The 1,153,433-nt window shown below is 36.3% G+C and overlaps 3 protein-coding genes, 3 long non-coding RNA genes, 1 other non-coding gene and 4 pseudogenes across 47 annotated transcripts, besides 32 other annotated features; 3 read left to right on the forward strand and 8 right to left on the reverse strand.

The window, feature by feature from the left end:
• Positions 33,740-34,288: an enhancer, noted in NCBI's record as "H3K4me1 hESC enhancer chr7:18126389-18126937 (GRCh37/hg19 assembly coordinates)". NCBI's record gives its function as "activates a minimal SCP1, AML or CMV promoter by ChIP-STARR-seq in naive H9 embryonic stem cells {active_cell/tissue: H9 hESC(naive)}" and the evidence as "EXISTENCE:reporter gene assay evidence [ECO:0000049][PMID:30033119]".
• HDAC9 (histone deacetylase 9) lies at positions 33,799-949,390 on the forward strand. Of its 40 annotated transcripts, none has more exons than NM_001321868.2 (26): positions 33,799-34,187; positions 109,203-109,323; positions 443,236-443,298; positions 532,255-532,496; positions 537,319-537,460; positions 538,490-538,616; positions 540,882-541,003; positions 581,601-581,716; positions 591,645-591,767; positions 594,759-594,972; positions 595,440-595,657; positions 613,187-613,450; positions 674,554-674,731; positions 695,979-696,112; positions 709,131-709,251; positions 714,080-714,129; positions 740,319-740,426; positions 776,135-776,190; positions 776,435-776,522; positions 782,441-782,560; positions 782,874-782,971; positions 821,452-821,570; positions 882,783-882,916; positions 901,120-901,204; positions 922,780-922,927; positions 942,997-949,390. In NM_001321868.2, the coding sequence occupies exons 2-26, from the start codon at positions 109,299-109,301 to the stop codon at positions 943,034-943,036; spliced, it is 3,135 nt and encodes a 1,044-aa protein (NP_001308797.1). In that variant the 5' UTR covers positions 33,799-34,187; positions 109,203-109,298; the 3' UTR covers positions 943,037-949,390. The 40 variants fall into 40 exon arrangements, 39 of the variants coding, with proteins under 39 accessions (NP_001308797.1, NP_001191073.1, NP_001308798.1 ...); NM_178425.4 differs by lacking the exons at positions 33,799-34,187; positions 109,203-109,323 and adding exons at positions 442,723-442,997; positions 576,324-576,455 and having other exon boundaries at positions 537,310-537,460; NM_001321897.2 differs by lacking the exons at positions 33,799-34,187; positions 109,203-109,323 and adding exons at positions 442,723-442,828; positions 442,932-442,997 and having other exon boundaries at positions 537,310-537,460.
• Positions 34,289-34,836: an enhancer, noted in NCBI's record as "H3K4me1 hESC enhancer chr7:18126938-18127485 (GRCh37/hg19 assembly coordinates)". NCBI's record gives its function as "activates a minimal SCP1, AML or CMV promoter by ChIP-STARR-seq in naive H9 embryonic stem cells {active_cell/tissue: H9 hESC(naive)}" and the evidence as "EXISTENCE:reporter gene assay evidence [ECO:0000049][PMID:30033119]".
• Positions 74,194-74,283, reverse strand: MIR1302-6 (microRNA 1302-6). Its single transcript, NR_031635.1, has one exon. It is a non-coding gene; the product is annotated as a microRNA 1302-6 (primary transcript).
• Positions 80,587-80,787: a silencer, noted in NCBI's record as "peak6414 fragment used in MPRA reporter construct". NCBI's record gives its function as "represses an SCP1 promoter by STARR-seq MPRAs in K562 erythroleukemia cells {active_cell/tissue: K562}" and the evidence as "EXISTENCE:reporter gene assay evidence [ECO:0000049][PMID:32103011]".
• Positions 91,247-91,447: a silencer, noted in NCBI's record as "peak6415 fragment used in MPRA reporter construct". NCBI's record gives its function as "represses an SCP1 promoter by STARR-seq MPRAs in K562 erythroleukemia cells {active_cell/tissue: K562}" and the evidence as "EXISTENCE:reporter gene assay evidence [ECO:0000049][PMID:32103011]".
• Positions 121,916-122,065: an enhancer, noted in NCBI's record as "active region_25677". NCBI's record gives its function as "activates an Ori minimal core promoter by ATAC-STARR-seq in GM12878 lymphoblastoid cells {active_cell/tissue: GM12878}" and the evidence as "EXISTENCE:reporter gene assay evidence [ECO:0000049][PMID:35858748]".
• Positions 122,086-122,175: an enhancer, noted in NCBI's record as "active region_25678". NCBI's record gives its function as "activates an Ori minimal core promoter by ATAC-STARR-seq in GM12878 lymphoblastoid cells {active_cell/tissue: GM12878}" and the evidence as "EXISTENCE:reporter gene assay evidence [ECO:0000049][PMID:35858748]".
• Positions 124,486-124,630: an enhancer, noted in NCBI's record as "145 bp enhancer 275 fragment used in the MPRA reporter construct; PK_construct_4683". NCBI's record gives its function as "activates an SV40 promoter by MPRA in K562 cells {active_cell/tissue: K562}" and the evidence as "EXISTENCE:reporter gene assay evidence [ECO:0000049][PMID:23512712]".
• Positions 124,549-124,566: a transcriptional cis regulatory region, noted in NCBI's record as "GATA motif; enhancer activity is reduced when this motif is scrambled". NCBI's record gives its function as "necessary for full MPRA enhancer 275 activity {active_cell/tissue: K562}" and the evidence as "EXISTENCE:site-directed mutagenesis evidence [ECO:0005528][PMID:23512712]".
• Positions 125,295-125,404: an enhancer, noted in NCBI's record as "active region_25679". NCBI's record gives its function as "activates an Ori minimal core promoter by ATAC-STARR-seq in GM12878 lymphoblastoid cells {active_cell/tissue: GM12878}" and the evidence as "EXISTENCE:reporter gene assay evidence [ECO:0000049][PMID:35858748]".
• Positions 141,488-141,577, reverse strand: LOC124900248 (uncharacterized; annotated as a pseudogene).
• Positions 304,680-304,974: a silencer, noted in NCBI's record as "tiled region #1729; HepG2 Repressive non-DNase unmatched - State 13:Ctcf, and K562 Repressive non-DNase unmatched - State 13:Ctcf". NCBI's record gives its function as "represses a minimal TATA promoter and a strong SV40 promoter by Sharpr-MPRA in HepG2 and K562 cells {active_cell/tissue: HepG2 | K562}" and the evidence as "EXISTENCE:reporter gene assay evidence [ECO:0000049][PMID:27701403]".
• Positions 343,733-344,448: an enhancer, noted in NCBI's record as "OCT4-NANOG hESC enhancer chr7:18436382-18437097 (GRCh37/hg19 assembly coordinates)". NCBI's record gives its function as "activates a minimal SCP1, AML or CMV promoter by ChIP-STARR-seq in primed H9 embryonic stem cells {active_cell/tissue: H9 hESC(primed)}" and the evidence as "EXISTENCE:reporter gene assay evidence [ECO:0000049][PMID:30033119]".
• Positions 354,418-354,919: an enhancer, noted in NCBI's record as "NANOG hESC enhancer chr7:18447067-18447568 (GRCh37/hg19 assembly coordinates)". NCBI's record gives its function as "activates a minimal SCP1, AML or CMV promoter by ChIP-STARR-seq in naive H9 embryonic stem cells {active_cell/tissue: H9 hESC(naive)}" and the evidence as "EXISTENCE:reporter gene assay evidence [ECO:0000049][PMID:30033119]".
• Positions 367,260-368,459: an enhancer, noted in NCBI's record as "MED14-independent group 3 enhancer chr7:18459909-18461108 (GRCh37/hg19 assembly coordinates)". NCBI's record gives its function as "activates an origin of replication core promoter dependent on BRD2, BRD4, P300/CBP and CDK7 cofactors, and independent of MED14, by STARR-seq in HCT116 cells {active_cell/tissue: HCT116}" and the evidence as "EXISTENCE:reporter gene assay evidence [ECO:0000049][PMID:35650434]".
• Positions 442,452-442,501: an enhancer, noted in NCBI's record as "active region_25680". NCBI's record gives its function as "activates an Ori minimal core promoter by ATAC-STARR-seq in GM12878 lymphoblastoid cells {active_cell/tissue: GM12878}" and the evidence as "EXISTENCE:reporter gene assay evidence [ECO:0000049][PMID:35858748]".
• Positions 455,610-456,809: an enhancer, noted in NCBI's record as "P300/CBP strongly-dependent group 1 enhancer chr7:18548259-18549458 (GRCh37/hg19 assembly coordinates)". NCBI's record gives its function as "activates an origin of replication core promoter dependent on BRD2, BRD4, P300/CBP, MED14 and CDK7 cofactors, with strong dependence on P300/CBP, by STARR-seq in HCT116 cells {active_cell/tissue: HCT116}" and the evidence as "EXISTENCE:reporter gene assay evidence [ECO:0000049][PMID:35650434]".
• Positions 455,617-455,746: an enhancer, noted in NCBI's record as "active region_25681". NCBI's record gives its function as "activates an Ori minimal core promoter by ATAC-STARR-seq in GM12878 lymphoblastoid cells {active_cell/tissue: GM12878}" and the evidence as "EXISTENCE:reporter gene assay evidence [ECO:0000049][PMID:35858748]".
• Positions 469,141-469,220: a silencer, noted in NCBI's record as "silent region_17987". NCBI's record gives its function as "represses an Ori minimal core promoter by ATAC-STARR-seq in GM12878 lymphoblastoid cells {active_cell/tissue: GM12878}" and the evidence as "EXISTENCE:reporter gene assay evidence [ECO:0000049][PMID:35858748]".
• Positions 497,499-498,000: an enhancer, noted in NCBI's record as "NANOG hESC enhancer chr7:18590148-18590649 (GRCh37/hg19 assembly coordinates)". NCBI's record gives its function as "activates a minimal SCP1, AML or CMV promoter by ChIP-STARR-seq in primed H9 embryonic stem cells {active_cell/tissue: H9 hESC(primed)}" and the evidence as "EXISTENCE:reporter gene assay evidence [ECO:0000049][PMID:30033119]".
• Positions 520,667-521,205: an enhancer, noted in NCBI's record as "H3K27ac-H3K4me1 hESC enhancer chr7:18613316-18613854 (GRCh37/hg19 assembly coordinates)". NCBI's record gives its function as "activates a minimal SCP1, AML or CMV promoter by ChIP-STARR-seq in primed H9 embryonic stem cells {active_cell/tissue: H9 hESC(primed)}" and the evidence as "EXISTENCE:reporter gene assay evidence [ECO:0000049][PMID:30033119]".
• Positions 521,206-521,744: an enhancer, noted in NCBI's record as "H3K27ac-H3K4me1 hESC enhancer chr7:18613855-18614393 (GRCh37/hg19 assembly coordinates)". NCBI's record gives its function as "activates a minimal SCP1, AML or CMV promoter by ChIP-STARR-seq in primed H9 embryonic stem cells {active_cell/tissue: H9 hESC(primed)}" and the evidence as "EXISTENCE:reporter gene assay evidence [ECO:0000049][PMID:30033119]".
• On the forward strand, positions 525,635-526,290 carry LOC100419901 (casein kinase 1 alpha 1 pseudogene; annotated as a pseudogene).
• LOC124901598 (uncharacterized) lies at positions 600,104-606,794 on the reverse strand. Its single transcript, XR_007060242.1, has 3 exons — positions 606,711-606,794; positions 601,816-602,048; positions 600,104-600,210 (listed from the first exon to the last, which is right to left on the reverse strand). It is a non-coding gene; the product is annotated as an uncharacterized LOC124901598 (long non-coding RNA).
• RN7SKP266 (RN7SK pseudogene 266) lies at positions 754,967-755,253 on the reverse strand (annotated as a pseudogene).
• Positions 776,067-777,756: an enhancer, noted in NCBI's record as "VISTA enhancer hs2306 and eExon 18 fragment used in the reporter transgenes". NCBI's record gives its function as "enhancer in: limb[4/4]; activates a Hsp68 promoter in the anterior limb bud of transgenic mice {active_cell/tissue: limb}" and the evidence as "EXISTENCE:transgenic organism evidence [ECO:0001131][PMID:17130149, PMID:22442009]".
• Positions 781,623-782,720: an enhancer, noted in NCBI's record as "VISTA enhancer hs2307 and eExon 19 fragment used in the reporter transgenes". NCBI's record gives its function as "enhancer in: limb[2/2] | branchial arch[2/2]; activates a Hsp68 promoter in the posterior limb bud of transgenic mice, and also activates a minimal E1b promoter in pectoral fin and branchial arch of transgenic zebrafish {active_cell/tissue: branchial arch | fin | limb}" and the evidence as "EXISTENCE:transgenic organism evidence [ECO:0001131][PMID:17130149, PMID:22442009]".
• Positions 781,900-782,392: an enhancer, noted in NCBI's record as "eExon 19 proximal 5' intron subfragment used in the reporter transgene". NCBI's record gives its function as "moderately activates a minimal E1b promoter in branchial arch of transgenic zebrafish, with weaker activation in pectoral fin; shows higher activity in combination with the exon and distal 5' intron subfragments {active_cell/tissue: branchial arch | fin}" and the evidence as "EXISTENCE:transgenic organism evidence [ECO:0001131][PMID:22442009]".
• Positions 782,370-782,720: an enhancer, noted in NCBI's record as "eExon 19 exon subfragment used in the reporter transgene". NCBI's record gives its function as "moderately activates a minimal E1b promoter in branchial arch of transgenic zebrafish, with weaker activation in pectoral fin; shows higher activity in combination with the proximal 5' and distal 5' intron subfragments {active_cell/tissue: branchial arch | fin}" and the evidence as "EXISTENCE:transgenic organism evidence [ECO:0001131][PMID:22442009]".
• Positions 793,322-794,581: an enhancer, noted in NCBI's record as "VISTA enhancer hs644". NCBI's record gives its function as "enhancer in: hindbrain (rhombencephalon)[4/9] | forebrain[6/9] | limb[6/9]" and the evidence as "EXISTENCE:transgenic organism evidence [ECO:0001131][PMID:17130149]".
• On the reverse strand, positions 832,853-848,966 carry HDAC9-AS1 (HDAC9 antisense RNA 1). Its single transcript, XR_927081.3, has 3 exons — positions 848,913-848,966; positions 839,534-839,614; positions 832,853-832,925 (listed from the first exon to the last, which is right to left on the reverse strand). It is a non-coding gene; the product is annotated as an HDAC9 antisense RNA 1 (long non-coding RNA).
• Positions 895,565-896,750, reverse strand: NPM1P13 (nucleophosmin 1 pseudogene 13; annotated as a pseudogene).
• Positions 936,956-937,457: an enhancer, noted in NCBI's record as "H3K4me1 hESC enhancer chr7:19029605-19030106 (GRCh37/hg19 assembly coordinates)". NCBI's record gives its function as "activates a minimal SCP1, AML or CMV promoter by ChIP-STARR-seq in primed H9 embryonic stem cells {active_cell/tissue: H9 hESC(primed)}" and the evidence as "EXISTENCE:reporter gene assay evidence [ECO:0000049][PMID:30033119]".
• Positions 1,053,902-1,060,219, forward strand: LOC124901597 (uncharacterized). Its single transcript, XR_007060241.1, has 3 exons — positions 1,053,902-1,053,974; positions 1,058,526-1,059,641; positions 1,059,729-1,060,219. It is a non-coding gene; the product is annotated as an uncharacterized LOC124901597 (long non-coding RNA).
• TWIST1 (twist family bHLH transcription factor 1) lies at positions 1,060,021-1,064,610 on the reverse strand. Of its 2 annotated transcripts, NR_149001.2 has the most exons (3): positions 1,063,645-1,064,610; positions 1,060,851-1,060,897; positions 1,060,021-1,060,114 (listed from the first exon to the last, which is right to left on the reverse strand). NR_149001.2 is itself a non-coding variant. In NM_000474.4 (2 exons), exon 1 carries the CDS (start codon positions 1,064,293-1,064,295, stop codon positions 1,063,687-1,063,689), a length of 609 nt encoding a protein of 202 aa, NP_000465.1. In that variant the 5' UTR covers positions 1,064,296-1,064,610; the 3' UTR covers positions 1,062,442-1,063,105; positions 1,063,645-1,063,686. The 2 variants fall into 2 exon arrangements, 1 of the variants encoding a protein (NP_000465.1); NM_000474.4 differs by lacking the exons at positions 1,060,021-1,060,114; positions 1,060,851-1,060,897 and adding an exon at positions 1,062,442-1,063,105.
• Positions 1,063,617-1,063,876: an enhancer, noted in NCBI's record as "active region_25682". NCBI's record gives its function as "activates an Ori minimal core promoter by ATAC-STARR-seq in GM12878 lymphoblastoid cells {active_cell/tissue: GM12878}" and the evidence as "EXISTENCE:reporter gene assay evidence [ECO:0000049][PMID:35858748]".
• Positions 1,063,900-1,064,683: an enhancer, noted in NCBI's record as "H3K27ac-H3K4me1 hESC enhancer chr7:19156549-19157332 (GRCh37/hg19 assembly coordinates)". NCBI's record gives its function as "activates a minimal SCP1, AML or CMV promoter by ChIP-STARR-seq in primed H9 embryonic stem cells {active_cell/tissue: H9 hESC(primed)}" and the evidence as "EXISTENCE:reporter gene assay evidence [ECO:0000049][PMID:30033119]".
• Positions 1,065,757-1,066,620: an enhancer, noted in NCBI's record as "H3K4me1 hESC enhancer chr7:19158406-19159269 (GRCh37/hg19 assembly coordinates)". NCBI's record gives its function as "activates a minimal SCP1, AML or CMV promoter by ChIP-STARR-seq in primed H9 embryonic stem cells {active_cell/tissue: H9 hESC(primed)}" and the evidence as "EXISTENCE:reporter gene assay evidence [ECO:0000049][PMID:30033119]".
• Positions 1,091,128-1,092,327: an enhancer, noted in NCBI's record as "BRD4-independent group 4 enhancer chr7:19183777-19184976 (GRCh37/hg19 assembly coordinates)". NCBI's record gives its function as "activates an origin of replication core promoter dependent on BRD2, P300/CBP, MED14 and CDK7 cofactors, and independent of BRD4, by STARR-seq in HCT116 cells {active_cell/tissue: HCT116}" and the evidence as "EXISTENCE:reporter gene assay evidence [ECO:0000049][PMID:35650434]".
• Positions 1,091,756-1,092,395, reverse strand: FERD3L (Fer3 like bHLH transcription factor). Its single transcript, NM_152898.2, has one exon. The coding sequence runs from the start codon at positions 1,092,334-1,092,336 to the stop codon at positions 1,091,836-1,091,838; it is 501 nt and encodes a 166-aa protein (NP_690862.1). The 5' UTR covers positions 1,092,337-1,092,395; the 3' UTR covers positions 1,091,756-1,091,835.
• Positions 1,092,793-1,093,441: an enhancer, noted in NCBI's record as "OCT4-NANOG hESC enhancer chr7:19185442-19186090 (GRCh37/hg19 assembly coordinates)". NCBI's record gives its function as "activates a minimal SCP1, AML or CMV promoter by ChIP-STARR-seq in naive H9 embryonic stem cells {active_cell/tissue: H9 hESC(naive)}" and the evidence as "EXISTENCE:reporter gene assay evidence [ECO:0000049][PMID:30033119]".
• Positions 1,141,173-1,141,710: an enhancer, noted in NCBI's record as "NANOG-H3K27ac-H3K4me1 hESC enhancer chr7:19233822-19234359 (GRCh37/hg19 assembly coordinates)". NCBI's record gives its function as "activates a minimal SCP1, AML or CMV promoter by ChIP-STARR-seq in primed H9 embryonic stem cells {active_cell/tissue: H9 hESC(primed)}" and the evidence as "EXISTENCE:reporter gene assay evidence [ECO:0000049][PMID:30033119]".

The raw sequence follows: 1,153,433 nt of genomic DNA on the forward strand, positions 1-1,153,433 counted from the left end.
TGCCCAATGTAAGTCCTACACGTTTACCTTCCCTAAACTCTCATAGCCCCACTTTACTAAACTTTTTAAGTCATAGCAGCAACCCCTTTTTTAACCTCTGAATTTAAAGCATTGTTATTATATTTTATACCTATCATTTGACAATGGCTCAAGGATACATTATGCAACTGGTTAGATTTTCATCAGAGGCTTAGTCACCTTAGCCTCTGATTAGTTTGTATTTGATAGGGTCAACCATGCAGCAGCCCAGAACATAGAAATTTGGAAGCTCTAGTCTATGGTAAAGTTTTCAAGATCATTTCAAAAACGAATAAATGAACACTTGGCAGAAAGTGCCTGTCATAAACAACATATGACACACTGAATCACACGGTTGTGTAATATACATACCTGAGCATGTTCTAGTGGCATTTTTCTACAATGAACATTAGTTCCTAGTACTTTTATTTGAGACTTCACACTTCCTGTGAAGTATTATGTTTGTCTATTTCTTATTTTTAAATTAATAAGCATTCATTGTTAAAATTTTAAAAAGTATAAAAAAGTATAAATAAATAGGAAAAGTCATTGAAAATCCCACCACTCATTTTGGCATATTTCCTCAATTTTTAAAACACATTTGAAACTTTACTATACATGGATTCTCAGTTCTAGCTCTTGCATTTAATATTATAGCATAAGGATTTTTTTCTAGCCATTTAAAATGCCTAGCAAGCATAATTTTTAAACAACAATGAATATTTCTTTGTTTCCTAGTCTCATGATATAAATAATTCATGCTAGTTATAGAAATTCCAAATAATACATAAGTGCATATAGCAACAGTAATCTGCCACACAGAAATAACTGCAGTTAAATTTAGTGTATATCCTTCCAAATTTTTGCCCATGCTTTTGAACACAAACTTCTATGTGTATATACAGATAAATATATGTGTAAACATGCAACATTGGGATCATACTTTGTATAGAGTTTGGCAACCTACATTTTATACTTAATACATTTTGGATGTGTTACTATCTATCATCTTCATGTTTATGTATTATTTACCCCTTTTAACAGCTGCATAGTGCAATATCTTAAAAAAAGAATCTTAATAATTACATAAAATTGTATTACAATCTTGTTCAACTTGGCCCAGGATGGCTTTGAATGCGGTCCAACACAAATTCGTAAACTTTCTTAAAACATTATGAGATGTTTTTTGCAATTTTTTTTAAGCTCTTCAGCTATCATTAGTGTTAGTGTATTTTATGTGTGGCTCAAGACAATTCCTCTTCTTCCACTGTGGCCCAGGGAAGACAAAAGATGGGACACCCCTGTTGTATTGAATGGATGTGCGACAGTGTCCTTAACTTTTCCCCACTGTCCACTCCCACTCCCCATTAATGGAGATGGAGGCTTAGTTTGTTTCTTAACTTTAAAAACTAAAAGTGATGCTAAACTGAAAACAATGTTGCAGTGGACATCTTTACCCATAAATAACTGTCCACATATAAAATTATTTCCTTAAGATAGAGTCCCACTGTTAGAATTATTAATTCAAGACATGAAAAAGCTTAAGACTCTTGATCAATCTTATAAATTTTTTTTAAATAGGGTATCAGGATCTAAATTGTTTTACTGGCCAATGAAACAAGAATTTCTGCCCAGAGGGTTAAATATTTTGAATAATATTCAAAAATTTTGTGAAAAAGAATTTTAAGATTTTCTTCGTTTGCCTTCTGTAAGGAAGCCTTTTTATTCTTTTTTCTTTTTTTTCTTTTTCTTTTTTTTTTTTTTTTTTGAGACAGAGTCTTGCTCTGTCACCCATGCTCGAGTGCAGTGGTACGATCTCAGCTCACTGCAACCTCCACCTCTCGGGTTCAAGTGATTCTCCTGCCTCAGCCTCCTAAGTAGCTGGGACTATAGGCACGTGCCACCACGCCTGGCTAATTTTTTGTATTTTTAGTAGAGATGGGGTTTTACCAAGTTAGCCAGGATGGTCTTGATCTCCTGACCTCTTGATCAGCCATCCTCAGCCTCCCAAAGTGCTGGGATTACAGGCGTGAGCCACTACGCCCGGCTGGAAGCTTTTAATGTGGTAATCTTTAATTCTTTAATATTTTAGATGGTTCTGTGTACCAATTAAAGAATATACCACATTGTAAAAAATACGGTTTTAATTTTAAAATTTCTTTGCTATTTATTTTATGTAAAATGCTTATATCTACCTCCCTGTTGCTTTTTAATAACTGTATCCTAAGTCTTTTAAAATTCAAATTTGCATTTCTGTCATCTTCATTGAATACATTAGATGTGATTTTATATCATTTAATATAAATTTAAGAAAGACTGGTGAAGATGGCTGGTACATGTGTGAAATTTGCTTGTGGATAGAGTTGAGGGTGGTTTCTAGCCCTATCTTTTGTCCTTTATCAGGCTTTTTGGGAAAGTTTACGGCACTAAACGTATGGGTAGTATACCCAGAAGTATGAAATTAGTCTTCAGGAGCTGCATTACCTGCTTTCATTCTGTAATAATTCCTAATGTTAGATGAAGTTTTACTTAGGAATATTCTCAACTCTGAAGTCTCTCACAAACTTCTATGAAATGCATGTGTTCAGAGTTAAATTTTCACAAGAACTTTGCTCAAGAAATTACTTTTCACCTCAGTTCAATGTGAATTTTCTCTCCTTGTAAGCAAACAGAATGTAGCAGTACTATTTCTATCCTAAGAACATATGCACGTTGTTCCATTAGTAGTAATATTTTCATCAGAACATTGTTTAACAGTAGCAAGTGATAACATTTGTAGGCAGTAATCAGAGACTTGACAGCTTTCCTCACCACTAACATTCTTCCATCTAGGAGACAAGAGATGTAAATGAAATAGAATACTTCAGAAAATGATTATTAGCCGATGCTAACTCAAGTGCCAAGTCGAAGTTGAGTTACGTGTTTAAAAAAAGAAAAAGTGATCTTCTGACATTGCTGTTTCCCAGCGGCTTCATTTTATAGGTGATAGTCATAACAGAGTAGGGAATGAAGTAGGATTATGCAAATTTTCTCATCTCGCACAGAGAAAATAAGAGTTATCATGTGTGAATTTCTTCAATTTCGTGATATGCACCTAAAATTTACCAGCATCCATTCCATCTTCTTTTTTTCATCTGTGAGAAGAAAAAAGTGTCTCTTCTTCTATCCAAAGCTAAACCCTCCCTTCTCCTCTGGCAGTCAGTGCATTAGTCAGATCTCCTTTGTCTTCTGCTCTTGACAGCCCAACTACTAAAAACCTTTGAAAGATGCAGCTTCTGTTCCTTCTCCTTTTCTTTTTTTAATTTAAATAGAATTGAGACAGGGTTTTACTGTGTTGCCCAGGCTGGTCTTGAACTCCTGGCCTCAGTTGATCCTCCTGCCTCAGCCTCTCAAAGTTTTGGGATTATAAATATAAGCCACCACACCTGGCCTATTTTTTTTAAAGCTAATTTTTACTTTTCTGTCCAACTATACATGCCTTTCTCAACAGAGCTGCAAGAGAGAACTAAGCCCTATAGAAAGTGATTTGAGAGACAATTTTTTTTTCAAATCTCTCATGGATGGTACCCTTCATCATGCACGGGAAAAAGGTTGATTCATAACATGCAATGTGTGCTCTAAGGCATTAAGGGAAAATAGAAAAGTCAAGGTATAAATTTCCTACCTCCTATCTTCACTGCTTTATTAAAGGTGCAGTTATCTTCTGTTGGCTTCTCCAGACTCACATTCCACCTTCCTCCATCCACTTCTGTGCCTTGCAAGGATGTGCTGTACAGACTGCATCTGTGGGTTTCCTTCATCTATTGCTTTCAGTAGGGTTCAGCTCATAGGCATCTCATCAGGAGTTAGAGGAGAGCAAGTTTGGCATATTTATTAATATTTCTCTGGATCCCTCCTTGGAACATCACCTTGGGTTGCATATGTCCCTCAATTAAAAGATACAACTTCTCTCAAGGTGGCCCTTTCCTCTACAGGACCCTCTTGCTGGATTCCAGTGACTGCATCCTTACCTTGAGGTTATTTAGGCCTCAATGTAATAACAGCTCCATTACTACTAATCTGGGGGAACTGCACTATTCTACTTTTTAAGTCATGTAAAATTCACGCTTTGTAGTATGAAGTTCTATTGGATTTGACAAATCCATAAAGTCATGTATCCATCACCACAATTATGACACAAAACTGTTCTATCATACCCCCAAATTCCCTAATGCTGTCTCTTTGTAGTCAAGCCTTCACCTTCCTCCAGCATCTGACAATCACTGATAGGTTTTCTGATCCTAGAGTTTTACATTTCAAATCATAACAAATGGAAGCATACACTGTGTAGACTTTGGGGTCTGGCTTTGTTTACTTAGCAAAGGTACTTCAGATTCATTTGTGTTGTTATGTGAATCAGCAGTTCTTTCTTCTTTATTGCTGAGTAACATTCCATTATATAGAGATGTCAGAGTATGTTTATTAATTCATTGGTTTAAGGACATTTGGGTTGTATCCAATTTGGGGTGATTATAAGCTGCCAAAAACAGTTAAGAGCTGCTATAAACACTTGTGTACAAGTTTTTGTGTGAGTAAAAGTATTCATTTCTCTTGAATAAATACCTAGGATTTTTAAAAATTAATTTTTAACTCAAGATGGATTAAAGATTTAAATATAAAACACAAAACTATGAAAACCCTAGAAGAAAATCTAGGCAATACCATTCAGGACATAGGGATGGGCAAATATTTCATGACAAAAAGGTCAAAAGCAATTGCAATAAAAACAAAAATTGACAAATGGTGTCTAATTAAACTAAAGAGCTTCTGCACAGCAAAAGAAACTGTCATCAGAGTGAACAGACAACCTACAGAATAAGAGAAAATTTTTGCAATCTATCCATCTCACAAAGGTCTAATGGATAGAATCTACAAGGAACTTAAACACGTTTATGAGAAAAAAACCAAACAACTCCATTAAAAAGTGGGCAAAGGACATGAACAGATACTTCTCAAAAGAAGACATACATGTAGCCAACAATCATATGAAAAAAAGCTCAACATCAGTGATCATTAGAGAAATGCAAATCAAGACAATAATGAAATATATCACACCAGTCAGAATGGCCATTATTAAAAAGGCAAGAAACAACAGATACTATCAAGCTGTAGAGAAATAGGAACACTTTTACACTGTTGGTGGCAATGTAAATTAGTTCAACCATTGTGGAAGATAGTGTGGAGATTCCTCAAAGACCTAGAACCAGAAATACCATTTGATCCAGCAATCCCATTACTGCATATATACCCAAAAGAATATAAATCATTCTGTTATAAAGATACATGCATGTGTATGTTCATTGCAGCACTATTCACAATAGCAAAGACATGGAATCCACCCAAATGCCCATCAATGATAGACCGGATAAAGAAAATGTGGTACATATACATAATGGAATACTATGAAGCCATAAAAAGGAATGGGATCATGTCCTTTGCAGGGACATGGATGGAGCTGGAAGCTGTTACTCTCAGCAAACTAATACAGGAACAGAAAACCAAACACTGCACGTTGTCATTTATTAGTGGGAGCTGAACAATGAGAACACATGGACACAGGGAGGGGAAAAAACACACACTGGGGCCTGTCAGGGATGGGGCCAGGGGGAGGGAGTGCATCAGGAAAAATAACTAATGCATGCAGGGCTTAATGACTAGGTGATGGGTTGATAGGTGCAGCAAACCACCATGGCACAAGTTTACCTATGTAACAAACCTGCACATCCTGCACATGTATCCAGAATGTAAAATAAAATGCTTTTAAAAATTAATTTTATAATGTTCATTGATTTTATACAATTTTCTGGGTCCTGTGTAGAAGACGGTTGCAGCCTGGACAAGTGTGTTCCTGATCGTTGTCAATGAATTAGCCAAGATGAGGAGGAGATTAGCATAACTGGGAGATTAGCATAGCTAAAGAATTGAAGGCTAAGGCAAACTGGTTCATGCACCAAGAATGAAGGAGGCAGAACAAAATAAGCAGTCAGCAGCTAAGAAGCAGCAAGGGAATGCAGGAAAGGTTGGATAGTGAGGTGTAGAGCAGGCAAAATTGGAGATTCAGGCATCCTACTTGCTGTCTCCTTCTACCTTCAGCTTTAAAAACAGGTCCCAAACCCACACAGCCCCAGAGTGAACACTCAATAACCTGAGGATTAGCTCCTTTCTCAGCCTTGAACTAATTACCCATAACTCACCACACTTTGACTGGGTCATTTTATACTCTCCTTGTATCAGCTGCTATTTTGCTCTGCTCTTCTAGCATGGGTCTATCTCCATGTTCGGTTTCCGGGGCAACAACTGACTGTTCCCTTCTTTGTGTTACCACTTGACTGAGTGTGCAGACACTTCTTCCAGCTCAGATTGGGCCCAGCCTGCTTCCATGAGCCTTGGTGACATTACTGGCTTGAATGGAGGGCAGATGTGTACCTTCACAAAGTACACGAAGAAACTAAACACTGAGACGTTGAGTGAGTTACATATACACATCACATTCATAACAACAATGGCAGTAAAAGTTGGCACTAACATTTATAGAGCATTTACTTTGTACCAGGCATAGTACCAAGAGCTTTCCAGGCCAGCAATCATGTAATCTTTGCAAAAACCTATAAAGTATTTACAACTCTTATGCCCCCATTTTACAGATGAAAAAATTAAGGCAGGGAGATCATGACATGCTTATTGAGCTAGTAAGAGAAGGAAGCAGAATATGAACCCAAGGATGGAGATCTAGAGCTCTTAAACACCTATACTATGCTGTTGACCAAAAATTTTAAGTAGAAGATTTAGGAGTAAAACTTCTGACTCCTAGTCTATTGCTTTTCTTGGATGATAAGTCCTAAGTATGTGCCATGTCCAGATCAATATACTCACTGGGGATACAAAATATGCAAATTGCATGGTCTTCATCTTGGGAAAATTTATAATACTACCAAATAAGTACACAAAATATTTTTATTTGGAGAATGAATTAAATAAGACAGGACCAGTTCACAGGTGGCTTTGATTGTACAGCTGTGTAGTCTATAGTTATAACATAGTTGGTTTCAGTTACCTCACATATAATGATAAAGCATATGGTCATTAACTCTAAATTTATGATTTTTTTTTCTCTTCTTCCTTCTCTCCCTCTTTCCTTTTTCCTTCCTTCCTTCCTTCCCTCTTTCCTCCTTTCTTTCTTTCTTTCTCTTTCCTTCTTTCTTCTTTCTTTCTTTCATTTTGCCATTCTCCCACTGCCTACAGAGCACTTGTATGTATTTCTATATAAGTTAGTTACAAGAATGTTTTAAAATTTGTTACAAGTATTTTAAAAAGCATTCAATTTATATTTAGCATTAAAAACCCCAACTAAATTTTTGATGTCTTGATATGATATTTGAAAATAATTACAATTTTTCCTCTTTTAAAGAAGACACCATAACTGGGTCTGAAGGAAAAGTTGACTTAGATGTATTTTACTGACTTGCTTTTAGTAAATAGATAAAAATTATTTCTAAATAGCATAACAGTGAGCCATGTTTAAGTGAGTGTTCTTAAATGCTTAAAGGTACTTGAAAGTAGTGGCCTAAAATAGTTGAAAGAGTTTTCATAAAATTTTGTGAAAGTGTTCATCTACTTAACAAAGACTTTCTTGGCTGGGTGCAGTGGCTCACACCTGTAATCCTAGCACTTTGGGAGGCCAAGGCTGGTGGATCATCTGAGGTCAGGAGTTCAAGACCAGCCTAGCCAACATGGCGAAACCCCTTCTCTACTAAAAAAAAAAAAAAAAAAAAAAAAAATCAGCCGGGTGTGGTGGTGGGCACCTATAATCCCAGCTACTCAGGAGGCTGAGGCAGGAGAATAGCTTGGAGGGCGGAGGTTGCAGTGAGCTGAGATTACGCCACTTCACTCCAGCCTGGGTGAAAGAGCAAAACTCTGTCTAAAAAGGAAAAAACAAAACAAAACAACCCAACAATAACAAAAAGCAAAAACAAAGACTTTCTTTAGAGATAGCATAAACATTAGTCTGGCCTTCTTTATCACAAATTCAGCTTTAGTGGAGTGTGAATTCACGAGATATTGTTGTCTTTCCAATGTTCCCCATTCCAACTGGAAAAACTAAAAAGATTAAGGAAGGCATTGTCTAGTTCAGGGGAGGGATAGCATTAGGAGAAATACCTAATGTAGATGACGGGTTGATGGGTGCAGCAAATGACCATGGCACGAGTATACCTATGTAACAAACCTGCACGTTCTGCACATGTACCCCAGAACTTAAAGTATACTAAAAAAATTTTTAAAAAATGCATCACAGTATCTTGTATGAGCAGTGGACAGTCACTAAGTGTTCCCAATTGATGGGGATGGAAGGATAGATGGGTCCCAGGAGTGTATTTACCAATGCAGACAGTCCCTTCTGGGGGATGAAATCACAGAAAATGGAAGCCACTTGCACAAAAGAAGAGATAGAAAAACAAAGATTTGGTTTGTAACATCATATATTTTTTCTAGTTGTTTTAGAATTTCCATTTTCAGGTGAATTTCTTACTGTGTGAATTTATGAAAGGCAAATTGCAACTTCCAGTGTTTTTCTTTCAAGCCATCCACTTATTTTTCCACTCTACCTTCCCCAGATGATTGCATTTTGTTAGAAACGTTATATGCAACTTTGTGTTTTCCACAAGGAATGAACTGAAAGAGAGGGGTTGGGATTTGGGGTTTTGTATCATAAGCATCTCTTGTATTGCCTCCTGCATATACTCACAGTAAAATTATGCTCAGCAGGTAATCTGCCTCATAACAGCAAACCTGAGCAGACTGGATTTAAAAAAATACTAGAAAGTGAAATCGCCAAATGAAACTCTCCTATTTGTAAAGCATCAATGAAAAGATACGTAGATTGAAACATGATAAAATTCTCAAAAGAAAAATCAAGATGAAGGCATTAACATTCTCAAACATTCCTAGTGTAAAATTAATTTGTTAAATTCATTATTAAGTTAATTTTATTGCATGCCTACTATGTGCCAAGCATGATTCTAGGCACTTAGGGATACAATACTGAACAGGATAAAAATCTCTGTCTTTGTTGAGTTTGCCTCTAGTGGGAATGGAGTGAAGACATATAGTATTCCAATAAATAAGTAAAAAATGCAGTACATCGGTGGAGATTGGTACCATAGAAATAAGCAGGGAAGGGAATAAGGAGTGACAGAATGGGGGGTGCTGGTTTGTAAATTTAAATATGTGACTTGTGAGTAAATACTAATGTTTTAAAAGGGATGTGTTTGCATATATTTGGGAGAAGGGCATTCCTGCAAAAGAAGCAGCAGGCGCAAATGGTCTGGGAAGCAGTGTGTCTGGCATGTTCAAGGGACAGTCAGACCCGTGGAAAATGAAAGACAGCTATAAGACATGAGCGCAGAGAAGTCAGTGGGGCAATTGATCATCTAGGGATTTTGTAGGCCATTGCTAAGTCTGTGGCTTTTATTTGTGTTGGCTTCTGTGTTGAGAATAAGCTGTGGAGTAAGCTTGGAAGCAGAGAGACCAGTTAAGAGGATGTTGCAACGATCCAGGTAATGATGGTTAGAGAGTGAATGGTGGAGGTGGAGAGATGTGGTCAGATTCTGGATATTTCGTGAAGGTAAAGCTAATAAGATTTGCTAATGGATTGGATATCACTTGTGAGAGAAAGAGAGCAGTCAAACATGAATCCAAATTATTGGCATGAGTAGATGGAAGCTTAGAGTTAATTATTAACTGAGGGAAATAATTGTTAAGTGGAACTTTATTGCAGATGGAAAATTAGATGCCAGGTTTGGGCATCTCAGCAGACTTGTCTGGTAGCAGACACAGAACGTGGAATGAAGGGAGAGATCTAGGCTAGGATATACATTTGGAAGTCATCCACGTATATATGGTATTTAAAGTGATAAGATTGGTGTACTCACCAGATCAAATTCTCAGTTCTAATACAGTTGTATTTTCTCATGGTGATGGTGCAAATAGATTGATTTTTAGGTGTTTTGACATACTTGAAGTTGGTCTAATGATAATGTAAAACACAGGCATTTTCTCTATTTTCAGCTTCCAGTTTTACCATCACCTTGGCTATAAATACATTTGTTGCCAAGTGCAGCTGGTTACCAGTGAGCAGTCTAAGCCCTCTAACCTTAAGGCCACTAGAAGACAGTACTCACACTTGTTGCAGCTCAAAATAAAACAAAATGAAGCAGAACAGAAAATATTCAACTCCATAATGTATTGGTGAATAATGAAGAATGCATTGCAGATTTTGTGGTTTGAGAGATGAGAAAGTTGACATTGCATACTACACAGATAAAATGTAATAAAAATTTCCTTCTTTGTTCTTCCCCCACCAAAGTTCCTCTTGGGCCACCAGCAGTCACCTCCATTCTCTTCCCCGGATCCCCTACTATCTCAAAGAAACTTCCTTACCACCCAAACGATTCATTTCTAGTTTCAGGTTTGCTTACCCTCCACCTTTCCCTGTATTTAACCGAATCTACTTTTCTCACAAAGCAGTTTAGCAACTTCTACTCTAATTCATTTGTCTTTTAAGCAGCCAATCATCCATGTCAACACACTTCTCATCCAAGTGTCTGCCAAACAAAGCAGGTCTCTTTAAAAGAGTATATGTGCATATGTGTGTTTAAGAGACGGAAAAAGAGAAACAGAAAGAGGGAGAGAGACAGAGACTGGGTATTGGAGAGGGGACTTTCCAAATCAATACACATTTTTTCTCACGTCTGGATAAAGACTACAACATTGGATAAAAAGGTATTATTTTTATTTGGTCATAATTTCCATACAGAGGAATATAAAATGCCAAGAAAAGTTTGATATCTTCACAATCTTTATACTCATTTTTACCATTCAATTTCTTATTCATGTTAATATAATTATTTTCAAACTCTCTTCCCCTGCCATATAAATCTGTATCACTGGATAACTGAATATAATCTGTATTTTTTAAATTTTAACACTTTTCCATATACCAGTATTCTCCACTTTCGTGGATGCTGTACTCTGCTGTCCAAATCTTCCATTCAGAACTGAGGGTCTTCTTCTCTCAGCTGATGGGATGAAATGTCATCTGTGGAAGGGAGTCTTTTTGTCCAAATTCATGCCCCCTTCTATGGCCAGCCTGCATCTAATTGGTTGAACTAAGGATAAAAGTGGCTCAGCTCCCTCACTCCAACTCAGGACATCTGGAAGGACTGTCCCAGCTTCAGAGCTCCCCATGGGGTCAGCTGAGGCCTTGTTGTGACTTCACCAAAAGCTCATCTTCTCTCTCTGCCTCAATCCCTCTCTTTGTGGCTGGTCATTTCTGGGAACTCTGCAATACTGCCTTTTCCCAGCAGGAGGCTCTGTACAGCTCTCTATGATAGGTAGGCATCATTCCCTTTCTGTCCTAAGCCTTTATTCTCCTACAATATCACCCACACCAAGCTACAAGGATATATCAGACTTACTGAAGCATTGCAGGCAACAGAAGTTATTACAACCAAATGTGATTGAACACATAGTGTAAAGGGCAGAAGCACAAAATGGTAAACCTCTCATTGGGGGACCCTCATGAACACATCCTGGGTCTTTATTATTACGTCATTTGTTTGTGTGTATGTTTTGTTTTGTTTGAGACAGAGTCTCTCGTCACCTAGGCCGGAGAGCAGGGGCGTGATCTTGGCTCACTGCAGTCTCGACCTCCCCTGGCTCAAGCTATCCTCCCACCTCAGACTCCCGAGTAGCTGGGACTATAGGCACATACCACCACACCTGGCTAATTTTTGTTTTTTGTATTTTGTTTTTTTTATTTTTATTTTTTTGTAAAGATGGGTTTCACCATGTTGTCCAGGCTGGTCTCAAACTCCCGGGCAATCAGCCCATCTTAGTCTCCCAAAGTGCTGAGATTACAGGTGTAAGCCACCATGCCCAGCCTTTATTATGTTCTTTATGTTCAAATTCTGCCCTCTTAAGCATCTCATTTTTCAAATATCCAGAATGAACCTTTTTCTTCTCTTTTAAGAGAATGCTATCCTCAAACTACAAGATTTCTAGGATCATACTCATTCCATGCCAGGGCATATTAATCAAATTCCTAAAGTCTGGGCATCAACTGGACAGTGCCAAGTGGGGTCTGACACTTCAAGTCAGCTCACCATGTGGTCTTGTTACCAATGTAATGGGCATATATGTCTCATCACTTTCCCTAGCCATTCAGCGATCCACTATTATGTCATCTCCTAAAGGCGAATGAAAATTCCCAGAGCCAGTATATATAACTCAGCACTGTCTGATACCATAGCTACTAGCTGCATGTGGCTACTGAGAACTTGAAATGTGAAACATTGTCCAGGGTTTCCTTCCATTATTTCAACTCTTGCCCCTTTGCGATTCCACTTTTACAGGTACCCGTTACTTCTGACTCATGAGTTGTGGGTTGACTAACTTCTGATTTTAGCTTTCTCTTGGCTTCTAAGTCAGTTACGTTCATCCGTTTTGTTTTCCAGCCTCTAAAATTGTGCTGTTCTCATCTTCTTTCTCACTCTTTATATTTTCATGGATTTATGCTTTTAAAAATCTTCACTGTCATTTTAATGGGGTTTTAGGGGAAGCTAAGATAAGTACATGTTCAATCCACTACATTTAACTCAAAGTTTTAAATAGAGTACCCTCAAACAGTTAAACTTTTCCATTATAGACACTAAGTTTATAATAAAATTGAAGAAAAGTCATAATGATGAAATATAGGAATTAGTCTTCAAAAGTATTCTGTTTTAGCTTAATATTTTGGCTACTATTGAGGTTAAATCAATTTGAAATAGGAGAAAAGAGGATTTGCTATAATTCCATATGAAATATATTAAAATAGCATTTCAATATAAGGATTTGTGAAGATAGCCTATCAGTTGTCCTATAATTCTCTACTCCTTTCTGAGGAAATAGCTGCTTCATCCCTTTAAAACTTCTAAGTGAGAAAAACAAGCAGAAAAGAATATTTTCCCCAGTAAGCTTTTCTCAGAAAACATAATTTATGTCTCCTGTGCCCTATATTTTTTACTTCAGTCTTTGTGAGGCTATAAAGTAACATATTTTTAAAATTATGGATGCATTTCATATTTAAAGATGACAAAATATGCCTTTCTTACCAGTCAGCCAAAGAGTTAGGGAAAGTAGCACTTCATTTTTGAGTATTAAACGGAAAGGTCTGAACAAACCCCGGGGCAGTGGAGAGAAGAGGATACATATTTAAGAAATATATTACCAATCTAAAATGATTTTTAAAGCACTAAAGTATGCAACTGTTATGAAGTAAGTAAAACCCTGTAAAATATAGCTGCTGAAATATGTTTTTCAAGGGTTTTCAACTGACACTAGAACATTCTCGCTCAAGAACAAAAGATCAAAATCTCTTTAAAAAGAGTAGGAAGATGCTATTGATGGTACTGGGGATTTACAATATTCTGGATTCAACTAGAGAAAGTCATTTTCTTTAAAGCATAAAAATAAATGCATCCATAAGAGGTAAAATACAGACATTACCTTAAAAATACAAATAAATACCAAGGTTGGAGGTATAATATGGAAATACAGTCCCAAACTGAGAGAATTAATTTAAACTTTTCCTTACTGAGTTAGGAGATTAGTCCTCATTCATTGAATCATCTGAATTTTGCCGATTACTTTTGAACTCATTAAAGATCACTTTTGTTTATGATTTTGATCTATTTTTTCCGAACAAGCTCATTTTTTTTTGTTGTTTAGTAGATTTGATAAGAACCACCATGCTAATAAAATAACCTTATGGGCACATTTTTTTCCTCTTTATATGTAGTGGATATCCTCAAATCTGAAATTTTCTGTTTTTCCAATTCTTCTAATGCCTAATTATGGTCTCAGATCATCTATTCTAAAATTGCCTGATTGGGAGTATTGACACTCTCTTTTGAAGACTGATAGAATTATTGATTCTTCAACCATGGCCCCTAATAACACACTATAATGGAAAGAATGCTTTTCTGTGACAAGTACTTCAAAAACAAATTCCTTTTTGGTCCACAATTTACCTATTTTAAGTGAAGGATCCATCTCCTTGCAATGCTCTACCTGTCATATTGATACTACTATTATTGTATTAGATATATGCATTGAAGATACACATGTTCATAATTAAGTTGAAACAGACACACACACACACACACACACACACACACACACACACAAAGTGATTCTTCCCTGGCCAGTGAGACTAAAGCTTGGATAAATACAAGCATGTCCTAGATACCTTTAATGCAGTTAGGTGGGAAAATCCAGCATTCTCGGGAAACCTTGGAATTTTAAGCTTTAGTGAGCTGCCTGGTGTGCCTTAAAACAGGTATCCAATCTCATTCTAGTGATGATGATAGAGCAACATGGTAGCCCCAGTCAGAATATTTTGCGGTTGACTGACTTAAAGACTTATTCTTATTACAGGTGGTTTTAGCCTATATAATAGTCCAGGCAGAAAAACAGATAGCACAATCAAAGGTGTAATCAAAGGTGTAAAAAGGGCTTCAGTGACAACGTATAGAGGTGTAGGCAAGGTTTAAAATAGTCAACAAGTAATAAAGTACCTAGGAACTGGGTACTTCTGGTATTCTTGCAGCAATAGCAGCAAGTCCTTAGTATCCCTAGGTCTGAAGAGTTGAGAAGTGAGGGCAATTTAACAAACCCTGTAAGAGCCATAGCTCTGGAAACTTCAAGCTGAAGAGGCATGCAGTCACTACCAAGCTGTGGCCCAGCAGACAAAGCTGGGAGTGGTGGTACTAAATAATATGTGACCTCTCTTTCTGAGCCTCACATTGGCCAAACCCAACCAGGTGCCCAAAGGCAAGGAAGCCAGGTGATGCAGTCTGCAGAGGTCAGCCATCTGGGCTGACTGAGAAGAGAATGAATGAAATAATTCTCTTTAAACTGCAAAATGTGACCCAATTACCATGAAACTGAAACTACATTGAAATTAAACTGAAAATGTGACCCGTTTACTGATTACTGATTACACAAAGCTACAAATGATGAAGAGCTGAGCATAAATGAACAGTTAAGATTGGAATCTAAAATGAATTGACACATTTAATAATGTGCTCAGTCAATATTGTGTTCATTTCTTTATCCATTCAGACATCTACTTGTCTTTTCAAGGTAAGTGGTTTACTGTAGAATGTGATTTATATTCAAAGTCTAACTTAATTTTTAATTTTTAAAAACTTTCTCCTTTGTTAGTATATCAGAGGGCCAGGATTAGAACCAAGGAATAATAGGACTGAAAGAAATATGCAGCATTTTATTTAATAAGTTTATGGATAACTGAGTTCCACTTGCATACCTGAACAATTTTATGTTGAATAGCTTGAGAAAGAAGCAGCAGCAGCAACTGGGCCTGTTAGGACAAATGAGAAAGAGGACTGGGTTGATTTGGGTGAGCAGGAAAAGAGTAGACTCGAGCAGCTGGAAATGCTGGTAGCAGCTCACATATTAGTGTGTCCACACTTGTCCCTAGCAACGATTCTATAGCTACAGCAGTAAGCTTATCCTGCTTAAGGTGACAAAATTAACGGCAATGTATTTGCACTAGAATATAATCAATATCATATTGTTTCTATTTTGATGGATGTGAGTGAAAATGGGGGAAAAGTAAAGTTTTGGGTTTGGAAAATAAACTGATTGATTAATCCCATGTACCTTTCATGTAATTGTATCAGTTTGGGCTTGATTCTACATCCTCCTGCCTACTTCTCTTAACTCATTCGGGAGTGAACAAAGGAAGGAATTGCCTAAGCACCAGTGTGAAAGCCAAAGCATAGAGTCCGACACACCTGGAGTCTAATCTTGGTTCACGTCTTACCAGTTCTGTGAACTTAGGCAAGTTACTTAATCCCTCTAAGCCTCAGTTACCTCATGTTGATTATTGTACATTTCTCACAGGGTTATTATTTGGGTTGATTGAGATAATGCAAATAGAGAGAAACATATGATACTTATGAACTCTCATTAAATGTTAGCTGTGGTGATGATGATGATCACAACACCAATGACCATGTTTAGGATGGTTCTGATTGTTATTTTCGCTGGGAGCAATATCCACTAAATTTTAGATTTGATAAAATGGCATTATTTGAGAATGTCACAAGTATGTATTATAAATAAAACTATTACTAAATTAAGATTTAAGATAACATTTTAATATAGACACCTGTAAGTAAAGAAACATTCAGTATGAGTTTAGTTTTGACCACAAATTCTTCCTAACCAGGGATCCCTGAAAGGCCGGGGATCCACATCTTGGTTAATTTTTTCAGTCCTCTTGGGTCTTAGTCTTTGGTCTTTTTCAATAAATATCTGTTTGACAGTATCCTTATTGGCCTTCTTGGCCTCATTTCCCTGGAATGCCTCTTTCTGTGCTATTATGGATGTTGCAAGGTAGGTCTGGATTGCTTTTGCAAATAATCAAGTTTACTGAATATTTGTATTACCAAGATTTGCTGACTTAGTGCTCAAGTCTTATGAGCTTCCTTTGTTTTGCTCATATTTCTGAATATTGCATCTTTTGCCTTCTGCATTCAATAAACTGTGCAGTAGACCCTTGTGTTGCTACTTCGGTATAATTTGTTAGGAGCTGGGCCCCAAAGTCAGACTGTCTGTGTCTGAATTAGGCTTCATTATTCATTCATTAGCTGTGAGATTTAACTAGTCAACTTTATTCTGTCTTAATTTCCTCTTCTTTAACAGTGACAATTATCAGTACCCAAATCGTAGGGTTGTAAAAATTAAATGAGATCATCTATGTGCTAGCACCTAGTCTAGTGCCTTGTATATAGGAAATCCTTAATAAATATTACAATACGTTCAATACTACTTGAACTTCCTCCCCATGAGACGATTATACTTCTTTCCACTGAAGTTAGGCATGGCCAAATGATTTGCTTTTGCTAATGAAATATGAGCAGAGCAGATGTATGTAATTCTCATTTGGAAGCTTTTAGAGCCAGTGCACCCATCCACCATAGCTTTGTTTCCTCGATTATGAGAATGCACTTTCAGGATAGCTATGTTCTATGTGCCTAGGCCTTGGAATAGAGACATTGTAGAAGAGACTGATAGCGGACCTGCCAAGGACCAATTTCATGAACATAAAATAAACCTTTAAAGTGTGTGTGGGGGGGTGTTCGTAATTTTGCATAACTTTTAAAAAGCAAATACATTCCTCATGCCATCAGAATTCATTGTCAGACTATTACTTGTTCACTGTCTATCTGCAGGTCTTTGCTTATGTTTACTTTTTAATGACAGAAATATCTGTAAAGACATGTTTTTACTTTCATAGCAAATTTGCCCACTTGGCCAGTAAAAGACTTCTGAGCAAGATTGCAGTGAGCCGAGATGTGCCACTGCACTCCAGCCTGGTGACAGAGTGAGACTCCATCTCAAAAAAAAACCTCTGAGCAATGCTACCCTTAAGTCAAGTCCATGGTATCCTCTGCTCTGTTCCACCATTGTCTTATTTCTTGATACTCTGTTCAGAGTAACATGGTAATTGTGTGAATGTAGCTGTACAATCTTAGTATTTTATCTTTTAAAAATTACCTGCTGACCGAGACCATTTAAAAGCTGTTTATTGGAGTTCTTTAGCGTAGAATAAATAAAGCTTACATATTTTACACAAATCCACATTACAATGAATTATTTTTTTTAAAAGACAATGACATGATGAGAATTTACTTAACGCTTTCTTTTTTTTTTGAGATGGAGTTTCGCTCTTGTCGCCGAGGCTGGAGTGCAATGGTGCGATCTCGGCTCATTGCAACCTCTGCCTCCCAGGTTCAAGCAATTATCCTGCCTCAGCTACCCAAGTAGCTGGGATTACAGGCATGCGCCACCATGCCCAGCTAATTTTTTTGTATTTTCAGTACAGACGAGGTTTCACCATGTTGGCCAGGCTGGTTCAAACTCCCAACCTCGGGTGATCCGCCCACCTTGGCCTCCCAAAGTTCTGGGATTATAGGCGTGAGCCACCATGCCCGGCCTACTTAATGCCTTCTAAATGTTCCTGAATTACATGAAAATAAAAATTCGGAATTTATAAATAACTAGTAGAGCTTGTTACATAATAAAGTCTAGAGATTAAAATTTAAAAAATAAACTCTAAGAAAAATTTCTGTTTTCCAATTATATTTAACAGAACATGACTGAAGATTTTAATGATCAAAACTATTGTAAAACAAATATTTTTTAACTGCTCTCAAAATTAATCTTTTTTTCTAAGCTTGAATTTTCTTAAGACTATTTTGTGGATGTATCCTGTCTTCTCAGACAGCTCCAAGGAGTTACAGATGAGACTGTACTCCTGAATAGGCAGTTACAATTATCCTTAGTAAAGGAAGGTTCATTCCAGTATTCTTAATGTTCAGAAATAATACTCCAAAGTTAACAGCAGAAGGTTTAGAATGGGGGCAGCAGCAAAAGAGGGTTATAATGTAAAACTGTCTTTTCATATTAATCAAAACCATACCAATATATTGAGACATCTTTGCTATGTATTTGGAATTTTGGCTCAGAAGATGGAAATAAGTTAGAGTATGGGGCGCGCGCTTTTCTTTCCTTCTCTCTTTTTAAAACTGTTTTTTAAAAGTACTTACACAGAAAAGGCATAATGGACAGGGGTTACACTGGGAGGAGGATGCTAACACAGAAGCTGTGTGATAAATCAGAGTGGGCTCTTGGTTCCGGAATAACTAATTCTGGACTGGGCAAGTCAGCTAGAATTTGTGGATCTCAGCTTCCTCATTTGTAAAACCTAGATGGGTTAGATATGGTCACTGAAATCATGTAAATGAACGTCTGAAACTCTATGAAATTCTGTAACAAAGCACATTCTTCAAAAATCGTTGGATAACAAAATTTTCCTATTACAGTCAATACAACATTTTTTAGGAAACTTAACTTTAAGGACTATGGAAGATATTATAAGTTGATTCACTCATCCATTCTAACCCTCTTTCCCTTATCTTTCTCTAGTATGGGGGCTGGGAAAATACATAATAAATAAATAATTAAGAAACAATTCTCTTTTCCAGTCTTCCTTGCAGACAGCATTGATGATGTGTCATAGTTGTGGCCAGTGAGAACTAGGCAGAAGTATGTTGAACTTCTGGGAAAGCCCTTGTTTTCCTGATGCGTGTACTATCCCTTTTATATTTTCCTCTTGTCTTTTCTTACTGTCTAGGAATTAGTTTGATGGCTGAACCTGTAATCGCCATTTAATTAAGAAAAGGCCACAAAACCATCAGAGAAATGCAAATCAAAACCACAATGAGATACCATCTCACACCAGTTAGAATGGCAATCATTAAAAAGTCAGGAAACAACAGGTGCTGGAGAGGATGTGGAGAAATAGGAACACTTTTACACTGTTGGTGGGACTGTAAACTAGTTCAACCATTGTCGAAGTCAGTGTGGCGATTCCTCAGGGATCTAGAACTGGAAATACCATTTGACCCAGCCATCCCATTACTGGGTATATACCCAAAGGACTATAAGTCATGCTGCTATAAAGACACATGCACACGTATGTTTATTGCGGCATTATTCACAATAGCAAAGACTTGGAACCAACCCAAATGTCCAACAATGATAGACCGGATTAAGAAAATGTGGCACATATACACCATGGAATACTATGCAGCCATAAAAAATGATGAGTTCATGTCCTTTGTAGGGACATGGATGAAATTGGAAATCATCATTCTCAGTAAACTATCACAAGAACAAAAAACCATACACCGCATATTCTCACTCATAGGTGGAATTGAACAATGAGATCACACGGACACAGGAAGGGGAATATCACACTCTGGGGACTGTTGTGGGGTGGGGGGAGGGGGGAGGGATAGCATTGGGAGATACACCTAATGCTAGATGACGAGTTAGTGGGTGCAGCGCACCAGCATGGCACATGTATACATATGTAACTAACCTGCACAATGTGCACATGTACCCTAAAACTTAAAGTATAATAAAAATAAATAAATAAATAAATAAATAAAATAAAAAAAAAGAAAAGGCCACAAAAATTATCAACCTTGGCCTTCTATCCTTGAACCACAAATCAATATCAACAGCTTCCTGTCTTTAGACTTCTTACGTTAAAATTAAATAAATAAAACTTAATTTGATTGAGCCACCATTTCGATATTTCATAGCTTAGCAAACCCTAACTCTTAAAAGGACTAAAAATGGATCCCTTCAAAAAGGCATCCTAAATTTAGTATGTTATTTTTTTCATATGGGATATAAAATTTTCCAGCTGGTTGAACATTCCAACTTCACAAGGCAACATGAACTTATATTTTATGTCATAAGGTAATATTATATTAGAGCTGAAATATAACCTAATGATTAGTTCAAATCCACTGAAAACAGCCCATAAATAGTACTTATTTGCTCACATTATTCCTCTAACTTAATTGGTATAAAACTTATTTATGTTATTTTCTGATACGGGCTTTATTTAGTTCACCTACTAATATTACATGTATAAATGTAGGCATATACATATAAATATATATCTAGATTTTAAAATCTTTTCTTGCAATGTAAGCTGATTATAGATTTGGGGTACACGGATCAGCTTAACATAAAGTATTTATAATAATAGATATGAAAAGGAATATTTTAAGTTCACCCTGAAAGCATACATGTATATGCAAAGGCTCTTGTTTGTTTCATAATTCAAAAACTTTGTTGAGGACCTGCTAACAATGCACATGATAATGGTGCTTCATATTTGTACATGACTAATTGCAGTTCAGGGTATTTCATAAATGACCATTGGGTTGTGATTAAACTTCACCATGACCCACATGTTTTTGCATAAGAAAGGAATTATCGAAAATAGAGGCAGCGTATTCATTCAGTTCCCATTCAAAATTTAGCAGGAGAAAGAAATCCTTAATGGGTCACATTACAACTTCTATTACTGCACAGATCTGTCCTTTCAATGGGGAATTCCTGAACAGATGATGAGCAGTACAATATCCATTGTTGCAGACCTAGAAGTTGACAAAATTAATTGAGAAAAATTGTTACTTAAACCTCAAGAAAAAGTATTATCAGCAACCATAAGAAAGCTTATTTTCAAGATGAAATGACTTCTAGAAAAAAATCTCGGTAAAAACTGGAACTTTTATGAAGAAGACTAATAACTTGCTCAAATATTTTTTGGATGATAAGATGAAAGCCACATGATGGGAAAATGCTATGATGGGTACGCTGACACTGGCCTTGCATGTTGGGTGGTGATAGGTTTGGCTGTGTCCCCACCCAAATCTCACCTGGAATTGTAATAATCTCCACATGTCAAGGGTGGGGCCAGGTGGTGATAATTAAATCATGGAGGCAGTTTCCCCCACACTGTTTTCATGGTAGTAAATAAGTCTCATGAGATCTGATGGTTTTATAAGGGTTTCTCCTTTCGCTTGGCTCTCATTCTCTCTTGCCTGCTGTTATGTAAGATGTCCCTTGCTCTTCAGCCATGATTTTGAGGCCTCCCAAGCCATGTGGAACCATGGGTCAATTAAACTTCTTTCTTTTATAAATTATCCAGTCTTGGGTATGTCTTTATTGGCAGTGTGAGACAGACTAATACAGGTAGCTTCTAGATTAAGGGGACTCTGCCCAAGGCTGAATGTATCCTCCTGCCTTACAGTTATAGATGCACATGCTGACTCAGTTTTAAATCTCACTACAGAACTCAAGCTTCAGGTTCACCTTTCCAAAAACCCTATTTCTGGGAGGTGAGATGTACAGATTCTGTGTACTTGCTCCAGTGTGGGAGTGCTGCCATTTATTCTTAGGACTCTTATAGCTCTTTGTTTTCATGCTTTCATATTTGGTAGTATTGAGGGAAAGAGCCAGGTTTGGTGGGGTCTGAAGCTTATACACATCTGGGACCCTTTTAAGTAAAATAATTCTAAATTACGAATACAGTCCTAGAAGGTACCTGTGCAAATGAGGCTTCCTGAAGCCTAAGCTTCATTAGCGTCATGGTAAAATCCACCTCTGATAGTATATTATTCTAATTAAATTTCTTTGTTTATTACTTCTAAATATTACATCTTTACTTTTTCAAGTCAATGAAAAGTAAATGATGTCATCCTAAAATTAATATTCAGAAAAATGATTACAGTTTCTGCCGTAGTGTTCTGCACACAGTGGGGGTTCAATTAATTTTATTGATAGTGTTGCAACAAAACATGAGGCTTGTTCCTTTATAAAGAACAATGTTTATTTTTAAATATAATGGGAAAACATTTTAAAACATACTTGTATCATAACCAAACACAAATAGTCCTAAAAGGCTGCACCCCAAAGGTGATCACTGATAAGAACTGAATCAAGCACAGCATTTGGTGGTCTCATTTTAGTAACTTAGGATTTTGCAATCAGACTAGATAGGCTAACTAGTGTTGTAATAGCAACAAACCCCCAAATCTCAGTGGTTTACTTCTGGGTCACATTTACATCCTCAGTGATTTGGAAAAGGTTCTGCTCATGTGGCCTTCATTCTTGGAAAAGGGAGCAATTTCCTTTATATGCAAAACTGCTGATTTAATGTCTGAGGACAAAAAGATAAATGGAAAAACCAAGGGAAGGCTGTATGGGAAGTATGACCCCTTAGGGAGTGCCACAAATATTTCAAATAATAGTAAAATGTACACAGTACTTCTCCCTCTAAAGAAAACTAGAAAACATCTACCATCACCATCACCACAAATACCTCATTTATCTTCCCCTCCATGCCTAACTTTTTTTTTAAATGGAAATTTAGCATGAGGCTTTTTTCCTGCTTAAATGCAGAGAATAGCATCACCTTTCTTTTTAAATTATTCCATTTTAATTGACAAATACATATTGTGTATACTTATTGTGTATAAAATGAGGTTTTGAAATATGGATACATTCTGGAATAGCTAGATTGAGCTCATTAACATATGCATTACCTTACATACTTTTTTTTTAGGTGAGAGCATTTAAAATCTACTCTCATTAAGTTTCAAGAATATAATACATTGTTATTAACTACAGTTACTATGTTGTACAATAGATGTCTTGAATTTATTCCTCCTGTCTAATAGAAATTTTATATCCTATGAGCAACCTCTCCTTAACATCTACACCAGCCTTGTTCCTGGTAACCACCATTCTACTCTTTGCTATGAGTTCAACTTTTTTCGATTCCACATATAAATGAGATTGTGCTGTATTTGTGTTTCTGTGCCTGGCTTATTTCACTTAACATAATGTCCTTCAGTTTCATCCACATTGTTGAAAATGACAGGATTTCCTTTTAATTAAAGCTGAAGAGTATCCCATTGGGTATATATACCACATTTTCTTTATCCATTCATCTGTTGATGGTCACCTAGCTTGATCCCATATCTTGGCTACTGTGAATAATGCTGCAGTAAACAGGGGATCACAGATATCTCTTCAACATATGGATTTCATTTCCTTTGGATATGTGCTCTGTAGTGGGATTACTGGATGACATGATAATTCTATTTTTAGTTTTTTGAGAAATTTCCATACTATTTTCCAAAACAGCTGTACTAATTTCTATCCCACTAATAGTGTACCAAGGTTCCCTTCACATCCTAACACTTCTCATATTTCATCTTTTTGACAATAGCCATTCCGAGAGGTATGCAGTGATATCTCATTGTGGATTTAATTTGTATTTCCCTAAAGATTAGAGATGTTGAGCATTTTTTCATATACCTGTTGGTCATTTGTATGTTTTTCTTTGAGAAATGTCTGTTTTTCTTTGAGAAATGTCTGTTCAGATCCATTGTCTATTTTAAAAATTGTGTTGTTTTCTTGCTATTAAACTGTTTGAGTTTCTTATATACGTTGGATATTACTCCCTTATCAGATGTATGGTTTGCAATATTCTCTCCTAATCTTTGCATTGTCTTTTCACTCTGTCGATTGTCTTCTTGATTGTGCAGAAGGTTTTTAGTTTGATTTAATCCTATTTTGTTTACTTTTGCTTTAGCTGCCTGTGATTTTGAGGTCCTAGGCAATAAATCATTACCCAGACCAATGTCATGGAGATTTTCCTCTATTTTTTTCCTAGTAGTTTTGCAGGTTAAAGTTGTATGTTTAAGTCTTTAATCCATTATGAGTTGATTTTTGTATCTGGTTTAAGATAAGGGTCCAGTTTTGTTCTTTTGCATGTGGACATCCAGCTTTCCCAACGCCACTGACTGAAGAGACTATCTTTTCTTTATTGTATGTTCTTGGCAGCTTTGATGAAATCCAATTGACTGTAAATACTTGGGTTTATTTCTAGGCTTTCTATCCTATTACACTGATTGATATGTCTGTTTTTGTGTAGGTACTATGCTGTTTTGATTACAATAGCTTAATAATAGATTTTGAAATCAGACAGTGTGATGCCTTCAACATTGTTCTTTCTGTTCAAGATTGCTTTGGCTATTTGGGAGTTTTTGTGGTTCCATATGAATTTTAGTTTTTTTTTCTATTTTTATGAAAAATAACATTAGAATTTTGACAGAGATTGCATTGACTCTGTAGATTGCATTGAGTAGTGTGGACACTTTAACAATATTAATTCTTCAAATCCATGAACATACAGTGTCTTTCCATTTATCTGTATCTTCTTCAGTTTCTGTCATCAATGTTTTATAGCTTTCAGTATACATGTCTTCCATTTCCTTGGTTAAATTTATTCCTATGTATTTTGTTTTTTGTAGCCATTGTAAATGATATTGTTTGATTTTTTTCTCTTAGATAGTTCATTGTTAGTGCACAGAAATGCTAGTGACTTTCGTATGTTGATTCTGTATCCAACAATTTAACTGAATTCATTTATTAGTTCAAAGAATTTTTTAGTGGAGATTTTAGGGTTTTCAATATATATGATCATGTCATCTGAAAACAGAGAAAATTTAACTCCCTTCTTTCCAATTTAGACACTTTCTATTTCTTTCTCTTCCTTAATTGCTCTTCTAGTACTATGTTGACTAGAAGTGGCAAGAGTGGGCATCCTCCTCTTGTTTCTGATCTTAGGAAAAATGCTTTGAATACTTTTCACCATTGAGTATGATGTTAGTTGTGGATTTTTCATGTATGGCCTTTATTGTGTTGAGGTATATTCCTTCTATGCCTAATTTGGTGAGTTTTTTTTAATCATGAAGAGATGTTGAATATTGTAAAATGTTTTTTCTCATTCATTGAGATGATTATATGGTTTTTGTCCTTCATTCTGTTAATGTGGTGCATCATATTTATAGATTCGCATATGTTGAACTATCACTGCATTCCAGGGATAAATCTCACTTGATCGTGATGAACAATGCTTTTAACTTGCTATTGAATTTGGTTTGCTAGTATTTTGTTCAGGACTTTTGAATTTATGCTCATTATGGATATGGCCTATAGTTTTTTTTATTGTAGTGTTCTTTTCTGGCTTTGGTAACAGAGTAATGCTGGCTTCAAATTTGGAAGTATTCCCTTTTCTTCAATTTTTTGGAAGCATTTGTATTAGTTCTTATTTAAATGTTTGGTAGAATTCAGCAGTGAAAACCTCAAGTCCTGGGCTTTTCTTTAATGGGAGACTTTTTATTATTAATTAAGTCTTCTTACTTGTTACTCACCTATTCAAACTTTCTGTTTCTTCATGATTCAGTCTTGGTAGGTTGTATGTGTCTCGAAATTTATTAATTTCTTCTAGGTAATCCAATTTGTTGGTGTATAATTACTCACAGTGGTCTCTTATGATCCTTTGTATCTCTATAGTATCAGTTGTAATGTCTTCATTTCTGATTTTATTTATTTGAGTCTTCTGTCTTTTTTCTTAGTCTGTCAGTTATGATTATCTTTTCAAAAAAATCCATTCTTTTGTTCATTGATCTTCCTTGTTTTTCTAATCTCTATTTCATTTATTTATGCTCTTATCTTTATTATTTCTTTCATTTTACTAACTCTGGGCTTAGTTTGTTCTTTTTCCCCCTATCTCCTTGATTTGTTGTTTGAGATCTTTCTTATTTTTTGATGTAGGCATTTATTGCTATAAAATTCCCTTTTAGAAATGCTTTTGCTACATCCCATAAGTTTGGGCATGTTGTGTATCTATTTTTGTTTGTCTCAAGATATTTTTTAACTTCTCTTTAAATTTTTTATTTGACCCATTGGTTGTCAAGGAGCATGTTGTTTAATTTTCATGTATTTATGAATTTTCTAAAATTCTTCCTGTTATTGATTTCTGGTTTAATTCCATTGTGGTCAGAAAAGATACTTGATATGATTTCAATTTTAAATTTGTTAAGACTTGTTTAGTGGTCTATACTATATGATCTATTATTGTCTAGGCCACTAAACAAGTTTCATGTGCACTTAAGAAGAATATGCATTCTCCTGGTGTTATATGGAATGTTCTGTAATGTCTATTAGGCCCATTTGATCTAAAGTGTAGTTGGAATCCAAGATTTTCTTATTGCTTTTCTGTCTGAATAATCTGTTCACTGCTGAAAGTGGGGTACTGAAGTCCTCTGCTATTTTTATATTACAGCCTATCTCTTCCTTCAAAACTATTAAAATTTGCTTTATATATCTAGATGCTTTGATGTTGTGTGCATATATATTTATGATTGTTATATCCTGTTGATGAATTAACCCCTTTATCATTATATAATGACCTTCTTTATTTTATTTGATATAAGCATAGCTACCTCTGATATTGTATTAATAAAGACATCCTGAGGCTGGGTAATTTAAAAAGGAAAGAGGTTTAATTGATTCACACTTCAGCAGGACTGGGAAGCCCTCAGGAAACTTACAATCATGGCAGAAGGGGAAGCAAACATGACCTTCTTCACATGGTGGCAGCAAGAAGTGCCAAGCAAAAGGAGAAAAAGCCCCTTATAAAACCATCAGAACTCCTGAGAACTCACCCACTATCATGAAAACAACAGCATGGGAGTAACCACCCCCATGATTCAATTACTTCCCAGCGGGCCCCTCCCAGGACATGTGGGGCTTATGGTAACTACATTGGGTGGGGATACAGCCAAACCATATCAGCTATCTTTTGGTTTCAAGTTGCATGGAATTTGTTTTTTTTTTTCATCCTTTCATTTCGATCTGTGTGTATCCTTAAAGGTGAAAGGGGTCTCTTCTAGCAAACGTGTAGTTGGGCCTATTATTTGTTAATATACTTTCTATCTTTTGATTGGATAATTAATCCATTTACATTCAAGGTAATTATTGATAGGTATGGACTCATTATTGTCATTTTGTTATTTTTTTCTTTGGTTGTTTTGTAGATCCTTTGTTCCTTTATTCCTCTCTTACTGTCTTCCTTTGTGATTAGGTGATTTTGTTTAGTGGTATGCTTTGTTCTTTACTTTTTATCTTTTATGTATCTACTGTAGGTTTTCGCTTTGTGGTTACCATGAGGCTTACATAAAATATCTCATAACAGGCTGCTTTAAGATGATAATTATTTAATTTTTATTGCATAGAAAAACTCAGTATTTTTATTTTACCCATTTTATGTTAAAAAACTTTTCACTCTGAGTCAATAATGTTGATATTTTATGTTTTGATGTTTGAATCTACATCTTTTTATATTGTGTATATCTTAGCAAATTATTGTAGCTATTATTTTTAATAGTGTTGTATTTTAACCTTTACACTAAATATAAACGATCTGCACACCACTATTACAGGATTAGAATATTCTGAATTTGACTTTGTGCTTACTTTTACTAGTGAATTTTATACTTTCATATATATTTTTGTTACTAATTAGAGTCCTTTCCTTCAGCTTGAAGAAATCTCTTTAGCATTTCTTCTAAGGCAGTTCTGGTGGTATAAACTGTCTCAGCTTTTGTTTGCCTGGGAAGCCTTTATTTCTCCTTCATTTCTAAAGAACAACTTTGCTGAATATCAGTAGTCTTAACTGGCACGATTTCTTTTTTTTTCTTCAGCACTGTGAATATATAATCCCATTTTCTCCTGGCTTGTAAGGTTTCCACTGAGAAATAAACTGCTAGCCTTATTAGAACTCCCCTTTGTGTGATATGCTTATTTTCTCTTGCTGCTTTCAGGATCCTCCCTTTCTCTTTAATTTTTGACAGTTTGATTTTAATGTGTCTTGGTGTAGTCTCATTTGGATTGAATCTGATTGGGGACTTTTGACCTTCCCGTACAATGATATTTATATCTTTCACCAGATTATATTACATTTTTCACCAAAACCCTGTCTTTACTAGAAATACAAAAATTAGCTGGGTGTGGTGGCAGGTAACTGTAATCTCAGCTACTTGGGAGGCTGAGGCAGGAGAATTGCTTGAACCCAGGAGGCAGAGGTTGCAGTGAGCTGAGATTGCACCACCACACTCCAGCCTGGATGACAGAGTGAGATTTCCTCTCAAAAACAAAAAATATTTTTTCTGGCCCTTTATCTTTTTTCTCTCCTTCTTGAAATGGTATAATTCAAATATTTTCTCTTTTGATGCTTTCCCATAAATTCTGTAAGCTTTCTTCATTCCTTCAATTTTTTTTCTGTTTTCTCCTCTTATTTACATATTCTCCTCTTATATATTTGCAAATAACCTGTCTTCCAGTTCACAGATTCTTTTTCTTCATCAATTTTACTATTGATGCTCTCTATTGTATTTTTTATTTCATTCACTATGTTTTTCAGCTCTAGGATTTGATTTTTAAAGATAATTTTAATCTCTATTAAATTTCTCATTTCATCATTTATTGTTTTCTTGATTTCATTGAATTATTTCTCTGTATTTCCTTCAAGTTTGCCAAGTTTCCTTAGAAGAATTATTTTGAATTCTTTGTAAATCATTTCATAGATCTCAATTTCTTTAGGATTAGTTAGTGCTTTATTTCCGTTGTTTGGTGGTGTCGTTTCCCTGATTTTTCTTGAACCTTATCGGTATGTATTGGTGTCTGTTAATTTGAATAAATAGGGACTTATTAAAATCTTTGCAGACACACTTTATCTGGAAAAACTTTTACCAGTCAGTCTGTCTAGAGATTCTGGCATGCTTTCTGGTGTGGTTCACAGGTAGAGTTACTGCTGGATTTCCCAGGGAGGCTGCCCCAGTGCCCAGGTCTATGGGGTTGTACCTGCGGTCTGCATCCACTGGGGTGGACATGTTGATTGAGTCCACGGGGGTGGCCCTGGAGCCTGTGTTCATGAGGGTGTTCCTACAGCCTGTGTCCATGGGATCCTGCCCCAATCCTGGGTCTATAGGGACTGACCTGTTACTGCTGTGTGCTTTGAGCTTCAATCTGCAGGGGATGGGCAGGCACTAAGATGGGGCTGGAAACTGGTCTGGCACTGGGGTGGCCCTGTGGCTGAGTCTGCAGGAGCAGGCCTAGGTCCTGGGTCCACTATGGCCAGTCTGTAGCCTGGGTCGGCAGGTTTGGTTCTGGAGTCTCAGTCCATGAGGTCTGGCCTAACATTGGGGTCTACTGGATTCTGAGTCTCTGGGTTATATCCTGGAGCCAAGGATCATGGGTGTTGGCTTGGTACTTGAAGCCATGAAAGCTAGCCTGGAGCTTGGGGTCTACCAGGATAGGCCTAGACCCAAGGTCTGCTGAAGCAGGCCCGAACTGTGGGTTCACTGGTGTATAGGACCACAGCAGATGGCCTGGGGGTGTATTTTTGTGCATGTATAGTTGTTCAGATTGATGTTTCTGCAGGAGTACAAGCACTGGAAAGTCTTATTCACCATTTTGCTGACATCCAGATCCTATAAACTTTCTTGAGGGGAAAAATTCCGTTTAATCCTATTCTTGCACGTCACATGTAGTAAGAACCTACTATGTTGAGGGCTCTGTGCTGATCTTTGGAAATAAAAAGTGAATGACTAACACTTCCAAATAAATTATGTAGATACTCTGCCCTAAAAGAAGAGGTCATATCTTTGCTCCGTAAGTGTGGGCTGCGCATAATGACTTCCTCTCAGAGAATACAGTATGTAAAGGGGAGGAAAAAGAGTAAATTTACAGTGGAGAAACCTGACAAACATTACCTCAGCCAGGCGATTAAGATCGTCATCAACAGGGACAAACCATGTTGCCTAGTATATACCCTTGATATAATGTAATGAAAATAGAACTTTATAATCTTCTTTTCCAAAATCCATCACTTTATTTTTACCATGAGAAAAATATCAGACAAATTACTACAGAGGGGCATCCTACAAAATATCTGACTGGGATTCCTCAAAACTGTCATGGTCATAAAAAACAAAGAAAGTCTGAGGAAGTGCCACAGCCAGAAGCCTAAAAAGACATGATCACTAAATATATTGTGGTCTCCTAGATGGGATCCTTAAACAGAAAGAGCACATTAGTAAAAGCTAACAAAAAGAAATCTGATAAACTACGGACCTCAGTTAATAATGTACCAATACCAGTTCACTAATTGTAGAAAATGTATCATACTAAAGAAAGATGAGAATAGCAGGAGAAATTGTGTGTGTGTGTGTGTGTGTGTATGTGTGTATGTGTGTATGCATGTATATTGTTCTCTATACAGTTGGCCATTGAATAACACAGGATTGAACTACATGGATACACTTACATGCACATTTTCTTTCACCTCAACCACCCTTGAGACACAAGACAAACGTTTCCTCTTCCTCTTCAGCTTATTCAGCGTGAAGATGAAGAGGATGAAGACATTTATGATGATTTACTTCTACTTAATGAATAATAAATATATTTTCCTTATGATTTTCATAATAAAATTTTCTTTTCTCTAGACTATTGTTTGAACACAGTATATAATACATATAGCATACAAAATGTGTGTTAATTGTTGATGTTTTGGGAAGGCTTCTGGTCAGCAGTAGGCTATTAGTAGTTTTTAAAGAGTCAAAAGTTATATGTGGATTTTCAACTTTGCAGGGGGTCTGCTCTCCTAACCCCTGTGTTGTTCAAGGCTCACTGTACTATCTTCTGAATTTCTCTGTAAATCTAAAACTGTTTTGAAAAATAGTCTATTAAAAAACTACAAAAAATGTGAATGAGTTATCTTTGTCCTCTTAGAGCTCAGTTGACAAGAGACTAAAACCAGGAAAAAATTATAATATAGTGTCATATATGCAATAATATAGGTTTGAACAGAGAACATGCCAACCCAACCAAAACTTTTAAGATAAATTATCTTTTCAACTAAATCGTAATTTAAAAATTTGAGTCTCTAGTAGCACGCAGCATGTATCTTACTCAAAGTCAGCATTCAAATGTCTAGCAGAATGATGAGGAAGACTGCTCCCATTTGTGAAATGACCTGGACATGGGATACTTAAATAATTAGACTTAAGTGAAGGTTAACTATGCCTGGTATCACCACCCTAAAAGGTGAAAATAAGTTTCAATTCAAATTTTGCCATATACATCTTTATTACACAAAATCTGTTTTAGATACCCAGTGAAATCCCAGGGGCATTTCCTTTTATGTGCTTCAGCCATACTTTACATGAAAGGTTTCTTGAGAGACAATAGAGGGAGAATTTTCCCCTTAAAGTCAATGGTAGGCAAACAGAATCATTAAAAAAAAAAAAAAAAAAAAATCAGCCTAGACACTAAAGTAAGGCCTCGTCTCTAAAAAAGTTAGTCCCAGATACTACTTGGGAGGCTAGAGGATCACTTGTGCCCCGGTCAAGGCTAGAGTGAGCCCTGATGGTACAGCTGCACTCCAGCCTGGGTGACAGAACAAGACCCTGTCTCAAAATACAAAACAAAACAAAACAAAACAAAAAACCCCCACAAAAACCAAAACCAAAACAAACAAACAAAAAAAACCCTCCAAAAACTTAAAGGCTGGACACTTGACCATTTCTTAACTCCATTTTGAAAGGTAAAGGGTGAAAGGTCACTAGATAGTTATATCTGGCATATATACAAATCAGAAATATCTCTACTTGAGTCAATATCATCAATTTCATCCATGAAATGAGAACCCATTACTACGATTCGTCATGCTAACGAACAGAATCCTCAGTGTGGATAGAAAGTTAAGCAGAAGCTCTAGCACCAACAGCCTTTGGAGTATCTTTATTATTTTTTATTTTTAAATTTTTATTTAAAGCTAGCTGACCACTCCTGCAGCGTGAATTCCTGATTAGAGCAAAGTGAGGGATAAATCTAGCCATCATACACTTTTATCCTCCTAAGAATGCTGAACTATTTTAAAAGTACAGCTACCATACCACTCCTTTTCTCGAGTTATCTTGCTGTTATGAAATTGGTAGTCTGGCTTTATTCCTGAGGTTTTTGTTTGTTTGTTTGAAATGGGGGTTTCACTTTGTTGCCCAGCGTGGTCTCGAATTCCTGGGCTCAAGCAATCCTCCAGCCTCGGCTTCCCAAAGTACTGGGGTTATAGGCTTGAGCTACCGGGCCTAGGCCCTAATCCTAAATTTTAATCTTAACTCTGCCACTGTGAGACCTTGGGCAAATCACACTACTCCCATGGATCCGAGTTCTCTCCTCTAAAAATGAGGGTACTGGGTTAGGTCTTTCTTGATCTTTCCATCCATATAATTAATCTATAAGCTTAGCTGTGTTTTAGCTGACGTAGAGGAAAACCATAAATATGAAAGCAGAGACACCAGCTTTAATTCGTTTGATGGTCAAATTACATACACCATAAATATTAGCCTCTTTGAGTGATCAACTGTTAGCTTTAGCCAAGTATGTTTAGGATTACACTTAAAAAAATATTTTATTGTTGTACACTTCATAAAGGAATCTACAGCTACTAGTGATGCTAGTATAGACTTCATTTATAGCAGAAAAAAAATCCCCAAGGTAAGAATACTAACCACTGAAGGAGATCACCTCGTTAATTCTCGGCCCTTCTAACTCTGCTTGCCTTCTTTCAGGGTTGGTTTCAGAGCGAATGGTCCTCTCTGTTCAGCCTTAAAACGCGGCATACCTAAGTCATGTTTCCAACAGCAGTCACCATATTCCCTCACGTTTCCCATTTGACAAACCCCAAATGTAGCATTTTTTTCTCTTAAAATTCCCTTGAATGATTCTTCAAGCTCCACGCATCTGTGGGGACGTTCCAGGTACCGCCCCACAATGCTACCTCCTCTTTAAAAGAAGTCGTTCAGCTGGGGCGGGCTGGCGCTGCGTGGCGCGCACCTGAGCGGCCGGGGCTCCCCGAGCCACGGGGGGCGCGAGAGGGCGAGGCAGCGGCCTGGCTTCTCCCCAGCACCGTTCTCTGTCACGGCCGCCGCCTGACCATCACCCCGCGCCTCGCGTGGGCATGTCTCGCTTCAGAAATCCCAAGTCGTCTTAGGTTCCCTGGTCCTTCCCCTGGGGGGGAAAAAAAACGCTGGTGCAGCCCAGAGCCCTTTTCCGCTCCACCCCGGGATGTCCTCGCTGCCCTCCCGCCTCCCGCGCGTCCTTCCCAGCGCGTCGGCCGCGCGCCCAGGTGTTCCCGCGTCCGTAATCCCCTCCGGCCCGCGCCTCCCGGCCCGCCCTGCGGGTCTCCAGCGCCTGGGCCCGCGCTCTCGCCGCGGGTCCTTCCTCCTATCCCCACCCAGCCCCGCCCAGCCTCCGCGGCGCTGGGGCTCCCGGCCGAGCCTCTCCTCCCACCTCCGTCCCCTACTTCCCTCCCCAAGAAGTGCTATTTTTAGCAAATTCTCCGCGCGCCGCCGCCCGCTCAGCTCGCAGCTCGCAGCCGCCCGCTGCCGCCCTCCCGAGCCCCCCCCGCGCGGCGGCGGCGGCGGCGGCGGCGGCGGCGCGTCCCGCACATCGCGCAGCGCGCACCGAGCCGGCCGCGCCGCGCCCGCCGCTCTCGCCGCTTTCGCCGCGGTCTCCTCCTCTAGCGCCCGCCGCGGCCGGTAAATCTCGGCTGGAGGAGCAGCGGCGGCCCCCGAGTCAACTTTCATTCCCTTTTTGCTTCTGCCTCACCATTCTCTTCTCCTCCTCGAAAGATGGCTGTTTGGAGAAGGGGGAGAAGTTAAGAGGTCGCCAGCGCGGAGCGAAGGAGGGCGCGATAGCCTCAGCAGGAGCGGGCGGAGGTGAGTGGCACCACGGCAGAGTCCCCGGCTGGTGCTTGAGGAAAGCCCTGGGAATTGGGGGCCACCGGTCCTCAGGATGCGCCGCGGTATTCCCTTCTCGGGTTCCGCAGGTTAACAGCATCTCAGTCCGGACTCTGATGCCACTTGCCTTGCATCTCGCAGCCCGGAGACCGGTGGGTTTAAGGGAACCTTCGTCAGAAGTTGGGTGCTAGGTCATCTTTGTGGCATGCAGACCCTGACATTTGGCTAGGCAAACTGAGGCGAGCGGTCGGTGGCGTGATTCTCTCCCGCCCCCAAACACACCCAGTTTATGTTGGAGCCGAGCTATGAATGAAAAGTTTGTACTGGCAACGTGTTGCTTGAGGGGAGCAACGCTTATTGGGGGGTACCTTTGATGTTTCGTGGAGGACTTCAGTTTTAAGTCAATACATCAGAATCCTGGGTTTTAAGAAAAGTTCAGGAGGCTGGGGGATGGGATGGGAGATAAAGCAGTTCCTTGACTAGTGGAAGGAGAGTGATGAATCGTAAGCTTATTAAGGTAAACTGGTTAATTAGATGCCATACGAGGGTGTCACAGTGGGGACTAGAGGGAACGGAGGACGGGGGCGTTCCCTGAGCGCCTAGCAGGCTGCGTTTGTTTGGCTTTGAAGCCGTTATCCCCTTGTCCGCAATGAGAGGTGCTGGTGTCAGGCCTGTGTGTCTGTGATGTGACAGAGCGGGACTGAGCTCTCTCCAGATCCGAGGCGCGGTTGTCAGGAGAGGTGGCCTGCAACGGAGAGCTGAGGATGCAGTTCCTGTGATGTGGACTTGGAGAATTCTCTAGTGAGTCTCCTGTGCTCCAATTTCAGGAAGATCTGTCAATTGTTTTTTCTTCCAGGGAGGTGTGTGTAATCTCCTAAAAGGAACTTTCAGCTTTAAGTAACTGTAGCATTTTGAAATCCTATAAGAAATGAGATATCTACATATATTCATTATTTCATGTATGTGGGGTGTGTATGTGTGTGTGTAAAATATGGGAAAGGGGTAAGAAAGGCTTAAAAAGTTTAACTTCTACCAGAAAAGAAAGCGAAGAGTTAATTTTTTTCTCCCCAAATGGTATAACAATGCATATACAACTAAATACTCTTGCTGTGCTGAGATTTCTCATAAGGAGTAAGATTTAGGAATTACAAGTATTCAGAGCACTGTCATGTTTTCAAATCTTGCAGGCACTGTCGAAATCTGGAAAAAGGGAGTACGTACATAGAAAACCCATATTAAAGGAAAAAAACATTGAAAATCTCCCAAAAGAAAACCTTATGACATTTGAAAAGGCCTGGATGTTTTCTGATGCCCCAGAAATCTTTCTAATCCTGTAATTAAAAACAGCACAGAATAAGTTGCATTTAAGAAATCAGCAATCATGTTTAAAAGATATCTTTTGACCTTCTTTTTCGTACTTTTGATTTTTATTATGGAAATTATTGTGACTGAAAATTTGTTGTTTAATATATTTGCCTTTTACCACAGATAATTAGTCTTCCTTATCCTTTTAAACCACTGTTCCAGTTTGGACCAATTTAATTCCCCAAACATCAAATTACTGATGTTCCTTCTGGAAACCATTTATGTTTAAAATGGCTAATAAGAATATTATATTTCCAAAACAACATAATTTAGTCAGTTGTAAAACTTGCTTGTAATTTATTCTCATCCATTTTGTTTGAATGGGGCACATTTGAAGAAGAGCAGCATTTTCTTAGAATATGCCATTTTCTGTGTGGGAAAAAGCTAGTGTTTTCATATATGTTTTAGCTATTAAACAGATGCATGTAAGGTGGCAATCCTGTCTGACCTTTGATAAACTGCCAGCCAGAGGGAGAGAGATGCTTTCTTAGCTGTGCTAGTGAATTGATAATCTTTACTACAAAATGGACACGGTTAGATGCACATAAGGTTGTGCAGAAGGAAGTTAAGGAGTTTTAAATTAAATACCAGTTTATGGGTAGGAGACAGATTTTTTTTTTTAACCTTGATCTTCCTGTTTCTTTCTTTCTGCAGTTCAGCCTGTTGGGCTGGCCTTTATTGGAGAGTCAGACCAGCACTCTGACTAGAGAGTGTTTAGCACATTAAAGTGCTGTCTTTTGTAGAAATAATGATGGCTCTTTTGCAATTAAAAGGTAATTTTATACATGCTTATAGATTTTTGTGATTGTTTGGTGACCAAATTAAGCATAACCGTTATTATGGTAGAAAGAGTTGTTTTATGAAGTTATTGCCACTATATATAAATAATTATATATTTAAGATATAGATGAATTCTATTTGAGGTTTAGGAGTTTTGAATCTTAAGGCCAGCTGACCAGATATAAACCTATTTAATTAACTAATTTGAATGACACCAGAATTCAGATTTTTATTAATATCTACATCTAGGTTTATGTAGCTTTCCTTTCTTTTTATTAGAATTACTTCTTTTTTGAATTTGTTTAAATATTACAACATATTACATTATAATTTGTACACACTCAGTGGGGAAGGTGCAGGTTATTCTTAAATAGAGATGTGGAGAAATAGCTAACAAGGAGAGTCATTTGAGAAACATATGGACATCATAAAATCCTTCTGTATGTAGCATCTGTACCTTCTCATTAGTGAAATATTGTAGTTATGGACATTTTTTGTTATTACATCCAAATGTGGCTTTTTATTTTTGCTTCATTGGTTTTTTTTTGTTTGTTTTAAAATACAATTTGTATTACTGTTTAAGTTGGTGGGGGCTCTTACTGCTTGAAGCCTTTTGCTTTCAATAGACATCATACTTAATTTTTATTGCATGCATCTGCAGATATATACAATTGTTTCCCAGTTTGTTATTATAATTCTTACACTTTTTGGTGATTCCTCAAAACATTTGAGAGATAAGTAGGGTGACATATTGTTCTCATTTTAGGAAGGAGGCGGCAGGTACACTGATATACCCAACGTTACACCATAGTGAATCAGTGTGAAGCTGAGCTTAACATCTATATTTCCTGTATTTTAATTATGAGAGCAAGCTGCTCCTGTGTCTTATGATAACTTCATAAATTTATGTATTTCTAGATTTTTAAAGTGGTCATCTTTATACATGTGCAGATCAGATTTTAAATCAGTCAATATAGTCATAAGGGGATGGATCATACTGTTGGCCTGTTGATGGGAGAGAACCATGACTCTAATAGCTACTGCTGAAATAAACAAAGAAGCACACACACCTCTGCAGAATATTTGTTCTTGCAATCAATCCATAGTCCACATATTTCTCTGCCCTGCTGGCCTCACCCTATCAACTACCTACTGCCCTTTTACTGATCAAAGCAGTTCTTAAAGTTTATCAGCACAGTTGTCAAGCTTGAGGATCATCAGCCTCACTGGCAAGAAAAGTCAGAACCTGATTTTTGGGAAGAGAGAGTATTGACGGGGGACAGTAATGGAGTGTTCACTCCAGAGGCAGCCAGTAGTGGTCAGAGATCATATTCTGGGTGTCGGGATGTCTATTTCTCTCATCAGCTCTGCTTCTTTGGCCGAACTTACAGGTATCAAAGTGAACAGAAGGTTTATGGAATTATCTAGTCATTTCTTTCCATGTAGATCTCATATCTGAATAAATCAGACTTTTTTTAAAAAAAAGAAAAGGACAGAAACTTGTTCTTTTTCTTCATCTCACCAAATCTCCTCTCCTTCAAATCCCACTAGAATTTTTTTAGGATAATTGCCCACATGATTTGTAACACTAAAGTGATAGACTTCTGATATTGCATTATTACACTTAACAGTGGAATATATTATCCAGCTTGCAGAAGGAAGCATTGTAATTCTGTAGATAATGGTAATATGTAATCTTATGCAAGTATTTTTGAATAAGCAGACAGTACCAAGAGCTCTCCATTAAGCTAATATGTATATTCTTACTCTTCCATTCCCTAAATTACAAATGGTTTATAGGAGCTCATCCAAATCATTAAGTATCAAGTACTGAAAAAAAGTTCAGATGTGGTTTCCTGTTTACTATGGTGAATTTTGTTTAGAGCTTCAAAGAGAGGAAAACTACTATCTATTGTTTGCTGCACCAGAGAGAGTATAACGTGTTTCTGGTGAGCTTGAGGAGCATTGAGGTTGCTGGAAATGGTACTTTCTTCACATCTCTACAGAAGCTGTGATAAGAAGGAGATGGGTGTGGACTGGTTTAGTTCTAGTACAGTAGTGATGACTGGAATTTGAAGTGACCACTGAAAGGGTAAGATTTGGATAGTCTGTGTGTCACTCAAGGTATTCAGTAGCAAGTCATGGAAACTAACTTAGTTAATATAAGCATCAAATAAATTTATTAGAGGATATTGACTTTGTTTTCTCTTGCTGTGTAACACATTTCCACAAATTTAGCAGCTTAACACAACACCCCTTTATCATATCAGTTTCATTGCTCAGAAGTCCACACATAGCTCAACTAGGTCCTCTGGCCAGAGATCTTCTCCCATGTTGGCTAGGGCTGCAATCCCAACAGAAGATCAATAGGAAAAGATCCACTTTCAAGCTCTTTTCTATTATTGGCAGAATTTATCTCATAGTGGCTGTAGGACTGAGGCCTCCATTTTCTTGCTGGCTGTCATTCAGAGGCTGCCCTTAACTCTTAGAGGCTGCTGTTATTCTTTGCCATGTGGCCCTCTCATAGGTACTGTTACAACATGGCATCTTACTTTTTTAAAGCTAGCAAGGAAGTCTCTCTTGCTCCAGTCTGATAAGAAAGAGTCTTATATACTATAATATAATAGTGAGAGAGTGACATCAGGCTATACAAGGGCATGACTCCTTGGAGGTCAGCTTAGGGTATGTCCACCACATTGACTAGCTCATAGAATCTCTGGTGTAGGGTGGGCACAGTGGCTTATGCCGGTAATCCCAGCACTTTGGCAGGCCAAGGCAGATGAACTGCTTGAGTCCAGGAGTTCAAGATCAGCCTGGGCAACATGGCGCGACCCTGTTGCTACAAAAAAATGCAGAAAAAATTACCTGAACGTGATGGTGTGTGCCTGAAGTCCCAGCTAGTTGGCAGGCTGAGGTGGGAGGATCACCTGAGTCTGGGAATTTGAGGCTACAGTAAGCCATGATCGTGCCACCATGCTCCAGCCTGGGCAACACAGTAAGACCCTATTTTTCTTTCTTTCTTTTTTTTTTTTTAAAAAAAAGAACCTCTGGTAAAGTCAGCAGACCTGACTTTGAAGCCACTCAAGTAGAAACAAGGCTCCAAATCCCTCTGCAGAATTTGTCCTGTGAGGTACTGCTGCTGTCGCTGCTGGCATATAGCTTCTACAGTTGAATGTGGGCTCTATATCATAAAAGAGAGGATTCTCCACATATAATAATGGGGTCCCATTGTCCATTGCCAAAAAGAATGACAGGTGTCCACTGCTGAGGGAAAGAAGAAAAAATGATTGCTTAATGAAATGTTTGAGTTTTTGGCCAGGATAGGCATGATAGCCTTCTAGGGATGGGATTGAATTGGAAAGTGACTGAAGTCATGATGACTTCTTGGAAGAGAAAACTCTTCCAGGATTTAGGAGAATAATGGTAATGAGGGTCCATTTATGAGTGGTAGTGATAAGAAAGGAGTAGAAAACCTTTGAAAGATGAATCACTACACATACATTAGTCTGGGTATTGACTTAATTAGTCCCTAAATATATTCCACGCATGAAAGACTTTTAAGGGACTGATTCCACTAATCCTTGCAGGGAACCAGCGCTGTGACTTGGAGGCCTGCAGTGTGGTCTACCCTCATTTTATAGAAAGGAGTAGAGCTAAGGACCATTGTACTATATTTGTGGCCCAGTGACTATAGGGTGCTATGTAGTGGGTTGGGGACTATTGAACACACCCTGTGCTCTAAGCACTTTGCCAGACACATTTTATCTATTTTGTATCTCAAACTCTGGCAGTTTAGTTTATATTTCCCTAGTTCTGCCTCCCTTCTCCCCTGGCAGGTGTGTGGAGACTTTGAAAGGCTAAATACTTTGCCAAGGGTCGTTCAGCTAGGGGTGGCATTAGGATTTGAATCCAGGTCTGATTCCAGAGCCTGAAGTCTTGTAGTACACATCCCATACTCACAAGCAGTAAGTGAAGTTTCCAGGGGGAAAGCCTGTTACTCACATTGAAGTGGATGTCAGTGCTACAATTGCTGTTGGGTTCCATCATTCAGCTTGAGAGAACTGGATACTGCAAGATGAGGGTTAAAGAGAGGAGTGAGAGAGTGTGCTGTATCATGCCTTCTTTTATTTTCTCAGCAGGAAGTACATATTATAGGTCTCTCTTAGATCTAAAAGTAAGAATGGGGAGTAGAGGCTGTGCATTTTTATTTCTACTTATCATTTTGGTTAAAATCAAAAGCACTGTGTCTCCTTTCTTTCCTATATGTAGATTTCTACTATTAAATTAAATCAGGTAACATTATGAATTCTCATTGCCTCTTTGGCCATAGGGTTCTTTCTATAGCTTTTTCAGTAGATGCCACTGTTTTGATCTTGAAAAGTCTATTGAGACATTCTTCCTTTGTTCTTCTATTACTCAGTCCCTCTTTCTACTCTGTGGTGCCTCTGAAATCTATTCATAGATATTCTACTTTTTTCTTCTGTTTTATGTACTTAAATATCTTCTTTAAATGGATCTAGTTCCATTGATCAGAATCATTGGCCCAGATCCCCTTGCTGCTCCACTGTACCCAGGAAGTCTTATCTATTTTCTGTTAATTTTACTGAGTTTTACTCTACATCCCAGCACAGTATGAGGAAGCCTTTAAGATTTCCCTGGGTATCTGAGCCTAAATGTAAACATTTAAAACTGAATACCTCAAGGAAGAGTATGATTGGATTGTGTTAGATCAGGTGCACACCTATGGACTACTCCACTGTGGCCAGGCAAAGGGAGTTTTATTATTGCTCCATCTGGGTTCAGGTGTCCACCCTTCTAGAATACTACTGTTCTCAAAGAAGGAAATTGTGAGCCAGCCCCAGCTTGACTGGGGTCAACAGTACTAATCTATTCTAGAGCACACTGTAGCTCAGGAAGTCTCTAAATAAACTTAATTTCTTCATATAGGTTTTAGATTTCCTAAACTAGATTAGGCCAGATTTGACTTTAAAAGCCCAAACTTCTTAGCATGACACAAGTTCTTTCACAGCCTGGACCCAGCCTATCTTTGTTACCTTTACTTTTTTTTTTTTTTTTTTAGGTGCAGGGTCTTGCTCTACTCCCAAGGCTGGTGTGATCACAGCTCAGTATAACCTTGAGCTCCTAGGCTCAAGTGATCCTTCTGTGTCAGCCTCCCAAGTAGCTAGGACTCACAGGCTCATGCCAGCGTACCTGGCTAATTAAAAAAAATTATTTATTGTTTATTTTTAAACATTTTTTGTGGAAGGGGTCTTGCTGTATTGCCCAGAGTGGTCTTGTACTCCTGGCCTCAAGCTATCCTCCTGCTTAGGCCTCCCAAAGCACTAGGATTACAAATGTGAGCCACCGTGCCAGGCCCTTACATTTTTAACTGTTGCAACTCCCTGCCTTTCATCCAGTAAATCATTAAGGATTTCAATCCTAAACTTGGAGCTAGCAAGTGGCTTCGATTTTAGATAAACAGGAATAGCCAGCCTGAGAGAATACATCGACGTGTAAAGAAAAGTCAAGATGAGAGAGAGAGAAATAAGTACATTTCAGTTTTTCACTTCCTGCATCCAGTCATTCTTAAGTCTCGTTCTATAGCTGATTTTTTCCACGGATATGTTATGTGAGCAATGAATTATCCATAAATTGAGTTTCTGCCTCTTGCAATGGAAAGAGAACCGTGTAGCATAGGTTTCTATAAGTGATCATCTCGTAGCGAAAATCAGACTTTCATTCTGCTGGGGTTCTGTTGGGGGATTAGGAAGCTGTGCTTCTCTGCCCTACTTTTTCACTGGGCCCAGTGTATGTCCCACCTCTTCTGTGATGCTTCCCCTGATTACTACAACACACTGAGATCTCATTCCTCTCTGAATTCCTACTGTAGTTTAGGGTTATGGCTATGTTTTCGCAGGCTTACAAATGGAATTCTAGTATTAATTGAGAAAATCCATAATAAAAAGGCTACTGTATTAGGAAAGTCTTTAAAAGGAATTTGCATTTTTATTACCCCAAACAGCATCCTTATATTTTTGAAATATAGTAGTATATTTAATATACAGGAGGATTTACATGTGTATTTATGGTCTTCTTGCAATTACCCTGTGGCTCGCTAGAGATTCATAGTCTCCCACCACTTAGATGGAAAAGAGGGCAGAGAAGGTTTGGCTTCCTAATGGGTACCTTCTCCAAATAAAACACCACAGGAAGAATGGGCCGGTTTTGACTAAGACTACAGGTCTGTACAGTATGAGTGTGTTTATTTTTTATTAAACATTCTACTTAGGTATATAGGAACATAAATATGAATGCTTTTGCTTATAGATTTCATAAATTATAAAACCAAACCCAACAAACAAATGTTGAATATAAACAACAGAATTGATGAAATTAAAAGAAACAACATTGAACTCTGTGACAAATGATGCTGTATTGTTGAAATTACATTGCCAGTATCCAGTTTAAAAGTATAAAGATGCAGTCTCAGATTCTGTTTTTCTTTAATCTATTTCTATGTTTTATATCAATATAGATACAAAAATTGTCCTTTTACAACCAAACAAACAATGTTAACTTTGAGGCTTTGTGTATGGCTCAGGATAATCAGGCTTTACACATGATCAAAATTCCTCAAATAATCCCTCAAATGTCAGGTTTAATGAGGTATCACCTGAGATCTCTATAACATCTTTTCGTTCCCTTGAAAATGTGATTAGTATTGTGGAGTCATCGAATTCTAAATCAAATCTGTAAGCTGTATTCCAAGATTTCTGGAATGGAGAACAGATTATGTAGAAGCTACACAGAGATAGGATGCATGCATTATCTTCACACTCATGATGATTATAACCTCTATAGTACAGGTACTTTTGCCTGCCTGTGCTACCCAGTGTTCTGTAATGACTCACTTCATCCTCACCTTTTCTCTAAACAGACTTTATTTGTTTAGCAACCTTTCTATTCTTTGGTCTCCACTTAGTTTATGCATGATTCAAAACACCAAGTGCAAACAACATGATGAAAATTTGGTGGCAGTATTTAGTTTTTAAACGTTTATTCAGAAACTGATTAGCATACAACATGTATATTTAGATGATCATCCCAATGAAATCCCAAAATGGAAAAAAAAATATTTCACATCAAGCTCATGGACCTCAGTTTGAAATACACAGTTGCAAATGTTAATTGGCCACTTAAAACATTTTACATCTTGCCTTATGTTGTGTGTCATTAATGAAATTGTAAGCTCCTTGAGGTGAGACTATATGCTTACTGTTTTGTTTTCTTCCATAGCACTGTGTGCATTTGTTATAGTTGGTGACCAAAAAGTGTTTGCTGATTGACCGATTATTAATATATTGTTATTTCCTATTGCTCTGTGACTCAAAGGCAGGGACTATTTTGTTTTAATCTGTGGTCTCTGAATGCGTAGCACAGCAACTCTCACATGAGAAGTGCCTAATAAATGTTCTGAATGAAAGAATGGATGACTTGTTGGCTTTGTGTGTGTGTGTGTGTGTGTGTGTGTGTGTGTGTGTGTATTCGTACTCTTTTAGATCTAATCTCTTATGTACAGGGCACTTCTAACAGTTGTATAGATTAGTGCTGTCCAGTAAGATTTTCTGTGATGATGGAAATATTCTATGTCTATGCTCTGCAACATCATAGCCACTAGGCACATGTGGTCTTTGAAATTTAGCAAATGTGGCCAATGGCCTGAATTGAGTTTTATTTAGTTTTAATGAGTGCATAGTCACACATGGCTAGTGGGCAGCACAGACCCAAATGATAAAATGTACTTTCTCAAACTTATTTGCTCTCATATCTAACATTATTATATTTTTTGGTTATAATTGGATGTTGTTATTTGATTTTGTTGTATTGGATGGATGAAGTGAGTTTATCACTTTAAAAATAGGGCAATATAGTCCACCAAGTTGACTTCATTCTTTCCTAAATGACCAGCAACATTGGATGTCATCTGTTCACTTGCCCCACCATCTATTTTGGTATTTCATCATTTCCTTATTAGGCTAGAGGCCTGACACCGCTTTACCAAATAAGTTTTATGTACACTTTTACCTTTTTTTTTTTTTTTAATGACCCAGGTTATCTTGCGTTTGCTTGTCTTTCTGTTTTAGTCCTTTTTTCCCCTAATAAACCATTTAAACTTGGATTATCTATATCATTATTATCATTTTTAGAGACAAGGTCTTGCTCTGTCACACAGGCTATAATGCAGCAGTGTGATCATAGCTCACTGCAGCCTTGAACTCCTGGGCTCAGCTGATCCTCCTGCCTCAGCTTCCCAAGGAGCTGGGACTACAGGCATATACCACCACACCTGGCTAATTTTTTATTAGATTTTTTCTTTTTTAGAGATGGAATCTTGCTTTGTTGACCAGGCTGGTCTTGAACTTCTGGCCTCAAGTGATCCTCTGGAGTAACTGAGATTATAGGAGTGGACCACTGCACCCAGCCTATATTATCATTGTTAATACCACCATCATCATTTTCATTTCTGGTGTTTATGCTTTGCCAGCCCATATTTGATGTTGTGTACTAACGTCTACTGATAGTCTAAACACATTTCAAATTTATTATAATCTGAAAAATGTCTGAATATTCTTTTTCTCCAATTGTTTTCTTTGCTTATCTTGCCCTTTTACCCTTTCTGGTCCAGAAGAATGAACTAGCACCATATGCATTTAAACATTACAACTCAGTCCTTACATAAGATGTAATCCCATCATGACAAGTTTCACTGCTGTTGCCAAATCCGTGAAATCGATACTACAGGACTGTCATTTAGAAAGACAGGAATTGCTTCCTGCAAATGGCTGAGATCTTTATGCAATTTGTAGTTCTGCTGGAGCAAGACTTCTAAGTTATTGTACATATATTGAACCTCAGTATTGGGTATATTCAATTCTCCTTTAATTCTTATAACAGTATTGAATCTAGTAGTATGTAATGGTTATAGAGGCTATCTATGCAAATAAGTTGAAATCAGCTCTGCTGACTAGCAGAAATACTTTAGAATTTTCCACTCATTTTCTGTTTACTGCTAGAGATTTAATTGTTGTCTTATGTGGCAGAATTTGAATGCACAGACTTCAGCATGGAAGCTTGCCTTTTGTTCATTTTTTTAGTCTAGCTTAGTAGTTCCCAAACTTGAGTGTGCATCAGCATTTCTGTTCAGGGCGATACACACAAAAGATTGTTAACTATACTTTATGGATGAGTTAACCTCTTTTCAAGGCAGTTTTGTCTATACTAGATTTTCATCTTGGAACCTACCTTTCCCTCATTACCCCAAAGATGCATCTCCTCTTTATTCCTTCTATTTCTACTTTCAGTCCAGCACACAGCTGCTCATTGAGTGGACTTGTAGATGTGCTCTTGAATAGATTTCACACAATGGGAGACAAATTCAGTAGCAATATATAGAATTTTGAACTTGTGAATCCCCGGTTGAGCTTTTATCTTCTTATTGCTTTCATATGCCTCTCTATGGTGAGAAGCTAGTACTGCTTTGTTATCTTCTTTCCCAATTTTTCCCCATAAACATTCTCCTAAAAAGCCCTAATGATGTAAATGATACATTATGTTCATTCTTGACAGGTTGGGGAAATGAGGAAGGGAACTTTCCTTTGTGACTTGTGCTGTAGATATATTTTAAAATCTCCTATTTATCTATTTGACCCAATTTTTAAAAGTTACCTACATTAAAATAAATATTAAATAAATTTAGTATTATAATGAAACAGTAGTTTGCTTTTATTTATAAAGTTCATCTGGGTGTGTTGGCTCACGCCTGTAATCCCAGCACTTTGGGAGGCCGAGGCAGGTGTGTCACCTGAGGTTGAGAGTTCGACACCAACCTGGCCAACATGGTGAAATCCTGTTTCTACTAAAAATACAAAAAAGAAAAAATTAGCTGGGTGCGGTGGTGGGCACCTGTAATCCCAGCTACTTGGGAGGCTGAGGCAGGAGAATCGTTTGGACCCTGGAGGTGGAGGTTGCAGTGAACTGAGATTGCATCACTGCACTCCAGCCTGGGCGACAGAGTGAGACTCTGTCTCAAAAAAATAAAGAAAAAAAAAATAAAGTTCATCAAAGGCCTTTGCTTAAACTTATGAGATAACTTGTTTACTAACCAGAACACCCTTTTGGAGTTACTTACTGCTTTTCTCTGTGAGAACAAACATCATATATTCACCTTAACTTATATTTTCAAAAGTATAATGCTAAGACTACTCAAGCCAAGTGGGAAAGTGTAGGCCAAATGGAATAGTATTTCAGAATAACGGCTACAGTTTTAATTTCTCTAGAATAGCAGATCTGAAATATTGTTGTGTGTTCTAATTTTCAGGTAACTACTGGAAACTCATTAAAATATATTTTATACCCTATTCTATTTTTCTTACATATGTTATAAAGCCCTTACTACATTCGTATTTTATTAAAACAGTAATTATTTAAAGATATTTATGTAAAACAGAAATCTTTTGTATTTACTCGAGTAGTTACCATTTCAGTGCTCTTTATTCCTTTGTCTATATCCAGATTTTCCTCTGATATCCTCTTCCTTCTGCCTGACTTCCTTTAAACATTCCTTGTGGCACAGATCTGCTGGTGATGAATCCTATCAGCTTGCTTTTGTATTTCTGAAAATGTCTTATTTCACCTTATTTTTGTTGGATATAGAATTCTAGGTCAGTTTTTTTCTTTTAATAGTTTAAAGATGTTACTTCACTGTTTTATCATTTGCATTTTTTTTTACAAGAAACCTGCTGTCATTCTTACTTTTGTTCTCCTTTATAGATATCAAGTCCTATAACGTATTCTGTTTATTCCTGGTTTTGAACAATTTGATTTTAATGTATCTTGGTATAGCTTTCTTCATGTTTCTTGTGCTTTGGGTTCATTGAGCTTCTTGGGCCTGAGGGTTAATAGTTTCCATCAAATTTGAAAAAAAAGTTAGTCATTATTTCTTCAGAATTTTTTTAGGAGTCCCTCCTCTTTTTTCTCTTATTCAGGAACTCCAGTTGCATGTATATTAGGATCACTGATGCTCTGTTTGTTTATTTTTATTTTTTCTTCTCCATATGTTACATTTTGAGTAGTTTCTATTGCTGTGTCTTCAAGTTCATTACCAAGTAGTCATATTTAGTGTGTTCTCCATCTCACACATTGTAGTTTTCATCTCTTGAAGTTCAATGGGGTGTTTCACAATTTTCCATGTCCCTATTTAACTTTCTGGACATATGGAATAGATTCATAATAACTGTTTTAATGACCTTGTTTGCAAATTCTAATGTCTTTTTTAGTTCTTGGTCAATTTTGTTTGATAGACTTTTTATCCTTGCTATTGGTTATATTTTCCTATATCTTTGCATGCCTAGTAATTTTTGATGGATGCCAGACATCGTGAATTGTAGGGTGCTGGATATTTTTATATTCCTATAAATCTTCTTGAGTATTTTTTTTCTGGGATGCAATTAGTTACTGGGAAACAGCTTGATCCTTTCAGGTCTTGTTTTTAAGATTAGTTTCTGAGTACTCTACCCAACACCCCATGAATTATGAAGTTTTCCAGTCTGGCTGGTAGGAATAGGCACAATTCCCAGACTTGTGTGAGTGCTGGGTACTGTTCCCATTAACACTTTCAGGTGGTTCTTTTCCTAACTTTGGGTTGTTTTCTCACATCTGTGTCCTGATCATTACACTGCTGAATATTCAAGGGGGGAGCTCATTTGTAGACCTCTGAATATCTCTTCATATTTAGCTTTCCCCCCTCCAGTACTCTGGCCTGTGACATCCAGCTGCTCTGATCTCCTTAGTTCCTCCAATTCATCTCCTCAATTCAGGGATTATTCTAGGCTCTGCCTGGGTTTTCCTTTCCTGGGCCACAATCTGGAAGCTGGACTAGTCATAGAGCCCAGGTCATCAGTTTCCCATTTCTTAGGGTTCACCTCGTGTGTTTTCTGTTTGTCAAGGATTATTGCATTGTGTCCAGTGTCTTGAAAACTATTGCTTCATATTTTGTACAGAACTTTTATTTTCTTAGGCAGGGGGATAATTCCAATCCCTCTTACTCAGTCTTCTTTGGAAGTGGTTCCCCCATTCCTTTTCTCTTCCATGTAAAACCTTGTTGGTCAATATCATTTTGGCGACTACTTAAGTATTTAATGCTCAATTTAATGTAGTTTATTTTGATATTCTACATCTTTCTTTTCAGCAGTTTCCAAATTTTCTTTAATTAACATTTTATATTACAAGCATATTTTAAAAAATCCATTTTGCACAGTTATATTCTATATCATGCTTGATGCTTTTATCACTGTCCTAGCCATTCAAAACCATTCTTAAGGCAAGCTGGTCATAAAATAAGGAGTTAAATTTGTTGAGCATAATAATTTACATGCTTTTAAGTGGATAAAAGATGCCACTATGGGAAAGTACCATGTTTTTTAAGGATAGAAGCCAAGTGGCTTTGAAATAATGTACTCTTGAATCTAGTAAATGTGAATGATCATAAAACAGCTCATAAATTACTATATTTTAAATTGGATCACTTATGGATTGCTCCTCTTTTATATTTATTCAGGAGGTTCTGTAGTTCATGGATAGGCCTTGAGATTGTTCATATGTCAAGCAATAGTGAACTATGTGCTGGTGAATTATTTTATTTTTAATCCTCTCTCATATTTGAATGATAAAATATACTACTGTGAACTAATATGAGAATAAAGTGTCAAAATTCAGGAGCACATCTTGCTATAGTGAATACATCTTGTTACTTCAAGAGTTTTCTGGCAGTAAGGGCACAATTGACTGTGATAATTTAAAAGAATCCTTGAGGTGGTATAGTTCCATATGTCGTAGGAATATGTCAATGATTTTTTAATTTTGCAATTTGAGTTTTTAATGTAGTCTTTTGAAAGCTAGTTGTTAAGCATGGCAAGAAGACTAGAGTTACTTTAGAATTCTTAGGAAAATAATTTTGTAAGAACAAATTAAAATTAACTTTTTCTTCAGCACTGTCATAAATATCAGCACCATGAAGCCAAAATTGTGGCAGTGTTACATGGCTATGTTTCCAATATTTAAGAATAAAGGTTAGGCCAGATTTATATTCTCTTGCAAAATTGAACCAAAATATAAATAATTTATAGAATTTTAAGAATAGAATCTTGAAAAAGCGAATACTACTCTGTGAGGGAGACTGTTAGTTGTCTCCTAGTCTCTCTTTTCCCCACTGTCCTCAGACATAAAGCACCTAAGTTTTAGCTGGGGACAAATCCCTACAGGATAGAGATGACATTTCTTAGCCTTCCTTGCAGCTAAGAATTTTAAACCATGTGACAAAGTTCTGACCACAGGATATAAACAGAATGGTTATGTGCAACTTCCAAGTAGGCCATTAAAGGACGGGGTGTGCTGTCTCCTTTCCCTTCTCATTTGCTGGAATGTGGGAATAATGGTTGCCTATCTTAGACTTTGCTAAGGATGCCAGCACTTTAAGAATGGCAGAGCAACAAGATTTTTAAAGAAGGCCTAGGACAGTGTATTAATCTGTTCTCACACTGCTAATAAAGACATACCCGAGACTGGGTAATTTATAAAGGAATGAGGTTTAAGGGACTCACAGTTCCACATTGCGGGGGAGGCCTCACAATCATGGTGGAAGGCAAAGGAGCAAAGGCACATCTTACATAGTGGCAGGCAAGAGAGCTTGTGCAGGGGAACTCCTATTTATAAAACCATCAGATCTCATGAGACTTGTTCACTACCATGGGAACAGTATGGGGGAAACCAACCACATGATTCAATTATCTCCACCTGGCTCCATCCTTAACACATGGGGATTATTACAATTCAGGGTGAGATTTGGTTGGGGACACAGCCAAACCATATCAGACTGTGATAGTGACATTTTTACTTTATTATTTTATTTTATTTTATATTCGGGGGATACATATGCAAGTTTGTTACAAGGGTATATTGTGTGATGCTGAGGTTTGGGCATCTGTCGATCCCATCACTCAAATAGTGAACATAGTACCCAATAGGAGGTTTTTCAGCCCTTTGCGCCATCTCTCTGGCTCCTCCCTTTTGGAGTCCCCGGTGCCTATTGTTCATAGATGATGACTTCTTGAAGCAGAGTTGCCATAACAGCTTGGAGTCTTGTCTAACTAAGCCACTGTTATTTTCAGTCTCTGTCACGTACAGCCAAAGCTATATGCAGTAAGTCCTCACTTATCGTTATGGATAGGTTCTTGGAATCTGCGACCTTAAGTGAAATGACGTACAAGGAAACCACTGTTACCACAGGCTAATTGATATAAACAAGAGTTAAGCTCCTATGGCATATTTCTGGTCACAAAAATATCACCAAACTTCTACATAAAGATCGAAATATTTCTAATATAAAACATCGGAATAAATGTGAGCTATACATACATAAGAAAGATTCCTAAAAACAAGTCTGAAAATTGTTTACCCACTTACACCAATTCATGGTCTTGGGTGGCCAGAGCCGATCCCAGCAGTTCAGGGCACCAGTTGGGAACCAGCCCCGGACAGGATGCCATCCCATCTCAGGGAACACTCATACCCACCCACATTCAGACCGAGACTGTGTAGACACGCTGATTCACCTAACATGCACAGCTTTGGGATGTGGGAGGAAACCGGAGTACCCAGAGAAAACCCGTGCAGACAAGGGGAGCATGTGCAAACTCTATGCACACAGTGGCCCGGGCTAGGAAGTCATTTTTTCTTTTATCAACTTTATAATGAAACAAATGAAATGACATTATTTGAGAACCTGCTGTACATTGTTCCCATAATTGTATTTTTTTTTTTGTTTATAAGACACATTAAGGGTTTCTTTTTGTAACCATAAGCTTGAAAGGACCAAGTGATCATACATCATAGAGATCTAAACTTTTTCAAAGGCCTTCATTTTTTTAAAACCAGACTATTTCAATATCTATCAGCTGAGGTGAGGAACACAATATAATTAAACTTACCTGGCTCTTGTCTGAGAAATTTAAAAAAAGATTTGAGGCACTTAAATCCTTATGCTGACTTTTGAAAAAAACAAGGGTTGGGAAAAGAGAGAATGCTAAGTTGTTCAGCTTTCTACTTTGCCCGCAGACACCAAATATTTTTTCAATTTTCAGTTCCCAGTGTGAAAAGACTCCCTATACCATTTCACACTGTTTACTACTCCCCCTTTTGGAAATGATCATCCCAGAGCTTCTGGGATATCATACTCTCCAGTTTCCTCCTCTGCCTCTGCTCTCTCCTTGTCTCCTTTTTGGGACCCTATTTAATTCACTCCCTCAGTGTGGGCATATTCTGATTCTTGGCTCACTTTTCCCTTTACTCTGTAAGGGAGATCACAAATTGGCAGCTTATAGACATGTTTTGTTGATGCCACACAGAATTCAAAGTAATTTAAATTTTGAATTAATCTTTTCTAAAGGCTATTTCCTTTTCCTCCCCCTTTGTTTTCAATTCCATTTCCTCCTTCAGATCATTTCTACTATTATCTTAATCAGACAATCATGTTGTCTTACCTGGCTTCCTTGCAATAGAATTCTAACCAATATTACTTTTGGAATAGCCTTTCTAAAATGAAATTTTAATATTTTTCTATCTAGCCTCAAAACTTTGATCAGCTCATCTGCTTTCTAGATGAGATTTCATCTACATCTAGATGCTTTCTAGATGGGGATTTCATCTACATCTAGGATGCTTTCTAGATGTGGATTTCATCTACATCTAGGATGCTTTCTAGATGTGGATTTCATCTACATCTAGGATGCTTTCTAGATGTGGATTTCATCTACATCTAGGATGCTTTCTAGATGTGGATTTCATCTACATCTAGGATGCTTTCTAGATGTGGATTTCATCTACATCTAGGATGCTTTCTAGATGTGGATTTCATCTACATCTAGGATGCTTTCTAGATGTGGATTTCATCTACATCTAGGATGCTTTCTAGATGTGGATTTCATCTACATCTAGGATGCTTTCTAGATGTGGATTTCATCTACATCTAGGATGCTTTCTAGATGTGGATTTCATCTACATCTAGGATGCTTTCTAGATGTGGATTTCATCTACATCTAGGATGCTTTCTAGATGTGGATTTCATCTACATCTAGGATGCTTTCTAGATGTGGATTTCATCTACATCTAGATGCTTTCTAGATGTAGATTTCAAACTCTGGTGTTGGTATGAATGCAAAATGGGCACAGCCACTTCAGAAAACAATTTTGGTAGTTCCTCAAAAAGCTAACCAGAGAGTTACTATATTAGCTAGGTATACACCCAAAAGAATTGAAAACATATTTCCAGACAAAAATGTATATATGATTATTCATGTCCATTTATAATAGCCAGAAAGTGGAAACAACCCAAATGTTTACCACCTGGTGAATAGATAAACAAAATGTGGTGTAGTTGCACAATGGCATATTACTAGGTAATCAAAAAGGAATGAAGCAGTGATTTATGCTACACCTGGGTGAACCTTGAAAACATTATGCTAAGTGAAAGAAGCCAGACTTACAAGGCCACATGCTATTTTATTCAATTTATAGGAAATAGCCAAAGACTAAAGGTAGAATAGTGGTTGCCTGAGGCAAAGGGAAGGGGGAATGAGATGTGACTGCTAAAGGATATAGGGTTTCTTTCTGTGGCAATGAAAATTTTCTGGAATTAGATGGGGCTGATGGCTGTATACCTCTGTGAATATAATAAAAATCACTGAATTATATAGATTAAAAGGGTAAATTTTTAGGTATGTGAATGATACCTCAGAAAAAGTCAGGGAACGCAGTGAAAAACAAAACAAAAACCGAAAGCTCCTTAGAACTCAAGATCCTTCATGATCTGACCTTTGCTGGTTTTCCCAGTCTCATTTCTGGGTACTTTGTCTTTCCATATCCATTGCCTGTCTGTTCCTCTCTCCCTTGCACTAGTCTGCTAATCTACAAACTCTTCCAAGAGTTCCATGCTGTCTATGAGTCTTATTATCCATGCACACATTTCTTTTTTTTTTTGAGATGGAGTCCCACTCTGTCTCCCAGGCTGGAGTGCAGTGGTGCGATCTTAGCTCACTGCAACCTCCGCCTCCCAGGTTCAAGTGATTCTCCTGCCTCAGCCTCCTGAGTAGCTGAGATTACAGGCACACTCTACGACACCTGGCTAATTTTTTATATTTTTGGTAAAGATGGGGTTTCACCATGTTAGCCAGGCTGGTCTTGAACTCCTAACCTCAAATGATCTGCCTGCTGCAGCCTCCCAGTGTGCTGGGATTACAGGCGTGAGCCACCGTGGCTGGCCCTGTGTACACATTTCTACCAGAAAAGTCCTTCCCACTCTCTTCTCCTCACATTCATCTCTTAAATTCCTGATTTTCTTTTGAGTTCATATTTCACCTCTCCTGGAATCCCTTTTTATACACCAGTGCTGGAATACTTAATAGGGGGATTATGTAGACTCTTCAGGGCAGGCAGGAGTACCCTACAAATGAAAATAAATTAACTTTGATGAGCTTATACCACCTTTGCAATCAGAAAATCTTGAAAGAAGCTTTTTTGAGTGTGCATGTAAGTGTTATGTTTCATAGTTTTTAAACTTTAAATAAAATGTAGTGGACTGGGTATGCAACTATGATATTTTAGAACAAGCATCATGTCACAATATTAATCTGGCTTTGCTGCCCCCTCTCCCCTGCCCTGTGTAGATTAGGAGCAAACCTAGGGTGTTTGCGCTTCCCAAATACTCTGGGCATCCCTTGCTACCCTAAATGGTAAATATCCGTTTCTTTTTCTGTCTCTCCATCTAGACTGGGAGCTGCTTAGTGATAACTGCTTTGTCTTTCATTAAAAAAATCTTTACAACTAAATTCCAGTAATTCTCCATAGAAAGTGTTTGGTAAGTTTTGAACAAATGATTAGACATCCTTTGTGGTCAAATGTAGGCATGTGAGAGAGACTACTAGCATTTGCCCTACTGAAGATCAGAGATCTGAGGACATTTTAAGAAATGCCTAATTAGATGGCTTCATTGAAATACAACTTGATCTCTTTCTTGCTCTCTCTCTCTCTCTCTCACACGCACACACACACACAGACAGACACCTCCTTTAAAAAGCTAATTCAAAAAGAGTAGAAGCAAAAAAGTGAGATTTAAAACTTTTTCTCAACCTATACACCTGAGGAAGGTGTTAGATTTAAGGCCTAAAGTGGATTTTAAACTGACACCTCCCCTAACATATTTTTAAAGTGTTTTCTGTACTTTTTAAAACAGCTTTTCTTTTTCATGTCAGCAAATTCATGAGTTAACATTCATGTACTAACATTAACTCCCATTTTGGACTTGCTCATTATGCAGTGGTAGATAGTGGCTGGTTAATGTTTTCTCTTTCAAAAATGTGATTATACTTAGTTATTTATAAGTAATTCCCCCTTTTTTACCTTTCATTTTTAAAACTAGAAATTCTTGTTTCGACCCTATATGTCTTATTTGGGTTCTCTGAATCAGATTCTTAGACAAAGATTTGAGTGCAGGTAGTTTACTAAGGAGGCATTCAGTAAACTGTTTGTATTAAGCAAGTTACTGACTTGAGCAACTGAAATTTTAATTCTTTCGGGGGACCTGTGAAAAATATGCCTACAATTAGCTACATGAGAAGCAAGGGAGTTGGGATATGATATCCTAGAACCTGTTAGTCCTTAGTTGAGGGCTCTTCTAGGGGGTGTTAATACCCAGAGTTTCCAACTGCAGTGCAGGTCCAGAGAAAACCCTCAGGTAAAGAAATAAAAGGGTTGACGGTTGGAAGTCTGTGGGCACAGATTCAAGTAGCAATGACCAGGGAGTGTGGGGCAGTACCAACAGCGTTCACTGTATATGGAGATGGGCGCCATCATGGGAGGAGTGCTCAAGTGTGAAAAAGCCCAGAATTTAAGTTAGTTTTTCTCAAGCATTTACTCAGTCCTCAGGTAAGTACCTACTGTGTGTAAAGGCTGTACTAGGTAATGGGATGTATGAATTCGCTTGTAGAGGCAATTAGCTGTTTAAAGCTCAGTTTCTTTATTTCAAATGAGAACTTATTTTCTTTCTTTCAAAATGGAGAATCAAATGAGATCGTATTCCTGAACATACTTTAAAATGTTGAGAGCATTTTACACTCATCTCCTTTTTTTTTTTTTTTTTTTTTGGATATGGAGTCTCACTCTTGCCCAGGCTGGAGTGGCAGTGTTGTGATTTTGGCACACTGTAACCTCTGCCTCCTGCCTCCCAGATTCAAGCGATTCTCCTGCCTCAGCTTCCTGAGTAGCTAGGATTACAGGCGCGTGCCACCACACCCAGCTAATTTTTGTATTTTTAGTAGAGACAGAGTTTCACCATGTTGGTCAGGTTGGTCTCGAACTCCTGACCTCATGATCCTCCCTCCTCGGCCTCCCAAAGTGTTGGATTACAGGTGTGAGCCACTGCGCCTGGCCACACTCGTCTCTTATCAGGAATATGTTAGCCAGTCAAAAGCTTGTTTTCTTCTTAGGCCATGTGAATTTGGCCTCTCTGCGAAACATGTATAAGACAGTAAATTTAAAAGTTTCATGAAAGGAATAAGGTACCATGGGGATGGTTATTTTTAGCCAGTTGGCAGTGAAGACTTCCTGGGGAAAGTGGATAAAATGGACCTTAAAGTAATGGATAGGAATTATCCATGTGGAAACAGGGAATTTCTGAAGGAACAGTGAATTCCAGGAGAGCTTGAGCAAAGCCCTAGAGGCAGTGCAACTGAGAACCACTCAGTACCCAGGTTAAGCATTTTTTCCCCCTTAACTACAAATTGAGGATATTAGTACTACCTACACTATAAGATTGTTGTAAGGATATCTTGTAAGGATAAATGAGCTATGTCATGTAAGGTAGGTAGGTTAGGGTAAATTCTAACTTCATCTGTAGCTTTTGGTGTCAGTGTAGTTTCTGATGATAAGTTATCCAGTCCCAAAGAAAGCAGTGTTTCCTAAAGTAGATGGGATGTAAACCCCACAACATCTGCAAGAAAAAAGGATTATGACATTAAAAGAATTTGAGAAATCCTGTGTACCATACATAGATGGATTTCATAGAGAGGCACATTAAGATATTAACAGTGCTGAGAAGTGCAGCAATAAATAAACCTTTTTTTTTTTACTTTGTTTAATGCTGTGTATTAAATTTCTTTAATTGCTGGTTTCTTTTCTCCCCTTAATGTAATACTTATTCATGTTGGACATTCTTTGTAAAATGTGAATTTGAAGAGCTTCATGTGGTGCGCCAACCAAGTTACCAGTACTTACATATCCACTTTAATGTTGTTAATCTATCTTAAGGAGTTGTAAATGGCTTGAAATAATAAGAAACTTTGCTTAAAATACTTTTTGTGATTCTCCCTCTAGGCATGCTTCTGAGCAGTTTCTTAGTCATTGCCCCCACATCAATCATTGTATGGTGCTTTACATATTTCATTCCTCATTTTCTGCACAGAATTGTATTGCTCACCCCATGATTTCTCCCAGGCCTCAGATCTGCTCAGAATGATGTTTTTTTGGCCTCACTTGAGATAATTTAAAGAACATTCCCCAGACAATTCTGAAAGTTGACTTCCAAAAATACTTGGAGTAATGCCATCATCATTAAACTAAGTGGATGACTTTCAAGGTGAGTGGTTTTAAAAGGGACAGCAGCTTCTTGGACGTGCACTTTCTCTGCAGAACAAATGGTTTGTCTTTTTATAGTCATAGAAGGAGCTCTGAATTCCTACTATGTGTTTGTCCTTTTGGTAGATATAGTCTATTTTGGGCAGAAGTTCATAGTCTACTGGGGTAAAAAATAAATGTTCAAAAGTAACCACTGTAGAAGAGGATAGATATAGTCATAAAAGCTACAGAGTGTTATCAAAGTACAGAGGAGGGGTCTTCCATAGGGGTCAAGAAAAGTGGCAAGGATACTTACGATGAACCTTGAATACCACATGAACAATAGAGATATTCCAGGCAGAGAGAAGTAATGTGCAGAGGCCCAGAGATGTGACAAAGGACAAGGAACTCCATGTAAGTGCAAATGGAGTGTAGACTCCACATGGGAATATGGATGGTGAGTGAGGCTGGGAAGCCAGATGGAGTCCTGACTATAAAGGGCTGTGTAAGTGCTGGGGTAAAGAGTTTGGAGTTTAGCCTCTAGATGGTAGAGCACACCTGATAGATTATTAGACAGAGATGGCCATAGTCACAATTTTAAGCAATTTGGTAAGTGGCAACTATGCAGTTGAGTTGGAGTGAGGAAAGACGGGGGCCAGGAGCTTGGGAGGCTATTACAGCGGTCCAGCCAACGGGGAGTCTAAACTGAGGTAGTAATTGTGATGATGGGGAAGACAAAATGGATATGATAGATATTTAAAAGATGAGGAACGGAGATGATAAGGGGAGTCTGGGATTCTTTCACATGGGGAAGAGTTTGGATGTTGGTATAGGTCAGTGTAATTAGAATTCAGGAGAGAAACACATTTTAAGGGACATTTGCTGAGTTGTATTCTGTATTTGTTGTGTTTGAAGTGCTTATGGGTTATTCATTTGTATTTTCATCAGTTCCTAGAGTAAGTACTCTGTGCCAAACAATGTGTTTGACTCTGAGGATGTGGCAAGAAAAGAGTCAGAATGTTCCATGTGCCTGTGAAGCTTACAGCTTAGTGGGAGAGACAGACGTAAATAATTACCCAACTAATTACTTCATTAGTAAGTATAGAAGAAGGGGACCTAACTCATAAGGAAGTCTTCTGTCCATTCTGGAACTTAGCAAAATAGTTTGGTCTGCAAAGTGACAGAGATTTGAGGATGATTGGTGAGTAGTTGCTAACTGAAGTCATTAGTGAGATTGCCCAGACTAGGTTTGCAAAACAGGCAGAAAAGGAGGCCTAGGTTAGAATGTGAATATTTAAGGAGAAAGTTAGATAAAGTCCTAAAATGAAGCTGGAAAAGAGTGGCAGAGTATCACTGCCCCTCGGTATCTGTGGTGGATTGGTTCCAGCGACTCCCTTGGATACCAATATCAGTGGATGCCCAAGTCTCTTGGGTAAAAGGGTATAGTGTTTGCATATAATCCATACTGTATACTTTAAATCGTCTCTATATTACTAATAATACCTAATTCAGTATAAATGCTATGTAAGTAGTTGGTATACTGTATTGTTTTTCAACTTGTATTTTTATATTGTTATTGCTTATTTATTTATTTTTAAAAAATATTTTGCATTTGCAATTGAATTTGGGGATGTGGAATCCATAGATACGGAGGGCCAATTGTAATTTAAAGGTGTATGGAAAGGGTTGGGAATGTTGCCAAGAGGTCACATAAAGTAAATGTAAGAGGTGCCATGGGCTTTGAAACTGCAGTTCCATGCTGGCTCTAGCAAGAGCAGGTGCAGTAGAGTGGTGTATGTACAAGCTGTATTTCCTGCCAGTGGTGTGCTAGATCTAGCTTATGCTGCCTTGAGAGAGCTGGATTGTTAAATTTTCAGGAATTATGCAAGCTGGTTGTTAAAATAGCCATTAGTAAAAATTAAAGTATGTACACTTACAATTAAATTGTATTAGAATAGATGTAGTAAAAATATTAAAGCTCATCCTCCCTAATTATTTTACAACATTTTTCTATTATCTATGCTCTTAAGGTTATTTATGTCTATTATTTTCCTGAATGGGTGGATGTACTATACAATGGTGTACTACCGCACATTTCTTTTCAAGTCTATGTTTATTGACTCTTGTTGGCATATTGAAATTAGCCAAAGTGAGAGTATTTACACCGTGGAAATTGGCAAATAAATGCCACAAATCGGAGATTTTGTTTTGTTGATTTTCTAGACCTGAGAAAGTGATAGAGAAATTGTTAAGAATGCGGACTACAGTTAAACTTGTGTTGGTATACAACAATTACATTGTGAATGGCACAAAAAAATCGAGGAAATGGTCTTTCGGTACTTGTGAACTGTCATCCAATTCAATAAAGAAGTTGCTCTCAATATTGATGAGTAAGAGAAGTTCCGATATACACAGTCATTGTTTCACTTTCTTCTTACTTATTAATGCAAAAGAAAATATTATTAGTGTCAGAACCTACCAGGTTTGGTAAGTATTAATGAAAGCATTTTGTAAGAAACAGTTGGCTATATGGAATTTTCAGTAAAGGATATTATATGTTTTATTATTATTTGTCAATTGTGTGCTGTATCTCCTTTATTTTAGTACAATTTATAATGAACATATATATGTGTGTATATACACTTTTATTTTGATGAGAGCCAGTTGTTAACATTTATCAGCACACAGTGGCTATATATATGGGATGTGAAGAAGCAGGTCACACGTACTTTTTTGAAAAGTATGGCAGAGAAGGGATGTTGCATAGGTACTAGGTTGGTAGGTAGTCAGAAGATGTTTACAGGTTTGGGAGAGCGTTTGTTTGTTTGTGTTTTTCCTTGAGTGGAAAGTGAGCAGCCAGTAGAGAGGGAGAGATTGATGGTACAGGCGAAGGTGGAAGTAAATGTTAGAAGAAGGCGATAAAGAAATAGGAAGAAATAAGATATAGACTATTGTGGGAAAATTAACCTTGAACACAGGAAGGACCCCTATTCCTGTAAGGATGAGGAAATGATAAACATAAGATGTGATAAATTAAGTACACGTACATTAAAATCACGTACATCAGTGAATTGTAATTTAAGAAATAAGAAGGATGAGGTCAGGAAAAGAAGCTCAGAAAGATATCAGTTAATTTATGAATAAAGTATAGATTAAGAGGTGAATACTATGATTGACCATGGCAAGATTTCATGCTGATTTAATCTCTGAACTATTATGCTGTATTTTTAGTCTGTTTTTCTAGGCTGAAATATTTAAATAAAAAATGAGAGACAATTTGAAGGCGCCTCATTGCATTTAAATGCCAACTATTATTTCTTTTACTTAGCTTTGCAATGTAATGCTACATTTCCATGGACACGGATTAAGTTTCTACGAGATGATCAGAAATGGGATATAATTTGAGGTTGACTAAACTACATTCATTGCATGCATGGATAGTTTGAACACAAGGTAAAATGTTATCCAGACTGCTGAAGAAAACAAGTCTTATTTTGGAACATGACTTTCTTCAGCATTATAATTTATGACTTTTTCACTTGGATTCTTGCTTTTAACACACTCTTATTTGTATATGTATGCTTCAATTAAAGAAATGCATAACATTTTGCTTACACTGTCTTAGTTCTATTAGTTTTCCTGTATTAAAATTTGCAGTCCTTATATTTCTCTCAGTTGAAACATAGTAAGATACAGAGCTTTTTTTTATATTTGCATGGTAGTTTGACATTTCAAATCTTTTCAGATCTATTTTCTGAAATATTAATTATCCTAAATATTCATAGAGATTGGTATTGATGATGCTAAATATGGCTGTTGATATTGAATATACATATGTAATCTGCCCTTAGTGTGCCATTGTAGCTATCACTTTGAGCCTAACACTGTAGTTACATTCCCCCTCACCTTGCAGTCTAACAGCACCTCAGACATCTGGCTGAGGACCTCAAGACTTTGGAAAAATAACTCTGCATGTATGTTTTCAGAGTTATAACACTGTTGTAGCCCACTCAGACAGCTGGTCCTTGTGTTTGTTGATTAATTTATGGTTGCAAGATGATACTGTGGTCTAAATATCATGTTCAAGGTAGAAAAAGAGGGAAGAATCAGCACAGCACTAGCCATGTGTGTGTCTGGTTTAATCAAGGAAGCAAACGCATTAGAGAGACATCCTTAGCGGAATTCTTCTTAGACCTCATTGGCCACCCTTGGCTACAATAGAGTTTGGGAATGTGAATATTTAGCTTTCCCACATCTATATTGGGAGACAGCAAAGGAGAAATTGGTAGAGAATGACTGTTGTTAGCCAATTAGTAGTGTTTGCCAAAGGGGATGATCTCAAGTCCTGTCTAGCTCCAACCTTTGCATTTTTACTATCAGTTGAATGCTATTTCACCTGGAAGGCTACCTTTTTAGTCCTTACCTGCAGGCCTGGGACAAACTTTGTTGACCTCCATCTAGACTATTTTTAATTAATAAGTGAAGACCTGACACAATTCCTTCTGGCGGAGAGGATCCATTCTTCAATGTCAATCTAGATGGAGCAGTCCAGGAAGTAACCCCAGACTTGAAAGGGAACCAATATTAATGACATCTCATTCTCAAGCATGGCTGCTGGGAAGGCTTCTGTAAAAAAGATAAGCAAAGAGGAAAGTGATCTGAGAATCTGCCTGATAATACTTTTTATATCTGAACGATTTAAACAAATATAGCTGCATACATTGCTGGGTGGTTTTCCGTTTTGTGTGGGACTATATATTCAGACTTCTTGTTTGAAATATGTTAGCCTCTTCGCAGCTAAAAAATATTAGAAACGAGTGAAATTTAAGGCAACCATTTGTTCATACACTCCCAGGGAGCATAGAGTATAGATTAGAAGTGTATAAGTATATTTCTAAAAAATTCATATGTCCGGGCACAGTGGCTCATGCCTGTAATCCCAGCACTTTGAGAGGCCAACGTGGGAGGATCACAAGGTCAGGAGATCGAGACCATCGTGGCTAACACGGTGAAACCCCATCTCTACTAAAAATGCAAAAAAAATTAGCTGGGCTTGGTGGCGGGCGCCTGTAGTCCCAGCTACTTGGGAGGCTGAGGCAGGAGAATGGCATGAACCCGGGAGGCAGAGCTTGCAGTGAGCAGAGATTGTGCCACTGCACTCCAGCCTAGGTGACAGAGCGAGACTCTGTCTCAAAAAAAAAAAAAAAATCCATATATGGATCAATCTTGCAGTATTCACATTTGCAAAAATATAATACTTCTGATCTTCTAGGCAAGTGATAATTCTTTTAGATTTGTGAGAATATTTTTAGATGACAAAAAAATTGGTTGCACAAGTGCATGAAAAGCCAATGATTATGTTATTTGCAAAATTACATTCCACCATGAAAATACAATGAGATATAAGTTTTTCTGAAAATGTAGTAGATTCCAGTATTGGGTTAAGTCATTTACATTTTATATTATTTTATATCCTTGAGGGAGTTACTATTATTTTCTCCTTTTGAGGAATTTGATGTTCAAATCGGTTATTTGACCAGTGTTTCAGTGCCAGTAACTCATAGCAGCTATACTGTGAAACCAGGCAGTTTGCCATACCTGCCAGCTGTGGACCTGTGCTCCTAGTAATAATAACAATTAGGCATTATGCCAAAGATTTTATAGTCACTTAATCTATTATTCATTAAAATCCTAGAAGCTGATACTACTATCATCATCCCTGTTTTAAAGCTGAGAATAAATAGTATTAGAGAGATTCAGTAGCTGTCTCAATTTTTTGCAGCTTCCAGGGCTAACCTGTGGCTTCAAACTCAGGTATCTGACACCATGTGGACCCTAACCACTTCACTACATTGATACTTAGTTACACGTTGAATTGTATCTCTATAGTTTTCTATAAAATGTAGTGTTTATTTCTATAGAGAAAAATTCATCCACGTTTTGAAATTCAAGAAAAGCCTTCTCATGTTTCTCAATGGTTTCATGCTGAGATAATTTTCCTGTGTTAGATCAAATTTGCTAGCAATTTTCGTGGTGTATGTTAATGAAAATTTGATATGCATTGCTTTGTTTCTTGCATATATAACCATAATTTAGATTAGTTCATTTTTTAGGTAATTGAATTTTTGAGAATAAGAAATAAATTTATATTAGAAAAATTCCAGAATGAGAAATTGGACACAAATTCTAGCAATTGTGAAAATTATGCCTGCTTGGAAAAGTTACATTTTATGTTACTTGCTAAAATTTTTTGAAAAGGATAAAGTGATCAATTTATCTGTCAACTATCACTTTGATTAAATGATATTAATCAAAAGTACTGTGTATTCCCTTATACTGTGAATTATGATTGGGAAAAATGTGATTGATATTCAGTGTTTAAAAATAACCTACCTCTTTATAGAAACAGCTATATGAAATTATAGTTCATTCTAGATCAATAGTGCTTTGGTTTTGGTTAACATATGTATCACATAAAATATATATGTTTTGGTTAACATACGTATCAAATAACATATGTATCAAATAAAATAATAAAAATTTATTTTTTTATTAACAAATAATAGAGTTGATTTAATAAATCAACTCTATTATTCTAGGCAGATTTCATAGCCTAACTCCCCTTCACCAAATTCAGTGCTGTATTTCATAGTGATTGACTCAGAGGAGAAAGATCTGTGACTTCTATCTTGCTGCATGACCTTGGGGAAAATTGGCTTAAATGTATGAAAGGATATTTCAGGCATTGACTCAGACTAAATAAATGTGCTAAATTTGATACAGTGAGTGGGAAATTTTTCTCACCACATGGAACCACTAATGAGCTTGGGAAGTAAACATAGTTAAGTAGGCATAGTTGCCTTTTTGTTACAATCATTCTGAATTGGTCCATTAGCCTGAATAACATTTCAATGAACTTCACATTTGTAGCTTTAGGATTGACCAAACCAAACCGCAACATTATAAACTATTTCCAGGTGAGAGGGTTGTAGTGGGTTGAATTGTTTTTCCCCAAGAGGTCTGTTTAAATCTGAACCCCTGGTACCAGTGAATGCGACCTTATTTGGAAAAAAGGTCTTTGCCGATGTAATGAAGTTAAGATGAGATCATACTGGAGTAGGGTGGCCTATCAATCCAATATGACTGGTATCCTTATAAAAAAGAAGAGAAGGTCAGGAGATCGAGACCTTCCTGGCTAACACGGTGAAACCCCATCTCTACAAAAAATACAAAAAATTAGCCAGGCGTGGTGGTGGGCGCCTGTAGTCCCAGCTACTCGGGAGGCTGAGGCAGGAGAATCGCGTGAACCTGGGAGGCGGAGCTTGCAGTGAGCCGAGATCGCGCCACTGCACTCCAGCCTGGGCAACAGAGCGAGACTCTGTCTCAAAAAATAAAATAAAAAATTAAAAAAAAAAAAAAGAGAAGAGATAGAGAGACTGAGATCCCCGCAGGGAAAACACCATGTGACATCAGAGGTGGAGACTGGGATGATGCAGCATTGAATTGATGCATTGGGATGATGCACCCACTGAAGAATGCTAAGGATTGCCTGCCACCAGCAGAAGCTAGGAAGAGGCAAGGAAGGACTCCATCCAGAGTCTGAGAGGGAGCGTGGACCTGCTGACACCTTGATTTCAGACTTCTGGCCTTGAGAACTGTGAGAAAATAAACATCTGTGGTTTTAAGCTGCCCAGTCTGTGGTACTTTGTTACGGCAGCCCTAGGAAAGGAATTCAGAAGTTGAGAATGGAGAGACAATGGAGAGAATGAAGAGTCAGCAGCAGTGGTAGTGCTCCCTGGATTGACTCTTTCTCCTGTAGTTCCACATCTTTCCTCCTCTCTTATGTTATTATCATACACATTAGACAACTGGGCTCTGTTTCCTCCCCCTTCATCACTTACAGATCTCTCTGAGTCTCATTTGCCTTGTCAGTGTGATGAGGATCTTAAACTCCTCTGAGTAATAATAACAACCAACATTTATGGGAGTTTAACCCCATAGTAAAGCCAGGGCTCAGGGTTAACATGCATTCTTTCATTTACTCCTCACCAGAATCCATGAGGATTATATTGTTATTATCCCTACTTCACAAATGAGCCAAGTAATCACATTTCTCTATGACATCTTGCTTTCTCTTGCCTTGTTCCTTCAGAGACTTGAACATGAGAGTCAGAACTGGAATATTGTCAGTCCTTATGGTTCCTTGATGGGAAATATAGCAGATCCCTAACTTTACTTAATCTGGGTAGAATGGGGGTGAAGGCCATTGGAAAGGAATGTTACATCAACATGTTGTGTTTGTCTTGGCCATGTCACAGTTTCTTCATGTATAGAACATAGAAATTTTTTATAAAAATTCTTTCTTCATTATATTTCCCCTATTTTATTGGGGAAAATAATTTTAATATAACTCCCTTATTTTCTAGCTTGCTTGACAATTTCACTGTCTGAGCTACTTAGGATATAACAGAGGAATTTAATGATATAGTTGCTATTATTGACATTCACCATGTGCTAGGAACAGCATTATGTACAGCAGACTATCAGATGGGTGATATTATTACTCCACACCCTACAGTCCAGGGCTTAAGAAAGTAACATGGTCCAAATTACTAGCCTTCAAATCCTTGTCTATTTTGTATCCAGAGCCTATTTTTGTATATTCTTTTTAGGGAAAGCCATTACTACAGTGACATGGATTAATTTATCAGATTAATGCTGAACTTGGAAGCTGGACATCTGGGCTTTAAGAGAATATTGGCCAAGAAAGGGTAGTATGGGAAATCGGAAAACACCTGAAAAGTGGCATGCTGAATGCAGGTAGCTTAGATTTAAGACGGCATGAGTACCCCATTTTTGTCAGCATGGGGATATCAGAGTTGAACCTGGCTTCTTTCAGAATATTTTATCTGAAGCTCTTCTAGAGTTAGACTAATTTCCTTAATTACCATAATTAGGGCCAAGCAAAAATTGGATGTTTCCTGTTTCACTTTTTGGTTGCTTATTTTCTCTGAGTCAAGAACATGATAACAAACTTTACACTCTATTTCTAACATGGACCTTTTAGTAAATGGTAGGTTACTATAACAGAAAAGATGCTATATCTGAAATCAAAGTGCACCAGTCCATTGCATGCTCCATGCTATTTCCTTGCAAGTCTAGATACTGTCACATGCCTGTAATACTAAATAGTCTTAGAAAATACAGCAAGCAGCAGTGTTGGAATAGGTCTTAGAGGCAAAACTGATCTGACCAAGCAATGTATGTTGGTTAAGTGAAATATGAAAGGCAGTCTGTTCTATCTCAGCTGAGGACATTTGCCATAGAAAATGTTTGTTATGGCACAGTAGAGAGACCGAAGCTACCAGTTTCTTACCACCAAACTTGTCTTGGTTGAATTTGTCTCCTGTCTTCTAAACTCTAGAGAACTGTCGGTCTTCTGAAGAACTGTTCAGCGTAGTGAAGGAAACAGGAAGAGAGATTGAGGAGCTTAGCCAGTTGATCAGAGGGATTTAATGGGAAAACACACTTGGATAGTGAATAGACACTGGAAAATCTGACTGTCTAATTTGGATTTTCCCAATATACCTGTCATGGTAAAGTGAAATATCTGTTGGACTGAAAGTAAGTGTGTCAGTTATTTTGGTCACAGCTCTGCTACAAATTGACATTATGACTGGGAAGTGGTGGTTTGTGCCCATAACTTTCTCCGTGAGTCAAAGCTGTGGGATTTTACATCCTTTCAACTTCTCTCAAAATTCTTTTCTACTTAAAAGACCATAGGTGTCATATTGAGAATTCATTTCATCAAGTATTGATCAATCCTTGGGGTGTTTGCCATGATCTTGTCATGCTTTCCATCTTTGCCACCAAAGAATGTTTTTGGGGGTAATGTATGGGAAGTTTGAAATGTGAATTATATCACAGTTTGTATCTGGAAATCAGTGTCTAATAGATAATGATGATAGTGACTACTGTCTAGTAAACATTTACTACTGGGTAGAAAAGTCACCAGATTCTCCACAGGAGAAGATTTTGCTCCCTTGGGACATTTGGCAATGTCTGGAGACATCACAACAGAAGGGAGGAGTGCTACTGGCATCTAGTGGGCAGAGGCCAGGGGTGCTGCTCAATATCTTACATTGCACAGGACAGCCCCCCACAACAAAGAATTATGTGGTCCACAAGGCCAGTAGTAGTAAGGTTGAGAAATCCTGCTTTACAGCTTGTTTAATAAATATGCATGCTGATCATAGAGGATGTTATGCTCATCTTGTAGCTGAGGTTCAAAAGGGTTAAGTAAATTCTTCAATGTCAAGCCATTCATTAGAGACGGAGCCAGCATTCCATTCCAGTCTGTAAAGCCAATTGAGGGATGGTCCCCAAACACAAACCTTTTCTATTTTGCTGCTTTGGGAAGTTTTCTTCATCCTCGTTTCTTCATTTTTAAGATAAGAAGATCTGTCCTTTACCAGAAGTTTGTAGTAGTATATTTGGGTGGGGGTAGGCAGCGGGGAGAAAAGACAGGGGGTTTGGAGATTTTCAAAAAGTTGAGGTATTATGCTTAAATGTAATATTTTTGGCAAAAATCTGTAGTCATAAGCAGTGTGGGTGAAATACAAAGTGTATATTTAGACTTTAGTGTTGCTCATACATATGCATTGTTTTTAGATTAAGAATGAGAGCTTTTAGTTTTTGCTTCTCTTTGTATCTTTCAAAAGCAATTTGATTTGCTCTTCTCTTGGGCATGATGGTGATTTGTAGAGCTTGCTGGTTGTTGAGAAATCGAAGACTCTTTGTGGGTTCTTAAGGATGAGAGTTTACTTCCACACTGGCAGTAAGGTAGATGTTGGGTTTTGGACTTAGAGCATAACAGAAGACATAGAGATGAGAGAATGGCCAAATTGCATTTTAGAGAAAGAAGTGCGGAGAACCCCATGAGAAAACTGTGTTTTACTTACATCTCTGGTCACTGATAAATCTCAATTTTGGGACAAATCCTGACAGATAAGGAAGGTTATTGGAATGTAAGAGGTAAGAAAAAGTTAATTTAAATTATTTTATTTGAAAACTTACATTTTATGAGTGGGAAGTGTGGTTTAAGGTAATTGGCAAGACTCCCTCCTCTAGAATATTAAATTTTTGTCAAAACTGCCTTTTGAATAGAGTATTTTGGGACTTGCACATTGAAAAATATAGGCAGTTGCCTTGTGTAGGGCTATACTTGCCCGTAGAGTTTTACACTTCCACAGGGTGTCGGGTTTTGTTCTGGAGACTTGTGGCAGCAGCTTTAGCTGCTTTGTGTGATAATCAGCACACAGAGCAAAGGCACCTCAGTAATTTACTGGGTGTTCATTCTGTCAATTGGTAGGTTTAATAAAGAGAGAAAGGACAGGACATGTAGCTAATACAGCCAAGGTAAGGTGAGCACCATAAGAATATGCAAAAAAAAAAAAAAACCATTGAAATTATCTATAAAGGAGTTGAAAAAACAGCTTTTAATCAACATTCAATAATTGAACCTTTTAAGGGAGCAGTACACAGAGATGTGCTCAGTGTGGCAGTCAAGTTAACCGAAAGAATGAATTCCAGCTTTTCAACGTGAATTTCAAAGCATCAGGAACACTGAGGCCTAAACCTTACTGTCTTATACTAACAAGAGTCTTACTGTTTTATAATAACTACATTCTTTTTACAGGCATTACTAATGATTGCAATTTATTTTTAGATAAAAAAGGTTATTATTGAGAGTAGGATTAGACACTCTGAAACTCTTAACAGTTTACAAAGAAGAGATGAAGAGATCTTGAGGAAAAGATGAACTTTTCTATGTCATATCCAACCTTGATTTGAATCGGAATTATTATTTTGTGTTTCTTTTTCAACCTTTTATGAAATGAAGGCATTCTTGTATTTCTTCAACATGCCAGTTCCCCAGAAACCAACTTCAAGATCCATGGTATCAGCAGAATTTAAGTACAAGTAACAGTAATTATAGTATTGAAAAGCCCCCATAGCATTCAATCATAATATTTTATTTAAGGTTGGGAGAGCTTAAGTTAATTCATTTTCACAAGCAGTTGAAAGATTGTGGTGGAATTGACTTTCTTTAGAGACCATATGCATATTTACCAGTTGAATAAACTCTGGTTGTCAGTTATGTGTGTAGGTTGGTGAGAATATGGATATGTTATATGAGGGCAGTATTCTTGTAGCGGGAGAAGAAGATGTAAAGTAATGGAACTGACAGTGAGTGCCTACTGGGTTTCAGACACAGCGCTGGGAAATGCTTTGGTATGTAGTTGTCACAATGTCTCTGGGACCTAGATGATATTATTTTCATTTTATAGCTGAAGAAAAAAGCCAAAATAACTAGGAAGTATTTTTCCTACTATATCCTTATCTGAGTCAAGAAATGGATATTTTTTTTGATGTATATGTTTAGTGGGGGCAACTTTTAGTTGTTGGTTGACTCGAACACAGAATTCTAAGGATTTGGGTCTATCATTATTTTTAATTTTTGTGGTGTTGTTTTTGAGACAGAGTCTTGCTGTGTCCCCCAGGCTGGAATGCAACAGCATGATCTCAGCTCACTGCAACCTCCACCTCCCAAGTTCAAGCGATTCTCCTGCCTCAGCCTCCTGAGTAGCTGGGATTACAGGTGTGTGCCACCATACCGAGCTAATTTTTATATCTTTAGTTGAGATGGGGTTTCACCATGTTGGCCAGTCTGGCCTTGAACTCCTGGCCTCAAGTGATCTTCCTGCCTCAGCCTCCCAAAGTGCTCAGGCATGAGCCACAGTGCCCAGCCTGGATCTATCATTACATACAAAGATTTCTGCTAGGGTTTTTTTCTTTATTTGAGGGCAAATAATTCATATACTTATTCAAATTACTGCTTTAAATATTTCCCAATGGCCCTAAAGAGACATTGGTTGCAGTGACAGGTTTTGGCACAATGGGTGGTTATTTCCTAATAAATAGCCCAATACCTATTTAATTTGTAAAGTAATTCCTTCCTCCAACAGAAAATTACTTTAAAATGGAAGCTGGTAGGCTATCTTAGTTCTAATTTTGCATTGCAAGTTGGTACTGCAAGAGGTCACAACCCCCTTTTATTCAGAGCTATTTTATCTAAAATGGTAAAGGAACATTTATCAGTTTAAAAGCCAGAACTCCAAATGTGATTTTTGCAGCTGATAACTCAGTTTCATGCCTAAGTATTTTAATTATAAACAAATATGTAACCCCCCGATTTAAAACAGGTGGCATTCAAAAGTTCATTTGGAACAGAGTCGTATGAAATTTGAAACATTTTTCCATAGAAACAATGTTAGGTTTCCAGGCCAACCCACAAAAGCCTATTTAAACCATATCGTACAATTTCTGCTCTAAAATCATCACGGGGCCCACACAACATATATAATAATATTTCTATTGGGAAAATGCATTTGGAGTTTAGCTTGGAATAGACTAGAATTTCACTGGAGTAGAACTGGGCATTTTAAAGTCCTCCTGCCATTTTGGCAATGAGGATCAGCATTTTTTCCCTAAGATGTATCTTTGGTTCCCATGACCTGGGGTGAAGCAGTATGAAGGCTAGGGCAGGCAACAGGGTGTCTTCCAAGGGTGAATTCATGATTCAACATGCTTTTGGCTACAAGCAAGAGACTATTGAACTTGAATACTAGAGTTAATTCTCTCACATAATAAGTCTAAAACAGGCAGTTTAAGCAGTGGTTAATTTAACATCTCATTTAAGTCAGGGTTCTATAAACCTTTATAACCTTATAGTTGGAAGATGTCCACCAAATATGTAAGAATCTTGTCTGTACATAACAACCTCCTAAAGGAGAAAGAATGAGGGGTGCTATCTTAATCTTACTAAATAGGAAACTATTTCCCAGAAGCCCCACCTCCAGCAGGTTTCCCTTTGCATACCATTGGCCAGAACCCTGACTCACAGCCTGCCCCAAACTAAACACTGGCCACCAAGAATCAGATTGTTAGAAGTGGCTTAGAGTCTAAGTTCTAGTTGAAGTATAGTTCACCTTCGGGGGATAAGCAGGTGGCCACCTTCTGTCATCACTTTGCCGAGCTCATTTGGAGATCTGTAGACAAATAAGAAGGTGGAATATCTGTTGGGTGAATGTTATCTATGTCTTTTACGGTCTGCTTCCATACAGCAATAGCCTAGGGCAAGGGCAAGGTCAGAAAAATTTTAGCTTTCCAAGTGGCTGTGTGATCTTGAAAAAGTCATGTGCTTTTCTTCTGCAGACTCCAGTTTCTATAAAACAAGGAGGTGGGATAGATTTGTTTATTCCTCAGTTTATTCATTCAACAAATGTTAATGAAGCACTTACTTTATTACAAGCAGTATTTTATGCATGGAGGTTACAATAGTGAACCTTCCAAAGTTCTTCCCAGATATCTTATGTTTTTACATGATTCCATGTGAGAAGCTGTGGTCCTGGTAAAGCTATGGGCGTTGGTGTAGGGATGGTGTGCACCCGTGAGGCCTTCTAATACCGTCAACTCTAGGGGGAGTTTTTGGACGTCATGGGTTCATTTCACTTTATTTATTTATGTATTTGTTTATTTATTTAAGAATCCAAGAGATTGATCTGGTTCCTTCCATTTGCCTTGCCCCCAGCTGCTGTTACTGACAGGGTTTCTGCTTTCCATATTGCCCATTCTAGAGCAACACACAACCTCACTGCATTTTTCTTACACTTCTGCCTCTGATCCCAAAAGGAACAGATGACTGATATTTTCTCAGTTTTTCTTTCTTTCTTTTTCTTTTTTTTTTTTTAACATTGTTAGCAACAGAGGAAATAGATGACAGTGGTTGTTGGGGGAAGCTTCTCTGCCCTTCACACTTTTTCATCCTAGCACTGTAGAGAAAGATAAAAGAACATTAAAGCAGAAAGAGTGTGTTCTTGAGTCTGTAATACTGAGGTATTATCTTCTTATATTTTTGATAAATAGCCAGATTTGATGATGAGGAGGGAGAAAGGTGTGTTGGAGGAAGTTGACTCGTGGCTGAGAACAGCTGCAGCAGTCCTGGGGAATGAGGGTACCCCCCCATCTTTTACCCTTTGTCTCAGCCATATCAATTCCTGCCACCCGGGACACTGCCTAGGACAGGCTGCAGTGCAAGTGAAGATCAAGGACTGGAGAGGGGAAGGGGCTGTGAAGGCAACATCAAAGGTTTTGGGGCTGTGAGGGGAGATGGCACAGAGATCCTCTGTTGAGACGCTGAGTTTCTAGGACTTTCCTGAATCTCTTTTTTCCAAGGGAATGTATATATACACTAACACATATATATATGCGTGTGTGTGTGTGTGTGTGTGTGTTAAATGGAGCAACAAGATGAGGACTGGCTCATGATATATATGATTTGTTTCTTAAGTGATGATAAAATAAATTCTGAAGTACTGTGGTGATTTTAATGACAACACTTTGGAAACCTTTTGGGACATGTAGACAGGGATTACAGTCTGTGTTATCTACTTATCTATCTCAGGGGTCGGCATACCATTCATATTTACTATCAGCAAGATAGTAAATATTTTAGGCTTTGTGGGCCATATGGTCTGTGTTACAACTACTCTGCCCTTGTAGCAGAAAAGCAGCCATGCACAATAGCTAAGCAAGTTGGCCGTGTTCCATTAACACTTTAGCTATGGACAACTTCCTTGTGTTTCCTTCAGTTTCATATAATTTTCATGTGTCATAAAATATTTTTCTGTTGAGTTTTTAAAAAACTATTTAAAAATGTGAAAACACTCTTACTTTGTAAGTGGTGCCGAAACAGGCCTACAGGCTGTAGTTTGTCAACCCTGAGTCTATCTGGCTATCATTTGTTTATTTGTTGGTCTATCTACCTGTATGTTTTCCTTCTTCCTTCTTTCATCTAGGAGAAGAAATCTGGTTCCATTAAATTTTGTATGAGAAATTCTTTCCTATTTATATAGTCAACTACTCTAAACACTTACAAAGGGGATAGAGAATAACTGATTTATTGGATTTCTGGTATTGATTCGCTTGTGTCCTGTGGTTGAACTTGTACAAGCTTTATGTATTATTATTATTTTAAAATACTACATTTAGCATTCTTATAGCCAATTTAGAATAATTACTTTGTAAAAGATCCTTGAGGAAGTACATTACATCTAATAAAAAATTATCTTGGATCTTGTTAAGACTTGAAAACCCCAGGTGAATGATAGCGTTGGGTCAGTTTTTACATTCTGAATAGAGCACGTGTTTTTTCTGAGTCAGACAGGCAAGACTTGGATAGCTGTATATTACTGTTTATGAGCCTTATCCTTTCCTGCAAATCAAGTGTTTATTCCACTCCTGAACTTAATTAGCAGCTAAGAGCTTTGTGCTTTGTATTTTAAGGAAGCATGTGATTTGTTCATTAGTTCAAAAGCAGATTAATTATTATATCTTTAGTCACCATCTGTAAACACATCTATATTGGTGAGCTCTCTCCTGCTGAGTTACCTTGAAATGCCCTGTGGTGTTTTATTAGCTTCAATTCTGTGTTTATTACAGTTGGCTGGAGATTTTTCAATTTAGTTTATTGGCCACAGAAAGTCCAATCATTCTGTGGAAACTACCAATTTCTGAGAGTGAGGGGTTTACTAGTGCTGGCTGTCAATTTGCTCTAAACATTTTCCCCAAATCAAACTGTATTTCTGTTTGGATTAAAGATAGTAGTAGTTTGATTATAAGCTAAGATTTTAAGCACCCTATATATTGTCCGCATTCAAGGAAGAGCAATTGGGATTAAAATTAGTAATCTGCATGAAAAAGTATCTTTCTAATCCAAGTTAGCTCCAGACAAAACTGTGAAGTACGTGAACGAAAGAGGATAAATGAATAGTTATTGATGCCTGGGCATTTTAATATTATCTAATTTTGGTTTTGCAGCAATGCTGTTAGGTTCCAAGTGATTCTCAGAGAATTTAAAGAACTTGCATAAGATCATTGATAGAGCTGGGATATGAATCAATATTAGTGTGACTTGTGAGTTTGTGCTTCTCTTCACCAGTGTCTAGATTGTCAGAAAAAAATATAGGACACCTAGTAATATTTGAATTTTATATTATCAACAAATACTTTTTTAGCATAAGTATGTCCCAAATATTGTTGTCCTAAATATTGTGTGGGCCATACATATATTACCAAATTATTTGTTGCTTATCTGAAATTTATATTTAAGTGGGTGTCATGTTTTATTATTACTTGTGAAATTTGGAAACCTTAGTAGTGTCCCTTCCTTCTCTCTCCTTCTCTAGGCATTAAGTCTGTCCAGGAACCCCTTTATCTGCTTCCCTGCTCCCTCTGTACTTCTGGCTTTGGCTTATTAACCCCATTCTTTGCTTCTTTAGTTTGCAGTTTACCTGCTCAGGTAAACTTAAACATTAACTGGGGACCTTATTCTCTCTGGTTTTCAAAGTGTCTAGTGACTATTTTAAAAAAGGAATAGGATTAGCCTGTTTGTCAGAGCTAATGTCTTCAGTGATTATATTTTTCAAGTTATGTATTTACTTAACACAGCCATGCTTTAATGCAGGGTAACTCTAGAGGCCAAAATTTTTAGACCCTGTGCAAAGAAAAAGAAGAGCTTAAGACCATTCTTTTAGTTATTCTGATAGGGTATTTTTCCCACAGAACCTGTTGGTGACTTTATGTTTTTAATTTTATCTAAAATTTGATTATTATTATTATTCAGATTTCTTTTGCTTTTGATTCTTGTATACTAAACAAATTTTGAAGACAATTTTCGTGCATTTAAAAAAAACTTTATAAAATACTTTTCAAAGAATTAGTAGATGATTGAGGTCTCTAACAATTCTTAAACTATATTTTCACTTAGTAAAAGGTAACACTTTTACAATACAATTTTTATTTCTTGAGTAACAAGAATACAGAGGGAAAAGTTACGGTTCTCAGTATCCAACCATTTAGCTATATACCAACATAGTAGCAGACCAGACGCTTCTCAGTGAAGCTAATCCAAGCCAGCACCTTATGTTCTCTGCCCAAACTCTAGGAAACTTGTACCTTTACCAAAAAATCTCAGAGACTGGCTTGGAAACCACTGGGTAAATCAGTAGGATTGTTTTATTATCTAGTTACCTTAAGGACTTTAACTGGGGCCTCAAAGTCTTTTCAGACCACTAAGCAGGAAGCGTGTGCTGTTAGCCATAATGTGGCTGCAATAAGAATGATAGTTTTGGGTCAGCTAACAGTATGTTATGGATGAATGTGGCTCCTTTCATCTCTCTGAATCTTGGCTTTGTTGTCTGTAAAATCAAGCAGGGGTGGGATTGAATGATAGCCGAGGTCTTTATTAGTTTGTTACTGGCTTCAACAGAGTTGGGAAGCCTCAAGCCACATGAACCTTTCTCAGAACTGCTTCTCAGGACACCTTAGGGTAGCTGAGTGATTACAAAAAGCATCTGAACTATGTGCAGATGCCTTGGAATAGAAGCAGGGGATCTGGAAAGGCTGTTCCCCAAGGTCTCTGCAGTCAGCCATGCACTTAGATTTGACTACAGACAAAACAGATGTATTCAAAAAATTGAATGGCATGTTTTACCTAAATGGTAGGGGTTAGGGAAGATAGCTTCTTAATGGGTCTTTGTGCCATGTCTCTTTATTCCTTATGATTAGTACAGCTGAATCCTGATTCTCTTTCCTTTTCCTTGTCTTCCTTCCCTCTCTTCCTGTCTCTCTTTTTTTCTCCCTCCCTCTCTCATTGCTCATTTTTTTCCTTTTCTTCCTTTCTTGCCACTCTAACAGGCTGAGAACAGGACTTTTAGGAGCTAGCTTTCCAGAAGTGATATAGTTACATTGCCTTATCTGGATTTCCAGAGCGCATTTCTCCTCATGTGCTTTTTCGCAAGAGAGAGAACATAACATAAGCCCCTAATCCTTTCAAATATGTTAAAGAGAACAATGCTGTGATTGAAGCAAGGAGACTGGGATTTGACTCTCGTGTCTTCCTCTTACCTACTATTTGTATGGCTATTGAAGAAGTCACTGAATAGATTTCATTATATCTAAAATGTGAGTATAATCCTCATTGAACTCTTAGGATTTCATTAACACTGAAATTCTATTGAAAAACAGTTTTTAAACTGATATACCATGGAAATTATTTTTTCATGTGCCTAGGTAGGTTTGTTTTCTTTCTTCTCTCTGTAATTCCAGAGTTGTTATAATGTGTCTTTCTCTCATGCTAGACTCTAAATTCATTGAGAGAGGACCTTGTTTTATTCACCTTTTAAGTTTTAATTAATAAGCCTATAGAACCTATAAAATGAGTCAGCATTTAGTAGGGTCTTATGTGTACTAATGTGTCTGAAGGCATGTACACATAAATTTAACTAATTTTTATTTTACTTATGATTCTGTCCAGTTTTTAATACAATATTAAAACCTGAGGAAAGCAGAATATTTAACTTTGTTATTATAGTTGATTAAATACTTTACTGTCTTTTTGCATATTCAATTATCTGTAGCTTGTGCAGTCTTGTAAGACACTGGTTGTGGTACTCACTCATTCATTCTTAATCCATTCATCTATCCAACCAATAGTTATTTTCCCCATTAACTGTCCTCTGAATTGTGCTAGGCACAAAACAGATGTAAACTCTGACATCATGAAGCTTATAGTCAATGGAGGAGAAGGCAATAAAATAAGTAAACACAAATGAATATGTAATGGCAAAGTGATATAAGTGTTAGGGAGAGCATCCGGTTTCAAGTGAATGAGAATAACAGTGTCACCCACTCTAGAATGGATATATTTAAATTCTTTGAGGAAGTGGCACTGAAGCTAAGAGAGATCTACTCTTGACGATGATTAGTTCTTGGCTAGACAAAACCAAACCAAACCAAAACAACACAACGGATGAAGAGTGGATCAGACATGTTACATGGTACATACAGATGGAGTATCCCTTATCCAAAATTCTTGGAACCAAAATCCTTTGAATATTTTCAGAATATATACCAGTTGAGCAGCCCTAATTTGAAATCCAGAATCCACAACCCAGAATGCTCCAACGAGCATCTCCTTTGAGCATCATGTCGGTGCTCAAAACGTTTCAGATTTTGGAGCATTTTGGATTTCAGATTTTCAGATCAATGCTCAACCTATATAATGCTCAACCTGTATAAAGGCCCTGAGGTAGGAAAGAGCCATGAGGACTCAAAGAATTGAAAGGTAAGCATGAGGAATAGTGGCATGAGGGACGGTGATGCTGTTCATAGTGCCCAATTCCCCAAATGTTTTATTCCCTTACTAAATTACTCCGTTGTAGTTGCTTTTTTTGGTGTTTCATTTTTCAACATCCTCATATGCCTCCTTTCTTGGTAACAGCTTTATTGAGATATAATTTACATATCATACAGTTCAACCATTTAAAGCATACAATTTAGTGGTCGTTAGTATATTCACAGAGTTGTGCACCCATCACTACAATCAATTTTAGAACAACTTCATCGCTATTCTCTTTAGCTGTCACCCCTAAATCCCTCCATTCCCGATGCCCTAGGAAACCACTAATGTACTTTTTCCCCATTTATCTATTTTGGATATTTCATATACATGGAATTATATAATTTGTGATCTTTTGTGTCATGCCTCTTTTAACAATTTTCTATTGCATGTTCATCTGCTTTTCATCTTTGCTCCCAAGTTACCGCAGTTATGGACTTTTTTTTGCCTTCAGTGTGCTACCTTGTTCCAGTGAAGTTATTTCTCTTTTTGTTTCCCTACACCATTAGCAATGTCCAAACTTCGAAGAGTTTCCATATTGCTAAATGAAGTCATAAAATTTATATTAATGAAAAGTTGTCTTTCTAGTTTCTTATAATCGAGTGTTTAGAAATCTTTACAAATCACCAGTTGGTTATTTTTCTGTTGCTCAAATTTGTGCTCTTTCACCTAAAAGAATTAGGAATCCAAATGAGATTTTGTACTATAATAGACAAATTGCACAAAGCTTCCATCCACCTCTAAATAAAAGGAGAACTTCGTCAGCATACATTTTGACATTTTAGATGGTATGTGTAAAGAACACATACGTACCCAAATCTCTTCCAGTGATTTCTCAAAAGGTGAGCTCTCTGCTTTAAAAATAGAACATTGATGATTCAGTGCCCAATATTTGTTAGTATGAACTTAAAAAATATTGATTGATTGATAACTAATAGCAAAATTTGGTTGTTGGGTAGATATCTGCAGTCTGCTGAAAATCAAAATGTTATGGTTAAAGAACGAGTTTAGTAGCACTAATCAGAATTCCTTGGTTTCTTGGGAAATTAGGGGGTTGCTGCTTTACTACCAAAGAAAAGGAATTAAGAAGTATTAATAATCTTCATTTGTTTTTGGCTAGACAACTTGTGGGATGCAGTAGGGGGTAGAGTGTATACATACTATTAAACTATCTTCTGAAATAAATTGTAGAGGGCATTTTTTGAAGGCAGAAAAGGAAGAGTCAGTGTGTTTCCTAAGCCAAAGCTTTGGTCATTGTCACTACTCCCTTTCTGTTAAGCAAAGGACAGAAACTCTGATGTTACGAACAAGAGAGGAGGGTGAAGGTGAGGCGGTGAGAGCCTCAGTGCTAGCAAAGGGTTTTAGACGCACACTCCCTCATGGAGAGCAGATCTAGTCAGGCAGTCATGTTCACACATCTTTGGTCTTTGCACTCTGAGCAATACAAAATTTAAGAATTATGGTTGGAATTATAGATAATTGGGAGTCAAAATTTAAGACACCTTCTTCCCCAATATGTTTTAGGCAAAGAAGAGGCTGGCGTCAAGTATTTAAGAGCTATTTTAGCTAATGGCAACAGATAGATTATGGAGAATCACTGCTTGTTCTGTGGGCCAGGTGGTAATTACAGACTTAGAGATATAAGAGTTGAATGTGTTCCATTCTCTAACACCTTCACACGCCTCTTTTTGAAATTCTCTATTGCGTGTTCATTTACTTCCCTCCCTTTGCTCCCAAGTCACAGCAATTAAGGGCTTTTTCTTCCCTTCATTGTGCCAGTGTGTCCCAGTGATGTTATTTCTCTTTTCTTCAGACAATGAGTAGCTTCCAAAATCCATGATGATCTCCAAATTACTAACTACAGAAGTCAAATGGAACTACATTCAAGGTGTTTAGAAACTCTCATAAGATTGTAATAATATGAAGAATAATAGGTAAAATATTTTGTCATATCTGAATATATTCAAAAGTTGTGATTGAAGTCTTTTTTTCTTTTTGTTTTTGTTTGTTTGTTTTTAAGAGACAGGGCCTTTGTCTCACTCTGGTGCCCAGGTTAAAGTGCAGCGGGTGATCACAGCTTATTGCAGCCTCCAACTTCTGGGCTCAAATGATCTTCCTGCCTCAGCCTCCTGAGTAGCTGAAACCGCAGGCACATACTACCACACCTGGCTTTGATTGAAGTTTTTAGCCTCCTTTTTGTGGGATCCAAAAACATTCCTTTCTGCATTATGTGGAAGAAATTAATAATTTTCAAAAAAGACAGCATGTTCCTTCAACTAAGTTTATTCAGAAAATGGCCTGTATTCATTAAAAGACCTTGGCTGAGTTCTTTGGACCTGTGAGGCCTTAGTTTTATTGTCAGTAAAATAAAGAGTTGGGCCTAGATTGGTTTTTAGTAAGGTGATTGGTGCAAGACCTTTTCAAATGATATTGTTTCTTTATATCAGAATCCCAATGTGCCCTGCTCCCCCTTCCCTAAATAAAGTGACTTATTTTTTATTTGATTTTACTTTTGTATAGCACCCTAAGGTTAACAGTCTTTCAAAATAACTCTCAGAATTAAATCAACTGGCTGTGAACTTTGGGCCCTGTCCTAACTGAGTCCTCTGGTCTTTAATGTAGCTGAAACTGCTCACCATGGAAACAGCTGATAGCAGTGGTCTGTTTGTCAAGGAAAGCAAATCTTGATTCAGACTTCTTCCCACCCTCAGCTCACCATCCTTAGCTTCTGTCACAAATTGCATTGGAAAATACATTGGAAAAACACAAAAACACAGAAATATGAACTCTGGCTCAAAATAGAACAAATTCCACAAAAATTGCCCATGGCATATCAGTAAAATACAGGATTAATCACAAAAAATAATTATAGTCTTTGGACATATCAGAATCTCATAATATATTTAGAACTGTTCATTCCTCTTATCACCCTCTTAAGAAAAAAAAATCCACTGAGCATTTAGTTAAGCAGTGGTGATATTCTAGATGACATGTGAGAAGACTTGTCAAATATCCATGACTTGAAACTAAAAACAGCATGACTTCTTGTCATTTTAGGGAGACTTAGGAGCTAAGTCTGGTAGCTTTGGCATCAGCTTATTTTTAGCAGTGTGTGATGTCTGTTTTTCCTGGTTATTATCCCTGGGCTCAATTTTGCAATTATAGGATGCACATGTTATTCAGCAGATATGAACGTTTTCACTTAGCAAACTGTGTACGTGAACACCTTTTTAAATGACTTAATGGGCTCGAGTTTTGTTGGTTGTTTTGCATTTAAAATGGCACTTGAGACAGATAACCAAAAGCATAAAATGGAAAAAGTGATTATTGTAGAAAAATGGGAAAGCAACATGTTTCTGTAAATGCTTTCGTGTCGCTTACTCAGAGAAACACCATTTGACTATTGGAAGTTGCTATGGGAAGCATGCAACATTTCCATGGCGTTACATTTTACTTTCTTATTTGCTTGCTTGCAGTTATTCTTTAAAAATATCTATATCTATATATCTGTGTGTGAATATACACGCGTGCACACACACACACACACACACACACATCTCTAGCCTTTCATCCATCTATTTTTTTTTTTTTTAATGTGTCTGAGCACCACTTCTTAGGCAAGGTCAACACAGTAAAACTCAGCTTTGATTATAATGTTCACCCTCCTGGAATTGGTCCATTACAACCATTGTGTGAATAACCTTGTAGAAGTTTCCTGTAAATGTGTTGGCTCCTTGGCACCATAGTGTTCTCAGCGTTCATACTGTGGGACTGCTTTAAAGTTCAACTCCCCTTAGCAAGAGCCTTGGTATTTCAGAGACTAAATTATCTTGTGGCTGAGTAATGCCAAGTATATACCTGCTTTATTCCTAATTCTGCTGGATAGCATATTATTTTTTATTAATGTCATGGCATATATTAGTTATTATTCAAGGACTGCTAGGGAAAGAAATGAGCCATTGGATGACCATATAAATTCCTCTATAACTCTGATAGATCAAGACCAATGGAGCTAGTGCTTAATTTCCACCATTAACTGTACTGTCATTATCAAAATTCATGGATTGAATATACATAGTTTAGAAATTCTCACGCATGACTCTGTTTGAAGCAGTAGTAACTTCATATGAATTTTTAAAGGCAGAAATTAGTTACAAGGACTGCATAAAAGGAAAAAAGCAGATCAGTTGTAAGTTATCAACATAGTGAACAACATTATTACTCATTCTTAAGCACTAGGTGTGATTCTAAATCAGCTTTCTGTTTCTAGTTCTCACCCTCATCTCCATGCCCGTTCTTACCCTCACCCAAATAATATTTGACTGATACCAGAAATATTCTTCTCTCTTTATTTGCTACATTAGGGATTTCAGAGGGAATTCTTTTCATCCAGGAAAAAGAAAATCAGGCCAGTTTTGAGGAACTAAAAATAAAGCTATGCAAAATTGTTTTCAAAGTGGAATTCATTGCCATTTGTTTTTATGCATGACAATCCTTTAGAATATAGCATTGAATCAAACTATGATTCTGACTTCAATGATTTTTATAGTCAGTTTACGAATATTCACTATAGATTTTCTTATATATGGTTTGTATCTAAACAGATCTAATTTAAATCCTGGAAGCATGATAGTAATAGTAGTAATGGTAGTGATATAATGAGTTCATCATATGTGACAGACTGTGATAAATTATTTTACATCTATTTTCTCCTTAAGTTCTCACTACCTTTTTCAAGTGGATACTGTTCACCCCATTTAAAATGTAATGAAGTAGGAAATGTCTTACTATTTTGACAAAAATACAAAATCCTCTTAGGAAGATAATTGTGTTTGTTTGCAAAAATTTCTTTCTTTTTTTTTTTTTTTTAAAAAGGTAGTATTTACCATATTCTTTTTTTTTTCTTTTTTTTATTATACTTTAAGTTTTAGGATACATGTGCACATTGTGCAGGTTAGTTACATATGTATACATGTGCCATGCTGGTGCGCTGCACCCACTAACTCGTCATCTAGCATTAGGTATATCTCCCAATGCTATCCCTCCCCCCTCCCCCCACCCCACAACTGTCCCCAGAGTGTGATATTCCCCTTCCTGTGTCCATGTGATCTCATTGTTCAATTCCCACCTATGAGTGAGAATATGCGGTGTTTGGTTTTTTGTTCTTGCGATAGTTTACTGAGAATGATGATTTCCAATTTCATCCATGTCCCTACAAAGGACATGAACTCATCATTTTTTATGGCTGCATAGTATTCCATGGTGTATATGTGCCACAGTTTCTTAATCCAGTCTATCATTGTTGGACATTTGGGTTGGTTCCAAGTCTTTGCTATTGTGAATAATGCCACAATAAACATACGTGTGCATGTGTCTTTATAGCAGCATGACTTATAGTCCTTTGGGTATATACCCAGTAATGGGATGGCTGGGTCAAATGGTATTTCCAGTTCTAGATCCCTGAGGAATCACCACACTGACTTCGACAATGGTTGAACTAGTTTACAGTCCCACCAACAGTGTAAAAGTGTTCCTATTTCTCCACATCCTCTCCAGCACCTGTTGTTTCCTGACTTTTTAATGATTGCCATTCTAACTGGTGTGAGATGGTATCTCATTGTGGTTTTGATTTGCATTTCTCTGATGGCCAGTGATGATGAGCATTTTTTCATGTGTTTTTTGGCTGTATAAATGTCTTCTTTTGAGAAGTGTCTGTTCATGTCCTTCACCCACTTTTTGATGGGGTTGTTTGTTTTTTTCTTGTAAATTTGTTTGAGTTCATTGTAGATTCTGGATATTAGCCCTTTGTCAGATGAGTAGGTTGCGAAAATTTTCTCCCATTTTGTAGGTTGCCTGTTCACTCTGATGGTAGTTTCTTCTGCTGTGCAGAAGCTCTTGAGTTTAATTAGATCCCATTTGTCAATTTTGTCCTTTGTTGCCATTGCTTTTGGTGTTTTAGACATGAAGTCCTTGCCCATGCCTGTGTCCTGAATGGTAATGCCTAGGTTTTCTTCTAGGGTTTTTATGGTTTTAGGTCTAACGTTTAAGTCTTTAATCCATCTTGAATTGATTTTTGTATAAGGTGGAAGGAAGGGATCCAGTTTCAGCTTTCTACATATGGCTAGCCAATTTTCCCAACACCATTTATTAAATAGGGAATCCTTTCCCCATTGCTTGTTTTTCTCAGGTTTGTCAAAGATCAGATAGCTGTAGATATGCGGTGTTATTTCTGAGGGCTCTGTTGTGTTCCATTGATCTATATCTCTGTTTTGGTACCAGTACCATGCTGTTTTGGTTACTGTAGCCTTGTAGTATAGTTTGAAGTCAGGTAGCGTGATGCCTCCAGCTTTGTTCTTTTGGCTTAGGATTGACTTGGCGATGCGGGCTCTTTTTTGGTTCCATATGAACTTTAAAGTAGTTTTTTCCAATTCTGTGAAGAAAGGCATTGGTAGCTGGATGGGGATGGCATTGAATCTGTAAATTACCTTGGGCAGTATGGCCATTTTCACGATATTGATTCTTCCTATCCATGAGCATGGAATGTTCTTCCATTTGTTTGTATCCTCTTTTATTTCCTTGAGCAGTGGTTTGTAGTTCTCCTTGAAGAGGTCCTTCACATCCCTTGTAAGTTGGATTCCTAGGTATTTTATTCTCTTTGAAGCAATTGTGAATGGGAGTTCACTCATGATTTGGCTCTCTGTTTGTCTGTTATTGGTGTATAGGAATGCTTGTGATTTTTGTACATTGATTTTGTATCCTGAGACTTTGCTGAAGTTGCTTATCAGCTTAAGGAGATTTTGGGCTGAGACAATGGGGTTTTCTAGATATACAATCATGTCATCTGCAAACAGGGACAATTTGACTTCCTCTTTTCCTAATTGAATACCCTTTATTTCCTTCTCCTGCCTAATTGCCCTGGCCAGAACTTCCAACAGTATGTTGAATAGGAGTGGTGAGAGAGGGCATCCCTGTCTTATGCCAGTTTTCAAAGGGAATGCTTCCAGTTTTTGCCCATTCAGTATGTTATTGGCTGTGGGTTTGTCATAGATAGCTCTTATTATTTTGAAATACATCCCATCATTACCTAATTTATTGAGAGATTTTAGCATGAAGGGTTGTTGAATTTTGTCAAAGGCCTTTTCTGCATCTATTGAGATAATCATGTGGTTTTTGTCTTTGGCTCTGTTTATATGCTGGATTACATTTATTGATTTGCGTATATTGAACCAGCCTTGCATCCCAGGGATGAAGCCCACTTGATCATGGTGGATAAGCTTTTTGATGTGCTGCTGGATTCGTTTTGCCAGTATTTTATTGAGAATTTTTGCATCAATGTTCATCAAGGATATTGGTCTAAAATTCTCTTTTTTGGTTGTGTCTCTGCCCGGCTTTGGAATCAGAATGATGCTGGCCTCATAAAATGAGTTAGGAAGGATTCCCTCTTTTTCTATTGATCGGAATAGTTTCAGAAGGAATGGTACCAGTTCCTCCTTGTACCTCTGGTAGAATTTGGCTGTGAATCCATCTGGTCCTGGACTCTTTTTGGTTGGTAAGCTATTGATTATTGCCACAATTTCAGATCCTGTTATTGGTCTATTCAGAGATTCAACTTCTTCCTGGTTTAGTCTTGGGAGAGTGTATGTGTTGAGGAAGTTATGCATTAGTACTAGATTTTCTAGTTTATTTGCATAGAGGTGTTTGTAGTATTCTGTGATGGTAGTTTGTATTTCTGTGGGATCGGTGATGATATCCCCTTTATCATTTTTTATTGCATCTATTTGATTCTTCTCTCTTTTTTTCTTTATTAGTCTTGCTAGTGGTCTATCAATTTTGTTGATCCTTTCAAAAAACCAGCTCCTGGATTCATTCTTTGTAAGGGTTCTAAGGAGACCATGAGCCCTGATCTATTAATACCTGTGTGCCTCCCTCTCCCTCTCTCCTTGCAAGGACATCTTCTGCTGGTGCCAAGACATCAGAATGAGATCTAGATTGCAAATGGTGTAAGAAGGGTTTAGAACTCCTGGTTTTAGGAGATGGAGGGAGTGTGGAATAGAGATGAGAGGGAGAGAAAGAAATGGAGCCAAATAGCAAGATGGTGGGAAGCTGTAGTGAGAGAGAGAGAGAGGTGTGTGTGTGTGTGTGTGTGTGTGTGTGTGTGTGTGCACATGCTCATTTAGTTATTTGGGTTTTGGCTCAAGTGGATACAGTGCTGGAGAGAGCCCAAGAAGCAGAGTGGGGCAGGCTGCAACCTTTCTAGGAACTCCTTTGGACATGCACCAGCCAAAAAATTAGGGGCTCAAGTCTATTTCATTAAGAATCTAGGTTGGCAGGGAAATGCCCAGGGACATCGCTCACATCACAGTGTAAGAAATTGAGAAAAAATGCTCTCCTGAAGTCATTCAATTAATCAGGGGCAAGGATGGAATGCAAAGCCAAGTCTCTCAATTCAGAGTACTGGATTCTCTTTATTATACCTTCCTGGCACTCTAGAATAATGATTCTAGCATGAGACATGGTAATCTCAACAAATAAATGCTATGATTATGTTTATGCTTACTAGCAGTTCTAGTAATCTTCCATTTCTAAACTTGGTAGTCAGGTAATCAGATGTGTTAAAATTTTCTTTTAAATGATTCATTCTAGACAGTGGAAAGTATGCTTAAGAATATTAAATATTTAATTTTATTGGGTATCACCATCATATAATTATAATCTGGACTTTTTTTTTTTTTTTTTTTTTTGAGACAGGCTCTTGCTCTGTTGCCCAGGCTGCAGTGCAGTGGCACAATCTTGGCTCACTGCAGCCTTGACCTCCTGGGCTCAAGCTATCCTCCTGCCTCAGCCTTTCAAGTAGCTGGTACTGCAGGCATGTGTCACCACGACTGGCTAATTTTTGTTATTTTTTGTAGAGATGGGGTTTTGTCATGTTGCCCAGGCTGGTCTGGAACTCCTGAGCTCAAGCAGTCCTCCTGTCTTGGCCTCCCAAAGTGTTGGGACTACAGGTGTGAGCCACTGTGCCTGGCCCTGGACTTCTTATGACACTTTATTTTATCCTGTGGCACCAAGTAATTATGATGCTTTACTTATAATCTATACACACTACGTTTGCTATTCCTTTTTTCCGTGTCAGGGAAAAGTAAAGTGGCAAGTTTTACAAACTGTTTTGTAATATGTTGGACTGTATGAGACACCTCTAGTAGGCTGAATAATGGCACCCCATAAAATATCCACCTTCTAATCCTTGGCATCTGTGAATGTTACCTCATATGGCCAAAAAGGATTTTGCAAATATGGTTAAGGCAGGGAGATTACTCTGATTATTCTGTATTGTCCAGGTGGGCCCTAAATGCAGTCACATGTATCTTATAAAGAGGGAGACAGAGGGGTATTTAATACGTACAGAAGGGAAGAAGGCAATGCGATCATGAAAGCAAAGACTGGGCAGCCTCCGGAAGTTAGAGTCTTCAAGGAATGAATTATCTCCTAGAGCCTCTGGGGGAGAACAGCCCCGCCAACACCTTGATTTTGGCCCAGGAAAACTGATGTGGGACTTCTGTCCTCCAGAACTGTGAGAGCATACATTCTGTTGTTCTGTGGCACAACGGTTGTGGTCATTTGTTATGGCAGCCACAAGAAATGAATACAACACTGTGGAGAAGTGTAAGCCCATAAGCAACCTCAGTCCATGATGAAAGCCATGGCTAGATGTAGGTGTTTTCCCCCAAAGCCAGGGTACTCATTACTCAAATAAAATTCATATCTTCCCAAAATGAAATCTGCAAACATCCCGGGACCCTTCTACCTGGGAAAGGACCTTCTGATAGGAAAACAGTGACAGCATATTAATCTACTGCTTGGGGAATTCTTGGCAACAGGGATATGGCCTCCATCCCATGGGAGACAGAACTGGCAAAAGAAGAAATTGTGGATATTGTTGTATTTTTTAAAGATGGAAACATCTGCATAAAAGTTATTGTACAGGGTTTTCTCTTTGAGCCCACAAAAACAAGAAAAAAAATACTGTCTTCCACCGAACTTTAAAAAAGTCACTCTTAGACTAGATCCAGATTTTATCCCATCTCTTATTATTTTACTTCAAATAAGCAAAATTAGGAAACTGTCAATACTTTGTATTATGTAGGAAAAATTGTTATACATTATGCTTAGGCTATTGATTAGTGAATATTTTCTTTTTAGCTGTGCAGTTACTATATCCATCTAATTATGATAACAGATTTTTAAAATAAGTTATTGGTTGGTATGCAGTATTTGAAAGAATGAAATTAACCTTTTCCTTTCATTATCAAGGATTTTAACTTACATGCCTATGTCACTGAACATACACATATATAGAATACATATATACACTGAATATATATATATATTCTGTTTTTTATTTGAAGTTCTTTAGTAATAAAATATCACCTTAAAAACAAAGCAATTTCTTTGACACAGCATTTAATTTGGAGGTCACTCATATTTTAAATGGGGAGCCAAACTTTAAAGTTTTTTTTTTTTTTTTAAAGAGAGTGTCTACAATAGAATTTGACTTCCCATGCCTTCATAAAGCTAAAATTCTCAATGAGCAGCATTTTTATTTAGGATAAACTGGCCTCTATGAAAACAAGCATCTTCAGCTTTTGAGAAGTTGTGTGCCCTGATTAGCAAGCAAGCCACACTAGACTTTAAAATTGAACTGAGGGCCCTGCTGAAGCACAGCTTCTATTGTTCTGTAATGAGTGTTTTGCAGAGTCCTTTCAAAAGTAAACTGTATTGTTCCCTTGCTAGTTTCAGTACATCTGAATGAGGTGATTATGTTCCTTAAAAAGCACTTTCAGGACTGCAGAAAAATTATCTACTTTAAAAAACATTTTTTCCCTTTATCTGGTGATAAATTTTAAAACCTTGAACATTTCATGAGCATCCTGGCAAGAGGTTTAAAATTATCTGGAAATCCTGCCTTTGATCCAAGGTGCAGAGAGTCTAAAAACCCATCAGAGCCTATAGGCAGGTCTCTGCTGCCTGAGCTGCTGCTTGAGCAGGAAATTTTGCATAGTAAATACTTTAAAACTTTGGTATTCAGAGAGCAATATTAAATCTAGGTGAGGACTAACATCTCTGAATAGAGCAAAATTTCATGATGCCAGGGTACTTGTATAGCTATTGACAGCCTAGTTTTTCAAATAAAATTTTAAACTGCTGGGGCACTTGGAGTCCATTTGTATTTTTCTGATGCAATGTCCGTGGGGCTTTCAGAATAGCGGGGACACGGGTGGGATTGGAGCTCTTTTTTTTAACCTCTTTTCATTTCCACATGTCTGTTATTCTTAGTGACTTGTATCATTTCCGTATTACCAAGTTGAAACAGCCACAATCTTGGCCCTGCTGTCAATAAATTTGTTGAATTATTTATTCATTTCATTTATTTATTTATTTCAATAAATAATGTCTTAGAGCAGGACCAAGACTGTGGCTTTATAGATTTGAAATATTTTAGGGAAAGCAGAGTTTACAATAAAGGAGGCAAATATTGGATTGGATCTAGAATACCCTATCAGTTCATTGAATCATAATTTCCCCACATAAAACCTTGGGTTCTTAATTTATCGAATTGACCCTAGTCCTTTATTGTGTCAGGACTTTTTTCCTAAATCCTAATTGAGTGACAAGTTCTATTTGAAGAATTCCAGCACTTCACCACTCTGTGTGTAGATGAGTTATTTTTCTGTCTCCTAGAGAGTATAGAGCAAGGCTACAAAGAGCCTGTACCCCAAGGGTCTCCTGCATTTTCCGATGCCCCTAAGCATATTTTAGGTGATATAGAAAGGATTAGACATGTCTTAATTTGGCCCAAATAAGTAACTTAATTTGGCCCAATGAAACAACCCTTGAAATACGTTGTGTTTCCAAAACAATCAGTAAGAGGAGAGTGATCCCCCAGGGAGCCCCTCACTTCTCCTGCTCATCCTTCTGTCCCCCCAGTGGCAATTTTCATTCTTATCCCTGAGGTTCTTCTCCCTATTAAAAAAATACACGTTTGAAGATGAAATATACTGGATTCTTGTGCAGTGCCATGACGTCTTATGGAGACATCTGTTCTGTTGTTACTGGGATGAAGTGAACGTCACCACATGGAACTTTGTTGTGCCTCCCTCACCATGCAAGGGAATTAGAGTTTTGTTAATTCCCTAGTTGTTTCTCTGCTTTAATCAGAGGGACAACTGGTCAGAGAGTTTTGTCCTTCCTGGGACCAGCTCATTTTAGGCCATTCTAATGACTTTGCAGCTTGCCCTTGGGCCCAGGCCTTTGATTTCAGGTGGCCCATAGGGCTGCAGACTTTTACTTCCCTTGAAATGAACAGCTCCATCATCCATCCTCCTAGAGGACGTGGCGGGTCAAGACTATTCAGCTTCACGTTCACAACTTCTGCCTCCTCCTCTCCCTGCTCCCAAGTGTGTGGCGTAAACCGATAGCAGCCACCATTATATGATGCTGAGGGAGCCTCCTTCCTTATAACCTTCCGTTGTAACAGCTGCATCCACAGAAACCCTGGACTTAGTTGTGAGATATATTCAGTCCCTCCAGGGCAGGGGATGTCCTTCAGTTCCATCCTTGGATCCCTAGTTTTGAATCACTTTTGATTTATAGTAACCTGGGTGAGATGCTTCCAAAACTCCATCCCCTGCTGCTTCATCACCTAAATGTGACACTAGGGCAAAGATCTCCCCCTGCTTTTGTAAACTGGTCTATCCTGTGCACCTACGCCTATTGTCAAATTAATAAATCTCTATAATGGCATATTTGTATTTTGTAGGAATTGCTGATAGTAATTCTTTTCAGAACCTGGAAGAACATTCTTCAAAGAAATCAGGAAATTAAGTTATATTACTTGTTAATTCTTACCACACAACTGACTACATTAAGACATTTTTAAAAAAGCTCTATGCGTATGATGCTTTTGGTCAGTCTGATTATGAAAATGGTATGTTTTAGAAGAAGTTCTATTTATTGACAGGGTGGAGGCAGAAGCTGTTTTTATATTACCATGTCATGTTTTTAAGTATGTAAATAAGATGAATTGCTGCTATGATCAAGTAAAAATTAAAAGCAATGTAATAAATTCATAGAGAGTGAGTGTTTCTTGGGAGGCCGAGGCAGGCAGATCACAAGGTCAGAAGTTTGAGAACAGCCTGACTAACATGGTGAAACCTCGTATCTACTAAAAATACAAAAATTAGCTAGGCGTGGTGGCGGGCACCTGTAATCCCAGCTACTCAGGAGGTTGAGGCAGGAGAATTGCTTGAACTCAGGAGGCAGGAGGCGGAGGTTGCAGTGAGCCACGATCGCACCATTACACTCTAGCCTGGGTGACAGAGCGAGACTCCATCTCAAAAAAAAAAAAAAGAGTGTCTCTTTTTATTTTACCTATTAATTTGGTGCACAGTATGGCTGTGCATGATGTATTCTTAGTGTAGGCATTATACAAAAATCCTGTGCCATGTGGCAGATAATCTCATTAGAAGAAGAAAAAAAGCCTAAATCGACATGGATCACCTGGTAGTGTCACAGTCTTCTCTATTGCTGGATCTATTTATGCAAAAAACATAAAATCTTCATACCCTCACGTCTATCTACATGTCACACCTGGTTTTGATTTTAATGACTTTCAGACTCTTCAGTGGGAAGGAAATAAATAATAAAAGCAGTGTTATTGAAAAATTCTGGAAATAAAAACATTTTCTGATTATGAATAATACATGTTTATTTTAGAAAATTTGGAAATAAAAAAAAGGATAAACAAGATAAAGTCACCTTAAATACCAGCTCTAAGAGGGATCCATTAACACTTTGAGGTATTTTCTTCCCACAGTTCATGGAAAGTGAAGGCTTCTGAACTGCTTGTTGTTCCTCATTCTTTGTTCCTGATTACTGTAACTGGAACCTTCTTCTGGTCCACCAAATCAGAAACCTTCGGGGTTATCTTGGACTTCCCCTTTCACTCACCCTGTCATCTTTTGGCCCTGTGGGTCCTACCTCTGTGGATTTCCCTGCCCATTCCCTCTGGTTCAACCCCACTCCTATTATTCTAATTCAGTCTCCCTTTCTCTCTTATTTGGAATTCTGCTGCAGCTTTCTGCCCAGTCTTCCTGTACCTAGTCATACCCTCCTCTGCTATATGCACCATTCTGAGACCACCATATTTTTTTTTCCCTAAAAGTTAACCCTATGATGTTGTACTCTTGTTTAAGCCTCTGAAAGCCTCTCTGCTCTCCTTTTCGTGATCTGCCCTGATAAGTTTCTTCTTTCCATCTCTTCCTTAGCCTCACTCTCTGCCTTTTCTCTTTCCATCTCCTCTCCAGCCATCATCTCAGTCACTGTGCTAGCAGTTTCTGGATCATCCTCTTTTTTTGCTTGCACAGTCACACATTCTGTTCCCTGTACCTTTTCTTCTAACCACCTTGAAGTTTCAAACTCCCTGAGGTCTGAGGAATGAAGTAGAAAGACCTTGTGATACTGTATGTTTATTGTAAAAATGTATTTTGAATGACATCTTTCTGTTCCTCCTGTAGAAGTCAGCTTGTCATCACCGACTCTGGGAACACTCCCTAGCCACAAAGACTTAAGTTTCACTTGCTTTGTGTTTCCACAATTTATGGACAACACTTAGACTTTAGGTCAGTAAGTGATCCTGAAGATTTATTCAGGTGACATCCCTGAGAAGCAATATTTTAGGCTGATTTTATTTGGACAGTCAACAATTGATATGGACTATATGTCATATGTCAAGCACTGATCTCTGATTCCTGTGAATTAGACAGACATAATCTTTGCTTTCATGGAGCTTGTAGTCTGGTATAGTCTGATGTAGGCAAGCACTCAATAAGAAGCAATGAATAAGCAAGATAATCTCATGGAGATAATTTGAAGTGATAAATACAGGGTGATGTAATGGCATTGGGTGCAGTTATATGGTTTCAAGTTGACTGAGCTGGTAAGGGCTGTGCTGTAGTACCTACCAGTATATTATCCAGACATATGTCAATCATATTACTAAGTTAACAGCATTTGGTAGTGGAAGCTGTGCATATTTGTTGGGCTAATGGTTTTAGGGTTAAAACCTTATTTGAATGAATAGAGGATATTTAAGATTGGAAAGAAACATGATAGCATTCAAATAATTGAATGACTATATATTAGTACTATAACAAAGAGATTCTGGAACACTCCAGAAGACTGACTGGAGCAAACCAAAAAATAGAAGTTACAGAGGGGTATATTTTAACTTAATATAAGGAACATCTTTTAAATGTTTATGATTTTCTCATCAATAGAATGGATGTGCTGAATCTTTGATAGGGGTTGTATTCAGATACCGGTGATCTGTCAGAGGTGAGTGAGGAAGTTCCTCTAAAGGAGAGCAAAGTAGCCTAGATAGTTTCAGAGATCTCTATTGTGTTACTTTGAGGAAGCTCAACCTAGGAGAAATAGAGGTATCCCGAGAGGAGCAAATTTAGGGCAGAACAGAAAGACCCCACAAAAGAGGTCAATGGAACAAGAGATGATATTTCTCTGGAAAAAGGGCACATAGCAAATATATAAGACTGTTGATTCACCAGCAAAAGAGTCTTCATGCTGATTGGTTGGGAAAAAAAGGAAACAGAAGAAAAAGAGATCAAGAAAAGGAAATGTCTTATTGAAGAAGAGGGACCCTATCAAGTAATTCCAGAATGCTGAATGCTGTCATGCTCTGAATAAATACGGCATCAATTAAAGGGATAAGAGCTTTGATTATAACTTAATGTCTGGCTGAGCTATTTCTTACATCACTGTTTCTTAGGTAATAGTTTTTAGTCTATTATCTAATAGTCCATTAGTACGTTGAATAGTATTCTATAAATGAATCTAGAATAATATGTTTACCTTCCATTTTAGGTATGATATGGCAACTCTTCATTTTCAATACTCACAGTGGTTGATTGAGACATAAATTTATTTGGGCTCAGGCTTGGCTTGGTCAGGAAAACAACAAAGGAAAAAGTTTTTCTTCAGAGCTGCTATGTTTATGCTTTTATGTTGTGGTTGGCATTTTGGCAGCATAGGTATTAAGTTATGTACCACCCAAAACTACTTAAAATTAGTTTTCTCAGGCTTAAAAGAAAGAGACCTTGGTTTTTTAAGACATTGAATAAGCTTTAGTTCAGCAACAACGGGCTGCAGAAACAATGCTTTTAACTTTTATTTGTGTCATATATTTAAGTTACACATTATTTTCGATTCTTCTTGTATTTATTTTTTCCTTCTAGCGAAAACAATTTGGTTCCAGTATTTTAAGTTATTAATGCTTCCTAGAGAACAAGTTTAAGTTTTCCAGTTTAGGAGGAAAAGCATTCAAATCAGAAAACCCCCTCATTTTTAACATTTTTCCCAAGAAGCAGAACAGTCATTTTTTAATCCTCTCATAATGCCCTGGGGGCGTTAGACAGACATTGTCCCTTAAAAAAGAGAAAAATAGGAATTGCATCATGTTTGATAGAAGTATAAGTAACAAGGGAAAAATATGAAACCACAAAAAGTGGATTTATTTTTTTCCTCAATATTTGCATATTTTAGCAAATAGGTTTATTGAGCCTCATTGGTGGAGGGTTGACAAGGATATGTAATGTTATTTTGTCTATTTAACAACTTACAGCTTATTTAAACTCTTTTTCCTAAATGAATCATCTCCCTTTTTTTTTGTCTGAAAGGTGACAGTATATTTATTATGGTCCATTTTGTAAATACCCGCTTGCAAATAGACCTCTTCATACCTGGGTGTGCCTCTTTGGAGACATGCAGAAGAAACCCTCCCAATGTGAATTACTTCTTGACTTTGCAGACTTAAGATGAAATTGCTTAAAATAAAAGGAAAAATAAAAATACACTGCTTGTTTTAGTGTACATTTGGAAGGTTACAAAAATTGGATTAAATATTGATGTTTGCTTTTAGGTATTTTTGTCTTTTAATTGGCAAGTTAATAGGGATACTTTCTTGGGTGAGATCATTTTCTGTGAACTTGGGAAGAATCAGTTTGCTTGTTCGCTGGTGGACACATGGAAAATACATCATTGGAGCATATGTTGTTTATTTTTTTATTATGAAATATTTTAGCAATTCAGAAAAATATGAATAATAAATTTAATAAATACTCATCTACTCATTATATGTTTATGTTTTGTCTTACCTCAGGACTCATTTTTTTTTTAAGCAATAAGGCATTTAAAATATAGTTGAAGTGCTCTTTGTAAAATTTCACTCACTGTCCAGAGTTAGCCATTATCCTGAGTTGAATGTGGTGTTTACCATTCCCATTTATCTATTCTTTTAAATATAAAATATTTATTCATAAATATTACGATATTATTTCATATGTTCTTGAACTTTATATATGTGGTATATTATATAAATCATTTTTGATTTTATTATGTCATTAATTTACTGTAAGTATTGAGGTGTATCCATTTTGACATATATAGCTCTAGGTCCGTTGTATTAATTGCTGTGTATTATTCTAATATATAAACTGCTACAGTTTTCACATATTCATTCTCCTGTTGATGGACATCTAGACTGTTTCCAGAATTTCTGTTCTACATTGTCTTGCTGTTAATATTTTTGTGATTTTTCTCAAGAAGATGTTGGGGAATTTCTCTAGGAGTGGAATTGTTGGGTCACTTACTAGTTTCCTATTGCTACTGAAACAAATTATCCTAAGTGTGCTGGCTTGAAACAACAGAAATGTATTATCTTCGAGTTCTATAGATGAGAAATCTGACATGGTTCACACTGGGCTACACTCACGGTATCCGCAGGGCTGTGTTTCTTCTGGAACCTGTAGGGAAGAATCCATTTGCTTTCCTTTTTTGGCTTCTAGAGAGTGCTCACATTCCTTGGATCATGGTCTCTCTCCTGCATCTTCAGCAGGACTGAAGAACCAGCACTGCTGCATCGACTATTATTCCATAGGCACATCTCCACTTCTGCCTGACTGTATTCTGCCTCTCCCTTCTACTTTATTTATTTATTTATTTTTGAGATGGAGTCTTGCTTTTGTCACTCAGGCTGGAGTGCAATGGTGTGATCTTGGCTAACTGCAACCTCCGCCTCCCGGGCTCATGCGATTCCCCCACCTCAGCCTCCTGAGTAGCTGGGATTACAGGCGCTCGCCACCACGCCCAGCTAATTTTTTTTGTATTTTTAGTAGAGATGGGATTTCACCATGTTGGCCAGGCTGGTCTCGAACTCCTGACCTCAGGTGATCCTCCCTCATTGGCCTCCCAAAGTGCTGGGATTACAGGTGTGAGCCACCACATCTGGCCTCTCCCTTCCACTTTTTAGAATCCTTGTGAATGCGTTGGGCCATTCTGAATAATCCAGGATAATCTTATGATTTTAGGTCATTTTATTAGCAACCTAAATTCTACCTGCAACCTTAATTCCCCTTGGCATATGAGGTAATATAATCAAAGGTTCTGGGGATATGGTCATGAATATCTTTGCAGGGGGAGGGTATTGTACCTACACAGATCATAGGGTGTCATACATTGTCCACTTGACAGGATAGTTTTAAATTGCTATTTTAAATGGTGTGTGCATTTATACTGTCTCTGAAAGTGTATGAAAATTTTAACTGTTCCATATCCTTGCCAACGTGAGGATTATAAGACTTTAAGATGTTACCCAATTGGATGGATGTGTTTTGGTATCTCATTGAGCATCTTTCCATATAATTATTAGCTGCTGAAATTGTCTTTTTTATTTATTGCCTGCTTCTGTCCTTTTCTTATTTCTAAATTGTTCTTTGTTTTGTTTTCTTACTCGTTTATACATAAGAAAAAAGAAAAGAAAAAATAATTAGTAGTTAATTATAATATTTAACAACATATTAATTCTTATAATAATTAATAATTTTTTCTTTTTTTTTTTTTGTTTAGAGTCAGGGTCTCACCGTGTCACTCAGGTTGGAGTGCAGTGGTGTGATCATAACTCACTGTAGCCTTGGCCTCCTGGGCTTAAATGTTCCTCCCACCTCTGCCTCCTGAGTAACTGGGACTACAGGCACGTACCACCATGCATGGCTAAGGTTTTTTATTTATTTATTATTTATTATTTATTATTATTTTTTTTTGAGACAGAGTCTCAGTCTGTCGCCCAGGCTGGAGTGCAGTGGCTTGATCTCGGCTCACTGCAGGCTTCGCCTCCCGGGTTCACGCCATTCTCCCGCCTCAGCCTCCCAAGTAGCTGGGACTATAGGTGCCCACCACCACGCCCAACTAATTTAGTTTTTGTATTTTTAGTAGAGACAGGGTTTCACTGTGTTAGCCAGGATGGTCTCGATCTCCTGACCTTGTGATCTGCCCGCCTTGGCCTCCCAAAGTGCTGGGATTACAGGCATAAGCCACTGCGCCCAGCCCAGTTTTTCATTTTTTTAAATTTGTGGAAATGGCGTCTTGCTATTTTTGCCCAGGCTGATCTTGAACTCCTGGTCTCAAGTGATACTCCCGCCTCAGCCTCCCCAAATTCTGGGATTACAGGTGTAATCTAAAGTGCTCAGCCATAATCCCATTACTAATTCTTGTTGGTTATTTGCATTCCCATATTTTTCCTAGTGTGATTTGTCTTTGCACTTTATTAGGGTTTTTTTTTTTTTTTAAGTGCACAAATATTTTAATTCAAAGTCGGCACGTTCTGCCATTTCCTACTTGAAGTAAGATATCCCTCTTCATTTTTAAATAAAGAGCACCATTATACATTGAAATAATTTTATTTGTATCTAGATATATATGTTTCTATTTTTTTTTTGAGATGTAGCAACAAAACAGTCTGATTTATTAGGTTGGTCCAGTTTTATATAGGCCGCAATTGAGAACTGTGTAATTTAAAGAGTGATGGGTTTATAAAATGTTATTGCTAGCAAAAACTTTAGAGATGATCTGGTCTGAAACTGATGTCCAGAGAGACAGGGAATGGCGATTCTAGAAGCGCTTGTATTGACAAAGTGAATTGCATACACACTGCAATATTATCTTCGTTGGCTAAGGGACTCTGCCTTACCTTGAAAAGCATGATTATAAAAATAATAACTGGACATCAATTTTGCTGAGAATCTTCTCTTATCTCTGGAGTGCATATTTTCTATTGTAAGGCTTTTGTCACAAACATACCTCTACTGTGAGCCAGGTCCCAAAAGGGACCCTTACTTTAGCAAAGTCCCACAACTTTTCTGTCTGGGTATTCATCCACATCACTCTCTGTTCCAACACTGCTACTCCTCCAACTCACTAAACAGGTTTTATTTTCCCAATATCACTCGATTCTCAGACTCTTGAAGATCAGAGATAAAATTAAGTGCATCTTTTATGCCCAAAATAAGTGTGTCAAGATTTTTTCACTATTTTTTTCTTAAGGAAGTATTGCAGAGGAACTTAAGAGTGAGTGACAGTTGACAAAAAGAAATGGTTGCCTGGAAACTGGCAATTTAAATAACTAGGAGCTGATATGATTTACCAGCCTGATAAACAGCTAGGACTTTAATACAATCTAAAGGGCTGCTACAGATGTTGGATTGAGCTATTTATATGTGTTAATCTGTCTCAGTCTATTTTAATACATGCATATATATATGCATTTTTTTTTTGCAGAACTGGAATATAAAAGCAAAGGCTGTATCTCTTCCCCTATATGACATTAATAGAAATAATAGAAATTGCCTTCAATTAAATGAATTGTTTTGGTCCCCTTGTTTTTATATAGATTTTCAGTTTCAAAGGTGGCTTTCTCACTCAGGGGGAATAGATGTCTTGTGGATTGAGTGCGGAGTTTGTTTTGAGTTCTGACACTGTAATTATATACTTAGTAATTGTTACCTTGTTTTTTCAGGTTTTATCATTTGAAACTTTACTCCATTTGTTGAGATGGAGTTGCAGATACTTTTGATTCTTCACAGGAATAATGAGGTTTAATAGGATTGGTTCTGAGTGAGTTAGCTTAATCAAGTAGCCTGTTTTACTGATGGGATCATTAAGAGGCTTTATCCTCTCATGGGCCAGTTAGTTTCCTGGAGCAGGTGAATGTCTTTGCAGCCTCCTTGATCCTCACTAGACATCTTTCACATGGTTCTTCGAAGAGATGATAGAAAAGCTGCAGCCTATATTGTACTGTAATCATAGTATAGTAACCCAGAGTTCCCTCTTCTGGCAGGAGGTCAGTACTATCATTTTGTGTATAAATAACTGATGGCATATTTGTGAAGCTGTCTGTATAAAATTCCACTATCTCCTTGGGAATGGAATGTGCTACATACAACAAACTATCATCATGTTACTAGCATAAAACTTGAGATAATTTTGAGGATAATTTTGACAGTGGAAATGTTTTATGATATGAGGAATATAAAAATAGATCATTTAATTCACAGAATAGTTGAAGGACACAGCAAGGTAATTTTTAAATTGTTTCTTGCAATTGTTTACAATTCACTGAGCGTAGTAGCTATGACTTGGAGAACTTCTGGGAAAGGAGGACATTTTTACCACCCATGCATGTTTGAATAAATTTCAGTCTCCTAAAGCTGTGCACCAGCTCTTTCATGTATCTTCCCTTCTACCTCTAATCACAGTGAGAACTCCCTACTCCTAATTCCTGTAGCACTTGTGCTGTCCCATTTTTTTTTTTTTAAAGAAAATAGCTATCAGGGCTGCAGTGTTTCACAATTTGAGGGGCAGTTTGTAACACAGAGGCCCTGAATGTCATAATGTCTCACATATATTGAGCAGTATGCTAAGTATTTTAAATATATTATCACTCATCCCTAGTGACCCTGCAAGTAACTATTAGAGCCAGCAACTTACCAGTGAGGAAACTGAAGGTCAGAATGGTAAATAATTTGCCTGTGAAAATACGGCAATTGGAATTTGCATTAAGGTCAGCCAGACTCCAAAGTCAGGGTTCTTTTCCTTGTTCTGCTCTCTATATATGTTTGTTATTTTGTTTCTTAATTGTTCATATGCATATGTTGTTTCTCTTGTGCTTCTCATACTTTAGCTTAGTTAAGAATCACCATGGAAACTTGTTTAAAATGCTGTTTCTGGGCCCTTGTCCTAAAGATTCTGATTCAGAAGGTCTCAGATAAGTCCTGAGTGTCTGCATCTGCATTTTCTGAGGGGTTCTTGGACTGTACTCTGAGAAATCACTGGTATGAAATCTGGGAGACAGGAGCTATCTGAACAACTCCCCCAGCTCTGAACATTCATAGCAAGCACTCAATAAGTACATGTTACATTCAAGCAGAGCTAACTTGCTCCTGTGCAAAATATAGCCCACAAGGTTCCATAGCATGAACTTGGATTGTTCTTAACTTGAATATAAAGTTTGTGTAAGTTAGAAAAGTCAATACTAATTATAGGGTGAAGTTCAAAGAACAATATCTGATATGATTCATTTTTTACAAATTGGTGTATTCTGGAAATTTAGGTGTATCCTAAATTAGGTGTATTGGTGTGTTTTCACAAGGAAGTTTCTGTAGACAAAGGAACAGCATTGGCTAGAAAAGAACCAGAGAGGGACGGAATTGAAGTTAGTTGTAGGTATAAAGTAGGGTTCTTTGGAAGGGGAGGAGGAGATGGAGATAAAGATGGGAGATGAGGTTGGTTCAACTCATTAGTGAAGGTAAGTTCTTTGGAAAGGGGCCAAATAACCAGTGGCCTAATCAATTGCAAGGGATTCTGGAGAAACCTAGTAGAAAAGAGGGTCACAGATGTGTTAGCGGTGAAAAGAATTGGACCAAACGCACAGACAAAGCAAGGAAAGAATAAAGTGACAACAGCAGAGATTTGCTGAAAATGAAAGTACACTCCACGGGGTGGGAGTGGCCTGAGCATAGGGGCTCAAGAGCCCTGTTATGGAATTTTCTGGGGTCAAATACCCTCTAGAGGTTTCCCATTGGTTACTTGATATACACCCTATGTAAATGAAGTAGCAGCCCACGACCAGTCTGATTGGTTGCAGAAAGTGACCAATCAGAGGCTGAAGTGAAGTTATAAAGTTCTGTACAAATGAAGACTTGGCCCTCTACCAGCCTGATTGGTTGTGGGAGGGGTCCAATTAGAGGTACTTTCAATTCCTCATCTGCCCTGCAGAAAAAGGTGGGGAGGGTTGCAAAGGGAGTAGCCTTTGGTCCTTTCGTTACTTGAGCATGGAAACTTGGGGTTTTCCTTTTGATTTAGTTCTAGGAAGTCAGTGCAAATCGGCTTTAGGGTCCCTGCCTCTAGAACCTATTCTCCTGCCTCAGATGGAGGGATAAGGAGTAAACAGAATCAGTGCCAATGTGGGTCTTGGCTGGGGAGGGTGCCATGTACCTCACATCTTTGGGCAATGGCCCTGGTGACTTAAGACTCATACTGGTTTCCTTCTACATTGTGTGGGTATTTTCTGTTATCACTTCTTCACCTGAGGGGCACATCTGCTTGTGCCTAGAGATGTGTCTTGGCTGGCTTAAAATTGTATGGACTGCTAGCAACAGGTAGAACAGTGAGTAAAACGATCAGTGATATCCTTCCCAAAATAGAGGGACCTTAAGGTCTATTGAAATTCCCAAGCCAATCTGTTAAAACATATTCAAGTTCTGTATAGAAAGATCTATACAATATCCGGGGAATAGACTTCATGCTTCCCTTCACATTTCTATAAAATGATACTTGTTTCTAACTTACAGTTTTTTTTTCTATTCGAATGTTTTTCTTTCTATTAACATCCAAGTGATTTTTTTATATAGCTAACACGAGTGAAAGATTAAAGTAAACATGGTATATTCACAAGCAAAGGATAGCACAGTATATTTCCTTAGAGTACACATTTGCCTTCTAAAAGAAAGAAAAAGAATGAAAAAAAGCTTTAGTAATTAGATACCTGCTGTAACCCTAGTGGAGTGAGAAAGATGAATAGTTGTGCTGCAGGACTCTGTGCCACAGTGAGAGGCACTATGTGTCACTGTTTTCTCTTGGGATGAAATTTGGCCTGAAGTAAAATAAAATTTCTGTAATGATAATAACAGCCAATGTTTTTGAGCACCTTCACCTTACCAATGATTACTTTACATTTATTTCCTTCAAGCCTCACAATGACCTCATAAGTTAAATAATTCATGTTTAAGCAACTGAGGCTCAGAGAGGTTAATTGACTTCCAGACCGCCTAGCTAGTGAAACATTTTACAAGAGCACTTTGCTCAACGTGGGGATTATCAGATCTTCAAGAGTTGAGTTGCAGCATTAAAGAAATGTGATTAAAGAAATCACAGAATTTTAAAAAATGTACACAATATTGAAGCTTGAAAAAGAGAATCATATCACTCTTAATTACAATGATGGCTAAAGGTCTTTTGTGTTTGGCTAGCTGATCATAACCCATGCCTCCACGCAGGTGAGGTAGTAGACCAGGGGAGACGGGTTCTTTTCAACATGCTTGGTCGGCAGTTTTCTGCAGGGAAGGTTATAGCGTGTGAGTTACAAAGCCCTCCTGCTGCACAGGTATCAGAGGTTGTCTGTTACAAGTTCCTTCACTTCGACTATTACTTCCTTTTCACAATTCTATTTTGGACTTCTGTCCAGTGTGTATTTACAGGTAGACAAAGCTTTTTTTCTTTCTTTCTTTCTTTCTTTTTTTTTTTTTAACAACCTCTTTGCCATGACTGAAAAGAAGCCTGTATATCCTGCAGTTTCTGGGCATTGTGAGTCTCCTTTTAAACTCAAATTGGTGATAATGGTGACTGTGACTCCCTATTGTCCAAGGAGGGGAGTTGCAGATAGGGCCTTCAAAGATGATCCAATAAAAATCAGTGCAGTAAGACTTTTTGATAAAATGATCTTTATGATGTAGAGGCATTTGGAATATGGGTTGGGTACTGGATACCCTGGGGCTAAGCCCAGTGTTTAAAAATCAAGGCTTACTACGAAAAGGTCTGTTTTTATTAGTGCAGGTACTGTAGTTGGCAAGATTTCTTCTTATGAAATGCAATATCCAGCAGACCATTCCTGATTATGTTATGTATTTTTAGATGTTACCATTGAGTTATATTTATAGTATAGACTACTGAATCTTATCTTAAATATGCAAAATATATGCATAACTAACCTCCCAAGCTGCGTTCCCTGCTCTATATTACACCCAACAATGTAGCCTGTTCTTAAATGGTTCTCCTAAAAGTCTTAGAATGGAGCTTATTATTTGCTTTTAAAATGTAAGCACAGAGACTGTGTGTTAGATGTGTGGCCTTCTGGGTGACATGTTCTGCTCCTAGATACTCTAAGGGTGAAGTCAGCAAACCTTTGGCAGTGCAGGTGGGGAGTGAAACCAATAGTCTTGCATAGATAACTCCCCAGAGTCCAGAATGAGCCAAAAGTAATTGATATGCCAGTCTTTGCCAGCATGTTTGGTGAATCAGAGCAGCAGGTGTCTGTTACGGTATTGGGGAAGGTTAAATCACCGACTGCATTGCTGATGTGGCTCTTGCTTGTGCCCATCAGCTTCCCAGTCCCCAGAACCCCCAGAGTCCTAGACTCTCATCATTCTATTCCTCAGGACAACATAAATATTATCAGGAGCACTGTGAGCACAGTCCTGCTTCTGCTACTTAAAGTTGAAGGGAAACGAGTATCCTTACATCTCTGTATCCCATGTTCCCCTGTCTTCATGAATAAGTGGTTTGATTGTTTTGAGGCCAACTTGAGTTTATAGAGCTTGTCTAATAAAAAGATGGATGTCCTTGGGGAAAAAAAGCTGAGGCTAATAAGGTGAGAGAGAAACGGAATCCTTTCAATGAGCTAAGAAATTACTTCAATTGAAAAGCCTGGGAAGTGACCCTATCTTGGTCAACATATTTCATGGGCAAGGTCTGGGGATGTCTGGTGTCTTCCCAACCCATGAAGGCACCCATCCCACCTGGGTTTGCCCTTTCTAGATGGTGGCCCATCTCAAGGATATTTTTCTTTCTTTCTCTGATCCAAATCCAAGGACTATGTTCTAGTCCTTCAGAAATCTATACTAACAAACTGGATAAGTGATTCTGCCTCAAAGTTGCATAACTACAGAATCATTGGTCAAGTTCTTACTGCCTGCTCACTTATTCATCAGGAACTTATTGTGTACCTGCCATGTATCAGGTACTCTACTAGGTGTGGGGGTTACAAAGATGAATGTAGTGCAGTCCCTGAACTGAAGAACATAGTCTCATCATGGATGAAAGTACTCCACTAACATAAGATACATTATTATTGTCTAACATATGTGATGTTATTATGGGTATGGTACAAGATACAGTGGAAACAGAGATGAGAAAGCTGATCTTTTACTTGGAGTGGTTGGCTAAGAATTCTCATTTCAGTATGGCTTTAAAGAATTCAAGATACGGCTGGGTGTGGTGGCTCACACCTGTAATCCCAGCACTTTGTGAGGCTGAGGCAGGACGATAGGGATAAATTGTTTCTATAAAAAAAGTAAAAATGTTAGGTGGGCGTGGTGGCACACGCCTGTAGTCCCAGCTACTCAGGAGGCTAAGGTGGGAGGATCACTTGAGCCTCGGAGGTTGAAGCTGCAGTGAGCTGTGATCACGTGAGACAAACTGATACCCTATCTCAAAAACCAACCAACCAGAAAAACCCCAAGAATTCAAGGTGGGAGATGCAGAAAAGGTAATAGTATCCTTTGCAGACAGAGACACAAAAGCATGGACACGCGAATGATACTGTGCAGGAATAGTCAGGACTCATAGTCAGCTGATATGTTTTAGTAAGGCTCCACCAGTGCTTATACAGGTGTTCATTCTGAGTAGCCTGTGCCTCGGTAGTAGCTAATAATGTTGAACATCACTCTAGGAGTAATCACAGATTGCCTGAAACCATAGGGGTTATACATGAGGGAAAGAAGGAAGAAGAAAAAGTGGGATGAAAGGAGACCAGTTATGAAGGCACTTGAATACCAACTAAGGAGCTGTGTGTCACCAAATTGTAGTTACTGACTCATTCATTTATTTATACATTCCCTGGAGGCAGGGATACCAGATAGAAGACTAGATTAAGAATCCAATCAAGAACAAACAATTAATTGAGCTAAGGCAGTATTAATTGAAATGGAAAGGAGGATTCAGATAAGAAAGATATTTTTAAGAGGTCAGTGTTCTGACTCTGGTGACTGTCTATGGTAAAAGCAAGAAACAGAGAAATGAAATAGAATCTAAGGTTTCCATATTGGGTAACAGTGTGTCTTGTATGTGCTCAGTAAGGGTTGTTGAATTGAACACAATGTTAAGAGCGGTTTTCTAATGCTTTTCTCCAAAGTTGAAATTACAGCAGAATTTCAGGTTCTAAGGCATGAGAGAGAGAGAGAGAGAGAGAGAGAGAGAGAGAGAGAGAGAGAGAGACTGAGGATCTGATGAATCTCTTGGTGTTCAACGTGTTGGCACAGTAAGCATTTCCCACCAATAAATGATCTGTATAGTGATTGTGATAAACTGAGTTTTTGAAGGATACTCTATGGAGGAACCATGGTTAATGTCTCAATTTGAGAAGAGAAGGACCTGCAGATAAGTGTGAATGGCTGTGTAGACTGAACTGTACATTTTGGCTTGCCCTAGCCATGAGAAAGATATATCAGATTTAAATAGACAAGGTTTTTGTTACCTACATAGACTATAAAAGCGTTCTGCTTTTTTAGTAGCACACTATCCAAAATAATACTAATTACCCAAAAGTGGGGAAAAAAGACAACTGTAATAAGCTCAGAGTATAGTTAAAAACCAAAATGATTATTGTGATGTTCAAGGAACATGAAGTCTAAGTCAAATTTGAAAGCTTCTGTTGTGAGTTGATTTGTAGACTTTTATGGCAAATTTTGGATTCATTGTATCATGTTTTGTGACTGAGTTTGATCTATTCAATGGCTTGACAGGTCCTTTAGTAAAGAAGACCTGTATCTCAATGAGCCATTACTGAAGTTGTAATGAGTAGATAGGCAATGTCTTGATGTTCATACAGCTCTGCTCAAGTGGTCTGTAATTCCTTGCAATGCCGCGAAGAAAGCACTGGGCTAAGAGTTACAGGATCAGCCCTCCATTTGCCAGCCACATATCTGTAAACAAATCCCTGAACCTCTTTACACCTCAGATGCCTTGTTTGTAAAATGGGAATAATAACAGCTGATTCGGTATAACCCAAAGGGCTGTTGTGAAGATCAGAAGAGATACTCCATGTGCAATTTCTTTGTGACATATAAAGCTCTGCTGACTTGTGATGCTATTACTATTGAGAAGGCCACATAGGTGGAATGGTTAAAGGACCTATGGAAGACCACTACGTATGATGTTAAGGACAGTAATAGGCTGGGACAGTGAAATGTGGTAGTGCCCTCTCTTTTTTCTGGCTGCATGGGTAAGCTGAGACTGCAGGATGTCACTGTCTTGAGTTGTTGCTCCGTGCTACATCTGAATATATTACAGTAGTAACGTACTTTCAGAGAGCTGACAAAATTGTAGTCAGAGATGATCTTTTTGAAGCAAAGGACTCTTAGTCTTTTATTGTGGATTTATGTAGCTCAAGGGATATAGTTAAGAACCAAAATAACCATTCCTGGATCTTAAGAGACAAAGGATTCATAGCAGCAGTTGTTTTTGCTGCACTTGTGTTTATCTCCTTAAATGTGCACGAATATGTATATGTTTTTTACAGCATGGGGAAACTCATGTTAAAATTCATTGAAACCATTAATTGGAAGCAGATATACTTCTATTACATGTTTTGATAATCTGTATTTACAAACAATTTGTATTATTTTTCTATTCTTTTTTGTTATCTACCTACCTGAAGGCGAGTTTCCTATTATTTCTAGTTCAGGCTTATAAGAATGACTAATATATGAGGGGAACTTCTAAACAGTCTATTACTCTGCAGCCCATTTGGATAAAGAAGTGTGGGAAGATTTGAGAATAAGTTCCCTATTGTCATCAACACATGTTGACCACTGACCCTTCTTTCTTTTCCAGGCAACTTAAAGTGGTCTTAATTTGTATAAAATTATATATCAATTTTGTCCCTAAAAGGTGTGGATCAGGCTGCTAATCTGATTTTGTGGGTGTGAGGAGAGGGAAGCATATATAGCCTATGATGTATGAATACATGTGATGTGCACATATGTACAGCAGATCCATATCCCTGAAACATTTTAGGAGAACTCCTTAAATGACCATATTCTACTTGTGCAGCTGTGGCAGTAATGATAACTTTGGTTTAATATGGATTATTGGAAATGGAAATGCAATAAATGGAAACTAGTGTATATCAATATAGAAATGCCTATTCATTTTCATTAAAAGAGTATTCAGATAACATTTTCATAAATGTTAGACCAATGTGTCATGTGGAGGCAGTTATTAAAAAGACTGAAGGCAAGGGGAGTTGTTTAACTTTAAAAAAGACTTGATATTTGTAAGTCAAATTTATATTTCCATCCCAGATTTACTCTGCAACTCAGGTTTGGAGCTGTGAAGTCAAAACCCAACTATTACATGCCCAGCCACAAATCAGCATGTCATGGAGAGTTGTTGTGTGTGTTTTTGTGGAAATAAGTGGGAGAAGTTAACTGCTGTTGAATTGTTGGAAATTATTGGTTAAATTTGAGTTATATTTGCAAATACACAAGTATCAATTGTGCAAAGTGACGTTAAAGATGAAAAAGATTTTTTAAAAATCACACTAACTATGCCCTTGATGGAAGTTACCTTTCAGAGCTGCTTCACTTACATTCTCTAAAGGTTTCCTGTTGCTTTCTATTCGTTATTCTTAATTTAAAATCAAATTGTGCCATTGAGAATCAAGAATGTATCAAGAGCATTTACAAAATGTTTCAGACTACAATGTAAAAAAGTAAGAATGACTAAATCTTGAAGCTCACACTTGTCAATTTAGGATAGTCTATAAATTCAAATTCAAGTAAATTTAACTTTTATTTTATTTACTTTTAATTATGAAGCAGATAGCATCTCAGTTTTCTCACCTATTAGGTCCAGGGTGAGAGGAGAGAGTTACAAGTTATCTATTAGCATGGTTCTTATGAAAGTAATATCAGATATGGTGGCATGTCTAAAAGCACTTTGTAACTATAAAGAACAGTGTGAGCAATGTTTGTATTTATTATTATTATTATTTTTGACACAGAGATTTGCTTTTGTTGCCCAGGCTGGAGTGGAGTGGCACTATCTTGGCCCACTGCAACCTCTGCCTCCCGGGTTCAAGTGATTCTCCTGCTTCAGCCTCCTGAATAGCTGGGATTACAGGCGCCCACCACCATGCCTGGCTAATTTTTTGTATTTTTAGTAGAGATGGGGTTTCACAATCTTGGCCAGGCTGGTCTCAAACTCCTGACCTCAAGTGATGCACCCACCTTGGTCTCCCAAAGGGTGATATTATTATTATAGTAAATATCACATTGAACAATTTTTATCTAAAACTAATGTCAGAATGTCCATTTCTTGATATAAAAATAAAAAAGTTTGCTTTTCATTTTTATCTTTCTGTAGAGATGTTGCTTTCTCATTGACACAGAAATCAAGACTGTTCAGATGATGTTAATAAAACAGCACATCAATATAATTTTTGAAGGAGATTTATAAAAATGTACATTTTAATTGTCATTAAATCTTAATACTTATTGAGCACCAAGGATGTGATGAGAAGTAGCCTGCTAGGTCTAATGACACTACTTAGCTGTTTGAATAACTAAATAGCACATTTCTATTTAGAGACCATATAAGTATTATAGGTATTCTTGGTGATGTTATAAAGTTCTTCAAAGAAAATATGTATTTATATCTGGCTTTATATATTGGGGCAAAAATAGCAATAACACTTTCAAAATAGTGACGGAAAAACGAGTCACAATAAATACGTTGGATTCTGAAGATAAAGGAGTATATAATTCTCAGAGTTACAACATCTGTCTATAAAAATAGTGCAATTGGGATATACTATTTTAGTAAGAAACTCATTAAGTGTAATTTTAAAAGCTGCTGCTTTTTTCTTAAGTTTGACATTCCAGTAAACTCTTAGGAAAATGTCCTTCCAGTTGCTTTTCCTCTAAGTGTCTAGAAGTGGAAGTACATTAAAATTAAAAGCAGAAAGTCCCTTAAATTCCTTTTAAGAAGTCCATCCTGTTAGTCTGACTCCTAGAAAGGCTATGGTTGCTATTACTTTGGGCTGGAACAAGATTACAAAAGACCTCAAGAAGAAGTGGAAATTATCATGGGAGTTTTCTGTCACTCTTATAGTTTATGGCCTTTTTGTTCTTTTTTTAGTCCATTAAACATTTCTTTTTGCCAAGAGGTCCTATCTGTAAAAGGAAGTCTTTGATAATGATAGTTTAAAATGCTATGTAATGAGATACTTATATGCAAAAATCCAAAAAAGCTTTTTTATTTCTATAATAATGATAATAGCAAACAAATTATAGTGAACAGTAAACAATAAGCTAATTATAATTATGTGAATTGCTTTCTCCCTCACTGATTCCTTCTATACCTATTATTTTATTTCTCTGTTCACAATATTCCTGTGCTATAAGGGAGACTGCTAAATTTGCTCTTTTTTAGATGAAGACTTAGAGACCTGTAAGGTTGATATGACTGCCTCAAAGACACATGGTCGCGCTGTGGCTGAGTCGACACTCAAGGCCAGTTCTCTGTGTTTCTTTTTCAGTGTGACTTGATATAGCTTGTATCTTAAACACTGCATTTTTCTTATGTTCTAGGTTTCTCCTCTGCCAACCCCTCCTGGACCATTGTCAGCAGTTGAACGACAAAGGCTGTGAATCTGCATCCTAGTCTTAGCAGTCCCTCTGATTCTCATGATGAGCTCACCTGCACAGCCTGGTCAGTCTGGTTGCTTCTTAAACTGTTAATAGACTTCATGTGAAAGATGTTGCTTTGTGTTGTTTCAAACCAAGTAATTTAATTTATGAAGGAACTTTTTTTTTTTTGGACAAAGATTGCTTAATGTAACAAATTTTGAATTTTGCATTCGATAGCTAATTCTCTATTGCTTAACCCAGTTTGCTTCCTGGACAACTGATTTGATTTGCATTGTAGTCTGAGCATGGGACTTTAATTCTTCTGCTTCCAAGGTAACATTCAGATTGAACTTTATGAAGTTATGAATATGAACTATTATATAGGAATCCATTTTTCACCTGTAATCTTTCTGTCCTAACATGTGTCTGTATGCTTTTAAATTATACTGTGGGGCTTTGGAAGTCAGTTTGTGGATTGACTCCACCTCCATCTCTTTGACACACAGGAAGGATATTTTTCCTCCCCACCCTTCTTTGCTGCCATTCCTGTTTCCTATATACATATTTAATTATAATCTCAGCACCTGCTTCCTCCTATTCCAGTGATGTGTGCTGCTCATGTAGTGCTGTGATCAGCACAGCCAACACCCGTTCCTCCAGGAACAGGCTGTCATTTTTGGAGCAAACACAATCCAAGTTTTGGGAATGATGAAGTAGGGTCAGATACCACATACTAGTAACAGACAAGTTTTACAAGAATTTTCTGCTTGGATACTTACAGAAGCATTTATTTCTTTATAGATTCCTTAGCATATTGATATCCTTGGTTTATTGAACTAAGTTGAAGCTTATGTACTATCATACTCAGGGCTTATAAGGGAGACAACTTGCCAAGATTTTCATTCCCTGGATTGCCACACCCAAGTTAGCTGTTTGGGAATTCCGCTGTTTCATCAACCTTTCCCCACATCCCCAACAGGCCTCCAACTTGTATGCTGAATTTGGAACTTGATTCTAAATGGTGCAGTCCAGAAATCCCTGAGTCTTTAGTCACAACCATGTTTGATAATTGGCATGTCACTAGGTTAGGCAGATGGCAGTTACTTACTTATGCCTGTTAGCTCTGAGTCTTTATTGCCTAGTGGTTCTCAAACTTTAGCATGCATTGACATCACTCGGAGAGTTTGTTAAAACAAGCCCTATTCTCATAGTTTTTGATTTCGTAAGTCTAGAGTGGGGCACAGGAATTGTGATTTTTACAAGTTCCCTTGACAATGCTGTTGCTGCTTGGGGACCACACTTTGGGAATCACTGGTTTAGCTTCTTCTGCCCATTTCTCACCCCATCCCCTACCAGCCTCTACAGACAACCTTGTTTAAGTGTGTTCTGTGAGCGGCATTGCTTATTACAATTATAGTCTAGTACTATTATTCTTTCTGTTGGGATGAACTTAAATTAACATTTACCTTATATAGGTGTATATTGCATTTTAAATATTATGTATATTTATTTGTATATAAATTCAGTGTTTCAAAATTGGATTGTTTAAAAGAGGCATTAATTTAGAACCACTGTGGTCAAGTATTTTTTTCTTGTGATAATATTTGGCAGTGGATGTTGGTCTACCCTGCTCCCCAAGAATGTTGATTTTATAAAATGAAAATCTCACTTGAAGCTGCTATTTTGATGAGGAAATTCTTGCGAGTTGTGATAATTGTTCAGTTATGAGGAGAGAAAAGGTGATGGATAAATAAGACAACCATTGAATGAAGCTCACTTGACTTTAGGGTCACCAAAATTTCCTCGTGTACTTTTTTCTTATAAATCATTCTGCTGTGTTGACAATAACATTATGCAGAAGTCTCAATCAACTCCATTTGGGAAGTTTTTATGAATGAAATCTGAAGTTGAGGAAAGTGATAGTAAATGTGCCAGGTGGGTAGGAGTTTCTTCTATTTATTGCAAGTAAAAAACCATGATCAGAGACCTGAAATTCACTTTGCATGGATAAAGGAAAATGTTCCTGCCACAAACATAAAAAAAAATTTTCTCCTGTTATTAGCCTGCATCTTAGGGTGCCGTATATATTCTGAGAAATAACCTGATTGTTTGATTTAGAAAAAAATATGTTTTTCTTACATCTTTTTTCCCCACTATCTAAAAAGAGAATTAAATTGGTCTTATGCAATCATCATCCATTTATTTTGCTTTTGTTCCACAAATGGCTCTAAGGAGTTATTGTGCACCAGAAAGAAAAATAGACTCACTTCAGTAGTTCCAGAAATTCTTTAATAGTCCATGTTTCAGACTGAGTATGTTTGTCTTCAAAATTGGTTCTGGTATAGTGTGAATTCTTATTTTTCCCATACATTAACATCATTCTTAGAAACGTTCTCCATCCATATTCAAATATGGTTGATATGAAATACAAAATGCCGCCGTCTTAATCATGCATTCAGTCAAACAATAAGTGCTGATTTTTGTATATAAAATTTACTAGTTTTTATTTTAATTTTGCTGCCCAGTTCTGTTCAAAGTTAGAGCCTTGGGTATTGCTTTTGGGCACTGAGGATCCTGAATGGAGGAAAGACTATCTGGATAAGATTGGCAGCTAGCTGCTGCAGTTGAGCTCTTCATTCAAAACTTATTAAGCATCTAACTTGTGCCAGCCAGTGTGTTACCCAATAGGGACACAACAAGCACTAAAACATAGTTTCTATCCTTAGGGACAGCACCCTTTCATGGGAGAGACAAATAGTAATAGCTTTAGTCCATTTAGTGTCTTAAGTATTTTAATAAATTTAGGACCAGAAATTTATTTCCTCTGTACAGCAGTATGGATACTATTTCTAGTAATGTAATTTTTATCAGAATTGCCAAATCTCAGAAGGAAGGATTTTAGGACTTATCTAGCATTTTCAAAACATGTCAGATAGTAAAAATCTCCTGAGACTTGTTAAAAATACAGATTTCCAGACTCCTCCCTGAAAGAGTATCGTGTGGTAGCCTGGGGGAAGGATACTGGATTGTAGAATGTATATTGCTCTTTGCTATGACTTGGCAAAGTGTAGAAATGCTCTTAGTCCATTCAACAGCACTAGTGTTTCATATTTGGAGACTATAAACACAAAAACACATCATAAAGTCTTATCTCAAGTAAATGTTTCTCTTGTGAGCAAAACTATGCTAATTCAGTTATTTTGTTCTCTGATGATAGATAAATAAAAAGCTAACACTGGCTAGGTGCAGTGGCTCATGCCTGTAATCCCAGCAGTTTGAGAGGCCTAGGTGGGAAGATTGCTTGAGCCCCGGGGTTCGAGACTAGCCTGGGCAATATGGTGAGATCCTATCTCTACAAAAAATTTTTTAAAAAATTGCTTGGCATGGTGGTGCATGCCTGTAGTCCCTGCTACTTAGGAAGCTGAGGTGGGAGGATTGCTCGAGCCCAGGAGGTCAAGGCTGCAGTGAGTGAGCCATGATGAAGCCACTGCACTGCATTCTAGCCTGGGCCACAGAGCAAGACCCTGTCTCAAAAAAAAAAAAAAAGAAAGAAAGAAAGCTAACACAGTGGAAACCTAGAGAAGGCAATAATTTGAGGGGAACATTCTAGTGGCTTTGCGTCTATCTAGGCCATCTCATTTTTATGGGGAGGTGGATGGACCAAAGAGATTTTTATGGAGTGCCTTTATTTTCCTCAAAAGAAGTTTAAGCATATTTTAACCCAGGGCAGCTTTTTAGTCCGATCTCAAGATTATAGAAAACCTAATTTCAGCCTGAACGTTTTTAAATAAATTGGGCTACATCAACCCTAACATGATTTTTAAATTTGATGAATCTATTTTTTGTAATTAATTTTGATGAAAACGCATCCAAAGGAATTTTCCAAGCATAGAACACAATGTGCCTGTTGCCCTTAGAATTGTGCAATGCTCTGGCCTTGTGGGCTTCTAGGTAAAGTGGCCAAAGCTGTGTTGCAAAGTCCTGTAACATTAGTTTTCAAAGCCCCTTGTATAAAGCTAGCTCATCTCTCTTTTCACCATTGTGGGAAGTACTCTACTCATATGAAGTGAGAGGACCAAGCTATTTATAGAAGTGAAAGGTTTATAGCAAGATCTTATATTCTGTTCATTTTCTCGTATTCTATTCATTTTCTTATTGGCAAGTCTTGGGCAAAAATTAATTAAGAGATTTATCTTCATGCCTCTGTTTTGCTAAACAGCTGAATTCCCCCATAGAAATGTAGAGTACATGTAACTAATGATCAAAAAGTTCTTTGAAATATAAATTGTTATGGAAATGCTAAGTAGTATAAACAATTTGGGGGCAAGCATTAATAAAAGCTTCTCTGCAAGCATTTTTAAAGAGGACTAATAAAAGCTTCATGGTTCAATTAATACAGCACAACATCAGGTTTTTTAGAAGCATATGGGACCCAGAAGGCCTGCCCCTGTTTTTAAAATTTACGAACTCTTTAATGATTCACCATTTTTACTCCAGTGCATTACCCACAGTGGTGCCATTTAGCCATTAAGTAGGAAACTAAAACCAGGACAAAGCTACAAACAAATATCATAATGTCCAAGTGGGTATTTTTTCTTCAGTTTGTTCATAGTGTGTTACCAAAAAAATGAATGTTAAATGAAACAGAGTCTTAGGGCAAATCAAATAGGTTATGGCTTCCCTAGATGAGTATGATCAGTTAGCTTTTTAATGAAATACAGGTCAAATCCCATGACAAGTAGCTCTACATAACTAAAATATTTTCAGGCCACTGGCCAATTATCTATTTCAAGTAATATTCAAGAAAATTATTCCAGGATAATAAAACAAATTAGTTTTTTGATGTTTGTTGTAGCAGAAGTTGATCACAGGGTATGGTATTAATGGGAAACACTGTATGTTAAAGTTATTAACTATTGTTTTGGATTTTTTTTTTTTTTTACTACTTTAACTTCACAGTTAAGTGATTCATTCTTTTGCCATTTGTAAGTCAAAACTTCTCAATCTGATATTCAAGTTTGAAACATAAACCAAATGAAGCATTTTATTCATTCTCTAGTTTTTGAAGGACAGTGCTTTAATAAGTGAGGCATAAACCTTTTCTGAAAATGTTCAGTATAAATTTGTTTTGAACATTTATTTGTTTTTATATTTGCTTTTCACAATTAATTTTGGTGGGTAATTCAACTTATATAATTTTCATTATTGTAACACTACAAACAAACTCCATAATGCAGGCCAAACAGAAAAGGTTATTTCTCGTTCATATAAAGACTGAGTAGAGAGCTGCTGTTTTTCTAATGGCTACCCTTTGCCCCGGACAGCTTCTAACTGGTTTGTGCTTCTTCAGTTCATGTATTCTAAGGTCATTGTGCATCTCCGCATCAAGCTGGTGGGAGGGAAATTGAAGAGGTGCATTGAGTGTGAGAGGTTTCCAAAGGTACATCACTTTTGTTCACATTTCGTTGAGTGGAATTTAGCCACGTGGCCATACCTAACTACAAAGGAGGCTGGGAAAAGTAGTCTAGCAGTACTCCAGGAAGAGGAGGAGACAGGTTTGGTGAACAGCTGGCCTCTCTCTACCACATTTGTCTTAAAATTTTATACCTAGGACTGCAGATACGGTATTGCTTACCAAGAGGTGCAGTATTTTATAATGCACTCTTGATTTAACCAGTCATTAAAAAGTTAAGTAATTTTCCTTTGAAGAGATTGAAACACATTAAAATCAGGGCAGATCAGCTCACCAACATTTCTAAGAGTTGCCTAAGCCTTTGTTTATGAATCATGCAGAATAGATAATGCCCAGTGTAGCTATTAGAAAATTCAAGTTCCTGTTAGTGGGAACTCTGCAGAAAATGGGAGTAAAATGTATGCTGAATATTATATGTCCTTAATTAGTGTTTAAAAATAATGTCAATTTATCTGAAATTATAATTGCACATATGCTGAGGAAAAAGTACTTTAAACTTTATAATCACAATTCTTATGTTTGTTCTTTATTGCATTTTGGGGTCACGTTTTTCAACACCTCTGTAGTTTTAAGTATTATGATGAAAATCTAGGCCAAATATACAGTGGTTGATAAATACTTGTTTTACACTGATCTTTTCATGAACACTACTATAAAACAATGCTAGACTATATATTTTCTTAAGCCCTGTAAGCAAAATCTTGCTACCTCTGCAAATACACATGTACAGCCCTTTGTTTATAACATTATGTGGAACCTTTATGGAGGATTTTTTTGTCTGTATAGATTGGAGTTTACTCTTCAGAGTACAAAAACTCTGTGTGTGTGTCTGTGTGTGTGTGTGTACGTGTGTGGTGCATGTGTGCTTGTGTTGCAGTACTATAATAACTCTAGGGAAACACAAAGGTATGTGGAACCATGTAACCTGTACTTTTACACTAAATATCCCCCAAGGCTTTACTTTCTGTGGTTTTCTGCATATTTCTTAATTTTTGTCATATTTTGAGAATGTCAACGTATAGCAGTTTTCTCCATTTATAATTCACTGCCTCTAACTTGTTGTAGGGTTAGAAAGCTAAGAATTGTGTTAAATAAAATTGTTAAAAGATCACAAGTTCTGAGGAGGTGCAAATGTCTTGTTTTTTTTTTTTTTTTTTTGTGTGTGTGTGTGTGTGTGTGTGTGTGTGCGCGCATGTGTCTCTGTGTGTGTGTTTTAAATAGAGTTTTGTTCTTGTTGCCCAGGCTGGAGTGCAATGGCATGATCTTGGCTCACTGCAACCTCCGCCTCTTGGGTTCAAGCAATTCTTCTGCCTCAGTCTCCCAAGTAACTGGGATTACAGGCATGTGGCACCATGCCTGGCAAATTTTTTGTATTTAGTAGAGATGGGGTTTCACCATGTTGCTCAGGCTGGTTTTGAACTCCTGACCTCAGGTGATCCACCCACCTCGGCCTCCCAAAGTGCTGGGATTACAGGTATGTGCCACTGCACCCAGCCTGCAAAAGTATTTTTTATGAACAAAATAGAAGTACTTGTTTTTCTTACATACTGTAATTGCATTTTAATTGTCTCCTTATCCACTGCACCCCTCTTATTTTCTCGGTTCTTCTGTCTTTAGTCTATAGATTTACAGAATTTTGAGTTTCCAGCGGGTGAGGCATCGTTATGGTTTTAATTTTGCCATACTTTTCCTTGCAGTTATGATACATCAGTTTTTTTTTCTTTTTTTTTAAATTATACTTTAAGTTGTAGGGTACATGTGCACAACGTACATGTTTGTTAACATAGGTATACATGTGCCACGTTGGTTTGCTGCACCCATTAACTCATCATTTACATTAGATATTTCTCCTAATGCTATCCCTCCCCCTGTCCCCCACCGCACGACAGGCCCCGGTGTGTGATGTTCCCCGCCCTATGTCCAAGTGTTCTTATTGTTCAGTTCCCACCTATGAGTGAGAACATGTGGTGTTTGGTTTTCTGTCCTTGTGATAGTTTGCTGAGAATGATGGTTTCCAGCTGTATCCATATCCATGCAAAGGACATGAACTCATCCTTTTTATGGCTGCATAGTATTCCATGGTGTATATTTGCCACATTTTCTTAATCCAGTCTATCATTGATGGACATTTAGATTGGTTCCAAGTCTTTGCTATTGCGAATAGTGCCGCAATAAACATACATGTGCATGTGTCTTTATAGCAGCATGATTTATAATCCTTTGGGTATATACTCAGTAATGGGATTGCTGGGTCAAATGGTACTTCTAGTTCTAGATCCTTGAGGAATTGCCACACTGTCTTCCACAATGGTTGAACTAGTTTGCACTCCCACCAACAGTGTAAAAGTGTTCCTATTTCTCCACATCCTCTCCAGCATTTGTTGTTTCCTGACTCTTTAATGATTGCCATTCTAACTGGTGTGAGATGGTATCTCATTGTGGTTTTGATTTGCATTTCTCTGATGACCAGTGATGATGAGCATTTTTTCGTGTGTCTATTGGCTTCATAAAAGTCTTCTTTTGAGAAGTGTCTGTTCATATCCTTTGCACACTTTTTGATGGGCTGGGTTGTTTTTTTTCTTGTAAATGTGTTTAAATTCTTTGTAGATTTGTCAGACGGATAGATTGCAAATTTTCTCCCATTCTGTAGGTTGCCTGTTCACTCTGATAATAGTTTCTTTTGCTGTGCAGAAGCTCTTCAGTTTAATGAGATCCCATTTGTCTATTTTGGCTTTTGTTGTTGTTGCTTTCGGTGTTTTAGTCATGAAGTCCTTGCCCATGCCTATGTCCTGAATGGTATTGCCTAGGTTTTCTTCTAGGGTTTTTTTTATGGTTTTAGGTCTAACATTTAAGTCTTTAATCCATCTTGAATTAATTTTTATATAAGGTGTAAGGAAGGGATCCAGTTTCAGCTTTCTACATATGGCTAGCCAGTTTTCCCAGCACCATTTATTAAACAGGGTATCCTTTCCCATTTCTTGTTTTTGTCAGATTTGTCAAAGATCAGATGGTTGTAGATGTGTGGTGTTATTTCTGAAGCATCTGTTCTGTTCCATTGTTCTATATCTCTGTTTTGGTACCAGAACCATGCTGTTTTGGTTACTGTTGGCTTGTAGTATAGTTTGAAGTCAGGTAGCGTGATGCCTCCAGCTTTGTTCTTTTGGCTTAGGATTGTCTTGGCAATGCGGGCTCTTTTTTGGTTCCATACGAACTTTAAAGTAGTTTCTTCCAATTCTGTGAAGAAAGTCATTGGTAGCTTGATGGGGATGGCATTGAGTGTATAAATTACCTTGGGCAGTATAGCTATTTCCAAGATATTGATTCTTCCTATCCATGAGCATGGAATATTCTTCCATTTGTTTGTATCCTCTTTTATTTCATTGAGCAGTGGTTTGTAGTTCTCCTTGAAGAGGTCCTCACATCCCTTGTAAGTTGCATTCCTAGGTATTTTATTCTCTTTGAAGCAATTGTGAATGGGAGTTCACTCATGACTTGACTCTCTGTTTGTCTGTTATTGGTGTATAGGAATGCTGGTGATTTTTGCCCATTGATTTTGTATCCTGAGACTTTGCTGAAGTTGCTTATCAGCTTAAGGAGATTTTGGGCTGAGATGATGGGGTTTTCTAAATATACAATCATGTCATCTGCAAACAGGGACAATTTGACTTCCTCTTTTCCTAATTGAATACCCTTTATTTCTTTCTCTTGCCTGATTGCGCTGGCCAGAACTTCCAACAGTATGTTGAATAGGAGTGGTGAGAGAGGGCATCCCTGTCTTGTGCCAGTTTTCAAAGGGAATGCTTCCAGTTTTTGCCCATTCAGTATGATATTGGCTGTGGGTTTGTCATAAATAGGCCTTATTATTTTGAGATATGTTCCATCGATACCTAGTTTATTGAGAATTTTTAGCATGAAGGGCTGTTGAATTTTGTCTAAGGCCTTTTCTGCATCTATTGAGATAATCATTTAATTTTTGTCATTGGTTCTGTTTATGTGATGGATTATGTTTATTGATTTCCGTATGTTGAACCAGCCTTGCATCCCAGGGATGAAGCCAACTTGTTCGTGGTGGATAAGCATTTTGATGTGCTGCTGGATTTGGTTTGCCAGTATTTTGTTGAGGACTTTTGCATCGATGTTCATCAGGGATATTGGTCTAAAATTCTCTTTTTGTTGCGTCTCTGACAGGCTTTGGTATCAGGATGATGCTGGCCTTATAAAATGAGTTAGGGAGGATTCCTTGTTTTTCTATTGATGGGAATAGTTTCAGAAGGAATGGTACCAGTTCCTCTTTGTACTTCTGGTAGAATTCGGCTGTGAATTCGTCTGGTTCTGGACTTTTTTTGGTTGGTAGGCTGTTAATTATTGCTTCAATTTCAGAGCCTGTTATTGGTCTATTCAGAGGTTCAACTTCTTCCTTGTTTAGTCTTGGGAGGGTGTATGTGTCTAGGAATTTATCCATTTCTTTTAGATTTTCTAGTTTATTTGCATAGCGGTTTTTATAGTATTCTATTCTCTGATGGTAGTTTGTATTTCCGTGGGATCGGTGGTGATATCCCCTTAATCATTTTTGATTGCGTCTATTTGATTCTTCTCTCTTTCCTTCTTTATTAGTCTTGCTAGCAGTCTACCAATTTTGTTGATCTTTTCAAAAAACCAGCTCCTGGATTCATTGATTTTTTTGAAGGGTTTTTTATGTCTCTATCTCCTTCAGTTCTGCTCTGATCTTAGTTATTTCTTGCCTTCTGCTACCTTTTCAATTTGTTTGCTCTTGCTTCTCTAGTTCGTTTAACTGTGATGTTACGGTGTTGATTTTAGATCTTTCTTGCTTTCTTTTGTGGGCATTTAGTGTTATAAATTTCCCTCTACACACTGCTTTAAATGTGTCCCAGAGATTCTGGTACATTGTGTCTTTGTTCTCACTGGTTTCAAAGAACATCTTTATTTCTGCCTTCATTTTGTTATTTACCCAGTAGTCATTCAGGAGCAGGTTGTTCAGTTTCCCTGTAGTTGTGCAGTTTTGAGTGAGTTTCTTAATCCTGAGTTCTAATTTGATTGCACTGTGGTCTGAGAGACAGTTTGTTATAATTTCTCTTCTTTTACATTTGCTGAGGAGTGCTTTACTTCCAACTGTGTGGTCAGTTTTGGAGTAAGTGCGATGTGGTGTTGAGAAGAATGTATATTCTGTTGATTTGGGGTGGAGAGTTCTCTAGCTGTCTATTAGGTCTGCTTGGTGCAGAGCTGAGTTCAAGTCCTGGATATCCTTGTTAACTTTCTGTCTCGTTGATCTGTCTAATATTAACAGTGGGGTGTTAAAGTCTCCCATTATTATTGTGAGGGAGTCCAAGTCTCTTTGTAGGTCTCTAAGGACTTGCTTTATGAATCTGGGTGCTCCTCTATTGGGTGCATTTATATTTAGTATGGTTAGCTCTTCTTGTTGAATTGATCCCTTTACCATTATGTAATGGCCTGCTTTGTCTCTTTTGATCTTTGTTGGTTTAAAGTCTGTTTTATCAGAGACTAGGATTGCAACCCCTGTTTTCTTTTTGCTTTCCATTTGCTTGGTAGATCTTCCTCCATCCCTTTATTTTGAGCCTATGTGTGTCTCTGCACGTCAGATGGGTCTCCTGAATACATCACACTGATGGGTCTTGACTCTTTATCCAATTTGCCAGTGTGTGTCTTTTAATTGGGGCATTTAGCCCATTTACATTTAAGGTTAATATTGTTATGTGTGTATTTGATCCTGTCATTATGATGTTAGCTGGTTATTTTGCCAGTTAGTTGATGCAGTTTCTTCCTAGCATTGACGGTCTTTACAATTTGGCATGTTTTTGCAGTGGCTGGTACCGGTTTTTCCTTTCCGTGTTTAGTGCTTCCTTCAGGAGCTCTTGTAAGGTAGGCCAGGTGGTGACAGAATCTCTCAGCATTTGCTTGTCTGTAAAGGATTTTATTTCTCCTTCACTTAGTTTGGCTGGATATGAAATTCTGGGTTGAAAATTCTTTTCTTTAAGAATGTTGAATTTTGGCCCCCACTCTCTTCTGGCTTGTAGGGTTTCTGTAGAGAGATCAGCTGTTAGTCTGATGGGCTTCCCTTCGTGAGTGATCTGACCTTTCTTTCTGGCTGCCCTTAACAGTTTTTCCTTCGTTTCAACCTTGGTGAATCTGACAATTATGTGTCTTGGGTTTGCTCTTCTCGAGGAGGAGTATCTTTGTGATGTTCTCCGTATTTCCTGAATTTGAATGTTGGCCTGTCTTGTTAGTTTGGGGAAGTTCTCCTCGATAATATCCTGAAGAGTGTTTTCCAACTCATTTCCATTCTCCCCATCACTTTCAGGTACACCAATCAGATGTAGATTTGGTCTTTTCGCATAGTCCCATATTTCTTGGAGGCTTTGTTTGTTTCTTTTTACTCTTTTTTTCTGTAAATTTGTCTTGTTGCTTTATTTCATTAATTTGATCTTCAATCACTGATACCTTTTCTTCCACTTGATCGAATCGGCTATTGAAGCTTGTGCATGCGTCATGTAGTTCTCATTCCATGGTTTTCAGCTCCATCAGGTCATTTAAGGTCTTCTCTACACTGTTTATTCTAGTGAGCCATTTGTCTAATCTTTTTTCATGGTTTTTAGCTTCCTTGCGATGGGTTCGAACATCCTCCTTTAGCTTGGAGAAGTTTGTTATTACTGACCTTCTGAAGCCTGCTTCTGTCAGCTCATCAAAGTCATTCTCCGTCCAGCTTTGTTCCATTGCTGGCGAGGAGCTGCGATCCTTTGGAGGAGAAGAGGTGCTCTGGATTTTAGAATTTTCAACTTTTCTGCTCTGGTTTCTCCCTATCTTTGTGGTTTTATCTACCTTTGGTCTTTGATGTTGGTGACCTACAGATGGGATTTTGGTGTAGATGTCCTTTCTGTTGATGTTGATGCTATTCCTTTCTGTTTGTTAGTTTTCCTTCTAACAATCAGGACCCTCAGCTGCAGGTCTGTTGGAGGTTGCTGGAGGTCCTCTCCAGACGCCGTTTGCCTGGGTATCACCAGTGGAGGCTGCAGAACAGCAAATATTGCTGCCTGATCCTTCCTCTGGAAACTTCATCCCAGATGGGCACCTGCCTGTATGAGGTGTCATTCTGCCCCTGCTGGGAGATGTCTCCCAGTTAGGCTACATGGCGGCCAGGGACCCACTTGAGGAGGCAGTCTGTCCGTTCTCCAATCTCAAACACCATGCTGGGAGAACTACTGCTCTCTTCAGGCCTGTCAGAAGGGGACGTTTAAGTCTGCAGAAGTTTCTATTGCTTTTTGTTCAGCTATACCCTGCCCCTAGAGGTGGAGTCTACAGAGGCAGCGGGCCTTGCTGAGCTGTGGTGGGCTCCACCTAATTCTAGCTTCCTGAGCACTTTGTTTATCTACTCAAGCGTCAGCAGTGGCGGACACCCCTCCCCCCTGCCAGGCTGCTGCCTTGCAGGTCCATCTCAGATTGCCACGCTAGCAGTGAGCAAGGTTCTGTGGGTGTGGGACCTGCCAAGCCAGGAGTGGGATATAATCTTTTGGTGTGCCATTTGCTAAGACTATTGGAAAAACGCAGTATTTGGTTGGGTGGTGTCCCGTTTTTCCAGGTACCATCTGTCATGGCTTCCCTTGGCTAGGAAAGGGAATTCCCCAACTCCTTGCACTTCCCAGGTGAGGTGATGCCCTGCCCTGCTTCAGCTCACCCTCCATGGGCTGTACCCTCTGTCCAACCAGTCCCAGTGAGGTGAACCAGGCATCTCAGTTGGAAATGCAGAAATCTCCTGTCTTCTGTGTTGATCACGATGGGAGCTGCAGACTGGAGCTGTTCCTATTTGGCCATCTTGGAACGGACCAGTCCATAGTTTTATAATGCATGCCTATGTGTTGATTTGTGTTGCTTTGGAGTTGCTTTAATATCCAAATGAAAGACTCATGACCATATTATTGGTGAACTTTTAAAAAATATTGTATTGATTTATAGGAAATTGATAAGCTTTGAGGTAATCTGTAAAATTATTTTTAACCCCCCCCCCCCTTTTTTTAGAATAACTTCCTGGCACTTGATTATATAAGGCTCTTGCTGCTTATGATAGATGGTTGCTCCTCACATATCATTGCATAATTAACCTTTTCTCCCAGGCTCTTAATGTCCAAGAAAATGTTCTCTTCATACCAGTAATGTAGTTCCACTGGAAAGTGTTCTGGGTGAGCTGGGGATTTTTCCTTTGGAGCTGGAATTTGCCCTAGTAATTCTGCCTTCTTTGGAATTCTGTGAGTTCTGTGAGAGGGCAGATAATCATAGTGGTGTATGACCAAGCACTCACCTTTTATCTTTAACTCTCAGAAGAAATTGTTTTTCAGAAAGAAATGTCAAAATGACATTATTCATGAGAAAAACTAGTCATGAGTTTTGGACTCTCTAGGAATGTAAACATGTTTAATAAAAGCTGGTGACAGTTTTTCGGTCTGCTGTTACTGGAAAGCCTGCTTGATTTCCTTCCCTGTGTTTTTCTGGTCTTGAGATCTCCAGTGCTTTCTGAAGATCCAGGAATGCCGTACAAATGGGAAAAGCCAGACTGTTATCTTGAACCTCTGTTTTTGAAATCTCTGTCTGATAAGGAAAAAAATATTGCAAGTCATTGTAGTTACTTGTTTGGTTTGTCACTGGAATTCCAAATATTTGCTTGGTGGTTCATGGACATGTAAATTTTGGGATATGTTACTATTGTTTAGGGTATACTGTCTGTAAAATAAGTTATTAACCCAGTGACTGTTAACTAGATCTTCCAAAAGCCCTGTCTCCTATCATTTTATGTGTATTGAAAAATTATTATAATTAGAGATTTTTTTAAACTCTTAGAAAATGAAAGTATACAGCTATGAAAATTCTGTTTGGGTAATTTTTTAAAAAATTTATTTTCAGTTCAGAGGTACATGTGCAGATTTGTTATACAGGTAAACTGTGTGTCACAGGGCTTTGGTGTACAGATTATTTCATCATGTTTGGATAATTTTTATGTTATTTTTTAATGCATTTTTATCCTTTTGTCTGTATTATTGTGCTTCCTTTTTTATTAAAGAAGAGTTGGATGTATCTTACTTTGGCTTTATGTTTAAAGTGAAACAGTAAATTGAAAGATTTTAACAGGTCGTGGTATGTCAATGAAAGAACCTAGAAATTAGCAGAAAAATGCAGGAAGCCAACTATAGATATTGGAAAAATAATACATACCATAACTTGAGTTAGGTAATGTACACTATCGAGTCTTTGAATTTCAATAAAGTATGTCAAAGTAGACATTGTATGTCATTTTCCCTTCTGTTGGGAGAACTGATAATCCGCCTACCCATCTGCCTTCCTACCTTTCTTAGTTTTCTTTCTTTTTCTTTTATTCTGCCTAAGTCCAGAAAAGATTTGGGGTCTATATAAGTAAGTTATGGAAAATAAAATACGTGAGGAGGAAGGGAAATGAAGGGAAATTGGGTACACCCTGTTAGTACCTGCATTTAAATTCTGTGAAGTTGCTTGAAGACGGATGGATCTGTGTCTGAGCTTCCTGATTAGCAAGTCTGTTGTCTATGGTGCGATTAATCTCTTCTCAGCCTAACTCTGATATAGTCACTGCCCTGTATAAGAAATGTCAGTGGCTCTCTATCACATCTATTTAAGGTATATAAGAACCCGTACCCTTTTCAGGCTTATCTTATTTTTCTCCTCAATGAACCCCACTCTGTTCAACATGTAGAGCTGCTTACCTTCCCCAGGTCCAGTTTTCTTGCTTGGAGGCCTTTGAATGACCCTTCCTCACCACTGGGAGTGTCCTGTTTACTTATCTTCAACACCCAGCTCCTACTCCATTCTTCTGTGAGGCCTTCCTGGGTGACGCTGACATTTGTTACCTCTCTCAGTTCTGGAACTTACCTTAGTACTGGGGTTGTCTTCTCTAATAGGCTTAGCTTTTTGAGGGCAAGGGACATCTAAGTACATTTTGTGGGGTGTATATAGAGTGAAGCAGTTGGCAGCTGTATTTATGGTTGCTCTCTTAGTTAAGTAATATACTGCCCAGCACACAAAAGGAGCCAAATAAGTGAAGAATAAAGGGCACTTTGTGAGGAGGCTGATTATAGTGGTGCTAGGGGCATGGAATTGGGGAGGAGGGAAGCAGTTGAATATACCTGAGCAAAACCAAACTGTTTCATATGTGTCATGAATCATATCCCTTTTCTTTTTGCTTATTCATTTGTTGACTTTCGGTTCTTTTCACCTCTAGTGCTATCCACTGAACTTCCTCCATCCCCCTACCTCCCCTTCCCTCCCGTTCCCTCCTCCACCTCCCCTCCCCTCCCCTCTCCTCTTTGACAGAGTCTTGCTCTGTCACCCAGGCTGGAGTGCAGTGGCACAATCTTGGCTTACTGGAACCTCCACCTCCCTAGTTCAAGCAATTCCCTTGCCTCAGCATCCCGAGTAGCTGGGATTACAGGCACATGCCACCATGCTGGCTAATTGTTTTGTATTTTTAGTAGAGACAGGGTTTCACTATGTTGGCCAGACTTGTCTCGAACTTCTGACCTCAGGCAATCTGCATGCCTTGGGCTCCCAAAGTGCTGGGATGACAGGCGTGAGCCACTGCACCCGGCCCCCCTCTTTCTAAGGTGGCTTATCTATTCATTGAACAACAAACATTGCAATAGGGTAGTCATTGTTTGCAAGACTTGTGGTTTCATACTGAGTTCTCTAAATGTGGGGAAGTTGCTAAGTTTGGCTCTTCTTCAGCTAGCACAGCGGTAGAAGCAGACCTACCACCCTCTTTCCTTTTAGTAACTTGAACTTCTCCCTGTTTCAATGCTTATAAACCACCTCTCTCCCAAAACAAATATGTATTGTGGTTAAGAATAGTGGAAAGAGTGACATGATTTTTAATTGTGGTTGAGCAGGAAATTGTTTTAAGTTAGTTTAGAATTCATTGATCCAACATTCTTTATACTTTTAAAAAGTAATACAGTTTTGCATACTGTATAATTAGCAGTAACTTTTAAATATACTACGTTTCTGAGGACCTTCAGTAAAATACATAGAAAGGAAAACATCCGGCTTAAAATTTGTGACTTTTCAATCTGTATACATTTTCAGTTCCTCTTATTTAAAGTGATAGACTAATAAATATTTTAATATAATGGTTGAAGTCTTTATTAAGATTAAATTAGGATCTTAAACTTTCTGTGTGTCTCCATTAAAGATGTGTTTTTGGCTTCATTATTTGACAGTGTTGTGGTATGGCATTTAATGGAGAACAAGATCTCTTACTTTGGAATGTATCTGGTCAAATGGAGTTCCTTTCATATTTGCCCAGGAAGCTTATTTTTCTAAAGATTATGGAAATAACAGATGTGGAACAAGCAAGCACTGCATGTCTTTCATTCAGAGTTCTCTGAGGAACCACCTTGGGTAGGCTTTTGTTTGTCACACACATAGCAAGTATGTCTTTACCCTGACTGATGCAATAGTCCAGCCTCCTGTGGGGTATCATCCACTAACAATAATGCCATAACCCATTAGTTGATTGCAAACTCTCTGAATCCATAGGGACTTGCCCCAGTCCAAATGAGTGACTAATTCTTAAACTACAAGGTAAAGCTGAGGTCCTAAGGGAGGAGGGACATGTTAAGGTTTGACTGTTTATTTTGCTTGTTATTACTGCAGGATCATTAAAGAAATGTTTATATCCTGTTGGGGTTCTATGTTCTTAACCACTATATAAGGATGAATAAGCTTTGTTTTTTTTGCTTCTACCTCTCTTATATTTCTTTCCATTCTCTACCCTCCCTCTCCTAAGGAAAAATGGTGTTCACACTCATTGGGTCTAAATAAACCCAAACGTCTTTTCTTTGAATATTTTATTACCTTATCTGTTTATCTATTAATGAGAAATTATACAAATGCATATTTGAAGTTCTTAGTAAAAGCCCAAGGACTTAAACGCAGCTCTGGAAACACCTGTCATCTATCTTTTATTTAGTAAATCTCCCTTTGTCCCAGATTCCTCATTTGGAAAATATGTCATGAATTTGTTATGTTGGTATCATAAAAGATGTAATTGTACAAGAGATAGTAAAGTATCACATGTTCATTTAGAATGATCACACATAAATATGTGCTTTTTTCTCTCAACCGTGACCTGTAACTATCCTTTTTTGAATGTCACAAAAATCTCATGTCTATAAGCCTCTCCACACTGATGAGATTGAGGCCTAAAACCATCATCTCCCAGCTCTGTCACAATTTCCAGATTTGTCTCTGTCTTTAGGTTTGCTCACTTTTGAGCACATAGAATTATGCCATCCTTTTCAAATTACATGTCAGCTCCTTACTTTATCCTACCCCCAGTAGTGAGCGCCTTAGTTGCCTTGCTTCATCTTTTGATGTGTTTTTACACTGTTTGTCATGCCAGCATTTCTTGTGAGCACCCTCCCCAAGACACATACACACACACACACACACACACACACACACACACACACACACACACACCACATTCTTAACCTATGGACATTTGCTGCTGTAAATTCATTATATATGGTGCATTGAAAATGTTTGCTCTGTGTTTCTTTCTGGACCTTGTGCTAGCAACTTTGTTTTGTCATTTTTGTCAAGTGATTTTCTTTTTTCTTTTTTTTTTCCAAATCAGCTAAGTCACTGATAAGATTGATGAGTATGAGAGATTGATCATTTTACAATTTCCATCCTGCGGCCATATGAGAGGTTGTATTTGGTACCTAGATTAGATCAAAGAGTGTCAGAACTCAATGGGCTGTATAACATGTGGCAGGTAGCAGAGTAAATTGGAAAGAATAAGAATACCAGAAGGAGCCAAGAAATACCTGTTGGAAACCCCAATCTGCCCTAACTAACTTTGGGCCTTTGAGAACAAGTTACTTTATCTCTCTGGATATCAGTTTTCTATCTTGTATTAGTTTCCTGTGGCTGCTGTAACAAATTACCACAAACTTGGTGGCCTAAAACAAAGGAAATGTATTTTCTCACAGTTCCAGAAGCCAGAAGTCCAAAATCAGTTTCACTGGGCTGAAATGAAGGTGTCAGTAGGACCTTGCTCCCCACAAAGACTCCAGGGGACAATCTGTTTCTTATCTCTTCTAGCATCTGGTGGCTGCTGGCATTCTTTGGTTTGTGACTGTATCACTCCAGTCTTTGCCTTTGGGGTCACATTGCCTTCTTTTGCGTGTGTGTCAAATCTCCTCCTCCTTCACTCTTATATGCATATGTGTGATTGTATTTTGGGACCACCTGGATAATCTGAGATAATCTCCCCATCTCAGAACCTTTAAGCATGTCTGGGAAGTCCTTTTTTTTCCCTAAGAGGTAACATTCACAAGTTCTAGGGATAAGGATGTGGGTATCTTTTGGGAGGTTGTTATTCAGCTACTAAACGCCTGAAATAATATCTGAAGTCATGCTGGCTTGGCTTGTAATTGCTATTCATTTCATTCATTTGTTCATTCACCAAACTTTTATTTCATGCCTAATATGTGCCAGACACTGTTCTAGGCAATAGGAATAACCCACTGATCATGCCTTTAGTAAATTCATTATATTGTTGGTGAGATTACCATACAGAATAAATGCTAAAATAAAGGTAAAAGAGACAATTTAGACTATTGGATTAATTCTTTGTATGTCTCCTTTTGCACAGTTCTGGAGCACAAGCCACCAGCATGCCTCAGTACTTGTAAATCATTTCAGTAACTACAAGGATTATGTGTAGTGTAGCCTGTGGACCAGAAAGTATTTTACAGAGGTCAAAGCACGCATCAGCTTAAATTCAATTCAGGTGTATATATTGAGTACAAAAATAAAGTTTAGACCTCCACCACAATTATACAATTTTTGTCAACCCTGGCTGCACATCAGCATCAATAGCAGGCCTTTACAAACTACTCATACCTGTCCCCCTACCCCACCTTGTGCTTGGTTCTAGGTGGAGCCCAGGGGTCCTTTAAAAAAATCTTATTAGCAGATTCTTACATGCTGAGGGCATTGAACAGAGAGAACCTGTGGTCTGAAGAATAGGAAAACCAAATACAAGGGTACTGATACAAATGCAAGTCAAAATACTGTAAGTTTTCTCAGGATATATAGAAACAAAATAGTTTGGATACTCAGAGGAAAATGAGATCACATCTGGCTCAAGGGAAATTTGAAGACGGAAGTGTTTGAAATATCCTTGATGGATGTGTAAAATTTCAACAGGCATTGATTAGGGGAGGGTGGAGGAAAGGGAATCCACAGAGGTCTGGAGTAGGGGAAAAGGTGTGTGTCATGGCTGGCAGCAGGGCCCAGGAGCCAAGATCTAGGCACCAATTCTCTCTCCTTTTGCTGAGACTTTCTGGCCTGGAAACTTGAAGAGCTTGAGAATTCTAAATTTAAATCTGGTCCTCTAGGTCATTGTGAAGGTATATTTTTTCAAGGCAGGAGGGTAAAATGTATTTTATTTGACAGGTAATAGGTTGATATATACTTTTTAAAAATTTAGAAACATGATTTCTGGGCTTCCATTTGTACTCTTGCTCTATGTCGTACAAGTATTAGGAGCAGGCTTCTGTGGGGGAAATAAAAATGGAGAGGAATGTTTTAAAGTGTTTCAAAAGAAGAATAGCCAATATGTGATGACTGACGGGAAAACAGACAAACATAGTGGGAGGTAACAAAGGTAATTTAAAAGTTCAAGAATGACAGTAGAATTAGTGGGAGTGAGACATATTGATGGAAAAGATAGCTAGCATTTGTTGAGTTTTTCTCACAAGCCAGGGGCTTTCACTGCATTTTCTTTATGTCAATGAATTATTTTCATAAGCCTTGAGGTAGGTACTATTCTTATCCCATTTTACAGACGGGAAATTGAGACTTTGAGGGGTTAGTTATCTTGCTCTATCAAGGTCTTACAGTAAATCTAGCTCTTGGATCCAGGTACCTTAATTCCAGAGTTTGTATTGTTAACCACAGTTCTGCTAGTTGTCAGGAGATTGGCTTGAGAATAAGGCTGATGAAGAGTAGTTGAATTCAAAGACAGGAATTTAAGAATCATCAGAAGAGAGGTCACAGTCAAAAACTTGGGTAGTCAGCAAGCATCACCTTATCAATTAAAAAACGGAAGAAAGAGAGAAGAGTAGAGGGACAAGACTAAATGTCACTGAAGCTTTCAGGGCAGTATCTTATACCTGTTTATGGCTGCCAGTCACTTAACATATGATTTTTTTTTTTTTTTTGAGACGGAGTCTCACTCTGTTGCCCGTGCTGGAGTGCAGTGGCGCAATCTCGGCTCACTGCAAGCTCCGCCTCCTGGGTTCACGCCATTCTCCTGCCTCAGCTTCCCGAGTAGCTGGGACTACAGGTGCCTGCCACCACACCCGGCTAATTTTTTGTATTTTTAGTAGAGACGGGGTTTCACCGTGTTAGCCAGGATGGTCTTGATCTTCTGACCTCGTGATCCGCCCGCCTCGGCCTCCCAAAGTGCTGGGATTACAGGCGTGAGCCACGGCGCCCAGCCATGGTTTGTTTTTTTAAAAAAAGCCCTTGAATATTTAAGTAAGCAAATGAACCAATCCCTCAATCGTGAATTTTTCTACCTGTGCTTCAGATTCTACATACATAATAATTACGATGGCTAGAAGGAGACAAATCTAAAGAATTTCCTCAACTTTTGCTGCCTGTTTTTGTGACCCTGATTCAGTTTCAAATCCTTGGGGATCTTCCTTGGATTCCATTTTTTCACCTTACTCCATCTTTTCCCCCACAGAAGATAGCTGCTTTTGGAAGGTTATCCTAGCATAAGAAGATTGGCAGAACACTTCACTACTTTTGTCATTTTAAACAGTTTCTTTAATTTAAATTTTTCATTTTTCTGTAGAGATGGGGGTCTCGCTATGTTGCCTAGGCTGATCTCAAAATCTTGGCCTCAAGAGATCCTCCTGCTTTGGCCTCCCAAAGTGTTGTGATTACAGACATGGGCCATCACACCTGGCCATTTTAAACAGTTTGTAAACTAAGGTATTAAAGTAACAATACATAAATGGTAAAGTATCCTGGGCTGTTGAGTGTCTTTCTCCTCCCCTCCTCTTCGAGTGCCCTGAAACTTTTTTCATTCTACCATTCTCACAATGAGTATGCATAAAAAGTCACTATTAAATAATCCAGGAAAATAAAACTATTGCCTTTAAAATATATAAATTATACATTTTTTTGTTACCTGTTATTGCATGTTGAGTATTCCTCATCTGACATGCTTGGGACCAGAAGTTTTTAGATTTTGTATTTGTTTGGATTTTGGAATATTTGCATATAAATAATGAGCTATTGGCCGGGCGCGGCAGCTCATGCCTGTAATCCTAGCACTTTGGGAGGCTGAGGCAGGCAGATCACCTGAGGTTGGGTGTTCGAGACCCGCCTGACCAACATGGAGAAACCCCGTCTCTACTAAAAATACGAAGTTAGCTGAGCGTTGCGGCACATGCCTGTAATTCCAGCTCTACTTGGGAGGCTGAGGCAGGAGAATTGCTTGAACCCAGGAGGGTGAGGTTGCGGTGAGCCAAGATCTCTCCATAGCACTCCAGCATGGGCAACAAGAGTGAAACTCCATCTCAAATAAATAAAAAAATAAATAATGAGCTATCTTGGGGATGAGACCCAAGTCTAAACATGAAATTAATTTATGTTTCATACATACCATATGCAAATAGCCTGAAGGTAATTTTATTCAATATTTTAAATAATTTTGTGCACGAAACAAAATTTGTATACCTGAGGTAAGGTGAGGAATTTCCACGTGTGGCATCATGTTGGTGTTCAAAAAGTTTCAGATTTTGGAATATTTTGGATTTCAGATTTTCAAAATAGGTATATTCAACTTATATTAACCAGATCAAATGTTCTATGCTTGTCTTGTTCTCTTGACCCTCGGATTATTTCACAATCAGAATCCAGCATATTCATTTGAAAGGTGTAGGGTATTGAATAAAAAGGATTTCAGAACAGCTATATAGTTGTGTCAGATATTTTAATATTATAGTACTGTATTTTTGTGCTATTGTATCAGAGTCACATTTTTATTAAAATTTATGATTTACACCTAATCTCTTAAAAAATACTGCAGAGCTTGCCTTAGTCTGTATCCTGCATGTCCTATTTCTTTTTCTAGTACTGTAATTGAGTTGCTATGTAAAATGTGGTCTGCCTATGTAATTCTTCCCACCTAACTTTATTAGGAAAATTAATAGAATAGCAATATCACAAAAGTGTTTGATTAGAATCATGGGAAATGAAACTAATTTGCAATAAAGCCCAAGACTGGCTTTCAAAGCAAGTGATTTTTATGGTTAGAAGTCAAACAACTTTACTTACAGACAGTGATCGAGGCAAAAAAAGTCCATTTGTTATTTGAAAGACATCAGGAAAGCCACTGATTCTCAGTTTGGACTATACATTAAAATAACCTGGAGAACTAAAAATGAAAACCAAAAGTCTGAACCAGGACCACCACCTCAATGATACTGACTTAATTTGACTTTTATGAGGCTTAGGCGTGAGTATTCGTTAAACCTCCAAGGTAATTATAATGTGCAACTAATGTTGAGGACTGCTATTAAAGCAAGCATCAGGAAAGCACAAAGAACAGGATAAAGTAAATAAATATAAAATCCTTACCATTTAGGAGATGACATGTCCTTTCTAAAAGAGGAAATATTGTCTATTAAGTTATGAAAACTAAACTTTTAGTTCTATTTTGAAAAGAGACAAATTAATCTCATTTAAATATTGTTACAAGCATAGATAAGAGTACATATCTATACTTTTTAAAAAGCCCCTTTTTTTTCTCTTTGTATTTAAACTCACTTATCTTCTTATATTCAAGATTATTAAATCTCAGCTATGGGCCTCGTTTTCCCCTACCTTCATATTGTTCCAACTTATGAATTGAAACTGTACATTAATTTCCAAATGAATAATTTAAAATCAATGGAGTAAATGGGACACTTGCAGTCAATGAAAAAATCCAGCGATTATCTCGGGCATTTTTTTTCTCCATAAAGAAAGCATGATTACTCTTACAAAATGGTATTTTGTCACTTCGTGCAAAGTATCTTGATCATTCTGGGCCTATGTTGCTTTTTCTGTAAAACTGGGATATCACATATTGCTGAATTGCAGTGACCATTTATTGAGTGTTCATTGTATTTCAGGTTCTAAGTGTATTAAGTACTTTATATGTGATATCTCATTTTATCAGATTGAAAACACTATGGAGTAAGGACTATTTTCTAAAATCCTATTTTGAAGATGGAAAACCAAGCCTTAGAGACTTGCCTAGCTAGGTTAACATGTCTAAAGTTATATTTCTTGTTATCGACTGGGCCAGGATCTGAATTTAGGCAGTCCAACACGGTAGCCACTGGTAACAAGGTAGCGCTAACCCTCTGTGAAGACAAATTTTTCTGTTTAGCTGACTGGTTAAGACTAAAATTAAAGCTTGTACCTTCTTTACAGGGACGTTTTCCAAAAAGACAGTCTTGATATTTCCCAACTGAGCAACAGGTTTTTCTGTTGAAGCTAACAAGGAACAGGTGCACTGCTGGTGTTGGCATGTGCCGCTGGCACCGGACTTGTGGTAGGATGGTGCTTTCTGGTGCTGGTTGGGTTTTAAGGAAGGAGCATGACACTCAAAAATTCCCAAAGCCCATAAGACTCTGCCCCACTCTTCACTACCAAATCTTAGGGAAAACTTCGGGTAGGGAGAAAATAGAAGAGAGCTCTTCTGGATTAACATGAAGTGGCTTGAGGAATGTCAGGAGTGGGAAGCCAGGAAAATTTGTGGTCAGAAGACCTTAATTAAATTCCTGGCTCTGCTCTTCATGCCCTGAAAGTCACTCAACTTTTCTGAATCTCAGTTTTCTCAACTTTAAAATAGAAATGATGATGTGGTAATTGAATTCCATACTTCAAAGGACAGATGATCAAATAAGATAATGTACTGTAAAAACTCTAAATAAAGCATAAGGTGGTTTTGAAAACTGTTAATGTTAATAAAAGCAGATTTTTATTTTCTAATTGGAAGTCTTTATCTCTTTAACATGCAGAATAAAAGTAAAACAATATTTACTCTACAGAACTACTTAAATTAGAATGCCTGTGTGGTATACTTGGACTGACTTTTACTTCCCCAAAGTGTTCAAAACCCCTAGGCATTTAAGCAACTTTCAGTGTATTAGTTACTGCCTAATGGGCAAACCCTATGATCTTTTCTCAGTCTTCATAGAATTATAGCAGTAATAATTTATTATTCAATAAGTGTACATTGAGTACCTACTATGTCCCTGGAATGGGTTTAAGTCATTGGAAATAACAGTCAGTGAAAATAAAGGCGGGCAAAAATGAAATTGTCTATTAAGCACCTAATGTGGACAAAGTGTTACATATAATCTCATTGAATCTTCACAGCAATCCTGTGACATAGGTTTTACTGGCATTACTTATAAATGAGGATACTGAGGGTCAGAGAGTTTAAGAGGCATGTCTGGCACATCCTAGCAAGGAGAAAAGTAGAACTGGGATTAAAACCCTATTCTATCTTCTTTTCTAGCAAGTGGCTTTTCTTGTGACCATTTATTTGTTAATTCATTTATTCATACTTCACTCAGTAGTCGTTTGACTTTCTTCTTTCTATGAACATCACAGATATTTTCTTAGCCACCTGTGGTTAAAACCATGGCACCATCTTTAAAACTCTTAACTCTATTCCCCTCCACATCAAATCTGTTCCAATCTTGACAAACCTTGTCTTCCATTTTTGTTGCCAACCTTTTGCACTTATTACTCCTTGCTGCTACTATTCTACTAGACTTAGAACTAGTCTACTTTCCCTCTCCCCTCCATTCAGCCTAATCCATACAGTGTTGCCTAGTGAATCTTACTAAAGCACAAATCTAATTATGTAATTTCTCGAAAATCTTCCATGGCTTGCCATGGCCTACAGAAATTGTCAGTAATCACAAGGCATTCCTACTGTCAAGGGTATAGGGCAAACCATATTTTCAGCCTTCTTCAGTGTGCTTCTTCCTGTGCACAAAATTCATGTTTCCCAGGCTTGTCTGATAAGAATCACCTGGGGCTAAAATAATTCATAGATTCAGTGGTATTCCCATCAAAATACCATTGACATTCTTCACAGAATTAGAAAAAACTATTTTAAATTTCATATGGAATCAAAGAAGACCCTGTGCAGCCAAGACAATCTTAAGCAAAAAGAACAAAGCTGGAGGCATCATGCTACCTGATTTCAAACTATACTACAAGTCTACAGTAACCAAAACAGCATGGTACTGGTACCAAGACAGACATATAGACCAATGGAGCAGAACAGAGGCCTCAGAAATAGCACCACACATCTACAACCATCTGATCTTTGACAAAACTGACAAAAACAAGCAATGAGGAAAGGATTTCCTGTTAAATAAATGGCGTTGGGAAAACTGGCTAGCTATATGCAGAAAATTGAAACTGGACCCCTTCCTTACACCTTATACAAAAATTAATTCAAGATGGATTAAAGACTTAAATGTAAAACCTCACACCATAAAAACCCTAGAAGAAAACCTAGGCAGTTTCATTCAGGACGTAGGCATGAGCAAAGACTTCATGACAAAAACGCCAAAAGCAATTGCAACAAAAGCCAAAATTGACAAATGGGATCTAATTAAACTAAAGAGCTTCTGCACAGCAAAAGAAACTATCAGAGTGAACAGGCAACTTACAGAATGGGAGAAAATTTTTGCAATCTACCCATCTGACAAAGGTCTAATATCCAGAATTTACAGGGAACTTAAACATATTTACAAGAAAAAGACAACCCTATCAAAAAGTGGGCAAAGGATATGAACAGACGCTTCTCAAAAGAAGACGTTTACATAGCCAGCGAACATGTGAAAAAATCTCAACATCACTGATCATCAGAGAAATGCAAATCAAAACCACAATGAGATACTATCTCATGCCAGTTAGAATGGCGATTATTAAAAAGTCAGGAAACAATAAGATGCTGGCGAGGCTTTGGAGAAATAGGAATGCTTTTACACTGTTGGTGGGGATGAAAATTAGTTCAACCATTGTGGAAGACAGTATGGCAATTCCTCAAGGATCTAGAATCAGAAATACCATTTGACCCAGCAATCCCATTACTGGGTATATGCCCAAAGGAATATAAATCATTCTGCTATAAAGACAAATGTACATGTATGTTTATTGCAGCACTATTTACAATAGCAAAGACATGGAACCAACCCAAATGCCCATCAATGATAGACTGGCTAAAGAAAATGTGGTACATATACACCATGGAATACTGTGCATCCATAAAAAGGAATGAGATCATGTCCTTTGCAGGGACACGGATGAAGCTGGAAGCCATCATCCTCAGCAAACTAACACAGGAACAGAAAACCAAACACCGCATGTTCTCACTCGTAAGCAGGAGTTGAACATTGAGAACACATCACACAGAGAGGGGAACAACACACTCCAGGGCCTGTTGAGGGGTGGGGGGTGAGGGGAGGGAATTTAGAGGACAGGTCAATAGGTGCAGCAAACCACCATGGCACATATATACCTATGTGACAAACCTGCACATTCTGTACATGTATCCTGTTTTTGTTTGTTTGTTTGTTTGTTTTAGAAGAAATAAAGAAAAAAAAGAATCACGTGGGGCTTATTAGTATGTGAGTTCCCAGACCCCACTTGACCATACTGAGCCAGAATCTGCAAGGATTTACAGAGCCTTGTGGGGCATGGTAAGACTGGTGTTCCTCCCAAAGACCCAGAACACAGGTGCATGCCTGTGATTATCCTAGGTCTCTTGCTAGCACTGTGTGTTGAGGTAGTCAGCCAGTGTCATCTGATGTGATGACACTTTGTCATATCTGAGACCTCCCAGTCACCCTTTCTCACGCATTACTGAGGTGCAAACCAAGTGTCAAAAAACCCAAAGACACATTAATTAAATTGAATCCTCCAAAGAAGTGTTTTTCTCACATTTTTAAGAGCATGAGATATTTTTATGTGAGCACAATGTGAAACACATAAAAAGATTTAACTTGTAAATAACTTGTGTGTGGTGTGTGTGTGTGTGTGTGTGTGTGTGTGTACGTTTGAGACAGAGTTTTGCTCTTGTTGCCCAGGCTGGAGTACAGTGGCACGATCTCAGCTCACTGCAACCTCTGCCTCCCGGGTTCAAGCAATTCTTCTGCCTCAACCTCCCAACTAGCTGGGATTACAGGTGCCTGCCACCATGCCTGGCAAATTATTTTTTGTATTTTTAGTAGAGATGGGGTTTCACCATGTTGGCCAGGCTGGTCTCAAAACTCCTGACCTCAGTTGTCCCACCAATCTTACCCTCGCAAAGTGCTGGGATTACAGGCGTGAGCCACCACGCCCGGCCATAAATAACTTGTTTAGCTCATATGTGATTGTCCAATTTTGGGCATGTATACATAGATACATATACATATATAAATGTATATAAATAAATATGTGTATATGTGTACATAAATGATTATGGGCATATGTATTTGTGTGTTTGAATATATGTGCTTAGGGATAGGGACACACATGTACATGCATAGATGACTTGCCTTCGCCAAAATTTATACAGATGTTTCTCAACTTACAATGGGGCTATATCCTGATAAACCCATTATAAGTCAAAAAATTGTAATTATAAACTGGCTTATAAAAAGACCACCCAATATTGCAAGATAAAAGGCATTAACTGTAAGATTATGATGCAAGAGGAAAATAATGACCAGAAAATAAGTTGGAGTGGAAAACGTTTCTCTAAAACTTTCTACGCTATCATTGAAATAGCTATTAAATAATATATTGAAATAAAGATTGTTGCTTTTCTCTTTTTATTTTCCCAATTTTCACTCTTATTAAGTAAAATTACTCAGCTTTTAAAATCACTTGTATCATCTCACTGTGTATTTACAGATTTTTTGCTTCTCAGAAATTTCTGTATGTCCCAAATTCCTTTTAAATATTTAAATATTATGCATGTTTTACCTTTGTAAACTCCTACCTTTGTAAAACATGCGGAATATTATTTATCTCATGGATTTCACCCACTGTCAAAAGTCTACTTCCCTATCACCAATAAATACTTGAATACTATTAAGTGATAATTTTTTAGAATCACAGGGATCAAACTATAGTTGACTTTTGAACAACACAGGGATTAAGGGTGCTATCACCACCCCCAGTGGAAAATTCATGTGTAACTTTTTGACTCCCTGAGAACTTAACCATTAATACCCTACTGTTGACTGGAAGCCTTACTGATAACATAAACCATTGATTAACACATTATTTTATGTTGTATGTATTATATACTGTATTCTTACAATAAAGTAAGCTATACAAAAAAATTAAGAAAATCATAAGGAAGGAAAGATATATTGCCATTTATTAGCTGTGTGGGTGAAGAAAAGTTACTTAACTTGACTACGCTCAGTTTATTCATTAAATAATCTTTGCAGACCTGGTAAGCACTGGATGAAATAATGTAATAAGACAAAAATGTGAAGATTTTCTCCATAGTCTTATCACTCTGTATCATAATTTAATCATGTTTCTTTACACGGTTTCTCAATTCCTGAGAGAATGATTTTAGACAAACCCAGAGAACTCTCTTTGAATATCATTCTTTGTTTCAAATGTATTTCCTTGTGGCAGGAAACGATAAACACACATGGCACAGACAGCTAGTGACTGAAGGGGAAGTTAATGGTGTTTGTTTTTCCTCCAGAATTAGTAGTTCAGAAATTAAAAATAAAAATGTGGCTTGCCAAGTTTGTAAACTACACAGAATTCTTTGATTACAAGATGACAATGAATTTAATTTTTTTGACATTTGTATTTCTTTGATACTTATGAATTGAAATGTTTTGAAAACTTATGAATTTGCAGCTTTACATTTTATAAACTATAATGATTAAAATATCCAAATCCATTAATTTCTTCCTTGCCCTGTAAACTTGAAAACTGAGAAAAGATTTAGAGTAAAGCATTTTGAAATCATTGACAAGCACAAATACTGTTAGATTCTATGTCAAGATTGTATTGCTGCCCTTGAGGAGACATTATACGTGCTTTCTAAGCTATGACGAGAAGACATAAACAAGGTCTTTCCCCAGCTATGTGCTAGAAAAAAACCCTTAATTGTGATTGTACAGTATTGCTTGATGCAAAAGTCAACTCATTTTTCACCAGGGATTCCTGTCCATTCCTGGAAATGAGGTAGGATGAACCCGGCCGGGGGGCGGGGGGGTGTCACAGTAGAAGGTGGTGGTTTAGGAAAATCTACAAGTGACGGTAAATACTATTCTAGAAAGTTAATTTTTTTTTATTTCAGGGAGCAAATCCTTTATATTTGGCAGGTAGAATGCAACTTCTTGGTAGTGTCTTTCATTTAATTAAAATTAAGATTGATGTGGCTTGCTGCTGCTGCGTAATATCATTCTGACTTTTGCATAGCTATTGCATTTGTAAATATTCAAATGCACTTTGTTATGGATAAAAGGGAGTTCCTTGGGTAGATGTTTAACTTTTATTGCAAAACCTCTTGTGCTCACTTACGTTGCCAGATTTGGTAGTAGTCATGCACCCTGGGAAAATCACTGGCAAAGCAGTGGAGTGGAAAGGAATCATGGGTATTTACTGTGAGGAGAAGGGAAGGTAAAGGTGTTGTAGGGGTTATATCATTTCACTCAGGAATTTGCTTTTGGAAATGTCATTAAGGATATAGTATTTGGGGATGGTAGGTATTTTTAGAATGTTTCTAAGTAAAATCACGATTTTTCTTTTAATGCACTGTGAAGAAATCATCTAGTCCAGTGCTCATGAAATCAATTTAGTAGGTTGCAATTCAACAATGGAATAGAATAGGCTAAAATACAACATGCCAGAATGCACACACGTTGTAACATTTAGTGTTAATTTATGAGACTGCATGAGTTTTATATAGATAAGCATGTTTCTATATATATGTGCATTGTATTTAATATGTATTTCTCAGTATGAGTAGCTGTTGAAAAAGCTTAAAAGCCACTGATTGACTTTTTCTCCCATTTTACAGATGAGGAAACTGAAAGAGGCTGATTCTCATTTTATTTGAGTGGGTCTCCTTGAGGCAGCTTATCTGTCATCAGGGGTCTCTTGTTATAATCTGTTTAATTACCTATGCATCTTTTACAATTTTTCACCCTTGCTCAAAAATTGCTATATTTTTGTGACCAGAAATTGGATCAAAGATGCTGATTCTGGGGAGATAATCTTTGCTGAGTCTCTGAGCACCATGTTGGATGGGTAGTTGGTGCTTGTAATACCAAGGGGAAAAGAACAGAATATTTATAGCTCTCTGTAGAGGTAAGATCTTAGGTAAAGTCAGATGAAAAGGTGGAACAATAATCTAATACATTTCATCAATAGATACAACAAATCACCATTAGCTTCTACCATTTGTTTCAGTTCAGTTCAACAAATATTTATTGAGCTCCTACTTAGTATCAGGTATTTTAAAAGCTAGCCACTTACTTCCTTCTTTATGATAAATTAATTAGTCAAACAATTAAATTATTCTCTCCCTTTGCTTGTGGTGTACAGGGAGATTTACTGAAGTAAAAGGGGGTTTCGTTTGTCAAAGATGAAAGAGATGTAGCGCCATGCTATATAACACAATATGCTACTTGGAAATCTGTTATGCCTTATCTAGAAATGTTCCTAATATCTTGAACTCCACCTTTCACTCATTAGGAAGTCCTGCAATATAAAGCTCACCTATAATATTTTCTCTATATTTGCTCTCATAACACATTGATTTATATTGAACTTTCTCCTTGTTGCTATTTATACAGTGTCAGTTCTGCTCTATGAGCTGATTTTTTTTTTCTCTGACTACCTGAGAATTGAGGCAGCAGGGCCAAGGGGGCCGACTTGCCACGTGAGGTTTTGTCTTTCCCACCTTGTTAGGCTGCTTCTTTGCCTTTCTGCCTGGCAATTCCTGAAGGTGGTGTTCTGTTTTATCTCTTTTTTGTTTTTAAAGTGTTTGTGCAAAGCATATTATTCTGTTTTTACTTTGCTTCTTAATTGAGTATCGGCCATGTAACTTATTGTTTGAAGCAGTTACAGCATCAGGGAATAGTCCCAAATGGCACGATGAGCCTGATTTTTCCTGATGGCTGTCACTGTGGAAAGGGACACCCATGAGGTCGGTCCAAGCCAAAGAAAGGAGATGTATAAGTACAGCCTAATCTTATTAGTGGGTCTAGAAAAACTGCTTCTTTATTAACTGTCAGTCTTTTAAATCTTTGCTAATTATAACGATTAAACATGATATTTTGTAGTCATTTCTACTTGCATTCTTGATTATTAGTAGTTTTGAGCTTTTTTACATATCTCTGTAGGATTTTCTTCCCATGTTTGGAATTTCTGTTTGTGTCCTTTGGTTATTTTTCTTTTAGACTATTCTGTTTTGTTATTGATTTATAAGACCTTTTTTCTATCCTATTGAAATTAATCATTTTCATTGTGGTTAAATTTTATCATTTTAACATATTTTGAGTGTGCACTTTAGTGGCATTAAGTACATTCACACCATTTGCCACCCTCACCGTTGTCCCATCTCCAGAAATTTCCCGTTATCCCAAACTGAAAAAAACCATGGTAGGTGCTATGAAAATAGGCCCAAGGGCCTCTTCGATTCTTAACAAGAGAGATGCTAACCCCTTTTTTCCCACAACACTAGTAACACTTCTTGAATCATCTAATCCCCTAATTATTTCTCTGGATCCAGTGCTGCCATGATGATTGCAACTTCATTTTAAAGATGTATTCATACATTAAATAAACAGGCAAACAGCTGTTCTCATATGACCATCTTATTGAGCAAATTCTGTTTTGTTTAGTCTTTATAGTTCTTCCACTTGTTATTTAATCTACTGGTGTTTGATGTTTTCCTTGCTTGCCAATGTGGTATTTCCAGCTGTGCATGGAAATTAATTTTCTATTTGAATAGACAATTCCAGGAAATTATCTATTAAGGTTATAGGAGGCAAAGAGAATGTTGCTTTATAGTTTTGTGTGTGTGTGTGTGTGTGTGTGGTGTTCTTGGCATTATAAGGAGGAAAGGTTGGTTTAAGAGTTCATGATTGCCAGTTTTTGTTTTTAACTAATATTACTTAAATAAAACAAACTCTGCCACTGGTCACAAACGCTGTCAATAATAGGAAGTATGGGGAACTGAAAACTTATTCTCTATCTGAAACAACAATTCTAAATGGATTGCTCATGGACTCTGAAACCTTTTTTGGACAATAGACCTCTTTGTGTATCTGACAGATTCTGTGGAACCTCAAAACCTAAGGTTCCCATATTTTTATCTAAAACCCTAGTTGAGATGCATTTTGGAGTCAAGAATTTATCAGATTTTAAAAAGGTAGTATGATTTAAAAAATGTATTGGGTTTTCAAAAGTACCATATACCCCCATATTACCTATCACCTTTAATGGGGTCTGGGATGGTTCCCTATAATCAAAAAATAGTATTTCTGCAGTTAAATTCATAGATCTTAATCTTAAATGAGATAAATAAAAACATGAAATAGCCTCACATCTGTGTAGGTCAGTTTATGCTGCCAGATAAGTTGAGGTTTGTTGCCAAACAATTTCTGAAAAATCTTTTGTTCTTTAGGATCAGTGATAAGGGACAAACACAATTTCACCTATACTCTAGGGGGTTCCACTGTTCTTGGTCAGGAGTGTTTTGGCTCCATGCTTCAGCCGGGCCTGCTTCTCCTCAGCCCTACTCAAGTCATGGACTTAGCATTTTCACTGTTACAGACATTTTTGCTTCTGGAGTTCTGCACCTGTCACTTTTTTGATGAATTTAATCCTCTTTTTTGCAGCCATATCGTATATGGGCTCTCATTCTTTATACTCAATATGTTTGCCGTTATGTATAAATGTTTCATCATAACGTGAACACATATATTATGTTCATCATCATCCCTATTCCTTTGTATTGGTTAAAAAATTGGTTATTCTCAATACTTGAAATGCCTTTTTTCTGTCTTCCTCCTGTTAATTTATCCTCTACCCCATCATTGTACCAGGATAACCGATTTTCTCCTTCTTTTATATTCTCTATATTCTTTTAAAGCTTTGTGTCTACCACTGTTTTAGCATGCATTACATTCCTCCATAATTATTTGAATATTTATCCATCTCTTATATAAGACTGCACATTTCTTGAGAGTAATACCTCTTTATATATCCATTGCCTTGCACAGTGCCTGGCACATACAGATTCAAAGCTTTTCAGCCCAAGATAAATAGAAGGTGTACATTTGGAGCCAGTGGGGTAAGATTGGAGACATGAGAAAGAGGGATGTACAATCTTAATAAATTAGAGTTCAAGACAGAATAGTGTAGAGGAACAGTGATTTTGTTTAGTTTATGTGCACATGAGGATTAGGAAATTAAATGATATATATGGTTTGGAGAATGGAGAAATTTCAAAAAGGAGGTAAAGCTTCAGACAAACCTGGGCAAATGGATGAGATTGGGATGGAATAGGCAAAGAAGAATGTACAGTGCTTTCAGAGAAGGGAGTATGTTGAGGAGCGAATTGGCATTGGTGGCTGAACAAGATATTTAAGCTATTGCCAAACTATAATGGAAGTTCTGAATTATGAGATGATGGAAGAAAAAGGTCAGTAGGCCAAATGGTGCTGGATTATGTAAAGCAATATATAATAAGAAAAAGAATTCGATCTATTCAGAGTAAGGTGTCATTATAAGTTAAGGAGTAGAACAGGGATGGTAAGATAAAAAACATTTCTGAAAATAAATGTGTCCACAGCGTACGCAGTGATGCCTGAACTAAAAAGGGTGTAGGGGTGTGGGGCTGAGTTGTTTTACATCATAAGGACCTGAACCGAGAAGACAGTAATGAGACTGGAGAAAAGGGTGTGAAACTTTTGAAAAGTAAAACCATAGTGTGATAGTTAATTTCTTGTGTCAACTGGAGTGGGCTACAGGTTGCCCAGATACTTGGTCAAACACTACTTAGGGTGATACTGTGAGGGTGATTTTAGATGAGGCTGACATTTAAATCAGTAGACTGAGTAGAGCAGATTGCCCCCTTTAATGGGGATGGGCCTCATGCAATTGGTTGAAGGCCTGAGTAGAGCAAAAGGCTGACCCCCCTTATGTAAGAGAGAATTCTCTTGCCTGACAGTCTTTAAACTGGGACATTGACCATTACTGGTTCTGCAGTAGCCTTCTGGCTTCTGACTCAAAACTGGGAAATCAGCTCTGCAGCTTTTGGACTTGCCAGACCCCTTAATCATGTGAGCCAATTCCTTATAATCAGTCTCCCTTTCTTTCTCTCTTTCTCTGGAGAACCCTGACTAATACGCGTAGTATATGGAGACTGACTAGATATGGGAGCCACAGGAGTTGAGAAAGGAATTAACAATTACTTAGGAATGGGAATGGAGAAATTGAAAAGGGCAGTCAATTTTGATGGAAAATATATTTGGTTTTGATTTTGTTGACTCTGAAGTGATATTGGAGATTCAAGTTAAATTACTGTAAGCAGCTGTAGTGAGGTAGGTAGCTTGTGTGGGTGAGGCTGGATGTTGCATCTTTGAATCATCTACAAGTAGGGCAAAAGAAGTTACGTGACAGAACAGAGTTCACAGGTGAATGAGAGAGACAAGCATAGGCAAGGATTTGACTGAGGTTCTTCAGGTGGGAATTATGGGGCTAGAGGAGAAAGATGAGCCAGTGTATAAAAATATTGGTGGCAGAGCTCTCTTGACATTGGTTTGTCAGCCTCTTGCACCAGAATGTAAGCTCCATGAGGCCAACAATTTACTCAGTCCTTTTTCCCTAGCTTTAAGTGTTGTACTTCAGATATTTGAGATTTGTAGACATTGTTTTTTCTTCATTTTCCACTTGAGACAAAGCCTTTTAAGGAAAACTGAACCAGGAATTAGGATTTATTTGCTGTAATCTTGACTTTGCACTTAGATATAGAGACTGAGGTTTGACTTTTTAATTCCTAGGATTTTGACTCCTTTTTCAAAAAATGAGGAGATTGGATTAAGAATTTGTAGGATTCCTTACAACTCAAAAGTTATGGAGAAAAATATCTATAGGCTGAAAATTGTTCTAAGCTGCAAAAATGGCCTTGAGTAACTTCAGAAAATAAACATTAAAGCAAATCATCTTTTATATCCCTTTTTTGAATGTTTTATTTATTTAATATCAATCAAAATACTGTAATAGATTAAATAAATCAAAACACATATAATCTTGTCTAGAAGCAGCTTTGGACTAAAAATTTTCTTCGCAAAATATTAAAGGTGTGACTTTTAAAGAAAATCTCTTAATACAGGACCTAACCCCATTTTATATAGCATTAAGTTAATATAACTGTAAAAAAGAAAAAAATATAAGCAGCATTTTTCTTTTAATATCAACACCATAGAGAAATTTTGGTTCTTATGGAAATTTTATTCTATTACAAATCTTCCAACTGTAAAATCTTCTCTTAGAGTTGATTATGTAATTGAAAACAAAGGGAAGAATCAGTGGCTCAAATGGTCCTGTGTTTACCATACTTCATTCAAAATTCTCTTGCATCTCCTCATATGTTTCTAGATATGTTAACATCATACAATCTCACAATATCCATTTTTAATTTATGCAAGAATACTTTCTGTTTTGAATAGCACATTATTCTAGGTTATATCCAATGTCAGTTTTGGGTATTTGATCAATATGTGATGGTTAAATTATAGATGGCTAACTTTTTTTCCTAATTGTACAATTTGAAATATGGTGAATTTCCAAAAAATAGTTTGGAGAAAATATGAACTCTATTTTAAAAATGTGCATGTATGTTGATATCATGTATTTGACATAGAAACTGTCAAACAGAAATAGATGTCATAAACTTTAATTCAAAGGCATTAGACTACTAGCACTAACAACCAACATTTTTTTTTTATCAAATAGAACTTATTTTGCCCCCAGGATCATGCGTTGTTTTAGATATTAATTAACATTATAATTGTCTTCTCACTTTCTGGTATGCAGGGGTACTCTCCATGACCAATCTTTGTCATTTATCACCTATAGTGTAAAATTTCCATCAGGAAACAATCTTCTGCCTTGAACTACCAAAGTGCTGATTTTGCTTTTTGTCATTAAGTTTTTTGTTTGTTTGTTTGTTTGTTTTAATTTGCTTTAGAGCTTCTTTATTGAGGACAACTAACAGTTAAGAGTTTTCTTGGGGAATAGTGTCACAGCAAGAATCACACATAGACTTTTCAGATACAATTCTTCTATCTCCAAAGTAATGCTAGAAATATTGTTGATTTACAATAGATATAATTTAAAATTATTTATTTTTATTTTCCACAGATCCCAATTTCTGGATTTCTTGTGAAGTTTAATAATTTATCCTTGGATTCATTTTATTTTTGTTTATATTTATATAGAAGGCATTTAGCCATTCATGTTGATCAGCTGACCTCTTAGTTCCATTTGTATAATGTAATATCTGGTTATATAAACCCAAGGATCTGCTGTTATTGTTTGCTCTGCAATCTGATAGATAAGAGATTAAAATAGGGTGGGTGTAGTGGCTCATGCCTGTAATCCTAATGCTTTGGTAGGCCAAGGCAGAAGGATTGTTTGAGGCCAGGAGTTTGCGACCAGCCTGGGCAACATAGTGCGACCTGTCTTTACAAGACATAAAAAAATTAGTTGGGCGTGGTGGCATGCTGAAGTCCCAACACTCTGGGAGGCTGAGGCAGGAGGGCTGCTTGAGGTCATGGTTTCAAGACCAGCCTGGACAACATAGTGAAGTCATGTGTCTACCAAAAAAAAAAAAAAAAAAAAAAAAAGGCTGTGCTTAGTGTTGCACATCTGTAGTCCTACCACGCAGGAGGCTGAGATGGGAGCGAGGATTGCTGGAGCCCAGGAATTTGAGGCTGCAGTGAGCTATGATCACACCACTGCCCTCCAGCTTGGGGGACAGAGTAAGACCTTGTCTCTGAAACAAAAAACAGAGAGAGAAAAAAAATAATAAGATGTATGTATTCAGAAACATAAAAAAGCAAGAGTAAAACTTTTGTGACAACTTTGTTCCATTTATAAGTCACACTAATGACTGATTTGCTTCTTAGTAATTTTCCATTTGTAACATTTTGTACCTGGATACACAAATGTAATGCAATTGAACAAGAAAACAATTATCTGTCTGCTGGAAATAATGTACTTATCTCATTGAAACAATTGACTTGTTTAAAAATACACAGGTCTGTTCAGACTGCAGTTACCTGTAATTTGTAATGAATTTCCAGGAAGAATTAAAATCCTCTGATGTAATTGAATCAGTAGTTGAAAACACTGATTGTGAATGATAAATTTCCATGCATAATTCCCCTCTTATATAAACCTCCATTTGGAGCCATTTTAGATTTGAGAGGTTTTTTCAATATTCTATGAGTTTTGGCTGGATCCCTGGAAAACTTCACTCAAAGGCTGTATCTTCCAGTGAAAGCTTCATGTTGACTTGTGGGTTCTGTGTCAGTGGAACGTTTCAGTACTTTTTGGCCTGGCTCAAATGTTTCTTGGCATTTTCTGTGGAGTTTGGCCCAACCAATCTATAGTATCACATTGGACTCCAGATAAACCCTAAAAGCCGTAATTCATCCGCAAGCTAATATGGGACTTTATTGGGGTTTGGTAGTAGACTAACACCATCGAGCAATTGGGAGTTCAACATTATGAATGATATTTCTAAGGACATATCTATCTGAAAAATCATACAAAGAGAAGCTACTTTTCCTTTAGCCCAGCACTTATTTTTCTCAGAGGTCTCTTTCACAGAGGTCAATGTCCTATTTTAATTCGTTATTATAATTTTTTCCCTCCTCAGCAGTTTCTAAACCTATTGCAGATCAACAGCTTTTTCTTCTTTCTTAAAGTGAGATGGCTCTGGCTCTTGGCTGACTTCAGTCTTGTGATGTGGGACTGATGTGCGTTTTCATTTTTCACTTTGAAGGTGCTGCCAAAGCTAGTTAATTTTAGTTATACCATCATAGAATGCTGGAGCCTGTAGGTGCCCTAGAAATGGTTTGGTACAGCCTCCTCGTTTTACACATAAGGGGAGCCAGGCCCAGTTCCTTAGTTCTCACAGGAAGCTACGGCACTGTTAGGATGGAACTCGTGTCCGCCTCGCAACAGAACGGGTCTCTGCAAGTCTATCCGGCTGCTGAAAGATCCACTCCCCATTCCCAGTCTCAGATTTTGTACCTCTGGGTAGTTTTCCTCTTTTCCTTAAAGCTTTTTAAATGTAGCTCCCCATATGTTATATTAATTTGGGAAACCAGCCAACAAATTAGTTTTACATTTGTTAGGATTCTAGGGTGTTATTTATGATACCATTCTCTTTGTGTTCTGAGTCACTAAGAAATAAATATAGGAACAAGACAGAGATCAAAATAATAGCTTCATTATAAACAGTGTTAAATTTTAGAACACATAGTGGACCCAAGGTGGAAGCCAGCTTCTTATGCCTTTAACAGTCCCCTACTGAGCTTAGCCACTCAGTCATAGAGAAGTGTGCAACTGCAGGTTCCTGGTCCAGCCCTCATCTGCAGGGCCCACCCTCAGGGAGGACTAGCTGAGCAGCACCTCTGAGAGACTCCAGGAACCAAGGGCCTCCTGCCAAGGGAAGGGCCTCTTTCTCAAGTCTGGCCAAGTAGAGCAGTCCATACCCACTCATGGAAAGCAGTGTCCTTCAATGGCTCACCTTCTGGTGAGTGTTTCTCTTTCCTTCTTTTCTCTTGCTTTAGCATTCCTGTTTCACACTGGTATTCTGAAACCAATATTAGTATATTTCTTTTCCTTGTAAGATGAGTTATTTTCCCATTATTCTCCTGAATAGAGTTGAAAAAGCAAAGGTAGCAAAATCAGCCTAGGCAACTGATTATTTACAATAGAGAAAAATAAATGAAGAATTAAGTAGCCGGTAATGAGAGATGGCACCATGGGAACGTGCTCAGAATACTTCCCAGTAATGGAAGATGAATAATTTTTCCTGTTCTCTCCTGACCAGGCCATTGTTCTCACATTTTTAAGAAGAGAAAGTTGGGAAAGACTTTTACCTCTCTGTTTACATCTTTGTTTAAGCTCTAGACCTCTGCCAGCACCCACCATTGTATTTTGATAAATATATTCTCAGCCATCTATAGGTGGATTCACATGATCTTGTTTTGCTTTCATTTTCCTGTGATTTTGAATTAAGTAAAATTTCAGATCACAGAACTCTCTTGGAAATTTTAGTTGATTCATGTAGGTAGGTTTCTATAGGTTTCACTATTTCATTTTGTTCCAGATATTTTTCCAATGTTTATCTCTTTTTTTAAATCTTCTACATTAGCTTTCAAGATACTTACTTATGAGAGCCCAGATAATATTTAAGTTTTCTTCATATTAAGGGATTTTTTTTTCCTTCAGATTTCTTGCCTTGTGGTGCATGTTGCACAGACACTTGTACTTAATTCAGAGGTAAATGAAAAGTAATTTACAATTCTAATACTCTTGATACTCATACTTTCTCCTTTACTGTTTTTATGCTTGCAGGTTTCACTTCCTTTTAGTAGGTTGAGGGCCATTTAGATAAAAAAGATACAGAATTGCAGACTAGTAGATTTAAGAGTTTATGTATTATGATTTAAGTTGTTAAGATTTAAGGTGTTCCAGTAGCATACTTGGAGTTGAAATCATGATTATTAAGATGAATTCTTTTTGCGTGAGCAGCTTAACAGACTTCTCTTGAATCACCATAATGTTTTTGCTTCATGGGCATGTCAAGTATCTGTTATAGTGGAACCTGAGAGAGGTCATACAGGAAATAGCATAGAAGTTGTCACAGTACACCTGGAATGATGCTCAAGTGGTTGCCATGGGCTCAGGAGCCATTTGCCTGGGTTGAAACTCAGCTCTTCATTCCTTTGTTTCAGTTTGCTCATCTGCACAATGGGCATACTAATTAAGATATCTACCTCGAAAGTTCTTGTGAGGATTAAATGGATGAATATATGTAAAGCAGTTTAAACGAGTGTCTGAACATTATATATGCTTTATAAATGTGAGCTGTTAAAACAGTCCCCACGTGCCTAATTGGGTGAATAGATCAGGGTTCCTCTGTGTTTTCAAGTGTTTCTCTCAGTACACTATTATTTAGGAAAAATAGACTAAAAAGATATTGTCTGAGGTGTTACTGGCTGATATTTTAAAAGGTGAACCATGCATTAAAAGATTGTGAGTCTAAATTTTGTGTAATTTAATATTAATAAATAACCTGACTTCTTTGATGGTCTACGTGAAATATGAGGATTTCAGGCACTTTGTTTCCACAGCCAAACCGTGTATGTTGTCTTCATTACTGGCACCGATTTTGGCATTTTGATTTTTAAATTATTTTGTGCAGTTTTCACAGTTGCTCCCATTAGAGGGGAAGTATTGAGGAAGTAGTCTTCCAGTTATTGACAGATCTTAAGAAGCATAAAATGGTTTGGTATTTTGGAGAAATGTAGGATAATATAAGACCCAGAGGCATACTATTCCAAGTAGAAAATTTCATCATATAATGCATTTATATGTATGTGGTATATGTGGGTAGGCAAATTCCATCATGAAAGGAATAATGAAGGAACAGTTTTGGGGCAACCTAAAGTTTTACTTTAGTTTGTATAATAATTAACTCAGCTGCATAAATGCCAGGAAAATAATTAGAACAACAGATTATGTTGAATGCCTAAAAAAATGTGTTTAACAACTTTTAATTTTCTTTCCTCCCACACACCACTTCCTAGTTTGTTTCTGGCACACCAGTTGTGTCTCAACACAGCGGCTGATCTGGTAGAGTTGTGTGAACACCTGTGATTGTGGCAGAACAAATTTTCTCCTTCTGGTTACATTTATCGAAAGTAAAAGTAGAAGGAGCACTGTATTTTGGAGGTAATGTAGAGATATAGGGGATAGCCTACCTTTTCTCCAAAGCTATGTATGAGCTTTCAATGTTTTGAAAGCTCATGCATACTGAAGCGTGTGTCCACATGGTGAATGTAAACAAACAAAAGCTGATTGTAACCATCTTGCTTTTCCTAGTTAGATATCAATGGGCTACTATTGGTCAGAGAAACAAAGAGGGACCTCCATTAGTGGGGAAAGGTAAAAAAAATTTAGTGACAGTGAAAGTTTTAAAAATAATATATATTTTTTCTGTTTAAGATATTCCATTATATTTATGACGTTATGAGATTCCTTCAGGAGTGGTTGTTTGATAATCTGTAGTTTACTTAATCATTCCTATGGTGTTACAGACAGATTTATAAAGTTTTGCTATTACAAATTATGGCACCACAAATACCTATTTGAATCTGCCTTTTTTTTTTTTTTTTTTGGAATTATTTACTCAGTTTAAAATTTCTGGCCTGATGTTATTAGGTTAAAGGCTTTGCATATCTTTGTAAGTCAAAGGATGTAGATTTTAACAAATGGCTTTTCAAGTGCTTTGCCAAATTGCTTTCTAATATAAATATATAAATTGTTAACAATAATGTATGGGTTTTTCAGTTTCACTTTTTGAGACCCTGAACAGTGATCGTTGTTGCTTTTTTAAAATAATTTTTTGTATTTATTCAATAAATATAAAGTGGAACTTCAGTGTTGTTTCAGTTTGCATTGCTTTGGTAAATAAAATGCGTGTGTGTTCTTTTTTTCTTCATGTGTCTTTAATAATTTAATTTCCTGTTGTGCATGTTCATGTTTTTGAGGTATTTTTCTTCTTGATTTTCTGTTTTTCTGTCAGATTGTTTATCCCCTGTATGTAACATACAAATCAACATTTTATCTTATGTTTGATAAACATATTTCTGCAATATGTTGTTTTTTTATTTTACCATGACTATTACTTTTCTTAGTGTTAAAGCTCAAACTGTTGTAAAAGTTATATTATTTTGTTTCTTTTATTGACTCTAGGTTTAAAAAGTTGTCATCTTTCAAAAAAATATTCAATTCTATTTTATGCTAATGTTTAGTGAACTAATTTATATGTGTGTGTGTGTGTTTATAAACCCACGGATACATATATGCACAAATACACATAGGGAGTTAGAGACATTAGTATTATAATGATAGTATATGGCATACATTTTGATCCATTTTTTTCCTCAAATTACTAGCCAGTTATGTCAGCCTCATTGATTACATAGCTTTCTGTCTTCTCCTCCCCAGTTGTTTTAAATTTCCCCTTTATCATATTATTACATTCTAACATATAATTAGATATTTTACTGGGCTTTATTTTTTTATTCACTGATCTATTTCAAATTAGATATAAAAATATTTTTAAAATTTAATTCTTCAAATTATTAATGCTTGATAATATGCTTTAAATGTAGTAGGTTCAGGTCTTCTTTTCCAAAAACATTGAGCTTCTCCTGTGTTACAAACTGTGAATATGGAAATTAAAATTATACGGTTTCCCCACTCATAGTAATCAAAGTCTTGCTGGAAAAACAGACATGTAAAAATGTAATTATACTATAATGCTACAAATCCAGAATGGAGAGATGAACAAAGCACTGATAGCACCGAGGTGACAGTATATTTTTACCTTTTTCCCCTATATTTTCTAGTTCTAATGAAAGTTTGATTATGATCTAAATTGCTAATTTATTATATCTACAAAATAACTTAGAAAAATTTGATTTTTTAAAATCCTATAATCTTCTCCCTCAGGGTTATTGTCTGTTTCATCTTTTTAATTTTCTAATTAAATTCTGTAGTTTTCCTTAATGTTAAATACTGGTTAGAAACATTTCATGTTAAACATACGCATCTTATGGATATTATTTGTGACAGTCTACAGGTAATTCAGTGTTTGATTTATTTCTTTAAAGAAGCCTATATTTTGGGTTTACCATTCACAGGGAAAATCGGAGCCCATACTTTTTTATCTTTCTTTATTGAGTGTGGGGTCTCAAACATTCATTGGTAATACCTTTGGGATTTGGTAAGAAATACTGCACACAGATACAATGTAGAAATTTCATTGAGATTTTTTTAATAGTAACTTTTAATAGTTAAAATTTTGAATAGTTGCTTTTGAAATGAATGATAGGCCAATGAAAAATTTGTGTGCCATGAAAGCTATATTTTTATGAAAACCTGATTGGAATTATGGAAAACAATCTGTGTTTTATAGTCATGGAAACCTGTGACTGATGATCATTTTTGGAATGTTAATTGTAATTTCTATCATTGCAGCTGTTAATTGGTAACAAGGAGGGGATTAAAGGCATTAAGGAGTTTTGGAAAATAAAACTTAAACACACATCAAATAGCAATCATTTCTGGAATTCTGCTCATATTAGTTGTATAAACCTGACTATTAAAATATAGAATAAAGTTTATTTCATTATTCCAGTTTCTAAACTGTATATTATTTAAAAATATGTTTGTATTTACAAATTAGGTCAGGAGTAAGCAGGGCCTCAGTGACGTAAATAAATCCCAATGGAGGCTTGTCTTTGGACTTTCTCTTTTGTGTAATTCTTTGTATATACAAGATCCTTGGCCAAGATCCCATTATACAAAAGAAAAGGTGGGGATGTGGGGGAGGGTGAATATTCCCAGAGAAATTCAGCCTTTCAATTACTTGATTATTCTTGTGGTTGCAGGAAATTAAAGAATAATAAGTTTGTTTCCTATGTGAATCATAAAAAAATAATAAGGGTACACACAGGGCCATTGACTTAAATAAATGGATGGACCTTAAAAAATTCACTTTTTGGAGGGGTGCATCATGCTTTTTGAGGACACACTGAAATTTTGTTGGTAATCCCAGTTCCAAGCCTTTCAAGTTAGTTTAAGTGTAGGAAGAGGAGTGGCAGCAACTGGATAATAAATTTAGTACAAATGTTTATTTTATTTCATTTATGTATTGCCTCATTCAAAAAATGATTCGAGATATCTTTTCTTTTTTTTTTTTTTTTGTCTTTTGAGGCAGGTTCTCACTTGGTTGCCCAGGCTGGAGTGCAATGGTGCCATATTGGCTCACAGCAACCCCTGCCTCCTAGGTTCAAGTGATTCTCCAGCCCCAGCCTCCCAAGTAGCTTGGGAATTGTTTTTGTTTGTTTGTTTGGTTTGTTTTTGTTTTTGTTTTTGTTTGAGATGAGTTTTTGCCATGTTGCCCAGGGTGGTCTCGAACTCCTGAACTCAAAGCAATCTGCCTGCCTTGGCCTCCCAGTGTGCTGGGATTACAGGCATGAGCCACTGCAACTGGCCCTGATTTGAAATATCTTATAAGAACATGTTCAACTTAATAATAATAAAATGTGTATAGAAGAAAAGGTGCATTATCTGGAAAAGTATAAATAAGAAGAAAGTCCTAACTGGAAACAAGAAAATAAATATTTTAGGATCCATGCAATTTTGTTTTGATTCATTATTTTTATTTATTTATTTTTAATAAAGATAGGTTCTCACTCTATCATCCAGGATGGAGTGTAGTGGTGCAATCGTAGCTCACAGCAGCCTTGAACTCCTGGGCTCAAGCTGTCCTCTCACCTCATCTGCCCAAGGAGTCTTTTTTTTTTTTTTTTTTGATTTGAGCTTTCTAGCAGCCAAAACAAAAAGAGTGCTGTGGCATAAAAGGATAGATATAGATGCCATGTCTTTTGCCACACACGTGTGCATGCATACACACACACACACTTACATACTGTCTCTCATAATTATTTATTTATTATTAGATTTATTTATTTATTCATTTATTTTTGAGAAGGAGTTTTGCTCTTGTTGCCCAGGCTGGAGTGCAATGGCGCGATCTCGGCTCACCACAACCTCCGCCTCCCGGGTTCAAGCAATTCTCCTGTCTCAGCCTTCTGAGTAGCTGGGGTTACAGGCATGAGCCACCACGCCCGGCTAATTTTGTATTTTTGGTAGAGATGGGGTTTCTCCATGTTGGTCAGGCTGGTCTTGAACTCCCGATCTCAGGTGATCTGCCTGCCTCGGCCTCCGAAAGTGCTGGGATTACAGGTGTGAGCCACTGTGCTCGGCCTATTTATGTTATTTTTAAAAAGCAAATTGCTTTCATGTTCCTTAGGAGTGGCACAGCTATGTGGATCTCTAATTTCTAAAATAAATTTCTCATACGTATGCTTAGTAGTACTTTCGTTTCAAAGAACTAGCTTACCTGTGGGTGATTTCAGACCAACCTGTTCAGTTCTTCTGTTTGAGAGACAAATTCAAATGCTTATAGTTACCCAGATGACCACCTTTCACATTTTCTATCTCATCCTAGCTACCACTTCTCCCTTAACATCACCTGCAACAAACAAAATGACTCCCCTAATCTGAAGCCAATTTTAATTTATGGGATGGACCTAGTCATTTGTATCCAAAATGTCTGAGAGTATCTTTTTTTTTTTTTTTTTTGAGACAGGGTCTCTCTTTGTCATCCAGGCTGGAGTACAGTGGCATGAACAAGGCTCAGGCAGCCTCCAACTAACTCCTGGGCTCAAGTGATTCTACTACCTCAGGCTCCTTAGTAGCTAGGACTACAGGTTCGCACCACCACACCTGACTAATTTTTATATTTTTTGTAGAGACTGGCTTTCGCCATGTTGGCCAGGCTGGTCTCCAACTCTTGGACTCAAGCAATCCACCTGCCTCTGCCTCCAAAAGTGTTGTGATTACAGGCCTGAGCCACTGCACCCGGCCTGTAATATATTTTAAATTGTAAACAAAGTTATCATTGATAAGATATAGAAAAAAATTTAAAAAAAAATTTTATCTAGCTGTCAATGAGAAGGAAAGCAAGCTAAATAATGAAAATTAAATTAGCATGAGGAAAATGAAAAATAAAGAGAGACTGGAAGATACCACATAATTATGTGGCTCATAAGTCTAAGAGTTTTGAAATAATAATTGAGTCAGGAAAAGACTTCTGCCTTACTCATATGTGCATTTTTTGCATTTAATATTTTATTATATACAACTTAATTGTCCCTTAGTTAAGTCCTAATCCACTGAATAAACAAAAGTAATTAGTCAACATACCTTGCTTAGCAGCTTTACCTTTTTCAAATTTTATTTTGTTTATTTATTATGTCATTTCCAAATTCCTGTGGGCCTTTTGGTCTGTAATCTCCATAAACCACTGTAGGCATAGACATTTTAATGGAAAGGGCTAGTGACTTTTCTGGTTTTGTGACCTTTTACATTCTGATTCAACAAAACTTTATTGGTCACCCGCTTATATAACAGTCACTATGCCAAGAGATTTTTCATACCTTATCACATATTACTTTCCATAATAAACCCATGAGGTAAATACTTTATGGTCCCCATTTAATATAGGACACTGCTAATAAGCCTCAGGGAGAAATGAGCCCAGATCACATTGCTAGTAAGTGCTAAATTTTGGCTCAAACCCATCTTGACGCTTGAAGCCAGTGTTCTTTCTATAGCCATATCTCTTGCTAAGTACTTCTGACTTTTACTTAAGATATAGTCTTCTCTTTGATTATTAATTACTCTGGTGTGAACTGTGATCTTTTATGAAATCTAAGACTGCTACTATTATCCGGGCAAAATTGTGGAATTGAATCATTGAGATGCTGATTGAATTGTTGTTGATGGTTCAACAATTTTGAGATGAGACAGATCAAATTTTCCTTTATTGAAATCAGAGTGGTTGGAGCTTAATAAAAAAGCAGAACATCTTAAGGTAAAAGAGCAGGTACTTTTTTCTTTTTTTTTTTGAGACAGAGTCTCACTCTGTTGCCCAGGCTGGAGTGCAGTGGTGTGATCTTGGCTCACTGTAAGCTCCGCCTCCCAGTTTCACGCCATTCTCCTCCCTCAGCCTTCAGAGTAGCTGGGACTACGGGCGCCCGCCACCACGCCTGGCTAATTTTTTGTATTTTTAGTAGAGATGGGGTTTCACCATGTTAGCCAGGATGGTCTCGATCTCCTGACCTCGTGATCCGCCCTCCTTGGCTTCCCAAAGTGTTGGGATTACAGGCGTGAGCCACCGCGCCCGGCCAAGAGAAGGTACTTTTTTTTTTTTTTAACACTGACATTAGTTCTCTTTTTGACTGCTAAGGATAACTACAAATGATACATTCTGTAAACCTTTTGTCTGAAATAATAAAGAAAGTGAAGCACAGTAGGAATTCTTTAAAATGTTGTCTTGTTCATTGGGCATTTATTGGGTACCTAGTATAATCCAGATATTCTGTGGTGTTCTGTGATACAACCTTAAATAAGACAAGACATAGATCTGGCTCTCAAAATATTTATAGTCTAAGGGGGAAACTTTGAATTTATAATTAGATTGTTAATTTTCAAAAATTAAAATTCAATAAGTTGCTTATTAGCGTCATCGGCTTTGGAAATTTAACACTTTTCTAATGAAGAACATAAGTTCCAGTTAAGAGGGTTTCCTATTTCAGACAATGTAGAATAAATCAGCTTGTTCCATAACTTTTAATATTTTTCAAATATAACTCGCATTTTACCTTTAGAACTAAAGATATGTCGAGAAGAGTTCATTATAATGTAATTGAGTCACTTACCAAGCCTATTTTAAAACCAGTTACTTCCTTTTCTTACTTTGCACTCTGTGACACATAGACTTCCAGAATCAGAGAAGTATTGTTTTTGTTTTTAGGCACTTGCTATATTATGTGGAACCAAAGCCAAGTTAATATGGCTAAGTAATTTTCAGTTCAAGGTAGGATATTAGATAGAAATTCTCTTTTCTACTTCTAGATTTGGACATGAAGTAGCTTTTCATGTTATAAAATGACAAATTTTATTTATTTGTAATGAAATAATCCCTTTTATTTATAGCCAAGTTCATCATTTTAACACTTAATCTTCCATGACAGTCCGGAGGAGAAGAAACTTGGCAACCATTCATTATTATCTGTTTTTATCATCAGAAGGTATTTATTTGTAGGGGGAGTGTAGAAATGATGTCAAGGGTAGGACATTTTTGTACAGGACGGCCTTTCCTTTGGAGTCATGATGGTAAATATGACCACAGTTACTTAAAATGCATGCAAATAGTTACCAGTCAAGATGTATAAAGTTCCCTGGAAACTCAGAAGCATGTGATTATAGCTGTGGAATGAGAATGCCTAATAATAAAAGGAGAAAATGTCAGTTTTGGATTAGTGATTTAGGAATCCCATCAGTGACTATCTAATCAGCAGCATTTCACCCGTTGTTTTACAAAGCTCTTATTGAGCTGTGCTTCCATACCTTTGGGCTTGTATGAAGATCTGCTCATCATAGAAGCCCACTTACCTATAGTTTCAACATGACAAATCTGAGCTTAAACACAAATTAGAATATTTAGGCCCTGAGGCTATTTCTTGGATTTAAATATAGCACATAGTAGGTGAACTTTGAGCTTGATAATGCTGTGGTACAGTGAGAGAAGGCCAGTGTCAAGGATATCTGAATTGATTTGACCTTTTGTCCTTGCATGTGAAAATGACGTGCTTCTGTAGAAGTCTATATACTCATGACTTCCTTCTAAAATGATTATTGTACAGTATTCTATGGACATTTGATTTGATTCTTCTCACAAAATTATCGAGACATCCACTAGTGTCTACTTAATTGATGGCAAACAAGAAGAAAACTGTAATCTGGAGATAACTAGGTAAACCACATATTCTACATCTGTGCCTGGATAGAATGACTTTTGTGGTTATGTATGCAGCAAACACTTTTGAGTGCTGGTCATTTCCCTAAGCTCTGAGAATGCAAAAGTGTGCCGTGTCCATTGTGATTATTGTGGTGAATACAGAGTGTTGTGAGAGTAAATAATGTGGAGGGAGTGAGAAAAGCCTCCTGTGAGGACATTTAGCTGAGAAGGAAGGGTAAGGAGGAGACTTAAGAGGGCGTCAGAAGTTCTGGAGGGAAGGGGAGAGTGGGAGTTTGAGGGACAAATGGCCGTCATGGTGGAGTGAACGAAGGGGAAAGTCACCTGGGATTAAGGATAAAGAGAATTCTTGAGTAACTAAAAAATTGATTTGTTCACGTTGCTCAGTGATTCTCTGACTGTGTTTCTTTGGGGAGAGGCTTATAAAAATTAGAATGTCCAAGTCTTCATAGCTATCTAAATGTTTTCTGCATGTTTCTGTCCAGCACCTATGTCTGACTTCATCCCAATTTGATGATTAGGATGATGATAAACAGGATGATGAATAATACAACTATGGAGATTTAAATTAGAAGAAAAAATCTTCTTTATCTTTTTTTATTGTAAGATTTATTAATACAAATCTGTATTGTTATTCAGTTCTAGAATGTTCTAATATGCTTCTTCCATCCAAAGTTATGATTACTTCTTTACCTCATATAATATTATTACATTTTCTTACAATAAAATACATTTTTAAAATTCACTATTAACCCTGTCTGTGATGAGACAGCATAATCTTGTGGTTAATATTAGCTCAGGCTCTGTAGCCAGAAAATACGGGTGTGAATTCTTGTTGCGTCATCAAAGATACAGATGTGAGTCCTGGCTGTATCATTCACTGACTGTTTACATTTAATATGTTATTTAGCCTTCAAAACCTTTGTTTACTCATCTGTAAAATGGGATAATAATTGTACCAGCCTCCTAGGATAGGTAAGATGTTGCAGTGAAGTTTCTTGTTACGATGTATTTCCTTGATTATTTCATAAGACAGAGGAGGCATCTTTTCTGTGTTCCTCCCTTGAGATACTAAAATGGCCAGGGAGCAGGTAAGTTCCAAAGATTAGGTTTCAGACTGTCATATACAACTTGTAGTCCATCTGTGCAGCTGGAGACTAAACCAAAGTGTCACATAAACCTTTTCCTAATCAAAGTGGTTGTTCATTTATTAATGTAAATGCCCTGTGCCTTGGATGTGTGAGTCCTAAAAATACACTTCCAGGGATAAAAATAGATTTCTGGGAGTTCTGAGATGCTGCTTAATCAGAACCAGCTGCAAGCTGTCTAGAAAACGCAAGTTATATGAGCCAGATGGCTTTTGCCCTTTTTGCTTTAGACAGCATGTAATTTGGATAACTACAGCTACAGTAATACATTTTGCCAGTCACAGTGTTTGATAAACATGTTTGTTGAGAACAGCCACTTCCAATTAGAGACCCAGTAAAATGTTAATTTATTTTAATAAATTTTCCCTCTAGGGCAAGACAAAGAATACTTTTGACAGGTTACAGAAATATCTGTTCATGGAACAGAGTACTGTTCAAAAGTTATTGTATGCCAGTGATTAATTTTTCAATTTGGCATTTAGAGAATGATGAGCAGTATTCATGACCTCCCCCTCCATTTTTCTCCTTACAACCTCATGTATATATAAGAGACCAGGATTTTTCATATTTGAAATTATGTTGCTTTACGTGTAGAAAGATGGTTTAGCTAATTTTTAACTTTCTTCTACCCATGTCTAATTACTATAAACTCTGATAATAGTTACTGAATTATTGCTTGCTTACAGATGCTTATTAATGTGGTAGTTCTTGGGATTTTTCTTTTATGATCGTATTCTTTGAGAAGAAATTTTCTCTGTTAGTCTTATGTAGCCATGACTGATTTTCATCAGCTGAGGACTGCAAACGTAGTCACTGATATTGGCTGAATTCTAATTTTATTCAGCTCCTATTCAGACAAAATAGTAAAGCTAAATGTGTAAGCTATTCACACTGTAAGACCTAAACTCAGATACAGCCTACTTTTAGGAGATGTGAAACTATCAATTCTTCCATTTTCACTGGTGGCACCACTTCTTGGAAAAGCGTATTTAAGCCCTGGTTTCCCATTACAGGAATTGAAATATTCTGTGCTTTATTTCTTGAGACATGTCTACCAGGCATCATGTAACAGACTGTGAAGTACCTTTGAAGGATCTCTTGAGTCATAATTTTTCCATAATTCCAGTCCTTCCAGCTTTGTAAGTTTAGTAATCACCCAGCAGTTGTTTTTTTCCTTCCCCAGTTTAAGAGGAGAGGGTATTTCATTTCCAGGATAAGTGATATTAGAACATAAACATCATTATAATAGTAGCTACAGGTTTATTTACTCTTACCAGGAACTATGCTAATCACTTTATACATTATTGCATTTAAGCCTCACTACAACATAGTATTATAAGGTATATATTTTTATTCTGTTTTGCAGATAAGGATGTCACTATTAATATAACATTTTTATATTAATAGAGTATAATTGTTCTAGAATTATCACTAGAATGATGATTATTCAACATCATACAGAAAGTATTACAGCCAGAATTTGAAGCTACTCTTGTATTAATGGTGTGTCTGGCTCAGGATCTTTAATTCCACCCATTAAGCTATGAAAATTGGCATTTGACCTAACTAGGGCTGCTTTTTCAGAGGTAAATGCATGCCTCTGGCCATCTTCATATACTTCAAGGAATTTACAGTATTGCTTCTTAGCATTTATTTTAAGCTCAGATTGTATGTGAAAGAGTCTGATCTCTCTCATCCCACCTTGTTAGATGAATTATAACTGATGTGCTTTAAAAATAATTCATACTGCTGGGGAAAAAATCTCACTTTGATGCTTTTCCAGTATATAGTTAAGAATTACACTGATGGGTAGTAATTGAAGAAATTGGTAAGCACTTGTGTGATATGAAACAGCATAGGAAACTTATATATAATATATGATAGCCATTATATATAAGCTTATATATAATGTGTATAACATTTACAAAAGCAAAATAATACCTTTATGTTTTTATTTAACAAAGTGAGATAAATTCATTAGTGAATGCAGCAGGGCATACCTGCAAATTCTGTCATAGGTAGCAGGAAATAAAGCAAAGCATTGTTTATAAAAAGACCTCTTTGTTATGGTTCTGTCCACTCAAAGCAAACTGATGGGGGCATGGAAAAGATCTTATTACTTTTGACTATTTTGGAAGAGCATACTGTTGGTATTATTTTCATTTGCAGCTATAAAATGGTACTTCTTGAAAGATACCATAAAATAATAGAACAGTTTATACTTAAGTACTATGGTATGATAATGGGCTTATGCTGTTTGTTAGCAAAGAGTTGGTGTTATTTGTTGTTTCTTGGAAATGAAAGGGAGAAACAGATAATATTCCTTTCTAATAAATGGATTATTCTATTCTACCCTATTCTATTAGACAATTTTATATCCAAACAATTACTGAACTCTATTTTTCATATTTCACAGAGTTGTACGCAAGATCTAGATTTGAATATGAAATCTGATACCTCCGTGGGCCAGTCGAAAAAAGCATTTTGATATCATTAGATGAGAGACATTATAGACATATTAGTTCTAGAGAAAGTCCCGGTCCTTTCTTTATGTCAAGAGATTTGTGTTAGAAAGAGCCAACAAGGCCTATGCACTCAATTAATATACATCAGTTTTCTGTTAGCATGTAAGGTCCTATAGTTGGTGTTCAAGAAAAGAACATGATACATGAAAAGTGATCTTTGCCAAATGTATCCATGTTTATGCTAATGTGGGTAAATTGTTCCTCTTTTACCATGTGAAGGATTGGTAGCTTAATAGTTTGCTTTGCTTAAATGATTTTATGTGGCAGTGTTGAGGATCTGCAGAAGTGACTGTGTCCTTGCCCTCAAAGAACTTTTGGCATTTGGCACCAAAAGGGGGCACTGCTCTCTTGTGACATAAAATGTAGTCCCCGAATAGTGGGGCTTTTGAAGGTTAGTGACTCCAAAGGAAATAGTAGATGAAAGGAAAACGTATTTACTTCATCTCATGGGGGTCTTTCTTGCCTTGGTCTTCCTGAAGAAAAGATAAGCATTGGGCTGAAAATGTTTGTTATATACCCTTGGGCACCATTGGCATATTCCAAGCTGTTTTTGTCAATCATATAAATACATATTTAGACAATTTCTGAAACATTTCTCATAAAGAAAGAAGTCATTCATCTGGTATATCATATTCATATGCATGATGGCTTTCTAGAGTTGTGTCATTTCTTCACTATGGCTTCTCTCGTCTCGCACCTCTTCAGAAGGCACCCTTCCTTTCTTTTTTCAGTAAATACCACAATTTTATTTTTAGGTGTATGCAGCATGAAATGTATGTGTGTATGTGTGTGCCTGCGTGTCTGTGTGTGTGTGTGTGTGTGTGTGAGAGAGAGAGAGAGAGAGACAGAGAGAGTTTGAGAGATAGAACAGAGAGATTGATTAATTGGTTGATTGATTAGTTGGTTAGTTGGAGCTTTTCCCAGAAAGTTTTCCAACTGTTCTTATTGGCATATTTGAAAGTTTAACAAAATCTCATTAAAGTTCATGGATTTCACTGAAATCTCTTATTTTTATTAGATAATCAGTAATATTATAAGTATACATAATCTGCCATCCCAATATTTTCAAATTTTAGTTCTTTTTCTATCGTATTGGTAAGAATGTTACAGTTTCTTCCTAATGTTGGTGATAGGCATCTGTACATCTGGTTTTGTTGGAAACAACTCTGCTAAATGTTTAATAAGGTGCTCATTGTAAGTTAAAGATAGGGAATCTTTATTATATTATAGAACTACCCTGGCCTATGCACATGTATTGAGATGACTGCATGTTATTTAGCATGCAGGGATAGGTTCTGTTTTAACATATTTTGACCTATTGATGTCGTAACTTCATTAGTAGATTACCTAGTATTAAACCATTCTGGGATTTCTGATGTAAACACAATTGGACATGTTTTATTATTATTTAATATGCTGTTGGGTTTGGAATGTATTTCATCTAGCATTTTTGCCTCTATATTTGTGATACTGAATGATAGTTTTCTGTTTTGTCAGCTGGTTTTCAGGTTTTAGTGTCAGGGTTACTAGGCCCATCACTTATGATTATACAAGTTGTACACTGCCACCTATAATATTGTCATTTGCATAGTTATTATGACAGTTTTACAAAGGAGGACAGTAAAGTATCTTGAGGAAGGGACTTTTTTTTAAAACCGTATTGACTTACCATATCAACTAGCAGAATGTAACATTCTAAAACAGATTTTTAAAAAATTCCATATTTTTCCATTCCTTCAATGTTTAAAAGAATCCACGCAAAAAATCAGTCAGGTTTATTTGACAATAGTTGTTTACTTAAATTTCTTCTAGAACTGTTCATCTCTTTAGGGTTTATATATTCTACTCAGCTGGGATGATCTTTTAATTTTATTGAACTATTAAAATTCATTCTTTAACAACCAACTATACATAATATTCTTTATAATTCTTTTATTCTTTTCTGTGTTTTTCATCCCCCTTTTGTTACTTTACTATTTTATCTTTTTCTTGAATATTAAGATTTGCCTTTTGTTTTCCTCTTTTTTCCTTCTCCAAATACTTTTGGCTTTATTTACTGGAATGTAATATTTTAGTATTTGAAATTAACAACTGTTTTTATCTTTATTATTTTTTCCTCTTGCTTTCCTTAGATATAGTTTGTTCACTTTTTTAAAAGGTATTTGCATTGAATATTTAGCTTTCTTATTTTCTCTTATTTTTTATTTTCAAAGGACCTTTTTGGGTACTTTTAAAGTTTGCTAATTTACTGTAACTGGAACATTTAATATGGAGTTGAACCAACTAACATAGGTGTGCTATCCATGTGAGAATCCTTCGGAAACATTTAGCTTGACAAATTGAAACACTGGAATTAATCTTAAAAATCTGTATTAGGATTGCATTGACAATGTCTAGTGTTTTAAAATGGCAGTTTATTCTCTGATTTTAAAAGCAGTACAAGTTATCCGTGGATATTTGGAAAATATAGAGAAACATGCTTAGCTATGTAACAATTACCCTAAAATTTAACAACTTAAAATGACAAACATTAATTTTCTCACACAGTTTCTGAGGGTCAGAAATCTGGGAGAGGTTTAACTGGGCCATTTTTGCTGTGTCTCTCCTAAAGTAGTAGTCAGGCTGTGGGCTGGAGCTGCTGTTATCTGAAGGCTTGAATGGGGCTGGAGGACCCATTTCAAAAATGATTCACTCACATGGCTATTGACTGGAGGCCTTAGTTCCTCACTGGCTATTGGCAAAAGATGTTGGTTTTTTTGCCATGTGGGCCACTTCTTGCTGCAGAGTGAGTGATCCAAGACAGAGTAAAGTGGAAGCTACAATGTCTTTTATGAACTACTTTCAGAAGTTACATACTGGCTGGGTGCAGTGACTTGTGCCTATAATTCTAGCAGTTTGGGAGGCTGAGGTGGGCGGATCACTTGAGGCCAGGAGTTTGAGGCCAGCCTGGCCAACTTGGTAAAACTCCGTCTCTACTAAAAATACAAAAATTAGCCAGGCATGGTGGTACACGCCTGTAATCCCAGTTACTCAGAAGGCTGAGGCATAAGAACCACTTGAACCTGGGAGATGGAGATTGTAGTGAGCTGAGATCACATCACTGCACTCCAGCCTGGGAGACAGGGAGAGACTCTGTCTCAAAATAAATAAATAAATAAATAAATTTAAAAAGAAGTGACATACTGTTCCTTCTACTGTATTCCATTGACCCTACTAACCAACCGTTATACAGTGTGGGGGATAATGACACAAGGGAGTAAATGCCAGAAGGTGCGGATCATTGGGCCATCTTGAAAGCTATCCACCACACACAGAAGGACATAGAAGTTACGCTTAGGTCCACCATTCAGTCCCTGTGGATCTTCCAGGTTTTTGTTTTCCCTTCCATTGCAGCAGACCATAAACATTTCTTATATTATGAAATAGTGTTCTAAAATGAGATTTTTATATGTTTGCTTAGTATCCATTTTTAGGGCATGCCAATTTATTTTACCAGTTTCTTAACATTATTTTATAATTGGGTTGTTTTGAGCATTTGACTATTATAAATTATAATATTTCTTGTCTACAAATCCTTGAGCACATCTCCTGCCATTTACCTAAAATAGATTCCTAGAAATGTTACTCCTGGGTCAAGGCATGTAAACATTTTAAGGCTTTTTACACATAATGTCAAAATATTCTGCAGAAATTTGTACCCAAATTTATACTAGTATTGCCATAACAAAATGATGCCTAACTTCTTATGTGCTTTTCAATACTAGGTACAATATTTTAAAAATATAAAGAGCCTGATAAGGAATATAGTATCTCATGGCAGTTTGAATTTTTTATTACTAATAAGGTAGGGGAATTATTTTAAGAGTCTTATTCTTGAATCTATGTAGTATTTTTCTTCTTGATTTTTAAAGGTATCTTTATCATAATTACTTTTAAAGTTGTAATTAGTTCTCTTTAAAAAAATTATAGTTTGCTTTCTTTCAAAATTTATTTCACTGGATGTTTTCATTAAGGCTATACAATGGGAGTGGTTCTGTAATGAACCTGGAAGTGTTGAAAAATAATTGAATAACTTAAGCACTTTCAAAATACCAATTAGTTTGTTGGTGACTAAACTAAGTTTCTCTAACTTACATTTTATTGATTGAACATTTGCTAGAATAATGAGTTAAAAAGTGAGAAGATGCTTTTTTTTTTACTTTTGTTGTAAGCCATCTGCCAAAATTTGGTGAGTGCTGAGGAACATTTGTCAAGGAATAAAATCATAATTGAGAGTTGTCTAGTCTGAAAAAATAATAAAAACACTCTCAGTGTTTCCATGTGATAGAATGAGAATGACTGTTATTACTTCGAAAGTTTCCTGCCCAGGACTTTCATATAACTGATGTTCTCTGTGTTGTACAAAAAAGAAAATAAATAATAGCTTGCTGAACAGTTTTCTGGATTTCCAAAAAACTTTATTTTGGTTTTTGATATTTTCATAATAATTGGTTTTAAATTTGAAAGTTGTTAAGTAAGTTTAACAGTGAGAGTGGATAGAATATGTTGTCTGGCAAGGCAGGAGCAGAGTGTAGCAGGGAGACCTTGGAATAAGGCGCTTATTTTATAGTCAACTCTGTTTCCTGCCTTGTGGCTTTGGTCCTTTCAGCCTGTTTTCTCACCTATACAAAAGGAATACATTTTGCCAGATTTGCCAGATTATTTTCAAAACTAAGTTATATAATGTACACATAGTGCCTGGCACACACAAGTGCATGATACATGTATAAAGCAACAGGAATAACTATGGAAATGTGTACTATTCTTAACATAAGTAGTTGGAAGGGGAGATCTTCACAAGACCATAACAAAATGAAAAATTCAGTGATTTGTAGGTGAACATTAAATTTATGCTATAATTCTGACCAAGAGTGTATGTGATGGGAGGGAGGGGAACAAATATTTATTTTTTGCACCAGTGAAGAGTTTTGCAATTATCGCATTGCTATAAAAGTTTGCTGAAAGATTAAAAATAGAATAATATTAGCCATGACTATTCAGAACTGAAGACCGTGCCAAACAAAGCAAGCAATAGACTAGCAGTATGAACTTTGAAACCCATAGATGTGATGAATTCTGTGGAACCAGCTCTTAAGTGTATAGATACATAGATGTTCATGATTTCACTGGGGGAGGCTGATGATCATAGGTCTTGAACTGGAATTGAAGAATGGGTTGGTTTGTACAAGAGTAAGAGAGAAGGAGTGTCATAAGCCCAGGAATAGTATGGACACCTACACAGAGACAGATAACCATGTAGTGTTTTGCTGTGAATAAATTGACCTAACCTAGAGAATCTGTGTTTGGGATGCAGTATGGATAGGAATGGTCTGATCAGAATACTGAGAACCTTAATTGTCAGGCAAAAGAGATGAAGCAAACTGTAGACCATCAGTTGAAAGGTTTTAGAGACTTTAATGTAGCAGTGATGCAGGGTCTCTGTCGTAGCTCAGATGTGGGATGCACTCTTAAAGTGAGCTCAGTAAGTCAGGAAGAAAGCAATCAGATTCCAAACACTGGAACCATAATTTCTCACTTATTTCCTACTCAAGAAGCTTTTAGTAATGTTATCTTGTTCTCTTATGAATATGTTGTTTTAAAAAGAAGAAATTAAAATGTGACATAGCTGTTGCTTTCCTTTGGTTGACCTCACTTTTACTTTTTATTTTAACACTTTATTTTTCAAGAAAACACATACTTTGAAAAATCGTATAATTATAATTCCACAGTGACAATTTCTATAATATTTTGCATTTCTATTCCTTTTTTTTTTTTTGTGACGGAGTTTCACTCTTTTTGCCCAGGCTGGAGTACAGTGGTGCAATCTGGGCTTACTGCAACCTCCTCCGCCTCCCAGGTTCAAGCGATTCTCCTGCCTCAACCTCCAGAGTAGCCGAGATTACAGGGGCCCGCCGCCATGCCTGGCTAATTGTGTATTTTTAGTAGAGATGGGGTTTTACCATGTTGTCCAGGCTGGTCTCGAACTCCTGACCTCAGGTGATCCGCCCACCTCAGCCTCGCAAAGTGCTGGGATTACAGGCACGAGCCCAATTGTATTCCTTTCTTGGAGGTGTTTCCTATGACTTATCCTGGCTACAGACCTGCTGGAAAGGGAGTAGCATTTATGAAACTCCTACATTGTATTATGCATGTTAGTCTCAGCATCCCATTTAGTCTTTACAGTATCCTTATAAAGCAGATGATGTTATTCCTATTTTACAGATGTGTACACTGAGCTTCCAGAAAATTAGATGACTGGTAAGTGTTAGTTCAGAATGCTCTGCTTTGTAACATGATGCTTCCTGAGAGAATCTGGGGAATGCACAACTTTTGGCAGGAGAAATAAGGACTAAACTAAGAACAGCAATGTTAATTTTTTTTTTATGCCTTAGAGATAGGGAAGTTAGTCTCCCTCAGAGGAATCCAACTTGATTTTTTCTGAGGGATATAATATCTAGTCACAGGGCTGTTCCTTTGCTTCCTGAGGAAGTGAAATTCACTAAATTGGGTAGTGACCTTCCATATTTAAAGATACAGTTACAGCTTGCTTTAGTAAAAATGTTAACAACCTTGGAAAATGCAAAATATCTGATCTCAAGAAGATTCTGATACCCTTCATTAATGAAAAAAGAATGTCTTGTTTCCTTTCTACTATAATGATCATGAATTTTCCATGTCACTCTAGTTCCTGAAAGAAGTGAATTAGTTTGCTAGTAGTGGGTCAAAGGTAACTTTCTCCTTTTAAAAACTATGATGAAAGGTGCGAGGTTTAGATAGTATGGGGAACTTCTGAGTTTCTAAATTATAAAACACATTTTGAAATTTGAATTATGTGCTGCTTAATCTGGTTCATAATTCTTGGTTTCAAATACTAATGGAAATGTTACTTGCAAGTTAAACCCTGAACTGAGAAACATGCTTTTCTTTATTCTTTTATAAGTGGCTCTTTTAATTGTAGTTCTTTTAAAAAGGAAGTTAACACTTAAGTATCTATTAATTCTTGACAAGGACCTTATTAAACCTAAGCAACGTGTTTTCAAAAGGGCAGGTAGCTGTTAGCTTTATGTGAGAAACTAAAACTAGGAAAGTAATTATTATGAGCTTCTTAATCTTTTATTTTTTCCAAAATAGAAATGTCCCTATTTTTTCTTATTATAAAAGGAATTGTTAAATGTTTAAAAGTATTGAAACAGTACTGGACAGTATACATTAAAAAGTGAATGTTTCCCATAATCTTACCCCCTACAGATGACCACTGATTACAGTTTAACACATGTTTTTCCAGAACTTGTTATTTGCAAATGTAAACCTCTATTGCTGTCTACATATTTAAAACATTTTAAATGGGATTGATTGTACTACATGTACTATTCTTTATTTTGCTTTTTCTTATTGAAAATTGTTGTTGATCTATTTCCCCTTCAGTAATGACAGTTCTGTTTCTTAGATTGTTGGTTTGTTTTGCTATTTTAATAACAGTATGAAGAAATACCTCTTTTGTATGTTTTTGCACACTTCTCTATTTCCCTAGGCTAAGTTCTTACAAATAGAACTGTTAAGGGAAAGGTAATGCATATTTTAAACTTCAATATATGTTCATAAACTGCTCTCTAAAAGGTTTTGCCAATTTACTCTCTTGTCAGTATTGCAGGAGAAAGTCCTTTTTGACTAACTCTTTTACAATAATATGAATAACAGTTTTTGCCAGTCAGGTGAGAAAAAAGAAATGTATTTCTTTGATTATTAGTGTAGTTGAGAAGAATGTCATATGTTTGTGGGCCTTTATGTTTCTCTCGGGAACAGATTGTTCATGACATGTACCTTGTTTTTCTTAAGGGTGTTTGTTTTTTCTAGTAATTTAAAGAGCTTTTAATATAGCCTTTGATACGTATGTTGTAAATATTTACATACGTCTTTTTCTTTTACCTCTTATGATGATATTTGTTGCACAAAATACCTAAAAGTTGACATATTTACACACATCCCATTCTTTTTTGCTTATGGTTTCTGGCTTTTGTTTGCATGCTAAGAGTAAAAACCCCGGTCAATTTTTTTTTTTTTTTTGGATGCCAAGGCACTTTATGTGCATGTTCTTATTGAAACCTCCCAGCAACCCAATGAACAGAATACTTTAGCTTCCCTTTTATAGATGGTGGGTAATCACTTATCCAAGGCTACACCGTTTTAAATGATAGTGCCATAACACAAATACAGGCAGTCAGATATCTCCCTAGGCCCAAGATTATTAATACAAACAAACAAGAAAATCTCCTGTATTGTAGCCACTGTGTTTTCTTTTTTTAATTGTTAAATATTTAATTCCTGTGGGGTTCACCTGTTTAATTTCATTTTCATTTTATACTGTTTATTTATATATGCACATGTGTCTACATGTTTCCTATATACTCTTATTATAATAATCATCATTTCTTTGTCAGTAAAACATTCTTTATTCTGATTTTAGAGTAATTTTTATATCTAAGGGAAAGTCTCCCTCTTTATTTTGTCTTTAAAACTTCTCTCGACTATTCACACATATCTTTTCTTCCAGAATCAACATGTAAAATTTAATGTACAAATTCTCCTTTTAAAATAGTCTGTAATTGCACTAATTGTAATTGCACAATTATCGTCATTACAATATTTATCTTTCTATTCAGGAAAATAGTATGTCTTTTAATTAACTTTTTTAGTAAAGCTGAATAGTTAACTTCATTTAGATTTGGGGCATGCTATTGTAGGTATATTCCTGGGTTAAATTTTGATTGTGCTCATTATTGTTCACATGTACGTATGACTGCATACCATTTTGACAGTGGGTACATGTTAAATCATTACTGTTTATGAAGTCAGTGTCCATTTTTATGAATATTATGCTAGTTCATGTCCTCTTTTTAGACATTCAGTGTTAGAGAGTGAGGAATAATTTTAATGTCTTGATGGCCAAGACTCTACTTAACCAGCTGTTGGTGACTGAAAGTCCAGTTTCCTTTAGATATGACTCATAGTTCTTGGTTGGTTCAAATTCTGGATATCAATTTAAAATTGTATTTAAAACCATAGTGGTCCTTAGGGGCCCAGAATTCTTCAAAATTGAACTGAAAGTCACATAGCAACATGGAAATAGGCAGGAAGTCACATTTAAATTCTTAGCACAAATTAACCTCCGCAAACAGGTTTGTTCCCTGCCCTGCCACCCAGCGTGGGTGCTTGTGTCACAGTAGGTTCTGGGAAGGGTTCAGTATTCTCTTGAGATTGGGAGGCACAGAAACATCACACACATTCACATGGAGGCTCTTTCCTAATCCCTCCATTACTGCTCCCTGTCTCCCATAACCAAGAGAAAGGAGGCCTTTCTTTACAAAGCGTGACCAAAGATTGTAGAATTCGAAGTTGAATGGAGAGTGTATAAGAAATTGAATTCCTAAAAGAAATATGAGGATGTAAAGTAATTACAATAATCAAAGAAGGTCAGAGGGAGGAGAAAGGATAATAAAGAGGAGGTAAATAAGAACATGAAGAACATTGAACCTTCCCTTTGTCCCCCCAAAAAAAGCTGCAGAGGAAGTTGGAGGATATAGAGGATGGATGAAAGGGGCAAGACAGTAGAAAAATGCAGCAAAGTAAAGATGATGGAAGTTTAGTAAAATGGACTGATACTTACAGGCATAGTTGGCTTAAAAAAAAACCCTCACTGATCCTTTCCTTTAAACTGCTCAGTAGCTAAATAAAGAACTTGTTGATTTCTCTCTCTTTAGCAGGCTCTTTCAGTAGTACATTTTGAAGATTTCTTCATAGAACATTAGGATATTTTACTACCTGACTGAAAGTGGATAAACAGAACTGGAAGATTTCTGCTTTGCACATTTCTGAAGCTTTATTTTATCCTTATATAGGTAAAGAGAGAAGTTATACACTGAGTATGCCAAAATGACCACATGCTTCACACTTGCACTACCTCTTTTTATGAATCTAAATTTGGAGTTTTCAAAACCTCCTGTTTAAAAATACATCCCAAAAGACTTCTGCTTATTGCACATTTTGTTCCTGTCCTGTACAACTGAGATTTTCATTTATAATTCTTTTTGGAATGTTTTTCTTTTTGTCATAAATACAAAAGGAAGCTATTGACATATAATCCTTCATTATGTTTTATGCAGTAGCATCATAATTCTCAAATTTTGAGAATATATATTTTTTCTTTCAAGTCTAGAGACAAATCTTACAAGAAAGTTTAATTATGTGTTCATGCATATACATGGAATCTTAAATATAATTGAATGAATAAAAATTAAGTTGCCACAAATTAGTTTATGCAGGCATCTTTCACTTAAAAGATAGTTTGGAGGAGAAAAAATTCACTGACAGGTTTTTCTATTATATGATTTATATTTTCCTGTTGGATTTCATGATAAAGTTACAGTTTCATTTTATCAAAGGGAAAACTTGTTCCTTGATTTTTAAATAGGAAGTCATATTCAGAGATACATTAGTCCTTTTAAAATAACATATTTAAACATAAAATAGTAATCTTATAAAATTTATTAAGTCATACTTAGAGTATTAACTGTTTTCTGTTATGCTCAATAAAAATTATAAATTAAAAATGAGGGTACCAGAAACTCTTAAAATATAATAATCTATCTCTCCTAATTTTACTCATAATATAATTCATTAACCCATTATTCCATCTTCCAAAATGCTAACTTGCCTCTTTCCAGCTATCTTGAAATGTACTTAACTGTAACATATCTATACTTTAATGTATGTCACTGAATAAGATAAATTTAGAGTATGTGAAGTTTAAGGCTGAATGTTTTGTGGAATTGTTCTTTAAACTAACCCAAAATACCACCTTTAGACTGCTATAGCTGATACTGGAGCATGTTTCTTGTCTCAAGGAGCAAATAATCTTTCTAATATTAAACCCCAGAATCAGAGAGATGTACCCATCCAGTTTTGGGAGTGGTGGACAACTGCAGGCTCCCCTGCAGGGAAAAGACTTGGCCCCTGTGAGACATACAGCACCTGGAGGTTGAGCACATGCTCCCTGTAGGTGAGCTAACTCCCAGGAAAAAAAAAAGGGATAGAAGAGGCAGACTATACATTGCCCTTTTTAAATCTACCAGGTCAGTCACTCCTCCTGGAAGAATAAGTGTCACGCTAGTAGTGCTCCTTCCATAAAAAAAACTAAAGGAGTGGGGAAGAATCATTCCCTCCCATAGCAATAATGATGTGTGTAAGACAGAGTTGATGAAAAAGGAAGTATGGAATATGGTGGGAACATAGCCTAGCCTAGGGGTTCATTGGAAGTGATATTTCAGCTGAAGGAATAGGGAGTAGGATTGAGGAAGGTGGGTTTGGGCAAGAAGAAAGATGTCTTAACACATCTGTGGAATTTACAGCAATTCAGCATGGCCGGTTACAGCCTAGGCTAAGAGACAGAATCTGGAGTGATATAGCAGGATATGTAGGCAGTGACCAGATCTCAGAGTGAGTTGTGAGTCAAATTCAGATGAATAAAGGGCAACAGAAACATTTGAAGGGTTTCAAATAGAGCGATGACAGAATCAGATTTATGTTTTGAGGGGACAATCATTCTAACTGTAATTTGGAGGGAAGCAAAGCTAGAGAGAGGAAGATCTATTAGTGGTATGCAAGGAAAGGAGGTTTGTGGGAGGGGACGTGTAGATTAGTATAGTTTTATAAATTTTGCCCTTGAAGAGCAAGACATTCAAATAAAGTTGTTAAGAAAGTTAGATGGGTGCATACACATAAGTCTTTCTGTGAATGCCTTTTATTTGAAATACTGATCAATGGGTTTATGTTAAAGCTAGGGTAGCCATAAATTTAATTAGCCTTCTCCCATTTTGATAGAGACTTTGTAATCCTTCTGAGTATTTTCTTTAGTTTTCTGATGAATCCACTTATTTAAATAAAATTATTCAGTTAAAAATTTTTTTGAAAGAATATAAAAATTCGCTGTTTCCTGCCACTGTTTACTACAAGATACTGTTGATATGTGGTAAGTGTTCTGGTTTATGGGAGGAGAAAGGAAAGTTTAAGTTCATTTTTGGGAAGACACATTTCCATTGACATTGAACTTGCTAAAATTGCATGATCACACACAAAGTGATTGCACAGCAATTTTTTTTTTTAGTTGCTGCCAATATACAACTATTTAAAGGCTGGACTATTTCAAAAGATAATAATTTGTTATCAACATTCTTAGGTGCAGATAAAGAGCCTGGAACCATGTCTGGTAAAACCCTTCCCAATTTACACCAGAAAGTCTTTGGCAAAGGTAATCTTGTGCTGCTTAGCTGAAGGCCCTTCAGTATCAACTAATAATGTAGCCTGCTGCCTGCTGTCATTTTTTCACTATTAGAAATATTATCATATTACTATTTTTGTACCTTTTGTGTAATGTTATAATAGCTTCTAAAGGTTTTCTCCTAATATTTTGAGAACTTTTGTTTGCATTCTTGATTTGAAACAGTGTGACCTGTTAGTGCCTATCGGATGAATTATACTCTTTGAATGTCTCTTTTTCTAAGCCGCTGTGCTAATACACTTTTTATTCATTTTCCCCTGTGTTATAATAACTATGTTTAAGTCTCATGGCAATCTTCTTTAGTCTATATATGCTGAAAAGATTTATTTGCATTTCTATCCAGAATAAATCAAAATAAATTTTGCTGGAAATGGCATCATGTGAATTGAGTTTCTTTAGCTTGCAATTTTTAATCATTGTGCTTTATCTGGTGGAAATGTTAATGTTTAGTGGCAAAAGAATTGTAAACAGTGTTTAACACACCTTTAGTCACAGACACTTTCATAGAATAAAGGGGGTTGTTTAATACTCCAAGAATTACTATTCTTATTTGAATTTTATTTCTATTGTTGCCAAGTCATTTTTTAAAAAGAAAAATGATCCCAGAAGTAGATAACCTTTTTTTTTTTTAATAAAGCAGATAAACTTACTGAAAATGACGTATAAAACTCAATTTTTCTGGTAGGTACATACTCTTTTGATTAAAAGTTATCTTAAACGCCACATACCTGAAAACACAGTTTTACCCATTCAACAATCTTGATGTTCACTGTCACTGTGATAAAGGAAATCCAAGATATTAGATAGCAATATTCTAGAGAAAAATAAACAAATTATATTTCCTTCCCCTGATGAAGTTGTCTAGAAAGCTCATCCAGGCCATGGGGTGAGACCAAGAAGTGAGAAGTTCTAGTGTCTGAAAGGAACTGCAGTTGAAGGACTTTATTCTTAGCATTATATATATGTATTTTTTTAACCTCTCTTTGGTTCTCAGATCAACACCAAAATGCATGTGCTCACCTTCTCTTGTCTTTATGTTTTCAGTAGGAGGAAGGCTGGCATTAGCAATACAACTTTGAACTCAGGAAGAAAGTTTAGCCTGAAAAAGATAGGCTGACTAGGGTAAAGTTTGCAGCCTTCCAAACTAGCCTGTTATCTTTATAAGTTTATGAGGTAGTAAAATGGAACCAACATTTCTAACAGAATACAGTCGTGTGAGCCTGTCATTCTGAAAGGGACTTTATGTGTGCTGAGGTCAAAATCCAGTATGGGAACCCATGCAGGGCAGGATCCAGGTTTTGTGGCTTATTAGACTTGTGCAGTTTCATGGGGCCCTCTTTAAGAAAAAGAATGTGGAATTACAAATGCAAAATTAGTGAAAAGATCTCGGAAGGGGCCTATGCAAGGAAAGGGCCCTGTACTTAAACTTCATTAATTCACAATAAATTCACTTCTAACCTCATACATAAACCTGTATCTAATAAGTTAAATTGTGAATTGATAATACAGCTAAATATTTTAAAATGAGATTGAATGTCACATTCTTGAGGAAACCTTCCCTGATTGCTTTCTTTGTAATGCCACTGTGTCACATATACATGGTGTGGTAACGATCCATTTACCCATCTAATTTGCTCATTAGATTCTAAGCTGCAGACTGGCTAGGATGTCTTGCCCACTGCTGTATCTTTTGTGCCTAGCACAGTGCTTAGAAAATTGTAGTTGTTAAAAGTAGAGTGCAGGGATGCTGGAGTCACAACACCTTCGAACGTATTCCAGCAGCAGGCTCGGTGCCGTGCCTGATGTGCCGAAAGGTGCCTCTAGTGCTATTACAATGCAGACACAGTTTCCATCAATCATATGGACAGCAGCTGCCAAGTTCTCTTTTACTTGGTGAGTTATGGATGGCAAAGATGTCTTTCAACTATGCACAAAAATTGGTAAAGAACTGGCTAGGTGTCCATCCGTCAGGTAGGAAGGAGTGATTATAACTGATCTGAAGGTAGAGTGAGATACAAAATGCCCTCTGAGGATATTTTACTTATTCCTGAGAGCTGCTGCTGTCTTTGAACACCTTTGAACATTTACTTTTTAAGACAATTAGATCAAGGGAAAAAATCATGGAAAGCATGATTCAAAGATCAAATTCTTCAATTTGATGAAGTCACACTTCATCTAACTGGGTCATTGATTTTAAACCAGAAGCCTATTTACTAATTTTACAGCAAAGATATTTAACTGTTTCTACAAGTCATCATAATAAATGTTATTTCTAATGAACAGTGTCTTGAACTTAAATAAGAGAGAGAAAAATAGTGGCATTTCCTCTACTCCCCAAATAATTCTATTATTGCTTAAGTTTAGTGTTTATAAGATTTAAAAATAATGGGTGCAGGTTGGGATGAGGATCTATATAACCATGGTGGATTATTTTTAATACTGAGAAAAACATAGGATAAATTCTGCAAGTACTATACTTTTTCTGCCAAAGGAGAAACATCCTAAAACAAGAAACTTAGGGGCTGATTTAAGAAAAAGCTGGATGAAAGATGTCCAGACCAGCTACATAATTTATAGTGCCCAGTGAAAAATGAAAATGTGGGAATCCTGGTTAAAAACTGTTAATAGTTTCAAGTCAGCAACAGCAGAGCATTGAACCAAGTGTGGGGCTCTTCTAAGCTTGGGGCACATGTTACGTGCCCACGAAGCTAGCCCTTATAGATGCCTTTGCGTGGTTCCTGAGAGCTGCTGTCAAAGACCGTATTCACCATGTAACCTGGTGAATTGCAAAGAAAAATTCACATGATAAATTCCTCTTTGTTCTCAGCACCAGAATAGCATTTATCACCCGAAATGACCTATTACGTTCCTGTAATTGAGCAATAGGAGCTACCAGAATTAAATGTTGTGCTCAAATGAGGTCGTTTTGCTCAGTCTGGGTTTTGGGATGCCATTTCGTTGTTGCTATTTGACTTTGATTTTATATGCAATGTTAATGGGTTTTGGTCTTTGTGTTCTAAGGCATCTCAAATCCTTTTTTGGAAGTAGAGACAGTACGTAAGTAAACAAAACTCTTAAAAGTAGTTTTAAAAGTTGATTTTAAAAGCCTATCATCAACATTATTCACTGGTGGCAGTAATAGCTCTATTAATGAGATTAATGCGTTCCAACAACATAATTATTTTTTAGAGACTCCATAACTACAGGCAGAAATAATCCAGGAAAGCAGAAGGATGTGTTCCACATAAGCAAGAATATATAACAAATTTTAAATAGTGAGAAAAGTATCTTTGTCTTAAGCAAAGCTCAGGCAACTAAGGTTAATGGAGGTGAAGGTTGGGGCTAGTTTATAATTGGGAATGGAAAGCCCACTGGGGACAAGCTTAGAGCGAGGGAACTGCTGGCAGACAACCCTTTGCTGTGGTGATACAGGCTCACTTCAGAAAATGTAACATATACTCTTTTATTCCCTGAAGTTTCCAGGAGCCTTAGCTGGGATCCCAGAACAGTAAGGAACCAGTCTGGCCTTACAGTGTGCATTTGTGCATTCTTCCCCAATCATCCCACAAGAATTAAATTGGATTGCCCTTTAAGCAGGGCTGCCATGTTCAGTTGTGGAAGATTTTCCATTGCATAGACTCATTGGGTAATAGGCAGTGGCATCTGCGTTTCTCCCCACTTTACGGCGATCAAGCTGCATCCCCTCTCATGGGGCTGTGCTCCCCACTACACCAGTCCCAAGAAGAGGCACCATATGGGCTAGTGTTTAGGACTACCTGAGTCAGCTAGATAGGCTTAGTAGGCAACCTAAGTATTCAAGAATCCCTTAAAGTGAGAAAATGCCTTTCCTTATCAGGAATAAAAAACATTGCCAATTAGAGAGCTCTAGAAAGTGAAAATATTTTGAGTTAATTTTAAGTATGAATGAGTGCTAATTAGAGTGGAATTTTAACAGCAGTCATTCTCCACTTTTTGATAAGATTATGGGATGTGAAGGACCAGAGCCTCTATGTGGGAGTTGGGAGCTAGGAAATGCAGAAAATTGATGCAGAAGGAAATAGCGTTTCTCATTACGTTGGCTTTGGTTTACATGCCTCCTTCCTAAAGGACTTGTTAATTTAACTATTACTTGTATATGTTAATTGAAGTACTACTCGATTTGAGTGTAATTTTCTCTAAGTTTTTCTTATCCTTTGGTACAAAGAAATCATTTGTATTCCATTGTTAAAACTGATGAAAACATGTGAAATCATACATGAAGACATGGAAAGATACAAACTGAAAAATGAGTTAACATTGTTGTAATATTAAATGGGAACAAATTAATTTCCATCGAAGGTAAAATAATGAGTGCATTTGTGATTTTTGTTGCTTACTCATCATAATTATGAGACATTATATTTAAGCACATATAAAATAAGCACACTTTCACATTTAAAACTCTAGTGATCTTCTGTATGGAACTTACACTGAAATAACTGCCCTAGCTGGGGTCGTCTCCCTCCTTGATTCCATCGGGCTTGGCTGCCTTCCCTCAATATGTGTTGAGTGACTACTGTGTGCCACGTTTGTTCCTAGAGGATCCAAAACCCAAACCAGAAGCTCCCAGGGTTGCAGTGTAATTAATATGGGGTGTAATTATAGCCTTTTATGATAGTCTGTTTCTTTCCTTGTTACTGTAGTCCCAACACTTCCTGAGATGTGCCCTTTAACCAAGTTTGTCCCAAGCCTCCACATCTTAGGAAAATTATAAACTTTTCTGTGTTCTGTCTTTTCTGTAAAACCTTTACCTGTCCCCCTAGTTGGACCTAATCACTTCCTCCCTGGTGTTTCACAGAGCGCCTCAAAATTTACTTTTCTATCGTAGTTATTTCTATTTGTGTTTTTATCCCCCACTAGGTTTCAATGTCCCTAGAGGCATGGATTCTAATGAATTCTTGTATCTCTATTGCTCATGATATTTGCAGAATGCATTTCTCATAATTGGTACTTACTCAAAAATATAGCATATTACACAAATCAGATTGGATTACAATAATGGTTTGCATGCCACCAGTTCAGGGACACAGGTTGTTGACCCCAAATACTGTAGAGCCAGGTTGAGTTACTGTCAGCATTCTTAATTCATGTTTACTGCATAACAGAAAATTTAATGCCCTTTGCCCAATTCCTGAATAAATCCACTATTATCATTCTCTGCTCCCCTTTCTAATCTGCTATCCATGCAAACATCATTTCCATTAATTTATGAGCATAGGTTCATAATAAACAGTTTTGCGTGCTGTACTCTTCTCTCAGATATCTAGGAGACTCAATTAAACTAAAGGAATAAGCAATTTTGTCTATAAGTATAAACTTCTGAAAAATTGTTGCCCCCAAACAGCCTTTAAATTCTGAGAGAAGCATGTCTAGAGGTTTCTTATCAAGCTTCAGAAAGTACATCCTTCTGAACATTTTTAATGGCAGCTCATAATTGCTGCCCATATACATCAGAGGATTACCTAAACTGGGCTTTTCCTGCAGTGAAACAGTGTCTAATAATTTGAGATGAAATTCTAATTATTTTAATGAGATTTTTCTGCTTCTTGGCATCAAGCAATTTGTTTTACACCTTTACTCATTATTTTTCATTTTTGAGGACTTAAATAGAAGAGACATGACAGAATAGGAGTCCTGTTTCATCTCTTGGACCATTAATTATGCCAAGGCGGTTTCAGTACTGATGAGACCCCAAGAGGAATGAATCTTTTTGGGTCTTACTTGGTTTAACGGATTTCATTCTTTATACTTCAAACAAGTTTTCTTAGAAAACCATTAATCACTAAACTATGGATTAAATAGTGACAATAATGGAAATATAACCAAGAACAAATTGTTCATGGTTGGTTTCTCCAAGGATTTGACAGCTAATTTATAAAACAAGTTGTTTTTGTTCAGCAGGACTTTTGTGACTAAAGTAAAATTGCTTTGGCAAAAGGCTCAGCAATATTCTATAGCCTGTAGGGGAACGGAGCACACACAGACCTTCCTCCTTCTTTCTTGACCCTCTTTCCTTGCCACTTTTTGCAAGATTTCAATTTGCATACCTGTCCTGACTTGTTGCCAGCATGTGCCCTTGAAACAGTTACTAAGTTTGCTAGTATAAAAGGTTCTGAAATTTGTTTTATCTTGTCAACACAAGGTCCACATTGGAGAGCTTTCAAGACATACTGTAGGAAACTTGGCAAATAGGTAAACCAAGTTTTTTTTTTTCTTAAGTTTGGTCTTCATTTTATATAGTCATCTGCATCAATTACATTCATAGTTTCATAATCCAAACAAACACTGACATAAAATATGTAAGGGTTGCTTTCTTAATCTGGACGTTTTCACCTTTGTTGGTTCTTCAGTTTGCCTAGCTGGGTGATGTGTGTTAGATTACGTAGTTGTGTGTACAAAGCGAGAGCTTTCTCCCTTCCAGACACATGTTATATGAGGGAGGCAGTGTACCAGGTATTACAGAGTGCTGGTAATTAAGCCTGTGCTGGGAAAAGTAGGGCCAAAACCAAGAACACATCTTGGATGCTTCCCTCAAGGGTCTTAGGTGTAGTTGGGGAACATAATTGTATTTAAAATTGTGAATAACAGTAAAAAGCAGTGACTGATAAATTGCCAATATGTAGAAGAGAGAATAAGTGTTATAGAAATCTAGAGAAGGGGTAGGTAGGCTAGAGTGGCCAAACTAATGTTATTTCTTAGAAATTGAACTGACCGTTTTCCTCATTCATTCTTTTATTCCATCTACTCATTTATTATTAACCACCTTATTAATAAAAAGCAGCTAACCTTTATTTAGCTGCTCAGGCACTGAGTATTATATGTACAACTCATTTAATATGCCATCGTTTTGCAGATTAGGAATCCGAGGCATAGCATTTGACCAACTTGATAATGAGTGGAAGAGACTGGTGAGAAACCAAGTCTGTGTACTCCAGAGCCTGGCTCTTAACCAGCATGTCCTATTGTTTTTTGCCTAACATTTGCTGACAGCTTGTCAAGTAGTAGGTTCACAGAGACAGCTGGGATATAGAGATAGTGGAACAAAATCCCTCCATTTGAGAAACCACAGAAGTAAGTTTGAAGGCCAAGGATTCTGTTGCAGGACAGTGATGGTAGCTTCTGAATTCAGGGGAGGCACACCTGTGGGAACATTTGGAGATGGAGAGAAGGAAGTTAATGACCAGGTGGTAGAGGACTTTGAAAGCCAGAATGTGGGGTTTTTGTTTCATCCATAGCTTCACATGTCATCTTAGGACCCTCTATTTGGGATCCCCCCAGAGCTTGTGAAAAAAGCCCCTTTGGGATCCTTTGCCCAGAGCTCTTGTTCAGATTCTTCTTAGGGGTAGGGCTCTGAAATTTGCATTTTAATCAAGCACCCTAGATGATTGTTATCCCATTTGATGTGGAAAATCACTGCTGCAGATAAAGGAGTACATATGGTAAAACACCATATTTGTTTATATTTTAATATGTTTTGCTTAAATGAAAACATTTTTGTGTGGTATAAAAAAGAGAAAATCTTTATCACTTTATCAAAATCTGACTATCACTATATTGAAGTTTACCAGAGGTATATTGGAAATATACCTCCGAGAGACCCAGTATGTCTTATAGGCAGTGGTATTCTGGTAAATGTTTTAACAACGAACTCTCTGAAAACAATGCACAAGTTTTGATTTGTAGCATTTGTTGATTTCAAGGTACCAACTTAATGTCACTGAACATGGGGTTAGGAAGAGATGTACACAGTTGGGTCCGGTTCCCCACTGCCTAACTGCCTATGAGTTTGACCAGTGAGTGACCGGCAGTATTAGAAGTATTAGTGAGTATTTACAAGAAAAAATATTTATATGTATCCAGGTTTTATAAACTTTTAACCACTTAGGCTGATTGGAAGTTATTTGCATCATAACTTAACTTTAATCCTTAACTATTTTCAAAGCATGATCTCATACATTACCTTTGAATTTTGCAAATATTCTGTGAGATTGCCATGGCAGGGAAGATATTAGCCTTATTTTGTAGTCGAGAAAATTGAGAGCAAGTAAATTTAAAGAACTTACCTAAGGTCACAATGCTATTAAGAGACAAAGACTGATTATTTCTAGTCATTTCTCTTCACTGTATACTGGATCAATACTATGTAACAAGCTACAGGTTACAACCAAGGGGGCCTATGTGTACAATGCTAAGATACTGACACTAAGGATATAGTGAAATCATAATTTGGGTATATTAGTAGAGGTGCTTCTACAACTGCACATTTCTTTGCATTATACTGTATGAATCATCGTCAAGTTGAGACAGGTAGGGTACTCCTTCCACCCTCACTGGAGTTGTTTTGTTGTCAAACGCAGAGATGATAAACTTGAGAGAAACAGTTCAGAGACTGGAAAAAGACCAATGAGGAGCTAATGTCACCTGGAAGAGTCTTATCCTTGTTCCAGTGGCTCTCATTGCATGATCCCTGAGACCTCCTGCAGCATCAGCATCAACTAGGAACTTGTTAGCAATGCAGATCCTTGGGTCCCCACCTCAGACCTGCACACACTGTGGGCTGTAATCGACAAGTCTTCCAGGTGACTTTGTTGCTTCCTGAAGTTTGAGAAGAGCCCTATATCATCCCCTCCAACCCAGAAACCCTAGAGAAGTTTGTGGGATCTTAAAGAAGAGAAGGCATGAGTGTCTTATTCCAAGTTGACAGAGTTTAAATCAGAAGTAACTGAGTAGTCACTAATTAGATTGCATTTACTTGAAGTGACTCAATTAAGTTGTCTGCTGTTAGCTGGAATTGGGGGTTTAAGGTAGGAATTAAGTTCAGTTTACGGAAATTAAGATAGTTACACATCATACACACCTGGGTTTGTAGCTTATAAAATAGAATTTTCTATGTACACTCTGGATGCACTTGCAATTTTGTCCTGGAATGAACCAAACAGATGAAGTGAACAGACAGACCTTGGTGCCTCATGTAGTGTCAGGAGGTAGTTCATACACTTGGCCGAATTAAGACTCATGATGTACGGCTGTGGGGGTGGGGGCGACAAAGCTTTTGAAATGGCATGCTGTGGCAAAATATGATCCACGTGAGTTTTCCTTGGCCTTTGGCACCATGGACTCTGGCCCCCTACCCCATGGCCTTGACTTCCCTGACCTGATTGTGCTTAGTGCTTCTCCTGCAGCTTGGCAACGTGCATCATGGTCTCAACTAGTGCTACCGACTCATCCCAGTTGGCTTGAGACTTTCTCAGTTTTAACAAAGAAATTCCCATGTCCCAGGAACCTCTTAGTTCTGGGCAAGCCAGTAGAGTTAGTCACTCTGTTCGTATCCCACTTGACTTAAGACCTCCACTGGGTGTTTTCTTTGCTTTTTCCACTGGTGCAGGTTGGTCCCGCATCTTTGGCAGGCTGGCAACCCCAGCTTACACTGTTGTTGGTTGGGGAGCCAGGGCAACTGGCTACGGAGAGTTGCTGTGAAAGAGTCAACTATTACTTTTTGTACATGTAAGATTTGTAGGAAGCATGATTAGAAGTTATTTTTAGGCTGTGTTGAGTATTTCTTGCTGATTTGGAAATATCTAGTCACATGTAACTGACATAGTAATTTAATAAATTACCAACTGCAATTTATTAAAGCTTGGAAACATCTTGCTGTGGAGTGACTTCAATTAAGGAAAATCACTTTGAGTGGAATTTGAAAACTTGGCATGGTACTGGGGTATTGGTTATTTCGAATAAATGGGTGATACCTGAAGGTGGAATCTTAAGAAAATTAATTCTGGCATATGTGGAATAAAATAGAGGGATTATGAGTATGGAGGCTCATGGGAGAACACATGTTAGTCTAGGATTGAGATGATAAAGGCACACTAGGGAGTTAATGGTCAGAATAAAAGGAAAATTTTTGAAAGATATTTTGAAGGAAGAACGGATGAAGTACTGAGCTGGGTAATTGAGAGAATGATGACATTATTAATGAAAAATAAGCCAGCCTAAATTTAGACAATTGCAATGAATTAAACTTTAGGACTGGTAAGTGTCAGGAACTCAGATGATTTCAAACAGTTAAGGATTTGAGATAAGGCCCAGGAGAAAGGTGTGGGCTGCATATGTTCATTTGTGAGCATCTTATCAAAGGTGATGGTTGAAGCACTGGAGTTGGTGTAGTATTCTTGCATCAGTAGGTAGGTGATCATCAGAAGCAGACAGCTGAGTTGAGTAATGTCAATGGCCATAAATCTTTTGTTTGGTCCTTAATACATTTGGTGCTATGAAATTAACATTTATTCAGGATTTTATTGTGGTTCCTTCCATGCTATTTTAGCAGTGAAATTTCAGTGAACCAATTAGAACAGTGAACTTGATTGCACATGCTAATGAAGATCTTCTTAATTAACTTTTAATAATAAAAACTCCAAGTTCTCAAGAGCTAGTTTACTTCCATAATGATAAGGAAATTAGAGTTTGAGCATACCAATAGTAGTGTGATCCCTTGATTTCTACAGCATTTATAATTTGCAAGGCATTTTATTATTTTATCAATGACCAAAACCCTTTGGGACAGTTGGCTTTCTCTCTAATTTATAGATAAGTAAACTGAGTCTCAGAGTGAGTGCGTTGCTTGCAAAGGCATGTAGTAACATCAGTCATAACCACGTCAGATTGTCTTTTAGTTCTTTGACCGATGAACTTTCCACAGTGCCATAATTGCTGGTTGCCACACATTAACACTAGCGTAGTGGGAGGTTCCTCCAGTATTTCCCCAGCGCAGTGTAGATTTCAGAAGCTTTTGATGACATGCCTTCATTAATCAGAGAAAGATAGACCCTCTATATATAGAAGTTTTGATGGATAAATATATCTGACATTGCTATAAGGCGTTAGTACCACAATTTTTAGATTCAGTCATCTTCACTGAGAACCCAGGAATAAAATTAGGCTGATTGAGGGCAGAAGAAGGCTGAGCCAATTAAAGAAAACCCTGGGAAGCCAGGATTAAGTAGCACAAAGACAAAGATGAGTGAGCTGATGAAATTGCACCCCTAGCTGAAAAGCAGCACACTTGAAGGAAAACCATAGAATGTTCCGCTAACTTTTAGCAGTGGGAGTTACATAATCTAATAATTAATTGTCTGTAGCTTCCAGATCTATTAGGGAGGTGTGGAACAGACTCCAGAGGCAAATCACTGGCTCCTGTGCAAGTCAGGAACATTGCCTTAGGCACTCAGCTTCAAATTGGTAATGTTTACAAGTTGTTTTCCCCATAATTTTTTAACTCTGGGCATAATCTTTTTCCTCTTAATGGGTATTTTAAGTGTATCTTAAAGATTTTTCACCGGCTTTACACTTACGATTGGAAATTGTCTAGTTTGTCACTATACTTCTGAGTGTCAGAGTACACATCTTATTTTTGTTTTTTTTTTCCCCCTAAAAGACAATGTTCAAAATACAAGGTGATAGAATATCCCTGGCACACTGGAGAAAAACTGAGATCATGTGCAAACAGAAGGATACATCCTTTTAAAATAGTTTAAACTGCCATTAGAAATAGAAGGAAACCCATTTTATCTGGGTTACTTTGACAGATGTAACTCTCACAAAGGATGAATATCAACCACCAGCACCCTCTTGTCTGACATTCTGACTTGAAAAGGAAGAGCCCCTGCAACCACATAGCATGGAGAGGAGATAGGAGAGAGGCTGTGAGTAGATGAAGGCTTTCAGTCATCAGGGGCCATAGGTTTCGTTTTGATGTACATAAAAGCTGACCAAGGACTTTGTGAAAACTTTGGGCTGCCTTCCTGACCACCTTGGTTTTTTTCCTTCACCCGTAGATCAGCGTCATTGACAACTGCATTCTTTTCAAGTGGCAAAAAGAAGTTAAAAATAAAATTCTATTTTAGATGTACCTTTGATTTTCTTCAAAAACATTTCAGATGACATGAAAGAGAAATACGTGATAAATTTTAGCAGAGACCTGGCAGAGTCTTCCTATAGTTTAATCAAAAATGGGCTCAGTTTCAAATATATTAAGTTGCCACAGGAGAATGGGAATGACTTTTGGGAACAGTTAATAGTTCCTGGAATTTTAATCCCCTTTTATCACAATACTGGGTAAAAGTTCCAAGGTAAGTAGGCAAATAATACTTAAAGGAATATTGCATGAAATGTAAGAGGTGACGTATTTAAAAGAAGTATCCTTGTACAGCTCGCCTTTCCTGTGATAGGTGCTGCATGTTTTTTTTTTTTTTTTTCTGGATAATTTGTCCTGGACTTTGTCCAGGACAGAAAACTTCGGTGTTTCTAAAGTTTATTTAGTCGGTCTCATCTCCTTAACAATGTCAGAAGAAACCTTTTAACTTGGAACTTGGTAAAAGTAATAGAAAATATTGTTTAAGATCTAAATGTAAGCATTTGGGGTGAATTCTTTAAAAAAGTCTGGCTATTTCCTAGATTTATAACTGCAAATACTGTACAATTAAAACCACCATGGTATTCCTCATGATTCTTCCTATTTGGGTATTGATGAAGGCCTTAATCAACCATAGCTGTTTAGAATTTTGAGTGTAGATTGTAATTTGGGATATTTTCTACTGGGGTCCTGGATTTGCATTGTGTTCTGATTTCTTACCCTATACTGCATTTTCCCCTATGGAAAAAGTACCTTCCTTGTATTGGAATTTTTTAAAAGATTGCAGTTATTTGTAATTTGTAATCCCCCAGTGTTTCTAGTTTATATCTTTAATGTTGAAATATGAAGAATATTTTATTCTATTTTCCAAACAGCTGGTAAGAGAATTCCTCTGAGAAAAAAATATCTGCCTGGACTCTCACAGTCGTCTCCTAATTTATCTTTCTGCTTCTGCTTTCCATGATTTAATTTTTTTTTGTACAGTATCCAGAGTGATCCTATTAAAAGTCAGATCACGTTACTCCTCTGCTCACAACCATCCAGTGGCTTCCCATCTTATCAGAACAAAATCTAGAAAAGTCATCCTCTTCCACGGTTCTATAAGTGATATGCACCTCAAATCTTTCTGGCCTCATCTGTAAAAACCCTCTTCCTTGTTCATTCTACTCCACACTGGCCTTCTTGCTGGTTCTTGCATACAGCAAACACAGACCTACTTCAGGGCTTTTGCATTTCCCTTTATCTCTTCTCCCAGAAATTTGCATTATTTGCCTCTCCTCCTTTCTTTCAGGTCTCTGCTCAGATGTCACTGCATCATTGAGACCTTCCTTGACCATCTGAAGTTAAATAGGACCAGTACTTCAGGTGTATACAGAGTCCAGACCGTGAGATCTTTGATCTCAGAAATTAGGAGATACCCTTAGGGGATTAGGGCTTCCCAGGTTCTAGAATTGAGATGGTCGTTCTTTCTAGGTCTTAAAGGCCAGGGGACCCCAGCTAAAATTTGGGTAACTTCAAAATACAAATACTTTCACTTAAGTTACACTGCTGTTTATCAACTATGTGTCTGTAGTTATTTAGTTTGTTAATTGTTACTCCACAAAACAAAGTATATACTGAAAATTCATAAAGCCTATCTTTTTGCAAATGAAAATGTGATCTAATGGTCTCTTTGTGAATTCCTTCTTGGAAATGCTCCATTATTGTCATAGTTGGTTTATAGCCTTCCTTGGTGTTAAAAAGAGAAAAGATGTTTTCTCTTTCCATTATTGGGAGCTCTTTTCTTTCTGTTGTTTCTGTTCTTCCTGCCCTGTGGCTGCTCAGATTCTGTGTACAGCTGTTTCTATGAAGTAATCTGTGATCTCCTCACGTTGCTGCCTCTTTGTTGTTTTCACTACATGTAGACCACAGTGTCACAATAAGACAAGAGAATAAAATAAAATGTTTCCTATTTTATTAATGATTTAAAAGTCCAATGCCATTATTCAATGAAAAGCCCAAGTCAACAACATTTTAGTGTAATTTAGTGAGAAGTGTTCTGGTCACTTGGCTCAACCATGCCTGCAAGCCAAGTTTCAGTGTTTCCTGACACTGAATCGCCTGAGTACCATTGTGGTTATACATATGGTGGGATGACGTGGCCAGTTGAGGTATATGTATTAATATGCTGAAGAAAAGAGAGTAGTGGCACTTGCTTCGTGAGCCAAAAAACTGCAATCACTTTTAAATATATGCCACAAGGCTGTGCTGGGATATGAAGGAAGGTAAGATAGAGCCTAGGTCTGTCTAGGGATTGGGCTGCTTCTGTTATATAACCACAGCAAGTCAGTTCAGGGATTTTAGCAAACCTTTGGGAATAGCAGGGACTGAGCTTTAGATGATGGCTCTGAACTGCTGGTTTCCAACCACTAGGGTGCTCTACCTGTGTCAGATTTTCCTGGATCCCATGCATTTCCCCAGTCCATGGTAAAGGAATCACTGGGTATCTGCTTGTCATTCCCCAATACACAGCATTCTACCACATTCTGACTTAGAATTTCCTTACCACTATTTTCCCCCCACTAGCCTCTGAGGAGCTTTCTGAACATATAGCCCAACTCCTTGTATATGTAAGGCATTTGTTACACTTTGATGGAGAAATGAAATTGTGTGACTTAACAACTATTATATTTTCTTTTCATTAATCCTTGTACTATATTTGCATGAGTAGAATTTTGTAAGGTTGTAAGCTCTAGGTTACTGGAAGAAACAGAAGTCCGATTGATTTGTTCTGAGAAAAATGACTGGATAACAAAGCTAGGCATATAGAGTTGAATTTAAATCCTTGAGATGATCTAACCTGATAATGTAACATCATCCATCTGTAATATTTTCTCAGTCAATTTTTCTGGTATTCTTCATTTTCTTTTTGAGAAAGTGAAGCATATATTTATAGCATTATAGCATATATTTATGCCATTCTCTATTCTTAAGGAATAGAGACAGTATTATTTTCTCTTCAATCTGTATTTCATAGTGACATCAAAGTAAAATTCTACTTAAATTGTGTGCTAATCATAGCTTTTTATGTTTTCCCTTTTCTGCCTTCTACTTTTTTCTACTATATCTCCACTTCAGGTGCTTCTCTCACATTTTCCTTAAATGTTTCTGTCAGTTCCTTAGTCTCTACAATTCAAGAGATTTCTATGAATCTCTTGGTCTATTATGTACCTTTAGAATGGAAGGGTCTTACTAGAAAAAAAATATTTTTATCTGCATCACATTTGTTGACAGAAAGAGACCTTCATGCTCTGTTGTTAGGTGCATAAACTAGCACAAAACAATAGATACTGAGTGCTCTACTTCTGGAAAAACAAATATTTTGTTTTAGCTATTTGCATATGAAAAGATGTGGAAGGTTACTTATCAAAATATTAACTGATTGAGAATGTTTAGAGTCTTGTTGATTGCAGTTTTCCTTCTTTCTTTTTTCCCCACTATTTCATGCATTCATTCACATAGTCATTCTTTTTCTGTGCATTTTTATTTTCTGATTTTCTGTATTACTAGTGTAAAAGCAAACACTAATTGGGAAAATATACAGGAAAAAATGTTCGATGGATGTAAAGAAATAATTGTGAACGTTTATAGCACCAATGGTGCTACGAAACTATTCTTGACTTCCTTTTCTTTGGTTCTAAGGACTAAAGCATAATCCCTACTTCTTTGGAGCTTTGGAGGGCTTGGATTGTGTCTTCCTCTTAGAGTTAGAATGATCCATGTTTTGCCAAAGTGTTCAAGAAAGGGCCCCATGTTGGATGTCCCTTACAGCTTTACCTGGGCATGGAGAAGGCCCAGTCACACAGTGATGACTTGTAGCCTCTGGACAAATGTCATAGAATGGCTGTGCTCCTTCCAAATTCCACTCAGAGTGGGGACAGCTCTACTGCTTGCTGAGCAGTCTCCATTCAGAAGTGTTTCCCTTAAATAATATGGCAAAAGCCAAAAGGTAAGATTGGGGAAGAAAACGTGGACCTAGGCTAAGATCATCTCCTCTCCCCCACTGCCACCTACATGTTTGTTTTGTTTACTTGAATGAAACATGGAGCTGTTTTAAATGTCTGTGTAACACAGTGGTATCAATAAAATGCAGCTTAGTTAAAAAATTTATTTTATTTTTCTATCTGTGATTACGTTAAGCTTCCGTGAAAATGGAATGCACCAGTTTCACAGCAGGAGAAGATAGATACAGCAAGATTAGGGAGGCAAGATGTTCAGGATTAGAAGGATCTGTATGGCTGAAAGTGAGGTAATGATAATGATTATGTGATAATAGTACTGTTGTGCTGTTTTGTGAGGCAGTAATCCAGCTCCCAAAGCAGATAAACTATGGGGGAGAAGGCTGAGTTTATCCCATGGAGGGGAATAGACTGTTGCTGAATAGCCCAGCATGACAGTAAGGCTCTTTCTTTTTTGAGGCAAGAGCTCAAAAGTAAGTTTTTAAAATAAAACGAGTAACTTCCCAAATACGAACAAGTGAACAGCTGAGCAAGGGTAAAAGAAAATCCAATAGTGCAGGAGGGTGAGGGGTTGGAGGGGTGGGGATGGGATTCTTTTTATGCAACAAAAACTGGAGTTCTAGTCATATGAGAAAAAAATTTCAGGGCCAAACACAAAAACAAAACCCCCCTACTATGCAAATTGGCAGCTGAAATGAAGTGGTATTTTCTAGAAAAGTATTAAACTACTGCAAAATGCAAACAGATTTCCATTCATCTCATTTTAAATCACTATTTGTTCATTTCTTGAAAACTTGCTTCATGGAAGGGACTGTAATTATAACAGACAAATGGCATATTGTCCTTGACTTCTCTGAGCTTACAGATTGGTATTGCTTAGTAAGATGTTGCGGCTAGGCGTGCTGGCTCATGCCTATAATCCCAGCACTTTGGGAGGCCAGGGCGGGTGGATTACAAGGTCAGGAGTTCGAGACCATCCTTGCTAACATGGTGAAACCCTATCTCTACTAAAAATACAAAAAATTATCTGGGCGTGGTGGCGGGCGCCTGTAGTCCCAGCTACTCGGGAGCCTGAGGCGGGAGAATGGCGTGAACCCGGGAGGCGGAGCTTGCAGTGAGCCAAGATCACACCACTGCACTCCAGCCTGTGCGACAGAGTGAGAGACAGAGTGAGCCTCTGTCTCAAAAATAATAATAATAATAATAATAATGTTGCAATAGCTAAATCTTCACTTTTTCTTTTGTATTCAGGATTGACTGGAAAGTAAATGTCACTCAGTCTGAGGATTCCTCCTTCCTGATATATATCTATATCTGTATCTGTATATGGACATAACATATATATACATCTCTCTATTATCTAATCTGCATCTATCTATCTATCTATCTATCTATCTATTGATGCATTCCAAGCTTATTCAGTTCTAGAAAATGGAGGAGGGATGGAACTCAGTCCTCAGTTCATACTGATGTGACTTCTCCTGGGCTCCTTGCTTAGGCATGTGGGGCCAATTTGATTTGGATGACTCCACTGGCAGCTGGTTTCACTCTAGGACAGCTGGGAAAATTTTGCTTCATCTCCCAAAGGTTTACTGCTTAGTACTAATTCTTTCTCCCTTGCAGGCTGCCAGCAGGCATCCCCTTGTGGTATCGTCACATCAGAGGCTATGCTATCAAATGGGTTCATATGTCTTCCAACCTGTAGAATTGCAACCCCTGACTTTTCTATGTATCTGGAAGCTCTTAGACACCCCAAGGGATGGAGCCACTTCTAACACTGAGACCTCCTCTTCTCCTCCATCTTCAAACAAAAACTCTAGCTCAGTAGCCTCATGGGCTGTAGTCCCAGCTACTCAGGAGGCTGAGGCGGGAGAATGGCATGAACCCGGACTTTGACCTCCCAATGCAAAGGCCCATTTAGCCTCTGGGGGAGCCCACCAAGATAGAACTTCTTTTCAACTTAATCACTCAAAAAGGCTAACTTCAAGGACACTGAGATTACCTTCAATGTTACTTTTTGGGAGATGTGAGAATGAGAAACAATAGCTTTCATTTCTCTTCATTGAAGCTAAATTTGAGAAGAATAAGATTAAGTTAAATTCTCAGGAGCTTATTCTGCCACCCCGAATTCTCCACAAAGTCCCTCCTGTACTTAAGAAGAGGGAGTTTTGTGCTCGTTTGTTCACCATTGAATCCCTAACATTCAGCAAACCTCTTGGCTCAGGAGGCCTGATATATATTTTTGAAATAATAGTGAATGAATCAGGCTTAATGTTTCCAGAAGTTAGTTACCATGACTGGATCAGTCATTGCTTATATCTGGGAACACTGAAGAGCATTAATTCACAGATAATCACTGAGTCTATGTACCAGGTGCTTATCTGGGCACTTGGAATCTGTCACTGAACACAAGGGCAAAGACCCTTGCCTTCATGGAGCTTTCATTCTAGCCAAGGAGACAATAATCAATGAATTTATTGAAAAAGTAAGTTATCTAGTATGCTAGGAAATAGATATTATGGGAAAAAGAAGGGTTGAGCAGGGTAAGGGAGATACAGAGTAAGGAGCAGTTTGCATTATGAAGTAGGTGGTTGGCCTCATTAGATAAGACAGTGAACAGAGACTTAGAGGTGGAAGGGAGTAAAGTGGAATTTAGGGCAAGAGCACTCTCTGGGCAGAGGAAACAGCTACAGCAAAGGTTGGAAGTCTGCTTGGCATTTTTACTTTAGTAAAATACACATAACAAAGTTTACAATTTTAACCATTTTTAGTGTACGATTCATTGGCATTTCGTAAATTCACAGTGTGCAGACATGACTACTGCCTAGTTCCAGAACATTTTTATCACCCCAAAGGAGAACCCATATTCACTAAATAGTCACCCCCCCATTCCCACCTTCCTCAGACTCCCGGAAATTCCTAATCTTCTTTCTACTTCTGTGGATGTCTTTGGCATTTTGGGGAGGTGAAGAGGCTCATGTGGGCTGGAGTCTAGTAAGTGAAGGGGAGTTTCGTAGGGGAGAAAGTCAGTGAAGTAATGGGGGCTGAGCCGGATCCCTGGTAAGCCACTGTAAGAACTATGACTTTTACTCTGAACAAAATGGAGAACATTCCAGAGTTTTATACCGAGGGGCAAAACTCTATGCAAGAGTAGGTCGTATGTGTGAGACAGGGTGAGAGGCAGATTGACTAGGAGGTTATCAGTGTAATCCAGGTGAGAGGAGATAATGGCTCAGAACAGGGTAGCAAGAGTGAGAGTGCTAGAAGGAATTGAATTTTAGTAAGATTTTGAATCTAGGACCAAGAGAATTTGCTGTAGGCTTGGATTTGGGATGAGACAGAAAGGAGTTAAGGATTCTCCAGTTGTTCTAACGTGAGCAACTGGAAGGATGTAGTTGCCATTAACTGAGACAGGGAAGCTATGGCTGGAGCAGGCTTGCAGGGGAATATAGGGAATGCTGTTTTGGGCAGGTTGAGTTTGAGATGTCTGGTCATCTGAATAAAGGTGTCAAGCAGTTAGTGGGATATGTCTGTCTGGAGTTCTAGAAAGAGTTCTGTTGTGGAGAAAAAACAACTTGGGAGTCATTAGCATAGAGATGGTATTTAAAGCTATGAGAATGGGGGAAATCGCTGAGGGATTGAGTGTGAACTGATAATGAGAAGAGGCCACGTGGTGAGCACTGGGGCATATTCTCCTTTAGTGGTGAGGGGCACAGAAAAAAACTATAAAAGAAAGAATTGAAGTAGGAGAAAAATCATGGGTGTGTAGTGTTTTGGAAGCCATGTAATGAAAGTAAACCAAGGAGGAGAGGTCAACTGAATGAGATGCTGCTGAAGTGATGGACAGTTGGCTTTAGCAGATTGTGGTTGGATCAAAAGTCATATGGGAATGGGTTTAAGGGAAAATGAAAAGAGGAGAATTGGGAACAGTGAGTAGGGACAAATATTTGGAAGACTTTCTCATAAAAGCTGAAAAAAATGAGGGCAGTACCCCCTTCTTCGGTGCCTCACCTTCACTAGAAAGCTCCATATTTCTTAATTATTCTAACAAATAATTATAGTTAATTCTGGTGAGTGATGCATTTCTTTGCAAAATATTGTCTCAGTTTCTTCCTCACAGTTTCTCAGGATGCTCTTTGTCATCATTTAAAAAGAATAATAAACTAATGAGCAAGATAAGGAGAGAAAAGAAACAGATCTGAGAGAAGATTCTCTTTCTGGAACACTAATAATAAGCTTAATATTTTACAAAATAAAACACTTTTAAAAACTATCCTGTAAAGGTCTTATTTATGTACTTTTTATAGGTTAGCTTATAACTGTTTCTATAAAAACTAAGAAAATGTGGAAAATTTTGAAGTCATGGGGAGAATATCTGAATAGCTTTTCCTCCTAGTTTCTTGGAAAAACAGGAAATTATATGCAAGACTCATTTTAAGGCCTTTACAGTGTTTAATTTACTTAAGTACATAAAAATGTATTATGTATAACTTATTAAATGTATTATGTATAACTAATAAAGTCGTGTCTGGGATAATTAAATTTTAAAAATATGGTAGATTAAGAAAGCAATTGCAGATTTACTAATTGAATTTGCTATTTGATGTTTTTAATTTTTTAAATCACAAATAGGGTTCTAAAGTTGTTGCAGTGAAATGAATTTAACATTTCTTATATGCTCAATTAATTGGGAAGCAGGCAAACACCTGAACAACCATCATACTAGTATTGCACATAAATAGATCCTGTTTTAGCTAGTTTTATGCTCGTATGACATTAAAAAATTTTAGAGACAAGTTTTCTGGAAAAGTAGCTGTATCATAAAGGGGAGAAAGCCCTTGAATGTATTGAACATGGTGGGCATGAAACTTGGTGGAATTGTTGGCAGTTTTTGAGGTGTCACTTTCCACAGTCTCTTCAGGCACATTGGTTCATGTCTCATTCCTTCTCGCATGCTACTCTACTATTTCATTTGATCATTGTTTTACAATTTCCGAATGAAAATCAGCTTTTTTCATGCACTACATGAGAGGGAGGAGGCTAAAATGCAATAAATGATCTTAGAGGATTGGTCTGTAAAAGTCTTCTCACCAAGGCTGTGGGAAGGAACGTTTCCTCCAAGAACTATTTGGCTTATTTATCTGCTATGTGCCAAGTATTATGCTAAATTCTGTGGTGCAAAGATGAGAGCTAGATTCATTCATTCAGCGATTTATTCATTCAGTCAACATTTATGCAAAATCATTTGGATTATTCAAAAAATATATAAAGACAGTCATTATCCTGCAACAATTGAAAATAGAGTTAAAGCTTATTTTTGCTTTGTAATTTAATCAAATAAACAACTATGCTACTTGCTCTAACTTACTTTTCTGGCTTTTTAAGTCTTGAGTTCAAACTACTTTCAGCTGGAATCTTAGGGATACAGTTGAGGACAGTGCTATTATACCAGTTTTCCCAAAGCTCATAAAAAAATCCTAATTAATCTTTAACTTATATTCTTTACATTTTCATATTTTGGTATATATTTTCTTAAAACAAGAAAAATTTAGTGAATTCTTAAATAAAATAATATTTTCATAAAATCTTTCTTCAGTCTGGGTGTGGTGGCTCACGCCTGTAATCCCAACACTTTGGGAGGCTGAGGTGGGCAGATTGCTTGAGGTCAGGAATTTAAGACCAGCCTGGCCAACATGGTGAAACCCTGTCTCTACTCAAAATACAAAAAATAGCTGGGTGTGGTGGCACGTGTCTGTAATCCCAGCTAGTCGGGAGGCTGAGGTGTGAGAATCGCTTGAGCCTGGGAAGTGGAGGTTTCAATGAGCTGAGATCATGCCACTGCACTCCAGCCTGAGCGACAGAGCAAGACTCTGTCTCAAAAAAAAAAAAAAAAAAAAACAAAAAAAAAACTTTCTGAACAGATCTGTTTTTTAAGTGGGTAGTTTTACAGGGGAGAGGTTATTTCCTAACGTTCCTTCAAGTGAGCAAATCTGTCAGAGTTTGCTGCTCCCCACAGGCACCTACCATTCTACCCCCAAATTAACTCTTTCTTATCAATGAAAGGTATTTCCATTTTTTTCTGGGAGAGAACACCAATTAAATAGTTAGGTAATTTGGTACCTAATGTCTTTAACATTTCTTATTAATACCTTATGAATTATAATATTATAATCTTCCTTTTAATGAATAGGTTATACTCCCCTGCAGGTGGAACACTTAGATGAGAAGTTGTAAATATCTTTAAAATAAGGGTTTAATTAATTATAAATATGCCTGCTAATTTTAGGCAGGATTCTACTCTAGGAACTGGAAAAGAAACCAAGAAAATAAATGTCTTTTCAGCTGTGAAGTAAATAACCATCTAGTGAGAGCAACAGAGTGAGCCCCACATTATTCAGGTGGAATTGGATTAAAAAGCTCTGCCAGTGAGATAAAAACAATGGGATCAGTGGTGGACTATTGAAATAGGAAGGAAAACCATACCTTATTTAGATATGATACTCGTATAAAGATGTTGAAATGCTTTTATTTCTCTGCATTGTCATATGATTCAAGTTGGGATGGGCCCATGTAAGATAGATGAAGCAGAAGAGCAAACAGCATTGGGTTTAGAGGCAACATCTAAAACAATGTGATTATTTTGCCCCTCACAGAAATTAGTGTCTCAGTAAAAGTAAATACATTTCCTGGGCAACCAGAAACATATGTTGCATGTTCTTTCCAGTACAGTATGAATCCTCAGTAAGACAAAAAGAGAATGGTTCTCACTAAGCAAACCTTCCAACTTTTATGTCCCTGAGCCTTCAGTTGCTGTTGTTGGTTGTTAACATCTGGCTTTCCATCATCCCACTTTTCTCACTCATAGTTGTGGGCTTACTGTGGGTATTCCTTGGTAGTCTATCACCAACATGAGGGCAAGATTAGTAGATCAAAATCTTGTATGTTTACCACTTAGCTGAGAGCCTTACACATAGTCACTGCTCAATAAATATTTTTTAGCAAATGAGTTACCACGCAAATCTCAAAGCCTTTCTTGTATTAAATTCTAGAGTGGTCTTTGAGGAATCACCACACTGTCTTCCACAATGGTTGAACTAATTTAAACTCCCACCGACAGTGTAAAAGCATTCCTTTTTCTCTGCAACCTCACCAGCATCTGTTGTTTTTTGACTTTTTAGTAATAGCCATTCTGACTGGTGTGAGATGGTTTCTCATTATGGTTTTGATTTGCATTTCTCTAATGATTAGTGATGTTCAGCTTTTTTTTCATGTTTGTTGGGCACATGTATGTCTTCTTTTGAAAAGTGTCTGTTCATGTCCTTTGGCCTCTTTTTAATGGGTTTGTAGAAATACCATTTGATTCAGCAATCCCATTACTGGATATATACCCAAAGGAATATAAATCATTCTATTATAAAAATACATGCACATGTATGGTCATTGCAGCACTATTCACAATAGCAAAGGCATGGAATCAATCTAAATGACCATCAGTCATAGATTGGATAGAGAAATTATGGTCCATATACAGCATGGAATACCATGCATCTGTAGAAAGGAGTGAGATCATGTCCTTTGCAGGGACTTGGATGGAGCTGAAAGCCATTATTCTCAGCAAACTAATGCAGAGAGAGAAAATTAAACACCGCATGTTCTCACTTATAAGTGAGAGCTGAATGATGAGAACACATGGACACACTGGGAGGAAACAGCACACACTGGGGCCTGTTGGAGAAGAGTGGTGGGGGGAGGGAGAGCATCAGGAAGAGTAGCTAATGGATTCTGGGCTTAATACCTAGGCAATGAGATGATCTGTGCAGCAGACCACCATGGTACACATTTAGCTGTGTAACAAACCTGTGCATTGTGCACATGTACCCCTGAACTTAATATAAATATTGAAGGAAAAAAATACAAAAAAAATTCTAGGGTGGACTTTGGAGAAGATGGAGGGCAGGGAGATTCTAAGAACAAATTTTTGTGACACTCTAAAAACAAATGAAAGTGACATTAGTCATTGAGCTTTTGAATTTTTTCTGGTAGGACTTTACCTGCAACTAAAGAAAAAAGATGGACAACCTTTAATCTTGTATCACATCAATACTGTCATTACCTTGTATAAAATTTCCATTTAATGCATGTTCTTTAACTATCTGAGTGATAACAGGTGAATGACATTTTTGTATATGCGTATGTGGCTTACATATTTCCCAATTCTGCAAACTACCATGAAGTTAGTATTAGAAACTTACTTTGTTATGGTTAGATGAGTTAAAGGAGGGAAATTAGATGCACTGTATATACGTATGTCCCCGAGAGTGCACTTTCCATGAATGATGGCTTGCATCTTCTCATTTTCCTAGATTTTTCACTTCTATCACTATCATGCAAATAATTACAAATAGCAAATAATTTTAAATGTCAGTAAGCTAGTCTTGAGAGCATGCAGCATTTACTGTCATAGAGCAAAATAAATTAAGTAGAAGATGAAGTCTTCTGCCTTCATGAAGTTAGCATTCAGTAGAGAAGTTGGGACAAAAAAAATATGAAATATTTGTTGCCATCTACAAGAGAAATGTGGAACTACAACCATTTGCAGTGATCCTCAAGTCCTGAAGTGGGGCAGGAGTCAATGTGGCCACTGGTTCCAGGAATGGCCTGGAGAACTACAGGCAGATTGTCTGAAAGCAGAGAGCATATCAACCTTCTCCTCTCTTCATGGGTAACAGATGCACCATTAAAATGTGAACATCACACATGTAAATCTTAGACTTTAATGTTTTTATAACTGCAAAAGTATAGCTTAATTAGACATATATAATGAACCTATCCTATATGTAGGATATATATCCTACATACCCTAAGGTGCATGAAACATAGGAATGACTTCAGAAATATCAAAATTAGGAATCCTTCTCTGTTGCCATGTTTTGAAGGTAAGATTTTTGGAGTTGTATATAATTCATTTTTTAACACTTTGAATGTATTACTTTGTCTCAAGCCTACTTAACACCAAAGCACATTCATAAAAGCACTTAGCTAATTGTGAAAGCTAGTAATAACTAGGGAATCTGAACCTGAAATCACATACTTTTTTTTTTATTTTTGTTGATTATTAAAAGAGAAATTAAGTTATTTGCTCATGTTTATATTATGGTAGGTAAATTTAACTCCCAAACCACAATCTTACATAGGTAGACTTGCACCACGGGACTTTGCTGTACACATTATTTCATCACCCAGGTATTAAGCCTAGTCCCCATTAGCTATTTCTTCGTGACCGTCTCCCTCTTCCATCCTCCACCCCAGTGTGTGTTGTTCCCCTCTATCTGTCCGTGTGTTCTCCTCATTTAGCTCCCACTTACAAGTGAGAACATACAATAATTGGTTTTCTGTTCCTGCATTAGTTTGCTAAGGATAATGGCCTCCAGCTCTATGTTCCTGCAAATGACATGACCTTGTTCTTTTTTATGACTGCATAGTATTCCATGGTATATATGAACCACATTTTCTTATCCAGTCTACTGTTGATGAGCATTTAGGTTGATCCTGTGTCTTTGCTGTTGTGAATACTACTGCAGTGAGCATATGCATGCATGTGTCTTTATAATAGAACAATTTATATTCTTTTGGGTATATACCCAGTAATGGGATTATTGGGTTGAATGGTATTTCTGTTTTTAGGTATTTGAGGAATTGCCACACTGTTTTCCAGAGTGGTCAAACTAATTTACACTCCTACCAATAGTGTTTAAGCATTCCTTTTTCTCCAAAACGTTGCCAACACTTGTTATTTTTTAACTTTTTATAATAGCCATTCTTAATGGTATGAGATGGTATCTCATTGTGGTTTTCATTTTCATTTTTCTAATGATCAGTGATACTGAGCTTTTTTTCATATGCTTGTTGGCCACATGTGTGTCTTCTTTTGAAAAGTGTCTGTTCATGTCCTTTGCCCATGTTTTAATGGAACTGACAAACCACAATCTTGATTGCTTAATACAATAAAGGATTATTTCTCACCATGTCACCATCCAGTTTGAGTTAGTATTCGTGGTAAGGGGACAGGTGTTGGGAACCTTTGCTCTGCCCAATCTTTTAGGAATTCCGATTTCTTCCACTGATAGGCTTCACTATCAAGGAAGGCTGTGGAGTCCCCAGTGGATCCTCTGCATTTGGCCTGGAAACAAGGGAGGAAGAAGTGTGGAGGATTGTGTTGAAGGGTTCATTTTTCATCCAGAACTGGAGGTGCTAGCCATCACCTCTGACCACCTTTCCTTAGCCAAAATTTAATCATGTCATTCCACTTAACTTAAAGGAGCCTGGGAAATGTAATCTAGCCCTTTGCTGGGGAGGAAAAGAAAACAGAGTTTTGAAACATGCAGCACTGCTTCTGCCATAGTGTTTAAACATCATGCATTGATGTAAAATTTTCTGGACTTTCAATATACATCAAAAGTTTCCAGCTTAACACAAAGTCAAATGAAAAAGGAATGGCCAAAAACATAACAAACAAGAAGGAAGGCATATCAAATAAATTGGTGAATTTGGAAGCACCTATTTTAAAAGAAATGGCTGTCCAAAGACAGTTCTAGTGGAAATGAAAGGCAAGTAACTCTATTTCAAATCTTGGACTAAATGGAATAGTGTAAAGAGTTACCTATCTAGGAATCCTCATTAAGTAGCCATACACCCTTGGACTATTCACTTATCTTCTCTAAGACTTGATTGCCTTGTATGAATAGTGGACATAATGCTAATATATGTTTTCATGCTTGCTTTGAAGCAAACAATTATATATATGAGGGTGTTTGTGAAATATTAATTGCTAAACAAGTTTTCTTTCAGGCTAGTTGCATTAAGGAAAAATTACTTCCAAGACCACCTGTAATATTCACCTATGACTCATGAATTTCCAGTTGGCTAGAGTAGCATAGAAAGGCTTTCAGATTTGTAAAATCAAGGTTTATCTGAGGTAACCTTTGCTGCTTGTTGGAAGTATGTAGCTGAGTAATTGTTCAAAAATAGCAGGTTATTTTGAGGTAGAACATATGTTCTTTAACAAATAAAATAAGTGTTCTGAAGGGAAATTTTATAGCATATTTAATCACACACTTAAAATAATTTAAATCTGGCAGTTTAGAGCACTGTGTACTTTGATATGATTTTTTAAGTGCTTTATTAAGTGCAGTAATACTAAGGTGAGTACTATTGTGTGGATTTGCATTTTATGAGTAGCTCTTTTCAACTTCTGTAAAGAAAAACCATGTCATGAATAACCAAAACTGAAAAATGTAGACTAAACATTTTTTATATTTGATATGTTTTATAAAATTATGAATATATGCTTTTTATATACACACATATACATATATAAATTATAGGTATGATAAAAGTGACTTGTTTCATAAGTCAAACAAGCAAAGAACCCTTTTTTATTTATATCAACCTGTTAATGCATGCCTCTTGGTTGTTGGATGTATTCATTTAATAGACATTTAAAGACTAAGTTGTTGTTGGTAGTAGGGAGCCCAGTAGGTGTTTTCAGGATATTAACAAAAAGCAGCCATAACTTCCAGCACAGAGCTAAACACATAGCTGATATTCATACACAAGAAAAATAAAATGTAGTCAAGCCAGTATTTTGGAATTGGTCAGGAGACAGATAAGTGGTATAAATATGGCAGAGTGAGATTCTTTTTAGGTTGGAGAGCCGGGCAAGACAACATCATGAGGAAGGAAGTTTTTCATTGATTCTTGGAGAATGGGAAAAATTTAGTCATGTGACAGCCATAAGTCAGACAGGGAGCATGGTATGAGCAAGACAAAGGGAGGAGCTGTTTGATTTGCCTGGAGAATTAAATAAGTACAAGAATATTGGAAAATTATTCAGCTCGGAAACATAGGTTGTGGCCAGACTGTGGATAACCTTAAAAGCCCACAGCTTTATGGATAGTTTTGATGATGTGACATTGATGAGTTTTCTTTTCTTTTTCTTTCCTTTTTTTTTTTTTTTTTTTGGAGATGGAGTCTCGCCCTGTTGCCCAGGCGGGCGCGCGGTGACGTGATTTCGGCTCACTGCACCCTCTGCCTCCAGGTTTCAAGCAACTCTCCTGCCTCAGCCTCCTAGGTAGCTGGGATTACAGGCACGCACCATCACGCCCAGCTAATTTTTGTATTTTGGGTAGAGACGGGGTTTCACCATGTTGGCCAGGATGGTCTCGATCTCTTGACGTCGTGATCTGCCCGCCTCGGCCTCCCAAAGTGTTGGGATTATAGGTGTGAGCCACCATGCCTGGCCCAACATTGATGAGTTTTCACAACTCATCATGTGATGTGATTAAGGAAGCATTGAAAGCACAGTTTAAAAAGCCTTAATTGCTGAGATGATTTCATGATTATTGTTGTTTCTTTAGAAACCTTGACATCTCAGCATATCTAGGACTTTTCTTCTCTCAATATCTTGAAGAGCTAATTTCGTTTGCCCCCGTTTTTAGGTTTCCACTTCCTATTTTTATGTTGCGTATCTGAGATTATTATACAATGCCCCGTATTTTAGGGTTCCTACAAAAGATAGTAATGCTGTTGCTTAAGCAGAAAGTAATATTGATTCTGACTACGTGGAAAGTGGGGTGGTAGGTGAAGTGAGGAACACACAAAGATATAAAACCATGATGTTATAATAATAATAATACTGCATAACATTTGGGGAATAGCAAATAAATAGGATAGAAAATACAATTCTGTAGGAGTTTGGAGCTGTGATTGGATTTTAGAGGAGCTAGATGGAAGAGTTGAAAGGACCTCTAACTCCAAAACTGAGTAATGAAATTGATGGTGTATTATCAAGGAGCTTCAGGTAAATCATGCAGCCAATGAAGAGCCTTTTCTACCTCTCCAACTAGTGTTTCTGTGGCATTGCTTTAGCATAATTCATTGTCATCAGTAATGGGAACAATCATAAGGAATTTTTGAAGCTGAATCTTTTAAAAAGTAATTGTGTTAATAAAAATTTTAGTTGCTTTATAGTTTTTGCAACAGATAATGGTGGAATGTTTAGGAACTGTGGTGGGTATATTTTCTGTTTCTTAAAAGTTGAACAATTCCGTTCTTTTATTTTCTAGTTCCATTGCTCTCTTATTTGAACAGGATTTTAAGTTTGTTTAAAATACATAAATGTGGCTGGGCACAGGGGCTCATGCATGTAATCCCAGCACTTTGGGAGGGCAAGGTAGGGGGATTGCTTGAGCCCGAGAGTTTGAGACCAGACTGGGCAACATAGTAAGGCCACATCTCTACAAAAAGTAAAAAAAAATAACCAGGCATGGTGGTGCATATCTGAGGTCCCAGCTACTTGGGAAACTGAGGTGGGAGGATTGCTTGAGCCTGGGAGGTTGAAGCTAGAGTGAACCGTGATTATACCACTGCACACCAGCCTGGGTGACAGAGTGAGACCCTGTCTCAAATTGTGTATGTGTGTGTGTGTGCATGTATGTGTGTGTGTGTGTGTGTGTGTGTGTATAAATATATAAATGTAACAAAACAAAAATAAGAGAAGAAAACATTGGGTCAGGTGTGGTGGTTCACACCTGTAATTCCAGCACTTTAGGAGGCCTAAGTGGGTGGATTGCTTGAGCTCAGGAGGAGGATCGCTTGAGCTCAGGAGGTGGAGGTCGCAATAAGCTGTGATTGCGCTACTGCACTCCAGCCTGGATGACACAATGAGACCACCCTGTCTCTCTGACTCTCTCTCTCTCTCTCTCTCTCTGTCTCTCCCACACACACACACACACACACACACACACACACACAAAAAGAAAAAAAGAAAAAGTAGCATAAATTAAAGATGAAGTTCTACATAGAATCCAGGTGCTAAGGTACTATCCATTTTGTATAAATAAATGACCCACATACTTGTCTCTTGAGTTTTCTGTTAGCCACACAAAAGAGTGAACGGTAGGAGGTTTATAAGATTGGCACTGTCTGTAGTATAAAAACAAACCAGCTACTCAGAAAGAGCACAACCCTTCCTAATACCAACTCTAGGCAGAAATAAATCTTTTCTGTAGGTTCTCTGAGAGAAGCCCCATAGAATGTAATGAGTAATGAATATCCTTAAAAACATCCTTACAAGTAGATAGAGAAAACTTGTTTTAGTACTTTAAAAATACATGTTTATAATGCTTTGGGTTAATTGCATAATGCCTAAGCATCATCCAGAAAAAACTTTTACAGAGGTCAAAAAAATGTGCACTAGACACAAACTGTAAGGGAGGGACTTAGAGCCGGGCCAGTCAGTGTCAGTTCACACTGCAGCATCATCTGTGGCCTCGTTAGAAAGGCAGACTCTCCAACCCCATCTCAGACCCACTGAATCATAACCTTCAAGGCACTGTTGAGAAGCACATATTAAAGTATCTAAGTTGACTTAAAAGACAGTTAGATAAGCCTTCATGAATCATATTTCCCTTAACTGAGTTTAGATAAACATTATGGAGCAGTAAATTTGGAGATTTTTCTTTGTGAAAAGGAAATGAAATAAATATAAATTCTTTTACTGGTTAAGCGTAGATCTATTGCTTTTGCCTTTACCCAAACATTGGGAAGGGTGTTAGACATTCAGTTACTATCTAATATGGGTGAAGCACTGGGTTAAATGAGAGATGTAAAGATGAACAAGACAGACATGGTAACTGTTTCTTTTATTTATTTTTTATTTCAGTAGGCTTTTGGGGAACCGGTGGTGTTTGGTTAAACGAATACTGTTCTTTAGTGGTGATTTCTGAGATTTTGTTGCATCCATTACCCCAAGCAATGTACACTGTACCCAGTGTGTAGTCTTTTGTCCCTTACCCCAGTCCCACCCTTTTTCCCAAGTCCCCAGAGTCCATTAGCAGGGGCAATTTAGTTGTAAACAAGTTGAGGGAAGGAAACTGCAAGGTATAAACAAAGTGCTGTGATGGTTATTTCTATTCTCTAGATTTTATACAGAAGAAGAAACTAGCTCAGAGAAATAACTTGGTTTAGATTACACAGCTAATATGTTACAAAGTTAAGAATTGAACTCAAGGTCTATGTGATACTAAATTCAGTTTACACTTCTGAAATATAGCTTCTTGAAAGAAAAGAAAGGGAAAACTATTCAGAAAGTGAGAAAAATCATACTATAAATCAGTAGCTTCTCTATTCAACTCCAGTATTTTAGACAATGTAATAATTTTGAATTACATCTCCTGGAGCAAGTGCTGTTTTTAGTTAATATAAACTGAGGTGACTCTTGCAGTTTTCCTCAGGAGGTAATAATAAAGTAGGGATTCTTCTTCTCCTTTTTTTTTTTTTTTTTTTTTTTTTTTTTTTTTTTTTAAACAGGGTCTCACTCTGTCGTCCAGGCTGGAGTGCAGTGGCATGATCTTGGCTCCCTGCAACCTCCGCCTCCTGGGTTCAAGCACTTCTCCTGCCTCAGCCTCCCCAGTAGCTGGGATTACAGACATGCGCCACCATGCCCAGCTAATTTTTGTATTTTTAGTAGAGATGGGGTTTCACCATGTTGGCCAGGCTGGCTTGAACTCCTGGCCTCAAGTGATCCACCTGCCTTGGCCTCCCAAAGTGCTGGGATTACAGGTGTGAGTCACAGTGCCCAGCCAAGGGATTAAATTTTGCCAAAATAAACAGTGCCATGATTGCAGTCCCCTGCCACCCCCCAATAAAAGTAAGATTTTATTGATATATGAAGACAAGCCTGTTTTTTCTTTTTTGAAACAGGATCTTGCTCTTTCCCCCAGGCTAGAGTGCAGTGGTGCAGTCTCAGCTCACAGCAACCTCTGCCTCCCAGGCTCCAGAGATCCTCCCACCTCAGCCTCCTGAGTAGCTGGGACTACAGGTGTGCACCATCATGCCTGGCTAATTTTTAGTATTTTTTTGTAGAGATAGAATCTCACCATGTTACCCAGACTGGTTTCAAATTGCTGGACTCAAGGGATTCACCTACCTCAGCCTCCCAAAGTACTGAGATTACAGGCGTGAGCCATCATGCCCGGCCAACAAGCCAGTTTTATCCTCAAGTGTTGTGTGAGGATTCATGAAGTGTTTAGCACACAGCAGGTTTTCAATAAATATTGATTGAGGAAAAGAATTTAATATTTACCCTTTAGATCACCTTTCGAGCCCACTTTTATTGGGTAATAAAAGAGTAGAATGAAAGGAATATATTTAGAATTTTAAAAATCTTACCTCTTTTAGAAACATTTTATAGTATACCAGTCGTCATGACAATATGTGAACTCCCCATCACTATGTACTTCATACTTCAGTTGGCATTGGCCACAGTTTCCCCCATATCATACTGATATGTATATTTGTCTTATATTCCCACAATAGTATGAGCCTTTTAGAGAGATCTTTATATTTTTCTTTCCTATATGGGCTACTGTTAGGTGTGTGTACTCAGAAGATGGTCATTAAGTATTTAAATGAAGAATGAATGATGATCACTACAATTATTTTAAGTCAAATCTGATCTAGCAACCTGTGCCTTTATAGTGAGTTCCCAATGGCTGCCTTTTAAACCTGGTCAAAGCCTTGCTAGTCAAAGATGATCTATGACCATGCTTCTGAGTATTTTTAGTATTGCTGTTGAGAGGGCTAGCATTTACGGGGTGCTAATTCTGTGACAGACACTTTTTTTTGTTTTTTTTTTTGTTTTTTTTTTTTTTGAGATGGAGTGAACTCTGTCGCCCAGGCTGGAGTGCAGTGGCACGATCTCAGCTCACTGCAAGCTCCACCACCTGGATTCATGCCATTCTCCTGCCTCAGCCTTCCGAGTAGCTGGGACTACAGGCGCCCGCCACCATGCCCAGCTAATTTTTTGTGTTTTTTAGTAGAGACGGGGTTTCACCGTGTTAGCCAGGATGGTCTCGATCTCCTGACCTCATGATCTGCCCGCCTCAGCCTCCCAAAGTGCCGGGATTGCAGGCATGAGCCACCGCGCCCGGCCAACAGACACTATTTAAAACATTATTTCCTTTAGTCAGTACAACAGTCCTAGGAACTCTTACTGTCTGTAGTGGAGATAGGGAAACAGGTTTATAAGGAATTAATAATTTATTGCTCAAGAGTAAGAGTAAATGAATAACTAGGAGATAATGAATGTCCTGGCCATTTATTCTCAAAGAGCATGAATATACAGAATAGGCTGATTTGAGACATTATACTGCTTTCTTCCTGGAAACTGACTTTGGTGGAATGGTCAAGCTCTTACTTTAGAAGTCATAAAGAGCTGTGTATGGAGAAGGTAACAGTCGGTATGTTAAAACAACAGATCCGGCCATAGAATAGGTGCCTAATGGTTCTGAAATATAAGCAAACATGCTGGACAACTTTATCATTATTTCTGGCATGGCTGGCTCTGGGGCTCATGTTTGTAATCCCAACTCTCTGGGAGGCCGAGGCAGGGAGATTGCTTGAGCCTAGGAGTTTGAGACCAGCCCGGGCAACATAACGAAACCATGTCTTTACAAAAAATTAAAAAAAAAAATTGGGTGTGCATGGTGATGCAGGCCTATAGTCCCAGCAGCTCAGGAGGTTGAGGTGAGAGGATTGGTTGAGCCTGGAAGTTCGAGGTTGCAGTGAGCCATGATCATGTCACTGCACTCCAGCCTGTGTGGCAGAGCAAGACCCTGTCTCCAAAATAAAAAATAAAATAAAATAAAACATAGTTGTTTCTGACTTAGCAGAATGTGTTATATTGGAAACTCTATGCTTCTGTGAATCCAGTACTGCAACTCTCTCCCACTCATTTAAGAATAAATCCTTAAGAATCCCAAGAAATAAACATATACCACAGTTCAGTCCATTGGGCCAGTATATTTATAGGATAGTCACACAAGTCCAGAAACTGTCAGGCTGTTACTCTGTGAGAATAATGGGAAGGGTTCTTATCTTCATTCCCACTCCAAAGTAAGGTTTACTTTCTAGAAGTGAGATGCAATATAAAGTACCCACGCAAAAGGTTTGAGGCTTATGCAGAAAACAAGCATGGATTAGGATAGTTAGGGTTTCATGGAGCATACTTTTTCCATTAACACCAAGAAGATAAATTTAGTTGTCTTTTTCTGCTAGAGCTTTGTGGAATGGAGTTAGTGAAGTAAAAGGCATATTCCCTTTGTTTTTGTTGCAGAAATAAATGGGCAAGGACACTTTAAAGATTTCGTGTGTGCATTGTGGCTACTTGTCCTAAACATAAAATCATACAACTAAATGAAAATCTCTCTTTCAATTCATTTTAACATAGTGATTTGCTGCTTATTAGTGCAATCTGGCAAAAAATGTTAGCCAAGCAGCTAATATTTTGTTTACATTTTTGCCCTAGCAAAGATATATCAAATCCCCTGATGTACACCTCTTACTCAGGTATTATTGTAAAAATCAACAAGGACCATTTGAACACTGATAATACTAAAAACTGTCGGTTCCCTTATTGTTTCTTTAAAAATAAAACCAAAACAAAGCAATTAACTGCAAAGGGCTATAGTAACCCAAAGCAAAGTTTACATATTTAAACATAGGGGAGTAAGGAAGTACAGAAGTTAAACAACAAGAGAGATAATCTTGAAAGTGGCAAAAGTGACTTATCTCACTTAAAAGAGTCTCAATAAGGCTGACAGCTGATTTCTCTTCAGAGACCATGGAGGTTAGAAGACAGTGGCATGACATATTCAAAGTGATGAAGGAAAGGCTATCAAGCAAAAGTTCTATCTGTAGAAAAACTCCTCCAATTTTTAAGGAGAAATTAAGGCATTTCCAGATAAACATAACCTGAGAGAATTTTCCACTAGTAGACCTGTTCTACAAGAAATACCAATGGAAGTCCTTCAGGCTGAAATAAAAGGGTATTAGATCACAATTCAAATCCACATGAAGAAATAACACTAATAAGGTAACTGCATAGGTAAATATAAAAGACAGTATAACTGTATTTTTGTTTGTAACATTTTTTCTTCTGTCTGATTTAAAATACAATGACATTAAAGCAATAACGATAAAACTATGTGTTTGGCTAATAGTGTATTCAGAAGTAATTTGTGTAACAATAACACAAAGAAGAGGGTAGAGAACAGAGCTATTTAGAAGCAAGATTTTATATACTATTGAAATTAACTTGGTATTAATTCTACCTACATTGTTATAAATTGAGATAATATTAATCACCAGGGATTAAGAAAACAACTAAAATGCATACTAATAGAAATAACAAGGGAATTAAAATGATACATTATAAAATACAGATTTTTTATAAAAGAAGGCAATAATAGAGAAAGAGAGGACAAAAAGACAGCATATAGAAAACAAATAACAAAATGGTAGACATAAATCCTACCTTATGAGTAATTTATTTAATGTAAATGTATTAAATAGTCCAATAAAAAAAGCAGATGTTGAAAGAATGGATAAGAAAATATTATCTATTTGTATTCTCTATGTAAGAGACACATATGAGATTCAGAGACACAAATTAGTAAAAGAATGTAGAAAGTAAAAGAATGGAGGAAGATATGCCATGCAAACAGTGACTGAAAGAGAGCTGACTACACTAATATCAGTATGTTGTGTGTCAGACCCAATAGATTTTTTTTAAATAATAAAACCGCATTTTTATGTTACAAGAAGATTTTATATAATATCTGCATGATATACCAATTTTCTCATAATCTCTTCTGTAATATTATTTCATTAACACTCTGGTCCACAGCTTGATTCAACAAGATCAGGAGGGCAGGCAGGAGGATGTTAAAAGAAAGGTACTGAGGTGTAAAAGGAACCAAACATTTACTGACTCAGGCACCTATTCTTGATTTCTGTTCACCTGTTGCCTTGAACAAACTGCCTGAGCTCATATGCCTTACCTCCATAAGGAGCATGACCTTTGGGAATTTACCAGGTCCTCATCCCTGTGGACTCAGAATCTTGCTTGGTAAGAGTTTATAATTGACTTTTTTTTTTTTTGAGACCGAGTCTTGCTCTGTCACCTAGGCTGGAGTGCAGTGGTGTGATCTCAGCTCACTGCAACCTCCACCTCCCAAGCCCCAGCAATTCTCATGCCCCAGCCTCCCAAGTAGCTGTAACTACAGACATGTGCCATCACACCTGGCTAATTTTTGTAATTTTTCTGTTTTTAAGTAGAGATGGGGTTTCGCCATGTTCACCAGTCTGGTCTTGAACCCCTGGCCTGAAGTGATTGACCTGTCTCAGTCTCCCAAAGTGCTGGGATTACAGGTGTAAGCCACCACGTGGGCCTGGCTGACACAATAGATTTTAAAGGACAATAATTTTACTACAGACAAAAAAGGACATGTTGCAATGATAAAAGGCTCAAACCATGAAGAAGACATAGGAATTGTAAACATTTATGCACCCAAAATGTATGACACAAAATTGACAGAATAAAATGGAGAAATAGAAAATTTAACAATAATAGTTGGGGACTTCACTACTCCACTTTACATAATGGACAGAACATCCACAAGGAAATAGAAGACATGAACAACACTGAAAACTAGGCCTAATAGGCATTTCCACCCAACAACAGTGGAATACATATTCTTCTCAGTGCTCAAGGACTATTCCAGGCTAAGCCATATTTGCTAGGCCATAAAATAAGTTTCAGGAAAATTTAAAGGACCAACAGCATGCAAAGTATATTCTCCAACTACAATGGAATGAAATTAGAAATTAAAAAAAATAAGAATTTAGTAAATTCTCAAATATATGGGAATTAAACAATATACTCCCAAATAACCAATAGGTCAAAGAACAAAGCAGGGTAAACATACATGTATATCCATATTAATGAATTAATTTAAAGAATTTTTAGTCACATTATGGCTTAAAAATAATTTTTCAGTATTGTCCAAATAAAGTACCTCATTGCCATGATGAAATTGGATACGGGAGATGTTAGCTTGCTAAAAATGACATATAATTATTATGTAAGAGGGACATTAAAAGGCTAACAATTAATTTTGAAGGATTAACATTCTTATTTTAGAAAGGATGACTCCTGTTAAGACATTCTTGCCTATGCATACCTGCTGTTTGGATTTTCTTTCTAATGGAATAGACTAGTTTATATTACTATCTATCTTATTGACATCTCAAAGCCCTTGGTTTAAATTGATGGTTCAGTTAGACAAAATCTTAACTTACAAGGAAAAGTTGTTTATGCAAGTGAATTTAGAAATTTAGCTATCTATACTTTTAAAAACATTGGCAGTATATCTCAGTGGTATGAGATAGTCCACATCTTTTTATGGACTTTTTGTTTTATTATAGGCTTTAGTGCCATTAAGGGAAAACTATTTAGTTACTCTAGGAATAGCCAAACATTGTTCCCAGAAATGCTTGTGTTATGTCTGTCATGGTACATTGTTAAGTTCAGAGCACATGTGTTTAGGAGTCTCAATGCTGGCTGAAGAATGGAAAGGACTTTTATTACAAATAGTGGATTTTATTTAATTTTGAATTTATATTAAATGATGAAAAAATAGGTCCTGCAATAATTTAGAGAAAACCTGTCTCTTCAGGGCAAGGACAAATCAATATTGAGTGTTTCAATTGAATTGATGCACTTTCAATTATAATAATCTTCATGGTAGTTGAAAGGCAGGCCCAAGCAAAAATCATGATATGCACAAAAATATTGCTGGAAGCACTATCTGCTATTAGCTATCTGCTCATGCTGTTTACCTTCACGGAATTTCTAGGTTCAAAATCAGCCATTTATTTAGAACGCCAGAGTACCCACCAAGGAAGCATATTGTATAGTTTTGTTCTGACGAAGCATGTGGCTAGAAAACACCAGAAATTAGAGTTGGGGTTACAAAGAGTCTATGCACATTTCTTAAGTCTGAGAGGTTTTTTTCCTTATGATAATTCAGTAGATTCCTATAAATGACTCTTTAGTCACAAGTTTTTTTCATTTAGAAGAAAATTAAAGGTATTTAAATAAATAAATAAATAACATGCCCATTACATGTTAACATGAGAAACTTTTTTAATGAAAGATAAACATATTTTCGAAAAAAATTTAGGAGAGTAGCAGTGTTTGCATTGTTGCAAATAGCTTTGATATTTAACTTAATACAAGACAGCTGGATTTTCATATCTGCTTCTGCATGCAATCTGTAGCAATATGTGTTTCAGGTTGAGAATATGTGGAAAATTTGGCCTTCCACAGATAATATTGCTCAAAGAGGAAGAAGTATTTTAAGAATCTTTGCAGACAATTATGGAGATTATTCTATAATACCACACCGAAACTTCAAAAGTAGTAGTTTTCTAAAGGTTGGTCGCAATGTAGAAGCTGACACCATATCAATAATTTTTAATACTCTTATTACATTAAAATTTGTTGGTCTATCTTGCACTTTGAATGGGCTTTTTAACCATGCTTGATATTGCATCACTCACTGGTCATTTGGAAAAAATGTGTGTCACTAAATTATACAGATTTTCCAAATGCTGACACACTTCATTGTACATTATCTAACAAAACACTTTCATTAATTACACCATTTATCTCATTAGAAAATTCTAAGTATTGACAAGATATCATGGTGGCCAACGCACAATTTCAAAAATTTAAAGTTTTCCTTGAAAGTTCTAATTTTATTAGCAACAATTACTCTCAGTTATTTTCCTTACCGTGACAGGCACTTTGGGTTCATTTTTGATAAGTTATAGGCCAAATACTCAGGTCTGAATAATCAGTTAATTGAATCATTCAAGTAAAAATGTTTTTTCTGTTTTTAAGAAAACAGCTAGTTTGGCTTGCAACTCAAACAATTGCACAAGTACCTTTCCTCAGGACAGACATTGTGCATCTGTATGCAGCAGGAAGGCTTTATGTGCACGTCCCATCTCATCACACAGAATATTAAAAAGATGCATGCCCAACAGTTGACATTCAATAAAATTAATTTTTTCCTGTTTCATCAAGAATATTAGTAAATAAAATATATGTTGTAGGTTTTTTCCTAAAGGTGGGGGTACAGTTTTAAGGGATACAATGACTGTAAATACACTGTGATACCACTGCCTTGATTGTTGATAATTGACAGCAGCAGTTTTACCTGCCATCACTTCTGTACCATCGGTGCAAATATCAACACAGTGAGAAAACATATAACATCTTAGTCTTCTTATGAAAGTCATTTTGATGCCCAAGAGCCCATGTGCCATGCTTTTTGAGAACTAGTGCTTTATTTATATTTATGATGGAGCCATCCAATTTTAGAGATGCAAAAACATTAGGTACATAGGTTTTAAGAATTTTCAAACTGAGAAAAAAAAATTACAAAAATCACATATTTAGGTTTTAACCTGACTTCTGTGCTGTTCAGCTGTGAAAATAAAACCATGTTATTAATATAAATTGTGAGGGGACCAGTCTACAGCTTCTGTACTCCAAAGTACATTTTGCTAAATCAAGGTCATATCTAAAAGACATGGCTTTATTATGATAGTGTAGTTTAGAAACATTAAAACTTATTTCTAAATTTATTTTAATTGACTTTATAATGTATAATATGTTGTTTTGAAACATGTATACATTGTGGTGCAGCTAAGTTGAGATAATTAATTTATGCATTATCTTTCATACTACTTTTTTTGTGGCGAGAACACTTAGGAATATTTCTCTTGCAATATTCAATACTACAATGCATTTTTATTAGCTATAGTCACCATGACGTACAATAGATCTCTTGAACTTATTCCTCCTATCTAACCGAAACTTTATATCTTTTGACCAAGAGCTCCCCAGTCTCTTCCCCACAACACTGTTATTAGTACCTACCCTTCTACTCTCTACTTCTATGAGAGTAATTTTTATAGAATTCTACCTATAAGTGAGATCATGCAGTATTTGTCTTTCTGTGCCTGGCTGATTTCACTGAACGTAATGCCATCTAGTTTTGTCCATGTTGTTGAAAATGACAGGATTTCCTTTTATTTGTTAAGGCTGAAAGGTATTCCGTGTATATGTATACATCACATTTTCTTTATTCTTTCTTTATTGATGGACACTTAGTTTCATTTCATACTTTGGCTGTTGTGAATAATGCTGCAGTGAACATGGCAGTGCAGATATCTCTTTGACATATTTACTTCATTTCCTTTTGATACATACCCAGTAGTGGGATTGCTAGATCTCGACTGGAAATATTTTGTGCTTCTGCTTCTGTCCTTACATAGCTGTTTATGATAGACAATAAATATTAGGCAGATACCTAAACACTCTTAAAATACCAACAAAAAAACCTGTGACACCATTCTTATAGTATTTCCAATTTTACTCTTTCTTTACATAGTACTTGATAGAATGCTGAGCACCCTGACTTAACACAATCTTAATTGATGTTGGTGCTACTCAGTTATTGGAATAATTTAAAATGTGCCTTTCTTGATCAATTAGTATTTTCATTACAGCTCACTTATTTAATTGATCTAATGAAACACTAAGCCTATTAGAATGTGAAGAAATCAAAGAGAAATGTAGAAAATATTTTATAAAATTCATCTAACATATCCACTGTGCTGTGTATTTTGCAGCTATTTTCAAAAAGTTTATGTCCATGTCCATGTTTTATTGACACACATACAGTCGATACATACATTGCTTGAGATGATAGTTTCTTTGATGGCTATATCTTATTTCTCATATACCTGTAATATTTAGCACATAGAATTTGCATGACCAAAGTTTGTTATTAGTTTGAATTTTAAATTTTACTTTATGGGCATAAGTTTATGAACTCATTTCCAGCTGAGTTTAAGAGTTTTCAAGTGCCAGAGAGGTTGCAAGAACCAAATTAAAAAAAAAAAAGTTGTTGCTGAAAATTCTCTCTTAGGCTCAAGAGCCTCAATTTTCAAATGTGGTTGATTTTAATTAAAGTTTAAAGAGAAAAAGAAACTATTGGAAAGATATTGGAACTAAATAATTCACTTGTAGTGAATAGGGAGTTTGTGGTTTGAGTTAATAGTATTCATTACACTGATTAAAGGCAGTGAGCCATTTTGCCCTTGTTTATTTTCCAAGCCAGTGTTTCCAGTAATGGGGGGTGGCTGGTATTTGATGTTTTATGTAATGAGGTATTTACTGATGGGCTACTTTGACTTCTCTACTTAAATGGATAACCACTTGAAAGGAACTGATCAGAAGAACAGTTTCTTTTCTAGAGCTGGACCATTTATTCCAAACTCAGACAGTAAGAAAACAATTGAATAGCTTTTATTGCCACCAGCTGTGCTGTGGTTATTTGAACAAATGGAAGACTAAAGTAATGGTACAATCTCATTTTATACAGCATTACACAAAATCAGGATTCTTTTGCCTAATAAATATTGCATTTATAGTTACTTAGATTTCCATCATTATGATGAGTTTGCTGCCCTTTGAGGGTTAATAAGTGGGTCTATCAAAGTTAAGTCTTCTGGAAGTTCAGGGAATGTGCTGCTTCAGGGCTTATAGCAAATTCATGATTATTTGTTTTGCAGATATACACACATATATACATACACATATATGGAATATGTAACGTGGAATATATATAAATAAAACTCTAAACTTTGAAAAATTATAGTTCCTCAACCAGGAATTCTAGTGATTTGTATCACTTGGCTACTCTAGGGCTTTGGAAAAAATGAGAAGTGGGTGTTTAAATGTTTTAAGAGGTAATTTTCCAAGCAATTGAGCAGGTAGTTAAAAATACCTTGTTTTCATTTCCTTGCCTGAGAAAATCCTAAAGTCTAAAGGTTTAAAAGAGAGTAGAAGGAACTACACTGAATTGGGCCTGAAGTGTATGCACCAGAAAAGAAGACCTTCACCACTCACCAGTCTCCAGAGTTTACTGATCAGTATATGAAGTCATTGTGTTCGAAATATGAGCATGGGAAGCTGGGCATGGTGGTGTGTGCCTATAGTCCCAGCTACTCAGGAGGCTGAGGTGGGAGGATTGCTTGAGCCCTGGAGTTGGAGGTTGGAGTGAGTCATGATTGTGCCACTGCACTTTAGCCTGGGCAACAGAGGGAGACCTTGTCTAATACACATATATATACGTATATATACATATATACACATATATATATATACACACACATATATATGCATGGGAACCAGGATTGCCTCCTCCTAGTTGGGCTGCCTAAATATGTAGTTGCATGGTGATTGTTGGTGTGCCTTTTGATTCTTATAACTTATTAAGTGTTATCATTGAGGTGAAAAGATCTCTTGAGTTTGATAGAGATAAGCAGTCCACACAAAAGGGCTAGACAGGGGTTTCTCAACCTCAGCACTACTGATATATTGGGCTGGATAATTCTTTGTTGTAGGGGCCTGTTGTGTTCGTTATAGGAGGTACAGTCATATCCCTGGCTTCTATCTACTGGCACACTCAGCCCACATTGTGACAACCAAAAATGTCTTTAGGCATTGCTAGATGTCCCCCTGGGTTGGGGCACTGTGTAGTGGCAGAATGGTCCTTGTTGAAATCCACTGTAATAGACAGTGAACTCCTAGCAAGTGGTATTGGTTCTCGGTCATCTGTGTATCCTCAGTGGGATATCTTGAAAGGGCCTGGCATGGAGTTGCTTCTCAATAAATGTTTGTAGAAATTAAACAAAAAAAAAACTGTGACTTAGAAAAGAAAGGGGATTTCTTTTCCTGTTACCTTCTCTGCCACTGATTTCCTGTTATTGGTAGAACAGGCATAGAATAAAAAAGTTCAATGCTACATTACTTATAAAAAGCAAAAGCTCAGAAAAACTTCTGGATGCTTAATAATATAGAAAAGGCCAAGTACATTGGTACTTTCCTTTGTGGGATATGGTACATTTCTTTTGTGGGATACTACCTTCATAAAACAGGTTGTCTATCAAAAGTTTAAACGTTATTTTTTCTGTAAAAAGTTAGGCTATAAACTTACATAATCATCTGTTTTTAATATGTATGTATGTGTATACATACGTAGTATATTATTTCTTGGTGAAAAAAGAGTAGGAGGAAAAATGCTAAATTATTAGTCATGGTTGCTTTTGGTAGTATGATTACATTTTATGTGCACCTTCTGACTAATTATTGAGAAGATGCCTTCTTTTTCTTTGGTCTTCTGACAAGCTAAATAAAACCAATAGAAAACCAGCCAAGTCTGAGTGAATTTTATATCATCATTGGAAATGGATTTTTTCATTTTTTAATGAAAAGAAAAATAAATAACAAGTTAACAAAATTTTCCCTTTAATTTTATTATTCGATTCTGTGTAACATTGTTAATTTGCAAAAATAAATTTAGCATTAAAATTGATTCTGTGTGCTAAACATAGCCTGGAAAAAATGCTCAGGGTATTTAGTAACTACTATATGGAAGTTTCTTAAAAGGTAGAAGAAATAATTTCTACAAAGTTTGTCTGTATTGCAAACATTGCAGTGTAATATTGATTGTTTTTCACTATTATTCCTTGTGATTATCTCATGGTAATGCTTTCTTGTAGAACGTGTAATTGGGGAAGAAAACATAGATGTTGCAAGTGTACAGTGTGATTTTAAAAGAATTACCTGTTTTCAATTAGAGAGATAATGTGGCTATATACCTGTATGTATATATACTCTATGTATTGATTTGTGTATTGAAGTGAGATTGTACCGGAGCTTTTTGTGAAATACTCCCAGCTGTCTTGCCTAAGCACACATTAGATACATACATTTTAGAAGGATCCATAACTTAGAACATTAGTGGTTCCCAGTTTTCCTCCTCACCATGGTGTTGGACTGAACAGCCCAAGTGGTATATGTATTCAGCCTGCCATATGTTTCAGTAAGAGCAAACATCTGGTACCAGTTTCCCCCTTGCTTTTCTTGATCCAGCTGTATAGACTAACTTTGAATCTTAGAAATGCTGCAGTCTTCCATTTCATGCATCCCTCAGCATGAAGCACATTTTTTTTCACCCGAATTCCTACATTTTTATTAAGCCTTAGTTTGAAAGCACTTCTTCAAGATGGGCATTTCGTGATGCCTTCTTCCTTGGATGCTAAGTTGTGCTCCTGACACCCCATGCTTCCTTTGCAGCAGCATTTTAATACAGGATGGAGAACCCTCCTTTGATACCTGCCTTCTGCAGGAATCTATAAGCTTCTGTGAAGGCAAAAATCAGTCACGTCCTGTTCACCACAGTATCTCAGGCATCTAACAAAGTGCCCAGAACATTGATAGCATTTAGTAAATGATGAATGAATGCATCCATAAATGAAGGAAGGAATCTGTTCCAACATCTTTGAGAGGAAAGAGTCAGAAGCATCAAAAATTAATTCTCAAATAATAGAGATTAGTACAATATTTGTTGAACAATAACAGCCATTGAAAGCGCATTCATCACCAATGTACTGATTTGGAAATGTGAAGTTTTGGAAATGTGAATTTTAGTAATATCATAGATTATTATGGAATGGCAGTATTTCAAATGTTTATGTTTTACAGGATGAGTGCTAACTCTACCAGCAATTATAGTATTAACAGTTTCATCAAATATTTTCCTTGTTTCTGAATCTTACCAGTTGTGCATAGGTGCTTTCCTATTTGAAAGCAGCGCATCATTCAGCCTCCTGAATGTATTTAGACCTTGTAAGTATAATTAACTCTTTCTTGACGGGGGCATATTTAAGATTTTTTAAAAAATACATATATAGTGTGTTGCAGCAAAACCTTTCTAAGAAGGAGTCAGTAGGATGTAGGGATAATTTTTTTCTACAATAAATATTTCCAGACCCTTTATTTATAATCAATATATGAATAAGGACCACTAAATTTAAAATGTTTAATGAGATGTGTATAGAAGGATCAAAAAGATATATTTCCACAGTTACAAAATGCAATGGAAGCTGTCTCTAACACTAGCTATCGAAATAAAAGAAACCTCGAAGTAGGCCTAATCAAAGATTCAAAATATGTTCATGTACAAAAATGATTTTTAATGAAAGTCATTTAAGAAGATTTAAATCAATGGAGAAATACTATTTTTATGGATTGGATAAGTCAATGTTATAAATTTGCTAATTCTTTTCAAATTGAGGTATGGGTTCAGTAAAATTCTAATCAAGACCTTAACAAATTTTTAAATAGAATTTGACAAGCTAATTCTCAGATTTATCTGGAAGAGTAAAGGTCAGGAAAGAAAAGACAAATTTGAGGAGAAAGAATAAAGTGGGAAGAATGGCATTATAAGATAACTAGACTACTGCTACTACTACTACTACTACTACTACTACTACTACTACTACTACTACTACTACTATTTCTTCCTCCTCTTTCTCCTCCTCCTCCTCTTCTTCTTCTTCTTCCTCCTCCTCCTCCTCTTCCTCTTCCCCTTCTTCCCCTTCTTCGTTTTTTTTTTTTTTTTTTTTTTTTTTTGAACAAGACAGGATGTCTGTTGCCCTCGCTGGAGTGCAGTGACATCATAACTCACTGCAGCATCAAACTCGTGGACTTAAGCTAGCCATCCTCCCACCTCAGCCTCCTGAGTAGCTAGGACTACAGGCATGCCACACCATGCCTGGCTAATTGTTAAACTTTTTTTGTAGATTTAGGGTCTCCCTTTTTTGCCCAGGCTGGTCCCGAACTCCTGGCTTCAGGTGATTCTCCCTCCTTGGCCTCCCAAAGTGCTGGGAGTACAGGTGTGAACCACTGCAGCCAGCCTAGACTTCTTATAAAGCCATAAGGTATATTGTGTATAGCAAAATAGACCAGACTGGAGAGCCAGAAAGGACTAATTTACACATAATATATACATATCTGAAAGAGGTGTCATTGTTGATCAGTGGGAAAGGGATGAGTCACTTAGTAAATGGTGCTGGGACAAAAGTTTGAAATTGTATCTTTACCTCATGAAAGCACAAAAGCAATTCCAGATAAATTACAAATTAAAATTGGAAATGGAAATTGGAGGATATTTGTGTGATATAGGGAAGGACAGTAGTTTATAAACAACATTTTAAAAAGCACTAATCTCAAAGGAAGGGATTATAATTATGAATAAAAATGATGAACATTAAATATAACAAAGAATTAGCATTCAGAATACCAAAAATAATATAAGTAACACAGTGGAAGACGGGACAAATAAGAATAGTTAATCCTAAAATGAAACCCAAATGTCTACTAAGCAGCCAAGACAAGGATTAGGGAAATGCAAATCAAAACTACACTGTTATACAATTTTACGCATCTATCATATTGACAAAATTGTGAAGTTCAATGTCACCAGGTGTTAGTGAAGATACGGAGCAGTAGGAAATTTCATAATTCTGAGGAATGTAAATTGGTGACACCTGGGAGAAAATTTCACCTATATATGTAGTAAAGTTTCATATTTTATAAGGACCCAGAAATTCTATGGGAAGTATAATCCCTAGGGATACCTTCTCATATGTATACAAAGGGACATGTACAGGAATATTTATTCGGGATTGTTCATAATATTAAAAAAATAGAATCAAAGTGAATAGCCATTCTATTAGTTCATTTTGTGTTGCTCTAACAGATTACCTGAGGCTGGATAATTTATTTTTAAAAATAGTTTTATTTGGCTCTCAATTCAAGTGGCTGGAAAATTGTCTGCATCTGGTGAGGTCCTCATGCTGCTTCAACTCATGGTGGAAAATAGAAGGTAAGCAGGCATGTGCATAGATCACATGGTGAGAGAGAATGCAAGAGAGCAAATCAGAGGAAGCCAAGCTCTTTTTAACAACCTGCTCTCAGGGGAATGAATCCATTCTTGAAAGGCCAAGAACTCACTCACCCCCAAGAGAAGGCATTAATCTATTCATGAAGGATCCACCCCTATGGCCTAAACACCTTCCAATAGGCCCTACCTCCCAACACTGCCACATCAGAGACCAAATTTCAATATGAGTTTGGGTGGGGACAAACCACATCCCAACTATAGCAGCCATCAGTAGGAAAATGGATAAATAATTTGAGATATTTTTATGCAATGGAATATTATGTCGGTCTGAGAAAGAATGAACTAGGGATTGACATATTGTCATGGACAAATCTCAAAAATATGTTTAGGAAAAATAAGTTGCAGAAAATTATTATACTTTATCATTTATATAAAGCTGAAACTATGCATAACACTGCTATATATTCTTTAAGGTTATGTACATATGAAATAAAACACAAAGACATGCTTCAGAATGATAAATTCAGAATTTCAGAACAGATTATTTGTGGGGAGGGATGCAATGAAGCTTCAAGTCTATTTGTAATATATTTCTTAGGGATGGGGGCTGTGAATGCCATTTACGTGACAGTAGCCCCAAATTTGTATGTCTAGCCCAGGCAGCTTTCCTGAACTTCAGGCATGTATATCCAGATGATCTGGTAGCCTTCTAGAATGGCCAGACTGAATTGCTAGCATTTCAGCAAAATTGCTCTACACACAGTGTTTCCCATATCAATTAATGACACTTACTTCTAATTGCTCAGGCCAGAAATTTTTGAAAAATCATTGAATGTTGTCTTTTCCTCATGCCCTAAATTCAGTCAGAAACTCCTCTTGTCTGTACCTTCAATACATAAGGAGAGGCCTGTTATTCCTTCTCACTTTACAGCTACCCTCACAGATCTATATCACCACAATCTTTTGCTTAGATTTTCAAAATAGCTTCCTAATTGGCCTCTCAGCTTTCACCCCAGAAACTCTTCCCAGCCCCACCGTTTATTCTTAACACAGCTGCCAGAATGGTCCTGTTAAGTATGAATCATGTTGTATTACTCTTTTTCTCAAAGCCCAGCAGTGGCTCCCTATTTCTCTTCCAGAAAAAGCCAAAGTCTTAAAAGGCCTCAAAGGCGCTGTGTGGTATGGTCCTTGCCATCTGTCTCACTTCATTCTTTTAACTCTCCCCTTCGTTGAATTGCTGTGGTTGCAAGAGCCTCCTTGATGTTCACTGGACCTGCCTCAAGTGCTCCCACCAGACATATTTTATCCTTGAGCTTTTCTCTCAATCTGCATGGTCAAGTACCTTTATGGGTTTGTTTACGTGGCCTTTCCCTTCCTCGGGTGTTTTCTCAGAAGTCACCATACCACTGAGCCCTTCACTAGCCACTCTATTTAAGATTGTAACACTCTCATTCCATGCTTCGTTTTTGTTTATAGCACTTCCTATTTTCTAACATACCTGTCATTTACCTCTGTTTAGTGTACACTCTTTATTGTCTGCTTCCCATGATAAAACATAAAGTTTGCAAAAGCCAGGATTTTTGTCTGTCTTATCCACAGGCATATCCCCAGCACCTTGAAGAGTACAGGTATAGTAGACTCTCGGTAAACATATGTTTAATAAATGATTGAATGAATATGCACTTGTTTGTTATGTTATTCTGTGTATCTATAATGTAACAATTTAAAGAAAGCACCTGGTTGAGAAAGATGCCATGGTTCAGTGGTAGATACTAAAAATAATTGCAATCATAGTATACATTTTTATCAGATTTTATATCTATTCTTATACTATAGCTTGACTCCATTTTTAACCTGTATGAAACTAGGAATGGAATTAATGGTAGGCCAGGTGTGCACATTGAATAGGTAGCTCAGAGTAATGAAGGAAAAGGCAAGAAAGAGCTTTCCCAAGAGCAAGTGTGGTATTGATACAGTATTTCCTTTATAATACCCTTTAAACTCTTATATGGAACCTTAGAAAAACACAAAACCTCCTATTTTCTACAAATACTTCAGAATGTCTTGCCTAATGCATTCAGTTTGTGTCAGCTTCTTGATATTATTTTAACACATCTTTCTGTAATTGTTTTTTAAGTGTGGCACTCGAGTTTTCAGGAGTGTTCTGAGCTGTGATTGATCATCATACATGCATTTTGAATAGGGACATCTGTCTCTGCAGCATATTATGTCTCCTGACATGCCATTTCTCAGCTTGACAGAGCACCTCTAGAGGGCATAGGCTTTAATAAGATAGAATATGTGACTTTTTTTTACTTCCATAGACAGTGAGTGGTGTTACATTTTATAATGAAATAATGAATAGCTGAAGTGACAGCTTACCCAATTTGCCTTTCTTCGTGAGCCAAATATAAAACTAGAAATAAAGCTTATTCATTTTAGCCTGTCTAATATTTACTTCAAAAACATTTTAATAGGACAATATTTACTAAATAAGTTTTCTTGTATTCATAGTTGACAGTGACAAAAATGGCTTCTTTGTCTTTTTCTCCTAAATTTTTCTCTTTTTATCCTTATCATTTTTTCTATACCTAAATTTTTCTTGCATCCTTTTATATGAGCAAATTGCCTCTAATCTTGAAACATATAGTTTATTAATTTGATTTGAAATTTATTTTGATGTTATTTTTACCAGTCATTCAGTAATCATAGATAGTTACATTGTTAAAAAAACAAAACAAAACAAAAAACAAAAAAACAGGCACAAAGCTAGATGAATGAGCGTTGTGTGGACTCTGCCCTAGAGGAGACCCAAGTTTAGTGTGAGAAGGAGATAGGAAACAATGATAAAGTTTGTGCACTCCAGAAGAAGTAGGAGCGATCGCCTGCGGCACTGAAGAAACAGTGGCAGGCTCTGCTTGGATGGAGGACACTGGCCAAGTGGTCAAGCTGGCAGAGAAGGCAACTGATCCATGTCTTAAAAAGTGCATGTGCCTTTACCAGCAAAAAGGAGACGAGATGGGGCAGACAAGCAGAGCAGCAGGTGCAAATTGGAAGAGTGGAAGGTTTTGGCCTGTTGAAAGAAAGATGAAAATTACTTGTACCTGGAGTAGTAGGTGTGCAAGGTGGGAGGAGGAGGATGACAGATGAAGCTGGAGAAGTAAATTTTTATTTATACGTAGAACTTATAGTTCTTTTCTTCCATTTTGATATTGTCTGCCTGACTCAAGTATCTTATTTTACACCCACAACTGCAAATATCTCCCGTCATTTGAAAGAAGACTTACTGGAAGTCATTTTCCTACCTCATTTTCTCATTTCCTGACAACTTCTTTCGACTGTCTTGATTAATTTCCAAATATGGGAATATTTTCAGGTCCCATGGTCAAAGATTTTATTAAAAAGTCTTACCTCTGATTCAGCTAAATGGTTAGTCAATTTACTAATTAATAGGAAATGCTTTGTAGTTATAGGTAATTAACATGTTAATAGTTTAAATAAAATTGATTGATTCTTCTCTTTGCTTGGTTAATTTAACTATCCCAGAGATCAAGTTTTAAAAAAACTTGTTATCGTTTAGCTTTATGCAACTAATTACCGTTAGTCCTTTACCATGTCTATGTCATTGCACTTGCTTCTTCAGCTAGTGACATCAGAACCTTCACTTCACTAGCAACATCGTACAAACAAGAGGAAGCACCATCTTGAACTTCCACAGGAATCTCTTCCTTTCGGAAGTATTTTAATCATTACTTCACCAGCTATGTTCCACTTCTGGATATTTTGGTAAATTTTCCGAGCATTTAGAAGCCACATATCACTCCTTTCAGTTGCAGGAAATTGGCCTTTTATATCAGAACACTGTGATCTGTGAAATGGGTACTCAGTGACTTTAGAACACGTCAAGAGATTAGCTTCGTGTCTAGAGTCTGCCTAAACAGTTCCAAGGTGAGATTTGTTATTTCACATTTAGCAATGATTTAAAAACAAAAACATACGCTTTGAATGGAGTGCTTTATTAAAATAATGGAAGAACATGGTAGAGGAAGAACTCCCTGGGAAGAGTTTAAATAGTATAAATAGCTTTGCTGAGAGAGCAACAAAGTTCTGTATTGTGCTGTTGCCACAGCAGCACCAATAATTCAAAACAAGGAAATGGAGTCTCATATTTAATATAATACAGACTTTTCCCTAGAACTTCTGTGGTCTAGGGTTTTTCAGGGATTGGCATGTTTACATATGTCTAAATTTAGACATGCCTTTTATGTAATATGATGAAAGAGAAGTACTTAAAATTCTATATGATGCAGTTATTTCTTAAACTTTTTTTTTGTTTTAAATTGACTAAAATATCAGGAATTTTCTGTGCTGAAGTCAATGCCCCAGGACATTGTGAATTTATGCATATGAAGGGAGACATAATCTCTTATGCACCCCACATTTGATTTTAAAAGATCACTTTGAAAAGTATGAAGAGGTGTTTAGTAATTCAAGGAAGAAAAATAATTTCTTTTCTATTGAATATTCTATTGAACATTCTATAACAAGAGTTTTCTCTGCTGTGGAAGTAGGTACTCTGTTCTGAAAGTCAGGATCTGGAAATTCAGAAACACAGATACGGACGTTTGGGGAATTTTAAAGTAAATTTTATATGTCATTTTGGAAATAAATTAGAAAGATATCGGACCAATCTCAGGCGTGGACAGAATTCAATTCATCATTCAATAAAGTACAACTAAATCTCTACCAAATAACAAAATCCAGTCATAATAAAAGCTCGCTTACGAAGAAATGTTTGACTGTAGCAAACTGCTTTTTATTAAACGTACTTGACACAACACAAGGAGATGGCAGTGTGCTTTCCGACTTTCAGATTTTTGTTGTCCCAATGTTAGTTCATCTCACAGCCTGCCTGGCTTTTCCACCACCAATTTTATCCTTGTTCTTACTAAAGAGTAAATTTGTAGGCAAGTTTGATTGTTATGAGATAAGAATAAATGAAATGGTTAGGGAAATTTTCATATTTTGATCTTTTCTACCCAGTGACATCATGATGAAGATGATGCAAAAAATTGGTCAGATATATATCTAGTATGAATGTGTGTTTGTATTTACTTTTTTTTTGAGGCAAAGTCTCACTCTTGTTGCCCAGGCTGGAGTGCGCAGTGGCGTGATCTCAGCTCACTGCAACCTCTGCCTCCCGGGTTCAAGCGATTCTCCTGCCTCAGCCTCCTGAGTAGCTGGGACTACAGGCGCCCGCCACCACAGCTGGCTAATTTTTGTATTTTTAGTAGAGATGGGATTTCACCATGTTGGCCAGGCTGGTCTTAAACTCCTGACCTCGTGATCCACCCCCCTCGACCCCCCAAAGTACTGGGATTACAGGGTGAGAGCCACCATGCCCAGCCACATTTACTCATTTAATAAGGACAAATATTGCCTAGAAACTAGTTTCAAAGAGGCCTGATTCATTTTTTATGTAAATTGACCAAATATTATTTCTTGCATGAAAGCTTTATTAAGGAATTATGATGTAATTTTTCATTTATCTCTTCTGGCTAGTGTCGAAAGGGGAATTCTGAGTGTTGAAAGGGGAATTCTTAGAGATGTAAAAAAATAACTGAATTACCCTTAAAAAGATTGAAAAGTTAAAAAGCAAATAAAAAGAAAATGAAAATATACTTATCCATTTAGCAAATATTTAAGGACCTACGTCAGTTATGTTTCTAGGCACTGGAAATAAAATGAATATTGAAAAAGACAGGATAGGTTCGTGAGACTTATGTATAATCAATATTTAAAGAGGGAATTTGGGCCAGGCACAGTGGCTCACCCATGTAATCCGAGCAGTTTGGGAGGCCAAGGCGGAAGGATTGCTTGAGCTTAGGAGTTTGAGACCAGCTTGGATAACATAGTGTGACTCCATCTCTACAAAAAAGTTAAAAATTAGCAGCTGGGTGCAGTAGCTCATGCCTGTGATCCCAGCACTTTGGGAGGCCCAGGTGGGCGCATCATGAGGTCAGGGGTTCGAGAACAGCCTGACCAACATGGTGAAACCCCATCTCTACTAAAAATACAAAAATTAGCTGGGCATGATGGTGTGTGCCTGTAATCCCAGCTACTCAGGAGGCTGAGGCAGGAGAATCACTGGAACCTGGGAGGCGGAGGTTGCATTGAGCCAAGATCGCTCCATTGCACTCCAGCCTGGGTGACAGAGCGAGACTCTGTCTCAAAAAAAAAAAACAAAAAACAAAAAAAATAGCTGGCGTGTTGGCCTGCACTTATAGTCCCAGCTACTCAGGAGGCTGAGACAGGAGGATAGCCTGAGCCCAGGAGGTCAAGGTGACAGTGAGCCATGATTGTTCCACTGTATTCCAGCCTGGGTGACAGAATGAGACCCTGTCTCAAAAAAAATAAATAAATAAATAAAAAAGAGGGGATTTGGATAATAAAATAACTTATTGAGATGGTCTAATATTGTTATGACTTCTTCTTCCATTTAATCATTTATTTAGGCATTATTTATCATGAGCACATCAACATTTGTATCTGCCCTTTTCTTCTTTGTTCGCTTAATGTTATCTTTTCCAGTTTCTCAGAAGGAAAAAGAATTAAATGAACCTCACATGTGATTTGAAAACAGAGATAGTATCCATTCCAGGCCTCTGTTTTATTTTGCTCTTCCCCTCTCCTTGACACTTTACTTTTGGGCAGATGTGCCTGAGGAAGACTTAGTGTAAGATGACACAAGGTGGAACAGAGCTTAGTTTGTGAGTCTGAGAAGACTTAGTCTAAGATGATACAAGGTGGAACAAAGCTTAGTTTGTGAGTCTGAAGCAGAATCAGGCAGTGATAAGCAGTGTGTTTCCTGGAGGATGATAAACTTTCTATATGATGACCTTGTTTTATCGTGGTATTAGTGAGCATCAAAACTATTCACTGACTTATATTCATATATTTTCTCAAGAGGAGGAAAATACTGCATGGGTTTTGCAGCCAGTCTTCCTGTTCAGATTTACTCTGCTTAAGTACTTAATTTAAGAGAGAGAGAGAGGTTGACAAAGGATTCCGTAACTTCTAGTCTTCAAATGATCAAAACTGAGGACCTGGTGAAGGTTTCAGGAAACCACTTCTTTAATTGATTCTCTTTCCATGTAAAATGTATTTCAAAGGATAATAGCCTACGATTTGACTCCAAAGCTTCAGCGTAGAAGAGGAATTCTTCTGGCTGAACTATATAGCTAATGCTCAATTACCTTAGCTTCTATTGAACCGTATTCTAAACACCTTCCTTTGTAACCATCACCTTGTGCAGAAGTCTGTATTTTTAGCCTTTAAGCAGAGCTCAAGTGCTGTATTTAGACATCTGACTTGAAGACTAAAATTTGCTCAGTGAGCAGAACAAATGTTCAGAAAATAACATTTCAAGGTTAGAGTTAGTGTCCTGAATAAAATCCCTTTTCTTCTTTTTCTCCGTATTGAATATAACATAAATAATGTACCCTGACTGACTTTTAAGATTAAAAATCAGAGAATACAGTGAACTTGGAAAGGGAAGAGAACATAATTAAAAATTGAAGGGGCTTCTGTTGAACAATTGTTTGCCTGAAACTAAGTACACGTTTTATTCTTGACTCAATAGGATTATGGATCTTAAAAGGATTTTTAAAACTATATAGTAAAGCGTTTAGAAAAAGGGCCTGAATAAGCCTGCAGCTACTGTAAGAAATATTGAAAGAAACACACACACTCACAGAATCATCATAATATCCTTCTTAGTATGAGGAGGAAAAAACTAAATACTGTTTATTGCTAGTAGTTACAGTAATTGTATTTACCAGGTTTTGACTGTCTACAATGTGTTAGTCACTGTGCAAGGCCCTATATATAATAAACCTTATTTAATATTCACAGCAATTCTATGGAATAGGTATTATAAATCCCGTTTTGTAAATGAGAAATAAAGTCCAGAAAGTTTAATAACATTCTTAAGATTATATAGTTAGTAAATGGAAGTATATTGTGAATATTTCTCAAGAAAATCTCAAAATGGTGCCCAAGACTCCCTGTCCTTGAGAAATAAAAACATTTTACTTCTTAGGGGAAATAGATGAGAGTGATACGTTGTGATTATTATTCTTAAACAAGACAATGCAAGGTCCCGGGACCCTTTTTTGAAAGGGAAATGACATATTTGCACTGAGGGAAAGTGATTATCACTTGCTGAGCATTTCCTTAAGAATTCTGCTCACTTGGATTATGTGTAATTTGGTGAAGAATTTATCCCCATGTATTCCATGAGGCAAAAGGATGTTGCAATTGAACTTCACAGTGCATCCATACCAATCCACCGGGGGAAAAATAATAAATGAGTCTGGGTACTCCCTTCTCTTGGCCACATGGTTGATGTTGTAGTCTTCACTCTATACAGCCAGTCACCTTGTGAACAGAACTAGCTAGAGCCCAGGACTATTTGATTGATTAAAGATTCCCACCCTTAAAATTAGGACTGAAAGACATGTTAGAAATTCTGAATATGTTTTAGGCCCTGCATTTGAAAGGTAATAAATAGGGTATGTGAAACTCTTTGACCTTTTTCTGGTTCTCAGTGCCTTGAAATTTCTATCTCAATTTTGTAGATACTCAACACTCTAACCCAGCAAGGGGAGATATTTCATAGTGGGGCATAGTAATAATATAAGAAGAGTGTATTAGTCTGTTTTCACACTGCTAGAAAGAACTACTTGAGACTGGGCAATTTAGGAAGAAAAGAGGTTTCATTGACTCACATTCTGAAGGCTCAACAGGAAGCGTGACTGGGAGGCCTCAGGAAACTTACAATCATGGTGGAAGGCAAAGAGGAAACAGGCAGCTTCTTCACATGGTGGCAGGAGGGAGCAAAGGGGGAAGTGCCACACACTTTCAAACAACCAGATCTTCTGAGAACTCACTCACAATCAAGAGAACAGCTTGGGGGAAGTCCACCCCCATAATCCAATCACCTCTCACCAGGCCCCTCCACCAATATGTGAGGATTACAATTTGAGATGAGATTTAGGTGGGGACACAGAGCCAAACCATATCAAAGAGACTGAGTAAAGCAAAGGTGAATTAGAGATTTATTTTAAATGTAGTGGAATACCAAGTTTATGTAAAGCAGAAAGTTTAACAGTGGTATGGCTATTATTTGGTGAACTGATTATCATTCTTTTTTGCATAATAGGTTGTGAGTACCCGTGGCCCAATGGTATCTTAATTCTTCATTTGAAATTCTAAAGGTTTGCATTTCATTTTTGTTAAGCATGTTGCATTACTCTAAAACAGATTTTAAAAGAAAGATACTGAAATATAATTCCATATAGTTACTGAGTCATTGACTTTTTCAGAACTCTTTTAGGTAATCACCCTTATTTATAGATGGGAAACATTCAGCTGCAGAATTAAATGATTTGCTCAAAAGGAAACAGGAATAAATGGCAGAATCAACCACCTAATACTTTGGATTTTTGGAAAGTATTAAAAATAAACAAATCAGAACAACAAAGTTCTCCATTTCTTTGTTTGTGGAGTATTCTCCCCTCTGGCCCCAGCAAAAGAAAAAGTTAGAAAGGAGATCCTCTGGAAGTTAAACCAATGTGTTTAAGGTTAAACCCTGCCTCATGTCACTTGTACAATTTACACAACATTCATTTCCTTAAGTGCTACCATAATTTTGTGAATGTTAACATAAAGAAGTCCAGGAGGCCACCAAATTGTTCCCATTGGCTTTTTTGTGTAGTGTAGGATAATGAGGCAATTTTTGCTTTGTCTATATATATTTTGTGTATTACTTGATTTTATGATCATATATTGTTTGTGTGACTTTACCTTTAAAGTCAATAGAATTATAAATTTAATTTGGTATTTACAACACACATATGCACACACATATGTATATATTTTTTCATCAAACATTAGGCAAATGATGGTTACATGAAACATGAAACTCTGGGACTACTTCTGTTTCACAGGTTCAGATCCTGTGTCCTGACTTTTGGTTGAGAAAATATAGGCTCAGTTAATGTATTCAGTTGTGTGCTTTTACCCAATTTTCCATTATCTCCTATTTCATCTTCCACCAAAGTAACTTCAGACAAGAAAAGTGTGTTTGAAGACTACCACGGGTTAACTGCCTGTATTCCATTATAAAATCTTTGTATATCGTGTTAGTCTTTGGTTTTGTGGTCAGGATCGACTATAATGAATTCTGGTTCTTGATTTACCAAATGTGAGAACTTGGCCGATTTATCTAATCTTTGGGTAAATTAGTCTCCCCATGTGTAAATTAGGAATGAGAAAACTTAACCTTTAGGGTTGTTGTGAGAACTAAAAGAGCTCCAGTTTGTCCAGTGCTTGGTTTTATAGGGACTAGATACAGGTAGATTTCTTTCTTCTTCATTTGATTTAAATCCAACACTCACTCTTACTGTTGTCCCAGGTAAAATTTTAAAAATTCATTTTGCTATAAGTCAGACATGATTTTCAGCACTCTGATTTAAAAAGTAATGTGATTTCTTGTGGAATAACTAAAATAAGGACCCAATGACAGTTGTTTCCACATTAAAGTTGGGTGGATTTCACCTAAAGCTTCTGAATTGCCAGACAAGCTTCACTTTATCAAGGAGAAAAATTAAAATCCACTAAACCAAAGTAAAATGAACTAAAATTCCAGAAGCTAAAGGACAAGTAAAGGACACAGTCTTCACACTCTGGGCTTTTCTTTTGGTGTTCTTTCCATTGACTGTGGGATAAAATTTGGGGGAAATTGTGAGGGTGTGAATGGCAAGTGTATGTTTGGGTTCTAAGACTTGGGTCATTAATACCAAGTCATAATGTATATTTTTCTATCCCCTTTCTTACTCAGTATTGTTCATTTTTTAGTGTTATTCAGTATTTTCAGTATCATGATTTGTAGAAATTTTTATAATAATGACATAATTATACCATAATTTCTTTTACTATTTTCCTTATATTGGGAATATACACCATTTGCAGTTATTCAGTGACACTTTAAAGTAGCAGTGTGATGGACATTCATTTACATAAATCACTATCCACATCCTTGATTTTTTTTCTTTTGAAATGATTCCTAGAAATAGAATCACTCTTAAGGAGTGTGAACGTTTTAAAAGATTCTTGATATAGTGTGACATTTTTTTCCCTGGGAAAGGTGTACCAATTTACACTCCTACCAGCAGTGTTTTTCACATCATGTGCTTGTCATTATCTATTAGCATCAATGATATATGAAAATGTTAATGTTTCATAATTTACATTTACTTGCTTACCAGTGAAGTTGAGTGTTATGTCTTATGTTTACTAGAGAAGACAGGCACACTGGAATGCTCCTTCTTTTCAGCAAGTACATATTTAGACACTTTGTGTTCCAGTGGTAGTTTTTCTCATTTATTTGAATATATGTCAATAAGCAAAATCTTGGCTAAAAATAATCACCTTAGCACTAAATTTAGTCAAGTGTCAAAGGCATTTTAAAGAGACTAAATTTGGGATGCATCTCAGAAAAACATACTGCATGATACTATGCTAATGAGATTTTCTTTTTATGCTGGGCAACTGGTAATTTTGTTGTTCACCCTGAGTTCCCCAACAATGTTGAACTAGCAATTTTCAAACCTGTAAACATTTGCTTTTGTAGTCAAAATTGAAAGATACAATTGAAAGGAAAGATTTAGTTCACAAACTGTATAATCTTCTGATTCTGCAGAATTGAAATGAATAAACTTGAACACATATTTAAGAACTCAAGCTCTAGTCAGCATATAACTTAAGAGGGAAAAGGTTGAATTTCCTTTCAAAATAAGCACCGTGCATGACCATGCTTCCTAAGAAAAAAAGAAAAGGTAATATCTCTAAAAATTGTATCATCATTATTTTCATACCAGTTACCATGGTTCAATTAGTCCCTCTCTATCCAGTCTAGTGGTACATTTTTCTAAATTGTGAAAATTCAATAATAATTACATATATAGTAATATGTATTTATATAATATTATATAATATGTAAAATAATAATTATAGTTTATATAAATGTGTGTTTTAAGTGGTCTTATTATGTATGATATTTCAAGGTGTAAGCTTATTTTTCAGGATATTGTGTTTTGGTACCTAGGAGGATCAGCTTTGAATCATTTCTAGTTACATATTTCTAATTTGGGGGAAAATCAGTTTTTATAGGAATAAAATGTGGTCCAAGTCTTTAGCAGAGTGAAGGATAAGACTGAATTATAAAAAGAGAGGTTTAATAAAGTATTTTTTAAGCCTTAGAGGAAGTTAATAAAATAATTTTATTGAATTCCATCATGACTCATCTTCTAATATTAATTTTGTAAATAGGAAAAAGGTAATTAAATTACTAAAGCACCTTCATTTTAAAGGTTAACTTTATTATTATTGCTCATAGGAAAGTTTATTTTTTACCACTTTTAGAACACTAGGTCTTTTTAAATTGATGCACAATTCATTTGGGTGCTTTCTATGACACGCAGTCAGACTTGCCTCCTTCCTGTGTGGGCTCTGACTATCTAATAAAAGAGATAATGTAATGACTTACATATCTAGAACACAAGGTAATGATTCCATTACCAGGCATATCCCTGTTCTGATTTGCAGACAGTTTAATTTTTACATCTGATCTTTAACTAGTGCTTCAGATGAAGCAGAACTGGGTATTTGAAAGGAATTTAATTTGTTTTGCCCATTTTAATGGTAGTTTTTTCTGAGTGTATTTAAAGAGCTTTTTATAACTACCATCTTCCAATTTTTAAAATGGAAATATATTTTCTATTGCTTATTTTTTTTTACTGCAAAGCCTTATTTGTTTATTTTAGAAAAATTAGAAAATACTGCAAAGAAAAAAGAAAAATGAAAAAATAATATATTCTTAGAGAATTCTCATTAACATGTTGGCAGATACTCCAGTTTATTCTATATAATTCCTATATACAATAGGGGATCAAAGTACTTGTTACACTGAATACCATACTCTGACATTACATATTTTGTAAATGTTGTTATATGTTTTTGATTGAGCAACCAGTAATCATGTTAGCCTGAAGACAAACTTTGCATAGTTCAAAGAGTGTTTGCCAACTCTTTTTTAAAAAGGAGGTTTCACATAAAAATCCAGATGTCCACCTTCTCTTGATAGATGGGGATTCTGTGCTGCTGGGGCTCAGAATCCTGGTTGGCCACAGTTGAGAGCAGATGGCCACAGTTGGCCTTAGCCAGCCAGAGCATGCACTCTGCATTCAGCGCATTCCTGCCCTGGTCTCCTTCACATCTTGATGTGCCTACCTGACTCCCAAAGCCAGCTGTTTGAAGGGTAGTAGTTTGTCTAGGGTAGTGCTTTTCAATGAGGCTGTACTGGCCCCTAAGGGAAGACTGGAAAGTGTTTTCTGGATGCCGCAATGCTTGGAGAGCACTACTGGCATTTAGTGGACTGCAGTCCTGTTATGTGAGAGGACTGGACCCGGAAGTTGTGTCCTGCATTTTCAACAATCCCTTTGGGTAGTCATATAGGTGAAACACCTGTTTATAATTATTTGAGCCTGGAAACAAAACTGGTTGCACATATAAAAATTGCTTTAATTCAATTTTAGTATACGTTGAATTTCCTAAGACTACAGCTACTGTATAATTTCAGGTAAAATTGTTCTTTGCTTTGGAAGGTTTACTGTGCATTGTTCACCATTTGGAAAACCATGTTGCTGACAACAAGGTGGCTCATGGTATTTGAATAACCAACACAGTGCAGCTCCATCAGTGCTCATTTGTAGCACCCTTGTTCAATACAACAAAAAGCAAAATTAACACTCCTTTAACATTTTTTATGAATAAGAAATAAATATCAGATCTTATGAGAGAATATTAATTCTTCTTTGTGTGTTCTTTACTTTTACCATCTATAATTTGCCTTGGCATGTTATCTAGACTTCAGTTACTCTTATTTTCCTTTTATCACTTGCCTGTAAGCCTGCTTTATTGTTTCTTATTCTAATACTAAATTTTAGCCTAATGTCCATGTAACCACTCAACCCTCCAGTCTTTCACTTTCTTACTCTTCTTGAAAAAGTACTGGCTGCTTATTACTTCTCTTTAATTCATATTTACTTGTTGGTAGTAGGGCAGGCATCAGATGACTTCCTCAATATGTAAGTTATGTTCATGCCTGGAGCACTTTATGATTAAAAAGAATATTATGTATAGAGGTTGTTTGTATAAACTATGAGCTTTGTGTTAGGTTAGTAAAAGCGGCATTACAAAATACTTGTTTTTAAAAGTGAAGCTTTGTGCTTGAGCAGCTTAATGCTCTAGGTGACCATCGAGAATATACATTGGTCCTAAAGAGGCTTACAGGCTTCTAGAAAGACATTACATAGAAATAAGTTATGCCTAGACTGAGAGGATGATGAAATATGCTCCAGGATTTCAGAGAGGGGCAAGTAGGTGTGTTTGAATGGATGAGGAAGGCCTGTGGATGAAGCCGAGGAGGTGCCACCAAACCTAGATGCTTGGGGAAGCTGTTAAGAGTTTTGGAGAAGGGGACAATGAAGCAAAGTTCTCTCCCTTTCTTTTTCACTTCCCCCTCTTCTTTTTCTTCTAGAACTGTGTCTTTTCTTCTTTCTTTCCTGAAGATGCAAAAGCCACAGATGTAAGTGAGAGGGACTAAAGCCAGAGTCATGACTATGAAGTATTGATTTCAGGTGTTTGTTCTCACCTTAAACTCAGACCAAATATAAAAATATGACCTTGGGGGCTTAGAATTGTGCAGTTTTTGTTCTTCAAGAGAAACTATTGGAGAGATCTCAGAGCAAGGCATTGCTTGTATTTCCCTTCAGTGTAGTACTTAGATTTTCATTTTCTTAGATCTAATTATAAAAGAGACTTAGGAGGTGGAAAATAAATTCAATAAGTCTTCAAAGTTTTTCCTTTCTTTATTTTATAAGCTAAGTATCACTGCATTGGGGGTATACTAAGAAGGGTATCAATGACAGAATTGCTAGTTTCCTCAACCTGCCTCAGCTTACCAAATTTAACTCTTTTTGTGAAACTATTACCACATGTAAATATATTTTAAAAATTAGAATTTCTTTGAAGAAACATTTTCCTAGCCAATCAAAAGCAAGAGCTAGTGAGGCTTCAGGATGATTTGGTTTTCAGACTTTTTTTTTCTAATGCCACAATCCTTAGATATGGTGGGAAAGGCACTTCAAAGTGAGTACTCCAGATTTAATTCAAATGCACCCATTTAAGTAGCTCAGAAAATTGCATCATCTAGGGTTCTGGAGTGACAGTGTTTTATATGTTGAAATCTTTTGGAGTGGGATTGAAACAGCAAAATCATTTTATTTCATTAAAATCGGTCTCAGCCTCTTCTTTTTCCTCTCATTCACCGCAGGCCTTTCCATCTAAGAAACAATTCATAGCTGCTTCTTCAGAGGATGTCTAATTTTCCCTCATTCAGAGGGACACATTTGGTACTTTGCCCTGTGTTTTAATTAGTAAGCTTCAGAGAAAGAAAGTCGTCAGAGCCAGGGCCCCCAGTTGTGGAAGTTTCTATATCCGGTAAATTGGATCCATTCCAGGGCAGAATCATTTATCAACAAATGAAACACCAGCCACTTCCCACACGTCCTCTGATTGCATTAAAAAATCACTCCCCTTCCTACCCAAATTGAGTATACTTAGAGTATGGAGCTGACAAACATTCTCTTTCCTTCTCCTCCTCCTCCTCCTCATTCTGTTGAATTGCTGGTTTCTGTAGTCTATTAGGCTTCTTATTAATAGTAATAAAATGTTCATTCATTAACTCTCTCATGCCTGCATACCAGCTATAGTAACTGTCTTTGCCCCCAAGTTATGCAGTCTTTATAAAGTCGTTCAGTAGCAGGGCAATGAGTTGGGAAAACTGATATTGCATCTGTAGCATCAGGTACTATTTAACCAGTGGGAGGGACTGATAAAATTAGCAAGTTGACTAACCACTTCCCTTCCTTGTGGCTCTTTAATATTATAACGGATACAGAAAAGTTCAGAAGGACTGAGCTAGTTTGCGAAACCACAGCACACTTTGGCAAAGAGGGAATGCACAACAAAACGGGTAAGTTTCTTTATTTTAATCTTTTAAGAGAACTGTGAAAAAGATAGTGGGGTAGATGTTTTTAAGTCTGACTCTGCAAATCGTCTTTAATAACTTGTAGGCTGTGGAAAGATAAACTTGTCATGCGGAGGGAAGCAAAAGGTTTTCCAATCAGTAACAGTAGCAACAACAACAACAAAAATTACATTGAGCAAAAAATTCAACTCTGAGAATGCCTTTATTATTTCAGATAGACAAGACTAAAGTATTTTGGGGAGAGGGTTCTTGAATTAGGAAAAATATTGATGAATAAGTTCCTGTACTCTGATTTTTTGAAATTTAGCCCGGAATTGTCAGCAGGGGCATTATCTACTGAAGCTGAATGTCCGCCTAGATCCTGAAACAGCTTAGTCTTCTGTTGTCTTCTTTGTGGTTGAAAATGTTTGTTGCTTTTAACTCCTTGATTATCAAAAATTTCAAACACAAGCAAAAATAGAGTGAATAGTATAGAGATTTCCCATGCATCTATCACATAGCTTCAACAGCTATGACTTCAGAGCCCAGGTTGTGTAATCCACACCTCTGTGGTACACTCCCTCCTTCAATCTAGTTGAATTGCAGCATTTTGAAATATGCCTATTGTGAACATTAAATAAAAGAGGCCTAAAGTTTCCTAAAGGCTCATACCAGCTCAGCAATATAAAGTTTAGAGAAATATTATTACATAAAATTGAATTATGAGTCATAGAAAGCACAAGTGAGTTTCCACTGGTTGTTTTACCAGTGGGAGCAGGAGTAGAGGATAGTAGATATTAAGACTGTAGTCTCTGGAGCCAAACTGTTTGGGGTCAAATTTGGTTCTGTCACAATCCAGTATCCTTAAGAAAATTTCTTAACCTTTCTGTGTCTCAGTTTCCTCACCTAAAAATGAATACAATAGCACTGATCTCCTGAGCATGAGGGATGATGAACCAGTGCATGCCAAGACTCAGAAAATTGCTGGGAACATAGAGTGCTCACTGTTTGTTAGCCCTACAACTGTTGGTCAAAATTATTAGAGTGATGGTAGGGTTGTGATTTGTCCAAGCAGAAAGCCAAAGGTTGTATCTGAGCATATTGGGCTGTCTTCTGACCATTGCTTTTCTCCTGATTATTTTATAATGCCAGGCTAGGAAAAGTCTCCATTGAGATATCTTGCTTGCTTTTGCACCCTGGGAAAACTCCTTGCTCTTGCTTTCCCCCACCAGCTCTGAATTAATTCTCTCTACAAACAAAAGTTATCTGAGGTTGTCTTGCCCACCCTCTCACTTTGAGGATGAGGGAGTAGAGATTGGTCTAAGCTCACAGAGCAAGGAGTAGATCTAATGGAAAAGACCCTGTCATGGGCTTCATGGACTCCTCTAATGTCTGTTTGGAGGGGCGCTGCAGTTGGGTTTAGGCAACACTGTTGGGCCTTAGAGGCTGCCTCATATCTGAGCTCTTATGCATCCATCTCTGATGTAGAGGTCTTCCAGGGCTGCAAGTTGCTCAGATACTTTTTTCATTGCTAATGAGAATGGTGAAATTCTGAGGATGGCAACAAATGGATGGTGAGGACCTTCCCTAAGCTATTTTTTTTCTATACTATAGTAATGGCTGTCATTTATTGAGCATTTACAATGCACCTGGCACTGTGCTATGTGGTTTTCTTATTTAATCCTCCCTATATCCCTATATAATACTTAATATTAATATCTTCATTTTATAGAAAAGGAAACTAAGGTGCAGAGAAGCTAAGCTACTTACCCAGCTCATAAGGGACAGCCAGGATTTTGTTCCAAGTCTGTCTGACTTCTTAGAGCGTTTGTCCACAAGAAATAGGTTTGTTCAAACATGTGCACTCGAAATGCATCCGTGGTTTTGCTCTTAGGCTTCCTGAAGATGAAAGTCGTCAGTATTCCTATAAAGCAAGCTGAATGGAAAACCTTTTCTCTAGTAATAGTTTTCCCACAGTGTATTTTCAGAATGCCTAATTACAAGCTGGAAATTTGTCATAAATTTTGACAAATACAGAGGCGGGTGGGGATGGTGTGGAGTTACCGCTGTAAAAAGTAAATATTGAACTGACAGGTAAAAAAAAAGAAATGCTCTTTTAGTAAATTAACCATGCTTCAGTGGTGGATTTTGTTTTTAAGGCCATTTGTCTCTCTTGAGTTTTTGTAGAGGAGGGTGAAATATATCTAAGTCAGTTTTTGAGAACATGGAGTGCTGTTGTAAAACAAATGATAAACATTGATGCGCTGCAGAAATAAAAATTGGCTGAATCTTCTGGGAGGTGCTGAAGAGAACTGGGACATGCACAGTCAGACATTTTAGAAACCTGGAATTGACTTGAAGTGCTTTATCTTTTACATTACGGGTACAACTGCAAAAATAGAACTGAATGTGTGAATGAAGAGAGAGGTTAATTTCACAACTTTGGAGTTTTTTTTCCCCTCCAATAGAGTAATGGTGTTTTAAATTTTTTTTTTTCTTCACTCAAGGGGACATGGTCTAAAATTTAGAGCTAAAAATGCAAACATCAGACATAAATGATTGACTTGCCTTTTATCAGGCAATCTGATACAATTTGCAATCGTTCATTTTTCCTTCGTTGGCTACAGTACTTTTGTCATCTTGACAGAATCAGCCAAGCTTTACCTATAAAAATATTGGAAGAGATTTGAAATCATATGATCTTTTTGCAGAAAAAGAAAAGGATAAAGGGAATTGCAGCTGCCAGTGTTGGGGGGAGTGAAGTGGGAAGGGTCACTGTTATGTCACATTCTTAGATTCTTTTTTTTTTTTATTATACTTTAAGTTTAAGGGTACATGTGCACAACGTGCAGGTTTGTTATATATGGAACCCATCATTCTCAGCAAACTATCGCAAGGACAAAAAACCAAACACCGCATATTCTCACTGATAGGTGGGAATTGAACAATGAGAACACATGGACACAGGAAGGGGAACATCACACACCGGGCATTCTTAGATTCTTAAACCTTTGAGAAAGCAGAGCAGCTCTTTAGTACTGGCCACTGCAAACCATCTTCCAGAATTGTTCCATCATCTTGGTTTTTTTCTTTTTCTTTTTGTCTCTAATGTCTTCATCTCATAAGAACATATTCACAACCTGTAAAGCATGGTTTAGGGTCGGAAATTTCTGTATTTGTCTGTCATTAGAGACAGATTCAGAGTGCCATTTAGCTTGTCAGTGTCCACTTCTTTGTGCAGTAATGTAATTTCTGGTGGGGTTGGTCACCCACGGGATTACTGCGTACTAGTGCCTTCATGTTTACAGATTGTTTTCTATCCTGATCTTTAACATTTGTCAATGCATTATGTCACTGCTATTATTAAATGTAAACATTTAATAAGTTTTAAAAATCAATAAACATTAGTGCTTGATTTAAATGCTTGATTTAATTATTAACTTAATAATCAATTTAAATTTTAATAATAAAATGTATTAAAAGTCTTGAATAGATAAAGCATTGTTTTCCCTTGAGATGAATTCTGTCTTCATTTGTTCTTTTGTCCATTTATTCACAATTGCTTAGCATCTCCTGCTGGAGATCCAGAAATCAATAATCACAGTTTGTGCCCTCAGAAAATTCACAGGTTTGGGGTGAAAAAGAGTTGTATGAAATAAGTGATGCTATAGTTCACAAAATATATTCTAACTACATTGTACTGTCTACATTGGGAGAGAGGGTGTGTGTGTATGGATAATCCCAGACCCTGGGATTAGAGAATCATGGTTCAAAGCCCATTACCCTCTGGTTTTGGGTATTTAACTAATGTTCTTATTCCGTGGTTTCTTCACCTGTAAAATGATACTGAGCTGCTAGGGGTGTTGTATTAATTTAACATGTGATACATGTTAAGTATTTATATAGCGTATCCTATAGTCTTTGGGGGATCAAGGATAGTTTCTCAAATGAAGTTAACTTTAAACAACCTGAATGGCATAGATGCTTCTAGTCACAGGGAACTGGATATGACAAAATGGAAAATAGTTTTGCCTCTTTGAGAAAGAGAGTAAAGGTCAGCATGGCTGAAACATGTAAAAAGTGGGGAAGTTGCTTAGAGGTACTGGCAGAATCCAGATCGTGCTGGGCCTAGTAGGTCATGTTATGCAGCTGCATGTTGTGCAAGTGCAATCAGAAGTGATTGAAAGGTTTACACGGGGAGTTGCATGACCTGAATAATATTTTTAAACTAGTTGCAGAGTGGAGAATAGATTCGTGAAGAGCAAGAGTAGACACATGGAAATAGGTTAGAAAACTATTTCAATAGCTTAGTCCAAAAATGATGGCCACTTGGATTAAACAGTGTCAGGGGTGTAGGGGCAGTGGACAGAGTGAGAAATACTGTATAATTAATAGGACTTGGTAAACAATTGGATGTCATTGGGGAGCATCAATTATGATCCTATGGTGTTTAGCAACTGGGTCTAGTGAGACGTCTTGTGTGAAGATGGGCAAATTGGAAAAAGCAGGCTTGGACTTCTCAATTTACATGCTTTTGAAACATTCAAGGGAAGATGTCAAGTAGGCATAAGATGTCATGTAGATGTTAACTGAAGCCATGGAAATAGATGTGATCACTCAGAGAGATGGGATGAAGTGAGAAAAGCTGAGGGCCCAGTACTTAACCACTGGAAATTCCAAAATTTAGAAGACAGAGGAGAAGCAGCCAGTAAAGGAGGTGGATAAGTCATGGTCAGAGAAAAGGGAAAACAAGAAAGTTGTAGTTTTTAAGGAAAACAAAAGAAAATAGCATATTCAGGAGAAAGGAGTGATTATCCATGTCAAATGCTAAGGAGCTAATAAATAATCAAAAAATACCATGGAATTGGTATCATGGAGCTCATTGACATAAAGTAAACAGGCAGAAAATATAATTTCTTTAAAATTGCATTGCATTTTAACATACTGACTAATCAGTTTTACTGTTGACTAATTGAATAAATATATGAAGACAATAAAAGAGACATATTATTTTCCCAAGTGGCAGTATATTTAGAAATTATCTTACTTCTATCTTTACATAACTGTATGGTATACAAGGAAGCAGTAATAAACTATGCTGGTCTAAACTTACTTCCTTGGAAGTGCAAAAGTACTTGAAATCAGCACTTTCTTCTTGTGTATTCCCAATATCAAGATTACCAGGTACCATTGCTGAGGGAACCATTTGCGTAGACCAGTAGTTCTCAACCGGGGGCAGTTTGGTACCCCAGAGCACATTTGGCAATGTCTAGAGATATTTTTGATTATTACAGCTGGCAGCAGGTAATGTAGGGGGCAGCATCTAGGGGGAAGAGGCCAGGGATGCTGCTGAATATCCTATAATGCACCAGACAACCCCCCACAACAAAGAATTATTTGGCCCCAAATGTCAATGGCTGAGAAACCTTGACATAGACTAATGCAGACCTGCTCAGTGCCTTGGCAATAGTAGATCTTCACTAGAATTTTTCTGCAGGAGAGTGGGAGATCCTTTACTGCCTTTTTTTCATGGTCTACCAGTAGGTTTGTGTAGTAAGTGATCTTTGAATTTGGTTTTTATCTTGAAACTTCTTTGTAAAAAACAACGTGAATAAATAAAAGTATTGTGTACTCACGTGAATTACCTCTGCAGAATTTTCAATAGAATTTATTTATGTGGTTAAAAATAGAGGACAGTGCTCCACCCAGTGCATGTTAGACTTCTTACAGCAGAACTGGCTTCCTTATGCAAAGTTAGTTCCTATGCTGAAGTGCATTTTAGAGAAGTTTCAGTATTAAAACATACTTTAAACATTTAATAGATTAATTTTCTTTAAACCTGTAAAGATCTACGTCTTTAAAAATAATAAATTTTATTTTCTCTTGATTATAACATAATTCATATAGCTCATATTTGTGTGTGTGTGTGTGTGTGTAACTATAATAAACTCTTAGATACCTATAACTAACGCAGGATATGGAATTTAACCATTATCAATAAAACCTCCTTTGTGAATTCCCCTCTTGGCCAAGGAGAAACACAATTCTAAATATTTTGTTTCTTGTTTCCTTGTGTTAAAATTCTACTACATATGTATGTATCCCCAAACGAAGTATGAAATTAGTTTTTAAAATGTCTATGCCTGTAGGATGGATTGGAAAGGAGAGCCATGGAAAAAATAAAACAAACTCAATGGCTATTTGAGAAATGCAGACACATGGCTTTGAGGCTTGGCACCAAGCGCGGGGGCAGTGGCACCATTAGAAAGAAGTAGACATTTCTGTGACTGTCTGCCTCTGTGGAGAAAGGGGGAGCCTAAGGTCAAGATGACAGTGGTTTAAACACAGTGTTAGAATGGAGGTTTTATGAACAGAATCACAGAAGGAGGCAGGGGACAAGAAGCACACAGGCTGAGACAGACTTTGTATGCGGTGCCTTCTTTCAGGAAGATTGAAGTGCCATGTTTATTGTCTAGACTTGTACTTGCCATGGAAGCAGGACATCTGAGAGCTTGCTCTGTCTGGGCAATTCAAGATAGAGACTTAGAGACGTCATTGTTGAGCAGTAGAGCTGGAGGTGAAGATTTGAGAAACTTCCGTGTAGGTACGAGTTGAAGCCACATGAAAGGAAGAAACCTGGGGACAAAAAGCTTAGGGAATGCCCATAGCTAATGGTGGTATTTAAAACACATTATAAGCTTTTGCTGTGGCTTTTGCTTATTTTTATTTAAAAACTTTTTTATTTAAAAAACTTTTAATTAAAAACTGTTTTATGTCCACGTATAGGCTTCCTCGGGCTGTCTTTACAATATATGTTATGGTAGGGGATTATTAGGCTGGCACAAAAGTAATTGTGGTTTTTGCCATTAAACGGAGTGGACCAAAGAATTTTGCACCAATTCTTTGGTCCATGTGTCTGCATTTCTCAGATAGCTGTTGAGTTTGTTTTATTTTTCTGACTGCTCTCCTTGCCAATCCATCCTACAGGCATAGACATTTAAAAACTCAAATTTCATACCTTGTTTGGGGATACATAAATACATAGTGGAATTTTAACAACATGTTAAATGTTTGAATGCTACAATAACATTCTAAACTAGGTTAGATTCTTGTGACAGTAAATAGGATGTTATGGTTTGGCTTGGAATTCTTGTAAGACTTGGCACAGTTTTTAGTCCTGATCCAAAGGAGTTTAGTCATCAGAAGAACCACCAGTGGCACAGTAAATGTCAGTGCTAGGTAAAAATGTGACATCAACAAAGTTTGTTTCTAGGGCTGCCATTCTCCTTTTTGTTAGTTTCTTTGGTCCTACATTTCTTCATCTTCACAATAAGAAGTTGGTCTGGATAATGTGTCAAATCATTGCAAAAATGTTCTATGCTTTTTAGCCTTAATGACGTTCCATCCTGCCTAAGGCCTGTGCCTGGGGGATTTCACTCTGCCCTTTCTTCTCTCACAGGCCATTTAAATGTTACAGCTCTAAATTCGTTTTTCTCAGAGTCCTGCTACTTACTAATGCTAATGTGTCAAGTCTGTATTATTTCCAGTAATTCACAATACACTATGATTGGCCTAATATATTCACTCCCAGATGGCTTCTTCACTGGGGGTTTCACTGCCTGAACCTAAAGTGGTGCTCAATGGTAGCATGGCAGAGGTAAGCTAAACAGGGTGATATTGTTATTATTTATTTTCACAAGTACTTTTCTGATCCATATTTATCTAACCTTTATAAACATAACATTAGAAATGTAAGACCTACATTTTTATGTTTTTTTTTTTTTTTTTTATTATACTTTAAGTTTTAGGGTACATGTGCACATTGTGCAGGTTAGTTACATATGTGTACATGTGCCATGCTGGTGCGCTACACCCAGTAACTCGTCATCTAGCATTAGGTATATCTTCCAATGCTATCCCTCCCCGCTCCCCACCCCACCACAGTCCCCAGAGTGTGATATTCCCCTTCCTGTGTCCATGTGATCTCATTGTTCAATTCCCACCTATGAGTGAGAATATGCGGTGTTTGGTTTTTTGTTCTTATGATAGTTTACTGAGAATGATGATTTCCAATTTCATCCATGTCCCTACAAAGGACATGAACTCATCAATTCTTACTTGAGATAATTTTCAAAAGTTTTTACTTTCCAGTCAATGAACTTTCTTTGTTTAGCTTGTATTTGAATTGACTGTTCTTAAGTCAATTTTTATGTGACAGTGTTGCTACATAGGACACTCTTAGTCATATAGCTATAGCTGTGAGTTGGTTTAAATATCCCATATAAAAAGTTATAAAAACAAATAGTAAAGCTGTTATTATGAATTTACCTATAGGAAAACTGAAATTTTATTAAAAGTTTCATATCAGCATTTTGTGATTTTGTAACAACACCGTGAACGAAAACCCAGTAAGTAGGAGGGAAAGTGTTCTGTATTTATAGTTAGGATTGTATCTGTTAGATTCAAAATGATGAGTTAGATTTTAAACTTATTTTGGAGCCCAACTATTCTTGAGTTTCCAAATGAATAAAGATATTTATATAATAAAAATTCAGTTTATTGTTGAAAAATGAATTAAGATGACAGTAAATAACCTCAGGTGTAGGACTCTGCATTGTAAAGTGGTACATTTAATGTTTATGCAAGAGTAAGATTTTTTTAAAAATTTATTTTAAAAAGTGATTAGCACCTTGGCTGTACAACTCTTAAGATTTTTTTTTTTTTTTTTGCAACACTGCATAAAATTTGAAGTATTTTTTGCTTCAAAATTTGACCTACTTAGAAAAGTTCTGATAATTCCAACGTAATATATTCCTTGTTTTGTAAGCGCCTTTGGGTAATGTATTGGAGAGACAAGTAATCTCATCAAGAAGCGTAATGGACCCTATCACATTTCAAGATATATTTTTTTTCCTAGCACTTCTGCTTCAAATTTAGTCTGTGTTTAATGATACCACACTTTACTGGCGAGGGTACTTTTCCAGCAGTTTAACTCTCTTTGCATACAAATGGTGTTTTGGGTCTGGCTGCCATTACTGATCTTTTCCTTGAAATGAGGTGACATAATTTGATTTTTTACAGTCAGGAAAAAAAGGTTTAGTTCACCTTGAGAGGTTAGAGAAAGAAAGGTTATCATTGAATGAAATGCATGGCTTGATGCCATTTGTAAAACAGGTTGGTGCTGGCTCAAGAAGGCAGGAACAAATTCTAACTTGGTTGAAAAGTATGATTGGCGGAGGGGTAAAGGAAAATCTCCAGAATTAGTCATTCAGGGGCTCTGCAATGTAGATCTGAAGCAGTGCGGAGAAAAGGCTACCAATCCACCTTCATCTTAGCAAGCAAGCACTGTTCCTCTTCTTGATTCCAGGGAGCTACGTATTTTAGTCAAAGATGTTAAATTTTGAAGGCTTCTCAAGAGACTGTCATGACAAGCAAGATATTCTTTATTATCTCCTTTTGTTAATGAAGCAGTTGAGGTCCTAAGAGACATTAAGTGACTTTCCCAGGAACTCAGATACCACCACCCTAAAATTCAGGTCTTCCTCCCCTTACAGCAGCCTCTCTCTAGATCAAGCTTGTCCAACCTGTGGCCTGCGGGCCATGTGCAGCCCAGGGTGGCTTTGAATGCAGCCCAACACAAATTTGTAAACTTTCCTAAAACATTATGAGATTTTTTTGCAAATTTTTTTTTTTTTTTTAGCTCATCGGCTATCATTAGTGTTAGTGCATTTTATGTGTGGCCCAAGACAGTTCTTCCAGTCCGTGGCCCAGAGAAGCCAAAAGATTGGACGCTCCTGCTCTAGATATACTGACTTTTCCAAGGAATGACAGGGGTTAAGATCCGTTTTTAATTGGTTCCACTCCTGGTGGAAGGCTTTCTTCTATACATGTCAGGTTTTCTTTGACTTATCAATACCTTCATGAAGAAACAATGAAGTGAAGGACATTTTAAAAGCAGGTTGTATAAGCCACTAAAAAATTTTGAATAATGCCTAGTCTCTGCATATAAGTAAAAAAAAAAAGCAGTTTAACAATATGTTAATTATATGTAGACATTATTTTTATCACAATAAAATTAAGACATACTACAAGAACAGATTGACTTAGTTTTTCAGTTTGCAATTATCTTCCCAGTTAAATATAAGTAAAGATCTTAATAAATGTAACATTAAAGTTCTTGAACTATATACCACACACCATTCCACATAAACAGACCGGTTATATTAAAACTAGCAAAGCCGTATTTTGTCTGTGCTTGCTAGAAAATAAATTTTGCATATATTCTAGAAGACAAAGATGATTTTGTATATGTAATTGACAAAAAATACTTCTAGGAAAAATATAATTATTGTATTAAAGGTTATGAAATGGCAGTTGAAACCCCTAAAGTCATGGATTCTAGTTAATACAGTATAATAAGGGAGAGCTCACACTATTCCTCATGAATCATGCTGAGAAAACTCCTGTCAAATAAAGAATTATTAAGTTGAGTTAAAGAAATTAATTTGTTTCTTCAAAACTGAAGTTAAGAAATGCAAACATTTTTTTCTCTGGATGAAAACACTGTTTTTTTTTCCCGCAATGCAATTTTATAAATAAAAGGTTTATTGCAAATGTATTTTGATGACCTTATTATACTCATTTTGTGTGAAATTATTTAAAAAATAATATTCCCTCAAGTTAAATTGCTCAATTGAAACTTCTCGCTTCTCAATATAAGCATCAGAATAATACTTTAAGGTCATAATATCAGAAGCTATTGACTAAGTGATTTAAAGATAGAATGTCTGTATTCTCAGATGGAGCAAATTAATTTAAATATGGTAGTTGAAGTTGCATTTTATGATAGAGCAGGACATTGTTGTCGTGTTTTTTAACCTTAACCTGAAAATAATTAGAGGAAAAAGCAATCTAGATACATTATAGATTTTTTTTTATTGCATAAAGTGATTTAATCCTCTGTTTTATTCCAGAGACTTATTTAGGTTTCATTTACTGTCCCACTGGGATAGTAGATAGCATAATACTTTCTTTCTTATTACTATCTAAGTATTTAAATGCAGAAATGGAGATGAAAACTTTGACTCCTACTGCATTTGAATGTATGAATTTACATATATAAAAATGTACAATAAGCATGTGTATAGAAAAAATCAGTTATATTTTTTGTAGCTCTTGCTACAGAGACCAAGAGATCAAAATAAATCTGCCCTCAAATGAGAAGTGCCAGCTTCTTCGCTTCCCATTTCTCCCACCAGACACTCATGTTTAATAATGAGAATGAATGAATGATGCAGTGGATAAAGGTCTGTCTTGTTAATTAGATGTTCTCAGATAATGAAGTCTTAATACACCTGTGTTTTCTATATTCCCTCTAAATCACCATAGAATTCAAGAAAATGGATCTTGTATAAATCTTCAGATCTATTTATTTTTGTGCATATGCATTTGACCAAGTAATTTATTTAAATGATTTAAATGTTCAATGACTCTACTGCTTTTGAAGTCATATGTGTGGTTCTTAAAAATTTAAAATACTCAGGTGTTAAGAACAGCAGCCTTACCATCAGTTGGTGATTTCCTTAAGTGAAAATTGAAGAGTTTAAGGGTGCAAGTCATACAGCAATTAAGTAGAAAATGTACATGTGATTAATAATAATTCCAGTCTACTTGTTTGTTTGCACTCTTGGGTCAGTGCTAGTAATCTTACACACTTAATTGACACTTGTGACATATGCCCATATGCTTAGTTCTCTAATTGTGGTTCTGAAGGGGACTTACTTGGCATATGTAGTTTATATGCATCATCTCAGTCAGAAAATGGGAAGGAATCCAGATGATGATACGAAGTATGCAATGTTATCCTTTGGTGAAGACATTGTTATTGTGTATGGTGTGGCTGGATATGAGGGTTGAGGTGTCAAAGAAGGGCGTTAGTCTTGGAGCCAGGAAGATCTGGATTTTTACATAAGCATATTATTAGCTACCTCAGTGATATTTGCAAACTAACTTTACCTTTCCAAGTCTCAGTTTCTTCATCCATAATGCCTTCTTTGTGAGGTGGTAGTAAACTAAAAGGAAAAAATTTATGTAAAGTTTGAACCTACTTTCTAGAAGACGTGAACAAATTGACTTTGCCTTCATTTGTTTCAGTTTCTTCATCTAAATGTCTAGTCTGTAAGGCAGTAGGAATTGTATGATGAAGTCATTCTGTAAAGCTAGAAACAAACCTTCTAGAAGGCATAGACAGTGTCTAGTCTATAGTACAGTGTTTGGGGCCTAGGGAGTGCTCAGTAGTCATTTGAGTGACTTTAGGCACTTAGGATACTGACAGATATTAAACAAATATTATTTCTGTGATCTTCTTTTTCCAGAGTTCTTTAACTGGTTGAATTACTAGTTAACAATAGTTAATCATCTCAGTTAAGTAACTTTTTCCTTCAGGTCTTATTTTGTACATATATAATATATAATATAAAGTGTTGTTTGTCAATTGTTTTTTTTTATGACTTTTCCTAAAAACATGATTTTACTGGATGCAGTAGCATAAAGAAGCCATTAAAATATTGATAGTTTTTCATAGAAAGGGTAGAACACCAGTTAATATAAAGATTAAGTGTATAGTAAATTCACCCCACCTGTATTATGGTCAAGTCACTAGCATAAAGCTATTAAGTTTTCAGAGATGGCAAATGGGTAGTTATGGAATAAGACTCTTTTTTTTTTGAGACGGAGTCTTGCTCTGTCGCCCAGGCAGGAGTTTAGTGGCGCGATCTCGGCTCACTGCAAGCTCCGCCTCCCGGGTTCCTGCCTCAGCCTTCCGAGTGGCTGGGACTACAGGCACCCACCGCCACGCCCAGCCAATTTGTGTGTGTGTGTGTGTGTGTGTGTGTGTGTGTGTGTGTGTGTGTGTGTTTTTAGTAGAGATGGGGTTTCACCGTGTTAGCCAGGATGGTCTCGATATCCTGACCTTGTGATCTGCCCACCTCGGGCTCCCAAAGTGCTGGGATTAAAGGCTTGAACCACCGCGCCCGGCCGGAATGAGACTCTTACATTTACGTTGAAAAGCATAGGTGCTGGAGTCCATGGTAAGATTATTAGCTGACTACCAAATTTCATTCCTTCTTTTTCCATGGAAACAGTGCCTAAGCACGTGGCTGGCCAGCTAGGCACTATGACTTCCAGTTCCCATTTGAGATAGGTGTGGCCATGTGGCTGAGTTCTTATGAATAGAATGTGAGTGATTTGGCAATTTGTGTCACTTCTGGATCTGTGCTTTAAGATGTTAGTTAGGCTCCATGTTCCTTCCCCGTTCTGCTGGCTGGAACCTCACATGGTTTTGGTCCAGTGTCAACCTTCTGCTGTAGCAGTGTTCTAGAAATGTCAGGGCAGCAAGGTGGAAAGAACCTTGGTTGCTGAGGTCCTGCCAACCTGAAGTGTTACACAAGAAAGAAACTTCTCTGTTGTTTACAACACTGTATTAATTGGTTTCTTTGTTACAGCAGCTTAGTATAAACCCTGCTTGATAGAGAGTCCCATAGAATTTCGTTGACCTGGGCTCTGCCCAGCATTAGCAAAGTGTTTTGAATCTCCAAGCCCCAGGTTCCTCCTGTGTTACATGGTACTATTGTGAGATTATACTATATAAGAGTTTAAAAGTTCAGCATTTAAATATACCAGGGACTGTACTAAGTGCCTTCTATACACTGTCATTTAATGTTCATGACTAAGTTATGAACTAGAAATTATCTGGATTTTATGGATGGGAGCTTTGAGGAATGATGAGTGTAAATTACTTTCCCAAAGGTTTAGAGCTGGTACTGATAGAGCCAGGTTTTTAAAAAGCTCAGACTACCAGACTTCAGAGCTCATACTCTCAAGCAATACCAGTAGCTCTTAGCAAAGTCTTTGGAAAATATTAAGCATTCCATAAGTGCTAATAGTATTATTAATTCTTAGCAAGCATCATGGAGCCCCTGTTATAGGTAAAGTAATGTGGGTTGTGTTTTGGGGACCCTCAGGCTATTTAGCAGGGGACACAGATGTATAGAAAAGTCATCAGAGTACATGTACTGCATGAAAGTTGAAAAAAAGTAGGTTCTCTTTGACAAAAAAGTAATAGAGATCAGTGAATCTCAGAAACTAGATCACCTACCATGCAATCACAAAATATGCCATATTCTACACTGTTGATATTAAATTAATATTTAAGGTCCATACATCACTTTTTAATGGGGGCAGAGTGCGTAAGCCATTTTTACGTATTCCAAGACTTAAGAATATGTCTTGTGATTTCTCTAAGAGAAATTCTCCAGCAGATCAGAAGGATAGAACCCTCAGTGGAAAATGTATGAAAATGATCCATGCTGCCCTGGACGTTCACATATGCCCCCACCCCCACCTCTGCTGTCCCCAACTAGTGAATCCTTCCTAACACATCCAGATGCCATGGTCCCTGATTTTATTGGAATAGGGTAAAAAGTTTAAGAACTGGAAATTCTAAATTGTGTTTCTTTATAGGATAAGAAATCAGTTTTTTGCTCACACACTCTTCCTTCAGGGCAGGAAGACCTTCTCTGACCCACCAATCTGGGTAGCACCTTTCCCTCCTGGTTATTCTCTTTTCCAGAATTCTGTATATTTCCTCCATAGCCCACTTTTTATAATTGTAATGTTTGTGTTTGTTTTTACTGGCACACTGTGTATCTTTTTCCATCTTCACTCTTGATGATAAGTGCCACAATAGCAAAAATCGTATACCCTCCACCAACCAGTGCATGTAGATATCCTAGGCCGGTGCCTGACACATAGCAGGTTCTCAATAAACAGTCATCAAATATGAAAATACATGAATAATATTAGGTTTGAGTAAAAGAAAAAGAAATATTGTTAGTTTCCCCACTTTCTCGACTAATTCTGAAAAAGGAAAATGAAAACATGTTCTGGAATAGTTTGCTTCCACTGAAGCTAGAAATCCACATTCACATTTGCTGGTCCTTTCACCTTCTTCCACTGTACCAACCCATATGTGTCCAAAGAAACATAACTCAAAGCTAAATAAAGCATGACTCCCCTTTTATCATCAGGTTTTCTGGTCTGTAAGTCAACCAGAGAAGTAGTAATCTAGAACTGTTTGAATGACACATAGTTCTGTTGTACCCTTGTAGAGCACACAAAGAAACAAAGTTTCTGATCTCTGGGCAGGGGTCTAATAGATGAGAAGACAAGACATATGCATAGCACACCATGTAATATAGAGTGAGTAAAGAGTGCAGGCAGTAATTGCTTAAGGGTTTAGGAAAGGAACTTGGTACAGTGGCCTGGGCTGATAAGGTGAACTTGGAATGGGTTGGTGAAGGGAAGTACTTCCCAGGTTTTGAGGGACTAACTGGAACGAGGAAGGTAACCTGAGCCAAGATGAGTGAGCTAGAACACCAAGATGTATTTTAGTTTGAATTTATTCCCGCCCTCAGCAATTCACTCCCCAGTCCTGAGACATGGAATGAAGTGTAAGTTGTTTATTTGGGAGGAGATCCCAGGAAACTCCAATAGGGGAAATGAGGCAGGGAATGGAAGGCAGCCAAAAAACAATATGTTATCAAGTAAGTTGGTGTGCTAGGTAACTAAAGCTTAATTCTGCTGGGGAACTCTGGAAATCTCTGTACAACAGGCACACAGGGTGAGGAGCTGGGGTATTTCAATACCAACTCCTGAACATCGTTATTAGTTGGGGGCTGCTGTGGGTAGGACTCAGACTATGGGTGGGGATGTTAATTCCTCAGCACTTCTGGCCACTGAAAAATACATCCAATCGTTACAGTTAGAAGTCAATGTCTGGCCAGTGTGTACTGCAGTCGCAAAAGCAAGGAGATATGGGTGGACTGTTGATAGCATCTGCTATGATGTGTTTTCAGAAGTAAATCTGAGTTTTACCCATGCTCCAGAAATATGTTTACATGGTTTTGAAGTAGCAGCCTTTGTAGGAAAGAAAAGATGATAGTAATCTAAGTTTAATTAAGACTGAGTAATATAGGGGTAGTTTGGAATTGACCAATAGATTCTGAAGCCTTCTACACATACTTTTGGTCTCTCTCCAAGTGGTGCTATTCGTGCTGCTGGTAATTACTTTTCTTCAACGCCTTTTGATCCAGGCATTTTCTTGCTTACGATCTTTGGATGGATATTCATGCTGGCAGGATTAAGTCTTAACTCCTCAGACTTTAAGATTTCTACAGTTATTTCAACTGTTTTTCAAGCTTCATCAATATTGCTGAATATAAATTCTTCACTCCAACCAGACTTATTTACTCACACTCCTTTTTGCTTGTGCTATTTTGGATTTGCGAAACACCCCCCACTTACTTAAATTCTTTCCATTCTCCATGTCTGTTTCCAAACTCCCTCATGCAGCCATCTCCCCTGGTCATCTGAGCCAGCAGGCTGAGATCTCACTTCTCTCGTGGACCTCATTCCACAGTTAACATTGTGACATGTATTCTATCTATTAATGTGAAGTTAATTTTTTCTTATGTTATTAAATTTATTGTGTGTTTATATCTTGGCCCTTCAGCTACAGGAGGGCAGTTCTTGTGTGTGTGTGTGTGTGTGTGTGTGTGTGTGTGTGTGTGTGTGTGTTTGTATAGGAGGAGGCAAGAGTATCTTTTTTAAAGCCATACCTCTCAAGTTCAAATCCTGGCTTCCTCATTTATGAGCTTTGAGTCCGTGGGCAAGTAATTGACACCTCAACAACCATGAACATTTATACCTGTTAATCCATGAGTACAAAGGGAGGGCACATAAATGAAAGTTCTGACGTGTATTAGAAAGGTTCTGAATATGAGAATCATCTTGAACACATTGAATTTTGTGAAAATAATGGTAATTGTTCAAGACCATTATAAAAAAATTCATTTCCCCCAAAGTTCTTGTTACCATGTCATTTTCACAAATAAAGTGCTTGCTCTTTCTTAGATTCTAAAACTAGTTTCTAACATTATAAAATCAAAATTATTGCCTGGTGCCATGGCTCACGCTTGCATTCCCAGCACTTTGGGAGTGTGAGGCGGGCAGATCACCTGAGGTCAGGAGTTGTGGGCCAGGCTGACCAACATGGTGAAACCCTGCCTCTATTAAAAATACAAAAATTAGCCAGGTATGGTGGTACATACATGTAGCCCCAGCTACTCGGGAGGCTGAGACAGGAGAATCCCTTGAGCCCAGGAGGCAGAGGTTGCAGTGAGCCAAAATTGTGCCGCTGCACTCCAGCCTGGGTGACAGAGTGAGACTCTGTCCCAAATTTTTTTTAAATTGTAAAATTGAAAAAAATCGTAATTATTATTAAAGTCATAGTAATATTTTAAAAACAATTATCACACATTAACAAAACAGCCGATGTCACTAACACCAAAGGTCAGGGTGTGGAATATATGCACCAATGGTTCTCCATCTGACTAGATATACTTTCCAGGAAATGAAAATACTTGGAAGCTTTTCAAAAAGTTCTAGAAGAAAAACCATTTCTGATACCTACAAATATACATGTATATGAAAGTGTTACAAATATAAAAATACATGTTTTCAAACTCAAATGTAATTTTAAGAACTTTGCCTTAATTTATATTGCCAAGTAGCTTAAACATTTTAATAGTGTCACTGACTGATGTTGATTGTTAAAGACTTCATCCAATTTACGAAGTTGGTTTTAGCAATCTATATGAACTAGGTTAATTAAAATGTGAAATTTGCAAAACCAAGCCTACGTAGAATACTTTTAAACATCAGAAGAAAATAAATCACTGTTGTAGCCTTGTTTCTTTCATAGTTATATAAATTTGCTTAACCATATACAAGAAAAGAACTTTTCTTTTGAGGAAAAGGTACACTCGAACTCTGATCTGTAATTATTTAAGCTTTGGGCACTTCATAGCCTAATCATCATTTGCTGTAAATATACCATACTCCCTTTCAAAATGATATTTAATCTGCATTTAGTACGTGGTATTGGATTTTACATTTCTTAAAGATATATAAAAGTTTTGGTGTACTCAGTAGGTGATTGAAGATGTGCTACTTCATGGAGAAAAATATATTAGGTGTGTCTGACCTGGAAAGAATGTTCTATTAATCTTTTTCTTGTGTCAGATTTATAACAAAAAGAAGTGGAAACTATATTAAGCAAGGATATAAGTTACATATATATATATGTGTGTACGTGTGTATATATATCTGTAGGATATGAAAAGATGTTAGCCATTATATTTTCTCTTATTCTTGCTGTTCTCTAATTTAAACTCAAATTCTGGGGATTCGTATGAGTTTTTATGGGTAAATACTAAGACAGGAAGATAGGGTTTGTTGAATGATCCCTTCTTCAGATCCACTTTATGATGCAGGCTTTACCTGTGTGCATAGATGTAGAAACAGGTCCAGAAACACCAGGGAACCTGAACAAAGTCACATGGCTGGTGAGAGGAGAATTCGTGTCAACTCCAATTCCTTTGGAGAATATATGCAAATTATCTGCTTGTGTTTGTGGAGATCTCTAAGTCAATCCATATTACCCACATTTCAATGCATAATTGTGAGTTTACTGAGACTTTGACCAGAAGTATTGTAAAGCTGAGCTTGTTCTATGGCGTTTGGGAGGAGTTGAAATAAATCATTTCAAGGACAATGAAATGTTCAGCCCAAGGTACACTCGTCCTTGGTTTAAACACCCATTTCCTTTAAGGACTTTCTAATGAGACCTTGTGGATTTTCCAAAAAATATACCGTGCCAGTGGCAGCTTATTCACCTTACTTACATAGTTCGAGGAACTGCTTGTTTAAATTTAGATACTGTCTCTGATGAAATGTTTTGACAAAGTAATACCAGCTTGATACTATTTAAAATATTTTGACAGATGGGAAAATTGTTTCAGTCTGAGTTGAGCAATACTTTATTGCAGTATTTTGTGAGTTAGAAAAAAAATGGTAAAGGTAGCCTCACTGTTCCCCAAAATAACATCCTTCCATTCTCCCTGAGGAGAGAAAGGCCTCTATTCAGTCATAGATTACAGTATGTGTGCTGAGTATGTTAAGAATTCACACAGTTTAAACAAGAGGGAACATTTGGGGACTGTTTCCAAACAGGGAACATTTATTGTTCTATAAGCAAACCGAACCTAAAGAACTTTCGGGAACATTTGTTGTGGTAGCATGTTATCAGAGCCTTCTCATGCCGTGATGAGATTGTTCTCAATTAATAAAACTAAATCACTAGATTTTAAAACTGACTTGGATGAAAAAAAAAGCTCAAATTTACCTACTTCAATATCTAGAGTTTTAAAAAATATGCTATTATAATAAAAAATATTTAAATATTTCACATTAGTTGCAAAGGATGAAATCCAGGTGGTCCTTGTTTGTGATATTAAACAAATGTGTTGAAGCAATGTGGTAGGGCAGTGGTCCTCAAAGTGTGATTCCTGGACCATTAGAAATGCAAATTCTAGGCTTTCTGGTTCAGACACTGGTGCAGCCCAGCCATCTAGATTTTTAACTCGTGTTCCTGATCATTCAGATGCACACTTTAGCTTGATAAGTGCCCAGATAGTGTAGAGACTTTCAAGCTATCCCAAGGCCTGCCAGATTGGAAAGAGGGAGGACTGTGGTGGGGGGGTGGGGTTGGGGGGAATGATCAGGAATGGTTCCCAGGCTTCCCCATGTCCATTTCAACTATGGGAACTTTGATTTTCTGTTTTACGTATCACAGAGTTTTATGTTGGGCTCTGTGACTACACGGTTTTGAAAAACACTGGGATAGATATTTCTTTGGAGGACGATATACCATGGCCCAGAAAATCTTTAGAGAATAACAGCATCTCTGGCTGTGTTCACATCATTTTAGCAATATGTGTGTCCTGAAACTGAATTTGGTCAGTAAAGTAAGAGTTAGCCTGTGTGTCAGTGACAGCCTCATGTTAACCAGTCTCCTAAGGAACACATGTACAAATCAGAAATGCCAGTTGTATTTTTCTAATTACAATCAGAGGCATAACAAAAAATTATGCATACACTCACGTTTAACTTCTCCTGATACTCGCACTGTGCACAAGTTAACATTTAGAGTTGGGAATATCCCAACAATCCCTTGTCCAGTGATTGAATTGTCCATGATACCAATTCAGGCCTCCACCTTTGATATATACCTGCAGGTGTGACATAGACATCATACAGCATTGTTAACTTACAGCTATAGAATCAGGGGAAAGAGAAGTTGACATTTTCTACAGATTTTTATCAACTTGTACAAATCCATTACACACACACACACACACACACACACACACACACACACACTCTCTTACTAAATTGCTGAGGGCCGCTAAATTCAGTGTCTTTCTGAACCATGTTATACAAATCTACTCTATTATCTCTTTCAAATTTCTATTTCTAAAAAAAGTTATATATTATTGATGGTTATTTATATAGATTTTTAATATCATTAATTAAATTGTAATAAGATCTTTATGTTAATGTAACTTTTTGCTCACATCAATTTTATATTGATATTATTTGTTTACCTCTCAGTTCTGGAGAGAGGTGATGATGATGATGATGATGATGACAAAAATAGGTTACTGTTTTTATAACAAGGATTCTGCAGTTAACATTTAGAGGTCTTACACAGTACCAAACAGTGTTCTAAGTATTTTATATTTATTAATACTTTTTATTCACACAGCCTACTTATGACAAAAGCCTTTAACCTTTTGAACATAACCCCCAATGAAAAAATTGAGATTTGGTACATATATACTTCCTTTATGTATATATTGTATATGATTAGGAAAAGAAATAATGAATCAACTTTTATTATATCTAATAACTTGTGAGTTTTTATTCCCTTCCATTTTATTATGTTTAATTTCAGTTTTAAAAGTCCAGTTGAGATTCAGAAAATTGATTTCATTACTCACATTAATAGTCACAGCCTGCAGAATAAAAAATTGTGCTATCAGATAGATAATATTATTATTTATATTTTACAGATGAGGAAATAGGCACAGAGAGGTTAGGTTAGTTGCCCAAATTTACATAATGAGTGGCAAATCCGCAGTTCAAACTTAGGTAGTCTGTCTCCAAAGCCCTCGCTCATAGTACTATATTCTGTCTTACCTAGTCAGCTCCTTCATATTCTACTACTGTCAAGGAGGGATGAACCAAATGGGGAATGTTTTTCTCCCAAATATGGGGACAATATAGTGACAGCCTCAAATTTTCTAAATAGAAGGATTTAGAGATGAAGGAATGGAGACTGGCTGTAGACTGGCGTTAGAGCTACTTTTCCATTTGAAGGCATCCTTTTATTTAGGATGTGTGTTTGTTTTAGGAAGTATTTGTAAAGAGGCTGATGGAGATTACTGTGGGGGGAAATGGCTTTTGCCACTGAACCACCCTCTTGGCACTACCACGGGAAATTTATTTTAAACAATCTAAAGAACAGTAGGTGGAAAAGATGTGTACCCAGATTATGTGGACCTTCCTGGTGAATGAGGAGAGGACAAAGTGATTGTAGGGCCTATTGTCCTGACTCCTTCTAGGGCATACAGTTAGAGGTGCAGGACTGCTACCATGGCTGCATATTTTTGAACACAGACATATTCTTTCCCTGGTGCTTTTAAATGTGATTTAAAAATATGTGTCAGATGAGCAGGCACAAAATGCAAAGATAGGAGAGCCATACAGTGAAAAATCTATTTCTCCATCTTTTCCTTGGTTGTCTCTCTTTTCTCTCTCTTTCCTAGAAACAATCACTGTTGTCTCTTTCTTGTGTAGCCTTCCAGAATGCTATGCTGTGTGTGTCTGTGTGAGTATCTGTAGTAAACATTAAAATATTACTACACATTTTCTGTGCCTTGAATTTATTCCTCTTATTTTATGTTTCAGATTTTGTTCCACATGTGGAAGTGCCTTGTGCCTCCTTTTTCACTGCTACATAGTAGTTCATTGTGTGGGTTTTCCAAAATTAATTTAACAGATCCTCTGTTAGAAGACATTAGGTAATTTATAATCTCTTGCAAGCCTGATTATTTTAAATTTAAATTACACCTAGGGTTCTGAGTCCTCTATATGGTCTTTTATTCTTAGCAGAAGCTTCACAACTCTCTGGGTCTTCAGCAGGGACTGATAAAGATCAAATTGTTGAATTAGGTCAGGTTTGTGTCAGGAAGTTGCTTGATCTCAGTTTTCTTAGATGGCTATTTTTAGCTTGTGAACAGTAATCATGGTAAGAAATCTTTGTATCTTGCCCTAGACAATCTTCTCTTGGAAAATTAAAGTGGCCCCCTTTAAAAGATTTAAGAAATGCAATTTGCTAACAGTTTAATGGGTTTATTAGGGACTTTGAGGGTATATTTCTAGAAGGAGAAATATTTTTGTTTCTCTGAAAGTTCTAGCTACTTTATTCTCCATAGCCCTTAAAAACTTTTCAGATTTGTCTTCCTATAATTCGTAGAGATTTGGAAAATTAGACATAAGGCACCTGTTTTCTTAAATGCATGGTTACCTATTCCTTTGTCCTATCCTTTCAAGACAATTCTGGGAACAGTTTGTTCAGCTTTACGAAGAAAACATTTCTTCATCACCTGAGTTTTCGGTCACCCATGAATTCTAAGAATATTTTAGCTGATTTCAGGGAAAAAGTATTCAATATTAGTGATTGATAATTATATGAAAAATAGACCAGTAAAGCAATCAAGTGGAAACTTGGTAGAAATGTATAGATAAGTGACCTGGTCCATTCTGCATTTTTCTGATTCAATTATATCCACAGTAACTCAGAGATAACAAAATTGGTGCTATGTAGCAAATAATCTGAAGAAAATAATGCTATAAATTCTTTCAGAAGTGATTTCAGAATTTAATATTTTCCTGTCAGGAGATTTATGACCTGACACTGAGAATTATTAAGGCTCAGATCCAAATACTTAGTTCATTTTCTCTTGCTCAGCATTTAGTAAAGATGTGGAACACACTAGTCAGATACTGGTTAGTCAAGCTCGGAATTCAGGATTTCATATCCTTGTCACCATGTGTGAACTTTGGAATATTTGGATTTTAATATATGCAAATGCTTTTATAATGTGTGATGTGTTAGGTGAAAATTATTGCACACACTAACAATTTAATTTAAAATGCTACTCTTGAATATTTTATAAACCACTGGAATAATAACATAGCCTTAATGAATATAAAACTGTTTCTTCTTCCTTTGTTAAATCATGTGGGCTGCATTCTACTTAATACACTGCCTCAATTTATCCTTTTGTGCTAAGATTTTAAGTTAAAATAGAAAATAAACAATAAATCAAGTTGGACTGCAATCATGTTCACTTGGGAAATTTCACTTAGAGACATTTGATATATTTTTGGAGGGATTTCAGGGATCTACATTGGTTAAGTTGAATCTGTAATTTGGTTATACATAAAATTAAAGTTAATCTAAGTGGACAGAATCAATACTCTTGTGAGTTTAATTAGATGGCCAGCTTCCAAGCAAGAGATTATTCTTTTTACTATCCTCCTATCCTCTTTCCTTAGGCAGCAAAATAATTCCTTTGCCAAAGTATGTTGGACAGTTCCCTGGTGACAAGTTCTATAGAAACTCATAGCTATGCTGTTAGCAATGTGAGACAGAAGGGAGGGATATGTGGGTGAGGAGGCCATTGTATTCTAGAGATAGTAATAAGCCTGCCTTATCTCCAGATCATAGCCCAGCCAAAGGGATAGTGTCCCATTTGCAGAGGATCTGCAGTCACTGTTTCTAAACCAAACCTATAAAACAGGATGGTGTTTCTTTCAGGCTGAAAAATCCCAAGACAGAAAAACAGGAAAAGTCGGGGAGATAAATTATAAATTAGACTGGACTTGCAGTGTGAGAATCCTGCTATTAATAGTTACGTTTGATATGAGATGCCTGGAAATGTGGCAGTAAATTGGAGTGAGGTTTTATTTCAGGTAATAACTTTCCTTTTATCTCTGTTGGTGCATTGGCAAGAAAATCTAGAAGAGTTTTAGGAGGACTGGATGCTATAACCTTCATTGTTCTTATATGTTCAGTGTCATACGCAGGCTTTTACTTATTGAAGAGTAAGTTATTTACAGTGTTTTAAGAGTGAGATTTTATTCTAGCTCCGTGAAACAAAACAACTGGGTTGAGTTGTCATGGTTGATATTACAGAAATTATTTGATGAGTAGATGCATTTTTAGCAATAAATTTAAAATAGGTTTAGTAATATTTAAGCTACATGATTGTATTTCTAACTTTGTGGCTGTCTTTTAAATAAATGAAGTTTGAAATTCGTGTTTTATATTTCAGATTTTTATTCTTCATGTTGCACCATCACAAATAAATATGTGTTAAGTAGTTAATATGAGCAAGGAACAGTGAGAAATAAAGATCAGTAAGAAAGGTTCTGTCTTCAATGGTTCGCAGCAACGTGGTTGAAAAACCTTGGCAAGAGTACATGAACTAAATAATATTAACCACACACAGGTTGTGATCTGATTGTAGGTATTAGGCAGAGTATCAGAACAGAATGCATTTCTGTAATCCTCATGTTAAAGAAAATGGATTCTTTTCTTTTTATAAGACTAATGATGACTAATATAAGACTAATAAGAATAAACCAACTTTTATTGTTCTGTTTCCTATACCTTATTGTAAAATTAATATTTATTGAGCACTTAGTAGGGGTCAGGCATTCACTGTTCTGTGTTTACCATATGTATGAATTCCTTTAGTCCTTAACATCTCATGAGGTGGGCATGTTATGATCGTCCCTTTAGAATATATAAAGGAACTGAGGCACAGCGTGGCTCATTAGCTGCTCAAGGTCACAGAGCTCATAACTTATGAAACCAGGCTGGTAAAACAAGCTGCAGGACTTGTGAGTCAACACTCTTAACCTCTGTGCTTTATACTTTCTCTCATTTCACTGCATATTAGTTAACACCTCTCTGCTGTAAGCCTAAATAGATGTCCAATTTGCACTAGGAAAATACAGGCTTTAGGCTAGGATCAGAGACTTGAAATTTATTTCTGTAGAAAAGGATGAGTTATTTTGATGTAAGTATTCACAGCACTACATAATTTAAGTGATTAAATTCATCCCCCTTTGGTGAGGTTGGGGGGAGTTTCTAGGAGAATGACACCCTCACCTTTGGATGTTGAGAGATGCATATTTATGGAAGTGTGCATTTCCTCTACCTGCTCAGTCTAAACTGACTTTCTTCCTGGACAGATCCTTGTGATGATGACTTCTGTCACAGATCACAAGAGAGCCAGTCACAAACTGGGTGTCTGCACTGAAGAGAGTCCTTTAGAGACTGAGTGTCTGATGGACCTGTGTTTGCAATTGTCTTTTTCTATTTATGTGACTTCGGAAAGTTACTACTGAGTTTTATTTCTTCTTCTCCTTAAAATGGTAATGATAAAAGTGAAAATACCTAGCTCATAGGGTGGTTGTGAGAATGAAATCTGAAAACATCTATAAGCACCCTAGCTGCATAAGAGCTATACCAGTTTTTCTCAAAATGTTAAGTACCTGTGAAGTCATCTGGAGATCTTTTTAAAATGCAGACACTGATTCATTTTATTTAGTTGATCTAGGGTGAGGCCTGAGATTTTGCATTTCTAACAAGCTCTGAAATGATACTGTGCTGGTTCAAGGGCCACACTTTGAGTCACAAGGTCCTGCACAATATGCATAGAAGAAATGTTCCTATTAATAGGAGCTGTTAAAGTTTGTATTAACAGAATATTTCTGTTGATAACTTTGCACTCAGTTTGGGGTTGTCTGCTGAAATATGTACATATAATGTATAAGTATTGAGAAATATGGCATTTAGAATCTTTTCATTGGGAAATAATGCATTCTATAATGGTTTTGTGCTGCATTGTGACAAAAAATAAATTTGGAGTCCTCTTTGGAATAAGATTCCATTAAAAATTCACCCATGTTGCCAGGTACGGTGGCTCATACCCATAATCTCCGTACTTGGGAGGCCAAGGCACATGGATTGCTTGAGCCCAGGAGTCTGAGACCAGCCTGGGCAACATGGCGAAACCAGATCTCTCCAAAAAAAAAAAAAAAAAAATTGGCTGGGTGTCATGGCGCACACCCAGCTACTCAGGTGGTGTATTCTCAGCTACTCAGGAAGCTGAAGCAGGAGGATCGCTTGAGCCCAGGAGTTGGAGGTTGTGGCGAGCCAAGATTGTGCCATTGTATTCCAGCCTGGGTGACAGAGCAAGCCTCTGTCTCAAAAATAAAAAATAAGAAAATAAATCCAGCACTTTGGGAGGCCGAGGCAGGCAGATCACGAGGTCAGGAGATCGAGACCATCCTGGCTAACACAGTGAAACTCTGTGTCTACTAAAAATACAAAAAAATTAGTTGGGAATGGTGGCGGGCGCCTGTAGTCCCAGCTAATAGGCAGGCTGAGGCAGGAGAATGGCGTGAACCCGGGAGGCAGAGCTTGCAGTGAGCCGAGATGGCGCCACTGCATTCTAGCCTGGGCGACAGAGTCAGACTCTGTCTCAAAATAAATAAATAAATAAATAAATAAATAAATAAATAAATAAATAAATAAATAAATGGCGCCACTGCACTCCAGCCTGGGTGACAGAGTGAGACTCTGTCTCAAAATAAATAAATAAATTAATTAAATTAAAATAAAAATTCAGCCATATTAAAAGACTCATGAGTGTAGTAATGAATGAAAGATGTGATTGAGTAACTTTGTATCATATGTTTATTTCTAGCAGCCAGATTTTCTTGACTAAAGCTATAATTAGTCATGGCTCTCTGATTATTCTAAAAAGTGAATTTATTATCTTGAGGGCGTTGCTCTTAATATATTTTGAATAATAAAATGCTGAAATTAAGTATGCTTGACTTGTGTCTGATAAATTTGAATCTTAAAACGGACTTTTGAAAATATAGGAAGAAAAACTGTATAGGAATATCCCGTCACTTGTAATGTTGACAAAAATAGTAGAACCTATGACTCACGTATGTATTTCCCAAACGTGAGTTGAGTAACTGGCTCCAGTTGTTACTGATGGCATGCCGTGCTTGTGCCATATCTGTGTTCTCTGATAACTGCTAAATCAACTGCTGCCTAAAGTAGTGTCAAGGCAGTGAAAAGCCTCTGGCCACCTGTGGAATTGTTTCGGGGGATGGGACTTTCTACTTTGGGGAAAATCTGTAAATCTATGGTGTAAGGCAATCCTTTGTGTTTTGTTTCTGTTAGACTACTTTTGTGTTACCAAAGTAGTCTAACAGAAATACTTAGTAGTCTAACAGAAATCCGTGTTGCCAAAAGTTCTTCATAAATTTTATTGCTCTGTCTTGCATAAATGGCCTGTATACAGGCTCTTTAAAATGGTTGGTAAGAGTGGAAATGGGAAGAGAGTCTTGCCCTACTTAAACTCCAGAAAATATGATAATGGTTGCCTGTAGGAGCTCTGACTAATCATATATTTTTTGATGACATGTGCTTGCCATCAAAACAGCATCAAAGAGAGAGGAAAAGAATTATATCAGAGCCTGGTTCATCCCAGTGTCCTGGCCTCCTAGGGAGGTGTTAGAATGGGATGGTTTTTTACTTGCAGCTGCAAGATACGCCAGCATCTCTTGGATCAGAGCCCTTCGTGAAGTAAGGGAGAATTACAATAGGACTGTAGCTCAGGCCAAGGGATTAATAGAAAGATTAAATTTTGTATGTTTTAATTCAATACAAAAATGCTACATAAACATCTGCCTTTTTAAAAAATATGAAATCCTTTCCATCTTGGTGATCAGCTTGATCAGCAACCACACCTCACACTTACTGTTTTCAATAACAAATGGAATGCAGATGGCATTTGTTTCAACGATAACTACAGACAGCAATAACTAATGAATAACTTCAGTGATACCTGGAGTCACCTGTGGAGATGGTGAAAATATTTAGAACTGACAATTCCTACTGCATTCATGGAAAAAGAAGTAAAGTGGAGTGGGGCCTCAGCATCTGGATTTTTAAACTGTTCTATTGTTGATTTGAATCAATTCATCATGAATTAGCAAGTTGCTAGTAAGTAGCATTAACTACTGATGATGATCAATTCTTTTCTTGAGAGACGAAGGCAGTAAACTATTACAGAGAAGGTCTGTGCTTTGGCTTCAAAGAGACCTGGGTTCATACTTTGGGTCTGTCACAGAATTATGTGAAATACCTCTTTTCCTCTGTTTCTTTATGTGATAAGGGGGGATAATACTCCCTATATCATAGGGTGGTGGAGGTTAAATGTAAAAACATAACGACTAGTATAGTGCTTAGTACATTACAGACTTTTGCTCCTCAAAGTCTCGCCCTGGGATCAGCAGTATTTGTATCACAGCAGATAGATCCAAGAAATGCAGTATCTCAGGCCCATTCCAGACCTCCTCAGTCAGAATCTGCATTTCCGGGGGATTCCTCTGTAACCTGTAGTGTGACAAGCACTGATACAAACAAACGTTAAATGTTTGTTAGCGTAGTAGCATTTACCGTAATTGTTGATTGCTTTTACAGTTCTGAGCTGATAATCTTAAAAACGCCATGATGGTTGAAACAAAAACACTTCGTGGTATTTATTTTCTGGTATTTTCTTTTTATTCATACTAACTAGAGTAGTTTCTGTTGCTGGTGAAGATTTGTTTGGGGTTCAGTAAAACTTTCAAAATCGCCTTTCAGATCTTAAGTATCTTTTAGTTATCTCCTTCTTTTTGTGTTTATGCATTTAAACATAAACTATAAAGCCAAAATGCAGTTTAAAATTAGGCACAATGTATCTACAAATAAAAGCTCATCTAGCAACCAATAAAATGGAAACTTGCAGATTCCCAGCCAGATTTTAAAAATCAGATCAAATATTTGGAAACTATGTTATTTGTTGACGCCTATAAATTTAAAAATAAGTCAAACAAATCTGCTATTCTTGCAAAGCCTAAATTTTATGAGTTCCCCATCATTATTGGAATGAGAAATTGCCATTGTAAACTCTGTGCTAAATTTACTTTCTTTTTTGACTTTTAAAACTCACCAATATATTGCTTGTAATTTAGCTCTGACAAAAACATAAAAAAGGCTAAATTTAAGAGGCACTTCTGTTGTGTTCCTCAAAAAAATTTTTAGCCATCCAACTTATGTATTTGTCATCTACAGCTAGGCTTAAATATTATTGAAATTATTGAAGGCTTTTGAAAGTTTCTTTGCAGTTGTTTAAAATAACAGCTTTGCCATTAATGGCAGGCAATCACAACATTCATCCAGTATTTTGATTTTTTTTTTCTTGGAGCACAAACTGAGTGAGAAAAGTAATTTTCTTTTTCACATATAGAATCTATTTTAGTTACTCTAGCAGGTTTTTGTTGTTGTTGATGACCAATTTTCAGGTCCAAATGTTAACCTTAACAATTCACAAGGGGTGGTGGGAACTAAAGATTTTTTTTCACTCTCTAGTCCAACTTACTTCAGCACCTGCTAGTCACTATAGGCAGCCTGACTTTTAACAGGCTCATCAGCAAATCCGTGGATGAAATGTCTTGAGGACATTCAACCACACTGAGGGGCCCAGTGATCATCAAGGATGCTTGCAGTAGCAGCCTATTAACTTCCTTTTATCTGCTTATGAGATTAATTTGGGTTGATCAGATACTTGATTGTACTGTATTTTTCTCCCTTCCTGTACTCTGTGGTTGATTTCTCATTAAATCCAGTGGTGACACCTCCACAAGGCTTCGAAATCTGTCTTTAACTTCCAGCTAATGGAGGAGCTTGCTGTGAATAGTACAAGCTCTTATTTTTCAGGACAGTAATAATGACTGAGGGAATAAAATCCTTTGTACCGGCTCTCCTGTCCAACCTTGAAAGATGTGTTGCTGCAGGATCGGTGGCTCTTCAGAGTATCCCTTATTGTCAATCACGTTAACTAATCACCAGCAGAGGACTCTTGAATTTGGCAAACTTGGGATTTACTCTTTAAAAGTGCTGTTAGCTCATGGAACTTGAAGGACCTGTCATTCTTTCTGCTGACTCATTTTTTATTCCTTCATTGTGCTCTGGTATATGAGGAGGAAGGGATCTCTATTTTGGTAGATATAATTATGTCCTTTAGTGAATTTCTGAGTGAGCAGATAAGTCTGACATTTCCTCCCACTTTGTTTCTCTCCTTGGACACCCCCCACCCCAGTTGTCACAATAGTGTTGTGGAAAGAGCACTGGGCCGGGGGTAGACCCTATTTGCTTGGCCCCTGCTCTGCCTGTGGCCAGCTGTGTGACCTCAAGCAGTCCCATAAACTTTTTAGGAGAACTTTCCAATTGTCCACTTTCCAGCACATTTATCTAAGTCATGGTTTAGAGGAAGAGAGAAGAGAGAGATAATTAAGGAAATAACTAGTATTGAGAATAAAAATATTTGTCTTAGGTTGAACATATGCAATCGCCATTTTTGTAGGCTACGTATTTTCATAGAACTTGACCAAATAGGTTCCTCTATCCACACCTCAAGGCCTAAGGACTCTAACATATGTAAGGCAAGTTCTATAGATGTGTCAGAAATTTCCCTACTCAAGTCAGATCTGGCTTGAGTCCACCTAGTGGAGGAGATGGAAATTGTTCTTAGTATTTACAACTACTTTTTCTATCTCTTCCCTTACATATTATTCTCTCTCCTCCCTGGTTAACTCCAGACCTTCAGAACCTTCATACTCTTTCCATCCTATCCATTCATCATTAGTTCATCTACCTTATTCATCTCCCTACTTGTTTCACATGTGTTTTTAATACTTACCATATTCCATGTACCACACAAGAGAAAGGAAAAAGGTGAGCTAGAGAATGGTCATAAACTCAATAACAGGCCATTCTAAATAGGTGATATGCCTTTATGTTGCTGAAGATACTCCATTTTAACCACAGAATCATTTTATATGCTTTTTAAAAAAATGTTTGTGTTATTGTGGAATTACAGGAATAAGAAAATTACATGGGAAAGTGGTTTAGTTCAGAAATTGTACATATTGGTGAGGTTTGGAAAGACTGTTCCTTTATATACTGTGCCTTTTTGAAGAAGGTTCAAATTCCTGTCTGATTTTAGGTAGCACATGAATAATTGCCTTATTAGCTTTTCTTCTCTTTCCTGAACTAAGCCAAGTTCCAATCAAATTGTATAGTGTGCCCCAGATGAGACGCGCCCTGGTGCACAATAGAACCATATAAATGTTGTTATCCACTTCTTTTAAATTGGAGAGCTGTAACTTTTTTGTAGCTTTGAATATTTCATTTAGAATTTATATAAAAAGTAGGGCAGAAATCGAAATATTTCTGCTTTCCATTATGTATTCGCCTCATTTTTAGAGAGATATTTAACATTTCAAACTAGTTAAATTTATTTTACTCTTCTTTGAGGTGAGAATGCCTTTGAGATTTCTAGTGGAATAAATGTAAAGCTCCCATGTCACTCGGCCTTCTCAGGTCCTTTCTCTCTTATTTGAACCATCTCCTGACAATAACATTTAGAACAATATCATCTACATGTAAAGCCTGTATTAAAGTAATCCCTTCTTCACTATCGATTTAGCAGCATTAAACACTGTTCATCTGTAAAGCTGGGGCACAATCAGAAAATTATTTTTTCTAGTCCCATACTTTAGGATATGAATGTGAGCATCACAATTTGAATTACTTGGCCTGTTTCTTTTTCATAATCACAAACTTTGGGCATAAGAGAAAGATTTTTGGATGTTGAGAAAGGGATATTGAGTGTAACTGTCATGGTTCTAAGCTATCACAGAGTAACTAATTTTTGTGGATTACCATATCAGATATCACAGAATCCATTTTACCTCCAAGAGTATAGTTAGATACATCTTTGATTTGTCAGTGAGAATAACTTTCAAGGCTTACTTAATGGGAACGTATCATTTTGATATACCGCGTCCCTTATCTTCTACTTAGCAAGAGATTATTATTTCCATATTGAAAGGATCTAATTCTATAGACAGACGCAGAATGTTTTTTGTTTGTTTCCACCTCTACAGTATGCTGGTGAGGATCATGCTGATTGCCGATTGGCAGGGGCATCCAAGGTGGTTTTCTTGTTAGGTGCACAGGAGAAGAAAGCAGACAGTCATGGATAATAGTAAGCCGACATTCGAGAACAGGATTGAAGGCAAAGTGTGGGGTCACTGTAGGAGAGAGAAAAATAACAGTTAGTTTCAAGATGAAGAAAGAAGCAAGAATAATGTCCCCTTGGGAGAAAAATACCTCCAATAAGCATATGGGAAATGAGAAAGGATTCATGAGGGGAAAGGAGGATTCTGGGAAGGGCTGGGAAGTTGGCTTGGGGAAGAAAAGGTGCCTGGTTTAGAGAAGGGTGTCAGGATGGAGAAAGTATGACAGGGAAAAGAACTCCATTACTAAAGGGTGGATGCCATTTTAAATAATGTCAACCTCAAGGATGGTTGGCCCACTTCTGGAATGAATAGCATCAAAGGTTTATGTGTTATTTATCCTTTCTTAAGGCCTCCTCATGTTAGAAAGTAGCAAACCTACTCTTCTAGATGCTCAGGCCCATAACCTTGGAGTTATCTTTGAACCCGTTCAGTCTCCCAGACTCCATATCCACTGATTTCCAGTTCTTTCTTATTGGCTCTACTAGGGAAAATATATCTAGACCCACGACTATTTCTCACCACCTCCATTGCTACCTCCCTGGTCCAAAGCTCTATTCTCTCTGTCAGATTATTACAGTAGCCTCTGACTTGTTGGCCCAGTTCTTGGCTTGGGCCTTTGTTTCCATATAGACTATTCTCAACACTTTAGTGGAGAGTCACACCTCTCAAAGGGATACACACCTCACCCACAGTGAAAGCTCCAGTCCTCACTATCTCTCATGAAGCCCAAAGTCAGGGCTTCTCACCTGGGGGCACATTAGAATCCTCAGGGGATTTTTATAGACATGCTGATGTCTAGGCTTTAACAAATTTGAATCCCTGGAAGTGGAGCCTAGAGGCATTGTATCTTTTAAAAGCTCCCATGTCCTAAGTTTTGGGGATCAACAATGAATAAGACCTAGTTCCAAGTCTTAAGCTTTTGACACCTGACCAGGGACACCCACCCTGGTAACTGTAATAGTCTTTGGTGAGTACCAAGAAGAACAAATTGCTGGGGAATCTCAGGAAAAGTCAGGTGTCTTAGTCTGTTTGGGCTGCTGTAACAAAAACACCATAGACCACTTGACTTTAACAACATACAGTTATTCTCACAGTTGTGGAGCTTGGGAAGTCAAAGATCAAGGTGCTGACAGATTCAGAGCCTAGGAAGGACCTGCTTCCTGGCTTATGGTTGTTTTGTTTTTTTTTTTTTTCACTTTGTCCTCATATGACTGAAGGGGTGAGGGAGTTCTATGGGATCTTTTTTATAAGAGCACTAACCTCATTCATAAGTCTCAGCTCTCATTACCCAATCAGCTTCCAAAAGCCCCACGTCCAAATACAATCACACTGGGGATGAAGCTTCAACATATGAATGCTGGGGGCACATAGACATTCAATCTATATCTCCAAAACTACACAAAGTGGAGGGGAGTCAAAGAAGTGGCATTTTTCTGGACTTTGAAGGATGAGGAAGGCTTTCCCTGAGAGAGGAGAGAAAGTGCAGTCAAGATGACCTCATTTATTATGGCTACAAAATGCTAGTAGGAACCATGCTGATGTGATTATAGAAGAAGCTTTCAAATTAGGCAAACCCCGGTTCAATTTCTTGGCAAATTACTTCACCTCTTAGTGTCTCAATTTTCCTGTCTCTGAAATGGAGATAATCATAGTACCAGTCTCATAGGGATGTAAGAATTATCAACTGTCTTTGGCATATTGTAGGTACTTCATAATGTTAACTTTCTACAATAGCTAATTAGGCATTTCTCTCAAAGAAAAGTAAAGGAAATAGCTTTTAAATGGCTTACGGTTTTTCTTGGGTGCTGTATACCCTTGCTACTCACAATGTGGTCCTCACACCAGCACGGGCAGCAGTTGGCAGAAATTGCAATGCCTCACTCAGGGCCCATTGCGGAACTACTGAACAGAATCTGCATTCTAATAAGATTTATCCCCCAGATGATTTGTGTGCACATTAAATTTGAGAAGCATTATTGTAGAGCATAAAAAGGTGAGCAAGAAATAGCTCTTGCCTTTGTGGTGCTTAGAGGTCCCTTTAATAACTTTAGCATTTACAGAAATAATTATAATGCAGGGTATAATGTGATAAATGACATGAGACGTCCTCACCAAATACTAAAATACAGCAGATTGTTTTAAGCTCCAGTTGAAAATAGTATAAAGTTCCTTTTCTCTCTAATAAGGTATGAAAGTTCTTAAAGTTATAATAAGCCCCCTTCCCTTTCTGCCATCCTTCAATTGCTGTAAACCATAGAGCTTATTGAATATCTAAGCAGAGAGCTACATCTGTTTATGCACATTGGGAACAATTGACCAACAAGTACGAGTTGAATCCGTTGCCTGAAATAAAAGGCACAAGAAGTACTAGAAGTTAATAAAAAAAGACCCAATAGTTTTGTCTATGAGATGAAGTAGACTATCTAGAGAAAGATCAAGGTTAAGATAAGCATGTGAATATAAATATTAGTTTCCTTAATTTTTGATGCTCAGCGCTTTTCAAAAGAAAACCCTATTTTTTAAATATAACAGCAATGAATAAAACAAAAAGAAGTCTTCAATTTCCCCAGTTGACATTATGATCAAAATATCAATTTAATAATTATCCTCCTTTTAATAGGACTGATTTCATCTTGTCAAGTTTACCATTACAAGTTACTAGAACAGCCAGAGTAAAGCAATTTGAGTTCCATATAGTCACCACAATGTAATTATTATTTTTGAAATTAATTTTGCCGTTTTCTTTTTGTTTAAGAAATGAGGTCTTACTGTGTTGCCCAGGCTGGTATCAAACTCCAGTGATCAAGTGGTCCTCCTACCTCAGCCTCCCAAACAGGTGGGATTACAGACACACAAAATTTTCAAGTTTGGGGATATTTAACTTCAGTTCGTGGTAAAAATCACATGGTCTAGTGTAATCTAAGCAAAAAAAAATAATAAAATAAGTGTTTCTGTCACTGGCTGTAAATAATGGTACAGTCATGTGATAGACCATATATATGATTATAATATCATGTTTTTAAAGTACCTTTTCTATGTTTAAATACATAAATACTTATACCTGTGTAACAGTTGCCTCCAGTATTCAGAACAGTAACATGCTCTACAGGTCTGTAGCCTAGGAACAATAGGCTATACCAGATAGCCAAGTTATACCATCTAGGTTTGTGTAAGTGCACTCTGTGATGTCCACATGAAGATATTGCCTGACAATCCATTTCTTAGAATGTATCTCTGTTGTTAAGCCACACATCACTGTATTTAACCAAAGTGAACACATTCTGCTGGGTTTTGTTCTTGATACACGTGTGTAAAATTATCACTTTTCAGGTGATACATTAGACCAATGATATTCTGACACAGCAGAAATGAAATTATTCATAGCAAATTACATTTAATATTTTCTGTTTTTAATAAATGTAAAGATCTGTTATTGTCTTATTTCAAGTTTCATTTTTGCTGGCAAAAGGTTTTGGCCTTTACTTTCAAGAACTTAACTTAAAGTGAAATTCCCTACATTCTTCAAATAAGGTATGCTTGAATAAAAGCATCTAAAAGAAAGTGTTTTTTTATAAATGACAACATACTTAGGAATTTTTACAATTTGTTTGGGGCAAAAATTGTTTGAAAGAAGTAGATGTTGGATAACACATATTCAGAAATATTTATATTATTTTCTTGGTTATTTTATGCTATTGGAGTAGATGCTTCACTTCTCTATAGGAATTACCAATTCTCAATTCCTCTTCACCACTTATATATTTTTGATTTTGTCCCAAATAGCCAAACATGCTGCCATAACTTCTGAGCTCAGAATGAAGGATCTGATTAGGAAAAGCAACATGTTAACAGTGTACATGCTCCATCTATAACTGTGATGAATGTATACTTTGGATTTATCATCACTTTTAAATTATTGAGATTTTTAAAAACTCTATTAGTGCTAGCTAAGACTTGTTTACTGCATGGGCTATGTTGTTTTGGTGCACATCTATCTTTGTAAGCTATTTCTTTCTAGAAGCTATTTCTTTCTACCTTTTGTACAGGGTAGAAACTTTGCAGAAATCCGAGGTCTTCAGAGTTAGAATTCAGGGGAGAACTGATGATGGGTAGTCTATTGATGGGTTAAGTCCTGAAGGTTATTCAGGTAAACATGAACCTTTCCCCTGAATACCTTATTTTCTGTCATTTCATCATTATGATTTTGGATGCCTCATTACATCTGTAAAAGCAATTAAGAGTTGAAGGAATTCTTTTTTTATAGTTCCTGTCTGCTGATGACCCATTAATGTCCATATAGATATATTATAAAATATTTATAAATGAATACTTACATTGATTTTTATTTGAGCTGGTTTTACATTTGACTTATTATTTATTGGACTATTTAATTTAGTAAGGAAACACCTCTTTTTCATTTTTAATTAGTGCATGGAAGGCTTATAAGATTAAAAATAGTTGTGTTTAGGGAAATAAGCTTATTTCTTATGATGAGCAGTTACCTACTATAGATTATATTTAATCTGGTAACTAAAATATTATTATTTTTTAGTTTACATATCAGAACCTAGATATAATGGCCAGAAGATGTAATGCTATAATATAGTTAATTTGCAGTAATAATCACATTTTCAGTAAATATTTGTTAGAACTATATGAAATTGCTGATAATTGATCATTTCTGACCTACAGATATGACAGCTGCATAGATTCAACCTACTATGAAAAGCCAAAACATGGAATATTACACTAATTAAACGGTTACACAACAGAACATGGAATGTGCGACACTTCATCTTGGGATGCAAATTTTTGTGCTAAAAAAAACTGAGAAAAACAAAAAGAAAAACATGTATTTCTGAGGAACTTGTTTTTATATCTGGCATAAATGAGAAAAAGCTAATTAAAACTATTAATTATCAGAAAATTGAAGATAAAGTTGAAGAGCCTATACCAACCAAAGTTGAATAAATGGCAAAATATAATATAGATGAGTTACTCTGAAATAATTTTTTATTTCCTACTATCTAACTTACCAAACTTCCTGATTTTAATTACATAACAATTTTTTGGTTATTTTAATATTCATTTGGTACTTATTTCCTTTTTTATTGTTATAGTATTAGATGAAATCATAACATCAATTTGCTCCTTTGTAAAAGAGGATGTTGAGTTAGAAGTGTTCTAAGGTGGCTTTCAGCAATAGGCTGCCATACCAATTGGAAAAATCTAGCATGGTATAAAAGAATATTTAAGCAGTAATTATGACTGGAAAACATCAGAGTGGAAATGAAGTATGGCTGAGAAACCTTTTTGCTTTTAGCTTTTTTTGGAGTTCATTACAATAAAATGAAATTATAGAAACTTAACCCATGAGTATTTTTCTCTTTGAACTTTAGTTCCTATTGAAATTGGAGAGGAAACTACACAGTAATCTAAGGGTGATCACAGGAGATGTCAGCTGCCTTCCAGGGCTTTTTGCAACGTGGAATTGCCTTTACTCGTTTATTGAAGAGTGCCCGTTATGTGTTGGGGCTGGACTCACAGTTTCTAGGGTGTAGATCTTAGCCATGGAGATCCAGACACTTACGGGGTTAGGATATTGGGAGTAGTGCTCTTATGCAGGGACAGGCTTGCATTAACCAAACTCACCAGATATTAGTGTATAACCAAAATGCAAATTTATTGGTTTACAATAAGAATTCTTTGCACTAAGTAATTTAGAATACACACGTAAACCCACTCTGTGCTAACTAACTGAAAGTCACTTTATAGGGAAAATCAAATTATAATTAGAAGATCATGTAATTTTTATCCTCATTTTGTGAATATGGTGTTCACATTTACTGATTGCAGATATTGAACCATCCTTTCATGTTTGGGATAAATCCCACTTGATCATGGTGAGGTGTCCTTTTAATGTGCTTTTGAATTCAGTTTGCTAGTATTTTGTTGAGGACTTTTTGCATCTATGTTCATCAGGAATATTGGCCTGTAGTTTATTTATTTATTATTCTTGTAGTGTCCTTGTCCGGCTCTGGTATCATGGTAATGATGGCCTTGTAAAATTAGTTTGGAAGTATTTCCTCCTCTTCAATTTTTTAATATAGTTTGAGAAGGATTGGTATTAGGTCTTCTTTAAATGTTTGGTAGAATTTGTCAGTGAAGTCATTAGGTCCTGGACTTTTCTTTGATAGGAAATATTTTATTACTGAATCAGTCTCCTTACTCATTATTGATCTGTTCAGATTTTCTTTTTCTTCCTGGTTCAGTCTTGGTAGGTTCCATGTTTGTAGTTCATTTGTTTCTTCTAGGTTATCCTACTTGTTGGTATATAATAGTTTATAATAGTCTCTTCTGATCCTTTGTATTTTTGTGGTATCAGTTGTAACATCTCCTTTTTCATTTCTGATTTTGTTTGGGTCTTCTTTTTTTCTTTGTTAGTGTAGCTAAAGTTTTGTTCATTTTTATCAAAGGGTACAAAATTTTAGAGTGGAGGAATCAGTTTTAATGTATGTATTTTATATTTCAAAATTATTGGAGAATAGATTTTTAACGTTCTCACCACAAAATATGGTAAGTTGGTGAGTTGATAGGTATGTTAATTAACTTGATGCATCTTTCTACAATGTATAACATAAATCAAAATAACATATTGTACTCCATAAATATACAATTATTATTTGTCAGTTAAAATAAATATGTAAAAATTATACTTAGAAGGCCACTTTGGTAAGTGTCGGCTTAAGAGTGAATGGAATAATTGTCGATTAGTAAACAAAAGAAATGTCATCTCTCCAAAAAAAAAAAAAACAGTGAATGGAATGAACTGTATAATTCAATGTTTGATGATACTGGTCTCTGATATTCTGTGCTCTCTGATTCACAAAAGTGATGTGCCTGTCAGGGGATCAGATTGCTCAAGAACATGGGCCAGAGTATAATTCCTGTTGATGGCACTTGGATCCAGATTATGTCTTTTGAAGCCTTCTGTTTCTTTCCTCCATTTCACATTACACTCTCCTTGCTGCCTTTTATGCATTTTATGTAGGCTTACTAACCCAGCTCTCTAGCTTAGTGCCTGGCCCCCAGAAGTACTGAAGAAATGTTTAACTACCGTTTAGCTAGCCACAACATTCTTACTAGTTTTGCTTTGGGAATAGTGTATATTTTACTTCTAAGGTACTTTGGGTCTATTTTATTGCTGCATTCTAAGGCTTGTGTGTATGTGTGTGTGTGTGTGTGTGTGTTCCGTGTGTGAGAATAATGGGAAGGTATGATACCCACCTCTCATACCTTGATGCTTTGGGAAAATAAAAATTTTCTGATTATATTATTTTGCAGATGTTCTAGTTATACTTATCAATCTTTTCTGCTTGCCAAATGAAGATTTAGATTGTGAAGATTCTTTTCAGAGACATAGGTTCAAAACTAAATGAAACCCAGGGCATCTGTAATTCTTCACACTTTAGTGAAGCTCTGTGATAATAGTGAGTAGATGTGTGGTGTGGGGACACTTGGGGTGGTATTTCAGACACTTAGATATTTGCCGGAAATCTGAAACTTGTTAGTTCACATTTAGTTTTCACTAAATGGATTATATTTTTCTCCTAAAACTGCTATTCCACTATTAAAATTAATGGACATACAAGATACCTTGTCTGTAAATAGAACAGATATTTTTAATATTTTGTCACAGTCCCCCAAAGCATTAGTCTGTAATGTTGACTAATGGGTTGAAAAGATATTAACTTCAGAAAAACCAAAGAGAATTAATCTCTTAGAATACTTCTGAAACCACCAACTTCTGTTTTTGATTTTATATTTCTATACCTCAGGAGGGAAAAAAAAAACAACCAAAAACTATTTCCCCTCTACTCCCTCCCTGTTTTCTAAAAATAAGTCACTTTTGGTTTGTTACCTTATAACACATGCCAAAATTTATCCCAGAGTGAATTTTTGTAGCCAACTTAGAACCCCAAAATAGAAACTGCTGACAGTTCCTTAAATACAGTAACACTGGCAGGTGCCTTGGTAATAAATTCACAAGCTTAGAATCTACAAAACAATAAAGTTATGCAAATTGGAGCATGTAGGAAGAATAATCTGAAACAAATGGCAGAACAGTAAGTTTAGCATTGTGGCATCCTGGTTTTACTAACACAAGGCAAATAACCCTGAGGAGAATCAGGGAAATTTTAGATCAAGGAGGATTACACAGACATACAGTAATACATGAATACAATTTGAGTTGACCAATTAATAACTGGTTTCTCTGTTATCACAACCATAAACAGAGATGGGAAACTGATCATAGGTTTTGCATTTGATAGGTACAACTATCAAGAGGTAAATGGAAAATAACAAGACACCTAACTTGAAGTGATCACATGTGCAGAGCCTCTTAGCTTTTGTTTTAATTGTTCCTTCAGCATCATTCCCATCAGTCATATTCAGATTAGTTGTTTAATTTTAGCCAATCAGGCATGTAATACATTTGTGAATTTCATTTATTTTAAATGTCTTTGCCTTTGCCTAATTATCTTTTACTTTTGTTATTAATCTCTGATATGGCATAATGAAAAATCGTGTTTTTTAATGAAAAGAAAAGATGTGTTCAGTTAACATATTTTCAGGAAATACATATTTTCAGTTAAAATTAGAATAGCTCTAATAATATCAGACAAAAATGTAGCTGAGGAATATAGCACTACCTTTTATTAGTTGTGTAGTAAAATGTAACTTTTTGACCCTGTAGTATCGCTTGCAGAATGTAACAGAAATGTTTAACTTTTCTTGTTTTTGTTTTCATCAACCTCAAGTTACTCCCAAAGAAGTTCAAAATGTATCCCAGAACTTAAAGTATAATAAAAAAATTTTAAAAAAAGAAGTACAAAATGTCTATTGTGTACACAGGAAAAATATATTAGAATAATGATTATCTTAAGTATACTACCTACCTTATTCGAGGTGATGAAGTAGTGGACTGCTACAAGTTTGTTGGAGAGAGGGACTAGAACTGTCCTTTTAAATGCTATATTCTATATCATAGCATTTTTGTCTGGCACTTGGTAGATCCTCAATAGAGATTGCTTGAAATAATAAACAATATCACCTCCAAACTCAGGTTCACAAAATTTGAGTTCAGTGGCACAGTGGTGATCACATGTGCGGAGCCTCTTAGGAAAAGGAGGCCTAGAGAAGTATTGAGTTAGATGCTCAGGTTCCAGAGCCAGGACTGGAACACAGATACTGGACTTCTGTCAAGCACAATATACTTTTCATGGCCTTTGCCCGTCATTCAGATGTTTAAATTTGCTTAAAACAGTGCCATCTATTTTCTTTGGAGTTCGAATAAAAGTTCTTTCTAACAGAGTGAGTAATTCACACACAGATACTTAATAATTTCCCTGATTATTTTTTCATTTAGAGATTTTCAAACTAACAACCAAAATATTCTGGTAGAAATAAGGTAAGGTTGAGAAGTAAATATTATAAACTGGTCTGTTTAGCCAGAGTTCCCCTAAGAGCCTTCCTCATTCCACCTCAAAGACCATTTTTTAGTTTTTCCAAGTGTCTGTGAATTGTGGCTGTGCATGCGCACATGTGTGTGTGTGTGTGTGTGTGTGTGTGTGTGAGAGAGAGAGAGAGAGAGATTTTTACTTTAAAAAATTCTCATCACTTAAGCTTGACTGTTGCTTTTCTTCTTGCATGTAGCTTTTCTAACCAAATAAATTAAAAATACTTAAAATTGAGTATATTCCGTAATTGGTCCAATAAAAGAGGGGATGCATTGGAAGGGAGCTATGGCACAGGGATTAAAAAAAATGTTTTGCACCTGGCTCCTCTATATTAGGTGTGGAATGGCAGTCAAGCCGTTGAGCTGCTGTGGATTTCAATTAATGCATTTCTAAAATACTTTCCAGAAATTCAAGATGGTGATTATTTAAATAGTTGAAAAATACTACATCTCAATTTGGCCTATCTTTTTGTGTTGAAGATAGAGGATGTAATCTTTTTTCATGTTCAGTAGACTGTGAGCTAATAGTTTTGTTAGGGGCTGAGAAATCAACATACACCTTACGGCACTGGAGAAGCAGAAACCTGGCTTAATTTCAGAAGTGCAGGAATCTTTGACAGAAATATTCTACTGTGAGGAAATAAATTTACACAAGGATCCCTTCTCAGAGTATTTACTAAAGTCTGAAAAGCCTTAATTTATTTTATGCCAAAATTTATGTTTATGTCATGCCAAATATAGTTGCTGATATTGTTAGGTATTAATTTGTGTGCCAAAAGATACTCTTTATACTGTATTCTCTGATCACAATGTAATAAAGCAGAAATTAGTAAGAAAAAACAGTAATACAAAATAAACAACGATTTGGAAGGAACAAGCCATTAAAAACTACTGAGTCAGAGGCAGTTTTTAAACAGAGCTCAACTAGAGATAGAAATAGAGAATGTTAAAACAGTCTTTACCATTGGATGGGGTGAAGTTGGAGAGAGGAAATGGGGAGATTTAGGCCAAAGAATACAAAATAGCACATGTGTTGGATTACTAATTAAGAGATCTCATGTACAACATGAGGATTAAAGTTAATAAAATTGTACAGTATTAGGGATTTTTGTTAAGTAGATTTTAGCTGCTCTTGTCACACACAAATAGTAACTATGTGAGATGATAGCTATGTTCATCTGCTTCACTATATAGCCATTTTACTATCTCTCTATATCCCATGTCATCAGGATATAAACCTCAAATACACACCATGAAATGTGTTTTTAAAACACTTGCAATCATAGGTTATTTAGAAAATAGTAACACCATTAAGGGAATAAACAAAATGGTGCACCTTATGAGGTGCAGCCAAAGCTGTTCTCATGGCAAATATATTAGTATTAAATAATTTCACTATGAAACAACAAACAACAACAAAAAACCCCAGCAAATCATTTAGGTATTTTTTAAGGTAAAATTTAAACATAATCTAGCAATGTTAAGGAGAATGAGGTATGATAAAATATAAAGTTAAAGAATCAGTAAAAAGTGGAGTTTATATATGCAAGAGCTGGTTCTTAAAAATAATAATGACAAATGTCTGAAAATATAGCTAAAAATGTTAAGTACAGTTATTTTAAAAATGAGTAAAGAAGTTTAAATGAAATATAAATTATAATAAAAATAGAAATTATAAGCTAACACACTGTGAAACTTGGTGGCAGGAAAAAAGTCAATGACTACTTATAATTTCAGAGTAGAAAAATACAGATTTTGAAAAGGGAAAAACTGGAGAAATATCATTTGAGGATTACTTCTCAAAATGTTTTTACCAGTTAGATTTTCAAATTTTCAAGAGATAAATTCTTATTTAATGAATAGAAGTTGCTAGAAAGTATTCCAATGACTGTTTTTGAAGGTCTCATACTCCTGAATCTAAAACCTGACAGAATATCATATCACAAAAAATCTACAGACCAATAATTTTTATGACTTTATAGGCAAAAGTGTAAGTATAAAGTAGCAAATTAAATTTAGCAATATTTTAAAATAATAATTCACCTGAATCAGGAATGGCTTAGAGTCAGGAATTCATTAATAATCACAGAACTAGATCAAAAGAAAAAACATCTCACCAGAGATGGATAAAAAGCTATTCCTGCAGGAAAATATTAATAAACTAGAAATAATATAATCCTTATTATGTAAGAAAATGTATCTCAATCTATTTCATAATTTGTCAAATGCCAGAGGCATTCTTGTTACAATCAGGGCATGTTTTATATTAAAGATTATTGGTGATGGTCACTTTTTCAAAAATCACGTAACTTTTCCAGTGCATTAATAAAAAACATACGTTTATATCCATTATTTCCAGAAACTCCACTCAAATAGTAATAAGAATTTAAATTATGAATGCACAGGAAAAAGAATAGGAACAAAGATAATTGTAAAGAAGGAATGTTAGCAAATTTTAGGAATATATGAAGAGGGTGGAGGAGTTAGCACCACAGAGGAAGTTCAGGTTCGATGTCTATAAGGAGAGTGACATTGAGAAGCAAGCTATTTTGCTCTCTGAAACTCTAATGGGTCCAGAGATTACAGGCGGGGATGAGGTTAAGGGCTGAGTACATAATGGTAGGTTAAAAATGTGTGTAAATAACAAATCACCAGATCACTTCTCTCCCCTCTTTGGCTCACTACCCTGCACACTTAGGAGACAACTTTTCTTTTTGTCCGGCAGGGTTTTAGAAGTTGATTATTAGAAGAAATTAATCCATAGATTTTGAGACTTTCAGACACCTGAAATATGGGAAGCTGGGAGTGAGGGATTGAAAAGGGATTAAGAGAAAGTCTTCATATTGAAAGTGAGAATTGTCAACTTACTTCCCACCTGCCCACCATCTTTCAGAAGATTTTCCAACCCTAAGGAGATAAATAAAACCTTGAAAATAGGAAGAAGTGAAAAAATGGAAATTGGAAGAAATACATGTAATGCAGGGCACAGGAGAAAAATTAAAACAATTTAGCAATAGCTGCAGAGAGATAAAAATACTGATCTTTATGCCACCAACAATCTTAGGTCCTAATCTTGTGGCTTCTTCAGCAGGTAGGACGGTGACCCAGAGATCCCATCTCATGGTTCCTTTTTGATTGCTCATTGCCATGTTCCAAGGTTTCATCAGGCCCACAATGGTCTTGATGTACATGGATTTTCTTCTTATCTTAGTGCAAGTCTGGGAAGGCTATTAGCTGTTTTTCATTGCTTTAACTTGCAAGAGTCTATTGGAGCCTGGGAGAGTAAAAGGGCAAGAATTAGATAACTTTAATTTTAGACATCTCTAACGAGTCTGAAAAGATTAATGGGGAAAGTAGATTTATTCTCAGGTAAAGGGTGGGGGTAAATGCTGAGCTACTGTTTATCCTTCTAAGAATGTTTAGAATCTCTTTCTCATAGAAGGAAGTAAAGAAAAAGGCAGGATTATTAGCCCTGCTATACCTGGGGTGGTACCAAACCATCACCTTCACTGGCTGTCAGCAGAACTGATGAGTGAAGAAAGGATCATGGCTGATGCAATGGTGGGGAAGTGATTTTGTATGGAAGGCCAATCCATAAATAATGGCAAGTGTAAGACATGAACTAGTATATTTCAAGAAGTACTTCAGTCACACAGACATTTTGTAGTTTGTCTTTTTATTTATTTTATTGCTCATGATGTAACATTGATGATGTAAATGATATAATTATAAAATATTTAGTTTAGAGCAATGCTTTTACATTTTCTCTTAAGAAAATTAAGAATTTACCTTCTCTAGTCAGAATGGCTGAGATCAAATTTTTACTCAAATGCTTGCTAGATATCAGGTCTTGGACAAGTATTTTAACCTCTTGTGCCTCAGTTTTTCCATTTACAAGATAGAAATTAATAGCACATAGCATATCTTGTATCAGGTCAAACAGATGTTATTGTTAATGTTGTTGTTATTATTATAAGCATTTTGGCCTAGCCTCATTTTAAATCCTTCATGAGATGTTGCCCAGATCTGGTTATCCATGTGCTATATCCTAACCTCTCTCTTTGTGTCCCATGTTTTCACATTCAACCACTGACCCAAATGCAGTCCACATACATAAGCAGAGTTAAGCAAACAAGGCTCTGTGGAATGAATTCTGTAATGAGAAGACTGTTGATTTATACTGTCCTCTCTGCTGTAAATAACATCTTCATTTTAACATATGTACTTTTCACTATGAATATATGTAAAATTGTCTCTATATTTTAAAGAATAAAACTGATAGAAATTTGGCTGCAATCCTAGCCATTTGGGTGAGATTTAATTATTATTGCTAGTTTAATCTCATGCTACATATTTCAAAAAGTCACTCTCCAAGTTCAGGATATTTATTATAATACTTCATTATGCTAATTTCATGTTTTATAAGATGACAAGCTATTGTCATGATTTATTCCTTGTCTATATTCTTTTGAGGAAGCCAATTGAACGTTAAGTTCTTATGGATGTATTTCTTTAAAAAGTGGTAGTGTCATACCATGTACTGTCATTATTTAAAACTGTGACATTCTGACAGTGTGTCAGAAAAAAATGGTGGCTGTGTGAAATTTACATGCCTAAGTTTGTAACTAAAACTAATTTTGTCAGGATATATTTTATAATTACCAATTTAAAGAAGCGTATAATTAAAGTAAAATGAGCTCTGCTTGTGCCTAGAAACATAATTTTTAATGCTTTTGTTAGATTTTCTTCAATTGAATTATAATATATTTAATTTATATCAGAAACAGTGATAGAGTAAGATTATTTTTCAAAAAATTGCAGTCATTTGGAGAAATTCATGAACAACTTACTATATTAATTATTTTCACATTAATTTAGTGACTTTTAAAAGAGGAACAGCAAATCAACCAACTTTCAAATGCTCCCCCTTCTTATACTTCTGTATTTTATTTATAGCAGAGGAAAACCTTTCTTCCTTTCTTCCTGTCAGCTGTGCAGTAGCAGTTCTACTGAAATTGGATAAAGAATCTCCAAAATATGCTTTAGCACTTTGAGTTAGCCTCTGTTCAATAATTTGAGTAAGATGATTATTTTTCTAGCTAAATCAACTACATGGTTTCATGATATAGGTCTAAAAAGCAGCTTATTTTTTTAACATTCCTGTATAACACTTTGAAAACATCCCTCAGTAAGGGGAATTTATTTTTACAGAGTAACTTTGTAGACATGTAATGAATGTTTTTTACATTTGGATTCTAATGTTATAATAATGTGCATTTTTAGTTCCTGATCTCATCTTCCTTGCAAGGGCACTTGCTGACTCCGGCCAGCCTGATCATCTGGTAACAGCGTAAGACTTGCAGCGTGTGTATGTGCTGAACTTCATTACCATTGAGTAGAAATATTTAGTCGCCATATTAAAAAGGTTTCATTATTGAATGTATTTGAAGTGGCCCGCTTAGGAAATGATTGGGCATGTGCCACTACATTCAAAAAAGATGGTGCATATTTTTAAAACCAGCTATCTTTCTGAAAATTGAAGGAGATGGGTAAATAACATCTATTTTTGTATAAAAATTAAATAACTGTGAATGATGGATAAATCGCTTAACTTCTTTGGACTTCAGTTTTCTCATCTGTAAAATAAATGTAACATTATCCTTCTCTGGTGAGTTCAAATAGTTTTAAAAATGAGATAATGAGATAATCAATGTGAAAATGCTTTGAAAAGTATAGAGCACTGTGCAACTTTAAGGCATTACTATTTTTCACTATTGTTTTGATATTTAAATCTACAACAGGGTTAAGTACCTTTTTCCTGGTAAACAGGAATGGAAAAATAAAATTATTGTCTTTAAGATAATTCACATTTCAGAAGTAGAAATAGAATGTGCACAGGCTATGAAGATACAGGGTAAGTTATATATAATCAATTGAATATGCAGTAACAACTCACCATGTTGGCAATGTTGCAGTGGGTGGTAAAGTACCATTGCTATTCAAAGAAATATCTGAACAGAGGAAGAGAAATGACAACGATGTTGCAGTGATAATGACAACAATACGGATATAATCTCTATTGAGGCACAGGTTTTTGTCTCTTTTTCCTTAATGTTTTCTTAGATCCAAGGATTAGGCTCAAGGTACGTAGCAGGTACTTAATAAATATTTGGCAGTATTACTGAGTGAATATCACTTACTTTGACATAAACAAAAAGTTTACACCTATTTTCATGTCATCAAGAATGCATTTAGTATTTCCTACTTCTACTGAAAAGTCATGTAGTTTTTGTTATTTATTCTATTAATATGGCATCTTTTATTTATTGATTTTCAGATGATAAATCAATCTTGCATTATTGGGATAAATCCTACTTGGTCAAGGTATATAATGCTTTTTATATAGTGTTGTATTCTATTTAAATAACATTGGTCTATAATTTTCTTTTCTTGTAATGTGTCCCTCAGATTTTGGTATCAGGGTAATTCTGATCCCATATAATAAATTGAGAAAGAGTCCTTAGTCTTTAATTTTTATGGAAGTTTACAGAGAATTGGCATTATTATTATTTTTTTAAATCCTCGGTAGAATTCAACAGTCAACTCCATCTGGGCCTAGAGCTTTTCCTGTGGAAGGATTTTAAATTATGAAACCAAATCCTTTAATAAATATCGTGCTATTCATGCTACCTATTTCTTCTTGAATTTGGTAGTTTGTGTTTTCCAAGGAATTTGTCCATTTCATGTAAGTTTTCAAATGTATAGGCATAAAGTTGTTGGTAATATTCTCTTATTATGCTTTGAGTATATGTAGAATCTGTAGTGACGTCATTATTTCCATTCCTAATATTGGTAATTAGTATCTTGCCTTTTTTTTTCTCCATGATCAGTCAGGCTACAAGTTTGTCAGTATTCTGGATCTTCTAAAATAATCAGCTTTTGATTTCATTGATTTTCTCTATTGTTTTTCTACTTTCTATTTTACTGATTTCCACTCTGATCTTCATTATTGCCTTTCTTCAACTTCCTTTGGGTTTCATGTGCTTCTCTTTTTCTAGTTTCGTAAAGTGGAAGCTGAAGCAATTGGCTTAAGATCTTTCTTCTTTTCTACTATAGGCACTTAATGCTATAAATTTTCCCCTAAGTTCTATTTTAGCAGCAATCTGCAGATTTTGATATGTTTTCATTTTCATTGTTTAAAATATTTTTAAAAAATTAAAAAAGAATGTACTATGTGAAGTAATAGATACGATAATTTGCATAGTAGCTTCATTGTGTATATGTAGTTCAAAACTTTATATTGTACACCTTACAGTTATACACTAAAACATAAAAATAACATATTTCCTATTTTTTAATTCTTTTATCTGTAGATTATTTAGAAATGCTGTATTTATTTTCCACATATTTTAAGATTTTAACATATATGTTTCTGTAAGTGATTTCTAATTTATTCTACTGGGGATTAAAAACATAACTTCTATGACATTAATTCTTTTAAATTTCTTGAGATGTGTTATTGCACACAATGTGGTCTATAAGACCACATTTATAGGTAAATATTCAATATGCATTTGAAAAGAATGTGTATTATGCTGTTGAGTTTTCTACAAGTGCTAATGAGGTCAAGTATGTTGATAGTGGTATTTAAGTCTTGCATATTCTTACTGATTTTCTGTCTATGTTTTCTATCAGTTATTGAGAAAATAGTATTGAGATTTCCTACTATAATTGTGGATTTGTCTGTTTTTCCTTGCCATTCTGTTAATTTTTGCTTCATGTGTTTGGAACCTTTTTTATTAGGTGCATAAACATTTAGGATTGCTATATCCTCTTGATAAATTGGCCCCTTTACCATTATGAAATGATATTTATCTCCAATAATATTCTTTGCTTTGCAAACTATATGTCTTAAACTTTCTTTTGATTAGTGTTAGCATAGTATATCTTTTCCACTCCATTCACTTTTAACCTATTTGAGTCATATTTATAATGAGTACCTTGAAGGCTGCATATAATTGGATTTTTAATCCAATCTGGTAATCTCCACCTTTAAATTGGAATGTTTAGACCATATACCTTTAGTGTGATTATTGATATGGTTAGGTTTAAATCTACTATTTTGCTACTCATTTCCTACTTGTTCTGTCCGTTCTTTGTTCCCTTTTTACTTTTGTACCTTTTTATGGGTTGATTATTTTGAAAATGATTCCATTGTATCTCCTTTTATTGGCTTATTGTCTACAACTCTTAGTTTTGTTATTTTAGTTGTTACTTCAGGATTTATAGTATACATCTTTAAATTGTAATCTATCTTCAAGTGATATTATAGCATTTCATGTATATCACGGGAATTTTACCAAAAGTGTGTTTCCATTTCTCCCTCCTATTGTGCTGTCATTGTCATAGATTTTACTTTATATTAGTTATAAATCCCATGCTGAATTTTTATGAGTTTTGTTTAAACATTCAAGTATCTTTAGATATTTAAATAATTAAAAATGTTTATTTTTTCATATGGTTACCTTCTCCTGTGCCTTTTATTCTTTGTATAAATCAATTTTCCCATTTGGCATCAGTTTCCTTCTGCTTGAAGGACTTCCTTAAACATTTGTTGAAGTCCAAGTCTGCTGGTGATGAATTCTTTCAGTTTTTGTATGTTTGAAGAAGTCTTTTCCATTTTCTGTAAGATATTTTGGCTGGGTATAGAATCCCAAGTTGACTTTTTTTTTTCTTTTAGTATTTTGAAAATGTTGGCTCCACTATCTTCTTGGTTACAATGTTTCTGACATAAAATATCTGCCATCCTTATCTTTTTTCTTTTGTACTTAAAGTGTGTGTTTTCCCCCCTGACTACTTTTAAGATTTTCCCCTACCTCCATGACTCTTTTGGAGAAATTTGATGATAATGTGCCTTGGAGTAGTTTTATTCATGTTTTGTGTGTGTGTGTGTGTGTTTGTGTGTGCACACACACATGTGCCTGGTGGTTGTTGAGCTTTTTGATTCTGTGGATTTATATTTTCCATCAAAATTTGAAAATTTTTTTGCCAGTATTTCTTCAAATTATCTTCTACTCTTTGGGGGCTTCAAATATATGTAACTTAAAATGCTCCCACATGTTGACAATTCTCTCTTCTTTTTTAAAAAATTTAATTCTCTTTTTTCTGAGTGTTTCATATTTTGGTAGTTTCTGTTGCTGTATCTTCAGGTATGCTAATCTTTTTTTCCTGCGATATCTAATTGGCTGTTAGTCTCATCCAAAGTGTTTTTTATCTGACAGGTTATAGTTTCATCTCTAGAACTTCTATTTTGTTCTTTCTAATGTCTTTTATGCCACTACTTAGTTTTTTGGACATAGGGGATACAGTGACACAACTGTTTCAATGTGTTTTTTTCTATTTTCTCTTCAATTAATTCTAGGGTTTCTATCAGTTTTTGGCCTATTTTGATTGATTAATTTTTCCTTATTTGGGGTTATATTTTCCTGCTAATTTGCATACCTGGTAATTTTTTATTATATGTGAAATAATGCAAATTTTACTTTCTTGGGTCTTGAAAAATTTTTTGTACTTCTATAAATATTCTTCAGCTTTATCTAAGGACAGTTATTTGAAAACAGTTTTATCCTTTTGGTTCCAGTCAGGCATGACTAGAGTAATGCTGTCTAGGGCTATTACTTCTCACTACTCGGGGAAGCCTCTTCAGTTTACTGTACTCAGTGTCCCGTGATCAAAGAGGCTTTCCTCTCATTTCTAGCTTTTTGTGACCATAAAGAACTATTACCTTTAATTCTTTAGGCTTATTCTTTCCCTAGCCTCATTTAATTTCCTTACACACATGTACAGGTCAGTACCCTGCTGATTTTTCAAGGGAAGAACTTCTGTATAGGCCTGGAATTCTCTGTGTTGTTTGGTGCTTCCCTCTCCTCTCTGATTCTTCCTCCTGTGAACGCTTTGGTGTTGTCAGACTTTCAGCTCTGTTTCTTCCACTCTGTGAGTTTCCTCACTTATTCTTCGGTTTCTGCTCACTGCCCCATCACTGGAAAATCTTTCAAGGCATTAAACTGGAACAATATTTGGTCTCACCTTGAAAATTTCACATCTCACAGGGATTACTCTCCTTTGTTGCCTCATGTCCAGTGTCTTAAAATGTTTGCTTCAAATATTTTGTCCATTTTTAATTATTTCAGGTGGGATAGTAAATCTGGTTCATTATGCCATCTTGACAGGAAATGGAGTTTCTGACTCATAGTAATTTTTATATTACAAGAAAAATGTTTTAAATGCTTACTTTTTCACTTTTTATTAAGAAGGCTAATTACCTCTCTGCCTCAATTCCCTCATCTAAAAATTAGAATTATAGTTGTGCCTACTTTCGGAGTGGCTGATAAATTTTACTGATGTAATGGTATAAATCACTGAATAGACACATTGCAAACACCCAATAAATTACTTATTTTATCACTATTTTATATTACAAATCACATGAAACAGTCTTTCATTTGTAAATGCTGTCTGTCCACTTATATTGAATTCAATTTCTATTTCTATTAAACAAGCTGAATATTTGCGTTATGTGCAAGCAAAGAGTGAAGTGGATCTACTGAATGAGAGAGAAGAATCATACATCTTGAAAGACAGGTGGTAACTGTGAATATAGTTAGTTGGGTAAAATTTCTTGGGAGAAATTGTATTAAGGACACTTACATGGTGCTCAAAATGTTCCTCTGAGAGTGAAATTCCCTATCCGGAGAAAAGATTCCCAGTAACAATTTGCCAAGTCATTTATTTATGACTTGGATCCTCTCGGTACCCTCCTGTATAAAATCTCCTGTCAAGGAAGACACACATTTATTTCCATCTTTCTCAGTAAAAGTTGGGCTGTTAAACCAGCAGCATGGGATTTTAACATATCTCTATGGTATCTTACTCATCAGTTTTTTTTAGGCATGTGTCACTAAAACTACCCACTGGAACACATTTCACCGTTCCCTAAGGTGAAATGTAGAAGCTACTTAACAGTAAATACTTTATGTCTTATGAACTTTTGGCAAGGAAGGTAATTAGTAACTTGGTATTTAAAATGTCCAAGGAAATTTATGTTATATAAATTCTTAACACAGTTATAACATATTTGACAGAGTTTAATGGAAACAATATTAGGCATATTTCAAATCATCATAGAATTCAGATTATCTACAGAAAATGTTGCCTAGTGTATGGTGTGTTCAGCTCTGCTGTGTCTCTACAGAATATTGAGAAAGGGAAGAAGGAGCGATTTTTTAAACTCAAAATTAAAACAGAAATTTAAGCATATTTTTATATTAAAGAATACTTTGCTTAATGTACATTTTTAAAAACAGCAAAATATAAAACATAGAAATAAATTTCTACCTTGGATCTAACTAGAGAGCTCTTTTGCCTTCTCTACTTTTCTTGGATTCAGTAAAAATAACAACCATTTCCGCATAGATTTTATGGGTACTGAACTGCATTTTCTCAAGAAAACATTATTTTCTTAGTAAATTCGCCTTTATATATGTATTTACTTCTAACAAAAAGAATCATAGTATTGTTTTATCAAAAAGTAAGCATAGATGATATTTATTTTAGGATACCCACTAAAGTAATACATAGCCTAGTCTAGTCTAGTATAGTTCAGAAATAGTTTAGTAAACCCTTATTTTTCCAATAACCCAACTGTATTGGGTCAGGACCAAGTCATATCTGCCTTCTTTACAATTTCTTCTGTGTTGAGCAATTCAATAGAAATATCACTTTTTAGGGTCTTAATGAGTAATTGTCTTGGGGGAGTGGCCTTTGACAGAAAATATTCAGTTTCTTAGCACATGTAATGTGAAAAATTAGGGTATTTCAGATTATAAGTAAAAGCTGGAAATGTCTTTTCAAAAATTATTTTTGTTTTGCAAATGCTATGACTAGTGTCTTGAACCCAGTAGATGAAAATATCTAATAAGATATCAGAGGTATTATTTGTTGATTATGTACTATGTGGTAGGAACTAGATCAAGCACTTTACGGATATTATTTCAATGACTTCTTCCAACAAGCTTATAAGGTATTATTATCCTCATTTCACAGATAAGGAAACTGAGGTTGAATGGTTAAGAATATTGGCCAAGTAGCACAGAAAGAATTCTAATAATATTGTCTGATTTCACATATAGATTATGTTAGTGACTGTTTCATAGCACTTATGTTTACAAATGGCTTCCAGAAATTGTTCAGGTAGTATTCGTACTTAAATAGTAAATCAAATTAATCTACCATTCTATTGGTCTTAAAATCATTTTTCTTTGCATCCCAAATTACCATTGTAAAGTTTTCAGGGAAGATAGAATCCACATATTTTCAGCCTTTGTTTTGGCAGAAAAAAATAGGAGTTAAAAATTTGCAATTTGTTCAAAGTGCAAATATGCTGTGGCATTTTGGCATTATTCCAAGGGCACAGATTTAACTTGGAATTTTGGTGGCTGTTACTGGGAATGTACTGTTTATCAAATTCAGTGTTAACTGCACAGTTGAAGATTTTCTAGCAAAACTTTCTCTTTTTAACACTGAAAAAAATTCACCAAATTCTAAGGATTGATAAGTAAAATCCATAAGGAGCTGCAGTCTTTAATGAACAAATCTTCTATTAAAAAGTAATCAGTCAGGTCATTCCACAGAGAGCTTGCATAATCGGGATTTGGATGATCTTGGGCTCTCTACTAAAAGCTCACGGCCTCACATCTTAATGGAAATAAGAGAAGATGAAGTTTATAGCCCTTCACTTATGTAATGAGTGAAATAACCAGCAAGCAAACACCTGTCAGATGGTAGTAGGTGCTCCTGAGAGGTATGACAGGTAATAATTTAATCAGATGCATTGGTAATTCTATGACCTGAAAGGGATATTGTGTTTCCAAAGCCCAGAATTTTCTTTCTTCTAGATAATGCTGTGTCCTTGTGTACAAAATGACTTAAAATGAAACATTAGAATGTAGAATATATTTTAGCCTAAAATGTTCTTTAGTTCTTCATTGCTTTCAGGAATTTCTCCCTCCTTTGTGCTTCTAAATTGTTAATCCATGCAGATCATACTAAGCATTATTTCCTTTCATATATTAGAACAAATATCTGATTAAGAGGTTATTGACATTAGGAATCACAATTCTCCTAGCCAACCACACAGCGGGATTCAAAGCTTGTTCATTTAATGAATTGTTGTTTAGTGAAAGTACATGATTGTGTTCTCATAAGACACTTTGTTCCCTTTATTATTCAACAGAAGACAAAAAAAAAAAAAAAACTACAAAATTTCAAGGACAATTTTTTGCCCTTTTAGCTTATTATGCTCCCTGGAACATACATAGAAAGAGGTGCATTTGTTTCTCACAGGTGGATGAGAATTCATTTTATCTTCTTGAGCCAAGGCCCTGAAGAATCTGATTTTCACCTTTTATTTGACTGGGTGACTGATTCTCTTTTCTTTACAAGTTGGTGCTGCCTATACCTTCATTCAGCATTTTTTTTCCCCTTTTACCTGTATTTTTGGGATTTTACTCCCCCTGCTGGCCTCTGGCATGCATTAGAGTTGACTCTTTTCCAACGACTCCTGTTTCTGTCTGTTTCTCTTCAAGGAGCCGCATGTATAGTACATTTATGTTCCAAACACAGCAGAAACGACATGAGTTTAAAGGTAGGTATTTTAAGTTTTCAGGAACTCATTTTTCTCAATTTTTTCTAGAGAGACTAAAGTAGACCAATGCTAATTTAGAAAATATAGAAACAACATTCTGAATTTTTGAATGCTAAATGTAATTGGTTTAATTACAGATCATTTTGCTAAAGAAAAGTTATGTTATGGCCCATAATGAAGAAAGTTTCTTTCTCCTTCCTAGGATAGCAGTAATTGTGCTGCAAAAAACCCAAAATGTTTCTATTTTAAAAATGTCTTATGAATTATAAAACCTTTGAAATTGATGGCTTGATGTTGCAGATAAATTGAACTAGATTTCAAAGTACAGTTAACTTGACAGTGCTTTGAAACAAGGGTCACTCATTGTCATTACATCTTTATGACTATTTTTATGAGAGAATTTGGATAATTTAACTCTCAAAAATTGTCACATGCTGTTTTAGCTTTTGTAGTTTTGCTTTTGTTAGATGTCACAACCGCTATTAACACAACTTGCATTTTTTCCTTTCATTTATGTTGAACTAAAAGATATATGTGAATATTTTCTGGGAATTATTTACCTTAGATTGAAGAGGAGAGTTGCAGTTTTTACATTGTTCTTTTGCTGTCATTAAAAGAAAAAAAATCATCTGACCAGGAAATAGTATTTTTAGTAAATATACTCTCAGAATCTTCTCCTTCCCATCTGAAAATAAGATGTTTTTGCTTTTTGATAAGGTAATGGTCAATGGGATCGAAAGACACTTTTTTCTTCCACAATTACAATAGACACTGGTATGGTTTATTGATGATTCTCATCAGTTATATTTCACCAAAATCTCATAGCAACAGGAGAAAATTTCCCATTGTTTGGTTGGGAGCCAGAAGCTGAGAGTGCAGGTCATTTTTCTTCATCTGAGGAAAGTGGAATAGCCAATCCACCACTTTGTTTTCTAGGTCTAAAATGATCTGTTCAGTCTTTCCTAATTCATGGGTGTGGCATTCATAGGAGAGGCTGGCGGCACAAAGGAAATAAGACATCTATGCATCAATTTCTTTATATTGTACCATGGGATGGGGGTTTTAAAAGTTGTTCATATTTGTTTTCTGCACCATACTGAATGAATATTTCACAGTAACTCTTTTTAGAACACAATACTTGGTGAAAAATAAAATTCACCGTATTAATGTAACATTTTCCAATCCTAGTTACCAGCACTGCAAAGTACACACCACTCAACAATTGCTAGAATATGTAGCTATGTGTATTTTTAAAGCATATTATAAATTTTCCCACTCTTAGCAGAAAGTGAAGGAAAATGAGCACTTCATTAGCAACACTCTTAGTTGTGCAGCCAAGAAATAAAACATGAAGTAAGGTTTCTAGATACTATGGGAACCCCATTATGACTCCCTGGGGAGGCTTAGGGGAGGATGTTTTTCATAATGAGTCCATGCAGAAAGTTTTAATACTAGAACATCCTTACTTAGACATTTGCTTAGATTTCTACCACTAATGGGAAAACAAAACTAACAAAAACAACAACTCCCATGTAAATTGTGTTTATTCCTATTCAGTTAAACAAAGGGATCTTAGACCAAGTTGATAAACTGCAACATGTTCTTATTTATTTTATTTTATCTTACGTTATTTTATTTTATTTTTTAGACAGAGTCTCAGTCTGTTGCCCAAGCTGGAATGCAATCTCGGCTCACTGTAACCTCTGCCTCCCAGATTTAAGTGATTCTCCTGCTTCAGGCTCCCGAGTAGCTGGACTACAAGGTGTATGCCACCACGCCCGGCTAATTTTTTGTATTTTTAGTAGAGATGGGGTTCTCAAACTCCTGACCTCAGATGATCCACCCACCTCGGCCTCCCCAAGTGCTGGGATAACAGGCACGAGCCACTGCACCTGGCCGGCAGTATGTTTTTAATCTGTATCTCAGTGCCCTCTGTTTTTACAAAGTAGATGATAAGTATTGAGTTTTGAAATAGATAAAGGGTTGACAGTCATAGATTCTTGCTTTTAATTTTAAGAGAGAAGTAGGTAGCAAATTTTGGAGTTGAAAGACGGATCATGCAGTAACTAGCAACTGTTTCTCAAAATTCCCTCATCATTAGGATCTCTTGAATTGCTGGTTTAAAATATCAGTTTCTAGGCTGCTCCACAAAATATTTTGGGTCCTGCAGTTGGACATGAAAAGCACAAGCACCCCAGGTAATTCTTATGATCAGGAGAATTTGGGAAACATTTATCTGATTTAATTAATTATAGAGGCAATGTCAGCGATTAAGAGGTAAGATATGGAGTATAGATTCGTATGTTCATTTAGGAAATGCTTAGCTATCAACACTTATTGAGCATTTATACTATGGACCAGATTTGAGCACACTTACTACATGTGTGATTTTTGAACTTGTCTTTTACCCTTTCTGAATCTCAGTTTCTCATTTAAAAAATGAGGATAATACCTTACTCATGGATTTTTGGGAAGGTTCAATTAGATATGCCCCAAGAAATGCTTAATTTTTCTGAAAAATACCACTGTTTTTAGGCATCTATTATACTGTAGGGGTCATAATTTAATTATTTCTATTAGGTATTTTTACTATACACCAAGATTTCATTATGCAATCACACATCTGTTGTTCTGAGCTGTGGTTCTTACTGGCATCTTTTGGAGATGTATTTAGAGGTAAAGAATCCTTTAACAACTTTTAGGATCCAAAATCTCCTAACACAAACTTTCTCCTTCTGCCTTCTCTTTAGCCCTTTTAAAATTGGTGTATTTCCTACTTAAACTCACATATTTCAACTTCTTGCAACACTATTAAAATTACAGCTACTATTTGTTAAGCACTTACTGTAATCCAGGCACAGTCCTGGATGCTGCTTGTATTATTTAATCTTCACAGTAGTAGTGCAGTTTAGGTATTATGACTATTTAAATGGAGTCTGAGAACACAGAACTCAGTAATTGAGACAGCATCTTATAGGTATGATGCTGTGAAGAACAGAAATTATTTTAATACCTGTATATCTGTCTTCAAGCCCAAGTTCTGTCCACTATAAGCTATTCCCATAACTTTAATACAGTCATTTTCCCAATATGAGAACATGAATTTCTCCCATTGGCTTCCTAATGGTTTTCTGTCACTCAGAGTAAAATTCAGCTTCTTTACTTACTAAGGCCTACAAAGCACTGCACCGTATGTCTTTCATGTTCTAAGGCTTTTGCATTTGTTGGTCCCTGTGCTTGAAACTGTCTTGCCTTAGGTAAGCTGTGCACCTCTCCCTGACCTCATTAGAGATGTCTTTCCAGATGACCTCCCATACTTGAGAACATCTACACACACACACACACACACACACACACACACACACACACACACACACACACACAGATATTGCCCTTCCTCCTTGCTGGCTTATTTTTTCTCTATAGCAGTGATCAACAGCTAACATCTTAACATCTAATATAGTTTTCTTTATTTTTTCTTTCTCCCAGTATAATGTTAGTGCCTGAGAATGGTAGCTTAATGTTATCTGCTTTATCCCCACTGCCTAGCACATAGCAGGGATGCAATAAATATTTGATTCTCAAACATTGAATTGGGGGACATATCTGATATTCTTTATGTTAGTAATTTTATAATTTTCACAGCATTAGAACTTCATATGTGATATCTTGGTGGTTACCCTAATATTGTCTTTGTTAAGTATACTTTTCTAAACAAAGTTCCTGACAAAAAAAAAAATGTGGTGTTGTGTTTTACTTTTCACGCCAACAGGAATAGCACTATGCAGAAAAAATATGTCTTTCTATGTAGAATATTTAGAATAAAAGGTTTTTGGAAAGATCCCTTACTCAAATAATGAAGTGGCTATTCAATATTAATACTTAGTATATTTCAGTTGTTCTTTGCTTTGGAAATTAGGGCTTTGGAACATATGTGAGAATTAGGTATTACTTCAGTATTAGGAGGTCTTCTACTTGCTGACAGAATACTTCGTTTGTGCCAGTTCTGGCCATCATTCATTATTATTAATAGTAGTATATAAGCATGGTAATGCTAATTCAATAGGTTTTCCAGGTTTTTTCTCCCTCTTGTTATTATCTTTTATTTTGAAGTTTGCCTTTATTTCAAGTTGTATTTGTGGGTATTCAGAATTATTGTACCTGTGTATAACTCAGTGGTTCAAAAGTCATTAGTCTTTAATAAATTAGAATTTATTTTAAAAATTCAAGATCTGAAAACATCATTTCATTGACTCTCAAGTAATGTTAATGCCAAGTTTTGAAAAGCAATTTTTCTTTTTGGAGGCAGTAATTTTGAGTAATTGGATTCCATGAAAAAAATGGATTCAGGAGCTAATTGTGTACCAGGTTTACTGGCATTTGTGCAAAACAACATTTAGCAACTGTCAGTGACAATACTCATCTAATTTCTCTTTATCACCAGCTGGTCAATCACGTATCTTCATCAATACAAGTATTTTAATTTCCTCTTTCAGGTATCCTCTTTGTGTGTTTTCTTCCTTCTCACTCTCCCTTCTCTCCTTATTTTAAGCTACTTTAGAAAATAGTAATACTTTACTGATGTGTAAGATGCAAATCACTTTGGAAGTGAGAAGGTGGATATTTATACATTTGTTCTATGACGGGGTTTCTAAGTCTGTCCCACTGGGAATGGTTAGTACATTCCATAGCTGTAAGGGAAAAATCCACTTTTCCCAGAAATAAAGGTCAAGAGACATGGAACAACTCTTTTATTATTTGCTTTCAAAACAGAGGGAATATGATTTATGTCGAATATAAGCTTATGTCATAGCTGTGCAGGTGCTGCCGTGAAGCTGTGACCCCTGTCTAATCCCCATAACGACACTGGGCATTGACCACATTTGCTTTGTAGTTACTGAGCTGCTTTCCCAGGGGCCTTCTAGTTTCTGAACCCAGCCGCTGGGTAGCTGGTCGACCCGTGCTTGGTGCAAGAACATTGTTTTGTAAGTGCAACCTGAAATACATTTTATAACCCCTGCCTAAGTTAAATGACTGTAGGTCTGTGACGGAGCCTCTGTGATTGAATCAAAGTCTCCTCTTAACTCCTTTTTTTCCTTCATGAATTTAGTAGTCGGCTGTAAATAGTTTTTTCTGCTTTATTTTTTATTGCGTTAAACATAATCACAATGATTTATTTCAAAAACACTAAACAGTTGCTTGATATTTACAAGATAAAATGTAATACTGACTTTAATACATCATTGCCTGATTTACTTATATAATTTTTATTTATCGTTGTAAGATAGTTAACATTTTTCCATGTTGCTTCAATATTTTTCCCCTTAAAGATTAATGACTTGGTAAAATTTGCAGTAATCACACAAAAAATTTGTTTTCCAATTTCATTCTGTCTTCCAACATTTTGATCTCCCAGAGTTTTAATATTTTTTAAGTTTCCTATGTGTTATGAATTGTAAAATAAAACAAAAATCCCCCAAAACAAAAAAAGACAGCTATATTAAAAGTATCAACTTTATTTTAAATCTTATTAATGCTTTTTATAATGGGAGGGAAGATATATATATTTAAATGACCATGTAAAGCAAAGTGAGGAAGTTAGGAACCAGGACGCTGAAGCTAAACTGAAGTTGAATCTCAGCTCTATCATGTCCCAGCTCTGTGATTTTGTTAATCTCTCAAAATCTGCCTCATCTGTAAAAAAAGGTGAATGATAGTAAAACTATCTGTTGCATAGCTGTTGTGATTATTAAATGAGTTAGCATTTGCAAAGCCCTACATAAATATTTGCTGTGTAGATAATGTTTAATTTTGTCAAGAACTTTTAAAAGATGTGTTTTGAGTCATTCATACAGGCACACACACAGGTTATTACAATTTTATCAAGAAATTATTAGCCTTGTCTTAAATCTCAAAAAATTTGAATTGACGGTGAATATGTGGAAAGTGACAATATACAAGGTTATCCACTATTGGAAGGTGTGTGTGGAACAGAACAGAACTAGATCACATAGCTGTGGAGAACAAAAGCTCAAGAAGAAAAAAATTCAAAATGAGTTTATATTTTTCTCACAATAACTGTGGGCACCCTTCAAGCTTCAGTTAAGTGATGACAACATAATTAGACAGTAAAATATTCTGTTTCTGAACTGTTCTTTGTGTGACCTTCAGTTATCTCTGAGGATCCTCAGGTTTCTTAAGGTTTCCTTAGGCTGTCTGTTTAATCTGATTTTTCTGAAAAATGTACATGAATAAATAGGCCCTCCAACCAAAAATATTAATATTTAACATTTAGCCAAAGAGGTAGCAAATATTATTTTCAAACAAAATGAAGTAAGATAGAAGAGCTGAGACAATATAATATTCTGCTTAGAGGGAAACAGTAGGTTGCCACTGATTTTTAGTCCTGTGTTTTGAAAACTATTTGAGATAGAAGGACTAAAATTGCAATGAAGATTACTGCAACACAGTTACTTGGTCCTCCTATCATTAATTGATTAAAGGTAATTGCCAGGGAGTCACCTCTGGAGGGCAGTGCAGTCTTATATTTGTTGCAGGAGCTCCAGGTACCTTTAAATTTTCCAGAAGTTCATTTCAAAGATTCTTGGCCTTGTGAGATGTGAGTCATTCCCCGTTTTAAATACTCAAAGGGAACGTAAAGGTGAAAACAAACTCTTTTTCGTTATGATGGTTAGCATGCTAGATTCAGGGAAAATGACGGGAAATAGGACTTACCATATAGAGTTAGTGAATCTCGGTGTGCAAATAAGGAGCTGGCTGATGTTTGTTTTTTTCCCCCCTTTTCCCCACTTTGGTTCAGATACTTGTGAACCTCCATTTCATGATCCTTGTTTTTGTCTCTGTCTTACTCTAAAATACAAATCTGTATCTTCTAAGAAAATCTTTTAACAGCCTCACCATATAGGGTGTTGCAGAAGGTCAGCTCGGCGGCCAGCAAAATATCTTCCAGTACCTTAACAAATCAGCAAAATATTTTGAGAAATGCTTTACTTTTATGAACAAATACCCTGCTAGTTATTGGATTTGTCATAGCATCTAAGGTTTCTCTCATAACCATACTGACCTTCATGTGCTATTGTATTACAAAACCAACTCTTTATGTAATCAAACCTAAGGAAGAATGCTTAATTAGCTATACATGACCCTGTGTTATGATACAGGCATACAAAAGTTATTTTCTTCAGCACTATCTAGCTATTGTACAAAGAAACTTCTTTATAAAGTAAGACATGGGATATTTGATGTCTCAGGAGTAAAGTAATATTGGGATTTTTTTTTTTCCTCTGCAAGCTGTTTGAGAGCTTTCAGCAGGGGGATACCGTATTTAAAGGTAGCCTAAGATCTCATAACTCCATGTGTCACAAAAACTGTGTAGGTTATGAAAGACTTTTCTCGTGAGCAAAACAACTGTGCTTTTTAGCTCTAAATCATGACATAGTCTTGTTATACCACAAAGAATTAAAGAATGTTAAGTAAATGACTTTCTTCCCTCCCTCTGTGCCTCTGAGGATAGTTATTAATGCCGATTCTTGCTGCTGAGTGATCCTGAAGCTACTGTGGCAACCTTTTTATTCCCTGAGTGCAAATGAATCCTCTATGAGGTAATTGAAGGAAATTGATGACATTATTTGCTGTATCTTGGGTATCAACAGCATATAAATGAAAAACACAGCAGAATGCCTGGCCTGTGTTACCACATTGACCTACACATTTGGATCTGAAAGATCTCGAGCTATTTTCTGCCTAAGCAGACTTTGCACCTTTGTGTTTTATAGTGAAGTAGCAGGTACACAACTTTTTAAAATCATGAACTCCTAGCATTGGATTACCACCACCTGGTGTAAGGGATAGGTTTTATAGAAACACAAAGAGCATGGACTTATTCTTTTCATTTTTGTTCTTCTTTGCCAATTTTAATGTTATCTTCACAATCTGAACAGTGTGACCTGTTTCACCTTCTTTTATTTTGAATGTTAGTGTATGCACATTCTAAGCCAAGGGTGGCTTTACCCTTTAAGTTAAATTAAACCATTTGGGACTTAGCAAATTCTGGGTTGTATGTTTTAAGGTGAAAAAAAAGCACTAAAAAGAAAATTTAAAAGAAATTTTATCATCATATAGGGTGTGGATGAATGATTCAAATAGAAAACCTATTTTAAATCAGCCCTACTGAATGAACTATACTAAAAGGACATTTATTTACCTAGTTAGGGAAAAAAGTCACTTTAAATATGGTCTCTAGTTACTTTTCTTCCCATTTATTACATTTGCCACTTCATTGTGACCTTACTATGACCTTGTAGTTTATGGGCTAAAGGTAACCATTATGCAATAATGAAAATATGCAGGCCAGTCTTTACCACCTTGAAAAAATTGGTTTCTTATATTTTGTTTAAATTAACACACTTTGCTATTTATAAAGCTCTGCTCTACGGTGCTTGAAAGAGGAGAGAAGAATTAATCGCAACTAATGTGCAGATTTAGGCTTTTAGAGACTGTGTTTAGTGGAGGTGAGTCAGCAGGCCTTGTTATATTAATTATAGTGGTTTGATTCTCTACTGGTTTTGATTCACAGAGATATGCGCTGTACGTAAGAATTAAAGCATCAATTGCTTAGGAGAAAAAGGAACTTAAAAATCAAACCATTAATACCTATCTTTGCTTTCTTCTTTTGTCTAATTTGTTTTATTTTAGTTATCCAGGCCCAGATTTCCTCCACTTTCCCTTTGCCTTGATCCCAAAACCTGACCTCTGTGAAAAAGGCAATTCATCAATTGGATGTGGTGAGGGAAATGCCCTTCAGAAGGATCTAAAACAGGCAATACAAAAAGCTTTAGACAGTCAACACATCGGGGCACGTAAGCTCTGATGTGACTTGTTATCTCTGAGACCAGTGTTTGCATTCTTCCTGGTTTGTTCCTTAGGCTTGGAAATGCACTGAAACCACAGCTGGTCTTGAAGAGCCATAGAGGATGTGATACAAGGAATGATAAATTAATAATTACAGATCCTCAATCTGCTTATTGTCAGTCATTTTTTCTACCACCAGTTACAAATCCAGTCTTTATTCTCAAACAGAAGTGATGATAATTATCCTTGGTAAAATAACTTTCACATAATGTTGATTGCAGACAGTCACCAAGGGCTATGCTCCAAGTACACTTCTCACCATTTTTATACATGAAATAAAAACTCTTATTATCTCCACTTGTCCATGAGGAAACCAATGTACAGAGAAATTAAGTACCCTTCTCAGGGTTACACAGAAATTCAAGAGCTGGATTTTTACCACAAAGGATGGTTTAGAGCCTCTGGTCTTAACCTTCCAAGAGTCTGGGTTCTTGGGAATCTTCATTTTCAACATAGGCTCTTTATACTACCAGAACTAGCATGTTCTTCAGATATTCAAAACGGAGACTTTTAATAAGTTCATTATTAAAGAAGTGAATAATTTAGGATTAAAAAAATTCTGTTAAAAATGGGTTGCTCATAATTAATGAAGGCAGATATTTAAACCATGAATCCTTTATAAAACCTTGGGATGTGAAAGCTTATTTTGAAATGGACTGTTGGACTGCATGCTAAAAGTATACCCAGAGTGAATTTTCAGAGACATTAGAGACAAATTTAACATCACCCTCAAATCTGTGGAAGGTTAAATATACAGAGTGTGAGACATTGAGAATTAGGCATTTACAGGTACTTTTCCCCAGAGTTTGGTTTGGTGAGGGATTTAACCCCCATTTCGTGACACTGATCAAGGCAGGACATTTTGAAGGAAAAGCACTACAAAAAGGAGGAATTGCCTTGTCATGTTATGAAGCATTTAATTCTAAACTTCTCTGTTTTAAAAACAAAAGAGGCCTATCTATAGATAAACAAAGTAGACTCGTGATTTCCAAGGGCTGGGGCAGGAATGGGTGGGTATTAGCCATAAACTGGCTAGAGGGATCTTACTGCAAGCGATTGAAATGTTCCAAAATTGGATTATAGTGATCATTGTACAATCTGGTTTAAATGAACTTTGAAATCATTGAATTGTACCCTTTAAATGACCAAATTTATGGTATCTAAATATACCTTAGTAAAGTCATTTTTAAAAATGCATGTAAAAAAACTAAAAAAGAAAAAAAGGAAGATCCAGAATTGGGTCTTCAGACAGAATCATTATTTGCATCAAATTCAGAATTTCCCGTACATGATATTAATTTACTTCTCTAATTTGAAGTATGACACTAAATGTAACACGTTAGGTCATACATTTGGCAAAGACAAATTCTTCCTGCCTGTACTTTTTCCTTTCAGTTTTTAATAGGTGGCGCCATTATTCTTTGTAGCCTCTAGAGGGCAGCACATAGGTTTTTTTTTTTTTTTTTTTTTTTTTTTAAAGACAACAAACTTGTAACTCCCAAGCATCAAGAATGCCCAGTTGTTTCAGATGAACTCTCCAATTTTAGTTCATCCTGACGACCTCACAGTGGAGGACCTTCCTATAGTGACTCCTGCGAATGAATCCTCCCTTCCTTCCTGTTAGTTGCTCCCTTTCACCTCTGGCTATTTAATGTCCTTGAAAGATCTTTCAGCTCTCTCTACAGGGGAACATAGGAGTAATTTCAGTTGAAACTTTCACAACCTTTTTCCTTTAGAGAGCTTGATTTTTAGGTAAAGACAATAGTCAGTTAATGAATAAAACCGGTATTTGCACATGGGGGAGGGTTGATGCCCAGGAGATTGTCATAAGAATTCCTGACACAAGTTCTTCAGATCGCATCGGAAGAATCCGGCTATGCCAAAAGATAAATGTAGAGTTCTCCTCAATGTATGAATAACTAGGGATGCAGGATTTAAAATCTATAAGAATTTTTAAAGTTGTAAGACATAAGCATCCTGGTGTGTTTTTTGATTGTTGTTCTTTTCATTTAATTATTTATTATTAGTTTATGTACAGTAGAAGCCAACAAATAAGGGTTGGAAAGGTAAATTAACTAGCATTAAGGTATATACTGAAAGTCATTTTAAGAAATGCCTTACCTCTTCTCATCCCCACGATTAATGGCATTTTCCCTATGATCATTGAATTTTAAAAATACCTGGAAATTTATACCATTCTAGGATCTTATAGAATCTTATAGGATTTATTGGAGTTGATTTTAGTGTAGGAGCCTGAAACAGTTTTAGGTCCCCCTCACTATGTCTTATTGTTACTTCGTTTCTGACATTCTTCCTATATATCCAATCTAATATATATGTGAAAAAGGGTAGACATCAATCAGTATTAAGAAACAATGAGAAATGCCTGAACAGACCTTTAAGCTGTGATTTAAAAAAATCGTATTTGGGTGATCCTAGCAGTTAAATTGACTTTTTCTTTCCTTCTGTCGTCTCTGTTCTCCTTTTTTTTCCTCAGTAAACTTTGATTGCTTGCTAATTGTGTGCTAGGCCTTGTTTGGTTGTTTATTGAGAGAAAGAAATAAAGGAGAAGGGAGAGAACACAAACACAATTTCTGCCCTTGTGGAATTATAGCCAGTATAGGAGACAGACAAAACAGTATATAAACAAAAAATAACAATACATAATTACAGATTGAAATCAATTCTAAGAAAAAAAAGGTCAGTAAGTATATATAACCTTTGGGGCCAACTTTAGGCTAGAGAGTTAGGAAAGAATTTCTGAGGAGGTGAACTTAGGTGGCCCTACCACATAAAGGATTGGGCAAAGGGTTATCCAGGCAGAGGAACAGAGTATGAGAAGGCCCTGAGTCAGGAAGGAGCATGGCTTGTTGCAGAAACTGAACTAGTGTCTCAGTGTTTCACTGTGAATCAAGAAGTAAGCTAGGATGTGGCTTGGGGAGGTAACTGGCCAGGACTGAAAGATCTTTGTGAGGAGCTTGGATTTGTTTCTAGGTTGAGTGATGCCTCCAGAGGGCAAAAGAAAAACAGCAACATTATCTGATTTTGCTTTTGATAGGATTATTCTGGTTTCTCTATGGAGATTGGATTGGAGAGGGGCTCATATGAATGTGGCAGAAGTTTAGAAGGTGTAGCTGGGTGTGGTGGTGGGCACCTGTAATCCCAGCTACTCGGGAGGCTGACGCAGGAGCATCACTTGAACCCCGGAGGCAGAGGTTGCAGTGAGCTGAGATGGTGCCATGCATTCCAGCCTGGGCAACAGAGAGATACTCCATCTCAAAAACAAAGCAAAACAAAACAACAACAAAGAAGTTTAGAAGGTGGTTGTGATCTAGACAAAAATGCTCTTGCAACTGAGTTTCACCTGCAATTTAGGAATGGGAAGTAATGTGTTGAGTCCACTGATGTTGGGAGCACAAACACTTATGTAGGAGGTAGAAGAAACAGTTTTTTTTCCTATAAAGTTATAAATAGCTTTTAGCTTATTAGGTGTGGCTATGTTGAGACAGTAGTTAATGATTAGTGGGATATTTAAAAGTGATTTTGGAAACATGAATATCTTGTGATTTTTATTTTATGCAAACTGGCATTGATTTTAAAAGCTGAGGCAATTTAAGCAACTTCGAATGAGTGTTTTCTCTCTGAGGGTTGGAATTTGGAAAAAATTGAAATATGGGAGCAGATGAGAACATGAAGAACTTGATAAGTATACCTACATATCCTTTGATATCATTGTTAGGAACTTATCTTTTAATCGAATGCATGGTGCCATAGGTTATTCCTTCTCTATATCACTTAGTACTTAAGAACACAAAACTAGACATTAGTAGAATTTACAGATACACATTTGATTCCTGGCTTTACCACTTACTCTAGCTATAACTTTAGACACCTGTCCCCTCACTGATATTTCTGAACTGGAAAATTGAGGTATAATAACCACGTTAGAAGAATGTGGTGAGGATTATGTGAAAAAATTTATGCAAAGTACCTGTCACATAGTCAGTAGTATTCAATTAATACCAGATTAGGTGATTTGCCATGATTTGCCCAAGGACAACAGCTAATAAATCGTAGGACTAATATTTCAACCCAGAAGGCCTTATGCTAAAACCTGCACTGTTCATCACTGCCCAGTACTTCTTTCTTAAATTGGGGCAGTGAGGCCGGGCACAGTGGCTCACGCCTGTAATCCCAGCACTTTGGGAGGCTGAGACAGGCAGATTACATGATGTCAGGAGTTCAATATCGGCCCAGACAACATGGCAAAACCCCATCTCTACTAGAAATACAAAAGGTAGCCGGGCGTGGTGGTGCACACCCAGCAACTTGGGAGGCTGAGGCAGGAGAATCACTTGAACCTGGGAGGCAGAGGTTGCAGTGAGCCAATATCGCACCATTGCACTCCAGCCCGGGCAACGGAGTGAGACTCTGTCTAAAATAAAATAAAATAAATTAAATAGTAAATTGTGGCAGTGAAGGGACAAGGAGGGAAGGATATTTGCTGTTGTCCCAAACTATCTTCTTACTTCTTTTCTTCCACTAACCTGCTTTTCCTCAACTCTCATTCACATTTTCTAAAACTTGAGAATGAAAAATTCAAAATTGCATAAAAGTAGAGCAAATAGTACAATGAACTTGCATGTAACTGTAGTCCCCAGCACCTGCTTTGTGTCTCCAGGGACCCAGCAAGGTTGCTTTGGTGATTTTTTTTGTTGAGATGGAATCTCATTCTGTCACCCAGGCTGGAGTGCAGTGGCACACTCTCAGCTCACTGTAACCTCTGCCTCATGAGTTCAAGCAATTCTCCTGCCTCAGCCTCCCGAGTAGCTGGGACCACAGGCACGCACCACCGTGCCCAGCTAACTTTTGTATTTTTAGTAGAGACAGGGTTTCACCATGTTGGGCAGGGTAGTCTTGAACTCCTGACCTCAGGTGATCCGCCCACCTCGGCCTCCCAAAGTGCTGAGAATACAGGTGTGAGCCACCGTGCCTGGCCACTTCGGTGATTTTCTAACCACACTGAAGGGCATTTTCTTAACCCTCATTTTCCTCTGCAGTTAGGGCTCCTGCTGACACCACCTTCTGCTCTGCCTTAGCATTGCCACAGGACACGGTTACCTCACCTTCCACCCTCCGATTCTCCTCTCTAAACCCCTCACTTCTTGCTCTTCTGCTCTTCTTGTTCTAGATTGTTTTCAGAAAGTTTTTATGGTTTCTTGGACTCAACTATAATTGTAATTAAGAGATTAATCTCCAGTCCTAACCTCTTATCCTATGTATATTCCTACATTTTCAATTACTTTTAAACATTTATGGCAAAACTCATATCTGCCACCAAGTGGATGGACTTCCTTTGTGCCATCATTTTTCTAGTTTACATAAGTGAAATGTTCAAGTTTTTCCTCTGTACTGTCGTACTCCTTCAGTCATTTAGACCCAATGTCCTTTGGTAATATTTTTCAGTATCTTCTCCTTATTTTATTTTCCTTTTTCTAGAAACATGCATCAACCTTATGACTTGTTATCCTCATTTTAATCTTTTCCCCTACACTTTCTGAACATCTCTTTAGCCATAAATTTCCAGAGGCCTCTCCATTTGCTGTGGAAAAAAAGGAGAATTTAAGAATTACCGTTTCAAGTGCTTTTCCTCTCACTGTTACTTTAATAAATTCTTTTCATCTTTCAAGGTCCACTTCAATCTCATCTCCTTTTTGAAGATTTCCATATTCTTTCCTCAAAGAGTAATATATTCCTTTCATTTAGTTACTACAGCACTCTTGGCACCACTCATTTCAAAATTATTATGTAGTACATTGCTGACAATTTTTTTTATTTGTCTTGTTATACCAGTAAAAATGTTTACTTTCCAAGAGTTGACATTTTTTTATACTTACTTACTTTCAGTGTCTAGAGCATTTGTTTATACATAATAGTTGAATGATTGATTTTCATACTAGACAAATAATGATCAATGGGTAAATTAATTAGCAGTAAGTTATATACCTGAAAATTATTTAAAGAAATGGCAGAATAATTACCCTTGTCTGGGATCAGTTTTGTAACATGCCACAGTTAAGGGGCAAATTTTCAGTTCATTAAGCTTCTTCCAAAAGAGCCTAGTTTCAGAATGGAATGGTGTTTCTCCTCTTCTGAGAATTATAAGAAAGTGCTTTAGCTAGCAAATTTTTTTTTTCCTCCCAGGTGGTTCTTTGTCTACATACCATCCAACTATGAACAATAATGTATTTTATAGACTATACTAAGATATTGAAAGTTGGAGAGATGTATTCCTTTGTCTGATCAAACCTAGCAAGGAGAAAAACTGGGTTTTCTTCTCCTAAAATATTAAATTCCAAAAATTACAGGTACTCATTAAAAATCTCAAACAATACATAAGTAAGTGAAAGTAAATGGTGATGAAAGCCTCTTATCCACCCACACCTCTCTCCTGAAGTTACCTAGACCACTGCTTTCAGTTCATTTCAAACATCTAATCTATTGCATGTCGATTTATTTGGGTAGTATTCACTGCCTTCCCTACCCCTTCTTTACCACTGCACCTCAAGAAGACCTGAAAACCTTTAAATTGAAATTTAATTATTTCAATTTAAACATTCTTATTCTGTATATTTGGTAAATAATTATATTCACTTATATTACACCAGGGAAACCAAAGGAAACATTCATTTCTCTTTCTTTAGAAACATTTTAACTGACTCAATAGGCATAAAATTTTACTGAGGGTTAGATTTCTGTTGAATATATGGTTAATTCTACTTCTGTTTAAGGAAAAGACCTTAACTTTAATTCATAGAGCAATGCTGTTGCAAATGTGTAATTTTCCAAATTGTCCATAGTCCACAAAACACTTTAATGTATTATTTCGTTTATTGCAAGGAGAGAGAGAAAAAAAAAAACATTCTGGCATAAAGCCAACTAATTACTGATACACTCAGGAGACTCACCGTCAGTACATGATATGCTATTTTCCTCCAAGTGTTCCTTATTTCTTCCCTTCTCTCCTTGCCAGCTCCCCGCCCTTCTGGAATTTCTTGGTTCAAGGACAAGTGCTGACTCAGCATGGGCCACCTTCTTAGGCTAACTTACTGCTTTCCCTGCTCCTAAGGAGTCACCAGAGGGGGAGCAAATGGAGCACCAGCACATTCTCCAATTCTCCTAGGTGTCGTAGCTCTCCTCACTGATTATGAATTGTTTCTGGGAGAACAGAATGAGCTGTTAGGCTGCAAATGATCTAACCTTTCATACTTGACCATGTAGACTTTCCGCATTTATTCCAGTCCTCATTTCCAAATTTCACTAACAGAATTGCAGAGATCGTAGGATTCTATTGTCACAGAATAGAAATCTGTGATGCTTATGTGTTGCAAACCTAATTTCTCTATATATTTGTGTTAGAGGAAAGTTATATTTTTCTATTATCTTTGTAGAAGAACTTTGGTTTTTAACAATCATGGTAACTTAAAAACAAGTTTCTTGGTAACTTAGATGATCCAGTCATTAAAATCATGATATAGATTCTAAATATTGGGGAATTTGGAGATTTATGATTCTTAAAGGCATTATAAAAAATAAATAGGTATATGGTATACAGTTCTAAATAGCTTGGAATTATGAGTGTAAATGTTAAGTGTACTAGCAGTGATTTCTCTTTAAAAAATAAGCAAAAATTGACCCTGGATTGATGAAATTTTTTTTAACCCTTATTCATGTTGTAGGAAATTTTATAGACAGACATTGTAAAAGAGTGAATGGATTGCTATTGAAAGATAATCTGATATCAACTTAACTTGCTGGTGACTTTAAATTTCATATACTGGCTTTCATGCTACATTTATATCTTAGCAATAAGTATTCATGAGTCTCATATTTGAAGGTAGAGAATCTTGAATAGTAAAGAGTTCTGGTTTACGTCTTTAAAGGTCAGAAATATGCACTGTTATATCTAGTTTGTATATTTCCTCTAGTAAAAATCTATGCCTGACTGAAAGTGCTGAATTTATGGTAGAACAAAAGAGACTTATCCCACCCAGATTGATTCAAATACCTGGAGATACCAGTTTCAGACATGTGTTGATACAGCTTATTAAAATAGTAAACTCACTAATAAGCATTTTTGTATTTTGGATTGATTAAAGAATGTTTATGTCAAGAAAAGCATATTTTGAAAGTAATTACAACCATTAGTTATAATTAATTCGGTTTATCTTTTTTAAGGAAGGCTAGGATTTAATAAGGTGGGTTTTCCTAAAGCCTTTAATCCATGGCTTTTATTTTCACCACGGTAGATTTTCCATATAATTTCCCTCCTTACTTTTTCTTAATGTCAGATGAGGTATATATATCTTTTGTAACTTCCTGGTGTCTGATCTTAGATACTTCTAAAGCTGATTGTGAGGATTAATGGACAGGGATTCTATCCAGTAATTGTGGGTTTTAGAAGAAACATACTCATCCTAGAGAAAGAACTGGCACACATTTGCCCATTTTTGTAGAATTTGGCCTAGATTCGCAAAGAAAAAAATAAATTTTGGAGACTTCTGATGGTTCATTTTCTTAAGAAAGAAAGAAAATGTTGTTATTATTATTTGCATTTGGTACTGTGCTATGTAAATAAATCAGTGGCATCTAAGTTAGACTTGATTTTGAAGTGCTGTTATTGATTCACTAAGAACCACTAAGTTTCTCCATCTGCTTCCTATTTACAAAATGGAGATGTTTTCTGTTTCTAATTTGCCCCTCAGAAGTGCAGTGTTATAAGGATTAATTAGAGAAAGCCAATGGGCTGAACAGTGAGGAAGACATAAATAGAGACAAACGGGGACATTACCAGGTGCCTCCTCTTTTTGTTCATGGTTGATCTTCAATCTCAATTTTTTTATACAAAGGGCATCTCATTGTATTATTTGGTCCAATGACTTGCATTGAAAGGATACTGACTGCCCCAGAATTCATTTGCTTTTCTTAGTGAAATGCCTTAACATTAATATTTTTCAGGGTCTAACTTTTCCTAAAGATTTTCAGGTCCCAGAATTTCATTCTGAATGGTTGGGCTTTATCAGATTATTTTTCAATAGCAAGCCATTCACTCTTTTACAATGTCTATCTATAAAATTTCCCACAATAGTTCATAATCCTCTTTTCAGCAGCCTTTTCTCCTTCTTTATCACTTCTTTTGTCCACTTATTTTCAGGATGCAAAGTTGGCGTCACTGACTTGCTCATGGCTTCTTGAACATCTGTGTGAGGCAGGATTGCTGAAGATCCCAGGCTTTTGAGTTAAACTGCCTGGGGCTGAATCCCTGTTCTAATCTGGCTGTGCAGTGTTAGTAATGGTACCTCCATTTAACCATCTTTAAAGCGAAAAATTTCTCATGGATTCCTGTGAGGATTAAGATAATATAAGGTCTGCGGCACCGGCATATGATAAATGCTCAAAATAGTACTATTACTTGTATTAACATTAGAAATAAACATTTAGGCACAAGGAAGGAAAAAATAAGCAATCAGGAGGAAGAAAAAGAGCAGTCAGAAAATGGTGAGAATTAGCATGGGGTGTGTTTTGAAAGTAAAGAAGAAGAGACAGTCATTCGAAAATAGAGAATTTTCTATACCTTTGCTACTCAGAATGGCTCCTGGACCAGCAGCATGGGCACCCTGGAAGCTTTCCAGAAATTCAGAATCTCAGGCCCCCAAAGCCCCAGGAATCTAAATCTGCATTTTAACAAAATCCCCAGGAGATTCATTTTAAAGCTTGAGAAGGCCTGGTCTACAACCTAACATGCAGCAGAGTTGACAGATGAGATTAAGACTAAACAAACCTTCGAATTTTCCTGCTAGACCTTTAGTGGAGAAAACAGGGAGGAATGAATAGGTGGCAAATAAAAGAGAGAAATCAGGTATTGATAATTCTTTCAGGAAGCTCAAAAATTAATCAGGGTGAAAAAACGTTAGATAATACCTTTAAAATGTAGCAGAATCGAAGGGAAATTTATTTTTATGAACAAGAAAAAGTTGAGTCTGTGTGCAGGTGGAGCTGAAGTGTCACACAGGGTAAAAGATTGAAAAGTAATGAATACATGAAGACATGGATAGCTAAGAGATGGGGCAAAGAGTGTTTGAAAAACATTGACAGCTGGTAAGTTTCAGAAAAACACCTTCATAGACTAGTGCAAAGATGGAAAGAGTGAGGTCAATAAGAGAGAAGATATGTAATTAGGTGTCTTCAGGGCTGTTTGCTGGGAGTAAGTAGGGCAGGAATGTTATTGGTAGCTGATGTTTTGATAGGGTTAGAACCACTTTGGTGAGTGAGATAGAACTAGAGTTGTAAATAAATTTTAGATCTAGTGTGAACTCTGATAGGTCGGAGCTGCATGGAATATTGTGTTGAGAAGGCTTCTGAGGCCAACATAATATTAACAGATAAGAGCTATGTATGTCATGAGCAGTTCCTGGCATTATAATTAGGGAGACATAGTAGTGTATGCTCTGCACATTCACCATCCCTGGTATAAAGGATCTCCTGGCCTTGTATGAAATTATTGAGTAGAAATAAAGAACTATAACATGAAAGTGTGATGAATCATTTTTGCAGTATTTTGTCTTCTTTCTCCAATAATCCTTAGCCTAGGAATAGAAAATACAGACAAGGGACTAACGAGCAGTAATAAGCTTATTTTTGAAAGGCTTGACTTTTATAGTCTTTATGACTTTTTTTTTTAATAAAAAAGCAAATAAAGCCTACATTTGAACAATTTTATGTTTTAAAAAGTGTGGGCTCTTGTATAGAACAGACTATGGAATTTGAACATCACATCTACTACTTTTTAGCTATGCCTTTGGGCAAATTATAGTTAAGCATTTTCTAGAATGAAAAACTCAGTTTTCTGAGTTTAATATTAGTAGTAATAATAACTAATAGTAATTTCCAAATAGAGTTGAAGAGAAGATTAAATGAATGTAACATCATGCCTGATGAATTCTTCTGCTGGTTACTTTTATCCTTTAGTGTTGTTTTCAGTTGTTTTTTTTTTTCTGTCAATTTCTTCTCTATTAAAAATTGTTTTCTGTCACCACGCAAAGCAACCAGGAATCATAGATTATGGTTGAAAAATCAAATGGCAGGCTATTTGAAAAATATTTATTTCAAAATTTTATTTGAAAAAATTCCCCACTGCTATAATTTAATGCTTATTCCTAATCTCCTTAATTTCCGTTGCTTTATGTATTATATAGAGATAAGGTGGAGGGAAACTGATCATGGGTGATGATAACTGCAGAACTGCTGTAAGCAAGGCTTGTTCAGAAACTGACAAATCTATTACAAAGTGACTCATGGAAGTGGAGGTTCTGTCACAAACAGGGTCAGTTATTACTTGGCAGTATTCTGTGTGCTTTAGAAGAAAATAATGGGCTGACATAGCATAGAACTTTGGGAATAAAAGTTTCTGGATCATGGCAGTTGGCCCAGGACACCAGACCTAGAATTTGCACCGGTAGAATTTGTCTGCCCCAAAGTAACTGGCAATAATGCCAATCAAGACTTGTGCCTACTCTTCCATGGGTTCTGGTCCTTCAGTCACATTTGGCCAGGAACCTTCTTGGCTGATGAACTTTTATATGGATACACTATAAAAGAGCACAGCTGAGAGCCAAGGAGTGGGATGCATTAATTCCATAACCACATTTTTTCTTTATCCTTCAAAAAATTTGAGAATATATGACACTGACAGATGACATTTTTTTGGCAGTGCTGTTAGGTCTTTGCTACAAGGCAGTTCTCCATCTTTGTAGTTGCAGAGTTATAACTTGGTTTCTAAAAGAAATCCTCATAGCTATTCACCTGGCTCATATTTCATTCTCAGCTTGAAATTCAAATGTATTGACTCTCCTATTTTTATGTAAAGTGATGCGTTTAGTTAGATTGTCACATCTTCTATATATTGTGTACTTAATCAGTTTAGTAAGAAAAAAATCTATAGAAAATGCTTTGGATGAAGTATGCCTATTAAAATCTCCTACATTTGGCTAGTTTTATTAACATGCAATTCTTAATATGTAGCATTCACTACCTTTCTATATAACTAGTTTCTCATTCTCTTCCCATCTGTATGAGATTTTTTCATTTTCTTTCAGAATATACATCAAAATAATGCTTTTGTTTCTTTTTCACAAGTAATAGATGTTCATATCAGAATAATGAAAAGGCACAGATAAGTAAATAGAAGAAATACAATCATATTTAATTCCATCATTCCAAGAAAGCCATTGTTAATTCCAGTGCATTCTAAGGGGTTGCAAACTCAGATGCATAGAGAAGGCCAGTTGATATGATAAATGTACAAATCAAGCTGGATGGGAGCCATGGGACTAGTCCTTGCAAGCATGTGGGCCTGGGGTCCCCTGTTCTTCCTATTTTTCAGGAGAAGAAGGGTATCAGATTTTTATATAACACATCTGATATTGAAATTTGAACGTGATAAAAATTGGTAAAGACTCTGTAGAAACCAAACAGAATAGGTATGCACACCTTTTGCTTTGTTCCTTTTGTATATATAAACTATAATGTTAGAAATTACAATGGTGTTTGCATTTCTTCATTTTTAACTGCACTTTAATATTTCTTCCTTGAATAAATGACATTTGCTTATCTCATTTCCTCTTGATAGGCATTTACATTGTTTTAGGCTTTGCTATTATGGCAATCATTTTCTGAACATGCTTGTGCATGTTTTCTGGTACATGTATGGGTATAAGGTATATTGGAAGTGGAATTGCTGAGCTAAGTCATAGGGTGGGTACATGTTCAACTGTGTAAGATAATTCCAAGTTATTTTGGAAGATGTTTGAAACCAATGTATATGCCCATCAGCAGCCTATGAAGGCTGCTAGTGTTTCCCATGTTTCCCAACACTTGTATGTTTAGATTTTTTCATTTTTGTCGTTTGGAGAATGTTCGTGTGATCATTTGCACTTTCCTGATTAGCATGAGGTTGAGTATCTTTTGAAACTTATTGATTTGATACTTATTCAACATAGTGTTTCGACTTATGGGAAATGCTTGCTTTGTCTACTTTCTTTTGAATTGTTTCTATCTTTTGTTGACTTATGGAAGTCATTGTAATAATTTGATACTAATCCCGTGTCAATTTTATTACCAATATCTTTTCCCAGATTGCATATCATCCTTTCACTTCCTTTTAGTGTCATTGATAAATGGAAGCTTTCTTTTTGATGGATTCAAACTTTTTTTTTAACTAAACAGTTAATACTTTTTAATGTCTTGTTTGAAATTTCCTATGAAAGGTCATAAAGATATCCTCCCATATTTTATTCTAAGATGAAAGTGATCTATCACTTTACCTTTTAATCCATCTGGGATTTTTTTGTGTTTGGTATGAGGTGCAGATCCAGTTTCATTTTTGTTTTCCATATGGTTAGCCAAGTATCCCTGACTAACCGGTGATCGGCAGTGCCACTATTGCCATATATCAAATTTCTTATATATCAAACATGCTGTTTCTGTTTCTGAACTCTGTTTGGTTCCATTGCTGAGACCTTTGCTTCTCATGTACACTATGTTTATAGAGCAAAACATATTGTTTTGCTAAACCGTGCTTTATTTTCTGGGAAAAAAAACCCCCAAGGTTTATATTAATTTTATGAAAAAATGGCTGTCAGTTTATTTTATACCTTTTCCCATCTGCCCCTTTATGCTGATTATAAGGATTAACCCTTTCCATTATCTAAGCTTTATGATGATCCACTTGAGTAATATTGGAAAAGAAGGAACAACATGTCCAGGTTTCAGACACATGCTCAGTGAGGCAAAATGGAATACAGAAATTCCTACCTAAGTAGTAGCCAAGTCAAAGAGAGAAATGCCTCTCTGTGGTGCCCCTGAGAAGGAACAGGGGTTGTAACTGATGAACTCACTATGTAGGCCACAGCCTGATGCTTGAATATATTGCTGATAAAAATCCTTATAAATATCTAGATAGTGATTGTAAATTAAACTTGTATTCCATCTGCTATTAGTTTAAAATCTACTAAACCCATTTTTCAGCCTGTGAAAAATATACCACCTGGCCAAGTGCTTTCACATTATTTATGTATGGGGCATTTAGGGTTTTCTTATATCTTTTTTCCTTTTGCTCTACTTCAGGATCTTTTATATGTTTAAAGTGAAAAGTATTTCCACATATCTCTATTTAAAATAATTTAGTAGATCCTTCTATGTCTATTTTTTTGAATTAGAAATGCAATTCTGGATTGTTGTAAATGAATTATTTGAGTCTGTTTTGTCTCAATGTAACAGCAGAATAGTGGAATTCGTATGGAAATAATTGTTTTACACTTAAAAAATTCTTTTAGTGACCTCAAATTCAAGAAAAAAGAAATTAACTGTATCATTATTTTCTATAGTGGTATTTAAAATATTGTAATAACATGCTTACCATGTTCTCTGAAAGTGAACCAAGAGAGTTATATTGCAGATCTATTCTCTGTTTTTTCTCCTCTGTTTCTTTACCTTTTCTTTTTCCTTTTTTTCTTTCTCCTCCCTTTTTTCTTCTCTTTTAAATATTTGTAAATTAATGTCCTTACCTGGAAATCCTGGGAATATTTTATCTTGAGCTTGATATCTGGGCTTTATTTAATGACTCCTTTAGTGGAATTTCTAACTATAAATGAAATACATTTTCCCTAAATGCTGTGGACTTTGCAGTACAGGAGGCCGATTAGGTCAAGATATCTACTATTGTTTTTCTATATGTCAGAAACAGTGTTTCAAGGTTCAGCAAGTCATGAAAAGTGTTTCAAGGTCCATCAAGGAGAGACTCAGAGGGATGATTGAGGAGGTGTGCGCTCACTGTGTCTGTCCCTGCCATCATCTCCAAATGGGATTGTTTGCATCCGTGTAACTGCTGCTCTGAGGGGAAATAAAGTTTATAGAGAATCTTTAAATTATTCCAGTGTAGGAAAAAATTGTAAGGTCAACTTTCTCATCACCTGCCAATGCAATAATTTTTTTTTGTAGGTTGAAAGCATATTCAAGAAGAGTTTTTTTAAAAAGATGTTTAAGACTTACTTTTCCAGTTCTTTTTTTGTAACTACAAACAGAACTTGTCAGTAGAGGTAATGATACAGAAAGGGAAAGAAGTATGAATTTTAAATGAATGGAGCGCAGGCTATTAAGAAAGTAAATTTATTCGTGCAAACCATTGTGCATGTATTCTATAGGTTATTCCAGCCCCAACTGGGTTACCTTCTCCCTGTACTCACTAGCAATCCAGTCAGTGTGGTTCTAGTTAGAATCCCATAAATCTGTAACAGAATTAATTGCATATCCTTCCAAGCTAGCAGTGAAAGGAGTAACATTGGCCAGGATTTTGATGTTTTGCCATATTCTAAAATCAACATGATGGTATACGACATTGCTGAAAACATTAATTTAGAGGGTGGCTGGAAATTGCTGAAAATATTGAACTCTAGCTAGTGAACCCAAACATTCTCCTTTTTTTCTACTTCTAGATCAGAGAAGTCCATGTAGTTAAAACTTCACTCTTAATTTAATTCTCTACCTCAAGTATATATGCATAAAACCATATTTCTTTGTTTAGCAAGCTGAACACTGCTTTTTATAATATTAGTCTGTAAATCATAAGTGTGAGGCAATTGGATCATTGTGCTCTGTAAGGAGCATATTCCACAATAGCCAGTTTATTTTATTTGACTTTTATCTAGCCCTTGCTAGCAATATACTGGATTCTGTTTGATGCATTTTGCATAAGGGTTCTATTTGGTCCATAATGGTTTGTGTAATGAACTATTTGTTCTCTTCTAGATGACAGCCAGTTGCTTAAAACCTATAATGAGATGTCAGGTGAATTGCACTGATTGGCATTGATGGATGGACTTGTTGAAATATTGCAGAGTTTCCGTAGGGGCGTAGAGGAAAATGGCTGTTTAGAGGTTTGGGTCTCCTAAGCACTGAAACTGTCATCACATAAACAGAACCACTTCTGCAGGTCTGAGGTGTCATCGTGCATTTTCTGGCTAATCTATCCATTCATCTCAATAGTCCAGAACTCGCGCATCATGTCACTCTTTGCCTTTGTTCTGCACTTTGATCTTTCAGAATGTCTGTCAGAAGAAAAGTGTTTATATTGAATTATGTGTGGAAAGGGGTAGGCTGCATACTTCAGAATCTTGGCATGAAATTTGCTAAACAAACCTTGCCAGTTGCTCCGCAGCAATAATCGAAGTATGGATTTCAATTTAACGATATGTAGGTGCACACTTTTCCCCTTCAAAAACAACTTTAATGTGGATGTTTGGGTGTAGGAGATTTTATTTTGTTTTGTTTTTCCTGTAGAAAGTATGTAGCACCTTTATTGTTAACTGTTAAAATTAATGTTAAGAAGGAAGATAAATGAATTTTTCAAAATCAACTTTTTTCCACTAAAATTCTGGTTAAATGCATTAACTAAATGTATGCCTTGGCTGAAATATCTTTTTGTGTGTATATTTTATCTCACTGATTCTAACATTCTAGTATAAGATAGTCTATTTTGGTATCCATTATATCTATTATAATACATGTATTAGAACACATTAGGAATTCCACAGCAAAAGCAAAAGCAAACAAAAATAGGAACTAATTACATTGAAAAGTACTATACAGACACAATAGCAGAAACAATGGGTGAATTATTAGTTTCTGCATTCTGTCACAGCTATCCATTCTCTTTTCTCATACCTTTTTAATATGTTTGAAATAAAAAATAATTATGAGATCAAGGTTTTTTTCCTTCATAGTTGTCTAAAATGATTAAGGACATCAATTTCCACTGATATGATGCTGTGGGCAAGAAAATGTATAATGGTTCAATTCCCCAGGTTAACTTGCCTTGCAGTGGGCAAAAACAGACTTCAGAGATCTTTTGACATTGGTCATATGTCTTTCCTCAGTCTGGAGATGGAAGTTTTGGTGCTCTTAACTGCTATATCCTGGGCTTCTCGAGGTAATGACAGATCTTATGCTAACTTAGGGACCCTTTGGATTAAAATTGAATAGTAACCTGCAATGACATGGATGATCTTTGAATCAATAACTTTCTTACTACAAATGAAGCATTCATGGAAGCTGAATGAGCTCAGCTAACCCAGTAAGGTAACTCACATTCAACAAACTGATTTGGTCTTTGACAAGGCTCAAGTGTGAGTAGTTCTGAAAGTTTCCCAGGTGATTCCAATGTGCAAGCCAAGTTCAAAGCCACTGAGCTAGGCAGATTGAACAGAATCATTGCAACTGTATGAATATGAAGCTTTCCAGGCAGAATGAAATACATGGACACTCATGAGAATCTAGAGCTAGCTGGTCTACCAAGGGCTTCTCAAACCTGCAAACCAAGCCCTGCTGATCTACCAAGAGCTTCTCAAACCTCCAAACCAGGACAGGCATGGCAGGAAGAGGGTTGAACCACAGCAGAGAGCTGGTGAGACAAGGTAGTCTGTTTTCCAGGACTGTATTTTCCCTTAAGTGAAGACCACGTCAGATGTTAAATGAAGACTATGACCCTTTAAAGGCTTTGGCTTGCTTAGTATAGACACTTCTTCCCACTCCTAGTGTCATTCTTGAATGGTTTAAAATATGTTGATAGAAGAGTAAGAGGGGCAGAGCTGTTATTATTTTCTGCAAATTTTTAAACATGAGAACATCACGACAGTGTCCCTAGGATTATAAGCTAGGCCCAGACCTAGTCTAGTCTGTGATCTACCAGGGTTGACAGAAAAAAGCTTTTTGACTAGCTGAACAGCTTCTGGCAGACTTGGTTGTGTTTGATGGCATTTATGGTGATGTCAGTGATGCCATGGTAGTGACTGGCTGTTACAGATTGTAAAAAGGACAAGGCATTTGGTACAGGCAAACAGAGGTATTAACCATATAACAGATTTCTCTATTCATAACAATGGTTACTTTTAATAAACTGGAAATTGCATGTTTAGTCATTTGTCTGATACTTGTTCAGACTTGGAGTCAAAAGACTTGAGTTTTTTAGCCTCATTTTGTAATTTTAATAATTATTTTTACTATTCACTATATTCTAACTTTTTACTAGTATCAATAAATTAATATCTCCCCCATTATTTTTACAAGTACTTAGGTTAAATATCTAATTATAGAGTGCTTTTCATATTTTTAAAAATATCAACTGTCAACCACAAAAAGAACTGGAGTCACAAGTATAAGTCTACTGTAAGTATACTGCTATGTATTTGTAGTAATTTCTAGCTGAGCACTAACGAGTAAGAAAAGGTGGTGTAGTAAGAAAAGGTGGGTGGGTATGTTTCTTCATTTATTTCAAGTTATAGTTTATGTAAAGTTCATATGGTTTTAGAACATTTTTATTGAGGACCTCTGGTATATGTTACCTTAAAAAAAAGGATAGCTTAAGTATCCTTCATTTATTCATCTGTAAAACAGGGGATAATAATAGTGACTGCATATGGGATTATTACAATACAAAAAGATGTATATTTGGAGGGTCTTAGCAATGACAGTGAAAACTATTTTGTTGAGCTTTGTGTCCAAGTAATTCAGACATCCTGATGAACTTTCTTTTTGTTTGAATATTGAAAACATTTTTCTACTTTAATGGGATTTCATAATAGGTTAGAGATTCCATGCCAGGAATTGAGGTGTAAATGCCACATTTGCAATGCTACTTCCCTTGAAATCCAGGTGAAACTAAAGAAGCTTTGAAGGAAACATGACAAAACTTAAACTCTTCAGGTAACCCTTCTTTTCTAATCATTGACATTTTTTAGGTTGCTTTGATATTTTGTTTTGGAAAAAAATGATAATATATTTTTTCTGGCATTTAAGTCATGCTAACTTTTAAAGAGAAACAGTAGACTTATACTTGTGACTCCAGTTTTTTTTGTGGTTGACATTTGATATTTTTAGAAATAGAAAAGCACTCTATAATTAGATATTTAATCTAAGTACTTCTAAAAATAATGGGGGAGATATTAATTTATTGATACTGTAAAAAATGTTACAATATGGTGAATATAAAAATTATTGAAATCACAAAATGGAGTTAAAATGTCACTAGTTCCCTCTCGGATGTGTTTCTTTTACATTGAAAAAATGCTTATTCACTAAATCATACTATGCATATATATCATAAAAATATAGCTTAACCGTATCATATATACTAGATATATGTAGTACATGCATAAATCTAGTGTGTATGTATGTGTGTATATATATATATATATATACACACACACATATATAGGTACAGTTTAGAAGTTATATATATATGTAGTGTAGGTGTAGGTGTGTGTATATATAGTTTTGAATGTATACACACAAATACACAGATGCGTTGTTGACTGGGATAGGTTCTGATAAATACATGGTTAGGTGATTTCCTCATTGTGTGAACATCTTAGAGAGCACTTACAACACAAGCCTAGAGAGTATAGCCTACTACACACCTAGGCTATATGGTATAGTCTGTTGCTCCTAGGCTACAAACCTGTACAGCATGTTACTGTATGGCATACTTCAGGCAATTGTAAAACAATGGTAAGTATTTCTGTATCTAGGCATAGAAAAGGTAATGCATTTGGCTACAACATTAAAATGGCTACAACATCACTAGGTTATAGGAATTTTTCAGCTCCATAAAAATCTTATGGGACCACTGTATATGTGTTCAGTCATTGACTGAAACATTGTTATGCTGGGTGTCTCCAGACCTCTTAAAGTCTTTATATATATAAAATATATAAAGTCTATATATTTAGATCCTCTGCTGTTGGCAGCATAATATACAGTCATGTGCTGCATAACAATGTTTGGGTCAATGACAGATGGTATGTACAACAGTGGTCCCATAAGATTATAATGGAGCTGAAAAGTTCCTATTGCCTGGTGCTATTAAGCTGTCCTAATGTCATAGTGTAAAGCATTCCTCACGTGTTTTTTGGTGATGGTGGTGTAAACAAGCCTAATCTGCCAGTTGCATAAAAGCCTAGCACATATAGTTATGTACAACACATATCACTTGATAATAATTATGTTACTGGTTTATGTATTTACTATACTATTAATCATTATTTTAAAATGTGGTTATGTAAACAAAGTTAATTGTAAACAGCCTCAGGCTGGTCCTTCAGAAGGAGATGATAGCTTCATGCATGTTACTACATAAAATTGTTTGGGATAATAAATAAGATAACTTGGCTGGGTGAGGCGGCTCACGCCTGGAATCCCAGCACTTTGGGAGGCTGAGGCAGGCGGATTACCTCAGTTCAGGAGTTTGAGACCAGCCTGACCAACATGGTGAAACCCCATCTCTACTAAAAATACAAAAATTAGCTGGGCATGGTGGCACATGCTTGTAATCCCAGTACTCAGGAGGCTGAGGCAGGAGAATTGCTTGAACCCGGGAGGTGGAGGTTGCAGTGAGCCGAGATCACGCCACTGCGCTCCAGCCTGGGCGACGGAGCTAGACTCCATCTCAAAACAACAACAACAACAAAAAAAAAACAAAAGAGAATTTATATAATGCGGTTGGTATATGGTAGGCCCTTACTAAGTTGTCCTTTCCTTTTCTCCTTAGCTAGGACACCACATATGTGGTGCAGATGGTACCCTGCACACTGGCACTTCGCTGAGGGGTGAATGGGTGCTGCAGTCCAGTGTGCTCTCATTTTTAGTAAGCCTAAAGCCCCAGTGTGGAGCTGCATTCACACTAGCCTGGGTTAGTGGTGGCCCTGCCCCTAGGGCTCTGAGGTTGAGAATCAGAAGTTCATCCAGGACTGAATCCTAGCTGGCCCTAACCAGCTGCAAGGTCCTGGGTATGCCACCTCACAGCTTGGTATCCATGCCTCATCTAGAGGAAATGCATTAGGATCTGTCCCTAATGCTAATTCAGATGTCATTTTTTTCAAAGATGAAATGAAATCATGTTTGTGAAGAAATAATTATAAAATGAATGTATTGTACAATTTCCATTGTAATAGTTTTTATATGCAGAATAGGCAAGATCATTAAAACATGATTATTGACCTTGAGTGTTATCGTTTAGTTAGGTGGGTGGTTTTAAAGAAGGAGCCAAGAGATCTTTGTGACCCTTCTGAGCCAGAGGGCAGTTTGGTAATGGGGAGGAGGTATAAGAAATGAGGCCCTGGAGGGAGTAAGAGATACACGGAAGGCCACTGTGAAAGGCAATGATTAGAGCATGACACTGATGTTGCTTGGGCCATGAAAGAAGAGAAGTGGGTACTCTGCTCAATTAAAAAAATTATCAAAATAAATTCAATCTAGAAGTAGAGATAATTTCTCTTCTAAATAAGATTTGAAATGTGTACATTTGTAATAGTTCTATTTCCAGGACATAAATATTATTTTAAAATGTGACTAAACTTGCCCTGATGCCATAATTTTGATTTCATAGAATGAGTACATACTTCCTCATGCTTCATATGCAGAATGCTTTGATTTATCAGCTTTGGTATATTAGGACTTCTGGCACTCTAAGTTGATGCATATTTCCATTTTAATGTTAAATTACTGAATTAATTATTGTATATTTCTGTTGCTTCGGGTGCCTGGCAGTCATGAAATAATTCTTACACCATATTGATGCAGACTTCTGGTTAATAACCATAAAACTAACATGAGCCTCCCTTCCTTTTGCTTAAATTGAGAAAGAGCTATCAGAGATGCTGAAGCTAAGGTCCAGTTAATAATAACCTGGAAACTATAGATTAACACTGTATCTCTAGCCTAGAACTTCTACTTTATGGTCACTTTAATTCATCAATAATCATATGCCTGTTTGCTTTAAAAAACCATCAGTGTCTTCATCAGCTTAGGCTGCTGTAATAGACTGCTGGGTGCTATACCATCCAGTTTATGGTATTTTATTATAGCAGCGTAACTTAGGTGCTATACCATCCAGTTTATGTTATTTTATTATGGCAACCTAAGCTGATGAAGACATTAATGGTTTTTTAAAGGGAACAAGCATATGATTATTGATGAATTAAAGAGACTGTAAAGTAGTCCTTGGCTAGAGATACAGTGTTGACAGTGCTGATATAGCACCAGTTTCTGTTCTTATAGCAACAGAAATTGATTTCTCACAGTTATGGAGGCTGGAAGTCCAAGATCAGAGTGCCAGCATGGTTGAGTTCTGGTGGGAGCCTGCTTCCTGATTCATAGACAGTTACCTTTTCACATGGTGGATGGGTGATGGAACTCTCAGGGGTCTCTTTTATAAGGGCACCAATCCCATACATAAGGGTAGAGCCATGGATGATTGGGTAGGACCCAATCACCTACCAAAGGCCCACCTCCTAATACCATCACATTGGAGGTTAGAATTTTAACGTATTCAGTATATAGTGTTTGGTTTTCTAGAGGTTTCCTTTAAAAATGAGCATAAGTTTTATGTACAAAATGTTGTCAATATTTTTCTAGTCAGTAGTATTTATTAACCATATTAACTACTGATTTAGGAAGATTTCTTCTTTTTTTCCTTTTAAGAATGAGAAATAAACTCGTTATCCATATATGCGCATGACACTTGATATGTTGAAGCTAAAATAAAGACAATAATTTCAATGTAAGTTTTAAAATCTTCTAACCAAAGTGAATGTAGCAAATGTGTTTAATATGATTTGAAATTTAAATAGCAGCCTCCAGAGTTCAGGTGTACTTTATTCTTTCAGTAAATTGGGTGGACTATGGATTCATATTGAGCAGTTGTTCTGATTTATCTTGCCTGTGATTTCTTCTCCAAAGATAATAATGTAATAATGATTCATTAAGGATCTCGTTACATTTAAGCATTAAAAAAATCTGCAGTTATCCATACAAAGATAAGAATTTTATTTTTATTATTTTTCCTTTTGTTCTCCAGATTTAAAGTAGACATTTGGTCCTGTAGATAGAGTAGGGAACAAGAAAATGGTTTAATTTTACATCTTAAGAAATACTTAACTTTCATTCCAGAAGACTTAAAGGAGGTCTCAGATTCCCCAGTAGATGCAAGAAAATGAGTAAACCTAGAAACTTGGAAATAGATGGTGTTTTAAATAATTAGTTAGCAAAATGAAGTGCTCGAAGGGTTTTGAGGCAGCAAAAACAAGAGGCATAACTAAATTAGGTGCCATTTTCCAGTGACCCCATACTGATAGCACTGACTGAATGATTGAGTGCAGACTTAGGAAAATATAAGAGATTCGAGTAATCAGCAGGTGACAAGTCAAAGGAGTTTCAATTGTACAAATGTCAAAACTATTAGAAACTTTCTTTTAGTACAAACAAATACCACAGTTAAATTTCTGAGAGAGTAATTAATTTAGTATGTGTTTGTTTATATCCGTGTATGTATTATATTAAAAAGTTTATTTTTAATAAATTATATAAAAAACTTTATGTGTATACTTAGAAACTACATTTATTTTGTTTTACTACACTGCTAATCATATTACAGTATAGCTTTTTCATAATAATGCCAGATAAAAATATCTGAGAATGGATTAAATTCACATTAAGAATAGTTAGGAGAGAAAGGAGCCTAACCACAGAAAGTCAAATTTTAGTAATCTAATTTTTATGTGGATGTTTACTAGAGCAAAGTGAAATTATATATACATATACATATAAATATATGCACACATGCCTAACTGTAGATATATATTTATGCACATATGTTTATATGCATATAAATATGTTTATGTATATGCATAGTCTCTGTTTTGGAGTAAACATACGCATTTTATAAATGCATAGCCCATACCAAAACAAAACAAAACAAAATGCCTTCACTTCAATATGTCTACACAATTGAAGCGATAGAGCATATAGCAAAGGGAGCTTGTTTTTATTTAAATGACATCTGTATTGTTTTTAGTAGAACTAAATATGGAAAGCCTTCCCTTAATTCAGTTTTATCTAATGTTGTAATTGGTTATCTGATTTATGGGCACATCAGTTTTACTTAGATACCTGCCAAAATAAAACCAAAGTTTGCTTTTTAGAAGATTTATACCTAAAAAAATCATTATTCTTACTACACATGAGGCTCTATGTTTGTAGTTGAAATGCAGCTATTGACATTTATAACTTTATAACTCATAAATAACTTCTCTGTTTTAAAATACTTTTGAAAATCTACCGCTCAAAAATCTGATTCTGTGAATAATAGAAAATGCACTTAAGAGAATGAATACAAACTACATTATTTTTAGTATGTCATCAGGTTATATTGATTCTTAGATAAGTATAGATTAAAATCGTAACCACATTATCCAACATTAGTGGTCACTGTTTAGTTGCTAGAAGTTCTGTCAGTAGAGAAAACAATTAAGTTTGCTAATGTAGCAAGTAGGCCTGAAATCCATGTATACCAGACAAACAACAGCTTTGTCTTGCTATGAGAAATCTGTTTGTATTGTGAGCATCTTTTCAGGGAAATCAATACTAGTTTTTTCTTGAATCCTTGAATGCATTGCACTATTCTGTCTCTAAATGGCCTCCTGTCCTATGAAAGAAATTGAACTGAGTTAGGGTAAGGAATTGGTTAGTGTGCCAGTTGTGTCTTTTTGAACTCACACACAAACAATTTAAAAGTCTAGTTTCACAAACAGTTCTTAAATTTTAAGATTAACCTTAAGTATGCAATCCTTTTCTGTCTTAGTTTCAGAACCTGTCACAAGGGCACTGAATTTTTCCCCCAGTATTTGTTCTTCTGTTTTACTGGGAGGATTGTTGTCTGACTTCATTGTGTAGTTTTTCTGAGGCTTGCGGTACATTATTGGCAAATAATTATAAGGTCTCTATTTCTTGACCCTCACATGTGATTCTTAAACAGATCTAAGGTATCTTATTTCCACATAGATGCTGCAGATTTCCTAAAGGATCAGTTAGAACTTCCTGGAACACCCTTGGATTTGGGTCTTGCAGCTGGCTCTTACTCAAGAAAACCTCCACTAAGTCAGGGCAGAATCGCTCCTGTTGCTCCCCACCTGGAGTAGAATGAATGGAGTAACACATTTTAGTTTTTCTCTAAAACCAATTGAGTTCTTAAAGACTCTGATCTCTAAGTAAAATGAGACATTTAATTATGCTAGTGAATACAAATGTATCAAATTTTACTTTAAAAGGCAGAGGCTCTCTCAAATTAGATTTTATAAAAATTGTTTGCAGAAGGCCTGAAACAAAGTGACACAATAAGATTAAAATCAAATAATGGGTTAACGTATATCTTAATTGATATATAGTAAATAGGGAAAATTATATAACAACTTATAGAATATAAGACAAAAAAGCATTACATGAGAAAAAAGGACTTTTTAAAATAATTTAAAGAAACATCCATGGTGAAAACACAGTTGTTGTAGTTTATGTACCAAACACCAAAGCAAAGAGTGTCAAATTAAATTGTATTGATTAAATCGTATATTGCAGTTTGGTTATTAAGACTGGCAGAAAGAGACCAAAGCATTACTTGTTATAAGTTTGCCATAAAATTTTTCAAGGGTATTTGGTGAAACAGAAGAGAGTCATCTGTATAGAGAGGAAGGATGCAGCAATTGACTGTATGGCTTCTCCTTTGGCCCTCACGCTGTTGCCCTTGACTCTCCTGGCACAGGTATGGTCTAGCGATGGTCTTCACTGAGCTGAAAGGGAGGCCAAATACTTGCAAAATTGGAATCCATTTACACATTGGTGTCCGTCACCAAACACACCAAACATCAATAAGCTTCTCTTAGAGGTTTTTTGTTTGTTTTTAAACAAGTGCATAATTTTCAAAGCTGCTTTCTCATCTAGGAGGAAAGAGAAGTTCTGGGGCTCCCCAAACATCTTTACCTCCAGCACTCTGGAGCTTAAGAAAGCTATCTCTTCATATTTATAAAGCAAAACTTTTGGGGAAAAACAAAAGATTAGGGCCAGGTGCTGTGGCTCATGCCTGTAATCCCAGCACTTTGGCACTTTGGGAGGACGAGGCAGACAGATCGCTTGAGGCCAGGAATTCAAGACCAGCCAGGCCAACATGGAGAAACCCCATGTTTACTAAAATTACAAAAATTAGTCCGGTGTGGTGGTGCATGCCTATAGTCCTGCACTACTGGGGAGACCAAGGCACAAGAATTGCCTAAACCCAGGAGGCAGCGGTTGCAATGAGCTGAGATCATGCCACTGCACTCCAGCCTGGGTGACAGAGCAAGACTCTGTCTCAAAAAAAAAAAAAAAAAAAAAAGGAAAAGAAAAAAAAGAAAAATAAAATAAAATAAAGATAAAAGATTAATTGTGTTAGAAACACAATTTTATTCTGGGTCTTTGACCACATAGTTTGGGAAGAATTTGGAAGATATAATTAACATGGTTGAATAAATTTCTCTAACTAGAAAGAGCATAGTTTATATTATCTGACCACCAAGCAGTAAAGTATAAATTAATATCAAAGCTTTACGTAAGAAAATCACGGGAGATTTAAAAGAAAAATCAACTTTCTAAATTTTGGGATCAAAAGGAAATAAAAACTAATCACTGACAAGAAAATAGTGGCAATGATGGGATAAAATATCATAATGTATGGCATAGGACAAAACTATAATTAATAGACAAATTTTAGGCCATTTTTTATTAAGTAAGAAAAAGTGAGAATAGACTATTCATTCAGTACTCAAATTTAGATAAATAATGCTGCTGAAATAATATGAAGAAAATAAAAATAACTTAAATAATAAAATATTAATTAGAGACAACTTTAACAGAGTAGACAAATAGGTTGAAGAGTATATTTTAGGAAAATACATGCTGACAAGAGAGTTCTTATTTCAGGGTTTGGCAGTATATTTAACGTTACAAAATATTTTAGCTTCTTACTTTTTTTGTTGTTGCTTGTTTCCTATTTTTCGCCTCAGGTATATGGACTCTTGGATAGTCCATGCATGAAAGACTTTAATGCCAGTTCATCTCTGAGGTTAAATACAAATGTGTGTGTGAGTAACATTTTTCTAAACGTAGTAATAATGTTTTTCTAATGTGAATATGAGAGTCTCAAAGTAGTCTGGAACTCCCTCATAAAAAAATCCAGTTATTGTTTCCACTCAAACAGTAAATCATCTTGGTAGACCAAAGGAGAAAACCTACGTGGTATTTTTCCTTTAGGAAATATCCAAAATATGTTCTATATCTATTCCATATCTTAAAAAAAAAGATAAGACAAAATAAAACAAGAAACAAAAATAGTTATAGAAAGTGCTTTCTTAATAGTAACAAGTGATTCCCAAGCCAGATTGAAATATCAATTATATATGTAATAGAAAACTACTACATTTTTAGTAAAAAATAAGGGAAAAGTTGCCACCTCCACCATGGTATTCTGGAAGTTCTAATGAATGTATTGTGTCAGGAAGAAAACCTTTGAGATATAATTCTTAGAAATATGAAGGGAATATTGCCATTGTTTTTGCAAGATTTTATTTCAAGGAACAGGGTCGTTCATTAAGTATTGAGTATCTGCCATATGGCAGTTACTTTTCTAAGCCCTGGAGATCAAACTGTGCACAGGACAGGCAAGGCCTGCGCCCATGGAGTGTATTATTTAGAGTGACTGTGTAGAGAAAGACAATAAGGAAACAAATGAACAAGAAAATTTCAGATAGCAGTCTAATAATTTCAGATACGATGTCATTGTCTACCTAAAAGTCAAAATGTGTTTGCAGAAAAATTATTAGAAATGACATGAAGGAATAGTAAGCTGAGGATGTAAAATACATATAAAAGTAATAATTTTAAAGTAATTATTTGGAAACAGTTATAGACAAATATCTCCATTCATGATAGCAACAAAAAACATAAAATATACTGAAACTTAAGGAAGTATAGAACATGAAATATATATCTGTATATGTGTATGAGTGTGTATGTATATGTATATAAATGTGCAAATACAAATATACACACACACATATTTTCTTTTTAATTTGGAAAATCCGTGACTAAATGGGGCAACTTAAATTTCTGGGTAGAAAGATGCATTGTGGTAAAGATGTCATGTCTTTTCATACTTTTAAAATAAATGTACTGTTATAAATTAATTCTAACAAGTTTTTAAGGAAACTTGTAAAGAGAAAATGACATTCATCTGAAATGAACATTAAAGAACCACCATACATAATTTGATTAAGAAGAGAAATAAAGTCACCCAGCCTACAAGATATTAAAATGCATATCATAAAGCTGCAATAGAAATGAACTAGAAAACCCAGAAATCGATGTGCTCGTGCAGGGATGGCACATTTGTGGCACAGTTACCTTCTTTCCCCATATTGTTACCATGGTAGACATTCACTAGTAATTGATGTTGTCACATTTCCCTGCTGGGCCTGGACGTGATCTCAGAACTAGATGAACACTATTAGGCTATCAAAGTTGGCACGTGGATTAAAACATTTTGGCACCCTGTTCAGGTATATGATAAAACTGGCATTTAAGTTAGTAAAGAAATGAAGGGTTATTTCAGAAATGATTCTGGGAAAAACTGGCTCTTTGGAGAAAAAAATAGTCCTTTACTTCACATTATATACTGAAATAAATTCCAGATGGATCACAGGATTGAATGTAAAAAAAGAAAGCAGGAAAAAGCTTGAAGATAATATAGATATGCATCTAACATTAAAGAAAGCTTTTTTAGCATGAAAGAAAAGGAAGAAATCAATACAAGAAAGAACTGATGACCCCGTCTCTACTAAAAAAAAAAAAATACAAAAAATTAGCCGGCGTGGTGGCGGGCGTCTGCAGTCCCAGCTACACGGAAGGCTGAGGCAGGAGAATGGCGTGAACCCGGGAGGCGGAGCTTGCAGTGAGCCGAGATTGCACCACTGCACTCCAGCCTGGGTGACAGAGCGAGACTCTGACTCCGTCTCAAAAAAAAAAAAAAAGAAAGAACTGATGAAATTACTACAACATTTTAAATTTCTTTGTCTTAAATGTACTAGTTACAAAACATACTGGGTATGTTTTACAATGTTTTGTAAAATATTATTTGGAAGTACACATAGGCCAGGCATGGTGGCTCATGCCTGTAATCCCAGCCATTTGGGAGGCCAAGGTGGGAGGATCACTTGACCTTAACAGTTAAAGATGAATCTAGGCAACATAGGAAGATCTCATCTCTACAAAGAATAAAATAGTTTTCCAGGTGTGGTGGTGTGTGCCTGTGGTCCCAGGTACTTGGGAGGCTGAGGTGGGAGGATTGCTTGAACCCAGGAGGAGAATGTGGTGACCCGTCACTGTGCCGCTGCACTTCAACCTGAGGGACAGAGGGAGATCCTATCTCAAGAAAAAAAAAATGCGTACACTCAAAACATATACATATGTACTAGAAGGATTAAATTGAATAATGCTAAAATATTTATAGTCATTTTTTAAAGATTGAGATATTACAGGTTATTTTATTGTATTTTTTACTTTCTATATTATTTAATTCTGAAAGGGAGTGCCTGTCAAAATTATGAAGGGAAACATTGGAAACTAATATTTTTCAATATCAAATATTCAATATTTTTTCCTTAGCTTATTTTTGAATTCCCTTAACAGCTTATTGAAATACATAATGGCGTTCTGCTTTTAAACATCAGTAAGTTGAGATTCAGGGAGAGCAAGTAAATACTCCAAAATCACTGATGCAGAAAGCAGCAGGGTTGTGACTGGAAACCAGTAGTTGAGTTATCCCATAAGCCATTAGCCAGCATGTTATGGATCTCTGCCCTGCTTGATGTCAGGATTGGGGAGAAAAAAGAAAAAAAAAAAAAGGTTAAGTTCAAGTCCAGGCCTGATCTTTCATCAGCAGAAGGGGGTTTATTTTATTCTACTTTCTGTGTCTGCTCCTCATTCCATCCCAGTAGCTCCTATTCAGTCCTTCAAGGAGGTGATTAGATAGACACATTTCTCCTGTGAAGGATGTTAGGCTTTTGAGACAAAACATCACAGTTGGATGTAAAGTGAGACCTTTCTGTTTCTATTTACCTTTTGCAAATGTGAGACTCTGCCTGAGATAATCCTTCAATCCTTCTTTTCCTGGCCCACCAATGTGTAAAGCTTGGATTCAAGTTGGTGTGGATGCCAAAAGTGTTAACTTTGAAAAAGAAAAGATTTATTTCCTTATTATAGACATTCGAGAACCCTTAATTCTATGTGTGATAGGCACCTTACTGCAAAAAGAGGCAAAGTGATGGAATCAAATAAACACATTACAGCTCCAGATAAGAAATAAGCACTTCTCAAATGCAGGAATGTTTTAAGACTGTTAATGATACTAGATAGGTGTATGTTCAATAACGTTCTTCTCACAGTATGTGTGCTTCTAAAATCATATCATTTTCCTTTGGGATAATAACACCATAAGAAATGAATAAAGTTGCCTTAGTATGCTAGTGAATGTAGCCAGTTTTCAATTTTGGTCTGGGATATGTTAACCCACTAAAGTAAATCTGAGTGTATTTTGGAAAGATACATCACTATATCACTATAGATACATTGTATTGTTTTCTGGTCTGTGGTAGGGTCTTTCCCTTCCTCTTCTGTTGACAGGAGAGTATTATTTGAGAACATCTAATCAGATATAACAATTTTCAAATTGACTAAAATAAGGGCCATAGTCATACTTACGATATTGTTCTTCTGGAACTATTCGCTAATAGCCATTTCTCATAAATTGGCTTTAGAATATACCTCTAAACAACATGATAGTGACCACTTTATTGCAAAACAAACCCAATGCACTGAATCTTTTTATTTTTAAATACATTTTATAATATTGAGGTCATTACAGGCATTCTCTAAGAGCTGGAAGAAAAAATTTCCTAGCATAGGACCTGCTCAGTATGTTATAGAGTGGACGATATTTAATTTCACTGAGCTCCTTTCCTTCTTCCCAGTTTGCTTGTCAAAAAAAAAACTCACATTCCATATACCCAAAACTACCTTTCAAGCTGCTTTTAATGTTTAACGCACTCTTTGTTTCTGCAAAGATTTAGCATTTAGTATTTAGATGATTATACTTATTCATTTTCTATTTCTTCTGATCATTGTGCTTTTGATTTCCTGATATATCTGTCTACCCCATTTCTCTCTGGTGAAAGCCATTCAGGCTCAGCTTAACTCATCAATGAAGCTCTCCCCGATCCCCAACTCTGAACTCCCATAGATTGCTTGTTTGCACCTCTGACACCATGTACCTTGTATAGATCTTTTCATAAGTTAACTTTCTGGCAGCCCCATAATGTGCACCCTGGGCACCTGCATCATATATGTGCAGTTTTCTCACTTCTTTATGGTTTTCATTTCCTTGAGTAATTCCTTACTCCTCACCTCACTTGGTTTGTATTTTCTATCAACTCCAGTTTTAGACCTTTAAATGAGGTCTTATTTTCATTGAACTTGCATAGAAAATCTTATTTTGTAATGTTATTTTGCAATGGCCTCTCTAAGACAAGCCTTGTGGCCCCCCTATGCATGTTACTTAATACCTTTTGAAGCCAAAACAACCTGAGGCCACACCCTAACTTGAAACCCAGGTCACGCTCGCCTTGAACCTTCCCACTTACCAGTGGAGGGGAATTAAACACTTACAAGAACATCGCATGTAACATTACACTCTATGAGGTGGTCCCCCAGTCCCTTTTGTGCAGCCTAGTTAGAGTAATCAAAGCAACTCATCACGATTAAACCATAGCTGGAAAAGAGACTGTTCTATTGCTATAGTTTCAAGCAATCTATTCCCACTCGTATTCAGTCCTCAGAGAAAAGAAGATTACACACTGCCTTCTTTTGTCATTTCAGCTCTTTTACTGAATTCCACTAATGGAATTTAGTCTGGTCTCTTGGGATACACCACATGGCCAAATTCATTCTCTGCTTTTGACAGAAATATCTACCATGGATTCTCTCCCTTCAGCTCTCTCTTACCATTTTCTTCACCTCCCGCAATGTGGCAGCTCATCAGTGTTTTTATGTCTTTGTAACCCTCTTGGGTCTGGCCTTTCATGAAGATTGCCAGTCTCAGATCTGCCTAGTTCTGCTGATAGATAAGGAATATGGAGCTTCCATTTCTGAGGATAAAAGAAGATTCGAAGAGGAAGAGTATCTCCTGCTCAAAGAGGGCTTGTCTCTCTTTGCTTTAAAAAGCTCCCATTTTTATAAGTTGAATCTTTTCTATGTTTCAGCATGGGCTGGATCAAGGGGGGAATCTACCCTGCCACAGCTTTCTGTCCATCACTATTCTTGTTCTATTTATGTGTAGATTTTCAGCCAATATAATATGTTGGTACCCAGTGAGGAGTTTTGCATATAAAAAGGGCTCAATTAAATGCTGGATTCATAATCCTGCCCATTTAAAAAAAGTCCCACATTTTATTCTCTTTTGCTATTATAGAATCTGAGTACAATTAAAGCTTTCTCCAAATTGCCTGTGTTGTATTTCTCAGTCAGAAGCTTGCAAAGAATATTTTAAACAGTTGTCGTGTGGGCTTTTCCCGAAATGCCATGTCACTCCAAAAGTGATACTCTGCTATTTTGACTACTCATAGAAAATGAGGAAGGAGGTAGGCTGAACAGAGAGAAATTCCAACTGAAGTAGTACTCCTAGCCAAGCCAGTGGTATAGCACCATTGCTCATCTTTAGAATTTTAGAAATAACTAAGGCAGTATGTACTTTTAAAAACCTTTTATTTCAGTGGCAAAATAAATGATTAAATAATAATATCAGTTGGTATAGGGATAAGCGAATAAAACATCTCATTTCTTGATATTTTTTATATGAATTCCAATAGTGTGATGTGGTTATAGTCTTTGTTGGGGACTGTGTTTGTGACAGTAAAGCAATAAATTTTATTATGTCATTATGTGAAAAACATCTTAACATTTTTTGTGTGTCTTAAAGTAGGTTACAGAGGACAAAATAATCTGTGGAGAGAAAAAAAAAAGAAAAAAGCTTTCCATTCACGTTAGATTGCAGTAACCCAGTGATTTCTTGTACTTTAAATAATTTCTGAAATTTTAGTTTTAAATTCTAGTAAGAATATTTTTAAATTATACATAGGATCTATGTGGGCCCATCTTATCCAGGAGAGAGTTTATTTCACATATTCATGTAGGCTTGTTTTACAAAAACGACGTAAATGTTATGACTAAAAAACACCCTGCTATATTTGTACGTGTGGCTAAGATAATCAAATAAGACCATTCCCAAGTTGTCCCTAGAGTATTTTATTTATGTTCCCAGTACCCCTGCCATGACTCCCTGAGAGGTTCTCCCTTGACACTGATCCTCCTTGAGCACATCTGAAGTAGCTGGTAGGGAAGGTGTCCACAGTGAGGGCTGTGTAGCTTTCAGAGCCCCCATCCCTTCCATGTAAGTCTGAAGCCCCAATATTGTTTTGTGCAGCCTGTGAGGATAGAGGAGAAGGGAAGGAGGAAGTATTTTTGAGAACTAGTTTCACAGTGCTTTTTTGAAATTTTAATCAGAGAGTTTGCTTTTTTAAACCATAGACTTGTAGTTTCTTAGTACTTTAGTTCCCTCAGAAATTTAACAGGTTCTGATATATTGCTTCTAGTCAGTTCCGTGACCAGGAAACACATGAAAAGTTGTTCTAAATGTAGTTCCTAACTCTGCTCTTTTTCTTTCTTTCCATGCCCCGTGCTTCTTTCTCTACTCAGTGGTGGCCACCTTGAGTCCATCTGAAACAACAGACTGGGGGAATTGGTGGGGTGGCTTTATTCTTAGCTACAATACTATTTTTGTTACAGAACTAAGTCTTTTGTGAATTGGGAATTTTAATGGAATTTTGTTTTTCAAAGCTTTTATATTTATTTTTGCTCTTTGGGAATCAGATGCAGTGTAATTTTTCAGCTCTTCAAAGTATCAAATTTCTTGACACTCTCATTCCTTTTCATTTCTAGTTAATTTTTGTCTGAACTAACCTTTTTCTTGTCGTACCTTGCAGTCAGTGGCAAAAATCAACAATATATAAGAACATCATGGCCTCTTGAACCCTCTTGTTCGCTGAAGCTGCAGTTTCACTAGGCAATTGGATTGCCTTTCGAATAGCTGTAGGCTTTAGTTTTACTGAATGTTTTTTCATTGGTATGAGTTGCCAGTATTCCAGCTTGTTTTGTCTGTTTTTTTGCTACCTGATTTTGGCCACTAAGCTAATACTTAAGTGTTGAGCCTTTGTTACAGTCCCAATTCATTTCAAGTTGTCAATTCACTTTCTCTGTTAAGCTAGGCTAGGAGTAGTAGCACAGAGACCACAAAATAATCAGTGGATAATCACAATAATATTTTATTTCTCATTCACGTAAGAGTCCTGGAGTTATAGGCATTTAGGACAGCACAGCAGCTCTCCTGTATTCTTCAGGGCCCTGTAGTGATGGTAGCTTCGAAATCAGCACATGGCTTCCAGTGTTGCTCAGGATGTCTGCATCCCAGGCACTAGAAGGGAAACAGCATCTGGACGAGTGCTCATGGTCATTCTGTAAAGGCTAGATCTGAAATGGCACTTGTTACTTCTACTCACATTCTGTTGGAGACAAGGTTGTCACTTTACCTAACTGCAAGGGAGGCTGGGTTGTATATGGTAGGAGGAGAGAAACATTAGTGGCTGGCTTGTGGTCTCTGCCACAAGATGATGGGAAGGAATTTATGTATGTCAAGTATATGCATAAGCAAAAAGAAAATGTTTACCTTAAAGACAGTTGGACTTAATGATTAGATGATAAGGGACCAAAATATGGAAAAGGAACTGTGAACTAATCATTAATATCATGTGATACTCTGAAAGAGATAACTATTTTGATTTTCTAAAAATGCAGCAAAGGCAAAGAGGGGTTAATAAAAGTTGGCTTCTGGGATTGTATACTTTAGAGAGTGTGTGACTTCCTGAGGATACAGTTTTATATTTATTTTGGCATTTTGTGAACATGACTAACATGTTCTCCATACGCATCAATTAGTGTAGTTGTTCTGAAAAAATAAGATATTTTTAGATCTCAGTTGTGTTTGACCCTAGAGAAAGACAACACACACACACACACACACACACACACACACACACACACACACACACGTCGTAGAGAAGGGAAGTAATGGGGGATGAGGCAAGGGGTGAGAACTGAACATTTATTTGTTCAAAGGTTTGACCGTGATTTTCTTGGCTTTTGTTAGGAAGAATATAGCTAGATTTAAAAGTAATTCTCGGATAATGACTAGACACAATTCAGTAGTGTTTGCATGGCTCTTGGCAACTGATCACTCCCTGGAATACACTGAGAGAGCTGGAGAGGGGGTTTCAGTGCCTGCTCTTAGGTTTTTCAGAATTATGGCTGAGATCCCAGTAGGTCAGCAAGGTCTGTCTCTCACAGCAACCATTGGTTCCTAGAAACCCTTAGGGTTTACTTATGTTCTTGAATGTTTGGTTTTATTCTTAGTTCCTGTTTTTCCTTCCTGTCACATCCTAGACCAGGCCACTTTGCATGTCATTCTTGAGTTCTGTAGTAGTTTGGTACAGGCTACTCCTCTCTTTCCACTTCAGTATATTCTGTGTCCGGCTTTTTCCTGCTCATAAAACCTTAAATTACTGTACGTTGTTCAAAGGATATATTTCAGTCTGTGCCTAGACAAAGCCTAGTCCAGCAGCCAGAAGTCTTCAGTTCTGGCCCCAGTTTTGCCACTAACTAGCTGCATGGCCAAGGAGAAGTGACTTATGAGAATATATCTGTCCCCAGCTTCTCTGTGAAACAATAAGCATTCTAAGGAAGATTAGAAAACATTGTGTTTGGGCTGGGCATGGTGGCTCACGCCTGTAATCCCAACAGTTTGGGAGGCCAAGGCAGGCAGATCACTTGAGGTGAGTAGTTCAAGACCATCCTGGCTAACATGATGAGATCCTGTCTCTACTAAAAATACAAAAATTAGCCAGGCATGGTGGCACACACCTGTAGTCCCAGCTACTAGGGAGACTGAGGTGGGAGAGTTGCTTGAACCCGGGAAGTGGAAGTTGCAATGAGCCAAGATTGTGCCATTGCACTCCAGCCTGGGCAATAGAGTGAGACTCCATCTCAAAGAACAAAGTTCAGCCAGGCGCGGTGGCTCATGCCTGTAATCCTAGCACTTTGGGAGGCTGAGGTGAGCAGATCACCTGAGGTCAGGAGTTCGGGACCAGCCTGGCCAACATGGTGAAACCCCGTCTCTACTAAAAATACAAAAATTATCCGGGCATGGTGGCACGTGCCTGTAATTCCAGCTATGTGGGAGGCTGAGGCAGGAGAATCACTGGAACCCGGAAGGCAGAGGCTGCAGTGAGCCGCTATCGTGCCACTGCATTCCAGCCTGAGCGATGGAGCGAGACGCCATCCCCCCCCCAAAAAAAAAAGAAAGTAAAAAAGAAGAGAGAACATTGTGTCCTACATCCTTTTCTTGGCCATCTGAAGTTGTATAGTGATATATTTTAGATGTTTCGGGAAATCCTGTCACAAAGTGACCTGTTTACCTGCATTAAACCTTGCATAGCCTTCACCAATTGGCCAGCAAAACCTTTTGTTCACATAACATATTAACATTCCACCTCCACACAAATAGTGTTACCCAGAAGACACACTTAGAAATAATGAACTATGTTGAGGATACTAGAGAGCTTCTGAAAATGTCTCCACTTTTTCATCTTTATCACCTATTAAGAATGGCAGCTTTGAAGTAAGATGCCTGGATATAAACCCCTCACTTAGTACACAGACAATTTTGGGCAAGTTACTTAATCTTTTTGCTCTCTGGTTTCTTCTTCTGTCAAATGAGGGCAATAGAAGTTTTTACCATGGGGTTATTTACAGGATTCCATGAGTTCACACAGGCCTAGTGCTCACAGCAGAGCCTGGTATGTAGTAAGCATTGCCCATTATCAATAGGCACTTTGCCTATCTCCTCCATGGTGCCTTTCACTTTCCCACACTTTACTTTTACTTGTATCTTTCCCTTATGTAAAATGACCTCCTCATCCTCATAATTTAACTAGCAATTTCTTTAATGAGGTGAGCAAGACACAGTGAAAAGAGAGAAGTTTTGAGTCACACAGATTTGTATTCTCATTCTAGAATGACCATTTACAAGTTGTATTACCTGAGTGAGTTACTCAGCCTATCTTGACCTTAGATTCCCTGGCAATCTGGGATTATTATAATATGATCCACAAGTGTGCTGTGAACCTTCAGGTACATGATTATACATTCTCTTTCTATCTCTGTCTCTGTCACTCTCTCTCTCTCTCTGTCTCTCTCTCTCTCTCTCTCTCTCTCACACACACACACACACACACACACACACACACACACTGTCTATATCTAATCTCTGTCTCTCTAGATAGATGGATAGATAGATGGATAGATAGATAGATAGATAGATAGATAGATAGATAGATAGACAGATATTCTTAATGGGTGATGCTAATGATGTTAAAATCCGTTACTGGTAAATATAGGTATTTGGTAAATGCAAACGTGATATTCTTATAATTATTATAATTATTAGCTTAAATCCTGTTCTCACTCTGGCACCTTTTCTGACATCTGCAATCCAACTAATGCAATTTTCCAGAGAATGGTAAGAGATTGACCTCTGTGTATTGCGCATCCAGATCAATTTATTATTGATATTGTTAGTATTTTACCTTGTCATCAACAAAGTATTTGAGTTATACTTTTATTTTTCCAGAGGACATGATATTTCATTCTTCACATGGGAGGGGTCACTCAGATATGATTTAGACTAGAAAGAACCAGCGAGGGCTAAGGGAAGCAGCTGAATATACTTTTCCTCTCACCCTGTTTATTTGCTGGACTTGACATTCAGAGTTAACAGTTCACTAAAAAGGTGTGAATGTAGGTCTGGCCATGACTGGCAAAAAAAAAAAAAAAAAAAAAAAAGGAAATACTAATAAAATAGACAAAATTTCACCAAGATTTTTAAAGAAAATAATTAAGTGTGGAGGGATGTATGAACATTATTAGAAATGGGAATGGGCAGAACAGTGATTCACTTGTGATATTAAAATCTTAAGTAAATACAAAAAAATTGCTGATGATTTTAAAAATTTAGATAAAATGGATTTTTTTTTTTTAAAAAAACATAAATTGGCTCAAGATGAAATAGAAAATCTGAGGAACAATAATCACTAAAGAAATTAATTTAGGCTAAGAAGAAGAGTGAATTAAACCAGTAAAGTTTATAAGAAGTATCCTGGACAAGAGAAGAAACATAAAATTGGTCAAAATTAGAATTAGGAAAAATGTATTTTGGAGGAGAGATAATCTTGACCAGATAGGATCAGGGAGGTTCTTTTCAAGATGGATTAGACCTGGATAGTAAAGGAGTAGAGGGAACAGAGGAGATTTGCAGCAAATGCAGCAAAATGGTCACCTGTTTTAAATCAGGCATGCTTCTCCTACTATTTTTGTTACTTTTCTAGATATTTGAAATATTTCTAGGTTTAAAATTAAGTTTTTAAAAGGATGGATGAGGTGAGGCAGGGAGGGGGAGGCATGTAGAACTGTGAACAGAAAGACTCATCTGGAGTCGATTTTTGTTTAGAAGTGCAGGAGGAAAGTGAGCTAAAATTAAAGCCACAGAATTTTAGAGTATTATGGGAACCTCCCATTTCCCATTCCTGCTACCCTGACAGAGCTGCTTTTAATACCCTAGATGCTGAAAGCTTAGGAAGCTTTTTGATTTTTTGTGTTTTGTGTTTTGTTTTATTTGTTTTGAGTGAAATCATTTTGGCCTTCCTTTTCTTGGTTATGGGAAATTGTTTCAGTGAAAATTTCCTACAGGCTGCTTAAAAGCCACGCACGGAACAATGGGCCTTGTGGCAAGTGAATTGCGTGTGGGGAAGTACTTAGAGTTTAATGTGAGTTATTTTTATTTCCATTCATAGACATGTCTCAGTGAAGTTCAAATTATCCCTTGGACAATAGAAGGCAGTCTGTTAATTTAAAGCTAGACTTTTTTGGTTCCATAAAGCCAAATTTAGGATTGATTTCAAAAGCTAAATAAACAACAGTCTACCTCCCTATTAAAAGTGAGTGTGTCAGGTTTCTGTGTACCTTAGTCTTTAAATAATGTCCACTTAGCATTTCTACAAGGGGCCTTAAATATTTAGAAAGAGGCTATCCTTTACAATTATACCTTGTTTGTTAAAGGGACACTCAAAGGTTGGGGCTGTCTTAATCTTATTACTAAAATTCTGTAGGTGTCACATTTATTTTAACAAATTAAAATAGAGGCTGGAAAAGTTAGGGTTATTGCAGGTGGTGTGATTGGAAATATTAAGAGGGAGCATCGTCTAGAATCCTTAGAGATATTGCTCAGCATCATTTTCCTACAATGCCATAAAATATTATTCTTAAAAATTGTCAGAGGAAACAAATGTTACACTTCCTAGGAGTGCTTCTGAATTTTGACTCTTAAACAGAATCCCCTGTGGAGTTCTTAAAAAGTACACATATTGGGACCCTGTTTTGGAAATTCTGATTCAGTGGTCCAAGGGGACTGGGCCTGGGTGTGTATGCATGTGTGTTATGTGTGGTTTTGTGTGTGTGTGTATCTGTGTGTGGAAAGTTTCACAAGTTATTTTAAAGTATATCTTGAGGATCAAGGGCTAGTACAATAGACTACATTTCATTTCTGTTGAAATTCATTATTTAAGAACTGTACTCTGGAGATTTACCATGTCAGGCTGTAACAAGGCTATTGCTTTCAAGATGGCAAGGTAAAGTCTTAGCCGAACTGTTGTATGGAGGAGCGTGTCATTTCTGATACCAAAGGACACTATGCAGGCCAATCAGCAACACAATTACCTATGTATTTATTAAATAGTTTCATATTTTAGTTTGAAATTTTTCATTTAACATAATTTAACAAAATAAGACAAAACTTCCACTGAGTTAAATACACAAGTATTCAGACATTTAATAGTATTCTGACTCAATATGATGGTCAATGTGATTTACCAAAAAATTTCAGTAAAAATGATAATATCGTAATTTTACAAGGTGGATTTAAATTGATACTTGCACTGTTTGACTTTCTACCAAAATAGGAGTACCTGGTAAAATGCTGTGGTGTATGGAGACAGTTATGAGAAACTGGAGGGAGGATGATAGTTGAGGTAAGTTCAGGCTTTGAGTCACGGTTCTTCCACCAGCTGTGTGACCTGGCAAATAGTTTAACCTTAAAATAGGGCTAATTTTTAGCAACTTCACACATTATCTCACTTAATACTCAACTTGACTAGGTAATTTTGAGTATTTAATGAGATAATGTGTGAAAATGCAACATAAAAATTAAAGCAGTATAATTAATTGTTTGGAGTGGACTCCCTTTGCACTTCTTCTCTATTGGAATTAATGCATGTATGGGACTATCATGTGGTAATTTTGTGCATATAGATTGTGGAATTGCAGAATAAATGAATTATGGCAGACATTTTCACATTTATATTTTTAGTGACCTAAGGCTTCAAAAAAAAAAAAAAAAACTAGATACCTCCCCACTCTTATGGGAAGGAGAGAATTCTTTGTTAGAGTATTCTCAAGTTTGATTATTTTTTCCTGAGATTGGATTTCTTTGATATTATTTATGATCACAACAAAGATACATTTTATGTATCGGAAACTTGACATTGCCAAGACATATTAGACTTTTTAAACATGTTACCTTTTTAAACACTCAACCACTGTTCTCCCAAGGCCGTTACCTTATTTCAGAGAAAGCCTAAAGCCTTTAATTTTACCTCAAAAAGTTTTGATCTGTAGAATTTCATGTTGATACCATTAACATTTGATGCCATTTTTCTATGTGAGAAAAATTTAGGAGGTAGCTACCTTCTTTTGAAAGCCTATATATTGGCCTAGTAGTTGATTCTGTTTTAAATTATGTTTTGATAAATTATAATATTTTGAAATTACACTTTTTATTCTATTAGGAAGGATGTAGGGACAAGCCAGTCTTTTTATATGGTTTCTAGCTGAGTAGATTGTCCTGCCAATGACTCTCAAAGTGTCATTCCCTTCCCTTCCCTTCCCTTCCCTTCCCTTCCCTTCCCTTCCCTTCCCTTGCCTTCCCTTCCTTCTTTCCTTGTTTCCTTCTTTCCTTTCTTCTACAAATATTTACCGAGGGACATTGTGTGCCAGGTACTATAATAGGCACTGGCACTGGGAGTAGATGTGAATAAGAAACACAAACTCCCCACTCATACAGAATTTACATTTTAGTGAGGAATATGGACAATAAATAGGCTAAAAAACTTATAAGATGATTACAGAAATGAAAAGAACTACGCAGGTATTGGCAGGATGCTGTAGAAGGGTGGAGGGATAGTATAGATGAGCTCATCTGATTGCATTCAGCACAGGATATATAGTTAGTTTATTAATATTCCCAATAGCTTGGAAGCAAAGAGGAGTTGATATTCCCCCCTCCCCACCTTCTCCGTATATTCTCCTCTCTAACTTGATTTTCCATTTTAGGCTGCTCTTGATTTTTTACTTGAATTAGATTCTATCCTGGAAATTGTTTTAAGGGATAGAGGTCAAGGTGTTAATTTTTACCCTTGATTGTCACTGTTAAGAGACAATGCCCCTAAGTTTCACACTCCTTTACGCAGACCAGGCTTAAAAATTCCAGGTTTCTAATCAGCGGTGATAATTGTGTTTAGCCAATATATTAAAGACTGCTAAATATTTGGAATTTTACATGGGAAAAATACTTCAGTTAGCATGTTTATCCCACAAGTTCTCCTGATTCCTTGTTGCCGATTTTGATGGGTGAATTTACTTGGGTCAAAGGTTGTCATTGTGTTGTAAAACACATTTTTGTTTTTTTTGGTTTACTTGTTTGTTTGTTCATTTCTTTTTGACTTACAATGTAATACCTTCTCTCCCAATACCGATTGCTCCCCACCCTTGCCCCAGAATTCAGTCTTCTGAGTGAGAGAAATCCACTCTATGTTGGAAAAAAAAAGATCATCGTCGACTCCTATCTTTAGGCAGATACAAAAGGGTATTGAGAGAATAGATTTAGGGTGCATGAGAATAGGTGATTAAGGGATATAATGGATGTGAATGGAAATAGAAGGCACACAGCTTTTAAATGGGTGAAGATGTGTGGACGAGAGAATACGGGGGCAGAAGGGAGTGGTCCTTGTATATTAGTGGTCATATAGTTTTTGTTTTTCAAAGAAAGGAAATTGACATTGACATATTAGCACTAAGTTACCTAAGAACTTTGTTGGTAAAAATCCACTGTATTTTCAACTCAGAATGCACTGAGAGGCATCAAATGCTTTTTTATTACAGAAAGAAAAACATGTCACAAAATCTTGAAGGGGCAATCTGAAATCAAAGCTCTTCATTAAGGCAAATCAGCATAGGGATTATTCCCTAGGCAAATTTTTGGGAGATGGATCGTACACTTTATTCACTGTTTTAGGAAAATGTAATCACCCCTACCTCCTGAGAAAACATTTAGCTTCCCATCCTCCCAGTGTTAGTGGGTGTCTTTGAGAATGCAAAATTCTTTTAATGTTAACTAAACCAGACATCATTCAGAAATGCAATCTGCTTTTTAAAATTCATGTAATATATGGAAAAATTAAAATATAAGTGATTTTTAAACATTCTGCCATATGGAAATACATTCTCTATGACATCCCTTCTCCATTGCCTGATAACAAAAAGCCAGTTGTAGTGAAATTTACATCAGAGTTTGAAAGACAGAAATTCCACATTCCTGAGTGTTATTGACCCTATTGGTAGTATTAAATCAGTCAGGAGGGCCAGAGAAGGGGCTGGCCTGTGGTGTCATTTTAACAATGTCACAAAGTAGCAGCCTCCCAAACCAGGTATTGTCTGTGTATTTCATCCTAAGAAGCGGGAGCTGGCAAGATCCTGACCCTCATTGATTCAGCCACATCATCTTACAGATGAGGGATCTGAAACCCACTGAGGTTCGGAGATTTGTCCAAGGTTTAAATACCCAACCTGAAATTCCAAGTTTATTCTAAAGTAAATTTGTATTACAGGGTGTTATGATCCATTTCTAAACCCGAATCCTAGAAGTCATCCCTTGTAGCTTCTACTTATGAGTATTTTCCACAACTGCTTCAAAGGGCTGTCCTTCTTCAACTAACAGTATTTCAAAATAAGCAAAAACTATTTAAAGCACAACTCAGAAAAACATAGACTAGCATGATTTAATAATGAACAATATCAGTTTTTCAATTGATTCCATATTTTTCTCAGATTTTAACTGATGTCTTTGTATTTTCCATGTAGAAAAGAAGGTATGCTTAATGTGAACATTGTGAAACAAAATAAGATTTTGTTCTTGGGAAACCCTTTTACTTCAAATTTCAGAAAGTAAAGCACTGCCTTAGAGTTGAGTTTGTTTATTTTTGTTTTGTTTTTGTTTCTTTTTGTCTTTTATAGCTTACAACATTTGCCTTTTTTTTTAACCTGGAAACATTGTGATGGACTTTATAGTTCCTTAGATTGGACAAGTGGAAAGATACAGGATTGTGCGTATGAGCCTTTGCTCAACCCAGTGCTTGAGCTGTGTTAGCCCATTGAATTCTTTAAGATATATTTCAGTCATAATTTTACATTTAAATATGGTTAAACTAAGTTTAGCCAATTCTGATGCATTTTTAAAAAGAATGTGCTGTTGAGCTAAGACTCTATATGCTGTATTTTAGCCCCAAGCAGATTTTTATGACAAAGTAATAAACCCCTGGAAACATGTTTATAATGGAAAATGCAACTTGACCTTAACTAGAGGAACCCAAATGCACCTTACAAAAAGGCTCATTTTTTTTTTGAAACATACGAAATCCCTTTCTCCCAGAGGTGGTGTCACAGGAGAAAGGTGTATAATAATAGTTGTATTTACCATAAATACCTAACATATTTTATGATGATTTGATTGTATTAAAAAATTTCACCTTATAGATTTTAATAAAGCTGCCTATGGGCAAAGTTATTGCAGTTGGATTTCTTTTCCTTTGCCCACTGCTCTGTGTGGAAAGAAGCAAGCAACCCTTATAAAAGGCTTTAGTTTTTAGTACCTGGTTAATAAAAAATAATTTCCTCTCCTTTGGACTTGTTCATGAAGCTGAAAAATGACTCTGCAGGTCAGTGGTGTGTGGCAAAGCTAATTTCTATAAGCTTTTTATCAGGTGGTACTGAGTAAAACAATATGGGAAACTGAAAAACCCACCCTTCTGTACCAGATTTACAAGGGTGAGGGTTATCCCCAGTGTCACAAAAAGAAAAAAAATGACACTTTTTCTTCCCAATTTCTGGTACAGTAACGAAAAATTCTGTGTTATAAAAGGTACGAAAGGAAGAACTAAATTGTATGGAGGTGTTCAGCTAAATTTAGATTTTAAAATTCGGACACAAATGGCACTCATTGTTTAAAGCACAGTAAAACTCAACTTTCATTTGTTGTTTTGTCGACAAGGGAATCTCATAGTAATAGGCTAAATGAGGCAAGGCACATCATAGCAACCAGGAAAGTGATTGTCATTCAAATAAATATGCAAGGCTTCTTTTCCCCAAGCATCACATTTTCTCAGAGGAGTACTAGGAAGACATTCTAATCAAGAGAACTGGAGCTGCTTCCCTTGAGGTTCAGCAGAGTGTTTGGTGTGTGCTTTGCAGAGCATGATAGAGAAATATCACATCCCTCCTGTCTCTCCAAGATATTCACAGGCCACATTCCAGGAAAGAAGCTGGAGCAGGGCTGCATAAGGCTCCCAGGCACCTGTGTAGCTGGCAAATCTGCTCCCAGCAAGCTTGAAGTCACATTCTTTTCTTTAGTTTTTCAGGCTGGGGAACAGCGAGGATGCACAGCAGCAATGTATGCTTAGGAGGTCACAGAACCCTTCTTTACTGTCCTTGTGTCAGGGTACCTAGGGCCTTCTTACACTGGCCTATTCGCATCAGAGCCCAAAGGAAAAGTCAGAAACCACAGGAATTTGGAGAGGTTATGGGTGAGTCTTTCTTTTATGATTTCTATTTTAGCAGCTAGCATGGAGACTTGTAGCTGACAACATTAGATGGAAGAAGTACCATGCTACTTTGGAGTCATGTCTTAGATGAAGGTAAAGAGAGAAAAATAATTATAAGGACTTTGGAAGATACAGACTGTTTTCCCTTATTTAGTTTAGTTTAATAAAGGTAAAAGCATGCGATGTGTAGGTGTGAGAGAGGTTTTGGATTGTAAGGGTAGAAATACGTAAAATTTCCAACATAACTGCTGTTCAACAGCTGTATCAATGATTTGGAGAGTGATTGACAGGGAAGAGGACATGTTTTACTACAATACTGAAGTGGAAGACAGAGATCAAGATGGGTGTGGTCTCAGACAAGCATGTTGCTGTAGAAACTGGGGGTTGGCAGTATTCCCTCCCACCAGATGACTTCTTGGTTTCACTGTGAAGTTGGACATGGGGTCATCCATTGAGAGGATAGCCGGGAGGTATGAATGGGAACTTGAAAAGACTGGATGAGGAAGGTGGACAGTTTCTGGAATGGGAGCAGATGCTGAAAAGTGGCACTTAGAAAAGTTGAGAACCCTGCATCAATTTATACATGCAATTATGTGAGTCAAATAGAGGAGGATGAAGATGAATTAGGACTCTACTGGATAGGAGAGGCAGAGGAACAAGAAAGTAGATGTACGATGAAAGCCATGAATCCTGAGGCCCAGAAAAGGAGGAACAGACTACAGTGACATTCCCCTTCAAAAACTGGAGATTGAATCCTGCAAACCACGTCTGCATTTTGTGAAACTTACTTTCCTCTTAGGTTTTCTTTAATGGATTGAGGCCTGAGTGTTTAGATTGAGCTATCAGAAGCTAAATAAACAGTAGTGTAATTTGCATAAGCTAGTCTCAGATGCCTTAGTTGTGGTATAAAAACGCTTGGGAAACTCATCTAAATTTAATCTTTTGTAGGCTGTTTATGGGCTTTCTGGAGAAAATAAGTCTTCCTACTTTTTGTTCAGCTTTCATTACTTTTAATCATTTTGGTCATGGCATGTCAAAGGTTTTCTCTTTGAAAAGTGCTTTTAGTTGGTATTTTTAATGAAGTGTTATCCACTTAAAGTGTGATATAATTGTGATATTACAGCTAGCAGGGAACAAAACAGCTTGATAGTCACTTCCAGGGCTCCTTGAGAAAAACTTATACTCAAGGAAAGGTCAGCTCCTCTCTACTCTGTATACATCTTTTGGGCTCACTTTTGCACAGCTGCTTTGCATGATTCTATGGCTGTTTGCCTCATTTGAAGATGCAGTTGGGAAGAGGAGCAAAGAGTGGCTATGCTGGTGGTTGGGGTGGCCATATTCTGCAAAACACCGCATTCTTCTGGGAGCTTTGCACTTTGCATGATAAGACTTAATCTGTCCCTTTCAATCATAAAGTGGCAGAGCTAGGGTATACTGTGGTGATCATCATGGTGGTGATCATGGTATTCATGATGGAGAATAACCTCAATGCCTCAGCAGAACTGGATAGGTAATTTTCTCTTGTTATAATTGTGCTCAACAACCTGCATTGGTTTTTGCCTCAGTTACATCATGTATAGAGTAAACTTAAATGCATGAGCTTTCAAAAAAACCCATGCTCTAGTCCTAGCCTCGTTTTTATTTTTCTTCCATATTCTGCTACGTACAGCTCTCTTGGCCAGAGTTACTACTCATAGTTCACAATCTGGTGTTACCTGCCTCTGGTATTTTTTTATACAGGCAGTTTCTCTGGCCCTCTTTCCATTTTCTTCTATCAAAATTATACTCATTCTGAGAAACACAATTCGAATATAACTTTTGTTGATATTCTCAATCTGTTGTTCCCTTTTTCAGCTCCCACTGGCCTTTATTTGCACACTGCTTTGTGGCACTTCTCATATCCACTTCCTGATTTATGACTGTTTTTATACTTGTTTCATTCTTTTCTCAATAATCTATTTTGTAAATGCCTTCAGTACCTTTTTGAGAAAGGAAACAACTAATATTTGTTAGGCACTGATCTTGAGTTAAACACCATGGTTGACTTGGAGGGGGTGGATACAATGAAAAATAAGACTTATATCCCTGTTCTTCAGTTCTCAAGGATCTTGTAGTCTAACCAGAAGTAGGACGGGTTAACAGATATATCAATATAATATAATAGGCATAAAAATACAGTAAGCTCAAATTGTTCTGGAAAACAGAGTAAGCTGTCTATCCTGGGATGGAGAGCTCAACAAAGGCCTCCTAAAGGAATGAAATGAAGTAAATCTTAAAGACTGAGTAGGAATCTTTAAGCCAGAAAAGGAGGAGGTTCTGATCTGAGGAAAGAGCCTGTGCAAAGGCATGAGACAGTGTGGGGGATAGAGAAGCCATTAACTTCTCACTATCAATGTAGTATAAAGTAAAAGACTGAGTGAGGTGGGTGGTGAGCTGGGAGTGTAAAACAGGGACCAGTTCATGGAGGGTTTTGATTGCCAAGCTAAGGAGCTGGACTTTTATCATGAATGTATCGGAGTGCCCTCAGAAGGTTTCAGGCAAGTGAGAGGCATGATAAGATTTCTGGGTTGGAGAACTCACTCTGGTAGCAGTGTGAATAATGAACATAGAGGTGAGAGACTGGTTCATATGTGGTATTGCTGATGGTTGGGATGAATTTTGTATGTAAAACAGTTGAATGAAAGGTTGCTTTCAGGCACTTCTTTACTGGCTAGGCACCTCTTTTAAGAACAGACTCAATAAAAAGCCATATACATTATATTACCCTTCAGAGAAAATTTTGGGTGGCATAGCAAATCTAAAAAAAATCCACAGGAAATCTGATGTTCTAAACAGAGCGATTATATAAAACGCTGGCTGTGGCTTAAGCAAACGCAATCACAGAATTGCCTAGCTGTGAGTCAGAGTCGGCTTGATCCTGAAAAGTCCCTTGCTTGATAGTAAATTAGTGGCTTAGGGAAATATGTTTACATTTCATTTCATATTGTACATCTGATTGCATGTTTTGAGAATTGGATATAAAATATCTTTATTTACAGATTTGGAGCTGGGAATTATATTGACTGTGTGTACATACAGACTTAAATTTCCCAGTTAAGTGTATAAATACAGTGAGGTATATACTTACATAGCAAGATAATGCTAATTTGCCATTTTATCTCAAATAGAAACATATCCAAGATATAATAATGGAATTCAGTGACTCTTACGGTAAAGTCATCATTACTATAGAATGGCATACTAGGTCTTATGATTTGATCAATACTAATTTATTGGGGGAAGGCAGAACAGGTTTAACTATTTTTAACTATTTCTTTCCATGTACTTCCATATTTCTTTCTATCATAAAATCGAAACACGCTGTTGCACTTGTTATTTTCCTGGGTCTTTTTTCTATATTCAAAAATACACCTGCTGTGTATTTGGTTGTAGCATCAGAGTCTAGCACAGTGCCTAGTCCTAGTAATTTCTCCATGTATATTTGTGAGAATGAAATGGCAAAATGAATAATGAGTAAATGAAAATAAATAAATGCATAAACAAATACGTAAATGAACCCTAGGTAGGCTTGGCTCACTCATAAACATTTATTGAGTAGCTACTATGTCCAAGGTTCTGATCTGGTACACCATGGTGAGCAAGGCAAAAACAGTTCTTGCCTTTTGAGTTCTTGCTTTATAGATCAAGACATATGTTAATCAAATAGTTATAGAAGAAAATATGTAATTAAGACATATTGTAAACATTGGGAAAGAAAAGTAGAACTTGCTATGAGTCTATTTAATGGAGAGACTTAATCTACCCTGGGTAGGGCAGGGTAAATAAGCTTCTGTGAAGCAGTAGTCTGCAAGCTCAGACCTGAATGAGTTAGCATTAGTTCCATGAAGAGGGGCGAGACCTTGTAGGCAGCAGAAGAGTCTTTTAGAGCTCTCGAGGAGGCTAGGAATGCGGCATGTTGGAGAAACTGACAGGCCAATGCAGAAAAGAAAAGGGGAGTTGACCTTAATCAGAAATCAATAAGGATGAGGCAATACGTATCTTCAAATTTCTTCTTTGACCACATGTACTTGTCATATAAAAATACAAATATAATGTCGTGTAATGCAATGATGTTATATTCATATTTAATATCTAGTTAGTCCACCAAAAGGTATCTATTGATTGACAAGTTGAAAGCCAGCAAAAATGTAAGAGGCATCCTGTCTTTAAGAGGTATATAACATACATAGGCAGGACAAATGTAATGTTTTTTTTAAAGGGAAAAATAATAAATCATGTAAACGATTTATCCTGAATGAAAGAGCAATGTCACATTAGAAGAAGGAGAATGAGAATAGGTTGTATATTGGAGAATTATGCTAGGATTACGCTAGACTGTAAGTTCTACAGGGTAAGGGCTGTGTCTAACTTGTTTCCAGTGCTTAGTGCCTAGGCAGGTATATAATATAATTACTAATGTTGAATTGATTTTACTTCACTTTGTATTCTTGAAATTAGGGTTTCTTATACTATTAATAGTTAAGCTTAGAAACACAAAATACAGTAAATCTTCACTTAATCATTGATAGGTCTTGGAAACTGCAACTTTAAGAGAAACGTTGTATAACAAAATCAGTTTTACCATAGGCTAATTGATATAAACAATAGTTAAGTTTCTACAGTATATTTATGGTCACAAAAATCACCAAACTTCTAAATACTTCTAATATTAACTATTGAAATAAATGTAAGCTATATGTAGAAATGTATAAAAAGAAAGATTAATAAAAAGAAGTACGATTATTGTTTATCTGATTATTCTACTTCAGGGTTGTGGGTGTCCAGAGCTCACCCCAGCAGCTCAGGGAACCAGCCCTGGGCAGGACGCCATCCCATTGCAGGGTGCACTCACACACACCCTCGCACTTACTTAGATGGGGACTATGTGGACACACCAATTCACCGAACATGTGCAACTTTGGGCTGTGGGAGCAAACAGGAGGACCCAGAGAAAGCCCGCGCAGATAAAGGGAGCATGCGCAAACTCCATATAGATAGTGGCCCCCGGCAGGGAATTGATTTTTTTCTTCATCAAAGTTATAACAAAATAACATTATTTGAGGACATGCTGTACATAGACAGCTTCATTTGGAAATGAAAACCTAGTAAACTTTCCCTAGCTCTCCCTTAAAACAGAGCTGCTTCAGACTAGTTTTACATTCCTGTTTTTACCTAAACATGCACAAATATAACTCCAATTTCTAAGTATTTTTTGCCATATTTAATTCTGCTTATTGATTCCTGTTCTAGATTGCTTTTCAGTGTCTCTCCACACATTTTCTCCCCATAATCATCCCCCTATCTTACTCACTTTTCCTTCCCCAAGTGAAAATACAGCACAGCCAGTATAGAAGCATCTGTAACCCACAGTGAAGTGGGAATAGCCATTTTGGTTCCTTTCCTCCTGGTATTGAGCAACTTTTGTTCATCAAATCTGAAAAACAATATCCAGCTTACCTGGGCATCCTTCTTAGAAAGGTAATGGAGATTGGGGCATAAGAAGAAAGAAAATATCTTTTGAATGTGCAGGATTTTCAAGAGAGAAAAAAAAAATATGCTAGGGAAAGAAATTAAGGCAGAACTGATAGTGTTAGAAAAGGTACACTTGAATTTTTTGTTTTAAAATAGTTCAAGTTCAGATAATAATTTGCCATCTTCAACTTTAGCACTTGAACTAAAATACCGCTTTAGCACTTTAACCTGTAGCATAAAAACAATTTAACAAAACAACTTTGGCAGATTCTGCTTAGTTGCCTGTGGTTTCTAGCTGGGTTTCCTGCAATTGCCTGGCAGTTCCTCTCTGTTCTGACCAGATTTCTGGGTAACTGGCCTCCCTTCCCCTCTGGGATTCATGAATCCTGTCTACCAGGAGTTATCACACAAACAGTTAGTTTTAGACCAATCATTGGTTGTAAATATATGTTTTAAATATAAAAGCAATATTGTACAATTATGTTACCTACAGTTTTTAGAATAATGAAAACATTCTTAAAAATACTGATAATTCAGCTAGTATAACATGAACAAGTGTATCATTTTGGTTTATAAATTATTTAATCGATTCAAAATAATATGACTTTTCCATAATTGTAAGTAGAGTTAACACAAAACATTGTCCTACTTTCTCATCCAAACATTTTTATAAGACAAGTATTAGGTTGGTGTAAAAGTAATTGCAGTTTTTTGCAATTACTTTTAATGGCAAAAACTGAAATTATGTTTGTACCAACCCAATCAATATTTCCCTTTTTTTCTTTTTCTTTCTTTTTTTTTATTTTTTTCTTTTGAGATGGAGTCTCGCTCTGTCGCCCGGGCTGGAGTGCAAGTGGTGCGATCTCAGCTCACTGCAAGCTCCGCCTCCCGGGTTTACGCCATTTTCCTGCCTCAGCCTCCCGAGTAGCTGGGACTACAGGTGCCTGCCACCATGCCCGGCTAATTTTTTGTATTTTTAGTAGAGACGGGGTTTCACCGTGTTAGGATGGTCTCAATCTCCTGACCTCGTGATCCACCCGCCTTGGCCTTCCAAAGTGCTGGGATTACAGGTGTGAGCTGCCATGCCCGGCCTTCCCCTTTTTTTCTAAAATACTTTTACGTATAACTTTTTTGGATGCCTAATTTTGGTCTAGTAACTACACCATATTGTATGAAACATCTCTCTTATGATTAGAGTTTTAGGTTCTTTCATCTTTGTTTTTTTTCTCTCTTTTTCTAGTTATTAAAAATAATATAGTGATGAAGGACTCTCTTTATACACATAAAGATGTATTGCTTAAAATTACTTATGTGAGATAGGTTCCCAGAAATAATCAGATATATCTTCTTAGATAAAATAAACAACTTGGTTACATGCCTGGAAAATAATAATAGAAATATATAAACAATATGTCTATAAGCAATTAAAGGTGTATCAATATGTATAGACCCAGCTTAGGTATTCTTTCTTACTGAAATCTCCTGATCTCACTATATGTATTTCTTTCTTTCTAAACTTCCGAAGTCTAAGGTCTGGTCCTTTTTTCTTTCACTCCAGATCTTATTTATCTCTCAGTCTGTTGGAGAGGATTCCACTTTCCTAATCTTCATGTTTTGTTCACCTATTTATTGAGTTCTTTGCTCTATATCTAGAAAAACTCCTGAATGCTATCCGATGATTCCTTTCTTGGACCCAAGAGTCATTTGTTCAAAATGTTATTTGAACATCTCTGCAGTAAGTATAGTTGTTCATCAGGGACAAATAATGTTGCACATTAAAATCTTGTCTCCTTATGTATTGTGTTCTAATGTCTCAAGCTACTGTAACAAATCTCAAAGTGGGGTGACACGTTTAGGCAAACAAAGAGCCTAAAAACGTATGAACAGCCAATAGAAACAGGAAATTCAAAGTCAATGTGCAGCCTTCTGTGATTCATCAGTTCACCAGGTAAGATCTTGGATAAAAAAAAAAATCATCCCATTGTTCACACAGTCTCTAGCAGAATGTGGGTAGGCACTTAATAACATTACAATGCAGTTTGAATTCTTGAAACCCTGCAAAGCATTTATGAGTTAAATGTTAGAGCACTAGGATGCACCATTCGATAGAACAATAGTAAAACTGGCAGAACTGTTTTTCATATGTCAATTAAGACTGCACTCCGGAGACCATTAAGGAAAAGGATGCTGCTATTCCCCGCAGTTAAAGGAAATCTATTGTGTTTCCTTTGGTCTAGATATATAAGTTCTGCAGAAAATGTCTTTCAGTAGGTTAGGATCTGCTAAGATTTGATCCTAAATTATTTTTCAGATAGAGATAATAAAATCATAAGAAGAAACACTTTGGATTCTAATGGAGTGAGTTTGAGTTCTGGCCATATTCAATTGTGTGTCGATGGACAAATTAACCTCATACTTACATCGTACTTACGTCGTGGAATTATTGAGGGGATTAAATGAGATGATGTATGTATAATGCTTAGCATTATACTTGGCGCAAAGTTGGTACTCAATAAGTGTTAATACTTATTAGTATGATGATTTTGTTAATTTGATGACAAAAGGGGATGAATTGTGTTAAAATCAGCAAATATTGAAGAACCAACCTAAAGGTTTTTCCTCACTAGATTATCAGCTACATGAAGGCAAGTATGTGTTGTCTTTTAAAAAATTATTGTTTCTACAATACATAATTCTTGAGTTATAGAAGGCACTCAATGAAGGAAGAGAATGAATGAATGAATGAACAAATTCCTAACTTGTGTCTGTCTCTTGGCCTTTGAGTATATAGGTATTTTCACAGCCATAGGAAAATCAGATGCTATAATAATAATTCTACTAGCTTTCTGACATAAATCTTTTAATTTCCTTCTTAGGAGGCTAGTTCACATAAATAAAACACTAGAAAAGGAAAATAGCTCTTCCTGGTTCTGTAAGTTCAAAAAATAACCAATTTCTTAATATGGCAGTAATTCCTTGTATGACTAGCTGGGCTGGGACTGAGACCAAGGACCTTGACACTAATGGGCCGTTTATGAAATTTACATAGCCTGAAGTCATCCTATCGGAATGTCCTTAGTAACCATCACCATTGTTACAGAAAAGAATTGGGAGGCTTTTTCTTTCTTGCAATGATTTCTTTAGTTTTTTTATGTTGTGGGTCCTATGGTTGAGATCATGGTTTGGGTATTTACATAAGAGCAAACAGTCCTAGAAGTATGTAATAATTTCTAATGCAGCTCCTTGGTAAAAAGAATGCAACAAATGACACAGATCTACAGCACAACATTAGAAAAGGCGCAGATTAAATTTGAAACAAGAGCAACCTAGTGCAAATAAAACCCTTCAGGTAGCAGCTTTTTGGAGATAATCAAATCCGTTTTTAGACTTCCACATTTTCCTAACTTTATGCCCTCCATAAGGATGTGATTTCTGATATGCGTTTGTGTGCTTTTACTTGTTGGTGACTTTTGAAAGAAGTCAGCCCTGGAATGTAGTTGCCTTGCAAAAAAATTCAAGGGAATATTTTGTAGGTTTTGCTGTCTATGCCTTGGAAGCAAACAAATTATGGTACAGGACTGGAACTTTACCTACTTGTTAATTGGCAGGTTAAACTTTTATGAGTTTCTGGTACCCTGGCGATACATGACTATTAAAATTTGCAGGTGGTTCAAGGGGAGAGAGATGTAAGTTCCTGTGCTAGTAATATATCATAAAAGTGTGTATTTCATGTGCCTGTTGTGAAAATGGAGACTTTAATACTCTTTCACAGTATAAGCTGATTAAGGAATCTTTATGGATCTCATTAACGATGGGCCTTTTTTTCACAGAAAGTGAAAAGTGTAATGCTTATAGACAAGCATAGAAGAAAATAATTAGCTTGGTAGTGCCTCTTTGAGACTGAGTTTAGAGCACCCTCTGCATTCCCTTCCCAACCCTCAGAAACTGCCCTTGTCTCAGAAATTGCTTCTACCACATGAAATACTGTAAATCTGTCATTTTATTTTTACTTTCAAAAGACCGTGTTTGCTTAATTTTACTTACATTTAATAGATGGTATGTTTCCTTTTTCGAGTCCATGTTTTCATTAGGAAATACAAAGACATATACTGTGGCTAGTGATGTGATTCCACATAATGAACTAAATTTTGGAAAAAGTGATAAGGGGATTGTAGTTCTTTGGAAACTCTATTTTCTTATATTTTACATGTAATCTTAGGATGGAAAGCTCCTCAAATATTGGCTAAATTAAACATTTGCCCGAAAATCTTAGAAGTAGATCTTTGTATCCAGGAGCATAGCTTGTTTTAGCATAGAGAAATAGTGATATGAATTAGCTTTAACTAAGAAAAGGGTAGTAAAGTGAACAATAGAAAGTATTCGTTTTATTTTAAATTTTTAGTCCATAATTTTTCTTTACCCATTTTTTTTTGGAGAATTTCTGTCTGTTTCTCTTAGTATCATCATAATCTTAATATAGCACTTTTGGAACACTAGATTGTGATTTAGTTTCTTCACTCTCTTGGTAAATATATAATGTAGTTTGAAGGTACTTCATCCATTGGCACTTGTTGAAAAATTCATTCTTTAGAAATGGTTATTTTCTAAATTGGTTTAACCTATGGTCAGGGTGATGGAGCAGCAAGGGAGGTGGGACTGCATGGGGCCAGGGGATGGAGAGACTTAGGGACAAGATGAGTGTGTCATGGAGAAGCTGAGGACCACAGGAAGGCATTGGCAATGGACATAATGAAGAAAGAAGTAATGCTGGATGAACAATCCTGTTGGGCTTTTAGCTCTGACATCAGTCATAAAAATTTTGTCTCCCAAATTGGTTGCCAAGAACCTATAGTTCTTTGTTTCAACAAAGAATGTTTTCTGAGCGTGACAATTGTGTGCATATAATTGTATATGATAATAAGTATATATACACACACTATTTACATGTTATATACATACATACACTGATAATGTACTATATTTTAATAAAGACTTGAATGACCTTTATGGCTTTTGTTAAATTAGCTTTGTTTTTAAAATCTCATTTTAAAATGTGAGACAGTAGTACATACAGTAGAGTTGACAGGAATGTATTTCCTTATTTTTAAAGGATATATTGTGTCAGGAAAGAAGAATCATCAACTCTTTTGACCCAGTGAGATTTAAGAAGGTGGGAATAGAGACTTTTATAAAAGTTTCTGCCTAAATATTTTTTTAAATTGTGTATGTACTCCAAATGATATTCTTATCAAGTCTTATGATTAATATAGCTTTACAAATAATTCACCATTTTAATGAGGGTTGTGAGAAGCAAGCTCAATGTTATAGGAAAGAAGTAAAAAAAATAGCCTTATAGAATTATAATCGTCAAGGAAGTATTTGGGAATCAAAGCCTAGTTTTGGAAATCATTTCTTGCCAAGTGAAAAGGTGCTAAGCTTCTCAGCAAGAAGTCATTTGTAGCACAGGCTTGTCTGTCAGTGTTTGGGAGGTGCTAATAAGCAAATAAGCCCAGAGTTCCAGCCTGAGTATTTGGTACATCCATGGAGTGCTGGTGGGTATCTTACCTTAGGGAAAGCTGCAAGTCAGTCCACAAGATTTACTGGAGACCTACTTTCTATATATAGATAGTCCCCGATGTTTGATGGTTTGACGTAAGATTTTTTTGACTTTACGGTGGTACAAAAGTAATACACCTTCAGCAGAAATCAAACTGCAAATACACAATCATTCTGTGTTTCATTTTTAGTACAGTATTCAATAAATTACATGAAATATTAGACTTCTTTTCTTTTTTTGAGATGGAGTCTTGCTCTGTCACTCAGGCTGGAGTGCAGTGGCGTGATTTTGGCTCACTGCAGCCTCCGCCTACTGGGTTCAAGCGATCCTCCTGCCTCAGCCTCGCATGTAGCTGGGGCTACAGGTGTACACCATCACACCTGGCTAATTTTTTTGTATTTTTAGTAGAGGTGGGGTTTCACCATGTTAGCCAAGATGGTCTTGATCTCCTGACCTCGTGATCTGCCTGCCTTGGCCTCCCAAAGTGCTGGGATTACAGGCGTAAGCCACTGTGCCCAGCTAGCTTTTTAAAAAATAGTCTTTGTGTTAGATGATTTTGCCCAAATGTAGGCTAATGTAAGTTTTCTGAAGAAATTTAAGGTAGACTAGGCAAAGCTATGATGTTCACAGTAGGTTTGGTGTACTAAATGTAATTTCAACTTGCTTTTTTTTTTTTTTTTTTTTTTTTATCAGACAGGGTCTCACTCTGTTGCCTAGGCTGGAGTGCAGTGGCATGTTCTCACCTCACTGCATCCTCCACCTCCCGGGTTCAGGTGATTCTTCTGCCTCAGCCTCCTGAGTAGCTGGGACTACAGGTGTGCACCACTATGCCCAGCTAATGTTTGTATTTTTTTGGTAGAGAAGGGGTTTCACTGTGTTGGCCAGGCTGGTCTTGAACTCCTGACCTCAAATGATCCGCTTGCCTTAGCCTCCCAAAGTGCTGGGATTACAGGTGTGAGCCACTGCGCCCAGCCTCAACTTGCTGTATTTTCAATGTATGATGGGCTTATAGGGTTATAACCCCATCCTAAGTGGAGGAGCATCTGTGTAGGTCTTTTACTAGGTGCCTGTCTGGGAGAAAATGTTATTTAAGAATAGGTTATAAGGATTTGTTTTTTCTTGCACATTCTTTATTTTCTAGCCAGAGTAGATAAATAAACAAACAATATATAGCTCACTGAAAAAACTATAATAACAAAAAAGTCAAAACTACGATGGAATGTATCAATCAGAGGAGAAAACAGAGGCAAAGGTTTCAGGAAAGGAAGGCTTCCCACAGTACTATAAGGGATGGTATTAGTGATTGCTTGCACCTTTGTTCGTCAGCTTTGTGCTATATGCCTTATAAATCATTTATTTTTACCATTTAGTGCCATAGGAATCCTATGATGAAGACACGATCATACTCCTGTTAGATGAGGATCCGGCAGTTCAGATGTGTGAAGTAACTTGCTGGCCGTTGCATCACTAAGGGACTCACGCTCAGTTGTGATTTGCTTCAAAGCCTGATCTCTTTATTACATGGCAGAAAACAAAGTGAATGTTATTCATAATAAAAAGTATATGCCACATGCAACAGGGACTCATATCTCCAGTTTTCTTAGTTCAACTGTGAGGTAAAAATTATGTAAAAATTAGAAGAAAAGGCCGTCTAGCAAAGGAAGACTCTTCATCTAATGAAAACTTGAAAAAATTAAAACAATAGTGTAATGAAATGGATTATTTATTTTTTAAAATTCAAAATTAAATGAATATTGATTTTAAAAACTTTAGAAATTAGTGGAATATGAAACAATTCAAACTACATTAGAAACAAGTGCCAGTCAAGGTTTTAAAATATGTCCATCTTTAGATTAACTAATTAAAAATGTTTTAGCTTAAGTAAATTGTAAAATTTCTCTGTCAAGGATGTCTACCTACTAAAATTTCATTTAAAGGCATTCATTAGTTTTAGCTACCAACTAAATAGGAAAGTTTTCATCGCAATTTGAAGGGTATGCAAAATAATAATATGTAATTTCCTATAGATATTTTTGTTATGAATTGGTATTTGCTGCAATGATATCAAAAAAGGAAAGTAGAGCAGAAGGAAGCCCAGACGTCTCAGTTTTAATTTGAGGAAAGAGTATGTGATAAGTATAATATACCACTGGTTCTCTAGGTTCCATTAAAAGACTGTAAAGAGAAAGAAAAGAATTCTTTGGAACTAATGATTCCAATCTGGAGTCTATCTCTGGATCCCTAAGGATTCACCAACTTAAACATTAGTTTCCTTGTTGATATTTTTGAAGTCCTAATGTTAATACCTTTCCCCCACTTAAAGATACACAAGACTTAAGACTTAAACTGTTGAGCATTTTCACTGTTTATTACTACATCAACAGTATGATAACATTGTCTCTCCTATATGTCGGAAGCTCTGATTTGCCATTATATGTGTCTTTGTTTATAAATAATATGAAACTATATAATTCTTACTTTATACAATTTGCTTGGTAGACAAAATTTTTGAATTAATTGTATACATAGAGGAATAGATAATAAAAGGGTATATTGAAAAGGCTGGGAATCACTATTCTGTATACTGTACTTAGAATTTAGGTGAGTAAAATGACCTCATACATCATTGCAAGACTGAGGCTGGTGTTTTTTGCTGCCTAAAACTAAAGATATTTAGCATTTGGGCATTAGCTAATAATGATTAACTCTGTGGTAGGTGCTATATCTTTGTGTTAAGGTAAACATACTTTAATATTTGGGACTTTTCCTTGAATATTGTATAAGCCAGTTATGATAAGAGATTTAAGTGAAAGTGCTAATAAACTCCCTTCAGACTCAGACCACACATGAGAAACTTCCCCTCAGAAGGAAATTAGAAGGCCAGAGGGAAGAAATTATAAGTAAATGAACGGCGTTTTAAAACTGAGGTGCTGTAACTAGAATGCTGCTAAGATATTAAAGTACTTAGACATTTAAAAGACATGGTTATTTATATTTAATTTCAAAATGTATTTAAGTGAAAATTTGAAAAATATTTGAGATAAGCAGAACTTTCAGATTTTTTTTTCATTTTGTTAAAGGAAATATCCTACTTTCATGTATTTTGCAAAGATGTCACAATGATATTGACCATTATATTACCTGATGTCCATTAAAGGACAAAAAAAGACAAAAAGTAACTTTAATGTTTTTTCTTATCAAATAATAGGAGACATGTCTGCTCCTTACTCATCCTTCCTTTTTTTTTTTTGCATTGGCTGGCAGGAAATTAAATTTAGTATTCAGTTGAGGTAAATAACTTATCTCAGCCTAACTACAAGGACATACCTTTCACTATGCATTTTATTTGAATTTTAATTCAGTAACGTAAGTATTTAGTTATATTTGCTGTCTAAAATGCCTTTTAGATATTTGTAACAAATAAATTATAAGTAAACAAGTGACCTCTGAGATATAAATTTTTTACATCTTGCTATTTCCAAGTTACATTGCCTGTTCTTATTGAATAAACAGGTTGGCAGAATATTAAGAATATCAATGTTTACTTCTAAATACAGAAAAACATTGTAATGGTAGGCACAAACGCTTCTTAGAAGAAATTAAGAATGAATATAACTTAAGAAGAAAGGCTCTTTGTTATTTTTGAAGACTATCCTGGTTGACTTTACATTTAATGGGGAAGCAGAGGATGTTTGATATTTTTACCTCAACTTTTTTTCCTCCTCTTCCTTTTTGTAGAGAATACTCTTACTTGAAACCCTTTGTATTTGGTCCTCATTCTCTGCTTTCCGTGGCTTCCTACCTCGCCTATTTGTTCTATGGCCTGTGTGCCTCTTTCTTTTCTCTTTGTTAGTTCCTCACCCTTCTTCTCATTGTGTTCCCAAATATTTTCCCGAATTTTACAGATGAGAAAGCTGATACTCAGCGGCATTAAGTAGCTTGACAGAGTTTACACAGCTGCTAATTGGTCAAAACTGAGGTGAGAACTCTAATCCTCTCCCTCCTGGTACACTGCTCTTTCTAATGGCGTTACTTATAGTAGAACACGATGCTGATAGACTGTGATGTAGTTCTCGATGGCTTAAAGTGTATGTGTTTTTCTGTGTAAACTAGAACCCATGGGGCTGATGTTAAGCCAGTTCACACTGGTACAACTGCGCTAGTTTTAAAAATACTGAAATATTTCCACATTGGCTAATTGGTAGCTACTGTTAGGAGCCTCTCAGCTGTACCTCTTCCTTCTTTAGAGGCCTTTAGTGAATCCATCAGGAACCTCACAACTTGGTCCAGTGGCAATCAAAGAGAGGCATTTAGCTACCCATAGTTGGATAAGATGATTAGTGTAATACTTCATGTTTTTATAAAGAGCAACGCTCTCTAACATAATTATCTTTTTGGTCTGCTTTTTTCTCATGATAATAATGAGAGGGAAAATTTATTCTGCTCAAAGAATGATGATTTCAGGTTTTGCTGGTTTTTGTTTTTTAAAAACTTCATGTGGTGAAACGTGCCTGAACAGTATATGAGAATGTTATGATGCAGTATCAAGGTTTTCTAGCCCCTGTGTTCACTTAAAATTTTGCAAGTGTAGTTCCTTTTAGAGATCATTTAAACATTTTAATTCTGAAATAACTGAGTATCTATATATGTTTTGCAGATTTCAAGTATGGGATTACTATTGTTATATCTTTACTGTATTCTTGCTCTTTTTTTTAGTTATAGGGAATTGCACTGACTGATTTTCAAATGCTAAATCATCTATGCATTTTTTTGTGATAAACTTCACTTGGTCATGATGTATTATCCTTTTAATATATTATTGGATTGGAGTTGCTAAAATTTTATTTAGAATTTTTGCAGCCAGGCTCAGTGACTCACGCCTGTAATCCCAAAACTTTGTGAGGCCAAGGTGGGCGGATCACCTGAGGTCAGGAGTTTGAGACCAGCCTGACCATCATCATGGTGAAAGCACATCTCTACTAAAAATACAAAATTAGCCGGGCATGGTGGCGCATGCCTGTAATCCCAGCTACTCAGGAGGCTGAGGCAGGAAAATCGCTTGAACCCGGGAGGCAGAGGTTGCAGTGAGCCGAGATCGTGCCATTATACTCCAGCCTGGGCAACAAGAGCAAAACTCCATCTCAAAAAAAAACAAAAAACAACAACAAAAAAAGAATTTTACATCTATGTTCATGAAGGAGATTACTATTTTCTGTAGTTTTTTTGTAATATCTTTGTCAGGTTTTGATTATTAGAGTAATACCTCATTGGGGTTAGGTAGTATTACCTCCTCTTCATTTTTCTGGAGGAGCTGTGTAGAATTGGTATTATATTTTCTTTAATCATTTTATAGAATTTGCAAGTGAAGTCATCAGGCCTCGTATTTTCTCTGTGGGAAGGTGTTTTGCCAAATATTTAATGTCTATAACAGATATAGGGCTGTTACGGTTATTTATTTCTTCTTGAGTAAGCTTTGATAGGGTTTTTCAAAGAGTTTGTCCTCTTCAAGTTCTTCAATTCAATTGAAAAAAATTGTTTATAATATTACCTTATTATCTTCATAATATCTATAGAATTTGTAGTAATTAATGTCACCTTTGGATCTCCTTTTTTGCCAGTATTTTAAATAAGTGGACCCACTGTCTCCTTGCCTATACTGTTTCCTAAGAAATACTAGCTGTCATTCATATTTTGTCTCTTTGTGTGTGATTTTTCTTTTACTGTAAATTTGTAAAATAATTTCTCTTCAGTTTTGGTTTTGAGTATTTGATTATGGTGTATTTTGGTCAAGTTTTCTTTATGCTTCTTGTGCTTGGGGTTCGCTGAGATTTTTGGATGGGTGAGTTTATAGATTTCATTAAATTTAGATATCCTTCAAATATTTTTCCATCCCTTGCCTTTGGTGACTCCAGTTACGAATATATTAGACTGCCTAAAGCTATCCCAGGGCCCACTGACTTTTTATTATCTAATTTTCTATCTGTGCTTTCTTTTGGGTAATTTCCATTGCTATGCCTTCACATTTACTAATCTTTTCTTCTGCATTGTCTCCTCTGCCGTTTAGCCTATCCATTGTATATTTTAATCTCATATATTGTAGTTTTCACTCTAGAAGTTCAACTTCCATCTTTTTTATATCTTCTGTATTTCCACTTAACGTTTTAAACATGTAATTACAGTTTCAATAACTGTCTTAATATCTTTGTCTGCTATTAACATCTGTTTCAGTGCTGGATCATTTTCAATTCGTTGGCTTTTCTCCTCACTATGGGTCATATTTTTCTGCTTTTTAACAATCCTGATAATTTTTTTTGGAAACCAGTCATTGTGAGTTTTAACTTCTTGGGTGCTAGATATTTTCATACTCCTATGAATCTTAGTTTGTTTTGGGGTGCAGTTAAGTTACTTATAAACAGTTTTATCCTCTTGAGTGTTGTTTTTGAGATTTATCAGGACTAATGCAGTGTTTAGTTTTTGACTAATTATTTTCTAGTACTGATACAACACACTTCTGGATACTCTACTGAATACAGTTTCCATTATGAAGTTTTCTAGCATGGCTGGTAGGAACAGCATTCTTCCTGGCCTGTGTGAGTGCTGGTCGCTGTTAGCTTTAGGCCTCTCAGGTGGTACTTTCTCTTGCCTCAAATAGTTCCCATACATATATGTATTAATTTGCACTCTGCTGAATAGTTAATAGAGATCTTTTATAGATTTTTAGAGTTCTGTGCCTGTTCAGCCCTCTTGTCTCTGGTGCTCTATCCAGAAAACTCTAACTGCTTTATTGTCCCTGAAATCTCAGCTCTGTTTCCTCAAGTCTGGATGGATGTCCACCACGCTCCCCCGGACTCTCCCTCCCTATGCCATCATATAGAAATGCTCTCTTGGCAACAACTTTGCACAATCATAGAGCTCACCACCTTTGTTTCTCATCTCTCAGGATTGCTATCCTTTGATGGCTCAAGTCTAGAATCTTGAAAACCGTTGCTCAGCTTTTGGTTTTGTTCGCTTCAGGGTTTTAGTTGTTTCAGGCAGAAGGGTAAATTCAATTCCTGCTACTACAAGTTGAAGGCAGAACTTCCTTGACACTTCATGCAGAGTTGAAGTGGGAAGACTTTTAGACTTAACTACCAAAGTGTCCACTTCAGAGAGTAAAACTCAAGAGAATAAATCCTAGTATTTTTTCTATTGAATACACCTTTATATTTACTTTTTTCTTTTCAGAAAATAAAAACTTGCCTTTTTTTAAAAATTGGAAAAGTATACAAACCAAAAAAAAAAAAAAAAAACTACAGCTACACGAACACTTAAAGTTTTTAAAAATAAGATAATGAAATAGTATGATTGTGGGTAATTTAATAGATTGTGGAAGTGTTTTCCAAAGTCACATGAAAGTATGGGTACTTACCTTTAAGGATGATTTTACCAGGCCACAGAACAATGAGAATTAGGAAGTTTTTCACAAAACTAAATTTATTCAATTTAAAGGACTTTATTTTTTACTTTGTCATTCTTATTAGTGATAAAATTTTATGCTTAATTGAATTTTAATATGAAAGCTGATGAATCGTAAGAATTTTTTTTTAATATGATAGCTGATGGATTATAAGAGTTTTGTTTTTTTTCTTTTCATTCATTAACTGGCAAAAGTACAAGAGGGGGTGCATGCTATGTGGAGTCCCCATAACATTTTTGTACTCCAATAGTCTGGAAACAACTGTTTGTATACGCTCAAATACTTTACCCATTTTTATTCAAAGATTGATTACCTAAGACTATTCAGAGAAGTAATGTTTGTTTGTTTCTTTGTTTTGTTTTTGAGCATCTGCCCTGTACAACTCATAGAATCTTTAGGGACAATGGCACATGTCTGAATGGCTAACTTGTGTCATCTTTATATGTCCTTTTCTTTACACCATATAGAAGATATGGAAATCAATTATTTCATTAATACTTAAAAGCACTATTTGGAGATGTATTTTTAATTTTCATTGTTTCCTAATATTATTTCTTTCTATTGTATGACAAGGAAACAGGAATTGATTTGGTTCCTGCCCTCTTTGTCATGAACATATGACCAATGAGAAAAAATGCCTTTTTAACTATGATATTAATAATAAATATGTGTCAATTATTGATGTATTAAGTGTATCATTCAGTACTTATAGAAATTATTTGAAGTAGCCACAATTATTATTCTTTTACAAATGAAGAAATTGAGGCTTAAAGAGTTAAGTAACTGCTCAAGGTTTCACAGCAAATGTAAAGCCATATATGAGACCCCCGTTTGAGTCAGGCAAAGACTGTGCTCCATCTACTGCCTCCAAGTGAGAAGATAAGTTTTAGTGTTTTCCACTAAGCATTTCCTGGCAGTATTTCTCTCCAGACGCTATTCACAATCTCCAAAGAGGAGAAACGACTCTATTCTATGCACAATTTATTACTCCGGTTATTATACAGAACTCTTTATTTAAAGGGGAGAATGATAAATTACACTCTTGTTGAAATAAGCCTTGTAGACCTTTGAAGAGGGTTGGAAACCAAAGGAAACAGACATTCCAGAAGTGTGACCCATTTTTTTTTTAATAAATCTTTTCTTTTGCTTAAGATCTCCTAAAATATTTCCATTTTTATAAAAGCCTTCTGGTTTCTTTGTGAAAATAGCTGCAAGGATATGTCACTGGGTAGGTTCATTAAAAATTACAAGCATACACCATTACTATGAAAAGCTCCTATAGCCTGTTTCCTGCACATTGGGAAGAGTGCAGCTTTCCAGCGATGGTAGCCCATGAATCTCGGAGGCCTGCACCTGCAGATTACAGACTCAGGTACAGGCACTATGAGAATAGCCCCTGTTTTGTAAAAACAAAAAGCTCTGCTAGTCTATAGAAATTGTTGGGAAAGAGAAGCGGACCTGTGTGAGATAAACAAAACTCATAAACCACTGAGATTAGATAAATTGTTAGAGTTGTTTGGAAGGCCAGGCAGGAACAAACATTGTCTTCCTAAATGTAGTTTTCCTGCACTTGGGACAAGCGTACTATCTGATTACCCCAGATGATTTATTTATCCTTCTAGACTGTTGACATGAAGTCTGCATTTCAGGCCTAGGAATAGGTGTACTTTCTGCAGTTATTTTGTTTGCAGAAATCACTGACTTCTCTCATGTTACTTTTTGTGATTGCTAGAGGTAACGATATCAAAGTTCAATGTGCTCAGCTTGTCTGTAATAGTAAAATCTTAGTAAATCACTCTAGGTTTGAAGGATAGGCCCTGGTATAATAATATAACAATAAACAGAGTTCCTGTTCTCTTTATGGTTTTAGTTACAGCATTGTATCAGTGATACTTCAGTTTCTTCTTGATAAAGATTTTTCATATTTAAAACTCATAAAATTCATGCTGCAGGGTAAGTAAAGTCTTCTGAAAGCATACATTCATTTACTTGTTTATTCACTGACTCCATAAATTTTTATTAAGTACCCAATTTCTGGCAGACATTCTTGTGGATCATGCAGACTCAGTGGTGAGAAGAAAAATAATATCCCTGATCTTACAGAACTCATTTTTTAATTGGGGGAGGGGCTTAAATAAAAGGTGAATAAACCAAACAAGAAAATATCAGGTAGTGATACTACCCAGAAGAAAGTAAAACAAAATGAAGCAATTAAGTGTGCTTGGACACCTGCTTTAGATTGTGTGGTCAAGGATGGCCCCTCCAAGGACTAGCGTGTAAGCTGATACTTGAATGAGAAACAGGCTGCCATGCAAAGATCTGCTGGAAGAACATTCCAGGCAGAAGTAACAGCTCATGCAAAGATATAGCATAATGAGGGCATGCCTAGACATGCATCATAATGCCTTACCTTGTACCTTGATTTGCTTTCATTTTTACCATTTAAAATTCTGCTTCTGTACTATGTCCTACCTCCCCTTACCCTTCATTATCCTTAAAATTGTGTATTCTTAATGAAAACTATATTGTTAGGTGACCATAGAAATATTGTTATTTTAGATAGTTGATTCTGTAGTGTTTTCAAGAAATTATTTCATATTTAGAATAATTTTGCAAAGTGAGTTAGTTTAAAAGTAGTTCTTTAAGAAACAGGTAAATTTCAAAACACTTCTTTCCAAAATCTTTTATCTCAAAACTTGCATTAAAATGAGAAAATATGACATCTCTTAAAAACAGAAAAAAGGAAGGAAGGGGGAAGGGAGGGAGGGATGGAAGGAGAAAGGGAGGGAGGGAAGAAAAGAAGGAAGGAAAGGAAAGGAAGGAAAGGGAAAGAGAAAAGGGAGAAAGAGAAAGAAAGAAAGAATGAAAAAATGAAAAGAAAGAAAAGGAAAAGGAAGAAAAGAAAGAAATAGAATAAAACAGAAAGAACACAATTATTTTTATGTCTGGAAAGATACAGGGAACTTTTTCCCAAATGAGGTAACTTTGAAGCTGGGAGACAGATTCACACGTTCATAAAGTGAAACTTCCAGGGCATAATTTCCTAAATTATTTCTTTCACTGCCCTCTTGGTAGCTCAGTGTCACGGATGAGTGAGTTTACCTCACAAGTAAGCATTTAGCTCCCCCAAAACAGTCTCTTAACCTTAGCTCACCACGTGATTAGACTCAGGGTGAATGCACAAGATTAATGAGAGCCCTGAGTGAAAACAGTCTCTTGTAAGGACAGCACTAAATCTTGAAAGGCTGGTGGTTATTGTTTGTGGAAGCTGAGCCCTGGACTAATCCCAGAAGGGATCATGGTGGTGGTGACTCCTAATCTGGGTATATCTTTCGGGCTTGATCATGTTTTTCTGTGACTGCCATTGTGTGTCTGTTGGAATCTATTTTTAGGAGCCACTGCATATCCTTGTGTTTTCTTGCTGTGCCTAAATGTAGATCCTTCTATTCTACTTTTACTCCATTTATTTTCCAGATGATATAAAGAGGACATATTCTCACATCTGGAAGTTAATGCCTTGGTTCTAGTTTATTCTCCCTCCAAGCACACTAAAGACTTTTTCATTTCCTAGCATCGGTCTTCTAGTGGCCAATAAAATGGCAAGAAAAGAGTTGGGAAATTCTTCCCTTTCTCCTCAGTTTCCCCTTATTTTGTTGCTTCATTTAATCCTATTCTATTTCAGTAAAGGAAACACGGTCTAGTTATTGCAAGGGAGAAAGACTAGAAAGGAGAAGATATTGGCAACTAGCAATCAGCCAAGCAATAGCAACAAGAGATTCAATATTGTCAGGTGAGGTAGCCTGGTTGGAGAATGCATATGCCAATTACAAATCGATCATAAACAAATACTTATACGCATGCAGAAAATCCTAATCTATTCCACTTTGCCCAGTTTCTGTCCATGGACTAATAGTGGTGGTCTCTAAAGAGCACTCTATTAGGCAAGAATGAGGCATTGATTTTATAAAACAGAATCTTCAAAGGAGGGGGAAGCCAGGCCTGTGGGGAAAGAAAGCAGAAGTCTGGCAATAGGTCATGGGAAAGGAAGGAATCACTGTGGGGTTTGGACTTGGAGAGAAAAAGTAGCAGCAGGTCACAGGCCAACCTGTCATTAGCTTTAAGACACACACACGCGCACACACACACACACACACACACACACACACACACAGCCACTGCTTACCTCAGAATGGATTGGGTTAAAGGTTATTTTTTTCCCCTCTCAAGACTGGTTTCCTATCTTAAGTTTATGTTAATAATTTTACTGCTTCTTTACAGTCCTAAGTTTGCATATGGAGAGGTTAGGTCTCAAAACTTTCAATCTCATAGTCCAAGGTATGCCCTTAAAGTGTAATGTGGAAAGGGTTCTCTTTGGCTACACATGCATCAGTTTTCTATCAAAAGTTATTTTATAGCAGACTGCTATTGGGTAATTGAGATGCACTTTACTAAAAATATAACAGGTTTAAACTAGTGGATTTTATTAATACTTGTTTTTGTTTTTACAGTCCAATTACCTAGAACACTATGGTTTATTCAGAACAGGTATCTTTTGTTTTTATTTCAAAAAGTACATTGATTATTTTTATGAATGTTTAAAATTTAACAGCTTTCTATGCTTTTGCAGAGTGAAAATTTCAACAAATAATTTTTTATTTGCTGTGATTCTTTTGTAACCATAGATATTTTTTATTTAAGCGAGGCTATGTATATAGTTTAAGACTTTGAGAAAATCAGTAAACCTAATTTATTTCTTTGACAATATTAAAAGAGCTTAGTTTCTGGTATTAGAAATACCATCAAGACAGGGCTTTATTCATAAAATATTACAAGATGCTTAAAGCAGTGGCTTAAAAGAATAGATTTAACGAAGCACTATTTTCATTTTCTATAGGTCTGTAAAATATTATCCCCACAACATAGTGACATAAAACACAACTAATTATTTGCTCATGGTTCTGCATTTTGGACAGTATTTACCAGAATGGTGGTCTCTGCTCTCATGGCATTTAGTGGAGGCTTGGGCTGACAGGCCTAAGGTGGCCTTTCATTCTTCAGGGCCATTCCCCACATGGCCTCCTAGCATTTGTAGTCCCAAGCTCTTTACATGGAGAATGGATCCCAAGAGAGCAAAAGTAGAAAGTGCCAGGCCTCTTATAGGCTAGATCTGTTTAAAGGCTTGGCTCAGAGTGGGCACAGTACCACTTATATTGCATTATATGGGCCAAAGCAAGTCACAGTGCCAGACCAGATTCACAGCAAGGGAAAGTGGACTTCACAGTTTTTTGGGATGAATTGTTCACATTTATAAGGAGGGAAGGAACTGTTGGCTGCCATATTTGGAGACTCTAGCCCAACCTTTTAACAAATATTTTGAATAGAAGGAGAAACCTTCTTAATTATGAAGGTAGTTTTGATACATATCACCTATAAATATGCAGTAATTTTATATTCACTCCTAATCTTGTAATATGAGTTTGTTTCCTTGATTTGGAGCTATGACATTCCACGTTACTGATCTTTAGTCTGACAAAAAAGAGCTTGACTTCTCATTCAAGTCAATTTCCAAATGTTTACTGTTACACACTTGGCAATCAACTGAGTTATTTTTGAAAACATCCCCTTCACCAGTGTAGTGAAAAGAATATAGAGGCAAACAGATTTAGGTTCAAATACCAATCCTGCATCTTACTGACTGTGGACATTTGGGCAAGTTATTTTAAATGTTGGGGAGTAATTTTACTCATTTGTATAATGAAAATAATTATACCTACTTCATCAGGATGCTATGAAGATGAAATAAAATAATTATAGGACAGTCACTGGACACTATACTGGAGGGCTCATTTTTCACAGTTCTTTATTTTTACTTTATATAATGACAACAGTGCTCAGAAGTGGAAGTCATGTAGTAGTATTTTTGTTTGCCTTTATGGCTATTATGTGATTATATGACTTTTACAACAAAAAAATCTAATGAGATATTCTTCTTCTATTAGGTTTTAATAATTAAAATAGGCTGGGCGCAGTGGCTCATGCCTGTAATCCCAACATTTTGGGTGGCTGAGGCAGACAGATCACCTGAGGTCAGGAGTTTGAGGCCAGCCAGGCCAACCTGGTGAAACCCTGTCTCTACTAAAAATGCAAAAAAATCAGCTGGGCGTGATGGCACGTGCCCAGCTACTCTGGAGGCTGAGGGAGGAGAATCACTTGAATCCAGACAGTGGAGTTTGCAGTGAGCCAAGATATCACCACTGCACTCCAGCCTGGGCAACAGAGCGAGACTATATCTCAATTAAATAATAATAATTAAAATAATAGTAATAAGAATATGTTTTATGATTTCCTAGTTCAGAATATTCTATTATTGTATATTCAAATTGCACATTACTGATGTGTTTTGTGTCAAAGATATTTGTGGGTTACCTAGGAGAGGTATATGAAAATATTTTTATTATTAATTTTAATCTTGAGGTGTAGTACACCAATTTTTTTCTTGTCATAAAATAGCATGCAGCAAGTTGAACCTTGGCTTTTTCTGAAGTTAATTGGACAGAATTTGCAGACAGCTTGCAGGATTGTGTCCAAGTAGATTTTAAAATTTCAGAAAAATGCAAAATTATCATTAACAAAATTATTATCGCAGACAATTTCATCCAAGTAGATATAGAAATAGTTGTAAAATGCCAGTTTGCATCTGAGATGTATCACAATGACACTGTTTTCATAGTTGAATAAGAAATAAGACTATTCAACAAGTACTCATGTCACCATGAAAGAGAAAAATGCAGAGCTGAAGGTGGCATGACACATTTTCCCATTCACAGCTGAGTGGGCAGGTGACGCGTGTTAGGGAGAGAGCTGCTATCTGATATTCCACTGATGAAGCTTGTCAACTAAATTGTATTTGGAGTTTTCAAAATATCAGAGTGGATGAAGTCTTTGGCATATTTTAACATTTAACTAAGTCTTACACATGGCTCCAGAGGAGGATCTTCCTTCGCCAGTTAATACTAAATTACCAGTGCTTTGGCAGGAAGCAGAAAGTGCCATGTGGGTAGTGGATTCTGGAGAGTTAGCATTGAAATACTCACTGTACATTACATTTATAGAAAAGATTGAGAGGAAATTTCTTCCTAGCAGGCTTCGTGCAAGGTTTGGGCCCTTTCTAGAACGAACTGCAAGTCCCTTTAACAATATCCCTGTGATCTATGCATATAGGTGAGATCATCATATGTCTTAGAACAGGTTTGTTTTGTCCTTCAGAAATTATACCCCTTGTGATCAAGTCCAGCCTGCCTTTTGCCAAGCCAGAAGATATTTTTTAACTTTGGGAGGACACAACAGAAGAGAGATTTGTTTTCACTTTGGACATGACTGAGTAGTTGCAGGCTCTCAGTGGGGAATAGACTCTTCATAACATTAGCACAGTGATATACGGACACACAATTGCGGAAATGCAGATGCAGTGTTTTCATTTGATTTTTGGTATAGTGTTTCTTCTGAATAAATCAAGCATAATTATGAGCCACATGTGACTAAATCAGATAGAGTAATTCCAGGGAATTGGTTGATATATATCAAGAGCTTTAGGAGAGAAATGTTCGTGGTTTATGTTTATTATTTTTTGTTCATAGCAATCTCTGAAAGCAGCTGCTATGCAAGTCATTTGTCATTCTTTTCCACTAAGTGCCAGTTTGCCAAGTGAGCTTTCATGTAAGTGGCGGCGTTTATGCAAATGCTAATGCAGTTTTTAATCTTAGAAGCAAAGAACCTGAATATTTTGCTAACATACAATAACAATGATACTTAATATTAAATAGCAGCTTTTATCCAGGGATAGCTATATAATTTACAATTGAATTGGCGCAAATTATTTACATACATTGAGGGCATTGGGTTACCATATTTAGATCATAGTTTATCTGATGTATGAACACACTGAAAGGAAATGTGAAATTTGTATTCAGCATCTTCAAAGAGTAGAAAATGACTACCTCAGGCATCTAATAGCCAAAAAGTTTAGTCACACTCATACACACCATCTTGAAATTGCTTTTATTTACCACTCTCATCCTTGTTTCAAGTCTAGTTTTATACTTTATGAATCTGCAAATGATTGCCTTTATTGAAAGGTTTGTGTTATTCAAGATGACTTGTAAAGTTTACTCAATCTTCCCTAGCAAGGGAAACAGGAAATTCCAGAGAACACTAGACTCAGCAAACCTATAAAATCTGAGAAAGCAGACCATTATTTCTGGAGACATTTCACATAACACTTTGGGAAGCAATGACTAATTAGTTTTTGGTCTTAACAATAGCACTTTCAGGGGCTGTTTTCTTTCTTTTTTTTTCTTTTTATAGCTTTCATATTAGGAAAAGAAGAAAGTAGCTCTGAATGATGAAATATTGGCAATGTATGCACTTGCTTCTCTGTAGGAGCTCAACTCTTTGATCCTTCATACAATTAACTTCATTGCCTAGCTGGTATTAACCGGCTGGAGAGTAACAACCAATTGTTGCAGGCACAACAACACCCTAATATGCTTTGCCTTTAATGACTGACTGTTTCAAATTGAAAGCTCTGTTCTCTCTATTCCTAAATTCCTGTTGAAGTAAGTTAAGTCCTTAAATAAGTATAGGTACTCATTCACACCTACAGCCTTATCTTTTTTGTGGCACCTTACCCAGTCCCCAATTGCCAGAGAATACTTGGTCATTAGCAGGGGTAAGATGTATTCTGGGTTCTCTAGACGTAAACATTTGAATGTTAGGTCTCCTTGCTTGCTTTTATTTCTTTATTTTTTTTTTACCTCCTTACTTATTTAGTCATTCATTCATTTTAGAATTTGACTTCCATATGTCTAAACACAAGCAGCCTCCCTTGACTCCTCTTCCCTCTCCCAATCCACAATCAATCTATCTTTGAATCCTATCTGCTCCACCTCTACCATAATCCTGCTGATCCTGGCCTCCACCATGGCTCTTGGATTATTACAGTAACCTTCTCATTGATCTCCTTGGTTTTGTCCTTAATCCCCTTCCCCTCCACCTCTCATCGCCCACCCTGGACACAGTTTCTTTCTTCTTCTTTTTTTTTTTTTAAATATTTTCTTTTATTGTGGCAAGAACACTTAAGAGGGTGAGACCCACCCTCTTAACAGATTTTTAAATGTATAATACTGTATTGTTATCTGTAGGAATAATGTTGTACAGCAGCTCTTTTAGAAATTATTCACCGTGCATAACTGAAATTTTATACCCATTGATTAGCAACTCCCCATGCTCTCCCCTAGATCCTGGAATCACTATTCTGTTCTTTGCTTTTGTGAGTTTGACTGTTTTAGTTACCTCATGTAAGTGGAATCATGCAGTATGTGTCCTTCTGTGACTAGTTTATTTCACTTAGCATAATGTCCTCAAGTTCCATTCATTTTGTCGCATATGGCAGGACTTCCATTTTTTTAAGGCTGAATAATATTCCTTTTATATGTATACCACATTTTAAAAATGTACATTCATCTGTCAGTGTACATTTATATTTTCAATTTTTTTATAAATACTCTAAGTGGGATTGCTGGATTGTATGATAGTTTTAATTTTAACTTTTTGAGGAACCTCTACCGTTTTTCATAGCAGTTGCACCATTTTGTATTTCCACTAACAGTGTGCAACAAACTGAAAAGCTTCTACACAGCAAAGGAAATAATCAACAGAGTGAAAAGGCAACCTAGAAAAATGGAAGAAAATATTTGTAAACTAAGCTAAACATCTAATAAATGGTTAATTTCCAAAATTACAATGCAACAGTAAGAAAATTAATAATCTCATTTAAAAATGGGCTAAAGGTTTGCAGGGATATTTCTCCAAAGAAGACATACACATGACCAACAGGTATATGAAAAGATGCTCTATGTCACTAATCATCAGGGGAATGCAAGTTAAAACCACAGTGAAATATCACTTTATACCTGTTAGGATGGCTAACCTCAAAACAAACAAACAAAAACAAAAGAGAACTGTTGACAAGGATGTGGAGACATTGGAGCCCTGGTTTATCCTAAACCCAGCAGCCCCAGTGAGCTTTTAGAAGTCATACCATGTCTCTTCTCTGCTCAGAACCCTCCAGTAGCTTCCCATCTGCCTCAGAGTAAAAGCAAAAATGCTTTCCAGGGCCCACCAGAATCTGTGGCTCCCCTCACTCTGATTCATCTCCTACCACTCTTTCCTACCATGCTGGCCTTGCTGCACCATCCACATGCTGAGCACACACCACATTGGTGCCTTTGCATTTGCTGATCCCAGTGCTTAGAGAGTTCATCTCCAGATATCTGTGTAGCTCCTCGCCTCACGTCTTCAGATCTGTGCTCAATTGTCACCTTCTCAGAGAAGTTTTTCAGATCACCCTGTAGAAAATAGCAATCCTACCCACCTCCAACCTACGGCACCCTCCTTTTCCCCTTACCCTGCTTTCTCCACAGTCCTTATCACCAACTAGCAAGGCTTGTTGTTTTGTTACTTGCAATCGATCTCCCCCATTAGAACATACAGTTCACAGAGGCAGAGAATTTGTTTTGGAACTGCTGTATTCCTAGCGCCTAGACCAAATGTCTACCATGATATGAATTAGGAGTTCAACAAATCCCTACTTCATACTAGTTGAATGAAAAAATTAAATAATAAGTGAGTAGGAATTAATGCCTCTACTTTCTTCTCATGTTCTTTCTTTTATCTTACCCTCCCCACTGCCACCTTTCTACATTGTGCCAAGTTCTCATGTCTCAAGAATGTGGTGTTTTGTTCCTTGTTAGCTGTAAATGTAATACTCCTTCACCCATTTTTATAGAAAAGTTAACTTTCCCCTGGATGCTTGGGCTTCATCATTTAATGTCCTCAATTGCAGATGGCTATCCATAAGTTTGACTCTGTGTGTGTGTATTTGTGTGTGTGTGTGTCTGTGTGTGTGTGTGTGTATGTATTTTAAACTTGTCTTTACCTTTTAGTGTTTGCAGTAAAAACAAAGGAGATTATAGATTACGTGTTTTTGGTAAAATTTTTTCATGTTGTTGCAAGTCATTCAAGAATGAATGCAAAGCATAAAGTTTAAACTTGGAGAGGCAGAAATTCAAAATTTCTTTGAAACGAATCATCGAATTCCTATGCTATTTAGATACACTTCCATTGAGTAGAGAGCTGACAAAGAATACACATTTTTCTCAGTGGACTGAATTCTTCTTTAAATTAATTTGTCAGTATTTGATTGAAATACTAAAGCAATTCATTTCAGTTACATTCAACCAGCATTGCCTAAGGGACTACAATGTAAACTAATGTTAATAATTTATAAATACCACTTGGGTGTCAAGAACTCTTACAGGCATTTCATACATTAGGTATTTAATATTTGAAATTTATAATAGTTCTATAAGATAAAGAATATCATCCTTTTTTGATATTAGGACTTTGAGGCTTCCAAGAGGTTAGTTTGCCAAAATATACAAAGTACGCAAAGCCAGGAATGCCAAAGCTTGGAAATTGACCCAATTTGAATTTATAGCTTGAACTTGTTCTCCTAGACTAGTGTTTTTCAAACTGTGGACCACAACCTACAGTAATTGAATGATTTTTTTTGGCGATGGTGTCTTGCTCTATTGCCCAGGCTGGAGTGCATTAGCAAAATTATAGCTCACTACAGCCTCAAACTCCTGGGCCGAAGTGATCCTCCCACCTCAGTCTCCTGAGTAGATGGGACCACAAGTACGTGCTACAACACCTGGCTAATTTTTTAATTTTTTGTAGAGATAGAGTCTTGCTATATTGTCCAGGCTGGTGTCAAACTCCTGGCTTCAAGTGATTTTCCATCCTTGGCCTCCCAAAGTGCTAGGATTATAGGTGTGAGTCATTGTTCCTCACCTCAAATTCTAAATTATAATTATCTACACACATACAAATAATTGAAGCGAAAGTTTCATTAAGTAAAACCCTCACCAGGCTGGGCATGGTGGTTCATACCTGTAATCCCTGCACTTTGTGAGGCCAAGATGGGTAGATTGCTTGTGGCCAGTAGTTGGAGACCAGCCTGGCCAACATGGCTAAACCCTGTCTTTACTAAAATACAAAAAAAAAAAATAGTCAGATGTGGCAGCACATGCCTGTAATCCCAGCTACTTGGGAAGCTGAGGCATGAGAATCACTTAAACCCGGGAGGTGGAGGTTGCGGTGAGCTGAGATTGTGCCAGTGCCCTCCATCCTGGACAACAGAGTGAGACTATCTAAACAAACCAAACCAAACCAAACAAAACAAAACTAAACCTTACCCTATGTAACACACTGATATTTTCTATTCTGTTCCAGACTAATCTCATCTAGCCTACACTTGCCATGCCTTGCATTGCTTATCCTATCTTGTCCTGTCCTGTCCTGTCCTGTCCTGTCCTGTCCTGTCCTGTCCTGTCCAGTCCAGTCCTGTCCCATTCCTACTCAGCCCATCCCATCTCAGAACCCACTAAATTGGCCTTGTGATGCACCTACTGTTCCATACAGTTTCTATATGCTTGAAACACTGTGGATACAAAATAGGAAAAAATTAAATAGTAAGGAACTTACAGATAAATGAAAATTAATCGTTAGATATGGTAATGATGCGAAATAATATATTAAATGTTAAAGCCCTTTGACTCTTTTACTTCTATCAGGGCCTGAAAATAGGAGATATTCCTTGAATCACTCCTCTCAGATACTTTCAAGGGTCCCGGCCTGATGAAGTCATGAGAACTAGGGAAACGACTGCCATAATGTAGTCACATCATGCCTGTGTAACTTTTCCATTTATTTTTTCTTCGTCCGTGACATGAATTTTGATACCAACCAAAATCTGTTATACTTTAATTTTACAGGGGTTTAATGCATGTGTATTATTTCCCCAACAACCCTGAGGACTTCAATTCAAGGAATAGCCAAATAAGATAGCTGTAAATGAGAGGGCTCCCAGGCAATACATCATTCCTGATGCAAATATCATTGCTACTAACATTATTATTATCCTATTATACCCCCATGATGCCTTAAAAAGTAAATATTAGATAAATACATACTGGATTGATGAATGAGGGACTTATATGCTACTTTCAATAAATACGTAAAATACGATTGTGGGTATGACTGTGAATTTCATATCAATTCCTTCAGACTCAAACATTAATTTTTTTGTCTATTGTAAGAAAAATCACGAAGTCAGTTTATTCAGCATTTATTGAGAACTTGGTATCTGTAGAAAGAACACTGTGTTGAGTACTATTTTCATTGCCTACATGAGAAAGTCAGAATTCCAGAATGTGTCCTTTTTACCTCTTCAAACGCATCTTCTGCACCTTCCTCCTCACATCCTTCTGGGCAAGTACTGGTTGAAGTGTCCTGAATAAAACAGGTATCCATGCCTTTGTGCCTTAGCCCAGCTGTTTAGCCCTATTTGTCTGACAAATTCAATCATGGCTTTCAAAATCTCTATCAATCAAATGTTGCTTTCTTCCTCCAAGTTAAGAGTTGCACCTCCATCCACCTATCCATCTATCCACTCAACAAATGCTTATTAAGTACCTACTACGCTCCAGCTCTGAACTGATTGGGAAGCTCTGAACTATCTGCCATTGGGAAGCATTTCTTTTTAGCTCTGGGTACCCACTGGCAGCTCTCCCATTCCATCCATTACCTGTCTGTTTCTTCTAATAGATTGTGAACTCTTATGAGGACATGTATTTTAACATATTTACCTTTGGATTTTTAGAGCCTAGTATGAGGGTCTTGCACATGGTAGACAGTCAACAAATGTTGAATTAATGAATGGAGAAACATTAAATAAAAATGGACATAGATTTCTCATCACATTCCTCATGATTGTAGCTATTCCTATTCCTTCAGATTCTGGGCCTTTGTTAAAGCATTCTCATGCACTGATATTTGCATCTTCCCCTATAATTGGGAATAGTGCTACTGTCTACCTACTGAACACTGTTGAAAATTTGAATGTTCATTTTGCATGCTTGAAATACCAGTGGAAGGCCGGGCGCTGTGGCTCACGCCTGTAATCCCGTCACTTTGGGAGGCCGAGGTGGGCGGATCACGAGGTCAGGAGATAGAGACCATCCTGGCTAACATGGTGAAACCCCGTCTCTACTAAACAAAAATACAAAAAATTAGCTGGGCATGGTGGCAGGTGCCTGTAGTCCCAGCTACTCGGGAGGCTGAGGCAGGAGAATGGCATGAACCCGGGAGGCGGAGCTTGCAGTGAGCCGAGATCGCGCCACTGCATTCCAGCCTGGGCAACAGAATGAGACTCTGTCTTAAAAAAAAAAAAAAAGAAAAGAAATACCAGTGGAAGGGTTCTGCACAGGAGGATCATAGTCTATGATTATACACACATCAAAAAGCTAATCCACCCTGACCAAGTAGGCTTTATCCCTGGGATGCGAGGTTGCTTTAATATGCTCAAATCAATAAAAATGATTCATCACATAAACATAACTAAAAACAAAAGCCACATGATCATCTCAATAGATGCAAAAAAGGCTCTTGATAAAATTCAACATTCTTTCATATTAAAATCCCTCAACAAACTAGGCATTGAAGGAACATACCTCAAATAACAAGAGCATCTGTGACAAACCCATAGCCAACAACATACTGAACAGGCAAAAGCTGAAAGCATTACCCTTAAGAACCAAGCCAAGACAGGGATGCCCACTTTCACCACTCCTATTTGACATACTACTGGAAGTCCTAGCCAAAGCAGTCAGGCAAGAGAAGGAAATAAAAGGCATCCAAATAGGAAGAGAGGAAGTCAAACTATCTCTGTTTGTAGACAATATGATTCTATAGTCTCTGCCCAAAAGCTATAGTCTCTGCTCAAAAGCTATAGTCTCTGCCCAAAAGCTCCTAGATCTGATAAACAACTTCAGCAAAGTTTCAGGACACAAAATCAATGTGCAAAAATCAGTAGCACTTCTGTACACCAACAACATCCAAGCTGAGAACCAAATCAAGATCTCAGTCCCATTCACAATAGACACACACACACACCTCCCCACCCCAGGAATACAACTAACCAGGGAGGTGGAAGATCTCTACAATGAGAATTGTCAAACACTGCTGAAAGAAGTCAGAGACAGCACAAACAAATGGAAAAGCATTCCATGCTCATTGACAGGAAAAATCAGTATTGTTAAAATGTCCATATGGCACAAAGCAATTTACAGATTTAATGCTATTCCTGTCAAACTACCAACCTTTTTCACAAAATTGGGGAAAAAAAATCCTAAAAATCACATGGAACCAAAAAAGAGCCTGAGTAGCCAAGGCAATCCTAAGCAAAAAGAACTAAGCTGAAAGCATCATTACCTGCTTTAAACTATGTGACAGGCTGCAGTATCCAAAACAGCATGGTACTGGTACAAAAACAGACACATAGACCAACAGAACAGAATAGAGAACCCAGAAATAAAGCTACACACCTACAACCAACTGATCTTTGGCAAAGTTGACAAAAACAAGCAAAGGGGAGATGATTCCTATATAATATATGGCACTGGAGGAACTAGCTATCCGTATGCAGAAGATTGAAACTCGACCCCTTCCTTTCACCGTATACGAAAATCAAATCAAGATGGATTAAAGACTTAAGTGTAAAACCTGAACCCTAGAAGAAAACCTAGGAAATACCATTCTGGGCATAGGCCCTGGCAAAGACTTCATGACAGAGATGTCGAAAGCAATTGCAACAAAAACAAACATTGACAAATGGGACCTAATTAAACTAAAGAGCTTCTGCATAGCAAAAGACAGTATCGACAGAATAAACAGACATGGGAGAAAATATTTGCAAACTATGCATGCAACAAAGGTCTAATATCCAGAATCTATAAGGAATTTAATCAAATTAACAGGCAAAAAACAACTCTATTAGGAAGTGGGTAAAGGACATGAACAGACACTTCTCAAAAGAACACAAACCCATGACCAACAAGCATATGAAAAAATGCTCAACATCACTAATCATTAGAGAAATGAAAATCAAAACTACAAGAGATACCACCTCACAGCCATCAGAATGCTTATTATTAAAAAGTCAAAAAATAACAAATGCTGATGAGACTGTGGAGAAAAAGGAACACTTATACACAGTTGGTGGGAATGTAAATTAGTCCAGCCATTGTCAAAAGCAGTTTGGTGATTACTCAAATAACTTCTAACAGAACTACCATTCAACCCATCAATCTCATTATCGGGTATATTCCCAAAGGAATATAAATATTTCCACCATAAAGACACATGAACTTGTATGTTTGTCACAGAACTATTGAGAATAACAAAGATGTGTAATCAACCTATATGTCCATTGACAGTAGACAGGAAAAAGAAAATATTGTATCTATACCCCATGAAATACTACACAGCCAAAAAAAAAAAAAAAAAAAAAAGAACAAGATCATGTCTTTTGCTGCGACATGGATGGAGCTAGAGGCCATTATCCTAAGTGAACTAATGCAGGAACAGAAAACCAAGTACTGCATATTCTTACTTATACTTGGGAGCTAAACATAGACCATATAGGAACACAAAGAGAAGAACAATAGACAGTGGGGCCTACGTGAGGGTGAAGGTAAGTGGGAGAGTGAGGATTGAAAAACTACCTATCAGGTGCTATGCTCATCACCTGGGTGATGAAATCATCTGTACACCAAACCCCCAAGACATGCAATTTACCTATGTAACAAACCTGCACATGTACCCCGGAACTGAAAAGTATGAAAAAGAAAAAGTCTATGGCTATATAGACTATGGTAACTAGGGTCAATTAAGTAATATTTGTACTATACTAGTAGCAAAACTTTCGAGAGAGAGAAGGTATTGGAAAACTTTGCTACTAGTATAGTGCAAATATTATTCATTTGACCCTAGTTACCATAGTCTACATAGCCATTGACTTTTTGTTTTTTACAATTTTATGTTCGGGGGTACATGTGCAGGTTTGTTATGTAGGTAAATTGCATGTCTTGGGGGTTTGGTGTACAGATTATTTAGAATCAACTTATTGTGAAATATTTATGCATTTGTGCAAGCTCATTCATACAGACTTCTTATTTTCAATCACAAAACAATTGGAGAAAGATTAAACTAGAATATATCTATACTTTAGAATGGAATAGAAACATATGTCTAGACATGGAAAGATGTCCAAGACATGTTGCTAAGTGAAAAGAGAGTGATATGCAATATATATATGTGTATATATATAATAAAATATATAATATATAAAGAGAGAGAGAAAGAACTGGAAAATTTATATATATATAAAGTATACATATATATGAAATATATGTGTGTATTTTTTATTGAAGAGGCGAGGTTTCACTATGTTGCCCAGGCTGGTCTGGAACTCCTGAGCTCAGGCAATCCACCTGCCTTGGCCTCCCAAAGTACTGGGATTACAGGCGTGAACAACTGCACTTGGCCGATTTTCCAATACTAATATTGATGACTCCTGTGTATTTTCTTTTAATATGTATGTACACAACATACATGAAGTAGTTTTACAAAAATTGATTACTGCTGAAATCTTAAGTGGTATTGTCTAAAGTTTGATTAAGATGATATTTTTAAAATTTCTACTTCAAATAAAATTATGCAAATTTTATTATTGCTACCCCACAAAGGTTTAGGCAGTAATCTTAACGGAAAAAGCCTGCAGTCTTTGAAAGTTGGTGTAATCGTATTAGGAATTCTTGTGAGTAATGGTAAGGTAAATGGGAAAAGATTTCCCAATTTCATTCAGTTTTCATTTAAAAAATCCATATGTGGTTTTGTTTTCATGCTAATTTCTGATAGACTGATCTTTATGAATCCATCTGTCTTAATGATTTTAAGTTGTGGAATTGTCATGAGGGACTGTTTGGTGCTTCACATATACAATAAACATTTAATTTAACGTCTTTGCACGGGAAAGTGTGTAAAACATTTAGCATCTGCTATGAATGGTTATACCTTGTAAATTGTAAATTCAATAGATGGTGTTTTCATAAAAATTTGCATGTGCTAAGTGAGGCTTCATTTTAATACACAATTTATAGTTAAATCATCTCTGTGTTAGCAGTAGGCAGATAATGAAATGTAGATGGTGGTTCAGCATTGTTTATTTATTGAGGGAAGAAGTAGATGAATAAGGAATAGATTTGATGTGATGAAAATAATGGGATTGCTGGTCCTGAAATTCAAGCCTGGTTATATATTATTTACTGATTAATAAATCTAACAGATAGCATGAATACACATATTATTAAGTAAAGATTCTCTTTAGGATGAAGGTCATGTAAAGCCAGAGATATTTTGAAGACTGTCTTCCCATGGGACTGGGAGTTTTATATACTAATTAAAACTCTGTAAATTTCCTCACAGCACTAGCAGTCCAGTATCAGGTTTTCTGAGCTGATTTTAATTAAAGTTGATTTTAGGCTCAATTTAACTTCATTTGAAGCTAAAATGGTCTGCAGAAAGTAGCCTTTAAGGTCTGAGGGTAGAAGGAGAATTGTGAAAGAGTGTATGTGTATGTGTGCATGTGGTATGTGTGTGTGTTTATATACATATGATATATTCAAGAACACTAAAGCCTGCCAAAAATATCATATGGCTTTTTTGTTACTGTAGTTTGTTTGAGCTCTAGCCAGAGGAACTTCAGCCAACCAAAGTCAGACCCCTGAATCACCAGTGTGTATCTCTGCGACCATGGACAACTCATTTCAAGCCTTTGCATCTTTATGTGCTCATCTATACTCTGTTTTTAAATAATTGCTCCCATCAAAATATACACTTCAGAAGTCATAAGGGAAAAAGATTGCAAATTTAATATGTTGTAACTTCCAGATAATGTGTATATATATATATAATCTGGAAATTATATATATATAATCTGAAAGTTTATATATATATATAAACTTTATATAAAGTATGATATGAAATCATACCACAGTACACGCACACATTGTTTGGTACTATGCAGTGTTCGAAAATAATTTTCACTTCTCTGATGCCCTTAACTGTTAGCATCATCACTGTAATGCAGGCAAAGATAATTTATAATTTCTGTTGGTTTTAAAAATATTATTAAAAGTTTAGTCCCAAAAATGAAAATAATTCATACATTTATAGAATAAAAAGGGAAAGTCCCTCTCACAGGATTATAGAATTAAAAATTATTAACACTTTTCTGTATCTCTTTCCAGATCCCTTTTTCTGAACATTTACACACATGCACCACACACACACACTGCCACATTATATAACGTTACACACACACACACACACAGACACACACACACATACGTAGCATATCACTGTCTTTTCACTTGGCAACATGTCTTGGACATCTTTATAACATGTATATACACTTTATATAAAGTGGTATATATATAAAGTTTATATATATAATAAATTTATTAGTTGGCTAAATATTTATATATTAAAAATAAATAGTATATAAGTTCTCACAAATCAAACTGAATATAAACATGAACAAAGGATATGCAAACACAATTCATAGAAGAAGAAATCAGATGGCCAATAAACATATGACATATGCTTAAGTTAATAAATTATCAAGAAAAAGTTAATATGAGATACCTTTATTCACTCTGAGGATTGATAAAAAATCTAAAAAGATTCCTGTTATCCAGTGTTGGTAATGCTATGGGGTGTGCTGGGCACTCTGATATACTATTAGAAAAGTTTGAGGGACCATGTTTTCATTTAACAATTTAAATATAACACTTTGCCAGTCATTGGACTTTTTAGAATCAATGTATTGTAGTGAAATATTTATACATTTCTTCAGACTCATGCATGTAGAGTTTTTATTTTCAATCACAACACAATTGGAGAAAGATTAAACTAGAATATATCTATACTTTAGAATAGAAACATATGTCTAGACATGGAAAGATGTCCAAGACATGTTGCTAAGTGAAAAGACAGTGATATGCTGTGTGTGCGTGTGTGTGTGTGTGTGTGTGTGTGTGTGTAACATTATATAATGTGTCTGTGTGTGTGTGTGGTGCATGTGTGTAAATGTTCAGAAAAAGGGATCTGGAAAGATATACAGAAAAGTGTTAATAATTGTTAATTCTATAATCCTGTGAGAGGGACTTTCCCTTTTTATTCTATAAATGTATGAATTATTTTCATTTTATGGGACTAAACTTTTAATAATATTTTTAAAACCAACAGAAATTATAAATTATCTTTGCCTGCATTACAGTGATGATGCTAACAGTTAAGGGCATCAGAGAAGTGAAAATTATTTTCGAACACTGCATAGTACAAAACAATGTGTGTGCATACTGTGGATATGACATCATCCTTAGTATTTGTACTTCCATATAATGTATATTAGATGTAACTTTGGATGAGTGTGAGTACCCTCCACTTAAGCAGTTAATTTATCTTACATTATCTTTATTTATCAGATCTGGTGGCTTTGAATAATGCTAAATTTCGCTTCTGATCATCCCAGAGAATCAAAATGAAAAGGTTGCCACATGTAGGAGTTTTCAGTCTGTTTCATTCTCTCTCTCTTTCTCTGTGACTACAAAGTGTTTCCCTATTCTGCTTTTTTCTTCATCTCTTTTCTCATTGTCTCTAATTCTAAAAACGGTTTTCTATAAATACTGGAAGCGCATTGTAATTTGACTTCCCAATAGCAATGATAAACTTTGAAATGCTTAATATTGTTTAAATCAAGACAACAAATGAAACCCTGTCTGGCTATCAGTCTTGTTACAGTCTCTCACTTAGGTAAAGACTCAAGAACTTTTGCCCATCTCACGTCTGCTTCATCAGGTTCCCAACATCCTGTGCACCGATAATGCTAATATGCCCACCATCACCTTCCCCGATTCATTACTCGAAGGAACCCTGGGAAATTTTTGGCTCAAAAACTTCAGAGGTCCTAGGTCTCATTACTACTGTCTTCTTATTGACATGGAGACCTATTTGTAGTTTGAGAAATCAATTTAGTGGTTTGAAACTGGCATTTTAAACACAAGATTGAAAGTATCAGAATGTATAATATGTAGAAAGAGTAAGAGAAGTATCATTTCATAAAACTTTAATCTCTTTCTCGCTCTTCATACATACACACACAAAACACATTCAAATCTCTCTCTCTCTCTGAATGTACATACACACACACAAACACACAAAATGTAAAATGTATTTCTATTATGGGTTGTGGTAAAAAAATTCAAATCTTCTATTTTTTGAACTGCTTTCACTTAATGATAGTAGATATTACTTCACTTAATGATAGCAATACCTTCAACTTGTATTGATGCTTGATAAAATATTTTATGAAATTCATCATTGTACCCACTCTTAATACATTATCAAGGAAGTTATTCATTACATCACTTCATCATGGAGACTGTAAGAGAAATTCCTGTATGGTATAAATATAAGAATAACTGGACATTGTTTTGTTTTGTCTTTGGGATACTGTGAAATATTCTCTTAACTAGGTTTACCTCTTTTTTTTTTCTTTTTTTTTTTTTTGGCGGAGTTTCACTCTTGTTGCCCAGGCTGGAGTGCAGTGGTGCGATCTCGGCTCACCGCAAACTCCGCCTCCCAGGTTAAAGTTATTCTCCTGCCTCAGCCTCCCGAGTACCTGGGATTACAGGCATGCGCCACCATGCCTGGCTAATTTTTGTATTTTTAGTAGAGGCGGGGTTTCTCCATGTTGGTCAGGCTGGTCTCGAACCCCTGACCACAAGTGCTCTGCCCACCTCGGCCTCCCAAAGTGCTGGGATTACAGGCATGAGCCACCAGGCCCGGCCGGTTTACTTCTTTATATTGTAATTAAATAGACTAGAACTAATGCTGTGATTCCCCCATAAGTGAATAAGGGTTTTTGTATGCATTTTACTTTGTCTTATTTCAGACATTTTTAATCTCTGTTCTTGTTTCCCTTTTCTATTTCTGATATTATTTTATAAACCTACTCTTGTTTTCTATTTCATTACCCTTATCGATTATATTAACTCTTTCTTCTAAAATAAATAACATTTTCTGAAGAAAAAAGACATATACAGATGCTGATGATTCTAAGATGCCATAATCACTTTGTTTGCCATAATAAACAAACACAACAAGACATGTAAAACTCAGGAATTTCTCTTTCTTAGTGCAGCCTCATATATGTCTTCAAACCTTGATGATCTTTTATATTTAAATACTATCTTTTCTGAAAGCTGCTTGACTTCCAGTCTTTCATATTAATGTTTTGTAAGCCAAGAGTTAATGATATTAACTGCTTTAATTAAGTGCATTAGGGACACGAGATTTGGCTTCTAGTTCCAGATTTATCACTGTGTGCTCTTGGAGAATTTGGCAATTCAATGGACTTCTCTGGATCATGTTCCTTCATCTATAAAATGGATATGATAATATCAAATTCTCATAAAAGCTGAAGGGATACCCCAGATACTCAAAGTTCTTTCTTAGGTCTAACATTTGTATATCAAAGAACATGTCATTCTGTTCGTTTGTTAATAGCAACTTCATAAGCTCTTTTATATCCAGTGCTGTGTAGACATCTGACCTTTTTTAAAGAAAAAAAAGTATTCCATTGCTTCACCCACATCACATGTCAGCTTTTATTGTAATATTTTACTGGAACATTTATCTTTCTCTTTATTTTTGGATTACCTTTTATCTTTTTTGAATTTTTAGTATCTTAGCACTTGCATGACAATGAAAAATGTTAAATGTTTAAATAAATATATTTAGAAGTATTAGGTGCATATAAAATACACACATATAAGCACATTTAAAATCTCCATATTTTTCTATATAGTGGTACAACACTTGCTTGGAAATAACATGAAGTGATTTATCTCAGCTCTTATTTTCACACATGCATAATATAGATTGCAAATTGTGTTACATTCTGAGGACATTCTTCAGTATTCACTTGTTTGGAGGTGAGACTCTCAGGAGACTTATGTTTTAGAAATATAAAACAAAAGAAAGAAAATTATTTAAGAATCCCTCTCTTCTTCCACCTATCTTCCATCCAGAAAGGGACATATATATATACACACACACATATATGTTTTGTTGTTGTTGTTGTTGTTGTTGAGACGGAGTCTCACTCTGTCGCTCAGGCTGGAGTGCATGGCGCCATCACAGCTCACTGCAAGCTCCGCCTCCCGGGTTCACGCCATTCTCCTGCCTCAGCCTCCCGAGTAGCTGGGACTACGGGCGCCCGCTACCACGCCCGGCTAACTTTTTTTTGTATTTTTAGTAGAGACAGGGTTTCACTGTATTTGCCAGGATGGTCTCGATCTCCTGACCTCGTGATCTGCCCGCCTCAGCCTCCCAAAGTGCTAGGATTACAGACGTGAGCCCCTGTGCCCGGCTGGGACTTACATATTTAGAAGAGATACAGTGACATAGAGGGGAAATTAGTTTTCACAGATTTTCAATTCCCAATGCAGGGATTCTTCAAAGTCAGAGCAACCTACAGATGATAGATGACTACCAATGACAATGTTTTGACATCATATTTACAGGATTTCTTTCCGGTCAACATTGAGCATTTTCTACCCCTATGTATAAGAGTGGTTGGGAAGACTTCTAATTTTTTTTCCTGTCCATTCATCTCTCTTACAAGATACATTATTTTGTTGTAGCCTTAAGATTCATATTAATGCTTGGAAATAAATTTGAGACAATAGAAGTGACCAAATATTTATTTCCCCACCAGTTGCCGGACTCACATTCCTTCAAAGCTGAGACTTCCACTCCATGCTATCATGGTACATCTCCCTCTCCACCTTTCCCCAATCTTTGCTTAATGTATTCATATGCTCATTTTATCTCCATTAGGGAGGCCCAAAATCAGTCGGATATCTTAGCCTGCATTGGATCCTCCATTGTCTGAAATACTGTACTACAGTTGTCCTCAGAGTTATCTGAACTGACCTATGTCTGTATTAAATTTTATCTTTTTGAGTGAAAGGAGTTTATACTGTCTTACTACTTTACAATATCTATTTGTAATTCTTTAGACTCTAGTGTCATGGAAAAGCTGTATTTTTTCTTCTCTCTGAGGTTTTCAGTGGTTGGATAGTCAAGATAGCGCCTGGTTAATTAGCAGCTGGTTTGTCTACCTCCCCAGAGGAATATTCAGTCCTAGCCCAACCACAAAAGCACAGCTTCAAACAGGGAAGGTGACTTTGTTGTGAGTCTAATAAGATCACAAGGGGCTATATTTGGGGCTTCAACTACAGTGGATGGCCTAGGCATCCAGGCTGATAGCTGATTGACTCCTAATAATCTGAATTATTCTCTCAAAACAACACAACTCAATGGGAGCTACTGATTTGCTAGGGTATCATAAACAGAAAGAGAATTAATAGTAGTCTCTGCCCTGATACAAATCCACTTCCACTGAATTGAAACAAACTCAGTAATCATAAACTAGCCAGGAATGGTGAAGACCTACTTTGACCTAAATTGGCTTATTGACTTGAGTTTTTTTTTCTGAAGAAAATACCTCTTATTGCTTATGATTATAAATTTCCACAGGGATTAGATAAATTATATTTTATCATTAATTTTGTGTACGTGGCAACATGATTGGGGAAAATTATCTAGTGATTAAATGTAACTGTATTTGCTTTGCTAGAAAATTACACCAAAGAAGACCAATGGGTAAGTAGTCTCACCTCTCTTGTAAATACCAGATTGGAAACTGGGTGTGTTCTAGGAAGAACACACATGCACCTCATAAAAGTAAATAGAATTAAATCAACAAGAAGTAAGCACTAATTATACCATAGGGTGAATAGTTTTTAAAAAGTCTTGTCTTTTCAATTGTTAGTTATGGTCCATTCTAAAAAACATGTTATGCTCTTATAACAGTGAGGAGATCCTCAGGGGATGAATATTAGTAAACCCTCAAGACATCTTATATATGAATATTTGGTTTAAAACTAAATATTTAACTCTTTGTGTTAAATAGCAGAGTACCACCCTTCATTTGTAAAATAGAATTCAAGATCATAAATATGTGTTGGATGACAGTAGAACCCGTTTTAATTTGTACACACACAAACATTATGTTCTTTCTCTCCCTCTCTGTGTGTGTGTGTATATATATACATATATATATACACATTTGTATAAACATTTGTATATACATTTGTATAAACATATATACATTTGTATAACATTTGTATATACATTTGTATAAACATACATTTGTATTATATATATGTATATATATGTATGTATGTATGTATATATGTATGTATGCATGTAAGCATATATGTGTGTATGTATGTATCTGTCTATCTGAAGGAGAAAAGTTTCATGCTGGCCACTACTAACAAAGGTGATTTGCAACTGGGCATGGTGGCTCATGCCTGTGATCCCAGAACTTTGGGTGGCCAAGGTGGGTTGATCACCTGCGGTCAGGAGTTCAAGACTAGCCTGACAAATATGGTGAAACCCCTTCTCTACTAAAAATACAAAAATTAGCCAAGCGTGGTGGCGTGTGTCTGTAGTCCCAGCTACTTGGGAGCCTGAGATAGGAGAATTGCTTGAACCTGGGAGAAGGAGGTTGCAGTAAGCCATGATCATGCCAATGCTGCACTACAGCCTAGGTGACAGAGTGAGACCCTGTCTGAAAAAAAAAAAAAAAAAAAAAAAAAAGAGTGATGTGCTATCAACATCAATAATGAAGTACATGTCTCAATAGACATCTCAGTTTGTATTTTCTACACACTCAGTTACATATCTTGTAAATAAAAGGGGAAAGGTAGATTAGTATTTTTTATCCCCCGACCACTGTATATCCCATACTCATCTTAGTACTTAAATGGCTATTTCCAAATACATTCATTTTCTTAAGCATATGGGATGAGTTGATGGTATCCTAGATACAAAGGAGTCTCATTATTTTATTTTGCCAGAACTTTTTTCTTCCCCACAGGTTTATAGTTTCATAGTTCTTTATAGTATGCTACGCCCAAAGGAGGCATGAATACCGAAATAAAAAAGTGCCAATGTTAAGATACATGTTTTGCACCAGAATATAAATTTTCGCATTGGTTGACTGATAACACTGTTGTATTGTCATTTTTCTCAAAGTAAGGTCTTACTAAGCCTGTTCTTGACCATTACCATCAAGTACCATTACCATCAAGCTATTTATAATCTTTGTATTTAGTTTCTATGTACTAGCAATAGAAAATATTATCTTTCTCATCTCTTTCATTTAGTGACTAAATTTCCCTAGAATATACAAGTGATCTAAGACCCAGGGCTGGAAATGGGAGGTACATGTGAGTTTCTCAAATTATGCAAGAGCTTTATCATACTATGGCCTGAAAAATTCCTGCATAGTGGCCATTGTCTGTCTTATAGAAAGGCAGGAGTTTGCATTCACCAAATAAACGAAACAAGAATTCACAGCTGCAGAAAATTGAATTACACATTTTCTTAAGACAATAGTCATATCATGGCAACAGATTACCTACTTAATCAACTGTAATCAACTTTTAGTAATTGTGAAGGTAAAGTTAGTTCTATTAGCTCAACTCAAAACTTCCTTTAAGTAGTAAAATAAATCTAATTACATTGAGTTAACTTTTTTGATGACTATAGTTTTCTACTATAGGCTATTTTTCAATGAGTTGAATAATTTGCTTATATATTTATATTTTTTTATGATAGTGTTAATCAACTTGACATATCAAGAGGATAATAATTTTCTGCTCATTAAATAATATCCCTAACTATATTGTCAAAGTACTCAAAATTTAATGCTGAAATATGTAGGGGCTGAGCGGCCTCTGTGATTGTTTCAGATTGCATCTTCCATTGTTGAAAGAATTACCTGTGATATCAATTAATGTTCATAGAATTTTCGGAGCCAATTTTAATGAAAAGTTAAACCCAGTACTGTTTATCAGTGCCAGTAATTGCTCTCCTGTATGTTATAACCAGGCCTATCTATTCCCAAATGCCCCGAGGCAGAGCTGTTTATAGATAGCCATGAAAACAATGTTTTGAAACTTCAGCTTGCCTGAATCAAAAACCTCCTTTTATGCATGGTTAGTTAAATCAGCCAAAAAGATAGTTGACAGCAATATTTGAAAATATCCTGAAAATGGTTTGACCTTTTCATTAGGTGCTAGAAATAAAAGCAGAGAATTAAAAGAAGACTTCTATTTAACCTTTTGAACAAAAACCGGTTTACAAGTCAAACATATCTTAGGATTGTGCGTGAGCTGCTGATGACATAGACACTCATTTGCTCCTTAAAGAACAAAATTTGAGCACAAGGAAAGAAAACCTTTCTCTGGAACAAGTAAGCTCTATTTAAAAAGTGTAGGTCTCTATTTAAAGAGAGTAGGGCTGGCAAAGGCCTTTGTCGTCTGGCCAGCAAAGAGGATAATGTGCAGAGACATTTAAATTCAGTGGGACAAACACTACCCTTTGTTGGCTCCCACACTCTCAGACACACACACAGAACTTCCACTAAAGTGAGAGAACTGTATCTAATTTGGAATTCAGAAGATGGCCAAAAATAAATAGTTTATTGTCATATTCAGATATTATATTCATGGTTTTCTAGGTTGGTGTGTATGACATCACTGCTTTAAACCCAGCCATGCATCAGCATTGGTCACTGTTCTTTCTCATGCCTAGTCGGGGGGTGGGTTTAAAAGAAGAAAGTGTTGAGCATAGATTTGACAGGACTTGAAAACTGGGAAAGGTTTAGGGATACACTTTTGAGTTGAATCTTTTCCTTTTTGCTAATGCTGCTTCTCATATAACGTATATTCAAATATATTAGGTTTTTTAATTACAAAAGTAATACTTGCTTATTGTTTTCAAATATATTATGGGTAAGCTGTTTTTTAAAAAGTGAAACTGTCTTTCTGCCTCTATGTCCACATCCTCAGCAAAAGCACTGTTGATATAGTTTTTTTCAACCTTTTTGCTATGCATTTACAAATATACACGTTCTTTTGTGTGTGCGTAGATGTAGAACATATATTCCAAGTGTCATTGAGAACAACATATATTTTCCTGCAAGATGCATTTTTTGAAAAAAACTTGGAAATATCAAGGGCTGCCTTCTGTGTTAAAAGCTATAAATACTTTCAACAGATTATCCACAGTTGTACATTATCCACAATGTAAGTGTAACATGATTAATTTTTTTCCTAAGGTTGGATATTTAGTTTCTCTAAAATTTTTCACTACTATGAAAAAAAGATTCAACGTATATCTAAGTATATGCTAATCAATAAATGCTTGTGACCATGTGAGCTTTACATTAAAAACAAAAAGTTTTGAATATTTGGGTAAATGTTGAATTCCCATCTTGATAGATTCTTTCAACCCTAAAAATAAGATAGGATTACTGACGTCTTTAAAATAATGGAAATATTTATTGGCCCTAGTGTATCTGTGGTATCATTGACCTTTTAAAAAATCCAAATCTAGATATGAGTCAGTGGTGTGAAAACAAAAAATAACAGAGAGTTTAAAATTATTTATGATGAAATATACTGACACCTAAAATAACCCCCATGTGAAGAAATATTTCACACTTTATTTTAATATATTTTTTATATTTTACAGAAACACTTATATATCGCTTACCACAATTATGGTCACTAATATTAACCTTTTTCATTTACCATTTTTTTACTTCAGAGATAAAAATAAAACCAATAAAGTTATGCTGCTTATAAAACAGAAGACCTTGAGATGTGTCTAGTTTTATTATATTGTTGTGGAGCCATTTGTATTGTTAGCCCATGTAGAGGAAAAACAGAAATGCAGCCACGTCCATAATTCCTTTTATTCATGTGTAGGTTATAATTTGAAATACATCAGATTAATGATCTTAGTCATGCAAATTTAATTTATAAAGTTGAGATTATTTTCACCAATACCTAAAACATCTGTATTCAGAGTTTTTGTTAACTATGCTTTATTATCCAGGCTGAATATTGTAGCAAGAACTTTATAGTTAACTGTCATATACATCTCAGAAGACTGGCATACATTTTGTGAAATCTATGAATTTGATTGCTTAAAAACTCCTTTGGCTCCTATAGTGTATGTATTCCTATTAGAATATACAATTGAAAGAACACAACTAGAGCGTATACAAAGGGGAGTGGTTAAATCATAGAGGACCCTGTCACCCACGCTGTAGTGGAGTGGCATGATCTCTGCTCACTGCAGTTCTGCCTCCTGGGTTCAAGCAATTCTCCTGCCTTAGCTTCCCTAATAGCTGGGATTACAGACGTGCACCACAATACCTGGCTAATTTTTGTATTTGTAGTAGAGAGGAGGTTTCACCAAGTGGGCCAGGCTGGTCTCCAACTCCAACTCCAACTCCAAATCCAATTCCAGGCCTCAAGTGATCCACCCACCTCAGCCTCCTAAAGTGCTGAGATTACGCGCGTGAGCCACCATGCCTGGCGATCTGGAGGTATTCTCCTGTGAAAAAGAGACAACTGTGATTGTTATAAATTATTCCATAAACTCTTATGTGGGAAACACATTAAATTTATTCTGTATAGCTACATGAAGCCAACTAAGACCAAAGAGTAGATGTTGAAAGGAGAGCAACGTTCAATTTTAGTTTAATCCTTAAGAATATGTTCTGCTTATATTAATAACAATAATGCATATTTATCGTACAAAATGCAAGAAAGCATTAAAAGAAAAAATATCACCTTTGATCCCATAACCAAGAAATGGTTTGGTACCTTTTCTTTAAAGATTTTATATATGTATGGTTGTATTCAAATTGAGTATTAATTATTAGATTTCTAACAGTTATTAAATTGCATAGGGAAGAGAGGGTAACGTAACTATTTTATGGTAAATTGAACATTTGTAATAATTTTTTTATTTAAATATTCCACTTTTGAAAATGGACCCATTCCATCAGTTTCCTTTTTGGTCAATTTCCTATTCATTTCTGAAAACAATTTGGAAGAGACTCCTTTCAAAAATATATTGCAAAAATGGTACAAATTAATTTGCAAAGTCAAATTGTGTTTTTTTGGAAAGGATTCAGGATTTTATTGCTAAAAGTGAGTTGGAAAACAACTTGGACTGCAAGGCTCCTGAAATTCTGGTAGAATTTGATGTGTTGATAGTTCAAGAAGACCAAACCTACAAGATTTGTGGCATAGTAGATGCTTAAAAATATAATAATAAAGTGACAGAATCGGGGCAGATAGAATAATTTGCATGTCAGAGGAATAAGAAAAGCTCTTGGGCCAATTAATAGGCCCTAGAGTATTTTGTCAAAACTGAAGCCTGTGATATAAAATCTTACCTTTTTGTGCTGGCAAAATTAAGCCCAAAACACTTTATAATAAGTAAGTCTGAACGTATGTATACCTTAAGACCCTGCATACACCTTTAGATACATATCCAATAGAAATGTTTACACTAAATGTGTTTTCCAAAAGTACATGCACAAGAATGTTTGTAGCAGCCCTATTTATAGTAGCCAAAAAGTGAGAGCAATGTGCCTCAAAATTAGAGTGGATAAATTATGAAACATTCATGTAATGGAACACCATACAGCAATGAAAAAGAATGAGCCATTGTTACATACAATAATATTGGTTTACCTTACAAATATAATACTGAAAGAAAGTAACCAAACACAAGAGTGCCTACTATATGACTCAATTTTTATAAAGTTAAAAATATGGTCAAAACTAACATGGGGTGTTAAAAGTCTGGCTAGTAGTTACTTTGAGGGTATTAATGAGAGAGGGCACAAGGAGTGCTGTTGTGGTGTTCAAATGTTTTCTTTCTTGATCTAGCTGGTTTATTGGGAGTGTTTACTTATATTAATACACTAAGATATACACCTATGGTTTGCCCGCTTTTCAGGATGTATGTAGCACTGGAATAAAAGTTTACATAAAATAAAAAAGTTTCCCCACCATGGCTCTTCCACCCTTCACAAAAAATACTTTCTCCATTAAAGAAGGAGCTCAGAGTTATAAATATTACTGAAAATTTTATTAAAGATACATTTAAATATACTTTTTAAATGTTTTGTTTAATTTTGAGGAAAGGTCTTCCTCAAGTTTATTATAAAATTTAAGTTTACTAATTATCTGTTTGCAGTATCTCAGATAATGAAAATCTCCAATTTATACCTCTGCTCTATACTCATGTCTTTTCTATTTAACAAAATTAGAATCAGACTTTTAAAATATGTTTCACCTATTATTCTGTTTTTGCCATTTTTCATGACATTAAATATTTCCAACTGAAATACGTTCTAACAAAGGTGTTAACAAATGAAACAAGTATCTCAAAAGATCATGCTACCTCTATTAAATATTTGAGTTGAGGCTGCATGGCCACTTATGGGAGAAGTAAGTGGACTCAGACTAAGATATCAATGCCTGGCAAATATTGGGCTGTTCAATGTGTCTGTGGAATGAATTAATGTTTTTGGAAGTCCTTCCAACTCTGATTGCCTAGAATAAGCAAAGTCAGCAAGATTATTGTGAAATGCTCACTCACTGACACTAAATGGTACATAACAGTGCCTGGTTCTAATTATTACATCAACATCTGTGATTACTGATTCAACCCTAGCTCTTTGATATTTATTCACCAACTTTGCCATTGTTTTAAAGATAGATGATAAGCACCATGAATACTGATGGAAGCCTTTGCTTTTGGCAAAGGGTAGACAAGGTGTCTCCAAAAAGGCTTTATTTCAGCGGCAGAAGAATTTCTAACAGAGCTTGTAAACTTATTTTTAGTCTCCGCCCCTTTCCCAGTTCTGGTTACAGGGCAGACACTTTTAGTAATTTTGCTTGTCTGATAAATGATTCTATCATTATTGATATTGTTCTTCTCTTAGCCACATGTGAACACATTTGATTGAGACTTTAAGAAATAAATTATTTCCTATTTCAAGAGTGCTTCTCTTTTGTTACAGAACTCAGAGGTCTGACTTGGAATTGTGCTTTCATTGTTTCTTCATATTCATACTATAACTAATATTGCTAATGCCAAACTTTTTATTCTATTTTTTAGGAAGAGGTGAAGCTTCAGAGATTATATTGTGATTGGTCAGCTTCTTAATCAGAAGGAAAGGAGTGTTTGTTTAGATATCTCATACATTTACTTTTTGACTGCTATGCAACAAGACATAGAAAATGAGGGTGAAAGTGTCAAAGGGAAAAGAGTAGTAGATGTCAAATGTCATACGTGTTTCTACATGGATATATGTTCACATATAGGTTATGTATACATATACATACCGCTGTGGTCTGAAAGTTTGTGCCCCTCCAAAATTTATGTTGGAACCTAGTCACCATTGTGGTGGTATTAAGAGGTAAGGTCTTTGGAAAGTGATTAGGTCAGAATGGCCTTGCCCTCAAGAATGGATTAGTGCCTTTACGAAACAGGCCTGAGGGAGCTTGTGGGCCCCTTTGCCCTTTCATCATGTGACGGCACAGAGAAAGCATCGTCCATGAGGAATGGGCCCTCACCAGACATAAATATGCTAGCCCCTCGATTCTGGACTTCCCAGCCCCCAGAACTGTGAGAAGTAAGTTTCTGTTGTTTATAAATTACCCAGTCTAAGATATTTTTGTTATAGCAGGCTGAATGGACCAAGACACATGTATATGTGCGTGTGTGTGTGTGTGTGTGTGTGTGTGTGTGTGTATATATGTGTGTGTGTGTGTATATATATGTGTGTGTGTGTGTGTGTATATGTATATATATATGCATACATATAGGTGAGTATATTGGATTACATTAGATAGATATGCATAAATAATGGAGAATCTCGATTGGCCAGGAGTAGAAATTATACAGTACAGATCTGACATGTGGATTTCCCAGATATAATGCATCCACTGATGCATTGTATCCACTGATTTATGTGGATATAGAGGTATCCACTGATTTATGTGGATATTATTTGTATCCACTGATCTATGTGGATATAGAGGTGCTTCGGCGGGGGTTGGGTGGGGGGAAACATTTGCTATTCAGCCCTATCGGCATATTTGGTGAACTGTGTGATGTGAGATGGCTTGGAGAACAGGCGGCACATTTTAGGAAGGAGTTTGTGGTCCCTAGGAAAAGCTTCACTCAAAGAAAAGAGTCTGGCTCAGTGACCTGGAATTAAAGGGCACCTGGACACTAGGGGAATTATGGCTTTGGGAACAGCATGGCAATGTCACCTAAATCTGCCCCAGTTCAGCCATCGTTATGGTAGATCCATATCCCAGATGTTAAGGACTGTGTGGAACCTAAAACAGATACTTCACTAAAGTATTAGGTCTCAAGTAACTTTGCTGTAGGATCCATCTGAAGTCCGGAGTCAGCATTTGAACTTCAGTTAGCAGCCTTGAGATGCTAGCCAGGGCAGTTTGAGTGGCCATTGGGCAGATTATCAAGATAGAATTCCAAGGTCAACAGCAAAGTGACCTGAATCCTAGGCTGAACTGTGGTAGCCACACACTCCCTGAGCCTCATGTAGTGATCTTTCAAGACCAGGAACAACCAAAATGAGCACTAAGAATGTGGCCCAAGGATAACATAGAAGTGGCAGCAGGAACATTGTCCAGGATACGTCAGTAAGAACACATACGCGTATGACACTCTGAGGAAACAAGCAGAAATATCAGAAGTGAGCCTTGGAAGTTGAGGCTCATGTCTTCCAATTGAGGGTCACAACCTGGAGTGTGGGCTTGATTTGTCAAAGGACCTTTGTGGGAAACTACAGGTGGGAAGACCTGCCATTTGCATAGAGAAAGAGAAAGAACATGTGAACAGTCTTATAAGATGCAGACTTAGATGCATCAATATATAATTGATATGGTTTGGCTGTGTCCTCACCCAAATCTTACCTATAATTGTAGCTCCCATAATCCCCATATGTCATGGGATGGACTCAGTGGGAGGTAATTGAATCATGGGGACAGGTTTTTCCCATGCTGTTCTCATTATAGTGAATAAGTCTTACAAGATCTGATGGTTTTATACAGGGCAGTTCCCCTGCACATGCTCTCTTGCCTGCCGCCATGTAAGATGTGCCTTTTCTCTTCCTTCACGTGTCACTGTGATTGTGAGGCCTCCCCATCCATGTGGAACTGTGACTCCTTTAAACCTCCTTTCCTTTATAAATTACCCAGTTTCGGGTATATCTTTATTAGAAACATTAGAACAGACTAATACAATAATATAAACTTGGACACACATAATATAAACTAGGATGCTCTATCAAGGAAACAATAAAATGTTACCTTTTTTTCCCAATGTAAGTTTACCATGATTTTGCTTTTTTCTTATTCCTGTGATGCTTTTTATAAAATAAATTATAAAGTATTCATTGAATGAATTTATATCTTCTAATCAGAATTTTCCTTAGGAACTTCTCTAATTGTGTAGTTAGGGTAAAAATTGCTTTGTATATGCCTGTGGTTTCAAAAGACTGGAATGTGCTATTTATCTTTTTATTTACTGAAGGTTTTCACTTACTTCTTATGTATTTCTTATACTGTATTAATTCTAAAGTATTAACCTATTTCCAGGTGTAATGATGATAAGTACACAAAGGTCAGCATTGATTAAAAAAAGTGGGGGGAAGGAATTTAATTCTGGAGCTAAAATCCATTTAGTTAAACAGATCAAGGACATACATTAATAGGCTGCTGCAAGCACATAATAGCCTAAGACATAAATAGGCAAATATTTTTTTCCTTGGATGTTAAATTCACAGTATTCACAGTAGCTGCCTAGAGTATTATGTTAAGAAAGAGGCTGAGGTTTGTCGGAAAAGAATTAGTAGTGCTTATCTGGGAGTGCCTAAACTAGTGCCTGGGAGGTTGTGGTGACACAAGTGCCACATATTTGCTAATCCTTGTCTAAAGCTTCCCTTAACTATTTAGTTTAGCTAGTTCATTAATACTATATAATATCATAACTTATTTTGTTTTGTTTTTCATAATTTGTCTACAGAGATTACATTATTTTCCAAAATTTTTGTATAGATTATTACAAATAAGTAAATGTCAGATATTTTATGCAGGTATCTGGAACTAAATTATCAATATTTATAAATATGATCTAAATCAAACAGTACACTTGCTAAAGCAATCTACAGATGAAAACCAGAGTCTCATTTAGAATTGCCCAAAGACAAAAGGGAAGGGACTCAGGAGCCTTGAATAAATGGGGAAATTGTTCCTTTTCAATTCAGTTGCAGAAATATTTATTTAGCAAGTACCAAGATATTCTCGGAATTAGATTATGCACTGAGAGCCTCATAATCTAATGCGAAAACAGACATATTATTCCAAAGTATAATTGCCTAAATTAATAATTATAGAATTGCTAAAATTTTCTGAAGTGTTAATTATGGAATTACTAAAAGCCAGCTTAGATGTAACAAAAAAGATCTAGGAATTGTCCGATACATTTATTAATCTTATCAAAATACTGGAGATTTACAAAATCAGAGATTTTTTTACTTTTGGGCTCAAAAAATTGAAGTTCTTCTTGGACAGTGTAATTAATCTTATAATTTTAGGTAGGTCACTCGAATTTTGAGATTAAAACTCTAGAATACTTTATAATAGCAGTGTTTTATATTTGAATAGCACTTTAAAATTTGCAAAGTGTTATGTTTTCAGATACTTTACTTGGTAATATAAATAGGTCAAGTACTGTCTTCACTTCCTATGTAAGGCTACTGTGGCTCAGAAAATTTAAACAAGTTACTCTAGTTTACAAAGCCAGTGGAGTTGGAAGTCAAACCCAAGTACTTGGGTTTCTAATTCCAAATCCTTTCTTTATGTTAGAGTAAGCTCAACATAATATATTCTTGAAAGCAACTTAGAAACATACATCATTATAAGGTAAAATAAAATTTATTTATTTACTTTTCTTATTGCTCACCATGTGAAGAACCTGTGAACAGCAAGAAACTTTCTTTAATTCCCTAAAGAAAATTATCTTATACCTTGTTATGCACCTGCTATTTTCAGCATTTATCCTAAAAAATGTGGCATTGGATAATTAACCAATTATATGAATTTTATTTAACTGTTTTGTTGTTCTAATTATGGGGTTAAATATAATTATTTTTCTATAGCTTTGTAAAGGAAAACATCATAAGTTAATTTTCATTGTGTATCTTGGCTCTTGCTGAGGAAAATATTCAAAATAAAAGCTTTGTCTTACCTAAAAATGGAGGAGGATGGCGTCAGAATTTACTGTCATCTTAACTGATTTCTAATAAGGTGTCTCTGAACATACAGGTCTCACATAATTCACAGCTGCCTTTGGTCTTGATTTTTTCTTTCTTTTTTCTTTTTGAAAACTGAATATTTTTTTACTTTATTTAAAGCCCAATATTTGGATAATAAAAAGGAGACAGGGACATAGAAATAAGTGTAGTAAAAAAGCCAGATATCTTCCTGTTTGCTCTAAGAAACTTAATATTCTGTAGCTTGTATATAGTCATGTAAATAAAGATAAAATTAGTTCTGTTTTTTCAGTTTAAGTTCAAGTTGATATTTGAAATAGCTTTTAAAAAAAAAGTTAAGTCAAACCCAAAGAATCCTGTAAACCTTTTACTGGAAATATTTATGGCTATGATATCCTTGTCCCTTTTTCTCATTTTTTTGTGTAATTTTAGCCAGGACATTGATTTCATTACACAATTGAAGAATCCTGTATAATTACAGCATTTAAATGAAATGGAAAAAGAATTTTGTTACTGGTATTTATCTTTTTTTCCAAACTGAGAAGGAACAATTCTTACAGTGAGAATCTGCCAGCCAGGTCTCAGTGTTGATTATAATCGTATTTTAAAAACATAAATGAACGATTTTTATTTAATCATTTTCCAAAGGATGGATTGAAGCACAAAATCTGTTGCACACCCAGAAGACAGTGCAAGAATGGACTGGGTTGGGGATGTAGCCAACCATCTAATTACACCAATAGATTCACAGCACAGTTGGGTCACAAATTATGTTTCTAAATTTAGAAGGTGAATCTCCACCATAAATTATTGAAAAGCACTCTGTGGTACTCCTCTCTCCATTTCCCACAAATTAGATTACTGAAAGCTATAAAGCATCTTTAGAATGTGTTTTCCTTGCTGTTTAAAAATGTTCCTTTATCATCAATTAGTGCCAACCTTGACATCAGCTATAACCAGAAAACATTGAAACCAAAGGATAAAATAAAGAAGCAAGGAAATTATTTCTAAAAGAAACAGAAGAAGCTTTTTTACTTGCTAGGGAGATTTAACTCCTTAAAATATTTGTGAGTTTCCATCTCTAAAATTTTCTTGGGATAGAAATGTAATGACATATTACATAAATAGGGTCCCCAGCACATTTTATTTCCTTGCTGATCGTATTAGGTAAAATAATTACAGCTGAGCTAGAACAAATTTTGATAAAATAATTTCATTCTACCATAAATTAAGTCATTTGCATTATTTGTCCAACTTTACTTTTGATTTGATTTGATTGGTTGGTTGGTTGATTTTTTTGAGATAGAGTCTTTCTCTGTTGCCCAGGCTGGAGTGCAGCAGTGTGATCTCCACTCACTGCAAACTCCACCTCCCGGGTTCAAGTGATTCTCTTGCCTCAGCCTCCCAAGTTACTGGGACACAGGCACATGCCACCATGCCTGGCTAATTTTTGTATTTTTAGTTGAGATGGGGTTTCACCATGCTGGCCAGGCTGATCTCGAACTCTTGACCTCAGGTATCCACCCACGTCGGCCTCCCAAAGTGCTGGGATTACAGGTGGTAGCAACCAAGCCCAGCCCACCTTTAGTTTTTGAGCTTATATATACTCACCACTTTCATTCATATGATTTATGAACCTGAAAAACAGTTGATGGAAGATATTAGAAAATAAGATTATGTATAACATTACACTAAATTTAAGGTTTGGCCTCTCTATTTCAGTTATGATTTTCTCTACACCACCTCTCTTCCTGTGTCTATAAAATGGGAATAACAATCCTTACTGTGTACTTACTTAAATGGGATGATTCGCAAGTTCCTCGTTCACAAGAGATTTTTCAAATTGTTTTTTATTTTCTAAATTGAATATGCAGTGATGTGCCATGCAGAACTCTGGTTCCAAGTTAAAAATGTCCAATTCAAATAGCTGCAGGGTATTTATTGGCTCACATAAACGATGGCCCTGGAAGTAGAACCAGCTTTATATATAGCTATACTCGGGAGTCACACATAGTTTTATCCACCTTCAGTTTTGCTACAAATTGTGTTGTCCTCAAACTCAGGTTTTCTGGTATAGAAAGATGGCAGTGGAGCTCAAGTGCCTACCTTTTCTGAGACCTTAGTCTAGTAGATTTCCATTCCCAGGATTCCTTGGAGATACTTGTTGAATCTCAGAGATTTTGATTAACTCAGCATGTCCATTTCTTAACCCTTGCTAATGAGAAAGAAGAGAATAAAGCTTTTTTCATTTCATATCCCAGAAAATGTGCATGCAGTTCTGCTCCCATTTTTCCTACAGTATTTCAAGTGAACCACTCAGTGACAATCCCATCAACTTATACTGCCTTACTCTTTTAATTTAATATGAAATAGAACTGTCATTAACTGAAAGGGAAATTGCTTCAGTGAATATATTTGTGAAGAAATAAAATTGCTTCAGTGAATATATTTGTGAAGAAATAAAATTCATGAGATATTATAAATTTGATTTGCCTTCAAAATTTTAATTTAACTTTTAAAATTAGTTACAAAATATAGTTTTAAAAATAATCTAATTATTCATAAACTTTTAATTGAGAGTTTCTTTCTGATTAGTTGCTGTCTGCCCCTGTGCAGCTGACCCATTATATTTACAAATTGGTTGATCTCTGCATATAGGCCATAATAGTTTTATAAACTGTAGGTTATAAACGTCTGCTCTAATTAATTTTCTTTCATATCAACTGAATTTGATGTTGTTGAGGCATTAGTGAGTTTTTTAAAAATAGTTTACATAGAGCTTCATTTTGTTGATTAGTCAAAAGTATTGTTAAACTGGCTTCATGGTGTTTGAAATCACCTATTTTCAGGTGATAAGACTTTCTAAATTGATTTTTCCTTGTTCCTGGATGGGTCTTATTCTGCCAGATGGGAGTTAGATCACTTCCATTGAAAGAGAGTCTGCATGTGTTCCCAGAAGCACACACGTGTATGCAAATGCACACACTGACACTACAGAGTCTGGTTCGTGTGTTCTTTCTCACTATCTGAGGTTGTGTATGGCCATACACGCCTCAGATGGGGTTGGTTTTTATAAAAACGTTAAGGCTGAATCATATTTGTTGTATTGTGACATTTGCTGCCTTGCCATCAAAGAGTAGGTGCCTTTGTGCTGACAACTCTTTGGCATTTTGCCCCAGGGAAGTGTTGCATTATCAAAAGAGACGCTCACCCTCTCAGTGCCAGGGTGCTGGTAATTAAATCGTGGATGGTTGACCAGAATTCACAGGTGAAAATGATGAAAAGAATGTATTGAAATGAAAACCTGAACTAGGCAGCATTATATCTAATGAGCAAGAGGAGAGCTCTTTTAGGCTTGGTAACTTAGATGAGCATATGTGAACTATGGCTAATGCTTCTGATAGAAAATGGTTACTAGGAAACCATAAAAAACCCTCTAATTATGTGACCTCCAAGCTATACCAATAAATATAGAATTCAGATGAGTTTGTGCTAAAACCAGTAGTAACCCACTAATATTATTAATACTCTTGTAGTTTGTTTCCAAAGGAAGTAAGATTTATTGTCCTTTTAAGTACTGGATAACAATTCACAAAGATTGAATTTATTTAAAAGTTCATAGCCAATGCTACTGTGTTTTAACTGATGAATTTTGGTTTCCTTTTGCAGTGTTCTGTATCATGGCGAAAGGTCACAAAATAATATCTTGCTATCAAAACTTTTTTTTGTGGCTTAACTAGGCAAAACTTCGATTAATAAATGATAAGCTGTAGACCTCTACTCAGAGTAGTAACAAAGAGAGAGCTGGAGGTGGTGGCTCTTGCTTGTCACTCCAACTCCCATGGAGGGTCCTTCCTTCTTCAACCTGACTTTCTTATCCCCACAGACCTCATGTGGAACCTTGTACCATGGGTGCTATTCTGTGGCTGCTGTAGGATCTTCCCAGGTAGAACCAGACCTTATCCTTTTTCTTTGGTTTCTTGGGAGTAGAGCTGAACATGAGTGGGTGACTTCCTTTTCCAGGCTATTGGTCAAAGCTGCGGTCAGCAACAACTTGGCCAAGATATGCTTGACCCAGTTTTGCCACGGGCTACTGACCAAGAGGTTGCTGTTCGGAGTTGGCATGAGTCAGAGAAGCAGGTTACCAGCAGGTTACCAGCTGGGCAAAACTCAGATCGATTAGACATATCTTGGGGTCTTTTTACCCCTCTCTACTCGTGTTATAATTTTTTATCTTAGGCCCCTGCATTCCTTCCTCTCCTTAGCCACAACTGCCTGATATCTGTTACTTCCTACTAAGTTTTAACAGATAAACCAGACTGAGGTTAAAATGCTAAGAATTAACTCCTCTTCCCAGAAAAGTGTAATAGAAGGATACTATAGTGGAGTGGGAATTTGATAGGAAAGCATAAAATTATATTAAACTGGTAAGTGAAAAAATTTTCTACAAAAATGGTGAGTAAATAAATAGCATTTTGGTAGTTTACATGCTCAGATGCTTTATTTTTCTAGTTTTTTTTTAAAGCATTTGTCTTCTGGGGAAGCAATTTTATAACAGGTAATGTAAGCTTCCTTTGACTGACTGTAATTGACTAATGGCAACCACAGAAAACAGCCCTTAGCCTTCAATTTTTGCTCCCTTGCCAGTAAATCGTCCTGCCTGGGGTGATGATTTAATTTTCATGGTATTCAAATTACAAATTAACATTTGCAAGTGTAGATTTGGGGGATTATGCTGGAGCCTAGTAGAGTTCTCTAAGGATAGTGTGTCCCCTTGGGCTACATCATATAACTTCCTTATTAAAGTGAAAGGAAATTCCCTTTTGGTTTTCTTACAGCTTTTCTTCCTGTCCTCATATTTAAGAAAGGCATCCATCTATTCCACTTTAAATATCAAGCTTTTCTTATATCAAGTATTTCAGATAGTCAGTTTGCATACTGCTTATGGATGAAGTTAAGGGTTTTGGAAATGTTAGCCTACAGATTTGCTTTTTTTTTTTTTTTTCGAGACAGAGGTTCTGCTCATCACCCATGGCTCACTGGAGCCTCAAATTCCTGGGCACAGGCAATCTTCCCACCTCAGCCTCTTGGGTAGCCGGGACTACAGACATGTACTACCACGCACCACTGATCTTTTTGACTTTTTGTAGAGACAGGATGTCATTGTGTTGTCCAGGCTCGTCTCCAACTCCTGGCCTCAAGTGATCCTCCTGCTTCAGCCTCCCAAAGTTATGTTTGCTTCTAATAATCATAGTTGTTCATGAGTAGAAGGTATAATTCCAGCCCATCACCATACTGATGATAATTTATAGCATTATTTGTACTTGTGTTTGTAGTTTAACCTGTGTGGAATTATAGAGAGGAAACAAATCTTTTGACAGGGGCTAAGCTTGGTTTCAGGGCAGAATAAACAATATTTTTTTCAATTATATAAAATTTTGTAGAATTATGGTAAATAGCAACTGCATTTGAGGACCAAAATTCAAAGGTTTCTGTATTTTATGGAATTCGAATTCATTCTATTGTATTAAGAGTAGATTATCCTGGGGCCAGGTGCAGTGGTTCACGCCTGTAATCCCAGCACTTTCAGAGGCTGAGGCGGGTGGATAACCTGAGGTTGGGAGTTGGAGACCAGCCTGACCAATATGGAGTAACCCCATCTCTACTAAAAATACAAAATTAGCGAGGCGTGGTGGCACATGTCTGTAATCAATCCCAGCTACTCGGGAGGCTGAGGCAGGAGAATCCCTTGAACCCAGGAGGTGGAGGTTGCAGTGAGCTGAGATCGCGCCATTGCATTCCAGCCTGGACAACAAGAGCAAAACTCTGTCTCAAAAAAAAAAAAAAAAAAAAAAGGAGTGGATTATCCTGAACCCAAATAGAAAGTATTTGAAGGGAAAGACTATGTTTTCCTGTAAGGTAGATTGAGCAGAAAAATTATTAAAACAACCTAATGATCTACTGTGACTAACATTTTGCAACTCAACCTATTTAATAGGCTCTGGAAAATAAGCAATGATTTCTAGAGAAGAGTAAAAAAGCCAGAAGAAGAAAATTAAATAAGCGGCACTCTTTCTGTGGGGAAGCCTATTAACCGTGGAAAAGAATAACAAAGTTAGGCAAAAGAAGCCTACAACAAATCTTGCGTATGTGTACGTGTGCATGCGTATACATACATACACACATATATTTCTCTCAGACATACGCAGACTTTTCAGTCAGAAAAAAAAGGCTAAATGTTGGAAACCAGTACTTAATTGATTTTTAGAATGCAAACCTAACCCTTTTTGACATAGATTGATCCTATTACAAAATTCATAAAATTTAAAAATAAAAATCTGTTATGTAATGCTTAAGTAGATATTGGTAATTTGGGATTAAGTTTCAGTTAAAATGGTAAAGGGAGAATTTTAGTGGAAGTGTTTATTGTAAAATTGAATGATACTAAAATATTTTGCTTACAATTTTTTTAAAAGTCCAAAATGCTTAAAAAGTTTTGGTCATATCCAATATTTCCTAAAATGTTTATAATATTGTAACCTGGTAGTGTGACATTTGCCCCTCATTTTGTTAGCAGCTGTATTATGCTCTCTAATAATACAATTTCTTTTTTATTATGTAAATATAACACTGAAATTAGTACTAGGAAAAGCAACTGCGTGTTAAAAACCATCATATTTTTTACTGGCAAATTTGGACTGAAGTTGTCACTTTGTCACTTTTGTCATTGCCTACCTTTATCTCCAGGGCAGCATCTGATCAGAGATCTCCCTTAATTATTTTAAGATCACTGTGTTACTGTTAGATTTTTTAAATAAACATTTAGATGAAATATTTGATTAAACTGTTACACTAAAAATGTGTTTAAACTAATATGACTTTAGTCAGTTTCCTATGATGATAATGTAGCTTACATGTAAGGGATGCATCTTATGTACCAGACATTCAGCTAGACAGCTGACATAGATTATCTCATTTCATCCTCCCAAATGTGAGGATGAGAAAACAGAGGCCTGGAGAAACTGAGCAGTGTGGTCGTGATCACTAAATTAGTAAATGGTTATGTTTTGACTAAGTATTTCTTGTTATCATGTAATACTATCTATCTCCTTTAAATAGTTATAAAACTCAGAGTTTACAACTTCTGGTCTTAACATTAAAAAAAAATCATCTGGAAATTATGACTATCATATAAAAGTATGTTTTAACCTTCAAATAATGATGTTATAAGCAATTCCATCTTCACAGTCACCCGCCAGTATTTGATCTCTGATAAATGAATTGTTTGTTGCACACAGCCTCTTAGCTTCTTTCCTTTGTCTAGGCTTCTGGTTCTCATCCACTCTTCATAGAACTGTTTTATAAAATTACTCAGACACTAGGTTCACATTATTACTCGATTATTTTTAAGAATGCTGTTAAAAGTCAGGAACCTTTATTTATTTATTTTCTTAATTAAAACCCTCATACAGAAAATGCTCAATGAACATATTCTAGTTCTTAACCCCCAGATGAAGAAATAAAATAATGCCAGTGCATTAGAATTATAGCAAGCAAGCCCCCAACCCCAACCCCAATCCAACCTTCTTCCCCAAAGGTAATCTCTATCTTGATTTCTATCAGTGTTTTTGTTTCATTTTGCCTGTTTTTATGCTGTATAAAATATCATGATATTGTATATATTCTTTTGTGACTGGCCTTTTTATTCAAACTTAAGTTGGTGAGATTGATTCACAATGTCGTTTATAACTTTAGTTTGTTGATTTTTACTGCTGTATAATATCTACTCCATGACTGTGAATATATATGACAATTTACTTACCACTTTACTCTTGATGGGTGTTTAGGTGTGTCCAGTTTTGATCATGTTTAATAGTGTTTTTATTATTGCTGTTTTTCCTATGCATAGGGAAAACTTTATATGCCATTAATATGCCATAGGATAACATATAAATATAGTCAAATTTAATACTCAATATTGAACAGTTTTCCAGGGTGATTGTGCCAATGTATAGTCCTACTGGTACTGTATGAGAGTGCTGGTCACTCCAATTCCTTGTCCATACTTGGTGTCCACAGTTTTGTAATTTTAGCTATGCCACTGGGTATATAGTTTCAGTTTTAATTAAAATTTTTCTTGAAGAGTCCTATAACTGAAATAAATTGAACTCATCCTTAACTTATTTCTGGATTTATTTCTTACATTTGTTTAGGATTTTAGTCTCTATGTTTACGAATGAGATTAGTTTGTAATTTTCCTATCTTGAAATTCTCTTATTAGAGTTGGCGCCAAGATATACCCACATAATGAGTTATTCAGTATTTTCTCTTTTCTGGAAGAACGTGGTGTTATTTCTTCCTTAAAGTTTTGCAACAGTTTACTGATAAAATTGTCTGTGCCTGCAGGTGTGTGTGTGGGGCAAGGGGAGGTTTTAAATTATGGGTTAGATTTGTTAAAAATTGTTTTATGACTATTCAAATACTCTATTTACTTATATGTCAGTTGTGTATGTTTGGCTAGTCCCTTGTATCTAAATTTTCCATTTTTATTTTTATAATGGAGAATCCTATTATATTTGAAGTCTCCTTTAATATTCCTGCATTATTTGTTTGAATTTACTGAACCTCTTTGTTCTGCATATTTTTTCTATTTAAATAATTTCTGCAGTTACCTTTTTAAAAAATTTCCTTCAGTTTAACTTTTATTTCTTTTTCTAAGTTTTGAAGTGGTTGGTTGCTTATTGATTTTGTTTTCCTTTATATATTGAAAACTGTAGTTTTTCCTCTCAGCATATTATGCTTTAGTTTTTCCCAGTTTTATTATCATCCAAATAAAATAATTTTTTGTTTTCCATTTGATTCCCTTTTTGACTTATGAGTGTAATACTTGTCAAACCCACAGATGTTATCTGTTTATTATTTATTATGAATTTCTGGATTAATTCCACTGGGGGTATAGGACATACTCAGATTTTAATACTTGGAAATTTGTTGAGACTCCTCTGGTCAATTATCCTCAAGGATTTGTATGTACTTGAAGTCATGTGATTAAGTTTTTGTTGCTTGTGTGGCATTTACTGAGGGAAATATGTTAAAATCTCCCAGCATGTCTGTTTGTCTATTTGACTTTTATTTTAAACATATTTCATTTTCCTTTGTATCTAATAGTACTTTTTTATGGTGCTAATTTAACTACACTGGTTTTCTTTTGGTTAGTGTTTGCATAGTATATCTCTCATTCATTTCAAACTTTCTATATCTTTATATTTAAAATTTCTTTTAAGCAGCATGTTTTAGTCCAGACTGAAAATACTTGTCTTCTAAAATTGTGGTATTAATTCACTTCCATTTAATATGATTACAGCTACATTTGGATTTCAAACTACCATCATATTTTTTAGTTCTGAATGGTAGGTAGTGGCTTAAAAAGTTCTCAAAGTCATCTTTTTCCTACTTGAATATGTTAAGTATGTTTATTTTAATATCTGCATTGGATAGCACATTATTTGTATTACCTGTAGGTTCATCTGTGTCATCTTGATTTTTGTCAGATTGTCTTGTCTCTTCACATGCCTAGTCATTTTTTAATTGCATGTCAGATGTTCTATGTTAAAATTCTCAGAAACAATGTGAGGCCTAGTATGTTGTTTGAAATTAACAAGTCATTTTTCAAATGACAGGGAGCATTGCTATACAGTATTGCTATACTGGATCAATTTAATCAAAATTCTGGGATTGAAATGATTCAAGTGTGGTCTTTTATGTTATCTAGGAATATTTTATGCTTCCTTTTATTTCTGTGTTATAACACCTTGGAGTCTCAATCCTACATAGAGTGTTTTGATATAACCCCCTCTTTGGTGAGTTCTGGACTTCAATTTATGTCCTCTAAGATTTAGTAGATTGTCAAACCTTTGTTTAGCCTCTCAGCTACCTTTTCTGAAATCACTAAACTTTCCAAGGGTCAATGTGATACCAAATTTTAGGCTTACTCCTCTGAATTCCTTCTTATCCTGTATCTTATCCCTTTAATACTTTCTTGTATGTTTGGGATATTTTGGGCACTTAGGATCTTTAGCTTGATGTCTTTCATCAGTTTTAGTTGCCTTTAAAAATATTTGTAGAGCTTTTTTAGTTCTTTCTACAAGTGTTGATTCTTTTTACCTGATACGCCATTATATGAAGTACAATTTCCTCTTTTAACAAACTCTAAAATTTTTTTTAGTTTCTTGAAGTTCTTTGCTTTATGTTGGTTAATTTTATATTGCTTCTCCTTGTATAGATGCAACATAGTCTTGTATATTTCTAAAGATTCCCATTATTTTTAAATTGCTTATAGGTTCTTTTATTTCTTGAATTATCTGTATTTCATCTATTATTGATTTCCCTCCTGTTTATTTTGATATTGCTTTTTATGTTGCTTACTTTCCCCACAAAGTCCTTCACTGTGATCCTTCATTATATATTCATTATTAAGAAAGAGGAAATACATTAGAGAGTCTGATTTCTGTGGAGGTGGGTGGGGTTTGTGAATTTTGCAGCTTTCATTTATAATTTTTTAAAGAGCAGAATGTAAACAATACAAATGCACTCTCTTTTTTCTGGGCTGCTAGTTTCTGCTGAGTGGGAATAGGAGCAGGATCTACTCTTTTGGAATCAGAATCTGAATAACTCTTCATACATTCAGATCTGAGTATTAGCCGTTGCCTTTTCATTCCTTGATTTTTTTTGAGACTAAAGTCTGTATTCTTCTGTCTTTATTTCTTTCCCAAAGTACAATAATTTATAGCTGTGTCTGATCTTCTTAATCAGTTACTAAGCTTCTACCCCTTTCCACTTCTATCTTTTGTAAATTTGTTAAAAATCCCTTATCCAGTGATGGACTCTCTTTCTTTTTCTAATGTGGAGATATATCTATTTAGATGTTATATTAATTTTCTGTTGCTGCCATCAGGAACTAACATAAATTTAGCAGGTTAAAACAACACAATTTATTATTTTACAGTTTTGTGATCTGGAAATTCAGTAAGGATCTCACCAGACTAAAATCAAAGTATTAGTGGGGCACATTGGCTATGTTCTTTGCTGGAGGCTATAAGGGAGAAATCAGCTTGTTGCTCATGCAAGTTGGTGGCAGCATTCAATTCTTTGTCTAAGAATGAGCTACTGTGTTCTTAACGATGACCACTCGCAGCTTCTTGAGGTTACTCACCTTCCTTGTCCCGTGACCTCTATTTCTTTTATGTATTTATTTATTTAGAGACAGGGTTTCACTCTCTTGCCCAGGCTAGAGTGCAGTGGCGTGATTTCAGCTCAGTGCAACCTCTGCCTCCCAGGCTCAAGCCATCCTCCTGCCTCAGTCTCCCAAGTAGCTGGGATTACAAGCATGCACCACCACACCTGGCTAATTTTTGTATTTTTAATGGAGATGAGTTTTGCTGTGTTGCCCAGGCTGGTTTCAAACTCCTTAACTCAAGTGATCTGTCCACCTGGGCCTCCCAAAGTTCTAGGATTACAGGCATGAGCCACTGTGCCTGGCCACAGCCCTTTTTCTTTATCTTCAAAGCCAGTAATATTGGGTAGACGTCCTCTCGTACTTCAAATTGCTTCTGTCTCTTTATCATTGTACATCTCTGACCGACTCCTCTGACTTCCTCTCCTACTTTTAAGGACAATGTGATTACCTTGGGCTCACCCAAATAATCCAGGATAATCTCCTATTTTAAATTTAGCTAATTAAAGCATTAATTCCATCTGCAATCTTAATTCCCTTTTGCCATGTAGTGTAACACATTCAACGAAGTAAGACTAGGGGGGTGAAAATCATGTGGTCAAAAATTCTGCCTGCCACAATCTGTGGTCTGCCCACTGCCATGCACTGAATGCTCCTTCTTACCTTTCTGAAGATCGTCTGTCTGTTTCAGGGAAACCTTATTCTTCTCAATCTCCTTATTTCTACCATTTATAATTTCCCTCCCTCTTTTATAAAATATCTATTCATTCTTATGCTTGACTATTTTCTCTTTCTCTAAGCACTCTTATTTTTTCAAAGAGCTTCAATTACTGTCTATACACCAGTGACTTTCAAATCTGTTATCTGCCCACAAGACCCATCTGTAAAACTACCTACTTGGCATTCCTGTTTGGATGTTTCACAGTCAAATAAACTTTAATAAGGCCAAAATATCTCACCGTCTTCTTCCCTACTCACACATTCCAAACTTACTGATCTTTCCTCTTTGTTCTCTGTCAGTTAATGGACTCACATTCCCAGTCAGTTATACAGACCAGAAATGTGGTAATCATGTTTGATATTTCCCTCTCCCTCATACCCTACCTCTATCAGTCATTGACCTATTAATGCTTCCTATCAACTATCCTTTGAATGTTTCCAGTTTATCTCACTATCATATATACTGGTCTCCATCTCACTCCAGGCCTCTGCTGCTTTCTCTGCCTGAAACAACTCTTGTTGTTTTTCCTGCTTTCTTGCCTAAGTTATACTTATCTTTTAGACCTCTGATAAATGTCACTTTCTTGGAAAAGCTCTCCACAAATCCCAGGGCTGTCATAAAATTCTATACTTGCCATTTATATTACCGTAACTATAAATGATTGATAAATTATGTAACTTCATAAAATAAACATTTTATTGTTGAAAATTTTAGATTTACAGAAAAGTTGCCAAGATATTACAGTCCCCATATATTACTCATTCTTTTTGCCTTATGTGTTGTTAATATCTCATATCACTATATTACGTTTATTACAACCAGAGAACCCACGTTGGCACATTACTGTTGCCCAAACTCCACAGTTTATTTGGATTTTAATAGTTTTCCCCTTGTGTCCTCTTCCTGTTCCGGTATTCCATCTGGTATACAATATTGCATTTGGCCATCATATATATCCTTGCCTTCCTCTGGTCCATGCCATTTTCTCAGACTTTGTTTTTGAGGACCTTGAAAATCTTGAGTAGTACTACTCAGATATTTTATAAAATTCCATCTGTTGGGTTATATCTGTTTTTTTCTTCATGGTTAGACTTAGGTTATAGGTGTTCAGAGAAAGATCATGGAGGTGAAGTACCTTTCCCTCAAATGATGCAGAGGGTACATATCAATATGACTTATCGCTGGTGATGTGAACTTTGACCACTTGGCTGAGGTAATGTTTGCTAGACTTCTTTAAAGTTACTTTTTTCTCCCTTTTTATACTCCACTCTTTAGAAGCAAGTCACTAAGCACAACTCATAAACAAGGGGGTGAAATTTAAACTCCTCCTTGAGAAGAGGGTATCTACATAAATCATTTAGAATTCTTCTGTATGGGAGATTTATCTCTTCTCCATTTATTTATTTAACCACTTACTTAGATCAGTGTGGACACATGGATATTTATTTTATTCTTTGTGTTACAATTCAATACTACTTTATTTTGTTGCTCAAATTGTTATAGCTTTAACCATTGGAAGGTGTAATTTTTTTTTTTTAAGAGAGGGGTCCTGCTGTGTTGCCCAGGCTGGAATGCAGTGGCTATTCATTCACAAGTGTGATCATAGTGTAATACAGCCTTGAACTCCTGGGCTCAAGTGAATCTCCTTCCTCAGTCTCCCTAGTGGCTAGACTACAGGCACGTGTCTCTTGGCCCAGCTTAATTTTTTAAATGTCTCTTTTCCTGGATAGAATGTAAACTACATGAGTATGGGCTTCAGGTCTTCTAAAATTTTAGTGAGAAGCCTGGCACCTGGTAAAAATCAATTTGTATTTTGTGCAAAAATAAATTCATGAATGAATGGGATCTGTAAAGATGAGAAAGTATCATTGTGCTTATTTAATGTTGAATGATTCCTGTGTTGTCTTCCATTTCTAAGTGCCAGATATTTCTTTATATTCTCTGAGCCTCCAGACTGTGGTATAAGTACAAACCAAGAGACACAAAAATCAATTTAAAAGATAAATCTCTGTATTGTCAGCCTTGAGTTTAGATGGATGACATCATTGTTACCTTGGTCATCTGTCTCACTTCAGACTTTTATTCATGCATCTTACTCATCCTGCCATTTCTCTAAGTCTTATAATCACCTACTCTACATTGATTCAGACCCACATCTAATTGTGGTGGCCTCTGGGTTTTCCCACAGATAGCCACCAGGTTTTTATGATTTCTAGTTTTACTCCATTGGCCAGTGTGACTAAATCAAACCTGTGGGAAGGAGCTAAGATTTTTTTATTGTGGACCTATGTATGTGTATGTGATTTTTTAAAACTTTTGGCTGTGTGCTGAAAGAAGAATTGTGTTAACTTATTTTTAATATTCTGCTACTTTCCCTTTGGGAAAGAAAAGTACATTTTCATGGTCAAATATGGGAACTTTATATTATTATTCACCATCAATTATAGATCTCATAAATCAAAAAGCAGTATTAAATGTCATATTTGTAAATGCTATTTCTGGGAAATACCAGATCTAGTGTTATTTTGGGAAACTGTGGGTTGACCTTGCAAAACTCACATTAACGAGAAAAAAAAGCACATTTTAAATGGTGACACATCTAACAGGGAGCTTAACAGAGCAAGAGAAAGTGTGTAGGTGTTCAGTAGTAACAACCTAATGGTACCACATTGTATTTCATGAATGGGAGCAATTCACAAAGTTCCCACAAATAGGACCTCATGCAAGAACACAACTGTATAGTGGTTTTCTCTATCCTTATTCTATCAACATTTTATGAGTCCCTACTAAGTAGCAGGGAGGATCCTAGTTATTGTGAAAATAAAAATGAGTGAGTTACAATTCCTTCCTGCATGTAGCTCAGCTTAGCAGGGGAACTCAGATCTTATAGGTAAATCATTCATATTATATATTATAGAAACAACGAATCATAGGTTAGATCAACCAGGAGAGTAAAATCATGTCACCCAGCTTGACGCCCAGATGTGTTTTCTTGCATTTAATAAGCCAGTAGCAGAGAGGAATATAAGGAGCTATGTCAGAAACTTAATGGAGGTGATCTCTGTGCATAGCTTATTAATAACGATTTTCCAAATGTTCCATAGTTTCTAAGACAAGTATATATATTTTTTTAATTTAAGAAACAGGGCCAGGCATGGTGGCTCTCACTTGTAATTCCAGTGCTTTGGGTGGCCAAGGTAGGAGGACCCCTTGAGGCCAGGAGTTCGAGACCCTGTCTTTACCAAATAAATAAATAAGCCAGGTGTGGTGGTGCATGCCTGTAGTTCTAGCTACTCAGGAGGCTCAGGCAGGAGGATCAGTTGAGCCCACAAGTTTGAGGCTGCAGTGAGCTATGGTTGCACCACTGTACTCCAACCTGGGTGACAGAGGGAGACCCCCAACTCTTAAAAAAAAAAAGAAGCCAAACCAAAAAGCCAGTTGTTTTAAGCTACTATAATCTCTAATTTGTAACGATAATTTCAGTATTTCCTTGTGTTTATTTCCATACGCTTAGCCACTTGTGGAGTTTTCTTTTTGATGGTATTAAAATAAAATTCTTTCTTTTAAATCATTAAAATGCAGAGGTAAAAGAATCTTTCACTACAGACATTAGACAGCCTATGTGAGAATCTCTTAAGGCAGGAGTTGGCAAACGTTTTCTATAAAGAGCCAGATAGCAGTAAATATTTTGGGCTTTGCAGGCTATATGGCCTCTGCTACAAGGATTTCTCTGCTTTTTAGCAGGAAAAAAACCATAGATAATATGTAAATAAATGGGCGTGGCCATATTCCAGTAATACATTATTTAGAAGAATAGGCGGAAGGTTGAATTTGCCATAGTTTGCCCCACCCCTGACTTGGAGGATTCATTAAAAATGCAAAGACCAAGTTCTTACACCTTCCTGAATTAGATTTCAGAGAGATAAGCCTTTGGAATCTGTGTGCTTAACCAGTTGCATATATTATTAATATTATTATTATTACTTATACTCAAGTTTGTGAACTTTCATTTTATTTATATACTAGGATATCTGAGTCCTGAATTTGTCTCTACAGTATTGCTAGGGGATTTTTCATTTAGCTTGAATAGTTACTTTGAACTTTTTTTTTTATTTTGAACTATATTTATGGAGTACACCTTTATCAGATGGAACCTCTGTTTCAAATAATTGACCGAGAAAATATGAAGGGTAAGTTTCTGTTGAGTTAAAGTTCAAAAATGGAAATGCTGAAAGAACAAGGACCTTTTTCCTCCTCTTTATTGCTATATTTCTAGCACTTGGAACTATAACCGGCACAGGGCAGGTGTTTTGAGAAATATTTGTGTAATGAATGAATACACATTTGTATTACTTCACTCTCGGCATACAGTGATGGCCTGAATCCAAATGGCTGCACTGTCCCTGTATTTGATATCTGGGTAATCAAGTCCTAGCCATAGCCTTTCTGCTTTTACACAATACCTTTTAGTTTTTATCCAATATTCCACCTGTTTGCATTAATTTTGGGGTTATGAATGCTGCCCTTAATTGTGCTGTTTCAACATTCATGGTTCCAAAGCAACATCTATAAGTATGAATGATTATATTAGCTAAGGATCTTTTGACTATAATCAATGAAAATCCATATGGTCAACTTAAACAAAAAAGGTATCTATTAGGAAAATGGGTTAGGTGAAAGCTCAGTATCAGGGGCCTGCTGAACTTCTCTCTGGAATGCTACCCAACATAACTCAGCTCCTAACCTTATCCTAACTCCAGGCCTGTGCACATGCTGTTCTGTGTGCCAGTTTTTAATTCTGAGAGATTGGGATTGGCCCAGCTAAGGGCAAGTGCCTGTTGTTTGGTTTAATTTCTTGGCTGGTGGGTCAGGGGGACCATTATGTAACCATCCTTGTGGAGAGAAAATCAGAGATTACTACCAGAAGGATGTGGGAGAAGAGATGAGAGATGCTAGGAAGATGCAACTAGTTTAGATATGTTGATTTTGGTGCCTTTAAGAAAAAAAAAACTTTGCAAATAACTATTTGTGCTCTGATTTGCCAAAGCCCTGTTTTAAATTCTGCTATTAATGCAAACCAGGCTGCAGACCTCTGAGGTCCATGCTGATTCTTCTCTCCAGGCCTCTGGTCTGCTGTGAACAGGGCTGTTCTCTAATTGTTACAGACTTCCTCTAAACCTGAAGATTTGATTTGGAGCCTTGCTTTAGCTGCCTTTAGCTGGAAGATTTGATTTTGAGTCCTGTTTTTGCTTTTAGATTATATTTATTTATAATATCTATCCCTCTCTACTTCCAAGAAAAGATTGTTAATTCCAGATTTAAAATCAAATTCCATGCTAAGAAATGACACAGATCATCTTCAGACTGCTCCCTGTAATCTACTCATCTCTGGTTCTGTCCTTGATTAGCTGCCACCCAAACAGAGTGGCCCAGCATGGTCCTAAATCCAAGCCATAGGATAAGGATCCTAGAAAGAGAATGGAGTTCTTTCCCAATTTATGTCCCCATCTCCCACATGCGCAACCCCCGGAAGCTCAGTCTTTGTTCCTTTATTGCAGTCTGCAACTACTGACAGGTTCTGACTGCTGTCTACTCCAAAAGCATCATGTATACTTCTCCCCACTGCTTTTTGTGATACAGTTCCACTGGCCTGCTTTCTGTTACAGACACACAGAAGTCTATTCCCTCTGCGTGAAGCGGGCCTTCCTTACGTATTTACAAGACCGGCTCCTTCATGTTTTTCAGATCTCAGGTCAAGTGTCTCCAACTTAGCAAGAGATGCCTTCTCAACCACCCTTTCTAAATACATAGAGCATGCCTCCTGAGTCACTCTGTATCCCCTTACCCTGTTTTATTTTAATGTTGCAATGATCCCTATGTAGAATGTCACTTCTTTGTATACTTGTTTATCGCTTTGTTTTCCTGCTAGAGTGTATGCCCCAGGAGGGCAGAGATCTTGTCTCTGGTTTATCCCAGTTGTTTAGAACAGCACCTGATGTACTGGGTGTTCACTTGTAAAAATGAATGAATTAAGGCCACTTAGCAATTTCTAAATCACCTTTGATATACAACAATCCATATGCACAGCAATCCAGATAGACTCACCTGTCTGGGATATGTCAAAGCCACGGAGAAGAAAACTCAGCAATCAGCATTTTTCAGACTGTGGGGAGCTGAGATCACTGGCCTTGCTGAATCTCTGGTCCCAGAAACAAATACAGACAGGGATCGCCAGCATTACTTAACACCCATTCAAAAAAAGGCATTGGGGATTTGCAGCAACTTTTATACCCATGTTCTTTTGTCACCCTTCTCAGTATCTGTATCAGCATGTTTGTAGGGTTCAGCAGAGAATTTTGTCAGGTTAGGAAGAAGTAACATATGGTAGTTGTGATGAAACCTTAGCACCAGGCATGCCTCTAACATTAACTCAGAGGACTTGTTTTCGATTCTTTCTTTTATGAAACCCAGCCTTTCTATTTTCTGCTAAATCAACAGTTCCTATATACACATCAGCTTTACAAGTCTCTAGGAGACAATATTTCTTTTCCACTAATATGTGTATTCACAGCCCAGGTGCACATGTGCATGGATGCACAGACAAGGGACTGCATTTTAAGAAGTTTTGGCAGAAGCCAAGCCATAGCATAACTCATTAAGACAACCTATGACAATATAAGAAGAGATTATTTTGGAAATTCTTAAGGTAAAGATAAAAGACAAAACATACATCGAGTGGTCTTTAGCAACCCTGAGTTCTTTCCTCAGTAGCTCTTCTTGGATAGCACACTTAAGTTTTCATATCAAATAGTAATACAGCTCACCTCTCACTGACTAGAGCCTTGTTATGTTTTCCGTAAAGCTTCATGCTGATGGATCAACCTGTTGGTGAAATGGTGTTAAATGGTCTTAAAATAGTTCAGAAATCAAACCCTTCAAATCTTTGGGTAAAGTCTAAGAGGAGCATTATATTAGCTGTACAGTAAATAATGCTATAAAAAGACTCTTGTATGAGTTAATGGTGTTCCACACACATCACTTAGGGTGCAGGAATGAAACAACTTGTTCTTAACTTGCCAAGCCCTTGTACTTTTCAGCTTCTTATCTATGTTCTTGGAAATCATCAAAGAAGAAATGGAGGAAGGGGATAGCATGGTAACATTTCTCTGAGGAAGGCTATTTCTTTCCGTCCAATGCTGATTGTGAGCCTTGGTAATCTCTCTCAACTTTTCTATGTGCATACATATATGCATTTTATGGAAGCTAAATTAAATTACATTTAAAAACAACAATGTGGCAAAATGTTAATAATGGGTGAATCTATGTAGAGGGTATATGGAGTTCTTAGTACTATTCTTGTACCTATACTGTAAGTTTTTAGTTGTCTAGAAAAATGTTTAACAAAATATCAGCAGCATCCAAGGTGGTCACACTTGTGCTTTTGCATGTCAGGTATCCATCTATAGCTGCCCCTGTGGCATGTGTTTTTTCCTGCTCGACTCTAGCCACAATAATCACTAGGGTAGGCTGAGCTGAACTGATGAAATCAGATATCCAGGGAAACAAAGCAATCAAATTTTAATATATTTCTTTATTTGTACATATTTTATTATCTTTGAACTATAGTTTTTTCCTTTGGGGGAGTAAGGCAGGTTTATTACCAAATTTTAAGAAGATTTTATGTTCTCAGAGCATTTAAAGCATGTTTGAAATAGATAATGATTATTTTATGTGTTTATCTTGAGCTGAGATTCATATTCTATGGTTTCAGGGTATTAGTGAACTACTTCTTAATAAACACAGCATCAAACCTGAAAGTCAGAGACACAAAAACAGTGAAATTTAAAACCGTCTCCATAGCAAGAATCTGGAAAATCTAGAGGAGAAAAAGTGAATGAATAAGGTAGTATGGAAGGAAGAAAGAGAGGAGAGGAGAAGGGTGGAAAGGGGAGGGGAGCAAAAAGCAAGAAAGAAAGGAAAGAAGGAATGGTCAAAAGGAAAGAGAAATCTATAAAGACACCTTGTATGGATGTTGCTGATGTCACTTATTGGGAAGCATAAAATGTAATTGAAAGATAGTCACAGTAAGTGTTAATAGAATTTTAAACTAAAGTTCATTATAGGCTGTGGATTTACCCTGTGGGTTTTGTGGCAGCTCAGGCTTCAAGCAAGGCCTGCTGTAGTGTCATGGTCAGGAGGAATCCTTTGCCTAACAGAGCTCGGAAGGATCTTGTGGTGGTCAGTGACCAGACCTTGATCTTTTCACCCAGGGAATCCACTGCCTTAGTAACAAATCTCTGCAAATGGGACAAGAGCCATGGACTCTTCTGACCCCTGATCCCACACAAAGTGCCATGTCACCAAATATTCTGTTTCTTGAACTAGTAGGGAATTGTTCTGTGTATAAAGTGATTAAGTTAAATTCTTTGAGTCACATTTTTACAGAGATTTAAGAGTTAATTTTATAGAGGGTGCCAAGCTTCTTAGAAGCAAGAATATGGATAAATATTTTTGGTTACCATTTCCCCTGTCCCGGGAGATATCTTGCTATCATTATCAGAAATTACTTTTATTATTGTAGAAAGAAGTTCATTCTGTAGCCCCAAACAAGGCAAAGGTGGCAATTGGACAATAAATCAGTACTTTGTCAACATGGAGATGCATTTTTTTCTAATTTTACTAACACTGTAGCCAGTCACTATGCCGCCCCAGCCCATGCAGCTGCATAATTATACATCAGATCTCCAAAATGAATTAGTTTATTTTTAAAACAGCTAATTGCCTTAGTGGAGTCATGTTTTACCAGAAGCACAAAAGGGCTTTGTTCACTGCAGGGAAATTTTCTTCTGGAATGACTGTGTTAGGCTCTAGCTTCTGTAAATGTCAGTCATAAACAGCAAAATATCAGCAAAATCCACTAAAATCACTAATAATCCAGAACATCTCAATGCGACTTCAGCATTATTTGCTCTGCATGTAGCTCTATGTGATTTTAAGATTAAAATGGCATAGTTAGGTATGTTCTGTGGTACAACCATATGTGACTTTTTATGTGTGCTTTCTGTAGCCCAGTTTAGATATGTCTCTTGAAACCCAACTATGTGTTTATAAGGCAGACCTCTTATTGCATGTTTGGTCTCCATTAGGGATGACAAGCCAATTTTTGGAAATCAAGACTCCTCTCTATTATAGTCTTAAACTTCAATTTTTACATTTTGTTTTTGGATGCTATTATATTTAAATAGAAATAGCAGGTGTAATGTTTATGCTATGTTACTCTGCAGGGATAGTGGGCTCAGAAAACACTGATTAAGGATAAGTTCCCACAGTGTGGCATCACCTTGACAAATTCACATCAGTAATGCCCACAAAGACTAGTAGATTCAATCCTAATGACAAATGAATACTCACAATAAAAAGTATTTCCCCAAGGGACAATATCCTCATGACTTAATGACCAACAAGTTGTAAGAAACCAGATTATAATTAGATGTATCATGGCAGAATATTGACTCAAACCCATACTTATTAGTTACATGGTTTGAGTGTTTAATAGCATGAGGCTAAGACGGCTGACTAGATCTGCCTCTAGGGGACTTAAATGTGGCAGGACCATCACAGACAGCCTCAGATGTGACCCCAAACCCAACATGACGTAAGTTTCTGGACTTTCTCTTTAAACTTTAAGGCCTGAAGCATTAGTATTTCAGACTTCATAATGTATAAGAAAAAAGCCAAATGATTATCATACAGTTAATTTTAAAAGTCCAATTAAATATCTTATTTCTTCCCTTAATATTTCTCCCTAGAAGGCAATAAACTTATCTGTATATCTCTGTTTCAATTTTTTCTTCGTTCTCTGTCCACACAGGTCCCAAATAGATTTTATTATTTTGAACAACTAAGTTCTGGCTCCAGTTTTGTATTCCTACCTAGAAAAGCAAAGCCTGCAGTTAGCTAAACCCTTTCTATTGTTTGCAAAGTTCTGCTTTTTAAGTTTGCCCCCTGGAGGTCTCATGTTCCATGCCAAATAGGTTTTCAAAGTATTTACCTAATAATTCCTAGGAAAACATTCTGCTCCTAAGAAAAATAATACTTACCACTTACAAATATAGGAATTCACATGCCTTTGGTACTGAACACCCTCTCCTCAAAGTAGACTTTAGGTGGGCATTGACAATGTTCACCTTGACAATGTTCACCTTTGTGCTCTGCATTTTCTCTGACTCCAAAGCTAACACATACCCCTTCTGATGAATCCTTCATTAAACAGATTAAAGTAATTAATTATATTATAGTCAACTATGACTAATCTGCAATCTACTATATATTTTCTAATTTGAGTTAGCTCCCCCAAAACATGAATATTAGGACAATAATAATAGCCTTTGAGACCTTACTTGGTCCCCACTAAGTCACAGTTTAATCCAGCGTGTCTTAATTTCTAAGCAAAGGCTGACAAACAGGGTGATCAGTTATGTGTGCGTGCGTGCGTGCATGCGTGTGTGTGTGTGTGAAACAAATACACACAGGTGTATTTATTTCAGGAACCAAAAGACTGCATTTACAAAATATATTTGAGATGGAGATAGTTATTAAATTAAGGCCAAATTGTTTCCATATGGTGAAAATACTTCTTTACTAGTAAAAGATATTTTTATAATTTAAGAGGTTTAAGATGGTTTCAAAATTCATTTCTCATCACATTTCCAGCATTCATGAGCCTTTGAAACTTAAAGCCAGAGAGGAGCTTATCATTTGACAAATTACATAAGAGTTCCAGAATTTAATGTTATGTCGATTCTTAAAATTGGCCATTATTCACAAATTATATTTATCACATGCGTTCATGAAAATCAAGAGAACTTTAGAATAATTATATATATTCCTTTATCTAATGTTAACGACTCACAGCCTGTAACTACCATCTGCCCTTTCTGCCAATGGTGTATTTATTAATATATTTTAATAACAATTCTAATAGTTTTCATTTTAGCTTAAAATGTGTTTGCCTACCACAACTATACCTGCATTTTTCTATGCTTGCTTTTCACACTAGAAAACAAAGACCAGTCAATACTTTAATTGCCCAAGGGTTGTAAACAGACATGAATGATTCCTTAAAGCACCAATCACCTTTAGGAAAAAACAAACAAACAAAAAAAACTTTTTTTTTTTTTGAGATGGAGTCTTGCTCTGTCGCCCAGGCTGGAGTGCAGTGGCAGGATCTGGGCTCACTGCAAGCTCCGCCTCCCGGGTTCACGCCGTTTTCCTGCCTCAGCCTCCCGAGTAGCTGGGACTACAGGCGCCCGCCACCATGCCCCGGTAATATTTTGTATTTTTAGTAGAGATGGGGTTTCACCGTGTTAGCCAGGATGGTCTTGATCTCCTGACCTCGGGATCCGCCTGCCTCGGCCTCCCAAAGTGCTGGGATTACAGGCGTGAGCCGCCACGCCGGGCCAAAATACTGTACTTTTAAGTGCAGTTTATGCATTTTCTAATTCTGTGCTGCACTCTCAGGATGATGGGCTGCGCATTATTAGCTCATTCCTTTTATGTTATATTACTTAGTTTGAAAATCAACTTTTATTTCAGATGCCATAGTAATTTCTCACTGTTGATAACAGAATTACAATGAGAAAACCTTGAAAAGAATACATTTAGTTTAAATTAAATAGAAAAGAAAAGAGGAAGATAAATTTAGCCAAGATTCAATTTAGGATTGTACCAGAATATTTAGTTCCCTTACAAAATACAAAGTATTGCTACTTCAAATGAAAATTTCTTGAGAAACTCTAGCCCTCATTAAATGAAATGTTTGTAACAAAATAAACTTTCACTATCAATGTATCAGAGTCCTTATTACTCAGCATTCTTACCAATACTTGGTATTGTTAGACTCAATTTTTGTCTGTCTGCTGGGTTTAAAATGGTGTCTCATTTTGGCTTAATTTTCAATTTTCTGATTACTAATGTGCTGTAACATATTTCATATGTGGATTGGACATTAGAGTTTCTTTTCCATCACTTGCCTATTTTCTTTTGCCAACTTTATTATTGGGTTGTCTTTTCTTATTTTTTAACCATTATTAATATATATTCTGAATACTCATTTTTGATTCATTAAATTCACTGTAAACGTTTTCTCTCAATCTGTCATTAATACATTTCCCTTTTTAAAAGTGTCTTTGCACAAAATTATATTATTATATCATGTTTATCAATCTTTTTCTTTATGATTTGTGTTCTTTTATGTCTCATTTAAATCAATTCTTTACCTGAGAATTTAAATGTATTCTTTGACATTTTTTCTTGTAAAACTTTTCAAGTTTGCTTTTTGTATATATGTTTAATCTACTTGGAATTGATTTTCTGAGTGGGAGTGTACATGTATATGTGTATGTGTAGTTTGATACAAAAAATAAGAGTTTAACATAGAGTAGCAATTATCTTAGCACCAGTTATTGAAAATCTTCCCTTCTCTGTAGTGCTAGTATTGATATATGTAAAGCTTCCACATATGTGGGACAATATTCCACATATGTGGGCCTAATTGTCGTTGGTCTATTCTGTTCTCTTACCTAGTTGTCTATATTTGAACCAATAATGTATTCTCTTTTGTATAGCTTAACAAATAACTCCTGAAATCTGATAAGGCACATACCCTCATTTTAAGTTCCTTCAAAATTATGACTTTTCTTGGAATTTTGCTATTTCATGTAAATATAGAAGTAGCTTGTCAAGTTAAGAATAATATTAACACTAAATATTGATTTTTTTCTATCCATGGACAAAATGTATCTCCCTATTTTTTTCTTTATTGTCCTTTATCTATTACTTCTTCAATTCAGGACACTTTACTTAGTTTAACTATCGCTCAAGACTATTTTATTAACATTATTTTAATATTATGTAATATGGTAATGGTTTATTATATTACATAATATTGAAGTGTGAGAGTAGGCCTGTGTGTGCCAACACTCAGTTATCCTAGATTGCAATGCTAAGAGAGGTCTAAAATCTGCTAATTTTAGCTTTTCTTCTTTCTCCTTTATTTTATAAATTCCACTCTGTCTTTTTTTTTTTTTTTTTTCTGGAAGATTGCCTGTTTCTAGCAGAACCTTTTCCTCCTTTCTATTTTTTTTTCCCTAGTCTGCTGCCAACGAACTTTTTAGAATTTTTTTCTGAGATAAAAGTAAATTTATTTTGAGTATGAGGTTTACAACATACTAATTAATTAGCTACTAGTTGTTGATTAAATACTGTGCACCAGTGTTTGTATTAGACATTCTAGGTTTTCCCAGCAACACTACTATTAGGGATAGATGGTAATCACCAGTACATAGATAAAACCGAGGATAACATGCCCCAGATTATGAAATTAGAGTGCTGTGTGGTCAAGATTGAGTCCGAATCTATGTTTTTTCTCCTAGCACCACCCTGCCTCTAACACATAACAATATTTTAACACTGAAGTGTAATCAGAGACAATGTGCTGTACAATTCTAAAACCAGACAACCTGATTCTGAGGCAGGATGGGCACCCTTCCCTAACTTTGGGGCCATAGAGCAACTGCTGTGCCAGAAAGTTTGTAGGGAGGGAGAGTGGTTAGGTAAGTAGAAGAGACAGAGATACCTGGGGGATAGAGCTGCAGGAGGCTTTCAAAGGTGGTTGTAGTGAGCTGAATAAAGCATTTCCAGTAGGTCAGAGCTGCAGATTGAGGAAAGGAAATAGAGTTTTAAGATATTTAGTCTGTTCTGCTGCAACACGTGTTTCTATAACAAAAATTAAATGTGATTGGTACATAGGTGATAATGAGTATAAAGTGATGTTGGTTCTTAAGTGATTTTTTTCTAGTCATGGGGAACCAGAAGAGTAGAAATACAATAATAACTTTTAGTAATAAATGGGAAAGAAAAAGCCATCAACTGGGCTGCTACATTGCCAACAGGAATCATTTGGAGTATGTTTAAGAAATTAAAAACTAGTATCTGCATCCAGTGAGTTGCTTATCTCAGTTCCTCGTGCCCAAACTTGTTATGCTGTAGGCTCATGGCAGGGGACATTTCCTCCAAGCCCACCTAGGCTGCAGCCCTGCAGCAGAGCTCCAGTTCTCCCAGCAGTGCCTCAGTCCCCATCACCCCGCTTCACTGTCCTCTCTATTGTTTTGTGCATTTGTCCATCCACTGTGGCGGCTTCTGGCCAAGCTGAGCTGCTGGTTTTTTGGAGAGGGCAATCCAACTTTTATCCCCACTTAACAACTGTAAATATCAGTAATAATAATAATATTATATGATAATGATAGTGATGATGGACATGGTGGTATAATTACCAAATAACATAGGCTTTGAACAGTTTGCTTATAATCCCATCATCTCATAAACTTGTTATTTAGAGTACATATTTAACAGAATATGAATTTTCTCTGGAACGCAATTATTGTGTTATTGCTGCATACGTGTACTGTTACAGGTCTAATGTTTCCTTCGTGGTGTTCAAAAATTACAAATAATGGACCTTACTTACTTAGATATTACTTTTGGGTTACTCAAATGGATATTAACTACAACACCACTATAAACTGCTGAACACTATGGGTTATGGTTATAAGGGTTATACTTGGTTCTGTTTACTTTGAGTACCAGGGTATTTTTGTCTTCAGTAGTCAGATTGTGTCACCCCAGTATCCATTATAATACCTAGGAAATTTATTTTCATTCTAGGCTTTGAAAAGATGATAAAATGATGTAATGTGAGTTAATCAACTGCAGAATGGCTTACTTTCCTATATAGTTAAAGCAAAATTATACATGACAAATGATGAGTTGTGATATGAATCTTCAGTTCACCCCTCACTGTGGATCTAGTGTATACCTTTAGCATATGGAGCTAAGTCCAGGCTAGATTACTTGCCTTGTGTAGTCTGAATGCTTGAGGTTCAGTTCTGGATGGGCCACAGTATTGCATGAAGACTTTTGTCTGGTTGTTACTTCCTCATGTCCAGATCCTTGTAATTATTTGCAGAAAAATCATTATTAGCTGTGTCTGTAATGGCCTGTGGGTGACTTTATGTGCCAAGTCTTCACTACCAGCATTTTCAAAGGGCTTGGTTTCCTTCCAAGCCATTCATCAATTGCCTATCGCCACATCATATATGCCTTGAGGCATGATCATTCAGTCAGGAGCCTCTGTAACTCTGAGTGTGCTCTGCACTTTCTCTGCAAAATTAAGGTGATGGAAAAGATCATATTCTGCTTGTTCTGGCAAGAAGGGAAGAGGTCTGAACTGAAAACAGGGGCACAACCATGGACCCTCATGTGCCCTGTCACACTGTTAAAGAGTATCCCTGGCTGCTGAGCATAGTGGTGTGTACCTGCAATTTCAGCTGCTTGAGAGGTTGAGACAGGAGAATCACTTCAGCCTAGGAGTTTGAGACCAGCCTGGGCAACATAGTAAGACCTGGACTCACCAAAAAAAAAAAAAAAAAAAAAAAAAAAAAAAAAAAAATTCTCCTTGGCTGCCACGTCTCAGGGATTTTTTTTAAAAACTATTTTCCCCTTATGTGGATATTGTTTGTATTTTTGTCTTGATCTCAGTTATCTTCCAGCAATAAATACTTGAGATGTTATTAGAGTTATCAAATCTTACAAATGATTATTACAGAAGGATAGAAAATTGTATTGAAGGATTAAAACATAAATTAAGAAGAAAAGTAACTGAGCAATGCCCTTATTTATTTTTTTTCTTAGAGAAGCATCACACATTTTTAAGACATTTTTTTGGAATCACAGAGCATAACTTTTCTTCCTGGGCCATCGAATCAAAGCATTACCAAGGGAGCATTAACAGCTAGGTGTGCCTGGCTCTACAGCTCATGGGTGTCCTGTCCAGTGGCTTGCTGCCCTCTCTGGTCATGCCCACTTTGTGTGAACACTGAAGGCCCTTCTTCCCAGGAGCCATTGGAAGAACTAACACTTGTCAAAGCAAATCATATTTGTTATCTAAATATGAGGAAACCCTTAAAAACAGAACAAAGTCTAACGCATTACTCTATAAGACAGATTTTTTTGAAGTACTGCTCTGAAGTGTGACTTTTTCCACTGCTATATTAAGAATTAGCAAAAGAAAAAGATGGTGAATTATGCATTATATAGTATATGCATTATATACAGTAAATTACGCTTTATATACTACAAAGAAAGAAGAGAGATGCAGAAAATAATATGGAAGCTAATGGATAAGAAATATGTGCTTAAGTTGGGGCAAGAAAGTCAACTTTTGATTTCTGTGAAAGAAAACAAAGGCTTCAATGAGTATTATGTAAATGGGTGTCTCAAGAACAGGTAATGATTGCTGAAATGAGGGAGATATCATCTTAAGCAACTAGAAAGGACATGTGCGAAAGCATTGATATACAGACAGGATACAGTGATTTTGAAGAACCTAAGTAAAGATGAGAGCAAGGTTTTCAGAAAAAGCAGAATAAAGGAAAATAAACCCACAGCAGTGAATTGGAAGAACTTTGACCAGTAATCTGTTTGATAGTGGATGTGTTTTGAGGATTATTTATGACCTGTATCAGTAGGCATTGTTGTTATGATCATAGGAAAATCCTGGGAAAGAGGGTTTTTGGAATGAAGGGTGGCCATGTTGTCTAATGTGTCTTCTTACCCAGGTCGCCCTATGTTAAGAAGCTTAATTCTAGAAAATTTTAAATTGCTTCTGGATACACATAAGAACTTCTGGCAGAATTTTTCTCATCTGGAAATAAAGTCATTTAAAATTTTTACAAATCAAGTTCTTTCTGTTTTTTCATTTATCTCAAATTTTCTAAAACTGATGCTACATTGGCAATTCTGTTAAAGTTCAAAATTAACAAATTTTATTACCAGAAAGGCTTATATCATGACTGTCTAAACATTGTGTTATTGGCACAGATTCAAAATTCAAAATTTTGAGTATTATTTTAATCTTTCTGTTTTCTATCAACTGATTTGAATCACATACATTTAAATGTCTGAAGGCCAATATATTCTACTATGTAATGATCTACACAGTTTTGAGATGTTACAATAATTCATGATTCATTTGAAAGTGTAAAAAAGGGTACTTTAGTTTTACCCTAATGGCTAAATATTTAAAATACTGTTATGGGGCTGGGCATGGTGGCCACTGTAAGCCCAGCACTTTGGGAGGCTGAGGTGGGAGGATTGCTTGAGCCAAGGAGTTCAAGCCTAGGCAACAAAGCAAGACCTTATCTCTCAAAAAAAAAAAAAAAAAAAAAATTAGCCAGTCATGGTGGTGTGTGCCTGTAGTCCCAGCGCTTGAGGGGAGAGGATCCCTTGAGCCCAGGAGGTTGAGTTTGCAGTGAGCTATGATTACACTACTGCACTACACCTGGGTGACAGAGCAAGATCCTATTAAAAAAAAAAAAAGTAAATGTCTATAGGTATTGAAATACAAAGGTAGCCCCATTATCATAGAACTTGATAATCATGGGTTCTCATTTCTTAACCCCCATATTGGTTTAAGTTTTTTTGTTCATGTAATGCTATAAGCATGTTTTGAGTGAAGTGCATATTTTAAATGAAATCAAATGCCTGAAGTTTTTGAATATTATGTCTGCTGAGTGTTTTCTCCCTAGCTTTTGAAGGGGATAGCATTAACTTATGTTTGTGGATTCCCTGTTAATTAGCCCTTAGAACCATTTAGCTCCTAGATTTTAGTTTCGTTTAACTAGGCCTCGGTTTTTGAAGTCAACACATAATTATTCCTAATTGAAATAATGAAAAAGTATTAACCAGGCATGGTGATGCATGCCTATGTCTCAGCTACTCTGAAATCACGTGAGAAGATTGCTTGAGCCTAGGAGTTTGAGGCTTTAGTAAACTATGATTATGCTATTGCATGGCAGTCTGGATGACAGAGCAAGACCCCACCTGTAAAAAAAAAAAAAAGGAAAACGTAAAAAATTTTAGTTCATCTAGGGTTTTGAATTTAAAATAACTAAACTTGGGTTCCAAAGGGTCCCTTCTGCTTATAAGCAAGTACCATTGAGAATTTCCTTCAGACATAGCCAAAATAAGACAACAGTCCCTGCTTCATTACAAAAAACAGATTGTTACAGCTTCAGGTGAAATAACTAATGTTAGCTGATTGATTCTTAAATAGACTGTCCCTGCCATCTGGAGAGAAAACATTAGTTGGGGGGAACACATTGTTTACTGAAGATATTCCTAGGTTCGAATTAAATGACAAACACAGGCGTAATTCATTGTACCTAATGAAGGCTCTGTATTTCATGTGAGTGTTGTTATCAAGCTTCGTTTCTCATATTAAAATGTCAGATTTGGCTTTATAAAAAGAATATAGCAAATAGCCCAGCATATTCCACCACCTTCTTGTTCATTATTTCCATATCTTATTTGGCAGTTAGGAATCATTGAATCATTGAATATGAATGGTTTGTTTAGCAGCCTACAGAGTGATATTCATATGATGAAAATTTCCATTCTAACTTTTCATATTTAATTTATATATATTTATTATATATATTTATTTTTTCTTTAAGAAACAAAGCAGACTAATGATTTTTATGTTCTGTTTTATGATGTTTATAGCTGATGTTAGTTCGGCAATACAGAACTCAATTATCTTAGTTCAGAATACAGAATTCTAAGTAGTCCTTCAATCATTTAGTTCTAATTTATGTATTAATATTATATTATAATCATAATGACTACTGTATATTGAGTGCTATTATGTTATCATAATGCTAGGAACTTTATATTTACTGTTTCTAAATATTGAAGCTATACTGAAAGGCAGATGTTAATATCCCCATTTATAACATGAGAGAATTGTGACTCAGAAAGGCTAAGTAACGTATCCAAGTTGTACAGTCCTGCATAATAAGTGGCAGAGACAAAATTCATATCAAATTCTGTCTTAATCCAGGCCTCTTATCCATACAATAAGCCACATTATTTGAAATGTTATTGTCTTAGTCTGTTTTGTGTTGCTGTAATAGAATACCACAGACTGGGCAATTTATAAAGAAAAGAAATTTATTTACAGTTCTGGAGGCTGGGAAATCCAAGAGCATGGTAAGGGCATCTTGTGTGGCCTTCTTATTTCATCATCCCGTGGTGGAAGGCAGAAGGGCAAGAGAGCATGAGAAAGCAAGAGATGGCTAGATTTGCTTTTATAACAAACCCATTTATGATAATGACATTAATCCATTCCTGAAGGACCTAATCACCTCCTAAAGGTCTCACTTCTCAACACTGTTGCATTGGGAATTAAGTTTCCAACATATGAACTTTGATGGCAAACTATACCAGTTATATAGTTCTGTTTCATAAAAAAGAGATGCCATTATTCTCATGAATCAAATTTAAATTAATATCTGAAGCCAAAGTTTCCACATTTTCCAGAATATATCTCTCTGATCTAGAAAGTATATGATCATAAGGCCCTTCCTTCAAAAGGCTTAGACCATGTAGGATCTCTTTAAAGCTGAAAAGACAGCCTTCAACTCGATGACAATGTAAGGTGGAACTTCTTTTTATTAGAGCTTTGATGTTCTCAGAGTGTCTCATCAATGTGTTCTGTAGAAAAACTGTAATAGAAGCCAGTATGGCCGTTAGACAGAACCAGGGAGACCCTTAAGAGCATAGAAACAATTGTTAAAATTATTTTCAGTAAACATAGTTTCAGTATAGAAATGGAAATGTTTTAAGTAAATTCTCTGGAATCTTGAATATCTAATTCCTGTGTTTAATTATAGGAAAATAAAGCATAATATAATTTATAATCTCCATGTTTTATATTGATAATATGAAACATGTTTGGGTATAATTTCGTCCAGAAAAAATATTAGATTTGGGAAGGGTGGTAGGTAGAATGGGGAATGATAATGCAGAAGATGGTCAAAATTGTGTGCCTGACATTTATTTGTGAAAATAAGTATGAATGGAAGTGTTTAGTTATCAAATGTTTTATCTACATTTCTGTAGATTCATATGTATCTATTCAACCAACATGTGGCTTTGCCAAGGAGATCATCTTTGGAGAGTGTTTTGGGGGATGAAAAGGATTTACTGCTTTTAGCTCCAGAGAATATGGTGCACCAGCAAGGGCTTCTATCTCCCTTCTGTGAGCTCACCAAATGCAGAGACTTTTATATTGGATATAAGGAAAAAGATACAGAAGTAGGCTGCTTATAAAAGAGAGTGATGCCTAAAATAAAGGCATTGAAAAGTTGAAAATAAAGGGAAAGAAAAATATCTACCAGGCAAATGTGAATAAAAAGAAAGTCTGTTGTAGTAATCTTGAGGCAAAAGTCATCATAAGGGACAAAGAAGGACATTATATACTGGTAAAATGAAAAAGAATTTCCCAAATGAAAAAGAGTGAATACAAGAACATCATGTTCAGAGACATGGAAAAATGAAAAATTTGGGTAATATCCAGGAATTGTGTCTGTTGCATGATGTTTGCAAAAGAAAGTTAGGGGTTGAACTCCTAGGTCAGGTGGTTGTCAAAACTTGAATGGCCTTAGAGTGTGTTTGCCTCTGTTCTTGGCACTGAAATAAGAGAAGTCCTGAAGTAGAGAAGATTCCATAACCATAGGATGTATAATATAAACTTAGTGATATGGCCAGTTGTAAATGTTTGTATTTAGTTATATGCCATTGCTATAAATACTTTTGATCTGTTGAAACATAAGTAAAATATGTTTTAGGTACTTGCTATTTCTTAAATTCAATAGTTCACACCCAATTAGATCGAATTATGAAGTCAGAATTGAATTGCAACATTAACCAAAAGTTGTTGCTATTTTCAGAGGCTAGCTTTCTAGAATCCTCTTGATTTAAATTGGTTATAGATCATGGTGTGGTATGCCACGTATCAACTTGACTTTTGTAGCAAGAAATGATGTAAAAAGCTCTGGGTTGACTTTTGGTATCTGCTACAATTATGTTAGCAAGTAGTAACTTAGTCTTGTCACAGCTCTCAAATGTGGTATATATTCAGATGCTACACATGACAGAATTTTTGGTGTTCAGAATTTCCAAGTTGATAAATATTAAATGTGCAGCTACATAAGAAGCAGACTTATTTTGTGGAATAAAATAAACTTTTGATTCATACCAAGTAGTGAAGATCAGAATGCTAATCCTTAACTGGACTTCTAGAATTTTTTTATTTTCATAGTCCTGTAGCTAAAAATAGTCTTTTCTTGAAACAGAGCTTTCCATTAAGTTTCTGATCCTGTGAACACCTTGTATGTACATAGCTTAGTCAACATAGGATGGGTTAGTCAGTGTTAACTTGCATTTCAAAGTAGACACTGTTAAATAAAGAAAATAGTGCTTCATTATTCAGCATGAACCATTACGTGTCACTTAAAGGAAAAGCAAGGTTTTCTAGTTGATATGTACTGATACATTCAGGCATATGTAGTACATATACTAATGCAAAATGATGTTAAGTTGCTTAGTTATCTTATATGAAACATTAGTTTTAGGGTCACAGAAATGCTGTTTATACGAAGTATAAAAATTGTGTTATAAGTTTCTGTAGTGACCTTTGAAGGGAGGCAAAGTTGGGTCTGAAGCTGTAATATATTTCTTCTAGAATTTTGAGCGCAAATGGTGTATTCAGTGAAATTCATGAGTTAAAGATAGAGCATGAAGACATTAGCCAATGCAGCTTATAACCAGAGTTTTCTGGAAGCTCTGTCATGACTACAAGGTTACTAGTAGTACAAGGTTCATTACTGTAAAGCAGAGTTACAAACACATTTTTATATTTTCTTAGTGCTGATATCTGCTATAAATGCCTCACAAGAAAGATATTTTAATACTTTGTTCATTCAAATTGTACTAGATAATGATGGTCACATTGAGATCATTTATGCTACAGTCTGATGCCAAGTCTTTTTCACTGGTTGGTCTATGTTGTGGGACAAGAACAAGGCAAAGGAAATGCAAAAAGTGAAAGTGCAATTAAACTGCACTTGCTTTCAATGAGATTCTTTATTCAGTTATATACTTAGCTTTTAATTATGGTTTATTTTTGTTATTAAATTAATATTTTAATAAGAAACTATATAAAATGAATAACAATGAAATATTAGAGGTTGAATAGTATGTTAGTGATTTACTCAAGATCAGTAGTCACTTAATAGGTTCATCTGAAGAAGGAATCATTTATTCATTGCAGAAATATTTATTGAGTGACATACTATGTGCCAGACATTATGCTAAGCTCTGGTAATACAGGAGAAAGCAAAATGAACTATTTTTTCAAGTTGATGCATGAAACTTTTTATAACTCTGAGTAAATAATTCAACATTTAATCAATTATATAACTTTCTTTAGAATTTATACAGTTTCTTAGAAAAACAAATGAGTAACAGCTTTTCAACATTTTAATAATCATGAATTAAAGGTCCATAGGAGGATATTTTTAATAATCAGTTATAGTAATATTAGCTAGTATTTATTGAATACCTATTTGCCAGGTATTGTATAATTCTCTATCATCCTTATAACAATCCTGAGAAATTTATTATTTTGAATCCATGCTTATAAATTAAAATTTAGGGAAGACTTGAAGAAAATTTAGTTACAGAGTTTCTTATCAAACTGTATAGTAATCACCTTGATTGTATTGCTTCTAAAACTGAAAATTCCATGAAAGTAGGGCCTGTCTCATTCTTGTATACATTTATATCTTCAGGGCTTGCACTGTGGCTGTGAAATAGTTGATATTCAATATATGAAATAACTCACTTTCATAGAAAAAATAAACTTCCCTTGATTCTATCAAAAGACTATTAAGTTTTCCTTATCTCTAATTACAGGACTGCACAGGGCCATATTGATTTCTCCTCCTGTGCTGGCTGCCTTGAGTGCTGCAGAGAGGGGCTGATGTGCAACTGGAAAACACTCAGAAAAAAATAGAACCTGGAACAAAATGGCTGAGCAGGGAAAAGCTGTGCACACATGCCCATCATCTTAAGAGTACAATGCTGCTCTCATTCGCAAGCTAGAGGATCCCTTTCTTAGCAATCCACCTTAGTCTTTCATACTCCGAATATTGATAGCCTTGTTCTTACCTAGCCTTACCTAGTCTAATTATTTTCATTTTTAAAAATTGTTCTCTAAAAATGTTGGCTAATTTGAAATCACACCAAAAGATACTTTATTCTTTTATATTTTTGCTGTGTAACTCCTGCTTTTGAAAGGATGATCTCATCTTATGGTTCTCAAACTTTATTGTGCATCAGAATTACTTGGAGGGCTGATTAAAATACAGATTCCTTCCAGAGATTCTGACTTACTCGTTCTGGGGTAGGAACCAATAAATTGCACTTCTAGCAAGTTCCCAGGTGATTTTGATCCTCTGTAATCCTCTAAAAATAGAATAAATCTTGGCTCAACACATCCCATTTGAAGGGAAGAGTTATTTTCAATCACTGCAAGGCCAATGATTCTAAAGTTTTTGTTGTCGTTGATTTGTTTTGCTTTCAAATATAACAGTCTCCCTGAAATTTCAATGCCAACGTGATTTCTCAGACCCTTTACCTGCTGTAAAATCTTGCGTCAGATGAGGAAGATTTTCTCAGAAGACCATTTGTTATCTAATTAGGCTTTCTAAGTGGGGAGAAATCACTTGTTAATTGAGTATCCCTTATTCACATAGAATTGATGATGTTCCTCTAAGAAATAGAAAATTCAGATAAATAAGGTCTTGAGTTGGAACAAAAATTAGTACACTGTACTTTCCCCTCCATCCTATTCCTTGGAGGTCTAAGGGAATCAAGCTCACTGACTGCAGGCAAATGCATATAGTTTTATTGCTTTAACAATAGTTTGAGGAATGTGAGGTTGGGAGAAGAGGTAACATCAATGAGTGAGTGAGTGAGTGAGTGAGTGAGTGAGTGGAGGAGCAGCAGTTATTGGTGAGTAATTTGCAGCATACTACAATTGTAGAGCACAAATTCGGTATTTGAGGTAATTAAGTTTTAAATCTTACTTCATTTACATTCCAGAATCATAGGGTTTGTTAATACATGAAAAGTCTCTGCTTGATTACAGATGAACTGATGATATATCATTGTGGTAGAATAAATTGGGTTACATTACCTCCTTTGCTTGTTTCCAGTTATCAACTGAGATTGATTTTAGAAGAAAGCCTATTATAATCCAGAAAAATACAACTTGAACTCCATAATCTCAAGTGTTGAAATCCCAAAAGATGAAAATATAATTCTGAAAGAAATAATAAAACATTCTTTATATTTATTTACATTTTAAAAGGGGGTTTATTTGAGAAAAATTAAAACAAAACAATACACTGTACACGATAAAATAAATAATGGCACATATTTTTACAAGCAAAAACACTCAGGTATACTAGCAACAGTCACACCAGTATAACAGTTATGATGCAGACAAACCGTATTTATAAAGAAATAGGTCAAAAATGGAAATGTATAAATGCATATCACTGTGGTTGATAATTGTGTGCACCCAGCTTTATATAACTGTAGTCATCTTAAATTTCCGGATGAAGAAGCTAAGCTTTTTGGCAAGATGGATCAAAAAATTCAGTGGGTCAACAACACGCATATAGTTACCCAAAGAACCGAGATCCTGATAAATTTTCTTTCACAAGCGCAGATGTACAAAATCTTTCTTTCATTTATTGAAGAAATTTCGACATGTTTGGGTTCAGAAGTACTGCTTATATGCAAAGTCAACGTTGTGATAATGCAGTTCTCGTGGAATCAAATTTCTGATGTCCAAGGCATTCGAAGAGAAGCCTGCCCTAGTTCTCAGACAGAAACCAGTTCACCTCCTGTGTCTGTTCTATATGGGTCCCCGGCAGATCGGATGGTGCCTGCTAACATTGAGGGGAGATCTTCTTCACCTAATCCACTCAAACTCACACTAATGTCATCTGGAAGCACCCTCACAGACACACCCAAAAAATGCTTTAATAGGTTTCTAAGTATTTAATCCAGTGACATCTCAAATTGAATCCACAGGTCCACCCCTTGTCAACTTGGCTCCCGTAAGTCTCTCCTTAACCATACTTAATTTCCAAGTAAAGACTGTAACAGCCGCCTAACATGATGCAACTAACATGATGCAATAATCCTGCATACGACCAAAAACTAATCGCTTCACCAGAATGCAGCTTTCAAGATTTCATATTTGAGATTTTAATATTTCGAGATTGTTATTTTCAGGATTGTAGACGTGAGAGATTTTAGACCTAAGGGATTTAGACCTTAGGGATTTTGTATCTTTTCAGATTTCAACATTCAGGATTATGGCATGTGGGATTGTGTCTTTCAGGATTGTGATCTAAATCCATTTTAGAAAAGGTCATTGTGAGCTAGAGGTCTGAGGATATTTCTGGAAATATTTTGGTGCCATACAGGTTTTTTAATACTTTTTTTTTGCTTATATGTCTGCATAGAAAGAAATTGGATTATGGTAACTTTGAAATAACATTTTACATTAGGATTTAATTCCCACTTTCATTTACTATTAAATTGAGAACCTGAGATTTTTTTGGCCCTTGTTACTTTTTTTACCTTTTTCTTTGACCTATGTGTATATAACATATAATATTTGGATTAGTTTGCAATAAATGCTTACTTAATTGAATTTGAATTTGTTACATTGAAACTTTTTAAACTACCCATCTACCTAGCCTGACATTTGTATTAGCTTGTTATAGTTCTTGTAATAGAACATATATCTTTTTCCCCCACATTAGTAAACTGTAGTTTTATAAATACCCCAAAAGAAACTGAGTCACATTTCTTTACTAACATTACTGAGATGATGTGGGAAGAATTAACTCAACATTCTTAATAATGGAAATATGGTAATCAATATAGTTGATGGTTGTTTTGATGATACTTATTTTTCTTCTGAGAAACAAGTGGGGTTTTTTGTAAGTATCCAATGTCTTTTCACTCTAAAATATTTTTTCATTATCAAGAGTTAAATAAAAGAGAAGATGGCTGATGGAAAAACATACTGCAAGAATGCAGGGATGAAACGTAAATAAACCTCATGTTAAATAATGGTCAAAATGAAGAAGACACATTATTTACAGTATTTTATGTGGAATGCCCTTTCCTGGATCCTTTAAGAACTAGGATAATTACTAACTCAGTCTTCTGGAGTTTTATTCTATTTTTTATTTTTTATTATAAAAGCTGAGAGATCTTTTTTTATCAATTGTTGTTTGAAGGTGTAATTTAAACTTAAAAAGACAAAAGATGCATAGGCATATTGTATCAATATGGTGATTTTGTTATCTCTTTTGTATATTCATCATAAATTTTTGTATTCTGTTAAAAATCACTCTGAAACAGACAGTGGGTCCATTTTTCATCAGTAGATCATATTAAATTTTATTTGGAATATCTCAGATAATGATTTGTATCATTTTGGTAAGGGACAAGATGGTGAGACTGGATAATATAAATGCTAGACCTATATGGTTAGTTATTAATTACCTGTATTTCCTTAAGCTACTGTCTTTAAAGCCTGACTCCAATAGTGAGTCCTTTTGTAATCAAGCCTCCTTCGTTTCCTCATGAGTGAATTTCAATGATTGTTTTTCTTAATATAAGAAGTTCTTGTTCTGATCTCACCACAAAAAAAATGGTAACTAGCTGAGATGATAGATTTGTAGCTTGATTATGGTAATTATTTCACAAGGTATAGGTGTATCAAATCATCAAATTGTACACCTGAAATATAAAGAATCTTGATTTGTCAAATATACCGCAATTTAAAAAATGTTCTTTACATAAATGTTTTGTAGAATAAAAAAAAAAAAAGTTCTTCAAAAGAAATCTCAAATCTCCAAATGGAAACAGGTAAAAGTGGAGCTCCCCTGGTTCCACGGAGAACCTTTTTTGAGGAAACTTAGGCAACTCGCAGGTACCTTATGTCATGAGACAGAGTTTGAAAACTACAATTGACTATCTCTAAATTTCCTCCCAGGTCTAAAATGTGATGATAGTTACTACTTCAGTACATCATCCTTAAGGAAAATTATTAGGTCCACACTGTTTCTATCCTTTGAATTTTACACATAAATTTTGTAATCAAAAGTTTATTTGTAATATCAGATGGAATCAGATAATTGCTTTTTGTTTTTTCCACTGACAGGAACATAAGATTTTGTTGTGTAGCTTAAGTCAAACGCAGTTTGGAATATATATTTTTTAAAAATTGTAACTTACATATCCAAATACAATTTTTCAAGAAGTAGAGTATTCAGTAGAAATTAATCTGTGAAAGAAGAGGAATTCAGCAGTGGCCTATTTGATGAATGATTTAACGTGCTTATTTCTTCCCTTTCATCAAAACTCTGTGTCCCCTTGTTTGCCCCCTCTGACTTCATACTCTGGAGTTGACCAAGATCCCTCTTCCATCGGATTGTTCTGGGAATTTTGAAATAATCTGCTTTTTCCTCTCTTTCCCCTGTTGCTTCTGATGCCTTAGAATTACATTTTCCTCGCTGATTTAGTTTAGAAAAGAGAAAAGAGCTTCCATGACTAGTAGATTATCACTTTTGGGTTTGCTCTTGGAAGTGACAAGATGCTAGGATCCCTCTTTGGAATGTAAAATTTATCTCTTATATAGAAAGGATATAAATGTAGCACCAGAGACTATAAAACTCTGATACTATCTACTGTACTGTATAGCTGAACGCCACAATGTGTCTGGTAATCTATTGACTATCATAAATGCTATTTCTACAGAAAAGTTAGGAGGTCCATATTTCGGGCAACCAATGTATAGCTGAATGCAGAACAGTCATAGTTGGGTACTAACCATATATATGATTTATCCATCAACAGGTGCATATGCTCAGAAATTCTGTATCCATAAGAAATCAGACTACTTTCTTTTCCTTTTGCAAGTAAATTGAATTTAGCCTGAGAGGCTGAGGGGAAATTTTCACATATAAGCCACGGTTTTGTGTTTTGTGTTTTGTTTTGTTTATAGATATAGTACTAACTGGATGGATGCGATAAAATTCATAGGTGGTACTAAGATACAATAGGATTTGTGAAATGGACAATTGTCTTGCATAAATAGCAAGTAAAAAATCAAGCCTGTCCTTCATAAAAATTTTATTCTGGGGTGTGCTTGTTTTCCAAAAGTACCTCTGCTAAATCTCCTGTTAGTCCTGAAACTAGAAGGCAGAAAAGCTTCTAGTGCTACAGCCAACTGCAGTGTAGCCTGAGAAACAGGCAACAAAAATAGAACACCAGGATTGCTGTGCGTGGGTGAGGCAGAAACCACATTATGAGCAAAAGCTTCCAGTATTATTTTAGAACCAATACAGAGCTCTGTACTTCTCTCCTCTCTCTTCCAAAAACACATACTACAAAAATAAAATGAAATGAAATGTATGTGCATTTGCCCTCTTAGAATTATGATTCTTAATTTTTTTTCTTGCCTTCCTTTCTTTGGAAGCGAATCGCCAGTATGGAAACACAGTGTGTAAAGCAAGCTTCGAGAGAGGAAAGAGTTAATTGGTTTTAAGGCCCTGCGATAGAGAATTATGGTTGGAAAGATAGAGGCTGGACAGCTGGGTTTGCTGGGGTATTTTTAAATGCATTAATGCAGGCTCCAATCACTCGGCCATGCTTGACCTATTTTTGGCTCAGGCCGACCATTGTTCTATTTCTGTGCCTGTGGGCCATGCTGTTGTTGATTCATATGCAAATGGATTATCACTCGCTTTAGCCAACTTGAGCTGAGAGAGACTGAGAAAGGGGGAAGAGAGGCACAGACACAGATAGGAGAAGGGCACCGGCTGGAGCCACTTGCAGGACTGAGGGTTTTTGCAACAAAACCCTAGCAGCCTGAAGAACTCTAAGCCAGGTTTAATTGGTTTCTTTTTCTCGTGGGTAGACTTAATAATTTTCTACGTATTCTGACAAAGAAATAACCCCGAAGCACGTTCCTATTTCCCACCTGCTTGTAGTTTCCGGGATAACCTAAACTCCAGAGAGCTATAGCATCCACTCTGTCCTTTCTGCTTTGCACACAGGTTGGTAACATGGGAAAAGTGTCCAGGTCTTTTTAAAAGTGGATGCCCATTTGAGCAGAAAGGAAATCATTGTCGAAGTTGATCCTCTGCTGCTTCTCCTCAGGGAGGAGGGAGAACCAGCGAGGGTAGCTCCTGGGGCCGGTGCACTGAGCAGTGATGAATGTTTCATGTAGCTGAAGTAAGAGTGACTGGAATATGCTGCAGACAATTTACGAGAGTGACTCCTGTTTTTCCTCAGATGGGGTGGCTGGACGAGAGCAGCTCTTGGCTCAGCAAAGAATGCACAGTATGATCAGCTCAGGTAAGATCCTCTTTCATAACTGAGACGTTTTAGGTTTGAAAGGGGGCTGGCTTGGGAAATGCAGCTAAGAAAAGCACCTCTCTTAAGGAAATTGCTGCTTTTTCGTGTTGATGTTGCTATTTTCTTGGTGCGTCTGTAGGGTTTAACTTAGATCCCTTCCATTACTGTTTCTGTGCATATTCAGTCTGCTTAGGGACAGCAGCTTCTGAATGAAATTGCAAACTATTGCTTCTGATGAAAGATGAGACTGAGATAAGTAAAATGTAGTTGGGGGTGTTTTGCCTTTACTATGCAACTAGAAAAAGGAGCTGTGTACTGATTGTAAGCCTATTCTAATAGGACTTTAAAAATCAGGTAAGTTCATATTGGGGCTTCAGTTTAAACTGCAGCCCCGCTAGCCTGACGATTTTATATTTACTCTGTGCCTACAGAAGCACATCTATTTATAGACCTACCTTCTAAAATGTGTTTGCCACAGAGTTATAAAGGTAGTTTTCTTTTTTCCATTATGTGGCTTTTTCTCATCAGCCCCAAATGAAACTGTTTAGGATGAAATAAAATTGTTATTAGCAGATGCTTATTTTAATTTTCTTCAAAAACATGTGGGAAGTCTAGCATTGTCAGGCAGATGTGATGGCATAACACACATGTAAATGTGTTAAAAGCAGGTGCAGCGTTTTAAAGGATAATAGGAACAGATTCTAATTTCTAGTTTCTCAAGGAGATGAGCTGGTGGGAGATTGAGCTTGTCAGCCTTGTCAATTTATACTTACTAAATGAACATACTCTCCAGGCAGTATCACTTAACGTGTAATTATTGCCTTTCATATTTATTTCCTATGGCTATTTCCTAAAGCTTTGGGAACTCTTTGTTTCTGTCCTCTTCTGAATGTTTCAACCTAAAATTGGCTTAAAGTTCTCACTTAGATCCCACTTCCCATGTGGGCTTAATCGTAATTATAGATCACCGCCTAGATTTCCATGATAAGAATGCCACATAAAGCAGTGTTTACTTTGTAGAGCTAGGTGTGAAAGAAATATTCCACAGGTTGGCATGATGTCTGTTTTGGTGTTAATACACCTTCCCATATGGGGATCTATGTTTAAAGCTAGTTTTCTTTAAACCTTGGTTAGTTATGTTAATTTTAAGATCCTTCTGTTGACCCAATCTTTTCATGGAATCAGAATAAAATATCAATTTTGCATAATTTGGTATTTATACACTTAAGTGACAGGAATTATGTTAATGAATAGTGCCTGCTTAACAAAAGCAAACCTACCAGAATTTCAGTACAGTTTATTCTTATAGCTGCAAAGCTGACAAGGGCTCCGGGAGGGTTTAACAGGTATGTCTCTAATGGGACTGGTCATTTAACTTAGCATTTTATTTTTTAAAATATGGATGAACCCTTTGAAAATAACTATTTTAGAAATCTTTTCAGCACTATGCTTTATCCTTTTAGTCCTCACTTCTGTGTTACAAGTTTGATATTTTTTTTCATATGGTAGAAACATACATGCCTTCCAAGTAGCAAGTGTCTGCTGAAGCTAAGGCTGGCTACAGGTGTTTGCAAGCTTTGCTTTTTTCTCCACATCTTTGATAATCACATACAGCTTTACACCCATTTCAGTAGAGATTGTCATTTTCCTAGCATTTAATGGTTTGTGTACAAAGCAACAAGATTTTCAGACAGGGAAGTGCTTCAGGCTGTCCATGCTTTGGCCAGTTCTACAAGAAGCAACATTTAAGCAGCAGCTAGCTATTAAATGAAAAGTGATGTAGGTTAACATCAACTCCCAAAACCTGTCTGGTATAAATACATAATCACTAAGTTCTATTTATTTTTAAAATGTGAAGCATAAAAACAATTACACCCTTCCTGCCATGCCATATATTTCATATATGTTCTTAAATTTAATTCACCTAGTCTTTATTGTATACTTCCTGTGAGGCACTGGCTCTCAAAGTTGGACTCACCAGAAGCACTTTACAAAATATGATACCTAGATTCCACTCCCAGAATGCCTGGTTTAATTGGTATGGGGAACAGCCTGGGGATTGAGGTTTTTAAAATCTCCCCACCTTAACCTTCAGCAAACTGAGATTCACTGCTGTAGGGCTAGGGAACAGATGGTGATGCTGGTGAACCACTATCAGTAGGGTTTGTCCTTTGAGCTAACTGCTAAATTAGGGGTATGTTTGTCTTAATTTAGCTACAAATCTTGTTCAGCTCCCTTTTGGACCAGTGGTCTGGACGTGATTCATAGGCTTAGAAGCAGAGTCTTTGGATTTGAAAGAGAGAAAGGATGCCTGGCAGCAGTGCAAAGGAGTGGAGAGAGCACTGTTCTAGGAGTCAGACACTCTGTATTCTAGCATGAGCTCCACTGCTAGCCGATTGTGTACTGATTTTTTTACTCATCTTCAAACTGAAGAATAATGATGTCCTCCTGCTTGCCTCTTAGCATTCTTGTGAGGTTCAGATGTATCAATATGTCTTTAAAACGTATACTCACTATTAGAATTGTTGTTTTTAGTGAATGAACCTAAGATCTTGGTTTTCAATGCCATGTTCTATCTTGCTGAACAAGCCACATGAGTTACATTGTAGGTCACATGGGGGAAATGATTGTTTGTTTTGATAATCAGTTTGCCTTAGTTATCTTATAAATCAACTATTTATTTTGTTACCTTGGTTTGATAAGAGTTGAGATCTTTCCTATGCAGACTATCACTATAGGTAAGAGTAGGGTGTGTATGTGTGTGTGTGTGTGTGTGTGTTCTCTGAAATGTCTCATTATGTAATAAAGGCAAAGAAGTTGCACAGTATGTGATTGAACAGTGAACCCCAATCGCAGATTTCATGAGATTATTTTTAAAACATTGGTTATGTTGTGTAATTTCTTTAGCAATTGCATTAGAGTTCCCATTTGTTGTTCTAGTTATATTGGATATTATGCACTAATATTGATGGTTTTTGTACAGAGCTCTTTATATACTATTGGAATACAAGTTTTTTTTATGGTTGTATGTTTTTTTGATATTGACTCGGCCAGGCTAAACATGTTTGGTAGAACCAGGTTCTATAATATTGTACTAATATATTTTAGTTTAAAGTTCTATAATATTAAATCTTAGAATTCAGTGTGAGTGACACATTTTGTCAAGTACATCCCTACTTTTGTGGCTTGTGTGGGCCAGGGTAAGTGATAACTGTGGCAGAAAGTGAAGCATGTACAAATATTGACTCAGGTCACTCTGCAGGAGCTGGCAGGATTAGGGGTGTTCTCCCATTGCCAAGCATGTTGCTTAACACGTTGGGCAGCAGAGCTGTCCAGACAATATTGGAACAATTATTATGAAGGAATTTCCTAGAGTTTGTACAGAAGTAATGTAAGATATATTTACAATAAGGAAAGCTCATATTTTGGCCATCTATTCTTACTTTAGGGTATAAAAGAAAAACATTTAAATCAAAGTCCTGAAATTCTTTTATATATCTTCACCCTTTTTTGAATCCTTTTGTTCCTTAGTGTATGGTGTTGAGGGGAAGGGAACATTTTAGATTCAGTAGTCACGTCACTTATGTCTACTTGAAAAGCAGAATCTAATTATGAAAATGTAAGTCTGTGAAATGTTCCTGTCATGTCAAGAATCACTTCTGGTATTCCCCATAATTACTGTTTTGCCATTCTCTAACTCAGGTTATCTTCACTTGCAAGTCTGTTATCAATTGAGATAGATGATAGGTATCAATCAGAAATATAATTATAAATGGGCTCATTGAGAATGGAGACAAGAATGAGTATTTCATATTTCTAAGGATGACACAGGAGGCATAATTATTGTTATGTCCGTTAAGTAAGAAAATCCAATAAAACCCCTTGGAAGACTGAAATAAATCCAAATTCTGAATTCAAAAAATATTCTAAATGATGATTTTAATTTTGGAGATGAGCAATTTTAAAATGTGCCTCATAATTTCTCACTACTGATAAATAATGAAGTGAGCCCAAAATAGCATGTCAGCCAGCAAACATACCTTCCATCCCTGTCACCCAATATATTCAACAGTAACTGAGCAAAGAAAATGATATAACCTAATGCAACATACCTCAGAGGCTAACAGCCAAGGCAAAAATGGATGCAGAGGTTCTTTGATCATAACAGAGAGACCTGTCTCCTGGGCTGTCTTAGAATTTTACTGGCAAGTTGACCAGTTCCTGAGGATTCTCACTAAGATTCCCAAATCTGAAGAGAAGAAAACTGAGTAGGTATCCTCACCATTTTGGGTTGTTCTTGTTTTCTCTTGTGGCTGAGAAATAGTAGAAATGAAGGCTTCAGAGCAGCGTACTAAATTGGGAGAAAGATCGATCCATAGCTCTTTGGAATGACGTACCTTTCACCAACTAAACTTAGAGATTCTGCCAAGAAGAAAAACATCAACTCATTGAACCCATGGAATTAGACGTCTTAGTATTGCTTCCTACAAATAGAGCACCTTACATAAATTTTATATTAAAAAAAGCTGAAAGGTGAGATGATAAACAAGAGAATGAGATGAGAAAGGAGATATAGATCTCAGGAAATGAATCAAGAATGGAAAATCATAATGATTATAGAAAAAAATATTCATTAGAAATAGAAGAAAACAGAATAGGCCCAGGTAAAAATCTTTACACATAAAGATGAAAGGTTTGAAAAAAATCAGAGTAAATGAAAAAGGAAAACAGTTAGACAAAGTAGAAATTCTCAAACATGAAAGAGGCTGCTTGACAGTGAAAGCCACACAGTGAAGAGATGAACTTAAAACAAACAAAAAACTAAATTCAGAAGTAGAGAAAACATTATCAAAGTAACGAGGGAACACTGAATGCATTTAAACAACTATTGGATTGTGTTTATAGGGCAGAAAACAGATATTATAAAGTAGGGGAATGTAAAAATATTAATAAAGCTGGCCAGTGTGAGGTGTTAGAGAGAGGTGAGATGGAAGGATGTGAGAAATGCTAATATCCTTCCCTTTCTGAGCAGGGACAGACTCCCTGCTGCTTAAAATAGAAACACATACTTAAAAAAAAGATTCAAAGCACTGATTTTTAAAAATAGTTTATTTAACCTTAAAGAGGTCTTTTTGGAAATAGTATCTCTTACGTTAAGGAAGTATTTAGTACATTTATAGTTCCTTCAACTGCAGTTTTAAATCTGCTTAATTCAGTTAAGTTTAAATTTAAATTCAGTTAAGTTTAATTTCAGTTTTTAAAAATAAATATAACATCAGTGATATGTTCTTATTTTTATAATTTTTTAAATCTATCCATCCATCTCCTGAAGAATTCATATAAAGATAGGAAGAAATAAGGAAAGATGCTGTGCTGTGTTTGGTGAAGAGGAGGGGCTTTTTCTTTCAGCATCATACCTCTTTACAGTGTATGATTTTTTATAATAGGCATGTATTCTATGAGAAGTGTTCATTACACACCCCCACACAAAGCTACCATGTCAAAATACTAACAGTGATTAATTGTAAGTAGTAGGTATATTAGTTAGGTTGTTTTCTCCTGCAGATAAAAGAACACTCTAGTCAAAATGACAGACAAGTAGGACATTTATCATGTGATAAAGTAGTTGGGTGGTTAGGCAGCACCAGGTAGTCAAAAATGGCAGCAGCATTCAGGTCCTTCATATAGCTCCACTCTGCTGGTCTTAGCCTTGGTTGGTGTGATCCTAAGATTGGATCCTCCAATGGTCACAAACTGACTTGTAGCAGTTCCAAGCATTATGTATGTTTATGCATAACAAATTGCAGAGACAAAGGTTGGATCCTCCAATGGTCACAAGTTGACTCGTAGCAGTTTCAAGCATCATGTTATTTATGCACGACAAACTCCAGAGACAAAGAGGGGAAACTGCTGTCTTGGCGTCTCTTTTAAAGGAAAGAAATCTTACCCAGACTTCTCCAGCAGATCATCCTTTATTCTATATTGACTAGAATAGCATCACCTGCCTATTCTTTCACTTGTTTTTCAGAGGAGTGGGACCCATGACTGAGCTGGGAAGGCAGGATACCTAAACCTGCTCAAGTTTCTATTGGGAAGAACCAAGAAGCAGGAGGAATAGATGTTAGCTAGGCACTAGCAGTATTTGCTACAACGTGGATATTGGTGATAAGAAGTTTCTTCTTTGCAATTTTATTTACTTTTTAGTTTCCACAAATATAATAAAGTAAATGGACTATGTTTATAATTTCCCTTTCAGTTGAACTATGGGTGTTGACTTTCTTTTCATGAAGATAATATATCTGTTTAAATACTAATGTAAGTATTTTTTACTAGTATTGAATATAAGTTTTTTATTAATATTGAATAGATTGCCTTTCTTAGTACTGTCTATTGTTAGAAGAAGCCCCCTAATAAAGAGACTGAAGTAATTGTAGAAGAAACTGGATCTCTCTAAGCTATTAATCATGTTTTCTGAAGGAAGGAGAGTCAACATTGTGGCCTCATGCCTTACAAGCATTTATTATAAACGTGAATAGAGTATTCCTTTAATGTTGGCTTCGAGGCACACAAAATTTTTTTTGAGAAATATAATAATATATGAATTGTTTTCAATATATGAAAGGAGGATTATCTTAAAAATACTCAGAATGTGTTCGCCAGTAGGTTGTCACAAGTATTACATTTTAAGAATCATGAACAATTTTTACAATATGGAATGATAAGCACTACATTTTAACATTTTTTTTCTGAATTTGAATGCTTTGAAAATAATTTAATTGAAATAAAAGCTCATGCAAATGACTTTAGAAAAGAAGCTTTCAAGAAGAAATTCAAAAATATGTTGGCCTCTGCCTCAAATGAGTGTTGGCTGTGCCATGGTCCCCCCTGTTTTTGAAAGGAAGCTGAAGTGAGTGGTTAGCTTGGGATATGTGGTGTCCTTCCTGTTGGCAGTTTTCCCCTTTTCTTTTCCCAGTAAGTTGGCAATAAGGAAGCAAAGAAAGAGGAAATGCCTGGTGTTCCTAGTTCCATTCTTCTTCAACTAAGTTGGTTGCACAAAACAAATTTAATTTAAACAACATTTTTCACAATACTAAACGACCTACACTTTCAAGTGTTATCAGAGAACGTTATGTTTAGGTTTACTCTGAGTTGCTATGATTCATGAATATAAGAATAAATACTTCTTGTGTTTTTATAAGAATATATTTTCCATTCATTATCATAATGTTAACTTTTCCATAGTAAAATAAGTGATGGGCTTTTCGTGTACAGTGTTTCTTAAATACCCATTAATTAAATCCAATGAAAACCACTTTTAAGGAAGAAAGAAATTTACCAAACCACAGAGTGTAACTAGTCATTTGCTTATGATTAAACTTTTTGCATGCTGATAAGGTTGGAAATACCCACGACTTTATTTTCCTGCTTCTCCTTATGGTTCACCACTTGTATCAGAAACTTTTAAATTCATAATGTATGTTCATTATTGACCCAGTTGCAGCCATGTGGATGTTATTTTCAATTTGCTTGAGGTACATTTTGGTGAATGTCTAAGGCATGACATTTTCAAATGAGAATGTCATGAAGTTGTTTCAAAATTTGAAACTTGATATTAAAAACAAAATAAACCCCCCAAAATCCAGAAAACAAAAAATAAGTAAATTTCACTGAGTTTTCATTAAATGACATCATAGCTTGGGAGTTCTTGCTTTAGTAAAAATGTGTTTACCCAGAAGGTTTTCAGGGAACCCCATGTAGGGTGAATAAGAAAAAGCTCTTGTGTTAAGCACTGTTTTAACTTTATTCTTGATGATGCTTTTGAAATCTCATAATCAAAATTCAAGGGTGTATTTTAAGTACATGATTTTTACATTAGGAACTATCCATTTTAAGTTAGAAAGTTATCACCACCCGTTTTTGTTTTTTTCTGTCATACTCCTCTCTGATCTTCTAGTTGCTTAGTTCCAATTTTATTTTATTTTGTTTTGTTCTGTTTTTTGAGACAAAGTCTCACTCTGTCATCCAGGCAGGAGTGCAGTGGTATGATCTTGGCTCACTGCAACCTCCACCTTCTGGTTCAAGTGATTGTCCTGCCTCAGCCTCCCAAGTAGCTGGGATTACAGGCATGTGCCACCATGCCTGACTAATTTTTGTAGTTTTAGTAGAGATGGGGTTTCGCCATATTGGCCAGGCTGGTCTCGAACTCCTGACCTCAAGTGATCTGCCCGCCTTGGCCTCCCAAACTGCTGGAATTATAGGCATGAGCCGCTGCGCCCAGCCTAGTTCCAATTTTAGAGGTCAGTGATTGTAAGCATATTTTTTTCAAAAATTTTTATGTCATTCTTTTATTATTGACACAATGGCTAATGTTTCAAAAGTTTCTCTGTGTATCACTTGATCATTTAATCCTCACCACAGTTTAATAATGCAGTAGTTGTTGCAGCAATATTGGTGTTTTACAGTTGAGGAAATATATTCAGAGAGATAAGAAATTTACTGATGGTTACTGTAGGTAGGAAATGGCAGGGTCGTGTTTAAATGGCAGGGTCCTGCCCCTTTTTCTCAAAAAATATTTAGCATAGGATAATTCTGCTTGGTACTAAAAATGTGGACACATTTATATATGTATAAACAAATACCTAGACAGACTTCTTAATCCTGGGAGGTTTAAGGCACAAATAGGCAAGCATGTTGAAAGTTTTGCTGGAAGATCCTTACTTCATGTTCTCAGTGCTAGATAATTAAATTCGAGGAAGTTAGCACTATCCAGGGCTGAGAGGAGCTTAAGGAAACCAAGCTTCTATGAGCGTGCTCTTTTCCTTGGAGCAGATGCTCTGGACAGAAGCAGCATTCCTGATGCATTTGGCACCTGTTTGCCAGTGTTCATGATACACAGATCATGAGGGTAAAGTTAGCCCCGCTTCAAAATAGCAAATTATTATTAATGTATTTTGGCAGGAGAAAGTAATTTTTTTTGAAATGTTAGCATTATGGGGTTCATTTATTTTGACCAAAAGGTTTGAATTATACTCACCTTGGCATTTACCTTGAAATGTAAGGTTAATAAAGCCTATATCACCACTCAAATCCTAATTTCAACTTGCAATGTGAAATTCTCTAGCCACAATAAAGATCTAGCTAACATAATTCAGTTTCTACTTATTTTGAATATATATCTGTCCAATTTGGGTCCAGTTTGGACAATTTAGGTGAAAACTGGATGGCTGTGTTTATATGTATTATCATCATACTACGTTTTACTTTATCTTGAGTTAATTTTGCTTTATTGGATGAATGTCATATGTTCTGTAGGTGGCTTAAGCGTAAAATTCACCCATTACCTACTAATCCAATTATGCAAAAGCCCACTCTTGGCTTTCCAACAGGTAATTTTTATGATCTTATTTGCTATGAGAATCTTGAGCCATCTTCAGGAATCAATACATTGTAAAAGCATTATTGATTATCACGTTAATGATTGACATAATTTATTGCCTTCCTAGGGGAAAGAAGCTTTCAGAAGATCATTAAATGCATTAAAACCTGCAGATGTCCACATGTCTGTGCCTCTCTTTAGCAGCCTGACTCCTTTGGGTCAGTTATTCTTAGCCTCGGTATTTCTATCTTATGGCATCGCAGGTCTAAGATTAGCTTGTTAGGCGTTATCATGCCATATGAGTTACCTCCTAATATAACTCTACACTGGAATGATTATTTATAGAAAGAGCATTCTGTCATTTTTGGGTTATTTCTAGTAGTTTAAATAAAGAAGAATAACATTCAAGTGAAACCACAGATTCCTTCCTGCTGCCAAAATAGCATGATAACTGTCTGCTTAAGGGGCAATAATGTTGTTTAAATGTGTGCTTAGGGTGATTGCAGAATTCTTTTTATCTCTGCCACCTTGAGAGAAAAGGGAGAGCTCTGGTAATGATGTATCATGCTTATGGAAAGGCAAAGAGGCGGCCTTGATGCTGTCTCAGAGCACACAGGACTCTGGTTGATGATGACAACAAGAGACACACAGGGTTTATTTTTAGAAACAGACATTGCTAAGCTCTCCATTTGGTGTTAATATTGCTCATAAACAGAGCTTCTTGGGGCTGTTGACCCTTCTCGTGAATATGGCATTACACACACATACTGTTTTCTTTTTTCACTTTGTAAGAATGATTCTATTATTGAAAGTGTATATATATCTGTTTCTAAAAATTAAGAAATCTAAATTCTATTCAATTTCTCAATTTTTTTTTTTTAATCCCATGAAGCTTGGGTTTAAGAATTGGTTTATGAAAAACAATTGACTATTATAAGCACAATAAATATACAGGTTAACTATAAGTATGGGAAAAAGGCAAGTATACATCATGAATGACTTTTAATAATAAATAACACCAATGCTCCTAGCTTTATTACCACAATATATAAAATATAGCCATAAAAGATACTGTCATTATAATGCACTATTGTGAGTTACTGATTTAAATAGATGAGATAAAATTCTCAGCATATGAGAAAAGTAAGTGTAAGCCTCTGCTTGCTGTTTGGGTATTACTACCTCTTGATGTTCCCAGCAAGTCTCATATACAGTAAAATATGCAGTTTTACATTTGAGAAGTGTTCTCTCAATTTACTTTGTGTGCTTAATTCAAACCTTAGCAATTGTTACTTTGCTCTAAAATTAGAATTGTGTTTTAATGTTAAATTCGCATTTTATATTTTACTATTAACTCATTTTTCCTAAATGATAAAAATGTTAAAATGGATGTTAGTGCATTTTATGTTAAACATTTGCCAAATGCTATAGAATGGATAACTTATGCAGGTCTTCCAAATATTCATTACATATTATTATTATTATTATTATTATTATTATTACTATTTGAGACGGAGTCTCACTCTGTCGCCCAGGCTGGAGTGCAGTGGCGCGATCTCGGCTCACTGCAAGCTCCACCTCCCGGGTTCACACCAATCTCCCACCTCAGCCTCCCGAGTAGCTGGAACTACAGGCGCCCGCCACCACGCCCGGCTAGTTTTTTTTTGTATTTTTAGTAGAGACGGGGTTTCACCATGTTAGACAGGATGGTCTAGATCTCCTGACCTCGTGATCCGCCCGCCTCGGCCTCCCAAAGTGCTGGAATTACAGGCGTGAGCCACCGCACCCGGCTATTATTATTATTATTTTTTGAGATGAGGTTTTGCTCTTGTTGCCCAGGCTAGAGTGCAATGGCGCCCTCTTGGGTCATTGTAACCTCCGCCTCCCGGGTTCAAGCTATTCTGCCTCAGCCTCCTGAGTAGCTGGGATTACACGCATGTGCCACCAAGCCTGGCTAAATTTGTATTTTTAGTAAAGATGGGGTTTCTTCACATTGGTCAGGCTGGTCTCGATCTCTCGACCTCAGGTGATCCGCCTGCCTTGGCCTCCCATGTTTTTAAAAGATAAATATGTTTTGTGTTTTGTTTGGTTATCTGCTGACCATTAGGAATTTCCAAAATGAAAGACAAAAATAGGAAACACACAGTAATTGAAATGTATCTTAAAAGAAGTCAAGATGGAAATAAATTCAGAGAGTGGAAATGGAAGCAACTGAAGGAACAACATAACATGTTGCATCCTGACCACTCTTTTAATGAGCGGGTCGAAGACTTTGGAAGATGAAATTGTTTGAAGCTTTGGGAACTGGGGTGAAAGAGTCATTTATCGGTTCATTTTTTCACCCAAAACTGTTTTAAGAACCAACCATATGACACAGAAGATACAGCTATTAAACAAAGCAAGGAGATACATGGTTGGTTGTTCAATGGAATGATGGATGGATAGATAAAGCTACTTGAGATAGGAATTAGTATTAAGGTGAAATAAGAGAATGGGGTAGAAAGTGACTGATAGGGCAGTATTAACTAGGGTAGCTAGGGTAGTTAAGTGAAGGCTTTTGAGTCTGCTAACCTGTAAAGGGTATCTTTCTAAAAAAAGTAGATTTTCCTTCAACGTTTAATTTGGTCTAAGTCAAGTAGAACAGAAGCACAGTTAAAATAGATTAGGAATGGTCTGGATCTATTTCAATATTGTTACCTCTGCTTTGTGGAAAGGATGGGGAAGCATTTAGCAGTAGGTAGGTAAGGGAACTGGAGAAAGGCTGTTAGCTATGATTTTCTCTGTTTTTCATAGAGATCGTGAACCAAGTGCCTCTCTCTTGTATTCATATTATTAACTTGAAGTGAAGGCTCTTTTAGAACTTGTTCCCTTTCCTTGTTCCTAAGGTTCACCCTTGTCCCTCATCTCACCTGCCCTGTCAATTGTGCTTAACATTTCTTACCCAAGCAGTATGAGTCATTGCTAGTAGTTCAGTGAAGCAAACAGTTTCTCTTTCTCAGAAACCCAAAAGAAGGGGAGCAGAGTATCTTCGCCAGCTGAAGTTAGAAGTCTTAGAACATTTTCTCATAAACACAATATTGCACACTTTTTAAAGGAGTATGAAATACAGTATTCATCACACAGGCATTTACTGTGTACCTACAACGTGCCAGGTATTTAATTCAGGTAGATCATGGGTCAAATCACACCTTTGTTAGGCGGCTGGAGAATCATAACTTCCCAAGAAAATATTTAGCATACATAGCATACACAGTCGTCGTTGGGTTAGCAACTGGCTAGATTCGTGACATGTTGTTACAAAAAAATAGTTGTATAAGGAAGTATTTCATGAAGGTGACACATCTATTTTTTAAAAAGGGAGAAACAGCTAAGAGCTATTTTTCCTCACACATTATGCTTTGTGAATAGGGAACAATGGTGGATACACAGAGTAGGTTGGACAAACATTTTTGAGGGACTGACACATTATCTCACATGCTTGATGCCTCATGGGGTTTTCCCTCAACATTCCAATTGGTCTAAGTCAAAGCACAATTAGAATAGAGCAGGAAGTGTTCTGGAGCTATTTTAATCTCCACTTAACTTCTGCCTTGTGGAAGGGGTGGGGAAGCCTTTATCAATGGGTAGGTGGGAGAACCAGGGGAAGACTGTCAGCTACGATTTTCTCTAGCCTCAAGAAGACTGAGACCGAGCCAAACTCCTGGCCAACGTGCTTTGTGGATTCACAGTGTAGCTTGAGAAAAATGGTTAGTGGTGACTTGTTTTTTCCCCCGAGTGATTATCTCATTCAATCAGTATTTATTGAGTCCTTGAAAGCTGTATTTTTTAAATGAGGCTGCTTGTTTATCTGTTTTTGTTGTTGTTGATTTCTTAGTCTAAGAATTACCAGGTATTTCCTTCTTCTGAGATACCTTAATGCTCTATTCCAACTGGTCATCACTGGGGAAAATTCTCTTACAAGCCCAATGCAAATGTTACCTAATGTCTGACACCATCACTGATTTCCCCTCACCTCTGTAATATTAATACTTCCCTAATTACGTGTATTTTTTTTCTCTTTCTCCCTTCTCTCTCGATCCTCATAGTCCTTTTATTACTCTCTTTAGAACATTTCCACTTTCTGTCTTACACTGTGACTGTGTATGTGTGTCCTCATCCCCCCAATTAGTTATATTATAAGCTCCAAGAGGAAAAGGATCATGTTTTACTTCTATTTTTATTCCCTACAGTACCTAGCATATAATTGATCCCTGAGACTATTTTTAGATAAATGAATGATTAAAGAGTACAGTGTTATTGCACAATGTGTTTTTATACATTTGGTATTTTTAAAAAATGATTTCTTCTTTTATGAAGAAAATTACTCCTCAGTTTCTTTGTAGATTTGAAAAATGTAGACATTTTTGAGGTGTTAGAGCTTTTTGCCCCCAAATTAAAATTATTCATTATAGAATGTAAGCAGGAATGACCTCCAATGCTTTAACAATGTGTGTATGACCCTTTAAATGCTTCAGTTATTCTTAACGAAGGGAATTTGGGAATATTCTTATTTGATGTGATTTTTCAATGAATAATGAATGCCAATAGAAATTTCCTGGGATATGTGTCTGCATTCAAAATGTGAAATGTGAAATAGCTAATTTAAGACTGCCTGAATATAAATGCATACTTTTTTTAATCCAAGAGAAGAATAAATTTAGTTGTGAAAATGATTACAGGTGTACTTTTATGTTATTCAAATAACACTTTGCATTTAATACTATTTTTCCCTTCTCCTATGTTTTTATGTAGAGACAATTTTCTTAGATAAGGGGCAAAAATAGGTGGATTTTTCTGTTAATAATAATATCAATTGGAAATAATTTATCCCCACAATTGCTATCTAGCTCATCTACATTTATTCTGACATTATTTAATTAGCTATATTATTTGACAAGGGGGCAAGGAATGATGATTTTTGATGAACAATTTAATCAAAATCTCAATGCCAAGGGTATCAGTAATTTGAAAAATTATCTAAAGTAAAATGTCAGAATAAGGAGTTAACATAGTGAGATATTAAGGAAATATAGATGGAATGGGTGAATCAATCTCTATGTACAACTCTTCTAAGAGAAGAATGAGAAAATTATCTTTATGTGTATGTGGGAAAGGAATGGTATAGGGAATAAGATATAAATCTTTCAGGGTAGTCTTTTTGCTCTATTTTATCCTTAAAACAGCATAAATTAGGATAAGGGCATTAAGACTTAGAAAATTAATTGAGTTCGTTGATAATAGATGTGTGGGCTGAGAAAGGAGTTAGATAATAAAACCGAATTTTACAGCATAGGTGTTGAACACAGTGTAGTATATCATGGTGAACAAATGTATGCCAGTGTCCTTTTAGTGAATTTGCAAAGGCTGCCAATTAGGCTTTCTTATCATTGTTCATTTGTTTGCTAAAAGATGAACATAAAAATATTAGAAAAAAATTATCTGAATACCAGCTTAACCTAACTTTTATATTGTAAGAAGGAAAACAACCCTCAATCAACTGATACCCGTAGTACCCCTAGTCTCTCACTATTTATTATCCCAGTAATTAAATGGACATTCTTCCACATCCTTGATCTGGAAAGATCAATATCTTTTTCTTTTTTTACTTTTTCTTTCCAGCACATAGTTTCAAATCTGAATATAGTTATAACTCTAACGTTAGAAACCTCTATCTCAGTTCAGTCTTAGATGACTACAAACCAAACTAAATTGCCAGGTACAGTGGTTCATGCCTTTAATTCCAGCACTTTGGGAGGCTGCGGTGGGAGGATTGCTTGAGCCAGGAAGTCAAGGCTTCAGTGAGCCGACATCACTCCATTGCACTCCAGCCTGGGCAGCAGAGTGAGACTCTGTCTCAAATAAATAAATAAACAAATAAAAGAAAAGACAAATATTAAATTGTTTAGTGGACACAGGAGACAACATTGTTCTATTTGATTATCTACTGCCCAGTCAGCTTCCTTGGGCACTCAACCAACAGGTAACAGAGATTATCTTTATGCTTCACCAGTCATATATATGAGACCCACTTTCTTCACACCCCTGCCAATATATTGGATATTGTCAGACTGTAGATATTTTTGCCAATCTTAAAGATGAAAATGGTAGAGAATTACTTTTTTCTGTGAATTTTTCTGACTACTGTTGGATTCGAGTGGTTTTCATATGCTATTAGCCATATGGGTTTTCTTTTATGGAGAGAGAATTCCAGGAATGCAAGATTGGTTAAAGGAAAAAAGTCTATCAGTGAATGTTGCCCTGTTAATAATGAATTAAGCAAAAAAAAAAAAAAAAAAATCTTCTCATTAGATGTAGAAAAACATGCAATAAAATTCAGTATACTTCCAGCATAGAAACTCTTATTAAACTAAAAAATAGAAGAGGGAAGTAAGTATTGTTGACCAAAACCCATTCACCCTATCTGAAACTTTATATTTAATGGTAAAATTAAAATACATTCTCTTTAATGTCAGGAATTGTCTTTGGATGTCCTAGTCAATATTTCAAGACATGAGCATTCAATAAGATGTATTAGAAATTAAAAGGAAAATAAAATAATTGAAATAATAAAGAGTTCACTTATATTGCTCAGTACAAGGTCAGTACAAAATAAAACATTGAAAGGACTGTTTTATATAAAAAACAACCAAACACAAAATGTAATAGTGCTAGCATTTACATGGCAAATGAAACTTTTATGGAAAAATTAATAACATTGTTGAAGGGCATATAAGAAAACTTGATCAGATTTGAGCGATGCTATGCTCAGGAATAGGAAGACTACATCTTTAAAAAGTTATTTATTCCCAAATTAATCTACATATCTCTTTGTTTTTAAAACAGTTTTTTAAAAAAGATGCTTGATGAATAGTATTAAGTCAGATACACTAAGTGATGTATAACAAGAAGTAAATCTTATTTCCACCTCAACTCTACTAACCATTCGATTTCCCACCTCATACATAGTCTGCTGTAAATTTCTTCTATACATTATATGTGTATTATATTTCAGCACAATGTTGATTAAAATCCTGACAGGATCTATGAAGGAACAAGGCATACTGATTCCAGAAATTCAAATATACGAGTAAGTGTGCACAAATGGCAGTTTTGTAAAGCAACAAATGGAGAGAAGAAGCCTAGATGTCAAGTCATACAAAGCTGTATTAATAATGATTATTTGGTTTGGGCAGGGACATGCTCACATAGATGACAAGGAATAGAATACAACGTTATTTTTAGTAGCTTTGTGTATGACAGAGTTTGCATCACAAATCAATGGAAAGAGGACAAACTGTTAATTAAATAGTTTGGGAACAATTAATATATTCAGTTTTTAAACTCATAGCCAAATGATTTTGTACTCAAATATCTATGTTTGCAATACTGTTGTTATCCAGTTATGCAGGTTACAATTTAAATTTCTGCAAAGCCTATGTATTGTATCATGCATGTAGGATCTTGCATTGTATAGAGGGACCGGAAGGAATTTTATGAAGATAGGGCAGGGACTTTAGTAAAGTGGTTCTAAACTAGGTGAGAGAAGTACACAATGTTTATCTAGCTCAATTCTCAAAAAATAACTTGAGACCAAATAAAAGATTCAGATCTATGAGTACGATAGAGTGAAATAGAGAGGTGATAATTTAGTCAAAGAAGAAAGGTAGATAACTGTATCCTAAAGCTTCACCAAGTTAGTCACTGAATAGTGCCTTAAAAGACCAATGGAGAAGTGACTTTTAAGCTGATGCCTGAGTGACTAGAAGAGCCCAGCCATGCAAAGATCAAAGGACAGCAATTCCAGGCAGGGGGAACAGCCAATGCCAAGGCCCTTGAGACCATTATGTATTTGGCTGTTCTCAGAATAAAGGCCACTGTGGCTACATCACTTTCAACACAATAGAGAGGATTTTCAGGAGGTTTAGCCAAATCTGCCACTGTCTGTGTGGAGATAGGTAATCTAGCTGTCTTCTCTGGCATCTGTAAGCTAGGATGGGTTGCCTAGATTACCGTTAGGTCCCTGCCATCCTTAAAAATGTTAGGGATTTGACTTTTTAATTCCCTAAACCAGATCATATCGCAAGACTATGTCTTTCTTGAACCTCCAAAATAATTTTGATTTAGTGGGCAAATAACCCCAGTAATTTGTTTGATACTGCTAGTTTATAATCCTACAGATTTTAGGTTTAGAAACCCATTCACTTCTAGCTTATTTAAACGTTATTGCTTATTTTGAAGCTTATGCCATGTCTGACTTTGGCTTAGAATGTGTTGCCTTTTCACAAAAGTGTTGTGGTCTGTTATAGACCTGTTTACAAAGAACTATCACTAATTGTTATGACTTATCTAGCTTAGTTTGATACCTCAAAACAATCTGAGTCAATCTTTCTTTTTCTGTGGTGTGTATATGCGTTGTATGTGTATATGCATATACAATGTATGTATTACAACTGTAATTGAACTATTTCATATTTTTCTCTGTAGCAAGTTATGTCATTCTTCTAATAGAAGTAGAAAGAAATAGATGGAAAATTTGACTATATGCCAAATTTCTTATAGCTTAGAACTATTTATTACCATCTTAGTAATGAAGATTATTATTTGATTGTTTATCAGAAATATAAAGTTGTATCGTTAGTGTTCATGTTTTTCTTCCAATCTCTTTGCCCAGTGACTACATTTGAATTTTCTAGGTCAATTTAAAATTGTATTTCACTTTTAAAAATTCGGACTTATTTTGGGCTAAAATAGAAATTTCAGTTAAGCACAATAACAGAGATGATTGTAAAAATGCAGAAATTCCAGTTAAATATTAACACTTAATATAATTAATTGCTGCAGGTCAGCTGCTTAATAAGTAAATAATTGTTTCCAGCTATCTTTTTTCCCCAGTTTATTTTAATCAAAATAATTTTCTTGGCTGTGTGCTGTGGCCCATGCCTATAAACCTCAGGATTTGGAAGGCTAAGGTGGGAGGATAGCTTGAGGCCAGGAGTTTGAGACTATCCAGGGCAACATAGTGAGACCCTGTCTCTACAAAAATAAAAACGAAAAATAATTAGCTGGCTGTTGTGGTGTGTGCCTGTAGTCCTAGCTACTCCGGAGGCTGAGGTGGGAGGGTTGCTTGAGTCCAGGAATTTGAGTTTGAAGTGAGCTATGATCATGCCGCTGCACTCTAGCCTGGATGACACATAAGACCCTGTCTCTAAAGATAATAAGAAAATAATAACAATAAAAATAATTTTCTTCGTTAAACTAGTATTTTGGGATAAGTACTACATAGTCCTTAGGAATTTTTATTCATAACTTTTTCTAAACTCCAGTTTATAGTCATATGGTTAAAATTTAAAAACAGAAAGAGAGATTATATTGGTTATTGGTTCTAAAGTCATATTTTATTGGGTTTTACACCTACTATGGTGATATTTAAATGATGCCAAAGCTACATGTTGCAATCAAGATAACAAGAGTATTTTTTCCTTCTTCCTCATTCCAATCTTTTGAAATGTAATGCATGGAAATTTTTCTTTCATATGTTAAGTGTATCTCATTGCTGAATATAGTGTGCCTCACTGAAGTATTCACTTCGTTGCCAAAAACACATCAGTCATTCACAAATATTCAGTATTCTGAGAATGAAATTTTTTTTTAGCTACTTGGGTAGTTGGTGAAAGCCAGTTTGCAAAGATTTCTAACTCCTACAGCGTTAGACATATTATGTGGAATCCAGGGCTAAGCAGCAGCTCCCAAAACATGAGGTAGAGTTCTAGATACATTGGACCCTTCAGGCCACAGTATCCTGGACCAAGATTTGTAGCCAGTTAACAGAATGGCAGTAAGCAGTCTTCTATTTTGTCAGTGAGATCAAAGAGCATTATAATTTTGGAGAACAAAGGGGGTTCCATCCCTGAGCACATTCATTAGCATTTAAAGGAAATAGTTATAAAATAAAAATACAATCCCTGAGTTAATTAAAACATGGAGTTTCAACATAAGCAAACCTAAGGCTTAGAAGATTGGTTGACATATAATAATTGCTTAATGAATATTCATGGGATAAGTGAATGAATGAATGGATTGAATATCATCCATTTACAGCAGCTGATATTTCAAGTGCACATGTGCGTTTGCACTTTAAATGTTCTAGGCTTTTTATCCTGGGTTTTCTAGGCATAAGATATATAAAGAATATATTTTAAAAGCCAATTTTTAATTTTAAAACTTAAAGGGAAGAAGAACTTCTTTTCATTCTTCATGATGCTTTTACTAAGGACACATTATTATTTTTATGAATATTAACTACGTCATACTTCAAATATGGAGGTTCTTCAGTCACACTTAAAATTTTTTGGGTTGTTTTCTTCAGACAAAAATGGCTTTGCAGCTGTGATTTTATACTCTTCATCCTGCCTGCGGGCCTCTTTCTAGTAGGGCCACATTGTGTCATCCTAATTTATTATGTGCAGTATAGTTAGAGAATAAAACCTCAGATGGTTGGGCTTATTGCGTTGGTTTCTAAAATGAAATTTAAAAGACCTTTAAGAAGGATTTCCTCTGGGTAAATATATTCAGTTATGCTCATATCCATAGAAAATGTAATTTGGACAATAAAAGGCCAAAATCACTTGAGTCTTTGGTATGTTCTGGATAGCTGGTGTTTTTAGAGTTGTGATTTCCAGGAAGGAGGATGTCACCTTACCGCCCTAGTCAATATCCTATTTACTTAAGAACAGAAACAGGGAAAGGACAACTCAACCTTCCTCTCACCTCCTTCACATGAGAACCCCAGAGGATGTTCTGATGTGTGTCAAATTCACATTCTAGATAGTAATATATTAGGCTGGGTGCAGTGGTTCACGCCTGTAATCCCAGCACTTTGGGAGGCCGAGGTGGGTGGATCACCTGAGGTCAGGAGTTTTGAGAACAGCCTGGCCAACATGGCCAAACCCTGTCTCTACTAAAAGTACAAAACTTAGCCAGGCGTGGTGGTGTGTGCCTGTAGTCCCAGCTACTTGGGAGGCTGAGGCAGGAGAATCACTTGAACCCAGGAGGCAGAGGTTGCAGTAAGCCGAGATCGTGCCATTGCACTCCAGCCTGGGTGACAGAGTCAGACTCCATTTCAGAAAAAAAAAAAAAAAAAAAAAAAGATAGTAATACATTGAGCATCTGATCTGCCTTAGCTGAAAAATCAAACATCTGGCATAATGGTAAAAAATTATATAGAAAGATTACTTAAAAAGACATCTGATTTTAGGCTTCTTTTTCTGGCAACAACAACAACCACCACCATCACCCCAATTCAGCCAGCATTCTCTACATTTCTAATTTATGTTTAAATAAATATGAATATTTAGTCCAAGATAAATTTTTTGATCAAAACTGATGATCTCACACATTGACAGATTTACTTTCTGGTATTTAAAGACAAACATATTCAGAAAGGTTAAGCAGTGCAGGGCGTCATGTGCTTACAGGAATTGATATCTTTTAAGAGTCCGTCATTGTGACTGCCTCATTTCACGGCTTGCCACCTGACTCTGTTCTTACAAACGATAAAAGTTCAAATAATACATTATGAAAATGCGTTCTGAGGATGTTTTATTTACTTGCTACTTTCCACTTGTAGTTTCATGTCAAGTATGGTCCCTTACACCTGGTAAGAACTGAATACCATGTTTGGGAATGAACGAACTAAAGGATCAGCTTGTGTGATGCGAGAGCTGCCTGCATTATTTCCTCCCCTCCATTTCTCCTCTTTTACAGTCTAGAGTCTAGTATGGCTGCTCTCATAGTTCTTCTATACATTCATTCTAAAGAATTAGCTGTAATCTATTACACATCATATACCAACTTTGTTATTCTCTTGTCAGTCACATATCTTTTCTCAACACTGATTTGAACATTTGTCCATCTTTCAGAACACGATGTTGCAGGTAGAAGAGTACAAGTTAAGACAGGATGCCTTAATTAAAGAAGAGGCCTTTACTCCTGTTTTCTTCCATTCTCACCCCTCTGTTTCTGCCAGAATTGTGACAGCAGGGCAGAAAATGGGCTTTTCGTGCAGAGTTGACAAGATACAGGGTAGTGAAGACAAGAATCTTCTTTCACATGCTAAGAAACTCCTGACTATACTTCTGAAGTAGTAATTGGAATGACAGCTTTTCTGGCTGAAGTACAATTTTTTTGTTTTAAAAATACAAATGGTCCCTCTCATTTTCTATTCCCAGTTCTTTCACTCACATGCTCACACTTACAGTTATACAGTGTTCACACATACATTTTTCATTGTTTTCTCATTTGAAATAAAATGTTATGAGAAATTTTCACCATAAGCAAATAATCACTTATTTTATTTGTTTTAATTGAGCTTTTAAAAGGACATTATTTATTATTATTTCACACACTCGTGCATTTATTGATTTACTCTCTCCCACAGTGATTGATTTACCGGTATTTATCTTCTCCAACTAGACTGACTTCTAATGACTCATTTATTTGGGAACTTCTTCTATACGAATCAAAATCAAGAGTTTGAAGTAACCCAGAAAGAGACTTGGAGAGCCCAAGGGATCTGTGAATGAGCTTTAGGCAGTTTCTGAATCTAAGAAAATTGTCTGCAAACAAATATATTTGTGTACATATGCATTTTTGGGGAGAGACTGTCAATTCCATGTCTTAATACTCAAAGAAGTTTGTGTCCCTAGCAAACGTAAGTGATCAATTTTAGAAAGAGTGATAACAAATTTGATTATTTGGGTCTTCAGCCCAAGACTAAAAGGCATAGATTACAAGCAGGGGAGTTTACTAGATTTAGACTACCTAAAGACTTACCTAGAGCCACAGCACACAATAAAAAGCAAAAAGAAAACCAACCCATCTTCCAAATATAGAAAAGGTCGAGAAATTAATGCAAAAGCTTGTCCCACCTCCATTAAAGCCGACTGCTGTATTTAACTGGCCCTGAGGGAACCACAGTTTCACAATGCAGTTACGGAAAGGCCAGTAATAGCCCTGGCTGGCTCCTCCATGTCATAGATATCTTTAAAATCAGAGATGTATCTAACCCATTTTGGAAAGCATACCTTAAAACATTAAAGTGTTTTTGATATTTCAAGGAAAAGGCTTCCGACATGTGAAATGTTTATTTTCTAGATTCTCTTATTCCAAAATGAAATCAAACGTGTATGAAGCTGTGGGATGTGTCGTTTGCCCCTTGAAGCTATAGTGTGGTAGAAATTGAATCTTTATGTCCAGAAGCCCAGTGTCTGTATTATTAGTTTTGCAAACATCTGTGGGCTCTAAGTGATTGATAAATACTATGTATAGAATTAACCTAAAGTTTAGTTTGAAGACCCTACTTCATAGATCAATATGAAAATGATGCCAGCAAAAAATATAGTTTAGACATTGTGCCTTGGAAAAATATTTCTATTTATATTAATGAGCTTATGTGATGTCATCACAACTCATTCTAGGAAAGATCTAGGTCAGTGTAATCCTATCTAGAGAAAGTTAAAAAAGAATAATTGTTGACTTGGTATTCTTCGTAGTCAGAAACAAATTAAATGACAAATTATGACACTATTTTTTATTACATGACAGACAAATAAAAAGTTACCATATATTAAATGCTCAAGAGGTTAATATCTATAAAGCAGAAATATAAACTGTAAATCAGTAAGAAATACCAGTAACTCAGTGGATAAATAATCAAAGGCTATGAATAAGACATTTACAAAGGAATAACCAAAAATAGGCAGTAAGTATCCGAGAAGATGATCAATCTTTGTCATGATTAACACATCAATGAGGTGCCATTTTTGTCAACATTATGGGAGTAAAAATAAATGACTAGATAATGCTTAGTGTTGATTGTGGTTTGGAGGAAAGGGGTGTTGTCATGTATTAGTGGAAGAGCACACTGTTCAAATTTTGGAGCAGCATAAATTGGCAGTACTATAAAAATTAAAAATCTACACACCCAACAATCTAGTAATTCCACTTAATTGGTATACAGAAATACTTGCACAAATTCACAATAATTTATGTACCAGGATATTTATCAGCAGTTTTATTTATAATAATGGAAAACTGAGGGCAATCTAACTATAAGTCAATACATAATCCATACTCTGAAATACAAGTCATTAAAGTTATTAAGTAATGTCTGAAGATATTAACATAGAAGGATGAGCTCAATATATTAATGAATGCAAAAAAATGTAGAATGGTATACAGTACATATAGCATAGTAAGCTCAACTAATGGATTCATGGTACTTGTTTCCATTATTTTATTGTTGTAGTAGGAGCAGAAAAGTAGTAAAAGTATTTTAACCCAAAGAAAAAAAATGCTAGCATGAAAATCACAGTTCAATAAAGTGTTTTTATATCAGTATGTTTATTAATAATTAAAAGTATTAATAAGTTTACTTCAGGAATAAGATTAATTTACGTATCTGTGAGAAACTTCGTGATATACATCAAAATATTAAAGTAATCATGCTATATTTTTCTTTTCATTCTGAAGACCACCTCTTGCAGGTAACTTTTTCTATTTTATTATACTGTCCTATTCTCCTTTCTTTACTTAGTTATATATCACAACTATAGAAGAAATAGGTTACCTGTTACTTGCAGAAATGTCACTCACTATTAATATTACTTTGCAACACAGAAAATTTTTCTGAATAATTAGAGGCAACTAAGCAAGCCTAAATGGAGTTGGTTAATTAAGTTATAAAATTCTAAGGGAGTATGATGAACCATGTAGACATATGAGCTTTCTGTTCTGCTTTTTTATCAAATGTTTCTGGCACCTGGGTTTTCTCAACTGCCCTTCTGTTGAATATGATTTTCGAATTGATGTAATGAAGAGTGGTGCTCTCTGGACAAGTAAGCTGTTCATTTGTAGAATAATAATATGTCAACACATATTTTCCAAAATAACAGTCCTACTACCGTAAATGTCTTGGAAACAGTTACCTGACACCCAGAGAGTAAGTACAACTAGCCTAGAGCCTTGGTCTGACACCAAGCAAGAGGGTTTATGAAAGAAGATAGCCCAGAAAGCTGGAGCCCTGCTCTGCTGTGTCGACATGTCTACAGCTCAGAATAAAATTGAGTTTCCTGCTTTAGCCATAGCTGGGTCTTAAAATAACCTGAAGAAATTATAGTTCTGATTACATAGAAAGTGAAGGACTTAGAACATTCTCCTAATAAAGCCATGAGAATGACACAAAGCTTAGTCATCGGCAGTCCTCCTCTAACAGGCGTTTTAGAGAGAAAAATAGAGGTTTGAAATTGGATAATTTGATTTGAAATCTTGCCTAATTATTTTAAGAATGCAGAAAACCTTTCTTTTTTGGCCAAAAAAATAATGATCTGGAATCCAATTAGGAAAGAACAGGCTTTTAAAATGTTTGATATCTCCAGTAATGGAGAAAAATCATGTCTTTAAAATTACATTCTGCTACAAACCTCATTCTTGGATGTCTTGCTTTTTGCATTTTGAATGGACAAATTTAATGTAATTTCCTTTTGGAAACATGGCATTGGAAAAGTTAGATGAGATGTTTAATTTTATGTTGGATCCTATCTACCAGGGTACAGATTTTTAAGAAGAAAAACACTTCTTGTTTCGTTTTATTTCCCAAGGGAGATATCTCACTTAACCAGATGCCTTGCGATTTGTCACAATATAGATCATTTACACAGAATTTGTGTCCAGTCGTCCATCTATTTGATTTGCACACCATGAATAAAATAAGCAAAATGGATAAAGCTTCTAATACTCCCAATTAAAAAATTGCTATCTATTTTTTCACCATTAATATGCTATCCCAAATGGCATTTATCACCATACTGTCTCACCATATTTATTCGTATGCTGTTGTTTTCTCAAGATACGTTCAATTCAGATTATGTTTGACTTGCAGCCATATCAATAATATGACTAATAATAAACAACAGTCTAGGATTTCCAGTTTTTAGAAAAACGATAATAAATTTGAAGTGAACCTATATTCAGATTTACATTTTACTTAGTATTGTTTTTAAAAAAACATTCAATTAATATTCTGAAATGATTCCATTTATTTTTACTACAAAGTTAGCTGGACCTTTACAGCATTTTAGAGTTTTACACGAGGTTTAGATTTGACTAAGCCTTAGTACGATGTCTGGAAACAGGAGGTTGAATGAACATTTGTTGAAAGGAAAAATCAGTTATTGAAATATTGTGTCTTCTGTTATCATTCTTGAGAAATGGTGGTGAGACAACTTAGTAGAAGTGACTAACAACTACATATATACAGAAGACAGGATGTAAGTCTCCAAGGTAATCAAGACCAACAGGAGGATGTTAGACCAAAATTAACACCGCGAGAAATGTGTTATGCATATATTACAGCCCACGTGTGAAAATCTGTTCATTTATAGAGAGATTGCTTCTCTGTGAATGGCTAAGTTGGCTCCACTAAGTACAAAAAAGCACTTAGGGCCATTCAGAACTAACAGCCACACACTCTGAAAGACTAAACCAAAAGATACCTGATTAGTAAGTGCTCTTTAGATGTGGGGATAGACGTTTTAACAAAGAAAGGACAGGGATGGAGAGGACTAAAGCTCCGTGCTGGGAAACTCTTAAGGAGCCAGGGCCTCCCAACAATATGCTAAGAGTGCACCCCTAGCTGTCTGGCCACATTTTCATTTCTTGTCTCAATCCTGAGGATTAATCATGAATTCCAGTCCAGTTTCTTTCCAAGCATATAACTGGACATGACAGAGTATCTTAGCTTCTACATCATAAAGCTCAATTGTTAATACTGAAAAAAAAAAAGCAGGGTGGTTTTTTTAAAAAAAACAAAAAACAAAAAACAAAAAAAAAAACATCTAATGAGCAAACAAACCAAACATGCCTCTCTTATTTCTTGTCCTGTCTATTTTTTATTTAAGCGCTGTAGGTGAGGTAATTGAAATGGAGCCCATGATATGTCTTAAGAAGGATTAATAACATTCAGTGACCATTAAGTGCTATGAATTTTCAATGTATAATGTTTTATTTGTTTCTCCCAGGAATCCTCTTTGTAGGTGGTAAAAATCATTTAACAAGTGAGGAAACTGAGCTCAAAGAGGCTGAATAACTTTAATTAACAAGCATTTATGGATGTCCACTGTATTTAGGCCAAAGTAAATGATGTAGTGTCTTGCTTCCAAGAGCACATTGTCTAGAGTGGAGGAAAAAGGCAAAGTAAACATGAGAGAATAGGTGCTAAAACTAGACTTTGCAATATTGAGAAGGCCTGGGAAGCCTTTCAAAGGAAATAAATGAAGGGGAGTTCAGTGTTTTTGAAGATGGTTGGAGGACATGATCTATAATGTTGCCATGGCTGGAGATGACACTGCAAACCAGGCAGGAGACAGATGATTAAGGACCTTTAATTCCATGCAAAGCTAGTGACTTTGAACTTCTAAAGGATTTTAAGAAGAGCTGCATGATCAGAAATACTTCTTGGAAAAGTAACTTTAGCTGCTGTATAAAGGATGGGACACTCCTTAAAATGGGTTGTGTAATTATCACATAACCTCTAACTATTAACTAGAAGTGCCCAGCAAGGAATAGGGAGAGAATAGTAAGAGTGAACTGGAAGGACCAGAAAGAGATAAATTGGGAATTCATGCAAGAGGTAAAGGGACAAATTCAGAGTCTGAGATTTCCACATTCATAACTGGGTAGATGTGTTGCCATTATTCATTCATTAATTATTTTTTGAGTGTCTCTTATGTGCCAGACATTATCTTCGTGCCAAAATAGATGACAGAGCAAAACAACCTTATATATTTGCCCTTGTGGAATGTGAAATCTACACTGTTTGCACATGTATATGTGTGTGTGTGTTGGGAGACTGATAATAAATTATAAATGTACATAATTATGTAATTGGTTAGAAATGGTGCTGTTAGATGAACAAAAGGTAGGGCAGAGAAAGGTGGTTCATGAGTTGGGAGAGAAAGGTGCACCATCACATAGAGTAGTTAGAGTAGGTAATTTTTATGAAGGTAAGATTTTCAGCAAAGGATTGGAGAAGGATTGTTAAGGTGAGGAATTACACAAGAGACAGATGAGGAGATTTAAATGTAGACCCCGCCCTCCCCCACCTCCCCCTCCCCGCTCCGCCCTGCTTCCCATTGCTTGTCTTGCTATTCACCTGGACTGGCAGAATAAGCGTGGAGCTTGGTAGGTAACATTGATTGACTATCACAAAATGAAGTGTAGAGCAACACTGAGAGTAGGAAAACCTTACACTATGAAAACATAGAGGGGAAAGAAGCACTTCTTCATCTGGCTGGGTTAGCTATTCTCAGGATAGGTACTCAAGTATGGAAGGTATATAGAGATTGGGCCTTGGCATACATTCATATCTACACAGATAGCATCTATTTACCTGTGTAGTGAATGTGAGCATGATAATTCATGTAATTAACTGCCATATTTCTTGTAGGGACTGAAAGTTAACAACTTTGTATATTAATACTCTAAGAGAACTCTAACTATAGTCTCCAACAAGAATTGCAGGGATTTTAAACTCATAATTACTCCTCAGCTGTAAATTTCAGATGTGGGTTATTGCTTTTTCTCATTTAGGGGAGTGAAATTGCTTCAGCCATCGACTTTGTGATGAGGCCTGCAGTCAGCTGTAGTTGAGAGGGGTGCTCACTCTCTGCTATTATTAGTAGTTTGTCCACGTAAAGACAATCATACAACATGTACAAAAGTTGGATTCAGGATAGCAACATATTATGTTTTGTGGCTGCAAGATATTTAAATCTAACACCAATAGCATAACGTTTAAAAACAAAAATTTTATTGAAAATAAAGTTTATGTTTGGGGCAAAGGAAGATTAAGAGGATAGGAATATATATTTTCCCATTCTTAACTCTGTCTCTCTTCTAGGGATTGAGAGATACAGAGAGATTGAGAGAGTGAATTGGAGTGAGTGGATATGAGTTATATAGCACTGCCTAATGGATTATTACCTCCCAAACCCCTGAGTTGAAGAGTAGATGGAGAGCCTGTGTAAAAGATTTTGGGTAGACGATTTTGAAATAAAACTTAGTGACATACACACACACACACACACACACACACACACACACACACATTACAGATAAGTATATATATGGAAAAATATGTATACGCAAGGAAAATACTGCTGTTCTAAATGTAGTATAATGATTTTAATATACTACCCAAGAAATCTTATGAGACTTTAAAATCATTTTAAGATTTAATAATAGTAATGGATTTAATTTTTTTAGTATGCTATTCATTACAAACTAGAAAAATCCTAATAAATCAGTCTGAATCAGTAAAGCCTCATAGATTTCCATGCAATAATGTGTTTCCTCAGTTGCTTTTACAGGAAAATAATTACTAATTATTTGATAAATTTAATTTTGGAGCAAATGTGTTGACAGCTGAAAAAACATGTAATGACTTGGATAGAGACCAGATATAACACTAGAACAAATAATATTGGCGACTTAAAAAAATAGTAACTGATGAAAAAAATCTAATTGCGTTAAATATTTTAAAGTACCTAAAAATACCAAGGATTTTGTATCTTTTGTCCTTTTCTACTTGAAATTTCTTAATCATTTTGGTGATCATACAAGATAAATCTTTAAAATTACTGTGTGAGTATTCTTAAAATAAATATAATTCTTTGGTTAAACTATACTTCTCTAAATTACATGCAGTCTTAATAAAATAATTCCTATGGATGTTAATGTTCATTCTAAACAATTTTGCTCAATCCATATTTTTGTAAACTGCATTGCTTTGCTTTTTTTAAAAGCTACTGTTTATATAGTCCTAGTTCCCAGTTTTTCATATATACTGTATTGTGTCTTTAAAATTAGAAATGCTGCTGAAACATAGAATATATTAATCCTTGATGAAATGGGACCTCTCTTTGAGTATAGGACTGTTGCCTGTACAACTAAGTCTAGTCTTTCAGAACAGAATAGGATGCTGTATATCTGTTCCCTGGAACTTAGATCCTTTGGCCTTGGTTCTACCTGACTTTGAGAAATTACAATCCCTAGTTTTTGTACATGTTTCACTTACTTTCTGCATACGATTTCTGGCTTACTTGACTCTTAAGTTCTTGCTGCCAGTCTTGCCTCTGCAGCAGTCCACATTCTCTCACCACCAAAGACATAATGTCTTGTGGCTTCCCCACTTTTATCTCTTTGCCTGCTACTCAACATTTGTTCTGCACCAGATGAAAGTCACTGTTTTAGGTACTTTTTAGGGGTACATAAATAATTATTTCCTTCAAGAAGCCAGCAATCTGCATAGGAAAGGTTCACAAAGCAATTTTGAAATAATTTAATAAGTCTGCATAATGGATTATCACATGAGCTTTGTAATTTATACTATTTTGTTGGAATTGTATAGCAATATTTATAAGTTGTTACTATTTGAGAATTCTTGTGTCTTAAATCATCTTCCTATTAGACTGATATACAAGTCTCCCCATTGACCACCCCCAATGCCAAAAAGAAGCATGCTGTGAACACTGCAAAGTAAACTATTAGAAATTAATGGTCACTACCTATAAAGATAGCAAAATACTAAAGGGGTGGTATTTTATGAGCAATGGAAACTTTTGTTGTAGATATTTCAACTGACACTGTGCCTTTATTACTACTTTATACCTACATCTGAAGATCCAGACTCTAGTAGTTGTAATACAATAGATGCAAACAGTGGGAACATCTAGTTCTTGTCAATGTGTCACCAAAACATATTATCAAAGCTAATCTCATAAGGGTGTCAGAGGAAATTAAAGTTGCCTTTGGCTGCATGTTATAAGAACTGACTGAAATTTTAAACTACCTCAGTAGCTGACTATATACAGCAGCAGGAAGCCTTCAATTAACTGCACCAGTTCTATTTGTAGTACAAAGGATCTATGGCTTAGGATAGCCTACATAACTTAAAAAGAAAAAAACTCAACTAGATCTTAACAGTATCCTGAAGTACAGCCTGAGAGAAAAGGATAGATAGGGTCAGATAGGAGCATGGAGCATAGTAACTAATTCAAAGACAAGGGGGTCTTAGGTTGAGCTTTAAAAAATGTTCTGTCTAGTCAATAAGAAATTCAGAGACAATGTCTTTGAAAGAAAGGTAAGCCAGAATGAAGAGTAGCAGTCTACATTCTAGAGATTATAACAATAAAAGTCAGCAATATTAAATGATTTAGTATAGAAAAAGGTGAGCTTTTACAAGAATAATGGATAGAAAAGAGTTCTTGAGGTTATTAAGTAGAAATTCACATGGATTTAATAATGAAAGATCATTTCCACATGATCCTCAGGCCCTGTTTCTTGGACTGTAATTAAGAAGAAAAATGGAAGAACACTAAGAGAAAGGACTAGGAAGTGGTAGTGGCTCTAATGTTCTTCTTTTACCTTTTGAAATGCTACCTGATACTAATTTTTGAGAAAAATTTGTTGGAGAGTGAAACTTGCATGTCTTTTGGATAATTTTATTTAAAGGTGAATGATCTCAATTTTACCTTCTTTGTTTTTCACAGTTGCCTCCCTCTCCTTTTGCTATATGGACTATATGTATCTAAGTAAGTTAATGTTGGAAAAAAGTTTAAACATTGAGAAAATTACTGAGGGTGTCTGGGTAATATCTCAGAATTAGATTTGAAAGTCACTGAACGATATGTTGTGGCTCAATGAGGAAGTTGTTAGATTTGTGATAATACCGAAAAAAATCCCTCTTTTGGTTTTATCTAAATTAGCATTCACAATACAAAAGTCATTCTAAGAATTATAATTAGGAGTCTGACATTTTACACAGAATTTGGTAGTTATTTTTGGTAAATAATTTTTACAGAGGATGTTTGATCAAATTAAAATGTAAAAATTTTAAGGATCAACCTATGATTTTCTTGTATTAATATATTCACGTGGGATCTAAATGCTGAAAAATTGTATTATTATTTTTTCTAGTTTCAAATCTACCAGAATGTTTATCTATAACAACTTCTATACAGAAGTTGTTTAAAGTTCATGGAAACTATCTTCTGTAGGAGACAGTTTACAGTTTACAGTTCTGTAAAATGAATCATAAAATCCAGAATTTTGCTCCACTTGTCCCATTACTGATCCATAAAAACTGGATTTAATTTCTACTGTAGTTATTTTTAAAAAATACACATTTGGTACCTTAAGAATGAAATAATTATAGGTCGGGCATGGTGGTTCACTTCTGTAATCCCAGCAATTTGGGAGGGCGAGGCAGTAGGATCACTTGAACTCAAGTTCAAGTGGAGTTTGAGACCAGGCTGAGCAATAAAGCAAGACTCAGTCTCTACGAAAATAAAAATAAAAATAAAAGTAAAAAAGTAAGCCAGGTGTGGTGGCACATGGGAAGCTGAGGTGGGAGGATTGGGGAGGTCGAGGGTGCTTCTGTAGAAGTTTTCCATGAAGTATTTTTTTTTTTTTAAATTAGGTCGAATTAATTTGCTTATTTTTCAGAAAATAGATTTTGGAGCTGGTAAGAAGAAATGAGAAATACTAATATAGCATATTAGAACAAATAACATTTTATATAAGTGAAAACAGAAAAAAATTAGGTAAAATGATATATTTATAAGCCCAGTGAAGGAAATGGAATGAATTATCTTCTGGGTTTTCAGACCAAATGGACTGTCAGATCCTTTAGTTAAAAATTTGAAATATCACCTTTAAAATTAAGGTTTAGTCTTCTCTTCTTTGCCACTTTACTTACTTTTCAGGGCATTAAAAATTACTTAGCAAACTCATAATTATGTACCAGAATAATTCCCTTTAATAGGAATTTTATTCTAGGAAATCATTTCTAAAAGTGATAAAATTTTACCAATTTACAAATACTTTTGTACTAACAGTATTAATAACAATGAATTTTATAGTAGTGATAGATACATAAGGAGACAGGAATCGATGAGCATGGGACTTATTATGGAATATAGTTGACCATGTTTCAACATATGAAGTATTATTAGAAAGTGATACCTCTCTACCTCCACTCTTCTTTCTAACTTTAACAATTTCCTGCCCAGTCTAGGGTGTGCATATTTGGAATTATACCTATTTACAAAGGAACCACATAAGTAAAAAACATGAGATAAAATGGCTATTTTAGCCATCAGAGTTTTTCTGGGGTATTTGTATTACATTTCTGTTTTCTTGCTTGATGTCTTTATCCTTCTGTCATGTGAATCTCTTTATTCCCAAACATTTGTCTGGGTATTAAACCTTTTTTCTTATATGACTCAATGTTAAGAGAGCCTCAAACAGCTAAACAAAATAACAATGAGTGGAAAATTTCTGTAGCCAAGAAGAAAATTAAAAATAGGAGACAGAAAATAACCAGAGAAGAAAAAAAAAATCTTTTGAAAAATGGTCAAATGTCATCCAGATAACCTTCCAAGGAAAGCTGCCTCTCATCTCCTTCCCCCTTCTTTTCCTTCCTCATCTTCCTAAGGTTGTCAGTTGGCATAGGACATAAAAGTAAATAAAAAGATGGGCATAAAAGCAAATCAAAAGTGGTAGGAAAGCAGCCAATAAAAATGGGGAGGTATTGTCCCAGAATAAGGACAGAGATTTTACTTTAGCCAATTCCAAGTTAAGTTTTCATCCAACACTTAGTTTGGTATTTACATGAATGCTTGTATAGATTTCCAAAGTAGATGCCAAAGTAGATTGAGGAAGTTAGTGGATTAGTCCCTAGGGTTTGTTTGTTAAAAGAATTTGAGAAGCTTCCCATAATAACTTTAACATAACAGAAAAGAAAACTGATAATTGTGTGTATTTCGTGTATTTATGGTTATATACATTATGTAGTTTATTTCATCCATAGACTTGTTTTTTCTCAATCATTTCTTTAGTTGTTTTAGAATTAAGAAAATGCATTCATACATTGTTGAGGAAAGAGTCTTGAACTCATTGGATTCACCAATGTTTAAAATCTTTATTGCACCAATTTTTTTAAATCTTTATTGGTTTTCATTGATCTGATGTGGTTCATGATTTTCCATGACATTCACTCTTTTAAAATGAATCATAAAATCCAGCATTTTGCTCTGCTTGTCCCATTACTTATCCATAAAAACTAGATTTAATTTCTACTGTAATTATTTTTTTAAAATACACATTTAGTGCTTTAAGAATGGAATAATTACAGGTCGGGCACGGTGGTTCACTTCCGTAATCCCAGCAATTTGGGGGGGTGTGGCAGGAGGATCACTTGAACCCAAGTTCAAGTGGAGTTTGAGACCAGGCTGGGCAACAAAGCAAGATCCAGTCTCTACGTAAATAGAAATAAAAATAAAAAAAATAAGCCAGGCATGGTGGCACATGGGAGGCTGAGGTGGAAGGATTGGGGAGGTTGAGGCTGTAGTGAACCATGATCATGCCACTCCTGTTCTGCCTGGGCAACAGAGTGAGATCCTGTCTTAAAACAAAACAAAAAAGAATGGAACAATTATAAAATAATGTATGTTCTATCTGAAAACAATGTCGTTAACACTTTATGGAAGCTGTCCCCAGAGTTGAGGGACACTTGCTGATGTGAAGTTAGCCAACACATGACTGCTTCAGAATAGAAACAATGTTCAATGGTGTTGAACAAAAAAAAAATGCACCCTTGCTAAAGCTACTTCTAATGCTGTGTAGCTCTAACAAATGATTTATACTGGTTTTCCATTTAATGAGCTGGCAGGGAGGATTTTTAGCTACTGCAAAATCTTCTAGAAAAAAAAGAAACTTGTTGAGAAGTCTCTGAAAGGGTGTGAAGTTTCTTATTTTACATTCATTAACTTTTTATTTTATTCAAAGTTCAGAAATAGGCTATTGGTCATGCATTGTGAACTCACCATCTGGCTCCATCCAGCTTCCTGAGGGATTTCCCCCAGTGTCACAGTCTTCTGATGTACTTCATGTTTGTAAAAGTTTTGAATGCTTAATTATATATATAAAATATATATTTATATATGTATGTGTATATGTATATATAAATACATATATGTAACACTTATAAAAGTGTGAGAATTTAAATATAGATACATAGTTAAAAAAATCAATCGGTATATAAAGGCTTACAGTGAAAAGAAATTATCCTCTATTTCACTTCAGCTTCAGCCCGACTCGTTTCAGTACTCCAGCCCTGCCTCCCATATTAGCCATTTTAACAATTTTTTACTCGTATGCTTCTAGTGCAACCTCTCTGTCTTTAAATAATATTCTTGCTTTATTCACTTTCAGCATTGTCTATTGACTTAATGCATGGTAATAAGAATAACTCACCAATTTTTCTCTTTTCTCCCCTGCTTCAAACTATACTTACTTTATTCTTAGTTCATTCATTTATTATAATAATTATTATTAATTAGTGTTCAGAAACCTCAGGAAGAATAATTCTCTTAACTGGTTTCTAAGTTGTTGAGATATGTGTGGATCTGAATGATTTGGAAAGTAAGTAAGTGGACTAGCAAACTGTAAGCATCATATAAATATGCTTTATTAAGGAATGTGGTTACACTCAAATTACTCTTTTACTTAAGAAAATAAGAATTTAAACCACTTGACATAAACTGCAGGAAATTGTTGAATGATTTATCTTAATTTAATTTCTTTAAATTCTTTCCTGTGATGTGCTAATATGTATGTAATTAAGAACCAAATGAGAAATGTACTCTTGAAAAAAACTTTAAGTTTTGAAAACCTTATAAAAATATAAAAAGTCATTTTTCCCCTATGATTAAAGAAAATCAAGTTAATGCATGACCTATATGTTGCTCCTTGACAGTCTTTAATAGACAAAATACTGGATTTCCTATAAATAAGAAAATGGAAAGGAAAAAATCCTCTGTTCCTTTCATACTTTTACCCCCTAACTCTTTAACTATACAATGTAGTTCGGCCTCTAATGTGCTTGTGTAAGCAAAACTCAATACCCTTAACCTCCGAGAACCACACTTCTACTGTTGGAGTTCTATTGAACTCCATTTCAATGCAAACAAGTAAAGGAAATGTTTAAAAAGTTGACGTGTGATGAGAAATGAACTCTTTTATGTTTTGTCAAAATTTGGTGCTTCTGGAAAAAAATTGTCAAATACATTTTTTGGTCCAAAGCTTTCATTTTATATTTAAAGAATTAAAAGGCTGGGCACAGTGGCTCAAGCCTGTAATCCCAGCACTTTGGGAGGCCGAGGCAGGTGGATTACCTGAGGTCAGGAGTTTGAGACCAGACTGGCCAACATGGTGAAACCCTGTCTCTACTAAAAATACAAAATATTATCTGGGCATGGTGGTGCACACCTGTAGTCCCAGCTACTTGGGAGGCTGAGGCAGGAGAATTGCTTGAACCTGGGAGGTGGAGGTTGCAGTGAGCCCAGATCACACCACTGCAGTCCAGCCTGTGAGACGCCATCTCAGAACAACAACAACAACAAAAAACCAAAACAAACAAACAAAAAACCACAAAGAATTAAAATACTTCCATACTAAGGCATCACATTTTGGCCATCCAGGAACACTGTTGCCTACAGTAAGATTATGAGCTCTCCTAGAGGTATGATTCTAAAGCAAGATTAATGCATTTGATTATTTCTGGATACAGGGATGGGAAGAGAAGTGGTCTAATTATTCATTTAAAATATACCAATTCCAAAAATTAATTTGTTCTTTCTTGTTTAATTATATGATTTTCTTAGAACATCATAAACTTCTTGTTTATGCCTCTTCTCTCTACTCTGAATATTGACTATCGTGAGAGCTGTTCAGGCATTAAACACCGATTTGAATTTTGGGTTCTCTATGAGTGAACAAGTAAAATTATCAAAACGTTATATATTGATCCTATACCGTTTTTGTTTTAAATCAAAGTAAGTCATGCATTTAGTTTAAAAAGGAAAAGGTCTTTTAATGAAAATAGCAGTTCTCTACTCTGCCTCTCCCCAATCCTCCTTTTCACTCCACAGCAGCAACTACCTTCAACAGTTCTGGCTTTCTTCTGTTTTTTTTTTTAACTTTAATATTTCTAAATAACATATCCGTTTAGAAAATTATTTGTTTATGCATTTTAAGCACTATGCATTGTTTTCTCAGCCTGTGAGATGAGGAGGTTCCCCTGTACCCATATGTGTTCACCCACAGGAGTGTGCTTGTGTGTGTGCACACACACAAATATGTACACTTTTCTTCTCTACTCTTCCCAGTAGTTGAATCAAATCAATAGTATTTATATGACTAGTCAAATGTTTACTGCTGAACCAAGTCATGTATTATAACCATGTCAATTTTCAAGTTCAACTTAGGCTTTTTTCTGAAGTTCATTGCAAAATCGTACCCTCTATTTATCTGGTTTTGTATACTTGCATGTTTCTACCATGTGCTTAAAAATAAATATTTTCCACACCTGCAGCACTTCAACTCTATTTTCTCCGGGAGTTTCCAGCCTTCTTTCTCTATTGGGAACTAATTGCTTTAGGCTCCCCACTCATCCTTGGTCTGTTCCTTTGCTGTTCTTTTGCGTAATCCTCTCTTTCTTGGATTCTTGTAGCTTCTTTGTCGGTTTTATTTTTGTTTTAATTTTCAGAAGAATATTTTACAATAGCTTATATTTGTTGAATTTTTACATACCTGAAAATGTCATTTTTCTATCTTTTTCAATGATAGATTTGTATGACTGGGCATAGAACCCTTGTGGAAAATTATTGTGAGTTCTAGTCCCAATTTGACTCTCTTTCCTTTGCATTTGGCTTCCCCAACACATTTGGAAGCTTTTTAGAATCTTCTCTTTATCTCTGTGGTTCTAAAATTGTATAACAGTGTATCTTACCTTATTCATTTTCTCGGTTATTCTATGGCCTCTTTCACCTTGGAGGCTTATGTTTTCAGTATTTAGATACTCACTCGAATTATTTTCCTTTCTTTAATATAACTTCTTCTCCTTTGTGTTCTCTACTCTTATTTTTCTGCAGTTCTTACTAGTTCAGTGTTAGACCTTCTGATTAGAGTCTAATTGTATTTTCTTTCAGGTAGATTTAGTTCACTTTGTCTTCAAGAACATTTAGTGACATTTTAATTTAAGTTACTGAGTTTTTAATTTCAAAGAGTTTAAAATTTTTTTTTAAGTTTTTCATCAAAGTGCACCGTTCTTTATTTTAATGTAGTAGGTAACTTCCTCTATTCGATAGAGGCTATTAATTATAGTTAACCACATTTTAATTTTTCTGCGTGCACTTTATACTTTTTCTCTGCTCTCCTCCTTTCATGTTTGTTTTGATCTCTCCTGCGTGTTGGGAGCCTTCATATTTAAAATGAGCATTTGATCTTTGGAAGCTCATCATTTGTGTGGCAATTGTAGCATAGAGGGGTTCTGGTATAGACGGCATGGACATTTAGCAGCCCTTTCAGTGGGTACATGTGTGTTTGTGTGTATGTGGTTAGAAAGAATCCTTGCATGTGCAGGCGTGATGGCTCACAGCTGTAATGCTAGCACTTTGGGAGGCTGAGGCAGGAGGGCTGTTTGAGACCAGCCTGGACAACACGGTGTGACCCTGTTTCTACAAAACAACAACAACAACAAATTAGCCAGGCATGGCAGTGCATGCCTGTAGTTCCTGCTACTTTGGAGGCTGAGGCAGGAGGATTACTTGAGCCTTAGAGGTCAAGGCTGAAGTGAGCTATGATTGTGCCACTGCACTTCAGCTTGGGTAACAGAATAAGACCTTGTCTAAAAAAAAATTTAGAGAGAGAGAGAAAAAGAGAGAATCCTTGCGTACTAGTGTCTGCATTTCTCACCTTATGAGTCGTTAGGTGTCTCAAGGAAAGAATTTTCCCAGCTTCTACTTGAAGGCAACGTGCTTGTTTGCCAGAGCTGGGGAAGTAGATGGGTGAGTGTGCTTTGTGGAACTGCACTCGATCCACCACTGTGCAGCTCTTGTGTCCCACGTTTCTGCTAGAGCTGTGGCCTCACCTCAGTTTTGTTTGTCCAGGGAATAACTCTTTATTCTTCTAGTGAAAAGAAGGGTAGTAAATACAGAGAGTGGCAGGGACTTAGAGAGGAGGAGAAATGTCTTGGCTGTGAGGGTATGGGCATGGTGATTTAAGGATGCTACAATCAGACCTTAAACCAGTCCCTGCGCTTTTGACCTTGCGCTTGACCACTCGTCTTCCTCTGTGCCTTTCTGCAAGTTCTGAACCTCTTAGGGATTCTCTGGCATGAGGCTGCTTGTTGCTCACTCACTGCAGTTACTTCGGGTTGTGCTTTCTCCTTTCAGTGGGGCTGTTAATCACTATCCAACTCACTTTCCATCTTCAGCAATTCACTGAACTCTCCTGCTCATTCTTGTCATCTCTTCCCTCTTCTTTTTTTGCTGTAGGTTTATAGCATTTTAATTCTTTTACTGTCATTTTATGGCATTTCTGAAGGGAGTAGAAATAAATGCATTTGGTCAATCCATCATTTTTATTCAGAAGTCATACAATTTTTAAATCACCCCCAAATTGATATAATAAATATTATTGTTGATGTTCTTATTATTATTTATAATATGAAATATTTTAAGTTCATAATACTGGAGCCATTCTGAGAAAGTTCCTAAAATAGACTACTGCGGAAGCCCATTATTGCCATGGACCTGATATATTTACATCTATAATTTTAATGAGGATGTCATAAGATTAAAATTTGTGATGGACATTTGTGATCTCTCTCAATGATGATCTCTATTATATCTACATACATTCATTTCTTTATTAATAGCTCATCCATGCAGAACTCAATTATCCAACAATCTCATTTTATTGATAACAAATGCTAGAAAAAGAAAGTATCAGAAATGGCTTTGAAACAACGTTTGCATTGAATCTACAAACATTTTTCTGGGGATAGCCCATAAAGGCATTAAGCAAAAAAAAAAAAAAAAAAAAAAAAAAAAATTTACTTCTATTTCATAACCAAGTACAACAGCTTTTGAAATTTACATTTCAAATACACAGAACTTAGCAAACAAAACAGAAGAAAATAAGAGGGAGCCTGTGAACAGACAAGGAATGATCAATGAAACTCTACAATAAAGAGGAAGAGAGGGGAACCAGATGGTAGCCAAAGCAACTCACATTCCTATTAGGAGCTTGTAGGAGAAGCTGTAGATGCCCCACTCAAACCTCCCAGGGCTCTGTCATTTTTATGTTCCCCGGCCTGGCTCTTGTCTGCATAAACCTCTCTTTGCCTCAGAGCTTTCTTTTGTAGTTCAAGCCTACACTGCAACCCAGGTGCATGACAGGTTAAAAGTGCCAGAGAATTAATGCCACCAGGAAGCAGCCTGCAATGAATGACTGGCAGAATTGATGTGTAAATATCCCAGCTTCCTTGCCCCTTGGTTAAGTCTAAAGTATGTGTTGTGCACTGGTGACCAGAGGTCCCTGGAAGGATGAAGCTCCAGTTGTCACTGTGGTAATCTGCCTGCTTTCTTGGCTGCCTTCCTTTACTGTCTCATTTCTCTACTCTACTATAAGCATGATGTTTTCCCGAATCAGCTCCCACCTAAACCACAAATTTGAACTAAAATTTGTAACTTAATTTGGAAGAGCCCAAAATAAGAAAGAACTATTTAGATTTGGAGAACAATTACGTATTCCTCAACAGGACATTATTATATGTACAAAAAGTGAAATATTTAATTTTCAGGATGACCCACATTCAGTGAGGAAACATTCAGTTACATTCAATATATTCTATTTAAGAACATAAGGATCATGTATATGTTTAAGAAGACTTCTACTTAATCTAGCTAATACATTATGGTTCCAGTGTTTGACCTTTACTTATATGGAAATTTAAACCACCCTGAATGATTCATCTGATTAAAATTCTGGATATATAAGAGCTCTTGGGTTAAGGAAAACACGTGTGAATGTTAAGGTACTTTAAGGAAATAGGAGATTATTAACTAAATTGTATACAACAAAAATCCTCCATAAGCCTCTGTAAATTCAAGAGAATATACTAGGGAGGGTATTAAATAAGTTAGTTATAGTTACTACTCTTTTGGAAGATAGAATATTCTAAAATATTTAAAAAGTTAACACATTTATGAAATAAATGCTTGCATAAAATACTATGTGTATATCTGTGTGTGCTTTCTCCCAGCTTCCCCTGGAAATTAGTTTACTAGAATATCCTTATTGCTAACACATTTCCACGTTCTCCTGACTCTCTTGGGATCATCTGAACTATGGGGCTAACTTACTCTCACTCTACTACAAAAATTTAACTAACAGGAATAATCGTAAAGCAAACATTTTAAGTGTATCCTGAATAAAAAATTGTCTCCATGCTTCTCCATTCTGCTTTCTCATCTTCTAACAAAAACTACCAGAAGAGACTAAGGACTAAATTTTGGGACAGGTGAAGGAGAGAGTTGAATCTCTCTGCCAGGAGAATGGAAGAAACATATCTGTTATCGTTGTTGTTTCTAGAGGAATGGAACCAAACTAAGGGGTTTGGGATAGAGGAGAAAAGGTTTGGAAAAGGAATAAGAGAGAGGAGCCAATAGACTTGAAAAATAGCTTGTATCGAATTGCATTTTACAGTGATTGTGCTGCACTCATCTCCAATGCTACAATAAAATCAAATGCCCACAAAAAGACCACAAATTAATGAGTGATTTATTTTTAAATAAATAAAATAAATAGGGATCAAAAGCAGAAACTTTTTTTTTTTTCTAATTTCTGTCAACAACAGAATCAATGCCAGGACAGGGATAAAGGTGGAAAATGCAAAGCCAAAAACAATAATTTAGTGGAAACAGGAAGTTAAAGCCAGAAGTAACCTTAAGGTTCTAAGTCCTTGGAAATTCCCTTACATACAGAGAAAGCCATTGGATTTTTGTATATGGAGGGAATACTGGTTCATCCCAGTCTGACCCAAAAGTTATGCGGGAGAATAGTTAAGTTCCAGAGAGATGTAGCTAATGTCTGAGTATCTACTTAGTGGCCACAGACATTGAAAATCTTGAAAATGCCCAAATCTTGAACTTGAGCACTTCAGTTTTAGCCACAAGAGTGAAGAGGTAGACCAGCAGCTTTCCTAAGGCCTCAGTTGATGGGCCTTGCCTTCAGTCCTTCATAACCTCAGGCAGCATCATCCTCTGTGCCCAACGTGACCTCTGCTCTATTCTGTGCTTCACAAGCTTAATGGACTTACTTTGTAGTAGACCACTCATTCTTCTACAGTCTTGATTGTATGGAAAGAGGGAAACTACAGTAGTTTTTTTCTGTAACAATTGTCTGCTGTTATTTTCTGTACATTTCTCTGGCATTCACCCTGAATTCATTTTCTGGTCATGCATTAACTTACATTCTCCCGTGGGGTCTCACTTTCCATTTAGTCCTCCTGTTCCTAGACTTGATGATGTTTATCTGTGTTGTCTGGTATCCTACTAGTGACAGGTCCTGTTTATCAGTTTGCTAATTATCACACAGCTCAGCCACAGCCTTGTGAAATAAACATACTAGTTAAGTATGGTGGTATGTTAAGGAGTAAAAGTAAAGTCTGTGAGTTGCATACTTAGAAACCGTGACAGGAATTTATCGCTTCATTCTCATTGACATTTATGTTGTGGTAGATGAAAGGACAGTCTGACAAGAAGAGAGCACGTGTTTGGGAATCAGATATTCATACACTTGAATTTTATTTTTACCCCTTACTAACTAATAGCTATTTAACGGCCATGAGCCTTAATTCCCTTGTGAAGTCAGGATGGTAATACTTGACTCATGTGTGCAGTTATAAGTAAAAGGAAAGCACCCTCTACATGATAACTTTCACATGATAGGGGTATGGATAAATTATGCTTGCAATAGCATAGTCATAATAATACTTTTAAATTAGTGACTCACTTCCAAGAATGGAGTATAGGAAAGTGAAAATTGTAAAATTATAATGAAGAAACCTGGCAGAAACCTCTTTAACCAAGTTTCATTCTGTTTTCTACTTCTGTGTTAGAATGCTGGAGACTGTGTAATTTATAGAAAAAAAGAAATATATTTCTTACAGTTCAGGAGGATAGGGAGTTCAAGGTGGAGGGGCTGCCTCTAGGGAGGGCTTTTTACTGTGTGATGCAGAGGCTATCACATGATGAGAGGGCAAGAGCATGCCAGCTCAGGTCTCTCTTTATCTTCTTGTAAAGCCACAAGTTCCACCATGGGGCCTCTACCCTGATGACCTTATCTCATCTTAATTACCTCCCAAAAGCCCCACCTCCAAATGCTATCAACATATGAATTTGGAGATTAAATTTCAAACAAATGAAATTTAGGGAACACAGAAACACATTCACACAATGGCACCAAGTTATCAAGGTGAACATCACCAGTGATAAGTCATGTGGCTCTACTCTACTTATGTGGGTGTGATAGGAAGGGCACTTCACCTCGTTGTTTTTCCCCCAAATTTATATCCTCAGTCCAATCACAAAAAAACACCAGACAAATTCAAATTCAGGAATATTCTATAAAATACTTGATCAGGAATCTTCAAAAAGCATGTAGGTCATGAAAAACAAGGAAAGATGGGAAACTGTCACAGATCAGAGGAGACAGCAAGTAAATGCAACCTGGGACCCTGGATTAGATCTTAGAACAGCAAAAAGGATACTAGTAAAAACTGATGAAATTCAAATAAAATCTGTAGTTTAGTAAACGGTATTGTACTCACGTTAATTTCTTTGTTTTAACAAATGTCTTATGGTTATCTAAGATGGTAACATGGAAAACTGGGTGAAAGGTATATGGGAACTTATACTATCTTGAAAACTTTTCTGAAAATCTGAAATTATTCCAAACAAAAAGTTTGTTGTTGTTGTTGTTGTTGTTGTTGTTTAAACTGAAAAGGAAAAACATTTGGTAGGTAACAGATCAGTGGTTGCCAGGGGTTAGGGTACGGGGAGCATAAGGGAGATTTTAGGGGTGATGAGGCTCTTCTACATCTTGCTTGTGATTATAGTTATTTGAATCTATAAATGTGTTAAAATGAGGACACCAAAAATGTCAATTTTACCATATGCCAATTTGTTTAAAATAAAACAAAATAAAAGAAACAAATGTCAATGGGAAGCATAAGTACTTTTTATAGTAAATAAGGCAAAAGGGGAAAATGTTGGCCGGGCACGGTGGCTCATGTCTGTAATCCCAGCACCTTGGGAGACTGAGGCGGGTGGATCACCTGAGGTCAGGAGTTCGAGACCAGCCTGGCCAACATGTTGAAACCGCATCCCTACTAAAAATACAAAAAAAAAAAAAAAAAAAAATAGCCAGGAATTGTGGTGGGTGCCTGTAATCCCAGCTACTCAGAAGGCTGAGGCAGGAGAATCACTTGAACCCGGGAAGCGGAGGTTGCAGTGAGCCGAGATCTCACCACTGCACTCCAGCCTGGGCAACAATAGTGAAACTCCATCTCAAAAAAAAAAAAAAAAAAAAGGTTGGGTGGGAAAGTTTATAGACAGTGTAAAATTGCTGCCTTCTTTCTTACATATAACACTGTCATCATCAAATTGAAGAAACCTTATTAAATATATTTATTCTTTCCTTTAACAAATATTCATTGAATCCTAATGGTGTGTCAAGTACTGTGCTAAGCCTTGCCAGTAGACAAGAACTTGATGTGTTCTAGATGTTAAAAGAAGCCCTTATTCCAAGATAGGCCAGCATATACTATTAAAAAGTTATTGCATGAAGTCAGGGTGTAGACATATCGGGGGTTAAACAGACATGAAATATTTACATGATATTTCAAGATAATGTTGGTACTCTATTAAACAAAATGAATTATGATGACATAAGTTAAGAGGAGACTTAAGACAGCCTTGGATGTATAAAGAATTTTTGTGAAGGAGGTACAGAGAACTTGCAGAGTTTTCTTGTCTGTAATGTAAGACTATTATATTTAGAAAAGGAACATTGAAATTTAAACAATGTAATGTTTTTAGTTCAAAAGTATATTAAAATACCCAACACTAATGAGCATTTAGCATAAGTAAAACACTATTGTAAGGACTTTACATATGTTAACCTACATGATTCTCGTAAGAATTTTAGAAGATAGATACTATTATTTCCCCTGTTTTATAGATAAAGAAACTGACACCAAGCATGTAATGTGCCTAAGATCATACAGCCAGTAAGTAAGAAAGCCAGAATTTGAGTCCAGGTATTTGACTCCAAAGCACACACTCCACCATACTAAATACATGGCATCTATAGTGATGGTTATTTAACTTTCCCAGCTGGAAATAGCATTAAGTGTTTCAAATATCCAAGGAACCGTGTTTTTTTTTTTTTTTTTTTTTTTTTCTGATTGAAAATACAACTGGTTATAACATTTGTTTTTTTCTGGAAGCAGATAGCCTTTGCCATGCCTTCCAGTTGGCACCTTGCCCCTTGCTAATATGCATGGATGGGTGCCTTTTGCTTTGCAGCCTGCCAGTAGAACGTGACCTTGGCAGCCCGGTGTGCCAGCCAAGATTCCAGAAGAGCGAAAGTAGCTCTTAACTTCTTGAAGAAACTCTTTGAATCACCAACTATGCCTTGCCATATCTGTCCACATGGTACTAGTCCTTTCACAAGGGGCTCCCAAGCTAATGACTCTAATTGGGGCTCAACTGTCTCTCTAATACATTCTTTCCTTAATTTTATGTTTTTCTCTGGTTGGAATTTCCTAATGTCTAAAATATTCCATTCTGTGTTACTCAGCAACGATCTTATTTGCTTGCAAGCATTGTGGTGACAAACATAATAATTAATTATGTGGAATTTTGTTTAGAAATATTTTTGTTGGAACAGAAACAGGAATTCTATATCTGTACAGTGACTGAAATACAAGGGCCCTCTCTAAATGAATTATGTGTTTAAATGTTCAGATTTTATAGTCTATTTAATCCTGTAAATCTTAATAATAAATTTGATGGCAAGCAGACTGTGAGTGGAATTTTAGATAACAACATATGTTCATAGTGATTCATGAAAATGTAATCCTTTATGGTAAATCTGTATTATTTATACCAAATCTTTCTCTCTGGCCTAGACCGCTTTTTTAAATTCCAGACTTCCTACAGATATATCCATTTAGATCAGGGTTTTTGAGATTTGATGCTGTTAACATTTTGGACTGGCCAGTTCTTTGTTGTGGGGTGCCATCCTTCCCATTGCAGGATGTTTAGCAGCGTCTCTGGCCTCTACGCCCTAGATGCCAGTAGCACAACACTCCACTCTGTGGTGACAATCAAAAATGTCTTCAGAAGTTGCCATAAGACCCCGGGGCAATAAAATCATCTCTATTCACGAACCACTGATCTCGATGTTCTATAGGCTTATGAAAAATGACATATACAAAATTAAACTCATTTTCCCCTTAGAGCTTCTCCTACAGAGGGGTTAGGAGCATATCTGAAGCAAACTCTGCCTCCCTGCTTTGATAGCTGTGGAACTTGATCAAATTACCAACTTCTCTATACCTCAATTTCCTCATCTCTAATATAAATACCTTAATAAAACCTCCTTCATATGACTGTTAGGAGGATTGAATGAACTAATATGTATAAAACATTTAAAGCAGTTCCTGGCACATAGGATGCCTAAGTTAATATTTGAATAATCAATTAATACTATTAAATGTTAGCAATAGTCCTACAGTACAGGAAAATTCTAAGATTTTTCTTTGTATAGAATATGTGCAGATACTTTTTTAAAAAGATTAATAAGTGACAGTAAATACATGCAACAAAGCTCAACATCATTAATAATCAAGAAAACACAAAATAACATCATGATATATAAATCTATTAAATTTGGAAATATTTTTAAAAATACTTCATATTAATAAGATTGTGGCAAAAGGCCCTGTACTGTACTGATGGGAGAATATGTGTCTGTTTTCTTTCTGGAGGATCAGTTACCACTATGTATCAGAGCATTAAAATATTTATAGTCTTTCACAGAGTTAATCTAGCTCTAGAAATTTATCCTAAGTGTGTAATATGTTAAAAATTAATGAAGTATATTAATTACTGTTATTTATAATGGCAAAATTAGAAGCTACCTAAAATCTCAATAACGGGAATGAAGAAATAGCTCATGGTATATTTATGTCATGCAATATGTAGATATCACATTTTACAAATAATAAATTAGGAGAATGCTCCGACTATGGTAATTCTTAGTTCAAAATGCCTCCATCACTTTCAAGATAATAATAGAAATATTTAAGTGTGCATTATCATGCACACATAAACATACACCTTTTAAAGTTATTTTTTGACAGACCCTGTGTATTTATCGAGTCATTTTTTCTCTCTAGGTTTCCTTCCAAATTCTCTACCCACACACCTTAAGAGATTCTGATACATCATAAATAGAGGGACATACATCTTTACATGAAAACGACATGGAAGATTTTCTGAGGGACATGTGAATGGTGAATTTGCATGATGTGGAGACCCAAAATGGCTGAGGACTGCTGCTCAGTGCCCCAGCTCTGTTCACTCGCCTAGAGTTTCCTCAACAAGCCCTGCTGCTTCTGTCTTCTGAGCTCTGACCCACCAAGCCATTTCCTCTACTTGGAGTGCTTTCCTTCCCTTTCTGCTTTTCCCTTCTCAAAACCAAGCTAAAACATTGCCTGCTCTATGAAACTTATCCTATCACCCTGTTCAGATGCACATGCCTTTCTTCTCTACTTTTGTGACACCACATGCAGATCTGTTCATCATATTTTCTGGTATTCATTTGTTTAAAAATATGAATTGAGATACCACTAAATGCCAGATGCTATATTAAGTGCTAACTACAGTCTTGGTGAACAAAAAGGTAAAATTTTCCTGCTCTCGTGGGGCCTGCATTCTTATGGAGGAGATGGAATATATTTTTTAAAACATAAAATCTAAATTTATTTTGAGGTGATTTTGATCAGCACCTCAAAGAAGCAAGAGGGTGAACAGCAGTAATATCTGAGGGACAAGCATTCTAATTATAGGGAACAGCATATTTAAAAGTCCTGGACTCGTTCAGTGTATTTTAGGAAAAAAAAAAAAAAAAGAAAAGTGGCTTACAAGGTTGAGACTAGCAGAAGTGCAGCAAGAAATGTGACCAGGAAGACACCAAGATGCTGTATGATAAAGTCCTGAGGCCACTGTAAGATCTTTGGATTTTAATTTAAGTGTGTAGAATAACATGATCTTATTTACGTAGTAAAATACTAAGAGGCAACCTTCTGGCTGCTCTGTAAGAAGGGATTGTAGGACCCAAAGTGAAAGCAGGATGGTCAGCTAGAGGCTGTCATGGTGATTTAGCTAATTGATGTTGCTGGCTTGGATCTAGGTGACAACACTGGAGGTGGGGAGAAGTTATCAGATTTGAAGGATATTTTGAAGGTAGAGTTGATAAAGATCTCATAGGTTTGGTATAGGTTAAAGAAAGCTAAGCCTCAAGGACAACTCTTTAAGTTTTGGGCTTCAATAATTGGATGGATTTTGGTGGCACTTTGGTGAATGCTGAGTGAAGGACATGTTTAAGAATGAAAACATGTTAATAGATTCTGGCTGTATTATTAGGTGTGAGATGCCAACCAGGCATCAATGTGGAGATGTTGAAGGGACAGTGTTTAGGAAAAGGGTCAGAACAGAGATATGTATTTGGGCATCATCCTCATATAGATAGTACTTAAAGTTATGATGCTGACATGCCTACCAGGGCTGTGAGCATAGTCTGTGAAGATACAAGTTCTGAGGTCTGAACTCTGGGACACTCCACCATTTAGGGAGCAGAAAGAGAGTCTAACAACAACAACAAAGATGAGTATGAGTGGTTAATGAATTAAGAGAACAGGAGGATGTGGACTATTAGAAACTAAGGAAAGACAGTATTTCAGGAAGGGGGAGCTGATCATCTAGGTCAAATACATAAAGAATTTACCACTGGATTTGCATTGTGGAGGTCATTGCCAAATGGCTACCTTTGTCAGAGCCATGATGCTATTCCTTGGCAAATGTTGACTTACTTATCTGTTTCTTCCAGGAAACCTGTGAACCTCACATAGGAGTGATTTTGCCCTCCAGGAAACCTTTGGCGATATCTGGAGACATTTTTGGTTGTCAAAACTGAGCGGTGGTGGAGTGATGCTACTGGCATCTAATGGATGGAGGCACAGGATGCTGCTGAACATCCTGCAATGCACAGAGCAGCTCCCCCACAACAAAATAATGATCTGGCTCCAAACGTCAATGGTTCCAAAGTTGAGAAATCCTGCACTAAACGTATGGTTCCCAAAGTGTGTGCTTAGACACCCCAGGGTGGACATAGGAGTGCCGTAGGACATTTTAAAGTGTGAATGGAAACACAGTGGCATCTGTCAAGCACTAAATGAACTACTAACTCAAGATAGTTCACAGTTTCAACATTAGCTTTCTTTTTTTTTTTTTAAATAATGTCTCTTTGTAAAACTTGGTTTTGGAAGTTGCTGTGATAAGAATCAAATACTTGGTGAATATCACTGTGGAATAAGAAGTGAGAATGGCAGTTTCCAATCTGACTTCAAGGTTTGTGAAGTTGGGTAGTGACCAGAAGTTGTTGAGTTTTTAGGACGTAAATAGTTATTAAATTGTTTGGACTTGACAACTCAAGAAACTCAATTATTAGGTATATCTTTTGGCCTAGGGGGTGTAGTAAAAAATTATGGATATGCCACGGGCACCATAAAGCAGAAGGCTTGAAACTGCTGGGCTTGACTTTAAGTTCCTTGGGAATAGGCATTGTGTATTAGTACTTTATATCTGCAGCACCCAAAACAGTGCCTGCTACAAGTGTGAGGTGCGAGAATGCCAAACAGATATCCATAAGGAGATTGAGGGAAATTTAATAAATTTAAGAAATAAAATGGCAGGTATGAAATGAATGAAAGGGCACATGTGCACTGTAGTGTCAAGAGAATTATATGTTAAGTGGCAAAATTCGACCTACTGGTTCACTATGCACTACAACATCCCTAAATACCTCCCTACTTATATAGGATAAAATAAGAGAGGGGAAAAGAATAAAGCTTGACTTTCTTATTCTTTGGCCTGTGAATCTCTAGACTAAAATTTCTTGAGTTTGGTGCAAGTTTACTTCCTCAGATTACATTATTTTTTCCCAATACAAATTTCTATTCTCACTTATATTATGCATATTGACAAAACTGTGATCTTATTCTGCAGGAATATGTGAACGGGAGTAATTTGAATATCTCCTAAATTTTTGGCTGCTTTTCTTCCTGCCCCTTTTGCCAAGCACTACATGCCCTAGCCTAATGATTGCATAGATGTTGGAAAGAGATGTTCTTTTTAGAGTTAGTGATTCTATTTTGTTTTTGAAAAAAATCTTTTCAGTGTAAGAATATGATTTCAGAATATAAACTTGTGGAAATATTCTTGGTATAGTGGCAAGAAGTCAGCTTTTAGAATGGGATATATAGTCCCATGCATCTCACTCTCACTGGGTCACATCTGGATCAAGGCATAAGGTTTCTTTGACTCTTAGATTTGTCACCTGTAAACTCGGAATACGAACTCTCCAAGTTCTTATGAGGATTAGACTAGTTAGCTGATGACAAGTACCTATCACAGTGCTTGACACAAGGAGATACTCAATAAATTATAGCTTCTCCTTATATTTCAACCTGACCTATCCTGACACCTTCTTTCTCCTTCTCATTCTCTTAGTCTTTTGTTTGACTTTAACACCTAGGATGAAGCTTATAGAACTTATTACCATTTTAAAATAGGCAAGTTGTTTGCTTTGTTGGTATTTTGTGTTGTATAGTGATGGGGTGGTATTTTCCCTATTAATAATGTAGTGCATCAACAAATGTAAATATATTCATAGAAAGTTCTCCAGCAGGGACAGAGTTGGAGAATCGCTGAGTCACCAGTCTCCCCTCACCTGAGAGTGTTCACAGTGAAACTTCTCTCCGTTGTGTGTTTTGTGGCCTTGCTTATTTGCAATGGTCTGTCCTGAAGAATTTGAGATTAGAGACCCCGTGGATAATCATATTCCAAGGTCACCAGTAAAACTAAATTTCTGTAATAGTTATAACTTCTACTAAATATTTTTGCTAGAGCAGCTAAAATGCAGTCTGCCTGTGAAATCTGGCTGACTTACCTTATTCAGCCTATAAAAGTTATGTTTACTCTACAGTGTAGTCATTTAAGTATGTAACAGCATTAGCCTAAAAACTATACATACTTTAATTAAAAATTACTTTATTGCTTAAAATTGCTAATGATCATCTTCACTGAGTCACAACCTTTTTTGCTGGCTGAGGGTCTTGCCTCAATGTCGATGGCTGCTGACCAATCAGGGTGGTGGTTGCTGAAGGATAGGGTGACTCTGACACTTTCTTTTTTTTTCTTTGAGACGGAGTCTCGCTCTGTTGCCCAGGCTGGAGTGCAGTGGCACGATCTCCGCTCACTGCAAGCTCTGCCTCCCGGGTTCAGGCCATTCTCCTGCCTCAGCCTCCCGAGTAGCTGGGACTACAGGCACCTGCAACCCCGCCCGGCTAATCTTTTGTATTTTTAGTGGAGACGGGGTTTCACCATGTTAGCCAGGACAGTCTTGATCTCCTGACCTTGTGATCTGCCCTCCTCGGCCTCCCAAAGTGCTGGGATTACAGGCGTGAGCCACCATGCCCGGCCGACTGTGGCACTTTCTTAAAATAAGACAACAATGAAGTTGGCTGCATCGATTGACTTTTCCTTTCATGAAAGATTTATCTACAGCAAGTAATGCTGATGTGGTTTCATAGCATTTGACCTACACTAGAACTTCTTTCAAAATTGAAGTCAATGCTTCTCAAACCCTGCTTCTGCTTTATCAGCTAAGTTTATGTAATATTCTGAATCCTTTGTCATCATTTCCACAGTGTTCACAGCATCTTCACCAGGAGTAGATTCCATTTCAAGAAACCCCTTCCTTCCTTCCTTCCTTCCTTCCTTCCTTCCTTCCTTCCTTCCTTCCTACCCTCCCTCCCTCCCTCCCTCCCTCTCTCCCTCTCTCCCTCTCTCCCTTTCTCCCTCCCTCTCTCCCTCCCTCCATTTGCATTCACAATTTTGTGGTTTGGTTCAAGAGGCCTTGCTCTCCACCTGTCTTGGCTGTCAACATGCCTTCCTAACTCAGCTTAATCATTTCTAGCTCTTGATTGAAAGAGAGATGTGCAACTCTTTCTCTTTCACTTGAACACTTAGAGGCCATTGTAGGGTTATTAATTGCCCTAATTTCAATATTCTTGTGTCTCTGTGAATAGGGAGACCTGAGGAGAGGCAGAGAGTCAGAGACTGACTGCTGGTCAGTGAAGTCGGAACACCACACACAACATTTACAGATTAAGTTCGCCGTCTTATATGGGTGTGGTTCGTGGTGCTCCAAAACAATTACACTAGTAACATCAAAGATCACTGATTACAGATTACCCTAACAGATATAATAATAATGAAAAAAAATTGAACTATTGCAAGAATTACAAAAATTTGATAGAGACATAAAGTGAGCACATGCTGCTGGAAAAATGACACTGACACACTTGCTCAAAGCCGAGTTGCCACAAAACATCAATTTGTAAGAGGAAAAATATCTACAAAGCACAATAAAGCAAAGCAAAATAAAATGAGATATGTCTGTAGTTGTATCTGGTATGTAATTAGCTCTTGGATTTATTGCTTTAATAAGTGTATGTGAGTCTATTGGTGTAACCTTCACTATGTAAAAAAAGCAACACTTTTGTAACACATTTATGACAAAGGACTCATATCTAAAATGTATAAATAACTCAACACTCAACAGTAAAATAAACAACCAGAGCAATAAGGAAATGGGCAAAAATATTAAAAGACTGTTCACTGAGGAGGATATACAAATATCAAGTAAGCACACAAAAATGTAATAAATATCAGTGGGTAAATATATATATCTCTATGATAATAGCTGGAATTCAAATTATAATGTCAAATGCTAGTGAGGATGTGGATAAATTGGAGCGCTCATACATTGGTATTGGGAATGTAAAATGATACTGCTATTCTGGAAAATAGTTTGGCTGATTCTTTAAAGATATAAAAAATAGGCCAGGTGTGGTGGCTCATGCCTGTAATCTCAGCACTTTGGGAGGCCAAGGCGGGAGGATCGCGAGGTCAAGAGATCGAGACTATCCTGACCAATATGGTGAAACCCCATCTCTACTAAAAATACAAAAATTAGCTGGGTGTGGTGGTGCGTGCCTGTAGTCCCAGCTACTCAGGAAGCTGAGGCAGGAGAATCGCTTGGACCTGGGAGGTGGGGGTTGCAGTGAGCTGAGATTGCACCACTGCACTCCAGCCTGGTGACAGAGCAAGACTCTGTCTGAAATAAATAAATAAACAAACAAACAAATTTACCATATAAGCCAGCAATTGCACTTCTGGAAATTTGTCCTACAAAAATTAAAACTTATGTTCGCACAGAATATTGTGCACAGTTGTTCACTGCAGCTGTTTTCATTTGAAATAACTCAAAACAATAAACATTCACAGTGTCCCTCAATAGCTGAATAGTTAAACAAACTGTGTGGTACATCCATGCCATGGAATACTGCATTGCAATAAAAATGAATGTACTGTTGATACAGACAACAGCTTGGATGGACCTCTAGGGCATTATATTGAAGGAAAAAAAGCCAATTTCAACAGTTTACATATGGTATGCTTCAATTTATTAACATTTTAAGGATGTTAACTTCCTGATTTTGATATTGTACTATTATTATATAAGATGTAACCATTGGGGAAAACTAGGTGAAGCTTTCACAGGATTCCTCTTTGTACTACTTTTGCAACTCTCCAAGAATCTATAATTATTTCAAAATAAAAAGGTGGTTTTTTTTTTTTGGTAAAGTCATATTTTATGCACACGCACACCCACACCCACACATACACACAGTTTCTTATGGGGAAATGTTATTTTGAAGTAAATTGGGAATGTAGGCATTTCATTTATTCTTTCCAAAATCATTTGTTTCTACTTTTGCAGGATTTTTTTTCTTCTTCCTCCTCTTTCTCTCCCTTCTCCCTAGTTCTTTTTTTTTTGTAGGATACTGAGATAGCTTACTTTTCTTGCTTAGGAATGCCTTCATTTTTTGGAAAGGCATTCTTTATTTTTTTTTTACCATTTTCAACTCAATTTTAGTTATTTAATTTTCCTGTCATTATAATTTGGATATATAACTTCTTTGAGAAGTGCAGATCATTTCATAGCTATCTCATTCTTTATAACTCAATCTTTTTGTTTTTTAACAGATTAGAACCTAAAGCAGAGAAAGTTAGTGATAGAAAGCATGAAGTAGAGTAACAAAACTGAAAACAGCCAGTTGCCCTACCAACCTGTTCTGCTCTATTCTTCTATTTTTTACTGTACTATATTCGATCCCATTTTTTTCGTTCCATTCTATGTTATGATTTCCCAACCTATATGTATTCCATTCATCCTGTTCTGTTCCATTCTATGCAATAAATATTTAATGAGTGTTTAGTATGTGGCAGGTGTTAGTCTATGTGGCTTGGCATGTACCAGTCAACACAACAGATAAAAAAATTGCTGCTCTTCTAAAGCTTACATTACAAGAGGAGGAGACAGAAACAAAACAGACTTAATTCGTAAGTAAATTTTAGAAGTTAGTGAGTGCTATGGAATAAAGAAAGAGTTAAGTAGGTGGGGGATATCAGGTGGGAATGGAGGGAAAGTTACAATTTTCAAACAGGGTAAGGTGTGAGAAACTGTAAGGAATTTTGCCATAAATTGATCTGAGCGATGCATTTTCTGATCACTAAGAATAGCAAGGCCAAAGGCACTAGGATGTGAGATGCCTGGAATGTTTAAGAAACAGCAGGGAGATCAGAGTGGCTGGAGTAGAGTGGTGAGAGGAGAGTAGGTGCAGGTGAGGTCAGATAGGAAAGAAAGATCTGACTACAAAGGGCTTTTGAAGGTGTTGGTTTTTACTCTGAGCAAAATAGTCAGCCATGGCAGGGCTTTCAGCAGAAGACCACATGATCTCAATTATAGTTTAGGACCCTAGCAATCCTGTTGAGAAAGACATTGGCTTATTCTATACTCTTAGCTGTGAAGGTAGAGAGAATTATTATTCATATTATTAACAACAACCACATACATCAAAAAACCCTCAGGATATTTTGAAGATAGAGTCAAAGGGATTTCCTGATGAATTTAATACAGATTGTGAGAGAATGGAAGGGGTAAAACATGATTCCAAGGATTTGGGCATGAGCATCTGGAAGGTTAGTGTTGCCAACAACCAATATGGAGAAGATGGCATATGGAGCAGGTTTGAGGGGGAATGTCAGGAGATCTTTTTTTAGATATGGTAACTTTGATATATCTTTTAGACATACAAGTAGACATTGCTTGTAGGCAGGTGGGTATATGAGTCTGGAGTTCATGAAAGAGATCCAGGGCAGAGATACATATCTGAGAGTTGCCAACACATAGTGATATTTATCATGAGATTAGATGAGGTTACCGAGGAAGTGACTATAGGTGGAGAAGAAGACCAAGAACTAAACCCCGGGGAACCAGAGTTAAGAAGTCAGGGAATAGACAAGGAACCAGAAAATGAGACAAGAAGCAACTAGTGAGATAGAAACCCTGACAATGTGTGTCCTCTCAGCCAAAAGAAGAATAAGTATCAAAAGCGATCCAATTACTAAACTGTGTCTCTTACCTCAGTGCAAATGTGTATGATGTGATTCAATATCTTCCTGTATCCCTAATTTTATTTTTATTCTATTTTTATACTGGAAAACAGGATCATTTTTTGTTTGAAATTTAGCCTGCTAAGAAAAAGTAGACTTTGTTGTTATTGTTGCTTAAGTTTCAAACAGAATCAACATTGTTTAAAATTGTTTTAAGAACTAGATTTGGTGTTAACAGTTTTTCTGTGGTGAGTCTGAATTTCCTTGAGCCGTTATTTACAGCAGAAGGTAACCACTACACTTATTCTAGGAGGCTGGATTGAAATGTATTTTATGTATTATTATCTTAGGAAAAAGATATTAAGCATCTTATCTTTATTATGATCACATTTGTTATTATCAGCATCTTCTATAGATAGTACTTTTTGAGGCTACATGTTATTGTGGACTTGTGCATTTTTAAAAGATTAAGCATTTGGCTTGGAATTATCAAGTAATCCTGTGTAGTAACTGTGATTAAAATTATACAGGAATTCATTTCAAACTGTGACAAATATATTGTAGCTTACACTCTTATTGAATTTGTTCATATATTTTATCAAGAATGTCAAGTATTTTTACATTAGGTTTATGTAGGTTTATAGGTGGAAATATAAATTATTAGTAATGCAAATTATGATCTTGAAAAAGTAGCTAGATTTTCAGGTTTTCCTTTTTTTTGAGCCTGCAGACTATTTGGAAATTAATTTGCATTTTTTTGGTGTGTATTTATATTGTCTTTTGCTTATATTCTGCATTACAGGATTCTGAGTTTCCACTTAATGAGTAGGCTTTACAGTACCCACAAATTACTGCAACAAAGTTAAAAAAAAAAGCACTAGAAGCCTAATGAAATGGACTGCTGAGAACAGAGCTGAATAAACACAAGCTTCCCTTTTTGCAGTGACTGTTCCAAACTAAGCAGAAGCTGCTTCTTTATTTCAGGGAAGGAAAAATAATGACCCGGTTTTCTTTATTTTTCTGGTGAGCAATTTAACTGCTACCTCCATTTGGCATATTCTCCCACTTCTTTTACTGGAATGGGCTATAACTGTAGGTATGGCATTCTTTGCCACAATGTATATTTTCCTTACTGCAGTGTATATTTTGAGCCATATTTACCAACACAGATATTTACTTTTTCTCTGAGATGTGGTCTAGAAGCAATTGTTCAGAGAGAAATTCAACACTGACTCTAGAGGTAAACCTGTACCCGGCATTTCAGTGTGTATGTGTGTTTGTAGAATTATCATCAAAGAGAGAAGATTATTCTTCCAGATGGCATTTACCTTAATAAAAACTGCTAATATGCACAAGCTTGAAAACCATTTCTAATCCAAGTGTACTGGCAGCGTGTTATTTTCAGGAGTAGTTGCATTAACTCTTTGAACCTTTTAAAAAAATTATCTTCTACTTTTGAACTAGGTCTTTTGAAAGATAATAGCTATCCTAAGTAAGTTATCCTTTGAGTACTGTGCGTGTGCACCTTTGTGTGTATTTGTGCTGTGCGTAAACCATTGTGTATTTTGGCATGGCCCAAGTCAGCAGGAAGGCTCCAGGGCTGAGGCTGCTTTCATCCTCTGATACACCCTCACAACCTTCCTGTTTTACGATAATTCTGAAACCTAACGCTCCTGCTACTTTTAACTCAGAACTGTGTTTATTTGCCTGTGGCCTGTTTTATTGTAAAATAAAAACCTTAAGAACCCTATGTTTTTAGGGTGCTTTTCCCCCCTCAAGAACACTGTGGTTGTCTTAAAGCCTAAATGACTGTGTTTTAATGATGTGTAAAGATTCAGTAAAAAATAAATCATGGCAATTTTGTTTTAAGAAGAAACTTTTAAAGGCAATACGTGCTGCAGACTTCAAAAAGTCTAATCAAACAATTAAGAACAAACAGTACTTGTGTGAACTTATCATTTTATTCTGCACTTTTCATAACATATTAGGTGTTAAGCTTCGAAAGATTCTGCTTTAATTCCGGGTAACTATTGGTAGGGGATTTAAGTCACAATTATTTAAACATAAGTTTTTCACAGATCTTGAATGTCTCTGGGAATTTTCTCCCCGAGGCAAATAATAGAGGGAATTAAAGCTGATTTGTTTTCTTTGCCAATTGAAATTATGAGATAGGTGGCTGCCACTGATTTTATCTTACCTACGAGCATCCTACAGCCCCTTATGTTCTGGTAATGCCCCTGATGGTGATGCATAGTAAATAGTGGAGTAAATTAGAAGAGAGTTATAGGTGTGATGGGAGTAATGGATAAGTTAAATGCCGTCTTTATCCTCAAGGGACTTACAGTCTGGCTCAGTATTTCTTATGAAGGGAGGGTGGGACACTATTGGCATTTTAGGTAGGGCAGTTCTTTTCTTGTATGGAAATGTTCCACACATTGTAGGAAGTTAAGTTTCTCTGGCTCCTGCCTAGTAATTATTAGTAGCACCGTTAGTTACTGTGACAGTAAAAAATAAGTCCATATATTTATCAGATGTCCTCTAGAGAAGGTATTAATTCTAATCCTTCTTCCTTAGAACAGTTGGAAGATCTGAAATATACACTATATGCATAAGAAGTGATTATAGAACTGTATTGTCTATATTGTCGAAACTATGTTAAAGGAATGATGCATACCATAAAAGCGAAGAAAAGACAGGAAAAAAAAAGGCTGGTTAGTTGCCTCTGTGTACACCAACTGGTATTACAGATCACTTTTTTTTTTTTTTTTTTTTTTTTTTTGAGACGGAGTCTCTGTCATCACCCAGGCTGGCGTGCAGTGGCGCGATCTCGGCTCACTGCAAGCTCCACCTCCTGGGTTCACGCCATTCTCCTGCCTCAGCCTCCGGAGTAGCTGGGACTACAGGCGCCCGCCACCACGCCCGGCTAATTTTTTGTATTTTTGGTAGAGACGGGGTTTCACCGTGTTAGCCAGGATGGTCTCTATCTCCTAACCTTGTGATCCACCTGCCTCGGCCTCCCAAAGTGCTGGGATTACAGGCGTGAGCCACCGCGCCCAGCCCAGATCACTCTTGAAGATCATGCTGATTCTTCTGCTGTGACTATCCTCTTCTGTCTCCCTCCTTCTTTTTTTTCTGCCCTGGATAACTCCTACTTAACCATCAAGATAAACTAAATTGTTATACCTTCCAAGAAGCCCTCATGAGCTTTCTCTCTTCTTAGACTGGGTGGGATGACTATGAACCTGGTTCTTACAAATCATTGGGTGCATCTCTGTCACTGTCTTCTAGAATTCTATTGACATCATCTGTTAAGGGTCCTTTCTATCTTCTCAGTAGCTTCTATGTGTATATTGCAGGCAGGAACTATATACTACATCTTTCTTACCTAGTTAAATTCTATGTGTGAAGTGCATATTCAATTAACTGACCTGAACTTGGCAGAAACATATAAAATTGTGTAGTTGTATAGTTGATGAAAACATATAAAATGTAGTTTCATTATTTTTTGACATCAAATTAAAATTCTGTTCAAAAGTCTCCTTTAATATAACTTTGCTCATTTAAAAAAGATTCTTATGCCCCACTGTTGGAAATATAATTTGGTACAATGCTTTTGGAAAGACATTTGGCAGTAGGTATCAAGAGATTTACAAGTTCATGGTATTTGATTCATTAATTCCATTTCTGGGAACCTCTCCTAAGGAAACAATTCTAATTATAGAAAAAGCCTGATACTCAAAAGTCTGCATTTCAAAACTGTTACTAACAGCAAAAAATTCCGAAGTCTTCAAGAAGTCTGGGGAATGGGAGCTTGGTTAATTATTGACAATCCAATTCTAATGGATAATTTTGGGACAATTGTGGGGAATTGTGTGTGAATATGATCTGGCTTTTAGATGTGATGAAATTATTCTGAAATAGATGGAGATTGTTGACCCCCCAAAATAATATAGCTACAATACAATATGACTATATTACCTCATTTTAGTATACACACGGAGACAGACACAAACACACAGATGTGTGTATATGAAAAAGATCCAAGAGGATATACTGGATCTTAGCAATGCTAACATCTGGGTATTAGGAATTGGTGTTGATATTTTCTGTATTTTATTATTTCCTAATTTCTACAATACCCATTTACAGATGTAATAATAAACGATATTTTTAAAAAACAAGGAATCGAAAATAATTTAAATGTTCATTAGTAACATATGGCTAAATTAATTATTGTAGGTCTGTATTCTAAGTTATTTCATTATATTCAAAGACAATATGAGAAATTTTTATAACATGGCAAAATAGTTGTATTGTAGTATTCAGTGAAAAGAGCAAGATGAAAACCTTTTTACATAGGTTGGTCTACACTCCAAAAGTAGATCTCACAGTGATTTTTTTCTACATGGTAAAATCTTGGGATTTTCTTTTTATTTTCTTGAATTATTTTTCTTTAGTAAATATATCTTTTTAATTGGAAAAATAAATATATCATCAAAAATTCTGTTAAAAATGTTCATGCTTCAAAAGTTTCAGGTTATTGTTGGAGGCAGTTCAAAAATGTTATAGCTGTGAATCATGGCTGTATTTAAATACAGGTAGCACTTCGTGTTAGAAATATGTGTTGGGAGGGGTTTATATTGTGTGTTTATGTAAAGATAGGGTAAGATTTCACAAACTTCTTATAGACAAAAACAGTTACAAAGATTTGTGTCATTTTAGCATAAAGGTGAGTTCCTTAATATTACTTTTTATTAAATCATTTATTCATTCCTTCATTCAATAATTATCCATTGAGCAAGGGCTTGGGTGCCCAAGATTCAGAAATAAGAAATGTAGTAGGAAACAACACCTAAAATTGACTTTTCTCTCACCTTTTGGGCAAAAATTGGAAGACAGTTAAATTCTTTTACGATAGCAGTATCCTATGTGATCAAAAATTCAAAGCGTCTTTACTATCTAAATAATGTCTATTGAATTTTCAGATGTTCTCTCAGCTCTTTAATTAAGTTCACTAATTTCTGTCTCAATCCAGTGTTGAAGTCAGCAGCCAAATGCCACATATGGAAAAATGTTCCTCTGGAAGTAAATTGAATATTTTAAAAATTACTGTCACTTATCTTAATATTTAACTCAATAAAACTTCTGTTTCTCAGTGTTTCCCCACACATTTTCATGTGTCTGTTAAATTGTTGGTAATGCTGCATACATAATTCCTTGGAAAACTAAATGGATTCTCTATCATTTAGAAGAGTTTTGGGGGTAATGTGGTAAATCATTTTTTGAGTTGGGTAAATAATTCTTTTGAGTAATTAAGTAAATCTAATGAGTGCTGTTTAATTGCTTATTGGTTTATTCAGTCTTTTATTTGCTTCCTGTATGGCAAGTTCAGAAACCTATTAATATTGCTATTTATTGAGAGGGCTTCTTAATATCTTTTAATGAGAAAAATACCTGGTGACAGTTTATTAGGGAATTCAGTAGATTCAAGAGGAATTTTTAAATGATCTCATTTGTATTTTAGCTATAAGTTAGGAGACAAGGTTCTGTGCTCAGATTCCCAGCTACTGCAGGAATTGTATGATTGTGGTTATTTTTAAAGCCAGAAGACGCTCTTTTGGAGTTCTGTTATTTCAACAATCTAGATCTATTCTCCATGTGATATTGACTTAAAATTTAAAAAGCAGATGTAGGTCAAAGGAGATTCTGCAAACACTTTTGCTGTTTTATCCTGGGGCTTTGACAACTTTAAAGCAATGATGAGTTTTTTTTTTTTTTTTTATATCTAACCTTAATCCTCCTGGTATACTTTAAAGTCACCTCTCCCTAAGTTTTCTTTATTACAAATGTAAATAAAAATGGGATTGTTATGTGTGTTCTTTATTTTAGTTATGTTATCTGTTTCATCTATAATATATAGAGATATAAACATAATATTTCATGAAAGATAGACTTTATGGAGAATACACAGAATCTGTTACTAGGGATTTCTACTAGTAGTAGTAGTAGAAGGGGTGAGAAAAGGGAATTTTTGACCTTTTTTTCTCTTGTATGGTTAAAATGTCTTGCCATGAACATTGCAAATTATATATTATAAATTACTTTTATAATTTAAAAATATATTTTATATTGTAAAATATTAACAATTATAATGATATTAAGTATTATAAATTATTTTTATAATTTAAAACAAAAATGAAATATTATTTATATACAAATTGTTGGTTTGTATTAGGCTTTTGGCATATTAGGGGCTTAATAAATATTTAATTGAATTTCAGCATGTACTAACATATATTTTTCTTTTTACAAGTGAGCCTACTACCTGCTGAACTTGAAAGAATCTAGCATTTAAAAGTTCTTTAACAATATAGGAAACCTAGAATAAACAAGCATAAAGACTTTAAACATTTTTAAAAGCTGTTTAAAGAATGTTCTTATATTGGTTAGCCTTTGGGCCCCAAATACAGAAAGCATTTATTTTCATTTTAAAAAGGGCCCCCAAACAAGACAGGGCTAATAAACCAGTTATAGGATACAGCTTTTTTTCCATTTAGAACTTTATGCAATCTGTCATCTTCTCTGATCCATCATTATTAATGGTTAGTCTTCTCATGTTTTACATACTTTATTCTTAGAATCCTCAGAAAACACACTCATTTTTCCTGCTACTAAAATAAATAAACATTGCAATTTATTCCTAAATATAGTGTATTTCCGGTTATTGGTGTTTCTTTCATAGGCCATTGGTAAGTGAAGGAACTACAGAGAAATAAGGGGTAAGAGGAAATAAAAATGCTATCTCAAGGTCTTTGTTCTGCCAAGGTCATCTAAAAGCTACACAGCAGGGTTCATTTCAAGACTACATTTCAGGGTTAGCTCACTAAATGTATCCACCATACTCTACAGATGGGGAAACTCAGGTTGTGCTTAGCCTAACATACTTGGTTCTGATAATGCTTGGTTCTGATAATGCCAAGATGATAAATAGATTTAGTCCCTCTATTGTAACATTTGTATTGAATATATGGGTTTTGTAGGATACCACCAGAAAACCAACTTTAATTGCTTTCTCTTCTACCCATTCAAACTAGCACTGAAAGAGAAGTCTGACTCACTGACCACCACTTGAGCACGAACTTTTCTGGCAACATTCAGATAATTAAAAGTCATCAAAGCACTTTAGCCTCAAATGGTCTCGATTCAGTAATTATCAATGTAATGACGTTTTCTTCACAGTAAAGGTTTCTCAGATTCACTAGCTCAACCAGCTGCATGGATACACCTGAAACAGAAAAGAATGGCATGGTCAGCTTTGCTGTTTGCCCCAGCTTTTGTGTTCCATAGCTGCTTTGCCAGCTTGTTAAGAGTGGTGACATTGGGAAGTGAGGGGAACAGGTAAGGCAGGGAAATGCCTTCCATGTTGGGTGAGGTGACATCCCTGTTTTGGACTGATGATTAAAGCTGCCTCTTTTTCTGGTGGATGCTTACCCAGGGTTCACTCATCTACAGTTCCCTGAACTAAGTGAAGCATCCCCCGACTGACAAGTTACAACTTGTTCTTCACACTTTGGACATTAGTCTGTACACCTCCAGAATATTCCTTCTGAATTCCAACTAGGTGTCCTTCATGGGCAGATTCTAAGACAGCAAAGCCCAATAGTCTTGTTCTCCCTCTCTCCCGGCCCAGATCTGACCCACACAATACATACACACACCTTCGTCCTGCTGATTAGGTGGGTCATCTTTGCCCAAGTGTGTTCAATCACCTTCTTATCCTTGATGTTTATACTTTAGATTTCTCAGGCTTGAGTGAGAAACCAATCGATCGTATCTCCAAAACTTCTGGAAACATATCAATCTCTCTAAATGAATTCTCTGAAGTCCTTTTTACTAATGTTAAGGTGAGGGACAAGCAAGCCTGAACCATCCCTGAGGAGGAGGGGGTAGGGACATGGAAGATACTGACAACTCTCTCTCAAGACATTCCCCATCTCTTTTTTCCATCTCTTTGACCGGTTTTACTGCAGCCCTTTTATACGTTGGAGTTTAAGGAGCTAAGGCCCCTACACTGGTGTTCAGTTATTCCCTTTTCAGCCTGCATAGGTGGTCTGGAATGTGGGAGTAGTTGACACCTACTTTCCTGGGGTCTCAGCCAAATGAAAATAATTATTTAGTAACAGCTTTGGGAATATAACTTTTTCACCCTTTTCTGTGGTCTCTGAGATACTTTTTAATCCTCAAATATTATATTCTAAGGTCTTTTAAAAATGTCTGTATGTTAGAAGCAGTAATGCTGGCTATACCACCTAAATATAAGTCTTACACTAAATGTGAGTCAAATTGACCCAAATCCTAAAGTCTTCCTATATTTGTTTTGATTACTCATTCACTTGAATAGATAATACATGACATGATATGAAAGCTAAGATAAGCAAAAGACTATATAATGAAAAGTCTTTTCTTCTGTTGTAAATCTTAGTCATGTTTCTCTTTCCAAGAGGCAATTTTTTTATTATTTTTAAGATTCTTATTTCAAACATTTCTGGAGATCTCAAGATTCATGTGGAGAATATAAAAAATAATTGGGCTCAGACTGATCTGACATAATATTAGGTATATGTTATCTGTCAGCAGAGAGATATTGAGCATGGACCATAACTGGGCTCACTCCTGCTATTCTACCTGTGAGTTAGAAATAATACTAAAGACCTCTAGGAGTTGTGAGAATTAACTGAGAAAAATGGATTTAAAGGAAATAGTAGTTTCTGTTGTAGAATATTCACTCTATACATATTAATTTCTTAAAGTCCCAACCTCTTTGTGATGTCGTATTAGTTTCTGCTTACTCCCCACCCTCAACACTAACCATTGTGCTACCAACATCCCCTGTATGCCTCTGTGACAGCTGCTTGGTTTCCTGCATATACTCACTTCCAAAACCTTGTTGTGTAAAGTGTGCCTGTTGTGCCCCGTGCTCATCTCTGACATAGCACTTCTTCACTACAGTGTAGTGGAATATGCGTTTTTCTCTTCAACTTAGTGCCTTGTTTTGTCACTCAGCACAGTGATTGGCACCTAGTAAACAGTATGTATTTGTTGGACGAGTGAGTGCACAAATTAAGCACCCTCATTAAAGGCCTGTTCTGTTTTGATAGAGGGAACGTGGACAGAGGTGAAGCATTTTGATGTGGGGAATTGTGGGGACCATAGAGCTAGCTCCCCTGGAATCAGAGAGGGAGCATTAGCTTGGTAGAGAGAGAGAATATGTTAAGGAAAAGGCAAGGGGCAAAGTCAGAAGGCCATGAAGGTCAGATAACACATCTGGAAGTTTGCTTGGACCTCACCTTGTCCCGTGCTCTCCTCCTGGCATTAGGAAATGACTATCTTATTAAGACACTGGCGCCTTTGAAGGATACCACCGATATTCTTACATACTGTATCAGTCAGCCCCAGAAAGCCTTTGGTGTCAGGGGATAAAAAGAAACAACAACAAAAAAATGAATCATTTTTCTCTCACTTTCAAGTGATTAGAATAGAAGAAATAGAAAGATCCATTGCCTTGATTAAAAGAAGTCAGTTATTTGTGGTGGCATTTTAAGTGGATGCTTTCGCATGTGCTTCTCCAAAAGAAGCTGGTAATAGTATGTATTGAATTTAAATGTAACCTGAACGGCTAGAGTGAGCACACTAATATGGCATTGGCAACTTCACTGAGCATACTTTAAAAATTCTAAAGGAATATGCCAATTCCCCAGAGATTATCTTCATTTCTGAATGAAGAAATATTTTGTTCTGTATATTAACCTTTTGTTATGCCTAGAGCTCAGTATATCTAAACAATTTAATTAGATTATTTTAACTGCTTTATTGAGATAACATGAAATTCACCCATTTAAAATGTACAATTGAGTATATTTTAGTCTATTCACATGGTTGTGCAACCATCACCACAATCTAACATAGAATACTTTTTACCCTTTAAAAGAAACCCCAGACCCATTAGCATCAATTCCCATTCTCTTTTCCATACTACCAGCCATAATTAATCACTAATCTATTTTTTTATCTCTATAAATGTGCCCATTTTTTGGACATTTGATATAAATGAAACGATACCAAATATGTGGTCGCTTCTGACTGCCTTCCTTTACTCAGCATGGTTTCAAGGTTTACCCATATTGTAGCATGTAACTCAGTACTTGTTTTTATTATTGCTGAATAATACTCCATTGTTTCGATATACCACATTTTATTTATCAGTGAATCAGCAGATGTGTATTTGGATTGTTTCGCCTTTTGGCTACTATGAAGAATACTGCTAAGAGCATTCATGTACAAGTTTTCGTGTGGATGTCTTTTTGTTTGCATATATCTAGCAGTGGAGTTTTGCTGGCTCGTAAGTACTTGCCAACACTTCTTATAATACATCTTTTTGATTATAGCCATTCTAGTGCATGTGAAGTGGTATCTTATTTCAGTTTTGATTTGCATTGCCCTGAAGACTAAAAATGTTGAGTGATTTTCAAGGACTTATTGGCTATTTGTATATCTTCTCTGGAGAAATGTCTTTTCAAGTTCTTTGTCTGTTTTTTAATTGGGTCATTTTTATTTTGATTATTGAGTCGTAAGATTTTATTTTATACACTCTGAGTATTAAAGATATATAGTTTGCAATAATTTTCTTCCATTCTGTGGATTGATGGTATTATTTTCAGCAACAATTTTAATTTTGATGTAGTCCAATTTATGTGTTTTTCTCTTATTGCTTCTGCTTCTGATTTTGTTACCTAATAAACCATAGCTTAATCCAAAGTCACAAAGATTTACTCACGTATTTTCTTGTAGTTTTAACTCTTAACATTTTAATACGTGATCCATTTTGAGGTTTTCTGTGTGTATGTGATTAGTTGTCCCAGCACCATTTGTTGAAAAACTGTTATTTTCCCCATTGAAATAACATTCTTGTCTAAAATTGATTAACCATAAATGTAATGGTTTCTTTCTGGATTCTAATTTCTATACCATTCATCTGTACATCTGTCCTTCTGCCAGTACTTCTTTGTTGTATTATTATAACTTTGTAATAAGTTTTGAGATTGGAAAGTGTGAGTCCTCTATATTGTTCTTCCATTCTAAGGTTATTTTAGCTATACTGGGTCTCTTCCATTTCCATATTAACTTTAAGATTAGTATGTCAATTGCCAGGAAAAAAGATGGAATTTTGGTAGGGATTTCATGGAATTTGTGGATGAATTTGGGTCATATTGCTATCTTAATAATATTAAATATTTAACCTATGAAAATGAAATGTTTTTCATTCGTTTAGATCTCCTTTAATTTCCTTCCATACAGTGTTGTAATTTCGATGTACAAGGTTTGCACTTTTGTTAAATTTATGCCCAACAATTTTGTTCTTCTTGATGTAGGTCATGTTTTATTGATTAGTTATTTATTTTGGTTGTATTTACTGATCAAATTTTCCAAGATTTCATAAATATATTATGATATATTTTGACAGAAAACTTTTGTGATGGCTAAGAAAGGTTTATTCCATTTATGTGCTCCCATTTTTGCTCTCAAATGATGTTGCCCACTGACTTTAAAATTAATTTCAAAAAGTTCAATGTGGCCGTAATAGTGCTATTATAATCTCAGTATATCAGTGATTTTTAAAAACGGATTTCTACTTGTTTTATACAATTGGTCTTCAAATCCTGCTATTATACCTTGAAAATGTCTCTCAAAGTCATCTTTTTTTTTCCATCCTGTGTTAAGCATTTGAAATATAAAATATATAAGCCTCCTCCAAAAATATATAAGCTCCAGTTATTCAATGGTTATGTTTTTGTTATCTTCTTTTGTTGTTATTGTTAGCTTATTTTAGTTATTTCCCCATTTTCCATCCCCTAATATCTTTTACTCAGAAAATTTTCTTATAACCCCTACAGGCAGAATTAATTTTTCCTGTTTCTGTGATTACACAATGTATTTAAGGTGTTTAGCACAATATTCGTTATAGAGAATAGTCTCAAAACATGGCACCTGTCACCATCTCTAGTTATCTATTCAAATCATCAGTATTTGCCCATATCATACTCTATATCTTTGGTATGTTTTCTTGCCATCAATTCCCTCAGAACCACCCAACCCCCCCCATGAACTTAGATTATTTTTTTTTATTATACTTTAAGTTCTAGGGTACATGTGCACAACATGCAGGTTTGTTACATAGGTATACATGTACCATGTTGATTTGCTGCTTTTTTTTTTTTTTTTGAGACGGATTCTTGCTGTGTCTCCAGGCTGGAGTGCAATGCCACAATCTTGGCTGACTGCAACCCTGCTGTCCTAGGTTCAAGCAATTCTCCTGCCTTAGCCTCCAAAATAGCTGGGACTACAGGTGTGTGCCACCACGCCCAGCTAATTGTTTGTATTTTTAGTAGAGACAGGATTTCACCATGTTGGCCAGGATGGTCTCGAGCTCCTGACCTCATGATCCGCCCGCCCCGGCCTCCCAAAGTGCTGGGATTACAGGTGTGAGCCACCGCACTCGGCCAGATTGTAAATTTTTTGACAACAATGACTATTCTCCTCATCTTTCTATGTTCAAGGCCTGCATAGTTTAGAAACAAGGAAACAGTACAGTTGCAACCATACAATTGAAAAAAAAAAATTGTCCATGGCTATAAATTAATTAATCTGTCCTGATTTTATGTCTGTCAAATTATAGGTAGTACTAACCCAGTAAGAGCTTTATTGATAAATAAATGAGAAATTACAGTTTTATCAAGTGTGAGGTAATCCCTTTTTTTGGGGCTTGCTTATTTCTATTAAGCTTCCAAGTATTTTTTAAAAGACAATTTGTATTCCTGGCTTTATTTTACAGTTTGGTTTTATCTATTCTATTTGCATACTGAGAGGAAGCTGGTATATAGCAGTCTAAGCTAAATGAAAAATAAGTGCGCAATTCTAATATTCAAAAACAGGATAGAAGATGTCCATTTTTATTTTTTTATTCTAAATAGGAATAATATGCACTATAATGTTTATATTTCTTCCAAGTATCTTGTACCACATGCTTATGATTGACATTGGGCCTCTATACCTATTCCTTTTCGTTAAGAGACTACTTTTGTATTAACATTTTACCATTAGATTTTATTGAAACACTATTCAAAGTCCTCAAAATTTCAATTTTATACCTTTTTATTTTTCTGTAAGATGAAGCAATGTCTTTAGAATGTTATTTTAAGCTCATCTTTGGGCTTCCACTGTTTCCTCTACTTGCCCTTATTTTAAACTGGAAAATCCATGAATGTAATGACCACATCTTAGGCTCTTTCATATTTCAAATGCCTAAGCCAGCATCAAATAAATGTATTTTATTTATTTATTTATTTATTTATTTATTTATTTATTTATTTATTTATTATTTTGAGGCGGAGTTTCACTCTTGTTGCCCAGGCTGGAGTGCAGTGGCACAATTTGGCTCACCGCAACCTCTGCCTCCCGGGTTCAAGGGATTCTCCTGCCTTGGCCTTCCGAGTAGCTTGGATTACAGCCATGCGCCACCACACCCAGCTAATTTTGTATTTTTAGTACAGACGGGGTTTCTCCACGTTGGTCAGGCTGATCTCAAACTGCCAACCTCAGGTGGTCCGCCCGCCTCAGCCTCCCAAAGTGTTGGGATTACAGGCGTGAGCCACTGTGCTCAGCCAAATAAATGTATTTTTTAAAAAATATCCCATGGTTTGTTTATCATATAATGTAAAATCAAGAATCCAAATATTTTTCAAAGGGTAGAGAATTTCTGTGAGTAATTTTTTCCTCAGCATCTTAATATCCAAACTCTACTTGCTCACAAGATTACTTAATCAGCATCATATCAGAGACAGCTTGCTGTGTTTACCATTGTTAGTTGGGCCAGCATATGTCCAAAACAGTTGGAATGAGAAAAACAGCCTTGACTTGAAGCCAAATTAGAGAGGGAGGAGGAGAAGAGTTCTTTAGCTGTTGAACAGGACTACATATTTTGGACAGTGTAGGGTACTTCTGTAGAAAAAAAGAAAAAAAAGGGTGGGGAATTCTTTCAGCCAAAAAACAAAGGTGCATTTTGAAATATCTAAATGCACTGAAATAATAAAAGCAAATTGGTGATGTTGTTTTAATTTTATTTATATAAGCCTTTGCAAGTAATGAAATCTTTTTATGTTAACCAAAAAAAGAAAGAAAGAAAGAAAAGTATTCTAAGATATTTATAATGTGGATAATTTTTTTTTTTTTCAGTTTTACCCTGGCAACTTTAATTGGCTTAGTGGTTTCTAATTCTGGGCAATTTTCTGTTTCTTTATTAAGCAATGTGGGAGCTGTTGAATAACCATCACATTTCATAGGATCAGAATAATATTTCTGATTTTTCTCAAACTGGGTATTATATTACTGTATAGTAAAAACTTTTTAAGTGAGGAAAATGTCTATTCTTGTTTTGCTAAGTAACATTACAAAAAGTAGATATTTTTGTGCATTCCACCCCCTTAAGAAGCAACTATTGTAGAAAGTGGTGTTTTCATTGAGAGAGAAAATGGAAAGTAATATTTTGCTATTTATTATGGAAAGTTAGAGGAGAGGTTTCCAAATACCACAATCAAGGAATAAAACAATTTTGACCACAACTGAATTTTATATATCAGGCAAAGCCTGTCCTAGGGTAGTTTTTAATTAGATAAAGCTTTCTTCAGAGTTCCTGCTTTCAATTCTCTATCATTTCTTATCTGGTAGGGATCCCGCTTGCTTCCTAGTACCTCTCCCTTTCTTTACATCAGAATCTATTATGTATGGTGGTTATTGATTTACCCAAAGAAGTCAATGAAGGCCAACAGCAGTTGCCTTTTGCATGAGATATACTTTCTGATAAAGACTAAAAAAGTAAATCACACACACATACACACAATTTTTAGGTGGGGAGGGAATAGCTTTGGCAGTAGAGGAAGCCTTGGGAATCACTGTTTTACCTCCCTGGTTTTATTTGTTTTATACATGAGAAACCCAGGATCCATAGACGTGGACTAATCAAGACTAGAACTGGAGACGCAGTGTTCTTTCTGCCAAATTCTGTTTCTTTACATTGACAAGGTATTGGGCATTAGCAAGCAATTGAGAGTAGACTGATAGAGATGTTAATTTATTCATTACTTGTTCTTTAAAACAACTGTATCCCATGCTTGTGAGAATCAAGCAAGATGACAAAGGTTTGTTACCAACGAGTTTGGTAAAGCATTTTCAGAGGAGTGTAGTGGATGTAGTAGGTTTGTACTCTAGGACCTGGAGGTGAGAGAAGACAGAGGAAGGATGTACCATACCGTATGTTCAGAATCAAACCTTCCCTCAGGTCCTGAGGTTATCAGGTCAAGTGTGTCGCAAGGCCTAGCTTCCTCTTTGCTAAAGATGAGTTTTTCTTAGGTGGTGCCTTAGTCATTCATGCAAATAGACATCTGCAGTGCCAGCCCCACCTGCTCTCCAGACATGCCCAGTAGTTTTTGAACCTTGGCTTTGAGTATGTCCTGCAGCATGCCAAATTTATCTCGAGGGGAATAAGCCCAAGTGAACCGCCTACGTAAATCTAACCAAGACAGGCCTGATGTGGCGGGTTGAATTTCTATGTTGAACTAAGGAATCGCATGGGGTTCTATGGCTATACTTCTCCCCCCTAACTGGGCAAGGCGAGGAAACCTGAATAACAACCCCTATACAAGAGCATTTACCTTAGCATAGAGACAAATTGCACTGTTTGTTGTTCTCTCATTTCTTTTGTTTAACCATGATAATACTTACCTTTTTAGCTTCAAGATTTATAAATTCCAAGCAATTCATTTAAAGCATTTTTTTAAAAGCTTGAACTTAAAATTTTGTATAATGTGTTCTCTAGCTACTGAATATTCTACTGGTCTAATCTAAGTTATATTATAAATTTTGTGGAAAATAAGCAGAAGCCATTTGATTCAGAATGCCTTTGCTAAGCTCTATGATTAGCAATGTATTTCCTATGATTTTGGGTTATATAAATTTAAATTTGCATTAATATCTGGAACAACATTTGGGTAAATATTTTTCCCATAGTTTTTAAACAATACCTAACTACCAGAACTATCTTGCATGAAGCACAAAATTTCTGTAGTGGTTTGACTACAGATCTATTACTAGGGTGATAGCCAAACTTGTAGTATTATTATTGCAGCTTTGAGGTGTATAAGATGTTTCTTTAAAACCTCAAGGTTTTAAAACATTCAGAATAAACTATATCAACCCACACATTAACAAACATTTAAATGTCAAATAAGCAGAATATCCTTTAATTTCTAACCATCCCTTTGCAAAACCCATTCCAATGTTGGTTTCTATAAAATATACTGGGGCCTTGTTAGTTTATACATACAGGATATATGTATATGTATATATATATATATATATATATATATGTAAGCTTAGAATTATGTAGCAACTGCTGCACAGATTGGAACAGTCTATGTATGTCTTTCGCTATAATTTATTAAAAGAAATTTCAATTCAATAAGTATTTGTTCTATTTGTAGCTTATTGAAGGGTATACAATCTCTGTCTCATGGAAAAAGAGATAATTTAGGAGAACACTCCTGAATCTTTTACTATGGAATATTATACAGGATCTTTCATTAGGACCATTCTAAATTAATATTTACCATATTATTAAATATGCAAGATAAAAAACACTGAAAAATAATATTGTATATGTGACAATGGCAAAGCTAACTGTAACCTGTCTAGTGCTCATTATTCTCGTCTGTGAAATGGGGATAATAGTAAAGCTGTGTATTCAAAGAGAAAGTCCATCCAAAAGTCATAGCTAGCGCTCAGCATATGTTGCTCATTTTAAAGTGCCATCATTCTTATTTATATTTTTGTTTTCCAGTTGACTGCGTATTGTGAAGAGCAAGCAACAAAGTCTAAAATTAGTATATCAATCTAGTGAAAATACTTAGAACTTGTTTTATATGGTGTTCTCCTGTCATGTTCTATTTCCTAATTATGTTTTATTTTAGATGAAATACACTATGATAATTTTTAACCTAATTCATTCAACCATTATAGCAGAGAGGTAGCTTGGAAATTTGTTTGTCACAGGGACATCCCACCATGTGAGAATAAAAATTGGGCCGGGCGCAGTGGCTCACACCTGTAATCCCAGAACTTTGGGAGGCCGAGGCGGGTGGATCACCTGAGGTTGGGAGTTCGAGACCAGCCTGACCAATATAGAGAAACCTCCTCTCTACTAAAAATACAAAATTAGCTGGGCGTGGTGGCACATACCTGTAATACCAGCTACTCAGGAGGCTGAGGCAGGAGAATCGCTTGAACCCGGGAGGCGAAAGTTGCAATGAGCCGAGATCACGCCATTGCACTCCAGCCTGGGCAACAAGAGCAAAATTCTGTCTCAAAAAAATAAATAAATAAATAAAATAAAATAAAATTTGGCTATAGATTGATTCTCAGGAGTTCGCAAACTTTCTGTTAGGGGCAGATAATAAATATTTGAGATTTTGCAGCCTGTACTATCTCTGTGGCATTCAATTCTGACTTTTTAGTGCAAAAGCAGCTATACACAGTAAGTCAATGAATGAGAGTGGCTGTGTTCCAATTAATTTTATTTGTAAACACTGAAATTTGAATTTCATATATTTTTATGTCACAAAATATTTTCCTTTAAAAAATTGTTTTCCCAACCATTAAAAATGTAACAATCATTCTTAGGTTGCAGGCCATAAAAAATTAGGCAGGCTGGATTTGACCCATGAGCCACAGTTTCCTAACTCCTGTTCTGCATAGTTACCTTCATTATAAATATTTTCAATAATTTCTTATACTTTTGATTGTACAAAGAGGTATGGCTTCAAATTACAGACTGATATCTCAGAGCTGTGCTTAAAGTATTGAGAAGCATTCTGTAATGCTGATGGTTTTCTCAATATTGGCTAATTCTATAAACAGATACTATGAGTTCTGCCAGAAATAGAAATTCTAATGACAGTCTAATTAAATAGAAGCCATGGAGAAGAATTATTACATTTTCTTATGCCAAATTATAAATGTCTTCAATTAATGCACAGATATTTATTTATTTATGTATATGTAAAAAGTGGATTTTCTGACAGCCTCAGGCTCCTCTTTGTGGTAGAACCTTCTGTTTCTCTAATTAGTTGTGCCTTAATGGCCAGTAATTGTCTTTTATAATGCACAGGGAACCTAAAAAAAAACTGAAGGAAAAAAAATAGACCATCACAGTCTATCTTTTCAAATCTTTTCTCATGCTGTCAAAAAACAGCTGCCTCTTACTTTTTGTTACTACTTTCTTCAATTAAAAAGTAATCTCAAAATTTATGAATAATACACCCAAACCTCATTAACACTGTTTACAGTTAATTATGATTTAGTATCTCTCTCTGTCTGATATAACCCAATGGGATTTAGTTAATCAAGTACCGAAGATGACTTCATTACCAGGCAGTCTTTACCTGTGAATCAGTAGATTCACAGATTGGAGAGTACAGCCATAGTGAATTTAAGAAAAACAAAAACAAAAACAAAAAAAAATGCTAATTGCCTAGACTCAATAGAATTTTGTATAGCTAAAAGAAAAGGGTGAAATATTAAATTTGGAATTCTTAAGTACAGAATTGTTCCTTAAAAAGAGTGCTGAAATACACACTTTAAGAAAGATGCTTTAGACTTACCTGAAAATACACAAGTGTGTCAAAATATGAAGAAATATATTCAATTACACATATCTCTGTGGAATATATTGACAATTATGAACAAATGTTTTTCTTCACCTTTAAAAACAAAAATATGTAATATTATTTTAACAAAAACTTTTCAGTCTCATCTGTATCAAGGCATACTCCAGAATGAAATGTGTAGAAATAAAATGAAATGCCTATTTTGTAGAAGTCAAATAGAATCAGAATGGAGTGGTTGAGATCATGGACTCTGGAGCTGGACGGTGTGTGTTCTAATTCCTGTTGTACCTGTTAGTGGGTGTGTGACCTTGGCCAAGCTCCTCTGTGGCCTCCATTTTCCTCATTTGTAAGTAAGAATCCCAAGCACGTCTACTCCATAGGTTACTAGATATTGCAACCTCATAATGTTGTAAAGAACAAATGAATGAATATTTACTTTATAAAGCATTCAGAACGATGTTTGTTATACAGTAAGTGCTGTAATTAGTGTTGGTTCCATAATTTAAATTAGAATAAGAGAAACTCGGGAGACTGGCCAAAATTATGCTGTTACTCTTTGTGCTTACCCATGTTTGTAAAGCCAAACTTGGAATCAGTACATTTAGGGAAGTCACATTTTATTAGAATGCTTAGGACCTCAAAACTCACCTATTTTAAAACTCACATATCCAAAGTGCTTCCTGACAAAGGATACTGGATATTTCTCTTTAGGAGCAAAAGTGGTGCCACCATGTGGCAATAACATAAATATAGCTGCCAATCCATTTAGCTTGGCAAGGCTTATATGAGCACATTACATGAATTTTTAAAATGTTTTAACGTTCAATTTTTTTCTAAATTGTATGTACAAAGTATAACTTTATTATTTTTAATTCAGCATTTTAAAATTCCCATAATTTCAGTTCTCATAAAACAAGAGTGGCATTTTCTTTGAAAAAACAGTAATGTAATTTGCCTGTGATTTGAATTTGGCAAAATAAACAAATAATGCCCTTATAACACTGATTTTCAAACTGAGTTCCATGGAGCCTGCATTCCCTGGGGGAAAGGAATAGCGGAGGAAGTGAGTGGATAGAACCTTGGTTCCTCCTCTCCGTCTTTTCTAAAACATTTCCACTTTTGCTGGTTTTATATGTTGGAACTGTTCGTAAGATTTTATTTGAAGAAAATAAGAAAATATCCAGCCGTTTAAAGAAATGTTTTTCTTTTCTAAAAGCCAGTGCAGTCCTATATTAGGAGTTTCAGTGGGGCTTTAAAACTTTATTTTATTTTTTATTTTTTATTTTTTTTTTTGGTAATAAAGATTTACTCAGAACTAGAAAACAGCTAAATTCTGGAGAAGAGGTAAGATGCATTGGTTGAAACCCTATTCCTGTTATGCAGGACTGAAAAGATTAGAGCAGAGAAAAGGCAAAGACATGGTCTGAATCGCAGAAGAAAAGAAGGAAGGTATATCACACATGGCATTTCAGCTTTGTTTCTCCTACTTTTCCCGCATATTTTCATGTATGTTGTTGTCTTAAACATATTAAGCATTGAGGCTTTCAGAAAATATTCAACTGTTTTGTGCTGGCTAAAGGTAATTGTTTCCTGGTGGCAGGAGGCATGAACCAATGAAACTTTTTTTTTTTTTTCTGTCAAAATAGCACATAATGATGTACTTTTTGTAAGCAAGAATTCCTGATAGAAGAGTGGGAACACATTTTTGAAAAAGTTTATTTGCTGAGTAATATGTTTAGAAAGAATGTTGTTAGAGAAGGATATTTGCTAAGAAAAATCATTTATTCAACTAATATTTATTAAACTTACAGTATAAGCTACATAATATACTAGGTTCCGGAGTTATAAGGGAATCCCTTGCCTCAAATATTAGGGTTTCATAATGAGAGGGAAGTTTTGTTAGTCATTTGAAATAGCTATTTGAAATAGTCAAATTTGAAATTTGACTATTTTGTCATATTCATAAATATGTCATATTCACAAATATGACTATTTGTCATATTCAAATATGACAAATAGCTATTTCAAATGACTAACAAAACTTCCCTCTCATTATGAAACCCTATATTTGAGGCAGAGGATTTCCTTATAACTCCAAGTATTTGTCTGTGACCTAGAAGAATATATAAGTTGTAGAAAAAAATACGGGAAAGGGGACGGTTTGCACCATCTTCCTCGTAGTTCCTTTAGAAGTGAATTTACTTTAGATCCCAGAGGAAGAGTATTAGATCTGGCCACAGAAGTAACTCTTTTATATTATTACCTATATTTTCTATTTTAAAACATTAAAATTTTGAATCTTCTCAAGATTTCATTTTTAGGTACATTTATATCAAATTGAATTTTAATCTCAAATTACAAAATAATATGGATTACAAACTAATATATAGGTTCTTAGCTTCTATTACCTTGGAGTCCCATAAATTGGCTTGATTTTGTTTCCGTAGTGCAAGGAGCTGAATAAAGCTTTTACTCAGTTCTTAAATAGTAAAGAACTAGCAAACATTGCGATACTTTAGAACTAAGTGGCCATTACAGATTAGTTAGCAGTTCATGTTTGTGTTATGGTTTGTTATGACTGCTTAATTCAAAAGCATATTTGCAGACAGGGAGTTTGGATTAAGTAAATCAAAATAGTAAAGGCTTTGATTAAGAAGTTAGCTTGCTTTAACTTAAATGTTGATATTTCAAGGCCTACTGATATTTTAGTCATTTGCGGTTATTTTTGTTTCCTGTTCAGACCCCTGGGAAATAAGAGAATAGTAAATCAAAGCCCAGGTTGCTTTTTGCATTTTTTTCCTTTTCATTTATGCCATGTAGTAGTTGACTTTAAGAAACTAAAGACATGGATAACTTGAACAGAATCACTGTGAGGGAGAATTGTATTTCTGGATTAATCAATTTAAATAATTCTTGTTATAAAATGATTCTTTTCATGTTTGATAATTTAGTAATTCTTTTTATTCCACGATAATGTTATCGTAACTAGTGGAAAAGCAGCTAAAAATATCTGCATTACTAAAGTCCAATTTGGGCAGTATTGTTATCAAACTGAGGCTATGTTGTTTGTGTCTAGGGATCGCTAGGGCGTTGCTTCATCAGCCAGAAACCTCTGTGACAGGTGGTGCCTTCTGCCTGAGTATTGCTAGTGCCCGTTTCTTTCCACCCACTCGGCTCAACAGGCTGCACTCGGCTCGTGCTGCCAGCCCAGAACCCACACCTGCCAAGTACGAGCAAGGCGTGGAGCGGTGAGGGGTGTGTGTGTGATTGAGTGCAGGGTCTAGCCACTGCACACAGCTGGGCACACTGGCTGCTGTGGTGGGGCAGGCAGCTCCAGGCAACAACACAGGTGCCAGCTCCATGTGAGGAGGCTGAGGCTGGAGCACATGTACTGCACGCGGCTTCTGCTATGGGCATCCGTGTCTGGATGAGGGGAACATGGTGGCACCCAGAAGCTTGGAGATGCCTGGAACCACTGAACCCCAAAGAGAGTGTCACAGCCCCCTGGCTCAGGGAGCCCCTGGGCCTGGGCTCCCCAAAGGGCCACAGCTCTTCTCCCCTTCTCATCGCCCACAACATGGCAAGCGGGAGGGTGTGTTTCAGCCCTGTTCGTGTTAACAGCTCTTTTAGTCCCACCATTTGATGTGTCCCGAGTTCTTGTTTCATACCCAGGAAGAATGAGGTATGCGGACAGCTGGAGGCTGAGCAAAGCGAAGAGGAGCTTCACTGATTGGCAGAACAGTTCTCAAGAGACCCAAAGTGGGCAGCTCCTTTCTGCAAGCAGGTCATCCTGACGAGTGTCCAGCTCTCAGTGGAGAGGAGACCCACAGTGGTTAGCTCCTTTCTCCAGGCAGGTCATCCCAACACGTGTCCAGCTTTCAGTGGAGAGGAGACCCACAGTGGGTAGCTCCTTCCCCCAGTCAGTAGTCCAGACATCTGTGCAGCCCTCAGTGGAGAGGTGACCTAGAACGGGTAGCTTCTATCGGCAAGCAGGTCGTCCCATCCTCTGCCTCAGTCTGGCTGAGTCCAGGGTCGTTATGCGCTTCAGAGGAGGGGAAGTATGTGCTAATTGGTCCATGGACGGCCATGGGTGGGCCTGGATAAAGCACCATAAGTTCTCACTCTGGTCCACGGAACTGACAGCCTGGCCCCCAGGATTTTGGCTGTCCCTGGCTTGAAGGTGGGGCTTCACCAGGTACCCTCCCCTTTCTGCCCAGGAGCTTGTCTGCCTCCTGCCGCCATCAGTCATGTTGTTCACGGTTCCCAGGCTGTTGCCGAAGGGCGCCTGCAGGCCCCTGTTGAGCTGCCCTCAATCTCCCACTCATGCTCTTTGGTGCCCAAGTCCAAAGGAGGCCAAGACGACAGGGGGCTGGCGTGTCAGTGCTGCCCTGAGCATGCACATACCCAGCCGGGTTGCGACAGTGCCTGGGCTTGGCCTGAACTTTGCTTCAAAATCAGAGCGAGTGCTGGGAGCATGGAGAGGCCAGGCAGCGACAGCAGGCACTTCCAAGCCTGTGGGGAGCAGAGGACCTACCAGGTCCCCGACTGTGCGCAGGGATGCCTGGGTCCATAGCTGCAGCTGCACCCCGGAGGGTGGGGCTTCTGCCCCTCAACTCGAAAGCGGGTGAGGCTCCCGCCTGTTCCCAGCTCCTGCGGGCTCCATGGAGTGGGCAGCCCCCGCCCCCACTGCAGCTGGTGTCATGGCAGCAGCCCTTCTGGACAGGCCAGCCACTGCCATCACATGTTTTCCCATTTTCTATTTTTGGTGATAGCAAATTCAAACTTCTTAATTTACTTTTCCTGAAAAAAGTTGCCTTTCAAGACTACACATTTTAATGAAGAGCCTTCAGTAATAAGCATTTCAGCATGTCTCAAAAAAGATTCAACTGTTGGTTATTTTAGCTAAAATGTCAAGGAATTTTGATTAACTTTAAAAGGATTTACCTTTTATATTTACATTTATTAATTTAATTTTTATCTTTAAAATGGAAGATTTGAAAAAAAATCTTAGCTTAGCTTGCAGCTTACCAGTTCTGGTGTAATTTTCAGTAATATAACATGGAGTATTCAATCATGAATTAGCCATTATTATTTAAATAATTCACGGTGTGACCTATACTGGGTTATCCCTACTGAAGCAAACAGCATGAATGGGTAAGTTTTATTTTCCTCAGTGTTCACTTACTCCATGTTGTCACGTGTCAGCACATTGAATTTTAAGAGATACAGTGGAGTCTAGGAAATGCAAAATGACACCTTGGGTGGAAAAACTTTTCAGATTGTTTTCAAATACTTACGCAGTGTTGCCAGAAATGTGTTAACTTAGAAATTTAACTAGTAAAACAGCATATATTTGTAATTCAAACAGTCAAAAAGCCCAGTAAGTAATTGCTTTAGGATTTTAATCGGGTATGTGTGTATGTGAACATATACATGCAGATGTGCACATGTGTTACTAATTTTATTCCCATAATCTTGTGACTATTATTCATTCATTCATTCATTCACACCACACATGCACTGAGGCCTTACTATGTTTTCATGTTGTACTAAGCACTGAAAACATAGTCTCTGCCCTCATGAAATTTGGAATAGTGGTAAAGATAGACAAATGAATGTTATGAAAAGAACTGAGAAATTTAATGGGAAAATTAAATAAAACTCAGAAAAACATCTATATTAAATCATGTTTTAGCTAAGATATGAAGGATAGGACTAATCTAGAGAAATGTGTTGGTATTGGGGGAAAGGTTTTAGGAAGAGAGAACACATATGGAAAATCTCTGAGACCCTGGAGTGCATAACATGTTTAAGGAACTGAAAAATCAGTGTGGCTTGAGTGAGTGGAGGACAGGTATTATTGAGGCTGGAAATATACAGAGAAAGCACACTATGGAGAAACAGGCCAGCCATGTTAGAGACGGAGGCTCCACTGATGAGTGTTAGCCAGGAACGTAACAGAAGTGCTTTAATAAAACAGGCAGCAGTGGCAGAGAGACCTTGATGGCTTCAAAAACTATTTAGGAGTAGGGGCCAGTCGGGCTGACTCATCCCTGTAATCCCAGCACTTTGGGAGGCAGAGGTGGGAGGATCACTTGAGGTCAGGAGTTCAAAACCAGCTTGGCAAATGTAGTAAAACCCCATCTCCACTAAAAATACAAAAATTAGCCAGGCATGCTGGTGCACACCTGTAGTCCCAGCTACTCGGGAGGCTGATGCAGGAGAATGACTTAAACCCGGCAGGCAGAGGTTGCAGTGAGCCGAGATCGCGCCACTGCACTCCAGCTGTCAGAGTGAGACTTCATGTCAAAAAAAAAAAAAAAAATCAGGAGTAGGAAAGATAATTTCTATCAATTAGATAATAAAAGAGAGAGGAGTCACTATCACTTCTCTGTTTCTCTTGTGTCTGCAATGATAAAAAAAAATACAGGGATACTGGAGAAAAGAACAGTAAGAGACAGCTAAAGAGAATCCCAGTAGTACCTGTACATATGAGTTGCACATTTGGTGGAATAGATGTTTAAGCTGGAGATAGAATTGTCAACATAGAGGAAGCAAAGCCCTAGGAATGGAAGGGATCTGCAGTGAGAGAGAAAAAGAGAGAGAGAGAGAGACTCTTTTCCATTAGTTTCCCATTCCATGACATACTTCCACCAGACATAAACTGTTCCTTCATGCCTTTATTCTACTTTAAATCATTTGATGTCAGTATGTCAATTAGCATTCACAGAATAAGATAAGGGAAACTTTTTTTAGTCTCATTTACATCTCACAACTAAATAGGCCAGATTTTGTAAGGGAATAAACTCAGAGGCTGCTGAGGGGTTGAATAACTTGTCTCTCTGACAGTGGTGGCCATGGCTTCTGCCACACTGCTTGTTTTGTGAAACAACCAAGTCTCCTGCCTACCTTTCTGACCTTTCATTCCACCTGTGCCTTGTAGAGTCCAATCACAAGTCATTTGCAGTTTCCTTTTTCTTTTCCTGTTCCTGTGTACATGCTCTTCTGCTCTGAGTTCACGTCTCTGTGTTTTTGGTGGCATAGGGAGGGTTAGGCAAACATGCTTTCTTTGTGAAGCCTTTTCTGACTCGACCTGAAATAATCAGTGGTTTCTCTTTTTCAAAATTTCTCTGTAACAAATAACATAGGACATTATTTTTCAGTTGGATGCCTGTCTCATGCCTTTCTCCTATTCTCAGAACCTGATTACCTTGCCCTACCCTGCCCAACCCCATTTTATATGTACTTTATGTGAGCTTTGGCAAGCAGGGACCACATTATACTTTTTATTTTTATTTCCATTGTATTTAGCAGAGTAATAGCATATGCTCAAAAAATGTTTGTTGAATTAAGTTGATAAAGAAGGAAGACATGGGCAAGAAACATAGTGTAAAAGGCAGGAAGGAAACTATGTGTTAAGAGACAGTGGTTTAGCCCCCCAAAAAGGTAGCAAGAGATAAGTCTAGAGAGGTGTCGGTGAAACTCGTCTGTGGTAAAATTTGTTGGGGCAAACAGTATTTATGAAACCCAATCCATAATACATAACATGGATAGAAAGAATGAGACTGAAAAAAAGGACTTGTTAAAAAAAATTTAAAAACCTTGGCAGCTGTCCCCTCTCCCCAAAACACACACATCCTCCCCACTCACGCCCCCACTTCTGCCTCCACCTCCATCTCTATCTCCATCCCCACCAGCTTAGCTTGACTTTTGGGAGCTAGAATCCCAAAGATCCCTTTCCCAGAGTGCTCTGCTCCAGACCTAGCAGCTGCAGGGAACTGTGGGTATTTTATGATTTTGGAGCCAGAGAAACAAGATGGTGAGTGACCTCCACAAACTGAGGGAAAATGTTTGGGCTTTGGCTGGGCTTCTTCTGAGCAGTAGTGCAGCCCTAATTCATTCTTCTCTTTTCCACACAATGACATCGAAGGTGTTTTGGCCTGCTATTCGTAACGACCCCTTCACACATGTTAGCCTGCGGAAAGAAGCTCTACTGAGCAGAGGCGATCAGCTTTCCCCAGGTGGATTTTGGGCCATGTTACCCAAAGAAAACTTCTGTTTTCTGTTTTGTGTCACTCTTCTCAGTAGCTTTGCTCTGTAGGCCAGCCCTGGAGGCCCCTTCTCTGCAGAGGGTTAGAGGCCTGTCCCCAGTCCCTCATCATCATATTTCAGGATGGCTGGAAGCAGTGGTTCCAAGGCCAAATTCATCATCAGTGGGAAATACAAACTGGTATGGAAGATCACATCTGGCTTTTTTGGGGACATTTATCAGGCAAAGAACATAACCAATAGTAAAGAAGTGGCGCTAGCATCCTTGAATTCTGGAAAGCTAGGTATTTCTCATTGCAGTCCCAGAGAAAACTTTTTAGATTCTTCAGGGCGGGTTAGTATTTCAACATGAGATGGTATGATTAGAGCAAAGACTGCAATGTGCTACTCTTGGATCTTCAGCCCTCAAGACCTCTTCATTTTCTTTTGGAGAAGGCTCCCAGTGAAAACCGTAGTTAGGTTAGCAGACCAGATGACTGGTAGAATTGCATATGTGCATGCAAAGAATTTGAGTCACAGTTTAAACCAGATAACTTCCTAATCAGTATTGAGTATTGCTATAGGAAGTTATTCCTTATTGATTTTGATTTGCTGAAAAAGTACAGAAACAATAGGATAAGGCAGCACATATCATAGAGGAGATAGTAATCTCTAGCACCACTTGCTAAGTTAGCATCAGTGCACATCTTGGTATTGATCAGAGTTTTAGAGATGACATGTTATCATCATGATACATGTAAATGTAATTTAATAGAACCAGCCTGCCATGGCAAAGATTAAAGTCTGCAACAAAGAACAGAAAAATGAAAATGTTAATGAGAGAATGATAAAATGAAAAGGAGTTGATGGAAGGTATCTACTCCTGTTGAAATTTTGTATAAGGGGTTTTCTGCAGAATTTGCAGTAAACTATTGTTATGGATCACACATTAAGGAAGCCTTGAGACAGCTATTCCACAATATTTTCTGGACCCTGAACTGCTGATATTAAATACATATTTGGTTGAATATTGTTAAAGCAGAAAACAGTACAGAAGGCAGCCTCTTCCCATGGAGTTAGCATGCCCAAACTCTCACAGGTTTCCATGCATGAAGGGAGGAACAGAAGAAGCAGAATAGATAATCAGAGTAACATTTGTATATCGCCAAATCCAGAATTTTTAGTTCATATGTCGCATTGCCAGTGTTGTGAACAACCATTTCCCAGGTAAAAATAACGTAGGAATAAAATGGCTCTGGGCAGCATTGCTGATATAACCAAGTTGTGGCCTCTGTAATTATGTATATTAACTGAAGTTGTTAAACATGCTTTCAATTTTTATAGCACCTTTTTCAGTGGAAAACTTAACTAAATAATTGGCATATACCAATTTGTGTTGAGAGTTTTTCCATGCCTGTGTGTGTGTGTGTGTATGTGTGTGTGTGAAAACCTATTATTTTGAACTCTACTGCTTTGAGAAGGGCCATATGGTTGTATATGCACAAAATTGCGCATTCTTAAAGTTTTTTCATACGTAAGGCTTGCAAGTTGTTTACTTAAAACATTAAAATGGTTGGCATCTTGCTTAAGGCAGCTGATAAAGTAGCAACGAAAGAGTCCGGTTTTTGAACATATGAAAATTCTGTTTGTTATACTATGAATAGCAGCATCTAAAGTGAAGAAGTAAGAAATACTCTGTGGTAACTAGATTATCCTTAGTACTCTGAATGAACTCTTTAACGACCCTTGAATTAAAAAATATTTGTTACAGAAATTGAAAGCTAAACGTGAATGTTCATGTTCATGCTCAAATAAATGTAATTATTATGAACACCTACATGATTTGGGATTTTGGTTTTATTTTGAAATGAGAGCTCTTTCATTTACAAGTTCACTAAAAACTCAAATGTTTCTTGAAAATCACAGGAGCTTATGAACATTAAAAAGAAGGAATAACTATTGAACAAATAAGACAGACACTGTCAAGAACGGGCAGGACTTTGCAAGGTGATAATTAAGACTAGTTAATATTTATGTGGAAAAGTTCTGACTGGGCATTTGGAACATAATAATATGAACAATATAATATAATAAATATAGCATACATTTGCATTTATTTGCAACCTCAGACAAGCAAGATGAGTCCAAATAAAGCTAGCTTCATCGTAGTCCTTTCTTACATGTGTCACAAGGTCTTGAGATCAGTTTAAAAAACATGTTTTATTTACAACTAATGTGAATACTAATATTTGCTGTCATCAGATTCCTTCGAAAATAACATATGCATCACTGGCCACCTGTTCTAAGTAATTTTTGAGGAATTTGCATGTTCCCAGACAAGGAATGTTGTGAACAGAGATGATTCTATTTATCCACTGTTAAAAATGGCAGTTAATTTTTCCTTGTAAGTTGATTTCTAATTATGATAATATGGCAGCTATGGACAATGCCCTTTCTTAAACATACTGGGATGTAAAAGTGACCATAACTTGTTGAAACTCAGTCCTGGTATTGTGTTACTATTATTTCTCCTGGGGAGGCTTATTAGCCTGTCACAAAAGATGTAAGAAAAATCCAACATTCCTTTTGGAATATGATGAGCCTTTGTCACCCACAATGCAATTAATGTTAAAAATAGAAAGAATGGCTATGATATGATTATGATTAGGCAGAGATGAGCTATTGTCCAAGTAACAGGAACTAATCTAGCAGGCCAAAGATGACCTACACAGAACCATCAGTGTGCTGATTGCCATTTCTCTCTGAGTTTGATGAAATATTCATGCCTTTGCTCTCCTCTCTGCAAGCACTATTGATTTCTTGTATAAACGCTGCTATATTTAGTCTAGACAAATGGAATGTGGATTGCTGCTGAATAAATTGGATGAAAGACTGGGATCTTGCCTGCCACTTTCTCTCAGTCTTGGGCAATTATTTATAATCAAGAGCAGTTTTTGTAAGTTGAGGGTGATTTTTCACAATTTAGTGATTAGTCTCTGAACAAAGGCAAGCAGTTAGACGCAATCATTTCTGTTGGGATAGCAGGTTAAGAAGTCAAATTACCCTTTGAGGTTTACAATAACTGTTTCAGAGACTTGTAGGACTTTTTTTCTTATCTTTTTAAAAAAGCTTTTTTAGAGGTTTGATGTTTGTAGTTCATGGATAACAAGAATGCCAGCAAGAAGAGACTCCAGGGTCTCTTGAATTTTTACATTTTGTCTTTATAGGGTTAAGTTCTGACCTTTGTTTTTTGAGATTTCCATGTAAAAGCTGAAGGCTATAGCTTGGCCTTTTTAATGTAAAAATGAAATATATCATTAACTGCCATTGCTTTTGGTTGGAATTATGCCAAGTCTTTTAGTTAATATTCAAAATCTCATGTTACTCCAGAGCCTTGACTAAAAGTTCTACATTGGGTGCTACAATTAAGAGATCTTACAGGCCATCATTCTAATTTGCATCTGAACTTGTCATGATTAATTTCTTTCCTTTCACAAATATCATCTTTGAGAAGTCAATGTCCACCAAACTATAGTTCATTTATAAATTATTTTCCCATTTTCATTAAAGTGACACATAAAGTACCATCAATGCAAACTTCTGGTCAATCCATGGCAAAATAACCAATGTAAGCAACCCAAGATTGATATCAGTCTGCATGCACAGGCACAGGCACATGCACATGGACATTCAACTCAGATGACCAGCAAGGACATTTAAGTATATGAAGCCTTAACATCTGTAGACAGGATTTCTGTTAGCCTTTTTTTACTCACTGAAAATAACTCTTAAATTCACATGGAAAATTAACTTTGTAGTTCCCAAACTGGAATCTGCAAATTTAAGTTAGTTACTTATAGTAATAGAGCATTAGATGCAATTTGGAAAAATACAGAAAAGTAAAGGGAGAATCATTCATATTTCCGTCTAAAATACAGCCATCTTCTGTTCTCTACATCACCAGTCATTGCTATTAGAATTTAAAAACTAATATGATTTAAAAACCGTGGTAGAATATGTGCTCGATAAGGGCTGGAATTTTTGTCTTTCTTTAAAATACCAAACCCCAACATCTAGAATGAAGCCTGGGACTTTAAGAGGCTTGATAAATCTATTTTGACTACATTGCTTATATATATATATATTTTTTAAATGGTTATCATAGTGTAAATATCACTTTTTTCACTTAATGTGACAACTTTTTTAATGTTCCCACAAACATTATTTTTAATGAATGCGTAGCTTTTCTACCAAATGGATGCGACATATTTTGCTGAGACATTTCCTTGTAGTTGGTGATTTCAATAACAATACTAGAACTCTAGTAAATAATACGACATTGAACTGTTTTTTTCCCTATTCAGTATTGTCTCCTGGAGATATAATCCTAGAGTTGGCAAACCTGAATCAAATGGTAGAAATATGTAACACTTCTTGATACGTATTACCAAATTGGTTTTGCATAAGTTTTGTACCAATTGACAGCTCCACTTGCCATAAATAATCGTCTCTTTGGTCATACGCTTAGCCTATACAATGGGGCATTGTACACATATATGTATACACGTGGGTCATATATATGATAATAATCAATGATGCTCTATTTTGATTCATAATTTGCAATTCTTTACTAGTGAAGGTGATTTTCAGTTGTTGCATTCTTTTATTTGTTTTGATCTAGATGTTTTAGTATTTTTATTTTCTAATGTTTAGTAGAAATTGTGTGCCATTTTATTTTTATATTTGTTTCTAATATGTTTGTTTTGTTAGCTACTTACTATTGATGGTTTATTTTAATATATAAGAAATTTCCATTTCATATAATAAAAAAGCAAAAACAAACATCTGTTAAGGGCTGTGCTACATGCTATTAGTACTTACTGTTACTATCTCCAAGTTACGGATGAGGGAACAGAGGCCTAGGGAAATTAATAACATCTTCAATGTTACACACATGAAAGAGTCAAATAAGCATTTAGATTATAGAACAGAATTTGAAAACTGGTACATGTAAAGACTGAAGCATTTTGTTTGGTTCCTGGAGTATTTAAAGCTTTTGAAGAGCCTGGTGCTGTGACTCATGCCTATAATCTCAGAACTTGGGAGCTCAGGCAGGAGGATCACTTGAGGTCAGGAATTCAAGACCAGCCTTCGCGACATAGCAAGATAATACCCCAGCTCCCACTGCCCTGACCCCAGCTATAAAAAAAAAAAAAAGAAAGAAAAATTTAGCTGGTCATGGTGATATGCACCTAAAGTCCCAGATACTTGGGAGGCTGAGGCAGAAGGATCCCTTGAGCCAGGAAGTTCTAGACTGCAGTGAGCTATGATTGCACCACTGCACTACAGCCTGGACGAAAAAGTGAGCCCTCCAGCAGCCTAAAAAATCTTTCAGTTTAATTTTCAGTTAACAGTTATTTCTGTCTACACTGGATCTGTATTTTCTTTTTCTCCCACAACTCCCACAAATAGTTGGTTTTATCTGAGTAGTGACTGGCCTCTTTTGAAAAGCCATGCAATCCAGTTTGCCACAGTTTCCCCTCCAAAATTCCTGTTGTCTTTAGCTTAACCTTTTACACTGAACTACAGAATTTTCCCGATTCTTGTGGGTAAGGGTCATACTCAAAATATTTAACAACCAGTTTGGCATGGATGCTGGTCATTCAAAATGTCAGAATGGACACCAACAATAAATAAATGGTACACCTGGATATCCTGTCTGTGAGTTTTCCTGCTTAAACTATTCCTTTAGAAAGCAGCATTCTTTTTTTTTTTTTTTTTTTTGAGACAGTCTCGCTCTGTCACCCAGGCTGGAGTGCAGTAGCGAGATCTCGGCTCACTGCAAGCTCCGCCTCCCAGGTTCACGCCATTCTCCTGCCTCAGCTGGGACTACAGGCACCCGCCACCACACCCGGCTAATTTTTTGTATTTTTAGTAGAGAAGGGGTTTCACCGTGTTGGCCAGGATGGTCTCGATCTCCTGACCTCGTGATCTGCCTGCCTTGGCCTCCCAAAGTGCTGTGATTACAGGCGTGAGCCACCGCGCCGGGCCCTGAAAGCAGCATTCTTATCTACTAAGAGTTTTTGCTAAGAATTTTATATCTATTATCTAATTTAATTTGTATAAATTTAAATATTATCATCTGTAGTTATTCTCAGATCATCAAATCTTTTTTACTCCAGTGGTTTGATTAAATACTTGTTTTAAGTTTCCTCATACTTTTTCCACCTTGTTTATTTTAGGAATGAGGTAGCTGAGATACAGATTATTACCAATTCAACATCAGGACTTAGAAACTTGGCTACTTTCACTCCTTGTTGTTTGGATCTGGCACCATTGCTGTGGTTAATTACCATTTTCCACATTTTAGCATGCAGTTGTCTATTCTGTCTTTGGTACATCCAATAGTGCTGCAAATACGTTATATTACAACCTTTACTTTGTAAAGTTGAAGATATCTTCTGACGCTGATTACAAAGGAAGATGTTCTTAAGTGTACAAATGTAGTCATGGTGGAAGTTCTCTCTTAGGGCATCTTTTCCTCAACATAATTCCATTTTTTTTTTTGTCCTCGTTGACTTGATTTTTGTTAGTGGTTCAGTAGAATAAGTTTTATGAATGACTGATACCAGTAAACAATTGAAGTCACCTGTTTGTAAAAGGAAATTGTGGAGGATTCATGGCAGAGTGCAAATTGCTGAATGAAAATTAGCCTATGGCCCATTTATCAAAACTAATGTACAAATGACTTTATATCATCATTGTAAAGAAATGGCTAGAGTCATTGGCATAAAATTTGTTGTACAGGGTCTTATACTTTTTATTTGTTTCCAAATCAATGTGCTAATTTCCAATCTTCTATTACCCTCCCCCACCCCATTTCCCTTTTTTTCTGGTTCTTTAGTGGATGTGAAGTCAGAAGTTCCTGTGGGCCTGGAGCCCATCTCACCTTTAGACCTAAGGACAGACCTCAGGATGATGATGCCCGTGGTGGACCCTGTTGTCCGTGAGAAGCAATTGCAGCAGGAATTACTTCTTATCCAGCAGCAGCAACAAATCCAGAAGCAGCTTCTGATAGCAGAGTTTCAGAAACAGCATGAGAACTTGACACGGCAGCACCAGGCTCAGCTTCAGGAGCATATCAAGGTAGCAAATGCTTCTTTGTCTGTGACCTTACTCAGGAGTCTGCACCGTGGTGGGCATGAACAGTGCCCATGGGAACACTTTGCGGGTAGATTCACTGTGATTAAGACATGGATATATGGCTTGAAGGGAATTGTGATTTTACTAGTGAAAACTTTGGGTAAGTACCTGTTAAAAACCTGTTTTGCTTCTCAGAGGGACCTTCTTTATCCTTTAGCACATAGAATCAATAGCAGGGAATAGTAACTTCCTATCCTAATTTTAGATTCTCTCCTACGTGATTTTGTTCATTTGCCCCATCTGCTCTCCACCAAGAAGAAGCATGAGCCTAGAAGACCCATTTCATATTTCATTTCTGAAGAGTCTACATGTACTATTTGTGAGAAAGGATAAATTAGTCACCTTATATGAAGAGAGCTGTTTTTAAAAAACAAACATGGTGTATAAGTAGATGTTCTGAGTATGTCCGACTCTTCCTTATAGAAAAGATCTCATAATGTACACATTCAAAATAATAGTATAATAAAAAGCTTAAGGGAGTTATAAATGGAGAAACTGGTGCAAATGTTTTTATAGACTGTAGATAAGAATTTATTGAAAGTATTTGGGAGTAGTTGACAATTTGAGACTAAAGTTGTTTAAATTATTTTAGCACAAATATATCCATATTCCAGAATTTTTAATAATAACTTATTTTATTATCTAATAATATTAGATGTGTCTGTTTTTTTAAATTTTGTATCTTCAGAGATAAATATTACTTTAGCTTTATTTGTAAAACATCTTGCAACTTCTTGACAAAGACAGTTGAAACAAGGCTATTTAATTTGAATTTATTGTGACAGAAAAGCAGCAAAGATTTACAACAAAAATTTTATTTTTATATCTAACTTTCAAAGATGACAAACACTTGCTAATTTGTGAATGTAATAAATTATGTTATCTCATACTTTATTGTTTTGTATTATAGGAACTTTATTACTTGCATATCAAGTACAAGCACATTGATAGAGGGTTGATACAGATAACTGATGTTACTAGTATGTAATTTTACCACATTAATATGACAGTTTCTAAGGAAGTAAAAATGCTATCTTCTTCTCTATATTACTTGGTTTACAAGATGTTTCTTAATCCTAAAAGAACTTTATTATCGTATATTCCTAAAAAGGCTCTTTGACAAGTGATATAAAATATATTTATTTCTTTTAGTAGTGAACTTTCCAAAAAGAACTCTTGTATATTATTGATGTACAAAATACCTTAAAGTGAGAGTATTTTCTTTTGTCCCAAATGGAATCAGTAGCTCATGGCTACATTTTGAAGTATGGGTAGCCTTTCTTTAGTTTTTAGACTTATTTTTGAATGAATACTGAAGCTTTATTTAAATTTGACCTTTGAAACAATAATAGAAACATTGATATCTAGATCTGTTTCTTTCCTTCCAGCATGTTAAGATGGCAAAGAGAAATGAGTAAAATGTACATTTTTCACCATACTTTAAGATGTAAGGGACTGTGTAGTTCATTTTGCTGCTTTAAGTGAGACATGTTTCCCTAAATACAGGGCAATACTGATAAGTTACTGCTTTAGATACTTCTTTTCATTTATATTGCTGCCTTTGATAGCTATAAAGTTAATATAAATTGTTTAGAAAGAAATTTATTGCTTAATTTTACTCAAAAGGTAATAGTAGCAAGTAGATAATTAATTGTTCATTTGGCACAAGCAAAACAATAGTGTTGGTTTATTGACATCTGGAAAATATTGGAAAAGTGGCTCCTGTGAGAAAAAAGAATTATGAGATAGCTAAAAGGAAAATTTAGCTTTTAAAATGATTTTCCAAAATAATAATTTGTTTTCTTAGAAACCAAAGACATAATTAATATTACTTTTTCAGATTAGGAAGTTTTTTGATTTTTAGAATTTTTATTTTGTTTTGTCTTGTATTTTTTATGGATAAAGCTAAAAGTTGATGCTTTTCATTAAGATTTTATTTTTATGAGAAAGATGCATTACATGATGCTTTATTTATATTAGCTTTTTGAATCGTTAGCTTCTGTAATAATCAACATTTGTTGAGTTAGATGCTGTTATTCCATTTTTCCACCTAGTGAACTGAGGTAGAGAAAAATAATGATACCTTTCCAAGGCTACATAGCCAATAAATTGTTGCTCCAAGATTTACAGTCTTGCCCTGTCTGCCTCCAAAGCTCTTAAGTTGCCCTGCCTCTCTCATGGGCCAGAACATCTAGCAATAGAGGGCTAAAGTTTTATTTCTTTCTATTGTTTTAAACCTCATTCATGCAATCTTTGATAATGAATAGTAGTGGTAATTAAATTGTGTGCTTTTCTAGATTCCTATGAAAGATTAAAGTTCAAATACATTGGGGCTTTGGGTGAAGCACCAAATTAATTTGACCAACCCAAGTATCTATATAGAATTTAACAGTAAGGCAGAATTTAAGCATTCCTTCTGCTACCATGGAATATTATTTCATTACAATGGAATAATAACACCCATTAAGGGAGTGTATTGAAGCCAAAACACCAAAGATTTTAATATGAAGAGTAACCAGAAATGCTTCTAACTATGTCCTTCTGGGAGTAATAAGGCTATTATGGTTGATATACAGAGTTAGCTTCCTGTTGCTCCAGAGTGACTCTGATGCCATTCCATATAATAGCTTTTTATTTTTGTTCTATTACTTTTTGGTGTAAAATCAAGAGTTTTAGGCACCTAATGTAAAAAACAAAATTTACTAATTTCATTAGTATTGAAAGTTACAAACACATGTTGGGTATCCCTTATCTGAAATGCCCGGGACCAGAAATATATCAGATTTTGGATTTTTTTTTCTGGATTTTGGAATATTTACATATCTGTACATAATGAGAGTCTTGGAGATGGGACTCAAGTCAAAAATATAAAATTCATTTATATTTCATATACACCTTATACACATAGCCTGAAGGTAATTTTATACAATATTTCCAATAGTTTTGTGCTTCAAACAAAGTTTGGGTACATTGAACCATCAGAAAGGAAAGGTGTCATTGTCTCAGCCACCCATGTGGACAATCTCTGGTTGTTTGGCATCACTGTTGTTGCTGAGTCTGAATGTGAGGAACATGCCATTGGCATGTCTTGCCCACACACACACCATTTTGTTATCTTTTGTGGGTGTGCTTATGTGGGGGAATCTGGGCGTGTGTGAAAAAAATATATTGCAGCTGAAAGGGGGCTGGAAGGGTCTTTTTTCCCATGGTGAAGCTGACTAAACTTTGTGCTGTGTGCCTGCATTTTGACTGGAACTCATCACATGAGGTCAGGTATGGAATTCTCCACTTGTGGCATCATGTCAGTGCTCAAACTATTTCAGATGCTGGAGCATTTAGGATTTTGGATTTTCAGATTAGGGATGCCCAACCTATAATAATAATAATTAAAATCAGTAGGGTTCAAACTTAAAAACTAAATTTTATGTACGTTATGAATATGCGGCTGAAGAGAGATATTCTCTCTCTTACATATGAGGAAGTATGGCTCCGAGTAGTTTAGTAACTTGTCCGGATTTCATATCTACTAATGTCAGAACCTAAGGAGAACTCAAGGTCTTTAGTTACTCCTCAGTGTGCACATTTACTATAGTTCATAGATATATATTTCTCAGTCTGAGTGGAAATAGACATCTCAAGATGGCTATTAAAAAAGAATGCTTCAGGCTGGGCAAGGTGGCTCACACCCGTAATCCCGGCAGTTAGAGAGGCCAAGGTTGGAGCATCACTTGAGGCCAGGAGTTTGAGACTAGCCTGGGGAACATGGCAAGACTTTGTCTCCACTAAAAATGATAATTTTAAAAAATTAGCCAGGAGTGGTTGTATATGCCTGTAATCCTAGCAACTTAAGAGGCTAAGGTGGGAGTATCGCTTGAGCCCAGGAGATTGAGGCTGCAGTGAGCTATAATGGTGCCACTGCAATCCAGCCTGGGCAACAGAGTGAGACCCTGTCTCAAGAATAAAAATAAAAATAAAAAAGAGTGCAAGAATGCATCATATTCATGTCATTCATTGTTTGAGAGTGAATTCAAGGGATTCAGAAAGCTAAACAATAGTGCATTAAAATGAAGTTTTGTGGAAGTGGTTTCTTCTTGACCAGTGTCTTTAATCTAAAAGCTTTTATGTGCTGAATGAAAGAATAAAGCTTCTGCTATTTTGATATTTTGAGAGACTATATGTATATAATATATTCTACATATTATGAATATATACATTGCATTAGTCTATTGAGAACTTGCTCTGTAAGATTTTGAAATTTTTAGCATTTGTTTACTTCAGGTAAACTTCCCCCAAATTAATTTAATATCTCACCATTCTGTATTTGCGTTGATTATTTTTACACCATTTTTTAGGCTAAGAATGGAAGATTTCAGTTGTTCATTTATAATGTGAGGGACTTTGTAAAATAGGCTTCTGGGCAGTCCCTACCTTTTCCTGTTTGTATGTTCAAAGAAAAGTCATTAAGGGAACTAAAGATTTAATTAAAGGAAATGGGAAGACCTGAGTGAATTTAACAGTTAGTTTTGATAGGGATGCACAGATAATGGAGCTACCTAAAACTTGCCTGTTGATGACGTTAAGACCTTCACTGCATTAGTTGCTTGTCCTTAGATTTCAATGATTTACAGAAAAAGTGGGTACAAATATGAACTAAATACAAACAAGTTCCAAAAGCTCATAACATTTCAGTTTTGGTCAGTGATGACTATGAAGCCTAAAGAAATTGCACACTCTCATGTCTTTCTCTTCTCGCAAGTTGCAACAGGAACTTCTAGCCATAAAACAGCAACAAGAACTCCTAGAAAAGGAGCAGAAACTGGAGCAGCAGAGGCAAGAACAGGAAGTAGAGAGGCATCGCAGAGAACAGCAGCTTCCTCCTCTCAGAGGCAAAGATAGAGGACGAGAAAGTAAGAGGCACCAGGGTAAACGATGGACTCTCTTTCCTCATCGTTAGCTGATCATTATTCAGAACAAAGCCTGATAAAGAGTGCGGTTAGACTCGTCAAAATTATCTGTGTTTAATTAAAAGCATAGATTACAGACCCAACTGTAAAGTTTTGACATTTACATACCAGCTCACATCATTGAGTCTGCAGAGCGTCTCAAGAAGCAAACGTAACATTATCTGGCAAAGGTGCTGATTTCTGTTGTTTTGAACCTTAAAAATAATGTAATTCTAAAGCAGTCTAATATATGCCATCTTGTTTAATAATCAGCTTGTATCCACATCTCCTGACTATGCCTTCCTTACTCCTGGCCAAGTAATAATTGCTCTCTAAGTAAAGCCTTGCCTCCATTTAGTTTTGGCATACTCAAACTTTGAGAAGATTTAAGACATAACACATGCAAAAGAACTATCCACAAGAGGGAGACAGATCCAAATAATTCCCCTGTATTAGGTCAGTTCAAAATCAGGTCGTAGCAAAGTTTAAAATTTGATGACTTGAACTGGAATTGTCAGCAATATTTATTTGTTTAATGCTCAAAGGGTTTTTTTAAAAACTAAGGTTTTCAAACTAGCAACTCAGAAAAGATTATTTTAATGTGTTTAAGGGATTTAATATGGATCTAATCCCTCAAGATAACTTGATTATTAAAATACAGTGTTTTGTTCCTCTGCAGTATTTTTTAAACTTAAAAAAGTTGATTTTGGGAATTCCCTCTTTGCAAAAGTAATTAAAGAAATAGCTGAAAGTCTTTTGAAAATTTGCAATTTAAGTAGTATTTATAAAGCATTACTGTACTATTTTCTAAAGCATATTTGGACTGTGGTTTCTTCTTTTAATAGGAAAACTTTATGTGCTGTGACCAGCGATTTTACTTCTTAATCTTTGTCAAATATTCTAGAGGCATGAGAGGACAAAACTCACCATCAACATCTGTTTCTGTGTGTGTATGTGTGTGTGTGTGTGTGTGTGTGTGTGTGTGTATTTCAGGGGCAGTGGCAAGTACAGAAGTAAAGCAGAAGCTTCAAGAGTTCCTACTGAGTAAATCAGCAACGAAAGACACTCCAACTAATGGAAAAAATCATTCCGTGAGCCGCCATCCCAAGCTCTGGTACACGTATGTTCAGTGTTTGGCTGTTTTCATTCCTGGGGTAAAGAACACAGGTTCTGTATTTAGCCGACCTGGGTACACATCCTTAGCCTGCCATTTCTCAGCTGTCTGGCTGTGGGCAAGTTCCTTCAGTTCTCTAAGGATCAGTTTCCTTCTCCATAAAAAGAGGAAAATAATAGTGCATGCCCTCTAGGGTTGCTGGCACGGTCCTATAAAATAACATGGTAAGGTACATAACAGAGAGAAGTGCTAAATAAATGGTAGCATTTATCAACTTGAGGGCAAGGAAGTATATATGTTCTTTGATGAATGAATAACTGACAAATGTGAGGTGGGCAAAGAAATTTGTATTTTGCATTTTTCCATTCTCAACTGGTGCATTTGGTATCTATATAGTAATTTCAAAAGGTTTAGCAGATTGTGATTTTATTACACTTGACTTGGTGTAAGATGGAGGTCAGAGCTATTTTCAAAAATCTAGTAGAATTTTGTCTCAAATGAAGAAAAAAGGAAGGAAGAAAGGAAGATAAGGGAGGGTAGGGAAGGGAAGTTGAGAGGTTGCTAAATAAATAACTCTAAGTCTTCAGTGAATAGTTTACCCCTGCCCACCTCACTTCATTTCTTCCCAGACAGCAAAATAATAGCTTGGCTCCTGACACACAACCTGACAACATAATACACTGTGGTATTGTGGTTTTTATAGAACTGTATTTCTGTAAGTCCAATACACAAATATTTCAATAAAATATAGAGGATGTGGTGATTTTAAAACTCAGGGCAAAGAACTGATAGGCAAATCATATATGGATAATAAACTAATAGATAATAGTTTCATTTCTTTCTTAGAAGTGTTTGCCAAATGACCATATATTTTTACACTTATATATTTTTCAATCCCTCACACCATTAAAGATAGGAATAGTACTTGATTACTCTGTTATATTAATATTGTAAGCAGCCTGGGAGTTCTATTTAAAGAGTTAATGTACTTATAAGGCTATTTTATAGGTATCCGCCCTTCTCTGCATCCCAAAACAGGTAACAGACAGATACCATAATGTTTTATAAATACTTTTTAATGATTTTCATAATTTCTGTCATGTATATCAGTTGACATGAAAAACAAATCTCTGAAAAACAATTTCAAATATTCAATCAATATCACGAATGATTTAAAAAGAAACACGATTTTGTTACCTAAAACTACACACATAATTTATAGCTAATTCATAATTCAAAATTAAAGTCTGTTCTAAGAAAAGATAATAGCATTAAATGAGAAACAGCTACATGCAAAGAATTTGTCGGTTAAAGTTCATTAGCTGTTCTCTTAGGTAATATTAAGCATAGCTCTCACATGTTACTTAGCAGTATTTACCTTGTTTTTATGAAATTGAACTTCAGTAGAGTCCAACTGCAGATAACCACAAACGATTAATTTATAGAATCTGAATTTAATGCCATTTTTGCCAGTTATAGCTAGAAGAAATATCCTTAAACCAATAAAGTCTTAAGAATATATGATTTAAATAAATAATACTGGTAGAACAATCATTGTGATGGTGATACTATGTCCTGTTCATTGTTTTCATTACATATGTAATTATAGATATTTATATCTACTAGATAGTCAATATTCAGTCCTATAAACTATTCTCCAGCAGCACAGTTGCATCTCTTAGATTGTATTCACCCAGGAAAAAGAAAACATTTAAAAAAATTGGTTTCATATTAAAGAATGTGATCCCCATTCTTTACTACTGAAACTGCCCCAGAAGTCAGGAGATGGGAGTCCGTTGGCACAATCCTGTCTTTTCAGTAAAAAAGGCTACTCTCATGTACTCACATGTACTATCTAGCAATTTTTTAAAATGAAGTCCTTGCGTATGTTTACTATTACCTTGATTGTTTTATACTGTTGACTAGAAAGGATTGAGATGATGACTTTTCCCCTAGGGTGGCTCTTAAGAGAACATAGGCAGTAATCTCAAATTGTCAAAAGCTCAGACTCTTGGTAAATTATTTTAGTGAAGCAAACTTTCTATGTGACTGTATGACCAAACACATGCTGGACATCCTTAGGATCCCTGCATCATTCCATAGCATACTGCTACAGTGAACTTGGTTATGTGAGGCTATGGTTTGTATACACTAAGGAGAAAGAGCATAAACATAGCTGAGGCACGTGTACAGCGTGTGCAGCTGATTATTGCTGACCAATATGCAGTAAAAACTACCAAGTAAATAGTGAAACTTCCTTGTCTTTTCTAGGGCTGCCCACCACACATCATTGGATCAAAGCTCTCCACCCCTTAGTGGAACATCTCCATCCTACAAGTACACATTACCAGGAGCACAAGATGCAAAGGATGATTTCCCCCTTCGAAAAACTGGTAAGTTGGTTTAACAGGAACTCTGTTTGCTCTTCTGTAACACACCTGTAAGTTTCATTTTGCCACACCTCTAGAAGAAAGTCAAAGGATTTGAGTCGTAGATAATATACCTCCCCACCCCTGCCCCCAGCATAAGCAAACAATGCACACACATACCCTACTTATTTCTGCATCAGTTGATTCATGACATAATCAAAATATCTCTTTTTCAGTTTAAAAGTTTATCATATTTGAACTTTAGCCAAATTATTTTCTTACTAGGAATAAATAAAAATAAAAATTTCGTATCTCGGAAAATCTAACTCTTCTCCATTAGATAGGGCCTCTGTAATATCTTTCATTGTCCTGTTTTTCTGCTGTACCTCAACCATTTACCACAAAAACGAGAATAATAAAGTTTAATTTTTCCAATAAATATTTTACAAACCTTAAATTTTAATTGTTTTTGTGGTGAAAGCAGGTAAGGCCAAAGCTACCTTCTGAGTAAGTGACTAGCCTAATATCTCATGGATTATAATAGAACTCAGAGTGAAATTATATCTGATAATCTCATGAAGTTAGGGGAAATAGCGCAATTAAGCTTTTATTTAGAATTTAGTAAACAGTTCTGTGGCTCTAAGGATTGTATTTGCTGTTCCATCTTCATCTCCTTTCTGAGCATTCTGATATGTATATATTTAATGTCTTATATGCTTTTACTGCTATAATAAATGTTTAACTAGATATACATATAAATAGCATTTGTGTACATTCTATTCTAAATCTCAACGTTGTTTGCCAAATATAGTTCTTTAGAGACAGTAGTAAATTTAAAAATGTTTATCTCCACAACTGATCTGAAAAGATATTCATGTAAGATAGCTTGGTCTATTGTATTTGACTCAGATCTACTTGAAGAAGTATAGATTTATTTGTTTTATATATGAAATCTGCAGAGTGAAAATGATTTCAAATAATTATATTCATTTTCCCAAGCAATTTTGAGAAATTAAAATGAATATAGATTGTAAAAACACATGCCGAAGCTATTTTTTGTCATATAATTTACCTGTGGCATAATGAAGATTTTAAAATAAAATCAGTTATGAATAAGAATTTATTATTCGCCATCTAGCATATATTGAAGGCACTAGGAAAGGATGTTTAACTATTGCAAAACAACCTGTGGCTTTTTAATTTAAATAGCCCAAATATTTTTGCATTTCTACTAAAAGATGATAAGTATTATAAAATACCTTAATAGAAGGCTATGCAAAGGCAAGGATAATTGAGTTTTATGTATTGCATCAGAATTCCACCCTATTATCTGCAAATCAGAGTGTCTTATAAATAAACTTTTCTAGGATGAAAGAAAGCAAAATGTGAGCCTCTATGTTATTTCTAAAACATGAGTATAGTTTATGAAAAGTGATCCATAAAGGACAGGAGTTTTAGAATGTGGGGACTTTGATCTGCAGGCTTGACATTTATTTGTGAGTAGCATGAGTAGGAGCTATTTACTGAGATTATGCAGATACTACCCCAGGTCTTAGGGCAGTGAATGGCATTCAAGAATCTAAGGAGTTACTAAAAGGAAAGAAAAATATGGATTCCCCTTATGGCAGGAGGTTACTGATGAGTGATATAGTTACATTCACAGAGAAAGACTTCTATCCTGCTGAGCACAGAGCCTTTGAATATATCCTTACCACTGGGAGATTGAAAACTGACTGCAGAACTGATAACTGACTTTGAAAAGAAGTGGCATTTGGGAACATTAAGCACCCAGTGAGAAAATCTGATATTTTTAATACTTAAGGAGAAGTACTAAAAACCCATACTTTGTGTCCCACTGTTGCCATGCGAACAGCTTAAGGTTTTTCCTCTGTGAAGAATAAATAACAAGCTGTTAATTTATTCTCATAGATTTTTTTCAATCCACAACACAATTTAAAAAGAAATCCTTCTCAGGATATATATGTTACAAACCCTATTTAGATTTGTACAAATATGCAAGACATTTTCTGTGCCTTATTATGTGCTATATAATAATAGTGAAAAATCCCTGGTCTTTTCTAGAGGTATTTTTTCTGTATTTGATCAGTATTTCATGTTTCTTCCTTTTATGTTGAAAATCTGATATTTATGAAGTGTCTGGCTGTTGATCTGTAAAACCAAACATTTTCAAGCATCGTAGCAATAAAGTTCTTGAACAGCCATTAATACTTTAGTATCTCTATAGAGGTTTTAAAATATTCCTTAATTCAATTCCAATTGTCTGTTTAAGAAAAATAAGATGTAATTAAATACAGATGCTTTCTATACTCTATCTAAAATACTTAGAGATGCCCTTCATTAATTACAAAATAGGTGGAACACTCAGCTTTTATAAATATAATCCATTTGGTGTATTTCCAATTCCATTATGAGAAAATTTAGACATATATTTGCACTAAAAGAATAACACTGAAATGTTGTCAAATAATTTTTACTTCAATGTTTATTGTATTTCAGTGACTCAAAAGTATTTACAAACAAAGCGAACAATAAAATTTTACCATAATAAAACATATGTGATGATTGGGGAAACTGTTTAAGATAGCTTGTGTAAAGCTACATCATACTAAATGAAATCTGGAAGAGTGTCATTGATCATAGAGTGTAAACACCAGCCCAGCTACTGTAGAGTGACGCTTTGTTATTAGAGCCAGATTCTAAACCTCTCTTGTCTGCTTGGATTTCATTGAACTCAATCTTAGAGTTAAAAGAAGTTGTTAAATGAGTGTATCCTATCGTTTGATCTATGTATGATACTATTTTAGTTTCTTTTAAATCTACATCAGCAATATGTATTAGCAAGCAAGATTTACGAGAGTAAAACTGGAATCAGAGTTAGAAAAGTCCTAATGATCTTACATTGATTGAGATAGCCCTAGGATGTCCCTTAAGCAGTGAGCACAATTTGAAACCTCTCTTGACCTTTTAGGACCTTCCCCAGACAGTGATAACCCGGGAACAGTTAACTACAGAAACCTCATTTGCCTGCAGAAATCTGACCTTTGTCACGCAAAGTGGACCTTTACTTCCTTCCCCTTAGGAGAATGATAGTTGCTCCTAGAATTTGGGCATTTTAGAAACATGGAATTATATTAAAAGTTGGCTCTAATCATGCCCATTCCAATTCACTTTTCTTTAAAATGTAAGAATGGAGTGACTTCTCCTCCTTTCACAACAACATCAAAGGCTTTACATAACTTATTTTGAAGTGGAAAATAACAATTGTTTTTAATTTTTATATGCATTGCCCACACTTAAAGTAGTACTTCCTTCTAGAATTATACATTGTAATTAATTTTGTTCTATAACACAAGGATAGGTTGATAGGAAAATTTGGAATATTTTACTAAACTTATACTTTGGCTGAAAATAGTATCATTGCTGTAGTAGATGACTTTATTGTTTTTATATAGTACACTGCTGAACTGATAATAAACTATGAAGTAGGGAAAGGAAGTTTTGGAAATAGTACATATTTCCTGGCACTTTGGAAATGGTACATGTTTCTCACAGAGATTCTACATATGTGGTGATTTTGAACTGACCTTCAAAACCATTTGATTGGATTCTGTTCCAGTGAGTGTGTGCATATGTTTCATAAAATATTGTGATAAAATTTCTAGAAGTTTTACCCTCCATTATATTATTGAGGTTTTACCCAATGAACTTTGCCTTTCTTTGAATATTACAGTCTTTCCATTTAATACTTCTGAACAAAGTGAGTTAGCTGGCTAGATTAACCTCTTAAAGTGCACAAGCCATGTAAAGCTTGGCTTGGGCTGATAAGAGACTTTTCCAGCCCCACTGAAATATTTATTTTAATGGTCAGCAACACTAGAATAAGACTCAAAGATGGAAAGAGTCCAAACATAAGTGAAGGTTTTGGAAGGCCAGTATCATTTTCCACACTGAGTAAACTGGAACGAAGGCAGAGATTAGATATGTAGCTTTATAAATTGCCTTTTGGTATAGCAGTCAGCAGTTATGTTCTAGTACCTTGATGACCTATTCAAGTCATTATAATAAAAAACACAATAATTATTTTTAATAGTTTAGAATATCTCTTCCTCTCTCTCTCCCTCTTTCTGTGTCTTTCAGAATACACTTGTGCATGTGTGAATTGCATACATGAACATTATACACATTTCTGCAAAGATATCATTAAAGATGGCTTAGGCTTATAACGATATTTGCTCAAAATCTTATTCAAGATTGACGAACACTGGAGCATTTTTATATAGCTTAGTACTCTATCTTGGTTACATTGTTTTGACTAAACTTGTCAAAGTTTATTTTTATTGAAATATACTTCTTTTAATGAATCTTATACTAGTTTTCTCAGAATTGAGAAGTAATATGGCCATTGTAATTCAGGCTTTGAATCCACACATACCACTTGGAAATTTGGGTCCTCAATCTTGAGCGATTAATTTAACCTCTCTAGGCCACGATTCCCTCATCTGTCAAATGAGGATAATAATTGCACTTGGTTTGCACAGTTATTTTTAGAATTCAATTAAATAATGCATGTAAAGCACTTAGGATCATACCTAGGATTTAAGGAGTGCTTACTCTTGACTGTATGCTTGTATAAGGAAATGTTATTTATTTCTATTATGCCAAAACTAAATCTCTTTTTGTTGTAGAAGGTCTTTTTAATGTCTTACATTCTTCTACCTTTATTAATAGAACAACCAAACTAATAAAAAGGTGATCAATATTTTCTTTTTAAGCTATGGGCAACTCACAAGGCTACTGTCAAAATGAGGGTAAAGTTATTTGTTAATTTTGCATATTCTCTGGTATTTCAGAGCTCACTATGGTATCCAAAAGAAGCAGCAGGCTGCATGCCTATAGTCCTAGCGACTCAGGAGGCTGAGGAGGGAGGATTGCTTGGCCCAGGAATTTGAGTCCAACCTGGGTAACATAGGGAGACCCTGTCTCTTAACAAATAAAATAAAAAACGGAGCAGCAGGCTTGTTTTTGTTGTTCATCGTAGGAGGAAGTCTGATTGATGTTCTGTGCTCACTAGGGCCAGAGTTTTAATTTCTGCTGTTAACTTCATTTTTAAAGTAGCAGACTTTAATTTTAAGAAAAGTTTTATATTTACAGAAAAATTGAGCAGATATTGTTGAGTTCCCATATTGTTGCCTCCTCCTAACCCCTAGGTTTCTGCTTTTTAAATATCTTGCATCAATGTGGTACATTTGTTGCAATTAAGGAACAACTATTGATACATTATTGTTAATGCAGTCCATAGTTTATATTAAGGTTTACTCTGTGTTGTAAGATTCTATGAGATTTAACAAATGTGTCATATCATGTCATATATCCACCATTACAGAATGATATAGAATAGTTTTACCACCCTAAAAATCTCCTGTGCCCCACCTATTCATCCTCCCCCCACCCAACTTTTGGTAACCACTAATTTTTTTATTGTCTCTATAGTTTTGCCTTCTGCAGAATGTCATAGGGCTACGATATGTGGCCTTTTCAAACTGGCTTCTTGTATTTGGCAGTATGCATTTAAGATTCTTCCATGTATTTTGGTAGATTGAAGCTTTTTTGGTTACTGAATAATATTCCATTGTATGGCTGAACCACTGTTTATCCATTTACCTTTTGAAGGACATTTTTGTTGCTTCCAAATTTTGGTGATTATGAATAAGCTGCTATAAGCATTCATATGCAGTCTTTGTGTGGACATGTTTTCAGCTCAATTGGGTAAATACCTAGGAGTACATTAACTGGATCATGTGGTAAGACTTGTTTGTTAAAAAAAGAACAACAAACAACAAAAAACTGTCAAACTGTCTTCCAAAGTGGCTGTACTATTTTGCATGACCACTAGCAATATAACAGAGTTCCTGTTGCTCCACATACTTGTTAGCACTTTGTATTTTAAGTTTTTTTTTTTTAATTTTAGCCATTCTAATACGTATGTAGTGGTTTCTCATTGTGGTTTTAATTTGTAATTCCCTAATGACAAGTGGTGCCAAGCATCTTTTCATATGTCATTTGCTATCTCTGTATCATCTTTGGTGGTGTCTTTTTAGATATTTTACATTTTTTAAATTGGTTTTTTTCTCATTGTTGAGATTTAATAATTATTTGTGTATTTTGGGTACAAATTCTTTTTTTGCTGTTTGTCTTACAAATATTTTTCCTCAATCAGTGGTTTATCTTTTAATTCTTGTATCATTGTCTTTCACAGAACAGAAGATTCTAATTTTATTAAACATCAATATTTCCTTTCATCGATCATGCTTTTAGTTTTATATCCAAAAATTTTTTGCCAAACCCAGCGTTAACTAGATTTTCTCCTGTTTTCTTCTAGAAGTTTTACAATATTTCATTTAGATCTATAATTCGTTTTGAGAAACTTTCAATGAAAAGATAAGGTCCTTGTCTAGATTCATTGTTTTCCATATCGGTGTCCAATTTTGCTGGCAACATTTGTTGAAGAGACTATCATCCTTTCTCCAAAGAATTGCCTTAGCTCCTTTGTCAAAGATATATTTGTGTGGGTTTATTTCTGGGCTCTCTATTCTACTTCACTGATCTACTTGTCTGTTCTTTTGCCGATACCACACTGTCTTGATTACTGTAACTTCATAGTAATTCTTAAAGTTGGGTACTGTCAGTCCTCTTAACTCTTCTTCCATATTGTGTTGGCTATCCTGAGTCTTTTGCCTCTGGGTATAAAGTTTAGAATCTGTTTGTCAATAACCACCAAATAACTTACTGGAATTTTGTTTTGTTTTGTTTTGTTTTGAGACAGGGTCTCACTCTGTCTCCCAGGCTGCAGTGCAGTGGTGCAATCTCCTGGGCTCAAGTGATCTTCCCGCCTCAGCCTCCTGAGTAGCTTGGCAGCATAGGCACACACCAACATGCCTGGCTAATTTTTGTATTTTTCGTAGAGATGGAGTTTTGCTATGTTGACCAAGTTACTTACTGGGACTTTAACTGGGATTATGCTGAATCTAAAGGTCAAGTTGAGAATAGCCATCTGAACAATACTGAGTTTTTCTATCCATGAATACGAATAATTCTTTCATTTAGATTTTCTTTGATTTCTTTCATCAAAGTTTTCTAGTTTTTCTCATTTACATCCTCTACATAATTTGTTTGATTTATACTTTCCTAATTTTTTTGGTATTGATGTAAATGTTACTGTGTTTTAAATTTCAAATTCAAATGGTTCATTGCTGGCATATAGGAAAGCAGCTGACTTTTGTATATTAACTTTCTATCTTGCCAATTGGTATAACAGCTTATTCATTGCCAGAGTTGTTTGTTGTCATTGGTTCTTTGGGATTTTCTGCATAGACGATGTGATTTGTGGACAAAAACGTTACTTTATTTCTTCATTCCCAATCTGTATGCCTTTTTTTTTTCTTTTTCATGTCTTATTGCACTAGCTAGGACATTCAGAATGATGTTGAGATGTCGAGCAGGAGAAGTAAAAGGGGACATCCTCACCTTGTTCCCAATGTCAGGGGAAAGCATTTTGTTTCTCACCATCAAGTGTGATATTAGCTGTAGATTTTGTGTTTGTGTTGTCAAATTCAGGAGTTCCCTCTATTCCTAATTTTCTGAGAGTCCTCACAAATTAATGTTGGGTTTTGTCAAGTCTCTTTTCTGTATCAACTGATATAATCGTACGATTTTTTAAAAAGCCATTTGATGTGATGGTTTACATTAGCCAATTTTCAAATAGTGAACCAACCTCATATACCAGGAAATCCTACTTGCTTGTGTTATACAACACTTTTTGTACATCATTGGATTTGATTTGCTAGTATTTTGTGGAAGATTTTAAAATCTATATTCAGGAGAGATAATTGATCAATGGCTATCTATTCCTATAATGTCTGTATCTGATTTTGGCAGTATGGTAATGCTGTCCTCATAGAAAGAGTTAGGAAGTAGTCCTCCTATTTTCTGGAAGAGATTAGAGTATTGATACCATTTACACTTTAAGTATTTGGTAAAATTTACTAGTGAAACCATTTGGACCTGGTGCTTTCCTTTTTGGAAGGTTATTAATTATTGATTCATTTTCTTTCATTAGATATAGGCCTATTTAAATTATGTTTTTCTCCACTTGTGAGTTTTAGTAATTTGTGTTTTTCAAATAATTCATGTGACTTTTCAAACTTGTCAGTATAGAGTTATTCATAATATTGCTTTATTATCCTTCTAACATCCACAGCATCAATAGTTATGACCCCTCTTTCATTTCTAATATTAGTTATTAGTTTCTTCTCTCTTACTTTTTTTTTCCTGACAGCCTGACTGTAGTTTCATCAGTTGATCTTTCAAAGGACCAGTTTTTTGTTTTGTTGAGTTTTCTCTCTTGATTTCCTGGTTATAATTGTCTTGAATTTCCCATTAATTTTTACTTTTTTTTTCTGCCTACTTTAAGCTTAGATTGTTATTTTTCCTCTATTTTTTTTAAAGTGGAAGCTCAGATTATTCAATTTTTATCTTTTCTTCTAATATATACACAATGCTATAAATTTGCCTCTAGGCACTGCTTTTACAGCATCCCACAGATTTTGATAAGTTGTATTTTCATTTTCATTTAGTTGAAAATATTTTGAAATTTATCCTGAGAGTTTTTTTAAGTCATGTTTTATTTAGAGTCATGTTATTTAATTTCTAATTACTTGAGTATTTGCTAGCTGTCTTTCTGTTATTTATTTTAATCTTTCTGTTATTGATTTCTATTGTGGGCTGAGAAAATACTGTGTACACATTCTGTTCCTTTAGATTTGTTGAGGTACATCTTATGCCTCAGAATGTATTCTGTTTTGGTCAGTAGTACTAAAGTCTCCAACCGTAATAGGTTTGTCTATTTGTCCTTCCAGTTCTAACAGGTTTTGCCTCATGTATTTTGATGTGACATTATTAGGAGCATACATATTAAGGATTGTTATATCTTCTTGGAGAACTGTGACTATTTTATCAATATGTAACAAACACCACTTTTATCTTCGATAATCTTCTTGGCTTTGAAATCTGCTCTGTCTGAAATTAATATAGCTCTTCCAACATCCTTCTGTTTAGTGTGAACATGTTATATCTTTCTCCATTGCTTTACTTTTGATCTGTGTCTTATATTTAAAGTGGGTTTCTTTTAGGTAATATGTAGTTAGAACGTCTTGTTTTTTAAATTTACTGACAGCCTCTCTTCGTGTATTGAGACAATTCACATTTAAAATGATCATTAATATAATTAGATTAATATCTAGAATGTTTGTAACTGTTTTCTTCATTATATTTACTTTTTTAAAAAAATATTCACTTCTCTCTGACTCCTCTGCTATTCAGAACTTTATATAATTCAGTGCTCTCTACTCTCTTAACATATCAATTTTACCTCTTTTAAAAATATGTTTCAGTGGTTTCTCTAGAGTTTGATGAATCCATTTATAGTGAATCCATGTCCACTTTCAAATAACAGTATACCACTTTACAGGTCATACAGGTACCTTATAAAAGTGTATTTCTAATCTCTCCCTTTTATTCTTTATATTGCTGTCATTTATTTCTGTTTTCCAAAAGCTACAATTATCCAGTATTTTGTTCCTATTATTATTGTGCACAGTTAACTATTAGATCAATTGATAATAAAAATAAAAGATTTTCTTTTACCTTCATATGCTCCTTCCTTTATATAGGTCTGAGTTTCTGACCTATATCCTTTTCCTTCTCACTGAAAAACTTTTAACATTTCTTGTATGGCAGGCCTACAGGCAATAAATGTCCTTAGTTTTTGTTTGTCCAAGAAAGTGCTTTATTTCTCCTTCTTGTTTGGGATAATTTGTGTTCTTTTTAAAATTTTTTTGGCAACATTTTGTACTATACTTTCTTTTTTATTCTACAGCTTATGACAGGACATCTGATCTAAATCTTATCCTTGTTGCTCTATAGATAAAGTTTTTCTTTTTTTCTATGGTTTCTTTGAAGATCTCTTTATCTTTTATCTTCTGCAATTTGAACATGATATGTCTCGATACTGAGTTTTTGGTATTTATATTGTTTCATATTCTCTGAGATTCCTGTATCTATGGATTGGTGTCTGTCATTAATTTTGGATAATTCCCAGCCATTATTATGTCAAATATTTATTCTTTCTCTCTTTCTTGTTATTTTGCTATTCCCATTAGGAATATGTTATACCTTTTGCAATTTTCTTAGAGTATTGGGGAATTCTGTTCCATTTAAAAAAATTGTTTTTTGCCTTTCTTTTTAGGGAGTTTCTATTGACATATCTTCAAAGTTATTGATTCCTTCCTTAGCTGTGTCCAGTCTACTGATGAGCACATTTGGACCTTTTTTTTTTTTCTTGAGACGGAGTCTTGCTCTGTCGCCCAGGCTGGAGTGCAGTGGCGTGATCTTGGCTCACTGCAAGCTCTGCCTCCTGGGTTCACGCCATTCTCCTGCCTCAGCCTCCCGAGAAGCTGGGACCACCACCACGCCCAGCTAATTTTTTTTTTTAATTTTTAGTAGAGACGGGTTTCACCATGTTAGCCAGGATGGTCTTGATCTCCTGACCTCATGATCCGCCTGTCTCGGCTTCCCAAAGTGCTGGGATTACAGGCGTGAGCCACCGCGCCCGGATAAGACCTTTTTTAAATTTCTACTGCTGTGCTTTTGATCTCCAGCATTCCCTTTTCAATCTTTCCTAGAGTTTCCATTTCTCTGTTTATATTATCCATCTGTTGTTGCATGTTGCCAACTTCCCATTAGAACCCTTAACATACTACTTTTAGTTCCTTTAAGTTCCCTTTCTGTTAATTCCAAAATTTGTGTCATAACTGAGTCTGGTCTGATGTTTGCTTTGTCTCTTCTGATTGTTTTTCTTGCCTTTTAGGATGCTTTATAATTTTTTGTTAAAAGCTTGACATGATATATTGGACAATAGAAATTGAGTAATTATACTTTTGATGTGAGGTTTTATGTTAATCTGGCTGGGGCTGGGCTTTGTTTAATATCTGTTGTAGTGGTAAATGTCAGAGTCTTCAGTTTTCTCTAGTTTCCTTTGATTTTTTTCCTTCTCCTATTGCTTTGGGGTTTCCCTAAGAGCTCCTTCTTAAATAGAATTTGTGTCCTGTAGCTCCCTCAGTTTTAATTCACTGTTATAATACAGAACCTGGTTGATGTGATGGTAAGGCGTTGGACAGGAGAAATGTTCTATAACCTTACAACTAAATTTCATTTTTTTAAGTGGGCCTGACTTTGTATGCTGTGATCCCTTGAACTACTTCTTAGCCTGTTTCCTCCCCTTAAGTAAGATAGGAAGCTGAGATTTACTAATTGCCTTCTCCCTTAGGTCAGATAAGGCTCTGTAAAATATTTTCCCTTGGAGAGTAGGCTGTTGTTATGAAGAATCCTTCGTGTGTATTTCAAAATTGTTACTTTTTCATTAGACAAGTATTACAAAATGGTTACTTTTCTTCCCTCTCCCACGCCTACTCCCTACCTTCACTTAAACAGAAAGGGATTTTTTTCTCATATATTCACTGAGAGAAACTGGTTGGGTTCCTGGAAGTAAAACCCATGAAAATGTAGGATTCTTCTGAGACTGGGCCCCTGGAGTTTTGTTTGTTTGTTTGTTTTTTGAGACAGAGTCTTGTTCTGTCGCCCAGGCTGGAATGCAGTGGCATGATCTCGGCTCACTGCAAGCTCCGCCTCCCAGGTTCACGCTATTCTCCTGCCTCAGCCTCCCGAGTAGCTGGGACTACAGGCGCCCTCCACCATGCCCAGCTAATTTTTTGTATTTTCAGTAGAGATGGGATTTCATCGTGTTAGCCAGGATGGTCTCCATCTCCTGACCTTGTGATCTGCCCACCTCGGCCTCCGAAAGTGCTGGGATTACAGGTGTGAGCCACCATGCCTGGCTGCCCCTGGAGTTTTTAACTCTCAAGCTGGTTCACATTCAGCCTCCAGCAATTCATGCCTCCAACACCTCATTAAAATTACCTCATTTAAATATTTCTTCGTTACTGACTCCATTGGCTTCTGCTCACTGTAAGCTGAACTCAGCTGTGATTTTCTGTATTTTCCTATTTCTCCAGATTTTAGCATGGCAGTTTGCCCTGCAACCTTAATTCTCTGATAGATCTACGAAAATAATTTTAATTTTTACTTTGTTCAGCTTTTTACTTGTGGTGAGGTTGGGAGTGAAAATTTCCCAGTTCTTCACATGTGGAAATGAAACCAGAAGACTACCACTTACTTTTAAATCTGTAAAACATTAAAAATACTTTTTAAAACTCAACTTTTTCATTTTTTGAGGTGACAAATTCATATTTGAGCAATATTATTCTTACAAATTAATGATTATATTTATTTTAAAGATTAACATCAGTGTCCAGCTTGCTCATGATTAACAAGTTCATATGCTAAAAACTGAGAGAGAGAAAATAGGTTGAAATTATTTTAAGTCACATTTTGTAAGCAAGACTTGGGAATTGTAAGGACTTTTTGTCGATTTTTGTCTTACTGTTTTCATAACATTAAACCATTTAGCAAGGTATGAAAATCAAACCAATTTTTGACCTGTATCAAATTAGAAAATTTTAGCTTCTTTTCAAAATAAGACTCACTTTTAAAGTAATATTTTTTTCTAGATAATAATTTACTTTTTAAGCATTCATTTTGATAGATGTAATCATTTAGATTATGAAAAGTTGGCAATTTCAAAAGAACATATTTAGTTGATTTTAAGATACTCATTTTTTAAACTAACATATCTGAAATCTGAATTGCTCTCATGGATGTTTATAGTTTAGTAGTGCTTTCTGGTGGCAGGGAGTTAGTGGTATACAAGGTACTTGTAAATGTTGTAATTGATTAATTACCATAGTATTTACCCAACAATTAAATGGTCCAGAATACTAAGATTCCTCATGATAAAGAAATAATACAAATGTATAATTTATACATTTTTTACTTTAAAATAACAAACATAGTAGAAATTAATAATCCTAAAAATTTTTTATGAAAAAGTTAAGTATGTTAGTTTCAAATCAATGAACAAAATGATTTAAATTTCACAGTTCAGTAAGTGAGAAGCTGGTTTCATTGATTGCATATGCAATTTGTATGACAAGTAGTTGGAGCTAAGAGCAAGTATCAAATGACAATTGTGTGATAATGAGTCAGCCTTGTAAGAACTTCGAAAATCTAACTCAAATATTTTGCTTGCAGAAAAGCTAAGGTAGCCTAGAAAGACAAAGCATGGAAAATAATTTCATGGCTTGGCATTAGATGAACAAAGCTGAGAATTCTAGCTTGGCACTTTTGATGAGAGCTGTGTGACCTGCACATAGTGCAGGATTTCTCTGAGCCTCAGTTTCTTCAAATAGCAAATATGGAAAATATTTGCCTTCCAGTGTTATTGTAAGCAAAAATATACTGCCCAGTACAGTGTGTGACATGGGTCTCAGTACATATTGCCAGTATGAATTATTAAGAATAATAGTATGGCATTAGTGACAGGAAATATTAGTAGTAGCCATATAATGTAATTATTGAAGAACTAGAATGGCAAAAGGAGACTTAAGTTTTAATCTTAACCTTGTCACTAATACATGACTATGAGCATAGTGCTTCATGATTTTAGATTTCTGTTTTTTCAGTTAAGTGCAAATGGACCAAATGATTCCTAAGATTGTATATGAAACTAAGAAGGAAATATATAATTGCATTTCATAAAGAGGTGTGATAAAAATATATTAATGATTTGAAGAATATATAAGAAATAAATGACCATGCTTTTGCACAGTGGTATCTCAAATTAATCATAACTGGTAAGTGCAGAAAAGTCTAATGACATATTTTTCACTCCTCATGAAATGCTCATTTAGAACAGGCAGGACATTTTAGATAAGATTGGAATGAGAAAATGGCAAAAAATAATAATTAAGACTTTAAAAGCATTTAGCCATCTGTTGTATAATCATGAGATTTATTGAAAAATGATTCCTAATTTATAGTATTCACAACTATAGAACTGAGAACACTGAGGAAATATTCCATGCAAATGCATGCATTTATATGTCTTTAGACTTACCTAATGAAGTAAATTAAGAGATAGAAAATAAATGATGAAATATTTGGGATTGTATTTTCCTTAAATTTTCAGCCTCTAACTCAGTTACTTTAAAATGGAAGTGTTCTTTATGGCAAAGAAATTGGAGAGAGGAGTGGGAGGGGAGGGGGACTGGCTTAAGAACCATGTTATTATTAAAAGCAGCACATAATAACAGTTTGACGTGACATGTAAGATTTTTTATCAAGTGACTTTATTTTGCTTTATGTGTATCAGCCTCCTGTTTTATAGATTTATTTGCTTTTTAGCCTCTTATTTGCATTTTTATTTCAATATTCACAGTGATTCCTCCATTATTTCCCACTTATTCATATACAAGATAAATTCTAAAGTTATTTTTCATAGAACCTTCATTCTAACACTTCCCTTATCTGTATTCTCATATCATTGTAATTTTTGCTATAAAAGCTGGTAATTTTGTCAATTATGAGATATTAAATTTTATAATGTTGTTTTTATCCTGTTCATCCCAATTAGATGATAAAAATATCTGAGAATATAATGCTTGTAACATCTTCCTCCTTTATTTGACAAACCACACTTTGTGCTGGGCCTGGACATAAATATTAAATAAACCAGTATAAGTAAAAAAGGATTTCTGACATTAAGGAGCTCACAGTCTTCATAGTGAGGCACATGTAATAGGTTCCTAATAGATTGATTGATACTTTAATTCAGCAGTTGAACAGTTGAACCACCGTACTTCTTGAGGAACTACTATTTCATATTTTCAGATTATAGGCATTCTTGAGTGAAAGCAAAGATCCAAGCCACCCGAGGAATATAGCTGGGAAAAGACATTAAGATGTTATTATTATTATTTTTTTGGTTGTAAGCCTTCAATATCTTTATTTCAAAATGCATATTTTAATGTCATTATATATATTTTGAAGTAGGTAATACAGAGGTAATTAAGAGAAATTCTTGGAGAGAATGCATTAGCCTATTGTAGCTGTACATATGTGGTTCTTTGAAAATAGTATGGACCAGCACTGCCAAATATAATTTGATGGAAGAGTTCTATATTGGCATGGTTCAATTCAGTAGGCACTAGCTGCATGTTGCCACTTGAAATTGAACACTTGAAATGTGGCTAGTATGACTTAGGAGCTAAATTTTTGTTAACTAATGTATTAGTTAGCTCATAACTAATTTTGTTAACTAATTCATTTGAATCTAAGTTTAAAAAGCCACCTGTGTCTAGTGATTATCATGTAGGACAGCACAAGTATACACCAAGGCAGGCACATGTGTGGCATAAGCATCATGGTGAAACCGTTTCGGTGTCCAAGACAGAGTTCACTAATCAGTCACAGCAAACTCTTCCCTCTGAGTTTGAACACAAGTCTTAGTAAAAGCATTCTAAGTCACATCACCTAAAGAAGATACAGTGTCTAAACAGAATTATATTTTCAGAACTCGTTAATTTTTTAAATATATATATATTTTTATTTTACTTTAAGTTGTAGGGTACATGTGCACAACGTGCAGGTTTGTTACATATGTATACATGTGCCATGTTGGTGTGCTGCACCCATTAACTTGTCATTTACATTAAGTATTTCTCCTAATGCTATCCCTCCCCCCTCCCCCAACTCCGTGACAGGCCCCGGTGTGTGATGTTCCGTTTCCTGTGTCCAAGTGTTCTCATTGTTCAGTTCCCACCTATGAGTGAGAACATGCGGTGTTTGGGTTTTTGTCCTTGCGAGTTTGCTGAGAATGATGGTTTCCAGCTTCATCCATGTCCCTACAAAGGACATGAACTCATCATTTTTTATGGCTGCTGGAAGACAGTGTGGCGATTCCTCAAGGATCTAGAACTAGAAATACCATTTGACCCAGCCATCCCATTACTGGATATGTACCCAAAGGGTAATAAATCATGCTGCTATAAAGACACACGCACACATATGTTTATTGCGGCACTATTCACAATAGCAAAGACTTGGAACCAACCCCAATGTCCATCAGTGATAGACTGGATTAAGAACTCGTTAATTTTTAAGAAGCAAGCACCAAATACAAATTAGTTTAGTTTAAAAAGTGGGAGGTGTTTGGAGGGGGTCATTTAAATGAATTTTCCTAGTGTCCAGCTGCTTAGATGATGTTATCAATTCAGTGTATTTAAACTTTGTTATTGGAAGTATGAGTTCCAGTCTTGCCTCTTCTGGGTTTTATGTGCAGTAATGCTCTCCCTCCAAATTTTGACAATAACCCAGAGCAAGCCTAGGCTCACCTTTTCACAGTTTAACAACGATAGCAAAAACAAACACTCTTTCCCCGGTCATTCTGATAAATTCCCAGGACCATCTCATTCGGACAGCTTATCTCACTTGCGCCCTCTAGACGTTTAGATGGAGTTTGCAGTTTACCTCTCAAATAACCTGGACTAAGAGCAAAACCCTAACCAGCATTCATCCATCTAATGGGCAGCTTTGATGTATAAACTTTTCTGTTTAGAGTTTTGTGTGGATTTTCACTAATGCGCTTGGCCTTTCCTAAGTGGACTTTTCAAGTATAAATTGTCTACCCTTTCTTCACAAGCCATCGTAAGCACTTCAACTCAAAGGAAACTTTTCCCAATCCTCTATGTTTTCTGCCCCAAAACAGTGATGTTGAAATCTTACAATTCCGTTCCTTTAATTTGCCTTTGCTGCTGTGCTATTCCCATGTACACATTGCACCTCCATAATAATCAAGTTTATTCAGAAGCAGGATTTGTGTTTTATTTTGGGGGCCTCAACAGTGCAAATGATATATTCTTTCCTATTACATTCTTTCCTGTTTATTTAAAAACCGCTGCTAACAACACAATAGAGTCATGTGAAATCCTTCGTTTTTTGAAACATTATAATAGGTGATCATGTAAGATTTATGAGATGAAAGCTGTATTTTCCAGAGAAATGCATTGAGACCTTTGTAATATAAATCATATTTGGAGAATAAAGAATGTAATAGCAAGAAGAGCATAATGATTTATTACATGACAGTGATGTTTAACCTACTTTAGACACCACACTGTGTTTTTCCATAGTAAAACACTGATAAGGGAACAGCACATTACTTTAGGGTATTATTTGGTCAGGAATAAATGGGTAATCAGTGGATTCTGAGATCACAACTAGCAAGAATAATATATATTTGTTCAATAATAATTTTGAAGAAAATTAATGTTAACAGACTTATATAGTAGAATAGATAACTTTGGTGACTATGTGCTAGATCCATTTTAGGCATCTTACCTATATCTTATTAACTCTATGCAATAATCCTAGAAATAGATTTTATTATTTCTCACCAGTTTTATAGATGAGAGAACCGTCACAGAGAGGTTTACTAACTTTCCTAAGGTCTGATTTTCTTTATTATGGCAGTATGTACAATGCCAGGTTTGAAGACAGCGAGTTTTGTTTCAGAATCTGGTCTCTTAACCCTTAACACTTATTCTTTGAACACGAATAAGTGATATCTAATATCATTGAGAATGGCAATTTTGCTAAAATTAAGTACCATGTAGCATCTATCCTGATAAAAGTAGTGACTTATAACAGTTTAGGTGGTGTCATTTGTAAGTTAACTTCAGTCCAATGATGAATAAAGTTCAAAATCTTTTTAGAAATAGCATATGTTTGGGATATTCTTTGTAAAAGCAATGATGAGAGATATTTTCAATGGAAAACAAATTATTAAAATCACAAATTTTTGTTTTCTTTCTGCATCGAAATATTTAACAAGTTTTTCAAATAAGGTATTTCAAAGGTGAAACCTGTTTCAAGTTGGGCTTTCCAAATATGTTTGCCATAAACAAACTTTCAGAACTAATTTGCTGATTATTGACAGAATTCTGAGAAATTGTAAATGTCATAGTAGTGCCAAAATATGTTAATTTGCTAATCCTATAAAGGAAAATACAATTTTTCAAATCTCCTGTATTTCTTAAGGGAAATAGATAAACTTACAGGCCCATAAATAATAGACATACTTTAATTACATGGGTTTAAATATTCCATATAGAGGCTATTACAAAAGGGATCTTTTGTTTGTAGTACAGTTATAAGAAAACAATGAATATATCTCCAGCTTTTATAAAATGTTTTTTAAAGACACATCAATTGTGTTTGCCACTACCACTACATATACATATGTAGAAAATCATTTCTCTTTGGATTTATTACTAGGATAATATTTATCTTTTTTTAAGAATTAATATACTTACTTATTGTTATTACAGTGATGTTATGAGTCCTCTAGAAGTGAAAGATGACTGTCAGATAGAGAAGGGGTGGGGAAGGACAGATAATATGCATATTAATGTTAGAGAATTAGAGAACTGAGGAGTCTCACTGAAGACTCCAGGGTTGGAAAAGAAGATGAGTAGACACAGAATTCAATGATGAAGAACTCTGTGATACGGAAGGCAGGAAGAGGAATAAAATGTTGGCTATTTCATAGGTAAGCATTGGAAACATTTTAATCCTTTCCATTGTTTAAAATAAGTAAATCAGATAATCCAGATATAGTGTTGAGTAAATCCTAGAGATGAGTGACATGAGACCACAGGAAAATATTTAGTCAGAAAGAGAATGGAGAAGCTGCCACATGAAGAAAGACCATGACTGTTAAGGTCTCATCTCTCTTTTAAGGGGCAGATACTAAGAGGAGAATATGAAAGACAAAAATCAGGAAGTTTATGTTTACAGAAAGTTTCTGAGTTTTAAAAATAGGTATGTTAAAATTTGAAACTTTAGGCTGACTAGCAGGAAATATTTTAAAATTTTGTTGGAAGAAATTTTATTAAAGTTTATAGTCTAAGAAGTTGTACATGTTTATAATTAGATATATTTATATATCTAATTATGTATTTATAATAGACTGAATAATAGATATATTTATATTTCTCTTTTATATATAAATATATATAAGTATAATATAATAGATATATTTATAATAGACTGAATACAGTCAGTCTATTACTTCATAGAATAAAGATTAGAAGGAACTGAATATATTGGAAAGAACAGTCCATTAGTTTTGTCATTTTTTTAAGAGTTTCATTAGCAATCTTCTAATTCAAGCTGTTCCAAAGAAATAGGTCGTTTTCACAGTTGTCCCTTTTAATTTTGGGAAATGAGACAGGAGAGAAGGAAAAGGAGGCGAGCAAATTTTTACTCACACTTAACACTGGGCTGGAAGTTGTGGTCACTCTGAGCACATAGAGCGGATTAAGGGACATTTTTGCTTTCAAGGAGCTCAGAGTCTGGTTCTAAGAGATTTTTCTCAACTACCCCTAATGTAAGCGTCTTCTAGATTTTATAATGCTTACACTCAAAATCTATCCCTCTCCTAAACAATGAAATAGAAAAAAACAAAAATTCATTGAAATTTACTACTATGTGTTGTGGCTATAATTTTTTTCTTTCTCCTTTTCTTGTCAAACTGTGATATCATTACCTATATGATTGAGTTTAGAATAACTTTTATTGAGCATTTATTCTAAAGTAGTTATTATGCTAGGTTATGATGTTATAAAAATGTGTATCATCTGATTCAGCGTTTGGTCTCTTCTAAATCAGTGTTCTGAAACAATACCAGGGACTCCCAAATCCTGAAATCTGTGCATTTTTCTCAGGCTTCCTTTTTCTCTGTGGCTTTTGACCCCATTGTCCAACCCATGCTCCTTAAAATTTTAACCTCATGGGCTGCCCTTTCATTCATCTGCTTTACCTCTCTATTTTTACCACCGCGTCCTTTAAATATGAAGCTCATGAAACCTGAGGTTCCTGAGGTTCCTAAAGTTGCATTGTCTCTTCTATTTTTTTAACTTTTCTATTTCAATTGTCACCATCTTAAAGACTTTGATCCTACTTCTTATTCATTCTAACCAGTAGTCGTTTCTGATAGTAGGGTTTAACCCAGCTTTCTCATCTATAAAATGAATAGGTTGATCAGGACTGCCTTCATTTTTTTTCCTCTAAGTTCTTTTATTTGGGATCTAACTCCACATCTCTAAACTTCAACCTTTTCATAGACTTCAGGCTAACATTTCCAAGGTATCTTGCAACTATTTAAGTGTAACAGATTTGGAAGTTGACCCTCCAATCCGCCACACCGCAAGACTTCCTCCTCCTCCTGAGTTTCTCAGTTCTGCCAATGCCTCTCTCCCAAACATGCAAGCTTGACTTTTGGGTTCAGTTCTGTCTCTGTTGTCTTCTTTGTTGTGTTCTTTTGTCCACTCTGTCACCAAGTTCTGTCTTTTCCCCCACCTACTTTTTCTCATTTTTAAAGTAGGAAGCATCTTTTCAGATGTATTTTTTTTTCTTCCATAATGCCTAGTGTAAACGTTGCACAGAGTAAGTGCTTGGTAAATATTTGTTGAATGGAGTCTCTCTTCTTCTCTTCTTGTCTGATGCTTAGTACTTGTTAAGAAATGGTGAATCCCAATTAAAGTCAACAAAATGTGAATCAGAGCAACATTCTCTTTTTTCGACCCATCTTAAGTACAACATTTTTTCTACCCATCATAAGTACAACATTTAAACCATCTGAAATAGAATAAACTGGTTAGAAAAATAGTGTTCTTCTTTGAGCCCCTCCAGAATCTGAATTCAGTGAAAATCTGTTCAAACCATAATTCTAATTAAGGGTTTTAGCTGCCAAATAATATGTTCTGGTTAAAGCCAAGTTAGTATTATGGAGTGTTTCATGAATAACAGCACAAGCTTTAAACTTGCTGTTGATTTTCTCATGGGAAACTCAAGTAAAGGAGAATGATACCTCCCTGTTGACTTTAACTTTTAGAAATGCAAAGCATGCTGAAATTGTACATAATTCTCTTCTAAAGAAAAGGAAATAGCATTTCAATGGTTTTCCTCAGTGTCTTATTGAGTTATGGTGGGGCACAATTGTGTCTGTTAAACTGATTTACCAGATGGAAGGTTACATTTTATATTTAGCTGATTAAGTTGTAAGAGACTGGAATTGTATCTCATACTATAAAGGTCATATATAAAATTAAAAAATATTTTGATTAACTATTTTGAAGCAATTAAAAGGTTTAAACTGTTCCCCCTCCTCTTTTACTTACATTAAACTAAAAATGAAGTTATTCTTAGAAATAGGCCTATCACAGAGTTGGTATTTGGCTTAATAATATCTCAAATGGAATGTGTAAAACAACAGCAACAAAAAAAGGGAAATACTCCCATTCAAGTTTTGGAAATTGCTTTTCTTGGCTATTTAATGTATTCTTAGTATTTTATGGTTAAATTAAATAATCCTTAATTTATATACTTATACCCTATGGAACTTTTACAGAAATATTTAAAGGAAATAAATTATACTTTTTGTCTTTTTTCTCTTTTGGATCTTCTGCAAGTAAACAAATACATTAATAAAACCTTTACCGTAGAAAATTAAATGTGGCAAAGTGCTAAGTAAATTTTTGTCCTGGCATTTTTGCTGTGTGATCATATATCATTAATACTACTCTTTAATTCCTACTACATTACCTAAAAATAATGCATTAAAAATACAGCCCAGTAAAATCTGATCTAGTCAGAACCAGTATTTCAGAATATTCAGACTTCCAAAATAGCACCAATCTTGGAATTCATTCAACTACTGTATTATTTTCCTGTGGATGCTGTAACAAATTACTGCAAACTTAGTTGCCTAAACCAATCTATATTTATTACTTTACACTGCTGGAGGTCATATGTCCAAAATGGCTTTGCCTGGGCTAAAATGAAGGCATCACCCTGGCGTGTTCTTTTCTGGGGACTCTGGGAATGAATCCCTCTCCTTGTTTATTCTGGCTTCCGGAGGCTGCCTGCAAGCTCTAGCTGTGGGCTGTCCCATCCTCGTGGCCACTAGGACCAACCAAGCCTTTCTCAAATGGCATTGCACTGACACTTCTCTGCCTCCCTCTTCCTTATTTTTTAAGGACCCCTTGGATAATCCAAGTTAATCTTTTTTAAGTCAGTTGATTGGCAACCTTAAATCCATTTGTAAGTTTACCTTTACCACCTAATGTGATACAGTCACAAATTCTGGGGAATAGAACATGGACATCTTTGGAGTGGGGCATTATTCTGCCTACCCCAAGTGCTTAGAGTTTTCGTTAAGATGGTGTTTTCTGCAGTGTACTTTGACTTACTACCCCTTTACTATTTTATGTGAAATTTGTTTGCGATGCCTTTATCCGGGCAGTCATCCAGAGAAAGTTGACTAAATAGAAGGTGTTTAACTGATGATCTGTCTAGAAAAGGATTCAGGGGAGGCCTGAATGAATCTAGAGGTGAAATTTTGCCTTTTATATCCATTCAAGATAGGTAATAGTGTTTCCTTATAAATATATATTATAAAGAGAATGTATGATATAGTTCAGTAAAGTTATAAATGCTATTGAGGTAGAATTGAATTACCAATAACGTTCCAAAACCATAAAGGTTGTCTAAAGGTTATAAAATCAAAACTTGCAAAGCAAAATAAATAATAACAGATGCCCAGGTGACTTGGAAGGTTCTGAAACAGGACAAGAGCAGGAAGCAAAGTGGTATTTGAACTGGGGAGAGGACAGTCTCCTGTTGGCCAGAAGTCACTGCTGACCCCTTGTCAGTGGTGCTGCTGATCCATGGTACCTGAATGTATCTGAGGGGCTGTGAAGAGTTGAATAGACTTAGAGGTTACACCTAAAGACTTAAAATTATATTGTGAGAGATAACAATTATTAGTAACAGTAATTAGACGTTTAAAAAATGTACGTGCATCTCTTTATTAAGCTGAACAATGTGATTCCCTAAAGAAATAAATGGAACCATGTTCTGTCCAGAAATCTCAGAACCACACCAGGTGCCTAGTTTTCCTTTATTTCATCCAGTACTAACTTCTGTTATTGCTTGCTGTTAAATCTCCCCTTTCTTATCGTGCCTACTGTTTTAGTTCATTCCCTATTTTGTTCAGCCTCCATTCCAGTTATTAACCACTGATTCCATCATACTCCTGTCCAGTCAATCCTTTGACTTTCTAAAGTTTAAGTCTAGTCTTCCTACCCTCTAAAAGAGCCATTTACTGCCTCTTCTGTTATGTACAAGGCTAAAGCTCCTCCATCGCAAGCATGATCTCTGTCTCCTTATTCCCTCTCTGACCTCTCTCAACTCTCCCCAGTCCACTACCTCATACCCCTTTGCCCTAGCAGTAATGAAAAAATTGAAATTCCATGAACAAATCTTTCTGTTTCCCATTCACACAAGCCATTCTCATCTGGTTTTCCAGATGCTCCTTGCTCTTAAAGTGCCCTCTTCAATAGTTCATACTCATCTTTAAATGCTCAGATGATATATATACTTCCTCTCTGTTAAGCTTTACCTGGTACCTTCCTACCCACCAGGCCACCCCAGATAGTCACTTCATATTTTATGCCAAATGTATATGCCCAAATATGCCCTGACATATCTCTGTGCATATATCTCTATATTAAAATTACATTCTACTCAGTTGAGGAATCCTTGAGGACAGTATCTTTAGCCTATTTATTATTGTATCCCCAGCATCTTCAGAGAGCTCATAATTGGCACTGAATAAATTTCTGTTATATGAGTAAATGAATATATGCACTAAAATAGGAACTAATACACATTTATTTGGGTATTTAAAATTCTAGAAGTTGTTTTGCTAAATAATTTTTAAGAATTTAATTTGCAATAACATTTTGGAGGTAGGAGACTAACTGCTTCCGGATGACTGTAACTGGGTAAATCAGAAGAAAACAAGGAAACAAAATTTTTCATGTTAGCAAGTTGATGTTATAGTCTTTTAAATATTATTTTATTTTAATTCTTGTGGAATGAAATGACTTGCTAGAGGATGATTTTGCAATTTAATGGGAATTGGCTAAAAATTTTCAGATAAACATCAGAGAGACAAAAACCTAAAGTAATATATTTGAAGAAGATAATTGTATGGCATTTCAAATTAGACAGTGATTTACTATACTTATTGTAGTCAATGTATTCCATTTATTACTTCTGAACTCTTTAAGGTCAGGAATGGCTGTTATTGTCCACATTTGCAGGCAAGAAAATTGAAGCACAGCGACATTAAATATTTTACTCAGATGTTATGGTGGTAGAGTCAAGACTGGAAAACAACTCCAGACTCTTAGGAGGGTAACAAGATGAGGTTCATGCTGAGAGAACCAATAAGTACAATAAAGTTTAGGTTTATGATGATACCCAGGATATTATCAGGGGATAGGTATTGCCTTTCTGGACCATGAAATCCTGACCTATAACGTTTTCTGGGAGTAATTCCATGCTGTCTCCATGTGTGTCCCTATCAAGCACTGGGATGCACCCTAAATAGATCTCACCTACTAAAATGGCCCCACTCTCTCACGCAGTCAGTTCACATGTAGCTCTTATGAACTGTCTGAGTAGGAGGGACATTAAAACATTATATATCCACAATAAAATTACTTTTCATGCCATTTCTATTTGAATGGTATATAAAAGATATATCTAGTACAGAATTTTGTATATATATATATATATATATATATATATATATATGTAGGAATTCGTTTGTTACAGAAAGATTCATAGCAGAATAATTACACAGAATTTTAGAGTGAACAGGACTTGTTTACAAGAAAAAATACATAAACACATGTATGAATTCAGATTTCCCCCAAAGTAGCATGTTATTTGTGAAATACCAATTCAGAAGTATACTTTATAATAAAACTTTGGGATTCAGGTAGAAAAGAAAATTATTTTAGAAACTGGATTGAAGACTGAAACATGTTTATAATCTAGTTCGATTTATTGAAATGATAATTCAAAATGATGCTAGATAGATTTTTAAATTTGTCTTAGGTAAATAAAATATATTTGAAAAATTAAAGCATATAAAGGAGTTAGCATATGAAGGCATTCTGGCCTGTATGAGATATGGATTTCCTTGACTCCAAAATGTAGTATTTGTGATGCTTGCCAGAAAAGAGAAATTCCTTCTGCATTCCACATCTGATCTATGAGACCTCTTGCCATGACATTCAGCATCAAGAAATTCTTAGAAATTAGGGTAGTTGAGGTTCATCTAGTTCTCTTCTCAACAATATTTGAGACTCAGCCTTTTAATGTAAGTTTCCTTCATGCTTGGATGTATACAGGCATGTATTATTCATTCAGCAACTGTTTATGGAGACCCATCGAGCCTATGTTCTTGCTAAGTACTGGAAATAGACACAAGATCAATGATTACATTATATTTCTGCTAAGCATCAAGGGCTGGAGCCATATTGCAGTGTTTTGAGGTTAGGAAGTGGTAGTGGCAAGTATAGGCTATTTCTTTAACTTGACTATGAAAGTGCAATCACAGGAAGTAGCTCATAAGATCTGTGTCTATGGGGGCTTATTTTTATTTGAATGGGAAATATTTGAGCCTGTCTACATTCTGAGAAGGAGCCAGAAGAGAGAGGGAATTTGAAGATACATGTTGCATAACCTCTATAAGTATCTCATAGATTAACTAAAATGTGTTTGATATTTATCTTTGAAGTTTTATTTTTTATTTAGTATTCCTTCCCTCACCAGCATACTTAATCTCCATTCTTTGAATGTGTGGGCTCTGTGCCCTTGGACGTGGTTATTTCCTCTGCATAGAACTGCACTTCTCCCACCTTTACCTGTCAACATCTCACTAAGCCCTGGAGGATCCTCTTTCAAAGCAAATGAATGTCTGCCTTTCAGCCACAACACTCTGCTTATACCTATCACGTGGCACTGATCCCAGTTAGTATATTATTCATTCTTGAGACCATGAGCACCTAGGAGAAAAAGACTCTCTGTCTTTTCTCTGGGGGAGTTGCCTCAGCACTTAACATGCACTTTTTCCCATTCCTTGATTCCTTGTTTGAATAAATAGCTAAAGGATTTATTCCATGTAGTTGGCACTGTATAGGTACCTGAACAATGAAAATATGGCTACACATGCTTCCAGTCTGCATGAAACTTGCAACCTTGTTTCTCAATATTATTATTCAATAGCTGTTAATCGAATGTAATTAAACAATAGATCTAATTAAATAGTAGGTTTTAATTTTAACTATAAAATAATTAGAATTTTATAACTTACTATTAAAATTTATTTTTAAACTGAATCACACTGATTAAAGTATTTTTATGTTAAAAATGATAATTTGTTAAAATGTCATAAAAATTTTAGGAAGTTATTTTTTCCTGTTTGTCCTAGTATTAAAAAAACAGTAATGAGTAGTACTAAAAGTAGTACTAAAAACCAGTGTTACTACTGAGTGGTACTTTTTTTTTTTTTTTAATACTAGAACAAACAGGAAAAAATAGCAAATTTGTACATTCATTCATTCACTCCGTAAACTTTTACTGAGTTTCACCTGAGCCAGCCGAGTGCCAGGCACTCTTGAGGCACATTGGTGAGGAGGAGGAAAAGTGCTGCTCTTAGAGGGAACTGAGTGCACTGTCATGAGCTTTAGATGCTAAGGAAAAATGCCCACCTTTCCCCTTCTAGACCATGCTCCTGTTACTTACGGCCCCGATATTGTCTTCCCATCCTACTCTGCGATGCTTCCAATGACTTGGTAGTTCTCTTTCCCATGTATGACCATTTTTTTTCCCGATATGTAAAGAGGTTATCATTGTTGTTTCCATCTGTGATAAACGTTAAGAATTAAATTTCTATTTACATTGATAGAAGGAAATACAACTTCCTAGAAAACTCACACAATGATGTACATAACAGTGCTGTCTTTCGAAGCAAAACAATGTGTAGTACACCCAAGTGTCCAACATTGTCTTATTCTTAAGTGAAATATTGTGTATTCACATGTAAGTGTGGATATATAATATATAGTATATCCTCATAATGTATTTTTAAAAGAATATATAATTGCTTGGGGAAAAACATAATAGATTTTTAAGTGAAAAACATAATAAATGCAATAATTTTAAGGAATACGTAATTACCTGGGAAAAGACCCATAATATATTATTAAATGAACAAATAAGATATAATCATAAATATAATGATTCTCATTTTCAAATAATTTTACCTACATAACACAAAGGGAACATTTTAGAGTATACACAAATTTTCCCATTCTTAAAAATCTCAAATATGTATGACTTACATAATCGGAAGCAAGCAATAAAATTTATTATAAAATTAGCACTTTTCAAAAGATCATATTGTAAATTGATTAACATTTACAAATATGGATTTTGAAAAATGGTAATCTTAACAAGTAGACAAAATTGGTATATTTGCAATAAGAGAATGGATAGATGCAGTAGTATTTCTCAAAAACAAATAGTATTATAATGTCTTTAGGAAATTGCATTCATGTATTACCATACATGTGCCTAGAAATTCCCCCAAAATTATTTTTTGAAAACTTTATATATGAATTACATACTGTTAAGTGGTTATAATTAGAAATAGTTACATTAGAAATTTTGCTCCTTAGTGTCAAAATATATAAAATCTAATTCATAACATTAAAGGTTCATTTTATCCCAGCCAGAAGAGGCATACATTGTATTATTTATTGTAGTATGCCAAGTAGTACTTTTGAAAATATGTACCTTTTGTATAATTATGAAACTTTTAATTAGAGTAACCTGTGTATTTTGATTAACTAGACTGGAGGATCTACTGTGTTCCCAAAGTGTCTTTCATAACTGTAGTGATTACTGATTTGAACAGTTTCTAGATTTCTACAATGCCAGCCTGGGTTATAGGAGAGATTTGGGCAGGAACTGTGCCAGGAAATCTAACCTTCAGAAAGAACAGAGAGTGAATGAATAGGTGATAGATTATAATAAGTATTTGGTTCCAAGTAACAAAACATTTAAATATGGCAGCTCCTAAGGGATCCCTGAGAGGAGGAGATAGCAGGAGAAACCCAGGGGAGGGAGAAACTGTGTGGAGAAGTTGACAGATATCCAGTACTGCAGGGAAGAATAGACAATGCCAGAAAGGGATCTGAAGCTGGTGGTGAAGACTTGACCTTCACCTATGATTACAGAGCTAAATGTTCACTACAGGTGGAATCATTGTATATCCCAAATATTCATTATTTTAAAAACATGTATGTATGTATTTATTTATTTAGAGAGGGAGTCTCGCCCTGTCACCCAGGCTGGAGTGCAATGGCATGATCTCGACTCACTGCAACATCTGCCTCCCAGGTTCAAGCAATTCTGCTGCCTCAGCTCCCAAGTAGCTGGGATTACAGGGACGTGCCACCACACCCGGCTAATTTTTTGTATTTTTAATAGAGATGGGTTTTCACCATGTTGGACAGGCTGGTCTCAAATTCCTGACTTCATGATCTGCCCGCCTTGGCCTCCCAGAGTGCTGGGATTACGGGTGTGAGCCACCGTGCCCGGCCTAAAGAAACATTTATTAATCTAGTACTCAATCTTGGTTAATAATTAATCATCTTAATATATGAAATATGTTAAAATATTTATATAATATTAACACAATGGAAAATTTTCCATTTTTTCCTTATGATAATTTTCAATAAGAATGAAGAACTTCTACATACCACACAATGTGGTATTGAAATTTTTTAATCTAAATTATTGTTGTAAAGAATATTCACAACCTAGGATTAAGAGTGAACAGAGGCCGGGTACAGTGGCTCACATCTGTAATCCCAGCACTTTGGGAGGCCAAGGCAAGCAGAACGCTTGAGCCCAGGAATTTGAGACCAGCTTGGACAATGTGGCAAAACCCCATCTGTATAAAAAATACAAAAATTAGCTGGGTTTGGTGGCATGTGCCTATGGTCCCAGCTACCCAGGAGGCTGAGGTAGGAGGATCTCTTGAGCCCAGGAAGTTGAGGCTGTAGTGAGCTGAGATCATCCCACTGCACTCCAGCCTGGGTGACAGAGTGAGACCCGGTCTCTGGAAAAAAAAAAAAAAAAGTGAGCAGAGGCAAAATACACATAGTAGGTGGTCCTTCTTAAGTGGATGATGATCTAGTTAAGACTTAGAACTAAACAGAATACAATTTATAAGCAGGCAAATTAGAAAGTGAGAAAAATATGTGAAGTCAGTTATTAACCAAAAGTTATTTTAAGTACACTGAGTCAAAGTTCAGAAAAGGGCTATTGTTATGGTTATGGTGTTTTCAAACATTACACTAGGCAAAGGAGTGTACCAATTGCAGCCATCTCTCTCTCTACTTATTTTTTATTTTGTTTAATTTTAACATAACTTCATCTTACATCTGCACTTCATGAAACATTCATTCAACATCTATGTAATGAACAATTTTTTTTTTATGATAGACAACCAGGTGAGCCAAGAACCAGGATGTGTGGTAGGCATTGTTACCATTCTTTTGTAGATGATAAAATGATTCACAGAGATGAAATCACTCATTTGGGGTTACAGTTAGTACATCAAAGAGTTAGCATTGGTGGCTGGGTGCAGTGGCTCACGCTTGTAATCCCAACACTTTGGCAGGCCAAGGCGGGCGGATTACAAGGTCAGGAGCTCCAGACCACCCTTGCCAACATGGTGAAACCCTGTCTCCACTAAAAATACAAAAATTAGCCAGGTGTGGTGGCACGCCCCTATAATCCCAGCTACTTGGGAGGCTGAGGCAGAATTGCTTGAACCCAGGAGGGGGAGGTTACAGTGAGCCAAGATCACGGCACTGCATTCCAGCATGGGCGACAGAGCAAGACTCCATTGCAGGGGGGGTAAAAAAAGCATTGGGATGAGAGGTCTGGTCTATTTGTGTCAGAGTCCTGTGTGCTTCTACACAAGATAGTTTGTGTGCCTGTCTGCATGCATGTGTATACAAAAATCACGCCCCGCAATTATGTACACAGTCACACATATCAATCTCTTAGTAAAATGACAAGTCTGGGCAGTGTCACTCACTGTACCTTGGAATCCTAATTTTTTAACCTTTGCTTCCGCCACCTAGGTTTACTATTCCTCTCCCATGTTTTATTCTCATACCTGCCACCCTAAGTTTATTGTGTACCATGGAGACTAGTATGAGAATGAAGATTTGAAATACCTTTAGTTCATGAGGCATTCTTCAGATATTTTCTGTTTCCTTTTATTGAGGATATTTTCTTTTAGGTGAGAAGAGAAAAAGGTATTGGGTCTGTTCTGTTTTACTATTGATTGTTTTCACTTAAATAATGATAGCCAATTTTTATACAAAGTTTTCATCTCAGCAGGCAAATGTATTCAGATGAGCACACACACTAAAAAGCTTGCCTTCTGTTTCTATGATTAATTGAGATGTAGAGAATGATGGGTGTGGGGTAAAAATGGAAAGGTAATTAGTGTAACTAGGCATGAAATACATTCATATACAAGCAGAACCTCTCCCCAGCTAGTGATCTTTTTCTGGGCTCTGAGGATTTGCATCCCATTAGTAAGTCACTGGCATGGAAATCTTCAGCCTTTGGGGAGACCAGAGCATTAAAAATAGAATTAACTCTAACTGCAAACGGAGTCAGCACACTAGGCCATTAATTCTTCTGCTTGGGTATATATCATGCTGAGCTTCTGTGTGTGGGCTTCTGAAATGTTAGGAGTGAGTTTTATAGAGCATTGCCAGGACTAAATGATAGTTATCTATCATCTCATCTCTCACCCTCACTACTGAGATTTTAATATCTCTCATGACCCAAAACCTGAAATACAGGCAGAAGGTTTTGCTAGAAACATTAAGTAGGGGCCTTTCTTTAGAGAAGTTGTATACTGTATATTTTGTTAACATAAATCTATGTTGTGCTTTACAGTATGTCAGAGATTCCTTATTTTCAAAACCTTATGTCCTCAGATCATCACAATGCCTCAAATGTTATCCTTTCTAAAACTGAGAATTATGCCTTTTTGCATAACTCCACCAACTAATGATAAAAGTTGCCTAGTGTTATTATTTTTAGAAATATTAGTGGTATTGGAAACATTTTAAAATCAACTTCCAAGTATAAAATTTATTGAAACATTTAATATATACAAGCTACATAGAGTACTCTCAATTTCTAATAATCTCTCTTTTCTTTTCTTCCCTTACCCTTCTCCAGCTTCTTTGGGAATCTCTGACAGATATTATTTTCTTTAGTCATCCCAGAGCAGTACAATTATTAACAGCTGCCATTGACTGATTGCCTGTCCCAGGGTTTCTCATACTTCGCACTATTAACATTTGGGTAAAGATAATACTTTGTCATGGGATGCTGTCCTGTGCTTTGTAGGATGTTTGGCAGTACCCCTGGCCTGTACCCATACCAGATGCCTGTAGCAGCTCTCCATACTGATGACCAAAAATGTGTCCAGATATTGCCAAATGTCCCCTGGAAGAGAAATCTTCCCTGGTTGTGAACCACTGGCCTATTCTCTACTAGTCACTATTTCATTTGATCCTATAGTAGCTGCAAGATATGTGGGACTGGCTGGGTGCAGTGGCTCACACCTGTAATCCCAGCACTTTGGGAGGCCGAGGCGAGTGGATCACCTGAGGTCAGGAGTTCGAGACCATCCTGGCCAACATGGTGAAACCCTGTCTTTACTAAGAATACAAAATTAGCCAGGCATGGTGGCACATGCCTGTAGTCTCAGCTACCTGGGAGGCTGAGGCAGGAGAATCTCTGGAACCCAGGAGGCGGAGGTTGCAGCAGTGAGCCAAGATCGTACCACTACACTCCAGCCTGGGCAACAGAGCGAGACTCCATCTCAAAAAAAAAAAAAAAAAAAAAAAAAAAAGATATGTAGGACTATATTAATCAGGATCCTGGCAGGGAACAGATCTTTGCAGCGTGGGTCATAGACTTTTATGAAGGGACTACTTAACAAGGAAGTTAGTAAGGTTAAATGAACTGCTTAGGGAAGTGGGGGTACCCAGAAAATAGCAATAGTGGGAGGTCATTCCCACAAAGAAGAGAGGGGAGGAAATTTTTCCTGGAGTGCTGGAGAGCTGGAGCCCTGGAATAGTGGCTTCCAGAGGGAGATGAAGTCAGGAAGAGACATAGCCATGGCCAGTTATGCAGCACTGTGACAGGGAGAGTGTAGGACAGCCTGGCCTCTCCCTCCTCCTTAATTCTTTGGCCACCAGCCTGTCCTGCCAGTAGATTAAGCCCAAGTGAAATCCAACCAGCAAAGAACTAGAGTGTTGCAGCTCCAGGATTCAGCCCCCATGGGCTTAGAGAAGGAAGGACAATTGAATCTGTTGGGGGGAAAATGAAGAAAATCCCTCCAACATCCCCATTTTAACATGAGAAATCGAGGTTTAATGATATAAAGTAATTCATCCAGGCATCTATTTGACTCCAGGCACAATGAAGGTATCATCTTAGTTGGTCTGTGTGAATGAACTGATGTTCAGCAAGACTGTGAATTATTCAAGGTTACTGATTTTAGTAGGTGGTAGATACAAGACTAAAACCCAGTTCTCATTCCTCTTCTGGTGTTTGCTTTTTTATGTTGACCATTGAAAGAAATCTGAGAGCTCTATATCTGGCTGATTCTCAAGTAGACAAACAGGAGTGAAAGCTATCTGCTGACCTTAAAAATCATTTCTTTCTGAAAATCTTGGAAAATTCTAGGTTTCATCTAGAATGTTTAAATGGCATATGCTATTTTTCCAATCTGTCAGCACATTTTTATCTTGATTGCAGACACTCAGCCCCAGCTGATGCAATATATTAGGAGAGGGAGGAGGACAAGACTGAGAATAAGGAGATTTGGGGCCCAGTTCTGGATCAGCCCCTCTTAGCTGTATAACTAGCCTTCAGAAATAGTACCAATAATATGTTTCATAAACCCTTCCCTTCTACATTCACCCAGATCTTCACAGTTATTCTCAGGTATCTAATTGGAAAGGCTTTAAGCTATGTTTCACAAATGAAGAATCAGGCTTAGAAAGCACTATAATCTCACTGCAAATTTCATAACAGGAAAGTTGTCCCATGCAGACTGAATTCACATCCCTCAATGAAAATGCATGGTCTTTTCTAGTCCACCCACTGCCTTTTGAAGTGATCAATTGATTTACTCCCTATGGACTGCCAGTTTGCAGCATTTAATCCATTAGGTTGCATTATAAAATCATATCTCCATCTAAGTTCTGAGAATCTATGATTTCCTATGGTTATTAGCAAGGCTACAGAGGATACCAATGTAGTTAGCACCTAGGGATTCATGGTTCTTTATTTTTCCTTTCTAGGTTTTAGATAAATATATTTATTATCTATAACTTTTTGGAGGCAAGATCAATATTTTTGAAGTAATTTAAAAATACATGTGTACATGAAAACATATCTAAGTACATTAATACAGTCCCAGTATCTCACTTTATTCCTGGGTAAGTTGGGGGTTAGAAACTGAGATAGATTCCTACACTAAGGTGAAGTGTGTTGCCACTACTGGAAGATCTGGCAAGAATCCTAATCCTTTCCCAAATTGGTTGGTTTGTTTGCCTTCATGTGGGAGTCCCGGCAAGTGATACATTTCAGATCTCTATCACTTTGAGCTTGTGCTCACCCCTGATCTCTGCCCCACCTTTTGACACCCTACTTTTACAGCATTTTCGGGCTTTTGGTTTTTTTATCTTTTCAGTATTTTCAAGCATAAAATCAGGTTTACAATACAAAAAAAGTAGCTTTATTTTTTGTATCTGAACTTCATTTTTAAGTTCCTATTTCACCAAGCCAATTCCAAGAAAACATATAATGCAAGAGTTCTCCATCGAAGCTTAAAGCAAAAAGTATAGATATTTGAAGACTAAAACAACAAAAAAAGTGGAGAAGAATTGTAAGTTCTACCTTTGATATCCCTTGTGGTCTGTCAAAAATATAAATTCCCTCAAAAATATTTTCACTGATAAAATCTGGCTACATTATAACATTGTGTCTGCTCTAGATGATTAGTGGTGCTTTGGGAAAAACTATTTTATAATTTTTATGATGATAATACATAAGGAAAGCTGGAAGAGCAACATTTTCAGTATTTAGAATAGACTTATGCCAGACTACCTGGGTACAGAGCCTGGCTTCATCTCCTTTTACCTCTGTAACCTTGGGCAAGATACTTACCCTGTCTGTCTGTTTTGGTTTCCTCATTGATCTAATCAAATTATAAATAGGCATAGGCTTTCCAGATGTTTTTATGGTTAAACAAGTTGATATTGATAAAACATTTAGAATAGTACTGGAACATAAAAAAGACTATATAAATGTTAATTGTTATGAGAAATATCCTTTTCATGATGATCATTACCACCACCATCACCACCATCCACTTCTGCTGCACAGAGATGCAATCCAATGTTTCCATTCTTCTAAAGTATAATTATTTTGAAATAAGTGGTATTATTTTAAAAATAGTGAAGCTCTGTAATAAGCTTCACTGTTTAGAATATGAAATAAATGGTAACATACATGTGAATAATGTGCATTTGTATTATGGAATATATAACCTAACTCAGAACCTTCAATTCGAAGACTTAGCCACCTTTTCTTTCCAGCTGATAGTATACTGCATGTATAGAATGTCTTATTTGCATTGATTCTAGTTGGTTTGGTGTCATTACACTGAGTATGTTTCCCCAAGGTTTTAGATTAGAAACTACTGACAAAGAAATATTCCAGGAGTCAGAATTAGACATAAATTATATGCTGCAGAGGTGTCTTCTTATTACCACAAGCCAGGTCAGAGTCTCTAAAATCACATTCAGTTACTCTTTTAGTGGTTATTAAGTTTCACCCTTGAGAGAATTAAGAGGCCTGACAATGAAGTATAATAAATCTTACTGTGACCCAAACACAATTAGTAATTAAACTTCCCATTAACAATCCCAAATCTGCTAGATAAAATAAGTAGAAAACTTATATTTTTGTTTACTTTTTACTTTCATATTTAGAGAAGTTGAAAAAAGTTTCACAGATTTCATAAAAATAATTGCAATATTTGCCTGTTTCATTAATGTAGAGTCAATGCCTCATTTATGTGCTTGGGTTTTTCATTTGAGAATGAGAATGGACCAAGAAAAGGGTGAGACTTTTTTTTTTTTTAACACATGAGCAATTGGCTCTCTATTTTTTTAATTTTTATCTATTTTTTTTTTTTTGTCTCAATCCCCAGCCTCTGAGCCCAACTTGAAGGTGCGGTCCAGGTTAAAACAGAAAGTGGCAGAGAGGAGAAGCAGCCCCTTACTCAGGCGGAAGGATGGAAATGTTGTCACTTCATTCAAGAAGCGAATGTTTGAGGTGACAGGTAATTGAGGACTGGGCAGACCTATGAATGCTGGGAGTAGGAATGAAAAAAAAATAGTTTAGAATAAATATACCTGCTGCATATTAAAAGTTATTTTGAGAAGAAATATTTCTTGAAAGGAAATTATATTGAAAACTCACAAGTAGTTCAATAAACCTTGCTATGCATTCACCAACTGTGTTAAACAGGAAATGAATGAAAAAACAGAAGTATGTGTCAATCAAGGCATAACTAGGGAACACCAAAGCTCACCTTATTCTTTTCAGGAACAGGCAGTCCATTTTGGGAATGCCAACCAGGAGAATATAATTTTTAATGAAATTTGATCAGAAATGAGCAGAGGGAGGTCCAAGAAGAACACTTTCCCCTGTACTCAGACATGAATGTACAAAATACATCTGGGAAAATTAAACTACATGGAACAGCAAAACCTTGACTTTTCAACAAATTTACAGAACTCATAAATGACTTTATGTGTTTACTAGTGAAGTGGGACTTATGGCAGGAGGGGGATATATTGCTTTTTATGAAGGGGAAGAAACTGTCATTTTCATGGGTCTCAAATGGAAGAGTTATTTTTTTAGCTGCCTGTTTTAGTAGAGGGGTTAGGAAATTCAACCTGAGGTCTTACAACACCCCTAGTTCCAGTTGTACCTGGTTTGAAATGAAAGACCTAAGGCTGTAAGAACCAAAAATACTAGCCAAAATACTTCTACTTACTACTGTTTTTTGAGTACCTACTTAGAGTCAGGTACTGTATCTAGTTGTTTCCTTTGGTTGCATGAAGAAAGAAGTGGTAATCTGCAACCCCTTTTTTTTCCCATTCTCAAGGAAAACTGTGCTTATACCAATGTGGGCAGTTGGTATTAGTTCTCCAAGATCAGATCTTATTTTTAGTAAGTTTTAAAAAAATTCTTTATTTTCTGTATAACTCTTTTGGCCATGACAGTGTCTACAGGAAGGCAATATAGAGGAAGACTGTGGAAGTGGTGGTAGAAACGTGTATTTAGGTTCTAATGCAACCTGAAAGTTTGGCCGATAATTTTTGGAAAATAATATTTAGTCTCCTATTCAATCTGGACAACTTTATATGCTTATCTGAAGAAAAGTGTTAGTGATTTCAATGGAAAGTATTTCCTTGGGATAAGAAATATTAAATCTGAATAATAAATACAATTATTTTACTAGAGTTTATATGTATTATCCAACATTAAATATAATCACTAATTTAGACGAATTGAATTCTAAGTTTGGAGTTACAGACTTTTTTCCCAGGAAATACTATTGTATGTAAGTAAATAAAAATCTTAGGTTTTTCTAATAGAGGTCTTTGATGGGGGTGGGCAGTTGAGGAGTGAATTTGTTTTAATGAATGTGAAGAATTATAAACCTATCAGGTGTCTAATGTAAATGTAGATAGGTGGTTTTTCTAACTGCAGAAAGTAAGCCCCTTCTAACAGCAAAACTTCTAGAAAAGACAAAACTGAATATAATGCTATTTTATTTTGCTTCATAGTCTTAATGTCTGAAGTCATATTTATTTATCCCAATGTGCTTTTCTGTGTTCCTGTAGTCTGTTTTCTTGATCATAGCTTTTTCTACACAGTCACTTTTTCTTCCGTACCAAATTGCAGTGGCATTTAGCTCAATACCTATCTCAGTAATGATTGGTTCTTATTTATAAGGATTATGATTTACCAGAGTTTTACTCGAATTTCCTTAAATTTAAAATATATTTCTCTTCTTAATTTCGTGAGATAAGCACTCGCCCTTTCACCTCAGGAAACAATATGTATTGGAAGAGAGACTTGTACATTTATTAGAAAGACATTTCTGGTGAGTGGACTTACGGATGCTTTGGTAGATATTTTTAACTGGTATACCGCACTTACTCGAAATGTCTTTGGAGGCTCCGGACTACTGACACACAGCTGTCTTCACCTGTACTCCTTCCCATTGCTCTGCCAACTTTCATCTAGTTTGGATGAGATTTGTTTGGATCTTAATACTAAATATTTTTAGTATCTAGTCAGAGACTATCATAACATCAGAGCAGTTCAGTTGCTTTTGCTGTTATCCTCTTACCTCTATGTCTTTTCTCTCTTCCCCATTTCATAGATTAAAGTGTAAGCTCTTTTCAAACTCATTCCACTCATTGACATGGGAACCCACTTGCCATCTTTTTTTTTCAAATTCAAGTATTTTCTGCCCCCTACAAAAAGTCCTGTTCTTTTCAAATGTTAAAATTGACTCCCCCTGTGCCTGCAATGCCTTCTCTGCCATTCTCCCTACTCCAACATCCTTATTTCATTGGCTACCCTTCTTCAAGCTCCAGTTCCAATATCATACACTGAGATCAGAGATCTCAGAAAATCAGTTGCTATCTTCTCCCAGATCCCATCCAGTGTCATGTCATAGAATCCTCTGGTACAGTAGTTGTTGCCCTGAATTCTAGTGCTTATCACAGTGATTTCTACATAAGGAAATACTTCAGTCTTAATATCATAAAATAATATAAATATTATAATTTAAAATTGGTAAGACAGAATGTTTAAGAAAGTAGTTTTTAAAAAATATGGAAATGGAAATGATATGGAAATGAGACATTAATGAGAAATCAGTCATATTGTAAAGACGAGAGTTAGGAGTTGGGAAAAAGAAGCTCCTGTAAGAATTTTTAAATTCTACATTTCCTTTGTTAAAGTAAAACCAGAGGTGATGATTAAAAAAAATTAATCAAAATATAAACCAGATATATAGACAGAAAGGCAGTGAGCAAAATGTGTTTAAGTATTTTATTATACTAATAATTTGCTCAAATCCCACAGTAAATAAGTGGCAGGATTAGAATTCTTACATTAACCTCACATTCTTTCCAGTGGTACTGCATTTCTGAGTAGAGATTTAATTATAATACAAGTTGAGAGTTATAGGTGTTCTGAGAGAGGGTAAGAAAATATTGCTTGGAAACTGGGTGTTCCCTTTCTCTGAGGGACATACGTTATATGAGCCAGGCTTGGACCTTATAGGTGGGATTCGGCCTGCAATGAAATGGAAAGAAAGGAGGATACAAAAGCATGAACTGGAAAAGTATTTGGCATGAAAGGAGAATAGGTGATTTAATTTGACTGAGTGTAGAGTACAGAAAGGGCAATGGTGGGAAATAATATTAGGCTCTATTTTGGAGCAGAGGGACATGGTGTGAGTTATCTCTGTCTGATCCTTTTGCAAGAGTTTGAAAGAAAGGTTTGAGAGACTACTGTAGTGACTCAGAAATATGAGCAGACTTTTGCTATAGTTCTTGACAGAATAACAAGGCCTTAAACTGAAATGATTGTAGTCAGACATAGATGGAGAGATAGTGTAAAGATCACATTAAAAGGGCCTAGTAACTAATTAGATTTGCAGTAAAGAGAGAGTGAGGATGACTCTAGGGTGATGAAAAAATAGAGATATGCAGGAAACAGTTAATATTAAAATACATACATTGAGTTTTACACATATGTAGGGGAGCTTGGAAGGTCCAGCTTTCAGAGGAATTTGGGCTGGAATTTATGAGTTAAAGGCAAGAAATGTGACTTTCCTGAGATAATTCTGCCCCAAAATGACATATGAAGTCATGATACTGAGTGATTTTGACAAGGGAAATAGAAAAGGGATAAAGTCACAAACTTAGGTGAATGTCTGAATTTAGGAATTGGTAGGAGGAAGAAAAGTCAAAGAGATGGGAAGACAAACATGGATGTAGAGAATGCCACTGTAGAAAGGATGTGGAAAGGAATGTTTTCTCTGAGGCCTTCAAGTGTGGTGGCATTTGAGAGAACAGTTGCAGTTAATAGTGGGTAAGCTATATTGCCAAGGCTTGAAGAAGTGAGTGGACATTGTGAGAGCACACCATTTCTCAAGAATTACTAGCATGCTGTCAGACTAGAGGGGCAATTCCAGTGTAGGAGGAGGGCCTGAAGATTCCACCTAACTAATCCTTTTAGGATTTTTTTAAGGGGATGGGATCATGGGTAAGACTAAATGTGTGAGCGTTAGAGAGGAAGAGAAATGCCTTATATTTGAAATGGGAAAAGAGAATGTAGATAACATAATCATGAGTAGAAAGAAAAGATGCTGGTGGAAATCATATCAAAAATCCTGTCTCTGAAAAGCATGAGGCAAGATCATTTGTGCAGAGTTGGGTTGACAAGGTGTAATGATGAGGCAGCTAGGAAGATTTTGAAATGAGTGAAGTGTAGAAGGTGGTAGGGAATTAATTAGAGCTGAATAAATAATTTGCCAAAGCTTGATAAGATGACTTCTCTAGCTATATTTCTAGGAAATGGAAATTTATATTTTTGATTAAATGTTTTAATAAATGCATTAGTTTCTGCATAAGTTGAGGTACATGTGAATTTCATATCTGAAGAGGAAAGGATGGGTTAAATAAAGAATCTGTCTTGTTGTTGCCTGACTTTTGCTAAAAGGAATTTCTTGTTATATTGGTATTTACAAATCTACATGTTAAATTTAGGCAACTTCTCATTTTCTGGAAAATAAGTTGAGTAGAGTTAAAGTCAGATGGTCTTGTACAAGGTCATCAGTGCAATGTTGAGATTTTACATTCTATTGTATTTTCTTCATATAACTTGAACTAGTATATGCAATAATAAGGTATAGCCTTAGTATATTAAATAAAAAACAATTTACAGCACAGCATTTGAACAATTTTTTTCAGACCTAATGGAATGGGTCTGAACCTCATGGGTTAACGACTTGTCTTTTGATGTGCACAAGTTCATTGTCTTCATTACTGTTATTTTCTGTAATAGCATAAGAGCAAGTAAGAAAAGATTCCTTTCTTCAGTTTTTTTTTTTTTTCTCATTCAAAGCTCCTGTGACCCTCTCTAACTGGATATCTTTACTTCTCTAGAAACTGTTGAACACTATTTAGTATGTTTTGCCATGAAAACAAAGGAGGAATAAGTGGTATGAAAATTCAGAGTTACTGCAGAAATTTTTAGTTCTTTCTATTTTGTGAAATAGTGCTTGCATTTACATAGGGGGAAAATAACATGCCCAATGTTACATGTTACAGTAACTAAAGTTCATCTATGTATGTTCCTCATGAACACATTTGTACTTCACAATATTTTTCAGAATCCTCAGTCAGTAGCAGTTCTCCAGGCTCTGGTCCCAGTTCACCAAACAATGGGCCAACTGGAAGTGTTACTGAAAATGAGACTTCGGTTTTGCCCCCTACCCCTCATGCCGAGGTAAGACCCTTATTATTTTGTTTCTTTTAAAAACTGAATTTCTGATTAGCTACCTAATACAAAGTGATATTTCTGAGTTGACCTTCAATATCCAAATGATATTTATGAATTGAAGTTTACTCAGTTCCACATATTGTAAACCAATTGAAAAAAATTGATATTTACTAACTAATGTAAATATTATAAACCTATAAGAAATGAACTGATATTTATTAGCTGACATAAATAAATATCAATTTTTTTCTTACAGATTTTTTCTTATTTATGGAATTCAGTAAAATTGATCTTATTTATAAATCAGACAACCAAAGATGTTTGGAAGGCAATCTGGGCTTGAAATGTAATCCTCAGTCAAACATTCTTAGTGATCCTCCGTGCACACTGCCTGACAATTATGTAACTTACTAGTCCCTCTGCTTGGTTATTGGTTGTGCCGATGTGAGTAGACACATCAGTAAGTAAAAACAACTCGTACAGGCCTCTCAGAGGAAGAACCTAGCGAGGTGGATTTTTATCCATTTGAACTGAAAAGTGATGAAAAATAATTGCAGTATTATAGTTGAAGGGTGTGAAGCTTCACTGAGCAAACATTTTTTGAGCACCTGCTATATTCAAGTCATTTTGCCTCACAGTAGGGATATAAACATGGACAAGATATGAACTCTATGTTTGAAGAATGACATATTAAAGGATATTAGTTTAAAGTAACACATGATTTAGTGTAACCAATGATACAAGACTAAGAGGAAAGTTAATGTAAAAGTCAGCAAGAATTTGTCTATGTAGTTTCTGTATAAGGCTATCAAAGGCAAGAGTCTGAAAATAGCCACTCATGAAATCACCTGTTTTGAAGTCATCAACAATTGACTGAAAGCCTTATTTTTGTTTCTGTTATTATGCCTTCTTCACTGTGCATTGCTCTGTGCAAGGAGAGCTGGTGCGTTAACTTCTAATATATAACATACTTCTTTTGTTATATTTTATAGAGTCATGGTACCTTGAGACAGAAAGGGACTGGTCAAGTCTCTTATTCTTGGATCATCTCCATAGCTTTTCTACCATGTGGTTATCCAGCCTCTGTTAGAACACTTCTGCTTATAGGGAGCTCACTTCACTGTCTCCTGAGGCAACCCAGTTGATTTTAAATAGTTATTTTGACTGATATGTCTCTGTACAGCTATTGCTCTGTAATTTCATATATTTTATACACACAAACACAATATGATATGTATAATAAATTATTTATAAGTTATGAAATTATCAGGTCAGAATATAATAAGTGAAGGCAGAAATCCAGAAGTTGTCTCTGATGAGCAAAGGACTGAAGCCAGTAAAGTCAGTTTTGCTCTAGGCACATTTGCACACTTGAGTTTTGAGCTTTGGTTTTCAGGGCCTCAGAAACTCAAGAGATAGAAGATAAAGCCTAGTACCAACCAGGGAGGATAATCTAATAGGAGATCCTGCAAACACTAAGCTGACACCCCAGAGGCCTGTATCTATGTTACATTGATTAGTTGACTGCCCCTCTTACTGCTGTGTCCCCTGCCAGCCCCCCCTGCCCTGGGCTGTCTGATGTGGAACAGAGCAGAGGGCAGATCCTCTCTCTCAGATGTCGTAACCACAAGCTAGTCCTTGTGTAGATCTGTAGCCCAAATCATATAACCTCAAGCTGTTAACTTGACTTATCATGGCACCACATTTGTAGTTCCCACGTTAGGAGTCTGCACAAAGCAAACAAAAACTCCCCTGGAGGAATATACCTTCCTTCTAGATTTCAAAAATTTCCCTCAAATAAGTTTCCAAGAAACATGAGCAAAATATCTAGATGCTGTCGTTTGACCATTTTCAGCTATTTAAAGAATAGTAATTCTGGCCTCTACATGGTCTTCAGGTCCCGCATCTATTTCTTACTTACTATCCTGTTACCCCTCTTTATCTTTTTCTTTATCCTTTCAAAAACATGATAGCAGATGGAATAAATACTTTGTTTATATTTGCAGCCAGAGACATAAGTGGAGTTATTGGGTTATTAGTTGTAGATAGCATCTTTTTGTTAGTGCAGTTATATCTGGATATTGGTCCATTCTCTGCAACTATTTAGTAAATTTCCAGGAAAAGAACAACTTGGTTACAATTTTTTTTTTCAAAAAATTTTAGATTGTTGTTATCTCTCAGTATGAAGAGTGTAATTCTTAGTAACTGCAAAAACAGCAAAGGATCTGGGTTCTAATCAGTCCCTGGATGGATTTTGTGCCATTGAAAAATGAAAACAACACACTAGACTACATTCAGCAGCATGTATGATTCTGAGAAATGCATTGTCATTGCAATGTTTCAGAAGACCACTTACAACATGGGAGGATTTTATTAGGTTCAGAAATGGTAATACCATACTTTGATAATATGTAGTAATAGTATATTTTTAAGAGGCGAGAGAGTGATGAACACAAAATTTAGCATGATGATTACCTTTCAGGGGGGAAGAAGGGGGAAAACATGATTTGATAGTTACTAAAGAAGATACATATATTCCTTCATTGTAAATACATATGTATGTGCATATAGTATTTAGTACAACATATTGGAACAACCAGTAAGTATACATCAGTGAAGAAAGTAAATAAAAGATTTTGCTTATACTGTTTTAATCTGTTTTATATTTCTAAAGCCATAACTTGGCACAAATCATCTGTTTAGGTACCCTAGCTTTTCAGCTAATTGTTGAACATATTCTCTCACTGCAAACCTTTCCTTTCACCCCCACCATTAAAAAAAGAAAAACAAAACAAAACAGAGGGAAATGTGATTTAATGGAGTTTAAAAGGGTAGAGGTATTTCTTCAGGTCAGTGACAGGACATTCACCTCCAAATCTGGAAAGACGAGTTCAAAAGCAAGCAGTGACTTACCTCATAATGAATTAATTGTGTGCCTGAACTATGATCCAAAAGGCCAGGTGGGCAGACCTTTATGCACTGATGAGTAGCCTCTCTGTGGCCCAGAACAAAAAATGCAACCCTGATGGCTAACATGTGGTTTTCTGCTGTATTGCATTTACAGAGATCTATGGTGTAATTCATTCTCGATAGGTGAGGAGACAGCGGAATTTAGACTAAGACTGTCAGCAAATTAATATCCTAGCTTTTTAGCACTAAATGTTTCCACCCAAACTGGAGAAAAGAAAAAAAAAATTTCTTAGCCATAGTTGAGTAACCATCATTTAGAATTTAGGATGATTTTTACAGATGTCTCCTAAGATTGATAGTAGTACGGGATTTCATAGCAACAAATATTTTGGGGGTATGAATTATTTGCATAATATATTGCACTCTAAAAAAATGGTTGCATACTTTACCGTTTACAAAATTGGCTTATTTTACTGTTTTTGCTTAAGCAACACTGGTAAGTTTTCGTATTAAAGTAGTGTATATTTGAATGAAGTCTTTATTTTATGGCCTGTAAGTAGAAAAGCATGTCACCTAATTCAGAGCCCATGTAAATGAATGGGATTCTATCCTATTGTGCTGCTTCAGAAGTAGGAAAGTCAGGCTATATCTAAAGATCTTGAGCCCTAGATGAAAACAAAATTTTCTATCTTGTAATTCACATGTCCTGCCTAATTTAGATAAAGGGAAGACAGAAGTAGGAGGAGAATTTACTCATAAATTGAGGTTCAGGAAATAGCACATTGTAGTAGAATGTATGGGTGTTCCATTCAGAAGACTCAGCCTGAACCTGGCTCCAAAACCGGCTACCTTGTCATCATTGGTCAAGTTGTCAGACTTCCCCTGACCCCCAGATTCCTGATCTAGGAGAAGGTAGTACCGTAATACCTACACTAGCAGCTTTGTTTTAAGGAATCAGTGTTTGGAAGGCAGGTGGTAAATTGTGAAGTTCGGAACAAGTTCATTTTTTGTTGTTATTATCAGCGCTGACTCCTGGTAGGGAAAACTCATTAGCATGTTTGTCTTCAAGCCAGCAGCTCTCATGTGAGAGTGAGTCTCCATCTGCTCTGACCACTTCTGTTCCATTTCTTCTATTTCCTACATATGCTCAGTCCCAGAACTCAGATTGTTGGAGCTACTTGCTTTACTCATTTGTAAACTTGGTTGGGGAGCTGAAACCTCAGGGGTTTCTATTTCCAACTCCAGTCAAGGATGTCTTTACCTATCTAGTTACTTTATTGTTAATACTGTGGGCCTGTGGGTTCAAATATGTTTCCATGGATATCAACACTATTACTTTAGATTCAGTAGATTTATTTGATAGCTATTTTAACGGTAGCCAAGCTGCTGGTTTATTTCTAGTTGAACATTAGTGGCTGTCTCTGCTATGCTATTTTTTAAAATAAATTTTCCAGCAGATACAAATGCTTTTAAAAAAGGATTCTAATAATAAGGTTAAGTGTTCTAAAATCATCTGTAATGTCACTTGTTTTGCCCCAATCTCACATGACTCATCTGCCTGTTGTTTCATAATAGTTGTTGTGACATTTGCAGTAAATGTTATGCTCCCTTCTGAGTGGGTGTAGAGCTGTGGTTTTAGATAGCAGCAAATAAAACACGTTCCCCCCACCCCCAATTCAGGGAAAGGAGGTTGCTATGACAAAATAATCATTTACTAGGAATAACATGAGTCAATATTTTAAAGTAAGATCTTTAACAAAACATCAGTGCCTTTCAAATGCTAAGGAAACTCTGTCAAATGATCTTTCTTTTTTTGTTTTTTGTTTTTTGTTTTTTGGTCTCACAATATGTCTCACCATTTTATAGTAACACCTTCTTTGGTGTCCAGTAAAATGAAAACTTGAGAGATTTCTACTGCTTCAACAATTTTTTTAATTACGTGGAGATTTTAATTTTCTATGAGCTATCTGAAAGAAGAGTAGAAAATAAATACAATCTTGAAAAATCCCATGAAAACCATAGGCAAATATTAAATGATTGAGGCTTTTCTTTTTTAAAACGTGGCTATGTTCTTTTTAGATAGCCTGGATTCAGGGACTTGGGACCTTGTAAAGCCAAAGCTGATTGACACTCATAAGGATGTCTTCCTGTATGCCATTCTAATAGACACACATGTTACCTGATAGAGCTGGGCAGAGGTGCTTCAGTCTCAGGCTGAAGGTTCTGAAGTCCAGGGAAGTTGGGTGCTGCCCAGGGTTACAAGCTATGAGTGGGAGAGCTCAAGTATAAGACACTTAGGCCAGACTTCGTTTCACAAGTCCAGGCTGCTCCTCACCAAAATTCTGTGTGTATATATATATTTTTTCTTTTTCTGATTCTCATGCATATTGTAGATAATTTGGAATATACAGTAAACTGAAAATTCTATATCCACATTTCTGTGAGCTTTTTAAAATGTGAGTGATTACTGGCCAGGCATGGGGGCTCACATCTATAATCTCAGCAATTCGGGAGGCTGAGGTGGGAGGATAACTTGAGGCCTGGAGTTTAAGACGAGCCTGGGCAACATAGAAAGACCCTGTCTCTACAGGGAGAAAAAAAAAAACCTAACAAACATTAGCCAGGAGTTTGAGCCCAAGAGTTTGAAGTTACAGTGGGCCTTGATCGCACCACTGCACTGCAGCCTGGGCGACAGAGCAAGATCCTGTCTTAAAAAAAAAAAAAAAAAAAAAAAAAAAAAGGAAAAGTAGGTAATTATTTACATAACTAGTATAACTAGCATTCTGTCAAGGGCTATCATTGACTTTTTTGTCTTCTTAAGAGTAAGAAAAGTATTTGTTTATCTTCTTCTCTTTCCCTTCCTCCTTTTTTCCCTGCCTCCCTCCCTCCTTCCTTGGTTCCTTCTCTCCATCTCCTTTCCCCACTTTCATTTTCCTTGCTCCTGGAGGCATCATTCTCTCCCGTGTTCTTGTTTATATGAATTTTTACATCATATATATTTTTTACTTTGCATCCATGAGTTTTAATGGGATATAAATGGCACAATGTTATCTGCATCATTCCATTTTCTTGCTTTTATCACTAAGCCTGTGTTTTTACATCCAGACACCATGTCTTTATGGATGCAGAAGTCCAATGGTGTGCTTTCAATCACCACAAAAATCCATCGTGGGTGCTGCCGCGTACTGATGCCCCGAGGTAGATGTCCTGGTGCCCTTCAATATATACCATGGCCCATCATCCTACAGCTTAATGAGATAATTTCTCGAAGTTAGAATTCCCAGCAAAGCCATCACTGGGTCATGGTATACAGAATAATTATTTTGGTTTAAAGTTCAGCAGAATTGCTGTACCAGACTACTGTCCCACCAGCATCATATGAGAGTTTTTACCTTTCTGAATCCCTGTGGCAGTTGACATTGTCCATTTTTCTAATTATACCCAGTGTCCCTTCTGGAAGACATTCTCACTCTTTTAATTGAAATCAGTGGCTTAATTTAAATTCCACATAAATAGCTCTATTGAGAGGCATAATGTTCCAGTCCATGTGTTTTGTATTCATTTGAATTACAAATATTATTTATGAGATGCCCCTCCTATTGACATAACAGGAGAGAAATTAAATAAGATTTTGAAGAGCCTTAGTAAAATGTGAGTAGGCCACCCCTACCCCAGCACTTGGCCCATTTCATATCTCATGTCCCAACATAATGCTCCTTCCTCTAATTACAGTAATTATCACAAGTCAAAGAATTAGCTCTTTACTTTTCTGTGCACCTAACTACCATGTGAATTGGTGTTTTATAGGACATCTTTGTACGCCTTGCACCCAACACCATTAATCTAAGACAGAGAAGTTACCCGTTAATTGTTTTGTGAAGGTTAAACAATAGCCATTCATACATTTACTATATTCATTTTATCTAACCACAATAAAAATCTTTGGTTCTGAAAAATTTTCAGATTAAAACCGTCATTTCCATGTTCTAAACTGCAAAGTATTGGCATCATAGCAAAGCACTGATTTAAGGGCTGGGCCAGATTCAAAACTTCTTCTTGGAAAAATCTTGGCTTTGTCTGAAAACACTTGTGAGCTCACTGCAATGCTAAGGTGGGATGGTCTTCCAGCCTTGCAAGAATGCTAGTCAGGATCTTTCATTGTGTCAGGTGAATGGTACCCCTCCCAATCTGTTAGTCTGACTTTAAAGTGTGTCTGTACTCAATTAGCAGTGTAGACTATGGCTCCAGGTCTTATTAAGAGATAAACGTGGAACAGATAGACTGCTCCGATCAAAAAGCATAGTTGAGGAAAGCTGTATTTAAAGAAAATAATTCAAGGGAAATGGTTTTTCATTTCTCTGAAGTCATCCTAGACCTTGAAAGTCTACATAAATGCTATGCCTGTTTCCTTATCTGTAATCCAAGGAGATAAGCTAAGCAATGTCCCGGTCTGTAAAGTTTCTATGAAGACGACATACCAGTTAAGAGTCTTTGGGAAGAACCAACTATACCTAGTAGATATGGGGGACACAGAACCATCCTTGCTTCATCAAGAATTGTCTCCATGACTTGAAGATCCTGACATTTATAAAGTCACCGGAGCTTTTTTCTTGTGCCAAGTCCCCTGACTCCCAGTTGCACTCCTTTATTCCTGCCATGAGCTTCAGAGCCTGAGTTTGCTTCCTCTTCTCCTCCAAAGCCACCACCATTCTCCCTACTTTTCTGTGGTTCCCCTGTCTTCCAGCAGTGGCTGCAGAGTCATACTCCCTGTAGCAGCAGCTGTCAACAAATCTCATAGCCTTGGTCAGTTTAAAGGTTTTGTTGCTGGTCCCACATGGAAGCAAAATTGGGGAAATGACTCAGTTTCCTCATCGACAGCATGAGCATAATGGTAGCTTGAGAGTGCCTGTGAAGAATAGGTTAGCCTCCAAAAAATTCTGGCCCAGGACACCATGGTAGGTGCTGAATATCAGTACACTGCCAGAGGAAATGGAGCCACTCAAGTTTTATAGGAAACTACAAAGATCTGCAATCCCAGAGTAAGACTGTCCCCAAATCTCTTCACTGTAGTCAAAGCCAGTGTGAGGAGCCAGTGTGTTGCTGCCATTATTACGTCTGAGAAGATAATCTATTTCTCCTTTTAGTTTAAGTCTGGTTCCTGTGATGAGGTGGGAGGATATCACAGAAATTCTCTCTGGGAAACAAAGAAAACTCTTTTGTGAGGTCTATGGTATTTTTTGTGCCATTCTCCCAGTCCGTGTCAAATCCCCTAGTCCATATCTTAGTGCTGTGAGAAGCAGATATAACCTTGAATGAATATTATGCCCTATTTAAAATGCTTATTTTTCCACACTTATTTTCTCTTCAATGAATACAGATAAGTGAATAACATATCCTTTTATTTTAAATTACTATTTACTGCCAATAAGCTAGTTAAAATATTTTTACTTCCTTATATGTTCCTTTTGTTCTTGTACAGGTATTCTATACTTACAATTTTCGTGAAAAGCTTATTATTTGTATGAGTAAAAGAGTAGCTTGCCTTTTTGTGTACAGCAAGTATGCAACTCTGTCTGATAGCTCATAAAATAAAATTGCAACCCCACACATTGTAATTTTAAAATCTTTCCCAACAATCTTCATGCTATGTCACTTAGACAACTAATTTTTTAAAGGGCTGCATATAAAGTCAATGTAATGTTATTGCTTTCAACATACCTCTTGGTTTTCATGCACAAATATCTGACATGTTCCTTTAAGAAGTAACAAAATCTGAACTAGCTTTGAGTTCCAAGTTGCAATGAGAAAACTCCACATTTAACCTTGTGCTCTTATTATGTTAAGACTAAGACTCATCTCCAAACAAACGTATGATTGAGATGATGTTTTGGAATAACATCCTGTGTTTTGGTGGTGCATCACTCTTCAGTGACATTCTGAGGTTGCATTGTATCAGCACATGATATTTTCCCCGGTTAATTGATATCCCAGGTTTGTCCAGGGGAAAATCTACAGCTCCCCCAAACATGCTTGACAAGTTATTATATTTACTTTAGTCAAAGCCCGTGTGTGCAATATCCCTCTTGGAGGTGGTCTATTATTGGAGTCCCATATGCTTTTTGTTTGGGAAGAAAGCAGCCACTGTGTCATACTGTTACATGGAGTATTCTTTTTCAGGGATGTTGTTCCCTTGGGGACCATATCAGGCCAGAGTTCCTTAGTCTAATAAGACCTTTGTAACTCTTATTGTATAAAAGTTCTGGGAGGGAGGCAAGAGTTAAACAGAAAATGTAATTCAAGCAACCATATTAGGCCACATGTGGGAAAACATGACTCTTAGTAATGGATTAAAAAAAAGGTATTTGTTGTAAAAAGCACAGTGATGCCAAAACGTTCAGGGTATTTCAATGTAAATGAAGCCTACTGTGGCATAGGACTCATAACATTTTAACATTTACTTTAGTTTCTGAATATGAATGATCTAAAAATACACCACACAGAATTGTCTATTCATAAATGTTTATAAGTAAAAAAGATGTGATTACTATGGAAGCCCTATATGGTGATATTTAATCTAAGATTTTTCTTGGGTCAGTTTTCCCATCAATAAAATGACATTAAATGAAGAATCAGGTGAAGATAATGACTGTGGTGGCATTATATACATATTTTTTTCACTGAGTAATACAAAAGAAGTAGACATACTAATCAGAATTATCCAATTTTATCATTGTACTTTATCAGCAGATGACAAACATGCTGACCATATTTTGTATAGCCAGAATTTTATAAATGAATTTGCAAAAAATGAACATAGATGCCTTTTATTCAGATTTTATAACTATGTCTTTGGAAGAAATTTTTTATTTAAATTTGACATTATAACTTTTGGATATAGAAGTCATAAAATAAATACTTAAAATCTTTTCTTAATTATGGTAAGACCCATTTTCTGAAATGAGAACATTTTACAGTAAAATTTGTGATACTGTGGTATTTTGAGACTCTCCTCTTTTTTTAACAGCAAATGGTTTCACAGCAACGCATTCTAATTCATGAAGATTCCATGAACCTGCTAAGTCTTTATACCTCTCCTTCTTTGCCCAACATTACCTTGGGGCTTCCCGCAGTGCCATCCCAGCTCAATGTAAGTCATTGCACAGCATCAGCCTTAATCAACCTAAGCAATATCTTTTCACAGGGGAACTCTCTTTCGTGTTTTATGTATTTAGACTTTAGAAAAACTTGACAGAGCCAGCATCTCCTTCACTGTTTGCTATTTGCTGTGTTGTTCAAAGACATTCAGTCTAATTTCAAGTCAGAATTATCCTGGTTCACATAATCATATGTAAACATAATAACTAACATTTGTATAATGGTTTATAGCTTTTAAAAAAAAAGCACTTTCCAGATATATTATTTTAATAGCTCCACACAGCCATCCTGTGAAACAGAGATTACAGCCCACGTTTTTACAGAAGGAGAAGCTGAGACTTGGAGAGTTTCAAAGCACAAGATCACAGAGCCAGTAAGTGGCAGACCTGGAACACAAGCCAGGGCAGTGCTGAGAGCTACAGCTTCGAAAGCACAGCAGCATATGTTTATAGAATTTATTTTGTGAATGAGTTTATTTTGGGAATTTAAGTTACTGACTCTCTGGTACTGGCGAATATGTATCTGGAAAAACTCTCTAAGAAAAATATTAAACTATTCCCAGAAGATTCAAAGTGAATCAATTAGTTTAAAAGTCCTGACAACTGAAATAGGCTCTTTCGGGAAGAAAGCAGTCACTGTATCATACTGTTACATGAAGGCCTAGAAGTGATTCCTTGTTCTGGACTCTTTGCCTTAAAATTTCCTAGTACTCAGCAGAGAAAATGGAATACTAGAGATCTCTTTGCCAAAGCAGAGCTAAACTTGAAATGTTATTGTCATACTAGCAGAAGATGGCAATAATTATTCTAGGCATATTCCCTGAAACAGTGTCAATTTTAGTTGTAAAAAATGTGTGGGCCTTATCCAGAATAATTCATCTCTGAAATGTTAGTTAATTAAATTGTATATATACAGGGGTCATATGATACATTAGGTTTAGAGAGAAATTTATTCCAACTCTCATCACCAGTTTGGCCAATCTTTACCTTCAAGTCTTCCACTGAGTTGAATGTGTCAAGTTCACTTGTATGTTCAACACATAGTTTCAATGCGTATTTTAAAATCAACCTAAGAGATATTATATCTGGTATTGTCAATAGACTATAATGTCATTTTATGTGGTACTGTGTTCTTATACCAATGAGGAAAAAACAAAATTTGGATGTTGTCTTATATCTGGGGATTATAAAAGAAAGCATTGAAAATACAGAATTCAGCTATGCTCTTAAAATTCCACATGAAACATTTGTAAATGAAAAACAAAAAAAGGAATTAGGAATGAAACTAAAAATAAATATTCATGGATAATATTTTACAGTTATCACTAATTAAAAAATATTTTTCCTTCTCTATTTCCTGTCTCTTCTAATGATAAGTAAATACCAACCCAAAAACTTCTTATGACACATGAATAGGCATTTTATTTTTACTTATTTTTGTATGTTCTAAGCCACTCCTCTCAATAACTCACACATGGACCACTTTTAATGTGGTCAGGGAAAATTTTTTCCCAAAGGACCAAGTACTAAAGCCAGACCAGTTAATGTTTCAGAGGTAATACGATTTGGTACCATTGGATGAATAAACCAATGTGGTTTGGATTAAAGTTTCATTTTTCTTTGCTTCCATTTTGGTGTGGATGAGGCCATCACAATTAATTTTTCAAGTTTAGCATTGCTTTGCCAACGGGATTTGTAGTACTCCATTTCTACATTGAATACTGGGAAATTTTAAGGAAAAGAGGCCAGGACAAGGAATCACTTCTAGATTAAACATTGCATTGACTTACTGTGTGACTCAGACAAACCACTTACCTCTTTGTCCTTCAGTTTCTCCATTGCTGAAAATTGCTTCGCCTCCCTGGTGCACAGCAATTTTGAAAGATGAAACATGAGTTTTGAAAAGAAACATGCCACATAATTTTGAGGTATTAGAGTCCTGCTTTTGTAATAGCAAAATGACCACCATTCATTAAATCCTTTGAATAGGATAATTCATTATTGCTATTGATGATATAATTATTATTGCCTTATTACTGTGTTATCATACATTTCAAGTTCTTAATAGCATTTTTTGTAGTTTATTATACAAAATATCTAGAGTGTCATTTTCAATATTTAGAGATTTGGGTATCTGTTATGAATTAATATAAAATGTTTAAATCAAATTTCTGCATATTTTTACCTCCTTTCATTGGGTTATTTTAAGAATTTAATTTAAAAAATTAAACATTGGACACTTACAGCTCTGTGAAATTATTAGAAGCCATGTAGAGAAAGGGTAAATTGTTCCTTTTGCTTGCAACTCCAAAATTACAGTCCATCTTATCTCCAGCTTCTTAATCCCCATGATATAGTCTTTGAATAAATTTTACCTCTCCAGTATGCCTTTAACTTAAACAGTGTATAAAATATTTTAGAAATGTACTTTCCACTTATTAAGCCTGAAATAAGCATTTTTTGTTTTTTTATTGACATATAAAAGGTACATATATTTGTGGTTTACAACATAATGATTTGACATATGTATACATCGTAGAGTGACTTAAGCTAATTAACATATGCATTGTCTCACATACTTATTTTTTATGGTGAGAACACTGAAAATCTATTCTCTGAGAAATTTTCACATGTACAATATATTGTTATTAACTGTAGTCATCATCATGTACAACAGATCTCTTGAATTTATTCTTTCCACCTAAAATTGTGTATGTAGCATCACTTCTGATTTTAATTATAAAACCTTTTTATGTTCAATACAATGACAATATTAAATTGTCTTCAGTGCTCCAACCCTATTTTTATTCCTTCTTTTTTGAACTGAGTTAGTTTAAAAAGTCCATTTTCCCTGCTCAGCCATTGGGTAAGATGGGGCTTTTGTTTTGGGAAGCTACAGCATAGGAAACTTGTCTAATGATTTAGAGACCCAGTGACCCACATGGATGAAAGAGGATTAACATCTTTGTTATTTCTCAACACAGGCTTCGAATTCACTCAAAGAAAAGCAGAAGTGTGAGACGCAGACGCTTAGGCAAGGTGTTCCTCTGCCTGGGCAGTATGGAGGCAGCATCCCGGCATCTTCCAGCCACCCTCATGTTACTTTAGAGGGAAAGCCACCCAACAGCAGCCACCAGGCTCTCCTGCAGCATTTATTATTGAAAGAACAAATGCGACAGCAAAAGCTTCTTGTAGCTGGTAATTCATTATGGCACCATTTGCAGGTCATTTTAGGGTTTTATTTTATTAGTGATCCAGGATAATGTCTCTTTTACTCAAGACCCTGATGGAGATCCACAGTGCTATACAAAAGTTTCCCTGATACCTGGTACTGTGGGAAAGGCTATCATCTTTATTTATTCCTTCAGATCCACTTGGGGTAGGAGGACTCACCTCATTTAACCTTTATTCATACCAGACTAGGCTGTGGTGAGTCGTATGGTCAGATGCGTACCTGTCCAATGCCTTGACATTTCTCTCTTCCCACACCTGACCTATTCTTCTGTTGTTTGCCTGGTAGCATCACTAATTCACTAATTTTCTTACAGTTTATACCATGTATCTGTTTTCTTTGGCTTCTTATCTTTTCTTAAAATTGTGTGTGTGTGTATGTGTGTGTGTGTGTGTGTGTGTATACACACATATACATGTATTTTTTTTTTCAGGTGGAGTTCCCTTACATCCTCAGTCTCCCTTGGCAACAAAAGAGAGAATTTCACCTGGCATTAGAGGTACCCACAAATTGCCCCGTCACAGACCCCTGAACCGAACCCAGTCTGCACCTTTGCCTCAGAGCACGTTGGCTCAGCTGGTCATTCAACAGCAACACCAGCAATTCTTGGAGAAGCAGAAGCAATACCAGCAGCAGATCCACATGAACAAAGTAAGCCTCCAAGCCAAGTCAAAATGTTCTAACCGCCAGTTTGGAAATTGGGTATCTCTTCACTGATATGGGTGTCTAAGAGGAATGTTGATGGGAGTCACAGCAAAAAGGATGTGATCATCCTAAGCCTGCTTTCTTGGCTCAAGGACACCATCACAATATCAGTGTTTTAACCACCATTATGTTCATAAGACATTTGTAGCAAAATTGAGATGATACATTCACAAGATCTTTTTATGATCAGGTATATATTTTGGTACACAAGCCCATACGGGCATATGTATATGGAGCCTCATTTTTTAGTGTTGCAGAAAAAGTTTGAGGCAGACTTGAATGTGGTGTGTTGACATGTCAAAAAGTTTGTACAGGTGATGACAGATAGGCCAAGATTAGCCAGTAAGGCACTTCTCAGCAACTTGTATGCATCTACGTTACATTTATTTTGCGAATGCCCCACTTCATTCCAATAAGCGTTTGGAGTAGTTTCTCGGAAACTTGTGATCATTTCTTCCTGGAAGTCTTAATGTTGCTAAAATAGACAGCGGATGTCTGTACCGTACCACATCCTTAGGAGCTCTCCTGCTGAGGCAACTACAAAGAAACAGTGATTGCAGCATAATATCAGACAGGCCAGTAAAGGATTTTCTATGAATTCGTAAGCAAAATGATATTAAAGAACCTGGTCTGGACAGTTTTTCCACTACTTTTTGCTGTGGTAGGCTTAAAAAAGCACCATCTTCTCATTCCTGGAAAATTCCTGGAAAATATTAAGGTCCTGAGTATTAAAATTCTATTCCCTTGCCTTTGTGCTGTATCATCTACAAGTTATGTTACAGAGGCATGAGAGGCATGATATTGCAAACTGATACTTTGTTTACTGATAAATGGATAGCTAAAACCTGGCTTAGTAATAACTTTGTTGTACTATGATGTAAGAAACAAACAAAACAAAACAAAATAAACTCTCATGGGCAGAGGCTTAATCATCTTTCTAACGGCAGTAGGGGAAAGGGATCTTCATCACTTGCTGGTTTTATGGCAAGTGTTGCTGGAGTTTTTCTCTTCTTTTGGCCTCCATCGTAACAAGGGCAGAGCCATGAAGGAAGCATGGATTGGATACCATGCTTCCGAACAGAAAGTTTTCCAGCCTAGCCCTTCGCTACTCTCAAAGTAGCAAAAGTATGTGTGGGATTGGGGTGCTAGAGATGGGGTGGCTGGCAGGGACAACTCTCTCTCTAACCTTTTAGTATGCATTGCAGACCCTTTCTGTGTCATTAGATAATGCCTATTTTATTGCTGTAGCACTTCTCTAAATTTAGCAAATATTTCGGTTTCATATCAAATTATTTTATATCAAATCAGTATCTTCAGGAGAGAGCCAATTTCCTTCTCTGACTAATGGCATAATACTCACTGACTTGTATGTGACTCTGCATATGTTTTCTATATTATGGTAGAGTTAGGTTTGTTTATTTGTTTTGTGGCCTTTCAGCACAACTTAAAATTATTAGGTATTCTTGAAAAATTGTCCACTGTTTAGTGCAAGAAATGTATGTGGGAGGGAAGATTAGGGATCGTATTTTTTTGCCATATAGTGTTTTGATCTAGAATTAGGTTTGTTTATAAAACCAGTATTAGATAGTAGATAGACTTTTCTGCTATGCTTGGTTCTATTTCCTAGAAACACATGGATGTATATATTTTACTATGGTAAAGTAGGTAAATTACTCACTTTGAAATTGTGATCCACAAATGGTTTCTATGAATACCTTTAAGAATATTTTGGAATACAGTTTTTTATTAACTAATTGCCACTGTTTCAGATTCAGATGGTGTGCTAATATCAGAATCTTTCCTTTTCAGTATCAAACTCGAGATTTTGACAGGCGAATGCTAACCTCAGTCACACTGGATAAAACTCAGATGAAAAGCAGGCATTTGCATTTTAGCAATGAGAAAAGCAAATCTTATCAGAGACCTTTTCCCATGTGGAGCTGATTCCTTTGAATCTGTTAAGAATTCTTCCCAGAATTAGAAACAAACCTATACTTTTAGGTACATGTTTGTACAGTGGTTTGATTATTAAATCTTGTCTTAATTAGGCAAAATGAAGACCAGAAAACTTCAAAGTCCAAAGCTGATCTTTATATGTTAACCTCTCTCAGCTTGGGTGTTTAGATGACTCAAGCAGGTCGCCAGTTGGCTTTTCTCCAAGGATGTATTCCATATGTTTCATCAAGTTGGCATATTCACGTTGGGTATTCTCCAGATTTTGAAAATATTTTACCTGCCCTCAGTTGTCTAAGGGGACAGAGAGGAAGCTTATTAAAGAAAATATCAAACCCATGTCCTATCCTGAAATATTCACAATAGAACGCTTAAGAAGTGAGTGGCTACTGTTCACCTGCTTCCGTGACGTGACAAGGATGTTTATTTCACATTGGGTCAGATTCATAACTTAGATGCCCAAAGCTAACATGTTTCTGTATAATATATTGCTGTATACTTGATTTAACCATTTAGAATGCCCATTAGTAAGAAATCACCACAGAAATTTTATCATTTTTCCCCATTTCCATGGATGAACCTTTATGAAACCCATTCATACTGAAGCGATGGTCCTTACTCTTGAGATACTTATAGCAGGAAATACAGGCACACATGAAGATGTTGACATACAAATGACATATTTAAATATATCTTCTTTTATTTCCTTTTTATGATTCTTTTTTGAGGAATTTAGAGAAACAAAAAATGAAGTGGGAACAAGAAAATATAAGTAGGATTATTTCTAAACCTGTATCAGATTAAATATGATGGGCTTCCTGGTATAAAATTTGTAGTAATGTGTTTGAATTACTAATAATCTTTAGAAGAATTAGAAACAAAGCTATATAGTTTTAGGGGCATGGGTGATGCAAGGATTGACTTATTAAATTTGAAAGAGTTTTTCATATCTTGCTATTATTTTAATGTGTTTATAAAATATTCATGTTCAGTGTAACTACATAATGTAACTGTTATTAATCATACAAAATAATTTACCTACTTGTTGCCTTATACTTTAATATCATATTTGGGATATTTGTGGGATAGTTGTGTGTTCTAAGATTATTTGCCTCTTACAGTTACGGTGTAAGTGTTCAAGGGCTTAGCAGAAATATCCCTGGAATGGGCTTGTATAGTATTTATACTGTTATATCTGCCAGTAAATAATGGGGAAAGTCAGAAAGGAGAGTGCTGGGCTGGAGAGGAAACCCTGTGAGAATGATTTATCTCTGCTCATGAGTTTGAATATTCTATTTTTCACTGAAACTGTTTTGAGAAGTTTAATCATAAAGAAATCAAGGCTTACAACATTTGATCTTTTGTTTTCTGAGACATTTTACAAATCAGAAATGCATTAAACAGGTTCTATTGCTAATATATGGTATTAATATTTTTGTGCAATGATGTCATTGCACATTCATTTATATCATTTTTCCCCAATACCATGGAAGAACCTTTTCAAAAAATCAAGAGTTTCTTTATACCAGCATCAAGGGAAGACTGATGCTTTTGCCAGTACACCTTGCTTTTCTGATTGGAGGAAAAAAGAGTTTCTAAAGTAGAACTTCCCTCAAATACAAAATATCAAACAAAAAGTAATAAGGTATTGGTAATTTTCTCCTGGGCCCATTTCAAGTTTAAATATTACCACAGGATTTTTTTTCTGGTGAAATAAAACTGTAATTGATTAAAACAGAATACGTAACAGTTGTTTAGACATACTGATGATTTTAAAGAAGTATTCTAAGCACTGCCTAAAAAATAAAAGGGCAAATCTCTAGTCACTTCACTATTTGAATGATATATAGAAAATTTTCAAAATCTCTTTAGGCATTTTTGTTGTGAGGTAATTTGACATAGATCTCTGCCATGCCCCATCCCCTTGACAACATTATTCTTTATTTCTCTGTTATAGTATTAATAGAATTGCACTGATTCATGCCTAGCAGTTTCTATTTTAACTAGAATATTAATATCTTTATTAATATCTGTTTTTCATATTCATTCCATTAAATCCATAAGAGCAGGAATTTTAAGAAAATTCATACTTTGTTTAGTAGTTACTTTAATGAATTATTAATCTATGTATGGATGCGTTAAACAAATCATTAAATACTGTGTGCAGACACAGTTTTAAGCACTAAGAAAACAACCTTCAGTGTCCTCATGGAGCTTATAGGATGGGGAGCAGGAAGTGAATTATTGAAATAAACAGTAATACAGGCCGGGTGCAATGGCTCATGCCTGTAATCCCAGCACTCTGGGAGGCCGATGTGGGTGGATAAGCTGAGGTGGGGAGTTCGAGACCAGCCTGACCAACATGGAGAAACCCCGTCTCTACTAAAAATACAGAAAATTAGCCGGGCGTGGTGGTGCATGCCTGTAATCCCAGTTACTCAGGAGGCTGAGGCAGGAGAATCGCTTGAACCCAGGAGGCAGAGGTTGCAGTGAGCTGAGATCCTGCCATGGTGCTCCAAACCTGGGCCACAAGGGTGAAACTCCATCTCAAAAAAAAAAAAAAAAAACCAGTAATACAGTGTGTTAAGTATTAGGAAAGGAGACATAAGAAAGAAAACTGATATCTTTAAGGAAATAAAATTTGAGTTAATTACTTCTCTGGATTATCTTGTTCTTATTATATCTCACTCCCTTTCTTTTTCTTTCTTGCTTGCTCGCTTGTTCTCTTGCTTTCTTCCTTTCTTATATGCTCTGTGATAAATATCTTGTGCATTCCTATGACTGGCTATCAGCCAACACTTTTTTAAAAACTTACATAAATCATGAGATGATATCTTATATATGCCAAGGTTCGGTCTAGATATAAGTATTTATTATATATTTATTACTGTGATACTTAGGCATTTTGACATGAGTGCTATTTTATCATAATAAAAATATATCTAAGACAAGACCAGTAAATGTGAGGTCAAGCAGATGTACTGTGTTGCCCTTATTAAAACAGGTAGATGTTATGTTTATGTTCTGACAAGCAAGGCATGAATATAATTATGCTCAAATGCTGGATCTGAGCAAATGGAGAGCTTTCATTAGCTTTTGGAAGAGAATTTGACTGTTTATTTGAGTAGTATCTGTATTATTCCTTTTTTGACATAATTTTCTAACATGAATGTTATATATTCTCTGAAATCCTCTTGATTTATACCCATTCCCTGTCCCCAACCCTCCATCCACAGTAACCTAAGAGAGTATATTCCTTCATGCTTGTGGTCACATACAAACATAGCATGCATGCCTGTGTGTGTGTTAATGTGTTGCCTTGTGAAGTGTCCCTGAAGGCAGTTATAATGTAGAACTATTTTGTGCACTATTGAAAAAAGTATAAGTTTTGAGAAGGAGATTAATTAGAAGAACAATTCTTTACATGTGTCTGTATTCCAAAAGTTTACATTTTTTTAAAGTTATACTTCATATTCTCAAACAGATACTTTATATTAGCTGTATTCTAATGTAATTCTATCCATGGCTTACTTGTAAGCAAATTAAATGTTAAGTATAATTACACAAGGGCCATTTACCCACTTTTGACTTTTTGCTGCACCTACTTCTTCTAGTGTACCTCTTCCTCCCCTTGTTTTAGGCACTGTGCATCTTTTCAGCACCTTCTCCATAGATACCTTAGGGTAGGGTCATTTAAAAACTATCAGCTCACTTTTATATGGAGGATCTACTATAAGCTGGACTCCATACCAGAATTCTTACGTCTATCTTCCCTTCAACCTTAACAACTCACTCTTTTTTAGTTCAAGAAAATTAATTTTACAGGGCTGAAGTAGATTGAGCAAGGTGGCAGGGCTAGTGCAGAGCTGAAATCCTAACATAGGTTGTATGACACAAAAGCCTGTCCTTAATCATTTGTGCTTATGATTACAGTCTTATTTTATGACCAAGCAGGAAACCGGCTTTTCCTAATTTTATTTTTGTCTAAAAGTAGAAAATTCACAGTTAAAAACAAGGCAAACAAACATTAAAAAAAATAGGGTGATCTTATTTTTCTTTTGCACCGGTTTAGATTTGCCACGATGAAGAAATCCCCTTTCCCAGCTCTGCCTCCCAACTTCACACACATTGACCTCCTTCAAGTTACTCACTTGGCAGTCTTTGCACGTGGACCTGACGGTGAGACATTCAGATATCCTGTTGGATTATAAGGCTTTCCAAACGGTGCAGAGTGAATGCAGTACAGAGCCAACTACAGCCAGGCCACATTTCATTCCTTTCTCGCATGTTGTCACATTGCCGTTGTTTTAGATTGGACAAACATCTTCTCACGGAAGTTCTGGGCAAGCCTGAAGCTGGAAGTTACCGACTTCATCAGGTTCAACTGAAATGCAAATGTTGGCATCTCATCTATGGGTGGTTGGAAAATGCCTTGTTTTATGTTTTGAAAAATGGATGAGTAGAAACTGGAACTGGGCTTTCATTTAGGAAAGTAGGCATTAGTGTTGTCAGGTTTAATTTCTCTCCATCCATTTGACAGCTTGTTTCCATGCAGGGTCTTTTAATCACCAATTTAGGATTACATTTTGCCCATTACATGGATAGTATGTCCAAAAACTTTAGCAAGCATTGAAAGGCAGTCTTAATTTTATAACAGTAAAAAGCCTCCTAGATTATTTATCTATCTATAGAGGTTTATAAAAGAAACTTTGACGTTACCCTTAAATCGATGTTATTCTGAGATAATTGGCCCAATATAAATAGATTCTTTTAAATACGTAGTACTAGGTCTCCAAAAAAATCCACTTATAGAATACCAGCTTATATCATCACAAGGAATTCATATAGATGTATTTCACTATATAATTACAAGTTGATGGTTTCTAACATACAGAAAGTGGCTTGTTGCTTTATTATTAGATGTGATGAAATCCTGTGTTTGGAAAAGAAACAAAATGACCATTTCAGTGGATTAATGTGCAGCATTCATAAACATTCCCAGTGCTGCTTTCATAACTTGGAGACCAAGGGAAGGGACCTAGACCTTTCCTTTTCACTCTGCACTGTTAATCTAGTCAGAGACGCTTTTATTGAATGAGAAAAACAATAGTTGGACATGACTATGAGGTAAGAAAACGGGGGGAAGAAAAATATCTGGGGAATTAAACCACGTGAATTGTTTGATTGATGTTGATTCCAGGCAGTTCAAAGGGAAAGGGAAGCTAAATAATTTGGTTGTTTCCCAACCTTGACAAGTAGTTTCATGTGACAGAATGAAAAAATTAGGTCTTGCTAAGGAATTTTTAATATAGTTAAGTGATTTGTAGACATGAAAACTGCCAGTGGGTAGCAGTCTCTTTTTTTTTTTTTTGCATATTTTGGTAGCTTGCAAGTTCCTGGTTTTAGTTCTTTTTTCCTGTATCTTTCAGCTCTTCCTCTAACTACTTATGAAATCTGAGGAACTACAGTGACCCTGAAATGTCATCTGGTCTAGAGTATTCCTCTTCCTGCAGGCAGAATTGCATCCAGAGCTATTCTCTCATATCTTAAATGTACTGCTGCTCTCTTGCTATTAACCTAGTTGTATCAGCTAGCAATATAAAGTCCTGCAACAGTCTCCGGTCATGGAATAATTGATGATGTTCCACAAAGACTTATCTATTAACAACCATTACACTTCATTCTGGAAATGAAAATAAAGAAGGCATGTTCTTTCCCTTGAGTGGCTCAAAGACCTGTAAACAGATCATTATAATCAAATATGATTCTATCAAATGCATAGCTCACATGAATTGCAAAATCTATCATCTTGATAGATTTTTCAAGAGAAGTTTCTGAGGTCTTGCACAATTATTTGTTTTGCAATATTGGTCAAGATATTCAACCTTTTTGTTTAATAATTCCATAAACAGCAAATTTTTGAGGTTTACAGTGAGGATTACATGAGAGAACATATCTGAAAATGCTTTGTAAACATGATAAGCACCACTAAAATCTTATACAGTATTTATATTCTTCCAAATCTTAGCTATTGTGGACAGTGCTGTGACAAACATAGGAGTGCAGATATCTCTTTGATATACTGATTTCCTTTCTTTTAGGTATATGCCTAGCAGTAGGATTGCTGGATCATATGGTAGCTCTATTTTTAGTTTCTTGAGGAACCTCCAGACTGTTCTCCATAGTGGCTGTACTAATTTACATTCCCACCAACAGCGTACGACGGTTCCCCTTTCTCCACGTGCTCACCTGCATTCATTACGGGTCCATCTTTTGGATAAAAGCATTTTAACTGGGGTGAGATGATGTCTCATTGTAATTTTGATTTTCATTTCTCTGATGGTTAATGATGTTCAACATTTTTTCATATGGTGTTGGCCATTTGTATGTCTTTTGAGAAGTGTCCATTCATCTTTTGTCCGTTTTAAAATCAGATTATTAGATTTTTTTCCTGTTGTTTGAGTTCCATATATATCCTGGTTATTAATCTCTTGTCAGAGGGGTAATTTGCAAATATTTTCTCCCATCCTGTGGGTTTTAGCTTCATTTTGCTGATTGTTTCCTTTGTTGGTCACTGTGTTTAATTGGGTTTGCCCTGCTTTCCAGTTTACCAAAGTAAGGAATTGATCAATGGGGGAAATGGCGATGTTTATGAGTTGGGAGAGAGTGATTCATTGGTTTGAGATTTTGTCTATTCTGAGACCCATTCCCAAATCATCAATGATTAGCAAAGAAAATAAGGATGCCTTTCCACACTGTGCCTCTATTTTCTACTCTTAAAGAGAAAAGGAGGAAAACTTGGGCAGAAAGTATACTGTCACCTGAAGGATCCTAAAGATTATCAGGGAAAGAATCCTATTAGGTAATTTTTAAAAGGACATAAAATTATGCAGTGCTATAAAAGAAGGGAAAACTGCTTATTTTTGTCCTAGTTAAGAACACTGCCCCAACCCCTGCCAAGAAATCTTGGTTAAGAATTCCACACTCTTGCTGAGGATTGTATGTTTTGAAAATTCAGTCTTCCTCTTTCTACTTTTGCTCCCTAAATCCAGTCTTCCATAGCAGCCAGAATGATCATTTCAAATGCAAACCAAATCATGTTATGGTTAAAACACCCTACTTGCTCCCTCTTGTTTGTAGGATAAAATCCAAACACTTTTACATGGCCTACAAGGCTGTCATGATCTGATTCTTGCCTCCTCCCTTGCCTTCATCATCTCCTCCCTTCCCTCTCTCTCTAGGCTCCAGCCACACTGGCCCCCTCTCTTATCTTTGAGGAATCTCCTTCCACCTCCAGGAGCTGCGCCAGCCACTATTTTGTGTGGAAGGCTCAACCTCCACGTCTTCTCACGGTTTGATTGTGTTTTGGGGTCTGTCTCAGCTCAAACCTTACCTGTTGAGAGGGGTCTTTATTGCCCATCCAAACAAGAGTAAACACAAACACCCACCTGCTCACCCCTTCTTTCAGCTCCCTATCACTTCGAGTTTCATTTTTCAGTTGCTAATTTTCTGCCTCCCCTACTGTGTGCTGGGATCTTGCTTGATTGACCTTTCTTTTCCTAAGGCCTGGCATATAGTAAACGCTCAATAAAAAATTATTGGAAGAATGAAAAAATGGGTGGGCAATGTTCTCAAACTAGTTGGAACAAACCTTCAGTTTCCTTCCCAGAAGGGAACACTTATTGAAGTTACTGAAATATTAGCAAGTTTTGAGAACCAGAGGAAAAAAAATTTAATTGCAGGCATTGTTTTGGACAATCATTTAGAGTTAAAAAGATGAAGCAGCATTTATTAAAAATTCACTTCATGCTGAGATTAATTTTGAACCTCTTTAATATTGCTTAGAAATGGTATTTTTCAGTTTAGACTTCAATTTGTGTGAATAATGAACCAATATTTAGAAAATCTTTCTTCTCTTGTTATTTAATTTTGGTTCATCTGATTACTTCCCTAAAATACACAGAAGCAAAATGACATGGAGTATTATTTTGGCTTGAGGTTGGAGTTCTACTCCAAGTAGACCTCTCAATTTGAAAGCCCTCCAAGCTCTGCATGTTGTTTTTTGAGAACAGTTGGTCCATACCTAATCTATTTGTGAATTCAAACAGAATTTTATCATTATTTTTAAATCTAGTTTCCTTGGAGCTTAAGGGAAATGTTTTATTTTCCAAAGGAAGAATATTACATTTATTTAAAAGAAAAAAAAAGCAAAAAAAAAAAAAACAAAACAACAACAACAACTTCTGCTATTGCCATTCCCCAAGTACAATCTGTCTTAAAATCTGAGGCAAAATAAGAAAGTGATGAGTTGCATTGAAGTTCACTTTGCATAGTTTAATAATCATATTCAAACACTTGTATTTAATGGTATGTTGACAATGTCAGAAAATCAGATGTTTATGAGGAACAGATTTATTCTTACATGATCCTGTTCTTAGTTGATATTTTGTATCTGAAGATATTTGTTGGGATGCAAAGGATTTCTGTGGGAAACATTAAAATTATAGAATTTAAGCATATTTTATTTAAAAGTACATATGCTTATAGAGACTTATAGACTTGTATCAAGTTATATAATTTACACAGAGGTGAACTTAAAGTGCTAACATATAAACATTAGTGACAGTCTTTAATTATTATTTAGTGAATTTTTCATCATGTGCCAATAGAATATATGATGTTAAACATGGAATGTGAGATTCTGAAATTAAGGAGTTTGCTATAATTATGACCTGAGCAGGGATTGATAAGAATTGAAGTTTAGTTGTAATCCTTGAAGACTTTTGAAATTTGGATAAATTACGATGGTATCTGGCACACAGAACAACATCTGTTTGAGTATATGTAAGTGTGTGTGTGTTACAAACTCAGAATGGTCATAGGCTGCCCGTGGCATGCTTAGTGTTCGGCCCAATTGCTATACAGTAGCACAGAGAATAGAGAGACAGCCTGACAGATGAGTATGAGCACACACAAAAGGCAAAGGAGAAGCTGTGCAGCTGCCCTCTTCTTCATCTCTGCTGGGTTCCCCACTGAAGTAACTCACCTGGTGTCAGACGAGTGGCACACGGTGTGTTTTACAGATGAGGCCTCAGCAGAGATTCACACAGGCTTGCACATTTATCTGTCCCACAGATGTTTCGTCTTCTGTTATCTAGCCAACAAGGCAACAGCTCGACTTTGCTAGGGGATCACCTCCAGATGTTCAACCAAAGAGAGACCCTGCCACCCCACTGAGAGTAAGCAGACATCTCCTCACTACATCTGGGGCCACTCAGTGACAGTACAAATTAGAAAAGGGTTAGCCCATACCAGCTTTGCAGTGGTCATATTTGTAGTTGAGAAACACATAGAAAACAAATTCCAAATACTCATTTTCCTAGTAAATAGTCGGAAATTTACAAATAGCACAAAGTAACTTTTATAGGAAATAATTCAAATCTGGCAGGCAAGAATTTCTCTGTGACTTTTGTTTGTAAGTTTTCCTTGCTGAAGTTAATTGAAAATTTTTCCACTGTGACAAATTTGACTGTTTAAACAAAAACAGCCTTAGTCAGATACCTAAAATAAGAAGTGTAGATTAACTCCCTTTCTGCATTTATATTTTGCAACACTGGCACCGGATGTCCCATTTGTCTTTTTTGTATTTTGTGAATCTTTACAAAGAGCATATTTTATTCCAGAGAAGATGAAAAACGGGTAGTTATTGCTCTTTTAGACATTGACTTTGTTTTGTAACGTAGGAGAAAAAGTGTCAAAGCATTGTTACTAAGCATTAATAATTTTTTCAGAAACTTATGAAGCTCCAATTAGGTGTTATGCAATGTATCAGGTACTAGGATATAAAATGATGAAAAACATATAGCTTATGCCCTATGAGATTTATATTATAGTCTGGGAGATAACTATATTGTAAACAAAGATAGCGATATGATGCCAGACAACAATAAGGACTCTAAAGAAAATATATTAATGAGATAATAACAGAGGTAAAATATGATAAGAAGGAGCCAGTCAGGCATGTAAAGATTTGAGGGAGTAGAGAGAGCACGGCGTAGACTCAGGCCTTGTGGGCGAACAAACTCTGCATGTTTTTATTCACGGGGCAACCAGAGGCCAGGGTAGCTGGAGCATGTGAGAAAGAGAGAACAAGATCCCAACTAAGGTCGGAGAAGTTGGTGGTGCCAGGTTGTCGAAAGTCTATGGACCATGGTAGGAGGTTTGAATTTTATTATAAGCATAATAGGAAGTCAGTGGGGGATTCTAAGCAGAGAATTAATGTTACCTAAATTATATTTTAAAAATCATTATTAGAGCTACTGTAAGAGATTGTACTGTTGAGGGCCAAGAGGGCAATCAAGGAGCCCAGAGTAGGGCCTTTGGGTAGTTTAGGGTGAAAATGATAGTATTTAGGAGCACAGTAGTAGCAGCAGAAATGGAGAAACATGTTAAGATAAAGCCTTTATTTTTGGAGGTTGAATTGCCAGGGCTTGCTCACAAATTAAATGAAAAAGATGAGTGATAGAGAAACAAGGATAAATCCCAAATATTTGGCTCATGCAGTTGGGTAAAGCTGTTTACTCAAATGAGAAAGATTGGGTGATCAATACAATTGGGTTAGATGGGAATAAAGGTTATTTTTGAGGTGTTTAATGTTTATGATGCCTATTAGATATTCTAGATCTAAGAAAACAAGTTAAGTACGCAGCTAACTATGCAAGTTTGGAGCTCAGGGGAGAGATTGGAATTGCTCCTATTAATCCAGTTGTCATGAGAATATATAGCTATTTCAGAGCAAAATGTGGAGTAGAATGGTATAAAAAGTTCTAGGTTTCTACTCTTTTTTTTTAAATCAAATTCATATCTTACAATCTTAGAGATGACTTGTCTTTTTTGGGCATGAGATTCCTTATTTAAAAAATAAGGTTTTTAAGAATGTTATTAAAAGATTTTCAAGTCCAGCATTTTATATCTATATGTTTTCTACTCAGAAGTTACTGTTTTATATCAAGAAACATTTCTTTTACAAACCATGAAGGAATTCTGCTCTTGGAAAAAGATCACAACGTTATTTATTCTGGCTTTTTTCTTCCCCATGTTTCCTTTGATAGATCAGAAGTGTAGATGAAGCCAAAGAAACTGACCGGAACAAATAGAATTATTTCTGTATTGCATATCAAAAATTGTTATATATACTGTCATATGCATATCTGTGTCAGTGAGGTTGTAAATACTGACCAGATTTGATTAATGGACTGAACAATGTGATTTCTGGGTACTTCAGTGACTTCACAGGTCAGATTTCAGAAGGTCTTCTGTTAAAATGTACATATAATACGTTCCATGGAAACTCAGGGGTTTGTTAATATTAGAGATTTTCCTTAACTTGCTAACGATGGGAAATTATATTCTAGTAAATTAACACTCAGTTTGTCTGGTCTTTGGCTGCAGTGGTAATACCAGTCTCTTATTTTCAAAAATGCTATGATTTTTGTGTTATTTCCCTTTCTAAAATGTTTCACCTTTGCTGCCACCTATTAATATCATATTTAAATGGCCACTGGATTTGGCATTATTGCAGTCATTATTGACCTTAACAAGAGATTTTGGTTAAATGGTGTAGAGGAAAGCCTAAAGAGAAGGGGAAAAGAGAAATGAAGACAGTGAAGAGCGATAACTCAAGAAATTTTATTGTGAAGGGAGGTATGTAATGGTGTGGTGGGGGAGGAGGTCAAGGAAAGTTTTAGTTAAGATGGATGATATTGCTGAAAGAGTACTAGTGAGAGCATTCCAGCAGAGAGGGGATCTGTGTGATGGAGGACACAGTGGATAATTGCAGGAGTGGAAGGGATCCAGAGTGTAAGCCAAGGGGTTGACTGAGATAGGAGTGCAGACATTTCACTCATTGCAACAGCAGGAGGGGTGGATGGGATAGCTTCATAAATGTGCTGGTAGCAGGAGGCTGAGTTTCTCTTCTGATGCTTCCATTTTCTCAATGAAATGAGAAGCAAAGGTATCAGCAGGGAGTGAGGAAAAGGGGAGAATGTTAGAGATTTGAAGGGAGAGGAGGTAGTACGAGACGGTGAAAGTAAATTAACTAGAAAAGTGGAATAGGGTTGCTAGGCAGCACTGAGACCCCATTGGAGGGTGTAGTCATGAATTTGGAGAACACTCAGCATGATCGTAATTTGTTTGTTTGTTTCCTAGCTCATTCAGCTGCTTGGGTTTGGCAGAGATTTAGTATTGACCAAGGTTAGAAGTCTTATTTGTCCAGTAAAACCCATATTGAAAGGAGCAGGAGCACTGATGGTAATATAAAGGAGTGGTTTTCAATGAAGTATGGAGCCTAGTCCAGAAAGGAGGGAAGTGAGCAAATGAAGGGGACAATATGTAGTGAGAATGTGGCTTGGAAAACCCACTAGAATGAGGAATGGTTGGAGTCAGACTATTCTGAGAAAGAGCCAGAAGAAAGGAATGATGTTTGAAATTGAGATTTAGAGTAATGCAGGGTTACTGATAAAGATAGGTCTCAGGTAAGGTCATAATGTTGGGGAATGAGGTCAAGTGGAGGACAAAACCATTGGAGGTTAGGAGGTTGAGACACTGAGAGGCCATGTTGTGGCCAGGGATTAGGAAGGAGAAGAATCGCAACAGAAGAGTCTTTTTACTTGGTGGGTGATATTTGTGGCTTCCTCTTAGTTATTGAATATTTCCTGTAGTGTCAGACATCCAGAAGCTAGCTAGGTTCCAAGTCGCGCCCTCCCTCCCCCTCACCCCCCAGTAAGCAGGGACTTCCGACATAGCATTTCCTGGACACTGGCTCTCTGGCTAATCTTTCATCCGGTACTCAGTTCCTATTCCATGACCACACATCCCGTATAGTTCTTCTGCTATCCTCAAGAGGCCCTTATTGGCAGGATCCTTTGAACACCTCTCCGGGTATCTACTTGAATCCTTAGTGTCATTGGTCCACTAGCTCTACTGAGCAGGTTCCCAGTAACTTTTCAGCTGTGCTGTGTTAGTGAGAGGGAGAGTTTCTACAGCTCAGTGAGCATTTGTCCAGTCTTCTTACATTTGGTTTCTCTGATGGGCTCCTGCAGCCTCCTTCACCTGGCTTGTATCTTTTCTCAGATAAATCCCTTCTTCCCACAAGCTCCCCTCACCTGCTCTTATTTGTAGTCTGAGGTATGAGTAAGGGTTGCAGCACTGACTGATAGTCTCTGTCCCTCTCTCTCTCTGAATAATGAGCGGATGTTTGTTACCCAGTGTCCTTATTCCTGGCATCCCAGCCAAAACTAGGAATTTTTCTTTAATATCTTGCTCGTTTCTATGCTGTTGCATATTCTTTCTTAAACAGCCAATTAAATGGGTTCCTACAACTTTGTAGTCAAAATTTAGGACTATAATATGGTCTCTTTTCTCCAGAATCTCAGTAGTGTCCAAAGTACTATGTATTAAAGAAAAGAAGAGCTGATTAGTATTCAGAATTGGGACAAAAGTCCTGCAAATAGTTTCCTAAAATATACTTAAAGTCATCTAAACCATGAGTAAATGAATGTCCTCCTTCTCCCGACTGCCCAGTAACAATGGATGTTAGATGGTAGGCACAAAGGAAATTCATATTCAAATTTCTTCATTGTGATATGAGTTTTGATTGGTATATGTTTTCTTAGCTTGATCTTGTCTGACTTACTTTGGTGATATTTAGGTCTTATATGTGTTTTTCCTAAGTTATATTTTATTTCTCTAGATTCTTACTCTTCACCCAAATATATTATAAATTGTATCATCTACTTTAACATTATCTTTCGGCATGTTCCTCTGGTTCTCAAACTCCACTAGCCTTTTGGTGACTTAGATGCGCTGGTCTCCTTTTCCAATCCAAAGTCCCCACAGACTCTGCCTTCTACCAGAAATGCTCCCCACCCTTATTTCCGCCCCTGCTTCCCACCCCTCACACATGTAACTTACTCCTTTCCATCCTTCATTCTTTGTGTCTAAACCTAAATATAACACTTCCTCAGCTTAACTCCCTTAACAATCCCCATTTCCACTGCTATGCCAAGCAGTATGTGCTCTTATAACACCTTGTGTTTCTTTCTTCAAAGCATTTTGTCATACTTGAAAATAGGAATAAGTATTTGAAGCTTTCTAAGACATTCACTAAAAGCTCCATGAGGGCAGAGCAGTGGCTATTTTTCTAATGCTTAGCATGGTGTCTTGAACATAGTTGGCACTCAGTAAATATTTGTTGAACAAATGAATGAAAATTCCTAATAAATCTACCTACAGTGAAATCAAAGGACTTTGTTAGTGTGTTCAGGGCCATTTGAGGTTGCGTGGACTGCAGGAAAGTCTATAAGCCTAAAGAGGCTGAGGTGTCCATCTAAGTCTGAGTACTTAAGTATTCACATTTTAAAACATGTATTTTGTAATTATGTGTGAGTGGGAGGTAAGCATGAATTTGACAAAGAAAAATCTGCATTCATGTTTATGGTGGTAGTATTATAAGTGTGCTGCTAGTTACAATAATTGGCATGTTGCTTACATAGGCACTGACTTAGCAGAAAACTTAGCAACTCTTGAAAACACAGTTCAAGGTCTGCAGATGATTTGGTCCACAGGGCCACTGTGAAATAAAACAAATGACCAGTGTGAGACAAAATAATCTTGAGACTTTTTCCCCATTTATTGAGCTTTCATGTTATGATATTTTGCTATTGTTTAAGTTAGGCATATTGTCAGTTATCTTTTAAAATCATTAAGCAGTTAATTCATTGACTTCTGAAAACTAAGTTCAATCTAATTTATAAAATAAATAAAATGTCTAAATAATGATTTCCAAATTAAAAAATAATTTCCTGATTCTTTTCTAATATTTAATTTCCATTTGAGTCTGTTCATAAAACATCTTATTGTTAATTTTTTTTAAATCATACACCTCTTTAAAGTTCAGAATATCAAAATAAATATTTCTAGTTCTTACAAATATATATAAGAAGATGCTTTTTCATTTGACTGTCGTTTCTCTGTATAGGTACAAGAAAATTAGACAAAGACTATTAGCATTTGTGTTCTGGCTTTCATAGCGTTTAACATTCGTTGAAAAATGATATTGACAACATTTTTTATCACCCCCTTTATCTTTTGAGAAAAGTATTATTCCCAGGTTCAACTTTCAAAACATGTCCTTTTGAAAGTTTCAGGGTTTCCATGGATAGTTTATTTACCTTTTTCTACACCATGTTCTAACTGCATTAAAGAGTGATCCATTAAAAAGAAAAAACAATCCAACACTTAAAGACCTTATTCACTGCCTACTGGACCCATACAATATGGAATAATGGGACTACTTTAGATTTAGTATTACTGAGGAAACTTGTTGCCTACAAGTTCATTCTGAAATTTATGTTCAATGATTAGAAATCACAGTGTATGAGTTATTAGAAATCAAAGTGTAATTTGCTTCTCTGTTACCATGAAGAACTACTGAATTTTGAACCCCTGAACACTCTCTTCTAGCTGCTTTCGAAATCTATTGAACAACTGAAGCAACCAGGCAGTCACCTTGAGGAAGCAGAGGAAGAGCTTCAGGGGGACCAGGCGATGCAGGAAGACAGAGCGCCCTCTAGTGGCAACAGCACTAGGAGCGACAGCAGTGCTTGTGTGGATGACACACTGGGACAAGTTGGGGCTGTGAAGGTCAAGGAGGAACCAGTGGACAGTGATGAAGATGCTCAGATCCAGGAAATGGAATCTGGGGAGCAGGCTGCTTTTATGCAACAGGTAATAGGCAAAGATTTAGCTCCAGGATTTGTAATTAAAGTCATTATCTGAACATGAAATGCATTGCAGGTTTGGTAAATGGATATGATTTCCTATCAGTTTATATTTCTCTATGATTTGAGTTCAGTGTTTAAGGATTCTACCTAATGCAGATATATGTATATATCTATATAGAGGTCTTTCTATATACTGATCTCTATATAGATATCAATGTTTCATTGAAAATCCACTGGTAAGGAAATACCTGTTATACTAAAATTATGATACATAATATCTGAGCAGTTAATAGGCTTTAAATTTATCCCAAAGCCTGCTACACCAATTACTTCTAAAGAAAACAAATTCACTGTTATTTTGAGTTTATGTGTTGAGATCAGTGACTGCTGGATAGTCTCCCAGTCTGATCAATGAAGCATTCGATTAGTTTTTGATTTTTTGCAACATCTAGAATTTAATTTTCACATCACTGTACATAATGTATCATACTATAGTCTTGAACACTGTTAAAGGTAGTCTGCCCCTTCCTTCCTCTCTCTTTTTTTAGTTAAGTAGAAATGTTCTGGTCACCATGCCAGTAGTCCTAGGTTATTGTGTAGGTTGCAATTGAACATATTAGGAATACAGGTGGTTTTAAATATATAGATGCAAATTGCAGCACTACTTTAAATATTAGATTATGTCTCACATAGCACTGCTCATTTTACTTTTATTTTGTGTAATTTGATGACACTGTCTATCAAAAAAGAGCAAATGAAGCAGATGCAAATGTTAGTGAGAAGTAATGTGCAGCATTATGGTCCAATCAGATACAATATTGTGTCTACAATTGCAAAAAACACAGTAACAGGATGAATATTATCTGATATCAAGTCAAAATCAGTTTGAAAAGAAGGTGTATCATATTTTATATTGTCACTAGAATCTCTTAAGTATAATTCCATAATGACATGGGCATATACCGTAACATTCTGGCAAATAACAATTAGAAAAGATAGGTTTAACAAAAAAATTTACTTGTATATAATGCACCTTCAGGAGGACTATGTCCTTTGATGCTATAAAATACAAACAACTTTGAAGGCAACAGAAGACACTGTTTATTCAAGTCAGTTCTTTGTCAGGTTCCTGCTGTTCTCCTACAGAAAAGTGATTCTGTGAGGGTGAACAGGAAATGCCTTGTGGAAACAGGAAGTCCAAGTGATTCATGTACTGAGGAATGTAGGAAAAAAAATCTGAGGATAGTGCTTTACTCTTTCTGTTTTTAAAGGGCACTCTATGAATTGATTTATTGTCTAAGAAAATAACACCACAAGTAGGGAAATTGTTACGGAAGCTTTTCACTGGAACATTTCCTTCATATTCCCTTTTGATATGTTTACCTTGTTTTATAGGTTTACTTTTGTTAAGCTAGTTAAAGGTTCGTTGTATTAAGACCCCTTTAATATGGATAATCCAAATTGACCTAGAATCTTTGTGAGGTTTTTTCTATTAAAATATTTATATTTCTAAATCCGAGGTATTTCAAGGTGTAGTATCCTATTTCAAAGGAGATATAGCAGTTTTGCCAAATGTAGACATTGTTCAACTGTATGTTATTGGCACGTGTTGTTTACATTTTGCTGTGACATTTAAAAATATTTCTTTAAAAATGTTACTGCTAAAGATACATTATCCTTTTTTAAAAAGTCTCCATTCAAATTAAATTAACATAACTAGAAGTTAGAAAGTTTAAAAGTTTTCCACATAATGAAAGTCCTTCTGATAATTTGACAAATAGCTATAATAGGAACACTCCCTATCACCAACATATTTTGGTTAGTATATTCCTTCATATTAAAATGACTTTTTGTCAGTTGTTTTGCATTAAAAATATGGCATGCCTAAGATAAAATTGTATATTTTTTCCATCTCATAAATATTCATTTTCTTCAAAGTCTTTTTTCAATCTCATAAAAAAGGGATAGTGCATCTTTTAAAATACATTTTATTTGGGGAGGAACATGTGGCTGAGCAGACTTTTGTATAATATTACTTCAAAGATATGTAATCACAAACAAAAAAAACTATTTTTTATAATGTCATTTGAGAGAGTTTCATCAGTACAGTTGGTGGACGTTAATTGTTTGAATTTGATAGTCTTTGAATTTAATCAAGAAACTACCTGGAACCAGTGAAAAGGAAAGCTGGACTTAAATAATCTTAGAATTAATTGATAAATGTCTCTTTTAAAATCTACTGTATTTATTATAATTTACACCCTTGAAGGTGATCTCTTGTTTTGTGTTGTAAATATATTGTTTGTATGTTTCCCTTCTTGCCTTCTGTTATAAGTCTCTTCCTTTCTCAAATAAAGTTTTTTTTAAAAGATCCCCTTTCATACACTTGGCTTTGTGTAAACTTGCCGTATTTAATCGAAGTTGAAGCTTGCACACTAGATCTCATATATCAAAATACATTGCCAGTCTTTGTTGAAACAAGAAAATAAAGACATTTTGAGCAGTTACATCTAATACCATTAAAAACAATAAATTCAGCAATAATGACTTTCAACTATTTACATCCAAAATTTTCAAATAGCTAACACATGTAAAATTTGTTTCATTTTCCTTTTGCCAGTGTAAACTTTTTCATGATATGTTATCATGTTTGGTATTTAAATTAAAATGTCAACTTCTAAATATAAAACTTTATCTAAATAGATGTCAGTTCCTAACTTTGCTCAACTTAAAAAATTATTTTTAAAAAGCTTAACACAATCCCTTGAACATAACAAGCACTCAATAAATATTAAAATGAATAATATTCCAAGTGTCGTAATAATTATGTCTATTACAGTGAGATCTTGAAATACAAGTAGAAAGTGACAGCACATAAATTTAAAGAGAAAATAGTAATTAAATGATCTCCCCTTATATGGTAACAATTATTATAATACCAGTGTGAGGAATAGGAGCCTGATTCAAGTAAAGGCAACTCTGCCGTATTCTAAGTCACATCAGTATTGCATTAGAGTATCAAGAAATCTGGAGCTATAATTATTGACTGTTACAGAATGGATTATCATTTTATAGTGCCATAAATTTGAGAATACAGTCACAATTCTGGAAATACCATTATTGCTAATTATAATTTCCTGAAATTTGCCTTTGAACTATAAAATTACAGGACTAACTTGGTACCAGAGATCCTAAAGTATGAGTTAGAGAAATCAATTAAAAAATGGTTTTATAGTGTATATCTGATTTCTGAAGTGTTATATAGGGTGAGTTTTAAAACAAAGCATCAATCCAGCATTAGAAAACTTTTCATTAGAAAAAATAGTTATTGCCAAGTCTTGAAATAAATAATCATTAGATTTTTTTTCTTCTGGAAGTAAAAATTCACCTTCTCATTGGTGAAGGTGGTTGATGAAGTGTAGACTGCTACTTTTCATAGATCTGAGAAAGATAGTCTTCTAGAAATTGTTATATATTGTTTTATGCTCCTTTTTTTCAAAGGATGTTGAAAAGGAATTCAGACACTAAACCTTTTGTTGAAACCTAGTACTTAACAGATAGATATATATAGAGTATTGTTTTTAATTTGGTGTTTCATTGTGTTTTTTTCAATAATTGAAGTGTACAATTTTGAATCGCTGTAATATGTATAAATTGTAGGTGTGTGATTGAAGGTTTACAATGATAAATAGTTTGAGGTCTCCAATTGTAACTGATTATATCAGGAACTTGGAGATACAAAAGAAGGAGTTTGAGACTATTATTCCCTTTATTATTGATCATTGCTTCATCTCTGTTTTAAGAAGAAAATATTGAAGGCAATCAAAGAATTTGAGCAAACACAAAGGAAATTTGGAATGTGACTTTTCAGTCATGCCAACAACATATCTATGTAGGCTTAAAAACGTTTATATTCTTGTTGTTACATCTAATTTTATAATAACATCTTTGAGGCTATAAACTGTGTTTAGGCAATGCAACTTTTGGGGATCATTTTGATTTAGAAAAAGATGTTTACTTTTATCTATTACAAACACACAGTGCGCAAGCACTTCATATCTATTAGCTCATTTGGTCCTCACAATAACCTGATGAAGGAGGTATTATTATCATCCCACTGTAGAGATGAGAGCACTGCAAAAGAGAAATTAAAGATTTAGGAGGTCTAGCTTTAATTTGAACCTAGGCACTTTGGCACCAGAGTCCCTGTTCTCAACCTTTACCATTGTGCTGTGTTGGTGCAACGATTCTTTATATCTGCCCGATATGCTTACTTCTGTCCAATTTATTCAGTTGTTTCTCTCTCTCTCCTCATTAGCATTTACCAAACTGTCTTGATCAATAATCTTTTTTTAATAGCTTCTATAAATTGTGAGATTAGTGATTAGTACTCTTTTTTTTTTTTCTAATTCTAATGAGGGTTAGGGTTAGATGAAGGTTCTAATCCTGCACACATTTTATTCAACCATTTTTAATCGTGAAAATCTGTAGCCTTCTTTTTTCTGACCATAGCCGGTCCTAGGAGGGACTGAAACAGAGTGGCCACACTTGGTTAACTTTTAGGGGAAGGAGAAAGGATTTCAGCAGGTTCAGAGCTCTCCTTTACTTCTTAGCTTCATTCCCAAACTAACGCAAAGAAAGTCCAGTTTCTAAGCCATCAGGACGCTGCCTTTTACAGACTTTTTAAACCTATCAAGGACACGCTTGATAATAATTTTGACTTAAGTAGTCTGTATAAAACGTTGTGGAAGGGAAAAATAGAGACAGTTGTCACGTTCTAGACCTCCTAAGTGGTATTCTAATAGAAAGATGCATAACAATCCTCTCGAGGGAAACAGGTTCTGACCACACCCCTAGAGGTTCTGAGTCTGTTGTTCTGACTGGTTGCTCAGTCATCTACCTTTTTCAAGCCTTTTGAAGAGTCCGATTCAGAAATAATGTTTTGGAGATGGCCAGGTGCCCTAACCACTTCCTGAAATCTGGCCTGATTTTTAATAGCTTTTACCTAAGTTCCTCAGATTCTCTGATTCATAGTTTTCAAAATATCTTGTCTCCTATTTTTGTATATTGTTCTCGGCTTCTTCTGCATTTTAACTCAAGTATAGGCAATTCTCACTATATTTACTGGAATTACTCCAATACGTTTTAGAATATTCATGGTGCTGTGCAGCCATCACTAGTATCTAATTCCAAAACACTTCCATTAACCCCAACTCAAAAAAAAATCTTGTACCAACTAAGCAGTCACTCCCACTCCACGCTCGTTCTTGCCCCTGACAACCACTCATCTGCTTTATATCTCTGTGGATTTGCCTATTGTGGATATTTCATATAAATGAAGTCATGCATTATGTGGCCTTTTGTGCCTGGCTTCTTTCCTTATGCAGAAGATTTTCAGGGTTCATCCACAGCATCAGTACTTCATTCCTTCTTATGGCTGAGTAATATTCCCTTGTATGGCTATACAACATTTTGCTTATTCATTCATCAGTTGAACACACAGTTTTCACTTTTTTGTCTATTATGAATAATGCTGCTGTGATCATTCGTGTACAAGGCTTTTGTGAGAAGATATATTTTCATTTCTCCTGGGTATATATCTAGGAGTGAAATTTCTGGGTAATATGGTAACTGTTTAACTTTTCGAGGAACTGTCAACCTGTTTTCCATGTAGCTGAACTATTTTACTTTCCTGCTAGCAATGTATGAGGGTTCCAGTTCCTCCACATCTTCTCCATTTGTTATTTCCCCTGCCTTATTGATGGTAGCCATCCTAGTGAGTATGCAGTGCTATCATTGTTGCTTTGATTTATATTTCATTAATGACTAATGATGTTGAGCATCTTTTTATTTGCTTATTGGCCATTTCTATAACTTCATTAGGAGCAACATCTAGTCAAGTCCTTTGCCCATTTTCTAGTTGGCTTGCTTGTCTTTTTGTTGTTGAGTTGTAAGTGCTTTTAGATATATTTTGTGTAGTAGACCTTTATCGGGTATATAAGTTGCAAATATTTTCTCCTATTCTGTCAGTTTTCTTTTCATTTTCTTAAGTGTTCTTTGATGCACAAAAGTTTTGAATTTTGCTGAAGTCCAGTTTATCTATTTTTCCTTTTGCTGCTTGTGCTCTTGGTATCATATTTTAAAAACTGTAACCTAGTCCAGGGTTATAAAGATTTACACTTACGTTGCCTTCTTAGAGTTTCATTAATATAAATTTAGCACTTAACATTAGGTCTTTGATCCATTTTGTGTCATACACATTGTTTTTAAATATTCTTCTATGCATTTAAATTATTTTCAAAGAGATATGAACTTCATGATTATTGGACTTCATTTTCTCATACTTTATCTTCATTTTCCTTATTATATGAGTTGATGCAAAAGTAATTGCGGTTTTTGCAATTACTAGTTGCAATTACTAGTTGATTTTGGTCTTGCTTTTCTGATATTTCTGTGGCTGACCCTTGTTGCTTTCTAACTTTTGATACTGTTACTTTTTTCTTCCCAAAATATCACTGAAATGTTACAATCTTGATGTTTATTATTCCTTTTTTTCTGGTGCTCTTTAAAAATTAAATCAATTATTTTTCTTCATGAATATTACTTTTAAAATCCTACCCTCGTCACTCAGTTTTACTAATTACAGTTGAATTTTATGTTGAAGCCAGGTGTGGAAGGATGTCTGTAGACCTAGATACCTGGGAGGTTAGGGCAGGAGGATTGTTGAGCCCACGAGTTTGAGGCTACATTGAGCTATGATCATGCCACGGTGCTGTAGCCTGAGTGACAAAACAACAGCATGTCTTTAAAAAAATTATGTCGAACTAATGTTCATGTCTTAGCTTTGATCTTCATGCCTCTGTTGACAGAATTTCTGGAGAAAGAACCCTAAATTTGCTCTGTCCAAACTAGTAGCCACATGTACCTATTGAACGTTTAAATGTGGTTGGCAAGAATTGAGGTACAGCCTAAGTAGAAAATGCACAGCAGATTTCAAAGATATAGTACAAAAAGTTTATTAATATTCCATGTCTATTGATTACATGTTGAAATAATATTTTAAATATATATTAAGTCATATAACATCATTAAAATTAATCTTACCTGTTTTACTTTTTAAATGTGGCTATTCGAAAAGAATATACATGGTTTGCATTTGTGACTCACATATTTTTATTTGTATTTATGTTTCTGCTTTAGATCGTCTTCATCTCATTTTGTATTTTGTTAATTGATAGATCTCATCACATCAATTTGAAAATAGATGGGCTATAAAACTTGAACAGATGAATTTTTGCTCTTGCCAGTATCTTTCTGTTGCTCTTAATTAACATAGAGGCATAAAATGTTAGTGTTAGCAGAGATATGAGGCATCTGAATGGTTTAAGGGTTTAAAGATCCTTCTCCTTTACCTTAAAGACAACCGAAAGTCTGCCAAATGTTTTATTACCAATATTAGTTGTAAGGAGAATTCACTTACCGCTCCATTCTCATCTCAAAGTTAGTAAATTCATGCATAATGTGTGCTGGTTTTTCCTGCTTTTCCTTTTTGCTGTTGTTGTTGTTGATGAGACCACCATTTAGACAGTGGGATAGATGATCTTGTAGTCATCTTTGATTATCTTCATTCCTTTATCTCCTATAGGCAGTTGGTCCTCCTGTTTCTGATTTCACATCATCATATTTCTTTACTTCACCTTCAGCTTTGCTTTCTCCAGCTACTAGTGAACAGTAAAACAAATCCATGGTGCTCTCATTGCAATAGCCCCCTTTTACATCAGTGTGATATTTATACTACTTCAATTAACTTACTGTAAAATGACAATACCATTTTCCCATTTTCTGTGGTCAACCTACAGTAATTGCTTTCTAATATTTCACTTAAATGATATCAGAGAGCTACAGTCTTCATAATTCAACCTTTATACTCTAACCAGGCACTCACTTCTGCCATATGCCATCTGTGATTTCTCTAGCCCTTCTGAACTCCCCAACTTGAAATCAGTTCCATAGTTTCCCATGTAATTCTTATTTATCATTATCTGTGTGGCATTATGTCTTTTTGGTTTTTGAGGTCAGGGAAAATGTACTCTATTGTGTTCATCATTGTTCCTAGAGCCACTCAGGGAACCTATGAAATGTTCAGCTGAACTTTATTTTAATGGTTTTTGTTTTACATTGTTCTTATTCAGATGTAAATGGTTAAAGGCATTTTCTTCCATACTATGATTTTATTCTCACTTTTATTTTCGATGTGAAATGTGGAGTCATATTTTACTTGATGGGCTATTTCTTGTCCTCAGTGTCCTCCCTAGTAATATATTTTTTAAACTGGCTTTAGTAAAAATAGCTACTATTTTTCATTTTCAGCCCATGGTAAATGATGGAAATATTTTTCTTGATGAATTTATTATTTAACAGTACTCACACCATATTAATTTTTATAATTTATATTTGTATATGAATTATTGACTATGACTTCTAATATCTAGCATACATTTTTAGATAAAAATATAATATCTAGATTAATTTGAATGACCTCTTTATAGTATTAATTTTTCTATTTCCACGTATTCTATAGATAATTTTTTAAAGTGAGAGCTTGGAAAGAAGACAAAATGATTCATATTAATCTTTCTTAGAGAGTGAATCAGCCTCCTCCTTGTGCATATTTAAAGAAAACTTACTAAATGTGGAAATTGATGTGTTGTTTTGACTAGGTATGCATCAAACCCTATGTATGCATCAAAAACAGTGGCATTTTGCATCGTCTTTGAGATCTATGCATGGAACTGCCTCGTACGGTAATATTGATTTTATAGTTAGGCTGCAGGAGTTGCAACTCCAACTTCCCCACCTACTAGCAACTCCATGTGAAGTAAATTACCGAATTCTGCCAAGCCTCTGTTTACTGGTTTGTTAAATGTGGTCAGGAATTCTAAATTTTTCTGTTAAGGAATTGTCAGCTTTAAATGTGTTAACATGTTTAAATAGTGTAATGAGTACTAGCATAATGGGTACACAGTAAAAATTAGCTATTGTTATGAAAAGTAGCATTAATATATCTTGGAACTTTAGTAACTTTGTTCTCCTTGGTAGGAGCTGACCTTACACTCAATATCAATCTTTAATAATGAATAATTTTCTCTTCTGTAATCAAAAAAAATTATAGTACAGTACTTCCCACCTTTTTCATGTCCTAGCACACATAGAAAATGGCAATATGTATACGGCCCAGGTCACTGCAGGAGGCTGCTCAGCCTCTCCTCCCTGCCCCAAGAGTTGAGAACCGTCTAGGGTTGATTCAGCTGCAGCCCTTTCATGACTTACAGGGAAGTTCTCAGGCTGGAATGTTCTTTGGGAGACCCTGTGAGTACATTACTCCTCTTCTTCCTCTCCACTGCCTTTTCTTCTGTCTCCTCTCACCTCCCATAAAAAGAATCCTGGATTTTTTTTCACCAGATTTCAACTAATGATTCACTAATTTTAAAACAACTCTAGGTGTGAATGATTAACATGATCATTGTTCCGAAGGATGTATTAAGAATATGTGTTGATCACGGAGGATCTTTGGATAAGCTATGTCTGTGCCCAGGTCTCCTCTAACTTTAATTCTCACCCTATTATCAGCACCAAAACCATCAATCAGAAAGCAAAACTCAGAAAATTGGCATTGTCTAGTAGCCTATAGGGGGTTCTCTTGTCATATTTGCACTGGACTCTGCCTTTCTTTCTTATTTTTATTTTTATAGCCAGTCAAATTTAGCAGTGCGGGGTTGTATATGGACTCTTTCTTTGGAATCAGCATGAAATAAAGAATGCAAAGATTTTTCTGTCTCTGCTTTTTAACAAATGTTCTGGGAAACTTCCCCCCTCCCCCACCTACTATCTCTAGTTAGGTAAATGCTCAAAGAACTTAGAATGGGAAATCTTGCAATGATTTCTTGATCTTAAGTAATTTGACTGCATAATTTTGCATAGCCATTTGTCCTCTCTCTATTACCTTCTTTTAACATGGTGAAGAATAAGTCTACTTTACACTATATTTTTAGCATCTTAGATATATTTTGGTCATGAAGATGGTGCTATCAAATCCTTTTTTAAAAAACTTAAACTTTTTGAATTATAGCACATTTAATGTTTATTTTTCTACTGTAAATTATAAATTATTTGACTTTTGCTTAATTATTTCAATTGTCTGACAAACTCATAAAAATATCCAACTTGGTTCCTTTATTTTATATTTTCTTTATCACCTACAAATCTTAAAATGTATATATTTTATGTCTTTATATGTTTACAGTGGTTAGTTGTATCTCATTATAACCTTTTTCTGGATATGGAAGCAGATAATATTTTCTTCCTTAAAAGGGACTCTCTTAGGGATTAAAAAAATTCTAATTTTTAATGTCCTGGGGTTTTTGGCATGCTGTTTAAATTAAAATTTTAAAATGATATTTTTGCTTTTGTTTACACACAACTTCCTAAATCTTAGTGATTTTTAGTCTACTTTTTGAACTATAATATCCATACAAACTCCACTTGATATATATACATAGAGTTTAATAAACTTTGAGAAATATATATGCCACTATCTAGATAGAGAATATTTATGTCATTCCAGAGAATTCCCTCCTGCCCTCTTTATACTCAGACTCACATCCTCACTCTCCTCCCAGCCCCAGTCAACTATTGATCTGTTATTCTGACACTATATATTAGTTTTTATTTTTCTAGAAGTTCATTTAGGTGAATCATATAAAAAAGAGTTTGTGATATTTTCAGTCTGAATTTTTTTTCAATCAGAAAATGCTTCTGAGATCCTTCCATGTATGTACCAGTGATATGGTCCTGTTTATTGCTGAATAGTTAGCCACTGTACAGATATGCCACAATTTGTTTATGTATTTGTCTATTGATGGAAATGTAGGTTATTTTCAGGTGTGAGTAATTATGAATGAAACTACCATGAATATCTTAAACAAGTTTCTGTAGAAATTTATTTTATTTCGTTTGAGTAATTACTTAGGAGTGAAAATGAGTTGTACACTAAGTATAGGTTTAACTTTATAGGAAGCTGCCAAATTATTTGTAATTAATTATTGTTTGACATTCTCATCAACAATGTATGAGTTTCTATTACTCTGCGTTCTTGTTTACACTTGATATTGTCGGGTTTTTCTAACTGTATGCAGCTAATGACTGCATTAGGTGGCTCAGTTTTTAAATTGAGGCATGTCTTTTTATTGTTGGTTATCAAATTATATATTTTGGATACAATCTATTTCTACATATGTATGTTACAAATAATTTCACCTACTTTGTCATTGGCCTTCCATTTTGAAGAGCAGAATATTTAAGCACTAACACTAGCACTTGATGTGTTCCATTCTATCAATTTGTTCTTCTATGGTTAGTGCTTTAGTGTCCTTTCAAGAATGATTTGTTTTCCTGCTTTCTTCCTCCAGTTTAAACATTTAAATGAAAGAGCAATTTTGAGTTAATTTTTATATGATGTGAAGACAGGTTGAGTTTCATTATCTTACAGGATTCGATTTTTCAGCACCTCTTTTTTTGAAAAGATTATTCTTGCTCCTTTGAATTATTCTGGTCTATTTGTTAGAAATCAATTGAACATATAAATGTTAGCAGATTTCTGAGCTCTTTATTTTATTCCATTGATCTCTGTCTTTACACCAATACCACAGAATCTTGATTACGGTTGCTATTTAGTAACTCTTAACATTAAGTAGTTTATTTTTATCTGCTTGTTTGTAAGATTTTTTGGTTAATACTAGTTTTTAGCAAATTGATTATGATGTCCCTTAATGTGGTTTTCTCTGTGTACATCCTTCTTTGGTTCACTGAGCTTCTTATATCTGTGGGTTTGCACTTTTTAAAAGTTTAGAAAATGTCAAGTGTTATTTCATCTGATATTTTTCCTGCTAATTATTTTCTCTCTCTTTCTTTTGGGACTCCAGTTACACATAGAGTAGACTGCTTGATACTGTCTCACGTATCAAGTTTCCATATTTTTTTCTTCATGTTTTCTTCTGTACATTTTCCATTGCTGTACACATCTTTTCTTCCTAGTGGATGAACTTCTGTTAATCACATCCAGTAAATTTTTAATTTAAGATCTGGAGGTTTTCACATCTAGAAATATAGATATGTTTTCCATTTGTCTCTGCAACATATTCACATTTTTCTTTAAATCCTTGAGTGTATTTTTGTTTACTTTAAAGTCCTTTTCTGCCATTTTGGGGTCTGCTACTACTGCTTAATTTTTCTCTTGAATATGGTTCATATTTTCCTGTTCTGTTTAATGTCTAGTAAATTTCCATTCAATGTTAGACAATTTAAATTTGCTGTCTTTCTTTAAAGAATGTTCACTTGAAACATTCAAGGCTTGTGTTAAAGTTTTGTTTGTGCAAGTCTATCATAACCTTTACACTCAACTTGGTTTCTCTCTTGCTCCCTAATTTGTGAGTTCTCTGGAGCATTTAACAGGGGTGGATGACACCAGGGAATAATCAATCTTAGCCTAGGACCCTGGTGCAGGAATGAAGATGGAGAGAAAGGATTGGATTTAGTAAAGATCTGAAAAAATAAATCCAGCTATTCTGGGGGGAATGAGCTGCTTCAACTAATTCTTAGTCCTGTATTCACTTTAGAAGCTAGTCACTTACTGGGTCCTACCAAGTCAGTTCTCCAGTGTGGCTTGGTCATTTTCAAGCAGGCTTTGAATTTCTTGGATTTTGGTACTCTTTACATTCAAATATTAACTTTAAAGGCAGATATGAGGGAACAACCATTAACAATTGCCTATACATATACAGACAAACACAGACTGAATGGACATTTTTACCCAAGTTTTTTGGAGGACCTGTGCATCCTACAATTACATTGGTTAAACTATGTGAAAACAATAATACAATCTAGTTTAAATTTTTTTTCTAATCTCCATTTAAAGAATTAGACTTTCTCTTTCTTCCTTCCCTCCCACCCTCTCTCCCTTTCTTTTCTTTTCTTTCTTTTCTTTCCTTTCTTTCTTTCTTCCTTTCTTCCTTTCTTTCTTTTTCTTTTCATCTTTCTTTCCCTCTTTCTCTTTCTTCTCTCTCTCCGTCTCTTTCTTTCTCTCTCTTTCCTTTTCTTCTCTGAGTAACATTGATCCTACTAAATTTATTAGACCGTGTTCTGTTAATTCAGTTACTCTTTAATATAGTAAGAAATAATATGTCTTATGAAAAATTTTAATTCCAGTATGAAGCATAGATAATGGACTATTTATAACATCTAAATACTAGGTAACGTAAGTGTAATTTTTATTTTAAAAATTATTATTTACATTTTGTATATTATATTTTAATGCTTCTATTTAAAGAGGTAAGCCATGGATGTTCTGCAATGATTCTACATTTTCTATGTCTCTAAGTTAAAAGTGCCTTGCAGTCTTCTAATTTGGGATCCCTGTTAAGCAGTTTTCTTGCATTTAGTTTTCCACCACAGTGCTTAGTTCCTGGTTTCTTTATCCAGGATGACAATTACTATGGCATAGTTCATGTTCTTTGCATTAGAAATCAGTGCCAATATAAACCATGACTGATAAAAATGAATGGGACCTACGAACCCAGGGGAACTTTTCTAGAAACATGAAAGTATGGATATGTTTAAAATGTTCTTGACCAAAAGCCTAGAACTGCAGTGGCAAACTTAGAGAAAATTGTGCCATTGGCCTAAAAATTGTGGGGAGCCTACTAGGAGAGTTTTCTCAAAAGATTCCAAAGGCTTTTATGCCTTTTAAAACATTTATCTCTTCATCTTCAGTTGCGTAATGAGGAGGAAGAAATTAAAAGTGGTGGAAAGTGAGCAATAGATTTTATTTTAACTTTGATTCAGAACTATTCAGGTTTTGATTTTAGTTGGTATAGAAATGTGTTCTTAAAGCAATCAGAATATTAGCTGAAGTTAGTGTTAGTGAACCTTGATGGGCAGAGGTGTTTCTTTTTCATCCTCTTTAATTACCATGGACTTTTAGACGGCCCCTAAAGTGAATTTGGAAGTTTTCAACATTTGGCATTCAAGTTCAGGCCCAGGGAGGTTATGTGGATGTATAACTTCTGATTCTTGGATGGTGGGTTGATACTGTATATTTTTTAATGGTTACACTTTTCCTTGACTAGTATAAAAGATTTACTGTTACAGTTTGTGTGTGGCCAGGCAGTGGCATATGGAAAAGCTGTTTCCTGCTATTTAATTTAATTAGCCCAATCACGTGCCAGCCTTCGGGCATGTCACTCTGGACCTCTGAGGCTCTTTGTCTGTCAAGGAGATGAACAATATCTTGGCTTTGTTTGGTTGCTTGGGATGCTGAAGATACAAACCACTGAAATTTTGACTGTTTGTTTAACCAAATCTTTGCATTTTTACCATTTGGCTTTGATTTTGTTTTACAAAAAAGGATGACATTTGGCCTTGGGGAAGTGAAAAAGAAATATTGAGTAGATGAAGAAGAGCTGTTGCTTTCTATGGCTTAATACAGGATTGAGATGATTATCATTTTATAATCAGGAAGTTTTAGTTTTCTACTATTTTGTTGGTAAAAACTGAGGACAATTTTCATTGCATCACTTTAGCCCTAAACTTAGCTGACAAACTGTCATTCTAATTCAAGCCTTCTTCTTTGGTTCATGTGTGTATTTTTGTGTGATTTTCTTCATCTTGCCAAATCTCGAAATCTTTCAGTGAATTCATTGTTGAAAAAGAAAATATTTTGTTTCGTTTTTGAATTAGAATATTCCAGTTTGGTCTTGTTTTCATAAAAAAGATGGTGATTAATACATTTAGGCACCTTCAGAATTGTTCTCAATATTTTAGCCTTTCTTTTAAAGTTAAAGTACTTTTAAAACTTTTTTCTTTTATAGTCAATATGTTCAGTTTTTAAAAATTATCTTTAACAATATTTGTTATTATTATATTTCTTTAGTTTCAAAGCTTTAAAATTAATAAAGAACATTTGAAGAAAAACAGAAGATTTGAAAATATATGCTACAGTATAGGAACTTGATTTGCAATAAGGACTTCTGCCTAAATTTCCAGCAGAATTAACAGCAACTTCCATGAGTCAAAGTTACTTGTCCCAGGTGATCAATTTCTTTGAACATCCAGATTTTAAAATTAGTTGTCCCAGATTTGAGGTTCTTAACCAATTATAGATACATGCACAGTTTAGAACTTCAAGAAGATGTGCCCATGGACTTAATCCTGCACTAAGAAAGTTAGATTAAGTCACACAGAGCATCCATTCCATATGAGCTACTGTCCCAGGTGCCAAGATATCGCCCCACCCTCTGACATCTCTTGGCCTTTGGAGTAACCCATAGGACCTATACTGAATAAATGACAATCTGTCCCAAAGAAAATATCCTTTGTCTAACGCTAATAGAACCATTGCTTCTCAGTAGATTGGGATTTTTTAAGCAAATTATTATCTATTTCATTTTGATAAACTTTGCAAGAAAAGCCCTTACCTCTAATTGCATTTTTAAATTTAGAATAAAAGGTTAAATTTATTAAGAAAAGGAAATGAAAACCTAAAAATTTAAATTCTCTTTACCAACACAATTCTCAGAACATAATTTACATTCACAATACAGACATTTAAAATGACCTTATAATATAGTTTCCACATGCAAAGTATAAATCTTACTTACAAACCTATGATCTGCATAGATTTTGCATTTTGTTTAAGGGCAAGTAAACAATCAATAACAAAGAGAACATTGTGCTTTTTCTCTTCTAATGCTTTCTGTCATCATTTCTTCTGTGTAATTGTACTTAAAACTTCAATCATTGTATCCATTTTGGGATTCATTATTGTAATTTATAGTTCTTTGTGTATGATTAATTTTTCATTTTTATTTTCCTTATATGTATAGAGCGTGATATTTCTGAGGGTACACACATGCCTACACACATTCACACTCACTCTACATATTGATTTTAGAATAAAGTTGTATCCATCCAAGAAAATTTGTTTTGCTGGTAACTTTTAAAGAATGAATATATTTTTAATATTGGGAAACACCCATGTTCTCTAAATAAAATATAGCCATGGCAGAAATGCAGTCCTTTTTTTTATAAAGGTCTTTTTTTTCACTATTGATGTTTTGTTGAAAATGTTATAAAGTATAACAAGACTAAAGGTTGAAATCAAATTAATCGTGAGGTGACAGTTAATTCAGAAATAGAGATCTTAAAAATTTTCTGGGAGGTGGAGGTGGGTGGATCATTTGAGGTCAGGAGTTCGAGACCAGCCTGGCCAACGTGGTGAAACCCTGTCTAATAAAAATACAAAAATTAGCTGGGCATGGTGGTGGGCGCCTGTGATCCCAGCTACTTGGGAGGCTGAGGCAGGAGAATTGCATGAACCTAGGAAGCGGAGGTTGCAGTGAACTGATATCATACCATTACACTCCAGCCTGGGAGATAGAGGGAGACTCTGCCTCAACAACAACAAAAAAAATTTAAAGACAATTTATTTGTTAGCCAAACATAAGGCCCTAGAATATAGGTATTAAAATGGTACAACCTTGTTTCTGCTAGAAAATGTAATCCTTGTGAAATTCTGAACTTTTCTTTTTTTTACAAAAAACGAATAACAATAGTGAAAGTAATTGTGCAATTTCAAATAGAGATTTAGAAACAGCAAGGTGTATAGAAAAAGTCCTTATAATTAAACTTACAAATTAATTTGGCTTGTAGTAAACATTACTCCAAATTTTATTTGCACATTGTCCTAAAATTCTAAATGAAAAAAATAAAAAATACAGTGTCGTTTGTGCCACTATGGTCAAAATATATATAAAGCACAAAACCTGCACCAGTCTTGATCAAGATCTTCCAGCTTCTAAGTTGCAGAACTGTGATCAAAACCTACATCCAGTTCCATGTTCTTTCCATTAAACATCGCTACTTCTGAGCAGAACCCACAGTTCAGCAAAGGGTTTGACATCTTGTCCCTGGTTCTTCTAAAGACTGAAAGTAGGAAGGATCTTTACTTCCCTACACTACAGTTTCATGACCTCTGTTATCCACTGGGTTACTTTGAGGAACAGCTTCCGCTGATAATTGTAATAGTTTATTTTTTGTTTGTTTTATGATAATGGACAAAATTTATTGAAGCGCTTGCTTACTTCTTATAGGTATATTGAGTGAGCTGTTGTATTTTTTCACTCAAAATGGAAAGATAGTGCTGGCAGAAACCAATCTTTACATTGTTTTATTTCAACTCTGCTTGTTAACAAACTGGAGGCATCAAAGTCTGAGATATTGGGAGTTGAGTTTTCTACGTGTAATTTCTATGATATGCTTCCATTTTTCAAACTTTTTTAATTTTCAAGTTTTATTTACTCTAAAATAAAACTAAGAATACTTAACTCATGAAGACCAGAAAACAATATTTGATCCATCTTACTTTTTAAAATCAAAACTATCATGTTAGACCAGGCGCAGTGGCTCACACCAATAATCCCAGCCCTTTGGGAGGACAAAATGAGCTGATCACTTGAGCCCAGGAGTTCAAGACCAGCCTAAGTAGCATGGCAAAATCCCATCTCTACAAAAAAATACAAGAATAAGCCATGTGTGATGGTGCATGCCTGTAGTCCCATCTACTTCAGAGGCTGAGGTAGGAGAGTCACTTGAGCCTGGAGGCGGAGATTGCAGTGAACCTATCATCCCACTGCACTCCAGCCTGGCAACAGAGCCAGACCCTATCTCAAAAAAAAAAAAGTAAGAATATTTAACTCATGAGGACCAGAAAACAATATTTGATCCATTTTACTGACAACAAAAACTTTCTTTTCATCAAAACTATCCTGTTAGGCCAGGTGCAGTGGCTCACACCTACAATCCCAGCACTTTGGGAGGACAAGGTGGGCAGATTGCTTGAGCCCAGGAGTTCAAGACCAACCTGAGGTGCAACAACTCACAAACAAACAAACAAACAAACAAACAAACAATAAAACTATACTGAAAAGGCTTTAATACACCAACTGATAACTTTTAGATGGTTTAAAGGCATCTTCTGATGAACTGTGTCCTAATGAGTGTGAATGGATACCTTTGAGCAAGGTACCCAGATTTAAAATGACATATCTCTTAATTTTAAACGTAAGATCAAGGTCCTAAAATTTGATATAGACTAATTATTCTTCAACAGCTTGGGAACTTTATTTCCTACCCCAAGAGACAGTTGGTTTATGAAGTAACCCCCTACACACAATATATATACACATATATTTATATGTATATGTATATTTATGAGTGAACTTTTTTCTTTGCACACTTTTCCTAATGGTGTCATGGAAAACTCCCCTCCACCTAAGTTATGTTCTAAAGCCAATCTTCTAGTTTTTTATCACATCATTTCTCTTGATTTTAAACATTTGAAATTTGAAGGAAAATGGTTTCTTCTGTAACATGATCCTCTCTATTCAGTTTTATGTGGTTTTCTTTTCCTTGTTACTTTTCCTCCTCAAGGTCCTCCCACTTTTTTGTTGTTAAATAAAATTCGTCTGAATCTCTCTTTGAAGATAATTTATGGAGAGAAACTGTCCTCCACCCTCACTGTGGCTTACCACAACCTCTAGAAAGGTTAGTTGGAGTACACTGAAATAAAAAAAGACTGTCAAACAGCAGTTCTCTAGCTATGGAATCTACTGGTGTTTTGCTGGAAAGCTCATAAAATGAAGTGTCATTATGCACTGTGCTATACCATCCATTGTGTGTTCTAACTATATCACTCCCTTTTCCACTTACCCATGGGAAGCAGCTTACCCAACCAGTCTGGCCTATGTGATGGAGAAGCAAAGATCTGAAGAGCCAGTTTTTTTTTTGTTCTTGGCCAGCTATACAATTTCTAGGTGTTCTATGCCTCAGTTTCCTCATTTGTTAATTGAAAGTGTTAATCCTGATCTTCATCGAAAGACTATGGTTTGCTCACCCATGCTGACATGTAAAGATGACATATAGCCACAGCTTTCTTGACAGTTATCAGGAAGACAGACCAATATTGAATGACCATCTTAGTTTTAAAAATTATTTTTCTTTTATGTTCATATAATTTCCTTTAAAATTCTAACTAGTAGAAAAAAGATTTGTTCAGTGTTTAAGAAAATGTCAAGTGAATGCTGATTTACTATTTTTGAACTAGAATTGGCAAATAGATTTCCTCCTAAGGGGGGTGGGGTGAGATGGAAGAAACATTCTATGCGACAGAGTTTTTGATATTCCTCAGGAATGAAAATAACCTAACTAAATTAGTCATAAAATATATGCAGAAATAGCGTGTGCCAGTATTTAAAGTTTAAACACTATTAAAAATAGTGTAGAATGGCAAAATTTTATTGTTGGTAGGAATGTTAGATAATGACAACAATAACAACAATGAAAGGTAGTAGGGATTGAAAGCTAATTAATTGCCAAACACCATACCCAGTAATTTATGTTTATCATTTAATCACCATTTCATATTTACCAAAGAAAAAATGAAGACTTCAGTGTGGTAAAGCAGAAGTCATACATCTGAACTATGATAGAGCTCAGATTCCATCCCTGATCCATATCCAGAAAGGTTGAGAGGCTGGCTTGGAGTCTCAGTCAATTTGTGGTGATACAGTAACAGACACTCAGGTCTGACTCATAAACTATTCAATGTAACTTCAAAATACAGTACTTTCAACATCAAATCAGAAAAGCCATTTGCTACTATGCTAACTTTTCAACCAAGTCTTCTTTACTCCCTCCAATTATTTTCATGGTAATGTTCCAGCACTTGTAGAAAGCAAAGGCAAAGATGGAATGTGAAAAACTCCTATCAGTCAGGAAGTCACTGTATGGATGGCTTCACAGTTGTGGCCCTGCTTTTTTCCTTCATACTAAACACATGTCTTAGCATTTTTAATTCTTCTATTCATCTCTAGTTCATAAAGCTTACATCTTGTGGTCATGGCTTGGAAGACTACAAATGTCATTTATGAAATCCCCAACTCTTCCATTCTTATATTACATACTTGATGTGGAATTTGCCTTATGTATTAATGTTTTAAAGTCTAAATATATATTCATTCCCTTCACCTCTTAGAATATCTAGAGAAACACGAATTTAGATATATAGCCTGGCATAAATTCTTCACAAATGGCTGAAGTCTCTTTAACCTACCTGGTGGATTCTGAAATTTTAACTCTGTCAACATTTATACAAAACTTTTTCCTCTTCTCCGTACATAGTTATAGTAAAACACTATGTTTAAAAGAATGGTTGGAATCCTCTCACCTTCATATGTAAAAATCCTCATAAAATAATTCAACTAATCTAACATAAACCTTCATTTCTTTAATTGCTTATCACACATCAGAATGTGCAAGGCATTATTTTAAATATTGGACATGGTCCCGCCTGGCTCCAATAAGCTTATAACCTGATAAGAAGAGGGTAAATTATACATATATAAAATTATTAGATAAAAGATGTTAGGTACTACATGATAGGAACAGATACAGTATGCTTTGAGAGTTCATATTTTTATAATTGTTTAAAGTCTGAATTTTCCAAGTACCATGTGCTTTACATAAATATAAATAGTTAATAAACATTTATGCTTTCTAATCCTATCAAAATTCTTAGTGTAGCTTCTTAATGTTATTTCTGTATATACACATTTCCTAGGGCAACACATTTTCCAGCATAGGCAATAAGCTGTTCAATATGTAACATAAGCTAGTAAATAGTACAACCGATTTAAGTAGGTACCATTTAAATAAATCTTCTACTCAATGCACTGGCCATGCCAGATCCCTTTATGTGTATTTGCTTGCAAAACCACAAACTAGTTTACTCTTCTTGAAATAACAGATATTCAAAGGTGTATGATATAATTTACAACAATATTTTTATGTTATAATTGATACTATCATAGAACCCTCATTGATGGGAAATAAATGTCTATATTGGGATAAATAACATCTATACTTTTCAAAAGTCCTTCAGTGAATTTTGCATTCTTTTATTTTTCACATCTCCGGGTATAGTAGTAGATGCAGGACATCATTATTTTGGCAATATTCAGGTATCTTTGATATTCACTATGGAATAAATTATTTCAACATATCGAGAACAGATCCAAGGAGGTGACCTCAAAGACCTGAAGGTTAATTAATGGACTAGGCTATCCTGACTCAAAATGAATAGGAATTCAGAAAGGGAAGAAGAGGGAAAGCTGTGTATTTCTGCAGGGATTCATGACTAGTTAGATGGACATATTTTATTATGTTTTTTCACAAGGGAAACATTTTTCTTCATTGTATATTGAGGTGTGGTCTCTTATAATAAAGATTGTTTTAGTCTTTACCCAATAAATTTTCCACAGTATCTGGTATAAACTCTGGCTAGATAACTTTTTACTTTATAGAATTTTTCCCTAATGTAATGTGTGAAGGAGTGAGGTAGCTATCAGATTTCCATTTATAAGCTAACTGAAAACATGGAAACTCCACAAACAGCCCATATAACCTGAAAATTGAGCAAAATGACTATATATACACACACACACTTATATATGAGCTATGTCTATATGTGTGTGTATTATTTAGAATACTATTTTTCTATACATCAGTTTGTTCTACTCCATTACTCTTTTAGTTTTCAACAAGTGGAATAAAAAATAGGATTTCAAAAGCAATATCATAAAGAATAATATTCTCAGAGAGCAAGAAATGATGGAGGAAAAATGCTGTTTTATAAAGCTCAGTCTGTTTAGTCTAGCCTTAGTTTGACTGCTGACACCGGGAATGCATTTCTAAACTTCTAAATGATGAAGGTTCCATTTCTAGTATATTTATATACAAATTTTATGAATAATGTGCAAATTTACAAAAGATGATTTGCTTTACTCCAATTCCAGTGACATTTTCCAACCAATTATTTTAGAAATATTTTTACATATGCCCTCTATATTGCTGATAAAAGCTGACTCCTGAAGGTTACATGTTTATTCTCTAATAGTTTTCATTTTCCAATTTTGATACTGACTTCTGGGTTCACTTATAGTTGGCACATCCTTTTTTTCCTGTTTACTTCTTTGTAAACCTTCTTCCAATACACAATTACCCACCCCACATGTCTTTTCAAATAGGAGATAATTGGTTAGACAAGTAGATCCTACTGTTTCCACCGAAAAACTAGAAGAAGCACACATTCACGGGAAATGTCTTTAAGTTTATCTTTAAATTGGAGCAGGGCAGAGGTCACTAGCTGAAAGGAAGTCAAAATGACAAGGACCCTAATGGTTACAGAGAAAGGTTAAGACAAGTAAATATCTTTCCATGAGACACTTGGGCTGTTGTTAGCTACCTGGCAAAAACCATTTTCCACTGAAATAAGTTAAAATATCACTAACTTAGAAAAAGTAAAGGAAAGACAGTTTAACTTAATGGAAGTTTTAATTATAGTCTACTTTAAAAGTGATTTAACTTTATTGCTTCTGAACCTGTATTCTGTCACATAAATTAAAACTACCAAATGGGAGCAGATAAATTAAAAATACAGTTTACAAAGACTTACGTTGAAAAATAACTTACAAACATACACACCATTAAAACATTAAAATGGGTTGCTAGAGACTGGCCTAACCTTGGAGAAGAAATCCTGGATTTGGATTTGGGGGAGCTTTCTTTTCTAAACATTATTGCAACTTCCAAATGAATACATTATTTCCCTCCCACCGTAGGATAAATAATGAGTTTAAACTAAGACATGGGAGACAGAGAGAGATTTTAGGTACTACAGCCTTCCTTACAATTTTCAAAATTCAGAAACGCCCATTGGCTTTTCTAGTAGGATATGGCTAAGAAACAATGTCACAAGGGTCAATGGTAATTGCTGCAGAGGATCTAGTCTGAGAGGAATGATTTAAAGGCAAAGAGGAAGAAAAATGATTATAACCAAACAGTCCCTTTAGGAATGTTTTAGGAATATATTAAAAGTTCTCTTAATCAAGAAATTTCTCTTAACCAGATAGTGCCTGATATTCTTGGAGATTTTCAAACTAAAGGTAAAGTTTTGTTGGCTTACGGTTTTACAGCAATGTTGTTTCTAACTGGTTTTATGCAACCACAGTAGCAACAAGGCCTAGTGCTTAGCATGATGGATTTATGGTCCATTTTGGGCTTACGGCCATTAGGATCACTAGCAGCCTAGTTTCCCTTTGATTTAAACAGGATATCATTGGTTTGGTTGGTGGCATATTTCTTCTGTGGCTATGGTTGGCTTAAAATAAGCATTTTTGGTGTACTTGTCAACTGTATCTAGGGAGAGGGAATAATCCAAATTGTCCAAATTTTATTAAGAAAAGAAATCACATTCTTGCATATATCTATAAGTCAGGACACAAATTCCATTATGATGTGTAGAAGGTATTCTTCCATGGGTAATTTTATGCCTTAAATCAAGATTTATTGACATCAAGCAGTGGTGTTTCATCAAATGGCCTAAGCATCCTTGGGAAAGGAACAGAGGCGGTGACTGTAGAATGAGGCACAAAGTTTGTTGAGCAGTCCCACTGGTTCATTTCCAGACAGCATATTGCTGCTTGTCTCTCAACCCTTTTTGCAAGAGCCCCCTCATCTGATGGTAACTAAAGAGGTTTTTATCCATATTTTATATTCCTGAGTGTTAGATGTGAACTTTGAGTAGATAAAGTGAAGAGATATTACTGGTTATAATACGCCAAGATGCAACGACTGCAATTTGCATTTATGAAACTAAAATATTTGTAAATTATATCCCATAACTGTTCATAGGTTATATGATAGGTGTATACGTATATTTTGGTTTTGTTTTGGCAGAGGCTGGTATTTTTAAACTTTGACTCTCCTTTGCAGAGATTGATGCTGAAAAGGTGTCTGTGAGCATAACTTTTTTAGCCAATCCATCTTTTGTGGGACAACAATCCCTGCCAGACATTTCTTTAATGTTTGGCACAATCTATGTCCCTGTTTCTTTTCTGGAATTAGAGCTCTTTTTTTATTCTTTCTGCTGTTCTGAAAATGAGAAGCAGCCGCCTTTCTATTTTCACCAGGGTCAAATTGCTAAAGTACCATTTATTTTTTTTAAATGTGGCTATAGTACACATTGTGCATGAATTTATTCATAGAAAAGAGAAGTCTAATTATTTTGAGAGAAAATCCTCTCGAAATTTGAATAAAGACAGGACAAAGTAACCAATTTTGCAAACAAGACGTACGGCATGCAACTAGCACATTTTGGCATTATGCCTTTTTTCTGTACAATATTAAAAGATATATTAGATTTGATAATAGAGTTGCTTAATGTCCTTTATGGAATTTGCCTCTCCTCACTCAGAAACAAAAGCATATTTCTGTTTGATCATATACCTTGCGATTATAGTTTTCCACTAAGGGATTGTAGGGAAAACAAAAAAAACTAATATTATCAGATGTCTGTTTAATGTATATTTATAAATAACTTCTGTGGAATTCTTCTGTCTTGGAAAATTCTGAGCAAAATGCTAATTTTATTTGCTTTGCAGTATTTACACATGCATAGAAGGTCTTTTCTTAACTCTGAATGAAACCCATCTAATTAATGATGAAGAAAAAGTGTCTGAGACGGTGCATTCAGGAGATAGGAGACATGGCAAACCACTGAGAGCAATTTGTGCACTCAAGTTTATGTTCTGCATAAGAGGGTTACCTGCTACTTCCTAACAAAAAAATTATTTGCAATTTAAGTATTTAACATGTCCTCATTAATGCTAACAGACAATAATCCAGAAGTTTAAATATGTTTTACCAAAACTTTTCTGAGAGGTTGGTGGGTCACTTTGTATTGCTCTTTCTGATCTTATATTCATTTAAGTACCAAAGAGTAGAGGGACTTTCGTAAGCAGTATAAAACTAAATTATATGTTGATTTTTCCGTGGGCTGTTAATGTCTTGTTACCGTGAGGTGGAAAGGGCTGCTTCGTGGTTTCTGGCTTGGTAATATTTGGCTTGTAGGTAAAGGGGAAGAAAACACAGACCACCTGTAACATGAATGTTGACCTCCAATTGCTCTTTAACCAAAATTCCTTTCAGTTATTTCCAAATTTATCTTTGATTAATTTTAACATTTATGCATTCTTCACCCTACTCTGTGTGTCATAAATGGCAGTCCTTTAGAATGGATAATGTTCTAAATAAAATTAACCTGTGTGTAATTTTTTTCCACAATAGATAGAATTCAAGCTAACATAGACTGCAGTGGTCAAAGAGGAAACCATCAAGATTGCCAATGTGGGGTAGCCCATATTGATCCCAATCAGGTCATATGACCTTGGCATACCAGAGAAGTCACTAAAGAGTGTCAACAAAAGAGAACAGTCTGTGTAACACAACATAAAGAAAAGAGGGCAGACCCTGCAGTGATCACATCTTGTGTTTGAGACCTGCCTTGGCCACTTACAAGTCTCAAGTTCCTCATCAATGAGATGGAGTTAATAATACCTGTCTCCTGGGGTAAATGGTGAATGAGTCTCAGAAAAGACAGCATATTTCAGCCCCATTCACAGAGTTAAGGCTTAATGTGATAGCTACAGATTGGAAAGGAATGAACCATTACTCTTCTTAAGAATACTCAGAAGGAAAAAGCCTGGATGACTTAAGAGAAAACTTTCCAAATTGTGTTTTAAAACATCAGTCCAGGGAGATGTTCTCTTGTCTGATGAGTTTTGTAAGCTTCACATTCTATGTAAGCTTTGTGGAGACACCCGGAGTACTTTAGCAAACTGGTGGCTCTGAGAAATCCTGCAGCACAGCAACTTATTTACATTATTGATCGCAACATTAAAAAAATGACCATGACATTTTTAAAATGTTACTTTTTTATGGAACAAACTTTTTGAAACACTGACCTAGGACATAGGTAATAAGCTTTTAACTCCTCATATCTCAGACTTTAGGTAACAAAACTGAAGTGAACTGTAACTTAAAACAAACCGTCTTTCCTTTTTCTGTGCATTTGAGAAAAAGAAGATTTGGATGTAAATCTATTTATCTCAGACTAAGTTTGGGGTTTCTTGTTAATTTCTGTTTAAAGAGATTTTGTGGGCCACGCAAACTAATGGAGATCTAGTTAGTATATAATACTTTCTCACATCATGTGGCTAAGTTTACTTGTTTGCTAGTCTTGTATATAAACAGGGCTCTGACAATCTAATGTCTTTCGCCAGCCATTTATAAAAGTGACCATGTATATTTTATGGTAAAAAGTAAGTGCATTTTTTGGGCACTGGTAAATAATGATTTGTTTTGTCCTGTTATTTTTTTGTGGAAAGAAAAATCTTACATTTCAGTCAGATGTTTGTAGTAAAAGAAAATTGTCATATTCAGTAGCCGATGATAAATACATTTTTTGTGTTGTTATGTATACTATACTGTTTTAAAGACTAAGCTATTTTTTGGCTTTTTAATTTTTTATTGTGATAAATTTAAATAACATAAAAACTAATTGTGCCCCATAAATATAGACAATTATTTTGTATTAATTAAAAATAAAATAAAACTTTAAAAAGAAAAAAATTTAAATAGTAGCTGAGAATAAAAACTAGATCAACTTAGATATTATTAAAGTCCTGGGACTCACAGAAAACAATACACTGAGATAAGGTTATATTTGACACCTAATTGTTAAAAGGAGAGATAACCAAACCAAACAAAAATAGCATTATTTCTATTTAGCCTATTGCAATGTTTTTGTAATAGTTATTGAAATTCAGAGTACATTTATAAAGCTAAAGGAATTCTTTAATTATTAGATACAGAAAATGTCCTTGAATGGGAGAATAGATTGAGAAAACACAGTACTCTTCCTATTTTAAGAAGGTCAAAATATTTTTAGAGGACATATTTGGTGTGTTTGTTTAACTAAATATTCAATATGAGCAAAGAAGTTACACAATTTACTTTTAACGAAAAAAATTTTCAAATAGGGAGGAGAGAGACGAGGAGAGAACAGATGCTTCTGGTGGTGCAGCAGCACAAATTGAGCAATTGTCCAGTAGGGGTTGCTCATAGAGCAGGAAGGCTGATTGTTCCAGCTACAAGTTTCACAACTTCAAGTAGACTGGGATTTCAAGGCCACTCAAGTGTCTTAGTCGAAATAACCTCTTTATGTACTCCGGAAGTGACCCAGCCTCTGATATCTATTAGGATAAAATAGTATGTGTGAAATTAAAGAATTGCTAAATAAATCATTTGAAGCTTGTCATCTGCCTTAAAATGACATTTTACAAACCACATTTAATATGTTGCTGTGCATTAGTGAGGGGAGCTCATAACTGCTTTTCCAAACAGAATCAAAGTGTAGTTAAATTGTTTTTAAACACAGATTTAGAGAATGAAATTGAGGGTAGTAAACTAGTAGCCAACTAAAGCAAAACAGGCTGGAATGTTGGTAACCGATTGTACACACAGGATCCAAGCAAAACATCTTGAATTGCTAGTACAGTAATAAATTATAGTTTTCACATTTGTATTTTGCAAGTGAAAACAGCACTAAGTCAAGCTTGTGAAATAAAGACCAAATGATGACGTTTTTAATTCACCCACACCTATGATGACCCAGTAGACCTGCCTCATCATGCAATAAATGGAATAACTGAGGCTGAAAAAAGAAAAGACCAGTAGACAGAAACTCCATAGTTTTTGTATGCAATTGTAGATGGGAAAAAATGGTTGAGAGAGGCAAAGGGTTAATTGTCACAAAGGATCTAATGAATGTGTTGATTTCTTCTCCTTCCTTTGTCCCTCTCTCCTCACAAGATGACCCATACCACATTCAGCCAACAGTCAAGGAGCTATCTCATTTTCTTTAGGGTTAATTTTCTCTTCTTAACGTAATGAGATAAATGGCTAAATGGGGTTGGTGTCTCGGGAGTGTTCAGAGGGCAAGAAATGGTCAAGAACTGGTTTATCTCCAAAGTTCATTAGCCTATTAGATAACTGACGCAGGGCACCCCAATTATCTCAAAGAATGAGAGACTTCTAAGAGATGGGAGTCAGTCCTTATAATAATGGAACTTGGCTGCCTGCTTCAGAAAAGAGACTCGCAAATCCCTTTCGTGGAGCAGGACTCTTCTGGGTGGAGAGGATGGGCTGATTTATTTCTCTGTGGTGTCCTGGAGTGTATCTGCCCTGATTGACTCCCTTGGTCTTGACATCAGTCACTTTGGAGTCAAGATAATGAAAACTACATTAAAGAGGCCCCTCCAGTTTATGCAAATGGAACTTTTTCTTCAAAGGGACAATATCCTTGGGAGAATTTCTGTACTATTGAAAAGTATTAATAAAAGAAAATGTGTTGGATATTTCCTCCCTCCTACTCCTCATTTTCTCTAATTTACATAGGAGTGGGAGTGACATTTTTTATTTTGTTTCATTAAAACCCTAAATTTTCCTCATGCTTTATCTAAGGAAGTCAAATTGTATTTAGTCTGAAGGTTGCTGCATGGAATTAGTAAGGACATAAGTGACACTTAACATTATTCTAAACAATTAAAGTTACACACTTTAGGACATCTTGGGACTGGATCAAGATGACTGGAGGAGCATCAGTTTTGCATCTGAACAGGTGTGCCTTAGGCTAACAGGGCAAAAATGATAACACTATTAGCAATGACATCTGCAGTTGTAGCTTGGGTTGCCACTCAAGTTAGAAAAGAATATTATGTTATGTCTATTCAGGGACTCTTTGGGGGAGGGAACACGAGATAATGCTCAAGGAGGGAATATTGGAATCATGTGGGAATGTTGTGTTTCCCTATCTTTCCTACGATGCTAATTATTTAACAAATAATATCAACATAAATGTGACAATAAATGAGGACTGTGTTTATATGACACAGTCCATGTTGACTCAACATTTTTGGAGATTGATTTGAAAGAGTAGAAGGAGTTTCTTAACACAGCATAGTGACACTTCCAATCAGTGACCAGAATGGGACTTAGCAAGAAATCATTAAAGAATGAATAGTTTACTTGGTAATCTCTCTGGTGTTTTCAAAATGTTGCCAAGGTTAGAGATACAGGATTTAGTTTGACCTTGATGTCAGGTTTGTGTTCCTTGGTATTCTAAATTGAGAATGAACGGGTGGTTTATGAGTGTCCAACAGGAGCTTATCCTCACCTGAACTTTCTTTAACAACCAAAAAAAGAGCACAACTTGAAGGATTCTTCCTTTTTCTTAAGAAAAATCTATACCTAGAGAAGAGTGTCTCAGTTTTTCAGTTTTCTCACACATTTTTATTTATTTTCTGGCTAGTATTTTGAATATAATGGACCTAGATGCAGTTTTGTCACACGTTTTTATTTATTTTCTGGCTAGTATTTTGAATATAATGGACCTAGATGGTAAAAAGTTTTATGTAACTATTTCACATATGACTATTTTCCAAAGTGAACTCAAATTGTTACTTTATTTTTGAAAGTTGAAATCTGTAATATCATTCGTACTAACACTATGCTGTATGTATGAAACATGGTTAAAATGTGATAGAATGCTCTTGCTTTTAATATCATTTTTGTCTTTTCCTTAGTATTGCCAATCAGATAGTGATCACTAATAGGATACATTTATATAGTATTCCAAAATGGTGGCTTCTTTAAACCAAATAGACGTTTAATTCAAACTAATCACTGAAATAGATTGGCTGTGAAATTATAGTTAAATTATCTTAAATGTTGTCACAAGATGCAAAACTACATTATAGCTGCATAATTACATAACTATATTATAATTATATACTTGTATATATTATATAGTTATATATGTTATAATTATATAGTATAATAACATATTATACTATATAATGTATAAAACTTGTATGTTATACATTATGTAGCTATAGTTATATAATGATCTGCGGTTGCTTTTCTTTTTTTGCTTTTTTTTTTTTGAGACGGAGTCTTGCTCTGTCTCCAGGCTGGAGTGCAGTGGCGCGATCTTGGCTCACTACAACCTCCACCTTCCGGGTTCAAGCGATTCTCTTGCCTCAGCCTCCCGAGTAGCTGGGACTACAGATGCACGTCACCACGCCCAGCTAATTGTTTTGTGTTTTTAGTAGAGACAGGGTTTCACAATGTTGGCCAGGATGGTCTCCATCTCTTGACCTTGTGATCAGCCCACCTCGGCCTCCCAAAGTGCTGGGATTACAGGCGTGAGCCACCGTGCCCAGCCAGTTGTTCTTATTATTACTTGACTTAGGAATCTATGGCTGTACAATTACAGGTGAGATTCACAATATTGAACAACCATTTGGTTTGGCACTTATCAAACAGAACAGAACAGATAGTGGCAATAACAATCATCACATTCTCGGTGAGCATCATTGGCGCTGAGGAAGAGATATGATTGCAAAGATATCTGTTGGAGGTATTATTCTTCCCACACATAAGCACAAACAACTTATTACGGAGAAATAAATAAAAGTAACCCAGAGACTTCCTTTGCTAGTGAAAACACAGAGGCAAATTCTTAGAGTTAAGCTAAGAGTAAACGATGCCTGAGGAACGCATTCAAAGTCCCAAATACTTAACTTGGAAGACTCTCCTTGTAAGGATGGCCTAGCAGTTTCCCTTCAGCAGTAGTAAATCTGGATGAGCTTCTCTAGGATCACATCCTGGCAGATGAGATGCTCATCATGACGAGGCCCAGCCTATGGGAGATGGGATCATTAGCCTGTTTTTACATTTTAAAATGGCCTATGTGTTTTCTTCCTTTTATTTTTTTTAAATCAGGAATGCATGATCTTTGTAGAAAATTTGGCAAAAGCTGACAAGTATAAAAAACAGGTGAAACATCACCCATAAAACCATCACCCAGAGCAAGCACTATTCACATTATTACATGTTTTTTCCCTAGTCTCAATCTCTCTTTCTTTGTCTCTCTCTGTGTCTCTCTTTTTGCTGAAAATTATCTTGCTGTTTGGAAAGACAGTAAATATTTCTTCCTTTGGGTAACATCTGAAGCTTTTTGTCCCACTCCCTTTTCAACTGTAATACCACCTATGTTAAGACTGTTTAAGATGGCTAATCTTTTAGACACTGATATTCCTAAAGTGTTCAAATGGCTCTTATCCCTTGAGTCACCATGGTTTGCTCAGTCTTCATGGGACCTGTGAGGAAATTCCTTTCAGGGGTCTTGGCATGAGCTGAGAGTTTAGAGTTCAAACATTTCTTACTTTGGATCGAAATGGAAGTAAACAGTAGATTTTTTTTTTTGTTATGCTCATGACTGCCAAGATTTTTATTTTAGGGTTGGATGTTATTTTAGGGTTGAATTTTAGGGAGGCATGATGAGGGTGATCAGTACTAAAGCCTTGACTTAATAAAAAGAATTTTGATGGTAGTCATGGAAGTGTTCAGTGAACTCTAACTACTCATGAATCAATGATATCATGAGTAATGCTAAAATTAGACTCACCAGGAGAAGACGCATGAACAAAAATTATGTGATTATGAGAAAAAGAAGGAAACTTATCTGTTATCATAAACACTGATTATAACTCTGGAAATGCTTCACTAAACACATCAAAAATTCTTTTTGATCAGAATTTAATATAAGCTCAATGAGTTGATTATGTAAGCCCTCTGCTACTTTTCTCCCCCTACACCAAATGCCTAAATAAACTTTATTTTTCAAGTTGAAAGGACCGTTCTAAAATTCGTCATTCTTAATGCTCTAAAACGCCCGGGTTCAGAAAATTAAATTACGCCATTTTTATCCGTTTGAGATCAGTTCTGTTTCCTCCTTTGGTTTGTGTTTACTTTCCTGCAGTAGCTGACATCAAAATGTTTTCTGGAATGCTGGGACTAAATAAGTTATGCTTAACTCAATATCTAATACAAATAGCCCTGGGGAGCTTCAGCGACACAATCATAAAAGCTATAGTTTCTTTTAATAGCTTGCCACACTTTGCTGATATAGTATTTCTCTAATCACCAATCTTTATGTGCCTTCCTGACCTTGGAGCTCTCAGTCTAAATGGCTTTATGGTATCAAAGGCCTGTGTCATTGGAAGAGTGAATGGCTTTCATTTTTCCCCTTGAAACTTCCAGTTCCTGGCATCTGTAAAGAATTATTCCAAGTGGTATTTTGCTGCCTTGCGGCCACTGCCCTGTCCAATGGAAGTGACTTTTCCCAGAAAGGTCACAGTGGTCTGTAATAGGTGGATATTGCATTCAGGGAGGAGGCAACTCTGATTTCTCTATTTTTTTCTTTTACAATATTAATTATTCTTGTATCACATTAGTTATCAAAGATCTACATCACATTTTGTTTGCAAAATATTTTGGCAAAAAATGGTACACTGTCATGTTCTAAGCATGAAAGGTTAGCAACAAGCTTCATAAAGTCATCCTATTTGTTGGGAAAAAGACTTTTCATTTACACTTGATGGGGGAGATTATAGCAATGCACAATAGTTCGTCTTCAGACTCTGTTCCTCTTCAGCACCTCAAAAGCACACCAAAAAGTGTGACACAGCAGTGATTCTGGGGTCTCAAATCCACAGTATCTCTCCCTAACTGTGTCAACTGGCTGGGGCAACCATTGAGAACCAAGACTTCTGACTCACACCTTATTCTAAATTTGCATTTCTCAACATAATTATGTTTTAAGCTTTGTGCACAGTCAATAGAGGGTGATCCCATGGATATCTTTCCATGGCTTAGACAGGAACTTTGGGTAATAGGTAACGTTTCCAAACCTTCTCTGTGCCTTAGAATCTTAAAAGCACAGAGAGCAGTGTGGGCAGGGGAGTCTGTAGGTGTGTCTGTGTGTGTGTGCGTGTACGTGTGTTTGTGTGTGTGTGTACGTGTGTGTCGAAATAATGTAGAATACTAGCAAAACCTGTGAGGCAATTTAATATGTTTCCAATCAGAATTCCTTAGTGCAAATAAGAAGTGTAAGAAGTATAAAATCAGTACAGAAGAACATGACAACGAACTTTAGAGGTTCTTGTATATCATACAATTCCATCTATTTATTTATTTATATAAAATCTGAACATGTTTTCCCTGCTATAGTGAACACCCTCCCAATTACTCCTAGGAATGTTCATTGTCTGTTATTTGGTCTACATTTCTTGATTTTTCCTAAATGGCTCTTAGAAATCTACTTTATATATTAAGATATTCCCCATTGATTCCAGTTTATGCTAATTTGTCTTGTATTTTATATGCATTTTAATACTACTGAGGATTAAGACTAGAAAATAGAAATCTCCTCTAATTCCATAAAATCTTTTACTATTTGGTACATTTTCTTCAAAGTCCTTTTTTTGTATTTCATATATAAAATATGTATATTTTTTAAAAATTTGATTCATATCAGATGTACAATTTTGTAAAATGATTTTTTTTCTATTGACATGTTAACGTTGTTCTGTGTTCCTAAATGTTCCTCAAAGCCATGTTTTGTGGAATAGCCAAAATACCTTAAAGGAATACCTGTTTACGAAAATTAGTCTCATAGATGATGGTTATAGAGTAACAGGCACACTTGTCCTGGCATTGGAAGCTACAAGAAGAAAAAAAAATGTCTCCCTTTTGGAGAGGTAACGATTCTAAAGGTTTTGAGATCTTAGAGCAATTACTAGATTTGGATGTTTCCTCTACTTCAACAATCATATGTTTGTGTATGGCGATGGGGAGAGGGAGAGAAGTAGTTTTGAAGTCCTAGAATTTCTGTGAAATGCAGTTGCATCTTATGAATGAGTTGTCTTTATCGTCTTAACTTGACCAACCCTTTAACCCCTCACTGCCCCCTGTGGCCTTTTGCGTGAATAACGGTGACAATGCGACTGCCATTCTAGAATTTAGTTTCCCAGAAGTAACTGAGGTAGTTGGTCTGTTTATCAAGATACGCTTGGGAGTGGGGCTATCTCTCACCTCTGTGTGTTGGTAACAGTTTTCAGTCACTCTGAGCCTTTGCTAGATTTATATTTACATTTTTGGAGGAACAGTATTGAGTTGGCAACCTTTTGCTCTGTAACAAATCAGCCCAAAACATAATGAAAACAATAAACACGCATTATTACCCAGGAATCTACTGATCAGCTGGTGGTTCTTCTGTTCTGAGTCTACTCTGCTAGGTCTAGGCTGGCCTTGCTCACACGTCTGGGAAAGCTTGCCTGGCTGAGAATGCTAGGGCCTCTCTCCACATGGTTGTCATCTCCAGGAGACTAGCCTTAGTGTGCTCACAGGGCATGGCACAAGTGCTCCCAGTAGCCAGAAGTTGCTGGCCCCAGCTGGCAAGCACTTTTTAAGTGTCTGCTTCTGTTACTCCTGCTATTATCTCATTGGTCAAATCACATCCCACGGCCAAGCTCAGGGTTATCATGGGAGGGAGCTACTTAAAAGCTTGTGTGTAGAGAGGAATGCTTCACTGGGTACCTGTACTGCTACCTTTACTGCCACTTTCTTCCTAGTTTCTGAAATCCCTTTCAGTTGGACAGATACAGGACCAAATTAAAAAGTTTTCATGACTGTTGCTGCAAAATTTATGTTTCTGCAAAATTCATATTAGAATCAATAAACCTGAATACATAGAAACTTGTTCATAAAAAAAAAAAACCTTGCCACTGTGAGGTTTTTTTCCTCTTAAGCAAAACAAAACAAACAAACAAGAAAACAACTCTCCGAGATAAGTGAATCTTCTCCCAGTTTTGGTGTATCATTCTAGTCATTGGAGATATTTAGGAGAATAATAAATGCATGTTTTACAAACTGTAATCTGACATGCCAAAAAGACATTTCAAAATTCTCATGTCCAATACAGACATTGATTCTGTTGTGGCGTCTGATTTAAAAAAAAACAAAACAAACAAAAAAAAAAAACACAACTGTACTATAGTACCACAGTACACCAGTACTATGAAACTCAACTGGTTAGTCTTAACATGTATTTTCAGATAAAGGCAATTTCCTAAAGATGAGTTATTTTTTGTTAATGTCCGTTAGATATATACTACACACCCATATGTTGCATATTTTTAATAGAAAATACAATGCTGTTTCAAAATTCTGTCTTTAAAATCAGAACCCATTATAAATAATTTCGTCATGGGAATACAGAACTTTGAATAATTAGTAGATAAAATCATCTGTCAATGTCATGCCTAATTCACACATGAAGTGAACAGGGAACATCCATTACATGTCCAAAGACACCCTAGATTCCCACATATCTGTGATGTCTTGTACATATGATTTCCCATAAATTCACCTGGAGAGAGTGTAGACTAAGGATCTTCCATATTGGAGACGCACTTGGATTAAAATTCTTGCTCTATTAATTACTGTTTAATCTTGAGCAAAATCCTCCAGTTTTCTGTGTTTCCATAGGGATGACATAGAGTCAAATAAGGCACAGAGACAGTCTCCTGAGTGTTAGTTTCCTGCCTTCTCTCTTTCACTCTTTTTCTTACTGTTTAACTTCAGCTACTAACAGCAGTTGAACACTTTCTGCTAAGTTGCAAGCCAGGCACCATTTGGAAGCAAAGAAGCAGGCTGGGAGCGTGGCTGTAGGTTAGTCGGATCTCGCTGACCCGTGAAAAGGGACAGGCTGTCGCTTGTGCCAGACCCATCTTTCTATGGTTGTTTGCTCCTCTCTCCAATTTCCCTGCATCTGCTTTTTGGAGACCTGCTATATTTCCGTGCTTACTGACAACCAAATTGTTCTGCCTCTAGTGCTTATTATCATACTTCAAGGAAAAGGCACTTGGGGGCCGTAAGGAGAACTTAAGGCACAAAAGCCAAAACCTTGAGTGGATTTATGGACGCACTGGTGTCCGCAGCACCTCCAGAGAGTGGATGGAGTGAGGAGGATAAAAGTCGGCGACTGTCCAGTCTGCATAATTTTGGGATGCGGCCTGTAAGGCTTTACCATTTCTGTGACTTTAATTTGTGTTTTTGCTAAACATTAGATGGCTTAATTTGTCAGTGGATCAGAATCAAAAACACTTTGGGACAACCATAATGCTATCCTGAGAGAACCCAGGGACAAGCTAATTAGGAATAAAGAGGAGAGATGGAGAAGAGGGTGTATCTGGGTAACTTCATGGGGTGAAATCCCCTCATGGGAGGTGGCAGCTCGGAAATCTGCATAGTAACAAACCTGTCACGATTCAAGGACAACTCGGCGGAACAATTAGAATTACCATTTCCCTCTGGCCTTTACCAAAAATCTCTGCCCACACTTTACTCTTTGCAACCAACACTGCGGTTTTGTCTTAACATTTAGTAAGCTGTTGTTGAACTTTAAACATCCTTTGTAAGGTATGCATTTTCTGCCTCAAGAGTAAAAAAGAGTTACATCTTTTGAATTCTCATATCTCATATGAATCCTACACTGTTTCCATTTGAATGACAATTGTGTATTTTGAAATCCACACATATTATATGAATCCTAAACATTTTATTTGAATAGCAAATGCTATAAGGAATCAAGAGAATATTAAATATTTTATGGTAAATAACATCTGTTTCAATGATTTCTTCAAACCTGTTTCATTTTATTCTTTCCTGAAACTTTAAAGCCAATCAAAAAAAACAGATACACTGAGTATATATATTGTTGCCTTATAAAAGAAACACGATTCTTATTTTTAATGTTTCTTCTATATAAAACAATACTTTGAATGTTTCATTTCTGAACAGGTGCTCAAAGGAAACAAAAAAATTAATGATATTATGGTATTTTGTAAGTTGTAATTATATCCCTGACTTCCTATTTTCATCAAATTATTATAGATATTCATATATCAAAAAGCACAGTTTCCCCAAATAATTAATTTTTTAAATTAAATAAAATATATCAAAAGTAGCAATAAGGGTAAAATCTCATTGGTGAATTTCTGATTGTACGAATTAATATTAATAACTGACCTTTAAGAAGACAAATATATGTGAGAGTAAATCTGGTTTGCACTTCTGTCTGACTTTCTTCTCTATCTTTCTGCATAGCAGCATAATCTGGCATGTTTCCTATTCTATCATTTTAACATTTTCCATTTTATTTAGACGTAGTGAACTAATGCATGCATGTTTATGAAGGATTTCAAATTGGAAGAGTTAGAAAACAATGAAGAGAGATCAACACACAGTTCTGAAAACAAAAGGAAGAAAAATTATGATATTTCCCCCTCTCCTTCCAGAAATAACCCCCAATCCCCATCCCTGTCCCCCAGGGCCCTGGGCAGTGTCACATTCCTACCTCTTCCTCCAGGCAGAACTATGCAAGTGTGAACTGGGTTGGCTCCTCTGTTTTCTCCTTTTTCACCACAACACAGGCACACATTCAGTCCATTACTAATTTTAGCTGCTTCCTTTTGCATACTCCCACAAGCAGATCTTAGGCCAAGCCCTGACCTTGTCCTGCCTTGACTAATGTGGCATCTCTGCCATTCCTGGACTAGAGGAGGAGGGTGGCTTGGAGAAAAATGGTATCAAAAACAGCTCTTAAAAACAAGAAGTACACTCTGCTACTACCATGTAACTGGCATTTGCTAGATTCTCTTGAGGGCCCACAAATGTTCTTGGTATAATCAGGACCCAGTGGCACCCAGGCACTCTGGCCTGCCTGCAAAACATAGCCTTAGCCAGATTTAATTTGTGACACCCAAAAGAAGAAAGTATCGGATTCACCAAGGTGCAGTGTGTATACTGTCTCTACTTTTGCTTACACACTTCTTCCTCCATGACTTGTTGACTTTGGAGGATTTGGGACTTTTCCTTGCTTAGGAATATTAGAAGTATTGTGGGCTCTTCCTTACCTTTAGTGACTTTAAGCATCAGCATTCTTCTGTGTACTGCAGAAAACTCTTATTGCAATCCAATTTTCCTCCCATATTTTAAGAAGCCATTCTAGGTACTTAACTGAATTTGTGTGTTTGGAATCTCCTTAAGTGACTGACATCTTCCCTTTGATAGTCATATCCTTAAGTCACAAATGGACATTCTCAAATGGCATTCTCATCTACTTTGACCTTGATAGTCTCTTACTTTTAGTACTTCAAAATGGGGACAAACATAAGATTTGGAGCAAAGATAAAATGAAGAATTTGAAGTTTAAACATACTGCTGATTTCAGTAGCTGATGAAAAATTAAATTTGATTTTAAACATCTGAGGAGCAGGAAAGGTATTCTCTTGCATATACACAGACTTGATAATAATTTTTAAAAATAGGTCACATAGCCTACATATCACAAGCAGTTAAATACTAAATTATACTTTAATAAACTAAAAAAGAAGAGGAAATTGAAGTAAAACATCCATTGCCATTAGTTAAAAATGGTTTTCAGCATTTTATAAGAAATGGAATATTTTGTTTTATTGATATGAGGAAATGATATACATCAGTACTGTCTAATGGAAATATGTGGGCCACACATACGATTTTTAACTTTCTAGTAGTCAATTAAAAATAAAGAGACAAGTAAAATTATTTTCAATAATATATGATTTTTTAAATTAAATATGCGTTCCTGTGTTTAAACACATTAAATGGGGATTGACTGATGTACCTGCGGGACTTCTGGATCCTTAACTTGCTAATTTGTGTTGTGCATCTATCAACAGGTTAGAGTAGGATTTCTCAGCCTAAGCACTAATGACACTACTGACTTGCCAAAATGTCAGCCCCTTGATTCCCCATTGCGGGAGCTCTTCTGTTCATTGTGGTATTTTAACAGCGTCCCTGACTCCTCCTTACTAAGTGCTAGTAACACCCTTCTTCCCTACCTCACACCCATTGAGATAATGAGAAATGTCTCTAGACATTGTCAAATGTACTCTGTGGTGCAAAATTCTCCTCCACTCCCCACCCGAGCCACACACTGGGATAGAGTGTGGAGCAGGATCTCACCCGTTTGCTCACACCTGGTGATCTAAATGGGTGTGCATATTCTATTCCAATGATTAACCGAACCCTGTACCTATGCTTAGTAACTGAATTGAATTAATTTGAAATGTTTTAGGCTGGGCACAGTGGCTCATGCCTGTAATCCTAGCACTTTGGGAGGCCGAAACGGGCAGATTGCTCGAGGTCAGGGGTTCAAGAGCAGCCTGGCCAACATGCCGAAACCCCGTTTCTACTAAAAAAATACAAAAATTAGCTGGGTGCAGTGGCGCGTACCTGTAATCCCAGCTGCTTGGGAGGATGAGGCAGGAGAATCGCTTGAACCTGGGAGGTGGAGGCTGCAGTGAGCCGAGATGGCACCATTGCACTCCAGCCCAGGCGACAGAGAGAGACTCTGTCTCAAAAAAAAAAATAAAATAAAATAAAATAAAAGAAATGGTTCAGACCCATAGGCATTATGATATGTTTCACAAGAACAAAACAAGAACATATATTCAGGACCTAAATTAATCCTGTAGTGGAAAGGAACCCTTTCATTGATGTCTGGGCAGATTTGTGTCCTAGGAGACCTAGATACTGACCCACAGACGTGAATCCTTTCCCCAGTCTTTCCCACATGAATAGAAAATGTCCCATCTTTCTTGCCTTAATGCTAACCAGGTCGTTTGTTTACATGTGGTAAAATTTTGATCCTCTCTGAAAGTTTTCCTTTTTTTTTTTTTTTTTTTTTTTTGCTTTATTCTCCCTGAGCCGCAATAAATTTCCACAGCAAACCTAAACATTTCATTTGCGTAATTAAGTTTCCATATGGATGCTGATGGCTTGTTTGCCTCATTTCTTTCCAGCAAAATTGTAAGCACCCTGAGGTTAAAGACTTCGTTGATTTTTTTCAATACCTACCATGGATCAAGGAAATTTGTTAGTAATAAAATATTTGCTTAATGATTGACAATAAAATTGAATGCTTTCATAAAACAACAAGCTGTTCCCACTAATTTTAACTTTTTCCTAGCTTTACCTTGTATTTCACTCAAATAGGGAAATGATTCTTTATTTGACATCATTTATGTGCTGGACACTGGACAGGATTCTGGGCAAAACTGATAAACAAAGAACTCCTGCCCTTGGCAAAGCTCACAGTTGAGCGCAGTAGTTCTCAACCTGGGAGGACTTTGTCCTGAGAGACATCTAGTCATGTCTAGAGACATTTTTAATTATCACAGTTGGGGTGGGTTGCTACTGGCATCTAGTGGGTAGAGGTAAAGGGTGCTGCTAAACATCTTACAATATATAGGACAGAGCCCAACAACAAATAATTATTTGGACTAGAATGTCAAGAGTGCTGAGTTTCAGAAAGCTTGGGAAGAGGAGGATAAATCAACCGATGACAGCTTAATGGAAAGTGATGTATGCCTTGATAGAGTTAGGTCGAGGGTGCCTTGAGAGCTCACAAAAGGAAAAATAAATCCAAGTGTATGGCTGAGAGACAGAGAAGGCTCCCCAGACGAGGTTATGGAGGCTGGGTATGCAGCTTGGGAACCAGCAGCAGAGGAGTGAACAATGAGGCACTGGTTACCCCCAAGAAGAAAGTGTGGAAATAGAGCCAAGAGCTAGGGGTGGAGCCCCAGAGAAGCCAACTGTCAAAAGGAAGCCCAGGAAGAAAAGCCACAAAGAGAGGGAGGAACTGGAAGGGTGGAAAGCAGCGAGATGGCGTGGAAGCCAGTGAAGGAGACTGTTTCAAGAAGGAGAGAATCACTAACAATGTCATATACCTCAGAGAAGCTGAGTGAGATAAACACAGAAAAGTATCTTTAACATAGGTAAAGAGGTCACTAGTCACTTTAAAGAGAGAAATTACAAGTGAAGGAAGTCTTAGAAGTGATGGAGGATAGATTGTCCTAAGCAGAGAAGTCAATGTGGGGAGATAAAAAGTGTGGATTTATCTTCAGGAGGAATGCTTATGATTATTTATAGAGCAGAAAAATTGAAAACAGTCCAACAGTCTAATAAAAAGGTATGAAAATATTTATAAATATATGCAGGAATATACAGCCCCTAACAGGCATACTTTTCAGGAGCATTTAAGGTGAAGGGAATATAGTCGGAATATATGAAAAAATCAAGATGCCAACCATTATTCAGTATGACACCTGCTCTTTTTTTAGGTAGGGAAGAACAAAACTACAAAAAATCCAAAATATTAAATATTAACAGTTTATTCATGCATGGTGGATATGGGCAATTATTATTTTCCTCTTTGTAAATTAATCTCCAAATGTTCTAAAATGAGCATGTCATACTTTTAAAATGAGAAGAAAACTTTCTTAAAAGAAGAAACTTGACTGAGAAAGAACAGAGAAAGTTTTGGCAGTAACTTGAAGGGAACACAGGGAGGGGAAAGGAGTGTGTGTGTGTGTGTGTGTGTATGCACGTGCATACATGTGTGTGTCTGTATTTGAGTTGGAAGCGATGAGAGCATTTTTGTATATTGAGGGGAGACAGACAGTACATGCTGAGAGGCTGAAGATACAGGAGCATGGATGATTGATGGAGCACATCCCTAAGGGAGCAGGAGGGGATGAAATCCAGATCACAGGTGGTGGGATTAGCCTTGGCTAAGAGGAGAGACATCGCTTCAACTGAAAAATGAGGAAAAGAGGTAAGGATGGATGTGGGTGCTGATAAGAGTGTAGAGGAGGGGGCAGGAAGTTGAGGGAGTTACTGTTTGTTGGCGTCTATTTCCTTTGTGAAGTAGAAGGTGAGGTCATTTGCTGAGTGGGGTCAAGGGTTTACAGAGAATGGAGAATGATGGAGATTTGGAAGGGTGGTTATGGAGAAAAAGAGGGAGGAAGGGGACTTGGGACACAGAGATTGCCCAGCTGCCTTGAAAGGCCAGCTGAGGCTGAAGACAGGATCTTTAACAAACAGCACGTATTTGTGTGTCCACATGGCTTTCTCTAACTGTCACATGTTTAAAAATAGACAAAGCAAATAGTGAGACTGATCATAACTTGCAGTTTTTGCAGAAATAATGAGACTGATCATAAGGGCTTTCTGCATAAGGCCCTGTGGAAACATGATTATTTTGAGTGCCTGAAGTAATAAACAATAGAGTTTGTACTGGAAAGGGAGAGAAATAAGCCAGAAGAAGGCTGAAGGGAATGGAAGCCAGGTGAGGTCTACAAGTCCCAGTATTGGGAGACAGGGAGTGAGAGAACTTGAATGGTGAAAGGTTTGGGCTGTGAATGGAATATTGGACGGCAAGATTCTAGTTATGAAAGAGTGCTTGGTGGAGGGGAGAGGCCTCATTAGCTGATGTCTCTATGGACTCTCCCAGCAAGTGTGGCTACTGGACTGTGAAAACACAGTTTCTTATCATATGTGGTACACAGAAACACTCACAAAAAGAAGCAAAATCCTCTGTGTAGATTAAATCACATTCATTCTTTCTCCTCTCTCCACACACACCCACACACATGCACACACACACACACAATTCATACACACATGTATACATACATATATATATTCATACATATGACTTGAAATATTATTCAGAAAATAACATAAACGTTAACAACAGATTCCCAACCAAGAAAAAAGAACACTGGACTTTGTTTCTTTTTTTTTTTCTTTTTTTCTTTATTTTATTGCAGAATGTGCAGGTTTGTTACATAGGTATATGTGTGCCATGGTGATTTGCTTCACCTATTGACACATTCTCTATGTTTCGTCCCCTCACTCTCTACCTCCCCAGCAGGCCCTGGTGTGTGTGTATTGTTCCCCTCTCTGTGTCCATGTGTTCTCATTGTTCAAATCCCACTTATGAGTGAGAACATGCAGTGTTTGGTTTTCTGTTCCTGTGTTAGTTTGCTGAGGAGGATGGCTTCTAGCTTCATCCATGTCCCTGAAAAGGACATGATCTCATTCCTTTTTATGGCTGCATAGTATGGAGTTTGTTTCAATTCCAGATATTTAATTGCTCTATAATTTAACATGACACTTTCACATCAGAAAACTTGATTTTCTCATTGGCAAAATGGGTTAAATTATATCTATTTAACAAGTATTTTTTTAAGAACTAGATTAAAATTTAGAAACATATCTCAGAGTTTTTGAAACCCCAAATATTATAGCTTAATTCACTTATTCAACAAAGATTGATTGGGAACTACAACATGTTTGTATTTGTGCTTGGGGAATTGACTGTGAATAAACCAGACACATTCTTCTCCCTTACAGGTTTAGAATCAAATGGGAGAATTTAAGGGATTATCATATAATAAAGCACCTTTCTTGCCCTGTGTTGTCCTGGCCTCAAGCAATCCTTCCACCTTGGCCTCCCAAAGTGTTGGCATCACAGACATGAGCCATGACACCCAGCCTTGCCCTGTGATTCTATGCTTCACCCTCTTCCAAGACTTAAGCCAGAGTTCTGCCAGGGTCCTCCTACACTCAGGGGTGTCTTCTGAGAAATGTCAGTGTATTAGTTTGTTCTCATGCTGCTGATAAAAAGACATACCCGAGACTGGGTAATTTATAAAGAAAAACAGGTTTAATGGACTTAAAGTTCCACGTGGCTGAAGAGGCCTCACAATCATGGTGGAAGGCAAAGAGGAGCAAAGTCACGTCTTAGGTGGCAGCAGGCAAAAGAGCATGTGCAGGGGAACTGCGCTATATAAAACCATCAGATCTCATGAGACTTATTCACTATCATGAGAACAGCATGGAAGAAACCCACCCCCATGATTCAGTTAACTCTCCCCAAGTCCCACCCATGACACGTGGGAATTATGAGAGCTACAATTCAAGGTGAGATTTGGGTGGGGACACAGCTAAACCATATCAGTCAGGGAAGAAGGATTTTGGTTATCTGTGATCACAATCTGTTAATGTTTCATCTTATGTTACATTTATATTGGTTTAATTATTCAAAATCTTAAATGCAAGCTCCTAATTTTACTTCAGAATGATTATTTTCACATGCTTATATCAATCATACACACATGCACACATATACAGATATGTACAGAAACACACATATATGCATACACACATACATACGTATATATATACACACATACATATTCTGGTAAAAAAAATTTCACGCATAATCAAAGCCCAAAGGAGGTTAAATATTCAGAATATTAGCTCATTAACATTCAGCACATTGGGGATAATGTCTATGTTAATGGTATCCGTTCATCTAACAGAGGGTTGGCATTCATACCTAGGAGTTGAAAGTACATCAAATGCTCCTTGATGAGCTAAGCAAAGTGAAAATGTACGTGCTATTCCCCTAACAAGGAAAGCCGCTGAAGTTTAAATAACAGAAAAGAGCACATGGATAGAGAAAAAGTTAATGCAGAACATTTTGTTGCTTTATTATTCAGTGACAGAGATTAGCCAGTGGGGAATATATATATACATGTGTATATTTACCCATATAAATAAATATAGATTTTAAACTAACAGTCACAAAGGATATCATACATTTCAAATTTGCATACAAATAGTACTTCCTAAAATTGGCAATTTGATTTACTCATCTTCTGAATATCTTCTGCAGGTGTAGTAATAATTTTCAGTATGTCTGGATGCCTAGAATATGTTTAGCAGTGTCCTAAGTATTTTAAGTGGATCCTCTCATTTAATTTCGACAACAATCTCTATGCAGTAGATACTACTGTTATTGAAAATTTACAAATTCAAAAGATGGGGCAACTGAGGCTTTAAGGAATTAAGTAACTTATCTGTCATCGTCATTGCTCCTCATTGCCCCAAAGTAGAGAGAACATCTCAATTCAACAAATCATATTGATTCCACCTTCTAAATATCTCAGGGGTCCACCTTCCTCTCTCCAACCCACTGCTGCAACTCTGGTTCCGGCTGCTGTCAACTGAGTTAATGTAAAGTCTCTGGTAGTCTGACTACTGGAGTTTAATAACCCAAGTGGTTGACTAGTGTTTACAAATAAGCTCATATTAGTTTTGATTACTAACCTCCTGCTGTCACAATAGTCCTAACACCATAATCAGTGTCTCTCAGGTACTTCCGGGTCTTCCTCGAGGGAGTCTTGCACGTGTTGAGGAATGAGTCTGTGCTCAGTTGAGAGCCACCAATACCAGCTGTGGTCTGCCACACCCACCACCCCTGCCCACACTTGGGGTTGCTGCTTCACAGTTCTCAAAACTTTACAATCCTCAGAGTGCAAAGTGACTCTTCATTCCTTTTAGCCCTCAATGACTTTTTTGTCACAAATGAGAGGAACGCTGTCTTCCAAACTGTTTCATTTTGCCACAAAAGAACAGCACTTGTGCTATAAATCTCATATGACACAGTTCTTTCTACTTCTTCCTGAAGGCCTTTTCTCTTGGAGCTCAAATAGCCATTCACCAGGCTCAACAGAGAACACACTTTGTTCGGGGCTGTCCATTCCCTGTCTTTTCCCATCTCTTCTCTCATTTCTCACCATACTTCTTTTTTTTTTTTTTTCCTTCGGGAAAACAGTCAACCAAACAAAGATAAATCAAACTCATATCAATCAATGCAAATGCCCAGTGGATGTAGTGGGCCAGTGTGCAGGATGAAGGATGTGTAGTAAACCCCTTAGTAGTGCACTGGTCATGGCTCATCAGGTTTGCCCATAGCCAGTCTTTGAATTCCAATTTAAATAAATAGGGGTACTTTAAGTCTTCCTTAAATTTAAATATAATCACATTTTTTCATTCTTTAATATACATCAGCGACTTCTCATTGTTTTCTGATTAAGTTAAAATCCCTAAAGATGTTGACAAATTTTTCATTAACTGCTTTCAGTTTTTTCTCTTTCATCAGCGGCAACAACCTTCTCTACCAACCTTGCTTCAAACTCCATGTTCTAGAGAAGGGATGGGCTCTAGCATGTGGGACTATTGCATGATAAACAAACAGCAGTGCATAGAGCTATTGTAGAATGCCATAGTCACTTATTCTGCAAGTTTACAATAATTCCTGTTTCAGTGTCAATTTATAAATAGCTACTAATAACTAAAAGCATGATTTTAAATCTGCAGGTATAAGCAATAACAAGCTTAGTTAACATCTAAGAATGATGAGAACTGTTTTAGCCTTTACTCAAGTTGTGAACAAATATTATGATGATGACTCTGCTGAAGAACCAAGCAGAGGATAAACAATGCCAGTAAATCCTAGGTATTGCAGGTTCATTGACATGTTATAAATCAAATAAAGTTAAGCTTGCCAATAATTGAATATAACCACTTTAACATATTATTTATATTGCTTATTGAGCCTACAAGTATAATTTTGAATAGCAATGTTTGATACTTTACAAATTATAATAGCATGTGCATAAATGTGCATAATAATATTATTTTATGTCTTTCAAGGAGATGAAATAACTTTTATATGCAAGAGTTTATTCATGTAAGCCAGGAACTATTTTAGTGAGATTTACTTTGTTTCTATTGATTCTATTTAGAGCTGAATCTGTAGCACTAAAACCAAATAATACCAGACAAGGTCTTAAACCAAATTGTTAAGCCTTGTCTAATCATATTATATTATCCATTTGTTCTTTGTTCCGTTTGATGAGCATAGTTAAAATCAGGTAACTGAAGTTAACATAACTTGACGCAAAAGCAATGCAAGTTGTATAGCAGAACAGAAAAGTCTATTTTGTGGGCAGTGACCACTAAAAATAATTGTGAGAAATGAGTGTCATAAAAAAAAAATTTGACTGTTGATAGATGTGACAATTTATGACAACTAATGAGACCACTTAGCAGAATCTGCATACCTTTGGTTGCTATAGGCCAAATTATTAAACAGTGTTGTTAGGATAATAGTTTGGTGATGAGCATTGCAGATGAGTTGATAAAAATTATTGACCCATGAGACTAAATACAGGGACTATCTCAAAAACCAATTGTTAGAAGATATGTAAGAACAGAGACACAAAATAATTAAGTACGTGAGGTAACATATATGTTAATTAGATTGATTTAGCTATTCCGCAATGTATACACAGATCAAACATCATGTTTAACACCATGAATATATACCACTCTTATTTATCAATTACAATTAATTTTTCAAAAGAATGGAGCCATCACAACAGATTTAGAAAGATTTGTCTTGTCATCCTCATAAGGATGTAGGGCATTTATGCAAGAAGATTTATTAATATAAAAATATTAGTAAATTATAATAAAAATATATGTAAGAAAAATCAACATGTGCATAATTCTGCATAAGGAGCTAAATGATCATGGAGGCTGAGAAGCACCATAGTAGATGGTTAATGAAGTGGTTAAAGACTGTTAAACAATATCTAGTTGTGACTAGTCATAACTGATGACTGTGGCATTGGTGATGGATATCAGAAAGAAGGCAGAAGTTTGGCTCAATAACACCTTGTTATAACGTATTTTGGTAATAGAGTCAATTTGAGTTTTAAAAAATAAGTCGTTGATAACAATGATATATTAATGATCAATTTCCTTATCCTATTTGGAGAAATACCTGATACTATGAACGTTTAAATAACAATGCTAATTAGATTAGTCTTTTTTGCAGATAAACCACTTATTCTGGAAGAAAAAGTGCTTATCAAATACACTGTCATTTCTTTATTTTATAGATGTGCTCTGAGAGTTCAAATAAAGTTTTCCTAATTTGCATCTTTGTAAAGTGGTAGAGCTGGAGTACAAACCAAGGAGTTTGTTTTTTTCTGAATCCTGTGCACTTTTTAATAACGTCATTTAATTTGCGTAGCAAGGTGTGTGAAGATTAAGTTGCCTACTCTACGCAAAACATAGGTTATTTTTCTGCTGGAATAATCATTTCTAATGCAAATTTGTTCTTATCAACCCTGTTAAACTAATTCAATCCTCAGGCCCAAACTCCTGGAATCTAAAGCTATTTGCTGACTTGCTGTTGCTGTTAGGCTTGAGAGTCAGCCTCCTTAGATAGGGTGCAAGTACTGCATGGCCTCCACAATTCTATTCATTCCCCAGAATCTCCATAACCAGCAGTCTTATGGAGTCTTACGAATAAGGGCTATTCACCCTTATGAATAGCCATGCTGACCTGCACCTGCTCTGTGGCATTTACCAGGTGCCCTGTCACGAGAGTGACTTTCCACATGCTATGCTGTCTACATGGAACATTCTTCTTTCTTTCTTTGCCAAGCTAAACCCTTCTCATTCTTCATCTCTTGGCTCAGAGGAGCTTTTCTTGGTTGCTTCTAATTTAGGACCCTGTACTACTCTTCATAACTCTTACCTCCATTGCTCTTTTATAATTATTTGTGTGGAACTGGGTGAATATTTGTCTCCCTCACCAGATTGTAAATTCAGAAGAAGAGTGACTGGATCTGTTGAGTCCACCATTGTATCTTCTAATTTCTACTATGATTCCTAACACCTAGTAAGCGCTTAATATAATGGATATACGAATGAAAGAATGAGTTCCATGAAAGCCAAGAAATAATTACAAAAGTGTTTTAAATTATCAATGCCTTTTTGTGATATTTATTTTTAAGTTTGAGGAAATACTTAGAAAAGACATTCTTTTCAAAAACCAAAGTATTTTTAGATATTATGTTACATTCATCTCAGCAAATACACCAGAGTATTATTGTTTAAAGGTTTGGTTGTTGAGACAACCACAGTTTTCAATTCTGACCCACAGTGACAAGTTTTCATTCTATTTAAGACATTTTCTTACATGCTATGAGTTGAGCTGTGTGCTTCCTCAAACACTTATCTATTTTAAGGGGAAAGTGTTTTTTTTTTTTAAAGCGGATACTTCTGTTTAAATGCCAAAATAAATACATGTTAAACAATATTCTCTCTGTCTTATTTTTATTTTTAAAATTTTTTGTTATCCAAACATCTTAACATAAACTGTCAGTAATTGGCTCCTAGTTCAATGACAAAAGATATTTGGAATATCTTTACTTTGACCCATGCATGCTTTGGGAGGAAGGGTAAAATAGAGATAAAGTCAAACTTTTCTTGAGTTAGACATGCTTGGTAATTTATACACAAGCAATTGGGTCTAGACGCCAGTGATGAAAAATGTGATTCTCCTAATGTTATGTTTAGTAAGATGTTTTCTTGGAATGAGAGGGTATAAAGATTAATGTCTGATCCTGAAAGAATTGGGATCCTACTTACTTGACCCAGCATGTGATATGTCTGAACCCATGGGTTTTAAAAAATACATTCATGACATATTATCAATGTTAAATCTAGTATATTAACAGAGAAATCTAAAAGTTGTAATTAGTGAGATTTTATTATGGCCACTTACTCCATTTTTTCTTTAAAGCTGTGTTTCGTAATATTATTTTTTAAATTAATGACCTCTGATGAAAACTATAGACTAAATCTTCAGAAAAATTCAGAGATGCACACTCTCATATAATTTTACACACAACTTCAGGAGTTTTATATCCACTAGAATTCTTCCACAGATCCTAGACTGAGAATATCTGTTCAAGATAAATCTATCCAATTCATGTGTCTTAAATAGAAATGATTTATGTTACTTGTCATGTCTCTCGTTATGATATTTTATATCCAGACTCTAATTATCAAAAGGGAGGAATAAAGGAAATGCTCAAGAGATCCATCTTATTCAAACGAAACCTCTTTTTCCCCTCCTTCTCTTCAGGCTATTATCTCTAGACCAGAGCTCTATTGTTCATCCTGTACTGTCCATTGGCTGCCAACCAGACAAGGGATGCTAATCTAGGCCATTGTACAATTTCATCCCTCTCTGGGCTGTTATGTAATTAAAATAACTTCAGTGTGCTCTCTTGAACATTTTTTTCTACAGGCAATTGTAAAAATATAGAAGTTAAAAAGCAAATGAAGGAAGAAAAATATAATTTGTTTTCTTTACTTTTCTATTGCAAAAGACATTACTTATTGTGGACTTGTTATTTATTTAATTTCAAAATTGGAATATAGTTTCTTTTGTATTTTGTACTGCAGAAAAATATCTATTGATTTAAAGTGGTCATTTTCCAAGAATGCTTCAAGGCAGTTGAATTTTAAACATTTCTAAAGCAACTAGTTTTCATATATATATATATAAATGCATAGTGCAACCAAATTAGTAATTTATTTTCTCCTGGAACCTTTATGTCTGAGGATACCAGAAGCAATTTAAATATTCTGTATATAGGTAGTAACTTTTACCAACATTCTACCCAATTGAGAAACAGTGTTGTTAAATAGGTGCAGCTTCACATAGGTCAATGCCAACACTAAACTAAGTCCCTAAACCTCAATCCAGAATCATGGGTTAACTAAACATACACACTCTCTCCCATTGTGTGTGCATACAAACACTGGTTACTCTTGAATCCAATTCCCTCTGCTTCTGTTGGTGATACTTCAGCTGAAAGCTTTGTAGCATTCAGCTACCAACAGTCCTGTCTTATAAGTCACATTATTGTTTTGGATTCTTCATGATTTGAAAACAAGAATATTTGATTTGCAAAATTTTACCTCTCGTTAGCACTTTTTTTTTTTTTTTTTTTTTTGGTATTTTGTTCGCTGGCATGAAAAATGTGCTAGGCAAAAACTCCTGTTTAAAATGAGAAGAACGTGAGAAGGAGAGAGTGACCTACCCTCACTGGAAGTGACCAGTGAGTACCTGGGGGCAATACTTCATCTCCTTAGAGGCTCACCACTGTTACAAGGGGCCACCACTTGGCCCTAGAGGGAAGACTGGTAGAAAACAGTGAGCGCATTCTGTTGCTGGTGAGCATACACCTGTTAATCCAGCTTCCCTGAACTGTGCACCGCACTTGCGTACTAGAATTCAGCAATGCTATCCATAGCTAGGGAGAAGGGGGAATAATAAAGATCCTCACACGTTTGTTAAAGATACCCTCTACCTTAACCAAATTTTTACTGAGCACTTCACCTTCCACCTCTTATGGATTGATTTACAATTTCCTTTTTTTTTTTTTTTTTGAGACGGAATTTTGCTCTTGTTGCCCAGGCTGGAGTACAGTGGCGCGATCTCAGCTCACTGCAACCTCCGCCCCCCAGGTTCAAGTGATTCTCCTGCCTCAGCTTCCCAAGTAGCCGGGATTACAGGCATGTGCCATCATGCCTGGCTAACTCTGTATTTTTAGTGGAGATGGGATTTCCCCATGTTGGTCAGACTGGTCTCCAACTCCTGACTTCAGGTGATCCACCCGCCTCGGCCTCCCAAAGTGCTGGGGCAATTTCTTAAAATCACAAGGGATAAAAATATTTTAGCATAAACACACACAACATATAATTGTACAGATGTACAAATATAAAAATATATATACAAACTATATAATGTATCACTACATAAATATGTGATATGTTACAAAACATGCACACCAATAGAAATTAAGAAAGGAGATAAAAATGAAATAAACATTATTTTAAAATTAATTTTGAGATAGTGGGATAGAAACTTTTTTACTATGATTTTAAAAAGTGTTTTTAACAACTTTATTAATATATTCATATATGCTATATGCTTTACTCATTTCTATGTACAATTCAGTGGTTTTTCGTATAGTCACTGAATTGACTGGTGCAACCATCACCAGAGTCAATGTTAGAACATTTTCATCACCGCCCAAAAGAAACTGTACCCATTAGCAGTAACTTCATCCTCCTACAACCCTAGGCAACCACTAGTCCACTTTTTGCCTCCATAAATTTGTGTGTTCTGCATATTTTATGTAAATCGTATTGTATGGTATGTGTTTTTTTGTTTGTTTTTTTGTTTTTGAGATGGAGTCGCGCTCTGTCCCCCAGGCTGGAGTGCAATGGCGCGATGTTGGCTCACTGCAATCTCCGCCTTCCAGGTTCAAGCAATTCTCCTGCCTCGGCCTCCCAAGTAACTGGGATTACAGGTGCACGGTGCCACGCCTCGCTAATTTTTTTGCATTTTAGTAGAGACGGGGTTTCACCTTGTTGCCCAGGCTGGTCTCGAACTCCTGAGGTTAGGCAATCCACCCGCCTCGGCCTCCCAAAGTGTTAGGATTACAGGTGTGAGCCACCGTGCCTGGCAGGTGTGTGGTCTTTTGTGACTATTCTCTCATGTTTTCAAGGTTCATCCATGTTGTAGCATGTATCACTGTTTCTTTCCTTCTTACGGCTAGATAATATTCTATTTTATGGATAAAGCGTAATTTTTTTATCCATTTATCAATTGGTGGACATTTGGATTGTTTGTACTTTGGGCTTTCACGAATAGTGCTGCTATGAACACTCAAGTACAAGTTTTTATGTGGAAGTATTTTTTCATTTTTCTTAGGTGTATACATATTATTGAAATTGCTGGGTCATAGGGTAACTTTATATTTAACCCTTTGAGGGAGCACAAACTGTTTCCAAAGTGGCTGCATCATTTTACACCCCCACCAGCAGTGTATGAAAATTCCAATTTCTCTGCATCTTCCACAGCATTTGCTTTTTATTTTTTATTTATAATAAACATTCTAATTGGTGTGAAGTTGTAAATTGTTGGGGTTTTGATTTACAAATCCCTGATAGCTAATGAAGTGAGCATCTATTCACAAGCCTATCTTTTTTAGACAAATGTCTGTTCAGAACTTTTCCCATTTTTAAATTGGGTTGCCTGTTATCTTTACCTGTTCACCTCATTTTCAATTGGATTGCCTGTTAGTATTGATTATTGTGTTTAAGGATTCTTTCCATATTCTGGATACAAGTCTCTTGCCAGATACATGATTTGCAGATATTTTCTCTAACTTGTGGGTTACCTTTCCACTTACTTTATGGTGTCCTTTGAAGCACAACATTTTTTAACCTCAATGAAGCCTAATTAACCTATTTTTTTCTCTTCCTTTTTTTTTTTTTTTTTTTTTTTTTTGAGATGGAGTTTTGTCTTGTCGCCCAGGCTGGAGTGCAATGGCACGATCTCGGCTCACTGCAACCTCCATTTCCTGGGTTCAAACGATTCTCCTGCCTCAGCCTCCCTAGTAGCTGGGATTACAGGCTCACACCACCACGCCCAGCTAATTTTTGTATTTTTAGTTGAGATGTGGTTTCACCACGTTGGCCAGGCTTGTCTTGAACTCCTGACCTCAGGTGATCCACCCACCTTGGTCTCCCAAAGTGCTGGGATTACAGGTGTGAACCACCTTGCCTGACTTAAGTAACCTATTTTTTTGGGGGAGGGGGTCTCTTTTGCCTTTGGTCTTATACGCAAAAAAAGTACTCCTCTATTTCGTCTGAGAATATTATAGTTTTAGATCTTACATTTGGTTCCATGATCCATTTGGAGTTAACTTTTGTGTATGGCATGAGGAATGGAGTTTTACTGTATTCCTTTGCGAAAATGCGATGGTGGTTATGCAGTTGTCCCTGTTCTATTTGTTACAAAGTCCTTCATGGAGGAAGAATTTTTAAAATATTTTGCCCTGCTGAATTGTCTTGGCACCTTTGTTGAAAATCAATTCATCGTAAGTGTAAGAGTTTATTTCTGGATTATCAATTCAGTTCCATTGATCTACATGTCTATCCTTAAGCAAGGAACACACTGTTTTAATTACTGTACCTGTATAGTACAGTAAGTTTTGAAATTAGACTCTTCTTCCTATATTAGGATATCTTCATAGAGTTTATATATGTGACCTTTGATGCAGGAAATGGGTAGAAATGGTAGTATCTATCCATATATCAAATACTGGTATAATTTATGTTCTTTCTTATATTTTAATTTAAAAATTAAATATGAGAAGCTCTGGTATTTTCTTCTGCACCTGAACAAACTGGCTCATGCTATTGAATTGAATTATTTTCTTAAAGTTTGCATTTTAATTAATTTATTTAATTTTAATTATAATTACATTTAATTTTAATAATGTTTTAATGGATTTATTCTTTTGTTTCAAATCATCATATTAAGTTCCCAATTTATAGTCTTCTTAATTTTTCAGTCCCTTTAGTGTCATTAACGGCTTTCTTACTGAGTGAATTCAAAATGATAATATGTTGAAATTTTAAAGACAAAATATACTTAATTATACATATTACTGTGTTCATTTATCTATCAGTGAAATTATTTCATAGTTGGTACAGATTAATGTATATCTTATGAATATATGACCTGAAAGTAAATTCACATACTTTACCTTAGTAAAAAAAAAAAATGTGTTACCAAACGTATTTTTATGCTCTTTTCTTTTTTTTTTTTCTTTTCTTCTTTTTTTGAGACAGAGTTTCGCTCTGTCACTCAGGCTGGAGTCCAGTGGCCTGATCGTGGCTCACTGCAGTCTCAGCCTGCTGCATTCAAGTGATCCTCCCACCTCAGCCTCCTGGGACTACAGGCATTTGACAACACGCCAACTAATTTTTTTGTTGTTTAATTTTTTATAGAGATAGGGTCTCCCTATTTTGCCCAGGCTGGTCTTGAACTCCTGGGCTCAAGCATTTCTCTGCCTTGGCCTCCCAAAGTGCTGCGATTATAGTGTGAGCCGCTGTGCCCAGCCTATTTTTATTTTCTTTTTTCATTTATTTTTACATTTTCTCTCTTAATTTCTTCTTCTTCTACAAAAATGTAGTGTTTACAGTAAAGGTATCTGTATGTGGAAGGTTAGTTATTATAATAATATTGGTGTTTTATGTATGACAAACATGCCATAAGCATTAATTCTATTTTTGAAAAATTATTAAACAATTAATATGTATAAATATTACAACAATGAACACTCATAACATCCAGCTTAAGAAATAAAACACTACAGGTACAATTCAAGTTTCCTATGTATCTCTCTCCTATTGCCCCTCTCATTCCTTCCCTTCTGAATTTGCTGTTTATTTTTTCATGTATGTCTTTACTTTTTATTAATTTCATTAACATACTTAATATGTGATATTAATTTGCAAATTTTGGAAATAAAAATTTTTCATATATTCTTTTGCTTTTTTTCACTCACCATATTTGCGATAGTTTATAGTAAATATAAACTATTTGTACTAAATGTTCGTGAATTCTTCTTTAAAGTGTTAAAACAATTTACTCTCCTCCAAGTAGTCTATGAGTGTCTCTTGCTCTGTATTTTCAGAGTATGCATTATGATTTATGATTTCTGTCATTTGCTCTTGCTAAAGTCCATGATGATATTGATTCTAGCCCATGAGTAACCACCCACAGGTCAGGAAGCAAATGTGATCATCCAGAGCAAAGTGAAAACCCAGAAGCTATACATTTGGTCCCTGTGCGATAGCAACAAGAAAGCAAAGCAAAACAAAACAAAACAAAACAAAACAGAAAAAAATCTGTTATTACAAAAAACGGAACCATGTAATTTCCTTAACTCAGGGACCTTAGCACTTCGTAGTCTCCATTAGCAGGCCACCCCCAAGAAAATATTTAATTCTAAGCCAGAACATTATGCTTGTCATACAAAGACCTTCTAGAACTATCCCTACCCACTTTCAAATGATGGCAATGCCTATGCCCTACCACTTAGAATGATGGGGCCACAAAGGCATTGATGTTTTACTAGGCAATATTGAGGAATTTACAAAATAGTTGCATAACAACTCTTCTGTCAAAGTAATTACATGAATTTTATCAGTGGGAGTGGACAGATGTTTGAGCACAGTGGCCTTAGACCACACCATATAATGAAAAGTTGTCTTACACATCTCAGTTAGCTGAGAGTATTTTCCAGAATGACCATCTGGCAAAATAACCCATCAAAACAAAGTCCCCAGGTGAATCAGCTGAAAAAGAAAGACGAATACTTTGACTGCATAAAAAATAGACTCAATAGAGAATATGTAAAATAAATGTTAATAAAAAATGCTTTTGTGGAGAGCATGTTAACTATTCATTTAAGGGGGGTAACACATTTTCTAATGGTGCTCAATAAGTAAAATGTTAACTTGGGTATTTATCTAATTTTTATTAACAGTAGATTCTGAACTGTTTGACATTTAAATTTTTCAGCACTGTAAGAGAGAAGCATGCTCTTTCATACTTACTTAGATGTATAAACATGAATAAAATTATCTCAGTAAAACTACTAATGGTAAAAAAACTGGCTTAGTGAAACACTTCAATCAGTTCCAGAGACAACAGAAAAATGTAATTTCAGCTTTCAAGCTCAAGAAGGATGCTTTTGTTAATGAGGCTGGGTATCTATCCTAAAATAAAAGTGACCTGGCATTTAATGATAACTCAGTGATTAATATGCAGTATAATAACATGTGGTTTACTGGATTATTATAACTCTCCTTATACATTGAAAGCCATATTTCATTTGTAAAAGTGTATAATTGCAATCAACTCTTTGAATAAACTTCTCTCTTCTATAGTCCTATTTTGAAAGAAAGTTCAAAAATGTTTGGCCCATCTCTGTTCATAGTTCCAATAATTATGAATCTGTCCTAATAAAGTGTTTGGAAGATTTAACTGTTTAGTTTAAATAACATTTACCATTTTTTTTAATTACAGTTTTAATATAGGTAATATGCAGAAAACTTGGAAACGACATGAAAGTTCAAAGGAAAAATAATCCTCAAATCACTGGACCTTTTCTCACATTATCTCTTGGCTCCAACACAAAATAATTTTAGGATTTCGTCCCTTGGTAATCATTTTGTCTGGACTCTATTTCTCATATTTTTTTTCTCAGCCATTTCTTGGTTATTTTGTGTTGTGATTGCTTATAATATGTTTCCTTGTTTTATCCTATCCTTATAATAAGATCTTAAGGATGATTTTATATATATCTCTCTCCTTATTATGCATTCATTTAAAACTGAAAAATATATATTATTAAAGCCCACTATGTGTGAAACACTGCATGGGAATGATATGCATGGGAATATATAACAGCCAAAGGTCATCTCTTCATGGAACTTACTAACTACGGTTAAGGTGCAAGTGCCTAAATTTTGTTGCCAACCCACAACATCCTTAATCTCCTTTGCTGTCTGTACAGTGCAGCACAAGGACTGTTGCCTTTTGGTTGAGCAATAGATATTGGATGAACAGTTATAAGTAAGGAACAAATTAATATTAGACAAGTAGTTATTTGTTTCTTACTTATATTGCCATATTCCTTCTGGTAGACACTGGACAGGTAGGATGCTGCTTACTGAATTGTGAAATTTTATACTATGATGTAACATTTATAAAATGCTTTTGAGTTAGCAAACTGTTTTATCTTACAGGGTTTCAGTGAAGCTCAAGTAGAACAATACTTACTTACTATTAAAAAAAAAGAAAGGTAGCGGGTGGTGTTATTTAAATGGAGTCCTTACGGTATCAAACTACTCATTAACAGGAAAAATATTTAGTAACCCCAGTCATCTAAAACATGGCCATGTGATAAAAAAAGAAACATGGCCTTTCATTTCCAAATATCTATTGCATTTTCTTAATGCACAGACAAAATAATATGGCTTCTAGAAAGTATGAGAAAATATATAAAATGCAGCAGAAAATAAGTTAAAAGATGAGTTATATCCAGTTTCTGGTTCAACGAGCTTTCAACGTTATACAAGGAAAGATCATGTTACACACACACAAAAATGTGCATGCACACACCCATGCAAAATGTATTTAGAGCTTCTCCTTGCATTTGTCACCTGGTTAATTCCAATTTGTCTTTCATATTTAAAATTAAACATCACTTTCTTAAACAAAATTTCCCTGAACCTCTTCAACAGGTTTTTCTTAAAAGTTTTTCATATCATCCCGAATTTTTCCTGTATAGCACTCACTGTATTTATAATTACATTGTTGTACGAACATCATAGAGTATACCTACACAGACCTAGATGGTATAGCCTACTATGTACCTAGGCCATATATGATAGCTTACTTTTCCTAGCCTACAAACCTGTACAGCATGTTACTATACTGAATACTGTAGGCAATTTGTGTATATAAACATAGAAAAGGTACAATATAAATACAGTTTATTATAAAAGGTAAAACATAATATACCTGGATAAGGCACTTAGAATGAGTGGAGCTTGCATAACTGGAAGTTGCTGTGGGTGAGTCAGCGACTGGCTGATGAGTGAACATGAAGGCCTATGACATTATTGCATGGTACTGTAGACATCATAAACACTGTACACTTAGGCTACACTAAATTATTAAAAATAAAGTAATTGTGCTATGACATTAGGAAGGCTCATACGTCAGTAGGTGAAAGGGATTTTTGTGTTCCATTATAATCTTCTGGGCCCAGTGTCATATATGTGGTCTATCCTTGACCAAAATGTTGTTATGGAATGCATGGCTGTCTTTAGTATCTGTCTCCTTACTAGAGAATAAGCATAAAAAAGGTTCTGCACACTAGCAAAGTGTCCAGCATGGAGTGTGAGCTCAAGAAATAGTTACTGCATGCAATAACTCTAATATATAAAAGACTATGGCAGGGAAAGGAGAGAGAAAAACAAAATGTGATGGGAATGTAACAGAAGGGGAAAGCGCAATTAATGTGTGTTCAAAAAACACTGTGAAATTTTAAGTGGACCTTAGAGGATGTGTGTAGTGCTGAATGTGGAGCTTCATAGCCACACATAGAGGGGTGATCTAGAAAGGATGGCTTGGAAGAAGCATGAATGTTCATGGTCAACATATCCATGAGACACAGCAGACACAGTGCCCAAAGCCTATGATATGCTTGCTGTTAGGGGCCCACAAAACATTTTAAATTTTAATTTCTTAATCAGAAAAAAATGAATCTAATCATATGAATATATAATAATGAATCCAATATATGCCAATGTAGGCTTAAAATGTAGTTTTTAATACTATTTTTTGAAGTCCACAAAGGTAAAATTGCACAGGGCCCCTGAAAGTCATACTGCAGCCCTCGGAATGATATCTGATATTCAGTAGATAGTATTCGGTTAGAACTTAGAAAAGAATAAATGATCTAAGGCTTAAAATGTAGGTTAGCCTCAGGTAAAGGAGAGTACAAATGACAGGCTGTAGAGATTCTTCAAATTTGGGTTGACTTCGGAGTCTTTTTGTGTTAATGTCTTGCTTACTGCAGGGCTTCAGGAAGAGAATTCTTGCAGGAAGGAATAGGACTGGTTGGTATTAGAAGTTGGGTGATCAGTTAGGAGCTTTTTGCCATGTCTTACATGGGAGCTGAAGAAATTATAGTAGAAAGAAAGGGAGGAGATGGATATTACAAAAAATCAGATAAACATGTACCCAGGAATTGTAGATCATATGTGGAAAAGCTTCCTTTTCCCGACATAACCCCCCAAATCATAATTATATATTTGTGTTCCCTGTAACAGTGAGTTCCATATGAGGAAGGACTATATTAATCTTACTGCTGTGTCCTCAGAACACTGAACACAAGACACTCAAGAAAACAGGAGAGTTAGACTCTTGTAAAAGTGTATAAACCATTGTAGCTAGAACTAGGTCCCTGACCAATCCATCCCAATCATCGAAGCGAATGCCCAAAGCCTCAATATGTGAAATATACCTTCCAATTGATTGATGGTTTGATTATTCTGTAGAGCAAAACAGAAGTAACAACATACACATTAGTTATAACCTATTTTAAAGTTGATTTTAAATCATTCTTTTTTCTAAATTCAGAAATCTCTGCTTATGGTCTGTAATTAAATCTATATTTATAATCCAAATTTATAGATTTATATGCAGCATTAACTCATATCATGTACAGAGAAAGCTACAATTACGTAAAACCACATAATACGCAATGAGTACAGTTGTGTTGTATACAGATTTGTTAGCTTTCTCAGTAAGTTTCTCAGCCAGTGTAATTTGTACACTTAGCATGTACCAAGCCTTGAGTGAAAATACAGGATGAGTATGACCTGTGATGGCACATATTAGGTAGAAGGGGAGCACCTAGTCTAGCAGGAAGGTTAAGGCAAGGCCTTAACTAAGGAGAAGTAATGTCTGCCTCAAGTCTTGAAAGAACAAATGCTAGTCAGATAGGAAGCAGAAGCAGAAGAGCACACACATTTATAAAATTACTAGAATTAGACGTTTAAAAATACTTTGGTAACATTTGGAGCAACAGTTTCTTTATCCATGGCAAGAGAGTATTATGTTTTTTACCACTGTTCAGCTATTTTTCACATTCGTTAGGAAAGATAAATAAAAACAGCATAAAGATTATGAACTCCCTCATGTTGAAGATAAAATATTCAGTGTAGTATATATATTTTTGATAAATATTTTTATTAATAAATAAATAAATTCTTTATTAATAAATAAAATTTTGAAAGAATATATATTTAAAATATATATTTTGAAATACATACCTTTTTTTGCACAAAGCTCGCTGTGTAGCATTGATGATTAAATAAGCTGCCTATCTGTGTTTGAGAATATCTTTTCTTGGAGACAGAGGAAGAGACTAACTGAATCTTCCATAAAATTCCAAACTGTGATTCACTGATTCGGTAAGTTGGGAAGGATGAAGAATAATAACAGCGTTAAATCACTGAGGATATATTTAATAGTATATTAAAAACCAAATAATTTTATAGTGTTGAAATTATACCATACAAACTATGAAATATTCATTTTCTTCTATACCAATATATGAAGACTGAAAGGTGTCAAAATATAATTGTGTAATTGGTCATTTTTAGAGACATCCATAGAATTCATAAACAATATTCACTGAAATAAATTCAGGAGAGAATTTTCAGAATTAGGCCTCACTGGCAGTTTGAAAGTGTTGAATTGTTCTCCCACGTTGTGTGGCAGTTCTGGGGCTGTATTCAAAACGTTGGTATCTAGGTAGGAAATGAGTCAAAGTCGACGTTACTCTTGAGGTTAAAGGTCTGTTTCTTTCAATCAGTTCAAACTGACAGGCCTCCTGCCATCACCTCCTCCTTAGCCAGGCAGACAGGCCCTGGCCGTCAGTGTGAAAACATCTGTTGAATGGATTTATTGACTGGATCTTGTTTTTTCTCTCCCTTTCTCTATTTTTTTTTTCTTTTTCCTTCACACCGTTTATTATGTCTCTGACCTGATGAACTTAATTTGTTGACATGTCGCTCAGTGTCTCCCTCAATCCTTGTCTCACATTTCTTTCTACTGTGCTCTTTTCTTGGCAACAGCCTTTCCTGGAACCCACGCACACACGTGCGCTCTCTGTGCGCCAAGCTCCGCTGGCTGCGGTTGGCATGGATGGATTAGAGAAACACCGTCTCGTCTCCAGGACTCACTCTTCCCCTGCTGCCTCTGTTTTACCTCACCCAGCAATGGACCGCCCCCTCCAGCCTGGCTCTGCAACTGGTAGGAATCCCTAAAGACTCTCTCTAATAGGCAGGCTAAATGCCCCGTTCTTGTAGGATTAACCGATTTAAATGCTCTGAATAACTCCAATAGCAGAACACTCCATTTTAACCCAGTGCAACCCAAATTTTACGAGGTTATATTGGCTATAAGACAAACAGCACATCTGATAAATCTTGGGCTTAGTACTAATAGCCTCATAAATTGCTATCATCCAAGGGCCTGGAAAATACATCAACAGGTGCATGAGTTTTTTGGAAATGAAAATCCCTGCAACATTCTTTAGCAGTGTTCCTCAATCTCTACTCTTACCTTCTGCCCAGTCACTAGGAAATTGATGATGCTTGGCTTCCTCATTTGACTCCAAAGAGTACCCTTTAACCAGTTTGTTTTTTTGTTTGTTTGTTTTATTTCACTGTTTTCTTCTGGTTCCCCATGCAAATGACTCATGGGATTCTATAGTACCAAAGCAAACTTCACTTGATTCTATGTATGTTACTTTCATTTCTATTCATTATGGAATCTCTGGGTGGGCTTTTCGACCAACCTCTTCCTTTGTCTACAGCTGTGTTTGATATTTCAGAACCTGACTACAGAGGAAAACAAGCCAGATAATTCCAAGGCCAAAGGAAGGTTAAGTGTGGAACACACACACACACACACACACACACACACACACACACACACACAAAGGGTGCTATTCCCTCTGCAAAGGAACAGTGCTGTACATATATGCGTGGATAATTATTTCTTTTTGTGTACTCTACTCCATTCTAGTTCCGTGTTCTCAAACTGTGGCTAATCAAATGAAATATATTGTAGCCCTAAGAGACTCATAACTTGGATACTGCAGAAAACGAATTTATATGTACCTTCCCCAAAGGCTCTTTTGAGTTCTCTGATTTATTTTAAAATCCATTTTCAGGATTCAGAGCTTGTTTTTGTGGCTTCTGTGACCTCATGCAAGCCTTCGTGCTTGGAAAAGTTAAATCTATTTTCTAAAACCATATTCCCAAGCCTTGATATTATCTTTAGTTTAAAAATTAATGAATGAAATAGCCAAGTTAATTACCTTTGGTAGGCATCTTTAATAAGTATGCATAGAAGTGACTTTTTATAATGTTTTATGCCATAAGAAAACATTCCATACTAGGAGCTATGAGCTGGGTCTATTTCTTTCTCCGTACTAGCCATTGCCTCTGACTCTTCTACTTCCAGGAGCATAGCAAAACTGCCCAGATATTCCGGAAAACCCAGGAACACTGCCCAGTGTTAGTGGCAGCCTTTTGAATCAATCATGCCTGGTGCTATCCCTGTGGATTCACCGAGTTTTTGCTCAAAACCAGATACATGATACAGAGGAATAATTTTTTGCATGTAGAAAGAGCAATAGCCTTTAAGAATTACTTACTCTCTATTCTTTCTCCTGAAAGTGTCTTTTATTCAACCCTAATATTTCAGAAAATACAGAGTAACAACCATTCTATCAAAATAACTGTTTCCATTGACTGAAATAATTTCCTTAATATTATAATAATATTAAAAATTAAAAATAATATTAAAAATAAATTCCTTAAGTAAGCTTAACTACAAAGTTTCCTGTTGATGTGCCCAAGTTTGCTACTGTATATTACTGTAATCCTATGGATAAAGTTTCTTTCCTTGGTTAAGAGGGGTGGCCCTTTTCTGACATACTTCAGTGTCTTCTAGTTTTCATATGTTCCTTTGAATGAATGAAGCAAGACATCTGAATATTAGAGAGAACCTGGAGTTTAAGGAAACTGTGTTGCCAAATGGATAGGGTTTGTAGACCTTAGAAGAATCCAGATGCAAGGGTAGACTGTAAACCCAGCAACATAAACAGGACATAATCCTACCCTGATCATTCAAACAAAGACTAGGTCATTTCAGAGAGTTAGGTTTTTTTCCCCCTCATAATGTCAACATTTTAGTATTTATCAAAGCATGTATTCCAAAAACAAATAGGAAAGTGAACTTAAGATTCTTTTTATATATAATGGATTTGATAAGGCAATTCCTTGTCCACATGAGATATTATATAAAATTATTTTAGAAAACACAGGATTTTGTACTTAATAGGCATTCAATAAACATTTTAGTTGAATCAATGAATATTAATTTCATAATAAACACGAATTTACTAGTTCAAATTTGAATACACTGAAAGTAAAAATTACATTGTAACTATTGTTCCGCTAAAGGATAGCTAAGTTATTTACAAGTTACAATAACTAAGAGGAATATTTGTTAGCTCATTTGAACTTACAAGAATGTTGCATCTTTACACTGAAAATCTTACAAGAAAAACGCACAATATTTTAAAATCATGCAACATATGCAATTTATAATAATAGCTTCTCCACTGGCATTGGGATTAAAATATATATATACTTGATATGTAACATTCATTTAGTACTATTCCAAATCCTAAGGAAATGAAATGCACCATCTTCACTCTGCTATTCCACATATTGCTCTGGCTTTAATCCAATCTTAAATTTCCCCTGTAGCCTGAAAACTACTGTAATCCACATGATCTCAAAAATCACTTTAGTATTTCTAATGATCTTGATTTCAGATGAGAACTGTAAGGTTTTCATTCTAGTATGATTGAAAATATATCTTTTAAGCACTAATCTCCTTTCTTTTGACTTTTTAATATCTATTTGTTGCAGACATGTTAAACAATCTAAAGGAACATTCACCTATGTTCTTTAGGAATACAGTAGACCTTCTTATCTGCATGGGGGCTATTCTAAGACTCCCAGAGAATGCCTACAACAGCCAGTAGTATTGAACCAGTTGAGGTCAATAGGAACCCATTTCTGTTCATGTCTTCCACCCATAAATTTATGGTCTTTTCCATCTTAACTAAGCACTTTTCACATGCTGTGGCCATAGCTTTTGTAGTGTGAGGTGTGGTGGGACAGAAAACAATCACAAATTTCTTTTTTCTTCATCACAACTTCAGGGATAGAAGATTCCTTCTTACTGTAGAGCTTAGCAACTTTAGCATATGATTTTTTTTTAAATTTCCTTAAGTCAAGAACTTAAACCTTTCATTCAAAGGAAGCCCTTTAAGGCTTGTCTTTGGCACATCCAAACTGTTAGCATCACTACTCTTGCACTTTGGAGCCATTATGAAGTAAAAAATAATTAAAAGCATGCACTGGTGACACTGCCACAGTCAACCTGTCATCCAGACAGCTACTAAATGACTAATGGGCAGGTGACATAGAGAGCATGGAGCTGCTGGAGAAAGGGATAATTCACATCCTGGGCAAGCCGGAGTGGGGCACTGTAAGACTTCAACATGCTGCTCAGAATGATGCGCAATTTAAAACTTAGAATTTGGTTGTTATATAATTGTGTATTTCTGGAATTTTCCAGTTAATATTCTCAAACCATAGTTGAAACTGTAGAAAGAGAAACTGCAGATGGGGGAGGGGAGAGGCTATTTGTATTTGTATTTTTTTTTTAAAATAAACTCATACGATCTCACATTCTCAATAGCTGTTCCACTAAATAGCAAGGTAGCGGACACAGACACATTATAAAGCTAGGCGGCTGGCTTAAATCTATCCTCTAAGAGCTATACTTTTTGGTGCTACTAAGAAGTTATTTAACACAAAAGTCACATAATTTTCAATGCACATCATTTAAACCTTCACCATCCATGTGCATCCTCCACAGCCCACTGGATTAGGCACACAACTCCCTTTTTGACAAGAACAAAAAATGTTCCAAGGGAGAAATATTATCTGAGTTTAGTCAGTTTTGGAAAGATGCTGTCTTCATTCTATTTCCTGAGAGCAGAAAGTAGGCATAAATTGCATAAAATTATTTTTAAAGATAATTTTTTTTGAGACGGAGTTTTGCTCTTGTTGCCTAGGCTGGAGTGCAATGGAACGATCTTGGCTCACCACAACCTCCGCCTCCCGGGTTCAAGTGATTCTCCTGCCTCAGCCTCCCTAGTAGCTGGGATTACAGTCATGCACCACCACACCCAGCTAATTTTTGTATTTTTAGTAGAGACGGGGTTTCTCCATGTTGGTCAGGCTGGTCTTGAACTCCCAACCTCAGGTGATCCGCCCATTTCGGCCTCCCAAAGTGCTGGGATTACAGGCATGAGCCACCAGGCCCAGCCTTAAAAAAATGATATTCTTAAGACTATACTGTAAGTTTTTCCCCCAAACAAAAGACATAATTGAATTTAAACTTTATCACTAAATATTTGGTGAATATGAATACATGTATTTTTAGTAGAGACGGGATTTCTGTATGTTGGTCAGGTTGGTCTCCAACTCCCAACCTCAGGTGATCCACCCGCCTTGGCCTCCCAAAGTGCTGGGATTACAGGTGTGAGCTACTGAGCTGGGCCTGAGATAACTGTTATATATTAATTGAACTTTCGTGGTAACATTTATACTTTTGAGAATTATAAAAATTGATACAAGTTCATTGAAGGCAATTTGGTAAATCTAGAATATTATAATGGAAAGTCACTCATTATTCTCCCACTCAGAGGTAACCTCTATTAAAATATGTTTATACTTATTTTTCAATCAATACTTTTTACTCTATAAGCTTCTCTTTAATAGAATAAAGAAAAGTGATTTGTATTTGTATACATATCTATGTGCATGTGTGTATGTGTCTATCTGAAAGTATGTGTGTATATTTGTATGTGTGTATATACAGTGTATATATGTGTATATATGTGTATATACATATATACACTGTATGTATGTGTATATATGTGTATATAATGTATATACACACGTGTATATATGTGCATGTGTATATACACACACGTGTATATGTGTGCATATGTGTATATACACACACGTGTATATGTGTGCATATGTGTATATATACACACACACGTGTATATGTGTGCGTATGTGTACACACACACACGTGTATGTGTGCGTATGTGTACACACACACACGTGTATGTGTGCGTATGTGTACACACACGTGTATGTGTGCGTATGTGTACACACACGTGTGTTTGTGTGCGTATGTGTACACACACGTGTGTATGTGTGCGTATGTGTACACACACGTGTGTATGTGTGCGTATGTGTACACACACACGTGTGCGTATGTGTACACACACACGTGTGCGTATGTGTATACACACGTGTGTATGTATGTGTATACACACGTGTATGTGTGTGTATGTGTATATACACATGTGTATGTGTGTGTATGTGTATATACACATGTGTATGTGTGTATATATGTATATATACAGATATACATATATACATGTGTATATACGTATATACACATGTATACACATATATACATGTGTATATATACATATATATGTGTATACATGTATATATATACACATGTATACACATATATACACGTGTATACACATGTATATATGTGTCTATACATATATACACGTGTATACATGTGTCTATACGTATATACACATATATACATGTGTATATATGTATATAATGTATATATACACAGGTATATATGTGTATATATGTGTATATATGTGTATATAATGTATATATACACATGTATATATGTGTATGTGTGTGTGTATGTATGCCTGTGTTAAGGCCTTCTAGAGTAGCTTCTGTTATTACTCATATTAGAATAGAGAGACTAATTTTTTCTTTTGTCAGGAAATCTATTTTTTAAATTGCTGTCCTCAAATATATATGCTTGAAATTTCTTTCAAAAAACTCTTCCAAAATTTACTCATCTAATAATCACTGAAGAAGATAAAAAGAGCTATCTTCTTTATTTAGGAGATTAATTCAACTTGATCACATATATCATGTATCACATATCATAACATAAACATTAATGTAGAAAATATATTTATAAATATAGTTATATAATACATATTATTTATGTGTATCTCATATGTATACATACATACACACACATATATATTTTTTTGGGGGTATGCTTTTTATACCTAAGAATTTCATCCTATTACCTTCACACATGTTTTGAAGACAGACTTATTGGGACACAAGTTTTTTGTCTGAAAAGTCTGGAAATGTGATCAAATGTTCAAGGGGTTTAGCACTGAAGAGTAGAAGTCTGAGGCCAACCTGATATGCGTTTCTTTGTGGGAAGCCTGGTTTTTCTTTTCTGGAGATAAGACATATTTTGTTATCTTGTTAATTTAAAAAAATCATCTTTGTGATAAACATTTGCAATTACTTATCAATGCACAAATTTTTTTCTACTTACGGAAATATCCTCAATTAGTCCTATTTCACGTATACCTTGTTTTATTACATTTTACTTTAAAAATTTAAGGTTTGTGGCAATCCTGAATTGAGTAAGTCTATTGGTGCCACTTTTCCAATAGCATGTGTTCACTTCCTGTCTCTGAGTCACATTTGGGTATTTCTCACAATATATCAAAACTTTTCATCATTATTATATATTATAGTGATGTGTGATCAGTGATCTTTTTCATTATACTTTAAGTTCTAGGGTACATGAGCACAACGTGCAGGTTTGATACATAGGTACACATGTGCCATGTTGGTTTGCCGTACCCATCAACTTATCATTTACATTAGGTATTTCTCCTAATGCTACCCCTCCCCCAGCCCTCCACCTCTAGACAGGCCCTGGTGTGTGATGATCCCCGCCCTGAGTCCAAGTGTTCTCACTGTTCAATTCCCACCTGTGAGTGAGAACATGTGGTGGTTGGTTTTCTGTCCTTGTGATAGTTTGCTGAGAATGGTGGTTTCCAGCTTCCAGCTTCATCCGTGTCCCTGCAAAGGACATGAACTCATCCTTTTTTATGGCTGCATAGTATTCCATGGTGTATATGCGCCACATTTTCTTAATCCAGTCTATCGTTGATGGACATTTGAGTCGATTCCAGGTCTTTCCTGTTGTGAATAGTGCTACAATAAACATACATGTGCATGTGTCTTTATAGTAGCATGATTTATAATCCTTTGGGTATATACCCAGTAATGGGATCACTAGGTCAAATGGTATTTCTAGCTCTAGATCCTTGAGGAATCGCCACACTGTGTTCCACAATGGTTGAACTAGTTTGCACTCCCACCAACAGTGTAAAAGCATTCCTACTTCTCCACATCCTCTCCAGCATCTGTTGTTTCCTGACTTTTTAGTGATTGCTATTCTAACTGGTGTGAAATGGTATCTCATTGTGGTTTTGATTTGCATTTCTCTGATGACCAGTGAAGATGAGTATTTTTTCATGTATCTGTTGGCTGCCTAAATGTCTTCTTTTGAGAAGTGTCTGTTCATATCCTTCACCCACTTTTTGATGTGGTTGTTTGATTTTTTCTTGTAAATTTGTTTGAGTTATTCATAGATTCTGCATAATAGCCCTTTGTCAGATGGGTAGATTGCAAAATTTTTCTCCATTCTGTAGGTTGCCTGTTCACTCTGATGGTAGTTCCTTTGCCAGGCAGAAGCTTTTTAGCTTAATTAGATCCCATTCGTCTATTTTGGCTTTTGTTGGCATTGCTTTTGGTGTTTTTGTTATGAAGTCCTTGCCCATGCCTATGGCCTGAATGGTATTGCCTAGGTTTTCTTCTAGGGTTTTTATGGTTTTAGGTCTAACATTTAAGTCTTTAATCCATCCTGAGTTAATTTTTGTATAAGGTGTAAGGAAGGGATCCAGTTCAGCTTTCTACATATGTCTAGCCAGTTTTCCCTGCACCATTTATTAAATAGGGACTCCCTTCCCCATTTCTTGTTTTTGTCAGGTTTGTCAAAGATCAGATGTTTGTAGATGTGTGGTGTTATTTCTGAGGCCTCTGTTCTGTTCTATTGGTCTACATAACTGTTTTGGTACCAGTACCATGCTGTTTTTGTTACTGTTGCCTTATAGTATACTTTGAAGTCAGGTAGCATCATGCCTCCAGGTTTGTTCTTTTTGCTTAGGATTGTCTTGGCTATGCAGGCTCTTTTCTGGTTCCATACAAAATTTAAAGTAGTTTTTCCAATTCTGTGAAGAAAGTCAATAGTAGCTTGATGGGGATAGCATTGAATCTATAAATTACTTTGGGCAGTATGGCCATTTTCACGATATTGGTTCTTCCTAACCATGAGCATAGAAAGGTTTTCCATTTGTTTGCATCCTCTCCTATTTACTTGAGCAGTGGTTTGTAGCTCTCCTTGAAGAGGTGTTTCACATCCCTTGTAAGTTGTATTTCTAGGTATTTTATTCTCTTTGTAGTAATTGTGAATGGGAGTTCACTCACGATTTGACTCTCTGTTTGTCTGTTATTGGTATACAGGAATGCTTGTGATTTTTGCACATTGATTTTCTATCCTGAGACTTTGCTGAAGTTGCTTATCAGCTTAAGGAGATTTTGGGCTGAGACGATAGGGTTTTCTAAATATACAATCATGTCATCTGCAAACAGGGACAATTTCACTTCCTCTTTTTCTAATTGAATACCCTTTATTTCTATCTCTTGCCTGATTGCCCTGGCCAGAAGTTCCAACACTATGTTAAATAGGAATGGTGAGAGAGGGCATCCTTGTCTTGTGCTGGTTTTCAAAGGGAATGCTTCCAGTTTTTGCCCATTCAGTATGATACTGGCTGTGGGTTTGTCATAAATAGCTCTTATTATTTTGAGATACATTCCATAAATACCTGATTTATTGAGAGTTTTTAGCATGAAGGGCTGTTGAATTTTGTCTAAGGCCTTTTCTGCATCTATTGAGATAATGATGTGGTTTTGTTGTTGGTTCCATTTATGTGATGGATTACGTTTATTGATTTGTGTATGTTGAACCAGCCTTGCATCCCAGCGATGAAGCTGACTTGATCGTGGTGGATAAACTTTTTGATATGCTGCTGGATTCGGTTTGCCAGGATTTTATTGAGGATATTCACATTGATGTTCATCAGGGATATTGGTCTAAAATTCTCTTTTTTTGTTGTGTCTCTGCCAGGCTTTGGTATCAGGATGAAGCTGGCCTCATAAAATCAGTTACGGAGAATTCCCTCTTTTTCTATTTATTGGAATAGTTTCAGAAGGAATGGTATCAGCTCCTCTTTGTAACTCTGGTAGAATTCGGGTGTGAATCCATCTGGTATTGGACTTTTTTTGGTTGGTAGGCTATTAATTATTGCCTCAATTTCGGAGCCTGTTATTGGTCTGTTCATAGATTCAACTTCTTCCGGCTTTAGTCTTGAGAAGGTTTATGTGTCCAGGAATTTATCCATTTCTTCTAGATTTTCTAGTTTATTTGCATAGAGGTGTTCATAGTATTCTCTGATGGTAGTTTGTATTTCTGTGGGATTGGTGGTGATATCCCCTTTTTCATTTTTTATTGCGTCTATTTGATTCTTCTCTCTTTTCTTCTTTATTGGTCTTGCTAGCAGTCTATCAATTTTGTTGATCTTTTCAAAAAACCAGCTCCTGGATCATTGATTTTTTGAAGGGCTTTTTGTGTCTCTATCTCCTTCAGTTCTGCTCTGGTCTTAGTTATTTCTTGCTTTCCGCTAGCTTTTGAATTTGTTTGCTCTTCCTTCTCTAGTTCGTTTAACTGTGATATTAGGGTCTTGATTTTAGATCTTTCCTGCTTTCTCTTGTGGGCATTTAGTGCTATACATTTCCCTCTACACACTGCTTTAAATGTGTCCCAGAGATTCTGGTAAGTGGTGTCTTTGTTCTCACTGGTTTCAAAGAACATCTTTATTTCTGCCTTTTTTTCGTTATTTACCCAGTAGTCATTCAGGAGCAGGTTGTTCAGTTTCCATGTAGTTGTCCAGTTTTGATTAGAATATAGTTTTCATTAGAATTAATTAGAACTTAATCCTGAGTTCTAATTTGATTGCACTGTTGTCTGACAAACAGTTTATTGTGATTTCTGTTCTTTTACATTTGCTGAGGAGTGCTTTATTCCCTATGATGTGGTCAATTTTAGAATAAGTGCGATGTGGTGCTGAGAAGAATGTATATTCTGTTGATTTGGGGTGGAGAGTTCTGTAGATGTCTATTAGGTCCGCTTGGTGCAGAGCTGAGTTCAAGTCCTGGATATCCTTCTTAACCTTCTATCTCATTCATCTGTCTAATATTGGCAGTGGGGTGTTAAAGTCTCCCATTATTATTGTGTGGGAGTCTAAGTCTCTTTGTATGTCTCTAAGGACTTGCTGTATGAATCTGGGTGCTCCTGCATTGGGTGCATATATCTTTAGGATAGTTAGCTCTTCTTGTTGAATTGATCCCTTTACCATTATGTAATGGTGTTCTTTGTCTCTTTTGATCTTTGTTGGTTTAAAGTCTGTTTTATCAGAGACTAGGATTGCAACCCCTGCTTTTTTTTGCTTTCCATTTGCTTGGTAGATCTTCCTCCATCCCTTTATTTTGAGCCTATGTGTGTCTCTGCAGGTGAGATGGGTCTCCTGAATACAGCACACTGATGGATCTTGACTCATTGTCCAATTTGCCAGTCTGTGTCTTTTAATTGGGGCAGTTAGCCCATTTAAATTTAAGGTTAATATTGTTATGTGTGAATTTGATCCTGTCATTATGATGTTAGCTGGTTATTTTGCCCATTAATTGATGCAGTTTCTTCATAGCATCAATGGTCTTTACAATTTGGCATGTTTTTGCAGTGGCTGGTACCAGTTGTTTCTTTCCATGTTTAGTGCTTCCTTCAGGAGCTCTTGTAAGGCAGGCCTGGTATTGACAACATTACTCAGCATTTGCTTATGTATAATGGATTTTATTTCTCCTTCACTTATAAAGCTTAGTTTGGCTGGATATGAAATTCTGGGTTGAAAATTCTTTTCTTTGAGAATGTTGAATATTGGCCTCCACTCTCTTCTGGCTTGTAGGGTTTCTGCAGAGAGATCCGCTGTTAGTCTGATGGGCTTCCCTTTGTGGGTAACCCGACCTTTGTGTCTGGCTGCCCTTAACACTTTTTCCTTCATTTCAACCTTGGTGTATTTGATGATTATGTGTCTTGGGGTTGCACTTCTTGAGGAATATCTTTGTGGTGTTCTCTGTACTTCCTGAATTTGAATGTTGGCCTGCCTTGTGAGGTTGGGGATGTTCTCCTGGATAGTATCCTGAAGAGTGTTTTCCAAGTTGTTTCCCTTCTCCTCATCACTTTCAGGTACACCAATCAAATGTAGATTTGGTCTTTTCACATAGTCCCATATTTCTTGCAGGCTTTGTTCATTTCTTTTTACTCTTTTTTCTCTAACCTTGTCTTCTCACTTCATTTCATTAATTTGATCTTCAATCACTGATTCCCTTTCTTCCACTTGATCAAATCAGCTATTGAAGCTTGTGCATGTGTCATGAAATTCTTGTGCCATGGTTTTCAGCTCCATCAGGCCATTTCAGGTCTTCTCTACACTGTTTATTCTAGTTAGCCATTCATCTAATCTTTTTTCAAGGTTTTTAGCTTCCTTGAGATGGGTTCGAACAAGCTCCTTTAGCTCAGAGATGTTTGTTATTACCAACCTTCTGAAGCCTACTTTTGTCAACTTGACAAATCATTCTCCATCCAGCCTTGTTCCATTGCTGGCAAGGGGCTGAAATGCTTTGCAGGAGAAGAGGCACTCAGGCTTTTAGAATTTTCAGCTTTTCTGCTCTGGTTTCTCCCCATCTTTGTGGTTTTATCTACCTTTGGTCTTTGATGTTGGTGACCTACAGATGGGGTTTTGGTGTAGATGTCCTTTTTGTTGATGTTGATGCTATTCCTTTCTGTTTGTTAGTTTTCCTTCTAACCATCAGGTCCCTCAGCTACAGGTCTGTTGGAGTTTGTTGGAGGTCCACTCCAGACCCTGTTTGCCTGGGTATCACCAGTGAAGGCTGCAGAACAGCAAATATTGCAGCCTGATCCTTCCTCTTGAAGCTTCTTCCCAGAGAGGCAGCTGCCTATATGAGGTGTCTGTCGGTCCCTACTGGGAGATGTCTCCCAGTTTGGCTACATGGGTGTCAGGGACCCACTCGAGGAGGCAGTCTGTCCATTCTCAGAGCTCAAATGCCGTGCTGGGAGAACCACTTCTCTCTTCAGATCTGTCAGACAGGGACGTTTAAGTCTGTAGAAGTTGTCTGCTTCCTTTTGTTCAGCTATGCCCTGCCCACAGAGGTGGAGTCTGTAGAGGCAGTAGGCCTTGCTGAGCTGCAGTGGGCTCTGCCCAGTTTGAGCTTCCCAGCTGCTTTGTTTTAGCTACTCAAGCCTCAGCAATGGCAGACACCCCTTCCCCAGCCAGGCTGCTCCCTCACAGTTCCATCTCAGACTGCTCTGCTAGCACTGAGCAAGGCTCTATGAGCGTGGGACCTGCCAAGCCAGGCACGGAAGAGAATCTCCTCGTCTGCCGATTGCTAAGACCTTGGGAAAAGTGCAGTATTTGGGCAGAAGTGTCCCGTTTTTCAGGTACAGTCTGTCATGGCTTCCCTTGGCTAGGAAAGGGAAATCCCCCAACCCCTTGTGCTTCCTGGGTGAGGTGATGCCCTGCCCTGCTTCAGCTCGCCCTCCGTGGGCTGCACCCACTCTCCAACCAGTCTTATTGAGATGAACCAGGTACCTCAGTTGGAAATGCAGAAATCCCCCATCTTCTGTGTCAATCACAGAAGACCTGCAGACCAGAGCTGTTCCCATTTGGCCATTTTGGAATGGACCCAATCAGTGATCTTTTTATAGTACTCTTGTAATTGTTTTGGGGAACCATGAACCACACCCAATCAAGACAGTGAACTTGGTAGATAAATATTGTGTGTGTTCTGACTGCTCCACTAAGCGGGCATGGCCCCATCTTCCTTTCTCTTTTTGGCCCTCTCTATTCCCAGAGACACTGGGAATTTAGACCAATTTATAAACCCACAGTCCAATTAGGCCAATTTATAAACCCACAGTCCCTTTGTGTTCAAGTGAAAGGAAGAGTCACATGTCTCCCAATTTCAATCAAAAGCTAGAAATGATTAAGCTTAGTGAGGAAGTCATGTCAAAAGCTGAGATAGGCAAAAGCTGGGCCTCTTGTGCTGGTTACCCAAGGTGTGAATAGAAAAGAAAAGCTCTTGAAGGAAATTAAAAGTGTTACTGTAGTGAACAGACAAATGATAAGAAAGCAAAACAGCCTTATTGCTCATATGGAGAGAGTTTTAGTGGTCTTGGTAGATCAAACCAGCCACAGTATTTCCTTCAGCCAAAACCTCATCCAGAGCAAGTCCCTAACTCTTCAATTCTATGAGGGCTGAGAGAGGTGAGGAAGTTGCTGAAGAAAAGTTGAAAGCCAGCAGAGGTTGGCTCTTGAGGTTTAAGGAAAGAAGCCGTCTCTGTAACATGAAAGTGGAAGGTAAAGCAGCAAGTGTTGATGTAGAAGCTACAACACGTTTTCCAGAAAGTCTAGCTAAGACCGTTGGTGAAGATGGCTACACTAAACAACAAATTTCGTTGTAGATGAAAGAGCCTTTCACTGGAAGAAGAGATAGAGAGAAAACTTTAAGAGATAGAGAGAAATAGTCAATGACTGGCTTCAAAGAATAAGCTGACTCTCTTGTTAGAGGCTAATGCAGCTAGTGGCTTTAAGTTGAAGCCAGTGCTCATTTCCCTTCCTCAAAATACTGTGCCCTTCAGAATTATGCTAAGTCTACTCTACCTGTGCTCTATAAATGGAACCACAAAGCCTGGGTGACAGCATATCCGTTTAGAGTGTGGTTTATTGAGGATTTTAAGCTCAATTTTTAGACTTACTGCTCAGGGGGGAAAAAAAGTTCCCTTTCAAAATATGACTGCCTAATTGACTGTGTACCTGGTCACCCAAGAACTCTGATGGACATGTGCAATGAGATTAAGTTTTCATACCTGCTAACACAGCATCCATTCTGCAGCCCATAGATCAAGGAGTCTTTTAAATTTTTACATCTTATTATTTAAGAAATACATTCTATAAGGCTATACCTTCCATAGACAGTGATTCCCTTGATGGGTCTGAGCAATGTACATTGAAACCTTCTGGAAAGGATTCACCATTCTAGATGCCATTAAGAACATTCATGATTCATGGGAGGAATATCAACATTGACAAGTGATTGAAAGAAGTTGATTCCAGTTCTCATGGATGACTTCGAGGGGGTCAATACTTCAATGGAGGAACTAACTGCAGAAGTAGCAAGGGAACTAGAATTAGAAATGGAACCTCAATATATCACTGAATTGCTCCAATCTCATTATAAAACTTGAATTAATAAGGAGTTATTTCTTAGGGGTTGAGCAAGAAAAATGTTTTCTTGGGATGGAGTGTACTCCTGGTGAAGATGCAGTGGGCATTGTTGAAATGACGAGAAAGGATTTAGAATATTACATAAACTTAGTTGATAAAGCAGCAGCAGAGTTTGACAGGATTACCTCCAGTTTTGAAAGAAGGTCTACTATCGGTTAAATGCTATAATACTAAGCAGCATTCCATGCTACAGAGAAATGTTTTGTGAAAGGAAGATTTCATGGATGTTGCAAACTTCATTGTTATCTTGTTTGAAGAAATTGCCACAGCCACTCCAGCCTTCAGTAACTACTACCCTGATCAGTTAGCAGCCATCAATATCAAGGCAAGACCCTCCACAAGCAAAAAGATTATGACTCACTGAAAGCTCAGATGATTATTAGCACTTTAGCAATAAATTAATTTTTAATTAAGGTATGTACATTGGTTTCTTTGACACAATGATTCCACACTTCATAGGTTACAGTATAATGTAAACATAACTTTTACAAGCATAAGCAAACCAAAAAACTCATGTGACTTGCTTTATTGTGATATTTGCTTTATTCGGATGATTTGGAATCTAACCAGCAATATGTCCCAGGTATTCCTGTATTTGGTTAGTCAGATTTCCTCCTCAGGAGCAATTACAACTTTTTATTTGGTTATTTTTTTTTTCTGACCACTGTATTTTCATCTTATTATGTACATCTAGTAGTCCTTTCCTTTATATTCTGGAGGCTTCTCAAGTTTGTATTCAATAGCGCTGATCTGGCTTTCTGAAATGTAAATTCCTTTCTTTATTGCCTCCAGTATAGATTTTAATTTTGCTACTCTTTAATTTCCTTGCAATCCCTGTTTATCATATCCAGTTTTATTTTTATTCATTCCATTGTCTTTTTAATTTAGTTCTATCTCTGCCTTTAGCTTTGGTCTCTGATGTTATAGGACCAGTGTCTTTTGACTTTTGAAGAGAACAAAACATTTTCTAAAATCTTATTTTGCTTCCTATAGTAAATCATGTTCACTGAACGAAGCAGTATGAATGATATTTTCTTCATAATATCCGTAGTATATTCTCAACGGCCCTGTTTTTTTTTCTCACTCATTCTTGAATGTAGAAAAGCTTTCCAGATATTTTGCCAGCAAATGTGTAGTGAATTGTGTTTGGCTTCACTTTTTGCCAACTTACATGCTGGTTGAATCTCCTTCCTGGCTTTACAGTTAAATGGCAACACTTAATCTAATTCCTAGGCCTTAACAGACACTCATATAGTGTTAGTTGGAAGGCTTATGTTGGGAATTTCTTCTACCCACTTCCTTTCTAGCTGTCTGATACTCTGTTAAGATGACTTACATGAAAAAAAGACAAACAGACAAACACAAAGCTGTAAGGTTTAGAAAATGCTTCTTATCTAGTGAGAGATACAATTTATCAATTTTTTTAAACAGAATTTTTAGGCATTATATCATTTGCTTGCTGGATACATCAAGTTTCACAAATAATTTAAAAATTACACTGTTTGGTACTTTGAGTTCTGTGTTCTTGTTAAAAAATGCTGCAGATAGTTATCACACCACTACACTCCAGCCTGGGCAACAGAGTGAGACTGCGTCTCAAAAAAAAAAAAAAATTGCAGATAGTAAAATATAAACTGCACTTCAGCCTAGGTGACAGAGTGAGAACCTGTCTCTAAAAACATAAAATAAAAAAATTAAAATTAAAATTAAACAATTAAAAAATAAATTAAAAAAATAAGACACCGTAAGTCTTATGGATAGATTAGCATTATGGATAGAAATAGTAACAGCCACTATGCATGAGATTTGACGGTCATTAGACATGAACCTTGTTTCAGAATAGCTTTTTTTATCTTTTTTAGTAATTCTACCATTTGAAGATCATTCCGTCTTTAAAAAAATTTTTGTGTTTTTAGGAGATCTTTGATTCTCTAGCCTCACAAATTTTTTCTTTAGCAGAGTTTTCAAAAGTGTCATATTTTTACATCTCACTTTTACTACTAGTTTTTTTTTTTTTTTTTTTTTGAGATGGAGTTTCGCTCTTGTTACCCAGGCTGGAGTGCAACAGCACTCCCAGGTTCAAGCGATCCTCCTGCCTCAGCCTCCTGAGTAGCTGGGATTGCAGGCATATACCACCACACCTGGCTAATTTTTTGTATTTTTAGTAGAGACGGGGTTTCTCCATGTTGGTCAGGCTGGTCTTGAACTCCTGACCTCTAGTGATCTGCCCGCCTTGGCCTCCCAAAGTGCTGGGATTAGAGGCGTGAGCCACCGCGCCCGGCCTTTACTACTAGATTTTAAGTTAAATGTGGTAAAATGAAGCTGCTAGAATCTGGAACATAGTGAGCATTCAATAACTGTCTACTGATTCTGCATCTTCCAGGAGAATGCCATGTCATATATATTTGTGCTGTGCTAGTCCTTTGTCCAGTCCCTTGCCCTAGAAGGAGTTTAATAAGTGTTGTTTAGCAAACACCTTGGGAGGTGTGAAACCTCAGGTAGTTCCCAGAAATGCAATATGAAGTTGAATGTTAGGAACTACAAATCAGGATCAATAATTTTAGTCCAAATGTTCTAAACTCAGCTTTCTTTATAGACAAGATAAATTGTCTATAAAGACTCTATAGACTCAGACTAATAGGTCTTACTAGACTGAGTGTAAATTTGAAGACAGAAATAGATTATATGGCTAAAAAATGACAACTACATGCAATAAAGAAGGAAAGATACTACACTAGATGCTACAAATACATTATCTCATTTAATAAGACTGAGAGAAAGAGAAAGCACAAAGTCCAAGTTTATCTAAAAAATTTATCAAGAAATTTTAAGGATTTCTTGTATGTAAAAAAATATATATATAATACGTATTTTCTACATATATACGTATATATGTGGAAAACAAACAACTGTTGTTTAAAATGCAGGTAAATATTTTAAGGCTCCTTTGTGTATTTTTCAAATTCTAATTTTAACTCTTGTCCCACTGATCAGGAGAAAAATTAATTAATCTATTGGCTTATGTTATATTGCAAATGGTAATCAGTGAGCCAGAAAGGGTCAAACAAAAGTAGAATTCCATATGAATTGCAAAGAAAAGAGCAGGCTTATTTCTCACCCTATAAGTCCATGTTTCTGAGAAGCCAAAGAGAGAGAATGAAAGAGAGAGGGAAGGAATGAAGATGAAGGATGAGGTTAAAGTTTCATTTTCCAGTCTACCTGTTAACACCTCAGTGATACATCATTAGGATGAGTCAGTGGAAGTTTGGGGTTCCAGATTGTATATATTTCCCTTTAAATTCAAATGGCCTTCCAAGAGCCCCTGGACTTTGAATTATAATCTCTAGGTACCTGGCAAAAATTCCCAGCTACCATTACCTGTTTCACAATTATTTTTCTTGGCAGTGGATTATGGGGAAAATGTCATTAAAAGGGGGAAACATTACTACAGAGGTAAGCTTAGATATGTCAAGAGATGAAATAGTGAAAAAGTTAAGCAATGTAATGATTAGACTCTCTACTCTTTTTTTTTTTTTTTTTTTTTTTTTTGAGACGGAGTCTCGGTCTGTCGCCCAGGCCGGACTGCGGACTGCAGTGGCGCAATCTCAGCTCACTGCAAGCTCCGCCTCCCGGGTTCACACCATTCTCCTGCCTCAGCCTCCCGAGTAGCTGGGACTACAGGCGCCCGCCACCACGCCTGGCTAATTTTTTGTATTTTTAGTAGAGACGGGGTTTCACCTTGTTAGCCAGGTTGGTCTCGATCTGCTGACCTCATGATCCATCCGCCTCGGCCTCCCAAAGTGCTGGGATTACAGGCGTGAGCCACCGTGCCCGGCCCGACTCTCTACTCTTGAAGAATATATTTCTTCTTCTTCTTTTTTTTTTTTTTTTTTTTTTTGCCCATGCAAGTTCTCACCCTGTGGCCCAGGCTGGAGTGCAGTGGCTCAATCACTGCTCACTGCTGCATTGGCGTCCTGGGCTCAAGCAATTCTCCCACCAGCAGCAGGCACACCACCATTCCTGGCTAGTTTTTAAAAATTTTTGTGGAGACAGGGTCTCCCTATGTTGTTCAGGCTGGTTTCAAATTCCTGGGCTCAAGCAATCCTCCTGCCTCAGCCTCCCAAAGTGCTAGGCTTACAGGTGTAAGGCACCGTACCTGGCCAAAAATATATTTTCAAAATGAGGTGGATGTTATACTTTTTGTTTCCATGTTATTAAACTATCACTTTTTATTTTATGAAACTATAGTTGAAAAAAATGTTAAACAGTTCTTCTTATATAGTAGTAACTCATAAATACTTGATATATTTAAATTGTGAAGACACGTCTTACACATCTCTGTATTTTAAATGTTATTCTTCCTTCCTGCTTGCCTGCTTCCTTTTCTGCCTTCCTTAATGTCTTCCTTCTGACTTTATTTAAAAATATTTATCCTTATTGGACTTTATAGAAAATGTAAAAAGAGGACTTTGTGAAATTCCATGTAGAAATATAAAGCTAAGTAAAATAAATGCCTATATTAGAAGCACTTAGGGTAGGAAGATAAGGGACATAAAATAAAAGGTAGAAGATTAAACAAGTAAGACTACCCTTCAGGAATCCAAGGAGATCCACCAATTAATTCATTGAGGAAAGCTTTAGTGGAAATATCTGACCTATTTTTGGGATACATTCATTCATTTACAGTTTTCATTCACTCATTAAAACATATTTTTTGAGGACCGGCTTTATTTAAGCTTGTTTATGGCCACTGAAATTTCAAAGGTAAAAACACGACTATCATCTGCACTCTCAAAGATCTCACCATCTAATGAAGAAAATATACAATTAACAAAATTATACAACAATTATATAATTGTGACAAATGCTTGAAGGAGATCCAGAGGATGCTAAGAGAGTATATAGTAGGAGACCTAATTTAGAGATCTCAGGGTATGCTTGGTAGAGGAGGTGACATTAAAAACTGAGCCTTGAAGAGTGAAAAAAGATTAGCCAAATGAGGACTGGAGTTATGGAGGTCAAGAAGGAAGAATTTCCGGCATAGAGGGAATAGCATGTATAAATGTCACAAGGCTGCTAGGATTTTGATCTTTTTGAGGAAAGGAAGGAAGGCTTTTGTAGGCGAAATAGAGAACAAAAGAGGGAGATATATGAATTGAAGCTGGAAAGATGGGGAGGGGCCTATGTATGCTGGCCTGGAGGAATTTCAGTCTCTTTAGTGAAGGCCCTGAAGGATTTAAACAGAAGAGGCGACTGTTGTGTGGCAAATGGAATAGAGTGAAAGTCAGGTTCTGCATTACAAGGCAATCTCAGAAGTCCAGATTAGAGATAATAACACCTTGGATTGTGTATGGTTTTGGCAGTGGAGATAAGGAGAATGAATAATTCAAGATCTGTTTTGGAGGGAAAACAGACACTGCTTTGGTTCTTTGGAGGGGGAGCGTCAAGGGGACATTAAGGTTTCTCGTATGAACAATGGCAGATCTTGATGTCTTTTGTAAACATGGGTAATATCGTGTGTGGTTTAAGATCATGAATTAAAAATCAGAGACATTTTCACTTTATGAAAACCATGAGACAACTAAGTGGAGATTTTGGATGGATCATTCAATGGGGAAGTGTGTAAGTAAGCTGCTCATAAGGGAGGTCAGTCCTGAGGATGAAAATGTGAGAATCAGGGGAAGAAGGATAGAGTTTGAAGCCATTTGAGTCCTAAGAATAGATATTATTTGGAATGGTAAAATTATATTCTTTTGTTAGACATAATTTCTACCACATGGTTTCAAAATGCAGGTGCCATTCTTCTGCATTATTTGAGCACACTCAAGGAAAAATATTTTCTTCTCTTGAGTAACATTTCTTTAACACAATAATGTAAGCCAAAAGGAGAATAAAATGTACTTTATTAAACTTCTTTTACAGCATAAATTACTGGTGCTTATCTATTCCTGAAGATTTTTTTTGGTTGTTGTTGTAAAACTTCTTATAATGGGTGTTCTCCCCATCTACAAATATACTTCGATGGTCATTTATTGGAAGACATTTGATTTGTTAAATAATTTCTTATGTCAGGCAATTTTGCAAGTAACATGTTTCCACCTCAAGGAATAGGTTTATGGGTAGAAATCTTCTTTAAATGAGCCAGAGTTATAATTATCATCTAACTTGTTGCTTTAAAAAGTCCTATTTTAAGTTCTGCTAATAATTCATCTTATCATGTTATTATACAGTCTTTCCCATCATAAGGCTTACTTGAAAATGAAATATGCTAATACTTGATAATTTAAAAGAAGATTGTATTCATTAGTATCTGTATAATCTCTAGTAGTGGCATTGTAATTTACATTTATTTTTTAAAAGAAACACTTTAAATGCCCCACGATATTATAAGATCTACAACATCCATATTGGTTACATAATGACATAAATTATGGGGAGAAACACAAATAAACAAAGAAACTGTTTTTGAACAACCTTGAAGAAATTACTAAACAGGATAGGCAGAGTGGGAAAATCTTCCGTTTTATTACAAAAATGAAACCTTGATCTGAAGTCAGGCTAGAATGACTCATGGAAGATTTAAAGAGACAGCTTGTTTAGTGGCTCCAATGGTGTGGTGAAATTAAAACCTCTACTGAATTAAATTATCTGCCTAAAAACAATTCATAATGATTTAAAATACTGGTAAGATTACAATATGTATATTTTAAAATCTGAAGTGTCTTAAAATGTCATCATCTTCATCACTTTACAGATTTACTAAACTAGGGTCTGAGTACTGGTTAATGCGTAAGTTCGTGTTTTTGAGTAAATATCCAGATAGACAGGTCTCAATAGTTCTTATGTGCTCCTGAGAATTTGCTTTGTGATATTTCCTCCTTTGTTAAATTTATTTTAAGAATAATGACTTTTTTGGAGTTATCATATTATCTCCTAACATGTGTCATTATCTTGTACTGTTACTCAATCTTGTCCTGTATTTCCCTTGTCTTAAAGGAATTGCCTATGACCCCTTGATGCTGAAACACCAGTGCGTTTGTGGCAATTCCACCACCCACCCTGAGCATGCTGGACGAATACAGAGTATCTGGTCACGACTGCAAGAAACTGGGCTGCTAAATAAATGTGAGGTAATCCAGAATTGGACACACTCTTTTACTTACTTAAATAAATCATGTAAAGAGGCCAGTATTCATTTGGGGAGTAATAGAAAAATATTAACCATATAGTGCAAACACCATGATTGATGAACCATCATAGATTCAGGTAGCACAGAGCTTACCACCTGACTCTGGGCGGGGCACACTGTAAGTACTTGGTCAGTGTTGATGAGCTGAGCAGCTGCCTGATGTGTGTGTTCCAATGCTGCAGTATTATTACATATACATGGTAGCACTGTTTGTAAACAGACATTATTTATTGAGTTGATCTTCTGAGAAACTCTTTGCTAAGTAATTATTATTTTTGGTTATAAACTAAACTTTGGATTTAGATATATGCCAATTTTGCCACATGGAAATGAATCAATTTAAAATATCAACTGTCCTCTTACCACTAAAAGTCATTTCTTTTTATTGAAATGATTGATGTGTTTATAACTTGATGAAGGGATTTGAATACTTTGATTTTATCATTATTTCTTTAAACTCATTTCAGTAGGCGCTTGGTGAATACCATTTTTATTTGGAAAAATATACCTTTTTATGCTTTCAAAGGTTAAAAACAACAGTCATATCAATTCAGAAAGGCTCCCATCATCAAATGTGCAAAATATGTAACAACCAGCTGCTATTCGATTTAGTTGCTATAAATGTCCATTGTTGTCTGAAATCCAGTAACATTCTGCATTTGAATCTAAGGCATTTTTAAAAGAAAAATGCCCTTCATGGGTTTTCTCACATTATTTTAACATTTACTAATTATTTCTTTTACTGGGTCTCTGTTAGGTTCTAAACATGATTCAAGTACTGGAATTATAAAATTTCACAAGACAAATATGGTCCCAAAATGTAGTCAACAAAATTCCTATTCAAATTCAACTTAGGTTTAAACTGAGTCTGTAAAATATTTTACTTGAAATAGAAATGCCAAAGCAGACAGAATTTTTCAGCAGGTCAAGTGCACTTGCCTACGTATGATAGTGTGAGTTACATCAATCTGATCCCCTTCCTCTGCAAACTACTAAAAATAATTGACTTTTGAAGATGCAAAGCCATTCATTCAGTTTGTTCATTTCTATGGATAAAAAAATTTTCTTTATGGATTTGTTTCTTTAAAGGGTGGATAATATATTCTATGTTACAAGGGAAATTAATTGGTTTTTAAAAACATCAAAACATTGGTAGTGTCTTATGGATCGCTCAGTAGTTGAGATTGTGAATGAATATACCACAACACCATGTACAGATTTAGTCTCACAAGTTTTATTATATATTTATGGTAGAATTATCAAACAGTTTTCATATTTAAAGCTCTGCTTTTGATTAAATGTATCCTTTACCTAGAAACCCCAAAGTGAAGGAAAATGAACTAGATTTATTTATCTGGTCCTTTCCTCAGTGCAAGTCTATTACTCATTTTTTTTTGCCAGTGGCATTCATATTGTATGGCAGAAGGCTTTCATACTCTGGTCAATTTTAGAGTTATCTTTAAGGATTTCATGTTTCTGATACTGCAGTTTGGAGGCCAAACCATTCTCTTTTCTATGCAATCCCATATGGAGTCCATAAAGTAGACCAGCAAGGAGAATTATTTGTGGTAGGCTGGTCTTAATGGACAAAATGCATTTATTCATGTGAACATTCCTGTCTCACCTTTTCATCTGCTCTGCAATTTTTGTGTGCTTTTGCCAGCTGAGGCATTGCTGCTTACATTTTTTCACATTCACGTTTGTGTTATATCCTGCGGCAGCTGGCCTGGTCCTAACTACTTCAAATTGTCAGTGGCTGATCATAGCCTTCGAATGCCTTGTTAGATAGTGGTATTCCTAAATCCTATTACCTGAAGGAGAACTGTTTATGAAAGGAACAGAGTACAGAAATAAATGGAATTTGATATGATTCACACTGGTCTAAAAATTAGAAAGTCTATTATCATCCTTTTCTGGTTAGTCTTCTTTTTCAATTGCTTATATACATTACATTATTTTCATTCTTTATTATTTGAAACCATACAATTCAGTTTGTATAGCACTAACCGACGTAATATCAAACACAAGTTGAGATGTCAGAAACACTATCATACAACTATGGGTTTGAGGAGAATAGAGTCTCCTTGGTATCACTTAATCACAAAATTAACAAATAATACACTCACAAGCCCAGGTCAGCAGATTTGCTCTTAATTAAGATTAAGCACAAACATCATATCCAAAACATGGCAACAATGCAAATAGAAGCCACTTTTCCTAACATAGTTTGATGGCAGTTCACCAGGTGTTTGCTTTCTTAAGTGAAGATTATGTTGCCGATATTATTTATCATTATATATGATAATGCTCCTACATTATCAAAACACCCATATTAGCGAAGAAAGTATTGCCCATATAAATTTATTTACTTTATGAAATTATGAGATGCTAACCTAAACCAAACATGAAATGGAACTTCTAAAACTGCTAAAAATTAATTCACTTTTAAGATACCTAGGACTTTAATGGCAGATGGACATCTGCCCATGTGTGAATGATATTAGAAAAATTCAAAATTAAATTTTAGAAAGTATTAACTAAACAAATGTTACCCTTGTGTAGAGACCTTTTGTTCAATATGAGATAAAACAGAACTAAAAGGGAAACACTATTTTCATAACTTATTTTCTCTTCCTGATTGGTTTTACCAGAAGAGTAAGGGAGTAAATAAAAAGGGAACACACAGAGATTATTCCAAACCAGGTTAGCCCCCTCAGAAATAGTAGAATACTACCTAGTGCTCTCCCAAGTCCATTTTTTTTTTACTAAACACAATGGAAGCAACTGATATATGTTCCTTGTAGATTTCTTCTAATATTTTTGATTTGACAAATTAAGTATATATGCAAATATTTTACTATGTTATTAAGCCATCTTACAAAGATGCTAAACTTTCTATTTCATGCCAAATTATTTTCGAATGCCGTGAAAAATACAACACAAATTTATCAACAAATACTTTAGCAATTTGCCACATGTCTTAAGAATCAGAGTTGTTGAAGAATCAGGAGAAAAGCACACCATGGAGGCAAGTGATCTGTGTGCCTGGTGGGTATTTAGGCTAGTTGAAAGCGCAAGAAGGGTCCTACCCAAAAGCCTACTGGTTAGTGTTTCTGAGCCTTCTAAAGGAATCAAAGATAATGACAGTATCTGCCCACTGAAGTTCACTTATTCACTCGACAGAGGAAGTTGGGTCCCAGCTCAGGTGTGAGTAACTTATTTACCAAGATACCCCAAGGACCCAAATAAAGAGAATCAAGGCTCAAGGGCATTACTTCTAAATAGGCTAGAAGGGGCTATCAGAAGTTAAACTTTTGTTCCTTTGCCTAGTTGTGTCTAAAACACGCTAACATGAGGAGGTATAATCTCTGCTAACTGGGACTCCAAGGATTTGAGTACCAGGCGGGATGTCTTAGGTTATCATTCTCTCCTAAGCAGTATGAACAATTTCCTCTCTTTGTTGTGGGAAATAAGAACTCAGTTGTTTCAAAAGAGAGGATTTATTAGATTCCACAGGAAAGGGTATAATCAAATAGGAATATAATGCATACAAGCCAGGTCAGTGCATTGTTTTTCAGTATCCACATAGTCGTCTGCCGTCTTTGGGAACTATTCTCCCACCACGTCTGTGTAGCCACTTCTGGTAAGAAGGGTATCTTGAATGTTGACATATTTCAGAATCATCTGAGGGGATGGTAAAACACAGATTGCTCAGATCTAAACTCAGAACTTCTAATTCAGTAAGTCTGGAGTGGGGTCAGAGAATCTCGTTGCTAACATGTGTCTGGGTGATTCTGGTACTTTTGGCCTGGACACCACACGTTGAAAACAGTGATGTATCCATTCGATGATGTTTATCAAGAATTTGAGTTTTCCAGGCATCTTTGTTAGGAGTAGAAGATACAATACCGAGTACAAAATATACATCCCCTGTCTTCAAGAAGGTTACTATATGGTGTGATCAGCAGGCATTAATTAGACAATCATACAAATAAATACACAATTACAAATTTCAAAGGGGTTTTGAGTCATTCATTTTATATTGCTGTGATTTTGAAGACTCTTATTGATTGTGCTTGAGCAAGAAAAAAATGAGGAAGATTGTGGTCAGCTGCCTCTATAGTCTTGACAGCATCAGTGGGGCCCTGTGACCAAGAGACAGAGGAGGTAATGTTACATGTGAGAGTGTGAAAAGGAAAATATCCTAGATCTTGTGATGAATAACTTGCCCTCTTTGTGTTTTCATTTGTGTTCTTTGTTTATTGGGGTTACTATTTGACCAGGACAAAAAATAAGGAATCTCAATTCTGCTGACATACAGAGAAGGGTCAGCTTTCCTCAACCAACAGAGCAGTCAATTTTACAATTAATGAAATAAAAAAATACATAATAGAAGAGATAGCACTTTGAAAATGCTAAAAGGATTCCTTCATTTCCAAACAGTAGACTGATCCACAACTCAAACTTTTGGTTTATGTCAATTCATTTAGCAATGTCGCAAATTAATCAAAATGTATTCTCTCAAAGATGATCATTCAATATTAGATTCGACCTTAGTTTTGCCATTAATTATCTGTGTGCTTTTGTCAGACCATTTAACTTTGCTGATCTTTGGTTTTCCTATGTTTAGATGAGGGTGTTAGGCAAGATATTTGCTAGGATCTCTTACAGCTGTAATACTGTCTGACACTAGAAGTGTTAAGCAGTTCTTTTGGAACATAACACTCTCTTTGGTTAAGAGTAGACTAAATTTTTAGAATGTTTCAGTAAACATATTGCTCTTAGTTTGTAAGCTATAGTGTAAATTGGCTCTGCTTACTAATCCTGATTAGTAGCCAGAGAAAACATTAGTCCTCATTATATTAGATTACAGTGGTTACATGGGTTAACTTTTTTTTGGCCTGACGTGGCACTGTTTTTAATAAGTTGAGGCAGTTAGTAGTCCTTCATGCCAATACCACTTAATTTTTTCCCCTACTGAATCATTCATACTTAGTTTAGTGATTCTGTTGGGAGCAAAGAGCAAAACCAGCAGCTTTCTTATCACCATGAGAAATGGATCTGGAGGGGTTATTTGGTGTCCTCTTCAGAAACAAGCTATTTGATTAAGTAGCTGGGTTTCCAAGATGTGCATGCTCCTGAAGAAAAGAAATGTGCTCTTCTGTGGTCAAAAAAAATTGTGGAGGTTGACCCATCATCTGTTAGAAATGCACTTGCAGTTGTTTTTTCCAGAAATGCTCATGACTCCCAGCCCCACCAAGCCACCCACAGACATTTGCTTGCTCTCACATTTGTTTTGAGAATAATAACATTTTATAATGCTTTTGTTGGATTACACATTATGTGGAATTTGCGTTGCCTTTTTGTGACTAATATTGAATAACTTTGCTTCGCTTAATTCATAAGTAAGAACCATAAGCAACATACAGTGCTGAAATGTTTAACTCGTTTATTCAAGTGCCAACACAAAGTAATTACAAAACAATTCTGGGACGCAAAACCAAGCTACTGTTGTCCCTTCAGGGTCTTCTCGGCAGTTCCAATGAGAAAAGTGGAGAGCAAGTTTAGTGCAGAATCTTATGATGCCAAGAAGCAGGGATTCCAGCATATCTTCTTGCACACATAGGTGACTGTAAAATACCTCTTTGTTTTAAATCAAATCTAAGTAAGGAAATACATTCATCTGTGGTGAAACACTTTGGAATGTGCAGGTTTTCTGATATCAAGACTGCAAAGCGCTGAAAACTGCAAGTTAATGGAAATTCAATTAGACATTTGTTTTATAGAGTAGTCTAACTAGATGGCAGCACGTAACAGTGTACTGTTTTGCTTAGTTTGCAAAAAAAAATTTTATGTGTTTGTGCCTTAGAATCTAACCACAAAACAGAGAGAAACTCAAACAGGGAACCCTGTGAATTGTCTCTAAAGGATATGGCAGTCTTGGAAAGAAGTACAAGTGATCTAGATTTGATGAGTAAACCAGGCTACATTGTCATTGTTCTAAAAGATATTTGTATATCACAGAGTGGACCCAGGCAGATAAATATACCAAAACTAATTGTACACCTTATAGTCAAATGATTTAGGATTTCTTTTAACAATGTCTGCTAAACAGAAAGAATTAATGTGGAAAACAACCAACAAAAGGAAATAAGAGAGGCTGTTCTTCTGAGTCCATTTGGAAAGTAATACAGAGCTTTTGAAACAGCAGCGTTGAAGCTTATTAATAAAAAGAGTTATATAATTTTCACCCATTTGAAAATTGCAGTTTTTGAGTAACAAAAAATATTTGTTGAAAGTTTGTTTCATACATGATGACCAGTTTAAAAAAGCAAAGCTTTAAATTCAACCATTAAAATATTTATTTACAATTTTTAGAAAGAATAATTGCAATGTAGGGGGTTCAGTTGCATAAAGGATTGTGAAAATTGAGCAGTTAGACTAAGGGATAACATTTTTTTCTTGCTTTCTGGTGAGGACAGTGATTTGAAATAGGTGGAAGTAAAACTTAAAAAAATAGAGAGTATATATGCTCGTCACCATTTCAGAGCTTTATTATTGAACTGGGATTTGCTGTTTTCTGAAGTGCTTTAGAAATGGCTCTATGTCCTAAAATACTTTAAAATAAGTCGTAGTGACTGAATCAAGCAGTATTAAGACACATGAAAGGCACTTAACATTTTGAAGATTGATAATATTTTTACTCATCAACCTTCCGTCCACCAATATTTTAACCATTCCGTAGTCCCAAGTGTTGGTCAGTACAGTGTCAGTATCTTGCACTCAGTTATGAGCAGTAAGTATGGACAGCTCCCTCTAACACGTGGTTCTTGACCTAAGCTACCCATTAGAATCCTCTGGGTGGTTGGAAACATCTGGGTGCCCAAATTGCACCCAGACAAAGGTAATAAGGTAGGACCCAGGCATCAGTAACTTTTAAACTTCCCCAGCTGATTCCAAGGTGCAGCCAATGTTAAGAACTACTGAAACAGAAACACAACTTCTTAACATAATCTTAACGAGATAGAGACAAATAGGCAAGTGAATCAAATATTTGGAGATGGGAAAGTAACAGAAGTAAGCATTAACCTGAGAAACAAAGATGACACTAACTCACAAGTGTCGTACATAATTTTCAAAAATTATTAAAAGCGTTTATTATTTTGAAGTTGTCACAGGATAGGAATATGAGCTGTGAAAAATTCTCTTATTTTTCAATTATGATTAAGCTTATAAGAAACAAGCATCATGGAATAGCTGGACTCCTTTTGAAAATCCTTATTCAGGTTTCCTGTTTGGCCTCAACCTCAGTAATTTATCATTGCAATTATTTTATTTGCTTGCCTAAGGCAAATGCATAAATCAAAGCGAAGCGTGTTTTATTGCATTTCTATTGCGTGTAAGGTTATTTCACATAGAATCCTATCATCTTAAGGCTAAAAATGAGCTTTGACATAATTTAGTCAAACATCTTTATGTTCATAGATGAAGAAACAAAGGCCCATAGAGATATCTCATGGCTGACTATAGGCACATTAAGGACACGTGGGAGTCAGGACCAGAAGTCAAGGCTCCCAACTTGCAATTCTCTTTTTTTCCATGTGACCCACAGAAAGGACCAAAAGCCTGTTAGGCCACCTGCCTGCTTGATTGCCTCCTTCCTTCTTTCACTCCCCAACCTTTTTTTTTTTTTATGAGAAAAACTCTGAGAAGTACAGGTTATTACACGAGGAGGGTTGTGTGGAAGATTGTGCAGTTGCAGGGGCAGTTAAAAACCATTTCTTACGTAACATTTTAAGAAGCAGTTGGTTGGAGCATTTTAAAACTCCAGTAGTTGTGCTTAGGCATAAGCAATGAGATCATATTTTTATGTTTTTTTTTAAGAAAGACAGATAGATAAAAAAATCAATAAGACCATGAATTGACTCATTAAATATTAAGTATGGTATTTGTGGCAGAGTGTAACTTTGACACTAAGAAGTCATTTATGATTCTTTATTTTCTTCATTTTTTTAACCTTTGAATTTCTTCAGCCCTGGATTTTTGGAGAAAATAAATGAAACCACATCCCTTTATTTAGAGACAATGGATGAAATATTTTCAGAAAATGGGATATTTCAGTGGAAATTCTTGCCTGGTATGTCACCACTTTGAAAATGATTAAAGAAAATGGAGTTTTCCCCAGTGGAGGCAGGTACTCTGACTTGTCAAATTTAAGTTGGACATTTTCTCTTAGTTTGGAACTGCCACAAAATGAGCCCTTTCATGTCCACAATAATACCAAACCAATGCAACCCATCTGTTCTGCTAAATTATTTCTAGTTCCCTAACCAAAGGCACTGCTTTTTCATGCATTTTATCATGATTTTTTGCCCTTTATTATATTTTACAAAAGGTTCTGATTCCTCCAGGGCCAATGAGAACTGATTAGGACACTGGCCTCAATCCAGGCTTTGAACACAGGAGGGAAAGGAATAGAACTGTTTCCTTTTTTCCCTGCTCCTTGGCAGAAAAAAATATGAATCTATATCGTGTGTGTGCTCTGTGTGTGGGTGGGTGTGGGTAGGCTGCATTTTATCCTGTCACAGTATGACTTTGTAGATCATGTTCAGAACATTTCTTCTATAATCGGGATGCATTAACGGGCTCTCTTTCAGAAAGACTATTTCTTTAAGAAAGAACCATGGTGTGTTGTGAGACTCAATGATATGGTCATTTTAAATAACTTTAGTCAAACTCCCAACCTGAATATAGACTGTTTAGGGTTCTGAACTAAACATGATCATATTCCTAACCACAGAGTAAGTGCTCAGTGAGCATAGCTCCTTTTCAGACTCTCAGGGAAGAAACTAAGTGCACGTCACAGGGAACGATAAGGTAACAATGAACACAGTCCTACATCACAAATTTCTTTATTAAGAAGGTGACAAAAGCTATGAGGTTTCATTCCTAGGCCTGTGTTGGTAAGGCATTTAAGACCCGTATTGACTCCAGGTGAGAAATCCCCAGATGAAATCCATTCCTTATTTGCATTGTGTGCCCCAATATGCTCAGAATTCTTAAAAATCTTTTTGGGCAGGCTATCATAGATAACTTTACGTAGATATCCTTCGGACCAAGTATCTCTGAGAATAGAAATCAGTACTCCCTAAATTAAGATTATCAGAAAACTTTAGCCTATTTTTTGACTCTTTATGCTATTGACCTTTAACTCAAGAGAGCCTTGAGAGAGAGAAATGAAAGAATAAAGGGTGCGCAGAAAGTTGAAAATATGAGAAGTGATTACGTGGGAATATCTATATTTAAGCCTACACAAATAAAATACTAAATTACTGATGGCAATACCAGAAAATGGGAACTGGTGAAGATCTCAATATGAAAGGAAAAGTTGAATGTGACAAATTTAAGGCATTTATACAAGTGAGGCAAAACGGAATTACTCCAGGAGATCCTATGTGTTAAGGAATAAAGAAAGCTGTTGCTCTTTCAGAATTTTCAGCTTAATCATCCACCAAATTCTCCTAGCAGTGTCTCTGTGAGATACAAATTTCAAAACATGCTTTTTCCAGATCCTGTCTACAGGTAGAAACATTTTTTTTTTTTTTTGGTACTGAATTAGTTTTCACTGCTCTCTTTCTGTAGAAACATGTGCACTATGTTTGTGGGCTGTTCTCTAGCAACCAAAGAAGCAGAAGGTGATTGCCAAGAATAAGTACTTCCTTATATTTAGTGAAATTATTTTTTAAAAATACTTTTAATAATAATAATAAGAGCCAGTGTAAAATAGTTGCTTAGAGTCAAAAGAAAGAATAAGGAGAAGGAGAAAAAGATAAATCAAAGTGAAAACTTAGGAATAGTGGTACATTTTAATGGCAAGGATGGGGCCTAGAGTATAACTAGCGGAGAAAACTGTTAGATTAAGTCAATGCTAGATAGCTGGGCCAAATGAGCTGTCTTTACTGTTAGTTGACTGATCTTACACAAGGGGATGACCGATTCAGCAGGTTTCTTCTTATCAGGGGTCCCCAAACCCTGGGCCACGGACCACTACTGGTCCATGGCCTGTAAGGAACCAGGCTGCACAGCAGGAGGTGAGTGGCAGGTGAGTGAGTGAAGCTTCATCTGTATTTTCAGCTGCTCCCTGTTGCTTGCATTACCGTCTGAGAACAGCAGCGACATTAGATTCCCAGAGGAGCGCTAACCCTATTGTGAACTGCGCATGTGAGGGATCTAGGTTGAGCGCTCCTTATGAGGATCAAATGTCTGACGATCTGTCACTGTCTCCTATCACCCCCAGAGGGGACCATCTAGTTGCAGGAAAGCAAGCTTAGGGCTCCCACTGATTCTACATTATGGTGAGTTGTATAATTATTTCATTACATATTAAAATGTAATAATAATAGAAATAAAGTGCACAGTAAATGTAATGTGCTTGAATCATCCTGAAGCCATCTCCTCCACTTTTTTTGTCTTCCACGAAACTGGTCTCTGGTGCCAAAAAGATTGGAAACCGCTGTTCTTATGACTTACTAGCACTTCAGCTACTGTCAATTACAGTGAATCTCGTTAGCAGATGAGTGTTTAAATGTGTGATTGAGCATTCAGCTAGAATCAGTGGGATTGTGGGTGAATAAGCAAAGGTGTTGGACAAGCATAGAGTGCATGGTATGCAAATTTACATGACTAGTGTATGAACACATCAAGATATACTTAATGGTATTTAATGTTATACCGGAAGTAAAAATTTAATTTATAGATGAAACGAATCTTTATAGACATGAAGAAAGGAGGAAAAAATCAATGAAAGTTTATGATAGTCATCAAAACATGGGTCTGATCATTAGCTGCAGAGCTGACATTGTTGAAAATACTGATGTTTCACTGTATCAGCATATACGATGTTAGTGGCTATGGATTTCAAAGACCCATAGAAGGAGGAGCTCGAAGCCCTCTTATTTCATAGTGTTCATTATTCTGCCAGAATTGGTTGCCACATTCTGTTTTCCAATGCCCTGCTCAGTCCAATTTTAGATGACTCAAACCATGGACTTACCATTATTTATCTTGAGGGATTCTCCACCCCCTGAAATCTCACAGTTAAAACGTTTCCCTTTAATGTTGCCTTCGAATTTTCTCATGCTTATTTAGTCTCTTTACATGCCATCCTACTCTTTGGTTGTTCTGGTCTCCCATAAACTTTCCGATATTGAATGTTTCCCAGCAAGCTACTTGGTTCAAGATGTTTTCTAATCAATCAGAAAGATGGCTGACCAGAAGGCCATCATTAAATTTTTCTTAGTCTTCAGCATCAGAATTCTGATCTTACCCACCTGGAATAATTTCTCTAAATCATACTTTTATTTTTATAGTAATTTGAATTGGGTTAGACAATGCTGAATGATAGCATCAAAAACAGAGAACTTCAATGATATACAAAGAAAGTTCCATAAGTATTCATGAGTTTGTTCAGCACGTCAAGGCAGTGTTAATGAGATTTTGCTTTAATCACTCCCTTCCTGTTACCCCTGCAGACCCCCACCAATCCTCCCTCACTGTGACCTGATCATTTATTTTCAGTGACAAGCACAGCTCGGCCTCCGGCCCAGTAAATGCTGAGAAATTGTCAGATATTGAAGTTGTCCTGGCCTGCCCCTTCAGTGAACCACACATTAACATTGAAGAGTCTGGCAGCAGCTGCATCACCTTAAACTAGGGAGGCTGAATGTGGAATTGTCCTCGTCCTGAGAGAGGTGTTGTCACCTGATGTTTCCGGGTTACCTGGTGGTTCCTTGGTCAGGAACATGAAAGGACAGCATTCCCTGAACAGATTCTCCTTGAATTTCACTGTTGTTCTGTACTTCAATATTAACTTACAGCTGCCTTGTGGTTATATATATTTTTAAGTGAAATATTAACACTGTCTCTGTAATACTAGAAAGCACAGCCATTTCCAAAAGTTAAGGCTAATTAACTTCGTGCACCAGCACAATATTTATCAGGCTCACAGATGTGCCAGCTGAGGAATGTAGCCAGAAAGAACACTTTGCATACTGGATAATTGAGGTTTGACCTAATGAACAGTTTTGCCTGTGTTGAAGGGCTGTAATTTGTTAGCTGGAGTGAAAGTCTCTGCCTAGCCTTTTTGGAAAAAATTGATGGAGTCTAGAGTGTCTCAAACAGTGTCTGATTAAACAGCAGGTTTTGTTTTTGTTTAATTTCCAATCTGTCAGAGACTAATACGCATAAAAAATGTTAAAAATGAAATACGGCAAAAGTGAAATAAATATTGAAGAGAGGTAAGATTATAGTAGATTCAAAAGACATAAAAATACTGTCAAATTGCCATAAAAGTTTCTAAATATTGATCTGAATTTCTGTACTGACCTCACTACAGACCATTAATAAACAGATATTGACGTGTTATTGATCCCATGGGACACAGTTTGAGGAACATTGGTTTTAACTAATACTACTGTGAGGTGCACACATGGGAAGTCATTAGCGTATCTGTGATCATCAAGTTCATTAAAATGAAATGGTATTTATTTATGTCCTTCAAGAAGGAATAAAGAGTGTGTTCTAACAACTTCTTTGGGTAAGTGTAAAATAAGATTGTAATAAATTTAATTATCAGCTAAATAGTAGCCCTGTTGGTTTTTAAGCTGATACTTTACAAAAGAGTTAACTATTAATTTCTGTGTTATAGCTTTCTCTTCCATGCCAAATAAGAATATACTTTATGTCAGTTGCCCATTTAGGTATAAGCAATCTGTTGGATCTGAACCTTCCATACACTCATTTTTCAAATATTATTATGGTACTTTACTAAGCAAATCAGTGTCACATTCCTACATGATGAAATTCAGCCCATTATTAATCATCTTAAATGTGACTTGGGGTCTCATTTTCTTCTAAATGTTGTCAGTGGTGTACTGTTGGCTTCTGCTATTTTCTTGCAGCGAATTCAAGGTCGAAAAGCCAGCCTGGAGGAAATACAGCTTGTTCATTCTGAACATCACTCACTGTTGTATGGCACCAACCCCCTGGACGGACAGAAGCTGGACCCCAGGATACTCCTAGGTCTGTACGGGCCTCCACTGTACTGGGAACAGCACATTCCAGCACTATCATTAGTCAACGCTGGTGTCAGTTCAAAATACTTGGCAAGTAGTGCAACAAAAAATCAGTTTTTCCAACAGCTTTGCTCTGTGGAGTGAGTCATTTGCAACAGAAGCCATTGTAGATTAAGAAAATCCTGCATTAGAAAATGACAATGTAGGTTCCATGGTGTTTACTTTAGAATTAACCTTCATTTGAATAACATTTGTACAATGTGTTTTTGCATATAGAAAAAACTACATTGCTGAATTTATTGTGTTTTCAAACTTAAAGTAGAAATGATTTACACATGCTTTATGCAAATTTCTCTTCACCGTTCCCATTTTTTTGTATCTTTTAGTTCTTTGTTCTATGACCTTAAGAAACAAAGGAAATAGTACAACTTGTATTAAGTGAAAACTCATTATTACTATGCCCATCACACTACATTCTATAGCAAGATTGCAAATCTATTTATTGCCTTACCTTTGGAATTAAATAATACATTAAATGCAAAACTAGAAAACTAATAAACAGTTTTTTGTTAATGTATGATTTTTTGAAACTTTATCGTCAGATTTTAAAATAAAATTTATATTGCAGAACTTTATATAAGCTTTATATGAGTGATAGAAACAACAGGTTTCTGGAAGAAAAATTAGTGACAATCCTTATTTTAGCTGAAATGATAATATTGTTTTATTAACTTTTTATAAGTGAATAACAATATCTAACATTGGCAATAGATGCTGATGGGGTCATGTTTTAAATGTTTTAACTAAAAAAGACATTTTAGGAGTTTTTCCTTCAAATAAATGTATTGTGTCAGCTCTAAGTTATTGAACTCTTTCACCTAATTCAATATTATTTCAAAATTGTTTTATATTAACTGGTCCTAAACAATTTGAAAGCAAGTAGATAACATACAGTAGGTAGGTATCTTGGAAAGCAATTGTAAGGAAGAATTAACAGTTACTCATTATAACACAATATACCTTTTTAAACAAGTGGCAAGCATCTCTTAAATTTATGAAGTGCAGGCATATGAGTGAGCATAAATATGCCCACACATGCGTGTAGCAGTATAGGTAGCAGTAGCTTGGGGAGAAGTAAGACCAGAGGGGAATACATAAAGATTATCCAATTTTTAGAAAGTACATTGCTAATATTTGATGATAAAAAATAATGTATACTATCGAATTAACATTGTATATTAATATGAATACAAATAAATCAATCTAAACATATATGCTCATTTTTTCCTTTCTATTTTAGAAACCAGTCTCTGTACATGCAGATACTTTACATAAAATACCTCTTTTGCTGCAAATATTGTATAATAAATGTTCTTATTTTAACATGAATCAATAACCCTACCCAACTAACCAACAAGATGAAGTAAACCAGACATTTTAATTGTCATGATTTTATGAGGTCATAATACTCAAGCATTTAAACATAGGAGACTGTGTCCATGTCATTATTTTTTAATTGAGTTAAGAAAAAACAAGTAGAAAACCTCCCCCCACTTTTTAAAAATCTCTGGTCCTAAAGTATAAATCAACCTTCCAACTTTATTGGAACAGGCTGGGATTGATCAAATTGTGAATATAAACACACATTTGATATTTGAGAAGTGCTCCAAAACAACCATTGTTCCACATTTTAAGAGAAAGGCATATTTATAAGATAAATGAAGTTTAAACTTTTGCAACATCAAACTTTTATTCATAAAACATGGCGATGTTTTTTTAAAAAATTTGACTCTTTTGAACAAACCTATTTTTTGTAAAATATTTGATGTGCATATCATTTTTAAATTTGATGATTTTAAAATGAAATTCCATTTATAATTTTAACTTGGACAAAGGTTCTTTTCATGTATGTATGTGATGAAAGCAGCAAGTACCTATGATTCAATGTTTAAAATTTTAATCTAAATAAATTAGCCATTTATCTCATTAATTTTGAACATATGATGTGAAATAATATTCCTACAGTTGATAATCTTAGAGTTAGCATTCTATACATGTGTGGAGTTTCATATACACTTCTCAGTGATCATTGCAACAATTTCAATATTGTGTGTGGGCTACGTAAGTACACAGAAACAGGGATGTTGCATTCTATCAGGCCTTAAGGTCGAGCACTAAAGTCAACTGTATCAACACTTCAAAACTACTTCTCTTTCCCTAGTGTATCCAAAAGTTTAGCTAATTTTTCTCAATCTCAGTTCAAAGTGAATAATTCTGTTCTTTTTAAAGGTTAACTTTTAATACTTTTTTTGCTCTTTGTGGCATTTGCATTCTTCTGGCTTTTTTTATTGTTGTTGTTGTTTGTTTGTTTGTTTGTATCTGGAAGACCGGATTGAAGCTGCCATATGTGAATGTATAGAAATTCATAATCGTCAAGATGTTTTCTCTCTTTTTATCCATTCCTTTCACTTCCATATATCTTACTACATCCCCCAGTTCCTCCCAACACATATGGGAGATGTCTTTTCTGAGTTAAATTAATGCTATTTCCCTTGATAGTTGTGTTCTAGAGTTAGGAGGAAGGGTTTAAATAAAAGTTCAGTATGATGAGACCTGTCAGTCTTTGTATCTTGAAAGACATCTATAGATGATAAAATAATTGGATTTGAAAATGAACATCATTTATCTCTTTAAATACTCTAGACCCTGTAAGGTTACATGGAGAAGACATTCTCTCCAATTATTTCTGGTGCAAGGCTTTCCTTAGCATTAATATTCCTGTCGCTCTTATGACCAGTTTCCAGTCGTCTTGAGGCTAGCCAAATTTCAGTGCATTGATAAGACAACATAATTAAAAATAAATCCAGTCAGTTTGGTGAAATAAAAGTTTCTTGCCCATTTCTAAATTTAAAGTATCAATTATATGCCTGTTTTGTATTATGTAAACATTCTCCTAAGTAGGTATTAAATAATAGTATTAAATAAAACTCTCCCAAGTAGGATACTTATTTTGCTAATTCTCTTGGGGGTTAATAATTTTTTTCAATTACTCTTAAAAATTAATTTATTGGCTGGGCACAGCGGCTCATGCCTGTATTCCCAGCACTTTGGGAGGCCGAGACAGGAGGATCACGAGGTCAGGAGATGGAGACCAGGCTGGCAAACATGGTGAAACCCCGTCTCTACTAAAAATACAAAAATTAGCCAGGCATGGTGATGCGCACCTGTAGTCCCAACTGACGGGAGGCTGAGGCAGAAGAATCGGTGGAGGCTGCAGTGAGCCGAGATTGCACCACTGCACTCTAGCCTAAGCAACAGAGTGAGACTCCATCTCAAAAAAAAATTAACTTACTATGTTATCATATTATCTTCATTCCTGTTTCTTGACTATTAAGAATTCAGACACTAAAATGTACATATATATTTTAATTTCACAGGTGATATATGAATATACTCTTGCAAAATATTCAAGGATACAGTTATATTTTTGTTAGGAACAACAACATAAGAAAACTTTACTCCTCCCCCAAAATTTTGATGTGCCTTTTACTGGTGCCAATATTGCAGTTTTAATATTATTTTATGATTTTTATTTGTAATTCTATTGACTTCTCATCTTTTTGTTAAAATGAAGATCTCTCTTTATAACTAGATGGCTTCATTTGTACATATATTTTTCTTTATCATCTTCCATCTTTTAGTAATTACATTTAAAAAACCAACTAATATGATTTATTGTTTTCAAAACAAACTGTCTTCTGTGACAATAAAAGCTATTTAGACTTTTACTGACGTGGTGTATGAATTCTACTATAAACCTGTTTTCAATTTTAATTTCTCATTTCATTGAGCATCAATAGAACAAATTAATGGGATAGGTGAATTGGAAATTTGTACCTGGTTCTACCACTGAACTGCTGAGTGACATGTCAGAGTCCCTTCAGAACCATTTGACTATGAAATAGAAATGTTCACTGCCCTTCCCCATGATTACTCCACAGACAGATTTTAATGTTAAAGATGTAGGAGCAGTTACTACTGTTTTTCTCTATTCATGTAGTAGATAACGTAGAAAATAAAAGTACAGGTAAACAAAATAATTACTAAAAATCCCATGAAACACCAGTTCTAAGAGATACTCACAATTCAGTTTTGGGAATATATTTTTAAAGAAGATATTTTATATTGATATTGATGTTATATAGATCCCCAAATGGGATTATTTTTCATAGTGTACTGTTTAAAAAATTGTGGATGTTAGAAGTGGCCTATGGTGTACTTGGCTTTAGCTCTATCTTAAAGTTGATATAGCTACTTATAACCAGCTATACTTAGTTATGTCTTAAGTAGAAATTAAGAATAAGTCTGTACATTTGAGAAGATATGTTAATATTTGAAATATTTTTTAAATGACAGTATATGGTGGCATAAACCTTGTAGCTCAAAACATCCCATTGAATGAATATACTCAGTGAAGAGCTGAATTGGTTAAATTTTAAAAATTGTAATGTATAATATAGACATGGAGACCAACTTAGAAAAAAATCTTGTGACCCAAATCTCATGAGCATGTGTTTATTCATGTGGGGCAATAGACTCTACATGCAATAAAATTTATATTGATTTGCTTTTAGTTCTTATTTGTGTATACAGATAGGCAGAACAATGATATTCTGAAAATTGTGTTGAATAATTGGTCTGAAGTTTTATTAATTTATTTTTGCATCAAACGATAAATACCATGTGACATATTATTATGTGTTAATAAATGCCAACATTTTAAAAATTATATAACCTCCATTTATCTATATTTTTTATGTCTTCTTACTGTATAGGTGATGACTCTCAAAAGTTTTTTTCCTCATTACCTTGTGGTGGACTTGGGGTAAGTACAAGTTGGTTTACTGCCTTTAAATAACATAAAATTACAAAAAAAAATCTTTTTTGATTTATCTATTCAGTTTTAGGGTTATTTCTCAGTAAAAGTTATGCTAGACTTCAGGACTGCCTACTTAATTTGCAGAGCTAAGTGCCAAGTAAAAACGTGGCAGCCCTTGTTAAAAATAAATTCTTAAGAATTTCAAGATGGTGGCAATACAGAATTAAACCAAGAGCAAGGCCCTTCTAACTGTAAGTTCCCGTGTGACTGCACAGGTCACACACTCATGAAGCCAGCTTTGCTAGGCCTTTATATAGCTGGAGAAAAGGTGCTTCAAGAGAGTTTAACACAGATTTGCAGCAGAATTCCATTTTCAATAGAATCACATTGAGTACGCACATACATTATATTCCTGGTGAAAATGGCATAAACTTCACAAAGTGCTTTGCATTATGGGACATTTTGTTTGTGAACCCCTTGGGGACATTTTTGTCTTCAATAATTAAGGAAGCCTTTTGACTCAACATATTTAGACCACATTTCAAGGACAAATTTGTTAGAACCCAGCAACACATGAAGAAAAATGTCTACATTTTTGTAGATGATTAGAACATATCCTATAACCTGAAATCTATTTAAAGTTAACCCTTACCAGTAACAAACCATCATCCTGTAGAACTAAGTGTTATGTTAGAACAACATAATTCTAGGTGAAGTTTTCAAAGACTAAGGTATTTAAGTCAATTAAATTGACTCGATCTTGAAGGGAAAGAACAAAACTAGTCACATGTATATCACGTTTTAAACAATTGTTTTGTGAGAACTAAATTTGATGCAAAGAAATCTTGAATATTTTTAGTTTATTCTATCATTTTGATGATGCCAGATTTAGTGAGTTGTAGCCTTTTGTTCCTTTGCTTGTGATTCTGCTTACTCTGGAAAACAGAATGGTAGCTATATCCATTTGCCTCCGTGAGGACTTACAGTTTGCCGACAAACAAGTTCCAAAACAACCTTGTGAAATAGTCATTAACACCATTTTGCAAATGAGAAAGTGAAGGCTGGGAGAAGCTAAGTTATTTTCCTGAAGTCACACAGTAAAGGATAAAAAGCTGAAAGTATGGGGGTGATGTACACATCCTTGTCGAGGAGTTCCAAAAGAGCTTTCTAGACACTTTCATGGCTTTCATCTTTAACAATCTAGTCTCAGCTTCCCCCCACTCCCTCTGGGTAAGCAGCGCAGCAGTGTGGCTGATGTGGTATAACCCCTTTGTGACAGCTCACCAGTGACTTTTGCTTTTTGACCACCAGCATGGGACAGTCATCAATCCCACATTAATCCTTGCTTATTTTTAGCCAACCTCCTGTGGAGCTGGGAGCTTGCAAAATCATTCTGGAAAGCAGAGGATAAGCTGACTTTTAAAATGGGTTTCATTGGCTTTGTGCTTATTTTCTAACATCTCAAATGGCTGTTTTATGAGAATGGCTGCCTACCTGTAAATGGGGCAAAAAAATGAAACAAACCTAATGACTACTTAATGGGAACAGTGATGTGGAGGAAATCAAAGCTATTAAAAGGGTGGCAGTCATCAAACCCCACTCTTTAGAAATATAGATGATCCCTGAGTTATGATGGTTCAATTTATGATTTTTTGATTTTATGATGGTGCAAAAGTGTTATACATTCAGTAGAAACCATACTTTGAATATACAGCCATTCTATTTTTCACTTTCAATACAGTATTCAATAAACTACATGAGATGTTTAAACTTTATTATAAAATAGGCTTTGTGTTAGATGCTTTTGCCAAACTGTAGGCTAACATAAATGTTTGGCATGAATAAGGTAGGCTAGGCTAAGCCATGATGTTTGGTAAGTTAGGTGTATTAAATTCTTTTTTGACTAAGGACATTTTCAAACTACAGTGGGTTTATCGGGACTCCTTCATAAGTCAAAGAGCATCTGTATATTTAATGTATGACTCAGGACTGAATTGAGGCCATCTCCCTAGGACTCACCTCCCAAATCTGACCTGGGACGTGCTTTTAATTCACTATCCCTTCAATGCGAAGTTCCTCTACTCAACTGCTCTAAACCCAAATTGACTTCTTATTTCTCACCTAGAACTGCTTTAGTAAACTCTTCAAAATGACCAAGGAGTGAATATTGGCTGCTTCCTCTGGACCAGTATATCAAACATAATGCACAGTGTGGGTCATAGAGTAAGTCCTTAGTAATGTCCCTAGAGCTGACCTCACCTGGATGGTGGCAGCAGTGGTGGTGGATAAGTCTGGGGTAGGCCAGCAGAGGCAGGAGAAGGAGCCCTGCATTGTTAGTTTGACTCCATCAGTGCTGGAGAAGGTTGGAGAGATGTGATGCTTATGTAGGTCAGGGTGGGTGTGAATGTGTGTGTGTGTGTGTGCAAGTTTGCACTTGCTGATGCTCTTGTGAACTAGTTTGACTCAGTATTTTTGTTTACAGGAATGAAATAGTTTTCTCAGCCTTTCAAAAGTCTTCTTGCCCTCTCAGATTTTTGGTTTTGGTACAAGCCCTAGGAGAAACCCTGGATCCTCTTGATTTAAGCCTGTCTAAATTTTCACCTCCAGGACAATCCCAGACAGATTAGCTATACACAAGATCCCCAGTATGATCCCGGAAGGCCCCAACTTGGCAGCATGGGAGCACCCTAGAGATTTTGGAAATTACCGAAATGACTTTTGTCTTAAGGCATGGTTCTGTCTCAAATTACTTAAGAGGGACCTGTTGGTTTCCATTCTGAAATACTCAGTGATCCCCAATTGTTAAAGTAAACGCCAGTTCCTTAGAATATATAACTTCATTCTAGAGGGGTTTGATATATACCTACAGAATACGGATGGGTTAATTGGCTTTTGAGGACCCTACCTGGGACATTATGAAATCAGAACATCTCTACTTCTCATTAAAATTTCCCCTAAAATTGCACATGGTAATTTACTGTTGGTCAAGCAGCTCAGTGGATAAATGGTATTTAAGGTGCTGTGAAATGTACTCTCCAGAACTGCATTTCGAGCAACAATGTCAAGGTTTCTGAATTCCTTTGTGTTTGCTTTTCTTTTTGTTCAGTTATTATGGCTGACTCATTTCTGATTCCTGTGTGATTGCACTACAAGAAAATGCACCAGTTGAAAAGAACATTTGACCAAATCCCAGGACTTGGTCATGGTGTAGTAAAATAGATAATTAAGGGACTCTGGAAACAAGAGCCAGTGCAGGATCTCTTCAGTTCTCACTCCTCAGGGTATATCACTAAAAATAGTGATCATTTTCCTGGCCATCTGACCTGCTGCTGTGTGAAGAAATCTTGAAGTCATTTCTCAGCCTCATTTTCCCCTCTTCACTTGATAGGCCACAGAAAAACCCACAAAAGCAAGGACGAGCAGGCTTTTATGATAATGTCGTCATCAGCTCCCAGCTTCAAACGCTTCTGCGGCTTTTGAGTTGTCATTTATAACTTGGAACTGAATCGACCCATAATTCCCCTGATACACTTAGAGAAATTGATAACAGACTCTGCGCTTCTTTTATGGCTCAGAGGAGGCAACTCCAATCACATCACTATTGGCAGGCAATATTATTTTTTGACATGGTTGTAAAAGTATAAAGGGGCTTATGGCATTTGTTTAGATGAGGAATGGGCTCTCAAGCTGTGCTGGGGTTTACAGGACCAGATCAGTGAGAAGCAAAGGGAATATGATGTTTGCAAACAGGATATGATTTTATATAAGTTTGGGTTTCATGCTCTGTTCCCTGGGGAAAGCCCTGCAGACAGCAGAGAATTCCACTTTTATCCTACAGCAGACAAGCTCCCAGGGCCAAAAGGCAGAAAAATAAACGTGGTCAATGGGTAGTGTCAGACCCTTGATTGGAAGAGGAGGAGCTGTGGACGAGGGAGAACAATCCCCTAAGAGGACTGAGGATTTGCAGGGCACGGGCAGAACTGGGACCTGACTAAGTGGTTGAAGATATGCAAAAAGAGGCTCTAAAAGGTTTAATGAAGGCACCTTCTCCAGCAGTGACTCAGTCAATCTGTGAACACAAAGCTAGCTTTTTATTACGACTTTTACTCTGTTCATATTCTGTTTGGTTACACCTAGATCTGACACACTTAGGAATGTCATTTTTGTGATTGGGGAAGGGGAGATGGGGAGAAGGATTAGGTGATTATGAGAGGGTAGTAATTTAAGGCCCATTTCAATTGCTCTGAGGTTTTCTGCAAACGTTTCAGTTGTATATCAACTATACTCACTACGCGAGAGGCAGATTTGGATGAAATGTCTTAAATTTTCTTTTATCTTGTCAGAATTAAAATGTAAGCTCTCCCCTCTTATTTATAAATTTACAGATATGTGTGTGTGTGTGTGTGTGTGTGTGTTTATATATACAAGAAACATTGTATATACACATACATAATCAGGAGAAAAATCTATTTTACACCACATGTGTATCTTCATATTATTTTTCTAATTATTACACCACATTGGTCCTTCACATTTATTCTCCCCAGTACCAGTAAATAGTATTCTAGTGGCAAGCCCTACAAAGAGCTGCTCTGGTGTTTCCCTCCATTATAATACTAGGGAATGGATTTTGTTTTATGACCACATCTATGGACATATAGTTAAACTCAATGCGACAAAAGCTTGGTTAATAATGCATTTTACTGCTGTGATTTAGGATGGTCATCTTTGAAACAAAACCAATATTTTCAAAGCCATAATGTGTGCCATCAGATAAGGCATGAAGGGCAGGAAGAATAAGATAAGGCTTGTTGTTGATGACTAGACAAGGTGCAGCATGCAAAAACGAATGAGCAATGAGACAAGACCACTGCTCTCAATCTCAATTGCTCACAGCCTAGCCATTGGGCTGGTTCAGAAAAATGCTAAGCTATGAGAGCACAGAGAAGGAAGCTTTTAAAACAGCAAAGAAAGAATAGGGTGTGGAGGTTACTCAAGCAGTTATAAGCTAAATTTTCAAGAAGAATTAGCAATAAATGTGTGAGTTGTGTGTTGGGGGTGGTATGAGGACAGGTCATGGGAGGCAGCCAGGCATTGACTGTTCAGGCAATAGAACACACCGTATTTCTGACAATTGCACCAAGCTGTTGCCAATTAGTAGAGAATTTTTTTCTTCCAAAAAAGGAGGGAAAAACCCCACCTTCTGTTTATGCCAAAACTTTGCATGTTCCTGAGGTTTTGATATTGACTCAGGAACCTCTTTCTTCATATGTTATTTCAACCCAATTATCCTGAGCAAGCACAATGCCTTTTGTTACATCAGCAGAAAGAGGAGGGGGTAGCATCTGCTTCTCACATGCAGTAATCAGGGTAATGTTAATTTCCCTCCTATTAATGTTCAACTCAAACCTGGCTTGCAATCAGTACTTCATTTCCTCCACTGTTGCTATCAAAGAGGTATCACAAACTTTTTCCCTCCAGCACAATAAAAGGATCCACCCTGATTTAGAATCTCTCTTTTTTATATCTCCTCTTCCTAACTGTATCTGGATTTTCATCAGCTTCAGACTTGATGCAATTGATACTAGCAAGAACACCCCATGGCACCTGGCAAAATTAAAACTGATAAGCCACCTTAATGAAACTGAGAATTTAGTTTCATGCTGCAAATTCTGTAAAAAGATTATGTTGCCTCAGACTTCGAAAAAATGCATGAAATATTATTAAAGTCAGGGAATTCCTTCTAAATTGCAAAGGAAGTTTCCAGTATTGCATAGATTATGCTAATTGTGTATACTCAATAATAGTTGTTGGGATGTAGACAACACTCCCTACAGAGATACACATGTATACATTACTCTGTGTATGGGACAAAATGTGAAAATACATAGAATCATTAAGCATCTAATGTCCATTGCAGGAAAGAAGAAAATGAGAGAAGAAAACCTTAATTTCCTCCTTAATTCACTTACTTGCAGCATCTCATCTGTGATTAAATTCTTTCTATTGCTTTGACATTATGGCTAAGTACAACGAGATGCATTTTGAAATAAGAATACTTCATTTTCTTATTTAAAGTAAACATGAATATCACAAAGCTGTTAAAATTCTTCTGTTGCCAAAATGAGATGGCTAAAAAAATGCCATCATCAAAGCTTTATTTGTGTTTTTTACATTACTGGGGCCATAAGACCTATTTTTTTAAAAAACTGTATACACACACACACACACACACACACACACACACACACACACACACACAAAAGCACCTATTTCCACCAAAGTAATGTCAATAACAGGGAGGAAGAAAACGATTATGAACATTGAGACAAGAAGAAATTCAGCCTTAGGCTCTGCAGTTGCTGAAGGTAAATGGATTTGATGAAATTTAAATTTCTATCTAACTTAGAAGATCTGTGGCTCGATTAAATAAAAGCTGAGAAAGTAAAACATACTTGAATAGATTTGAAAATATGATCATCTACTGATTGCTACTTCTGACTGCCAAGGAGACGTTAGGCTTAAATCAAATGAAAATTTAGAGTAGACAAAGGAAATGGTACTACCTAAAAAAAAATAATTCTTGTAGCAGCCTGAAATACAGCTATATTCAGGCACACCTAAGCTTTTCATTTTAAGGTGAAGTAACAGCATTTGTATTTTTCATCTGTCATATTTCCACTCCGAATAGTTAGTTCCAGATCCAGATATTCACCCCCGTAACAAACTAATATTCAATATGTAAAACTGATGTGTCATTATTGGATTTGTCTTTGTGAAGTATTTTAACCACAAACTTAGTAAAGCATAACTTCTAAACTTTCATTAATGGAGAACAACAGTTTTTTTTTCAAAATTCAAAACCAAAATAAATTAGCTCACTGAATGCTTGAGCCATAAGCAGGCAGTTCACAGCAGAATCCCTAGGATTTAATCATTCCCCAACTCAAGAAAAACCCATAGCTTCTGAGTTTTAGACTAGCAGTATCATTATTGCTATAGAGTGTCTTAACTTTAAATAAAAAATAATAAGTAAAATAAAGGAATTAAATGACTAAGCAATGATTCTCTTAGCAATAGAGCATGCATTGAGTCATTATTTCTATGAAGACTGATAAGACTATTAAAGGACTAATATATTCGATATTTTTATGCTCCTGAAATCATTTGGTGAATTTATTCTGTTATATTCTAAATATTATGATTTATATAATCTCTAATTGATATTTACTATGGATACACACAGACATACCTTGGAAATATTGCAGATTCAGTTCCAGAGCAACACAGTAAAGCAAATAGCACAATAAAGTGAGTCACACAAATGTTTTGTTTCTCAGTGTATACTAAACTTATGTTTATACTGTCCTGTAGTCTATTAAGTTTACAGTAGCATTATATCTTTAAAAATGTACATAATTTTAAAACTATGTTTAAAAATCCTAATGATCATCTGAGCCTTCAGTGAGTGGTAATCTTTTTGCTGGTGCAGGGTTTTGCTTCAATATTGAGGGCCTTATTCTGGATAAAGCGTTGGCTCAAGGGAATGTGGTTGGGTTGATCTTCTGTCTAGACCACTCAAACTTTCTCCATATCAGCAGTAAGGCTATTTCACTTTCTTAGCATTTGTGTGTTCACTGCAGTAGCAGTTTCAGTTTCCTTTAAAAACTTTTCCTTTGCATTCACAACTTGGCTAACTGTTGGGCACAACAGGTCTAGTTTTCGGCCTGTCTCAGCTTTCAACATGCCTTCTTCGCTAAGCTTAATCATTTCTAGCTTTTGATTGAGAGTGTTGAGAGTGAGAGACGTGCAACTCTTCCTTTTACTTGAAGACTTAGAGGCTATCGTAGGGTTATTAACTTGTCTAATTTCAATATTCCTGAATATTAGGGAATAGGGAGGCCTGAGAAAGAGAAGAGATGGAGGAAAGACTGATCGGTGGAGCAGAAGTCACACACGATATTTATCAATTAAGTTCACTGTCTTATATGGGCACGATTCATGGTGCCCCAAAACAATTATAATAGTACTATCAAAGATGACTGATCACAGATGGGCATAAAAGATAAAATAATGATGAAAAACTTTTGAAATATTGCAGGAATTACCAAAATGTGACACAGAGACAGGAAGTGAGCACATGCTGCTGGAAAAATGACGCCCATAGACTTGCTTAACTTGGCGTTGCCACAAACCTTCAATTTGTAAAAAATCAAAGTATCTGAAAAGTGTAATAAAGTGAAGCACAGTAAAACAAGGTGTGCCTGTATCGAGTATCTTCCTGACGATCTGTAAGCACTTCTCAAAATGACTTGTATCATTTTGAGATGTGACCATTTAAGGAATAAAAACCAAGACCTACAAGTAGCGAAATTCTTTGCTGCTAAATAGATTACTTTTCTTTCCTTAATCTATTGCCTCTAAAGACAATTTACCATCCATTCATTCATTATTAAATAAGCATGTACTGTCCAATACCATCCTATGTGCTAAGTGTGAAGCAACATGTAGACTCACATTTTTTCTTATGTTGTGTTTTTTTTTTTCCTTTTCAATTCCCACTCATGTATCTTGTCATACCTATCACTTAGACTCTGCATTGATTTTCTTCTATTCATAATTGTCAACTCTGGTAGGAAAGGCCTGGGAGTTCATAGGACTAAGGACAGAAGATAGTCAGAATATCCATACTCAGTTGAACCAGATTCAAATTCAGTAGTCTAATGAAACAGTTCTACGAGATGGCCTTCTTGTCTCAGCTTTCTTTGATGGGGGCATCCAATTTTTTGTTTGTTTGTTTGAGACAGGGTCTTGCTCTGTTGCTCAGGTGGGAGTACAGTGGCACAATCACAGCTCATTGAAGCCTCAACCTCCTGGGCTCCAAAGATCCTCTTGCTTGAGCTTTGTTAAGAGCTAGGAGGTAGGAATACAGGTACACACCACCACACATATTTGGCTTTCTTTCTTTTATTTTGTAGAGATGTGGTCTCACTACGTTGCTCTGGCTAGTCTCAAACTCCCTGCCTCAAGCAATCCTGCCACCTTGGCCTCCCAAACTGCTAGGATTAGAGGCCTGAACCACTGTGCCTGGCAAATTCTCATTCCAAGAGCTAGGAAGCGCAGTATCCAGCATCAATCCACAACTCCATTAATAGCAAATGTGGAAGAAGTTCAAAGACCAGTGCTCACTGGTGCAGACTATTCTCTGTGCTTCTGAACTTACTATACTCACAATTTCCAATTTTCACAACTTGGGACAGAATTCATTTGCTCACTTATTTAGTAATTTATTTATACAGCAAATGCTTATTGAATGCCTATTGTATGCCTGGAACTGCAAATACAGTACTGAACAAAACAGAAAACGTTTTATCCTACTGGAACTTATATTCCAGTTGAGGAGACAAATAAGCAAGAATGAATGACTTTAAATATATGTGCATGTATGTGATGATGATGAATGCTATAGAGAAAAGGAAGCAAGGAAGGGGTGTGGAGTCTTGTAGTGTTGGGGCAGAGAACTAGTGGTTAATGAGAAGTGTTGCTTTTTTGGATATTAGGATAGACAGGTGAGGGGTGACCTGGGAGCCCTGGTTTCTTGTGGTGACTGACTTAAAGAGGGGTACAGAGAATAATAAGATCCATACTGAGGGTGCAAAGCAGAGTGGTGGGGAAGCAAGGAAAGTTCAGGAGGTGGAGAGGAGGCTTGCCAAGACTGCTCAGAGTTTGGGGACCCCATCTCACTCTCACTGTTAAAGATCTGTGTGTCTAGAGGTAGGGTTGTTCTATTCAGAACACACAGAGCTTCTGGTCTTCCTTCTGACAACTGGATTGAGGTGTGGCAATAGATGATGAGAGGGCAAGTTGAATTTCTAGGCACACGCTGAGATGCTGACATTTCTCTTCAGAGCTGGCTATGGAGGTATAGAGAAGGTTGGGGGTGGGGGCACACTTACTCAGGCACTCAAAGATCTGGGACTCAGTAGCAGGCCCTGGGCTGTGAGATATCTCTCTGGGTAGTTCCAGATCTTAGCAGCACTGTGTGCTTTGGGGTTCCAAGTCCCTGGAATGTTATGTGGACATACTTTTCTTTTTAAATTGGGCAGCTGCAAATTATATACAGTACTCCAACACCTGCCCATTTTCAAGTCTAATAAAAATGTCCTGACATTTGCATGACCTTTGCAAGTGGGTTGGTTTTTTTCCTTGTGCATTTTAGTGTCTTCTTGAATGACATTGTCACATTATGGCCTCAGTTGCTCTGGCTGGTCCATCCTGATTTATATCTGAACTGTGAGATTTGGGGTAACTGATTTGTTGGTCCCATTGTGTTGGTGCATAGAATGGACCAAATAATGATGACGTCTCAATTTCTATATGCCCAGTTTCGTGTTGTATTTATATAGTGCAAGAGAGATAAAAGTCTGAATTCCAGGGTATTTTTACTATTGACAATCAGTTTCTGATCCTCAGCATCCTCAATATTAAATGAATAGAATCAAGAAAAAAAACTTGGCTAAATTTTTTAGGATTATGCTTTAACCATTTTAGCAAAATAATAATTCTCGACTTTGACCCCAGTGGTATTCAGAGGATTGACCTTAATGATGGGATTATCCATCAAGTAAAGGGACAGGTAAGGTGCCCTAGATTAGGCTGGGCAATAGAGAATCCTGCAAAACATACCCTCCTGATTCTCACAGAACCAAGAGGGCTGATTCACAGCCTCACAGCAGAGACTAGCCATTCTTTACACAAACCTTCCAATGATAACCTGCCTCAATCTCTTTTAAATCCCAAATAATCCCAGAGGTTTTATTGCTAAAGATGCAATTGAAGTTTCCTATTCTACAGAAAAGGAAACAAAGGCTCAGAGAGGTGAGTATCTTGTTCAGGTCATAGAATTAGTAGGCCATGGAGCAGAGAGGGCCTGATTCCCAAGCTTTTAACCACAATACTATGCACACACAGCACAACTCACCATAATTTCAACCTCATATGATTGTCAACACTCCTTTCCCAAGTGAGAATAGCCCTAGCCGTAAGAAAAAAACAATTGCTATTTTTGCCAAGAGCATTCTCTTTTTTATTGAAATTCCTATGAAGTATTAAATCCATGCACTCAAACATCATCAATTCTGGGTAAAAAAAAAAATTACACAGCTATACATAGTATTTCAACCCTAACTAGAACACTGAAAAGTCTCTGTCCTTGGACCAAACCACTGTGGGATGAGATAGAGAGAATCTCATTTCACACACCTACTGAGTCAGAGTTAATTTTATTAAGCTACACTCTGTAGGAATGAGGCTCTAATGTGCACTGTCCAGTGAATAAAAAGATTGGCATATTTTGAAGCACCCTTTACACAGTGTGGACATCAGATTAAATGAAGAAACAGTAGGAAAGTACTAAAATGGTATTTCTTGGCTCTGTCTCTAACTCAGTCTTGGTAGAACTGACCAGCAGTTCACTGAAATTGGATAACAATAGGGACTCTCAAATTCCTTTACTGGTCTTTACTGGCCACATAACCCACAGGAATCCATATATTACTTGGTAAATCTATGAGTCCCCCGGATCTTAAGTAAGGATCCTTAGAGTCTCAAGATGTAGCCCTTTCGCCAGAGCAAACATATTCCTCTCCTTATTCTTGTTACTGGCAAGTAAATAGCAAAAGGCAGATTTTTCTGAAGATAAAGAGTGACTAGAAATTGCACATGCAAGGTCAATGGAGCTGCCAGAAAGCAGTTGATCATACCGGGAGATGGTTTGTGGTAGAGCATTAATGCACATGGCATGCCCCTTTTCTCCTCCAGCTGTCACATTAATATTTCACACCTTCTTTCCATATGGAATATCAGTCACAGTATTCATTCATCATATCCATGGCTTTACTTGGAATCTGAACGTCTTCCCTGTAGCTGCTCTGTTTCTTTTTCATCTCACCATGACTAAAGAAGCTAAGGTGTGGGCATTATAACCTACAACTGATCCCAAAGGAATGGGCTGTCATTCATGTCTTCCTTCCAATGTTGAACAAAAGAGAGAATGCATGTGGGTTCACCCACCCATTGTTATCATAAATCCATCCCAGCTCCATTTCAAGACTCTCAGGGTTTCAGCAGAACATCTAACACGAAATGAATATATACATTCAAGGAGCTGGCATGTTGTATCACAAGGGAGAAGGGAAAACACCCATTGTTACAGCCTCAGAGCTGATTGAAAAAGAATGCAATAAAGAATATCAGAGGTTCTCAGACCAGAATCATGATTCTCATTATTATCCCACAGGAGGAGAAAAGGGACAGTCACCCAGAATTAGAGAGGGCTCTAGAAGTTTTGAAGTGTTGACACCTAAGCGTCCACAAAACTGCTCGGAATAGTTTTATTTTAGAAGTATCCTGCCCAGCCTGAGTCTGAGAAACCAGCAATGCAAAGGCTCTGTTAATTATTATTTCACTTATCTGAGACTTGGTTTCTTTATCTATGAAATAGGGCTAAGCAAGGCTCCCACATGGTATTATTGTGAGGATCAAATGTGATAATGTAGGTTATCACTGGCAGCTATATGTGGTAATGAGCACTGCACCACCCTGTGGGGTCACCTTGAGTAGATTCAGGTCTGCAGAGGGTAAACAGACTCCCTGATTTAAAGGTTCTCCAAAGCCCTGCAACCCTGAGGTCTCCACCTGACCTACCTATCCAACTAATAGTCTACCATTAGAATCAAGGCACTGCAGGGAGACAAATAAAGGGAGGGAGGACATTGCTTTCAGAAATCCCAGTGATTAGGCATCTAGGCAGAGAGCCTTCATTTAGGAACTCCGGAATCTGGATTCAAATCTTTACGTTGTCACTGCTCCAAAAGCGCTTTTTCAACTCTAAAGTGCAGATTCCAATTCAGCAGGACCAAATGCGAGCTGAGATTCTGCATTTCTCATAGCACTCAGGGATGGCATTGCTACTCATCCGTGGACCACATTTTGAGTGGTAAGATCCTGTAAGACCATGGACTCACAAATCATTGAAATGACTGGGCCTCAGTTCCTTCACCTATGAAGTAAGGTGATAAATGAAATGTGATTTATTGTCTTCTCTGGGGATCAAATATGTCATTACTGTGTGATAGTACTTTATCCAAATTTAAAACAGCTTTTTACAAAATTCATTTTTCTTGAGAGATCAGATAGCAGGCTCCCATTAGCTTGTCACTGGGGATCTTGTTGACTTAAGTCTTACACAGTCTGTCTCCCTTGGGAAAATAGTGAGTGGGGAAGCTTCTGTGAGAGACAGGGGTGATGCATGACAACAGAGATCCAGGGCACTGGGGACATCACAGTTGTTGTTGGATGATTCAGTGAAGAAGCATCATTGTAGGATGATGCACCAAAGGAAGCACCCAATGCTGGCAAGCAAGAGCTAGTAGGCTATACCTGGTGCAGACTGAAGATGAGAGAAGCAGTCATCACTACATCATGGATGTATTGCAGGGCCCAAACAGGGGTGGTGTTTGGAGTTTAGATAGTTTAGCCACAGTAAAGCCCTGTAAAGAACAGTATCACTATAGGATTCTTTGGTTCTCATCCTTAATTCATTCCCTCGACAAAATTTGTTAAGCATCTATTATGTGTCAGACCTTGAAGAAAGAGCAGTAAAGACAGACACCCATAACCCTATGCCTAGGACACTTGCACTAGCCCATTGTGTTCTAAAGAATCAACAACACAGAATATCTTTTTAAAGTTCACATCTGTATTTGGCTAGCTAGGGCTGTCATAACACAATACCACAGATTGGGTGGCTTAAGCAACAGGAATTAATTTTCTCACAGTTCTGGAGCCTAGAAGTTCAATATCAAAATGTTGGCAGATTTGATTTCTCCTAAGGCTTCTCTCCTGGGTCCTTGGATGACCTTCTTCTCATTGTGGCCTCACAAGCTTTTCTCTGTTCATGCGCATCCCTGCTGTCTCTTTCTTTTCTTATAAGGACATCAGTCATTTTGTATTAGGGCCCCACCCTTATGATCTCATTTAACCTTAATTACCTTTTCAAAGGACTTATTGATTGCTGAATACAGTCCCATTGGGCTTAGGACTTCAATATGCGAATTCTGAGGAAACACAATTCAGTCCATAACGATATTAATGTCCAGGGTTGGCTTTGGTTGAAACCCCAGCTCTTCATCTCATCAACTATATAACTTTGGTCAAGTTACTTAACCTCTTTACAGTTCAGTTTACTCTTCTGTAAAGGTGACTAATAATACTTTTATAAAGCTCTCATGAGGAATTAAATAGGTAGTGTTTGTAAAGTGCTTAATAGGGTCCAGCACCTAGTAGGTGCCCCAATCTTACCCACTATGCTGTTCTTTAAATACTGACCAAAGATATTTACTTTTTGCTTTCTTTGGGCAATAGATTTGACTTTATTACCTTTTCTTGTGAATCTACTAATAAATTAGGCTTTTCTTTTTCTTGGAACCTCGCAACTCACACCCCTTTTCTTACCATTTCCAAAAACAAAATATCTACTGGAATCATCAGCTTTAGCCCTAATTGTAAAGGATCAAGGATAGGAAAATGTTGAGCTTATCAAATACCACTTAGGTGGGAAAAGGTAATTATTTTGTTTCCCAAGGCAAACACAAAAAGAAATTTGGCATTAGAAGATGAAAGTAGATAATTTTTAAGTTACCAAATCAAGATGCTGTTTGCAGAAATATTTGGTCCACAGTAGATGATTCATTTAAAAAATACACTTTACCTGACACAGTGCAAAAGTTAAAATGATTTTTATTTTATTTTGCGGTTTAGCTTTAATACAACCTGCTAAAATGGCACAGAATCAATACTGCAATGAAAAACCTCTGTTTCTTTGTTGAGTCTGGTGTCTGTCAATAGGTTTCCAGGGGCATCTGATCATTATTTAAGCTTAAACTCAATTATTCAGAAAATGCCCTGTGGCCCTAGCGTCAGCATAAAATAGCAGCAAGACCTTACTAAACTGCTCAGAACTGGGTGAAGAGTTTCATTTCCCAACTTTCAGGGTGAAATGTTCAAGGCATCTGAGGAAGGATAGTGTACCACATTAAACATGCACAGTGCATATGAAACCTGTTTTGTTAATGGGCACAATAGTATTATATTTAACTCTGGGAATATTTCCACCAGGAAGCAACAGGCTGCATTTAGATTATACAAAGGAGACTGTGCCTAAATTCCTTTTCTTTTAAGTCATTCCCTTTCCGTTTTAAATACCTTCACATCCACTTTCAGGACAGGTAGCTTAATTTCTATCATGTGCGGCTTTTCAGAGCATTAGCTTTGTTTCAGATTCCAATGATTGAGCTATGCTGGATGTGCTTGGAAAAGCCTGCAAAGACCCACATTCACTCAGGAAACTACAGTTGAACTAGATCCATATGTGGCTAGAAAACATGTAGCTTTCTGATTGGAGGTAGTTCCTGGCTTCCAGCATTATCACAGATGATTTTTGTCCTTTGATGTGCTGCGAAATAGAAAGTAATGTTAGAAGCAAAATGCGGGGATTTTTTTTTCTTAGTTACCATTGACTGAGAGCTTACTGCTTCCAGCATCGTCTTGTGCTGTGTTAAGCACTTTATATGTATTGACTGATTGAATGCTAACAATAATCCTATGAGGAAGGAGTATTATTCCATTTTTCTTAGGTCACGGATCGGTGAATGAACTTGCCCGTGTTTGAATAGTTTGCAAGTGGAACTGCTGGTTTACGAGGTCTCTAACGCTAAGGCAACAAAATAGATAAGGTGCCATTGCACCAAATGTCAATGATGTCCTTGCCAATGCTACCACCTAAAAGAATAGGATAAAGTAGAGGAGGATTTGCCCAAAGCTTGCTTCCTTTTAATGTCTGTTTAAAAGTATATTTAAAGCCTAACAATTTCTCGAAATCCTGGGGTTAAACCAGTCTGTAGGTACCAAATTTTGGTGTATGACTCAAACAAATTATTGGTAGTCATTCTCTCTTGGTACAATTTATGTTGATAGGTGTAACTTATTAATACAAATTCCTAAAGCATTTCTAATTTTACTTCTGGCTTCACCTTTTCTTTCTATCCTTTTATCCAAATAGAACTCTTTCTTTAAACAGTTTGCAAAGAAAAGCATTTCTCTATGAAGTTAATGCTTCTCAAATTATTATGTGGTAAGGGGCAAGGTTTTGTTTACTTACATTTCATTTCCTATATCTGTTGTGAAGAAATACTTGTATATGAGGCAATAAATACAAATTACTAAAAGTGAGATACAAAAGACATAGAACATAAAAACTCCAGTTATTTTTTATTAGATTCAACAGATCATGTCTGGCCTTGTCCTCAGGCAGAGGCTGGAATCCTTCAGTAACACACCTCTGTAAGAGTTAGAGGACTTCTATTCTCCCAGGGCACTGCCCTGAGAAACCTCCTTGAATTAAGCTTTGATGGTTACCACACAAGGAATCAACTCAACTAGTTCTGCTGAGACTTTTTTTTTTTTTTTTTGCCTTTCCCGCTTTAGAATTTTCAAACTTTGTGTGAAAATAAATCACCCTGGGTAGCAGAAGTTATGCACTGCCAGGCCAGAAGCCATATTCAACACATACATAGATTTCTCTTAGCTTGGCTGGGGATTTTTAAGTGAATTATTGTCAATATTTAAGATAGAAAAATTGCACCTAAGAATACAATATTTAGGGCTACTAATAAATACCATGCTATCATTTCCTTAAGACAAAAATTGTTTGGAACTGTGTAGCCATTGTCCTTTTAGCTGGGACACAAACACTCCAGTCAACCATAGTTCCAACCAGAGAACCTGTCCCTCATCCCCAGTTACCTGACATTATGTCTATGTCCCCATTGTGGCTTTCGGTGTCATTTGAACACGTGGCTACTTCTTTAGCCCTAATCTGTACCCCTTCTATATTCGAGTCTTTCTGGGTATTATTATTATTATTATTATTTGGTTCTTTGTCTCTGTCTGTGGACTCATGGACACTACTTGATTCCAATACATATAAGACAATTAATCCCTTTAACACCAAGGAAATCCTCTCCTCTCCTCTCCTTTTCTTCTCTTTTCTTTTCTTTCGTGTCTCACCTTGTTACCCAGACTGGCCTCAAATTTCTAGACTCAAGTGATCCTCCCGCCTCAGCTTTCTGAGTAGCTGGGTCTGTAGGCACACACCACCAAAAGCTAGCTCAAGAATTTTTTTTTTACAACCTAGTAAACATTTAATTTATTCCTGATTCAAATCCGAGGAGGCATTTTAGAAGAGAAGGTTGCTACTATTGCTCTCAGTGTGAACAATAAGAGGACAAAACAAAAAACAAAAAACAAAAAAAAAACTGAAGGCCACCAGGTGCTTGCCCCAGACATTTGCAGAAGCACAGAGACTTCTGGATAGGAGAGCACTGAGGAAGCATCTTTATGTTCTTGCAAAATCCTGAGTTGGTCATGGGTTTTTATCATTTAATTCATGTTCTTAACTCACAGTGGAATAAAGAAATGGTGTAAACAACGGTTTTGAAATGTTATACCCATCTCTCAGCTGCTCAGAATCTGTTTCAAAGATAGTGAACAATTAGAAGGGTGGGTTACTCAGAATCAGTGCCCACATATATTTCACTTAACAGAATGAATCATGGCCACTCAAAGGCAGCAGACTTTCCATGTACTCCCAGCCTGCCACGTGTGTAGTATGAACCCAACATTCTCATGAACAACAGTTTCTCAAAAACTTGGCTTTTAATAGGTAGCAATTGCTTGTGTGTGTGTGTGTGTGTGTGTGTGTGTGTCTGTGTGTGCATGTGTGTGTTTTGTATAGACTCATAAATTATATGATGTTCCTTGACCCTTTATTTTGCCAATGATATTATATAATTATTTCTTTTTGAAATCATCAGATAAAATTGCAGTACTTTCCTTTGGCGTATTAAGGAGTGGTAAGGTGAGAATGAAGCAAAGGAATGGGAAGAACTATGAAGAGTTTTTACTGGTTCTGTCACTAACATTTGTGACACTTAAGAAACCAAGGGCAGAACAATGCTTAAAAATAAATATATAACAGCATTGATTCTGTTCAGTAGACAGAATTATTTGGACAAATTCAGGGAAAGGACACTGATTAAAGTTATTTTTGGTTGTATACCAAAAAAAAAAACCATGCATCGTAGGATGCGTAGTGGCATTCCTGGCTCTATGCACTAGAAGCCAGTAGCACACCTCCCTTACTCAGTCATGACAACAAAAAATGTCTCCAGAAAGTGCCAAATGACCCCTTAGATGCAAAATCACTGTCATTGAGATCCACTGCTCTACCATAATAGCAGACAAATCACAACACTCAAGAAAAGCTCAACTCTTCTAGGTACCACTTGAAACATTTGATTTAAAAAAAATATTTTAGCACTTTTAACAGGGTAGGGTTTCAATACCGTGAAAGAAAAAACATTCTTGCAGGTCTTAGCTAATTTATTTAATTAGAAAACTCTTTATGCATATATGATTAGAATCTGTTTTTTAAAATACCATTTTATTATTTATTTTACTTTTTGGATTTTGATTTTACTAGCATAAAAATTACTATGGGCTAACAGCTCATAGTTTTCTCAGTTCTTTTTCTACCTTCTCTAATTACTAGCTGAATAACCTCTGAATTTCATATATAAAACTGCTTAATAATAGCATCTACATTAATGGTCGCTGTAAGAATTGTATTAGTTACTATGGGCAAAAGCTTTGCACAGTGCCTGGATCTTAGTAAATACTCAATAATTGCTAGACAATAATATTATTGTTATTGTCATTATTATTTCTAAATAAAAAGAAAATAACTTTATAGAGTAGGGAAGTATATAATAAAACTGAAAACATGGACTGTTAAATTTTAGTTTTTTATTACTTTCTCTATGTATTTTCTGAATTGCATTCTGCTATGACTGAGTAAACGAAATCATGTTTCTGCTATTCATGTTCCCTAAGTTATGTTTAACTCAGCACTCATCCTTTTTATCCCTTATTCTGGATCACCACTAGTAAGAGAGATTGCAACATGTTATTCTTCTTTTAAATGTGAACAGCATTATGTAGTAGCTAAGTTTTAATAAATAGATGTATAACTAGCGCTTTACTGGCCCTAACTCTTTATCCTCTTGTAGTCCCTCCATGCCTCCATAGAGAGGAGTATCTTCCTAATTATTTTAGGAGCTTCAGGTAATGCCTAATGTGAATAGTACCATGTGCTTCTGAATGCAAGATGTTTTTTCCCATCGCCCTTTCCTTCCTTCCTTTCGTCCTTCCTTCCTTTCTTCCTTCCTTCCTTCCTTCCTCTCTCTCATGTACTTTTTGCTCACATACACTTCCTGTGTCCCCTGTTTCTGTCACACCTCTTGGGTATGGCTGGCTGGCTTCCTTCCTTCCTTCCTTCCTTCCTTCCTTCCCTCCCTCCCTCCTTCCTTCCTTTCTTCCCTCCTTCTTTCCTCCCTTCCTCCCTTCCTTCCTTTTTGCTCACATATCCCTTTCTGTGTCCTCGGTTTCTGTTGCATGCGCCTCTTGAGTCTAGCTTTCTTTCCTTCCTTTTCTTTTTTCTCTCTTTCTTTCTTTTCTTTCTTTCTTTCTTTCCTTCCTTCCTTCCTTCCTTCATTCCTTCCTTCCTTCATTCCTTCCTTCCTTCCTTCTCTTTTCTTTCTTTGTTCCCAGTGAGTACTGCTGGCCCCTGCTGATGCACATTACCGATATTCTGGGGTCTTTACATTGCCAAGTGCTCAGGATTCTATGAGGTTTATAGAGAAACAGAAAATGTGCTTCCTTCCCTCTTTTAAGGTCATAATTTTTCAAATTGATACCAAAGTGTTCTACGTAATTCTCATGTTTTTAGAGGGTTTAAAATGTTTTGCCTATTTTAGTTACTTATAATCTCCTGTGTTTCTCAACCCCTTTCTACCCTATTAGATAGACAGGACTCTGGGAGTGTGGGTTGGGAGAGAATCTCAATGAGAGATTCTGTACTACTTCAGATTGTGCCTCCTCCTCTGATGACTAAATCTTTCTTATGGGCCAAGCTCCTGTGACTCTCACCCTAAAGTGGGGTTCTACTCAATCTCACCGAGTGTGTTTGTTCCCTCACACAGAAAGACTTTTTGTGGAATAGCTTCACTTACACTTCTCAACCCCAGTTTTGGATGTATGTTAGGTCCAGACCCTCCTACATATTTATAAAGTGAGTTGAACTTTGGGATGCCTATTTCAAAACTGATAGATTTTAATTCTGGCAATAAAACAAGGCCTCTGTGGACCTATTTCTCAGCAGACTACTAAAGCTGCCTTCATGCTTGGTACATTAGTTACATCATTAGAAACATTTGAAAGTTAAAAGCATACTGTTTTTAGAATGGTACATAAAGCAAGGCTTGGTAAAGATTCCAGAGGAATCTGAAGGTAGGAATATTTAGGGATTTCCATACTGTAAAATACAGTTAAACCTCACTAGCCTGTGTGTACAGCATATCCTTAGAGACTTCTGCCCAGAATCCTGGCTAGATTTTTATCCCTGCCATTTGGCAAAATAAATTCCTGACCTTGGAAATAAATGGGACACAATATTTCCCATGCTCCCTCAGATGTGTGATGAATATGTTATTTATTTTTTCTCCCAATTATAGTGATCCTCTCCATAATTAATAATCTATCAGCCTCTTCCAGTTTGAATAACTTCCTTTCAGTTTAGAAATACTGTCTTTTCAAGATCACCTTATTATTGGACTTAATGTCTTTAGGTAATTGCTTAGCCTCTCAGATTCCTCTTTGAAGATGGCATTTGGGCACCTGAGGGAGGGATGGAGAGCTGAAGGGGTACCTGGATCCTCCTGCTGTCCTCTGAACACTCAGGGTTCCATGGCAACCTCTCTGCACCACCTGACTCTTCCTGAAGTTGAAGCTGAGGTCGGCAGCAGATTAACTCCTGATTACTGACTTCTCTGCCAGCTGGAGCTTGGCAGGGTTCCCGGGCTCCAGTAGCCTCCCTTTGGCTCACATTGGTAATGGGGTTCCTCTGAACCCCTCTGTGGACTCCATTTGGCTCCACCCATAGTTAAACCATTTCACAGGCTCTCCCATATCATACCCCTTGGAGGATTGTGAGAACTTGAGACTTCCAGCTGCACTCTACAGGAACCAAGAGCATCTCAGGAATGCTGTAGCTTAATCTTCCATTAGTTTTTCATACCACTCTGCAGACTTTATTATATGGTGGCCACAGTTTAGTGTAGACATGACTTCAAAAAGTCCCAAATATTGGCTGAACGCGGTGGTTCACACCTGTCATCCCAGCATTTTGGGAGGCTGAGGCAGACGGATCACCTGAGGTCAGGAGTTCAAGACTAGCCTGGCCAACATGGTGAAACCCCATCTCTACTAAAAATACAAAAATTAACTCAGTGTGGTGGCGGATGCCTGAAATCCCATCTACTTGGGAGGCTGAGGCGGAAGAATGGCTTGAACCCAGGAAGCAGAGGTTGCAGTGAGCCAAGATCGAGCTACTGCACTCCAGCCTGGATGACAGAGCGAGACTCTGTTTAAAAAAAAAAAAAAAAAGACCCAAATATCAACCAAAGTGAAGGCTCACCGACCATTTTGTCAACTTACCTGAAACATTTTTCTCTCTCGTTTGCTCACATGTCGCTTTCTGTGTTCCTTGTTTGTGCCGCACCCCTTGAGTCCAGCTTTCTGCAGTCTTTCAGGACCAGAAGAGATGGATTTTAGGTTTTCCTTCCACTCAATGTATTCTATATGTACCCTAATCAACAAGCATGCCTGGTTGTCACAGGTAGAAGGGGTCTCTACTCTGAATCATTCAGAGAAGAAATAATCATATTCTTTCGATGCTATCACTAACACAGGACCGTGATCTGAGACAACCAGGTTCAGTTCTTGATATGTAAAGGAATTTGGGAAAATATCATCTCTCACCACAAAATCTGTATTTTTATGTATATTGAAGCAAAATCCTGTTTTGGTCATCATTTTCTTTACCTTTCTTCTATATCCATCCTAATCTCCCTTTCAGCTCATGTACTATTACTCCTTAATGCACACGCAGACACATACACGCACACACACACACACACACACACAGTCTCTCTCTCTCTCTCTTTCTCCCTTTCTCTCTCTCACTGGGAAAAAGAATAAGTTGTTGGAGAGACAAAGGAGAATTTATGTGCATGGAAAGAAAAATGACAAAGCATATTTTTTCAGAATATAGTAGTTCTATTTTTAAGAATTTGCCTTGCATGTCTTCTCAACTTTAGCAAGACCTTAGTAGTAGGCCACTGTGCTCAGGGTGGCTCCCTGCTCCACTGTCATTTATTTCCTTTCCAGCCTCATCTATTACATCTTGCATTATTTTTCCATTTCCAGAGCCAACTTTATGCCACTGTCCTTCAACTTCCAAATGTGAGGGTGCCTGTCTTCTTATAGTTCCAAACCCTTCTGATCTCTACTTTCATCATTATTGCATTGCCATTTCAGCCCCTTAATCCTGCATATCTGTATGCATTCCAAGCAAATCCTTCTTTCCCTTTTTTCTTCCCCTCCAGCTCCAAAATATCTTATTCTATGCAAGGAACCACTATCAGTTGATGAACTCAACTGTTTTCTCTTACCTATAGTTTTTTCCTACTGTCAAGATGTTCTTCAGCAGTTGAAATCAGAGCTCTCTTAAGGAAGTGGCCCTCTTGATGCTATCACTAATATAGGGAAATTGGTTGGAGAGATTGACAACCAATGAGAGGGACAAAGAGGGAGGAAAAATATTTTTACCATTGAGAATATTGGAAAGTGGATATGGATGTTCTTCTAGTGACACAGATTATAGCATAATTCATGAGTTATGTATCCTGTTTTATCATTGAAGTTCTTATGAAACTGTAACATGGAAAATACATGTGGGGAGCTTTTGGCAGCTAATTTGGCCCTGAACCCCATTTGGATCATCATGCCTTAGGAAAGTATGCTTGTAATTTGACTTATGAACAAGATTTTGGGATTTAATCTTACTATGAACTGAAGAGTGTGCCCTCAAAATTTATGTACTGAAGCTCAAATCGCTAATCTGATTATATTTGACTACCTTTTGAAAGTAATTAAGATTAAATTAGGTCATAAGGTACTGTGTGCTAATCCAATAGGACTGATATCCTTACATGAAGAGGAACTTTAGTACAAGGAAAGGGCATGTGAGGATGTAGCAGATGTGGCCATCTGCAAGCCAAGGGGAGAGTCCTCACCAGTCACCAAATGGGTTGGCACCTTTATCTTGAACTTCAAAGCCTCCAGAATTGTGAGAAATAAAATTTCTTTTGTTTAAGCTACCTACCCCTTGGTATTTTGTTATGGCAACCTGAATGGACAAAGACAAACTTGTTTGTAAATTCAGAATTAAGTACAATTACCTATTTATGAACAGATTATATCCACAAAACTTGACCATTACCGTTTATAAGCATTTATAAACTAAATGTAGGTAAAACATAGGTTGAGGTGGTATTGAGATAAATATTGTTTTTGTTTAAATATAAATAAATTAATGGATGATAAATCCCATAGTTTCCTAAAGAGAACTTCTTTAGGGATAAGCCTAAACATTGGTTATGAGTCAAAATATCAGTCATCCACTGGATACCTATGTGCTCAACATTCTTTATGATCAATAAACATAGCTTTATTATAAAAGTAACCCCCACCCGGCAACTCACAGTAGGTACTCAATGAATGTTAACTGAATTAAAACAAAACTACCATTATTAGTAGAAGTTTAGACACCAAAATTAATGTCACAAACATCTTTGGCAGATAGAAAGGTATGGACAGGCATATGGGTATCACGCAAACGTATTTGTGGCTACCTAATGCCCTTTAGTATGGTCAAAGATACAGCACTCTCTGCTGCTGGAATGTTTTTCTAATCAAGTTCAGTATTTATAATTTTTTGGAAGGAAATTTGCCACTGCTTTAAGAAATAAAGAAAGAAACAAAGCTTATGATGTACTCCAAAGTTGAGTAAAAAGGGCTTAGGAATTTTACATGGTTCTTGAGTCACCGAATACATCTTTTGGAATTTATTTATTTTATTTTTTTGCTTGCTTCCCCAGTAACTTAAATTCTGATTAATGCAGGCTTTTCTTTGGTACTAGTAGCTCTGTAGTGGTGGGAAAACTGACTAAAACCTATATAATACATGGTAAATAATGGTTTTTATTTTTCAACTTGTGCAGTCATCTTCCTTAAGAATATAGCTACACAAAGCTTAAACAACTACTTATTTATATTGGTTCAGTAAAATAATAAAACCTTCAATTTAGAGGGCAAATGATTAGGTCTCAGTGTCCATTTCAATGATTCCTTCACTCTTTAGCTGACAGTGCAGACCATGATGGTATCGACTATGATAGGGGATGCTGGCTCCTAGAAAGCACGGGTTTCTTCAGGAGGGTGATGGAAAGGCATGTGCTGACAGGGTCAGAGTTCTGTGTGAGAGTCCCGTGGTCTTCAGAACAGCCTTTCTAAGCCACAGTGTACTCATTCAATCAACACGTAGGCCTCTACTATGTGCCAGGCTTTACAAAACAGGTATAACAGTAGCTGAAATGGTAGTAGCTAGCTTTTGTTTACCACTTAGTCATTTAATCCTCACTAAAATCGTATGCAGATGGTACTTTAAAAAGTTGGTATTTTCACAGATAAAGGAACCAAGGCACAGAGCCATTAATTAATTAATTCTCCAATGTCACTCAGGTTTTAATGATGAAGCCATGATTTTACCCCACCAGTTTGATTCCAGAAACTTCACTACTATACTGCTGTTTATAGGATCTTGATTTTCTTTTATTATGTATGCACTTATTTACTGTTCTCATTTATTATTTTTGTATTCATTGTTCTTGGTAGTATTTAAGTGTGTAAGAACCTCATGAGAAAAAGGCATGTGAATATTCTTAGAAAACTACTTAGTTCACTGTGAATGTGTGTTGTTATTATTTATTGTATTTGTTCCATGTGATTAGGCCCCTTGCATTTAATTCTCTTTTTTTTTTAAAAAAAAAAAAAAAAGCTTTGTTTTATGCAGAATTTCTCCCCTTTGATCCATTTGGGAAGTCTTGCTATTTACAGTCACAAACTTTGTATTCTATTTCCTGGTGCTTCAAATAACTTATGTGTCCTAAAATTAGAGACTTCTACCATCTGGTACTGTTTTTTTATGTTATGAAGTATTTTATATATTAAAAATATAACATATGATAATTATAAACCACCATTGTTGCTCTTTTCATGTATGCATTATTATGTGTTTTCATTGCATTCATGAAAAAGGGTAAACAGCATTTTATAAAGGGAAATCCAGAATATTGGTACATGCTTTGTTTTGATAATAATGTTCTCTAGTAGATAAGCAACCATCTATTTTACTGGCTTATCCAATTTTAACAATACCAGTTTGAACTGAAACAATCTGACAAATTATACTGAAAGTTAGAAATCTTAAGCTTATACTTTGAACATCACATTTCTCCTTGCAATTTGCTGTTATTGTTTTAAGTGTGAGGACCACACACTCCTTCCATTTAGTTGGAGAACCTGACTTGTGGTTGCTACTTTCTACTCCCTGACTGCTGCTGCTACCTGCCTAATAATTGTGTTTGGCTCCCTGTAAACCTGCAGTCAGAAAGGTATTTGAATTTTCCCCCTCTAGCACTTGCAAATCCGATTTTTATGTATAACTAAGTGCTCTTAGTTTTTACTCTATCTACTACTGGGGCCTGGTTTCTAGCAGGCCTGTAACTAAGCCAGATCCGGCCTATGTAATGCTGTTTGTAATGAGAAATCTAAACAGGGAATGGCAGTGAGGCATGGCAGGAATGTGTTTCCATTGGAGAAGTCAGTGTAGAGAAAAAGTATAAGCAAAGCCATGTCCAGAAGGCCTTTTCAGCTGGCCAAGACGGAAGACTAATGTTATTGTACATAGGCTGTTACCCTGCCAGCCCTTCCTCACAGATTTGCTTTCTCTCTCTGTCCCTCTTCCCCTGCGACCTCTTCCCCTTTTACCCCTTTCATCTCTTCCTTCTCTTTCGCTTTCTTCTTCTGTCTTCGGACTCTGCTGACTGTTTGCTCAGGTGGACAGTGACACCATTTGGAATGAGCTACACTCGTCCGGTGCTGCACGCATGGCTGTTGGCTGTGTCATCGAGCTGGCTTCCAAAGTGGCCTCAGGAGAGCTGAAGGTGAGGTCCGGGTTGCATTAAGTGTGGGAAATCCAGAGAAGAAACTGAAACAGAGATGTTGTTATGTGGGAATTGCGGGGAGTGTGGCGTGGTAATAAAAGGAAGGGCAGAAGGAAGAGGGTAGAGATGGCCACTAAGGTGTGATAATAACTCATCTGTAGGCAGGGAGCAGCTCATCCTGCTCTCAGGGCCTTCTTCTGCCTGAGAACACTCTGCAGTCAGGGCCCACCGGTGTGCATGTAAGAGCACAGAGATAATAAGCAAAGCTATGGTTCAGGTAAAAAATACCTTTAGTATATACATGTCTGTCATGCCATCCTGAGATTCTCTTTTGAGGCAATTTTAAAAATATGATTACTGAGAAGTGTGTATAAGCTCAGAATACCACCCAGAGAGAGGGAGGCAGAGAAAGGTAAATACCAGACGGGAAGGATTGGGAGGAGGAAGGAAATTGTTGATTAGAAGGGTAATGATCCAGAGTGTGTTTTTCCATGAAAGAACTTAAAAAATGAGCTATGCTTTATTGTTCTTTTCTTTTTATGGTCTCTTCTTTTCTACATCGTATGAAAAGAACAATGTCCAAACCCCAGCGTTTCCCAGTCTAAACAATTTATAAAAGCTAGAGACCTGACAGACGTTGACATTTTATTTGGTATTTTAACAGTGCTATTTAAAGGTACGCCATGTGCGTCTTGAATGCAGTTACCCCAATAAACTTTGTTGGTGCTAACACGGCCTTTTAATGCACTAGTTCACACACTTCATGACGCAATCTGGGTCGTGATTGATTCGGTATTTTTAGCAATTGCGGGGCTTAGGGAAATATATTATGACCAATAACATATGCACTGTGAGTTTTGTGAAACCAAGATAAAATGTAATTAGGATTACTTTTCTTTATGTCTAGTGAATTTTTATTCAATTACATGGGACTCTTCCAGTTGTGATTAAAAATGTGGAGTAGGAATGTGCACTTCACAATGCAACGTTTGTCCAAGAAGTCTTTACTCTTAACTCTTTAAAGAGTCAGAGCCTACGGAAATATAATTTTGATAGGGTGAGCTCTATTTAAAAAGTAGATGTGCCTGTATATATTTGACATAAGTAGTATTAGGACATTGCTCATCTCAGGGGATATATGGGGTCATTAATGTGGTGCTTACTCTTCAGTCTTTACCTTTGAAAATGAGCAAATAAAAAGAGGAAAGGAATCAGCCTGTGGAGAGGTTTTGGCTATCTCCCAGTAGAACTTGAGGAAAAATTCTTCCTATTTGAGTGCTTGTGTTGTACTTGCACCACTGCAATAAATTAACACTTTAAAATAAAATTTGAACATCTTATTTTAAAAAGAATCCAAATGGCAGAAATCAGCCAGGCCACAATATTATAATTTTAAAGATTATGCTGGCACAGCTCTTTGATAACAAAGATAATTATTATGTTAGCTTTCACAATTTCTAATTGTTTTAAGTTTGTGTAAGTTTAAGCAATAATTCAGAAACCTTCTCAAGTAGAATGCCCACGTGTTTCAGTCATCAGAAGCATCATTATTAGCTTCACTGTGTGCAGAATTGCCAAATATATGCACGAAGATAGTTGAATAAAAACATAATTCCATGTTTAGAAGTTATCCATTTAAAATAGCCAGTTCCAAACAATGTGTCAACAACACATAGTATGGGCATGCTGACCACCAGCTGTAGTAACATCAGGTATTTATATTGAGAACAACGATTGGTACAAATTTCTTCCCTTCCTCTGGTTAAGGAATCAGCAGGCATGGTTTAAAAAGAAAAGAAAACAGTAAAAAAAAAAAAAAAAAAAAAAAAAAAAGAAAAGCCAGCCTAAGAATCAAGAAATCTTAGTCCAGGTTCCACCACTTGCATAGTGTGTCATTTGTGGCAAATCTGTAACTTTTCTGGGGCTCAATTTCTGGTTCTGCACAATCATCTAGGTGGAATTGATAATATTGAAGGTCATCCATGGCACTGGCATTTTGAGCTATTTGCAAATGAAAAGTGGATATGAATCTCAATTATAACACTATGGCATCCCAAGCGGTAGATATTCTGAAATTTCAGTTTGCTTTGATGAACATTCCAGATTGTGCAGCTGGGTTATCTTTCTGATTGCCAAGTCCATTGTAAAAGTCCAAGATAGGCAGAATCATAACAGAGGCACTGGTACTATGCTGACAGGTCAAGAGACTGAAGCCCTGGGTTGCTAATAATTTGGGTAAGGCTACAGAGATGCCATGGGGGAAAAGTAGAACTCACAAATGATTTGGAGCCATAGTAAAGAACATGTGTAACTGAGGTAGACAGCCATGTTTGTGGACCGCTATTCAACAACCACAAAAACTACCCAGTGCCTACGTGTCCCAGACTCAAATATGATGGGGCTGATATACCTGCAGGCCAGGAGCATTATTACTCATGGTTTGTGGATTCGATTCATTCAGAACTTGGAAGAAAATAGGGAAGCTTATTCAAGGACACTGGTAAGTAATAAGAAATGTGAAAAGAAAAGACTTGAGCATTTTGTTATTCATTTTTCTGCATCTACATTCAGTTCTCACATATTCTATCCCATTCTCCCAGTAAATCAACATTTAATTAAATAAAATTGGCATGTTACGATACCACATCGTATGAGATTGCACTAATTTTTCTTGGAAAATAGAGTAAAATTAAGAGCTTTATTTGAAATATGATGTGCCTGGATATAGTGTGGAAATAAGAGATGAGAGCTAGCTAGAGGAGGTCTCTGAGATCACAGAGGATGAGGACCTAAAAGATAAGAAATGTGCACAAAAAAAGAAAATGCCAGAAAAAATTGTATGACTTGGAAATTTTGTTTGATGCTGAACTTGACCATGGCTAACCTCCTAACTTTTGATAGGTCCTTTCCTTTCTTCCCCCAGGGGATATTGATGAGCTGAAGGAATTAGAAGAATGAACCAGGCACAGGGGGTGGGTTTCCTGTTAATGCTTAAATAGAACATGTGCAGCAAACTATATCAGCAAATTGGTATATTTTTTGGCACAGCATAGACCTGCTCAGTGGAGCTCAGTGAAAATCATGGGGACTTTCAGACTTTCCAAGTTTTTAAACAATACATTTTTAAAAATACATAAGAAGGAATTCCTCAAATTTACAGGTATTCAAATTGGCTATTTCTCAGATTCTCTTACAAAGGAACAAAAATATTCTGAAATTGTTGGCATGTTTGGTGTATTGGAAATCATAATTGGAAGAATAATTATCTCAAAATGGTTTTATTGTTTTATAGGACATTTTAGAAAGTATGTCAAAGACATAGAAATAGCTCTAAAAGGTGAACATTTTGTAATCATAAATAAAAAAGGATTGATACTTATTGAAGTTTAATATAAAGATTCACTTTGGTGTTCTTTTGACAATGCTACCATGTCTTCATAAAATAGTCAAAGTTGCTTTTAGCTTCTGGACATATTTATCAAAACAAACAAAAACAAAAAAAATCCTAAACACCTGGTTATCTGAGTGATGGATGAATTTGAGCATATACTGAATGAATATGAGTTTGAGTGTGTATTATGATGTCATGTTGCTAATAATAACTGCTACTCATTGAGTGCCTTCTATAGGCAGCCAGTTTATATGTAATTTACTATTATTCTCACAATGTACCCTTGAAGTAAGTACAGGATACTGGCTCAAAGACATTAAGTAACCTTTTAAGATCCTGCAGATAGGTTAATAAATAATAAAATATGTAAATCTGATAATCCTCTGTTTTCTTTCAACCACTCTATCAGGACATTCTTTTACAGATAGCACAAATATACATTTAAAAAAGGGGCTAAAACTATCTATTTTAAGTAAGCAAAATTTTATCTTTTTTATTATTATAAAACATTTGAGACATACAAAAAGACAAGAAGTTACATTCTTACCTAACAAAATATAATAATAAAATAAATACCCACGAACTCCTCATCCAATTTAAGAATTGAACTTTGCTCACAATATTAAAATTCTCTCAGTACTTATCTCATTCCTATATTTTAAAACCAGATAGTCATTAATCTATTATATTTTTTTAAATTATGGCCCTGCGCAGTGGTTCATGCCTGTAATCCCAGCACTTTGGGAGGCTGAGGCGGGTGGATGACTTGAGGTCTGGTGTTCAAGACCAGCCTGGCCAACGTGGCAAAACCCCGTGCTCACTAAAAATACAAAAAATTAGCCAGGTGTGTTGGCAGGCGCCTGTAATCCCAGCTATGTGGGAGGCTGAGACATGAGAATCGCTTGAACCCAGGAGGCAGGGGTTACAGTGAGCCGAGATTGCACTGCTGTACTCCAGCCTGGGTGGCAGAGTAAGACTCCATCTCAGAAAAAAAAAAAAATTCCTTTCGTCTTGTTAATAGCTTTAAACATGCTTTTTGCTTTATAAAAATGGAACCTTATCGAATATATTCTTCTTCAGCATATTTCCCCTAAAAGGTATATTATGAGGATTTATCCATGTGGAGATATATATATATATATATGAATGATTAATTCATTTTCATTGCTATAAAATATTCCCTTTGCACCATAATTTATATTTTTATTCTTCTGCAAGACATTGTTGTTGTTTCCAGGTTTTTGCTTTTTTGAATAATGCTATATGAACACCCTTGAACATGGCTGCTCTTTCACTAGAGTATAACAAAGAGTAAAACAGTCCGCTCCTAGGCTACTTTCACAGTAAATTTCAGGAGGTAATGCCAAGTGGAATTCCAAAGTCATTTTACCACAATGACATCAGCAAAGTGTCAGTCTAAGAGTTCAAAAATTCTTTTCTCCATAAAAACAATGATAAAACAGGCAAAATGTGTCAGGATGAAATTTTTCAAAACTCAGGAAAGTAATCAAAGTCTTCCAACAACTCAGGAAGCATGTTTCAAAAAACAAACCAGCTGAATTTTGGTGAGAACAGAGAGATTTGTGGTGTTTTAACTCATCGTATTTCCATCTTCCCCTTTCTAGGTCCATGGTAGCCTTACCAAATCACAGCCTGCATTCTTAGCATAAACTAGTAACTTGCCAACCTCTGATGGGGAGATAAGGGAGTGGATAATGGAATTGGAACTCCTTCAAAGCCTCAATCCTAGAGAATTGTCATTATTTGACCTGTCCAGTGCTTCCCTGCATAACTTACTTGCAAGGCTTTATTTGGCTTCATGAGGTTTTCACACAGTGTGAAAGCCTTTTTCTTAGAAGTATTTGTTGTGAAAAATTAGTGGCGATCACTCAACTTTATGGCTGCTTGAGGTGGTGGATAACAATGGGGCAAACAGTAGGTTAGCCAAAAGCATCAAAGAAAACCTGAGGAATGTGCATAAGGACTATGAAAAGCCCCATCAGATTCCTAAGAATCTAGAAAGCCACATGTATGATAGGGCTATATGCATACTCAGATTTGTGTTCCTACTCAGGAAAGACCTGAAAAGGCCCTAAGCTCTTATGTCAAACTGATTTTGAGGCTCTGTTCAAACAGGAAGTGAAGGTCCGGGTAGAGTTGTCAGCTGCCTGGCTAAATATTTAAAATGTGCCCTAAGACACACACACACACACACACACACACACACACACACACACACACACACACACACAGAGCCCCTCGGCAAAGGCTGGGGGAGTGCTGGTTTTAAGCATTAAAAGAAATATATTTATCCAATCATTGACTGACCACTAAGCTAACAATGCAAAGACTTCAGTAGCATATAAAACATAGAACACAGATTTTACACAACGATTTCACAAAAGTCACTAAGAAAATGACGATAACAAAAAGGAACAACAACAAATCCTGGAAAGAGGTGAGAATATGACTTCTAGTTTTACCATACTGTTTTGTTTAAAATGTCCAGTTTTCCACAGAAATGTTTGAGACAAGCAAAGAAACAAGAAAGAATGCCCCACACAGAGGAAAAACAAATCAGTCAATAATAACTGTCCCTGAGTTAGCTCAGTTATCAGACTTACTAGACAAAAACTAAGCTAGATATTTTTAATAATTTAAAGAAGTAAGTTAAGCCATGTCTAAAGATTGTATGAGGATGTATGACTCTATAAACAGAATACTAATAAAGACACAGACATTGTTAAAATAAAAGAACCAAGGAAAATTCTGGATTTGAAAAACACGATAACTTAAATGAAAAATTTACTAGAAGGGCTTAGTAGAAATGTGAGCAGGCAGATGAAAATGTCAGCAAACCTGAAGATATCTAGTCTGAAGACCAGGAAGAAAAGAGAATGAAGAAAAATGAACAGAGTTTCAAAGGTCTGTAGGACATGATCAAATGTACCAACATATGCATAATAAGTTTCAGAGAAGAAAAGAGAAAGGGGAAGAAAGAATATTTGAAGAAATTACGGCTGAATATTTCCCAAATTCAATAAAAACATTAATCAACATATTCATGAAGCTCAGTGCTCCAACTAGGATAAACTCAGAGATCCATACCTAGACGCACCATAATGAAACCATTGAAATCCAATGATGAGAAAAAAATCTTAAAAACAGCAAAAGAGAAGCAACTCATCACCTCCAAAAATCCTCAATAAAATCAACAACTTAGGTCTCATCATAAACTATGTAGGCCAGAAGGCAGTGGGATGACATCATCAAAGTGCTGAAAGAAAAAGACCATCACCAAGTATTCTATGTCCAACAAATCTGTCCTTCAAAAATGATGGTGAATTTAATACATGCTCTGTTTTACCCCATTAGTCCATTCACCTATCTCTGAATCAGTACCACATACTACTCATTACTTCAACTTTATAAGAGGTCTTGACTATCTGATAGGAAAAATTTTTTCACTTTCTTATTCTTCCTCACTAGATCTTGACATTTTCTTTGTTCTTAAATGTATAGTTTAAACTCACCGTGTCATTTTGCATGAAACATTCCATGAGAGGTTTTTTTGCATTGAATCTACAGATGAGTTTGACAATAATTAACATTTTTAGATGATTGAGTCTATTTGTTTCTGAGCATATGTTTACATTTATTTATACTTTCTTTGAAGTTTCTTAATCAAGTTTTATAATTTCTTCTTGGGCAAGGGATGGCGGTGCATGCCTGTAATCCCAGCACTTAAGGAGGCTGAAGTGGGTGGATTACTTGAGCTCAGGAGTTTGAGACCTGCCTGGACAATATGGCAAAACCCTGTCTCTACAAAAAATACAAAAATTAGCCAGGTGGGGTGGCATGTACCTGTTGTCCCAGCTACTCAGGATGCTGAGATGGGAGGATTGCTTGAGCCCGGGAAGTCAAAGCTGCAGTGAGCCAAGATCGTGCTGTCTCATTCCAGCCTGGAAGACAGAGCGAGGCCTTGTTTCAAAATAATAATAATAATAATAATAATTTCTCCAAAGACAAAAAATATATATATGTAGGTAATTTGTGTTTTTGAAAAGAATTTTAGTGGCATCTTATTACAATTACATTCTCTGTTCTGATGTACAAAGGGGCTGTTTATTTTTTGCTAATTGTACATCATTATTATTGCAAAACTAGTAACAATTTATAAGTCATTTGGGGTTTCTTTCTGATATCATCTGCAAATAATGACAGTTTTATTTCTTTTTTTCCAATAATTATGCCATTTTAAAATTTGTATTTCCTTATTACATGGGCTAAAATCTCTGATATAATGCTGAAGACAATTGAACATGGTGAGTATTCTTGTGTCTTTCTAGATTATCTGTTTCACCATTAAATATTATGTTTACTACAGGCTATTGTAAATATTTTATATTTTGTGGAAGAAATTACCTTTCATTTCTACTTTTCTAAGAATTTTCTTTCTCCTGTGAGAGAATTTTACATTGTATGAAATGTTTTATAGGTGGCTATTGGTATTATGAAGTGAATTCTATTTAATTTCTTAATGTGATAAGTTATATTAATTAAATATTAAAAATTTTTGTATTCTTGAGATACATCTACCTTGGTTATGATTTATTATCATTGTTATGCATTTCCACATTTGGTTTGCTAATAATATTTTGGTTGGAATTTTTGCATATAAGTTAATTACTGAAATTGGTCTGTAATTCTTATAAAGACCCATCAATCTAGTGCATCAGGGCTTCATAAAGTGAATATGAGACTGTCTCTATATTTCTCTACTTTAGAGTAATAGTTCGGTAAAAATTGGGAAATTTGTTTTCTCAACGTTTGGTAAAACTTTCCTCTAAAGTCACAGAGCCTTGTTATTTAGGAAGATTTGTAACTACTGATTCAAATTCTTTCATTATTATGAAACTATTTGGAATTTGTATTTCTTTTTGAGTCAATTTAGGAGTGTTGTATTTTTTCTTGACATTTACATATTGGAGCCAAATTTTCAAAATTAGTCATATGAATCCGTTCATAATATCCTCTTTTAACACTTCAATGTTTGCAGGAGCTTTAGCAATATATCTTTTTCATTATCATACCGCTTATTTTTCCTCTTTTTCTTGATCAACTCTGTCAGAAGTTTGACAATTCTCTAATTCCTGTAGAGCAAACTTTGGCCTTTGTAGATGTCATATATTTTATGAATTTCTTCTATTTTTATTATTTATTTTATTTGGGGGGAGGTCATATATTTCTTTTAATAATTTCTTAAATTATTTAGCTCATTATTTTACAACCTGTAGTCTTTTCTACTTATTAGAGCTATAAATTTTTCTTTAAGTACTATTTGAGTTACATGCTGTTTTCTATAAAGAATTCTCAAGAGTTTAGTTTTTAAAATGTCTTATTTCCATTATCTCCTTTTTTGAGCCATTAGTGTATTAAATGTGTATTTTTAAATTTCCAAACGTATGAGTGTTTTAGTCACAATTTTTGTTATTGACTCAATTTAAATATAAGACATTCATAAAATTTGATCTGTATCATACTAGTTCCTGGAAGTTTATGAGACCCGCTTTATTGACAAGTGTTCTTGCTATTTGTAAAATGTTCTTTGTGTGCTTAAATAGAATCGGCATCCACATATTATTGAGTGTAATATTTTATATGTCCATTAGCACAAGCTTATTAATTATTTTGTTAAAATAGTCCATATTTGGCTGCAGGATTTTTGCAAGATTCTATAATGGCTATTTAAAAATGTGGTGTTGAAGTTTCCACATATCATGATAGATTTTTTTATCTTTATGGAACTGTTAATTTTTGCTTTAGATATTTAAAAACTCTGTTATTAGGTACAGTAAAATTAAGACTATTATATGCTTATAAATCCTTTATTAATATTTAATAATTATCTTAAGTAAATATTTTTATCCTCAATTATATTTATGATATTAATATAGCAAAAACAGCTTTTTTTCTTTTCTAGTATTTTCCTGGCTTATCATTTACCATTCCTTTACTTTCAGACTTTCTCTTTATTACATACTAGGTCTATCTCCTATAAACAGCATTCCTGGATTTGTTTTCTAATATGACTGTGTATTTTAATTGGGGAGTTCAATTCACTTATATGTGTTATGATTTATAATATACTGAAACATATCTCTATCATCTTATTTTGTTTTTTCTTTTTGTTCCATTATTGGTTTGTCCCCTTACTTTCACCCGCCCCTTGCTTTATTTTTAATTAAATTAGTTTATTTTTTCTCTATGTGACCTCTTTTTTCAGAAAATGCACACTTTTTTTCTATTATTTTAGTAACTACCTTTAAAAATTTAACCTACTTATAACACATCCTAAACTTCACTATCTTTTTTTTCCCACCAACAATACAAGAACTTTATGTTTTCTTTCTATTTTAAAGCAATAGTCATGTCCTAACTTACATGCTTAGGACTTTAGTTGTATTTATAAAAGACTAGTAGCACTGACGAGGTATGATTGTACTGTTTTAACCATCAGTGTTTCTCTATACTTGCTCGCTATTTACCATTTTTCTTATCACCATTTATGATTGTATCTGAAACCTCTGTTCTGGGATTGTTTTCTTTCTTCCAGGACATTTTTTCGGATTTTCCTTACTGACGGTTTCTCAGTTTTTATTTATCTATGATGTCTTTTACCCTCATTCTTGAAAGACAGCTTTGCTAAGTACACAGTTCAAAGTTGATAGTTTCTCTCAGCACTTTAAATATCTTCTGTGCTTTTCTGGCTTCCAATTTTGATGAGGAAAAATCAGCTGATAGTCTGATGATCATTTCTTGTAGATTTTCTATTTTTTTTCTCTTGGATTTCTTTTAATGTCTTCTTTTTGGATTTGTTATACTGTGTCTTGCTTGCCATGTATTTTTAGTGGATTTTACTCAGTCAAGTTGTTTAAAATATATACGTATTAGGAAAATCAAAATTTAATGCAGCCAGTCAGTGATATTTTGTGATATATCCCTTGCAATAGACTGCAAGCAACCTTGCTGATTTCAATAATCAATGATTAATTTATTTAAAAAAAACATGTTTCAAGTACCTATCATATGCCAGAAACTACTTTAAATACTGAAAATACTGTGGTGATCCAGACAGGGAAATTAGGTTTCCTGCTGAAGAGCAATGATAAAGAGATAAACAAATGGACATATGATACAAGTTCATGTGAAAATGTGTTATGGATAAAAGTAAAGGATGAAAGAGAGCTAGAGGAAGGCTGAGCAAGAAGGCTAGCTCTGTTAGCTTATCAGAAAGCTTTACTGATAAGGAGAGATTTGTGCTGAGTGAATTAAGGGAAGCATTATGTAGATATGTGGGGAAAGAATATTCCACACAGGAAAAAAGCAAATACAGAAGCTCTCTCAGGGTGGGGCAAATAAGCAGGTCTTGACATGTTTAAGAAACTTCAAGGCCTGAGCGTCTGAAAGTGAGATGAGGTTAGAGAGATAGTCAAGTGCTACATGATGGGATGCATGTACACGTCCACCCTCACACATACACACAAACACGCTGTGGTTCATACACACGTATGCATACGTAAATAATATTAAAAATGAAGGGTCTATTTCTAATAGGGCATAAGGATAGCAACGGTGGTAAGTGCTGATTGTGAATAAGGAAAGCTGCATTGCATTTCATATACATTTTGCCACACATTTGGCCTTTCTTAAAATGTTATATTGCTGTCTACCCTAAAATGGTTCAACAAGTAAGGTATGCATTGAAATACCTGTGTTGACTCCAATTATGACCAAATCCTAAACTGTGGACAATGGATATTTACCATGCATACTATATACTGCTTCAGTGAATTCCTTAAAACAGCCAAAGAAGACTGCAATTATCTTACCTAATCCAGTTCACATTACAAAAGACTAGAGAACATAGATGTGATTGATGGAAGATTCTTTTCTTTTCTTTTTTATTGAGACATGGTCTCACTCTGTCACCCAGGCTGGTGTGCAGGGGCGTAATCTCTGCTCACTGCAACCTCTGCTTCCCAGGCTTAAGTGATTCTCCAGCCTCAGCCCCCTGAGTAGCTGGGACTACAGGTGCCTGCCATCACGCCTGGCTAATTTTTTGTATTCTTTGAAGAGATGGTGTTTTGCCACGTTGCCCAGGCTGGTCTTGAACTCCTGAGCTCAAAAAGATCTGCCTGCCTCGGCCTCCCGAAGTGCTGGGATTACAGGCATGAGCCCCTGCGCCTGGCCCAGTGGAAGATTCTTAAAAGGAATTTAAGTATTCTGACTATCCTGCTCAGTCCCCTTCCTAAGCTTTGGTCCCACTTAAACTAAATGTGCAAGAGAAGGGGAAGGACAGTAAGGAAATCACTCATGTCCACAAACAGGAGGAGTAGCTTTTCAGTCTTTAACTTGTTGCATGTTGAGCTATAGGAATTTGTAGGTTCACTTTAGACTGTTACCAGAGTGGGGTAGGACGTTCACTAGAAGGCCTGATAAATGTGTCAGGAGTTTGAGAGCTTATGTAAAGATCGAGGAATACTCAGGCTTGTCACCTGGAGAAGAGATAAGTGGAGAGCTGGCTGAACGTGCCCATGTGGATAGGTCCAAGAGAGAGAAGTCAGCAGCTGCACAGATGCAAAAACTGTTGGTGGGGCAAGGATTTTTCCCCCTGCGGGCCAGTGGACACTGCGCAGAAGCCAATTTTAATCATGAAAGGATTTCACCAACAATGGTTGCCTGCAAGGGAAAAGCCACCAGTAGAATGAGACTGGAGGCATGTGAAAGAGCTGATGAAGGCCTGCAAGGTCAGCCAGTGAGTGCATGACGCATCTCAGTGAACTTAGCAGATACAGGTCACTGACAGTGGACCTGAGAGTGTTCCCATTCATAAGGAACAGTGTTTGGATGTCTGCTGTGACTGAAGGCCTTTGAAGAACCCAGAGAGATCACCAACTTGCATTGCTAATCCAGTCTTTATGATTTTTCCTTCTTCCCAGTCTCCAGAGCTGTAGGATCTGTAAAGTAAGCAGGAAGGAAGTGGAGTAAGAAGGAAAAAATATAAACTATAAATTATATAGCCTCCTCTCCCCAACACACAGAGATGTACACATCACATTTGCCCACTGCTGGTCCCTGATCCTGTGGGTCAGCTGAGGAGTTGGGGAAGCTTCAAACAAAATGTGACATTAAGGTTTTCAATGAGGCTGAACTGGACTTTTTAACATCTAAAAATGAGACTATTTCTATAGTAAAAGTAACTGAAAAGCTGTGGAATACATCAGATAAAAACTAAAGAAAGACTAGGGCTTGGAGAAGAATAATCCCACTTCCATTTCACCCCATTCAATATATCAGTGCATTATTAACTTTCTATTGCTGCTATAACAAATTACCCCAAATTTGGTGGCTTAAAACAATGCAAATTTATTCTTTTCAGTCCTGGAAGTCTTTTGACAGGACTCAATGGGCCAAATCAAGATGTCAGCAGGACTACATTCCTTCCTTATTCAGGGGATGGCAGAATTCCTTTCCTTGTGGTCGTGAGACTTGGGTCTCCATTTTCTTGCTAGCTGTCAGCTGCAGGCTGCCCTTAGCTCCTAGAGTACTCTCCCCATTCTTTGTACCTCTACATCTCAGAGCCAACAATATGGCATGGAATCCTCATGTTGTCATTTTTCTAACCCTTTCTGTCATTATGTCTCTCTGTGACCACGGTTGGAAAAGGCTCTATGCTTTTAAGGATGCATGTAATTATGATATTAGCTGTGCTCTTAGATGGTCTTCATTATATGAAAATACATTTATTATATACCTAATTTGTTGGGAATTTTATTCAGGAAAGGATGCTGAATTTTGTCAAATGCTTTTTCTGCATCTATTGAGAGGATCATATGATTTTTATCCTTCATCCTGTTACTGTGTTATATCACGTTTATTGAATTGCATATATTGAAACAACCTTGCAACTTAGGGATAAATCCCACTTTATCATAATGTGCTTTCAATTTGGTTTGCTAGTATTTTGATTTTTACATCCATGTTCATCAGGGATATTGGCCTGTAGTTTTCTTGTTTTGCAGTGTCCCGGCCTGGTTTGGGTATCAGAGTAATGCTTCCCTCATAAAATTAGTTAGAAATGCTCCCTTCTTTTTTAATTTTTGAAAGGGTTTGAGAAGTATTTGCATTAATTCTTTAAATGTTTGGTAGAATTTACCAATGAAGCTTTTTGGTCCTGGGTTTTACTTTGTTGGGATTTTTAAATTTTTGATTCAATCTCCTTGCTGTTGCCTGCTTCAGATTTTCTGTTTCTTCATGAAGACTCTGTTTCTCAGCAGGATATATGTGGCTAGGAATTTATCTGTGTCTGTAGGTTATCCAATTTGTTGGCATATAGTTATTCATAGTCTTTTATGATCCTTTTTATTTCTGTGGTATCAGTTGTTAAGTCTTGTTCAATTCTGATTTTATTTGAGTCTGATATCTTTTTTTATTAGTTAATCTAGTCAAAGGATTGTCATTTCATTCATCTTGTCTGAAACCAACTGTTTTGTTGACCTTTTCTAATTTTTAATGTTTTTATTTCATTTATTTCTGCTGTAATCTTTATTATTTCCTTCTTTGTGCTAACTTTGGGCTTAGTTTACTCTTCTTTTTTTTAGTTATTTGTAAAGGTTTGTTGTTTATTTGAGATCTTTCTTTTTTGGTACTGTAGGCATTTATTGCTATAAACTTCTTTCCTAGAACTGCTTTTGCTGCATCCCTTGTTTTGGCATATTGTGTGTTCATTTTCATTTAGATTAATTTTTTATTTATGTTTGTTTTCTTATTTGACCCATTGGTTTCCCAGAAATATGTTGCTTAATTGTCACATATTTGTGAATTTCCAATTTTCCTCTGGTTATTGATTCCTAGTTTCATACTCTTGTGGTCAGAAAAGATACTTGGTGTGATTTCAGTCTTCATAAATCTGTTAAGACTTGTTTTGTGACCTAATGTGTAATCTGTCCTGGAGAATGTTCTGTGTGCACTTGAGGAGAATGTGTATTCTGCTGCTGCTAGATGGAATGTTCTCCATCTGTCTTTTATGTCCATTTGATCTGTAGTGTTTTTCAAGTCCACTGTTTTCTTATTGATTCTTTTTTTGTGGATGATCTATATTCTGTAAGATCAGTAACAGGATAATCTTGCTACTTCTTGAGATCATGTTTGGAGATTCTATCAGGGAAGTGCAGCTACTTGTGTACCCTTGATCACAGAATGGTACTCCTCTATTGAGGAACGTCATCCTCTTCAACTAAGTGCTCAGCTTCAGGAGAAAAGCACGTGAAGCAGTGAAGGAGGAAGGGGATCTCTGCATAGCCAGTGATCTGCCAAATCAACCCTGGTGATGAATGAGTTGACAGATGTTGCAGTCAGATTGCTTTCACATACCAATCTTTCTATTGCTATCCAATATTGTACTGCAAGCCTAGTTAGAGAAATTAGATAAGAAAAAGAAGTGAAAGGCATCCAAATTAGAAAGAAAGTAGTAAAATTGTCTCTGTTTGAATACGACATAGTTCTATGTATAGAAAACCCTAAAGACTCACCAAAATACTGTTAGAACTAATAAATTTGGGAAAGTTATAGGATACAAATCACATACAAAAATCAGTGGTGTTTCAACATACTAACAATGAACTGTCCAAAAAAAAATCCCACTTACAATAGCTACAGAAAATACTTAGAAAAAAATTAAACCAAGGAGATAAAAAATTTGCATACTGAAAACTATAAAACATTGATGGGAGAAATTTTGAAAGACTTGAATAAATGGAACGATATCCCATGTTCATGGACTGGAAGAATTAACATTGGTAAAATATACAAGATAATCTATGGATTCAATTCAATCCTATCAAAATTTCAATGACATTTTTCACAGAAAGAGAAAAAAAATCCTAAAATTCATATGGAACCAAAAAAGACCCTGAATAGCCAAAGTAATGTTAAACAAAAACGAAACACAACAAAAACCCAAAAAACAAAACAAACAACAACAACAACAACAAAAACGAAGATGAAGACATCACACTTCTTGATTTCAAATTCTGTGGCAGAGCTATAATAATCAGAACAGTATGATCCTGGCATAAAAATGAACATATAGACCAATGGAATAGAATGGAGAGCCCAGCAGTAAAATCCACCTAAATGTGGTTAGCTAATCTTCAATAAGGGTATCAAGAATACAAAATGGGGAAAGGATAATCTCTTCAACAAATGAATTGGGAAAACTGGATATCCACATGGAATAATATAAAATTGGATCCTCACTTAATACTATAGACCAAATTTAACTCAAAATCTATTAAAATCCTAAACATAAGACATGAAACTATAAAACTACTTGAGGAAAACTTAGGGAAACCCTCCTTAACAGGGTCTTGGCAATGATTTTTTGGTTATACACAAAAAGCACAGGCAACAAAAGCAAAAGTTGACAAAGGGATTATATTAAACTAAAAAGCCTCTGCATAGCAAAGAAAACAATCGACAAAATTAAAAGGCAACCTGTGTAATGGGAGAAAATAGTTACAAACCATATATATGATAAGAGGTTAATGTCCACATTATATAAGAAATTCATACAACTCAATGGCAAAAACAAAAACAAAATAACCTGATGAAAAGGCATGCAAAGAACTTGAATAAACATTTCTTAAAGAAGTTATACAGACATATATCTGGCCAGATAAAAGAAGGCATATATCTGGCCAACAGATACATGAAAAGATACTCAACATCGCTAATTATCAGGGAAATGTAAATGAAAATGAAAATGATGTACCTCACACCTGTTGGGATGGCTGTAATTTAAAACAAAACACAAGTGTTAGCAAAATTGTGGAGAAAAGGGAACAATGTTACACTGTTAATGGGAATCTAAATGGGAAATTTATCATTATGGAAAACAGTATGGAATTTCCACAAAATATTAAAAATAGAACTGCCATATGATCCAGAATCCAACTTCTGAATATTCATACAGAGGAATTGAAATCAGGATCTTCAAGTGTCATCTGCCCTCTCATGCTCTTTGAAGCATTACTCACAATAGGCAAGATACGGAAAAAACCTAAATGTGCATTAGCAGATGAACTACAAATAAAATATAGCATATACATACAATGGAATCTTATTCAGCCTTTAAAAAGAAGGAAATTTTGCCATTTTCAACAACGTGGATGTTCCTGGAAGACAATATGTTAAGTGAAATAATCCAGACACTTACATGTGGGTTCTAAAATAGTTGAGCTCATAGAAACAGGGGGTTGCCAGAAACTGCAGGGAGAAGGAAATGGAGAGGTTATGGAATTAAAAACAACAACAATAACAAAAAACAAAGAAAGAAAGGAAAACACAAGATTTTATTGAGCTCATGTGCATAATTCGGAGTATTCTTCCCATCTCAAAGTCTTTAATCTCAATCACATCTGCAAAGTCTTTTTTGCTATTTAAGGTAACATTCACAGATTCTGGGAGTTAGTATGTGGGCACCTTTGGGGAAATATTCTGCTTACCACAACCAGTTTCCCAAGATTCAAGGTAGAGTTCTTCTTTAATATTCTCACTGTATATGGCTATAAGCAGTTTAACAATCCATTGATATTTTTCAGAAATCGATGATATCATTTATTTTTAAATTACAGTGTAATGTACACTGAATAGAACACACAGATTTTCATAAAACACACATAATGTCTTTTGACAAATGTCTATACCTGACTATCACCACAAATTATAAAATATTTAAATCACCCCAGAAAGTTCCTTCATGTCCCTGGTAGTAGACCTAGATCATAGGCAGACACTGATCTGTTTTTTCATCATAATCTATTTGTTCCTATTATAGAACTTTATATAAATGGCAGTATAGAGTATGTGGTCTTTTCTATGTGGCTTCTTTCACTTAAAATGTTTACGTGATACATCCATGCTCTTGCATGGGAGTTTGTTAACTTTTACTGCTGAGTAGTATTTTATGAATATGAACTAATTTGTTGATTCATTCTAGTTTTGGGCTATGATGAAAAAAACTGCTATAAAGAAACTTTTCCAAATTTGTTTTTGGACATATATTTTTATTTCATGTGGGTAAATGCCTAGCAGAGAAAACAATGTTACAGCTTAACTGTATGTGTATTTTATAAGAAAATGACAAACTATTTTCCAAAGTAATTACCACTTTATTTGTGGAATCTGTAATGTCAGCTTTCTTATTCCTGAGAGTGGTAATTTGTGCCTACATTTTATTTGCCTTATCAGTCTGGCTAGAGGTTTATCAATTTTATTGATCTTCTACCAGCCTTTAGTTTTGTTAATATTCGTTACTTTTTTTCTGTTTCCTATTTTACTGACTTCATCATTATTATTTCTCTTTTTTCTCCAGACAATATGTTTTATTTGCTCTTATTTTTCTAGTTTTCAAAGTGGAAGCTGAGGTCATAGATTTCAGATTTTTCTTCTTTTCCAATACAGCATTTATTGCTATAAATTTCCTTCTAAATCCAGCTTTATCTACATTCTGTAAATTTTGCTATGTTATATTTTCATTTTCACTTGTCTGATTTTCTCTTTGAGTTCTTTTTTGACACGTGAGTTATTTTAAAGTATATTATTTAGTGTCTGATTACTTGGGCATTTTTTCAGCTATCTCTCTTTAATTGATACATAATTTAATTCCACTGGGGTCAGAAAACATTTTCTGTAGAGCTTTAATTCTTTTACATTTATTGATATTTATAATGGTATAATTTTTTATCTCTTCCTACAGTTTGTATTACTTTATTGTATATTTACTTTTATGCATATGTAGATTCTCACATTTAATTATTAATTTTCTTAAAAAGTTGAAAAATTTTAAACAAGTTTAAATGTTGGTATATGTTTATATGTGTTTGTGTTGTATGTTTGTGGGTGTGTGTGTGAGAGAGAGAGGAGGGGAGAGTAAAGGAAAGAAAGGGAGAGGGAGAGGGAGAGAGAGAAAGAGAGAGAGACAAAATATGTACATATTCATCCCTTGATATATTCACAGGGGATTGGTTTTAGAACCCCCCTTAAATAGCTCAAATCCCTTACATAAAATGTTGTAATATACACATGTAGCTTATGCAATCCTCCGTATACTTTGTCATCTCTAGATTATTTATCATACTTAATATAATGTAAATGTCAGGTAAATCGTTGTTATGCTGTGTTTTCTATTTGTACTTTTAAATGTTATATTGTTGCTTTTTTATTTTTTCTAAATCTATTTTATCTGCAGTTGATATAATCCACAGATACAGAACCCATGGATACAAGGGTCAACAGTATACGTATAAAATAAAGACAATTTATGGAATGTCTTTTATATTTGCTCACATATTTAACCTTTCTAGTGTTCTGTATTCATTTGAGTCGATCCAGGTTTCCATTTGGTATCATTTCCTTTCAATCTGAAGTATTTCTTTCAACATCGCTTGCACCACTGTTCTGCTAGCAACAAATTCTCTTATCTTTTGTTTATAAGAAAATATTTTTATTTTCCTTTAATCTTTGGTTAATATTATCATTTGATATATAAAACTATGTTGACAGTTATTTCACACTCTAAAGATATATTTTCAATGTCATTTTTTTATTTTTGTCTTTCCTTTTTTTGAAAATTAGAAATCGGCTGTCATGCTTGTTGAAAAGATGTATATTTTTTCTCTGGTTCTTTTTAAGAGTCTTTATGTAGTTTAATGATTAGGTAGAATTCCTCTTTTTTTTTCCGGTTGAAGTACATTGAGCTTAATGTGTGGCTTGCTGTTTTTAATAACAATTGGAGGACTTTTAGCTAATATTTCTTCAAACACAATTTTCTGCCCCATTTTTTATGTCCTCTGTTTCTGAGGGTCCTATTACATGTTTATTTCATCACTTCGGTATGGCCCACTGGACATTGAGGACTCTGTTCATTTTCTTGAGTCTCATTTTCTTCTTTGCACTTTTGTTTTTCTTGCCCTGTCTTTAAATTCTTTGTCCTTGACCTCTGTTGTGTTCAACCTGCTGCTAATATCATCCAAAAAACTTTTCATTTCACACATTGTACTATTTACTTCTAGGATTCCCATTTAGTTCTTTTTTACACTTTCCAGTTCTCTTTTGAAATTGTCACTTCACCATTATATTCATCTTTTCCTGTAGATTGTTTGACATGCTTATAATTATTTTTCAGATTTTTGTCTTATACTTCTGAGTCATTTGTGAGTCTGTTTCTATTATCTTATTTTTCACTTGATTATGAGTCTCTTTTTTCTGCTTCTTTGCCTGTCTTGTAATATTTGATCATCTTCTAGGCATTGTGTTAAAGAAAAAGAAACAGTGGAGGCTTAAAAGAGCTTGTTTCTTTGGAGTTTAATTCTTTTAAAAGTTTCTTTGTTTGTGAAGTTATTCAATTATTTAAAGGAAAACATGCTTCTCTGGGGCTTCTTTGGTTATCTATTGTTACTTTGGCAGACTGAAGGTTTTGCACATCCTTCTTCTTCCTAGTCAGGTGTGGATCTCCAAAACAGATTCATATTTGAGAGGGGTGTTGAAGCTCTTTGTTGTTTCCAATTTTATGGGTCATACTCATAAAGGACAAAGTCAAGTGATGACAACAGGGGCACATTTATTTATTTATCTATTTATTTCTTCAACTTAAATGGAGGATAGGACAAATATGTTACTAAATACTTTCTGCACATCCACTGCTGAAAAGCTACCTAAATATCTGAGAAAGGGATAAATCTTGGCAGTTATACATTTACTTTGTGGGAAACTACCTTGTTTTCAACCTTCTTGCCTCCTGTTGTACCAGTGCTCCAACTCTTTCTGAAAGCTTAAGTTAGCCAAATTATGGACTGACTTACAACTCTGAAAAGTTTCAAACAAATAAACACTTAAAAACTTTGGGTGAAGTAAAAGGCGAGAGTCTAGCTATTACTAAGATTTTTTGTTCAGGTACCAAGACCTGTCAGCTAGTTGTCTGGTCTATGGTGTTCCCACACCACAGTCCATTTCCTTCTAGGATGTTAGTCCCTCCGTCTGCATTTCTGAAGACTAAAATGTCAGTTTCTCATTTGTAGTTTTAACTGCCTGCTTTATGGTAATTGGATCTGCCTATTTCCAGCCTCTTCATCTGGCTCTTGGCTTCAGACTGTCGGGATTTCATTACTTATATATGCTTTAGCTTATACTGACTAAAAATTGCTGCATCTTTCTTCAGACTCTACATCACTCCCCGCTCTAAACCTTGCTGAGCTTTTCTCAGTACCTGACACCTACTTTGCACTTTTAAACAAAGTCCTGATATTTTAAAAATAACATAAATGGGAAATAATGGTTCCTGAAATAAATTATAGTCTTTAGCATTTACTTACAAGGTTTTCTACTGCTATATTTTTACCTGAATATTTAAAATATAGAACAAATAAATAACATAAAATGAAAGATATCTTCCAAGTAATTTATGTTTGTTTTTATCTTTGATAGTATTAAATTTGATATCTGCTGGTTTATGTATATTGCGGATGTTCCTTGCTTTTTTGTTTCAATCTCTGCAAAAGACATTGTTTGGCTTTTTTGATACCAGTGTTCAGATTGTACATATCATACACACTTGGAGAACATTAGTATTTTTCACCTCTGTAATTTTATATGGCAGCAAATTTCATTCACATGTGCATGCTCACCCCCCACCCCAACTTGCTATAAAATGAAAAGGCTGGTCAATTGCTTTGATGTTCTTTATATATAATGCTATTATGTACCTAATGCCACATAATTTAATTTCTGTGGTCAAAATTTGTATTCAATTGCCTAGTTTTTACTAAATTGATCACATTTACTTGTTGGTAGCTATTCTACTAGTGTATAGCCTTGGAAAATTAGAGTTTAATGCAGGAAGAACATTTAGAATTAGAATAATATAATCAAAACTAAAATCATCTATCCAAAGAACCTAGACATTTTGATAATAGTTATACAATGTACATTGCAATTAGTTACTCTTTAAATTTTTGAAATTTTATAAATCTGATTGAAAATGTTTATAGGTAACGAATGATGGTGAAAATATTTGTATTACTGTTGATTGAAGGCACATCTATTGTAGTAAAATATGAGTATAAGAGAAAGAGATATTACAATGGGGCATTCGTTGGTACAGTCTTTATAGCCCAGTATAATCTTTGTTCAAGTCATGATTATTACTCTTATTGTGTGTTATGATCTTCAAAAAGGCTATGAACTTCTGTCTTAAAAAAATAGTGTCTTAAAAACAAAAACAAATCTTCTTCTTCCCTAATTTATTTTTTTTTTGAAGTTTTGCATACTTGGGCCATATTTATATGACAAAAAATATCTGATTTTTTTTTGATCAATGTGATCCAAAAATCAGTCATGTTTCAAAAAATTTGGCCAATTGAATTGTTGGGCCTTATGTCAAATAAAACCACTGCTTGAAAACTAAACAAATTGCTTTCAATGGGTTATTATTGCCTTACCAAGACCACATCCTGATGATTTCCCCCGTCACAACAAGACTTTCTTCATAGTGGATCCATTGTTATTATTTTCATAAAAGGCTCAACTTAAATTACATGCAATAGAAGCACCATCATCAGGTGCCCTGTCTCCTTCCTAACAGAAGCCTGGTTTTTCACGAATGCATTTAGTCCTGTCTGTAGCCCCAGTTTTGACAGGCTGAAGGCTGTAGGCATGATGGGCCGCAGATGCCAGGCTTCTTAAGAACTGTTTTCCAGTGCTGTCAACAAACTCCCTCCTTCCAGATTCTTTACAGAGCAGGGCTGGCAGCTGTGCATAGGCTTTGGGATCCACCATCCAGTTACATTTCTAATGCTGGGCTCTTGTTTTCCTGGCTCCCTTGAGCTGGCTCAAAGAAACAAAATGGTATTCCCATATGTCCCTTATTGTTTTCTTGGCAAATATCCCTACTTCCCTGAATCTCCCAGATTCCAGCATGTGAGAGACAAATTTTCTTTGTGAAAATTCCCTCCCTCAAAGGCTGCAGATTAATAGCATTGATTCTAAAGCAAACTGTCTTTTTATAAGGTCTTTTGTAAGGCTGAAGTTAGCTGGGTTTAGGGGCTATGTTAGCATATTCGGAAATATTATGCATATGGTAAACCATAGCAATACAATACAAAGGCAATACAAATAACTGAGCTTGATTTACTAATTTGAATGTCAATACCAATAGTTCAGATATGAAGAGATGCCTATTGACTGAGTGATCCTCTTTCCCTTTCTCATAAAGATTTATGTGTTAAGGCAAAACAACTATCTACAATCTTTAGTAGACATATGCATTTATTTTTACTTCTAAGTAAAGCTTAATTCCAATAAATTGAAGTTAGGAAGGAAGCATTCAACTTTCATATTATTGTTGCCATAATATAAATCACGTGGAACTATTTTTCATCACAGAGATTAGTGTAGCTAAAGAGGAAGACTTTAGAACACATCAAGGATCCATAGTTACTATTGAACAGCAACTTTGAATGTGAGCTAGTATAGGCATATTGAATAAATGATGAACTGTATCATATTCATACTGGTTAATTTGAGATTGCCAGTTATTTAACAGGATATTAACTGTAGCTATATCTGAGCCATTTCTGAAAAGAGGAATCGGAGCCAATTGTTGCACAAGCTCTTACAAGGTCAACAAAACCAAGGGAGGTGATGCAGGAGGAAAGACTTCGTTTTCTCTCTCTGCTCCTAAATTGGTTTCTGGTCATCTAAATCCCCCAATCCATTACCAGAGAGTGAGAGCAGGGGAAGGCAGTATTCATTCATTCCAATTTTCATGCATGATCTAACTCAACAATTTTTAACGTACCAGTGACTTCAACAAAGACACTGTGTTTAATTTCCACGGAACAATGTTCAGTTTCTTTAGATAAAACAAAATGGAATCCCATATCACTATGTTAAGTGTAATCAACACCATTTTGGATGGGGAAGCAGTCACATATAAATGACCTATCAGAGGTATTCCACAAGGACCTAAAGAATTTTGATTGTAATTTTTTGGGCCCTATTCAACTTTACCCGAATAAAAGGGGGAAAATTCTTATAAATAAACGACTTAATATACCTAGGTGAGAAGTTTTTTGTTTTTTTTTTTTTTGAAATGGAGTCTCGCGCTGTCGCCCAGGCTGGAGTACAGTGGTGCGATCTGGGCTCACTGCAAGCTCCGCCTCCGGGGTTCACGCCATTCTTCTGCCTCAGCCTCCTGAGTAGCTGAGACTACAGGCGCCCGCCACCACGCCTGCCTGATTTTTTGTATTTTTTAGTAGAGACGGGTTTCACCGTGTTAGCCAGGATGGTCTCTGTCTCCTGACCTCGTGATCCGCCCACCTCGGCCTCCCAAAGTGCTGGGTTTACAGGCGTGAGCCACCGCGCCCGGCCGAGAAGTATTATTTATATTGTAAGGCCTGTTACAACAAATATCACACACTCATTCCCCCAAAACAAAAACAATAAAAAAAACCCAAAGAGGGTTCAACCAATAACACAAATGCTTGAAGCAGTGATTTTCCAGAACAAAATTTTAGTGTAATAGAACATTTGGATCTTTTTTCCAGTTAAATCTTTCAAAAGCATTATGTCCTGACCATGTTTCTGATTTCTTGACCTCTGTACAACTTAATATAAAAAATCAGAAGTTTATTGCTGTAAATATTTTAAAATATGTTAAACTAGCTAATGTATACTTTATTTTCATTATGCTTTTGTTCTGTCATCAGGTAAGAGACGTGTACACATGGCAAGCAAGATGATTGGGAGGTTAGAATGGGCACTTGCTGGCAAACCTATTTTTGACGGAGAAAAACTGTACTATCCCAGCATAGTCATAGAAACTGCAGGTTCTGGCTGCTTTCAACCCTTCTTTTTTAAAAGACCCAAATTGCCTATGCACAAATATATTTAATAATTATAATTATCATTAAGTAGCAAGGTAGATTAAATATCCTCAGTCATTCTTCTTAAAAAATAAAAACAAAAACCTCAACCTACATTTAAGCAAAAAATGCTTCTTAAAGTCATTTTCAAAATTGATAATGCATCGATATGAATTTGGGTAGCTGAAATTTTGGCTTCCAGTGAAATAGTTCACACACATAAAACATCGCATGCGAATTTTGAATTCAGCAAATGTATTGGAAGTAGTAATTCAACCATCACATCTTCACTTGGAAATACATGCTGTAGAATTTTTCCATACTGTGCTTGCTTTTGATAAATATTATTTTACTGAGCATTGATACTTTCGGACATTTAGAAGTACCTTAGTGCTGATACTTAAGCACTGGGAGGTAATTATTGAACTCTAAATTACCAGTACACTCAAAGAGAAATTTTAAAAACAGAATCCCGATCAGCTGGTCTGATATGCTCAATTAGTTTTTGGATAGTAGGCAGTTATATTATACATAAAACATTTTTCTCTGTATGATTTTTTATTTTGTTATAGTTTCCTAAAATAGTTATATTTATAAAACTTAAGTAAAAATCTAATATTTGATCAACTACTTTCAACAAAGAAACACAATCATCTCATCTCTTGTCAGTTTATAAATGTCACATAGACTTACTATTCTCTGCACTGCAGCTATACCTTTACCAAGAATAAGTATATAAAAATTAGTAAGTAGCTAGCAGGACTACTGGGTATTAAAGGTAGTATTAATTTAAGTTCTGGCTCATTGCTTAGTGTTTGTTAAAGTCTGAATCATCTTGACGTTTTGTTCTGCATTCTGTATTTATTGGCTGATTCTGGTACACGATGTGTTCTTACTCTCATCAGTGGAGATTTGACCCTTATTTTTCATGATTTTGAAGCCTAAATTACTCCATCTAGGTTGGAATTAGTAGCAGTTCTTACCATCCAAATACTATTTGGCTATGGGGATGTTAGAGAAATGGAAATATACGTTTCTGTTGCCCATGGGACAATCTTAATGAATGCAGCAAGTAAAATGATCATATTAATTTGCACTTTCTTATTTTCTGTACCTATCCTTGCCATAGCAATAGACTTAGTTTATATGAAATTAAAAAAAAAAATGTCTAGCCAGGTACAGTGGCTCATGCCTGTAATGCCAGCACTTTAGGAGACTGAGGTGGGTGGATCACTTGAAGTCAGGAGTTCAAGACCAGCCTGGCCAACATGGCAAAACTCTGTCTCTACTAAAAATACAAAAATTAGACAGGCTTTATGGTGCGCACTTGCAATCCCAGCTACTCAGGTGGCTGAGGCAGGAGAATCACTTGAACCCAGGAGGCGGAGGTTGCAGTGAGCTGAGATAGCACCACTGTACTCCAGCCTGGGTGACAGAGCGAGACTCCATCTAAAAATAATAATAATAATAAATAAATTTTAAAAACCAACAAAAAATAAATGTTTAAATTGGTTCCAGTGATTTGCTTACTGCCTGCCCTTTATTTGCCTAGGCAGAGTTTCACTATGTATATAAGGAACACAAAAATAAATCTGACATTTTGATAAATTTGCCCAGAAAATGTGAATTTCATCAGTTATGAAAATAGACTAGTCTAAAATGATCAGATTCTTTTTTTTTCAAATCCAGTTTTGCATATAGACTATGCCATAGATTTTCTTTCCTGGATACCACATGGCTATATTTGGCAATCAAATATTCTCTTGTACTTCCGCATATGGTCCCACCGGAAAACATCATTTCTTCCCTTTAAACTAAGGAGAAACATCCATAACACCAATCTAAACAACAGCAAGAAAGTAGGAATGTGAGTATTCAGTCCTTGAAAGATTAATTGTCACTTTTGGTGACATTAAAATACTGCCAAAGTTCTATTATTAGTCATGTTCATGCCTGAAGAGAAAGTAAAACTTGAGAAGAAATGTTACAAATCAGTTTATTAAAATAAAATCTATGTCACCATTAAGTTGACTGAAATCCACAGAAAGGTACTATAGGATATATTTGCTTAGATTAACTGCTTGGTCTTTGTAACTTAAAATAAAATATAAAGCAAAGAGTTTTTCCATGTTATTATGTAGAAAAAAATCTAAATTGTATTGCATAATATGGCATTTGTGGGTTTTACTACAACAATCTAAGATGCTCATAAGTTTAAAAAGGTTAAATATGAATATATTCCCTTCAAAGTTCGAGAAACAGATTTGTTTTCATAAAATGAAAAAATTTTCTATTTTTATTACCATTAAATGAGAAAATAAGAAATTAAGTCACTGAATTCTTTCTTGCATATGTCTTCTGATAGTTATATTTTGTGAGACTAGTAGATTTTCAAGTCCTTTGAAAAACAGTAAATTAATTATTTAAAAAACTTGTTGAGAAATTCTCATTGAAGAGAGACATGTTCTTGAGCCAAGGAGAAACTTGGTTCTAGTATAATATAGAACACATCTTTATGTCAGAAAAATACTATACAAATTCCCTGTTAGGAGACTCAGAATTCGGTGAGAAAAGCAGATACTGTAAGAATAGTAATCTTATTTTAAAACATTTTCACAGTTTCATCAAATCAATGATTTTATTCATTATAAAGCACAAAATATTTTATGTGTTTTAAGAAAGAAGGTGTTGTGCTCCCAAGTCTAAACAGCAACCTTCTCCCAAAACCTGGGGTGCAAAATCGGGGGCCCTTGAGAGAAGGAAAATTTTCTAGCAAAGCCCAGAGTAGAGGAATGGCCAGAGGGAGAGGAAAAAAGCTAGGGTAGTAGCTACTCATAAATCTATTTTATCATCCTTTACTGGCCACTATATGTCAGATACTATGTAAATCTAGCAGCTAAAATGGTGAGCAAAAAGTAGATGTTTTGGGGAGTGGGGAGGAGGACATTAATCGTGTAATAAACATAATAACAACAAATGTATTAAATAATCACACCAAGAGGTGTATCATTAGAAATAGAGATGAGTTCTCAGAAATCGGGGTTGGCAAATCTCTAAGGGCATATTATAGAGTGTCTTAGTCCATTTGTACTGCTGTAACAAAATACCACAGATGCAGTAATGTATGATAAGCAGAAATGTATTTACTCACAGTTCTGGAGGCTGGGATCAAGTCCAAGATCAAGGTGCCAGCAGATTTGATTGTCTTGTGAGGTCTTTCTCTGCCTCCAAAATGGCACTTTGTTGCTGCAGCCACCTGAGGGGAGGGACACTGTGTCCTTACAGGGTAGAAGGCGAAAGGGCAAGCCCACCAAAGGCTGCAAGAAGCCTATTTTATAATGGCCTTATCCGATTTATGATAGGAAATGCTCTCATGACCTCATCGCTGCTTAAAGGCCCTACCATTTAATAATATCATATTGACCCTTAAGTTTCAACACCTGAATTTTGGAGGGAACACATTTAAACCAGAACACAGAGGAACTTGATGGTGACTGATAGAGGCTTAGGAATGGTTTCTCTGGTGAAATGATGTTGGAGCTGAAATGTGTGGATAAGGAGGCATTATTCAGGCAAAGGGAGGGAGTGGGTAAGTGGAAGACATCCCACATAGAACTAGGAGCATAGGCAGAGCCTTGTGGCTGCAGGAACCAAAAGGCCAGTGTGGCTGCGGTGGAGAAAGCAAGATGAATGGTGATACAAAATAAAACTGATGCAGCGGGAAAAGGAAGATCAACTGTTTTTCTGTATATTCACAATTAACATAGAACACTTCAGACACCATATGTATGTGTTTTTTCCTACAGCCAGCAATTCTCCAATTATCTGCAGACACTGACTGGATGTCCTACAGTTTAACTCAATTCTGACACTCTCTACCTGCAGATAGAATCAGATCTCACAAGTTAAGGGCTCAATCCCACAAGACTGTCCCCACTTCAGATGCTGGTTGCATGTCCAGGTTTTCATCTGTGCCTCTGCCCAGTTGGCTATAAATCAGATGTTATTACAACCCCCTCTTTGTGTTTGATTATGCTAGGATAACTTCCAGAACTCAGGAAATCAGTTTACCTACTAGATTACTGTTTTACTATGAGAGACACAACTCAGGAACAGCCAGATGGAAGAGATGCATGGGAAGAGGTATGGAGGAGGGGCACAAAGCTTCCATTGCCTCTCCAAGTGTGCCACCCTTGCAGTTTCTCCACATGTTCACCAGCCTGGAAACTCTCTGAACCTTATCTTTTTATTCTTTGTGGAGGTTCCATCACATGGGCAAGATTGATCAAATTATTGGCCCTTGATAATCAACTCTACCTCCAGCCTCTCTCTCCTCCCCAGAGGTTGGGCTGTGGGGATAAATATTTCAATCTTCTAATCATATTGTTGGTTCCTCTGGAAAGGAGCCACCATCCTGAGGCTATCCAGGAGCCCCCAGCCCCCAGTCATCTCATTAACATACAAAAAGACACCTTTCACTTCAGAGAGTCCAAGGGTTTGGTTTTTGTTTGTTTGTTTGTTTGTTGTTGTTGTTGTTGTTGTTTGAGATGGAGTCTCACTCTTGTCGCCCAGGCTGGGGTGCAATGGGGCGATCACAGCTCACTGCAGCTGCCGCCTCCCGGGTTCAAGCGATTCTCCTGCCTCAGACTCCCGACTAGTTGGGATTACAGGTTCCCGCCAGCACACCTGGCTCATTTTTGTGTTTTTAGTAGAGATGAGGTTTCACCACATTGGCCAGGCTGTCTTGAACTCTTGACCTCAGGTATCCACCTGCCTTGGCCTCCCAAAATGCTGGGATTACAGGCGTGAGCCAGCACACCTGGCCACATATTTCTTTTTTATGTCATAGGTGAACAGAGACCAGATCAGGCAGTTGACTAGTCTTAAATGACTTTTCTTCTGTGCCAGATTGCCTGGAATAGGATCCCAGCACTGTCACTTGCTAGATATGAACTTTAGGCAAGTTCTTTCATCTTTCTGTGCCTCAATTTCTTCATTTGTGAAATGGGGATAATAATATTATCTGCCTAACACAAGTTGTTAGGATTAAATGGGCAATAAAATATTAGATTTTATTATGTATCATAGTATTTGTATTTTGTTATTTTTGTATTATATATTCTGCTATAACATTATGATATAATACTTTTATTTGTCATTTTGTTCTGTTTTTATTAAGACTTAATATGTTTTTTATTCTGATGGAAATAACCCAATAAAAGAAAACACAGGCTATCAAAGAGGGAGAGAGGAAAGCTGTGAGTGAGATGTCCTTGAATAGGTGAGAGGGACTAAGATTAAGTGCACATGCCAATTAACTGTTCTCACATAGGATCAGGGATGGTGGGGTAGGTGGGTAGAATTTCTGGTGGAAGAATGTAGACATTGTATTTGAATTGCTGCTACTATCTAGTGAAATAAGAAGAAAAGTCATCAGCAAAGGGTAAGGAATGAGCAGGGTAGGAGATTGGAAGAACGAAAGGAAGGTAGAAATGCTCATCTGAAAGGATGGGAGAGTTCATTGTTAAGGACTATAGTATGATTGCTGGGCACCACGTAGAGTTTATTTAAGGTTTTGTGGTTGTGAATTTAGACAAGTCATGTGGCTTTTAGATATGCTTAGGTGCGGGGACAGAGCAGGTGTGACTTGTGTTTAATCAGGATGGCAATTTTACCATGGGAGTATGTTGGAGGGAGAAAGTGACAAAGTGATTGAAAGTATGTCTGTGCCTCCCCAAAATTCATATGTTGAAGCCCTAATCTCCAGTGTGACTGTATTTCAGTACAGGCCTATGAGGAGATGATAAGGATCACATGCGGTCTTAAGGTCCCCAGTGAGATAGGCTGGTACTGTTGTAAGAAGTGGAAGAGGCCAGGCACAGTTGCTCACACCTGTAATCTCAGCAATTTGGGAGGCTAAGGCAAGTGATCACTTGAGCTCAGGAGTTTGAGACCAGCCTGGGCAACAGAGCAAAACCCCATCTTCACTAAAAATACCAAAATTAGCCAGGTGTGGTGGTGTGTGCCTGTAGCCCCAGCTGCTCTGGAGGCTGAGGTGGGAGGATGACTTTAGCCCACGGGTTGAGACTGCAGTGAGCTGAGATGATGCCACTGCACTGCAGCCTGGGTGACAGGGCAAGACCCTGTGAAAGAAGAAGAAGAAGAAGAAGGAGAAGGGGAATGGGAAGGGGAAGAAGAGGAAGAGGAAGAGGAAGAGGAAGAAGAAGAAGAAGAAGAAGAAGAAGAAGAAGAAGAAGAAGAACAAGAACAAGAAGGAGAAGAAGAAGAGGTGGAGACACCAGAGCCCGCTTTGTGAGTGCTCAGATGAAAGGCACTTGAGGGTGGCAGAGGGAAGACGGCTGTCTGCAAGCCGCAAAGAGAGCTCTCACCAGGGAACAAACCCTGCTGGAGCTGATCTGGGACTTCCAGTATCCAGAACTGTGAGAGAGGCATGTCTGTGTGCAAGCCACCTAACCTATGGCAACCTGAGCAGAATACACAAAGGAAGTATGCTGGTGGGAGAAAGAGACAAGATGACTAAGTGTATATGCAAGGAAGTAAATTTAATGATGGGTCTGAAGTTTAACCCAGATAAGAAGGAAGGCAAACATGGTGGTGGGGGTGATTGATGGATAAGCAAACATAAATGAGATGAATGGATTGGAAGTCCCAGTGCAGATGAAGCTATAACTGGAATGATAGGATAGGAGAGTAGGATGCTTGACATTGAAATCATGAAAGTGATGTTGCTATTGGTAATTATAGGGTCTAGGAATATGACTGTAAAAAAAGACTAATGTATTGAAAGCAAAGAGTCAGAGAACTGAGAAATCAGGATATTGAATGGATTGTGTGCATGTTGGAATCATATAGTGAGAGCTCTCTTTGTGGCTTGCAGACAGCCATCTTCTCTCTGCCACCCTCATGTGCCTTTCGTCTGAGCACTCACAAAGTGAGCTCTGGTTTCTTATCCACTGTGTGGATGTAAGAATAATTACTGGAGGAGTAATTCAAAAGGCAGGAATTCAAAAGGCAGCATATTCAATGAATGCATTCAGATATAACTGCATACATTTGAGTGATATATAAAAACAAAATCAACAGGAATTTGTCATGAAATAAAAGGGGATGGAGAAAAGATAGGGAGAAGGTGCCATTAAAGAGAACTCATTGGTCTCTGACTTGAGCCACTGGATCAATCATGGTACCATTTCTAAGTTAGAGAAGGCTGGCAGAAGGCCAGAAGTTTGATTTTGGTATAGAGTTTCAAGTGACTTTGATATATCCAAGTGATATTGAGTACATGGGCTAATATATATTGGGCTGGTTCCCAGAGAAGAGTCCATCTTGGAAATAGAAATCTGTGAAGTGTATGAGATGGGTGATGGCTGAATTCATAAGACTGGTGGCCTTGCCTAGGAGGTATGGAAAGAGCAGAGGAAAAGACAAAGACTTGGACTTGAGTAATTTCAGTATTTAAAAATGAGAAGACTTAGTATGAGCCTCCAAGGGAGATTGATTAGGAAGGGGAAAAGTAGAGGAAAACCAGGAGAGCATGAAATTATAGAAGCCAAGAAAAGTCTTGTGAAAAGGAAGATGCAGCCAATAGTGTTGAAAGTTTAGGGCCAGAAGGCTGAGAGGAAAAAAAAATGACCTTGGAGTTAGTAGCATGGCGGCCATTGGTGACTTTTGTAAGAGCTTCTTTAGTGGACTAATGAGGTTGGAGGAGAAATTAGAGGTTGATAACTGAAGCAGACATGAGGAAAAGGAGAAAGTAGGACAGACCACCTTTTCAAGAATGTTGACTATTAAAAGGAGAAGAAGAAAAACGTGGGAGCTGGAGGGATTGATGGGATTAAGGACAAAGATTTTATATATATATAAATTATAAAAAATATATATTTGTATGTAATTATAAAAATATATAATTATCAAAATTATATAGATATATAAAACCTTCACATACACATATATACACATATAAACAAATACACACATATATACATATATGCACATAAATATACACACATATCGTATATTATGTAATTTATATTTATATAATATATATAATGTTATATTTATATAATATACATTTTTAATATCAGAAGCTTGAGCCTATTTGAATCTCAATACAATGTCTATAATTTGGAGGGGAATTATACAAATGTAACATGTTAGTGCGAAAAGTTTTATAAGGGATGGTAGAAAAGCAGGAAGGTTGGGGTCCAAACTGCAGGCAGTGACACAGATTTTAGAAGGACTAACACCTTCTCTAGTGTGACAGAGAATAAAGGAACCCAGATTGCATTAGGACTCAGAGTCAGGCATCTTACTGTGTTCTATCTTCTCTTTTTCTGAGTGATACAATTCATTTTTACAAGAAAGTATTGTGGGGGTAGGTGCAGTGGACTTTGTGCTCTCAAAGCAGCAGTGAAGAAACAAGGACACCAACTCTGCCTTCTGCTGCAGGCAGGTTTGTGAGGTATGAGAGAGGAAACAGCTACCACTTGAGCAGATTGTGGGAGAAGCAGCGTTTTGAGGTTTCAGCTAAGGAAAGGGGGGCACTCAGAAAATATATGGAAAATGTAGAGGAGTTTGATATTCCTGAGAGCACAATGCGAGGTTTGGGTGGATCATGATGACTGAGAAAAAGTTTGTTGATTTTGGCGAGAAGAAGATCATTTTCAACCTAAGATTAAGCAGTTTCAGAAATAGTTTAGCAGAATGATGGAGGTTCCCACAAAGGATTATGAAGTGAAAAGCAGATACTTCGTTCAAGGAATTTGGCTGTAAGTGAAAGGAGGAAGAGAGAATTCAAGTCTTTTTTTTTTTTTTTGGTTTTGTTTTTTTTTTAATAATCCAACTAATTACCTATGAGATTTCATTTCCATTTTGTTTCTTAACATGAACTCTAGAGTCAGGTTGACTTTCTTCCATAATGCTTTCTAAAATCCTTTCTTCTTTGTTGTCATGCTTTAACTCCTGCCTAGGATGCCCTAAATTTTTTTTTCTTCCTTTGTAAACACAACTTTTCTGGTAAGACCCATTAACATCTACCTCTCAATATTATCTGTTATATATATTTTTTCCCCATTAGATAATTCATTTTTGTTATAAAACTATTGGAAAAATATGTGAAATTTAGCCGGGTGCAGTGCTGCACAGCTGTAATCCCAGCACTTTGGGACTCCAAGGTGGGTTGAATGCTTGAGCCCAGGAGTTCAAGACAAGCCTGGGCAACATAGCGAGACCTCGTCTCAAAAAAAAACTATATATATATGAAATTATAAATTAAAAATAAAATAACCCACATTAAACCTTCCTTCGTATATATTATACTATGTATATTATTAATACTAACACTTCAAAAATTTACATGATAAAGTCTTTTTGATTCCACTAAATATTTATAACAAAATGTTAAAGACTATCTAATAGTCCATGGTATTTGGTTTTCCCTATTATAAATAAGACACTATCTTTTACATAATTGCTTGTGTACATAGTTAATGGCACCCTTAAGGCAGAAATTTTTTAACTAGATGACTAAATCAGAAGATAAGTATTTTTTTAAGGCTCTGGATATATAGAGATGAATTATTTTCTAGAAAGTATCTAATGAATTATCCTTCTACAAGCAGCATATGAGCATTTAGCGTACCCCCCTCCATTGTCAGCATAGAACATTTTCTAAAAATTTAATTTCCAGGGTAGAAAAATGGCTTCTCTCTGGGTTCTAAGCTATGTTCATTTAATTACTAATTAAGTTGAATTTTTTAATAGCTACTGGTTACTGGGTGTTTTCTTCTTTGTGTTGTTATGCCATACCTTTAACCCATTAAACATATTTTTAATTGAATCACAAAAGTTTTAGCGTGGTTGATCTAATCATAAAAGTTCTTTACATGCTAATTATATTCTTGTATTATATATTGTTATTTTCATCCTATTGGTTTCCCAGTGAACCATGTGCATCTGTCATAAGCTTTACCAAATTCTCTATTCTCAGAAGTCCTGCAGCACTCTATAGTGTCAATCTACCATCTTAATGTTTCAGTCTCTATTATCTTGTGTTGTTCATTGATAGTTCCTTTCATATTAATATATTACCATCAGAGCGATAGTAAGTGTCTTAAGAATAAGAACAGGGAATATGTTTATCACCATTACTAGATTTCTAATTGACATTATGTTATATGATTCTAATTTGTTTATTAGTGTATTATTATATATATTCAACAAAATATATAGCAAATTAACTCATTGTGTGTTAATGACCATAACATTCTGGAAAGATATGTGTATGTTTAAAGACCTAGAGAATAGATTAGTTTTCTCAATATTTTTATATATGCAGTAAAAGTTTTGAAAAAAAGTCTTTGGGGTAGGTTGAAATTATTTCAAAAGTTTTAGGATTGTGTATAAAACAGCATTAACATGCTCTTTTGAGCATGTTACTTGAACCATAGTTGAGTGAAAGGTGGTGTGAACCATGTGATAAATGATTACTTCACGTCAAACAACCCAACTTTTCTGAGCATGCTGGCTTTGCAAGGATTTATAGTTCCCTGCCTTCATGCCGGAGTTACTTCAGCTTTCCGTGATGCATTCCAACTAATCTGGAGGTTAAGGCATTTCTTGATCATGGATAGATCTGCTTGCTTCTCAGCCCTGGAATTCTTTATAAAATTCCAGAATGCAGGCTAGAAATTGACTTAGGGAATCCAATAAAGTTGCAAGTCTTGGCGGTCATCCAAGCTAAATTTATAGACTGGAAGAAATATGGGCTTTCCATTGTTCTCTTTTTCACCTTTCTGGGATTTCTTTTGTGTCTATGTGAGTGTGTGAGTGTAAATTTATCATTTTACTGACATTGGAGTGTAAATAACCATCAAGGAGATCCAGTTAAAGAATTTTCACTTTGGATCTTCTCTGGTCTTTCCAAACTTTGACCCAAACCTGCACCAAGAGTGAATTTCTTCTCCCTCTGTAGGATGTTGATGTCATAAAATAAGGAGTTGTTCTTGAAAATGAATCATGCTAGTTTAACAGCTGACATGCATGTTTGCCAGCTAGCTGCACCTCCCCAAATCCTGCCCTTCCCCCGACTCGGAGCCTTCTTTTGGGACATGATCTGAGAAAATGTGATCACATGTGTTGTTTCTCTTCATTCTATGACTGGCAATGGGGGAACAAAAACAATCTCGGAAGCGTATGAGACTTCAGTTTTGTGTGTGTGTGCCTGAGGCACTGTTGTGCCTGGAGATCCAAGCAATCCCTCTCCTACCCTCTCCATTATATCTGACCATTGAAAACCTGTCTTGTTTTCACAGAATGGGTTTGCTGTTGTGAGGCCCCCTGGCCATCACGCTGAAGAATCCACAGCCATGTAAGTACCAGGGACTGTTGCCCATCTCCAAGCACCACGGTTCCTGGCGGTCACCTGCCCCGTGCATGTTTCTGAAGCCTCTAATTGTTAGCAGATGGACTGAAAAATCTTGCGAGGTACTCCCAGAAGCAGATTTATGGCTTCAGAGATCATATAGCATTTAAAAAAATGCTCTGAACATTATTTATAATGGTTTTCCTGGATGATTTGCTTTCTTATTTCTCTGTTCTTCTCTATTCCGCAGGGGGTTCTGCTTTTTTAATTCAGTTGCAATTACCGCCAAATACTTGAGAGACCAACTAAATATAAGCAAGATATTGATTGTAGATCTGGTATGTATTCCTGGCCAGAGCTGCATTTTCAGTGATTCTAGATAAAGGGGAGTGGATTTGTATTTCTCTGTTAGGTTGTCTTGCTTTTAGCACTTGCAAACAACTGAAGGGTGTGTTTTCCTTTGAATGTGGAAACTCATTAAACTCAGGATTGCAGTTCTGAAACCATAAACATTCACGTTTCACTTTCATGGTGTTAACTGCAATTTAATGAGAAGAAGGCGCAGATCAGGGCAACTTTTATGATCCTTAAATGAATTGATACTTCCACAGTTAAAATAACCCAACAGAACCTGAATTTACTTTTCCCTACAGAATATAGACTCAATAGTCAGATGTGCTGGAAAGAATGCTGTTGCTTTGGTAACCAATTGGCCACTTCCCCCTGGTTAGAAATCATGTTGCTTGTTGTGCAACAGTGGTATTATTAAAACAAGTCGGCATGTCACTCTTACTGAAAAGATCTCCAATCTCAGATGCCAGTTTGGGATGATTCTCTGCAGGAACCCTGAGTGACTGAAAGTTAGAGGCACTAGATTAGTCTTGTATTTTAACGTGATGCATTCTTACACAGTAAAGTTAGAATTTGTCTAACAAATGGTTTGTTTAAAAGCAGATGACACTTGGCATATTGTCCACAGTATATTCATGAATAATGAGCTGGAGATCTGGAGATCTGCCCCATACAAAAAGGACCAACCCAGGAAAGGGCGAAAGAGAAGTGAATGGTGATTTATGAGCCCCGTTTTCAGTTTGCCTCCAGTTCTCAAGGAGGTGTAATAGGTTGTCTGACAAAGCATAGACAGGAAATGAACCCTGGCATCCAAACCGAACCTGGTACATCTGCACTTAATTAATTTTTGCAGGTGATAAAAGATTTAAAGGCAAAATATGCTAAAGGTTTTTTTTTGAAGTGCAAGCCTTAATAGTCTAAATCTTGTTCATATCTGCACTCATAATTAAATCTTATTGGAAGTCACGGCCTCGCCCTCCAGCCTTCGAATCCAGTTAAGCAGGCACACCAAAGGGTTGAGAGAGCACAAACAAAGCCATGTGAAGAAATGCTTAGTTAAGTGAAAACGAAGATAAAAGAAATGGAAGAACGATACCCATTTGTTGTGCTTCGTTGCAATGGGTATTTTTCACACACTATATTGAAGCATTCCTGCAAGCACTTTGGAGAGAAGAGTATTGAAACCTAACTATCCATGTATTTTCCATACACGCCTGAGTCTCAATGTCAGGCATAGCTCACCGTTAAAGAAATGTGTTGAAGGCCTAGATATACTACAGCAGCAAGATGTTACAATTTTACAAAAATCAAGACATCAGTACCCATTTTCTCATTTATATGCAAAATGACAGCTAAAGTAATTAATAATTGCTGTTCTGCATAATTTGTAAGATATTAAAACTTTAAAAATAGTATGCTCCTCTTTCTGTAAGTTCTATGCCAGGGAGATAAGCCAGAAACTTAAGAAAAGCAGATAAAGAGCAAAGATTGTAGGGAAAGAATTTTTCTAAGCTTTCTCAATTTGTCAAAATTATGTAAGAAGGTGATTGGTCAACAGTTTGTCCTATCCTTAGGGATCTTTTAGTGTTTACTTTCTAAAGAATCTTCTCTGCTACCATTTTAAGGTTCTAGGAGGATAGTCAAAAACTGTTAGGAGTCCCCTTTGAAAACACATTTGTGATATCTAGACTCAAAAGTAGTGAATTGTACAAGAGACTTGAAAGCTAAAATGCCTCCCTTGTGATAAATGGATACTTTGTATTTCAGAGGATGTATATGTAAAGTTTTGTTTTTGTACAGTAATACAGTATAGGAATAAAAGACTGCTGGAAAAATCTGATACGATTTATAAAATAAGTTACTTGGTAGCTCCAAGGAGTTTCCTGTAAGCTTCCTGGCCTTTGATTATGTATTTGCTCCATTATCCAATCAGAAAGGATACTGATTTCCCAACAGGCTGTAGTAGACGAGAAGTTTTTGTTTCAAATTATCTAAATATATGGAGTTCTGTCCAAAGGGTTGCCTCTGAGATCACCACCAGCCCACATATTCTTACTTTCAAGTCTTCCAAATTCTGCAGCTGCAGGGCTACTTTGAGGAAATTCCTGTTTCTTCCAGCTGCTGAGAAGGAAGTTTTAAGGTGCCACGTGGCCTTGAGACATCCGTTCTCCCTGGCTGACAGGTCTATTCTGCAAGTTAGCAATGAAAAAGCCAATAGATGGCTTTTCCGTAGCCAAAAAAAAAACAACAAAAAGTTATTCCTGCAAATCCAAAGTCATTAATGTTAGCTGGGGGGTGTGAACTAACTCCACAAATTACAGCGCCAATAGATGGCAAAGGTACTCCTTTGTCCAGCAGTTTCAGCATTTTTATATGTTTAGTAAATGCAGAGCTAGAGTTCTAATTTGCCTACTACTTTGGGTCACAGCCAAATTCAGCAGCGTTGAGTATTTTAGGCAAGAATGATTCTAGTTGATCTGTGGAGCTCATTTATTCCATGTTCCTTTCTGAGGCAGATCCCAAACATATTCAGACTAGTGTGGACAGGGAGCAGGTGTACTTGCTTTTCAACTTGCAAGAGACTGACCATTGTGTTTAGGGGATTAACTTGTCCTACAAGTAAGACTGTATGACTCAGGTAGCTTTTAGGTAATGTGACTTTTATTTTGACAATAGTACTTTTTAAGCTGTCTTTGTAAAAGGAAAGTTAATTCAAATGTCCTTAGATTTTGGGAAATTGCGTTGTTGATCAAGTACATTTAGATCTTTATTACAAGTCCCTATACTGAGTAACTAGGAGTGATAACATTAGCTGCTAGAATATATGATTTATTCAAGGTTACTCAAAGTTATTTTAACATAATAGTGAAAATATACAGGTTCTAAATCCTTGTACAGCATCAATGTTTGCAGTATGCTTTTTAACCAGTAAAATATTTAAACAATTTTTCAGCATTTCCCCACATATCTTAGATACAAGGTCTATTTTGGGAGTTTTAATGTTTCATTTTATTTCATTTCTATAGTAATTTCTCACAATCACCAATAATTTTCTTATCTTAGTTTATTATATATGTGTTGCCATGAAGAAACAAGCTTTAGATCATACCTGACCAATCAGTACTTTGTATGAATATTTTACAGCAAGGAAAACAAACAAAAAAATGATATATATATATTTTTTTTTTCTTGAGACGGAGTTTCGCTCTTGTTGCCCAGGCTGGAGTGCAATGGCACGATCTCGGCTCACCGCAACCTCCACCTCCCGGGTTCAAGCGATTCTCCTGCCTCAGCCTCCCGAGTAGCTGGGATTACAGGCATGCGCCACCATACCCAGCTAATTTTTGTATTTTTAGTAGAGACGGGGTTTCTCCATGTAGGTCAGGCTGGTCTCGAATTCCCAACCTCAGGTGATCTGCCCACCTCGGCCTCCCAAAGTGCTGGGATTACAGGCATGAGTCACCATGCCCAGCCTTAAAAAAAATGATATTCTTAAGGCTATACTGTGAGTTGTTCCCCCAAACAAAAGACATAATTGAGTTTAACCTTTATCACTAAATATTTGGTGAATATGAATACAGAATCAAGAATTGCCCCATTAGAATGGATTTATGTATTTTAATAATAATGTCTGTTGAAAATCTTATTATGCTGTGAACAGGATTTTATTTCTTACTCAGAAATTTATGCACTAGTAAGTACCCAACAGATTTTTCAAGAACAAATAATTTTATATCTGAGAGAACATATCATTTTATATTTGACTGTTTTAAGTAAACATTTACAGTGTCCCCAGAGAAACAAAAGTAATCAAAGCAATATTTTTCTGCTGTTCAAATTGTGGATGCATTTATGCTCAAACCAAATGTGTCTTAGAACTGATTAAAATTACTATTGTATAGGGGAAATACAAATATCCCCTTAATGTTGTTTTTCAAAATATTTTATTTGTCCATTTTCTAGATATCCAGTAACAAACACAAAAGACATTGTGGCTTTAATTGTTTCACCCTTGTTTACATACAGGAAAATAGTTTTTTTGTCTCCTCCTTCCTTTCCTTGGGATATTCAGAAATCCAGGAATTGATATAATTTGACTAAGTTATTTTTTTTCCTGATGATGTATGTCTTTAGCTGAAACAACTTTCTGGGATGATGTGTATGTGCCCCAACATTATGATTTCTTAATTTTGGATATGTGTACCATTCAAAAAGGGAAAAGGATTATTGTATGTCTACACCGTGGATGGCAAGATCAATGCAGGTTTTCAGAATTCACCAAAAGAAGGCTATGATAGTGTCTAGTGAAGGAGTACTGGGCTGGAGATTGGCATGAAGACAGGTCATATAAGTCTCCTATGGAGCAATAATGACTGACAACCCACCTCACAGGTTTGCCAAGAGGATCAAACAGATTATGAATGTAAGTTTCAGTTAACTGTGTAATTGTTAAGAGTTTGGCCTTTGGAATAGGAAGTAGATTCAAGACCCAGTCTTGCAACTTATTTCCTGCATAGTCTTAGTAACTGAAACTCTCTGAGCCTCAGTTTACCTAATAATCCATACCAGATATTTATATAGTGCCTGACTTAAAAATTGTAGAAATCATTGTTGAAAATAGCATGATTCTATATCTTGCTAATATAAAGTAAGTATATAGTTACAAGTTTTAAAACTTTTAAATAACAGAACCGGAAACTATGTATGTTTAAAGTATAGCAGTAATATTCTATTGAATACAAATATATAAATTATCCACTTTTGGAGTGGCTCTTTTTTTTTTGGTCAGAAGATATTATGAAGCATATTAATTGAGGTGTTTTTTTTTTACACTTGAGGTCTTTCAGTGAAGACATTTAAAATAATGCTATTAGTTCTATTGACTTTTTCATTTCTTATATCAATTCTGGCACGTATCTGTATCATAAAACAGTGAGAAAAAAGAACTGTCAAGTTTTATATCAGGCTTTTTTTTTTTTTTTGAGTGGGAAAGAGGACTGGTGTAGGGAAAGGAGAAAAGAGCAGGAAGAAGGCTGTAAAGAAAGCTATGATATGATATTAAAATTAGGCAGATTGCACAAGATTGCATAAAACCCCATGCCATCTTTCTGCTTTGGCCCAAATGATTTAAGAGCTAATGAGCTCATGCTCCTGCGTCTTCGACTCTTGTGTTACCGTTTTATCAAAATGAAGTATGAAGTTTTTTTGCATCTGGCTTCTCTTTTGAAGTGATTCTAACTGCGGAGGGATTGCTAACTGAACTGAACGCTTCAAGAAAGCCAATTTATTCAGCTGGTTGCAAAGCCTTTGACCTTAATGGTGGGACTTGGCAAATCAATGCATACACGTATGTTTAGCGTTCTGTCAAGAATTGCGAAAATGCTCTGTAAGCCATAGATCCTTCTGCAAAATACTAGTTTGTAGTTTAGTTTAAACATTAGTCTTTTTTCAGAGGCCAATGAGGCTAGTTAATTAAGCCTGAGGGGTTATGAACTGTTGGCAGTTAATAAGTCATAAAATTCCTCCATAAAACAGGATGCAAGATTCCATCACTGAAGCAAAGAGTACAAAGAGCCGGTGTATAAATATCTAATTGTACCAAAGGACTGGGCTTTCTCAATGACTGCTCATCTGGAGTCTCCAGGGCATGCTCGCTGTGGTTTCCTGATTTTTAGAAGCCAGTTTAAAAAATGAGTGCATTAAAGGGTAATTTGCCTGAAAGTTCAGGAAGTAAAGGGGGTGGTGTGGAAGCAGGCTGAAAGGGAGAAAGAAAAGAGGAACGTAGTGAGAAGACAGAAAATGAGAAAGAAAGTGGTAGAAAGACAGGGAACTAGAAATCAGAAAGGTTGTCTCCACACAAAGTTAGACATGACTGTATTTGTCGTCTGTTTTCATTTCCCTGTAGGATGTTCACCATGGAAACGGTACCCAGCAGGCCTTTTATGCTGACCCCAGCATCCTGTACATTTCACTCCATCGCTATGATGAAGGGAACTTTTTCCCTGGCAGTGGAGCCCCAAATGAGGTTCGGTTTATTTCTTTAGAGCCCCACTTTTATTTGTATCTTTCAGGTAATTGCATTGCATGATTACCCCTAATTTTCTTGTCCTTTGCTGGTGTTTTAAATTACACGAGATTACTGAATTGTCCCATGGGACCAAGAACCAGTGCAGAACAAGTGCATAACCCAGAGCACTGTTTGTCAGGGAAGGTTGGGCTGATTTGATGTGTTGTTTGATGTTTATTTCAAGAGCTCCCATGTGCTTGTTTTCCTCTCTTCTTGCTTTCTTCCATTTGCTCTCTTCTCTGCCCACCGTGGTGTGTCTTTCTCTTCCCAGGTTGGAACAGGCCTTGGAGAAGGGTACAATATAAATATTGCCTGGACAGGTGGCCTTGATCCTCCCATGGGAGATGTTGAGTACCTTGAAGCATTCAGGTTGGTACTTCTTTCTCTCTGAAAGTGGCAAATTGGAAAATAAATGTCCATTGAAATAACACCAAATATGGAAGAGAAATGTAAATGTCTAATTAAGGTAAATTATCGCTCAAAGCCACATAAGAATATGTATAAGAAGAAAAGATCTATCAAGACCTGGTTTTGATTATACAGGTATATTGGCCAATGGCCCATTTTCCCCCTTCCCTCCCAAATAAGGAGGAAAAAATATTTTATTATTAAATAGTTCTCTCTGGAAAATTCTGCCTATTTTAACATATGATGTGGTTTTTACAGTAGACATTAGCATATTCATTGCCCTGAGAAGTCCTTCATTACCTATTTGATTTTGTTGAACAAGCATTTCTCAAACTTCATTGGACTACAGAATCCCTTTTTTACATAGCACCATTTAGCATTCCTAGTTCTGGGGAGCTCACTCATTTTCATGACATTGGCCAAGGCAATCTCATTTGATGGTAGGGTAAATGACTTTTGTATAGTTTTCCTTTCACATGAAAACATTAACTAATTAATTGGTTGCTTCCATTTTCTCTGGAACAAAATCTACAAAATGTAACATTAAGTACAGTGTATTCACATAGCATTCTGCTTTTGTCTAAGCAAATAACTAAATATTAATATAAATAAGAAAAAGCAAATCAAAGGCTTCTCTTTGAGAGAATTTTAAAAATGAGCATTTCTTCTCTGGAATTAAGAAAATATTAGTTTGTAGTTTAAACGTTAGTCTTTCTTCAGAAGCCAGTGAGTCTAGTTAATTCAACCTGAGGAGCCTCCCTTGCAAGATTTTTGGAAGAGGTTTTAGCCTATTGGTAATGCATAATTTCTCGAATTTTTTATTTAGTTGAAAGCAAAACAACCACATGAAAAAAACTTACATGTGTTCATAGTTTTGAAATTTGCCATTTATAAGTTCCCATGAAGAAAATCCTGTTGATACCCTATATTTGAAACTTGTGGAAATAATAGGGAAATTTTTTAATTAATGAAGTTTTGGTGGGTTTCTTTTGTCCTGTGTGTCATGCATACTTCGTTGTCTTATTTGAAGTTCATTTCTCATGAGAAAGCAGGTCCAGGAAAAATGATAGAAAAATAGCTATTTAAAAAATACATTTAAAATAAATATGTTTGGCTTGGCATTCAAGATACAAAGGAAAATTCTACCCACATTCTGGAATGTGTACTTTGGGAAAAAATATACACAAAGATATCCACAATGTTGTAGAAAAAAATGGCTGGAATAAAATTTTCTACCGTCAACTTGGGTTGATTGTGAAGATATTTTGCTTTAATTAGGAGCAAAATAAAAAATTATGTTAAAAAACAGAAGTTTTAATGTTATGAATTCTCTTTTTCAACATCACAAATACCATTACATTTGCAAATTTCACAAACATTATTAATATCTTGTAGGAACTTTAACAGGATAATAGACTTCAATATTATATCACATATGAATTTATTTGTCTGCCTCCCAAGTTAACCTGGTAACTTGCATGATACACATTAAATTCATGTTAAATACACATTAAATTCTCAACCTTACTATCTCATATAATCATATCCATTATCTTTGATGCAGAATTCATAGATTTTTTAAATTATCGTAATTCCATTTGGGGTACTATAGCTTTATATAAAAATAAATCATGTATGCACAGCAATGAAAGGCAACTTCTATTTTGTGCCTTTGTTTTCCCATCACAAAGTGAGCGGTGGATGAGATTTTTTTCTAAAGAACCTCTTTGAACACAACCATTCCATTACATAATGTAAACGCAGATATTAAGTGCACATATTGTTTTGTGATTTAAATGGTAAATGAATGAAGTACTCCTGAATGGGGTTGACGATTCTCAGAATGGCGCCTTCTCTTTGCCTGGAAGGTGGACACTTTATATTAGCAAACTTTTCTAAGCTTCCCAGTGTATCTCCATTACTTGAGTTTCATTAGAGAAGTGGCATTATCTAGCTAGGATGCAGAAATGTAAATTTCTGGCTTTCAATGTCCATATTTATTTAAGAACCAGATTTAATTCATAAGACTCCTGCCATTTTGAACTATGGCCTGTCTGCTATTCATCATTTATGACCAGAAGTACTTGTGAATTTGTTACGGCTAGGTCAAACAGGTAAGTCATTCATTTCAAAAACCATCATTGAACACATATTATATGCTGGGCACTGTGGTAAGCACTTGGAATTCAGAGCTGTTGTTACTTTCAGGGATCATAATATATGTCATACGTATTATTCTAGAGAACAGAAGCGCTCAGAGCAGATAAAATGATTAACTTGTCCTCAATGGTTTCAGGAAAGGTTTCATCAAGTATTGTTCAACCTGTGCTTCTAAAGATGAGTGGGAACTTTCAAGGGGAGAAGAGGAGTTGGAGTCGGGGGTATTCATACTGACTGGGCAGAGAGAGTGAACTGTGAAATGCATGGAGCCATGAAATGATCTTTCTGTATTGGCTCAAGGACATGAGGTGGGATTGGTAGAAAGAAAATGAATCATATTTTGTAAACTCTTATGCAGGCAAAGGATAGCCCATCTATATATGTATATACTCCTTTGTCAATTTGGGCTTAGTCAGATAGACTGCCAAATAATTTTTAATGTAGTATTATTTTCTAAGCTTATCCTTAATACACTTCTTGTTTCCTAGTATTGAACCAGAAGATCTTTCTGGCATCTGTGTGTGGGTGCAGGAAATGGAGGTGGGGGAAAGAGTAAATGGTGCCTTTTCTTTTCTCTTAGTTTTTAATTGTTTCTGGACTCTTACAAGTATCTTTTGAAGGAAAATCTCTCTCCCTGTGAAGCTACATTTATAGTGGGATGTAAGATCGCTGCTTATTTTACTAGCCAAAATTTGTCACATATATTGCCTTCATGGTTTCTATTATGTGCTTTTTCTATAGCAAAAAAATCATAGACAAACCAAAGATTTCACATTTACTGTAAGCTTTAAATAGAATTTAAAAAATATAATAGAATAACTAAATTATTTCAAATGACTAGTTATTTCTTCCAAGCAGTTATCATTCATCTCTGAAATAATTGAAGGGTATACTTAAGATTCTTCACGAGAATTCTTAAAATATTCAGTATCAAATATCTTTTATGTTCAACTAAAATATATTTCCGAGGTTACCATTGTATAAAATAATTATGACTATTTTTATTGGGGTCTTACATGCCAGGTCCTAGATTAGAAACTTTATAGACATTATGGCTAATTCTTAAGTGCTTTATATAAGTCACGGAACTACTAATTGGAAGGGCAGTAATTTGAACTTAGTTTGTGACTCTACAATCTATGCTCCTTTTCTCACACCACATTGCTACTCTCTTCTGTTTATGACTTAAAATACTCAGGAGTAATAAAGCACAGTGACTTTTTACCAAAGTGTAAGACCTTCATGCCCGCATAGCCTCCCAACCTAAGGCACAAATGCCTAGTGAACAACATGGCAGAGAAGAGCTATTCAATAATATTTGGTTGAATGAGTCAATGAATGAATGAATGAATGAATCAGAGAAGAAAGAGGGAATAATGTTGTCAATGGGAGCATTGTCAAGCTCAGGTATTAAGCGAACCTAGCAAAAGTCTGAGGGAACTACCTTGGCTTCTTAAAAACTATGCTCTACAAAGAACTCTGAACATCTATTCATTTTGTTATAAGAATGTCAGACTTGTCTTTATTGAACAAATCTTTTGCTGAATGCCTGCTAAGGAATCTCTGTTTCAATCATTTCAAAAGGATGTTCCAATGGTTTTATACTCTCTACAGTCCATTGATGAGGATTGGGCACATTATTTTTTCTAAAGACTAATTCTTTTAAGAGTACTGCAAATGTTAAAGTGATTATTTATGTCAGACCATTTAAGTGGTTTGTTTATAGTGGGCAAGAGACAATTATGAATCTCATGCTTCTGTTTAAATCTGAGAAAAATATCTTCAAATGTTTAAAAAATAAGTAGCAATTTCCAACGAATAAGATTTTATTTAGTAGTCCTTGAAATTATGCCTGTTTTATTAAATAAATAAACAAATGAGTGAATGGAGGACAATTCCTTTGTAGCCCCTTTTAATTTCAAGAAAAGAAATATAAGCCCCTTCAATTTAGCAGGTCTTAATGAAATAATTAAAGTGACCCATCTGGCATATACTGAGGACTAGCTAAAGAAAGGTCATAGAGCTCTTGATCTGGGTTCTTTAGATGCAAACAAGTTCTAATTTTAAATATCATCTTTTCATGTCAGTATGTTGTAGTATGTAGCTACCTTAATTAATATTTGTTGTTGATGCATATTTTCAATAGACAGTGAATCTGTACATATCAGCTCTTCAGGGAAGTTCATCTCAGGGGAAAACTCTGACCCAGAAGGACTCTCTTGCACTGAGGTTGTCAGTATGCCAACTGAAAAGGGGACTTTGAGAGAGTTGTCTAGTAGAGGTAGTGCACATTTAGTCAAAATTTTGGGGGTTATTATTGAAAACTACCTATTTTTATTTTATTGACTTATGTAGGTAGTATCTGTATTTAATCGAAATGCTATGTGCTTCTAAATTTAGGCATTACTAAAATATTTTGGACATATCATTAACTGGAATTTTTAGAAGCTTAATGTTTTTGCTATATAGTCAAAGCCATTGAACCATTTGAGCACATACAAGCAGCCCAGTGTCTATCTCTTTCTCCTGTCTTGAGTTCATATCTGTTTACTTTAATGACATAAGCAAAATTAAAGTCCATTAATGCAAAATTGTGATTGGAAATCTGTCCAGATATCCTGTCTATTCTTAGTTCACAGTCAAAGTGGCAATTCTGTTCCTGATGCTGAGTCTTTAATATAAGAATCATGGCTTCCGGGGATTCCTCCCCTGCTTGTGACAAAAATGTAGAAAGGGCATTTAACTCAAGTGCAGAATGAAATAAAACCTTTTATTGTCATATCCACACTGCAAGTGCTCCTTGGACAAGTCAATAATGGTCAGCCTAGAGATTTCTTAGAATGGTTGGGTTTACCTTGGAACTATAGTAGATAATTTGGGGCAGGGCACATAAATAAGTTAAATATATTTTTCTCTCATTCTTATTTTATAAAATATATCATCATTATTCTGGCTAATTCTTAGAAGATTAACTTCTAAATATTCTTGTTATATGTATAAACTGAAAAAGAGGTTTCTAAATTCTATTTAAGAGATAAAATGGGACCACAAGTAAATATTTGCATTCACTCTTTTGGTAATGACAATTAAGTAAATACTGTTTGGATTTTTTTTGTTCTTGTTCTTATTTTTAATATTTTAATATAATTTCATGATAAGTGAATGTAGAATAATACCATTGTAAAAACAACAATATAATAATAATAACACAGTAATATAGAGTATTCGTTGAGGCTTTAATTTTTGCTAGTTGTTCATTTTTTTAAAAAGCTTTTCAAGTCCTTGAGTTAGGTGCTTTTGTTTTCCACAGGCAGTTACCACGCTTCTTGAGCTTCGGTAGGTTTCCTGATGTCACACAGCTGGTATATGGTGATCAGGGCTTCTGAGGCAGCAAGTGTGATTTTGGAGACAGTACTTTGTTGGTCCCAAACCATACAGGAACTGTAGTCCCTGTGTCAAGAGTATGGGATAACAAAACAATCATATAGCGAAAAATTCTTTGCAATGCATTTTAGTCTATTTAACTTTGGCTTGGACATCTAAACTGGTAAGTGCCCCAAAATTGAAAATTTAGACTTTCACTACCCTTGATATCTCCAAGCCACTTCTCCTTGTGTCTTCTCCTCATCTGACATAGTAAGAGAGCCTATCAAATTAAACCCTTGGTTCTTTTTTTCCTTTTAATAACCGATCTAATTACAACGGGGATATAAATGTTTTCATCTTTGTTAAAAGAAATATTCTTCTTATGTATGCATTTAGATTTTGTGGAAAGGATATGTAATAGAACTTGAAAATACCAAATTAAATTTTAATAGAATATATAGTGAAAAATGAACATTTAGATTTAACTTTGAAATAAAGCATGATTTCGTTGTCATCTAAAAGTCATGCTTAACAATGTCAAATGATTTGGGATCTTAATTTGTCAATGAGAGCTGTGGTTGATGCTTCCCAGTCTTGCAATGGATTCTCAATTGTTAGTGACAAGTAAATATATTAAGCTCATGATATCATGTATTTTCCCAAGGATGTTGAAGACAGTTTGAGAAAGAGGGTGGAGTTTCTTGAAACAATTTGCCAATATGAAATACTGTACATATCAAATTGGCCCTACTACCATCTTTCCCAGACCATTTATCATACCTCACAAATCCAGCCCACATTTTCTCTTTCTGAAAGACTTGACTAATAAAGAAGATGTGGGCTTCAATCTGAACTTGTCAATCAATCTTAGTAACAAAGCAGTAATGATTTTCATCTATTAATGATTTATTTCAATAAAAAGCAATACATATGAATTTATTGCTAGTGTGAACCACAATTATTCACTGTCCAGATTCCATTCTCTATTTTCCGTATGTTGAGATGTTTCAAAAAGTTTTATCAAAGCGGGTCACAAGAAAAAAAATCCATAGGAATAAATTTGAGAAAGCTGTCAGCTCTATCTGCTTTTCAGCTTCAAAAATAAATATAGTTTAAGGACATTTTTTCTCTCATCTGTTCAACATATTGTACCAATTTTCATCAAAAAATTACAATTTCTAGGTGTGTGTCTCTAGATACCCTTAGAATTTCTGCTCTTTGACCCTGAGAGTAAATTGATCTTATGCACACCTGTCTTCCTAGGGAAACTTGCAAACTTGATTTTTGAGCCAAGCATCAAAGAGATATGATATTATTAGACAGTATAGAGCTCAGGTAAAAAGTCCAGGAAGTATCTTGAAGTACTTGAAGTTTTGAAAGGGAAGTGATATCTGCAGTGAAGAGCTATTTAAAGTAGATCAAATGCTACAACTTACTTCTTCTTATTGTTTTTAAAAGGTCGGATCAGCTATAAAAATTTTAAGACAATATTTTTTCTCTGCCTTAAAATGGTTCTAAAGCCAAAAATTTTCTGGAATCTGTATAGCAATTAAACAATTTTCCAAATAATGGGGACTAATTAAAAGGATATCTATGTTTAATTCTTTTCTCTAGAAGTTCTTTCTAAGAAAAAGGTAATTTGTATGCCTAGAAGTGATTTGTTTTTGTTTTGCAGATGAAACACTGAATTATATAACCCTTGCCTGCACAAAATCCTCTCAATGTATGTGTAATACTTTGAAATATCAGGAAATGAAATCTTTTTATGAAATATTATTGTGGAGCATTTTAAGGCCAGAAATAGCAGACATTTTGGACTGTCAAGGAGCTTACGTCAATTCATTGACTTAAATAACCTAATCTAGTAATAGTGGAATTGTCGTGTAGTTAATGCTGATATGAGATGGCCAGAATGGAAGGTAAACATAATTAATAAATTATAGAGTCACACTTTTCTTCATAGTTCTAGTGAATATTTTAGAATTTGCTTCATTTACTGGTAAGATAAAGCTCTCGCTCAATTAAAAGTTACTTATCCTTTACTTCATTGAACAGCTGTTTTTCAACCAAATTTCAATGTCTTTGGGTCATAGAGTGAATTTTTTTTTTTGAAACTGAGCAATTACCCTCTTTTTCTATGATTTTACATCTAAAGTTTACTACTACTAGACTTATTGAGATGACAAATAATGTGGAAAAAAGAGATTGAATGTTTGTTTTAATATACTGTAAATATAAATTTGTAGTCCCTTTTTTGAGAGCTAGATAAATATAATGGCTTACTAGTATTAAAATTTACATATTGACTTTCCCACGTGGAGGAATCATACTCGTGAAAACTTTGCTCAACTGAAGGTCTGTTCAGATATTACATCTGAGATGCAGAGCTGAAGTTCACACTGTTTTCTGATGGGCAGGACTTTCAGAGAGTAGTTCAAGTCTTTGCATGACATCAAACATGTGGATGATAGACTCAATTTTCCATATTTCATCCCAATGATTTGGTGTCATATAGATGGAACTTATAAATCAACATCTGTTTTCGTTTAGGCAGAAATTTAAACTTTTCTGGCACTATTCTAGAAGGGTAATGGCTTGTTCTTGTATCCATTAGGAATCTGCCCATCTTTCTTGTGGGCACTGCAGTACTGGGTATTGGTTATCTAAACATCTATTCCAAAGAGCAGCACTACTGTCGTAAAGCCATAGGGAGGGTGGTGAGCTTATGAACGACAAAGCTTCTAGTGGGAAAGACTTACCAAAATGGCATTTGTCCCATTATCACTCATATCTCAACTTCAAAGTGGAGAGAAGAGGACAAAATAGATTATTCAGTCCCCATTTAAGCACAGCAGAATTGTAAATCTGCATCTCAATTTGAAGATATTTTTACATCCCAAAACACTTGTATGAAAGGCCATCAAGAAAATAACATGTACACATTATCTTTCCCATTAAAGAAACATATTGTTGCACTTGAAAATAAAATGTTGGCTCGCCTAGGATGTATATTTTTAGCTGGTTCTTAACTCTTTTAAAATTAAAGTGATGCTGGAGTTACCGAAATGGACTGAATTTCAGAAACAAAAGAGCATTTTTACTGGAACAGAAGCCAAAAGCAAATAAATGAAGAAGAGCTCATTCAAACCCAAGAGCAAGAATAGAAGAGGCACAGATTTATAATTTGAAAGTTTTATTACCCAAAGAGATCTGGGTTTCTTATCCTTCTGTACTTTTAGTTTCAGAAAGTCTCCCAGAGCTGCCTCATTAGGCCTCTGATTTTGCTTTATATACCCATGTTGCCTCCCCTGTAGAAGTTTCTGACACTGTAGATTCTTTTATGTTTCAGTACTTCTAAAATGAAAACAGCACTGTAGAAATGATTCAGTGATGGCTTCCTTTCCGGTAAATATGACACCGTCGTAGTAGGTGAAACGGACAGGAACAGAGATAATAAAATCTGACGTGTCATATTTTACTGACTCAGTTTCAATGAACTGATTACATTCTAAATCATTAGAAGAACTGAAGTCTGCCAAAAGTTTGTTAATATATACTATTTAGTTTGGTTTTTTGAGGGTGTGACAATTAATACAAATCAAATGATTGTATGTAGAATAAAAAAATTAATATGAAGGAAGGCTCACTCACCTGTTAATTTACTAGTCTCAATTTTTTTAATTAACAAATTAATATTATTTTGTCTCTCTTCTAAGATACACACAGAAGGGGAGAGAGAGGGTGAGTCTGGCACAGGTCTCTAAACATACTTTAGAAGAGAAAGAAATCCTCCCATTGTCAGAGCTGAGCATAAAATCTGCACCAAGTTTGAAGGGCTTATGTGGCCCAATTTAAAATTTTGTTGTTTTATAATAACTTTGGAGAATTGTATTGTTCCTTATAAAATACCCACATGTTCTCCTTTGGAATAGCTCCAGAGTGTAACTGAACCACGAGGTTGCCTCCTGGTGCTTTATGTATTGTTTAATTGTTTGCTTTGGTGGATGTTTTTATTAAAAGCTTATTATTTAGGATAAGACCAAAGTGTCATTTTAAGAACAACAGAAGCAGAGCTGTTTGGTCTCATAGTTCTTTTTCATAGGTGTGTTAGTGAATACTAGATACAGCTAATGAACCAGCTGAAAATTGTTCTTGTAATACTTCACAAAGAGCAACAACGACAACAAGCAAAACCCTTGATTTTTATTTTCCTTCAATAAAACATGACCAGATTGGCTAGAAGAGCTAGGAGTCTCCATGGCTGTGTCCAGGCCTCGAAGGAAGAGAGGTATCTGTGGGTGCGCATCTGCTCTGTCTGTGTTTTGTTCCAGGAGGAGTTTGCTTGGAGTCACGTGCACTGTGGTACACAAGGCCATAGCAAACCTCAGGAGCTGGGAGGCAGTGAAGCCCCTGTGTCACAAGGGCCGTAGTGGGCTTCCTGGGGTGTGTACCAAGCCTACGAAGGCTTTAGTGGATCTCAGAACTACAAAGTTCTTCATGTCCTCCCTCTGCCCACAATTTGATTGCAAGATAATTATCTTAGCTGAGATCATTCTGAATATAAATTAGGTCTGGGAAAAGTTTTTAATTCAATGATTTTAATTCTCAATGTTCTTCTCCTCCCTGAATATTTTCTTTTCTGAAGCAGTATCACCATATCACTCACCGACTCCTCAGAAGTTGGCTCTGGAAAGAATTCATAATGTTCCCTAGCAGTTCCTTGCCACAAAGAGCAAGCAAGAGTTTGATTAGTCCATGACTTCCCAAGCTAGTCTTTGTGACTGGGACCCACCCTCAGACAAAAAACTTAAAGGCAATATACCTTGAGATAATTTCTAGGACTTACATGACCTCATTAAATTCCGACTCTAGATCTTATGTAGACATTTGAGGAAATATGGTTATTGACAAAATGTAAGCCCATTATAGACTATATCACTTCAAAAGGAGAAAGGCCATTAGAACATAATTACATCAGAAACAGTATACACGTTTGGCTGGTTTATAAACTGTCACTTTCAGAAGTACGAAGACTTATAAAAGTTTCCAAAGGTTCCATTATAACCCTATTTCCAACAGTATTCTCTGACAAACTAAATAAATTACTGCATGTATTGGACCTTTGAGGCTTGGGGCAAAGAATGGAAAAATTATTTACAAAAGCTTGAAAATATTTAATCACTAGAGGCAGGGGGGCAACGGTGTTTTAATTAGCAGGTCCTCGGGCCATTGGCTGACTAGAGGCTTTCTCAAACAACCACACAAATGCACTGAATAGCTGTTTGCCAGCCTTAGGGTCAGGCCTGAGATGAAACAGATAAGATAATTGGCTCTAATGAAATCCAGAAGGCCTTGGCTTTCTTGTTTGAGCTTGGATTTGAAAAGTGCGTGTGGAAGTGAGGCTTAATTCAAACCAGAACTGAGCTAGGCCCGTTTCTCAGTGACTTTGATATTGTTTGAAGTTCTAAAAGTGTTCGCCACACCACTAGCCTGCTGGGCTGGGCCTCCCTGGTACCCTTAATTACTAAGCTTTATTGCTGACTTTACTACACAGGAAAGGGGCCATTATATGTTCCATCAACATCAGCTCTTCTCAGATTGGAGGAAAGGGCAGGGTTAAAGGCCACTGTAGGAAGGCAAAAACTTCACTTTGAGGTAGTCAGATCATTTACCAGTGTTGAATTTCACCGTTACGCACATACATTCCTTACAACACAGAAGCCCCAATTTCCATTTTTTAAACAAGTGATTACTTTTCAAAACATTTTTGTTTGTGCCTTTTTTTCTTTTTCCTTTCTTTTTTTTAGAGAGAACGTTTATTTTTAAGGACTGAAATGATTGCACATGATACACTGAAAAAAAAGAGTACAACACCTCCCAATTAATCATCACACCAGAAGGTCTGGTTGGATTCTGTAATAAGGAGGATTATTATTAATGCCCCTTTGAAGTGGAAATAAGTGAGGAACCCTCCTGTGGTGTGAGAGTTGTCCTGACACCCTGAGGAATAAAGACGCCTCAGGAGACTCTACAAAATTAAATCCCAGCTTCTAGAGTCTCTCACAAAGTGGTTACACAAAAGGGCTCCCAAACCAGTTTGAAGCCAAGAAGCAAAAACGAGGAAGTCTCCCCCTGAGGGGTCAGCTGTGGTGTTACTGAGGATTCCATCCTCCCCATTCTGGCCGCTGCTCTGCCTTTGGTCCAACTGGTAAAATGGATTATGCATACATATGAATTAGTAACTATTCAACACTTACCCCTCTCAGATGAGGAGATCTGGTTATGCTATGAAAGCCAAGGGACACGGAGTCCAGTCCTATTTCCTGCCCTATTTATCACCTCTGGTTAGGAAAGTCATGAGCGATTCTATCAGACTTAACTCGTTATGAAAGAACAAGTTGAGTATATTTTGCATTATTTAAGTAAACTTGACATTAATATGATCCAATTTCATCCATGATCCTGCTAACCATTTATCCAATACTCTTTTCTGGGTATTGTTATGCACAGGTGGACTGGGTCCTAGGTCTCCACTAGGATGATGTGTGTCTGGGCCTAAGGAACCATATTAGGAACCCAGGGAGACCAGTATTAGGAAGACAAAACTGAGCTTCTGCTTCCTAACCTTTCCTAAGCGGAATTAAGGAGGCCCTATACAAATTTTTGCCAGTGATGAACATGATATCAGCTCTGATCAGAAGAAGAATCTGATCATACTCAGCTCGTTTTAAGTATGTATGTTTTTCATTAGGCACTGTTATTGTCTAAATGTTTGTGTTCCCCCAAAACATGTATGTTGAACCCCTAACCCTCAATGTGATGGTGTTTGGAGCTGGGGCCTGTGGGTGGCAATTAGGGTTAGATGGAATCTTGAGGGTAGGTGCCCTTATGAGCAGTGACACCAGAGAGCTTGCTTCCTTGCTCTCTCTCCATGCACACACACCGAGGCAAGGCTATGGGTGCACGCAGCGAGATAGGGCTGGTTGTAATCCGGTGAGAGCGCTCTCATCAGGGCCCAACCATCCTGGCACACTGACCTCAAACTTCTAGCCACCAGAACTGTGAGAAACTAAGTTTATGTTGTTTAAACTACTCACCTGGTGGTATTTCTTTTTTAATGGCAACCTGAGCAGAATAAGACAGACACTATAAAGATCTTTAATATGAGAAACCAAGCAACCCACTAATGGACTTAAATTACCAAAAAAAGTATCTTCCAAACCATATTTTGCTAAACACTGGATACAAGAAATGTTAATAAGTGTTTCTCAACAATAAAGAATATCCTATAGGGAAAAATCTCTAATTGAAGACATATAATATGTAAATTCATGTTAACAACTGCAGGAATTCCAGTAGTAATTTTACATTATTTAATGCATTCTTCCTCAAATTATTTGAACATGAAACTCCCAGCTCCCCACATCTCTTCACCCAACATCTGTAAGTATCATGAAAACTAACATTCTATAGAACACAGTTTGAAAAATTCTGATAGATATAAGTAGCAAACTTAGTGGGCATTTTAAACAGTCCATCGCTAATTCAGTAAACATGATAAAAGTAAGTAAAACACATCTGCCCCTAAGATTCTCACAGTCACTTTAGTAAAATAAGTACATTATATTACATGTCATTATAATATTGTGTTATCACATAAACTGAGCATACCACAATCCATATTCTACGGACTGTCTTCTCCTTTTTCCACTGATTACATGTGAGTGGTTCTTAGATAACACACCCTAAAGACAAAGAAAGAAAGGAAGAGAAACAGAATTAACAAGAGAGGGAAAAGAGTGTCAGTTTCCTTTGCTATGACTATTAAATGACTCAGTGAATTTTCTTAGGGTAAAGTTACTGCCATTCAAAATTATAGTAAATTGGTAATATTTTACAGTCATATATTTTTTGTTTCAGCTGAGTATATTTTGTTTCAGCTTAAGTATGGGCACATATCTCCCACACTTTTTTAGATCAGATATGACACATAAAAAAGATGGCTTTGGTTTTTTAAAAACTCTTACAATTAGCAACTAATGGCAGTGTGAACATATAATTGGTTTTATAGGTAAATCAATTTGTCGACTTACAAACTTTTAAGACTTCATTTGTTATTCATAACTACATTTTGCTGAGGAAAAAAATACTTGTTTATGTCAAAAAGGGGAGAATTTCCATTAAGTTCATACTCTCCATGATGAGAAAGCACACCCCGAAATAAGACATTAAATGTTAGAATGTATTACTTTTCCTGGTTAGAAAAGAACTTGGCTTTGGGAGTGGACCCTATGCGTATCATGGTGTGGCAATGCCATTTTGTTTCCAAAGATAACATTTGTAGATGTACAGATGTCCTGAACTTTATTAAACCACAGCTGTGGTTATCACATATTTATTCAAAAGATATTACAGCTATCAAAGCAGTATGTCAGCAAAGTCCTTAGTAGTTTGCTTAAATTGCCCTTTCATTTTACTGTATCTGTAAGTATTCAACCAATGTCTTTAAAAGCCTGAGTAAAAAAAAAAAAAAAAAAAGAAAACACAAATAAGCAAACACGAAGCATTATTTACATGGAAGCATTCAGAAATCATGAATAGCATTATCACAAATGAGTTATGACATTTTATAGGTTCACAAAAACGAGAGAGAGAAAAAATACTTTCCTTGAATAGCACAAAAGCATGCAGCTTTCTTTAGCACATTGATTCTTATTCCAACGATCTGAATGTGGAGTGTGCTTGGCCAATGATGATGTGGCTGAAATATGCAATATTTATGAGGCACAGACCCTTGTACTTCTTGTTCGAGGAGAGGCAGAAGTGTGACAATGTCCTTCCAAAAATGAAAGCGTAGGGGAGGATTCTTCCCTGGAATAAACCTACAGAATGCTTTCTTCTGTGGACCATTAGTAGATTTTTTCCTGAGCCAAACATAATGAAGAAGTATTTTTTATCTCAAAGCTCAAAACCTCTGCATCTATTGTCATATTGTATTTGTCCTCAAATATCCTTATGAATTGGACATGATACTTCTGAAAATCACACAGGAAATTATTCACATGTCTAGAATAGAGGCTTCCCTCGCCATTAATTCAAAATGGGAAACCGAGTGCATTCCTGTCTTGCTTCATTAAGGCTGCTGTCACAACATATCATGGACTGGATGGCCCATAAACAACAGAAATGTATTTTGTACACTTCTGGAGGCTGAGAAGCCCAAGATTCAGGCGTCAGCAGAATCAATGTCTGTTGAGGGCTGCTTTCTGGTTCATAGATGGCACCTTCTAGCTAAATCCTCACATGGTGGAAGGGTGAGGCAACTCTGTAGGTTTTCTTTCACAAGGGCACTAATCCCGTTCTTGAGGGCTCTGCTCCCATGGTCTAATCACCTTCCAAAGGCCCCACCTCCTAATATCCGTCTGGGTTAGGATTTTGACATGTGAATTTATAGGGGACACATTTAGGCCATAGCAATTGCCAAGACAAACATGAGTGGATTTTGAAGAGTAGTGAGAATTAACCAATTCTTGTGGTTGCAGTGCTTCCCTTTGCCTAGCAGCAGCAGGTCTCTGCTCTCACCAGATTTCCATGAGGAGCAGCTGAGCTGCAGTATCTATTCGCTCTACTTTCTTGGGTGCTGATACGGTTTGGCTCTGAGTCCCCACCTGAATCTCATCTCGAATTGTAATCCCCATGTGTCGAGGGAGGGACCTGGTGGGAGGTGATTGGATCATGGGGGCGATTTCCCCACGCTGTTCTCATTATAGTGCTTGAGCTCTCACGAGATCTAATGGTTTAAAAGTGTTTGGCAGCTCCTCCTTTGCTCTCTGTGTCTCCTGCTGCCGTGTATGAAGTGCCTTGCTTCTCCTTCGCGTTCCGCCATGATTGTAAGTTTCCTGAGGCCTCCCCAGCAATGTGGAAGTGTGAGTCAATTAAACCTCTTTTCTTTATAAATTACCCAGTCTCGGGTAGTTCTGTATAGCAGTGACAAAACGGACTGATACAGGTGCTCTACGTTCGTATTACCTCTTAGTAATTATCGTCTTTTATTTGCCTTCCCATGAAACTGCGTTTTTAATTTTCAAAGAGTGGACTTGAAAGGTTAAGAACACATTTGTACGATGTGCTTTTCCTGAAATGTTAGTTAGTATAGTGATTTATATTAAATCATCCAATCTACTTTTTAAAATTCCATTAACACCAAATGTCTAATTATTCCTGTCTTGTAAACTGCATTTATGAAAGCAAACCATTTTCCGTTTTTCTTTCTTTTACGGAAACATCCAATCAAAGTTGGTTTCCTGAATATTTAGATTCATTAGACTTTCTTCATTTGTAAAACTATAGGAGCAGCTACTCAGCAATGCCTTCTTCGCTCCTTGCAGGCAGGTAGGTGCCTGTGTGGGAAATACCTTAGGAACCAAGGATTGTTGGAAACTTGTCTTTAGAGACAGTCCTTCTAACAAGGCTGCTGAGGGGTGCAGAAATGGTACACCTCTGTTCTGGCTGCTTGATCAGTGTCTCAATTTAGCCTTTGGTGCTTTGAGGTATCTTTCATGTGCGTAAAGCTGCCTTACAAGTAGCTGACTTTCTCCCATGTGCTTAACTGAGCTAGTTGCTGTGGAGAAAAATGCAGAAGCATGTAACAGTCGGGGCTGGGAGTGAGAATCACTACAAGACAATTAGAGAATGAGCAAAGCCTGATATATTGACCATGCACTAGGAGAACAAAGATAAGGGAAAGGACTCTTAATCCAAGTCTTGTGAGTAGCCCAGTGTCCTCCTGGCATGTCCAGGAACTTGAGGACGATTAGAGTCAGGCGAGGAGGCGGAGGATTATAGACATACTATCATTCCTATTCTGAGGCCAGGCCTGATTTGTGGGTGTTAATCTTGTACAATTACAGAAACTCTCTTTCAAAGAAATAATACAAAGGCAAAAATTCAAAAATAGGTACAGGGACTTGGAAAAGGTCCATGTGAGTGAGGGACTTTGAAAATTAAGATTCATTAGCTTTATGGTAAATATGCCTTGGTACATATAGTCCTAACACCTTGTATTGCCATTAATTGGAGTGAAACAATGGACACTGCACCATGGAATGAGCCTTAAGTAAAATTAATGGCTATGCTGGGTAGTGAAGAGAAACAGACAAATTCTGCAAAGGTGGGGGATTTCTTAGAGAAACTGCACTGACAGGGAATGATCTTGACATAAAAATTCAACTGGGATACATTTTTCATCTGAGGGCACATGCTGAGGAGATCAAAGTAAAGGAGCTTTTTTTTTTTCCCTCTCTTTCTTTCCAGTGTATGTTAAGGTAGATTTTTAAAAATATATATAAGAAGAAAGGATCCATCGAGGAAAAATAATGAAGTCAATCCAAACCAAACAAATCATAGTAGGGGTGCGGGGAGCAACCAGTATTTACATGGGGAGCGCACACTCTTCTTTTGGGTTTGGTGTGAAGGGTCTTCACCTGTTTGTGAAAGTGTTCAGAATGTGGACTGAGGCTAGTCCCTGAGTCGGCCTGGCTCCGACTTTCCACCGAAGGGGTAGAGTTGCTTTAATGTGGTTCACGTGTATGGTGTTTCATCTTAAGCAGAGTGATTTATGTTAATGAAATGAAACAGAAAAAATACCCTTTACATCCTAGTCTCCTTAAAAATATTAAATAAATATGTCCAGGACTTTTGCATGATTATATTTATTAAAACAAATGGAAGACTTCAATCCATACCAGAATAAATTTGTAGGTGACCCTGGGGAGGGTTAAATCCATTAGGAAAAAAAAATGAGTTTGGGGGTTTCTTACCAATTCTGAAAAGAAAGTTTTTAAAGCCATTAAGTTCAGCAATATAATAGATGGTTACAAAATGAGCATCAATTGTAAGATAATTTGTTCTGTAATTTAGAATATTGTTTTGTTTGGCTTCTGAAAATTTAATCCCCAAATCATGGTTCACAAAATATATTCAGAACATCTTTATAAATTGAATACTAGACTTCTTACTGTGTTAATGAGAATTAAGCATGTGCCATCTTTAAAGTACCTATTTGAAACTGTTATAATTTAAGAGTTCAGCTTTTAATTGTTTGTCATAACTGTTCTACTAATACAGAACTAGTCATTTTAATAGAACTTAAGGGCAGCAGAATCTTTTCAACTCTTAGATTTCATTAGCGTGCATTTACCTATACCTTTACAACATGATTATATAATTAAATTTCAAGGAAATTAAATTAGCCAAATGAATACATTTTAAAAAATTAGTTGATTGGCATTTTTCTCAGAAGTTACCTATCTGATGACAAACATTAGACATAAGAATAATTCACATGTCTGGTTATCTTAAGTGTTGATTGAATTGTAATTTATCCAGCTGACTGTAATATTTAGTAAAAGTGGAATTAGCCAAGGAAAATGTAGTTCACTTGCTTGGAACATAGTGACATACTCTTAATTCCTCTAGTATAAATAAATAGACATCTATTTTTGAAATACTTTTTAAAAACAAGGTTAAGAAAGTAATACAATAAAACTTCTATTTTAAAAATCTTTCTGTTCATTGCTATGTGGGAAGACTTCACCAGAAATGTACCAGAAATTTTCCTTAATGTGATGTACCTGTGGGTATTTGGCAAGCATGTCACTTGGCAGATAGTTGCTAATATGGAGCACAAGAAAATGAAATGTAAGGGTACTTTTAAAACACATTCCTGAGAAATGCTTAGCTCTATCTGCCAGGTGATATATCATTTACTGTCATATATTGGCAGCTGAAAAACTGAATTTTATTTTTGCTGTCTTGGCTACAGATATTATGTAAATTATATTCTTATGGGGTTCAAGGTAGTGATCATGATTGTAATGACGTTGATAATGGTCATTTAATCAATACAGAGTCTGTCGGTGTATCTTACTGCAAAGAAAAATAAGTTTATGGTAATTCAGGTGTATTTCCAATTAAACAGAAAGGAGAATCAGAAGAAGAGTCAATAGGAGGGTAGAGAAAATATAGAAATGGCTGTAAGAGAAAGAAACAAAGAGAAATAGAGGACAAAGACACTACTCTAGTCTAGTATGGGATGCTAAAAGAAAAAAATACTGAATAGAGAAAAGTATAAAAAGTCTAATAGAAGAGTAAATAATCAAATTGGGGTAATTTTTTAAATGGGTGGGAGTAAGGAGCCACTACAGCAAGAAAAAAAACAAAAATAGTAAATGCCATTATTTTCAATAAATGCTAAAATTTATGAAAATGGGATTTTATCACGGTCATTGACGTTATAGCATTAATGGTCTATATATTTTGACAGCGTACTTAAACCCCCAAGGTAGGCAACATGGTGAGTGCCTGCGTAAATTGGTCAGGGCTTGGGTTGTTATTGTTAAATGTTTTGATGATCACCTAGGTTTAAAATAATGCTTTCATAATATAATGGGAAAATGGATGCAATTGGCTGCTAAGTGATTGGCGTCAGATTTCAGAGGTAGTATGAATTAGCTAGAAGGCGTCCCTTAATCTCACTGCACTCTACTCTCCAGAAGCCGTCTCTGAAACCAGAGCAGTAATAGGACATGTCTCTATCACACAACCAATGAATGTCACAGGCTGGTTTTAAGACTTCCAGCTCAGGACTTGCTTTACACTAAATTACGTGCAGCAGACATTTTCCAAATATACACCCCCTAAAGATCTATCGTGACCTAGCGTAGTGTTATTACAGAGAAGGGAGTTGGAAAGATTGACTGATTGATTAGTGGCCATTCTCTGTAAACCTGACATAAATGCACATTTCCTCTATTTACAGAAAATAGTTGCAATTGTTATTTTATTATTTTTTATCCTGGCCCATGGTCAGTAGCTCTATCCACCTCATTTCTATCATTGCTAGAGTCTTTTGCTTTAAGTCTTCATCATGAGCATGCCTTTCCTGCTTGTCCTTTGAGAACACTGTTCACAGTTCATGGCACTGACTGTGTTTAGGCATGGTGGCCGTGCTGAACTTGAGCACTCCTTTTCAACTGCCTGTGGTTTCACCACTTCTTAATATGTTAAATTTATTTAGGCTGTGGTTGTTAGCCCCTTATTTTTCTGCTTGCCGTTCTGTCAGTTAATGTTTCCCTTGCATAGGTCAGAAGGTGGAGAGGGGAAGAAAAGAGGGAGAAGGGATTCTTAGCCAAATCCAGGTCAAGCTGTCTAACCAAACGGTAGCTGATTCTATTACCAACTTGGTCTCTGTTTCCCAGCCTTTATGGTACCAAGAGACTTTTGCAGTAATGGAAACATTCCTTCTTTTACTTCTGTGCACCGTCATCTTCCTTGACTTCATGCAGAGAAACACAAGGAGCAAAATAATTGTAAGCATTACAGCCTTTTACTCTAATGACCTTGACTCTGCACTGGGATAGATGTCTAATTACAAAGAATTCAGCACAGACCACATTAGCGAGGCTGGTGTTTGCTTTGCACACAGACCCAACATCTGTTGGATCTTTGGAGCAGAGATTTAGTCATGGGAGATGAATCCTGCTGTTCTCTTAAAATGCATGCTTTGAAAAGAATGCTCTTATAATATTTTGGTCCTGAGAGATACGGCATCATAGGTTCACGCTAAGGCTCACAGCCCCTAAGAAATTATGAGTAACTGATTAGATTTTTATAACTGCAGATCAAGTCCCTAAAATAAGAATCTATTCTTATCTTAGAAACTATGAGTATTATTTAGAAACCATGAGTAACTGATTAGATTTTTTAACTGCAAATCAAACCCCTAAAGTAAGAATCTATCCCTAAAAATCAAAATCTATTTTGCTATTTTGGTCACTATAATGAACAGAGGGAGTTGAACACATGGTTATCTCTCCACCACTCATGGCTGCTGCATAGAAATTGCCCCTAAAGGATGTTAATATTATTGATTTTATAAACTATGTAGGTAGAACCTCTATTTTTCTTACACTGAACTTGGAGTGGGCAAAAAGAAGCCTACAAATGCATTATAAACATTGCAAATGTACATTATGAATGTATATTACAAATACATTACAAATGTGCAAATGCATTAGTAGCTTCCCTTAATTTCAGTTTATGAGTTTGTGATATAAATGGCAGGGAAGAAAAACATTTGTGTGCATTTATCTTTGGAAATAGCACAACTTATTTAATCAATTGCTTTCTATTAACATTTTTTTGGTGAATGTGAACAATACAATCAAATGTAACATCGATTTGGGTCTCTGTGATTTTCCCTGTCACCTCAATTCATTCCCGCCTTTTCTCCACATTACTGTCTTTCCCTGAAGCATAGGTAGTATTCATTTGCCACCTGAATGATCACCGCTGGGTCACTGTTGTGAAACCATAAAGTGCCTTGAAGGAAATCACAGTGCAGTTATTCAGTCTGTTCATATATTCTTCTCCTACCTCTCAGCTTTATCTTTTTCTTTCTCCGATTTCTTCAGTCCAGCTTTCAACTCTTCACTCCCATATATGTCATGTTTCAACTTCATTTAAATTTTTATCTTTTTCTCTATGTGTCATAGTTTTGGTAATTTTATGACTAAAACATGCTTTTCCTTTTGTCTGGAAGTATTTATTTTCTTTCACTGAATAATTGCTTCTCTTTTTTTATTTTTTTTTAACTGTGTTGCAGCACATAAAAAGTTTATGAAATCAATTCAGAGGGTCAAGATTGGCATTTTAATAGAATGTAATAGAAGATAAAAGAGTGTCACATATTGTTTCACAAAATATGTTTTAGTTGTGTGTGTGTGTGTGTGTGTGTGTGTGTATGTATGTATGTACTAGTTCCTGGAGTGAAATGTACTTTTTTGTTTGTTGTGGTTTGAGAATTTTGAAAGCCACTGTTTAAACAGCCAATTAAAATATCATTTTATCTATAAAGTTTTGTCTCTGTTCTCCAGAATAATTAATAAGTTCATTTTCTATGTCCACATTTATAGCTGTAGTTTCTAGAGTAATTATTGTTTTGAACTGGGAGAAAAAAATCAATATCTGTATTAATGAACGCATCCCTTTGAACTGGAAGAAATTTGTTTACAGAGTTGCTTCATCCATGCCATCTGAACTTGTTAAGTATAGGAATCATAGGAATCTGTCCTGACATTATGAAATCTAGCACTTGGCACCTTGGCATTGAGATTCACTGTAGATGTTCAATGAATGTTCCAGGAATAAATTAATAAATGAAAAAATCTATGAAAAGACAAACTTGACAAAGTTGGGTTCAGCTATTTTGTTTTCAAATGGGAATGTGACATTCCCATTTTCAATGGGAATTTGAAAATATTTATCTAATATCTGCTACTTGAAAAGATTTTTAAAAACAAGCTAATTTTTTAAATATGAGGGTACAGTACTGATGTACTAATAACTGTGGAGTATTATTTGGTCTAAAACAAATACACATGCACAAAAGAAAATTAGTTTTCAAATGTTTATCCATTGAAATCTTGGATTCTGCCGGCTGTTTAGTGGTTCATTTAGCATGTCACAGTATCATGACAGCAGTGTCGAAATACCACCATAACATTCCCTTTTCAAAAAATGAAAATAATCAGTGAGAAAGCTAGCTATCTGTGCATATGGATCCACATGGTTGCATATTTGGAAAAATGGATAATCAATGTATTACTCAATTCTTAGGCTGCTGTGAAGAAATACCCTAGACTGGGTAGTTTATAAAGGAAAGAGGTTTAATTGACTCACGTGGCTGCATGTTCTGCATGGCTAGGCAAGCCTCAGGAAACTTACAATCATGGTGGGAGGCACCTCTTCACGAGGCAGCAGGAGAGAGAATGAGTGCCCAGCAAAGGGGGAAGCCCCTTATAAAACCGTCAGCTCTCATGAGAACTCAATATCACAGGAACAGGATAGGGGAAATCACCCCCATGATTCAATTATCTCCACCTAGTCCCTCCCATGACATGTGGGGATTATGGGAACTACAATTCAATATGAGATTTGGGTGGGGACACCAAAGTAACCAAATCAGCTTATGTTAACATTTCCTATCTAGAATGTTTGAATGTACTTTACTCAGAAATTGCTTTCATGCTAATCCAAGTGACAACCCATAGTCTAACTAGTCAGAGTATATTTTTATCTTAAATAATAAAACTACTCTATCATGTCACCATGGAAATTTCGTACTTTGTGGAGTGAACATTGCAGTTGGAATTGTACCTGGAAATAAGTTGCTGCTGAATAAATATTGACAGCAGTGTCTCATTTTTACCATGTCCTGATCTCCTGTGAAGTTTGAGTGGCATACCTACTTCCCTTCTAACTCACAGAAACACTGAAGTGATTGCTTCAATACACATGATATGCCTTCATTGCCTCATTGAATCAGAGCACTTAGAAACACTATTTTTTCATCCAAAAATGCAGTTAAAAGGCAGTGAAATTGTCAAGCTTCCGAGAACGTGATCTTTGGATTCAGACAGATATGAGTTTGAATCCCAAGTCAGTCAGTTATTTGCTGAAACAACTTGACTGATTATCTTACCTTCATTGAGTCTTAGTCTTACTGTCTATAATTGGGATCAAAGTACATAATTTCAAGTATATTGTGATCATTGCAACATTAGAAGGAATGTATAAACTTCTTAACTTCATGCCTGGCACCTAGTACATTGTCAAAATGGTTGATGATTTTGTTGTTGTTGCTAGAAGAAAAGAGTTTCCTTGCCTCCAACATAAACTATTTTTTTAGTTTTGGAATTAATCCTACTCTCCTGTTATTTTAGCTATGAATACATGTAACACTCCTAGATCTTGGGCTGATCTCCTGATTGAGAAGACAGCCTGACTCTGCACTTCAGAACTCTATTCAGGCCCCAAGTTCTTTCTTTCTTCTCAGTCTCTTTCTGGCTATGCCTCAGGGAACAAGTAAAATGTGTTACTAAATGAGCTTGCCTTTTGTCTTGTTCATCTCACATTGCTACGCAATTAAAAAAAAAAAAAACTTGATGATGCTGCCTTCCTCAGAAAGGCCACATCAAAAGGTAGAGTTAACCAAAAATAATACACACTTTTTCCAAAGACACAAACAGTTCCTTGAAAAGGATGTCATGCTGTAATTTGTTTTGTGAATTCTATAAACCACAGAACATTTACTTACAGTAATGTTTGACCTTTCTTTTTCCTTATTTTTATGCCTACAAAGCTTCTTTTTCTCTCCTCTTGAGAAGAAATATAAAGGCTAACGCTCTCATATATATATATATATATATATATATATATATATATATATATATATATGTGAGAGAATGAGAGAGAGAGAAATATATATGATTTTATTGGAATACTGAATTTAATTTTTAGCCAAAGTCCTTTGGCTTTATGCAATAATATTTTATGGAATGCAATCACTTGTGCAAAGACTAAAGAGAGGCTCATTTGAAACTTTGCAAAAAGAATATGCTGCTCATAGGGTAATGGGAAATGCAATATGTGTACTAAGCTACACACTGCACCCCACCGAAAGGAGAGAAATCCCTATGACTGATTTGATGGTAGTATAATCTCTTTAGGGATTTTTTGGATAAAGAAAGTAATAACAAAAAATAGGCACATAATTAAGTTTCCAAAGTGCACGTGTCACCAGCATCTTATTGTCCCTCTGGAGGGGAAATTTACTAATGACTTGGGTAGACATTTTTCCTGCTATGTGCCCAACTGAGAAAAAAAAATCAGCCTTTCCAAATTTTCTAAATAATTCTCTGCTATGTAAGTTTTAAGAACATTTTACTGTCATTTGTGTTCTATTTTCTATTCATTATGGCAATGTTTTACAACCACCAGGTTGCTATAGAAATGAAAATAAACAAAGATTTGGAAAGATACATGTTGCAGGGGCTTGTTCTGCCTCTCTTGCCTAAACCATGAGGATTATGTTATTCTTTAAATATACTTTCTTCCTTGGTTATCCAGTTGGTCTTAATATAAGGAAACAAAGTTAAATACTTTGTTCTGACTTGTGTCAAATTTTTCTCAATGTCTTAAACTCTTTTCCTGTCCTTTAAGAATAAATTGGGCTAAAAGAGGATAAAATTAGAAGGAAATAAAGGAAAGAAAAAAAGGAAGACGGAAGAAAGGAAGGAAGGAAAGAGGAAGGAGTAATAAGGTAGGCATAAGATAAAACTAAAAGTTGCTATGGAGCTGACCTCCTTGTCAGCACCCACTGGAACTATAAGGAAGGGTGTATTTTATTGAGCAATCACAGGCAATTTTGAAGGGGTTCAAGAAGAATCAGTAGTTCTAGTGCATTATGCTGGCAAAGACCCTTGCCCGCTCTCCACACCCTTGTAGCTCAGCCTCAGTTCTCTAGGATGTGGTCTTTTGTTAATTGGATAGTAGCAGAGCAAAGTCGGGACTACTGATCCTTTCCAGCTCTAGTCCTTACAAATATGGAAAGACTGATTTAGTAATGCTTATGAAACCAAATACATAACAGCCCCTTTATGTTACTGGACTCACATTTGAAATCATAATAAAATATTTCTTGAGAACCACTGTTGCAAACTTAAAGACACATTTTTGGCATATTAAAATTCACGGTATTTCTATGCTTTTATACAATAATGACTGGGAAGGGACATATATAATTACATTCTACATTTCTCAGCAAAAGAGTGTTTACTTCAGTACAATTTTAATATTAACTCTTAATGACTTCTACCAACTCCAAACTAAGCATGTTTCAACATTTTGTTGTTTCTTTCTAGACTAGATTTCAGTACAGAGTTTAACGAAAGCAAAATCTGTTAATTCTGTTGTCATTGTTTTATATATGGTAATTAGATAAGAATCAGTTTATCTGTTTTGATAAACTAGCAATCTTACCATTTTGCCCAGCTCCCTATGCTTGCGTATAGGATTTTGCCTAGGGAGGTGGCATCATTCTCTATTCAGAGGCGTTCCAAATATAATAATATAAATACACTAATACTATTCTCACAGACAATGTCCCAAAGTCAGGAAGAGATACTGTTGAGAAAAATTTCTCTCTCAACTCTTAGCTCAGAGACACATTGGGCAATATCTCAGAATTAGTCAGAAATGTTACTGGCTACGTGACACATCTTAGGCAAGGAAAGTCCCTCATTGCCTTCAAATATCATTATTTTTTAAACACATAGCATTTAAAATTAGCATTGGCTTCTTAAGCACTAAAGCAATATAAACTTACTAAATGTCATATTTGAAACTCTAATTAAAAGAATACACTTTCTGGACCAGGTATATATGTGAGTGTACACACACACGCATATTCCTAATTATGATATATTGCGTTACATTATGATGTATATGTGCTATTTGTTTGTAGCTTCCTTATTCTCATCAATGATTCATTTAAAAGCACAGAGTACTATAATTAGGATTACTATTTTGATGTAGTGAAATGATATGGACTCACAATGTCACATTTAGAGCTCCAATCTCTTTAGAAGTGATAATTTAGCCCCCAAAATATAGCTTATACAAATTTTGTTCTTGCAGTGAAATAGTTTGCTCTCCACTCTAGGGTCTAGCGTCATCAAAGGAAAGACACACTTTAGAATCGTTCTGAAAGGCCAGGGGCAAATCAGTGGATATGTAGGCAAAGATTTTGATCAGCAAGGATGCTGAGCTTCAGGCAACAACTTTTCTTATCAAATGCAAGAGAAAGAGAATGTGAAGGGGGAAAAAAGTGTCCCTTTGGTGTATTAGATCTGGAACATAGAAAAATCATAGAATAATAGAGCCGCATATGACTTTAGAGTTAATCTAAATGAATCCCCCCAGTCTCATATAATAGTTGAAACTAAGACAATTTACTAAGGTTACCCAAGTGGAGGCAGTGCCAAGAACAGAAATTGAATATCTTGAGTTGGAATCAAGTGATTTTTCTAACCCCCTACAATTGTACACTGAAGCCAGATAATTCAATTTTGAGATGGCACACTGTAGAAATCATTGCAGAATTTAACCCCCTTTTTGAAGACTTTTGGAGAAACCTCACCTTTCCCCCTCTCCATCTGGTTCATACAGTGTTCCAATGCTCATCAGAGGAAGATGGTTAGAGAATGTTTTCCTTTATACTGACAGAGTTCCCATTTGGATAATTAATTTGTAAAAATACAGAAAAAAACCTAGCTAGCTTAGAAGCATATCTAAATCAATGAATAAAAATAGGGCAAGATAAGAGGAAATTCATTTTGAGAAGAATTATGAAGACAGAAAGAGAAAAGCTATGTAGATTCAGGAGAATGCAATAAACAAAACATGGAAAAAATAGAAGCCGTATCATATATATGTCACATTTTCTGAAGGTGTGAAAATTTTTGAGCCCAATTTTTTCCTTTTCTCCTCATTACAGTAGTATAATTTCTAGATTAAAAATGAATTAAATGAGCATTTGCATATTCTTGTAATTATCATCCCCATTCTGCTTTTGTGTCTGGAGAGATTTGGAACCAGCTGGACAAGAGAGGAAAGGACGATTTTCTGATGTTTGCATTTAAAGCAAAGGCTCATAAACAGTGAAGCCACAGTAGAAATGGGAATGGCCTTTCACTAAAAGAGGGATTTTACATACATTTGTGAAACGTGCAGAGGCTGAGGAAGAGTGAGGCACCAAGAAAATCTGACCTCCAAACACGAAAAACCAGAGAGGGCATCACTGGGTATAACATTCAACAACTATTTATTGAGTATCCACCATGTGCTAGACTTTAGCTTGTCCAACCCATGGCCCATGGGCCACATGGGGCCCAGGACGGCTTTGAACGTGGCCCAGGATGGCTTTGAACGTGGCCCAACACAAATTCGTAAACTTTCTTAAAACATAATGTTTTTGTTTTTGGATTTTATTTTTTAGTTCATCAGCTATTGTTAGTGTCAGTGTATTTTATGTGTGGCCCAAGGCAATTCTTCGTCTTCTAATGTGGCCCAGGGAAGCCAAAAGATTGGGCACCCCTGTTTGGACACTCTTTTAGGTCCCCAAAATACATCTGTGAACAAAGAGACAAACATTTCTTCCCTAGAGAACTTGAATTTAGTGGGAAGAAGCAATGAAAAAATAAACATTGGACATAATATATAAGTAAATCATGTATGACTTTGGAAGGTAAGTGTTATGGTGAAAAAAAACCAGAAGAGAAGAGTTAGGAATGACAGAGGTGGGGTAGGCGTGGGAAGGGTTGTCAGGAGAAGGTCTTACTGAAAAGATAATAGACGACTAAAGGTTTGAATGAGGCAAGGGAGCTAGGCCTCTGGGGAAAATCATTCAGGCGAAGGGAACAGCCAGTGTGAAATCTCCATGGCCACTGTGAGTACTGCTACAATGAGCATGGGAGTACAAATATCTCTTTGAGATTCTGATTTCGATTCTTTTGGATAAACATCCAGAAGTGGGATTGCTGGATCATATGGCATTTGTATTATATGTTTTTTAAGGAAGCTTGCACTGTTTTACATAGTAACTGCACCATTTTACATTCTCACCAACAGTGTACAAGTGTTCCAATTTCTTCATATTAAACAACTTAAGTGTCCCTGGATGGATGAATGGATAAAGAAAATGTGGTATATAGATACAATAGAATATTATTCGGCCTTGCAAATGAAGGGATCCTGCCATATGTAACAACATGGATGAACCCAGAGACATTATGCTGAGTGAAATAAGGCAGAATCAGGACAAATACTGCATGATTTCACTTACATGAGGTATCTAAAATAGTCAAACTCATAGAAGCAGACAGTGCAATGGTTGCCAGGGACTGGGACCAGGGGAAAATGGGGAGTTGCTCAAAGGATATAAAGTTTCAGTTATGTAGGATGATGAAGTTCTAGAGATCTGACCAGGGGAAAATGGGGAGTTGCTCAAAGGATATAAAGTTTCAGTTATGTAGGATGATGAAGTTCTAGAGATCTGCTGTTTAACATTGTACCTACAGGTAACATTGTATTATACCCTTAACAGTTGTTTAAGGGGGTGGATGTCATGTTGAGGATTCTTACCACAATTAAAAAAAAAAAAGGAAAGAAAAAAAACTAAGAGGATTGGGAGTAAACAAATATTTTATCACCCTTGAACCTCCCAAAATGCTCTACTTACAGAGACAGAAATTGGAATGGTGGTTGCCAGGGGCTTGGAGGAAGGGGAAATGGGAAGTTATTGAGTTACTGTTTCACGGTTACAGAGTTTCCCTGGAAAGATGAAAAAGTTCTGGAGTTGGAACGGTGGTGATGGTTGCACAACAGTGAGAATATATTTAATGCTGCCAAAGTTAAATGGTTAAATACTTAAAATGGTTAAAGTAGTACATTTTATTTAATGTACATTTTACCACAATAAAACTTTTAGTTGTTAAAAAAAATCCCTTTGACCGTAGTGTGTCAGGCATATTTGTGAATAGAGTCCTGGCCAAGCTTCACTGACCAGAGACTCATGGGTCATTAAAACAAACAAAACAACAACAACAACAAAATTTGCTTCCACCAGAAGAGAAATGATGAGGATCTGATTAAACATGTTAAGCTGGCCGGCTGCCATTTTGAGAACAGAGTACAGGGGTAAAGAGGTAGTATGGGCCCCTCTGAGGAGGCCATGGCTGTGATCCAGGTGAGCAGTAAAGTTGGCACAGGCCAGGGTGAGAACAGTGGAGGTGTAGGAACGTGGTACATTTCTGGATATATTTTGAAAGTTTGACAATAGGATTCCTTGGAAGATTGGCTTTGGGTTTGAGAAAGAGACAGGGAGCTGCCAAAGATGAAAAATTGAGGCAATAAAAAAGGGAGTGGTAAAAGAGAGAAGGGGGCAATGTGTGTGTGTTGGTGGTGTGAAGAGTTGGAGGGTGAATGCTAAGGAAGAAGAGCAGGACTTATTCAGGTCTGGGCTGGTGGAGCTAGAGGAGAACACCAATTATACCTGGTGTGCTTAGCGCTCCTAGTGCTGACGCTTTTCCACAAATGCCCATGGTAAACCTTCATTTAGTGCCCCCCACAAGGACCCTACAGGGCCTGTGTTGTGTGAGGCACTGGGGGCTGTTCTGCAGCACTAGCAGCCACAACAGCTGCCTGGAATCTGTATAGACAGTTCTTTGATGTGCTGCCTTCACCACTTTGGGAGCCTCTTTTCCTTGTACTTCATGCACAAACATAGGTGAATGCATGAAAAAATGTGCAGTCTATAATGTGCATTTTTGTTTTTGCCAGAAAAACCTAAAAGAAATAAAAGTTTTTGTACCATTTGAAAAGGTATAATTTTATAATATGATGCTTTCATGCAATGACATACAATTAGACTATAGAGAAAAAAGGTAGGCTTGGATTTTCACCTATAATTTACATTTGCATGATTATAATATGCTATTATAAATTATACAGGGGATCAGAATCTGCTGTCTCAGAGGTGACATATAAGATCATATAACTGCCTACTCAAAACTTTTGAGTTTCCACTCTTGTTCAGAATGAAATCCAGTGTCCTCACAGTGGCCTACGAGATGCTACATGAACTGGCTTTATGCCACCTTTCTCATCCCATTTCCAACCATCTTTCCTTTCATTCACTTTGTGTGAGCCACAGTGACATTCTTTTGATGCCCTGAATATGTGGAAGACCCTTCCACTGCAGGGCTATGTCCACCTCAGAACGGCCTTCTCTAGGTACCCCTGTCTCAACGTGCACCACCCCCGTGACTTTCTGTACAATTTGTTTTTCACCTTAGTCCTTATTACATGCTTACTTGTTTATTTATATAGTGTCTTGCCATGAAGGCAAGAGATCAGGGACTTTGCTGTGAACCCTGGCCTATAACTGATGTCCTAACTCACTTTACACATCCTCTCTGGTGGACTTTCACATTGTTTCTTCCTTGTTGGTTGCCCGCTCTCCTCTGTCCCTCAGTACACTGTGTGTGCCTGGGTTTGTTTTCCACCTGCCTTTCCTTCTAACCTATGACCTTTTTGAAGGCAGAGTTACAACATATTTGCATTTTTGAATCCCAGCACCATCCCAGTGCTTCCCATATGGCAGGGACTCAATAAATTACTTCTAAATGAATATAAAAATATTGTTGAGTAACTTTATAAGTTAAGATGTTGTGAAATTTGCTTTATAATTTTGAGTTGCAGGCTGTGGAACCAAGCCAAAGTTCTGGTCCTATGGGAGTTCCCTTCTTGCAACTGAGCACGTCAAATGAGTGGGTAGCGTCTTATGCCGTTCACTCAGCACATGCTGGGGTGAGTCATGGGAAATTACTAGTGTGGTTCAACTTAAGGACAACACTTGACTCAATGTCAGTGCAACCAATTGTTTGGCCATTGACTAGAGATGAAATAGTTCCAGAAATCTGATTCTGAGGAAGTTCAGAATCAGAATCAATTGTTCCAAATCTCATGGAAAGAAATTTAAAGTGGAATTCTTTTCTGCTTACTGTGTTTAGCATCTAGTCACATGATTTGTATCTCTTTATGTTAGTGGTAGTACTCTTTCTGTCTCCTTTTATTTTTATAAGTTTGGTTTATTCTCACTAGCATGGGTTTCACCAGGGGTGGAGACATGCAGGGAAGAAGGAAGAGGGTTGTTCTTCAAGAAGAGCATGACAGAATAACCATTGGTAGGTGAGGACAAAAAAGCATATATGCCATTGTTATTGCTTCAATCATGTGTTTTCTAGCAAAGCAACGTAGGTGCAAATCACCAGTGAATCCTCCTTATTCTCCTACGATGGCATATCCAGTACTTGGTCCCATGCCTCATTCTTTCTTTGATGCACTTTCTTGCTTTGCAAAAGTACATTGTCAAGTAAGTTATTCGGAAAGGGAGCATTGAACATAAATTTCTGAGCCCTAAAATGTTTTAAAGTATTTAAGTCACATACTTAAATACTAGTATGTGATAGCTGCAAGCAGCATTAAAGTTTAAAAATAATTTTCCCTCAGAATGTAAAAACATTCAGTGTTACTGATTAGGACTTTGCTGTCAATATCATTTTCTGATTCTTTGAGGACACGTTTTTTCTTTTTAAGGCTCTCTTAGGATCTGACAAGTGTGTATTTTTTAAAAAAATACGTAGAGCTTCACACTGGTTGGACTAATCAAATTCATATACTTGAGTATTTTTAGTTCCGAAAAATTATCTTCTGTCGTAAGTTGATCATTTCCTCTCCTCTCTTTTCTTGGGTCTCTCAGGGACTCCTATTATTTAAATATAGGACTTCTGCAATGACCCTCTGTGTCTTATATTTTCCCATCTATTTTATACTTTACCTATTTGCTTCCTCTTCTGGGCGATTTCTTCAATTTTATTTCTTCAGATCGTCTACTAATTTTTTAAGTTATGCAATTTTAGTTTTTATCTTTAAGTACTTCCCTTGTTCTTTGATTGTTCTTTTTCATAACAGCATGTCTTTGTTTCAAGGCTAAAATATTTTCCAGCATTTCTTTGAAATTATTATGTTTGTTGTCTGAACTTTATCTGTTTCGTTAAGAGTCTTCTATGTATATGTTTGTTTTAATCTTTTTTTTTCTTGCATACAACATGGTCTTCTTATATGCCAGGTAATCCCTGATTTTCCACTCATATTTAAGAAAGTAGCTAGTACCAGCTTTCCCTGTGGTTGTATAAATGGGTCAATTGAGTGTGTGTGGACTGTCAAACCCCACTTTAGTGTTAGCATTCTAGAAGATAGCAGCTCTTGGTCTCTGGATCCCCATAAATGACAAAATAAGGAGGACTGTGTGTTAGAGTCCCAGTATCTACATTAGAAGTCTTAGCTTTGTTCACACACATACATACTTTTCTTTAAGAAAGAGGCAATCTGAGTGTGTTGCTTGGTTGCTGGCATCAAGGAAAGGTAATTAAGGCGTTGGGATGTAGTCTGATGTTCTTAACCGACTGACACTTTTTTAATTTCTTGTTTTAAGTCCTGCCTGTTTTCTGTCACCATACCCATTTCCTCAGTGGAGTATATGGTGTTAGGACATACATTAGTTTTTTTCTACAGTTCCTGGCTCATAACTCCCATAGTTCTTGCTACAGTTTTTTTTCTTAGTAGGTTGGTGCAAAAGTAATTGTGTTTTTTGCCATTAAAAGTAATGTCATTAAAAGTAATATAATGTTGGGTGTGCTAGGCTTCAGAGGCGGGCCTCTGATCTTCTGCTTTCCTTTCACCTGTCCCAAGGCAGGACTCTACTCTTCCCACCCTTCTTATTGTAGGTCTTAAGACCCTCTCTGGAATGAAGGAATGCTGAGTGTCCTGAAGCTTTCATAAAAACTCAAGAGGACTGGTTTGGAGAGCTTCCAGATAGTTAGAAATGTAGAGGTTCCTGGAGGGTGGCATTCCCAGGGAGGGCATGGAGACTCCATACGCCTTCCCCCATACCTTGTCTTATGCATCTCTTCATTTGTAGCCTTTGAATGTCCTTTATAATAAAGTTAATGTCAGTAAGTGCTTCTCTGAGTTCTGTGAAGCAGCTCTAGCAAATTAATCCAACCCAAAGAGGGGGGCATGGGAACCCCAAATTGAAGGGAAATTCCTGGACTCACAATTGGGGTGTGTGTGTGTGTGTGTGTGTGTGTGTGTGTGTGTGTGTTGCGGTAGGGGGAAGGGCCTTGGGAGAGTTGTCTTGGTCCGGATCTGTGTCCCACCAAATCTCATGTCAAAATGTAATCCTTAATGCTGGAGGTGGGGCTTGGTGGGAGGTTGATTGGATCATGGGGGTGGTTTCTTATGGTTTAGCACCACTCACCTAGTGCTGTTCTCATGATAGAGTTCTCATGAAATCTGGTTGTTTAAAAGTAGCACCTCCTTCTTCTCTCTCTTCCTCCTACTCTGCCATGTTTGTAAGTTTCCTGAGGCCTCCCCAGAAGCCTAGCAGATGCCAGCATCATGCTTCCTGTACAGCCTGCATAACTGTGAGCCAATTAAAGCTCTTTTCTTTATAAATTACCCAGTCTCAGGTATTTCTTCATAGCAGTGCAAGAACAGACTAATAAAGAGACTGAGTCCTCAACTTGTGGGATCTACACTATCTCCAGGTAGATAGCGCTGAAACTGAATTGGAGGACACCCAGCAGACATCCACTGCTTGGCGTGTGGAGAAAAGCACCCACCTTTGATCACAGACATCTTCTGTATTGAAGATTATTGTGGTGGTGTGAGAGCAGAGAAAAAAACACCGGTTTAGAGAGTTTTCCTGACACAGGCTCAATTGGATGGAGTGTCTCTCATCTCTTCTGTGGTCCCATGAACGCATATGCAAAGCAGTAGCTTTCTTTTTTGGGTTTTTTTTGTTTTTTTTTTTTAGTGTGCTTCCAGTCAATTTCCTTATTCCGGAAATTTGTTAGAAACTTGTTTGATAGCAATGGTCCTTACCCTCTTTAATTGCTATAATTTTATTTATTTTGATATTCTGATACTTGTTAGCATTTTATTTTGAAATAATATTGAAATTACAGAAAAAGCTGTCAAAATAGGACAGAGTTCCTGTACGCCAACACGCAGTGTACCCTAATATTAAAAACTTACCTAATCATAGTATAGTTATCAAAATTAACAAAGTAATATGTGTACAATGCTCTTATCTAAACTACAGATTTTATATGGCACTGCAAATTTTCCACTGATGTCCTGTTTCTGTCCCAGAATCCAATCCAGCATACTGCATTGCACTTAGACATCATGCCTCCTCAATCTCCTCCAATCTGTAGCAAGTCCTTAATCTTCCCTTGTTTTTTATGGCCATTACTTTTGAAGAATACTGGTCACTTATTTTGTCAAATATTCCTCAATTTAAATTTGTTTAATATTTCCTCATTATGAGATTTGAAGTTATATGTTTTTAGTAAAAACGCCATAGGACTGCTTTGCCTTTAATGCATCATATCAGGGAGTATTGATGCTGATATGTCCAATCATAGGAGATGTTAACTTTATTCAGGTAGTGTCTGAAGTTTTCTTCATTTCAAAGTTTCTGTTATTTTCCTTTTTAGTACCTTGGAGAAGATACTTTGGAATTATGCAAATATAATGATTGACAGCAAACTTTTGTCCACTAATCTTATTTATTATCATTATTATTGTTATTACTATTTTTTGAGACAGGGTCTTGCTCCGTCACCTAGGCTGGAGTGCAGTGGCATGATCATAACTCATTGCAGCCTCAAACTCCTAGGCTCAAACAATCCTCCTGTCTCAATCTCCCGAGTCATTGGAACTACAGGCACACACCACCATGTGTGGCTAATCTTTTTTGGAGAGATGGGGTCTCTCTGTGTTACCCAGGGTGGAACCCCTAGGCTCAAGCAATTCTCCTGCCTTGGCTTCTCAAAGTGCTGGGATTGTAGCCATGAGCTGCAATGCCTGGCTCCACTAATTTTGGTATCCATCCTTGAATCTTGCCTGCATCAGTTATTTCTGCCTTGTTCCAATGGTAATTATATATTTTCCTCAATTCTTCTACATTTATTAGATGATATTTTTCTGTAAGAAAGAGCTGTTTTCTCTCCTTTCTATTCAATTATTATGTATTCACTATGGACTTGGTGTTTGATTGTTTGGATTATAATCCAATACTATCATTATTTATTTTGCTCATCAAATTGTTTCAGCTTTGGCCATTGAAAGTGCTTTCATATTGGTTCACATGTCCTGTTGACATGTCCATGTCTCTTTTAAAGCATTTTTTTGACTTCTGTCACCACAAGATATTCCAGAGTCATGTAGTATTTTCCCTGATGCAGTGCTGGAATCAACCACTTCTCCAAGGATCTCTGGGTCCTTTTATTGGAAATTGATATGAGAAAGCAAGATCTGGGTATTAACTCTGCTCCTTGTCACTGGGGTGCCATTGCTTTTAGGAAATATATACTAACCCATGGATACAGTCATCTAAATGATTCATCTATTATATATTAAGAACCATGAGTTCGTATGTATCTTCCTATACTTTCTTTTCAGTGGGATATTGGAAAAGATGAGAGGCAAACATGTATTCTTTGTTTGCTAACTTTAATCAGAAATCCCAATTTTTCAGATAAAATTTTAAATCAGTGCTTTCACAGATTTGTTTTAATAAAAATTACATTGTTTTTCCTACTTCGTACCCTCAAATGCATTATTCAATCTTTCAGACACAATAGATCTTTTTGAATACAAATTAATCTAGACTGGCATAAATAGAACAGTGAACACTTCCATGGACATTCGTAAATTCATTGCCAAAATAAAGAGATCTGTGGAGTCTCAGTTTCATTCATTTATCAGAGAGGAGAACAAGAGTTTAATGCTGACAATAGGAAAATAAATAATATTCAGTTCAAAATTGAGCACATCTTTAGACCAAGACGGTGTTTGCAACATAGTAGACACTGAATATATACTTGTTGAAATGAATGAATGAACCTTACCAATGTCACCCTCCATAACCATCTGTTGCTATGTAGTTCTTCAATGTAATGGAAAACACACAGCATGCATTGCAGCATGATGCCTCTGTTCTCATCATACTTCACTAATTGATTCAGCAAACAGCTTCCACCCAGACATAATTCTAGGCAAGTATATTTTTAACTGAAAGGATTCTATCAGGTGATGTATCCTTTTTCTAAATTTCCCATCTTTTTCTTACTTTTTGGAATGAGTTCAGATATATAGGATTAGGCCTATAAGGTGAAGGAATTTGAAAACCCACAGGAAATTAGAAAAGACATTGTGTTTGTGAATTCAGAAGTGACCTACGTAGCAAATGTGCAATTTGCTTCAGATAGAAACCAGTAGATTCCGTATATTCAGAGATATGTGGCATAGAGAGCTATAGTTCCCCTGTAAGTGGGTAAGATGTCTTTATTAACAAAATATTTGCATTCATCATATTTAAGAAAAGGGCACTATAAAGGTGAATGGGGCTTTTTGACCACTGATTCACGGTAGCAAGATTGGAAAAATAAGCTGACTGTTGGTATTTTCTGCTTTTTCAGTTAGTTTCTCCAAGAAGAGAGAGAAAAATTCACTTGCTTTTTGTGGCTTCTCTGTAGGCACTTATACTCTGTAGATCATCTCTGTGTTTTCAGTGTTCTAAAATTATGTGGGCAATCTTGTCTCCTCTCCTGTCTTCTTGTACTTCAAAAGTATGCACCTATATTTAATATCCATGGGTAGAGAGAAGCCTTTATGGAGAAGATAGTATGTGAATTGTGCCTTGAAGGATGGGGAAATACTGGGGGGAAAATGAGGGAAGGATGACCTTCTGATAGAGGGAAAAGAGATGGAAAATTGATTACTACGATGCTTATGATTGCATAGACAATCTGGTTCAATCATCTACTTACTGAATTTTGTAGAAGCATCCATTCTCTAAAGGAGTACATAGGATTAATAAAATTAAATTGAGTATCTTGATAAAGCACTCCTAATTCTTTGGAAAAACTTGTTTCAATCTCTAATATCCCAACATACACCACAATACTATTTCACTCAGGAAAAATAGTGAATTTATTATGTGTGACACTTAATGACAACCATAATGTAAGGTTTGTAATTACTGGGATGGGGAAGAATCCAGTATATCTCCTGATAATGTAGCTGTATTTGAAATTTTTAATTGTATTGAAGAAAAAACATAATACAATTGTGTATAGTAAATAAAATTAGGTTTTCACTTAGTTTTATGATCAGCCAATTCAGATTTATGTGGTTTACCAGTTGTTGGAAGGACTACTGTGGAAGTCACTTACATGTGTATTTATGAACTTGAAGGATAGAATTTTTATGACAGTGGATTCATTTAGGAAAAATATTTCAATCATTTACATTTCTAGGTAAGTTTCAACTAAATATTTTTATTGCATAACTGCAACAACTTCTTGTTTATGATATGCAATAACATTTTTTAAATATAAAATTCATACGTAATCATTGTAGAAAATCTGGAAAACTTACCAACATAAAAATTAAAGTAATTATGTCATTATTGAAGGATAACTATTTTAATATTTGTTTTAGTTATATCTCACAACCACACAAGAGTGATTGTACTACTTTTTAAATTCATTATAGTGTGCAGTTTCCCCATCTCAGTAAATAGTTTTTGAAATTTGAATTTTTATGATGGCATACTGGTCTTCAAGCCTATGTTAAAAATTTTATAAAGCCCAGTTGCATTCATTAGTCATTCTTTCTCAAAGCTAGCAATGATGAGAAAGGGGTTTCGGAGCCCTGAAGTTGAGAAGGGAAGTGTTGAAGTGTCTGACTGGGGCCAGCAGGGGTTGCTGTCATGGATGAGGCTGCCACATTCCTGGTGTGTCTGACTTTGGACTCACTTAACATTGTAGTCTGGATTCTATTAAGGGAACTTTGTGTTTCTCCTTTGCAAGAGTCACCCCCTACCATGATAAATATTTAAAAATGTTTTTTTTTTTTTTAAGTTGGGAAAGCAAACTTTTCCCAAAAGAAATTTATAGTTCAAATTTACACCAAGTTCTCACTAACTGGAGCAAGCCGGGTTTTCACTAAAGCTTTGACTTTCCTCTGTAAAACATTAGTCACTCCCTTGGAAGAAGCAGTTTTTTATAGGCAGTGGGATAAAACAGCCACAGACGTATGTGTAATATGATGGGCTTTAGAATGTACCTGCAAAGCAGTTTTTTTTTTTTTTCCATTTGGAGGAAAAAAGATGAACCAAAAAAGACTGAATTGGGATGCTAAAATAACAGCGATTTATTATTAAGGAAATGATACGCTTTTGTCCCATTCAAATAATGTTTTTATTCCCCTTTTCTTTATTCTTGGGAGGTTCCTATTGTTGTGCCAGGTCGTTTTCACTGAACGATTTTTAAAGGTATTCACCAGTCCCACGTGTGACCGGTTGCATTTTTACTGTGCAGGACCATCGTGAAGCCTGTGGCCAAAGAGTTTGATCCAGACATGGTCTTAGTATCTGCTGGATTTGATGCATTGGAAGGCCACACCCCTCCTCTAGGAGGGTACAAAGTGACGGCAAAATGTAAGTACCTCTTTCAGGACTTTACGAAAGGCTCTGATATCATACCATCTTTTAGGTCTTTATGATAGACACCACCTTTTACATGTGTCCAGTAAACTTGGGTGAGACATTTGAAAATGATTCAGGTGGTGTTTATTGCTCTGTCGGATTCATGTTTCTGTAGAAATTTGCCTTTAAGAAAAACAAAGTTAAAGTGCTTTGTTTGGTGGACATGACAGCACATTTCAGAAATCGTATGCTTTTCAGGAGACCTGTTTTACATTTAAAGGCAGAAATGATAGGGCTTCTGTTTAAAATATGCTGCATGACTTGAGAGGTCATGAGTCTAGAAAAGCTACTGTGCTTTTCCAGGGAGAATGGAAGTTCCATTGTACATGGGATAAAAATAACTATTTCTTAATAATATTATGCACTTCCAAGTTTGAAAACAAAAGTGTAATTCCCCTTGCTCAGAGCCTCTGTATGTGTCTATGGGCAACCCTCATAATCTCTACTCGTCTTCTGTTGTGTTGCAAAGTTGGACTTTTTGGCTGTGTTCCTTAGCAACTGGACACCACATGAAGAAATAAATTTTATGTTACAGTGCATTTGAATAATACAACCTAATGGAATCTGGCTAGAAAGAGGATTTCTTTAAAAATAATTCCCTTGCTCTCTGAGTGGGAAAAAAGGTATATATATATAGCTCACATATAAATGTACATTGGCACCAGGGGTATCTATTTAAAAATAGAAGAAAAAAGTAAAATTACACAAAGAATAGGGCCCACAGTGGTGTATTTTAGGGAGCATTGCAAAGCAGACAACAACAAAAAACCCAAATACTTTTAAGTGGGAGAGATGAGTTTGGAGCAAATGTGCTGTATTAATTTAAAAAGAATCAAAGAAATAGCGTCATGCCAACCTTTGTTTTTAGCTGGCTTCTCATGTGAAAGAGTTTTCTGCACTCTAATTGTTCTAGTAACATTGTTAGGTAGTAACTATTTTTAACATGTATTATTTACCCAGGATTCTTTGTGCCTTGTTGTCTATTAAAAACATATTAAAACAGGAAACTCTACAAAGACAAACAAAGCAAAATAATTCATGATTTTGGTAAAATTGAATAGAGAGGTGTTTGCTGAGATTAAATGTCTGTATGGCCTTTTTAAAAAATTGTTATTATTATCCATGGAACTCAACTCAATGGAAGTCAGTCTTTCCATCGCAGATAAACCTCACTTGTGGGTCAGAACTGGTAAACAGTTGTCTAAATAAACAAAGACAAAGAGAGTTTGTACATCAAGTTGAGATAAACCCAAAAAAATACAAAATACCTAGCGAAGAAAGAAGGAACTCTGGAAAAGTTGTTCCTTGCCATTAAATCCAAGAATCTCACTCAGAAGAGAGGAGTGTCTATGTTTAGTCTTTCTCCTTGCCACAGGGAAAGGTTGTAACAAGACTCTTCGTCAGAACTAGTTAAAGGGATTGATCATTTTGTTCCCTTGTGTCTTCATTTTTGGCCAAGTCAAGTTCAAATCTCAAATGTTACCTTGAAAATAGTCGCATGGTTTCTTTTGGCCATTAGGTATAGGAGACGTGGGTTCTACCACTTCTAGGTTTAGTAGAGTATAATAGCATCTTCAATATATTCTTTACCCATTTACATATATCTATTCATTGGAGAGGAAGCTCTTCATTGTGTTCCATCTCAGAATCAGTTTGTCTAGAATGCCTCCAACTCCCCTCCCCTCGTTCCCAGTCCCTCCATACCCCTTGTGTATCTTTCCTACTCAAGAACCATATGTTCTCTGCTAGGTGCCTATTTCCTAGGAAAATCAAGCAGACATATTTTAAGTGATATCATACTTTACCTTTTGCGTATTTGCAGTTTAATAAGGAAAAATATATACAATGAGAAGAGAAGTCCTTAGAGTCTAAACAGATTGTAGTTGAAACTCTTCACATATCTTATAGATGAGGAAACTAATTTATTTTAAAATCTGAAATAACTGGGGTTAAAATCAAAGTTCTTATCCTGAATCAGTAGTTAGGTGAAATTGCATGAGGCATTTTCTGTATTTTTTCCATTAAAAAGAAAATGTTTCATAAAATGGATGAGAATAGATTTTTTTTTTTTTTTTAAGACAGAGTTTCACTCTTGTTGTCCAGGCTGGAGCACAGTGGGATGATCTCGGCTCACTACAACCTCTGCCTCCCGGGTTTAAGCAGTTCCCCTCCCTCAGCCTCCCTAGTAGCTGGGATTACAGGCATGTGCCACCATGCCTGGCTCATTTTGTATTTTTAGTAGAGACAGGGTTTCATCATGTTGGTCAGGCTGGTCTCGAACTCCTGACCTCAGGTGATGCACCTGCCTTGGCCTCCCAAAGTGCTGGGATTACAAGCATGAGCCACCACACCCAGTTGAGAATAGAGAATTTCGATGCACACTACAGAGAACATATTAGTGCCCATGACCCTTAATCCCCCAAACTTAGTCTATGACAGACATTGACTAGTTTTGTGATACTTAAGTGAAACACAACAAAGCCTCACATCTGGGCAACTGTATATATTATTTCATGGAAGCCTGAGTTTCTCAGCTATACTTTCTAGAGATGCTGCCCCAACAAGTGGGTAGAAGCTGGGATTACTAGATAGCTCAATAGTTGTTCCCTAAAACACTCCCCACTTGGTATCTTTGTTTGCTTTCTAACCACCTGGCAGATGCATTCATATTGCTTTGGTCGAAAAGTTCTGTACAGGCAATTAACACTGGACTTTCACTGTCTTGTTCAGGAAGTCATCCTTTATTGTGGGAGTAGGGTGATCCCAAAACGAAGTTAGAAATGGGCTAGATTCTAAAGTAAAAAGTAGGAACAAGATACACAACCAAGTTCTTCTCCCCGTGTTTTCCAATTCTAGCAAAACTCATTCCTGCTCCAAGTAGAATATTTGATAATTACAGAGAGTGGTTTTGAGGATGCTATCCATGTCAGAGATGCTAAAATTATATTTTCTTAGCACATTGAGTCAATCTTTTAAAATAGTTTTGTTTGCTATCTCTGAAAGGAAAAGAGAAATGAAGTCAAAATAACTAGGGTTTTTGTTTGTTTTTAAACATTGTTACCTGATTGAAAAATAATAATAAAAGGTTGGTGTAATCACCAATATCTCAGCCCAAATATAGAGGTGATTTAAAATTAAAGGTAATTCTTTTCACTAGTGATGTTTTTCTTTCTTCCTCTTTTCTCCTCTCCTTTCTTTATATATTAAGTGTTTTCTGTTATGAAACTACAAAACTTTTGGCATTGGTTTCTGCTGAAGTTTTAATCAACAATCTGAATTACTTACTTAGTATCAGTGCTGCTCTTTAAGGACCAAGGCTAAATCCCAACCCGAAATGACTAAATAGCTTTTTAACCTGCCCTAAACCCAGCATCAAACTGTACCTTGAAGTTATCAGTTTATCTTTCTAAATATGCTGATTCAGATATAGTTGTCTTCAGGTTACAGCTTAATCAGGTTGCCATGACAACTAAGTGCTGTATTCAAACAATAAAATTAATTCATCATATACTACCACCCCCTGGCTTTATAGTGTTGTTAACATTTTTTTTTAAAAAAAAGCTTCTTTGGTTTAAATTCGTTTTGCCACAACATATATTTTTTCTTCCCTTTCAACACATACATGCGTTCACTGCTTTTGTTGGTGTCAGGCAGTGAATTCATATATTCAAATTGCTTTTGTCATGTGAACAAGAATATGTTTTTCCTTTGGAATTATGCAAAATCATTGTGAGATGATAGCCATATCTGATAAAAAGTATGTTCCTTTTATAAACATGTGAAATACATTCCTTTAATAAACATTTTATAGTCCTTGAGACAGAAACCATTTCTCTCAGCAAATATACAAGGGTTATTTTGACAAGTAAATCAATAAATGTGATTCATCACATAAACAGAGCTAAAGACAAAAAACACATGAGTATCTCAATAGACATAGAAAAGGCTTTCGATAAAATTCAACGCCCCTTCTTGATAACAACTCTAAATAAACTAGGTATTGAAGGAACATATCTCAAAATAATAAGACCCATCTATGCCAAACCCACAGCCAACATTATACTGAATGGGCAAAGGTTGGAAGCATTCCCCTTGAAAACTGGCATAAGACAAAGATGCCTTCTCTCTACCACTCCTATTCAACACACTTTAGAAATCCTAGCCAGAGCAATCAGGCAAGAGAAGGAAATAAAGGGCATCCAAATAGGAAGAGAGGAAGTCAAACTCCCTGTTTGCAGACAACATGATTCTATAGTTAGAAAACCCCACAGTCTTGGCCCAAAAGCTCCTTTGGCTGACAAACAACTTCATCAAAGTTTCAAGATGCAAAATTAATGCACAAAAGTCAGTAGCATTCCTACACACCAACAACAGTTAAGCCTAGAGCCAAATGAGAAAGGCAATCCCATTCACAACTGTCACAGAAAGAATAAAACACCTAGGAATACAACTAATCAGGGAGGTGAAACATCTCTACAATGAGAATTACAAAACTCTGCTCAAAGAAATCAGAGGAAACATAAACAAATGGAAAATCATCCCGTGGTCATAGACAGGAAGAATCAATATAATTAAAATGGCCGCACTGCCCAAAGCAATTTACAGATTCAATGCTATTTCTATCAAACTACCAATGACATTCTTCACAGAACTAGAAGAAAACTATTTTAAAATCCATATGAAACCAAAAAAAGAGCCCAAATAGCTAAGGCAATCCTAAGCGAAAAGAGCATAGCTGGAGGCATCATGTTACCCAACTTCAAACTATACTTCCAGGCTACAGTAGCCAAAACAGCATGGTACTGGTACAAAAACAGGCACATAGACTAATGGAACAGAATAGAGAACCCAGAAATAAGGCCACACACCTATGACTAACTGATCTTTGACAAAACTGCCAGAAACAAGCAATGGGGAGAAGACTCCCTATTCAATAAATGGTACTGAGATAACTCGCTAGCCACATGCAGAAGACTGAAGCTGGACCCCTTCCTTACACCATACACAAAAATCAACTCGAGATGGATTAAAGACTTAAATATAAAACCCAAAACTATAAAAACCCTAGAAGACATCCTAGGCAATACCGTCCTGGACATAGGTATTGGTAAAGATTTTATGACAAAGACACAAAAGCAATCCCAACAAAAGCAAAAATTGACAAGTGAGATCTTATTAAGCTAAATAGCCTCTGCACAGCAAAAGAAACTATGAACAGGGTTAACAGACAGCCTACAGCATGGGAGTAAATTTTTGCAAACTATGCATCTGACAAAGGTCTAATATTCAGCATCTATAAGGAACTTAAACAAATTTACAAGAGAAAAACAACCCCATTAAAACGTGGGGAAAGGACATGAACAGACATTTTTCAAAAGAAGACATATATGCAGCCAACAAGCATATGAAAAAAGGCTCAATATCACTGATCATTAGAGAAATGCGATCAAAGCCACAATGAGATACCATCTCACACAGGTCAGAATGGCTATTAAGAAAAAGTCAAAAAATAACAGGTGCTGGCAAGGTTGCGGAGAAAAAGGAACACTTAGACACTGTTGGTGGGAATGTAAATTAGTTCAGCCATTGTGGAAAGCAGTGTGGCAATTCCTCAAAGAGCTAAAAGTACAACCACCATTTGATCCAGCAATCCCATTACTGGGCATATACCCAGAGGAATATAAATCATTTGACCATAAAGACACATGCTCGCAAATGTTCACTGCAGCACTATTCACAATAGCAGTGACCTGGAATCAACTTAAGTGCCCATCAATGATTGACTGAACAAAGAAAATGTGGTACATATACACCATACTATGCAGCCATAAAAAAGAACAAGCTCATGTCTTTTGTGGAATCATGGATGGAGCTGGAGGCTATTATCCTCAGCAAACTAATGCCAGAATGTAAAACCAAATACTGTGTGTTCTCACTTTCAATTGGGAGCTAAATGATGAACTTCTGAACACAGAGAAGGAAATAACAGATACTGGGGTCTACTTGAGAGAGGAGGGTGGAAGGAGGAAGAAGAACTTAAAAGATAACTATTGGGCTTAATTCCTAAGTGATGAAATAATCTGTACAATAAAAACCTGTGACATGAATTTACCTATGTAACAAACCTTCACATGTACCCCCAAATGTAAAAGTTAAAAAAAAAATTAAGTGATTTAAAAAAGAATAGTTAATAGTTGCCGGGGGGGGGGGAACCAAATAACAAAGCTTAGCATCTTGAATTACCATCTTTTTTTTAAACAGAAAATTGTATTTCTTTTCAGTATCTTCTGATTCTCTTTCCCCCACCGAGTGCCTGTTTAGCAATGAGAAAGCATAATTTGGGGGAAGATACCTGTATAAATGAATTTAGACTTAACAGTGAGTTATTCTTAGGGAAGTACAAAGATTCCTTGTTTAGTCAGTCAATGATCCAAAAGTAAGACTCTAAAAACTTGAGTACTAATCCGATAAACAAATGCCAAGAAACAAACTGATAAATACACAAGGCCATGTTGTCTACGTCTTCTGCTAACAATGCGTGTACATGCTTTATCCCAAGTGCCTCATGAAGTTTTATCTAACTACAAGTTCTGAATAAGCACTTCAGTTTTAACTCCAGTTATTACAGAGGATAAGATAAATTAGTTTCCTCATCTATGAGACATATAAACTTTTTTAGATAGCCTTGATTACAATCTGTTTGGATTCTAAGGTCCTCTCTTCTCAATGGATATTTATTCTTTATCAAGGTGCAGATACTCAATAAAAGGTCATATATGGGTATGTAGCTCAAATACCCTCCACTTTTCCATTTCTTGTGTCCACAGAGTTGAATATAGATTGAGCCAGAACTAGGTGTGTTTTGGTGAAGTTGACTGCTTTTTTTCTTGTTCTTTTTTACTAATGACTTTTTACTAATGACTCTATACCTATCTTAAAATGTCCATGGCTCTCCTAAGTGTCTAATTTTTTCCACATTATCAAAATCTATAAAGAACCTAATCATATTTACTTAAATGCTTCACTAATTACCTGACTATGGTCTTTAAATGTAAGTGTATTTCACCTAATGTTATGGTTGTAATATTTCTGTAACTATTCAGAACGTAGTAGCTCTGTTTAGCAGTTGTATCTTTTATTACTTATCTGTAATCAGGGACTCAATGCCTTGTCTTCTCATAATGGCATTTCAGGCCACAGCAAACATGTATGGAGAAAAGGAGTGTCTAGAAGTCACCTACCCACCAGGTACCACTTCATGAAGGGTCAACCTTAAACTTGAAGGGCTTCAGTTCTTTTAGATTAGGGTGAACACAGGGGAATACTATGCAGCATTAATTCTTCGAAGTATTGTCTTATCCAGCTACCATCAGATTAACCTCTTTCATCTGCTTCTGTGCCGTGTTTCAAAAACTGGCCAAGTGCCTGGAACATAGTCTAAATAGCATTTTTAAAAACGAGTAAGGCTAAAAAGAATCCATGATTTTTTTAAAGTAAGTCAGATGATTTCTTCCACTATATTCGATGTTTCTTGAAATAGGAGTTCATAATTTTTTTTCTTTTTTGCCATTGCTATCTTCCCCATCACTGCCATTTCTTAGTTTTGAATCACATATTCCTGTGTTCTATAATATTTTAATTAACAAAACCTTGTTTTTCTGAAAACTGCTTCTGACAATGGACACTTGTTTAATATTTCCCTTTAATAGGAATTGTATTCAGGGAAGTCATGGTCTCCTTGTAACAGTGGGCCTTGGGCAAAAGTGCGGAGACCCAGCTGTTAACACCTGCTTGAATCTAATTGGTGAGAAACTCATTTAATCTCTGCTCAGAAAACCAGGACATGGGAGATGATAGGGTCCTTTAATTATTAAACTGGAAATAAACAGTAAGAATTAAAGGAGAGTAAACAATAGCTAATTTTGGTATTGGAAAATATTTGTTCGGATCTCAAATATGTTTCTCACTAATTTTGTAATCAAGTTAGTTTCCTAATCAGCCAAAAAAAAAAAAAGTGGGTGGGGAAGGGAGATAATAATTTTACCTACAACCTATGTAATAAATGATTAGGTTGTGAATTAATAGTTTTGAATTTTATTGTTCATATCATTTCAACAATTCTAAATATTCAGTGAAAGTCTGGGTGTTTAGATGATATATTTGAGCACAAAATATACAACACAAATTCTGTAGCTTTTTTGAAGGTGTTTCAGACTCCTGTTTGAAGAAAATGGAAGGAGGATGGGCAGACATCTTTGGAAGCAATGCAGGATTTTAGGTAAATAGTAAGTGTATTGTCCATTTAATTAAAAGCCAGTTTAGCAAAATAAGTGCCTGCATTTCACATTTCTATATCTGTTTGTATTCCTACTTTATAATAAATCCAGAGACAATTGAAAAAGTGGTAATGTTTTTAAAAGAAAATAAAGCATTATTATTTTGTGATGAGGATACCTCAGTCATTGCTTGCCTAAAAACTGTGCATTTTGTTATGATACATTGAGGTATGTTCTGCTCTTAACATTATGAATATGCCAATGCAGAATAAATAGTCCAGTGATGCTTTTTTAGCAATTGACTACAATTTTAGTTAACTGACAGTTAACTATCTGAAACACACTTGAGAGTCAGAAAAAAACGTCTCAACAAAATACTACCAAATCAAATTCAAAAACACATTAAAAGGTTCATTCACCATGATCAAGTGGGATTTATCTATGGGATGCAAAGATGATTCAACATAGGCAAATCCACAAATGTGTTATACCTGATTAACAGTATGAAGGACAAAAACTATATGATCACTTCAATAGATGCAGAAAAGGCATTTGACAAATTCAATGTCCTTTTATAATAAAAACTCCCAACAAATTAGGTATGGAAGGAATGTACCTCAACAAAATAAAAGCCATATATGATAAGGCTATAAATACATCATACTCAATGGTGAAAAAATAAAAGTTTTTTTCCTAAGGTCAGGAACAAGATAAGGATGCTCACTCTCGCCACTTCTATTCAGCATACTAACAGAAGTTCTATCCAGAGAAATTAGACAAGAAAAAGAAATGAAGGGCATCCAAATTGGAAAGGGAGAAGTTAAACTGTCTCTGTTTCCAAATGACATGATTTTATATATTGAAAATCCAAAAGGTTCCAGCAAAAAAAACCTGATAAAACCAATAATTAAATACAGTAAACTTGCAGAATATAATATTAACATACAAAAATCAATAGCATTTCTGTATACTAACAATGACCTATCTGAAAAATGATGAAGAAAATAATCCCATGTACAATAGCTACAAAAAGGAAAAAATGCAAAAACCTTAGGAATACATTTAACCAAGGAGGTGAAAGATCTCCAAACTGAAAACTATAAAATGTTGATGAAAAATATTGAAGAAGATGTAAGTAAATGGAGAGATATCCCCTGTTCCTAAATTGGAAGAATGAACATTGTTAAAGTTTACATAGTGCCCAAAGCTATCTTCAGATTCAATTCAATCTCTGTCAAATTCCCAATGACATTTTTCACAGAAATAGCAGAATCAACCCAAAAATTTGTGTGGAACCACAAAAGACCCTGAATAGCCTAAGCAATCTTGATCAAAAAACACAAAGCTGGAGGTACCATACTTTCCAATGTTAACAGCTACTGTGAAACTGTAGCAATCATAAAAGCATGACAGTGGCATAAAAACAGACACATAGACCAATGGAACAGAATAGAGGACCCAGAAATAAATCCATACACCATGGTCAATTGATCTTTGACAACGATGGCGAGAACACTCCATGAGGAAAAGACAGTCTTTGATAATTGGTGCTGGGAAAACTAGATATCCAAATGCAGAGGAATGAAATTAGACCCTCGTCTTATACCATGTAAAAAAAATCAACTCAAAATGGAGCAAAGATTTATGTGTAAGACCTGAAATTGTAACATTAATAGAAGAAAACATAGAAAAGATTTATGGCTATAGTTACTATTATAAACAATGTTGAAGTGAACATCCTTTTACAAGTCTCCCTCTGCATGTGTGTTAAAGTTACCTTAGGCTGATGTTTTTAGTCAGTTGGGGCTTCTGTTTCTTCTTTAGTATGTAGCACTTGAAAACATGAAGGGAGGCAGGAAAATAAGGAAAGAATGCCTTCGACCTTCCTTACCTATTCCTCAAACTTCAGTCCACATCCCTGTTTCTCAATACACATGCACACACCCACACAACAAATCTCTCCTCCTCTCTTTACTGTTTAATACTCTGTATATCACACCTCTTCGGTTCCAGTTAAAACTGGCAGAAAGGGTGGTTCTGTATACTGATATTCTTCAAGTTTAATCCAAACTTTAGGGGAAAAGCAGGTCAAAAGTCATGCAGTAGATATGTAAAATACCATTTTGAGGTGTTTTCAAGCAATACGTTGGGAATTACAATTTAAATAGAAAAGATGACTTTCTGCTCGAAACATTCTGCTTAAGTTATCAAGGACTGCGGAGGGCAATGTGGTCGTAAGGGTGAAAGCACAGCCTGGTCGTCCAGCAGAAAACATCATAATTCTGGCCTGGGCCATCAGAATTATCCCAGGAATGCCACCCAACCTCTTGAAGATTATATTCTTGACTGAAAAGGGAACATTAATTTCATCCTGGCTGTGTTGTTGTTATTGATGATAGAATTATAATACCTGCCAGTGATGTTGAACGTTTTCCATGCACTAGGCACTATGCCTCAATGCTTCTCTGCACTATCTTATTTTGTTTTTATGATTAAATGAGATAATATATACATAGTACCTTTGTGTATTTTTTGTATTAATATCATTTTTTAAGATGTTCTCATCCCTCTGAAACCATTACAAAATTTTACAACCGTTTATATTTCTAATTTTAAAAGTAACAGAAAAATTAAGTAACTATGCTTAAGTCACAGAGATGAAGACTAACAAAACCACAACCAGATCTCATGTCTCTAGACTTCCGCCTTCATTTATTTTCACTAGGTTTAATGGGTTATTAAAAATATCTCAAATAAATATGTACGCACTTTTTAATTACTATAGAAGCTTCTCTGAATTGTGAAAATATTTTTCGAAAAGAAAATTTTTCCAACAATGACTTTTTTGTGTAAATAAAATTTTCCAGGTCAGAAAAGTAAGCTTTATAATATAATAGCAGTTTACAGACCATGTTTCCTATTTCTCATGGAGCATTTTTCACAAGAACGAATCAAGGACTTACTCTTTGACTCAAAATTCCTGCAAACCAGTATGTCTCTTTGTTATATTCTCAAGCAAGTACATGGCTTCCTGCAAGGACAGAGGAAGGGAATATGCAAGACATTTATGATTGCATGTAATAGAGTTCACTCATATATATTTAACAGCTAACAAAAAAAGCAACATGGCTGATTAAGAAGGCAAACCTGTCAGGATATAAAAACACAAATTTGAGAATGATTTTATTTTTAAATTACAATCAAAAGATTTATTCAAGTGAATGAGTGCTCCATGTTCGCTCTTACTCTGCATTCACTTCCTTGCTCAATTGCCTATTTCCTCATACCACATGATAACTCAGATACCAAATTGTAGAAGAATATTTTCCACCTGCACTGTTTAGTTACTGATGTCATGAAACAATCCTTAGGCTAGGATGACTGCTGCTTAACTTTGAAGAACACAGTTACTATAACTGTACCATAACAGGCCATTTCAACATTGCTTATGAAAAGAAAATATGTAAGCAGAGTTTGCCCCAGAGGAAGATGCCAACTGCAGCTAATGTGTACTGTATTCCATTAATACTAAGATATACTTTTTCATATTTTGACATATCTGAAATTGGAATGTCTCTCACACTTGATGGTGTTTCATCATGAGATTGAGGCTGTTTTTTTAATTTTCATAGTGGTATATAAAATAATGGTTACATTTATTTTGTGCCACAATTGATGGCATCTTAGATTCAATGGAAAATAATATTTTACTCTTTGAGATGTTTGTAAAATCCCAGCCAATGGCCTTCCTAATCTAATAGCTTAGATTTCTATTTTATATTTTCTTTACAGACTTCCAGTGACTGAATAGAATCCCAAAGAAGCAAAAATTAAAATAACAAAATGAACAAAAAATATTGCCAGGGACAAATTTTAAATAATAGTTGATTCTCTTACTGTGAGTTTGCTTTGAGCTCAGACAAAAAATGGTTCTTCCTTGGCCTGACATCTCCATAACCGTAGATTTTGACCCTTTATTATGATGATTGCTATAAGTAAAATAATTGGCTTATGATTCATCTTACAAATCAAATCAATACGGAAAAGAATCAGTTGGTCAAATCCTTTGTTAAGTAATGTCATGGCCTGGTGCCAGCAGTGTTAAGTGTATGGAATAGTATGTGACCAAGAATCAGCTATTAATACGTGTGTGGCTGATGAAGTAATCAAGGAAATCTTGGGGAATGGACGTGCAGCTTCCCTCTATAGGAAGTTCTCCTCACACTACTGTCATGGGCTGGAGAGTCACTATGGACTACTACAGAGGTTTCCAAATTAACAAGCATCAGTATCACCTGGAGGCCCTGTTAGGCATGCTGGGTTCCGCTTCCAGAATTTCTGACTTAGTAGGTCTGGAGAGGGTACTGCAATTGGCATTTCCAACAAGCTCTCAGGTGATGCTGATACTCCTGATCTAGGGACCAGGCTTTGAGAACCACTGGGCTAGTGATTGAAAAAAAGGAAACAGGATTTGGAATCGGTTGATCTGCAGTTTGGGTCTAATTGGCTACCAACTAACTTCTTTTTTTGTGTCTTGATGTTCTTTTTATTCCTAACAGAAATAGTACAAATCACGTGTGCTTTGGCTAAATATAGGGCCATTATGAGAATCAAATGAGGTAATGGACCTAAATAAAATGCTTTGCAAAATGTGACACTCTACATATAATAACGTATAAATGATATCATCCCCACGAAATCTACTATTGTTTTCACACATATAAGCTGGGGTCAGAATTCATATGTCAAAATACATTTGGAATCTTATGTGAAAATTAATACTAAGCTATTTAGTTATTTTTAAATGTTTAACATAATTATTTTATATTTCTAAAAACATTTGAAATATTTAGTTATTTTTGTTGGTTTTTATAGGAAGTGGCTAGGATTCCACATATATTTTCTTCCTCTACCTAATCCCTTTCCAACTGAACCTCTAGACTTGTCCCATGCAACGCCAAGATTTGTGGCCACAGAGAAGTCATCAGGAGTTGCAGTGGTTCTCATGCCAACAGCTCTTAGAATTCCTCAGAATGATAGAAATTTAGCCACCTTTACCCAATATTTCTCCCACGTAGTTTCAGACCAAGAGTAACTTTTATGAACTCCCTCATTTATCTTATCCCAAGTCACCTAACTGTTACTTGGTAAAGCGCCATAAATTCTTCCTGATCTGTCAGTATTAATAGAAAGAGCTCTATAGAAATGAGCTTTCACTGGGCCGGGTGCGGTGGCTCCCGCCTGTAATCCCAGCACTTTGGGAGGCCGAGGCAGGCGGATCACGAGGTGAGGAGATCGAGACCATCCTGGCTAACACGGTGAAACCCCGTCTCTACTAAAAATAAAAAAATAAAATTAGCCAGGCGTGGTGGCGGGCGCCTGTAGTCCCAGCTACTCGGGAGGCTGAGGCAGGAAAATGGCGTGAACCCGGGAGGCGGAGCTTGCAGTGAGCCGAGAGCGTGTCACTGCACTCCAGCCTGGGCGACAGAGCGAGACTCCGTCTCAAAAAATAAAATAAAATAAGAAATGAGCTTTCACTGGCTCTCAGGATTTGATACGTTTTCAATAAACAATAGGAAAAGTGACATAATAGAGATGTATTAATTTTCCTCCAAGTTGTTTTTAAAATGCAAAACTTGTCTTACAAGTGTCTATATCCTATCGACCTCCCACCTTAACACTATCCCCAGATCTTAGTATCAGCTTCTTCCATGAGAAATTGTGTGGATCTAGCCAGATTAAAACTATTATTTCTCTCCTCCTATCATCTCTTTACATGGTTAATGTAACTTTTTAGTCTAAATGAGCCACCTGTGTAAAATACATATTTATTTTAATGATAGAAGTGAAAAAGAAATGCCTAGGGTTATAAATATGAATTTTGTAAATACTGGCTTTGATTGCTGCATGCTTGTGTAATGTTCAACCCTTTTTCAGGAACGACTTTGTCTAGTCATATATAACAATAGAGTCTATAGATAAGGTCTTTATTCCATGCTGTTTTCCTCTTTTCTCTGCCTTGGTGAAATTTGTCTATAAGCTACAGAAATTACCTATTTCAGAAATTATTTTACCAAACAATTGACTATCTGTGGCGTATCATTCCTCTGCTTTATATTCTTTTCCTGCAACTACAATAATGTACACCTCTTACCACACGTGATGTCTATGTACTCTCTACCCTACTCTATGCTCCTCTGCCAACCCTTTTTTCACTATTCTGCAGCCTGGAAAATCTTTCTGTCTCTCTAACAGACCAGGCTCACATCAGGGTCTTTGCATGAAAAGATCCTATTCAAAGGATCTCTTCTTTAGTGATAACCTGGTTATCTTCTCAGCTCAGATATCACCTTCTCAGGTCAATTTTCCTGACCAGTGTACCCATCCTCCATCATGCTCTATCACTTCTTTGACGTTACTGTGTGTTGTTAACTACTATGTGTCCCCAGGGGCTAAAATATCACCTCAGCTATTGTCTAGGCTCCAGAAATATTTATTGACTTTCATGTATGGAGTGATTTAAAAAAAAATGATCTATTTAAAAATATATTTAAAGTCAATCTCTTTATTTTTTCTTTTACTTGAAAAGTTTGCTGCATGGGTGTTTATTCAAGATATTTTCATAATAAGCATCCATGTTGTATTGTGCTTGTTGCTATAAAAAAAAGAAAAGGAAACAATGATCAGCCTGCCAGACCAGTACTTGGCAGTGGTTCAAAAAGCAGGCTCCACAGTATATACACCTTTATAGGACCAACACATGGGTCTGCCACTTTTCTTCTTTGTTTTGTCGTTGAGATAGTGTCTTGCTCTGTCACCCAGGCTGAAGTGCAGTGGTGCAATTATGGTTCATTGCAGCCTTTAGCTCCTGGGCTCAAGTGATCCTCCCACCTCAGCCTTCTACATAGCTAGCACTACCGGCCTGTGATACCATGCCCAACTCATTTTCCTGTAAAAAATTTTTTGTAGAGGTAGGATCTTGTTATGTTGCCCAGGCTGGTCTTGAACTCCTGTGCTCAAGTGAGCCTCTTAGCCTTCCAAAGTGTTGGGATTACAGGCGTGAGCCACCGCCACTGGCCACTGCCACTTTTCTAATTGCGTGACCTTGGGCAACTTACTTTCCCTTTTAGTGGGCCTTAATTTCCTCATATGCAAATAGGACTATATCTCATAGATTTATGAAGAGTAAATACAGAAACTCATTTAAACATCTCAGCCTAAAGCCTGACATTTAGCAAGCACTCAACAAATGTTAGCCAATATTAGATAGTCTTATCATGTCCATGTGCCTCAAAAGAGCTCTGGATTATAACATCTTTAATGCCTGCATAGCAACTCTTAATGCATGACAGTTGAACAGTTCTAGATCTGTGTTTTGATAACAGCATATAACTATCTGACTTTTAAATGCTTCAAACCACCTAACAGATGAAAACTGCTGTAATGAGCAACCACCAAAAGTCTACAATACACGAGTCATAGAGTTTTGGAGATTTGTTTTGGAGAGTTTTGGAGATCTGCCCATAGGATGACTCTCCCAGACATCTATGTAACAAGGAGTCAGTTTTGATAGCCAAGCACACGTAAATAGTACAGGTTTAATAATATTTGGGACATTTAGCAAACTTCTTCATTTAGTAAGCATTTCCATAAACATTTCAAAGATTTTCATATGTGGGAAAGAAGAGTTTATGCTGCTCAAGATAAATACAAAGAATGAAACAGAGGGAACGTTTCTGTTGATGATTGGAATTATACCACATCCATTGTGGTCGATTACCTTTTGAAAAGCAGATTTTTTAAACTAAAAAGGAAATTCACTACAGTGTAACATAGAAGTATTAATATTTACTTTGGGGCTGTAACATAGAAACTTATCTTTGATGGCACCGTAATATAAACTTTAAGCGAAAGTAGAAAATAGATGAAAGGATAGGTGGAGCTAGTGATGAAAAGACAAAGGTAAGCCCAGAGAGACCAGGCAATTAGACCAAGGTAGTGTACTCAGGATTTAATTTATTTAGCTGACCTGTACTGACCTCCAGCAGTCTAGGATATTTTGGCGAGTCTGTCTGATCTGGGTTTCATAGCACGTATTTGTGCGCTATATAAAATCCAGCTGTCTCATTTAGAATTGCTTATCTCAGATTCAGAATGAGCTGCCAGCTCTGTTCATTTGTTTGCACTTTTCTGGATCTACTATAAACAGTTTTCTCAGATGTTGTTACTCTTTAGTCAAAGATTTCTCCCCACAGCACTTTCCTTATGCACAATATTTCCTTCCTGCCTTAGGGTAATCATGTAAATAAAGTGAGTCCCTAAAACCACTTTGTCGCCCAAGTAGCCAGCAGAGGGAATCATTTATGAAATGTAGTTAATTTCAGTAACTGACAAGCACATGAAGTGCCTAAAGAAAACAGGAGTGTCAGGCTACTTGGGATGGTTCCAGGAAGGTCCTCTACTTTAAGAGCTGCATTTTACTAAGGATCCTGATGGTTATTAGAACTTTTCCTGTTGTTTTACTCAGTAGTCTCCAGGGGACTATTTGGCACTTGGGTGCAAAATGAGATCAGCAATTAGGAAGAACCACTGCAGGCACTTGAACAGTAAATCATTGAGTACCAGGCTTAAGAGCTAGTAAGTACCAGGCCAAAGTAATAGCCTAAGGATGGTGGCAAGTCTGGCTTCTTAGTCTTTCCAGGGTGCTTGGGGCCCTAGCTCCTTGTGTGACTGACTTGAGGTGGTGTTCAGATATTTAGCAATGGGAAAGTTGTAATCAACTTTCAATCCCAATAGATCACCAAAGGTTTGGAAGTTTCATCAACTTGGAACCTGAAAAGTCTACACTATTCACATCTATTTAAGGGCAGCCCTAGACCCACCTTCCACATAGGACACATAGGACAGAGATACTAGTGTCAAACAGCCTGGCAGGTCTTTGTATGAATGGATTCATTCCCTCTGGGGGTGATCTATTTGATTAGATCCAGCTTATCTATTTGATGACACCCATGTAGGTAAAAAATAAAAATAAAAAATAAATCTTGGAGAGTAAAATAAGTAATTTTTTACTTGCAACCAAAGGCACAATTACCACTTATTTCCAAGCTCTGATTACTTCATTTACTCCCATGTAACAATCAAGAAAAGAATGAAAAAGAATGAGGGGAAATAGTGAGCTTTCAAGGAGTTTATTGGAAGAAACACAAACTAGGAAATAGGAGACCTGCGTTCTACAGACACGAAGTATCTATTTGAAGAATTGATGTCTTCAGTCGTCATCTGGAAAATGAAGTATTTGGACCAACTCATACAATGGTTTAAAATTCTCTATCTAGAATATCAAGAGCTACGAACATTTAAAACGTGTTTATAATCAATAGTAAGCACATTGCATTTACTACTTAATCTTTATAACAATGCTATAAGATAAACAATATCAACATGATCCTCATTTTATAGATGAAGAAACTAAAGCATAAAAAAGATAAGAAAGGGTCAAATTTATGAAAGAGCTAGAGATGGAATTCACAGGTGGTCTGGCATCAGAGCTAGTGGAATATACTTTCTGTCTACATTTATATCAGAAATTGACCTTCAAAACAAAGAGAGGCAGTCTCTCTCCCTCTCTGTCCTTACCGCTATTCTTTCTTCTCTCCTGGAAGGTCATATTGTTTATGGAGAGCATAACTCTTCCACTGTAAGGTCTTGAGCCCTGCCCTGCAAAGACGGAAAGAGGTAAATTTGGTTCCTCGTGTATCTATTCTCTTATGATGCTTTATTAAAGGATAATTTTTAAGAAGCAATACAAAGTGGGAAAAGGAGAATTATTGCCCAGAAATAAATTCTGAAGGCTCAGGAAGGTATATTTGTTTTTGTCCCAGACATAAAATGCAATTAAATCTACCCCATGTAAGACTGATGAAACTTCTTTCTTGATAGAGAGATGTGATTTATATTCTAGCATTAATTAATACTGAGTTTAAGGAACTTAAGTTTATGTCAGATCATTTTTTTTTCCTCCCAGGTTGTTACTTGTTGCTTCTCATATTTGGCCTTCCTTCTGCAGCTGTGTTGAGAGCTTATACAGTGTTTCAAGTAGGTAATAGGCCGAAAAAAAAAAAAAAAAAAAAAGAAAAGAAAAGAACCCTAAGTGCTTTTGTCATTACAGCAGTGAGAAGAACAGACATGCAAACACCTTCATATCTAGAGCTCTCTCACTGTACCCCTAACGTTCTTTTCATATTGATGGTGACAGTAGTGTCAAAAAGCAGAGAGAAAGCTGTAAACCGTAAGCTACAGGGAGATCTGCAAAACCAAGTTACTCAGGGTCACAACCTGTAGTTGTGTAGTTTGTGCTTTACACAAGGGGCAGCAGCGTGAAGGAACATAACATAACCTTCGCTCTCCTTATCAACCAAATACCATGGCCTGGGGCAATATTCAACCAGAGAAATAAAACCAGAAAGAAAAGAAAGTGACTAATTCAATTCACAGGTATACATCAGGCATCTAGTGCTGGAGCTACATCAGTCTGAAGAAGTCAAAACTCCCTGTTTGCATGTGGCTTATATTTAAACTGTGCTGTCTAAAATGGTACTCCCTGGCCATATGGTTATTTAAATTTAACTTAATGAAACTATGTATTTCAACTGCCCAATAGCCATTCACAGCTAGCAGCTTCCACAATGGACATTGCAGATATAGAACATTTGCATCGTCACTGAAAGTTCTTTTGGGGAGCATTGTCTAGTGGTTAAAGCCTAAGCAAAATAAGTAAGCAAACATAGAGTACATTAGGAGTTCATGAATAAAATGAACGCAGGGAAAGGGTCAGATTTTGCTGGGACAAGGGAGGTTTGTGATTTTTAAAAGGGTGATCAGAAATGGCCTCACTTATAAATGATGTTTGCCTGAAGAGCTGAAGGTGATAAAGGAGCAAGCTGTGAAACTATCATAGGGAGGAACATTGTAGGCATGGGGAACAGAAAGGGCAATAGCCCTGAGGCAGGACCAAGCCCACAGTGCCAAAGGAAGAAGAAGGCAAGTATGAGATGTTCAAGAGAAAAGGGTGATAGAAGTGGGGAAAAGTAGTCATAGTTTGATTTATTTTAAAGGTGAGTGAACTGGATTTGCTGGCAGGCTGGATTGGGTATGAGAGAAGATCAGAAGGTGGGAATGGAGTAAAGGATGACTTCAGGGTTTTGGGTCTGGGCACCAGAGAGGAATGAGTGGCTCTGAACTGAAATGGGGAAAGATGTGGAAAAAGGTTTAAGCTGAGAGTTAAATTTAGTTGTTATCAGCATATAGACGCTATTTAAAGCCGTAAGCCCAGATGAGATCACCTAGGGAACAAGTGTAGGTAGAAAAGAGATGCAAAGACTGTTGCTTGGGACACTCTAACATTATGACATTGGAGCCATGAGGGGGAGCCATATGAAGCCTGATTGATTTTCACTGGCAGAGTGTGCTGTCCTGTAGCCCAATGGAGGCAAGCCGTTCAAAGAGGAGCACAAGCCATTAGCTCTATCAAATGTCCTTAAAGGGTCAAGTAAGATAAAAACTGACCACTAGATTCAGTAACATGCAGGCCACTTCTGACCTAGACAAGATAAGGAGTTTGATGAGTTAAAAGCCTGATTAGAGGAGAAATTGGAGGAGAGAAATTGTAGACTGCACATATAGACTGCTGCTCTTGAGGAATTTTATTCTAACGGGGAAGAGATCAATGGAGCAGTAGGTAGAGGGAGGAAAGGGTCTGATGAGTACTTGAAAAAATAATCTTAATAAAATGACAGCATATTTATGTGATGCTGGTCATCTTCTAGTAGAGAGGGAAAATTGATGCTGCTGTAAAAAGAAGAGAGAATTGCTATACAAATGTTCTTGAATTTGTGAAAGAATTGAGTTCTAGGACACAGGTAGAAGGCTTGGGCTTAGATACAGGAGAATTTATCCACAGGAGCAGTTGAAAAAGCAGAGTATGTGGGTCCAGATGCTGGCAGGTGATGGGTGTAATGGTGGGAGATATATGAAGTGTGCTTCTGACTTTTTTCTCAGTGAAACAGGAACAAAGGTAATCACTGAGAATTCGAATGGGCAAGAACATTTTGGAGGCTTGAAAACATGAGAGAAGGTATGGCATAATTATCTACAGGAGTGAAAAAGGGGATCTACTAGCGGAAAATAGCTTAGAACAACTTATGAGCCCATGTAAATTTCACATATAACTTTAAAGTGAGACCAGTCAGAATAACTATGTCAAATAACAATACCATTTCACCAGCCATATTCGATAGGGCTCAGGCCCCGCTAGGCAGAGAGCTGGATGTAACCAGGATTGAGTTAGAGTAAAAGAGACAAGTGATTATCTGATGTACTAAGGATTTTAAACTGGTTTAAAAGGAAAGTGAGACAATGTAGATTATAAGAGAAATGAAAAATTGGTAGGATCAATGGATTGTAGATCCTAGAAATACTGCAGTGTGGCAGTAAAGAGAGTAAATTGAAAAGCTAGAAGGTGATAATAAGAGAGGAGGATGCTTGGAATTGATAGTATGAAAGAGTTCTGATTTTTGTTAATCAAAAGGACGAGAGCATGATTACAAAAGTGAGTCACTAAATCCTATTCTAAAGATCAGCTCATGAAGTGAGTCACTTTAAATTCTTATTAGGTGAGTGTACTCCTCCTTTGAATATGAGTGTTATCTTTTTATGAAAGAAGAAAGTTTTGACTTGATACTTTCAGTTAATGCTGAGATTTAAAAATAAAAAACAGCAGGGCAGCATGTTTCCCTTAGCATCGAACAGCTCTCTTTGGCTGTCTATTCTCTTGTAAGGTTAGACAGTTGGAGTTCGCATTTGATCTGAGGCTTTAAGCTTCTTGTTATACTCAATTTCCAAGAGTTTCCTGTTTAGAGACTTGAAATGCAGCTTAGTAACAATAAGTCATTATTTAATCATGATTAACCACTTTTTAAATGGACATATTTCCAAAAGGGAGAGGTAGCAGTTTCTTAGGTGTGGATTTTGTATTCCTTGACTATACAAGCATAAAGAAAACATTTGTTTATTTGGATAATCAAGAAAATCTCAAAAAGGAGCAGCTGCAGTTTTCATTAATGCCGAAGGGAAACATCAAGAAGATACTTTTCCTAATGTACATTAAATTCCAAGTGTTATTTATGAAGGAAGAAACTATTTTATGAAATATGATCTGTTGACGTTTAAATGTAAATTTTATTTTCCATTAGAGTCTTATTTATGTTTCAAAAATGGACAAATATTTATATTTATGCTTAAGATAAAAATATAGAAATATTTCTGCTTACTAATTTGAAGATTTATTAGCATTTGATCATAAAAACATAGAAAAGAGACTAATCACTTTAAGAGCCAAGAAAAATATGTATATTTTTTCCAACTTTACAGTAACTTTTAAGAAACACTCAATTTGGTCAGGCAGGATTCATTCACCATTACCTTTAAAAGCACAAGGTAGAAACTTATCTTCATTAAGTGCCACTGAATGTCTGGCACCACATAACTAACCAGAGAATTCAGTAGCTTAGGGTCTATGGAATGCCTCAAGTTCAAAGGAAGAGAGACATCCTGTTTGGTGTTGTATTTCACTTATGCTGTTAAAACTGCCCAGACCCCATTAAGTGTTTTCTTTTTCATTCTTGGGCATGATCTTCTTTGTCCCTCATGAATAACACAAAGCTTAATAAAACTCCATGCCAGACTAAATAATTTTAACAATGTGTTATAAGATTTTATTTTTAGGTATAAAGGTCTTTCTTTTTGTGCAAAAGCCATTTTGTTAAAGATAGTGACATCGGGTCACACGCCACTCCTGTGGACCTGGCTTGTTAGAGAACTAGCAAGAACATTGTCTCAGACCCAATTCCTTCACACTGCAAATTCCACTGTTGAAACTTTTACTACAATGGGTATCTATGGAGAAATAGTGAAGGTAAATAAACTCTAAATTTTCCACTGAGGAAAATTCATTCTCAATTCCTGAGACCATAAACATGAACACAGAAAAATAAGGTGTTTTGAACTACTTCTGCATACAATGACATTGTAAAGGATTTAGCAATATGTATTCATTAAGTCTAGAGTATGCATATGCTCATTTTTTCTAGTTTAAAACCACAACCTATATCTTCCTTGAATTTCCTGAATATAATAAATTTTAAAAATAGAAAAAAAATTTAATTAAATTTGGGGAAAATAATGGCTGAAAAAATCTGGTCTGACTGAATTTTTCAGAAATAGCTTTACTGACATTTTTCTACATAATTATTTGTAACAGAGTGTGGTTAAGAAATGTGTACATCTGATTTAAAGATGACTTTTGAAGAAAAGGTAATAAAGCCTTTCAAATGATCGCTTATTGAATAATTCTCGAAAATCTAAACAAAGACTTGGAAGAATTTATGATTTGTCAAAACTCTAGGACTTTATAACTTTTTCCTTTGTTTTCTTAGAATATAGCTATAAGATAATAAATAAAAATAATGTGACTCCTAAAATGCAGTGTTACAATTTACTAAAAATTGTTTAAAGAATGCTATGCGGAGGTTTCTGATCCTTCCTGTTTGCTCTGCTACCTTTTTCTGCAGAATATCTAATAATCATATTTGTAGGTCATATCAATTCAACCATGTTTTACTGGAGAAGATCTTGCTAAACTGCTTGATTTGGCAACCTAAAAGGGTGAATAATGGGCTATAATTCTCTACATAATATTTTAAGAATTGGAGTCTACTTAAAGATTTTATTTGCTACTCATTATATGTGTAGAATGAGTATAATGAAGTTTTAAAAGTGGTTATAAAACAAATGTTATGTTTTCTCTATCTAATTGCTCTTTTAAAATATGGTTACTTAAAAAAAAAAAAAAAAATCCCTCCATTTCAGCTAAGGGTCTTTGCCACCAGGGAACCATGCATGGATCCAATGCTTTTAAATATCGTGTCCATGTGTGATCTTTCTAGACACAGTTTTTTACTGTCACTTTTAAAATGTTCCCTATAAGTCAATCTCTTCAGGAACAAATACATTTTTGTATATGCATGAATAGTAAAATATATTTCACACATTTCTTTAATCATCTCCTCTGGACCATAAAGTCATACATGGCAACTGACCTTGTAAAGCACCATTTTAGACATTTCTTGGTGGAATTATTTCTTAATGATTGAATCATTCATTGATTTATTTGTTTTGTTTTAAAACATTTATTGAGTTTTTAACATTGGGGAAGCATTCATAGTCTATTAAGACAGACACATACACAATTATGACAATATATTTGTAAAATAATATTCTATGGGAACATAGATGAAGAAGTACATCAGATTACCTGGTTGAGTAAAGACCTCACTGACAAGGTAACTTGTATATGGCATAAAAAGATGAGTGGTACACAGCCAAATGGAACAAATAGCTAAAAATTTTTTACATAAATATTTTAAAAATTCTAAAAGCATGTTATATTTTCAGAAAAATAATGAGTGGCCTCATGTTAATAGTGTTTGAGGTATGTGAAGGAGAGTAATTAAGAGAACATATTATTTCTGAAGGCGTTTCCTTTGACCACAAAATACTGTGAGTTTTATAAAGAAATATTGAGAGAGGCAGTATCTCATTTTATCTAAGTTACAAACTCAGAGAAAGGGTATGTACTCAGAGAAAGGGTGTTTACTGTATATATATCTACTTACTTATCTATCCATTGATCATCAGTCTGCTTATGTTGGAATTCACATTTACAACATTTGAATGGAAAAAAAGGATAAGACTTTTTTTTTATAAGTGAGTCTGATTTAGTTGATTGGTGTGACAAGGAAGACTGGTATTGTCTATCTGATTGCATAGTGGACATTTTCCATAAATTGAATCAGCTAAATCCAGAGGTCCAATATTTTGAGGAAATGTTTTTAAATCACTTACACAATATGCTTAAAAGTATATCCTTTAAGAAATACTAACTCATAAAAATATTAGACATCCCCTTAAAAGACGAAAGAAGGTATATAGTTTTTCAAATTCTGTTACGCTTATGCTACCAAAAAGTATGAAGATTGCTGAGTTAGGAAGTTATTGCATAGGGAAAGTTTCCAAAGTATGGCTTAGGTTTTGGAATCTCCACTAAGCAAACTGTTATTAATGAAAAAACATGTTTTAATGTTAGGATATATTTGCTATGGTTTGGCTGATTGAAAACATAACTTTTGGATGACAGCTAGACTGTCGTCCCTATTAATAAAAATGCTGTTTGGGTGTCTTGTCAATAGAGGACACTTTTCTTGTAGTGCTTAGATTTGAAGTGAGCTCCTATGTGGTAACTAGTAATTAGTAGGACTGAGTTTACTCACCTGATGTACTGGTATAATTTTTTTTTTCCCTGAAAGTTACTTGCTCTCCCTATAGCCAAACATGAACTTGATGTCTTCTTTTTTATTATCTTTTCTGAGATTGATGAAGAATCTGACAACCTAGGCTAGATCATGTTAAAGATGTTGACATGATGGAAGACTGTCGATTGCCAATAGTAAGTTTCAACTATGTAACAATTAAATAGATCGTACTTCAAAAATTTTATAGATTCAGAATCTACAGATTTTAATCATTTGGTTTAGTCCAGTTAAAATTAATAGTATATTAATTATTTCTTTGGAAGACATGGTGGTTAGCTTACCTTATAAATAATGTGAATACAGTGAGTTAATGATACAGTCTTTAAAAATCTATAAGCCTTGAACTATTCAATGTAATTTGTTATTTAACAAATTATCAGTGTAATTTGTTATATAACTAGGGTTATATAGCCCTAGTAGTATGGATAAAGATGGATATCCACACTAATCACATCTAACTTTTAACAAGCTTCATACTATCTGTGACCTGTAATATAAAAAAATTATCTTCAGTGTGGAAATACTATCAGAAAAATTCAAATTTCTATTCTCACAAATTGATAATGTGCATTTTCTGAAATAAAGTGTTGTTTGAAAGACTTGATAATACACACACAGAAAGATGATAGATTTCTCTGTACATGGATTTCAAACAAGGAGTTTCTCTAATTTAAAAAAAAATGAACTGGTCACACGATATATTCAAAACAAAACAAAGACTTCTATCAGCATAACATTCCAGAGGTTTTTTTCCCTGTCCAAAAGATGTATGAATACATACAAGAATTTTGCTTTAATTGTGATACTCTTAATTTCAAGTCTACAAAAACAACTCAAATCTATACATGCGCACACAGGTGCACACACACTAATGCACCTATGCATACTATCATTATTTAGAAATCAAAGATAAATAAATTTAAAATATGTCTCATTAGGACTGGGAAAACTCTAGGGTGCTTCTTCATGCTTTCTAAGCATGAAATGTACTTGATCCTGGGATGCTGTGAAAACGATGATTTAGCCCACTGAAGAACAGATGGCCCTTAATCACCCCATGTGGCTAAACACACAAATGCCAACCTCAGAGACGCCTTACCTTTGCCCTGTCTGTCCCCTCTAGGCTAGTCCTGCTATATTAAGGGTTATTGCCTTTCTGGCCCTCCCTGCAATCAGCTTTTGAAGTCCATGGCCAAGAAGGCAGTGTGAGAATACCATTATGAGAGAGGTGTTTGCTTAAAGTCATAGTCCGGACAAGATCCCATGGACCCCTTGATAGTCTAGCAGGGAGCCACAAACTTTAGCCAATATCTTCTAATTCCCTGAGGATTCAGAACTGCCCACCATAAAAACATAATGGGCTGTTTATCTGAGCAGCCAGAAGATAACATCTTAAAGTTACAATCTGGGTTACAGACTGGTGACATAAAGCAATAAGAAGTACGAATACCACCCCTACCCTGGGAAAAACAACATGTGAACAGTCTAGTGTATAGATACCACTGGATGCCCTTTTCTCATGCTAATAAGAGCCACAACTTTCCCAACATTTTTCTGTTAAATAGATTAAATATACTTGGGAAGAAATGGATGGACCCCGCCCCTTACTCCATTTGCATGCTTTATACTGTTTTTGAAGTTTGGGACTATGTTAGGAAATATTCCCACTGGCACAATCAAGTGAATTTTTGTGGCACATTTTGACTTCTTTTCAAAGATTGCTTAAGTCCTGTGACATTAATCATGATCTTCTAATAATATACTACAGAGATTCCCAAAAAGATACTTTATTCCCAAGGCTCCAATACTGCAACAGATCAGACTCTCTTTCTCTCTCTGTATATATACTATATATACATATATATATATATACACACACACACACACACACACACACATATATACATATACATATATATATATATAAAATTGTATGAATAATATATTTTGTTCCTGTGATTCTTTGACTCTCTGCTGGGACAGAATTAAAATATCTCAGAGTTAAAAAAAATCCTCTTTTTTCCAAACGCCTGTTATTTGTCTGCATTGCTGACATTAGGGAAAAGAAAAGCTAGGTTTGATATTTCAACTGCATCAATTGAACACGTAATATAGTGGAGACTTTACAACTGTTTGTTTCTGGTAAGCCTGTTTGTTATTATTACCAGTCAACTGGGAGAATCCAATGCCTGTAGGGGATCCCACCCCCAACAAATGAATCTCTATGATTATGGAGAGTGACCAAATTAACCACATAATTGCTAGACTTAACCTCATTGTATAGTATGGGTATTTTACCACATATAAATATGGCCATGAACCAACTATATCTCAACCCACTTGGTTCGTTTTAAACATTTCCTGAACATCCAATAGGATTGTTTTCATAACTTATCTTATTTAATCATAAAAGTTGTTTCCATATATCAGTCCAGTATTTTTAATCTTTTAAATGTTCACATCTGCATATATACATTTCTAATCTACTGCATTTAACAAGCAGCTTTCTTTTTTATTTGTCCCAAGAGTATGTCATATTATTATTTTATGCCAGATTCAATTTAGTCACAAGTTTTGTCTGGCCTTACCTACTGTATTTTCTTCTACCCTTTCAGGAACCCTGTAAAGTGGCAGAGGAAAAGTTACACATGAAATTGCCCTAAAGTGTTTGGAAACAGCTTCAGTCACAACTGCATTGTGCTATGCAATAAAGCTACCCTCACAGGCAACTGTTGCTGGAGGCTGAAGCCTCTGGAATGAGTCTCAGGGAGAATGTACTGCATCCCAAACTGTCTTCCTTAAGGATGACAACAGTGAAATGTCTGCCCTGCTTGGGAACATGCACTAATGCTGCTTTCTCTTACAACTTGAAAACGTTTTATTGGCTTTAAGAATTTGTTTAATCAAATCCTAGTGAAGGTTCTTCTCACTCCTGGGGCTGTTTAGTAAAATATGGATTAGGGCAAAGCCCTCTAATGTGTCCTTAGGAGAGTCATCATGGTGAGATCTGTGGAGGGGTAGGGGAATGAACAGGCTCCAGAAGATTGCTTTTAGCCAAAAAAGAAGGAGAAAAATGAGGCTTTGGCAGGAATAACTCTCTGTGTTTGAAACCAAACTATGAAAGAAAAGTATGTGAGTAAAAAAGATTTCCCCAAAGATTCGTTTGGAATAGAATTTTCAATATAATGAAGATAAAGCAGTTTTGAGAACCCCCTCTAACAATATTTTATTTCTAATAGAATTGCCTGTGAGCAACTGAAACAATTGACAAGGGCAGGGGGAAATGATTGAATGAACTGCATCACTGAAATAAATAAAAATATGCTTACCTCAGGATATCTTGTTGGATTTCCTAAAATATAATTATTTAGCTACGTATTTGAATTAGCACATAAACAAATAAGGAACACTTTTGATTTTAATATCTGAGGAATGGAAAAGTTTGGAAAAAGAAATTTCACACTATTTATAAGTGAAATATGTCTCTAGTTTACATGTACAAATTTTCTGATTCCAGGAATCTCTGCAGTCTCGTTCCTTTGAGTGTTTTCTAATGAGTATAATCATCTATAGTAATAGTATTTATTTACATATGGCATTGTGCTAAGGGGTAAGCAAAACCAATTGTGCAGAGCTAGTCAGTCTGATATAATAAAGCATGATACACAGTTATGTAGGGGAATATGAACAAATATATTCAGCAATTTTCTTGCATGAGCAATTTGAAAACAATTTTACATGTTCAGGCCAGAGAATACATGTTTGATCAGAGTAGGAGAAAGGAGGTGCTTTGAGAAATGATGGAATTTCAGCCTGATGGTTAACTATAGCAAGGGCTGTGGAACTAAATAAACCTGCATTTGGGTCCTGACTTGGCCCTTCTAAGCAATAACATGACTTTAGGCAAGTTGTTAATTTTTTTAAATCCCAGTTTTCTCATTTGTAAAACATAGATGACAACTGCATTTTATTCATAGTTTACGTAAAATACTTGTGTGGCGCCTAAGCAATGGTGTTAGACCAAAATCAGGGAATCGGTAATAATCCTTTCAAGTTTTAATCCATTTTCATCTTTTTTGACTTCTTTATTACATATCCTTCCTCTTGTCAATCTTTCAAATAGACATCCAGTGGAATTTCCTCTCTTCCACATTCTGAGGCCATCCCTAGAGTTTCTGTTTTTAGCTTCCTTAACTCTTTTTTACCATCGTTTCACTGGCAGCCAGCATGTGACCCTGAAAAGGTGAATTTTCATACCCTTGCAGAAAATGTTGACAGCTTTCTTATCTTTGTGTCAGCTATTTACGCCCATTTACTCCTCACTATCTTTCTGACAAACATTCTCATTTATTCTACCTACATCCTAAAGTAAGCCCTGATAAAATGAAGCTTCAATTCCACTCCTAAGATCTCTTCTCTCTTTCATTGTTAGTCACCGTTAGTCGAGAATGTACCATTTGGCTCACTCTGGCTTAGGATCTTTGTAGTCAAGCATGCTGTTCTCTCTCTCTATTTTATCAATCTGGAGTCACTTTAATGTTCCAAATGGAATTGGAGCCAGATACCTCATATTCTGTTCACCTCCACATGACCCTTACACAACTGGCAACAAATCTAGGATGAGAATAATGCTGGCTACGATTGGGAACAGAGATTCTGATGGAAGTCTGTAGTTTCGATAGTCATAATTACAATACACACAATTCCTGTCCTTCCCCAAACACCCAACAATTGGAACAAGTACGAGCTTTAGCATTCCTTGGATTAAAAATATGTATTTTCCCGATTTCTTTTAAGTAGATAAAGTTTACTTTCTACTTTAGTGGCAAGTATGAATTTACTGAAATAGTAAGGTTTTCTGCTTTACATATTCATACAATAAAAGTAGAAGATAATTATGAGAGATACATTCTTCTTCCCAGTCCAACCATGTTATAAAAGGAGGATTTAAAAAAATGCTGCTACCAGGTGAAAGAATTCACAGATTATCTATGATGATCAGGGTGCTGCGTTGCCACTGTAATGATAAAGTGTGTGTGACATAAGATGTGCTCTCAAATCTCATAAAAGTTAAAATCTATATGGAAATATGTCACAGGGATGAATTTGTTATAAAACATTTAGATCCATAAAATATTGCATTGGCTTATTTATCATCTGAGTTTCCTACTTGCTAGATCCTCAGCATAAGTTAATGGGGAACCCTCTACCCTCCCCATTTCTTTTTTTTTTTTTTTTTTTTTTTTTTAGATGGAGTCTCGCTGTCTCCCAGGCTGAAGTGCAGTGACGCGATCCGCTCACTGCAAGCTCCGCCTCCCGGGTTCACGCCATTCTCCTGCCTCAGCCTTCCGAGTAGCTGGGACTACAGGCAACCGCCACCACGCCCGGCTAATTTTTTGTATTTTTAGTAGAGACGAGGTTTCACCATGTTAGCCAGGATGGTCTCGATCTCCTGACCTCGTGATCCGCCCGCCTCGGCCTCCCAAAGTGCTGGGATTACAGGCATGAGCCGCCGTGCCCGGCCACTTCTTTTCTTTTTTTTAACTAGTTTGTTTTGTTTTGTTTTTTCTCAAAGTCTTGGTCTATTGCCCAGGCTGGAGTTCAGTGGCGGGATGTCCACTCACTACAACATCCGCCTCCAGGGTTCAAGGGATTCTACTGCTTTAGCCTCCTGAGTAGCTGGGCCTACGGTCATGAGCCACCATGCCAGGCTAATTTTTGGTTTTTTAGCAACCTGACCATGTTGGCCAGGTTGGTCTCAAACTCTTCGCCTCAAGTGATCCACCCGCCTTGGCCTCCCAAAGTGCTGGGATTACAGGCGTGAGCCACTGCGCCCGGCCCAGCCTCCCCATTTCTTGTTAACCACTCATGACACTGTCAGAATCCCTCTTGTTGCTCACTTCTTTTTTTGCTGTTGTAAGCTGTGGCCTTGCCATATATCTCTTACCAGCCTGCAGGCACTTGAAGGTTTAATAAGGCATTTTATACAGAGTAGATGTTCATTAAGACAATGTTGTCCCTCAGAAGCTAGATAAGCTAAATTCAAAGCTTCTTCACGTAGATTTTTGAAAGTCCATTTTTCTACTTAAGATTGTACAAGTGAGGTGGTGAGGATAGTGTGATACTTATAGTTTCTTGAATGTTGTAGCTCTGTGTGCCTGCTTCCTCTTAATAACTTTATGTTAAAGATTATTGCCACAGCTCAACAGTGCCATTTTTACATTGCATAATATCAATGCTAATGTAAAATTAAACCCTTTTAAAATGTTTTCATGAAGAAACAAACCTGCAAGTTTTTGTGTATGAAAGCATTTATTGTATGCAGGGAAATGGAAGGGATTTCCATTGCAGATGAGACAGAAATGTAACATTCCAATTTCTAGAAGTATTTCAGCCATCTGTGCATTTTAAACTACAACCTCTTAACATATTACTTAGCACTCGCACTCCTTCTTCCTTCTCCCTCATCAAGTTTTATAGTTATTTCTAATGCTGAATAGTTTCTTTCTTTCTTTCTTTCCTTTCTTTTCCTTCTTTCCTTTCTTTTCCTTCTTTTCTTTCTTTTCTTTCTCATCTTTCTTTTCTTTCTCCTCTTTCTTTCCTTCATTCCTTCCTTCCTTCCTTCTCTCCTTCCTTCCTTCTCTCTCTCTCTTTATTTTTTCTTTCTTTTTGCTTTCTTTCTCTCTCTCTTTTCTATCCTTTCTTTTCTCTCCTTTTGCTTTGTCTCATTGACCCATAACCTCTGCTTCTAATTCTTCACTTTCAAATGTCTTTTTCCTTTTTTTTTTAACGTTATTTTTTTTCTTGAGATGGAGTCTCACTCTATCTCCCAGGCAGGCTGGAGTGTAGTGGCACAATCTCAACTCACTGTAACCTAGACGCCTCCCAGGCTCAAGTGATTCTCCTGCCTTAGCCTCCCAAGTAGCTGGGATTACAGGCACTTGCCACCATGCCTGGCTAATTTTTGTATTTTTAGTAGAGACAGGGTTTCACCATGTTGGGCAAGCTGGTCTTAAACTCCTTACCTCAGGTGATCCACCTGCCTCGGCCTCCCAAAGTGCTGGGATTACAGACGTGAGCCATGTTGCCAAATGTCTTTTTCTAAATACAGATATAAATGTCTTTTTCTAAGTACAGATAGTTCCTCTGCCAAGAAACATTTTGAGTTGTTAAGATAATATAGTTTTCTGCCCTGCTACAAATGCATGAAATAGAGTTTGTAGAGGATCTATGGTGGGGAAAATGATGGTAAAGAGATTACAGGATGCAACAGTGGCAAAGGAAGCCCAGTTTATTTGCTCCTTCACAGCTCCAGAAAATATACAGCAGTGACTCTGAAGACCTTGTTTGACGGCCTCCTACAAATAGATTCAACTAACCTGAGCAGTCTTGTTTAAAATGCAGATTCCTTGTCTTAACAGCTAGAGATTACAATCCACCTGTTCTTTATTCAATACACACACAATCAATTTCGAGGACCACTGACAAAAGGAATGTGATAACAGCTGATATGGCCATGAGTACACTGCACTTTTCATAAGGTTTTTAAGCCCTGGAAAGCCCTGATTTAAACCTGTGATTCTCCAGAAACTCCTGTGCTGGAGGTACAACAGTTTGGAAGTATACTTGGGGAAAGAGAAAACACAAGATGGAAGGAAGATCTCTCTTTTCACATCGGGAGCACCCTCACAAGAAAAGAAGAAACCAGCTGCAAGTGCATCCAAAAGCATAGAAACCACAAGGAGGCACTATGGAAACCACCTGCAATTAAACCCAAATGATCTCGAGGGTAGGAGTCAATCCTGCAGGATGTTGTCCCATGCAGAGCATGGAAAGGTGTATTTTTTCTTTATAATTCTGTTTGAATGGAAAACAATTTAGCTCAATGTAGAAGAGAAGGGAGAGTCTCACATAAATCAATGGAATTCTGTGATTTGAAAAATATTTCCCAAGTGAAATAGAACAATGCCCAGAACAACTGTTAAACACATTTGTCACTAGATGAGCTAGAATGGGAATTCTAAATTACTTAATTCACGAGTGATGAAGTTTTGTTTACAATGACTTTTTAAAGAGGGGCACATTATAAGATGCTATGATGCATGTCAAGATTATATCACCTAGCTTTATTCCTAGTTGAGCCTTATTGCTAGTGTAAGAATTCCCTGCAGATTTTGTGATGTCATATTATTTGACAAGCAAAATTTGCCAAAAGGTCAAAGGAAGGACCACAGGCTTTCTGGGAAGGGCCACAGGGCTTTGGAGCTATAGCTAGATAATTCCTTGGGCAAAGGTGGACCTATAATCCTCTGTATCATACCACCAATAATGCACAATCAGATAATTCTGGAAAGAAAACAAAACTCACCAAAGGGCAAACTTGAGAGAGCATGAGCCATTCTTACAGTTTACTTTACTTTTGTTAGGGTAGTGACATCTTGAGAGTAATTCTTAGAATGTCTGGTCATTTGTAGCATTATCCATATGCAGAAGTTTGAAACGGAGCCACTCCCCTAGAATTGGATCTGATTAAATTTATACCTCTGGTATCATCATAATGTATTTTATTCTGTACACATACTATGTATATATCATGTATTTAGCCATTTTTACAGTGATTTTTCCAGGATAGAATGTTTTATTCTAAAGGAAAAGGCATCATTTATTATACTGCCTCTTACAATATAGTAGAAAAACACTTTATATGGACCATTTTTAAATGTCACATGGAATAGTTAGTTAATTTGAGACATGAAATGTCTCAAATTATGCATATTCTTTAAAAACATTAATATTCTAGAAATAAGCATAATATAGAAGCTCCCAGCCACATCAATTATAGTGCCTTTATGTATTCAGAGCTTAATTTTTTTATTCTTTGTACTCTTTAAAAAAAATTTTAATTGACACATAATTGTACATGGTTATATGGTACAGAGTAATATTTTGATACATCTCTACAGTGTGTAATGATTAAATCAATGTGTGATTATTAAATTAACATATCCATCACCTCAAGCGCTTATCATTTCTTTGTGATGGGAACATTCAAAATCCCTTCTTCTAGCTATTGGAAAACAGAATAAATTGTTGTTAACTGTAGTCACTCTACAGTGTTGTAAAACGCTAGAAGGTATTCCTCCTATCTACCTGTAATTTTGTATCTATTAACCAACCTTTTCCTATTTCTCCCTCTCTCCACTCACTTCCCAACTTCTGGTAAACACTATTCTACTCTCTACTTCCATGACATCAACTCTTTTGGCTTCCACATGTAAGTGAGATTGTGCGGTATTTATTTTTTTTGTGCCTGCATTATTTTACTTAACATAATGTTCTCTTGGCTCATCTAGAGCCACAAATGACAAAAAAAAATTTCATTCTTTCATTCTGTTTTAATGGTTGTATAAGATTCCATTGTCTATTTATACCACATTTTCTCTATCCATTCATCCATTAATGGACACATAGGTTGATTCCATATCTTGGCTATTGTGAATAGTACTGCAATAAATACAAAAGTGCAGATATTCCCTCAACACATTGATTTCCTTCCTTTGGATATACACACAGTTGTGAGATGGCTGGAGCATACAGTCATTCTATTTTTGGCTTTTTGAGGACCCTCCATACTGGCTGTACTAATTTATATTCCCATGAACAGTGTATAAGAGTTCATTTTTCTCTACATCCTCACCAGCACTAGTTATTGTTTGTCTTTTTCATAATAGCCATTCTAACCGGGGTGAAGCAAGATCTCATTGTGGATTTGACTTGCATTTTCCTGATGATTAGGGAGGTTGAGAATATTTTCATATGCCTGTTAGCCATTCGTATGTCTTCTTTTAAGAAATGATTATTCTGATCAATTGTCCATTTTTAAATCAGATTATTTGGTTTTATTTTGCTGATGAGTTGTTTGGGTTCCTTGTATATATATTCTGGAAATTAATTAATTAATAGTTTACAAACATTGTCTTCCATTCTACAAGTTGTCTTTTCACTTTGTTGATTGTTTTCTTTGCTCTGCAGCTTTCTAGTATGATATTATTTCATTGTTTTATTTTTGCTTTTGTTGCCTGGTGTTTGAAGCCTTATCCATAAAGTTCTTGCCCAGCTGAATGTCCCAAAGCATTTCCCCTATGTTTTCTTTTAGTAGTTTCGTAGTTGTGGGTGTTCCATTTAAGTAATTAATCCATTTTAAGTTGAATTTTGTATATGGTGAGAGATGGGAGTCTAGTTTCATTGTTCTTCATATGGATATTCAGTTTTCCCAGCACTATTTATCTATTTTTTAAATTTTAGATTCATTACATACTATGTGCAGGTTCATTGCATGGATATATTGCATGATGCGGAGACTGTCCCTTCCCCAACGTATGTTCTTGCTACTTTTGTCAGAAATCAGTTGACTCTATATATGTGGGCTTATTCTGGGTCCTCTCTTCTATTCCACTGATCTATGTGTCTGTTTTTATGCCACTGCCAAGATATGTTGGTTATTATAGGCTTGTAGTATATTTTGAGGTCAGGTAGTTTGATGCTTTTAGCTTTCGTTTTTTTTGTGGGGTTTTTTGCTCAGGACTCTTTGGCTATTTGGGGTCTTTTGTGGTTTCATACAAATTTTAGGATTTTTTTTATTTGTGCAGAGAATGATATTTCTACCTAGATGATCTGTCCAATGCTGAGAGAGTGGGGTGTTGAAGTCCCCAACTATTGTTGTATTGGGATCAATCTCTCTCTTTACATCTTTACATTAACTTGATAGGGATTGCATTTAATCTGTAGATTGCTTTGGGTAACAAGGCTATTTTAACAATATTAATTCATCCAATTCATAAACATGGGATGTTTTTTACTTTCTGTGTCTTCTTCAATTTATTTCATCAGTGTTTTACAGTTTTCATCATAGAAATCTTTGACCTCCTTGGTTAAATATTTTCTCATATATTTTTGAAGCTATTGCCCATTGGATTGCTTTCTTGATTTCTTTTTCAGGTAGCTCACTATTGGTATACAGAAAGATTACTGATTTTTTGTAGGTTGATTTTGTATCTTGTAACTTTACTGAATTTGTCAATTCAAGGAATTCTTTGATGGATTCTTTAGGTCTTTATATGTGATTATATTATCTGCAAGCAGGGAGTTTGACTTTCTCCTTTCCCATGTGAATGCCTTTTATGTTTTTCTCTTGCCTAATTGCTCTGACTCGGACTTCTAGTACTAGGTTGAATAAGAATGGTGAAAGTTAGCATCCTTGTATCATTCCAGTTCTTACAGAAAAAGCTTTCAGCATTCAGTATAGTATTCATCACAGTTGGCTGCGGGTTCAAATGCTCTTTCTGTGTCTATTGTGATGATCGTATGGCTTTCATCTTTTATTCTGTTGACGTGATGTACCTTGATTATTGTTTTGTCTAAGTTGAACCATCCTTGCATCCATGATCACTTGATCATGGTGTATAATCTTTTTAATATGCTTTTGTATTCATTTTGCTAGTACTTTGTTGAGGATTTTTTTGCATCTATATTCATTGGGGGTATGAGCCTATAGTTTTCTTATTTTGTTTTGTCCTTATTTGGTTTTATTATCAGGGTAATATTGGCCTCATAGAATGAGTTTGGAAGAATTTTCTCCCCTTTAATATCTTGGAATAGTTTGAGAAGACTTGGTGTTATTTATTCTTCCAGTATTTGTTAGAATTCAGCTTTGAAGACCTCCAGTTCTTGGTTTCTCTTTGTTGGGAGACTTTTTATTACTGATTCTATCTTGTTATTTGTTATTGGTCTGTTCAGGCTTTTTTTTTTTTTTCTGGTTTAATCATGGTAGGTTGTATGTATCCAGAAATGTATCTATTTCCTCTAGGTTTTCTAATTTGTTGGTTTATACTTGTGTCCGTTTTATAGTTGTTGCATAGTTGTACAGTTGGTGTCAGTTGTAATGTCTTGTTGTTGTATAGTTGTATAGTTGGTGTCAGTTGTAATGTCTTGTCATGTAGTTGTATAGTCGGTGTCAGTTGTAATGTCTTCTTCATTTCTGATTTTGTTTATTTGGATCTCGTCTCCTTTTCTTAGTCTAGCTAATTGTCAATTTTGTTTATCTTTTATTTTTAAAAACTTTTCATTTTGTTCATCTTTTGTATTTTTTGGTCTCTATTTTGTTCATTTCTTCTCTGAAACATTATTTCTTTACCTTTACTAATTTGGGGTTTGGTTTTTCTTGCTATTCTAGTTTTTTTTTAGATGCATTGTTAGGTTGTTTATTTGAAATCTATTGTTTATTGCTATAAACTGCCCTCTTAGTACTGTTTTTGCTGTATCCCATGGGTTTTGGTGAGTTGTTTTTCTATTTTCATTTGTTCCAAGAATTTTTTAAATTTCCTTTTTAAATTCTTCATTGACCCATTGGTTATTCAGGAGCATGTTGTTTAATATCCATGTATTTGTACAGTTTCCAAAATTCCTCTTGTTATTGATTTCTAATTTTATTCCATTGTGGTCAGAAAAGATATCTGATATGATTTCAATTTTTAAAAATCTTTTGAGGCTTGTTTTGTAGCCTACTATATGATCTATTCCAGAGAATGTTCCATGTACTAATGAGAAGAATGTGTATTCTGCAGTTGTCAGATAAAATATTCTTTAAACGTCTGCTAGGTCTAGTGTAGATTAAATCCAAAGTTTCTGTGTGGATTTTCTATCTAGATAATCCGTTCAATGCTAAGAGTGGGGTATTGAAGTCCCTAACTATTTTCATATTGGGATATCTCTCTCTCTTTACATAGAATAATATTTGCTTTACGTATCTGGGTGCTCCAGTGTTGGGTATTTACAATTGTTAAATACTCTTGCTCAATTCATCTTATTATCAATATGTAATGACCAGCACTATAGATGAGCGAGCTTTAGGGAGTTATTTCCTCTCTTATGTTCACTTTTCTCAGCTGTGAAAATGAACATAAAAACCTTTACCCCTAAGTTTTTATCAGAATAAAATGAGATAATATTTTAAAACTGTAGAAAACTATAAAAGTATCCAATAAGTGGGTATAAGTATTAATATTAAATTTGTTTTCTTTATCAATAAATAAGAAACATTTGAAAATATGTTATGCATTGAATTACCACTTTCTCTGAAAATTAGCCTAATTTAGTTGCTCTCAAATGGAGGTGATTTTGCTTTCCTGGGGATTATTTGGCAGTATCTAGAGACATTGTGGTTGCCACAACTTGAAGGTCCCACTAGCATCCAGTGGGTAGTGCCCAAGGATATTGCTGAACATTCTACAGTGCACTGGACGGTTCTCTATATCAAAGCATCGTCTGCTCTGAAATCTCAATAGTATGGACATTAAGAAATATTGGTCAGATTTTAATTTTAAAAAACAAAAATGAGACAACTGTAAATTGCATAAATCGCAAGGATTCTAACAAAAAATTAGAGTAATCCCCTATTACTCAGAAGTTTGGGTAAGACAGATTTGTGTTAAACTTACAGAAGGTTTGAGAGGTAGGTATTATAATTTCACCAAGAATATGCTCATGCACCTTGAAATGTATGTTCTGCTAGAGCTTAAATAATGTGTTTAGTAATTCACTGCACTGTAAATAATACTGATCTTAACTATTAGAAAACTAAAGAGTTTTCAGTGAAAACGTTGCTATTTAGTTGTAGCACATACAAATGGATATTTTCTCTGCTTAAAAACTTTCTATTTCTCTTTTGTGTCAGAGAGGACTCTAGCATTTTTGAGTACTAGAACAAAGGCTGTATAAGTATATATAAATAATGCAAACTTTTCAACACGTGGCTAATTTCCACGGTTGAACTTTCTCCAGTTCTTATCCAAATATCTTCCACATCCCTTCTGGATAAAAATATCTTAATTCGCCATGTCTAAAATCTGTTTGTATTCAAGACAGTCACTCAAGTCAGAATAATAGAATTTAAACTACTTGATGCACAAATGTTTTTCATTTATAGATGTAGGCTGTTGTCAAAATAGAATGGGAGGATGTTTGGCAATCTATCTGATGATTATTTAATACTTAAGGAATCAGGCTACTTGACATACGTGGTACCTCCCTTCTAGACATTTACAGTCCAAAATTCTAAGGTAATGACATAGCAATACACAATTTGTTCCACCCACCTTTAAACAAATAATATGCGTAATTTTCTTTCTGTTTCCTTTGGACTCCATGTGCCTGACCCTGTGCCAGAAAATAAGAGGACGCTTATAGCAGCCTTCCTAATTAATATTGACATCACAGCATATGTAAGTTTTCATTAAAGCTTTGAGAGGTGGTTCAGTAGATGTGAAAATGCAGTTTCATTCTAGGCAGAAGAGAAGTTAAAACCCTAGAAGATAAGAATTTAAAAAGATAATATATTGACTAGCAGTGAATGGATTAAAAAACAGTTGGAAGTTAAGGATGAAGCATCCACGATTCAATATAAGTACTCATTGTAAATTGTAAATTAGCTCTTTCAATAATTCTGGTACAGAAGACAATTAGTAATTTGCAGGTAAATATTTAAAAAGTAGCTCTTAAAAAACAAAAACAAAAAAACAAAACCAAGGAAAATATCCACACTACTATGGTCTGAATGTTTGTGTCCTCTCAAAATTGATATGTTAAAACCTTATCACCAATGTTATAATGTTAGGAGGTAGGGCTTTTGAGAGCTAATTAGGTCATGAGGGTGGCAGAGCCCTAAATAAATGGGATTAGTGCCCTCAATTAAGAGGCCATCGAGAGCTGTCTTGCCTCTCACACCATGTGAGGACGTGGTGACAAGGTGCTGTCTATGCACCAGAAAGTGGGCCTTCACCCAGTACTGAATCTCCTATCAATCTGATTTTCTTCTGCTTGATCTTGAACTTCCCACCCTCCAGAAATATGAGAAATACGTCTTTGTTGTTTGTAAGCTACCCAGTTTATGGTATTTTGTTACAGCAGCCCAGACAGACGAAGGCATTCCACCCGGCTATTCATTCGTTTCAGGTTTTCAATGTGGAAGTAACTAGCACAGCTGAGACAAGACATGCAACAGCAATCCATAGTCCAGTATTTCAACTCTATCTGTACAATAGACATAAGTAACCCCCATAGCACAAATAATAGCAAATATAGTAAAATAATTCAGAAATAATGAATTTGGGGTACATAATGCCTTTGTTTCTAATATAATTTTTAAGTTGTAAGTTTATATAATTTAACATTTATAATGGTGTTTAAACCAGGCTCACAAATTTCTGAAGATTTAGCTGTCAGTTCTTGCAAGTCAGTATGAGCTGGCTTTAGCACACCATTGATGGGATAGTCATTTCAATTTCCCACTTAACTTTGATGTATTGAGTTGGAACTTGATGTAAAAGATGACTAGTAGTCACTGTAAGTGTATTAAAGGTCATTACGCTGGGAGAGAAACATATTTTTTGAAATTTTGACCGTTAAAGATATAGCAGAAAAAACCTCTGGAATAGAAGTTACACTATAGAATTGGTATAGCAGTATTTGGAAAGAGTATAAATATTGGAATACTTTACATAATACAACCAAGAAGAGATTATAGGAAAAAAGCAGAATGAGAAACATGATTTTGGGGACTAAGAAACTTGTAGCTTGTTTGTGGGCTTAAGATTTAAAAGGGATGGTTGGATTACAAAATCTTGTGTATCTTGTTCAAATAAAGATATATGACCACTGACTGACAACAATAAATCAATTTGTACGCATTTGTGCATGTGTCTGTATGTGTAGGGGATGTGTGTTTTCAAATGTGGCATCTGTCAGGCCATATTTGAAATGCACAGTTTTTATTAAGGATCCTAAAATCTTCTGTAAGGATATTTTATAAGTAGAGCATGAAAACCAAGTAGACATTTTCTTTAGATTGCCTGAAAATTTAAGGTACATTTTTGTCTTTATGCCAAGAGAACTGGTTACTTTAAGAGCTAAACCCTATATTGCTATGGCTTTTATCAAAAAGATTCCATTTACTATATTGCTCTGGATTTTCCTGTTCCTTTCTTGTTTTCAGAAAACCGCAACAAACTATTTTTTTTTTAAGTTGAATAAAATAAAAGTAGAATGCCTCACTTTGGAGAGGAAAAGAATAGCTAAGGTCGAGCTTAAAGGAAAAAATTACAAAAAATTATGTGCCACAATGAAGCTTTGAAAATGAAGCATTGAACAAATGAAAGAATGACAGTTTGCAAATCAGGAGTCCAGAAGTTTTGTTTTATGATTATGTTGCAGCTTAATTTCTTTATATCTTTCTGCCATTGTTAAAAAAAAAAAAAGCAGTCGGAACTTCAAAGCGACCCCGCATGTGTTCTGAATCAGGGCTTCAGAGCTGATGTCTGACAGCCCAGAAATTAAAACGAAATAAATATGCCATTTTAACTCCAATTTTTTCCCTAACAACAACAACAACAACAACAAAATCACTTTTTCTCTATTTATGGTTTTTTTGTTAACTTTAAAATTGTGTTCCTTTGGATATTTTCTCATTTACCAATTATGGGACTGGGCCCTTAGAGTGCAGAGTTCCCGTAGACTTCAGAGGGAATTTCAGGAAACGAGAGTAGATGTTAAGGCTTCGCATCAGCCTTTGTGACTTTTTCTGTACTTTAAAACAGACCCTCCTCTCACCCCCCGCTGGAAAAAAAAAAAAAAAACAGAAAAAGACAAAGAACCTTAGTCGTTAGGCCATACCCAAACACCTGCATTTGGCTGTTCTTGCATTTTCTTGGGATGACGGAAGCAGACATCTCCAAAGAACAAAGAAAGGCTCAGGGATGGTTTGTGTTTGAAAGTGTACTAGCGTGAATATGAAATGTCAGTCACTAGCCAGAAATTTGGCAGCCATTTCTTGGAGCATTGAAGAGAGTAATTAGAGTTTGACCCACAGAGCTCTGTGATGTGGTGGTAGAGATGAATCTTTGACTAATGTAGAATCATAAATGCAAGGGGACTTTGATATCATCTGCAATAATTTCTTAGTTTTACAAATGAGAAAGTGAGGACACTGTGTCTCAGGGTGGCAAAGTGTTTTGCTCAAAATAATACAGTTAGTAAAGTGGTGTAAAATTTTGATGAATTCTGTTATGTGGCTAATGAGATAGAGATAGAAGCTATTGGGCTTCAGAGAGAAACTATTGAAACTTCAGGTAGAAGCTACTGGGCTTCAGAGAGAAACAGGCACATAAAGTGGTGTAAAATGTTGATGAATTCTATTATGTGGCTAATGAGATAGATATAGAAGCTATTGAGCTTCAGAGAGAAACGGGCACACAAATGCTTTGGATTTAAGTGCAGCATTCTACCCGCCTATCAGAGCCATTACTCCCAAACACCTCTGCCTTCCTTATTTAATCAATATTCACAAACAACCAAAAAGTGTACATACATAGAAAACAGGAGTAAAGGACTTGCTGGCCATGTCTTCGCAAAGAAAAGCAGAGAAAAGTAAAGCCACTCTGGGAATATCCTAAGTTTAATGGGCTTGGGTTCTTTCTTTTCTCTCCCACAATGCCATCTCAACAGTCTGCACATCTGGCCTGCAGAGCATCCCAGAATGTTTATTTCCGGAACCTAAGAGGCTTTCCTGAGTATTGCTGGGGAAGAGTCCACATTTTATTGATGTTAGAATACATTCTGAGAGTATATTGTGCCCAATCAGAGATGATACACTTCAGTTTCAATATGCTCTTAGAAGTTCTGTGAATATTTGTGGTAGACAGAAAATAGTAAACATGAGCTGAAATGCTTTCAAAGCTCGCAAATATGAAATCATCTTATGTTACTTAGGAAAGAGCAAGGAGAAGGTCCAAGCACTGATCTCTCCGCTCAGACACTGTCATGGTTTTTGCAGTCAGTCATGAGGGAGAACTCAGGATCAAGCATGGGCACTGCACAATTGAAGCATCCCTCTGGACCTCTGGATATGAATTTGAAAAAAAACTGGGATTTTTTTTTCAGTAAATACTACTGTGTTTATTTATTGGTTGATGTGCCAAGAATTAGGATGTTGAACTACTCTTTCAAAATCTCACAAATAAATTGAAAATAGAAAAGACACGTATATATGAAAAAAGACAGTATCTGATTGAGCAAATTCTGCAAGCAAAATGTCTAGTGATCAGAGCCACTTGTCTGAACGTTGTGGTGGGGGCAGCAGAGTTCCTCTTGAGTGGTAAGTTAGACATAGATGAGAGGAGGAGGAAAAGCAGATGGAAAGAAGGACACGAGTGAAGAGATCACATTTGTTCTCCAGCAACCATTTGCTGCTTTTACTGTGTCCTTTCATTGGACAAAGTAAATAAGTACATTTTTTTCATGTATTCACCTTAACTTTGGGTGTTACTATCCCCGATTTATTGAAGAAGAAAGGGAGACTCAGGGAAATTAAAAATATGTCTGAGATGACACTGATGACCGTGAGAGAGATGAAATTCAGGCCCCCAAATCTATGCTCTTATCTAATACATGCAATGGAAAGCCTATTCAGTGCAGTCATTTTGACAATAACGGCATATTGGGGCCCTGATTACCAAACTGAGCAGTTTAAGCTCATTTGTCATTGGGTAGTTTGAGATAGTGTGTCATTAGCGTTGACAGACATTAAGGTTTCACAATCTTGATTACCTATTGGCCAAAGTAGTGACATCAGGAGGAGAAACCGAGGATGACGGATAATGGATAATATTTAAACACATTCAATTAAAATCAAGTCGATGTGCAAAGAAATGCATTTCTGGCCATTTCTGATTGGAGATAAGGGCTAGAAAAGGCGAACAGGAAGAAAAGGAGATTTCAGTCTTTGGTTCAGTGATAATGGGTATAACTGTGACAATGAAAACATTCACTGATGAACCATGTTTGCAGAGGGAGAATGGAGTGCTGAGGCCAGTCTCTGAGGAGTACCCATGTTTCTCAGGTGGAAGGAGGTAGAGGAGCTGGCAGCTTGACATGGGGGGGATGGAGGGGAAAGGGGGAAATCCAAGAATGTGATGGCACTAGGCCAGGTGAGAAGAGTGTTTCATAAAGCAAGAGAGATAAAACTGTTAATAACAGAGTATTATTCTAGAAATATTTTATATAGCACACTTAATATATGATTTTTATAGCTTTTATTACTCAGGTTAAGAATAGACATAAGAATTTTAGACTTTTTTCAGGTGATCATTAAAAGTTGCTCCTAAGTTAAGCCACCAAAATAACCACAGTCTTACTACCTTTTCACACTTATTGTCTGTCTCTCCTCCACTAAAAGATTAATATACTCTTGGGTAATGCATTCATAACACAGTTTGACCGCATAGCTCTACAAATTGTGCCACCTCCATTGTTTTCACCAGAAACAAAACATGAAATTATTCTATTGAATCAACTAGCTGAAATGATGAAGTATCCAAAGAACCTGCTTTTCCTTGTAGTTAAATGATTACGGTGGAATTAATGAGAGTTCTCCTGTTTAAAAACTTAGTTTTAATCCTAGGGGCCTGAACAATTGTTTTGTGTTGAGAATCACGGCCTCTCATATTTAGTTCTCTGGTTGGTTCAATAGAGCCCAAGTTGCTTTTGTTTAGTAATATTACATGTTTCAGATCCCCTGTGCAAATCAAGTCTTTGCCCTTTTAAGTCGTTGGTAATAAAGAGGTAATTACAACATAGAAAACTTTTTGCAATAAATACTTGAGTTAATCAGTAATAAGCCACAATTAATGTAAAGGCCTAATTATAAAGAATAGCCAATGCACTTCAAGGAAAATTTATAATTGTCAGAAACACAAAGTCAGAAGGGCGCTTATGTATCATTTTGCAAATTATCATTTCCAAGGAGTTGCCCCTTATCGTGATACCTAAACTATTTATTTACTATTTTTGGAAGGTTTTCTTCATGTTGGCATGTAACTGTTTATACTTCATCATAAAGCTAACCAATATGATGGTAACCAGTTTGGTGTTAAATGTGAGTAAATAGTTTCCTTTAGGACTATATTTTGTGAGAGCCAGGACACAAGTCCACTTAAGCAATCTTCCTAGAGAAGAAAAAATGTTGTATCATTCTAGAATTAACAAGCAGTTACATAAGTCTTACAATGTTAGGCACTTTTCTATGAGTTTTGCAAGTATTAGTATTTAAATGTTGGGATGTGTCTCCCAAATCTACAGCCACCTGATAAAAACAACCCATTGATGTAAATTCATTGTTTCAAAGAAGATTTCACAGGGATTAAAGGGAAGAAGAAAAGAGCACTTGAAAGGGAGGTGGGAGGCAGGGGAGAAGCAAAAGACCAGGATGAAATTCCACCTCCTATACAATTTCATGGAAGTCCTAGACCTGGAATAACAATGTATACTATTATTTATCTTGTTGATAAGCAAATCAAAATCTGACTGTCTTTTATTTTTGTTTTGGTATGCTTAAGTTGTTGACTACTAAAAAGTAATAAAAGTTGTCAAAGGCTCTCTTCTGTTCCATGGGTCTATATCTCTGTTTTGGTACCAGTACCATGCTGTTTTAGTTACTGTAGCCTTGTAGTATAGTTTGAAGTCAGGTAGCATGATGCCTCCAGCTTTGTTCTTTTGGCTTAGGATTGACTTGGCAATGCGGGCTCTTTTTTGGTTCCATATGAACTTTAACGTGGTTTTTTCCAATTCTGTGAAGAAAGTCATTGGTAGCTTGATGGGGATGGCATTGAATCTATAAATTACCTTGGGCAGTATGGCCATTTTCACAAGATTGATTCTTCCTGCCCATTAGCATGGAATGTTCTTCCATTTGTTTGTATCCTCTTTTATTTCCTTGAAAAGTGGTTTGTAGTTCTCCTTGAAGAGGTCCTTCACATCCCTTGTAAGTTGGATTCCTAGGTGTTTTATTCTCTTTGAAGCAATTGTGAATGGGAGTTCACTCATGATTTGGCTCTCTGTCTGTTGTTGGTGTATAAGAATGCTTGTGATTTTTACACATTGATTTTGTATCCTGAGACTTTGCTGAAGTTGCTTATCAGCTTAAGGAGATTTTGGGCTGAGACAATGGGGTTTTCTAGATATACAATCATGTCATCTGCAAACAGGGACAATTTGACTTCCTCTTTTCCTAATTGAATGCCCTTTATTTCCTTCTCCTGCCTGATTGCCCTGACCAGAACTTCCAACACTATGTTGAGTAGGAGTGGTGAGAGAGGGCATCCCTGTCTTGTGCCAGTTTTCAAAGGGAATGCTTCCAGTTTTTGTCCATTCAGTAAGATATTGGCTGTGGGTTTGTCATAGATAGCTCTTATTATTTTGAGATATGTCCCATCAATACCTAATTTATTGAGCGTTTTTAGCATGAAGCGTTGTTGAATTTTGTCAAAGGCCTTTTCTGCATCTATTGAGATAATCATGTGGTTTTTGTCTTTGGTTCTGTTTATATGCTGGATTACATTTATTGATTTTCGTATGTTGAACCAGCCTTGTATACCAGGGATGAAGCCCACTTGATCATGGTGGATAAGCTTTTTGATGTGTTGCTGGATTCGGTTTGCCAGTATTTTATTGAGGATTCAGAAATAATGCCGCATATCTACAACTATCTGATCTTTGACAAACCTGACAAAAACAAGCAATGGGGAAAGGATTCCCTATTTAATAAATGGTGCTGGGAAAACTGGCTAGCCATATGTAGAAAGCTGAAACTGGATCCCTTCCTTACACCTTATACAAAAATCAATTCAAGATGGATTAAAGACTTACATGTTAGACCTAAAACCATAAAAACCGTAGAAGAAAACCTAGGCAATACCATTCAGGACATAGGCATGGGCAAGGACTTCATGTCTAAAACACCAAAGCAATGGCAACAAAAGCCAAAATTGACAAATGGGATCTAATTAGACTAAAGAGCTTCTGCACAGCAAACGAAACCACCATCAGAGTGAACAGGCAACCTACAGAATGGGAGAAAATTTTTGCAACCTGCTTATCTGACAAAGGGCTAATATCCAGAATCTACACTGAACTCAACAAATTTACAAGAAAAAAACAACCCCATCAAAAAGTGGGTGAAGGATATGAACAGACACTTCTCAAAAGAAGACATTTATGCAGCCAAAACACACATGAAAAAATGCTCATCATCACTGGCCATCAGAGAAATGCAAATCAAAACCGCAATGAGATACCATCTCACACCAGTTAGAATGGCAATCATTAAAAAGTCAGGAAACAACAGGTGCTGGAGAGGATGTGGAGAAATAGGAACACTTTTACACTGTTGGTGGGACTGTTAACTAGTTCAATCATTGTGGAAGTCAGTGTGGCAATTCCTTAGGGATCTAGAACTAGAAATACCATTTGACCCAGCCATCCCATTACTGGGTATATACCCAAAGGACTATAAATCATGCTGCTATAAAGACACATGTACACGTATGTTTATTGCGGCACTATTCACAATAGCAAAGACTTGGAACCAACCCAAATGTCCAACAATGATAGACTGGATTAAGAAAATGTGGCACATATGCACTATGGAATACTATGCAGCCATAACAAAGGATGAGTTCATGTCCTTTGTAGGGACATGGATGAAGCTGGAAACCATCATTCTCAGCAAACTCTCACAAGGACAAAAAACCAAACACCGCATATTCTCACTCATAGGTTGGAACTGCATAATGAGAACACATGGACACAGGAAGGGGAACATCACACACTGGGGCCTGTTGTGGGGTGGGGGGAGGGGGGAAGGATAGCATTAGGAGATATACCTAATGCTAAATGACGAGTTAATGGGTGCAGCACACCAACATGGCACATGTATATATATGTAACAAACCTGCACGTTGTGCACATGTACCCTACAACTTAAACTATAATAATAATAATTAAAAAACATTAATTATTATAAATTGCTTTTATAACAAGACACTGTGCTAAATTATCCTATTTTTAAATTCTATATGTTTTCTATATAATTAAACCTATTATTTATAATGTAATGATAGTCTAATTTCTTTTTCCCAAAAAAATAAAAAATGTTGTGAGAGGATCAACTCAAATAACACAGCTAGAAGGAAGCCTTCAAGATTTTGTAGTCAGATGACCTTCAAACCTCAATGCAGGTAGAAGGACCTCAGTGGAAAAACTCAAACCTCAGTAGAGGAACTTACTTTAAATGCAGAGATTTGGATTCAAACTTGGTCTGGGATGAGGCTCACAAATCTGCATTTTAACAAACACCCAGGAGATTCTGATTAACCAAAGGTTAAACTCCACTTTAAGAAATATGAGTTAGTCTGACACTTATATTTGACCCTTAGAGAAACAAAGCAAAGTCCAGAGATGGGAATTGGCAGGTCCAATTATGCAGTAGGCTATAGAACCTGAGTTAGATTTAGTTACTAATATCATTTGAAATTATTGATTAATTTTATCCAAATTCAGAATCAGTGGTGCCACCCTGGCTCTGTTGCTGATGCTTCCCAAGGTAGACTAGATAATTTTCCTAAGCAGTTAACATTTTTATGGTAATAAAAATCGACAAATGTCTAGAGAGGGTTTAAGCAGCTGGCAGAGAACGCCTGGGTGTCTCCTAAGAGAAGTAATGTCTCTTCAATGAATTTGAAGTTGGAAATTATTAGGATGAGTTACACAACTCTTTTGACACATGGTGATAATGATAAAAGCTTTATTCCTTTAATAGTCACTATGAATTTCTTTTGTCACCTATTATTAATTAGGTAATTTTGAACACCCAGTTGCTATTATTTTCTGAAGCTATAATACTTGTGATTGGGATAAGTGAAATGCTGATGGTCCCACTTTAATAAAGTGCTACTTTTTTTATCTTATACATCTATCCGTTAATATCCAGATTCTGAAATTTTAACTATTTTTGAAAAATCTAAACTCACACTCTAAGGTTAGAGCAATAGACTCAACAGCTGCGTATCCCTAGTGTATTCCAGCTTGACTCCCAGTCTAATGCATCTGCGAGCTTCTTTGGTTTGAAAAGTAGTTGCCTAATCTCATTATAGACCCTTGTTGAAAGATGTCCATGACCTCTCAGTTTGAACGATTCTAGAATGGCTAGCATAGTGCTTTTTTATTTATTCTGGTACATACCCAGCTATTCCCCAAAGTCCTGGCAACTCCTCTTTATCTTTGATCTCCCCACCCTGAATCTGTCCTCTGCTTACCTCACTCTCTCATCATTCAATTCCACAATCTTGTCATCTTCTTTCAGATACCTTAAGTGTCTTGAAGTGTTTGACCTAAAATGTCACCGCCTTACCCGAAATACTCTATCTTTACCATTATGAAGGTTTTATAGCATTTTATATAAGTTGGATATTGGGCTTCACTCACAAGTAGACCATGGCTTAAGATGAAAGACCTCTGGCATAATAAAGGAAAGACTCCCTTTTCATGTCCCACACCTCCAACTTGGAAAGGTAGGAAAATCATGCAAGATAAAAACAATGATCCAATACGCTATGGAATATGTAATGTTATTCCCCAAAGAATGATAGTTATATGGAAATCTTTCATGGAAATTGGAGGCAGTCTTTATTTTCTTTTAATGATTTTTTTAATGGCAGGTGGGAATAGACTTAAAACAGAACAAAACCACTGTGATAAGTATTTGAAAAGAAGCCTTTATTTTATCCATATTGACAGGTTGAATCATGGCATTTGTAAAAATGGTGTAGGATCTTGGCCATGTTTGTACTGCGGATTTTCTGCCCTGATGTTGGAGAATTGCCTGTTTTAAAAAAAAGGAAGGAAAAAAAAAAAACTATCCTAACTATCCTATTGGGCTTATTAGATGCTTATGAATTTTGCTAAATGTTATCCTTTCTTTTGCAAATATTCTTTAAGTATTTCTATTAAATGGTGATTTATTTTAAAAATCATCAATAACAAATGTATAATAGAAGCTTATATACTATGGAATTCTTAATCTTTAACAAACACATTTAGAGGCATTTCATATTTAGTTAACATACAATTGCTGTCTAATTTAATCTAAATTAAATGGTTGCTTGTAACTTACAATTCGGAGGGTTCCTGAACCTCGACTTATGGCAGGAAAAATAAGAAGTCATCAGTTTTGCCCAGAGGGTAGATACTTATCTTTTAAAATCAGGTATTTTGGTCTTGAAATTAAAAACCCTGGTCATTTGGGAAATGCAATTCCAAGGAATGTTTTTGGCAATGAGACATGTCCCCATTTTCCTTAGAAGGCAGCGGTTTTGTTTTTCTACCATTTAACAAATCTGTGTAATTTAGCTGATACTTATCTAGCACTTTAAAGATGAATGATCATCTGTTTGTGAAGAATATACACATTGAGATTCAATAGTAATATTTTCGTTGTTGTTTGTTTGTTTTTTTAAAGACCAGATAACTTATTGTGTGTCAGGTACTATGCTAGTTGAAAATATCAGTTTATAAAAAGCAACTAGGCATTCAGAAACCGTGAGGATGATTATGGCAAATCAGTGCATAAGCTTTTTGGCAATGGTCAATTATAAGTGTTGCCATGGCCATCATAACCTGAGTTGAATTTTGGGAGTACTGCCATGAATTAATGCTGTGCTCAAAGTTAAAATGCAAGCTTAGATGCAAGGGTTAGTTTGAAAAGGAATTAGTTTTTTGAAGGGGTGATATATTTCCTTTTCAAACTGAAAAAATAGCAAAAAAATCGAAGTGGATCAGTTTTAACTACTGTAAGTTGTAGCTTGAGTAAGAAGAATGGGTTACAGTCATTAACGTTTGAGGATTATTTTTCAGGCACAACTGGCACTGTGATTGTAGTACTAATGCATTAAATTTGCACTTCAATATTACTTGGATTTAGCCACAGAAGAGTGGCTTGGATGACAGGCACTAAAGTCAACTGACCCAACCTCTTATCCCAACTTTGTCATTGATTGACCTTTGTTGCTTGGGCAAGTTAATGTTCTTATAACTTGGGAAGTTGTGTGGTGAATAAATGAGATAATGCATTTCAGCACTTAGCATGGTGCCTGGTTATATTAGGTCTCACTAACATTAGTTTATACACCATATAAGGGTAATGAACACCTTTGCTTGGCTCATAACTATGCCTTCATTGCCAGCACAGTTCCTTGGTCACATAGTAGCTTCTTAGTAGGTATCTCTTAATTGAATGGATCTACCACAATTATTTTTTGAGTCCTCTTGAATACATGGTGTTTTAGTTTTACCCTGTGTAAAACTAAATCAATGAAATTTTGTATAAGTTAAATTTTTTTAGTTAAATACATCTTTTTTTTTCCATACACCTATGTAAGCAAGAGTTTGTGGCCAGAAAGACTTGAGCCTTTTTCATTTGGTGTGTTATATTTATTTGGACTTGAACTTCTTCCCCACACATCTCTCACTCCTCACCCTCACCCCCATCTTTGAACATGATTTTCTACTTATATTGGCCACAATGTCTTTTTTAAAAACATTGTTCAAAAAGGATACTAGATATTCTATAGCAGATATATCATAAGAGCATAACATTTTTCATGTTTTACTTGCTCTTCTTTACTTTTCCTCAAAAAATTGCTCTCTGGTATCACTATGGGCCTTAGTTTCCTCATCCACTTCTTAAAACGATAGAATTGGAGTATGTAAACTTGCAATTATATCTAGATCTGTAATTGTTAAATGAAAAGCTTTCATTAAAAGTATAAATACTGGCCAAGCATGGTGGCTCACACCTGTAATCCCAGAACTCTGGGAGGCCGAGGCAGGAGGATTGCTTCAGGCCAGGAGTTCTAGACCAGCCTGGGCAACATAGTAAGACCCTGTCCTTATAAAAAAAATTGAAAAATTAGTAGGGTGTGGTAGTGGGATGTAATCCAAGCTAGTCAGTAGACTGAGGTGGGAGGATTGTTTGGGCCCTGTAATTTTAGGTTAAGTGAGCTATGATGATGCCACTACACTCCAGCCTGGATGACAGAGTGAGACTTCATCTCCAAAAAAATGTATAAATACTGAGCATCTGCCATATGCCAGACTCTGTTTGATAAACTGTGTATCCATTTTGCAGTTGGCCTTTAATGATTAAATATTCATTTCAAACCTGTGATGTAGAATAAGTAGTATTTAATTTTATTTATAGGTAATATAACTGAGGTTCAAATAGAGTTTATAATAACTCATATCTAATAGAAGTATCAGAATTATGTATAAAACTGTGGCACAGAGTAGGTATTTTGTAAATAATAGTTGATTTGTAGTTGGATCGTAGATGGATGGAGGGATGGGTGAATGGATGGATGGATGGATTGATGGATAACTAAAGTTCCAGTCAATCATTCTTGCCATTTATTTTCTCAGGAATTTCTGAGGATCAATTTTGTCTTACAAAAAATAATGGCATTGAAGTATTCTGTTGTTTCAGACTTTTTTTAGGATACAATTTATTCATTTGCTTTCAAAAGGTGCTGAGAATATAAACTTACCTCCTGGAGCATCACTGACTAGAAGAGTAAAAGGATTTTTACTGTGATTGAAAATGCTTTCTTTAAAACATATGCAGTATTTATAGGGCTGCTTGGAATAAGCCAATTGAAAGATTTAATGGTAATAATCTCCATATTTCTTATAAAATTGATTTCCGGATTCAGTGAACTTGGAAAGAGTCCTGGGACATCAAATAAGTAAAATCTTAACATGAAATGAATCTTCAGAATATGTTCATAAATTTACATTTTAAACATAACCAGATAATATATATCTTTACCCGTTATTAAGGTGATACTTTAATGAAAATTTTTCATTTGCATGAAATAAACCTTTTTGGCTACAGATGAAAGGACTTTATGGTAGCGACAATGGTTCTGTGAGTTAAATGATCCCAACATCATCAGGAATGAATCACAAGTGCCTACCATATGAATTACAGCACCATGAGTCTTAAAAAGGTATTTCTGTGGAAAGCATTCCTCCCATCTGCAACAATCAGATTCTGCTTTGAAGTCCTGCTGGAGAGCCTCACAATACATGAGACTGCCACATGCTACCCGAATTTCTCTCTCTACTTGAGCCTGACTGCATTTTCCTAAAGAATAACATGGTAACTTAATGACCAGGGGGTTTAGAGAGGGAGGAAAATGGCTACAGTTTTTATAATTAGACTTCCCTGGATGTGCATTCTTCAGTAATACTTTTTGGATATAACTACAGAAGGTAGTCCAATGGATGAGAAAAATTTAATTTCAAATGAAAATAGGGCAACAATGTGTGACTCCTTTGGTCCCTACTATATTAAATGTGTGGTGAAGTCTTCATAAACATTTCAGGCCCAAATGTAATTGACATGTTAATAAATGAGTAAATTGGTAGTGAGACTTTTTAGCCATAGAAGAGTTACAAATTAATACAAATCATCATGAGATAGGTGTCAGTGAGTATTTCAAAAGCTTTCACTCCTGCTTATCTTGATGCCAGTGCCTCTGCTGCTGAATGGCAGAGTGAGGATGGAGGTTGCCAGAATCATTTTTGTTGTTTCTTTTTTTAACTAGAGGCTTTCCTCAATAGAAAGAAAATAATAGTTGGGGGGAGACTTGTCATGAATGGGAGACTGGCATCAGCAACGTCAACAAATGTTTAAGTAGAAGTAAAATGACTTATCCAATAGATCACAATGTGTCACCATTTCTTTATTAACCAAACGAATCATGATCGAGGTATCTTTCTCTGAGAATTGGCTGCTGATTCTAGAGTCTGTTCTATTTTACTACAGGGAGGCAGGATAGCAATAGTAACTAAATTGTAGGTTGGAGAGAATTCCCTGTTCAACCTACTACAGCATTAACTCAGTTTTGGCCTCCATAGAGACTTCCAATTCCATTTGCAATTTTGTAATAGAAACAGATTTTGTGGGAGAATCTCTCATTTCTCTGAGCTTCTATCAAAACATTAGGTTATTCAAAATAGGCATTGCTAAATATACATGGGTTCTAAAAGAAAAAAGTTTATACAGTTCTGACTGTACTTTGTTCTCCTTTTGGCTTTATGTGCTTTAGGTTCTAGCCCATGCTCTGGTGAAACAGATAAGTTAGCAATAAAAAGAGCAAGGCTTCTTCCAACCCTAATAATACATAATAACACTAGAATAAGATAAACACTAACATACATTGGTCACTTTGATTATACACTAGGCTATTATTTGCTATCTTGTATATTAAACTAAAAACCTAAAGCACACTTAAATATCTAAAAACAGAATTGCTTGGTGCATGGGTACATTTTAAATGATATTGTAGAGAACATGAAAAATGTATCCACTATTTGATATTTGTAAATGTATTTTTAAAAAACCAGAATGATTTTGTTTTATTTAGAAAATACAACAAGAAGCATGAAATACACAAAGGTAGAATTGGCTATTTCTGGTCGATGGAACTATGTATTTATTATTATTTATAATTATTTGATGATGATCATTTATTTTATTTATTTATCAAATAAAAGATAACACTTTATATGATATATCACAACATAGAGCCTGTTTATTATTATACTATTTATTTATTATTTTCTATCATCTTCCAAATTTCTTACAACGAGAATGCAATAATTTTGGTTTTTTAATATAGTTTTTTTTAATGAAAATTAAAATAAAGCTAGTTAAGGTTGTTTCCTTTCACTACCACTATTCTCTGGGAACTATTTGGAAATGTTAGAGAGAAGCATTTGAGACATGTCACCTTGAAGGATGAATCCTTTTGTGTCATCTGACTTGGTTATTAAATACGTATATAAGGCTTAATCTTTGAGCCTTCTTAGAGCAACTTTTCATTTCAAACAACTTCTAAACTAGAGAAAATACTGACACAATATGATTTCTTAGCAGAAACCAACCCCTATAAAGTATCAGGAAATCAAATTGAAATTGATAATTTGAAACCATTACCATATTGATAGCTTATTTAATTCTATTTTTATAATCAAAAATATTAAATTTGTTTCTACTAAATTAATGGAACCAAACAGAGGATTTCATTCTGAAAAGGCCCTTCTAATTCTCTTTCTCAGTGGTTTCAAGGTCATGGTAATTACCAGTTCAGCTCCACTTGGTCATCAAAAGAAATGATTTGTTACAATGTAGAATCCTTCTCATGCTTATAATTTAATGCTGATAGACAATTTTTAAAACAACCAGGCTACATGTAGGATTCTTTAGTAGTAGATGTGGTGTTTGATTAATGCCTCATTCTAAAATATTTCCTAAAATAAAAGCTTAAGTTACCAAATCTCTTTTAAAAAGTATCTGACACGGCTGGGCATGGTAGCTTACGCCTGTAATTCCAGCACTTTGGGAGGCAAAGGCTGGTGGATCACGAGGTCAAGAGATCGAGACTATCCTGGCCAACCAACATGGTGAAACCGCGTCTCTACTAAAAATACAAAAATTAGCTGGGTGTGGTGGTGCACGCCTGTAGTCCAGCTACTCGGGAGGCTGAGGCAGGAGAATTGCTTGAACCCGGGAGGTGGAGGTTGCAGTGAGCTGAGATCACGCCACTGCACTCTAGCCCAGGTGACACAGCAAGACGCCGCCTCAAAAAAAAAAATATCTGAAACAATATGATTTCTTAGCAGAAACCAACACCTATAAAGTATACAGATTCTTTTGTAGTCAATACAGGTAATAGGGATGTCTGTCAAGGCTGATTTTTAGTCAGTGCATCCCAATATGAACCTGTACATGTGGCTGCTCCGAGGCATCCAAGCTCCTCCCTCAGCTCTGCACTCAATTAGGAAACTGATGCCCTATGTGGTTGTTGAGAACCCCGTTCCATCTCTATGTCCAGTGATTGCTTGAGCCTACAAGGTACCATGGTATAGGAACACGTTTTCCACTTAATCACTTAGCCCATCAGCCCTCACACTCAAAACACTCAACCCCGCTTGAGGAAGGTCTGTGCTAAAATTTTTCAACTCTGAAGGTGTTATTAAGTTTACTGTCAAATGTAGGATGAGCTTTTGTGTCTTTAATGAAGCTAGAAGTAAATATGATTACATGAAACTTGCAATCATGCCTACTAAAATTGTTATATATGCTCTAATCTAACACACACATACACACAAACACACACACACACACGTACACATGCCACTGAAACCTTTAATATGTCCTGAAAAATAATACCTTCACCTGGGTAGCCACACTCGGCTGGCATTTTTAATGTTTCTAATATGTACAGTAACAGTGGACACAGCAGAATTCAGGATAATAAAATTAAAAAAAAATACTGAATTGCTTATTTTGATTTGAAGAAAGGGCATGGGCCTTGTAGAACTTTCCTTACATCACTTGAATGTTTTGTGCATGCATAACTTAGAGTTCAGCTGCCTCAGTCTCTGACTGCAGAGATCACATGGGTAACATGTGAATGGAAATAAACCCTGTAGGTAAAAGAAAGAGGAATTTGGATAGAGATCAAAGATTAACTTCATTCCACTCTTTCCTTCCACTTTTTACTATCCCATCTAAATTTGGCATTTTATGGGACTTTTTTTCATTGCCAGAGGAAAGAGTGAACTTAAACCAGATTTGGATCGCTCTGTCTCTTTCTTTCTTTAATCCAGTGATTTGGTTTGTTCAGTAGTGACTTTAGATAATTGAATTCTCAGTTACTAGAAATTATTAGTAAGATTTCTGGCTTGATTTATTATATCTTTTAAAATTATAACTGTAGCCCTGGTTTAGGTTACAGAAAAAGCGGTCTAGAATATTTAATAATATGATTAACAGAAATGTGTCCTTACCTATTAGGTTTTTTACATAAATTTTCTAGAATGGTACTAATTACTATGTGCTATTAATCTTGGCTCAGGGAAAGAACATTTCTAAGCATTAGGGATCAAAATTTTGCGTTACTTCTTTTCTGAATGTTTATCATTCTTTTTATTGTCATCCCGGTAATAAGGTAGTTTAGTGTGGACAGCCTCATTCCTAAGTGGCCTGGGTAAAAGATTCTTATCGGCATCATAATGAGGTCCATAGGAATTGAGAAAAACTAAAATGCTTGATAACAGTTTTTAACTAATTTTTAAATCCTTTTTAAATGTATTTTTGTCAAGAATTTTAAAACGTGATAATTGTAAAGTGACTAATTTGACTTCCATCCAAATAGTAGTTAAGTGGTTAAAATCAACATTAAAGTGCTTCAAGATATTGAGGAGATTCACTCATCCTGTTCATGGTGAACATCAAGTGCTAGACCAGAAGGGAAAATCTAGGCAGTTGTTTACCAAGTGGATTATTTTAATGCATTACCGGGATTAATGTATTATTTTATTGTTCAAAATAGAAGCAACCTAATTTAGTTTCAGGCTCTCATTATCTGATGATTTTATAGGCTTTCATTAAATTCTAGTGAATACATCCTGAGAATTTATTTTCTTTTCAAACTAAAGACTATGACAATTAAAAGATCATTGGTTGCCAGGAGTTGAGGGGCAGAGAGGGAGGATGAATAGGTAAATCACAGGAAATTTTCAGGGCAGTCATTGATTCTGTCTGATAGTATAATGGTGGATGCGTGACATTATGCATTTGTCAAAACCCACAGAATGTACAACACAAAGTGTGAACCTCAACTATACTTTAGTTAATAATAATGCATCGGTACTGGCTTATCAATCATAACAAATGTACCAAAATGATGCAAAATGTTAATATGGAAAGAAAGAGACTGGATATGGAACTTGCTGTACTTCCTGCTCAGTTTTTCTGTAAATACAAAACTGCTCTAAAAAATAAAATCTATGAATTATGAAAAATTCAATTGATTTAAAAATTAAAATTTTTTGCTGTAAGTTCACAAAGCATATAAAAAATGAAATGTTCTACTGAAACACGTGTTTTCATTTATTTTTATTTACCGTACCTTTTGGCAATTGCCCCTGAAATTGGACAGGTCGGATGCCATGATAATTTTTTCTAAATGTTGAATGAGAAACATTCAAATTTGGCAATATGAGACATTACATATTCTTAAACACTTTTATGTGAAAGTATCTCAAAATGCTGAATTAAATATTAAAATCATCCTTTTAAATTTGTGGTTGACTTCCAAAAGATAGAAAAAGGAGAGTAAATCCTGAAGTTGTTGACTACCCTGGGGGCATCTATACCAAAATCTCCAATCGGTCGGAGTTGGAACATTAATAATCTACTGCATATTGCAAAAGAGGGTCAGAGGCTTGGGCCTAAGAAGGGGAGGGAATTTAACTGGAGACCAGAATAAAGAAAGAATGACAAATGGCCAACACTTTGGAAGAGAATAAATAGGAGAAAAGAAAATACTCCTAAATAAAACATCATATCTATCTTAGCTTTTGCCACCAATAAAGGGAATTTCCGAAAGAAAGTTTCAGAGAAAGAGAGAGAAAGAACGTAAGAGAGAAAGAGAAAAAGAAGAAAGAAAGATAGAAAGAAAGAAGGAAGGAAGGAAGGAAGGAAAAAAAGAAAGAAAGAAAGAAAGAAAGAAAGAAAGGATGTCCTGACTTTCTTCTCCATGAGAATTTGTAATAAAGTTTTAAGGTCCATATTTATAATATACATGTGCAAACAAAAACAGCAAACTCCACAACCAGTCTTGCCATATAAGAATTTAAAATAGGTCCTAGAAGGTAGTGTCCCAGATATCCAGCAAAAGCAAACAATATCACACTTGAGCCAGACTTGAATGACAGATACCATATTCAACCCCAGTGTCTTAGTTCAGGCTGCTGTATCAAAATACGATAGACTGATAGCTTATAAACAACAGAAATTTATTTCTCACAGTTCTGGTTACTGTAAGTCTGAGATCAGCTTGCCAGCATGGTCAGGTTCTGGTCAGGGCCTTCTGGAATAAAGACTGCCAAGTAAAGACTTGGACCCTTAGAAGGCAACAAGAGAACTAGAGGACTCTGGGTCCTTTTTGTTAAGGGTACAAATCTAATTTACGAGGACTCTACCTAATCTGGATTAAAGAGTGCCAACTTCTCCTTGGATCCTTAGAAGGCAACAAGAGAGCTAGAGGACTCTCTCTGGGGTCCCTTTTGTAAGGGTACTGATCTCATTCATGAAGACTCTACATAATTATCAAAGGCTGCCTCTCAAAAACATCACATTGGAGGTTAGAATTTCCATATATAAATTTTGGGGTGTAGTCACATTCAGTCCATTGCACCAAGCTTCAAATATTTTTCACATATAAAGTTACAATGAATACAAGCTCAAAGTACTCCACAAATTAAATAAATTAATAAAAGTTTTTAAAAAGGGGATAATTAAGGCAGCATGAACATGAATCAGCAGAAACAACAGAGAGCAAACTAAACCAAAAGATTTCAAATGTCAGTTACAGAATATAAAATAATTATGCTGAAAGAAATAAAAGAAGAAATAAAAACATAAACAAGGAGTTAAGAAAGTATCATAATGACCAATAAGTCACGAAATAGAACAAAATTGGAATTCTAGAGTTAAATAATACAATCACAGAAATGAAAATATCACTAAAGATGTGATGTAGCAGATTAGAGATGTCTGAAGAGGGAAAGTCTGGAAGACAGCTCTGATTCAAAAATATACGTAATGCAGGACAGAGAGAGATGGAAAATATGAAAGAGAACTTAGATCAAGGAAATATTTACAGACAATGTCCACCTACATCTATGTGGAACTTCAAAATAATGTAATAGAGTAAACAAACATTTTATTTCAGCAAATTTAAACAATGAAATAAAAGAAGGAAACGCCTGTAAAAATATAACTTAGGACGATATAGAAAGCAGGTGTAGTGATATAATCCCTTTAAAAATTCAATCAATACTAAAAATATTCTTCAAAGTGAACACAAGACCCTAATGGTTTCATACGAGATTTGTCCCCAACATTCTGGCATCAGATAATAAAAACAGAGGGTCCCAACCACATCAAAATTCATTATGGCCAATACAGGAATGGAAAAGTACAGATTAACCCCATTCATGAACATACTCAAAAAAATCTTAAAGCATTAGCAAAACAAATCCAGGTGTGTACTAAAAAGATAATACATTATGACCAAGCTTATTTTACTTCCTAAATGCAATGATGGCTTCATATTTGAAATATTAATTAATGTAACTAACAGCACTGTGAAATTATGGGGAAAAGTCTATCTGTGTAAAGAAATAATTAGATTAAATTACATTTGTAATGAAATCTCTAAGTTAAATTAGAAATAGAAAACTCCCCTCTTACACTGAATGAAAACACAATAAGATGCCATTTTTTTGCCACCCACTTGGCAAACCATACCAAATGTTGGCAAGGATGTGACTTAACTGGAATTCTTACATATACTGTTTCTGAGGGTGGGGCTTGGTAATAGCCCTTTGGAAATAATCTGGCATTATTTAGCAGATTTTTAAGACTCAACAATTCTGTTTCACATGTGCATATGTGCACCAGAAGACCCGTGTAAGAATGTTCATGGCGACGTTATTTGTAACGACAAAAAAACTGGAATTTGGTGATAACAAGAAAACCAACTCTCTGCCAATAGAAGAATGGGTAACCTCTGTTGACATATAATGGCCTACTAGACAGCAAAAAAACTATAGCTACAGGGATCAACAAAGATGAGCTAACAAAATACATGAAAATAGCAAGTTGCAAAAGTGTAAAACCATTTTTATAAAGTTGAAAAACAAGGAAATTTAGAAAAGGAAAGCAATGGAATTATAAACTCAGGATCCTGATCTCCCACAAGGAGGAGGATAGCTACTGTCAGAGAAAGGCACATGGGGGTTGAAAAAGTGTTGCTAACTTAATTTTCCTTAAGTTGGAAGGTAAAAAAGCAGATATTTGTCATATTATTGTATTTTATAACTCGTATAGATGTTATTCATATTTTGCATTTATCAAATGTTTCATAATAAAATAATGCTTATAAAATCTAATGTAATAGATTTTACATTACATTAGATAATGTAAATATTATATTAGATAATGTAAATTTGTAATATATAGCAATTTGGGGCATAGAAAACTTTCTATAATAAAGGCCATTGATAGCGACAGGAAGCATATGGTAAGCAAATGGAAGAGTTTACCTTGTTAACACCTGCTGAAGAGTATTCAGTTTTTTTATCCAGATACATACAGACCATGTTATGAAAAGCAGCCCTGTGCACTGGTGAAGAGCTAGATTGGTGCCAGTCTTGGTTGTGATACTTCTTAGCTGTGGGATCTTGGGCTTTGGGTCCCTTATCTGTAAAATAGAGATAATAATAGGACCTAATCCATAAAGTTATTTTAAGTATTGGATGAGTTAGCACACAGAAAATGCTTAGTAATGACTTACTCAAAATACATGCTCAATGTTAGATTCTAGTGATCACTTTCTCTTGATTTAATACTTTGAAATGTTCTGTTTGTATTATGGTAGGTTTTGGTCATTTGACGAAGCAATTGATGACATTGGCTGATGGACGTGTGGTGTTGGCTCTAGAAGGAGGACATGATCTCACAGCCATCTGTGATGCATCAGAAGCCTGTGTAAATGCCCTTCTAGGAAATGAGGTAAAAAAGTAAAAGTACAAAGGGGCAGGGGTAAAGAATCAGGGATGTATGCATGCATATTTTTAAACTAAAAAAAAATTCTGCATACTCAGAAAGCTTAACATTGCTCTTACCATTAAGAAAGAAGGTAAGCCTTAGATAAGTTTACATGTTCTCGTATACTACAATGTTATCCCAGGTACAGAATCCACATAGCACTCACTCCCTTCAATCAGGTTAGCCATGGAGCTCAAAAATAAGAACATTTTGTCTACTGACCCAACCAATGAGTACGGAAACATTGAATAAGAAATAAAACTTTAAAAAATGTCTGGAGGTTTCTTGTAGGGTTATGTTATTTCTGGGAAAAAAAAACTGTTTTAAAAATTGGTAAACTATTTTTGTCACCATTTAAGAATTCTTTATGCTAAGAGGTAGGTATTTCCATCTTACAGATGGTGAGAATGAGTCTCAAAAATGTTGAGAAATCCATCCAAAGTCATGCAGTCAGAATGCATTATAAGATCCAAGACATGAACATGAATCTAAATGGCCAAAGACCATTATATTTTCTTTCACATCACATGGCTACATTGCAACATACTTTCTGACTACTCTGCAGAATTCAGATCCAATTGCTATGAGGTTCACTTCCAGCTCATGGCAACATTTTCAACCAATTAGTTGCAATTCAGCAAATATTTCAAAGTTTCTATGTATTCATTAATATTATCCATTAATCTATTTTCTATAGTGATTATACAGTAGTGTTAAGACTATCATATGCATTTTGCCTTTCTTTTATGAATTTGCAATATGATTTTGCTTATTAGATAAACATATACAAAATCTTTTTAAAAATCTATCATTCATATCATTTTTTTAACTGTAATGCATGCCTTTGCCTGTAGTATTTTATAAAACAAAATGTACCTTTTCTTCTGCACATAGAACACATAGTTACTATTGTCATCATTATTTTACAAACCTGTAATGTTTCCATATGATTATTTTTCATATATATTGAAGTAAAAATGTATGTTGTTAATTTGAAGAAAAAATATGAGAGAGAAAACTTAAGCATTGCTCAAGTACTTTGCTCTTGTTAATTTTTTTTTTTTTTTTTTTTTTTTTCTGAGATAGAGTCTCGCTCTGTCGCCCAGGCTGGAGTGCAGTGGCGCGATCTCGGCTCACTGCAACCTCCGCCACCCGGGTTGAAGTGATTCCCCTGCCTCAGCCACCCAAGTAGCTGGGATTACAGGTGTGCACCATCACGCCCAGCTAATTTTTGTATTTTTAGTAGAGACGGGGTTTCACCATGTTGGCTAGGCTGGTCTCGAACTCCTGACCTCGTGATCTGCCCGCCTCGGCCTCCCAAAGTGCTGGAATTACAGGCCTGAACCACCGTGCCTGGCTGTCTTGTTAATTTTAGACAGCACAGTAACTCAAAGGATGTAATTATCTAATGATTAGTGTCAACAAAGTGCTGCTGTTTCAGATCACGCACAATTCAACGTGTGTAAAATTTTCTAAAATGTTAGTGTCTTTCTGTGATCCCTGTACACCAATAATGTCAAACAGGATGTTGAGTGTTTTTTTGTGGCAGTAAGGGAGTGCAAGAAATAAATGCTATTTTTATTTTATAAGTTGATGTTGGGGTGCTTCTTTGTCCCCTAGATAACATTTTTTGCATAGTCACCTGTATTCTGAAATCACTTATTTGATTTTAATTATAGAAATATGTTACAGAAGCATAATAATATTAATATTTGCATTATAAAGGCTTACACCAGATGTGCAGACAATCAGAATAGGTTGTGGATCTGTAGCTCCATGGATAATTGACCTAGCCAGAAAGAAATGTTACCTGATTGCAAAAGCCAACTACTTTTCTTCCTATGTGGAAGGAAATCAGGGATTTTACTGGCTTTCTTTGAACACATGCATTCAAATGTCTCTATACTCATAATCTTTTGCTCTTAACCCAACATTTCCAATGAGGATGGAGTGATCTCCCCTATGATCTCTTTCTTTAAGAAATGATTATGTTTCAGAACAGATTCAACTGTGTGGAGTTACATGTTTTTCTTAATTTATCTGTGTTTACTGTAAAGCAAAGTGTGTTTTGTACCTTGCTGCCATTCTATGACCTTTTGACTGGGAGAACTCTGGCCATTTTAGTACACGTGCTTTTCGTGGAGATGAAATACACTGCTTTTGTAGAGCAATTAGTGACTTTAAAATTGATGGCATGAGCCGAGATCCCGCCACTGCACTCCAGCCTGGGCGACAGAGCGAGACTCCGTCTCAAAAAAAAAAAAAAAAAAAAAAAATTGATGGCAATATGAGAGATTACATATTCTTAAATATTCCTATATGAAAGTATCTCGCTGGCCGGGCGCGGTGTCTCACGCCTGTAATCGCAGCACTTTGGGAGGCCGAGGCGGGTGGATCACGAGGTCATGAGATCAAGACCATCCTGGCTAACACTGTGAAACCCTGTCTCTACTAAAAATACAAAAAATTAGCGGGGCGTGTTGGCAGGCGCCTGTAGTCCCAGCTACTCCGGAGCCTGAGTCAGGAGAATGGCATGAACCCGAGAGGTGGAGCTTGCAGTGAGCCGAGATGGCACCACTGCATTCCAGCCTGGGCGACAGAGGCGAGACTCCGTCTCAAAAAAAATAATAATAAAAAAAAATCTCAAAATGCTGAATTAAATATTAAAACCACCCTTTTAAATTTATGAATGACTTCCAAAAAGATAGAAAAAGGAGAGTGAATACTGCAACTGTTGGCTACCTTGGAGGCATCTGTTTGAAAATCACCAACTGGTCAGAGTTTGAACATTAATAATCTACTGCATATTGCAAAAGATAGTCAAAGCCTTGGGCCTAAGAAGGAAAGGGAATTTAATTGGAGACCAGAACGCAGAAAGAATGACAATGATGTCACCTGATTTAAAGTGTGAGACCTGTGCCTTTTCTCTATATGTTTAGAAAGACCAGGCTTGAGAAAGAGAAAGGAATAAAGGTATTGCTGGACAATATTAAACCTGACCATGTGAGTGTTTAGATTGCTAAAATTTCCAGTAAGTGCTAACTGAAATGATTATTTTTGGCTATATTGACTATTGAACTTACTAATTAATATGTATGTCTTATGGTAAATTTGAGTTAGTTATTATGATGCCCTAAATACCAGCTTGTCCCTTTTGGTTGGTGGTCTTCAGTTGCATAAGCACAACCTAAAATTTTTTCAATATAAACTAAAGGAAGGGAGGTTTAAATAATGTATGCTTTTCTATATTTTTTGCATTAAACTTTCTTGGGAACATAAATAAGAATATAGAATTCCTAGCAGATACTTTAAGGGTAACAATGAATATGGGATTATTGAATTTTTGAAAGGTAAATTTTGTTGTGTCAGGTCTATCAGTATATGGAAGAACAAAGTTAAGAAAAAGAAAGATTATTAAAAGTGAAAAATTAAAGAAAAATACAAATGTGTTGTACATTATAATTCATTTGGAAAAAGGAAATGAAAATATAATACATAAAACACATTAAAGAATGGAGAGTTCTTCTCACTTTCATTGACAATATAATTTATAATCCAAGGCCTGGTTTTCTGTATTTTTTTCCAGGTCAAAGATCATTATGACTACACTGAAGTTTTAAATTTTATTCTTTTAGAAAAGTAATATATAAGGCGTATTACATGTACTTCACCATTTTTTAAAAAGTGCATATATGTAGTTTTCACAGTAGTTTTATATGGTAAGCTGTAGGTAAAAAAATACAAAAGGATGTCTTTCAGATTGCGATTTCAAATCCCAGTTTCCCTCCAAACCCTTTATTCAGTGATTAATAGAGCAATTAGAACTCATTATCTGGGATTTCACTTTTACAAATAACAAAATGTAGTAAAGCTTGAACTTAAAACATTGGCAGAACCCGCTTTAGTTTCTCAACACTGAACATGCAATTGAACTCCCATTAGAAAGGTCAAGAGGGGCCTTTCTGAGGGCCTCTGCTCTTTGTCAGATGTATTTATTCATGTGCAGAGGATTAGAATTCATAAACATTTTGCCAGTTTTTTGAATGCTATTTCTTTCCCTTGTTGTTTTTGGCCAGGCCATGTCAATACAGCAAAATTTTGCTTCTTAGGGCTTATGATCAGCAGAATAATATGTATTACATAACCCAAAGTAATTATAAAATCAGCAGGAACCGTTAGCTGTGCATCTGTGTAGACACATAGAGGGGTACCAAAAAACTTGATTTTTAAAAATTTTAGTTATCTGAGTGTTGCACCCAAAACATGCATTTTCTTCTTTTTAAATATCTTTATCATGAAAATGATCTACTTAGCAAAACATCTCTTAACTATTCTTTTCAGAAATATGTACAAGGTCAGTCAAAATAGTATACTATTGGATTAAAACTAATTTGAGCATGGTACAGGAAATTCCTGGAGGCAACTGATATTGAAGACATACCAGAAGTCCATTTTTTTCTTTTTCTTGGCAAAGTTTAGAACTTAGATTTATCAGTCCAATCAGTGCATGATGAATATTTTTGATCTTTTTCAATGAAGCACTTAGAAACACCAGCTTGGGGTTTGCAAGAAATTGAAGTGAATATTTAAATGAGAAGAATCATTAAGTTGCTTGGAAAGGCATTAGGGATACTTGTGTCAATAACCACATAGTTTTTAGAATTCATAATAGAAACATCTGTGAGGTTCCCAGAAAATCTGATTTTGGTAATCTGTATTTGAGCTGATTGGCAAACAGTGTCACAGTTGCTTTAAGGCCAAATTTGCCTACTGTTATGCAAAGCCAATTAGTGGCACCCCGGGTTACTTCCTCTGAAAGAAATTTTCCCAAGAGGTGAGAAAAGCTTTAAGCAGTTGCCATTCCTATGGAATCTAAAACAAAAACATTGAAAAACTTCAAGCAAGTCAAAGAAAGGAGAGGACATGTAGTAGTAGAAGCCTTGGGTAGTGAGTTGAGAACATGGCCATTAGAAGATCACCTGTCAATACCGAATAAATGATGATTTCTAAGCTTGTTAGAGGAAAAAAGCAAAACAAATTGTCATAGGTCTGGAAGCTGTTGAGATTATGGTAAATCCTCTAGTACTGCAAGTTCAGCATTTACACTTGGAGCATATAGCATGTTTTGATTTCCCTCACTCTTTTTAAAATTTGGATTCTGATTTCTTTTTTTGTCTCTTCTTTTTTTTTTCTTTTCTTTCCCTCCCTGCCTCCCTCCCGTTATTCTTCACTTCCTCACTCCCTTCAACCCTCTCTCCCTTTCTCCCTCCCTCTCTCCAGTTTCTTTTTAATAACTGCTATCTCCTGTTGAGTATGCTCAGCTGCTTCTATTTGACTTGAATTTCACAAACAGTGGCTAAACTTAGTGATTGTGTTGGTTGATAATCTTTTAAAGATGACGTTTTGCTCTAAAGCTGCTGAAACAGTCTCTTGAATTGACTCTAGTAAGTGTTGACAACCACCCCTGAGGTGAACTCTTGAGATGTTGTTGTCCAAGTTGCTCATCAGGGGTTTGTTTTCATTGGATTCCGAATAGGGAAGTTGTTTTGCCATCTTTTTCATCCTTTAGATTATGTATGGCTGAAGCTTAGTCCATTGGGGAATTGGTGTGAATCTGGGAAAGCTTACAAGCTCCTAAATAGTTGCCATTCATGAGTAAAGGAAGGAGGAACTGAATACAGGGACAATGTATGATATGTCAGAATAGTGTTTTTCTATGGTTTTCTTTTAAACTTTGAAGGCTCTCCATACTCTGAAAGAGAATGTGTGGGTAATCTAAAGAGAATAAAACTGTTTGGGGAAAATATTATTTGAAGATACTTTTCAGTGTAGATGTGGCCTGTGATGTTGCATTTCTTATATTCAACAAGGCAGAGCCAAATTGGTTGTGGATTTATTTTTGTTTATATCTTTTATCAAATGCCAAATGAAGTGGACGTTGTTTGGATAATTCAAAACTCCATTATATAAATTTTCTATATAGTCTTTAGGTTTTTCAGAGGGTGTTAAGGAGAATATGGGCCAGGGACCTGGATATTTCACAGGTTGTGGTAACCAATAAAAGAAAGAAAGCAGTTCTTTGCCATGGTGAAACAAACATGAAATGACATTCATTTATCTGACCATTCATTAGTCTTTTATTGGGCATGTATTTTGTGCCCAAAAGTTTCAATATAAGTAAAAGTAAAACAAAGTGCTTTGGGAATATAACATAAAACCATTGTTTTTAACTACAGAGATCGAGGAATATTTTAACATTTAATTGGTCTTGAATAAAAAAATCAGACTAATATGAGCTAATGTCTAAGGAAAAGATTATCATGTAATGGGAAAGCATAGATAAAGACATTAAGACTTCTTGGAATTGTGGATGGCTCTGTTTGGATTTGTTCGTTTTGTTTTTGGTAGAGGAGAGGTATGTTGAGTAGAATAAAAGTATATACTGGGGCTGAATCTGGGTAATGGAATATCATAAGGAATTAGAATTTCTGTGAAAAAATATGGAAGCTTTGAATAAATGAATCCCAAGCTTTGGTGTAAAACAACAACAGCAACAAAACAGCATTTTGTTTGTTTGTTTGTTTTGGAGATGGCAGAAGCTTGTAGAAGAAAACAAAGCTTACTATGAAAATAACTATTAGCAATTTTCCCAGATAATCAATAAACAAAATTATACTCTAACCACAATATGCTGGAACTGACTGTAAATGACTTGTGAAAGCCAATTGTGTGTATCTCTGCTTAAATCTAAGTTTAATAACATCACGTTAGTAGCTTGAAATAGGCCATGGTGGGAATATTTACACCACAGAAATCAGCAAATACTACAAATTAGGACTACTACTTGGACAGTTAGCAGTTCAACATTTACCGGCACACCACTGCTACATAATGTGAAACAGGTCTTGTTAGCAGAAAAGTCAACACTTGGAAAAGAGTATCATACAAAATCTCTTTAATAAAATAAAAAAAATTAAAGAAAATATTGAAAAATATAAAATTAGCAGATTAAAGGAAGAAGAGATTAAAAAAGCAAATAAAGAGAATACTAAGGCACACAAAGTGAAACAGGACTTAACAAATTTGACTGTCAAATTTAAACTTACTTGCAGAAACAGGGGCAAGTAAACAAGATTTTTGGCATTTAATGTGAGCCAAGCCTTCTTCATAACAATTGATATCCAGACTACAGACATTATGTTGGAAAACTACACATACAGCCCTGAACGAACTTCCCTTCAATGTTGTTAGAACTTTAGTTTGACATGCACTTTTCAACATATGTAGTATTTTCCTAACTCTACTGTGTGGTTCTAACTGTTTTCTCATTATGTTGTATATCTACAAACTTACCTTAATGATTAAACAAGAATATCAATAATCTGAATCATCCAACAAATTGTATTTATTATCCTCTTTCCAATTGACCGCTATGCCTTCTTCCATTTATTTTTAGGTTTATTTTTAATTACTTAGTTGGTGACTGCCATAGATGTTTAAATATATCATGTGCAAACTGTCCATGGTTAAGCATCATGGAAATTATGGGATACTATTTGGGTTTGATATGGAACAGAGGCATCTTCTCATAGTCTTCCTCCTTTCATTCATTGGCTGATGTATTGTTTAACCTACATTTCTCTAAGCCATAGTAGTTTTGGACAAAACTCAGTTAATAGAACAATAACTACAGTAATAATCTCGGAGTCTGACTCACTGGTCCCTCTTACCTTATTCAAGGAATTCCTGCAATATCTCATGTGAGCTGATGACCATGACTGTTCCCTTTACCTCTTGGTCTTCCTGTTACTCTCATAAGACTTATGTCACTGCTATTGACCAGAGATATTTCTTTATTGCTGTGTTGATATCACCCTATGTCATCCACATGTAGGTAGGATGCAGGCAGACGCAATCTGAATAATTTCAATAGTTTGTCAGTGTAGTAACTTGATTGTCAATACAATCACCCTGATTCTGATATTTCCCCCAATCTATTTGGTCAAGAATTTTAATGACTTCAAACAAATAAAATAGGTTATTTCAAGAATGACTCATGAATCACAATTTGGATAAAATTATAACCAGATTTACTTACACAATCAAATTAAACATACACAACTAATTGCAGACTTCTCTAAGACAATTATTCAAATGAGAGTTGAGTTTCCACCACCAATCCCTCCTCACTAGGGAATTGATAATAGTTCATTAGCATGGAGAGTCAGGTCTTCATTACAATCTGCTTCCCTTGTCCTCTTGGTCTTGATTATCATATTCTTCCAACGTTCCACAATATCTTTGACTCTGACAACTGAACCCTTTCTGCATTTTGTCTGAGTCGCTTTGCATGTTGCAGGGGGACTTTCAGCTTTCTTTGTAAGTAAATTTGTGGCCTTGTACCTAAGAATATAACATGTTGCTCTTATGCAAAATATATAATCTCACTTTGTTTCCTGGAAGGACAGTAATACAGTGGAAAGAACATGAACTCAAGATCTAGACTTTGTTTCCCTATTCTCTTACATCACAGTGCTTTTAATTTTTTTTGGATTTTTAATTTTTGCTACACTGTTTTTAATTGTAAAATATAACAATTATACAGAAAACTGCAAAACACAAATGTACAACTCAATGAAATATCACAGAGATCACATATGTAATGATCAACCAAGAGATAGAGTAATGTCAGCTCTATCTCTATGAAAAGCCCCCACATTCCTTTTCTAACTAGTATCCCCTTTCTCTTTTCTGAAAGTAACCAATTTTCTGATGTCTAAGACTATATTTTAATTTGTAGCTTTATATCCATGAAATCATACAATATATAATTCTTACTCATTTTGCTTAAGAGATTTATCCATGTTATTGCAGCTAGCTATATTTGATTCATTTCCATTCACATATAGTATTCCATTCTATAAAAATAACTTTTAGGGAAATGTCACAGTTTATTTACATATTCTGCTTTTGACAGATAAAGGGAATTTTTCCAGTTTGGGGGCTATTGTATCTAATGTTGTGATGGACATTTTATATGTGTTTCTTGGTGCACTTGTACCGACATTTTTGTTGAATATATTTCTACAAGTGGTATTGCTGAATCCTGAAATATGCATGTGTTTAAATGTGTTTTCCATAGTGGCAGTTACAATTTGTACTCCTACCAGTGGCATACAAGTGTTTACACAGTTCTGTATCCTTCTAATACTCCATATTGTCAGTCTTTTAAAATCTTAGCCATTCTGTTGGAGGTGTAGTAGTATATCACCATGGTTTTGATTTGCCCAGACGCTAATGCGGTAAAGCAGTTCTTCATCTATTTATTGATCATTTGTACATACTGTTTTTGAAGTATCTATTCAAAACTTTGGTCCACCTTCATATTGTCTTTTTCCTTACTGATTTAGCAATTCTTTATAGGTTCTAGTGTTAGTTTCATGTGTTGAAATATCTTGTCTTTTCACCGTCTTAAAGGTGACCTTTGATAATTGAAAGTAACTTTTTAATGTGGTATAATTTATCAATCTTTTCCTGTAGGATTGGTTCTTTTTGTAATCTGTTTAAGTATTCTTTCTGGATTCCCAAAGTCAAGAAAAGATTATTTTTATTCTTTCCTTCCTCTTTTCTGAAAGGTTTATTTTTTGACTTCAACATTTAGATGCATAGTTCATCTGGCATTGAATATGTATATGGCATAATATAGAGGTCAGGTTTGTTTGTTTCAATGTGAATATACAGTTGATCAAGTACCACTTATAGAAAAGACCATCCATTCAGCCAGGCACAGTGGCTCATGCCTGTAATCCCAGCACTTTGGGAGGCCAAGGTGGGCGAATCACGAGGTCAGAAGTTTGAGACCATCCTAACCAACATGGTGAAACCCCATCTCTACTAAAAATACAAAAATTAGCTGGGCGTGGTGGTGCGCACCTGTATTCCCAGCTACTCAGGAGGCTGAGGCTGGAGAATCGGTTGAACCCAGGAGGCAGAGGTTGCATTGAGCCGAGATAGCACCACTGCACTCCAGCCTGGGTGATAGTACAAGACTCCGTCTCAAAAAAAAAAAAAAAAAAAAAAAAAAAAAAAAAAAAAAGACCATCCATTCATTATGGCTCAGTAGTGTTAACTTTATCCATGTATACATGGAGAGTCTATTCTATTTCACAGGTTTCTCTCTTTTTATGTGATATTATCAGACTGTCTTAACTACTGTAGTTTTATAAAACGTCTTGATATCTGCTAGAACAAATCTTTCTGTTTGTTTTTCTTCTTCAAGACAGTCTTGGCTACATTTGGCCCCACTGCATTTTTATATAAAATTTTAGAATCAGCTTGGGTGGTTGTACAAATCACATATAAGTGGATATAAATGGATTTAGTTCACCAATTAAGACAAAGGTGATAACATTGTAATAACAGATGCTCTTTGAAGGGAAGCTTTCTGTAATATAATTATAAGGAAACTTTGAATGAAGGAAATGAAAAAAAATTTATCCACAAGAACTAACTGAAGGAAAATTCATGTGACCATATTAATATCAGATAAAAATGGACTTTAAGGCAAGAAAAAAGAGAAAATAGAGATCAAAAGAGGTGTTTCATACTGATAAAATATTCTATGAACCAAGAAGATAAAACAATTCAAACTTTTTGTGTCTAAGACAGCATGAAAACATATTAAGTATACATGGAAAGAACCAAATGAAAAAATTGGCAAAACCACAATCATCATAACAAATTTTAGTACACGTCTCTCAGTAACTGATAAACCATGAAGAAAATAAAAGTGAAGGGTGATGTGGAAGATTTAAACACTTGATAAACTTGCTATAATTTAAATATATAATGGAGTATATATCCCCTAACATGACAGAATATCATTCTTTTCAAGGACATTCTTAACATTTTTAAAAATAGACCGTATATGGAGCATAAAGCAAGTTTCAATAAATTTGAACTAATTGAATTCATACATAGTATAATTTCTTACCACAGTGAGGTAATTAGAAAATCGTATATATTTTGAGATTTCAAATATACTCTAATTCATGTGTCCAAAGAAATCACAGTGAAATACTAGAAAGTATTCTGAAATAAAGCATTATGAAAATATAACATGTGAAAACTTGTGTGATATATAAAGCTGAACTTAGAGAAACATATGCTTTTAAATGTATATATTAGAAAAGAAGAAAACTTAAAATTAATGTTTAAAAGCATATATCTCATTAGAGAATCAAAGCAGCAAATTAAATGCAAAGAAACCAAAGAAGATATAAATAAAATGATAAAATAGAAAACAAGCATATATGTAAGATTTTTAAAGTCAGAGGTTGATTCTTTGAAATAAGTAGTAAAATTGATCGAACTCTAGTAAGACTGACCAACAAAGAAAAAGCATGCATGCCCAGCACTGGGAAAGAAAAGGAGACTTCACTACAGATTTTAATGTTATTAAAAGGATGACAAGAAAATATTAAAATAAACTTTACGTAAACATTTCAAAAACTTATGAAATGGAATATATTAAATGGAAAAATTATAATAAAAATGCAACCTTGCAAGACTGAATAAAAATACAGCAAATGTGAGTGGTTCTTTAATTACTTACAAAACTGGGTTTTTAAAACTAAATTTACCAGGAGAAAACACAAAACCCATATAGCTTCACCAGGAAATTCTACCAGGAATTTAAGGAAAAAATAACACCAATCACAAATTGTTTTAGAATAAAGGAATGGATGGTAGGAAGAATCCATCACAAATAATTTTTTGAGGCCTATGTGATACCAATACCAAAAACTTAACAGAATATCACAAGAAAGGAATATTATAAGAGAATATTTCTCATAGTCATAGTAGTTAAAACCCTAAATAAAATATTAGCAGTTCATCAAGATCTTAAATGTTCATAAAAATTGGGTTTACTCTAGAAATATAACATATCAACTTTCCAAACTAATTCATTATAATTCATCACATTAAGACAATGAGGAAGAAATATATTTCAATAAATGTTTTAAAAGCAGCTGATAAACTACCCAATCATAATGAACAATTTTTACAAATAGAAATAAAAAATGTTTATTAACTTGATAAAGGATAGCTACAAAATAAATTCCACAGTATACATCAGGTTTAAAGGGGAAATATAGAAATTATTCTTTTAAATCGAAAACAAGACGAAGATACTCTTACTGCTTCATTTCAGCATTGTTCAGGGAATCCTAGACAGTGCGATATTGTAAAAAAAAGAAAAAGATATCAGTATTGGAGAAAAATAAATAAATCTTTCACTATTTACAGATGATTTGTAATTGAGTATGAAGAAAATCTATTAAAAGATGTTCATTTAAATTATGAATTAATATGTAAATTTAACAAAGTGGGTAGTTAATTAAAAATCAGTGAAAATTTAAAACTCACTTAAAAGGTTTAGTAAAAATTAATTATATATCTATATAACTGTCATAACTGTAGAAAATAAAAGTTTAAGAATACACTGGTTTTATGTAACCAGTTATCGTTAAGGGAAACTGGGTGAAGAGTACATGGGAATTTTGTACAATGTTTGAAACTTTCTATAAATATAAAATTACTTCAAAAAACATTTTAATAATGAGTTTATTTCACACACACATTTTTGTATCCCCACCATTTCCGTGTCTGACCACTACTATACTATATCCTATCATAACATTCCATACATACTTAAAACCAAGCAAAGGGTGGAGTTCCATCTTAGAAAACTGAACAGACATTTTGGACAACACATTCTTGGCAATGGAACCTGGACAACATTTATCAGATATGGTATGTAAATTTCTCACTCTGCATTACAAAAAGACAGGTGGATATCAAATGATAGAGAAATGAAATAAGACAGAAATTTTCTAACAAGCTGTTTAAACTATTAAGGAGACTTCTTGCTCCACTGCCAGAGATCTTGAATAGCCTCTTGGTCAGTCATTAGGAAGCAGTTCTTCACATAATTGATGAAATTGGTTTCCAATTTGGGAAGAGAACCACCTTTTTGTGTACTTGCTTGCATTTTTGCTTTAATGTTTTCTACAGAACTAGGTCCTTTTAGCGTTTTGGGAGGGTTTTTTTTCTGTTTTTTGAAGGATTCTTGACCTTTTGGGTCTTGATGTTGATGGTTTTGAGTCTTTTTCAGTCTGGTTTGATTTTTGTGCAATTTTGGCTGGAGTATCTTATATAGATTTCTTCACTGAGCTTTTTCTTCATCTTCCTCACCCTTGTCATCGTCATCTTCATTGTCATCATCATTATCTTCATTAGCAGCAAGTTTTTACTTTTTTTCTGTGGAACCTCACTACCACCTCTAGAGGCAGCTCGCTTTCCAGATATACTTAAGAGCTTTGCATCCTCCTCCTCTTCATCTTCTCACTGTGCATCTTCCTCCACAGCTGTTAAGTGCTGCCCATTAATATGCACTGGCCCTGAACTATGCTTCAACCATAAGACCATAGGTGGTGGTATTTCAAAGCCCACAAAGGAAACTGTTGGCTGTACAGACATTTTCAAAGTTGCCAGTGTTACTTTTATTTGGACTGCGTTTATATTTCATTGCTTCTGCTTCAACGATGTGCAATTCATCATAGGTACCAGCTCCTGAACTGGCCATTCTTAAAGAAAACTGGTGCTCATTTTCATCATCATCCACATTAAAGTGATAATATTTGTCAGCTTTAGTTCACAATTAAAAAGTTAATTTTGAGGCCTTAGAGGGCTCATGTCCACGTCCATCAAATCTTCTATGGGTTTGTGGCACCCACTGTGGTGGGAGAGAAGGCGAATGGAGATAAATGACTCCTACTCCAGAGAACAAACACACAGGACAGAATCACACCAGGATTGAAAATTTTTTAATTAAATTATAAATATACGTATTTTATATATATAGTGTAAATATATACACATACATAATTTACAAAAGCATTAAACAAACCAAATACCTAGAATAAATCTATCTGAAAATATGACCCTATTCATAAAATTGTAGAATATTTTTAGAGAAGTTAACAAACATCTAAATAAATTATAGAATACATTATGTTATGGATTAGAGGTCTAGGTATTGAGATGATCCCAGTTCTCCTCAAATTGGATTAAAGATTAATTTCAATGCCTTTCAAAATTTCATTCCATTTTATTGTCATTCTATTGCTTTTTCTTCCGCTCAATTGGAAGCAACCTTTTCTCCTCTAATTATTGGCATGGCCATTCTGCCTCTACTTGCCCTGGGTCTTTGTTTCTTTTGCATTTCCCTGCATTTCTGATCTATAGAAATATCTGCCTGCATGTCAGGAAACCTTGCCAATGCATAGGAGAAAATAATTGTGTGGAAATTATGCAAGAGCAGTTCACCTTAGAAAACAAAATGAGTTATCACTGCTGTTCTAATTCTTCATCTTAAAACCATATCCTGATTACAGCAGGAAACCAAGAGGAAGAACCCATTTTATTTTGTCTTGTTAGCTATGGTGAGCAGAATAAAGGCCACCTCTTCATGTTATTTTTTCGATTAAGTATTTCTCCATTTATTCAACATTTTTAAAATGTCTTTCATATACAGTCTCCATCTTCGTCTTTAAATGGCTCACAACAAAATAGAGAGTGGGATAAAAATGACTTTCTACTACATAATGTATTTAGTAAATAAGAATATTTGTGGGGGAAAGGGCCATAGGAGGGGAAGAAATTTGCTCTAGTGGAGAATTTGAGGAGCACGCAATATTTGCGGTGGTCCTTGAATGCTTGGTAAGGTTTTACCAATTCAAAGAAGAATGAAAAAAATAGAATTCAGAGGAAACAGAATAGATAAAAGTACAGAAATATTAAAATACTTGGCATATTTGGGAAACGTCAACACATAACAAAAACGCTAACAAGTCTATTTAATAGATCCTTTGCTTGATTGATGTATACATCCATCCTCACACACCTGTTACATTTGCAAAGGCTCTGTTTAGCTTCTTTTATGTTCTGTTCTAAGTCATGCAAATAAAAAAAATCAGTGAGCTGTTTTTCATAGCTCATCAGTACAGCGTAAATTTTAAAAATCTTACTCAACAGCTTCTCCAAGAATATCCCTCGCCTCTTTCTATAGATGAATCTTAGGCAACTAAAATGATTTTTGACGATTTAAATGATCTGATTCTAAAGAACCTGGAAATTACTTATAAGATGATAATGGCCACAATTTTATGGTGTTTTAAAATAGCTGCAGTACTTAGAATGTATATGGTATATGCAACTTAACAAACATCTGAATCATGCCAATACATTATCACAACTTTCTGAAAATGATGTAGAAAAATAAATTTCCCTGTCACTGAGCCTGAAAATCTGTGTAAAGAATTGCTATGAGTAATGCTTGTGATTAAGCTTTAGATACAATTAAGCTGGATGAGAGCTTTAAGTGTCAAGAGGTTGTGTTAAAATTATCTAGTGTATCTTATAACTCCATGATAATTACCATTATTTAACAGAATTGCTTGACAGAAATGGCATGACGGGTGTGTACTATTTCCTACATTTGCATCTGCTTCATCTTTCTGTAACTTTTGCATGCAAAAGTTGTCTTGTTTGTATAAATTACTCCTTATTTATCTTTTAATAATTTCCAGTAATGCTGATTAATCTCCATCACCAATGTTTTTGCTGTATCTAATCACCTAAATTAAATACATAGCAAAACTTTACCACATATTCTTATTTTCTGCTCCAAATTTATAAAAAATGAATATTTAATATTATTTTATTAGTTATTAAATTATGAATAATGACAACACTCATAAATATTTATTAAGTGGATGCTTCAATCAGATGTTGTTAGTGCCTATAATTGTGAGTGATTAAATAAATGTCTAGAAAAGACAATCCAGTTCTGTGGTCCCGCCATACAAGATTTTAATTTTATAAAAACAGACTCTAAATGCCACTTGCCTTCTTGCCAACGGAGAGAATATTATCCATTGCATACCTGCCAGAGAAAAAATAAAGAACCTACATTGAGAAATTTCTGAATTCAGCTCTGTCTGTATGTATACACTCAAAATGAAACAAATTGGGGCAATTTACTGAAGGTTAAATCCTCTAAATGACATTCAACTAAAACATGCAGGGAAATGGTTTGGGAGGTTTAAATGATCAATTTAATTGCCTTAATTCTCTGAATTGCTTTTTAAAATAGACACAACCCTTTTGCATCTAACTGAAGATTCTAAATTGGGGGTTTAGGGGTGTTTGTATTTTACTCTCAATACTCTGAATCACGTATGCTTTCTGTATAACCTGAGTCTTTAAAATAGCCCAGACCTCAGTGTGCAAGAGACCAGAAGTTAGATGTTTTACATATATGATCTGCCTATAGCTTTCTTTCCAGGAGCCAGCACCTTTCAGTTTGTCAGGATTTTTACCCCAAAGTCACAGGGAAGCTTTTTGAAGAGCTAAATAAGCTGTCATCGCTTTGTGCTTTTGTTCTTAAATATTGGAACATAGAGTGTCATTTCAAGATATTTTATTAGTAAAATCTACCTGATTTCTATTAAAAATTATTTTCTCTAAGCTCCAAGAAAGGAGTGAAAAATTATTTATAAGCAAAGTAGCCCTCTGAACCTTGTCTAATGCATAAGAGTTTTCCAAGTAAGCTTCAGTTTATGATTCAGTAGTTCCTCTGAGTTAAGAGAGTGTTACTAGACTAACATATTCTTGAAGATACAATTTGAAATACCACATTTTAAAAAATGATTTTAACAAGTTTTAAGAGTTTATTTCAGAACCTTGTACTGCCACAGAGCGGTGGTGGTGATGTTTTTTTTTTTTTTTCCTCTCACCAAACTGTATTGCAAATAAACCTTTTGATGTTTAAAAGTTTTTCTTTGGCAGCTAAGAAAAACACTCTGGAAAGTTATAGTTAGTGAATTTACCCGTGTATAAATATCCCTGAGCTAGTCTGTTATCCTGTGGCATCTGGAATAAAGGTGCTATTGTTGTAGATTTCATGATTGAAGAATAGAATAATCAATTCAGAGGGACCCTGAGGGGAAGATTCACTCACATATGTGGTGGAAACTGGTAATCCCTGTGTTTTTTTAGGTTTTCCTACAGATGAAGAGACATAGATGAGTTCATGCTTTGATGCGTCTAGTGACATCGCTTCCCATTCGTGCCATATTATAGTTTGATCACCAGTTCTTATTTGAGATGATTAACCTTAATGTTTCTAGGAAAACTACTTTTTTGTTAATCCTTTTGTTACTATTACTTTATTTGCTTTTTGGGTCACAATAGCTGGACAACTATTTTATTTGCAAGGGCCCTAGCCATGCGCTTTCTGCTGCAACATGCCAAACTAATCACCACAGCATTCTGAGGGATGTGTTATCAGACTTAGGCCTAACAGATAGGCTCTGTAAATTATTTAAAGCTTCTCTTCATTTCTTGCAAAGCAATGCTTGCTGAGCTTCTCCATGAAAAATTAGTGTAATTCCAGAAGATTATGATAGATTTGCAAGGTAGGAGTTTGGCCTGTGCTTACACACAGACATCTGCATAGTTATGAATAAAGTAGAAGTTAAATGAAACTGTACAGTTATTTTACATTTGGTTATTTGAACCCTTTCTCTACTACTTTATTCAATGGCCTTTGAATAAAAGCAGCTGTGTCTCATGGCTTTCTATCGTGAAGTGTTCAAATGTATAAGGTGGTTGGATGTAAAAACACTGTGAAAGTATGGATAATAGAGTGCCCACTTTCTGTCTATTGCAACTTCCCTGAGGTTTTGTTTGCAGGGCCCAGCTGCATATACAGACATGATGGAATTTGGTTTGTCAGGAACCTACAAAAATTACACAAATAACTCAGATTTTTAATGAATAATGCACAGACATGCACCTGCTTCAGGGACTTCATAGATTAGTCTTGTGACCAATGGAAAAGCCCCTTGGAATTCAATTACATGGATACAAAACAGAAAATAAAACTGGCTACACTTCTAGAACTAATATCAGCAAAATGTTAACTAGTTCTCGGAGCAAGCTTTTCCTGAGGATTAGGTTGTTTCAGTTTGCTTTGCTTCTGTGAGACTTACTATAAAGTCATAATATTCTGCTCATACTATTATCTACTATTCTTGCAGCTGGAGCCACTTGCAGAAGATATTCTCCACCAAAGCCCGAATATGAATGCTGTTATTTCTTTACAGAAGATCATTGAAATTCAAAGTATGTCTTTAAAGTTCTCTTAAAAATTCTAAGCAGGTAAAACTAACTAAAATTATATTGAAAATTATAGTACAAAGAAACATTTATTTAGAGTTATCATAATTTGCACATGCGTTCTTAAGTATATATCTTAATGTGTTGCTCTTAATGCAGCAATCTTATCTTACACTGATGACAAAACGTAGAGACTCTAGATTTAGAATCTTGTTTTTCTCATGTATTTCAGGTATTTGGAGTTTTTACCATTATGATCACTAAGCATTTACCCAGAACCATGAAATAAATGCAGAAATTGTGATTTTGTAATCCAATCTTAATGAAGGGTAGTTATCTCCTAATGATGTTGGAATTCAGCAATCATTTACTGATTCATATGTGTCAAGAGAGGAAAAAAAAATTAATGAGAAAGCCTCTGTATGGGAAAATCCAACTTAACAAAGCAGGGTTAAGTCATAGACTTTTTTTATTATCCAACTCCCTTCACACACATACATACACATAAGCACACATGGGTGCACACACATGCTGAAATCAAGCACAAACTAACATGAAGATTAGCATGAAGAGGAAAACCAAAGGGCACTATTAGGTGTCCAGGAGGAACAGGAAAACCCTTAGGTTTGCTACTGTCTTGTAGAAGCATTTATTAAGTGCCACTTAAGAAGCCACTTGCCAGCTATCTCTTTGGGTCATTGCCTTTGCTTGTTCAGTAGCAATTTGGAGATATGGGTTGACTGGAGTTAAATTACCCATTTATTTGATACTGTGAATATTTACACATCAGGCCATATAGGAACTAAAAATAATTCTCCACTTCATCTCACTCATGCTGTGACTGAGGGCTATATGTACCCAATAAACATTTATTGACTACATGTCATAACTGAAATAAACTATGAATTTTGAAGACTTTTAGGGAATAGAAAAATAAACCTTCAAATGCTGGGGTGCACTATTCAAGTCTCTGATATAAGCCTAAAGTACAGGAACTGACAGAGACAAAGCAGCGAAGGCTGGAGGTGATTTCATAAGCTTAAGAAGAAAATCCTGTCATTGTCCTGTCTTTGTCTTGTTTCCATTGGGGCTAGATAAAGAGGGTCTATTACATGTCATTCTAGATTTCAAAGCAAGGAATCTTGTAGTGATCTTTGACAGCATTCTTCTCTTCATCCACATGCAATCCAATGTATGCTTTCAGGTCATTAATAGAATGAAAATATCTCAGTTTTTATACATATTATTATCTTTTTCTGAGCATTGTTTAGCCATTATATACACAGAGTGTTAAAATTGATTGTTCCTATGTATATTCTGAGCATATCACTTCAATAGGCATTTTTGAGTTCTTATTACATGTTGATCAATTACCAAGGCACAGAGGTTATGAAGAGGAATAAGACATAGTTTCTGCATCAAGGAGCTAACAGTCCAATGAGTGAGAGACAACCAAGTAAATAATTGCAATACAGTATTCACAGAGTACACTGAGGTCATAGACAAGGGGCGGTCTGTTTCTTCAGTCCCTTTCAACTGGGGGTGAGAGGGACTGGATAGTAAGGAAGGTTGCTTGACGGTGATATAGCCTGAGCTTGGTTCTTAAGGGCTGAACAGCATGTTGAATAACTGAAGAAAGAGTGAAAATGCTTTGAAAGGAACGACAGAAGTGAAGGACTCTATTTCCACATAGGTATAAAAAGGCGTAATTTCTGTACATCTTTAGAAACTCTACTGTTGCCTTTTATATTGGATCTAATTTCCTAGTAATGATTTTCCACTGCATAGTTTTTTCCTTTCACTACTGATGTTTTCAAGTGACCTCTACAGTCTGCTCTAGCCAAGCAAACCTGTTTGACTCTTGAAAAAGACTCAATCTACTATCAAAACTTGCTGTAGGAGTATCCTGCCACTAAGGATTGTCAATTCCACTCTTCTGCCCCAAAGTCTATTTTACACCACCCAACAGTGATCACTTGTCTGTGAAATCCATTTCCTTCTAAACTCTTAATGAGTACCCCACCCAGCTTGGAGCATTACTGATGATCCAATAATGCCATAATTTCTCAAGACCAATATGTGTTGGTTCAGCGGTATATTTATTTTCGATGTTTCTCTTAAAAATATCAAATATTTAAATGTCTGTTAGCTCTGGTTGCTAAATTAGAGGATAATCATCAGGAGGACAGGAATCATATCTTTTTGTCTCTGAATGTCCCTCCAGGAAGGGTTGACAGCAGGTGTGAGGTGCTTGGGAGCCTGGCCATTAAAAGCAGGCAGATTTGAGTAGGTAGGACTTGAATAACTCTTCAAGACCATAAACAACAAAGGCCATAAGCAACCAGAGCTCCTCCTTCTGAGTCAAGGATATATGGTGTAGTGGACACTGATTTTGGTATACCCAGAAACAATGCACTCTTCACATCTACTCAAAAGGAGTCTGGTTTTATTCATGAATCTTTGCCACCAGATACCGTGCAACTCAGGGGGAAGTTCAACTTAGCTCCAACTCCAGGGGAGCTGTTTTTAGTCTAAGGCAGTCAACCCACTTGACAGTGATTGGTTAAGAAATGGGTACGTGACTCAATTCAGGCCAATGAAAATCAGGACTAGCTTCATGGGCATTCAGCCTGCATGGTCACATAGGTCCTACACATAGAAGGGCCCCATCCTTAGTGTAAGGCTCTTGGTGTTGCTGCCTAAAATTCTTACTGCGTTTTAAAGAAGCAGCCCATATTTTCATTTGGTACCAGGCCCTATAAATTCTGTAGCCAGTCCTGATGAAAGTCAAGGTGATGGTGAGGTGAAAAAACGTTTACCAAGAAGGAATGATAGTAGCATCACCACAAGGACAACTTAAATGTCAGTTGAGAGGGCTCTGAATAGTGGGTTGAGGTTGTAAAAGGAAAGAAAACACAAGATCGGAAAGCGATCTCTCACCATTTGAGAAGTGGAGTGAAACTCGGTAGAGAGAAAGTGTTTCAGCACTGTGGCTTTGACCACCGTGTGGTGCATTTTTATGTGGTTATAACTATGTGTCTTAGGGGCCACTCTTCTATGCTAAAGGAAGAGAAAAGAGCCCTCTAATGTCCACAGAGCAATAAAATCGAGTGGGTATTTCAGAGTCTTAAACTTCATAATGGCTTGGGAAATTAAAATTATGGGCTCCCTGATTAGTAAACAGTGCTTGATTTCCTTACAAGATATGAAATCGCACTCTTGCTTCTCACTGTTTTATAACCAATGCTTCCATTTCACCTGCTCCTTTGGGACTCCAGGACCCTAATTGTGTTCCTCGTTTCCCCTTTGGCAGAGAAAGTGGTAGGGACAGGTTACTTATTTTGTGAGACCCAGTTCAAGATGAAACTGTGTGAACTCTTCCTTGTTAAAAAAATTAATAATTTCTGGAGGGTAACAGCAAAGCACTGAACCAAGCATGGGGTCTTTCTGAGAGTGGGGCGCTTCGCAACTGCACAGGTAACCCATTATGAAGCTGCCCCTGAAGGTAGTCCTTGTTCAACAGGAGCACTTCCTCTTCACATACGTCTCTGAGTGTCACACAAGTGCCTCCTTTCAACTTTAGGGGGTGTTCAGATTTCAGCCCACCTTCTAGCCCAGGTTCTGAAGGGTTCTTTTGTGCTGCAGTTTGCAACGACAGTATCAGAAAACTATGTTACTCTTGAGAAGCAGGCTTGTAGCATGTGGGAAACATTCAGGCAAGTCTCTAGATAGCCTTATCCCAAGGCACATGGCAAGGTGCTGACAGTTCTCCTGTGAATTTCTTTTTGAGAACTGAGTCCCCCAGCTGAGGGTATGCAGGTGCTGGAGGTGCGTTGGCTCCTTGCCTGGCCACATGTATGTGAATATTTTCCAACAGGATCATTTATGTTGTCCTGTCCTTGTTTATGTTGCTCATCTAGCTGAAGAGAAAAGGCCTTACAGGCCACAGAAGGGCAATGATTTATCCTGACAGGTGAAGACCCTTCCTGACAGGAGAGGGTCTGGTTCCATCTTAACATGATAGATGGCATGCAAGGGTCAACTATCTTTGAGATGACAAAATGGAAAAAAAGTTTCATGTTATTCCTTAAGAAATTAAAAAGAGAACTACCATATGATTCAGCCATCTCACTTTCTGAAGACTTATCAGAAAGAATTTAAATTAGAATCTCTAAGAGATGTTAGCACTCCCATGTACTTTGTGGCACTATTCACCATAGCCAAGAGATGGGAGCAACCTGAGTGTCCATCAGTGGATGAGTGGGCAAAGAAAATGTTGTATAGACATAAAGTAGAATATTATTCAGACCTACAAAAGGAAATTCTGCAATACGTGGCAACTTAGCACAATCTTTTGATGGCAGATATTATTTCTGCTGTGTTCCTGCTTGTTTTTAATTGCCGTATCTTTTGCACAGTCTCTGGCATGTATTAGGTGCTCTGCAAATGTGTGTTGAATGAATGAATCAGCTAGTCTGTCAATGTTTGCCACATTTTTCTTCTAAGCCTGCGTTGATTTTTGTAACTAACCTCACATATTTATACTCCTTGGCACACTCATGCAGAATGAGGGATTAAGAAGACCAAGCAAAATACATGAGAGTCCATTTCCTCTCCTTTCTTCACAACCCACAAGGATGAGTCATTTCTAAGTTAGGAAGAACATGGATTATTTTTGTGAGTTGCCATTTCCACGGGTAAGCTTGGGGTGACAATTCTCAGAGCTGGATCTAGCACTTGGCTAACTGGCTGTAATAATCAACAAGTGATGCCAGTAACGAGTCAGCCCAGAGTGAGATAAATAACTCTCATATGGATGTTTCCTTTCCTGAAACCCACCCTAGTGATTTACAGCATCCATGCACCGTTGAATTCGTTCACTTTTCTGCATGGCATGGTGGGCGCCAGAGTTCTAAAACACCACTCTTTATACCAGTGCTGGCCCATTATAACTTTTTCACAGATTTGGGAGGGGAGGAACCATGAAGTGAGTTTCCCATAAAAGTAAATTTATTTAGTTTGAAAGACTATCACTTTAAGTTCTAAAAACAAATAATGAATGATATTGATATTAATCTGTGAAACCCCAAAACATGAGAACAAGTATAGAGCCATAGTTTCCTTTTATTTATTTAAATTTCTTAGTGAGAAGAGTATTCCTTTTAAGTGTCAACCAATTTTGTAGACTTCTTGAATGATAATAATCATAACCATAGCATCTTTTGTTTTGTGGATCAAGGAAACATATACATGCACAAGGATTTGAGGATTCTTTCACAATTTTGCTGCAACCCTGCAGTGGTTTGCCTCTGATAAGTTGAAAAACACCAGTGTAGGAGATTTTAAAATGATACGAATTCCATCGTAATCTTCTCCTCCACTCCACAACCATGTGACAATGAGCAAGCCACTTGTTTGAGGAATTTCACCAGGAATGACATGGCACATCACTAGAATTGCTTTTCCACGTTGGCGCTACTGTGACAACAAAGTGGCAAATAGGCAGAAGAATCCTAAAAGAACAGTAAGAATTTTCTCCCTGTAGCCCCACTTTCACTTTTCCCCACTCTAGGGATTATCCCTTACTTAGTGAATTGAGGTCTTTTTAGAATTTCTTATTATGCCAACCAAGGCAAAATGGTGGCACAGGCAAGAATGAGGAATGGACAGTGCCTGCAATTTCACCATATGTTCTTGTCAAATGTGTTTTACATAAATACAGGAGCAATTTCCATGTTTCTTGTATATAAAATTTGTGAGTATAGCTAATCCTCTGTTGTTTTAAACACACACACACACACACACACACACACACACAGAGTATTATTTAGGGCAATGAGAAGTGAATTTATAATCCTCAGAATTTATCCAACTTTTGAGGACAATTTGAAAATGGACATGATTTCCTTTGTTGCAGGGGAATGTTACAAGTAACTATGTAATTGACTAAAGCATAATCAGTTATCTCCATGGTTCCATACCAGCAATGCACAGAGCACACTCTCACACATTCTAGAGTAATAAGAATGAAATCAGATTTTCCCTGGGAGATGAGAGGCAAGTATATTTGACACCTACTCCTTGTCAGAACTGTGCTTGATTTATGTTTTGTATATGTGTTTTTGAGTGAGTGATGTCTTGCTTCTCCTCCTCTTCCTCTATGTTATTGTTATTCTTTACTCTTATTCGTCCTCCTCTTCCTATTATTATTACTAATATTATTATATCTGTAGTTCTGGGAACTGGTCTTAGAAGTAACAACTGATACTAGAAAAGAACAAAGGAATGCTGATTTTGTTGATTTTACTTTTTATTATATTTCCAATGGGAGATAACTCATAGGTAAAATAAAATACTAAATAAACACTGTCAATGTATTAGAATGAATAATCAAAATATGTGGTACCTAATTTTCTTGGCGATTAAGAGAACTGGTTATGAATTGAAGGAAAAGGCTATAAAAGTAAAATAAGACCGTATTTTATGTAATGTTACCGTAAAGATAACAACCATTGTCTTCTTTTATCTGAAATACCATCCTCTCCCATCATTATAATATCCTCTACCGACCCCAGTACAAGGAGAAGGGGCATTTACATCAGATAATCCAGGAGAAAATCCAAATTGTTTCTAAGCTGAAAGGAATTTGTATACATCTCTTGTTGGGGGGTGGGGGAAGTTATCCAATGTTTTGACCTCATGGGGCTATGTACACAACTAAAAGCGTTGTTTCTCCAGATTGCAACGTGTGCTGCATAAATTATCTCACAGACTTTACTAGCTTCTTGACTGCACACCAAAATTCTAACTCAAACTCAGTTTTTCCTCTTTCTTTTTGTCCCCATCTACTTCATTTTGATTTTCTGCCTTTTTTTCGTATGTCTCTTCTCCTCTCTCTTCCATTTCCATCCTATTGAGATCCAGGGGAGAAGGACAAGAAGGTATTCCCAATATTGGAAAGGAGCTTTTAGCTCATAGCCATTTGAGGTTTTATTTCCAGCAGGGAAGAAGCATGATAAAGCCTGCAAATCGAAAGATCACTGTGCTTGCTCTGAAGACAGGAGATTAGCAGGGCTTATAGTCAAATATGAGCTGTTTAATTCAGAAGTAGAATTGGTATAATATGGTAATTAACTGACAGGGAGAGGATTAATAATGTCTGGGTTTTCTGGCTTGGAAAACTGAGATGATGGTGGTGATCAGCTCCCACGATAGGAAATTGTGAAGAAAGAAAAGATTTGAAAGGAAGTGAAAAATACTAGACTTAAGAAAAAGACACTTTGCTGATAGAAAGTCTTAACAATTTGGGGAGAAGGCAGTATCCTCCGGAATATACATTTTCACTGTATTGAAGTTACGGAGGAACATTGGATGAAATTATTTACACAATACAAACCCTGTAAGATGATAGCAAATAATAAAATAATGTAATAATAATTGAGTGCTTACAGTGTGTGAGGTACTATTAAAAATTAATTTGTTTAATCTTCTCTACCCTGTAAAGTAGTTACTATTTTCATTCCCATTTTATAGTGAAGTAAACTGAGGCACATCAAGGTTCATTGTATTCCCCAAGGTTACACAGCTAATGAGTGGGCAAAAGCAAGATCATAAACCAAGCAGTCTAGATCCAGTCTTCCCTCTTAGCCTCTAAGTTACACTATGTCACAAATAAGTTCATTCCTTTTGCAATTTTTGGGTTGAGTTTTTCCCATTTCTTCCCAAAGTGACATATTTAGACAAAATTTAAGTTAAGTTAAAATTAGGAATTTGGGAAGTTCTGGCTAATTGAGATTTAGCCACAGTCAGTTCTGGAAGCTCAGTGCCAAAGTACAAGAAGCCATGGAGCTGTGCGTCCACTTTTGAGCCCCTTATAAACTTGTAAAATACTTCTAATCAGAAAAAAATGCAAGGATTGGCAGAATTTCAAATCCCTGCCCTGTTGAGTTTAAAGCCCTGACTGTTGTCAGGTGGGAGCTGCTATTTGTCATATATTCTTTGGCTTTAGACAGAGGCCTTGACGTTAGAGTCCTGGGCCAGGCAGACCTTCATTGAAGAAAAGCAGCGTTAGGCATTTTCCCACTATTAACCCTGCCAACCCTCGCTTGTATCACAGCCAGGTCAGACTTGTACACATGGCTTTGTGAAAGTTGACTTTGAACTTCTAATTAACCATTCTCTTCAAATGTTCAAAGTCTGGTTGTTGTGTTGGTGGCGCCCTAATACTAGAATGTATCAGAATAAAAAAGAAAAGTCTGCCATCTGCTATGAGACACAGTTTTGGGGGGTATTTTTTATTCCAACTGCGTCTGCAATTTTTTTTTCACTCACACATCTACCAAGGGAAAACCAATTAAACCAAGAAAATAAAACTATGCATGCTTCTAGGACTGAAAACTCTTTGTGGATTATGAAAGAGTAGGAATACTTTGTGATCACATACTCAGGTGTTAGCACCCAGATCAATCTCACACATACACATGATACCATGATACCATTCACTGAGACTAGGACGTACTAGAAGAAAGTCAGGTTTGAGGGAAGATCGTTTCCTAAGTATTTACATATATTATCTCTAGTCCTCACATAATTCTGCAATACACAGTTCTTTCCTCATTTTGTTCATGAATAACTTGAGACTTATCAAGTTTAGGTAGCTTGTTCAAGTTCCTTCTACTGGTAAGAAGGAAAACTAAGATTTTAATCCTGGTCTTACTGTGATGTCAAAGCCCACTTTGTTTCGATTAAAGGATCTATATGACCTTCCTGTTCCCACTCCATTTCAAAAATGAGAACAATGTTCTACCAGATTGCCTCTTCCCAAGTATAGACACTATAACAGGACTCTGCTAAAATGTAATAGAGTTTGCATGCATTAAAACAATCTATTGAAATACATTAGTGGGCTTGCTAGAATGTCAGCAAATAGGAGAGGGGAAAAAACATAAGCTGAAATTTAATAAGGAGCAGTAAGCAACACAAAAATGGGGAATATCTCTGAAGCAAATAATGGCATCAGTGCTATAATGCACAAGAAATCTTAAGATCCGCATCAAAGGGATATGAATTTGATAGATACTAAAGAGTTTTGATCTTTGTCCACTCCTGGGTTCAGGAGGAAGCCAGTAAAATTCCTTCCTGGAGGAATGTATTTCTAATTTAGACCCTCAATATATGCAGAGATTAAGCCCAACAAAATATGAACTCAAATACATAAATACATACATATTTAAATAAATGAATAAAATCCAATGCACAATAACACAAGGCACTAGGGAGAGTTGGCAGAAATGAGATATATTAGAATAATAAGACTTATTTGTGGAGTTAAAAATGGAGAAGGAGGATTACTTTCAAATAATGATAATAGATAAAGAGTATTCATTTATTTTCACTTCTTCATGGAAACCCACTAAAACAATAACAGAGTTTTCTTTTTTTCTAAAGACATAAACTCCTATGGATAAAGAATGAAAAAGGAAACCATCTGTTACTGTCTTAGCAGACCTAAAAAAGGTGAATCTTAAAGCAACACTAGCAAGCGTTATCTCTGACGGGATGGATACATCAGGCTATTGTACCCATATGTCATAGAATTGTTGACTTGCACACCTAAGGCACTGTTTTATTGTCTAGTTTTTAATTCCTCATTTCTCCTCATTCATTGCCCTTTCCTGTCTTCACTTCTTTTTCCATTCAGCATTAAAATTATAACATTCATTTGCCCTTCTACGTTTCAATCTACCTTACCAACAATCCTGCCCTTCAACTTTACCCATCTAAGAAAATCTCAACCCTGGATATACAGGACAAACAACTTTCCCTAACACTGGTCTTCCAGAGATTTCCCCAATGCAGGTCTTCAAGAGATTGTCATGATGTATAGCAGTTTGACCTCTTAGAAACTTACAATTACCAAACCTAAATGGGCCCATTACCATTCTACTGCTTTCTACTCTTGACCCAACTTACCTTCTTTCAGTTCCTCTAGTGTGCTATTTTTCCACCTTCCTCAAGACCTTCATATATTTTTTCCTGCTATTCCTCTTTGACTACTTAACTCCTATACATACTTCATATCTCAGCTTAATTGTCCCTTGATCAGATATACACCTTCTGATTATCAGTTAAGATCAGATTTTTTTTTAATTTCATAGAATGCAGTACGTTCATTTTAGTAGCTTATTTCACTGTGAGACATGTACTCATAGAGCATGATCATTTGATTAATGGCAACCTGTAAGATCTATGAAAGTATCCACATTCCTGTATTTCCAATATCAGAATGCTTGGTAGGTAATAAAATCGAAAAGTAAGAGTATATTACTCCATTCACACACTGTTTTAAACAACTGCCCAACACTGGGCAATTTATAAAGAAAAGAGATTTAATTGACTCAGAGTTCCATAGGGCTGGGAAGGCCTCAGGAAACTTGTAATCATGATGGAAGGGAAAGAGACATATCTTACATGGTGGCAGGTGAGAGAGAGCAAATGTGTGAAGGAGGAACTGTCAGAGACATAAAACCATCAGATCTCCTGAGAACTCACTGACTATCATGAGAACAGCATGGGGGACACCACCCTCATGATTCAATCACCTCCCACCAGGTCTCTCCTTCAACCTGTGGGGATTATGAGGATTACAATTCAAGATGAGATTTGGGTGGGGGCACAAAGCCTAACCATATCACTGAGTGATAGAAACAATCCTTTGAATGCAATTTGGTTTCCCATGTAGGGAAATTGAGATAAAATGGACTGGTCATCCTGACAGTAATAGTATAGCCCTCATAAAAGCTATACTTCTTTGGTGAGTTAACAAATTAGCTTTGCAGTTTATTCATAAATAGCTTCTGATTAATGCACTCACAGCTCCGTATCCAAGAGACTGACTCTTTCCCAGAAGATGAGTATTCATTTCATCTATTACCCCTTAATCTGGCTTCATGCTTGCTAAGAAAACTGGAATATCCATGTTTGTCTATGTACAGGGAGATAATTCACTATTCATGTTGGCACTATTATTTCCAGGACATGGGATAGTTTATTACTCAATAAAAGTTAATTTTCAAAAAAAGGTTGGTTTCTAATGCAACATTCAATGCATTTTAGTAATATGTGTCTCAGGGCTTGAATATATCAAAACATTGACAGAGAGGACGCTTGAGATGTATGAAAGGAACAGTTCCTACCAGGTTTTCCTTACGTCTGTTACATGTTGGGAGATTATCTTGGTTTGGCTTCTACCAGAAACAGATCCTGATACACAAGGAGTCATGTACAAGTAATTTATTTGCAGGTGCAGGCATAGGGAGAAAAGGAAGAGGAATAGTGAAGTGTGACGAGAAAAGAAATGAAGTGTCATTTGTTCAACTATCCTTGTAGGTATCTAGAGTTTAATTCCTCTGGGGAAATTCTGAGAGCTGATGTAAAACACATAGCTCAGAGTTATTTCATGTGAGCTGCGAGGGAGCAGAGAAATTTATGCTCCAACTCCAAACAGTTATTGCCTGAATACTGCTCCTGGGGGACAATATGACCCTGACATTTCTGGCCAATCATAGAGCAAAAACTCTCCAGGGGCACTGAAAGCTGTCCTGAAAAGACATGCTGGTTCTGGTGAATGGAAATGAGGTTGTGTGCACTCAATTAGTAAGGGGCGGGACATGTGGATGAGGCCCTGACAGTGGCTGCTACAATGACGGTTCTTTCTTGTCAGCCACAGACAGTCTTGGTTTATGTCTGTTGTCTCAACATCTCATCCAGATACTGTTTGTTTCAGATTTTTCATTCTGAATGAAGTATTATTATCTATAGTTTTATTAAGTGAGTAAGGATGGATGTGTTACACCTGTACTTTGCTTTAGCTTCTATCATTGTTTCCTCTGGTTGTATGAGAAATGCGTGGAAAGTAAATATAATTTTTACTTTGAACACATGGTTAAATCTATACAAAATACAATTGATAACCCATCTCTCTTTTCCTGGTCCTTTTGTGATATAACTAGCGCTTCCCTTTTAAGAAAAGCGTGTAGGGTCCTCACGAATACCAGTTGTAAATGACATTTAAATTTCTGATCTGGGAGTTAAAGGAAGAAATACTCAACATTGCTGCCACTTGGCACACCAGTCATGGTTGCTGTAGCTTGTGACGTGCATGAAGCTACCAAGCTGTTAGAAGATAGAGTTAGGGGTCGGGAGCCGGTGGCTCACGCCTGTAATCCTAGCACTTTGTGAGGCCGTGGCAGGCAGATCATGAGGTCAGGAGTTCAAGACCAGCCTGCCACCATGATGAAACCCTGTCTCTACTAAAAAATACAAAAATTAGCTGGGCATGGTGATGTGCACCTGTAATCGCAGCTACTCACGAGGCTGAGGCAGGAGAATTGCTTGAACCCGGGAGGCAGAGGTTACCATGAATGGAGATTGCACCACCGCGCTCCAGCCTGGGTGACAGAGCGAGACTCCGACTCAAAAAAACAAACAGACCAAAAAAAAGATAGAGTTAGGGGAAAATTTGAGAAATCAGCAGTTAGGTGTGAATAAAGTATGTTCAGGAAATAGAAAGGACCAGCCTTCCATACAGCATTTACACTCTCAATACTTTTGCTACAGAGATTTTGTCAATTATTATACATTGCAACTTCACTATGTGTATATTTGTTTTATGTTTTGTTACATATTTTAATTTCGCTATCAACATTATTAGCTGAAATGAGCTCACAAACAAGTGTGAATGTGAATTTTAAAAATGAGTGCTCTACTTCTGTCTCCCAAGCGAATTGATAATGAATATGTAACTTGAACAAAATGTTTGTCGATATTCATTATTCATCAGGGGGACAGAGTAAAATCACAGACGAACACTGAAGACACAATGCTGTTAAAGAAGCAGCAGTTTCTACTTTAAAATTTAGTTATTATTGACCAAAACAAAACAAAAATAAAAACTAAAACCAAAAGGAACAATTTAAGAAGTGCAGTTGCAGAGGGTGCATTTATGTAACACTCCATGAAGCATTACTTTTTATTTAGATAAAATGACTACGATTAAAAATTTTGTAAATCAATTTTCAGTTTCTGGTATTACTTTTAAAAGTTCAGGAGTGACGTAATAATTCTTCTTTCTTGACTCCATTAGTATCATTTCTTGCTAATGATACAGTGTCCTTAATTGCTTCAAACAGAAAAATCACTAAATTCTAATGATTATTCTATATTTTTCATTCAATTTATGGAATCAAAGCAAAATTTTTGTAAATAAAGTTGCCCCCCCCCCAAAAAAAAAAAAGCAGGGTGTTATTGTGAAAGCTATTTGTTATAAATTTTGGTAAAAGTGTAACACTGATAATAAAATCATTTGGTTTTGCATTGATATACAAATCTAAAGTTCGGTGGAACATCTTATAGAGCAGGAATGTACTTAGCATTACGTATGGAGCACACAATTTTTATAAATAGCTTAAGATTTAATTATGAAGTTAATGACATTTAATAACTCTTAAAAACCTAAACAAGCTTGATATTCTACCAATGAAAATCTAAGCTACTGTCAAAATTTTAAAACTCTTTACATAAACATAGAGTAAATAAAATACACTGTTTTAGATATGTGACAGGTGAGGACAGTTAAAAAACAAAAAAGAAACTTCAGGCCGGGCACAGTGGCTCATGCCTGTAATCCCAGCACTTTCGGAGGCCGAGGCGGGCGGATCACCTGGGGTTGGGAGTGTGAGACCAGCCTGACCAACTTGGAGAAACCCGGTCTCTACTAAAAATACAAAATTAGCCAGGCGTGGTGGCATATGCCCGTAATCCCAGCTTCTCGGGAGGCCGAGGCAAGAGAATCGCTTGAACCCGGGAGGCGGAGGATGCAGAGAGCCGAGATCGCGCCATTGCACTCCAGCCTGAGCAACAAGAGCAAAACTCCACCTAAAAAAGAAAGAAAGAAAAAAGAAACTTCAGCAAGACAGTTCAAAATTTCTCTCTTAGCTTCCCCTTATCAACCATACTTTAGGAATGTTTGAACATCTATAGTAATATTGAACCATTTTGCAAATTAGCTTTCTGAATTTTTATATTTTTCCAATTAGTTAGAAATCAAAAATATTCAATAAGTGGACCTCTGACCCCATGTATGAAAGAGTAACTGCTATCGAAGTTGCCCTTTGATCAGAAACAAGAGAAAACTATATACAGATAGAGATAGAGAGATATATGATACAGAGAGAGAGAAAAAGATATCTAATGTTCCATACATATATGGAACACTGTCTTTCTTTCAGACATTGGCCTGCAGGCAATGAAGAAACAAAATGAGTACCGCAGATTCCAGGGTAACTGACTAGAGGAAGTTTCCAGGCTGCAGCATAGAGAAGAAGAACCCAAATAGGGTCCAGTGGTATTACTGAGTTGAGAATAAAGCCATCAAAGTTACAGAATCACTTTATCCCTGGACGCAGTGGCTCACGCCTGTAATCCCAGCACTTTGGGAGGCCGAGGCGGGCGGATCAGGAGGTCAGGAGATCGAGACCATCCTGGCTAACAGGGTGAAACCCCGTCTCTACTAAACATACAAAAAATTAGCTGGGCGTGGTGGCGGGCGCCTGTAGTCCCAGCTACTCAGGAGGCTGAGCCAGGAGAATGGTGTGAACCCGGGAGGCAGAGCTTGCAGTGAGCCGAGATCTCGCCATTGCACTCCAGCCTGGACGACAGAGCGAGCCTCCCTCTCAAAAAAAAAAAAAAAAAAAAAAAAGAATCACTTTATCCTCTAAATAAAGGAGGATAAAGTGGCTAGAATTTGTGAGGCAAAATATTGGAGATGAAGTTGCCACACACACACACACACGTGCGCGCGTGCACAGAGTGCTGCATGTACAGGAGTTTCCTTAATGTTTCATTTGAATAATTTTCTTTACATATATAAGGTGAAACTCCATAAAGCTGAGGAACTAACCAACGAAAAGTAGCAGGTTAAACAATTCAAGGAGTTCACAGAACTGGGAATAGTTTGCATTAGCCGGAGTGGAGAGATCTTATAATACACAAGGCATCAAACAGAGACATCAAAATGGTATCATCTTAGTTATAGGACTAAATTAGCCTTACATTAAAGGCTACATTTTAGCCATCCTAACACAGTGTACAAGTGAGCCTCAAAAGTACTTTGCTAATTGTGAGTAACTTAACTTCATGCTAAAACAAAGTCCAATACTCTCTCAAATAATATGACAAAATCCAATAGCCAAAAAATGTTCAAATTACCAATGTCAGGCATCCAAATGAAAATTACTAGGCATGCAAAAATGTAGGAAAGGGATCACAAGGCAAATCAATAAACAGAAACTGACTCAGAATGTTAAAAATGTACTTCCAATATGAAGAGGAAAGAGTAAACATAATGAAGAGATAAATTAAAAAGATAAAAACCATGCAAATTGACATTTTAGAGAAAAAAAAATACAGCATTTGATATTTTTAAAAGTCCGAACTTTGGATGGATTAATGGCATATTATGCAGTACAGAAGAAGAAAATTAGTGAAGTTGAAGACATAGCAGCATCTGAATTTGGTAAAATTTTGAAGAGTCAAAAACAACGAAAACTTTTTGACATTTAACTTATTTGTGTTACATAAAATGTTTGCCAAAGTGGAGTATGCTGAAAGGAGATAAAAGACAGTAACCATGAGACATTTGGAATAAAATAGTTACTCATTTCAGTATTTTAAAAATTAAAAGTGAAGATATTCTGCTTTTAGCAGAAATTGTTCTGAGCTTACCAGGTAGCACCATAGTTGTAGAGACTATTTCTCAATGAAAAATATTGCAGTATCTTGAGAAGGATAAATTAAAAATGCTAAAAATTTCAAACTTATTAACCATACAATTAAGTTTTCAAGATTATAGGCAATTCTATCAAAAAGCCTAAAGTATTTAGACCCCGTTGAAACAAAAAATACATTTTTCATAAGAATATCAGTATATTGTATCAGTGAGTGATAGAGCTACAAAACTGATTAACATGTGTGATATTCAGCAGGAATAATAATTCTGCTTGTGTTATTTTCTAAGGTTCAGATAATCAATATAAAGAAGAAGCTGGTAGCTATGCTTTGACAAACATGAATTATGCAATTTTTATTTTTTGAAATGAATTTTAGTTGTAACAATAAATTTTGAATAGGACTATTTTATAGGCCAACTGATAAAAATAATTTCTTGGCCAACAAATATTTCCAAAACATATAATTTTTATTTTTATCCCCATTTAGCCTCAAAATAGCCCCAATTTAGATGAAAAATTACCTGGTCACTCAATTTATGCACCAATTTTCAATGTGTCTTTATTTTTGCATTTAAACAATGTTTTGGATCATGCCAAAGTTCTCTATTTAACTAAAAAATTTATCTTAAAAACGTATTAAGTTTTAGAAAATCCATAGACCTCCTTGTAAGCCCCAGGTGTTAATAATTTCTGTGGTTGAAGGAGATAGCAAGAGGTTAAGATTAGCAGCAGCTTATTTTCCTATGAGAACCCGGTGTGTAAAGATGAAAGGCAACATCATTCAAATGGAAAAAAGGTAAAAAAAAGCAAATTTGAGAAGGAGTGACAGCTCTAAGGCTCCAAAATGATGATGGAATGAGGGATTTCTGGGGTCAGGAAGTTTTCAAAGTAGCAAAGGGGTTTGAATTGAGAAAACTTTTGGTAGATAGGTGACTTGTGTAACACAGATTTTCATGAGTCAACAACTGCCTATTTTTCCAAATTGTCCATTTCCAAGAACAATCTGGTTTATACTGAAGTCTGTTTACAGAGTACCTGCAGGATGCCCTCTCCTGGGTCTTGTGTAACCCAGTGAAACCCCATCTATGGCCCTCACCTCTAACTCTTGACTCTCTACATTCCATTCTATACTTTTTATCTTTATTGTAGATTCATTATTTGTGTTACTTTTGCCAGAAAAAAACAAAAACACAGAATGGTGAAGGCTGGATAGTCCTTAAAAAGTCCTGAAAAGTGGGACAATTTACATAGTGGGAAAAATGAATAAGGATAGAGGATATGACTGAAGAGGGAGTGTGCATGTCCAATTTTAATGGAAAACTCTTCTCTTTTGCCAGTTGCATAGCCATAGGAGAGCAACCCAGTTGTGGCTCATTACTAATATTTGACTTTATGAATAACAGCTCCTGAAAACCCTAGCAGTCAACCTTTGTTCATTTCTCGTATGTGATAATGGTGATATTATTCCTATGCCAATAGATATGACTTTCTTGCACATCTGTTTCTGTAATGGAAGAAAAGACCCTACACATCACATGAAAATATAACCCATAAATTATGGGGTTTGAATTGTCTGCATATTGCACAGACGGTGCTGTACCCACTTCCATTTCAATTATTCTCCTCTATGAATAGAGATAGTCGTCTATAAATGCATTATTAATGTAGAATATTTCCCTTGTTTTTATAGACTTTGCCAGAGGCCAAATATAATTTAAAGTTTTGGGTTATTTCTGAGTCAGGAAACTCATACATGTGGATAAAAGCCAAACTTCTAATATTTAATCTTAACTTAGCAGGATATTTTATACACATTCAATTTTATCCAAAAAGGTCTCAACTATTTTAAATCCTTCCTAGTACTGACATACATATGGGCCAAAATTTAAAGGATCATTGTCAGTCATTCTTCTTAAAGACTGCTATTAACCATGCATACCTTCTGTCCTGATTGTGTTATGGAAGTAAAGATGTTTGTTTGTGGCCTAGACCTCTCCTGTTGAGAAATAAGACCCAATGCTTGGTAATTAAAGCCCTTGCTTATTCTAAATGTGCATATTATGTGCAAAGAATGTTTGCTGACCTCTTCAAGAGTTCATAGGCTCATAGAAAAGAAAAGGTTTTCTGCCATAGCAAATTTATTGTAACATCCAAGATTGATATGTAACATGAGATCAGAAGGACCACGATAAGTGAGAATGAGAGCAGGAATAAAACTTTCATAGCATTAAGCCTACCACTATTATTTATAAATGTGGAAGTTGTGCTCCATTGTGATCCAGTGACTTCTTCCGGATTAGTGTGGGATCTCCAAGCTGGAAATACTTTTAGTTAGCTCAATTTTCGATGAACTTCTCTTTTTTTTTTTTTTTTTTTTTTTTTTTTTGAGATGGAGTCTTGCCCTGTCACCCAGTCTGGAGTGCAGTGGCACAATCTTAGCTCACTGCAAGTTGGGCCTCCCGGGTTCAAAGGATTCTCCTGCCTCAGCCTCCGGAGTAGCCAGGATTATAGGCATGCACCACCACGCCTGGATATTTTTTGTATTTTCAGTAGAGACGGGATTTCACCGTGTTGGCCAGGCTGGTCTCAAATTCCTGACCTCAAGTGATCCACCCCCTTCAGCCTCCCAAAGTGCTGGGATTACAGGCATGAGCCACCACACCCAGCCTTTGATGAGGTTCTTATTCATACTCTTCAATTAGCCGTGTCTCCAGTTTTATGATAGCCTCAATAATTTACCTGGTAAAAGGTACTTGCAATAGTGCAATTTTATGAGAAATTAAGAGTAGAGTGAACTAGTTTCAACATGATTGTCTCACACTGTCCAAATAAACCACAAAGTCTAGAAAATGTGTGTCAACTGAATCACATATCTTAAAGTACAAGGGTAATGTATCATTTCCAAAGATTATTTCTTTAGTAAGTAATCTGCAATATACATAATTCTTTTAAGCTGAGAATTTTATAATTGAGCTTTTTGGTATTTTCATGTCTACTGGAAGGTGGGTGGAGGACAGCAGAGTGCAGAGGAAGAGGCAATTTAAAATTAGTGCTGAGTAAGGATTTTAGCTCCTCTGCCTATTAGCCATGTGATCTTCAAAAACACTACCAGACATTGCCTAAATAGTTGTCACCAGGGTTAAATAAAATTACAAATTATAAATGTAGAAACACCGAGCACAGTCTTGGCACATATTTAGTTCTCAATAATGCTAGTTTGTCTTTCCTCTAGTCTTTATAATTTGACCCATAAGCCACTAGCCACATGTAGTGTGTTTGTCAGAGTCCCCATGTTAGCCACCATAGAAAACAAGAAAAGGATGTCATAAGGCATCACTAGCTTTGTAAATGTCATCTGCTAAAATAACGTTTAATAATAATATTTTATGTAACTCATTACAATATATGTACTTATAGATGGTATATGGAATTTTCAACTTGGGTAATACTACAATAACATTAACTTGAAAGTAAGTTTAATAGTAGCGGACACCCATGTCAACAGGTCTTGTTGACATGGAAAGTGGGTGGTGAGACTGAATTTCCTCCCCTAATGTGACATCTGTTCCTTCGTGAAACAGTAAGATAAAGAAAGGCCAATCATGAAATATTAGAGCTGGATAGTATTTGGCATTGTGATCTAGCGAAACTAGGCCCTGGGAATGGAACTGTCAATTCAGAAATAACTTTCAAAGTTGAGAGATGTAGGGTAGGCCAAAGATACATTTTCAACCTCCCAAATCTCTCTTAGTGTCTTCTCGTTTCGATTCTGTTACTTCGTTTTGGATTAGACATCATGGTTTCCCACTTGGACTTTTGCCAAGATGTGAAATTGGTCTTCCTGCCCCCACTGTTATCACCTTCCAATCCATCACCCATAATCTCTCCAAAGGGATCTTTTAAAAACATAAGCCTGATTCTATACCTTGTCTGCCTAAAATGCCCCCTGATCATCCTCAGGTTGAAGTCCAGGATCATCAGAGTGTCATTCAAGAGTGTGTATTAATTAGCCCTTGCCTACCATAGCAGTCTCATCCATCCCACTCCAGACTCTTCCTATGTTCTAGTCATTCCCAGCAGTTGACGGTCACCCAGTAAAACACAGAGACTCCAGTCTCTGTATATTTGTATGTGCTGTTTCCCCTTCCAGGGATATCCCATGACCTCACTCTGCTGAAGATCAAGAAAAGATTTGGAAAGGCAATCAAGACATCAGGATGATCAACTATTAGGTTTTTAGGAGCACATTTGCACTCTAATTTCTAATGATCTTTCAAATACTCAGTCAAGTGTTATTTTTCCTGGCAAGTCTTCCCATACTTTTCCATCATCTTAAATACGTGTTCTACTTATTCCCGTTCAAGGTCACTGTGGGCATTTTACACACAGAATTGTAATTCTTAACTAACAGGGCTGTCTCAACTGGACCATGCATTTCTTGGTGTTAGGGAAGCATCTTTGTGTCCTCGACATGTGGAAAAGCCTTAGCTTCTACAAAATGTTAGTTTTTGGATTCATTGACAGAATTGTTATTGTTTGGTTCAAATTAAAAACTTTATGATTCTCAGACTTTGGTCAGAATAAGGGATCACAGCAAGTTAAATAGTAATGGACACCTATGTCAGATGGTCTTGTTGGCATGGGGAACAGATGGGGAGACTTAGTATCCTCTCCTAATGTGACATCTGTTCCTCTATGAAACAGTAAGAAATAAAGGCCACTCATAAAATGTTAGAGCTGCAAGAGACTTGAGGCATCTCCCTATTTCAGAGACAGAAATAAAGTCCTGAAAAGCCTCACTAATGTCATTGGGATGGCAGTGCTGGGTCCAGAACCCTGTTATCTTACTGCCCAATCCAGCGTTCATCCATTTGCCTTTTCCACTCAAACAAGGCTTTTTCTTCCAAGAAGTAAGCAAACACTGCATACCAAAGTTCTTGCCAACTAGTCAGGCTGCAGAGATAGTACTAACCTGGTGAGTCATGTCAGCACCTAGGGAGATTCTCCTGCTTTGATTTGGGGCTACTCATCATTTCACAAAAAAATAGCCTAAGGGCTGCAAGAAAGCCATTAACTATGCTCTTTCATATTTATCCCATTGGCATGTTCTCATGAAATGACCTTCTATTTTCCTCTCTTTCTCCTTTCCTGCCTCAAAAAAAGAAACATCAGTATGACATATGGATGGGCTCCAACATCAGCCAGTATATATATTAAAGTTTTAAGTCAATTATTGTTCTAGTACACACCCTGAGGTTGAGAAAGAAAGAACATCCAGGACTAACAAACCTGATTGTTCTGGCAAAGTTGCCATTCAATTCATGCTGGCATTTCTGGGCTTTTCTTTTTCTTTAATATTCCAACTTCATTTTCTTAAAGTTAATGATTCAAGTAGCAATGTTTAACAGTACGATTCCATTCATGTTCTCTGTAAGAGTGCTGCCTCCTGGTCTCTTGTGGGTTTCCCAGGGAGCGTGAAGCCCGGAGTTTGCTTACTTAGTTGCAGAGACAGCTGTCAGTCTGAGGGTGAGTTCAGTAGGCCATGGATTATTCCTCACTTTATTGCTGTGTAAGCAAGAGGGAGACTCAGCTTGGGAATATGGGCACTTCACAACTTGGCATTCTTATATTGAGAAAAAGACCCAATCATAACAGTTAAGAAACCAAATTACAACTGTGTATAACATGGGGAATTTTAACTTAACAACTGCTCTGAGTTGGACGTATGTGAGTATTCTGATTATTACTGCTGTAATTACAATTCTTATGAAGTATGATGGATGTTTTTCCTAGGCAAGTATTGGAAGTCAGTAAGGATGGTGGCTGTGCCAAGGGGCTGTGCTCTGGCTGGTGCTCAGTTGCAAGAGGAGACAGAGACCGTTTCTGCCCTGGCCTCCCTAACAGTGGATGTGGAACAGCCCTTTGCTCAGGAAGACAGCAGGTATGAATCCAACGTGCGGGAATAATCCGGGTCAGTCATATCCAGGCTCATCGTTGATATTTGTGAATCTTCCTCCTGGCTTTCCTTCACCTGTCTCCTCCACTTCCACCACCTGTCCTCTCCAAAGCCACAGATGCCACAGCACATGCTTTAGGCTATCGAGAATTCATTGCTTCATTCTTCATGTGAAATGCAGAGCTGGAGCATGTGGTTGCAGTTCACAGAGAAATAGAGGGGATGAGATAAATGGTGAGAAAAATCACGCCTTATCAGATAATTGAGTGCAGATCGTTATGGAAAGAGCTGCTTGTGGGCTTAACTCCTTTTCCTAGTTATCTCTGTTTTTCCAGATGTTCTTTTTCTTTCTCTAATCATTTTGAAATTGCTGATATAACAAAGAGAAAGAGGAGAGTAGAAGATGGAAATAATGCTAGACCGTTGGATAGCCAAAATACATACACACTCCTTACGTGGCTGTCCTTGAGGTCCAACAACTGGATAAAGGGGGAAGTTGCCTGCAAAGGAGACAAGAGACTGTGTGTAAAGGACTGTGTGAACTTGGGGCTGATTTTATTTCATTTTGGGATAGGACAGAATTGGTTTTAATGTATCTTCTTATGAATATAGATTTCTGGAGAAAAAATACAGTGAAACTAAGATTTGATTCACTTGTTCTCTTTTTAAGGAATGTTTGTCAGTTTGTGCATTTGGTGTTCATCATTCAGTTCTACAGAAAATGGTACATTCAGAATTTCTTTGAAGTCTACCAAAGCCACCATAAATGTACATAAATATTGGTGATTTCTATGGCTGACTTCAAGGTCACATTTCCTCAATTTAAAAATAAATCAGGTGAGGCTTTACTAAAGCTCTGCCAGCTTGCACTCTTAAATTGCTCCTGAGAAGGAAATCAGACTCCCTCCGTCAATAACATCACCATTAATTACGCAGATCCTGCTACTAGTGCACAGGTTGGCAATTTTCCCAAGAATGCACAAATACGAACAGTTCTACTTTCTTGCTTTTACTGGATACTCAGAGTTTAATGGATTTAACATCTTGTTTTGGCCAAGAACAGGAGATAAAATGAATAAGAGATTTTATTTTTATGCAATTATTTTCTCTTACCATAACCACTTAAACAGCAGATTAGCAATAAGGGGGAAAAGTTGTATATTACTCTATTGAAAGATAACTTTATATGAATATCTAGAGCATAAGGGAAAACTTACTTTACATCTTTGATAATAAGAACTAACCCCCTGCCGTTCCCAGCTAAGAACTGAACCAAGTTCATAATCCAAAGGTGTTGCAATTATTCCGAAGGCCAAAAACAGTTAGTTGTCTGTCATCTGAGAGCCATAAAACTGAGGAAACTAACATCTGTTAGTGTTGGATATAAAAGGAGCATAGCTATTCTTTAGAATTTAATATAGAAAAACGAAGCTAAATTCCAACCTGAGTGAAATGAATTGTAAATATTTTTGCCTGTTAAATTGCAGAGCTTAGAATAATTAACAATAATAAGTGATGTTATGAGCCTCAAGTAATATAAAAATCTCAGCAGTTTGGCAGGAATTGGCCCTGTAGGCAAAGTTGTTTATCCTCAGGTAAATAGTGTGCTTGACTCATGGTAGTCTATAGAGATTTAACCTTGGCTTCAGTCCACAGTGATTTTTATTTTAAGCTTCATCTGATGGCAGAGAGAGAATGTGAATGTTCTGATGTGCAGGAAAGCAGAGTCAAAGAGTGTAGCCTGGTTTCATGTTCATTTATCACTTTTAGACAGATTATATCTATTGTGATTGATTTTTCTTGTGGGAAGAAAAATAGTTTTGCTTGAAATATTTCTGATGGCTTTGAACTGAACTCCCTTTTTCAGCAGAGGAAAAGAAGAATTCTTCTAGAACTGGCTCTTGCATTTCAATTGAACCATGCATGAATTTCCTCAGAGACAGACAGACAGACACACACACACACACACACACACACACACACACACACACAGAAAGAGAGAGAGAGAATGCTCTGAAAAGCCACAGAGCATTTACTCTTTTCAGGGGAATACTATCAGTATTGTCCCCCTACTCAAACAGGAAAGATGGCTTTCAAAATGAGATAAAGTGGCGGAAACGTTTCTGGGCTTTTCTTATGAATGCAATATTATAAGCACACAGGAAATTGAAAAATTAGAAAAATCAGAGAGCTAAATGGATGGAAAAGAGTGAAGGCAAGATTCCTTTTATAGGAAATTCTTGCCAGTTATTTTGGAGAACATATTGGTGTTTGGAGTGAGATGACTCATTTCATACTAAGATTTTGGGTAAAGCAGCTCTTTTCCTGGCCAACTCATATCTGACTCATTTACCACTAGTGAATAAGGGATAAAATGCTCCTGGCTAAGAACCATTGTAAGTATTTTTTGTTCGTTTTTCTTGGATGGGGGAGGGGATGACAACACAGTGCAGATAGTCATTTCGTTTTTATAACTACATTGATGGGCCTTGAAGAATAAATTACTAGGAAAAGGCTGATATGTGGGAATTCCTTTTGGGGATAGTTAATTTTCAAACATAACACATACTTTTCTGGGGGCAAAAGACTTGATCAAAAAAATGATTGATGGGTCAACAAAACAAAACAACACAAAAAATCTTGAAGGGATCCAAGTTATATAGTCAAAGAAAATTAAATATATACGTCTGGTCACATATAGCATACTACTTAGAAGCAAGAAGTTTTCTTATTGTTTGCTAGGAATGTGTACCTTTAAACAATTGTAGTTTGCATTTGTTGACTATCTGTTTCAAAATGCTTCTACTTTGGAAAGGTCAGTACAGTACTCAGGTTTACTCTTGGATATCAGTTCAGGCTCTGCTGAAGATCAAGAAAAGATTTGGAAAGGCAATCAAGACTTCAAGATGATCAACTGTTAGGTTTTTAGGAGCACATTTGCACTCTAGAATGCCTAACTTGGTGACTTTGTGTGTGTGTGTTTTTTTTTTAACTAACACAAAAACCAAACAAACTTGAAAGTTAGATTTGCAGTTGTCATTTTGACCTGTAAATCGTGTTACATTTTTTTTTAACAAAATCCAGAATAGTTGTCTCTTTAATCATTTAACTTTCAACTTTTGGCAACCTTTCTCATGAACGTGATGGTTTCATGTCATTAGATAATACAGAAACATGAGAAAACATATTATTCAAAGTCTGACCACTTTGTTTTTTGGGTAACTATCTAGTTTGTGAATATAACAGTGTAATAATCAGCTAAATCCAAGTATCATCTACCTGAGCTTTGAATGGCTTATCAATAGTTCCAATGACATCAAAAACCCCATTTTCCTGAATCTTAAGATTTATATAGAAATATAGACCATTATTAAATATACATTCATATCTAATGTACTTAGAAACATGATTTTCCTCAAATAGCCCATCCCAATGGGATTGTGTCTCCAAAGGCTTCTAGAAGCTAAATGTTGCACAAATTATTCACCCCTCTTATTTTATTCTATGATACCATTATGTTAAGTACTTGTTTAGGTAACTAAGAACTTATTTAGACAACTTAGATAACTAAGTATGTGCGTTAGGCTGTTCTTGCATTGCTATTATATAAATAGCTGCGAATGGGTAATTTATAAAGAAAAGAGATTTAATTAGCTCACAGTTCCACAGGACTTTCAGGAAGCAAGTTCCTGGCATCTGCTTGGCTTCTCCAGAGGCCTCAGGAAGCTTAAAATCATGGAGGAAGGTGATTGGGGAGCGGGTACATCACATGGCAAAAGCAGAAGCAAACAAGAGAGAGAGTGGAGGGGAAGGTGCCACACACTTTTAAACAGCCAGATCCCATGTGAGCTCAGAGCAAGAGCTTACTTATCACCATGGAGATGGTGCAAGCCATTCATGAGGGATCTGCCTCCATGATCCAAACACCTCTCATGAGGCCCCACCTCCCACACTGGGGATTATATTTCAAAATGAGATTTGGGCAGGAACATTTATCCAAACTATATTAGCAGGCAAATTTTTCAATATAAATTTTGTTTTTAATTTTCATCCAGTGTCAACAAAGCCTTAGCTGAAAATTGAGGTGAGATTTGGAAGCTCCTGGTAAAAAGAAAAATCTGCCCCCTCTTCATTTATCTTTCCTCCTCTTCCCAGGGCCATCATTTTATCTCTATTTTCCCAACGTGTCTAACATGTGGTCTTGAGGTGCATGTGAAGTCTGACTTAGAACATTAGGGATGTTCTAATCCTCCAATGCCCAGTTATGTATTTTGGGGTTCAGTTCTGTATTATTTACAAAACAGTGTTTACTTTGAAAAAAGAAACAAAATTGAATAGAAACGTATATAAAATAAGATGCATAATTTAGCTTCCCATCTCATCTTTTTCTTCACTCCTTCAATCCTATCCTCTTACCACTACAGAGGAAGAGTAGAGCTTGCCTCTAGAGTCTCCACACTTCACAGTTGTTTGCTCAAGGGCAAGTTACTTAATCTCTCTGAGTTTAATTTTCCTCATCTTTAAAATGAGAGAAAAATTTCATAGAGTTGTGAGAATCAAATGAAACAACACATCACAAGAACTTAAAACAATACCTGGCATGTAGTAAATACTTGATAAAACTTGATAAAGGTTTATTATTTTTATTATTTTTCTATCACTTTTCTTCTTCCTCGATTTGTTACACTTTTTCTTGTTCTTCTTGTTCTTGTTCTTCTTGTTCTTCTTCCTTCTTCTTCCTTCTTCCTCTTCTTCTTCCTTCTTCTTCTTCTTCTTCCTTCTTCTTCTTCCTTCTTCTTCTTCTTCTTCCTCTTCTTCTTCTTCCTTCTTCCTTCTTCCTTCTCCTCCGTCTCCTTCTTCTTCTTTTTTTTTTGAGATGGAGTCTCACTCTGTCACCCAGGCTAGAATGCAGTGGTGTGATCTCAGCTCACTGCAACCTCCACCTCCCGGGTTCAAGCAATTCTCTTGCCTCAGCCTCTCGAGTATCTGGGACTACAGGCACGTGCCACCATGGCCAGCTAATTTTTTTTGTATTTTTAGTAGAGATGGGGTTTTACCGTGTTAGTCAGATGGTCTCAATCTCCTGACCTCATGATCAGCCCACTTCTGCCTCCCAAAGTGCTGGAATTACAGGTGTGAGCCACCGTGCCCGGCCTGTTTCTTCTTTTAATATATTGGCCATCATTCAGTAATCTATAATATAAGAATATAGAGCCTATACTTGGGCATCTATACCTTTAGCTGTTCATAGGTTAAATCAATCAGGACTATCCTCCAACCAGCAGAATGAGGAAGAAGAACATGTGAAAATATCAAGTTCATTCACTCTTTCAACACTTTCTGATTATTTCTAGGAGCCAGATAAAGTGTTAGGGGCCAGGATCACAAAGCTGCCTTGTACTCCTCAAAACGTTCACATACCTTTTTACAGCAGCAGTAGAATACTGCAAATTTAATGGCTTAAAACACACAAAGTTTGTCAGTCAGAAATCTAACTAACCCAGGTCTCACTGAGCTAAAAGCAATGTATTGGCAAGGCTGCCTTCATTTGTGGAGGCTCTGGGGAAAAATTGGTTTCCTTGCCTTTTCCATCTTCTGGAGGTTGCCTGCATTCCTTGGCTCATGACCCCTTCTTCCATCTTTAAAGCCAGCAACTTCACATCTATCTGACCTTTCTTCAGTCATCATATCTCTCTCTGCCTTCAGCTGAGAAAGGGTTTCTGCTATTAAGGGCTCATATAATTAGATTAGACTCACCAGGATAATTTAGGATTAATTTCTCCACCTTATCACCCCTAACTTTAATCACAACTACAAAATCACTTTTGCCATGTAAGGTAACATATTCACACGTTCCAAGGATTAGGAAGTGGATAGCTTTGGGGACTATTATTCTTCCTACCACAGAAACAAACATGAACAATCAACTATAATAAATGACAAGTCTTTGATAAGATTGAAATAGGGTCCTGCAAAATGAAAAAAAAAGCAAAACAAAACGCCTTATAGGCCAAGGACTGGGGAGCAAATCACAGAACCAGGGAGAAGAGAATCAGGGTGGAAGAATGTGTAGATTTCACACAGTAAATAGGACAAAAGGCATTCAAGATGTCTTTACTTTGACAAGACAATTTAAGAAGCCCTTACTTTACAAGACAATAACTTGAGACAATATATATATTTTTAACTTCTACTGCTGACACTCAGTCCAAAGTATCATCATCTCTCATCCAAACTTTTACAGTAGTTTCCTTACTGGTTTTCATATCCAGTTTTACCTTCTTTCTAATCCATTTTATACACCTCAATCAAAAACAAAACAAAACAACTGGAAAGCATATCTGGTCATGCCTCTGCTTGAAACCCTTCAATACTTTTCCATTTCCATTAACATAAAGATCATCATCTTCAATAGGCTCCATAAGGTCTGTATTAGTAGACTCATACCTATAATTCCTGCCTTACTTCTAACATTCTTCCTCTTTCTTTTCTGATGTGGTTTCCAACAATGACCTTAATTAATTTTTAATGGAGGTATATCTTACATATAATAACATGCACACGTTCTAAGATTTTTACCAATGCCACCCTCATATAAACACCACCCAGAACAAGTTCAAGAACATTTTTATTACCTCCAAAAAGTTTGCTTCTGCCACTTCCCAGTCGGTGCCACTCCCTCCAGAGGTAACTACCGTTTTACTTTTAACACCGTCAATTATGTTTGCCTGCTCTTGAATTTCATTTAAATGGAATCATGCGTGTGTACTGTATTTCTTAATCTGACTTATTTCACCTCATTAAGCATGTTTTTGAGATCTATTTATGCCATTGACAATCCGGAGTTTCTTCATTTTTATTATTGTACATTACTCCAGTGTATTAATACACCCTAATTTGTTTATCCGTATACCTACGGATGGATGTTTGGCTTGCTTACACTTTGAGGGCTATTATGAATAAAGCTGATCAATTAATTATTATTGTGGTTTAAAAACACATGTAAAACTTACCGTCTTAACCATGTTAAGTGTTCAGTACAGCAGTGTTTATATGTGTATTGTTGTGCAACAGGTTTCTGGAACTTGATCTTGCAAAATGGAAACCTTGTAGCCATTGACCAGCTCCTTCATCTTCCCGCCTCATCCTTCCAGCCCCTATCAACCATCATTCTGCTTTCTGTTTCAGAGTTTGACTACTTTAGATACTTCATATAATTGGAACCATGCAACTTTTGTCTTTTTCTACTGGCTTACTTCACTTAGTGTAATGTCCTTAAGGTTTCTCCATGTGGTAACATATGAAAACATTTCCTTCTTTTTTAAGGCTGAATAATATTCCATTGCATGTATATGCCACATTTTCTTTATCCACTCACCCACTGATAGATTCTTGGATTGCTTCCACCTCTTGACTATTGTGAATGAATGCTGCTGTGAACATGGATGTGCAAATAACTCTTTAAGTTCCTATTTTCAGTTTTTTTGGATGATATATACCCAGAAGTGATATTTCTGGATCATATGGAAATTTTATTTTTAATTTCTTGAGGAATCTAAATCTCTATGAAATTTTCATACAAGTTTTCTTTTTGTGGTCACAGCACTCAGTTTTTTTGGATAGATAGCTAAGATAGCTAAAATTAGAATTGCTGGGTTGTAGGGAAGTCATATGTTTTACTTCATAAAAATCTTCCAAACTGTTTTCCAAAGTGGCTGTACCATTTTTCATTCCCACTAGCAATGAATGACAGTTCCAATTGCATCATAGCCTCACCTACACTTGGTAAAATCAGTCTTTATAATTTTAGCCTTTTATTGTGGGTGTGGAGTGATATTTCATTGTGGATTCAGTTTTCCTCCAAAAAGCCATACTCATGTCCACATCAGGGCTTCCTTGGCACATGCCTTCTCTTCTGTTTGGAATGTTTATCCTGTCCTCTACCTTCTTCCACCAACCCTTTATTGGCCTTCCCATTCTTTTCATCATATCCTGTAGATTTCAGATCAAATATCACTTCTTCTTCTTGAAAAATATTCACCGACCACTAACCCCCAAATTAGATCAGGTCCTCCATGCTTTCTCATGTCTCCCTTACACTTCTGCATTACTCCACAGGACATAAGTGAAAATTAGATACATTTGTGTGCTTATTTGATTCCTTTATGTTTTCTCCTGTAAGCTCCTTATGAATAGAATCTGCATCCCTTTGGCTTAGCATTATTTTTTTAATAGCAGTATATTACCTGACACAAATTAGGTACTCAAGATCCATTTTGGTAGTAAAAGACGAGCAAAAGTTCAGAGAGTATATGAGTGCAAACTTTGGGAAAGGAAAGGACTCTCGGGGCAGTTGGGGGTGCCACAGAGTTGAGTAAGCTGGCTGGGTAGAAAGGGATCATGGCACAAAATTTAATGGAAGGGAATTAAAATATTTATTACCATTCGAATTTGAGTTAATCCTGTTTTCAGTATTAAGCTTTCACAGAGAGAGAGAGAGATAACTTAGGTCTATACATTGAACAGAGAGTGTCATGGAGGAGGGGCCAGCATACTACTAAAGGGACAGCCAAGAAACCCTTATGGTAATTGTGGTAAAGAAGCCAATTAATCATGGTAGAGGAAATGGAGAGGAAGAAAACCTAGTGTAGATAAATTGTTGAGAAATAGTGAGTAGTTGGCAATTCATGAAATATCAATGAAATGGGAGAGAAAGAAGTCCAAATTAATAGTCTGGATGATAATGCCATTAGCTGAGAGAGAAAAAAGGAAGACGTTGGTTGAAGGTGACTATGTATTGTAGAATTAAGAGGCGAACATGGACAAAAGGAAGCAATAAGGCAAACTAGGGTTGAGTAATGGTACTGTTAGAAAATCTATGTCAATTCCCCACAAAAACTTGCTGCCAGTTGTATTGTTATGGTAGGTGTGAGTTTGTGTGTGTGTGTATACATATGTTTGCTTTTGTTGGGCTTTTATTTCTGCACAGCCTTGTGATATGAGGGAATATATTCCCAATCACACATTTAGGTGTAGAATTGTTACACAGGAAGTCTGTACTGAGAATATTTCTGGATCTTTATTTTTTTTTAATTCTTTTTCTATTTATTTATTATTATTATACTTTAAGTTTTAGGGTACATGTGCACAATGTGCAGGTTAGTTACATATGTATACATGTGCCATGCTGGTGCGCTGCACCCACTAATTCGTCATCTAGCATTAGGTATATCTCCCAATGCTATCCCTACCCCCCCAACCCCACAACAGACCCCAGAGTGCGATGTTCCCCTTCCTGTGTCCATGTGTTCTCATTGTTCAATTCCCACCTATGAGTGAGAATATGCGGTGTTTGGTTTTTTGTTCTTGCGATAGTTTACTGAGAATGATGTTTTCCAATTTCATCCATGTCCATACAAAGGACATGAACTCATCATTTTTTATGGCTGCATGGTATTCCATGGTGCATATGTGCCACATTTTCTTAATCCAGTCTATCATTGTTGGACATTTGGGTTGGTTCCAAGTCTTTCCTATTGTGAATAGTGCCGCAATAAACGTACGTGTGCGTGTGTCTTTAGAGCAGCATGATTTATAGTCCTTTGGGTATATACCCAGTAATGGGATGGCTGGGTCAAATGGTATTTCTAGTTCTAGATCCCTGAGGAATCGCCACACTGACTTCCACAATGGTTGAACTAGTTTACAGTCCCACCAACAGTGTAAAAGTGTTCCTATTTCTCCACATCCTCTCCAGCACCTGTTGTTTCCTGACTTTTTAGTGATCACCATTCTAACTGGTGTGAGATGGTATCTCATTGTGGTTTTGATTTGCATTTCTCTGATGGCCAGTGATGGTGAGCATTTTTTCATGTGTTTTTTGGCTGCATAAATGTCTTCTTTTGAGAAGTGTCTGTTCATGTCCTTCGCCCACTTTTTGATGGGGTTGTTTGTTTTTTTCTTGTAAATTTGTTTGAGTTCATTGTAGATTCTGGATATTAGCCCTTTGTCAGATGAGTAGGTTGTGAAAATTTTCTCCCATTTTGTAGGTTGCCTGTTCACTCTGATGGTAGTTTCTTTTGCTGTGCAGAAGCTCTTTAGTTTAATTAGATCCCATTTGTCAATTTTGGCTTTTGTTGCCATTGCTTTTGGTGTTTTAGACATGAAGTCCTTGCCCATGCCTATGTCCTGAATGGTAATGCCTAGGTTTTCTTCTAGGGTTTTTATGGTTTTAGGTCTAACGTTTAAGTCTTTAATCCATCTTGAATTGATTTTTGTATAAGGTGTAAGGAAGGGATCCAGTTTCAGCTTTCTACATATGGCTAGCCAGTTTTCCCAGCACCATTTATTAAATAGGGAATCCTTTCCCCATTGCTTGTTTTTCTCAGGTTTGTCAAAGATCAGATAGTTGTAGATATGTGGCATTATTTCTGAGGGCTCTGTTCTGTTCCATTGATCTATATCTCTGTTTTGGTACCAGTACCATGCTGTTTTGGTTACTGTAGCCTTGTAGTATAGTTTGAAGTCAGGTAGTGTGATGCCTCCAGCTTTGTTCTTTTGGCTTAGGATTGACTTGGCAATGCGGGCTCTTTTTTGGTTCCATATGAACTTTAAAGTATTTTTTTCCAATTCTGTGAAGAAAGTCATTGGTAGCTTGATGGGGATGGCATTGAATCTGTAAATTACCTTGGGCAGTATGGCCATTTTCAGAAGATTGATTCTTCCTACCCATGAGCATGGAATATTCTCCCATTTGTTTGTATCCTCTTTTATTTCCTTGAGCAGTGGTTTGTAGTTCTCCTTGAAGAGGTCCTTCACATCCCTTGTAAGTTGGATTCCTAGGTATTTTATTCTCTTTGAAGCAACTGTGAATGGGAGTTCACTCATGATTTGGCTGTTTGTCTGTTGTTGGTGTATAAGAATGCTTGTGATTTTTGTACATTGATTTTGTATCCTGAGACTTTGCTGAAGTTGCTTATCAGCTTAAGGAGATTTTGGGCTGAGAGAATGGGGTTTTCTAGATATACAATCATGTCATCTGCAAACAGGGACAATTTGACTTCCTCTTTTCCTAATTGAATACCCTTTATTTCCTTCTCCTGCCTAATTGCCCTGGCCAGAACTTCCAACACTATGTTGAAGAGGAGTGGTGAGAGAGGGCATCCCTGGCTTGTGCCAGTGTTCAAAGGGAATGCTTCCAGTTTTTGCCCATTCAGTATGATATTGGCTGTGGGTTTGTCATAGATAGCTCTTATTAATTTGGAATACGTCCCATCAATACCTAATTTATTGGGAGTTTTTAGCATGAAGGTTGTTGAATTTTGTCAGAGGCCTTTTCTGCATCTATTGAGATTATCATGTGGCTTTTGTCTTTGGTTCTGTTTATATGCTGGATTACATTTATTGATTTGCATATATTGAACCAGCCTTGCATCCCAGGAATGAAGCCCACTTGATCATGGTGGATAAGCTTTTTGATGTGCTGCTGGATTTGGTTTGCCAGTATTTTATTGAGGATTTTTGCATCAATGTTCATCAAGGCTATTGGTCTAAAATTCTCTTTTTTGGTTGTGTCTCTGCCAGGCTTTGGTATCAGGATGATGCTGGCCTCATAAAATGAGTTAGGGAGGATTCCCTCTTTTTCTATTGATTGGCATAGTTTCAGAAGGAATGGTACCAGTTCCTCCTTGTACCTCTGGTAGAATTCGGCTGTGAATCCATCTGGTCCTGGACTCTTTTTGGTTGGTAAGCTATTGATTATTGCCACAATTTCAGCTCCTGTTATTGGTCTATTCAGAGATTCAACTTCTTCCTGGTTTAGTCTTGGGAGAGTGTATGTGTCCAGGAATTTATCCATTTCTTCTAGATTTTCTAGTTTATTGGCGTAGAGGTGTTTGTAGTATTCTCTGATGGTAGTTTGTATTTCTGTGGGATCGGTGGTGATATCCTCTTTATCATTTTTTATCGCATCTATTTGATTCTTCTCCCTTTTCTTCTTTATTAGTCTTGCTAGCGGTCTAGCAATTTTGTTGATCCTTTCAAAAAACCAGCTCCTGGATTCATTAATTTTTTGAAGGGTTTTTTGTGTCTCTATTCAGTTCTGCTCTGATTTTAGTTATTTCTTGCCTTCTGCTAGCTTTTGAATGTGTTTGCTCTTGCTTTTCTAGTTCTTTTAATTGTGATGTTAGGGTGTCAATTTTGGATCTTTCCTGCTTTCTCTTGTGGGCATTTAGTGCTGTAAATTTTCCTCTACATACTGCTTTGAATGCTTCCCAGAGATTCGGGTATGTTGTGTCTTTGTTCTCGTTGGTTTCAAAGAACATCTTTATTTCTGCCTTCATTTCGTTATGTACCCAGTAGTCATTCAGGAGCAGGTTGTTCAGTTTCCATGTAGTTGAGCGGTTTTGAGTGAGCTTCTTAATCCTGAGTTCTAGTTTGATTGCACTGTGGTCTGAGAGATAGTTTGTTATAATTTCTGTTCTTTTACATTTGCTGAGGAGAGCTTTACTTCCAAGTATGTGGTCAATTTTGGAATAGGTGTGGTGTGGTGCTGAAAAAAATGTATATTCTGTTGATTTGGGGTGGAGAGTTCTGTAGATGTCTATCAGGTCCGCTTGGTGCAGAGCTGAGTTCAATTCCTGAGTATCCTTGTTTACTTTCTGTCTCATTGATCTGTCTAATGTTGACAGTGGGGTGTTAAAGTCTCCCATTATTAATGTGTGGGAGTCTAAGTCTCTTTGTAGGTCACTCAGGACTTGCTTTATGAATCTGGGTGCCCCTGTATTGGGTGCATATATATTTAGGATAGTTAGCTCTTCTTGTTGAATTGACCCCTTTACCATTATGTAATGGCCTTCTTTGTCTCTTTTGATCTTTGTTGGTTTAAAGTCTCTTTTATCAGAGACTAGGATTGCAACCCCTGCCTTTTTTTGTTTTCCATTTGCTTGGTAGATCTTCCTCCATCCTTTTATTTTGAGCCTATGTGTGTCTCTGCACGTGAGATGGGTTTCCTGAATACGGCACACTGATGGGTCTTGACTCTCTATCCAATTTGCCAGTCTGTGTCTTTTAATTGGAGCATTTAGTCCATTTACATTTAAAGTTAATATTGTTATGTGTGAATTTGATCCTGTCATTATGATGTTAGCTGGTGATTTTGCTCGTTCGTTGATGCAGTTTCTTCCTAGTCTCGATGGTCTTTACATTTTGGCATGATTTTGCAGTGGCTGGTACCGGTTGTTCCTTTCCATGTTTAGCACTTCCTTCAGGAGCTCTTTTAGGGCAGGCCTGGTGGTGACAAAATCTCTCAGCATTTGCTTGTCTGTAAAGTATTTAATTTCTCCTTCACTTATGAAGCTTAGTTTGGCTGGATATGAAATTCTGGGTTGAAAATTCTTTTCTTTAATATTGACCCCCACTGTCTTCTGGCTTGTAGAGTTTCTGCCAAGAGATCCGCTCTTAGTCTGATGGGCTTCCCTTTGAGGGTAACCCGACCTTTCTCTCTGGCTGCCCTTAACATTTTTTCCTTCATTTCAACTTTGGTGAATCTGACAATTATGTGTCTTGGAGTTGCTCTTCTTGAGGAGTATCTTTGTGGCGTTCTCTGTATTTCCTGAATCTGAATGTTGGCCTGCCTTGCTAGATTGGGGAAGTTCTCCTGGATAATATCCTGCAGAGTGTTTTCCAACTTGATTCCATTCTCCCTGTCACTTTCAGGTACACCAATCAGACGTAGATTTGGTCTTTTCACATAGTCCCATATTTCTTGGAGGCTTTGCTCATTTCTTCTTATGCTTTTTTCTCTAAACTTCCCTTCTCGCTTCATTTCATTGATTTCATCTTCCATTGCTGATACCCTTTCTTCCAGTTGATCGCATCGGCTCCTGAGGCTTCTGCATTCTTCACGTAGTTCTTGAGCCTTGGTTTTCAGCTCCATCAGCTCCTTTAAGCACTTCTCTGTGTTGGTTATTCTAGTTATACATTCTTCTAAATTTTTTTCAAAGTTTTCAACTTCTTTGCCTTTCGTTTGAATGTCCTCCCGTAGCTCAGAGTAATTTGATCGTCTGAAGCCTTCTTCTCTCAGCTCATCAAAGTCATTCTCCGTCCAGCTTTGTTCCATTGCTGGTGAGGAACTGAGTTCCTTTGGAGGAGGAGAGGCACTCTGCGTTTTAGAGTTTCCAGTTTTTCTGCTCTGTTTTTTCCCCATCTTTGTGGTTTTATCTACTTTTGGTCTTTGATGATGGTGATGTACAGATGGGTTTCTGGTGTGGATGTCCTTTCTGTTTGTTAGGACAGACAGACAGGACCCTCAGCTGCAGGTCTGTTGGAGTACCTGGCCATGTGAGGTGTCAGTGTGCCCCTGCTGAGGGGTGCCTCCCAGTTAGGCTGCTCGTGGGTCAGGGGTCAGGGACCCACTTGAGGAGGCAGTCTGCCCGTTTTCAGATCTCCAGCTGCGTGCTGGGAGAGCCACTGCTCTCTTCAATGCTGTCAGACAGGGACATTTAAGTCTGCAGAGGTTACTGCTGTCTTTTTGTTTGTCTGTGCCCTGCCCCCAGAGGTGGAGCCTATAGAGGCAGGCAGGCCTCCTTGAGCTGTGGTGGGCTCCACCCAGTTTGAGCTTCCAGGCTGCTTTGTTTACCTAAGCAAGGCTGGGCAATGGCGGGCGCCCCTCCCCCAGCCTGGCTGCCGCCTTGCAGTTTGATCTCAGACTGCTGAGCTAGCAGTCAGCGAGATTCTGTGGGCGTAGGACCCTCCGAGCCATGTGCGGGATATAATCTCCTGGTGCGCCGTTTTTTAAGCCCGTAGGAAAAGCGCAGTATTTGGGTGGGAGTGACCTGATTTTCCAGGTGCCGTCTGTCACCCCTTTGACTAGGAAAGAGAACTCCCTGGCCCCTTGTGCTTCCCAAGTGAGGCAATGTCTCGCCCTGCTTGGGCTCGCGCATGGAGCGCGCACCCACTGACCTGCGCCCACTGTCTGGCACTCCCTAGTGAGATGAACCCGGTACCTCAGATGGAAATGCAGAAATCACCCGTCTTCTGCGTTGCCCATGCTGGGAGCTGTAGACCGGAGCTGTTCCTATTCGGCCATCTTGGCTCCTCTCGATCTTTATTCTTTTGTTGCAAATTCTTATTTTGTTCTTGATTTAAATTATCATACTTGTAAAGAGCACTGAAATCATTCCAACATATGTATATAAACATTTCAAAAAGTATTTATGGGATGTCTAGTATGTATACAAAATGGTATAACATTGGAGGGGGGAGATGAAAAAGAAAAATGAATGAGGAAATGAAAGAACATAAAACAAAATTCACAAAATACGAACTAATATATGAATTAGTTATATATAAAATCAGTTTGTGAATACTGGAAAGATAAAGAAGTCATCAGGCTGGGCACAGTGGCTCATGCCTGTAATCCCAGTGCTTTGGGAGGCCGAGGCGGGCAGATCACGAGGTCAGATCAAGACCATCCTGGCTAACACGGTGAAACCCTGTCTCTACTAAAAATACAAAAAATTAGCCAGGTGTGGTGGCAGGCACCTGTAGTCCCAGCTGCTCAGGAGGCTGAAGCAGGAGAATGGTGTTAACTCAGGAGGCGGAGCTTGCAGTGAGCGGAGATGGTGCCATTGCACTCCAGCCTGGGTGACAGTGAGAGACTCCGTCTCAAAAGAAAAAAAAAAAAAAGAAGTCATCAGTGAGATAAACAGACTTACTTATGACACATACTTATGAAAGTCATTTGATTCTCTGTCTTTTACTTTAGCTTTTGTGGCTTACTAAAATTCAAATCTTTGTCCAAACTGATTAGTTATCAAATAAATGCAAATTTGAATAACAAGAAGGTATTGTTTTACATATATTAGATGGTAAACATTCAATTAGAATATAAGGTCAATGGAGAATGTGAGTTCTATGAGAGCAGGGATGTTTGTCTATTTTGTTCATTGCTATGTTCCTAGTGCCTAGAACAGAACCAGGGCACACAGTACACAGTCAGCAACTTTTTCTAGAATCAATGAAAAATATGAGTAAACTAAGTATTGCTAGCATGGGTGGAGATGTGGGGCTTTAGAGCCTCACTGCTTTGGGAAGATAAACTATGGCAGCCATGCTGCATACTAATTTAGTACCATTTTATATACACAAAATATATGACCTGGTAATTTTGCTCTTGGGAATGTATACCAAAGACATTCTCAGCATAAGTCTTTAGAGTACGTATACTAGGAAGTTCACTACAGCTTTATTCATGGTGAATAGAGAGTTGGAGTCAAGCCCAGTGTCCATTATTGGGAGAATGAATAGTTAAAATGTGGTGGATGCACTGTATGGAGATGCCACGTAGAAGTTACCAGCTTCAAACTAGATAAATATAAGTGCATGACAGATCTAGTAAATACAGTACTGAGTGAGAAAATTATGCACATGTGTATAAAGTTAAAATTTACATAAAATAAAAATATATACCCACAAAACAATAATACACAGCTTTAAAGAACACTTGCAAACAAAATAATGTAACAGGCATTGTATTGCTTGCCTTTCAGGAGGAAGAGGAGTAGAAGTAAGAAATAAGAATTAAATTAAATCAGTAAAATGAGAAAATGTTTTACTACGTAACAGTGTTAATATAAATTAAACAAATGCTATTTTTAAAACCACAAGAAATAAGATTTAAGAGAGAATACAAGAATTTAATTTAATACTACATCTTGTCTCAAGTGAAATTACTTCCTTTTTTTTTTACTTTTGTAAATTATCTTATGGCTGTTGGAGTGAATTGATCCTTCTTTAGGATATGAAATCTTTGATTATCAATGACAGAAAACTATCAGTGTTCACTGTGACATTGACTTGCTGGAGGGAAGCTTATGTCTTTCAATTCGTTAAACCATTATACTAAAATTTATCTTTGCTGGGTTGATTTTATAGTTATCTCCGAACTTACTGTCTTCAGCTCCCTGCATGTCTTTCCTTCCCCCAGCTTGTGTCTTTGTTAATCAAGGTGAAGTAGACATGTATCTAGGGATGGCTGAAGTGGGAAGCCCCCAGATTTTCAGAGCACTGCTTCTCATTCCTCCAAACACAGCCATTAAAGGGTCATCACTCACCAGATATCTTTCTAAATGTTCCATAAAGAAATCATCTTTTTTAAAAATGTAGACATATTTTTTGATTATATGAAGATAATGCCACCTCTACTGAGAGCTAGGGCTATGAGAAGAGAGATACTATAAATTGTCCCAATGGCAGATATAAATAATCCAGTTATTTTACAATTGTTTCACACTTCACAGTGTATAAATCATGTTTTCTTACATTAACTCGTTTCAATTCTCATAACCGTGAGGGCAAGTAAGGGATTATTATTTCTATTTTAAAGATAAAATTGACAATCTAGAGACACTGACTGACTGATTCAAAGTCAAATTTTCGAAAGTAAAACAGCTGGGACTTGAACCCAGAACATCTACCTTGAAATCCAGGATATTTTCCAACTTACTATGCTACTAACACTTCTATGCTGCAAGACGCTGGGGAGAATTGAGGCTAGACATGGTGGCGTACCCCTGTAGTCCCAGCATTTTGGAAGGCTAAAGCAGGAGGATCTCTTGAGCCCAGGAGTTCAAAACCAGCCTGGGCAACATAGCAAGACCCCATCTATAATTATTTTTTTTTTAATTAGCCCAGCATGGTGGCACATGCCTGTAGTCTCAGCTATTCGGGATACTGAGGTAGGAGAATGGCTTGAGCCCGGGAGGTTGAGGCTGCAGTTAGCTGTGACTATGCCACTGCACTCCAGCCTGGGCAACAGAGTGAGACCCTGTCTCAAAAATACATAAATAAATGAAAGAGCGAGAGAGAGAATTGGTTAATTATGCATATGTGTAGATGGTTCAATAGAAGGTGGGCAGCTATAAGTGGTTTATTCCAAAAAAAAGAGGTCAATATAAAATGATTTCAAAGAGAGGAAAAGGCAGAGAAGCATCTGATGGAAAGCTTTCTATTGTACCTGCAAGTTGCCCTGTTTCAACCAAAGAGGCTTAATTTTTGGCAGTGAGTGGGTTGCAGTGTAGACAGCCTACTCACATCCTTTAAGCCTAGGTTGGACATGTGGAGAATTCACAGATCCTCCACCACAGAGACATGTGGATTCCTTACATCTGTGACCTCTGAGACATTTCCCACACGTGACTGTCTCTGGAATTCCAGCCACACTGAATCCTGGATTCGGGGGAAAAGATTATCCTGCTGCAGCTTGAGTTAGAAATTGGAAAAATCGGTCTCCATTAGAATATCCAGTTTGAGTTCTATAACTGTATTATTCACATATTCTCAGATGTAAATAAGGCTATATATTTATGTATGAATTAGTTTCAAAACTTAAATGTCTTCCTTAATTTAAAATCTTTCTTCTTTGAATGCTGATTATTTTTGATAGAAAAGACTTTTCTGAAGTATGACTCATTTATCTTATGTACCACCTCTAAACTCTCTCTCACAACCTCCTTATCCCAGACACTCTAGGACAGGCTATAACTTCTTAAGAAGCAACTTTTTAAATATTCCACACAGACTCTTTTAGAATTTTCTTTTTTGGTAACAATAAATAATGAAGACTTAATGATTATCATTCTTTATTTTTAAAAGGATGCTTTAAAAATTTTTGATTACCCTCCTATGGTTAAAATCTTTCTTTTAATGTTTTAGATTTGTTATACAAATGCTAAGCTACTACTTTATTTGTCAGCACCTTTAGAGATGCATTGAAATCTTGGCTTTTTTTCTTATAAATCTGTAAAATAACATGGCCAAACATTTCATTTGTTTGCATAAACAGCTCTGGTTTAAACATAGCATGTTTTCCTAATATGAAAGTAATTCATTATAGAATCCTGGCAAGTAGGTAAACATTATGAAGAAGAAAATGAAAACCACCCCTCTATTATTCCGCTACCTAGAGAGAAGCATCATCCAAATATTTTTTCCTTCTGGTAGCAAAGGCATAACTCTGCATTTGTGTGGCAACATGAGTTTATGCATGTTAGACAGCAAAGGGACAAATCTAAAGTATTAAGTAATGTCTCATAGTGTTTATTATTTACAGGTCAATTTTACCTCCTTTATTTTTTAACCTTTGCTAATTTTATAAGGAACATCATTTTGTTCATGGTTTACACCTGAAACCAGAGCTTCACAAAAGCGTATTTAAATCAGCAGTTGCAAAATTAACAAATGGCAGAGCTCAGACGCAAACTCAATTCACCCGGCATCTCATATCCCAGTAATCTTCCCATGACAATCCAACTACCTCATGTATTTGGATTCCTCCTACAATTTATTCTTTTGAGTAAATTAAAAGTCATTCTAAAAGTTTGCCTTAAAGCACCCTGAAAGGGTTACTAAATTAAGGTTAAATCTCAAGTATAAATTTTCAAGCAATTAGTTTTGGTTTTGCCTGCGCAGAATACCCTGCAGATGATGCCGAATAAAAACTATTTACACACTACCATAGTGCATTTCTTGTAAAAATATTGGGTCTGTAGCAACAATTTGCTAATCAAATTCAGAATTTGATTTGAAATGCCTCCGGCAGGCAGCCAATCCAGTTATGAAAGAACAGAAGCAAAAACCAGAGCCCTAGTGAGTCTCCTCCAGAAGCTAGCTGGGTCCTTTGCTCTCATTAGCAAACTGGTTCCATAGGAAATCACTGCAGTTGCTCCTAAAATAAAATATCATAGTTAATTTTTTCAATAAATTATTGAACTGTACTAGACACCAAACATGTACATTTTGGAATCTAGAGTTATAAAATATTCTGACATGTTTTAATATAAACAGGAACATTTCCAGTGATTGCTTGGATCGAAAATGTTTTTCCCCTTGACATTTGTTTATACTTCCTAGGAAAGAAATTCTATTTATGGATAACTGAATAACACAAATAAACATCAGAGAGAGCTGAAAAATCAGCTTTGATTATGCATGAAAATCTACAATGTCATTGTGTACTCTTATGCCGTATTCTGATTGCCTGTTTATTTTTACAGAACTGCTGGTGAGCCTATGGAAGAGGAGCCAGCCTTGTGAAGTGCCAAGTCCCCCTCTGATATTTCCTGTGTGTGACATCATTGTGTATCCCCCCACCCCAGTACCCTCAGACATGTCTTGTCTGCTGCCTGGGTGGCACAGATTCAATGGAACATAAACACTGGGCACAAAATTCTGAACAGCAGCTTCACTTGTTCTTTGGATGGACTTGAAAGGGCATTAAAGATTCCTTAAACGTAACCGCTGTGATTCTAGAGTTACAGTAAACCACGATTGGAAGAAACTGCTTCCAGCATGCTTTTAATATGCTGGGTGACCCACTCCTAGACACCAAGTTTGAACTAGAAACATTCAGTACAGCACTAGATATTGTTAATTTCAGAAGCTATGACAGCCAGTGAAATTTTGGGCAAAACCTGAGACATAGTCATTCCTGACATTCTGATCAGCTTTTTTTGGGGTAATTTGTTTTTCAAACAGTCTTAACTTGTTTACAAGATTTGCTTTTAGCTATGAACGGATCGTAATTCCACCCAGAATGTAATGTTTCTTGTTTGTTTGTTTTGTTTTGTTAGGGTTTTTTTCTCAACTTTAACACACAGTTCAACTGTTCCTAGTAAAAGTTCAAGATGGAGGAACTAGCATGAGGCTTTTTTCAGTATCTCGAAGTCCAAATGCCAAAGGAACCTCACACACTGTTTGTAATGGTGCAATATTTTATATCACTTTTTTTTAAACATCCCCAACATCTTTGTGTTCTCACACACAGGCAATTTGCAATGTTGCAATTGTGTTGGAGAATGAAGTCCCCCCACCTCCCAGCCACACACACATCCTTTGTTCTCATGACAGTAGGTCTGAGCAAATGTTCCACCAAGCATTTTCAGTGTCTTTGAAAAGCACGTAACTTTTCAAAGGTGGTCTTAATTTGTTGCATATCTATCAAGGACTTATTCACTCACCTTTCCTTTTCTGCCCTCTATCAATTGATTTCTTCTTACCTTTCATCATTCATTCCTTCCTTTAGAAAAACTGAAGATTACCCATAATCTCCTCTTATTACTTGAGGGCCTTGACTATTTAGTTTATTTTGTTTACTTTACAGGTTAACACAGTTGTTTTGTCTGATTGCATTTTATTAACTGTGAAGCCGTTGAAATGAATATCACTTAAGCAACGTTGCTAAATTTCTATGTGTTTGAAATGTGTTAATGAAGGCACTGCTTATTTGTAGTCACCTTGAACTGACTTAACCTAGAAGCTGTGCCTTCTTGTGAAAAAAAAAAAAAACAAAAACAAAAAACAGCCTTTAAACAAGTTTCCTTAGTGTCAAAAGTTAAAAATAAAGGACATTTATTTCTGAGATAAAAAGTAACTTACTAAATATAAGTAGGTTATCCTCCTACCTCCTAAAATTCGATTTCAACATATAACTCAAACACCTAAACATATTGAGGTAGAATATCTCACAGTATTTAATATCTGACAATGCTTTTGAAAGAGTTGATGTTTCTTTTTATATATTTTTCTAACTCAAAGGATATATTAAAGCCATAAGTGAAGATTGTCATGCTTTTATTCAGAAATCTGAAAGAAACCTTAATTAAAACAAGGTTTTAGGGAAGGCCATGATATGAAAGATATGGAACAATATGGTTTTAGTTAGAGAGGACTCTAACCTGTAAATCAAAGATGAAAGATTTCACTCAAGTAGAATTATATAACTCCCTTTGTTATACAGTCAGACCATATTTTTCATGCATTTGGTTTTTTTAGGATTACCATTTTAATTTTAAAGACTTTTATTACATATACAAAAATGGCTCAATACTTGGTTTAACTTCTTAGAAATTTGAGACACCCTTTGAAATAGGAAATCTGAAATGGAATGTAACTTAGTATTAGGTAAAAATTGCTTTCATTGCGTAAGGGCAAATTCAGTCTAGATTCATAGTAGTAATCAATTTTTTATAAATTTTATTTTCATGAGAAATTCATACCAATCATATTTGCTAGCTTATGTTATTTTGCAGTGATTGCTTGAGGATATTTACTTAAAAAAATAGTAGAGCCAAAGGCTTAACAAAAGACTCTCCCCCATTTTAAAAAGGAAACTCATGTTTTAATTAGAAAAATAATTGTGTAGTTTTAAAATCAACTTCATAATTATAAATCTCTGTCATTACTTTTTAGTCCTCCCAGATATTTTTTTAGTTGTTGAATAAGAAAATAAAACAGTGTAATGCAAACATGCTAATTTACTAAAGTTTCCTACAACAGTTTAGCCACATGTTTATGCCAAGCCATTAATCTGATAAAGCCAAATCACTAGGACATCTCCATGGTTATTTAGATTTAAAACTTGACACATTAATGAGTTAATCACACATACTCCCATATGACACCATACCCAATTGGTTGCACTTAGAGTCTTTAAAATACCTGGAGAAGCAAATGAACTGTGGAGAGGATTATCCACAGCATGTAGTTGTAAGAACAGAATGCCATTGCTTTTTGATTATACCATTACAAGATGGAGCATAGCCCTGAGGGACAGAATGGAGGCTTTCCGAAAATATCAACACTTCTTTTGAAATAGACCAGCACTTTTTGAAAGGGTAGTTTCACTTGGTATAGTTTTTCTTCACTTACCCGTTTAAATTTTATTGCTCGCAGTTGTTCTGAATGAGAGGCTAGAAGAGTATTATCAATTTTGCATCTCCTTGTGATACTTACTTTGAAGGAAAATCACATACGCTCTCTCATGGTCTCATGGTATCTCATACAGGGTGAATAAAAATGATTTTTGATAAATCTACTAGTAAATAATACTAGGAATTTAATAAGCTGTCAAACGTAGGTATAAAAAGAAGGCTTAAAAATTAATTTTCCCAATTGTATAATTTGGGGCTGTATATTAAACTAAAAAACACAGACAGTTTTATTAAATAGTAACCAAAATGGACTCAAATAAAACCAGAGGCTATGTTACCATTGCTTAGTAAATGGAAAGAACATTGTGAGATGAACTATCTTTAAATATTGTAACAAGTTTATAACATCAATAGTGGAGACAGAAGTCAGCTTTGGAGAAAATAGAGATATTTATGAAAAAACTACTACAAATCACATTTCCATTACCAATCCTGGGGATGGAAATATTGCCTTCAGTTTTTACTCCAGCCCTATACGACACTCTCACTAACCTTTCACTGACAACATCATGGCCTTGAAAGCAGGGATCTCCTCCCACAAAGGCTTCAGAAATTACAGGACTGGTCTCTCTTAATAGTTTAGTCCTGCTTTATTTCCAAAGGGCAATTATAAAGCCTCGTGGATTTACTGGGTTTCTTTACAGACTCCATATGGAAGTAAAATAGAATGATCATTTGGAAAGTCTCCTGGGAAAAAATTCCTCTTCAATCAGCATTTTAAAACTTTTTTATTTTTGAGTCAGAGTTTTGCTCTTGGTGCCCAGGCTGGAGTGCAATGGCGCAATCTCGACTCACTGCAACCTCCGCCTCCCGGGTTCAAGCAATTCTCCTGACGAGTAGCTGGGCATGCGCCACCACGTCTGGCTAATTTTTGTATTTTTAGTAGAGACGGGGTTTCTCCATGTTGGTCAGGCTGGTCTCAAACTCCCGACCTCAGGTGATCCGCCCGCCTCGGCCTCCCAAAGTGCTGAAATTACAGGTGTGAGCCACTGCACCCGGCCAAACTTATTGTTTTAATCCCAGCATTTATGTTTAGAAGAATTAATTTAAATATTTCTTACTATTTCTCTGTCGAATGTTTACTCTCATCTTATCTCAATGAAAGAAGTATTAAAAGTCTTATGGCCCCAAAAGAAACAAGCCAAACTGTACTGTCTTAAAAGTGATTCATTCTGAGCTTGAAACGACTCTGTCAGTGTTTGACATTGTCATTTCTAGTGGCATGTATCTTAACATTCTTTTCCTGCTTCAGGAATGAAATCACTTGTCCTGCTGAGAAAATAAGGGGAAAACAAGATAGAAGTAAAAAACAACACACCTGTTGAACTATTTTCATAAAGATGGCGTTTTCACTTTCAAAAGAAATGAAAACCAGATGGTCTATGCTAAGAAGTGAAGGCATTTTGTTGTCTTCAGAACTGATCAACATGGTCATGATCATCATCAAATTTCTTGTTTCCAAAGGCCACTATTGTAGTACAGTCTCCAGCAGGATTTTGTACCATGTGCTGCCTTTGGAATAAAGTATTATAATGTATCTTGTCACCTTCATCAACACCACCATTAAATATGTAAGTTCCTATATGTGACTTTTTCTGGGCATATTTGCATCAAAAATCACAGTCCTTGCCTCCTTGCTTGCTTTTACTCCATGAAACGCTTCATGAAGCAGAGCATGATTGTCAAGTGACCAGAGGATGACATTTGTAAGTGAACGTGGTATACTCACACATGCTATACTCATACTACATAACTTAGTTTCTCCAAATCAACTGCAGTCCGTTTTATCTATGATATTCCTGGCTTCGTATAATGGTTTTGTAAAATACATTAAATACAATTAAGTCCGTTATTACTATGCTGGAAATAACTAGGTCAGACAATGAAACCTTAGACTTTTGATTGGGGCTGTTTGGACTTGATCCAATGATAAGGTAATAAGGTTGTTGCAATTTCTCAAAGCATCTTAATTCTCAAACTGAAACATTTAGCAAATACATGGTGAATCTGGTGTAAACTTACAATCTAACAAATAATTTTCTTTCAACTCTTCTCTTTTTCTGCCTAACAATCTATACGAAATTGCCAATATCTAAGCAATCAAAAGTTTCTGAAATCTCTGTTTCCTTAGTAGAAATGACCTTGACAACTTATTTTCTGAGATACCACTAGGCCTACTGTCTTTCATGCCATTTTATATAAACATTTTGATAGATACTCTGTCTTTTGTTTTTTATCTCTTCTCTTTTCAAGAGTCACTTGACTTTTTCAAATATTCTTAAAAGATAGATTTAGTTATTGTATTTTGGTCTACAATTTTGGACTTGGCAGTTTGTTTTACTAATGCAGAATTATTCTTTTTGTTTCAAACATAGTTTGCCATCATCTGGCTACTACCTAATCATGTTGTACTAGTTATTGTGGAAAGAAAATTGTACATACATTTCCTTGTCCTTTGGGAGATGTCTTTGAGTCAAACCCACAAGCATGAACTCTCACCTGAAAGAAAACTGGAAAAGGAGAAACTTTAAATCAGTATGTTTTGAAAGGAAGAGATTTCCAGACTTTTTAAAGCAAATTGGAATCGTTTTATTTTTTTGTTTGGGCCTTAGGCACAATAGAAGCAAATGTTGCAATATTAAATATAATAGGGAGAGTTCACTGTTTCCTGGGACATTGTGGTCATGTCCTTAATCCTTCATTGTGATGCCCCTTCTTGGAGTTGGCATTTTGTGACAATTCATAGAGATCTTGCAGCAATATTTGGCTATTGGTTTTATTAACTTAAAATTCAACAGAAATGGAGTAATTAAAAAAAAAAACAAAAAACAGAGAAGAATTGCAAAATCTGAAGTGGAATGGCACTTCCTTGGGTATGTAAGGGTTGTTTTTAGATAAAACTCCCGATTTGTTCTTCCTACACTTTAATAGTCTCAAATTCTTTCTGGGGAAGCAACGTCAGTGTCTACCTCCACAGTAACTATGATATAGGAAATTGTCCTTTCAGTGGTTTCTAGGTATAACAAACAAGCCGTTAAAAATGAGTGACCATTTTGTAGGTTACAGCCTCAGCAATCTGTGTCATTTGAAAGCAAATATCCTGATATTTTTAAATAAGGTGAGCAGGGCAGGCAGGAAACCAATATTTAGTACTTTTGTGATTAAACATTCTAGACCAGGCTTGTTGATATGTATGCCAATAGCCTAGAATTTTTGGCTTAGTGTAAAATAAAAATGTCTTTTCTATTGTGGTCTGATATCCGTTTCTGTAATAAGATCAGTTTGTTGTCCTCTGTGCACCAGTGGTTTTGCCCTTAATTTTTTTTGGCTAGCATCACCAAGATCTGTCATCCAGAGCTGCTGAGAAAAATACATGTTGCCAAACTTTTCTTAAAATTGTGCTGCCAGTGGTATTTTCCCAGATGTGAAAAATAATAATCTAATAAAGGATTAATATCTAATAACAATACCATTGTTGAACATGCTCATGGAATGTCCACCTTCTTCTGATTCCTTTTTTGTATTTGAAAATGCAATGGTGTGTTCCAAATTATTGTTGGTGTTGTTAATGTCATGACTCTCCTTTGAATAGAATAAAATAACCCCTTTTGTTTTGTGTTTTCTACTGAATTAGATTTTCCTCTAGTCCTATGTGAATAAAAAGCTATTTGAAATAAAAGTGTTCTTATTTTTCTATGTCCTTGGTGCCTACCATTAGACTCTGGATAGCAGATATTTGACGAATATTTGTTGGATAAATACAATATTATGAAATATGAATTACCACAAAATGTACTATTCCATTTTCAAAAAAAAAGATTTACTTGTGAGTAAATCTCCCTTAAAATAATGTGAAAATTCACAAAAGAAGAAGTAAATTAAAACACAGTTGCTATTTGATTGTAGCTTGATGGTTAGAATAAAGAACAATAATAACTACCACTGATTAAGTACCTTCCATGTGCCTGTCACTCTGCTGAACACTGTACCTGAATGATATTTAACCATCACACGAACCCTGCCTCATAGGTGTTATTAGTCTCATTTAGAGATGAGAACATCAAGCACTGAAAAGGTTAACGCACTGTTACAGTGACAGACGGGATTTGACCCTTATCTGCATGTATCTATCTTTGAAGTCTATCCTCTCCAAATGTATATATGACACATCAAAGATGGCATACTAAAGATATTCTTTGACTAAAAAACTATGATTAACCTTCAGAACAGACTGTATGCTCAGTCTTTGCTAAGTTTTATTAAGTTATTTAAATCGATCTGGTAATTGTGGCTAGATTTGTACAGTAAGTACAAGTTTAAAAATGGTTGTTTCTATTCCTATATCAACAACTTTCTCTAATCTAGCCAAGAACCCTAAGATATCTTTAGAGCACATACTCCAAAAACTGTTTAAATATTCCAAGACCAATACTTATTTTTGTATTTTATAACCCCCTGCAATGTTTAACATTCTAAAATATAACTGTTTCTAATGGACAATGGTTTGGGTTCCTTCTGGGAAAAGATAGTAATATTTTGTCTAACAAAAGGTAAATGAGATGGAGTGGGTGGGTAGACTGAGTTTCAATGGTAAACACCTTTGATTTAATCAGATTTGTCAAATGGCAAATGTTACTTTGTGGTTCTTTGTTTCATTTAAGTTTCCATGGTAAAAAGCGAACAGTTGAAAAAGTGGAGCCTATGTTTAAAAATTAAGAATGAATGTCATATTGTTATTTTAAAAGAGTAGTTTGTAGTTGAAAAAGGAAGCCTAAAGAATATCTTTCACTACTTAACACTTTTGTGGTGCTTTAGGGTTATTGAACCCAAAATATTTCCAAATATTGTAATTACCCCTCAAATTTGTAATATCAATAGGCTATACAAATTCCTATGGTCTTCCAGGTTGACCATAAATAGATAATTCCCCACATGTCCTAATAATTACTTTGGAAAAGACTGACAGCTGTTCTTTCAAATGTCCTACGAAAAGCAAAGTAAGATTCAGGAAAATAGATGAAAAGATGAATGAATTCCTTCTGTAATCTTTAAAAAAAAACTGGAGAAATAAGAGGATTTTTTAAAAGATTGCATTCACCTCAGATCAAATCAAATTTAAAGGTCTTAGTGTATCTAGAAAAGGTATTAACTCCATAATGAAAGCTTATACATTTAAAATATAATATAATCCCATATATATTTTTTCCTAAAAAATATTTTTTTCCAAAAAAGTAAGGTTTAAAAACTTAAGATGTGATAAAGTGAATCAATTTAATGGTATACTAAAAAGTAAATCTTTTAATAAATTATGTATTTATGAAGATTTATTCTTAACCAAATGTGAAGACTTTACATCCATGTAAAATGAGGTGGTTTCTTTTAAGAATGTGTATTTTTAGTGCACAATTTTTATTTTTTCTCCTTTGTTAAACAGGTTTTGTTTTGGTTGTCTTATTTATTCTAAAAATAAAAATATTAATAGCTATTTACCACTTACCCTGTGCTCTTATTTAAATCTCACAACAAACCCATGAGAGGGGTAATTTAATGATGAGTAAATTACAATATAAATACCAGAACAAAGCTCATCTTATTTACTGCTAACCAATTAGTGCATACAATGTAATCAACATTCACTGACGGCCTACAATATGTCACAAGTATTCAGTACTTGTTCTCAGAATAGCATGAAAAATAGCAAGAAAATTGGCAATACATATAAAGGAAATGAAAATTTCATTAAATCTCCATCTGATATAACTACAAAAGAAATATTACCACAAAATAGGTTTGGCTTTAGAATTGTGTGACACTAAGACTTTCTAAAAAATATGACTTCTCTTTTTTCTTCATAGAATTATAATATAGACGCAGAGATACAATAGATTTAAGAAATATGTGTGGTCTAAATTACATATAATTATATTCATGGAAAGATTTGGGCACAGCCCTATCAAGAAAGTAGATATGATAAGAGTATCTGTTCAAGTCCCTTTCATCCCTAAGGTCTACCAGATCAACATTCAATTTAAAAGCATGTAATGTTAAGATGTATAAAGACAGGAGATTAATTTTGTAGAAATCCTTAAAAAAAAAAAAAAACCTTAGAAATTGCTTTCTAAATTCCAGTCATTTGCTTTTCTCCCATTATTTTGTTTTAAAAAAATTAGTTGATTATAATTTCTGGAGAGACACGTCCCCAACAGTCAAATTTGTTAATAACCATTTTGGCTTTACTCCATTGCCCCTTAATAAAGCATAATTTCCAAACTCTTTTACTTTTCAAACACTGATCTTAATAAGCAGTTTTTTTAATTGTTTCATCGGACCCCAAATCCTGACAGACTGTAACACCCTCAATCAGGCAGATTGTACTTAGAGGTGTTCTCTGGGCCATTAATGCTGTGCTACCATTTTGAAGTTTTAGTTTTCCTATTTTAAAATCCAGCCTGTATTTAACCAGATACATTCTGACTTCTTTTTCATGGTTACATAGAGTGCCCTTTCTCCCACTAGACTATTAAATTTAGCTCAGAAGTCCCAAACAACCAAAAACACTGCTTTGCAATTAGTACATATTTATAAAGGATGGCTACAGGCTATAAAGTAGTCATTTCTTGTCACCACTTCTTTTAAGCTCAATGGAAAGTGGATGGAAAAGTATATGGTGCCCCATATAATAATCTGTGTTAAAAAATCAGTGTCCTTGGTGTTGAGATCAAACCAAGTCAGATGTTTACAACTTTAAGAAACAATTTTGGCCAGGCACAGTGGCTTGCACCTGTAATCCCAGCACTTTGGGAGGCCAAGGTGGGTGGATCACCAGGTCAGGAGTTCGAGAACAGCCTGACCAATATGGAGAAACCCCATCTTTACTAAAAATACAAAAAATTAGCCGGGCGTGGTGGTGCATGCCTGTAATCCCAGCTCCTTGGGAGGCTGAGGCAGGAGAATTGCTTGAAACCGGGAGGCAGAGGTTGCAGTGAGCCAAGATCATGCCATTGCACTCGAGCCTGGGCAACAAGAGTGAAACTCCATCTCTAAACCTAGGCATTACCATTCAGGACATAGGCATGGGCAAGGACTTCATGTCTAAACCACCAAAAGCAATGGCAACAAAAGCCAAAATTGACAAATGGGATCTAATTAAACTAAAGAGCTTCTGCACAGCAAAAGAAACTACCATCAGAGTGAACAGGCAACCTACAAAATGGGAGAAAATTTTCACAACCTACTCATCTGACAAAGGGCTAATATCCAGAATCTACAATGAACTCAAACAAATTTACAAGAAAAAAACAAACAACCCCATCAAAAAGTGGGTGAAGGATATGAACAGACACTTCTCAAAAGAAGACATTTATGCAGCCAAAAGACACATGAAAAAATGCTCATCATCACTGGCCATCAGAGAAATGCAAATCAAAACCACAATGAGATACCATCTCACATCAGTTAGACTGGCGATCATTAAAAAGTCAGGAAACAACACGTGCTGGAGAGGATGTGGAGAAATAGGAACACTTTTACACTGTTGGTGGGACTGTAAACTAGTTCAACCATTGTGGAAGTCAGTGTGGCGATTCCTCAGGGATCTAGAACTAGAAATACCATTTGACCCAGCCATCCCATTACTGGGTATATACCCAAAGGACTATAAATCATGCTGCTATAAAGGCACGTGCACACGTATGTTTATTGTGGCATTATTCACAATAGCAAAGACTTGGAACCAACTCAAATGTCCAACAATGATAGACTGGATTAAGAAAATGTGGCACATATACACCATGGAATACTATGCAGCCATAAAAAATGATGGGTTCCTGTCCTTTGTAGGGACATGGATGAAATTGGAAATCATCATTCTCAGTAAACTATCGCAAGGACAAAAAACCAAACACCGCATGTTGTCACTCATAGATGGGAATTGAACAATGAGAACACATGGACACAGGAAGGGGAACATCACACTCTGGGGCCTGTTGTGGGGTGGGGGAAGGGGGAGGGATAGCATTAGGAGATACACCTAATGTTAAATGACGAGTTAATGGGTGCAGCACACCAGCATGGCACATGTATACATATGTAACTAACCTGCACATTGTGCACATGTACCCTAAAACTTAAAGTATAATAATAATGATAATAAAAAGAAACTCCATCTCAAAAAAAAGAAACAATTTTAAAAGCAGATAAATGTACAAATCTTGTTTATACTCTTAACAATATTCAAGTTTAGTAGATGTATTCCCAGAGTATTTCCAGAAAAGAGAATGAAGGCCTGGGAATCCAGACTTTTAGTTTCCAGCCCTATTTCTGCAACAACCCTGCTTGTGACATTTGGCAAGTTCATTACCTTCTCATAGCCTTCATTTCTTTATTATTTCCTATTTAATGATTTGAAAGTTATACATCCAACTTTTATTATTTAAAAATATACATTATATGTCTATTATTTTACTCAAACTAGTCAAATGCAGAATTGACTTAAAAGTCATTTCTCTTAACTACACGTCTACTCTCCACTTGCAGAAAACAAGGACCAAAAACTGTATTGAGTCCTACATATTCTATTTTATCCTACATATCATTATTGCCTAGCATTTAGTTTCACTTTATTTTTAAACCTTGATTTTATTTAGAGCAATTATTGATACATGTGTATGACTATTTATATAAATCCAGTTATAATACAAAGGTTGTCAATAATTATTGCTAATATCTTTGCTCAATAATTTTGGTTATGCCTCACACTTCATTTCTTTCTTCTTTCAGGATGGGAGTGATTAACTTTCTTCTAGCTTGCCTGTCTGAGATGAATTTATTTTTTATTTTTTGGCCTCACTCTTGAATGATCGTGGCTGGGTATAGAATTCTAGATCGCCAATTATCTTTTTCTCAGCACTGTGATAACATCATTTTATTGTATTCTTGCCTCTACTTTCACTGCCAAGGTGTCTGTAATTGCTTAATAATTGTTCCTTTGAAAATAATCTTTTTTCTTTTGGCATTTTAAGATCCTCTCTGTGAGCAAGTGTGATTGTGTGTGTGTGTATGTGTGTGTAAGCTGCAAGGGACTGACTGTGTTTCCTAAATGTAAAAATTCCATTATTTCCTGTATTCCGGAAAATTCTAAGTTATCTATGATTGATAATAGCTCCCCTAGTCTTCTATTCCATTTTTTCCTAATTCTTGTTAGATAGAACTCTTGTTAGATATATACTGATAAGCCTTATTCTATACTTTATGTCATTCAACTTGTCTTTTACATTTTCCACTGCATTGTTTCTTTATGCTGTCTTTGAATAATTTCCTCTAAAACTGCAGATCTAATTTTATGCATTTTTATACTATAAATTTTAACTTTCAAAAACATTATTCATTTTTAAAGACGTACTTAATTTTTAAATATTCCACTATTCTAGTCTTATTTCTTTATTGCTTAGATTTCTTACTTTATATTTTAATAATTTTCTACACATTTAGTTTATAGTCTCTATCAGAGTTCTCTGTGATCTCATACTTAAGTACTTGCTTACATTAATTTGGTTACTCCTCTAAAACTATTTTATCATGAGCTAATTTTTGGTAGGGCTTTTATCTGTGAGAATTACATGTTATCTGGATTGAAGACATATCCCTCTCAGGTAGTTTTTTATTTCCTTCTGACAGGCATTTCAGTAGTTTTACTACCTAGGACCCCTTTAATGCTTATTACTACTATTTTGCTTATGGATTATTTGGCCATATGACTAATATAAATTTAAATTTAAAAATCTATGTCCAGGCTTAACAATCTCAGAAGAAACTTTTTATACCCACCTAGTCTGCACAAAGAAACAACCAACTTCCTCATCATTCTGTCATCAGTGGGAAGACATTTTTTCATTCTACTCTCCCACCTGGGAGCAGCCTTTCAAGGTTCCTGATCAATTGTGAATGCCTGTGATAGGATGAGCTTCTCATTTTCAATTATCTGTCTCAAGAAGTCCAAGAGTTCATCTTCTGTCTTTATGCAGGTATTAAAACATAAACCCTTGGGTTACTTATACTGGCAACTTATACTCCACAACCCCATCCCAAGCCAATGACACCATCAGCTCTCCCACGTGCCACTTTCTTTTTCAGTGCCTTCTTCCTTCCTGGTATTTCTAGCACTGAATTTAGCTATGCATTTAAAAGAATATTCCACTCAGCATCTCTTGAACCTTATGGCAGGGGTGTTGCAGTTTACCTGGTCTTTCACATTGATGAGAATTGGAAGTGGCCTCAGTCTCCAGCCATGAAAGGACATCTCTAGGGTTCTCTTTAGCTCTGTTATTTTGCGAATTCTTCATATGTATAAAATTGACACTTTAGCTTCTGAAACTGCTAGTCATTCCATTACTTGAAAGAGCTCCTCATTGTGGATAATGGGCAGCCAGTGCCTTAACAGTTTTTGACAAACTGAAAATGATTAAAAAGTTTGCAGGCTGCTTCCGGAGAGAAATTACAAATTAGAAACACATAGATCATCTGCAGAGATTTGATGTTTAATGCACCCACTGAAAACTGTCTCTGACAATGGGTGCTGGTAGTCCTTTCTTTGGTGGTATGTGTTTAATCTTATTGTTCGCATCAAATAAAAAGAGAAGGGAATAGTAGTGAGTGCCACTTGTCTGAACCTTAGAAATGAGGTTCATTTTCTTCACTGTCAAAACATGACAGGAAAACAGATACTCGTTACATGTTGAAGAGTGAAAGATTTGAGCTAATGCTTGGCAGGAACATACATAGCTGAGGTTTCATTTCTTTGTACGTACTGTGGCCATGTTAAAGTTCAGTCTTCACATTCCTTTCTGGTGAAAAAGAGATTTAATGAACATGCTACATGTTTCTTTTAGCTGCTAAATGACATGCGTCTTCTCCTTATGACTACTTTTTTTTGAGTATCTTGGAAATATTGTGTGTGGCTATCTTTCTGACTAAAAAGTACTCATTGAGAAGGATGAGGAGCCATTACTGTGGGACAAAAACATTTTCCCGCAAAAAAGAATGTACAAGCACACAAAAAAGATGTGGGATTTTTATGAATCATATCCTGTAATTTTTCACTTTTTTTCCAGCTACCTCCTTCTCAGAACAGAATCCAAGAAAACCAAAGTAAACTATTTGTGCTGTGTGCAAAAATTTTGCCAAATTGAATTACATAATTCATCTAGCAGATTTGATGAGTTCCTGGATGCAATTTGCAAATTTGCATTTTGGGCAGAAGAAAATAATGCATTTGTTATATATGAAAAAACACAGTGTTTGTTATGAAACCATATTTTGTAATTGCTCAGGAATGTCTCTGTATATATGTACAGTGTGTGTACTTAGGCATGAAACTTGGCTATTTATCATGTATACTTCAGAATATTTTACAGTGCACATAGTGAACTATGGAATCATATTAATGAATTTCTAGAAACTAAGCATTTTTATACAAATACAAATTATGATATTGAAATATTAAATATGTTAAGTAAATATTTGGCCAACTTTTTTTTTTTTTTTGAGATGGAGTCTTGCTCGACACGTCGCCAGGCTGGAGTGCAGTGGCACAATCTCAGCTCACTGCAACCTCTGCCTCCCGGGTTCAAGCAATTCTCTGCCTCAGCCTCCCAAGTAGCTGGGATTACAGGTGCACGCTACCATACCTGGCTAATTTTTTTCTATTTTTAGTAAAGATGGGGTTTCACCATCTTGGCCAGGCTGCTCTTGAATTCTTGACCTCTTGAACTCCACCTCGGCCTCCCAAAGTGCTGGGATTACAGGCATGAGCCACCACGTCTGGCCTTGGCCAACTTTCAAAACTCCTAGGTAAAGGAAATATTCTAACATTGATGCAGCATACCTGGATTCATGGTATATTACTCACCATTTATTAAAGTAAACATTCTAAATTATAAAGGAAAGTACCATCAGCAAGATGGTGGAATAGGGTGCCCCAGGATCTTGTTCCCTTACAGAAATACCAGGTTAACAACGAAATGCTGATAAAAATAACTTTATGCACACTCTGGAAACTAGTTAAAGATCTACATTAACCAAGTAAATACCCAATAAAGAAAAAGCCATATTCAAATGGTAGGAAATTTCAAGTTTTTTTCATCCATCTTTGCCTCACTCTTTGCACTGGGATCAGGAGGAAGCGGCCTATCTTAATCTACTTGGCCGCTGTAACAAAATTTCATAAATTGGGTGACATAAGCAACTGACATTTATTTATCACAGTACTGGAGGCAGGAAAATCAGAGAATAAGTCTCCAGCATGGGCAGGTTAGGGTGAGGGCCATCTTCCTGGATTGCAAATATCTGCCTTCTTGCTGTATCCTCACATGGTGGAGACAGGAAGCTATGGCATTTATTTCTCTTCTTATAGGGGCACTAATCACATCATGGGGGCTTTGATCTGATGACCAGATCTAAACCTAATTATCTACCAAATGCCCTAACTCCTAATACTATGACATCGAGGGTTAAGGCTTCAAGGTATGAATTGAAGAGGGACAAACATTCGGTCTACGGTATGGCACAATGTCTGGTTCTCTACCTCAGGCCAGAAACAGCAGAGTAAATTGTTGGCAAAGTAGTTCGGTCCTGTCTGTGGGTTGCTCAGGGACTGGTATCTGTCTCACGGCACAGACAGGAAATGGTAGCATAGTTTAGATCTGAGGCTAGAAGCCGTGGATGATAGTGATGGACAATGACATGTGAAAACTGCAGGAAGACTACACACTTGTACCCACCCGGGGCAAATGATTGATTATGGGCAAAGGAATATAATAGAGCATCTAAGGCCCCAAGAAGAAGCTGGAGTTAAGACTCTTTGGGAAATTAAGACACTTAAAAGCAGCCAGGAGAATTCAGGGGAAAAAATTTTAAAAAGCACACATATAGACCCAAACAAATGCATGCTGCCAAAGACCTGATAAGACTACCTTGGGCTAACCTCAAGGTTCAGGGTCCTGTTAATCAGTAAAAGACTTCCATGCCAATTTTAAAGACTGGAGAAAGCGGCTATTTGATGAAATGTCCAATAGTCAACAAAAACTCACAAGTCATACAAAGAAACAGGGAAATATAGCCAGTGTAAAGGAACAAAATCAATCTCCAGAAACAGTCTCCAAAGAAACATGCATCAGGGTTCCTAGACAAAGACTTTAAGACATCTGTCTTAAATATGCTTAAAAGGCTAAAAGAAATAGAGACAAACAAATAAATGAAACAGGGACAAGGACTAAAGAAAATCAGTAAAACAAATTGGGTGGATTTTTTGGCTATTTAAGTGTTTTGTTTGATATTTTACATGTAATTTAAGATTTAGACAATATTGTAATCATAGAGTATGATTTTCATTTAAAGGTCATTTAGTTAAGGGTCTCTTTTTTCATTCCTATTCTTTAGGTGACCCAGCTAAAAGTTTTGCTACATTAAAGACTTCATATAAATTCATATGATTTAAAGCATTTTCAGCAGTAAATCTGCATGCTAGATAAGAAATGAAAGGGATCAAAGAGGAAATAAGTGATGCAAGGCTGCTAGGTAGAAATAAAATAATTTTCTTTTTTTTAAAATTTTACATCATTTTCAGATTATTTATTTATTTATTTTTAAATTTTCATTTTAAAATCAGGGGTACATATGCAGGTTTATTACATGGGTATATTGTGTAATTCTGAGGTTTGGAGTATGAATGATTCCATCACTCAGGTATTAAGCATAGTGCCGAATAATTAGTGTTCCAACCTTCTCTCCTTTCCCTCTCTCCCTTACCATAGTCCACAGTTTCTATTGTTGCCATCTTTATGTCCATAAGTACCCAATGTTTAGCTCCCACTTAAAAGTGAAAACATGGCTGGGCACAGTGGCTCATGCCTGTAATCCCAGTACTCTGGGAGGCCGAGGCGGGCGGATCACTTGAGATCAGGAGTTCAAGACTAGCCTGGCCAACATGGTGAAACCCTGTCTCTACTAAAAATACAAAAATTAGCTGGCCATGGTGGCAGGAGCCTGTAATCCCAGCTACTCGGGAGGCTGAGGTAGGAGAATCACTTGAACCCAGGAGGCGGAGGTTGCAGTGAGCTGAGATTGTGCCATTGCACTCCAGCCTGGGGGTGAAGGGTGAGACTTCGTCTCAAAAAAAAAAAAAAAAAGTGAAAACATATGGTATTTGATTTTCTGTTCCTCACCCAACTGACTTAGGATAATGACCTCCAGCTGCATCCACATTGATGCAAACGATATATTTTTACTTTTTGTATGTCTGCATAGTATTCCCTGGTGTATCTGTACCACATTTTCTTTATCCAATCCACCTTGATGGGCACCCAGATTGATTCCACGTCTTTGTTATTGTATAATAAATAGTGCTGCGATGAATATGCGAGTCCTTGTGTCTATCAGTAGAATGACTCGTTTTCTTTTGGATATATACCTAATAATAGGATGGCAGGGTTGAATGGTAACTTTGTTTATTAAGTTATCTAGAACCTAAAGTTCTTTTATTAACAGAAATCTCTGAGCTGCTTTCCACAGTGGCTGAAATAATTTACATTCCCACCTACAGTGTATAAGTATTCTCATCTCTGCAGCCTCACTAAGCAGCTCTTGTTTTTTTTGACTTTTTAATAATAGCCGTTCTGACTGGTAGGAGATGGCATCTCATCGTAGTTATGATTTGCATTTAACTGATAACTAGTGATGTGGAACATTTTTTTCATGTTTGTTGGCCACATGTATGTCTTCTTTTGAGAAGTGTTTGTTCATATCTTTGGCCTGTTTTTAAAAATGGGATCACTTGTTTTTTGCTTGTTCAGCTGCTTTAGTTTCTGTAGATTCTGGATGTTAGACCTTTGCTGGATTTACAGTTTGTGAATATTTTCTCCCATTCTGTAGGTTGTCTGTTTACTCTGTTGATAGTTTCTTTTGCTGTGTAAAGGCTCTTCAGTTTAATTAGGTCCCACTTGTCAATTTTTGTTTTTGTTGCAATTGCTTTTCATGGATAATTTTTTTCCCAAGGTCTATGTTCAGAATGATGTTTCTGAGGCTTTCTTCTAGGATTCTTATAGTTTGAGGTCTTACATTTAAATCTTTAATCCATCTTGAATTAGTTATTGTATATGGTGACAAAGGTAGGGGTCTAGTTTCATTCTTCTGCATATGGTTAGTCAGCTATCCCAGCACCATTTATTGAATAGGAAGTTCTTTCCCCATTGCTTATTTTTGTTGACTTTGTGGAAGATCAGATGGCTGTAGGAGTGAAGCTTTATTTCTGGGTTCTCTGTTATGTTTCACTGGTCTATGTGTCTGTTTTGCACCAGTACTATGCTGTTTTGGTTACTGTGGCCTTATGGTATAGTTTGAAGTCAGGTAATGTGATGCCTCTGACTTGGTTCTTTTTGCTTAGGATTGCTTGGACAATTCTAGTTCTTTTATGGTTCCATTTGAATTTTAGAATATTTTTTCTACTTCTATGAAAAAAGTCCTTGGTATTTTGATAGGAATACTGCACTGAATTTGTAGAGTACATTGAGCAGTATGACCATTTTAATTATATTGATTCTTCCAACCCATGGGCATGTAATGATTTTCTATTTGTTAGTGTCATCTGTGATTTCTTTCAGCAATGTTTTGTGGTTCTCCTTGCAGAGATCTTTCATCTTCTTGGTTAGATGTATTTTATTTTATTTTATTTTCTTGTGGCTATTGTAAATGAGATTGCATTCTTGATTTGGTTCCCATCTTGAATGCTACTAATATTGGTACATTTAATTTGTATCCTGAAACACTGCTGAAGTTGTTTATCATTTCTAGAAGCTTTTGACAGAGTCCTTAGGGTTTTCTAGGTATGGAAACATATAATCAGTAAAGAGAGATAGTTCAACTTATCATCTTCTTATCTGGATCTTTTTAATTTCTTTAATTTATTATTTGGATAATTTTAACTTCTTTCTCTTGCTTGTTTTCTTTTGTTTTTATTTTATCCAACTTGCCAATCTGTACATTTTAAATGGGGGTGTTTAAATTCTTTAGAGTCAAGGTTAACATTGATAGGTGAGGTTTTGATCCTATATTGAAGTTGCTAGATGCTTGCTTTGTAGTTTCTATTATGTGGTTGCTTTATAGGGTCTTTGGTCTATGTACTTCAGTGTATTTTTGTAGTAGCAGGTAGATATAGCAGATATAGTTCTTAAATTTTATTAACACTCTTAAGGATCTCTTATAAGGCTGGTCTGTTGGTAGCCAATTCCCTTAATGTTTGCTAATTCAGAGAAGATTTTATTTCTCCTTCACTTCTGAAGCTTAGTTTAGCAGAATATGAAGTTCTAGGTTGAAATTTTTTTAGTGCTGAAAATAGGCCCCAGTCTCTCCTGGCTTGTAAGGTTTTTTTTGCTGAGAAGTCTGCTGTTAACTTGATGAGGTCTCCTTTATTTGTGGTCAGAGCTTTTTCTCTAGCTGCCCTTGATATTTTTCTTTAGTGTTGACCTTGGACAGCCTGGTGGTGATATGCTTGCTGATGTTCATTTTGTATAGGCTCTTGTAGATGTTCTCCGGATTTCTTGTATCTCGAAACATACCTCTCTACCAAGATTAGAAAAAGAATTTAAATTATTCCCTCAAATATGGTTTCTAGGTTGTTAACTTTTTCTGCTTTTCTCTCAGGAATGCCAGTAATTCATAAGTTTGGTCCCTTTACAAAATCCCATGTTTCTCAAAGACGCTGTTAATTTTTTAAATTCTTTTTTCTTTATTTTTGTCTGACTGCATTATTTTGAAAGACCGGTCTTCAAGCTCTGAAATTCTTTTTTTGCTTTGTCCAGTCTATTGATAAACGTTTCAATTCTATTTTAAAATTTCTTAAGTGAGTTTTTCAATTCCAGAAGCTCTGATTGATTTATTTTGAAGATGCTTATCTCTTCCTTCATTTCCTGGATTGCTTTAGATGCTTCTTTGTGTTGATTTTCAATCTCGTCTTGAATTTCACTGAGCCTCCTTGAAACCTGTACTTTGAATTCTTTTTCTGTCATTTCTGAGTTTCCATTTTGGTTAGGGACCATTGCTGGAGAGATAGTGTGATCCTTTGGTTATATCACTACATTCAGATTTTTTAATGGTGCCAGAAATCCTGCGTTGGTTCCCTCTCATCTGGAGATGCTGGCACTTCTAATGTTTGTATTACTTTCATGTGGGTAGTAGTTTTTCTTCTGTCTTTCCCTATAATAATTTTTTTGCTTTCTCCTTCTCCCCCTCCCTAAGAGGTGAATGACTGATTTTGTATGCACCCAGATTAAAAGTGGCATCCTGCTCTCAGTCCCCAATCTGGGAAAATGTCTGCAGTTTTTCCCACTGTATTCCTCTCACAGCATCTCCAAGCCTCTTCCCAAGTTAACTCTAGGACTTGGGAGAAACATAGTGGTTTCCCTTGGCCCTATTTTCTCAGTTATTCAGTGGAAAGATGAATCACAAAGGGAAGCTCTCTGCTGCTCTCATGTCCCAGGGCTTCTCTCATCTTTATCAGCTAGATGCCATCACACGCAGTTTTGCTAGTGTGCTATTCACCAGGATCTGGGTGTCTCTCACAATTCCAGCTGAGTCATGTTTTCCTTCTTGAATTGAAGTTCACAGAGTTGATCTTTATGTGCTATCTTGCTATTTTTAAGTGGCAGTGGTATGCCAAAAGCCTCTAATCCATCATTGTGGCAGGGAAAAGAAAAAAAATTTTGAACAAAATGAGGATGCCAACAAAATATAGAATTTATTGTAATAAATCAAACACAAATTCTGGAGCTGAAAAATACCACATCAAAATAAAAGTTTACTAGACAATTTCAACAAAAAACGTGAATGGACAGAGAAAATGACCAACATACTTGAAGGTAGGCCATTGCAAATTATTAAGTCTAAAGTGCAAAAAGAAAAAACAATGAAAAGTGAACAGAGCTGAAAGGACTTACAGGATACCACCAAGTGGGTCAATATGTACATTATGGGAGTCATAGAAGTGAAAGATGTAGAGAAAGGGCAAAATCAGTTAATTTAAGAAATGTTAGCTGAAAATCTTCCAAATTTGAGGAAAGGCATGGATATACAAACTCACGAAGCTCCATATACTCCAAGTAGAATGAAGGAAAAGAGACTGACACTGAGACACATTATAATCAAGCCGTAGAAAAAGACAAAGAGGAAATCTTGAAAGCATCAAGAGAAAAGCAGTACCCCCTCATGTACAAGAGATTCTCAATAAGACTCAGCAGACTTTTGGCAGAAACATTGCAAGCCAGAAGATAGTGGAATGACATATTTTAAATGCTGAAAAAAAAAACCCACAACTTTTTAAAGAGAATTCTATGTCTGGCAAAACTGTCCTTCAAAAATGTGGAAAATTTTTAGACATTCACAGATAAACAAGCTAAGTGTGTTTATTATCATTAAACCTGCTCTATGAGTAATGTTAAAGAGAGTCATTCAAGAATACACAAAATGGAACTAGATCATAAATCAAAGCCATAGAGAAAGATGAAGTTCTCCAGTAAAGGTAGATATATGGACCAATATACAAAACGGTGTTATTGTAATTTTGGTTTGAAACCACTTTTATTTTCAACAGGATTTAAAAGACAAATGAATAGAAAATGAACTTAATTCTATGCTTACGAGAATAAAATATGAAAATGTAACTTTTGGTATCATTTACATAAATAAGGAGTTTCTTAAGCTGTGAAAGAACAGAGCTTTGTATGCACTGGAAGTTAAATTGGTATCAGTATAAAACTGATTATCATAATCTTAAGATATTAGGTGTAATCCCTATAGTAACCACAAGGATACTACCTATAGAATATACTGAAAAGTAAAGGAGAAAAGATCAGATATTTTCACTAAAAAAAAAAAAAAAAAGAGAGAGAACTAAACACAAAAAAAGTATTGGAAGAATTGATAAAATGGCAAAAGTAAATGCTTTTCTATCAGTAATCACTTTGTAAATAATTAAACTTCTCAATAAAAAGACAGATTGTCAGAATTGATGTTCTTACACAAAAGGATTAAACTGTATGCTGTTTACAAGAAACATGCTTTAGCTTTAAGGACACACTTAGGTAGAAAGTGAAAGGATAAAAAAGGTGTTTCATAGAAATGGTAATAAAAAGGGAACAGGGTGGCTATACTTACATCAGAAAAAAATAAGTCAAAAACTGTCACAAGAAACAAACAAGGATATTATATAATGATAAAAGGGTCAATTCAATAGAAAGATATAACAATTGCCAATATACAGACACTCAACGCCAGAGCCCCTAAAATATATAAAGCAAACATTGAGGGTAATAAAGGGAGAAATAGGCAGCAATATGATAATAATTAAAGACTTTAATATGACTTTCAATAATGGTAGAACAATCAGATGGAAATTCAACAAAGAAATTGTAGATGTGAATAACACTATAGACGAAGGTAAAAAACATTGCATACAATGCCAGCAGAGTATATATTTGTTTCAAGCACACCTAGAACATTCTCTAGGATAGATCATATGTTAGGTCACAAAACAAGTCTCAGTGAATATAAGAAGACTGAAATCGTAGCAAGTACCTTTTCTGGCCACAAGAGAATAAAACTAGAAATCAATAGCAGAAGAAAAACTAGAAAATTTACAAATATATGGAAATTAAATAATACACTTATACAACCAATGGCTTAAAAAAGAAATCACAAGGAAAATTGGAAAATGTCTTTGAGAGAAAAAAAAAATGAAAACACAACATACCAAAACACATGATATGCTGTGAAAACAGTGCTAAGACGGAAGTTGATAGCTGTAAACACATTCAAAAGAAAGAATGGTCTCAAATCAATAACTTAAGTTTACACATCTAGTTAAGACATTAGAAAATTAAGAACAAACTAAACCCAAGCTAGTAGAAGAAAGGAAATTGCAAAGATTAGAGCAGAGATGAATTAAATCGAGAATAGAAAAGCAGAGAACGTCAATGAAACCAAGAGTTGGGTTTTCAAATACATCGACAGAATTCACAAAACTTTACCTAGATTGACTAAGAAAAAAAGAGAAAAGACCCAAATAACTAAAATCAGAAATGAAAGAAGGGGCATTACTACTGATTTTATTGAAACAGAAAGGATTATGTAGGCAGAGGAGCCCTAAGATCTGTAGTTGGCAAGCTGGAGACTGAGGAGAGTTGATGGTACAGTGCCAGTCTATGTCCGAAAGCCTGAGAACCCGGAAAGTTGAAGGTGTAGTTACAGTCCAAGGGCCAGTGGGCTTGAGACCCAGGAAAAACTGATGTTCCAGTTTGAATCTGAAGGCAGGAAACAAACAAACAACAACCACAACAACAACAAAAACTGATTTCCCAGCCCAAATGTAGGGTGGAATCCCCTTACTTTAGGACAGTCAGCTGTTTTGTTCTATTCAGACTTTCAACTGGTTGGATGACAGTCATCCACATTGAGGAAAACAATCTGTTTTACTCCATCTATAGATTGAAATGTTACTCCTACCCAAAAACACCCTCACAGACACATCCAGAATAATGTTTGTCCAAATGTCTGGGAGCCCTATGGTCCAGTCAAATAGACACATAAAATTAACCCTCATAAGTACACCCCTTGTCAATTTAGAGTCTATACCCATCTCCTTAAAGCAAATCTAATCTCCCATATCCACCTGACATGATACAAGTATTCTGCATATCACTAAAAAAGCACTACCTCTTCCCCTAAAGAGGAGGTAAAGTTCTTGAGTGATGTCTACTCTTCTCCTTCATATCCCATATGTTAAATACTATGATGTAAAGTTAACACATAATATGTCCTCACTAAACATTGTCCATAGGTTCTTGGAGACTGTGAGTAAGCAAAATGATGTATAATAAAACCAGTTTTACATAGGCTAATTGCTATTAATATAAACAAGAGTTAAGTTCCTATGGCAAATTTCTGATTACAAAAACATCATCAAATTTCTAAGACCCCAAAAACTTTTAATCTTAAACACTGAAATAAATGTGAGCTATCATACATTTAAGAAAGATTAATATTAAAAAATAAGTAAGATAATTATTTTTTCCAATTTTTGGTGAATCCATGAGTGATGGTGGCCATAGTGATGGTGGCTTAAACGAAGGAATAAGTGTCTATGAAGTGAAAATTATAAGGAGCATCTCCTCCCACCATAAAGTTTAAAAACCAATAAGAGCAAATACGGCAAAGTCACTGCATGCCTAAGTGCCACATCATTTATTGTCATGCATTAGTATGATTATCATATACATTATAAATGTTTATTTTACAATAATTTATATTCGTGTGTTCATTCACTTTCTAATTTGCATATTCCAGTTCAGGGTTGTGGGTGGCTGGAGCCTAATCTGGCAGCTCAAAGAACAAAGCAGTAACCAACACTGAACAGGATGTCATTTCATCACAAGGTACACTCACACACACACCCGCACTCACTCATACTGGAACAATTTGAACACACCTATTAACCTAATATGCACATCTTTGGGATGTGGCAGGAAACCAGAGTCTCCAGAGAAAACTCAATGCAGACAAGGGGAAATCTTGAGAACTCCACACAGACAGTGGCCCCTGCTGGGATTTTATTTCTTTTCTCATTAACATTGTAACAAAACAATGTTTAACAAAATGACTTCATTTTACAACCTGCTGTACTATGATATAAAGTCAATGTATCTTATGTTATATGACAAATGAATAAGAGAGGGAAGAAAAATATATTTGAGGTATTGATAGAGATAGATACATAGACAGACAGACAGACAGACAGACAGATAGATAGATAGATAGATACACACACATGCCCTAAGCATATTTATAACAAAATAAGGAGGAAATATTTATGACATTTACAGTCCTCATTTCTGTAACTGGTTCTGTAGTCATAGCTGGTGTTTATAACTACCTTCTACTATCCATTCTGCATTCCCTTGCCTTCAGCAAGAGTCTCAGCTGGTCATAATTCTTTACCTGATGAAGTGATCCAAATCTTCTGCCTGGATTGCTATAGTTTCCCATCGATCTTAATCACAGGGCTTGGTAATACTAAGAGACTCCCTATGAATTCTTTTGTATTCCAGACATACTCGTTCTTACCTCCATTGTGGAGTAGTACTCCAACTTTCCCTTGATATTCAGGATTAGTCACCCTAGCCAGCAAAGTGATTCTCTTCATTCCTGGTGATTCAGAAGCATAAGAATCCCAAATTGGTCAGGTAACCATCTTAATTTCCAGTTCAATGGAATCATTATTATGTCTTCTGATGGAAGCATTCTTTCTTTTGGGAATAAAACCTCTAGGCCAGCAGAGCATAAGACCAAGGGAAACAGAAACAAAGTTTGCTGGTCAGTCACTAAGGATAATTTTGAGTGGTGCCATTCCCATTTCCACCCTTGATTCCTAGACCTGTAAGTCCTGGCTATGGAGAAATAACTCCTCTATTGGACATTGATGCAGAACGTATAATCCTATGTAGAACCTTGTTCCAGCCCTGCAAGGTATTGCCACATAACTGTTACTGTAAGAGAGTCTCCTAAAGGCCGTTCCACTTTTCTATCAAGCATTTGCTTCAGGATAAGAATAAACCTGGTAAGACCAGTGAATTTCACGAGCATGGGCCCTTTGCTGCACAAGGCATTCTGTAAATCCACAGAAGAGAGTTTTGCCAAAAGCACTGCATGACAGGAAGGCAAATCTATGTCCAGAGCGTCTATTCCGGTAAGAATAAAATGCTGCCCCTTCTATGATGGAAGTAGCTCAGTGGAATCAACCTTCCACCAGAAAATGGTTGCATAGAGAATTCAGCATTGGCCTCCACTGACGACAGATTGGGCATTCAACAGTGGAGGTGGCCAGGCACCCTTGAAGAGTGGAAGCCCATTTTGCTGAGCTCATGCATAACTTCCATTCTCACCACCATGGTCACTTTGCTCAGAAGCCCACTGGGTGATAAGAAGAGTAGCTGGGGAAAGAGGCTGACTGGTATCTATAGAACAAGTCATTCTGTACCCTTGATTATTCAAATCTCCCTTGGCTGAAGTCACCCTTTGGTAGGCATTCACATGGAATACAAATATCTTGACAGTTTTTGCCCATTCAGAGAGGTTTATCTATATCTCTTCCCCGAATTTCCTTGTCACCAATTTTCTAACCATGTTTTTTCCAGTTGCCTGATCATCATGGCTATTGGCTACAGCCTATGAATTGCTATATAATCATATGTCTGGTCATTTATCCTTCCAAGCAAAGTAAACAACCAGGTTCCCTGCTTGAAGTTTTGCCCACTAGAAGAATTTCACTCCCCCATTATGTTCCAAGTATGTCCCAGTAAGAGGCTGTAATGCAACTGCCTTTCGTTGGTGCCTGCCTATCATGCAGAACCATCTGTTAACTAAGCCCAAACTCTCTCTTCCTCTGTCAATTGCAGAGGACGCTCCTTGAGGCCATGGGTGCAAGCTGAGCGAGAAGACAGTGTAGTAGGAGTGGGGAACACGGACATTGGAATCACTTCTTCCTGTAAATTACTGTGCCTTCAGGGTCTACTCAAGCCTAATCATATAAATATCACTTCCGTTTGATAATGAGGTGTGCTGTGCATACTCAACTTGATGGCTTGGCAAGCCAGATAACATCCAGTTCATAATGAGCTGTTCAGGTAGGGCACATGGTAACTTGGTGATCCATGGTTAAGTGGTCAGTCTGTACGAAGGCCCAGTAGCAGTCCAAGAGCTATTTCTCAAAAGGAGTGTAGTTATCTGCAGAGGATGGCTGAGCACGGCTTCAAAATCCTAAGGGCCTGCACGAAAATTAACCTGTAGGGGTCTTCCAAATACTCCAAACAAAATCCCTGTCTGCTACTGGTACTGTGAGTACCATTGGATCTGTTGGATCTTATAGCCCAAGTGGCAGAGCAGCCTGCATAGCAACCTGGACCTGCTGTAGAGCCTTCTCTTGTTCTGGCCCCAGCTCAAAACCAGCAGCTATTGAGGTTATTGGGTAAATAGGTCAGAGTTTCACACCCAAATGAGAAATATATTCCTCTAAAATCAAAAAAGGGCCACTAGGCATTGTGCCTCCTTTTTGGTTGCAGGAGAGGCCAGGATAAGATAAGGCCAGGATATGATAAGGATAAGAACAAATTATCCTTGACCTTAGAGGGGATATCTCCACATGCCCCACACCACTGGACCCTCAGAATTTCCCTGCCTCTTGAATTTTTGTCAAATTTATTTGCCACTCTCTGACACACAAATTTCTTACCAATAAGTGTAGAGTAGTTGTTATATATTTCTCACTAGTTCCAATCAGCATAATGTTATTACATAAATATAATGGACCAGTGTGATGTAGAAGGAAAAAGCAGTCAAAACCCCTACAATCTAAATTATAACATAGGGCTAGAGAGTTAATATATCCCTGAGGTATGACAGTGAAGGTTTATTGCTGGTCAGCTAGAAGAAAACTCCTGATTATTCTTATAAGGCATTTGCCACATCAATAGCTGCATACCAGGTATAAATTGATGTATCAGTTTCCACAAGCAATGAAACCATATGTTTCAGCAGCTGCAATTGGAGTTACCACCTGGTCGAGCTGATGGTACTATCAGTCTCTAACATCCATTTGTGCTTTGCACAGGCCAAAGAGGTGAATTGAAAGGGGATGCAGGGGGAATCACCACCTCTGCATCTTTCAAGTCCTTCATGGTGGTACCAATTTCTATAATGCCCCAGGAATGTGGCATTGCTCTTAGTTTACTATCTTCCTAGGTAGACACAGTTCTAGCGGCTCCCCCTTGCCTTTTCCCACCATAATAGCCCTCACTTCACAGGTCAGGGAACAAATGTGGGACTTTGATTAGCTGACCCAATGTCCCCCCTGGAGGTTACTGTGAAAATGTGCTAGGCACATCTGATAAACTGTTACATAGGACTGTGTGTGCCAAAGCAATTCCTACACTAGATCATCAGGGCCATTCAGCTCTCTGCCCTGATGGATCTCCCGCTTTATCGTACAGCAAACATGTATTTACCATTAGGAAAGTCATTAACTTTACAAGGAGAACTACAAATACTGTTAGGAAAGGCCATGCATTAGATTAAAACGCATTTATCCACAGAGCAGTAAGTAAAAGCAGAACGTGGATGGTAGAGATAACTGAACATTTCAAAGAAAAGCATCTCACCGGGAAAGCAGGAAAGTGCTTCAGGAGCTAAGTACGAACTACTTTACACTGATACTGTAGGAAAATCTTCAAAAGGAAGAGTTACACATTGCCCTTTACTATGATTAACAATTTTGCTTCAAGTAGAAACTGGAATCTCTGTCTTTCCTGTTCATCTACACCGACAAAAATTTTTTGTAGAAAAAAAACTTTCTTTATATTCATCTATTCACATAGGAAAAAAAAGTATGTGGATTATTGACTGGTTTCATTAAAATCTGACCAGACTGAAAAGAAATAGTCTTATTTTTCAAGGCTCTAAGAAATTGTGAAGCCTCTGCTGATTAGTATATGACAGATATAATACCATAGCCTATTAGCTTGGGCATCATTAACAAATAGCTTCTGCACTCGGCAGTTGCCACAGCGGAGTTTTCTTGCCTTCAGAAGGAAGTACTATTCGGAATGTTAACTTGATAACTATGATTGTTGTGAGCTGAATCATGCTATGTCTGTGGGGTAAGTCTAACTGTGTTGCTGCCTTGGAAGCCAACTGTAAAATGTACTAAAATATCATTGGAAAACGGGGCCAGCTAACTCAGGTTTCCACATGAGACTTTTTATATAACTGGCAAAAGGTCAATTAGCCCTGATTTCCCTGAAAAAGATAGCACCCCAGAGTGGAAATAAAACACAGTCATCATCTGGACTAGCCTGACTTTATTGAAAAGTTTTGTCACAGACATGTGTAGGTTATGTGGTGCAACTGCAGGGCTCGATCCCTGGGACCTACAAAGCCACACTTGCCTGAAGTTGGCAGCCACAGGGCAGATTACCAGAACAGGTGATGTAAAGTTCTATCTATAAATAGAAACCATTTACTTGGTATCCAAAGAAGTTATTTAGTTCTGAAAATCACACACAAAAAAATGAAGACAAAAAATGGAATAATATGTTGAAATTTGGGGTGGAGAGCCTGGGTGCAGTGGTTCATGCCTGTAATCCCAGCACTTTGGGAGGCCGATGGGGGCGGATCATGAGGTCAGGAGATCGAGACCATCCTGGCTAACACAGTGAAACCCCATCTCTACTAAAAATACAAAAAATTAGCTGGGCATGGTGGTGGGTGCCTGTAGTCCCAGCTACTGGGGAGGCTGAGGCAGGAGAATGACGTGAACCTGGGAGGTGGAGCTTGCAGTGAGCGGAGATTATGCCACTGCACTCCAGCCTGGGTGACAGAGCGAGACTCTGTCTCAAAAAAAAAAAAAAAAATTTGGGGTGGAGAAGTGGCAAGATGGTGGGAAAGAACATTAAAACATGATCTCTATCTTCAGTAAGTGTGAGTGACTGATGCTATATGATAATCAGTAATGGAAAATTTTTGCAATAAATACAATCTCAAATAATTTAAAATGTTGTACTGCATTCTGTCCAAGTATTATATTTCCAATTATGAGAACAAAATTAATAGAAAGTTGGTTTACCTTAAACTCTCCTAAGGAAATATTCAAAATATTTGAATCAAAATATTAAATAAAACCAAAAATACTAAATTAAATAAATCAAATTAAACAGTTTAATACTTTAAATCAGCATGAAGTGGCCCTCAATAATCAATTTAGGATGCCTACAATGTCAGTCTAGCCCTGGTTGTGAGAACTGATGTTATAAAATATCTTTATTCAATGTATATTAACGCAATAATGGTAGCTGATCACAATTAGAATGTGACTAGGAAACAGATAATTCATATCCTTCTTGCATAGTGACTTTGCTATTTTGTTAGAGATTTTAGAAGTGGGATTACAACCTGGCTACCAGGCTACTACTTATCCTACTGCTATTTTATAGCTGAATGATTTTCTAAGTATCTAGTGTATGGATAACTTTTGCTTAAGCTATAGCAAATCAATAAAAAGAAAAAAAAATTATAAAACCTTTTATATGGAAGACAAGAACAAATAAGCTAGAGCTGATGAGTAGGTCAGTAAGAATTTAGCAAATTATATAGGGATTATTTGTTCCCCAGGTTGGATGGCAAAGGTAGAAATGGTCTTTGGAGGGCCACTGTATATGCTCTCGAGTTACCTAAAGAGAAAAGAGCCCATGATGCTACGAAAAGCTTTCTCCAACCTGCTCCCCTAAGACTTCAAGTTCTCAAATCTACCAAATGTTGGCATAAAAGATAGATATTTGAGGCATTGGTTATTAACACTGATCAGAAAAAAAACCTTAATGTTGCAGCACAATAATGGAAGAGGAGGTAAGAAAGCATGGTTGTGGACAGGCATGGGTGGACAGATTGACTGGAGTTGCTCAGGGTATTGGGTGGGAAGGCAATAACTGCTGGATATGGGAGGGATTAGAAGACCAACTTTTGACTAGAGTTAGCCCAAATTGTCAGCACTCTTTATCCCCAAAGGATTTGCAACCTGTGGGTTTAGAGAAACTAAGGATGAAGAGGAACGATGACACAGAAAATAAAGTGGCAATAACTTCTCTTGACATAATGGATGCAACTAAAACTACACCAAAAAACTGGATTCTGAACTGGAAACTGATCTAGAACGATGGTAAATTGAAAGGTTTTCAGTTAGAGGACATAGAAATTACACGAACACTGTAGTGAACAGAAAGAGGAACATATTTTATATAAACGTGTATTTTTTGCTAAGTAAGGAACATAGTAGAGCACTGTCCTACTATTTCCATGTATTTCCCCGCATGTAATAATTTAATTTTTCAAGTTTTAGAGAAAGTCCCAGCAAGCGATCTTCTACCCTTAGAATATTCTGGAGCTTCAAATGTTTTCCCTTTTTAATCCCTTGGAAAATTTGTAGAAAAACTATAACAGATTTTACATTTTAGCATCAAAGAAAAAAAGGCAATTACTTAGCAATTTCCAATACTATCTTAAAAAAAAAAGACTCAAAATCAAATACTTCCAACAAGTTTTGCACTGTGTTTACATAGTAGGTGTTCAATAAAGTTTGTTAGATAATGGCCTTGGAGGTCTAAGGCTACCCTCTTAGTGATCTTTTGGTGGTATTGAGTAAAATCCCCATGACCAGACATGTTCAGCTGGGAGGCTTATTTTTATTATACTTGAAAAAGAGGCTAAGAGAAACTGACAGAGCCATGAGTAATGCTTGTACCATCCTAGGTCACTCAGTTTAAATCACTACAAGGCTCTCTGAATCTCTGTGCTTCGAATGTGATTTCTTTTGCTTTTTAAAGAATTTTATATTTCTTTACATTTTACATCTATTGTCACTTTATGCCATTTGATTTTATGACAGGGTCAACAGTGCTAACTTTTGCAAAGTAAAGTTAAAAATGAATCTAATAAGTGACTTGTTTTAATGAACAGAGGGTGAGATCTGCTCTATGTAAACATGGATGTCTAAAACTATTATTAAAATTGGACAATTAATTTAAAATATTAAAATAGACAATAGCTCAGAATCTGATATAAACTTATTTATTTGTAGAAGTTTGGCTTAACATTAAAAGTTTAAATGAAATTACATTGCAATGGCCTTGATGAAGTATCCAAGCAGAACCCACTTCTCTCTTGAATTCTAAAAATTCCTGGAACAGTCTTGATTCCTGTGAGGTCCCCAGTTTTGGAGAAAGAAGTGTTCCTTTGATTCTAAGGTTTGTAATCACATGATATGTGAATAATAGGGTAAATAGGGTATTAAAATAGGGTATATATATATATATATATATATATATATACACACACACATACATATAGTTTATACAAACTATTATATATATATGCTGAAAGTTTAGTTATTATCCTGAGGCTAGAATTTCTGCACTGGACACACTGTGGATTCTCCCCCACCTCCCACCTTATATACTACACAATAAATATAAGTGGAGGTCATTTTTAGTGGTTCAATAAGCCCTGGGCATAGGAATAGTAATGACAATGAACAATCCTAACTGCAAACATTTATTGAACACTTGGAAAATATCACGCTCCATGCTAAGCAATTCAACTTTGTAATCTGTACAACCACACTGTGGCATATATCCCCACAATAACTGATAGTACTCCTATTTTACAAATTAGAATATTGAACTTTAGTTAACATCCCTCAAATAGTCCCATAGCTTGTAAGTGCCAAAACTAAGAATCAAAGCCAAGTCTTGAATATTATCCTTCACTTATATCATGGGACTAAGGCTAACTTACAAATCAGCATATTAAGAAGTCTGGATGTCATTTATAACCATTTATACCTAAAAACTAGGTAGCAAATGAAGGTGAAAGTCAAAGCATGTTGCCAGACAATTGCTGCTGTACTTTATACTTTGGCTTTGTGTGCTATTTGCTAAAGCTAAGAATTAAATTAATTCAAGGTGGATTAAAGACTTAAACGTTAGACCTAAAACCATAAAAACCCTGGAAGAAAACCTAGGCATTACCATTCAGGACATAGGTATGGGCAAGGACTTCATGTCTAAAACACCAAAAGCAATGGCAACAAAAGCCAAAATTGACAAACGGGATCTAATTAAACTAAAGAGCTTCTGCACAGCAAAAGAAACTACCATCAGAGTGAACAGGCAACTTACAAAATGGGAGAAAATTTTCGCAACCTACTTATCTGACAAAGGGCTAATATCCAGAATCTACAATGAACTCAAACAAATTTACAAGAAAAAAACAAACAACCCCATCAAAAAGTGGGCGAAGGACATGAACAGACACTTCTCTGAAGAAGACATTTATGTAGCCAAAGAACACATGAAAAAATGCTCACCATCACTGGCCATCAGAGAAATGCAAATCAAAACCACAATGAGATACCATCTCACAACAGTTAGAATGGCAATCATTAAAAAGTCAGGAAACAACAGGTGCTGGAGAGGATGTGGAGAAATAGGAACACTTTTACACTGTTGGTGGGACTGTAAACTAGTTCAACCATTGTGGAAGTCAGTGTGGCGATTCCTCAGGGATCTAGAACTAGAAATACCATTTGACCCAGCAATCCCATTACTGGGTATATACCCAAAGGATTATAAATCATGCTGCTATAAAGACACATGCACACGTATGTTTACTGCGGCACTATTCACAATAGGAAAGACTTGGAACCAACTCAAATGTCCAACAATGATAGACTGTATTAAGAAAATATGGCACATATACACCATGGAATACTATGCAGCCATAAAAAAGGATGAGTTCGTGTCCTTTGTAGGGACATGGATGAAATTGGAAATCATCATTCTCAGTAAACTATCCAAGGACAAAAAACCAAACACCACATGTTGTCACTCATAGATGGGAATTGAACAATGAGAACACAGGGACACAGGAAGGGGAACATCACACTCTGGGGACTGTTGTGGGGTGGGGGGAGGGGGGAGGGATAGCTTTAGGAGATATATCTAATGCTAAATGACGAGTTAATGCGCGCAGCACACCAGCATGGCACATGTATACATATGTAACTAACATGCACATTGTGCACATGGACCCTAAAACTTAAAGTATAATAATAATAAAATAAAAAAAGAAATTGATCAGATTTTAAATAAAATTGCCAGCACTGTCAAAAAAAAAAAAAAAAAGAGAAGAGGAATGAGGCAGAATGGTGTATATGAAAATATCTCTTCATTGCCTACACAACATTCAATAACCTTTCCCTGCTGCTAGATATTATTCAGGTGGTGCCTACAGTACCTTGATTTCAGAGACTTTCAGTTCTCACCATAGGCTAGGAAGCAAAGCTCCATTGGTATAAACCATTGTAGTTATCTAATTGTCTTTGGTCAATTATTGGTCTGGAAGTGGTCATGTGAGTTACTTTTAACCCAAAAGATATAACAGAAAGTCTTCTGGAGTGAGCTTCTAGAAAGGCATTACATTCTCAATTAAAAAAAAAAAGAAAAGATATGGCCCATGTAGATCTTTGCTTCTTTTTCTTTCTTCTTGCCTGGAATGCAGATATAATGCTTGTTGCTACATCAGCCATGCTGTGACTAAGAAATGACAAGGATGAGAGTGAAAGACAATATACTAAGCATGGCAGTGTACAAAGGATGCAAAAAGATCTTGGGTCTCTGACACTATGGTTGAGCACCTGCATCAGCCCTGGGCAGCCTATCATCAACATTCATGTTATGAGGTGGGAAAAAAAGGAAAAATAACCCTTAATTTTTCATCCATGATAGGTTTTCATTGATCTGCAGCAGAATATGATTTTAAATGATAAAAGCTTTAAAACATGACCTACAATATGTGCAGTTGCTGGACAATTTTTGTTGATATATTTATCACACTAAAAATCACAAACTCCCAAACCACCTTTGCTGACCCAACTACTGGGTACCAGCAAGCTCTCTGTCACCTAGACTGCCTTGTGCTAGACTCAATGCCTTTGGATTCAGAGGAAAGAAAGGCCAGGGCAATGACTTCAAGCAACCGTGTGGTATCTGTTTAAGTCATAAAATATCTTGTAGACCTCAGGCTAGCAGGTTGATTTAACATTTTATGACACACTTTAGAGCAATAAATACCTAGAATTTTGAAATGAGTCCATGGTAACATTGGCAGAAATGACTGTGAGTAATTTGAAAAAGAACTTGGAGTGTTAGAATTCTGTAAGCATGAGACTTATTGAAGTGAGGTCCCATAATCATTATAAAATGTAAATGTTAGATTTATAGGAGCGTTCACAGCTTTAGTATCTTTATCACAAAAACATTTTCAAATTTATTTCTCATGTGCAATCTAATTTGTATAAATCCTTCTACACTCCAGGATTTACTTTATTAATCTGTAATATTTCTCTATAGTAACTGTAATAAGCCAAGGAAATAACAATCTGGGGGAGCTTCTCTATATTTAGAAAAGTTAAGAAAGTGAAACCTTTCTGGGAAGCATATTTAAGATTCCTAAAAGGCCTCTAGTATTTCACTGAATTTTAAAGTGACTGGAAATAAGTATAAGGTTCATTTGTAGAGATTTGTCTTTTTAAAAGAGCTTCTTCCCATTTGATTTACTTTTGTGTAAAACTTTTGGTTTATATAAACTATTGTTTCCTATAATGGAAAATATTAATATTATGCTTAAAATTTCCAAACTGTTATTGGTTTCCACACCTTGGAGAAGATACTAGTGTGTCAACACAAGCAAAGCACATGCACCAAACTTCAGATGTTTATTTTATCATTTGTAGCTAGAGAAATGTAATTATTTTAAGTGGCTATAATTTAATGCTTTGACATTTCTCGAATCACAGCATGAAAATGACTTTACACTTTTGCTAGCAAGTACAAGAGAAACCAATAAGGCAATATTTAAAAGCACATTGCAAAGAGAAGACACTTCCACTAGTATATAAGATATCTTAATAACATCTGATCAATAAACAGTTGAATAAATATGGAGGTTTCTGGTCCGCTTTTTTTAGCGTGTGTGAATTTTGCCATCTCATTAAATTTCAAATATTTTTATCATGTTTACATGCTGAAGTCATTTGAAAGCTAACTTACCTGTTGGGAATATTGAGAGTCAGAAGTCAATTAAATCGTACTTTTTTTTTTTTTTTTTTTTTTTTTTTTTTTTTTTTTGAGAGAGAGCGTTTCTCTCTGTTGCCCAGGCTGGAGTGCAGTGGCATGATCTCGGCTCACTGCAACCTCCACCTTCCAGGTTCAAGCGATTCTTCTGCCTCAGCCTCCTGAGTAGCTAGGATTACAGGTGTGCACCACCACGCCTGGCTAATTTTCTATTTTTAGTAGAGATGGGGTTTCGCCATGTGAGCCAAGCTGGTCTCAAATGCCTGACCTCAGGTGATCCACCCACCTCAGCCTCCCAAAGTGCTGGCAATATAGGCGTGAGCCACCACGCCCAGCCTAAATCCTATGTTAAGTGGTAATACCCAGGCAAATTGAAGGTGAATGTTTTGGGCAGTCAATAAATTAAACATATAATTTCAAAAAAGAGATTGTTAAAATGAAGTATGTGATTTCCAGATATGTGTGTGTACACATGTGTATACACACACTCATTTTCCTTTCAGTAGCCACGAAGTGAAATTGTTGGTAGTTAACACTAAATTTAGTCCAATCTTTGCTTATGGAAATCTTAGCAATGAAAAAAAAATATAAATATGAAATAATTTACTTTATTTCAACTCTAATATTCTCTACAATTTTGGAATGGTCAAAGACAGGGTAGCTAACTGCTTTCTAACAATTGAAAGTCAATTTCCTTAATTGAAAAGTAAATATAAAAATAACATATAGCTATCAAAAATTAACTTCACCATGCATCATTGCTTTATGAACTGGGTGTATTATTCTGTTTGTGGAATAAGCACTTAAAAGAAATTTAAGTTATGTAGGCTGTCTAGCATTTGGGCAAGAATGGAAAATATCCATCAAATTTTATTCAAAATATCTCCTTTATGAAGCCATCTCTAACATTTCTCAGCTGCTTTCATATACATTCAATTGGTAAACATTTCTTACTAAAGATAACTTGTTTTGTCATTCAGAGAAAATTATTTGAAATTTGAAAAGTCACTGCCCCTGCTTTGCCATTTAGTCTATTATTAGTCAATTCAAAGAACAAGTTAAAGTGATTGATATAAAAATACTGAAAGTTACTTATAAGTTTTACTTGTTCCTATCTCACAGGAAGATAAAACACCTTGTTCAAATTTACAAGAAAAAAACCAACAACCCCATCAAAAAGTGGGCAAAGGATATGAACAGACACTTCTCTAAAGAAGACATTTATGCAGCCAACAGACACATGAAAAAAACTCATCATCACTTTTCATTAGAGAAATACAAATCAAAACCACAATGAAATACCATCTCATGCCAGTTAGAATGGCAATCATTAAAAAGTCAGAAAACAACAGATGCTGGAGAGGATGTGGAGAAATAGAAACACATTTATACTGTTGATGGGAGTGTAAATTAGTTCAACCATGTGGAAGAGAGTTTGGCAATTCCTCAAGGATCTAGAACTAGAAATACCATTTGACCCAGCAATCCCATTACTGGGTGTATATATTCAAAGGATTATAACAATAAACACGTATGTTTATTGTGGCACTATTCACAATAGCAAAGACTTGGAACCAAACCAAATGCCTATCAATGATAGATTGGATAAAGGAAATGTGGCACGTATACACCATAGAATAGTATGCAGCCATCAAAAAGGATGAGTTCATTTCCTTTGCAGCGACATGGATGAAGCTGCAAACCATCATTCTATGCAAACTAACCCAGGAACAGAAAACCAAACACCACATGTTCTCACTCAAAAGTGTGAGTTGAACAATGAGAACACATGGACACAGAGAGGGGAACATCACACACTGGGGCCTGTCGAGGGGTCGGGGGCAAGGGGAGGGATAGCATTATAACAAATAGCTAATGCATGCAGGGCTTAAAACAGAGATGACAGGTTGATGGGTGCAGCAAACCACCATGGCACATGTATACCTATGTAACAAACCTGCATGTTCTGCACATGTATCACAGAACTTAAAGTACAATAAAAAATAAAACCACCTTTTATTTTATTTTTCAATAAATACATATTTATTGAGTCCTTACCATGTGTTAGATATTGTATCTTCAGTTACATCAGTAAACTAAACAAAAACCTTACCCTAGTTAACCTTGAACTCTAGAGCTTGCAGATAGTCAATAAATAATAAAGGCAATAAATAAGCACATTAAACAGTAAGTTATTAGATGGCATGTGCTATTAGAGAAAGAAAAAGTAGACTGGAATCAGAAAAAATTGAGTTAAAGAGGCAGAATGTGAAAAATCACAATTTTAAATGAAATTTTCAGGGTATGCCTTATTTCCTGTGGTGTAAATACTTCCGCTCTGGTTAATTTCAAGCTACCAAAGGTTTGAAAAATAGCTTACAAAATTCTTGAATATTTAACAATTGGTTCTTATTGGTAAAAAGGGGGCTCAGCACAAAATTTGAGCACAGACTTTAAGAAATGGAAGGTGTTAGCCAAACAAACATCTGGGGGAAGACCCTTCCAGAGGCAGCAGTTAGAGCAAAGGCAGTACCTGGAAGGTTTGAGGAGCAGCAGATAGGTCAGCCCAGGGCAAGAAGCGATGGGGAATAGGAGAAGCAATCAGATTCTGAAGGACCTTTTAGGACTTTGCAAAGGCTTTCATTTTCACCCTGAGTGAAAAAGAATCCACTGAAATGTACTGAGTAGAGGAGTGACATGATCTGACTTACATTTTCCTTTTTTTTCTTTTTTATTATACTTTAAGTTCTAGGGTACATGTGCACAACGTGCAGGTTTGTTACATAGGTATACATGTGCCATGTTGGTTTGCTGCAACCATCAACTCGTCATTTACATTAGGTATTTCTCCTAATGCTATCCCTCCCCCATACCCCCAGCACTCCCCACAACCCCGCTGCAGGCACCAGTGTGTGATGTTCCCCACCCTGTGTCCATGTGTTCTTATTGTTCAATTCCCACCTATGAGTGAGAACACGCAGTGTTTGGTTTTCCGTCCTTGTGATAGTTTGCTGAGAATGATGGTTTCCAGCCGCATCCATTTCCCTGAAAAAGACTTGAACTCATCATTTTGATGGCTGCATAGTATTCCATGGTGTATATGTGCCACATTTTCTTTATCCAGTCTATCATTGATGGACATTTGGGTTGGCTCCAAGTCTTTGCTATTGTGAATGGTGCCCCAGTAAACATACGTGTGCATGTGTCTTTATAGTAGCATGATTTATAACCCTTTGGGTATATACCCAGTAATGGGATGGCTGCGTCAAATGGTATTCCTAGTTCTAGATCCTTGAGGAATCCCCACACTGTCTTCTACAAAATGGTTGAACTAATTTACACTGCCACCAACAGTGTAAAAACATTCCTATTTCTCCACATCCTCTCCGGCATCTGTTGTTTCCTGACTTTTTAATGATTGCCATTCTAACTGGTGTGAGATGGTATCTCATTGTGGTTTTGATTTGCATTTCTCTGATGGCCAGTGATGATGAGCATTTTTTCATGTGTCTCTTGGCTGCATAAATGTCTTCTTTAGAGAAGTGTCTTTTCAAATCCTTTGTCCACTTTTTGATGGGATTGTTTGTTTTTTTCCTGTAAATTTGTTTAAGTTCTTTGTAGATTCTGGATATTAGCCCTTTGTCAGATGAGTAGATTGCAAAAATTTTCTCCCATTCCATAGGTTGCCTGCCACTCTGATGGTAGTTTCTTTTGCTGTGCAGAAGCTCTTTAGATTAACTAGACCCATTTGTCTATTTTGGCTTTTGTTGCCATTGCTTTTGGAGTTTTGGTCATGAAGTCTTTGCCCATGCCTAGTCCTCAATGATATTGCCTAGGTTTTCTTCTAGGGTTTTTATGGTTTTAGGTCTAACATGTAAGTCTTTAATCCATCTTGAATTAATTTTTGTATAAGGTGTAAGGAAGGGATCCAGTTTGAGCTTTCTACATATGGCTAGCCAGTTTTCCCAGCATCATTTATTAAATAGGGAATGCTTTCTCCATTTCTTGTTTTTGTCAGGTTTATCAAATATCAGATGGTTGTAGATGTGTGGTGTTATTTCTTAGGCCTCTGTTCTGTTCCATTGGTCTATATATCTATTTTGGTACCAGTACCATGCTGTTTTGATTACTGTAGCCTTGTAGTATAGTTTGAAGTCAGGTAGCATGATGCCTCCAGCTTTGTTCTTTTTGCTTAGGAATGTCTTGGCAATGTGGGCTCTTTTTTGGCTCCATATGAACTTTAAAGACGTTTTTTCCAATACTGTGAAGAAAGTCATTGGTAACTTGATGGCGATGGCACTGAATCTATAAATTACCTTGGGCAGTATGGCCATTTTCACAAGATTGATTCTTCCTATCTATGAGCATAGAATATTCTTCCATTTGTTTGTGTCCTCTTTTATTTCATCGAGCAGTGGTTTGTAGTTCTCCTTGAAGAGGTCCTTCAAATTCCTTGTAAGTTGGATTCCTAGGTATTTTATTTTCTTTATCGTAATTGTGAATGGGAGCACATTCATGATTTGGCTCTCTGTTTCTCTGTTATTGCTCTATAAGAACGCTTATGATTTTTGCACATTGATTTTGTATCCTGAGACTGCTGAAGTTGCTTATCAGCTTAAGGAGATTTTGGGGTTTTCTAAATATACAATCATGTCATCTGCAAACAGGGACAATTTGACTTCTTCTTTTCCTAATCAAATACCCTTTATTTCTTTCTCTTGCCTGCTTGCCCTGGCCAGAAGTTCCAACACAATGTTGAATAGGAGTGATGAGAAAGGGCATCCCTGTTTCGTGCCAGTTTTGAAAGGGAATGCTTCCAGTTTTTGCCCATTCAGTATGATCTTGGCTGTGGGTTTGTCATAAATAGCTCTTATTATTTTGAGATACATTCCATCAATACCTAGTTTATTGAGAGTTTTTAGCATGAAGGGTTGTTGAATTTTGTCAAAGGCCTTTTCTGCATCTATTGAGATAATCATGTGGTTTTTGTCGTTGGTTCTGTTTACGTGATGGATTACATTTATTGATTTGCATATGTTGAACCAGCCTTACATCCCAGGGATGAAGCCCACTTGATCATGGTGGATAAGCTTTTTGATGTGCTGCTGGATTCGGTGTGCCAGTATTTTATTGAGGATTTTCGCATTGATGTTCATCAGGGATATTGGTCTAAAATTCTTTTTTTTTGTTGTGTCTCTGCCAGGCTTTGGTATCAGGATGATGCTGGCCTCATAAAATGAGTTAGGGAGGATTGCCCCTTTTTCTACTGATTGGAATAGTTTCAGAAGGAATGGTACCAGCTCCTCTTTGTACCTGCAGTAGAAATCCACTGTGAATCTGTGTGGTCATGGACTTTTTTTGGTTGGTAGGTTATTAATTATTGCCTCAATTTCAGAGACTGTTATTGGTCTACTCAGAGATTCAGCATCTTCCAGGTTTACTCTTGGGGGGTGTTTGTGTCCAGGAATTTATCCATTTCTTCTAGGTTTTCTAGTTTATTTGCAGAGAGGTGTTAATAGTACTCTGTGATGGTAGTTTGTATTTCTCTGGGATCGGTGGTGATATCCCCTATATCATTTTTTATTGCGTCTATTTGATTCTTCTCTCTTTTCTTCTTTATTAGTCTTGCTAGCGGTCTATCAATTTTGTTGATCTTTTCAAAAAACCAGCTCCTGGATTCATTGATTTTTTGAAGGGTTTTTTCTGTCTCTATCTCCTTCAGTTCTACTCTTATCTTAGTTATTTCTTGCCTTCTGCTAGCTTTTGAATTTGTTTGCTCTTGCTTCTCTAGTTCTTTTCGTTGTGATGTTAGGATGTCGATTTTAGATCTTTCCTGCTTTCTCTTGTGGGCATTTAGTGGTATAAATTGCCCTCTACACACTGCTTCAACTGTGTCCCAGAGATTCTGGTACATTGTATCTTTTTTCTCATTGGTTTCAAAAAGCATCTTTATTTCTGCCTTCATTTCATTATTTACTCACTGGTCATTCAGGAGCAGGTTGTTCAATTTCCATGTAGTTGTGTGGTTTTGAGAGAATTTCTTAATCCTGAGTTCTAATTTGATTGCACTGTGATCTGAGAGACTGTTTGTTGTGATTTCTGTTCTTTTACATTTGCTGAGGAGTGCTTTACTTCCAACTACGTGGTCAACTTGAGAATAAAGTGTGATGTGGTGCTGAGAAGAATGTATATTCTGTTGATTTGGGGCGGAGAGTTCTGTAGATTTCCATTAGGTCAGCTTGGTGCAGAGCGGAGTTCAAATCCTGGATATCCTTGTTAACCTCCTGTCTCGTTGATCTGTGTAATATTGACAGTGGGGTGTTAAAGTCTCCCATTATTATTGTGTGGGAGTGTAAGTTTCTTTGTAGGTCTCTAAGGACTTGCTTTATGAATCTGGGTGCTCCTGTATTGGGTGCATATATATTTAGGATAGTTAGTTCTTCTTTTTGTATTGATTCCTTTACCATTATGTAATGGTGTTCTTTGTCTCTTTTGATCTTTGTTGGTTTAAAGTATGTTTTATCAGAGACTAAGATTGCAACCCCTGCTTTTTTTGCTTTCCATTTGCTTGGTAGATCTTCCTCCATCCCTTTATTTTGAGCCTTTGTGTGTCTCTGCATGTGAGCTGGGTCTCCTGAATACAGCACACTTACGGGTCTTGACTCTTTAACCGATTTGCCAGTCTGTGTCTTTTAATTGGGGCATTTACATTTAAGCTTAATATTTTTATGTGTGAATTTGATCCTGTCATTATGATGTTAGCTGGTTATTTTGCCCATTAATTGATGCAGTTTCTTCATGGCATCGATGGTGTTTACAATTTGCATGTTTTTGCAGTGGCTGTTACTGGTTGTTACTTTCCATGTTTAGTGCTTCCTTCAGGAGCTCTCATAAGGCAAGCCTGGTGGTGACAAAATTTCTCAGCATTTGCTTGTCTGTAAAGGATTATATTTCTCCTTCACTTTTGAAGCTTAGTTTGGCTGGATATGAAATCCTGGGTTGAAAATTCTTTTCTTTAAGAGTGTTGAATATTGGCCCCCACTCTCTTCTGGCTTGTAGGGTTTCTGCTAAGAGATCCGCTGTTAGTCTGAGGGGCTTTCCTTTGTGAGTAACCCGACCTTTCTCTCTAGCTGCCTTTAGCATTTTTTTCTTCATTTCTACTTTGACGAATCTGACAATTATGTGCCTTGGGGTCGCTCTTCTCAAGTAATGTCTTTGTGGTGTTCTCTATATTTCCTGAATTTGAATGTTGGCCTGCCTCTCTAGGTTGGGGAAGTTCTCCCAGATAATATCCTGAAGAGTGTTTTCTAACTTGTTTCCATTCTCCTCATCACTTTCACGTACATCAATCAAATGTAGATTTGGTCTGTTCACATAGTCCCATATTTCTTGGAGGCTTTGTTCTTTTCTTTTTACTCTTTTTTCTCTAATCTTGTCTTCTTGCTTTAATTCATTAATTTGATCTTCAATCACTGATATCCTTTCTTCCACTTGATCGAATCAGCTATTGAAGCTTGTTCATGCATCATGAAGTTCTCGTTTTCAGCTCCATCAGGTCATTTAAGGACTTCTCTACACTGTTTATTTTAGTTAGCCATTTGTCTAACCTTTTTTCAAGGTTTTGAACTTCCTTGCGATCGGTTAGAACATTCTCTGAGATGGGTTAGTTCAGAGAAGTTTGTTATTAACGACCTTCTGAAGCCTACTTCTGTCAACTCATCAAAGTCATTCTCCATCCAGCTTTGTTCCATTGCTGGTGAGGAGCTGCGATCCTGTGGAGGAGAAGAGGCACCCTGGTTTTTAGAATTTTCAGGTTTTCTGCTCTGGTTTCTCCCCATCTTTGTGGTTTTATCTACCTTTACTCTTTGATGATGGTGACCTACAGATGGGGTTTTGGTGTGGATGTCCTTTTTGTTGATGTTGATGCTATTCCTTTCCATTTGTTAGTTTTCCTTTTAATAGTCAGTTCCCTCAGCTGCAGGTCTGTTGGAGTTTGTTAGGGGTCCACTCCAGACCCTGTTTGCCTGGGTATCACCAGTGGAGGCTGCAGAACAGCAAATATTGTGGAACAGAAAATATTGCTGTCTGATCCTTCCTCTGGAAGCTTTGTCTCAGAGGGGCACCCACCTGTATGAGATGTCTCTCGGCCCCTACTGGGAGGTGTCTCCCAGTTGGGTTGCACGGGGGTCAGGGACTCACTTGAGGAGGCAGTCTGTCTGTTCTCAGAGCTCAAACACCATACTGGGAGAACCTCTGCTCTCTTCAGAGCTGTCAGGCAGGGACATTTAAGTCTGCAGATGTTTCTGATGCCTTTTGTTCAGCTATGCCCTACCCACAGAGGTGGAGTCTATATAGGCAGTAGGCGTTGCGGAGTTGCGGTGGGCTCCACCCAGTTGGAGTTTCCTGGCCATTTTGTTTACCTACTCAAGCCTCAGCAATGGCAGACGACCCTCCCCCTGCCAGGCTGCAGCCTCAGAGATCGATCTCAGACTGCAGTGCTAGCAGTGAGCAAGGCTCTGTGGGCATGGGACCCACCGAGCCAGGCATGGGACAGAATCTCCTGGTCTGCTGGTTGCTAAGACCATGGGAAAAGCACAGTATTTGGCCAGGAATGTCCTGTTTTTCCAGGTACAGTCTGTTACAGCTTCCCTTGGCTAGGAAAGGGAAATCCCCCGACCCTTGCACTTCCTGGGTGAGGCAATACCCCACCCTGCTTCAGCTAGCCCTCCGTGGGCTGCACCCACTGTCCAACTAGTCCCAATGAGAAGAACCAGGTACCTCAGTTGGAAATGCAGAAATCACTTGTCTTCTGTGTCGATCATGCTAGGAGCTGCAGACCAGAGCTCTTCCTATTTGGCCATCTTGGAACAGACCGATCTGACTTATATTTTCAAAGGACCAGTTTGTCTGTTTTGTCAGGAATAGATTTCAGTAGAACAAATTTAGAATGCATCAGTTTGGCAGTTAAGCCACTGATCCAGAGGGTGGTGTTAGCTCAGATTCGGATGGCAGTAGAGAAGGAGCAAGCTCTATATAGATTTTGAAGACTGAACCAAGCAACTTTACTAATAGATTGGATGTATGATGAGAGGGAAATGGAAGAGTCAGGAATGACTCCCAAGTTTGGCAGCTGAGAAGGAGAGCAATGGAATTGCCTTTGAACTAGATAGAGAAGGCTGTAGTGGAGCAGGTTTAGATCAGGAGTTCAGTTTCTAACAGCTTGCGTTTGAGATGTCTATTAGACATATAAGCAGAGATATCAAGAAGACATATTGAAATATGAATTTAGACTTTGGGAGGGAGGTCTGGGTTAGGGATATACAATTTGGAGTCACCAAATATGAATGCTATTTAAAACCATACAATTGGAGGAAAATACCAAGGAGGTAAGTATAGATGGGTGAGAACCAATAACTGAGTTGTGGAGCATTTCAACACTTACAGGTTGGAGAGAAGAGACAGAATCAAAAGGGAAAGTGAAAAGGAGTAATAAAGTGGGGTAAAAGCTAAAAGAAAAGATGTGAAGAAAGTATATCGAATATGGATTTAATATCTTTTCTTATGCAAGTGCTTTTCTTCATAGTAAGTTTTTGCTCATCCTAAATAGGTAGTGTCTAGGATTGAAAACTATAGAATTAACATTCTAATAAAATTATGTTTAGTTGGCAGTAATAGCCTTTACCATAGTAATGATCAAAAAGCCATCTATTTTAATGATTATAATTTGCTTTGCATTCAGCTCAAAAAGGAATCTGAGGTCTTTTATTAGAGATTCCACTATCAAATCAGAACTTGAATTTTGATTTTTTGATGCTTTGGACACACAAAATTGAATCATAATCCCTGATTCATAATACACTTTTAGCATTGTATGATGTGCTTTTACTTAATAGCTATTTAGATATTTATATTTAACACCCCAAACCCCCCACCTAAAACCCAGTATCAAAAACAAAAGGTAGGATATTGAAAATTACCTTATCTAACCAGTATGCCTTCCATCACCTTTTCCTGGATCCCTCTACACAAGATAATCATCCCCCTGAGTGTTATGTTTATTATTCTTCCCTAGCTTTATTTCTTTTTTTTTTTCTAGACTTAGTGCATGCCTATGTATTTCTTTAAACGTATTTTTCACTTTTAGGTTTTTTAATTTTAAAAAAGGGTAAAACATTTAATATTCTCAGATTTTTATATATTATTTGCTGAGAGTCATTGTATGTATTATATTTGAGTAGTTCATTTATCTTCACTGCTATATAATATTCCATTGTGTAAATGGATTCCATTAAATCAATCTCATATTGATGCATCTTTGAGTTGTTTGCAGAATTTTGCTATTGTGAACAGTATTTCTGGGAACATTCTTACTGGTCTCCTCATATATGTATCTGGTCCATCGATCTCTTTCTAGTCTTGCACAAACATCACACCATCTTAATTACTATAGCTTTACAATAACTTTTAATATCTTTAAAATCAAGTTATACCAATTTTTCCTTCTTCAGCTGTACCATTACATGGTCATTTGCATTTTCATATAAATATTTAAATATCAACTTGTCAAGTTCTACAAAAAGTTCATTGAAACTTTGATTTGTAATTAAATTGAAACTATAATCAGAGTAAACTGAAATTTTTATAGCATTGAAACTTCCAATTCATAAACTTACTATACACAATTTTTAAAGTCACATTTAGTGGCTTTAGATAAAGTTTTCTAATTTGTTTCCTCTGTAGACATCATGCACTTCTTTTAGTAAATCTGTTCTTAGATTTCATATTTTATAGTGTTGAAATCGTATTTTAAAATTACATTTTGTTTTTCTGATCTGTATACAGTTGATTTCTGCATATTTTATCTTTAGTAACTTTTGCTATATTTTTGATCCTAATGGTTTCTTGAAATTTGCCAAATAGAATTAGTTATTATGATCTTATTCCTTTGTTTTCTAACTTTTTATAAGTAGACTTTTAAAAATAATTTCAACTTTTATTTTAGGTACAGGGGATGCATGTACAAGTTTGTTACATAGGCATATATTACATGCTGCTGAAGTTTGGGGTGCACATCCTGACACTCAGGTAGTGAGCTGTAAGGTAGTGAATAGGTAGTTTTTCAGTCCACAACCCCCTCCCTACTCCTCTAGTAGTCTGCAATGTTTAGACAGTATCTATGTCTAAAGATGTTTCTATCTTTATATCTGTGAGTACCGACTGTCTCACAAATGAGAACATGCAGTATTTGGTTTTCTACTCCTGCATTAATTTGCATAGGATTATGGCCTCTGGCTGCATCCATGTTGCTGCAAAAAACATGATTTCATTTTTTATGGCTGCATAGTATTCCATGGGATATATGTACCACATTTTCTTAATCCAATCCACCATTGATAGGTACCTGGGTTGACTCCATGTCTTTGCTGTTGTGAATAGCATGATGGTGAACATATAAGTACATGTGTCTTTTCGGTAGAACAATGTATTTTCCTTTGGGTATATATCCAATAATAGGATTGTTGGGTTGGATGGTAGGTCTGTTTTAAGTCCTTTGAGAAATCTCCAAAATGCTTTCCACAGTAGCTGAACTAATTTACATTCCCACCAACAGTGTATAAGTGTACCCTTTCCCACAACCTCACCAACATGTTATTTTTTGACTTTTAAAAATAATAGCCATTTTGACTTTTTAATAATAGCCATTCGGACTAGTGTGAGATGATATCTCATTGTGATTTTGATTTGCATTTCTCTGATGATTAGTGATGCTGAGCATTTTTTTATGTTTGTTGGCTGCATGTATGTCTTCTTTTGAGAAGTGTCTGTTCATGTCTTTTGCCCATTTTTTAATGGGGTTATTTGGTTTTCACTTGCTAAATTGTTTAGGTTTCTTATAGATTCTGGATATTAGACATTTGTTGGATGCGTAGTTTGCAAATTTCTTTCCCATTCTGTAGGTTGTCAGTTTACTCAGTTGATAGTTTCTTTTGCTGTGCAGAAGCTCTTTAGTCTAATTAGGTCCCACTTACCAATTTTTAGTTGTGATGCAATTGCTTTTGAGGGCTTATAGATAAATTATTTCCCAAGGCCTACATCCAGAATGGTGTTTCTGAGGCTTTCTTACAGGATTTTTATACTTTTAGGTTTCACACTTAAATATTTAATCCTTCTTGAGTTAATTTTTGTATGTGGTGAAACAGAGGTCCATTTCATTCCTCTATACATAGCTAGCCAGCTATCCCAGCTCCATTTACTGAATAAAAGGAGTCCTTTCCTCATCACTTGTTTCTATCAGCTTTGTTGAAGATTAGATGGTTGTATGTGTGTGGCTTTATTTCTAGGTTATCTGTTGTGTTCCATTGGTCTATGTGTCTGTTTTCGTACCAACATCATGCTGCTTCATTTATGGTAGCCTTATAGTTTGAAGCAGGGTAGTGTGATGCCTCCAACTTTGTCTATTTTCTCAATATTTTCCAGACTTTTTAATTTCCTCTTTAGCACCTGAATTGATTAGACATATGTTCCATTTCCAAATTTTAAAATATTATTTTGTCTTTTACCTCAAAATTAATTTCATTATGATCCAAGAATATATTCTGTGAATGTTACGGCATCTTTCTTTGTGTCTCGTTTTGTGATCAATTTTCATTATTCTTTATGTGAATATGCAAACTATAATTCTTCTGCTTTGTTAGATACAGAGTTCTATAATGACTCTAATATTGTGTGCTAATTATATTGTTTTAAATCCTCTTCTGGGCTGGGCATGGTGGCTCACACCTGTAATCCCAGCACTTTGGGCAACCAAGGCGGGTAGATCACCTGAGGTCAGGAGTTTGAGACCAGCTTGACCAACATAGTGAATCCCTGTCTTTACTACAAATACAAAAATTAGCTGGGCATGGTGGTGTATGACTCTAGTCCCAGCTACTCCGGAGGCTGAGGCAGGAGAATCACTTAAACCCAGAAGGCAGAGGTTGCAGTGAGGTGAGCTCACACCACTACACTCCAGGCTGGAGCGAGTGTAGTGAGACTCCATCTCAGAGCGAGACTCCATCTCAGAGAAAAAAAAAAAAAAAAAAAATTCTGTCTACTTGATCTATCAATTAAGGAGAGAGGTGAATTATAACCTCCCAATATGATAGTGGATTTGTCTAATTCTTGATATATATACTATATTAGAGGCTATGCGATAAGAAAATATAAATTTATATTTTCCTTGTGGCATAAATATCTATGACTTAAACTTGGATTTATTTTAATATGTATTCTGTACTTACAGCTATTCTGCATTTTCTGTTTTCTGTTTTCTTTTCTTCATTTCGTTTTTTAAATTGATCTTTTAATTGTTCTTTTTTTCTATCCTGCTTTTAAGTTATATATTCTATTTTTATTCTTTTAATGGCTGCCTTAGAATTTTAATATGTATACCTAATTTGTTGTATACAAATTTGATCAGTATTTATTACCTGACTCCAAAGCAATCTTAGGTCTTTAGAACACTCTAACTTCAGTTATGACCTTCAACTTCCATGTCATTATTACGTATTTTACTCATAATTTCACCCCATACTATTAATTTGCAAAATCAATGTTTCCTTAGATTTCTCCAAATACTTAACATTTTCTTTGCTCTTCTAGCTCAATTTTGCACTGAAAATAAACTATCTCAGGCAGATCTCCAGGCAATCAGAGAAGCTGCTTGCCAGGATTAGGAGCCTGAGCCACCCTACCCTTCCTGTGCAGAGACTGTGGTGAAGTGAGGCCCTCTCCACTCCAAGACCAGGCAGATCTCCAGACATTCAGAGCACACCCTCACCTGGATCAGCAGCTTGAGTACACCCAGCCTTCCTATGCAGAGACCCTGGTACTGGGAGGGCCTCTCAATTTCATTTCCAGACAGAACTGCAAGCAACTGGAGCATCCACTCTTCTGGATTATTAGTTTAGGCTGCCTCCACTGTCCCACCCACTCCAGCAGAGAATGTTTGCCAGCTCCACACCTAGGCCCACCTCTGGGTGCTTGGTGGCTGCCCACTGGATTCACCCTCAGCACTGGAGCTTACACTTACCATCAGGGAACCTACCTGGTCTGGCCCTGCCCATCTTTTCCCCTGCCCCTCTGAGGCTAAGCAGGGAGTTCAAACTGCTGTGCATCCCACAGATTAACCCATTGACAGAGGCAACAGGAGAGCTTCTCTGAGTGAAAAATAATCATTCAGGGGATCCACTCCAAGATGGCCAAATAGGAACAGCTCCGGTCTGCAGCTCCCAGCATGATCTATGCAGAAGACAGGTGATTTCTGCATTTCCAACTGAGGTACCTGGTTCATCTCATTGGGACTGGTCAGACAGCGGGTGCAACCCATGGAGGCAGAGCCAAAGCAGAGTGGGGCATCACCTCACCCAGGAAATGCAAGAGGTCGGGGGATTTCCCTTTCCTAGCCAAGGGAAGCCGTGACAGACGGTACCTGGAAAATCGGGACACTCCCACCTGAATACTGTGCTTTTCCAATGGTCTTAGCAAATGGCACACCAGGAGATTATATCCCGTGCCTGGCTTGGTGGGTCCCACACCCACGGAGCCTTGCTCACTGCCAGCGCAGCAGTCTGAGATCAAACTGCAAGGTGGCAAGCCTGGTTGGGGGAGGGGCGTCTGCCATTGCTGAGGCTTGAGTAGGTAAGCAAAGTGGCCAGGAAGCTCGAACTGAGTGGAGACCACCGCAGCTCAAGAGGCCCACCTGCCTCTGTAGACTCCACCTCTGTGGGTAGGGCATAGCTGAACAAAAGGCACCAGAAATTTCTGCAGACTTAAATGTCCCTGTATGACAGCTCTGAAAAGAGCAGTGGTTCTCCGAGCGAAGCATTTGAGCTCTGAGAACGGACAGACTGCCTCCTCATGTGGGTCCCTGACCCCCGTGTAGCCTAACATGGAGACACGTCCCAGTAGGGGCCCACTGACACCTCACACAGCCAGGTGCCAGTCTGAGACTAAGCTTCCAGAGGAAGGATCAGGCAGCAATATTTGCTGTTCTGCAATATTTGCTATTCTGCAGCCTCCACTGGTGATACCTAGGCAAACAGGGTCTGGAGTGGACCTCCAGCAAACTCCAACAGACCTGGAGCTGAGGGACCTGACTGTTAGAAGGAAAACTAACAAATGGAAAGGAATAGCATCAACATCAACAAAAAGGACATCCACACCAAAACGCCATCTGTAGGTCACCATCATCAAAGAGTAAAGGTAGATAAAACCATAATATGGGGAGAAGAGCAGAAAAGCTGAAAACTCTAAAAACCATAGTGCCCCTTCTCCTCCAAAGGATCACAGCTCCTCGCCAGCAATGGAACAAAGCTGGATGGAGGATGACTTTGATGACTTGAGAGAAGTGGCTCCAGAAAGTCGGTAATAACAAACTTCTCTGAGCTAAAAGAGGATGTTCGAACCCATCACAAGGAAACTAAAAACCTTGAAAAAAGATTAGACAAATGTCTAACTAGAATAAACAGTGTAGAGAAGAGCTTAAATGACCTGAAGGAGCGGAAAACCATGGCATGAGACTTACATGATGCATGCACAGGATTCAGTAGCCAATTAGATCAAGTGGAAGAAAGGGTATCAGTGATTGAAGATCAAATTAATGAAATGAAATGAGAAGAGAAGTTTAGAGGAAAAAGAGTAAAAAGAAATGAACAAAGCCTCCAAGAAATATGGGACTATGTGAAAAGATCAAATCTACGTTTGATTGGTGTACCTGAAAGTGACCGGGAGAATGGAACCGAGTTGGAAAATACTCTTCAGGATATTATACAGTAGAACTTCCCCAACCTAGCAAGGCAGGCCAACATTCAAATTCAGGAAATACAGAGAACACCACAAAGATACTCCTCAAGAAGAGCAACCCCAAGACACATAATTGTCAGATTCACCAAGGTTGAAATGAAGGAAAAAATGTTAAGGGCAGCCAGAGAGAAAGGTCAGGTTACCTGCAACGGGAAGCCCATCAGACTAACAGCAGATCTTTCAGCAGAAACTCTACAAGCCAGAAGAGAGTGGGGGCCAATATTCAACATTCTTAAAGAAAAGAATTTTCAACCCAGGATTTCATATCCAGCCAAACTAAGCTTCATAAGTGAAGGAAGAATATAATCCTTTACAGACAAGCAAATGCTCAGAGATTTTGTCACCACCAGACCTGCTTTACAAGAGCTCCTAAAGGAAGCACTAAACATGGAAAGTAACAACCATTACCAGCCACTGCAAAAACATGTCAAATTGTAAAGACCATTAATGCTAGGAAGAAACTGCATCAACTAACCAGAAAAATAACCAGCTAACATCACAATGATAGGATCAAATTCACACATAATATTATAAACCTTAAATGTAAATGAGGTAATGCCCCAATTAAAAGACACAGACTGGCAAATTCGATAAAAAGTCAAAACCCATCAGTGTGCTGTATTCAGGAGACCCAACTCATGTGTAGAGACACACATAGGCTCAAAATAAAGGGATGGAGGAAGATCTACCAAGCAAATGGAAAGCAAGAAAAGCAGAGGTTGCAAACTTAGTCTGTGATAAAACATACTTTAAACCAACAAAGATCAAAAGAGACAAAAAACGCCATTACATAATGCTAAAGGGATCAATTCAATTCAACAAGAAGGGCTAACTATCCTAAATATACATGCACCCAATACAGGAGCACCCAGATTCATAAAGCAAGTCCTTAGAGACCTACAAAGAGACTTACACTCCCACACAATAATAATGGGAGACTTTAACACCCCACTGTCAATATTACACGATCAATGAGACAGAAGCTTAACAAGGGTATCCAGGACTTGAACTCAGCTCTGCACCAAGCAGACCTAATAGCAATCTACAGAACTCTCCAACCCAAATCAACAGAATATACATTCTTCTCAGCACCACATTGCACTTATTCCAAAATTGACCACATAGTTAGAAGTAAAGCACTCCTCAGCAAATGTAAAAGAACAGACATCATAACAAACTGTCTCATAGACCACAGTGCAATGAAATTAGAACTCAGGATTAAGAAACTCACTCAAAACCGCACAACAACATGGAAATTGAACAATCTGCTCCGGAATGACTACTGGGTAAATAATAAAATGAAGGCAGAAATAAAGATGCTTTTTGAAACCAATGAGAACAAAGACACAATGTACCAGAATCTCTAGCACACATTTAAAGCAGTGTGTAGAAGGAAATTTACAGCACTAAATGCCTACAAGAGAAAGCAGGAAAGATCTAAAATGGACACCCTAACATCACAATGAAAAGAACTAGAGAAGCAAGAGCAAACAAGTTCAAAAGCTAGCAGAAGGCAAGAAATAACTAAGATAAGAGCAGAACTGAAGGAGATAGAGACAGAAAAAACCCTTCAAAAAATCAATGAATCCAGGAGCTGGTTTTTTGAAAAGATCAACAAAATTGATAGACCGCTAGCAAAACTAATAAAGAAGAAAAGAGAGAAGAATCAAATAGACACAATAAAAAATGATAAAGGAGATATCACCACCAATCCCACAGAAATACAAACCACCATCAGAGAATACTATAAACACCTCTATGCAAATAAACTAGAAAATCTAGAAGAAATGGATAAATTCCTGGACACATATACCCTCACAAGACTAAACCAGGAAGAAGTTGAATCTCTGAATATACCAATAACAGTCTCTGAAATTGAGGCAATAATTAAGAGCTTACCAACCAAAAAAAGTCCAGGACCAGATGGATTCACAGCCGAATTCTACCAGAGGTACAAGGAGGAGCTGGTACCATTCCTTCTGAAACTATTCCAATCAATAGAAAAAGAGGGAATCCTCCCTAACTCATTTTATGAGACCAGCATCATCCTAATACCAAAGTCCGGCAGAAACACAACAAAAAAAAAGAGAATTTTAGACCAATATCCCTGATAAACATCAATGCGAAAATCCTCAATAAAATACTGGCACACCGAATCCAGCAGCACATCAAAAAGCTTATCCACCAAGATCAAGTTGGCTTCATCCCTGGGACGCAAGGCTGGTTCAACATATGCAAATCAATAAACGTAATCCATCACATAGAAAGAACCAATGACAAAAACCACATGATTATCTCAACAGATGCAGAAAAGGACTTCAACAAAATTTAACAGCGCTTCATGCTAAAAACTCTCAATCAGCTAGGTATTGATGGAACGTTATCTCAAAATAATAAGCACTGTTTATGACAAACCCACAGCCAGTATCATACTGAATGGGCAAAAACTGGAAGAATTCCCTTTGAAAACTGGTACAAGACAGGGATGCCCTCTCTCACCACTCCTATTCAACACAGTGTTGGAACTTCTGACCAGGACAATCAGGCAAGAGAAAGAAACAAAGGGTATTCATTAGGAAAAGAGGAGGTCAAATTGTCCCTGTTTGCAGATGACATGATTGTATATTTAGAAAACCCCATTGTCTCAGCCCTAAATCTTCTTAAGCTGATAAGCAACTTCAGCAAAATCTCAGGATACAAAATCAATGTGCAAAAATCACACGCATTCCTAGAAACCAATAACAGACAAACAGAGAGCCAAATTGTGAGTGAACTCCCATTCACAATTACTACAAAGAGAATAAAATACCTAGGAATCCAACTTACAAGGGATTTGAAGGACCTCTTCAAGGAGAACTACAAACCACTGCTCAATGAAATAAAAGAGGACACAAACAAATGGAAGAACATTCTATGCTCATAGATAGGAAGAATCAATCTCGTGAAAATGGCCTTACTGCCCAAGGTAATTTAAAGATTCAATGCCATCCCTATCCAATATTACACAGAATTGGAAAAAACTAAAGTTCATATGAAATCAAAAAAGAGCCCACATTGCCAAGACATTCCTAAGCAAAAAGAACAAAGCTGGAGGCAACATGGTACCTGACTTCAAACTATACTACAAGGCTACAATAACCAAAACAGCATGGTACTGGTACCAAAATAGATATACAGACCAGTGGAATAGAACAGAGGCCTAAGAAATAACATCACACATCTACAACCATCTGATCTTTGACAAACCTGACAAAAACAAGAAATGGGGAAAGGATTCCCTATTTAATAAATGGTGCTGGGAAAATTGGCTAGCCATAAGAAGAAAGCTGAAACTGGATCCCTTCCTTACACCTTATACAAAAATTAATTCAAGATGGATTAAAGACTTAAATGTTAGACCTAAAACCTTAAGAACCCTAGAAGAAAACCTAGGCAATATCATTCAGGACATAGGCGTGGGCAAGGACTTAATGACTAAAACACCAAAAGCAATGGTGACAAAAGCCAAAATAGACAAATGGGATCTAATTAAACTAAAGAGCTTCTGCAAAGCAAAAGAAACTACCATCAGAGTGAACAGGCAGCCTACAGAATGGGAGAAGATTTTTGCAATCTACCCATTTGACAAAGGGCTAATATCAAGAATCTACAAAGAACTTAGATAAATTTATAAGAAAAAAACAAACAACCCCATCAAAAAGTGGGCAAAGGATATGAACGGACACTTTTCAAAAGAAGACATTTATGCAGCCAACAGACACATGAAAAAATGCTCATCATCACTGGCCATCAGAGAAATGCAAATCAAAACCGCATGAGATATCATCTCACACCGGTTAGAATGGCAATCATTAAAAAGTCAGGAAACAACAGGTGCTGGAGAGGATGTGGAGAAATAGGAACACTTTTACACTGCTGGTGGGACTGTAAACTAGTTCAACCATTGTGGAAGACAGTGTGGCGATGCCTAAGGGATCTAGAACTAGAAATACCATTTGACCCAGCGATCTCATTACGGGGTATAAACCCAAAGGATTATAAATCATGCTGCTATAAAGACACATGCACATGTATGTTTATTGTGGCACTGTTCACAATAGAAGAGACTTGGAACCAACCCAAATGTCCATCAGTGATAGACTGGATTAAGAAAATGTGGCACATATACACCATGGAATACTATGCAGCCATAACAAAGGATGAGTTCATCTCCTTTGCAGGGACATGGATGAAGCTGGAAACCATCATTCTCAGCAAACTATCGCAAGGACAGAAAACCAAACATCGCATGTTCTCACTCATAAGTGGGAACTGAACAATTAGAACACCTGGACACAGGACGGGGAACATCGCACACCAGGGCCTGTCTTGGGGTGGGGGAGTGGCGGAGGGATAGCATTAGGAGAAATACCTAATGTAAATGACGAGTTAATGGGTGCAGCAAACCAACACGGCCCATGTATACTTATTTAACAAACCTGCACGTTGCGCACCTGTACCCTAGAACTTAAAGTGTAATAAAAAATAATAAAATAAATAAATAAAAAATTAAATAAATAAGCATATACCCAACCACATTGGCTGGAGCTGGCTTTTACCCATAATCGCCACCTACTGGCCATTCCCTTGAACTGCACATCCCAGTATATAACCCGTGGAGAGAAGGGCATAGGTCTATAGAAGCAAAGCCCAAAGACCCTATCCAACATCCTCTATAGTCACAACCCCTGGAGTAATGGGAGGAAGGGAAGGAGAAATAAATACAATAATATAGGGAAAGAAGAAAGAAGAGAAATCCTACCCACATGAAAATAATTACAAAAATTAAAAGTGCCATCTTCTTCAGATGAGAAGGAACCATCATAAAAATTCTTGAGAAATCCGAATGTACTGACACTACCAGAGGATCACAGTAGCTCTCCAACAATGGTTCCTAACCAAAATGGAAACTGAGAAATGAAAGATAAAGAATTCAAAGCATGGATTGCAAAGAAGCTGAATGAGATCCAAGATTGAAAATCATCATCAACAACAACAACAACAAGTGATCTAAAGCAATCCAGGAAATGAAGAAAGAGATAAACATCTTAAAAAGAAATCAATCAGAGCTTCTGGAATTGAAAAACTGACTTAAGGAATTTCAAAATAGAATGGAATGCTATAGCAATAGACTGGACAAAGCAGAGAAGTAATTTCAGAACTTGAAGAACAAGTCTTTCAAATTAACCCTGTCAGATAAAAGTAAGAAAAAAGAATTTTAAAGAATGAATAAAGTTTTCAACAAATATGGACTTATGTAAACTATCAAACCTATAATTTATTGGCATTCCTGAGAGAGAAGCAAAAAAAGCAAATGACCTGGAAAACACATTTGTCAGAGTAATTCAAGAAAAATTCCCTAATCTTGCTTGAGAGAGATACATGCAGATACAAGACATCCAGGGAACACCCGCAAGACCCTATACAAAATAAACATCACCAAGGCATATCATTACCAGACTCTCCATGGGCAACACTAAAGAAAAAAATCAAAGGCATTTAAAGGAAAAGGTCGTATCACTTACAAAGGGAACCCCATCAAGAGTAGACTTCCAAATAGAAACCTTACAAGTAAGGAGAGATTGAGGACCTATTTTTAGCATTTTAAAGAAAAAAAAATTCCAATCAAGATCTTCATATCCCACCAACTAAGCTTGATAAACAGTGGATAAATAATATTTTTCCAGAAAGGCAAGCACTAAGGGAATTTGTTACTACTAGACCACCCTTAGCAGAGATCCTTAAGGTAGTTCTAAGCATGGAAACAAAAGAATGATACATACTACCACAAAAACACACTGAGATATATAACCCACAGACCTTATAAAGCAACCACAAAATAGAAACTACAAAGCAACCAGCTAACAACTTCAAGATAGGATCAAAACCTCACATATCAATATTAACCTTGAATGTAAGTGATCTAAATGCCCCAGTTAAAAGGCACAGAATTGCAAGTTGAATAAAAAAAACAAGACTCATCCATCTGCTGTCTTCAGGAGACCCATCTCACATGTAATGACACCAACAGGCTCAAAGTAAAGTGTTGTAGAAAGATCTATCACACCAACAGAAAACAAAAAAGAGCAGAGGTCACTATTATATCAGACAAAACAGACTTTGAACCAACAACAGTAAAAAAAAAAAAAAAAAAAAAAGGACAAGGAAGGGCATTACTTAATGATAAAGGGTTTAATTCAACAAGAAAAAATTATCCTAAATATATATGCATCTAACATTGGAGCACTCAGATTCATAAAACAAGTACTTCCAGGCCTAAGAAAAGACTTAGACAACTACACAGTAATAGTCAGAATAGCACTGTAGAACCAAAAAATGTCTAGCCGTAGAACACAGGATTTGTCACATGATTTAAAGCAGAGGTATCCAATCTTTTGGCTTTCCTGGGCGACATTGGAAGAATTGTCTTGGGCCACACATAAAATATACTGACACTAACAACAGCTCATGAGCTAAAAAAATTGGTAAGATCTCATAATGTTTTAAGAAATATGTTGGGCCACATTCAAAGCCATTCCGGGCTGCATGCAGCCCATGGGCCATGGGTTAGACAAGCTTGATTTAAAGAGAAGGACAAATATTGTTAGGCACTTAAGGTAGTATCTAATGAAAGTCATTATACACAACATAAACAATCAAAGAAAAGGAGCAAATAGAGATATGGAAGCCCAGAAATTCAACAAATTCATATTGTGCTTGCTGCCAATAAGCTTTTCTGAAAGCGGAGGCTGAGGTGAAGTTTTTAGAGATTAACACCTATGGAAGGGAAACAGAAGAAGCAGAAAGGGTCAAAGGGGAAGTCTGGATTCAAGCCCTATAAAACCTCTGTCATCCTCACAGCAAGATCTGGAATTAGAATTATGCTAGAGTTATGCAGCATGCAGCTAAAATGGCCAAGCTTTTCTAATCCCGTCTTGACTAGTCACTGGAGGTGGTCTGCCCTGGGAAATAGTGATCCTTGGCCAGACAGTACACTGCAGCTGAGGCAAACCCTGAAGGGGCTGACAGATGGAGGCTGCCTGCTGATAGACAGGGGAACATGTCCTCCTATGAAGTGAGGTCTGAGAGGCACATCTTGTCCACCACAGTGCTCCAATTTGATTCCTGCCACCATGTTAGCCTCTATGGATGGTGCCATTGGGCACAATTTTTAGAATGCCATTCTAAGTTAGATGATGAGGACTTAGGCTTTGGATCAATTTTTACATACCAGAAGCTCCTAATGAAGCCACCCACTATAATGCTTCACACTGGGTGCCAACTTTCAGCCTTATTTAGTTGTTGGAATCTCCAGTTCACCAATAAACTGGTTCAGTTTGATTGACAAGTCTTGCAATGTTATTATTTATTTAGGGTCTCCTATTCAACTATGTGTATATGTGTATCCTGAACCCCCACAAAAAAACTACATGCCAGTAAAAGATCATAACCACTTAGTGAATTAGAAAAGGTTAGATTTGCCCAGTGAAGAAACAAAGATTTTCTCACATTTCTTAACTCTGAAAAATGACATCCACTTTTGGAGAAAAGAAAATTATAGTTTATACAAAGTATTATCACAAGCATATTAAGGATGCATACAAATGAATTCAAGGAATAAGACTGAACTCCAGAGAGGTAAATAAGGAGGAGATTAAAAATACTGGTGCCACATGTAATGTTAGTGCATTCCTTTTATGCCTCGCACGGTGGCTCATGCCTGTAATCCTAGCACTTTGGGAAGTTAAGGTGGGCAGATTACTTTGAGCCCATGAGTTCGAAACTAGCTTAGCCAATGTGGTGAAACCCCGTCTCTACAAAAAGTACAAAAATTAGCAGGGCGTGGTGGCACACACCTGTGGTCCCAGTTACTTGCAGGGCTGAGGCAGAAGGATTGCTTGAACGTAGGAGGCAGAGGTTGCAGTGGGCCGAGATTGTGCCACTGCACTCCAGCCTGGGTGACAGAGAGACCCTGTCTCAAAAAAAAAAAAAAAAAAAAGTAAAACATAATGTTGAGTCCATAATAAATGAATGGCTATCTAAAAAAATTTGTTGGTAATATTTTTCATTCCTGGCTATGTACTGATATTTAAAATATAAAAATATCCTATGATTTTCTAGAATATTCGACAAGACTACATTAATAATATTCTTGAGAAAAGTTCTTCCTTTATATTTCCTTGTGTGTGTGCCCTGAAGAAAGTCATTTCCAGCAAAAACAAGAAATACAAAGATTCATCTTCTAAAATGTTTCTCATCAATCTTTGTCTTTGAAAATTTTCAATTCTCTTAGCCAAAGAAATGGGAGGCTGTGTGCAGCTTAAGTCCGAAAGAGCAAGATGCATTTGCCTTCTGTGACTCCTTCCCAGACTATAAGTAGAATAAGGCAGCATGCTCCAGGTAGTCAAAGTCAGGTGAAACACTGGCCTTACCCAAAATTTTTACCCTAGACATTAGTATTGTATACATTTTACACCCAGTTCCAGGTTTCCAGTAACTTAACTATCTGCAGACATTTGTCACAGCAGTAGCAGTTAAGAAGTATTCACAATCTTGTACTTCATGGACAAAAAAAGATTTTCCAGTGTCTTGATATTTACTGTCATAGTGCAAAATGCTTTGTACAGCAGATAATGTTACTCTTTTAAACTTACCATTCTTCTGTGAAGTGTTTTTTCTTGCCTCTGGAAGTCATCTCCACATTTGTTCTTGTTCTCCATCTTGTCTGATTTTTCTTAATTACAAATTATTTTCTGAATTGTATCACACCTGCATAATAATAAAATGGTGAATTATTCTGACAAGTGCCAGATTTTGGTTCTTTTGAAGAGTTTTATTGATCTCACTGTGCATTATTCTGCCTCAAACTGTACATCATACTGTAATTCAGAATGTAACGTCTTGATTGATTTGCAGCCAGACTGACAAAAATCACAGCAGTCATGGCAAAGTCTCCCAGTTTGACTTAATGGAGTGTTAACTGAGAAGCACAATTTTGACCTTTTAATGAGTAGGCCTTTGGTATTTTTTCCAAACAGCACTATCCAAGGTAAAGGAAGTGATTTCTATTAACCTACAGGACACACTTCATTGGGAGGACTGTCTAATTGAGACATCTTCCAGATACTCCATTTAAACATAATGATGTATAATAGCATTAACTGCAACTTAATTAGAAGACTAATTCTACTACATCAGAAAGTAACCAAAGTACTGAATGATGTTGCTTTCCTATTAAAGAGGTAAATTTCTTATAGACTCAAAAATTATACTGTTACTTTTCTAATGTCTAAATTCCTATGATATTGGGAATACTTCCTAGTATTTTAGCCCTATTGCTATCCTGAAATTCCAATTAAAAATGGTCAATCAATTTAATTAGGACTATTTTTACTAGGACTATTATCTTGGAAAATATAAGGGAAAATAATGAGCATTCATCAAGCGCTTATGCTATGTCATGGGTCATTTTACATATGTGAACATATAATATCTCCTTTGATCTTTGAAAGATATTACTGCTCCTATTTTACAAATGGAGAACTTGAAGCTCAAAAGGTTTAAGCAACTAGATTGAGGTTCTATAACAAACAAAAGTCCAGGTGAGATGATGGATATGTTAATTAGCTTGATCTAATTCTACACTGTATTCACAAATCATGACATCATTTTGTATATATGTATACATATAGCTATAATTTAGCTATACATATAGCTATAATTTAGCTATACATATAGCTATAATTTAGCTATACATATAGCTATAATTTGTCAATTTATAATTTTAAAAATAAAATAAATATGATAAAATATCCAAATAAGTTTCAAGCCTTAATCTATTTTCTGCCTCTTTGTAGCTATGGGTTCCTTGTTTTATAACAAGTTTTAATATGATGTTAGCATTGAGCCACTTTTTAAAAACACCTGTGATTAATAAATGGAAATCAGTTTGAACGCTTCTTCCAAACTCTTTCACTTATCAGTACCAAGTCCAGTTGATGATTCATTTATTTGCAGAAACAGTTTGTATTTTCCCATATTCAACTCAGTTCCAGTAGGTGAAAGTAAAATCAGAAAAATATGACAAGCAGGTTAAGAACTATCCTGCTGCCACCACTAAAACTATATTTTCTAAGAAAGATAAGATAGATAGAGTCAAAAGTATCATTTACCTAAGACCTAAAAGGCACATTCTTAACCTAGGGAATGTTTTTTAAGTTTTACTGAGGCTAGCAATCTTTATCCCAGCCCCCCTTTCTGGATGCATGTAATGGTATTCTAGGATGTATCTACAAACCTTCCAGGCAAATGTTGCTTTATGTTGGCTTTGAGAGAAACTTCACAAACACATATACACATCCTCTCCACCATCACCACTCTATACTCTTTTATCCCAAAGCAATAACTACTATTAGACATGTGTGCTTTGTACATATAGTGGAATGAAGTAAAGAGAGTGGAGACAATTTTACAAATTGGGCATCCAAATCTTCTGTTTAGGAAAAACAAAACAAAACAAAATAAATGATTTGCTTGTCTGCATTGATTAAATTCTCCAGCTGAGTGCTTGCTCTGTGTTTTGCTCTACCTGTATAGGTGTATCTAGAATAATGCCAAGAAAAAATAATAGTTAGTCTAATATTTGCATATTTTTGAAACTAAGTCAAAACAGTTTTCTGTAAATTTAAAAAGAAGAACTAATACAAATTGGCTCAAATTATTTTATTTATCAATTATCTCAACTTGGAAGCAATAGACTACTTTAGGTTGTTTCTCATTATTCAAGTGATCATTTCTTCTTACTATTTTTTCCTGATTTAAAAAGTGACACAGACCCTAAGAGTTTATAGGAATTGTGAGACTTAAATACTAGAAGGCACACTTTTCTGTAATGCTGAACATGAATATTTATATCACGGTCATGCTTGAGGTATCTTTATAACTTTAGCAAACAGAGATTCTTGTTAAAAAAAAATATTTTTTTTAGTAATTTTTCTCTTTTAAATAAATGAGCACGGTATATGTATGCATGAAAGAGCCAAAGTTTGATACACCTAAATGGATATAGGTGCTTGCAATATATGTAAATGTGTGTATATGAATATGTATACATCAGAAACTCCTTTATCCATTTAGGCATATTAAAATAGAAGGGTAATTGACTTGCTGAAATCGATACTTTAGCACTAGGCAAAAGGATAACTGACTGGCTCACTCTGGAGAAATGAGATCTAATCAGTATTTATCCAAAAACATATTGAACCTGTGTGTTGTGCCCATCTTTGTTTATGATAATAAGTGTAAAAAAACCTCTTCCTTGCTGATGAGTATGTGGGGTTCAAGAGGAGACAGGAAAGGTGAGTGAGTGTCATTTTTTACATGAAAGAATGACTGTCAAACTATGATTATTTAGACATGGGTATTTGGCAGACATTTTCTTGAAAATGACCAAAATAAGCTTGTTACTCCAAAGCAATAACTGAAAATGTTCGTTGCTAATGATAAAATTTAATCTTTCAAACAAAAATTTCAAATTTTGGAAAACTTACATCAACTGCCCTGAGCTCGAAAGCTTCCCAATACTTAATACTTTTTGGAAGATATTGGTGATATTAATGATTTTGGAATTATGATATTACATAATAAAATGTGTCAAGATTTGGAAGTTCTAGGTAACTCAGTTAACCAATAATTTTCAAATATAAATGCATATTGTTACAAAGTTATGCATGGTTAAAAGTTATATTCAACATATGACATAGACTAATAGATTTTCATGTAACAGAGAAGGAAAAAATGCACTGATATAGTTTCAAATCCCCCATCAAAACTCATCTTTAAGAAACTACTGTTGCTGAGTTTTGGTATAATATCAAAGAAGAATATTTATGATTACCTTAAAAAGGCTAGCAAAATAGTCCTTTGTCCCACAACATTTTTTAGTGAGGCCAAAATTTTGCTACATATGACAATCAAAACAGCATGTTGCAAAAGATTAAATGCTGAAGCAGAATCAGAAATCAAGAGATTTGCAAAACTGTAACACAATGTCACTTTTCTCATATTTCTTAGTCTTAGAAAATATATTCTTTTAGAAAATATTTTTCAAGTTTTTATTTATAATAAAGTAAATATCAATACATACAATACCATAGCTATCCAAAAGAGGCCACGAAGGGAGTTGGACCCCCACTGGGGCATTTTAGGAAAGAAGAAAGGCTGGAAATCAATGAACTATGTCATTCATGAAATAGTTGCATTTTGAGTCCTTAAAATTCTGTCATAATTACTTTAAAATCTCAATGTTCAGGGAGCAGGAATGGCTAAGGATGAACCTTTTAGCTTTGCATTGTTTCGGAGAGAAAAGGAAAGCAGACATATATTACAAAGAACTGAGATAAAAAAAAGAGTAAGAGTAAGAACTGGTTTTGGAGGGTGGAAAAGTGCATGGGAGCCCTGAAGGAAAGGAAGTAAGTGATCTTTTGTTTCATGCCAGATTTCATTCAACCCCAGCAATAGAGTTGAAGCATGGTATGGAGTGAACCCAACAGATGTTAAGAAGAAGAGTTCATGTCCTTTGTAGGGACATGGATGAAATTGGAAATCATCATTCTCAGTAAACTATCGCAAGAACAAAAAACCAAACACCGCATATTCTCACTCATAGGTGGGAATTGAACAATGAGATCACATGGACACAGGAAGGGGAATATCACACTCTGGGGACTGTTGTGGGGTGGGGGGAGGGGGGAGGGATAGCATTGGGAGATATACCTAATGCTAGATGACGAGTTAGTGGGTGCAGCGCACCAGCACGGCACATGTATACGTATGTAACTAACCTGCACAATGTGCACATGTACCCTAAAACTTAAAGTATAATAAAAAAAAAAAAGAAAAAGAAAAAGGGTTGTAAAAAAGAAAATGGATTTCATTTGAGGAAGGAATATACAGGATGACTCTGGGATTTCTGGAACAATGGCTAGGTGTTTTGTAGAAGATTATTGACACCAAGGTCTGGCTTTCTGCCTTCATGTGGTTCTCAAGATTCCTACCTGTAAATCACAAGCCAGGGAACTCTTGGTGTTCTGTGATTAAAACATAAGATACCATGAGTATCAGAGAGCATCTGTTTGAACCAGCTTATTTTACAGAAGAAACCAAAATCTTGAGTGGCAAAATGATTTGCCCCCATAATGGCAGAGCTAGCACTAGAATCCTACCTTCCTGACTTTTGAATCAGCAGCATTTATAAATATAAAAAAACCCTTAAATTATCCCAGATAGATCAAGAGATCCATTTCATTCTAAATGTTCAGAATATCTTTGACCAATGTAAATGCTCTGTAATCTAGATTCCAATTCACTGCGTATGTCAAAGCTAGATCGACCAAAATAGACTGGTTTTTCCATATGAGATGTTTTAAAGAGGAATGTCAAACATCTGCAAGCACAGCTTAAATCCTATTTCATTAATTCCATCTGCATCTACATTTGCTTTATCCTGTATAGTAGGGGTCACATTTCCCTCCTTAAATGTATTGCATCACCCTTGTTAATGATGTGTACGGTACTATATCTCAGTATTACCATGTGAGTCTATTTCTATGCTCAAGTGAATATGTCACAATAATGGTACAATGTGCCATCCAGAAAACTCTTGATTCTCCACATTAAAAAAAAGAAACAGGGCGTGGATAATACAAAATGGTGAGTAATCCAAAAGACATTTACATTTGTAATGTGCTTTGTGCTAACAATAAACATGGACAATTATGTTTTGAAAGTTTTCTTCAAACAAATGAAGTCACTTTCTAAACATCTGTGTTTTCTTGTTTTTGCTGTTTAATTATCCATACCCTATTGCACACCCTTCCTTTTGTATACTTTATGATAGTTATGTCTACAACTTCCAAAGGAACACTTATTTTAGAGACATAAAGAACCTGATAAATAAGAGAGTTGAAATATAGCAAATATTTACTTCTTATGTGGCTATTTTCTTATCTTTCACCCTTAGTAGAAATTTGTTATTGTTCATGGTATTCTTGACCAAAGGGCCTAAATTCTGCTTCAGAATCCTTCTCCCTGTAGTTGTGTTGCAATGATGCAAGAAGCAAGACTAATTTGACACCCCTAATCTAGTCAAACTTTCCTAACAATGCTCACTCCTTATCCAATGACACACAGATGGTTAGCTACACAGCTAAGTCTAGAATGCAAAACTCCTAATTTCAAGTCTGTTATGCTTTTGTAGCCCCTTTTACTATCAAAAATCTCATTTCTTTAGATATAATATGAGTTAACTGAGTAAACTCATTTGGGTTACATGAGTATATGCTATATAATTTTTACATCTTAAAATGACAGTACAATTTGATTCCCAAAACTTACCATGTAGATTACAGTTAACCTATATTATCATTTATTCATTCTCAATGTATTAATATATTCATACACGTATTTTAAAAGAACACTATAGAGACTCATTTCTTGCAATTTTTTTTAAGTAACTTACTTTTTTTGTTTCTTTTTTGTTTTTTTGAGATGGAGTCTTGCTCTGTTGCCCAGGCTGGAGTGCAGTGGCTTTATCTCACCTCACTGCAACTTCCGCCTCCCAGTCCAAGCAATTCTCATGTCTCAGTCTCCTGAGCATGGTATGGAGGAACATGCCTCCATGCCCAGCTAATTTTTGTATTTTTAGTAGAAACAGGGTTTCGTCATGTTGGCCAGGCTGGTCTCAAACTCCTTACTTCAAGTGATCTGCCCAGCTCGGCCTCCCAAAGTGCTGGGATTACAGGCATGAGCCACCACACCCGGCCTAAGTAACTCACATTTTAATATTGATAACTCCTTAAAGATATTTAAAATCCAAACAATCATCACTCACACACATATGCAGGACAGTTCTCTGGGTGGCGTTGGATTGATTCAATTCCCCATCCCCCACCCTTTTCTTTTAAAGTTCTGCAGAATGTGCTGGGAATGCAACACTCTGTGATAGGGAGGGACTGGCTAGAATAGCCCAAGCTCTGTTGCAGTCTCCCCTGCCCTGCCCAGCAGAAACTTGGCTTTCTACCAAGCACATGACTTCTACTGGTCCCTAATGTGACTGCCACATAAGTTATTTGTAACCATCCCACTTAATTCCACTATTAAATAGATAGAGAAACAGGCTACTTTCAAATGTCTTCTAAATGATGAATACTTGTCCCTCAAATGCTTTAGCCCAGGAAATCATGTGACCCCTTGAGATATAAAATTAAGGGCAGACTGCTTTTCGAGGTCCCTCAACTGTAGTGCAAGTGGGGCGTATGCAGTAGAGATTCCATGTATCCCAGGCAGCTTTCCTGAGCCTTGGGCAACTGCATCACAATGAATCCTGGGCATCTGTCATCCCTTGCTGCCTATCTATAAGTAATAAATCTGCTTCATGTAACTTGTGTATGAGGGTATTCTTTCTCACTGAACTGAGACAAGTTGGTAACCAGTGCACAATACACCTGCTTAACAATATAGGTCTATCTAAATTACACATTTGGTATAGTAGAAATTGGCTAATTGATATCCCAGTCTGTTTCTTTCCCTTGGACACACAGCTAATCTAATGTTACTCAAAGTGCTGATCCACTACTAGAAGCTTGCACCAGAGTGTAAATCAACAAATGGCTTCCTTCATCAAGAAAGTTGTTACTGAATTCATCTGTGTCCTTAGTAACATATTTGGTTTACATCTAGAGCAAGTTCCTTCTCATCAAAGATTAGTAATTTAGATGGGCAGTCCATTCATGGAACATACTTAATTTTTTTTATTTTTAATTTTTGTAGGTACACAATAGGTGTATATATTTACGGGGTACATGAGATATTTTGCTACAGGTATGCAATGCGTAATAATCACATCATGTATAATGGGGTATCCACCCCCTCGAACATTTATACTTTGTGTTACAAACAACCAAATTATACCCTTTTAGTTATTTTAAAATATACAAATAAATTATTATTGACTATAGTCCCCCTGTTATGCTATCAAATACCAGGTCTTATTCATTCTTTCTATTGTTTTGTGTGCTAACTAACCATCCCCACCTCCTTCCACCTCCTCAACTACCCTTCCCAACTGCTGGTAACCATCCTGCTATTCTCTATCTTCATGAGTTCAACTGCTTGAATCTTAGATTCCACAAAGAAGTGAGAGCATGTGATGTTTGTCTTTCTGTGCCTGGCTTATTTCACTAAACATAATGACCTCCAGTTCCATCCATGTTGTTGCAAATTACAGGATCTTTTTCTTCTTTATGGCTGAATAGTACTCCATTGTGTATAAGTACCACATTTTCTGTATCCATTCATCTACTGATGGACATTTAGGTTGCTTCCAAGTCTTAGCTATTGTGAACAGTGCTGCAACAAACATAGGAGTGCAGGTATCTCTTCAATATACTGATTTCCTTTCTTTTAGATATGTACCCAGCAGTAGGTTTGCTGGATCATATGGCAGCTCTATTTTTAGGTTTTTTAGGGACCACCAAACTGTTCTCCATAGTGGTTGTACTAATTTACATTCTCACCAATGGATAGATTGAGTCTGTCTCTACTCTACCACCTAGAATAGAGTAGGCTCTGGATAACTGCCCGTGGAATGAATGATAAAATGAATGCTGTCATTTTTTACTTACATAATTTCAACACACCCTTCCATACTGATAAAATGCTCTTAAGATATGTATGTTCACTGTTTACAAGTAGATCGGCATTTGCATTTCTATCTCTTTATCTTATATGATGCATGCCTTCTCTTGATGTTAGTACTCCCATACAGAGCAGAAGAAGACCCTCTTTAGTCTCTAAGTTGTACCTATTAGTCATAGTATACACAGTAATAATAGCCAAAATTTATTGCGTGTTAGAGGCTGGACTGGATACTTTCACTAGTGTCACTAATCCTCATAAAAACTCTCCCAAATAGGCCTTATGAGAGCATGTTGCACATGGGAAAACTAAAGGTTATGGGGAGGACCTTGCACAAGCTTGCAATGTAAGTAAAGAAGAGCTGTGATTTGTATCCCACAGGCCATCATCTTTCTACCATCTCATTCTACTGAGTACATTGGCTTTCTACCAAGCACATGACTTCTACTGGTCCCTAATGTGACTGCCACGTATGTTCTTTGTAACCATCCCAATTAATTCCACTATTAAATAGATAGTGAAACAGGCTACTTTCAAATGTCTTCTACATGATGAATACTTGCTCTTCAGCATGGGAACTGGGTGTGTTCTGAAATTTTAATATAGGGATCCTATTTACCAGCCAGAATATAATGCTAATATACTTACTGAATGAAAAAATAATTGTGATAGGTCCAACTTCGCTGATAAAATAATCAAGGCACTGAGTAGTTTCTAGATGCAGCTGACTTCAGACTTTGTTAATCATATAGAATAGTGATTAACAGTGTGGGCTCTGAAGCCAGAGTTGGGTTCCAGGCTCAGATGTTTCATTTATTGGCCACGTTACCTTAAGCCAGTTTCATAACCTCTGTGGGCATCCATTTTCTCAATTTTCTATTCCACAGAATTGATTTTAAGATTAAACAAATAAATGTATATAAACCAGTTAACATAGTGACAGGCAAATGATGAATGCTAAGTGAATACAATTATTGTTGGTCTAGATTTCTTGTTTCTAATTTCTAGTTTCGTATCTTTGACTGGAAACTTCTCTGCTTTCTAGGAAGAAGATTATGGCAATATTTTTCCTCAGGGAGCATTTCTTGTTTGGGTAAATATGTGAAACATAGAACTAAAATCAAATTAATCCTAAAATAGAGAAGAGATCTATGTAGATAAAATATTAAGGAATATGATAGGAATCCTTTAGAGTGCTTTAAGTAGCACATGAATTGACATGTCTGTAGAAAACATCCACTATCCCTAATAAATATGAAAAAAAGTATGTGAATTCATAATTAATACTGTTTTACATAAAGGTTGAGTATCCCTTATCTGAAATGCTTGGGACCAGAAGAGTTTCAGATTTCAATGTTGTTTTTCAAATTTTGGAATATTTGTATTATACTTACTAGTTGAACACCCTAAATCCAAGTATCTGAAAATTGTGATGCTCCAGTGAGAGTTTCCTTTGAGCATCATGTTGGTTCTCAAGAAGCTTCACATTTTTGAGTACTTCGAATTTTGGAGTTTTGGATTAGGGATACTCCACTTGTATAAACAATAATATTTATAGGCTTCTGGAGCAGCAGTGGCTCAAAGGAAACAGGACTCACCATTTGAAACTCTAACATGATATCTTTCGAACTCTTTATTTTATTTTTTTAAGAATTACTTTTTATATTGCCTTTATTTTAAAATGCTATTTAAAGATGGTGTTATAAGACTTTATAAGAAAAGTATATGTTTTAAGACCTTTCTGTCATTTATTCTGAATGTTTTCGTCAGTCAGAAAATTGAATATTATTTAAAATCATTCTGGATAATGGCATTTTAGAGAACTGTCCCAACATACTGAAAATCCATGATACAACATACAAACTAAACAAAACTGCCTTCCGACTGACTATACGGAGATAAAACTGTTCAATATTTTGGTTTATATAATTAACACAAATTTTAAAATGACCAAAAAGAGTAAGGTCAACAATTGATATTTGGCAATATATTAGCATTTAAACAGTATCCACCCAATGAAGTGTTTTATAAAATAACATTTTTAAAACAATGAATTCTGTCATTTTGAAAAGGTAATTCTAGAGTTTTCTATCTCCTTCACATTGTATTCTCCAGCGTTAGCAGATAAGAGTAAAACAGGAATTTTGTTTTTAATGATAAGCATGTCTAAGTACAAACCACACTTTTTAAAAGTAAGATGAGGAATTGTTGGAATTCTTCAACTAACCAAGTAGTTAATACATTCATGAAATTCATTCTTTTACAAGCCCAAAACAAAGGAATTTACTTACACAAACGTTTAAAAATATTTTTATAATATACCAACTCTAAATTTGATGGTCATAGCAAAAGAATTTTATACAGAGCATATTTTGTATTGCTATAAGGCAATTCATATAAAAATAACTTGTATTGGAATGCAGAGTAATACATTTGGAATAACACAAAAAAATGAAGAATATAATAATCATAATCATACCCATATTTCTTTTTAGGCTTTTGTCTGTGAATGACTTAATGATTCATAGTTAAGAATACATAGCCAATAATTTCACATCTTGGTATTTTCACTCCTATTTTCATTATCATTAACAATTCTTTCTAAAAAATAGTTTAATTGGTAGACAACATTTCAACATAAGGATGAATGCTGCAATTTATTTTCTAATATAAGACATTAATGATAATTACGTTCTATATCTTATAATTAATTCTATTCCAAATATCTTGACACATACATTTTTATTTGCATTTGCTCAGGACAGAATCTAATAACTATCATTATTGGCAGAAAAGGGAATGAGTGAACATCATTGACTTACCTGTCATTATGATACAGGAACCAGGATAGATTTGCTAATATAAGATACAAGATTGGAATTTTTTAAAATTTGAATTTCATTTAATTACAAATGAGGCCAGATTATTTTCAATACCAGTTGTATTTATCAACAATTAATTGCTTACATCTATTATGCCTTTGCTTACTTTTGCTTTACGTCTACTATCCCGTTGCTTACATCCACTACCCCTGATTCCCTTTTCTTTCTATTTACATGCATTTAAAAATACTTATATTCACAGTAAGCAATTTTGATGAATGGCTCTATTTAAATAAGATTCCTTACTTAGAAGTTTTGCCATTCAAGTCAAGAATAAGTTTAAATTTTGTCACCTCCACAAAATCACCCAGTTTTCATGAATAAATCTTGCCATTTATTGTTCGTAAAATTATTTTTTCTTATAAAATCACAAAATCTTCTAGTTAAAATTTTAAGAAAAATGAAATGTTATAAAAGTGTTTAAAATAATTTTAAATGTTTTTTTTTTTTTTTTTTTTTTTGAGACAGAGTCTCGCTCTGTCGCCCAGGCTGGAGTGCAGGGACGTGATCTTGGCTCACTGCAACCTACACTTCCTGGGTTCAAGCGATTCTCCTGCCTCAACCTCCCAGCGAATTTTTGTATTTTGTAGTAGAGACGGGTTTCACCATGTTGGCCAGGCTGATCTTGAACTCCTGACCTCAAATGATCCACCCACCTTGGCCTACCAAAGTGCTGAGATTACAGGCATGAGCCACCACACCCAGACAAAAATGATTTTTAAAGCAAAAAATATGTACATTAAGAATATCAAGACTGTCTTATTTGTTGCAGATGTTTTTCAATTTTTTGCCTCTTAATTTCACTTAAGATTTCTGTGTTTCAGGAACAGACACTTCTATGTACTTATATCTGCTGATATTTTATTTTGTGATTACTTGCATTTATTTAAATTAAAAAGTTTTTAGAGATCAGATAGATATTCATTTTCTGTTTTTTTTCTTTCTAAAATTTAAGTAGTTTCTTAATCTAAAATGTATTTTGTGGTTATGGTGTGAGGTGAAGACCTAATTTTTTCAAATATTTATTCAACTTTTCTGATATAAAATATTGAGAAATCTATTTACCATTGATTTTTAATTTTACTTTTATACTGTATATAATTCTTATATCCATATATAGATCTAAATCAATATGAATAGATAAAAATATATTTTTGTTATAATTTCCCATTTTACTGACTTGACTATGATTTCTTCATAGCCACATTGCTTTAATTATTGTAGCTTTAAAACACTTTTTAAGACTCATCACTTTGTCCTTTTGTTAATGTTCTTAGATATGTTTACTGTTTGTTTTGCCAAATGAATGTAGCAAGTATTTCAGTAAATATCTTATTAGAGTTATAAATGGATTTTTGTGATGCTTCTTAAATTTTTGCTAGGCTGTGCATCTTTATAATATTTAGTTTTACTATCCCCCAAAAATGGCATGTTAATCTACTCATGTGTCTTATTAAATTGATTTGAATAATAATAACCACAATTTTTCATCACTTAACATGTTTTATTAATATGTGACAACTCAATTAATATATTCACAAAATCTAAGAAATTTATATATATATATATATATATATATCCTTGTATACTTGTCCCTATTTTAACCCTTAGAAATACTGAAGCTCTAAAAAGTTATGTGAATTATTGATGATCATAAAGCTAGGAAATCACAGCTAGATATGACTATTTTTTTCTGTATAAGTTCTCCCTTTTAGTGCTAAAATTTTTTACATAGGTTATTTTAGCATTTTACTTTTTTCCTGCTGTTATGTATCCAATGTTTTTGCATTGATTTATCATTAATTATTAACCTGAAATTTTTTCTACACTGATTTATAGTGTTGTTGCATGTTGCTACATGTTTTTATGGAAATTCAAGAAAGTCATATATGACTACACCATAACTTAATTTCCTATATTTGGAAATGTGGATATTTGTGCTACTTCCTTTTATTCTTTCTATAAACAATGATATAATTATATATCCTTGAAGAAAATTTGCAGTTGCACACAATTAATTGTGTAGTATGCATTCCCAGGGATGGAAATGGTGGCCAAATTAATGCACATTTTAAAGGGATTTTATATGAAGTGACCTCAAAAAAACGCAATAATATACATTTCCAGCAACTGTGCATGAAAGTATCCATTTCCCTAGAGGCTTGTAAAAACATAGTAAAGCTAATATTTAACATTGGCTTATTTTTTCCCAGGCCCTGTTCTAAGCACTATGGTATATTTACTCATTTAGTACTCAAAATAACTCTTGAGGTATTAACTAATATTTGTCCCATTTACTGAGGTAGGAAAAAAGACACAAAGAGATCAAGTAATTTTCCCAAATTAATCTATTAGCTAATAAGTGGTTATCAGAATTTATACTGAATCACTTTGATCTATACCATTTTTTAAAATTTAATCAAAATACAAATTAATTGCTAGTATGATTTGCAAGGCTAGACATTTTCACATGTCTATACTTCATTTTTATTTCTTCATTTGTAAGGTTCCTCTTTTTCTATTCAACTTTATTGATGTATAATTTACATATAAAAAATTCTAGCTATGTCAAGTGTCAGGTTCCACATGTTTTGGGAAACATATTCAAACATATGATCAACATTACAATCAAGATATAGAATATTTCCATCATCCAAAAAAGTTCCTTCTTGTCCCTTTGAAGTCAATAACCCCTTCCCCAAGCCCAAGTAAACAAAGGCACAATTCTTTTGTCAATTTGGATTAGTTTTACCCGTTCTAGAATTTCATGCAAATAGTATCACATAGGATGTTTTCTTTTCTGTCTTACTTCTTTTGTCAAAAAATCTTGTTGAGATTTACCCATGTTTTTCCGTATGTGAGCAGTCCATTAATTTTTATTTTTGAACACTACTCCATTGTATACATATGTCACAATTGCTTTATATAGTCACCGTGATGGATATTTGGGTTGTGTAATAAAGAGTCTGGACTCCACTTTAATGTTTAATTTTTGACATTTTTTAAGTTTCACTCCTCCTCCTACCCCTCTTGCTCCATTATATAGGGATGCTGATAAGAAAGCTTAGGTGCTCCCTCCTTTGGTGCCAGTGGGAATTTCAAACTGTGTAAGCCTGGGCTCACAGACAGGAACTCTTCCCTCAGCCCCACTCCCAACTGCCATAAAGCTGAAAGCCCATCTTCTTCCCTTGTTTTCTCAAGCCCTTGTCCACAGCTCTCCTCAAAAAGTTTCATTACATGAGTAATAATCTTTTTATGCCTTCTTTGTGTGTGTAGCATCATTGATTTTTGGGAAAAATAAAATACATTTAAAAGCCTGTATGTCATATAAAAAACAAACATAAAAGATAGAAAGAAGATAGGCAAGCTACTAACATCAGGACCCAAGAAGTGGCCAGAGTAGTGTCAGCAAAGACCTATGGGGGTCCCCTACTCCTGACCCCTAATGTCAGTGGAGGCCAAGTGAAAAACCTGGACTTTCACTGTAATTTGGCAGTAATGATGTGGCACCTTCCTGCACTCAATGGAGTGGGGTCAGAAGAAGCTTGTTGAAATGGAAGATTAGATAAGATCCAAAATTCTGTAACATAATACACAAAATATCCAGGTATCAATGAAAAACTCACTTGTCATGAAAAGAATCCGGGACAGCTCAAACTGATGAGAAAAGACAATCAGGAGATGTCAACAACAAGATGATAGTTGTTGGAATTATCTGACCAGAATTTTATAGCTGCCATCATAAAAATACTTCTATGAGCAATTACAAATACACTTGGAACAAATGCAATTTAGGAAGTCTCAAAGAAGAAATAGAAGATATGAAAAGGAACCAAAGAGATGTCTTAGAACTAAAGATTATAATAACTGAAATTTAAAAACTCAATGGATGGGACTCTGAATTTATCTCCAATATGCAAAGAGATTGGATGTCGTTATTTTCATCCTTAAAACAAGAAACAATAAACTGAATGAAACAAAAGTCAATGACTTTTTTGGGCCCACTGGAAAGGTAAGTTCTAAGAGCAAATGAGCACAATGAATCTGGAGACAAGAGAATTTAGAAGTTCACTGCTGAGATCTATGCATTGGAAGCCAAAGCCGTTGGAGCCATAAATGGGTAGGAAAAATTAAATTACAATTTTGATAAATTGTTGGAGGCTGAATTTGGACTAATGTGAGAGTAGGAATCCATTAGGGGCTGCAGTCTTAGAGGGTCTCTGCATTTCTGTATGTTTGTCCCCAGGAACCCCATCAAATTCTTATGGTGAAGAGTAGAGAAAGGTACCCTTGTGGCTCTGGCAGGGTAAAGGAAGAGTTATCATTTTGAAATGCACTTAGAATGTTCTCCATAACAAAGGCCTACTCTCCCTACTCTCTTCTATCAATTGTCTCCCCACTCCTTTCTATCAATTACTGGAATCTTAACTATAATCATGGATTTGTTTACTCCTCTTTTCAGTTTTGTCAATACTTGAAGCAGCCATGTTGAAGCTGTTACTGGGTGCAAACATATTTTAAATTTTTATGCCTTCTTGATGGATTGGCTTTTTTATTATTATGAAATAATCCCTATTTATCCCCAATATTTCTTGTTATTAAGTCTACTTTGTAAGATATTAATATAATCATTTCAGAGTTATCATGTAACATGTTTGCATGGTATAGCTTTCCCATCCTTTTACTTTTAACATGAAAGACTTTACCAGAGCATTATCCCACTGAGTGAATGACATTTCTCCCACCCTAGGCCCCTTTAGACTTCCTGTTTCACCTAAGGGGATGGGGGAAAATAGCTAAGAAACACTTGTGAAGTCATAGCTCCGGAACACAGACACACTAAATGATTAATATTTAATCGTAAGACTTCCCCTCTTCCCACTAGACTTTACCACCACACAAGAGGGCTCTGTTTTCCAGATAGTCTGCTATGGATGAACAAGCTGCAAGGCACAGGCTCTCTGTGGGGAGGAGTCCTCAGGGAAGTCCAAAGTCAACAGGGAAGACACTAGAGGAATTCGAATGCTCTGTCATCTACATCTACAGTTAACATAAAACTCTACATTAAAGGCCTATTATTAGATACAACATGTCCGGCTTTTAACAAATGTAATTACAAAGCATGTTAAACAACTAAAGACTAAAAAGCTAAAAATCCACAGTATGAAGAAACAAAGCAAGCATCAGAATGCAACCCAGATATGGCACAGATTTTGTATTAATCGAGGTTTAAAAATAACTCTAATACGTAAGGTCTCTAATGGGAAATTAGATAGCATTCAATGACTTATGGGTAATGCCACTAAAGAGAAGGAAACTCTAAGAAAGAACAAGAAATGCTAGAAATTAGAAACATCATATGCCTTTTAGTTCATTGATGTTTATATTGTTAATATTTGTCTTATTTCTATTTTCTTTCTTCTACTTAATTTGGGTTTAGTTTACTTTTCTTTATCTATTTTGTTTAGAAGAAGCCTTGATCATGTATTTTAGAACTTGTTTCTTTACTAAAATAAGCATTTAAATCTTAAGTTTCCCTGTAAGCAATGCTTTAGTGACATCTCACAAATTTTAATATGTTGTGTTTTCATGTCTATTTAATTTGTAATATTTTCTAATTTGTGACTTCTTTAACTGTGGTTATTTAGAAGAGGGTTATTTAATTTTTAAATATTTGAATATTTATACAGTAACTATTGGCTATCCATTTTCAATTTAATTTCATTGTGATCAGAGTTAAGCACAGATAATCTGTATAATTTCAATTCTTTTACATTTTTGAGACTATGGCCAAGAGTTATGTATATATTTGTGAATGTTCCATGTGCTCTTGTAAAGAATGTATATATTCTGCTTACTATATGTTATAATCACCAATTAGTTCAAGTTAGTTGATACTATTTTCAAGTCTTTTGTATCCTTACTGATTTGCTGGGTACATTTTCTATCAGTTACTGGAATCTTAACTATAATTGTGGAACTGTTTATTCCTCTTTTCAGTTCTGTCAATACTTGAAGCAGCCATGTTGAAGCTGTGTTACTGGGTGCAAACATATTTTAAATTTTTATGTCTTCTTGATGGATTGGCTTTTTATTATTATTAAATAATCTCTATTTATCCCCGATATTTCTTGTTAAGTCTACTTTGTAAGATATTAATATAATCATTTCAGAGTTATCATATAACATGTTTGCATGGTATATCTTTCCCATCCTTTTACTTTTAACATTTGTACGATGTATATACAATAAAACATATATTTATATATTATGATTTCATATATTGTAAAATCTTTTAATAGATTGCATATATTTGGGCCTGTATATATAAAATATTCCATAATCTCTGCCTCTTAACTAGAACGTTTAGATTATATTTAATTAATGCAAGCACTGACATGATGGAGTTTGTCTCATTTTTTCTATTTTTCTCATCTTTGATTTATCCATTTTTCTCATCTTCGATTTATCCATTTTTCTCATCTTCTATTTATGCATTCTAATTACAGCCTCAGAATGCCTGCCACAGCTGGCACCTAATGTGTCTGGAGCTTGCTCTGCCCTGCCTAACAGAGATGCCTATATACACCATTGGGGGAACCTGAGAATAGGTTCTTGCCTACCTGGGACCACCCTCTCCTAGTTCTTGGGCTCACTATCTGGAGGCCTGGGGATTGCCCACCTCATCAGTCACCCCAGTGGCACATGCGCACCACCAGAAGGCCTAACAACAGGTCCAGAAAACCTGCTGCTGTTGTCCAAGCATGCCATCTGGAGGCCTGGAGATTACTCTGCCCCATCCACCACCACTGGAATATGGGCAGTTCTCCTGGGGGTCTGAGGATCAACCTGAGCAGCATGCCACAACCAACACTGCTGATATCCATATACGCATGCTACATGGAGGCCTGGGGACTGGCCCACTTGTGTCACACTGCCACCACTAACATGAGCAAGTACCGCCTGGAAGCCCAAGGAACGTCCAGCCACCGCTACTACGATCACCCATAACATACATGCTGCTCAGGGGCTCAAGAACTCACCCTCATGCCTGACCCACCACTGTCACTACAGGCACCCACATAAGCCATCTGGAGCCCCAAGAATAGGCTTGCTTGAACCCACTAACCAGAAGGTGAAGAGAAATGTACTGGCAGAGAAAACCTATTTAACAAAATAATACCCAAAAACTTCCCAAATCTAGCAAGAGGTTTAAACATTCAGATATGAGAAGCTCAGATAAACCCAAAGGGATACAACCCAGAAAGGTCTTCTCCTAGGCACATTACAGTTTAACTGTCAAAAGTCAAAGACCAAGAGAAATTTCTTAAAAAAAAAAAAAGTAAGAGATAAATACCTAGTCACATATAAAGAAACTCCCATTAGAGTAAAAGTGAATTTCTCAGGAGAAACCTTACAGGCCAGGAGATAATATGATGATATATTCAAAGTGCTAAAAGGAAACAACTGTCATTCCAGAATACTATACTCAGCAAAGTTATACTTCATAAAGATGGAGGAATAAAAACTTTCTCAGGTAAGTAAAAACAGAAGAAATTCATCACCACTAAACTAGACCTACATGAAATGCTTAAGGGAATTCTACACCTGGAAGTGAAAGGACTATATCTGCCATCATGAAAATGTGTGAAAGTATGAAACTAACTGGTAGAGTAAACACACAAATGAGAACAAGAAAGGACACAAATGTCCCCACTACAAAAAAAAAAAAAAAAAAAGAAATCAAACAATAAGACAGAAAGAAAAGAAAATGAAATATACAAAAAAAAAACACCAGAAAACAATTAATAAAATGGCAGGAATAAGTCCTCTCATATAAATAATGAGCTTGAATGTCAACAGATTAAATTTTTCACCTAAAAGATATAAACTGTCTAAATGAATAAGAAAACATGGCCCTATTGTATGCCCCCAAGAAGAAACTCACTTCACCTGCAAAGACACATATAGGAGGAAAGTAAAGGAATAAAAAAAAAAAATACATGCAAATGGAAATAAAGCTCACAGGAGTAGCTATACTTATATCTTCAAAAAGTAACTTTAAGTCAAAAATAGTAAAAAGAGACCAAACAGGTCATTATATAATGATAAAGGCATCAATTCAACAAAAGGATATAACAATTCTAAACATATATGCACCCAGCATCAGAACACCCAGATATATAAAGCAGACATTATTAGGTGTAAAGGGAGATATAAACCCAATACGGTGATAGTTGAGAATTTTGACACCCCACTCTCAGCAATAGTTAGGCTATCTATATGAAAATGAGCAAAGAAAGACTGAATTTAATTTGCAGTTTAGACCAGTGGGCCTAATAGACATTTTCAGAACGTTTTATACAACAACTTCAGAATACATATTTTTCTCATCAGCACATGGAATATTCTCTAGGATAAATGATATATTAGGCCACAAAACAAGTCTCAACAAATTTTTAAAAATCAAAATCATATCTAGTATCTTTCCAGACCACAATAGAATAAAACCAGAAATCAATAACAATAAAACACTGGAAACTGTACAAATATATGGAAATTAAACAATATGCTCTTGAATGACCATTGAGTCAGTGAGGAAATTAAGAATGAAAAAAAAATGTCTTTGAAACAAATGAAAAAGGAAACATAGCATACCAAAACCTGTGGAATACAGCAAAAGCAGTGCTAAGAGGGAGGTTTACAACAATAAACACCTATAACAAAAAAGTAGAAAGACTTCAAATAAATAACCTAAAGATGCACCTCAAGGAAATAGGAAAGCAAGAGGAAACAAAACCCAAAATTATTAAAAGAAATAATAAAGATCAGAGCAAAACCAAACAAAGACCAAAAACAAATACAAAGGATCGACAAAACAAAAAGTTGATTTTTTGAAAAGATAAATAAAATTGACAAACTGCTAGCTAGACTAACCAAGACAAAAAGAGAACACTCAGATGAAATCAGAAAAGAAAAAGGAGACATTACAACTGACACCACAGAAATACAAAAAATCATCAGAGACTACTGTGAACAACTATATGCTAATAAGCTGGAAAACCTAGAGAAAATGAATAAATTCCTGGACACATACATCCTACCATATTGAACCATAAAGAAACAGAAAACCTGTACAGGCCAATAATGAGTAATAATATTGAAATAGTAGAAAAAGTCTACCAAAAAAGAAAAGTCCAAGTTTTACCAAACTTATAAAGAAGAACTAACACCAATTTTTCTTAAAGTATTCCAAAAAATTGAAGAGAATGGAATTCTTCCTAACTCATCCTACAAAACTGGTATTACTTTGAAACCAAAACCAGGCAAGGTCACAACAACAAAAAAAACTACAGGCCAATATCCCTGATGAACACATACGTAAAAATCCTCAGTAAGTACTAGCAAGCCAAATTCAATACAAATCAGAAAAACCCAGAACACCATGATCAAGTGAGATTTATCTCAGGGATGCAAGGATGGCTCAACATGTGCAAATCAATTAATGTGATACATCATATCAATAGAATGAAGGACAAAAACCATATGATTGTCTCAATAGATACAGAAAAAGCATTTGATAAAATTCAACATTCCTTCATGATAAAAATGCTCAACAAACTAGCCAGAGAAGAAACATACCTCAACCTAAAAAAAGGCCGTATGTGTCAAACCCATAGCTAACATCATAACGAATGGGGAAAATCTGAAAGCTTTTACTCTAAGAAGTAGAATTAGACAAGGATGCCCACTTTCACCACTTCTATTCAACCTTGTACTGAAAGTCCTAGCCACAGTACTCAGGTAACAGAAAAAAATAAAAGGCACTCAAATTAGAAAAGAGGAAATCACATAGATCCTCTTTTCAGATAACCTTATTGTATATTGAGAAAAACCTCAAGACTCCATCAAAAATCAGACAGATAACTCAGTAGTTATAGGATACAAAATCAACATGCAAATATCAGTAATGTTTATAAACACTAATAATGAACTAGCTGAAAAAGAAATCAAGAAAGCAATCCCATTTACAATTGCTAGCAGAAAAAAAAAACTAGGAATAAGTTTAACCACGTACATGAAAACCTTCAGAAAAAAAAATTACAAAACACTGATGAAAGAAACTGGAGAGAACATAAACAAATGAAAAGACATCCTATGCTCTTGGATTGCAAAAACTAATATTGTTAAAATGATAATAATACCCAAAGCAATCTACAGATTCATTGCCAGCTCTATCAAAATACCAATAGTACTTTTCACAGAAAGAGAAAAAACAATCCTAAAATATGTATGGAACCAGAGAAGAGTCTAAATGGCCAAAGTGATCCTGAACAAAATGAACAAAGACAAAAGCACCACACTACCGGACTTTAACATATATTACAATGTTAGAGTCAACAAAACATCACAATATTTGTGCCAAAACAGACACATAGGTCAATGGAAAAGAATAGAGACCCAGAAAGAAACTCATGTATTTACAGCCATATGACTTTTGATAAAGGAGCCAAGAATATACACTAGGGAAAAGATACCCTCTTCAGTAAACGGTGCTGGGAAAATTAGATACCCATATGCAGAAGAATGAAACTAAACACCTATCTCTCACCATATACATAAATCAACTCAAATTGGATTAAATACTTAAACATAAGGCCTGAAAATATAAAACTATTGGAAGAAAATAAAGGGGAAGCATGCCAGGCCATTGGTCTAGGAAAATATTTTATGGCTAACACCGTAGAAGCACAGGCAACAAAACCAAAAATAGACAAATGGGATTATATTAAACTAAAAAGCTTCTGCACAGCAAAAGAACTAATCAAGAATAAAAAGACAACCAATGGAATAGAGAAAATACTTGCAAAATAGTCATCTGACAAGGGAGTAATATCTAGAATATACAAAAACTCAATTCAACAGCATATAAAACAAACTAACAAAAAACACCAAACAATCCCATTAAAAAGTGGGCAAAGGATCTAAATAGACATCTCTCAAAAACAAAACAAAACAAAAAAAACAAAACACGTGGCTGACAGTGTATTGAGCATTCAAAAGAATCACCAAGGAAATACAAATCAAATCACAATGAAATATTGTCTTACCCCAGTTAAAATGGCTATTACTAAAAAAATAACAAATGCTGGCAAGGATGCAGAGGAAAAAAAACTCTCATACGCCATTAGTGGAAATGTAAATTAGTATAGCCATTATGGAAAACAATATGAAGACTTCTCATAAAACTAAAATCAGAACTACCATACAATCCAGCCATCCTACTACTGGGTATTTATCCAAGGAAAGGAAATTAGTATATCTAAGGGATACAAACAGCTCCATGTTTATTGCAGCACTGTTCACAATAGCCAAGATACAAAATCAACCCAAGTATTCATAAATAGGTGATTGGATAAAGACAATGTGGTATATTTATGCAATGGAATATTATTTGGCTATTAAAAAAGAATAAAATTCTGTCATTTGTAGCAGCATGGGATGGAATTGGAGGTCAATGTGCTAAGTGAAATTAGACACAGAAAGGCAAATATGTGGAAGCTAAAACAGTTGATCTCATGGAGGTAGAGGGTAGAATAATAGTTATCAGAGGCTGTGGGTGTGTAGGGAGAGGGGGAATGAAGAGAGGTTGGTTAATGGGTACAAAATTACCGTTAGCTAGAAGGAATAAGTTCTAAGGTTTGATACTATAGCAAGCGATTATAGTTAACAACAATGTATTGTTCACTTCAAAATAGCTAGAAGTAAGGACTTGAAATGTTTTCAACACAGAAATGATACATGCTAATGGTGATGGATATTCTAAATACCCTGACTTCATCATCACACATATCTGCATGCAACAAAATATCACATATACCCCTTAAATATGCATAAATAGTATGTACCAATACAAATAAATCATATTAGAGCAGGTCTAGAGTATCCTTTATTCTACATTTAGCTTAGTTTTACTATTAACACATTGTATTTTATTACTTAATATTGAATGCCCCAGATGTTCAACAATTCTTCCCTCTGACTAGTTGGAACACAAATATCTGCCATTTGCAGGTGAGCTCTAAGAATTTTTCAACTTACAGCTCCCTAGTAGTTCTGAGACTGACCTCATGTTCCAGCCTATAAATGCATAGTTTAGTAATCAGTCACAGACTCAGGTCACCTCTATGCAAACTCGAATGCTCCTTTTCTAGTCACCTTTCTCCTCTGAGGGATTTTGTGAGTTCAGTTGGCTTTGCCTCCCAGAACAATAATCTCTTTTTTTACCCAGCAAGACCATCGTGCTTTCATTGGGTCCCATCCCTGTCTTATGGTCGGGAAAATTCCTTTAGGCAGAAAGATGATGCAATCATAAAGCTCACTTTGTTTATTTCTCTTCTCTCAAAGATCACAGTCCTGTACTGCCTACTGTCCAATTTGTAAAAATGATTGCTTCATATATTTTCGTCCTGTTCTCTAGTTGTTTATAGCAGTAAGGCAAAACTGGAACTGATTACTTTTTCATGGTAGAAGCTGAAGTCTTTGAATTTTCTATTTTTGTCACCTGTACTGTAACAGAGTGGTATAAATCCCACCTCTACTACTGCCTAACTAGATGGATTTAAATTTATTGAATTTCCTTTTCCTTATCTGTAAAATGGGCATAAAAATATATACCACTAGATTGTTCAGTTCACTAATTAGTTAAATATGGTATAAACACATCTAGAAGGAGTATCTAAAGGTTGATTCTCCTCCTTCTTTCAAGAGAAAAGACTATAAAATAAGACAATTTCATTAAATACCCAAAATATTAAAAGCAAAATTTTGTGATATCTATAATAAAAACGGTTTCTGTGGGCTCCCATCCATGTCTTCAAAACACATGCTAAGTACTAATTAAACCTATATCCTAAATTCATGCCTCTTTTCGACCTCTGTATTCAACCAGTTGCTTCCGTCTGTTCATAAGCTCCCATCTCTCCTGTTATCAATTTTCCCCGTTGTGGACTTCACCACTTGCTATCTGCACACATCATCATCAACACCACATTTTCCTAACCTTAGTTATTAACCTTTCTGTCTGATTATCTGATCTAAGTATAGAACCCCATGAAACATTCCTAGTTTGATCATTTTTCCTGTCAGAGGCATTCAAACCAGAGCTACTCCAAATCACAACTGAATAGGGGCTGGGTAAAATGAGGCTGAGACCTGCTGGGCTGCATTCCCAGGAGGTTAGGCATTCATAGTCACAAGATGAGATAGGAGGTCACAAGATACAGGTCACAAAGGCCCTGCTGATAAACATGGTACAATAAAGAAGCCAGCCAAAACCAATATGGCAACAAAAGTGACCTCATTATATGCTAATTATAATGCATTAACATAGTAAAAGAGACTTTCACCAGCATCAGCACAGTTTGCAAATGCCATGGCAATGTCTGGAAGTTACCCTATATAGTCTAAAACGGGGAAGAATTCTCAGTTCCAGGAACTCCCCATCCCTGTCCCAGAAAACTCATGAATAATTCACCCCTTGTTTAGCATATAGCCAAGAAATAACCATAAGTATACTCAATCAAGCAGCCCACGCTGCTGCTCTGCCTATGGAGTAGGCATCTTTCACTTGCTTAATAAACTTCCTTTCACTTTGTTCCGTGGACTTGGGGAAAGAATCCCCAAATTCTTTCTTGTGTGAGATCCAAGAACCCTCTCTTTGGGTCTGAATTGGGACCACTTTCTGGCAACATTCTTACCTTCCTCTCTTTGGGTCTGAATTGGGACCACTTTCTGGCAACATTCTTACCTTGAAATTCACCTATAACATCATTTTCTCCTAAAGAGAAGCCTGAGAAGATAGTTCTGTACATTTGAATTTCTTAATATACGTGGACACCAAATATAAACAGAACTAATTTTGTGAAGGTTCACTTGACTTCTTTATGATAATCGAGATTACTGGAAACTGTGAAATAAATACATACTAGCACACTTTCTCAAATAAAGTCACTCAGTATAAAATTTGGAAGTTCACAAAACCTCTTGAGGGAAAAAAAAACTACATATTTAAGAATCAATATCTAAGTGCTCATAATATTCAACATGCAATTTCTAAGCATCTACCATGTGCTAGTAATTACTCTTGACTCTAGAATATCAAAGATGAGGAATCAAAACAGTCATACATGGAAGGCATCATAAATTGCACAGTTAGTTAAGAGAAAAAGCACATGAAATTGGAAAACAGAAGATGCGTTTTACCTTTTTATGCTACTTGAAAAAGGCATAAGATAAACCTCATACTTTGCATAATATTCTCATTCCATCAAACACAAAAAAGAAAAACCAAAACTTCCTCTAATATCTCAATTGCTGTTCTATTTTTATCCACAAATGATAACATGGTTGAGGAACTAACTTACATCTTTGTAATTAGGTGCACTATAGATTTGAACCTATCATTATTAGGATGCTTTTAAATAGATCAAGTCCTTCTTGTCAACTAAATTCTTGCTATTGAAAGCCACACATTGAGATATGAAGCAATTCAATGGTAATAGTATTGAGGCAACCATAGTAGTTCTGCCCAAATGATTCAATCACACTCTACTAATTGGTGATCCATATTTCACTTCATAATCAAAGTAAGAAAAGAGACTCATCTCTATAGAGCCCTTGAAAACTCTTTTCATCATCACTGTATCACAGTCTTAGCATTACATAGACCATGCTATTGCCAACACAGCACAATCAATGAGTTAGAGCATTGCAGCCAAGAATACGTATTCAAAGATTATACTTGGAGAAACTGCAAGAGGAAAGATTGAGACTTGGGAATCGTGTCCCTGAGTTAGGAAGCTAAAGTTCCAGCACTGATCAGAATTTGTGAAAGGAGAGCAAAATAGAATAAACAGTTATAGTTAGCAAAGGCCATCCCTCAGCCAAACTAATAATTACCAGTCTCTTTTAGGAAGGAAAAACTGGAAAACTGTCTCAAAATTAGCAATGTAACCTTTACAGTTTGTTTCCTAAGAGTCTGTATATTAAACCATATACAGTTTTCATTATAAATATGGGTTAATTTCCTGACTAAAGAACTTCAATTACAACTACATAAACACCATATTTCCAAAAACATATTAAAATTTTAACCTTTATGAAGATTATATGTATTTTGTAATCACTGTCAAAAGAAACTTTGCCAGTTGCTAAGTAGAAAAATAACCAATGAAACACCAATTGTAGTTTCTCCCTATACAGTTACAAATGTAGCCATGCATAAGAGAAATACTTCTGCCTACCATTGACTTTTTCAACTCAGTTAGTTATGTATTGGTGCCAGAAATATTATCTAGATTTTAAATTTGTAAAAGTCTCATAATCAAATTTGATTGTGCTATTGAAGAAAATGTTATTGAATTGTAAAATCAATTGAAAAACACTGCATACATTTAATTTTTAATTTTTCCAAAAGACTGTTACTAAATCAATGGTGCATATTACAATTGAGGAAATACGGTGGCTACCTATACTCATCATTGATAAAACTGTGGATCTTCTTTCCATGAAAATACATTTATATATGTGTATCAATAATATTATTTATAAATGCCAAAGGAACAAAAATTAACTACCAGAAGCCAATTCATGAATATTTGATTAAGAAACTTGATCTACATAATTAAATATTTACTCAGTCATTTAGTTTGCATAAATTATTTTTGAAAAGGATAAAAAACCCCAGGACTTCCAGGGACCATCCAGGCAGCAGGAGTTGGAGAACATCAAGGTCAAAGGCTTTGGGAGAGCCATGGTGGTAACTGGAAGTTTAGGACCCCCTTAAAGGCACCCAGGTTGTGAATAAATAAATAAAGGAATAAATAAATAATCAACAGTACTGTGCTGAGGCAATAAATTATGTCAGTAGGGATGAATTCACCTGAATATGTTACGTTTGGAATTAGTGGTCTATTACTTGGGATTGGATTAGTGCCAAGTATTATGCTTGGGGAGTGTGAAGCTGATCTTGTCAAAGCACCCACTTCCAAAGAACTCACAAATATGTGGGATGGGAAAAATAAATATAATACAATAACATAGGCCCAAGGGATGCACCATTGCTGGGAGAACACAAAGCAACTGTGTATAAAGGGGATGTTTTTCAAGAACGGGACCCTAAAAGGGATTTCAAGAGTGTCAGTTTTATTTCAAGAGTCAGCCCTGGCTTCCTGCCCACTGTGCACTGGCCTATTTCTGGGGATACTCTTAAGGTACCTCATGAGTTTACAAAGTTATGCATTTTATTCAAATGTGTTTTATAAGAACAAAAACTCAGAGAAAACTTAATGCTTTTATTATTTGAGTAAAGCTTTGCCATATTAAACATTTGGGAGAATATTCATTAATACATGTTGTTTTACTTCCCCAAAATGGATAAACATGGGGTGCATTAGGCTGAGTCCAATTATTAAAAAGAAAAACATAAAAATGTTAAAAAAAAACTTTTCAACATACAGGTGAAAAAATGCTGAATGCCAAAGACAAAAAGAAAATCTTAAAAACGTCAAGAGGAAAAAAAAGTATGTCACTTATAAGGAAAACCCAGTAAGATTAACATCTGAATTCTCATTAAAAAAAAAAAAAAAAAATAGACTAGACCCAGCACTTTGGGAGGCCAAGGTCGGTAGATCACAAGGTCAAGAGACTGAGACCATCCTGGCCAACACGGTGAAACTGTCTCTACTAAAAATACAAAAATTAACTGGGCATGGTGGTGGCCACCTGTAGTCCCAACTACTCGGGAGGCTGAGGCAAGAGAATCCCTTGAACCTGGAAGGCGGAAGTTGCAGTCAGCCAAGATCGCGCCACTGTATTCAAGCCTGGTGACAGAGCTAGACTCCATCTCAAAAAAAAAAAAAAAAAAGAAGCTGAAAAGTAGTGGGATAAAATACATGATGAAATAGAGATATTCACAGATAAAAAAAATTGAGAGAATTTTTGACTAGCAAATCTCCCTTTCACTAGAAATACTAAAGAAGTTTCTTCAGGCTGATAGGATGTGACTCCAGGTGATAATTTGAGTCCACATGAAAAAACAGTGCCAGTAAAGGTAATTTTGTAATTATTAAATAAAGTATAAATAAATATTTCTCCTTAGTTCTTTTAAATGATTTAAATAAATTTGCATAAAACTATATACGCGTGTATGTGTGTGTGTGTGTATATATAGTGTATTATTGGGTCTATAACATAAAGAAAGATAATATATTTAACCCTGACAGCACAAAGGAGATGGGTGGAAACAAAGATGTATTGGAATGACTCTAGATAATAACTCTAACCTACAGGAACAAATAAAGAGGACCAGAAATAATAAATAAGATTTAAATAACAAAAGCTGTAAATACATACTTGCTATCCTTTCTTCTCTCACAGTATTTAAAAATTATAACATATAAAATAATAATTATAATAATGGATTGTTGAGTTTGCAATATTTATAGATGTAATATGTAAAATAATAATAGCACAAAGAGGGAAAAAGAGAATACAGCTGTATAACAGTAACTTTTCTATGTATTAATGGATTGGGTTAGCATAAATCTAAAGCTGATTCTGAGAAGTTAAGCTATATATAATAAGCCTTAGAGTAACCCACCAGAAAATAATTCTAAAAATATATGATGAAAAAAAGTATTAAATTAAAATATTACATTAGAATATATTCACTTAATGAAAAATATGCCCTAAAGCAGGAATAGAAGAGCAAAAAAGACATGACAGATACAGAAAACAAAAAGTTAATTGGCAGATGTAAATTCAACTGTATCAATAACATTAAATGTGAATAGATTAAATATCCCAACCAACTGACAGATTTTTAAAACGGATAGATTCAACTATATGCTGTTTACAGTATATACACATTAGAGTCAAAGATAAAAACAGACTGAAAGTAAAAGGATGAAAAAAGATATATAATGTAAACAGCACCCACAAGAAAGCTGGAGTGGCTATACTAATATGAGATGAAATAAACTTTAAAACAGGAAGTTTTATTAATGATAAAGATATAAATTTTATAATTACAAAAGGGTGAATTCACTGGGAAGATATAACAATTATAAACAACTAATATGAATGTACCAAAATACATGAAGGAAAACTTGACAGAAATGAAGGGAGAAATAGAAAACAACAATAACAGTTGGGGACTTCAATACCCCACTTTCAATAATGGATAGAACAACTAGGCAGAAGATCAACAAGGAAATAGAAGACTTAAACAAAACTGTAAACAAATTAGACTTAACAGACATTTATAGGACACTCCACTCCACTCAACAATGACAGAACATTCATTCTTGCCGATTTGCATGAAACACTCCTCAGGTTAGACGTACATTAGGCCATAAAACAAACCTACACTTTCAAAATAAATTTGAAAATGTAGAAATAATATAAAGTATGTTCTCTAATCACAATGGGATTAAATTGAAGTCAATTACAGATATTTAAAAAAAACTCACAAATATGTGAAAATTAAACAATATATTCCTAAATAACTAATGAGTCAAAGAAAAAAACAAAAGGGAAATTAGAAAATACTTTGTAATGAAAACAAATAAAAACACAACATACCAAAATTTACAAAATACAATTAAAGCAGTACTTACTGGGAAAGTTACCTGTATGTGCCTATGTTAAATAAAGAAAGAAATATACCATATGAATAATCTAACCTTGTACCTTAAAATGCTGAAAAAAATAAGAGCGAAGTAAACCTGAAATGGAAGAAAGGAAATAATAAAAATTAGAACAGAAATTGACAACAATAATATAAAAATAAGAGCTAAGAATCAGTGAAATCAAATGTTTCTTGAACGAATCAACAAAAACTGATGAAACTTTAGCTAGAATGACCAAGAAAAAATGGATGGGGCTTAAATTAATAGAATCAGAAATGAAAGAGAGGACATATTGACTAACCTTAGAGAAAGAAAATTAATTATAAAGAACATGACAAAGAATCATATACAGGCCAGGTGCAGTGGCTCATGCCTGTATGTAATCCCAGCACTTTGGAAGGCTGAGATGGGCAAACTGCCAGGAGTTCAAGACCAGCCTAGGTGACATGGCAAAACCCTGTCTCTACCCAAAAAAAAAAAAAAAAAAATTAGCAGGGGGTGGTGGCTTGTGCCTGTGGTCCCAGCTACTCAGGTGGCTAAGATGGGAGGATCACCTTGCCTGAGGAGGTTTAGGCTGCAGTAAGCTGTGAGCCCACCACTGCACTCCAGCCAGGGTGATACAGCAAGACCCTTTCTCAATAGATAAATAAGAGAATCATCTACAAATATATCAAATAATATAGATAAAAAAGACAAATTTTTAGAATAACACAAACTACTAGAATTAACACAAGAATATACCACCTGAATAGCACTATAAGAAGTAAAGAAAATGAATTCATAATCCAAAATGTATCCACAAGAAAAGCCCAGGCCCATTGGCTTCACAGCTAAATTTTACCAAACATTTAAAGGATACAAGTTATTCACAAACTCTTTCAAAAAATTAAAGATGAAAGAATACTTCCCAACTCAGTCTACAAGGTTAGTGTTATCTTGATACCAAAACAAGACAAAGACATCAAAAGAAAACTATGGATCAATGTCTCATAAAAATTGATACAAAAATGTTCAACAAAATTCTAGCCATGTGAATCCAACAAATCCAACAACATGGAAAAAGGATTATACACAATGAAATAGTGGAATATATCTCAGGAATGCAAGGTTGGTATAATATCTGGAAATCAATTAATGTTAATACACCGTATCAACAGAATAAAATACAAAAGCCACATTAGCATCTCAATAGACTCAGAAAAAGCATTTTACAAACTCCAACACTGTTTCATAATAAATATACTCAACCAACTAGGAATAGAAGGTAATCTTCTCAACCTCATAAAGGGCATCTACAAAAAACCCACAGCTAACATTTCATGGTGAAAGACTAGAGGTTTTTCTACCTAAGATCAGAAGTAAGACAAGGATGTCCACTCTCACACTTCTATTCCATATTCTACTGGAAGTTCTAGCCATAGCAATTAAGTAACATAAAGAAAGAAAAGTCATCTAGAGCTTATCTATACATTTTTTTTTTGGAGACAGAGTCTCACTCTGTCACCCAAGCTAGAGTGCACTGGCACAATCTTGGCTCACTGCAACTTTCGCCTCCACCTCCTGGGTTCAAGTGATTCTTGTACCTCAGCCTCTCAAGTAGCTGGCACTACACGTGCACACCTCCACACCTGGCTAATTTTTGTGTTTTTAGTAGAGATGAGGTTTCACCATGTTGGCCAAGCTGGTCTTGAACTCCTGGGCTCCAGTGATCTGCCAGCCTCGGCCTCCCAAAGTACTGGGATTACAGGCATGAGCCACCATGCTTGGCCATCTATACATATCTTTAAATTTATTTTAATTTTTATTTTTAATTTTTGAATTCTGCCTTGATCTTGGAAAAATGTCTAAATATAAATGCACTTTAGAAATAATTAGCAGAACTAATAAATGAGTTCTGTAAGATTGCAGGATCAATATTAAAAATTCAGTCTTTCTGTATACTTGTGATGAACAATATGAAAATGAAATTAAGCAAAATATTTGATTTACAGTAGCATAAACATAAGATAACTAGAAATAAAAATTTTAAAAGAAGAGTAAGACATACTGTGAAAACTACAAAACATAGTTGAAATAAATTAAAGAATATCTATGTAAATGGAAAAATGTACTGTATTCATGGATTGGAAGACCTAATATTTTTAAGATGACAATACTGCCCAAGGATGTACAGATTTCCCTGCACTCCCTATTGGAATTCCAGCTCACTTCTTTGTAGAAATTGGCAAGCTGATTCTAAAATCTCTGTGGAAATTCAAGAGATTAGTATAGACAAAACAGTCTTGAAATAAAGATTATATTGGAAAGACTCACAATGCCCAATTCCAAAACTTAACTGGAAAGCAACATTGATCAAACAGTATGATGCTGATATAAGGATAGACGTAGACATATAGATCAAATGAACAGAATTAAGAACCTAAACTTACATATCTATGGTCAACTGATTTTTAACAAGGATTCCAAGTCATTTCAATGGAGAAATAATAATTATTTGGACAACTGGTGTTGGCACACATTGATAATCACATGCAAAAGAATAAAGTTAGGCATATACTTCATATCATACATCAAAATTAACTTAAATTGAGTCAAAGACCTCAATATAAGTACAAAAGTATAAGACCCTTAGAAGAAACCTTAGGTATAAGTCTTCATGACCTTGGATTTGGCAATAAATTCTTAGACATGAAAGCAAAAATATGAACAATTAAGAAAAATAGATAAATTGGACATTATCAAAATCAAAAACTTTTGTGCTTAAAGAGCAATATCAAGAAAGGAAGAGAAAACCCACAGAATGGGATAAAACATCTGCAAATCATATATATAGTAACAAACTTTTGTCTAGAACATACATATCTCGTACAACTCAACAATAGGAAGAAAAATAACCCAATTTATAAAGATACATATGATTAAAATATGCAGCTCTCCAAAGAAGATGTATTAATGGCCATGAGAGATGCACATGAAAAGATGCTTGACATCATTAGCCATCAGAGAAACGTAAATGGAAACCACAAGATTCCACTTCTCACCCACTAAGATGGCTAGAATAAAAAAGTCAGATGATAACATGTGTTAAAAAGGATGTGGAAAAATTGGAATACTCATACACTACTGGTGGGAATGTAAAATGGTGCATTCACTATGGAAGATACTCTGGTAGTTCCTCAAATGGTTAAGCATAGAGCTATCATATGGCTCAGCAACTCACTCCTGGCTACATACACTCAGGGGGAATGAAAACCCACATCCAAACTAAAACTTGCACATGAATGTCTATAGCAGCATTAATTATAACAGTGAAAAAGTGGAAAGAACTCAAATTTCCATCAGCTGATGAATGGATAAGCAAAATGTATACTCATATACGGTCATAAAGAGAACTGAAGCACTGATATGTGCTGCAATATTGATAAACCTTGAAAACACTAGGCTAAGTGAAAAAAGTCACAAAAGACCACCTGTTGTGTAATTCCATTTATATAAAATGTCCAAAATAGGCAGATCAACAAAGATAAAAAGTAGATTAGTGATTGTTTAGGAAGAGTTGGGGATAGGAGCATAGAAAGGTGACAGTTAAGTAGTATCAGTTTATTTTTGAAATAACAAAAATGTTATAAAATGTACTGTATTGGTTTTTGCACTGTAAATATATTAAAAATCATTGGTTTGTATGCTTTAAATGGGTGAACTGTATGCTATGTGTACTATGCCTGAGTAAGCTGTAAAAAATCTGCTTTTTAACATATCAGTTGTAGAACTGAACAATATTTACAAAATTTGAAAAAGCATATGACCAAGTATTTTTTTCCCTTTGAAGTCTTGTGTTAATTACACCTCTGTTTCTGATTCATTAACATGCAATTCATTAGCGTGGCTTCTGAGGCAGCATTTGCTGACTAAGGGAACTGATAAATTTTTTACTTAGTGAACCTTGGTTAGATGCTTTTCTCTTTTCCCTCTGAACCGTGATGCTGTGCTTGACAACATTAGACTTAACTTAGCTCTGGGAAGGTCCATTTCCAGTTCCAAACTCAGATCTCAGGAACTGTGAGGGAGTCTTACATTTTGTAAAAATGCAGAACATATTATTTCCTCTAATTTGAATGATAAAGTAGATTTCATGTGACACTGATGAGCAAGATAGCAAATTCAAAAGCCCAGAGTTTTTAGACATATATAAATTAATACATAGCTGTATATAAATTAATACATAGCAAAGCCTAAAACGTGCTTTGCAGAAGTTCTTATTCCTGTGGCTGACACATTAGTGGAAATGAGGAGGGGTGCTGTGCGGGTACTGCCAAGAAGAGGCAGGAAGAACAGTCCTGGCGAGGGCTTCCCCTGACTTACTCTCATGCAGTGACTTTCTGCTAGCTCTCCTATGCAAGTTATGTCTGTGAAAGAAGAATAAAAGTGAAATTTTCTGTGAAAGGGGGATAGTGGGGAAGAGAAAAGAGATAGTATGGCTATTTATCAGATATTTAATTGTAGAATTGAAGTGCTGCAGAGACACTGACTCACAATTATTTAGGAGACACTGGCAGCTTCAAATCCTCAAGGCTGACAGCACGGAACATGTGCCATTTGTTGGAGTAGCAAGCATGGTATTGCCCCCAAGACATTAAATTATGTGCTAACTGTCCTCACCCTAAGAAGTTTACTATGTTTTCTAGGTTTTTCTGGTTGTTGATTGTTTGGTTTCAATGCACACAAGTAGCAGGACTATTGCCAAAGGAAGTGTCATGGCTTGCAAAGAGTGACATACAAGATCTATTTCACATCTTTCTATTTTTCCATTCCTCCATGTCTATACCTAGTGGCAATAATCCCAAAATTTTTGCAAAAATGTGCCAAGATATTTCATTTTAATATTAAATCAGATATTAACTTGTTAGTGCCTACACCTTCTTCCGACCCAATAGAAACCCACCTATTATTTTTAAGACAGAAACAGCTTTAAAACCCTTCTCATTGCTGGGGAAGAGCCATCCTTATTCCAGCTGCACTTGCAGTGAGTCACTGCAAGTAAATTAGATTTACCAAGAGAAAGGGAGGAGCTGAAGATGAAAACAATTTATCCCACCGAAATAATATTATTTAGGAGTCCAGCCTCCAAACCCTCATCTCTCTCTCTCTAACACACACACACACACACACACACACACACAGACACACACACACTCTTTTGCACTTTTCACTGTAGCTTGGAAAGAACTTAAGTGTCCCCAATGCTAGCAACAAATTCAGATTTGAGGTAGTGAGTTGGTGCTCTTAGTTTTACCGCAGCCATGCTGGCATCAGACAGAAAGCTGAGAAAATCTGTTTTCAACAGGCACAGAATTGGAAAGGAGGAGAAAAGGTCAGAGAAATTAGCTTTTCTTCTTTTCCACAAAAGCAAAGGGTGATATTTTCATGTTTTCTATGATAATAATGACCACAATTATAACAAGATTGAGTAGTTTTTAGGAAGTATGAAGTGCCAGATGCTAGTCTAAATCTTTTACATAGATAATCTCATTTAACCGACACACGTTTATGGATAGGTAACATCACTTAGCAAATGTGAGACCGGTATACAGAGATTGGGCACCTTGCACAGTATCACATTGCTGAGCTGGCACAAGGGAGATTTGAATCAAAAGCACTGACCTTGGATGCCAATGGCCTCACCTATGTGTAGCAGTAAATGGGGGTCTTGGGTAAGTGAACAAAACACATGGCCTGCATATTAGTTCAAGTCACCAACCATTTAATTTAAAATCTTCTATGTACAATAAGAATCATGAAATCCAAATACATTTCTTCCTATCCCGTATTAAAATTAAATCACTAGAATTAAATAAGGAGGGGAAATTTTTACTTAATTTATATTTAGAACTTATTATTCCTGTGGTTGAAAAGAAGGGTTTTCAGTCATATGCATACAATACAATGTTTAATTCATAAAGCATTAAAAAAACCCATGAGACTGGGATTACAGATTGATTGATATTCTATGAACATGACTAAGAGGTCCTATATAAAGTACCATAAAGTTAAAAGAAAACAAGTCTCCCTGCTGAACAGTCGTGACAGAATTGCTGCTTAAAAATAGATCAATCATATGATTTAAACAATTCCTCTGGAGGATAGGGAGGGGACATGAAGAAACTAGAATATTTAAAATATTAAAAAGTCCTTCTAGGGGCTTGAGAACAAACGCAGCTTTAACAATGTGGGCACCAAGCCCAAAACTGCCAAGTTGCCTTTGGGGATAAAGACATTTAACTGTGTTCCTAAATGTATAACAAAAAAGAATGCTTTCCTCTTCTTCTACCTCCCCTGTAATAAACAGTCAAAGATGCACCGTGTGAAAATAACGCATTTGGGCTTTGAGACCATATGCTGACACTGAGAATCTAAAATGGGCTGACTCATGAGCCTTGTGAATTTTTCTTCATTGTCCTGATTAATAAGGTTAGTTGAAGTCAAGTTATGAGAAAACCAGTCGAGCACAGACAAATCATTCTCCTTTCTTTTCGGAAAATACCACCCAGCTTTTAATTACACATGTTGTATTTACAACAAGAAGTCAATAGTTTGTTCAACTTTACTAACAAGAAAAATAGTATTTGGAAAAATTTTTAAGCAGAATATATAAAAATATTATTAGGTTGTAATTGGCTAGATCTCCCCAGCCCCACTAGGGGGGTCATTTTGACTAGAGAGATACAACGTTGAGTAAGAGGTAAAGTCATGGTGTTTGGAACCTGAGAGACTTAAATAGAACTCATGGGTCTGTCAGTTAAATGACTGTGGACTCCTGGATAAGTTATTCAAACCTCTCTGAACTTCACTACCTTATTTGTGAAATGGAGGTTATATATATTACACTATGAGTTACTTTAAGGATTAGAGATAACGCATATATATGCCTAGTTACTAGTACTAATTCCCATTATAAACATCTGATTCTTAATCTGATGAGCCAATTGGCTCGCAGGTATGGCTGCTACCAAGATGTTCTTTGATCTGACTGCAACTTCTACCATAGTTTCCATGCTTTAGCTTCATTTAAGTGCTTTAGCTTTACTAAACATGTTGGACTCGTAAGAAACCCTGATATTCTTATTGCTCCTGTGATCGGCAAAGTACAAGATGAAATAAAGAGGAATTTGGTGTCCAAACTTTAGCCTCTTATATAAAACAACAACCTTAATACTTATTTATCAAATATGTATGTAGCTTTCACTGCATGCTTAACATTGACATTACAGAGGTGACTGAAAAACACAATGCCCTGTCCCTATAAAGTTTACATTTATAGGATAAGGTGGGAGTGAGAGGGCCAGAGCTACTTGGTTGGAAAGGTGAGAAACAAAGGCTATGGGGAAACATAAGGCAGGTTTATGGATGGGTTGTGGATGGTTTATGTGAATCTATGTGAGAAAGAACAGCCATGAGAATACTTGCTCTCTCCTAACGCAATTAAAAAAGTAGTTTCTAGATTATTTAACTGTTATCATATCCTGGGTGGCCACTTCCAATCTTAATTCAGATTCTGCTTAATTATCTCAGCACTGTTTAGAATCCAAAAGTCACGTCAATATATCTCCTATGAATCCCACCTGTAATTGTCAGGACCGTAAAATACATTGTAAGTTTTCTATAATATCAGTAGGAATTGAGGGAAGAAATTTTACCCCTAGGGTACTTGAGGCAGCATCTTTTCAATACTGCTTGGACAGAAAAAAAGGACTCTGTTGTGGGGCCAATTGTGTTCCCTAAAAATGCATATGTGAAACTCTTCATCCCCAGTAGTACCTCACAATGTGACTATATTTGGAGATAGAATCTTTAAAAAGGTAAATACAGTTAAATGAGGTCATTAGGGCAGGCCGTCATTTAATATGACTGGTGTCCTCATAAGAAAAGGAGATTAGGAGGCCGACACAGAGGGAAGGCCATGTGAAGACACGGGGAGGTGAAATTCTGCAAGCCAAGGAGAGTCTTCAGAAGAAACCAACCCTGCAGACACCATGCTCACAAATTTCCAGCCTCCAGAATTGTGAGATAAATTATTGTTGTTTAAGCCATGCAGTTTGTGGTCCTCTGTTATAGCAGCTCTAGGTAATTAATTCAGACTCCAAAGTCATATAAAAGCCATTCAGCCCGTTTGTCTTCCCAGTAATTTATTTTTCAGGTTATTTGACTTTAGCTCATAATAAGAATATAGAATTATAAACATTGTTTAACATTTATGAAAGAACCTCAGTCACCACCCTCTAGGAACAAAGGTGTGCCTTTCCCACCCCTAATATTTTTGGCTGCTTCCGTTTTGGCACAAAGGTAAGGTATTAGACTATGACTGGACCTCCACATTTCTTCTTTATGAAAGAGCAATATTCTTTCCACTATACAATTCTCTATTCTAAGTTGAACCATTCTGAAAAACAAATTACATTTCCACTAAAATGATCTTGGTAGGGATAGAAAAAAACTGTTTCTTACTTTCTCAATTTTTAGTTTTTCTCTCTCACTTATCTTTCTTGCACCATCAAAGGCAGGGGGTGGACAGGGTAACAGGTTACTAAACAGTAGCTGTCGGCAGGAAATGATTTGGGATGGTATGGGTTAGTTCTTTCTCATTCACATTTCAGAGTTTAACAGAAAGTTGGAATGCTGGACCAGTAAAGCAGGAAATTCTTTACAAGCCCCCACTTCCACATCTGCTGCCTCTTTTTAAGTCCATCTGCTGAAGTTCAATAGTGTCCCCAGATTTCCTCAATTAATTTTTCAGTAGGCAATTCCTTGCTAGTAGACTGATATTTTTGGTAGATGAAAGGCCCCAAGCCCTTCATTTTTTCAGAAAGATTCACACTGCAAAAATGTTTGCAAAGAGTTAATGGGAATGGAACACTTCATATATAGTCTGTGCCACACATATATCCACACAGCTATTAGAAAAATACATTTGTAAGGTACTTTATTACTAAAATTCTTCTTAATCATGGTCTCCTGCAATACTCAAAAGAACTGTGCCAGTAAGTGGGCAGTTATTGTTCTTGTACATAGGGTGTGAAGGAAGGGGAGATCAGTGGCAGGGACATTAACCAGCTCAACCAATAGGCAGACCAGAAGCCTAGGTCTCTGGATGCCATCCAGTACATTCCCTTACATAAAAGTACAAAAATGCTGTGCTTATGTGCTCACATTTGAGATTTTTTGAAAATCTGAAGATATCAGCTATTTCTTTTAAAAAATCTAATAGTTTTATTAAAATTACTAATCAATCACGTGAAAAGAATTACTTTGGTTGCCTATGTACCCACTGCCTTAGGGTCTGTGGGACATGGAACACAGGTGTGCTTTGTTATGTCCTTGGGATTCAGGGCAATTAATGTTCTCTTTCTCCTGTTCCCTATTTAGCACACAGCAAGGCTGGCCCGTTTGAGCATCCTCATGTGATCCTTGATTGCATTACAAAATATGATCAAAAGAATCTACCTCAATGGGCATGATTGTGCTGCTTGCTAAACTCAATGGCAATTTATTTAAATATGATACTCTGCAGGAGAACTCCTTCAAAGAAAAGGCACAACAGGCAGTTTATCATTTCCATGCAAGGCATTTGGAGTTATTACCTCGTGAAAGCATTGGGGGAAACAAGGATAATGCTGGTGGAAGAGTTAAAATGGGATATGATCATACGCCCTACTCTCTATGCACAATGCTAGTTGTGTCCTAGGGTTAATAGCTTGGTGGTCCCTCTTAACACAAATCAGCCTTCCAAACAGAGTAAAGGGATGGGCGTGGGTGGTAAGGAAATTAGGATCATGGATTCTAGACAATAATGTATCTGAGATAATCGCGTGATGCAAGCACATTACTATTCAGTGTGTGGCAGATACTGCTAATTCACTAAAAAACTAACTCAGGCAAATATAAATTAAAGCACGTGCAGGATTGGATTGTAAAAATAAAAGAGCAATTAGTACTGCAGTATGTGCACATCTGCAATAATCCTGTTTGATGCATCTTCTATTAATTTACTTTATTGGAAGGGAAAAAAATCAGGTCAACAGAAGGAAATGCATAGCTTTTGGCCACTACAAAGGATTTCCAAACATTGACTAAGTTTGCTATGTAAATGTGTCAAATATCCTTCTTTCAGCCCAGAGTAGAAAGGCAAACTGTCTCTTATTTGTGAAGCTGTGATTTTTAAACTTACAAAGTTTAATTTTCAGAAGTGTGTTAATGACAATTTTTGTTCACGTACTCATTTTTCTCCCTGGTAATGTGCTTCCCATGTTTATGGGGAAAATATGTTAAATAGTAGGATTAATAAATTCATTTATTGACACAAAACTGCAACCCAATAAAATCTCTAATTTGTAATATGTAATGTGAAAAATTATAATTGTATTCCTGAATCTGGAAATACTTCATTGTATAACCTTCATTCAACAATACGTTTTAAACGTTTCTATGTTGAAGTGTAGAAAACAATAATTTAGATCTAAACTAATATATAAAAATTCAGTAAGTATAGAAAGTATTTCTGGAATGCAGCAATTAATCCTTTCCAAACTATAAAAATATTTTAACTCCTAGCTTAATGGGTTGTTAAATATTTCTCACTATATACTTGTTATTGTACCAGTATTTACTGAAATCACTAGCACAAACAGGCAAATTATCAGTTTTCAACCAATTTAATTCTATGTTGAATAATAACTGTTTCTTAAATACATCATCTATCATGCCTAATTTTTAGGATAAAATTTCTTTCAAAACAGAGCTTTTTTTAAAAACAAAAATTGCTTTTGGGGAGGTAAAGTCTATGTCAAAAACAACAAAAAATACTTTTTCCTTTAAAATTAGAAGCAGTCTATGCTCTCTGCTTTATGCCAATTCATCTTCAGCTTTCTGATTCCAAACATGCTTACTTTAAATAACTCACACATTTGTATATTACTACCTTTCTCTTTCATTTACAAAGAAAGCAAATAATATGGCTGTAAGTGAAGCAATACATTATTCATAGATTAATTATCATTGTTTAATTATTCGGACAAAACTTCAGCTCAAGGGAAATATGTTTAAAGTATACTATATCCTATCCATTATGAGACAATGCACTTTGAATAATATTATCAGGAGTATATCTGTAACTTAAGGATTGTCAGTCTTTCTATTTTTATAGATTTAAAACATTTAAAGCATTGTGCTCAATTCAAGAAAATATTTTGATATAAACTAAGCTTTATTATAATAAATTATGTGTTGAATAATTTCTTTAAAAATAAAACCACTTTCGATATAAACCTTGTTATTAAAAATCCCAAGTATCATTTGTGTATTATGTAATAATTAAATATTAAAATGAAAACAGGTAACTATAAGGTCTTGAGGAAAAGTGTTATGTAATTTAAATAAATTCAATACAATATAATAGCTAATCAGATTAAATGTTTTTGTCAATTGAAATTTGCTTTATTGAGTAATTTATAAATTTCAATTTGTATATATATATATATGTAAAATAATGTTTGGAAAATAACACTTAAAAAGCGTAGTCTACAAACATTGAACTTTTGCTTTTGTGCCGTGTACATAAATGAGACTTTATTTTCAAGACCGAATCTGTGGGAACAGCCTGAATTTCTGGTTTCTTAAGTGAGATTAGCAGAATAGATTAGAAGCATCGCTTCTACTGTAAACCACATGCAGAGATAATACAAGTGAATATTACTCCTAAAACTTTGAGAATTTCATATTTGTTAAGTCTACACCATTAAGTATATCTATACCACAGATCACAATCTACATTGTCACATTGGAAGCCTTTGAATTTATAATTTTTATCTAAGTGTTAGACAAGAATTGGTGTTTATGAAAAGCATTATTTTATATCAAGTAAGTGTAAATGTTAGTGTCTCAGATAATTTGCACTAACTACGCATGCCCTCTACCACACATCCTGCCGAAATAGTTTTTGTTTTTGTCTTAATTTTTGCACATATGTGGGCTGGGTACTACCTGTCATACTTCAGAGTTCTAAAGCCCCTAGGACACAGAGCCAGATCAGAGCTTCTGCATTAACTCTCAATTTCCTGGCTTTTTGAGGGATTCGGCAGACCCATAATGTTTCTTTAGTATTGGCTTTTTACTGTGGTTTAATATTTCTAAAAGCAGTAAATTATTTCCAGCGTATGTAAAAAAGACAAATTTCTCTGTGGTTAGTGACCACAAAACAAAACAAGAAACAGAAATACTCCAGAGCGTAGATCCTAAGAAAAGTTTCAAATTCTAAACCTTACTTTAAGATCATAGGTGAAAAAGAAAATTTTGATGCAGAATTTTGAACTGATATTTTAAAGACTTCTTGCCAATATTCGTTCCTGTATCTATTATTTCCATCATCAGTAGCAAGAGTGCTAATCATTACATAAGCATACACACTCATTGTCTCTCATAGGCATATAACATAGCTACGAGCTGTTGAATAAGACTAATATTGACTAGTAAAGATACCTTATGAATGACTTATGGTAGACTCTTAATTTTTGATTCAGTGAATTACTAACAAACACTTTCTTTAACAAGAAAATAGTGAAGTAAAACTATTAGCAAATGACTTCTGATAGCAAGAACATGTTATTAGTTGATCACTGTTTTTGTTTTTGCTCTTGGATCTCAAGTTTTTCTTTTTGTTTTTGCACTATAGTAATTTGAGATTCAAAAATAATTTTTGAATTTTTAAAATAATGCTTCACTTTGCAGGCTTTAGTTATGATTTTTAAAAACATAACATTTTAAAAGATTCTATAGATTTAAAATTTTGCATCTGACAGAAAACATTTCTTGACAACTTAACCCATTTATGATGGAGGTTGCAAATTTTTTGTGAAAAATCAGACCTTGGCGATGACCTTGAGCAGTAGGATACAAATAACTCCCACAAGCTTATCATTCAAATAATGGAACACTACAGCATAAATGATTTAGAGCAGTAATTGAAAATTGTATTTTACTGAGGCATTGTCTGACATATTCAATTACCAGAATGATAGTGCTGGGGATACATCCATTTTGCTATACAACTATAGACACCTAGATGCTCAGATAAATTCATTTAAGTGGCTGAGGAACACAGCTAATAATTGGCAGAGCTTAGACTCTTTCTTTTTCCATTTATACCCCAAGCTAATCCAACTACACATCAGAAAGAGTACTTTCATTTAGGGCAAAATTAACAATGCAAGAAGACCTCATAACCTCAAAATAAAGATACATATGCCAATGAGAAGGGCAACATTAATGGTTTGATTACTGTATATAAGAAAAAGAAACCTCATAACCTCAAAATAAAGACACATATGCCAAGGAGAAGGGCAATATTAATGGTCTGATTACTGTATATAAGAAAAAGAAGAGCAAAATGCATATTGCTCATAAAGCAATCATGAAGCAGAAACATTCTTAAAACATTGTTTTATGTTGCTAAACTTTTACCTCTCTCAAACTTCGCCAAAGACAGCACAAAGCAGCAGAGATTTCATGGACAAGAGAGACTAATAATGACAAAATGTAGTGCAGATTCTAGACTCTCAAATTCAGGTGAAATAACATAAATAAGTTTTTAACTTTTTTAAAAAATCATTACTCCTGCTTGTTTGTGCATATTTCTTCTGGAGCAGATCAAAACTAAGCTGAGAACCTAGATGGTATGCACAGATAAAGAAATGGGCATATCACGTCAAGATTTCTACCCCGATATGGTAAAACCAATGTTATATATGGAACAGCTTTTTCTAAACTTTCTAAATTACATAGCTTGGATCTGAGAATTTCTAAGCTTAGAAAATTAGAGGACATAGATCTAGGATTTTTTTTTTTTTTTTTTTACGTAAACAATTACAAGTAAGATGGACTAAGGTCAGCTTTAGTATGTATGATATTAGAATGATTCCAGAACGTTTCTGGCTTTGTGTAAGAATCTTTCACTATGAAAGACAGGTTGCAATTTAAAAACTCACCTTGAATATAAAGTAAAAGAAAGGGAAACTAAAATAAACTTTTATTTAATAAATTGTTTTGTTTCAAATGTATAATTATTCTCGAATACAAACTATAGTCTTCTTTTTTATGACATCCTCTCTGCTAAAATTATATACATAGTACTTCTATCTGCTCCCTCGTTGGAATAAAATACTCAAGTTGTTTTACATCTGAAAGCAGAGTTGAGATTCCTGCCCAAACTTGACAATGGGCTTTAAAAGTAAATGTAAATTGTGAAATGGTGTCTCAAGAGGATATTAAAACATAAATGTTAAGTGGAATAACACAGTCAAAACTGTCACACAGAGTTAATAGTAAATTGTATAATGATGCCAAGGAGGCATAATCTACATTTAATTCGAAGCTCTTCAGACTAATAACTACGATCTTGAAGCAGATGCCTATGCTTGTAGATAATGAGCCAAAACAAAATTCCAGGACAGAATAAAATAGCTATAAATAAGATAGAAAAGAAAAATGCCTTTAAGTTTGAAAATGTGCAAGTGGCTTAAAAGTATACATATATATCCAGCTATAAATGTGTATGTATAGTTATACACATGTATGTATGTGTGTATATGTATATAACATATAGCATTATGCCTTTGCTTCCTAGCTGAGATCAACACATGCTTTTGTACTTATAAGGAAGTAAACTTTAAAAATCACACTGCCACTTTCTATGTGCAAGCAATATTCTTTTTATATTTATATGCAATAATTTCACTAGAAGCTGTGTGCTTTTCTGGAAAAGCAAGGTCCACAGGTTTCTTTATCTTTGACATTTCCAAAGTTATTACTCTTTTCTCCCTTGCATTGGAATCTTTTTCTTATATGCATAAGAGTGCCTTTTCTTCCAGATTTTCCTTTTGAAAGAAGGAGCAGATAAGTGTTTTATGTCACAGAAGCACAGCCATGTGAATGGTACATGGGCTTCTGTTTCCAGCAGTAACAAAGACTCCACTGTGTGCCCTCAGGTGAGTCACTTAACCCTGCTGTGTCACAACTGCTCCACCTGCAAATTCAGTAATCACCTTTGCCACTCATCTTCCTCTTGGGGTTGTTTTGAGTATGTCGTAACTGGTCATTTATTTGATCCATTCAAGAAACACCCGGCCGGGCGCGGTGGCTCACGCCTGTAATCCCAGCACTTTGGGAGGCCGAGGCGGGCGGATCACGAGGTCAGGAGATCGAGACCATCCTGGCTAACACGGTGAAACCCCGTCTCTACTAAAAATACAAAAAATTAGCCGGGCGTGTTGGCGGGAGCCTGTAGTCCCAGCTATTCGGGAGGCTGAGGCAGGAGAATGGCGTGAACCTGGGAGGCGGAGCTTGCAGTGAGCCGAGATCGCGCCACTGCACTCCAGCCTGGGCGACAGAGCGAGACTCCGTCTCAAAAAAAAAAAAAAAAAAAAAGAAACACCCAATGCCCTTGGACCTTTGAATGTGCAGACCCAAGTGCAAGCTCAGTTATAAAACTACATCCAACAGCAATATTTCCTTACTGAAAGAGACAAAAGGCAGCCAATTGAAGAATGCCAGACCCAAATGACATCTTGAAGGCCTTTGAGATTCTCAGATGAAAGGCTTTATGTAAAAATAAAGTGTTGCTACTACCTAGGCAGAGAAAAATGCACACATTTTCTTTCAGCATTCAAGAGACCAATACAGTGGTGCCCTCTGCTCTCCTTTGATTTTTCGTTTGCATTTAGTTTGACGACAATATAGATAAATCCTCCATTTGGTGCCATTGGACCAGGGTTACATTTCAGTATGTGGAAAAATGATGAAATGAAAGAGAAAAGCCTTTGAAAGAAAGTGAAAATAAATGTAATAGCCAAAGCCAAATAATAGTCAGAGTATATTTAAAGTCTATTAAAGAGCAGCAGTCAGGGTATCAAATGCACACTCTTTCATCCTCTGTGGTCAGCCTACTATGTGGACCACCTGCCTTAAATTACACAAGTTCACCGCATCCCTGGAGTGAAGGGGAAGGCAGGAGAAGAATGGGGGTGGAGAAGCAACTTTCTCCATTCATACTAATCACACAAATGGTAAAATCTTTTTAGAATGCCTCTTTTCAATTCACAATCAATTACATTTGAGTCTCTAAACCACCACTCTTGGGTTTGGAATAATGTGTGGATATGTGCAGTAAAAAAGTAACTTGAAGTTTCAGTTTCTCAGCAGATACTGATTGGCATGTACTGTTTAATCATCAGTGATTATGCTGTTTTAGAAGGTGAAAGAACAATGTGGAGCTGTTTATTGCACAGGAATATATGAAAATAGAGCCCTAATTGGCCGAATCAGGAGAAAAGACAGACCCTTCTGGACAGGCTGCTCCAGTTTGGACAAGAATCACATGTGGACAGTATATGTGGAGCTCTCACACGAAACAAATGGAGTTGATTTCACAGACATTACAACACACTAATATGCTAGCCAAATTTCTTATTAGACTTAATACTTATTACTTTCAGAATACTATGGCTGCCACATATGGTTGTGAGGGATGGTCACTGAACAAGGGCACTTGGTCCACAGTGCAAAGGGGCCTGAAATAAGTCCCACTCTGCACAATAAGATATAAGCCCTGAAAAAAAGGGCTCCCTTTACTATTTAGACAGGGAGCTCATATAAGCAAATAGCAACTATGGGCTCCACAGCTATTTTAAATTTAAAACATTTAAAATAAGTGTCTGAATCATAATGTTTCAATAAATGTTTTTGAACATCTTTTTGCTTACCTGGGCTTTTATTCTAAAAATGAAAGATAAGAGTATTAATCCTCCTACCCCGCCCCCCTGCCCATGATAGAATGGGACTGTCAGTATTGTCATTTTTCAGTCATTTCTGCCCAGGTTTTCCTATTGGTATAATGTTGATAATTAGTATATTTAGTTCAAATTAACAAAAATGTCATGTGCCAGGCACAAAGCAAAGTGTTAGAATTACACATCACTAAGCTGGACAGGCATCTGTATACCAAAAACATATAGTCTAATAAGTGACTACTAATCACTTAATTTTTCCTACAGATTGATGAAAAGATAAAATAGCAAATGCAAAAGAGAAAGTTCTTGGGCTCACTTCCATTAGTTCTGTTCTAAAGTTTATACTCTCAGAATGCTTAATGCAGAGGAACTTATTTTCCCTCTCCACTCCTATTCTCCCACAGGTAAGGGGTCTCTAATTTTCTGCACCACCTCAAAATATCAAAGAAAACTGGGGTGTGGTAGCCACCGCAAGGACCTCCAGTGCACATGTAGCTAAACATACACAAGTGAGACCATGCTTCTGCGATTAGAGGCTTCTTCCTTCACTGTCATGAGCATAACATGGTCACTTATGCATAGTCCTTAGATCGTAATCAGAACTCCAAGAAATGTTTGCTGACTGAATAATCTTTCATTTGTTCAACTGAAGGCAGTGTCATAGTGGCCAGCCATGCAGCCTGTCACTTGAAGAAAAGTGCTTGAGGAAGAATGAACATTTCGACATTACTTCTTGCTGATCTACAATTTTAACTCTATTTGTACAGCCAGATAACTGAGTACATGATTTACAGGAATAAATGAGAGTCACCTGTGGCTGTACGTTTGTGTAAGTCCACATACTTTTTACGTAGGTTGTTATATTTATGAATTGTGCTACCTACACTCTGGTTACAGGTTGTTCTTTACATCAATAACTCATGAAAACCCACTAGGAGAGCATGTCAGATATAAGAATGGCACCACAGATCACAGATTGAAAAGACCTCTGGGATCATCTGCACAGAGTAGGAAAAACCACTCATGATCACTCTCCTTTGGTTCTGCCTCATCTGTAATCACTCCATGGGGCAAACTGCACTCCTGGTTTTTCTGACCAACAAACAGTTCTGCACAGGCTAGTTAAATTATCTTTCCGGCCGGGCACGGTGGCTCACGCCTGTAATCCCAGCACTTTGGGAGGCCGAGGTGGGCAGATCACGAGGTCAGGAGATCAAGACCATCCTGGCTAACACGGTGAAACCCCATCTCTACTAAAAATACAAAAAATTAGCCAGGTGTGGTGGCGGGCGCCTGTAGTCCCAGCTATTAGGGACGCTGAGGCAGGAGAATGGCGTGAACCCGGGAGGCAGAGCTTGCAGTGAGCCGAGATCGCGCCACTGCACTCCAGCCTGGACGACAGAGCGAGACTCCGTCTCAAAAAAAAAAAAAAAAAAAAAAAAAAAAAAAAAATTATCTTTCCTTTTCCATCAGTCTTGAATTCATATGAGTATTGTTAGTGGTAATTATCCTTATAAAAGGCAAAAATAACGGTCTCAGGGCATTTTTCCACAAGCAAGGCTTTGTATCAGAAATGGTAAAAATCAAAATGAAATCAGAAGTATTTAGAAAGTTACATGTATTCAAAATACTACTATTAGAATTTTTAATTTAAATAAAGACACTTATTTTCAGTCAGGAAGCAAAATGATATAATAGCCAAATAGTAATTCTTATTCCTATAACTTGGCCTTTACAACTTACCAGGTGTTAAGTCTATACATAGAGTAGTGTCCAGTCTCATTATTTAAGAGACAGTCGTGTTCTTGTTATCTGCTTTGTTTATCTAAAACTTTGCAGTAAAAGAAAATGATACTGAGCCTTGGGGAATCCTTGTTCAGCTGAAGAAAATGAGTAGTTCTGGTACCCAGGCCAATTTTAGATTTTACTATCGTACTTAAAGTACAAAAATCATGGTTCCAAGTAGAGAAAAGAATGCTAGACTAGGCCAAATTATTCTTGGGCAAATGTCTCAAACATATTGGGCTTCGAGTCCTTCATGTAAATTAAATAGTTAAATTAAATGAATCTAAACACTAGGAGAAATAGAAATTTTATTCCAATGTTGGAGGCCTATTAATAACCAAACAAAGAAGGTATGGAAATCACCATCAGGTGAAAGTTGGCATTGGAAACCACTTGTCTTAGGAGGGAGAAAGAGGCAGCCAAAGCAACTTCTGAAAGCCTTGTGAAGACAACCTCAGTGAAAATCGGAAATAACGACAATAAAGTCAAACCGGTTGTCAGAGTTTATCAGAAGAACGGTCCCAAAGCAGTACCTGACCTGACCGGCCAACTAACCTGAAATTCAACAGTTGAAGTTTGAGTGGCATATTTATAAAATCAAACGTCTTCTGGAAGCTACATGTAAAAACGAAACTGTAGCTTATGAATAGAAGAAGTGGCTACCAGAAGACTCTACCTATATTTTGGAGTTCATTTTAGGTCACATATCATTCTTGTTTGTCACAGCCAACTATGGAAATAACACTACCAGTGTCACTTCCCAATAGGTCAGGAAGAATACTTGGAAGAAACATTTTGGAAGGCAGTCGGTGTTTGCTGTTAACAAAAATGGCCACACCAATGTATACCATCTCCCCATTCCACAATGAAATATTATTTGCTACTACAGATATCACAGTTTTATACAGAAAACAAGTGACAAAGATATAGAAGTTCAACACTAATTTCTCCTTACACAAAATACAGGTGACCCCTTTGGCCACCAACCTGTTGCTCAAGCTAGTTTTAGAAACCCTGTCAGGAAGAATAAAAATTTCTGTGGTTTCTGGAACATTTTGGGGGTATAAGGTCTTGACCAGCAAATATGAAAGTATATTGTAAGGTTTCCTCTTAATATCAATACTTAGTATCACATTTTGGGTCTTGTAAGTGCTCACATATGTTTCAGAAACAATTAAATTTTTTATTGACATTTTGGCCTGCCTCCTAAAGATGATATCCTTCAGCTGTTAAACATTTGATAGGTTTGAAGTTGGGAAAGTTTTTTTTATTTAATATTTTTATGCTCTTGAAGATGTACATACAGAAAAGGCAAGAGGTGACCTGAGTCTTTTGAAGTAGTAATCAAACTTTAGGAAAAAGGCAGAGACTTTCAAAAACCTTTCTGGGTGTCTTTTGAGAGAGAGGAGGGAATAATTAGTAGACCTTTGTCATATGATTAAGCTTATCAAATCAGGATCGGTTCTACACACACCAATAAGCTCTGATCTGGTTCCTTGTTTTGTAACATTATAAAGAATGAGGAAAACTTGTGCATTGGAAAATAAATTTGTTTAAAGGGTCTCGAATTAATTAATTTATTTCACCTGGGAAATCGCACTTATTTTTCAACTGGGAAGGCAAACGGCTGACCTTCAAGTTACTAACATCTACAGGACTTGAAAAGAGAAGGGAGTCTGTAACCTCATCAGAAAAGACTGAAACAGTCAGATACTGTTCCCCAAATATTACAGATTTCCTGTCTTATAGGATTCTAAGCAAATAACCAGAATATCACTCCGGGGTACACCTTCCTGTATAAGCAATGCCCTGGACTAGACCCTCCTAACAGCTGCTCTCCAAGTCTCCGCAGCCAATTCCTTCCTTAATTTGCCTTCACTTTGAGAAAGAAAAAAGAAAACAAAATCCCCCCATTCCCCGTTCCCAATCTATTACATTTCAAAGGAGGAGAAAGAACTGGAAAACCCCGTTTCCTTTGAGAAACGCGTCCGCGGCAGCTACTGAGGGTCTGCCCCACCTTTAGCTTCAGGTTGACAACTGCCTTCAGCGCGTTCTCAGCTCAGCTGGCCCTATGGGTCCCCTAAAATCGCCCGAGCGTCCGCCCTGTCTGACCTGCCCCCCTGCCGCGGCGCACATTTCAGCTTTTCAGCTTCACGGTGGAGCTCGCAGTAATTGAGTCGCGAGGGTTATTTTTCCTGGCCTCACCTCGCGGTCCTGAGCCTGCAGGGAGCTTTCGGAAAGACATCGCCCCCTCCCCCTGAGTCCCCGGCAGCTTCTGAACGCTGCGCGGGTCTCCGCCCCGCGGGAACCAGGATTGCGATCCGTTCCTCGGCGGCTAGAGGTTGAGGCCGGAGGCTGACACCACCAGGGACCCAACGGAGGGTTTATTCTGCCCAGCTTCACATCTGGGGGTCAAATCGCATTAAAGCCAAACCACCAACGGGGCAGGGAGCAGGTGGTTAACTGCACAAAATAAAGTTACAGAAAAAACCTCGTTTTGCAGGCGAGTGACTTAGTTTCCCTCTGTAGCTTTGCCGTCATAAAAAGCAAGTCCCTCCCCTCTCCTGAGCTGGAAGGCGGGGAAAGGTTATCAGCGGCTCCAGATGGACGCCCGTAGGCAGGGTCAGTTTAGGAAGACCGGCAGGCAGGCGTATTAGGCGCGCGGGCTCCCATCCTCATGGCTATGGGAAGCAAGTTTCCCTCATCCCTTCTTGGAAGGTAAGAGCTTTGACATCTGGAAGTGTCAGAAATGAGCCTTTTGCCATAAATCATCCTGAAAAGCATTCAAATCAGACAAGCGTCTAGAGACCCTTTAGACACTCCACCCCCAAAATCCTAGATCAAAGTGCAGTTCCTGGAACCATAAACACCTATTATATGCAAAATCCTACTTATCTGGAGGATGCCAAAACTGAGAGTAAAGTAAGGGGTAAGGGGCACTTTTCGCTGTAAATTTCCTATACAAATCTCAAAATTTTTCTTAGCATTGTCAACTACCTTCTTGGAGACAGGCTACAGCGCTTCTAAACCCAATACGCTTTTCTGGAGTCCTCGGAACAGCTGGCCGGGGCTTTTAGCACACGGGACGGGACCTTCGCCTTTGCCTGTTTTTTTTTCGACCAGGAGAAGCAGGTGCGAGAGTCTGGGGCTTAGGAGGTGGAAGGCGGGGAAAGAGAATCCACTAGGTCCTCGTGTAGAGAACAACAGTCGCTCCTTAGATATTACTCCAGGACGGAAACCTGATTGCAAACCGCTGTTCCTTCGAAACTTGCAAAACCCGGAACAGAAAACTCCCGCCCAGCCAATTTTAGCTCTCGCTGAACTCTCCCGCCTGCGTTACGTTTGCACAGCAACTCTTTGTAAATGTCCGAGTCCTCTCGGAGGAAAGATCGTTAGGGCGACGAGAACATTAAGAGGGGACCTGGAGGGCAGATATCCTCGATCCCAAGAGAGCAACTTTGTCGCCTCAGAAAACACGCCAACTTCCCTCCTGCTCTTTCCTTGGTCAACTCAGAATCAACCGATTGTATTGAAATCTCCTGAAATCCCGAACAGGGATTGGCCCAGTCGGCTTCTGAAACCGAGGCCGGGGAATGGCAGGAATGGGGGGCAGAGAGGATCGGAAAGAAGAGTCCTTCCCCCACAGACATTCCCAGCTGGGACACGAGCTCGCTCGCAGCGCGTTTATGGAAAGAGGGGGCGCTGGGAACCGCGCTGGCGGCGAGCAGACTCCAGGGTCGAGATTATTCGACACGTGTCTTTTATTCCTCACAATCCATTTCTTACGGGTGATTTATGAACGAATCTCTTTGATCAGGGACGGTTTTATCTGTCCACTGCTACAGATGACAGATGCGGCTGCTAAAATGCCTGGTCCCCGCTGCCTAAAAGGTTGCTCCCCCCCTTCCCAAATGCTGTTGCTTTTTCTCTGGCGGTCCCCACCCCCTGCTTCTTCGTTCTCCTTCCCTACCCCCAACCCCGTTTGCTGTCTTAGTTGCAATCCCTCTGGGTGGTTAAGTCAACAAAAAAGCGCAGAGCAGGGTCAGTAGGAAGCCAAGGCAGGCATACTTTGGGCACGCCATCCTCCTGATGCCACATTTGTTAGGGTCTTAAGAAGGCCCCTAGCCGGAGACCAGAAGAGCTTGCTCTTAAGGTGGGGGTTGCCTGCCTTCGGAAACTAGAAGATGAGGTCCTCACAGCCAAGTCCCATGGGCCTGGCTCTGCCCAGAAAAGGCTCGTGCTGGGGTAGGGAGCCAGTACACCGGGGGAAGCCTCAGCCTGCGGTTCTGTGCGGGCCGGGGCTCATCAGAACAACCACTTTGGCTTAATTGGGGAGGGAAGGAGGCAGCTGGAAAGGGGGAGAGGGGAGAGGATCACGTTACAGAGCCTCCTAGTCCCTAATAGGTAAAGGAAAGCGGAGTCTCTGAAGCGGTTATTAATAGTAGGGGTGTGTGTGTGTGTGTGTGTGTGTGTGTGTGTGTGTGTGTGTTAGTAGTATTTCATTAAAACCATATCCTGGAACAAAGAGTTGTTCTTTCATGTTTCTTTGCTTTGTTGTTACTCTGACAGGAGTTCTAAAAACAGGATTTTTCCAATCAAAGGATCCCTGGAGTTATCTGCCCCCTCCTAGCCTCCTTTCCCTCCACCAAACTGCTCTTGGTATCATTATCCCGCTATGGATTCTTTCTTATACTCTTGATTTAGCCAGAGGACATTTAATAGCTGATTGGATTAAATGTTGCAGACTCCAGCCTGGGCTATTTGAAAATCCGGGTCGTGGACTGTGCCTAACATCAGAGAAGGAAAACTGATCTATGAGATGTGTTTTAAGTTTCACGTAGTACGGCGGGGAGAGAAGGAAGAGGAAGAAGGGAGTCTCTAGGTTACAAAGTTAGAAGTTTCAAAAGGTGTGCGTTGATGAAGGGTAGGGAGAGAAGTCAGTGGCGGAATGAGGCAAAAGGCAACCTTAGCAAGAAGCTAATAGAAATTTCCTCCATCATAATGTGCAAACGAGATTTATAAGAACACTTTGTAAATATTGCTCTGGATGTCAGGATTCTTCCCCAGGAATGGAGTGCTGACTCCATTAGGGGTGCATCCACAGACCTCTCTGAAGGACTTGTTTGTCATTGCTAAATTTGTGGTAGGAAGATGGTTTCTGCTTCAAGTTTGCTTTCAATAATAGTAACAATTCTTTGATTGGTGTTAAGTTTCAGGAACAAAAGAAGAGAAATGTGGGCTGTTTTTGTCCAGTACTATGTTTAGAAAATGGAGGCATAGCAGTCCCAAAGGAGAGCTTCGCACAGCCAAATCTGGGTGTTGGGGTTTGACCGAGTATTTCTACAAGGACGGGAAAACCTAGAGAGGCAGGATCTGATGCTCCTCAGTGACCAGGACCTCTGTGAGCTACAACCAAATAATATGATATGCACCCAAAGGTAACAATAAATCAAGGCTAGGAATGACTGGATGGGTATTGAGATTAAATGCTATAGAGAGAAAGAGCCTGTTTATCTGGTCTGGAAATTTTAAAAATTGTCAATCCTTAAAGCTAATATGATCACTGACTATATTTCATTTCTGATTATGCCTGTAGGAAGCCCAAAAAGGAATAAGATAAACCCTCACAGTAAAATTGGATTTAATATTGTGGAAGAAAATACCCTGACTTTTAAATTTTGTTTAAAGTAGAGAGCTATATGGGTGGCTATATAATAACATAAGCCAGATATAATGTCAATTTAACAGAGATTTAGGGATAGTGTTGCATCTAAAAGAAGAGCCACAGCACAGTTCATTGAATATATCGTCTTAATATATGGGTAACAAATATTTAAAACCTTATTGTATGCCAAGACCCTGGCCTGAGCCACATGTTAGCATTCACAGTAACCTCTAAGAACATTCCTATTCAACATGGAGAAAGTAATTGGACTCTCTTCCACATCTGGCGAACTGCTAATTCGTTTTAATTTTGTTTACAAGCTTTCTTCTTGCATAAAAAAAATGCTTCCTCTGTTTACAAGTCATTTTTAAAAATCCTTTTCAATCAAACTGATCATGTATCTTGGTAAAAGCCCTTCCGCATGGGCTCGGGGATTTCAGAGTGCTGGGTCCTGGCCCCATGAGTAAGGGATCACCCGCTCATCTTTCAGCCCATCCAAGCATCTTGGAGGTTTAGAATCTGTCAGGCCTGGCATTCCTTCGCTCTTCTTATCACTCTCTACCCCTTCAAAAAGGCAATTGATTAGTTTCAGCTTTTCCAAACCGAGATCCGATATGTTTTTCAGGATCAAACGTCTTTGAGAAGTCCAGAGAGCAATGTGGGAAGTGGGGAATGTGAAGAAGGAAAACAGGAGGGGGATGGTGAAATTCATCTCTCACCCTAACTCTCCAAAGGAACCTAGGGGATGCGCATTTTGGGCAGGAGATGGAATTGTGACTTCTGGAAGATGCACTTAACAACTTGAGATGTGTCTTCCCTTTCTGAAAGCAAATGTTTAAAGAAGAAAATAGATATCTAGAAAAGGAGGTTGATGATTTATGCCTGGATTTCTCTCCAAGCATTTGCCTTCCTTGTATTTACAGGCGTGTCCCCATTTGCAAGTTGTACGTCTGTTCCTTTCACGTGACATTTCATAAAAGCCCTAACATCTGGGCAAGATAAACTTCCTTCAGGTACCTGCTTAACTTTTCACTTGTCACACTCACATCACCCCCCAAGGCATCCCTTTCTCTCTCCCGCCTGCCTCAGTGGTGGCCTCTGTGGGGGTGCACTTTGTTCCAGTCCTCCCACCTCCCACCCCCATGTCGCTGGCCCCAGTTCCAGCTTCCCACAATATCACCCCCTCCCAGTGCCAACCTTTGCCGTGGCCAGGTTCTTTGAGAGACTCCCGATCCTTAGTCTCCCACTTCAGGCCTGACTGTGCAGGTAAATGAGGGTAGCATTTTGAACCCCAGAAAAAAAGTCATATTTCGATTCTGTCTTCAGACCAAAACCAAACCAAAAGGAAAACTGCCGACTACTCCATACAAACTCACACTTAGGTTCGATAGTCCCTTATACATCTATATATTCCTCAATAAAGTGAAATAAAAGAGCAGCTGATTTTGGTGGTAGTCATTTCGTGAGATTTCCCTCTCTGGTAGATACGCAAACTTCATGTTTTACAGAAACTTAATTTCACTTGCTGGAAATCTCCCCTCCCCCAAGAAGGCTGCCTTCTGGAATGAATGCTTTTAGAGTTGTTTTTTCTTTTCCTAATCTAGAATTTTGTTCCTCTGACTTCAGCCTAAATCGCACGAAGGAGGAGGACACATCCACAAACTTGAGAGCGGGTGAGAGAAAAAAAAAATAGAAGGAAAAGAAAAGAGTCCACGTAAACAAGAAAGGAGGCTGTTGCAGGCTCTCCCTGCAGCAAACCCCAAACGATCTCGTTGCAGGGCGCCCACAAAATCCCGGCTATAATTGAGTGTTTTCTTTGAGGTTTTCTGACCATGTGCTTTTTACCATGGTTACTATGACTCTGATTCCAGAAGCTGAATATTCATCATGATCCCATCCCAACCTTTCAGAAGGCTTATCTCGTTGGTCCTTACAAAGAAGGAGAATCTAAAGGGGGCTCCTCTGTGCCAGTGATTTTAACCTGCTCCACCTTCCAGTGACCTGCCACATGCTCCTTCTTACTTTATAGACATCTGGGAATTCCATACATGCCTTAAACTCCAATTACACACCTTCTTCAAAGGACACGTGCTTTGATTTGCTAAGAACATTAAGTGGGCTCACGTCCTTAGGCCTTGAGACAAAAGCGAGGGGAAAATGGAAAATGTATCCCATGTCGTTTTTTTTTTTTTTTTAATTTAAACTGGGTCTATCCTTTGCTGTCCAGTAAATAAAGATAGTTAATAATCCTCCTATTTGCACATTCGTGGGCTCTCAAAGAGTTGGAAGGTTTCTGAGAAATAGTGGGATTGCCGGCTTTGAGAAAATATGAAGAAACCGATTTCTCCTTCCACTTTGCCAGTGCACTTTCCTTCCACTTTCACTGGTGCTGGGGGCGGCGCACTCTTTACGACATATAAGCGGAAAATTCTGCAAAAGTGGCCCCCGGGGATCCCCGCCCGACCCCTGTCTGTCGCTAATGTGGGCCTGTCTCCGGAAATTCGAGGTTGGGCCTTTGCCTGAATCTGTTGCTATTGCTCCCCTTGCTACCGCTGACACTTGGCACCGCCGCCTCCTAGCAGCGGCCAGACGCGGGGCTGGGGGCCTTCCACGCAAACCGAAGGAGATACGGACATCGTCATTCTCCCCACCGCGCGAGCCGGGCCCGCCACCCACGCAGGGGAGACCGTGCCCGTGCCCCTCTCCCGCGCCTGCCGCAGGTGAGACCCTCGCTCCCCACGGAGTTCTGTTTGGGTTTCCGTGGCGTTTGTTCCCCGCAGGTTTGTTTATTTTTCTTCAAATTACAGATGCAGGGAAAACCGCCTGACATCATGAGAGCGGGACAAACGCTCACTTTGAAGGATTCCTGGGCAGGACTTCAAGTGAAATCATATGCCTGAGAAGAACTTGATACCGGTCTAGAGAAAATAACCAGTTCTGACTTTGCCAAACCATGGAATGTGCAAAATGCTCTACTTTTTTGCAAGAGGCCAAATGTCCCTTAAAAAGCTCCATTATGAATATGAACCTTAAGACCGAAGGGTCAAGAAGCTTGTGCCGTTGTTGAGTGTGGGAAAAAATTTACACACATCGTGCAAGTTTCTGCTCCTTAACATTATTTTATTAATAATACGTTCCACTTTGGGGAGGGGAACCTGTAACTGTGCGTGAATTATCATCTGGACATGTGCTTCTGTGAACAAAAGGGGAAATGTGCATATGGGTAAAAAAATTACTGCTTTCTTATAACTAAAGGCTATCAATCTGACCAACTTATAAATAAAAGTAATCAATAGCACAGTAAAGGAAACATTAAATTTTCTACAATTTACCCAAGACAATTTAATACAATACTTTCCCCTAGCAAATGCATTCTGAAGGAAAAAGATCCCAAGTGAACCAACACATTAATTGGAAAGCCTTAGCTTCTTATTTCCGAAAACAAGAGGTAATTCATTCTATGTGTTCTTTAAATAAGGGTAGGTAGCAAAAATAAAATGAAATAACATAAAATCAAAAGAAGATATAATGGTGGAGGAAAAGAAACAGGTGGCTTCATTTCTATTCTAAAAAAGAATTTCACGATTTATGTCTTGTGTATACAGGGGTAGGGATTAGAATCTGCAAGCTGGAAACTGCATTCCAGTAGTTAATATTTTTCATTGTGCAGTCGCCTCATTCAAAATAAAATTACCACCTTTTTCATTCATTTATTTCTCTGAAAATCTGGGGGGAAACATTACCTTCAGATTAGTATTTAATATTACTATAAATATGGCATTTGCTTTTCTCCAAAGTGTTTCCCCTTATGAAAAAAGTAGAAAAAGCAAAACACATTAAAAAAAGAAAGAAATAAAAGAAAGGCAAATGGAGAGCTACCTTTCTTTGACACATCTAGTTCTTATATCCAGAGTTAAGATAACAATTACCTTCTCAGCAGTCATGGCCAGCTCCATCCTGGTGTACCTTAAGAAATCTGAAATATCAAATAGTCAGACCAAGCTAGTGAACAAGGAGACTCCCCATGAATAATTTAGAAAATGGAGGTGGTTGGATGATACATACAAAAAAGAATTACCAACCTAATGCTTTCCCTCATCCTCCTAGGGCACCCTCCTTACATTTCTAACCTGCCTTACACACAACACACACACACCCCCAACAAATACACCAACACATAATCGCCTTCCCTTTCTGTTATTTGCTAAAGGACTATCAAAATAAAAAAATAATAATACTTCTCCAAGCTTTCACTAACCTTTTAATACAAGTCAATGCTGCAGACTCCTTATTGTAAAATATAGTCTGAAATATTAACAATAAATTCATAATATTCTTATGTCAGCATTCTATGGTGCTGTGTGAAGAAGAAAACAAAAACCTTCAGGCAATAAAATAACTTTGACCTGAGCTAAGCAAAAACGATCTGTTTGGATACATACACTTATTAGTCATTGTTTGAAACAGGCACCAAAATGATTTTCCAGTTTGAAAGCTTCCCCAGTTACACTTGGATGCAGTAAATCGGATGTAAAAGCTAAGAACTGATACAAAATCACTATTTCTAATAATGTTAATTATAAAAGCCAGTATGTTCCTGGCCCACAAATAATCAGAATGAAATAAAAAATCAAACACCCCCGTTTGCCCATTATTGTTTTACTTAACTTCAGATTGTGTGTGTGTGTATGTATGATCTCACCAGGGAAAAATTCTGTGTAATTCTGGATAAAATATAACGCTAATGAACTGACTAGTAACTGCATAGCTGTAGTATTTAAAACTGTGATTATTCCAACTGTGATTATATCCAGTTACCAAGGATACTGAAAGTTCAGGATCTTCATTTTTGTATATTATTCCACAGCCTTATATTCTTTACACATAAAAAAAGAATGATGCTTCCCAAATAGCGTCAATATAGCGATATATTAACTTTTCTTTTTAGCAAACATGACACTAAACGTCATATTCATTCATGAGAGAAGAGTTAAGCAAATTACAAATGGAATTTTCTCTTTTCTGCTGATTTACACTTTATTTTCTATGCATTTCTGGTCATTTCTATATGTGTATAGATAATTTTCATAACACTATATATGTTTTCACTGAAAAGAACCTGTTATTTAGGAATCTTCACAAAGAGTGAAGAGCATGACAAAAAGTACATAATAAGAGAATAGTGCAGGTTTTATACTCCTTATTTGCATTTAACTGTTTTAACAACTATCACCTCAAAATAAAAAGGAGGTGAATAGCAAATTTGTTAAGTTTTTGCTGTTTGGAGACAGTAAGAGATGAAGAGATGCTACTAAGCCCTCTGAATACCAAACTGGAATAATAATAAAGCTGTCTTTTAAAATAACATGCTTGTGCCTGTCAGTAGCTGCTTTATTTGAGTTTTTCATTGCTTTGTTTATATTAGTGCCCCCTCCCTCCTGGGTGCCTCTAGAATTAAACAAGCAGGTATTTACCACCAACTTAATCTTTAGTTTTAAAAATATAGACCAAACTCTAAGGTTCTCTAAATTTTTTATATTTATTTATTGCAGAAAAATATACAAAGATATTTACAAAACAATCATAAAAATATGAATGCATTTAGACACCGGATCTATTTGCATTTTACCATGGGTCCTCAATAAATAAATAGAATGTTGTTTTTTGTATTTTAAGTTTTTTTTTGTTTTTCCCCTCAGAGGAAGGATGAAAAAAAGAATTAACTGACTATGGTTTTGCAGGCCAGTTTGATCCCAGTATTTTTATTTCTAAAGGTGTTCTTATAGTTCCTCTGATTGTTACCATTTTAAAATAGAGAAAGTCCATAGTGATGCCTTTCCTTTCAGTGGCTGATTGGCACGACCTCTTGAGAATGCATGCATGAAAAAAATAAAAATAAAAACATTCTTCGTCAAAAAAAAAAAAAAAAAAAACACAAACAACTGTTCAGACTTCTATCAGAATGCAGAGGTGTGAGGATGGTGCCGCTGCCCGTCTGGGAATCACTGTCCACGGGCCTGTCTCGCTTTCTCTTTTAAAAGTGCGCCCCACGCCCTGTTTCTTTGAATTTGGATTTTGCTCTTCTAATTTCCAAGAAAATCTTTGGCATATATTTTTATTTTTAGTTATCCAGCTCCAGAGTCTCTAGACTGTCCATTTTCTCCTTCTCTGGAAACAATGACATCTGCAAAAACCCAGAGGGGGGGGGGGGAGTCGGTTATTGTTTAGGTCTCTGCGGCTGTTTTCTAAGACTAGTGAGCACTGTTCTTATCACCACCACTGAGAAATTAAGCTGAACAACCTGGAAGGATTTCAGCCCAAGGGCAAGAGGAAGTGGGTGGGTGGAAAGGAGGAGGAGGTGGAATTTGTTTTAAAACATTTGTTTTAAGGAGAACAAAAATTGAAAGCCGAAAGAAAGGGTGGCGCTGACAAAACGGTCCTTACCCGTGACCCTGGGTGTCTCTGTCTCCCCTCCTGTCACGCACACTCACGCGCACACACACCCCTCACCAGGGCGCATCCCCCTGGAGACTGCTCTCCCTAGCGGGGTCAGACCGGCCTTCCGGGGACGCTGGGGGCGCGAGGCAACGGTGCCAAGTGAGGTGGGAAGGCTGAGCGGAGAGTGGGAGAGGGGAGGAAATCGAGGTGGACTGGGAACCGCGGCCTGGCCGGCCTGCCGTCTGCCACCTGAGAGGCGAAGGGGTGCAGCGGCGCGGTCCTTACCTAGGTCTCCGGCCCTGCTGAGGGGGTGGGGGGCTCCGCCTGCTAGTGGGACGCGGACATGGACCAGGCCCCCTCCATCCTCCAGACCGAGAAGGCGTAGCTGAGCCGCTCGTGAGCCACATAGCTGCAGCTTGCCATCTTGGAGTCCAGCTCGTCGCTCTGGAGGACCTGGTAGAGGAAGTCGATGTACCTGGCCGCCAGCTTGAGGGTCTGAATCTTGCTCAGCTTGTCCGAGGGCAGCGTGGGGATGATCTTCCGCAGCGCGGCGAACGCCTCGTTCAGCGACTGGGTGCGCTGGCGCTCCCGCACGTTGGCCATGACCCGCTGCGTCTGCAGCTCCTCGTAAGACTGCGGACTCCCGCCGCCGCTGCTGCTGCCGCCGCCGCCGCCCGCGCCGCCGCCGCCGCCACAGCCCGCAGACTTCTTGCCGCGCTTGCCCTGGGCCGGGCTGCCCGGCTCGTCGCCGCCTCCGACGCCCCCACCCGCGGCTCCGCCGGGCCCCGCGCCGCCGCCCGCGCTGCGCCTGCTGCTGCGCCGCTTGCGTCCCCCGCGCTTGCCGCTCGGCGGCTGCTGCCGGTCTGGCTCTTCCTCGCTGTTGCTCAGGCTGTCGTCGGCCGGCGAGACTGGCGAGCTGGACACGTCCTGCATCATCTCTCGAGCGGCGACGCGTGGCCTCGCGGGCCCGGGGCAGAGGAGAAGAGCGGGGCGCCTCAGCCCGCCAGCTTCCCCCGCGCGCGGCGCCGGCCCGGGCGATGCGGCCCGCGGAGGAGAGAGCAGGAGGACGGACGGGAGGGACCTCCGCGGGGAGGGCGCGCGGGGGAGGCGGGGAGGGAGGCGGGAGGGGGAGGGGACGGTGTGGATGGCCCCGAGGTCCAAAAAGAAAGCGCCCAACGGCTGGACGCACACCCCGCCAGGCCTCCTGGAAACGGTGCCGGTGCTGCAGAGCCCGCGAGGTGTCTGGGAGTTGGGCGAGAGCTGCAGACTTGGAGGCTCTTATACCTCCGTGCAGGCGGAAAGTTTGGGGGCAGCAGTGTCATTGGCCTGACGTGAGGAGGAGGGACTTTTCGAAGTTTTATAGGAAAGTTTCCGCTTTCCAGTCCCCCTCCCCCGTCCCACCTCCCTTCCTCGGGGTCTAACAATTCGTCCTCCCAAACCATTCAAAAACGACCTGGCCCGGGCGGCCGGCCCCTCCACCCGCCTCCTAGCCGCCCTCCCCCTTCCCTCCCCGTCGCCTTCCTCCGGCGGGCGCGGGGCGATTTCCTTCCCCGCCGGAGCGTGCGGGCAGCGCCCCCGAACCCTAGCGCAGCCCAGGAAGCGGTCGGAGGAGACTGTCCTGGCCGCGGTGGCAGCCCCATCCGGAGTGGCTGTGACAGCAGCAATGGCAACAGCTTCTACACAGTGGGTGATGTCTCATCTCGCCCAAGAGCCCTCTAGGTCCGTGGGGCCGATTTGGGATTGCTGGGGCTGGGGGGGTGGTGTGGCGCGGGGTGGGGGGGCATGCCAAGAAAAGTGTCAACCGCGGAGCCCACCCAATGGTCAGGTAGACGAACCCCTTGGAGTTCCAAAGGCCAAACCGCGGCGGCCCAGCCCGGAGGTCCTGGGCGTTTCTGAAGACGTGGCCGCGCCGCGGGGGCTGAGGATTTGCGTCCCGGCCTGCTCTCTCGCCCTTCTGGGCCCTCCTTTCCCCTCTACAACGACCCAGTCTGACGCTCCCCAACATCCAAAGGACTACGCCTCGGAAGGTGCTCGAAAGAGGCAGAAGTTCACTCTTCGGTGGAAGGAAACCCAGTCCATGGGAAAGGCAGCAGAGCCAGAGGGGGGCAGCGCAGCGCCTTTGCTGCGGCCCTAACAGCTGGCAATGCCAACCCAAGGGAGAGACCCTGTGGCCATTTCATCCCCACCCCCAAATTAGGCTCCGCATTGTGACCTTGAAAGGCCAGCTTGTAAGAGAGTGAAGTGGGAATTTGATAGCGCCTAGACATAGGGGCTGCCCGCTCTGAGACCCCCCCCGCCCCAGCCCCCACTATCTAGGGCATCCAGTGGACAATTAGGCTTCGTGAGCCCCAATTCCAAATGCTTGGATACGCTAACATTTTAAGCATTTCTGTCTGTAAGTTAAAACGAAGAGCCCCAAAGAGGGTGTTAATGTAGATCCTGGCAAACTGGAAGCAGCAAAGTTGGTGAACCAGAAAGGAAGTCGCCTTGGATAAGAAGCCCATCTTTTGCAATGCCATACTTGTTTCCTTTTTGAAATGAATTGAGGTAAAATAACCGTTTCAGGTCCATCCCTTACATGGCAAAGTAAAAAGCTGGAGTCAGTACACAGTGTTGGGGTGGGGGCAGCGTTTGGGGGCGACGAGTTTTGTGCACCGCGCTGGAGTACCCTGCACATAAGGTCCGCTCATGGGCTTCTCAGTACGGACTCGCCGGCGGGAACAATTAATTGAGCAAAGCGCCCCTTTCTGGGCTGGAGCAAGGTTCGCGGCTGCAGATATCTCAAGCTGAAGGCAAGAGCCCAGGCGAGGCGCAGGCAGGCCACGTGGCTGTTCCCTGCTGAGACTCGCAGCTTTGGTCTTGGAAACCTCAGGGTGTGGAGCTGCTTGGGCCGACTGAAGGGTTCAGCTTTTTGGGAGAAGTGAGGGCGAGTGTTATTTCTCCAGCGAGGTGTAAACAAGACTGTGCTTTCATGGGAGGGACAAATTGCAGAGTTGATCCCTTACCATTTTTACAGAAATACTCAGAAAGTGACTACAGCTTGTCAACTGGCCTGTTTAGTGAGCCGCTGCCTTACTGTAAAATTGTCTGAAAATCAGATTCGACTTGACCTCCACTTAATTTCAGTAGCACTCTAGCAGTTCTCAAAACAGTCACCCCTGCACCCTTGCGTTTGCATCTTCCGCTACAGGATTTTATCTCTTGGAAGCGCTTAGAGAATGCGGCAGAAATTCTGCCCCACTCTCCACCAAGTGTTCTTTTTGTAAATCTGAATTTACAGTATTCTGCAATTCTTATTTAGAACGTGGCTGCAGAAATCTCGAAACCTTTTCCACTTCAGCTATTTTTTTAAAGATAAATCTTATTTTTGTTTTGTTCTTTTTTTCTCTTTTCTCAAAAATAAATAAAGAGATCGAATGATTGGACTCTTTCCTTTGTGGCCACGGATAAGTAAGACAGGAAAGTGTGGGTAAAGTGTAAAGGAAATCTTACCTGACCAAGGGGAATTTGGGAAGGGGAGGGGAGCGGACAAGCTAGAGGAGAAACCAAGTCCACAGCAGCGCAGCAGCCAGGGGTCATTAGCCAGTCCATCTTGCAAAGTCATCAGTCTCAAAGACTGGTTCTTAAACAAGTGAGCCCAGCCCTTTTCCCGGCACTAAACTTCTAGCTGATGAAGAGCTCCTGGCCATTGGGTACAGGGATCCCCGCAAGGCTCAGGCGACGCTCTGATGCCAGAATACTGAGAGGGGAATTCAAAATGAACACCTAACCAGAACCATCCTGCCCATGGACTCTTTCAGCCACAGTCACAATTGATGACTAGTTCTAAGAAGAAATGGCTCTTGAACTGTTCCGGGGAGTGGAGGATGAGACGACTTTTGAGTTCTTAAGTGGGGCTTGAATGTTACTTTTGGAGCAAAAGTAGTCCAGGAGGTACCTCTCAAAAAATGGCTGGAGCTAGATACTCCCTGCTTTGCAAACTGCAACACGCCCTGGCTGACGAGTCCAGTCTGCTCATATACAGCTCTTTCTTATCTAACATTTTACCTAACAATTTTCTTTTCCACATTTGCAAGGATGGCTCCCTTTTTACTTGTTGACAGGTCAGGTATAATTCTGGATTCTCTTATATATGCAACAATAATTGCAACTTCTGCAATGTTTAGTTTAAATTTGAAAGCTTCTTTCTAAAATCCCAATCTTGAGATCATGAAAACAATCTTAGAAATTTTCTTTTGAGGCTGAAGTTAGCCTAACTGGAAGTATGTCAGTGGGGACTACCTTCTTTGGGAATGCTAGATTAACTGGAATTCAGTCATTTTGCCTCCTTCTAAAGTAAAGTCCTCCCCAAAAAAATTTAACTGAAAAAAAAAATTTCTTTTGTACTTGGATAGTTCAAAACGATCTTTGTTTTCAAACTGCAAACTTGGCATGTTTGCAATCCTGCCTGAGGAATGTGTGCTGTGTTAAAAATTGAAACAAAAAATACTGTTAAAAGTAACAGAGTTAGAAATCTCACATTGAACATATACAATAAGTATTAAGTATCCTGGCAGTTTGAATATGCTGTGACATTCTCTTAGCAACAACCAATTATAAATACTTTTAGATACGGAAAAGAAACACACACTATAGAATGGTTAGCCAACTGGTAAATTCTGGAGTTTGGGCTTGCATAAAAGGTGAGTACCTCAATCTGTTCCTACTCTTCTTTCTCCTCAGACCTTAGATGGCCTATCACCTGTTTGTTGGCTCCGAGTTCTGAGAAATAATTTATCTGAATTGCATAAATAGTGCACAGGAGCATTCGCACGGAAGGGAGTGAAAATTAGAAAGGCTGCAATTGAGTGAATATCAGATGAGGTTGTATATCTTAGATTTCATCTTGCTTTGAACACTCCAGAGGGACTGCTGTTTAAATGAGAGAATTTTAGTAAGGTGGAATATAAAGTCATGTATGTCAACACAATAACTGTGTAAAAGCTTATTCTTCTTTCATGACCCTGGTAGCCTTAATGATGTTTGAACACCTTTCCCTATATAAAAACTCATTCTCTTTCTCTTTAAATGATGATTTGATTCATAAACTCAACTGATTCTACATTTTTCTATCTGAATATCTTTAAAAGTAAAAAAAACAAACTAAAGTTATAAAATGTGAAGTTTTCAATCCAGAAATAAAACGAAAAAGTAAAAAACACAATAAATTAGGGTGCGAACAGTACCGCAAGTGAAATTTTCAAATAAATGTTAATCTTTAAAATAGCTGACATTCTGAACTCAGCTTAAGGATGGGATGAGGAGACATAGGTCTAACCTGTAGAAAGTGCAGGATCAGAATATGGAAAAGTATGGAGTCTTGAAGAGCATTTTTTTTTTTCATTTTTTTTTTCAGGGGTTGTGCAGGCTGGAGAGTTGGTGTCTTAGCTGCCCATTAACCTTGTTGGAAAACACACTCACTTCACTTGTATCAAAGAGTTGCTGGAATAACTGATGAAAGAATGCAAGAAATAAATAGTTATTCATAGGAACTATTATCATGGTCTCAGTCTTTCTACATAGCATTATGTGTCTTCTTTTTAATCATCCGATGACCAGTAATTTAAATATAAATGGAATGATTTACATTCTATGTTTTTTCAATTCAATTTCTCTTTCTGATTACTCATAACTTTCACCTTTCTTCACTGGAAGGGATTTCCGTTTTTCACAAATGGGTTTTCCTGAAGCCTTATGTCCTGCTGCTATTGTTTGGTTTGGTTCTTTCTGCAGAAAACATGTTGTTTTTGCCAGTCACCACAAGAGGACACAATTTCCCAGATAACTTTGTTTAGAAAGAAGCTCAGAGAAGAGGAAAGCTAACAAAACAGCAAAAATAACACACAATTAATGAATATCATTTGGAGATGTCTATTTGATTTATGCCATTTTTATTAATTAAAAAAACATGAGTTAGCATTCAAACTTTTGAAGATTTTATAATTTGTACTTTCTTAGAACATAAAGAAAATATACTAAATATACTAATGTAGTTAAGGGAAAATGTTTATTTTACGTTGACATAATTTTGTAGAAAACTCTTGGTGACTTTGAATTTTACTTAATTCCATGTTTGGCAATGAAAAACAGTTTATTTTTTTTTTCTAAAAGATTTTTCAAAATGCCATTAACAGTTTGAATTTCTACTTCAGGCATTTGGGTTGTCTTTACATTGAAAACTATATGAAAACTATGTTTTATAGTTTTCCACTTATATTTTAATGCAAATTTTAGGATAATAAATTATTTTGCAGATACATGGAAAAAATGCGATATCTTAAGGTACTGACTCTCAGCACTTCCTCAGAATTATTATACACAATCTCTGATTTTAGAGATCCTTCCTCTTTTCTAGTACCTTCTTTCAAAAACATTTTAGAATATTTGATTACTTTGTACATTAAATTGGATTATAGCTTGATACTTTTCTGAAGACTTTCATGGTTCTGGTGGATTGCTACCATGATCAGGCTGTGGAATCCTGCTTTCCTTGGAACTAAATGTTTTGCTTTGCGTTTGTATCTTTATGCAGATATATCCCTAATTACTCTCTCTGAGACCCTGCTGGAGTGAGTGAGCAGTAGACCAAAGACTCTGAAAAAAAAAAAAAAAAAGGAAAGAAAGCAGAAAGAGTAAGAGAAAATAAGAAAAATAAGGAGGTCAAGAGATAGATCAGAATCTGGAGAGAGAAGGTGAACGAGAGAGCTGGAACAAGTGGACAAGAGTGATAGAGAACAAGAGAATGAGACTTTATATATAGGAGGAATAAAAGGCCTAAATAACAAGAGAAAGAAATTGATGCATTTGAGAGAAATATAAAAGCTCCAGGATTATTTGTCTCTGTTTCTGATCAAAGACACTGCCTGTCCCTTGGTACAGACATTTAGATTCGAAAATTTCTGTAATTGTTGCCCAAGTCATAACAAAGTTGAGACAGGTGGAGAGCCATTCAATTTATAATTAAGGTTGGTGTTCATCTAATGGGTGAGCTCTGTGCCAAATTAGAGTAAAGATGGCAATATATTGTCATTACTGGATCTTAGGGTGGATCTCATCCGGGGGAAGACAGATGTCATCATTTTTCCCTGGACATGATATTATTTTCCATTTGACCTGCACATTAGAAGTCAGACTGTATTTTTCCTAGTGGTTCGCTAGGGTCAATGTCTTTGCCCTTCCCACCACAGATACCTTAGTAAAAGCAATGCAAATGACGATTCTTGTTCTCACTCACTCTATTCAAGACCTTGAGACATTGTAAGGTTCTGGTTCTGCCTAATGGTGCATTTGGGAGATCTGAAATCTGGTTTCAACTGGCACTAATTAACTGCAATGGATTTATTGATTCTTTGGTAATTTAACAGAAATGTGTCAATGTCTCTTGGGTTCTCTGAGTAAGAAGGTTTAGTCCCTGACAAATATGTAACAGTATTTTGGGAAACAAAATATGAAAATAATTTTGTAACATAGGGAGATAAATATTATGATATATGTGTGCACAGAATGCCAAGGAAGGACATCAAACCTGGACTGAGGTGATGAGTGCCTTTGTGCATTGGAGAATTACCTTAATGCCATGGTGGTGGCCAGGAATGCTATAGCTATCCCAGACAGAAAGGCACAGAAAGGCTCACAGACCAAATTAAGATACAGATGACATGTCACATCGTTTATTGAGTCAATCTGAAACATACAGCAAAAAAAAAAAAGGAAAATCTATAGCCTAGTTTAATATACTGGGATAGGTTGCAAACAGGCAGGAAGGACCATGCTCCCCAGATCCTGTTGTATATGATGTTAACCTATCCTAGGTTTTTTTTCTATTTCCCTATATCAATCTTCCCTGCTGATGCTGTGCTTAAGAGGTCCAAAGTTAAGGATAAGCATGAATGGAGGATGAATGGAGAGACACAGGGCAGAAGCTCTTGTTCATGGCTGGGACTGAACAGCGTGGCTGAAACTGTTAGTTCTGTCTTTTGGGACCAGCTCTAGATAGATAGAGCATAGTGAGAAAATGAAGAAATGAGAACCCGCCTGGTCTTGTCTCACTGTCTTGATTTCTGTCAATTGAAAGGTCTTGAAACCTAGAATTATGTCTATCAAATAAGACATACTCTTCTACTTCACTCTCAGTTGTGAGCTAGTAACAAAAAGTATTGCATAGGCTCTTTGTTTTAACTGTAATGGGCTGTAGAGACATAGTTGTCATCAAGAGTAGGAATATTTCCAGGAAATATGAAGTGCATATAATGAAGACCGGGAAAACAAAAATATCCACTAACGGTCTTAAGCAACCTTAATGCAATTTTAACTTTACAGCCAAATTTTGGACAGGAAGAAAGTAACAGTTATGTATAAATTAAAAGAAAGACAAAGGGCCGGGCGCAGCGGCTCACACCTGTAATCCTAACACTTTGGGAGGCCGAGGTGGGTGGATCACGAGGTCAGGAGATCGAGACCACCCTGGCTAACACGGTGAAACACCGACTCTACTAAAAATACAGAAAATTAGCCGGGCCTGGTGGCGGGCTCCTGTAGACCCAGCTATTTGAGAGGCTGAGGCAGGAGAATGGTGTGAACCCTGGAGGCAGAGATTGCAGTGAGCCAAGATTGTGCCACTGCACTCCAGCCTGGGCGACAGAGCGAGACTCCATCCCCAAAAAAAAAATAAAAAAAAAAAGACAAAGATATTAATTCTGAACAACATGAGCAGGCTTGGACTATCTGATGAGCAAGTAGATACTATAAATGAATTATACTTAACTTATTTTGTTTTAACTGGGACATCCTCTAAAATATACTACAATCTGATTTAATTATGAGAAAGAACAAACTCTTCTTCTAGATTTATGTAACATTAATTCAGTGTTATTTTCATTATGTTGATTCTTATATGAATGTTGGGCACCCAGATTTTAAATAGAGATTCATTAAAATATTCCATGGTAATTTTGTAGAAATTTTAACACATATTTTAAATGGAAGAGAAAGAATTTTAAGAGAAAATTTAGCAGAAAGATTATTCAATTTTACATGTGAGTACAGTAGCAATCACAACTGCTTTATCTTGTATCATTCCCATGGGTTACTAGGTATAGCAGAAGTTCATATTGTTGGAATAATTTGATAGAATGAAAGCAGAATAAAAATAGAACAAAAAGGAATCTAATTCAACTTTAACTTATTGTCAAATTCTTAACACATCACAATTGAGGACTGGAGGAACTGCTTACAAAATGCACTTGAATAAAATCGTAGAATACTGGAACTAGAAGAGGTTTCAGAAGTCCAGAGCAACTCTTCCTTTTCTGGCAAGGCAGAGTGGCTGTAGAGAGTAGAGTAGTGGATTGTAGCCTGGATTCTAGAGGCAGTCAGCCTGGGTTCAAATATGGCTCAACTTCTCACTACCTGTTTAACCTTAGATAAGTTACTTACCCCTCCATGCTTCCTGTGAAAGGGAGAAAATAATGTACATCATTAGGTTGTTGTGATGATTAAATTCCTAAGTGCTAACCCCTTAAGATGGTGCCTGGTACTTGGTACATGTTTTATATTATTGTTTTAACTGAGAGCTAAGTTATGCAAGACCTTGTAGACTGAAATGAAGCATTTACCCTCAATTCTGAATGCAAAAGTTGCACTTTAAAGGGTAAATGAGGAAATTAATTGATGAGCCATTTCTGTTTGAAGAGCAACTATTTCTATATCCATCTATTACCACCCGAAGCCACAAAGTGCACACTGGGGACATCAACTGCAAGTTTTATAATTTATCTATGCCCTGCCTGTCAAAGAATGGTAACAGGACACATATGACTTCTTCAGCTTCTATACTGGGCCACATCTTTGCTGAGGTAAAGACTATCATATTAAACTGTCTACTTGATACCACAATGTGGGATTCTCACAGACATCTCACTACTGTCACTTTCACATAACCTATTGCTTCTACCCCTGCAAATCAATAAATTTTGGTAAATTGTTTATCTGTTTAGCCTAAAAGCCTAAGAGCTATCATCAATTCCTCTGTTTTTCTTAGCCCACTATCTCCTTCATCCAAGTGATTATGAGAGGAGAGCAGTCTCCCACCAAGACTGACAGACTGGACATTCACCAATAGTAGGAAGTTGGTTTGCATGCAGGACAGTTCACAAAACTAACAGAGATGACATTGCCAGAGTTTGTGGCACTAAGATTCTCTGTGGCACAATTTGGCATACAGTGGCTCATAACTGGAGTCTGTTTCATTTGTGTTAGGATTTTTTTCCCAAGTAGCCTAATTGCCACAAGAACACAGACCCTTCTCATATTACTCACGGACTCCATAATGTGCAAAATAGATACTTCATAAATTCTTGTGTATTGATTATTATTCTCTTTGGAGAATTACAAGAAGTTCAGTCTTCCATAGGTTAAGTATTTCTTAGTTTACCTCAGTGTTACCTTAAACCTGCATTTTAGCTAATATACAAAAATAATAAAACCAAGTAGTATCTGTTACTTAAAATCAGAGATTAAAAACACTTCTTTAGAAATATTAATTTAGAGAATATTTCTTTCTGGATTCTGGAATTACCCAGTGAACATATCTGGCCCTGCTTGCCCAAGTACAATAATGAATAATCGGGACAATTTTGTATTTTGTATCATAGAACCAGAAGGATGTGACACAGTACAAGTATTGATGAGAAGTAAAAAGAACTACAATAAAGCAGAGACCATCTGTAAATTATTTGATTTATGTTCTTTGCAGAGAATAAATTAAATTAGTTGACCCTGAACTGGAAGAGGAGAAGAACCTTTCACTTGTGTAGTATCAAAAGCCAAAGATTTGTGTAATAAAATAGTAGGGAGAAAATACCAAGGGAGTTCCCAATCAGTGGCTGTAGTAATTAGAATAGGAAAGGAGTTTTTCTTTGACTGAGGAAAACATCAATTCTATCCTCTTCTGATTTCTCAGGATGGTACAAACATTTAAGGAGTGGTGCATTCTGGTCATAATATGTCAATGTCACTCCATCAGCAGTCTCAGAACTCATGAGTATTCACTTGACCACACCATTCTCGTGCAGCAGGAATAGTGCTGACCTGGAAACTCGTCAGTGTCTATGGCATGTATGGGCTTTTCTTTGGGGGAAAAGAGAAACAAGTTAGGAGGCCATTGCAATAATCTAGATAACAGGGGATTGTGACCTGAACTTGAGTGGTAGTAGTGGAACTGGAATTGGAAAGAAATGATAAGATTGCAAATATATTTTGAAGTAGCCAACAGGATTCGTTAAAGGTAAGACATGAGGTGTGAGAGAGAGGAATGAAGGGTGACACTAAGTCTTTTGATCTATGCAAAATAAAGGGTATGTTGGCAACCACTGAGATGGAGAAGGTTGTGAATGCAACACACTTCAAGGGAGATAGAGAGTTCAGTTTTAGATATGTAAACTTTGAGTTGTCAGCTAGAAAAATTCAAGTAGAATTGTTGGGCAGGCAGTTGGATATGTGCATCTCAAGTTTGTGAGAGAACTCTGGGTTGGGAGCTCCAGGATAGAATTTGGAATTAATCAGTATGGATAGCATTTGAAGCTATGTAATTGGAGATCACTATGGGAGTAAGTCTGTGTGAGGAAGAGATGAGGACTGAAACTGAAAAAGATGGTGAATACTGCTATGAAGAAAAAAAAAATAAAACAAGGAAGGGACGTAGGGATTAATGGAGAAAGTATAATTTTAACAACAGTAATATTTGTGAAATCAGAGATAATTACTTTTCTTAAGAAAAGACTAAGACAAATTGAGAAGAAGCAATAGTGCAAGACATAATAGAAAAAATTCTCCAGAGTAGGAAAAAAAACCCCAGAGTTTATAAAGTAGAATAGCACATTGTATTCTGAGCAAAGTTAATGAAAGTAGACTCATATCTATAAATATTCTCAGAGAAATGTTGACCATTAAAGACAAAGAAGCCATCCTATAAGCATGCAGAGAAAAATTTATCTATAAAGGAATAAAAACAGGCTTTTTAGGTTTTCTCCATAAAGAAAAATTGTCAAAAGGATGTTGTCCAGGCAGTTCATATACCCACCTAAGATTGCGTTTTACTATATGAAGTGTGAAAGGACTACGGAAATACCATTTTGTTCCCTTACAAAAACAAAGTCAAGTATTTTTTTACTTATTGAGAATCTCACTTCCAAGAACCGTGGTGAGCAATGGTACAAATAAACATAGAGATTTAAATCTAGTCAATTGTTACAAAACAAAGACAACAAGAGTAAGTACAAAAAGAAACAACACATTCTTAAACAAGAAGCATATGTTATAAAAGTATTCATGTATTTGTAAATATAAACTTAATTCCAGAAACAGACTTGAGATAGATGACATGAATTTTAAAAAAATCAGCAAGAAGACACATTAAAGACAAGTGAGATAATTTAATCAAGAAGAGAAGAACATGAAGAATATAAAACTTAGCTGAATTAGCCTCAGAATGTATATTTAATGTCATGTATTTTGTAGTGGTGGGTCAGACAACTAGCTCTAAGAAAGTCTAGTAAATAATGTGAACAGCTTTTACAAGCAATTGTCAAGATTCATAGGGCCTCTAAGGAAATATGTGTACATACACACATGGACTGTCCAGAAGAATCCCAACTATTCCTGGTATTGTGACCCGAAAAAAAGTTTATTCACTTAAGTTCATGGAGAAATAAACACTGAATATCATCAAGGACAGTATCCTTGACTCCTTGACAACACATGCATATTAAATATCCACTAAGTTTCATAATACTGGCTTTTTTTTTTTTTTTTTTTTTTTGCAGAGGCAGGGTCTTGCCATGTTGCCCAGGCTAGTCTTGAACTGGACTCTCAAGCATTTCACTCACCTCAGCCTCCCAAAATGCTGGGAATACAAGTGTGAACGACCATATCTGGCCAGAATTGGTTTTTTTTTTAATAATGTCACTTAATATAGGTTTATGATATAGTGGCAAAAATGATTTACTCCAAGTAATTTTTACCAAAGGCTAATTCTTTCTGATTGTGTGGTTTAATCTTGCTATAGATTTTTGAGTGTCTAGAGTTATATATATTCTTCTAGTCATCATTTGTAAATATTGTCTTTCTTAGCTGATACATTGAAAGTGTTGAGAAGTGATTTGAGATTGTGCTTCCTGAAATTTGATAATAAAATGCTATAATCTAGGTTACCAGTGAGGTGATATTCTTTTGAGAGAATCACTGAACTCAACAAAATCTTAAATGGAAGGCATGTTTAACTGGAATGCTTTCTTGCCACTCATTGGAGGTAAGGACATAATAATTAACCATTCAATCATCATCATCATCTATAATTCAATACTATTAGATTTGAACTAATAGTACAATTCAATAGTATAGAACTAATGGTATAATTCAATACTATTAGTTCAAATAGTTCAAATAGTTGAACTATTAGTTCAAATCTAATAGTATTGAATTGAATTGTCAAAGAGAGAAAGTCACATCAGACATGATATAAAAGTAGGCAACATTTCTTATAATTTTAAAATTTGAATTTAGGTAAGATATATTTTACTATATCTTTGGAAAACATTATTGCATTTAAATTTATACTGTTCTTACTGTCATGGAATAAACGTAACTTTGAATTGTATTTCATAATGTATACAGCTGCGTTCTATTCCATCACATGTCATGTTCTCTTTCATTTTATGTAGTTAGATTGATTTTCTGGTCTGAAACATCAGAATAGTACCTTGTGAGATGAAGTGAGGGGGTGAGGAACAGCTTATGTGTTATAAGCTGGAGTGGGAAAAACGCATTGTGTATAGCATCCCCTCTCTCATGTCAGCCTAATATGCTCATAAGAATTTCAGCTTGGTCTTTGCCTATTTGTATCCTAGCCATAGGCTTAAAAATCTTGTGTGTATTTTGGAACCATTCTGTTCCTTGGTGCTTCACAGTATTAAATGAGACCTTATTATGTGTCAGGCACTACCTCAAGGCACCTGGGATGAAGAGATACATTAGGTAGGATATGGGACTATAACAAAGAGATCCCAAAGTATAGTGGCTTAAACAAGGCGATTATTTATTTTAAAATTTGGATAGGTGCTACAGGCTTGGTGTAGCAGTGGCTCAGCCATGTTGGAGATTTAACTTCTTGCTCTGCCATTCTCAGAATGTGTCTTCAATTTCATGGACCAAGAGACCACTCCAGGTCTCATGTCAATTTTGCATTCTAGCCAATGGGAAAGGAGAAAAACAAGGGGAAGACATGTCCCCTTGCTTTTTTAAGGGGAACTATCTAAAAATTACATATGTGACTTCTGCTCATTTCCTATTGCTAGATCTTAGTCACATGGCCGTAGCTAACTGCAAGTGAGGCTGTGAAATGTACCCGTGGCTGGATGGCCATGTTTAGCATAACCTCTGCGGGTTCTATTGCTGACAAAGACGGGGAGAATAAATATTGTCAGATAATTAAAACAGGCCCTTTCTCATGTGGAGAAGGAAGTAGGCATGATCCTTGGCTTAAATTTGGCTCAAAAGTTAGAATTTACTCTTTTAATTCTGTTAATATTCTTCATGCTAGTTATACACCATTTTACTTAGCCTGCCAATGCTGCTCTCCCCTGCAATCTCAATTTATGGGCATTTAAATATAAAATAGTATAGAATTTACAATATGTTGACTATATTTCTTCTATCCCATCCTAGTGGCTCATGTTACTAATTCCCCCACATACCTCAACCGATATCTACTCAAGTTGGCCAAGTGCATGTCCCTCATTCTGCTGTGAACTCCTAACCAAACTAGAAAACTGTGGTGAGCAGAGCCAAGTTCACAGTAAGCATCCAATAAATATTTGATAGATTTTTATTAAATTGGTAATGAAAGTTAGCACAAGAATTGGATGCTGAACAGAGCAAGAAAACTCAATCTGATCCTGTCCAATTTAAATGTAAACTGAGCCTACATTATTTCTGCTTTTCACTCTCTCCTCACTATGACATTTATATGCTTGTTTAGTTTAGGGCTACACATAAGAATGACCATGAACATTTGACTTGGGAAAGGGGAATCAGGAAATTGTTCACCTTCTTGATCATTTTGTCAACTCCTCTTTCCCAAAGGAGACATTTATGTAGCCCAACGACTTTCTTAAGCTGAAATAAAACATATCTTCATGTTTTCTTTGTATATAATTTCTGTAGAAAACATATAATTTTCATTCATTTTTATAGAAGAAAAGAATCTTGAAAAGAAACTTTTAATTTTATATGGCAGCATAGGAAACGTAGTCAATAAAATGAAAAAAGACTGAAGACAAGAGGGAGGGGGGAGAGACAGAGAGAGAGGAAGAGAGCTATGATTTTAAAAAAGTTATTATTATTCATAGCTACTTATCTTTTGCCATGAATGATAAATGAACAACTAGTAGAATGGTAATACAGTATAATACATTGAAAGCCAATTACTAATGATATAGGAGCATTAAAAAACAACTACAGCTAAATTGTAGCAAATCAGTCAGAGTATTAAAAATATTAGATTTATGAAAGAGTGAAGTACTCTTAAAGAACATCTGCAAAATCATAGATGTAATAATGGCATTATACTTCAAGCTGATGAAGAAAATGTTATAAATCACATCATCTGACTTGGAAATTCTCCCCATGCTTGGAACTTTATTTCAAGAGAACCTCTATTTCTGAATTAAATGCCATAAATTTGAGAATTGTATTCACTTTTGTCACTTGATCCATTTGGTAATACATTTTATATGAGCCTCCATAAAGGGTGTCCCCCCGACCTTAGACTGAAAATTACTGTTTGTCTGAGTAGTGTCCTTTCCTCTTAAAAGGTGTTTACTTAGGTGGTGTTCACACTGTCCTCTCGGCCAGGACTCTTTAGCATCTCTGACCTCAGTGCTGCTCTTGTCATTGATTTGGGCTTCTTGGGTATGACAGTATAACTTAGCAATTTTTTTTTATACTAGCACTGCATATGACATAAAACAATCTTAGTTTTTCACTCAGAAGTTGTGTTTCTCTTTTGTTGAGATAATGAAACAAACATTTCACACAAATGTTCTTTGTTATAATGCTCAAATTTAACCTTTAGAAATTCATCTCAATTAAATTGTACAAAGGTATTGATATCAAATTTGACTGCAGTGGGCCAGACGTGGCCTAAAACACAGAATGGGTTTATCTAATAGTCATATTTTTTCCTCTCTCTCATATTCATGCTCCAGGCATTAATATGATAATGTTATGTTGTCAGCTAAAGTACCCTATTTATCATATTTATTATTAATAATGAAGTACTCTAATAAAATGTATCACCTAAAGGAAATAACAAGTGTTATATGGTCTTGCAGTAATAATCTTTTTATTATAGCACAGGCAGGGGGACGCTGCATATATATATATATATATATATATATATACACACACACACACACACACATATGTTTGCTATATATACATATATATATAGCAAACACATATAGACACACATAAACGTAGATGTATTTCTGAAGCACTTAAGAAATAGCCCAACTCAGATTAAAGGAATTATTTCTTTCTCACTCTGTGAACACGAAGCAGTACTAATATATAAAATGAGAGTAGGGAAACATCATACAAATTGTATGAAGTAGAAATCATCTCAGTAGCAACAGATATACTATTTGAAAAGTAGTATAAATAGAAAGCAGAGGAGCTAACAGCAACTTTGTAAAGGAGTCCTTCTGTTTATGCTTGTAAAGTGCTGGCCACTCCAGCAATTCTGGTCCATATTTGCAAGGATTGTAGATTGTATGCAAACCTATGCCTAAGTGTTATGGACATGGAGCTTTCATTATACCAACATTTGTCAAATTTACCTCTAGAGAAGGTAACAATTGAGTCAAAATATGGCTCCACCTTTGTCTCTGCATGAACAAGGTATTTTAACCAATTTGAATTTATTTTTCTCTGTGTAAGGTGGATATATTAATATCCTTTTTAGTAAGTCTTTGTGAGGTTTGAATGGCATAACTTACGTAAACAGCTGGCGCCCAGTAGTTGTCCCTTGAATTAATTGCTCTGCCCCCTGGCTTTGAGGTGCCTTTCTCTGCACTAGCTGCAGTGGGAGTGGCAACAGCTCACTGGAACAGTCCGCAGGAGAGAAGGTGCCTTTAAAATCAGATGCAAAAACCAGCCAGACAAATAATAGTGGATTTATGGCTCATTATTTTTGAATTTGCCCTTTGTGTACCTTTACACCAGTAGTGAAGATAATGGAGTCAGAGAACAGTAAGTAAACACTTGTTTTTCGTGACCTTTTTCTTTTTAGAATTCACCCAAGTTTTCATAATCTCTGATTATGTAATTAACTGATTAATTTTTGACAATTAAATGTGAGCAAAGAATAATTGTAAATACAACATAATTCACATGAATCAATGGATAGGGTTTTGTTTTGTTAGAATTAGCTCTCTCTCGGGGCTAATATGACCATATTCTAGGTATTAATTTAGCGTAAGTGGCAAACTGTTTTGGTTTCTGAGGAGATTTTTTGTTCTGGTTTACTGGTATATAACTGTTTCCTCAGCTTTTCATTTCCTGAAATAGCGCCAAGTACAGTATCTAAATTTTGACTAATATAAATCAAAGCACATGCTTTCCTTTCAGTAAAGTCCTCTATTTCAACACATGTGCAGGATTTTCCTTTTTAATGCATTAGACATCTGTTATTACTAATGGGGATAAAATGTCACATGTTAAAAACAATACAAGTTATTAAAAGCAGTTCGGATTTTAAATATTTTGAAATTATGCTAGAAAAGTTGATGTTTTTTCTTTTGTTCTGTGGCAGAGTTTTCAAAACATGAATATGCAAAATATGTTAAAATGAATATGCATAGGAACATGTGACTATGAATTTGTAAAAGCTCTTGGAGGTCACATTTATCAGGTTCTAATATATTCTTTTAGAAAGTAAATATTAAATTTTACACAATTTATATGCACCTTCACACACACACACACACACACAGAACACACACACACACACACACACACTGGGGCTAAGTAGGAAGAAAAACTGTTTACTAATTGTTTAAAAGTCTGGAATTTCATTAGAAATGTTAAGTGTATTCCTGACTAGTCAATAAATGCCTTAGTGTTAGTATAGATTATTGTTACCTGTTTGTTTTGGGGAAGGTGTTTGTGGGTATGTAAATTATAGATAAACTGAGCTGTGTTTTAGATGAAATCCCTTAAAGTTTAATCAAATTTTCCATTTAAGTGTCAGTAGAATGAAAGAGCATGTTTGTTAAATGGTTTTCCTTTAAAATTTTAAACTCTGAGTATTTAATGGTAAATTTAATCCTTATCTTTCTAATTAATTTTAACTTCCTTTTTTGGGGAAGGCTGTCAGAATACATGTTTTGTTGAAGACAGATTTATAAATGAAAATCAATGTTTTCCCAAAACCAATGATCCCTTTTATGTAAAACAATATAAAAACTGGGAAACTAGTCTGTTAGAAGTCAGGATACTGAATATTCTTGCAAGAAGAGAGGGGCAATGATTGGAAGGGGGCCTGTAGTGTGCTGGGAAGGTTCTACTCCCAAGCATCCAAAAAAAAAGTTATACAATATAACTGCTAAACATCTTAAATACCTACTTCAAATGTTTTAGAGTTAAAAAGACAAGAGTTCTCACCTAGATAACTAGATCCTGCTCTTCAACTAAGAGTAGATATCATAAATTGTATTGTTGTGTTGCTCTTTTTAGTTTAAAATAACTTTATTATTTTTCTGATTACAAAAGGATGACCTGATTACAAACCAGGAAAATACAAACAAGCACAAAAAATGATCAGTCCCCCTCTAGCATAAATAAAATGAACATGTATATTTATAGATATAAAAATATGCACATACACAAATATACATGTTCTCATATGAAGCAGAAATAAAATTATGCCTTACACACTGCTTTATAAAATACTTTTTTCTGATCAATTTTTGGAATTATCTTTCTGCACTACAAACTTTTTTGATAACTCATCCTTTTAATGGATGGAACAATTTTAATTAAGGACTTACTTTTTTGGACATCTAGGCTATTTTCCATATTTTCATATTATAAACAATACTGAGGTGCATACTTTGTAGTGCCATCTTTGTGCATGGTCTTGATTATTTCCTTAGGCTAAATTCCTGCAAGTGAAATTTTTGTAGGCAAGTTGTAAGAATACACAAAAGGTCATAATGTTATAGATATGACTTAGATCTTCCCAATCAGAGCCAAGGTTCAGAGAGCATTCTTGAATCCCTTCTAACTCCTTTCTTGATACGGTAAATTATTTGAACTTCAGATACTCTTGAATCTCCCCAAGAAGAAACAGTCTTAATCCCAAGGAAAATTCTGTTTTTCTCATTGAGTCAATGACCCTCATCTAATCAATGAGTGTTCTGTAGGTTTTCAGAATAGCAATTCCAGACACTTTCTTTTCTACCATTGTCTGGCTGTTGGTCTTAGTAGTTAAATTTAGACCTGGTATACATATGTGGGGCCAATGTTTGGTGAAGAACTAGCAAAATTCCTGGGCTTGTTTTCAATGCATAGAAAAATACTGATGCTCACTTAAATACCTGTTTTGGTTACAATAGATAGAAATATTCAATAATCCTTATTATTAAGACATAAATTATTCAAGAAAGAGACATCTATTATGAAAAAAGAGTAAAACTGCCTACCAAATCATGGAGGAAAAGGAAGAAAAGTCAATCCTTTTTAAGGTTTGAGCTAGGAATAAAAACAATTTACAGGCCAGGTGCAGTAGCTCACTCCTGTAATCCCAGCACTTTGGGAGGCCGAGGTGGGTGGATCACTTGAGGTTAGGAGTTTGAGAACAGTCTGGCCAACATGGTGAAACTTCCTCTGTACTAAAAATACAAAATTAGCTCGCCGTAGTGGCAGGTGCCTGTAATCCAAGCTACTTGGGAGGCTGAGGTGGGAGAATCGTTTGAACCCGGGAGGCACAGGTAGCAGTGAGCTGAGATCTTGCCACTGCACTCCAGCCTGGGCAACAGAGTGAGACTCTGTCTCAAAAAAAAAAAAAAAAAAACAAAAAGCAAAAAACAAACAAACAAAAAAGACTTTACATATGCAAAATTCATTCTAAAATACACGCGAAGTCACTCTGATTGAAATACTTTGGTTTTGCACGTAGGTATGTTTGAATGTGTGTGAATCATAAAATCAGCAGGGAGCAGGGGAATTGTGGAGTTGAGAAGCAGAAGTTCTGAGGGTGTTCAGTGTAAGGACCCTGAGGTTTGGATTGAAGTATGATGCATATATTCGTGTGCGTGTAATTTGGGAAGAAGTTGTTGTGTTTTGTTATGTAATGCTTTGAGTTTGGGCCCTTTTCAGCCTGTTTTATGTTAACTTTAGAAGCAGTTGACTGAATTTGATAAAATGTAGTATACTAATAAAGCGTATGAAGTTTACTTTGTGGTTCTGTCATCTGAAACAAAATGGCATCCAATATATGTTTTTTAACTGAACTCATATGCTTTAATTTCAATGGGCTTTGGTGAGATTAGGCAAATAAATAGTGATGAAAGAAATGGCCTGGCTTGTTCAATAAGATCTACAATTAACAAAACCACTACTTGTCAAATGCTTGTTAACTATACTCACCACATTTTTTGGCCAAAAATATGAAACGATGGTCAGAATATTTGAAATTGGGTATGTTTCCCAAATTGGAAACATTTTAGTACATTTCAGAAAGCTCTTTCCCATCAACCCTCAAATGAGCCAGTTGAAGTTGAATCAAAGCTTTTAAAAGAAATGGGATATTTAATAATTCTCCTTTTAACTTTCTAGGCAAGGAGGAAAATTTATTATATAACATGCTACATATGTAAAAAGAGCTATGCATTTTTAAATGTTGACAGATTATGTACAAGTGAAGGCCAATTTTATCTTTGCAAAAACTGTTACTTAGATGCAGGTAAATCTAGGCCAAAGAATACAAAGCTTTTGCCATGATATTGTATAAAGCCACTAATGTTAAAGTGCAAAAAACAAAAAATCTGTTTGTATAAAGAGGATAGGTTAGGTGACAAATTTTTAAAGACTGTGTAAATGGCACATACAACAGAGGATGTCCAAAGACCACTTCAAGACTCACATTGCCTCTCTGATGCACCAAGAAGAGGCCCTTTCTTTTTTCCTCTCTGATTCCTTTCTATGGGAGGCAGGGAGAAGCGTCCCTTTTTTGGGTAGACAGAGGCATATGTCTCAGGGAACCTACAAAAAAGCATGGCACACCACCTCATTTCCAGTTGAACAGGCTGAGTGGGTTCTAGGTTTTTAGATTTCGTATCAGCCTAGATCAGGTAGTTTATTTACTTGAAAGTAAATTCCCGGAGGATTTGCCAAACGTGTGGTAACTTTTTCATATAAAAAGCTTTATTTGCAAATTTAAGAGTTTTTTTTGGTTGTTGTTGTTGTTTTTGATGGAGTCTTGTTCTGTTGCCCAGGTTGGAGTGGAATGGCGCCATCTTGGCTCACTGCAACCTCTGCCTCACCGGTTCAAGTGATTCTCCTGCCTCAGCCTCCCGAGTAGTTGGAACTACAGGCTTACTCCACTGGGCCTGGCTAATGTTTGTATTTTTAGCAGAGATGGTGTTTCACCATGTTGGCCAAGATGGTCTTGAACCCCAGACGTCAGGTGATCTACCTGCCTCTGCCTCCGAAAGTGCTGGGATTACAGGCCTGAGCCACCATGCCCGGCCGATATTTCAGGAGTGTAGACTTTACAGTGACCTTCCTGGCAGATCGAAGATTGTGATTACATATGCCATGGACCAGAAGCCTTACCTTTAAATTTATATGTTTAAAAACATAAAAGAGTTCAAGGCAGCAACTTAGATTGGGCACAAAATGTCTTACTACTTAAAAAACTTTGATTATACTTAGGAGAAACAGGACAGGTATTTCATATTCCTATTCTGTGTGTTATCATGAGCCTTTCTAAAAGGCTGAATTATCATTTTGTCCTACACACACATTCAACATTGAAATAACGTAAACAACAATAGCGGCATTGGCTAAATTTTTATATTGTGTGAGGCACTGTATTTATATGATCTCTTCTGAGTCTTATATGAGCACTTATATGATCTCTTCTGAGTCTTTAAATAGTTTTGTGTTCATGATTTCCACTTTACAAATCAGGATGAGTAGGTTTAAGTTTTAAGTTAGTAATCTAATTTAGCAAGCAACAGAATTAGGATGTGCAAATACTACAAATCCATATTTAGAATGTAGCTGACCAAGAATATCAGCACAGACCAAGGAACCCAGAGTCAAGCACTTAGTGCTCGTCTATATTCTTTTGGGTCAGAGTGAAAAAACAAGTCTCGATTTCTCTTCCAGAAACCACATAATGCCAGGCACAAAATGTTGGTTTCACTTTCATGAAACATGTGAAGAAAAATTACAGTAGAACAAGACATAAGTTAAGTATCTGGGAATGGCTCATTAAAGCTAATGATAATTTATATTTCTATGGTGTTTTATAGGTTCAAAGGATTGTCATAGTAATTATCTGATTATTTTAATTTTTAAATTTTATTTTGAAGTAATTATAGATTCACAAGACTATGCAAAGATGATGGACAATTTTCATTTTTTACAATATTTCTACTTAAATATAATGATCATATAATCATCACCAATTAATCTTAATCCCTCAGAGTTTGGTCTCTGAAATCCTTGTCTGGGTGGAAATCTTAGCTTCAGTATTTGTTAGCTGATTGAGCTTGGAAAAATTATTTAACTTCCATATTCTTTAGTGTCCTCATCACTATGGAAATAACAATAGTGTGTATATCCTAAAATTTTTATGAGAACTTTACAAGTTTAACACAGTGTTTAGTACATATAAAGAACTCAACACAGTGTTTAGAACACATGCTGTCATAAGCTTTCAATACAGTTGTTATATTATTACAGATATTACTACTTCTTATTATGGATAATATTACTTCATTCAGATCCAATAATCCAATTATTTTGTTGTTCTCTTTGAGACCCTTTCTGGTTTCTCCAATATTTCACTGAACTCTGGTATTCAATATAGCCAATCAGTTCAAGATCTAGCCAGTACCAAATATAGATTTGTATTACTATCTTTTGAAGAAGTTACAAAATTATCTGCAGTAAAGTAATAGTGCTATCATTCATTCGTTCACTCATTCAAACACGTTTAGATGATGTTTTTTCTTCTATTGTTCACCAACTGTTTGATCTATTTCCAAATTCTCATAGACATTTTTCTTCTCTTTTGAAGACTGGAAATCATAAAAAAAACTGTCCATAACAGCTGCTTTGAGGTCATCTACATTTGTTGGCTGCAGGTGGAAATCTCCTTCACACAGCCTGAAATAGAAGGTTGTAAAATTTGGCCTTTGAGGGAGCCAGACCAAACCAGCCTTTTGTATAATTTATCATCCACAGAACATGTTAAGGTGCTTTTGATCTTTGAAGGCAATATCTTTCAAAGTGCTGTGGTGCTTATGTGTGACCATTGGTCCTTTTTGGGAGTCCCAATATCTTGCTGATTTCAATAGTGAGTGAAGGAATTTTTAAGATGCTACACTGATGACTCAGTTTAATAGAGAGACTCTAGAACTTGCTGAAATCCAATTGTGAAGATCAAGTGAGATAAAGTATGTGAATGGTGCCTTGAAACCAATAAAGCACTAAGTAAACCTAAAGCAGTTTATTGTAATCATTTCCATCGTGTCGTATTTGTCAAATTCTTTATTTCACAGCATATCGAATGTTCCATGCCTTCTGCCAGATTAAGGGTGGGATTCTACCACATATTTGCCATGAAGAGTGTTTGAAAACACATTCATATTTTTCTTTGCATTTCCTCATACTCCTTTAAGAAATGTGGTATAGACACAGAACTGACAATCTGGTGTCACAGAAAATGTTGTGAAAATTTATAGGCTTTGGTTTATAGAGACTTGAGGAAGTTTTTCCACCTTTCTGGTATTTTATTCCTGTCAGTTTGCATTGCTTCTTTTCTTTCCTTCTTCTCCTCCGCCAGGTTTGGTTTTAAGCTTTGGATTCAAAGAAACCCCAAAGTCAAAACAAAATGGTCAGAACTGCTGACTCTTGTTTTGTAATCTTTTTTTAGTCCAGTATTCACAGGAAGAGAGGGTGCTGACCAGAAATTGGGCCTAACTTCACCCAAAATGTTGGCAAAGTTCAGGAACCTTTGAGTGAACTTGTGCCAAGTTAATGATATATAGCCAACTTCACCAGTTTTCCAAAAACATTTAAAATTTAATTTCATGAAATAATATCATCCTATAAAAAGTCAAGTTCATACTTAACATTCAATACTAATCTGCTAGCTCTTTTTGATAAAAATAAAATAATAGTCTAATTTGTATTTTGTATTAAATAGATTCTCTTGTTTTTTTAAAGTATCAGGTATATTTTGGAAATGCACATGTAAAATGTACTTGTGGCTTCGTTACTTTAGAAGTTTCCTTTGAAGATCTGTAATTAAGAAAAAAATGTATCCTAAAATCATGCTTATCAAGTTTCGTCTCAGGATTTTTACAGCTATGTTATCAACCTCCCAAAAGATTATTTTATAATGGAAATGCTGACAAATGTGATAATAAACACTAATCCAAGGGTCTTAATTGTATCATATGTCTGCATGTAGGAATTATGCATACTAGCAGAATATTTGGTTCAGTTTCCAGCACTTAATTTTGCCAAAATCTGCTTTAACGCTGGGCAACTAACTGTAAAAGATGATCAGCCTAAATGACTCCCTGTTGATGGTAAGGGCTTCTGATTATTTTTAGATTCCTCAGAAAGCCTAATTATGTCTTTCAAATATGATTTCATTTAGATCTTTTTATGGCTTACTTGTCTGAATACTAATAGTAATCTGATAGCTATGGGGAACTTAGTTTGAGACCAAAAGGCAGTGTTCCATCAGTAGAGAGTATATAAATAAATCACCTCCAAGCAACATCTCAGATGGTATTTAGATTCTAAATGTTCAAATGACTTTAAGATTTCAAAAACAAATTATTTTAATTTTCCAGAAGTAACTGACACCATTAGGTCTTAAAAAAAGCCTGGCTGAAGTTACTGAAAAGGCAATATCTACTCATATTTCTATCAATGGTAGTTTAGGAGATAATAAACAGTAAAACTATTTTAATGTAGTGGGTGTTACATTCAAAAACCCTTGTATTAAAAATTAGCTGGGTGTGGTTGCGCGTGCCTGTAATCCCAGCTACTTGGGAGTCTGAGGCAGGAGAATCGCTTGAACCAGGGAGTTGGAGGTTGCAGTGAGCTGAGATCGCACCACTGCACTCCAGCCTGGCGACAGAGCGAGACTCCATCTCAAACAAACAAACAAACAAAAAACTTGTGTTAAAGGTGCACTGATTTTATGCATCTAACATGAGGAAAACTAAAATTAAAATAATGCTTAGAAAAGTTGAGGGTCAAAATATGGAGGTATACTCGATTTAAGTTCAGGACGTGGATCATTTTGTCTTACCTCTATTGGCATTTGATGAAAGGAATGTCAATCCCTTTCTATGTGACTCTGATCCTTACCTGGGTTCAAATTACTCTGAGTAAAATTATTATGAAAATATCTTAAAAGACTACATTTGAGGCAGTTCCTAAACATGTAAACTTACAAATAGCAAAGCATTTATAAACGATTAAAGTTTTTTTTTTTAAGAAGGGTGGATAATTCCTCTGTTGATAATAAGAAAATAACTTTTAATTTAGAAGTTTTTTAGGTATCATTTACTATGATGAAGAGGTATTCACTGGAGGAATATTATTTGCTTTCTAGGAACAAAATGTATTAGAATATGATGGAGAAGACTAACGAAAACGGGTGGCTGTGCTGACTCCTCACGACTTAGGAATGTTGATGGTCCCTGGTCTACACAATTTTGCTTTATTTCTGGTTTTCAAAACTTGTTCTTTCAGCAAAATATTAAGAATTCCTAGATTGGAATTACTTTTTTTTCTTTTTATTTATTCAACACTTTCAGATGATTTTTTAAAAAAGAATGATGTTTAATTTCCAGGAGAAATTGAATTGGTGGAAGAATAAGAAAAAACAACACTCTATGGGGCTTTGTTGTTGTTTGGTGTTAGCTGTTTATGTATTTTTTTTTTGTTTACCTGTTTATCCTGATGTTCTTACGGTGCAGTTGAAAAAATTCTTGGTGGAAAGACACAGTAAAAGTAAAAAAACATCTTGGGAGTGGGGGCTCGTTTCAGAACTAATCCAGGTCCTATGAAAAGGAAAACTAAGAAAAGTTTTAAATATTCGAAGTACTAATGAAGGGGCTGGGAAACAGGCAAATCCCTGCAATGCTAGAGGGTGGGAGAGTGAACTGGCAGAACCCACCAAGAAGGGAATCTGGCCATTTATATCCACAAACTTGAATCCAGAAATTTCACTTCTAGGTATCAAATGTTAGGAAGTAATAATAGACAGAGAAGGCATTTACAAGAATGCTCTTAGCAGCATCATTTATTTTTTAAAAAGGAAATAGCTATCTATCTGGAAAGGGCTGGTGGTGGTGTGATACATGGATAAGACAATAAGATATGGTAATCAAAATCACATTTGAATAATATTAAAGTTAAGGGAAAACATTGCACCTTCTATAATGCCAAGTGGAAAAATATCAGTATCCCAAAGTATCTCGAATTAGTAAAATATATTGAATTTATAACTGCACAGGGAAAAAAAGACTGGAAAGAAATAGATGAAAATGCTAACAGTATGGTAACGTGGAGTGATTCGAATTTTCTCTTTTTTGAAATTTTTTTTTCCAAAATTTCTAGGATGAGTATATGTTACTTATTAATGAAATGAATTCTATTTCCGAAAGCATGATTAAGAGAATTGTGTGTTCGCACAGGCTCCCGCCTATTTCTGTGTGCAATGAGGGGCGAAATAAAGTGTTGGAATAATCACTGGGGATTATCCTTTAGGATTACTGAATTTATGTTTAGGTTGGCATTATTCAATCGGGTTCCTCGCCTCAGTTACCCACTCCTTTCTGAAAGACCCCAGTTCTGGTACTAGCACGTCACCTAGAAGGAAGAATCCTGGAATGGCACGGGTCCAAACTAGAGGCGGCCTCTCAGCATGGACCCGCTTCAACCTCATCTGCATGGCAGGCGTTTTGCAAGGCGTCAGAAGGCATCTCCTCTTTGGACTTTTTGTCTCCCCTGGTAGTCTCTAGAAGCCATTAGAGTGAAAGCTATCTTTCCTACCTACAGCTAAAAATGTAAAAGTGAGCGCGCTCAGGCGGCCCTGCTCCTAGAAAGATCCAGGCCCCTTCATACCCCAACCCCTGGCCGGGGACAGTTGGTAGCGGTGGCTGGTGGCGAAGCTGCAGGGCGCCCAAGGCCCCCTGCGGCCCAGGAGTGACCCGAGTGCACTCGCCCCTTACTCTGGCCTGGGGCCTGAAGAAGGCACTGGAACACGGAAGCTGATGCTGCACTTTAGATGCAAAGCGTAGATTTGCACTCTGGCTAAGGCACTGAATGAACACCACTGTGGCCCTGGGACAAGGAGCTGTGGTCCGTCTGGGATCAACTAGGTGGCGAAGGGGAGGGAGAAAGGAAGAGAGAGGGCTTGCGCGCGGGAGAGAGGAAGGGACGGGAGGGAGAGGGAATGGAAGACAGGAAGGGTGTCCCTTCTCAGAGGTCGCACTTTGTCAGCAGTTCCTCTCGACTGCTCTGCCTTCCATTTTTCCTTTCCTCAGTTCCTGGACAAGCCTCGGAGGACCAGGCAGAACCCTCTGGCTAGCAGAAAAGCTCGCACCCCCGCACCCTTGCGGCGTCTGCTTCAGACCCTCCACGCAGGCGCCCGCTGGAGCGCCTGCTGGGGATGGCGTACCACCGACCCTTCAGGCTTTTTAAAAACGTAAGAATTTCTACTTTATTATCTCTATGAAAAAAAAAATGTAAAGAAGAGAGGTTAGATTTTATAGAAGCTCCAAAGTCTGCCATTTGCGAGGAGGGTTCACTTCCCACCCACCCAGCCCACGGAAGCTCTTAGGAGCAGCCTGAACGGCCCCGACTCAGCCTCACGCTCTCTGACTTCCCCGCTCGCCCCTGACCCCGACTTCACTTAGGGCGGTCGCGTAGATATGAACTCTACAGCAGCCACTCTGCTCAGCGCATGTGGGGATCTTACAATCTCGACCCCGACCTCCAGAAGACCAGACGTTCTGTCTTGGGGCCTCCCTCCCGGCCCTTTAGCCTCACCCAGTGCCCGGTCCTGACACACCCCAGCACTACCAGACGAGGAAGGGCAGACTCTCCACACCAGGCTCAGCCGCTTTCCTTCTTCTCACAGCTCTCCAAGAGCTCGGTCATGAAGGAGATATAGACGATGGCCAGGCGGAGGGTCTCGATCCGGGACAGCCTTTTCTCGTAAGCAAACGTGGGCACCTTCCTCCGCAGCTGGTCAAAGGCCTCGTTGAGGTTGAACATCCGCTTCCTTTCGCGGATGTTGGCGGCCTGGCGCTGGGCGTAGGTGATCACCCTTTTCCTCTTGGGGCGGCCTAATAGGGAGACACCTCTTCCGCGCTCCTCTTCCTCCTCCTCTTCTCCGTCCCCCTGGTCCACTTCGCACTCCTCTTCTTCTGGGTCCCCCTCTTCAAACCGCGCCATCCTCCTGGGTCTTCCCTCTCGGAGCGCAAGGGCTGGGTCCCCCAAGGAGACCCCGGGTGCGAAGTCGCAGAGGAGAGGGCGTCTCGGGGAGGCCAGGGACAGGTCTGCGACGAAGTCCAGCACCGTAGTGTCCACGCAGCTCTCCGGATAGGCCGCCATCGCTTCGGCTTGGCCCTGCCTCTCATCGGTTTTCCGCAGGGAGGGGCGAGGTTGCTGGTGGGGATTCTTAACAGCCTTGAATCTGATGGGGCACCATCACCGAAAGGCCAGGGAACATTAAATATTTATAACCAAGCTGATAACAGGATTAGTCGCACCGATAAGGAATGCTCTGACAACGTCCCTTCTCTCGAAGCTTATGGAAGATGACAAGCTTGAGCACGCATGGAAGACTCAAAGGGACAGGGCTCCAGTTCTGAGATCCTTTTCTCTGCGCCACCCGGGACAGTTCCTTGTTGGCAACAACCCCCAGCTCTTACCTGCTGTGCTTTTTGTGTCTGTCTTCACCCCTGCAGCCAACTAATGTTCTCCAGGCTCCTTATCTCGTGTAGTTCTTTAATTTCGTGTTGGATTTTCAAAGCGAGGATGTTTTCCACCGCGATGGCTTCTCCTTGACTTCAGGGTAGGAGTCTTGAATCTTGCCACCATCTGCCAATGGATGTGGAGCAAGTGCATGTGCTTTTAATGATGTCCTGAAGAGGGGCCCTGCCTGCCTGGCATCAAGGGGAGCTGTTTGTCTGGTATCCCAGTGCAGCGGCTGCTGAAAGGCAAGACCTTCAATTAGCTTAAGTAAGCATGGCAGGGGGACCGAGAGTGCATTCCCCAGAGTCGCTGTTGGAACCGGCTTTCTTTTCTTTCCAGGGCATCGCAAACAGCTCTCCTGCCACGTTACAAACCCTGACTTCTAAAGTCTGTTTGGATGCAATCAGCGTAACAATTGAGATACTTGACTTTCCTTTCCCTACCTTTACCTCCTACTCATATAAAATAGAGGATTTTATTCCAAGAGGAAAAGTTATGATGGCAATAAAATGAGAAATTTAAGCTCAGGATATTTTCTATGCTCGGGCTTTGCTGTATACTTTTCAGTGTGGGGGACAAAGCAAACTCTCCTCACAAACAAAACCACTTCAAGCTCTTTTCAGAAATGCGATTTGCCCTTGATAAGCCAAAGAGTCAATCAGCTCACCCTCTGCTGAGGAGTCTTCGGACTTTTAAATTGCGGATCGAGTATTTGTTCCCGAACAAAGAAAAAAACCTAACACTTCCATCTGGCGTATTTTCCTCATTGATTTGTATTGTCCTACAGTAAGACTTAAGTGCAGAAACAATGATTTATTGAAATATATTTAAGGGAGTTTTTGGCTATCGTTAGATCGTTATTTTTGAGAAAAGAAAGAGATTTTAAATTTGGCATAAGAAAAATAAGAGATTACTCATTTTATATTATCTCGAGTATCCCAAATATTTTAACAAAAAGGTTCTTTTTCTTTGTTTGCCAATAACTATATTTACTTAATTATTCAGTACTGTGTAAAGATTTATTTAAAAGACCCATTGTGTCAAAGTGACAGATTAGAAGATAATTTTAAAGGTAGATTGGAAGAAATAGCCTAAAAAGATGAATGTAGAAACATCCCGGTTCAAAAGAGAACTGCCCAGGACGTCAGTCCCTATTAAGGGGGTAAGTTGTGGTTATGATGGTTCACTCAGTACATTGGACAGCTCCCAGAAACCAGAAACCGCCTATTTCTAACAGGTAATCTCAATTCATTTTCTTCTTCCTAGCCTCTATGTGTGTAATCAAAACAGTATAACCTTTAATTCTTCTTCTTCTTTTAACCCATTTGTGTCTGGTGTCTCTCGATCTTTTAATAGATTTTATCTTCTTTTGCTTGTGTTTACTCTTCATTCTCCAGTTTGAATTGTGATAACTCAGGCAGAGAATAATTGAAATTTGTGATCCTGGAAGATGTTAAAGAGAATGAGATCTTTGGTTGTTACTTAGTTGATTTTTGCTAAGCATCTTTCAAAGGGAAGGCTGAAAAATAAATAATAGGATTGTCAACAGTGGCTATGAAGCTAGTAAATGGGAGAACTGATTTTTGTTTCAAAAAAGTAGTAACATGCTTGCTAACCCTCGTTTAAATTAATATGTTATTAAATATTTGGACAAATTTCTTGTTGATTTTTAAATTATGTTAAATGCTTCTCAGTGACTTATTTTGTATTCATTTACAATCTATTTGCAAGTGGATTAAACACCTCAGTCAATTGAGAATCTAGTTTCGCAATATAATACACTGGAAAACAATGAAGGAAAACATGGTTGATATTTAAATTTAAAATTTCATAAAATGGGGGTCAGAAGCCTTCATGAGACTAAAGAGATAGTTTCATTGGACTGAACTCCTTTATGATTTTAGCCAAGGCAATGTACCTTTCTTGCTTGCCTTCCTTCCTTCCTTCCTTCCTTCTTTCTTTCCTTCCTTCCTCTCTCCCTCCCTCCCCCTTACTCCTTTTTCTTTCTTTCTTTCTTTCTTTCTTTCTTTCTTTCTTTCTTTCTTTCTTTCTTTCTTTCTTTCTTTCTTTTTCTTTCTTTCTTCTTTCTTTCTCTTTCTTTCTTTCTTTCTTCTTTCTCTCTTTCTTTCTTTCTTTCTTTTTCTTTCCTCCTTCTCTCTTTCAACAGAGCCTCACTCAGTCATCGAGGCTGGAGCGCAGTGCTACAATCATAGCTTACTGTGCCTCAAACTCCTGGGCCCAAGCAACTCTCCTGCCTCAGCCTCCCGAGTACCTAGGACTGCAGGCACTGGCCACCTCATCAAGCTAAAGGTTTTGTTCTTTAGAGAGGAGGTCTAACTATTTTGCTCAGGCCTCAACCAGTCCTCTCACCTTGACCTCCCAAAGTGCTGAGATTACTGGCCTGAGCCACTGCAGCTGGCAGAGAATGGAGATTTCAATAATCATATCACAAAAGGAACTGTAGCAAAAGTAATGGAACCAGTGCCTAGAACTGGGTTGAAATACTTGTATTAAAGTATTAGGAATTTTTTAAATGTCCTAATAGGTACACCTACAGCAATTATTTTAAAATATTTTCTTTTTTATTTCATCATAAAAATCCCAGGATAAACACTTCTGTTTATACCACCTTAATTTCTGTTTATCTTACAAGGTTATAATCATGCTAATATAATTAAAGCAAAAAATGTTAAAATCTAAGTTATGAGTGTTTTTATTTATAATTATAATTAGTTATATAAATTAACAGTTACAGTTATTTCATTTATAATTATAATTAATTATAGGAATAACTGAAATTCTTTTTCTCTGCTTATTGTGAAATGGTCATTTTATTTTTAGAAGACTTTTGTGGGTATTTGGTTCCACAGTAAATATATATGGCAAAAGCAGTAAATTTATAAAGTACCAAGTGATGTTACAGTTCATCCTATTGGAAGGAATCATTATTTTCATTTCTAGATTTGAAAGTTAAGAGAGAGATGTTTTTTAAAAACTCAATTGAGGATTAAAAGAAGCTAAGTTCAACCTTGATTCCTCTGTGTTCTAGGCCTATAGTTTACAGTTATTCAGTGACCTATAGGGAGGCATTTATAAAAAGTTTGATAACTCCTCACAAATTTTACTCAAAATATTTCAAGAAATGATTATGAAATGACAATCAGTTTTGCTTATTTGATTATCTAGTTTATTTCTATTGACCATTCCTATTAGACATAAAACATTTTGTTTATACTATTAAACTGTTCAGAATCAAAGCAAAAAGAAAAAAAAATGACCAAGAATAACTTAAGCAGTAATTCTTGAATGAGCTGAAGCCTGGGTTTAATGGTGCAAAGGGGAGAAAGGTAGATAAATAAAGCATCCAGGGAGTAAAGCAAATATATAAATCCCCCCAATTAAAAAAACCCTACCTTTCCTTCCTCATGTCCCTTCCTCTTTTATTCCAGAAACATTAACTTTTAGGGCAAATGATAAAGATATGACGAAGCTAGATGTCTGTGATGATTGTAGGAGAAAGGCATAAGAAGTACTCCTTCCGCTGACCTGGAGAAGGGACCAGTGTCTTCTTCCTATTCAATTTCAAATTATGTATGGTTGTGACCACGGCTGGTTTTAGAGATAGAAGAATATATATCCATTTATTTTGCTTTTTTCATTTCATATTTTAGGTAAACTTTTTTGAAGCTCAGTGTATGTACTTTAAAATTCGCAAATTATATACATGCAGCTTCATGAATTTTCAAAGTGAATGTATCCATGAAACCAGTGCCCAAATCAAGAAATGGAATGCCTTTTTGAAGTTTGAGGTAATGTAAGAACAGTTAAGTTTATAGCTTGAGACTGTTTCACAAAGTGAGCATATGCATAATCTATAAAAATAAATTATATTCTGTATACTATTGTGTCTTTCAGTCAATATTTTATTTATGCAATTTGTGCATATTCTCATTGTTGAATAATATTTCACTGTGTAAATATACCACTATTTATTTGTTCTTTCCTTTTCTTGTTGGTGGACATTTGGATAGTTTCCAATTTTTAGTTACTACAAATAGCAGTGTCATAGAGGTTATTGTACATATCTTTTTGTGAGTACATTTATCCTTTCCTGTTTGGGATACACCTGGAATTGGAATAGATTATGCATATGTTCAGTTTTAGTGGTTACTATAAAATTGTTTTCCAAAATGGTTGTAATAATTTACACTGTCACAAATGATATATTGGAGTTCCAATTTCTTCACATCCTCGCCAATACTTGCCATTTTCTATCTTTTTAATTTAAGCTGTTTTAAAGATGTGTATGGGTATCACATTTCAGTTTTAATTTACATTTCCCTGATGATAAGTAAAATTGAGCACCATTTCTTGTTAGCCGATTAGTTACTGACTCTTTAATAAAGTACTGCTCCACTGTTTATTGGATTTTTCTAATTTAAAAAATTGATTTGTACGAATATTCTGGGTATAAGTTCCATGTCAGACGTATGTAATGTAAATATCTTCTCCCAACTCTGTGGCTTTCCTTTTGACTCTCTTTATGGTATATTTAAAAATTTCAGGCCGGGCGCGGTGGCTCACGCCTGTAAACCGAGCACTTTGGGAGGCCGAGGCGGGCGGATCACGAGGTCAGGGATCGAGACCATCCTGGCTAACACGGTGAAACTCCGTCTCTACTAAAAATACAAAAAAATTAGCCTGGCATGGTAGCGGGCGCCTGTAGTCCCAGCTACTCGTGAGGCTGAGGCAGGAGAATGGCGTGAACCTGGGAGGCGGAGCTTGCAGTGAGCCGAGATCACACCACTGCACACCAGTCTAGGTGAGAGTGAGACTCCGTCTCAAAAAAAAGAAAAAATTCATTTATATTTTTTCCAATTTTTATGGCGGTAAAATACATATAACATAAAATTTATCACTTTACCTATTTGTAAGTGTACAGTTCGGTGGTATTAAATACATTCATCATATTGTGCATCACCATCATCCATCTCAAGAACTCTTTTAATTTTATAAAATGAAAACTCCATATTCATTAAAAAAGTAACTCCTCGTTCTCTCCTTTCCTCAGCCCCTGGCAACCACCATTCTACTTTCCGTCTCTTTAAATTTGACTACTCTGGGTAGCTCATACAAGTGGAATTATACAGTATTTGTCTTTTTGTGACTGGCTTATTTCACTTAGCATAATGTCCTAAAGAGCCATCTATATTTTAACACACATTAGAATTTCCTTTCTTTTTAGGGTTGAATGATATTCCACTGTATGTATATGCCACACTTTGTTTATCCATTCCTCTGATGATGGACACTTGGGTTGCTTCCAGATTTTAGTTATTGTGAATAATGCTGCTATAAACATGGATATCTACAAATCATTTTGAGACCCTGCTTTCAATTTTTTTGGATGTGTCCCCAGAAGTGGAATTGCTAATAATTTGGTAACTCTGTTTTTAATTTTAAAAATAATTTTGTATTCTTTAACCAACCTCTTTCTATCCTCCCTTCCCACTACCCTTCCAAGACTCTGAAAACCCACAATTCCATTATCTGCTTCATGAGCTCCACATTTTTGGCACCTACATGTGAATAAGACCATGTGGTATTTTTCTGTGCCTGATTTATTTCATTTAACATAATGTCCTTCAGGCTCATTTGTGCTGCTGTCTAGTTTTAATTTTTTGAGGAACCACTGAACTGTTTTTCACAGTGGCTCTACCATTTTACATTCCCACCAACACTGTGCAAAGGCTCCCGTTACTCCATATCCTCACCAACACTTGTTTTATGTTTGTTTGTTTAGATAGTAGCCACCTTTATGGGTGTGAGTTTGTATCCTATTACAGCTTTGATTTGCTTTTCCCTAATGATTAGTGATGTTGAGGATCTTTTTATATGCCTGTTGGCTATTTGTATATCTTTTTTTTGAGAAATGTCTCTTCAGGTCTTCCACTCATTTTTGAATTGGGTTGTGTCTTTTTTTTCCAAGAACTTTACTGGATAAAAATTTTCTATGACTCATTCTATGTGTTATACATTTTGAAACCTTGTATACATCTGAAAAGTATTCTGAGAAAAATAATAATTGTTTCTTTATGTATATGTAAGTGAAAATGTTCTCTATATATCCTGGATATCAATCTTTTATCAGATACATGATTTGCAAATACTTTTCTCACTCTATAAGTTGTCTTTTTACTCTATTAATGGTGTCTTTTGATGCGCAAAAGTTTTACATTTTCATGAAGTCCAATTTGTCTATATTTTCTTTTTGCTTGGGCCTTTGGTATCATATCTAAGAAATCACTGCCAAATCCTATGTTGTAAATCTTTTTCTTTTTTTCTAAGAGATTTTAGTTTTAGGCCTTATGTTCTTATGTTTAGGTCCTTGATCCGTTTCAACTTAGTTTTTGTATATGGTGTTAGGTAAGGGTCCAGCTTCATTCTTTTACATGAGGATATTCAGTTTTCCTGATGCCGTTTGTTAAAAAACAAAAACAAAAAAGTATCTTTTCTCTATTGAATGATCTTGGTATCCTTGTCAAAAATCATTTGACCATATATGTGAGGGTTTATTTCTGGGCATTCTATTCTATTTCATTGGTTTATTTGCCTGTCTTTATGTAAGAATCTCATTGTTTTGTTTACTGTAGCTTTGTAGTAAATTTTGAAATCAGGAAGTATGAATCATTTAATATCTTTAGATGAAAAGAAGTTCTTATTTTTAGTGTAGTCAAAACCATGCTTTTTTACTCCTTAGTGTTGTTTATGTCATGTTTAAGAAATCTTAACATATTTTACCATCATGAAGATATTATTTTATGCTTTCTTCTAAAAGCCTGTTTTTTCTTTAACATTTAGAACTGTAACCAACCTAGAAATGATTTCTGTATGGTATGAGTAATGAAGGCGGTGGTCAAAATTTATTTGGTTTTCAATTGACCCAGAAACATTTATTGAAAAGACTATCATATTTTATTAAACTTACTCATTTTATGAAAAAATTTCTAAACTAAATAAGAACTTTTTCTGTTCTTAGGAGTGCTAGGAAAAGAATTCAAATATAAAAGGAAATCAATTCTAGGATTTGTCTATATTTTTAACTATATTTATAGTTAAAAAATTCTTGCTTATAGTCCAACGAATTTCTTGCCATTTTGATTATAATCTAGGTTCAAATAAAAATAAGGACTCTAGAATGCTGTAGTTTAGGGATTGGCTAACATTTTCTTTAATGGATGAAAGAGTAAATAATTTAGATTGTACAGGTCATGAGTCCTGTTGCAACTACTCAACTCCAGTTTTGTAGTACAAAAGGAGCCATAGACAATGTGCAAATGAATAAGCATCGCTGTGTTCTCTAAAACTTCACTTACAAAATTAGGCAGTGGGGCTGGACTTGGCCCTTGGGTTATAGTTTTCTCACTCCTGCTCCATTTATTGAGCCTATCTCCATATTCCCTGGTACCCTGGTACACCTAATATGTATACTTGCCAAGATAAGGCCATCAGAAATATAAGTGAATATGAATTTGTTGAGTGTATATTAGATTTATGCGTATATATGTATCTCACATGGGTTGGGGGAGGTGAAAAGAGAATATAAAAATGCTCCTGAAACAACTGAATCTGTAGCTTCTGTCTTTGAAGTTACACTGAGGTGTTAGAGAGTAACAAGAAGCAGCTCTGCACAGGAGGTGTGCATACCGCCTTAAAGTTACCATTGCAGAGATTGAATGCTTATTTTTAATCACTGACAAGAAACACCAAATCTGATGATCTACTCTTTCAAATATTAGTATTAGCAGGCTGTAGGTAAATTACATTCAACTAGGAATAAGGAAGGAAGAGGTAAAGTTACTGGACAGAACAGTCTTTTACTGTGTGAAGTGCTTCTCTTTGTTAAGATGAACTAATCTCATTGTCTAATGTTGCCAAATTAAATGATGTAGGCAACAACTGCTGATCCTGTCCACCTACATTACCTTCTTTGTGCCATAGATAATCTGGCAGAGACTGCACGTTGTTCCTCAACATCTACTTGCTCTTTCTGCCTTTTGGTAATAGAACCACCCACACATATTTTAGATGGCATATTTTTACCCCACTACCTTGATGCCAATGGGATAATGAGTAGCATTGATATGTGCAACTTAAAGTTGGTCTTTTGGATAGCAAATGATGTGCCCTCTGCTTGGTTTTGTTGCCTTCTTCTCATTGCCTAAAATGTGGGAATGTTGGTAGTGAGCTAGAATTAGCCACGTAGCAAAGGATATCACTGTATGGCAAGATTTGGAAACTTTTTTTCTGTAAAGGGCCAGATAGTACATATTTTAGGTTTTGCAGGCTGTATGGTCTCTGCCACAACTACTCAAGTCTGCCATTGTAGTGGCATAGACAATACATAACTGAATGGGTGTAGCTATTAAGAACTTTCTTTACAAAAGTGGAAGGAAGGCAGAATGTGGTTCTCAGGTAATAGGTTGCTTACACCTGCCTTAGGGAATGGCAGAGCAACAGAAAACTGGGACTTAATATGACCTGCAGAGTACAGCTGTAGCTCTCAAATAGAGAGCAAAGGTGGGAGTATACTTCTAGCGCATCTCATATCTCTTTATTAAAGTGGTATGCTTTCTGCTGGCACCTAAAAATCCAGAAGATGATTTGAAGATTAAGCAGATAGATATGCTTCTTTACATCTATTTTTAAAGTATAATTTATAAAAACTGCTTAAAATCTGTCATTACTTTTTTCATCTCAGGTTTTTTCTCTTCCTATGAAATAATTCCATTTCAGTTAGCCTTTGGGGTAAATCTATCTTTCAAATTTTCAGTTATATTATTTCTTACATTAGTTGTTGTTTGAACCCTCTCCAAAATCTTTGTTCCTTTTTGTAAATGTGGAAAATTAGAGAGGTATAAAGGAAAAAAATCCCCCAGGATGCTATAAACTACTATGCTCAAATAATTTTTTTCTCATTTCTTATACTACATCTTGGAATATTATTTTTAAAAGTGATTTTCTTTGTAATAAATGTTATAGGTTTTACATTAATCCTTAAATCTATAAGTTATTTGTATATTTGGGGACTAAATGCTATATGTGTGATTTTGTAATTTAATATTTTTTTCAAATGTTTTTGCTATTATACTATTCATTTATGATGGGAAGAAAGTATTAGTATAAGTTGAAACACATGAAACTGACAAAAATCAATCTATTTTTAACCTAAAAAATGGGCAGTTTCATTTGATTGAGCCTAGTTTATTAAGAGGTACTCCCACTTAATGAAAAAGTAAAATTTTAAAATATAATTCATATTATACATTAATATACACTTGCATTAACATATAACAGATTAGAATAATGTTATCCTATTGCACAGTAAGTGTATTGCAAAGTAAATTTGACAATATATTATACAATTTTTTTTAAAACACTTTTATTGAATGCTTATGAAATGCTTGATTTAAGCCTTGATCCAGAAATTGATCTAAGAGTTGGGTATAAATCAGTGAACAAGATAGGTATCTGAATTTAAAAAATCGTTATTGTGTTGAAGGTGGCGACTGCTATGGGAGAAATTGTTCAGTATACGGGTGATCAGGAGTGCTGCAATTTGGGGGCAAGTTGCTACTTTAATTAGGGTTATTAAGAAGAAGTATGATATTCGAATAAATACTTGAAGGCAATAGGGAGTTAGTTAAGTGCATATCAGGTGAGAAGTTTCCAGGCAGAAAGAACTGACATTTCAAAGAAGATAAGGTAGAAAGATGCTGGGGATATTGGAGGAACATCACAAAGGCCACTATGACAGAAAGAAGTGAAGGGAAAGAAGGATACTAGGTGATGAGGTCAGTTTGGTAACAGGAGTCAGGATTATACAATGAAGGACATTTTTAGCCATTTAAGGATCTTGGCTTTTACTTTGAGTAAGATGTAATCCATTGGAAACTTTTGACGATTTACTTGCAGTTTGAAAGGATTCCCTCTGGCTAATGTGTTGAGAATAGAATCTACGGGAGACAAGGAGGGAGAGGGAAACCTGACGAGGGGCTATGCAGTAACCCATATTGGTAGTGGGTGCAGTGATATCAAGGGATTGTTTTCTGGATGTAATTTGAAGAAAGTTCAACAAGATGTGTTGATGGATTGTATGTAGATTGTGAAGACAAGACAAGAGTCAAGAATGATCTCAAAGTTTTGGCCTGTGTACCTGGAAAGAAGAGTTGTGATCAACTAACCTAAGAAAAACCCCAGGAAGAGGAGATCTAGGGCATGGCAAAGATCAGGAGATCCATTTCAATCACCTTAAGTTTAATATGTTTATTTGACAGACAAGTGGAAACTCTGAGTAAGTTTCTGTCTCTCTCAGGGTAAAAGAAATCTTCATGTCTTATAGGGTGCTACATATTACACTGTTTTTACACCCTAATACCTATGAGAACACATTTCATTTTTTCCCTTCTCCCTCACTCATTTTTAGCTGTGTTGGTTTCTTTTCCCTTTGTCTTTCTCTTCCTCTTTCTCTCTCTCTCTCTAGACATGGTCTCACCCTGTCACCCAGGCTGGAGTGGCATGAACACGGCTCACTACAGCCTCAACCTCCTGTGTTCAAGCAATCCTCTCACTCGGCCTCCCCAGTAGCTGGTACCACAGGCACGAACCACAACATCCAGCTAATATTTTATTTTTTATTGAGACGAGGTCTCGCCATGTTTCCTAGGCTGGTCTCAACCTCTTGGACTGAAGCAATGCTTGCAACTCTTGGACTCAAGCAATTCTCCTGCCTTAGGCTCCCAAAGTGCTGGTATTACAGGTGTGAGCCACTGTGCCCAGCCAATTGTTTCTCAAATATTATCTGACTCAATGCCTTTGCATTTCTGCTTCCTCTGACTGTAATACTCTTTCTCAGATATTCACATATCTCACTCTATCATTTCCATCACTCTGATAAACGGGTCCCTCGATAATCCCAGTTTATCAGAGAAGCACTCTATATTATATCGGGTGATCCCTTACCACCCTATATAAACTAGTACTCTCCTCCTCTGTCTTGCCTTCCCTAACACTCTTACCTTGCTTTTTTCTCCATAGCACACAAACCACCTGGCACAATATATGTTTTCGTATTTACTTGTTTAGTTTTGATTTTCTTCACTAGAATATGAGTTCCAAATGGTAGCCATGGAGCTGCGCAGCTCAGATTTTTCTTTCAGCTTCAAGGATTGCAGTTAGCTAACATGTTTCTATTCCAGTGCCTTAGAGAGCCAATACAGTACTCAAGCCTAGACCATGTTCTCTTTGGACAGCCCCAACAGAAAAGGAATATTAGGGCTTGGTCATTCCTGCCCAATGTGGGACTTGTCCAAAGTCCCACATTTGCTCCAGATCTCCCCATTGTCTTTGATGAGACTTTTTTCAGCTCTGCAACACAGTCTGACTTTCTTCTTGCCTAGTCCTGATTCCTTCCCTTTTTGCTTTCATAAATATCAGATTCGTATTCTGGCCTCAAGCTTCACCCACATCAATTCCGTTTCTTTCCCCTTTATATTTCACAAGATTTACCATCCCACCTCCCACCCTTCCCAAATCTCTTGTATTCCTGACTTGCTCTTAAGTCTTAGTATCTTATTCATGAAGTATCTGAATGGAGACAGTTGTTACTGGGAGCATTCTAAGTAAGTAGTAGTTTGGGGTTAGGGATTGGGTTATCCGCCCTCCACCCCGCCCATGGCTGACACTGAGAATCTCATCCTGGATGGTGGGTAGAATGCAGATAGTCCCTGGCACAAAGATGTGGTACATTTGCTAAAAATTTCACTAGGGTGACTGGAAAGGATGTTTGAGTGGAGGGAATTATACTAGGTGGTGTAATAAAAGTGTGGAGGACACAAAGGATAATGATATTGACTGATTGTTAATAAACCACAATGATGTCCTAATGAAAAATAGTGAAAAGTTGCAATCAGTTAACAAATAATTTCTAAAAAGTGTGAAGGCCAAAGTTTTATCTCCTGCAATGGGAGAAGAGAAAAAGCTGAAAACCAAATTTAGGACTTAATAGTTAGAGTTGTTGAGTTTCAAAAACGATTAAATGATCCACCAAGAGAGCAAAGGTCCTGTTGAATCATAAGCTATGGGTGCCAGCTGGACATTTTGGAGTGTTGTTTCCAGGGATAGCAGGCAGGAAGAGGAGCCGTCATCCTCTGATAAGCAGGAGGAGGTAGGAGGAAAATGTAGCGAACTCCGATGATCCACTTTGGTGCCTCTTGGCCCTCCCTTGCTCAATCGTGACTGAGGAGGATATGGTTACACCAGACTCAGACTTCTCAGGAAAGCTAGTTTGAGCTACATCACTAGGTAAGTTCCCAAGACCATCAGAGATGATGCCTGAGGTGGGGAAAATTTAGAATATGGAGTGGAAAAGGAAGACAAGGAGTACCAATTATAACTTCAAGAACTGCAGTAATGGGATTATAGTTGGTTCCACTAATCCCTGTCTTCTAAATTTTTGCTCAGGAAGAGAGACTAACTGAACTTTGAAGGGTCCAACACCCAACTCATGTATAGAGAGGTGAATCACATGGCACAAAGAGTGAAGTGTGGCATCTGTAGAGGTGCGATGCTCAGATCTCTATTCTAGGAAGAAATTGTTCAGCTCTAAGGAGTGCACTTAGCTGACTGCCTTCAACTGCAACATCTACCGAATCTGCTGCAACTTTCAAGCTGAAGACATGCTCTTCTCACTGAGTCTCCAGCCAATGACTGAACATGGTGATATTAGTAAAGCCTGACCATTTTTGCCCAGTATGAGACTCTTCTAATAGAAAAGCTCTGTGCTGTAGCTGTTTCTTGAATTGGCTGAGACAGCGCTGTATCTGCAGCACAGTCTAGTGCTCTTTCTGCCCAGTTTTACTTCCTCCCCTCTTTCTTTTCACAGATGTTATACCTTTATGACAGTCTGAAGCCTTTCTTGCCAAATTCTGCATATTTCCTCTTTATAGTTCATAGTTCACTTACCCTTACCCCACCACATGTATTTGCCTCTTGCATTCCTAACTGTTCTCAGTATGAGGGCAAGAGTTATCTTTTTAATTCTGAACGAAATTTCCAGTGTTTTGAACAGTATATTCCAAGTTACAGGCATTAAATAAGCAAATTTTGAAAATTGCATCCTGAGTTACACATGATAATTATCTCCCTTCTCATTAGTTTGTAAGCTCTCTCAAGACTGATATGATAATAATAATAATAATAGTAATAGTTACTGAGCACTTACTATGTGTTAAGTGCTGTGCTTACATTACCTCGTTTAATACTTACCTTAACCCTGTATAGAAGGGTTTCTCCTTTCCTCATTTTTTAAGCAAGTCTCCAATAGATTGAGTTTACAATGTGCAAATGCCCAAGTGTCATTTTTTCAAGGAAGAATATTGCAATAAGTTCATTAGATATTTCCATTAAATAATTTCAAGCAATGATACTAAGGGTATTATTTGTACTTATTTCTGTCTTATATTATCTCTTCTAAATGTAACGGATTTACTTAAGCTTAAAAATGCTGGTTGTATCAGAACTAACAACTTTGAAATGGAAGGCTTCCTAACCATTTTCCTGCTTCTTGACTCACCAAACTTCGGGCAGGGTTTTCTGGTTATCCTGCCACTGTCTTTAACTTCTTTGTGGCTTCTGATAGCTATCATTTAAGGATTACAGAATCTCCTTTTGGTTAGTATCATGGATGGAGAAAACCATTAACATGGTGGAAGCTATTACTTCTTGATCCCTATGGGTCCTGAAAGATGATGACCTTCAGGAGCATGTTCACAAGTGCTGCTCTGTGCCAAGAGAAAATTCAAAATTTTAAAACAAATCTCCCTTCACTTTATCCAAGTAGCCTTAAATTTATATCAATCATCTTGTTTAGCAAAGTGATTTGATATACTCTTTTTATCGTCTTCCTAGAGTACAGACTCAAGAAGACTTGTTTCAATACATTCCCTTGGGATTTCATGCAGTATTCAGATTGAATTTTGAGCTTATCCTGTTTCTTTATGTGAGAGCCACACTGGCCCTCCTACACAGCATTAACTTAAAGACCCTTTAAAAGCGAAGTGCCCACACTCAAGAATGGCTGCTGGATAAATAGAACTGTTCTGGAGTCTTTCACTCCCTTTTTGTCCCATCTATGTATGCAGTCTCAGTCTTTCTCCCTATCTTCCCAGACTTCAGAATTTAGTATGTTACTCCCACCTGGATTATTATACTCTAGATTTGATCTGTTATTCTCCTCCATGGTTAGATGACTTTGAAGTGGCTCTTGGAACCATTAGCAGCAGATGGGTTATCTTCAGTAGGAATCTCTGCTTGAGGTTCTTTACATAATTCTAATCTGATGGTTGTTATAGGCTAACTGATCTCTCTCTCTGTCTCTCTCTTTCTCTCTGTGAATGCATTAGGGATTCTGTGATCAATTTTTTATGTTCATTATAGGGTAAAGTTATAAGATGGTAGACATAAGTCAAGATGGTAGAGATAATTAGATATTAAAAAAGCTTTTTAAGATATTAGAGAAAAAATGATCAAATGGTTAAAAAATTTTTGAGAATTTATCTGTACTTTATAGATAAAGACTTGCAAGGTTAGTTTTGTTCTAACTCTAGCTCATAATCTGGTGACCTTGACCTTGCTTGAATATCAAGTTTGAACTTGATGTTCTATGGAAGGCAAAAACTGTGTAGGGCAAGTATGAGCTGGTTCAGTAATACCCTTGGAATTAAGAAACTAACAACATAACGAAATACCATAATGTTGTTAGCCATTGTCAATTTACTTTCTGTCATCTGAGAAGAAACACTCTACACACACACTATTATAGTGGAGTGGGACCCTGGGTCCTTAGAATTTTTTGGTTTCCATATTGTATCTTTTCTCTTTTCCCATTTTTCTCACCTCATATTTTCATTCAGTGATCCTCAGATCTCATAATACTCTCTTTTTCCACTAGGCTAGGGGCTCCACCATGACTGATATTATAATACTAAAATAATTTTTAAAACTACTGAGCACTTACTATGTATTTGGCACAGTGCATGTGCAGTCTGTTTACCTCTGATTCTGCCTTGTCTTCAACCATGACATGCATCCTATCTAGACTGAGAAATTTTCTTGTATTTGAATGATCAGTTTCATTCTTTATCGTGTATCTCCAGAAGGAATTAGTCTTTTTCCAGTATGATATGACTATGGTTAATAACTTGATTAAAGCTTTGGTGGATTAGTTTAATTACCTAGGTTAAATATTGGCCTGGAATATTCCACTGCAGCGTTCTCTAAGAAGAGCAGAGTAATTTTGATGCATATTTGTGTGATTGTAGGATGAAGTTTTATATATCACATATCCAATCATTTAAAGTATGCTATCTTTAGGATCTTAATTTGTTTAACGTTATGGAGAATTAGGTTCATAATGTGACAGTGATAGTCCTGAAGAAATCAATCAAGATATATTTCTAAGTAACAGTAATGGAGAGAACACTGGCTTTTAGGAAGAGCACAAGTCCTCTCTCTAGTCCTTCTCTTACTTCATTTCCAAGGAAGATAAGTAATTTCTCATGGAGATTCTAGGACATTTTATTGGGTCATCGTCCTAGTGGGCAGAACTTGCAAAGGTGAAGCTTCTGACCACCTACTGGTTTTTCTTTCTTCTTCTTGTTCTTTATTCCATTGTATGAAAGTAATAAGGTTTCTGGAGTCCTCACATGTCAACCTGTCCTCTGATTTCATTTTCCTCCTTTCTGAGTCTGTGAGTCTTTTTATTCTACGGAAGTGGGGGTATTCTTTAGACAAGCCTTAATGAACACAGATCAGAAAAATGCAAAGCGCAGCTTTGAACATAAGGCGATGACTCTCATTTGAACCGAAGACCGCCTGTCTCAGAATGACCAGTTAGCTAAAGAGTTGATTCCTGGACCCAACTCAAAGACAAAGAATCAGAATATCTAATGGCATACAGAGATTACCCTGTTTAGGAGATTGTTATGTATGCTTAAGAATTGAGGTTTAGTTTAGCAGTGATTCTTCATCCTGGCTGCATATTAGAATTTCCTGTGAATCGACAACTGTTGATAGTGGAGCCACATTCCTAAGAAATTAAATCAGCGTTTAAGCTGAATTTCTCCAAAGAATTCTAAAATGCAGTGAGATTTGAAAGCCATGGGTTAGGAAAATAGTGTTACCTGAATAGTACAATCTTATCTTTGACTTGCTTTGCTTTCTTTCTGACCCTGTGGTATAAGGTCCAATCAAAGCTGGATTCTTATACAACCAGTGCGGTCAACACTTCCAACAGGAAGAAAGATGAGATATATTTGGAATTAATAATAACAAACATGAACTAGAATATTTGTATTGAGCTATTAGCCTGGGAAACTTTATTATAATAAGTTATAAACCTAAAAATACAATCATGAGGTAAATTCAAGTTACATACATTGTTTACTAAAAAATGGAATAGATTTTTAAGCATATTAAACCAATAATTCTCCTCTGAGGTTTGAAAGATAATAATCAGAGTATCATTTAAAATGAAAAGAAAAACCTTCTCTGTCTTATTCTTCCTATAGGTGATAGTAATCTGATGCATGAAGTCCCAATTACTGCAACTGCTGCTGGGTTTTTAAATCACCATTATATTGCTAAGGCATAAATCAGTACTCAGATTAATGTTTTATGTTTGTGTGTCAGGTGATCTCCTATATGGCTTCCCAGGGTTCTTAGGTATGGGGCATATTTTCTTAAAGGATTCTATATTCAAATGTAACACACACACACACACACACACACACACACACAGACACACAGTGCTCTGAAATATGTATATTTGTCTGTATAGTTACTGAAGTTGCCATTTATAAATTTTATTTCTTTGGTGATAATAATTTTAGTGAATCTGAGCATTCATTTCATTGATGTGACTTAGTTTTCTTGTTTTGAAAACAGTAATGGTAATTTAAACGAACAGAAAAATCAGCAGTGATTTGTGTAATGCAATGTTTGAATCAAATGGTTAAAACCCAAATCTCAAATTACAGCACACTGGATATATTTTGTTCATCAGAGAGCTGAATTTGCTAAGAATATTCATCCATAAAGGGAAGGAAAAATGTATATGCATCGATCCATTATCACATTGCCTTTATTGATAAATAATGATAATTGTAAAGATGTTAATTTGTTTCATTTCAGTTTTAAATCATTTTACTGCCATTATTCTACTAAATGCTTAAGTAGATTAGGGTAGAAATCAATAAAAGGATATGGTTTTTATGGTTAAGATGCTAATTCTAAGAAAAATTGTGTAGGTTGAAATAATGCTAAACTTGGTAAAAAGTTTGCATACTACAAAAACAGTTACAAAATACTATGTTTAGGGTATCTTAAAGCTCATAAAACATTTTCGGTAGCTAAATAATATTTTAGGTTTATAAGACACAATCATCTACATCTAAGGCAGACTTGGGAAATGAGCTTGGTTTAATGAGGGAGTGTGAATAAATTATATAAGCTTTAAAACCATCTAAATAAATTTCTGCCCTAATATCAATTTCCATTTTCTCAAATCTACTTGAATCCCAGATTATTTTGATTTGCTATCTGCAGTTATCTCCAAATGTCTTTGAAGGTTATCTCTATCTCTTAATCCATGTGACATATTATTATCAATAAAGAACTTCTCTGACACGCTTTCACACAAAACCTTCAATTTCTTAATAGTTTATTTATTTTGTTGTATAGCTACACACCCAAATATATTTATATAACAAAATAAATAACAAAATACTGTGTCTATATAACAAAATTATTAAACTATTATATGTATATATAAAATCGTATAGATATAAAATCCTCAAATCCTTTGAGTACTATTAAAGACCCTTCAGACTCACCCTGTATTTTTACTTACCTTTTACCCTCACCTGCCCTCTTTCATCTCTCTTAGCCATCCCAAGAATACATTTTCTCATTCCTGATTATTCGCCCTGGTACTCCCTACTCTTCTCATTCTACACCCCTGACTTACATTATTTCACTCCTCTGCCCAAAATGTTTCCCATTTCCTAATTGGTCTCTGAATATCTTGCCCTGCTGTAACATATATTTCATTCAATAGCTAAATGTGATTATTTTAACATGGGAAATCTGATCACCACCACCCTGCTTATAACCTTTAAATGATTTTAATCATTCTTAGGATATATTAAGAAATCTCTGATATGACTAACAAAGCCTCCAGTAATCTGATCACTGCCAACTTCCCTGTAACCATCTCTCAGTTTTTCTCTTTGCTTTAGACATGTTTATGCTTTTTGAATTCCAGGGATAGGCCATAATACCTAAAAGGACATCTGACATATAAAACATTTTCCCTGCCCTCTGCCACCACATCCTTCTGATTTTTTCCAGTTCTTCAGGTAGGAAATACAGAGATTCTAGTGTTGGTATGCTTTTAATAAAATAAAAAACAAGTGACTTCCATTTTTAGGCAAGGTGGAGCAAAAGGCACTGATTTTTTTTTTATTATACTTTAAGTTTTAGGGTACATGTGCACATTGTGCAGGTTAGTTACATATGTATACATGTGCCATGCTGGTGCGCTGCACCCACTAACTCGTCATCTAGCATTAGGTGTATCTCCCAATGCTATCCCTCCCCCCTCCCCCCACCCCACAACAGTCCCCAGAGTGTGATATTCCCCTTCCTGTGTCCATGTGATTTCATTGTTCAATTCCCACCTATGAGTGAGAATATGCGGTGTTTGGTTTTTTGTTCTTGTGATAGTTTACTGAGAATGATGATTTCCAATTTCATCCATGTCCCTACAAAGGACATGAACTCATCATTTTTTATGACTGCATAGTATTCCATGGTGTATATGAAAAGGCACTGAATTTACCCTACTACCTGAAAAAAAGAGACAATGGAAAAAAATATGAAAAACTTCTCAGGTGGTCGGATTTTCAAACAGTCTGCAAAATCTTCCCATCACCTAACCTGTGGTTGTAACTTTTGGTCACTTAACGAGCCACTATGCCTTTCTTCTGTAATGCCATATCAGTAAATTTAATTTTATGTATATTAAAATCAAATAAAATTCTCCTCAAAAAGAATCAAAGCCATAAATGTAAACATAAAACTACAAAACTCCTAGAAAAAAAAACAAGAAAAAAACTATGTGATCTTGATTTCAAATGCATGATCCATAAAAATACGAAATTGATAAATTAGACTTCATCAAAATTAAAACTTTTCCTTTTCAAAGCATGGTTAAGAAAAGTCAAAGTCTAGGAGAAACGATTTTCAAATTGCATATTCAAATACTTAGGAAGTGTATTTAAATTATATTGAAAATACTTTGAAAACATAATTATTAGAAAATAAACCATCCAGTAAAAAGCTGTGCAAATTTTTGAACAAATATTGCAAAAATTCAGCAAAGAAAAAATACTTGTAATAATAAGTACATGAAGAAAGGCTCAACATCATTAGTCAACAGGGAAATATAAATTAAAACCACAACGAGATATCATTGTACACCTATCAAAAGTGGATAAATTAAAGAGACTAATTATACTAAGTGTCGGCAAATATGTGGAGAAATTGGACTTCTTATGCACTGCTAGTTGGAATGTAAAATGTTATGACTGCACAATAAAAATTTTATCAGTTTTTAAATAAGTTAAACATATACCTGCCCTATGATCTAGCTGTTTACTCCTAGTTATTTTGACAAGAGAAATAAAAGTATATATGTGGCACACAAATGTTTCTAGCAGATTTACTTGTAATAGCTGCAACCTTTCTTATAATTTTGTGGTACACCATCCAAATGTTCATCAACAAATGAATGGACAAACTGTGATACATCTGAAGAATGGAGTACCACTCAGCAGTAAAAAGGAATGAATTATTAGTACACATTATAAAAAGAAATCAATCTTAAATATGCTGAAAGAAAATAGATAAAAGTACATATTCTATTATTTCATTTGTGTAAAGTTCTAGTAAGTGCAAACTAATCTATCGTAACTGAAAGCAGGTCAGTGGCCAGTGAACTAGGGGTACATGCTTTACCGAGAGGAATTCTTAAGGGAGATGAGGAAACTTTTGGTGGCAAAGGATGTACTTATTATTTTGATTGTGGTGATGATTCCATAGGTGGATCCATATATCAAAACTTATCAAATTGTATTTAAATGTGTAGTTTATTATATGTCAGTTATACCTCAATAAAGCTGTTTTATCTTAAAAAAGAAAAGAATGTGTCTGATAGGCAAAGCTTCCCTTAAGCTACTTCTGTAGCTCTCCTGAGTTGATGAGAGGTGAAATTACTCAGCAGAATGTGTGGGGTGCTACCAAGATTAATAGTTGCTAACTGAAAGGTTTGGAGAATGTGACTTCTATTGACTTGAGAATGGATCTGGGTTCTTGAAGTCTAAACCTGGAAATTCTCAAAACCTTATAAGCTGTTATCAGTTTAGTTATCTGGCCCATGATCTAATTATGCATTTCTTATATTGTCTAGTTTTGTGTCACCTGCAATTCAGTAAGATTGCTTTGGACCCTGTTGTTTAGATTATGTTTGTAACACCCAATGCAGATAGAATTTTGTGGAATCCAGTTTGTACTTGCCTTAATTGATTTTGGTAACTCTGAAAAAGGCTTTCAAAGAAAAATTTTAAATAAAATTTTATAGTGAATTACACATACTGAACATGTTTTTAAAAATATCTTGATTACATTTATCATCAATATGAAATGTAATGCAATTCTCATCCTAAATATTGATGATATTTAATGTAATTCCATTATTTTGAAAGCTTGGAAAGTCTCTATTTGTGGTGAACAATTAAATGTAGGACCAATGGTTTTAGTAAATAGACTAAAAAATATGAAAACCACATAACCCAAGTAGTTATATAATACTAAACAAACTTTCTGAAACATATTTTTAGGGCTATATTCAGTAAAAAATACATGGAATCAGCAGTTTTTCCATGGATTATTTTTTCTGATGGCTTAATAGTCTGGTCTTTGCATGACTGAAATTATAGTTGGAGTACTGGAATTTACATTGCAGTAAAATTCCCTTCCTTTGCTGTTCAATGGGTATGGCTTTTAATTAGCTGATGGCTTTTAGTTTTCCTAATGTTATAAAGATTATTCAGTTATTATATATAAAGTACATAAATAATCGTATTTTAAGCCACATAGAACAAAATTAATTACGATTTTTAAAAATTGAAAAGTAATAATATATTTATTTCACATTAAACATGAAATCAATATTATTATATAACCTTGCTCACATAGACAGTATTAGGCCTTAACAATCAATAGTGAGATTCTATCTAACTTTTAACAGTTTGGTGGGGCAGTTCTTACTAGTCTATAATTGTTAGCCCTTTTTAAAAAGACCCCTTTTAAAGCCCTTTTAAAATCTTTTTTACAGATTTGTTAAGCAGGTGATTTTTAATTGAATAACATTGCTTACCTAAATTCAAGTGATAAGGTTAAAATATGCTTCTATTTTGTAGGTTAGCTTGTACTCATTCATGCTACTGGAGATCTAGACTAGCAGTTTGTTAGGAACAAACTTTGTTTTCAGATATCACTATTCTAATAATGACTAAACTGTACACTTTGGTGTTATCGTTAATATCACATTGGCCTTTGCCAGACATATCTATTTCGTCTAAAGACTAGTTTGCCAATTTTACTCCTAACTTTTGTTTGTTTTTGTTTTTGTCATATCTATCTCTTCCTCTCCATTCTTTTCTACAGCTGTAGTTTGGCACTTAAACTATCTTTCAATGGGACAAGAATGCTAACCTCTCAGGTAGACTTTCAGACTTTTCCCAGAAAAATATTTGAGTCATGGTAGAAAGAATCATATTTCAATGCCATTTTGATGTGCCAGTTCAAATACTTCATCTGTCTCTTGAAGCTTGACCTGATTTTTAATTCTTAATTTTATTAAAATATAATTTAATGTTTTGTCATTGTTTTCAAGGTTTCCAACTACTTGCACTCTCCCTATCTTCTCTAGGTATATACTCTTTAGCAGCACTATCTAATAAAAATATAATGTAAGTCATATATGTAATTAAAGTTTTTCTTCACATATACCCTGTAATAATCTGAGTCTAATCAAGTACAGAAATCACACAGTAACTTAAATAGGGGAAGTTTAATATAAAGAATTATTAAGCTAAGATAAAACTAGGAAGATTTAAAAAGAACTCTAAAAGGTATCCTAGAGCTGAGGAAGAGTAGTCAAGGAAGGATAACCTTGAAAGTGGGGGACCTCTTTCAGGCTGAGGTCCATACTCCCTGGAAAAAATTATAATTTCAGCTCACTGGACAGCAGACAATTTGCTAGATTACCTGGGCAAGAGTGATGGTCTACAGTTGCTGAGCAGCAAGGAACAATCCTCGAGGGTGCAATTGTGACAAGCTGAGGCTAGTAGGTGGGTATTCAGAAAGGGTTGGGGCACTCTTGTGGGTGTGGTGTCTGTATCAGAAGGGTTATGGGAAGGTGATGAGGGCCTGTGCACCCTGGATACATAGTTAGGGATGAGCACCAACAAATAAATGTCCTCAAGCACCCACATGTGGAGTGATTGTTTATCAGGAACAAGATAAAACCCCAAAGCTCAGCAGTAAGAACCGGGAAGAGAAGTCTTCTGCATCCTGCAATGTCCCTCTAGCACCTGCAACTGACAAAGCTTAAAATCATATTGCCTATGAAGGAGAAATGTTTAAGAATACAGTTCATTATCACAGAGCATGTACATAAGGGTGACTTTGGGACTCAGATGCAATAAATTGATAATGGACACAGCCATATTAGAAAAACTCAGGTGAAATAAATAAATATAATATTGAATGCAATTTCACAATGCATTATTTCAGCATTTAACCAATACAGAATTGTTAATGAGATATTTTACTTTTTTAATACTAAGTATTCAAAATTCAATGTATATTTTACACCTACAACATAACTTGGACACCAAATTTTCATTGTATATATTTGATGTATATTTAAATTTCATAAAATGTATAGTTGAAAAGGTAGATTCATATACTCAAATTATGTCACATTTACTTACCAGTTTTCCAATAACTTAATTGAGAACCCCAAATCATTTTTATTAACATTCAAATGCATATTGATAAAACTGATTCAGTTATTGGAGGAATTGATAGAACTTTAAAACAAAAGTATATTAATTTCAAGATGGTATCTGTCCAAGTTAAGTAAATTCACTAAATCTTCAATAACTTCACATTATTAACATTAAATTCAAAAGGGTTTGGTAAAATTGAAAATTATGAATTTATCAATATCGACAAAATGTTCTTCAAAATTTCTTGCAGTTTTTCAATTTACATAATGCTATCAAACACAATTAAAGTTTTGCATTTAGATCCATGTTAGATAAGTGAATAAAAGCATTATTTTTGATTATAAGATGAAGTCTGAATTTTAACATGAATTATCATATCTGTTTAGCTAAGTCACAAATAAGCTTTTCCTTTCCTTGGAGGTTCAAATTTAGCTTATTCGTATGCCATTTAATATGGCTTATAATTTGATAAAAAAGAAGCCCATCAGAATTTTAAATAAATTATGTTAGCTTGAATTAAAAGGAACAGAGGAATTTTATAACAAGATGTATCTAGGTCCTTAACTTTCTGTAGACATGAAGCAGACAAAGTTATTTAGCTCTACACACAGGTGAAGATAGAGCCATGTGTCATGGTAAGCCACTCTCAGGCAACTCAGTCGGCTTTAATTAAGTAACTTTAATGTGTTTAGCTTTGTAATAGATTTGTCATTACTATGAACCTTCCTTCCCTCCTTCTCCCTTTTTGAATTGGAGCACCCGTTGAAGTTTTCCTGTCTCTTTTCCACCATTGTATGTGAACAGATGCCTTGTTTCCTCATATTGAGGAGAACCATTCTCAAGGAACTTCTTCCAAGGAACTGTGCCTAGACTCATCTCTACTTAGACCTGATGTAAATGAAATTCTCAACTTGTAGTTGATGCAATAATGAAAGGAGGCTGTTAGGGGTCTTGAAATGGGTGAAATTCTTTTGTACATGGAGGGATGTGAGTTTCTGTGGCCAGTAGCTAGGCTGTGATAGTTAGTCTCCAGAGATCCACAAATTATTATTCTCCTCCCTGGATGTACATGCCTCTCTTCCCATTAAGAGGTGGAGCTTATGTTCCCTTCCCATTGAACTTGGGTTGGGACATAATTCCAATGGAATGTAGAAGAAGTGATGGTCTAGATTGCAAAGACCAGGATATAAAAGGCCTGAGAGCTTCTTTTTCCTTCTTAAAATTCAGCTTCAATGCTGTGAGCAAGCCCATGCTGTTACATCAAGATACACAATTTGAGTGTAATTGAGCCCAGCTGATGTTCCAGGAGATGGTTGGCACCAATTTGTTGGTTATGTGAGTGAACCAATATTGAAGTAAATACTCAAGCCTTAGTTAAGACACCCCAGCTGATGCCCCATGGAGTGGAGGCAAGTTGTCTTCTCTGAGGTCTGCCCAAATTGCAAACTCATGAGCGAACAATTGAGTTCTTTTTAATTCACCAAACTTTGGTGTAATTTTTAAAGCAATAATAAATAACCAAACACAATGCTATATATTATTTTTTGGATATATACCCTCATACAACAGTTATATGTGTATCTGTATATATCTATATCTATAGATCTGTAATATCTATATCTATATCCATCCATGTCTCTGTCTATGTCTGTATCTATATTTATATATATCTATTTATATATCTATCTATATGTAATAGACACAGAGAGATGCCACCCAGATTCCACTTTAAAGAGATTTTGCTGCCCAACTGCAAGGAATATCAGCAGAGAGCCTCCAGTTGTTAGATCCTTCACAGCAGTGGTCTCCAACCTTTTTGGTACCAGGGACCAGTTTCATGGAACGCAGCTTTTCTGTGGACCAGGCATAGGACAGATGGTTTTGGGATGATTCAAGCACTTTACATTTATTGTGCACATTATTTCTATTATTATTACATTGTAATATATAATGAGATTTCTATATTGTTCTATTATATTCTGCTACTCTATTTCTATTATTATTACATCATCATATATAATGAAACAGTTATGCAACTCACCATAATGTAGAATCACTGAGAGCCCTGATCTTGTTTTTCTGCAGCTAGATTGTCTAATGTGGGGACAATGGGAGACAGTGACAAATCACCAGGCATTAGATTCTCCTAAGGAGCACGCAACCTAAATCCTTTGCATGCACAGTTCACAATAGAGTTTGCGCTCCTATGAGAATCTAATGCTGCCAGTGATTTGAGAGGCGGCAGAGCTCAGGTAATGCAAGTGATGATGAATGGCTGTAAATACAGGTGAAGCTTTGCTCGCTCACCCACTGCTCACCTCCTGCTGTGCAGCCTGGTACCTAATAGGCCATGGCCAGTACTAGTCCATGGCCCAGAGGTTAGGGACACCCTGCTTTAGAGTTTTCCATAGTGCAGGGGCCCATCTTGCTTGAGGTTATGCTCTTTCTGTGGCATCCCACACCTAGTGATTGAATGAGGAGGGCCAGGTTATTTTAGCCCAATGAAGGATATTCTTTTGGATAATATTCCATCCAGAACTCCCTGCCGGGTTGACCTAGCCTTTGTTGAGCCTGCACCCCAGTGACTTCTTCCTCTGCCCAACCCTACTCTCTCTCCACTCCCTTGATAGACATTGGTCCTTAAAAAATATTTTACATCCAATATTCTGTCTCAACATTTGCCTTCACAGGACCCAACCTTCAACAATACCTGTATATCTATATCTACTCAATTTACTTAAAAACATTGATTAGATGCATATCAGATTTATGATTTTACCATAGCTTTTTTTTTTGACGAAATAAATGGGAAGAAAGGAGTAGGAGGGGAATATAAAGAATTTCACCTTAGCTTTAGGTTTTAATTTGCAAATCTGAAACAAACATGAAACATTTAATATTTGGCATGTACATGGATTTTGGTTCCATTATCATTTGTACTTTTTCTTGGTCTTTGATTAATTTTATAAAACGTCTATTTTGCACAGATCTGGTTGTTTCTTAGGTTTCTCTACTTAGCATTATGTTTTTTAAGACATATGTATGTTACTATTTTTATATGCATACAATATTTTCCCTGTTTCTGCATGTAGTTTATAGTGTGCAAATCCACATTTTTATCTATCTCCTTTCCCAGTGGTGGACTCACAGATCTCCAGCTTCTCATCATAACAAACAATCATTTTACCACTTCCCTTGTAGATAGGGTCATAAATTTTATTCAGCATGAAACAGGTCAGTAAACGCTGTATTTGAGATAGGCTACATTAGTATATGTAACTTTAAAGACTCATGTCCTTTTTCTCTCCCTGACAATTTAAATTAAAGGCCATAGGAAGAAACCTTTTAATCCCAAATTAAGGGGCCACTGATTTTCCCACAGACTTACTAATGAAGTGAATCAAGCCATTATGGTGTATTTTAAATTCTGTGTGAATATTGAGTGTTGTTTATGTAGTCGTTAAAAAGTACTTATGGAAAGAAAAATTCTCCCATGCAAGTATATGAAAATTGTTGATATTGTTATGAACTCATTTGAAAGTAGCGTATTATTTGCTTGCAGTCTGTCATAACTTCTTACCTAAAAAATACTTGTAAGTACTATGAAAGAATTACCATTTTCTGCCCTGTCATCATGAATCTTGGCATCTTTGACAATTCATCTCATTTGAGTTGAAATTATGAATCATAAATAATACCATCTATCAAATTTTCAGTCTCATGGCTAACATGAATAACCAACTTGGACACTGGTCAACATTATGTACTAGTTGTAACCTAACTAAAGTTTAAATTTCTAACAGAATATAAATTACTTTCTCCTTATGAACAATGATTAAGCATATTGAATGATGACACTTTTTTACTTCACTGCTTTAGAAATTTGGAATGTTAAAAAAATTGTTTTTCAAAATAAAATTTAAGATTGTTTTTATTTCCAGCTGAGAGCTATGTATGGTCAATTAGAGGTGCCCACAAATTATTTAACGTACTTCTCATGGAGAGGTAGTGTCTATGCCTTACCTCTTGAATCTGAGGAGTTTCTGATATCTTTGGTCAATAGAATATGATAGTGTGACATTGTGTATGTTTCTAAGCCCACCTATTAAGAATTAGTGGCAGTTAGTTTTCAATTCTAACCTCTTGGAATGCTCATTCTGAGGGCAGCCAGCTTCCAGGTAAGAAATCTGACTATGCTGGGAGGGCCATGCTATGGAAAAGCCTAGGCCAGTCACATGGATAGCCACTTGGAGAAAGATGTCTAGTCAACTCCTTGCTGTTCCAACCATTTCAGTACAGGCATCAGACGTGTGGGTAAAAAAGACTTCAGATGAACCTAGACCCAGCCACTATCTGACTGTAATCAAATGAGAGACCCCAAACAAGAATGAGTCAGCTGAGCTCAGTTGACGCATAGAATGATGTGAGATAATGAATTGTTGTTTTATGCCATTAAGTTTTGGGGTGATTGATATGAAGCATTTGACAACAGGTACACTTCATCTCCACATTGTTACTCAGGATTATAAGATGTTATGGTAATTATGCAAAAATAAAATCTATCAATGGGGGTCATGTGATCTTTTTCACTAAGAGTTTGTGTCTATCTGTGATACTGAGATGAAAAGCAGGAGGAAACAGGAAATGGTGTGTAGTTTCTGAATGTTTAAAGATTGGACTGTGTTTGAAACTTACTACTGCAGTGATCTATTGGCCAAAGAAGACAAGAAAGAAAAAGAGACACATATGTTTGCAACTGAGGATAAGGTTAATGAGTCTGAAAGTGATTAAGAGTAATGAGAGATTGTTAGAGCGCTAAAGAGTGTTTTTTTTCCCAGAAACTCTTTCGTCGTCCCCACAGAGAACATTTAGCATTTCTCTGAGGGACTATACAGACTTGGGAAATTATTATTTTGTAATTGAATCTACACTCCTATCTATTTGGAACTGTGGATATGTTATCAGAGTATATGAAAATTTATCTCTGAATATTTGTATATTTTCCACGTTCTATCTTTGAGTCCTGGATCTGTACTTACGAGACTTGTAATCTCCAGCAAACAACCTAGATCACTGACCTTCAGTATTTTAATCTGTAAATGAAGATAATGACTGAAACCAATTCAGAAGTCTTTATTGTGAAGAACACATGAAAGACGGCATGAAAAACTCAGGAGAATGTCTAGCAGGCACTCAATTCTCAAAGTTATTACTATGATTAATATTACTATTATGCCCATTTAAATGATAATAGATAATGAAAAGTAGCAGCAAGGCAGATTGTTTAGAAAATGGCTAAGTTCACTGTTTCTCTATTTTCAAGCAAACTTCAGCAGGGCAAAAGTTCCAGCGGAACCCTACTCCTTCCCCATTGCTATTTGTCCTGAAGATCTGGCATAATATTTTCATAAGTAAGTGACTGTTGAGACAACAATGTAAAATGTCCATTCTGGATTTCTATTTTTAAAAAATACATTAAGTCTACATTTCAGAAGAACATATGCCATGCAATATAGACTAGAGGAGGATAAATAATTCCTTGCCTAAGATGGAGCTAAGTAATGAATAGTGCGAGTTGAGCTGTGATAATATTTCCTTCTTGGAGCAGTGGAAATGAGAAGAAATAAAAACAATTCTTCATGATCTGGAGATTTTTTACCTCTCATTATTAATTTTTTCCATTTATTGCCTTAGAGCCCTCATTTTCTGCATGTGCATATATATACTTGCTGTACTTTCTCATCTCCGGGAAGTCACACATCTTTCTCCCAGGATCACTCACTTCTTTCCCCTTCTCTGACTAAGCCTAATGTTCATTTTTCTAGTCTCAGAGTAGAAATCACTCTGGGATGTCTGCTCTGATCCACTAAAATAGGTGTCCTCTTTCTTAATGTTTCTGTGGCTACCTGAACTTTGTTCAAACTAATACGTCTTACAGTATACTGAAAAATTTGGTATATTTGTCTCTTTCAAATAGACTGTAAGCTGCTAAAAAGAAGTAACTCTTTTGTTTTCATTGGTATGTACATTGCTTGGCATACAGAAGGTACTTAAAAAATGTTTGTTAATTAATGATTAAAGACATGCTAAAGTCAGAGGGTCAAATCTGTTGAGGAAAGAGAGCATGCTGCATGGTGACTCTGACTTTTGCCCAATGACCCTCATCCAGTGACCTTTTGGAGATAACTGAATTTTACATTATTTCCTTCTTTTTATTTACTTTAGCTTTTGCATTGTTATATTTTTCTACTTTTCATCACACTTTATTTAAGGGCTTGAGTTTTCTCTCTAAGTAAAACATTGACCTGTTTTTATTTTTTAATCAAAAAGATTGACTTTACATTTGAAGGAATAATGGTGGCGATTTTCATTGCAAACGTGGATGTTTCCTTAACACACATTAAGACCATATCACACTCTATAGTATTGCAAAAAGGAAGGTGACCTGTTTTCAAAGGTAATAAATAGTTTTAACAACAAAGGACGTAAACACCTCATGAAACAAAAAGTCTCTAGTCATATGAATGACTTGTGGCTAAATATTTCAACAGGATCAACCTTTGCTTCTTTGATCTTTAAATTTTTACCTTTGAATGTCCACACCTGGCACCTGCAGTAAAATGCACAGCATCTGGATTAAAGAATGCAAATAACATCCATTCAGGCACATCTTTAAGAATAACTGCTTGAAAATAAATTGATTTGGACTGCAGGAAAAACTTTCCATGATTTTTGGGGTCAACCTTAACTTTCTTTTTTAGATGGACCTATTATTCCTCCTTTTTTGGTACTGAGTAGGATCATTTACTATTCTCAACTTTTAATACTAAAGAGTGTTATTAGCCTAGTTTATTTGTAAGAATGACGAGTTTTGCTTCTTAAAGTTTCCGTGTAACTTTCTGCTTCAAACAGATTTATAAAGGCAGGAGAGAATTATTAATTAGCAAGATATCTAAATATTTTCTTTATGCTATTTATTGTCTGGAAATTTTATGTCCTTTGGGAAAATGTAAAAATTTGAAACCCGGAGAAAGACTGTTTTTTTAATTGTACATCATCATGACTTATTTTCCCAAAGCTTTCATGGAAGAGGAGTTAGGAAAAATACAGGAATTGGCAATAAAACGAAAACAAAAACAGAGAAAGACAAATATTAATTTATTATTTATAATTAAGTAATGTGGATATTTAAATCCACAATATATCTCAGTACTTTGAGGCAAAATATTTCTGAGACCGTTTTATGTTAAATAGACAACCCTGTGCCTTAGCGTTCTAAGAAAGCTAGTAGATCATGCTCTCTTTAAGTGGATTATTAAACATGCCTTTAAAATATAATAAAAATGTAATAAAATCAGTATAATAAAAGTGACTTTAGGCTAGTCAAGCAATTTATAACATATTAATAGCCATAGGTTTTTTCATTGAAAGCTATTTGGTTATTAGGCATTCATATGTGATTGATCCAATTGAGTTATGAATTTTTATTTCTATTTCCTTCTATCTTTAAAGAAGACACATTAAGAAAATATATTCAAAGTGAATAAAATTATATACAATTAAAATTTATTAATTCATACAATGCTTTAGTTCCTGTTAATTTCCCCCCTACCCCTATTCATCTAGATATCCAGATGTTTGATGTTACCTATGGTTGTATGAAAGCTCTGATCTGAAATCCTATGGCTTACTGGATTACCCTTTACCCACATGGTTTAAATTAATAATAAAAAAATGAGCCAGGGCAATCTTGCAACAAAAGAACAAGACTTTATTGTATAACAGAATTGCAGATGTGGAAAGGTGCTCATAATAAAGACAGAATATTTCTGTTTCATAGAGCATCTGGAATGCCACAGGATCTCTAAGTTATCAGGAGCTAATGTTAGACAGCCTCGGTTTGTGATTAATTTAATATTCAGAGAAACTTTTTTTAAAGCCTTGTGCCATTCATCATCATAATGTCATTTTTGCAATCCTAAAATGATTTACAAAGTCAACTCCTCACCCCCCAATTTCTAAAACAATATTAAGACATCAAAAAGTTTCAGATACAAACTTCAAAGGGCAGCCAAGTCAGAGATTTCTGCCTAAGACAGTTTAGATCATTTAATATCCTCTGGTTTTCCTAGGATAAAATTACAGCCTATAGAATTCTTGGAATCTGGCTAAGGAAGTATTATGTAATAGAGCACAGCAATTTTGGGGACACTGGCAAAGACTACACAGAGAAGGAGATGCCATCTTTTCAATTTATCAACCTTTCAGTGAGTGCTTGTGAAATACTAGAGGCATAAGAAGTTATCCCTGTGTAAATAGCAAGCTCTGATAACTAGAGAAAGGTTTGTGTGTAAAGCTCAGGATGACATTCATTTAAGGACACTTACTTTCTTCTTTGCAGTCACATCACACTACAGTGAAGCTTCGACTCAAGGTGGAAGGTGATGCCTCATAAATGAGGTGGGAACAGATGACAGGAACTCATTCTGGCACAGCCACAAAGGGAATGTGTCCAGTCACTGTGGTTTTCTAGGGACAACTGTGACTTCTGGTTGCTTTTGCAGCAACATGATGTGGCATGCAAGAATTACAACGCACATAATTTTGGCGGCAGGAACCACCCTGTGTGTAACCACCAAGTCTCTCTGAGGCAATTTAGCGTTTTCTAGAAAAAACACATTCAGCTTGAGGTTCAGCTGGTAAAAGAAAAGACATGCGAAACAAATGTTAGTGTTCTGACTAAACCAACATAAGTGATTATTATAGAAAATGACCTGTTACAGAGGACTTTCCACCCCAGACATGTGCTACCAGAAAGGTGAGCATGTTATAGATTGTGATGTGCTTAAAGCAACATGGATCACTCTCAGTAATATATATACACACATATATATAAATGTTACATATACGATATATTTTATATATATATATTAGACAAGATTTGGTTATTCAAGGCTATACTATTGATCTAATAGTCGGCGTTGTTTCTGGGCCTTAAATTGGCAGCAAATCATACAAAGTGCCTTAAGGTTCTCATAATTTAGATAGATAAACAACAATAACAAGGAGAAATTATAGGAAAAAATTTTTGGAAAGTTACTTTTCATAATTTTAAATTTGATTTAAAAATTTAAGTGTGTATTATTCCTAACTTCACTGTCTCGTGCATGTGCCCAAAAGTGTCAGTAGCCTTAGGCCAAAAGAGCATGATTTAAAGTGATTAAAGTGTGAGATCTGCTTAAATATTTAATGCATCTAGACCTTAGGAAACCAGAGTCACTTTGTAGATATATTTCAAGGTGGCATAACTAAATAGATTCAAGCACTTATTAGTTCAAGCTGCATTTTATACTGTTTCTAACATGTGTTGATCCTCCCAGTTTATTTTCACTTCATATTTTACATTCAGATATGCTATTCCATCAGAATGTGGCTACTCTTTATTGCTTTTAAGGGTTTGGGAGCATAACTCTCTGTTTTAGCATAAAGTCTTGAATAAATTGCCCTATGTTGTATTTTTGGGTTCATATTCTTCTTTAGATTCTCCCAAGAAGTTATGTAGAATTTCTTTGTGTATGAAATGTTTAAAATAAAGGAAACCATGACCACATATTCAAAGTTGTAATAGGCTTAACCATAACATCAGCATAACTTTTCACACTTTTTTCCATGGTATTTCCTTGTCTATTCTCATTTTAAAGATAAGTAAAAGCTGGAAAAGTAGTTATAGGTAAAGGATAGAAGCATATTTAAGATTAGAAAGTAGGATAAAGAGGTGGAATATATCAAAATAAGGTTAAAAGATCCAAAATAGGGAGGTGGTGACTGAGCTATGTTTGGAGATATGTGTATGCTTTACCTAAAAAAATTAAAACTATGATGTCATAATAATAGTGGATAGAACAGAAGTGTGCGAAAAAAATGAATATGACTTCACGGAGATTATCAGTGACAAAATGTTACCCCTTTGCTTTTTGGTTGACAATCTTTCCACCCGTTTATTCTGTATCTGCCAACGTCTAGATTATTTTATTTTAAAACATTATTTTACCTTTTTATTTAGGTCACACACTAATGGTTCACAGGGACTGAGTAGTAGTGAATGGGTAAAAGTGTCCTATTGAAAATTAGGGACAAAAGAAAGCACTCATTCCTAGTAAACTGTGCAGCTACTACGTCAATTCTCTCCACTTACTGATATGAGGGAATATGAGGTCTGTGTAGCTACAGCTAAATCCTTAGCACATCAGTAAGAAAGCAAAAATTTATTTTCCTACTTAAAAAAACTAGAAAAAATTAAAAGCGAACATAAAACCGTAATATGTCATTATTCCAGGTATTTTCAAATTAAGAGAAAACCTAAATAAATCACAGGGAAATCATAATTTTGTGCATGTCTATAAGAGAGGATATATAGTAAGATACGCATTTCTTTTTTGCAAACCAAAAACCGTCAGGATGTAGAACCATATGAGGCCCTGGAATTCCAGAGAGAGAGAATTAAGACTTTATATTTTCTTGATTCTATCTGTTCTTCTCACTTTGTCAGTTTTCGCTCTTTACGTCTGGCTGCTGTGCACAACTGAACAACGTTAGGCTACAGGCGGTATAAGAACCATAATGCCTTCCACTGTCAGATTTTTAAAACTTTTATGTATGCTATTAAAGCAAAAAGATGGAAATTTAAGCAATTACATTAAGGTGGCTTCTCAGGCACTGTCTTCTGCATTTATACAGGTTTTTCTCTGGAAGTATGTTATTAGTTGTCTGAATTCCAGTTAGATTATGTGTGTCAAACTGAACAGCCACTGACAAGAGTATGTATATAAAATGCAAATATTTGATTTTTAGGTAGTGTTTAGCAATATTTGCTGTGTCTTTTTGTAGGAGATTGTTGTAGCCTTTACTACCTGTAAGACAGTTTGAGGCCACACCTTTTAAAAGTCAGTTTAGGAGCCCCTTAATAAAGAATTTAGGCAATGTTACCTGTTTGTTGGATATTCAGCTGGTATATGTATTGTGGCAAATCATTAGGACTTCTATGAATCATATGGCCTCTAATATAGAGGATTTATACATTGTTTTAGATTAGACTAATTTTTTTTCATGGAGAATTATGCCCTTTTTTTCCAATAAGTAAAAGCATTTTATGCACAAGGAAATATGGTGGTGGCATATAAAATGTGGAAAGACCACAGGAAAAAATTATCTTTCAGATTAGATATATCTCTTTTTTTAGCTTATTAAGAAAAATTTAATCTTGGAGACCTAAAAATACACTAGATCTATTCTTGCTCACAAAAAGATTGTAATCCAACGAGAGAAACAGAAATAAACATCTTTGCTTACAATGGTAACTATAGCTAGTGAGTATAGATGCCTCAAAGATTTGTGGAAGTAGATGGTTAAAATAATAATTACAATAGACTATGAAGTGTTTTATAATTAATATCACTTTTCTGAATATGTTTGGGATAAATGCTGGATAGTAGGGTTGTAGAAGAGGTGGAGACTAATTGTTTTGAGGAAGTTAACACTGAAACTATTTTTTAAGGCTAGTCAATTGAAACAGTGGGTGTGAAACTTTTTAAAATTATTTTTCTCTTTTGAGATAACTATAGATTCACATGCAGTGATAAGAATTGATACAGAGAGAATACATGTACCTTTTGTCTGGTTTCCCCAGTGGTAACATCTGGCTAAATCATAGTACAATAGCACAACCAGGATATTGACATTGATACAGTTTAGATACAGAAAATTTATGTCACCACAGGATCTATCATGCTGTCCTTTTGTAGCCAAACCCACTTCTGTCCCATCTCCTCGAAACCTCTAATTTGTTATTTATTTCTTTCATTTTTGTCATTTCAAGAAAGTTATTTTGACTCAACATATTTCTTTGGAGACACATGCCGATTGTTGTGTGTTTGGATAGATTATTTTGGTTGCTTTTTATTCTATTGTATGGATATACCACTATTTCTTTAACTATTCATTTATTGAAGGACATCTGGGTTGTTTTCAGTTTGGGGCTATCAGGAATAAAGCTGCTATAAATATTGTTTTACAAGTTTTTATGTGAACATACATTTTTGTTTCTCTGGGATAAATGCCAGGAGTGTAATTGCAGGGTTGTGCGGTGCTTGCATGCTTGGTTTTTAAGCAACTGCCAGCCTGTTTCTTAGAGAGCCATTGTTGCTCATCCTTGTCAGCACTTGGTGTTGCCACTATTTTTTATTTTAGCCACTTATATAAGTGTATATAAATATGTCGTGGTGGCTTTAATTTGCAATTCGCTAATAGCTAGTGAAGTTGAACATCTTTTCATGTACTTGTTTGCTGTCTGTATATCCTCCTTGGTGAAATGTCTCTTCGTATGTTTTGCCCATTCTCTAATCAGTTGGTTTTGTTTGTTACTGTTGAGTTTTGAGAATATGCATATATTATAGATACTAGTCCTTTATTGGATAATATGGTTTGCAAATATTAATATATTCTTTCTCTCTGTAGCTTTTAAGACTAGATGTGTCTCTTTATAATTCTTCATCAACTACTAATTTTATATGTAGCCCCTATGTAAAGAAAAATTATGGCTCTAACCCAATGGCCTTTAGATTTTTCAAGTCACAGGAGTGAGATTTTTTGCTCCTATGTGTCTTTTTGGTGAAATCTAAATATGGAAATATACATATGAGTTAATATAAATGATCCAGAAGCTAATAAATTTATCTTTAATTAAAATAAATAAATTTAAAGAGGCTTGCAATTACTTCATGTATGTTTAGATGTGCTGGTCATTCACAAAAGAAAACACAAATGTTGGTATGTTAATTCCCTCTGAAGACATCCAAGAAGATCTAACATTGACCCCTCTTCCTTTGTGGTTAGTTGATTAAACATATATTCATCTGTTGCATCTGGCAACTGCAGAAGCCAGTCTGGATGGGGCTTGCTCAGGGTGAGGTGTAAAGGAATGACTGTGCTTTGCTTTTCTGAGCATCATTAAAATTCAATTTCAAAATTTTATTTTAATAATATGAGGGACCAAGCCACTGCCACTGAGAGCAACTATGCCCCCTCCAGTGGCACGGCCACAATGCACCAGGATAGGCCTTCCATGAGCCTGGAAACCAGACTCTCAGGGAACCATTCCAGAGTCTGAGGAGAGCCACCACACCCACTGGCACCAGCACTGAGTGTACCATCTGGAAGCCTGGAGAATCGATCTGCCTCAGCCATCACAGCCAGTGTCCATACAAACCATCAGGAGACTCGAGGACACACCTGCACTACTCACCACTGCCAGCACCTGTGCATGTCATCAGGGAGCCTGGGGGTTGACTTGTCCTACAAACTGCCTTGGGTATCTACATGTACCATCCAGGAGCCTAGCAACAGGTCTGCCCCTTCCATCACTGCCACTGCTGCCAGCTCCTATGGACATCATCCTGGGACTTGAGTATTGATCCATGCTGCTACTACCACCCCCGGCACCCCACATACCACCCAGGGACCCAAGAATCTACTCACCCACCTGTCTTACTACTGCCATCATTGGCATTCAAACAAACCACCTGAAAGCCCAAGGACTGACCCACCTGACCCTGCCATCACCGCTGCTCACAAATGCTGCCTAGGGCACAAGAACTACCCTACCTAGTTTCCTCATTCCCAGAAAAGCCTCTCCATAGCCTCCACTAATACCCACAGCCTACCATTGAAAAACTCAAAGAATACACTGATACTGATTACAGCTGAAGAACTCATATGGAGACTATATTACTGTGCCCACTCATAATCAAAGCCAAAGCACCCTACTGAACCAACACTATGTATATCTATAGAAAAGTCTTTCTTTATGAAAGCCAATCCATAAAATTGGAAGAAATGACTATTACAGCATATGTAGGGATATCAACATAAGGACACAAGAAATATGAAGTAAGGAAGCATGAGGCCTCCAAAAGAATATAATAATTCTCTAGTAATAAATACCAATGAAAAGAAAATCTGTGAAATGGCTGAAAAAGAATTCAAAATTACTCTATTAAAGAAACTCAGTGATATACAATGCAGATAAACACAGATAAACAGTACAAAGAAATCAGGAAAGTAATTCACAGTCTAAATGAGAAATACAATAAGGAGACATGTATCATAAAAAAGAACCAAACAGAAATCTTGAAAGTTAAGAATTCAATAAATAAAATTTAAAAATACAATTGAGAGCTTCAACAACAGACTAGATCATGTGAGAAGGAATTTGTAATCTTGAAGACAGTTCTTTTGAAATAACCCAGTCAGATTAAAAAAATTAAAGAATTTAAAAAACTGAAGAAACTTTACCTCACATATGGGACACCATAAAGCAAATAAGTTATTTAATTATGGGAATTCCAGAAGAAGAATTGAGCAAAGGCATGAAAATCCATTTGGTGAAATAATAGCTGAAAACTTCCCAAGTCTTGTAGAAAATATAGACACCTGGATACAGGAAGCTCAGAGATTCCCCAAGTAGATTCAGTGCAAAAAGGTCTTCTCCAAGGCACATTATAGTCAAACTGTCAGAAGTCAAAGACAAAGAGACAATTCTAAAACTAGCAAAAGAGTTAGGTAAAATGTAAGAGAATACTTTTCAAGTTAACAACAGAGTTCTGAGAAAAACTTCACAGGCCAGGAGAGAATGGAATGATATATTCAAAGTGTTTAGGGGGAGAGAAGAACCTTGTCAGCAAAGAATACTATACCTAGCAAAGCATTCCTTTAAAAATGAAAGAGAAATATAGGCTTTCACAGAAAATCAAGAACTAATGGAATTCATCACCACTAGACTGGTGCTACAAGAAATGCTTAAAGAAGCCCCATATCTGGAAGCAAAATGACATTATCTACCATCATGAATACACAGGAAAGTATAAAACACACTGTTAAAGCAGGTACACAAATGAGAAAGAGGAAGAAGTCGAACATTACCACTGTTGAAAATGACCAAACTGGCCAGACATGGTGGCTCATGCCTGTAATCCCAACACTTTGGGAGGCTGAGATGGGTGGATCATCTGTGTTCAGGAGTTTGAGACCAGCTGGCTAACATGGTGAAATCTTGTCTCTACTAAATATGCAAAAATTAACCAGGCATTGTGGCAGGCACCTGTAATCCCAGCTACTCAGGAGGCTGAGGCAGGAGAATCATTTGAACCTGCGAGATGAAGATTGCAGTGAGACGAGATTGCACCACTGCACTCCAGCCTGGGGAACAGAACAAAACTCCATCAAAAAAAAAAAAAAAAAAAAAAAAAAGACAATGACCAAACTATAATGATAAAGAACGAGAGAAAAAGAATGGAACAAATGATAGAGAAACAATCAAAAAGCAATTACCAAAATGACTGGAGTAAGTTCTCACCTATCAGTAAAAACCTTGAATGCAAATGGATTAAATTCTCTGCTTAAAAGATGTAGACTGACAACAGATAAACAAACATGACCCAATGATATGCTGTCTTCAAGAAACTCAGTTCATCAGTGAAGACACACATAGAGTGAAAGTGAAGGGATGGAAAAAGATTTTCCCCTCAAATGGAAGTCAAAAGTGAACAGAAATAGGTGTACTTACATCAGATAAAACAGATTTTAAGTCAAACACTATAAAAACAGATAAAGAAGGTCATTATATAATGAAAAAGGAATCAATCCAACAAGAGGGTATAACCAGTTTAAATATATATACATGCAACACTGAAGCACCCAGATATATAAAGCAGATATTCTTAGATCTAAAGGAACAGGTAGAATCTAAATCAATAATAATTTGGGACTTCAAAACCCCACTATGGCATTGGAAAGAACATCTAGACAGAAAATCAACAAAGAAACATTGGATTTAAACTGCACTTTAGGCCAAATGGACCTAACAGACAGTTACAGAACATCTTATGCAACAGTTGCAGAATACACATTCTTCTCATTAACACATGGAAAATTCTCCAGGATAGACCATGTGTTAGGCCACAAAAGAAGTCTCAACAAAGTTTTAAAAATTAAAATAATATCAAGTACCTTCCCAGACCACAATGGAATAAAACTAGAAATCAGTAACAAGTAGAACTTTGAAAACTGTACAAATACATAAAAATTAAACAACATGGTCCTGAATGACCAATGGGTCAATAAAATAATTGAGGAAGCATTAAAAATTTCAAGAAGTAAATGAAAATGGAAACACAATGTAACAAAACCTGTGCAATACAGCAAAAGCAGTGCCAAGAGGAAGGTTTATAGTAACAAACATCTACATCAAAAAAGTAGAAAGATTTCAAATAAACAACCTAATGATGCACCTCAAGGAACTAGAAAAGCCAGAACAAACAAAACTCAAAACTAGTAGGAGGGATGAAATAATAAAGATCAGAGCAGAACTAACCAAAATAGAGACAAGAAAAAAGAAAACGTGAACAAAACACAATGAAACGGAAACTTGGTTTTTTGAAGAGACAAACAAAAGTGATAAACTGCTACCTAGACTACCCCTCTCACAAAAGGGAGAAGACTGAAATATATAAAACCAGAAATGAAAAAGGATCATTAGAGACTATTATGAACACCTATACAGTAACAAATTAGAAAAACTAAAGAAAATTAATAAATTTCTGGACACATGTAACCTATTAAGATTGAACGAGGAAGAAATAGAAAACCTGAACAGACCAATAACAAGTAGCAAGAGTGAATTGGCAATAAAAAGTCTCCTATCAAAGAAAAACTTAAGACTGAACAGCTTTACTGCTGAATTCTATCAAATTTATAAAGAACTAGCACCAACTTTTCTCAACCTATTCCAAAAAATGAAGGAGGATACAATTCTTCCTAAGTCACTCTACAGGGCCAGCATTACTTTGATTTTAAGTTACTTAGCTTGTTTTTGAGACACGGTCTCATTCTGTTGCCTAGGCTAGAGTGTGGTGGCACGATCATGGCTTACTGCAGCCTTGACCTCCTGGGATCAAGTGATTCTCACACCTCTGCTTCTTGAGTAGCTGGGACTACTGGTGTGTGCCACCATTCCTAGCTAATTTTTACAATTGTTTTTAAAGTATAGATGGGCATCTCACTATGTTGCCCAAACTGGTCTCGAACTCCTAGGCTCAAGCAGTCTGCCTGTGTCAGCCTCACTAAGTGCTTGGCTTACGGATGTGAGCCACTGAACCCAGACACAGCCTTACTTTGATGCCAAAACCAGACAAGGTCACAACAAAATAGAAAACCGCAGGCCAGTATCCATGAGGAACATAGATGCAAAAATCCTAAACAAATACTGGCAAGCCAAATTCAACAGCAAATCCAAAAATAAAATAAAACACCATAAGCAAGTGGGATTTATCTCAGGGATACAAAGATGGTTCGACATATGTAAGTTAATAAATGTGATACATCATATCAACAGAATGAAGGACAAAAATCAAAAACCATATGATCATTGCAACAGATACAGAAAAAGCATTTGATAAAATTTAACACCCCTTCCTGATAAAAATGCTCAACATTCTAGGCATAAAAGAAATATACTTCAACATGGTAAAGGCCATCTATAGCAAACCCACTGCTAACATCATAATGAAGGGAAAATCTGAAAACCTTTCTGTAAGAAGTGGAACTAGACAAAGATGCCCACTTTCACCACTCCTATTCAACATTGTACTGGAACTCTTAGCCACAGTAATCAGGCAAGAAAAAGAAATGAAAGATACTCAAATTGGAAAGGAGGAAGTCAAGTTGTCCCTTTTTTATTTTTGAGGCAGGATCTTGCTCTGTTGCCTAGGCTGAAGTGCAGTGGCATAATCATAGCTCACTGAAACTTCAACCTCCTGGGCTAAAGCAATCCCCCTGCCTTACCCTCCCAAGTAGTTGGGACCACAGGCATGTGCCACCAGTCCTGGCTAATTTTTTTTTTACTTTAAATAGAAACAAAGCCTCACTATGTTGCTCAGGCTGGTATCGAAATTCTGGGTTTAAGTAATCTTCCTGCCTCAGACTCCCACAGTGTTGGGATTACAGGCAGGAACCACCACGCCTACCTGACATAACTTTACATTTAGAAAAACCTAGACTCCACTAAAATCTCTGAAATCTCACAAATTCAGTAAAGTTGCAGGACGCAATATCATCACAACGTCAGTAGTGTTACTACACACCAATAATGAACTAGCTGGAAAGGAAATAAAAAAAAAACTCCATTTACAAATGCTACAAAAAAAAAAACAAAAAAACTCTAGGGATAAATTTAATTAAGGAAGTAGAAGACTTCCAGAAGAAAAATTACAAAACACTGATGAAAGAAATTGGAGAGAACACAAACAAATGAAAAGACATCCTATGCTCTTGGATTGGAAAAACTAATATTGTCAAAATGATCATAATACCCAAAGCAATCTACAGATTCATTGCAAGCTTTATTAAAATTTCAATAGCATTTGTCACAAAAATAGAAAAAAAAATCCTAAAATGTGTATGGAACCAAAGAAGAGCCTAAATGGCCAAAGCAATCCTAAAGAACAAGAACAAAGGCTGGCACGGTGGCTCACGCCTCTAATCCCAGCACTTTGGGAGGCCGAGGCGGGCGGATCACAAGGTCAAGAGATCAAGACCATCCCAGCAAACATGGTGAAATCCCATCTCTCCTAAAAATGCAAAAATTAGCTGGGTGTGGTGGCGCGTGCCTGTAGCCCCTGCTACTTTGGAAGCTGAGCAGGAGAATTGCTTGAACCCAGGAGGCAGAGGTTGCAGTGAGCCGAGATTGCCCACTGCACTCCAGCCTGGCGGCAGAGGGAGGCTCCATCTCAAAAAAAAAAAAAAAAAAAAAAAAAAAAAAAAAAAAAAAGAACAAAGCTGGATGCACAAAATATCTGACTTTAAAATACATTGCAATCCTAGAGTAAATAAAACTTCTTGCTGTTTGTATAAAAACAAACACATAGGCTGTGCATGGTGGTTCACACCTGTAATCCCAGCAGTCTGGGAGGTGAGGTGGTCAGATCATGGGCCCAGGAGCTTGAGACCAGCCTGGACAATATAGCAAATCCCAGTCTCTCCAAAAAAAAAAAAAAAAAAAAAAAAAAGTAAAAATTAGCCAGGCATAGTAGCACACAGCTGTAGTGCTAGCTACTGGTTGGGGAGCTTAGGCAGGAGGATCGCTTGAGTCTGGGAGAGTGAGGTTGCTGTGAGCAAAGATTGCACCACTGTACTCCAGCCTGGGTGACAGTGAGAAACTGTCTCTAAAATAAAACAAAACAAAAAACAGACCCATAGGCCAATGGAAGAGAATAGAGACCCAGAAATAAACCCATATATTTACAACCAACTGATTTTTGACAAAGGTGTCAAGAACATACACTGGGGAAGGACACCTTTCTTAATAAATGATGTGCTGAGAAAATTGTATGTCCCTATGCAGAATAATGAGCTGGACCTCTATCTCTCACCATGTACACAAATCAACTTAAATTGGATGAAACACTTAAATATAAGAGTTAAAACTGTTATACTACTAGAGGAATAAATAGAGAAAATACTCCAAGACATTGGTCTAGGAGAACACTTTGTGGCTAACACTCTGGAAGCACAGGCAAGAAAAACAAAAAATAGACAAATGGAATTATGTTAAACTAACAAGCTTCTACACAGCAAAGGAAATAATCAATGGAGTGAAGAGACAACCTCTTGAATGGGAGATGGTATTTTTAGTCATTTGATAAGGGATTAATATCTAGAAAATACAAAAAACTCAAACAACTCAACAAAAAACAAAACAAACAAATAAAAAACACAATCCCATTAAAAAATGGGCAAAGGATCTAAATAGATGTTTCTGAAAAAACAATATACATGGGGCCAACAGGTATATGAAAAATGCTCAATATTACTAATCACCAAGGAAATGCAAATCAAATTTACAATGAAATATTATCTTATCCCTGTTAGAATGGCTATTATAAAAACAAAAAAACAAAAAAAGATTCTGGCAAGGATGTAGAGAAAAGGGAACTCTCATACATTCTTCATGGTAATGTAGATTACTACAGTAATTATGGAAAACAATATAGAAATTTCTTTTTTTTTAAATTTTTTTTATTATGCTTTAAGTTTTAGGGTACATGTGCACATTGTGCATGTTAGTTACATATGTATACATGTGCCATGCTGGTGCGCTGCACCCACTAACTCATCATCTAGCATTAGGTATATCTCCCAATGCTATCCCTCCCCCCTCCCCCCTCCCCCCACCCCACCACAGTCCCCAGAGTGTGATATTCCCCTTCCTGTGTCCATGTGATCTCATTGTTCAATTCCCACCTATGAGTGAGAATATGCGGTGTTTGGTTTTTTGTTCTTGTGATAGTTTACTCAGAATGATGACTTCCAATTTCATCCATGTCCCTACAAAGGACATGAACCCATCATTTTTTATGGCTGCATAGTATTCCACGGTGTATATGTGTCACATTTTCTTAATCCAGTCTATCATTGTTGGACATTTGGGTTGGTTCCAAGTCTTTGCTATTGTGAATAATGCCGCAATAAACATATGTGTGCATGTGTCTTTATAGCAGCACGATTTATAGTCCTTTGGGTATATACCCAGTAATGGGATGGCTGGGTCAAATGGTATTTCTAGTTCTAGATCCCTGAGGAATCGCCACACTGACTTCCACAATGGTTGAACTAGTTTACGGTTCCACCAACAGTGTAAAAGTGTTCCTATTTCTCCACATCCTCTCCAGCACCTGTTGTTTCCTGACTTTTTAATGATTGCCATTCTAACTGGTGTGAGATGGTATCTCATTGTGGTTTTGATTTGCATTTCTCTGATGGCCAGTGATGATGAGCGTTTTTTCATGTGTTTTTTGGCTGCATAAATGTCTTCTTTTGAGAAGTGTCTGTTCATGTCCTTCGCCCACTTTTTGATGGGGTTGTTTGTTTTTTTCTTGTAAATTTGTTTGAGTTCATTGTAGATTCTGGATATTAGCCCTTTCTCAGATGAGTAGGTTGCGAAAATTTTCTCCCATTTTGTAGGTTGTCTGTTCACTCTGATGGTAGTTTCTTTTGCTGTGCAGAAGCTCTTTAGTTTAATTAGATCCCATTTGTCAATTCTGGCTTTTGCTGCCATTGCTTTTGGTGTTTTGGACATGAAGTCCTTGCCCATGCCTATGTCCTGAATGGTAATGCCTAGGTTTTCTTCTAGGGTTTTTATGGTTTTAGGTCTAACGTTTAAGTCTTTAATCCATCTTGAATTGATTTTTGTATAAGGTGTAAGGAAGGGATCCAGTTTCAGCTTTCTACATATGGCTAGCCAGTTTTCCCAGCACCATTTATTAAATAGGGAATCCTTTCCCCATTGCTTGTTTTTCTCAGGTTTGTCAAACATCAGATAGTTGTAGATATGCGGCATTATTTCTGAGGGCTCTGTTCTGTTCCATTGATCTATATCTCTGTTTTGGTACCAGTACCATGCTGTTTTGGTTACTGTAGCCTTGTAGTATAGTTTGAAGTCAGGTAGTGTGATGCCTCCAGCTTTGTTCTTTTGGCTTAGGATTGCCTTGGCGGTGTGGGCTCTTTTTTGGTTCCATATGAACTTTAAAGTAGTTTTTTCCAATTCTGTGAAGAAAGTCATTGGTAGCTTGATGGGGATGGCATTCAATCTGTAAATTGCCTTGGGCAGTATGGCCATTATCACGATTTTGATTCTTCCTACCCATGAGCATGGAATGTTCTTCCATTTGTTTGTATCCTCTTTTATTTCCTTGAGGAGTGGTTTGTAGTTCTCCTCGAAGAGGTCCTTCACATCCCTTGTAAGTTGGATTCCTAGGTATTTTATTCTCTTTGAAGCAATTGTAAATGGGAGTTCACTCATGATTTGGCTCTCTGTTTGTCTGTTATTGGTGTATAAGAATGCTTGTGATTTTTGTACATTGATTTTGTATCCTGAGACTTTGCTGAAGTTGCTTATCAGCTTAAGGAGATTTTGGGCTGAGACAATGGGGTTTTCTAGATATACAATCATGTCATCTGCAAACAGGGACAATTTGACTTCCTCTTTTCCTAATTGAATACCCTTTATTTCCTTCCCCTGCCTAATTGCCCTGGCCAGAACTTCCAACACTATGTTGAATAGGAGTGGTGAGAGAGGGCATCCCTGTCTTGTGCCAGTTTTCAAAGGGAATGCTTCCAGTTTTTGCCCATTCAGTATGATATTGGCTGTGGGTTTGTCATAGATAGCTCTTATTATTTTGAAATACGTCCCATCAGTACCTAATTTATTGAGAGTTTTTAGCATGAACGGTTGTTGAATTTTGTCAAAGGCTTTTTCTGCATCTATTGAGATAATCATGTGGTTTTTGTCTTTGGCTCTGTTTATATGATGGATTACATTTATTGATTTGCATATATTGAACCAGCCTTGCATCCCAGGGATGAAGCCCACTTGATCATGGTGGATAAGCTTTTTGATGTGCTGCTGGATTCGGTTTGCCAGTATTTTATTGAGGATTTTTGCATCAATGTTCATCAAGGATATTGGTCTAAAATTCTCTTTTTTTGTTGTGTCTCTGCCCGGCTTTGGTATCAGAATGATGCTGGCCTCATAAAATGAGTTACAGAGGATTCCCTCTTTTTCTATTGATTGGAATAGTTTCAGAAGGAATGGTACCAGTTCCTCCTTGTACCTCTGGTAGAATTCGGCTGTGAATCCATCTGGTCCTGGACTCTTTTTGGTTGGTAAACTATTAATTATTGCCACAATTTCAGCTCCTGTTATTGGTCTATTCAGAGATTCAACTTCTTCCTGGTTTAGTCTTGGGAGAGTGTATATGTCGAGGAATTTATCCATTTCTTCTAGATTTTCTAGTTTATTTGCGTAGAGGTGTTTGTAGTATTCTCTGATGTTAGTTCGTATTTCTGAGGGATCGGTGGTGATATCCCCTTTATCATTTTTTATTGCGTCTATTTGATTCTTCTCTCTTTTTTTCTTTATTAGTCTTGCTAGCAGTCTATCAATCTTGTTGATCCTTTCAAAAAACCAGCTCCTGGGTTCATTAATTTTTTGAAGGGTTTTTTGTGTCTCTATTTCCTTCAGTTCTGCTCTGATTTTAGTTATTTCTTGCTTTCTGCTAGCTTTTGAATGTGTTTGCTCTTGCTTTTCTAGTTCTTTTAATTGTGATGTTAGGGTGTCAATTTTGGATCTTTCCTGCTTTCTCTTGTGGGCATTTAGTGCTATAAATTTCCCTCTACACACTGCTTTGAATGCGTCCCAGAGATTCTGGTACATTGTGTCTTTGTTCTCGTTGGTTTCAAAGAACATCTTTATTTCTGCCTTCATTTCGTTATGTATCCAGTAGTCATTCAGGAGCAGGTTGTTCAGTTTCCATGTAGTTGAGCGGTTTTGAGTGAGCTTCTGAATCCTGAGTTCTAGTTTGATTGCACTGTGGTCTGAGAGATAGTTTGTTATAATCTCTGTTCTTTTACATTTGCTGAGGAGAGCTTTACTTCCATGTATGTGGTCAATTTTGGAATAGGTGTGGTGTGGTGCTGAAAAAAATGTATATTCTGTTGATTTGGGGTGGAGAGTTCTGTAGATGTCTATTAGGTCCACTTGGTGCAGAGCTGAGTTCAATTCCTGGGTATCCTTGTTGACTTTCTGTCTCGTTTATCTGTCTAATGTTGACAGTGGGGTGTTAAAGTCTCCCATTATTAATATGTGGGAATCTAAGTCTCTTTGCAGTTCACCCAGGACTTGCTTTATGATTCTGGGTGCTCCTGTGTTGGGTGCATATATATTTAGGATAGTTAGCTCTTCTTGTTGAATTGATCCCTTTACCATTATGTAATGGCCTTCTTTGTCTCTTTTGATCTTTGTTGGTTTAAAGTCTCTTTTATCAGAGACTAGGATTGCAACCCCTGCCTTTTTTTGTTTTCCATTTGCTTGGTAGATCTTCCTCCATCCTTTTATTTTGAGCCTATGTGTGTCTCTGCACGTGAGATGGGTTTCCTGAATACGGCACACTGATGGGTCTTGACTCTTTATCCAATTTGCCAGTCTGTGTCTTTTAATTGGAGCATTTAGTGCATTTACATTTAAAGTTAATATTGTTATGTGTGAATTTGATCCTGTCATTATGATGTTAGCTGGTTATTTTGCTTGTTAGTTGATGCAGTTTCTTCCTAGTCTCGATGGTCTTTACATTTTGGCATGATTTTGCAGCGGCTGGTACCGGTTGTTCCTTTCCATGTTTAGTGCTTCCTTCAGGAGCTCTTTTAGGGCAGGCCTGGTGGTGACAAAATCTCTCAGCATTTGCTTGTCTGTAAAGGATTTTATTTCTCCTTCACTTATGAAGCTTAGTTTGGCTGGATATGAAATTCTGGGTTGAAAATTCTTTTCTTTAAGAATGTTGAATATTGGCCCCCACTCTCTTCTGTCTTGTAGGGTTTCTGCCAAGAGATTCGCTGTTAGTCTGAGGGGCTTCCCTTTGAGGGTAACCTGACCTTTCTCTCTGGCTGCCCTTAACGTTTTTTCCTTCATTTCAACTTTGGTGAATCTGACAATTATGTGTCTTGGAGTTGCTCTTCTCGAGGAGTATCTTTGTGGCGTTCTCTGTATTTCCTGAATCTGAACGTTGGCCTGCCTTGCTAGATTGGGGAAGTTCTCCTGGATAATATCCTGCAGAGTGTTTTCCAACTTGGTTCCATTCTCCCCATCACTTTCAGGTACACCAATGAGATGTAGATTTGGTCTTTTCACATAATCCCATACTTCTTGGAGGCTTTGCTCATTTCTTCTTATGCTTTTTTCTCTAAACTTCCCTTCTCGCTTCATTTCATTCATTTCATCTTCCATTGCTGATACCCTTTCTTCCAGTTGATCGCATCGGCTCCTGAGGCTTCTGCATTCCTCACGTAGTTCTTGAGCTTTGGTTTTCAGCTCCATCAGCTCCTTTAAGCACTTCTCTGTATTGGTTATTCTAGTTATACATTCTTCTAAATTTTTTTCAAAGTTTTCAACTTCTTTGCCTTTGGTTTGAATGTCCTCCCGTAGCTCAGAGTAATTTGATCATCTGAAGCCTTCTTCTCTCAGCTCGTCAAAGTCATTCTCCATCCAGCTTTGTTCCCTTGCTGGTGAGGAACTGCGTTCCTTTGGAGGAGGAGAGGTGCTCTGCGTTTTAGAGTTTCCAGTTTTTCTGTTCTGTTTTTTCCCCATCTTTGTGGTTTTATCTACTTTTGGTCTTTGATGATGGTGATGTACAGATGGGTTTTTGGTGTGGATGTCCTTTCTGTTTGTTAGTTTTCCTTCTAACAGACAGGAACCTCAGCTGCAGGTCTGTTGGAATACCCTGCCGTGTGAGGTGTCAGTGTGCCCCTGCTGGAGGGTGCCTCCCAGTTAGGCTGCTCAGGGGTCAGGGGTCAGGGACCCACTTGAGGAGGCAGTCTGCCGGTTCTCAGATCTCCAGCTGCATGCTGGGAGAACAACTGCTCTCTTCAAACTGTCAGACAGGGACATTTAAGTCTGCAGAGGTTACTGCTGTCTTTTTGTTTGTCTGTGCCCTGCCCCCAGAGGTGGAGCCTACAGAGGCAGGCAGGCCTACTTGAGCTGTGGTGGGCTCCACCCAGTTAGAGCTTCCAGGCTGCTTTGTTTACCTAAGCAAGCCCGGGCAATGGCGGGCGCCCCTCCCCAAGCCTCGCTGCCGCCTTGCAGTTTGATCTCAAACTGCTGTGCTAGCAATCAGCGAGACTCCGTGGGCATAGGACCCTCTGAGCCAGGTGCGGGGTATAATCTCGTGGTGCGCCATTTTTTAAGCCGGTCCGAAAAGCGCAATATTCAGGTGGGAGTGACCCGATTTTCCAGGTGAGTCCGTCACCCCTTTCTTTGACTCGGAAAGGGAACCCCCTGACCCCTTATGCTTCGCGAGTGAGGCAATGCCTCGCCCTGCTTCGGCTCGCGCACGGTGCGTGCACCCACTGACCTGTGCACACTGTCTGGCACTCCCTAGTGAGATGAACCCGGTACCTCAGATGGAAATGCAGAAATCACCCGTCTTCTGCGTCGCTCACCTTGGGAGCTGTAGACCGGAGCTGTTCTAGAAATTTCTTTAAAAACTAAAAATATTGCTATAAATTTCCCTCTACACACTGCTTTTAATGCGTCCCAGAGATTCTGGTATGTTGTGTCGTTTTCGTTGGTTTCAAAGGACATCTTTATTTCTGCCTTCATTTTGTTATGTACCCAGTAGTCATTCAGGAGCAGGTTGTTCAGTTTCCATGTAGTTGAGTGGTTTTGAGTGAGATTCTTAATCCTGAGTTCTAGTTTGATTGCACTGTGGTCTGAGAGATAGTTTGTTATAATTTCTGTTCTTTTACATTTGCTGAGGAGAGCTTTACTTCCAACTATGTAGTCAATTTTGGAATAGATGTGGTGTGGTGCTGAAAAAATGTATATTCTGTTGATTTGGGGTAGAGAGTTCTGTAGATGTCTATTAGGTCCGCTTGGTGCAGAGCTGAGTTCAATTTCTGGGTATCCTTGTTGACTTTCTGTCTCGTTTATCTGTCTAATGTTGACAGTGGGGTGTTAAAGTCTCCCATTATTAATATGTGGGAGTCTAAGTCTCTTTGCAGTTCACCCAGGACTTGCTTTATGAATCTGGGTGCTCCTGTGTTGGGTGCATATATATTTAGGATAGTTAGCTCTTCTTGTTGAATTGATCCCTTTACCATTATGTAATGGCCTTCTTTGTCTCTTTTGATCTTTGTTGGTTTAAAGTCTCTTTTATCAGAGACTAGGATTGCAACCCCTGCCTTTTTTTTGTTTTCCATTTGCTTGGTAGATCTTCCTCCATCCTTTTATTTTGAGCCTATGTGTGTCTCTGCACGTGAGATGGGTTTCCTGAATACGGCACACTGATGGGTCTTGACTCTTTATCCAATTTGCCAGTCTGTGTCTTTTAATTGGAGCATTTAGTGCATTTACATTTAAAGTTAATATTGTTATGTGTGAATTTGATCCTGTCATTATGATGTTAGCTGGTTATTTTGCTCGTTAGTTGATGCAGTTTCTTCCTAGTCTCGATGGTCTTTACATTTTGGCATGATTTTGCAGCGGCTGGTACCGGTTGTTCCTTTCCATGTTTAGTGCTTCCTTCAGGAGCTCTTTTAGGACAGGTCTGGTGGTGACAAAATCTCTCAGCATTTGCTTGTCTGTAAAGGATTTTATTTCTCCTTCACGTATGAAGCTTAGTTTGGCTGGATATGAAATTCTGGGTTGAAAATTCTTTTCTTTAAGAATGTTGAATATTGGCCCCCACTCTCTTCTGTCTTGTAGAGTTTCTGCTGAGAGATCTACTGTTAGTCTGAGGGGCTTCCCTTTGAGGGTAACCTGACCTTTCTCTCTGGCTACCCTTAACATTTTTTCCTTCATTTCAACTTTGGTGAATCTGACAATTATGTGTCTTGGAGTTGCTCTTCTCGAGGAGCACCTTTGTGGCGTTCTCTGTATTTCCTGAATCTGAATGTTTGCCTGTCTTGCTAGATTGGGGAAGTTCTCCTGGATAATATCCTGCAGAGTGTTTTCCAACTTGGTTCCATTCTCTCCATCACATTCAGGTACACCGATCAGACGTAGATTTGGTCTTTTCACATAGTCCCACATTTCTTGGAGGCTTTGCTCGTTTCTTTTTCTTCTTTTTTCTCTAAACTTCCCTTCTTGCTTCATTTCATTCATTTCATCTTCGATCACTGATACCCTTTCTAAATACCCACAAGAGAAAGCAGGAAAGATCCAAAATTGACACCCTAACATCACAATTAAAAGAACTAGAAAAGCAAGAGCAGACACATTCAAAAGCTAGCAGAAGGCAAGAAATAACGAAAATCAGAGCAGAACTGAAGGAAATAGAGACACAAAAAACCCTTCAAAAAATTAATGAATCCAGGAGCTGGTTTTTTGAAAGGATCAACAAAATTGATAGACCACTAGCAAGACTAATAAAGAAAAAAAGACAGAAGAATCAAATAGACGCAAAAAAAATGATAAAGGGGATATCATCACTGATCCCACAGAAATACGAACTACCATCAGAGAATACTACAAACACCTCTATGCAAATAAACTAGAAAATCTAGAAGAAATGGATAAATTCCTCGACACATACACTCTCCCAAGACTAAACCAGGAAGAAGTTGAATCTCTGAATAGACCAATAACAGGCTCTGAAATTGTGGCAATAATCAATAGCTTACCAACAAAAAAGAGTCCAGGACCAGATGGATTCACAGCCGAATTCTATCAGAGTTACAAGGAGGAACTGGTACCATTCCTTCTGAAACTATCCCAATCAATAAAAAAAGAGGGAATCCTCCCTAACTCATTTTATGAGGCCAGCATCATCCTGATACAAAAGCCAGGCAGAGACACAACCAAGAAAGAGAATTTTAGACCAATATCCTTGATGAACATTGATGCAAAAATCCTCAATATAAGACCGGCAAGCAGAATCCAGCAGCACATCAAAAAGCTTATCCACCATGATCAAGTGAGCTTCATCCCTGGGATGCAAGGCTGGTTCAATATATGCAAATCAATAAATGTATTCCAGCATATAAACAGAACCAAAGACAAAAACCACATGATTATCTCAATAGATGCAGAAAAGGCCTTTGAAAAAATTCAACAACTCTTCATGCTAAAAACTCTCAATAAATTAGGTATTGATGGGATGTATTTCAAAATAATAAGAGCTATCTATGACAAACCCACAGCCAATATCATACTGAATGGGCAAAAACTGGAAGCGTTCCCTTTGAACACTGGCACAAGAGAGGGATGCCCTCTCTCACCACTCCTATTCAACATAGTGTTGGAAGTTCTGGCCAGGGCAATTAGGCAGGAGAAGGAAATAAAGGGTATTCAATTAGGAAAAGAGGAAGTCAAATTGTCCCTGTTTGCAGATGACATGATTGTATATCTAGAAAACCCCATTGTCTCAGCCCAAAATCTCCTTAAGCTGATAAGCAACTTCAGCAAAGTCTCAGGATACAAAATCAATGTACAAAAATCACAAGCATTCTTATACACCAACAACAGACAAACAGAGAGCCAAATCTTGAGTGAACTCCCATTCACAATTGCTTCAAAGAGAATAAAATACCTAGGAATCCAACTTACAAGGGATGTGAAGGACCTCTTCAAGGAGAACTACAAACCACTGCTCAAGGAAATAAAAGAGGATACAAACAAATGGAAGAACATTCCATGCTCATGGGTAGGAAGAATCAGTATCATGAAAATGGCCATACTGCCCAAGGTAATTTATAGATTCAATGCCATCCCCATCAAGCTACCAATGACTTTCTTCACAGAATTGGAAAAAACTACTTTAAAGCTCATATGGAACCAAAAAAGAGTCCGCATCGCGAAGTCAATCCTAAGCCAAAAGAACAAAGCTGGAGGCATCACACTACCTGTCTTCAAACTATGCTACAAGGCTACAGTAACCAAAACAGCATGGTACTGGTACCAAAACAGAGATATAGATCAATGGAACAGAACAGAGCCCTCAGAAATAACGCCGCATATCTACAACTATCTGATCTTTGACAAACCTGAGAAAAACAAGCAATGGGGAAAGGATTCCCTATTTAATAAATGGTGCTGGGAAAACTGGCTAGCCATATGTAGAAAGCTGAAACTGGATCCCTTCCTTACACCTTATACAAAAATCAATTCAAGATGGATTAAAGACTTAAACGTTAGACCTAAAACCATAAAAACCCTAGAAGAAAACCTAGGCATTACCATTCAGGACATAGGCATGGGCACGGGCTTCATGTCTAAAACACCAAAAGCAATGGCAACAAAAGCCAGAATTGACAAATGGGATCTAATTAAACTAAAGAGCTTCTGCACAGCAAAAGAAACTACCATCAGAGTGAACAGACAACCTACAAAATGGGAGAAAATTTTCGCAACCTACTCATCTGAGAAAGGGCTAATATCCAGAATCTACAATGAACTCAAACAAATTTACAAGAAAAAAACAAACAACACCATCAAAAAGTGGGCGAAGGACATGAACAGACACTTCTCAAAAGAAGACATTTATGCAGCCAAAAAACACATGAAAAAACGCTCATCATCACTGGCCATCAGAGAAATGCAAATCAAAACCACAATGAGATACCATCTCACACCAGTTAGAATGGCAATCATTAAAAAGTCAGGAAACAACAGGTGCTGGAGAGGACGTGGAGAAATAGGAACAGTTTTACACTGTTGGTGGGACCGTAAACTAGTTCAACCATTGTGGAAGTCAGTGTGGTGATTCCTCAGGGATCTAGAGCTAGAAATACCATTTGACCCAGCCATCCCATTAGTGGGTATATACCCAAAGGACTATAAATCATGCTGCTATAAAGACACATGCACACGTATGTTTATTGCGGCACTATTCACAGTAGCAAAAACTTGGAACCAACGCAAATGTCCAACAATGATAGACTGGATTAAGAAAATGTGGCACATATACACCGTGGAATACTATGCAGCCATAAAAAAGGATGACTTCATGTCCTTTGTAGGGACATGGATGAAATTGGAAATCATCATTCTCAGTAAACTATTGCAAGAACAAGAAACCAAACACCGCATATTCTCAGTCATAGATGGGAATTGAACAATGAGAACACATGGACACAGGAAGGGGAACATCACACTCTGGGGACTGTTGTGGGGTTGGGGGAGGGTGGAGGGATAGCATTGGGAGAGATACCCAATGCTAGATGATGGGTTAGTGGGTGCAGCGCACCAGCATGGCACATGTATATATATGTAACTAACCTACACATTGTGCACATGTACCCTAAAACTTAAAGTATAATAAAAAAAAAGATATTAGAAAAAAAAACTAAAAATAGAACTACCATATAATCCAGCAATCCCACTATTGGGTATTTATCTAAAGGAAAGGAAATCAGTATATAAAGGGATGCATGCAGCCTCAGGTTTATGGCAGCATTGTTCACAATAGCCAAGATATGGAATTAATCTTAGTGTCCATCAATGGATGAATGGATAAAGAAAATGTTGTATAGTTACACAGTGGAATGCTATTTGGCCATAGGAAAGAAGGAAACTCTGTTATTTGCAGCACCATGGATAAAGCTGGAGGACATTATGTTAGGTGAAATAAGCCAGGCACAGAAACACAAATATCACATATTTTCACTAATCTATGGAAGTAAAAATAGTTGATCTCATGGAAGTGAAGAGTAGGATGATGGTTACCAGAAGATGGGAAGAGTGGATGTGGGGAGTGAAGAGAAGCTGGGTGCAAACATACAACTAGTTGGAAGGAATAAGTTCTGATACTGTATAGCACAATAGGGTGACTATAGTGAATAATAATTTCATGTTTATTTCAAAGTGGCTTGAAGAGAAGATTTGAAATAGTCCCAACACATAGAAATGATACATGTTTGAGATTATGGATATCATAAATACCCTGATTTGATTATTACATATTGTATGTATATATGTACAATTATTAAGTATCAATTAAAAATGGAAAATCATATTACAAAGAACCGAAGAAAGATGCAACAACATAGCTCATTTGAATCAGCTTATCCTGGGCAGGTCCATCCTGTTGAAGTTGACTTCTAGATATAGCCCTGCTGGGCCTCTCAGGCTGTCCAAAATATTCTTTTGAAAACATAACTGCTGTAAGGTTAAAAAATTCCATATATATGATATTGATATATGACTATGATATTCATCATAGTCAGGGTTCTTATTTTTTAGCGTGACTGTCTTCCTGCTTTTTCAAGTGCTTTAATGGACAGTGATTACTTGTTGAGGACACCATGGGTATCTATAGCTCTAATGTGTAAAAAATAAGGATTTCATGAATCATAACAGTGGGGTTTTAAATTTGTTTTTTAAAGACATTGAAGTGTTTCTATGTAGAATTTATATTTCTTCAAAGGCAATGTGTTTTTGCCATCAGTACTCCTGGTATATGCTGCCAATGAGTTTTGAAGACCAAATTTCCATTTTAATAAGATCTTGTTTGGAAAGAATTAGAACTTTTTTGTTTATTTGTTAGCTTTTTGTTTCTAGAAATATATGTTTAGAACCATGTGGAACGGCGATGTGTCATTAAAAGTCATTGTGTACTAAGTAACATTATATTTAGTATTTTCTTCATCACAGCAGCTTGGCCAAATTTTTGTGTTGTGTGTGTGTGTGTGTGTGTGTATGTGTGGGTATAAATGCATATTAACACACACATATATACATAAACATATATATATATACACATACATACAATGAATATATATGGATTTTTTTACCTTGCTGTAGTTACGTTTTCAAAAGAATATTTTAGACAGTCTGTTTTAGGGTCTAGTAGATAGTACTTCAAAAGCTTCTCTGAGCTTTCATAGAGTTAAAAAATATTAGTCAGAATGTAATGAATAAAGATATTTGTGCTAAGCTGTATTTCATGAATATTTCTACAAAGGAGGAAAAATGAACATTGAATTTCTACAGCAGAGTAGCATTGTTAGTGGTGTTCAGTGGATGGCAAACTTGCTAAGGAAGAATTGTGAATCATGATAGATAAAAGGATGTGGGCAAGAATCCATATATTTATCCTTTATTACCAGCCACACTGTATCATTTTCTTAATTTATTAAAAATATTTATTAAGTGCCTTCTATGTTTGAAGCATGGTGCTTTCTTGTCAGCAATAAACACTCTCACCTCTTCCTTCATAAACTTGATCTAATTTGTGGCTAAGTCACCCCTTACCCTTCCTATTCAATTTTCCTCCTTCTCATTTTGTTAATGTTGACAGTACTGCTCTTATTGTTTCACTCTACATTCTCCATGATGGTAATTAAGAAATTATGCAAAAGATCTTTCTGCAGTGGTGGAAGAACTGATGTTTAAATCTCTTTCCAGTCCCTCTGGAAGTTAACTAGGCTGCATAGAAGGTGGACCTGAGGAATAGCAGTACATCCATATAGATTTGTCATTGCAGATTGTGTGTGAAATGAGATACAGTGGCAAAAACGTTGACTTGGAAATCAGGATTCCTGAGCTACAGAATTCACTATGTGGTACTGAACAAGTCTGTCCTATCTTCCAGACTCACTTGTCTCCTCTATAACACCTTTATATATACCAAAAAAAGGGTTTAGTTAGATGTATGGTCACACGGTCCCATTAATTGTAAAATTAATTATATTATTTCAAGAATAATGTCTTGGGAGTTGAACATCTATTAGCTACTCATCTGGTAGATCAATAACTTATTTAAATTTATTTGAAAAGTGTGAATTAATAGGATCAGATAGGATTTCCTAAGGCTATTTGTTGAATTCATTTTTTAAGTCTCCTGGAATCACCAGAAGTATAACTACTCAAAATTTCAAGACTCATTAATAGACTATTTGTGCATTTTAAAACATCATAAGGAAATTACGGTAATCATCCTCATTATTATATCTCAGTATTATTGTTATTTGTTGTTATCTGTAAGAAACAAACATTCCTGGAGTCATTTCATTTCACTTCCTTGTTTTAAATTTCTCAAAAGGTACGGAGAACTGCTTGTCAATTTATTTTATAAAACAACAATTTATTGTTATTTATAGCCTCCTTTACATTCTATGAAGTCACACCTCTGGCTCTCTCTTCTCTAGAATAATCTTTTCTTTTATTGTTTTTGCCAATTTATGGGATTTTCAGTGAAACTAAAGGATCCGAAATGAATGTTCTGAGTAATTGTTACTCAGTGACCTTCACTGTATCACAGGGCATAAAACAGAAATATGATCTCCTTAATCTTGATTCTATTTTCTGCATGTTCCATAACTTCCTCCATCAATACAACCAAGCAGCTGAAAGTTAGAAAACTGTGTTGCTTGTCTTCAAATCCCTTTGCACTTAGGCAGTGGGTGTGAAACAGAAATGCAAGAAACAGAACAAGTGTGATATATGAATCAAAGTGTAGGAGCTATTCGGTGTGAAACAATGTGATCCTTGTGGCCGCTGCTAATGTATCATTTGCCAAATGTCTGAAGAGGACAGAGTTTTCAATGGCAAAAACAGTCTCCTGGAAATAAACCCTTTTTTCAGTCCCTTGCATGAAACTTCACTGGATGAAAGCAAAGGAGTATCTTTATCTTACCAACTTAAAGTAGGTGTCTGTAATTGGATCCACAACAAACACATGGAAATGAATTTGTTCACACAATTACCTGTTTTTCTGCAAAACTAGCTTCTCTCCATTTTGGTTGAAGTTCTTAACAAGTAAAGGTGTTACATCTAGCACATGGGAATAGAAATAAATGTGGCTAAGGCACATTTTCTAAAGGTTATAACTAAACTGGCTTGCCTGACTTTGGACCCTAATGATTATAGTAATTAGGTAAATTTACACACCAGAGACATTTGAATGTAAATAGCTGGAAATAGTCTTTAATTCAGGACTTTATGAAGGGATATGCATAATTGATGAGAATGCAGCCAGAAATAATACAGATTTCTATTCAGTTAACCTAAATATTATTATACAACAACTCACAGAGGAAATACTGAAGATCTTAAATCATTTTATTCAGGAACTGGCTAAAATGGATATGGGTAAGAGAGAGTATGGATAAGAGAATTGTACATTCTGAACAGTCACAGGTATCTCTGATATTTTTCTGTGTGTCCCAACTTTTCTTATCTCATGTTCTTGCGTGCCTAATTGTTTCTTTGTTTCAGCGGCCTTCTTTCTATTTGCAGAAAAATTCTTTGTCTTTACTACTGTAATGCCTCTAGGACGTCTACATATTTGTTAGTACCATTACTATGGAATTTTTTTTTCTCAGTAAGCACTGCGGAATATTATGAGTCATTTAATACTCCAGCATTGACTTTGCTGTGTGTTTGGTACTGTGGGTGAACATTCTAACCAGAGTATCATGTCCTCTGGTCATCTAGTGCTGTGGTGACTGGAAAGAGGAAGGCTTCAGAATGTCCTGCTCTTTGTAATTAGCTCCAGAGTTGAAAAATGCATCTGCCTTTGGAGGACCCTTAAGACACACACTATGAAATTTAGTTAAACAAGCCCTAACCCTTCATCCCCCCACATCGAATCCCCCACCTAAATAATTTCAGAAATGTTACTACATAACCATTTCATCACTTCTGGTACCCTACACTTCCCACCTCCTTCCCCATAGCCAGGCCTATGAACTACCAAATCCAGACCTGTTTACATCAGTTTTGCATTTATTGTTTCACTTTTTTTTTTCTGTGGATGTTTTGCTTGTTTCTTCTAGGTATATCCTCTGCTTTTTGATGGAGTCTTTTCAGTTTCCTCTCCATTGCTGTCTGTATCCACAGGCTGGTTGCAGGGGTAGGCCAGTGGTGGAAACTCTGTTGGGATGTTTTTTTCTTTCTTCAGCTTACAGATAATTAGAACTTGGAGTGTTGTCTATCTAATGCTGAAGTCATGGGTCTTGTGTGGATGAATTCTTATCTTTCTAGATCTTTTTGTTTTGGGAAAATGATGAGAATCTTTGAAAATAGTCAGCAGTGTTCTCCAAACCTCCAAGGTTTATATTTTTAATAAAGATATTTTACCAACCTGTATATGTTATTGGCGACTACATGGTATATAATAGATGTAAAGTTTCAAGCACTCCTTGTAGAATATTGTTCATTAGATAAACAAATTATTAGTTTTATTCTATCTGGTAAGAGACTTCTTGAGAACCAATTGATGTAATACATGGGACTTATATTACATGTAAACTGAATTGACTTAATAACTGCCACCTGTCATTATTACCTATAGTAATAATAGATATTCTGCTTTCCACTTCTGGCCAAGTCCAAGCCCTAATTCTTATTTATAGAGTGAGATGCTATTCTTGTTACCGGTGGAAGGTGTCCAAGTTCTTGGCGCTTTGAACAAAGTACTGGACAAAGCGCACAAACAAAGCAAGGAAATAATGAAGCAACAAAAGCAGAGATTTATTGAAAACAAAAACACACTCCACAGAGTGGGAAAGGGCTCAAGCAAGTGGCTCAAGGTCTGGTTACAGAATTGTCTGGGGTTTAAATACCCTCTGGAGGTTTCCCATCGGTTACTTGGTGTACACTCTATGCAAATGAAGATGATGTTTCCTGCCATAGCTGAAATGAAGTCACAAAGTTATTTACGTCGTTGTAGAAAGTTGGAGTTTTTCTGTTTGATTTAGTTCTAGAAAGTCCTTAGGTTCCCTGCCGCCAGACCCTATTCTCCTGCCTCATTCTATTAGGGCTTTCAAAAGATATTTAAAAAACTAAGATAGAGTAACACATTTAGAGGTTGTGTATGATTGGGACATGCTATGTCTTTTTATGAATATCAGAAGAGTCCTTGGCTGTTAGAATGCCACAGACTTTTAACTTCAGCTTTACTTCTGAGTACCAATGCACGTTGGAGGATATATATTTTTGTAAGCTTTCTTTAATTATTTTTTGGAACAATGTTATGTAAAACATGAGGAAAGAAACAGAAAAATAATTCAACAGGTGTTTCTTTGGTCGTCCTGAGAAAAAGAATTTATAATAACTGATGGCTATCCTTCTGACGGACTTAAAAATAAGATGCTATGACTCTAACATGGCAAAATATTCTTTCAATAATCTGATTTCTCAGTGGCTTTATATACAATGGAAAAGCGAGAAGATTTAGAAGAGAAAGGAGAATATTTCATTTTCACATATCTAATCTATTAAAATCTTATGCTAAACTAAGAATAGATTTTAAAAAATTGCTCCAGTTACCTTGACTATCTTTCCGTAAGTATGGTTTTATTACAAGAGCCTCTAGCCCTCAATAAAATTTCTATTTTATTATGGCAATATACCTTGTTATACAATCACAAAATAACATGTTTATTATAGATTATAACATAAAGTACAATATTTATTAATATATTATAACATTTATGGTAATATAGTATATAAAAGAGATAGGTATGTTTTAACGTATTTTAAATATTTATGATAATAAATATAACATCTTCATTATGGTTTGGCTTCATTGCAATGAGCTGTTTACATATCAATATTACCCATGGAACTTGCCTTCTTTGAGGATACAATTGTGCTTGTATGTTTCAGTTCTGTATTCTGCACATAATAGATAAGCAGTGAATAAGAAGTCTGAGTCTTCTCCATGGAATTATCTTTTGACGTATTCTTTTTCCAAGGAATATCTCCCAGGAATATTTACTATTATGGTCTAAATATTTTTTGAATTAATACTATATATATAAAATGCTATATATTTTTCCATTTTTCTGCTTTCATTTTCACAGCTATTTATAGATACATAGATGCCCATTCACTACTATAAAGGCTAACATGAAGTGGTTATTGAATACCTATATGCTCATTATTGTAAATAAATAAACATTGAGTTTATTGAATAAAATGGCAAATCAGAATTG

The sequence above is a fragment of the Homo sapiens genome, chromosome 7, assembly GCF_000001405.40.
Source record: "Homo sapiens chromosome 7, GRCh38.p14 Primary Assembly".
NCBI lineage: Eukaryota > Metazoa > Chordata > Mammalia > Primates > Hominidae > Homo > Homo sapiens.

Coding starts and splice junctions, on each gene's coding strand:
- TWIST1 (NM_000474.4), bottom strand. CDS start 1,064,295: ATGATGCAGGACGTGTCCAGCTCGCCAGTCTCGCCGGCCGACGACAGC.
- FERD3L (NM_152898.2), bottom strand. CDS start 1,092,336: ATGGCGGCCTATCCGGAGAGCTGCGTGGACACTACGGTGCTGGACTTC.
- HDAC9 (NM_178425.4), top strand. CDS start 443,277: ATGCACAGTATGATCAGCTCAG. Junction 776,523..782,440: donor AGATATTGATTGTAGATCTG/GTATGTATTCCT, acceptor ATTTCCCTGTAG/GATGTTCACCATGGAAACGG. Junction 882,917..901,119: donor ATGCCCTTCTAGGAAATGAG/GTAAAAAAGTAA, acceptor CTATTCTTGCAG/CTGGAGCCACTTGCAGAAGA.